The sequence below is a fragment of the Rhipicephalus microplus genome, chromosome 1 (assembly GCF_043290135.1).
Source record: "Rhipicephalus microplus isolate Deutch F79 chromosome 1, USDA_Rmic, whole genome shotgun sequence".
NCBI classification, from domain to species: domain Eukaryota; kingdom Metazoa; phylum Arthropoda; class Arachnida; order Ixodida; family Ixodidae; genus Rhipicephalus; species Rhipicephalus microplus.
In genome coordinates, this window is record NC_134700.1 from 6,892,455 (window position 1) to 8,045,887 (window position 1,153,433).

Below are 1,153,433 nucleotides of genomic sequence, written 5' to 3' on the forward strand. Positions count from 1 at the left end.
TAATTAGAAGCTGTAATTAGAAGCTCTTAAAATGTGTATAAATTATAGGTGGAAACAAATTCATAACAGAGAATTGCGTATATTCAGATTTCTTGCCAATATATTCAAAAGCTTAAAGTTAGAGGTCCTGCACTCCTGCTACCGTGATTAAGATTTCTAAAATGTGCTGCTCTGTGAAACTCAATTAAAATTCTGTAAGTGAAGCCTACATTGTGTCTTTCTCACGCTGGCTTTCAAAAGTCTTGTTCTCGCATCATTTCATACTTGACTAATGCACAAAATATGTTTTTATAGGTTCTGCTATTCACCTGAGGAGCAGCACGAAAAAAAAAAAGCTTTGAAGCCTGGTAATCCAGATAAAATGTTCCTGGGCAGACAAAAGGCTGAATCCGAAGGCTGTCGTGTGAGAAAAGCATTCTGAGAGTGACTCCATCGAAATACTTTTTCGGATTAGGGTGAACGGTGTCGGTAATGAAATCGCCGTTTAGGCAAAATTTCAAATATTATTTATCTAAAAAATTGAAAATACCTTTTTGAATTTCATTCACACAGTTTTTCTCCCATGTCAACGTCGGACTCTCTTTCCAACAACGTTTTGAGTATCATGTATCATATGCGGTGAGTGTCAGACTATTCATTGGCATGTTATCATTCTTTGTTTTCACTCGAATCCTAATGGCATGCAGGCTAAGAGGTAAAGGTTTTAGGGTCTTCTGTGATAATTCTTGCTCTCAAGAACAAAGCACAATTTAAAAAATAACTCTGGTGGTTATACTGTCAATGAGTTTTAAAATAAATTTCTTTGCGTACTGCAACCACTTTGAGCATCTATCTATCTATCGAATCGCCTACGTCCGGGTGCCCTCACGATCATCCCCTTAACTTAGGGTCTTCGAAATACTTTGCAAGAAGAGCCGAATGTTCGTGAAACGCCAATGCTGGTTCCAGTGTTCACTATCCAATTTCTTGCATATATTTAGCGCCACTTCATAATGTTTCACCTAATATAAAATTACAACAGAGTCACCTTGCGTAGCATTGATTCCCAAGTTACGTGGGATCTGCGTCTCTTTTTTTTTTTTTTTTTGCAGGCAAGTAGCAGATGGCGAAATGTATGCCACGAAATGATCTTCATTCTGGTATTGCAAAACGCCAGTACTGTGAAAGCAATAGAGTAGTTCTTATACAATAAAGCATTATGTAAAAAAAAACACTCCGAAAATGCAGCAAAATAATAGTTGGCCTCGCGCGGCTCGGCCTCCTCTAGGAGGATATATATAAATTTATATATATCCTCCTAGGGCCTCCTGCACGCTTCGCGGCGCTTGCGGAGCGCAATTGAACACAAATGATGATGATTAAAGGCCTCCCCTTTGAATCGGGGTGACGGCATGCGCCATCTAGCCTACCTTAATAGTTCGAGTTTAAATTCTGCCCTCAACTCGGGTGTCTTTTTAATTTTGCCCAGCCGCTACTCTTGGCTGGGATGTTATTTTATCGACTTCTCTGCTTTTCCTCTACCAATACTCCAGCCGCTGCTTAGTAATACCAGAGTCCTTCAATAGGACTCTGGTAATACCTACTGCTGACCAGTTAATGCTTCCATCAACCGCGAAGCCCAGCGCCTCAGGAAGTGCGACCTTCCCCCCATTTCTATCCGGCTGAATCTTTTGACATTCCATGACTATGTGGTCGATTGTTTCTTTATTTATGCCACATCCAACACATGTCTCATCCTGTGACGAATATTTGCTCCTGTAAGTTAGAGTTCTCAAGCAGCCAGCCCGCGCCTCAAAGAGCAACGCACTACCTTTATTGTTGTCATAAAAGTTCTCTCTCCGGATCTCTTGTTTGCTTGCCTTGTAGATTCCCAGCGACCCCTTCTTTTCCATCCTCTCTTTCCACATGAGTGTCTCTGTTTCCCTCACTTGCTTTTTAACTGGCCCCCTTTGTTTATTTGCCGCGGTCAAGTTATATTTAGTCGCCAGCTTTCGCGTCCTCTTCCGCCATTTAGTGTCCACACTTTTCAGGTACAGGTATCTGTGCACTCTGGCTGCCCAGTTCTTCTCATCTAAATGTCTAAGTCGTTCCTCAAACCGTATTTTACTTTGTGCTTCCCTCGCCTCAAATGAAGCCCAATCCATATCGCCTTGTACAGCCTCGTTTGTAGTCTTACTGTGAGCTCCCAGAGCTAACCTGCCGACTGCCTTTTGGTTAACCTCCAGCCCCGACAAGATATCTGAGTGGCACCCACTCGCACAGCAGCGCACCATGCGGGCGCTGCCGGCAGTCATCAGCTGCGGGGCCATCTCCTAGCTAGAGGTGTGCGCCGAGGCGATTTTGACCGGCGGCGGCGTGGGGGTCGTTCAGAGTCGGCGGCGGCGGCGTCGTCGGCGCACGCCGGTTATTTCATCGGCGGCGGCGCGCGGCCAATTTTCATCGGCGGCGCGGAAACCGAAACTAAAAATTCAAAAGGTTCTTCTGCCACAGGTTACTGAATTAGTTGAAATTCAGGGATTTTCATCGAAATAGCACTAATGACACTACACAGATGTGTCGACATCACGATGAATGCAAAGCGTTTTGTAAAATAGTTTTTATTTCGCTTTCATAATAAAATACGCGTATTTCAATATATGTCCATGTTCTACCACGAATGTGCAGCACTTTGCTTGTTTTTTTATTTAAGATGCAGCAGTTTGTTTCTGTTACTGGCTACGTCATACTTCATGAAACCTTCTTTCATTGAACATTGAGCAAGCACCGACGCACGTCACTCAGTTCGCTTTTTGCGAATCAGATCTCACTTTCACTCTGTACGCTGCACACAAAAAAAGCACCCCTGCTACGAGTTTTCTTATTGCGATTGCAGAAAACCGCTCTTTTGAGTATCTGTCATGCCTTGAATGTTACTTTCCTTCAAACGAATCGAAATACCTACTTTTCACAATATGAGAATGTTTTAAGTAGCGGTATAAGATGCGGAATAAAACAAATCTGCGCATTTAGTCAACTAGTTTTCACCGCAGCGTTCAATGAATGAAGTGTAGACATGGGCGAAGCGGGTGGTGCAAAAGGGGCACTTGACCCCTTCAAGCCGCACCAGCACTTGCTACCCACTCTAGCGACAGCAACACGACCGCCTCCCTCAGCCATGATGCAAGTTGAAAGAAGGATTTGCTTACCCCCAAGACAAAAACCTGTCGATGGCCATATGTGCAGATGAGAGCAAATGCAATATTTGCTCAGATACACAGTCCACACTGGTCACGACCTTGAGGGCCGTTGACTACGCCTGCAGAGAACGTTGACTCCCGACCCCTTTGTGCTCGGTCAGGAGAGGGGAACACCCCTTGCAAGTGGACCCCATTAAAATTTCTCTTGAAAACGTCACAAATAAGAATGCTTGATAAGTATGTATAAAACATTCAACTTTTAATGTTTTTTCGTAACGTGTACACGTGCTCAATACCCATAAGGTGTATGAGACAATTAAAATCGCAACTGCCACTTTCGACTGGTTCCGGAAAAGACTCAACAGAAGAATGCAATTACGAGTGCTGGGAACCTACGTTCGTTTGTCAATTTGATTTCTCGGCATGATTTTAATTGTTATATAAACAAAAATAAAACCTGCAAAATATTAAAACAAAATGGCTGCTATTGCAAGATGTGTGTCCCCCTTCGTGATTTTTCTAGACTTACGCGTCCGCAAGCCACATCTGGTGTCACAAACTTGCAAGTGCCCCCCCCCCCTCCTCCCCACGACATCTCCCAATACCCCCCTTCCCAATAAAAAGGCACCAATGTAGGCCTCCGTGATTGCCTACTGGCGCACGGTGGGCCATTTTGGTGCTAGGACGAACAGTACCGATTTCGACATGCTTTATTGAAGGTGCTGAAGGATCAAGAAAAGACCGATTGTTGTAAATTTCTTGAGAGTTCAATGATAGCTTCTTTGTGAATACCGTAGATTATTGAACCTCACTTTGCGTATAATGCTCCAAGGAAAAAAAATGGTTTTGCCCTGTGTCACTGCAGAGCCAGAAGCCATCACATGGGCAGGCGTCATTAAGCCTCTATATAACATTGCTAAGGTTCAGAACATTTGTACAAATAATTCTCGTTAATTGAACATTGAGTATAATCCTTGATTGGGTTAGTATGTGTGAAACATAAATTTGAAATTTAAAAATTCTCATTGTGGGTTTCTGCGGCAAAGACACATTGATTAAAACTGATGATTACGGAGCTACAGCAGAGGTAACATTCGTTATGTTTTTTTTGTTACGGTAATGGTAATGCGTTACCTTTTTTTATGTGTATATATATATATAACGTGAAGCCGTGAAACGTTCCCTTTCTTTTATTAGAGTAACGAGTAACGTATTTAGTTACTTTTTACTGTAACGGATACAACTGTAAATATATAAACTTACAGGAGTTGTGTCGGCCCACACCGTCAGTTGTGGTTGCAGTCTATAGGCTGGCTGTACACATTACATAGATATATTCCTTTCATCTAGCACGTGATAGTGAAGGTTTGCTGGACCATTGATGATCTCGACCTTTGAGGAATACACAACAGCTTCTTAATAATATGCATATCATCCAACAGAAGCGTGCACTTCGTTTCGCTAAAATTTACAGTGAACGTGAGTGCTGTCGTCACGCCGTATGTTTCAGGTAGAAACTTAGCCTACTCGAAATACCCAAAGATGCCGATCCACCTAGCAACGCGTGGCTACCCACTGACGGTTCTGTATGAAAATAGCATCCACAGTGGAGCCTGTCGCATCTGCTGAAATTTTATCGCAACGTTATTGTACTGCCACTTCGCTTGTATTTTTATGTCAGTGCCTAGCGCAAAGGCACCGCCATTGTGGTTCAGTAGCTAAGGTACTCGGCTGCCGACCTGCAGGTCGCGCGATCGAATCCCGCCTGTGGCGGCTGGATTTTTGATAGAGGCGAAAATGCTGTAGGCCCATGTGTTCAGATTTGGGTGCATGTTAAAGAACCCCAGGTTGTCATAATTTCTGGAGTCCTCCACTTCGGCATCTCTCATAATCATATGATGGTTTTGAAACGTTAAACACCACATATTAATCAATTGCCTCGTGCAAAGCACGCTTGGCTGTCCGCGAAAATTCTAGATTATTTTAGAATCTTCTGATCAGCTTGAGACACCTACAATACTGATGATGTTCGATGCCACGGGTATATATAGCGACGTACCTTCACGCAGATCATAGAACCGACGACCAATGCTCCAATTACCGCTATCTGCGTAAAGCGTGAATTTCTAGTACTTTGTACTTTTCTAGGCACACGTTCACGAAATAAAAAGTGTCGTCTTGAGGAACCCAAGTACCATATTCTTTGCCGTCGCAACCACGTGGCAATATGGTGAGATGAGAATGGTGAAATGATTGATACAAAACAGTGAGATGGGGCGTAAGTACACGGCCAAGTTTTATTTAAGATGCATATACCACAAGCTATCTTCTTCTACAGAACCAATATAATGCGGATTTGTTAAATTACTGTGAAGTTGAATGTCAAGAAAGGAAGAACACGAACTTGGAAAGACACAGTGGAGACGAAAAGTGATAGGCATCGACGTAAAGTTTGATCGGTCATTCCACGCCGAACGTCCAAGTCGTTTTGGTGACTACCTCAGGTGTATTCGAAAAATGTCGGGCTGATCTACTCCATGAAAGCAGTCTATTGCGAAAATGTTTTGCAGAGAAAAATGGTTTTGGTCATTTATATATGTGACCAAAATACCGGCTTTAGGCTGGGCCCTATATCGAGTCCTAAGATAAAAGCACATTTACTGAGAGAGTCTATATAGGCTCCATTTATTTTGCCAACCTATGGTTCCGAATATTTAAAACCTCCTACTATGGCGTGCCTTGTTGTCGTATTGACGTTCCGGCTCGTAAAGCCGAAAAATTTATTTTTCAAATGATAAAACTGTTCATATCTCCCCCTCCCCGGAACTCACTCTAGGCCCTTTGATAAACACCAGTCATCTATCTTTAAAAAATGCTTGGATATCAACTATTCATAACTCTCATTTAAGGATGTGGAAATGAAATGACCTTCACTAAATGACCGATGAGGTGAAATATTAACATTGGCGTGCTTGTGTGCGTGTGTCTGTAGATGTTAAGATCGGCCTCCCTGGCTGGGCACCGCTTGGACGCGGGGGACGATTGCAGCTAAGCCTACCCTGATTTTTTCCGGGTTAACGCTCTCGAGGTGCGCCCAAAGTGGGGACAACACAAAAGTCATACTTCGAATTCTTTAGGGCTGTTGGCTCCCCTCGTCAAAAACTCTTTGGACACGCCTGACTGACGACGGCCTAGAAAGAGCTGTTTGAAATCGAGGCTGCTTGATTTGTTGGACGTGCCACGAGACACGCTTGGGATCAGTCGTCAGGTATGTTTCCCACACTATAATAATAATAATAATAATAATAATAATAATAATAATAATAATAATAATAATAATAATAATAATGACTTTATTTCGCATCAAGGATACATGATGCAGGAGACCTGCAGAAAAAGCTGGCGTGATGCCAGCTTGACAAGGCCGCAGGCCCCCCTTCCCCCTCCCCGAACACATCGCAGCAGCGGTAACACTTTCATAAAAACATTCGGGATCATACGCGTAAAAATAAACAAGTCTATGACAAGAAATAAATCATCACTGTACATGTGTGATAAAACGAAACGTTTAATGCTTAAACAACAACAACAACAACAAAAAATCTATTTCAAAAGATGCAAAAAAAATGTTGGCGTATTTGCCTTAAAAAAGGGAAGCATTTGCGTAATACATCCGAGCGAAGCATACAAACATGTATACGACAAAAATGAGCAATCAACACTGTACAGGTGTAACATATTGGTACATATAATGCTATAAACAAATAATTTCGCAATGTGAAATACAGGCGCATTTGCCTTGCAAAACACAGAAAAAAGCATCATAAAAAGAAGAAATATGCCTAATTTATTGCTTTGGCAACACCACAAATGCATACTCATAAAAAAAACAAGACACCAAGAAACATATCGTGAAAAAAAAACACAAAGCAGTATACAAAATACACGTCAACAAAAACAAAATACAAAAATACATTCTTTAGAAATTACAAGTAACAGAAACGAGTGATCATGACGTCTGGAGGAAATGATTCCGCAGTTGTTTAAAGGTGATTTTTTCTAAGTCAATTTCGTTATCCCTAAGTTCATTTAGTAACCTTGGAAGTTTATTTCCCAACGATTGAAGACCGTATGTGGTTCTAAAGGTTCGAACAGTCCACACTTCATTTTTCCGGGTATTATACTTAGGCTGGTTGAGTATTAAATCTGCCAACTGCTTTAGAAACGGGTTAGAGTTTTTTATGTCTTGCTTATATTTCTTGGACAGAAGAAAATCATACATTTTTATTACTGGCATTAGGTTGTATTTTTCAAATAAGGAACGAGTATGATAAGTACGTGGCACGTTCTCTACCGCCCGTACAAACCTTTTTTGCAACATATGAAGTTTGTTTATGTTTTCTTTAGAAGTTAGAGCCCAAACTAGATGGCAGTAATTGATTCTTGATAAAAATAATGTATTGTAAATTAACAACAAAATATTCCGAGGAAGCGAGTGCTTGTTTCGGTACACAAGGCCGACTACCTGAGAGACCTTCGTAGCTAAGAAGTGTATGTGGTGATCCCATGATAATGTTTCTTGAAAAATTACTCCTAATATTTTAAGAGAAGGGACTATCTCGACAGGGGTGGAATTTAAAAAGATCGTTTGTTTTACAATTTCCGCTTTATTTTTAGCATGAAATACCATAGCCTTAGTCTTTGCAACATTTATTTTTAGACCGTTTTCTCTTGTCAATTTTTCTAATCTAATCAGCAGTAGATTTGCATGTGTTATTAATTCGTTCACTGATTTTCCTGTTAAAAATATATTCGTATCATCTGCATATATTGTAAGTTTTACGTTAGAGGAGATGTTCACGATATCATTAATGTAAATATTGAAGAGGAAAGGTCCCAAAATGCTTCCCTGTGGAACTCCTGCAACGATTGACAAAGAATCGGAATTGCAATTACCCAGGCTAACAATCTGATTACGGTGTTGCAAATAAGACTGTATTAATGATCCCGACGTTCCCCGAATACCGTACCGTTCCAGTTTTTCTATAAGTAATTTGTGGTTAATGTGGTCAAAAGCTTTCGTAAAATCTACGAACAACCCCAACACAACGTTTCCCTGTTCAAATTGCTGATAAATGTACTCTTTCTGTGCCATGAGAGCATATTCTGTACTGAAACCTTTGCGGAAACCATACTGCGAGTCATGAAGCAACTGAAACTTCCTTTCAAAATTAGTCAGCCGTTTTAATATTAGTTTTTCTAATGCCTTCGATAGTACTGGCAGAATAGACACAGGCCACAGGAATGGACACAGGAATGGACACTATGTGGTGCTTGGAAGTCTTCCATTCCCTCAAGGCCTAGCCTGCCTAGCACTGCAGACCCTATTCTGCACGTGCGATGCAATGTTATTGCACTGTGCTGTGTTGTGCGTATTATTGCACTGTGACCTATGTTGTGTTTCTCTCTCACCATGTGGCGAACTGAACGTGCATTCTCTCTCTTTCCTGGGTTGAAAAGAAGGCAGTATTTGACTTTTTCTCGCTTTCTTCCTCTCTCGTTCTTTTATCCTCATTCGCAGCGCCCTGCGCTCCCTGCTGGGCTGCAGAAGTTAGGCGCCTTCTTCTAACCACTACCCCCCCCCCCCCCGCCCCCAGTTCGGCGGACGGAGATGAAGACGACAATAGACCTCTACCGGGGTACGTCACCGCGTGACGTCACCGGTGCACGTGCAAGGCGGTGGTTGGCAAAACACTCCTGCCGGTGCCTGTGTGGGTGCAGTCGCTCGGTGCTTGGGGCAATTTTTTCTTCCTTTTGAAAGCGTAATATTCATCTCACAGTGGCAACATTAGCTGTGGCATGTGTCAGAGAACATCTAGGTGTGTGATAAAGTGCGTGATGAAATGTTCGCTACGCTGGCCGGCTGGCTGTTTATCTACGAGAAGTGAACACACGTGGCGGTCTGTGCGAGGAACAGCGGCATCTTCTTTGAAAATGTGCAGTGCTGACGGTGGCGTGCAGTGTGAAAATCGGGAATATTGTGCATGGTGTGTGCAGTGTGAATAATGCGATGCGTCCTGTTTGCGAAAACACTGGTATTCGTTGTGGACTGGTTTCAGTATCAGATTGTCGATATAACTTGACGATCTGACATTTTAGTCAAGGTAAAAATGCATTTGACGCAATTATCCGCGAGTGGGTACATCTCAACGTATGCGTGGCTTCCAGAAAAATAAAGGTACATGATCTCCTGGTGATATATACGACTACGCATGAGCTATAAGCATGTTGTAGCGTTGCCGAATCTGCATATATGCTTCACCACGGCTATAACTCGTAATATCGGATACCTGATATGTGTTAATGGAAACAGCGAAGATTTTGGTTTCTCATCTACTTTGTACTTTTACGACTCAATCCTTATGAAGTGAAAATGCGCGTTAGAAGTTTGTGTATCAGGCCTAAAGGAGCGATAGGTACGAAAACACGTTATAGGTGTCAAATACAGCAAGATAACTGTGCCAGATAATATTATATATAATATCAAGATGTCGGGTTTTACATTACATGAATTTTTACTAGGTTATTGAGAAACGCAGCGGCAGAACTTCACTTTGATTTTCACGAGGATATGTTAACCTCAGTCTAACCAACGGAAAGAAGTGGTGTTTTTTTTTTTCATTCATCTCCGATGAGACTTTTGGGCAATGAGTGAGAATCTTATCCGTGACTTTGCGCACAGCAGCTCAAAACCGTGCTGCCGCCAATGCTGTACCTCGTATTGCACATGCCACGATGGAAATATAGTAAGTTTACAGCCATGCCATGCAAATATTTCTCAAAGAGCCAGTAATCATGTACATTCAAAAGGTGCGCTTTCAAAAAAGATCAGATTTTTTTTTATGGCTATCATCTACGTGGGTGAAGCCCACTGCATGTTAGTCGCGTCTCTCAGTACTCTAAACAGTTTCTCCGTCCATCCAACTGCGATGAGCAAATTTCCACACTATAGGCAGTAACCCTTCAGTGACCCCCTTCTTTCAAAAGCTGTAACTTTAGAACATAACAATGTATAAATTTCTGTCGAAAGAATGCAGACAAGCAGCTCTGCTATGCACAAAGATGCCACCAGAGGAACTTTCTTGCCAACCAGCACCTGTTTCGAGAGAGGGTGTAGGGGGCGGGGTGCCCACAGTGACGTCACACTGTTTACAAAGAGGGAGAGGTCTATTCCTTTGGACTGCCCTGAACTGAATGGACATGCAGTCTGTCAGTTTACAGTGATCTGCACGGTGGCTTTCCTGTAAGGTTTGTTTTTCAACCAAAAACTCGTTCACAGACTGCTTTTTTTTCTCATTCTGAGCCCGCGAGTACAACAAAATGTCACCTCTCCAAATTCCAGCGAAGGCACGCGAGTACAACAAGATCTCAAAAAGGGGAATGGCAAAAATGAAATGAGCGAGAAAAGCAGTCTGTGAAGGAGAGTTTTGAAAAACTAACCTTACAGAAAAGCTGCCTTGCAGATTATTGCAAACTGTCCATTGTTTTCAGAATTTTAGGGAAACGAGGGCTTAAAACGCGAGCACAGAGACGCTCTGATACAGCTCTCAGAAGCTCCCATCAAGCTTCCATGATGCTACCATCAACATATAGTATTACGCTACCTTTAGTGTGTAAATAGTGTATATAAACGTTCCTCTTATCAGCCCCGGCTACTCTGCTCGACTTCTACCCGAGACTTGGCTAGCTCCTTCGAATACATCACGAGCAAGCGAAAGGGCACGGAGTGGTAGAGGCGAAAATGTGCAACATCACATCGCTTTTATTACGTGACATATTCGTTCTCCGCTGCATTTCCCCGCTCGTGTCCGCAGATAACGTTCCAGTTTTTATAGCGAAGACACACCGTTGATTGCGGTCACGTCATTGAACAGCGGTTGCCATATTTACTTGCAAATTACTTCACCATAAAGTATGGTGAAGTAATTTATTACTTGGCCACCTGAGGAGCTTTCTAACTTTACTTACTGTTTATCAAGACCTGAATATAATGTTAAGATTTATTTTGTTGATTCTGAGCATTACCTTCGCAACAGAAGTACATCACCACTGCCCGCAACAATTATTATTCATCTTTCACAGTGCCTGTAGGTCCGTTGAAGTTACGTGATGAAAATATGTTTGATGGACTACGTCATATATGACATGCCGCTTAAGTGTCTGTCTCCGCATTATTGACTAATCCCGCCGTCTCTTGTAAACTTTCTGCTGGCAAGTTTTTAAAATTTTATTTTGTTATTTTTAAAACTGGTGGCCTCAGACAAGCTTAATACGCCTCTACTCACCACTGGATAGCGTTGTTACGCGCGGCGCCTGGGCTGACGGGGGAGAGAGGCGTTCTTTGTTCATCAAACAAGTCACCAAAGGGCTGCCAGCCTGCTGTCCGTCGTGTTTTGTCCATCTTAGCCGGGAAGTGAGGTGGCAATACGACACCATAAGACGTTCGACGAGACGACCACAATGGTTTCTTGGCGTCACAGGTCCAATGTGGTGACCACGCCCCAATCAAAGACGTTGACTTGAGCGAGTGTGAGCGGCACTGTCAGAAATGGTGTGTGTGTCCCGTGATTACACAGCACATTCTGGACCCATTACCTGATTTAGTCAAAGCGCACACTTTATAATGAGCCACCCAGCTCATTCGCAAGAGATCTCTCACCCTGTCTGTACAGAACGTAATAAATCCTCTGTTAAGTTTGCCATCCTACTCCTGAGTGCACATGCGTTTTTTTTTTTCTGTCTCTCTACACCCCCTTTCTTGCCCCTATTTCTCCACCCCCAGTGCTGGGCAGCAAACCGGATGCCAAGATCTGGTTGATCCCCCAGCCTTCCTTTCTCTCTCTTGCCATCTTACTGCCTTGGCATCTTCATCCCGGATATCTGATGCCTGAAAAGGCCGATACCAACGGAGGTTAAAGAATAAAACAGATGGTGAATATTTTCTGTAGCATGTTCAGACGCTGCATATGAGTGGTCATCCTCGGAAATCATCAACTTTAACACCACGGACAGGTGATGATATACCCTGAGTAGGTTCGAGCATGTATTATGCCTCGACGCTTTTAATCTCCATTAAACTTCTCCCTTTCGATTTCATCCTTCGGGGCTTTGTGTAGTCCTTCACCTAACGCACTGCATTCGTGCTGCACTGCTACTACTTCATTTCTTCTGTATATACGCCCTGTTTCGGGCACGATCACAGGCTGCCATCTTGGACTGATAATGACGCCGTTTTGCATCCATATAAATATTCGAATAGTGCTACGGTGAACTCGCATGCATCAACACGCTGGGCCAGTACATTCAACGTCGTATGACCATAATCATTGCTAATTATGACATATAAAACCAGCAAGAATTGCTTTTAAGCCTAAGATGGCAGCGTCTATGCTTTACTGTAACTGTTACATTTATTTTTTGTCAATTTGTCCAATATATCATTTCATGCAGCGGCCGCAGAACTTGTGCAGCTGTTCATAGTGGTACTCTCGGTCTCTGAAGCTGGATGAAGATAATTAAGAAGCCTGGTTTATATTGGCTACATAAAATGTGAAACGAAGCTATAAATTTAGATGAAAAAGAAAAAGACAAATCTGTGAAAAGGCAGTATTGGCGCATAAATGGCGCGCCGATTGCGCCAATGAAAATCATCGGCGGCGGCGCGCCGATCAGTTCGCGTCGACGGCGACGGCGCGGCGAAAACTCTTGGCGGCGGCGCGCCGACCAGTCGGCGCACACCTCTACTCCTAGCTAGAGGTGTGCGTCGAGGCGATTTCGACCGGCGGCGGCGTGGGGGTCGTCCAGAGTCGGCGGCGGCGGCGTTGTCGGCGCACGCCGGTTTTTTCATCAGCGGCGGCGTGCGGCCAATTTTCATCGGCGGCGGCGGCGTCGACGGCGCAGAAACCGAAACTGAAAATTCAAAAGGCTCTTTTGCCACAGGTTACTCAATTCGTTGAAATACAGGGATTTTCATCCAAATAGCATAAATGACACTACACAGATGTATCGACATCCCTATGAATGGAAAGCGTTTGGTAAAATAGTTTTTATTTTGCATTCATAAAAAATAACGCGTATTTCAATATAAGTGCATGTTCTACCGTGAATGTGCAGCACTTTGCTTTTTTTTTTTAATTTAAGATGCAGCAGTTTGTTGCTGTTGTTGGCTACGTCATACTTTATGAAACCTTCTTTCATTGAACAATGAGCAAGCAGTGACGCACGTCACTCATTTCGCTTTTTCCGAATCCGATCTTACTTTTACACTGTACGCTGCACAAAAAAGAAGCACCTCTGCTTCGAGTTTTTTTATTGCGATTGCATGAAACCGATTTTTTGAGTATCTGTCATGCTTTGAATGTAACTTTCCTTCAAACGAATCAAAATACCTACTTTTTACAATGTGAGAATCTTTTATGCAGCGGTATAGGATGTGGAAGGAAACAAATCTGCGCATTTATTCAACTAGTTCTCAGCGCGGTGTTCAATGAATGAAGTGTAGACATGGGCGAAGCGGGTGGTGCAAAAGGGGCACTTGACCCCTTCAAGCCGCACCAGCACTTGCTACCCACTCTAGCGACAGCAACACGACCCCCTCCCTCAGCCATGATGCAAGTTGAAAGAAGGATTTGCTTACCCCCAAGACAAAAACCTGTCGATGGTCATATGTGCAGATGAGAGCAAATGCAATATTTGCTCAGATACACAACCCATACTGGTCACGAGCTGGGCGTCCGTTGACCACGCCTGCAGAAAACATTGACTCCCCGACCCCTTGGTGTTTGGTCAGGGGAGGAAAACACCCCTTGCAAGTGGGCCCCATTAAAATTTCTCATAAAAACGTCACAAATAAGAATGCTTGATAAGTATGTATAAAACATTCAACTGTTCAATGCTTTTTTGTAGCGTGTTCACGTGCTCAATACCCATCAGATGTGCGAGAAATCGAAATAGCAACTGCCACTCTCGACTTGTTCCGGAAAAAACACAACAGAACAATGCAATTACGAGTGCTGGGAACCTTTGTTTTTTTGTATATTTGATTTCTAGGCATGATTTGAATTCTTATATAAACAAAATTAAAACCTGCAACATATTAAAAAAAGGCTGCTATTGCAAGATGTGTGTTGCAAGACGTGATTTTTCTTGACTTACGTCTCTGCAAGGCACATCTGGTGTCACAAGCTTGTAAGTGTCCCCCCTTTTCCCCACGACATCTCCCGATCCCCCCTCCCTCTCTAATAAAAAGGCACCAATGTAGGCCTCCGTGATTGCCTACTGGCGCGCGGTGGGCCCTTCCGGTGGCTAGGTCCAACAGTGGCGATTTCGACTTGCTTTATTGGAGGTGCTGAAGGATCAAGAAAAGGCCGATATTTGTAAATTTCTTGAGAGTTCAGTGATAGTTTCTTCATGAATACCGTGAATTATTGGACCTCACTTTGTGTATAATGCTCCAATAAAAAAAATGGTTTCATCCTGTGTCACTGCAGAGTCAGAAGCCATCACATGTGCAGGCATCATTAAGCTTCTATATGACATTGCTAAGGTTCAGTACATTTGTACAAATAATTCTCGTTAACTGAACACTTTGAGTATAATCCTTGCTTGGGTTAGTATGTGTGAAACATAAATTTGAGATTTAAAATTATCATTGTGGGTTTCTGCAGCAAAGACACATTGATTTAAACTGATGACTCCGGAGCTACGGCAGAGGTAACATTCGTTCTGTTTTTTTCGGTTACGGTAACGGTAGTGCGTTTCCTTTTTTATGTATCTATATAACGTGGAGCCGTGAAACGTTCCCCTTTTTCTTATTTGAGTAACGAGTGAAGTATTTAGTTACTTTTTACTGTAACGGATACATCAATAAATAGACTTACAGGAGTGATGTCGACCGACACCGTCAGTTGTTGCGGTCAATAGGCTGGCTGTAAACATTACATGGATATATTACTTTCACCCAGCACGTGATAGAGAAGGGTCACTCGACCATTAAGGACCTCGACCTTTGAGAAATACACAACAGCTTCTTAATGATATGCATATCATCCCACCGAAGCGTGCACTTCGTTTCATTAATATTTACAGTCAACGTGAGTGCTGTCGTCACGCCGTATGTTTTAGGTAGAAATTTATCCTACTCAAAATACCCAAAGACGTCGATCCACCTTGCAACGCGTGGCCACCCACTGACGGTTCTGTATGAAAATGGCATCCACAGTGAAACATGTTGCATCTGCTGAAATTTTATCGCAACATTATTATACTGCCACGCTCACTTGTATTTTTATGTCACTGTCTTGCGCAAAGGCACTGCCGTAGTGGTTCAGTAGCTAAGGTACTCGGCTGCTGACCCGCAGGTCGTGGGATCAAGTCCCACCTGCGGCTGCTTTATTTTCGATAGAGGCGAAAATGCTGTAGGTCCATGTGCTGCGATTTGGGTGCATGTTGAAGAACCCCACGTTGTCAAAATTTCTGGAGTCCTCCACTACGGCATCTCTGATAATCATGTGGTGGTTTTGAAACGTTAAACACCACATATTAATCAGTTTCCTTTCGCAAAGGACGCTTGGCTGTCTGCGAAAACTCTACATTATTTTAGAATCTCCTGATAAGCTTGAGACACCTACGATATGAATGCTACGCGTATAAATGGCGACGTACCTTCGCGCAGATCATTTTACCGACGACCAATGCTCTAATTGCCGCTATCTGTGTAAAGCACGAATTTCTAGTACTTTGCACTTTCCTATGCACATGTTCACTCAATAAAAAGTGTCGTCTTGAGCAACCCACGTACCATATTTTTTGCCGTCGCAACCACGTGACAATGCCGTAAGTGAAATGAGAACGCTGAAATGATCGATACAAAACAGTGAGATGGGGCGTAAGTGCACGCCCAAGTTTGATTTGAGATGCGTATACCACAAGCTATTTTCTTCTATAGAACCAATATGATGCGGATTTGTTAAAATACTGTTAAGTTGAATGTCAAGAAAGGAAGAAAACCAACTTGGAAAGAGACAGTGGAGACGAAAAGTGATAGGTATTCACGTAAAGTTTGATCGGTCATTCCACTATCTCAGGTGTATTCGAAAAATGTCGCGCTGATTTACTTACTCTATTGAAAGCAGTCTATTGCGAAAATGTTTTTCAGAGAAAAATATTTTTATAGGTGACCGAAATTCCGGCTATAGGATGGGCCCTATATCGAGTCATAAGATAAAAGCACATTTACTGAGTGGGTCTATGTGGGCTCCATTTATTTTGCCGACCTAGTGTTCCGAATATTTAAAACCTCTTGACGTTCCGGCTTGTATAGCCGAGAATTTTATTTTTCGAATTATAAGACTGTTACTATCTCCCCCTTTCCCGGAACTCGTTCTAGGGTTGGTCCTTTGAAAAAAACCAGTCATATATCTTTAAAAAATGCTTGGATATTAACTATTCATAACTCTCATTTAAGGATGTGGAAATGAAATGACCATTACTAAATGACTGATGAGGTGAAATATTAACATTAAAAAGCATAGTAAACGTGACTAAAAAGCTAATTCTACAAAAACAATGTAACCTGAACTAATGAAGTCACCATACATCTAAAAGCTCATGCAATGTATATTGCATACCTGCAAGGTGCAGTTATTCAAGCGCTTTTTGCAGTGAAATTTGGCCATGGAGTTAATCTCGTTCATGGCAGTGCTATTTCTAAATTTGACGTTTGAATATCTAATGAGGTTTACGAGTTTCTTTCGGTGAAATCCGCGTTTTTTTTTTTTTTGCGATGTAATTGAGCATTTTATGCATTGTGCTGGCACGAAGTTTATTGTAGATGATGCGTTTATAGAGTACACCGTTCAACGACTGTGGTGAAATAGAAACAGCAATTTATGTTCATTCATGCTACACAACTCTCGTGATATGCTCCCAGAGAACAGAAAAACGCATAACGAAGTACATTACTAACGAACGGAAGAATTAAATATTTCTCGGCCTTTTCATGTTGTTTCTGTAGTCCAATCTACAAACGTTCGTATTAAACGAGCATGACGGTACGAAGGCATGGAATTGGGTTTTGCAGCATGTTGTGACACATGTGCCACTCCAGGTCACCTTTAATACATGACATCGGAATCCACACTGAGCTTGATCTATGATTATGTACCTAATCAACGGAGAATAGGAGCTAAGCTCCGGCTTCATTATTAATGTGGCTTCAAAGACGAGAAAGCAGCACGATTCGCGAGTAATCGAGCGCCCGTTCTCTCTCTCTATTTCGTTGAACTGCTTGTGCCCTGAGATGCCACTTCAATTTCTTGTTCTGCCATTGTGCTTCGTTCGCTGTTCCGTGAGCTCAAGTTTGGTCGACACGTGGCGTCGTTGCGGCGCCATTGGTGTCGTGTTTCCCGTGTCTTTTCTTATACACAGTATTCTGCGAATAAATGCCTCTGCGTAGCCGCTGGTGCCGAGGTCGCGGATTACGTTTTTCCTTGTTTCCTTCCGCAGCTGTGGTGATAATTGGTGGTTAGATTATCGGTTATTTCTTTACTCATTTTAGTTTTTTTGTTTAGCTAGTTTTCTGTATTCTTGCCCAAGAAAGGTGATGCAGATTTTTTTTTTCTCGTGGGAATGACCTTAGGTATCTGCGTACATGGTTGCAGCTCCACATTTCCAAGTTGTACGACTCGGAGTGCCCTGCCGACGGCCCCTATTTTATTTCTGCTCTAGCAGCCATGACCGTCACGTTCTTCCAAACCTTCGCCTCCTACCTACTTCTAAACTATTTTCTCCACTCTCCCATTTCCCTTCAAGGGACTAAGCCGTGGTCTCGCAAGGAAAGATGGTGTCTTTTTCTTTTTCTTCAGCCACACATTCATCCATTCAGGGGAAGCTTGCATGCAGTAACTGGTTTGGAAAGCAGGTAAGGTTCGCGGAAAGTCACCTCACCTACCCTGATTTGTTCCGGGTCAACGCTCTCGAGGTGCGCCAAAAGAGGCCACAACACAAAAGTCATACTTCGAATTCTTTCGGGCTGTTGGCTCCCCTTGTCAAAAACTCTTTGGACACGCCTGACTGACTGACGGCCTAGGAAGAGCTGTCGGAAATCAAGGCAGCTTGATTCGTTCGACGTGCCACGAGACGCGCTGAATAATTAGCCGAGAGGTTGGGATCCGTCGTCAGGTATGTTTCCCACACTCTGTGGTGCTTTCAAGTCTTCCACTCCCCCAGGCCCTAGCGCTGCAGACCCTATTCTGCACGTGTGATGCAACGTTATTGCACTGTGCTGCGTTGGGCGTATTATTGCACTATGACCTACGTGTTGTTTCTCTCTCGCCGTGTGACGAACTGAACATGCATCCTTTCTATTTCCTGGGTAGAAAAGAAGGCAGTGTTTGACTTTCTCTCTCTTTCTCCTTCTCGTTTTTTTTATCTTTATTCGCTGCGCCGTGCTCCCTGCTGGGCTGCAGAAATTAGGCGCCTTCTTCTAACCACTACCCCCACCATTTTGGGGACGGAGATGAAGACGACAATTTCTTTGGACTGCCCTGGACTGAATGGACATGCAGTCTGTCCATTTACAGTGATCTGCAAGGCCGCTTTCCTGTAAGGTTTATTTTCTAGCCAAAAACTATCGTTCACAGACTGCTTTTCTCCCTCATTGTGTCTTTACCTCTTCGAATTCCAGCGAATGCACGCGAGCACGCGAGTACAACAAAATGTCACCTCTCCAAATTCCAGCAAAGGCACGCGAGCACAACAAGATCTCAAAAAGATGAATGGCAAAAACAAAATGAGCAAGAAAAGCAGTCTGTGAACGAGAGTTTATGGTTGGAAAACTAACCCTACAGAAAAGCTGCCTTGCAGATTATTGCAAACTGTCTATTGTTTTCTCCTGCAGAGAATTTTAGGAAGACCACGGCTTAAAACGCGAGCACCAAGACGCTCTGAACCAGCTCTCAGAAGCTCTCATCAAGCTTCCATGATGCTACCTTTAGTGTGTAAATAGTGAACATAAACGTTGCTCTTATCAGCCCCGGCTACTCTGCGTGACTTCTACCTGACACTTGGCTAGCTCCTTCGAACACATCACGAGCAAGCGGAAGGGCACTGAGTTGTAAAGATGAAAATGTGCAACATCACGTCGCTTTTATTACGTGACATATTCGTTCTCCGCCGCATTCGCCCGATCGGGTCCACATCTAACTTTCCAGTTTTATAGCGACGACACACCGTTGATTGCGGTCACGTCATTGAATGTCACATAAACAGCGGTTGCATTATTTATTTGCAAATTACTTCTTCATAAAGTATGGTGAAGTAATTTGTTATTTGGTCACCTCAGGAGCCTTCTAACTTGACTTATTTTTTATCAAGACTTGAATATAATGTTAAGTTTTATTTGGTTGACTCTGAGCATTACCTTCGCAACAGAAGTACATCTGTCAGCGACAATCATTCTTAACCTCTCCCAGTGCCAGTAGGTCCGTTCAAGTTACGTCATGAAAACCAGTTTGCTGAACTATGTCATATATGACATGTCGCTCAAATGTCGGTCTCTGGATTTTTGATGAATCCAGCCGTCTTTTGTAAATTGTCTACTGGCAAGTTTTTAAATTTTCTTTTGTTTTTTTTAAATTTGGTGGTCTCAGACAAGCTTATTACGCCTCTTCTCACCACTGGATAGCCGTTATTACGCGCGGCGCCTGGGCCAACGGGGGAGGGCCGCGTTCTTTGTTCATCAAACAAGTCACCGAAGGGCAGCCAGCCTGCTGTCCGCCGTGTACTGTCCATCTTAGCCGGGAAGTAAGGTGGCATTCCGACACCATAAGACGTTCGACGAGGCGACCACAATGGTTTCTTGGTGTCACAGGTGCAGTGTGGTGGCCACGCCCCAATCAAAGACCTTGACTTGAGCGAGTGTGAGCGGCACCGTCAGAAATGGCGTGTGTGTCTCGTGATTCAACAGCGCATTCTGGACCCATTCCCTGATTAAGTCAAAACGTACACTTTATAGTGAGCCACCCAGCTCATTCGCAAGAGACCTCTCGCCCTGTCTGTACAGAATGTAATAAATCCTCTGTTAAGTTTGCCATCCTACTCCTGAGTGCACATGCGTTTTTTTTTCTGTCTCTCTACACCCCCTTTCTTGCCCCTATTTCTCCACCCCCAGTGCTGGGCAGCAAACCGGATGCCAAGATCTGGTTGATCCCCCAGCCTTCCTTTCTCTCTCTTGCCATCTTACTGCCTTGGCATCTTCATCCCGGGAATCCAATGTCTTAAAAGGCCGGTACAAACAGATAAGTTAAACAATAAAACAGACGGTTAATATTTTCTGCAGCATGTTCAGACGCTGCATATAGGTGGTCATCCTCGAAAATTATCAACTATAACACCACGGACAGGTGCTGATATACCCTGAGTAGGTTCGAGCATGTATTATGCTTCGACGCTTTTAATCTTCATTAAACTTCTCCCTTTCGATTTCATCCTTCGGGGTTTTGTGTAGTTCTTCATCTAACGCCTAACCTCCCTGTCCTTCCTCATTTATTCCTCCTCCTCCCTTCATCTAACGCGCTGCATTCGTGCTGCACTGCTACCACTTCATTTCTTCTTTATATACGCCCTGTTTCGGGCACAATTATAGGCTGCCATCTTGGACTGATAATGAAGCCGTTTTTCATCCGTATGAATATTCGAATTGTGCTATGGCGAACTCGCACGCATCAAAACGCTGGGCCATTACATTCAACGTCGTATCACCATAATCATAGCTAATTACGACACAAAAAAACAGCAAAAATTGCTTTTGAGCCTAAGATGGCAGTGTCTATGCTTTACTGTAACTGTTACAATTATTTTTTGTCAATTTGTCCAATATGTCATTTCATGCAGCGGCCGCCGAACTCGTTCCGCTGTTCATAGTGGTACTCTCGGCCTCTGAAGCTGGATGAAGATAACTAAGAAGCCTGGTTTTTACTGGCTACATAAAATGTGAAACGACGCTATAAATCAAGATGAAAAAAAAGACAAATCTATGAAAAGTCCGTACTGGCGCATAAATGGCGCGCCGATTGCGCCGATGAAAAACGTCGGCGGCGGCGGCGCGCCGGTCAGTTCGCGTCGGCGGCGGCGGCGCGGTGAAAACTATTGGCGGCGGCGCGCCGACCAGTCGGCGCACACCTCTACTCCTAGCCCGCGCTCAGCACACTAGCCAGTATATTTCTAGACACTGTACCCACACGTAACCTTTTTCCTTCCTCCGTGCACGTACCCATACCCAACCGGAATGCCTTTTAGTTGGCAACTTGGCGCCACGGTTCAAGCCGCGCGAAGGTCACACTAACACGGAGGAAGGAAAAATGTATCACACTAAAGTCCCTGAAAAATTAACTAAAGTAGCGCTAGAGTGTACTAGAAGCTTCAGTAGCGCTAGAGTGTCAATGTGCAGATTCCTCTCCCCTCGCGTGCATTGCAGATTGTAAAGGACGCTAGTTGAGGGGCTGGATGGCTCCTGGCCGCAAAGATGAGCTTGTGCTCATGTTTCCGTTGAAGCGCATCTGGGCGCTGCGGTTCTAGGCGATGCACCAAAAAAGTGATTGAGAAAGAAAAAAAATATATAAAATAACATTAAATACGACGATGTGACGTGTATATAAGCAAGTGGCATGCAGTGGCAAAAGACATCACCGCAAGCACGCAATACTCAACGCGATAGCCCACCGTTTGCATGCAGACGCGCTCAGCGGTGACGCTCTCGATGGCAGCGCCATTGCTGTCCGTGTAATAAACTCGGCGGTGCTAAGAATCTGCAGCATGACGCACTAGCCTTTGTGCAGGTATCGCAAACGCCATTTCGTTTGTCCACTTTCGCGGTGTTTGTTTGTGGCTAGGCGTGCGCGCTTGGTATTGTTGTGTAGCCGGAGTTCGACCGCGCATGAGTGTGTGCACGGTAATCCTGCACGTTTCGGGATGCTGACCTGCTGTGCCAGCGGTTGCAAAAGCAGGTACAGCAGAGGAAAGAAGCTATTTCGCTTCCGCGAGGAAAAGAATGCCGCTCGGCTAGAAGTGTGGCTCCAGCGTATCGGAAGGACTGACTTGGACCCTGTACCGTCGCGGCTTTGTGAGGTGAGTACCGGCGAGCTAAACTCTATCGTTTCGCTTGTATTCGTGTTTACAGTGTTGCGGTACTGTCAAGCTCGAGCATCACACAAAGAGAGTAACCGCGTCGGTGGTAAACGTGCATGCCAGTTGATACGCGTGCCGCGTTTAGTGCCGTGTAAACGTTGCGTCTCTGGCTTGATCCATGCCGACCGCGGCGGCTGCATTTTCGATTGAAGCGGAAATGTTGGGGCCTGTGTACTTAGCATTATATGCACGTTATTGAATACCAGGTAGTCAAAATTTCCGGAGCCCCCCAAAAGGGCGTCCCTCATAACCAAATTGTGGTTTTGGAACGTTAAACGCCAGATATTATTATTACTTTATTATTATTATTACTCGTTTGATCCAGAAATAATCGTCGACTATGTTACAAAGTAAATGTAATGGATACATTCAAGTGCTAAACTAAACTTTGTTTATTGGCCGACGTATAGTTAAATGACTCCCGCGTGTATGTGTGTATGGGTGTAAGGACTCTATGTATAAAGGCGTGGGCAGCGACCTGAATGTCGCATCATTTCGTTTAAGCATGTGCTCCAGCGCGCTCAGTATTCAGAAGCTCTGTGGTTGAAATAAGGACACGCAAGGCTAAATGGTGCGTATTTCTACATACTGCAGGCACCGTGTGCTAGTCTGGTGGGAAAAGAATGTGGCAAACAGTGCGTAGTCGTGTACGTGTTGACACTAAAAGGTTATTTTAGTTTCTTTTAGAGCGTGCTGTTTCATTGTGTAACAGTAGCCGCGAATATTTCCTTACCTAGGACCACTTCACTGCGGACCAATTTGAGTCGATACTGCTGCGCAAGTTTGGTACTAAAGAGTTGAAGAGAGATGCGGCGCCTACGATCTTCAGTCAAGAGCATTTGCAAACGTCAGGTAAGCCAATCGCGTTAAAAAACTGGAGAATGTTTAGTCCGTCTTCATTGTTTTCTGCATCACCCATAATTACTTTGCAGCCTTTCACTAACCTGAAACATGTCTTGCATATAGGTGTTGTGCACTGTTTGTGTATAGCTAATGGCTTTTCTTTGGTATAATTAATGCATTTTTTTTTTCATTCTCCAGAATGCGATAATTCAGCCCGCTCATCTTGTGGCCTTAATCTACTACTAACAGCAGCTGCTCTTGTTGATGGTGAGTTGACAGTTAAGCACATCTCACGCCTTTTCCCTCTTCGTTATCATTAATACATGTTTGAATTATGCAGAATCCAAAGAGACACACTGCCCATCAGCTACGAATGTGCTTCTGATACCAGCTGCTGTTGATGGTGAGTTCTTACTGCATTTATTACTTACCGTAATTACAAATGTGCTTTATGCCTTCATTGATGTTTTATAATTTGTAGGCTATGGATCCAACAGTGATGCCACTCAAGCAGGGTTAGGTTCTTCACAAGGTAACGTAGCTAACACACATGCTGCATGTAGTCGAAGCATTGTAACGGCTTGTAACTTGTATCCATTGGTTTATATATTTTACAATCATGTCTGTAGGGGTGTGCTGCAGATCCACAACATTTTGCTCCGCAGTATGGTGTTCAGCACATTGCAAGCATTGAAAGCATTGTCGCTTGGGTTTTGGCATGCATTCTTATTACTGAAAAATTGTAATGCACCTGTGCGTATTGTAAATGCTTCAAGTAGTGTTAATGCTTGTTTGCCAAAATGTGATGTAACAGAGATGATGGTCTTCTTCAATTTGTCTTTATCTTTTTTAGGTCACACTGCCACTGATTCAGCACCATCGGATTTTCCAGAAGGTAATGGCAGTGACATGTTGCTTTGAAATTTCACATAATTTATTGTTGATCTCATGTTGCAGATGCACCTTCAAGTTCCGAATGTGACGCACTGCCAGCTTGTTCAACAACTTGTTCAGCAGGTGAGTGCTACTTTTCATGATTTGTATAGGCATGTGTCTGCCAGATGGTTTTGTTGGTTCCAACTATCATATGTGCGCAGGTGTGGAAACCACCCATGAATCGAGCTGCCAGCCATTTCAAGTTTTGACGGTGCCTGTTGAGTGTGAGTGAAATTTCTGTTCAGTATCATATACCGTATTTACTCGATTCTACCGCGCCCTCGATTGTAACGCGCACCCGATTTCCACCGCGAAAAAAAAAAAAAACGTAAAACATCGATTGCAACGCGCACCCATTTCTCTCGCTGGCCCGCACGATCACACCACTCGAAAAAACGACTCCTTTCGGGAGCGTCTTCCATTTAAATATGTGGTACGGGCGAAGCTTGTGCCCATCTGACGTGTAACAGACCATTGCCGTCACTGTCGTTTTACCGTGGACCGATGTCAGCACGCGAACTTGCTTCGCCCCCTTCTTCTCGACGGTTGTGGTGCCAGGCATCTCGAAGTAAAGAGGCGTCTGATCGGCATTCCCGATTTGCCCAAGCAGGTAGCCGTTGTTGCGCCGCAAGTTTAGGACGAACCTCTGAAAACTGTGAAGCTTCTCATCGTACTCATCCGCAAAACTTCTCGCATATGCATGTTCCCCTTTTGAGGGAAAAGCCTTTCCTCTTCATAAAGTTAGTTAGCCAGCACCTGCTCGCTTTAAACTGGCTCCGCATCGGACCTTTTTCTAAGACTAACTGCATAGCCCGCACTTGAAGCAGTTCTGTCGTCACGGGCCGCTGTGCGACTCGCTGCTCAAGCACATACTCGCCGAGCAGCTCTTTAATGTGCGGAAACCGACCCTGATGCGGTTCACTGAAGCCTTTGCGTGAAGCTTTGCTGTCGACAATCTTCTGCTTTTGTTTCCGCCGGTCCCGCACGCACGTTTCGGGAACGACCGCGATGCGGCCCGATTTCCGTCCGTTTCTGCACACGCGATGACTTTTCTTTTAAAAGCGGCATCGTGGTGCACTCGAGTTTTTAGAATCGGCCCTTCCACGCCGTCGATGCTAATGCACTACTAGATGACGAACTCCTCAGCACACGTACGAAGTGCCGCACATGGGAAACACATAGGCAGAAATGGCCGACGCGCCATGCCGACGCACGTAGGGGGCGGCCATTTTGGATTTGCGATGGCAATAGATTGACCATAATTTTTTTGTTCGTGCTCGATTCTAACGCGCATGCGATTTATGAACTCGCTTAACCGGAAAAAAGGTGCGCGTTAGATTCGAGTAATTACGGTACATTTTTTAATTTAAGTCACTGGCCATCCCTCATTGCCTGTGCTGCAACTGTGCTAATTTAAAGCTTTGATGACTGTACCGGTTTTGAGTACTACTAATAAGATTATCCGTCATTTACAGCTCAGCAGAACTTTTGTGCTGCCTGTGGAAGATTTCTGTCTGCTGAGGGCACAGCTGATGTCACCAGTAAGTGTTCAGTGCTACTGCTCTCACACACTATGCAATATACACTTGAGTGTGACACATCGCCGCCTACAGGAAATTACGTGCACGCTCATAACAGATTGATATATTGGTGCATTTAATAGTGCAGATGCGCTCCAAGTACTGGTGCCCTGTTTTGTTTCTTTTGCTGGTATGCTCATTCTTGTAAAGCGAGAGTAGTCGCACACAACGTAAGTTTATTGGAGGAACATGTAAGCTGTGTTTTGTGTACAGTAATGCATAGCACACTGCTACACACTGCGCAACATCATCACACTATCACTTGTGACACGCAATCAGCTGCCGTCTTGTAGCAACTCTGTCAAAAAAAGCTACAACAGTGGAACCATAGCACTCTCCCCACTTTGTTTGAAATAGCCACCGCCATTGATAACCCTACGTCATAACCGAGAGTACGTGCCATATATTCATGTCTTTACTCATTACTAACTATTGGCATAGCTAGGAGGTGGTACACCGGACACTTGCTGCTCCCAAAATGTCTTTCTGCCTTCACACGCAGAGTACAAAGTGAGACGTGACCACACTTGACTGTCCTGCCCCCATTTCAGATCAAGGACACGCCCCCACCAAAAAAAAATAGTTCAGCTGCATGCATTGCCGGTTCTGCGCAGCTCCATTTGTCCCTCTTCATTGAGCAACAGTGTCAGCTTATGCTGTTCGTTAAAACCACTGTTGTGTTCTCAAAAAGTTACTCTTACACTTTTCTGCTGAATAATATGGAGTGGCACTGATTTTTTTGTCTCTTTAAATCCTTATGGTTCTCCCTCACATGCTAGTCTGGGTTAAATGGTGAAATTTTTCAAACTCTTGTCACTTTCTGCTCAATCTGTGCTTTGCAGGCTCCCGTTCAAGTAGTTGGGATGCTGATCAAGCAGTAGTAGCTGCCCTTCACAAAAGAATAGCTACATTGGAAGAGTGCTTGAACAACATGAAGCGGAAAGTTGCTACACTGCAACAACAGAAAAGCAGAGCAAACCGTAGAAACCATGAACTCACGCGAAACATCAAGAAGTACCTGTCACCAGATCAACTGCAAGGCATGTGGACTTCCAGTATGCGAGGGAAGCAATGGTCTACAGAGACTATACAAAAAGGCCTCAAGCTCCGTTTGGCATGTGGATCCAGAGGCTACAATGCGGTCAGGGAGCTTGCTGTACCCCTTCCGAGTGAAAGAACTTTACAACGTCGTGTTGAAAACTACAAGTTCTCACCAGGAATTCTACATGAGGTTCTGAAGTCTCTTGCTTTAAAGGTGAAAGGATGGTGTAGCTGAATATATTTGTTACATTTATTCTCGTGAGCATCTCTTTCAGCAGTACACCTTGAGCAAAAGGTGAAACCTTTTAGAGCCTTCCACTATGGCATGTCTCATGATCGTATCATGGGTTTCGCACGTAAACCCTAATATTTATTAAGCTTTCATGTGTTGCTAGTGCCAATGTTAGTGCCTGTCACTGCGCTTTTTGTCGTGCACGTTTTAGCGGCCATTCATAAAGTTTCGACAACATATTCTCACCTTTCCTTCACTTATGACTTGAGGTCCTCTAACTAGGCACAATTCCACATAAATTTCAATAGGTGATAATCTTCTTGCATGCAAACATCGAAATACAGCTTGCACTGTGCACTGCCTGTTTATTCTCGAAAAGCATTGTATTTTAAATGTCTTTATTAATGCCTTTGTTGCCTAATGCATGTTGCATATTTCAGATAACCACCATGAAGGAGCATGAGAGGCATGCAGTTCTGATGCTCGATGAAATTCAGTTGAGCTCAGGGCTTGCGTTTGACCAAACGACTGGCACTGTTATTGGAAGGCCAACTTTACCTTTGGCCAACGGTTCTCTGCCACATGCTGCAGTGGCAACGCATGGACTTGTTTTCATGCTGGGTGGGGTTACACAAAGATGGAAGCAGACAGTTGCTTATCATCTTACTGGAAACTCGTTCAGCAGTGCTGCAGTTCAAGAACAGTTGATTGAAATTATTCAGGAATGTGAAACAATCGGGGTTCGTATAGATGCAGTCGTTAGCGACATGGGTGGTGGGAATATGGCGCTCTGGAGAGAATTTGGCATAGTTGTGGGAAAGCATTCTGTGTCAAGAGCTTTTTGTTGTCATCCTGTTGACCAAAATCACAAGCTTTATTTTATGGCAGACACCGCACATTTGCTAAAGAACTTGAGGAACCACCTCACACGTGGTCAATCGATTTTCCTTCCCGAAAATGTGGTCGAAAAGCACAAGCTGCCTTCGAATGAGGTTAACCTTGTGCCGATTCAGAAGCTGGTAGAAATAGACTCTGAACTGCAATTACACATAACACCGCATTTGAAACCATCCTTCTTGGACCCAGGACACTATGAGAAAATGAAAGTGGGGCCTGCATTTTCGTTGCTAAATCACGATACTGCAGCTGCACTAAGTTTCCTGGTCCAAAGGGGAGATTTGCCCCAAGAAGCGTTGACAACGGCATGGTTCATAGAAACCATTTATAAGTGGTTCAAAGTACTGACATTACGTACAACGAAGCTTGGCATCAGCAAGTTAAATGATCAGATATATGAGGACTCACTGATTTTTTTAAAGGATATGGTAACTCTTTACAGATCTGAAGATAGGCTCTCTATCGAAACACGTGTGGAATGCTGTGCAGACGGGCATAATTTTATTGTGTAAAGTTGCATTGGAACTGCAGCATTATTATCTTAATGAGAAGGGCTTCTTTTTTGTTTTGCTCAGCCGATTTGCCCAAGATGCTCTTGAGAATTTGTTCTCCACACTGAGGGCGAAGAATGCAGTACCAAAAGCTCTTCAATTTCGTAGTGCTATTCGAGCTGCTACTTTGGCACAGTTCTTTCGGCCCAGTAGAAGTGGAAGCTATGCTATCGACGATGCTCCTTCCCTGGTTGGCATCGAAAATTGCCACGCAAGAGCTCCTAACAGCAATGATACAGAAGCTGTTGAATATCCCAGTGATCGTCTCGACATAAGCATGGGTCTTATTTACCTTGCTGGGTTTGTGGTATAGAGTGTTGCAAAGCACACAGGGATTTGTGAGCAGTGCAAAACTGCCACAGTGTCGAACGAAGCTAGTGTGCCCTTACACAAAGACAAACTGCAATAAAATAATAAAAATACAGCGACTTGGTGCGAGATTTATTTTTAATAAATATCGCCGACATCATTCTCCTACTGAACTCTGTAAAAAAGCTGGACTGGATAGTCCTGAACTTAGGACGAGGATTGAGCGTCTGAAATTCCTCTTCCAGTTAATTCATAATCATTTTAAACTAAACTATTCAGATTACTTCCAGGTCAACACACAAGAACACTCCAGACATCGCCATAATATGTATATACCACCCCTAGTCCCACGTAACGATTGCTTTAAGTTCAGTTACTTTCCACGTGCTATTGAAGATTGGAATATGCTGCCAGAGTCTATAATTGGTTGTTCCTCGCTTACATCATTTGAACAGAATCTAAAACGTTTATTTTCCGAATAACAGTGACATATGTGTTTTTTTTTTTTGGCGTGTGTGTGTACTTTTTGTTGGTTGCATGATTCTGCAGTAGTTGTCTTTCAAATCTTCAGCGCGGTGCAAAAGTGCCGCCTCAAATGCATCATGTGCTGTTCTGCGCGTATGTATTGCATCGCATGTGTGTTCCATTTATATATGTTATGTATAACTTCGAGTTGCTGGTCACAATAATACCGAGAAATTATCTCGAGACCTGTACGGTACATCTTTTTTGCAAATAATTGTTTGTACTTCCACCCTGTAACGGCCCACTTCTGGGCTAACAGTATAAATAAATGAAATGAAATGAAATGCTCACAAAGTTAAAATCCTACACTGATGACAGCAAGCTCGTATCACCAGGGCCAGCAGTACTTCATTTGCTCGAAACAGCTGAGAATATGTTTAGAGTGAATAGCTACAAACTTCTGTGCAATGAAGTTATGATTGGTCAACTTGTGGCCACCACTAATGACAGTGTGCAAGCTGTCAATTGTTTTCCACCTTGCCAGAACATTCAGGAGAGGTTGCTGAGAGCATTTTTTAAAACCAGAATTAACATTCTTCTGCGGAAAGAGAATATGCGTTTGGCAGCTGATGAAGCTAAAGATGCAAAACTGGTAGTCGTAGCATTGGAAAGCAGGCTGCTACAACCAATGTAAAATTGTGTGTATGCCTCATTTCTTTCGTGTTTTCCTTCCATTTTTTCTATGATGCATATGTGCTATGGCCTCTTAACCTAGTCTGTAGGTACAGTACTCACGGATTGAAATGCAGGAATTATGGTCTCAGTAACGCACATACTTTTGTTGACACTGCATTAAGTTCGGGTCATATTGGCGTAATTTCAAATAGAACATGTATATCAGAGCCAAAATTATTCTTAGAGACTATATTTATCACGACATGACGTGCTTATTTCGAGCAGGTGTGCATACCAGTTATCCCCGAAAAATTGATGTTGCGTTTGAATCCCAAAGTACCGTACATGAGGAACTGCAGTGTTTTGTCCTATTGTGATTTCATTTCAACAGTAATTACTTATCATTGATGCGCACAGTTCAGAGCAGATGTTTTCTGTTGCAGTCATAGTGTCATTGAAATTTCTAACACGTTTGCCCTGTTTGTTTTAATGTGTACATTTTGGTCCTTTATAAGCAGTTCCCTTTAAGTAGCTTGGGTGGTGTCTGGATCTTATTTACGTTGTAATTCTGTGTGACTAGAGTTCTTGATGAGAAGCTTTGTTAACTTAGCTAAGCCTATTTTTAATATTCTGTGTCAAGTGTCCCTGTTTTTCATTATGTTTCTCGTCACTCGGGAAATTTCGCTTACTTTTTGCCTTGGTGGTTTACTGCCTTAAATTTCTGCTTCAGATGTCAGTGTAGTAATGGTTTTATCATTGCCTCTGTGTCTGTTTTCTCGTTTTTCTTCTCTTTGCTTTGCATTTCTTGCCAAACGCAATTCTAAGCTCTTGTATTTTTATTTTGACTTCTGCTAGGTTGGCCTGTGGCTGATTTTCCTCTTGTTGTTTTGAGGCTGAAGCTATTGTTGCCCTATGATTTTACAGCTTTGCACTTGTTGTTGAGGGCAATTATAAGCTCGTGTGTTTTTATTCCAACTACATCTGGGTTGGCCTCTATTTTAGTGGCTAATTTCGCTCTTCTTCTCTTCAGATAGAGCTGTTGTTACCCTTACTAGTCTATGATTAGGTCCGTGGTTTTGCTGTGCCTATTACATCTGTTTTATCATGTCTTTTACGCGTATGTCCTGTTTCATGCCTATATATCTGCATAATATGTTTTGCATATCCCCAGTAGGGGCTTTACATGTCTACTTCCTATTCCTGTGCTTTCAAAAGTTCAAAATGTGTACTTCATTTCATTCGCTAAATTCCACATGTGGAGTGTTAATCTTGATAAAGGTAGGTGTTTGGCACAAATTGCGTCCACTTGTCGCTAGTTGTGAGTGCACCACGAATGCCATCGCTTTTCTTTACTCTTGTCATTGTGATGTGCACGTATAGCAACAAGTCACTGATAACACATATTTCATGTTATTTATTGTGTACACTGCATAATTATCATGTATGATTGAGGCAGTCCTGCATTTTCATGAAATGTTGAATAAATGTCATGTTTTGTGCCCTTCATTCAGTTTTTGCATAGAATCAACTGTACTTGAACTTTGGTGTTTATCAATAAAGTGACATTATGGAATGGGGTTTCTTGATGAATACCAGGCCCTTTTGTTCGCTCGACATATTGCATGCTATTATGATGCCATATGCATAAACATGTCATGCCATGAACATCCCAAGTATACGTGTGTACTCAATGCTGCCTTCCCAGACGCAGTCATTCTTATGTATTCATGCCAGGGAAGACCGAGGTGTGATGGATGTTGAGTGGCCTAGAGCCGGTATGTAAGTGTAAAACATTATTCTAAGAGATGTATTCTGCTTAAACAATGGGGACAATCATATGTGCAAAGAAGGAACTTCATGTAACACTGGACACAAACGGTATGGACCTCACCAGAACACAGAGGAGAAACATTATGCACATTATCGCACTACCCCAACCTCTGTCCTTGTGAAATGCGAGCTGTTCGTACCTTATAATAATAAAGTAGCTCGAGATGCATTATTCTTTATGGAGCAAGCTATGCTTACTCATTTTTATTGATTGTACTTTAACACACTTATTAAAAGAATAAAGGCATGGACGAGAACATAGGTAAAAAGTTTCATTGGACACATGCTGGACTAACAACTGCAAGTCTCCAATTGAAATATGTTTTACAGCAATCGCGAATGTTAGTATGGTCGGGCTGCATGCACCCCTTATATGCAGATTTTTAGGTCCTGTCGAGGAGGTTGAACTTTCAAACACGTTGGCAGATAGAAGAGAAATGCAGGGAAAAAGGACAAAGTTCAGTCTTCATATATGTTTTATTTGTTGGGTTGCGCATTCAGCTGCTGGAGAGAGATGCTAAAAAGCACTATGCATGCGCGAACGCTACCTTTTTTTGTATTCTTCAGATAGTATTGTTTGTTTACCGCCTGTCTTACGTAATACTTCTATGGGCTCTATTGCCTCCTCAGCTGCGCTTTCTTTTTTTTCCAATATGAGCGAACTCACCCAGTTTTACACTAGTTTACATATCAATATACCTTCTATGCGGACTGTAACAAGCCACGTCTGTCAATATACGCGCACGATGTGCAGTAGTTGTTTAAATTACTGTACATGGAATAATGCGAGCAGCATATAACCTCACAGACCGAAGAAAGAATCAGCATGACCATGTGACCTGATTTTGTCAGCACTTGCCAGTAGTATCACATGGCCTAACTCGCCCACGCAGTCGCTTCATGCAATTGACGGTGAACTCGAACTGGTCGGCCCCGCGCCGACAACGTATATCTGAGTTTTGCCTTCGGCTGCGCACGGCGCTGTATTAAATATTGCTGCGGCGACCTTTTAAAGCTTTCGGTACCGACGGTCCAAGAAGAGCGTGCCAAAGTCATAGTTGCTTTCGTAGTTTTTTCTACAGTAAAAAGGTTGGCTTCTTCGCACAAAACGCTTGCTTTGAAAACGTAGAACGATCCATTGCCTGTTTTGCAAGGGGTAGCTAGCTTTCTATTCCTTCGAACGAACGAGTAATGTCACCACACTAACGATACAAAGAACTGTTCAGCGACGAATGAAATGCAAAGCAAGTGCACCGAATACGAAATACTGGCAACGCCGCACACACGCTGGGGCAGCGATGAAGAATCTCGGAACGATGGCCGCCGTAGACTTTGCTTCTGTGAAGCGAGCGCGCGCTCCCCGAACAGACGCCACCGGCGTACCCTTTCAGCATACCTGAGGCACGGCCGCTTGATGAAAAACGCACGGCGCAGCGGTGCCCGAGCTGTCCAAGCGTCTGGCACATCCAGTGCGCCCGCGTGCTTTCGCATTCGTAGTTTCCTGGTGGACACTCTAGAGGCGCTGCTGTGGCTGCTGGGAGAGGAGGTAGAGGCGAAGGGGTGCGGTTAACGCTACTTTAGTTTATTTTTCAGGGACTTCACGCCGTGGGCTGGGAGACAGACCTCTGACGGCGTCAGCAAAACTACGGCGGCTTGGTGAACCAAAGCAAGCCGGGGATAGTGAGCGCGTCCGGAATGTAGAAGAGCCTTCCCGCCTGCCAGCCTGGTCGTCGTCGATGGGTGCATGGCTTTCGTCGAACTGTCGGCGCGTAGCTGTAGGTGCACTATCGCGGTATTCAGCTCGGCGATGTGGGCAAAAACGGTAAATGTGCCCTGGCTCTCCACAGTTGTAGCAGAGTGGTCGGAGATTCGCAGTGCGCCATATGTCGGTCTTCCGCATATAGGGTCGCCTGACAGAATCCTGCTGAGCCCAGGCTGACACAGGATACGGTTCGAGGTACTGCGGCGCTGACATGGGCGTGGGTTGACAAACAGCGTCTGCATAGCTGTATCCGTGCGGCTAGTAGGATACTTCTGGAGCCAATGGACGACGCACAGCGTCTGCATAAGTACACGAGTTTGGACGGTGCGGTGGAGCGGAATACTGCTGAGGAGAGGCAAACGCTTGTCGAAGTTCATGGCGAACGACTTCAGCGACGGAGGCTACCGTGGACTCCTGCTGCGGGGGTGCCTGTGACTGCAATGTGTATTTTGCGTTCTCCTTCGCGATCTCCTCACGCACGATCTGTCTAATCAGGTGGCGTAGAGAAAACTCCTCGTTTGCGGTAAGTGCGTCGGCGCCTGCAGCTGCGCCGGTGGCCGGGCGATCAGACTGTCGGTACCGTTGCTGCAGCGCACGCTCTATTGCGGTGGGCTCCCTGGTGAACTTGTCCACTGTTGTCGGCGGATTGCGCACAAGACCAACCAATAGCTGCTCTTTGACGCCCCTCATGAGATGGCTCAGCTTTCGAGCCTCGGGCATGTTGGGGTTCGCGCGGTGGCACAGACGCACCATATCCTCAGCAAACATGGCGACGCTTTCATGCAGCTGTTGGGTGCGCCCTTCAAGAAGGCGTTGTGCATTTTCGCGTCGGTTCGCGTTACCGAAGGTGTCAAGAAACCGACGACAAAACTCCTCCCATGTCGTCAATGTTGCCTCCCGGTTTAGAAACCACGTCTTCGCGCCGTCTTCAAGGGCGAAGTATACGTGGAAGAGCTTTCCCTCGAGGCTCCAGTAGTTCGATTTAGCTACCCGTTCAAACTGCTCAAGCCAGTCTTGCGCATCTTTGTTCGGCCGGCCATGAAATGGTTCAGGAATGCGCATATTCTGGACCGTCACCTGTGCAGGACTCCTTGCCATTTCTTGAGTAGGGGTGGCTGTCGAAAGTGTTGCTCCCTTTAAAAAGCCAAATTCCGGTTGAAGACCTTGAAGGCGACGGCTTGAGCGGTGCACAGGCGTCTCCACGCGTGGCTGTCTCGTAGGGCTGGACTCGGGGTTTCTCACAGGGGTGCTGACCATGAGGTGGTAGTACCCCGGCTCCTCCACCAGTGTCGCGGGTTATAAATTACAGGGGGTTTATTTAAAAACACGGACAGTGGAACTTATAGAGACACTCTCAGAGAAGGCCGCTAAGATTGTCGTCTTCTTCACTCGCCTGCACTGCGCCTCTAGAGCAAAACCGCGTTCATCGTTGTCATTGCTATCTCGCCGCTAAATGCAGCTATGCACGCGGCAGTATAAATAAAGTTGTTTCCGTCCGTCCGCCTGTCCATCCATCCACCCACGCCTCAAGCTAAGGATCGCCACACTCACCACTCAGGCAGAGCAGTACGCTACAGAACTGGCGCGACTCAATTGGGCCCAGTTTAGCGACTCTCTTCGAGGCTCATTGGGCACGGCCCGCACGTGGCACATTTTGCGCGCTTTGATGGACCCCACTCGAACAAAAAATGAGACGAATAACTCAGTCATGCGCCTCATACACGCCTTTGAGGGTACTGACGATGAACTGCTGGATCAAGTCCGGCGAAAATGCTTTGGCGATTTCTACCCACCCGCATCTCAGGCTGCGTATCGTGGACGTGCGAATGACACTCTCGACCGACCAATAACGGTGGACGAAGTTTACGCAGCCATTCGCAGCAGCAATCGCAACACAGCTGCTGGGGCAGACGGAATCACGTACTCCCTTATCAGGAACCTCAACGACAGCGTCGTACAAGAAATCATGGCGTTTTTCAATGATCATTGGCAACGTGGCATGCTTCCTCCTGAATGGAAGCACGCGGAGGTCATAATGATACCGAAGCCGGGCAAAAAACTTCAGATCAAAAACCTCCGACCAATATCCCTCACTTCCTGCTTTGGTAAACTCTTCGAGCGCGTCATCACTAATCGCGTGCAAGATTGCCTCGAGGACAATGACCTTTTCCAGCACTCATGTACGGCTTCCGGGCACATCTTTCAATGCAGGATGTACTGCTACAATTAAAAGAAGTCATTGATAACGCCCCCCAGCAAGGAGAAAACATTATCTTAACTTTAGACATTAAGGGGGCATTTGATAACGTTAGCCACCAGGCCATACTTGAGGGCCTCGAGGCCCTTCACTGTGGACAGCGCGTCTACAGTTATGTTCACGCCTTCTTGTCGGACAGCACTTCCACATTCGATCTCGGCTCCATCCGATCACATGTTATCAGGGTTCCAAACAAGGGCACCCTGCAGGGCTCAGTGATTTCCCTGCTACTCTTTAATGTAGCTATGGTTGGCCTGGCACATGAACTCCACCGCATCGATGGCATCCATCACGCAATGTATGCGGACGATATCACCGTGTGGGCTACGCGGGGGTCCCTTGGAGAAAAAGAATATAACCTGCAGCAGGCAGCCACATGCGTCGAACAATACGCGCAGGCACGAGGCCTGGCCTGTGCAACAGAAAAATTTGAGCTTCTACGAATTTATCGCCGCAAGCTCCCATCATCGGCGCAGAACAACCAAGGCTCCCGCCTCCAGGTCATCCTTGCTGGCAAACAAATCCCAGAGAAATCCACCATTCGAATATTAGGCATGTGGGTACAGTCAAACCGCCATGTGAATTGCACACTTTCCCTTCTCCGCACCACTACACTGCAAGTGGCCCGAATGATATCTCGGGTAGCCACTCGTTGCCATGGCATGCGCGAGGAGGACACCCTGAAACTCATACGTAGCCTCGTGGTCAGTAGGATGACACACAGTTTGCCCTACCAACGCCTCACCAAAAGCGAACAGGGCCAAGTAGACACAATGCTCCGCAAGGCCTACAAAGCGGCACTCAAGCTACCACCGGGTACTCCTTCTAGCAAGCTCCTCGCATTGGGCCTACACTACACCTTTGAAGAACTTTGTGAAGCGCAACTCGCCACACAACTGCAACGGCTCACGCAAACACCTACAGGCCGTGACCTGCTCCTACGCCTTGGCTACATCTGCCAGTTTCACGACGCAGCTCGTCGCAAGCCCATTCCGGACCAACTTCGTGCCACTTATAAGGTCGCTCCCATCCCCTGCAATATGGATCCACGACTACATCAGGGCCGGAAGGAAGCCAGGGTGGAAGCCCTCGAGCGAACTTATGCACACAAGAACACTACGTACTATGTTGACGCCGCCAACTACGACCATGCAAACAATAAGGCTGTAGCCACAGTCGTGGACCACACACTCACAGAACGTACCAGCGCTTCCGTGCTGTGCCGCAACATCACCGATGCTGAAGAAACTGCCATGGCGCTCGCTCTCGCCCTCGGCTACAGACAACGAAGGTCGCTGACAGTTCTCACGGACTCTCAAGCAGCTTGCCGCAATTACCTACAGGGGCACATCAGCCAATCCGCTCTCAACATCATCCTGAGCGTTACAGACACTGGCGAGCATTCCATTACACATCCACTCAGAATTTGGCATCGGAGTATAGGGACTCCGGGCCACATGGGACTGGAGGGGAATCAGGCAGCGGATAGAGTAGCTCGAGGGTATGCGAGCTGAGCACCTTCCAGCTCCGCCCGAGGAACTCGTTCCGGTCCCGTGGGACTATTCGGCCATCCTAAACCATTACAGAGGACTTAGGAAAGCTTATTCGCTACCAAACCGAACACTAAATAAAGAGGAATCGGTCAGCTGGAGGCAAATTCAAACCGGCACGTTTCCAAATTTGCATATCCTGAGTAAAATGCACCCCTCGGCATACTCTCCTCTCTGCCATGGTGTTCAGCTAAAGCCACTCTGTACCACGTCACGTGGGAGTGTCAGGCCATTACAGCCTTACAACCAGTACAAAATCCAACAGCGGAGCAATGGGAGGAGCTGCTGGCCAGCGAGAACCTGGAAGATCAGCTGAGTCTGATCAACCGGGCCTGCAGAGCGGCTGCTGCAAGCGGAGCCCTGGACTAAGGGCCCCCTCACCGCAAACCAAGCATCTCCGACTACTCGGAGCTTCTCCGCAGAAAATTTCATCTAAATAAATAAGTAAATACGTTATCACCACCACCTCATAGGGTCGCCCTCCGGAGACCCGCTGGCTATCGATGGCCCATCCCCGTTGACAATCTGGACTTCCTAAATGTACACTTAAGGAATTGTCGTCCGTGTATATAGCATCTGTCTCTCTCCTTGACTTGTACGTATGTTTTCAATCGCGCAATGCGCTAGGGGGGAAGGGGTGTATGTATGTAGCGCCATGCTAGATTTGGCCAGCCGGCTGCGCCGAAAACGAAGTGAGCTGCGTAACGAGGAGTTGCAGAGCGGCCTAGTTTCGGAACCTGGTTGGACGCTGCAGCGGCGACTCCACCTGCATCCCGAATAAAGCTGTGACCCCGGCACAGGCTCATCGCCGCCGTCTCGTCTCTCGTTCCTCAACAGGACTAACTTCCAGTTAGAAACTGGCCGTATTTCAGCTGGTTCGAGCTGCAATAAAACTTGCAGCTGGCAATATGCAGCTCGAATTAGGCCTATTGTCTGCTTTGTTGCTTGGAGGTGTGTTTCACGTCGGCGAGTTACAAGTTGGCCAACTGCCTGCAACACTGCACTGGAACCACCAACTACTGGTTCCATCAGCTGCTGGTTTCATCGCCCGCTGGTTCAAACACCTGCTGGAACCACCAGCTACTGGTTCCATAAGCTGCTGGTTTCATCGTATGCTGGTTCCATTACCTACTGGGAATGTGCTAATAAACCAGCACTGCTGGAACCAATAGATCAGAGGTTCAAGCAAGATTAAAAATTATGCAACGTGGTAGGTAGGCTTGCTTTTAAAGCTCACAGGAATACACCAAATCAGCGAGTACGGGGTGATTTTGGATGGACATTATTCGAGGGCAGGAAAGTTAGCAGCAAGATAAAATTTGAAAAAGAGTGGCTACTTGGGCTGGTTGGTATTGCGTTTTGAAAGAAATTTACTTTCCTTGGTGCGCTCTGTCCTATGTTTGTTTGTTTGTAGCCTCTAATCCATGGCTCATACCCTCTCTGGGGGATTGGCCAAGAGAACATATAGTCTCATATGGACGATAACTGCATTATTGGTTACAACAAAAAAAAAAAAAAAAAAAGAAGGGGGGGAGTTGTATAGTGAAGACAGTATATTAAAAAAAAGAAACCAATGATTTAGATAGTGAGAAAAAAGAATGAACAATAAAGTAGACACTAATAGCTATAACTTGATTTTGGGAGCCGACCAGACAGCTGGTTTTGCCAAACCCGATTAATTTGGTATGTCACGGATTTATCCAGATTTGAAAATTACTTTTCGACCCGGTTATTTTTTAATACCTGTTAACGTGGGCTTTATGTTGAAAAATGCTTAGAGTCTTGAATAAAATTACACACCGCATCAAATGCATCTCTGTGACAATTTTCCAAAACAGAGGCACCAAAATTGAGAACATTTTCTGTGGTTAAATTTAAACCTAGCTTCGCAAATGGAATATCTAAAAGTCGTTTTCTAATTAATGCATAGTTCCGACATGAGCCAAAATATTGTTCAATAGTTTCTGATTCTTCGCAAAACGGACAAAGGGGGAAAGTGTCAGACCAGCTTTGTGTAAATAAAAATTCAATGGGGGGACACGGCAGCGGAATCTGGAGATTATAATTTCAAGTTTTTTTTGACAGACTCCACTGGGCTTTCCATGGAAATTTGAGGTGCTGATAATCTGTCCATTGTGTGATATTTTCTAAACTATCTGTAAAAATAGCGAATTTCCTATATCTAACCCCTGATAAGTATTCTAACTCTGGAAGTACTAAAATTACTGGTCCATCGAGTGATGCTCGTGTCAAAGCATCTGCCAATTCATTTAATTGTAATCCGCAGTGACCTGGGACCCACACTAATTTGAGGAGTTTTAAATGCGGCGGTGCTAATGTGTGGAACGCTGCTAGGGCATGAGATTGTTCGGAGGTTGTCAGAGCTGCACACACCGAAAGTGAGACTGTTAGGATGATTGCACTGGTCTCGGTCGTAGGAATTTTACGAAAAGCTAAAATAATAGCTACTAGCTCGGCTTCAAATATAGGAGTGAAATCTGGAAGCCTTACTGAAAAAGACCAGCCGAGGAAATCAGACGCAATTCCTATGCCTGCCTTTTCATAGTTGACAGAAGCATCTGTAGCTACTACATTTTTTGTTTCTGCATGTACCAAGTAATCGTTTAATGTAGTGGTCAAAAATCTAAGAGATTGCAACTTGGCTTGTAGGGGAAAGATTTCATCGTACTCTATTCTAATGTAGAGGGTTGAGGAATCAGTTTCAATTACTGTGCTAATGTCTACATTTATGCAATCCAGTTTCTTTTTAATGAAAATTATCTGAGGGGCATGAAATCGAGGCCAATGTGCAAGAAAGAAAGAGTCAGGGTCGCTGATAAATGCGTACTCAGATCTTCGCGCCAGTAAACTGTAGAACTTTAAGAAGGTTTGAACTGTTAGAATGAGGAATCGACAGCGGAATGTTGGCAATCGCGCTTCTTGATACAATACATTATTCGCCACGAACCTGGAAAGTCCCAGGCATATTCGCAAGGCTTCTCTCTAACATTACTAGCGGTTTAATTTTATAACCAGCGGCCCCCGAGAATAATACACACCCAAATTCAAATATTGGTTGCACATACATTTTATATATCATTAGCATCGTTTGTCTGCGCAGCCCGTATTTTCTGTTGCTTAACCCGCGTAATAAACCTAACGCCCGTTGTGCCTTTGCTGTTATATGTTCAATGTGTGGGCTCCAATTCAGCTTTTCATTATAAATCATTCCTAAGTACTTGACTGAATCTACTTGTGAAATAGGTTCCCGATTATACAATACAGAAATTGAAACTGTATCTGCTATAGGAAACACCAAGAGCGCACTTTTACCGATGTTCAATGACAATGAAATGGATTGCAACCAAATTTCTAGTGTATTCATATATCTTTACAATTTTCGATGTAGTGAGTAAATGTTGCTCTCTACAGCGAAGAACGCGATATCATCTGCATAAATATAGACACTGACATCCTGAACAATTGGAATAGAGCTCATCAGTATATTGAATAATGCTGGAGATAGGACGGACCCTTGCGGAACACCACGTTTCTGTTTGAATTTATGCGAACAACAGCCATCCTTCACGCAATACAATTCCCTTGATTTTAAGAATTCTGCTATCCACTCAGTAAAATACTGAGGAAACTTTAGGCTCTGCTAGGTGGTCAGTAGAATAGAGTGCTTGACACTGTCGTACGCTTCAGCTATGTCGAGAGTTACTAATGCGGCGTACTGTTTCCTTTTACGAGCAAGCTGTATTCGACTCTCTAAATCCGCATTGGTGCACCAAACTGAGTATTCACAGCGAAAACCAATTCGATTGGGCTTTAATATGACCTTATTCGTCATCCAGGAGTTTATTCGGCCCTTTAGGACCCTCTCTATGAGTTTCACCATGTTCGAAGTTAGCGAGATGGGCCTGATATTTTCTATGGTAAAACCTAATCCTTGCTTTCTTATTAATGGAATTAGCTTAGCTATTTTCCAGTCATACGGTATCCAAGCATTCTTTAAAGAGTAGTTTATAAGATTGAGGACGTCACCGGGGGATAGCTTGAATAAAATTTTAATCACAGGAACTGTGATCCCATCTGGACCAGGAGCTGACGATGGTAGATCTCGAATTACTTTTGATGCTTCAGACAGCGTTACGTTTTCGAAGTCAGTGCTTATGCTAGACTTTTGCCAGTTGAAAGCCATAGTCGAAGAAAATCTAATTTCTAGACCTCTGCGAATTGACTCTAAAGAGTTCTTCGTTTCTTCCAATGATAGTTTTTCATAATCAGTATTTACTGTAGACGGCAGGATTTTGCGAGATTGCATATATTGAAATAAAGCTTTCTTATTTTTAGGTTTCGAGAGAAAATCGAAATGTCTTTTATCATATTCTTCTTTAGCTTGGGCCATCGTGTGTTTAAATACAGCGGCAAGAAATTTATAATCTGACCAGTTCTTAGGGGACTGATTATGGATTAGCTTCTTCCAAGCTGCCTGTCTTCGTCTGTGATCTCGTGAACAGTTGGAATTTCACCAGGGGCTATAGGGTACTCTCTTCGCCGATTTAACAGCAAATTCAGCGTTTTTGTCTGCCCTTTTAATTACTGCGCTTAATTTCATAGCTTTAGTGTCGTCTCCATCCTGAGAGGGAGCGTCTAAAGCAGTTTTTAGGTAGTGTTGAAATTTTGCATAATTTATATAGGTCCAGGCATGGAAGCATGATGGTTTGACGGGGCAAGCGGTCGCGAACATTATTGGAAAGTGGTCACTGTTAGAGACGCAATCAAGGGCTGTCCACGATGTACTAGCAATGGCCGAGCTTACAAAGCTTAAATCTAAGGCGGAGCGTGAATGACCTCGCATAAATGTGGGAATAAATGTCGCACAATAAGTTGTTGTCTACCGACCAGTCCCACAACCGTGGTCCTCACTGATCTGTTCTAAAACCCCAGCAGGTATGGTGAGAGTTGAAGTCGCCAACTATAATTTTTTCTTTATAGCCTGAATTAGCAGTCATATCTAACAATCTTGTGTCTTGAATGTCTACAGGAAAGTAGATGTTTATTAGCGAGAAAGGCAAGTCTCCTGGCAAGGTAATATCTAACGCGAAAATTTCGCATTCGGAAGACATACATTTGTATGAGTTTTTGACTTTTAAACTAATTTTATTGTTTATAAAGAAAGCTAAACCTCCACCTTTGGATGGACGGTCTAGACGAAAGGTTTGGAAGTTGGGTGATGTGTGGAAAGCCAAGTTTCTTGTAATGCAATAATAGCCGGATCGAATTTGGAAGACAGGTATAACAGATCTGTTATGGCTGAGTGAAGAGATCGGCAATTCCAATGTATAATTTTAAGAGACCCTATGATTTCGTTAAAATGGTTTCGGCAACTACCTCATCTAAAACACTTTATTTTAGAAAGTCGGTTTTTGAAAGGTTGTCTTTCTGGTATTTCTTGCTTTTTACATGTTTCGGCGAGCGAGGTTTTTTCGATACAGGGGATCTAGAACGCTTTAGGCATTTGAGATCCATGTCCTTATCTTGTGTATACTTGTGCAATTTGGTTATTTACAATGTGCGACAGCGACTCACATAGGGTGGTAGCAAGGCGTTGCATAGCTTTATCCACAGCCTTCTCGATCATGTCCGCAATAGATAGGGAAAAGGATGCTTTCATTGCTATGTTATGGCGGGCAGCTGCTCCTGCATACCCTTGAGTTCGGGCCTGAATTTCAGCAATGGCATCCTTTCGGGAGCATCGCCTTCTCTCTACAATTTCAAAGATTTGGATTTCACGTGCCTTGGCTGAGTGAGCAGTTTGGGTTATCAGTGCAGTGTGCTTCATGGCAAAGACAGCACTTTTCTTCATTACTTTTACAGTCGTTTGAGTTGTGCGTCTCGCCACAAATTCTGCATCTAGGTACTGACCTGCATCCTTTCACTGTGTGCCCATAACGCCAGCACTTAATACACTGTAGGGGACGAGGTGACGGCGGCTCCACTCTGTATATTAAAGGCCACGCTTTGATTTCGGTTGGGCGATTCGACCCGGCAAATGTAGCAATCACAAACTCCGTTGGGACCTTGTTCTTGTCCACAACTCGACTACATCTATAGATAGCTATCACACCTGCTTCTGAAAACATATCTAATATCTCTGTTGGGGTCAAGTTGACATCGACACCTCGAACGAGGCCTTTGACGCAAGCTAGGTGAGGTGGAATGAATGCGCTCACCGGGTTGGTAGCGAATACCGAGCATTTTAGTAGGTCTCGAACACAGAGCTGGTCAGACGAGAAGCAAAGAATGCCACCCTTGCCGAACTGCCTGACCTCTGTAATGCTTTGGAAGTGAGTTGTAGCGGCTCTCAACTCCGTCTAAATCATTTTTGGATTCTTCATCCGTATAATATCATCGTTGCTTGGGACCAATGCCACAGGAACAGATGAGATGCCATTGCGTAAAAACAAGTCCACTGGCAATTCCTGCGAAGGAAGAGAAGCAGACCAGAGGAAAGCCCCTGGTTCGGGTGAGGAAAACGGCATCTGCCTGGTCGTACTATCTGAAAATACACTCGCTAATCAATAAGGACACTATAGAAACGCTTATGAAAAAAAAAACAATAAACAAAATCAATCACAACTACTAAATTCTTGGCCAAACCCTCAGAGCAGAAAAACGTCAGTCAACGCCAAGGAGGAATCTTGTCTTGTCTTGTCTCCTAGGAGATCGCCTTCGTGCATCGATGCATGCGCTCACGTTTTTTTTTTTTTTTTCATTGCTCTGTCTTCTTTCTCGAACGTTCCCTGCGCACTATATTAAAGGAAATTTAGTAAATCTCTTTCAAAATAAAATTTGAGAAGCGATTGAAAGAAATGGGGGAGGAGCGTTGGGCTATGAAGATTTCCAGCTACTTGTACATGAGGAATGCCGATACAAAATGGAGGAAGACAATGAAAAAAATTGGCGGGTAAATAGAAAAGATCAGGGAAATCAAAACGAACTATCGGTTAAAAAGAAGGTGAAGAAAACGGAGACCGTTATGTGGAGAATTGGCATGATGAAGAAGTCCGCACTAGAGATCTATCGAACTTTTAAGCAGGAAATTGCCAAGGAAAGGATCTGTCATAATACTCGGGGTAGTTCTCTACTCTTTGAGGCTAGGACGGGAGTATTGCGAACCAAGACATATCGGGCCAAATACGAAGGGGTAGACACAGTATGCAGTGCGCGTAGAGAGGAAGAGGAAACTGCCGAACATTTGATAATGTTCTGTTAAGGGCTTCACCATATAGTTCAGGATGATGGCGCAGAGCTTTTCAAAGCAGTGGGGTTTTGGGGCAGAAAGAGCAAAATAGGCTTTAGGCGAGTAGAATTAACTAGAAAGAGATTGTCTGATTGGTGGCTAAAATCAAGGCAGGATCGAAAATTCAACCCTTCACCACAAAGTAGCAGTCTTCAACTTCACTATTTAAAGAAAAAAAAAAGATAAATATAGTTTTTGGTTCACTAAGTATTACGGCTAGGTGGCGTAAGTCGCCGCCCGATCTAAAGGTTACAGCATAGCCTCCTTATGGTTACAGCCATATCAATTCATTCATTTATCCAAGTGAAAAAGGCACGTAATGTAGGGAATTTTCAAGAGTCACGGAGGAAGGTTGAGAGTCAATTTGGGGATAAAACGTGTTGGCATCGCGGCCTGCGTGTTTGGCGCGGATCGTTGTGTGCGTACGGTTCCAACCGTAGAGAGTCCATAGTTCCGACGCCGCTGCCGCATAGCTCAAGCTGTGTTCCAGTGTACCATAGCGGCTGAGAAAACGCGGCTAGGCGACGCCGCTGACCGCCAGTGCAAGCGAGTAAGTATGCCTCTAATCAAGCACACGCTTTATCTTGAAACGTAAGTAGGCGTGAAAACGCAGACCACAACAGGTTCTGCGGCGGAATCTGCAAATTTTGCCAGAGTTGCCAGAGTTCAGCAAACACCGGCTGCCGTGCCCTGTGAGCGATTCACCGGGCAGTGGATGAAATAAGTAGTTTCAGCAGTACCAATGAATTGATTTCGGTGTGAACATTGAAGGCCCTTGGTAGTGCACGACGCGCGCTTGTTATGTTGCCAGCTGTATTTACGTCAAAACCGCGTAGGTCTGCAGCCCTTCACGGTGCTTTATGAAGCCGAAACGGCGACTGGGCGCGAAAAGCCATCTAATGGACTGTCGTCGGACAAATCAAGTTTCCAGCCTTGATCACTAGCTTACCGATTGCGACGAAGAAAGATGCAAGGTGTACCCTTCCGTCCGTACGTACTACATCATTCGCTCTAGGAGGATGACATTAGGATATTGAAGTCAAGGAACCTGGCCAGTTACTAAATTGTGTGTTGCGTACAATGGCGACGCGATCTTGTTTTTTTTTTTTTTACGCGACCAGTAGTTCACCAAGTGCCATAGACCTTTTGGTGCACTCTACAGGTGGTGCCATTGATGTCCACCTGCATCTACTGGTTTGGTGTCGATCCACAGCTATGTATTGCGATGACAATTGGAGGCACCTTTGAATATATGTTACGGACAGTGGTGTTGAAAATGTGGTGTCGTCAGCCAGTTGCTTCAAATTAAGGGGAACAATACGAAAGGCAAGGACCAAAAAGCATTGAGACAATCATATATAGGGCTGACTGGAAACTGAACTTCATTGTGGTGGAAAACATGAACAAATACTAGGATTAAGACGGCCAAGTGCATACAGACAACTGATTGTTTGTCAGAAGAGAACAATTATTTATATCAGTTCAAAATTTGGCAGTGCTAATCACATGCAGTCAGTATTCACATGCTCTACTTAATGCCTTATTCGATTGGGAGTTTTTAAGTGCTCTGGAGCACTATGAAAAGTGGCTGCGCCTTCGGTTGGTAAAATTCGAGCGATCGGACTACCTTCGGTTGGTTCTTTCAGAGCGTCAGCCTCTGACTCGTAGTGTTCTCGACCGCTCTGGCTTCGAAGTGAGAGCGTGGCGCAATCTGACAGGGAGGATGGATCGCGTGACACAGGTTAGCCAGCTACGGGTCTGCCGGCAGGTGTTTGAGGTGAGGAGCCCGAGTGGGCATTTCAGAAGGGGGTATCACTGGGCGCGTAATACTTCGTGCACGTGCATTGTTTATGACATTGTTGTAACAGAATCGAAAGTTGGGCTAGTTGGATATGCATGGTATAACTATCAGTTAAAGCGCAGGAAAAAAACAGACATGAAGAGAGGACAAGCACTTTCTCGCAACTAAACTGTTTGTTAGAAAGGGCGGAATATATATATATATACAGGCAACTGAAAAACACGACGCATGCGTGTGCAGGCAAAAAAAGTACATCAGTGGCACATCAAGAACACATGGTAAAAGAAGACAGATTATCTCGGAACATAATCAAGAAAAACAAACTCTTTATCGTGCAGCAAAACAGAAGGCTGGCTGACGCATTGTTCCCCTCTTTTTCTTATGTGAAAAACTTCTGTCAACTCACGAGTTAATTTATTATTTGACCAAAAAACCACTTCAGTATCCTGAAAAAGAGGATAACAACCGCACTCTCTGCAATGAGCCGCAAGATGCGATGCACCCACAGATTTCAAGGAAGAATCGTGCTCTCTGAGACGAACATTGACGCATCTTCCCGACTGACCGATATACACATTACCACAGCCAAAAGGAGTCATGTCAACAACGCCCATTCCGCACTCCACGAACTTTTTGCTGTGTTTCATGTGACATTGCGGAAACTCTTCGCGCATGCGTGAACAAATAGACTGCAGTTTGCCTTTGGCTGAGAAAAGCACATCGACTTTATATCTATTAGCTAATTGCTCAAGTTCATGTGAAGTCTTATGAAGGTAAGGAATTACTGATATCCTCCTATCTTTTCTGCTCTCTTCACGACGCTCCGAGTGATTCCCTTCAAATTTAAGTTTCTTAATCATGTTGTTACAAACTGACGTGATGACATCATTAGGATACCCTGCTTCTACTAGTTTCCTTACTTGACTATGAAAGCTCATTTTCATTCTTTGTTGACAGGACTTTTTTAGAGCAAAACCCAAACTCGTAATAACGATACCTCCCTTCACCAGCTTAGAGTGGCTCGACCTGTAATTGAGTATAATTGAGTATTTTTTTGTCCAGAGATCAGGGATTTGCATAGGCTCTTCAGTAGCTCCGATCTTAAGCGAAATTTTTCTCGGAAAAATTGATGTAGCACTTCAAAGTCATTTTTCAAGACTCCCGGTTCGCGTATTCAGATACGTCGACGATTTTCTTGTGTTCACTACGTCCTCAGATTTTATGCGAGATGTTGTGAATATTGTCAAGATTTTTAAGGAAACAGGCAAGAAACTAAACTTTTCTTTTGAATTGCCGCGACTAAATCAACTGCAATTTCTAGATCTCCACTTGGTCTTTGAACCCCAGCATGTTTGCTGGTTTTATTGTCCCAGATCCGTAAAGCCTATACCCAATTACAGGTCGAGCCACTCTAAGCTGGTGAAGAGAGGTATCGTTACTACGAGTTTGGGTTTTGCTCTAAAAAAGTCCTGTCAACACAGAATGAAAATGAGCTTTCATAGTCAAGTAAAGAAACTAGTAGAAGCAGGGTATCATAATGATGTCATCACGTCAGTTTGTAACAACATGATTAAGAAACTTAAATTTGAAGGGAATCACTCGGAGCGTCGTGAAGAGAGCAGAAAAGGTAGGAGGATATCAGTAATTCCTTACCTTCATAAGACTTCACATGAACTTGAGCAATTAGCTAATAGATATAAAGTCGATGTGCTTTTCTCAGCCAAAGGCAAACTGCAGTCTATTTGTTCACGCATGCGCAAAGAGTTTCCGCAATGTCACATGAAACACAGCAAAAAGTTCGTGGAGTGCGCAATGGGCGTTGTTTACATGACTCCTTTTGGCTGTGGTAAAGTGTATATCGGTCAGTCGGGAAGATGCGTCAATGTTCGTCTCAGAGAGCACGATTCTTCCTTGAAATCTGTGGGTGCATCGCATCTTGCGGCTCATTGCTGAGAGTGCGGTTGTTATCCTCTTTTTCAGGATACTGAAGTGGTTTTTTGGTCAAATAATAAATTAACTCGTGAGTTGACAGAAGTTTTTCACATAAGAAAAAGAGGGGAACAATGCGTCAGCCAGCCTTCTGTTTTGCTGCACGATAAAGAGTTTGTTTTTCTTGATTATGTTCCGAGATAATCTGTCTTCTTTTACCATGTGTTCTTGATGTGCCACTGATGTACTTTTTTTGCCTGCACACGCATGCGTCGTGTTTTTCAGTTGTCTGTATATATATATATATATTCCGCCCTTTCTAACAAACAGTTTAGTTGCGAGAAAGCGCTTGTCCTCTCTTCATGTCTGTTTTTTTCGTGCGCTTTAACTGATAGTTATACCAGGCATTGTTGTGCGTGTGTGAGGCGAATCCACATCTACGAAGCCATCTACTCACTGCAGAGCGGTCCAGGCAGCTGAAACACAGGGCTGGAATAATCGCCTATTTTTCACTACGCAGTGGAAATCCTGCTTCGCTCGGCCGCAAACGTCGAAGGCGCGCGGCCCTTTCGTCGCTGGAATAGCCGCTGTGCCATCACCGCCTCTTGGTCTACCCTGGAATCGCCGATACTGCGCATGTGCTGGAGGAACTGACGTCATGGTCTTCAAGTTATAAAAGACAGCAGCTTCAGCTCACGGTCACTCACTGCAGAGCGGTCCAGGCAGCTGAAAAACGGGGCTGGAATAATCACCTATTTTTTACTACGCAGTGGAAATCCTGCTTCGCTCGGCCGCGAACGTCGAAGGCGTGTCGCCCTTTCATCGCTGGAATAGCCGCTGTGCCATCACTGCCCCTTGGTCTACCCTGGAATCGCCGATACTGCGCATGTGCTGGAGGAACTGACGTCATGGTCTTCAAGATATAAAAGACAGCAGCTTCGGCTCACGGTCACTCACTGCAGAGCGGTCCAGGCAGCTGAAACACGGGGCTGGAATAATCACAGATTTTTTACTCCGCAGGTATGTGTGCAGAACACATTTCTTAATCATTAGGTCTTCTAGCTTTTATGTAGCTCCTGGACCACTCTGTACTACAGCTATACTAACCCTTAGTGTACTTGTGAACAGATGAAACATGGGTGACAAGGTGCCGACGACTATAAACGAGGTAGCTAAACTCATTGCCGAATTTTCGGCTAAGGTAGACACGCACAACAATGATTTGAAATCTGAAATGCAAGAACTCAAAAAAACAATTCAGTTCATAGATAGCCATTTTGAGGATCTAAAGGAAACGCTTGAGACGCTGAAAAGAGATAATGCAGCCTTTAAGAAAGATAACACTGCACTGTGTGAGGGCTTTGATGCAGCACGCTGTGAAATAAGAGATCTGAAGCAGTACAGCAGACAGCAGAATCTTGAAATTAAAGGGCTCCCAATTAAAAAAAATGAAGACCTGGCTAGTAGCGTAATAACATTTGCTGAGAGATTTGCAGTACCAATAACTTCGGAGGAACTTGACGTGGTTCATCGAGTGCCCTCAAAAGACAAAACAAATCACGCGGCACCCATAGTCGTATTTCTTTTCCAGCCCTTCGTGCATGCCTACAAAGCACTGAATGCATTTATTCATCAGATTCTTTGCTGTCGGACGAAGTATCTACTCCAGACGTGAATGGTTCCTATTCAAAGCTAAGTAAGTGCTTAAGAGAGGCCTTAATGTAATCAACAACTGCTAAGGACAAAAAGTATTATAGAGCACCTATTTGCCCTTGGATGAATCGGCCCATTTTAGAACAAATAAAAAAGAAAGATTTTGGGCATTCAAAGGTAAAAATGCACAGGAACAATGATTATTACTTACAGCATTATAGAGTTGCCCGTAATAAAGTAACAGCAATGATTCAAAAAAGAAAAAAAAAGAATATTACACGACCTTGATAACGAAAAATCCAGGTGATTCACGAGCAACATGTCGTATTATAATTAGGTTTTTAGATCATCTGCAAGCTACATCACCATGCCAGACATTGAGGTTCTGGGAATATCATTAAGTACCCTAGTTTTAACGTTTAACACCTACTTTTGCACCTTCAGTTCTCGACTGGTGGCCGCGGTGATCAGCGATGAATACATTAAATACCCTCCTCATAACCCTAACACATTTAGAAGAACTTGTTGTTGAGCTAGTTGGTAGAGCATTTCGAAAAGTTGATTCGAGCGCGAATACTTGACACGATCACTCTCACACGCACACACCCATGCATCAAACATACACAGCACTCACTTCCAACTGATTTATTCATAGCTTGAACGCTTGAATATATACAGGACACATTGTGCACACACACACCATAGAAGGCCAACAGCATACATTATCAAACGTATAGTTAATCAATGTCCTAGCCTCAGAGCGATAAACTGAAGTTCGCTTGGTAACAACGAAATTGAAGGGGCGCTTACACAGTGATCTTTATTTTTTTTCAATGAAAAAGGCCTCTAACACTTCACGTGCAGTTTTACTTGCGGTTCTGCCTAGAATCTTCGTCTCAGAAAATCGTGCGTCACAACCACACGAGATGACATGCGCAACCAGGTGCGCATACTTGTCTCTTTTTGTTAATTTTTGGGCCTGTTCCCTTAATCCGCCATTAATACATCGTTCGGTTTGGCCAATGTTCACTTTTCCGCAGTATAAGGGTATGGAGTACACAACCCTCATGGAACACTTAACAAAAGCCCTCTCATGTTTCTTCTGGCAGCCGCGCTTCATCCTATCGCACACACGTTGGCACAGTCTTCCGATTTTTTTTGGTGCGGAAGACACCTTCGGTACGCCGTGCCTGGCCGCGACTTTCTTGAGGTTGTGCGAGACTTATGGATATATAGCACAACTTGTGGCCTAACCCTTAAGGTCTGGGTAGCAGTCATCGCTTCCCGTGTTCCACGTTTAAACTTCTGCAGAAGTGATTCAGCAACAGCTGTAATGACCGATCGAGGGAACCCAGCAGCCTCTGGTCGGCTCACCTAATTGAGGAAACTAAGTTTCGTGCTGTGTGGGCACGACCTCTTTAGCGCTGATTCCAAGCAAAGAGACGCAATGCCCCTCTTCACAATCTTTGAGTGGGCAGAATTGTACGGCAACAGCTGTTTCTCAACACGAGGATGATAAGACCAGCAACTTGATGATTTGGGCCTCAACTCTATTGACCAGTGCCCGGTTCCATGCAGATTCCCAGAAACATCAGGTCTCAACTGCGCATCGCACCCATTACCCGCAATATGCACCCTGCGCAGAACGTCGGTCGGCGTAGGGCCAGGGGTAGAGCTCTGCTCGAGCAAGTTCGTAGCAAGCCCACTGATGCAAGCTTTGTGGATGCTGCGCCATATGTCCAACAAGAGGCATTCGCTGTTTCCATTGTCGATTCAAATTCCAGGCTCACTTGCTCCGCCACAGTACGCACATCGAAGCCCGTGATAGCCGAACAGGTTGCAATCGCGTTGGCTATGCTAGATAGTCGCAGAGAGTCAATATAAAGCGACTCCAAGGCGGCTATCAAAGCCTACGAAACTGGTATGGTAGCCCCTTAGGCCCTCCGCATTCTCCAAAGCGTCAAGAGTATCACGCCCCATTCTCTCACTTGATTTCCCGCTCACCTGGGGTCGATTGAGGGCTCTACCTCTAACCCGAACGAGGGCGCACACGAGGCCGCGCGAGGACTCACTGACCGCACCGCCTTCACAGTTCCTCTGCCTCGCTGGGAACCCTTACTTACGTTCAACGAAATAACAAGCCCCGCCGCGGTGGTCTAGTGGCTAAGGTACTCGGCTGCTGACCTGCAGGTCGCGGGCTCAAATCCCGGCTGCGGCGGCTGCATTTCCGATGGAGGCGGAAATGTTGTGGGCCCGTGTGCTCAGATTTGGGTGCACGTTAAAGAACCCCAGGTGGTCAAAATTTCCGGAGCCCTCCACTACGGCGTCTTTCATAATCATATAGTGGTTTTGGGACGTTAAACCCCACATATCAATCAATCAACTAAATTACAGCACTTCTATCTGTCAGGAAGGGTATTCCCTCTCCCACACCCGGCCTTGTGCAGGGCGCAGGCAGTCACCCTAAGACTATTGCAAGCCAGTGCGTATCCTAACCCTGTGGTTCTTCATGCCATCTACCCTGAACGGTATCCAAGTGCGGATTGCCCCGCTTGTGGACTGTTAGCCACATTCAATCATGCGTTGTGGGAATGTTAAGCCATCGGCCCCGCCCTCAGCGAGGACAGGTGGGCTGCGCTCTTACGCAGCCCCGAACTTAAGGATCAAACCCTGGCCGTCCAGAGTGCTCGTGAACGGGCCACCAAGCTCGGCTTGACGGTCCCAACGCGGGATTAGCTGGGTGGTGCGGGGTCTCCCCTGCGTCTTCTCAGGACAAAAATAAAGTTTTAATCAATAAGTCAATCAATCAGCACACTATTACAATACTTACGTACACGCCTATCTGCAATTATATAATATGTATGTATAATGCATCAGGATCTATTTTCTTTCAGTACTTAATCAGTATTGTTATGCTATACAGATACATATGTCATGATTAGTTTTTATATATCACAATGCACTCAATTATTTATCGTGAAGTTTGATATGTTCTGAAACGATGCCTTACATACCTTTCTTTTTTCTTTTTTTTTTCTGCCTGCATCCTTGATCATGATCATTTGCCAAGCACTGTAAATTCATTACGTTATGTTCAGTTCTCCATGTGTAAAATGCTTGCATTTGTAAACTTTCTTTTGTGTGTAAATGACATGCCCTTTTCTAAATTACTTTTTTGAATTAATCTCAACTAGCCCTTGGCTGGGGATTCACATGCATTTTTTACACTGTTGTATACTGTACACTATTTTTATGTCAATAAAACTCAATTCAATTCAATAAGTGCACCATGTCAAGAACAAGGCGACTATCGAAGGCAGAGAAAACGTCAATGCTGTCGTTAAAGCAGTTCGCAGACAGCCTCGTAATTCGCCTTGAAGATACAGCTTGGGTGAGGATGATCTCCAGATTTATGTGCTGAGCTCAGAATGCTTTCGCTAGATCCAGACATGTCAGAGAGATTGACAGAAAGAATATAGAAAGGTCAGACATGTCAGAGATCTCCACTGAACTGATCGGCACCATTTGTGACGCAGCGTAGCAATGTTTACCTAGCAGCTTCCCGCGTTATCTGCGCAGTGGCCCTACAGGCGCCCTGCTCTAAGCGCTTTGAGATTGCCAATGTATTCGGTTGGTATGCTGCCTTTCGCGCTACGATTGTGAGCTGCCTCTGCATGTGGCGACTCTGAGCCAGAGGACCCGAGCGGCCAACCGAATACGCCATAAGTGATTGTGCAGAACAACATAACTCGAATAGGAATGATAGCTTCGTGATTTGTGACTGGCTATACATGCCCACATGAAAGCGAGGTTAAAATTGTATAAAGATAACAGTAACAAAACAGCTATATTTGCATATCTCATCAAATCTTTTTTTTACCACACCTATTCAAATCGATCACCGGTGATTGACGCTTGCAATTATGGATTTTGGCATGTTGAATTTGTTGCTTGTGCACCCAGCACTTTCTAGCAGTTACTAAAGCCACTCAAATTTCAGAATCAATCTGAATTTGCTCGTTTTGGCTGCATAGTGCTTTTCGACAGACCCTTGTGCAAACCAATGTGTGTGTGTTGTTGAGAAAATGCACTTGGCTGGCAAAGTTGACAGGAGTGCGTGCCCCTCGTGGTTATGTTACAGTAACATCAAAGTTCTGTAATCAAAAGAACCTTTGCTATTCGAATATCAAATTTAGGTGTCAATTTTGATGTTCGACAGTGTTGAGCAGCAATAGTTGCCAGAAATTAATGCCAACTATTCAATAGAGAGCTGTTGCTAGGAGTGAGGCAAAATTTATTCTATAACAAAATATTTCCGAAGGTTCGTTGCATGTGTAAAGTGTAGAGGTGGGCATCTCAGTTTCCAGCAGTTTAGTTTGGCTAGTGTCGTTATATCAGACACAGGGCCGCATCTAGTGTCACTGGTCGCTCTTATAGCGCCGTTATGACACACACATGGGTCTGCATCTGTACTGAAGAAAAACAACAACAACAACAAAAAAACACCCCACTTGAAACTGTTCTGCAACCACATCTGAATTGAATGAAGATGAGCTTAGTCCTAGGATGACAGGACCTGAGCTTCAAGTTCTACGGTGACGATGTTTTGCGTCAGCCTGAGACATCTGCAGGCGTTCATGGGTTTGTTTTGTTCATGGCCTCCTCCGTCGTAAGTGCGTAGCTGCTGACCTTTGTGCAAGATCTTTTATCTACTCTGGTTGCGCGCGATGTCCACACGTTGTTGGGGCATGGTGTGCTGGCGCCTGCTGCCGAGCTTCTCCTCAAGAGAAGAAGGCCACTGGAGCACATCTTGGCCCTGACCACGAAGCAGTTAAAAAATGTTTGAGAGCTCAATGCAATGCTGTTTTTTTTTTCTAATACAATGTACTAAAATGCCAAGAAATATGCTTGGATGCATATATAACTGGAACACCCACCTATGCGGTCCTTGCAGGGGCGTCTGTGCAAGCAGGTGTTTGGTGTGTAGCGACACCACGGACCCGAGCTAACGGTGGGTTTCGACTCCCTCCCACGCATAGCCATGCGTGGCTGAGCCTTGTCCGGGGAAAAGGGGATCCTGGGGGTTGAGCCGACGCAGGGTGATTGGATATTTGAGGCCCCCCCCGGCAGAGACAACACAACCCTTTGGCCCCGGCTTCAGGCAGACGGCACCCCTGGGCTGACCCACCCAGGGGAGATCGGCGGTCGACTTTTTCTATCCACCCTCTTCTACCCTTTTCTTTTCTATCTTCTTTCCTTACTGTTCTGTCTTCTATTCCTTTCAGTTGCTTCCCAGTTTTCGTAGGCGGCCTGGGTTAACCTTGTGTTCTATATCCAGCCTTAGATATATTATGTTGGGTTATAGCAGCTATGTATACCTGGGGTCTACATGTGTTACCCAAGCATTGCAGTGTCGCCTTGTTGGGCTCGATGGTGGGTGGCTCCCATAGCCGCTGCCTCGTAAAACATTTCATGGGTACTGCCTTCCCTCCAGTTTTTGATCGCTCTCTCAAAAGAGTGCACACCGAAGTGACATCGAGCTTTTTTCGCATTGTACAAAGACAATTTTCCTCGGTATCATGTAATTCACAGTGAGCAAACTAACAAGCCAGCGAGAGTTGTCTTATCTTTCCTTGTTGCCAAATGCCTCCAAGAAAAACTAGGACCCGGATATAAGATCAGTAAAATGCCAAGCGGAGATCTTCTTGAGATATTTTCTAAACCCCAACATGAGAAACTTGCCAGCCTTTAGAAATTTGAAGATATCCACATAACTGTGACAGCACACAAATCAATGAATACGGTTCGTGGTGTAGTGACAGACATGACCTGTTTACACTGAGGCAGAATTATTGGACGAATGGAAAGAGCAAAACGTGATTGATGTTAAGAGAATAAATATACGCAGGGATATCAAAGAAATACGAACCAAGCACGTTATCCTTACATTTGACTCAAGCAGGCTCCCAGAACATATTGAAACAGGGTACATGAAAACTTGTGTCAGAGCGTACATACCTAATTTCAGACGATGGTTCTGGTGCCAGAGGTATGGCCACGGATCTTTTAGATGCTGAGGACGACCAACGTGTGCGAAATGCGGTGAGAATGAACACACCCCTCTGTGCGAACTGCGATGGTGGACACCCTTCCTACTCCCGATCATGCCATGCATAGAAAAAGAAAAAAGAAATTGCAAATTTCAAATTCAAAGAAAATGTATCGTTCAAGGAAGCGCGAAAGCGGTTCTCAATAGTACAGCACACTACATATGCCGATGTGACACGCAAGGGGGCAGTGTCACAACGGCCAGTGGCTTCCGCTCGGACCTCGCGCTGGGATGCAGTGGCTAAACCACCAGCCCCCCAGGTGGATGCAGCACCTGCTGCTGCTCTGCCCTCAACTAAAAACCAACAGCGTAGCGGCTCAGTGGCCTCCACGGCTTCTTCTCGCGAGTTGAGGTTGAAACAACACTCTGCGCACACTATGCGTTCAGCGACTCCAGCGAGGCGATGGATACATCTCCAGTCACCTCGACACCAGTGATGTCGAAGGAGCAGCACCGCTCCCTTTAGCGTGCTGCTAGAAATAAACAACGTATAACAGCCCCTCCAAAAGAGGGTTTGTCATGAAACAAATCCTGATATACAAAGTACTTTCCCCTTCTAGGTAATAATGGCTGCACAGATCCTACAGTAGAATGTTAGAGGCCTTTTACATAACCTAGATGACGTGCGAGAACTAATTAGCACCTTTAATCCTAAAGTACTCTGTATACAGGACAGGGTAGCCAGCCGGTCTGAGAATTGGCTAACCTCCCTGTCCTTCCTCATTTATTCCTCCTCCTGTATACAGGAAACACATCTACAGCCAAAAAACACAAGATTTTTAAATCAATGTCATTTTTCATTGCCACCCACCTGACCACCTTGCCTTTTCAGGTGGGGTAGGTATCATTGCAGTAAGGTCCATTGCAAGCAAGCAGTTACAACTTCAAACTTCTCTGGAGGCAGTTGCCACTTGTGCCATCTTGCTTAATAGAACCATAAGTATCTGCTTCCTATATATCCCCCCGGATCAAGTGCTCAGCAGGGCTGATTTTGAAGGCCTAGTTAATCAGCTCCCAGAGCCATTTATTTTAGCTGGCGATTTCAATGCATACAACTCACTCTGGGGAAACTCTCGATGTGATGCATGGGGCTGCTTTATAGAGCGGTATCTCTTAAACTCTAACACACAATTGGCAGCAGCGGTTGCGGTCGCAAACAAGTCACTAATCTACTGCTACTTTCGTCACAGGACAGTATATGCGGAACTGTCTACGAGCCGAAGCAAGAAAAGGATATCGCCACTGCACGTGTATCGCCAGCGGACCGTTTCGTCGCGGCAGTGATTGGCGCTGCGATGTGCTGCGTCTGCCCTCTACCGGCCATGTTCCCGCATATAAGCGAGCATCACTGGTGCCGGGTCACAATTGGCAGCAGCGGTTGCGGTCGCAAACAAGTCGCTAATCTACTGCTACTTTCGTCACAGGACAGTATATGTGGAACTGTCTACGAGCCGAAGCAAGAAAAGGATATTGCCATTGCACGTGTATCGTCAGCGGACCGTTTTGTCACGACAGTGATTGGTGCTGCAGTGTGCTGCGTCTGCCCTCTACCGGCCAAGTTCCCGCATATAAGCAAGTATCACTGGCGCCGGATCACAATTGGCAGCAGCGGTTGCGGTCACGAACAAGTCACTAATCTACTGCTACTTTCGTCACAGGTTGGTCTGATTTCCCCACCCAACCATACTTCTTCTTTTGTTCCGTGAATATCATTGCCGCTGCTGCCCAATCGTGTGCTGTTGTACAGAATGCCAACGAACGCTGAGTTTGCAAAAGAAATCGAGTGTTTACGAGCTGAGGTCGCGGCGATGCGTAACAGCCTTAGTATGGTCAACGAACTTGTCTAGAGTGTTAAGAAGCAGAATTCTGACCTCGATACTGAAAACAAGGCTTTGAAAGTTGAAAATAAGCAACTGATACGAACGGTTTCTGAACTTGAACAGTACTCCCGACTAAATAATGTAGAAATAAAAGGCGTCCCTGCAACAAAAGGTGAAAGCTGTCTGGCAGTTGTTCAGTTAATGGGGGATGCTGTAGGGTGCAGATTGCACCTGAGTATCTTGATACTGTGCATCGTGTGCCAGGCAAAAAAGACACGAATATTATCGCACGCTTCTGCTCCCGAGAAAAAAAGACTGAATTCTTGAAAAAAGTACGCAAGGCTCGCTTGACGACTGCGGCCCTCGAGTTTTCACAAAACAATCAGAAGCCATTATATGCAAATGATCATCTCACACAAGAAAGGAAACGGCTGTTCGCACAGGCACTTGAACTGAAAAAAGCTAAAGGCTGGAAACATCTCTGGACTGATCACTGCATGATTAACGCCAGAAGGACAGACGACAGCCGCGTCTACCGTATTTCTAGTGCGGTTGACCTTGCTGTGTTCGCCTAGCCTACCAGTGTTTCGTATTTTAGTGTTTCGTATTTTAAACCTACACAACAATGTTTTCTTGTCAAGCTCTGAAAAAACATTTTAGTGATAAGAACCCAAGACTATCATTGATACATTTGAATATTCACAGCCTACGTAAAAATTACAACAGTCTCATTGCATTTCTTTCTTTAATTAATCACAATTTCTCATTTATTTGCTTGTCTGAGACGTGGTTGTCGCCGGACGACAGAAACTTGTATGCGCTATCAGGGTACAATGCAGAGTACAGCTATCGTGCTACACCACGCGGTGGTGGATCCGCTGTTTTTATTAAACCGTTATTGTCATAAATGCCGCAATGACCTTGCGTTTTCTAATACGTTCTGTGAATCTGTATGGATAGAATTCCACAAGAGTGTTTTCTCAGTCAATGGCCAGAAAACAGTATTAGGGTGTATTTATCGTTCACCAGCATCTTCACAGTCGGAGTTCTGTTTTCAGTTCGATAAGTTGTTGCACATTATTACGAATGAAAACAAAAATATCATCATCTGCAGAGACATCAACGTAAACATTATCGACCTTACTAATCAGCCATGTTCTGATTATTTTGGGTGTTTACATGGCTATGGTCTTGAATCTTTAATAACCACCCCAACCAGATGTGACATAGCTGGGTCTAATACGTTAATTGACCACATATTAATCAATTTTGCTACAGACAATACAGAAGGAGTTATTGAGCACAGCATAACAGATCGTTACCCTATATTGCAGACTTTGGGCACAGAAAATTACAAGTGTAAGAAAAACAAAGAGAGGATATCTTTTAATTCTCAAAAATTCGTATCTATGGTGCAATCAATTGACTGGACCATCGTAATAAGTGAATCTTGCGCTGAAAAGGCTTATCAGCTATTTTTGACTACAGTTACACAATGCATTAGCGAATGCACGACGGTACATATCATAGCTCGTCATTTTAGTAATCCCAGAAAACTTTGGGTTACAAGGGTGCTACTTCGATGTATCTTGAAGAAAAACCAACTTCACAAAAAAGTAACTTGTGAGCCATTTAACTCGGAACTTAAAATTCGTTTCAAGAAATATTCCAGCACGCTTGCAGCCGCACTTAAATGTGCAAAACGAGAATAATTTCGGATAATGGCAATGATACGAGGCGCAACTGGCAGGTCATAAACGAATTCTTAAATAATTGATTAATATGTGAGGTTTAACGTCCCAAAACCACCATATGATAAACAAGTCACCGAATTCTTAAATAATAAATGTCGTGAGCAGATAACGAAAATTAAAACTGAAGCAGAAACGTACAGCCATCCAACTGACATCGCCAATGCGTCCAGTGAGTATTTTAGCAGTACCTGTGAATCTGAGAAATCCCCCATTACCAACATTACCTCGCCAGCCTTATTCTTTCTTCTTGCGACCTACGAGTGCAGAGGAAGTTCTTCGTGTTATAACTTCGCTCAAGTCTACGTGACCTGGTTTTGACTCTGGTCATTCATTTCACATAACGTTAGTCTCTAGTGAGCTATCTCCTGTCATTGCAGATATTATTAACAAGATGTTTAAAGCAGGCATATTTCTTGATTCCCTAAAAGTTGGTAGAATAACACCTGTTCACAAAAAAGGTGATCACAAACTTTTGAGTAATTATAGGCCCATTTGTATTCCATTTTTCAGCAAAATAATCGAGTGTCTTATGGATACAAGGTTAATATCCTACCTGACAAAGTTTAATCTGTTGACATCTAAACAGTACTGCTTTCGGCCTGGCTATTCCACTGAGCTCGCGCTTCTAACCCTCACCGATAAAATAAAAGGGGCAATCGACCAAGGCTTCGTAGGTGGTGATGTATTCATAGATTTAACGAAAGCTTTTGATACAGTTAATCACAAAGCCCCGCAGGGGCGTCTGTGCAAGCAGGCGTTTGGTGTGTAGCGACACCACGGACCCGAGCTAACGGGGTGGGGGTGTTTCGACTCCCTCCCACGTCTAGCCGTGCGTGGCTTTGCCGTGTCTGGGGAAAAAGGGATCCTGGGGGTTGAGCCGACGCCGGGTGATTGGACCTATAAGGTCCCCCCGGCAGAGGCAACACACCCCTTTGGCCCCGGCTTCACGTAGACGGCACCCCTGGGCTGACCCACCCAGGGGAAATCCGCAGTCGCCTTTTTCTATCTCTCTATAACTACATCTTCGTCTTTATCTCTCACTTTTTATCTGTCCTGTCATCTTCTCTTTTCCGTTTACTTCCAAATTTTCTCGTGATGAGGGTTAACCCTGTGTAGTTACCCAACCTTGGGTAGTTATATTCGGTTATAGCAGCGCTGTACAGCTGGCGTCGACAGGACTTGCCCAGCATCTCCTGCCACGTCCCCCGGTTGGGCTCGGTGGTGGGCGGCTGACACCGCTGCCGAACTTTGTAGTCAATTTATGGCAAATTCTTTTCCCTGAAAAGGTGGTGCACCAAAGACACTTTCATGCTCAGCACACCAAAAACAACCTTCCCAAAGTACCATGTTATTCATAGCCAGAACAAATAGAAGACAGTACGTACTATTTCACCCTTTCTTGTGTCCAAAACTCTCACCGAAGCAATAGGTCCAGGCTATAAAGTCACAAAGATGGGAAGTGGTGATCTCCTTTTGGTGTTTGCGGGTATAAATTGGCAACAGCAAGCACAGGACCGGTTTAACTGGCGGAACATGGGAAAGGCCTTTGTCCTGCAGTAGACGTAGCCAGGCTGATGATGATGATGATGATGATGATTACCTCTTGTGACATATGCCTTTAATACCGTGAAACACGAGGTCTTAGGTTACACGCCTTTTTTTCTTGTCTATGCTCGTCATCCCCAAAGTTTATTTGACACCATACTTCCTTTTTTGACGAGCGAAAACGCCAGTGTCGCGCCCAAGAAGCTGGTAGACTTGCTTGGCTCCGAACTCTTTCCGCCCACGCTCGCGCGAAAGACCGTTACGACGCAAAACACCCGCCTGTGACTTTTGCTACGGGTAATTTTGTCTGGATGTGGATGCCTGTTCAAAAGAAGGAACTTTGCCAGAAGCTTCTTTCCAAGTACTCAGGACCATTTGACATTACTAATGTGCTTGAGTGATGTCACTTACGTTGTTGCGAAAGTGACAGCTCAGAACCGGCGTTCGCGTAAGACGCAAATTGTGCACATTGTTCGATTGAAGCCCTACAACAGCCGATCGCTTCTACTTGCTAGGTGAGCTTCGTTCTGCCCAGAGGAAAATGTAATGCGGACTGAGAGAGCGAGAAAGAAGAGGAGGGAGGACGCTCTCTTGTGACTGTGATTCGGCAGTGACGGTTGAACGCTATCATTTTCAGTGTAAATAAACCTATCGCATTCGTAACAATATGAAAAATGAACTAGGATGGGATTTACTATCATCGTGTCGAATTAACTGCGGTTAAACCTCCTGTGTCAAACATTTCATGGTAAAACTTGCCTTCAAAAATAAATGTACCTAAACAGTCCTCTTCGTGCAATGGTAATTAAGATTTTAGAATGTTGTATCAGATATAATTTTTCTAATAATTCATTTTTCATTAGTTTCATGACAGAATGAAATGGCTTATAAAAAGAACAAAATGTATTGTGTCAATAAAGGCGTTTTCTCTTTAACATTGTAACCAGTCTGCTGCAGCGCCTTCGGGTAAAAAATGTGATGTGGACGCAGCTTTTGTTTTGTTTGTAATTTAATTTTAAAGCGTCCCTCGCAACACACTTTGTGGTAGACGGTAAACGTTCTTTCGTGTGATCATGTTAAGCATCTGTAGTCGACACAGAACTGAATGGAGCCATCCTTCTTAAAGGGGTCGTGATACGTTCTCCAAAAATGATTAACTATGTGTGTTTTTTTAATCCTGGCAGTCCATTCAATACTATACCTCGACTCGTTTGATCGTCTGTGCTCAATGAATACATAAATAAGCACAATTTCAGTTTCCCAGCTCATGTTCCCTACAATTGCGCAGCTGACGTCACTTTAAGGCAGCCAATGAAGTCACTCTGTCATCGACAAAACATGGCAACGCAGCGATGGTTTTTGAGCCTTAGTTGACCGTGGTTTGTAGCATCATAGTGTTTGGCGCCGTCACCACCATCCGACTTTCTCGAACTACAGCGACATCTGCTTGAGGGGAGTCGGGCATATGAGTCGGCTCAAGAATAAGGCAGCTGCGGCGGTGACGACGGCGAAGAAGCCTGTGCCCTGCAAGCACTTGTATCGAGACTGCGTGGCATAACCTCCGCTTGCGGAAGCCCCGACCACGAGTTTCCACTCTGTATGCCCATACTATCGGGGGACATCGTGGTTGATAGCTCGAAGCAATGCCCAGTGCTGTGGCTCGCTGAGCAGCTTGTGAGAATGAAGGTTGTTTGCACTTTGATATGTTGTGCGTGTGGCACTGTCTGACGACATACATGGTTGACGTAGCAAGGACTAAGCGCTGGACACATAGTGCGATTCAGCGTTTGATCCGGCGTACGACGATTCATGACACATGGGGCGAACGAGCCATCAGCACTCATGCTCCGCCCACGTTCGGCATCTCGGCTTGCACACTCGGAAGACATCGTATCCTCTTACAAAATAAACAACCTCACACAGTCATGGTTCGTTGCCTAATAACATTCCTAACAAAGCTACACCTTCACGAGCGACAAACATTGCCACAGCCCACATTCATTCTCGTTCCGAGCGTAGGCCTTGCAAGGCCGACGTTCTCGGTAGCGCCGCTCGCTTTCCAACGTAAGCTCATTGTCAAGTGCCTATTTTTGCTAACACGATAAAAACGTGTACACTTATAGATAATGCTTTACCCGTGCAACTAGTTTTGTCGACGGCCTCGATCTAAAGAGCAAAGGTGGGAACGAAGATGGTCGGTTCACCGAGACGCCCGGTGTCACTGTTTGTTTTCTTGCGAAATGACTCCATCATCGCTCGATATCTCATTGCTAGTTCGGAAACGGATGTTTCGTTGCAGAAAGAGCACACTTCAAGCATCAATTTATTCAATTATCAGTTATTTACCATGAGAAACAGTTTACCCAATGTTTTTCATGCCGCCGACAATGACGATATGCACAAATACCAGGGCGATCGGGGCTATTGGAGCAGTGAGAAAAAAAAAGCTTGCGACGGCCACCCACCAGTGGCGCCCCTTGTCACGCTCCTGCGCTGCTATTGGCCGCGGCCGCCAGACCGGTGAAGTTACCGCGCGGCTGCATTCAGCAAGTTGGATGCTTGCTTGGCAGATGACTCATTTTAATTCCACAGCAAACAACTAAAAAAGCACGAACATTGCTGTATTATTTTTTTTCTTTTCTAGGTTTCTGTAAACTATTACTTTAAAGAAACATAAAGCTAGCGCTGTGTTTTTAACTTCTCTTAATGTGACGTTTCACCAACGTCACATATTAGTGCCTATAGTGGCCGATGGTCGCGTCGTGCATGGTCGCTAGCGATCGCCCCAAAAAAACTGCGACTTGTAACGGTCGTAATTAATTACAGAATGGATATTGTACCAAAATATTTCTGAATTGGTATGTCTAATTCCTATTTAATCAGGGAAAATTCAAGTTGGGAACTTCGATATTTGTTTCACGACCCCTTTAACAAAAATGACCAGTGACGCCCAGGTACTGTTGGAAGGCTGCACACTACCCTGTTGAATCATTTCAACAACCTGGTCATCAGTAACATGTTGCTCCCACGCTGATACTCTATAGGGACGTTACCATAGAGGTGCATGGCTTCCTGCATCAATGTTGTGAGATATGGTCAATGTGCGACCGAAGCAAGAGGCGTGCGAAACTTTATATATTAGGTTAACTAACTGGCTTCACTCTGAAGACGCTGTGTCATTGATAGAGTGGTGGAAAGCGTGAAAGAGTGACTGGTCAACAGTAGGGTGAGAAGGGAGTGTGCTGAAGTCCGTTGAAAGTGCAGTAGTCGGAGCGTCGAAAAATCTGCCAGGGGTTGATTGGCTGCATGTGACCGAGGCATTCACCGCGGAATAAAGGTAAAGACCACTCCAGCGTGTTATGAACGAGCGTTTTCCTGACGCCACGGCAGAGAGTAAAGAGAGCAATGGGCGGTGGAGAACATTTGTGGCGAATGAACATATGTCAGAGGGCATCAAGAGAATATTACCATCGGAAATAGCGGCACACGACACAGTAGTAAGGAAGAGTACATCGGAACGGTAGCATCATTGCATACGCACAGTTTATAATATGGGAGGGGGCTTTTACAGCGGCAATGTCTGGAAGTTCAGAAAGCTCAAGTTCAGCGCAACAGCAATCGATGGCGGCATTATTATTCCCAAAGAAGTATAGTGTCAAGGGAACACAAGGGGAGCTCGACGAATTTATGAATTTAATAATACCCTATACACGAGCCCTTGAATGATGACTCGTGTTCAGGCGGCGAGAGGTTTATGTTTTGCGCGCTCTAGGTTGGAAGAGAGAGACAGATAATGGCGTAGAACTTTTCGGAGTTTGCGGCACAGCTGGGTGGAAATGATGGATACAGCGGCTCCAGTGTCAAGTGCCATGACGACGATACCATTGACTGACACTTCACTGACATTGGCTGGACAGGGGCGAGGACTTGTGCATGGCAATGGGGACGCAGTTTGTGCCTTGAGAACTGTGGCTGTTACTTTTCCTGATTGGTGGGTCTGGAATGGTGACGCATAGGGGAAGGCGAATGACAACGTGGAGTGGGTGAGCGGCGATTTGGTTCGAATGGGCGATCAGGGTGAAAGGAAGAGGAAGGATGGCTGGAAGGCGCCGAGAAAACTGAGGGTTGTAAGATGGCATTAGTCGAATATCGAATATTCGCCGAAGCTCGGTGATGACGACAATAACGCCCCACGGGGCAACGTCACCACAAGCAAAACATATGGGATGGCTATTGGAGGTCGGCCAGTGGTTGGAGTAGACACCGAGTCGCGGCTGGGGGGCAGAAAAATGCAGTTGGAGTGGCATCAGCATAGGCTGTGGCGGAAAGGTTGGCGAGGTGAGTGCATGGGCGTTGGCTAGAACGTAGGCTGTCGAGGTAGGCTAGCGACTTCAGCATACGTGAGAGGTGCGGTGAGTGGCCGCGGGTTACAGAAGGGAGGAATAGCTCTCGGAGGGTGGGTGGCAAATGCGGGGTTGGTCGGATACGTAGGACACCAAAGAGAGTTGACAAGTGACCTCGGTGCTGGTGAACTCTTGGATCTTTGAGAGAAGAAGAGCATGGTCATCTCCAATGCCAAAGCTGGACAAAGAGTCGTCGGGCGCTGAAGGGACATCTGGTATGAAGATGTTGCCTGCCCAACTTGTCATGATTGGGGCAAAACTCGGTCATCTCAATGATAGTGCGAGGACTCTTAGAGAGCAACATTTGAAAAGCGTTGTCTTAAATGCCCTTCATGATATGTTTTGTCTTATCCTCTTTGGACATCGACGCATTTATCCGCTTGCAAAGGTCAAGTATGTCGCCAACATAGCTGGTAAAAAGCTCACTGAGCTTTGGGACTGACTACCCTATTTTAGTTGGGGTAGTGCTTTGTACCACGGGCTCTCTGAAGACTTGGGTGAGGCTTGTTTTGAAGACGGACTACGTAGGAAGGTCACCTTTGTGTTTGATGAACTACACCTTAGCCACGTGCGACAGATAGAAGGAGGCGTAACCCAATTCGGCGGTGTCGTTCGATTTGTTGTGGACGCTCATTCGCTTGTACGTGGAAGTTCAGTCGTCAACATCCTTGTCATCGGAGTCCGAGAAAACAGGGAGATCTCACTGATGCGAGGAGCCGGTGCAGAGGAGGGTGGGCGGCACCTGCATTGCTAGTCATGATGAATGGTAGAGTGCGAAGTTCCAGGCTGATTGAAACCGAGCAGCCTCCACCATTTGTAAAGGGGTTTATTGGCAGAAAACATAGCAGAAGAAAAAGTGTCCGGCCTAGGGCAGCACAACCGCAAGCCGCTGAGGCCACTCTTCTTCACTACAGTATATATGTAGACGGCTTGAAGAAAAATGAATTAAAAAAAAATATTCCAAGGCACCCACTGCGGATTGGATCCAATGACCCCTTGCTCCTTGGCATGCTGTATTAACCAACTAGACCACACAGCTTATACTTCTAGTAACAAGCTGTGTATATACACCATTTACAAATTAAAAAAAACGGCTGTTTAGATATTGTGGTTACTGCATTACTGTGGATTCAAGCACAACCGATCTTGTTCACTACGTTTTGTATGGTTTTTACATCTCCTAGCCTTAATTCGTGTAACAGCCAGATGTGTTGCTATCACATTCATTGCTTCCGCCTTGTGTCGAAACTGTGACTTTTTTTCTTGCGCCAATGTCTCTGTATTGTTTCAAGCGAGAGCAATGATGGCTACGCGAAACGAAAAACTGTTCGCCACGAGCGATGCTAAATGTCTATTGGCTGCTTTGTCAGTTATGTCAGTCTGTAAGTTGCACTCAAGCGTGCGCGTCATTGGGAGTGCTGTCAATGACGTTGTGTATCTGTTCGCAGACGCCGTTGAGCCTGTGTGCAGTAGTTTTAATGGAGTGGCTTTGAAAGCGAGAAGGATGAAGAAAATGTGAAGCACCGTCTCTGAGAGGAGGTCACCTTAATAGTGCTGCACATCGCCCCGCCGCGGTGGTCTAGTGGCTAAGGTACTCGGCTGCTGACCCGCAGGGCGCGGGTTCGAATCCCGGCTGCGGCGGCTGCATTTCCGATGGAGGCGGAAATGTTGTAGGCCCGTGTGCTCAGATTTGAGTGCACGTTAAAGAACCCCAGGTGGTCTAAATTTCCGGAGCCCTCCACTACGGCGTCTCTCATAATCATATAGTGGTTTTGGGACGTTAAAACCCCACATATCATATTAATAGTGCTGCACAGGGATGGATAGGGGGAGAGAAACGAATATAAAAGTGAAAAAGGGAGGACGGGAGAGGACATAGTTCGGCTCTGCCCGGTCAAGGAAAGCAGTCAGGCACGTTAATAGACAAAGGAGGGATGTAAACAGACATCGCGTGACGGGCTCATGGTTGCATGAAGAGTTGGGCGTCACTGAAAGGTTCAACTTAGCACTTTCACTTGGGAATGGCTAGGATTGTGCAATTCCTCCCGAAGAGCAATCAACTTTCCAAGAATAGCATCTGTGGGAGAATTCATGTTTGCCAGGCTGATGCAGCGGTTTGAGCACAAGAACAGTTTGGAGGTGGCGAAGCGCAAGCAGCAATTGTACACCAAGGATTCGGCACCTTTCCGAGCCTAATGCACACATTACCAGTGAGTCGAAGATGCGGTGTTATAGGCAGAGCAGTGCGACAGAAAAGCATTTTCTGGGACTGATGCCCGCTTTCGGCGGGAGTCGCTTGAGTAGCTTCGGCTGCGACATCTGCCATTACCTGTGGCTACAAGTTGCAGCTTCGCTGGTTAAACATCTGTCTGGAAGGCTTGGATGGGGATTTTTTTAGATGCCAAGCGGCTCTTTGACTAGCCTGTGTAACGCTGTCTGTCCATGTTTCCATGCCGATGCGCCGCACTGCATTCCCCCGCCGCAGTTGTTGGAACGATGCCAAGTAAGTCAATTTGCAGCTGCACGTTGACATCACTCTCTCCCTCGCCCGCAGTAGCTGCCGGCTCCTTCCAACACACCTAGGGGGTGTTGCTTCTCCGCCCGCGCGGAACACACTTTTATCTTGCTTCAGCTTCTCCACCGCCCGCAATGCTCTACCACACGTCAAATGGAAACACTCTTTTGGCTCATTTATATGCGATGAAACTTACGAAACCCGACTTGCCTCCTGTGTCTTTGCGTTTCAAAAAAGCGTTTACTCGAGTAAAGGCTACATTGAGTTTCGCTTAAAACCCTTCTTCTAGCACCTACGTCGACAGCCATTTAGCCAGGGCGTGCGCACCGCTGCTGCTTCGCATCCCATCATGGTTCCCTCCGGGGAGATGGTCTATAATTTCTTTCTTTAATGTTTTTCTGCAATGGTGTGCTGGCTGGTTTCTGTTTCGTCCTTCGGGTCCTTTCCACTTCTCACACCCTCAAAACTGATGTATAGCTGTTTCAGCATTTCTCTTAGAGTACATTTTGTTATTCTCTCGTTTATTGTTGCCTGGGGTGCCTGTTTCTGTGCTAAATGACGCAAACAGGGTCGCTGTAGTTGTGCTTCTGTTTTTGTAACTGTCTCGCTTGCAGCAGGCCAAGGGATTATTAAAGACTTCTGATTTGCTTTTGCTTTCAGGACGCGCCCAGAACCTTACACAGTTTCCTTAGGCTATGGTTTTCAAGCTGGTTTTCTTGCTGGAAGTTAGTCTTATGATGATTCTGTAAAATTGGGTCTGTTTCAGTAAATGTCAGCCCATCGTACAAACAGTTACAAGTGAAAACCCAAGCGCTTGTGGTGTACACTTTCTTGTCCTTGTCTTTCTTAGTGCTACATTTACGCCATTATAAAAACTCAGATGTTGATGTGCAGGCGACCTTTCAAAGGGAGTGTTGCGAAACTAATGCCAACTTGATCAAGTGTGACCTTTCTTCTTTCGTGTTTCCAGTCATGCAATTTTCATATGTCATTTATCCAATGGATAATTTATCAACAGTCACATAAGCTTTTTGAAGCATTCTTTTTGCTTTACTCATCAGTTAACCATGTTTCTGTAGCAACACACATAATGTTTTCTCACTTTATGGGGACCATAAAAAAATAGTTTTTTTTTTTAAATACATTTTGGAAGGATTGTAATCAAGAATAAAAAAAGAAATTGACACTAGCAGACCACATGCTGTGAAAAAATTCAACCTCTAAAGATTTAATGATGCTACGATTATGTTGTTTCACTTTGGTGTATAGTCATCAAAGCATAGAAGTCCCCCCAAAAAATTTAATTGTTATCATTTCTCCAACACTTTTAGGGTTTAAATGGAAGCTGGCACAAACTTACGTTGATATATTCTGTGACTCTGCACCAGTGAAATAAGACAATCAGTGCTCGCAGTTATTGTATCTCGCGTGTTTTCTACAGAGCATCCTTGTGTGTACCCTTGAGTGCACTCACTCTTGATCTGACTGAGGCGACATTTCACCGAGAGGTTGCGTGATACAGCTCGAGTTTAAAGTTAAATTTTACCCATAAACTGGGTGTATCCCATTTTTAGAAGAAATTCCTAAAAGGTTGGTCTCAAAATTTCTTCAGCTGCATATATGAGTGATCAATTGATCCTGAAAATGTTTTATTTCCACTTTCATTGCTCTGAAATGTTCTCTTTGCAGTCTTCCAGTGGCCATGGCCAGCTTGCATGTGGATGTTTCCTGGTGCACCAAGGACACAAAGGACACTAACAGGTCAGTTGGGCCGCCCCGCCGCGGTGGTCTAGTGGCTAAGGTACTCGGCTGCTGACCCGCAGGTCGCGGGTTCGAATCCCGGCTGCGGCGGCTGCATTTCTGATGGAGGCGGAAATGTTGTAGGCTTGTGTGCTCAGATTTGGGTGCACGTTAAAGAACCCCAGGTGGTTGAAATTTCCGGAGCCCTCCACTACGGCGTCTCTCATAATCATATGGTGGTTTTGGGACGTTAAACCCCACATATCAATCAATCAGGTCAGTTGGTGGCCAGCAGAGGTGCTGGGAAATGCACAGTGCAGCTAGTAAGTGCACCTGTTGGCAGCTGCACAATGTGATGAAATCTGAACCGTTCGCTCTGTTGCTGGTGTTGACAAGCATACTATATCCAGGAAGAACTGGGGTGGGGAACAGTGATACATGCTTGCATGTAAAACTAAAGGTGTGTCTCGTAATCATTTTAATCCACAAGGGTGGGGGGAAAGATGGAAGCCTAAAAAGATTGAACGTGAGGTGTGGCTGGAGTCAACATTTTCAAGTAGTAGTCTTCTTCAAGGCTATCTGTGTGTGTATACTTTGTACATGCTCTCATAACCTAGATAGAAGGAGAGAGGACAAGTGCAAAAACTCGGCGGAGGGGGGAGAGATAAGCGGGCATGCTGAATTGAGTGTGAGTGGAAGGTGTTGCTACAGATGACTTTAGGTCAGGTCGTCTCAGGCATGGCCGCTGTGTTTTGTGTGGCCTGTTGCATCGCATTGCCATCAATGGGCAAGAGCGTCTCATCTGAGTTGACAGTTGCGGCCGCTTCGCAGCGACACTTCATCTTACATTGTGGTCGCCTCAAGATATATGCATGTTCGCATGCTTTTTTGTGTGATTTCTCGTGCTTTTTTTTCTGTCCATGATTATGGGGGGGGGAAGGGGTAGCCTGCACAATGTTTCTTGTGCTTGAGTACGGTTTTTCAGTGCGTGCATGTGTTACAGACAGTTTTTCTTTCAGTGGTGTGATGCCACCAAGCGGTTGTGTGCTGCTTAGCAGCTCGAACGTGAAAAGAGGCGCTAATGTAAAGTACCATATACCGTATATACTCTCATAATGAACATGTGCAATGCCGTGTTGATAGAAGGAAGCATTCCAACATTAAACATTACAACTGTTTATTAACGTGGTAGCAGCAGCGGGACGAGCATGCCGACGCTGCGCTTGTACGGTTAGAGTAATAATAGCGAGCTTGGTAGCTTGGGTTTTATAGCTACCAGTGGTGACGTAATCCTCCGGTGAAACTGCGGTGGCGCTCTGCTTTATCGGAAATGTGTCGCAGCAGCTGGTTTTGTCACGCCGAACTAACGAGTGACGAGACGGAGGCCGCGCAAGTTTGTGCGCAGTGGTCGCCACAAATCCACTTTTCTTCCCAAAAGAGCAAAGCAAACTGGGGGATGCATTTTTATACGGGGCAAATTTTATGCCAATATTTTCAAGATGAGCAAAAAGTGCAGTAATGCAAAAATAAGTTAGGGCACTTAGCCTTTTGCAACTGACGTACACGTACACTGTTTGGAGACAACTTCTTTCTTGTATTTCACTCATCTTTCGTGGTTGATGGTGCTATCTTCTGCAAGCTGTTCCCACCGCTTGCACACTCCATAAAAGCGTGTGCAGCTTTCTTTTCTCGCAATCATTTAACTGCAACAGTGGTATCTGCTGGGATCTTGAGAGGCTCCCAGAAGGGGGCACTATGATGCTACAATTCACTTTGCCAACTCTGTGGCAACCTTGCGTGACGACCACGCCGCCACCACTTACATTACAGCAAGTAACCAAGATTGCAGTAACCTACCATCGAAACATCAAAACAAACCGTCGATAACAAGATTAATGGCAAAATATGACGGCCACCTTTCTGTCCACATGAGAAGTGTCTGTAGAAGGCGTAGCCTAGTTTTTGTATTCTTTGAAGCACGTGCGGATAGTAAGCATGAAAAGCTAATTGCACCCAAAGCGAAAATCAGGGATGCTACGATATTGCAGAAATTTTTTTCTGAAGGGCAAGCAATTTCTTCTGGTTTTGCAGAAACCTGCGACGTGATGGGGACGAATGGGGGTGTGGTTTCAAATAAGAAAAAAAAAAGAAGAGAAGAGTGAGCCCTGCACCTGTCTGCAGCTTAGTGCGACGCCTCAGCAGTAGCTCACGAAAGTATTCAATAATGAGGGACTAAATGGGAGAGAGAGAGAAGTTAAGAAAAAAGAAAGTAAAAGATTGGGACATTGTCGGTGTCCAAGGTACGAGGCACCGATCGGCGAAAGCTACACCAGGAGTTCGCATATGGCTGTCCAATTGGCAAAAGCTACACCAGGAGTCAGCATACGGTGGGCCGATCGGCAAAAGCTATGCTGGTGCCTAGGAGATTGTGGCTGACACTACCGTTCAACACGAAATCCACCAAAGCAGTTCGTGGCGAATGGCCCTTCGCGACAGCCATGGTGATAGCAAATCCTGTCGTCGTCGCTCGAAAATTGCATGCATGTGGTTGGGCCTTAGAGTTTTGTACTTGCTGGAAGTGATCGTGGGTTGGTGCGGGCAGTTTCGGGACCTTCACTAACTATGTGCTTGTCAGCTGCGATATCTCTATATTCCAGAGGCATATACAGAGGGGAGGGTTAGCTGGCATGAGCACTCCCTCCTCTCTGTTCAGTGTTCGTCGTACACCTATCACCATTCAGTACAAATGAGGGGTACCAGTGTGATCAGACGTTAACTGTATTGTCACTGGGCCGTGGCGCTGATGCTGATGAAGGCAGAGACGGCTTGTTCAAAATTAAACTTTATTTGGTGGAACTTGTGGCCGGTAAACCAAAAGCCAGATTATAGAAGTACACACTGGCACTGATAGTGGTTAACAGAGTGTGCATCGTCGATCAACTGACAAGCGGCGAAGCTTGTCATTTATACATGTGCTGTCGAATATTCCAGCTTTATCAGTGGTCGTCGCGCGTGCTCTGAAATAATCTAGAGTGTTTGCGTCTTTTTTTTTTATTAAATGTATGTAAGGAGAAATTCGTGCCAATTGCGTCTTGTGCACAATCATAACAGAATGATCAACAATAATCGCAGCCCCGCCGCGGTGGTCTAGTGGCTAATGTACTCGGCTGCTGACCCGCAGGTCGCGGGTTCGAATCCCGGCTGCGGCGGCTGCATTTCCGATGGAGCATTTCCGCTGAAGCACCGGCCATCGAGAAGTATGCAGCAGCCGGCAGCCAAGCAGGAACTCTTTTATTAGATGCAATGCCGCGCATAAATACACAGGGTAGTGCCCCCTAAGGGCGAAAATACTTTGCATGAAACAAAAACTAGCTAACACGCCACATCATCCCCCCTAGAATGAAAAGGACATGTGGCTATAAGATCCTTATACAATGATTAATGCAGACAAACATCATTATTTTGTATTATTATTAGGATTATTAATGTCACATAAGTAACTTGTATAACCTTGTACAATTTTTTTATTTTTTAGAAGCAGTGGTATTACACATAAAACTTGTACAACCTTAAACTACTGTATTCATAACCTTAAAATCTCCCCCTGCTTTTGTTGTAATGTAACCAATTGAAGAAGAGAGAAGCGGCATGAGAAGGGAAAAAACAAACAAACATAGCTATGTACACAGCGCACCATGGCTGAAAGCACCTATACAAACAAAATACAATAAAAAATCACAGCATACCAGTGTACCAAGTGGTAGATTTAACCGTTATACAATACAGTAAATAAATGCACAGCATACACAAAACAATGCACACGTATGGTATAGACTCCAACATACGAGTAAGAAGAAGAATTTAGGACACGCCCCGTCACGGTGGTCTAGTGGCTAAAGTACTCTGCTGCTGACCCGCAGGTCGCGGGATTGAATCCCGGCTGCGGCGGCTGCATTTCCAATAGAGGTGGAAATGCTGTGGGACCGTGTGCTCAGGTTTGGGTGCACTTAAGAACCCCAGGTGGTCGAAATTTTCGGAGCCCTCCACTATGGCGTCTCTCATAATCATAAGGTGGTTTTGAGACGTTAAATCCCACATATCAAATATCAATCAAGAATTTTGGACATGAAGTCCTTAAAACTGGACGGTGTCTTACGTGAACGTTTAGAACGCCAAAGCTCATTGAGCTCTGAAGTGCTCTCTTGCGGAGCAGCAAGTTCTGTATGTGAGGATGAGCCTACTGGCTTGCTTACGTGCTGCTCAGGCACAGCTGAGAGTATAGAGAAATAACTGGAGTCCAACGACTCGCTTAAGCGTCCCTCATTGGTAGCTGGGGACGAGAACCCTGGTGCGAAAAGTGGGAAGCTGGAGGTTCGGAAGCATGTCCATTAGTGTTAGGAAGGATACTGGCTTGGGAACTGGGCTTGTCAGCAAAGTATTGATATGAAGCCTGAGAAAAGTCAGAGTCCGAGAAGTTCGAGGACGGTAAAAATTTATGGTGGCTGGGCACCACAGCCGGACCTGAAACCGGTTCCTGAATACCATTTCCCCCAGGGAAGGATGGTGATGCTGCAGGAATAGGAATAGAAACCAATCGTGGAACCGAGGCAGAGTATTGTGACTGGTTCTGCAAAGGTATTGAAGAGTGCAAGCGGGAAGGTGGTTCCTGTCCGGAATGCACGATTACAAGTTTAGAAGCATTCCAAACTGATCCATCACTGAGCCTTGATGCCTGGGATCCCACCGCAGACATAACGGTAAACTGACCTCTATACTTGTGTTTTTTTCCCAGGAACATGTACTTTGGTTCTTTGGCCAACCTGAATGACTGAAAGTTTGGCTCCTCGCTTTTGATCGACATAATTCTTCATGTACTTCCACCTATGAAAAACTCGCATCCTTATGGTATTGTCTGAAAAATGGCTGAAAAGTAGAAGGCAACGCTAGATCAGTTATGTTAATCACTGTGCGAGGTTGACGCTTGCAAAGCAACATTGTGGGAGACGATCCCATAGTTGCCTGAGAAGAAAAGCGGTAAGTACCCAAGTACTCTGTAATTGCCTTTTTTAGAGGACGTTGTTCCATTTGGGCTAGTTGAATGCACTCTTTCAGGACCCTGTTGAACCGCTCAACCTGCTTATTGGCTTGAGGATAGTAGTTGGAAAAACAAAGGTGTTCGATACCTCGTTCGAAAGAAAAGTTTCAAAATAATGAGACTTGAATTGGGGATCATTGTCTGACTAAGCATGCTGGAAAACCTTCACGGCAGAAGACGGAAGTCAAGAAGGTGATGACTGCATCAGACGTAACGTCTCAAAAGAAACAAACCTCGTGCCATTTGGAGTAATAATTAAAGTGACTGCAAAGCGACAATCTGAGAGAACATTTGAAAGAGGACCAATAATATCCGTGCCTAACTTTTCCCACGGTTTCTCAGGAAAAGAAACTGGTTGTAGGGGTGCAAAGACAGGTTTCGCCAATATGTCGGTAGCCTGACAGATTTTACAATTTCGAACCGCTCTTTCCACTTGTTTGTCAAGACACGGCCACCAATACCTGTCACGAAGCAGCTGCTTTGTACGGATTATCCCTGGATGATTTTCATGGGCTAACTGAATTAATTGCCCCCTGCAAGTTTCTGGAACAGTAACACGTTCCCCGCGGAAAATGAGCCTATCGGCATAAGACAGTTCGTCTTTCACTGCAAAGTAAAGTACAAGTACTGAAGTCATATGCTTCTTTGGAGGCCTACCCTCAGCAATGTATTGAATAAGCTCCTGGAAGATACTATCATTAGCAGTAGCTGCCTGTAGCTCATCCTTATTTAAGCTTGCAGCAACCAAAGAAATTATCTCTGCTTCCGGTGCCTGTGCTGGTGGAAGCTAGACTGGCAGCCGGATAATGCGTCCGCTATGACATTATCAGCACCTTTGCAATATTGTACAGAAAGGTTATATAATATAACAGCCGTGCGCACCATGGAGAAATTCACAAAAGGTGTCACCCCACCGCGCCAGCAGACAGCGAAGTAGTTGAAGCCTGGTGGTCAGCCCGTAATGTAAAATGCTGACCCCAAAGATACACATGCCATTTTTCTACCGCGAACAAACAAGCAAAAGCTTCTCGTTCCCCTGCTGAATACTGGCATTCTGCCGGGGACAATGTTCTAGATGCAAAAGCAACAGTTAGCAGCTGATCTTTTCTCTGTTGTTGAAGCATTGCTCCGATGCCGACATCGGATGAATCGATGGTAACCACCACTGGAAGATTGTTATAAAAAATATTTATGACCGGGCGGTCAGCAAGTAGTTCTTTAACCTGTTTGGGACTAGCATTGGCCTCAGCGGACCATTTAAAACTCTGACCTTGACGGAGCATGCGGCGCAGAGGCTGAACAACACCAGCATAATGTGGTAGAAACTTTACATAATATCCAACTAACCCTAAGAAGGATTGAAGTGTTTAACGTCAATAGGAACAGGGGCATCATAGAATGACAGCGACCTTAGACTCAACCGGCGATAAACTGCGAGCACTTATGCTATGACCCAAGAATGCAATTTCAGGAGCAGCAAATACATGCTTGTTATTAAGCTTCATGCTGCAGGTACCTATTTTAGACAAAACACTTTCCAAGTGCACATCATGCTCTTCCTGATTACGGCCCCAAACTAACATGTTGTCTAAGTAACAGACATCACCTGGGCACCCCTTGAGTACATTGCTCATAATTTTTTGGAAAATAGCTGGCGCAGATGCCAGCCCGAAGTACACTCTGCGAAATCTGTAAAGCCCTTGATGCATTACAAAAGTAGTAAGATCACGACTCTCCTCTGCTAACTCAACCTGGCGGTATGCGGATGCAAGATCAAGTTTAGATAAAATTTGAGCACCTGTTAACTTGAGCACCTGTTAAGAGTTCCTTGATGTTAGGTAGAGGGCACTCGTCCACCACAATGGCCTTGCTCGGCTAACGAAGATCGATGCATAGTCGGATGGAATTGTCCTTCTTGCGGACTATGACCAAGGGAGACACCCAGTCCGAAGCATCCACCCTCTCAATGATGCCAGTCAACTCTAATCGTTGCAGCTCGTCGGCAACTTATTGCCTCAGCAAGAAGGGAAGACCACGCAGTTTGGCTGCCACTTGCCGTACACCAGATCACTGTTGACACAGTGAATGTAATTCCGGACGGTGCTGATGTACGACGAAAACAGGTGGTGATACTCCGATGGCGCACTCGCCTGAACCGCCGAGGAGTCGACGAGAGAACAAATGAGGGTCTCACCTCTGATGATTATTATCAGAGCTCGAATGGCATGTAATCTCAGGAGCGAGGTGCCCTTTTTTGTCACGTAGAAGGGAATCGTGGCACAGTTGTATGAGACTGTTGCCTTGAAATAGCCATGATTATTTATGGCTTGCTCTGAGGGATTCTGTAAAACGAGGTGCGAAGGTAGCAACTTGATATGCGAAAAGTTCATTTTATAATCTTGGACATTGAGTAAAGACACAGCTGCCTCAGTGTTGATAAGCATGTTGAAAGTGGATCTATTGATTCGTACAGGAAGATGAAGAAGTCCAATAGTGGTGACCATATCGTTCACTTGCAGGACAGTAACTGTATTGGCCACCATCGATGTGCCTTGATGACCGGTTGACTCCGTAGTAGTGCGGCAGACCCGGGCGAAGTGTTTACGACGCCTGCCCCGCGGACACATCCGGCTCCTGGCAGGACAAGCAGCGGAGTTGGCCCAATGCCACGTCAAGCCGCAGCGGTAACAGGCAGCTGCCGGAGCCGGCGGCGAAGTTGGAGAGGAGGTGTCCGTAGCAGCGGGGGTGCGAGGCGGTGCACGCAGGAGAAGTCCCACCGGCGTCATCTTGCGGCGAAGCTTGGGGAGAGTGGCCACCACTTGGCCTGGCATCTTCAATAATTCTGCGAGCTCAGCCGCCATCTAGAATCGTAGGGGACGACACGGCGTCGACTTGTGCTCTAGATAACTGTAGCATTGCGAGGTCGACTTGCTCCTCCTCTCTCGCTACATCGAGCGCCTTCTGTAGTGAGAAGTCCTTCCCCATCTTAAAAAAAATTCTTTGGAGTTGCGGCCACGCGATGCCAGAGACGATCTGGTCGAAAGCGAGGATATCGCTCGCCGCGCCGAATTCACAAAGCTTGGCTACTCGGCATACTTCTTGAATAAATTCACCGCCGACTGGTCTGGTCCCTGACGCAGGGCTTTGAAGTGGGCGCGCAGACACGCCGTATCTGCTTGAGGGTCAAAGAGTTCATTAGGCAGCGCAAGAGCTGCATGGTACGCATTCAGCATCGTTTCCTGAGTTGGCCGGTTAGCTCCCTGCTGCTGCTCATCTTCGGCAACACGCCGGCAGGTGTTGAATCCCTCGACGCCTAAGGCTTTCAGGAGTAGTGCTTTCTTGTACCGTGGTGTGGCGTCTCTGGCAGCGGTGTCGATGTAGACCTGTAACGCAGAATGCCACTGTCTCCATGGAAAACGTGGCACGCCGGGGCACGGAAGAAACAGACGTGGAGAGATAGCCGCGTTCATGACTGACGAAGAGAGCGTCGAAAAGGCAGTTCAGGAGAGACGTGCACGTCGGTAGGCTTTGTGACTTAAGGCACGAAAAGTGGAGAAAAGTAGAAATCGAAGCTGGAACTACATTTTTCGTGGAATAGCTTGCACGGGTGCTGAGTCGACAGCATGAGTAAGAAGGCTGGATGCTCACCTTATCGCACGATGCTCGTGGATTGAAGATTCTCGTCGCCAAGATGTAGTATAGCGCATCAGACGCGACGCAGGGAAAACACAGGGCGCGGTGCCGAAGCACCGGCCATCAAGAAGTATGCAGCAGCCGGTAGCCAAGCAGGAACTCCTTTATTAAATACAATGCCGTGCATATATACACAGGGTAGCACCCCCTAAGGGCGAAAATACTTTATAAGACAGATGCTTGGGCTAGTTGGTGATTGGAAATCAACATATTTGCACAGCGCAAGATTACGAGTAGTTACAACGTAACTACAGAAGAAGAGACAAGGACAGAAAGAGCGCTGACTTCAATTGAAATTTCATTAGCGAGAACGCTGGTAATATATAGTCGTGACAGAACATCACCGCGCAATCGCGCAACCTATTGCAACACAGCAAGACAATCATCATCTCATTATATGGTTACAACGCCACAGCTCAGCACAAATTCACGATCTATTGTGTCAAAGCCAGAAACTCGATTTCTTTTTTAGTCAGAGCAAGCGAAGGCATGCTGATACATCGATCACCCAGCATTTTCATTTCATTGGCCTCCATATTCTCTCGTGTTATCTGGTGACTGTGTTTGGCTACAACAGTGCACTTTTCGAATTCCGGTCTGCAACCACAATCCCTACAATGGATGCCCAAATGACCTTGCACAGCTGAGTATACATTGTATAATGAAGGAATGATGACAACAAAAGGGAACAACAAGCGTCATCGCAAAGTAAGGCACCACGAGATCGGCGCTCGAGCTCCTCCATCTTCCTCGTCCTGTCGCTATCTCGAATCTTCCACCTGCCCGTTTGGTTCGCCCAATAAACCTCTTTACATTTGGTGGATCGTGCTGGGTAACCACATCGCCTACAACCTAGAACTCCGATCCCGCACCCTGCCGTCGACCATGCAAGTTGACGCTGCCCAACAAATAATATCTCTCGCGGCCGCTAGTTTCCCCGGCCCGGTTCATCAGCGAGACCCCCCGATCTTTGCGGGCACCGAAGACCAGGACGTCGAGGACTGGCTGTCGTCATACGAGAAAGTCAGTGGACCCAACAGGTGGGATGACGCTGCTAAGTTGGGCACTGTCAATTTTCACCTCACCAACGTGGCCAAGCTGTGGTATACAAACCACGAAACCGAGTTCGTGAATTGGTCCGCCTTCAAAGAGGCGATATGTGCCGTTTTTGGTCGTCAAGCTACGCGCCGAAGAACGTCTGCGCACACGGGCACAGGAGCCAGGTGAAACTTTCACATCATATATAGAAAATGTGATCGATTTCTGCCGGCGCGTCGATGCTTCCATGAGCGAGAGTGCGAAGATACAGCACATTATGAAGGGCGTCGACGATGACATTTTCTCGATGTTTCTCGCGAAGTCTCCTAGCACTGTGGCAGAAGTAGTGACTTTGTGCCAAAGTTATGATGAATTGTGGAGGCAACGAGCTCAGACGCGACGCTCATTCCAGACAATCCAACCAGTGACCGCACTGGACGTTATGACTGACCAGACAAACCTTCTCGCACAAATGAAAGACTTTGTGCGAGAGGAAGTGGCTCGGCAGCTTTCTCTGCTGCCTTTTGCTCAAAGCCAGGGGCTCTCGCAGTAACAGCCACTGCGACACCCACTACCATTGGCTCCCACGCTCCGACATGTGGTCCAGGAGCAGATTTCCGAGGCTATGCCGGTGCCCTTGCAGCAGCCCCCCGTCACCGCGTCTCTTACTTACGCTGAGGCACTAAAGCGGCGGCAGCCACACCACACCCCGTTGTTCCAGGGAATGCCGTATATCTCAGCCCCAACTCAGCCGTCCACCGCCTGGGTTCCTCCCATTGCCACCACAGCCTCAACTCACCCGTCTGCCACATGGGCTGCTCCCCTCGTCGCCAATACTTGGAGAACGCGCGATAACCGGCCCACCTGTTTTGCGTGCGGCGGCCCTGGCCATATCGCCCGTTACTGCCGTCATCGCGTGCCGGGAGACACAGACGCCCGGACACAGAACAGCTTCATGGACCTTCCTCCATCTCGTCTGGAAAATTCTGGCCCTCAGTAAAGCTCGTCTTCACGGGAATGTCCGCGTACTATGTCTGGTCGCTCACCTTCACCCCGTCGTCGCTCCCTGTGCCCCATGCGTCGTCGGCCAGCTCCTGAACATGAGGGAAACTAACCGCCGCAGTTCAGGAGGGAAGAACCTCGCACATTGCCGTCGAATATTGTCGAAGTTTTTGTAGAAGGTACTTGAGCATATGCTCTAGTGGATACCGGTGCTGGCGTTTCCCTGATAGACGCTAAACTTTGCCGCAAGCTTCGAAAAGTGACGACGCCTCTTAATATGATGTCCTTGCAAACAGCGAATGGGGACTCGGTTCAGCCTGTAGCCGCCTGTACTGTCCGACTGATGATCGCGAAGGACCACTACACTGTTGAGTTTATTGTCCTTTCGTCATGCTCGCACGACATCATACTTGGATGGGATTTTTCGTCGCGTAACCATACTGTTATTGATTGTGCAAGATCGGAGCTTGAGCTTTTCCCGTTTTACGACCAATCAACAAGCCGCATTCAGCCCGCCGTACACAAACTCGTCGTCAAAGAAGGCACTGAAATTCCTCCGACAGCAGCTGTGTTGCTCCCCGTATTCTGTGACGGCATTAGGAACAAAGCTGCATTCTTTGAGCCATCAAGCCTCTTCCTTAGTCGAAGATTACTTCTTCTGCCTTATTCAACCCTCTCTATTTCTGGAGGAAACAGTGCTCTTTGCCTCATCAATCCCCTTCCGTATCCCGTCGAACTGTTTCAAGGTGAATCTCTTGGACATGTGCATGCCATTGATAAAGAACAAATTTTTACCATGCCGCCGAATTGTTCCGGTGACTACGACGCCATCAGTGCCCTCAACCCTTCCAATATACCACCTTGCGAGCTTTTCGATTCATCGATTGTTGACGGACTATCGCCATCTGAACGCTCTGAGCTTTTTCAGCTGCTCTACCAGTTTCGTGAATCCTTTGACGTTGCTCAACCTACCCTTGGCTGAACTCCCAATTTTTTTCACTGCATCGACACAGGTTGCAACGCGCCAGTACGACAGCGACCATACCGTGTTTCCGCCACAGAACGTCAGGTTATCACCGAACAGGTTGACGATATGCTCAAGCGCGACATTATCCGACCTTCCCAAAGTCCATGGGCATCGCCTGTCGTTCTCGTTTAGAAGAAGGATGGTACAATTCGCTTCTGTGTTGATTACAGGCGCTTAAATAAGATCACTCGCAAAGACGTGTACCCTTTGCCCAGGATTGATGACGGTCTTGATTGCTTACAAGGTACCGAGTTTTTTTCGTCGTTAGATTTGCGTTCGGGTATTGGCAGGTCCCCTTAGCAGATGGTGATCGTCCAAAAACAGCCTTCGTGACAACGGACGGGCTATATGAGTTCAATGTCATGCCCTTCGGACTCTGCAATGCGCCGGCCACATTCGAGCGTATGATGGACTCGGTTCTGCGGGGTTTGAAATGGAACATATGCGTCTGCTACCTCGACGATATCGTCGTCTTTGCACCCGATTTTGCAACACATCTTGTACGCCTGAAACATGTCCTCACGTGTCTGAAGAATGGGCAGCTCCAACTGAATCTCAAGAAATGCCACTTCGCTGCTCGGACGCTCACCATTCTCGGTCACGTTGTATCAAAGGATGGCATTCTTCCCGACCCGGCTAAACTACGCGCTGTCGCTGAATTCCCCAAACCGACGACTGTAAAACAGTTACGTAGCTTCGTAGGATTGTGCTCCTACTTTCGTCGGTTTGTGCGCAACTTTGCCTCCATAATTGCTCCTTTGACTAAACTTTTAAGCAGTGCCAACGACATCTCATCATGGTTTTCCGAATGTGATCACGCATTTACCACTCTTCGCCGTCTGCTAACATCACCGCCTATATTGCGCCACTATGACCCCACGGCTGCAACTGAAATCCATACAGACGCCAGCGGTGTCGGTCTCGGTGCAGTTCTCGCTCAACGCAAGCCTGGATCCCCTGAGTATTTCGTCGCCTACGCCAGCAGAACGCTCAACAAGGCTCAGGTAAACTACAATGCTACTGAAAAAGAGTACTTAGCCATACTTTGGGCGATTGTGAAATTTAGCCCATGCTTATATGGCCGCACCTTTGCTGTAGTTACAGACCATCATGCCTTATGTTGGTTGTCGTCGCTGAAGGATCCACCAGGTCGTCTTGCTCGTTGGGCTCTGAGACTTCAAGAGTATGACATCCGCGTCGTGTACCGTTCCGGCCGCCAACATGCCGATGCTGATGCGCTCTCACGATCACCACTGTCCGCTGAGGTTGCCTCTATATCTTCTATAGAACATGCGCTGTCCGCTCTTGACATCGACACAATGACCTCTGCACAGTGCGACAATCCATGGATAACTTCGCTTCTGGACGTCTTATCTGGGGTACCGACACTTCCCACCACTCAAGTAATGCGACGCCAGGCTTCGCACTTCACCATTTGAGGTGGCGTTTCGTACCGGCACAATTACTCACCAGATGGCAGGAAGTGGCTGCTCGTTATTCCCCGAAAGCTGTGCTCTACAATCTGTGCATCATTTCACTCCGACCCGCAATGCGCTCACGCCGGTGTCTTCAAGACCTACGAACATTTAAGGAAGCGGTACTACTGGCGTGGGATGTTTACTTTTGTTTGACAGTTTATTTGCGGCTGCCACGAGTGTCAGCAACGAAAACAGCCACCGAATGCAGGAGCAGCTCCACTACAGCCGCTTGCGTGCCTCGACCGCCCATTCGATTGCGTCGGAGTCGACCTTTATGGACCACTGCCATTGACCACTGCCATTGACCACAGCAGGTAACCGGTGGGCTATCGTTGTAGATCACCTGACACGGTACGCCGAAACCGCTGCTCTTCCTACGGCGACCACTCAGGACGTCGCATCTTTCATCCTCCATCGGTTTGTGTTGTGTCACGGCCCTCCTCGTGAGCTCCTCAGTGACCGGGGCCGTTTATTTCTATCCGACGTAATCCAAGCACTTCTCCGTCAGTGCCATATTGTACACCGGATGAGTACTGCTTACCACCCTCAGGCGAATGGCCTGACTGAGCGGTTTAATCGGACCCTGGGTGACATGCTCGCGACGCATGTGGCATCTGACCAAACGAACTGGGACGTGGTTCTTCCGTTTGCGACCTACGCGTATAACACCACTACTCAAGTCACCACTGGCTTTTCCCCATTCTACCTTCTATACGGACGTCAACCATCGTCCACAATTGACTCTTTGCTGCCATACGCACCAGATGTATCTGAGTGCACGACCGTGTCTGAAGCCGCCCGTCACGCCGAAGAATGCCGCCAACTAGCGAAACAGTTTACTATGGCTGACCAGCAACGCCAGAAAAAGGCCCGCGATGACGACCACCCTCCTGCCGCAGAGTTCTCCCCTGGAACCCTTGTATGGCTGTATGTACCACCCTGTGCACCTGGTTCGTCTACCAAGCTACTTTCAAATTACCATGGTCCATACCGCGTGGTAGAGCGCACATCGCCCGTCAATTACGCCATTGAACCGCTTACGCCACTCGGTGACCATAGTCGGCGTGGACACGATATTGTTCATGTGGACCGCTTGAAGCCGTACTTCGACCCGCTCGTTCCCACCTGTTAGATCACCAGGATGGCTTCATCTTTCTCGACGGGGGCAATTATAATGAAGGAATGATGACAACAAAAGCGAACAACAAGCATCATAGCAAAGTAAGGCACCACGAGATCGGCGCTCGAGCTCCTCCATCTTCCTCGTCCTGTCGCCATCTCGAATCTTCCACCTGCCCGTTTGGTTCGCCCAATCAACCTCTTTACAATTGTAATGATGCTTCTTTAAACGCTCATTCAGGTACCGGCCCGTTTGCCCAACATATATCTTGCCGTATGACAATGGGAGCAAATGAACCACGGCTATCACACATGTTACGAATAGCCTTCTATGTTTGATTGTGCAGCTGCTCCTTCGTGCGGACTGCACATTCAGCCGTTTGCAGAGCGCTGAAAGCTTTTCTGGGCAGCGAAAACAACCTTCACATCTACCTTATTACCTATCTTTTTGAAATAGTGAGAAATTCTATGTAGATGGAGAATCACAGCCACGCGCTTTCAGCTGCTAGCCATGCAGTTCACTGGTGCTTCTCGTCCCTGTTTAATTGTCCTCAGCAACTTTTCCCCCACCGAAACAAGCACATGATCGGGGAAACCAGCGCTGATCAGACAGGAAGCCTGCTCAACGAAGCTGCTGATTAATGAGTGGCCGCAAGACTTTCGATGGGCATTTCTTAAACAGTGATTATCAATCCCTCCCTTTAGGAGCTTTGAATGAGCCGGCGAGTATGGTAGAATAGGTTTGCTTCCTCTGGGCTCATATTTCCAGCAGAGGTGATCGCTTGAGATGTTTAATCTCAAATCTAAAAACCTTAACGAAGCATCCTGCGGAAGCTCATGCATCAGAATAAGAGGCGCCATGCACTCATCGAAAAGACGTAATATGTTTGAAACAGCAGCTTCGAAGCCGTGATCATCGCAGTATAAAAAGCACAAGAAAATCGTCAACAAAACGAAACACTTTAACGACAGTCGTTCTGTCGAGGCGGCTAGTCAAGAGTCGGTCATGGTGAGCGAGAAAAATGTCACTTAAAACAGGTGCTATGCATGAACCGATGCACACTTTTCTTTTTTGAATAAAAGTGCCTTCTTTCCATGATACAAACGTTGTCTTTAAGTAAAAGCCAACGAGCTAAGGAAAGCCACTGACTATTATGCCCCAGCATTCTGAAACGCAACTGAACCGAAGTTGTCAATGCAGTCCTCAACGCACCGTAGTAGCGTGTGATGTGGTAAAGAGTAGTAAAGATCCTTGATGTCAACGGAGCAGGCACTTAAGCCATTGTTGTTACGTGAAAGAAACGAAATGATGTCATTTGAATCGTTCACCAGAAAAGGGTTGTCGATGGTCAGCAAGTTTAGCTTATTTTGTAAAAACAAGGCCACTTCCTTTTGCTACGTCCCATTTTCCGAAACAATGACTCGAAGCGGCCAGTCTACTTTGTGAGTATTGACCGTAAAGAATAAGTCTAAGCTAAGCTTCTTGCTTTTGTCAATGGATCATGCAAGCTTACTTATTTCAGTGCGTTGCACAACTTCTTGGCTTCAGTTTTCATTTTTGTCAGCGTTAAGTCGCTTTGGCATTCGAACATGGAGATTATAGCATTGCTGACTTTTGAGCGATAAAGGATGGGGGTTTCGCTGTGTTGCCGAATACCATTCAGAATGCCATTCGCCAGAATACCATTCACCAATTTTGTTGCGCAGAACATCAAATAAACGTTTTGTTCAATCTCTCCAGCTGCAAGACTATCATCTTTCGACAACATTTGCAGATTAACATGCAGATACGGGGCCATTTTTTAATGAGTGGTCTTTTAAACAGATAACTTCATGCACTATTAATATGTTTGACTATCGGCATGATTTTGCACTTCTGCCACGCAATATTATTAAGGAGACTTCGCGCACAACATGACATTCATGCAGCGTTTTTTTCCCGAAGCAACTTTAAGCACTGACACGGCCCTCTGGTTGGACTACTGCATTTTCCCAGTCATCTATAGAACCATTTATACATTGCGGGAGCCAGCTGCGCATGCAAGTTTGGGCGTGAAGAAGGGCACAAGCAGGCCACCACCTTGTCAATAAGCGCGAGCACACATCGTGCACAGACCTATCATGCGCCGGGCTCTGGCCATCCCTTCTAGATACTACGATTCCTTAAACTTCGTTGCAAGGTCACGTCATTGCATTTCCTACAGTATGCAGGAAAAAATAGCGGAATACATAGGCAGAGTGCTGCACGAGCAGTCAGGCTTCTTTTCTGTATAAACCGGCTAGCCCAACAGCGAGTGCTTTTACAAAGTTGCTCACGTTATCCAAGAAGTGGGCACTGCATACGCAGTTTAGATGGTTCACAAGCTGCTGAAGGCCTTCATTTAGGCTAAAAAATAAGTGTAGTTTGTTACCACATTGCGCAAGAACGTTTGTTACCACATCGCGCAAGAATATGCAGTACTTAGTAAGAAAAGCACTAAAATATAATGCACATTTGTTTATCTTGCACGTTGCACTGCGCTTATAAAGTGCTCTCATCACTCGTTCTCGTGAGTGTCCCATGCAAATTCATAGATTTTTATGTTTCGGAAGCTTACCAGCAGCGTTGTTACAGCCTGTTACAGCCTGGCACTGTTACAGCCATACAGATTCGTCCGTTTGAGCCGCTACTGTTCCGCCCGAATGCAGTCGCAACTGATTACTAGTGTGTTGCTCTGCGGAGTGGCCCCACTTGGTCAGTCAAAATTGCAGTGCACTAGGCCTTCAGAGGAATGCTGCTGAATGTGCATTCAACATTGCCCATTGTAGTGAACAATCGGGACACACTTTGCACTACAGCTTTACTAAGCTTTCTATGTCTTGTGCACGAGTCGTCGGGAGCAGGATATTCCTATCATACAGGTAAGTACTCGTTAGGTAGACTGAAAGATACTTGAATACATGCTTACCATTGCTCCTTGATTAGGGGCTTTTCACACATTTGATCATGCATGGCGAGGACTTCAGTGAAAGGGGATACTGGCCCTTATTTGAAAGAACCAGGGTTGCCTCTGGTGGCTACTTTTTGCCAAATTGGTGAATTTCAAAGGCCCGTGGCGAACTAAAACTATGAATGGCGACATGGCGAATTTTTGGCGATCTTAAACTTAGGTCTCGAGTGGGTTGACCATTCTATACTCAGTGCCTTCAAAAGAAATAAGCGGCAACATCTATTCAACTTTTCGCTGTTTCTGACCTTCCAGTACAAGGCGCACTTCACACGCAATTTCGTACATCCATTCTGTTTCTCGTGTGTTCATGTTAACCTAGGTGCCGGAGGCACTGTTGCGTCCACCTGGAAATTTAAGACAGCCGATGGCTTTGGGCACTGGGGTGTTAGACTACGTTCTTTAGGTTTCTAGGGAGGTTTAAGCTCTTTTAAAGTTTCGCGTCTGAAGTGACTAGGTGAAGGTTAGGCCACATGTTCCGACCACAGCTCCAAATGTTCCGAATAGCTTGTCGACTTCTTCACTGCTGCAGTTGCCTCTAATTCGGTATGCAGAGTTTTTTATTAACATACTTGGCAGGCCAAGAAGTCAGTTTCTTTGGGCAGCCTTCAGAAACTGCACTGAGGTTAATGTGTAGCGTATGCTTGTGTTACAAGCTGCCACTCTAGCGTCGCCAGCGCGGAGTCGGCGACGGGAATGACAGCAGGTTGGTTCGTTCCGTACGCAAGCAGAGACAGTGAAGAGATCAGAGACGTGAGAAAACAAAACAAACTTTACTCTAGTGATATTGCAGCACACGGGATCTAATACAACACTTCAATACAACTAACAAAATACATCAACCCTTGATACAACTAAAAAATACATATAAAAACAATAAATCAGCTTGCGCGAGATCTATTACAAACTACACAAACTAACAACAATAGACTAAGGGGGAGAAACATCGAAGATATAAACAGGTGAAGGCATACGTGTGATGACCGGCCGCGTTGCGTCCCCGACGATCGGATGCGAGAAGTCGAAGAGAGTTCTGGCACGACTGCGATGTCGGCGGTGTTGCAACGCTGGTGGCTCCGGGAGGCTAGTGCTTGCAGGTGACTTCGAGCAGGTTGAGCTAACTCGAGGCGAAGTCCCGATGTCTACGTTGCAGACGTTAATATCGCGTCACAACTAGACGAACGGCTAAGTTTAGGTGGCCAGCCGATACAGAGCCACACTAAAAACTTCTAGAAGAGATGCTTGTTGATCTGTTTCTACACCATGTTGGTCAGCGACTAGTCTGCCTAGCAGGGCGAAATCCTGCGCTTAAATCCTCCTCGTGTCTCCTCGCTCTCTTCCTTGGGGACAAGAGACCTCTACATGGGTCCAATCATGCGCGTTTAATTGATGGAAACTCCGCCCCAAAAATATTTTGACCCCACTCCTTTTTAATTGGGAGAGGGCCCTCAACTAGCGAGAGTGACAACCTGTTGGGTTGTTGTCATACGGCTTGGCCACCAGGGGGTTTCCCACGCTTTTCCCCGTGGGAAACGGTCAGACTGTTTGGCTCTAAGCCGGTACGTCCTCTAGCCTAATCCTTGTTCGGGGTACATCGCGGCCTTCCACGACCTTGCAGACGCCGCCGCAGTTACAAAAGGATCGATCGTCGACGGCGACATTCCAAGAAGAGCACCCCATTCTGTACTTTTCGGCTCCCTTTCATGCCCGCCGTTCCCATGGTCAGTGGGGAAGTACGGCGCCCGTTAATTGCCGTGCAGGGCCGCCAAAAATGGCCGTCCGTGACATTGCCCCCCACTTTCAGAATGTTATTCATAACATTGGCTCACACGGAGCGGAATTTTTCGGCAACAAGGAACAAAACACCACCAACAAAGAAGACATGAGGACTGTACCTCTCATACACAACATAAATAGGCAGAGTGCATCAAAGTAACAACAAAAGAAAAAAAAAACGATTGTTAGAGTACTAGCTTCAGTTACACGCAACAATATCAATGCGCCATGTAAACAAGAAAAAGAAATAGCCGTGTACGGCAGCCGTCAATATAGAATAGCCCCGCCGCGGTGGTCTACTGGCTAAGGTACTCGGCTGCTGACCCGCAGGGCGCGGGTTCAAATCCCGGCTGCGGCGGCTGCATTTCCGATGGAGGCGGAAATGTTGTAGGCCCGTGTGCTCAGATTTGGGTGCTAGTTAAAGAACCCCAGGTGGTCAAAATTTCCGGAGCCCTCCACTACGGCATCTCTCATAATCATATAGTGGTTTTGGGACGTTAAACCCCACATATCAATCAATCACCCAATATAGAATACAATGCACGAATGTATACTACGAATAAAAGGGAACGGGTGTGCTTCTCTACTGTAGTGAAATCCTTCAATGTGCATTACAACATGTAAAAACAACCAATGCACCAAGCCAAGAAAATATCTCAAAGTACACTTCTTGTACAATGAAATATGCACATACAAACAGAAAACAAACGACGAAAGGAAAAAAAATAACATGCTCATAGACCTTAAGAACTATATCCGGCTCAAGTAATCGGCTCCCACGTTTTCGCTACCCTTAATATGCGTAATGGTGAACTGGTACTCTTGGAGTAGTAAACTCCATCGAAGTACTCGAGCCTTCAGCTGTTTTGCCTGTTGGATATAACTCAGAGGCTGGTGGTCTGTCTGGACACAAAAATGTACTCCATATAAGTACATGGAGAATTTCTGAATTCCCCATACCAACGCGAGACATTCGCGTTCGATGGTACTATAGGAAGCCTCCCGTGGAAGCAGCTTTTGGCTGGCATAAGCTGTGGGTTGGAGCTTGCCTTCGTGGGCCTACATGAGCACGGCTCCAAGACTTGTGTCCGATGCGTCCGTTCGAAGTACGAATGGTTGGTGCAAATTTGGTAGCCGTAGTATCGGCTTCGTAGAGACATGTTGTTTGAGACTTTGAAAAGCCTCCTCGTGGGCTGCTGTCCATTTCACCGAGTTAGCTTCGCCCTTCCGGGTTAAATCTGTAAGGGGAGCGCTGACTTCTGCGTAATTCGAGATAAATTCCCATTAGTACCCGGTCAAACCGAGGAAGGCGCGCACTTATCGCTTGGTTAAAGGACGTGGTGCAGCTTCGACCTTGTCGAGTGTTTTTCCCAGTGGTTGCAATCTGCCCCTGCCAACTCAGTGTCCCAAGAAGTCGATTTCTTCCTCACCAAGTTCGCATTTACTGGGGCGCACTGTAAGCCCGGCCCTCTGTATGCGCTCAAAAAGCAGTTCCAGAGACCTCAGGTGCTCTTCCCATGTCTCGGTGGCTACCAGTACATCATCGTAGTAGGGGTCCACACCGGGTATACCTTCTGCAACCTTCCGCATCAACTTAGCAAATACAGCAGGCGCTGTCTTGATGCCGAATGGCATGAAGCGGAAGTGATATAGTCCCGATGTCGTCGAGAAGGCCGTCTTCGCTTTGGACTTTTCGGTCAGCGGGATCTGCTGATAGCCCTTCACGAACTCGAGCTTCGAGAAATACTTCTTCTTTCCCACTGTAGCAAACACCGCGTTAGTTCTTGTCATAGGTTTGGAGTCGGCCACCAGAACGTTGTTTAGTCGTCGAAAATCGATACACAGTCGATTTGTACCGTCGGGTTTCTTTACCAAAATGACTGGCGAATTATAAGGTGACTCTGATTTCTCAATGATGCCGAGCTTCTCCATCTCCCGCACCTCTTTCTCTACACCTTCCTGCGTTGCAAAGGGAAGAGGGTATTGTTTCACGTGGACGGGGTTACTCGTGGTGAGTTTGAGGTTGCAGTGGACCCAGTCAGTTTTGCCCGGGGCATTCGAGAAAATGCGAGCGTGTTCCCTGACAATTTTTTGCAGCTGTCCGATCTGCTGAGCGTCCAGTTTGTTGGAGAGCTTCACGTCTTCTTCCCCTTCTACTTTCAGCCAGTCAGGGGTTGGAATATTCTCGTCCTCACTCGATTCCACAACACCAAATGTCACGTTGCACACCTTGGTGGAGGGGCTGTCCCTCTCCTCGTATCTTTTCAGTAAGTTGGCGTGGAAGATTTTTCTGCCGCCAGCCGTGTCTACGACGTAGTCAGCTTCACCTTTCTTTTCCCGGACTTCAAAAGGGCCCTTCCCATTGCAGCAGCAGCTTGTTCGTGTTGGTGGGAAGTAAAATCAGTACCTTGTCTCCGGGGTTGAAACTCCGCTCCTTCGCCTTTCGATTGTACAGCTTCGTGTACCGTGCTCCGGCTTTTTCCAACTCCTCGTGTGCCAGGCGGCACGTTTCTTTTAAACTGTTCCGAAGGTCGAAGACATGCTGGTACGTCGTCTTAGCTTCTTCAGTGAAGTCTGCGTTCGTCCACAGCTCCTTCAGTATCACCAAGGGTCCCCTCACATGGCGGCCGTAGAGAAGCTCGAAGGGTGAAAACCTCATACTGGCCTGCGGAACCTCCCTATAGGCAAAGAGGAGAGGTGCCAGGTAGCGGTCCCAATCTCTCGGTTTTTTGGCGCACATGCGCTTCAACATTAATTTTAAGGTGCCGTTGAATTTTTCCACCAAGCCATTCGCCATGGGGTGATATGGGGTGGTGTGGAGCTGGCGCACGGAAAGGAGCTGCGCTACTTTCTTCATCAGGTCCGATGTGAAGTTCGTGCCACGGTCGCTCAGTACCTCGCGGAGGACGCCAAATCGGGAGAACATCTCGACCAGGGCTTCGGCCACTCGCTCTGTTTCGATACTCGGGAGCGCCACTGCGTCTGGATACCGGGTGGCATAATCCATCAAAGTCAAAATGTATCGGTTCCCATGCTTTGAGGGCGGGCGAATCGGTCCCACTATATCGATCGCCACTCGCTTGAACGGGGTGTCGATTATGGGTGCCCTCCCCAGTGGAACATGTGGTACACGGCCCTTTGGTATGGTGCGCTGACAAATGTCACATGAGGCGACGAACCTTTTTACGTCGGCTGTGATGCCTGGCCAAAAGAACTCCTCCGAGATCCGGTCCTTGGTTTTCTGCGTGCTCAAGTGTCCTGCCATTATACCATCGTGTGCTGTTTTAAGCACAGCTTCTCGGTGGCAGTGCGGAACGACTAATTGGCGTACAAGCCGTCTGTTGGCCTCTGTGTACTGTCGGTACAGCAGTCCCTGTTCTTCTTTGTACTCGACGCTTCCCTTCTCATTTCGGCATGTTTGCTTCCTGCCGATCTTCTCAAAACACTGTTTGAGTGTCGCATCTCCCCTCTGCTCGCAGCCATAGTTATCTCCCGGCAATCCCGCCGTGGTCCCAGGCGTACGAAGCTTGGCAAATTTTTCCGGCTGTGCATGTGCTTGGGAACAGGTGATAGCTGCTGCTACAGGCTCTTCCCTTAACTCCTTTGTCGAGACAGGTTTTTCAGTCTCCTTTCTGGGATCTTTAGGAGGTCTTACGCCATCGATATTGCCCAGAATGAGGTCATACAGTGGATCTTGCAGGCATAGTGCTGTCAGATTGCCAGCAAAGTACGGGGTGTTAACCTCAATGCGTGCTTCGGGCAGCATCCTCGCTGTTCCGTCCACCAAATAGACGAGTCTGCTTGTACCTGTCAGCTCGTCTTCCTTCACCCACTTCCTCCGCACGATTACTGTGTTGCACCCTGTATCCCGCAACACTGATACGTCTGTGCCTCGGAGGGTCCCTGTGGCCACTGGTAGGTTCTCGGCCAGATTTTTCGGTAGTGTCATCCTTACGGCGTTGACGACGGGGACTTTTTCGCCATTCCTAAGCTCGATATACCCGTCGCATATGGGATCCTCACGCGTTTCCCTTGGTGCATAGAGGCAGGACGCCTGAAGTGAGTTATTTGCTCCTGACCGGCTGTCGTTTGCCCTATGTCCTTTTTTTTCAGACTTGAAGCAGACGATGGCTACATTAGTGACAGGTCTGTTGCGACAGAAGTGCGGCGGGTGATTCCCACGATTGCAAATATAGCACCGTGGTAGTGGTGCGTGGCTGTTGCCTTCTTTCTCGTATTTCCCCTTCTCGTCCGTTATGGGACCATCTTTCTTTCTTTTCGCTAGGCTTGCTCCACCCTGAGCTTCCAAAAACTGGTCATCCAGCTCAAGCATGTCTCCCAGGGATTCCGCCCTTTTTTCTTTCAAATATAATGCCAGGTTCGAACCACATCCATGCAAAAACCTCTCTCTAATCAACAATGCACGGAGGGATTCGAATTTTGTCTCAGTTTTGGACAGCTCAACCCATCTATTGAAGTAATGTCTTAAGCGAGCCGCGTACTGTGTTGCTGTTTCACCCCCTACTGGCCTCTCCTAATTAAACTTGTCTCGGAACCCATCCGCCGTGAAGCGAAAGCACTTCAGGAGGGCGGTTTTAACATTGGTGTAGTCCGCTGCATCTGTAGGTGGTAGCCTGCCATAAACACTTAGCGCCTCTCCTGTAAGACATGTCGAAAGTGCCGTCGCCCATTGGCTTTCAGGCCTCTTTTGCCCTCTGGCGATGCTCTCAAACCAGTGTATAAACGCATCTAAGTCGTCCCTTCCTTCGTCAAAGGTAACGAGCAGTCTACCTGTGTGTATTCTCAAACTAGGCTCCTCCCCGGCATCGCCGTGCTCACTGCTGGATCGGCTCACCCTGCTACTCTCACTGAGGCGAATCTTTGATTGCAGTAACTGCACTTCCCGTTCTCCGGCTTCCCTAGCCGCTTCCCTTTCTTTTTCCTTTTCTTCCCGGGCCAGTGCCCGCTCTACTCTGGCTAACGCCTGCGCCTGTTCCTGCTGCTCCTTAACCCATTGTCTCAGTTCGGCGCCCTCGAGGTCTAACTGTTTATCGTGCGCGATCTACTTATCCAAATCCATACACTCCATACTGCAAACTGTCACTATAATGCCACTATAAAAACAGCGCAATCGTATGCAGGATGCAACCGCTTCAACTGTGCAGCTCTATCACTACGCTGTCCGCGCGGTTCTCGTTCACCCCTCACTGTCTTACTCTTGTAGGGAACGTCCTGTCTCGCGGACGCCAGTTTTGTTACAAGCTGCCACTCTAGCGTCGCCAGCGCGAAGTCGGCGACGGGAATGACAGCAGGTTGGTTCGTTCCGTACGCAAGCAGAGACAGTGAAGAGATCTGAGACGTGAGAAAACAAAACAAACTTTACTCTAGTGATATTGCAGCACACGGGATCTAATACAACACTTCAATACAACTAACAAAATACATCAACCCTTGATACAACTAAAAAATACATATAAAAACAATTAATCAGCTTGCGCGAGATCTATTACAAACTACACAAACTAACAAAAATAGACTACGGGGGAGAAACATAGAAGATATAAACAGGTGAAGGCATACGTGTGATGACCGGCCGCGTTGCGTCCCCGACGATCGGATGCGAGAAGTCGAAGAGAGTTCTGGCACGACTGCGATGTCGGCGGTGTTGCAACGCTGGTGGCTCCGGGAGGCTAGTGCTTGCAGGTGACTTCGAGCAGGTTGAGCTAACTCGAGGCGAAGTCCCGATGTCTACGTTGCAGACGTTAATATCGCGTCACAACTAGACGAACGGCTAAGTTTAGGTGGCCAGCCGATACAGAGCCACACTAAAAACTTCTAGAAGAGATGCTTGTTGATCTGTTTCTACACCATGTTGGTCAGCGACTAGTCTGCCTAGCAGGGCGAAATCCTGCGCTTAAATCCTCCTCGTGTCTCCTCGCTCTTTTCCTTGGGGACAAGAGACCTCTACATGGGTCCAATCATGCGCGTTTAATTGATGGAAACTCCGCCCCAAAAATATTTTGACCCCACTCCTTTTTATTTGGGAGAGGGCCCTCAACTAGCGAGAGTGACAACCTGTTGGGTTGTTGTCATACGGCTTGGCCACCAGGGGGTTTCCCACGCTTTTCCCCGTGGGAAACGGTCAGACTGTTTGGCTCTAAGCCGGTACGTCCTCTAGCCTAATCCTTGTTCGGGGTACATCTCTGCCTTCCATGACCTTGCAGACGCCGCCGCAGTTGCAAAAGGATCGATCGTCGACGGCGACGTTCCAAGAAGAGCACCCCATTCTGTACTTCTCGGCTCCCTTTCATGCGCCCGCCGTTCCCATGGTCAGTGGGGAAGTACGGCGCCCGTTAATTGCCGTGACGCGGGGCCGCCAAAAATGGCCGTCCGTGACAGCTTGACTGTGCAGAAGCATTGTGTGGTTATTGCGATGGTTAACTCTTTCGTTACCATGCCTATTCACATCGATCACCGGTGATCGACGCTTTGGATCGTCAATTTTAGCATGTTAAATTTGTTTTTCATCACTTTCTAGTGATTATTCCAGTCACGCAACTTTCAGGATAAATTTAAATTTGCCCGTTTTGGCGACATTTGCGCAAACCAATTTGCGAGTGTTCTTTAAAAACTGTACTAGGCTGGCGACCTTGACAAAAGTGCATGCCCCTCGTGATTATACTGCGGTAACATCGAAGTTGGATAATGAAAATAACTTTTGCAAGCCAAATATTGAACTAAAGTGTCAGCTTTGCAATTTCATAGTGTACAGCAATAATAATTGCCAGAAATTCATGCCAGCTATTCAATAGACAGCTGTTGCTTTGAGTGAGGGAAAATTTATTCTATAAACAATATTTCTGATGGCCCACTGCATGTTGAAAGTGTCGGGATGTCCGTCTCAGCCAGTTTCCGGCAGCTTTGGTTTTATTTGTATCGTTCTGTCAGGCACAGGGTCGCATATAGTGTCACTAGTCACTCCTATGGCGTCGTTTTCATGCGTGCATGGCTGCGCACCGGTGCTGTAAAACACATGCGCTGCTCGAAACTGTCTTGAAACCGCATCTAAATATAGTGAGGGCGAGCTTAGAGTTCGAGAATGACAGCACCTTAGCGTCAAATTTTATGCAGACGATGTTTTGCGTCAGCCTGGGACATCCACAGCCGTTCATGGGTTTTTTTCTTTATGGCCTCAAGTTGTCTGCTCCGCCGCAAGTGCTAGCTGCTTGATTTTTCTGAACAATCTTGTAGCTACTCTGGTTACGTGCAAAGTTCACACTCTGCCGGGGCACCCGCTTCAGAGCTTCTCCCAACGACAAGAAGGTTCTCAAGTACATCTTGGCCCTGACTACGGAGGAGCATGAAACGTTTTAGAACTATGCGCGATATTCTTCTTTTTGTAATACGATGTGCAAAAATAGCGAAAGTTAGGCTAGTTGGTGGTTCATACTTGGGAAGTGAACACAGCGCAAAAATATAGACAAGGTCAAAGGAAGAGACGACACCGCGCTGAACTCGCAACTGAATTTTATTGAAAGATACGCGCACATATATCAAGCATTTGACCCGGTCACGTGGACAACCAAAGGCGTCTGCGCATCAAAACAATGCTTGATATATGATATATGTATATGATATATGTATTTTTCAATAAAGTTTAGTTGCGAGTTCAGCGTGGTGTCGTCTCTTCCTTTGTCCTTGTCTATATTTTTGCGCTGTGTTTACTTCCCAAGCATGAACGATGTGAAAAATGCTGAGAAATATATTTAGATGCATATATTGGACTACCTACTTCAGAGAAGTGAGGTGGATCAATAAAAGAGGTGACGCTAGACGAAATAGCGAAGTACATCAGACATCTGATTTATAAAGGGGCTATTTACTTCAAGGGCATCCATCTATATTAGAACCTCTGGAAGCTCTTATTCCCAAGAAACAAAAACTTATTGAGAAATGTGGTCGAGCTCACGAAAAATCAAGCAATACTTCACTGCATGGCTCTAGCAATGAAGCAGCACCTTCCTTCTGATTTTATTTGTCTATAGAAACCTTTTGTGCAACATTTATCATATTTTTTACTGTTCCTGGATAATTTTTTTTCAAAATGTTTATTCTGACCTTTTGTTTTGAATGTTTTTGCACATATAGTGTCTTTTAATCAAGCGTATCCAGAGTTTACCAGCTGCCTACACAAAATTACACACTTTCCACATTTCTTTTTATTCCAAAATATTTTTCTTGCTCTATAACATATATTTTTGCAAAGAGCATTTTATTTCACAAAACTTGGTGTGCTGCAATGTGGGCTGGAGTACTATAAACTTGTAAAAATGATCTTGCCGAGACATATGAAAAATAACTATTTTCAAGCGGTAATGAAAGAGTTAAGTGTTACTTTTGAATTTATTTTCGTTGTCTTGTTCGATTATCAGACACACGGTTCTGCTACAATGAAATCCTCTGAATCTGCAGGAAGGCTATGCTTTCCGGCAAGTTCCTCTCTTGTAGCGAATGCTTCTGTCCGGTATTTGCTGCAACTGAAACCATCACAGACATTTGTTATGAGGCGCTAGCATTCAGGGACGCTGATGGTGCAAGCATGCTCTTTCACAATGATCCCACGTGAAGCGGGTGTTGGGACCCGCATTGAGAAGAGAGGCAGAGATAGAGAAAGGTTAAAGGCAGGGAGGTTAATGTCAGTATATTGCAGGGGTTATCGAAGGTACTGTTACTCTATGGGCTATACATAATTTGGAATTTTTATTAGTAGGTATGCGCACATATAGAGTGGCAACTTTTTTGGCAAACTTTTAAGAAAGATGGTGACTTTTGGCGATTTTTGACTCGTCGTTTGGCGAATTTCACTTGAAAGTCCGTGGTAATCCTGGGAAGAACCTGCCAACTCTCCCAGTTTGCACAGGAGAATGACTGAATTTCTTACCGGTCTTCGTAATCATACGGTCACGGCCATAATTCTTCCAAGGAACTGCCTCAACGAAATTTAGAAAAAAAAAACTACAGTAAATAAAGAACCAGTAGTTAAAACAATACCAACTTATGTATGAGGCACACTAAAGAAAAGTGAACGTCCACGCAGCTTGACAGGTTTGTTGGTCATGGGTGTTTCCCATCAGGTTCTCCTGCCTTCCCTCTAGACACACACGCATGGACCCTAACCTTTGAGGGGCAGGTTCGCCATTTTATGGCCCAGTTCAGCCGGTAACAGTGCTTCAGTCAGACCTGCTCTGATGTTCCCAGGCCTCTATGTGTGCTGGACAGTTTTGTTGACCAGTCAATGGAGTCACCCGAAATAATTTTTTTTCTTTGCTCTCCATCCGTGGCAAGCCTCCCAATATCAGAAGTCCCTAGGTTAGCAAGTATACTGGCACTATAATAAAACTGTGGTCACTGATGTCTTTCATGTCAGATGGGAAGGCTCTAAGGGTGTAAGTAATCCCTCAATAAGCTTATCAGGAAGAGGGATAGTGGTTCTTCAGGGATACATGCCACTAGATGACGTGTTATTTTAACTGGCATGTTATCTGACATATTATCAACACGGCGAAAGCTTTTAGCACAAGCACTTTATGAGTATGTGTTTTCTAAATAAAAATTTCACCTGTCACTTGCGTGTCATCTTGTTTTTTCTGGTTTTTTGTGGTTTTCTGTTGATGCCTTTTATAAATCCAAAGCAAGTTGCCCAACTTTCTAAGATGAACACCTGCCAACTAGCCCAACTCACAATTCTGCTTTGACATGAAAGTTCTTTGTCAGGGCCTTGAGAACCCTTAAAAACACTTTCCTTGTTTGCCGAAACTGTCAACCTTGCATGCAGCTCATCTTGTTTGACTGCAAAGCGTTTGGATTTATATACTTTATACTTTGGGCTTTTTACATATGCTGCTTCGCATTGAAAAATATCTGAGCACTTGTGTTGTGTAGTCTCTTCAGTGTCCCGTTTCTGCACTGTTTGGAATAACTATGTGTACGTAATAACAAGCTGGCTTAGCCACCACTTTGAGGACTCACTCGCTGGATTCCATGCCCAACGGTTGTGCCCCCGAAATCTCCGACGACAGCGCAACTCTGGCCGATCGGCTCGCCTTCTGCCATCTCCTGACGCCGTGAAGCTCTCGCTGAGTGGTACCCCATCCTCGGACTCCTTTGACCGTGTCCCCATCTTTTTCTATCTTGTCTTTACTTATTTATGTGGGTGTCTTCATTCTATCTTTAGCCCTTTTAATCCCTCCTTATCCCCTTCCCTTGTGAGCCACTGTTGAGATGTCGCACTCAGATGCAGACAATTACGGGGCTCACTTTTATCTTCTTTTCTCTCATTTAAGAATCACTCTCCCCCACCAGTTTGAGTGTGCCTTACTTATGTGGAATATTGCATCTTTGACAAATTTCACAGAAACTGGCATTTTTTTTACTTGTAGCTATTTCTAGCAATCAAGTATCACAAAAATGAAGCATGATGGCTTCCATTATTTTCTTTTTGACAACGGAAATAGTCAGGTGCACGTCTTACCTGCCCATGCATTGGTAGTGAATTCGAAGTCTTACAAGCATCCAGAACATGGGCTTGGAATGGCCGTATTAGAATGAAGATTGTTTTCATCTTTACTCAATGCACCAGACGAACCTGCATCAGTGTGTGCTCTGCATACCTATGTTTTCCTGTGGCTTTTCATGCCATTTTGTTGTGCTGTTCTAACACCGGTATACATGAGGTGAGCACGGATGCTTTTGTTCTGTAGTGATACATTATAGGAAGTCTAGAGAATCTGCTTCAGACAGTGATGAAGCTCTGTCAGTGCATGTACAGAGCTTCAAGGGAGATTACAAAAATAGATGGGCTGGTCCTGGCTGGTACTCGGCAAAAGTTTCAGAAGCTGGGCACAAATGCCTGTAACAAAGACAAAAGAAGAACATGATCGTCATGCCACTACTTTGTCGTCTTTCAAAAGCAACCTGCTTCAACTTGTGCTGCTTTCCTGTACTGTTCTTTTCTGTCTATGCTCGTTTATCCAAGGCAAGTGCTCACCTTTGTACAAAGCTGCCATGGTGATGCACAAACACGTCACTCATGTTTATGCCTGACTGATTGGTGGCAGCAGCAGAGGCATCAGTGTCTGTTATTGTGTTGGCACTCCACTCCTGCTGTCCTTACTTTTAAATTTACTTTGTACATTCTTTAGGCAAAATTAAGTAAGGTTAGTTGCCCCCCGTTATTGGAAAGGTCAACAGTGTTTTTCTTCATTTTAGCTGGGACCACCAGTACTAATAATAAATACATGAAAAGTTCTGTAAGCAGTTGTGCGTGTACGGTTGATCGAATATTAAAATTTTCGAAAGAGAATTGGTTGGTGCAATTTTTATTTGAAATGTAAAATCATGGCTCAAAGATGGCTTTCTGTAGCAGTGTGGTATGTGCGCCCTGTGCAGATTCCTTCTCGTGGGAACAGACATCCGTCTCTTCCAGGTTTCCGACACTTCTAGCAAGGAAACCAGTAAGTTGTCTCTCCTTTCTCACACCATGCCAGCTTGAGTAATGTTGTAGTGCACATTGTTGCGTCTGGTGCCTAGGCTGACAAGGGAGCAGCGTTCTTTTGATACTTTGACAAGTCGCCGAACAGCTGGCAGCCTATGGCCGCCATGTATTGCCCTAGCCGGAGGGTGAGACATCGTGCCGCCACAAACACGTAAGTCGTTTCACAAGATGATGACAAGTACAACATCTTCCATGGAAGGGACACCGGCTGCAGCCGCAAATCGCCCCCCTCATTGAGCGAGCAGTCCAGCGGACCATTTTGAACTACTGCGGCAGTCCCTTTGATATATGCTGTCGTGAGCTTAAGACCACTTGCCCAGCAGCACACACACGACGAGGAAGAGCCTCGTTGGTGCCACATAGGAGTGAAGTGACCACGCCTCAATATTGGACGTTTACGTGAGCCCTGTATTCTCGTCACCCTCGCAGGTTGTGTGTAACAGTGTAACACGTTGTTGGACAGTGCCGTCTGCACGTGGTCCCCGATCTAGGGAGTATGTACCCTTTGTAATGAGCCACCCGGCTTATTCAAAGAAGCAACATGTTCGAGAGAGCGCGATGTAGAGGAGCTCACCATGTAATAGAGAGCTCGCCATGTACCTAATGTAAATAAGCCCTCTCTACTAAGTTCAACTTCCTCCTGCCTGGACATCTTCATCCCAGCTCTCCGGTGCCTGCAAACCCGGTGCCGCAACAACGCAAAAGAGGACACAGGCAAGGCACTCAAAAAAACATATTGGCTGTGCTTGTGACCCCGTTTATACAAGCTTTACACTATTATTTAAGCATGCCATTCTTAAAACTTAGAAAAATTCTTTTTTTTTTTTCATTTGCTTTGTCTGTAGCTCATTTCTGTGTTTGTATAGCTTGAGAGCAGAGAATTTACCATCAGACACGATGGGATGGACGTGTACGCCTGTGTATGTTTATGGGTAGCACTTGTTCCGAGTGAAATTTGCTTTAGTGTAGTCACTTGGAAGTAGCTTAGGATTGTATTGTCATTAGTGTTTCAGTGGATTTACGATTAGTGACTTCCTGAAGTTGCGTTGATTCTTGAGTAAATGGGCTGAAAATTATCAAGGATGTTGGTGTTGGTCTAAAACTCACCATTGAGCTTACTAGTGACATTAGCGTTCAGTCTTAAGACTTGACCCTGCATATAAATTTTAGGGGTGTGCGAATATTTTGTGAATAGTCTGTGCTATTCAATTCGATTTGCATTGGAATTTTATTATTCGAACATTCCCCTTCAGATTTTTATTATTCTACACCCTATCACACTCTCGTGTTGCGGCAAAGCTGCCTTTAAGACTCTCCTAGAGTCTCAAATGTAACGACTCAAGAAAACGCTGGTTCCCACATGGACACGATAGATGTGGCTAAGGCTGGGACCAAATAATGCTGTCTTCAAACTGAAATTTGGGCAATACTTTGGTTGCACCATATCATGTACATTAATACAACTCGGCCTCTGCCTCTGCAATTCGCCGACTACCAGACCGCCTCGATTATGTGCATTACACTGAAACTATGTCGAATCACGTCCAGAATTTGACTTGATGAAAGGCACCAACCATTCGATTTCACGGGCGCGCACCCTAGTTAATATATCGCAATCAAATCGCGAACCACTATTTGAGCGCTACACGTGACGCCCTCGTTTTCATTAAACGGTATGTATCCCTTCCCGTCAAGTGCGGCTACCGCAAAGAATTTCGTTGATTCGGTACCAAACCGCAACTTAGATTTACGTGACCGCTACCGATCTAAACACAACCAACACCGATTAGGCCTAGCTTGCACTTGGTATGTTGTTGCGGAAAGCTTGTCCAAAATATGAGGACTTAGCGTCAAAAAGATCGCACTAGCAGTGAACCAAGAACCGTGTGTGTGATACGAAGTTCGGGTTTATGCCTGGGAGATCAGCAATGACGGTCGAAAACTCGCCAAGCTTACAAACGACAGTGCACTGGCAGCAAAAGCGAAAGCTCACGTCATAAAACCATAAAAGGTTTTCAATTCACGAACGAGGAAGCAAACGCAATATTTGTTGCAAGCGCGATAATGATGATGTCTTTCCCAACAGGAAACTGCTAAGCGCATGTAGTTGATAAGGATGGGATCACACGTGTCACGTTGAGCGGCGCCCGGCCGAAGCCACGCTAGCAACATAGTACCAGGCCCCGGAAGCTCTCAAGATCCTGCAATGACCGTAGAGGGCGAAAAAAATCGACCGCGACGACCGAGTTCGGTTCGGACTGTCACGGTGGATGGACGTGCTTTTTGAGCGCTCCCGATCGACTGCGCAGATAAGTTGTTTTGCATGTTTTGAGCTTGTCTTTATAATTATAAGGCAGCAGTTAAAATCCTTGTAGCACTTATTTTATTGTAGGACTTTTTTTTTTTTCGGGGGGGTCAGTCACCAGGTATTTATTAGTTTGTGTGTGTGTGTGTGTGTGTGATTTTTTTGTTTTTGTTTTTTTTTGTTTTTTTTCTCTTGCCACCCCACGGGTGAGGTGCACGTGCATTGAACACGCAATTTTTTGTAGGAGAGCTTAGACTTTCTCTTTTTCGTAGGGCAGAGCTCGAGTTTTGTAATTATTGAGTGAGACAAGTCATAGGGACAATTGGTGTCAGAAAGACATGGTTAAAAAGACTGTAAAGTGTAACGCATTCGATGTAACGAACCGAGGCGACACGTTGCTGAACAAGGAATGACCAACTGGTCGTTTATTCATGACGCTTATATAGCTGCGTGGGCAGCGAGGGGAAGGGAGAGACAAGGAAGGAAGTGGCAAGCGGTATCCGCGCACATGCGCGATAGCCCATTCTGATACATCTTTTCTTCATCCAATTTGGACTCGTAATACCAAGCAAACTAACAGCAAACAAAAGAAACAAGTGAACTAGCACGTCTGACGAAAGTCTTCGTAGCGCAGGCGCTGTGGCTCGATCCAGGATCTCATTGACCTGCGAAGTGTTGGCAATGTGGATGAGCCTCCCGTCGATTCTGTTTGCTCGGTTTCTTCAGAAACTCTGGTGCTTTGCGGGTTTGAACAGCGTTCAGCCACTGCTGCGTCACACGTGCCATGTGCCGGTTCCGAGCCTTCGGCGGGTGGTATTACGCTATTGGGCGGCTCGAAGTCTTCCAGACCGCTCTCGCAGCCGTTCTCGTTTTCGCAGCGTTCGTGTGTTGGCAGCAGATGTTGTCGATTTCGCCTCAGGTGCCCTTGACTTTCCGTTTTGACCAGATATGAACGTGGCACCACCTCCTTAAGTACCGTTGCTTTGCGGGACCAGTTCGCATTCTTGATCCGAACAACGTTGCCTGCATCAAGGGGTGATAATGGCTTACCCTGTAGTGATTGCCAATGTTTCTCCATTGGTGTTAAACTCGGGGACCGTTGACCGAAGACGACGACCTTGCAGCAACTCTCCGGGCGACCGTCTGTCTTCTAAGGGGGAAGATCGATAAGCCAAAATGCCCAGCCAGAAATCCTCACGGCCCTCCGTAGTTTTCTTGAGAATTCGTTTCACAATCTGTACGCCCTTTTCGGCTAAGCCGTTTGAGCGGGGGAAATTCGGGCTAGATGTTATATGTTCGAAGTCGAACCGTTTTGCGAATGCACCAAATTCACTCGAAGAAAATTGGGGGGCCCGTTGTCGATGCAGACTTGCGCAGGAATGCCATAGCGAGAGAATATGGCGGATATCTTAGAAATAGTTTCCGCTGCTGTTGTGCTCACCAGTCTTTCAACATCTGGGAAGTTCGACTGGCCATCATACACCACGACGTAGGAGTCCCCTGCAAACTGAATCAAGTCAATTTCGACCCGATATCACGGTCGTTTCGATGTGGGCCGTTGTAGAAAGTGCTCGCTCGGCTGGCTGTAGGCGTATTTTTGATACACCTGGCATGTTCGTACTAGGTTCTCAATGTCACTGTCTAGTCCTGGCCAAAAAACTAGCCTACGTGCCCTGGCCTTGCATTTGTTCTGTCCCATGTGGCCCTCGTGTTGCATTCGCCCCAGAATTTCTGATCTCATACTTTTCGGCACGACGATCTTGCTCCCTTTTAGCAGTATGCCGTCCTCTGCCGATAACTCCGATGTGAATGGCTTTAGTTTCCCTTGAATTGTCGCACCTGCTTTTAGTTGCTCTAACACGCTGCTTAAATACAGGTCGGCACGGGTCTCTTCTTGAAGTCGCTGCTTTGTTCGTTTGCTTACCAGGCTTGAAACCACCTGAATTGCGTGGACCTCCATGTCTTCCGCTTCATCAGCGGCCCCAGGCAGCGTGGCAGTACGGGACAGCATGTCTGCGAGCACCAGGTCTTTCCCAGGGATGAACTGGAAGACATAGTTGTATTTGAAAAGACTGCTGAAAAATCATTGCAGTCTTGGTGGCATGTCCGCAACACTTTTTTGGGCGATGGCAGTCAGAGGCCTGTGATCAGTTTCGACAAGAATCCTGCAGCCATAGACAAATGGGTGAAACTTTTCGCACGCAAATACTATAGCTAGCGCTTCCTTTTCAATTTGAACATAGCGTGTTTCACTCTCGCTCAGAACCCGCGATGCGTACGTGACAGGGCGCCAGTCGTTTCTATGTTTTTGCAGCAAGGCGGCACCATTCCCGCTTTTAAAGGCGTCTGCAGTTACTTTCACTTCTTTTCTTGAATCAAAGAGCGCTAGTATCAGTGGGTTCATCAATGCGTTGCAGATCTGAGCCCACTCGTGTGCGTGTGCTGACGTCCATTCGAACACCACGCGTTTCTTCGAAAGGCCCCGAAGTAGTGACGTCCTCTCACTGAGCGAGGGTACATACTTGCGGAAATAATTCACAATGCCCAACATTCTGCGAACTGCCTGTTTATCTTTCGGTTGCGGTATAGCCTGTATGCTCTGGATTAAGTCTGGACTGGGACGGACACCACTCTCGCTGATCACGTCACCAAGAAATGCTATCTGTGTCACACAAAACATACATTTTTGGGCGTTAAACGTCATCCCAGCTTGCTCCGCTCGCTTTAGTACGGCTTTCAGCCGTTCATTATGCTGCTCTGTCGAGTCCTCCCAGATTAGTATATCATCAATGTATACACGCACACCTGTCAGGCCTTCAAAAATTTCTGTTAAAGTCTTCTGGAAGACCTCACTTGCTGAAGAAATTCCAAATGGCATCTGCAAGAACCTGTAGCGACCAAAGGGCGTTGCGAAGGTGCACACGCGTGACGTAGTCTCGTCCAACGGTATCTGATGAAAGCCTGCATGCATCCAGCCGGGAAAAGTACCTTGCGCCCGAGATTTGACTTTCAATGTCCTCCCGAGATGGCATAGGATAATGTTCGCGCTTTATGCTTTTGTTTATGACCCTTGGGTCCATACATAAGAGAAGACGGCCATCCTTTTTCCTTACTACAACTAAAGGGCTTATGCAATCGGTAGGCTCGTCCACTTTCACGATGATAGAGGCCCTTTTCATGCGGTTCAGCTCCTCACGAAGCTGCTCCTTGATCGCCAATGGTACCCTCCGAGCAGGCTGCACTACCGGAATGACATCCGGTTGCAGTACCATCTTGTACTGTCGCTTTACACAGCCAGTTCCGCGAAATAGGTGTGGAAAAGCCAGCTGAGGAGTGTTTTCTCTTGAGTCTACCGCATTCACCGTTGGAATCAGTCGGAATTCCTGACATGCCTTGAGACCAATGATGGATGGCATTGCGACCTTTCTTCACAATAAAAAATGCAATGCGACGTTCTTGGCCGTTTAAATTCAGGACTTCTGTTGATACTCCCACGTGCATGATAATGCTTCCGTTATATGCAGTAAGAACTGCTGTGCTTTTTCTTGGCTCCATTGCTCGGTTACACGCCGGAACAAAGACAGAGGTAGTAGGTTGGCTTGTGAGCCAGTATCTACCTTAAATTTCAGTTCTTGGCCGTCTATCGTGCCGCGTACTGTCCAATCTGCTCCCACAGCATCCGCCACGCTGCACACGCTGATGTTCAAGATATCGAAATTATCATCCGCCTCTTGTGCATCATTCACTTGGTTAACCTGACGCTTTCTGCAACACGCTGCAAAATGATTCTTTTTCTTGCACACGTAGCATAACTTTCCCCAAGCTGGACGTTCTTCTGGAGCATGGAATCTTCCGCACTGACGACATCGAGGCTGGTTTTTGCTGGCTTGTTGTGTTCTTCTCGTGTACTCCACTTGCTGGGTTTCCTTCGACCACTCTGCATTTTGCTGCGCAGATACTTCGGCTACTTTGCACATTTTATCAGCTTTCTGCAAAGTAAGGTCCTTCTCACTTAGCATTCTCTGTCTGAGTTTTTTATCGCTGATCCCAAATACCACTTGGTCCCTTATTATGGATTGTTCAAGGTCCCCAAAGTTGCAGAGTTTCACTTGGTTCTTGATGTCCCTCAAAAATCTTTCAAACGGTTCTGCCTCCTCTTGTACTCGAAGGCGGAACACATGCCGTTCATAAACTTCATTGCCCTCTGGACGCAGTACTCTTCAAACTTTTTGACTAAAGTTTGATAATCTTCTTTGTTCTCACCTTTGGAAAACGCGAAGTTGTTGTACACGTCCAGGGCATCGTCACCTGCGGCGTTGAGGAGTATGGCCGCTTTCACAGCTTCTGTCCTTGGCTTTTCTGACGATGTGGCTGTGAGGAAGAGCTCCAACTTTTGTTTAAACTGCAGCCAGTTTCTTCTCAGGTTTCGTTAAAGCTGCAGCGGTGGTGGGGGCTTGACGACATTCATTCTGCCGCCGAGACAAACCCTTCTGATATCATGTAACGCGTTCGATGTAAAGAACAGAGGCGACACGTTGCTGAACAAGGAATGACCAACTGGTCGTTTATTCATGACGCTTAAATAGCTGGGTGGGCAGCGAGGGGAAGGGAGAGACAAGGAAGGAAGTGGCAAGCGGTATCCGCGCACATTCGCGATAGCCCGTTCTGATACATAAAGTGTTCAGGATGTGGGGTGGCTTTGAAAGTGGACCCAAGTGTAGAAGCGGAAGGAGAAGAGGCTGACGCAAAGTGTAGGCAATGTGAGGTCGAGAAAAAAATGGAGAAAATGATGGTTGCCCAGAGTGACCTGCTGATTAGAATCACCGAGCTCGAGATTGCGTTGGCGACAGAGCAAGAGAAAACAAGGGCTATGGGAGAAAGGCTGAAGTCCGCCGAGGAAGCACTAGCCAAGGGGAACAGAGGAGCGGCCTAGGGAGAGAACAGTAGGGAACCGGCAACCAGAACGACGGAGAAGAAAGAACAAGCAAGCAAGTGTATATCAAATGGTATTCAGAAGTTCGGAGGAGAGTGCGAGATAATTATACTAGGGGATATGAATGCGCACATAGAAGATATAGATGGGTATACCGACCCGACAGGCAAAATGATCATGGATATGTGTGAAAGGATTGATTTAATAATTTGTAACAGTACCGAGAAGTGTGAAGGGCAAATAACATGGGAGGTAGGAAGGCTGCAGATGACGATAGATTACACACTGATGTCATATAGGATGTATGATTAGCTCAGGGGAATGCACATAGATGAAGGTGGCTCCGGAAGTCTGGGTAGTGATCACAAAAGTATCAAGCTAAGTTTTGGAAGAGCAGTGAAAGTGGGAAGGAAACAAGATGAGCAACTACAGGAAAATTTTTATTCAGAAAGGCTAATTGAAATAGCCACTAAACAAATTGAGAAAGTAATCACAGAGGATAATAAAACAGTGTGGATATACACGAATCTAATTAGACTGTTGAGCTAGAGCTTGCTAAGGCACGTGACAAGTCACCCGAAAAGAAGACACAAACCCAAAAGTTGGTGGGATGAGGAAGTTAAGCGAGCCATAGCAAAACGTCAGGAAGCCTCTAGGGAACACAGACATGCTAAGCAGCGGGGTGAACCGACAGATGATGTGGAAAGAAAATGGGCAACCTTTCTAAGCTGTAGAAGGAATGCATCCCTTCTGATCAATGAAAAGATTAGAAGAAAGGGAGCTCAGTGGCTGGCAGAAGTACATAAAAAAGGTAGAAAGACAGCTGTGAAATTTCGGAACCATCTAAACTCTCTAAGAAATGAGACGAGCCTAGAGCAGAGGTTTGTAACTACAGCTCAAGGTGCTAGGCTAGAAGGGGACGAAGCTGTTGAATATATAAGAACAAGGGTGACAGAAAGATTTCAACAAAGAGTGCTTTATGCACCACAATAGACAAGGATGAATCAAGTGGCGCAAAGGCTCCATTTTCACAAAGAGAGTGGGAAAGGGCTGAGAAAAGGGTTCCTAGTAGTACACCAACAGGCCCAGATGGCATTCCAATTATGCTGATAAAGACATTAGGTCTAAAGTCTAAGCAGGCTTTGAGAGAGATAGTGAACAAAATAATAATCGATGGAGACGTTCCCGATGGATAGAAAATTAGCAGGATGAGCATGATCTATAAAGGAAAGGGGGACAAAGCTGACATAAACAACTACCGTCCTATAACAGTGACATCAGTGGTCTACAGGCTGGCGATGCAGATTACAAAGGAAAGACTGCATTCATGTAAAATAGATGAGGGGGTGCTGGGGGAACTGCAGAATGGGTTTCGGAAACCCAGGAGGTTGGAAGACTATCTGTTCTCACTAACGCAGTGCATCGAAACAGCAGAAAAGGAACACAGGCCCCTGTGGCTAGCACTTTTGGATATCAAGGGAGCGTACGATAACGTGGTTCAAGAGGAATTGTGGGGAATACTGGACACACTAGGCGTGGAAGATGTAGTCACAAATCTTTTAAAGGATATCTATAAAGGTAACAAGGTAATTATAAAGTGGGAAAAACAGGTATCCAAGCCTGAAGAGGTAAAACGGGGGCTTAGGCAGGGGTGTCCCCTGTCACCCTTATTATTCATGATGTACCTACAAGGATTAGAGGCCAGATTAGAGGGAAGTGGACTGGGCTTCAACCTCTCTTTCGTCAAACAAGGAAAACTCGTAGAGCAGGCACTACCAGCATTGATGCACGCAGATGATATAGTGCTAATGGCCGACAACAAGGAAGATTTGGAGAGATTGGTGGACATCTGCGATAATGAGGGAGATAGGTTAGATTTCAGATTCAGTAAGGAAAAATCAGCAGTCATGCTTTCTAATGGCAATGAAGGTAGTGAGCTTAGAATACAGGAGTTCACACTAGAGATAACAAATAAATACAAATATCTGGCCGTATGGATAAGCAATGGGGACGAGTACCTAAGGGAACACGAAACATACGTGACGACTAAAGGTAACAGGAATGCAGCGGTAATGAAAAACAGGGCACTATGGAATTACAATAGGTATGATGTTTTGAGAGGAATATGGAAAGGGGTCTTGTTCCTGGTCTGACATTTGGCAATGCGGTCTTGTGCATGAGATCAGAAGTTCAAGCAAGATTAGAAATTAAGCAACGTGGAATAGGTAGGCTTGTCTTAGGAGCTCACGAGAATACACCAAATCAGGGAGTACAAGGTGATACGGGATGGACATCATTTGAGGACAATAAAGCTAGCAGCAAGATAAAATTTGAGAAGCGATTGAGTGAAATGGGGGAGGACGTTGGGCTAGGAAGGTATTCAGCTACTTGTACATGAAGAATGTCGATACAAAATGGAGGAAGTGAACCAGAAAATTGACTGGTAAATACTTAGAAAATAGCAGGGGGCCAAACCAAAAAGAATTATGGGTTAAGAAGAAGGTGAAGGAAGCTGAGACCGATATGTGGAGAATTGGCATGATTAAGAAGTCCGCACTAGAGATCTATCGAACGTTTAAGCAGGAAATTGCCAAGGAAAGGATCTATGATAATAGGTACTCGGGGTAGTTCTCTACTGTTTGAGGCCAGGACGGGAGTATTGCGAACCAAGACACATCGGGCCAAATACGAAGGGGTAGACACGGTATGCAGTGCGTGTGGAGTGGAAGAAGAAACTGCCGAACACTTGATGATGTTTTGTAAAGGGCTTCATCCTATAGTTCAGGATGATAGCGCAGAGTTTTTCAAAGCACTGGGGTTCAGGGACAGGGAGGGCAAAATAGACTTTAAGCGGGTAGAATCAACTAGAAGGAGGTTATCTGATTGGTGGCTAAAGTCAAGGCACGAGTGAAAATTAAACCCTTCACTGCAAAGTACGAATCCTCAACCTCACTATTTAAATGGGAAAAAAAATATAAGTCTAGTTTCTGGTTCATTAAGTATTACGGCTTTGTGGCACTAGCCACCGCCCGATCTAAAGGGTGCGGCCATATCCATCCATCCATGCATCGACGAGTTTTCGTTATGTGCGCGTATAGTGGAACAACTGACTCCTTTTTTAGCAGTCAGATGTGTTAGTGTGCATTTTTCCTGTTAGGAGCGCTCAACACAGCTAAAATTTCTATTTCAGGATGTACCAAAAGACCGTCAAAAGAGTAATTATTGAGCTGCACAAGTCACTGAAAAACGACAGCTCATCGCCCGCAATTTTTTCACTGCTACTGATAAGACAGGGATGATTTGTTTTTGCACACTGTTGCACAGGTGACAACACTGATAATTTTTGCAATTGCAGAAATAACACAGTGGTGCCGCCACTCCTTTTCACAGAAATCGAAAAAAATTCAAGCAATTACCTTATTCCGATGAGAAAATTATGACTACCATTTTCCACCTCGAAAAGGGCATGTTCGGTGTTCAATTTTATAAAATGTGAGCCACAGTTATTGCTGACCTATACCGTGACACACTAAGTAGAGTAAAAAGTACAATAAACATTGATGACGTCACAAATTCTCATGCAGAATCGTCCTCTAACATTACAACGTGCATTCTCGGACCACAGTCAACACCAATGAGACGATCAAATATATTTGGTTCGGAACACTAAGTGCATTGTCTTGAGCCAGCACCATGCGATTATTTCCTCTTCTTTCACTTGAAGCAGTGGCTCAGGGTACGATTTAAAGATAGTAAGAAATTCAAGATCACCGTTCGCAACAGGTTCGATTACCAGATTGCGATCTTTTATACAGATTTACTAAAGAAACTACTGCGGTGGTACGAAAAGTGCTAAAAAGTTGGCAGTGATCCTGTTGAAAAGTGAAGTAGGTTTTCGCTAAACTAAGCCCACCAAGAAAAATGTTTTTTAATGAATATTTGCTTGTTTGGAACCAAATGACCCGTACTTTTTGAATGACCTTACTTTTTGAAGGTTTTATGTTTTGCATTGACAGATGAATCAATGTTTTTTTTTTGTGTGTGTGTGTGCCAATGGTGCATAGTCATCACAGACACTGCTCAAACGATGGATGACGGCAGAAGCTGAATTCACGTTTTCATTTTTCACTACTTCCTGTCTGCCTCATTCTTAACATGGGTATCATACAAAACTAGTCCTTTTGGCTACATAGTTCACAGCAATGTTAAGGAAATAGTTGCTAGCACACATTCAAGTCATCAACATGTACAAACACTGGCGAACTCTGGTTATATACCTACTGAGGGCACTCAGACATTGTTTTGTTAAAAATAAACATACCTTTAAAAATTCCTTGTCATGTGTCAGGTATTTTACGTAGAATAAATATCATTGCAGTAAAAGGTCGTTATTTAAACTCGGTTATTTAAAGCAGACAGCCCTGCGTCTATGGGGAAATCTCTTGATAATTTGAACACATTGGTATCCACAACGGATTATTCAAACTAGGAGCTCCTTGTTTTCGTTGTTGCTCGCAGAATTCTGGACCCGAGCTAACAGGGGGGTTTCGACTCCCTCCCACGCCTAGCCGTGCGTGGCTTTGCCAAGTCCGGGGAAAAGGGGATCCTGGGGGGTTGAGCTAATGCTGGGTGATTGGACCTTTAAGGCCCCCCAGCGGCAGCAACACACCCCTTTGGCCCCGGCTTCACGTAGACGGCACCTCTGGGCTGACCCACCCAGGGGAAATCGGCAGTCGCCTTTTCCTATCTCTGTCTTCCTACATCTTCGTCTTTATCTCTCACTTTTTATCTGTCCTGTCATCTTCTCTTTTCCGTTTACTTCCGAATTTCCTGGCGGCGAGGGTTAACCCTGTGTAGTTACCTAACCTTGGGTAGTTATATTCGGTTATAGCGGCGATGCATGGCTGGCGTCTCCAAGTGTTCACTAGTCAACCTTGTAGCGTCCCCTTGTTGGGCTCGGTGGTGGGTGGCCACCATCGCCGCCGAACTTTATAGTATTTTTATGGCAAAAACTTTTCCCCCCCTTCCTGATCGCTCCCTAAAAAGGTGGCGCACCGATGATACTTTCCTGCCTAACACACCAAAGCCGACATTCCCAAAGTACCATGTAATCCACAGTCAAAACGAAAAGAAGACAGTCCGAGCCATTTCACCTTTCCTCGTTTCCAAAACTCTCACAGAAGCAATAGACCCAGGTTATAAAGTGACAAAGATGGGAAGTGGCGATCTTCTTCTGGAGGCTCGTGACAAAGCTCAGTATGAAAAGCTGTCCAAGCTTGTAGCCTTTAGGGAAACCCCTGTTTCGGTGGGCCCACACAGGTCCATGAACACTGTCCGTGGTGTAATTTCTGCTGATGATTTTACTGAGCTTTCTGAAAGTGAGCTGCTCGAAGGTTGGCAGGACCAGAACGTGGTCAAAGTCCAACGAATAACAATAAGGCGCAACAACACTGACCCCTACAAAACACGTAATAATTACCTTCGGAACAAGTGACCTACCAGAATCAATCGAAACCGGCTATTGTAAGCTTCGTGTACGACCATACATTCCCAACCCTCGTCGATGTTTCAAGTGCCAACGTTTCGGTCATGGATCGCAGAGTTGCAGAGGGCGTGCCACTTGTGCAAAGTGCGCATCCATTCAACACATATCGGACAACTGCACCTCAGAAACAACTCATTGTTCGAACTGTGAAGGAGATCACGCTGCCTACTCACGATCATGCCCTGCATGGAAAAAAGAGAAACAAATAGTAGAACTTAAAGTTAAATTCAATCTCACATTCCAAGAAGCACGCCAACGTTTCGCAATACACAACCCATCTTATCCCTCCTTTGCAGAGGTGACGCGCCGGGGCGCCGCGCCACATGCCTCGGCACCCGCGAATGTCACACAGTGTGTGGTCGCAGTCGTGCCGCCAGCGCCCCCGGCTGGAGCAGCCTGTACTGCTCCGCCACCTGACAAACAGGGCCGGCAGACCCCAGTGTCTGCTGAACCTCGGACCACTGCAGGCGCAGTTAGGTCCGAAAGTTCAGTGAATGTGCCTGCCCAGCAGGCACCATTCACCACCTCACAAGAGGTGATGGATACAAGTCCCACTCCTTTGGCGCCTCAGACGCCGAAGGATAGGCGCAACTCCTTGGAGCGTGCCAAAAAAGAAAAACCTCGAATCACAGGGCCCTCAAAAGGCCCTGTAAACCAATGCAACACCTCTGTACACACAGCACCACACTACATTAAAATGGAACAAATACTACAGTGGAACGTCGGAGGACTGTTGAGAAACATCGATGATATCCAGGAACTTTTACATAAACATACACCTAAGGTGCTGTGCGTACAAGAGACACACCTGAAACCTAAACACACCAACTTTTTACGTCACTACGTTATCTTTCGGAAAGACCAGAATGATGCCATTGTGTCATGCGGTGGTGTTGCCATTATAGTCAATCAAGGGATTGCATGCACACACCTACCACTACAAACATCCCTTGAGGCGGTGGCTGTTCGAGCAGTTCTTTTGAATAAGCTCGTCACCATCTGCTCTCTCTACATACCTCCACAACACCGTCTTGAAAAGCATGAATTCGAGTCCCTCATAGAGGAACTTCCAGAACCTTATATTCTCCTTGGAGATTTCAATGCACATAGCAATCTATGGGGTGACTCTCGCTGCGATGCTCGAGGTCGCCTGATTGAACAGCTCCTTTTTTCTTCCGGTGCGTGCCTGCTGAATCGGAAAGAACCAACATACTACAACATCGCTAACAATACGTACTCGGCAATAGACCTCTGCATAATATCCCCATCACTCCTGCCTCTACTTAAATGGGAAGTCATTAATGATCCATATGGTAGTGACCATTTTCCTATCCTTATCGGCACATCAATAACAAATACATGCCCTGCACGAGTTCCCAAATGGCTCACCGACAAAGCCGATTGGGAAAAGTTTCAAAAAATGACTTTATTATCTTGGACTGACATGGCGGCATTGAGCATAGAGGATGCTGTATGCTACTTTACAGCTTTCTTAGTTGATGCAGCAACAAAATGTATTCCCCAAACACATGGACCGTCAAGCAAACGACGAGTACCATGGTGGAATAATGAGTGCCGTGATGCTCGAAAAAAACAAAATAAGGCATGGAGGTTGCTTAGAGACTCGCCCACAGCTGAGAATCTTGTCAACTTTAAGAACGTCAAGTCGCAAGCAAGGAGGACGCGCCGACAGGCGAGAAGAGAAAGTTGGCACAAATTTGTATCGGGCATTAACTCATACACAGATTAGTCGAGTGTCTGGAGCATGGTTGGTGAGGTGGCAGGACGAGGAGCGCATTCGCTTCCTCTAGTGAACACACAAGGCGAGAGTTTGGAAGACCAGGCAAATACTCTCGGAGCGCACTTTGAACAGGTCTCCAGCTCAACACACTATAGTGAAGCGTTCCGACGATACAAAACCGCAATAGAAAAACAGAGATTAGAGCGCAAGCCCACAACACATGAGGCATACAACGAACCTTTCTGTTTGGCTGAACTGCAGTCCTCACTTGCCTGCTGCAATAAATCTGCCCCAGGCCCGGACCGTGTGGCATATGAAATGTTAAAACATCTGTTCCCTGAAACCCAGAAAGCTCTCCTCTCTCTGTATAATGCGATATGGTCTTCTGGCGAGCTACATGCCTGGAAGGAAGCTATCATTATCCCAATTCTAAAACAAGGCAAGGACAAGGCAAGGACCCGGCCTCAGTTTCCAGCTACAGGCCAATAGCATTAACCAGCTGTATTTGCAAAGTCTTTAAAAAAATGATTAACAGGCGCCTGATGCACTTCCTTGAAATTAGTGGCCTACTTGACCCATACCAGTGTGTGTTTAGAGAGGCTCGGTCCACCACTGACCACCTTGTCCGTCTCGAAGCACAAATTCGTGACGCTTTTGTTCATAAGCAATTTTTTCTTTCGGTGTTCCTCGATATGGAAAAGGCATATGACACTGCATGGCGCTACGTCATATTGCGAGACCTGTCACATTTAGGTGTGCGGGGTAGAATGCTGACAGTTATCGAAAGCTACCTGTCCAACCGTACATTCCGTGTCCGAGTTGGCACTGTCTTATCTCGAGTATTTGTCCAAGAAACAGGAGTGCCACAAGGAGGTGTATTGAGCTGCACACTTTTCATAGTCAAAATGAATTCCTTGCACCTGTCTCTCCCACGAAATATTTTTTACTGCATATATGCTGATGATGTGCAGATTGGTTACAAATCGTGCAACATCTCAGTGTGCCAACGTCAAGTTCAACTAGGGTTGAACAAGGTATCTCAATGGGCAAACGAGAATGGTTTTATACTCAACGCGCAAAAGAGCACTTGTGTCTTGTTCAGCCGAAAGAGGGGCCTCCATCCTGACCCCGACATTGACCTGCATGGTCAACCTCTGTCAGTGAAGACCGAGCACAAGTTTCTTGGTCTCATATTAGACACTAAGCTAACCTTCATCCCACACATCAAGTATTTAAGGGACAGGTGCCTAAAAACAACGAACATTTTGAAAGTGTTGTCACGCACTACAGGGGGTAGTAACAGGAAATGTTTAATTAACTTATATAAAAGCCTCGTACGCACACGCCTAGGTTACGGTGCTATAATCTATCAGTCGGCAACACCATCAGCTTTGAAAATTCTCGACCCTGTCCACCATCTAGGCATTCGCCTCTCTACGGGTGCTTTTCGCACCAGCCCTGTAGAGAGCCTGTACGTGGATTCGAATGAATGGTCACTCCACCTACAAAGATGTTCCCTGTCCTTTTTGTACTTTTTCAAGGTGAAGGCAGACAAGAAACACCCTTCCCATTTCACAATTAATGATTTGTCTTGTTCTGACTTGTTCGAGAACCGTCCTTCGTTTAGGCAGCCCTACGCGCTGCGTGTAAGAAGCCTGGCCGAAGAAACAGGTGTGCCTCTTCTTGAACCCAGTTTGATGGCTCCTGCAACATATCTGCCACCGTGGCAGTGGCAGCTTATAGACTGTGATGTCTCTTTTGTTGATGTCACAAAGCACGCACCACTTGCACACATACATACATACTTCCTAGAACTACAACATAAATACACATGCCCTGAGTTCTTTACCGATGCGTCAAAGTCAAACACTTCTGTATCATATGCAGCGGTAGGCCAATCCTTTTCCGAGGCCGGCGTTCTTCATCCTAATGCAAGCATTTTCACAGGAGAAGCTTACGCAATACTGGCGGTCGTAAAACACATTAAACAGATAAAATTACAAAAGGCGGTAATATACAGAGATTCCCTAAGCGTGGTCAAAGCCCTGAAAACTCCTAAAAAACACAAGAACCCCATGCTGGTGTCACTTTACTCACTTCTGTGCACACTCTACACATCAAAACAGCATGTCGTTGTCTGCTGGGTTCCAGGGCACTGTGAAATACAAGGGAACGTTTTGGCCGACAATCTGGCTGCTTGCGCCAATGTCACTACTGCCAATGCATCAACACCAGTCCCTGCACTTGACTTAAAACCTTTTATAAAACGAAAGCTCAGGGGGTATTGGCAGAGCATGTGGGATAAACACACAGACAATAAACTCCATGCTATTAAGCCGCAACTAGGTTATTGGCCGCCACTATCGAAATCACGACACACAGAAGTAATACTAACAAGGCTTAGAACAGGACATACACATTCTACACATTCATTTCTTCTGTCTACCGGTGATCCACCATATTGTGAGAGATGTGGAGAGCCCCTTACGGTTCTCCACATTCTCGTCCAGTGCAATGAGCTAGATGCTCTAAGAAAAAAGCACTTTTTACTGCCCTACCGACAGCAGCTCCCTCTACACCCTGGGATGCTCATCGGTAGGGATCCGCTTTTTAAACTGCAAACACTTTTAACGTTTTTAAAAGATGTGAAAAGCTTTTACCCGATATTTTGAGGTCATCCGTAGCACGACCTCTATGGAATGGTCGTGGCTGCGGTGACTACATTTTCATCATGGTTTTATTATCATGACATTTTGCCATCCGCTATCACTACACACATGTCACGCCACTGTCATGATTTTATTGCTTTCATGTTTTAACCCGCGTCAGAGCTTAAGGCCCCTTTACAGCCACGCACCATATCATTGTTCATATCTGTAGTCAATTGAAATGGCGCTCTTTGGCCATCAATTGGCCCTTGCGTCACTAAAAACTACTCATCTTCATCATCATTGCAGAATTCTGTTTCGAGTGATCGCAATATTTTGCGAAATCAAACCAATTTAAATATACTGGAGGTGGAAAAAAAAAAATGAACAGCAGCATTTCTCAGCAGATGAGATTTCGGATGCTGACCTGGAGCCCTTGGGCAAGCTACGAATGATGGTCATGGTCACAGTGGAAGAAATGCAAGTGAATTCAAATTACTGATCACTTTTCATTTTAATTTATTTATTTGTAAAAGCTTCAGGGTACATTTGTACATTATAGAGGGGAGGGGCGGAAATACAGATGAACAACAAAATAACTACAGGATAATGTAAACACATTTAACATGAAGATAAATATAATGATGAAGTTTTGCGTGCAAGAAGTACACTTTATTAAAAGACAACTGAACTATAACCACAGAGAATCCACTAAACAGTCAATAACACTCACGCAGATTTGTACAGTTCACGATTCTGAGTTTATTAGTGCATTGTTAAATCGAGTGGGGCCGGTGATGCTTACTAATTATGCAGGCAGGTTATTCAAATCTATTGACGTCTTAGGGAGGATTGATTGTGAACATGGTAAGGTTTTGTGACGAGGTACGCTGACCTTGTACACGTGATCATGGCGAGCAGAATGGTACTACGCCGGGTGAATCCAAAGTCTGCGAAAGAAAGGATAGATTTTGTGAAATAATAGATGCGCGAGTTCTTTCTGCGAATTGAGAGTAATGGAATATGGAGTGTACTCTTCATTAATGAAACACTAACAGAGCGATGATAATTACCTAGGATGAAATGAACAGCGCGATTTTGTACAGATTCAATTTCGTTAATTAATGTGACTTGATGTGGATCCCAGATGGATGAGGCGTATTCCAGTTTGGTTCGGAAATAGCCTATATATAGCAGTCGTTTTAATTGTACAGGTGCAAACGAAAAGTTTCTTATCAAATATCCTAATGAGCGGTTAGCTTTTGATGTTATGTATTGTATGTGCTGCTTCCAAGAGAGGTCGTGGTTATGTATTGTATGTGCTGCTTCCAAGGGAGGACACTCTACCGCAGCCGTGGCCTCGTGGTAGAGTGTCCGCTTCGGCTGCGGGAGGTCGTGGGTTCAAATCCACGTGCCGCCGTATACCCACCGGTTTTACAAAATGGGCACAGGCGTCCCCCGGCCCGACACTCGGCTACTTCCAGGGGTGAAACGTCTGGAAAGGACAGTCTGCGCCATTCAAATCCTGTTGAAACATGTGAGCTTGATGGGTTGAGATAAAAACCGTGCCCAGTCGCACCCTGGAAACGCGTGTCCAGGGCTTCGTGTCCTTCTTGTATCTTTGTCGTCAGTCTGTTCTTGCGCTATAACTATCGTACAAACAACGTTGCTACCGCTCACTCAACATTGAGCATTCGAGCTGTAGTTTGAGCAATTACCGCTCATTGATCGCGTTAGTAATATGAATGCCAAGATAACGGTAGGCGCTAACACATTGAAGGGGGCAATTATTTAGTGCATAGGCAGGGCAGATTGTGTTAGAACGAGAAATGCGCATCGATTTACATTTGTTAATGTTGAGTTCCATGCACCATGTGAGGCACCACTTATATATTTTATTGAAGTTGGATTGAAGGGTTGCTGTGCCAGAGGCATCTGTAATTTTGCGATATACAACGCAGTCATCCGTGAATAAACAAATTTTTGAAGAAATGTCGGGTATATCATTAATGTATATTAAAAATAAAAGAGGACCGAGGACGGACTCTTGAGGAACACCTGATTTGACAGGAGCCGAATCAGATGTGAAGTCATTCGCAACCACAAATTGAGAACGGGAAGAAAAAAAAGTTCCTATTCATCCTAGTACTCCCGGGTCTATGTTTAGTGCGCGTAGTTTGTGTAGAAGCAATACATGTTTAACCCTGTCGAATGCTTTTGAGAAGTCCAAAAAAATACAGTCTGTAAGAAAGCCGTTATCAAGATACACATGCAAGTCATTAGTAAAAGTTACCGGCTGAGTCTCACAGGAAAGGAGTTTGCGAAAGCCGTGTTGACACCTAGAGAAAAAGTGGTTTTCTTCCAGAAACATAACAAGGTTAAAGAATATTATGTGTTCCATTATTTTGCATGGTATCAAAGTTAACGATATGGGCCTGTAATTAGATGGGTCATGAGTATCACCAGATTTCGGAATCAGAATGATTTTTGCCGTTTTCTAATCGGAAGGTAAAGATGAAGACGTGTACGATTGTGAAAAGATGCTTAGATAAGTGAGGAGTATTCTCTGGTATTTTTCAGAAATTTCGCGGTAATTTCATCGATTCCACATGAAGACGTAAGCTTGAGGCTGTCTATTATTTTTGCTATGCCTGTGGAGTGAAGAATTATCGGATCCATGGGTAAAAAGTTGCAGCGCGGTAGCCATGGTAGTTGTACATCATGTCTTGCAGGTGAGAAAGCCTTTACAAACGCGTTGTTAAGATTAGTAGCACAGTGGTCCTGGGGTATGGGATGACCGGCCGATGAACTAAGTGATGTGATTTTTGATTCGGTGGGTTTTATTACATTCCAAAAGGCTTTTGGATTCTCGATAAGCATGGTCGAAAGGGTGGGGTTAAAAAATTAAAATTTTGTATTCTTTACAGCAGATGTATAGGTCAAGAAAGCTTCCTTGTAAGCCGTCCATGCAGCCTCGCTTCGTACCCACTTAGCTGTGCGAAAGAAACGTTTTTTTCCGGTTAGACAGTCGTTTTAAGGATTTAGTATATCATGGCGCTTTATTATTCGAGAGAACACGCCTCGTTAGAATGAACCGGTTGACAAGGTCATGAATTTTTTCTTTAAACATATTTCACTTAGCATCCAATGAGTGTTCAGCGGCATTAGGAAGGAAATTATCGAGGAAGGCACCAAGTTCATGGTTGATAGCAGTAAAATCTGGTTTTTTGTAGTCTCGAATGGTTTTCAGACTGTTAGGAGACCGGAAAATTGGAAGGATAATGGTAAAATGCAATACGTAATGATCACTCAGACCAGGTGAGTGTGAAACCTGGGATATCATATCTGTTTATGACGTTAGATTGAGATCTAAAAGTAATGATGTGGTGTTCGTTACACGTATAGGCGAAGTAACAACTTGAAGTAGGCTAAATTCTGCGCATATGTCAATGAAACGTTTCGATTCTGTGGAAGTTGGATTTAATGAAGGACACGTGCCTGACCACAAAATATTCGGAAAATTAAAGTCTTCCATAGGTAGAGTAGGTGCACTGGGGAAGCGAGTACCGATCTGACACAAACAATCGTGCATGCTGTCACAAAAAGTCGAGGCAGATGATGGTGCTCGGTAACAACAACCAATCAGAACCTTTTTATAATTGACCGTAACACAGCACCATACACATTCTATGTTGCATGTGAGACGTCCCCCGCTACGCCACCGATTACCAAAGAGAGGAAAGATCACTCAACCCCTTTTTATACGGTTCCCTCTTGGATACGTGTCTCAAACACTTCTCACATACAGGGATTCGTGCTGGGGCCGGGAAGTAAGAGACGCTACGACCTGTTCCTGTTTACTGATTCATTAAATTTAATAATAACTGCAAACATCGTATACCCGCGTACATCAACCACTACACAAAATTATAACACATTATTTACACACTCGCGACGTGCGACGCAGGATACATAAAAGCTATAACTTTGACAATCTAATGATGCGACGATACAAAATAAAAACACAACGACACAAATGGTAAAGTCATTAATTAATAAAATCGCGCAATGTCTCAGTATGCCGCATCCCTTCCCGCAAAGCTCGTTTAAGTAATGGAGGTGAAGTTCATCTCACAGAATGTCCATGTAGTCGGGGCCTCGGAGTTGGCTGCTCGAGTCGGGGCCCAAGGTTGGTTCTTGGCGTCGAGGTCTGATCTGTTCAATTCGTAAGCGTCTTCATCGTCTTCGTCATCGTCGCCTAAGTCGTGCCTCTCAGCGATTTCCATCTTAGTCCTCTTTCGTAACGCTCCATTCACTCCCCTCCTATCCCTAAATTTCATTCCTCATCGTACCGTCTTTGCCTCTCTACCATCTCGAGTTCATCGCATCGTATATCTCTCCGACTCTCTTCGCATCGTATCTCTGCCCCTCGTATCGTCTCGTAGTCCCTTTTTGTAGGACCCTACTCCGCCCTACCGGGGCACCAAACCAATCGCCACTATTGACGCAGCATATTTTCTTGTCAGTCGGAGTGTATCATCTTCGACGGCCGCCCCTGCGGCCCGCACCAGTGGAAAACCCTCTCCCAAGCAAACCCGAGCAAGTAACAATGTTCAAACTCAAGCCTCAGGGAGAGAGATGGGCGAGCCGTCCGAAGACACTTTGATTACGGGCAAACAATGGTCCCGATGCTCTCGGTACTTGATGAGCCGATGTCCAGACCAAGTCTCAACGTTTCCATGCAGCTCGGTGTCTCCCACGAAATTCTCCGTAGCCGCTGCTTTTTCGTCATTCAACGCCGCGGGTGGCCATCCGCGCAGAACGCAGTAATGAGTCCTGGAGCCACGGTGGCTGACAGAAGTCAGACTGGACCCGGCACAGGCGCTGCGGCAGGGTCGCATTCCCCGACCCAAGAAAAGGTGCTCTGCTGCTCCCCCATGCCAAAAATCTGAAGGGTGCGCGCGGATTGCCTCCATTGTACACTGTCACACTGCCTGTAGACGACAAGGCGTCGCCCGGTCCTCGTGTTTATGCAGGGGGGGGGGGGGGCGAGAACAGTACAAATAATCCTTCCAGGTACTCCACTCCGGAATGCCCATTCCTTACACCGAAGGTTTTCTTTAAGTTTTTTTTTTATGCGTGGGTTTAAGAAACGAGCGAAAAAATCTTGAAAGGACCTGTGTTCAGTCCGTGTTTGCGGGGACGTCACAATCCCTTTATCTTGCAGAAGAATTTTCCCAGCGGGGAAATTCAAACACGAGAAATGCGGGCGCATAGTGCCTTCGAGTTGCGCAGCGAAATTGAGACATTGCAGCAGTCCTAGGAATACGGTAAGCGAACACAGCACACTTCTGATTCAGCCCTGGCGGCAGCTCGTCGCCGAGAGGAACCAATTTGTGATTGTCGCTGAATCATTCCCCACCATGAAGCAGTTTGATTCGTTGTTTCTACCGCGCACAACACACTTTAAACCTTCAGAATCACCGCAGAAACTCGTGGATGACGCGTGGACAAAAACGTACACTGGTCACAGCTGCTCGTCGGATGGTTTGGCACGCAGCGTTCAGTCATGTGTGCGGAAGGTTCACTACCATGCGAGCACAACACACACTTCGCCTGCACTGTCCGCTCTCGGCACAACCGAACAGAGGGTACACACATTGCAATACGCTTTCATTCCACACATGCACAAAATTTCAAGACCTTATCGAACATTTCAAACCAAACGAAAAGAGGGATGGCGGGAGAACATAGGTCATGCAGGCAGCAACACTGAATTACCCTCGCGTACCATCTCCTGCCTGGCCTCATTTCGAAACACAATCAACAAAATAAAACAAATGTACAAGCCAAAGCAAAACAAAATAAAAAAAACTTAAACTTCGATACAAGGTCTCCACTAAAGTAACAAGCACAATGACCGAGCAGAAATCATAGAACATAAAATGGTATACAACATTGCGGACTCTTATGACCTTAGCCGATCCCCGAGCGCTCAGTGGCTACCTGCATGCAGACCTCTTCCCCGACTCCGAGTCCCGGACCCTCGTTGGATGGTCCGAACTTCCACCTACTCAACTCAGTCGCAGACTGGGGAATATGCGAAGATATCTGATAAGACCACCGCTGCGCATGCCCGGGTTTGGTGCGGTGTACATAGTGTGCTGCAGTTCTCCTTTGGCCCTACGAAAACCACCCCGTTGCGATCTAGGCATTCCTCAATCTCACTTACTCTCTCTAACGTTCGGTCTACCGCCGTGTCGACCAAGACTCCGACAACTGCATCCTCAGAAAACCCATTCTCATCCAACTCTATTGTCACACATGTTATAACCACGGGAAAACAGTCTAAGCATTGATTGACAGCAATTAATACACCACCGCTTAGTCCCTTAGGACGATCAGCACAGTAAACATTATACTTTTTATTGCAGTGGAATAACTCAAAGTTTGTAACTTGACTCGTCAACCAAGTGAGATTATATCTACATCACAGTCATTTATTAGGCCGCATAGAAGATCCTTTTTAGGTAAGACACTACGTATGTTAGTAAAAAGAACCGGTAGGCTGGATGTTATTAGTTCAGCGTCCCTACCCTTCGCCTTATCCTATGTGGGTGCTGTTGAAATATTGCGCCGAGGCCTTAAGACTCGAGTAGACGCTGCGGTATTATTCATGGTACTCGATGGAATCATTTCGCAAATCTTTTGCTCATTAGCATCGTAGCCATAGCACTTTCCATCAACTACCGTGTTTACTCGATTCTACCGCGCCCTCGATTGTAACGCGCACCCGATTTCCACAGGAAAAAAAAAAAAACAACGTAAGACATCGATTGCAACGCGCACCCATTTTTCTCGCTGGCCCGCACGATCACACCACTCGAAAAAACGACTCCTTTCGGGAACGTCTTCCATTTAAATATGAGGTACGGGCGAAGCTTGTGCCCATCTGACGTGTAACAGAGCATTGCCGTCACTGTAGTTTTACCGTGGACCGATGTCAGCACGCGAACTTGCTTCGCCCCCTTCTCGACGGTTGTGGTGCCAGGCATGTCGAATCCCGATTTGCCCAAGCAGGTAGCCGTTGTTGCGCCGCAAGTTTAGGATGAACCTCTGAAAACTGTGAAGCTTTTCATCGTACTCCACTGCAAAACTTTTCGCATATGCATGTTCCCTTTCGGAGGGAAAAGCCTTTGCTCTTCATAAAGTTAGTTAGCCAGCACCTGCTCGCTTTAAACTGGTTCCGCATTAGACCTTTTTCCAAGACTAATTGCATAGCCCGCACTTGGAGCAGTTCTGTCGTCACAGGCCGCTGTGCCGCTCGCTGCTCAAGCACATACTCGCCGAGCAGTTCTTTGTTTGCGGAAACCGACCTTGCTGTGGTTCACTGAAGCCTTTGCGTGAAGCTTTGCTGTCGACAATATTCTGCTTTTGTTTCCGCCAGTCCCGCACGCACGTTTCGGGAACTCCGAACGACCGCGATGCGGCCCGATTTCCGTCCGTTTCTGCACACGCGATGACTTTTCTTTTAAAAGCGGCATCGTGGTGCACTCGAGTTTTTGGAGTCGGCCATTCCACGCCGTCGATGCTAATGCACTACTAGATGACGAACTCCTCAGCACACGTACGAAGTGCCGCACATGGGAAACACATAGGCAGAAATGGCCGACGCGCCGTGCCGACCTTTTTCCTTTCTCCGTGGTGCCGACGCACGTAGGGGGCGGCCATTTTGGATTTGCCGATAGCAATAGATTGACCGTAATTTTTTTTGTTCGTATTCGATTCTAACGCGCATGCGACTTACGAACTCGCTTAACCGGAAAAAAGGTGCGCGTTAGATTCGAGTAATTACGGTAATAGTTTTCTGTACCTTAACTTGTATGGCCGATTCAGACTTTTGCATTAACTCTGTCATGTAAGCGATAATGTTCTTGAAACATAAATATTGACATTCGTTTCAACATTAAGGCTCACTGCTTGTGTGCATGTCGGTGCTTGTTTTTGGCGTAACATCATCAGCCTGATTACACCCACTGCTGGGCAAAGCCCTCTCTCATGATTCACCAATGAACTTGGTCTTGCGCTTTCTGCTGCCATATTATACCTGCGTACTTTTTAATCTCATCGGCTTACCTAACTTTGTCTCCCCTTAGTGCATTTGCCTTCTCTGGGAATGCAGTCAGGACCCGCCGCGGTGGTCTAGTGGCTAAGGTACTCGGCTGCTGACCCGCAGGTCGCGGGTTCGAATCCCGGCTGCGGCGGCTGCATTTCCGATGGAGGCGGAAATGTTGTAGGCCCGTGTGCTCAGATTTGGGTGCACGTTAAAGAACCCCAGGTGGTCGAAATTTCCGGAGCCCTCCACTACGGCGTTTCTCATAATCATATGGTGGTTTTGGGACGTTAAACCCCTCATATCAATCAAATCAATCCAGTCAGTTATCCCTATGTGAAACTTGCCCAACCCATGTCCATTTCTTCTTCTTGATTTTAGCTATGATATCCTTAACCCCAGTTTGTTCCCTGACCCACTCTGCTCTTTTCTTGACTTTTAAGGTTATGCCTATCATTCTTTTTCTATTGCTCGCTGCGTCGTCCTCAATTTAAGCTGAACCTTGTTTGTAAGCTTCCAGATTTCCGCTTCGTAGGTAAGTACGAGCAAGATGCAGCTGTTATTTACCTTTTTCTTCAGGGTTAGTGGCAGATTGTCATTTATGATTTGAGATTGCTCGCCGAATGTGATCTACCTGATCCTTATTCTAGTTATTTCACTCTCATGGTTCGGCCCTGCAGTTGCTACCGCTGCAAGACATGTCTCCCTTAATGATCTTGCACAGTTTCTTCTTTCAGAACTTTGACAGTGTCACTTCCAATATGCACGTGGTATAAGTAACTCTGTTTCAGCACTACTGTAGCTGTACCTGCCTTTGCCTTGCAACAGTCTTCATATTCACAGCACTTTATTCTCAATGTGAAAAAGAAGTGCTGCTAAATATGCACTACTGCAGGCTCATCTGTTACCTACTTATATGTGATGCTCTATGCAAAGTTGCCCCGCCGTGGTGGTCTAGTGGCTGAGGTACTCGGCTGCTGACCCGCAGGTGGCGGGATCGAATCCCGGCTGCGGCGGCTGCATTTCCGATGGAGGCGGAAATGTTGTAGGCCCGTGTGCTCAAATTTGGGTGCACGTTAGAGAACCCCAGGTGGTCTAAATTTCCGGAGCCCGCCACTACGGCGTCTCTCATAATCATATAGTGGTTTTGGGACGTTAAACCCCACATATCAATCAATCAATCGAATCCCGGCTGTGGCGGCTGTATTTTGCGATGGAGGCAGAAATGTTGTAGGCCCGTGGGCTCAGATTTGGGCGCACGTTAAAGAACCCCAGTTGGTCGAAATTTTCGGAGCAATTCACTGTGGCGTCTCTCATAATCATATGGTGGTATTGGGACATTAGACCCCACATATCAATCGATCTATGCAAAGTTTGACACGTAGAGTGAAGTACAGTATGAGCACCCCATCACACGTACTCTCCAAGAAATTTGAATCCTGCACATTTACTGTGAACTGAGTAATTCATAAAACAAGAAACAACAATCTGTGCACCCAATTTCAAACAGCTTGAACATACCCTGCGCTATCACTGCTTTTCAGTATGTTCCCGTTTGTCCGCCTGGTATATTGCTGGTGCATGGGATTGTCATATCGCAACTGTTGAGCTTCTTATGACTTGATGTGGGTAGCTTCGAAATCAATGGTCTCTCTTTTGTCCAGTTTTCTGAGAAGAAAAAAAAAACAGTCATTAGGAGGGTAAGACAAAAATGGTTAAAAGAAAATAAGTTCAATAAATGAAGTGTCTTCAACCATATCTTGCCAGGATTTTGGCTAATGACCTTGCTTTCAGTGAAGACACATTCTCTGGTGACTTGAGGTAGGTTCATAGTGATGAGGCATCCAAGCGTACACTGATATGAGCGGTTCCTTGGACGCTGCGGTTGGGTTGTAAGAGAGAAAACAGTCCTGGTTACTCTGGTAGAGGCGTGAATGAATTTGTGATGCATGACTAAGAAGAATATATATGGGAACACTGCATATAAAACAGGCAGTGTGAATGTAACATTGCTATTTTTGTGAATTTTTCTTGTGGATGGCATTTAAATGAGTTTGTTTTAGTGACAGTTTTTCAGAGAACGAAGCTAAATAATTGCCCAACTGGATGGAGTATATGGCTTATGCAAATGTAATATGCTTGATTGTAAACTTACAAGAAATGTAAGAACGCATACATGTACTGAACGTTCACTTGGCTCTACCATGCATTGAATTTATGAGAATATATTGCAGCAGACTCATTTTGAGCAGAAACAGGTAAAACTTATACTGTGTTGATGTGATCTGTGTTACAAAGATTAGCAGTAAAGATATTTTCAGCGAATTCGACAACGAACTAAACAATCTCAAACATTCACAAGGTGTGCATCTCGTTAGCTGCACAAGTCCAAAAGCCTTATGATTGACAAAGCTGTAGTGCATGCAAAATAAAGGAGCCATATTTAGATGCGAAACAGCGAATTCTTACTCACCGGCGAGCACGCCCACATTGTGCATGATTATTTCGTTTTCGTAGGCAGCCGCTGAGCGATTTGCGGGCGTTGAATTTTAACGCTGGAGGCTGCGCAGCCGGACGTTTGTGAAGCACAGCAGCTGACTTGGTGCACAGCCTGTACGCACGTTCGCTTTGTCGTAGGGTCGAGTGAAGTCTGACACACAAGCTCGCATTGATATATCAAAGCTGAATTAAAAGGGAGCTTCCTAATGCCGATTGATTAAAAATACCGCGGCCAACTGCAGTACGATTTGAACAAATTAACCGACAGGAACGCAAGTGATGCCAATGGGCTGCTGCTTGTCGAGCATCAGGATAATCTCAATACTTTAACTCAAACAGTCACCGTTCTTGTATTAATAGTAAAAGTGATAAAAAATATTTTTCTCAATGTTCATGAAAAATGATGCGGTAACTACTCTTTTAACGCTCTATTGATACATATCGAAATAAAAATTTTAGGTGCATTGAGTGTCCCTAACATTCAAAATGCACACTAATTTATTTTACTACTAAAAAAGGAGTAAGTAGTGACACTAAACGTGCACATGATGAAACTCGCCATGGTCGGTTTTTTCGCCCTCTACGGCCATTGTTGGAACTTGAGAGTTTCTGGGGCCTGGTAGTAGGCCAGCATTTGCTATGCCTTCTTTCGTTCTTCTTCTGAGCAGCGTGGTATCCGCTGAACTATTGCGAGGAATTTTGTGCCAATTGTTCATGCAGTGGCTGACGATGATGAGGAATTATGCCTGCAGTGGGTATGCACCACAATTAATAGCTGTACAAGAACAAGCTTCGGTAATGGGTTAGAGCATTGGACGATTCACTCGTTAGGCTAGTTGCATTGTGCAACGTTTGCTTGTTTTTTCGCTGTCTTAAAACTATTTATAAGTCGTATTAACGCGACTGCTTTCCCAACATCAAGCCTGTCTAAGGCATGTTTGTGAACAAGTGTGTACCCAGCAAGTGTACTTCTAACATTTACCCAAAGAGTGTTTAAAAAAGGCTCTGAAAGGTCGCTCTTTTTGCTTTCATTGTAATAGTGCTGCACCTTCCGCACAGGCCTGGCATTTTTTTTTTCTGAAATAAGTTTGAACTCTTCATTGAAGCTTCATCTTCTTTTCTTCAAAAAAATGAACATTTTATTGATTTTGTCCCAAATTAATGTAACATTTATTGTGTGATGCTCGTGCGAAAATGTACATGTGGATGGGCTTGTGAAACAAAAACTGAAATCGTACAAAAACGGACTAGTATAGCAATACATGTGCAGAAGCTCCACCCACGTAGCTGTGGCTGGTGCTGCAGAAAGTTGTTGCTGAGTATAGGGACAACACACCATTTGTCTGGGAAACGAGTAACAAGCACCTTTTCCTGAACTGTGACAGTGCATGCAATCAGCACCCGTTCTCTTTCATTGCAATGATGATGCTGACGCGGAGATGCATAATGCCATGCGCATTTCTTATTTTGCACTCTTGTTCCGTTCGTTTTTTGCCTGTAAGAAATGCTCATCGCAAACCGCGCCTCATTGTTTGAGAAGCTTGCGGTTATTGTAGATCGCTCTGTTAAGATTGCACGCAAAACGCGTCGACTCAAGATTATTCTAGAGCTTGCGCGACGACCAGTGATAAGTTTGAAACATTCCTCGACACATCTATAAATACCAATGCATTTTGCCGGCCGATACTGTTTGCCACTATCAGTGCCACAGTGTCTTGCTGTAGTCAAACTTTCGCTCACTGGTCGCAAGTTCGGCCGAATAAACAGTTTCATTTGAACGTCCAGTTTGCTTCAGTCTGCTCCAGTCCACGTCACGACTCTGTGACAATACTGATGCTAATAACATTGGTTTCGGTGCAGTCCTCGTTCAGTGTCACTATGGCATCAAAAGAGTGATAGGCTACGCCAGCCACTCCTTATCCTGTGCCGAGGCAACCTATTCCACTACAGAGAAAGAGTGCCTCGCAGTTGTGTTGGGAATCACCAAGTTTCGCCCGTACTTTTATAGTCGTCCCTTCAAGATAGTGACAGACCACCATGCCCTCTGTTGGTTGGCAAACATGCACGACCCTTCGAGACAACTAGGGCGGTGGTGTTTGCGGCCGCAGATGTTTTGTTGTGATAGTAATTATATGAACACTGTCGACATTTTTTGCCTTATATATATATATATATATATATATATATATATATATATATATATATATATATATATATATATATATATATACATACACCGGTCGAAACCATTGGAAATAAAATTAAGGCAACCGCTAAGTTGTCTCTTCTCTTCCTATATATATATATATATGTATATATATATATACATATATATATATATAATAACTGCTGGTTTCATGACCAATTTCTCGTGGTAGGTGGGAGCCATATATCAAGGAACTAGCAAGTAATTTTCTCCCGCCGTTTACCTGCTTGTGACGTTGATGCCCACACTGCAATGTCTGGGACAAGCTGAGGTGGACGTTTTGGTGAAGTGCATTGGAACTGTAATTTGTGCTACTGTCGCCGGAATCGTCATCATGGATCGACGCCAAGGAAGTAAACGCCGGACAAATGCCAGCGAGAATGCTGTATGTAGTTTGGCTTTTGTGATGCCACTGCATGTCGTATGAACACCTGCGGAACAGCTCCAATACAATGCTAGTTGCGCTCAAGCAAGGCGAGCTTACATATGTGCCCAGACATAGGAAGAACGGGCTGCTGTGCGTGCGAGAAACGCTGTAGCCCAATGCACGTTCTACAGTGTTCACTACATTTTTTATAGTTCCTAAATATGCTAGCCTTACTTCGTATAGCAGTCTGATGTGTTGCTATTGCATTTATTTTTTTGGCCTTGTGCAGAAACTGACTTTTTGACGTCACCATTATGACGTCAAAAAGCTCGGCTGTAAGCATGAAGACGTTGACTCACTGTCGCGCGCACCCTTTCTTCTAGTCGGTCAGAGAGCAGAAGATGACGAAGGCTTCCTGGGCGCCATTAGCTTGTCGGACTTGAGCAGGTGAGAGCGAGATGACCAAGAGATTCAACCAGTCATCGATCATTTGGAGGGCCACAGCACAACCATACGACGTCATCGGTCCCGCTCATTTTTATTTATTTTTTATTTTTATTTATCAGATACTGCGGACTGCCTTTTGGGAGCCATGGCAGGAGTGGGTACATCACATTACAATGTTACACATTGCATCGTTTCAGGCGACAACCGAAATAAAAAAAAGAAAGAAAACCAGAACAAATGCACATATGTCTAATGATAACAACACATGCGGCCGAAAGTGAACTCAAGACGCGAACATGAAAAACAAGCCCACAGCATTTGTAATAATACACTGAGGTAGGACCCAGGAGCAATAACACGTACAGGATCGAGTGATTGAACACCCGAAAGACGCATACAACATTTCAGAACATGAGTGAAACGGCCAACGAAACAAATAAGCATCTGAACCGAAGGACAGCTTACGTCAACAAAAGAATACCGCGAAGTAAATGGTTACCCGCATACATTTCAAGCTGTAAAAGTGAAAGAATGACAAGAACTGCACATAACATCGCAGATAATCTTGAACGGCATTTGTGAACGCATGAACTGATGATAGGCCAACTATGTCACATGGAAGCTCGTTCCATTCTGCTATCGTTCGAGGAAAAAATTAAAATTGATACACCTTCGTTCTGACTCGTGGCCCCACAATCGTCTTACTGTGCTTCCATCTTGTTGGCCTTGCGCTGTTATACTGCATGTAATCAGTGAAGCCCATTCTAATGTTACCGTTTACAATATTGTAAAGCATTTGCAGTCGATGCAGTTTCCTGCGTGATTCTAGCGTTGGAAGTTCGCTTAAATATCTAAGGTTAGTAATGGACACATGCCTGCCGTAAGAGTTGAAGATGAATCTTAACGCTTTTCTTTGAACGCGTTCAATGCAATCGATGTCACATTTGGTGTGTGAGTCCCAAACTACGTCCGCATATTCTAATAGCGGTCTAACTAGTGTCGTGTAGGCCACAAGCTTAGTTTTAGGGGTGCAATGCACCGTGCGATTTTTTTAGCATGTAAAGTTTTCTCAAAGCATTGGAAACAATGAATTGCACATGACCACTCCAGCTTAGCGTAGAACTGATATGCAAACCCAAGTATTTAAATCGGTCTACTGAAGCTAATGGAACATTATTGATGCTATAGGTGCGAACCAGTGGCTCCTTCTTGTGTGTAACACTCATCTGAACACACTTGGAAACGCTTAGGCGCATCTGCCATGTTGAGCACCAGTTGCTAACAGCTGCTAAGAAGTTGTTTAGTATTTGTTGATCTTTCACTGACTGAATGTGCATGTATGCAACGCAGTCGTCTGCAAATAAACGGCAACATACTGGTGACGTAATCTGTAAATCATTAATATAGATTAAAAAGAGTAACGGGCCGAGCACCGAACCATGAGGAACGCCTGAAAGAACAGATGCGAATTCTGATTTCGAATTGCCTATGTGAACAAACTGCCTACGCCGTGTAAGATACGAGTCGAGCCACTGTACTATCCGAGGATTGTCAAAAAGGCATCGGATCTTTAACATTAAATGTCGGTGTCGAAGGCTTTCTCAAAATCAAGAAAAACCATGTCAATCTGTCCGCCCTTGTCAAGCATTATCATTAGATCATTTACAGTGTGAATAAGTTGCGTCGTAGTGGACAAACCGTGCCGAAAACCAGGCTGACTACTTAAAAAATAATTGTTGTCCTCTAAGAAAGAACAGATATGCTTAAATATGAAATGTTCCAAAACCTTGCTACAAGTGCACAGTAGCGAAACTGGTCTGTAGTTGATTACTTTAAGTTTGTCACCAGTCTTATAAATGGGCACCACCTTTCCAGTTTTCCATTCTAAAGGTATTTCCGCTGTCCGTATACTTTCTTTAAAAATTATGTTCAGATACTTCGCGCACCATTCGGCGTATCTGCGCAAAAACATATTTGGTATGCCATCAGGGCCGATAGATTTTTTAGTGTCTAATTCGAGTAGCGCCGAAAAAATGCCGCTTTCGTTGATTTCTATATCCGGGATAGCATAACTAGTTTTCGGATATGACGAGGGCTAAATGGTGGCGCGAGAAAACACAGACGAAAAGTAGTCATTAAATGTATTGGCTATACAGTTACTGTCATCGGTGATAGTGTCATCAAGTTTCATTTTGCTAATAGCCTCACTCTTATTCGTTAGGTGCAACCAGAACTTTCTTGGGTCATTTGCCAAAAAATGATGCATTTTGACGTTGAAGAAATGGAACTTGGATAGCTTTATCTTTGTGCGCAATTCATCTCGGAGTAACTGTAGGGACACCGCCCCTCTGTGTCCCAGCCGAGCGATGTAATCACTTGACACGGCGTTTCAACTGTAATATTTCGCGAGTGACCCAGGGATTCCGCCGACTACGCTTTTTTGTCTAGTAGGGACATAATTGCTAATGCATTTATTAACAACAGCCTTGAAATGAATCCACAAATCTTGGACAGTAGAATTTCCAGTAGCATAAATATGCTGAAAAATATCAAAATCTTCTTCCAGAAGGTCTTGTACACTCTCATCTTGAGCACAGTTAAAATCAGGGAATTTTTTAGTGACGCTTTCGCCCTTTATCCTCGAGACTCGCATACGACCAGCAGAAAGGACGATGTCGTGATCGGATAGCCCAGGCAAATACGACATGTCATAGCCTACAGCACTAATATTTTCCGAAACGAAAAAAAATCAAGAACTGTGATAGAAGTAGCTGATACATGCGTAGGCTGATCCACAAGCTGCTTCAGACGAAACGAGAAAGCAATATCAAGCATCAACTCTGAATGCTGACATGATGACGGAACACACAGTAGGTCCCAGTTAATTTTTGGAAGGTCGAGATCACCGCACAAGATGACATTAGCATTACTTTTACAGTGCTCATACATGAAATCATGTAGTTTTTCTAGAATTGAAAGATCTGCATCCGGCGGTCTGTAAATTGCACCAACGAAAACGCTGTATTGGCACAGGCGAACACGAATCCATAACATTTCTACGTTGGTATTGTGAGATATCACTGTGTACGTCTACTCAATGTTTTTCTTCAGCACAACTGCGACGCCACCGCCCCTTGCCCCCCGGTCATGGCGAATAATCTCATGCGACCTTGGCACGATGTCCTCATCAGAAATGTTATTGTGAAGCCACGTCTCGGTTATTACCGTCATGTCGTGGTTATACGCTAGAAGAAGGCCCTCCAAATCAGCTGATTTAGGTAAAATGCTTCTTGCAATAATATTCATAATGGAAATCGTATTCTGGGTGGCGCATGGTGGCAGTGGCCTTGTGTCGTTTTTTTTAGATGCCCGATCATTACGCAGGGAAAAATCGTGCCATTCCGAGTGTAAAGGAATCATCATGTTGCTTCCTTCATCCCATCTGAACAGTCTTGTGTTGATTTTTACTTTATCAAACAAAAGAGCAACCTTTTCACCTCTCTCTCTATTTTCCTTCATAACTTCCCATAGTCTTTTCCGGATTGCCTGAATACGAGGGGAAAAATCCTCGGAAATACTATAGTCGGTACCTTTGAGTTTCCTGCAATTTTTCAGTATTGTCGGCTTGTCTCTCCCGTCCACTAACTAGAAAATTACCGGACGGTCCTTGCTCGGATTTGGCTTCCCCAGTCAGTGGATACGTTAAATTTTAACGTCATGAACACTCAAGGTATCGCGAAGTATCTTTTGAGTAACTTCTTCCAAAGACTCGAGTTGTTCTCCCCGAGGCTTCGTAATACCATATATAATAAGGTTGTTCCTTCTAATTCTATTCTCTCAATCGTCTACCTTCAAAATTAGTTGATCAACCGTCTTCTGCAGGTTGTCAACTCTAGATGTGTAATCGCACACAGTGGACGAAAGGCCGTCCAGTTTCGTTTCAATTGATGTCAGCTTTTGCGTTGTTTCTTTCAACTTCAGGCTACTAGTACTGATGGTCGCTTCAATTTCCTTCATATCCTTCATTAACGACCTGAGCATTTCTTCCATGTTAGGACCCGGCTTTTCCTCTACGTCACCACAACAGGTCAACAAGTCAACGAAACAATGATATATGGCAAGCATATTTGAAAGCAGTGACCGTTGGCACAGTAGAAGCAAAAGACACACGTTATTGCTTTTGTAGCAGGAAACTTAACGGTTGTCTCTCACCTGTACAAAGAACAAAAAGGGGTTTGATGAATGTGCGTCCATCGTGCCTCCACCGTGCCCACTGGCCCAGTCAGCTACGGCGGTGGAGGCGACTGTTCTTATACCAGATGCACACGATGACGTCGACGAGAGTGGCGTCAGTAGTCTTCCGAATGGTGCAGTACAGATGCGCATGTCCAAGTCAGCTGCGTTATCCCTCTGTGTATCGATGAGCCAGTCGAAGATGCGTTCCGTCGCATCCGGCCCAGTGCGGTTGACACGTGTGTCGCCTGACGAGGGGATCAAGGTGATGGCAAGCACGGTCTGTACAAAGAACAAAAAGGGGCTTGATGAATGTGCCTCCACCGTGCCCACTCACGTCGTTTCCCCTGTGAGAAAGCGTGCTGTACAAGGAGAACCGAACGCCCGTTCAATCAATCGTACTTACCTCCTGGTGGTTCCTCGAGACATTTGAGACGATGTCCTTTTCGCTTGCCATGACAAACTCGGATCTGGTCACCTGGGACACTCACAGACACTTTCTAGAGTAAGGGAGAGGTATACGTACTATTGGCCCGGACTCTCGGCAAGCATCAAATAGTATGCAAAGGCTGTCGGGAACGCCAACGCTGAAAGCAATTATCTGTTAAGCTGGCTGGCTTACTTCAGCGAATAGAAGCATCTTGCATGTCGTTCGACCTAGTCGACATGGACATTCTCAGACCATTTCTCTTGTCTGCTGGTGGCCACAAATGGGTGATCGTGGCGACTGACTATATAACACGTAATGCTGAGATGCAGGCAACGCCACGAGCCATGGCTTCTGTGGTAGTGCAATATTTCATTCACCACATCATGCCGCGTCATGGCACACCTTCTAGGGTAATAACAGACAGAGGAATAGTATTCACGGGGCAGCTTATGGACGAAGTTCTTGAACTGAGCAACATCGGACAACGAAAGACAACAGAGCAAGTAGACGCACGACACTATAACACCTACCACAAGGAAGAGGTCTACAACCCCGGAGACTCTGTTTAAGTGTGGACATTCGTTTGTCGCTGAGGCCTCAGTAAAAAGCTTCTGACCCGGTATTTTGGCTTGTATAAAGTGCTACACTGTGTCAGTGACGTGAACTACAAAGTGGTCCTGGACTCAAATCACGAGCAAGGGCCTGGTGTCACAGGCCCCGTTCATTAGGGAGGCGATCGTGGGGCTAATACCAAGGGCCGAAATATCTGCCCCCCCCCGAACTGCACCACGAAAGCACGGACAATTTAGAAGTGGTCCTATTTGGCACGCCAGCGGATTGTGTTCGCTCTCTGGCGGTAGTCACACTCTTTGCTTGTAGCACGAGTCTTCACCCCTCAGGTGGAAATTGTAGTGTTGTATTTTGTTATATTGATCCTAGGTGGCGTCACTTACCCTGGAGCCGGCACACTTGCCGACATGTCGCTGATGCAACTGTTGCTGGTGCAGGTACCTCTGCTGCTGGTTTCTGCGATCCACTTCGATGCAGCGGAGCGCAGGACACAGTCCTTTTTGTCTGATCCCTGGTCAGCTTCTACAGTATCTCGACTATCATACACACGTGTGCATGGGTCATCATCTGTCGTCAGAGACACGTGTGGACCGAGCCACGGATGGATCAGCGAGGATCAACCAATCAATTTGGGCCAACTGAACTCACGTCGTGCCGATCAGGCGTATATAGGCTCTCAGCACGATGGCTTCGTGGGATTTGGAGCTGGCACACTTGCCGACATGTCGCTGATGCAACTGTTGCTGGTGCAGGTACCTCTGCTGCTGGTTTCTGCGATCCACTACGATGCAGCGGAGCGCAGGACACAGCCCTTTTTGTCTGATCCCTGGTCAGCATCTACAGTATCTCGACTATCATCCATACGTGTGCATGGGTCATCATCTGTTGTCAGAGGCACGTGTGGCCCGAGCCACGGATGGATCAGCGAGGATCAACCAATCAATTTGGGCCAACAGAACTCACGTGGTGCCGATCAGGCGTATATAGGCACTCAGCACGATGGCTTCGTGGGATTTGGAGCCGGCACACTTGCCGACATGTCGCTGATGCAACTGTTGCTGGTGCAGGTTAGTCATTACTACCCATCTCAATCGCAGAGACTTGTATACACACTGCCGGCTCCTCCCACGTTGCTAACTGTTCGTAACAAAAACCACGGATGCACGATGCATACGTCGCGTCTGAAGAGATTCCGATTATTTTCTAACAGAGTGCTGTGTTTGATTTTGTTGTGAATACTCGCGGGGGATGTTGAACTGAACCCAGGTCCTGCTAAGACACTGGAGATGGAAGTGCTGAAGTGTTTGCAGAGTGGGCAGGAAACTTTAATTTCAAAGTTAAACGGCATTGAATCCAGGTTCGAAAAAAATGAGAACACACTGATGGAAGTAAAAGATAATCTTAGCCAAACTCAGAACCAGATAAGGGACATCAGCAAGATTGTAACGGAACAGGCAGCTATAATACGGCAACTCAAGCAACAGGTGAAAGATCTGCAAAAGAAAACAAATGACCTCGAAAACAGAAGTCGCCGGAAAAATCTTGTTTTGCTATGGCGTTGATGATAAAACCTCAGAATCCTGGGATGAATCCGAAGCTATAATAAAGAATATTTGCAAAACAAGCCTTGGAATGGAACTCGAATCTGTGGAAAGGGCGCATCGCTTAAAACGCTATAATGAGAATAAGAAGAGGCCAAATATTGTTAAATTCTCATTGCACAAAGAACGTCAGGCAGTGCTTCTCAATTGCAAAAGATTCAAGAATTCCTAGTACAGCATTAGCGAAGATTACGCACATGAGACAAGAAGTATCAGGAAAAAGCTGTGGGAATATGCTAAGACAAAAAGAGAGGATAAGAACAATAAAGTGAAGCTGAATTTTGACCAACTGATTATTAACGGCAGGGCTTTCAGGTGGGATGACGAAAAAGAAGAGGTCGTCCCAGTACGCAGGCAATGACAAACTAGAAAAAAGGAGAAATACCGATGTCAAGAACTTGTTGCCGTCATCGTGAATTGCCAAAGCGTAGTTAATAAAGTTGCTGAGCTCTTGGGCTTAATTGAGAGTGTTAACGCAGATACAGTTCTTGGCACAAAATCTTGGCTAAAGCCCTCGATTGCTAACAGTGAGGTGTTTCCGCAAAATTACGTCGTCTATCGCAACGATAGGCTCACAGCAGGTGGTGGCATTTTTTTACTTGTTCGTTCTTGCTTACAGTCATTTGAAGTTGATAATAAGTGCGACGCACTGGAGTCTGTATGGTGCAAGATAATACTGCCTGATAACTTCGCGTTTTTGGTCGGAGTGGTTTATCGCTTGCCGAGCTCAGATAGTAGCATAATGCAAACAATAGATGAAATTCTTTCTGAAGCGTCAGCCCAGACAATACTCCTAGGGGGGGATTTTAATCTGCCTGGCTTTTCCTGGGGTAATGGTTCCTGTATAAGTATAAGCGGGCGCATGAACCTTGCGATGAAAAATATCGTCGACACGTTTGGTTTGACACAGTACGTTACCACCCCTACTCGCAGTGACGCTGTGTTAGACTTGTTGTTTTGTAACTCGCCAAATTTCGTAAATGACGTGACTGTGATTCCAGGAATTAGTGATCATCTTGCTGTTGTTGCTTGTATTCGAAAGAAAAAAGTGTGTGCGAAGTTACCTACGAGTAGAAGGATCTACTTTTATGACAAGGGTGACTACGATGCAATTTCTAAAGAACTTCGTAATTCGTTCCCTGTTTTCGAATGTCTTTTTGAGGAGGGCAATGTGCATGATGTGTGGGACAAATTTAAGAATATATTTTCCGAGTTAACAAATAGACATATCCCCAGTGTTCAATTCATCACGGCTAAAAAAGCACAAACAACCATGGGTAACAGCACATATATTAAAACTTATCAACAAAAGGAAGAGGGCATTAGGCGCATTCAAAAAAAGCAAATCAGTTGCTCACTTTGAAAAGTCGATGACCCATGAATATAAGCTAAAGATAGAAAAAGCTAAAGATGATTACTTCGCTGAGCTGAGCAACAAAATGAGATCAAATCCTAAATTGTTTTGGGAGTACTTAAAACAGTGTGGCTCAGATTTTTTTGGAATACAGGAATTAAACTATAATGGCACGGTAATTACGAATGACGAGGATAAGGCTGCATGCCTAAACAACTTTTTCCATTCGGTATTCTTACCCAAACACAGCTGTAATTATCATCAAACTATTATGAGCATTTCGCCTATGCTTCCTGTCGAGCTTAGTGTTGATGGAATTGAAAAGCTATTGTAGGACGTTGATGAGAGTAAATCTAGTGGTCCAGATGGAATTTCTCCGCGTGTACTCAAGCGTTGTGCGGGGCCAATTTCTATGTATCTTTATGCAGTTTTTGAAAGATCTTTAGCGACAGGTACCTTACTACATGACTGGAAAATTGCGCACATGGTACCGATTCATAAAGGTGGGTCCAAAAAAGACGTTGGTAATTATAGACCAATATCGCTTACGTCTATCCCGTGTAAAATCCTCGAACATGTTTTATACAAAGAAATAATAACTCATTTAAACAAGCATAAGGTATGTGGTGTACACATTCTTTTCCGTCCGTCGAGTCCCGTCGCTCGGGGCTCGTCGGACTTCGCTGACGGTGCCTCGCGCCCGATGCGAACGCTCACCTTTTGTTGCCCCGCTGCGTACGCACGGCCGAAGGGCGGTACGGTGTCCTAGTGCGTGGCCTCGCTACGCCGACCCGTCTCCCTTCGAAGCCCACGCGAGCGCCTTTGCCCTCGCTCGAGCAACCGGGCCTTTGCTCCGGTGTCTCCGTGGATCGGCTTTACCGCGGAGACGTGCTCGTGGCACCCCTGTGTAGTACTTTGTGCCCGTGGCGTGGATAAGCCTACTTGCTTTCCCGCCGCGCCTATTTGCAACGGGCTGTACTGCGTTTGGTGTTGCCACAATAAAGTGTTGCGACTTGAGCAGTATCGTGTTTCCCGCCACGGCGACGGTTAACGCGTGCCCTGCGGCTCGCTAAGACCGGACCCACGCTGGTGGCCGTACTCCTTCGGGATACGTGTACACCACACTGGCGCCCAACGCGGTATCAAAAGCTCTAGCTTTTGACTGCTCTTAGCGAGTCAGTTCGCCTGCGCGATTCGGGCTCGTCGCAACATGGCTGCTTCGCGGGACTTTTGTCCGCTGTCCCTTTTAGCGGATGCCGCGTTGCACACGGAGGCCATTGCCTCTATGGACGGGAACCCTTCTGCACCCGTCCGTGTCGGCACCCCCTGTTGCGGTGGCGACACGAGGCGCCAAGCCGCTCCCTTTGGAGATGGCGCGTCGCTTCGGAATGGGCCTCTTGCCCTACCCGAACGTTACGCACAAGCGCCTCCGACTGCTAATGCGCCCTTTGGCATGCATGGCAGTTCGTCGGCGCAGCGCTCGCAGTCGGTTCCCTGCGGAATTGACGGGGCCCTCGCCGACTTTTGCCCGCTATCAGCCGTGCAACCGACACTTCGACCGCACGCTGAGCAGGCGCCTGAATTGTCGATGGTAGCCGCACCAAGTGCGCCTTTGGTTCGACAACAGGCAAATCCCACAAGGAGCCTATTTTGCTCTGGGAATGGCGCGCAGGGCGGTGGTCTGTTTGAAACCGCCCCACTGATCGAGCTGGGCGACTGCTCGCCTTCGCTCGACCGCGCCGCTAACGCACCAACGGTTTCCTACGAAGCCGGTGCGACGACGCAGACTTTGCTGCAAAACGCCGTGCAGATGATCCAAGCACTCTCGGGAGCTGTGCAAACGCTTTCGGCTGTTCCGAAAAGCGGTCACCCCGCTGTTATGTTGCCTGTGCCAACCTACAGCGGATACGGTGATCAGCTCACCGCCCGAGATTACCTCGACTCTCTGTCACGTTATCAGAGAGCGATGGGTTTGGATGATAAGGTGGTGCTCGAACGTGTTGTTCCAGCTGCACTGACTGACACCGCGGCGAGATGGTATCGGCTTTCCGGTTACCGTGCAGCAAACCTCGAGGAATTTCGTGCGGTCTTTTTGCGCGAATTCCTACCCGCTGACTACGAAAGTAGGATGCGGCGAGAGCTCGAGCTCCGTACACAAGCTCCTGACGAGTCTTTACAGGAGTATGTACGGGCGATGGATGAACTTATTTCTATCGCTGAGCCCCGAGCCTCGAACGAGGAACGCGTCGAACGGGTGATACGGCAGGCACATCCGACTTTTTCGGCATACCTGCGCGGCGGCCGCTTCAGTGATTTGGAAGCGTTGGCCGCCGAGGCGAAGCGCATCCAAGGCGACATTCTCGCCGCGCGTGCCTATCGCCCGCCACCGCCAGCCAGCGACGCCCTTGAGCCGCGCTGCGCTTGGAGAGGGGCCATGACCCTTCCCCAACGGCAACAGCCTCTCGGCGCCGCCTTTGCGGCTGCAACCGGCTGTGCGTGGGAGTTGAGCGATCGCGCTCTTGACCCCTTTACGCATGAAAGGCGGGCAGCCTGCGCTGCTCCGCCTGAAACCTCCACACAGGGACGCTTTTCGACCCAACGTAATGTTGGAGGTGCGGCTCGCAGAAACGTATCCTACGATAACGTAGCGAGCCGATCACGACAGCTCGAAGCTGCTCCGTCTGGGAATACAGACCGTGATGGAGTGCGCTGTTACCGCTGCCGTGAAAGAGGGCACATAGCGAGGGAATGCACCGGATCCAGGCCTCCTGCGAGGCAGGGAAACGGGCTTCCGGGTCGTTCGTGAATGCACGACCGACCCAACCTTTGCTTCTTCCCTCTGCGTGCAGGGCAAGCACTTTTCTTGCTGATACGCACGCGCCGTTCATTCCGGTCACCATTGCCGGCCGTGAATTTTCGGCTTTGCTGGACACGGGCGCTAGCGCCTCGTTGTTTGGCGAACAGGTGTTGTCCCACTTGCGGAAGCACTCGGTGCGCTTGCGGGACAGCCGAACGACATTCACCCTTGCGAAAGGCGTGGCCCATTCGGCAGGCGCTGCTAGGTTGACTGTCCGATGGGGAGATCGAATGAGACGCTGCCGTCTTATTCATCTTCCAGGGCTCAATGTTCCAGTGATTCTCGGTCGGGACTTTCTCCTTAAAACCGGTATCGTTGTGGACATTGCGAATGGCGGCTATCGTGATGGCCCATTTTGCCAACTCAAGCCGTTCATCAGCCCGCCGGCGCTTACCGTCGCCTTTGCGGCAGAACGTCGGAAACGTGCCCTGCGCAGAGTTCGGGGCCAAGCCCCCGCTCACCGCATTTGCCCTCTCACAGTCCCCTTTGGGAACGAGAGGCGCGGCACGAACCGTGTCGTGCGCCAACTCCGGGGTCGTACCCTGGCGTTCCGCGCTCGTCGGCTCGAAACCCCTGCTTGGATCGACCGGCACGACACGAAGAGGCACTACATCCTTTGGTCGCCTGCGCGACTCAGTTGGATGAAGCACAGAAGGCTCGTCTGTCGACACTGTTATGTCAGTACGACGAGCTCTTCACCGATCAACCTGGCTGCACCGATTTTGTGAGCCATGTGATCGAAACTGGTGACGCGCTTCCTTTGAAGTGTAACCCCAGGCCCGTCAGCCTCGCCAAAAGGCAGATTATCGATGGGTTGCTAGATGATATGCTTGCGGCTGGCATTATTCGCCGCTCGTCTAGCTCCTGGGCGTCTCCAATTGTGCTAGTGCCTAAGAAAGATGGCAGTCATCGCCTGTGCGTCGACTATCGCCGTCTGAATGGAGTGACTCGAAAGGATGCCTATCCGCTCCCCACGATAAACTCCATCGTAGGTAACCTGGGTGATGCACGGTACTTTACCACGCTTGACGCCTCTAAAGGTTATCTACAGGTCCGGATGGGTACCCGTGACCAGTGTAAAACTGCGTTCACGTCCCACAGAGGGTTGTTCGAGTTTACTCGTATGCCCTTTGGTCTTTGCAATGCTCCTGCGACGTTTCAAAGACTCATGGACCGCGTCCTCGGGGAAGCAAAGTGGTCATACTGCATGTGCTACCTCGACGACATCGTGATTTATTCACGAACCTTCGAAGAGCACTTGGCCCATGTTGCCGATGTACTCGAGAGGGTGAGGACCGCCGGGTGACACTTAACCCCGCTAAGGTCCAATTAGCGCAGACCCGTGTTCAGTTGCTCGGGTTTACGCTGGGCGAAGGCTCCATAGAGCCGGATCGGGAGAAACTTCGAGCTATTCTCGAATTTCCCGTGCCCAAGGACGTACGTGGCCTTCGCCGCTTTCTAGGAATGGTCAACTTTTACCGTTCCTTCATTCCGTCCTGTGCCCGACTGCAGGCGCCCTTGAGCAAACTCTTGGGTAAGTCTGCCGAGTGGCAATGGGGACTTGAGCAGCAGGAGGCGTTTTGCCGACTGTCTAACGCCATAGCGGAGACAGCGCAGCTCAAGCTCCCCGACCTGACCAGACCGTTCGTTGTACAGACTGATGCGAGCGATCTGGGTTTAGGAGCTGTTCTCCTACAGGAATACGATGGCGTGTTGCAGCCGTTGGCCTTTGCCAGCCGCTCCTTGGTCTCTGCGGAGAAAAATTATTCCGTGACCGAAAAGGAGTGCCTCGCCATCGTGTTTGCACTGCGGAAGTTTGACGTCTATCTTGATGGGACGAAATTCGTAGTGCAAACGGATCACAGTGCGCTCAGCTGGCTGATGCGGCTCCGTGAGCCTGCCGGCAGGCTGGCGCGCTGGGCTCTCCTGATACAGCACTATGACTTTTCGGTGCAGTATCGAAAGGGGAGCACCAACGTGGTAGCTGACGCGCTATCTCGTGCCCCACTGTCGGCCGAGGACCTTGATCCCGGTGCGACCGCCGCTAGCGGTGCCTTAGCACTTGCAAGCGTCGGGGGCGAAACAGCAGCTTCGCCGCCGTTCGGCGTGAAGGGTGAGTCCCCATGCGGACAAACCTTGGCTGCTAACCAGGTAAGCGGCGCACCGCGAAGCGGCCGAGCGGGGGAGCTTTCCGAAGGCCACGAGGCCGAGAGCGAACCCGTAACGCCGACTCAAGCGGTTGTTGCTGCGGTCCTGAGTGGGCGCGATACCAGACTCCCCCATTTTGGGAGAATGGGCATCGCTTTCAGCAGAGAAGAGCTTCTGAAGGCCCAGCAAAGTGACCCGTTTTGTCGCGAAATGTGCGACGGTCTCAGAGAGATGGAGCGCCGTGACGCTGCTTGTCCTGCAGCGGGCGCCGATAACGACTGTCTCGACGAGACGGAGCGCCGTGACGCTGCTTGCCCTGCAGCGGGCGCGAATAGGGGGCTCGAACCAGTGTGTGTCGCTGAGTCCCCGGCGGATTCATATTTGCTGGACCATGACGGGCTCCTGCTGAAGTATATAGCCACTGACGACGAGTCCATAGACCCGTTTAAGGTGGTTATGCCCAAAAGTCTGAGAGCCGCACTGTTGCGATCCTCTCACGACGAACCCATGGCCGGTCACCTGAGTGGCTCGAAAGTTTTTGCAAAACTGAGCCGCGTTGTGACCTGGCCCGGCATGAAGCGAGACATTTTTCGCTACTGCCGTTCTTGCCGCGTCTGTCAAACGGTGAAATCAAGGGGTGGCAAACCGCCCGGTCTGATGAAACCGATTGTCAGTGAGCGTCCGTGGCAAGTGGCCACCTGCGATCTAATGGGACCATTTCCCAGAAGTAAGCAGGGGTTCATTCACCTGATGGTAGTCGCTGATCACTTTTCGAAATGGGTGGAACTTTTCCCACTTCGGAAGGTGACAGCGCGAGCGGTGCTCGAGAAGCTGCAGGAAGTGTTTTGCCGGTTCGGCTTCCCGGAAAGGCTCATCACTGACAATGCTTCGTATTTCACCGCTCGGGTGTTTGGTGTCACGTGCCGTTCCCTCGGAATTGATCACTGCACCACTTCACCCTACCATCCCCAGTCCAATTTGACGGAGCGCGTCAATCGTACGCTCAAACCGATGTTGGCGGCCTTTGCCGAAAGTCAAAGGGACTGGGCAGACCATTTGAGTGAGTTCGCGTTCGCTATTCGAACATCCGAGAGTCGCTCAACTGGTTTCTCGCCCGCCTTCTTAAATTTTGGAAGGGAGTTGGCAAATCCGGTGACCAGCGTCACTCAATGCCAGCTCGAGGACGAGGAGGCGCCGGCAGACTGCTCTGCTTACGCGTCGGCACTTCGGGACAGGCTTTGTCGAGCTTTCTGCAAAGCAAGGCAAAGTTTGGCGTCGGCCAGGGCTCAGCAGAAGGCCCAATATGACCGCAAGCATCGCGACCTAGTTTTTGAGGTGGGCGATCTTGTCCTGAAGCGCAACCACGCCCTTAGCGATGCCAGTAAGGGGTTCTCAACCTCGCTCGCTCCTAAGTGGCTTGGTCCGTACCGAGTGGAGAAAGCTTGCACTCCACTCGCGTACTTGCTGAAAGATCCCCATACGGGAAAACTCAGCCGTGCCCATATCGCAGACCTGAAACCCTTTGTATCACGGTCTGACGAGCTCGCGCAAGAGCCCTGCGGCACTTCGCGCCAGCAACGAGGCACACCCGGAGCGGCGGACCGCATTCGGACCCCGCACCGGTATAATCTGAGGAAGCGGTCACCTTTGTGATTTCGCGCCGGACGGCGGACTCCTCCGCAACCGAAGGCCCTCAGTTTACTGTCTAGCCTCAGTATAGGTTAGCTTCTTTACGGCCTTTTTCTCGTAAAGAAGTTGACCCCGCCCTGTCTGCTGCCAGTGTTTCTTTTTTTTTTTGAAGTGTTCATGCGTATTTTAAGTTTTTTTGTCTAATATTAAGTGTTCTTTGTGTTTATGTTTTTGCCAGATGTTGAGTGTCGTTTTGCTCTGTTTTTACTTTTTTTTTTCGTGTTCGTTTCGTCAACCGCGAAGGGAGCTGTGTGTGACCTTGAGTGTCGGTGCTTGCCGGGAGAGAGAGAGAGACGAAGGACGCTTTGCGCCTACGCTCGCGCAGCTGTCGGCGGTGTGTGTGCGTATGAGTGCGTGACGCTTCAGTGCGAGCCCGCGAAGAGTGCGTCGGCTTCCCCCCCATCGATGCGGGCACTGGAGGTGCTGGGGGGGCATTGACCCATTGACATCAGACCATCCGGCTGTGCTCTGCTCTCGGCTGTCGCCGAAGAAGCCGTGCTGCCTTTCCACCATGGCTCCTGCGCGAGGCCAGCTGAAAGCAGCTATATGCTGCCGGCTAACTCCATTCGCAGCCAATTTTGGGTCGGCCTCCCTGAGCACTAGAGAGGCCCGGCTTCGCGCAACGTTCCAACTTCATCATCGAGCCAGAAATGCGGGGCCTCCGAAGCACAGCCGAGGCAGCGTTCGTCGGACTCGCTGCTTAACAAGACCAGCAACGAGCCATCAGTGAGCCCCCCCTTCCGGTACCTCTGACCTCGCACTCGGGCATCGCACAGAGCGGACACTGTCACGCCTTTCCGCCCCTCCGCGCAGTGGACGCTATCCCCCTTCAGCACCACGAACACTAGTGCCACGTTTCTGTGCTCCCTTCCGCAGTTATTTGTATAGTGTCATGTGTTTATTTTGTTATTTATGTTTTGTTCCTCACTTGTAATCTTTTTCTTTAGCGGCAGTAACAGGGCTGGACTGAGGTTAGCTGTCGCTCATAGCAGTGTCATTTTAACTGCATGGGTGACGCCCGGCTGCCTTTTGCAGACCGGTAAAGGGCAAATTTAGGAGAGGGGGATGTGGGAATTGAGGCTGGCCCGCTGCCTTTAAGCGGGCTTTCCCGCCTTTTCTGCCGTTCTCATGTCCCGACATGTCTGCCCTCCTTGCTGTCTGCCGCGCTGGGAAGGGCGGAGTGACGTATAACTCCCTCACCCGGTAGCGGATGTTGACTGTGGCGCCGCACGCGGGGACCCCTGGGAGGTTTTCGCGCGCTGCGTCGGGAGCGGGGAGTACAGTCCGGGACTTCAAACGGTGAGCCACGCATTCTTTTCCGTCCGTCGAGTCCCGTCGCTCGGGGCTCGTCGGACTTCGCTGACGGCGCCTCGCGCCCGATGCGAACGCTCACCTTTTGTTGCCCCGCTGCGTACGCACGGCCGAAGGGCGGTACGGTGTCCTAGTGCGTGGCCTCGCTACGCCGACCCGTCTCCCTTCGAAGCCCACGCGAGCGCCTTTGCCCTCGCTCGAGCAACCGGGCCTTTGCTCCGGTGTCTCCGTGGATCGGCTTTACCGCGGAGACGTGCTCGTGGCACCCCTGTGTAGTACTTTGTGCCCGTGGCGTGGATAAGCCTACTTGCTTTCCCGCCGCGCCTATTTGCAACGGGCTGTACTGCGTTTGGTGTTGCCACAATAAAGTGTTGCGACTTGAGCAGTATCGTGTTTCCCGCCACGGCGACGGTTAACGCGTGCCCTGCGGCTCGCTAAGACCGGACCCACGCTGGTGGCCGTACTCCTTCGGGATACGTGTACACCACAGGTACTAATCAATAAGCAGCATGGATTTCGCAGAGGGCTGTCTTGCACAACACAATTAGTCGAATTTTATCATGATGTAATATCGGGCGTAAATACTGTAGGACAGGTTGACGGTGTGTTCTTGGATTTTCGGAAAGCATTTGACACGGTGTCACATTCACTCTTACTGTTTAAGCTTACCACCCTGAACATTGATAAGACTGTTTTTAAATGGATCGAATGTTACCTTTCCCAAAGAACACAAACCGTAGTACTGAATGGAAAATGCTCCGAATACACCCATGTTACCTCACGGGTCCCACAAGGCTCCGTCCTGGGTCCGCTATTGTTTTTAATTTATTAAGGTTAAAGCTTGGGCGAGTTGGTTCAAATACATGATTAAAAACACAGCGCAAACAACGGCAGGAAGAAAGGAAGAGACAGGACAGAGCGCTGACTTACAACTGATCTTTATTAGGAAATGCGAACAAATATATATCATGGCAGGCAAAAACACGTGTCCACCACAATATCAAAAAATTCGCACACGCGTCACCATCACCATATCGCTACTGTCTCACCGCACACGTGTTCATCCTACAGATAAGAAGTCCATCTCTTTTTGAGAGAGGGTTACAGATGCCCTACTTACACATTGATCTTTCAGACGTGCAATTTCAGCCGCTTCCATTATCTCCCTAGTTTTTCTTTCTTTGTGCCTGGCTAGGATTTTAGTGTCGCGAAACTGCGGTGTGCACCCACAATCCCTACAATGGATGCCAAGGTGGCCGCTAATAGTATTTTTCACGTTGTACTCGTGCTCCTTCAATCTTGTGTTTACGCACCTTCCTGTTTGGCCCACGTATATCCTTCCACAGGACAGCGGGATCGAATAAACTACATTTTCCGCGCAAAGTATGTAGCTAAATTTATGATTTACTGCGCAGAGCTGCGGCACTCTTGCGGGTTTATTCACTTGCGCACATATGGACAACAGCTTTATCGGCGCAGAGAACAGCACTCTGACGTTGGCATGCTTCCCTATCTTTTTCAAATTGTGTGCGATCCCATGCATATACGGCACAACGGTACACTTTTTATTTCTGTTGCACTCCGATAACGATAGCCGGCCCTGGGTATGCTTTAGCTTTTTTAAAATAGATTCTGCGACAGAAATTAACAGATGTGATGGATAAGCTGCTGCCTTAAGGCGTTCAAGTTGTTTACTGAAGCTCTCTGAAATTAAGTGGCAACAAGACTTCTTTAGGGCATTAGTAAAGCACGTAGTGGCAATAGACCTCTTTACCAATTTAGAATGGCAGGAATCAAAAGGTAGCAATGGTTTACTGGCTCGTGGCTCATACTCCCAGCAAATGTGATCTGTTTCAAATTTAAGCTTTAGATCAAGAAACCTAATGACCTGCCCCACTGGTAATTCATGCGTCAAAACAAGTGGCTGGAAATGCTTTCGAAATTCATTTAGCACCTCTAACATTAGTGGTTGTAGGCCTGATTCGTCCGTCTGAAAAATAACTAAGAAATCATCTACGTAGCGGAAGACCTTGGTCAGCCTTAAAACATTCATGTGGTCGTGCACTTGCCTATCTAGATGCGCTAGGAAAAGATCACTTAATATCGGAGCTATGCTAGATCCAATGCAGACCCCATTTGTCTGGATGTAAACCCTGTCATTCCATGTTGTAAAAGTCGAATTAAGGTACATGGTTAAAAGCTCTAAAAAACTGCCAACCGCTAACCCTGTGTCGTTCTGAAAGGCGGTTGCACCATGCTTATCTATACACTCTTCTATACACAGCATAAGTCGACTATGAGGCAAAGAATAGTAAAGGTCCTTTACATCCAATGAGCATGCCATGTAGCTTTTGTCGTTACAGGTATCTAAAAACGCAATCACATCGTCAGATTTTCGCACAATAAAGGGGTCATTTACTTCCAATTTCCTTAACTTTTCTTGCAGAAACGAAGACAAACATTTCTGCCACGTACCATTTTCCGATACTATTACCCTTAATGGCATGTCCACTTTATGGGTTTTTGCAGTGAAAAACATATGCAAGCTCCCACCTTTGCTTTTGTCAATCGATTTCACCAAGCTCTCAAGATTTAGTTTTTTACATAGCTTCTTGGCTTTTGACTTAACCTGCTGAAGGGAAACATTTTCCTTTAAGGTGAAAGCTGAAGATATCGCTACCTCAGCTTTTGATATAAACGTGCACTCCTTTAAAACTAGGAAGCCACCTTCTTTATCGGACGGTAACAAAGCCAAAGCGTTAGTTCTCAAGAAGGACACCGTCTGCCGAACTCGAAAGTCATTCTCCCTCTGACCGCACTTCACCAATACATCAACACCTTCAGACACGCACCTGTCAGCGTCCGCCTCTGGAGCCAGTTCAGACACTTGTCTCACCAAGGTTAGCAGTTCAGGCGCAGTCTTTACAGGTTGTATGGCGAACTTCGGTCCTTTGTTCAGAACTTTGCGAATGCCGTCCGGAAGAGACACATCCCCGAGGGTCTTGACACCGTCGACGTTTGCCCTTGTAAACTTAGGTTCAGAAGCACGAAGTTCAGCTAAAGTTTGCATCCACATAAACTCAGCTGTTGAATCCGCCAGGCTCCTGAATTCTCTCCATTTTCTAATTGGTCGAGGTTGTATATTTGGGCCATGAAGGCGCAGGAACAAGCAATCCTTGTAAAACCTTGCCTGCCTATTCCACTCTGCACGTATAATTTTGCACATTCTTGTTCCATGTCCTTGCGATGGAAAGAAGCCACCAAAAAGCACCAAAACTTCTGGCGGCAGCCACTTCTTCTTTAGATTCTGAACCTAAGTTTACAAGGGCAAACGTCGACGGTGTCAAGACCCTCGGGGATGTGTCTCTTCCGGACGGCATTCGCAAAGTTCTGAACAAAGGACCGAAGTTCGCCATACAACCTGTAAAGACTGCGCCTGAACTGCTAACCTTGGTGAGACAAGTGTCTGAACTGGCTCCAGAGGCGGACGCTGACAGGTGCGTGTCTGAAGGTGTTGATGTATTGGTGAAGTGCGGTCAGAGGGAGAATGACTTTCGAGTTCGGCAGACGGTGTCCTTCTTGAGAACTAACGCTTTGGCTTTGTTACCGTCCGATAAAGAAGGTGGCTTCCTAGTTTTAAAGGAGTGCACGTTTATATCAAAAGCTGAGGTAGCGATATCTTCAGCTTTCACCTTAAAGGAAAATGTTTCCCTTCAGCAGGTTAAGTCAAAAGCCAAGAAGCTATGTAAAAAACTAAATCTTGAGAGCTTGGTGAAATCGATTGACAAAAGCAAAGGTGGGAGCTTGCATATGTTTTTCACTGCAAAAACCCATAAAGTGGACATGCCATTAAGGGTAATAGTATCGGAAAATGGTACGTGGCAGAAATGTTTGTCTTCGTTTCTGCAAGAAAAGTTAAGGAAATTGGAAGTAAATGACCCCTTTATTGTGCGAAAATCTGACGATGTGATTGCGTTTTTAGATACCTGTAACGACAAAAGCTACATGGCATGCTCATTGGATGTAAAGGACCTTTACTATTCTTTGCCTCATAGTCGACTTATGCTGTGTATAGAAGAGTGTATAGATAAGCATGGTGCAACCGCCTTTCAGAACGACACAGGGTTAGCGGTTGGCAGTTTTTTAGAGCTTTTAACCATGTACCTTAATTCGACTTTTACAACATGGAATGACAGGGTTTACATCCAGACAAATGGGGTCTGCATTGGATCTAGCATAGCTCCGATATTAAGTGATCTTTTCCTAGCGCATCTAGATAGGCAAGTGCACGACCACATGAATGTTTTAAGGCTGACCAAGGTCTTCCGCTACGTAGATGATTTCTTAGTTATTTTTCAGACGGACGAATCAGGCCTACAACCACTAATGTTAGAGGTGCTAAATGAATTTCGAAAGCATTTCCAGCCACTTGTTTTGACGCATGAATTACCAGTGGGGCAGGTCATTAGGTTTCTTGATCTAAAGCTTAAATTTGAAACAGATCACATTTGCTGGGAGTATGAGCCACGAGCCAGTAAACCATTGCTACCTTTTGATTCCTGCCATTCTAAATTGGTAAAGAGGTCTATTGCCACTACGTGCTTTACTAATGCCCTAAAGAAGTCTTGTTGCCACTTAATTTCAGAGAGCTTCAGTAAACAACTTGAACGCCTTAAGGCAGCAGCTTATCCATCACATCTGTTAATTTCTGTCGCAGAATCTATTTTAAAAAAGCTAAAGCATACCCAGGGCCGGCTATCGTTATCGGAGTGCAACAGAAATAAAAAGTGTACCGTTGTGCCGTATATGCATGGGATCGCACACAATTTGAAAAAGATAGGGAAGCATGCCAACGTCAGAGTGCTGTTCTCTGCGCCGATAAAGCTGTTGTCCATATGTGCGCAAGTGAATAAACCCGCAAGAGTGCCGCAGCTCTGCGCAGTAAATCATAAATTTAGCTACATACTTTGCGCGGAAAATGTAGTTTATTCGATCCCGCTGTCCTGTGGAAGGATATACGTGGGCCAAACAGGAAGGTGCGTAAACACAAGATTGAAGGAGCACGAGTACAACGTGAAAAATACTATTAGCGGCCACCTTGGCATCCATTGTAGGGATTGTGGGTGCACACCGCAGTTTCGCGACACTAAAATCCTAGCCAGGCACAAAGAAAGAAAAACTAGGGAGATAATGGAAGCGGCTGAAATTGCACGTCTGAAAGATCAATGTGTAAGTAGGGCATCTGTAACCCTCTCTCAAAAAGAGATGGACTTCTTATCTGTAGGATGAACACGTGTGCGGTGAGACAGTAGCGATATGGTGATGGTGACGCGTGTGCGAATTTTTTGATATTGTGGTGGACACGTGTTTTTGCCTGCCATGATATATATTTGTTCGCATTTCCTAATAAAGATCAGTTGTAAGTCAGCGCTCTGTCCTGTCTCTTCCTTTCTTCCTGGCGTTGTTTGCGCTGTGTTTTTAATCATGTTTTAATTTATGTTAATGATATCTCTGCAGGAATTTCATCTTCTATACGGTTGTTTGCAGATGACTGTGTTGTGTACAGAAAAATTTTTGATCACAATGATGTATTAGAACTTCAGGAAGACTTATCGCTCATTCATAGCTGGTGTACCAAATGGAAAATGAATTTGAATATAACAAAGTGTGTACATATTTCATTTACCAAAAAGATGAAACCATTTTGGTCACAGTACCATCTGAACAATGTACAGTTGAAACAAGAGAGTACATATAAGTACCTAGGTATAATACTATCATCTGAATGTTCATAGAGGCCTCAGGTTGACACTCTCATAGCCAAAGCTGGTAAGGCCTTAAATTTCATTCAAAGAAACCTGCGATGTTCGCATGTCAATTTGAAACGTATGGCATACACTACTTGTATCAGACCTATCTTAGAATACGGTTGTGTCGTGTGGGACGCCGCCGAGGTAACCTTCATTGCTGCTCGGGAACAATTACAAAATCGTGCTGCCAGGTTCGTCTTGGGACGATACGGAGGGGGGGAGAGCTGCACTGCAATGAAGGCTGAGCTAGGATGGGAGTGTCTTTCTGACCGCCGCCAGAAGCAGAAATTAAAATTTCTTTACTGCATTTACTACAATAAAACTGGAATTAATACAGAAAAATACCTACACAACCATCATTACACTTCAAAACATTTTGATCATAGTTGCAAAATTTGGGAATACCCAGCCCTAAATGAACATGTATGCCAATTCATTTTTTCCTAGAACGATTAAACAGTGGAACAGGCTAACTGAAATGCAAGTACATAGTGGGAACGAAGGTATATTTTATTCACTGCTGTAAACCCGTGTTGTAACCTGAACGAAGATGTATTGATGTGTGAACAAAATTCTACTATGTGTGTGAACGAAAATGTATTTCAGTTATTTATTTATGTGTGAACAAAGTTGTTTTGTGTGTGTGAACGGAGATGTACGTCATTTATTGATGTAACCCCCCTGCTATAACGCCTTCGTGTGCTGCGGGGTATCTGATGAATAAAGAAAAAAAAACACACTCACAGACGACCCCACTAAGGGGTTGCAGGTATATATGTATATATATATATAAATATGGTATCAATAAACATGGGGGGGCAGTTAGTCGCCGGCCCAGCCCAACGACGCGTCGTCATATCGATACTCTCGACAAAAATCCTCTTCATCTCCTCCTTTGTCACTGAGGACAAAAGGCTTCGCCGACACGGCGGAAAGACCCTACGCACACTGGTGCGAAATTCCTTCTTCTCCTGATCTTCCTTCTCCACTGTTCGCTTAAATACCTTTTGCGCTAGATTCCAGAAAATTCCAAAAAAAGCCTAATCATGAGATTGAAGTAACTAGAAGAGTAAGAATGGGGTGGAGCACATTCGGCAAGCACTCTCAAATTATGACAGGCAGATTGCCACTATCCCTCAAGAGGAAGGTATATAACAGCTGTATCTTGCCGGTACTTAGCCACGGAGTAGAAACCTGGAGACTTACAAAGAGGGTTCAGCTTAAATTGAGGGCGACGCAGCGAGCGATAGAAAGAAAAATGGTAGGTGTAACCTTAATAGACAAGAAGAGAGCAGAGTGGATTAGGGGACAAACGGGGGTCAAGGATATCATAGTTGAAATAAAGAAGAGGAAATGGACATGGGCCGGGCATGTAGCGCGTAGACAGGATAACCGCTGGTCATTAAGGGTAACTAACTGGATTTCCAGAGAAGGGAAGCGGGTTACGGGGAGACAGAAGGTTAGGTGGGCAGATGAGATTAAGAAGGTTGGGGGTATAAATTGGCTGTAGCAAGCACAGGACCGGGTTAACTGGCGGAACGTGGAAGAGGCCTTTGTCCTGCAGTGGACGTAGTCAGGCTGCTGCTGCTGCTGATGATGATGATGATGCAATGTCATCGGTGAAGCGCAGGTTACTAAGGTATTCTCCATTAACTCTTATTCCTAACTGTTCCCATTCTAGGCGTCTGAAAACCCCCTGTAAGCACGCGGTAAATAGCATTGGGGAGATTGTGTCCTCCTGCCTTACACCCTTCTTGATTGGTATTCTGTTGCTTTCTTTATGAAGCACTATGGTAGCAGTTGATCCCCTGTAGATTTCTTCCAGAATGTTTATATATACTTCATCTACGCCCTGATTCCGCAGTGTCTGCATGACGGCTGATATTTCTACTGAATCAAACGCCTTCTTGTAATCTATGAAGGCTATGTATAGTGGTTGGTTATACTCTGAGCATTTCTCTATTACCTGATTGATAGTATGAATGTGGTCGATTGTTGAGTAGCCTGTTCGAAATCCTGCTTGTTCCTTTGGTTGATTGAATTCTAATGTTTTCTTTACTCTGTTAGCAATTACCTTTGTAAATAGCTTGTATACTACAGAGAGCAAGCTGATCGGCCTGTAATTCTTCAAGTCCTTGTCATCTCCTTTCTTATGTATTAAGATGATGTTAGCGTTCTTCCGAGACTCTGGTACTCTTCCCGCCAGGAGACACCTCGTAAACAGGGTGACTAGTTTTTCTAACACAATCTGCCCTCCATCTTTCAGCAGATCTGATGTTACCTGATCCTCACCAGCAGCTTTGCCTCTTTGCATGCTCTCCAAAGCTTTTCTGACTTCTTCTATCATTACTGGTGGGGTGTCACCTGGGTTACTGCTAGTTCTTACAGTATTAAGGTCGTGGTTGTCTTAACTACTGTACAGATCTCTGTAAAACTCCTCCGCTATTTTAACTATCCTATCCATATTGGTAGTTATTTTGCCTTCTTTGTCCCTTAGTGCATACATCCGACTTTTGCCTGTCCCAAGTTTTCTCTTCACTGCTTTGACGCTTCCTCCGTTTTTCAGAGCGTGTTCAATTCTCTCCATGTTATACCTTCTTACATCGCATACTTTACGTCTATTAATCAACTTCGAAAGCTCTGCCAGTTCTATTTTGTCTGTTGTACTTGACACTTTCATGATTTGATGCTTCTTAATTAGGTTCTTCGTTTCCTGGGAAAGCTTGCCAGTGTCCTGTCTTACTGACCTGCCTCCAACTTCCACTGCACACGCCGTAATGATACTCGTCAGATTATCATTCATTGTATCTACGCTAAGGTTGGTTTCCTCACTAAGAGCTGAGTACCTGTTCTGCAGCGACACTCTGAATTCCTGTACTTTCCCTCTCAGTGCTAGCTCATTGATTGGCTTCTTGCGTATCAGTTTCTGTCGTTCCTTCTTCAAGTCTAGGCGAATTCGAGATCGTACCATTCTATGGTCACTGCATTGTACCTTGCCAACCACTTCCACATCCTGCACGATTCCTGGTTGTGCACTCATTATAAAGTCTATTTCGTTCTTATTTTCGCCATTAGGGCTCCTCCATGTCCACTTGCAGTTTTCTCGTTTTCGGTAGAAGGTATTCAAAATCCGTAAATTATTGTGTTCTGCGAATTGTACTAGTAGCTCTCCTCTAGCGTTTCTAGTGCCGATGCCATAATCTCCTACTGCCTGGTCTCCAGCCTTCTTCTTCCCTACCTTTGCATTAATGTCGCCCATCACTATAGTATACTGTGTTTTTACCTTACTCATTGCCGATTTCACGTATTCGTAGAAGCTTTCAACTGAGGCGTCATCATGGCTGGATGTAGGCGCGTAAGCCTGTACCACCTTCATCTTGTATCTCTTATTCAGTTTAATTACGATACCTACCACCCTTTCATTAATGCTATAGTATTCCTCTATGTTGCCAGCTATGTTTCTGTGAATTAGGAACCCCACTCCCAGTTCTCTTCTGTCTGCCAAGCCCCGATAGCAAAGGACGTGCCCATTCTGTAGCACCGTATAGGCCTCATCTGTCCTCCTAACCTCACTGAGCCCTATTATATCCCATTTAACACCCTCTAGCTCCTCGAATAGTACAGCTAGACTTCCCTCACTAGATAAGGTTCTAGCGTTAAACGTTGCCAAGTTCAGGTTCCAATGGCGGCCTGTCCGGATACAGAGATTCTTAGCACCCTCTGGTGCGTTGCAGATCTGACCGCCGCCGTGGTCAGTTGCTTCGCAGCGTCTGCGGACTGAGGGCCGTGAGTTATTTGACGTATGCATGTGGGAGGTAGTGGCCAGATACTGCCCCAGGGTGGCCTATCCTTCTCTGGTGGGGGAGTGCGTTCCTGGCGGTGGTTACCGGTGAGGCCGCACCCCAGGCCTCTTAATGCAGTTCCATCAACACGTAGATTTTTTTTTTTAATCCGGTTGGGAACTGCGCGGCACCGGGATTTGAACCACGGACCTCTTGCATGCGAGGCGGATGCTCTAACTACTACGCCATCGCCGCATCCCCGGAGGGCGATCTCCTCGAAATCACTGCAAAGGGACTTCGCGGGCCGCGTGCTATTTCAGAATTTCTGCGGGCGAGCCGCAAATGCTAAAATGGTTGGCGTTATGACGCATGCGCGGTGGCAGCGACTGAAACGAATATTGTACACAACGAACATCGTACGCAAAGGGTCTTTAATTAGAAGATGATTTCACCTGCGCGGGTAAAATTGCCATACTACAAGGCCAAACGCGCCCTTCTAGCCACCAGAATATTTAGTAAGCCACAAAAAAACCAAATACGTAACGCATGAAGTGAAATCGAAGATGTCGTACAGGCGTGCCCGAAACTGAGATTTAGTAGCGAACAAAAAAAGAACGTACGAAAACTGAACGCTTTTTTATTTTCCTCTCTATAGAGCAAATAGCCGCGAAAGATGCAAGATCCTTGCAAGGTTAGTTTAACCACGACTCCTTACTTTCTGTTTTGCCCCGTCGCGCTGGTCTATCGGCTAAGGCACTCGGTTGCGGACCTGCAGGTTGCGGGATTGAATCCCGGCTGCGGCGGCTGCATCTCCGATGGAGGCGAAAATGCTGTAGGCCCGTGTGCTCAGATTCGGGTGCACGTTATAAAAACGTCCAGGTGGTCAAAATTTACGGATCCCTCCACTGCGGTGTCTCTCATAACTTAAGGTGGTTTTGGGGCGTCAAACCTCACATATCAGTCAATCAATCAATCAATCAATCAATCAATCAATCCTTTTTTTAGCGCTTCTCTATCACGGGCAGCCTCAGTGATCCATCGCGTAACGCCGCTTGCAAAGCCGGTAAGCACTGGCCGTTGATATGCATTCATTTCCCTCGCGCAGCCCGCCTTTCGAAGAGGGCGCCTCTCCTTCGGCGCCCTCTTCGAAATAACTTTAGCAGCTGAAAAAGAAAAAAAATAGCTTACAAGCACCGCGCGATAGCGCTATTCACCTATAGCGCCAACCGTTTTACCTGCAACACTTGCAGTACAGCCATCTCGGAGAGATTCGTATGGGGACCGTCGGTCTGCGTCACGTAAAATTCCCCCAAGGAGCTCAACGAGCAGCCTTGGGGGAAATGATAGGCTGAGAAGCATGCGGTTTCAGATTTCCATCAACGTTATCACAACAACAGAGGGATATTTATGTCGTTCGCGAAAGCCTGCAACACGAGCACCGTGCGAGAACTTATTTTAGGAGGCGAACCTCATTTCGCAAAGCACGCCCGCTCAATACGAAGGCCCACGCGCCAATGCACGGACTGCCTGCGCAATGACAAAATACGAGCGCGTCGAAGACAAAAAAGAGCGGAGGATTCGCCTATACCGAGCCATTTCGAAAAATGTATTTGATTATTTTTGTGTATATATTCGGATTACTCGTTTACTAATAAAATACTACCGACAAGGAGTCCAAGTACGGTGAGCAAAGAAAAATTAATTGCTCCCAAAGGACAGATTGAAAGAAGTTGGCAACACGCTTTTCACGCAATTTCTTCAATTGAAACGTAGAGCATCAAGAATTTCAGCAACCTGATTTGAATACAACGCTAACGAAGGCATGAAATAACGATATTTGCACAAACAGTATATACAGGTCACAGACGCCGGGGAAATGTCGCAGTTAGTTTACCGAGTTAGAAACTAAGGTTTAACGGGGCACAAAAGAGAAACAATGACTCGGTATAGATTGACAAACTGTACTCCGAGAACTTTAATGTCATATGTTTCACTATCACGAGTCCACTATTAGCGGAGAAAAACCAAGGTTAAAGTTTCGTTTTTCGATTTTGCGCCGAAATCTCTGCGCGTGACGTCAAAATTTTCAAAATGCATTATTCGTAATTTCCCAACGCTGGTTCGATGAAATTTTCTGAAAATTCGTAAGCTAGGTTTATGTCACGTACAGAGAGCAATGTACTTCATTTTCACCGATTAGAAGCTACGCAGGACCCAGCAGATGCTTTCAAAATCTGCGATGTCACTGTGTTTGAATCTCAGGAATCGCGGGAATCTCAATGTGGCGTCTCTTCACGCTCTTTTTTTTTTTTTTGGGGTTTTCCCGCTTACTAAGCATAGTGTCACGATAAAGAGTGGAGTTTTCGCTATTGTGAAATTGTACTTTACTAAGATGCGAAAAATTGTTTTGTTCTTTAGTGTTCCTTTAAAACGACGAATTCGTGGTTACGATATATCATATCAAAACACACACACACTCGCACAGACCGGCAACCCCCCCCCCCCCTTCTTCCATGTCGAATGAAGCAAACCCGTTACTACGTTACGAAAACGAAACGCTTTAGAATTAGCTTCTCGTGCAAGCCGACAATGGACAGGGAAGGGGAAAATGAAAGAGACGCAACAACGGAGCGCTTCTCGTTGCGGTGTTTTTTTTGTGTGTGTTTGTTTGTTCCTGACCGCTGTTTTAGTAGGAAGTCACACCAATAAGCAACCAAAGCCACACGACCATCGAAAAGTCGGATGCCACCTGACAAACGCTGGGCGAGGTGACGGCCGTACTACGCAATCTCTCGACTAAAGAGCTCCGCGTAAGAGCTTTGTGTCGCGAGAACCAAGAGGGAGGCAGGGAAAAAAAAAACACTTTGAACTACGTTGTGTTTCCAGGGCATAAGAAGTCCTCGTAGGGTGCGAACAAAACGTCTCGCATCTAGCAAATAGCAGAAAAGAAGTAAAACATTGCGAGCCATTCTACTCCGCGAAGATGGACCCACCAGTGAAGCTGTTTGGCACACGACACAGACGTTACGTGGCGGAGGCCAGTTTGGTAGGCCAGGATGCGAACGTGCCCATCAAAGTTAGCACCACTGTACATAGTCCGCCGAGTCACATAGGCGTCAAACCCATTCATAAAAGGGCAGACTAACCGCATGCTCTTGCCGCGTGCGCACAACTTTATGTGCAGTACCTTCATAGGCGTCACGTGACCCGCCGGCGCCGCTAGTGTCGCCTCCGTCTTCCCCCGTATGAAACTTGCTCGCTGCGAGTCCTTATGATATGCGGCCGCCAACGGTTACTACAGAACATAAATGGAATGTGAAAACCACAGCTGCTGGTTTTATCTCTTTTATTTCTCTCAAGCATGGACGTTTTTTTTTTCTTCATTAGTAGGCTTCACTGCAACCACACCGAGGGGGAAAGCTAAGAGCAAGCAAGACAAAGCGCAAACCTGACCGCCACCTTCACTTTTTAAAAGGAATGCACTGCTGGGAAGACAGCTTTACACGGGCGACATAATCTGCGTCAATTTGGATATGAAGATCCCCGGACTTTTTAATATTTATTTTATTAAATACTTGCCGCTGCCCCGAGTCACGTATGTGTCCTGGTGGAGCGTGGACACGGCAGCTGCTGTTACATTTCATCGTTCTCCAGAGTGGACCAGTAAATTCAGCTCGGGGAGCCTGAGGAAACTAGCCATTTGTTGGACACTGGACTTTTTGCACACGGACGACGCCACGAAACCCCGGACGTTAGCCATATTCAGGTTCATTGTGAAAAAAAATGACTTGAGTAGCTCCTTGAGCTTCTCTCTATTGACGAATGCGACAATATTACGTATTAATCTGCGACTATTTGTCGATATCTGTATGGATTCCAACATCACAGTGTCATGTTGTAATACTGGTGCTGTCTGCGCGGTGCTTGGCAGCTATCGCCTTAGTGTACCACTATGTGAATACAGAATACAGAAGGCTGCAGCTGAAAGCAGCCACAAATTATATTCGCCAAGCTTTCCGTGATTGTAACACCCCTAATCACCGATTGATATGTGGGGTTTAACGTCCCAAAACCACCATATGATTATGAAAGACGCCGTAGTGGAAAAACTCCGGAAATTTTGATCGCCTGGGACTCTTTAACGCGACTCCAAATCTGAACACGCGGGCCTAAATCATTTCCGCCTCCATCGTAAATGCAGCCGCCGCAGCCGGGATTCGATCCCGCAACCTGCGGGTCAGCAGCCGAGGAGTACCTTAGCCACTAGACCACCGCGGCAGGGCCACCCCCAATTATTAAGCCACAGCAGGAGTACATATACCGTCAGTGGCACATATCAAGCGACTTATCACTTATCAAGCGACATATCGAGCGATTGTGTGATACATCCTTTTTTTCCGTGAGGCTTCCCAGGCACAGAATGATGGGTATTGGTCTGTTTGAAGAAGGTTTTCTAATTCGATGTATTTGTTCGACACTTGTAAATATAGATTCATAAATATCGATTCAGTTTTCTCTGCAGAATTCCCACTACAACCTCCTGCTTCAAAGTTTGCTCTGTTTTATTCTGCACACCTGGAATGCCTCTGATTACAATATTATTACTTCTACTGTGATTCTCTATTTGGTCAACCATTTTTAGCAGTTTCGCCACAGTGGATCGTAGAGTTAAGGGGGGACGTGGGTCTTAGAAGGCCAAAAATCGCAAAAAAATCTACTTTTTGAAGCTGACTTTTTTGGGATCTGTACCTATTTTTGCACCTCTCTGAGAAGTTTCTAGCTTCCCGCGTCATTATTTCTGGCACAAAATCAATTTATAACATTCCTGTGAGATGAATGTGAGAGCAAATTGACGCTAAAATCGCGCTTTTTCCGCACCGAACTGTTGCCGTTACACACGAGCTATCGTGTTCATCTTGGTCTCGTTTGGAAGGGTCGTTTTTCTTCTTCGATTTCTCGCCACCGCTGGCTTGCCTTGCTCATTGGTTTTTCAACAAAAGCGCGTCATCGAACAGCACTAACGCGTGATTCTATTGGCTGCTTGGAGCATGTGACAAAACCTAGGCATCTGATTGGCCAAGTGGCTTTTCCGGCGTCTGCTTCACCATCGTGACGCGCACGGACATGCACCATTTCGTTGTGGTGCTACTGACTGCCTGCGGCAGTAAAAAAGTTCCGTGCTACAGTAATTTGTGAAGCGGGTATGGCGATTGTTTGTTCGCTGGGAACTTCAGAATGAGACCCGCTATGGCTCAAATGAGGATAACGAACTCGCTGCGGTCAATGGCGGTTGCCGAGTCACCGCTGTAGGCCTAACTCACGTATGAGCCTATTGGTTGCCAACAGCGTTACTGAGAGCGGCTGTGTTTTACAGCCTCATCAGTTAAGAAGACGGAAAGTAAAAAGCAGCAGTGAAGCTACAAGAGATATCAATCTTTGTAGTGACCGAATGGAAACGCAATCTTATCGCTAAACGCGCCTATGCTGCAGTTCCCCCGGCCTGATGAAAGGACCTTGAACTGCGCGACGTGTCATCAGAGTGGAGTACGCCGCGCATCGACGAACAACAGAAAGTCAATTCGTTCGCGGTGAATGTGCTCGCCGCCCACGCAATGGAGGCTACTGGCAACAGGTAGACTGCTTCTAACGACGTGTTCGCAACGTTGTGGTATTGCTAAAAAATGTGGCAGTCTTACATGAAAAAGGATACTAACACCTCGGCACTCGTGTAGCCTCGAAATCGATTAGCGAGGGAGCAAGTTTGGTTCGCGACATTTACGGGTAACTCGTTCTGGACAAGCTCAAAAATGTCGTGTTATTCAATGGATCGTGGATGACGCACGCACATTTGTCGCACATCGCCGTCGGTACAGTCGTCGAAATGATAAGCGGCCTTGCAGCAGAGGAGCACACGGCAGACGAGCACACGGCGACAACTTGCGACAGGACGAGAAGAAACGACACGCTCGTGCAAACAATCAGTCCTATTACATTCCTTGTGAATATTAACCGACTAAAAGTATGTGTGCCATGATATTTTTCACTCAGAATGGCGAAATAAAGTTTTAACAGCATTATTCTCCAAGCACAGATTTTGACCACTTTCTTTTGCTTGTTCGGTAAAAGTGGACCTAGGACAACCAGAGCTCTAATTGTTTTTGCACAATGCAGCTAAATGTGCACAAAAAATAATGCTGAGAGCCTATTTTTAATGGGCCGCATCATTTTTTTATTTTATTATAAAAATTTTTGGTTTTGCTTACACGCAATGAACTTTATTGTGCTGTAATTAGAGAAGTACTGGTTCAATTATCCATCAGCTTGCAGCGTTGCACTCCTTAGGCTTTCTAGTGTCCATATATATGTTAATGACTATGTAATTCTAAGTACATACATTTTTAGGGTTTAAATGTTCGAAATATGTTCTCTTTATTTTTTCAAAATGGCAATTTTGTACACCCTGCATGAAAATTCATGCAATATATCGGAAACTATCACAGATAGAACAATATTTTTGCAGCATGGCGCTATTTGTTTGGAGCACACAACATAGGAAGAAGATTTTGATTTCTCTTGATTCAAGTTTTTCAAATTCGTCTTTTGTGTGACCACACAATGGCCTCATTTAGAGCTATGAAGTTCAGTGTACTGTAGTGTAAAAAATAAGGACACAATCAAAAACGTGCTTCCTACGTTGTGTAGCTTGTGCTTTCTAGTGTTGATCCCTATGGTATTTGTAAATTTCGAACTGGTGGCTATTTTTTTATTGTGGTAGGAACAATAGACATTGTTATGCTAATTAAAAATGATCAAATGAAGCTATAGAAAAAATAACTACACATTTAGAATATGGAGAACAAACTGAGTAAGCATGTCATCTTTTGTCACATTTGGTTCAAAAATAAATGAGAGAGCCCTAAGACCTATGTCCCCCCTTAATAATTCTGTTTTAGTCACATCTACCCTCTTTACCAGTGCAGGTATCTGGGACAAAGCCAATTCGGCACTAACAATTTCTTGTTTCATTTTGCTATTTCTGCTTTGATTTCCCTTTGCCCCTCTATCGGTTGCAAGAGCAGCTTCTGCGTTTCAATCCCAGGATTTGTTTCCACGTCTCCACTATACGCTAGTAACAACAATATGACCTCCCAACACTCGGCAACAAGCACAGGTATTGCCTGTGGGCTCGGCAGCACTACAAGACAAGAACAGTCATTTCGAATAGAGTCAGAATAACGTTTTGCACCAACCTGTACAAACAGCACGACAGGGTTCAGCATTCTTGTCTCACCGGTGCTGCCAAGCCCACTGACGGCACAGATAGCATCCTGGCTCGAAGAAACCGCCCCCTCGGTTGATGTGGATGATCCTAAGGCTTTTGCTGTCCATGCACCTTCAGCGACAATCGCCCATTCCGTAGATCCATAGATTTCACGAAACTTGCACACCTCCAAACACCAAGTGGCATGTTCCGGTGGAGTAAGGCGGTTATCGGCCTGTTGTGTAGCCGAACGAAGCAGCAGCAGCACCTGTGCAATCAGCAAGACAGGGTTTAGCATTCTTGTCTCTCTGGTGCTGCCAATTTTTGTTGCCTTGTGATAAGTTTCTCCAGGTAGTCTAATATAGATGGATACCTGAGATATGAATAATCCCTCTATAAATAAGATGTCCAATGAACTTCGCTATTTCATTTAGCGTCACCTCTTTCTATGAGCCACTTCACTCCGCATAGGCTGGCATTCCAATATATGCATCCAAGCATATTCCTTTGCATTTTGCGCATATCATAATAAACAAAGGACAATATCGCGCGCAGGTTCTAAAACATTTCGTACTGCTCTGTAGTCAGGGCCAAGATGTGCTCTGAGGGCTTTCTTGCTGTTACATAAGCTCTGCAGCCAGCACCACTATACCGTGCCCTAGCGAAGTGTGGACCACACACTGAAAGGGGTACACAAAAACTTTGGCCTCTCGTTTTTCTGCTGCACTGCGTTGCTGGGGGCCTGTTAGTCATGACATGAAACATCGTTTGCTGCAGCACGTGATAGATAATTAATTACAGGCTCCTCATTATCAATCAGTTTCGGTTTGAGAGAATTCCAAAAACTGGATGCAACTGTCCCCACCTAGCGTAAGCAGCTCTTGACTACATTGGCACACAGAACTGTGACATACTTCCGCACGGTTCGCACCAAGAATTACTTTCGAATAAGAAAGGAGACTGGAATGTCGCCAAACACAAAACTTTCAAAGCGTGCGCCACAGCCACGAACTCGCAACCAGCCGCCGAAAAATATAGACTTCGGGAAATAACGCGGCAAAAGTAAAATGGCGGTTGTGACGTGAAGGAAGTAGGGGGTCACCTCAGGGTCCCCTCTGAGGGTGTCTATAGTGCTATGGAGTTGATCGCTCACGCAAACTTCAAAATTAATTTAAAATACCTTCTGAGCCATATTTGCTGTTGATGTCTTGCAGATGATATACGAATGTTCACGAGAATCGACCCCGCAGGCTATCTCGGCCCCGAAATTTCATGTCAGTACCCCTTTAACTTGAGTAACTATAAGATTATGCACAAAAGTCAGCTATACGCACTTGTGGCGGAGGAGATAACTTGAGGGTGTAAATGAAACAAACTCATGAACGGGCACGGATGTCTCAGGCTGACGCAAAACATCGTCGCCATTAAACTTCAAGCTGAGGGGCTGTCATCTACGAAATCTTGGCTCGTTTTCACTCGGTTCAGGAGGGGTCACAAGACAGTTTAAAGCAGTGCATGTGTTTTGCAGCGCTGATACGCAGCCATGCCTGCATGACAACCGCGTAATAGGAGCAACTAGTGACACTAGATGTGACCCTGTGTCTGATATAACTATAGAAGCAAAACCAAAGTGGCTGGAAACTAGCTGTGAGAGCCACCTGCACTCTTTATGCATGTGGCAGACCTTGGGAAATAATTTTATATAAATTAATTTTTCTGACTTCTAGCAACAGCTCTCTATTGATTAGCTGGCACAAATTTCCGACAATTATATCTTCTCAACTCGGACAAATTCCAAAGCTAATACATCAATTAGATATTTGGCTTGTTTCTTTTCATTACAGAACTTTGATGTTACTGTAGCATAATCATGAGGGGCATGCACTTCTGTCAAGCTTGCCAACCTAGTGCATTTTTCCAACTACACATTCACATTAGTCCGTGCAAAATTCTGTAAAAGAATTGCTATGTTGTCCAAGTCAGCAAATAAAAAAAAAAATTCTGAAAGTTGAGTGGCTGAACTAACTACTAGAAAGTGCTGGGTGCACGAGAAAGAAATTTAACATGTCGAAATAGATGACCGAAAAGTGTCGACCACCGGTGATCAATTTGAATAGGCGTGGTAACGAAAGAGTTGAAAAAGCTCAGCTCACCAACCTCAAGTGTGGCCATAGTTACAAATTCGTTATCTTTATGTTCAGTGGTCTCTTCTCATAGTGATTCGCAATTGTCACGTACATTTCATTTTCTGGCTTCCACCCTGTGTGTGTTTCGGGACACAAGGGAATAAAAATGGATGAAATAAGGGACATTCTGGTGAAAACTGCTCTCAGTGGTTTGATACTTCCTATTATTCCCACAACAGCACTCATAATACATGACAGATCTTGAAGGCGTGCCATAATCTAAAACTCTGGTAAAACATTAATCACTCACCTAAAACAAATAATGACACCTTTTGATCCCTTGGCATAGGTGTTATTTTTATGAAATTTTGCTGTCGAGTTCCAAAATTAAATTATTTATGCATAGAGCTGGTCTGGCTCTTTCCCCTTTTTGCTCATTTTGTAACAAGGATGAAACGATCGAGCATTATTTTTATCGTGTAGATGTTTCAATTTACTGGGGAAAAACATTCATAAAGTGACTTTTAATTGAATTGGGTTGGATTTATTTCTAATATTCTCTCCTTGGGAGCCTCTTCATTAAGTCGTTGTCACCGATTATCTGTTCCGCTCTAAAAAGATTCTTATTCGAATCAGGCTGGTGTTGATTGCAAATCTCTAAATTAGTAAAATTAGTTTGTTCGAGCCATTTTATAACTCATTACATTTACACATAATTAGTCATTTCTTGGCGAATCCCCCAGAGTGGGTGTGAAGCATACAGGTCATCATCATCCTCATCTTCTTCTCTGCTCGAGATTCAGACCCTAAAGAGGCGCTTCTCATGAGCCAGCTCCTCCGGGATTTATTAAAGAACCTACTGCTTCTGAAGACTTGTGACAATATATTGAGGTGGTTTGGCAAGAATAAATTTATTTGCGAGTTGGCGCTCTTTCCTTTCATTTTTTCTTCCCCGATGGTTTGTGTCATCTAATTTGCTTGTTTCTTTTAAAAACCTATAACGATATCTTTCTTACATGAGGATTTATAGAAATGGAATTGAACTGCCTGGCCATTCTCGGAATCAGAATGGGCTGTTTTTTATTTGGAGGAATTCAAAGGAAATAAATAGTGGGAAGCCATAATTTCCCGTGATGGAATTGGAATGGGATGGAGGTTCTCATTCTGCAGCCCTCCTTTCAAGAGAGCAAGGCAGCACTAACAATGCTGTAGTAGCCGACTAGAAAGCCAGTGTTCTTCCTGTGCTCCTTGAAGGCTATGCACTGCAGGATGGCTACAGTGCCAATAAAAACGGTATTTTTTCACAAGTGGAAATCAGAAAAGTCTTTTGTTATGCCAAAGCTGCCAATAGCAGTTGAGCTTGCTAAAACATTATTGCTCAGGGTATCGTATAAGCACTCGACGAGCAAGCATCGAATACTCGTGCTTTGAAAGGTTACAAACTTGACACCAATGTTTGCGAGTGCAGCAAATAGACACAACCTATGAAGTGAAGCCAAAATGTGAAGATTCTGGGTGACGGCACTTGTACTGATGTGTGATGCATAGTACTGGTCTTAGCATACTTTGAAATGAAAACCAAAAGTGTAGGGAAAACATTCTTTGCATCGCCTTTACCCTGCCTTGCCCGAAGACTGGACTGCTGGACTAATATTAATATCTGCTGGACTAATAATAATGAATTAGAATAACACATTTAGAGCTAGTTGCGTGCTGTAGCGCATACGCATGAAGACACAGGCAAAAGTAACACAAGGACCAGCACTGGCTAACAATTGATTTTTATTAAATAAGGAAACAGAATATACACTCTTTTGAGCACCTCATGAACTGACTGATATATTCTGTCTTCCTACTGAATAAAGATCAGTTGTCAGTCTGCAGCGGTCCTTGTGTTCTTTTCGTCTGTGTCCTCATGTATGTGTGCTAAAGCTTCGGTATGCAGCAAAACCAACTAGCCCGTCTTTCCATATTATTCGAGCTAGTTTGTTATTTATACCGAGGCAAAAACAGCACATATTGACAATGGACAGAGGCAAGGAACGATGCGGGCACCGGCGCTGCGTCTTTATCTTTCCTTGATTCTCGTCAGTATGTGCTGTTTTCGCTTCGGTTTAATTAATGTTTATTCATTCATTCATCCCCTAACAGCGGCAGCACTAAATGAGCAAAAGATGTAAAAGTTGAGATTCTTCAAAGCTAAAGATGGCCCCGAAAATGTATGTTGTTGGAAGTTTCGAGGCTGCGTGGCCCATGACCCCACAGAGAAGACGCGGAGCCAGACCAAGAATCGGGTTTATTCCGCGAAGCCCCAGCCACAACTGTCCGCTGCCAGCCGCTGCCACGTGTCTCCTAGCGCACCCGTGCTCGTCCTCCTCTTCCTTCTGTAATCCGCAGGTTTGCGGCCGCCACTCCCATACTGCCCCCTCCGCTTCAGCGAAAGTGGAAGGGGGCACGACGGATCGCACGTGGCACACAAGACCACATGTCAGCACAGTGGACCCGCCCACAGGGGCGAACTCCGCCGCCGCTTGAAGACGGAGGCTCACAGGGCTTGCTCAGGTTGACAAGCAGTGTAGTCGGCAAGTGCATGACAGAATGCCGATGCTCCTGGTGCAGCCCCAGTCCCGACGAGTCGTAAAACATTGTCATGTGTCGGTTCCGTTGTGGCTGTCCAGACCAGTCGCCCATCGGTGGCGGCCATTCCTCCATGTAGTAGTCGTCGAACGCTGGTGGCCTCGGCAACCATGGGGTCGTGGCTCCCAACTCAACTGCTTCCTGAGCGGTTCTTTTCTCGGTTTTTTCTTTTCTCGGACAACACAGTTATCACAGGCTTTTCTGCCATAGACAGACTAGTTGTCACAGGAACCACTTCCTCCTCCATCGGTGGGTCCTTCTCGTGCCGTTGACGGAAGGAGCTCAGCTGCTGCTCTATTTTCGCCAATTCGTCGTACAGCCGCTTGACTCGTGCGGCACACTCTATCCATGCGGTGTCCACAATCTCTGTGTATCGAGCCCCCAGTTTGCTTTCCATTTCCTGGATGGCAGACATCTTCTCAATCTGCACTCTGTGTGCCTACTTCAGGGCCTCCAGCACCAGCCTAAACTGTTCTGCGAGTTAGCCACCAATTTGGGCTTGGTCTCGAGGCTCCTGCGCAGCTTCTGCTGCTCTTCCTCGTAGTCAGCCTTTGCGTCCTGCCGCTTTTGTTGCAGCCTGTCTCTCAGCACCTCAATGTTGGCCCTGTGCTCTGACTTCAGTGCCTCCATCTCTGCGGCATGCCTGACCTCCAGACTCCTCTCAATGTTCTCCAACTCCTGGTCGCACTCGAGCCTCTGGGAGCCCTGTGTGTTAGCATACTGGTCCACTTCGTGCTTCAGCAGAAGCAGCTCGTCTTTCAACTTCACTTTTTCCTGGTACTGTTCTTGGCTCTCAAGTAGTTCTTCTACACGCCTTCTGTGCTCGACCTCAATCTCCCGAAGCTTCTCTCCGAGATTCTGCAGCGTGGACTCGTACTCCGTGCGGATGGCCTCCTTTGTGTATTCCATCCTTGCCTTCTCCTCAGAGAGCAGCTTCTTGAACTTAGCTCGCACGGACTCAGCCTCTCGTTGCAGTGCCACATTCTCTTCCGCAAGTTGCCCAATTGCGGTGCTCGGGTGGAGCGCCAAGTCGGAGCTGGCACTCCCGATGCTCTCTGCAAGCTCCACAATCTCATCCCTTTCCTTTTTTATGGAATCCAATGCTCTTTGGAGTGACTCGGTGTTTTTCTGGTCCTCCTCGAGTGTGGAGGAGAGTTTCCAGACCCTTGCCGGGCCTGTAGATGAGCGCCGTCATTTTGGTAAAAGCTTTCGCGTGCTGTTCAATGGCATCTTTTTCCTTCTCAAGGTCATGTGTCGGCCACCTCGGTGCCAGACTCTGATTTTTCTGGTGTTATTGTCATGTCCCTGCTTTACGTTACTCACGCTTTCTTCCTCTTATTTCTCGTCTTCTTCCTTTTGTTTACGTATGCTGCTTCATCATCCCGGGACTTTATGACTATATTCATGATCGCTGCCCTTGCTCCTCTGCAGGGCTGTGTCGCGTCGGGTCAGTATCCCACCTGGCGTCAGTATTCGCTCCAACTTCAGCAACATCCCAAGAACCCTGTCGACACCAAAGGGCCTCTGCCTTGCCTCCATGAAGCTCACCTTTTTCCTATGTCACGATGGGTATGGTCGGCGTAGAGGACTCAGCAATTCGCTGAGCGAAGCGAGCAAGCTCCTCGAGGGAAGGAAAGGAGTGGCCAAACCGGTGTAGCTGGAAATGGGGGTGGCATTGCCGAATAACATGCGTGACCTTAACGGCCTTAGGAGCAGTGGGGTTTGTTCGATGCAAGAGCTCCTGCATGGCCCAAACATAATCGCACAGATCCTCCTCTGGATGCTGCATTATGGCGTCGAGCTCACGTCGGATGCGGTAGTTGTAGGCGACTGGCAGGAACTGCTTCGGAACGAACTGCTTCCAGGATTTAAAGGGTTGTTGAAGACGTCGCCATCGTTCTGCGGCATCACGCAAGGCAACTGGTAAGACCCACCAGAGCGCCTTGGACTTCCAGAAGCTGCTAACGGCCAAGTATATGAAGAGGACGTCAAAGAAATTGATGACGGACTCTCTCGCGTCTTGGCCGGAAAAAGTATGCATGGTCAGTGGTGTCATCGGGGCCTTGGTCACGGACTGCCAGGTACCTCGATGTCCTTGGCCCAGGGATGGGGCTCTTTCCGTTGGGGTCCAAATGTAGGTCGTTTCGTGGCTGCTCGACCCAGAAGCCCGCAGAGAAGACGCGGAGCCAGACCAAGAACCGGGTTTATTTCACTAAGCCCAGGCCGCATCTGCCCACTGCCAGCCGCTGCCGTGTTCCTCCAAGCACACCCGCGATCGTCCTCCTCCTCTTCCTTCTGTAATCTGCACGCTCGCGGCCGCCACTCCCACAATGCTCACTGGGTTCTTTTTGAAACAATACGTTTGCTTCACAAACCATCAAAATGGGAATTTTCACTTAGCGACATTGAAATGAAAAAGGTTTTATGTTCTTCGTGGCTTTTGTTGTGATGTGTCTATAGCATCACATGTGCTTGCTGAGCTGGCCACATTGATGTGAAGCCCAACTGTGTGATGCTCTGTGTTTTCATTGTCAGACCGAGATGTGTTGCCGGGTGCTGAGCCACTGGCCATCCAGAGTGACCTGGAGTACTTCAGGGTGAGTCAGCCCTCTCATATCTTATTACATTCCTGGATTTTACAAGTGGTTGCGATAGTATGCAATGTAGCACCGTGGATAACATGCATTGTATTTGTGTAATGCCATGTTGTGGGAACTTTTGATCTTCTGAATATTTAATTCATTTATATAGGGTGCAACAGCTGCACCAATTCCATACAATTTTCATATTTTGTGGCGAGCTGCGACGAAACAATTAAACTTGCCGAAATTGCACCACGCAGAGCCGAAATGCCTGACCAGCCTCAGAATTTTCTTCGTTCTGTTAATTTCAGCAAAAAATGGAGCCCTCGTTGGCCTTGTGTAGTTTGCGATCATCATTCAGTCCTGGGTTCTAGACGTGCAGACCCCAACCTTATAGTACGGTTTAAGATATATACTCATTAGGCCAGGACACTCGCGAAATGTTATTGATTAGTTAAAGTAACAACGCTGTTCACGTGTTACCGCACGCGAACAAGCTCAATGTGCTGTGAATGCCGATGTTGCCAGCCACCACATTAGTTGCCTTAGCAGCCGCACGTGCAATAGATATCCGGTGCTGTCGCCAGGCCAAAGGGCGCGTCCCGTCATTACTTTATCTACAGGAAATGTGAAAATTCGACAGAAGTCTGTCTGGTTGGGTATGAAACTGGGAGATGATTTAGACTCCAACCAAAAGTTTTGAAAAAACCCGATGTTTCGAAACTGACCTGGTTCCTTCCTCAGGGGTGACTGCGAGACTATGTAGCAGCGGCGTCCCAGGTAATAGTGCACTTCAAGTTGTAAAAGATTATGTCTACTTGGGACAGGTAATAACCGCAGAACCGAACCTTGAGATTGAAGTAACTAGAAGAATAAGAATGGGTTGGAGCACATTCGGCAAGCACTCTCAAATTATGACAGGTAGATTGCCACTATCCCTCAAGAGGAAGGTATATAACAGCTGTATCTTGCCGGTACTTAGCTATGGAGCAGAAACCTGGAGACTTACAAAGAGGGTTCAGCTTAAATTGAGGACGACGCAGCGAGCAATGGAAAGAAAAATGGTAGGTGTAACCTTAAGAGACAAGAAGAGAGCAGAGTGGATTAGGGGACAAACAGGGGTTAAGGATATCATAGTTGAAGTAAAGAAGAGGAAACGAACATGGGCCGGGCATGTAGCACGTAGACAGGATAACCGCTGGTCATTAAGGGTAACTGGATTCCCAGAGAAGGGAAGCGGGTTACGGGGAGACAGAATGTTAGGTGGGCAGATGAGATTAAGAGGTTTGCGGGTATAAATTGGCAGCAGCAAGCACAGGACCGGGTTAACTGGCGGAACATGGGAGAGGCCTTTGTCCTGCAGTGGACGTAGTCAGGCTGAGGATGATGATGATGATTTAGGGTGAAAGCGAGTACATGATCAAGTTTTTCTTCCTCATAATGAGCACATGCGAAAGGAACGTGATATGGAAGGTGATACCTGAAAGGGTGGGAAATTCTATTTTCTCAAAGATTCGCTATTGCTTCAAATAGTTCTTGTCTTCCTAATATAGCATTTTATGTGTTCTAAGCAGTTTATGTTTGTATATGTTGTGAATATTCATAATTTTATGTTTTTGGAATAAAGGTTCTGTGTGTTCTAGATACGAGGAGTTTTCTATTGCATGCAGTGCATTTTTTGGACCAAGAATATTTGTTGTAAGTTTGATAGTGTCATCTTTCTCCATTATAGTATACAGCCGCGACCACGTCTGTGTAGAGTGCTTGAGCAGCCGGTTTTTGCTGTGCGAGCCAAAACCTTGAGGCAGTTTCGGGCTCTGAAGTGGTGCATCAGGAGCATGCACGGCCTAGTTGTCAGGCTGGCCACGTCAGAGCCTGATACTGCCCCAAGGTTTCGCCCTGCAAAGAAAAAATCGACTATTCGCGTGCTCTGCACAGACGTGGCCACGGCTGTACAATAAGATAGGTGTGAGTGTAAAAGGGCCAAGTGTAACATTCTTTTAATGCTAGCAAGAAAAATTGGGTGGTTCCAATTTAATACAGTGTACAGGGGCTGTGAAGCACTATCTGGATTGCTTCCTTGGATAGGTGGCAGATGGTCACTATTTCGTAGATTTCGTCCGTACAGAACCATCTGAAAGAAGTATTTACACTGTTAGCAAAACTGTAATTCCTACTTAGAAATGAAATGTCATCGTATTTGAAAATAGTTAAGTCGATATTGCTATCAACCAAGAAACAAGTACTATAGTTGCAATTTCCTGCAAGCAGAAACTGTGGCTCTTGATTCACATCTCTTAATATGTGACTCGATCGATGACTATACCATTGTGAGATTTTTTTATGAAGCAATCATAAGTGTGGTTCTGCTCAATTGTGCCTTTCAACATGCGATTGCAGTTATCTACAAATCCCTCTACCATACAGTCAAGAACATTCATGAATAACTATGCACACCTTTATTGGCGATACATATCAGTAAAAAGTATAGTACACCGCAGTATAATTTACAACCTTGCACTGCAATGCTTAACACAATTAACTCATGTCACACATAATTTAAAATTCTAATTCTCTTGAGAATTCTCATAAATGTCACTGTACATTAATTTAGCACTATCTGTAGAGATCATTTGTTGGTCTATTCTGATTTTTAAACAATCAAGCTTATTTCCACGGCAAAAAAAAAAAAGCATTGGACAGTGACGGTGTTGTTTTTGTATGCGCGTATATGTATTTTGCTACAAATTCCTTTGTACTGATTGTTTTTTGGTTCCCCTCTTATGCAATACCTGTATGGTGTTGTAGGTACTCTGTAAATAAAGTACTCTGTAAATAAAGCTGAAGCTCACACAAAGAAAACAAGTTTGGCGATATTTAATTGCCGAGCAAATACGTGCCCTTTTTCAGTACTTTGGATAGAGCTACAAGTTTGCACGAGTATACTTCGTAGCTATTTAGCCTGTTGTTGTTCAACACAAGTATATCACGATCGACACTCATATTTTATCACGCTCCAAAAACAAATCGCCGTGAATCTGCACTGTCTAAAGCATTGTTTACAAGGCAACGTTCCATCATCTCCACTCTCAAAACACTCTGTGTTGCATTATATTATATATACATCTTCACTTACACGAAGCAGAGGTGTTTAATTACCTTCAAACGGCTGCATTGCGGACAATGCAGCCAGTGCGGCATTCCAAACACGATGGATCCACATATCTGTCTTGTCACTGACAAAAAACACTCGTTCGATAATCGCCTGAAGTCGTAAAGTCTTTCAGGGATGCAAAAGTCGAACACTACCATATTTACTTGATTCTACCGCTCCCTCGATCGTAACGCGCACTCTGTTTTCACGACGAAAAAAAAAAAAAATAAGACATCGATTGCAACGCGCACCCATTTTCCCGTTGGCCCGCACGATCACACCACTTGGGAAAACGACTCCTTTCGGGAGCGTCTTCCGTTTAAATATGAGGTACGGGGGAAGCTTGTGCCTATCTGACGTGCAACGGAGCATTGCCGTCACTCTTGTTTTACCGTGGCCCGATGTCAGCATGCGAACTTGCTTCGCCCCCTTCTTCTCGAGGGTTGTGGTGCCAGGCATGTCGAAGTAAAGAGGCGTCTGATCGGCATTCCCGATATTCCCAAGCAGGTTGTTGTGCCGCAAGTTTAGAACAAACCTCTGAAACCTGTGAAGCTTTTCTTCGTACTCCTCCGGCAAGTTTTGGCGCATGCCCGTTCGCTTTCAGAGGGAGAAGCCTTTCCTCTTCATAAAGTTAGTTAGCCAGCACCTGCTCGCTTTGAACTGGCTCCGCGTTAGCCTTTTTTCTAAAGCTAACTGCATAGCCCGCACTTAGAGAGCAGTTCTGTCGTCACTGGCCGCTGTGCCGCTCGCTGCTCAAGCACATACTCGGCGAGCAGCTCTTCAATTTGCGGAAACCGACCCTGCTGTGGTCCACTGAAGCTTTCGAATGAATCTTTGACAATCTTCTGCTTTTGTTTCCGCCAGTCTCACACGCACGTTTCAAAAACTCCGAACGACCGTGATGCGGCCCAATTTCCGTCTGTTTCGGCACATGCGATGACTTTTCTTTTAAAAGCGGCATCGTGGTGCACTCGTCGAGTTTCTGGAGTCGGCCCTTCCATGCGGTTGATGCTAATGAACTACAAGATGACGAAATCCTCAGCACACGTACGAAGTGCCGCACATGGGAAACACATTGGCAGAAATGGCCGACGCGCCATGCCGAAGCACGTAGGGGGCGGCCATTTCGGAAATGCCGATGGCAATAGAATGACCGTATTCATTTTTTTTTCGCACTCGATTTTAACGCGCATGCGATTTATGAACTCGCTTAACCGGAAAAAAGGTGCGCGTTAGATTCAAGTAAATATGGTAATCAAAATACCTAAATTGTGCATGGCATGACTCCTTGTCCTCATCAAGAAAAACACAACTACGTCGCGCTTCCGTGCCTATTAGTGGCACGGTAGCTAGCTCTCACCACATGTGCTGTACGAGACTGCTAGTCACTGTGTTAAACATTTTTCTGCCTGTGCTCTTTATTTATCGGAATTGTGAAATCTGTGCCTAATAAATCATTTTAGTCTATTTTGTATTTAAGTCTGATTATACTTCACTGTTTTATTCAGTATTTGAGCATAAGATTAGATACGCAACTTCAGTGACGACTGTCGGCCATCGGCCATTTATCTAGAATGTGAGAGAGGAAGCCGGAGAGAGTGGTAGGTATTTGTGGTAAAACACCGTTTGTGGTGGTGTATGATGCACTTTAGCGCTGGAGTTTGCAGCATTATATGATATCGGTAGATTTGCCCGTGGTAGCTGCAGGCTCGGCACTGTGATTTATTGCTGTTGTTGTTTGGAAGTAATGCGCCTGTGCAGCATACAAGGCTGTCAAGCAGGCACGCTCGCTGCGAGATAATTTGGCAATATTACAGCCTGAGCATACATCAATTGGGACCACTTCGCCTGCATATTGTCACCGCGATGGACGTAAAAATATTGGCACAAGTTTAATACAATTAAAATTACTGAAGCTAGAACAAGCGTACATTTGAATACAGTGTGTTTGCACACTTGTGCCGCTGAATATTATGGGATTATATTAGTTTAGTAGAGTCAGTGAGGTTATAACAATGGCCAGATGATGAGGGAAAAAAAGAAGGATAATATACTTGTAAATTATGAGACATTCATTTTGTTATCGTCCTATGTGTTCTTCCTACTGGACTGGTCGTCCGGTACACTTCCGTGTACATTGAAAAAAAAAAAGAAAAAAAAAACTTGGATAAAGCTCATTTGTTGAGGTCCAACAATCCTACGTTACACACAATCGAGTTCAACTTTTTTTTATCTTTCACTGTGAAGAAGCGAACTTGTCACACTTCCTGTTAGAACATAACTGTGACCAACAGCTTCCAATTCAACTGGTGATGGTCCCCTTTAACGGCCAGTGGTGCTGTAACTAAGACCAGCTGCTAACTGGAACCACTTGCAGCTGGGACCAACTGTTTACAGTTGATTCCCAGCTGAAACCAGCTGACCTGCAACTGGGACCAGTTGATTCCAGGTAGTGCCCGTTGAAACCATTTGGATTCCCAGTTACATATTTTCACCTGGGCTATTTTTATTTGAAATGGCTCAAGAGTTATAAAGCAATCACCTTTTCCTAAAATGCCGGGGGCACGGAATAACACACATTTAGTTTTCAATTCATTTAGAATAAGCCTATTTAAACAACACTAAGTTACAACAGAATGTACTACCCTTTCGTGTTATGGTTTCCAAGTTTCTTCCTTCAATAAGTACTGAACTACCATCGGCATATATTACATACTTACAATCATCATAAATTCTGACAATATCATTAATATATAAAAAGAAGAGAATTGGTCCTAGTATGCTACCCTGTGGAACACCAATTTCAATAGGCCTGAGGTGGAATTTATGTTTATTTATCTCGACGTACCGGTAGCATGCTTTCAAATAAGATTTAATAAGTTTTTTTTTTTGGTTTGCTTTATTCAAGGCAAAATTGAACAAGATTGCCTTGGGGGACACTACTAAAGGCTAACTAAATGCCTGACTTGGTCGTGCCACCCTGGCAGCGAAGCCGAAACATACCGCAAGTACAGTACGCAGAAAATTACAACATCACGTGTTATCTTACACGGGTACCATAGTCGAACAGGAACTGCCAGAAGTGTGAATAAAAGAATAGAAATATAAACTGTCCTTATTCGAGTGGTGGCAAATACAAAGAAATGCATGTTTTCTATCAAATAAATTAACAAGAGACATCTTGACTAGGAAATCGAGTTGCTCTACAAGACAAATTAGAGTATAATAAACAACAAGCAAAGGGACAATAATGAACAAGGTGCAACAAATACAAAAACATCATTAACTACAAATTTCAAAAATCAAGAAAAGCATCGCTTTCATCCACTAGAAACTCTTTCGTTATTTTTTAAAATGATCTAGCTGAAATTCCGTCTTGCAGTAAATGTAATATAGTTGGGTGTTTGTTTAGAATGTTTGGAATTTGTGACGCTAATCGTTGGTCTCCGTAGTTTGTGCGTGATCTATATTTGTATATTAGGCTCTTTCTCAGCTCATATGGTGTTTGTTTCACTTATGTGTCGAAGAACGGTGTATTTAGTTTATACTGGTGTAATATCTTTAGACATAGCTTATGTCTGTATAACACTTTTATAGGCAATCCTTTGTACATTTTAAAATATGGTCGAGCACTTTCGTAAAGGGGAGTGTTAGATATAGCATGTATAGCACGCTTTTGTAATATCAACAGAGAATTAAGGTTTGTGGTGGTCGTTGTCAGCCACACGAAAGAGCAGTATGTTAGTCGTGAATGTACTAGTGCGTAGTAAATTTGCAGCTGGACATTTGTTGGGACGTAGTATCTCAGTCTATTTAAAATGCCGATTCTCGTGGAAAGATCTTTTTTTATCGCGTCAATGTGAGGAGATCAAGAAAGTTGTTCTTGGAATAGAACTCCTAAAAATTTTATTGTTGTTGTGCGCTGAATCTCGGTGTTCTAGAAGTAAATTGGAGTGCATGGTATATGAGCTACTCCCTTAGGCTTGAAAAACATGTACTTTGTTTTAGAGATATTCAACTGAAGTTTATTTGCGTTTAACCATAAATTTAGTTTTTACATCCAAACGTTAGTTTCTTTATATAGTTCACATACGTTTGAACCTGCAAAAAGTACATTTGTGTCATCAGCGTACAATATTATTTTCTTGTGTCCCTCGATATTTATGATATCATTAATGAATAGTATAGGTCCAAGAATCGATCCCTGGGGGACACCATACTTAATGTGTTCAACTTGAGAGTGTGTATTATTTACAAGAGTATATTGTTTTCTAGATGAGAGATAACTTTGTAATAATTGAACTGTGGTACCCCGAATGCCATAATACGGTAGTTTTCATAAAAGTAGATCATGTTGTATACTGTCGAATGCCTTTCTAAAATCCGGAAATATTCCTAGTGGGAAGATTTTGTTTTAAATGTTGCCTAGAATGTATTCTTTAATGCTGAGTAAAGCCGACTCAGCAGACTTGTTTTTGCAAAATCCATACTGGTCTTTTGCTATTATAGTGTTTGCGTTTAGAAAGCACGTAATCCTCTTATATATAACACTCGTTCAGCCATTTTCGTGAACACAGAGAGTACAGATATAGGTCTGTAATTGTTAAGCTCATCAAATGACCCACCTTTATGGATGGCAGTTACTTTTGCAAGTTTTATTTGATCGGGAAAAACACCTGAAGATAGCATCAAGTTATAAATGTGCGTTAGTGGTGTAGCGATAATGTGACTTATAGCCTTTAAAGGCTTTGGCTTAATGTCATCTGGGCAGCAAGCACAGTTATCCTTTAATAACGTGATTAGCTTTACCACTTCTTGTTGATCAGTAGGAAACCGGAATGCACTAGACGGTTAATTTGACGCTATATAGTTCTCGCAACACGTTTCCGTGCTGTCTGTTGTAAACTCACCAACTGTTAAAAAGTATTTGTTAAAGGTGTCAGCGATTTCTAATTTACTCAAGCCCAGTTTTTCAAATTTTATTCGTCTGGATATCTCCTTTTTTGTTAATGAGCTGATTTATTGTGTCCCACAGCAGGCGTGCGTCTCCTGAATGAGTGGTAAATTTACTAATGTAGTATTCTGTCTTGGCTATCTTCAAATCTTTGTTCAGTGTATTAAGAAATTTTTTGAAATTACGTAAATCGTTTTCGTTTCTGGAAGATAGGAAAACTTGAAAAAGGTTGTTTTTGACTTTAATTCTGTTGTATAGTTCTACTGTCACCCATGGCTTTCTGCATTTTCTGTGTTTCTTGCAGGGCTTAAGAGGGAAGCACGCGTCATGTAAAGATGTCAAGTGTTTTAAAGATATGTTGTATGATTTATTAGGATCTCTTTCTTCTCTAACCGTGCTCCAGTAAATTCCAGAGATAACATTCTCAAAAAGTTTAATGTTGCGGCTAGAATAACTCCTAAAGAGCATTTCATCCTTAGTTTTGATTACACGATTGCCTGGTAGGAAGCAGTATGTTGGAAAATGGTCGCTAATGTCGGTAGTAATTGCGCCTGCTTTGACATCAGTAGTATCGAAACTTGTAATACATAGGTGTAACGTTGTTTCCGATGTGGCGGTTATTCTTGTTGGGGTGCTAATTACATTCATACAACCATATGCTTCGATTAGTTCATTTAGGCGTACGTAGCTGGGGTTATCTCGTGACACATTGATGTTAAAGTCAGCTACCAAGACAGTCTGTAAGCGAGAATCTAGAGATCTCTCCAGTGATTTCTCAATGAAATTCAAAAAGTTTTCTATTGAACCAATAGTAGATAAATCACAGAAAGTAACACATTGAAACATTCTAACATTATACACTCATAGCTATCAACTACGACCTTAAACTCGCAACAATTCTATATGGGAGGTTTGCACGGACATACACACAGACACCACCACCACGCTTTCGTAATCGGTATGCAGAAATGCACTCATAACCATCAATCAAAATACAATCATCTGATGACAGCCATGTCTCAGTAGAGCAAATTATATCAAATGGATAATTAGTTTCCGACAACAACATGCTTATTTCATCAAAATTCTTTCTTAAATTTCTGGCATTTAAGTGAAAAACTGAGAGCGCAGAGCCGCTTCTTAAGGTTGGAAGATCGCGTAGGAATTCGGATGGTGAGTACGACATCTTGGGACTGGATCACCCGAGAAGTACACAACTGTTACCACCCTTCATGATAAACGTATCATGTCCTCGCTTCCCGGAATGACCACTGTTCTTTCGCCATTTGCTCGATTACTAGCACCTTATCGTTGGCATGCCACACAAATGCAAAACCCGTTTTCCTAGCCCATTCTTCGGTCATAGTGAGCAGTTCTCGCGCCTGTCGAGTCAGTTCTCACAAATGTATGTGTTACTGTTTTCGCTTTTGAGCTGTCGCCGCTTTGAGAGCCAGTTGTCCCTTGTTTCGTGATTCATGAAGCGCACAATAATGTCATGAGTCTCTCCTGGCTTAGCGGGTAGCCGATGGATGGTTTCATGATCGCTGCTGGTCAGGGAGGGAAGTGATATTTGTTTCGCAATTTCATTCACTTTTGCCACAAGATCCTCACCCTCGGTTTCCTTAATGCCATGTATTTCTAGGTTCATACGTCGGCTACGATATTCTAGCTTGTCCAAATCTTGTGCTATCAAAGCCACATCTTTATCTACCTTGCTTTTCTCTAGCTTATTGACTCTCTTCGACAAGTCTTTCGTAGCTGTTTCTTGGGCGTGCAGTCGTTCACTGAATTCATTAAACTTGTTTGACAGAAGCTGCACAGCTGTTTCCATTGATTGGAGCTTGCTTGGCAGAGCTAGGAGTGCATCACTCTTAAGTTCAAGTGAGTGGAGTTGCTGGGCTAGTATGCTATCAGTTGACACCCCTTCCGCATCAGTCCCAGATTTCTGGCCGCCAGTCTTCCACTTATCACACTTCCATATTTTTCCCCCCGTTTTTCGCACGCTTCTTCCGAAACGCCTGAGCATGCACCTAGGTGGAATGCGAATTTACATTCTGAACAAGCCAGAAGCGGGCATTCGTCTTCTGGTTCAAGACGACATGAACAAAAACGTAATTGTGACATGTCACTGAAGTTTCACACTACAACTACACACCAACGCTTGGCAGCAGCGGCGGAGAGCAGAACAATGGCATAAAAAGATATTCACCAACCTGTAAAATATGGAGTGAAATCTTAGGTGTGTGCTCGCTGGTCGTGCCGCTGTTGCCAAATGATGGTTCACACCCCTCGTAAAAAATTCGTTGGCCGTGTCCGAGTAGCGTCGCTGTGGCAGCCGGTGACGTCAACAGTGCAATCTTTCGTTGTGCCTCTCTTTTCGATGAAAGAATGATGCCAACACGAGTACCGAAGTGCGCCGGCCCGGATCCGTGGTGCTTTCAGTCACAGCGTCTTCTCCTGTTGCGGCTGTTAAATATGGAGCGAAATCTTAGGCGTGCGCTCGCTGGTCGTGCCGCTGCTGCCAAGATGTTGAAGTACTGTTCCACGTAACCCCTAATGTTCTAACTTCTCAAATAAAACTGAGTGGTTAACTAGATCGAAAGCATTACTCAAGTCTAGAAATATGCCTAGCTTGATGTGTTTATTTTCATAATTGTATAATGTTTCCTCTTCTTCGAAACAGAAGTGCGTTCTCTGTGCAAAGGCCCTTCCTGAATCCGAATTGGCAATTTGTTAATATGTAATGTCGTACTTTCTTGTAAATTTCTTAATTCCACAGTTTATTACTTTTTCAAGTTTCTTTGAAAGAATAGGCAAAATTGACACCGGTTGATAGTTGCTTAAGCTATTTTTGTCTTCTTACTTGTAAATTACCAAAACTTGAGCCACCTGCATGCTGTCTGGAAAAATACCAGTAGAAAAAGAGGTGTTATATATGTGTGTAAGGCCTGGTGCAATTAAGTCTATAATGTATTTACTTGTTCTTATTTCTAATCACGACTGCGACTGATACAACATTGTTACTTTAGCGGCACATGTTGGCTGCAAATACATTGTGTGAGATAATCTCTGAACACGACAAGCAGATTCGTGACAGTAGGTGCTATGTCCAATCTCAACAAAGAAATTGTTGATTGATTGATTTGATTGATTTGTGGGGTTTAACGTCCCAAAACCACCATTTGATTATGAGAGACGCCGTAGTGGAGGGCTCCGGAAATTTTGACCACCTGCGGTTCTTTAACGTGCACCCAAATCTGATTGATTTGTGGGGTTTAACGTCCCAAAACCACTATTTGATTATGAGAGACGCCGTAGTGGAGCGCTCCGGAAATTTTGACCACCTGGGGTTTTTTAACGTGCACCCAAATCTGAGTACACGGGCCTCCAACATTTCCGCCTCGTTTGGAAATGCAGCCGCCGCAGCCGGGAATCGAACCCCCGACCTGCGGGTCAGCAGTCGAGTACCTTAGCCACTAGACCACCGCGGCGGGGCAAAAAGAAATTGTTGAATAAGTTGGTGAGTTCATTTCCACCAGTCATTTTGCCATTTATGATGAGGTTGTCGAACCTGTTATCTTTGGTTTTCTTGTTTATTTTCTTGGTCATTTATTTTCTTTATACTTCGCTGGAGCTACGCATGCAGTCGTTGTCAAATACACGCATATAGTAATCGTGTTTTTGCTTTTTTAATATCATTATAAGCTTGTTTCGAAATTTCTTAAACTCTTTTAAATCTTTGGTGCTACGGGACATAAGAAACTTCTCAAAAAGCTTTATCTTACACTTAATGAGGTTTATGCACTCACGTGTGATCCACGGATTATGTACTCGTTCTTGCTTACGATATGTCTGCGTTGGAAAAGAATCTAAATAATGCTTTTAGAAAAATTTCACAAATAAATCATAACACATATTGCTTTCCTCAATGGTAAATACTTCCCTCCAGTCTATTCTAGAAATCTTATTCCTTGACATCTCTAAAGTTTGAGACGTAATGTTCCTGCACAGAAGTTGAAGCCAATCCTTTGGTTTCTATGAACTGTTACGGTTAAGCATGCAAAGTGTAGGCAGGTGATCACTAATATTACTGTTGATAACGCCAGAGTGAATGCTATCAGTGTTTTGGTTTGTGATAAACAAGTCTAGCACAGATGCCGTTGAAAGCGTAATGAATGTAGGTGTTGATATAAGATTCTGAAAACCGTTGTTTTGTAATACCAATGAAAAATCATTTGCCACGCTGGAGTCTTTTGCAATGTCAATGTTCTTATTGCCACCTATTGTTAGTAGCCAACCATTTTCGCTTGCACATGAAAGCAACGAATCAAGGAACTTAACGCCAAGGTATTGTCATTTGGTGGTCTGTACAAAACAGCAAATACACTATTTTTCTTAATAGAAGTCAATTTGATATCACTGGGGACAATGTTTTATTCATATACAATTTGGAAACCAGGTGCAGCGGCTTCAATGGAAACTCCACCCCCCTTCCCCCCCCCGGCAATTTTTTCTGTTTAAAAAGAAGTGATTGTAATACGGTAAAACAAAGTGATCCGCATTTTCATGGTACCAAGCTTCGTTGAAACTTGATACAATGAAAATTATGTATGGCAAAGTATGGCAGAAGGGATGCCATCTTATGTGTCAACTGCCTTGTGCCGTTGTCCTGTCTGAGGCCTTATAAAGGGATGAAAATGCGAGGCCAAACAGTCAGCTACAGCATGCACTTCAACACTATCACAGTCTAGTAGCCTGAAGGGCTCCCCACTTTTGCTAAACCGTTTGTGTACATACTTGAAAAACTCAGCTGGCCCGTCAGAAAGATATTTAGGGCGAAGTCCCTTAAGGCGTGGGTCTGTCCTATCCTTGGATGTATGTATGTAGTAGTACGTAGTCACCGGTCGAACATAATCTCTCCAGAGGGGGTATGCGCCACAGGGGACACGAGATGGGAGATGGCGGTACATGGAGTGTTCACTGGATGGACGCACGGACAGATGGATGGACGGATGGATGGAAAGACGCGCAGACGTACTGACGGTTATATGCACGGACAGACTGACAGATAGATGGATGGACGGACAGACTCATGAACGAACGCATGGACGGACGGACGGACGCATGGATGGACGCACTGATGGGCGCGCAGGACGGAAGCAAGAACGAACGAGCTGACGGATGCTTCGCCCCACTCATCATCATTCACTCCGTGGATATGCTCTGATTTTTTTTTTCTAATTGTGCAATGTAATGAACTGTGGTCCCGTTTGTATAGGCATTTAAAGAGAGTTCTAGAAGAGATTAACTTCCACTTGCTGAATGGAGGACATTTAGCCTTCTTGTGCGTGCAGTCTTTATGCTTCAGTGCACCTATAATTTCATGGGAGAACCAGTGGGAATATTTACGATGTTTAGGTGTATATTGCAGAATAAACTTACACATGCTGTTTAATACAAGATCTGTAAACTGCTGAACTTAGTCATCAACATTTTGTTTTTCAGTAGCATTACCAATCAACACCTGACAAGTAATGATAAAAATCCCGTGTAATCACCGCTCTTGAAAGAAAATCTTGAAAATTCGTTTAAGTGACTGCTATAGCTCATGGTTTCTGCACATACAAATAATCTTACATAAAGTGGTGGGTGGAATTTACCAGGACAAACAAGAGAGGTAGGGTAGCATGAAACTTCAACAGGTTAATCGTTTGTCAGACAGACGTCTAAGACGTCTCTGTAATTGACGACTGTGGTTTGTTGCAAGATAATTAAACACCAGAAAATTCAAGAACAGGCTGCACTTTTTCTCAATGAAGTGATTTTAATGAGAAAAGGTAAGCATGCTACAATCAATTCCAGGTACATTAAACCCACCAAGAACAATAATCTTGTGCCCAATGTGAGAAGAAATCACATGTTCAATGTAAGACATGACATCATAAAACAAGGCAAGGAAATGCTGGGCAATAAATAAAAGCACTTAATCAACAATTTTTCTCGGTGCTCCAGGCCGATTTCTAACCAGATTGAATCTTCAAAAGATTACAGGTTTTTCCATCTAACAGACTTCAGTGAACTGTCAATGGCAATCAGCACGGCACTGTCTTTCTGTTTTGTTGCACTAAAATCGTGGTCCCTGCGCAAGGTAGTGAAGTTCGGGGGGGGGGAGGCAGATGAGAGCATTTCAAGACCCTGCCAGATTTCAGACATAGCGATAATAGGAAAAGAAGACGAACAAACATTAGCGAAAATCTCGTTTGTGTTAGTACGCAGACCACGAGCATTGTGGTAAAAAATGTTCACGTAACCACCCTTTTGACAGTAGACACTAGCTGAGAGAGATGAAGCATGTTATCATGCAGCAACCCACGAAAGGCTTGAAGAGATGTCCCAGAGACCACATCGAAGGGTCATTCAAGCGCTGTAGTGTTTCCTCATCAACCGTGATGTAGAAAAAGGAATAGGTCTGAAATTCAGTCTGAAAATGCTGGCAAGAGATGGGAGACATCCATTGGAGTTGTGTTTTTAGGGGCGTAGCTTCTTATGGCGTGGCTTGTGCGTCCTCGTTGTGGTTAACTGCCCCTTATTAATTTTTGAACTGGCCATAGAGGGCGATACTTGTACTATACGCTGAAAAATGCAAATGGTACGACACTAGAGGGCGTTACTTGTCGAAAAGAGGGATTAATACCACACGTACGGAAGGAGAAAGAGACGATTGCGCGACTACAATTACGTGTTCTTCGGCGGCGCCGTACCAGGGGGTGCTTCATAGTACAATAAAAAGGCCATTTTGGTGAACGCTCGCGCATTCAGAGGCTCTGAGACTGAGGATTAACAATACTACTGAGCGTGCGCGCATTGCAGCCACGGCTCGCGCTGGAAGTAGGGACCCCGACGTGTGGGCGTGCGAGGCAGAAGCCTCCACGAGGACCCTGCAGTACAACAATGGGAGGCTGAAGTGGCGCGGCAGCGGCACGCGGACCCAGCTTCGCCCCACTCTTCATCATTCGGACCCTGAATATGTTGTAATTTTTTCATGTCAGCAGCAGTGGTGTTCAAGCTCAGCTTCAAGCCAAGAATGGCCTTTGGCCGTTGTGGCCGATAGGGTCATTGAGCAAGAGAAATAGCCGGAGTCATCATTGCCGCGAATGATTTAGGTTTCTTCTTTCTTTCAGAAACCTTTATGTAGAAGAAGAGCTGCAGAAGGGGCTGTCACAGGGGTCATGTTCCATCGCTCGGACGTGTCTTCAACTGGCAGTGAATTCGATAGCGAAAAAGTATTCGAGAGAGGTTGTTCACAGCAGGCAGTCAGCTTGGAAATCGCAGATCCGTCACCGTTCTCCTGCGCTCGGCACAGCTGCGTTTACTGGTACGGCGGCTGCGCGGTTCGTCAACACTTCACGCAGGAAGTGGACCTCTCACTGAAGGGCGACGATGACGTCGGCTTGTTCAGCACTCTGGGAATGATCTTTACGCAGGAACCCATTTCCTCCGCTTAGTTGGGTACCTCGTTGCTGAGGAACGAGATTCCGTCTAGCGCGTCGCGTCCTGCAGACTAGCGAGATCGCCACCTGCAGTGGCACACATGGGGACAGAACGGTTTGGAAGCTACATTCCTCACCGCAGCAAGCCACTGTGTCATTTTCACTAGACTTAGCATCTGCATGGTTCAGATCACACATATTGCAGCAAAAGAAACATAATCCAGAATTCAGAAGTTGCAGCTCTTCATCAGGCCATGTTACTCACTTGGTGTGAACACTCTTAGAGCAACTTTCACATAGGAAAAACTGCTGCTTACCGAAAAATAGGTAGGAGCCCAGCAAGCATGCATTCCAGTGTTCCAGCTGGGAGCCATAGTACGAGCCTGGGAGCCATGGAGCAGTAATGATAATAATAATGTGGTGTCCTAAGACCACGTTATTATTGTGAAGAATGCCGTAGTGGAGGACTGTGGAAAGATAAATTTAAGTGCGCAGCCTCAGGCATTTTGGATTCCATTGAAAAAGTGGCCTCCATAGCCAAGATTGGCTCCTGCGATCGTCAGCTGTAAAGCACTGGTGGGCCACTGTGGTGCCCGAACTGTGAGCATCCACGGTCAAACATAAAATATTTCCTGTCTTGTCACAGTGGAAGACTGGCTGAAGTGTTAGCTGAAAATCACATTTCTCTGGGATCTGTCAGACCATTTTCGTAATCTGCCAGTGTGCTTCATTGCGCTCAACAAATAGCGCTGCCTGTCGTGCTTAGTTTGGACACAAGGTTCCATTTTCGGCCACCATCATACTTCATCACTCCTTTTTGCTAGAGCTGTGTAGCAGGCCGGGACGTACTAGCTCAGGCCATCCTCTGGGATATGTAATATATGTTGCCTCTCTCAGGTAAATGGTAATCTTTTATAGGATACAATATAATGGCTGTAGGAAGCAGTGCAGAAGTAACCAACTCATAAGACAACTTTTTGGACGACTGTTGTAGTGCTGTTAAGCATAGAAAAAGAAGATAAGTCCTGAGAGTTAATAATAATCAGGTGTTTTACGTACGTATACCACTCTATGATTATGAGGGATGCTCAAGTTCGATCATCAGGTGTGCTTTCACGTGCATTGACATTGCACTGACATTGCACAACACGTGGGTCTCTAGTGTTTTGCTGGAAGCAAAATGTGACCGTCTGGGTTCGAATATTGCGACGTTCATGTCAGTGGCTGAGCGGTGTAAGCTGAGTGCTGTAACCACTAATCTACCTTGGCGGACCTGAGAGGTCGAGTTTGTGTGATTAAACAGTGCGGAGCTATAGACACAAACAAAGTAGGCAACTAAACGATGATCTCGCACATCTGAAATGAAGAGATTACCTCGGAAATCGATGTTATGCCAAGCATGTGTGTGCAAGGTGACTGTGTTTCAATTTTTTTATTTAGTGAAACATAACAAAGTTACACTAAAGGTATGTAGGTATGTGCAAATGCATACACAGACATTCGTTAGACAGCCGTATATGTTTTATATCACTAGTTGTTTACAGTTGCGTAACAATGCCGACAACAACATGGATATTAAAGGAACTGTCTACCGTTCTGAAAAATTTTTCTCTTTGTGGCGCAAATGAAGAGATCATTTATCATGTTGGTGGCAACGAGCATGATTTCGTGCCTGAAAAAAGGAATTATAATTTCAAATTGATGTTGAAAGTAGTTAAAAAGTGACCACTAGCGTCACCCAACAGCGAATGTGGTCAGTCATGACAATCTATTGGCAGGACAAGAAATCCTCGCAGGTAGACTTAATTTGCTTTAAAGCAAACACGTTTAACTTGATATTTTATGCACTTGAGGCAGCTTTAGGTTGTGCCAGAGACCAATTTCTGCTTTTTTGTTTTCACGCGTTCAAATTAGGCACCCGGTGACACTGCCGGCAGTGTGTTCGCTTGCCTGCATGCCTTCCTGCAAACGGCGGAGAAACGGGACAACAGCATCTGCTGCCGCTCATGAGAGCAACAAAAAAGTGTGTGTGTGCCTAAAATGACCACTAAGGTATTTGTTTTATTAATAAGGAAGCTTGATAAAGCCTGCAAAAACCGCACGCGGTTTCAGTTTTCGACCTTTACTGGCACTGACCAGTCTTGTGGGCATTCATCTCACTGATGGAAGGAGACATAACACGAACTGAAAATTTTTGTTTTAAAAATTTCCACCTTTCAGAGAAACCGCTGCAAGTTTAGTCACTTCACATAGTACGCTTTTTATTGCGACACAAGACAGGCGAGCAATGAAGGAAGGTAGACAGTCCCTTTAAGAACACCACAAGCGGTAAGCTGACAAAAAGCGCTGCTGCTCGCGAGAATCGTAGTCCTGGACACTGCTACATAAATAAGCTTAAGCGGATGACACCTGACTTCAATTGATGTTAACCAAATGTCATGGCTGTATCGTAGGAGTACATATGTAATGTTTTTAAATTTAGAAAGCCAGCATAGCATTCACAATTGGGGTTTCAGGAATACGGTCAAATCTTGGTAGAACGAACCCCACAATTACGAACTTTTCAGATTAACGAACTTTTAAAAAAATCTCGTGATGACTGGTAATAATTTCAATATAAAATTATTTCACTACTATGTATTTCAATATACTGAACTTTTCAGAATAACTAGTGCTAATTTAGGTCCCCGTTGTATTAACAATGCCTCAGTACAACGAAGGCATGTTCTGAAATCTGTAGCGACCACCGGAGCGGTACGCAAGCAGACAACACAGAGAACGGATGCCTTGCTTCTCGAAACACACATTACAGTGTGGAAGGGAAAAAAAAAAAAAAAAACGAAAGGAGGACTTTCTTTTCTTTCTTTTGTTGAAGCGTCGACGCCGCAGGTTTACAAGCGCTGAGGCGAAGGGCGAGGACAACACGAAAGGGCAAGGTCTGCGAGGCAGACTGGTAGTTGCGGAGCACGAAGCATGGGCGCAGTAAACCTGAGACAGCAAGGGAGCAGAAAACGAAACGTGAAGAATTTTCTTTTTTAGCTCTTTCTTCTCTTCGGAAAAGGCGACAACAGCCATATGCTTCGGGTTTTTCTTTGTCACTTCTAGTGCTGCAGGAGGTCTTGTCAGTCGTGTTCATCTCCTTTCGGTGATTATTACCGCTGCAAAGCAAGTCAGCGTTTGCGCTGTGGTGCTACTACAATGAATTCATCTCTGCTTGCGATGAAAAAGCGTAAACAGTTTTCGCTAAGCGAGAAAGTTTATCGCAACACTGAATCGCACCACAGGAATGTGGATGAGCTGGAGACCTTCGCACTGCAAAGTTTGTGCTGAACGCGTCAAAAAAAAAAAAAAAAGGACTTCTTTAAGTAAACGTGTATTTTTTAGTGTTCACATGTGCATTTGTTTTTTCTCGTAAAAAACTGGTTCAAGGACCCGTCATTTTAAAAGTAAGTCGTTTTGATCGGTGGAAAATTTGTGGTTAATTTTTGGGCTTTCACTATAACGACTTTTCAAAATAACGAATGATTGCCGTGGCCCCCTGAAGTTCGTTATACCGAGATTTCACTGCATTAGGGTCTATATGAAAGGTAGTCCCGAAAGGTAGTCCCTGGTATGGCTGTGTGGCAGAATACTTGATTGCCACGCAGAATACTAGGATTCATTTCCTGCTGGGACAAAGACATTTATTCTTTGCATTCGTCCAGTCAATGCTATCGATGTCAGCTTTTTTTCTTAATGCTCAAGTGTTAAAATTACCCATGTGTGTTCTCGCCGTTCCTGGGTAGATATAAACTGTCGAACACCTGTGGCACATATCCACAAACCAGTGGCACATACCCGTCTCCGGTTATATGCCAAAATTCTATGCCCTAAAATTTAGAAAAATCCCTGGGCTATATGCGGGCCTTTATGGTATGTTGAGCGGTAAAATTACGCTGAAATTAAATGACAATCAATTAGCCTGACTGTTCACTATTCTTTGTCTAAAAAATGCCAGGCCTGCACGGAAGGCGCAGCACAGTCACAGCGAAAGCTAGAAGAGCGGCCTTTCAGATTCTTTGAGAAACACTCATTGGGCAACTACTGCAAGCACACTTGCTAGATACCCACTAGGGCATTAATAATAAACTTTTGGGTAGTAGGCCGGCATTCACTATGCTATTTTTTGACATTCTTCCGAGATGCATGGTATCCACTTGACAGCTGCAAGGAATTTCGTGCCAATTGTTCATGCAGTGGCTGATGACGAGGTATTATGGCGGAAGTGGGTATGCGCCACAGTTACTAGGGGTACAAGAACAAGCTTTTGTAATGGGTTGGAGTATCGGACGGCCTCCTCCTTATGCTATACGCATTATTCGACAACTGGTTGTTCTTTCACTGTTTTAAAACGCTTTATAATTTGTATTAACATGATTGCTTCCCGACATCAAGCCTGCCTAAGGCAAGTTTGCCAACAAGTTGCAAGCACCAGCGTAGCTCAGTGTTAGAATACTGGGCTGGCAACCAGCAGACGTGGGTTCGAGCCCCAGTGTGTCTTTTGTGCTAGGTTTGACAACAAGTCACAAGCACCGGCATAGCTCAGTGGTAGAATACTGGGCTGGCACTCAGCAGACGCAAGTTTCGAGCCCCGCTGTGTCTTTGGTGCTAGGTTTTTTTTTTTTTCTAATTTTGCGCGATGTGTTTACGGACACCAGCGGCGGTGGCGGACAACTGCGCATGACCTCAGTTGTGATCTCATAACAGCTTTCACTGTAAAAACCACGGACCTTTATCATTTCTCTGGCCCGGTGGACCGAGGGCAAGCTTAAAAGCTTAGCTTCCCACTGTGCTGGAGTCTACTGCTTTATTCGTCCTTTTAGTGGAACCGGAACTGCCGCCATCGCTGCAAGCAACCATAGGCAAGGCTGATCATGTTGATCGGAGACTAAAGCAGCAACTTTTTTTTTGGCGCTTTCAGCCTGGGGAACCTAAACTTTAAAAAAACCTCGTCACACTCATTGGCTCTCAGCAGCTTAGACTGAGCGGCGGTGATGATATCTTTTTTCAAAAAGAAAGAATGATTTTCCTGAGGCACGAAGTAGCTTATTCGCTTCATAAAATGTTTGCTCGTTAACACCTGTATTTTATCGTTGAGGATATAAATTTCAGGTCAGGCACAGCAGAATAAAAGCATGGATGTGTGATCTAATGTTATAGGGCTCTTGTTCAGCGCTAGCTGGCTCTCCTGTGCTACAGCACATGCCATGAAAGTCTAGCATAGGTAGCTTGCCCCGCAAAAAGCCCCAAGGAAAATCTCCACCACAGAACTGTAGGAAATATTTCATTATATAACTGGTGATTAATGTAATCAAGAAAAATTCGCATCAGTTGTTGGTTGCCCAGTATGCAGCCAACGTGACCACTTATTGAAATGGGCGGGGCCCAGCACCCCTGGCAGGTGTGCCTATGTTTATCTAGTGCCTTGCAAGCAACCCAAGAAGCTGTGATCCAAATCTTCAGGAAAATAAAGAGGGGGAGGTCTAGCTGTTGGAAAATTTCCCTTTAACCTATGCATAATGCCGCTTCAAAAGGCCCCCTAACGCTTCAAAACAGACCACACAACAGCGTAGTGGGGCTCACCAGAACTATTCGGAGCGGAAATGACAACAGAAGGCACAGACTTGTATTGGGTAAATGTAACATTAGATGTAATTGCTGCATTGCATCCAATTGGGGATTACTATTGAGTTTCTTTTTTTTAGCTCGGTTTTTCACTGAACGTGGAAGAGACTGAATCTATCCGACTTTTTCAGCTTGAAAACTATAACGCCGGTCAAAGAAGGCGCCAAATTTCATGGCAATGGCCGGGACATTCCGGGTGTCGTTGTTTGAAGAAAGTGAAAAAGGAAAAAAAGTAGGAGCATTGATTGATTGATCAAGAAGTTTGAGCTATCAGAAGTTCTCAAATATGAATCTGGGCAAGGTGACACCACACATTATAATTAGGCATTGATTTCATGACATTTAAACATTTTTCAAGCATATTTAAACCATAACTGCACTTAATGAACAAAAAGCAGAGGTGTAAGGTCCACAAGTATATTGGCCGTTTACTGCTGACCAGTCCTTTTAAAGAAATCACGCATTGACAGCTGCTTCTTTGTTATATGTGCCTTCAGCACAAACATCTCTATACCAGTTGAGAAGCATCATGGTTCACCATGCATGTGTTTGATTTAAAACATTTCTTTACTAGCAATGCCTTTTTCCTCGAAGGCCTAAGGCGCTTATTTGTAACTTTTAGACAGTTAGGATTATATAAGCACGTAAATTTTTAAATAGTAGTGGCAAAGTATCAGGTATTTTCCGGTATGGAACTGACAAAAGTATGAATTAACTAGGTGATGAGTGTGAAATAAGAGGTTTGTAAATACATTGAAAATATAGAGGGCCAACCAAAAAATTAAATTTTGTTTGAATTGACCAAAAGTATGAATTATTAGAGCTTCAGTTATCGTGAGTCTACTGTAATGATGTTTGACTGCTATTTTTGAACTTTGACATCAAGTGAAAGTAATTTGGCACGGTGAAAACAGCTGTGTCGCACCCTTATGCGTGCACGAGCCTGTGACTGCAAGTGCGACAAAGGTAGGATCAGCTGTATAGGTGTCAGACTCTGCCGAGGCGGCACTGTGAAAAACGCCGCCACCGCCCTCATCGCCATGCTATTCATAACTGGGTAGTGCAAAGAGAGCCGCCCGCAAGTGAATTTGCGTCAACCGTCCTCTTTCGTTGGCGTTGAGGTGCGGTTTCTTGGAAATCAAGGGCCTGGCAAGGTTCTTCTGTCAATCCTACCTTGCTTCAGAGGCTCATGTATAGGTTATTTTGGCGTGCTGCAACTCACAATTTAAGTGCAAGTGAGCATCGCATGACATCGAATTCCAGGCAAGCACATCGATGTGCATTATGTAATGCCTGAATGCACTAAATTTGGGTATATGCATGATGCCAAGGTGATGAAGTGCATACACGAGCAATGTACCTTACAATCCGTGGTACAAGGCTCGCTTTATCCGGCACAAATGGCCCCGGCGATTTGCACCTTTGATGTTGCATACTCCATTCATCTCTTGCTTCCAGTGTGTGGAACTGTTTTATTACAAATCTTAAAATGTCTTGTTGACAGTTGGCTTCCGTTTGTACATACATGTTCACTTTCTTGGTGTACACCGGAAGGCAAAACCAAGGCATACGAGATAACTCCGGCAATCGTAGTGGCTAACTGCAAGAAATACCTGATTGTGGTTATGGCCAACAATTTGCGATTTACCTATATGATGTACGTATTCACATTTTCTAAATTAAGCCAGAACTTGGAGCTTTCAAAGCCTACGTGCGTGATGCTGTGTAGTGGCGACTACTCCAGATTATCGGTGGTCGCGGCGTGTGCAATGTTTACCACGCGCGTCACCAGTTTATTGTTGAACGGCACGCACCACAGTCAGAGGCTCTGTCGAGCTTTACAATCAAAGTCACCACGGTTTTCTGTCAAGGGTACTAACAGGAGGCCTACATAATCACACTTTCTCATGGCACCAGCTGTGGAGAACGTGAGTAATACGCTTACCCAGCACATTTGCAACGACTTGCCAGCGCCCTCACCATTATGCTTCGCGAAAGCTATGCAAATCGGTAAAACTGAAGTCGTCTACATCTGTGCCAATTCACAAAGCAATAGTAGCATCATTTGAGGCCTTTTTTCGTCCAGAGCGTCTGCTCTTGTTTTTGCTGTCGTTCTGTGAGGAAACCAACAAGCACTTTATGATGGTTCAGCGATGTGTCCGACTAGTGGAGAGAAATTCGTAGCTTTTTTCCTGACTGTTCAATGTGCAAACACACCTGATCATTGTTCTTTTGCACATGCTAGTTGCACATGTTTTCACAGCAAACTACCCAGAACTGCATTGGCAGGTGGCACTACGTGTCTGCGAAACTCTAGAGTGGGACATCTATATGTATAGAGGAGGAAAAGTTTCCACCGACCAAAAATGTGAAAATATCAGCTTTTCGGCTGACTGAAGCTACTGTGTGTGAATAGAGCTTGACTAGTTAATGGTGCCGAATATGTAGGCACATGATCGAGGCATGTGTAGAAGTGCATGAACTTCCAGAAGAGTAAGTTTTCCATTCTAACAAGTCATCCTATCTCTCAACTTTTTAAATCGTCAACCTAGAAAAACGCAAGTTCATATTTTGCACTCGTGAATAATTAGATGATGTTTGATTTATTTATTTTTATTTATTTATTTATTTACTGAATACTGTCAATCCTCCATGAGGGTTATTATAGGAGTGGAGAGTACAAACATTGTACAATCAAGGTAATTCAACAGCAAGTTATCCAAATAATCAAACGCACACAGTAGTAACATCTTTACTTCAAGTGTCGTGATCATGAGATTTGCCAATGTACACGGCATAAAAACATATATATATATAACAATACATGGCCTACAAACTAAGAGACTCAAGAAAATAAAACTGAGTGTGAAAGCTTTTACCCGTATTCTAGTAGTTTTAGGCAGAACTTGGAGACACCAACACGATATTCCTAATACTTTCTAGAAATTTTTGGAGTGTTGGCTGTGCTACAGTGTCTGAATCCAGCGCATTTCATTATCTTACTATGCTGGGAAAAAATGAAAATTGTTATTTTGTTATTACAAAAGTTACAAATGTACAAACACTCCCAAATGTTTGTACATTTAGGAGTGTTTTTGGCCCACTATCCTTTTTTCCTTTTTATTGGCGAAAGCTGAGGCATTGGTTTTAAAGTGGCCATTCAACAATTGGTTAAGGCATTTTTTTTCTTTCGAATGGAACCTGAAAGTCGTCGTAAGATGTGGGGTCAGTATTGAAACTGCATCGTATGACCAAGGTTTTCAATACATTACGTCTATGGGGATTTTGATGGGATAAAACCGATTTGTCATAAAATGTGGGTGGTCATGAAATTGAGGGACGTATAATTGAAGTTCCACTGTAAATGCTTTAGCATGCCTAGCCAGTTGTGAAACCAGGCCTCGGTATTTCTGCGAGGCTAACCATCTTCGAGAATTTATATTACATACCGGAAGTTTCATCAGGATCTGCCTTTGCAGCATCGCTTAAGGCTCTAACACACATACTGTTCTGCTTTTCAAAGAGGACAAAGCGCATACCAATTGGGAGTACAATTGACTCAGGGGAGCTATACATCACCCATAATTAAGCTTTCTCACCTGAGAGAGATGCAATGCAGTGTGGTACGTTCTGGACACAACGTATGGGCAATGGCGCAATCACAATTTCGCATGAACTGAACTCGAGTCTGCTTTCAAAGGGGTAAGTTGTACACTTGTCGTGAAGCACACCTGTAGAAGAGTGTCTTTAGCTATAATGTGTCTGTGTGCATTCCCTTTCTCACAGTCAGGCTGCTAGGCAAGAGCGGACAACAGTACTTTGCCTGCTGCATAATCTACGGTCGCACGACACTTTCACAATAAGTTTATGCCAAGGATAACGTGGTGTGTTGATTGAAGCTAACGTGGTTGCTTGGGCGAGTTGGTATGGCATGAAGCTGTCTGTCTCCTTCTTTCTCTTGTCCCTCGTTATTGGCGCTGTTTTTTATGTGAAACGTGTTGATTGAGCAAGTACTGTGAATTCTGCCGTGAACGTTCTACCAGCAACACAGACACAGTGTAGATTCCAAGTGGACACAAGAATGCACCGCTCACTACCCAAAAGCTGGAAGGATTTGTCCTAACTTAACATAACCTTCTGGTCAAGTCATTCCTTGAAAATTAGTTATCACAGAAAGACTTGCACCAGTATCTATCAAAGTAATTCTCGGAATTCTCTGTGCTGTGGTTTCTGAATATGCCAAACTGGCTGACATGTAGATGAACACTGCACTTTAATGAAGGTTTCTTTTGGCAGCCACTTGGCCTCACATTGCTCACATTGGCCTTACATTGTGACTTGACGGTGTCATGCTTCATTTGATCTTTTAAGGTGCTAAGGCACTGTGGTGACCCGCCAGCACGAGAAATACCGTATATGGGGCTTATTGCACCAATAAAAAGTTTTAGTTTAGCGCGCGCAACAGCCTAGCACATGCATTGCCCGAGAGGGAGCACTGCTGCGCATGCGCTGTACGTAAGAGAGATGCGTGCGTTTGCGCAGGTGACGAAGGCGTACACTAGATCTCGACTCTTACGTTGCGCACGCCACAGCCATTGGGTACCTTAGCAGTGGCTCTCGCGAGATCTCCCCTTCGTGAGAGCATGAAAACCAAGATGGCCATGACCAATAGCAGCACAAGCAGCAGTGTGGTCATGGCTGAGAGTGAATTCTGGGTGCATTTTAAGATTACCTTGAATTAGAGCTCCTTGCTTACGTGAAGAGCTTAAATCCGTTTGCCAACCCCGTACAGTTATCGCTGTGAATATACAGGAGCTGATGGGGATGCCTTTTAATGCCCGGAATGTTCGTGGTTGGACGGAGCTGCTAGTGATATCTTGGCTTGTCTCATGTCTTGACTCGTGTCAACTATAGTTGGCTGCTGTAGATTATTTTTTAGTCACTAGGTGGCGCCAAGTAGCACTCCAAGACAAAGATGTTGACGTTTAGGCGCAGTTTATGTGTCCGTTGTCGTGTACGCTAAATTAATACTGTAGGAAGCAACCTCAGCTGTAACGTACGTAGTGCTCTAGTCGTTGCGCGCATACTGCTTTGCACGTGCTAAACTAAAACTCTCTATTGACAAAGGAGAGTAGTCATCGCTCTTCACCTAGGAACTTTCAGCTTCATATATTTTTCACTTGTTTGCATATATATTTTACAAACATGGGGCATTAATGTTCTCCTCGTAGCGTTTGTGTTTGTCGGCAAATTTATATGCGCATGCACACACAATAAAGCATTGGGCAGCACTTCTTATGTTTGTGCTGTTGCTTTCTTCTTTGTCGACCCTCATGCTTGATGGCATGGTTTTGAATGTGTTTGTTCTGCTTGTTAAGTGCATTTGAGGTGAAAGCCTCCGTGGATGCTGAGAGAACCACAGTGAAAGGGTTCACTTTTATTTTCTCTGCAGTGCTACAGCTGTTACATGAACCCCCGCTCTGATGTACTCCTTGCTGTGGGCCAAGACACTGGAAAGGTCAACCTGGTCAGGTTAGTTGTCCGACTGGAAAGGTCAACCTGGTCAGGTTAGTTGTCCGGCAGTTTGAACACGCCTGGTCTTGTAGAGACTCGGTTACAGTCGACTGGCACTGCATTGAATGTGATGGCCCACATGGGAAAGAGAGTGAACATATCCATAGTTAAAAACAGTGCAAATAATCGGCTGGATGGCACTGCCAGAAGATTTGATGCGTTCCCCCTTCCCAGCGTCTTTCATTTCAATCTATACTTGTGCCCCTTTTAATAAACCAAGCAGTTGGTAGTCAGTGCTGGTCCTGTCTGCATCTAGTACTTTGCTCTGTTTTCAACAATGGCCACACAGAGAAAAAAATTTCTCAAAAGAAATTTTTGTATATTTCATGAGTAACTGACCCAGAAGTGCTGCTGGAGAACCAGGGAAGCCATGGGTGGAAGTGCTGTGCCATTTGCACCCTGCTGCCCCAATCTGCTGCTGTGCTGTACTGCTGCAGAAGTAAATATATGTAACAGTGCATAAAACTAGAAAAGATTGCCCGGACAGAGAGTAAAAAGCACCGACTTTGAACTGTTTTATTCCACTGACGATAAATACTTGCGCAGAGCCAATGGATGAAGCAAAGAAATAAAGCCAAAGGAAAAAAAGCAATCAGCAAGTAAAGCACTGGGTGGTATCAGCAAGTCTTAATCACTAAGTTTCTAAAAACCTTAGCTCATTCTTGGTCAATGCAAGTGACACATACCTCTCCCGCACGAGCAATTTCTACCACCTCTACTATTTCCCTGATGCACTAGTCTTTGTGGCGATAAACCACTTTATCGAACTCAAGTTTGAAAAACTGAGTGAACCGATGCGTAGGTTCATCGCCGCAGTTGCTGCAGTGTAAGCTGAGACGTCCCTGGTTTCCGCCTATTACCTTTTTCTTGTGCTCTTTTAGCCTTGTGTTCTCGCATCTGCCCGTCGGCTCTATGTATTCATGTCTGCAAGACAATGGCACATGCCACACAATGCCCTCGTCACAAGACACAAACCGATTTCGATGTTGAATACTGCACGATTTTTCTTCTGTGCTACTGCATAGGTCTGTTTTCTTATAAAGAACTGAAAATTTTAGTGGAGCCATAAATACGACATGGACACCTACACATTTTCCTATCTTTTTCAGGTTATGAAACGTCTGGTGAACATATGGGATACAAATGGCTTTTTTCTTGTGCGCCTCGAACCTGCCACGCAATTTTTGTCACCCTGCTTCACTGTTCAAATTTTTTTCAGGAAGTCTTCAGCCACAAGGGTTTCTGGGTATCCTGCTTCAGATGACCATTTATATTGAAGTGCTAAGCTTTCCTGGAGCATGTGCTTGCAAAAATTTCGCAGAGCATTAGACAAACAGTATTTTACAATACTACGCTTCACAAGCTGGCTGACACAGCAGGCTTTTCTTGCCCTGGGTTCACAATTTTGTAGTTAGGTAAAAGCTGTGTGTTGTCTATGCTGTGTAGAGTAAGGGTGCCTCATCTGACCGTCTTCCCTTTTCTACCCTCGGGTTGAGCTGCTGGTATAAGAGATTGGACACAATAAATTTAAGGAATAGATAGACCTCTGCTTGTAGCTTACAAGAGCATTGACTCATGGCCCTGTTATAAACAATGTTGCTTGAGTTGATGCAATTTCCTCCCTTTTAATAATTGAAATTGTGCACCTTGCAGTTTTGGCCGGACATTTCATGACCAAGAATGGGCCAGCAAAGAATTTGGTAAGTTTGGAAGTGCACCAATTGTTGCATGCTCATCAGCTTGCTATGCTTGCATTCTGACGGCCACACACAATGCTTTCATGGGGGAGTATAGGCTCCCCAAGTGGCTCTTTGGCACTGTCGACACTGGACAGGCCGTACCATCTTCGGCGAAAAAAAAAAAAAAAAATGGAAACTGGGTAGATGTCATGCCTTTTCCTTCTTCTCCCACGCTGCCGCTCACTTCTGTGCATGTGCTGAGCTCTCGCGCTGCAGTTGCAGTGGCTTGCATTGTACTGCTTCAAAAAGATCTCTCAAGTGGTCAGGCGCTTCGAAAAGCGAACCACTTTAAAGGAGTAAAGTGTGTTAATCACATTTACGATGTGGAGCAGACAATACGTGGCAACGACGCCGAACTTAACGTGAAATACATTTACGAAGTCTGCGACATTGCCTTCACTCTGTAATACGTTAAATATATCCACTGGTCTATATGTACTGTGAAATGAAGTCATGCACTCAATTGATGTTGCATGGTGTTAGCAATGAAAAACACACGATTGTTGTTTAGGTGTGCATGCTGGTAGTAGCAGACGTCAGGAATGGCACTAAAGAGCCTGATAAGCTTAGTCGTGCCTTCTGTATCGCATCACCCGCTTACTTAGGCACGAGGCAGCTATCTTAGCGTTAACCTCTGCTAAGCAACAGCTTGCCTCTTTTTTTTTTTGTTGTTGTTCTTGCGTCGTGCTTGCACTCCCATTTTATGAGAATATCAACTTTATAGGCGTATAGGAACTGCTGTGTGAATGCGGCTTAGTGTGAGATGTGCCAAATAGCAGACACGATGTGACATCGGGCACACGATGAGCTCGCGCAACCACATAATCGCACACTCGCGGGACTGTACGGAGTGTAACACACGCGCATGAAAGAAAACCGCACATCAGCGAAGGTTACAATTGCAATTCATGTTTTAAGTGCCAGTTAGGCTCAGCGGCTCGAATACATACCACCATAATAAACTGACAAAAATAAAATAAACCAGCAAAACGATATCAAAGTTAGCTGGAAATGCACTTACGTTCGTACCGGCACGATGTCGCAGCCTTTCTGATGTGTTAATTGCGGGCAGGAAACTTTTGACAATGCGTGGAGTTCACTTGAAAGCAACAAACAATGCAACGCTAACCATGGTATTATGTGTGTGATTGTTCAGCGAACTAGGAGCGCGGGAGTTACACAGGCACTAAGCAAAGAGTAGGCACACAGCATGAGCGCTCAAAAGAGGAGGCCCACAGCATGGCACAGGGCGTGTCTAAAAACAGAGGATGTTTGCAGAAACATGCGAAACAGTTTAAGTGTATTTTAGGAGTGGTGTATAGCATACCGCTATCGTGCGGTCGCATGTACATCAGCCGAACCAGCCAATGTTTGAATGTACACCACAGGGAGCATTTGAGTTCCTTGAAAGGTAGTCCTTTTTCATTTTAGCTTCACATTGCAATTCCTGCAAATGTCAACCGTTGTTTGAAAAAATCAGTGTACTTTTCCGCCATCCGCTTCAAACCACGTGTGAAATTTTTGAAGCATATCACATTTTTAGAAATAAGAATCAATGTGTCAGCCATTTGTCATTATCGCAACTTGACTGTGAGTTTAACTATATAGATAATTTGTAGACAAGGGCTTCAAATGAATGCCACGCCATAATTTTGCCCAATGCTTTCATACCAGCTAAAAAACAAAGAGAGCGTACTTCCAGAAAAAGTCTGCTGCGAATGTCTATGAACACGGCACACTTGTTAAAACAGGTTGTTCCTTGGCTGGTCAGAATTTCAACTTTAATGCATTTCCAGCGCTTAGGCAAAATACTGTAGGAGAGAATGCATGGGCACACAGAAAGGAAAAAGGCAGCATGTTGGTCATCGCTAGGGCACAGCTAGAAAGCCCATTTTTCTTTTCGTGTGTGCGTCCTATTTTGCCTATGTGCTGGAAATGCATCACAGTAGAGATGCTGGCTGTCCTGTGAGACTGCGTTTGGAAAGTGAGCCGTTTGGTCAATCTCACCCCTGCACTGTGAAAAGCTGGCTGACTGAAGTTTTGCTCTGTCATCTCTTGACAGCATGCAATGAATGAATGGAACCACGAGCAACAGTGAGACTCTGTGAAAATGGCTTCTGAAAAATAACGTTGGCTGGTGTGATGGATGTGGCATTAAAAGATATTGGAGATAATGCATTGCAAGAACTGATAGAAATACACCTTTTATTTTTTATTGCATTTTTCGGTATGAACATCAAATAAATGAATGCCATATGATATTGTCACGGCGTCGTGACGTGGCCGAAGACAGGAGACTTTGCGTTGGAATTTAACTGTTTATTTGGGTGAACCTGTGCCCTGTAAATGGAAAGTCCGATTACAGTAGCAGTCTTGGACTGATAGCGGCGAACGGAGCATCGGCCGTCGATCAACTAGTGACAAGCGGCGTAGGGCGTCGGCATTTATACTCTTGCCGTCAAATGTTCTAGCGTTATCGCTGGCGGTGGCGTAGGCTCCAGAATAATCTGTACAGTTTTGCAGAGTGGGCGTGATCTTATCGAGACGATCTACTACAGTCCGGAAGCTTCTCGAAAACTGCAGGCGCGGTTTGCTCTGAGAATTGTGTATTGTTTTGGGTCGATAACAAAACTTGGGAAATGGAACGTGGCGTTGCCCCCCTCTGAAAAAGGCATCGTCCCGATGCTTTAACTAAAGATGAAGGTACAACAATAATTCAAGAAAGTACAATGAATTGATTACGATACAATAATAATACAAAAAAAAACACTGTTTCAGTTTGTTAACGCCCATGAAACGGCTTGAGGCGCGCGACATGGACGACTTCAGGTCGCGATTGGCATCGTTGAGAGTTCGTGATGCCGTCGGGGAGAACCTCGTTATCAAGTGGGCCGAGACGTCGAACCACTCTGTACGGTCCGAAGTACCGTCGCAAAAGCTTTTCATTTAGTCCACATCGGCTTATTGGCGTCCACACCCAAACACGTTCACCGAGCTGTTATTCCACGAAGCGTCGTCGAAGATTGTAACGGCGGCTGTCGGTCGTCTGTTGATTCTTGATACAGAGACGCGCGAGTTGTCGGGCTTCTTCGGCGCGTTGAAGGTACTCACTCACATTGAGGTTTTCTTCGTCGGTGACGTTGGGTAACAAGGCATCGAGTGTCGTTGCCGGGCTCCTTCCGTAGACCAATTTGTATGGAGATATCTGCGTCGTCTCCTGCACCGCCGTGTTGTATGTGAAGGTCACGTACGAAAGGATGGCGTTCCACGTCTTGTGTTCGACATCGACGTACATTGCCAGCATGTCGGTGATCGTCTTGTTAAGCCGCTCGGTGAGGCCGTTGGTCTGTAGGTGGTACGCTGTCGTCCGGCAGTGGTCTGTCTGGCTGTATGCCAAGATCGCTTGAGTTAAGTCGGCAGTAAATGCAGTTTCTCTGTCAGTGATAAGGTCCTCCGGGGCACCGTGACGTAGGACGATATTTTCGACGAAGAACTTAGCTACCTCGGATGCACTGCCTTTTGGCAGGGCTTTTGTCTCGGCGTGGCGGGTGAGGTAGTCGGTAGCTACCACGATCCACTTGTTTCCGAAAGACGACGTCGGGAACGGCCCCAGTAGGTCCATACTAACCTGCTGGAAAGGTCGGCAAGGTGGTTCAATTGGCTGCAGAAGTCCCGCTGGCCTTGTCGGCGGTGTCTTGCGTCGCTGACAGTCCCGGCCTGTCCTCACATAACGAGTGACGTCGGTAATAAGACGTGGCCAGTAGTACCTTTCTTGTATCTTCGCGAGCGTGCGAGAAACACTAAGGTGCCCTGCTGTCGGATCGTCGTGCAGGGCCTACAGGAGTTCTGGTCGCAGAGCTGAAGGCACCACAAGGAAGTACTTGGTTCGAAGCGGTGAAAAGTTTTTCTTTTGGAGAAGACCGTTTCGCAGGAAGAACGACGCAAGTGCGCGCTTGAATACTTTCTGGACTTCAGCGGTCCTGCCTTCAAGGTATTCTATTAGGGCCTTAAGTTCCAGGTCGGCCCGCTCTCGTTCAGCGAAGTCGTCGGTAGTTATCGTTCCCAAGAAGTAGTCGTCATCCGGGTCGTCGGGCGGTGGTTGGTCGACAGGCGCACGAGAGAGACAGTCGGCGTCGAAGTGTTTCCTTCCGGACTTTTAAATGACAGTAATGTCATATTCTTGAAGTATCAGGCTCCATCGTGCGAGGCGACCTGAAGGGTCCTTCAAGGTGGCTAGCCAACACAAGGCGTGGTGGTCGCTCACAACTTTGAAGGGCCTGTTGTAAAGGTTAGGGGCAAAATTTCAACGTAGCCCAGGTAATGGCAAGGCACTCCTTTTCTGTTGTGGAATAATTGGCTTCTGCTTTGGATAGCGATCGGCTGGCGTAACTAATAACCCTTTCAAGTCCGTCAACCCTCTGCACAAGAACGGCGCCAAGACCTACGCTGCCAGCGTCAGTGTGTATTTCTTCGCTTGGTCTGCGAGAGGTACGGGATCGGTACCCCGCACCTCCACCAGATGTCACGGGGTCGTGACGTGGCTGAAGACAGGAGACTTTGCGTTGGAATTTAACTGTTTATTTGGGCGAACCTGTGCCCGGTAAACGGAAAGTCTGATTACAGTAGCAGTCTTGGACTGATAGAGGCGAACGGAGCATCGGCCGTCGATCAACTAGTGACAAGCGGCGAAGCGCGTCTGCATTTATACTCTTGCCGTCGGATGTTGTAGCGTTATCGCTGGCGGTGGCATAGGTTGCAGAATAATCTGTATAGTTCGCAGAGTAGGCGTGATCTTATCTAAATGATCTACTACAGTCCGGAAGCTTCTCGAAAACTGCAGGCGCGGTTTGCGCTGAGAATTGTGTAGTGTTTTGGGACGATAACAAAACTTGGGAAATGGAACGTGGCAGTATTTCAGCGGCATTCTAACACAGTCTGTTTTGTTCAGTGTCTACACTAATGAGGATCACTGTGTTTCCTTAGGCAAAGGCCTAATAACTATTGCTTTCCCTAAGGAGTGTATGCAACAATAATTCAGCCAATGCTCAAGCGGATAGCACCAATTTGCTTGTATGTTGCTCACATTCACGGAGCAAGACACCACTGTAACTTTTCTTCCATTGACTATTGAAATTAGGTTTCATGTGTGTAGTGATGTCATCGTGAATGTAAAAGCCTCATCTGTGAAATTTCTGTCGTGGAGAATGTCAGTTATTCTTCTTCAGGCATAAAGATGCTCAACAGACAAAGCACCAGAGCATTTTATTTGACACTAATACATTCCTGCATGTGTCTAGGAGAGTATGAATTCCTCTGATGTCTGGCCGGTGCATACAAGCTGGACAGTAACGTGAAGCCACGACAAGTGGCTGGCATCTAAGGGCAGGTGCACTGCATTTGTGAGCAGGCAAGACGTGGAAGCTCCAGGGAGATGACCTGTGCCATCTTTTGCTTGAACCATTACAATACAAAATCACTGTGCTTTTGTGGGAGTATTTGCAAAGACAACAAACAGCTATATGGCGCAGTGCCATTTATATGTAAAAGTACTGCCCACTGCTGTGTGCTGTCTCGTCAAAATAAACAAATGTCGTGACTACAGTGTGTGGTTGTTTTAAACCAAAAGGACTGCAATTCACAAATAAAAAAGAACTATCTGTCTGAAAATTGTGAAGAACTTGATGCATTTTGCTTATTAATTTCTGGAACTGCTTTGTTATATCGAGCTCAGTGGCGTGCAAGCTTCAATAATTTGAGTTGATGGCAACATTGAATCCTATAAATACCTTCTCTGAGAAGAGACATGCTTTTGTTCCATTGAGAAATTTTTAAAATTGGGTTTCTCTAGATTGAGTTTCAACATTGTAAAGTGCAAATAATTTCAACTCCTTCAGAAAGGTGAAGAAAAAGCATGAAAGAGAGCTTCTTTCTCATATCGGCCAATGGTGGTGACAAGCTCAAGTAATGTGGAATCAGCAAGGCTCATACAAAGCAATGTCTCTTCTTTTCTCGCAGTACCAAAGCAGCCACGACGTTGCAACATGGTGGCATGGAATCCTGTAAACTACAGCCTTGTGAGTCCTTTTTTTTTCCGTTCGGAAGTGCCCTATTATTTCTTCCTCATTTAGTTACTCTGACGTCTCTCTAATGAAGCCTGATAAAATGAAATATCGGTTATAATGAAGTAAATAAAAGTGGTCTTGGAATTGGTAGTGTTAGGAATGTACTTTTATAACGAATTTTTGGACATAACAAACCTATTTCTGTGTTAGGGGCAACTTTGTTATAATGATGTTCGAGTGTATTGAGCTCATCTGGAGTGAACACTTGAATTTCATCGATTTATTGGCAGATAACACAAAGTGCAATGCCTGCATCTTTTTAGGTTTTTAGTATTAAAAGCTCTTGGACATGCTCGATGTGTGTTGTACTTGGATGCATCTCAATAATTTGAAACAGTGTTAACAATTCTAATCAGATTGAGTGCACATCACAAAAGCCTGGGTAGATTTTAGAATTTCTGCGAGGAACTGTGATAATGTTAAAATGTACAATGATGTATGTGTAAAATGTATTCTACCCAAGGGCACATTATTTGCGGTGCCTAAGGTAGGTTGGCTATAATGGCAAAGTGTGATGAACACAGCACTTTTTGTTTACCGGAGAAGGTCCTTGCCGCTAGCAGCATTGCGGCTAGATGGCAGCGGCGGGGGTAGTGAGTGGCACACTTCGCAGGATTTTTTTTGGGTGCGCTGCTTTTTATTTCTTTACCGGCGGTCGCTGCTTTACAAGTACTTATGAATGGGTGCTTTGCGCTGTTTTCTCTCAAATCCCTGAAGATGTCAACAATAAAAAAGAAAACACAGCGTTGCTGCACTGTGCCTAGGCGCAAAACTCGATGCCTCAACTCATCTTGGCAACGAGTCCCAAGAGTGGCAATGTGGCTGACGTAGAGTTTCTTCTGTTTGTAGAAGAAATGCTGTATGCGACTGATTATGACAAGGAAGACAGCGAAATACTTTCATCTTATCCACGAGAAGTGTCTGTTGCTCATGAATCGTTCTCTGGCTGAGGGACGTATGGTCACCCCGTATAATATGTGGCAAGCTATGTTGCGAGAAATCTTGTACTTTTTAGTAATCGTGATGAGGGCAGGAATGCCTGTCTTGTTTCCAGTGTTGGTGGTAATGCGTCATGAGTAACACCGTTACTGGTATAGCATGTTTTTTTGGTAATTTAGTAATTAATGTAGAATATAAATAAACTAACAATACACGTTGAATAAAAAATAAAATTTACAAGTATAACATGACATCAAGTAATACAAAAATTATGAAACAAAGTGCCACAAATAGAGAGCGAGGGAATACATATGTATAGTCATGACGTGGCACGAACATAACCGAAATTCTGGGAGATGTACTGAACATAAATTCTGAACATAAAGTCACCGAAATTCTGGGAGATGTACCATTCGGGAAAATAAATGAGCGAAGCGTTTAGTGTATTGATTTTAGGTTAGATGAATAAAAATATTCGTGGTTTAAGAAGGCCAGTAGAGAAGGTAGCCTGAAAAACAATGAATGTTCATCATAAACATTTTTTGAGGTAGGTACAATCCACATTTATTTGTGCCTAGTCAGACTAACACTTGTGTTTATGTTTAGCTTAGCAAGAATGATTATGATGCTGGTACCATGTTCAACATGCTGCTGGAGCGAGGGCACACTGATTCAAAAATTCTGATCTTGGTGTGTAATCGAAGATGACGTGCGTTAGGTTACGGTAGCCCGTTACCTTTCTTGTATGCAAGGTAGAGTGGCAATGCAATTTTTTTTTGTTGAGTAACCTGTTTGGTTGCTTTTTTTAAATAATGCTTACACTACGACTTGTTTCTACACCAAGAAATCTGCCAGCCCAGGCTGCAGTAGCATCTCGGCACAGCTTTGGATATCTGTCGAATTCCCTTGGTGCAATATTATTGCCTCACTCAGTCACACTTCTTTTTTTAAAGGCATAAACGAAACATAAGATGAATAGAAAAGGTGAATAGTAAAGCTATGAATGTTGTTTGCGTGAATATCTGGCAAATGAAGTGTTTTTGTAAAAGGTAGCAAAGTTTCTGCTCGAGGTTGAATTCATGTTCAAATCAATAGAAAGCCTTCCAGTAATTTGAAATCTCTCAGCACACCTGCAGCTCCACTGCGAATAACTGCAATATAATTGAGTCCACGAAAGTTGGCATTGAGTCTTGCTCATAGGACTTTTTAAGAATGATTTTCAGAAAGGAAACTTTAAATGGCTTAAGTGCCATGTACTGCCCTGCACTTGCTTGATCAAAACAATTTCACTGAAAACAGGTCACCCCCACAGCGTGGGGGAGATTTTTGTGAAGAGTGATGCGCGCTCACTCATATGTCGCCTGCACAAGGCTGCCCCCGCCCGTGCGTGCAGCGCCCCAAGCGGCATCGGCGTGCTCTGGGGCTGGTTTCGGCGGCTGCTTTTCACACCTCATTCTAGCCACCTTATTATAGAGGGTGCATCATGCAATATAAGATGGATGCCAGACAAGGGTCAACTCGTCTGCTAACGTACAAAAAGAGGACTCGTGGGTACGCACCCCTTTTTATTTTCACCGGATAAAGTCATGACTTGTACTGACATGGAGATCGGACCAAATCGTAGAAAGTGCGCAATACTCGCCACCTCATTTTTTGCCGTGGTGTGTAGGTTACCTTTCAGCTCTGTGACTGGGCATCAACATTGCTTTGTGAAATTTTTGTAAGCTACAAGTGTGACCTTGTATTTACGCTTGAACTAAGCAGCACTTCTAACTGCAATGCATCGCGTGTTTGACGGATTTGCTGCACTGACAGGCTACTTGGGAGTACCATGCTGCTGCATGCGCTCCTTTTTATGTTGCCAGCGTATTGCACATGTTGATATTGCCTTGTGCAATTCGCACGAGAATGTCTGAGTGATACAATTAAACCCGGGTACAATGAAATTGACAAATTTTCAGAAAATTCATTATAAAGAGGATTTCGTTATGTGCAGGTTTGGTACGAAAATTCGAGAAAGAAACGCACAAGTTAAACAGGAAGGGAACTGAAAACAGAGCTAGCTCGAAACACCTATTTAGAGGTAAACAACTGCATTATTATTGCAACCGCAATTATATGGTTGCTTTCGGCGGGTTTTTGCCGTTGCCCTCGTATTCCATAACAAATCCAAGTTGATAACATGCCCCTGCGCATCGCAACTTTTACGAGAACATAAAAACTTGCGAGCACTGTTGAAACAGAGTTCAAATGAGCCAGCTTATCTCTATCACCTAGTGGGCGCATACGATGCATTCTCCTGAGTGTTAGGACTGCCGTTCAATGCTCAAACAGAAAGAAAACCACCCGTCTTGAACGAGCAATGCGGGGGCGTGGTCGCGATCTTTGGCGCGCTTGCTATCTCGGCAAGCATCAGTGCGCTTTCAACGCGAAGAGATTGTGTGAAACGAGCACTTCCCCCTGGAGCTGCCATATTTGCTTACACCAATGTTTCATAGGAGTTCCGTGATAACGGATCTTAAAGAGTTGGCTGCCAGCCTTACTTCGTATAACATTGGAATTCGTTGCTATCTCATTCTTTGCATTGCATTCAATGCGCTGCCATGTTGTTGCCAGAGCCAATTGCCTAATCGCGAAGGCTACGATCCTGCGATCTCGTTGCGTTGTGGAAGACAGAAGTGCATGATGAGTAAACCTCCGAAGATCTGTCATTGTTGCTATGGTGTCCGAGAGTTTCAATAGGCGCACAATCTGACGTTCCTTTGGTAGTGATGACACGGTTGCCGGCATTAAAAAAAAAAAAAAACTGTACATTGTTGGGGGCCATACCATGTGTGCGCAGTGAAACCATGCACTATGAATGCACACATGCTGTTGACACTGAAGCGTGAAAGGCATGGTACCATGAAAAACTATTCAGTAAAGCGCCCCATGCAGCTCAACCCCACATATGTGACTGTCATGTGGCACTAGTAAGGACTCAGGCGAAGTCAACAAAGACGACAATGTTATTGAGCCACTGTGATGCAGAGAACAAAAAGAAATGAACAACTTTAAGGACGTGAAAAGCCCTCCTGGCGCGAGCACATGAAAAAAAAAGAAGAAAAAGATAAAAAGAGCGGAGGAGCAGCGCGTGGGGAAAAGGCAGTTCGCCAAGAGACGCAGTAACGGGGCGATAAGTTCCTGGGGCTCCTGCCGACGCCTGGTGCCTCAGAGCCTGTGACTCTGAATGGCGAAGAAGTAGTCCTTGGGCGGCCCCAGAGTCCACCCGAATGGGAGTCGCCACAGGTGCCCCGATGACAATCGTTCGCGACCCATAGTTCGCGACTCCTGGTGGAGCATCGAGTTTCACTCAACGCTGCAAGGCGTTACATCTAGAACGCTCCGTGTGTCTCCAGCCAATTGCCATAGAAAAGTGCGGTCCTTGACTTGCTTGCTTCTTTTCATGTGAACTGTGGATTGGTTAATAACTAGTGACACTTACCTCTTTATTGCATAAAACGCGAGTAGCTTGTCTTGTTGTTCTTTTGCTTTTCATGAATTAAATGTTTGAATGCGCGTGTGTGTGCGCTACCGAGAACGCTCGCTTCATCCTTCTTATTTCTCGAACCTGAGGTGGTGATGATAATACACCATGACATTTTGGCGTTTGCAGGACAGGACAAAGTCGTTCTTTGTGGCAAGGTACATCGTAGACGCTAAAGAAACGCAAACGCCAGGGGAACTTGAGGAGCGTGTAGGCTTGTCAGAGGTAGAGTTGAGAGAGTGGAGGAGACTGCATGAGAATGGTCAGCGAAATGATAGGGCGGCTGAGCATGAAGCGGCGAAGGAATGCAATCTGCTGGCGATTGAGCGGGAAGAAATAGCGGCCGAACGTGTGGGCTTGGAGTGAGCTCGAGCTGAAGCAGAGGAACGCAGCCTTCAGCTACGCATAAGGCTTGATGAGCTAGATGCTGCAAGAGCGTATTGAACGCCACCAGGAGAACTAACAGTGGGCTTCCCTACAATGAATCGGCGAAAGTTTCTCCTGCAGTTTGAGGACGCCCGAGACGACCTAGACGCGTACGTCAAGAGGTTTGAATGTGTGTCGACCAGCCAAGGGTGGGACAAATCACAATAGGCAATGGCTTTGAGCATGTGCTTCACAAGAGAAGCTCTGACGGTGTATGGAAGACTGTCTTCTGACGAATGCCTAGATTATACCAATGCTCTCCTGCGGTGTTTCCGTTTCATGGCTGAAGGCTATTTTGAGCGTTTCTGAGCGTCGAAACCAGAGAATGGAGAGACGGCCACACAGTTCGTAGCAAGAATTAAAGGATATTTTGATCGGTGGATTGAGCTGTCAGAGGCGCCCCACACGTTTGATGGCCCCGTCCAGTTGGTCATTAAAAAGCAATTTTTATCTGATTGCAGAGAGAAATTTCTTATTTTCCTCCGCGAGAGAGGTTGTTGCACATTGGGCGGCTACTACAAAAGCAGCTGACATGTTTATGGATGCCCAGCAGCAGAAGAATTTATTAGATTTGAAGATTTGAAGGGAAGCAACACTTGCAACAGAAAACCTGATAGAGATAGGGAAGCTGCCACCGTAAAGTGCTTTTTATGTGGCAGACCAGGGCATGCGGCTCCAAACTGCCGTGCCGAAACGAAATCACCATTCTGTGTGAAATGTCGTCTCCCTGGTCATGAGATGAAACAGTGCACCGAGAAAGGGTCACAGTGGGACAAAGCGTCTTGTCTTCTTCAAACCTCCAATTCCACTGCCAAGTATACGGGGCAACTAAGGGATTTTGAGCCTGGACACAGTGAACAGGCGACCAAAGAAGAACGCATGCAGCTTCTCTTGGTGATATCATTAGTGCAATTCAAGACCAGTACAAAGTAACGCACCATTATAGCAGCATGCCAGTGACAAAGGGTTCGTTGATAGGGCACCCGGTCTCAGTGCTGCGTGATACAGACAGCAATGCGGCGGTAGTACGCCGCAGCCTGGTGCATCCAGAATCACTTACTGGCAAAAATCGAGTAGTGATGCTAGTTGTTGGGACTACTCATGTTCTGCCAGAGGCCCGGATCACTTTTTCATCTCCCTATTTTACCGGAGAGACATTGGCGAGGTGTATGGAATCTCCAATTAAATGACATAATCCTAGGGAACATCTCAGGAGCTCGCGAACCGAGTGACCCCAACCCCACGTGGGTATATTCTCCAAGCAAGGCAACACAGAGCGGATCACAAGTAGATGGTTCGGCTACTTACAGGCCCAAGACGTTCTCGCCATTGCTAAAGTCCTAAGGGTGGTGGATATGTCAGAATATAACTTGGAGAAGGGGATTGTGACCAAAGACGTTCTTAAGAGAGCCCAAAAAGAGCATGCTAGTTTGAAGAAGTGCTTCCAGATGATCAATAGAGAATTCAGATGGAAAGGAAGAAAATGGAGGTTTTATCTTTCGAAGGAACTTTTATACAGGTGGTACGAGTTATCGAATGGTAAAAAATTCTGACAAGTAGTTGTTCCATCTGCTTTTTGTCGTGTTCCAGGGCTTCTGGGTATGAAGACGCCGCCAGTACTCAGACATGCTTTATTTGCATGCCAGCAACATAGCGATAACCAAGAGTGCCGAAGGAAAGTGCTCCCGGCCCACCGCGCCCCAAGCGCTTTTATTCACATTGTGGGCGAGGGTGTTGCGATATGGGCCGCGTGACAGTGTATCGCTCAAGCGCGCGTGTACAGATATGCGACATCCCCCCACACTTATTTGGATCTCCAAGCATTGTCCATGAAGTTTACGGCATAAAGCGATCAGGTGGGCGACGCTGTCTCTGCGGGTAGCGACGTTTGCTAGCAGCGTTTCCAGTGTCCGCCAGTTCACTTTGTGTGGTGAGCGAGCTGTCGACGTCATGTGATGAGTCGCAGGTCGGGACTTGTGTGGCAACTTCTTGCTGCCTTTCACTGAAGGGTAGTTCGAACTCCGTGGCGATGCCGGTGTTATCGTTGTGGATGTGATTTTGGTGACGCACCCACTGGAACACAGCACAAGGAGTCACTACACTTAACCGATATGACACTGGTCCCGTACGGGCAAGAAGTGTTGCACACAGCCACTGTGGTCCCGATCGGACATTGTGCACACGAACGGCATCACCAACAGCGATGACGTTGCGACATGGGTGACGCCTTGTCTGGTCGAACTGGCGCTGGCGCACTCAGTTCTCGACCGCTGGTCGTAACAGGTCTAGTCTGGTCCGCAGGCATCTCCCCAGGAGCAAAGTGAAAGGGGCCTCCCCTGTCGTAGCATAAGGCGTATTACGATACGCCAGAAGAAAGTCGGCTAACTCCTTACTAGCGCTCCTCGGACTGGTCTTGCGGAGCGCTGACTTCAAAGTCTGAACAAAACGTTCAGCCAGTCCGTTGCTACTTGGGTGATACGGTGCGGTTATTGCGTGCCGGATGCCCCTGTGCTTGAGGTAGGCTGGGAACTCTGCAGAAACGAACTGGCTTCCGTTGTCAGACACGAGTGTTTCTGGAAATCCAAATCGGCAGAAAAGTTCATGAATGCAAGCAATGGTTGCCTCTGAAGTAGTGGTGGTCATGGAACATACTTCTGGCCACTTGGAATGGGCATGAACTACTACTAAGTATGATATACCTTTTATTGGACCTGCAAAGTCCATGTGTAGGCGTTGCCAAGGACGCGTCGGCCAGGACCATGGATGGAGGGGCGCTTTCACTGGCAAACTGCGCGTCTCTGCGCACGCGTGACAAGAGCCGACACATATCTCTATGTCATGATCGATATTTGGCCACCACACATAGCTTCTTGCAAGCTCTTTTGTGCGCACCACCCCCGGATGCCGCTCATGTAATTCATCTAGGACAAATTTACGGAATTTTTCTGGTACCACCACACGCATTCCCAGCATGACACAACCTTGATATAAAGAAAGCTCTAGTTTCCTGCAGGAAAAAGGTTTCAGGTTCGCAGATACGTTAGCAGGCCAGCCTGACAAGATGTACTGCACTACTTGACGGAACACTGGATCCCGTACAGTTTCCTCTGCGATCTGTTTACCGCAGACGGGCATGCTGTCCAAACGCAAAACCAGAAAATTTTCTTTTGCCCCGTCTGTTCCCGGTTGCTGGATAGGAAGGCGCGATAAGCAATCAGCGTCCACGTTCTGCGCTGAAGGGCAATACTGCAACGAAAAAGAATAGGCAGAAAGCGTGACTGCCCAGCGTTGCAGTCTGGCAGCTGCGATAGCAGGAATGCCTGTTTTCGGGCCAAAAATCGTCTCAAGTGGCTTGTGATCTGTGAGCAACACAAACTTCCATGCGTAAACGTAGTAATGAAACTTCTTGACTCCAAAAACAAGCGCTAATGCTTCTTTCTCCAATTGACTGTAACCTTGTTCCGCTTTTGTTAACGTTCTTAAAGCATAGGCTATTGGATGAACTTGGCCTTGAAAAACGTGTGACAAAACTGCACCTATTCCGTAGGAAGAAGCATTGCATGACAACTGCAATGGCAAACTGGGATCATAGTGAATCAGAATAGGCTTTGACGACAGCAGTTTTTTTATTTGCGCAAACGCACTTTGACAGGCGGCGTTCCACTGCCAAGGTTCGTCCTTACTCAAGAGCTTGTTCAAAGGAAAGAGTATGGATGACAGATTCAAAACAAACTTTCCATAGTAATTTATGAGTCCTAACACTGACTGCAGCTGCGGTTTGTCTGTTGGAGCTGGTGCATTTGCAATTGCGACCAACTTTTCATCCGTCGGGCGAACACCGTCTTTTGTGATGACGTGACTCAAGTACTGCAGTTCATTGCAAAAAAAAATCGCATTTCGAAGGTTTGACGCGAAATCCACGTTCTGATAGCCTCTTCAGCACAGCTTCCAGGTTGAGCAAGTGTTCTGCTTCTGTGTGGCCTGTGATCAGTATGTCATCGAGATAAGTTACGCCGTTTAGTTCTTTCAGCGCGTTATCCATAATACGCTGAAATATTGCGGGAGCTGATGAAATGCCAAACGTTAGGCGGTTGACCAGAAACAGACCCTTGTGCGTGTTCAGCATAAGGTATTGTTTGGATTCGTCGTCCATTTCGACCTGGTGATACGCTCTGCTTAGGTCAATCTTTGAAAAATGTTGTCTGCCTGCCAGCGCGGCAAATAGCTCGTCCACTTTCGGTAGCGGATACCTTTCGATGTCCAGTATCGGGTTTAGCGTGACTTTGTAATCACCGCACAGTCTGACTGAACCATCGCGTTTAACAACTGGCACGACAGGCGTTGCGTACGGGCTTGTGGTTACTGGTGTAATTATCCCTAGCTCTTGGAGCTTCGACAATTCCTGCTCGACAGTAGCTCTTAGCGCGAAAGGCACGCTTCTGGCTCTGAAAAATCTTGGCTTCGCGTCACCCTAAGAAAAGGGTAGCCTTTTCTCCCTTTACTGTGCAGAGTTCGTCCTTGAACAGGTCCTGATAGCGGTTTAGCAAGGACTCTAGTTTAGGCGATCTGTCAAAGCCATTTGTGTTTCCCACCTGCATGTGGTGAAGACCTTGTATTTGCATCTAGTCCAGCTTGAGGTGTTGTAGCCAACTGCGCCCCAACAGCGGCTGGCCGTCTTGGCGGAGCACGTACAAAGGCAACTGTTGGCGCTGCGCGTTGTACTGGACTGCAACAAATGCTACTCCGCTGGGCTTCACGGGTTCATTTGTGTAGGTTCTCAAGGTGAGACTTGTCCTGCGCAAATGAGCTCTGGGAAAAAGAGAACGGAACTGTGAGACAGGCATCACGGATACAGCAGCCCCTGTATCGAGTTCCATGTTCACTGGTACGCCGTCAATAGCGACCTCAACCATGATTGGTTTTTGTCTTGTCTCTGCAGCAGGTTTTACACTCTTCAAATTGTTTCGTGGCAGTTTCAAGGTACCAACATGTCGTTTATTTTTACTTTTCGATTCTTTTAGCTGTTTGCTCCGGCAAGCATTCTTGATGTGGCCCTTTTTGTTGCCATGAAAACATTTGGCATTCGCATACGGACAAGAGCTGGCGGTGTGTTTCACCGATCCGCAGCGATAACTTGAGGCAGAAGCTTCCCCAGTGCTTTTAACTTTGTGCACTTGAAATTCTTGCTGTGCTGTTGAGCGTGTAGCAGATGCGCTTTGAATCGCAGCTTCAATGGCTATGGCACGATCAACTGCTGTTTGAAACTTGAACTGATTGTCTTCTGCAAATAAACTTCGTTGTATGTCAGCCCGGAGCTAGCCACAAACAAATCTGTCGCTTAACGCTTGATCAAGAAAAGTACCGAACTCACAAGTTTGCGCGAGTCTACGCAGCTCTGCGGCATACTGAGTAATAGTCTCTTGCGGCAGTTGTGAGCGGCGATGAAATGTGGCCCTTTCGCCGATAATGGACAGTTTAGGAAAAAAGCGGTTTCGCAGTAAGCTTAGAAGTTCTTCAAAAGACTTCTTTGCGGGAGTCTCAGGAGACGTTAACGACTTCAACAATTCGTACGTCTTCGGTTTTACTAGGCTTATTAAGCATAGTAGGACCTGACTTATCAAGGTATTAGCCTTCTGATCTTCCGAGACTTTGTTAGCACGTAAAAATGCTTGGAGGCGTTCTGCATAACTAGCCCAATCTGCTGAAGAGTCATCGAATGGTTCTACTTGCCCCAAGTGCGCCGACATCGTTTCGCTGACTTGTCTTCTTGTGGCAGTCCACCAGGGTCCCAAGATCCTCGTCGCCAAGAACTATGTTGTGTTTCAGGGCTTCCGGGTATGAAGACGCCGCCAGTACTCAAACATGCTTTATTCGCATGCCAGCAACATAGCGATAACCAAGAGTGCCGAAGGAAAGTGCCCCCGGCCCACCGCGCGCCAAGCGCTTTTATTCACATTGTGGGCGAGGGCGTTGCGATATGGGCCGCATGACAGTGTATCGCACAAGCGCGCGTGTACAGATATGCGACACTTTTCAACAGCAAATCTTGGAGACTGCACACGGAAGTGCCTTAGCTGGACATTAAGGGATCAAACAGACCACCGATAGAGTACTAGAAGCCTTCTATTGGCCTGGAATTCAGGCTGATATTGTCACGGGCTAAGTAGATGCCTGAGGATGACGACGACGAAGTGCTGAACGGGAACGTGCTCGGACTGCAGCAGCGTCGACATGAAAACGGCGTTCCTATTGGTGGGCGACTACAACGTCATCATCGTCGACTGGAGAGGAGGCAACGGCCTGCCGTACACGCAGGCTACGGCCAACACGAGGCTCGTGGGAGCCGAAATAGCCGCGTTCATTAAGAAACTTCAGGCCATCTTTGGTGCCGAAACCCGGGATCATTTCACATATTCGGCCACAGCCTGGGCTCACACATTGCCGGCTACGCTGGTGAACTAATACCTGGCCTCGGACGGATCACAGGTCTGGACCCTGCCGAGCCGTACTTCCAGAAGATGCCGCCGAAGGTCCGCCTGGATCCGACAGATGCCGATTTCGTCGATGTTGTCCATACCGACGGTGCCTCGTTTGTACTCGACATACTGAAAGGAGAGGGCCTAGGCATGTACGATCCTGTCGGTCACGTGGACTTCTACCCCAATGGAGGCATCAAGATGCCCGGATGCAAGTTCAGTACGAGAGTGTTAAAGTTCATCACGGGAGGTCTCGTCAACGGGGCGCGCGCCATCGGCATCTGCCACCACCAGAGGGCGATCGACTACGTCATCGAATCCATCACCGATGTGCAGTGTTCATCGCTCTCGTATGCCTGCTCCTCGTACGCGATGTTCGAGAAGGGTCGCTGCTCGGACTGCGGTCGCGACGGCTCCAAGTGTGCCCGCATGGGAATGCATGCGGACGGCTGGAAGTGCTTCAAGAACGAGAGCCGCTCGGTGCGCATGTTCATCGGGACCAACAGGGAGCCTCCTTTCTGCGCATTCCACTACCTGGTGAACCTGGAGATGTTCAACAACCCAGACGCGAGCGAAGCAAGTGGTGACCTGATTCTCAAGCTCGAAGGAACCAGAGACGAATGCGAAATGAAAGTTAACAGTGGCACCGCCACGCTGCATCGGAAGGCCACCTACAGCTTTGTGGCTAAGATGCCGGTGTACGTCGGAGATATAAAGAAGGCCTTCATCACTTACAAGAGCAACAGCTTCTTCAGCGTATTTTCACCCAGGATGCAATTGTGGAAGGTCAAGATCATGCCCATGAACAGGCCAACCAACAGGCAGGAAAGAAAAGATAGGACCATGGTCTTCTGCTCCACAGCGCTGGGTGGGCTGACATCCGGGAGACTCACGGCCCTGTCGCCATGCTGATTTTCGTAGTAACTTATATTGAAATCTCACTATCAACGCGTGCTTCCTGCGTTGCTGGTCGCCATCGGGATTCCTTCGTCGAATTCAACCATCACTGTAGCTTTCTTTGGTCACATGCACTCTGATATCACATTTGACGCCAGACAATAAACGTGGTCGCCGTCGTCATCCTCAGGCATCTACTTAGCCCGTGACAATATTACTAGATTTGTAAGCTCGTGCCATAAGTGCTGACGAACTGTGCCTAAAGGCAAAGTGGAAAAAGTTGGATTGGGCAAGATGCCAGTTATTGATACGCGTTTCGAAAAGGTAGCAATCGTTCATCGGCCCCTGTATCGAACACTATCCTACCTGTTAACAGGTACAGCAGTCTGAACAGACTTTTCAGAGTTACCTGTCGGGTCTGCCGCTTTGCTGGAAATGCAGTGAGCAAGCAGTGTTCCACAGCCAGACCCTAAACAACAGCAGAGCTTCACAAGGCTGAATATCACTGGTAGCGAAAGGTTCAAAAAGAGAAGTTCTTTGAAGAAGTGCAAGGCCTGCCCTCGGAGAAAAGGCTACTGTCCACACGCTCGGTCCTGCGATTACTTTTTTTTCTGGATGAAGGAGGTTTGCTTCGAGTTGGCAGTTGTCTGCATTAGCTAGGAGCTTCTTCGAATGTCCAACACCCGGTACTGTCACCAGCCAAGCACGCATTCACTTACCTTCTTGTTTTAGCTGCGCATAAGCGCATCTTCTACAGTGGAGTAGAAGCCGCGCTCTGTGAGCTTGTGGATAGTGAAAGGATAACGGACTTTGAAAAAGGTTTTAAGAAATAGTTTGACTTGCAAATGCCATAGCCCTGTACTTGAGACCGCACCTTTTGCTCCTTTGCTGCGAGACAGAATTACTGAAGGAAGTTTGTTCTTTGCGGTTGGTTTCGATTATTTGTGCCCCTTTACAAGTATGACCTAGCTGCTAGTAGCAAAAAGGCCTACATACTGATGTCCTCGTGTGCAGTCACTGGAGCTATTCATTTGGAATCGATGACCGACATAACAACAATGAGGCTTTTGGCCTTTCATCGTTTTGTCTGACAGCATGAAATCCCTGACACTGTTTACTCGGATATGCACTGTCTTTCCACGGCTGTTCTAGGCTATTCTGCCAGTTCTGCAGGAATATACTGCTAACATCAAGATCAAATGGAAGTTTATTGCTGAGAGAGCTCCTTGGTGGGGAAGCTGGTTGGAGGGCTTCATCAGATTGACAAAAAACGCATTGAGATGGTCACTCGGGCGCAACAGTGTCAATGCCGAGGCCCTCACTGCAGCGATCTGCAGTGTGAAAGCGGTTGTAAACAGCTGGCCTCTTAATCTCAACAGCAGCCCAGACGAACTGCGACCGCCGACTCCGTCCCACACTCTGCGTCGGAAGATGCGTGATATGCCTCCCGCAAGAAGCCAACATTTCCGATGGCACGTCATCGATGAGAGAGGATTTGTTACTTTGTGCACGCTGTCGTGAGCGTCTCACAGTGGAGCTATGGGTCTGATGTAAGCGATCTTACCTTGTTTTACTGTGATCCCCGCAAAGCGAGCCTGCTCGTAAACAACCTGTGAAGGTGACATGGTGTTTATGCATCACGACAGCACACCTCCGCTAATATAAAAGCTGAACAGAGTTCTTTCAGTGCACCCGCTGTAACGCGTTCGATGTAACGAATCGAGGCGACACGTTGCTGAACAAGGAATGACCAACTGGTCGTTTATTCATGACGCTTATTAGCTGCGTGGGCAGCGAGGGGAAGGGAGAGACAAAGTGGCAAGCGGTATCCGCGCACTTGTGCGATAGCCCGTTCTGATACATCTTTTCTTCATCCAAAATTGGACTCGTAATACCAAGCAAACAAACAGCAAACAAAAGAAACAAGTGAACTAGCACGTCTGAGGAAAGTAGTCTTCGTAGCGCGGCCGCTGTGGCTCGGTCCGGGATCTCGTTGACTTGCGAAGTGTTGGCAATTCGGATGAGCCCCCCATTGATTCTGTTTGCTCGGTTTTATCAGAAACCCTGGTGCTTTGCGGGTTTGAACAGCGGTCAGCCTCTGCTGCGTCACACGTGCCATGTGCCGGTTCCGAGCCTTCGGCGGGTGGTCCTACGCTATTGGGCGACTCGAAGTCTTCCAGACCGCTCTCGTAGCCGTTCTCGTTTTCGCAGCGTTCGTGTGTTGGCAGCAGATGTTGTCGATTTCGCCTCAGGTGCCCTTGACTTTCCGTTTTGACCAGATATGAACGTGGCACCACCTCCTTAAGTACCGTTGCTTTGCGGGACCAGTTCGCATTCTTGATCCGAACAACGTTGCCTGCATCAAGGGGCGATAATGGCTTACCCTGTAGTGATTGCCGATGTTTTGATACAGGGCACTCTCCATCGGTGTTAAACTCAGGGACCGTTGACCGAAGACGACGACCTTGCAGCAACTCTCCGGGCGACCGTCTGTCTTATAAGGGGGATGATCGATAAGCCAAAATGCCCAGCCAGAAATCCTCACGGCCCTCCGTAGTTTTCTTGAGAATTCGTTTCACAATCTGTACGCCCTTTTCGGCTAAGCCGTTTGAGCGGGGGAAATTCGGGCTAGATGTTATATGTTCGAAGTCGAACCGTTTTGCGAATGCAGCAAATTCACTCGAAGAAAATTGGGGCCCGTTGTCGTTGCAGACTTGTGCAGGAATGCCATAGCGAGAGAATATGGCGGATATCTTAGAAATAGTTTCCGCTGCTGTTGTGCTCACCAGTCTTTCAACATCTGGGAAGTTCGACTGGTCGTCATACACCACGACGTAGGAGTCCCCTGCAAGCTGAAACAAGTCAATTCCGACCCGATACCACGGTCGTTTCGATGTAGGTCATTGTAGAAGGGGCTCACTCGGCTGGCTGTAGGCGTATTTTTGACACACCTGGCATGTTCGTACTAGGTTCCCAATGTCACTGCCTAGTCCTGGCCAAAAAACTAGCCTACGTGCCCTGGCCTTGCATTTGTTCTGTCCCATGTGGCCCTCGTGTATCCGCCCCAGAATTTCCGATCTCATACTTTTCGGCACGACGATCTTGCTCCCTTTTAGCAGTACGCCGTCCACTGCCGATAACTCCGATGTGAATGGCTTTAGTTTCCCTTGAATCGTCGCACCTGCTTTTAGTTGCTCTAACACGCTGCTTAAATACGGGTCGGCACGGGTCTCTTCTTGAAGTCGTTGCTTTGTTCGTTTGCTTACCAAGCTTGAAACCACCTGAATTGCGTGGACCTCCATGTCTTCCGCTTCATCAGCGGCCCCAGGCAGCGTGGCAGTACGGGACAGCATGTCTGCGAGCACCAGGTCTTTCCCAGGGATGAACTGCAAGACATAGTCATATTTGAAAAGACGGATGAAAAATCGTTGCAGTCTTGGTGGCATGTCCGCAACACTTTTTTGGGCGATGGCAATCAGAGGCCTGTGATCAGTTTCGACAAGAATCCTGCGGCCATAGACAAACGGGTGAAAGTTTTCGCATGCAAATACTATAGCCAGCGCTTCTTTTTCAATTTGAGCATAGCGTGTTTCACTCTCGCTCAGAATCCGCGATGCGTACGTGACAGGGCGCCAGTCGTTTCCATGTTTTTGCAGCAAGGCGGCACCATTCCCGCTTTTAAAGGCATCTGCAGTTACCTTCACTTCTTTTTTTGAATCAAAGAGCGCTAGTATCAGTGAATTCATCAATGCGTTGCAGATCTGAGCCCACTCGTGTGCGTGTGCTGACGTCCATTCGAACACCATGCTTTCCTTCGAAAGGCCCCGAAGTAGTGACGTCCTGTCACTGAGCGAGGGTACATACTTGCGGAAATAATTCACAGTGCCCAACATTCTGCGAACTGCCTGTTTATCTTTCGGTTGCGGTATAGCCTGTATGCTCTGGATTAAGTCTGGACTGGGACGGACACCACTCTCGCTGATCACGTCACCAAGAAATGCTATCTGTGTCACCCAAAACATACATTTTTGGGCGTTAAACGTCATCCCAGCTTGCTCTGCTCGCTTTAGTACGGCTTTCAGCCGTTCATTATGCTGCTCTGTCGAGTCCCCCCAGATTAGTATATCATCACTTGCTGAAGAAATTCCAAATGGCATCCGCAGGAATGTGTAGCGACTAAAGGGCGTCGCGAAGGTGGACACGCGTGACGTAGCCTCGTCCAACGGTATCTGATGGAAGCCTGCGTTTGCGTGTAGCTGGGAAAAGTACCTTGCGCCCGAGATTTCACTTTCAATGTCCTCCCGAGATGGCATAGAATAATGTTCGCGCTTAATGCTTTTGTTCATGACCCTTGGGTCCATACATAAGAGAAGACGGCCATCCTTTTTGTTACTACAACTAAAGGGCTTACCCAATCGGTAGGCTTGTCCACTTTCAAGATGATAGAGGCCCTTTCCATGCGGTTCAGCTCCTCACGAAGCTGCTCCTTGATCGCCAACGGTACCCTCCGAGCAGGCTGCACTACCGGAATGGCATTTGGTTGCAGTACCACCTTGTACTGTCACTTTACACAACCAGTTCCGCGAAATAGGTGTGGAAAAGCCAGCTGGTGAGCGTCTTCTCTTGAGTGTACCGCATTCACTGTTGGAATCAGTGCGAATTCCTGACATGCCTTGAGACCAATGATGGCATTGTGACCTTTCTTTACAATAAAAAATGCAACGCGACGTTCTTGGCCGTTTAAATTCAGGACTTCTGTTGATACTCCCACGTGCATGATAATGCTTCCGTTATATGCAGTAAGAACTGCTGTGCTTTTTCTTGGCTCCGTTGCTCGGTTGACACGCCGGAACAAAGACAGACGTAGTAGGTTGGCTTGTGAGCCAGTATCTACTTTAAATTTCAGTTCTTGGCCGTTTATCTTGCTGCGCACTGTCCAATCTGCTCCCACACCATCCGCCACGCCGCACACACTGATGTTCAAGATATCAAAATTATCATCCGCCTCTTGTGCATCATCCACTTGGTCAACCTGACGCCTTCTGCAACACGCCGCAAAATGATTTTTTCTTGCACACGTAGCAAAACTTTCCCCGAGCTGGACGTTCTTCTGGAGCATGGAATCTTCCGCACTGACGACATCGAGACTGGTTTTTGCTGGCTTGGTGTGTTCTTCTCGTGTACTCCACTTGCCGGGTTTCCTTCGACCACTCTGCATTTGTTGCGCAGATACTTCGGGTGTTTGCACATTTGATCAGCTTTCTGCAAAGTAAGGTCCTTCTCGCTTAGCGTGCTCTGCCTGAGTTCTTTATCGCTGATCCCAAATACCACTTGGTCCCTTATCATGGATTGTTCAAGGTCCCCAAAGAGGCAGAGTTTCGCTTGCTTCTTGATGTCCCTCAAAAATCTTTCAAATGGTTCTGCCTCCTCTTGTACACGAAGGTGGAACACATGCCATTTTTAAACTTCATTGCCTTGCTGTATGCAGGACTCTTCAAACTATTTGACCAAAGTTTGATAATCTTCTTTGTTCTCACCTTCGGAAAACGCGAAGTTGTTGTACACGTCTAGGGCATGGTGACGTGCAGCGCTGAGGAGTATGGCCGCTTTCACAGCTTCTGTCCTTGGGTTTTCTGACGATGTGGCTGTGAGGAAGAGCTTGAACTTTTGTTTAAACTGCAGCCAGTTTCTTCTCAGGTTTAGGGAAAGCTGCAGCGGTGGTGGGGGCTTGACGACATCCATTCTGCCGCCGAGACAAACCCTTCTGACTCCATGTAACGCGTTCAATGTAACGAACCGAGGCGACACGTCGCTGAACAAGGAATGACCAACTGGTCGTTTATTCATGACGCTTATATAGCTGCGTGGGCAGCGACGGGAAGGGAGAAACAAGGAAGGAATTGGGAAGCGGTATCCGTGCACATGCGCGATAGCCCGTTCTGATACACCCGCAAAAGGATAGTATCCCACGCATCTGTACCCTGCTGATATCTTCTGGACAAAGAGTCAACCGACCAGTTCAGAAGTTATATATTTTGGAGGCAAATCAACAAGGGTCAACTGCTTTGGCCCCTTGGGAATATGTTGCTGATGATTGCGTTCGTGCAGCAACATGGAAGAAGAACATAGTAGAGAAGAAAAAGGAAGTTTTAGCATGAGCATGGGAATAAGCCTGAAGTGCTTGGTTTAGGGGTCAGGCCTTTATTACGTGACAGAGTCAATGGAGAACGATGGGGCATCTGCTGAGTCACCGGCCCTGCGCTTGTTATCTGCGTATTGTATCCGTCCAGCGTATGTTAGCACTTTGTGCAAAGTCTTTCTCGGGTTCTGGCAAAGTTGGTCTGGGAGCATTCAGTTCAGCAAGCCCACAAAAAAAAAAACGGTCTCGAATGAGCCGTTTTATAATGTTGGGTGAAGGGTAGTCGCAAAACTCATTACAGTAAACCTAATAACAATGTTTTTGTTTAGATTAACAGCCAGTCAATCAATACTGATTGATTCATTGCTTGTTAATCTGAAAAAAGAAAAGACGTAACTCTTAGAATTACTATATTTGGATTGTTGATCTGTTTATTGTAAACTTTGATAGTGCCACATTCCTTCCTCAAGTTTTGTTATTGTTTTGTCACACTGTAAGTAATTCTCAGTGCAAACCATGCTTGCAGTGTTTGCCAAGCTTCACGACTGTAGTAGATCATTTTGTTTAGATCACATGGACAACGCAAACATTACAGATTCTGAAAACTGTGGGGCGCTAGCAATAACGCTGGAATATTCGACCAACCTACGCAAAACTGCCTCCATCGCCGATTTCCCAATGCCCACAGACAACCCATAATGTACTGCGCAAAAAACGGACAGAAACACGAAGTAGGGAAAAAGGACAGACAAGCGCAGACTATCAACTGAAGCTTTATTGCAAGATCAAGGCAATATATTAAGAAAAAAATAAAAAGCAAGGGAGGGCAAAGAGGAGGAAAAAAAAGCACGAGGGACCAAATCAAGAAAACTTAGCCGACATCAGGAATAGCACGCACGTCATACAAAACCTAGAAAGCTGAACTCCTTCCCTAGCAAAAAGGTCTACAGGAAAACGAATAGCCTATCGAATTATTGAACATATGGGTCTATTGGTGTCCTATGGGTCTATAAATGGCATTGTGGTCTATTGGACCTCTTTTGGTCTATTAGTGTATTGGTCTATTGGTGCTCTATAAGCCAATTGCGTATTGGTCTATTGCCATATTAGTCCTATATATGTCTATTGTCATTCTATTTGTCTATTTGTACTGTGCTTGTGTATTGGAACTCTATTGGCCTATTTTTCAGCTGAGAACTAACTCTTGGTTCTGGGAAATAAAATAACGGGCATTTGAGGACTGCAACATAGCAATGCCTCTATAAACGAAAAAATTCCATTTGAAGTGAGGTATATAATGTATCCATAAATACTACTAGGTCTTTTGATCAAATTGGCAATCTTTCCCGCAACAAGCTTTCCAAGCATGCGGTTCTTCCTTGTCGAATATATGCACTTGCACCACTTCTCCAGGTAGTTCCCGAAAAGAAAAGCAAATGTGAAATACCACGAAGTAGGAGGGAAGTTTTATAAGTGCTACTAAAAAAAAAATGAAGCATTAGAATAAAAAAAAAATGTGTAGATACATCCTAATGTAGAATCAGCATAACAAATTCTGGTGGACTGGCAGTAGGTAACAGCTTGAACACGGTAAGGACGGATATTTCATCACATCTGTACAGTGGATTCGATTATGCTTGTGTCGCAGAAAGAAAACCTCAGTCACTTATGTGACCACTTGTGGGAAAGGCAAATCGGCACCAGCACGAAACTGATCCCAAAGTCTCAGCTTTGGGAGTCACACAAAAAAATTCACTAAATTAGAGCCTTTCTACTGCAACCATGTATGCTACAGAATGGGGTTCAGTATTATTGGTTGGATAGCAGCGCAGAATTTTTGTTCGCAATAAACTTCTTGCCTCTCCCCGAAGTGTATTATTATGATCGAACGAAGACAATTGCATATTTTATTAGTCTTTCAATGGGCAAGTCGATAACGTGCATCTATGCCAGCGCCTGTACATGCAAACAGCCCACACACTGTTCAAAAGTGTTGTGCTGTAGAGAGGAAAAATACCGAAAAAAAAAAAAAAAACGAAGCGGCCAAACATTTTCATTAAAGCACGTTAAAGAACACAGGGGCCCTCCACTACGGTGTTTCTAATGATCATATCGTGGTTTTGGCACGTAAAAAGCCACGTAGTATTAGTAAATTTTACTGGCTAGCAAAAACAGTTCACTTACCTAACAGCGGCAGGGTATTACTCGGAAGAAACCACCTTGGTGGGCATCCTGTCGGCACACTCTGTACCACTTGCTTTTGAAGTCCTAGATGCTTTGAGCACTGTAATCCATAACTCCTTTGATGCTCATGACTAATCTAGCATCGTCGTCGCGATTACCATGTACGTTTTTGTGCAATTTCAACTCCTAAACACTCAAACGCTACTACGCCGAACACACGACCTCGTGGTTGCATTACAAACTCGACAGAACACCAGCCGCGGCTGCGACTGGCTGTAGTCGGCCCGCATGTATGCTCGCTGTCTTGAGCACTCGCGCTATGGTCTGCTGTGGTTATGCCGCATTGACCACAAAAATACGATTTTGTTTTCTTTTTTTTGCTATGTTACTGCATTATTTTTCTCTCCTCAAATATACTCAGCTGCAGACACATGAGAAGATTAAAAAAAAACACATACCAAACCAACATGTCCACAGAAACAATAAAAATAAAATGTAAGACATACAGTGCCACCACGCAACATTGTAGCTTTTTTTTGGTTAGTTTTTAAAGTCTGTATCGTACTGCTGCGTATTTTAAATTCATATTTCGAATGTTGAAACATTTCTTGTTTTAATTTGTGCTAACGGTGCGCAATAAGGCACTCCTGCAGTACATAAACCTGCGGCAGTGAAGGCGAACATCGATGTTCACCTTGCAAGCGCTCAAGCTCGCTCACTTACATTGCTACGTACAGGGGCGACAAAAAGAAGCAAGAACCGTGCTGTTCGCATTTGTTTTTCATAGTTTGGTTGCAAGTCTGGCTAATATGCATCATGAATGGCTTGTCTTTTTATTACCACCATGGCTACAAGGGCTTGAGAACTAATGTGACAAGCGGAGCGGGGAGACATACTGTTCGTGTGTTTTATAATTTTTGCGGTCTTATCCCACAAATGTAATAATCATACTATTCAGTACAGAATGAAATTATTCAAATTCACAGGTGTGAAAATATTTGCAGACAATTATGGAAAAAATATGGGTGCAATATTTTTGAACACCCACATATGAAAATAACAGCTGTCGCTTTGCTCACATATTGAGCAAATCAAATACTACCTTTCTATTGAATTCACTTCTAAGGGATATACATATTATGAAGTCTTGGTTTGGAAGACCTTTATTAGGCCCGAAGATCCAGCAGCCGACAGCTACGATGAACGAACCAAGATGATGATGCTACGCGACAACGATGAGGATGCATGAGCAACACATGATAATGATGATAATGTACAGGTGAAGAGGATGGGTATACTAAATGCCCACAATATTGATGACCATTTAATACCGTGCATGTAACCCCACAATTATTTGATTCTGGTGGCAATTCACACCTGCTGGTGTTATAAATGACAAATAGCTGCTATTTATTGGTTCTATAGGCGACAAATACGTCTCGCCTATTACAGGCTATCGGTACCAATACGTACAAATAGCTGTCGCCTATAGGTACTGCAGTAAAAGCTCGCTTATCCGGATCTCGTTACCTCTGAAATTCGGGGAACTCGGACACGCGGCGCGTTGCTGGCAAAACTGTGTATATTTTAATGGTGTCAAATGCTCGGTAATTCGGAGAGATTCAGATGCGCACCGGTTAACTCGAACGATTCCAAAGAGGGCTATCGGGGCTTCATGTTTCTAATAACTGATTCCGGTTACTGAAAGCATGAAGTCCCAGCTCCGCCGCCGTAACTGATGGCGGAACTGAAGTTTTATAAAACCGAAATTGAATGGACAGCAGCAGAATATGATCATGATGATAGTGAATGAGGGGGGAGTGGCCAGGTGGCGCTAGTCACCTCCCGGTGGAAGCGCTTGGGTCGGCGGTGCATCCAGTGTCTGGGATATGCACCACACTGGACAGTTTGTGCAGCCGCCGCTATCCCAGTTGCCCGCGATGTCTATGCTGCTGATTTCTTTGTGTAGTGACTTTGTGCATAGCGTGTACAGCTCGGGTACATCAAAAGAGTCGACTGTTGGGCGAGTTGGCGCTTTGACATGGAAACTGTCGTTACGTTCTCGGTCTGTGTTTGTGTGCGGTGATGATAGTGTGACCTTTGCTGGTTTGCTGACTGATAATGACATATGAAGTGCATTAAGAGGATCAGAATTATTGGTCTGATAATGACATTCAAGATGAGCTGACGCGACATCGCACCATGCAGGAGGCCGCCGGAACTCTCAATGTCCTCGCGGAGTTCGACATCAGTTCTTGCGAAAGCGAACGGGCACGCCACCACCACATGAGGTTGATGAAGATCGTTCTAGCACTAATTCAGATGAAAAGGCAGGCTAAGTTGACGCAGTTCTTCATATAAGAAAGGCTTGTCTGTGCCAAGTACATTTTCCTTTTTTTTTGGTGCTTCTTTCGATAATCCGTAATTCGGTCAACTCGGACATTTTCAGTGGTCCCGTGAGATCCGGGTTAACGAGCATTTACTGTGATACATATTTATTGGTCCCTTAGGGGACAATCGGGTGTCTCCTATTGAACCTTAATGGTGCCAATACGTGTCTATTAGTTCTATAGGTGACAAATAGATATAATCTACAGGTGCCTATTGGTCTTATTGGTGACAAATATACGGAATCAATTCTTTTTTATTGGTGCCAATAGAATTCAAATAATATGTATAAAGTCCCAATACAGCTCATATAGACCCAATAAGATTTTTCCATAGGACCAATAAATTTCTCTCTTGGCATTTTTGCTAGAGTTATTATATATGGCCACAGAGGAAACACTGACGCACGACTCAAAAATCTTGTGAATATGCGCAGCCTCAATAAGTTCCCGCACTCTTTGGTTTTTATGCCGAAACAACACAGTGATATCATCAAAGAGCGGCACGCAGCCGCATTCCGTACAATGGGCTGCTAGATGAAGGCCGGAGTGGTCTTTCAGAGAAGTAAAATGTTCTCGAAGTCGTAACACTTAGACAGCGACCTGTGTGACCCACGTATACACAATTGCATGACCAGGGTATTGAGTAGACAAGACAGGTGATACGTGATACATAATTAAGAATATGACTAATATTGCATGTATCTTGCTGGCCATATATCTGATTCGTGACTAGTCTATCTACTTTGGCACATAAAGTGGATAACTTGTTCCTGGCAGAAATAACCACACAGACGTCATATCTTGATGCCACCTTTTTTAGGCGGCGGGTAAAACCGTGAACATAAGGAAGAACAGTAAATTTGTTATGCTGCACCTTCTCATCCAAGTTGCAACCATCGCGAAAGCCTCTTTTTATTTTCCCAATCAGCTTCTTGCAGACCTTTAACAAAGCATCCCGTGGGAAGCCTGCTTGTCTCAGTTTTTTTACCTGCCCAGCATAACTTTTTTCAACTAAATGACTGCAGGATTTCTTTAGTGGAGAGCTAAAACGAGAGAGTGCAATGGCATTTTTAACCACTTTCGTATGGCCTGATTTATAGTTCAGCGCAGGTTTCACAGACCTATATAGGGCTGTAGCACCAACACACATGCGCGGGCAAGAACTGTAGCTGAAGATCCGAAAATTGGATACATTGATCCTTTAGGTATTCCGAAGTGAACTTCAGGCCAAGAACACACAGCTCAATACTGCCGACGTGTCTTCAGTTCCTATACAAAAAACAACGATGTAGTCATCGACATAACGAAAAACTCTGATTGCGGAGGCCTGTAAAAACACTAGGAGCGCCCTATCAACTCTAATTGGAAAAATATCGCTTAAAATCTGTGCCACCCTAGACCAAATACACCTTTCTTCTGCAGGTACGCTTTACTTTGGAAAGAAATGAAGACCCCAGGCAAAAGAACAAAAGTTGTGTGAAAGATTCAACTGACATACCACTTAAACCTACAAAGACAGGTTCATCATTGTGACATGTAATGCATTCCTTCACTGTGGTCAAAAGCTGATTATGAGGGAGAGAATAAAAGAGGTCCTCTACGTTAATGCTCACGGGACCACAATCAACGAGGTTGTCATCGCGCAGGAATTGCACAATGGTTTCCGAGATAAGTGCGATGTATGGGTCAACTATATGTAGAGACGACAAGGAAGTCTGCAAGAAACCAGACACACAAAACTGCCACGTGTCTCGTTCTGTGCTTATTGCGCGAAAAGGCATCCCAATTTTGTCCGTTATTACAGTGTAAAATACCTCCAGCTACGAACCCCAAGCTGAAGGTGCAACCCACCTGTGGAAAGAAGCATTTTAACAAAGTTTGTTGAGTGTGCCCTAGCTGTTGTGTACATGTTCCTGCTGTCGTGTGGTGCGGTTTACATTGGGCAGACTGGTAGGTGTGTTAATGACCGCTTGCACGAGCACTCTTGCAATGTAAAAAACAAGCTTTCTTCTGGTTGTTTCCTGGCTATGCATTGTAAGACGTGTGGATGCACTCCATTCTTTGGTCAGTGTGTCATCTTGGGCCGCAATTGTAACCAGTTGACATGAAAAATTATTGAGGCGAACGCTATCGCAAAATGTGCAAAGCTGTGTGTGAGTACGCCATTTGTGGCATTATCTCAAAGAGCTCAATTTACTGGAGCGCGTGCTGTGAAGCATTGGTATAGAATTGTTAGTTTGAAATCAGTTTGAAATCAGATCACAACTAGGTTTTCTTGATAGTCCACTGTGCCACACGTATACGGTTTTGTCATGTGTGTGGCGTAACGTGGAATGAGCTATATAATGTGTTGTAAGGGTACGCAATAAACAAAAGTTTAATGTTAGCGTTCAAACTGTAGTCTGTTTTTCCCCTTCTCGACTGCATAGTATCTTTCCTTCACGCTCAAACTGAGCTGCTTTAAAGCAATATCATTTTATCATGCACCAACTCGCCCAGTCAGCAGTGCGTGTTCAGGTGTGGAGATTGCCAAGGCCCTCTGAGCTCGGAAGAGAGGGTTGATGATTATTGGTCTAAGGCGTTCTTGCTGAAGTCTGCTGTAGGTGGGCAGAAGTACCCGCTCCTCTTGAAGTTCATCAAGGCACTGCTCTGTCTGCCTCACAGAAATGTAGACTTGGAGAGAAGTTTAAGTGAAAACAAACATCCGCTTGAAGGACGAAGCTCACTTAACATTGCAAGCGTAAACGACATGCGTTAAGTGAAATCACACTTTCAGTGTTATGACGGTGACGCCACACAGGCACCCCTTGATCCTGACCTAATTAAAGCTGTCAAGCAGTTTCGCGCTAAAAATGTATTGAGGGTGAGCGCACAGGCAGCTGCTAGTAAACGCAAGACAACAGAGGATGACAGCCCTCCACAGCAGGCTCGGCTGGCAGAAAAGAAGCTTGTAGAGAATCAACTGTAAACAAGGAAGGCACTGCTAAAGAGTGCAGAGTAACTTATTAGTTCTGGCGTGAAGCTGAAGAACTTGACAAAATCAAAAGTGACTAAGTCCTCCTCATGAAGGGTAACAGTGAACTACAGGACACGCTGAGGAAGCTCGAAAAGCTAAATAGACTGACCAATAAAAAGGCAAAACAGTAGTCGCCTAAATGGTAATGCTTATCTTGAGTAAATACGTACTGCTGTGCAACCAACAGTTTTTGTGCAATCAGTTCATGCCTGGATAACCTAATTAAAAAAAGGATTCCTCCAAAGGCTGCTTGTGTGTCGTGTATATTTTAGGTCGAATAAAATACGTACTAGTCCTCTAAAGTATCTACAAATTAATAATAGTAAAACGTAATAATACATGCTGCTAACTGCTCCACAACAAGGTTCTGCTCCAAAATTGAAATTTTGCTGCTCTGAAGACTGCCTCCAAATCAATTTTGGCCGTCTCCCCCCTGATAGTGTCTTTTACTCACCACTGACCGCCTCGGAAAATAGTGCTTCTTCAGGGCCAGCACGACGTCCGGGTACGACGATGTGCTCGTCGTCTTGGGTAGTAGCAGTCTTAGGAGCTTTGCAAGGAAAGGACTCATTATCTGTATTGTTGCTGCAATAGACATTGTCGCACCTTAGATAATTTATTTTTCAGCCTGAGCATAGAAAGTATGTGCGTAGTGTACTCATTAGTAAACCATAGTAGTTCATGCCTATTACATTTCTTCTCCGACGGCGCTCAAGAACTTATGTAGTTTTTTGGCCTCGGCAATATTATTAACTTTGGTGTAGAGCTCGAATATTTCGACGAACACATCGAAACTGCCACTGCTGGGAGCGAACTTTGGTAGCTTGCTGAGAGCCATTGCCATCTTCAGTTCTTGTCTGACCTCATTCTCATTGCCAATTTGTTGCATTCACATAGAGAGAAGCCAAGGCTTCACGAAACACCTTTATTAACGGCACTGCATGTTTGCAGCACAAAGCAAGGATTTCTCAGCAACAGAACAAGAGCCAGAATATATATGCCCGCAGGCCACCCGCACTCGTGCGATTACATGGTGACATTACTAAAAGTCTGTTCTTCAGTGATGCCTTTCACACGCCGTAATACGGATAACAACACAACAGTGCTCAGTAATGAAATTGCGCAGACTGCCTTCATCGTATAAAACTCAAACTAGGCATATGTTTTTTTGTCCGGCTGCCCAAGCAGTAGCTGTTTGAAGAAATACTCGTCGTTTAGAGCTGCCAGTTCCAATCATTTTTAGCTGCATCGGTGCTGCTGACATTTGCGGGCTGTTATTCGAAGTTAGCAACCGAGGGTTGCTTATTGTTTCGGCATGGCATCGATAGCACTTTATACATCGAAAGTTTCTTCTGCAATTTCTCGCCAAATGGTATTTCAATGTATTGCAGAAACATCGACCCGCACTGAGTAGTCGTTCTTTCTTTTCCTCAAGAAGAATCTGACAGTCGCACTGCTCTTTGTTGTCGGTGTTTGCCTCACAAAAAAAGCATCTATTCTTCTGTGAAGTTGGTTTTACGAATGAGGTCAAACACTCCGTGGTTGGTCAATGACGAGAAGATGTTGCGCTAGTGCTAGAATCTTTAACTTGGCTCTTTGGCGCATTCTCCCTTAGAGAAATGTGAAGGACTGCTTGCTTTCGAGCCTCTATTTCTGTTCAAATAAAGAGCAGTAAAGGCTTAATGTTGCTGTCTGGTGCTGGTGGTGCTTTCCCTGTTATCTATGCTTGGGTTTTGCCCCTATTGCTCTGTACGTTGACGTGCAATGATCTTGTTGAAGTCGAGGACTATGCCGTGAGGAAGCGACTTGAGCAGGAAGGGTTATAACATTACGGAATAACTGCCCTCCATTACTCCGAGAGTCTTGAGGGCACGCATCTGTGATTGGACTGTTTTGTAAAGGTATCCAAGTCCTAGAAGGTCATTGAAAGACTGCACAGATCGCATGTCGATGAGTCATGTGAGCCTGAATGATGACATTTGTCTCGGCAAAGGATTGTTTTAAATTGTGCAGGACTTCACAATAGCAGCTTGCTGTTGCTGGAAGTCCCGCAATAGTCGATGCCGCGTCGCCTGTCAGGAGCGAACGTTGCTAGGCGAACCGGTCGACGCCGGTGAGCCCACCGTTGTTGTGGATCAGTTCACTAAACTGCTTCATGACGACAATTGGCTATTGAACTTCATGAGGTCGATTTTTGGAAGTTGGACGGGTTCAATAGATGGTGCACGGTTCTGGGCCAGGCTTATCATGTGATACTCAGCTCTTTGAAGTTGTTACAGTCTTCACTTAAACCTAGACTCATCTTTTCAAAGTGATGTCATCTACCTAGATTTTACCTAAGCTTTTGATTGTATTCCCCATCAGCGACTTTTGGCCAAGCTTGCATGCCTAAGGCTGGACTCCCTCGCATTGTTGTGGATCCGCTGCTTTCTGACAAATCACCTCCAATACACAGTTGTTGGAAATCGATGTTCAGTCACTACTGACATGATTTCTGGAGTACCACAAGGATCCGTCCTTGGTCCTCTGCTCATCCTCATCTTCATAAGCGACCTTCCTAACGGCATTTTATCTCCCATTCGACTTTTTGCAGATGACTGTGTTCTTTATGGTCGCATTGCACGCCATAGTGACCATGATATCGTCCAAAATGATTTGGATCTAATCAGAACCTGGTTTTCCAATTCATTAATGAAACTCAACATTTCGAAATGCTAAGTGATGCAGATATCTCGTAAGCGCTCAAACAGTAGTTACACGTACTTCCTAAACTCGGTAGCATTGTCCTTCGTCGAATCATATCGTTATCTTGGTCTCACAATAAATAACAAGTTGACATAGTCCGATCACATAACAAAATTAGCTGCCGATACTACTAAACCACATGGTTACATCAGAAGTTCTCTTTCCTTGTGTCCCTCAGCAGCGCAAAAACTGGCGTAGGAAACATTTATACGTAGTAAGCTTGAATATGCCTCGGGTATTTGGAGCCTTCACCAACCATACTTCATTAACGCTTTGGAATCCATACAGAACCGTGCAGCCAGATTAATCTCTTTCAGGTACAGCCGTGATGAAAGCATCAGTGCCATAAAGTCATCCCTGAAACTCGAGTCATTGTCATACCGACGTAAGATTGTAAGGCTGTGCTTGTTTCATAGGCTGTATTACAACTTCCCTCAACTTTGTCGTAAACTTCTAAACCCCCCACACCGTACATCTCGTCGCCTTTTTAACTCTTGTAGCATTCAGCGGTTGCATGGTTCAACGTCTTATTTCAATCAATCTTTTTTGCTGATCACCATTGCGGAGTGTAATATATTGCCAGATAGTGTTGTCACCGAGCGTAACCACATTGTGTTTAAGCAGTTGCTTACTGATCACCTCATGCAGTAATATTCATTACAACCTTACACTGTTCTCAATGTCTCGTTAAATTGTAATATTTTTATTTCACATCTAAATAGTATGGTGACCCCGCTACTCACCATAGCGTATTATCACTGCGGGTTCACGTTTAGCGAGCCACAGGGCCATGACTCCGTCACCCACTCGCGTGTAGCGCACCGCTCCGCACGCGCTCTACTTATAAGGCATTTAGCGCAGCACGGCATAACAGACAGTGCTCAAATACAAAATACGCAACACTTTATTGCTTTAGGCGGCACCCCGAACAACAGTACAACGTCCGCTCCCGGGACGCGGGGAGCAAAGGCACCCACACGCGGACGTTCACAATAAGGGGAAACTGCGAGTACGTCGCAGCTAGAAATGGCGAGTTTTGACACGCCGGTCGGGAAAAGGTCCCTCGCGGCTATGCTGCGCACTCCCACGATGAGCACTGGGCCTGGTCGCAAGTGTTAGTGCAAACGTCGTACGCGTAGGCCTACGGCAAGTGGGGCTCGGTGTAGTACGACCACTTCACGCACTAGGCACCGCTGGGGGCTTAGCGTACGATACCGAAGCTAGCACTCAAGTAAACACGCCTGCCAAGGTGCCTAAGGCCACCCCAAGCAGGCTACAGTCTGGCGATTCCCAAAGGGGACGCGGACGAAGGAAAAGACGTGCTTACCCGGCGCCGAGCACGTAGGAGAGAGAGCTCCCTCGGCGCGGACATAACACGTTCAGCGCCCGCATGTGGCACCATCTATCGCCACGCGCCGTTACCAGAGCAGAAAATGCAAAAGGGTGTGACCGTGTGGCCGAATGCCCGCGAAATGGTCGCGGGCGCGCCTCAGATCCCCACATCCTCCTCTCCTTAATTCACCCTATATACCTGTCTGCAATTGAAGCCGGTCGTCGCCCATGCATGCAAAGACGTCATTCAAAGGGCAACAGCTAGCCTCAGCCTCGCTCTGCAACTGCTGCTGAAGAAAAAAATAGAACAACACAACTATATACTTGAGAAATACAATGGTGCCGCGAAAGAGGGGTAACGGGAGTTCATGGTGCTCACGCAAGAGAGCGTCCACGGCTCGTGGGGGAAGCGGTCACCTGAGTGATTTCGCGCCGGACGGCGGGCTTATTTCCGCAATCGAAGGCCCTCATTTTTACTGTCTAGTCTCAGTTTGCTAACTTCTTTACAGCCAGTGCTTGCAAGGAAGTCGTCTCTGCACAGTTGCTGCTGTTGAGTTTCATTTGAGTGTTCTTGTTTAATTTGATGTTTTTTTTTGTGTTTTCTTTTTTTCCCTCCTCGCTGGAGGAGGTGATCGTGAATTGGTGCTTTAGCGTGGGGAGAGGGACAAAGGACACTCTGCGCCTTCCTTTGCGGGGCACGTTTGGAGAGACCCGATCATCGGAGGTGTGTGTGCGTGTGTACGTGCGTGTGGTGACGACAACTTAGAAAGTCACCGACCCCTACATCACCTTGGACTCTGGAGGTGTTCGGAGACTTGTGGTCGTTAGGCAGCACGGTTGCGCCCTGCTCCCGACCGCCACTGATGAGCTCTACTGGCATTTCTATCACGGCGCCTGCACGAGGCCAGCTGTCGCAGACGCTGTGCACGACTCGACCGACGCCAGGACGCCTCGCAGCCAGTGGATTTGGCGACCATGATTCCAGCAGAAGAGCCGGCTGTTGCAAAGGGGCCCATTGAACTTCCACCGAGGCGGCGTTCGTCGGACTCGCGGGCCTGTCGTGAACATAGACGAGACGATGGTGAGTCCGTTCCTCGCATGAGAGCCTCAACCAGAACTCTTGCCTTGCACTCTCCCATCCAGCCAGTCACCAAAGCCAAACATTGCTCCGTCGGCGCCGACGTAACAAATGCCGCGCCCGCACGTGGCGCCATCTATTGCCACGCGCTGTTTCTAAAGCAGAAAAGGCAAAAGAGTGTGGCCAAATGGCAGAATGCCCGCAAAATGGTCGCGGCTGCACCTTAGATCCCCACAATAGGTAATCTGTTTCACTGAGATGTGTGTTTCAGTCTGACTTTCTATGTTACCCCTTATCCCTTATGTAGGGGCCTTTAAGGGAAAATAAATGATGACGACGATGATGACTTCCGATACTTGAGTTTCGCTGACGTGGTTGTGGCTTAATTGTTATATCCCACATCCCAGTCAAACTCTGCCTCAGCTTTTGTAGTTGATAGCTGAGAAACAATGTCAGGGTCGGTTGCTCTCAAGTCTGTGTGAAGCTGGTTGAAATGTTTGTTGAGAATACAAAGCTCCTCTACTGTTTTTCTGTCTTGAGTGAGCCTTGCTTTTGCCTCTTTGATCGGCTTAATTGAGCTCTCTGAAATTTACGCTACAGTTTGAGAGCTTTCATGTTGTGTCTTCGCGCTGAGCAGCTTTAAGTCGGTATGTTGAATCCGTAAGTAGGAAACCTATAATCGTGCAGCAATCGATGTGGTTCGCTGTTCCGATGGGTTTCTGCATCACTTGAAGTAAATTGCGAAATGGGTATATTTACAATAAACAGCAGCTTAACTCTGTCTGTGGGCTGCTGCTGTAGCGCATGAACTGAAGGCCAGCACAGATTGTCGTCTTCTTCAATCTTTTTCCAACACAAGTCTGGAAGGAAACCCTCCGACACCGACTGCCTGTCTGGCGCCCCTGTCGATTCACCACCGCTGGGGGCCCAGGATTATGAGTGTTTCCTAGGAACCATACGTGTCGACGACTTCGCTAAACAACAGCGAGCCTACCCGAAACTGAGGGGCCTAGTGGAATACCTAGTGTGCTGGATCGCTGTTGTTCCACAAGTATTTAGGCAAGGACTGGCGTCATTTTTTTCAAAAGCATCCTCGTAAAGAAGAGCTTCTCTCCGACCCGAGCCAGCTGTCTCGGTATTGTACCTTTGCAGAAGTTCTTCAGGCCCTACACGACGACCCGACAGCTGGACACTTCGGGCTTTTCCGCACGCTCCCAAGAGTACAGAAAAATGGGCAGGGCCTTGCCGCCGACGTCTCTCTCTGCATAAAGATGCGCGGAGACTGTCAGCAATGAAAGACACTGGCCACAAGGCCAACAGGCTTCCTCCAGCTAGTCGACTCCACCCGGTGGCCGTTACTTTGGATTGGGATGGACCTCCTGGGACTGTTACCAATGTCAACTTGCGTAAATAAATGGATTGTCTTAGCTACTGTCTACATCATCTGCTATGCCAAAATCCAGAGGCAGTACTTCCCAAGTAGCCAAGTTCTTCTTTGAGAACATCGTCTTTCGACATGGCGCCCCAGAAGTTCTCATCACCAACAGAGGTACGACGTTTACTGCTGACCTGACTTGGGCAACCCTGAGATACAGCCATACCAGCCATCCCTGAACAACTGCATACCATCCACAAATCAATGGCCTGACCGAGCTTCTAAATAACACTATCACCGACATGCTGGCCATGTAGGTGAACGTTGAACAGAAGACGTGGGACACCATCCTTTTGTATGTGACCTTCGCGTACAGCACGGCTCTTCCAGAGACTATGCAAAACATGTAGTACAAGTTGGTCTACGGAAGGAACCTGGCAACGACGCTTGACGCCATGCTGCCCAATGTCACTGACGAAGAAAACTTCGAGGTCAGTTTACTTTGAGTATGCCAAAGAAGCCCAACAACTTGCCTGGCTCTGTATCAAGAAAGAACAAATGACCAACAGCCCCCATTACAATCTTCGACGAAGTTTTGTGGAATACCGGCCCGGGGACCAGGTTTGGGTGTGGATGCCGATACGCCGACGTGGACTCAGGGAAAAACTTCTGCGACGGTACTTTGGACCATACAGGGTAGTTGAACGTCTCGGCCCACTCAACTACAAGGTGATTCTCGATGGCATCGCGAACTCTCAACGGCGCCGTGCACTACCTGAGGTCGTTCATAATGTGCGCCGCAAGCCATTTCACGCGCGCTAGTGATCCTGAGGACTGTATTTTTATTGTTGTTGCTGTGCTTTATTGCTTGTACTCATTGTTTACTTTTTTACTTTGTTATTGTACTTTCATCTTTTGTTAGAGCATCCAGACAATGCCTTTTTCAGAGGGTTGCAATGCCACATTTCTTTCTAAATTTATGTTAGTGCCACGTTACACTGTAATTCTCAGCACAAACCTCGCTTGCAGTGTTCGAGAAGCTTCAGGTCTGTAGTAGATCACTTTATTAAGATTACGCGGAAAACTTGAAGATTACAGATTATTCTAGAACCTGTGTGGGCACTAGCGATAACGCTGGAATATTCGACAGCACATGTATAATTGCGAACACGCTTTACTGCTTGTCAGTTGATTGACAACCTGATGGGCTGTTCGCTGTTATCAGTTCCAGTGTGTATCGCTGTAATCTGACTGTTCGTTAACCAGCCACTAGTTCGGCCAAATAAGCGGTTCAGTGTCCTACCTACAGTCTGCTCTCTTCGTCGACGTTCACAACCCCATGACAATATTCTGCACTTGTTTCTTCTGTCTTATCATCTTTCTATTGTTGTTCACATAGTATACAAAGATCATCAACTTGACTACTTGTCCACTCTTGTTAAGTAATGCAGAGATATTGCGTTACAGTTTGAGTGCTTCGTGGTCTACCATGACTCTGTCAGGGATAGGCAATACAATACAACCTCCTTGATACGTTTAAGAAAAAAAAAATATGAAAATAAACCTACAATCAGGGAAAATGTTCAATCCGAATCATAAGATTCAAATTGGGTTTTTTATAGTTTTCGTGATTGCAAACGTAGGAGCCGGGAAATAATACTAAGGGAGAACATATATACGAGGTTCAACTGTATCTAATAAAACTATAATTGTGTTACTCTAAAGTAGTCATTCCAATGCTGGCATATGTAGTTAACAATCCCAATGTGATTCTTGTGCTGTTTGAAAAATGTGATGTGCTGTTGGTTCAGTGGAGCAGATGGCAAATAAATGCATCCCACTGGTTTCTGTTCATTTACATCTTGTTAGTGTGTGTGTGTGCCTGCACCCAAGTGGTATAACGATTGATTGTTCACATCGCAGAGGTCTGTACTGGGCCAAAAGATGTCTTTCTGCCAAAATGGTGTTTCTCTCTGATTATGGTGTACCCATTGCAGCTGGCCACTTGTCTGGACAAGCACAAGGGAGACCATTGCATCCACATCTGGGATGTCCAGAATTCAGGTGGCCGACCGGTGGAGCTGGGTGAGCTGGGCTTTAGTGGCTGGCTACTTTTACAGTGAAGATCACAACAAGAGCCGTTTTCGGCACCGTGGTTGTCTGCTGTCGCCATTGTCCATTACTGCTATTGTGCGAAACAAGAAAAAAAGAATGACAAAAAGTATTTAGGTCGGAATGGGGTTCAAACTTGGGCCTTCTCCGTGGCAGCCCATTGTTCTACTATAAAACCATGTCGGGAAAAAATTATGCTAACATATGTAATGTAGCATGGCAGAAGAGTAAAATGACAACCAGGTGCCACGCAATGCGAATTACCTAACGAGTGGAAAGCTGCCAAACCATTACAAAAGCTCAGCCAGCACATGAAAAAAGGGCACATGATGCCTTGCTTCCTTGCCCAGGACTGAAGAATAATGGTGAAGTGGGTGCTTCCCAACTTCAAAAAATCATGATTTATTGTTTATCTAACAAGCCACCCCTAGGGAGTCTACAAAGAGTTCCAGAAATGCGGCTATGACTGTGCTCTGCGCGGGCTTGTCTTCTTGCCAACTGGCTGTAGTGCGGGCCAATCACACCGAGCTTAATATTTAAATAACTTATACGGCTGTGTACTTCGTTATCTGCAATTGTGGGGTCCCCAGGCTTTTGGTCGGTACAAACCAACAACAGCACACATGTCTATTTAACTATTTTAAGAACGATGATATCATCAGCCCAATTATTATAACATCAACTGTGATCCACACGCTAAACAACCTTACACATAATTGCACACCACTCAACAACATAGCAAACACAAGGCGGTGTCGCCTACGCCTGACTCACCACAGTGGCCCTCGACAGACGGCCCGCGGTGCCGTGCACCAGGGACACCCTGGGAGAGACGACTTTTCGTGCAAAACGCCACCAGAGAAAGAGACTCGCTCAATTATTTTGTGCCACCATTAAGGCTTGCCGCCAGGGGTCACCACGGGCGCTCATACCGATCTAACTTTGATGATAATAGTGGTGATCAACGCCCGCCAACACAACTCCACCTACCGCTCAATAGGCGGTGACCCCAAAATATGGCTTCTGTGCGAGACACAAGCACCACGCCGTGCAAACAACTTTACAGGGGGTGTCAGCACCCTCACATTTTTTCAACCTTAATTCAAACCATATGACGAAAAGAAAACATGAAAGAAATCAGCTACACAAGCTCTGACAAAAAGTGACAACACATGCCCCTACATAATTTTCGTGCACCACGACACAGTCGACACTGCGGCACTGTCCGGCTTGACGACTTCATCTTAGTACCGGTCCTGCAACAACAACGTTGCCATTGGTGCAACGAAGCGTCACTCGCACCGACACTTCTTTCGGTTGCAACCAGCACTCACGAGGGCGCCGGACTGCAGGCTGTTGCGCAGGTCCCAGGCATGTCCATCTCCCGATGTCACGACCGCATTCCTTGCCAGGGGCGAAGACGATGTGCACAAGACAGCCAACCGCGGGTTACATCATTACCACCACTGCGTACATTCCAAAAAACTCGACAGAACAATGCAGTAGGGCAGAGGGAAGGGAGCTTCGGGCTCCTCGTCCACGTGAAACAATGGCCAGTACTGCTAGCTAATACATCGGTGGCGGCCAAAACTCCTAGCTAAAAAAAAAAAAAAAAAGGTTACTTTTCTCAACTCGTGCATCGCAAGATTAAAAAAAAAAAATGAAGGAAGAGGGTATGCATCCTTCGTAACCTCATTCAGCCTGCGGTAATCTACACAAAGGCGATACGTATCATCTTTTTTTGGAACTAGAACTACCCGAAACTTCATGGCCTGTTTGACCTCTCAGTTACGCCTGTGTCAATGAGTTCGTCCAAGGCTGCATCAAGTGCTTTTCGCTTAGCCAAGCTTAACGATCGGGGATTGCATTTCCAAGGTCGCGCATCACCCGTGTCAATTCTATGCTTGACCAGCGTAGTGCGGCCGGGGCAGTCAGTAAACATTGCTTTGTGCTCGTAGAACAGTGACGACAGCTGTGCTCATTTCCCTTCTGGCAGGCTCTGTGCCTCTATCAAAAGCGGGTGCTCTGACCTTTCCTGCAGCGTGGCACATTGTTCCAGCGGGGTGGTTACTCGCATTCTCGGCGCGCTTTCCTCCTTGCGTCCTCTCGCCTCTCCCTGCGATTGGCATGCTTTTGTCAATGCGGGGGGGCCTTCGAGAAAAGCTTTAGCGTGTCTCCCTTACGCTCTCGGTAACTGCCGTTTGCGATGTCAATGACAATACCCGACTTCGCGAGGAAGTCTCGGCTCAGGATTTGAGAAATTGACAGCCCAAAAAGATGGACGAAACGTTGTTGGCCCACGCATCTTTCCCAGTGGATCACTAGCCTAGTCGCACCGCTCGATTGTGTTGTGCCCGTAGCAAGACGGAAGATGGTGTTGCTTTGTCTTAAGCGGATATTGTTCTCACGGAAATGGTGCAACACGCCGTCGCCGAATAAAGAAGCACTTGCCCCAGTATCGAAATGTACTACGAACTTCTTTCTAGCTATCGTTAACTCGATTAGCGGAGCGGCAGAGTCTACGACCTCACTTGCGTGACAGAGTGATGGTGCAAGTGATCCGAACGCATAAATGGAATTACTGATTGCTGCGCAATGTTTGATGTGGTTCACCGGCGGTGCCGTCAGTTTCCTGAACTGCGCGTTTCCTTCTGACTCGGTATGCGGTTGCATTTGCGGGTGATGTGCCCTGGCGCGCCGCACCGATAGCAAGGACCACGGAAACCACGCCGGCTCGATCGTAAGTCGCCTCGATCAGGTAGTCCTTGCGCTGGGTTGCGCCGCTTGTTAGGCCTCGAATTGACCGCGCGTGCCTGCCGTGGAATGTCATGCACGAGGGCGGCAGGGGCCGTATGAAGCGCGTACGCCTAGGGGTCCAAAGCGTGGTCTGACAGCTCCCAACCGCGTGGTATGTGCCCATGAGTGAATGATGCTGAAGCGTTACCCCTAAACGTTTTGATCCACCTAGTTGTGCCACATGCGACAGGTGGCTGCGCAGAGCCTTAGGCCGAGTTTGTCGCTTGACAACAACCGGCATCCACCCAGCACCCAGGCTAGACGTAGAAGATGCAGCCGCAAGCAGACATCCACTCTGTAAGGTGGCCCTATCGCTCGTCGCACACAGCAGCTTGCTGAGCGATCGGCGCCCACTGTCCCGGACGGTGTCACGACACCTCGTTGTTGAGCCGCAATACAAGACCGCAATGACACCTAGCTCCTTGAGCCCATTGAGATAGAAGAAGCTATCTACGGAAAATCGGACCACCCACGAGGCTTCCGTATTCACTCGCTTCGGGCCTGACCTAGAATTCACGTGCTCTAAGCTTTGCTCACCCCAGGATGCAGACCGCATGGCTCTCATACCAACTGAACAACTTTGTTAAAAACCAACCACAACAACAACAAAAGCACTTGCGAGCAGAAAAAAAAAACAACTTAACGTGCCCGCAAGTGCAAACACGTCATAAAAACCGATCTTCTTGCTCTCAACAAAGCACACCGCCGACGCTAAAGCAATGAGAAGTTCCTCCTAGGCCCACTCTACCTAAATCCCCTTAGGCCTATCCTGGCTCAAACAAAAGGTTGTACCAAACCGCGAAAACTGTCATCCGATGCTCCAAGATCTCCACGTTGGACAGCCAGTGTGGGGTTCGAACTGTGGCGAGCACCCCAGGCTCTTGGATTGAACGAACAGATCAGACGCGGTCGGTACAAACCAAGCAACACACACATTTATTTAACTACTTTTAGCAATGACAAGATGTTCATCTTGATTGGTTCGTATACAAGGAATATCAGCTGTGAACCGTCTTCTATCTTGCTGCAGTTCTTTGTTCTTTAGCCTGGCTGTCATTCACAATAAAATGCTTTCTTTTCCTTTCGTATGTTTTAACTTCGCAAGCAGAGATGAGTTGGTGTCCAAAAACAAAATTCTGATAGCTTCAAAATGCTTATCCTTGCGAGAAAATCCTGCGGCAGCACAGGCAAAGCTACGCAGGCCAAGCACATGTGGTACCACATGATGTAGTTCGTTTGTGGGAGATATAAGTTTGGCTTTTGCAAGCCCATCCAACATATAACTTTTCGAAGTAACATCCGAGGTTCATGATGTTATTTTTTTAATAGAGTTATAAAATAAGCTATACTGTATATCATTTAAGCAAAAGCTGCAACAAGCTTTCATGTATTTATGGATGCAGCAGTGAAGGAAAAAAATATGTGGAAACATTGTTGTGCTCTTCTGTAAATTATAACACTAATCTCCCAGTGGTTCAAGGCCACATGCAAAGCGAGCAACATGCAGTAATGCTTGGGGTTTTTTTTGGGGGGGGGGGGGAGGCTTTTTATTGCGAAGAAACACTCAAAGCAGCTTCATTGAATACTTTTTTTTAAAAAGGGGGGCTATGGCCAAGCAGGAACTGCTTAATAGTAGCAAACCCTATGCAAAGGCAAGGAACCATTTCCCAAGGGTCGGCATCGTGGTTTTCCTTTTCTTGGAGAACTTTCCGGTGATGCTCACATTATTTTGTTAGTCAGAATTATTATAACATCAATTGTGCTCATCACTCCAAACAACCTTACAAAATATACCCATACACTCAACAACATAACACACACAAGATGGCGAATGCTCAACTCTCCACGAGGGCCCCCGGCAGACGGCCCGCGGTGCTGTGCACCTGGGACACACAGCGAGAGACAGCCGTTCGCGCCAAACGCCACGAAAGAAAGAGACTTGCTCAATTCTTTCGTTCCACTAGGGGTGACCGCTAGCGCTCATACGGATCGAACCATGATGATGATAGTGGTGATCAGCGCCCGCGAACATGCCACCTACCGCTCAATAGGTGGTGACCTTGAAATACGGCTTCTGTGCGAGACGCAAGCGCCACGCGGCGCAAACAACTTTACAGGGGGTGTCAGCACCCTCACAACATGTCGATACTGAGTGCCCGCACATTGCTCTTTCCCACAGTGTTGAGCATAAAGGGAAGAGTATGTAGAACAGCAGAGACCACCAACTTTGAGAGGGCCCTTAAAAAGCCCCTAAAGAACCTCGTCAACAATGAGCATGCTATTTTCTCTTAGCACTTTCATGTCTTTTCGACATCATTAACGAAGCCGGAAGTCTGTTCATCTCGATTGGTTCGTATACAAGGAATATCAGCTGTGAACCGTCTTCTATCTTGCTGCAGTTCTTTGTTCTCTAGCCTGGCTGTCATTCACAATAAAATGCTTTCTTTTCCTTTCGTATGTTTTAACTTCGCAAGCAGAGATGAGTTGGTGTCCAAAAACAAAATTCTGATAGCTTCAAAATGCTTATCCTCGCGAGAAAATCCTGCGGCAGCACAGGCAAAGCTACGCAGGCCAAGCACATGTGGTACCACATGATGTAGTTCGTTTGTGGGAGATATAAGTTTGGCTTTTGCAAGCCCATCCAACATATAACTTTTCGAAGTAACATCCGAGGTTCATGATGTTATTTTTTTAATAGAGTTATAAAATAAGCTATACTGTATATCATTTAAGCAAAAGCTGCAACAAGCTTTCATGTATTTATGGATGCAGCAGTGAAGGAAAAAAATATGTAGAAACATTGTTGTGCTCTTCTGTAAATTATAACACTAATCTCCCAGTGGTTCAAGGCCACATGCAAAGCGAGCAACATGCAGTAATGCTTGGGGTTTTTTTTTGGGGGGGGGGGGGGGGGAGGCTTTTTATTGCGAAGAAACACTCAAAGCAGCTTCATTGAATACTTTTTTTTTAAAAAGGGGGGCTACGGCCAAGCAGGAACTGCTTAATAGTAGCAAACCCTATGCAAAGGCAAGGAACCATTTCCCAAGGGTCGGCATCGTGGTTTTCCTTTTCTTGGAGAACTTTCCGGTGATGCTCACATTATTTTGTTAGGGGATGTGAAGGCATCAGCGGGTAAGGGAAATCTTGTGCGGTCAAGAGCAGGCATTTCACAGTCATAAATCCAAGCAAGTAAAACACACTCGTTACTTTGTCAGCAACGCATTTTTTACACACTCAACCTCATAATATACATGCGTGCGTCTGTTGCCCAAGCAAAGCTTTGCATTGGCAAATTTATGCTCAGAAGTCACTGTCATTCCAAAGTACCAGGAACCGCTCCCGCTGGGTACGATGTTACAGTATGCGATTTTCAGCGTGATTGTATCAGCAATAGTAAGCAACTGAAAATCTCACCACGTATGCAATGCACTGTATGAAAAGGGTTATTTCTTTTAGTTGCAGTTTCTAATCGCAACATTGCTTTTAAGAAGGCTGGATAGCCTTCTTGTTGAACCTCTTGTTGAAGGCTGGATAGCCACCAGTGTCACATTCAAGGAGGCTCTCTCAATGAGAGACCCACTTGTGCTTACGGTATCACTTGCACATGATTTCTTTTCCAGGGATTACATATATGGGGAACAAAATATTTGACAACACACCACTGTCTTCGTTTCTTTCTTCTTGATGAATACAGATCACATAATGAATACATGCTCATTCTTGCTTACAAGCTTCGATGTGAACTTGTCGCAACCGAGCAATAATATCGTTGCTTACTGAGGCAGACGCCACTAACCCGAAAACTATAAACAGCCCCGCCGCGGTGGTGTAGTGGCTAAGGTACTCGGCTGCTGACCCGCAGGGCGCGGGTTCGAATCCCGGCTGCGGCGGCTGCATTTCCGATGGAGGCGGAAATGTTGTAGGCCCGTGTGCTCAGATTTGGGTGCACGTTAAAGAACCCCAGGTGGTCTCAATTTCCGGAGCCCTCCACTACGGCATCTCTCATAATCATATAGTGGTTTTGGGACGTTAAACCCCACATATCAATCAATCGAAAACTATAAACAGCATAAATTGGAATTCCTGGAAAAGGTAAGTTATTTTACTAATATTGAGAACAATCTCTAACACAATGTCTATATCTTTTTACGTAGTACAGTATACTACAGTATGCTACGTATTACAGTATAAACCGCTTATAATGCAAGTCACGAGAGTCTCTAATATCCGCACTATAAGCAGTACTGGAATCACCTCCTCGGTCGCTGGGTACCCGATTGGGTACCATTGTTTTAAAGGCTACGAATCATCACAGTTCGATATCCCCGTGTCCAACTTTGTCTTGGCGCAATAAGGATGAGTTGCCTTCACGAAGCCCTGAGAAGTGGCGCCGTGTGTCTAGTCCTATTCACCCCCGCAGGGGCGCCTGCGCAAGTAGGCGTTTGGTGTGTAGCGACACCACGGACCCGAGCTAACGGGGGAGTTTCTACTCCCTTCCACGCCTAGCCGTGCGTGGCTTTGCCGTGTCCGGGGAAAAGGGGATCCTGGGGGTTAAGCCAATGCTGGGTGATTGGACCTTTAAGGCCCCCCGGCAGAGGTAACACACCCCTTTGGCCCCGGCTTCACGTAGACGGCACCCCCGGATTGACCCGCCCGGGGGGAATCGGCAGTTGCTTTTTCCTGTCTCCACCTCACATCTTCGTCTTTCCTCTCACTTTAAATCTTTCCTGTCCTCTACTCACTTCCATTGACTTCCGTGTTTCCTGGCGGCAAGGGTTAACCCTGTGTGGCTATCCTACCTTGGATACACCATATTCGGTTATAGTGGTGGCGTACAGCTGGCGTCTGCGGGGCCTGTACTTACAGACCCTCCAGCGTCCCCTGGTAGGACTCCATGGTGGGTGGCTGGCGCCGCTGCCGAAAGTAAGCATTTACATATGGCTTGTTCCTTCCCCCCACTCCCTGATCGCCCTCAGAAAAGAGGGCGCACCGATGAAGTTTTCCAGTTTTTTGGTAACCAGAAAGTATCTTTTCCCCGATTTCATGTTATTCACGCTGACACACCCGGCAAATCAGTGCGAACACTTTCACCTTTTCTTGTATCAAAGTCTTTGACGGGAATCTTCGGCCCAGGATATAAAGCTTCGAGAATGGCAAGTGGTGACCTCCTGTTGGAGCTCCGCGACCAGAAACAATATGAAAAATTGCCTAACCTTGTGAAATTTGGAGATACCAAATTAATAGTAACCCCACACAGAACCATGAACACCACCCGTGGCGTTGTCTCAGATGATGACCTGTTAGGGCTGACGGAGGCTGAACTCCTGGAGGGTTTCAGCGAACAGAATGTCATAAACGTAAAACGAATCAGCATGAGGCGTGATGGCAAAGAAGTCCACACTAAACACCTGATACTTACCTTCAGTTCAAGTGTACTGCCCGACTCCGTTGAGGCTGGGTATATCAAGCTTCGAGTTAGGCCATATATACCAAACCCCCTCCGATGTTTCAAATGCCAACGGTTCGGCCACAGTTCACAGAAACGCCGAGGCCGCCTAACTTGCGCGAAATGCAGTGCTGAAGAGCACACATCAGATGCCTGTGAAAACTCTCTTCATTGTGCGAACTGTAATGGGGAACATGCCGCATACTCGCGGTCATGCCCGTGCTGGAAAAAGGAAAAGGAAACTGTCACAATTAAGGTAAAACAAAATATTTCATTCAAGGAGGCACGAAGGCAGGTGTCCTGCCTACCAGAAACTAGCTTTGCCGAAGTGGCGCGACAGGGGGCAGCGCCACGACGGCCCCTGGCGCCTGTCTGGCACACGCGTAGTGAGCCAGCGGTGACGCCATTTGCCCCCTCGGCGGTTGCAGCCAGTGCTGCTCCGCCATCCCAGAAAGACCCACCAATCTCTGGGCTGGGGGCCCCGAAGGTCTCGTCTTCTGAGGCGAGGCCCTCAAAACAAATGCAGCGCTCGCAAGAGCGCCTGTCCAGCGCCTCGCAAGAGGCAATGGACACAACTCCGAGCGTGAGGGCGCAGCAAGCGCCTAAGGATCGGCGCGATTCCGTCGACCGATCCAAAAAAGAAAAATCTCGTGTCACGGCCCCTGGAAAGGGTCCGTGAGCTAATTCTCTATCCTTGAGCACACAGCACAAAACACATTTAAAATGGACACGCAGATTTTACAGTGGAATGTGAGAGGACTTCTCCATAACCTCGATGATATTATAGAACTCCTTAATAAACACACTCCAAGGTGCTGTGTGTTCAGGAAACACACCTCAAGTCCACACAAACAAACTTCTTAAAGCAATATGCCATCTACCGCAAAGACCGTGACGACGCTGCCGCCTCGTCGGCCGGTGTCGCTATAATAGTTGATAAAGGTGTTGCCTGTAAGCAATTAAACCTCCGAACTTCTCTTGAAGCAGTTGCTGCCCGAGCAGTGCTGTTCGGGAAGCTACTAACAATTACTTCTATTTACATTCCTCCGTGCTATCAACTTTCGAAGACAGAATTTCGAAGCTTCATTGATGAACTTCCTCCGCCATATATAGTCGTTGGTGATCTAAATGCACATAATCCTCTATGGGGCGACTCCCGTTTGGATGCACGAGGACGCCTAATAGAACACTTTCTGTTTTCGTCAGGTGCATGTTTACTTAACAAAAAAGAATCAACATATTATAGTACTACGCATAAGACATACTCTTCTATAAACCTGAGTATTGTCTCGAGTACACTAATTCCTTATCTGGAGTGGTCTGTTCTCAAGAACCCCTTTGGGAGTGACCACTTCCCGATAATGTTGAAGCTAACTAAAGAAGACACATGCTCGCCTGACTTTCCTTACTGGAACACCAAGTCAGCCAACTGGGAACTGTTCCGAGAAAACACATTTTTAGATGGAGGGGACATTGCTGATTTTAATATAGACGATACTGCGGCATACCTAACAGATTTTATTATTGACGCTGCAGCGAAATGTATTAAGCAAACTAAAGAAATGTCTAATAAGCGTCGCATTCCATGGTGGAATGACGATTGTCGGAAAGCGCGAAATAGTCAAAATAAAGCTTGGAGATTACTCCGAAATTACCCAACGGCTGAAAACCTCGACAATTTTAAACAGGTGAAGTCACAAGCTAGAAGAACGCGTCGTCTTGCAAAGAGAGAAAGTTGGAATAGGTACATCTCCAGTATAAATTCTTACACCAACGAAACGAAGGTTTGGAATAGGGTAAATAGGTTATTGGGTCGGGAGTCACACCCCCTACCCTTGGTAAGTAGCCGAGGTGAGAGCCTAGAGGAGCAGGCGGACTGCCTAGGCGAACACTTTGAATACGTCTCAAGTGCATCAAACTATACAGAAACTTTCTTAAAATTCAAAGAACGCGAAGAGCGACAGCCCCTTAAATGTAAACGTCCATCCAGTGAGTCTTACAACTGCCCATTTACATTAGCTGAACTTAAGGCATCTCTTGCGTGCTGCAACAACTCAGCGCCAGGTGTTGATCGTATAACATACGAAATGGTCAAGTATCTTCACCCCGAAGCACTAAAAACGCTCCTAACTCTCTTCAATAACATGTGGGCAGCTGGGTATATTCCATTGTCATGGAAAGAAGCTATAGTCATCCCAGTACTTAAACAAGGCAAAGATCCGTCTTTGGCCGCCAGCTACAGGCCAATAGCGCTAACAAGCTGTCTATGCAAACTATATGAGAAAATGATAAACCGGCGCTTAATCCACTTTTTAGAAAGTAACAATATACTAGACCCCCTTCAGTGTGGTTTCAGAGAGGGGAGGTCGACAACAGACCACCTTGTTCGCATAGAGACTTACATCAGAGATGCATTTATTCATAGGCAGTTTGTACTTTCGGTATTCCTAGACTTAGAGAAGGCGTATGGCACCACATGGCGATTTGGGATTCTCCGCGATCTTGTCACCATGGGCATCTGTGGGAACATGCTAAACACAATTAAAAGTTACCTGTCTAACCGAACCTTTCGCGTAAAAGTGGGAAATGCTCTCTCCAGAACTTTTACCCAAGAGACTGGTGTTCCACAAGGGGGCGTGCTTAGTTGCACACTCTTTATTGTAAAAATGAACTCCCTGCAGTCAGTCATTCCAAGTGCGATGTTTTATTCCGTGTATGTTGATGATGTGCAGATGAGTTTCAAATCATGCAATATGTCTGTCTGCGAACGACAAGTGCAGCTTGGAATGAATAAATTCTCTAAATGGGCAGATGAAAACGGTTTTAAAATAAACACGAAGAAAAGTACTTGCATACTTTTCTCGAACAAACGAGGGGTAATGCCACAACCAAATGTTGCGATCAAGGGATACCAACTCTCTGTAAGCAGCGAGCATAAATTCCTGGGAACCACTTTAGATTCTAAGCTTACGTTTATTCCCCATATTAAATATGTCAAAATGAAATGTTTGAAAGCGATGAACGTCCTAAAACTCCTGTCACGTACAACATGGGGTAGTGATCGAAAGTGCCTCTTGAAGTTATACAAAAGCCTTGTCGGGTCGCGCCTTGATTATGCCTCTATAATTTATCATTCCGCAACGCCAAGTGCATGAAAAATCCTAGACCCCGTTCACCATCTGGGTATCCGACTTGCAACCGGTGCTTTCAGGACAAGCCCGATCCAGAGCCTCTATGTAGAGTCGAATCAGTGGTCACTTCACCTGCAGCGATCCTATAGCAGTTTCACATATTTTATAAAGGTACGTGCAAACATCAAGCATCCATCTTATTCAACTATAAACGATATGACCGCTGCCACCCTCTTCCATAATCGACCCACAGTGAGAAAGCCGTTCTCCTTGCGTGTGAGAAACTTATGTGAGGAAATGGGTGTTCCGCTGCTGGAACTCTGTCCTACGCCCACAGCGATACTTTTACCGCCGTGGCAGTGGCAGCTTATACACTGTGACACCTCATTTGTTGAGATCACTAAACACGCACCAGAAGCACATATTAAAATGCATTTCCGAGAACTCCAGTCCAACTACTCATGCGTAGAGTTTTATACTGACGCTTCTAAGTCGCATGCAGGGGTGGCTTATGCAGCCGTCGGACCATCCTTCTCGGAATCCGGCGTGCTGCACCCGGAAACAAGTATATTTACGGCTGAGGGTTATGCACTATTGTCCGCTGTGAAGCATATACGGAAATCAAACATAGAAAAATCAATTATATTCACAGACTCGTTAAGCGTCGTAAATGCATTAGGATCCCTTTTCAGATTCAGAAATCCGATAATAATTGAGCTATATTCCGTTCTGTGTACAGCGTATATGTCCAACCAGCATGTTACTATTTGCTGGGTACCTGGCCATAGAAGTATCGAGGGCAATGTGTTAGCTGACCTAATGGTCACGTCAATTATAATGCGCGCTATTAACCCCACCGCTACTGTCCCTGCAACAGATCTAAAACCCTTTCTACGAAAGAAACTGCGAAACCACTGGCAACGCTTGTGGGACACAGAAATAAATAATAAGCTTCATTTGATTAAGCCGCGGTTGGGTTACTGGCCCTCCGCTACAAGAACACGGCGAACTGATGTCCTATTCTGTCGCCTCAGAATAGGACACACTTATGGTACTCATAACTTTCTTCTGACTGGCGATGAACCTCCTACTTGTGGTAGATGTGGTGACAGGCTAACCGTCCTCCACGTCCTCCTGGAGTGTGCGGAAGCTGAAAGGAAGAGAAAGAAATATTTTGCTTTAGCATACCTCTATAATCTTCCTTTACATCCGATTATGTTTCTCGGTGAAGAGCCGCTTTTTGATACAAAATCAGTTTTAAGCTTTTTAAAGGATGTAGTACTGAATGTGTTTAGTCCAACATTAAATGTTTTTAGCCTAACAGGTTCATAGCACATCCTCTGTTCAGAGGATGCTGCTGTGATAGCAGATTTCAATGAGCTCAGGCCTCCATGCTCTTGTTTTAAGGGCTCTGTCGAGGCACTGGTGCTCCATGCCAAGTTTTTATTTGACATACTTATCACTTTTAAATCATTTTATGTCTCCATAGCTCACATCATTTGTCATTGCCATAATTTTACCATATGTATATTTTTACACACCTACAGCGACTGTTTTTTAGGCCCATTTACAGCCACGTCACATTTGTTTTATATACACTGCACATCCCACAATTCATTATCATCGCTCTGGCGCTCTTTGGCCATATCTGGCCCTTGCGCCAATAAACACCACTAATCAATCTAGTCCTAATCACGAAATGAACCATCAAAAATTTATTTATTTATTTATTTTATTTATTCAATACTGCCAGCCACCCTTTGGCAGCCAGGGCAGGAGTGGTACAGTGCAGAGTTTGAACACAAAGTTTACACGCGACCAGTAACATGGTCCGCGGTACACAGGGAAGCAATAATGCAGTAAGCTTGCAGATTGTCACGACACGACACACATGCGCACGCAATTAGTAACATGGCCCACGATTCTCAAAGCAGCAGTAATTCTCGTTACAAATAGCTACATGAATATACAATAAAACCGGCAATGCAAAACCCACAAAAGTACACTACGCGCATTGACCAGGAAGCGTGAAAAAAAAAAAAAAAGACAAGCAGTGTGCGTTGTGGCATGGTAGCAAGATAACACGTGAAATACGTTAGTTCAATAGGACAGGGGAACAAGACCAGCACTTCCAATCATACACAATTTTGAATAGCCGTTGAAAAAGCATTTTGATTAGTTAAGTTAGTAACGTCGCGTGGCAAAGTGTTCCATTCTGCTATCGTTCTCGGGAAAAAGGATAGACAGTGAGCGTTTGTTCTCGTGAAAGGCATTAGGATTGTTTTGTTGTGCTTGTTCCGGGTGGGGCGTGACATGTTGAATTCGAGATAAGTATTGAAGTCAAGCTTTGAATAACCATTGACTATGCTGTGTAATATTTTATGTTGATGTAATTTACGGTGGGACTCTAGTGTTGGCTGAGTACTGCTTGGGTGCTCGGATGCGTATTGCAGGAGCACTCGGCTGCGACCTCTGGATAAATGAAAGCTTCTTTTTCTTATTTGCAGTGTGAACCACATCATCTTTAGTGCATTCCTTCAACTGTGGACGCCTTGTAGATCATATTGAAAGTCATAGCGGTCTGAAATTTTTGTTTCACTTGATTTTAAAGTCTTCAGAAGACGTCAAAAGATCAGGAGTATGCAAATGGGTGTCGTCACATTTTCAGACAATTGTTCAATTTTTTGAATTTGAAATTTTTATGCATTTGTTTTTGAACTTGAACTTGGAACTTTAACTTTATTTCGCATCTATACATGGTACAGATAACAGGAACACAGACAAAAAGCCACATAACAACTTGACGAGGTCTGTGGCCCCCCTTCCTTTTTTCGGCAACAAACAGTGGATGGGCAAAATCAAAAGTACAATGCATAAACAGGTCAATGTAGCACTTGTATCTGAAACATTGAACTGATCCATCTACAAAGTTTGCAATGTGTCGCTGCACATTTCATGCATAATACAACTAAAATCCATAATAAACATACAAGCATAATAAATATTCACTTATGCTCAGATGTTCAAACACGGCACCGTGTACTTTAAACATGAAATCCATGTTCATTAAAATCAATGAGATGTGTGATCAGCACATCCACGTCCTTCGCGAGAGAAAGCATGGCAATTAAAGAAGATAGTCAAGTAAATATGGTAAGACATGATGTAGCATTTGTTTTCCATAATTTGTTTGATAGTGTAGGATATACCAGGTTTCTTTGTGTTATGTACTGAACGTGCTTGAATTTATTGTTAGCCACGACAGATGCTCTAGAAAACCCATGCTACGTTTTCTTTCCATTAAAATTCGTTTCTTCAAATTTGTATTGTACAGTGCTTTTATGGGCATGATATGCTGTTTATTTGTTCTAGAGTATCATTGGCAGTGCTGACTAGCTCTCCAACGTTTCTGGAAGTCATAAATAAACTGGTGTCATCCACATGTATAACAAATTGCGCCGTAGTGTCGATATTCGTTGAATCGTTTATATAAATGTTAAACAATAGTGATCTTAGAATGCTTCCTTGTGGAACCCCAGCACATATCGGTAATTTTTTTTAATAGTGATTGCCTATAACAACAGTTTATACATACACTGTAGGTAACTTTTGATGAAGTTCAGAAATGTACCCTTAAAACCGTAGATATTAAGTTTTGTTAGTGAAGTTCTGTGATTTATGATATCAAAGGCCTTTGAAAAATTGATGAATATGCCAAGGGTAACCAAATTTTCTTCAAAGCCTCGCAAAATTATTTCTTTTTGAGTCAATCATGCTAATTCAGTTGAGCGACCTTTTCTAAACCCAAATGGAAAATCTGCAAGTAGATTGAGCTTGTTACAGAATGCTATCCTTACATGTGTAAACGGGGTTTATCGAAGGAACTGAGCAAGCGGGTGGTAGCTCGAAAGGAACACAGGCGGACGCAGATGACGGTGCTTGGTCGCCGATTTCGTGCCTTTTTCTTGTATTGATGATAGTTGAGCAGATGGTATCAACGTCTTTCTTCTTCACTATAAATACCCCCGGCGAAAAAGATGAAGCCATCCTGGCAATCTAACACGTGGGGACAAGCGGGTCGAAGTAGGGCTTCAGACGGTTTACGTGAACAATATCGCGTCCACGCCGACGACGGTCGCTCGGTGGCGTGAGGGGTTCAATGGCGTAGTTCAGGGGTGAGGTACGCTTGACCACGCGTTAGGGACTGTAATAATTAGAGAGTAGCTTGGGTGATACACCAGAGGCGCAGGGTGGTCCATGCAGTCATACAAGTGCTGTAGGAACGAACGTTGGTGCAGAACGATGGTCGTCGTCACGGGTCTTCTGGCGCTGTTGGTCAGCTGTAGTAAGCCGCTTGGCTAGCTTGCGGCACTCTTCTGCGTAACGAGTGGCCTCCAAGACAGGCGTGCGTTCGGAGGGATCTGGCTAGTATGGCAGCAAAGTGTCGATGGTGTGCGATGGTTGGTGACCGTACAGGAGAAAAAAAAAATGGGGAAAACCCGGTGGTGACTTGTGCAGCGGTGTTATACGCGTATGTCACTAATGAAAGAACAAGGTCCTAGTTTGATCAGAAGCGACATGCGTCGCGAGCATGTCCCCCAGAGTACGATTAAACCGCTCAGTCAAACCACTCGTCTGTGGGTTGTAGGCTGTACTTTTTTGGTGTACAATATGGCACTGTTGAAAAAGTGCTTGAATTACATCGCGCAAAAAAACAAGGGCACGGTCACTGAGGAGTTCGCGAGGAGGACCATGACGAAGCACGAAACGGTTTAGTGTGAAAGTTGCGACGTCTTGGGCTGCAGCTGTGGGGAGAGCAGCAGTTTCAGCGTACCGTGTAAGATGATCCACAACCACGATAGCCCATCGGTTGCCTGCCGTTGTCAATGGTAGTGGTCCATAGAGGTCGATTTTTACAGGGTCGAATGGGCAGTTTGGGCATGGAAGTGGCTGTAATGAACCTGTTACAGGATGTGGCGAGTTGTACCGCTGCTGACATACGTGGCAGCCGCGAATGAACTGGAGGACGAAGGTAAACATTCCACGCCAGTAATACTTTTTTTGGAGGCGCTTGTAGGTCTTGAATACACTGGCGTGAGCTTATTGCGGGTCAGATTGAAATGACACGCAGATAGTAAAGCACAGCGTTCGGGGAATGACTAGTAGTCATTTTCTACCATCTGTTGAATAGTTGCGCCGGTACAAAAGGCCACCTTGAATACTGAAGTGCGGAGCCTGGCGGCGCAGGCTTCGAGTGGATGGAAGTGTCAGTGCCTCAGATAACGCGTCAAGAAGTGAAGCGATTGATGGGTCATTGCGTAGTGCGGAAGAGATGGTGTCCTTGTCAAAAGCAGACGATGTGTTGTCCGAGGAAACAGATGCAACGTCTGGGGGTAGGGGAGATCGTGACAGTGCGTCAGCATCGGTATGCTGGTGGCCGGAACGATATACAACGCGGATGTCATATTCTTGAAGCCGAAGAGCCCAACGGGAAGACGACCCGATGGATCGTTGAGCGAAGACAGCCAGCATAGTGCGTGGTGGTCCATTACTACATCAAAAGTACAGCCATAAAGGTATGGGCGGAAGTTGACAAGCGCCCAAACGGTCGCCAAGCATTCCATCTCCGTGACGCTGTAGTTGGATTCAGCCTTGGTGAGAGTTCTGCTGGCATAGGTGACGACATACTCGGCGAATCCAGGCTTGCTTTGCACGAGAGCCGCACCGAGGCCGACACCACTGGCGTCCGTGTGGACCTCAGTTGCTGCCGTAGGATCGTAGTGGCGCAGCATTGGTGGCGAAATGAGGAGACGACGAAGGGTACAGAAGGTTTGGTCACACTCAGAAGACAATGACGAAATATCACTGGCGCTGCCTAGAAGTTCGGTCAAAGGCGAAATGATAGAGGCAAAGTTGCACACGAACCAGTGAGCTCCGTAACAGCTTTGTAATGAAGCTGTTATGGAGTGACTATGAAGCGACTTTGAAGCGACTATGAAGCTTCGTAACAGCTTCATAGTTGTTGGTTTGGGGAAGTCGGCGACTGCACGTAAATTAGCCGGGTCTGAGAGTATACCGTCCTTTGATACGACGTGCCCGAGAATAGTAAGTTGCGGAGCAGCAAAGTGGCACTTCTTGAGGTTGAGTTGGAGCTGAGCATTCTTCAGGCTTGTGATGACGTGTTTCAGGTGCTCGAGATGTGTTGCAAAGTCTGGTGCAAGGACGACAGTATCGTCGAGATAGTGGAGACATATTTGCCACTTCAAACCCCGAAGAACCGAGTCCATCATGCGCTCAAAGGTGGCAGGTCCATTGCAGAGGCTGAAGGGCACGACATTAAACTCATATAGACCATCGGGTGTCGCAAAGGCAGTTTTTGGTCGATCGGCATCTGCAAGGAGGACCTGCCAAATCTAATGATGAAAAAAAACTCGGCACCTTGTAAAGTATCAAGGGCATCGTCAATCCTGGGTAAAAGATACATGTCTATTCGAGTGATCTTATTTAGGTGCTGGTAATCGACGCAGAAGCGAACGGAACCATCCTTTCTTTAACGAGCTTTACAGGTGAGGCCCATGGACGTTGTAAAGATTGAATGACGCCGCGTTGCAGCATATCGTTACTGACTTTTTCGTAGGACGACAGCCAGTCTTCGGTGCCCGAAAAGATTGGGGGGGGGGGGGGGGGGGGGGTCTCACTGGTGAACCGGACCGGGGCAAGTAGCGGCCGCGAGAGGTGCTGTCTGTTGATCAGCATCAACTTGCATGGTCGACAGCAGGGTGCGGGAACGGAGTTCCAGGGCGTAGGCGATGTAGTTACTCAGCACGATCCACCAAATGTTAAGGGGGTTTATTGAAGGAACTGAGCAAGCGGGTGGTAACTCGAAAGGAATGCAGGCGGACGCAGATGACGGTGCTCGATCGCCGATCTTGTGCCTTTTTCTCGTGTTGATGATAGTTGAGCCGATGGTATCGTCTCTCTTCTTCACTATACATGTAACCATAGCAACTTTTTTCAAGGGCCGCAGTTGCCCGAAACGTGTTGAGCACGCAGCCCCGTGTGTCCGAAAATTGAAGCAGGTGATATGTGGTGCTTACAATCATTCAAATTTCTGATCGGTAAAAAAATAAAAAGAAGAAAAAATAGCCGAACGATCAAAGAATCGCATTGCCATTGAAATGAATGTGGAAGGGGAGTGGGGTCTAACAAAAAAAAAAAAAAAAAGAACATCCTGAACTTTGCCGACTATTTTTCAGATCGCCATGATTATGCGCATTACACTTAAATAGCGCCGAATCACGTCCCAAATTTTACGCGTTGAAAGACAGTATTCGTTCGATCTCACGGGCATGCACCCAATTTTAAACATCGCAATCGAATCGAGAACCACCATGCGAGTGCTACACATGCCACCCTCGTTTTCTTTAATGTTATGTATCCCTACTCATAAAGTGCAGCCACCACAAAGAGTTTCGTTGATCTCATACTAAACCGCAACTTAAGGAGCATGCGACCACGATTAAAATGCAACCAATGCTGATTAGGTCTAGCCTGCCGCTCGGTATGTTGTCATGAAAAGTTTGCCCAAGACACGAAGATTGAGCGTCGAAAAGATCGCATTCGGTACTGAACCAAGAACAGCGTACGTGATATTAAGTTCAGGTTTGCAGCCAGGAGATCAACGACGAAAACCCTCCAATCACATGTGAGACTATGCACTGGCAGCAAAGGTGAAAGCTCGCATGATAAAGCCGTAAAAGCTTTCAAATATAGCTGCCAGGTAGCTAATGCAATATCTATTGCAAGTTTAATAATGAAAACGCTTTTCCCGACTGGAGACTCTTAAGCACAGTTGATAAGGAAAGGATCCTCCTCTCTTGCTTAATGAACACGCACAGCATGCCGTGGTCTTTTATTCTTTTCTTTTTCTTCCCTCTGCCCTTTGTTTGCTCACGCCGTGTCCCCTGCCCCTCCATAATGACCTCGTCGCTCGCTCCCCAGTGGCGCACCCAGCACGCTTACTTTCAGACACACATTCGCTACCGTGTTTGTCACAATGGTTTTCCAGTAACCGCATTATAGCCGGTCTTTTATTATCTTGGGGGACTGCACAATAAGGGGTTTCCATTGCACAATAAGGGTTGCTTTCAACGCTATCGGAATACAATGCGTATAGAAATAAATTGAACAAGGATATCAGAGCTGCTAAGACGCAGTATCATGCGGACATTTTAGAGCGCAGCAGTGGCCGTAGCGATGCTCTCTGGCGGCAGCTATCCGCTCTTCTGCATCCTGGATGTAAAAGTGACACACCTGATAAAATGATGTGCAATGGAACTGAAACGAGCGGTCCTTTACTTGCTAATTCTTTCAATAATTCTTTCCTTGCGCATTCCCAGTCCAGTGGTAGCATAGACACATTGAAATTTATTTCGCCGAGTGGCCACGGAGGCGTTTTTTTTTCTTCTGTTGACAGCCTAGAAGTTGCCATCATATTTCGTCGCCTCAAAAACAGTACTTCGTTGAATGGAGATGACTTACAAATATTGCCTGTTAAACATGTTATTGACCTCATCGCAGCCCCGCTGGCCCACATTTTTAACCTTTCCATTACAACGTCCACTTTTCCTGTTCAAATGCAAGTCGCTAAGGTCATCCCGTTCTTCAAAAAAGGTGATAAGAATGACGTTGCTAATTATAGGACGATATTGCTACATCCTGTTTTTTCCAAAGGCTTTGAAAAAGCTATTTTAAGACGCCTATCCAGTTTTATTGAGCGAAAAAACGTTATAATGCCATTTCAACATGGTTTCAGGAAAAATAGGTCGACTGAAACGGCGTTGCTGGTGCAGAAAAAGTTCATTCTTCGAAACTTCGAACAAAGACGCCTAGTACTAGCTCTTTTTATTGACTTTAAGAAAGCCTTTGATAGTTTAAATTATAAAATACTTCTTGCCCAACTTGAAAGCTATGGGATTTGAGGACGTGCCGCTGAACTTGTGAACTCTTGTCGCATCGATGTCAATACAATAATGTTAATGGGCACTCATCAGAAACTCTAGGTCTTACCTCAGGTGTGCCGCAGGGAAGTATACTGGGGCCTTTTCTGTTTTATTTATATATTAATGACATTGTCAATATTCATGAGAACTCATTTTATGTTATATATGCAGATGACACCAGTGTATTTTTCGGCGGTGAAAATCCCAACGAACTGATAAAAAAAGCTAACAAAATGCTTGCCGCACTAGAAGGCTGGTCGAAACTAAATGCACTAGAAATTAATGCAGCCAAAACGAAAGCGATCATTTTTCGCCCCAAGGGTAAAACTGTATCATTTTGTGAATCTTTGACTTATAGCTCCAAAACATTGAAATCATAGCAGCATTTAAAACCCTTGGTGTTTGGTTTACGGAAAAGTTGCTGTGGGATGTGCATGTCAACCACGTGTGTTTAGCTGTCTCGCGTTTTGTTGGTCTCTTATACCGCAATAACTGTGTTCTTCCAACTAATATCAAATTGTTCCTTTTCAAATCATTGTTCATGTCTCAAGTGAATTATTGCCAACTTGTATGGGACACTAGCACGCGCACATCCTTAATGAAGCTCTACGTCCTACAAAAGAAAGCTTTACACATAATTTATAACTTAGCCAGAGATCACCATTCTGCACAGCTCTTCCAAACTGCCAATATTCCTACGGTTTTCAACACTCATAACTTCTGCCTTGTTCTTAGATATAAATATGAAGTAAACAACAACATTCCAATGCTTGCAGATTTGGCAGAATCAGCTGAATATTCTTCTTCGTAACCCTTACGGTTCATGAGAAAGTACGAAACAAGAACACCACGCACAAATTACGGGGCCCAGATGCTAAGAACAACCTTGCCCTCTGTGTTAAACCTGCTATCACAGAACGATTTTGACATTTATTGTTTCAAGTCTTCACGTCATGCTTTTTTGGTGAGCTGATGTCTAAAATGCCAGCTTTGAACTTATTTTTGATGTTTTTTATTGTGTGTAGAATAATGTATGCTTTCTGTGTGTTTATACTTATGTACACTGCTTTCTGTATGCCATCACTGCATGCTAAACTGTAATCGGCTGGGAAGCCTAGTCAAGCTCACAACGGCTTTTTCTTCCCATGTCCTCTACTTCCTGAAGTGGAAAATAAATGATTGATTGATTGATATACACGGGGTTTTATGGGATGGTAGACAGGAGGCGATCTTGACCGCATTGTAACTGATCCTGTGATATAAGCAGTTAGTTATAAGTCGTCTACACTGTACAGTTAAACCTCGTTAATTCGGACTTCAAACCCCGCAGGGGCGCCTGCGCGAGTAGGCGTTTGGTGTGTAGCGACACCACGGACCCGAGCTAACGGGGGAGTTTCTACTCCCTCCCACGCCTAGGCGTGCGTGGCTTTGCCGTGTTCGGGGAAAAGGGGATCCTGGGGGTTGAGCTGACGCTGGGTGATTGGACCTTTAAGGCCCCCCGGCAGAGGCAACACAACCCTTTGGCACCGGCTTCACGTAGACGGCACCCCTGGGCTGACCCACACAGGCGAAATCGGTAGTCGCCTTTTCCTATTTCTCTCTCTCTCGACATCTTAGTCTTTTCACGTCTTTAAATCTATCCTGTCTTCTTTTCTCTTCCATTTACTTCCGATTTTTCCTGGCGGCAAGGGTTAACCTTGTGTATGTGCTCTGTCTCGGGCACAATATATTTGGTTATAGCGGCTGTGTACAGCTGATGTTGACATGCCTCATATAAATTTAGGACTTGTCACGTCCCCGTGTTCGGCTCCATGGTGGGCGGCTGGCATGGCTGCCGAACTCATATTTAGTTTATGGCTTTTTCTTCTCTCCCTTCATTGTACGATTGTCCTCTCTTGAAGAGAGGGCGCACCGAAGACTTTTGCAATTATTTCAGCAAACCGAAAGAAACCTTTCCCCGCTACCATGTAATCCATTGTGAAACCGCTGAAAAGAACGCCAGAACTATTTCGCCTTTCGTTGTTTCCAAATGCCTCACCACTACACTTGGACCAGGTTACCAGGCTACAAGAATGGCCAGTGGGGATCTCCTGCTCGAGGTAAAAAGTCAGAGCCAGTATGAAAACCTCTCAAAACTAGAATCGTTTGGAAACATACCTATCTCAATTACACCACACCGCTCACTCAACACTTCCCGAGGCGTTGTATCTGATAAAGACTTGCTTGGCCTGACTGAAGGTGAGCTCCTCGAGGGCTGGCAGGTGACACAAGCACAAAGAATCAAAATTAGGCGTGATAAGAAGGAAATCCCAACAAAAAACATAATTGTGACATTTTGCACCAGTACCCTGCCTGAACATCTCGAAACAGGATACTTGAAGTTGAATGTGAGACCCTACATTCCCAACCCACGACGTTGCTTCAAATGCTAGCGTTTTGGTCACGGCTCTCAGAGTTGCCGCGGCCAACTCACCTGCGGAAAGTGTGCCACCACAGGACACGCCACAGACGAGTGTAAGGTGGAGGATGGGGCCCACTGCGCAAACTGCGATGGTGCCCATCCCGCATACTCCCGAACCTGTCCAACATGGAAAAAGGAAAAAGAAATTGTTACAATCAAAATCACACAAAACATTACTTTCCGAGAAGCCCGTCAACAAGTATCTGGTCTTTTCACAAACAAACCATCGTTCGCCGATAAAGTGCAACAGGGGGCAGCACTACAACGGCCTGCGGCAACTGCCCATGCCAGGCACAGTGTGCCCAGGCGGTTGCCAATGCTCCCACCCACGGCGAGAACAGCCAAGGCTGCCCTGCCACTAGTCCCCACGGTGACAACCACGGCCGCTGCAAGCTCTTGCAGCGGCCAGGGTATCCCAGCACCAAAGGAGGTCCTTTAGACCCCTAGCCCAAGAGGACCGAAGGTTTCGCCCCCCGAGGTGAAGGAGACCCCAGGGTCGGCCGATATGAAGGCCTCGTCTCACCAGGCGAGGCTTCAAGCCCAAAACATCAGCTCGCAAATGCGGGCACGCAGTGCCTCTGAGGAGGCAATGGACACCACATTACCCCTGGTGCCGAAAGATCCGCGTAGCTCCCTGGAGCGCGCCAAAAGAAATAAAAAGCCAATAACGGGGCCCGGCGACGGCCCTGTTCTTTGAGTCTTAACGTTTAGCTTAAGAAGCAGACACACCCATTTTTTCTTACACACAGCACTACGTTACCTCCAATATGGCAACACAAATAATACATTGGAACGTCAGAGGACTGCTTAGAACCCTCGATGAAGTTCAGAGCTCTTTTGAAAACATTCGCCGAAAGTGCTGTGTGTACAGGAAACTCATTTAAAATCTAAAAACACGAATTTTTTGCGTCGGTATGTTCTCTTCCGAAAGGACAGAGATGATGCTGCGGCATCATCCGGCAGTGTAGCCATTATTGGTAATCAAAAAGTAGCATGCACACATTTACCACTGCAAACAACACTAGAGGCAGTGGCTGTTCGAGCAGTTCTTTTCAACAAGCTCGTCACCATCTGCTCTCTGTACGTATGTACAGAGAGCAGATGGTGACGCCACCGCACACCACCGTCTTGAAAAACGAGAATTCTAGTCCTGTATAGATCAACTAACCAAACCTTATCTGGTCCTTGGTGACCTGAATGCTCATAGCAGTCTATGGGGTGATTCTCGCTGCGATGCCCGAGGTCGTCTCATTGAACAGTTCCTCTTTTCCTCCGGTGCCTGTCTGTTGAATAGGAAAGAGGCAACATATTATAACCTTGCCAACAAAACCTACTCTTCCATAGATCTCAGCATCGCATCTCCTTCACTTTTACCATTACTCGAATGGAAAGTTCTAAATAATTCCTACGAAAGTGACCATTTTCCTGTCGTTTTGAGTGCACAAACATCATACGAATGTCCTCCACAAGTTCCCAAATGGCTTATACACAAAGCCGACTGGGAACAGTTTCATAACAATGCTCAGTTATGTTGGACTGACATATGTGGGCTAAGCATAGATGAAGCTGTGCAGTACTTCACAGCTCTCCTTATTAACGCAGCAGCCAAATGCATCCCACAAACATCTGGACAGCCCGGCAAGCGACACATCCCATGGTGGAACACTGAGTGTCGTAATGCGTGAAAGGAGCAGAATAAGGCATGGAGGTTGCTTCGGAACTCACCGACAGCCGAAAATCTTGACACCTTCAAGAAAATAATGTCTCAAGGCAGGAGAACGTGTCGGCACGCCAGAAGAGAAAGCTGGCAGAAGTTTTTGTTAGGGATTAATTCATACACACAGGAGGCTAAAGTCTGGAACATGGTCGGTAGGATAGCAGGAAAAGAAGTACACACACTTCCACTCGTAAACACTCAGGGTGATACCTTGGAAGATCAGGCAAACTTCCTCGGTGCACACTTCGAACGAGTGTCCAGCCCGTCCCACTATACTGACACTTTCCAAAAATACAGAACAAGAATAGAAAAGCAGAAACTCGAACACAACTGCACTAGAAACGAGGCATATAACCAAGCTTTCAGTCTAGCTGAGCTTCGAACATCTCTAAACTCCTGCAGTACTTCTGCCCCAGGTTCTGACCGTGTGATGTATGAAATGTTAAAAAACCTACCAAACGAAACCCGAAAAACCTTACTTTGTTTGTACAATGCTATTTGGTTTTCTAGCACTATCCCTACCTCCTGGAAAGAGGCTATCATTATTCTCATTTTGAAAGAGGGCAAGGACCCTTCTTTAGCTTCGAGTTATAGGCCTGTTGCACTTACAAGCTGCTTCTGCAAAGTCTTCGAAAAAATGATGAACTGCCGACTTGTACATTTCCTTGAAACAAACAATTTGCTAGACCCATTTCAGTGCGGGTTTCGAGAAAGTAGATCCACCACAGACCACCTTGTTCGTATCGAGGCACAGATCAGAGACGCTTTCGTCCATAAACAATATTTTCTCTGTGTGTTTCTCGATATCGAAAAGGCTTATGATACAACATGGCGCTTTGGAATTCTAAGAGACCTGTCGCACCTTGGCGTGCGTGGTGGAATGTTTTCCATAATCGAGAGTTACTTGTCCAATCGGACATTCCGTGTCCGTGTGGGCATTGTTCTCTCCCAAACATTTGTCCAGGAAACAGGCGTGCCGCAAGGTGGTGTACTTAGTTGTACACTTTTTATTACCAAAATGAATTCCTTGCACCTGTCCATCCCTCGCAATATGTTCTATTGTACATAAGTCGAGGACGTTCAGCTTGGCTTCAAGTCATGCAACTTGGCAATGTGTGAGCGGCAGGTTCAGTTAGGTTTAAACAAGGTCTCCAAATGGGCAGAGGAAAACGGATTCCGACTGAACCCACAAAAAAGCACGTGTGTCTTGTTCTCTCGAAAGAGAGGCATGCACTCGGAACCTGACATTCGACTGAAGGGGCAACGTCTCTCTGTCAAAGCCGAGCATAAATTCTTAGGCTTAATCTTGGACAACAAGTTGACCTTCGTACCGCACACCAAGTATTTAAAAACAAGATGTTTAAAAGCCATGAATGTTTTAAAAGTGTTGTCACGTACTACTTGGGGTAAGGATAGGTAATGTCTCATGAACTTGTATAGAAGCCTCATTCGCACCCGCTCAGATTATGGGGCCGTTGTCTATCAGTCGGCGACTCAAAATGCCTTCAAGATGCTGGACCCCGTGCACCATTTGGGCATCCGCCTTTCTACAGGTGCTTTTCGCACCAGCCCCGTAGAAAGCCTTTACGTTGAGTCAAATGAGTGGTCGCTTCATTTGCAGAGAACTTGCATGTCCTTTGTTTATTTTCTCAAGGTAAAGCAGACAAGAAGCACCCCTCATACTCTACTATTATTGATTTGTCGAGCTCCATGCTGTTTCAAAACAGGCCTTCGATGAGGCAGCCCTTCTCACTTCGCCTGAAGGGTCTAGCTGAGGACACTGGAGTGTCACTTGAACACAGTTTAATGGCTCCTGTAGCATACCCACCACCGTGGCAGTGGCAGACTATTGACTGCGATGTGTCTTTCCTAGAAGTTACAAAGCATGCGCCTATTGCCCATATCCGAACATACTTCCTGGAACTTCAACACAAATACACACGTCCTGAGTTCTTTACAGATGCCTCTGAGTCCAACTCCTCTGTGTCCTACGCTGCTGTTGGCCCTTCCTTTTCGGATGCTGGCCTTCTACATCCAGGCACAAGTATCTTCACAGCGGAAGCTTATGCGATACTTGTGGCAGCTAAACACATCAAACAATTACAAATACAAAAAGCAGTAATTTATACAGACGCCCTCAGTGTGGTAACGACTCTGCACAGTCTTAAAAAACAACAAAACCCTGTCCTCGTCTCACTCTACTCCATTTTATGCACACTCTACACACTCAACCAACATGTTGTAGTGTGCTGGGTGCCAGGGCACCGTGAGATTCAAGGCAACGTGATGGCGGATCAGCTTGCTGCATCTGTCCACGAAATCAGTGCCACTACACCCATATCGATCTCGCCCCTTGATCTTAAGCCGTCTCTCAAACGAAAGCTCAGGGACTACTGGCAGAGTAAGTGGGATAGACACACACAAAACAAGCTACACGTTATCAAGCCACACCTTGGCCATTGGCCACCAGTATCAAAATCACGTCTAACAGAGGTAACACTCACAAGATTCAGGATAGGACGCACATACACAACACACACACATCTTTTGTCCGGTGTTGATCTACCATTGTGTGACAAATGTGGTGAGGCATTAACTGTTAGACACTCTAAGACACTCTAAGAAGACAACACTTAATTAGACACTCTAAGAAGACAACACTTTCCATTACCCTACCGACAATATATACCATTACACCCCGCAATGTTTGTCGGTAGGGAGCCACTTTTTACCCACAAATAATTGCTAGCTTTTTTAAGAGATGTCGGTTTTTACCATGTAATATACCCAGGCAATGCGTAGCGTGACCTCTCAAGAGAGGTTGCTGCTACAGTGACTACATTTATAAGCACTTGCCTCGCAGCCCTTGGACACAAGGGCGCTGATGAGGCACTTGTGCTAGTGCCAAATACTTTTACATGTTTTTATTATCAAAACCTTTGTCACCCTTTTTAATATGCATATCACGCCACTGTCATGATCTTAATACTTATGTTTTTACCCGCATTATCGCGAGGAATTTTAAGGCCACTATACAGCCATGCAAGATATCTTTGTCCGCATCTCTACTCATCGAAATGGCGCTCTTTGGCCATCAATTGGCCCTTGCGCCACAAAGCGCCACACATCATCATCAATTCGGACTTCAAAGAACTGGAGAAACTAGTGTGAACTAACCAAGGGTATGAATTTTCGTGAGTATGAACAAAACACTTGAAAAATGTCTCTTACACCATCAAAATTCTATTTCTTGAAAAAGTCTGTGATCTCCAGTTTGCTTCACGGAGGCATTGTGTGAAGAACTCACAATTTTGCGAAGTTCCTGCAGGTGGCTTAGTCCGCGCACGCTGTCCGAGGAAACCATGCATATTTTTGGGCGAATGCATGCGCAGCTGCCGCCATTGTCTCCATCAGTTAGGTTTTTGTCAGCCCCTTGCTATCCTCCAAGATTTCAGCGATGATATCGCTGTCGGTCACTGGGCCGGCCACAATAACATGGCTGTCAATTGCGAGGTTATCGCTGAAGGGCACATCAGCTGGCATGTTGCTTACATAGCGGCCGTCTTGCTTGTCGCCACTTTCCTCCACCAACCTGTATCTCTTCTTGAAGTTGTCGAACCACTCTTCCGACGCATTGAAAGGGTCAATGTTTCTGGTCAGCGCAAACTTCTCTGCGTCTGGCCAGCGCAGATAAGGGGGCTGTTCAAAGGCTAACGTGCATAGCGGGAAACGGCAATCCAGTGCAACTGCACTTCGTCTTGCTAGGGATGCGCTGCTGTTCGAAGCCTCCTACTCTTATCTTCAAACATGTCGCCGTCTTATGCTTGTGTAATCTGCTTTTCATTCTTTACATAACTGCTCAGCGTGCTTTTTTTCATGTTATACTTTTTCATGACTTCTTTTGGAGACGCTCCCGCTTGCAACGCTTTCCATATTTTCACCTTGCCAGCCAAATACTCAGCTTTGTACTTCTCCCTCTTCACTGTGGGTGTTAGGGTGACTGGAGCCGCAGGAGATGCAGGGGAAGCCATCCCGGTGTCACTTCCGTGGTGGGGATGCATGTGCACATATGTAGTAGACTACAAGCTTGGTGATAAAAAAACGGTGAAAGGACAGGGACAAGAATGAAATTAAAAGAACCTGTAAACTTTTCAAAACAAGCAAACAATAACGCTGCAGATGGCACAAATCATGCACGAAGATAAATAATTTAAAAGCAACGACTCAGTACAGGTGAACATTCTGACTCAGTTGTCACACATACGTGTTGGCCGCACAAGAAAAAAGGCGGGGCAAGTCCGTCGGTTGCCTGTTGCCCTGTTGCTCATGACAGTAGCAATGCACTGTTTTTTCTTTTGGTTGTAAACCAGCGCCATGTGGTTTTTTAAAGATGGTCGTCTTTTTTGGGGTACTTCGACGCAAAAATTATGGTTTGTCTGTCTGTCTGTACATCTATCTGTTTGTCCACCGTAACGGTATCTCAAACAGCCCCAAGCGATACCCCAAACGGCCAATCCCATCCGCAACACCCACCAATATTGCTCAAGTTTCAATGCTCATACTTGTGGGATTTTCAACTAAAAAGCAATTATTCTGCGCATATAAGGCACCATAACAACCTTCCTCAGGTTTTATACCTGAGGAAGCATAGATAAGTGATTCTAAGAATCAAAGCATTTATCACGCTGCGCTTACAATGTAAAGTTATGCACAAAAGGGCAAGCGTTTCCAACGCTTTGCTAAGACGACACTGTGGTGGCACGTGCCCATCGCTTTGCGTTCTACGATTTGTCGTCTCCAAGACAGGCGCACACACTTTCTTTCGTTTTCGAAGATGACTGCCAGATAGCGCTCATGTTTAACGTGCCTCGATGCACTCATTTGCCTTCGCTGCACGGATCGAGAAACTCCAAGACAACCCCTCCAGAATACAATACACCGATTTTCTCGCGCAGAACGCCAAGTAAACGTTTTGTTCACTCTTTCCAGATGCAAGACTATTGTGTTTCGACGACGTTTGCAGTGAAACATGCAGGTACAGAGCAGGGCCAATTCTCTCTTTTTTTTTTGGGGGGGGGGTGCCTTCGAGATACGAAGTCAATTCCTACCCATGAAGAAGTTTCGAATCTCGGAAGCTACAATCCGATCTCGAAATTGTTTAGGTGCGCCGTCGATTTGGCTGGCTGAATTTGCTGCAGTTTCCCCGTTTAATCGCGGTCGGGAGTTCGAATTACCCAGAGTGTTGCTGAATCTGTCTGAATTAATGAGTTTTTAGTCATAGAACAATGTACATGTTGAATAGTTCCAGGTGCCACGGCCTAATCATCCAAAATTCTGAATTAACGGTAGTTGAATCAACAACATTTTACTGTTTATAAAAGCTATCATTCGCACATTACGTGTACAATCGTAGTAAAAAAAAACTGCGTGCTTTGGCTTCGTAGCCCTTACTGTACTGCCACAAAAAGTTGTCGCGAGGTATGCACCAGAACACAGCGAGCTCAATTTGCGTGCTGCCATATTGAAAAGTGCGTCGCGCCATATGTTGCAAGTGCTGCGAAGCAACACCCTGCACTGCCACACGAGCAGATGCTCTACAAATCAAACGGGAGACTTTGCGACCTGAGTGTGGCTGTAAGCATCTTTCGTGTTCTTCGTTTCCTGGAATATTGTGCAAATTTCGCGTGAAACGTGGAGGAGACCTTCATCAACAGTGCGGAATGTCTACAACTCGTACATCGTTGGCTGCGGAGGGAAATTCGGTAGGTACGTACTATCGCGATTGAAAAAAACGCGAATAGCGGAAAGCGTGCCTTGGCTGTGGCAAGGCAGAATTTGTGCTCTAAGCCAGCGTCAACGTAGTGCTAGAATGTCGCTCTAACTTGCGCTCATGCACCGCATGTGTTTATCATTTGCCAGTCATGCCGGGCACTCGGAGCACACATGAAGTGTGGAAGTGCCAGCCAGAACAAGTTATTGAAACGCTTCGATGACGCCGGCCAGAAGCACAGATTCGTCTATTCACAGTCAAGGCATGTCGCAGTTCGACTGAGTCGAAAGCTGTGCTTTTCGCGCCGTTCAGATCTCCTTGCATCGCGATAGTATGCCGTTACAGTTGTACTAAACGTGTGCAGTGGGAGCATCCACGCGTGAGTCGTAATATATCTTATTATTGGCATGCGGCCTGCTAAATAGTACGGCTATGGATTGGTGCCGCAAACACCGCACCGGCACTATTCCCCCGGTGCGCTGTGACCTTCTCAGGCAGTGCTCAGCAATTTCTTCTTTTTGCGCTGGTTGTTGTTGTATTCGAAGACGGCACAGTGGTACCCAGATGACTTTGTAAAAGCGGGCGCAGCATGAACAGGCGTTTATTCGCATATTAAAGTCCTAGAGCCACTCCTTGCCATAATAGCGAGACATGCCTTGGCAGTTTGAAACAAATTATGGCATGTGTTAGAGCAAGAGTATACTGCCGAAAGTGCCTGGTTGCGACACAGGCGTGCTCTCGTCTATTGTGCCATGACATTTGTTTTTTTTATATGAAGTAGCGAGAGGGTGGCTGTAGGAAGTGCAGTGAAGTCGACTCTCCTGTCATTGAACTCGGGGTGGTTGAGAGGTCTTTTAAAGGGACTTCAAGTCAAATAACAATGCACGTGAGAATGAAAGCTCAATGTGTAGTACCTTTAAAACGACAATATTGTTGCGACAGGTTGGCCACGTTGAAGTAGCCCGCCACAATCATCGTGGCACCAGCCTCAGCAAGACCCGGCTGGCATGTGCCACGCGTTCGTGCTCTCCCGCTACGAGGAAGAGGAAGATAGTTGGATCTTTGCCACTCGGCTACTCAGACTTGACGACCATAGTCTTTAGAATCGTGGGCACAAGTTCGCCCTAATAAAGACGCTTGTTTCTTTTTAACCTGTCTGCCTCAGCATCGCTACATTTCTGGTGGAGGCGCTGAGTTATGAATCGAACTGCGAGCTCAAGACAGCAAAGCCCTGCGAGCCCTGCGAGCTCAAGACAGCATAGTTTCGACGACCAGCGTAACAACCCCGTGGAAGTGACTCCTGTACACCAGAGGGCAAGTCGCTGTCTTCGAGGTGACTCACCCGAGTTTGGTCCCCTTCACTTCACACCAAGGGGAATTCAAACGATGGATGCCACCACTATGAACAGCCAGGTAACATCGGCACAAGTGTTCATTAGCCAACCGCACCAGCCGCCAGTATTCCACGGCGACTCGTACGAGGACGCGGAAGATTTGTTTGGACCTGTTCGAGAGAGTGGCGAGCTTGAATGGATGGGACGAAAGAGAGAAGCTCCGTCGCGTATACTTCGCCCTGGAAGACTTCACAAAGACATGGTTTGAGAATCATGAAACCTCGTTGTCTACCTGGGAGGTATTTCGACGACAAGCGGTCGCTTCGTTCGGGAACATAGACTGGAAAGAAAAGGCGGAGGCTGCTCTTCAATCGAGGAACCAGTTTCTAAACGAGAGTGCTGCTATGTACATTGAGCACATGGTCCGTCTGTTCAAGCGTGCGGATTACAATATGGCTGAGGATAAGAAGGTGCGCCATCTAATGCGCGGAGTGAAGCAAGAGCTGCTTGCCGTTCTCATCCGCAACCCTCGAAACACAGTTGCTGAGTTTTACTCCGAAGCGACGGCCATCGAAAAAACACTGGAACAGCGGGCTCGGCAGTACAACCGGAATCTTAATTGCGCATCTGCACAGGTATTCTCCGGAGGCGTGCGAAAGGACGTTGAAGCCCCGCGAGAGCTCATTAGATCAGTTATTAGAGAACTGAGCAGACTGAAAATGCCCCAGACTCCAACTGCACTATCCGTTACGGACGTCGTTCGTGACGAACTGAGGCAGGTGATACGAGAGCCAGAGCGTCAGCTGCAGCCGGTTCGACCTATCCGAGCATACTCTGAAGTTCTCAGACAACCCATGGTACACAGCAATGCAGCAGTTGCGATGGCGGCGACTCCTCTCCCACATGCAGCACGCAGTGCACTTCGTCCACGGGAACCAACAGCCACCTGTCTGCCCCCAGGAGCACGTAGCACACATCGCTATATGGAGCACAGGCTCAGGAAAAGTGACGTCTGGCTTGATGACGAGCGCAGGCCTCTGTGTTTTCATTGTGGCGAAGCGGGTCATCCGTACAGATTCTGTCCTTACCGACAGGCTGGATTAAGAGGCTTCCCGTTGTATGCACCGTGCTCCCGAAACGGTGAACGACCAGCAGAGATTGAGGAGTACTTGTCCACGCGCCAGAACTCGCCACCTCTACGCCAAGATCGGTCACGGTCACCATTGCCTATGCGCTACTGGTCATCCAGCTCACGTGCTCATCCAGCTCACGTGCACTTTCAAGGCAGCCTGGTCGTCGCTCTCCAAGTCCACTCCCGGAAAACTGAAGCGAGCGACCTGTGGAGGTGAGGCCGCTGATAACGTTAGTTACTAAGATCTTTCAATATAGTTTAAGGGTGATGACGGTGTATTTCCAGTAGATGGGTGCAGCAACGAAAGCGTTACTTCATATTTGCAGTTGAGAATGGAAGGATGGGAGCTGAATGCCTTAGTCGACACCGGTGCTGATTATTCAGTGATAAGTCACAAGATGGTGAAAAAGCTAAACAAAGTTTTGACACACTAGAGTGGATTGCAGATACGCATGGCAGGCGGTCACATTATTACGCCCCTTGGCAGATGCACTGCAAGACTTGAAATACGGGGCTTTATTTATGTGGTCGATTTCAATGTGCTGCCAGAATGTTCAAAAGAACTCATTATAAGAATGGATTTTTTGCGAGCTAATGGCACCGTAATTAACCTGCGTAGGTCCAGCGTGTCGTTTTTGACTGAACGAGCTATACCCGTGGAGGAATCTGAGGAACGACGCCTAACTGCTCTACGCGTTGTTCATGATGACGTATCTGTGCCGCCACGCTGCAGTATAATGGTGCTCGTAGAAAATGACGCATTCTACAACCGCGAAGGCGTAGCAGATACAAATGTAGGGCTGTTTTTGAATAAAGGTGTCTGCGTAGCTAGGGGTCTTTTTCACTTTACGAATGGTCATGCAGATGTCCTACTCACAAATTTCTCCAATGAACTTCAACACATCGCTCAAGGCACGGCTATTGCCTATTTACACGACTTCTGTATGGTGACTGAACTATGCAGCTTAACGACATCAACCACTTGACCAGTGGCCTGCAACATCGACACATTCATGACCGTCAACCAGAGCCTTCCGGACAGTCGAAAGAAACATATTTACGCCTTGGTAAAAGGATTCTCTGATTGCTTTTCAAGTGCCGCGAAGGTCCAGCGCACGTCAATCACGAAACACAGAATTATAACGCAAGACGACACGAGGCCTATATGCCAGCATCCATATTGGGTGTCACAGAAGGAACGGGAAATTATCAAGAAGCAAGTGGAGGAGCTGCTTTCGGGTGATGTCATCCAGCCTTCAAATAGTCCATGGGTGTCCCCCATAGTGCTCGTTAGGAAGAAAGACAACACACTTAGATTCTGTGCCGACTACAGGAAACTGAACAGTGTAACTAAACGAGATGTCTACCCCTTGCCGCGTATCGACGATACACTAGATCGGTTGCGATCCGCAAAGTTTTTCTCCTTCTTAGATCTGAAAAGCGGATATTGGCAAATTGACGTCGACTAGCGGGACCATGAAAACACGGCATTCATAACACCAGATGGCCTTTACGGATTCAAAGCGCTTCCATTCGGCCTCTGTTCCGTACCAGCGACGTTCCAGCGAATGATGGACACTGTCCTCGCGGGATTGAAATGGCAGTCATGCCTAGTGTATTTGGATGACGTGGTGGTATTCTCTGCAACGTTTGACAAACATCTAGAGTGACTACGCACAGTATTGGAAGCCATCCGGTCAGCAAAATTGACAATCAAACCTGAAAAATGCCACTTCGGCTTCGAAGAGCTGCGATTCCTTTGACATGTCATTAGTTCCGAGGGTGTTCGTCCTGATTCCAAAAAGACTGCCGCTGTTCAGAGGTTCCCTACACCCAGAGACAAAAAGTCAGTGTGTTGATTTTTGGGTTTATGTGCAGACTATAGGCGATTTGTGGTAAACTCAAAGATTGCGGAACCTCTTACAAAACTAACAAACAACGACGTGCTTTTCACATGGGAAAGCGAACGGAAAGCTTTTGACGAATTAAGAAAACGACTATAGGGTTCACCGATACTTGCCCATTTTGATGAGACAGCCGACACTGAAGTCCATACCGATGCCAGCAATGTCGGTCTCGGCGCCATCCTTGTCCAGTGGCAAAGTGGTCAAGAGAGAGCGTTAGCCTATGCCAGCCGCAAACTATCACAAGCTGAGGCAAACTACTCTGCAACTGAAAAAGAGTGCCTCGCAGTCATTTTTGCAATAAACAAGTTTCGACCCTATTTTTATGGTATACCGTTCAAAGCTGTCACTGACCACCATGCTCTATGCGGGCTGGCAAATCTCAAGAACCCGTCAGGTCGACTAGCAAGATGGAGCCTTAGGCTGCAGGAGTATGACATTACTGTCGTGCACAAATTTGGAAGGAAACACAGCAATGCGGACTGCCTGTCATGCTCTCCCGTCGATCCAACTGTACCTGAAGAGGAAGACTTCCCATTTCTAGGCGTTGTCGATGCATCCGAAATGGCTCAACAACAACGAGATGACCCGGATTTGCTGGCGCTTATACAACACCTGCAGGGTCTCGACGTTCAAGTCCCTCGCATATTCTCCAGAGGCTCTGCCTTCGTGGAAGTGTCCTTTACAGGAGGAACTTCGAACCTAATGGTGAATTGTTTTTACTAGTCATGCCCACAGCCATGGGAGAGGAAATTCTGCACTCATGCCACGACGAGCCAACATCTGGACACATGGGTGTGAGCGGAACATTCGCCAAGATTCGCCTGAAGTACTATTGGCCTAAGTTGCTCGCATCAGTGCAGCGCTACGTGAAAACTTGTCGTCAATGTCAACGGCGCAAAACTCCACCCGTAAAAGCAGCCTGCTTTCTCCAGCCAATAGACCCTCCGGATGTCCCATTCCAACATGTCGGCATGGACTTCCTAGGACCTTTCCCGACATCGTGTGCAGGCAAGAAATGGATAGTCGTAGCCACAGACTACCTGACTCGTTATGCTGAGACTGACTCTCTGTATAGTGCGACAGCTGCCGATGTCGCCAAGTTCTTTGTGAACAACATAGTGCTCAGACATGGTGCGCCCATCGTCGTTGTTACGGATCGCGGCACCGCATTTACTGCAGACCTAATGCAATGCCTGATGCTCATGACAAATACCGATCACAGAAGAACAACGGCGTATCACCCTCAGTCAAATGGCTTAACTGAACGCCTCAACAGAACTCTGACCGACATGCTATCAATGTATGTCGATGTTGAACATAAACAGTGGGATTAAATATTATTCTACGTAACATTCGCATATAATACAGCCATTCAAGAAACAACCCACGTTGCCCTTTTCGAACTAGTATTTGGCCGAAGAGTGACCACCCTGCTGGATGCCATGTTACCACTACAAGACGAAAGCAGCTATCCACCTGACTTATATGACTTCTTTCAGAGAGCAGAAGAAGCACGGCAAATGGCAAGATACTGAATACGCCACCAACAACACGTCGATTCTAGTCGGTTCAACAAGCGACGCAGTGAGGCACTTGATCATCCCGGTGACAAAGTGTTGATATGGATACCAGCGCGCCGCGGCAGACTCTCTGAAAAGCTTTTTTGCCGATACTTCGGCCCCTATGGAGTACTCAACCGTATCAGCGACGTCACTTATGAAGTCAGATCCGCTGGACACGTGAGTTCAAGACGCCGCAATCCCACGGAAGTGGTTCACGTAGTCCGCATGAAGCCCTATCATGACAGATCGTCGGAAAACTAGTGAGAGTGCGCATGTATCTTTTCACTGTCTTATGCATCGGGACGATGCGTCTGAGGAATCAATCAATCAATCAATCATGATTTATTTCAGCTTCAAAGACATTCAGTGGAGCTTGGTGGGTACGGACAAAAAGCCATAGATGAGGCTTGACAGGGTCCGTACCCCCGGGCTTGGCAAACGTGGCGTACAGAGTGGCGTACAATCGTGACGTACAAAGGCAAAAACGGGCACATAACAGTTATCTTCATTGCAACAACATAAGCGAGCTAGTGGAACTGAAAAATGTACACAAGGAAGGGGATAATGCTGTGACAGGTTGGCCACGTTCAAGTAGGCCGCCACAATCATCGTGGCACCAGCACCAGCAAGACCCGGCTGGCATGCGCCACGCATTCGTGCGCTCCGGCTACGAGGAACAAGAAGATAGTTCGATCTGTGCCACTCGGCTACTCGGACTTGACGACCATAGTCTTTAGAATCGTGGTCACAAGTTCGCCCTAATAAAGACGCTTGTTTTTTTTTTAACCTGTCTGCCTCAGCATCACTACAATATTATAAACAGCAGTGCCCTACCTGCCGAGAAATTCAGGTAAATGCACGTGAACACATGCGTTATGATAGGACTTTTTCAAAATGATCCTCATGACGTCAGAGGAACCATCTACAATTAATCACTAGTAATCAAACTAGCTGCACTAAATAAAGAACCTTCTATGCATCAAGAGACGTAATAAAATGCTGCTTGTTCATTGCTACTATGGGGAATGGCGCGAGTGATTCGAAAATTCAATTTTTGCCTCGTTAAACTGGACAGGTTGTGCCATCTCGGAGCCACTGGCAGCCGTGGTTCCCGCTGTGCTCTCTGCTGTGGCTCCCGCTGTTTTTGTTCTGCTGCTACTAGTGTCGCCGGCCGTGCAGTAAAGCCAGGCAATATTGTGCACAGCAACAGTGACTTGAGATGGTCCAGCGGGTAACTTGAAGTGCGCTAACCCGATGCGGACCACTCAAACATGATTCTATTTCAAAATAAGCACTTTCTTGGCACAAAAGTAACGCTACGAGGTTTTTGGACCACGATTTCAACAAACAACGTCGACTTAATAGTTGCCTTTAGTGTTCCTTTAAGACTGCTAATGTTTCTATATAAGATTGTTTGGGTCATATGTTCATTGACCACTCCTCGGTTCATGCAACATGACAGTCATGTCTCACGCACTAACCATGTTAGTAGGACGACTTAAAAGTTGCCTTTAGTGTTCCTTTAAGACTGCTAATGTTTCTATATAAGATTGTTTGGGTCATATGTTCATTGACCACTCCTCGGTTCATGCAACATGTCAGTCATGTCTCACGCACTAACCATGTTAGTAGGACCATGCAGATGTTTCAGAGCAATCCTTGTCACCCTAAAGAAGAGAACGAGCTGCCCATCATTATTTATGCCCAGATTTGCCATAGAATAGGAAGCACATGGGCTGCCATCTGTCTTATTGGCTTGCATCAACAAAAATTGTAGCAGAAGCCAGTTCAAAGAGTTTCTTGGCTGTGATGGTAACATTATCTGGGTCAGTGCGGCTTATAAGTATGCTCGCAGATCTTCCATTTGTGCGTCTTGAAAATCTAGTTGGCGACACAAGTTTAACTTATACGGTCATATTTCAGTCAACCTTTGGTACCTTTTACACCCAGCGAAAAAAATATTTGGTGCAGTCTTACACAACAATTTGTTGCTTTCCAAGTCTCTGGGTGGCAGGTGAGTGTTTTAAACAGCGTGTGTTGAGATTAGATACTGAAAACCTTGCTGATATCAAGATGCAGCTTTTGTATATTTTATCAGTGACTGTTGCAGGCTTCAGTTTCAGAGAAGAGTTTGCGGTTTTGTACCTAGTTTCATCTTGAGAGTAGTCAGGTGTTCTTTATCTAGGATTCTGTCAAGAAGTGTAAATTTAAGGGCTCGTTTTCTTTTTAAGACACAATGTAATCAGAACAAACAGACAGTGATGTCATGTCTGTTCAACTGTGGTGATGTCTGTTGAACAAATAGTGATGTATAGGGCTGTGTCAAGCTGTCTTGAAAGCAGCTGTTTTTCGCAGTCTTTCCACAAGTCTATTCGTGGAACGCAACTAAACGATGATTAAGACCCTTCAATTTCGGTACTTTGCAGGTTACTCCGACTCTGCCCAATCACTGAGCTGGTTTTGCCAGTCACCGATGACCTTTGTTTCTGGCATGAACAACAAGCAGCTGAGAATCTATGACATGAGAGGTCAGCTTATTTCTCAGCCTTACAGTGTTTACTCAAACATGAGGTGCACCATTGTTTCTCACAGTAATTTAAGAATACTCTCAGTGTTTCTATTGCTGAAGTGAAGGTGTCGCCAAATATTGACGCACTAGCCTGGCAACAAGTTCTTGTTAATACTATAAGTGTTGGCGGTCCCTGCCCATCCTGATGAGGAGTGTGACCAAAGTGCGTTTGCTACAGGACATGCACCAGCCCCATCTGTGTGAAGGGGCCGTAGTTTGGAGACCCAGCATGATCAGGCAGACGAAGCACCTTCGGATGCTTGCCTTCGCCAGGGCATGAAGTCAACAAAGCAGTGTCAGTACAGTTCTGAAGGAATTTTTGAGCTGTTTGTGTCTTTTCAATGTACTCTGTATATGAGTGCGTAACTTTGTTTTCATGACTATATTGTGTGTCACAAGCGGTCATCCTTTGTCTTTGACACTGAGTCGTCATCGAGGAAATGACAAGCTTGAAGGTTGTTGACCATTCAGCATATAAGCACTTTGGAGTTGGAAAAAAAAAAACACAAGCTCTGCATACAAACTGTTTAGCTGTTTGTAAACAAACTTGCATGCTCCATGCAGTTTGCCCTAGAAGACTTTTGGTGTGGCACATCCAGTAACACCTTTTCATTGGTCTCGGCAGTGCTTGCCTGGTGTGTTTGAGTTTGTTGCTCTATTATTTCTGGTGCATTCCTTTAAATGTGTTTAGAGTGATGTCTAGTGACATCTCATGGGAGGGAGGTGTACCAGCAGAAACTGGAGTGGCAAGGAGGATAGAGATCTGATTCGCTGGATAGAAAAATTGTGTCATTCAGCTTTTAGGCTGAAGCTAAAGACCTTCCTGTCACATCTGTGTAGAGATTGTGTATTTTTGTCTAGGTACACAACATCTCCACGACTGGGTACTTTTGATAGAGATCGGTGTCGATGAGAATCTCCCGTGATCTGAACTGTTCAGTATGACAGATAAATATAAAATGTACTCCTCCAGTGATGGCATCTGGTGCGGCTGATTCATGGGAACTACTATGAGTGCCGCTCATGAGTACAGTATTGAAGAATCAAAGTTTGATGTTTACCTGCCTTCATCTACAGTCTGCATCAAAAGATAAATTATTGAGAGTGTGATGATGTCCATTTTCAGAAGCAAGACAGGCCATTAGTCATTTGCCCGCGTCACGGCAAACCCACTCGCTGGCGTCGCTTTTGTGAAAAGCAACGGCAGCGGCAAGGAAACGGGCACCACAACATACACTGTGCGGGGGCTCACATTCAGCACGTGTCACCACTTGTCAGTCTTAAAGCGTTCTTACAATTCATGTTAAAGACCTGCACTCTTCTACTAATATATAAAATGCCTTCAGAGACCGCAAGTGCATACTGCTGTGTTGTCACAGTATAAGCACGAAAGCCTTCCTCACGTCACAATCAGGGCACCTGGCAGATTCTGTTTTCAGCGTGCTCCTGCAGCAGGTGATGCGATCTCTGATCTTGCTAAGCACATCGCGCCGAATAGTAGTGCAAACTCTTCCAGTGTTGTGCCATGCACTCAATATTGCAGCAGCAATTTTCTAGGTATTCCAAGAGGACTTGTTTTTGGGCCGGTTGGTGCTCACTTGGCGCAGGTGACTGAGGTGCAAAAACATTTCGTGAAACAGGAAGAGCAGAAGAGAAGAAAAAAGAACAGTGCCAACTACTAGCTGTTTAATGACAGTAAGAAAGGCACAGGAAAAAAAGAAGACGATAGCGTGCATGCGTGCACAGCCAACAAATGTCGTGCAGCACCATGTTCAAGCCAATAAGTTATCCAAACACTGCATTTCTGAGGAATACAACATAATAGATGTATCAGTGATACAATTGGGCCCTTTCTTTTTGATAAAAAAAGCTTCCAAGTGTTCTCTAGCTATTTGTTTGCTACCCCTAGGGAAAATCGCCATTTGCTCAAAGCATGGCACACATCCGCAGGCTTTACAGTTCACTAGAAGATACACATAATCACTTTTGCCTAAACTATTGGCATGCTTCCTCAATCTGTCATTGATGCAATGTCCCATTTGACCGTTGTGGGACTTGCCGCAACTTAGGGGTGTCTCATATACCGCCCATTGCACATTACCCATTAGCTTCCGCGGCCAGCGATCTGCCGGCTTGGTTGGCGAGGCCAAAAGCACTTTGACCGGCGAATCGCCGGCTGTCAAGAAAATGTTTATTTAACGTGATAGCGTTAAAGAGCTCGTTTCACAGAAATTCCGGCATCGGTGTTGGTGTCATTGGTTGTGAGCGAAAAGTCATCTTATGCGTGACCGAAAAATAGTAACGATGAAATAAAATAAAGGATAAAGAAATCCTGGAGCAGAGTGAGGACAGAACCAGGGTTGATCGAGTCCAAGTGGGGATCGAACCTGGGTCGTTTGCATGGCAAGTTGATGTTCTACCTCACAGCCACACTTCTGCTTGTGAAAGCAGTGAAGAGAACTTCCTCTGCTTGGAAATGCAGGGAAAGTCGCTTTCATGCTTCACAAGCGCACGCGTCCTGTATACACTCAACATGAAATATCGCATTAATAATGCATGGTAAAAGCGTCAATTGCCAACGGGCATCAGAGTATGCGATTATCATAATGGCTCCACAGCTGAAATCCGGTACCCCACTACAAGAGGCACATATGCTGCTGCGTCTGTTCTATTAAGGCCACGTAAATTGGGCGCATAGCAAATTTGAAAATGTTTCATGCACTAAGGTTTTGATCTACGCACTAGGAACAGGATGTCACTATCGCGTTTAACTCCTAAAGGTGAAGCTTTAGGGTCCCCTAATATTTTGACATTGTTTCATTATTGGCAGCACAGTACTTTATATTTGCGTTTTGCTTAGTATATTATCCGCTAGATGGACTAAATTGTCCATGTCTTTTATCTGCTTGTAAGTGTGCTTTTTTTTTTCTTTAGCAGCGAAGGGTGCTCTATCCTGGCTTTTTTGTTTTAAACATGGCATCGTGGTAGAAACACTGAAGAAACCGCCCCCCGGTTGTGGCCTCACCAATGTGTCTACAAATGCGCTCATTTTCCCTGCCACATCATGTCAAAGTCAAGTAGAGTTCACCAAGACTTTGCCTAGTTTATAAGGCACAGGGCGAAATGTGAGTGATCCAATGGGAGTGGGAAAAATTTGACATTGCTCTTCACTTGCCCGTGCGCTTTTTCACACACAAAAAATTCTACTGAAGCAGCTGTTGCAGGTAGGCATTGCTAAGCAAATAAGACACAGTTTGATACTCTGACATTTGTTGAGGATTTTATTGCTGTTTAGGTGCACTAACCCAAGCTGCATTTGGGCGTAAAAATCTTCCGAGCAGATTACCAGGCGGGAGTGTGGAAGCCAATGGGTTAAAGAACCTCAGGTGGTCTAAACTGCCGGAGCCCTCTGCTACAGCGTCTCTCATAATTATAGTGTGGTTTTGCAGCGTTGAGCCCTAACAGTTGTTACTAAGGCGATACGGTCAAAGAGCTCCTTTCGCGAGAACCCCAGTGTTGGCGTCGTTGATTATGAGCAAAAAATCATCATGTTTGCATGACCGAAAATTCAAGAAGATGCAAATAAAATAAATAACAAAAGGTTCAGGTGGCTTGGAGATTTATATTTCGGTGGTTGTATTTAATGGCCACTCACCAGGTTTGACAATTTTGAGCTTGTCGCACAATGTGTAGACGGGGCGTTCGCGATCACATCTGCCAAAATTTGGAATGCTACGCACTGTGTAAATGGGTCCAATTTTAAAATGAATGCTTGTCTCTCTTCCTGTCCTGGGCGCATGCCCAGAGAATCAGGGCATGACTTGCACTCACGAATTGCCCTTCGTACACGGCAGTGCAGTGGACGTTGGTCCTCTATGTAGACGACTGTGCTCTGACATTGCCAACAGTGGCACGTCACATGACGAAAGTTATTCAACATGACACGCGTAGTTTACGTATTTTGTTGCTTGAGGAGACTAATAAAACTTGAGATAAATAATGAGACACAATAAGGGATAGTGCGCGCCTTTCTTGTTCACATTTTCACGTGCTTTCAGCGAGATGCAGGGCTAATCTGTCGACAATTTGCATGCGTTCGTGTTCCCATGGTCAGCACATCGAGCAGACAGCCTTGGAAGTGAAAGTAACGCTCCTACGCGTTTGTGCACTCAATGTGCTTATCTATTCTACCGCGTCTAAGCCAGCGTTTCCAAACGATCCGCAGAAACAGGCGGTAGACCACAATATAAGGCTAGTAAAAAAAAAAAAAAAACACCACTCACATGCTTGGGGTCTGGGTTTGTTCAGGCATGTCATGCGCACGTGACCTCTATGTCGGATGCTGGAGATTGTGGGGAATAGATTTGGCTTCTTAAGGCTACGCAAGGGAGCGGCAAGGGTTTCGAGCTCATCTCCTCTCATCCTTGTTTCCTGCCGCTTCAAAAAACATTTTCTCAGCTCAAAATAAGCCGATTGAAAAACTTTTTGTGGCATAACGCTCCTCATCAGACACACCACAACTAGTATGGTCTAACCCAAATTTGTTATGGGGCCTGGTGAGTGGCCTTTTAAGATTTCAGTGCAGTTCTGTTTAACAGTATCTTTGGTAATGCTGCCTCAAAAAAGGTCAATGTTTTGCCAAAACTGAAGGCCCGGTTCTTTAGATGGGCAAATTGAAATAATGCTGAAGATAATGTGCACTGCTTCTGCGTGCACCGCAAGTGCCGCCCAGCAGAAGGCGCGTGCTTTGAACCGTGCTCCTCACTGACCACTCTGCAGTTTGCATAGTCTGCTCTGCGATGAACTCCTCACGACAAAACTTTCTCTGCAGTTTTTCTGGGCATCATTGTAGCTCAGCTTTTTTGGTACAACTGAGAGCTCTCGCAGTTTTTCGTTAGACATACATCCTGGGAAACTCTGAAGTCTTTTCAGAACTGAAAAGGAGCCGAAGTACACCAAAATCAAAACAAATTCAATGCTGTTAAGTAGTACATATATGTCATACTCACCTTGTTGTCAGAGTAAAGCTTGGCAATTTCGTGCACTTTTGGTATTTTGAAATTGTGCACTCTGTCTGGTAGCCAAACTCGGCAAGATTTCATCTTCACTGTCGTTATTGTCAGATGAACTGAACACAAACGCCTTCAAAGACTTGAGGCACGCTAGATTTCTTGCTGTCGCCATATCAGCTGCTTCATGTCATTTGCTGACTGTCTGCGATGCGCGCAGCACGCACTGTGTGCTGGGATTGTAGGGCATCACTATGCAGATTTTTTCAGAGCACCTCGGAGCAATAGAAGTGTTTCGGCAGGGTGTGCCTTGTTCATGAGGACAGCGGGTGCACACTGGTGCGATTTATCAAAGACATACAGGCTCGCTGGTGTGGATTGGTGTGCCCCATTGTGCATAGTCATAGATACCTCAAGTTTCAGAAATCATGGTATGCATTCACAGAGAAGAACAGTTCCCTGACTGATATTTAGATATAGTATATTTCGATTGCATGCTTTTGCCCCTAAACAATGCTTACAAACCTGTTTAAAGCCTCAAGCATTTTTTTTTTTGCTTTCCTTGTCCTCTCTTCAGGTGCACTATCGGGCATCGCCACCTGATCTAAGTGCCTTTACTTACTTTGTACTGTTTGGTCGTCTGCTAAAAACTGCTCTGTGTGAGATTGTTCATTAGCGATGCTGGTGCTGTACCAAATGCCAGTCAGTCACAACTCAGTTCGCTGCATCACCTAGGCCCAACTGCAGACTTTTTTTTTTTCTCAGGCATTAGAATTGTTGTGCAGCAAAAGGTTGTTCTGTAATTCAAATGTTGTTGTCTCGAGGCAGACTCCTCACGGCCAGGCAGCACCAGTACCAAGGCCACCAACGGCTTGTGTGTGGACACTTTCTTCGAGCATCGCATTGCCTCTTTCTACATGGTGAGCGCCTTCTCGTCGATGTGGCCTCCTCGCAGTAAGACCGAAAAGACTTGCACGTTTTTTTTTTTTTGACAGCCTCACTGGGGTGTGTTCAATATGGAATACGAAAAAGAGCTACAAATATTTTTGCACTTACCATTAGTCTTAAACTAAAAAAAAGGCCAGCAGACTCCTCTGAAAGCAGAGAAAAAGAAATTGGTGATTGTAATACGACAGTTATTATAAATGTATTACATGAATGCTTATGTGTACAGGCACTGTGTATGGGCACAAATTCTTATTTATTGGCATATAACTTTTCACACTTACAGAACTTCCTAAGAAAGGTGACGTGAAATATGGCTCATTTAAAAGTTGCACACTATGGCCACATTGCTTCGAGCGTACTTCTGTTGGCAATAAAGTGCAGATGTTAGCGGCGTTTTGTTTTCATTGCTTTGAAGATGATGCCAAGTTTGCCAAGGTCAGTGCGCTTGGCTTAAAGGTGTCAGTTGGGGGCACTTTGTGCTGCTTGTGTTACGATGGTAAAAAGTTAGTGCAGATATAAAATTTCAAAAATATTTCTTAGGAATAAAAAAACAGCACCCTCTTGTAACATAACATATTCCGAGTGAGGACACTTGGCTTTCTATTGAGGTATCGTGCATACTTTTGGTGCAACTACCAAGGTGAGTTTTTAAAAATTGATTCCAAAGGGTATTTAAAAAAAGTTTATTGGCACTTATTTTCAGATTATCTGCTATGCCTTCAGTGTCTCAATTGTTTTTCTTTTGCTCTACTATTTTTAACAGCCCATCATTACATGTTTCAATTATGGCCACGGAATTTGCTATGTTCTCGAAATCGAAATGGAAAAAAAATAATTTGGCAGTATTTTTCAGTATTGCTTTTTCCAAAAGCCCTGGAAGAATTAGTATACGTAAACAAGTAAGTAATTTTACACTTCCATCTCGTCATTAGTTTGCTACAAACACCATTTTATTCAGAGCATCACATAAGTACCTTTGAAAAAAATATTGTTGCTCAGTGCCCTCTAGCTTGGTCAGCGCAACGCTGCGAATTTCCGTAAATAAATAAGAAATTTTTCACAGAAGAAAAAAAAAAGACGCAAAGCGAGTTTTGAATGTGCAGAAAAACAGTGAAATTCCTTCAGCCATATTGCTGATGATCGGCTAAATGCTGCTTGATCTGATGTGGAATGATTCAAATTTTTTTAGTGTGAAATATTGTGGCCCAGCAGGAACATTGCGAACCTAAGATGTGTCTTGGTATGTCAAGCCAATAAGAAAGTGTAATCACTGTGACATTTCTGATTGCCCTATAGTGAACTAGAACCAACATCCTAGTGGTGTGAACAGGAGTTTAGACAGGTCATTTGGCGCAGAAAAATCCCGGTGGCGCCACTGCATCTTGTCTTTGTGGTATCTAGGCTACCACCGCTGTTTGCTGCATGCGCTTGCGTGCATTTCATCGCATCTTCGTTCTGGTGTGGCGCAGTAGTAGAGAGTTTTAATGCCAATCGCTACTCATGGGCAATTAGAGACAGATGACTCCAATTGGACACAAAGACCAGCAATCCGTTCTTAGTAACGTGCACACTGCGAATTTTTATTGTTCAACAACACACAGGAGAAATCTCCCATAGACAATATCTTGGATGTCAAGATCCTGTGCCTATATATTCCAGGTAGCCAGTGAACAGTTGTGCAGTGCGAGCAGTCAGTTTTTTTTATCAGGAAATTCTCTAGCAGACGCTACCTGCGTTGACGTTTTACTAAAAGTTTGCTAAAAATTTTAGGGGGTGTACCACAAAGTTGCATATTAGGGCCTTTGCTTTTTTGTATGTACATAAATGATATTGTAAAAATTGACACGGGTCTGTAAAATGTATTATATACACTGATGATACAACCTTGCTCCTTAATGCTGAAAATTGTGAAAGCTTAATCAATGACGTAAATGAGCTACTGGTGAAATTGGCTTCATAGACAAGCATCAACTGTTTAAAATAAACAAATCAAAAACAAAAGCTGCATATTTCAGGCCAAGAAATAAACGAACCTCTTGTTATTATCATTAAACTTGGTAGTTCAGTACAGCATGTCTGGGAATACTTTTTGAAGAACACATGTCTTGGAACGCACATACTGAAAAGCCATCCAGCACAGTATCAAGAATTTCAGGCATATTGCAGCGGGTATGAGCCAAGAAAGGAGAAGAGGAGGAAGACGTGAAATGTTGCAGAAACTGACGTCATTACTACCGAACCATCAACTTCGCCCAGATAATAAACACCCTTCGACTTTAACCGTAACAGTTTTGTGGTGGAGGTGCTGGGTACTCCCCCAAGACAACAAAGCCACCTCCGCTAGGTCCTCGCCGAAGCCAACACCTCGCGCGACTGCCTCCAACACTATCGGAACTCGCGATGTCAAACAACGGGGACCTTCAGTCATCTTCAACTCCTCCGGCACGGACACCCGGTGCCTGGATGCGTCAGTTGGAACCACGCCCTTTCTCAGGGAAACTCGGCGAGGATGTGGAAGATTGGCTGACACACTACAAACGCGTGAGCAAGTGCAACGACTGGGATGCTATGGCTCAGCTAGAGTATGTTGCTTTCTTCCTGACATACACTGCTCTTGTGTGGTTCGAGAACCACGAAGAGCTGCTAACAACCTGGGATCACTTCGCTATCCAACTCATAGAGTGCTTTGGGGATTCCACTGCAAAAAGAAAGTGAGCCGAGCAGACATTACTTCAGCGTGCTCAAGTGCCAGGTGAGACTTGCACCACGTACATTGAGGCGATCCTGAAGCTGTGTAAGACGGCGAATCCTCTTATGTCCAAAAAGGACAAAGTCGGACATCTTCTGAAAGGCATTGCCGAAGACGTGTATACCTACTTGATTGGCAAGGAGAGTCTCAATTCGGTAGCTGACGTGATTCATCATTGCCGCACGTTTGAGACCTTGAAGCTACACCGTATCACGCCAAAGTTCGGCAGGTTGGCGAATGTTGCGACTGTTGCAAGCATTGAGGACAGTATCGATTGGGACCTTGCTACCACTGTGAGGCAAATCATCCGTGAGGAACTCGAGCGTCACAGCAAATCAATGAACGTCGTGAAGGCCGAGCAGCTCGGTTGCGTTTTTAATCAACCTCAGGAAGCTGCACTGGTGGTTTCTTCGCTGTCAGCCATGCCAGGTGTTGCAGACAGTCGAACCGATCCCCTACAACAGCACCACCATACGTTTCTTGACGACGTGACGCATGACCAACGCGCTTATCGGGGTACGACGATGAATCGCCACTTGGAAAATCGTATCTTCTACTAGCAGCGTCCGAGGGTGGCTTATTCCGAAGTCTACAACGTCGGTCGCCCTTCACCTGTTTGCTACAGCTGCGGTGCGACAGGACACATCTCTCGTTTTTGTCGCCGTCGCCGCCAGACGAGGTATGGCCCACCACCGACTTGGCCTAACCTTGAAGGCATCAACGACGATCATTGGCTGGCAGAACATCGCGCAACAAACGCTATAGGCTCGCCACCCAGGAATTCCTTCCGCCATTTTAACAGGAGGAGTGACTCGCCAGCATTAGACCGCAGCCCGACGCCACCAACCAGTCGCTCACGCCATTCACCATCCCCACGGCGACGTTCTACACCACTGCCTTCATCGGGAAACTAGCCAGCGCGGCCTATGGAGGTAAGGTCGCCGGCTGGTCTCTATCTCTTCAAACTGCTCCTCTTCCTATTATGATGTCCCAAAACAAAATGTGTGTGTTAATTGATAGTGTGCCTGCAACTGCGTTAGTGGATACTGGTGCTACGGTTTCCGTCATGAGTGCCACATTCAAGGAAAGACTTGGTCGCATAGTTATTATCCCGTGGAATGGTGGTGTGACGTTTCGTGGTGTCAGCGGGGAGTGCCTCGTTCTTCTAGGTATTTGTGTTGCAAGTGTTTTGTTTGGTGCTGAATATCTTGTCACGCAATTTTTGGTATTACTGCAGTGCACTCATGATGTGATTCTTGGGATCGACTTTCTTCAGGATTGGTGCTTCCATTAATTGTGGCACAGTGAATAACGTGCTTTTGTTTACGCTTGCTGAGACATCTTTACCGGAGAAAAACTCCTTCGTCGTGTCGAATGATTCTCTTTTAGTACCGTGTTCTTTATCATGTGTTCCTGTTAATCTTGCTGTTGCCAACCTTCTATCGTTTGACGCACAAATTCAACCACTTGCGACGGGTTGCGTGAAGAAAAATGTACTTGTGCCTCGTTCTCTCTTGACAGTTGTGAACGGCGCCTCAAGCTTGTGGGCTTTCAATTGTTTTTTGGTGCCTGCTGTTCTTCCATGTGATATGAAGCTTGCCGAGTTCGACGAAATCACGTGCAGCACTATCATCGTTTTAAGCGAAGAACAGCAGTCTGAAACAATCGAACCCCAAAGAAGCATTTTTGAAGAAGAGATCTTAAGAATGATCAGAAAGTCGCTACCTTCGCATGAACGTCACGCTTTTGCACGTGTCCTTATGACACATCTTTCGGTGTTCGATTTCACACAAGGTGACACGAAGACTTCACTACCGCGTTCTTGTGCTCATCACAGAATTGGCACCGGATCTGCACACCCTGTTCGTCAAAAACCTCACCGCGTGTCATCGATAGAGAGGGCAGTGATAGCTGAACAGGTCACCGATGTGTTGCGCAAAGATGTTGTCCAAGAGTCAGCTACTCCGTGGGCAGCGCCTGTGATCTTAGTAAGAAAGAAGGATGGATCATGGCGCTTTTGCATAGACTATAGAAAACTAAATGCGGTCACCAAAAAAGATGTGTTTCCGCTTCCTAGAATTGATGACGTCATTGATCGCCTGCATTTTGCTTCCCATTTTTCGTCATTGGATTTGCGATCAGGGTATTGGCAAGTACCCATGCACCCAAACGACAAAGAGAAAACGGCCTTTGTGACACCTGACAGCCTTTATGAATTTAATGTTATACCGTTCAGTCTTTGTAATGCACCGGCAACATTCGAACGATTTATGGACACAATACTTCGAGGACTTAAATGGGAAATTCGTTTGTGCTACCTAGATGACGTGGTGATTTTGGGCAGCACACTGAAAGAGCCTAACAGACATCTTAGTCTTGTTTTGGATTGCATACAAAAGGCCGGCTTGATCCTAAACTCTAAGAAATGTCGTTTCGGTGAAACGGAGTCATTAGTACTTGGACATCTCGTTGACAAAAATGGAATAAGGCCAGACCCACGAAAAATCGAGGCCGTGAGCTCTTTCGAACCACCAATATCGGTGCGGGAATTGAGGAGCTTCTTGGGCCTATGCTCATATTTTCATCGTTTCGTTCCGAGGTTTGTTGACGTGTTGCATCCCCTTACATGTCTTCTTCAAAAGGACGTCCCTTTCAACTGGACTTCAGCTTGCGATAATGCGTTTCGCCAGCTAAAGTTTCTACTAACGTAGGCGCCCATACTGCATCACTTCGATGCGTCCTTGCCTACGGAAGTGCATGCTGATGCTAGTGGTATCGGCATCGGTGCTGTACTTGTGCAGCGTCATCAAGGGGCTGAGCACGTATTGGCCTATGCCAGTTGCTCTTTCAACAAAGCTGAACGCAACTATATTGTAACAGAACAAGAATGCTTGGCAGCTGTTTCTGGGGTACACAAATTTCGACCTTATATCTATGGATGTCCGTTCACTATCGTTACTGACCATCACGCTTTATGCTGACTGGTGAATATTCGTGACCCGAATGGTCGACTGGCACGTTGGACTCTTCGACTTCAGGAGTACGGCTTTGTCATCTCGTTCAAGCCTGGACACCGTCACGCAGATGCCGCCTGTCTCTCCCGCCTTCCCCTAAAGACGACTGAGTGTCAAGAAGACACTTTTGACGACTGTTTTGCCTCCATTTCTTCCACATTCCCTGACTTAAGTACTTTCAAGAACGAACAAGAGGCTGATATTAGCTTGGAGCCATTACTTGCCGCGGCATCGCGTCCACAAGCCAACGGCTGGTTTTGTGTCCGTGACGGCCTTCTATACAAGACAGATTATTCGGATAAAGGCGCACGCTTCCTTCTAGTCGTACCACTGAGCCTACAATTTGACATACTAAAGGCGATGCATGACGATGCGACAGCTGGTCACTTTGGGTTCATCAGAACTTTGAATAGGACACAAGAGCGCTTTTACTGGCTCAGTATGTGGGACACAGTCAAGCACTATGTCGCAAGTTGCGAACAATGTCTACGCTACAAGTGGCCTACGACTCCTCCGCCAGGTCTTCTCTATCCGCTGCCATCTCCTCATCTACCATTTGATCAAGTTGGTATCGACCTTTTGGGCCCATTTCCACGTTTGGCTAACAACAATCGATGGGTGATAGTGAAAAATGGAATTGCTGCGCAAACTTGGAGGAAAACAAGGGAGACAGGAAAGAGCGCAGCTTCAGCATACTGCTTCAGCATATTTCTAGTTTTGCGGACTCTTTGCTACGTTACCTGAAGAAGCCACAAGCTGCTATGGCTTGCGTGAACCTTGTCGCACAGTTCATCTGCATGTCTCGATATCTGTCCTATTGCTTAAAGAAGAAATATGTTCCAATTGAAGTGAAAGTACTTTTCAGCGCTCTGGAGCCATCCTGGGGCCACGCCAAGAGAGTTTGTAAGCTGATGAAGTCTCAATCGTCGAGACAAGTGCGATTCTATTTTGACTGGCTCAGGGTAGTACTCCAAGAGGACTGTGGTTGTGATACAGGCCAGCAACAATTTGCAAAGCTCAAAAGGAAGGCGAATCGGTTGGCGGAGTTCTTGTGGCAGAACGTCAGGTCAATATTTACTTCAAAACCACAACTGGCTGCAACAGGTAGTAGCGTCACTTACCTGGGAGACGTAAGGATTCCTGCAACAGTGGAGCAAGTCCTCAAAAAGGGTCCCAAATGCAGTTTCCAACCCCGTTCAACGCGTCCTGGAATGTTGTTCCACGTGCATGGATTTGGCCAACGTGTACAAGAGCAGGACCAGCAGACGGCCACCGGGGACTGAATAGACTGCCTAGTGAAAACCGTGAGTGATCAGCGGGTTCCTATGCCTCCTCTAAGATTCGTCGTGGAGGCACTCAAAGAAAGAAATTTGATGGTTTTAACCTCAGACAAAGAGGAAGGATTCGTGGTTCTTCTTGAACGAATGTACAAGGACAAGGCACTAGATGCAGTGTGCAAAAACTTGAAGGAGGTGCATTTCTGTCCAAAAAAACGGAAGACCATGGTACAAAAACTGTTGAAAGAAATGAACCTTGATGCGCTCTGCAGAGAAGTGGTAAAAGCAAGCAATGTGACGCTACAGTCATTTTTCACCTGCATGGCGCACAAGTGTGACTACCCGCTACGCCTCATTGTGTCCGAGAAGGGTAGCTGGCAAAGGGTAGTGTCGCAGTACCTACAAAGCATACTTGGTTCTCTTAACAGCAGTGACCCTTTCTTAGTGCGAAGTTCTTTGGAAATCCTTTCTACTTTGAAGGAAGGCTTACCAGTGGCGTCCATGGCTTTTTCAATTGATGTGGAAGAGCTTTTTTACTCAATTCCGCATGGCGTGCTTTTTGATGCTGTCAAGAGTGCAATCGAAGAATTCGGTGAAGTTAATTTCCAAAACAAGCATGGTATCTTCAGGAATAACTTTTTGGAACTTTTGAAATTCTACCTTGTGTCCACTGCAATCAGCCACCAGGAGGGTACCTACGTCCAAAAAGCTGGAATTTGTATTGGTTCTGCAGTCGCGCCTGTTCTCAGTGACATATTCTTGGCAGCCTTCGACCAACGCCTGAAGGATGAGCTGTCCCATTTGGATGTCGTTCGCACCTTCAGGTATGTGGACGACTGCCTTATCGTGCTTGGGAAGGTCCCATGTGAACGGGTACAAGGTTCTCTGTGAAAGGTGTCCTTGAGGTTTTCAACAGACACTCCAGTGGCCTGAAGTTCACGCACGAAATGCCGGTCGAAAATGAGATCCAGTTTCTGGACCTACGGCTGAGGTTTGCCAAGGAGCACATCTGCTTCAAATATAATCCGCGATTGAAGAAAGGCTTGTTGCCTTTTGATAGTGCGCACTCGAAGTTGATTAAGAGGGGCATTGTGTTGTCAGCTTGTGCGGCAGCCCTCGACAAGTCTTGCCCTCATCTGATGTTTGAAATCTTCGAGAATCAGGTAGCTCGTCTGGGCGCGGCTGGATACCGGCACAGTTTTCAGTTAGCGCTTGCGAAAGCCTTCTTAAAAAATACAAGGGCGGGGGTCCAAGCGTCGAAGGAAGGGAGAGGAGGCCTATTTATTTTATGGCTTACTTACATAGTGTTTCCCACAATGTAAAAAAGGTGGCTATAGGTACGGTGTTGATGTACTGTTTTCAGCACCTACAAAGTTAGGTCAGATCTGTTCGTTAATGACTACACAGAAGAAGGCAAAATGCACAAAAAAGCATGCGAACGTGTTTATTAGGTGTGTATTTGCTGTTGTATATCTGATCCCTTTGTTGTGTGGGAGGGTGTACATAGGGCAGATGTTGCCTCAACGAACGCGTGCATCAGCACAGTCTGGCCATAAAAGGAAATAATGGTGGTCATTTAGATTTCCACTGTAGGACATGTGGTTGCAGCTCCCGGTTTGAGAATGCGTCAGTCATGGCTAAGGCACGTGAAAAGACCGAAAAGGGAGATTATCGAAGCGTACTTTATCAGGCAATATAATGACAAGTGCATAAGCATGCCTTCAATTTCACTTTCGGACAGGGAAATGGTCTTCCTACATGGTCATGTGTAATGTTGTGGCTAATGCCTTGTATTGTGTTCTCTTTCATTTCTCTTCTTTTGTATCGTTCATAAGTGTTCTTGTTTTATTTTCCATGTGACGCTACGTAATGTTTTGTAAAGTTTTATGTTATTATAGTTTTTGACTCTCTCGGCGTACTGCTTCTTCGGGTTGCTCAATTGGGGCTGCTTGGAGTGAATATAAAATTGTTATTTCATTCTTTTATTCGGTGCTAAGCGCTATTTTTAGTGTTTTTTAAACAAAAGTCTCTAGAGTACGTTTTCATTTTTTCATGCCTTTGTTGATGCTTGGTGCATAAGTAATGAAAGATAAATTAAAAAAAAAGATGAGCGCACACCTTGGGAATACGCAGTTTAGGTTGTGGTGGGTATCACTTTTGTATTTTGCCATTTTTCACTTTTGTCATTGTGGTGGCCGTTAATTTTGATTTGATTTGTTTTGGGTCGGCTTCGCGGCATCTTTGGTTTTGTGCGCATCGTGGAAGCGCAGTGTAGCATGTGTATATATTGGCTTCAAGAAATTACAATTAACAGTTGATAGTCTGTGCTCTTTAAAAAAAAAAAAAACTGCGCTCTTTCCTGTCTCTCTTGTTTTCCTTCAAGTTTGTGCAGCAATTCAATTTCTCAAGTATGAACCAACTAGTCTGCAAAAAAGTATTGCTTCGGGTGATAGTGTGCGTCGACCATCTGACTCGTTACACAGAAACTGCAGCAATACCATCTTCAACAGCGGCGTGCGTGGCCATGTTTTTGCTTAGATTCATCATTCTTCGGCATGGCCATCCCAGAGTGATTATTAGTGATTGCGGTCTTCAGTTCGTTGCGGATGCCGTCGAAGAACTGGTTCGTCTGTGCAATTCACAGTTGCGCCATTCATCCCCGTATCACCCTCAGACGAATGGGCTGGTAGAACGTTCGAACAGAACTCTGACTAAGATGTTGGCCATGTACGTATCGTCTGACCACAAGGACTGGCACGAGGTTCTCCCCTTCATTACTGATCGTATAACATGGTCAAACATGAGACAACCAATTACAGTCCTTTTCACCTCCTTTACACACATTCACCGTCAAGCTTCATCGATACTATTCTATCATTTGACTTCCATAGCGACTACTCTGTCTCCAAGACACTCTGCTAGCCAAAGAAGCCCGACATATTGCTCTTCTTCGTACTGTGGCTTCGCAACACCGATCAAAGGAAAGCTATGACAGCCGCCATCAGTCTGTAGCATACTGCAAAGGAGACTTTGTGTGGTTGTGGACGCCACAACGTAAACGAGGCCTATGTGAAAAGTTTTTACCTCAGTACAGTGGCCCATTCGTCATTGTTGATCGTTGGAGCGATTTGACATACGTTGTAGCATGGCTGACATCAGCTGGCCGTCGGTCAAACCAGACCCATCTGGTACATTTCGCCCGCCTTAAATGGTTTCGCGCTCAACATTCAGAATGATTCATACTCGCCCAGTGGGCTTCGTCTGGGAGCTGGGAAATGCAACGGCTATGAGCCGAGAGAGGAGAAGAGGAGGAAGACGTGAACTGGTGCAGATACTGACGCCATTACTACCGAACCATCAACTTCGCCCTGCTAATAAACACCCTTCGACTTTAACCGTAACAATATTATCGCGCGTGTGTTTTTCACTACCTAAGGCAGTGAAACTTCTCATCTATAAATCCTTCACATAAAAAAAAACAGTGCCAATAACGAGGGACAAGATAAGAAGGAGAGAGACAGCGGCACTGACTTACAACAAAATTTGTTTGCTGGAACCGCGCAATATATACTTGAGCAGTGAACATCTGGTTCCATCTGGGCTCCAAGGAAGAGCGAGGCTGCAAAATCAAGCATTGGAAGAAGTACGTTCCATGCATCGAAGGGGTGGTGTACTCTCTACCCTTGTCCTGCGACAAGTGGTACATCGGCCAAACAGGCAGGTGCTTAAATTAGCGGCTGAAAGAGCACGCTCACAACGCCTCTTCTACAGTATCTGGCCACCTCGGCATTCATTGCTGAGACTGCGGTTGTGTTCTTGACTTTAAGAATTGTGCCGTCATTAAGCGTCATTGGGATCAGATGATACGCGAAATTTATGATGCTGCAAAAATAGAAAGGCTGGGCAGTGCATGTGTCAGCAGGCCTTCGATTGCTCTATCACAAAAAGAAATGGATTTTCTTCAGAACATTGGCACACGTGTTGTTCATGGCGCGTTATCACGATGATTACTCGGGTGTTAGGTGAATTATGTTTTCTTTGATATGTATTTTCTCTTTTTTGTCAGATGTTGCTCAAGTATATATTGCGCGATTCCAGCAAATAAATCTTGTAAGTCAGTGCCGCTGTCTGTTTCCTTCTTTTCTTGTCCCTCGTTATTGGCACTGTTTTTTTTATGTGAATCATGTCGTACCAATTCGCCCAAGCAATCACGTTAGTTATAAATCCTTGTTTTTATCTCATGTTAACAACTGTCATCTGGTTTGGGGTACGACAACGTTAACAAATATCCACAAATTGCACGTCATACAGAAAAAGCTATTTGTGCCATTGCATTCCTATGCAATGGCACAAATTCCCATATTTCAGGACATGAACCTACTATTTCTACCACAATACTACCATGCAATGCTTGTGAAACGCTACCACGCAGGATTAAAATGTGACAACCTTTCAGGAACTCTTGCTGTCCTAAAGCATCGCAAAGTTGCTCAGAACACCCGTCTCAATTACACCTGGTTTATCCCACGCACACACACCAACTTTGGCAAAGAAATGCTTCGCTTTCTCTTACCATTTTACTTGAATGTCATATTACCATCTGAGTAAAATTATGCATGTTTTCTTCTTTTCTTCTTTCAAAACATTTTGTGTGTCTTATCACATGGGCACATACGCAATCAGAGTTCAATGCAAATTTACTAGTACTTGTATCATTACACTGTAATAATGATTTTCGTTTGTGTAAGAAATAATTACAATAATTTCTATTTTCTTTTTTCAGTTTAACCTCCTGAGTTTATCATCTTAAATCTTTATGCTTTATTTTCACTTGCATAAACGGTCAATAAACTGCTTCCTCAATATGTACATTTTTTTTTTCAATAAAACTGTTGTCTATGCCACGCATTTGTAAGGGGGCGTGGTCCCAGTCAAGCCCATTAGAAGCTTTTTGACCCTCAGCATCTCGAGTGTTGAAATAGAGTTTCAAAGTATGGAGGGGGGGGGGGGGGGGCTCGTTTCAAACGTACCAAGGAAACTTTGTCCCACAGTTTTCTGTCGTACTTGCCCACAGCTTCCGCCTAACCTGACAAACTTTATGAGAATATTCCTCACTTGTTGATAGAAGTTTTCTTCAACTGCTTAATACAATCTCTCGTATCAAGCAGTCTCAGAATGACCCATCGTTTCTTATTCGGAGATGGATGACTTAATCTGTGAATGGGACTGGTTCCAGCCCGAGAAGATCATGGAGGATCCACCATTTTTACCCTCCCAAAAATGACCAAATGAGGCCTTTTTCTGTGGTTTTCTAATTTATCGATCTTCCTTTCAAGCGACTTGGTTTACACGCAAAAGCTGTTCCTGATAGGAAGTGACCTTTTCGTCAAGGTTTGACAAAGCCCTTTTTTACAATTTCTACCAGGCATCTTTTTTATATCTAATTTAGCATCAATTTCTTTAAACTGCTGTAATATTTTTGCCATATCACGACCGAGATTCGTTTCAACATCCCACTGTTAAATTAACAGTTTCTAGTGGCATATAGCAGCAGCATGAACCAAGCAAAATTGTCATAAGCACTGTAGCACTGGCAGAAAGGGGCTGCTTGAACGCTAACACTTGCTGTCCTCACCTGCACAGCAAAAACAGAGGATGGTGTCTTTCTGGTGCCGCTGTGCCCAGTGGTTGCGCGGTCGAAAGGGTGGCCCTTTATACTGGTTCCACACGGTGTCGGTCCACGGCTTCTGCGCTTGTTTACATTGAATGAAGCAGTGGTCTGATGATTGGCATCAAATGCTGATTCGCAGTGTCATGGCAGTTGAAACTCATGAGCAGCCACGGTATGCTCCAGGCAATTTGCAGGAGGCCAAAGAAATGCACAACCAAAAGCAGCACTTTGCTCCCATCTGAGCCGATGGTCTTCTCGTGCAGACACAGAGCAGTGACTGGTGGCGGTACAAATTTCAATGTATTGGATCATTGACAAAGTAACATGATCTCTCTGGTTCAGTTTAAAATGTGCAATGCTGACCTTTCAAATGTAATCTGTAGTCCTGTCTTTTCCCAGTGGTGTAATGTTCTTGGGTCTAAAGGTGCTATACTAAATCACAGAAGTAAATTACATTGTCTGTGCGATTGTCAGTTAGTCTTGTGTAATGTCCTAGATGCTGAAATGCAGCACGATTTGGAGAGGTAAGAAGGTTTTAATGACAGTGCCCCGTACAGTGCCCGTACAGTGATTATGTATATAACTATGCATTGTTGTGCGATCTTTTCCAGAACCAGCTCGTGCTTTGGGATACTCGGAACTTTGAGAAACCTGTATCCTTTGTGGGGTTGGACCATCTTGTTTTTCCACTGTCTACCTGTTTCCATTTCACTCCAGGAACACGGATCTACAGAATTCAGGAACATAACAGCAGAATATTCTTCTTTAAAGCGCAATGTGCGTGAACGATGAAGGCACATTAACAAGCTAAGCATTTCATCTTGTGCACATGCTGCAAGCTAATGTAACTTTCACTTTTATCACCAAAATATACCGAGTATGCTGTGCTCACAGTGACTGCAGTATGGTCAACATAGGGTCAGTTTGTGTGTCTTCTCAATAACATAACTCCTGCGATCCCTGTGGGCGTGTTGTGAGTGGCACCTGGTGTTTGTTTCCATGTCCTGGGTTGTTTTAAAGATGAGTTGGTTCAGTACACTTTCTAGTATTTAAATGCTGGAGGGTTGTGTGCTACATAAACAGCTTTATGGGATACAATGTCCAATCTATACAAGGCAGTAATAACAAGCATGAAAATGAGTACATCTACTGTGGTTAACATGAAATTCCAGCAATAGCTGCTCGAGGACAGTCGAACCCGACTATATGGAACGCTTATGTCCAACTATTTTTTTAACACGACAATGCTATAACGTGTGTGTGTAAAAACTTTGGATGGGCCCCAAGTCGCTGCCTCACAAGAATTTGGCTTTTCCTTCTTTGCATGTAAAAGGGGCTTTTCCGCATGCATTTGGGCGAGTAGGGAGGGCAAGCAGGTGCCGCCCTCGAAAGTCTTCCTCCGACGAACAACCGTTCATTCCTCTTTGGTTCTAATGCAGTGGCTGCCGTAAAGAGGATGAAGCTGTCCATTCTCCTTGATAAAAATCCCGGGCTGTATTCACCTAAGACACCTTCAAGGTGAAAGCTCTCCTCTGAATCGATGTATTTAGTGTCCCTGCATGGGACACTACTGTGGCCTCAATGTACCACATAATGAACCATATGCAGTAACTCTAGAAGTACAATTGATCCTGCCCTACCACCCATTGATCAGCAACTAACGTAATTTTGCACTGCCCCTGGAACCGGCTCATCTTTGAGCAAGTGATGATATATCGTGTGGTGATGTCATCATGTGACGCCTCGTGTTGTGACGTCACATGGAATCACAAACTTTTGTGATGTGTGGCATCATGAGGTCATTAAATAGGTGCTGTTTTGTATCACTCATGTTTCACGTTTCAAGAGGCATCTAAGGCTTTCACCCAAATGAACACAGCCAGAGGAGAAAAGTCTCACCGCTGCATACAGCATCCGAAGAAGCACGTGGAGTACAATATGAAATAACATTGCCAATATTAGCACAGAGACAGAATAGAAGCTTGCAGCACCCGACTAGCACGCACAGCTGTGTATTAGGATGCTCAGTTGTTTACATCGACACAGTATGTTTCCGGCTACAACCCACTCCTGTGTCTTATCCACATTCATAACTGCCAGGCTGTGAACAAATTTGAACTAAACAACAAAAAAATTATGACATGTTGCTGTCAGCGGACACTGCCAGCGTTGGCCAGTGTGGTGGGGGTCATGTCAGCTCCTGCTTTTTCAATAGTTTTCTGTGATTTTCCCATCAGAACCTCGGAGAATTGTGTATTTTCTGAAGCAGCTAGATGCACATATTTCGGGGATGTCAACATTGTTTCAGTAGGTGCTTTTTTGAACATGTCCCGGAACATTGAACGTTTGGGCCGCATTAAGCCTACTTCGCTGGGTAGACGGTGAGTGAGAACTCGCCCTAACTTCGCACCCGTCTTTGTCTTCGTAGCAGAAGGAGGCAATAGCGATTATGCCAGCAACGGTAGAAGTGGGAGGGAGGGATGCGAGTCCTGAGGACCTGGAAGATCGGAAGGGTGAATTGCAACATCTCGTTCCCATCAAAGTGATGTGGCACACGAATCGTCGGCAGGCAGCAGTTCCCATGGGGGAGTGCAGGCATCCGCCGGCTCTGGTAAGGTACAGGAAGCGGTGTGACGAGGCTCGAGATGGGCTGCAGGATTTTCACGAACGTCGATGCTCCCAAGGAATAATATTAAGGCTTTAGTACTAAGTACTAAAGTATTAGTACTTAGTATTTAGTATTTAGTATTTGCCCCGCCGTGGTGGTCTAGTGGCTACGGTACTCGGCTGCTGACCCGCATGTCGCGGGTTCGAATCCGGGCTGCGGCGGCTGCATTTCCAGTGGAGGCGGAAATGTTGTAGGCTCGTGTGCTCAGATTTCGGTGCACGTTAAAGAACCCCAGGTGGTCTAAATTTCCGGAGCCCTCCACTACGGCGTCTCTCATAATCAAATAGCGGTTTTGGGACGTTAAACCCCACATATCTATCTATCTTAGTATTTAGTATTTAGTAAAGTATTTACTATTAAGGCGAGGCAGACTGAATGTGGCGAAGGGAGACATTGTTCTCCTAGCTCAGGCTCTATCTATGGTGGCAGGCCTGACAGAGGATTAGACAAAGGAGGATGGAGTGTGCCCAAACAAGCTGCAGATTATCATTGTCGTCTGTCTCTACACTGCATGAGTTCGATGCGATAAAGTATGCACGGGTCTGTGAGACTTGCACTCGGATGGGGTCGTTTGAGGTGTCTGCTTATATCGTCCTTTGCAACATTGACCTGATGATGAAGTGCTAAGCGCATGGTTGTTGCTGGTCGGAAACCAGCTGTTTTGGAGGTGAAGTACATTAAGACCACGTCAGCTTCAGTGGTCCTCTTTGACGGCATGAGGGTTTCAACACAGTGGTGTGCAGAACGGCGCTTGTGCCCTGCTACCTTTATCGTCGCCAGGTGGACGTTTGTTATGCCTGCAGTCAAGTTGATCATCAAGCTGACATCTGTCCTAGCAGTGCGTAGGAGAAAGCAAAGTGCCGTAGGTGTCGAGTTCTCATTGTCTCGGGCCCGACAGATGAAGTTCAGCATCATGTGTGTGAGCCGAAGTGTGGGTTGTGTGGGGGCCCACATTTTATGGGCAGCAAGGAATGCAAGGAGCGCTTTGAGGGGCTGTATGTAGTGCGGCGCCGGAAGCGGCGTCATCGACAGCACGCAAGAAAATAGCAGAAGGCAGCTTGGGACAGCGCCGGCGGGGCTGAGGGTTGCATCAACAGAGACTTCAGCTGCTGGAAGACTTCCATCCGTTGCTCTCGCTGTTGGTCCAGTGAGTACTTGCGCTCCCGATCCAGGGAATGCTCTCGGTCAGCGACTTGGGCAGGTACGGGTGGGCATCAGTCTTCACATCGTGAGGCGTCGGTGTGGTCCTGCAGCAGGAGTCACAGACAACCTGAGAAGCATACAACGTGGGCGGATAAAGTCAAGAATCAGCTGAAGCCTGAGCCTCTTGAACAAAGAGGCCAGTCATTAGTGAGAGGCAGGTCGAAGTATATTGTAAATCCCCATATGCAAGCTCTCGAGGCTGAGAATAAGCAGTTGGGGAGGGACTTTGTACAACTCAAGGCGGCTTTTGAGTTGTTCAAGGAGAGGGCTCAGGGCGATCGTAAGAAGATAGTCTCCTTAGGGCTGAGCCCTGGCTCCTGCTGAGGAGCAATCAGAAAATTAATCTGTGGTCGTGGCAGTAGAGTTGAAAGCTACCCTATCTGCTGTGACGGGTGGCGTAGATGATAGGTTGGCACGTGTGGAGACAGCATTGGATCGTATGATATATGTTTTGTCCTCTTTGGAGGGCGGGATCACGGTGTTGGAGCGTCCAAAGGCTCTTGCTAAGGGTAGGCATGAGCTGGTAGCTGAATTGCAGTTGTGAGGTCCCGGTCCTAGCAGGGAGACCAGCACGGCTGATGATATGATGGTGTGTGCTCCGCGAACATGGCAGGGACGTCGGGTCGGGGATGTGGCATTGGTATTGTGCCAGCTTCAGCAAGCGTAGAGCTGCACTGGTGCAGCTGATCCGACTGGCAGAAAATAAGCCGGAGGTCATTCTCTTACAGGAAACATTGATGGGTAATGATTCGACCTTTCCTGCATACCAAGCTGTCGCCAGCTGTGGAGACACGGGACGGGGGATAGCAATCGTGGTTGTGAAGGGCTTGTCTTTCCTTGCGCATTATATACCTTAGTACTAGTCTGGGCTTGAAGCCCAGTTGGGGGAAATTATTCTGGGTCGAAAATGTCAGGCCTGTATTTGTGTTCTGAATGTATATAGTTCTCTTTCAGATAAGCTGAGAGAATTTGGGACTTTGCTCTCGGCTGCGATTCGGAAAGCTGTGTGTATGGCCTCGCTTGTTGCAGGAGACTTTCATACTCCCTGTATGGAATGGGGACATGGCTGCAGTACTGTTAGGAGTACGGGTTTAGCAAATCGGGCCTCGGAGTTTGGGTTGATGCTGATCAGATTTTAGGTTTCCGACTAGAGGGGGAGATTCGATTAAGAGAGATACTACTCCTGATCTGGTACTCTTTAGAGATGCGTACGGAGAGCGGGGTAACTTGCAGGAGGACTTGGTCAGTGATCACTACATTATGGAGGCACTTATTGGGATACAGCTATTGCTAACTTTCAAGCACAGATATGTGGACTGGGATCTCTTCAGGTGCATTAGGAGGACGATGCCTCGGATGACAATGATTTTGCAGGGCTTCTCTCTCGACTGCAATGTGCAGTAGGAAGGCCTACGAAAGAGATTGAAACGCAGCTGGAAGTTCAGAAAATGAATTCAAAATTGACGCATTTACTGGAAGCTAAGGATGGCCTGCTTGGACGGTGGTGTACGCAGAGGCTTCATGGGAAGCTTAGGGTGAGTATATCTTTGCTCAATAAAAAAATTGAGACTTATGTCAAAGAGCTTGGCCGGCAACAATGGATGGAGAAGAGCTTGGCCGGCAACAATGGATGGAGTTGTGGGCACGGCGGACCATCAGCAGGCATGTGGCTTAGCAAGCCGCTCTTCTGCTTTTCTCAGGTTTTTCTACTTGGTCTTGCCGATGCGTTCGTTCAACCGGATCTTCACACTGGCTTCGTGTTTAATCATGGACTGTCCACGTGGCTGATGCCTCGTCACTCATGCCGTCAGCGATTGGAAAAGCCAACTGCGCAGACTCCGCACCACGTGACGTCAAGTTCGACACCTTTAAATCTCGGCCTCCAGGATTTCGTCTTCAGTGGGCACGGCGGACCATCAGCAGGCATGTGGCTTAACAAGCCGCTCTTCTGCTTTTCCCAGGTTTTTCTACTTGGTCTTGCCGATGCGTTCGTTCAACCGGATCTTCACACTGGCTTCGGGTTTAATCATGGACTGTCCATGTGGCTGGTGCCTCGTCACTCATGCCGTCAGCGATTGGAAAAGCCAACTGCGCAGACTCCGCACCACGTGACGTCAAGTTCGACACCTTTAAATCTCGGCCTCCAGGATTTCGTCTTCAGTGGGCACGGCGGACCATCAGCAGGCATGTGGCTTAACAAGCCGCTCTTCTGCTTTTCCAAGGTTGGTGCCTACTCCAGTAGCACTAAGAGTGATTACCGATGTCTTTTGGTCTTGCCGTGCCTGCACCAGTGTCTCACACTTTTACATGATGTATATTGTGTATGCACGCTACTTTTGTGCGGGGATGTCGAGACGAACCCTGGGCCAGTTATAGAGGATCAACTTAAGCAACTCTTGGCCGGTCAAAACAAAATCTCTCAAGATATAGCTGCTCTGAGGACTCAGCAAGATAACATGCAAATGCTTATTACCAGCCTTAACGCGAGGTTTGCTGAATTGGAACAGCGAACTGCTCGAATTGACACTTTAGAACAAACTATAGTTTCTCTTGAGGCAAAGATCACCGACTTGGAAGACCGAAGTAGACGATCCAATTTATTAGTTTTTGGCGTACAGGATGACCCGACTGAAACTGAAAATGATTTGAAAGATAAAGTTCTCACGAAAGTTTTTTCTGGCAAACTTGGTGTCCCATGCAGATCTGTCAGCCGGATTCACAGGTTAGGCAAGCCTGGCAAGGATCGCCCGATTATAATTTACTTCCAAGATTTTAATGAAAAAGAACTCATCCTAAAAAACGCTCATAAGCTGAAAGGAACGCAAATATCAGTCCAAAGCGACTACTCTAAACAAACACTCAGGAAGCGCAAATTATTGTGGGAAAGTGCTAGGAATGAAAAATTGCAGGGAAAGAAAGTTCATCTTTCAAATGACCGGCTGCGGGTTGATAAAGAAACATACATTTGGGACGACAAAAAGAACTGCAGAGTAAAGCTAGCCAATTTTCAGAGTGGATTAGTGGCCCCTTGATGAAAACCGCCTGAAGAGAAAGAGTTTCGGCTGTTGAATTTAAATGCGCGAAGTATTGCAAATAAATCTGAACAGCTTGAGGCTATCACCCTGGCTAATAACCCACATGTGGTAATTATTACGGAAACCTGGCTGCGAGGTGAAATTTCGGATGAAGACGTTTTCCCCCCATCGTATCGCGTTTTCCGACGAGATAGGCCGTCAAGGGGGGGAGGCGTCGCTGTCTTGGTCAAAGGAAACATTGATGCCCATATCCTCAGTCAAATCGACAATTATGAAAGCATTGCAATAAAACTATCTTGTTTCGGCAGATCATTTTTGTTATTCGCGGTTTATCGTCCTCCTGACTCACCACCTCAGTTCTTAAGCGATCTCAGCAACCACATGTTAACGTTCAAACAAGAAAATGTATTCCTTGTGGGCGATTTCAATCTACCGGAAATTGATTGGAACCGTCTTTCCCCGTCCCTTGTTCATTGCACAAGCTCCTCACATTTGCTTGATATAATGCTAACCCACAATTTGCACCAAGTAGTAAAACAACCTACACGTATTCAGGGTGCTTCTGCGTCTATTCTTGATCTTGTGTTCGTCAGTCAATCAATTGAAACTTTTAGAGTGTCTGTGGAACGTGGCCTATCAGACCACGATATGGTTGTGTTTTCTTTTCCTGTGAACGCTAAGTATGAAACGCCTCGTGCGAAAAAAACTGTTGTAAAATATTTCTCGTGTGCCAGCGATGAAAGTGTGCTTGACTATTTCGAAATTTGTCTGAGTGATTTTAATGGCTCTGATACTGCTGACTTATGGACGAGGTTTAAGGAAATATGTACTTATTGCCCCAATAACTTTATACCAAACAAAGTTAGGAAAACTCGTAAAAGCAATCCCTGGATCTCGCGCGATGTTTTGCACGCGAAAAGAAAAGTCAAGCGTTTAAGCGTAAAGCTGCCTGTCCGAGTGTTATCGGTGTTGCGCAGTCTAACATCAAAGATGCCGTGGTGTGCGCAAGGCGACGTTATTTTGAACAGACCTTGCCAGACTTTATTCGCTCCGCTCCACATAAATTTTGGACTTTCCTGCACAAAAAGAAAAAAACAATTCAACTAATGCTACATGAGGGTATCACCATCACTGATAAGCATAGCATTGCTGAAAACTTCAATAAGTATTTTCATAGCATTTTTCTTAAATCTGATGTTGCAATGCCTTGCTCCGTATTATCTTTCGCAAGCGAAGCTGACGATATTGTCTCACAGCCTGGCGTATTTTCCATGTTGTTGAACCTCAAAACGAAAGCATCAACCGGTCCTGATGGCATTCCGAATATTTTTTTGCGCCGCTATGCTAAAATCATATCCCAATTTTTAGTAATCATTTTTCGAGCATCTCTTTTGTCTGGTGTTGTACCTGAGGATTGGAAATTAGCCCGCATAGTTCCAGTATTTAAAAAAGGCGACGAGACGCTGTTTACTAATTACCGTCCAATCTCTCTGACTTCTTCTTGTTGTAAACTTCTAGAACACATTATAGCCGACTACATTAAAAATTTTCTAAACAGAAACAACTTATTATCTGACTGTCAACACGGCTTCAGAAAAGGATTTTCCACGGTCACGCAACTCACTTCTATTGTTGATGACTTTGCTAGCGTTCTTGATAAAACTGGTCAAGTTGATGTTATTTTTCTAGACTTCCAAAAAGCCTTTGATTTAGTTTCCCATGTTCATTTAATGCACAAGTTAAAAGTGATAGGTCTTCCAGCTTTTGTAACCAATTGGATCTCTTCCTACTTGTCGAACCGCTTCCAATATGTTTGCATCGATGATCATTCCTCTACTCGGCTTCCTGTTCTTTCGGGTGTTCCACAAGGCAGCGTATTAGGCCCGTTATTATTTCTAATTTATATTAACGATCTTGTATCCCTTATTAGTGATCCCGTAAAAATTAAATTATTTGCCGATGACTGTATTCTATACAACAAAATAACATGCCCTGAAGACCAACAAATGCTAAACACAAACCTTAATTATGTTCAGGCGTGGTGCGAAAAATGGCAAATGAAGCTCAATGCCAAAAAATCCGTTTTTATGAACATAACTAACAAAAAGAATAAGCTGTCCTTCCCTTACAATCTTCCGTCACAACCGTTAGAACAAGTATCAGAATATAAATATCTTGGCGTCACTATAACAAATAACTTGAGCTGGAACAAACACGTAACAAACACATGTGCAGCTTCATTCCGAAAACTTTGCTTCCTTAGACATAAGCTTAGAAAGGCCCCAACAAACGTTAAGCTACTCACCTATACATCCATAATTAGACCGCGACTGGAATACGCCTGCACTGTCTGGGATCCTCACACAAAAAGTAATATTAATGCTCTTGAAATGATACAGCGTAAATCCGTTCGTTTCATTTTTTCACGCTATCGTCCCAGTGACTCGCCGACAAGATTAATGGAAGAGCATGGCATTTCAACACTTCAATCACGCCATCAAATTCAAAGGTTAAAATTTCTATTCTTGCTTAAAAATAACAAACTTTCACTTAAACCCGAGGAATTCCTTCAGCCACTCACTTCCCGACAAACACAGCATAGACGCCTCGAATCTCTGACTCCGTACAGCGCTCGAACTAATATTTTTAGGTTTTACTTTTTTCCGCGTATACTATTACAGATTGGAATAAACTAACTGAATCGGCTGTGACCAATATTCCCTCCTTTGAACATTTAGAATTCTGATTGCTTTGTTTTGCAACTTCGATGTACTCTTGTGTATGTGTACAATATATTTCTAACAGTGTACCGCGTGTATTGTGGATTTTTGTAACTTTGATGCATTCCTGTATTTGTTCAAACTATTTTAATCAGTGTATCATGTGTATTGTGCCTAAATTTTGTTTTTCTCGTGATGCCCCTCCTGCTTGGGCCCTTCAATAGGCTTGCAGTATGTCTTAAATAAATAAATAAAAAATAAATAGAAGTGTAATGAGACGGACAGCTGAATGCGCAGGGCTAGCAAGTGGGGCCTGCCAAAGAGTCTTCTTGATGACAAGGCGTTGAAGGGGGCAGCTCGCCTGGCGATGAATCGGATCATTACGAAACAGTTGCATATGGGAATGATGGAGGCCGAGATGGCCCATGATCTTGCCACCCAGGACTTGCCTCTTAGAAAGAAAAATGTGACTGGGGATCAGGTGTTGAGCGATTATGGGGGTGCGGGCAGGCCGGAGCTTGATGCTCCTTTTACGGTGTCAGAAATTAGGCATGTCAAAAATTAGACATGGATCACAATTAGGCTCCTATCTAACCTTGATGATAAGGCGATTGAAATTCTTACAAAAAAAATTAATGATGTGTGGGCTACTGGGCAGCTGCCGATTGAATGGCGTTGTGCTACGGTGGTCTTTATCCCTAAGCCAGGTAAAGCTCCACATGTAGACAATTTGTGTCTGATATCACTCACGTCTAGTCTGCATAAGGTTGCAGAACATGAGATTTATAATTGGTTCACAAAGTATGTAGAGTACCACGAACTCTTCAGACACAATCTGGTCGGGTTCCGGCGAGCGCTGTCCACACAGGATGCCCTTCTCCTTATTCAGCGGGCCATTCTGGATGATCATATGCATAATGTCAAGGGGATCTTGTCGTTAGATAGGCATTTGATGCGGTTGCTTATGAGCACATCCTAAGGGAAACCTCGTGTATGAGTTTGGGACATAAATTTTCTCGGTTCAGGCAATCTTTTCTTGCGGAGAGCAAGTCCTTGGTGTGGCTCAGTTTTGAGTGACAAGTATGAGTTAGGATAGAGAGGCACCCCGCAAGGGTCGGCCTTGTCCTGTTTGCTCTTCAGTATTGCTCTGCACAGGCCGTCGGAACTGCTAGCGGAAGTGCCTGGCGTTGGGCATGCTATTTATGCGGACGATATTACCGTGTGGTGCACAGGTGGCTCTCTGGCCATGCTTGAAGAGTTTCTGCAGGAGGTGCTGGACGTCAGTGAGCATTGTCTAGAGGATACGAGCCTCTTACTCTCTCTGAAGAAGTCAGAGTTTTTACTCTTTCGGAAGGCACACTAGGGCATGTGGAACCTTGAGCCTTCGGATTCCCTGCCGGTGAAGCTGCGGTCTTGTGAAGGGATGGTAGTTCGGAGAGTGGATTCTGTGAAGATCTTGGGTTTGTGGATTGATGCGCAAGGCTGTAACAGAGGTGCCATTGAGTGACTGAATGGTCAGGCGAGCAACATCTTGCTCCTGATCTCTCAGATTACGAGCAAGCATGGTGGTTTTACAGAGGATCTACTCCTACGTGTGTTTGGCGCATTCTTTATTAGTCATGTAAATTTTAGTTTCATATTTGCAATGGACTGGGACAGAGAAGAAGGGTCAGGCTCAAGAGGATTCTGGGAATTTCACAGGCTGTTGAGCGGCTTATAGGGCTTGGTTTGCATAACACGGTGGATTGAAGCGCACTTTGAAGCACAGGTCGAGCGTCTGTTATGGATGAGGCTGGCATTGCGGCTCCTAGGGTAGCAGTGTCTGAAAGAGTTCAGCTCACACATGGCGAGCGGGAGAATATCACGGTAGATCCTATTCTGAGCAATGTTCACCCGGTGCACCATGCAGGCTGCTTGTGTGGCTCGAGCTCGGACTATTCTTCGAAATGTAGGCCGTGATACGAAAGCAGTGCTTTTTGTGGATGCTGTGAAGTACGGTACGCGGCGGACCTTTGGTGTGTCAGTCATTAGGTGAAGGGCAGCTGGTGTCCCGGGCTTTATTCTGTACAGATCAGGTGAGGCTTTCTGTCTCGTCTTTTTTTCTCTTTGTCAACCTTGCGCCACGTATTTCAGCCTAATATTGTCACACGACGTCAAAACAGAGGTCTTGCCGTAGAGACCGAGACACCAGAAGCAGGTCGATCTTTTTAATTAGAACGCGCCAGCGAGTTCTTCTTCGTCCATTTCGTAGTCCTTCGTGGCACATGCACAACTGTCATCGTCTTTTTTGGGCAAGCACGTGACATTTTGCCTCCCTCCGAAAGAAGCATCGTCCCGATGCGCAACTTAGGTGCTCTACCAGGCGTATAAAGTGGTCGTACGAAAACGGTAACCGGGAGCTAATTAACTCGATAAATACGGTTTCATACGCACGACGTGCACGACTTCGGGCAAACGCTTTTGGCGCTTAGAACTACAATTAGTGTCGGGAACGACTTCGTAGTTCACGTCGTTCAAGCGTCGCGTGACGCTGTATGGACCAAAGTACCGTCTTAGCAGTTTCTCAGACAGTCCACGTCGACGTATCGTAATCCAGACCCACACTTTGTCGCCTGGTGAGTAGCTAACAAACTTGTGTCGGGTGTCGTAGCGTTGTGCATCTTGATGCTGCTGATGACAGATGCGCACGCGCGCAAGCTGTCTGGCTTCTTCGGCACGCTGAGTGAATTCTTCGACGCCTACATGGATGTCGTCACACTCATGCGGCAACATGGCGTCCAATGTTGTCGAGACTTCGCGACCATAAATCAGACCGAACGGTGTCATTCCAGGGGTTTCTTGTCGAGCGGTGTTATAAGCAAAGGTCACGTACGGCAATATCTGATCCCAGTTTTTATGTTCCGTGTCAACGTACATACTGATCATGTCTGTGAGGGCCCTATTGAGGCGCTCCGTCAGTCCGTTTGTCTGCGGATGGTATGCAGTTGTTCTCCGGTGAGCTGTACCACTGAGTCTGAGAACCGACTCCAAAAGCTCTGCGGTGAAGGCAGGTCCTCTGTCTGTGATCACTGTTGTCGGAGCGCCATACCGAAGGACGATGTTTGCGATGAAAAACTGAGCGGCTTCTGCTGCTGTGCCACGCTGCATAGCATTAGTCTCCGCATAACGGGACAGGTAATCAGTGTCCACAATAATCCATCTGTTCCCTGTTGTGGAAGTTGGAAAGGGACCCAGGAAATCCATTCCAATCTGGGTGAACGGCTTTTCTGGTGCTTCGATTGGATGTAAAAGACCGGCTGGCTTGCTGGGAGGCGCTTTGCGTCTTTGGCAGTCGGTGCACGTACGCACGTGATGGTTAACAGCAGCAGGTAACTTTGGCCAGTAGTACTTGCATCGTAGTCGGCACAATGTTCGGGTGTAGCCTAGATGACCAGAAAGTGCTTCATCATGGTACGCTTCCATAATTTCTTTTCGAAGAGAGGCAGGCACGACAAGCAAGTACGGGTTACCGGTTGGTGAAAAGTTTTTCTTATAGAGAACATCGTTTCGCAAGCAAAAAAATGGCAGTCCTCTAGCAAATAACCGCGGCACGTTTTTACGTCGTCCTTCTAAATATTCAATGAGTGGTAACAGCTCAGGGTCACTGCGCTGCTCTCGTGCAATAATGGCCGTGTTGACAACTCCCAAGAATGCCGCGTCGATGTTTTCGTCATCAGGAGGGACAGTTTCCACTGGCGACCGTGAGAGACAGTCGGCGTCGGTGTGCCTCTTCCCAGATTTGTAGACGATGGTCATGTCAAACTCTTGGAGTCTTAGGCTCCAGCGCGCCAAACGACCAGATGGATCTTTAAGGTTGGTGAGCCAGCACAAAGAGTGATGGTCGCTAACAACCTTGAAGGAGCGGCCGTACAAATACGGTCGAAGTTTGATGACTGCCCACACCACGGCGAGACACTCCTTCTCGGTGGTCGAGTAGTTCTCCTCCGTGCGAGAGAGAGTTTTGCTGGCGTAGGCTATTACTCTTTGACAGCCGTCTTGCCACTGCACCAGAACGGCACCTAGACCTACATTGCTGGCGTCAGTGTGAAGTACTGTAGGAGCGTCCTGGTCGAAGTGCGCAAGAACTGGAGGTGTTTGCAAGCGTTGTCGCAGTTCATTGAATGCCATTTGCTCCTGTTCACCCCAAAGGAAGGGGACGTCCTCGGTGTGAGTCGTGTCAATGGCGCCGCAATAGACGAAAAGTCCTCGATAAATCGCCGGTAATAGGCGCACAACCCTAAGAAGCGTCTCACAGCCTTTTTGTCACGGGGTGCAGGAAATTGCGCTACGGCGTCTATTTTGACCGGGTCAGGTCGAACACCCTCGTGACTGACGACGTGGCCTAGGAAGCTGAGTTCGTTGAAACGAAAATGACATTTTTCTGGTTTTAAAGTCAGGCCGGTCGAGCGTATGGCTTGGAGTACGGTGGATAGACGGCTGAGATGTTCCTCGAATGATGCTGAGAATACAGCAACATCGTCTAGATAGACCAAGCATGTTTGCCACTTCAGGCCCGATAGTACGGTGTCCATGAGACGCTGAAAAGTGGCTGGCGCCGAGCACAACCCAAAAGGAAGCACCTTAAATTCGTAAAGGCCATCAGGCGTCACAAAGGCCGTTTTTTCACGATTTCTCTCGTCGACTTCTATCTGCCAGTAGCCGCTTCGGAGGTCCATTGAAGAGAAACAGCTCGCATGACGCAGCCGATCGAGTGAATCGTCTATGCGAGGCAGTGGATAGACGTCTTTCTTCGTGACTTGGTTCAACTTGCGATAATCAATACAGAAACGCAAGCTGCCGTCTTTTTTCTTGACCAAAACCACGGGGGACGCCCAAGGACTTTTCGAAGGTTGTATGACGTCATCCACGAGCATCTTCTGTACTTGCTTCTGAATCTCCTCGCGTTTTTTCGGAGCCACACGGTAGGGGTTATGCCTAATCGGTCGCGTGTTGTCTTCGGTAATGATGCGGTGCTTGGTCAATGGTGTCCGCTGGACCTTTGACGTACGCGAAAAGCAGTCTTCGAATTGGTGTATAAGTCCAAGCAGACGCTTCCTATCAGAGGGCGGTAGCGTGGAGCAGATGTCCACTGACAAAGTTGTCGAGGCAGGGACTGTCGCATCATCTAATTGCAAAGCACAGCAATCCCCGGCTTGTTCTATATCGTCGAAGTAGGTATTTTTGCGGTACCCTTCTGGATTTGACGGCGCTCATTGCTGAAGTTTGTAAGGAGCACTTCTGCCTGTCCACCAGTAAGCGTTAGGATGCCTCTCGCAATGGAAATGCTTTGCGTGAGCAAAAGAGCGACTATGTGCTCCACTATCACATCCTGCGCCACCCACTGGAAGGCCACTCACTGGACACTGACACAAGGCAGCAGGATCTCGCTGGGAGCGTCACATCGTCGGCTATTCGCAAACTGCCGCGTAGTTCGTCGCTGCTGTCGTCGACATACGGATGTGCGCAAAACGTCACCATACGTTGAGGGATGTTGATAACAGCGCCATGATCTCGAAGAAAATCCATGCCCAAAATTAGCTCTTTACAGCAGTCTGGCAACAGGACGAAAGTGACCACGAAGCTAGAATTCTTAATGCGAAGTCGAGCGGTGCATTTACTTGTGGGAATCATCAGCTGACCACCAGCACTCCTTATGTGTGGCCCTGTCCACGGTGTCTTGACCTTTCTAAGGCGGTCGGCGAGTTCTTGTCGCATGATTGAGAAGCCGGCGCCAGTCTCAACCAGGGCTGTAACGTAATGTCCATCAATGAAAACGCCAAGGTCAGCACGTACAACTTCACCGGCATTAGTATTCGTCGTCGTATTCGTCGTGGTTGTCGTCATATCTTTTTGTGATGATAGGGGGAACTTTTCGGTGTCTCGACGATTGGCAACCTTGCCCCCGGAGGTCGCAGCAGTTAGTTTCCCCGGCGCGGCCTAGGCGAACGGCTTCTGGTGACGTCTGCGTAGCTCTGAGGGAAGTCACGGTGACGCGCAGGAGATGGAGATCGCCAGCGACGCGGTGTAGTTGCTTGGCCAGTCGACAGTTGATCGGCATCGTGGGCACGACGGTCTTCAGAGTGGGAAGAAGCGGGACCAGAAAAGTTCCCGAAGCCGGAATCGCTATGACCGCAATAGCGAGCAATGTGACCTGGTTCTCCGCAGCGGAAGCAAATAGGTCGACGGTCGGCCATGCGCCACAAGTCAGTTCGGCGAACTGGTGGTCGTCTCATGGAATCCCGTTGCCACTAAGGTACGGCCGCGGGTCGTGGCTGGAAGGGTGTCGCCACAAATGACGGTGGAGGACGATGGACCACATCAGCGTAGCTCGCTGGATGTGGCTCAGGACTTGGCGCCGGTGGTGTAACGACTTGCCTCAACTCCTGGCGGACGATTTCGGCAACAGATGCGACGGGCGGTTGGATAGGAGGGACGCAGAGGGCCCGAAGTTCCTCACGCAGTATTTCCCTAATCATTTGTCGCAGGGAACTTTCACTCACGACAGTGTTTTGAGCTGCAGCACTTACTGCCGTGTGGTTCGGCAGGCGGTCAGTGGTCAGTGTCGGTATCGTTGTCGCAGTGCGCGCTCGATGACAGTCGCCTCTCTTATGAATTCATCTACTGTTGTAGGTGGATTTCGTATGAGGCCCGCAAACACTGGTTCTTTGACACCCTGCATTAGGTGACGCACCTTCTTCGCCGCGGGCATGTCAGGGTCAGAGCGTCGAAACAGACGGATCATACCCTCTGCGTACATGGCGGCTGTTTCGTTGGGTTTTTGTGCGCGAGCCTCAATCAGTTGCTGTGCACGATCCCGTCGGTCCGTGTTCAAAAATGTGGCGAGGAGCTTTAGACGGAAATCTTCCCATGATTGGAAAGTAGCCTCGTGGTTCTCGTACCACGTGCGAGCGTTATCTTCCAGGGCGAAATATGCACGGCCAAGTTTGTGCTGTTCGTTCCAGTTGTTAGATACAGCGACCCGTTCGAACTGTTCGAGCCAGTTTTCGACATCCTCGTACTCTTCCCCATGGAAAACTTCAGGAACGCGAGGATGTTCGAGAGTCACCTGGGAGGGAAGAGTGGTCTGCGATGGAAGCGTAGCCGTGGATGTGGTAGGAGCTGCCATGCTGGTTAGAGGCGGAACAGGTACGGACTCCGGACTTAGGCCTAGTAGGCGCCGACTGAATCGGTGCACCGGAGTCGCGACGAGGGGCTGGGTCTTTGGACTAGGTGAGTGGGTCTGAGCAAGACTGTCCTGCATCCGGTTGTAGGCTCCAGCACCTCCACCAGTGTCATGACGTCAAAACAGAGGTCTTGCCGTAGAGACCGAGACACCAGAAGCAGGTCGATCTTTTTAATTAGAATGCGCCAGCGAGTTCTTCTTCTTCGTCCATTTCGTAGTCCTTCGTGGCACATGCACAACTGTCATCGTCTTTCTTGGGCAAGCACGTGACAATATGTACCAACTAGCCCAACATAACGTACTGTTAAGATCAGGTGAGAGTTGCGGAGGATGGAGGTCGCCATTTTGTTAGCTCTTCAGGCAGCAGAGGTGCCTTCTGTTATTTACTCTGGTTCAAGGTCAACCGTTCGGGCCTTCTCTGGAGGTTTGATTTCGCTGCAGGCGGCCAGGCTCATTCGGAGTGGTTGCAGACAGGTGAGATGGATTGGTGGTCACAATATCTCTTGGTTTACAGTGCACGTTGAGGGCATTGATGGGGTTAATCCTAATGCCAGTGCTCACACCATTGCACGTTAATGCACGTACTGTGTGGGGGATGGTGAAGCGTCTGGGGGGACATTGACCTCAGAAAGGATCCTTTGACAACGTTGCATGATATTACGTTTAGCTGCAAGCTAGCGTTTTCCCTTTCCTAATGCTAGGCTCAACAGAGCCTAGGGAATCGCTTTTCGACTCCCACAGGTGGGCACATATCTCTGCCCACGAACGTATCATAGGATAGAGCCGGACTTTCATGAACGGTGTGTTCATTCTGGCCTCAAGAGTTGCTCACTAACCCCCATGCTCTGGCAGTGCCCTGCGAATGTTGGCACAGATTTATGTGACGAAGACTCGTGGCGGCGGAGGTTACACAGCCCGGACTTGGGTCTACAACTACTGGCTGTCCGGAGGACCCGGGCCATTGTGGAGGGTCTTCACTTTCACCTGGGTGGAGCCCCCGAGTGGTTGAGGGGGGCCTTAGGACCTTGTCCAAGTAGTTCTCTAGTGTTCAAATAAAGTTCTTTGTATGTATGTGTGTATGACTGCTGTAGGCCACCTTGCTTGCATGATCGTCAGGCAGTGTCATGACACCAACTTGCACAGAGAATTTTGCATTTTGCTTCGCATTAGAAAAATATGCTTAATTTAAGTTTTATATTTAGTTATGCAATATATCAAACTGATTTCCATTTTTAACAAGTTTTAGATGTGTGATTTTCATTTTAACAAGTTTTAGATTGCATTCTACTATGCAATCTATAGGAAAAAAGAAAATGCTATAGTTTGCAATATGGCTCTAGCACAAAGGATTATACAGTACTAGTGAAGCACTGCCGGTTATATGGAACAATACAGTCTAGAGTCGAGCCATATACTCCACCAATAAATTTGTGTAGCAGAATACCAATGTTGAGGAAAATGAAAGGGATTGTGCAGTGTGTACTATTTGCTGCAAATGAAACCCGTATAGTTGCAAGTCTTCGTGATGGTATAGTGTGAGCCGTCCACTTATCACCATCTACAAGCACGCGTATATGAGCTGAGCTGCTCACCAGGATGCAGGTGCCTGTAAATTGTAAAAAGTGGATGGCATGTACTATACCCTCGCAAAAACTGGCCACTGTTCGGGCTTCATTTGACGCTGATATAATGGTGTATCACCCTCCAGTGAACAAAATATAAGTGTGAGTCTTTTTCACTGAAAAAATAGATATTTTCATATTTGTTCAAAGGAGATGGCAGGTTATGTTCTAATGATTGATAATTATAGTGCATCTAGAAATATGGAGCTGACCATGTATAGGTGATTTACAATGTTTGCATCAATTTGACAATGCTGCAAGGATGCCAATTGTCTTCCGTAATTCCTGAGAGATTCTGAAGCATATCGTGAAGTATGTAATGAGTGAAAAGTGTTCAAGTTAAATCTCAACTCAATTAACATTGTACGTAGAAAATGCTTCTGTTTTTATTCATTATTATAGTCTGTGTTGCCAATATAATAAGTAATCCTTTTCTGTAACATTAGTACGTGTGTTAGTGTAGTCATTGTGCACCCTAATAAAGTACAGTAATTTAAGTGTACATTGGAGTAAGCACTCTAAATTTGCGCTTTGGTCTGTGTAGGGAGTGGACTACTACATTTCGATAAACACCTCTCGCAGATAAGACCTTTTTACAATGGTAATTTGCAAGTGAAGATAAGTACTTGCCAAGAATTTGGAAATTGCCATATGTTGTAATTTTCTTACTTTCTGTATAATCGGGTGAATCCGATGGGCAGCCAAATGGAGGTATGTACTTTATTGTATGCTTTTAACCGTAGGGTAGTGAATACGGAATACATTGCAGTGAAATAAAAAAACCCAAAAATCATCCTTTGGGGCTGAACCCACAATCATTTGAGCATAAAATGTGTAAGTTGAACGCTTCTTTCATGAAAGCTATCATAACAACATATTTGGTAATTATACTAATACAAGAGGTGATTGCTATAGTGCGAATAAGCTAGTGAGAGCACAAACATCGGTGAGCATGCATTTTACTAATCATGAAAGGATAAAAAACTGCCGTCAACTATTAGTTCTACAATGGCAAAAATTGTAATTTTACTAAGGCAACCACTATGCGGTGTGGATGTGTTTCCCGTTCGTGCATTGAGCCTTAGCTACAGGATTCCCAGGTAACCACGCAGACAGAAAATGGCAACATCGTGAAGATTGCCTGGTCACCAACGAGGTATGTACTTTGTGCACTAGGCTAAAGGAGATGAGGACGCTTGAACGAGGAAATTGCAAGCAGGATCACGATGCACAGCTTATCATATATAGTACTAGCAATATAGACAGACCCAGTGTACGTTATGGAGAGTGTTTTTTACAGCAAAATTTACACCTGTTTCTTTTTCAGCGAGTATGGTATTACTCGGAGCTGGACAGTACCATTGTACAAGATTATCACAATTATATCTAAAAGATCTCTCTATAGAGATGCATTTGAATAATGTGTTTGTATCTCAGTAGTGAAATACATTTATGATGTATTGGTGGAATCACGATACTGTGCAGAACATGGGTATCCCGTTGATTTTCAGTTATCCGCGGTGCCTGAGAAAGAGAAAAGAATGCTCTGTACTAAGCCTAGCAGAGGTGTACCACCGGTTGGCGGCACACGAAGGGTTACCCATGCACACAGATGTGGTAAAGCCTTCAACGGTCGAGCAGTATTGTCTGCCTTGACAACTAGTCACTGTCTTTCAAGGCCCTGGACATAATTTTTTAAGAGCCAGCATAGTTCGCAGGCCTTGTGCTGTAGCTGAACTGACGCTGCCTAGCATATAGCATAATTGAGTAGCCACTGTTGTCTAAACGCAGTTAAATCAATAGCCTTCTCAGTAAAGCAGGTTTTTTGTGTGAAATATTTGTATGCTTTCTCTGTACTAATTCTTGTTCTCGGTGAATCATATGCTTTACTTGTAAGTTTCAACACACTGCAATATTTATAACAATATTGTGCTGCACATTTATTAATGTATCTACAAAGTCAGCATCTCCAAATTTTAAAAAAGACAAAGGTATTCGAGTATCTGTATTCTTGTAAACCGTATTCCGGGACACTTTCCTTCATTTTGCAAATGTATCTCTGAAATATCTCGTTACTTAAAAAACAAATAAATCTCAGCAACTGTATTTTAGACACCCAGATCATGTATTCTAATATGTGTATTCTGAAATGCTTTTCGAAGTATCTCTGCCCAGCCCTGGTATGTGGGAATCGAGCGTGCCCTCCCCTTTTGGCGCCTGGCTTTCGTGCTAGCGTGAGCACTGGCCCTGTGCGTTTAAGCAACGGGACATGGCCACCATTGCTTTGGCACCAGGCCTTTTTGTCTCGTGCAAGCCGTGCCTTCATTTTCCCTGCATGAAGACACATGTCCGAACTCTCAAGGACCAACAAACACTTTCCAAAGTACAGTCTGGTGGAAAAGCCAGAGCTATCCCTCCATTCTTAGTAGCAAGAAACCTAACAGAAAAACTAGTACCTGGCTGTAAGGCCTCTGAGATGGCTAGCCGCAATCTGCTGCTTGAACTACGGGACAGGAAGCAATATGAAGCTCCCCCGAATCTGGCATTCATTGCAAATGTGCCTATCACAGTCAGTTCACATAGGTTTATGAATATTATTCGAGGTTTTGTCTCCGATGACGACCTCCTGATCCTAACTGAAGCAGAGCTTCTTGACGGTTGGAAAGAGCAAAATGTTGTAAACGTTTAAAGAATAAAAAACAGACGAGTCAACACAAAAAAGCCAATAAAACACATTATACTTACATTTGAATCTAGTGAACTGCCGGAACACATTGAAACAGGCTACACTAAACTCCGAGTACCGTCATACGTACGGAATCCGCCAAGGTGCTTCAAGTGCCAACAGTACGGTCATGGCTCCTTTGCTTGCTGAGGACAATCCACATGTGCCAAATGTGCATCAAAAGAGCACATTTCCGACAAGTGCAATTCTCCATGTCACTGTGCGAACTGCAGTTGTGACCACCCAGCATACTCCCGATCGTCTCCAGCATGGAAGAAGGAAAAGGACATAATTACATTGAAAGTGATGGAAAACATTGCCTTCAGGGAGGTTAGGAGGATGTGCGCACCGTTTTGGGGCACAATCTACGCTGATGTGGCGCTTCAGGGGACAGCACCGCAGCAGCCTCCGCCACTTGCCTGGCTCACAAAAATTGAGCCGATGGTTGGCAGCTGCCCCCTAAGTGGAAGTAGTTAAGTCTACTCTGCTAACTTGTGAACAGGAACTGGCAAAAAGGCCTTGTCCGACCAGGCGAGGCCCCAAACTTGAACTAAAGACTGTAGTGTACACGTATCTCGAAGAAGTATGACCACTAGGGTGTGTACGGTTCTAGCGAACTGCAGGGCATGCTTTAACCATCGCCGTGGCAAGAACACAATACGGCTCAAGGTCTCAATACTTTATTGTCTGCGGCAACACCAAAAACACAGTACAGAGCCCGTTACAAAGGCGCGGCGGGAAAGCAAATCGGCTTATCTATGCCACGGACGAGAAGTGCTACACAGGGTGCCGTGAGCACTTCTCCATAGTAAAAGTGATTCATGGATACTCCGCGGCTAAGGGCCCGGCTGCTCGAGCGAGGGCAAAGGCGCTCGCGTTGGCTTCAGAGAAATATGGGTCGGCGTAGCCTGGCCACGCACTAGGACACCGCACCGCTCTTCGATTTAGCCTACTAAGGAGGGGTGACAAAAGGTAAGCGTTCGCCGTGGGTGTAAGGCGCCGTTGGTGAAATCCGAACGAGCCCCAAACAAAGGAAGCCGACGGATGGAAAAGAAATGCGTGCGCATCCCTTGTCGTCCCGAAGAGGTTCTCTCGCACTCCCGAAGTGCGCACGCAAAACGTCCTGAAAGACTGTGTGTGGCACCACAGTCGACATCCGCTACCGGGTGAGGGGGGTTAAACGTCACTCCTCGCTCTGCCAGCACAACAGACAGCGGAGAAATGGGAGTCATGTCGGGACATCAGAATGGCAGAAAAGGCGGCAAAGTCCGCGTAAAGACGCCGGGCTAGCCTTAATTCCCACATCCCCTCTCCTAAATTTGCCCCTTACCGGTCTGCAAAAGCACCCGGACGTCACCCGTGCAGTTAAAATGACACTGCTATGAGGAACAGCTAACCTCTGTCCAGCCCTGTAACTGCTGCTAAAAAATGATGAAAGGAGAAAAGAAAAAACTATGAATAAAATAACAAAGACATGACGCTATAAAATGTTTGCGAAAAGGAGTAAGGGAAGTAAGGCTAGTGTTTGTGGTGCTCAGGTGGGATAGCGTCCACCGTGCGGAGGGGTGGAAGAGCGTGACAACGTCCGCTGGTTGCGATGGCCGTGTGTGAGGTCAGAGGCACAGAAGGGGCTCACTCATGGCTCGTGTCCGACGAACGCTGCTTTGATGGTGGCTTCGAGGCCCCGCATTTCTCGATGGATGACGGGGGAACCTCGCTGGAAAGCCAGGCCTCTCCAGGGGATCAGGGAGGCCGAACCGGAATCGGCTGCGAAGCGCCTTGGCGTTGGCCGGCAGCATATAGCTGCTGTCAGCTGGCCTCGCGCAGGAGCCCAGGTGGAAGGGGGCAGGGCTTCTTGGGGTAAGCAGGGCTTTTCGGCAAAGGCTGCGAGCAGAAGGCTGAGTCAGTAGGTCAGTGCCCCAAGCACCTCTAGTGTCCACGTCGACGGGATGAAGCCATGACGCGCACTCTTTCCAGGCACGCACAGAAGCGTCATGCATGTACACATGCACAGAAGCATGTGCATATATACCGCCGAGGGCTGTGCGAGCAATGGCGCAAAGCGTCCTTCGTCCTTCTCTCCACGCATAAGCACCAACGTTCAAGTTCACAACTCCCTTTGCCGGTTACGAAATAAACACTGAAGAAAAAGTAAAACAGAGCAAGTATAGCACTCAATATTAGTAAAAAAAAGATAAAAGCATTAGATACGAATGAACACCTAATATTAGACAAAAAAAAAAACAAAGTACACATGAACACTTAAAAAAAAAAAAGAAACACTAGCAGAAAACTGGGCGGGGTCCACTTCTTTATGAGAACAGGTCGTAAAGAAGCCAATCATACTGAGGCTGGACAGCAAACTGAGGGCCTTCAGTTGCGGAGAAGTCCACCGTCCAGCGCGAAATCACGAAGGTGACTGCTTCTTCAGATTATACCGGTGCGGGTTTCGAATGCGGTCCGCCACCCAGTGTGTGCCCCGTTGCTTGCGCGAAGTGCCGCAGTGCACTGGCGCGAGTTCGCCAGACTGTGACAAAGGGCTTCACGTCTGTGATTTGGGCACGGCTGAGTTTTCCCAAACAGGGGATCGTTCAGCAAGTATGCGCCATGGACGCTCACTGACAATCGGTTCATGAGACCGGGCCTTGCCAACTCTTGGTTCCATCGTTTGTCAGACGTGGCAGGTACGGAATAGTAATGTCACGCTTCATGCCGGGCCAGGTCACAACTTTGCTTAGTTTGCACCACTTTCGAGCCACTCAGGTGAGCGGCCAGGATTTCATCGTGAGAGGTTCGCAACAGTGCGGCTCTCAGACTTTTTGGGCATAGCCACCTTAAACGAATCCGCAGAATCCTCGCCGGTGGCCAAATAGTTCAGCAGGAGCCCGTCATGGTCCAGCAAAATGAATCCGCCAGAAACTCAGCGACGCGCTGTTTCCAGCCCCCTATTTGTGCCCGCTGCAGAGCAAGCAGTGTAACGGCGCACCATCTCTTCGAGACGATCGTCATTGGTGCCCTCCACAGAGCAAGCAGTGTATACGACGCTACGTTTCTCCGAGACTCGATACGGATCACTTTGCTGAGCCTTCTGTAGCTCTTCACTGCCGAAAGCGATTCCTATTGTCCAAAAGGGGGAGTATGGTATCGCACCCACTCAGGACTGCAGCAACCGTCACGTGCACGGCGTCACGGGTTCGCTCTCAGCATTGTGGCCTTCGGAAAGCTTCCCCGATCGGGCGCTACGTGGTGCGCCGCTTGCCTGAATAGCAGCCAAGGTCGTCCACATGGCGACTAAAATTTTTGCCACTGTTTCACCCCTGAAGCTTGCATGTGCAAAGGCACCATGAGCGGCCATCACACCGAGATCAAGGATCTTGGCAAACAACAGGGCGCACGAGATAGCGCATAAGCTACCACGTTGGTTATGTGTTCACCACAAAAGGGAGTGAAGACACGGACGGGTGTGAAAGAGGTGCCCGTCGATAGAGGCGATGTCCTCTTGGTGCAAGGCAGTATCTGCCTAAAAATGTCAGCGGACAAAAATGCCACGAAACAGGCATGTTGTGACGAGCCCGAATCGCGCAGGCGAACTGACTCGCTAAGAGCAGTAAAAAGCTTAGAGCTTTTAATACAGCATTCGGCACCACTGTAGTGTACACGTATCCCGAAGCAGTATGGCAACTTGCGTGGGTCCGGTCCGTGCGAGCCACAGGGCAAAGCATTAACCATCGCCGTGGCGAGAACGCAGTTCTGCTCAAGGTCGCCACACTTTGTTGTCTGCGGCAAAACCAAAAAAGCAGTACAGAGCCCGTTGCAAAGGGGCGGTGGGAAAGCGAATGGGCTTATCCACGCTACGGGCAAGAAGTACTACACAGGGTGTCCTGAGCCCATCTCCGTGGTAAAAGTGATTCATGGGAACACAATGGCAAAGGGCCCAGTTGCTAGAGCGAGGGCTAAAGCGCTTGCGTTGGCTTCAGAGAAATACAGGTTGGCGTAGCCTGGTCACACACTAAAACAACGCACTGCTGTTTGGCCTAGCGTACAAAGAAGGGGCGACAAAAGGTAAGCGTTTGCTGCGGGCACAAGGCGCTGTTGGCGAAATCCGAACGAGCCCCAAACAAAAGAAGCCGATGGATGGAAAATAGGTGCGTGCTTACCCCTTGTCGTCCCAGAGAGCTTCTCTCTCACTTTTGACACGCGCACGCAAAACGAAGAGACTTTGCACGCGGCGCCACAGTCGACATCCGATACCGGGTGAGAGGGCTGAAACGTCACTCCTCGCTTCCCCAGCGCGGCAGACAGCGGAGGAGGGGGAGTCATGTTGGCACATGAGACTGGCAGATAAGGGGGCAAAGCCCGCGCAAAGGCGGCGGGCTAGCCTCAATTTTCACAAGACCCATTCCTGCGGCCTTCCGGTGCCTCTGAGGAGGCAATGGAAATAACACTGGTACCTCTGGTCTTGCAACACCGGCGTGGTTCTCTGGACCGCGCCAAGAAAACAAAAAAAGCCAATAACGGGGCTGGACGATGATCCTGCCTCTTGAACCCTAAAGTACACTATACCCATTAAAGTACACACAGCACCATTCTATCATCTGAGGTGCCGATGATCCTGAGCCTGTCACCATAGGGAGGTTGAACTCCGTTCCTGGGCAACAGGAGATTGTGCGCCGTCCTGGAGACAGCAAGATCTACATGCTCTTGGGCCACCAAGGAGGCCTGGACACCGTTCTCCAGTGGTGGCACATATGCGTTTGGCGACACGGGCTGCATGATTTCTTTATTTCACACACACGCACACACACACACACACACACACGCACGCACGCGTGCACACACACACACACACACACACACACACGCACGCACGCACGTTCGGTTCCTGCCCACGGCAAGTTATCTTTTCACCCACTTTTCGTTCTTCACGTTTACCTTACGATTCGGTCGAATAACCTCCCCTATACTTTTCTTGGCTTTATTGTCTGTTAGATTTCATTAATATTGTGTAAAAACACGCAAAAACGAGCCCTTAAGTACACACTTGTTTCTCTTATTCATTAGTGAGGGTCTCGTACTGGCAGACTTGGTGCCTTTAGGTTGTATACGAGGGACTATTGGTAGCCAATTAACAGACGGGCTATATATACAACATGCACTTGTTAATATGTTTAAGATAACCCATTTTGCCTAGAGTTCATGACTCGGAGGTGCACGCGTTTTTCCAGCTCGGCTCCCTGGCTCAGCCTCCTGGTAATATTAGCGCTTGGAGCTTGCATAAAAGAAAAAAGTGCGAAAGCATGCAGTTAAAACAAAATAAGACTTTCAGACAGCAATAATTATCTTCCGCAAAACAGGCATAATAAAACTAAGTTGTCACCGATATAAATGTTGTGACAATGTTACTTATACTCGGGCTTTTCATGAAACAATCTAGCACATGTGGACTCATGCGAGGAACAGTGCTCTGGATATCATAGAGACTGCTGACTAAACAAGCGTATGATTTACTTGCGGTTTTGATACTCCTCCTCTTTTTATTGTTTACCACTTATGATGTAGCGTAGATCAAAGCACTGCTAGAGTGAGAAGCTAGGCGGATTCGTGCAAATTCCGATTGTTCACGTGTTTTTTTTTAGGGGGTCTTGAAACATTGAATATCTCGACTCAATCGCTGCATGCCTGCATATTCACTCGTGCACCATGGCCCTGCCGCGGTGGTCTAGTGGCTAAGGTACTCGGCTGCTGACCCGCAGGTCGCGGGTTCGAATCCCGGCTGCGGCGGCTGCATTTCTGATGGAGGCGGAAATGATGTAGGCCCGTGTGCTCAGATTTGGGTGCACGTTAAAGAACCCCAGGTGGTCGAAATTTCCGGAGCCCTCCACTACGGCGTCTCTCATAATCATATGGTGGTTTCTGGACATTAAACAAAAAATATGATATGACTCGTGCACCATGGCACGTACTAGGTGTGCATATACTGATAAAGATTCAGATATTCTTTAAATGCACTAAAAACAAGCAATTACATGCTTTCGTACGCTACGGCGCACGCACTCCCAATGCAGACGCGCCTGAGATCTTCAGTACCATGTGACTACAGCGCCGCCGCTACTGTCACCCGCAGGAGAATCAGCCGAGACGCGTGCGGCTTCCTCGTTCATTCCACTGCTCCCTTCTAGTACACTAACAGTGGCATTATAGCGGCGGTTTCTGGTGGTGCCAACGCATGTTTTAGACTTTGTTGGCTCATTTTCAGGCTCTGTGAATGCATCAAAATGTTATTGATTGAGTTTACTGCATAGCAATAAGTATCTGAGCTTTGAATTGCATCGTAAAATTTTGTTGAAGCGCGATGATTGAAGAAAGAGTGTTTGTTATGGCGACAATATTCATGCATTGACTCCTATGGACTACTGACGGGAAATCATGAATTTTTCGTTGTAGTGGAAATTTCGTTGAAGCAGCACTCATTGTAGCGAAATTCGACTGTATTGCGATAGCAATTATATGAACCCTCTCGGCTGGATTTCGCCACCGGCGCTGATGTCATGCACCGTATATGTACACGTACCTATACATTTGAAAATGCAAGAAAGAAAGAGATTCCAGAATAAAGACTCCAGCGCGCGAAGTTGAACGTGGGACTTCCGCGTGGTGAATGTGAGGCGTTAACCACTCAGCCACCGAGAAGTACCTCTTTAAACATTCAAACGGCAAGCTATTCATATCTACTACTTACCACTGCTGGAGGGCTTTTGGGGGGGGGGGGGGGGGAACTATCGGGTTTTCAGCATTATTAGCAAGATGGCACAGTGAGCGCATGGCAGCTCTTATGTCTCACGCGTACTTTGGCCCGTGTAGAAAATAAGAGGATGTACGCTCGATTGCGCGCCCTTATCTTGCAGTGGGAAAGAATCGTATGTCTTGGCTAGCCTTTGAGTATCGTCGGAGAGATTCTGTTGTAATTACCGAGCGCACAAAGGTCACTGCAATCGTCACACAGCCTCCGTTTGCAAAAGGGCACGCTTTTCAGACACAGCAAAGTAACAACTTAGACGCTTATTCGCGTTAATCTGTACTTGTGAATATGTCTCGTGTGTACTTTGTGCGTGAGAAACGTGGGGCACATTTTGATCTGCTTGCCATTCAGCGCGTGACCTTCCAATTTGTTGCTATCGTGCTCATTGCTTCGCCTACGCGGCAAAGCTGTGGCTTTTTCTAGTGTCTCGATCCTAGGGGTGTGCGACTAGTGAAATTTAGAACTGAATTCAATACGAACCGAAAAGTCATCATACCAAGTGCAATACAAGCATGTATACACAATACTTCTCAAATAAGAAGGCAACCATTTCCAAGCTCGGCCAAGCATTCTACAAGCTTTTATTTCCAGGCAATATTCAAATTATGTGAACTGAGGTAAACAGTTTACAGCAGCCTTCGAGGTATGTATTTTTGAAGTGTGAGGTGAATACAGCAGTTACTTCAATATTCCAAATGGCGCTTGGTGGTGCGCCTTTAAATAATGCTATGACGTGAAAGTTGAATATTATTTTAGAACTGTACACAATGAACCTCATGATAATGCTGGTTGATTGATGACACATTCGCTTCGGCAACAGTGGAGTTTAATGTGAAAATTTCTTCTTTTAGTGATGAGTAAAGCCTCAATGGTATCACTAAAGGTTGTCCTGCATCTTGCTTGTTCACCAATTAAAACAAAAAAAAAATGATTATTCGCTCTTTCAATGCATTGTCCCTCAAGGTGTTTCTGCTGGCTCTGCTTGTTTGAAAACTATTCGAGAAATATTCAGTGTTTTGAACGTGCAGTAGTTGATTCGAATATCGAAAATAATAGAGTGCTATTCAATTCGTTATTCGAAATGTTCAAATTTTCGCACTGGCCTGCTTCACTACTGTGGCAGAGGTTAAAAAAGTTGCGAAATTAGATACAAAGCTTTTCATTACCAAAAATTTTATCAGACACAGCGAATGTAAAAGAGACCAGTTAATTATTAAACCCTGTATTTTGCTTACTGCCCACAAAACAGCAGCTCGGCAAGTATCTCCAGGACGCACGACAGCATTTACATGGTTCACTACCTGGTTGTAGTGAAAGCATGAGCTCATCAAAATAGATTTTGTTTTTCAATAGTAAAAATAATGCTTGTAATACACTCTTTGTAAACGGAAATTTGTTTAACAAAACTGCTGCTTAGATGACGGAGCCTCGCCCCACCGCGGTGGTCTAGTGGCTATGGTACTCAGCTTCTGATCCGCAGGTTGTGCAATTGAATCCCGGCTCCGGCTGCTGCATTTCCGATGAAGGCAGAAATGCTGTAGGCCTGTGTGCTCAGATTTGGGTGCTAGTGGTTTTTGGACATTAAGCCCCACATATAAAATCAATCAAATTTGGGTGCACGTTAAAGAACCCCAGGCATCTCTCATTATCATATGGTGATTTTGGGATGTTACATATTATTATCAGATGGTCGATCCTCCAGCACAATTAGTTTCATGCTTGGTTCTCGGTAAACAAAACTACTCTTACGCATTTTTCTGGCCTGTTTCACGAGAGTTTGCTCTATTATTATACAGTAACTGAAGCATTTGCGAAAAGGCTAATTTAATTACAGTGTAGTGGCATAGTGGCATCTAAGCCACCATTGTTATATTTTATGTTATTATGTTATTGTATAGTTATATTTTTTTGCCTCTGTTCATTATCACTATGATATGCAGTATACTAAATAATGTACTAAGATAACTTGAAATCATATACTATGAATACACTACCACTCGTTTTTACGAGCAAGTTCTGCTGCTTTGTATTGCCCCCATAACAAAATAATGCAATGGGGGGACATAACCTAAAAATTCTTTTTTATCCTTTAAACAAAAGTTACTTGGGTTAAACTTTCTGTCAGCAAAGTTGCTATAATCCCAAACTGTATCCCCAATTCTTGGACCATCTCAGGGTGCTACAGATCTCTAAACATAGGCGAAATTTTAGTTTTTGTCCAGTTCAGTATTATATTTTAGAGCCCATGCACTACACCCAGTAAAAACAAAATGATTAGGAAGTCATGCGTTCTATGGAGAGCGTTATTGAGAGTAATTGATGCATTTTGTTAGTAATTGCATTTTGCAAGAATATATTGAAAACATTACAATTTATGAATTTTATCTATGCACTAAGGAGCGAAAAATAAAAAGGTACCATAAACAATGCTTCTCTAACAGAAGCTCTAAAAACAAAATAAGTGCAACAATCTTTTCATGTGGAACTTTGTTATTGTACCTCATTTCCACCTGTGAATTTTAAATGGTGTTTACTTGTGCAAAAAACTTCTTCTCCTCAAAATATTTTAGGAAGATACCCTACAGCTAATACCTATACGTGTGTAATTTTCTAAGGTTTTGTCTGCTGTATGTATGTATGTGATTTTTGTGGTGAGCGCTGTATTTGGGAAAGTTGGCATGGAACGACCTGGCTGCACCTAATTCAAAACTAAAGTCGGTGAATCGTTAGCTAAAAAAGGTTTCTCAGAGATTGCTTATTAATAGGTGACTCTGCACAATCTTTTGTTTTGTTTGTGTGAATTTTGAGTGTGTACTTGTTTTAATGTGCTGGGGCATAAAGTTGTTTGCTGTGTTACTGTGGTTTTGTGCATATATTGCAAGTCCTCCAGAGATGTGTGACCTGCAATTTGTCACAAATGACTGAAACGGCCAAGGAAATGTGCCTAGGAAATTTGACGAATTTATAGTTGGCCTTTGAAAGAACCATGCTGCCTCCCTAATTTTGGCCATACAGACCTACCGAGACAGCGTGCGAAACTGGGCCAGTTGTTGCAACTTCATTCACACAAAAAGACGAAGACACCAGATGAACGAGTACGCAGGACAGGGGCTAAACAAACAACTGTTAGGTTTGTTGGCAGAAAGGATTTAGTCTGACTGCATGCGCACCGTCACATTACAGATAATCGTCACTTTACTCAAGCTTGCTAAATTCACAATCATAAAGACAGGTATATGGGGCGGCAAGAATACACAAATCATGATTGTTCCTAATGTTATAGGCTTCCATGATATTGTCACGGAGTGTTGGAACTTGTACTGCAGGAACTCGAAGGCACTTTGGGGCAGCCACTTTATTTTGGTTGAACTCAGGCTCAAGATTGTCGGTAACATCCGAAGGATGCAGCTGCTGCGCCGGCGTGTCACACGAAAAACACACTCGCGGCTCGCCGCTACGCTGACACACCCACTGATTCTGCCCCCGTAGTCAGCCGACTTGCACCCATTATCAATACAACAGCAGAATGAGACGCGATATCATCTTTATCACGTGATCATACCAGGCGCCTACTTTGGCGCATGTAAAGACGATTGACACAAATGATAAATGTGCACTTCCACTGCGACAAACCAAAAGACTTCACGTGGCATTGCCCCCTTTCTCACGACATCGTCCCAATGTTCAAACCAAACTAATAATAAATTGCTGCGAGCAAAATAATGTGTATAATACAAATAATCATATATACAAAAAAAGTTTTGGATTAGTTTGTCAGTGCTAGCGGGCATGGTGAAGTTTTAAACTGTCGACGTGTACCACTTCGGTGCGTGGGCAACGTCGTTGGGATGAGCTAAGGTTTTCGGGCACAACTCTGTAGTCCAGAAGACCTAAGCGTTGCAAAACCTTATAAGGTCCGAAGTAGCGAAGCATTAGTTTTTTACTGAGTCCACGCTTCCGAACAGGCGTCCACACCCATACGTGGTCACCAGGTTTATATTGCTAGTCGCTTCGGCGAAGATTGTAGCGTCGGGCGTCAACTTGCTGCTGTGTTTTAATGCATAAACGAGCTAATTGTCTAGCTTCTTCTGCCCGCTATAGGTAGAGAGAGACGTCCAAGTTTTCCTCGTCGGTCACGTTTGAAACCATGGCGTCGAGTGTCGTCGTAGGTTCCCTTCCGTACAATAGTTTGAATGGCGTCATTCGGGTTGTTTCATGTATTGCGGTGTTGTAGGCGAATGTGACGTATGGCAACAAGCCATCCCACAACTTATGCTCGATGTCTACATACATTGATAGCAAGTTGGCTATAGTTTTGTTTAACCGCTCAGTAAGGCCATTCGTCTGAGGGTGGTATGCCGTCGTCTTTCGATGGCTTGCGCGACCATAGTGTAGAATAGCTTGTGTTAGGTCAGCTGTGAATGCAGTGCCTCTGTCAGTTATAAGCACCTCGGGCGCGTCATGTCGCAAAACGATGTTTTCGATGAAAAACTTCGCAACTTCTGTGGCACTGCCCTTTGGTAGGGCTTTTGTTTCGGTGAAGTGAGTCAAATAATCTGTTGCCACGACGATCCACTTGTTGCCATCAGCGGACGTAGGGAATGGGCCCAGCAGATTCATTCCAATTTGTTGGAAAGGTCTTGACGGTGGCTCGGTCGACTACAGTTGTCCAGCAGGTTTCAACGGGGGTCTGTTGCTTCTTTGGCAGTCTCTACAGGTCTTCACGCATTGTGCGGTGTTGGATGCCAGTTTGGGCCAGTAGTAGTTTCTCTGAATTCTTGCAAGCGGGCGGCTGAATCCCAGGTGAGCCGACGATGGCTCATCATGACAAGCATGCAATATTTCTGCGCGAAGTTGCGATTGCATGACAAGCAGTAAATTGGCCCTATTTGAGGAAAAGTTATTTTTCACCAGAACGTTGTTGTGTAGGCGAAATGAGGATAGTCCGCGGCTGCACGCTTTCAGAACAGATGTTGTCTGCCCTTCCAAGGACTGAATGAGGTCATGAATATCGGGGTCGCCTCACTGTTGTTCAGCAAAACGACTCTCACTGATGGCTCCGAGAAAAGTGTCGTCATGGCGGGACAACGCCGATGGGAGCCCGTGAAAGACAATCGGCAAAAGAGTGCTTGCGCCCGGATTTATAAACCACCTTCACATTGAATTCTTAAAGCTGTAGGCTCCAACGCGCCTGACGACCTGATGGTTTCATCAGGTTTGCAAGCCAGCAAATCAAGTGATGATCGGTGACAACCTTGAAAGAACGTCCGTATAAGTAGGGGCGAAATTTGGCAGTTGCCCATACAATAGCGAGACACTCCTTCTCTGTTATGGAATAATCGAATTCAGCTTTGGTGAGAGAGCGGCTAGCGTAGGCAATAACGTTTTCAAGCGCACATTTTCTTTGGACAAGCACCGTGCCAAGTCCAATGCTGGTTGCATCGGTGTGGATCTCTGAGCATTTTCATCGAAATGCACAAGCACCGGTGGTGACTGAAGTCGGCATTGAAGTGTGGCAGCTTAGGCTAGTTGGTATGGCATGACGATAGTTATAGCGCGAGAACAACAGACGACACAGAGACAAGAAGGACATGAAAGACTCGAGCGCTAACTTCCAACTGAATTTATTGCGCAGAGCACGAAGATATATAGAGGAGACAGTAACCATGCGATAAAAACTATGTGGCACAAAGAGCAGAACATGAGTAAGAGAAAAACAGACAAGAAACAAAAAACAATAGCACAGAAAAAAAACGGCAAAGAAAAATCTATCAAGAAAACGAAACAGAAAGGTAAAGATAATATAACTGTTTTTTTTCTGCCAAAACACATAAAGTTGACATGCCCTTCCGTGTCATTGTGACGGAAAGTGGTACATGGCAAAAGCAGCTCGGCTTGTTTATTCAGACCCATCTAAAGTTTCTAAAGGTTGATGACCCTTTTTTGATCAAAAACTCGCAGGCTCTGATAGAATTTTTGAAACAGTCAAATCAATCTAATCTTTTCGGTTTTTCAATTGACATAAAGCACCTATACTACTCTCTGCCTCACGATGAGGTATTAGAATGTATAAGAAATAACATAAAAATTTTTGGGGAATTGAACTTCCAATTAAAAACTGGCATCAGTGCGCGAGATTTTCTTGACCTTGTTTTTGCTGTACCTTACCTCTACTTTTGTTCAATGGAATGATTGCATTTATCTGCAGAAAAAGGGTGTTTCAATCGGCTCATACATAGCACCTCTACTCAGTGATCTTCTATTTGCAAAAATGGGCAAAAAACTGCAGGAAAAGTTAGAAGGCTCGCATGTCGTCAAAGTATTCAGATACGTGGATGATTTCTTGGTTCTTCTGAATTGTAATTCTATGTTCCACTCGTTTGCGACTCAAACGATAGGTGTGTTCGAAGATTGTTTAAAGCCTCTTCTGTTGACACATGAAATGCCTGAGAATGACAAGTTACGCTTTTTGGATTTAAGACTGGTTTTAAGTTCACAGCACATCTTTTGGTGTTATGAACCACGTGAGCAGAAACCTCTACTTCCTTTTTCTTCCGCTCACAGCAAGTTAGTTAAGCGAGGCATAGCACGAACCTGCCTTGAGAATGCCTTAAATAGGTCGTGCGCCCACTATATCTCTGCGAGCTTCAAAGCTCAAGTTTCCCGGCTTAAGGATTCGGGTTTCTCCGAAGCATTTATTGCTTTCGTTGCTGAGACTATCCTGCGGGCTAATAAGGCAGAGCAGAAGCAGCAACAGAATCTGAGCAACACGGATACAGAACGTGAAAGGATAGCCGTGATTTCATACAAAAACCAGATATCACACAGGCTCAAGAAAATCGGAAAACGTGTTGGAGTTCGTGTCCTGTTCTCGGCACCGTTCAAATTAATCAGCCTCACCAAATCTACAAACCCCCCGAAAACGCAGTCATCAACGGAATGCAGAATTCAACATAGAAACAGGTACGCGGCCTGCTCCCGTGAAGTTGTCTATAGGACCCCCTTTGATGCGGTGCTTGTTATGTCGGAACGACCAGAACGTGCCCGAACAATCGGCTGAGAGAACACGCTAACAATGTTAGAAACAGGAAAGATGGTTTTCTTGCTCAGCACTGCACTGAGTGCAATTGTGTGCCCCTTTTCAAGGACACAGCGACGCTGTACAAGCACAGAGATGAGCGCACCCGAGTCATTGTCGAGGCCGCGGAAATGGCACGCGAACAGGTGCCTTGTATTAGCAAGCCCTCCGTGGCTCTGTCCGAGAAGGAACTCGGGTTCCTCGAAGGTTTCAGTGCGCGGAAGTAGTTATAGTATCTTTACCTTTCTGTTTCGTTTTCTTATAGATTTTTCTTTGCCGTTTTTTTGTGCTTTTGTTTTCTTGTTTTTTGTCTTTGTTTTTCTCGTACTCATGTTCTGCGCTTTGTACAATATGGTTTTTATCACATGGTTACTGTCTCCTCTATATATTTTCGTGCTCTGCGCAATAAACTCAGTTGGAAGTTAGCGCTCGTGTCTTTCGTGTCCTTCTTGTCTCTGTGTCGTCGTTTTGTTCTCACGCTATAGCTGTCGTGGGCATTGAAGTTCGGCGAATGCGTCGCCTTGTGAAGTTCCCAATGTGAATTCGACATCTGATTTAGTTAAACGTGTGAGAGGTTGAACGATTTTTGAGAAATTTGGGTAGAATCGTCTGTAATATACGCACAATCCCGAAAACCTGCGTACTGCTCTCTTGTCCTTGGGCCGCGGGAAACCGACGATGGCTGAAGTTTTCTGTGGGTCAGGTTTCACTCCTCTGCTGACGACGTGGCCAAGAAATAGAAGTTATTCATAAGCGAACCGACACATCTCTGGTTTCAGTGTCAATCCAAGAGATTTGATAGCCATGAGTACGGTATTCAGTCTGCTTAAGTGTTTTTCAAAGTTTGCTGCGAAGACAACAATGTCGATTAAGTATATGAGGCACGTTTGCCACTTCAGTCCACGTAAGACAGTTACCATAACTCTGAAATGTGGCGGGTGCTGTGAAAAATCTGAAGGGCATTACTTTGAATTCATAGAGCCCATCTGGCGCAATGAAGGCAGCTTTTTCTCTGTCTCGCTCATCGGCTTCGACTTACCAATAGCCGCTCTTTAGGTTCATTGATGTGAAGTATTTGGCACGGCAGAGGCTGTCGAGGGTGTCATCGATACGTGGCAGCGAATAGACATCCTTCTTTGTAATGTCCTTCAGCCAGCGGTAGTCGGCGCAGAATCTCAGCGTTCCGTCCTTCTTTTTGACTAACACAACCGGTGATTCCCAGGGGCTTTGTGACGCCTGAATGATGTCATCACGCAACATATCATCGACTTGTTTCTTGATAACTTTACGCCTTCGTGACGAGACTTGATGGAGGCTTCGGCGAACAGGTTGCACATTTTCACGTTATTATGCGGTGCTTAGCAAAAATGGCTTTTCGTGTTTTGGATATTGTCGAAAAGCAGTTTCAGTATCGTCGAAGAAGCTCCTTCAGCTGTTCTTGTTTGTGCATCGGCAGCGCAGGGTTAATGTTGAGAATAGGCTCCGCAAACAGGTGTTCAGCCACGTCTTCCTCTGACGAGTCTGTCAAGATGCATGATTCGCTGATTTCGATGCTTTGTTAAGGTGCTTTTTCTCTGCAGTGAAGTTTCTGATCAGCACTTCTGAGCGTCCTTTTTGAAGTTAGCGATACCTCTGGCGGCACAAATGTCGCGGTCAAAAAGCAAATATGCATGTCCTTTGACTATGCCGTCCATTTCTACTGAGGGGTCGCCACTAACGGAGATGAGAGTGCTCGAGTAGGGCATAAGGTTAACATGGTCTTCGACTACGCTCAATGGTGAACGACACTCAGCCTCCCTGCCATGGTTTATCGCTTGATCTGTGGACAGCGTCATGGACTGCGATTTTAGGTAGATGGTAGCGTCGTGTTCATTCAGGAAGTCAATGCCGAGTATGACATCTCGGCAACAATGTTCGAGTATGACAAATATAGTTGGTATGTGTTGTCGCGGACTGTAATTCTTGCGGTGCACTTTCCCTTTGGCGTGACAAGGTGTCCACCCGTCGGGCGCATTTGTGCGCCGTCCCACTCGGTTTTTACTTTCTTGAGCTCGGTGGCTTAGCGCCCACTGATGACAGAATTATCGGCGCCTGTGGCCACGAGAGCACTAATGTTGCGGCCGTCAGTTGTACGTTGAGGTGGGTAGTTTTCGGTCTTGCGTTGCAGTTAGGGCAAAGTGTTGCGTCACGACTCCGTCGCGTCGTAGAGCTTTCCATTCGTCCCGTTGCCATGCACTCGTCTCTCGCTATTTTCTTCGGGACCCGAATTTCGGTGGGGGCCACGTCGTCGCCTATTTGTCGTACTTGGCCCACCTGTCTCGTCGTCTGCGGCGAAGGTTCTTCAAAAGATTGGTGCACAGCAACCGCACCTCCAGTGGCCTCAGTTTTCAGTTTCCCGGACTTGGGGACCGGCCGTGTGTACCCAAAAACTGTGATCGACACTCTGGTGATTGGTAACGGGCAGGTGATGGTGAGCGGGACGAATACCTGTGTCTCCACTCATTGTTGGCAAGGTACTCTGCAATGTCCCGCGGGCGTTCGCCTCGTTGTGGGGGGCGCGGTGGTGGGGAACCCACGCAAACCCATTTCTTTGTAGTGACAGCGGCGCTAGACATGTCCCGCTTTGCCGCAGTGGTAACAGGGCAGGCGACGGTCAGGTGCTCGCCATATATCCGTCTTCCTTGGCGTGCCGCGTGCAGGAAGCGGTGGTCGGCTGTCTGCGCGTGGCGATGGAGGACCACCAGTCTTGGCGCACGGCTGGCGTGCGTAGTCCATGGTGTGCGGCTGTGGCGTATGTTATTACTTTCTGGTTCCTTTATTTCTTGACATGGTCCGTGCATTCCTAGTACACGCTGAACTTCCTTTTTGATTACGGTAGCGAGGGACGAGACCTGCGGTCGTGACGTCGGAAACATTATGTGCATTTCTTCGCGGATGATGGACCTAATCAGTTCTCTGAGGTTGTTGTCGTGCAAGAAGTTGGGTGAAGTGGCTTCGGTGCTCATTGAGCTCGTTGAAAAGCGATCGTAGTGCCCCAAATGCCATTGCAAAGACTTCTCGATGTTGCTGGCCTCCTTTAAGAATTCTTCTAAAGTAGAGGGGGTGTTTCGTAAAAGCCCGGCAGAAAGATTCTCTTTGACGCCTCTCATCAAGAAGCGCACCTTTTTTTCCTGAGACATGACCGAGCCAACTTTTAGAAACAGGCGGTGCATTTCTTCAACGTACATCAGCACAGATTCTCCAGGCTGCTGCATGCGCGTCTGAAGCAGCATTTCTGCGCGCTCCTTGCCATACTCACTGGGAAATGACTGCAGTAAATGCTGCTTAAAGAATTTCCAGATAGACAGCGACGCTTGACGGTTTTCGAACCATACCTTGGTGGACTCTTCCAAGGAAAAAAAGACGTGCCTCAGCTTGCCATCATCATCCCAGTTGTTGAGAGTGGCGACCCTTCCAAACTTTTCCAGCCATTCCTGGGTGTCTTCCAATGGGGATCCATGAAATTTCGGCGGCTCTCATGGCTGCTGGAGCACAATGGGTGTTGTGGCGGTGTTGGTTGTGTTCATTTCTGCAGTCTTCGTCGTAATCTTGATTGGGAGAGCGCCAAACTCCGAAGGTAAGTTCTGCAAGCGGCGGCTTGCTCGCTGTGCAATGGCACTGTCAACTTCAAACATGGGATTCGGACTGCTGCTTCTGCTTGCTGGAGGTGTCCTAGGCATGGGACTCCAGCACCTCCATGAGATGTCACGTAGTGTTGGAACTTGTACCGCAGGAACTCAGAGGCACTTTGTGGCAACCGCTTTATTTTGGTAGAACTCAGGCTTTAGATGGTCATCGGTAACATCCAAAGGCCGCAGCTGCCACGCCGGCGTGTCACACAAAAACACACTCGCGGCTCGCCGCTACACAGACACACCCACTGGTTTTGCCCCCGCAGTCAGCCGACTTGCACCCTTTATCAATACGACAGCAGAATGAGACGCGATACCATCTTTATCACGTGATCATACCAGGCACCTACTTTGGAGCATGTAAAGACGATTGACAGAAATGATAACAGTGCACTTCCACTGCGACAAACCAAAAGACTTCACGTGGCATTATCGCGTGGCCTTTAGTCAATGTGCCTGTATATGACACGCGTGTAATGAAAGAAGGGTTTACGACTACACTACCGAGATGACAAATGTGAAGTAGGGGTGCAGTCTCTCATTAAAGCAGGTACCAGTCATCGCAAGATTTTTTTTTCCACAAGTTAGCAGTGTTTTATACACTACACTACATGGACATATTACAATGATTGACGCAATACACATTCTTCCGTGACTGGCCATTCTTCTTTGTTGTGGCGTGTGCTTTTGCAGCGAACAAAGAGAACATTTTCGTCAGAGCCCTTGGCAACTTCTTTTAGCCTAGTGAGAGGCCATAGGCATATGTGACCGCGGCAACAATATTTGGTTTTTTATGGGCGTTCGTGCGCTTACCTGGTTGAGAATTGGACAGTTTTAGTCATCTGAGTAACCTCAGGGAAATGTATCATAAGGTTGACAGAAGAAAGTTGGCATTCATTAGCCTAGCCCCTTGTTCCCTATGACTGACTGCATTTTTATGATAGCATGATTTATGGCCGAGCTGAGCCAGTTCTAGGCAGGGTCATTTTTATGTCATCTTGGAATGCCCGAAACAATAGCTGAAGAGCGATTCTTTTTAACGTGGCGAAAAGCACCTGCATAGATGCTCCAACTCAGGATATGAACACAAATCTAAAAACCAAATGAGAACATTGTAAGGCAATTCAGACATGAAGCATAAACTGGGGGCATTATTTTTGAAGATACTCATCTCGTCATGATGCTGGGAAGTTGTGGCCTACTTGGGAGAGAATAGTTAGAAAATCATCGACGAAATGTAATGCCTTGAATATGAATCCTGCCACCTGCTTATTTATGCTATGGTAAGCAGCAGGCAGATAAATGTTACTGAAAACAGATTCTACTTTTTAACCAATGTATATGCCTAATTTTTGAACATATACACCACTTTTCCATGTAACAAAAGTAGCTTTTAGTTAGAAACTAAGCAATTCCAAAAAGGGCTTTGCCGATGCATCGCACCTATTTGTGAGCCCAAGTTTATTGTTATGTTTGGTTATGCAGTGTTCGATGTCTGTCATGAAGCATTGAGTGAAAGATGTCCTCTACGTCAGAAGTTGCCACAGAAGAGGAGGCAGGGTTCGGGGAGAAGAGGTAATCAGTAACTTGGTCAGAACCAGTGATAAGGAAGAGATCTTCAATTCGTAGTGAGGAAAGATGCCTTTGGAGGTAACTTGTTGCATGGAATGACGTTCAGTGTCAATGGAGCAGAAAGAAATCGTTAATACGTGCACTAAAGGAAATGCTGAGCTTGTCTCCTTTTCATTTTCAACCAAGGTGGAGAGGCGCTCAAGGCCTGTGTTTCCATGGGCTTTCACATGAGCTCAAAATGAGCAAAGGACTATGACATTGTCTGCTCTGCTCATGGCAACGTTGGAAAAGCACATGCCATGATAGAAAAAAGAATGGCCAGTCATGGAAGATCATGTTCTCCGTCAATCATCGAACTCGCTCTGTACTATGTGCATGTGGGGTAGTGTATAATATACCACTAACTTGTAGAAAAAAAAAGCTCTTTGGAAAACTGGTGCCTGCCTTTAATGACAGACTTCATCCTCACAGCAACACATCAAGTGACACGCCTACTTCACATTTGTTATCTCATTGTCGGTCTTGTAGTTGTAAACCATTCTTTCATTACCCCCGTGTCATCTTCAGGCACATTGACCAAAGGCCACGTAAAATCATGGAAGCCTTTAACATCGAGAACAATCATGATTTGTGTATTTTCGCCCCATTTATCTGTCTCCACGATTGCAAATTTAGCCTGCTCGAGTGAAGTGGCAATTATCTGTTATGTGATAATGCACGTGCATTCGACTACATATATATATTTTTTTCTGCACAACAAACCTAAGAGTTGTTTGTCCAGCACCTGTCTTGCATACTCGTTCATCTGGTGTCTTCATCTTTTTGTGCTGTTTCAGAATGAATATCTGCAGGGGTTCATTAGCAGAATCATAAATGCCCATTTTAATCTTATCTGAAGATTGGCTCTAGGTGGTCAAAATTTCCGGAGCCCTCCACTATGGTGTCTCTCATAATCAAATGGTGGTTTTGGGACGTTAAACCCCACAAATCAAATCAATCAATGAAGATTGGTTTTCAAATTCACCACTATTTTTTTTCTCTAATCTGATAAAGGTTCGAGAAAAAGCAATGCTTTTCATTTGCTACCACAAGTGATGCAGAGTGATGTGGGGCATTGTTTTCATTACACGATAATGGTGCAGCATCTTCAGCTGGCTATATCAGTTGGCCAATCTAAACAAGCCATGCTTGTCTGGATTGATACATAATTTGTTGGTTTTTTTTTTTCGTACTGGTACTGTAGTAATGTAGAGATTTTGCAATTGTCTCTGTTCACTTTCTACGTTGAGGGCTCATTACCAAATAGAGTTTAAATGGCTGTTTTTGGCTCAATAATAATAATAATAATAATAATAATAATAATAATAATAATAATAATAATAATGTAGTGAATAAGAAAGACGTTGATACCATCAGGTCAGCTATCATCAGCACAAGAAGAAGGCACGAGATCGGCGATCAAGCACCGTCATCTGGGTTCGCCTGCGTTCCTTTAGAGCTACCACCCGCTTGCTCAGTCCTTCAATAAACCCCCCTTTACATTTGGTGGATCGTGCTGGGTAACTGCATCACCTACACCCTGGAACTCCGATCCCGCACGCTGCCGTCGACCATGCAAGTTGACGCTGCCCAACAGACAGCACCTCTCGCGGCTCCTACTTGCCCCGGCCCGGTTCACCAGCGAGACCCCCCGATCTTTTCGGGCGCCGAAGACCAGGACGTCGAGGACTGGCTGTCGTCCTACGAAAAAGTCAGTGGACCAAACAGGTGGGATGACGCTGCTAAATTGAGCACCGTCAACTTTTACTTGGCTAATGTGGCGAAACTGTGGTATACAAACCACGAATCCGAGTTTGAGAACTGGGCCACTTTCAAGCAGGCAATATCCTCGGTTTTCGGTCGCCCTGCCGTGCGGAAGTTGCGCGCCGAACAACGCCTGCGCTCACGGGCACAAGAACCTGGCGAAACGTTTACCGCCTACATCGAAGATATACTCGATCTCTGCAAGCGCGTCGATGCCGCAATGAGCGAAAGTGCCAAGATCCAGCACATTATGAAAGGTGTTGATGACGACGTCTTTCAAATGCTCCTGGCGAAGTCTCCTGGCACGGTGTCTGAAGTGGTAACTCTGTGCCAGAACTACGACGAATTGCGACGGCAACGAGCTCTCACCCGTCGTCCATTTCAGCCTAACCAACCACTCGCTGCACTGGACGTCGTACCTGACCACTCCCGCCTTCTAGCACAAATGAAAGACTTTGTGCGTGAGGAGGTCGCACGTCAGCTTTCCCTCCTGCCGTTTTGTCAGCGCCAAGAGCTCCCGCAGCAGCAGCAAGAGCAACCACCGACACCGTTAGCTCCCATGCTCCGACATGCACTTCAGGACCAGATTGCCGAGGCTATGCCAGTGCCCTTTCAGCAGCAAGTCGTCGCCGCGCCTCTTACTTATGCTGACGCAGTAAAGAGGCAGCAGCCACACCAGCCCTCGCCGTTCAATGGACTGCCGCATGTCACCGCTCCTACTCAGTCTTCCGTCGCATGGGCTCCTCCCCTCGCTACCACAGCCTCGACTCAGCCCGGCGAGGCCCAACGTACTGCTCAATTGACGCGCCTGGGCCGCACCGCGGTCGGCAGGCGGCTGCTGGAACGAGTGGGCCTGTCCTCCCCCGAGGAACAAGACCACGAAACGTCTCCACTCACGGAGTCAACCATGCGAAGACTGGTGGTGTATCCGCTGCCAAAGAACATGGGTCCCGGCGAAAGCGAGGGACGACGAGCGGCGTGAGCCAGGGCGCTGCTGCTGCAACATCAGAACGACGAGGGCGCCGTCTACGTGGACGTGGCCAAAGTCAAGAACAAGGACGCCTACGTGGCGGCGGCGGTCGCCGCAACGACGGGCAAGATCGTCACGTCATGCAGCGTGCGTACGCGGAGCGCGAGCCAGGCCGAGGAGATGGCGATAGCCTTGGCGGCGCGCTCCCCGGGCGTGCGGACAATACTCAGTGACAGCAAGACGGCCATCCGTAGCTTCTCGCGCGGAGCCGTGTGCGGGGCGGCTGCTAGGGCGTTGGCAAGCGACGAGTCCAAGTCGAGGCTGACGCTAAAATGGTTCCCGGCTCACATGGGTAGGGACCTGATACCAGGATCTCCGAACCGCAACGAGGAGGCGGATGCCGCGGCCCGTGGTCTCGCCACGTGCCGGACCGCGGCCGCGCCCGCCTCCGAAGACACGACGGCGACCAAAGAAGAAGGCGAGGAGCAGCTGCTCGATTACGGCGACATCCTCGCGTGGTACAGGGAGCAACGGCGTGGCTTCCCGCCTCCGCACAGGGATCTTACCCGGTGGGAGGCGGTGAGGTTGCGCCAGCTCCAAACCGAGACTGTGCTGACCCCATCGCTAGCGCGACATGTGTGCCCCGAACTCTACGTGAGTGAAATGTGCAGTGTGTGCGCGAGCGCGAGAGCCACCCTGGCTCACATACTCTGGGGATGTGACGCAGACAGCGCGGACGGTCCGGTGTTACCGCCGCAAGTAGAACAGCGTGTGGGGTCTACGGACCCAGAAGACCAGCGAAGGGCCGTCCGGCAGCTCGAGGTCGCACTGGCGCTGCAAAGGCGAAAGGGGGACACCCTCAGTAACCCGAGCGGCGACGGGGCACGAAGGCCTTGAGGTCTAGGCCCGCGTGACATTAGGACTTCTAGTGTAACGTGAGATAGGGTGAACCCCACGCCCTGCGCGGCCGGAGGGAATCCCGCATGCTGGAACCCAATAAAGTTTATTCTCTCTCTCTCTCTCGACTCAGCCGTATGCCGCGTGGGCGGCGCCCCTTGCTACAAATGCCTGGCGAACGCGCGATAACCGGCCGATTTGTTTTGCGTGCGGCGGACCTGGCCATATCTCCCGATACTGCCGTCGTCGCGTGCCAGCCTACACAGACGTCCGACCACGAAGCAATTACATGGACCGACCACCTTTTGGTTATGAAAGTTCGGATCGTCAGTCAAACACGTCTTCCCGTGACTATCCGGCAACTTCGTCTCGTCGCTCACCTTCACCCAATCGACGCTCCTTGTCACCCATGCGTCCACGACCAGCCCCTCAAAATGAGGGAAACTAGCCGTCGCAGTTCAAGGGGCAAGAACTGCGCTATCGAAATGTTCAAGTCCTCGCACCTTGCCGTCAAATATCGTCGAAGTTTTTGTAGACGGCGCCCATGCATACGCTCTTGTGGATACCGGTGCCGCTGTGTCTGTTATAGACGCCAAACTTTGCCGCAAGCTCCGAAAGGTGACCACGACGTTTGATATGTTCTTACGTGCAGCAAATGGAGAACCTGTTCGACCTATAGCCGCCTGCACTGCCCGACTCAAAATTGCGGAGGACCACTACATTGTTGAGTTTATCGTCCTTTCCTCGTGCTCTCATGATGTCATCCTTGGCTGGGATTTCCTATCCCGTAATCGTGCCGTTATAGATTGTGCCCGTTCCGAACTTGAACTGCTTCCATTCTTCGAGCAGCCCTACGACCACACTAATCAAGCCGCGCACAAGCTAGTTGTCCAAGAAGACACTGACATTCCACCGACAACAGCTGTTTTGCTCCCTGTGGTCTCCGACGGCATGCGTGATGAAGTAGCATTTTTCGAGCCATCACGCCTCTTTCTAAGTCGGAAACCACTTCTGCTCCCTTATTCAGCCCTCTCAATTTCTGATGGAGCCAGTGCTCTCTGCCTTACCAATCCCTTTCCGCATACCATCAAACTGTTTAAAGGCGAGTCTCTTGGATGCGTACAGCCCATTGATAACGGACAAATTTTTACAGTGCCGCAAGAATCATCCCAAAGTGACCTCGCCACCGTCAGTGCTCTTAACCACTCTCATCTACAGGCTTCAAAAGTGTTCGATTCGGCGATCGCAGACGGACTGTCACCATCTGAACGATCTGAACTCCTCCAACTGCTGTACCAGTACCGCGAATCTTTCGATGTTGTTCAACCTTCACTTGGCCGCACTTCTACCACTCTACATTACATTGATACCGGCTCCCATGCGCCACTACGACAGCGACCATATCGTGTTTCTGTGACGGAACGCCAAGTTATTACCGAACAGGTGAACGATATGCTGCAACGTGGCGTCATTCAACCTTCACAAAGTCCATGGGCATCACCTGTAGTGCTCGTTAAAAAAAAGGATGGTTCCGTTCGCTTCTGCGTGGATTACCGGCGCCTAAATAAGATCACTCGAAAAGACGTGTATCCTTTACCCAGGATTGACGATGCCCTTGATACTTTACAAGGTGCCGAGTTTTTTTCATCATTAGATTTGCGCTCAGGGTACTGGCAGGTCCCCCTTGCCGATGCCGATCGACCAAAAACAGCCTTCGTGACACCGGACGGTCTGTATGAGTTTAATGTCATGCCCTTCGGCCTCTGCAATGCGCCTGCCACCTTCGAGCGCATGATGGACTCGGTTCTTCGGGGTTTGAAATGGCAAATCTGTCTCTGCTACCTCGACGATATAGTCGTCTTTGCGCCAGACTTTGGAACACATCTCGAGCGCCTCAAACACGTCCTCACGTGCCTGAAGAATGCTCAGCTCCAACTCAACCTCAAGAAGTGTCACTTCGCTGCTCGCCAACTTACGATTCTCGGGCACGTCGTATCAAAGGACGGTATACTTCCAGACCCGGCTAAGTTACGTGCTGTCGCCGAATTCCCCAAACCAACGACTATGAAGCAGTTACGGAGCTTCGTGGTTTTATGCTCCTACTTTCGCCGGTTCGTGCGCAACTTCGCCTCTATCATTGCGCCTTTGACCGAACTTATAGGCAGCACCACTGATATTTCGGCATGGTCTTCTGAGTGTGACCAAGCCTTCTGTACCCTTCGTCGTCTCCTCACTTCGCCACCAATACTGCGTCACTACGATCCTACGGCAGCAACTGAGGTCCACACCGACGCCAGTGGTGTCGGCCTCGGTGCGGTTCTCGCGCAACGCAAGCCTGGATTTGCCGAGTATGTCGTCGCCTACGCCAGCAGAACTCTTACCAAGGCTGAATCAAACTACAGCGTCACCGAGAAGGAATGCTTGGCGATCGTTTGGGCGCTTGTCAAGTTCCGCCCATACCTTTATGGCCGTGCTTTTGATGTAGTAACGGACCACCACGCATTATGCTGGTTATCGTCGCTTAAGGACCCATCAGGTCGTCTTGCCCGTTGGGCTCTTCGGCTTCAAGAATATGACATTCGCGTCGTATATCGTTCCGGCCACAAGCATGCCGATGCTGATGCACTGTCACGATCTCCCCTATCCCCGGACATCGCATCTATTTCCTCGGACAACACGTTGTCAGCGCTTGATGAGGACACCATCTCTTCTGCACAACGTAATGACCCATGGATCGCTTCGCTTCTTGACGCGTTATCTGAGGCACCGACACTTCCAACCACTCGAACCCTGCGCCGCCAGGCTCCGCACTTCAGTATTCGGGATGGCCTCTTGTACCGGCGCAACTATTCAGCAGATGGTAGGAAATGGCTACTAGTCATTCCCCGAACGCTGCGCTCTACCATCTGCGCGTCGTTTCATTCCGACCCGCAATGTGCTCACGCCGGTGTTTTCAAGACCTACGAGCGCCTACGAAAAAGGTATTACTGGCGCGGAATGTTTACCTTCGTCCGCCAGTTCATTCGCGGCTGCCACGAATGTCAGCGGCGGAAAAGCCCGCCACATCCTGCAACAGGTTCATTGCAGCCACTTCCATGCCCAGACCGCCCATTCGACCGTGTAGGAATTGACCTCTACGGACCACTACCATTAACAACGGCAGGCAACCGATGGGCTATCGTGGCAGTGGATCATCTAACACGGTACGCTGAAACTGCTGCTCTCCCCACAGCTACAGCACAAGACGTCGCAACTTTCATACTCAATCGTTTTGTGCTTCGTCATGGTCCTCCTCGAGAACTTCTCAGTGACCGAGGGCGCGTTTTCCTCTCCGATGTAATACAAGCACTTCTTCAACAGTGCCATATGGTTCACCGGAAGAGTACAGCCTACCACCCACAGACGAACGGCTTGACTGAGCGGTTTAATCGTCCTCTGGGGGACATGCTCGCTACGCACGTCGCTTCTGATCAAACAAACTGGGACCTCGTTCTCCCATTTGTGACATACGCGTATAACACCGCTACGCAAGTCACTACAGGGTTTTCCCCATTTTTTCTCCTGTACGGTCGCGAACCATCACACACCATCGACACTTTACTCCCATACTCGCCAGATCCCTCCGAATACAAGCCTGTCTCGGAAGCCGCTCGTTACGCAGAAGAGTGCCGCAAGCTAGCCAAGCGGCTTACTACATCCGACCAACAGCGCCAGAAGGAGATCCGTGACGACGACCATCGTTCTGCACCGACGTTCGTTCCTGGAGCACTTGTATGGCTTCATGTACCGCCCTGCGCCCCTGGTGTATCACCCAAGCTACTCTCCAATTATCATGGTCCCTACCGCGTGGTCGAGCGTACTTCACCCGTGAACTACGCCATCGAACCCCTCACGCCACCGAGCGACCGTCGTCGGCGTGGACGCGATATTGTTCACGTAAACCGTCTGAAGCCGTACTTTGACCCGCTTGTCCCCACGTGTTAGATCGCCAGGATGGCTTCAACTTTTTGGCCGGGGGTAATTGTAGTGAATAAGAAAGACGTTGATACCATCAGGTCAGCTATCATCAGCACAAGAAGAAGGCACGAGATCGGCGATCAAGCACCGTCATCTGGGTTCGCCTGCGTTCCTTTAGAGCTACCACCCGCTTGCTCAGTCCTTCAATAAACCCCCCTTTACAATAATAATAATAATAATAATAATAATAATAATAATAATAATAATAATAATAATAATAATAATAATGTTAATGTTAATGTTAATGTGAAGAAAGAAAGGTTGACTAAAAGAGAGCTTGCGACTGGCAAGATTCGAAACTGCGACCTTCAAACAACGCGCCCCATGCTGAATGCACATTTACACACTATAAAGTGGACGGGGAGATAACGGGCACTGTAGCTCAGTGGTAGAGCATCGGACGCACTATTGACCGCTCAAAAGTTCAGATCCTGCCTGTGAAAAGTTACCTTTTTGTCCACTTTTCTTTTTATTTACATTGCACTTACTTCTAATAATTCCCTTTACTTTCCTTGGCATTATTGTTGTTAGTTTTCAGTGATATTGCATCTAACAAAGAAAACAAGCCATTTCCTTCATTTTGGTGCAAAGTGTGTCACTGAGAAGAACATGCAGAATGCGTTTCGATGAGGCAAGTCCCACTGCAGTCTGAGATGCTCACTTATGTCAGTGCAAAACTTGATTGCAGATCTAATGCCCTGAGCCTCCTCACCAAAGACAGCTGTGTGGTGAAGCTGTACGATGTGCAGCACCCACAGTCTGTGGCCGATGATGTGGAACCCACCATGGTGGAGCGAACTGTGCAGCGTGAGTCTCGCAAATGGCATTCTCCTTTCAAGCTGTTTAAGCTGTGTCTACTGTCAGTTCTGCAATGGAAGTTAATGCACTGAAATGTTGCATTATTATAATGTCGTGCATTAGGGGCTGTGCAGACAAGTATGGTTTTACAGTACAAGGTAAGAACACGAATGTGTGTCGTGGTGTAGATCCTATACTTTTGGCCCACATTCACACTGGGCGATCAAAGGGCTAACACTCTTTGTCTCTGTCTTATTTGTTGTTGGTGTTGGTGTTGTTGTTTTCCTCTGCACATTGCTCATACCCAATGGAGGGGATGGGCCGATTATAAGGTGAATTTTTCTGTTACTTTCTGCATCGCTTCATTCCTCTGGCTGGCCACGGCTTGCCAACTCAGAAGACCAGGTGGCATTATTTCCCCTCCAAATGGAGCATTGACTTAATCCTCGCAAACATAGGTACACTCAAGGGGTTCTTAATCAATAAAAAAAAAGAAATAAGGTTTTTATTGGTCGTATATAGTATTGAAGTGCGGCTTTCATGAGACTGCCTTATGATCAGTGAAATGAAGAGCCAAGGGTTCTTGGATAGGATGCAAGCTGGACTTCGCAAGGACGATGTCTATACACGTCCCCCTACCCCGCCGCGGTGGTCTAGTGGCTAAGGTACTCGGCTGCTGACCCGCAGGGCGCGGGTTCGAATCCCGGCTGCGGCGGCTGCATTTCCGATGGAGGCGGAAATGTTGTAGGCCCGTGTGCTCAGATTTGAGTGCACGTTAAAGAACCCCAGGTGGTCTAAATTTCCGGAGCCCTCCACTACGGCGTCTCTCATAATCATATAGTGGTTTTGGGACGTTAAACCCCACATATCAATCAAATCAATATACACGTCCCCCTGGTTGTTGTTGGTTGTTTATGGTCATATGAAATGCACTACAGACCATATTGTGATGGCATATGCTGCACAAGTCAGTCGGGATTTGTGATGCCTACTATAGAGTCACCGGCGAGTATGAAGGGGTCCATCTTGTATTTTGTATCATAGTCTTGGATTGCTATATCGATGTATTTTACTAGACTGCTTCGGGAGAGATTCGGTGCCAGGTACATTGTCATTAAAACAATTCTATTTGATAGTTTTATCACAGTGCATTTGCCGTTTTACTTTGATTGGTCATTGGTAGCTTGAGATCCACTATGGTCTCACTCATTTGCATGTTTGAGTGGGCAAAGTACCTACTGCGTTGGAAAAGGTTCAGGCCACCGGAATTACGGCTGGGGACAGTACAGAACCAGCTCTTCGCGATATGTCTGAAAAGCTGAAGTCAACTGAACATGAGATTAAGCGCCTAAGTACAAAAGTGGTATCACTTGAAGAGGCACAGTCTTCGGCAGGTATGAGTTCTAAGGCCACACCTGCAGACACACTGCGACGATTAACGGATCATCTTAAGTCAATATCTTCACGATGTGATGAAGCAGAAAATAGGATGCGTCGATCCAACCTACTCTTTTTCGGTTTGGAAGACAATGCTAATAAGGATTGGGCAGCTTCTGAACAGAAAATTTTTAAGTTTTGTTCTGAAAAATTGCAGCTTACACTCACTGGTACTCAGTTTGAAAGGGTTCATAGATTGGGTAAAGATGATAAAGAAAAATCTCGACCAATCATTGCCAAACTTACCTTTTTTAAAGATAAGGACCAAATCTTGTCGCGTGCCTGAAATCTGAAGGGCACTACGTTTTCACTACGCGAAGATTTTTCATTGGCAACGCGACAGACCCGCAGAAAGCTAATAGAATATGCCAGAACTCAAAATAAGCCATTTAGGCTTGTAGTAGACAAGCTGCGCATCGAAAACGTTACTTACGTCTATGACGCTGTCACTAAGTCAGTTATATGCTCATGCAGATAGTTAGAAGGAAACGTAAAAACATTTAGGAAGCCGGAGCTGCATAAGCCTTGCACTCCTCTATCACTAACAGTATCATTCACTAACATTAGAAGCATCTTATCCAAACGTGAAATAGTCTCATCTTATATCGATGATAGCCTTTCTGATATTCTTGTCTTCATTGAGACATGGCTTAACGCTGACATCAATGACAATGAGATTTTTACGCATGCTAACAGATACAACGTTTATCGAAGCGATCGTCCATACAGACGGGGTGGTGGTGTTCTTATAGCTGTTAAAAAAACCATCACGTCTTATGTCGTTGCTTCCCATTATAAGATTGAAATTATATGGGTAGTTTGCACAATTCATTTCACAAGGATATTGCTCGGCAGCTGTTATCGTCTTCCCAATTGTCATCATTCTTTCTTAGAAGAGTTGCGCAGCAGCATTAATTCTGCCATGGAAATCTGTGAGGCTCGCATCGTTTATCTATTTGGTGACATTAATCTATCATTTATTGACTGGGAGCAGCTGTCCTCTTCTTGTAAGTACTCAACTGACTTCATTAACTTAATTTTAGACTTTGATTTGGCTCAGGTTGTCGCTCACTCAACTCGCGGTTCAAATACACTTGACCTCGTTCTTACAACTGCACCTGCAACTATAGACCACATAAACAATTTGAATGGCTTTAGTGACCACAAACTGCTGCAAGTTGATCTTTCTATCTTGCCGCCTTTTGCAGGAACCGAGTCAAAGAAAATTAGAGATTATAATAAAGCCGATTATGAAGCCATTAACAGGAAACTTGAGTCTTTCCTTGACAATGTGCTACTGCCTTCTTTTTACAGTAGCTCAGTTGAGGAAAACTGGGTTCTTTTCGAGAATGAGATTTCAGTCTTAATAAAAAAACACGTGCCATTGATAACGATTACAAATGATAAAACTAATCCATGGTTCACCAAGTCTTTGCGCAGACTTAGAAACAAAAAGAAGCGGCTTTATCGGTCTGCAAACAATTCGCGTTAACAAACATGAATTCCCATGGCTGCTAAAGAAGGAGACGTCGAGAAAGGTAGTCGGGGTGCGTCCGTACACGAGGTAAAACGGTGAGTAGCAAGTTGTTCGTTGAACGGGAGTGTTGTAAGCGAATGTAAGGAATGGTAAAAGAGTATCCCAGTTTTTGTGGTTGGGTTGGACGTAAACGGCTATCATGTCAGCAAGGGTTCGGTGAAATCTTTCTGTGAGACCATTTGTCTAAGGGTGGTAGCTTGAAGCTGTCTTGTGAGTAGTTCCAGAAGGGCGCAGTACTTCATTTACCATTTGTGACAGGAACACTTTGCCGCGGTCACTAAGCAGTACACGAGGAGCCCCATGACGCAGTATTATTGCATGAAGAATTAAAGTCTGCAACTTCCACAGCTTAACCTGTAATAACAGAGGAAGTCTCAGCGTAGCATGTCAGGTGGTCCACGGCGGTCACTATCGTTTGCCAGCAGATGTGATGGGGAGAGGCCCGTAAAGGTCAACACCTACAACCTCGAACGGCATTGAAGGGCACGGAAGTGGCTGTAGAAGTCCAGCAGGTGCAGACGTGCGGAGTTTACGACGCTGGCATGGGTAGCAGGAGCCGACGTACCGCGCTACACTAGAAGAAAGGCCAGGCCAGTAATAACGACATCGAATGCGGTCAAGAGTTTTTTTAAAACCAAGATGACCAGCAGTCAAGTCGTCGTGGAAGGCTTCGAGCACCTGAAGTCGAAGAGAGCGTGGGAGTACAGGAACCCAGCGCTGACCGTAAGGGTGATAGACGTGGCGGTAGAAAACCCCATTGTCCAGCTTAAAGTGCAGGAGTTGACGACGGAGTCGCGCGTTGGGTGGATGAGAAACTCCCGAAAGGTGGTCCATCATGCGTCTGCAGTATGAATCGGACGGCTGGTGGGAGATAAATGTTGGCTTGTCGTCCGAAGAGGGTTGCCTTATTGATGAGAGCGTATGAACTTTGGTAGATGTGGCGGTTGAGTTCTCACCAACGCTGATATGGGTAGTTGAAAGCGGGCAACGAGATAAAGTGTCGGCGTCTTGATGTTTTCTGCCTGACTTGTAAGTTATGTCAAAGTCGTACTCCTGCAAGCGTAGTATCCACCGACCCAAGCGTCCGGACATGTTCTTCACTGTAGAAAGCCAGCATAGGGCATGGTGTTCCGTAACGATTGTGAAGTAACGGCCGTGAAGATAGGGACGGAACTTCTGGACCGACCAAACCACAGCCAAACACTCTTGCTCAGTTATAGTGTAGTTCTTTTCGGCAGGGGTGAGTACGCGACTGGCATATGCAACAACTTTCTCTAGGGAAGACTTGTCCCGTCGTAGAAGAACGGCTCCTATACCAAGGCTGCTAGCGTCGGTATGGAGGATAGTCGGTGCGGCTTCGTCAAAGTGGCAGAGCAGAGGTTCAGACGTGAGTGCCCGCTTCAACAGGTCGAATGCCGTTTGATATTCTTGAGACCACAGAAAGGGGACGTTGGAAGCAAGTAGTTGGTGTAATGGAGCAGCTATAGAAGCGAAGTTCTGGATAAACCAGCGAAAATAGGAGGCGAGGCCAAGGAAACTGCGAAGTTCCTTTGGTTTTTCGGGACGCGGAAAGTGAAGGACTGCCGAAATCTTGTCAGGGTCGGGCCGGATGCTATCTTTGCTAACGACGTGTCCTAAGACCTTGATAGATTTGCTAGCGAAAGAGCATTTCTTAGTGTTTATTTGAAGCCCAGCGCCGGCAAGGCACGTCAAAACTTGATCCAATCGTTCTAGGTGCTCAGGAAACGTTGACGAAAAGATAATAATGTCGTCTAGGTAGCAAAGGCAACTTTTCCATTTCAGGCTGCGCAGCACGGTATCTATCAAGCGCTCAAAAGTCGTGGGTGCGTTGCAGAGCCCGAAAGGCATCACGTTGAATTCATATAGCCCGTCAGGGGTTGCGAATGCCGTTTTATCCTTATTGTCTTCATGCATGGGGATCTGCCAGCACCCAGAACGCAAGTCGATGCTTGAAAAGAATTTCGCGCCTTGTAGGGAATCAAGGGTGTCGTCAATGCGTGGCATAGGATACATGTCCTTGCGTGTGATCTTATTAAGCGCCCGGTAGTCCATGCAAAACCGCACAGAGCCATTCTTTTTATGGACCATAACAATAGGAGACGACCAAGGGCTAGATGAGGGACGAATGACTTCCCGTTTAAGCATGTCCGCAACGTTTTATTCTATAATTTTTCTTTCAGTTAGAGACACGCGGTAGGGTCGACGGTGTACGATAGATGTCCCAACAGTTTGAATTCGATGTGCTGTAGTATTAGTGCGGCCCAGCTTAGACGAGCAAATATCGAAAGAATTTGCATGTTTCTGTAACAATGCGAGCAGCTGCTGCCTCTGTGAATATGTTAATTCGCTGCTGATGACGGTGGTAAAGGTGGAGGAAGAAACATGCTCACCGAGGCAAGGTTCTTTAGACGCGATGGCCTGAAGTGGCGTGACAAATACAGGCTCGAAGTCGGCAATACGGGCCACAGTAGTGCCCTGTGGCAGTAAGATCTTCTCCGGTGTAGAGTTGACAGCGGTGACAAGTGCCGAGCCATTGCAAAAATGAACAACACCAGACGGAAGAACTATACCTTTGCGAACGCAAAGTGGTGACGGTGAGACCAATACATCCCCGTGATAGATGTCGTTAGACGTAATGCTGACAATTTGCTTTTGTAGTGGCGGCAGTTCGATGTCTTTCGCAGCGACCAGACGAAGTGGCTTCTGATTGTCGTCGTCAAGCATGTAGTTGGTGTCAGCGAGGTGAACGACGTGTTGTCCACAACAAATCGCCGCGGAAGCAGATGATAGAAAATCCCACCCTAAAATTAGTTGGTGAGAGCAGCAGGACAGGACAGCAAACTGGACATGATGGCGGATGGGGTCGATGAAAACACGCACAGTACAAAACGCGGAAGGGCGAATGACGTTCCCCTGGGCAGCAACTAACGTGGGGTCATCGTAAGGCGTCATTACTTTCCTTAAATGTTCACACAAAATCGGCACGTATCACAGACAATGTCGCACCTGTGTCCACCAAAGCATCCACTTCCACAGAAACTATGTTACACTAGCCTGATGGAGGAATTTCAGTTCTAATTCCAAATGCAGTTTTTCCTCCACAAACTGCATCACTTAGTTTTCCGAATGAATATTAGAGGTGAATGAGGTGGGCCGAAGTGGAGAAGTGGAACGGCGGAAGGCCGAAGGCGAGCGGCGTCTCGTGTTTTGGCTGTTTCGTGGTGCAGTCGATGCAGGAGGAGATGGAGACCGGTGTGGGGAAGATGAATAACGCCGACCTTGATAAGACGCCCCAGTGTACAAATCCCGTTCACGCACGTCGTTCCGGCGCTCATCTTGCTGGCGCTTTCGGCAGAAACGAAATATGTGGCCGCGATAGCCCCAGTAGTAGCATACAGGGCGAGATGAGCGCCACAGTGAAGAATAGAAGGCATTCGGGGCACCTGGAGATAGCGCGGTCAGGTGGGCCGAAGGATCAGGGGGCACGGAATGGTAGTTCACCGGGGGAGCGGCAGCAACTGACGCGTAGGATGGACACGGCAATGTCGCGTGGGGGTCGCTGGGAGGCACGGCAGCAACTTGAGGGTACGTGGATATAGGGTGAGAAGCAGGTGGCTGTACGGGCGCAGAGCCAGTCAGGGATGTAAGTTCCTCCCTGATGATGTCACGTAAGGGCATTCCCGAAGGCTGTGTAGGTCGCGGTGTAGGAGGTGTGAAGCCCATGGACCGCAATTCTTCGCGTGTAATGTCCCGGATGAGGTCACGCAGATGGCCATCTGACGTGGAGTGGTGGTCGCCAATGTCCGGTTGAAGGCGAACGGAGTCCAGTGCATCAAGGCGCTGGCATGTCGTCACGACATCAGTGATGGTAGCTGGGTTTTGCACAGCGAGGGCATTAAAGGCAACAGGCCCAATGCCTTTCAATATATGGCGCACTTTGTCCGATTCCAGCATAGATTGATCGACACGCCGGCAGAGTGCGAGGACATCCTCGATGTATGAAGTGTACGATTCACCGGGATGTTGTCGGCGAGTATCGAGTGTCCTCTTCGCGACGGCGGACCGAATGTCTGGTGCCCCAAAGACGTGTCGCAGCTGCTGCTGGAAGATAGCCCAGTAGGGTAAGTCAACGACGTGGTTGAAATACCATGTCTTCGCGACTCCGATCAGATAAAAAGGCACGTAACGCGGTTTGGCGGCCTCGTCCCACCTATTAGCGGCACTTACGCGGTCGTAGTCATCAAGCCAGTCTTCTACGTCTTCTCCCCGAAGACCAGCGAAGAGCGGGGGTTCCCACTGATGTCCGTGTATGTAAGTAGGAGGGGCAGCTTGCGGCGGTGCGTGGTTGATGACATCAGTGCCGGCAGGCTCGGTCTGGGACATGTTGCCTGACTGTGGGCGCAAGCGATGGCTTGAACGAAGCTCTAGGGGGTATAGCGGGCTGCGGGAGGTCAGAGGACCGAAAATCCACCTCCACCACGTATGAAGTCTTGGTAGCCTTGGCTGCGTCAGCGTTTATTTGAGGAAAGACCTAGCAAAACGAACGGGCAGAGCCAGTACACAGACGATGACGATGATGATGATCCAGAGTGGCAATGAGGACAAGAGACAAGCTGATGATGGTGATTGTGATCATGCAGGGATGATGACGATGTAAGTAACAAATGCCCACAGTATATATGTATATATATTTTTCTAACATATTATCTGTACCATCCCCCTTACACAATGCTTCTCGAGGGCTCTGTAAGGTGCTGTAAAGAAATAAATCAATAAATACATAAATAAATAAATAATGCCTTACAGATGTGTAGCATGTACCTTGCTTATCAGCAGATTGATGAATGTATTCATCATCGTTATGACGTATAGTGGGTCTTATGACGTATAGTGACGTAACATGGGGCCAATTATCGCCATATGCAACATACGCTTACAATACTACACAGCAAGAGACGACCCGTATGAGGCCTTTTAACCTTGTTTTTGACCGAATAGTCACCGCAACTTTAGATGCAATGCTGCCTGTAGAGGAAATGTCCGAGCACGACCATGATATCGGTGACTTTATACAAAGGGCAGAAGAAGCAAGACAGCTTGCACGACATGGTATTAACCAGCAACTATAAGTCGACATGTATAGATACAATCTGCGACAAAGAGGCGTCCAGTATGCACCAGGCAACACAGTTTGGGTGTGGGCTCCCGTATGAGTACGTGGCCAATCAGGAAAGCTGCTCCGCCGCTATTTGGGTCCCTACGAAATTCTTCGACAGATTGGTTCCCTGAACTATAAAGTTGTTCCGGACAGACAAGAAGCCTCATCACGGTGCCGTTGGCGCACAGAAATTGTGTATGTCATAAGAATGAAACATTATTATGACTGTAGTGGTAGCTGCTCAGCACCACCGCATTCTTTTCTATCCCGTCTGCAGCCGGCCGTTGACAGCGCGCCTACTCGCGGCGCCAGCGCCTCCTCCTCCGTGTTCGGGGAACAACGTGTTGTCGGGGCCGGCTCCGGGGATTAGCACCGGTGGCATGCTACGTCTGCTCGCTCAGGGGCCCCCTTTTCCTCTTTCTTGTAGAAGAACGCGGGGGTGTCTCCTTCTCTTCCTCGTCGAGGGGAACTCTCGTCACTTGCACGGAGTGGAAATAAACAGTCTTGCCCGGCAACTCCAAACCAGCTTCACGTCTCCTTTCTCGCTGCCTCTGGCAGCCGACATTCCCGGCCGCTACAAAATTGGTGACCCGAACGCTTTAACGAACACGCCGCGATGAGCTCCGACGACAACGCTGCTGCCTCCACGGCTGCGGTCATCGCCACAGAACTGAAGCTACCAAATTTTTGGCCGAAAAATCCAAGAGTTTGGTTCAGCCAAGTGGAGGCCTGTTTTCAGCTCCGGCACATCACCTCGCAGTCGACAAAATACCTTCACGTCGTCGCAGCCCTGCCCCCTGAAATCGCCGACGCTATCGACGACATTTTGGTTTCACCTCTTGCGCAAGAAGAATATGACACCCTCAAAAAGACGGTGCTGGACCGCCTCGAGGCGCCTGAAGAAAGCAGACTGCAGCAGCTCTTGGGTCGCGAAGAGCTGGGCGACCAACGACCTTCCCAACTGCTGCACCGTATGCGGCAACTACTCGGTGTGCACGCGCGTCAGGACGGCCAGCTCCCACTTCTTTGTGAACTTTTCCTGCAACGGCTCCCCCAGTCGGTGCGCGTGGTTCTCGCGGGTTCAAATGAGACGTCCCTTGATCGACTAGCGCAACTTGCCGATCGCATCACGCAATACTCAACTCTAACCTTTGCGCCCATAGCTGCTGCAAGAACACATGAGCAACCAGATCGACTGTCGCGTCTTGAGGAGAAACTGCAACACCTTACCGAGACCATGCAAAAACTTGTGCTATCTGGCGCTCCCCAACAGGCTGAGCAACGACGCAACCGATCCCCTTCAAGACACCCAAGCTCTTCCCAGAGAAGCCATGCACGAGATACACAGGACGGAGTTTGCTGGTACCACCGTCGTTTCGGCACGGGTGCTAGCCGCTGCACTCAACCTTGCTCGTTTCCGGGAAACGCTCCGGCCAGTCGTTAACGGCGGCTTACGACATCGGCCCTCCACCCAGCCGCCTGTTTTTCGTAGTCGACCGCGTAAGCAACTCGCGCCTGCTAGTCGACACGGGAGCCGAAATCTCTATTGTCCCGGCAAGCCCCCAGGATCGCAGACGTAGCAAGAACACATCGTCGCTGCAGGCAGTGAACAACACTGCCATCGCTACGTACGGCTTCCACTCGCTGACAATAGACGTCGGACTCAGGCGCCTGTTTCGCTGGGTCTTCGTGGTGGCGGATGTTAATTTCGCCATACTCGGAGCAGATTTTCTCAGCCACTTCAACCTGGATGTGAGCGTACGTGACCGTTGCCTCAAGGATAACAACACATCCCTCAAAGTACGTGGTTTGGAGTCAAACATCTGCTCATCTGGCATCTGCGCCTTCCAGCCAGTATCAGCCTACCACCACGTCCTGGCCGAATTCCCCTCGCTCACCAAGCCCCGCAACACGGAACAGCCGGTGAAACATAACGTGACTCACCACATCGTCACCACCGGGCCGCCAGTCACCGCCCGGCCACGACGGCTGTCCAGCAAAAGGCTTCAAGCTGCACGCAGGGAGTTCGAGCATATGCTGCAGCTGGGAATTGTTCGCCCTTCGTCTAGCAACCATTCACCGCCGCTACACATGGTGCCTAAGGACGACGATTGGCGCCCGTGTGGTGATTACAGAGCCTTGAACGCATCGACAACGCCGGACCAGTATTCTCTGCCACACATTCACGATTTCAGCACGCGGCTGGCAGGTACGAAAATATACAGCAAGATCGACCTTGTAGCGGCATACCACCAAATCCCCGTCGAACCGCAGGACATACCAAAAACAGCCATAACAACTCCGTTCGGCCTGTTTGAGTTTGTCCGCATGCCCTACGGCTTGAAAAATGCCGCACAGACCTTTCAAAGGTTCATGGATGAGGTCACCCGGGGTCTTCCTTTCATCTTTGTCTACCTGGATGACATTTTGGTGGCCAGCAGAACGCCTGCGGAGCACGAAGAGCACCTTTGCCAGCTTTTTCAGCGTCTGGATGAGCACGGTCTGGTGTTGAAACCTCAAAAGTGCGTGTTTGGAGTAGAGGCGCTCAACTTCCTCGGCCACCACATCACTGCTGAAGGCATTATGCCATTGGAATCGAGGGTGGAATCCGTCAGGAAGTTTCCAGTTCCAACATCTTTTCGCAAGCTGAGGGAGTTCCTCGGGCTCTTAAACTTCTACCGGCAGTTCATTCCGTCTTGTGCTCGAGTGCTCCAGCCATTGACCGACCTGCTGCGCCGAGACGACCAAAAGGCACCAGAATTTTGTTGGTCTGACGAACACCAGAATGCTTTTCAGAAAGCTAAGGACGAGCTAGCCGTGGCTACCCTCCTCATTCATCCACGGCCTGAAGCTCCTACACGCCTCATGGTGGACGCTTCCTCCACATCGGTCGGAGCAGTGCTGCAGCAACAGGGGGGCGCCCAGTGGAAGCCACTGGGCTTCTTTTCGAAACGTCTGAAGCCTGCAGAAGCACGGTACAGCACTTTTGGAAGGGAGATGCTCGCAATCTATTGTTCCATTAAGCATTTCCGCTACTTCCTCAAAGGCCGTGAGTTCTACATCTTGACAGACCACAAGCCCCTCACCTACATATTCAGCAACAACAGTTCCTCCTACTCAGAACGAGAGATCCGTCAGCTGTCATTCATCTCCGAGTTTTCTACAGACATCCGCCACGTTCCCGGGGTCGAAAACGAAGCAGCTGACGCCTTGTCTCGCGTCAACGCTTCCGGCACAGAAGTTCTGGACTTCGAAGCTATGGCCGCAGCTCAGCGGGATGACCCCGAGTTGACAAGACTGAAGGGAGGGGGATCTTCACTCGTGCTCTCGGAGGTTGCACTTCCCTACGTCCAGAGCACGATAACCTGCGATACCTCCCAGGCAGCACCACGACCTTTCGTCCCACTGAACTTTCGCCGAGTGGTATTCAACACTTTCCACTCCATCAGCCACCCAGGTGTCCGCGCCACCCAGCGGCTGATAACGCAACGCTTCGTTTGGCCCGGAGTCAACGCGGACGTGCGACGATGGGCTCGGACATGTGAAACGTGTCAGCAAGTGAAAGTGACTCGCCACAATCGGGCTGCACTACAGGAATTTCGGACTCCTGAGTCACGGTTTGACCACGTTCACCTCGACCTCGTGGGACCACTACCGCCCTGCCAAGGATTTAGGTACCTGCTCACATGCATCGACAGGTACAGCCAGTGGCCCGAAGCTATACCAATTGCGGACATACCAGCTGAGACCGTCGCGCAGGCCTTCATTCAAACATGGGTGTCCCGCTTTGGCTGCCCCGCCCGCATAACAACTGACCGGGGACGGCAATTCAAGAGCAACCTCTTTTCCACACTTTCAACGCTTCTCGGCACGAAGCTGCAGCATACAACCGCCTACCACCCCGCCAGCAACGGAATGGTTGAGCGCTTCCACCGGCAACTCAAAGCCGCACTGGCAGCGAAACTCGACCGCCAGCACTGGGTGGAGAAGCTCCCGCTCGTTCTTCTTGGCCTACGCTCAACGGTGAAGGAAGACCTCGGCTTCAGCGCAGCGGAAATGGTCTACGGCTCAACAGTGCGCCCCCCGGGAGAATTCTTCTCCGACCAGACACCTTCCGCCCCAACAGCCTCCGATCACATCGAGAAGCTGCGCGCATGGCTCGCGCAACTCAGGCCAACAGCACCTCGCATCGCCCGCAACAGGAAAGTTTTCACTTTTCCTGACATGGACTCTGCTACCCATGTGTTCGTGCGACACGACGCAACGAAGCCGCCCCTTACTCCGCCGTACGATGGCCCATTCAAAGTTTTGGGACGTACTAACAAAACCATCGCAATCGACGTGCGGGGGAAACGAGAAGTCGTCGCCGTTGACCGCGCCAAGCCTGCTCATATTGAGGTTTCCATTCAAGCAGCCTCTCACGTACGATTTCAATGCTAACCATTGGACTGTGACCTTTCACTATTCAGCCCGTAACTGCTGTCCTTCTTTAAAAGCTCCGCAATCTAGGGGGGGAGCCTTTGTAGCGGAAGCAGCTCAGCCCCACCGCATTCTTTTTTATCCCGTCTGCAGCCGGCCGTCGACAGCGCGCCTACTCGCGGCGCCAGCGCCTCCTCCTCCGTGTTCGGGGAACAACGTGTTGTCGGGGCCGGCTCCGGGGATTAGCACCGGCGGCATGCTACGTCTGCTCGCTCGGGGGCCCCCTTTTCCTCTTTCTTGTAGAAGAACGCGGGGGTGCCTCCTTCTCTCCCTCGTCGAGGGGAACTCTCGTCACTCGCACGGAGTGGAAATAAACAGTCTTGCCCTGCAACTCCAAACCAGCTTCACGTCTCCTTTCTCGCTGCCTCCGGCAGCCGACATTCCCGGCCGCTACATGACAAACAATCAACCAACGAGAGGACACCTCCCCTTCACGAAGACAGCTTTCACCAAGAAGCTGTTTGAATAAGTCTGGAAACCATCTCCTATGAAGCATCGGGACAATGCAGTTTTGGAAGGGGGGCAATGGCACGAGCCACATTCAAACTACGTGTGCTCTCCGATTCTTACGCCCTCCCGATGGTGGACAGATCTAAATCTAGAAAATAGCACGTTAGCACGAGCCATACAACAGCAACCTCATGAGAGACTCTAGAGAAAGAAGACGAGGTGGATGCTCTTGAATGGACCGTTGTCTGGAGTGGACACATAGACTTTGAGTCGTCTGTTTCTTGGGCACAAGTGCGCCCAACCACTTCGTTTCATTAAAGTGTACTCTTTCAATGTGTGATACAATATCGAGCTAAGTTCTTCATTTTTTTCAACATTTCAATACTAATAATAGGTGTTCAACATTTCAGTACTAATAATAGGTGATTAAGTTGTATTAACTATACCTAGCTTATTTCAGAAGGATTGCAAAGAAACCCTGAAAAAAAAAAAAATTCACCTAACATTCGGCCAATCTCCTGCATTGGGTATGAGCCATGAGAAGAGGAGAAGAAAAAAAAGGAGCTTTGTTTGTTTTGGCTTTAGAACGTGAGGCAATACGTTTATGTCTTGGTCTTGCAAAATTTGTAGCCAACAATATACTTGATCATGAAGCATACCTGCCGTCTCTTCAAACCAGGTTTTGCATGTTAACAGTTAAAACGTATCTAATCATATATGCCTCCCCACGCAAAAGCTCTCAATATGTGTTCCTTAATGAGCCTTTCAAATTTTTTCAATGCAAATTGTTTAGGCTACGTAGGTTTCAAATAATATTCACAAAAAAGCTTTTGGAACAATTACAAAAAAAAATTACAAAAAAAGAAAGAAAGTTGGATAAAAAGGTCACTTGCCATGAGCAGGGAGCGAACCTTATACCTTCAAATCCATGATGAAAGACTCAAAAGCCTTCTCAATACGCTTAAAAGAGCGGACTTGCGACCTTCAAAGGTCGCAGGTTGGCTCTAAATGTAGGCTCTAAATGTGGCTCTAAATGATTGGCCTAAATGTAGGTTTGTGTCTGTTTAATCCATAGCAATGTCTTTTAATTTATCTGATTTCAGAGAGAGACACGAAAAAAATTTTAGTATAAATTTTTTACTTATTTTTGCTCTCCTTTTCCAATCACTGCTATCCAGGTAACACTATGCAGTGTAATCCTCAATTCAGAATTTTTGGTTAATGTAGATTTTCTTTCATTTTGGCCAATCTCCCAAAGTGGGTTGAAGCACTGGCTGTACCACCTGAACGGACTGTAGAAGAGGCAGACTGTTAAGTGAATCAAAGTGTACGATTGGGCCAGCTGGTGATACATAATCTAAGTATACTAGGCGGTAGAAAACAAGGATGAGAAAAAGACAAGGACAAGCGCAGACCTTTCCTTTATCTCATCTGTGTTTTCTACCGCGTAGTATACTTAATTGAGTGAAGTTTGTGCGCGGCTCATAGTAGGGTCGAAGAGTGATGCGCCCGTGTGCTTCCATGCAGCCTTTCCGAATGCAGTGGTGCTGAGCTCCTTCTCATGGCATCCCCAAGATGAGAATCGAATGCTGGCTGTCACACCAGCCTGTGCCGTCCGGGATTACACAGTCTTTGATCGCATCACCTTGGTGAGAGCGCTGTTTGACTAGCGTGCACATTCTGAAAAATTGCACTTTCACGTGATTTGTAATAAATTTTTTTTTCGAAGGTGCCTAGTGATAATGAGCACCAGCTCTTGAAAGAAATTTGGTATTTGGTGGTAAATAGGTTTGGTATTTTAAAGTATAATTGTGGGAGAAACTAATTAGTTTTACGTCAGTAGTGTAACAAAGAATCGTACAGATCCCACGTATTAAGAGAATCGATTTCATGGCAAGCGGGCTGTGCCGTATTTTTTCTTTGGAGACTCACGTTTCAAAGTGAATTGATGTCTTTATGTTAATTCAGCAGACGTGCACATATTGTGGGCTTGCAGGCACATTGAGTGCACTTTCATGCAAAGGATAAATTGAGGTCTGAAACAACATTGGGCTTCATGTTAAACCGGGCATGTCCACTTTATTGCAACGAAGCGCATGCTATGGTGTGCATATGATAAGTAGCCGTCATTGACATATTTTAGCAGTGATTCCACTCCTGCACTAAAGTGAACCATAGCAGATATACTGTGCCATCTTGATAATATCAATGGAAATTGTTCCAAATTGCGCCATAGCCAGATTTGAGAGAGTCTATGACCGGCACTAGCCACGTCGGCGCGTCAAAACATGTGCATCTTGTTCTCGGGGCTACCAAAGTCACAATCACATACCTAGAATTATTTCATTAAACCGAAATCACGGGTACGTTCTGAGTAATCCACGATGTTATGTGTGGTGCCGACGCAACTTCTGTTGTGCAAGTCTGCTTGACAGCGAAACATACTTTCTGCAGGGGCTCGTGACATCTAGTCCAATCAGTAGTGTGAAAGTATGGCTGCGATTCATCAGCCGACCTCGTCCGTTCAAGAAATGCTGCTGATAGCTTGTCTGAAGAGTTGCACAGCACATAATTAAAGTGATTTCCACTAATGACTGTAAGCATGCCGCCAGAATTTATGTCATGTCTACTTCTGGACATCCTCGTCTAATTATCCATGTCTCACCTCCCCGGAAGAACACGCAAATAATGGGAACTCGTGGACACTTTTCCTTTAATATACTTTGTTCATGGACCTTGACTCAGAAGAGCTTTTTTCGTAATTTGTTCCACCAGCACATCGGCATTTGCAATCTTTGTTGCGGTAAAAGCCCCTCTAAAAGACCCTGCCCTTTCAAACTCGAGATTGCTAGGGTTCTAATACGAAATTCTCTCTTTCTTTTATTTTTTCGAAATGTAAGTTCAATAATAAAACCATTTCTCGGTGGTTGGAGCAGCTGCATTGTGGTTTTAATATGCACAGCTTTCAGTAGTGAGGCCACCACTAGCGTCTCTGGTGCAGTAAGGCACACTGTGAAGCAGCTGCGCCATGTTACATGCACACCTCTCGATTTTCAGGTTCAATAGCTGACGGTTAAAAAAAAAAAAAAGAACTTCAAGACATCGTATTCGTTGGTTTCAATAATAGTTGGTCTCTTTTTTTTTGGGGGGGGGGGGGGGATGCTGCTTTGCTGGAAGGGTGCAGTTGCTGGCGCTCGCTATCTCGAGGCATAGTGAGACGGCTCGTAAACTTTGTGTCCTGCTTGTAATCCTCTCCTTCGTGTTTAGACTGTGCGAAAACCACTGCAACAACTAAAGTGATTTTGTCCCTTTAGCCGGCATTCTGTTGAGTTATGCTATATCGGGTCCAAAAGATGCAATTTGTTAGTTTAGCTTAAGCTCTTAGGAATGAATATGATACCAAGAAATTCTATTGTTGTACCATATAATAATGCTAGACGTCATCTGCGAGGAGCACTAGCGGCAGGATTGCTATTAGAAAGGTCTGCGCGCTCGCTGCACTCGCAGTGTTGTTATTTACGGCTTGAATGGCTAGAGACTCCTGGAACACCTCTTGCACGTCAATGCACGTACAGATGGAATCAGGCTTCTTTAGAGTTGTCAGCCAGCCACTTCAGCTCTATTTTCTTCAAAAATATGTAAAGTGAGACGCCTTAATGTTACCAAACATGATCATCTGCATGTTAGGCCCTTGTGCTATAATGTAAACATGAACAGAAGCTTGTAGCTAAGGTGAAATAGAAGACGCAGCTAACAAAAGTGTCCACATGAGCATGCTGCGCTGCTCTAGATAAGTGTGATTCTATCTGTACAGCACGAACAACATGTACGAATGAACTTCCAAAATGGCGCAACGATAAGGTGGCCGCTTTGGGATCAAGGCCCAGTGCATACCCCTCTATGGCCGCTCCAATAAGTAAAGTACTTTTTGCTCAGACTGCCTGTGTTGAGGTACAAGGTGGAAGGGTATAGCAGCCGTTTTCATATGCTTGCCGAAAGAGCATGCGCATTATCGATGACACCCTTTATTGAAAATATAATAAATGCTGCCAGTCAGTGAAGACAAAGAAAAAGTAGATCACGTTCGATAGTGGCAATGATGGCTTCTGGCTGAATTCTTCCGTGCCAGTTAATCTTTTAGTGTCCACATATTTTGGTGCCGAAAATTTACGTGCGGACAGGCCTTCCTTTTACACAGGGCTAACAGGGCTTGTACTCTAGCTTCGTGTCATGGGCGGTGAAGACTTGGCGGATCGTGGATGCGACAATCGGCATTGGAACGGCATCAGCCAGCAGCAGTGCTCTCCCAATGGATCGTTTAAAAGGTAGGCGATCTGCACAACGTGCGCAGAACATAAAGATCATTCACGAAGCACGACTTTTTTCTTGACTCCGTGAGCAGCGACATTGCTAAGCTCACAGCCGTAAAGCAGTGACTCTCTGCTAGCAATGACGAGCTCTCGCAGATTAACAAGCAGTATGATGAGTGTATCCCAACCGAAGGTATTGAAGAAGAGTGCACAGCTATCACAGAATATCAAGAGGAAGCAGCATGCTCACCGGAATAGGTAGCAGAATATCCTAAGTGCAACGAGCTCAGGCCAGCCATGCATAAGCTGCCAATGGTGAAAGTACAACAGCAACGGCTTTCAGGCAAGAGGCTCCCTCAAGGTTTATGGTACCCAAGTTGCCGCAGCTGCATATCCTAACATTCAAAGGTGACATTGCACAGTGGACAGGCTTCTGGGAGGAATTTGTATAGCTCATTCACCTGAATAACGACCTGATGCGATTCAGAAAGTTTTACTGCTTGAAGAGCTTCGTATCCGGTGACACAGCAACAGCAATCGCTGGCTTGCCCACAACTGAATCTTGCTACACCAATGCCGTAGATTCGGCAACAGAACGATGATTATTCAGCACCGCTTGACGGCACTGAGAAATCTCGCAGGGGTGACGTCGTCTAATGACATCCATGAGTTACGAAGACTGCATGATGCCACGCAACTGAATGTTCACAACTTTGGAGCCCTTAGCGTGCCAACACTGACGTATCCAGTTATTCTGGTCAACATTTTACTACAGGCTCTTCTGCAGGAAACTAGTCATTGTTTCACATGAGAAAAACGGCGCTACGCTTCGACACGGCCTTCCGACGTATGTGATTCTCAAGCCTCCTCATTGGGTGCAGCAGCTGATGCGGCAGCAATGTCGGACGCTGAGCTGAATGACCTTTTACTCTTAACGCGGGTGGAGCTCGAGCAGCACGCACTGCCACTAAAGAGACCTGCTTTGAAGGATCCTTCAAAGTGAAGAAGTGATGGCACCCAGTGGCATCAGTTTTGCACGCTGCATCTAGACAGACGTTCCAGGGCTTTTTGTGCCATATTGATGTGAAGCTGCAATGTTGACATTCATATCGCAGTCAAAAAAGAGCAGCTGCAAAAATTCAACAGGTGCTTCCGCTGCACGTTGAAAGGCCCCCAAGCAAAGCATTGCCCCCTCAAGCTTACCTGCAGTTGCTGCCACGGAAGACACACTTCAAGCATGTACGACCTCAATTACCGGTGGGTTTTGACCGCAGGAAGTGCCAGAGTGTGTGTTTCTTCGAACACGCTTCCTTCCTGCGAAGACTAAATGTACACCAAAGTCAACGCGGTCTACCTCCTGACATTTTGCGTTGATGTAATCAATAAAGACAAAAGCAAATGCATTCGTGGCATTCTGGGTGGAAATAGTCAGGGGACTTTTGTTCAAGAAGGGTTAATCTGCAAGTTGAACCTGAAAGTCATTCACAAGACATGACTCCCGCTAAACAGCTTTGGGCGCACTTCATCTTCAGCACCGGAAAAGTGCAACATGTTGAAACTACAGCCTCAAAATCGGTACAACAGTGTTGCGATCGATATAAAAGCTCTAGTAGTGCCCATCATTTCATTGTGTAGCTGTGCCGTCAGCGGAGAATGAATTCATTCGATCACCGAGAAAACAAGGCAAGTGGCTGGCAAAGGATTACTCAGAAAAGGACACATTAGACTCTGAGAGGGGCCTGCTAATAGGATCAGATTATTTCTGGCAAGTAATCACAAGCAAAGTCATGCTATGTCCAGGCGTTACAGGTTTAGTGGCAATCGACACCGATTTGGCTGGGCTATACAAGGACCAGTCTGCCAACACGACTTTTAAAGACGATAGTCTTTCTCGGGGTACAACGCAAAAATTTTATTAGTCTGTCTGTCTGTCTGTACATTTGCCTGTTTGCACGCCGTAACGATACCCCAAACGGCCAACCCCATCCGCAGCGCCCATTAATATTGCTCAAGTTTCAGCGTTTATACTTGTGCAATTGTCAATTTAAAAGCAATTATTGCACATATCTGAGGCATCATAACAACACATCGATATTTTGTATGTGTGTGTTTATAATAAAGAAAACACACATAAGTAATTCTAAGGACCGTAGCATTTATCCTGCTGCACTGACAATGCAATGCAGTGCTCAAATAGGCAAGCGTTACCAACGCTTTGCTAAGACGACACGGTGGTGGCACCTGCCCATCGCTTTGCGTTCTACACCTTGTCACCTCCGAGACAGGCCCGCACCTCTTCCTTCGTTTTCGAAGATAACTGCCAGAAGGCGCTCGTGTCTAACGTGCGTCGATGCCTTCGCTGCACGGATCAAGACACAGTGCCTCCAGAATACAATTCACCGGTTTTCTCGTGCAGAACATAAAAAAAAAATGGCCAAATTTTGTACCGTGGAACTCATCTGGTCAGCGTCTTGGAAGTAGATACAGTAGAAGAAGAATTTACAGTAGGGATCCTCCAGTCTTTGCCATAGCATCACTCTATGGTCATCACTGACTCCAGCCAATTCTCTTCGGATAAATCTGTACTGCGCAAGTAGACAACCAAGCAGTATGGTGACCGACACTCAGCATGACTTGATGTATCGACGACCGCTTTCATCAGGGGGACAACATCAGTGATCCGCAAGTTCTAATGATGGTAAATCGCGATTTTCTCGGTGTCGACAACTTGCAGTGAGGACCCGACAGCATTAACGAAAGACAAGATGCGTACAAAACAAGGTGAAATGTGGGTGACTCTGGAATGAACTTCAAGAAATTGAAAACAATCTCTTTCATGATGTCTCCTGAATGCCCTGTGCGTTTACTCATTAGGAAGCCACTCTGTTCTCGTCAGGAAGTCACTTCATTCTCAGCAAGAACGCCACTCTTGCGACACATCAACTTGGCCTGGAAATGATTCCATCGTGAAACTACGCTATCGTCAGGACCCTCACTGTAGGGTGAAGTGGAAAAAGAAGCATCTTGACCTTCGTATGGGTGTGATCACAGTTCCAGCTAAAGCCGAATGGTAGACCATGCCGCAGAAATGCACGACAAACAGAAAAAACAAAAAAAAACAACAAAAACTATGTTTTAATGCTACTGACTGGTGCAACCCAGGCGCGTCCTAATTGTGATATGCTAGAGTGATCTTTCTCCAACACATGAGAACAAAGTATACTCAAAACACCTATAAACTGTATCACTGAAAAATGTCTGCAGCTCCTGGAGCGGGACAAGATGTTGAAAATATTGTTACAGAGAGTTATTTAGGGGTCATGAGTCCGTAGGAGAGCAGGATCACAGTGCACAGGGCACACAGAATGCCAGACAACTGGGCAACCCAGGCTGAACCCCACAACACCAATGTGTGAGAGGTACAGGGATCGATACCCAGCATCTCCACCAAAAAAATTTTACGGGGAGTATTTATTTAGAGGTCGTGGGTCCATACGAGAGCGGGATCACAGTGCATAGGGCGCACAGAATGCCAGAAGGCAGTATAATAAACGCAGTCAGCCAGTGAAGGGAAAAAGAAGTAGATCACATTTGATAATGGTGACAATGGCTTCTAACTGAATTCTTCCACGCCAGTCAACATCTTAAAGTCCACACCCTTAAAGTCAAAGTTCATAACAATGCCCCCTCCCCCCCCTTGCATTTCTAGTTCCTTCCTGCTGCTTGAAGTCGTAGGTGCATTCGTCTCTGCTTGAATAACAATCGATGGCAGGCCTGGCACGTGGGGTGATGTTATCTCATATGTCCTCAGTGCAAAAAAGATAGGTCGGCTCTTTCTATCTCTGCTTTGGCCGCGTTTGCCAACCCCACTTGCGCGCTTTTACCAGAGTGTATAACACACGCTTACGTTTGGGGGATGTTATCAATTTGGACATTACACAAAACATGACACCAATGGCCAGTGGCGTAGCCAAGGGAGGGGGGTTAGATAGGGACACCCTCCCTCCCTCCGAACCTCTTTTTGCCATGGCAGATATAGCACAAAATGGCCATTTGCCTGCTCGTGCCCCTTCAAATCAAAGTGCCCCCCAAAAAAGAATTTAAAAAAATGTTTGCTTACAAGCCTGGCGATGGCAAAAACTAGTCAACAATTTCTATATTGCTGTCACAATAAAAACAAAATGACTTCCGTCTTTGAGACGACGCGTATGCGTGAGGTACCCTGTGAGGTTTGTTTTTTCTTTTTGCATTACGTATTACTCTCTACAAGACACTAGGGGGGTCCTGGTGTACTGATACAACACCTTTGCCACATGAAACATCCCTGCAAAAAGAAAATAAAGTTTGTTGAATCGTGTAGTTTTAGCACAAAGCTTGCAGGATACACATGCTCTCATTCCACCGTGTGTCTGCTCTCTTCCCTCCTCATTTTACTAGGGCGGAGCAAGTTGTGCTTAGGAGGCTTCGGGCAGGAGTGGCTCTTACACCAGCTGTTATATCATCATGGAACTCGTGGCATTTACGAGCTAGTGGTATGTGTTCGTATTGTGCCACTCCAGCGATGCAAGCGGATGCATACCACCTTATGTGGGCATGTAAAGGGTTGCAGACTGAACGCTGCCATCACCTTCTTCAAGTCCGCCTTCGCTACAGTGACACAGACAGTTACAACCGCTGCATACATGACAACACATTCTACGAGACACTACTGAACTTCATACACAACACCAGCCTAACGGCGCACATTTAACAAACATACTCGCAAAAATATTTGGCAAGTATTTGTCGCAAATAAAAAAAAAAAAAAGATGACTGCCGAAGGAGGTTGGCTTTGAGACAGGCTAAATAATGTCATGTTACGCCTAGCAATATAATGGGTTGAGAAAAAAAAAGAACCTTTTTTTTTTTGTCCTTGAAGTCATCTTAGAGAAATTCATTTGGCACTGTGCGAGCCTCTAGCATTGTATGTCCCAGTGTTTGCCTACCACATCTGCAGGTAACCACGTAGGTGTATTTAATATGTTGTTTTATCAAGTACAATTTTAGTCAACCAGTATTATGTTCATTTGGCATGAAAATAATCAATGAACAAGTTTTACCAGAATGCTCAACAGTATCATATCATTATTTTTGCATCATCAAATGAAATAGGAAGTGCTCCTAAGATATCTGGCTTCATGAGAGTCGCAATGAATTGAATATCGAGCTGTTACTTAGAGCCCCAAACTAATTATTCATGTCCTGGAATGTAAATGCAACTTGCTTTCCTTCACGATTTGAAGTTAGCTGCTCCAGATTGCTCCAAAATGGAAAACTTTTGCTGCTCCAAAAATTGCTTCAAAACAGAAGTCTAGCAAATGACCGAGCTTTTGTCCCCATAGTCGTTGCGTTTCGGGGATAATGTGGCAAAGAACGGTATTCGCTTTAAGCAATGAATGTATCTGTGTTTCACCACCACAGTATCCTCAGAATCTAGAAAGCCCTGCCCAAAAAGCCGCCATCTTTCTGCACTTGGTGCACCAAGAAATCAACCAAGAGGTGACGCACCTTTACAACACTTTCGACCTCACTGGAGAAGAAAAGCGGGACTACGACAAGTTAGGTCAAGCATTTGAGGCATACTGGTTACCTCGGAGCAACGAAACCTTCGAGTGCTACGTGTTCTGAAGTTGCACGCATACTGAAGGTGAGCTTTTCGAGCAGTTCTATCGGAACCTGCTACTGAAATCGAAGAGCTGCAACTTTGAGAACCTTCGGGAGTCGATGCTGCATGTCCAAATAGTGTGCGGCATGTCTAGTAAAGCATTGAGAGAAAAGCTCCTAGCCTAAAAGGATGTGACGCTCAGCAGAGCTGTAGTGGGCCAGGGCTGAGGAAATCGCTGCTGCACAAACCAAAGCATGGAGTGAAAACAAGAGCGTAGACGCAGTGATGCAAGAAAAAAAAGAAGTACCAGCAGCACATGAAGAACTCGCTAGGGCATAGCGAAAAGAGACATAAGGGAAAGAAATGCGGCTACTGTGACCGCTTGAGTAGCCTCGTGGGTGTCCAGCATATAGGAAGTATTGTGCTAGACGCGGGAATCGTTTCGCAGTTTGCTGCGGAGCAAGAGCAACGCATTTTAACGGCATCGCTGAGCAGGATGATGAGGACGACACTTTTACTGTGCCACACATATCTACGGCATGTAAGAAAGCGAGCTTGACCAATCGGCGTGACTGGGAGGTTGCAACTCGTATTTCAGTACAAGAAGTGCAGCTGAAAGTCGACACCAGCGCGCAGGCCAACTTGTGCCACGCGGTGTGTTTGTCGCCTTGGGAACGAAGTGCTAGCCACGACCGGTCCAAGTAGTACTGTGTAGCAATAGTGGTGATGAAATAATGCACGTGAATTGAGTGAATCGAGAGCGCCCTCCTACCTGGTGCCTCATTCCCCAGCTGCCGCACGCGCGCCACCAGCGTAGCCTGGGCGCCCATAAGCACCGGCATCCGCCAAGATGGCTGCCAGGGCTCCTCTTGGTCTGGGCCAGTCAACCGTCGGCTTCCTTCTGCGCTGGCATGTTCGGACACGCTGCGCTCGTGCGCTGCGCGGGCCTATGTCACAACGCAGCGCCATTTCCCATTGGGCGCACATGACATCCTCCTTTCCTACGAGCTGTGTTGCGCCCGACGGTTCGCTCGTCGCGGCAGATGCTCTCAGGCCTTCATGAGGGGTTGACGCGCTGCTAAGCAGGCGGCTTCTCGTTCGTGCGTTCGACTTCGGCCCTTGTGTGGGAGTCGTCGCGCCCTAGGCAAGCGTACTTGCTCGGTCTTGCGTAGTTCCCTATACGGCCTGCAAGCCCGTGAGTGTCGCACTGTGCTGCATCTTGGGTTAATAAACCCGTTGTTGTTGTTATCCTGCCTCATGCGTGGTTTCTGCGCCGTGCCGGAGAAAACGACAAACCCGGCCGCAACGTCTTCGCACGCAGCGGCAGTGGAGGACGTCGCATCCCTACACGGTTGCGCATAGTAGGTAAGCCTAGTGCAAACCTATCTCCACAGAATAAGGTATTCTTCCCAGTTCAGATTGATTCCATCGCCCCGCCGCGGTGGTCTAGTGGCTAAGGTACTCGGCTGCTGACCCGCAGGTCGCGGGTTCGATTCCCGGCTGCGGCGGCTGCATTTCGGACGGAGGCGGAAATGTTGTAGGCCCGTGTGCTCAGATTTGGGTGCACGTTAAAGAACCCCAGGTGGTCAAAATTTCCGGAGCCCTCCACTACGGCGTCTCTCATAATCATATGGTGGTTTTGGGACGTTAAACCTCACAAATCAATCAATCAATCAATCAGATTGATTCCACCAGGATAGTGGAATTTTTCGTTGTAAAAAAAGGTTGGCAGGCGATCTTGGGACTGCACGCTTACGAGTAGTTGGGTCTCGTGAACAGAATTAGAGCAGTCAACAAGGATGACTTATTAGAATGCATTCACAGAGAGTATCTGAAGTTGTTTATGGGCAGCGGACTACTAAAGCAAGAATACAGTATGGCGCTCCAAGATGACGCCCGCCCAGTCGTCGAGTCGGCGCGACGTTTACCTCATGAAATTCAACTCCGGTTGAAAGAGGAAGTTGATCGTTTGGAGGCAGCGAGGATCATAGCCGGGGAGCGTGAGCCTTCTGACTGGGTGAGCCCACTTGTTATTGCTCGAAAGGAGAACGGTGAATTTCGGGTTCGCACGAATCCCAGAAAAGTGAACGAGGTTTTGAAGAGAGAACAATTTCATCTTCCACCCAGGGAAGAAATCAAAAGCGAACTGACAGGGGCGCGAAATTTCAGCTCGCTTGGTGCCAACAGTGGTTTCCACCAAATACTTCTTGGTAAAAGGTACTCGCGTATTTGCACATTCAGTAGCCCATTTGGTCATTACCGGTTCCTGAAGATACCCTTCGGCATTGCATTGGCTCCAGAGATATTTTGAAGAACAATGACCTATATTTTTGATGGGCTACCTGTGGTACGCATCCTTGTCGGAAGAGCACCAGGAAAGACTGCATAATGTCCTGAAAACAGCCAGTGAAGCGGGCTTCACATCTAATTGGAAAAAATGTAAGTTCTGAGTGAAGAAGATAGACTTCCTTGGAGGTAGAATAAGTCTTGAAGGCAACAAACCAAACCCAGAACTGGTAGAGTGCATAGACCATTGCCAGAGACCAGCTACAAAAAAAAGAGTCCAAAGGCTGCTGGGCGCTGTGAACTATTTTAGCAAGTACTTGCCGAACTTAGCAAGTGAGACAGAGTCACTTTGAGGACTATTGCGTGAAGGGGTTATCTTTGAACCGACAAGAGTGCAGGACATCGAAAGGGCCCATCTAAAAAAAATGTTGACGAAAGCTCCGGTGCTTGCGATTTTCGATCCATTCTTGTCCACTAGGTTGTCTACTCACGTGTCCACCTATGCATTGGGAGCAGCACTTCTTCAGCAGCATGGTACCCAGTGGCAGCCAGTCGGCTATGCATCAAGAGTTTTGATCGAAACTGAGCGCTTATGTGCACAGATTGAAAAGGAAGCCCTTGGAATTGTGTTCAGCCGTGAGAAGTTGAATGAGTTTGTTCTAGGTTAAAGAATCATAGTAGAGACAGATCACAGTCCATTAATGCCAAAGAAAGGACTAAGCGACATACCTCTCTGTCTTCAAAGGCTGTTCCAAGAAAGAAACTGATTGTAGCTGACACCCTGTTGAGGATTCAAGGTCAGTGTTTGTCAGAAAACTGCTCGAAGTAGTTGGAAATACATGCCACCAGTGCCTTGGAGGAAAGAGTCGGCAGGAGAACGAAGCACAGACTGATAGATGCCACAGCTAGAGACCCAGAACTGCAGCAGGTCGCGAAAAATCTGCAGGTGACAGAACCTATCAAGGTGGTGTGGAAAAAACATTGTGCAAGGTGGGCTGTTGAAAGGCACCAAAGTTGCACTTATTTCCGAGTTTATAAAAGAAATGCTCTGTCGGTTGCACCGAGGCACATCTGGGCACATCCAAGTGCGTATCACGAGCACGCACTCTCATGTACTGCCCAAGGATGGCAGCTGACAGAAGGCGAATTGTTGAATAGTGTGATACCTGCAAATACATGCATACAAATAACCTGCTGAGCCCCTGATGTTACGAGGCACACCAAATCAGCGCTGGTACAGGGTAGGAACGGACTTGCGTGAATATGCTGGCAAGCATTACAGTTAAGTTTGGGATGATGGAGGTAATTCCGATGGTTCACATGACCACGACTCATTGAAGGACTGGACAGTTCAGGTTGCTCCGTTCCTGGCAAACTTCAGTTTATTTACACACTGACACTTATTTACAATCAAAGGCCAGGGCGGCCACAGGACCGACCACACGTTAAGCACTGGGCTGTAATGTCACGTTTCTTACTGAACCCCTTAGTATACTGCACACATTGACAGCAACATCTCGGTGTAGTATCAAACCCTGCATGAGAATCGGCGCCAAGCACGACCTCTGTCCACGCTTTCCGATTTTGTCCTCGAGCGCCAAGCTCTTCTTCTCTCCATTTCTCTCCAGTAAATACCTCCCATCTCATCTGAGACTGCCCCGTGGGACGAACCCCTTCTTGATGCTCCACCAATCCAACAAACAACTCTCCTTTCCTCAGAGACGTGTCTCCACCTTGGCATTCTCACATGTTGCTATCCTCATCCTAAAAGAAATCAACGAAAGAAAAACTTCGTCATTTCGCCAACATACAGCTTTTAAAATACTTTCCCGCAACAACAAACCTGGCTAGACCGCGGGTTGGCTGTCTGGATTTTTATACACACGATGCTGCTGTCTGTCCACACTTACTGTGACAGCACGTCGTCACATTATCCTGTCAGGAGGGGTGTTGCAACAGGTACCACTTGTTTGTAGCTCTGGCCCACCGTTGGAACGCTTCCAATGTGCGGGTGATTCACCAGCACAGGTGCGGTGAACGAAAGCTTACAGGGTTTGGTAACAAAGGCACGTGCAGAGGCAAACGGCTTAGTACTTCATCTGCACAGCCGCTTTTGGTTATCTTCCCTTTTTATCGGAGGCCCTTCGCTTGCCCCAAACATAACTATTACCTAGTCATGTACGGTGCATACTCTAACTATCCAGATGATAAGGAGCTGCATGGGATCACGACAAATGAAGTCGTAAATAAACTCTCGCAGGTATTTGCACGTTTTGGTATTCTACATGAGCTCTGTACTGATGGTGGTTCCCAGTTTACAGCCAAGAAATTTGAAAACTTTACAGTGATGTTTGATTTTGAGCACATCATCTTTAGCCACCATTATCTGAAATTTAATAGGCTTGCAGAATAAGGGGTACAAATCATCAAGAGGCTCCTCAAGAAGGCAGGGTTAAAGAAAGAGTTTTGGCTAGGCCTTTTTTACCGTGCAGCTCCATTGGAAGACGGTGTCTCACCATCCCAGTATCTAATAGATCGCAAGAGCAGAATACCACTACCAGACCTTTGCTTGGATTCACCACGGCAGCTATCAAACCCTTGAAAACACAAAATATGAACACAGGACAGTAGTTCCTGCTTCTCCACCCCAGAGACACTGTTCGTATGTGGTGTGGAAACAAATGGGACACGAAAGCTAAGGTATTGGACCTTGCTGCCTCTAGATCATACAAAGTCCTAACACAGGATGAAAGCAAATTCAGAATGAATCGCTCAGACTTGCAAAAAACGAAATACTTCAGCATTTCAGCACCACAGCTGCTTCATTCTACTGGACTTGGCAACTAAGGTTAGGGGAGTCATTCAGGACTGAAAGGAGCAACTGATACAAAACAGGTATTCATGAGCGTTCACCTTCCCTTAGTGACCGCAAGATCAACAGCAGCAGCAAAGGAACTATGTGTGCCCTCAAGACCACTAGGAGCACCTACAACATCATCGTCCATGGTGGGAGCAAGGGCTCCTGTGGAATGCCTTCCTTCCGCACCGTCAAGACCATAAGGGGGGTTGGGCGAAGATGAGCCTACAGTGTTTCCAGCCAACGTACCAGTGAGCAGCCAGCTGTGCAAGGACGAAAAAGTTCAGCAGAGACTGCTACAGAACACAGTTATTGTACATCTCCGTTGTGGTCATCAAGAACCAGGAGACCTGCCCATCGATTGGGCTACCAGAATTTAACAAGTCTTTTCTTGCAGCTTATGAAGGACTTACTGTGTAATCAGCTTGTGATTTTAAAGAAGAGAGGATGTATTGGTTACTGCTAAGACCGTCTATGTAGGTATGTCACCCAGTCTGGCAACTCTCTCGAGCAATTCCGGTGTGCAAGTAATAAACATCAGTCCTTCCATGACCACTGTACATGTCGGTCTCGTTTCATACAGCAGGCAGGTCTGGAAACCCTGGCTGCTATTTGAGATGTCAGAAGTGAAGTCATGATTCGAGTGATTGAGTTCCAGGTGCCTACATGTTGGTAAATCCAATTGCATGCAACGCGACAGTGGGCTCTGGCTCCATGGTGTGGGCGGTGTTGCGGGCTTCCACCGGTGTTGGGACAGGCGTAGGTTCTGCTGGCAGCTGAGCTGGATCGGCTGGGGTCGTCGAATCACCTAGGGCAGACTGAGCAGGTTTCTGCAGTAAATTCGACGGTGCACGGGGCGGTGGGCAACCTCAAATTTGTGATTGAAAGAGATGGCTTAACTGGCACACCGGAGACAATAGCCATGGACTTCGGTGCTGCGGGTCTCTCGAACGTGATTGCCACGAAAGGGTTGTCTTTGTCACTTGTGTGGCCAATTGTTGCCGATAGGGGGATGGTCTGGACCGGCTGTGGTGCGGGAGGCATCTCTGAACGAGGTGAGCCAGGTGCCGTGGTGTCCCTTTTTGGAGAAGGCTGTTTGATGCCGTAATGCTGGAGCACAGCATCTTGTAGATCATCGTATGGGTGAGGGCTCCAGGAGAAGTATGTAAGGCGGCGCATGAGGTCACGCAGAACATGATATTTTAGTACCTCGTACATGAATTTTTGCAGCAGGATGTTGTTGCGCTCCAAGGCTACTGTAAATTCCTCGACCAATGATTCTAGGCGAGATGTCCGGAATGGTGGCAGTGGCGGGTCGAATTGCGGCTGCCAGGTTTGTGTTGGCTGGAACATGGCCTATTGGTGGCAGTTGTGCAAGTGCCAGTCGCTCATCTATTTGTCCGTGGTCACCAATTTGTAGCGATGTGACAGCGTCCGACGTAAACGAGCTGTTGTGGCTGTTTTAATTAGCAAACAAAAACGTAGAGTTGAGGACGGAAGAGAGATGCCGAAGTAGAGCAGGGGCTGTGGCGTCCAGCGAGTCAGAAGCATACGAATGTTCTAGGCGCCTCGCGCCATGAGCCACCGGCACTCATCATATTTTTCTCTAGTCGTCTGGCTGCCACTGGGGCTACACTACAACCCTAGATGCGACTTATCCGTGAGACACGTGTGCACCATGAGGCGCAAATGACCTTACAGGGGGTGGTAACACCCCACAGCATCCACTCGCTCTTGTCGCAAGCTTACATCATGCCCTTCTTGCGTTTCTTTGGAAAGTCTTCGCTGGAGACATTGAATGTCACCATGGTGTCTACAGAAATGAGGTTCTTTGTGAGATCATTGTGCTGCCATGGCCACTGGATGAAAAAGCGCACGGTGTGGCCTGCCGCGTCAAGTGCCTTTCAATGGGAGAGCGCGTGTCAGTTGTTGCAGTTGCGGCCGCTGCAGCGCGACAGGGCGGGGACAAGAGGGATGGGGACAGGAGGGACGGGGACAGGAGGAACGGGGAAACGAGCAGCGGCGGCTTCCTTGGGGCAGCAGCCGCAGCAAATTACCTGGTCACTGTCACAACAGTGACCTGCTCAGTTGTTCAAATCAGTGTTTTTTTAAAATCTCATTATCGCAGTGATGACAAATCGCGTATTTAGTAAAGTACACAGGCGCTATTTTGAATTGAATTTTCATGTGCGTTCCGAGAACGTGACGTTTTTTTTTTTTTTTCAGAACCAGCGTCTTGCTTTGAGGCTGAAAAAAAAATCTACAATGTATGTAGCTGAATTATATGGCACTGAATGAGTGACAAAGTCGTTCTATTTATGAACATGTGTTAAACTAAAGTATTTCGAATTTTGTGACGTTTATTCAGCACCTTCGCCGTTTTTCAGCCAGAATGCTTGACAACTAATTTTTAGAACACTTGGCAATATACGTTCATAGTTTTTATGTGCTGGAAACATACGAAATAAACATGATTTCAATATTTTCCATGTTATCCATAGAAAGTAATTTAGTTTAAACGCTGGATAAAAGTGGTTTTTACAAACATGGTGACGCTCTCTTTGTAACTTTATTGAACAGGCTGAGAAAGTATACATCATTAGAAATGGCATTAAAATTTTTTGATAGTTCATACTAGGCAGGAAAACTTTTTTATATGTATATATATACGGCCGGGTCAAGTGACAACCACGTTTTAATGTTTACACATCGCAAAACCATGGCTGCTGTAAGGGGTAGTCGAGTACACGTGCCTTCGTTTCAGCGAGCACCGGTAGTAGTATAAATATGCAGTAATAAATGACAGAACTGCATGACAAAGACTGCCAGAAGACAAGCGTGTTGGAGTGCTATCGGGATTCCCCGGTGCCCCTAGAGAGGCTAGCATGAAAAAAACCGAATGAGTGGTTTTATTGTCAATAGACACAAGCTGAAAGTTGGGTGCACAAGATGGAGGGAAAACAAAACAACAATAACAACTAACGTGAAAAGTAAACAGATATGATAATAGCAGATTGTTTATACCATCTTTCTTTCCCTACCGCAGCTCTTTCCAAAACGACCTTCCTCACAGTTTCCCGGCTGGAGGCTCTCAATGTGTGTGTCGACGGCCAGTATATATTTTTTTCATATATAAAATTTTGTCGCCAACCAGCTGCTTTCCGGCACCTTTTGCTTTCGCATGTTTTGCAGGTGTAAGTTTGAGCATGTGTGCCGTTCCGCAAATGACCACAGACAGCCAAACCTCTTCACTGGAAGGGATGCTCAAGCTGTTTTACGAAAACGAACATCAGTTCCACATGGCCTTGCGGGAGATGCACGACACCACAACCAACGCGACAGCGTTCGGAAATAACCGGAACTAATGACAAAGGTGCCAAGGGCTTAAAAGCAGGCATTAGAAAAAAACTACAGATAAGCCGGGAATTAGAAAAAAAACTACAGATAAGAAAAAACGGGAAGGTGGTGTCAAAACTGGATGCAACAACGTTTGGAGCCAGCGGTTGTGGGAAAGTGAACGTAAACATATGTCTACTGGCCGCGGAACGGGGCACCTTTTGTGTGAGTGTCGCCAACTAATATGCACTCACTCAGATATTCTCCCTGAAAATATCGCCTACCTAGCTGTGAAGCAATTTTCAACTGGTTTATTACGCAAAGGTGTAACGAAGTTAAAAAAATTTTAAAAACGCCAGGATCAGCCCTAAATTAAGAATAAATAAAATATTTTCATGCAATTTGTTCCGATTGTGTGTTCACTGTTGAATGTAAGGTTGAATAAGTTGCATTATCATTAAGAATGTCGTGACGGAAATAGACAAGAACATTCAAAAGTGCAGGAACGCAACAGTTGTGTTCACATTTTTCAGCCTTTCGTCACTGTTTTCGTCTCGCAGTATTCATATTGTTCACTTCATAATTGCTCGCTCAATCGCCAGTACTGAAGTCGCAGTCACTGAAATTTCAAAAAGGCTTGAGTCCACTGTTATGAGATCGTATACATGCTAAGTAAGTTTCGTGGTTGTTGCATCTGGTACTGTATTGTATGAATACTATAGACGTGTGTGGGGGAAGTAAAAAGTCTATCTTTTTTTTGTTAAATGAACAGTGGCAACTGCAATTGCTGAGGTTGCTTATTATAAACGAAATAATTAAACTTTAAGCTACGTTTTCTGAAGCGACATACTCATATTTATCATAATGAGTTTCGATGCATTAGGAATGGTGTAGCTCTTCCAGATCATTTAGTTGTGATCTTCTAGGATTCGAGTAAAATAAGCTCAGAATTCTTACTTCCAGGAAACCTGGTCAGTGTGCAAGGCTCCATGTATCTCGGGCAAGACAATACCGAAAATTTGCAATGGCTGCAGCTATGTAAAATCAAGATCAGTAATTATTGGTGGGCACAGGCTAGACGGATATTAAAAGATGCGGGTCGCACACAGATGCACGCGCTCAACTTCCATGGGCGCTCGTGAAAACTGTACCCCCCTTGGTGGCGTCTCAGCGGTGGTTCTAGACCTGTCACCCCGGTTTTGGAGCGTGCGGCGGGCCGTACCCGTGCACTCTTTCATCCAGTGGCCGTGGTGCATCTATCAACTGAGCTTGTCTTGGCAGTCTTGTGCCTCACATCAAGCCTGCAAAATGCCTGCTGCAGTTGTTGAGGGACGTTGACTTCTGTGTACAGGCTTAGCTTGTTATAAATCGAGACACTGCAAAAGCCTCTTTCAAGATATAGCATTTGGTGATGCACTTGTCCAGAGGTTTGACCAAAGCTATGCTATTTGGACACATTAATTTCAGTGACACATCATTGAATGAAAAATTCATGCAAAACAATTGTCAGTGATGAGAGTAATTTTCTTTTTTTGGAGCACGCGGCGGGCCGTACCCGTGCACTCTTTCATCCAGTAGCCGTGGTGCATCTATGGACTGAGCTTGTCCTGGCAGTCTTTGCCTCACATAAAGCCTGTTGCCTGCTGCAATATGCCTGCTGCAGTTGTTGGGGAACGTTGACTTCTGTGTACAGGCTTAGCTTGGTATTAATCGAGACACTGCAGAAGCCTCTTTCAAAATATAGCATTTGGTGATGCACTTGTCCAGAGGTTTCACTTCACTTCATTTCACTTTATTTTTCTTAAAGACCTCTCAGGGTGGTATTACATAAGGGGTGGGGTTAGCATAATAGTGGCTACATGCAAAACAGTGGTTACATACATTTACAAGATAGTGGCTATGATGCACGTACAGGATAGGGGCTACAATACATTTATTGAGACATACCAAGTTTTATTTTTTCAGAAAATGAGGATAAGCAGATGGTTTCAACGATATCTTGGGGCAGGCCGTTCCAGTCAGCTGATGATTGACAAAAGAAAGATTCAGAAAAAGTTGCAGTGTGGCTGCGGGAACAAGTAACTTGTAAATGGTGCCCTGTGCGCAGAGATGTGCACGGTGGCGGAGCAGAATATATGGGGCATGATGAAGTGAGCTGTAAAAAAACTTGTGAAAAAGGATTAATGAATTGATGCGGCGCCGGGACGATAGCGTGTTTAAGCCGGACTGAATTTTTAGTTGTGATACGCTAGTAAAATAAGAATATGATGATTGAATGAACCTTACTGCGTGGTTATGAATGGCTTCTAAGGCTTCTATAAGGTATGTTTGATGAGGTGACCAGATGGGAGAAGCGTGATCTAGCTTTGGGAGTACAAGTGACTTATATGCTAGAAGTTTTACATGACGTGATGCATGGCGGAGATGGCATTTTAAGAATCTAAGGGTTTGGTTGGCCGAAACTGTAACGCGTGTTATATGAGGTGACCAATTTAAGTTATGTGAAAGGGTGATACCGAGGTACTTAAATGTACCTACTCTTTCTAATGAAGTTTTAACAGTAGTGTAGGGTGTGTGTAATGGCTGTAGGCAGCGAGTGAAACTTATTACCTTGCATTTGTTGGGGTTCAGGGTCATCAACCATTCATTGCACCAATCTTGAACGTTGTTAAAATCGTCTTGTAAAAGAGAGTGGTTGGCATTGTTAGTGATGGACGACGGCAGATGACACAATCGTCAGCGAACATTCGGTTTTGAGAGGCAACATGTAGAGGGAGGTCATTAATATAAATAAGAAATAGCAGTGGACCCAAGACGCCACCTTGCGGAACGCCAGATGTTACAGGGAGGGGACCAGAACTGGAATTATTGACATGGACTGACTGTGATCGGCTAGTAAGGAGTTCATCAATCCAATGGGAAATGTCGGGACGCAGGTTCAACTGTCAGAGTTTAAGTAGTAACCGTTGGTGGGGCAACTTAACAAATGCTTTTGCATAATCAAGAAAAATGACATCGACCTGTTTGTTAGTATCGAGGTTGGTATGTAAGTCATGGATGAGCATGGCAAGTTGCGTTTCACATGAGAGGCCCTTGCGGAATCCATGTTGAGATGTGTGAAAAAAGTTGTTGGTGTCAAGAAACTGCATGATATGTGTGTAGATGACGTGCTCCATTATTTTGCAGGGTACACTGGTCAGGGAAATCGGTCGGTAGTCAAGAGGAGATGTTTTGATGCCTGATTTATAAATTGGAACGATCTGCGCTTCTTTCCAAGCAAGAGGGATGCTACTGGGAGAAAGAGACTGCGAGAAGATTGATCTGAAATAGGCTGCACAGATGTTCTTGGTGTTTTTTAGCACTTTCGGATTGATATCATCTGTTCCAGATGGCGATGAAAGTGAAAGCTTAAGCTTTTCAATTATGGCTATTATTCCTTCCTCGCTGAAGTCGATTGCTGACATAACATCCTGAACAGGGGGTGGGAGTACAGGTAGAGGAGCATCAGGTTCAGTGGTGAATACAGATGAAAAAGCAAGATTAAATACCACAGCACATTCTTGTTCAGGAATCATAATGTCATTATGGTCGGTAATGATAACAGCAGAAGGTGGCTTGGGCTTCAGAATTTGCCAGAATTTTTTAGGGTTGCTTTCCAGTACACAAAGTAAGGTACCACAAAAGAAGGAGTACTTGTCACGACGCATAGCTGATAAGCAAACTTTCTCAGCTACGTGATAATTTTCCCAGGCCACAGCACAATTTTTCTTCCTTGCCAAGTGGAAAAGGCGTTTTTTTCTTATTTTCTAGAGAGTTTAATTTCCTGGTGAACCAAGGTTTGTTGTAGTTGGCTTGTATTGATATAAACTAGAATATGGTTAGTAGCAAGCTCAGTAAACTTTTGTTGGAGGATCAACCAGTTTTCTTGTAGTGTGTGGCAATGAAAATCGGTGCAAAAAGTCGGGTAATAAGCGATAAGCTCATTGCTTATGGCATCGTAGTTACCTTTACCATATAAGCGTATTGTTTTATTCCACAATTCTTGTCTTGGCAAGGTAAAGCTGAAGACTGCGTGGATTATTTATGGTCGCTAATTTCACGGAGGTAAGACATCGAAGAGAGGCTATTTGGGCTATTGGTCAGTATCACATCTAAAACGTTGGCCGAATCCTGCGTTGCGCGTGTTGGTTGCAACACAAGCTGACTTAAATTCAAGTTAAAGCAAAGATAGAGGAACTGGCTCTATCTCTATTTTTGTTCTATTTTTGCTCAGTGATGAAGGCGGACTTCCAGCCCAGTTTATGTGAGGGAAGTTAAAATCCTCGAAGAACAATACCTGAGTGTCAGTATATTTTGTCGTGAGTCTGTCCAGGAAGAAGCTAAGCTTCTCAGTAAAGCCTGTATCTGTTCGCGGTGGGCGGTAGCATACACCAAGTAAGATGATATCAGGAGGGGAGCGAAAGAGTAGCCATGTTATTTCAAGGTAACTGGGCGTATGAACAATTGTGCAAGGCAAGGTATTACTGACGGCAATGAGCACACCACCACCTCTAGAGTTCTGGCGATCTTTGCGGAAAACGTGAAAGCCGGGTCACTACCTCCCACATGCATACGTCAAATAACTCACGGCCCTCAGTCCCCAGCAGCTGCGAAGCAACTGACCACGGCGGCGGTCAGATCTGCAACGCAGCAGAGGGTGCTAAGAATCTCTGGATCCGGACAGGCCGCCATTAGAACCTGAACTTGGCAACGTTTAACGCTAGAACCTTATCTAGTGAGGGAAGTCTAGCTGTACTATTCGAGGAGCTAGAGGGTGTTCAATGGGATATAATAGGGCTCAGTGAGGTTAGGAGGACAGATGAGGCCTATACGGTGCTACAGAATGGGCACGTTCTTTGCTATCGGGGCTTGGCTGACAGAAGAGAACTGGGAGTGGGGTTCCTAATTCACAGAAACATAGCTGGCAACATAGAGGAATACTATAGCATTAATGAAAGAGTGGTAGGTATAGTAATTAAACTGAATAAGAGATACAAGATGAAGGTGGTACGGGCTTACGCGCCTACATCCAGCCATGATGACGCCTCAGTTGAAAGCTTCTACGAAGACGTGGAATCGGCAATGAGTAAGGTAAAAACACAGTATACAATACTGATGGGAGACTTCAATGCAAAAGTAGAGAAGAAACAGGCTGGAGACCAGGCAGTTGGAGATTATGGCATCGGTACTAGAAATCCCAGAGGGGAGCTGCTAGTAGAAGTCGCAGAACGCAATAGTTTACGGATTTTGAATACTTTCTACCGAAAGCAAGGGAACCGTAAGTGGACTAGAAGGAGCCCTGATGGCGAAAAAAAGAACGAAATAGACTTTATAATGAGTGCACACCCAGGAATCGTGCAGGATGTGGAAGTGGTTGGCAAGGTACAATGCAGTGACCATAGAATGGTACGGTCTCGAATTCGCCTAGACTTGAAGAACAACCGAAACTGATACGCAAGAAGCCAATCAATGAGCTAGCACTGAGAGGTAAAGTACAGGAATTCAGAGTGTCGCTGCAGAACAGGTACTCGGCTCTTAGTGAGGAAACCAACCTTAGCGTAGATACAATGAATGATAATCTGACGAGTATCATTACGGCGTGTGCAGTGGAAGTTGGAGGCAGGGCAGTTAGACAGGACACTGGCAAGCTTTCCCAGGAAACGAAGAATCTTAGTAAGAAGTGTCAGATCATGAAAGTCTCAAGTACAACAGACAAAATAGAACTGGCAGAAATTTCGGAGTTGATTAATAGGCGTAAGGTATCCGACGTAAGAAGGTATAACATGGAGAGAATTGAACACGCTCTGAAAAACGGAGGAAGCGTCAAAGCAGTGAAGAGAACACGTGGGATAGGCAAAAATCGAATGTATGCACTAAGGGATAAAGAAGGCAAAATAACTACCATTATGGATAGGATAGTTAAAATAGCGGAGGAGTTTTACAGAGATCTGTACAGTAGCCGGGGCAACCATGACTTTAATACTATAAGATATAAGAACTAGCAGTAACCCAGATGACACCCCACCGTTAATGATAGAAGAAGTCAGAAAAGCTTTGGAGAGCATGCAAAAAGGCAAAGCTGCTGGTGAGGATCAGGTAACATCAGATCTGCTGAAAGATGGAGGACAGATTGTGTTAGAAAAACTAGCCACCCTGTTTACGAGGTGTCTTTTGACAGGAAGAGTACCAGAGTCTTGGAAGAACGCTAACATCATCATAATACATAAGAAAGGAGATGACAAGGACTTGAAGAATTACAGGCCGATTAGCTTGCTCTCTGTAGTATACGAGCTATTTACAAAAGTAATTGCTAACAGAGTAAAGAAAATATTAGAATTCAATCAACCAAAGGAACAAGCAGGATTTCGAACAGGCTACTCAACAATCGACCACATTCATACTATCGATCAGGTAATAGAGAAATGCTCAGAATATAACCAACCATTATACATAGCCTTCATAGATTACGAGAAGGCGTTTGATTCAGTAGAAATATCAGCCATCATGCAGACACTGCGGAATCAGGGCGTCGATGAAGTATATATAAACATCCTGGAAGAAATCTACAGGGGATCAACTGCTGCCATAGTGCTTTTTTTTTTTAAGTGAGGTATTCTTTATTTATTTATCGTGAATACATTGAAAGGCTGACGACAAAAGCTGCATACAAGCAGCTTGACAGGCCTGTCAGCCCAATTCAAACTTCAGCAGCAGACAACAGATATGCATGCTGTAGAAATTTACAGTAATAGACACAACACACCAAAGTACCGCAATTCTATTGTGATAACAAAAATATGCAAGTAAAATATATATGCACGCTAACAACTAAACAAAGAAACGATATTGTATTCGAAAAACATGGGAACGCTACAAACAAGAAAAAGAGAAATGATGTGGCAATACTGAAACATACAAAAGCGCAAATAGTGTCAATTTACAAAAAAAGATGCACCGGTAAAAGAAAGACGGATAATAAAAAGTATACATATGAGCTACTGCACACAACAGAACAGGAATAAGCGCTTCAAAAAAAAAAAAAAATGGTTACACCAATCAGGGTATCACCCACACTGAGATGCATATGCACTAAAATGTTACACATAGGAAAACCAACGGCTAGTAATTGAAGGCCCGAAAAATTGGATGCATAATGCATTAAAACGGTACACACAGGAAAAAAAGTTATGTTTGTTATTGATGGCGCGAAAAATTTGAGTAGCAAAGAGAAGGAGTAAAAAGAAGGTCTGTAACGAAGGTCCGCAAGGCAGAATCGATAGACACTTGGCGATAACAAAATGGGCGACGTAAAAAAAAAAAAAAGCTTACCAGGATGACGCTATCAATCTACGCACTTCCTTTTTGGAAGTACGCGTCATATCTATGTTTCTTGCTTCCAGTTTGTTCAGTAAGTGCGGCAAAGTATTAGATAATGTTTGCAGACCGTATGATGTACGAAAGGTGGGCACGTGCCATCGTTCAGTGTTTCTGCAAGTGTATACAGGCGCATTCGGGCAAAGGCAGGCCAGCTCAGATAAATTTTTGCAATTTTTGCAAAGAAAGCAACAGAATACCAATCAAGAAGGGTGTAAGGCAGGGGGACACAATCTCCCCAATGCTATTTACCGCATGCTTACAGGAGGTTTTCAGAAACCTAGAATGGGAACAGTTAGGGATAAGAGTTAATGGAGAGTACCTTAGTAACCTGCGTTTCGCCGATGACATAGCATTGCTGAGTAACTCGGGGGACGAATTGCAACTCATGATTACAGAGTTAGACAAGGAGAGCAGAAAGGTGGGTCTTAAAATGAATCTGCAGAAAACGAAAGTAATGTACAACAACCTCAGAAAAGAGCAGCGCTTCGAGATAGGTAATAATGCACTTCAAATTGTAAAAGATTATGTCTACTTAGGGCAGGTAATAACCGCGGAGCCGAACCACAAGATTGAAATAACTAAAGAATAAGAATGGGGTGGAGCACATTTGGCAAGCACTCTCAAATCATGACAGGTAGATTGCCACTATTCCTCAAGAGAAAGGTATATAACAGCTGTATCTTGCCAGTACTTAGCTACGGAGCAGAAACCTGGAGACTTACAAAGAGGGTTCAGCTTAAATTGAGGACGACGCAGCGAGCAATGGAAAGCAAATGGTAGGTGTAACCTTAAGAGACAAGAAGAGAGCAGAGTGGATTAGGGAACAAGTGGGGGTTAAGGATATCATAGCTGAAATCAAGAAGAAAAAATGGACATGGGCCAGGCATGTAGCGCGTAGACAGGATAACCGCTGGTCGTTAAGGGTAACTAACTGGATTCCCAGAGAAGGAAAGTGGGTTAGGGGGAGACAGAAGGTTAGGTGGGCAGATGAGATTAAGAAGTTTGCGGGTATAAATTGGCAGCAGCAAGCACAGGACCGGATTAACTGGCGGAACATGGGAGAGGCCTTTGTCCTACAGTGGACGTAGTCAGGCTGATGATGATGATGATGGTGATGAAAGCCGAGTAGGTCATCCATGACCTCAGTGTCGGATACATCAGCAGTAAGCCATGTTTCAGTAAGTATTAACAAATTACATCCAGATGAGAGAACAATATTAGATACGATGTCGCGTTTAGGAAGAAAACTCTGTATATTAGCAAAAATTGCTTAAATAGTAGTGCTTGAGCGCATTGTTATCGTGCGCTCAGATGGCTGGCGGTGATATAGCAATTGCTATCTGATTTCTTTAACACATTTTTCGGCGGCGGCGTATATGTACTTTGTGGATCCTATAAACAGGGTTTTATAACGTAAAGAAAAGGCGACAGCTTTTTTCTTCACAAATGCAAGAAGGTGTTTCCTGGCATTTTGTACGGCGCAGGAGTAGTCCTGACCAATTCTGTAGTTACTGCCTTTTAGCTTGCTTCCATTAGAAAGGATTTTTTCTTTAGTTTTTTAGCGAGCAAATTTCGCGATAATGGGGAGGTTATGGTTAGTAGAGTGGCGGCCAAGTCGATGCACACGCTCAATATACTCGGGAACCTCGGGTAAGCCTAGGTTATCTGAGCAAAAGCAAATAACTTTTTCTTCTATCTGTGGGGCAGACTCTGGGGCGCCTGGGTCGGGAATACCAAAGAAGGTTAGATTGTTGCGGCGGGCTCGATTTTCTGCGTCATCGATCCGCGATTCTATGTCTGAGATTACACGGGTTGTCTCGGTGGCAGTAGATGTGATGGTTGCGACCTGTTGTTGCAGTGGTTGAATGTGTTGACAGTGGCTCGCAGTGGTATTCATTGTTCTGCTAAGGTCAGCCATAGTACTGTTAGTTTCAGCAAGTTCACTTTTAGACCCTTCAGTTTGGCTATTAGCTGCGATTGCCCTGCTGACAGTTTTTTCAATTCAGCTAATATAGCGTTGGATTCCCGGCCGGGATTAGTTTCAATGTCGCCCGACAGTAAGAGCAAGGTACGCAAGACATCGATACACTCCTCAATAATCAATAATAGACACTGGGGGCTCGGCAGCAGCACCAAAAACAAGTCACTCGGTTTCTTAGCATAAAGACTCAAAGGCTGACTAACCTGCATGTTGAAAAGTAGCAGTTTAGGCGACTGTCTCATGGCACAGCCACCGAGCCCACAGGTGGGCGCGCCTATGTGTTCACCAAAACTATGCTATCTGGACACATCAATTGAAGTGACACATCATTGAATAGAAAATTCGTGCAAAACACTTGTCAGTGATGAGAGTAATTGTCTTTTTTTCATTTTTTCATTGTGTCATCGAGCTGCAGTGGCCACTATGTGAACAATTCTTGAGACACCCACTCTCCCTGGTTTTTGGGTGGTCGCAAGCAACAAGATGCGTGTTTTAGAGCACAGCTCTTTTTAGGTGCCCACTTCTGCATTGAGCAGCGTTGCTGTCGCCATTGGTGGTGTGATCGAGACACGAAAAAAAATATAAGGGAAAAAAAAAGCCCAGGTTCAAACAAGATTTGAACCTTGGCCGCCTGCATGGCAGTTTAGTTTTGCTACCACAGAGCCATGATAGCACTCCAAACTCAAAAGTCATTTGCAAGAAGTCTCTATATGCATGTCATATCGGGCAATGTAATGTAATGTGGCAGAACAGTAAAAGAACAGCCAGTCATTATACCAAGCTTATTTAAGAGTGTGTGTGGTTTTATGCTTCTCACCCACTGGCATGTGGTCAGCCATAGTTCTTCGTTGTCACGAGCCACATGCAGCAACAACAAGTGCGCTTAATACCATGTAGCGGGTATCATGTATATCTGCTAAAAGACAAATAATGACATAGTAGGTCTTGTCCGATTTCATAAAAATTATTATTTATGGCATAGTTGATACCTTGCGGAAAGCCCAAAAATGTTGGTCTTGCCCCAAGATGAAACTGCACAGCTGTCGTAATCGTCGGGGAACGTTTTTTCTCTCTTGGGTGGTTGTGTGTTCCTAACTGTGCCGCTGGCATCGTAGTTTTTATGGTCGGGGTTTTAGACAAATGTCAGTTCGGGGTCCCGATTTGCTACAGTTTAGGCAGGCTGGAAAGAAAAACTAACCTACTTCAGAAGCCCTGCAAAAGGGATCCAGGGTTCTTGCACAAAACTTTCATATACTATATGGCCTGGTAATCTCCAATGCTGTGCGTTTTATGCATCGACCCTCCCCTCACTGAGTAGTCGTGTGCTGGGACATATACAGCCATAGCTTAGCTGAGCACATTTCGTTCATGCTTTAGTTAGCATCTTCCGATGAGCTTCTGCTAGTAGATGGTTCGGTGTGCTGATCATAATGGTACTTTGTACTGTAGGAACTCTCACCTGATCTTAATTGAATAACAGCCAAAATTCGATGCTGGCAGCGATAGCAAGACCTCCACGATGATAGCAGGTCTGACTTCGGTCAAGTTGATGGTGGTTTAGCATGAAAATATTGTCGGCCAAGGTCGGTCTTTTTCCAGAAAGGCTTCTGGGTGGGTAGACGATAAGCTCACGGCACAGAAAAAGTGCATCGTGATCTGGCATACAGTAGAGCAGTAAAGAAGTGCTGAGCACTTGTGATGAGTGTCTGTGCCCTTTAAGAGTTCAACTGCCATTCCGGAGTGATGGGATGAAAATGGTAGGAGGTCCTTCAGTCGCGAGATCGCACGCATGACAGTCATGATAACGAGTACACACCTCTGGCGCAGAAGTGCCGTCACACGCAGTTTATGCAAAAGACAGACCAGGATCACTTGGCTCAGCATGTGGCCCATTCACAACGCTGCAAGGCCAAGCACAAGCAGGGGTCAAGATACAAAGGACACTAGTGGAGCAACGACTGAGGAAACAAGTAGAGCTCTTCCTCTTCTTCCCTTTCCCACCCCAGCTGTACCCATTTACTGCTTAACTGTCAATTGCCCCCCTGCGGTAGTCTAGTGGCTAAGGTTCTCGGCTGCTGACCCGCAGGTGGCGGGATCGAATCCCGGCTGCGGCGGCTGCATTTCCGATGGAGGCGGAAATGTTGTAGGCCCGTGTGCTCAGATTTGGGTGCACGTTAAAAAACCCCAGGAGGTCGAAATTTCCGGAGCCCTCCTCTACGGCGTCTCTCATAATTATATGGCAGTTTTGGGACGTTAAACCCCACATATCGATCAATGCATAGCTGTCAATTGTCACTAATAAGCGGATCGAAAGGCCGTCATCGCGTGCAGTGGCAGAGAATGTCAGATCGGTATCATTGCGTATGTGCGTCAATCAAAGTTCTTCAGCACTTCAACCACCAGCACCCCAGCCGCAAAGGTTGCTTCAGTTTTTTTTTTTTGGCGGAGATTGGGTGACTGTGCGGTAAAATACTGTTTGGGTGGCAATGAAAATTGCCTCATCCACGGCAAGCGCGATTGTCACCCAGCAGGTGGTGGAGCGTGCTGCTGAGAGAGGCAGTCTTTAATGTTCGGTGTCGCTGGCCATACCGGGGTGGCGACGAGAACAGAAAGAAGCTGTGAAGCCCCAGGCGACGGTAAGGGTACTGGCGATACACGTGACCAGCTTCACCCTATTCAAAGCATAGAGGCCGGCAATCGGGTACAGTCAAAGATCTGACTTCTGAGAAGATGTGCACCTATTGTTGATTTAGTGGGCTGGTTGCTCCGAACGATAGCTGATTGGAGTAGTATTGACAAAGAGCAGCTGTGTTTTTCTGTCTTCAAAGTAAGAAATGGGCTGCGCCGAGTTAAGGTGTACGGTAGGAGGAGCACAAATGAACGATGGTGGAGAGGGATGCTGCAAGGCTGTATGGGTTGTCTCAAGGCCGTGTTCAATAGGAGCTGGTGCAGCGCTATCAAGGTGTACCAGAAGGTTTTATGCTGCTTGTCCTTGATAAAAGTTCTATTAGAGCTGAACTTGGTATAAGGCATTACTTGAGCCTTTTGCAATTCTTAATTCACCATGAAACAAGTGAGTTCTCGTTGGCAATTCTAGTTTGGTTCCAGCGGCGGTTAAAATGTCAGCAGCGGGCATGTCATTCACTTGCCTCTCGTGCAGGTTGGATCGCTGTTGGAGCATTTTTTTCATGGTCACAGCTGTGGAGAAGAACTCCTGAAACAAGAATTTTGAGGGCCATCACCAGTATGGCAGCCTTACTCGTGGTCGATCCAGGAGTTTTATTCTGTAAAACTAAAGGCAGCAACCAGAGAAGGGGTGGTTACTGTGAGACAAAATGCCGAATATTGCTGTAAGACAAAATGCCTACCAGACAGCACCTTCAGGGAGCATTTCTCTGCCAAAACAAGATTCATTCCTCATTCCTGTTTCAAATCTGATGATTGCTTTCTTGTGGTACTTCCATGCCCAGAAGCATTGCTTGAACCATTCAGTGCCCTTTTCTTGCTTATGTGTGGGGATGTGGAGAAAAATCCTGGTCCTGGCGATAATTCTCTGGCAGATATTGCCAAAATGCTGAAGGACTTGTCCGCGCGGTCTATTAGAATAGAGGCATGTCCAATGACATATCCGAGTTAAAGGAGCAACAGAAAGCACCTACGAGCCAAATCGCCGACATTGGCAAGCGTCTGGGTTCTGTGGAAAGCCAGTTAGCTTGTTTCGACAGCGTGAGGGATGACCTTGATGCGACACGTGCTGCAGTGGAGCGCGTGGAAACTGAAACGAACTCGCTTCGAACCCGTCTTGACGATCTCGAGGACCGCTCCCGAAGGAACAACGTTGTGTTCTTTAGGATTGAAGATGTCGCTTCAGAGACTGCCGAACAATCTGAAATGAAAGTTATTAAAGTTTTCGCTAGTAAGCTTCAGCTGACGATATCGTCTGATAGTATAGCCCGTGCGCATAGAATTGGCAAATTCTCTAGTGGCCGGAACCGCCCTCTTATCGTAAAATTTTTGGCCTACAAAACAAAAGAAACCGTTTTTGATAAACGCTTCTTACTAAAAGGCTGCAATGTTTCTGTGAGTGAGGACTTTTGTGCAACTACGCGTGATACGAGAAAGGCTCTGTACGAGTATGGCAAAGGACTGCATGTTCTGTTCAATCTTTAACACACGAAACTCTTCGCCAACGGAAAATGCTACGGCTATGATAAAACCACTAAAGCAGTGTACATCATCGGTCCATCCACAAGAAAAAGTTCCCCGGCTAGTAATAACGTAGGAGATAGCGCAAGTGTTAGCGACGCTGTAAGTAACGACGAAAACATCAGTAATTCCACATACGGAACCGCAAATAGTCATGCTGCGTCCCCGCGTCGACTCCGGTCTGGCCGTATGCCGCAAAGTGATCTAAGTTAGGGTCACGCAGGGGGCGGTGCTCTCTCTGTATTAAGTACTATTATACATAGCCTTTTGTCAAAAAGTGATAATTTGTGTGCCCTGATGAATGATTGTGACGCTGGTATTGTCGCTCTAACTGAAACGTGGTTGTCGAATACAGTCTCTGATGCCGAATTATTAAAATGTGAACAACGTTACAAAATCTTTCGCTGTGACAGATATGAGCGACGAGGTGGTGGTGTTCTACTTGCGATTAAAGATGACATTGAATGTTTCCTTGTTGCTGTTCTCACCGACTTAGAATCGGTATGATGTTGTATTCGTACTGGCTTTAAAAACCTAATAATTGCAGTTTGTTACCGACACCCATCCAGCCCATCGAACTTTTGCGATTCTTTTCATGACTGCTTAAACCAGATTACTGTTCGTTTCCCAGGTGCGACTATTATTCTTGTAGACGATTTTAACTTCCCGGACATTCAGTGGTCAGACACTTACCAGTGCTCTATGGCAACGTCATCTGAATCTACCGAATTTCTTTCGATTTGTAACGACTTTGGGCTATCACAATTAGTTCAGCATCCCACACAAGTCACCTCGACTACATCATCACTTCTAGATCTCGTGTTGATGTCATCTCAAGATCTTGTGTCCCCGATAACACTGCTGCCTGGGTTAAGTGATCACAACATAATTCATTTTTCTCTATTGTTTCCACGCTTGCGCTCATCCAACCGTTTTAAAATGATCAGAGATTATAACAGAGCTGACTTTAACACCATAAATACTAAATTATGCTCTTTCTTAGATACTTCTTTCCCTGGAAGTTTTGAACGCACTGCAGAAGATAACTGGAACCTATTTAGAAGTAAAATTTTGGAACTAACAAATAAATATATTCCGGTAAGAAAAGTGTACTGCAATACTAATTCTCCCTGGTACAACCGACACTTAAATAGACTCTCTAACCGCAAGAAAGGACTGTTTAGAGCTGCGAGGACATCCCAGTCTGCGGCTCGATGGCTAGCTTACAAATCTGCAGCTGCTACCTACTTAAGTGAACTAAAGGTAGCTAAATTTACCTTTTTTAACAGAACCTTACCATCAGTGCTACAAAAAAATCCCAAACAATTTTGGAACATTGTACGAGGTAACAAGCATTGCAGCCTGTCTTTAATATCCCAAGGTAATGTAATTCCGGATCATCAGTGTGCATGTTTACCTAACCGTATTTTTGCTGAAACTTTCCCTGAACCATCTAGTAGTAATGACATACTTCCTGCAAAGCCGTTTAGTTTTCCCTCAATGGACATCATTGTCATTAGCTCGGAAGAAATACGGTCCATCATCAATAAACTAAAGATTTCATCTTCATGCGGCTGCGATGGTATCACCACAAAATTCTTGAAAAACACGGCAGAGTATTCTTCTCTAATCCTTGAACGAATACTCACACAGTCTCTTCTTATGGCAGTACTTCCTAACGACTGGTTAATTAATAGGGTGGTACCTTTACATAAGTCCGGAACAACCCACGATCCAGGTAACTTTCGTCCCATCTCTCTCACATCAGTATCATGTAAAATTTTAGAACATGTCATTTACTCTCACCTTATCAAGTTTCTTCAATACAATGATTTCTTTACACCCGCTCAGCATGGCTTCCGAAAACAGTATTCGTGTGAAACACAGCTTCTACTTTTTACTGACTTACACATATCCCTTGACTCTGGAACAATAACTGACTGCATCTTTTTAGATTTCAGCAAAGCCTTTGATAAAGTAACACACTCCCTACTACTACATAAATTAAGCCTATTAAACATTGACTCATATGTGCTCGCTTGGATTTGTAGCTTTCTTACTAACCGGTTCCAATACGTATCGGCTAATAATTTCGACTCGTCTACTACACCAGTTCGCTCCGGGGTGCCACAGGGGTCTGTCCTTGAACCATTGCTGTTCCTAATTTACATTAACGACTTGCCTAACAATATTTCTTCAACAATGCACCTATTCGCGGATGATTGTGTAATTTATCGCCAAATATCTAATAATAATGACATCACTACCTTCCAAACAGATTTGACTAACATGCTTAACCGGTGTAAATTATGGCAAATGGAATTAAATGTTTCAAAGTGCAAGTCTATGCGCATATCACGTAATACTACCGCATGTCCAAATTATTTCCTTAACAGCACCATACTCGATCCCGTCCCCTCTTATAAATACCTTGGTGTCCATATTACTAACAACTTATCTTGGAAACATCATATCAACTCTGTCACATGTAAGGCAAACCGGGTTCTAGGATTCATGCGAAGAAACTTTCACATGGCCCCTGTTGATTTAAAAAAGCTTCTTTACATTACGTACGTTCGTCCGCATTTGGAATACGCGTCATCGATATGGGACCCTGGTAATATCACTTTAGTTGATGAACTTGAGGGCATTCAGAATCGCGCTGTTAGATTTATATTATCAGAATTTCGCCGTACCGCTAGCGTAACTAACATGAAATCAAATATTAACATTCCTTTACTCGCTACACGCCGGAAGATATCCCGTCTCGTACTCTTCCACAAAATTTACAACAATTCCCTTCTGCGTTCACTTTTAATAACCCCACCATCATACATTTCAACTCGTACTGACCATGCGCAGAAAGTTGCTGTTCCTCGCTTCAAGACATCAACATATTCCCACTCATTCCTGCCTAAAACATGCAAGGATTGGAACTACCACAATCAGTTGCATCCATCACCTCGCCTTGCAGTTTTAAAACATCGCTCGATAACATACTTGGTGTTGGAAATGTAAACGTTTGATTTTGTTGTTAGTTTTCTTGTATAATCTACTGGCTGTATAACATAATTGCAGTTGATAATAGTTGCTTTCCAGTGTTTAATAATGTTCTAGTGTCTTGTCTATGTATTCTTTTCTTTAACATTGTTCGTCAGCGCCCGCTCCCCTCTGCAATGCTGTAAAGTCCTGAGGGTACAGTAAGTAAATAAATAAATAAATAAATAAATAAATAAATAAATAATTGAAAGATGTTACGGCACAATGTTACATGGGAGCAAGTCGAAGTACTAGCTGTGATATAATGTCGCAACCTAACCGTAATGCGAGACAGTGAACCACTGACCTTGACAAGCTCATTGATGGTCACAACACCACTGCTCTGGTCGTCACTGGGCCGTAAGCTCAGTTAGTTAAAGGAGCACTGACATCAAATTTCAAGATTCAAGCAGTCTGGCAGCAGTGCACGTTGGAACTACGCACTAAAAGATACACCTTTTTGCAGGCACTTCTTGTGAGCATCTGCGCTACTCTGTGACACCACCGCAAGCAAGGAAATGGACAGCCCGGCGGACAACTGTCGCCCGCTTTGTGATCAAGATTGCAAGATCTCGTCATTGCAAGAACGTCGTCACCAGAGGGCAATCGTGTCCCTCTGAGATATGAAGCCTGCGGGAACATCGCATCTTCTGCAGTCCGGCAGCAGTGCACGTTCGAACTACGCACTAAAAGATACACCTTTTTGCAGGCACTTCTTGTGAGCATCTGCGCTACTCTGTGACATCACCGCAAGCAAGGAAATCGACGACCCAGCGAACAACTGTTGCCTGCTCTATGATCAAGATTGCAAGATCTCGTCATTGCAAGAACTTCGTCACCAGAGGGCAATCGTGTCCCTCTGAGATATAAAGCCTGCAGGAACATCGCATCTTCTACAGTTCGGCAGCAGTGCACATGGGAACTACGCTCTAAAAGATACACCTTTTTGCAGGTGAGATAAATGTGCCCGGCAATATTGTAGCCGCAATTTTTTCCTGACCTTTGTGCACTGCCGCTGGACATAGTTCTTAGTTTTTTTTTTTTTTTAGCGATTACAGCTCTGTGTGAGTGCATTGCATATATTTTGTTCCAACCCTACGATGGCGAAGGATTCGTGTTACATGGCAAAGGCCATCGACGACCTACGCCGCGAATTAAGAAAAGAGCTCCGAGAGATTAAGGACAGTTTGAAAGAAGTAAAGAACCTCAAAGAGGGCCTCAATCAGATACTTAAAAAAAACAAGGAGCTAAAAAGTGGAAAATGCCAAACTGCGGAGCAGGGTCGAAGAGGTCAAGCAGTACCAGCGTTCCAATAACTTGGAAATCAAGGGCGTTCCGTCTGATATAGAACCATTCGAGGCTGTTAAGAAAATTGGAGTTATTGTGCATGAAGAAATTTCTGAGGATGATCTTGACGCATGCCATAGAGTGCTCACTTCTCGGCATGATGTAAGCAACATAGTTGTTTGCTTTGTGAGAAAAACTAAATGGAATGCCTTGCTAAGCAAGGCAAAGAAAGCTAAAATCGACAGTGGGGTTGGGAAGTCAAGTGTCATCCGCAGTGTACATTAATGAACACTTGACAAGGAATGGCAAATGACTGCTTGGGGCCGCAATACAACGTAAAAGGGAGATGAAGTGGAAGTTTGTCTGGACATCAAATGGGAAGGTATTCGCTCGTCCAAACGAAAGTTTGCAGGTGCTCAGAATAACCACTACCAACGATCTAACTAAAATGACAGCAGCGGCTCTCAGTGACAGCACAGCCGTCGCTGATTAGATTAATGACAACTGTATTAGGGGTTATTATGTTGCCAAAACACTACTAAAATGGCAAAAGTGTGCTATTATGAGCTTGACTCTTTCAATTCACTGCTGCACGACGCTCACAAGCGAGAAACATTGTTTCATGTGAACGTGCGCAGCATACGTAATAAAAAAGATCAGCTGGATGACTATTTCTCTCAGCTTTCTTTTGCTTTTGATTTACTTATGTTTTCGGAAACCTGGCTAACGACTGGCGAAGATCCTCCTTATTTTTAAGGTTATACTTATAATCGCCTTGTGTGTACTGAAGGACGAGGAGGTGGTGTGGCCATTTACGTCAAGGATACAATTAACCATGAACTTATTCCTCAATTTTCCAGTGTGAACGAAAATATTGAATGCCTAATGATGCACCTGCCTAGGGCACTTATAACCGTGGTCTACAGGCCACCCACAGGTGGCCTGTAGACCACGGTTAGGTAGGTAGCAAGCCAGCATTTTTGGAGTCGATTGAAAATGTGCTGAATTATTCCTGCCATTCGGGTTTAGATTTTGCGATCATGGGTGACGTCAACGTCGATATGCTTTCACTGGATGCCTCAGCTCAACAGCTAACAGAGGTTATGAACTACTTTGCTTGTGAAAATTTATCACAAAAGCCACGCGAGTGACGGCTGAAACGGCAACTCTGCTTGATATCTCCATCAGGAACGTATGCTCTTTATCGTGTGTCGCTGAGACACTTTCTTTAGAAATGAGCGATCATCTGCCCATTTTTTTAGCCTTTCCTACATCACGTGATCGCTATCAAGCTAATAATAATGAAAAGGTGGTATTTTGTAAAATCAATGACCATACGCTGGAGTTATTTTGTCCACGAATTATTGAACCGGACTGGGAGCGTGTGCTTCAGGCAGCAGACCCACACGATGCATATGAGATATTCTTTGGAAAACTAGAACAATGTTACGATATTGCATTTCCGAAGGTTCTGAAGAAACAACAGAGCAAAAAAATAAGAAAACCATGAATTTCTAATGCCTTGCATAAAAAAAAGAAAGAAGACACACTGCATGTTTCATGCACTTGTCAAGTCCCGCGACATGAATGTGCTAAAGGAATACAAGAAGTACAGAAATCAACCTAATTATGAGTTCAAACAGGCCAAAATAAACTATTACACAGATGTTTTCAGCAGAATAAGCAATGACTCAAGGAAAATCTGGGATGAGGTCAGAGACCTGCTGGGCCACAAACCTCGCAGCAATGTAAATTCCATAGAGACAGAAACGGGTGTCCTTAGTAATGTTAATGCAGCAACAGCATTCAACAAGTATTTCGTAACATGCTGTGACACCCAAGATGACACCAATGGTGAGGTTCTACATCTGTTGTCAAATAATTATAGTATTCCCAATACAATTGTGTTAACCCCTGTCACATGCACCAAAGTTGAAAAAAAGTATTAGGAAAATAAAAAACAAATGTGCAGCAGGGTACGGCGAAATAAAACTTGTGCCGATAAAATATGTGGCCCATGTGTTGTCTGCTCCCTTAGTGTGTATTATCAATCTTTCTTTCACTAGGGGCATTTTCACAGATAAACTGAAATTGCTCGCGTATGTCCTATCTTTAAAGGCTGCGATCCAAAACACATGACCAACTATCCGCCCATATCAGTGCTACCTGTTCTATCGAAAGTTTACTAAAGTACATTGAACAAGCAGCCCCAGGATTTTTTTTATACAGTCTTATAAATAATGCGCAATTTGGCAAAAAAACAAGTCTGCAGAGCTTGCATTACTTCAAGTAAAAGATCACATAATAGGGAATTTTGAGAAAAAATTATATACAGTTGGGCTATTCATAGATCTGAGTAAAGCGTTTGATACGGTATGTCATGACATCCTCTTGCATAAATTAAGCTCCTGTGGTATACGAGGAATTGCACACGACCTTTTGAAAAGCTATTTAGCAAATCGATACCAATTTGTGAGCATAAATAATATGCATTCAGATTACGTCGTGGTCGATTAAGGAGTGCCGCAGGGATCCATTCTGGGTCCCCTCCTATTTATAATTTATATCAATGATCTTTGCCTCATTCCAGATTGCCCCAAATTAGTAATGTAGGCGGACGACGCAAACATTTTTTTTAGGGTTCTTCACTTGTTGACCTTGAAGGGAATGTGAATGTTCTTTTCAATCGACTCTCGTCATGGTTAAAACTTAATAAGTTGTGCTTAAACGCAAATAAGACCAAGTACATGCTGTTTTTCTTGTGAATAAACCAAGAAATTTTAATACGAGTATTACCTACCAGGTCCCCATAGAACAAGTTAACAGCCAGAAGTTCCTAGGTGTTTGGTTTTAAGAAGACCTATCTTGGTGAAGAACGTACAGCGCGAACACAAGACGGGAATACTAAAGAAGGGACACAGACAAGCGCTGTGTCCCTTCTTTCTGTGTCCCTTCTTGTATCAGCGCTTGTCTGTGTCCCTTCTTTAGTATTCCCGTCTTGTGTTCGCGCTGTACGTTCTTCATCATGCAATACCAACTAGCCCAAAGTTTCACTCTTCTAACCTATCTTGGAATGAGCACATAGCTAAGTTAAAGTCAGAACTAAGTAAAAGTATTGGCTGTTTATACAGGTTAAATTCTTTCATACCACTGTGGCTAAAAAAAAATCTATTATACTCTCTTCTACTCACGACTTTCTTACTGCGCGCTTGTGTGGGGGACTACAACACTAAATGAACTATTTTAAATATTTTATTCTATAAGAGAGGGTTCTAAGAATCTTTGAAGATTTTCGTGGCCCTATACGTGATTTGCGGACAGAACCGCTATTTTCGAAATATCGCATGCTCAAAGCAAGCCAGATTTACTATTTTAAGTTATTTCTGTTCATAAAACACAATAGACTATCAATCGCTGGATTCTCGTGGTTCTCTGTACGATTTTTGTACTTACCCTAGAAGGACTCCGAAGACTCGACCTACGGACGACCACACTCATCTTTTCAGATACCCACGTTTTGAAACAAAATCGACAGCCTCCTAGATATAAATTGTACAGTTTCTAAGCATACGATCAGGATGGTACTGATTCAAAACAAAACAACATTGAATTTTCTTGACTATCGTTCTATGTGTCCTCTTTGCCTAGGTAGTATCTGTTGCTTTTTATGTGTGTGTTCTTTTTCCTATGCTTCCCTGTGTATATTGTCATTTTTTTATATATCTCTTCCAATAGCAATGAGAAATCGCAAATTATATCTAATTGGTATTTAAAACATTACGATGGTTATGCATTTATTTGTTTACTAGAAATAACACTTTATTACTGTTGTATGTGTTACAGCATTTGCACATGTACCTTTTGTATTTTTGTATATCTTTGTATTTTTCTCTATCCTGCAAAATTCTTATGACAACCTGTCTGCCTCACTGTATTTGGAGCGAAGGCCCTTAGTCAGGCTTTCAGCCTTTTGCCTTCGCTCCATTTTCTGTACTGGCATCTGTCGTGTGGAAGTTATTTTAATCAGATGTCAAACAGCACAGAAAAGCTAAAGAGAAAAAATGGAAAATAGACTGCCCTGCGACATCGACACTATTGCTTTGTGTTCGGTGCGATAGATTCCACAAATACCATCCTCAGTGGTGATGCCCTAGTAGCAATGACGTGTACAATCCGAGTGTTCTTATCGTGGCGCCGAAGCGCCGAAACGCGTGAAGTTATCGTGAAATTATTATTTATTATTTATTTATTATTTAATTATTATTTATTTATTATTTCGTGAAATTATCAAAATAAAAACCACCTTCAAAAGAATGGAGAAAGAAAAGAGCATGATTGAATGTGTGCTTGTCGGTCAGCATGTCGGGGAATCATTGCGAGTTGCAGGTGAGTTGGAGTCGTCTAGTTTGAAGCACGGAAAAAGCCCAATGAGGGTGTCTTTTTATATCACGCATGTGTTACACATCAGCAGGACCACAAGCTATCAAAAGTGGAAGAGCGTATAGTCGGATATCATCACTAACAAATAACACACAAGTATCGTTGAATTTTAGTTTGTCTGTAGACTTCACGTCCACCTAAAAGTGGTAATACTGTGTTAATCACAAGAGGCTGGATAGGTGGGGCCATCTGGAGACGCAAAAAACAAGCTGGCAAGCAGGAAACATACTCCATTTCTCCGCTGATGTTCATTCGCGTTAGCTATATTGCATTGACCCCTCTGCGTATACCTGAATGCTTTGCACATCAATATAGCTAACTGAGACACACGAGCAAACATGGCTGAAGCGTGCATCCCCGGGCATCTCTGCAGTTCTGTTTGGAACGGCGTCTATTTCGAAATCACTGTCCTGCAAAAGGTCGATCGAAGCAAAAATAGTTCGCGACGTCGTGAATCGCGGGGATTCCAAGCTCCAGACTATCGTATTGAACCCGAGTCGACACTTTGTACGGTGACGACAGCAATGCAAGTGACAAGGCATGACTGAATCTGTCCGCCTAGCAGATGAAATGTTTGCAGAGCAGCTGAGCCTGACGTCACTCTTTACTGTGCAGAAGTGGTCAGCTGTGGTGTGATCTGGAGGTGACCTCGAGGTAGCACTACTGCTGGTGCTCCCGGCACTAAAAATGGCGGGATTGCCGGTCGTTTTGAATAGTGCTGGATACCAGTGATATAAATCAATAAAAGTGATAGTTATTCATCCCTCAGTTGCATTTTAGGTCGCGAATCTCTGCTACGAAGTCTATAGCTACTCGCTGACGCAAAAATCTTGGCATGAGTAAACTTGATGTCAGTGCTCCTTTTAAGGTTGCCCCCAAAATCATACCGCTGGAGGCTAGCACTGGAAATGGATGCAAAAATGTTGTAGGCCGGTGTACTCAGATTTGGGTGCACGTTAAAGGATCCCAGGTGGTCAAAATTTCCGGAGCCCTCCACTACGGCGTCTCTCATAATCATATAGTGGTTTTGGGACGTTAAACCCCACAAATCAATCAATCAAGGCTAGCACTGGAATCTGCACTGCAAGAATCACTTTGGACGAACAGACGTGTTTGGTGAGCTTTGTAGTTTTAAAGACCTACATTGACATGTATCCACACAGTGCAGTCAATGACTTAAGGTCCCAGTCGGTAACAATGCCGGTTTGGAAAATCAGTCACCATGTCTTGGACGTGATTGAGGAGCAGGTCACCGTTCTGCCTTTCTCCAGCAGGATCATTTTCGGTGGCAATGAAGAACCCGCAGACTAAGAAGGCATCATCTAAGGTGACCTGCCACTTCTCCTGAACAGTTACCGTATTTACTCCAACCTAGGTCGACTCCGATTCTAAGCCGACTACCAAAAGTTCGAATCCCGGAAAAAAAAAATAACTTACCTCGAATGTAGGCCGAATGAAACAGCAAAGACAGCGTTCATAGGAGAAAACATTTATTGAATGTCCAGATGAAACAAAGCACTTGATTCATGATGCAAATAACTTGAGAAACATACAGCTGCTAGTCCTGTTTTGTGTGTTTCTTTGCTATTGTTTTTTTCACACTAATTCTAGTTACTTGCATCATAAAGACGCCGCGCTTGCTGATGCCGCGCTCATTCTAACTCGTCGTCGCTGACTTTTTGGTCGCTGTCTTCAAACAGTGCGCAATCCTTGGTGCTATCAAGTGCATTAGGTATGGCGCACTTCTTAAAAGAGCGCACGAAGTTCTCAGATTGTCGTGCCAAGGTACAGCCCCTTCAGCGATGCACATTTTTTTGTTCACTCCAAAGTCCCACCCAGCCTGAACGATGGACGACCGTTCCGCGGCTAAGAAAACTTTCCTTTTATAGGCGGCACTCTAATGACACCGCCTGTTTGGTGTCATAGGCACCCAGCAATGAAGTTTACGAGATCTGATGATAGCGCCAGAACACACAGCCTAGCGAGGTAGGCACAGCGAAACCAAACTTGCCAGGGTACATTTCTTAAATGCGAATGCATTTCTTAGTCTGGCTATGTCAGGCGTCCGTCGTGATTCGTCCACCACCCTCTCCCATAGCAACAGCTGCGGGTGCGTGCGTCCTTAGCAACCAGAGCCCCTACCATGTCGTACTTCGGCGTCGGCAACTTTCTGCGACAATTGCGGGTGCGCGCGCTTATCCTCACTCCTAGCAATCAGAGCATGTGGTGCGAGAGATTGTAGGAGAGGGTAGGTGTAGTTCTTTGCCGCATCAGCCTCTTACAATTTCTCCTCCCTGTGCCCCACTCTACCGTCCGCTCGTGCTTCACTCTAGACCGTTTGCTGGCTGGGCGCTTCTCAAGAACATTCGGCAATGTCTGCTCTAGATGCCGCTGTGAAACGCCTGCACCGATCCGAGATGGCTGAGAATGCTGGCGCTCCACTCTCCTGTCTACTCGCTCCTCACTCTCGACTGTTCGTTGGCTGGGTGCTTCTCAAGGTGATGGCAAAAGTCGGTGAAGGCGAATGTCCGACGGCAATAATATCCTCTCTCGGCGCAAGAAATGCATTCCCATTTCCTCACAATTGTCTTCGGGGAGGGGTGGGCGACGGTCAGTTTTTCTTTTTTAGTTGTGAGCAGGGGGGGTCACGGGTGATTATGGAATCAGCGAGGCAGCTTTGTTTGAACACGTGCCAAAAAGAGCACCGACACTTCAGTATGTCGAAGTGTTCAGCGAGATTTTCATTATTTTGGTATCCCTGGCGGTCGGTACCAACAATGTTGAGACGGCCCGAAAAGCTCCATCACGCTCTCTGCTCCAGTGTCGGGTGACTATTGAGCTACACCACACGTAGATCACTGGAAGTGTGACTCGAAATGACAAATGGTTCACTTTAACACTCGCCACAAATATCAAATTGGTGGCCTCACGTGTGCACTTTGGCTTGGCTGCTAACGACTACAATACTGTCCAGGTGTTGCTAGTTGTGCACCATTTTTCTCAATGAAAAATGGCACGGTTTTCGAAATCCTCGAACCTAAGCCCACCCATGAGTTTCATGCAAAGAAACTTAAAAAAAAAGAACTTTTCATTTAGATTCAAATAAGATTTGCCTCGCAAGATGCATAGCCTAGCTATGTCTTGGCAAAGTTGCGGAAATCTCAAAATGGCGCAGTTTTGTAAATTCTCGAGTCTAAGCCGATCGTGGAGTTTTATGCAAACAAACTTCAAAAAAAGAAACACTTTCCGTTTAGATTCGAATAAATGCGGTAATATTTGCCCCGCAAGATGCATAGCCGAGCTATGTCTTGGCAAAGTTGCGGCAATTCTCACAAACTTTAGCCACAAATACGGGCCCGTGAACATGATGCGACGACTGTTTACATGAGTAAACTTGTGGACACTACAAGTTCTGCCCTCTTGAATGCTACCGAATTTGGTTCAATAAACCGAGGTCACCAACCAGCTTTCAGTATCAGTCCAAGCCTTCCCAATTGTAAGCGAGAATAGCTCAAAGCTCCTGCAATTTAAGGACTGGTTAAATCCAAGCTAAACCTCCGAGCCATTCTGGCAACCATTAATTTGTGCACTCGAGAAAAATAGCGGTGATTTACTGCATTGAGAACAGTGAAGTCCTCAAATACTTCGGAGAGAAAAAAAATTTTCAGTCATGTGGAAGAGTTTCAAATTACGAAGATTGTTGTGCTAAGTATGGTTTGTCAAAAAAAATATTCTTAGAGTATTGCTTTGTGTTCCAATACCAAATATAGTTTAGATAATAGTCAAAGTCGTTTGTCTAAGGTGTCAGAAGGTCTATAATGTTACACCATACGCCTCAAGAAAACTCGCCAAAAAGTGCCATGTTTGCATTTTTTTTCTCATAATATTTTGGTATGTATGAATCTCTGAGCGATGAATGTTTAATAAAATATATGTGGAGCAACTGCAAAGAAAAAAAGGAGCAAACAGGATCCTTTCTCCTCCTTTTTTTCTTGCTTGTCTCAGTTGTGCTACAAATATCTTATTAAGCTATGCATTAACTCACCCAGCGTCACACTGTGCCAAGGAATGTTTACTCTGCAGTAAGTATATTTCACGTTCAAAGTATCTTCAGTACAATGATGCTTCTAAATTTTACAAGGAAAATTCAGAGAATTCAAAAAATTATCATTTTGGTTTATATTGAGATTCAATTTACACCATGTGGTGCTCCAGTTTCAAAAAATCAGCTATATACTTTAGTAGACAGCAAAGAAATACTTATTCTTATGTGTCAAGTTTTATGATTATAATTTTTTGTTTTAGCAATGAAATAATTTTATTTAAAAGTATGATATTTTTTATGTGACTGCGTTGTTTACATATCTTATCACTGCCTTTCAAAAACCACACTCGAGTGTTAGAACTTTTCACATTATTTTAGAATCTCTTGATAAGCTTGAGCACACATCGAGAGTAGTAGAGTTTATTCTGGAGCATGTGCAGGTGATGAGGCTAGAACTTGATGTGACATATATAAATGCCTTACTTACGAGATTGCTGACGGCTGGCAATAATGTTTGCTGCTTCTGCTTCAGTGTGTATTGCCCATACTCTTCATCCCTTGGGCTCATCGAATAAAGAGTTTCATCTTGAACACTCTGACTGCCGCCACCTTTATCAGCATCACGACTGCATACAATGTTGTGTTTTCTTTTCAATTAGCATTTGTAGTACTAGACATTGACAAAGCTCGCACATTGAAAATGCCTGTAGAGGCATTTCAGAAGGGTCTTAAAAAGCAAGGTTTAAATTTTTGATGCTCATAGCAGTGAGATTTGCCTCATTTCTCAGAATTGGTCTCCTCCGTCGGAGTTGGTGTGGACCCAAGGCCGTAAGCTGGTGCACTGCTGGGACGATCGTGACAATAGTTACGAGCTATCAGGAGACATTGCGGTCAAGATGCGCAAGCGGGCACATCTGGGATACGGCCTGGAGGTATGCACACACACTTTGAGTGGAACAATACATTTATTTATTTATTTATTGACAGCATACTGCAGGCCCGCAGGGCCTAGGCAGGGGGTTGAAATTACAAAAGAACTTCAAAAGGTAAAAAAAAGAAACAAACACTTACAACTCAATTCACAGTTTACATATCAGTAACTGTGTTGATTCACTGATCTGATTTAGCAATGATGATGGCAGTGTGTTCTATTTGTTATTACTGCAGGGGACAAAAGAAAATTTGAAGGTGTTCTTGTTTGATAAGGAGTTAGTTTCAGAGTAATGATGTCTGGTTGGTCTTGTTGTTGACGGGCGCAGATATAAAGGACAACTTGTTATTTTTCAGGAGATGAAGAAATTTAAGCCTGAGTATTTTTCATCATAATTCCAAAGTCTGTATTTTATTAATACACATGACTGCTCTTGGGGAGTCGGTTTTACGGAATTTAGAAAAAATAAATCTCGCAGCTTTGCGCTGAACCATTTCAAGTGCTGCAATACAGTCGAATCTCAATAATTTGAACACGCTTAATTCGAACTCACGATGAGGTCCCGTAAAAGCTATGTGTATTCTAACGAGCGGAAACACCCAGTAATTCGAGCGCGCATGCACTTGTGATGGTTAATTACCCCGGGTTAAGCTACCCCGGGACGTTCTCCAAAGACTGAGGGTCCCACTCTTACCGAAGCACATGCATCACCAAGTACACCAAGAAAGAAGAACGGCGAGAGCCACGGCCCTCACAAAAGGTCACGCCAACGATCCGCGTGCGTACTACGTGGACGTGGCGAAGTATCCCCACCGGCCAAACACGTACGCAGCAGCAGTCACCGCAGCAGACACTGGAGTACTCACAACGTCGGGAAGCATACGGTGCAAGTCGCCCACGCAGGCCAAGGAGTTTGCAATCGCACTGGCACTAGCGATTCGGGATTGCCGCACGGTCCTCAGCGACTCGAAGACGGAAATAGTCAACTTTGCTACAAACAACGTTCATGGAACCACTGCAAGAGTATGTTCAACTATAGCAAGACCGGAAACCAACGTTACCGTCAAGTGGTTCCCTGCGCACGCCGGGGAGTTGGACGTGGGCCCGAACCGCAACGAGGTGGCAGATACGGAGGCACACGCGCTAACTAGCCGCGGGTCTCTGCCAACGCGTTCCTCGGAGCCGCAACGACCCGATGCCGAAGACAGAGAGTATTTTATCACAACCTACGCCGACGTTCTGCAGTGGTACAGAATGAGCAGACGCCTCTACCCACCGCCTCACCGAGACCTACAACGCAGAGAAGCAGCCACACTACGGCAGTTGCAAGTACAAGCCATATGGATCCCCGTCTGGGCAAAGCACGTTTGCCCGGAGGTTTACACCACTGATGTATGCCAACACTTCAAGAAGGGGCGAGCCACCCAGAGACACCTCCTCTGGGACTGTGCACCACCGCCGGGTAACAAAGAAGTAATGCCAACTGCCATAGGCAGCAAAATCATCAGCCGAGAGCCAGGCAACCAAAGAGACGTGGTCCAGCACGTGCTTAGCATCCTGGAACGCCAGCGGCCGAAAGCGGCGCCCCCACGGGTTTGACGCGAGTAGGTTGCTGCTCCAGGACGTCCGAGCACGCTAGTGTCTCGCTTTAATCCCCCTACCCCTTTCCCCTTTATGCCGGATCGTCAATAAAGTTGTTTCACTCACTCAATTCAAACATACCGTGCTCCGAAAATGCTCTCAGCACCCCGTCCGATCCCGCAGCGGCACCTCCAACACCTCAACGCTGTGCACGAAGGAAAGGAAAAAGAAAGAAAAGGCTGCGCTGGAATGTTTGCTCTCTCAAATGCTGATCTGTGATGCACCTGTGCCACGCTTCTTTCTTTTCCACCCCTGCCACGTAAGGACCCTTCTCCTTCCAACCCCCGTGCAAATAGAGAGAGAAAAAAAAAGAAAGCTGTCACGGAGTGTGGCTTTCTCTCATGCGCCAGTGCCACGCTTACCCTTTTCCCCTCCCTGCCACGTAACCCTTCTCCTTTCAATGACGTGGGCGAGGAGATTAAAAAAAAAATAAAAAAAGCTGCCGTGAAGGGTCGGTTTTCTCTCAAATGCCGATCTGCTTCTCTCCGCGTGGAGACGCTCCTCCTTTCTCATCACGGGCTGGCCACGCTGCGACTTTGGGACAGAGGGTAGTCGGGGAGGTGCAGTCGTTGTCGTCGATGTTGTCGTCGTCTTTAAGTGTGTCGGCGCTGGACATTGCCGTGAGCTACTTCTCTTGCCAGGAGATTGCTGAAGCCAAAGTAGACATGCTTTACAAGCTGCTTGCGAAATTGATTGACTCGCTACAAGGCAAACGTGTGCAGACGTGCGTCACCAATTACTTCAATTAATGACGGATATCCTGTGATTTTTGAATAAATGTTAGTCTTCTGAAACTTCCTCCTCGTGTGTTAGCTCAATGCACATGCGCCACTGCATGGGGAGCCCTCCGTTTACATAGCTTTCATTTATTCAAAATCCCTTCAATTCGAACAAATTTTTGGGCCCCTTCGAGTTGGAATTATCGAAATTCAACTGTATTGTAGTTGGTGTGCGGAGCCCAGACGATGTAGGTGTATTCCAATTTTGGTGTAATTAATGCTTTACATGCATGAAGTTTGGTTTTGGGGGGTGCTTGTTATAGTTTGTGTCGCAGAACACAAATTTTGAAAAAAGAATAAGCACAATGGTTAGAGATATGAGAATTCTAACTGAGGTTGTCAGCAATGGTCACTCCCAAATATTTATATTCATTTGCCTCAACTAGGAGATTAGCTGCTAGACTGTAAGAAAATAACTGTTTATTTTTTTCGTAATATGCATGTATACTGTTTTTGTTTCATTTAACTTCATGTCCTAGTTTTCACACCAAGAAGGAATGCTATGAAAGTTAGTGAAGTTCCTGCTCCTCTCGCCAAAGAACCTCATGGTACAATATGCAATTATCTGCAAATAAGCTTATTTTAACTGGCTTCGTTACTATACTAATGATTTTGGTAATGAGGATTAAGAACAGGAGTGGTGCCAGTACGCTCCTCTGTGGTACCCCTGAGGTAACTGGCAGACGACTCGAGTAGTGACCATTAATAGAAACTTATTGGGTGCATTTGTCTAAGTAGATAGAGGTCCTATTAATTATGAAAGATGGGAGGCCAAGGCATTTTAGTTTGCAAAGTAGCTTTTCATGTAAAATGAGGTCAAACACTTTCTGAAAATCTAGAAAAATTTCGTCAGTTTGTCCAGGTTTGTCGAGAATGCTTGCAAAATTGTGGATTACAGTTATTAGTTGCATAACCGTAGAAGAACTATTTCTGAAGTCATGCTTAAATGAAAAAAGAATGTTGTCTATCAAAAATGTACTTATGTAATTTGTGACATGTTCTAGCATCTTACAGCAAGAAATAGTGAGCAAGATTGGACGATAGTTTGTAATCATCGTAGTGTCCCCTTTCTTGTGTACGGGCACCACATGTGCCATTTACCAGTCAACCGGTAGATCTGAAGATGATAACGATGTACGAAAAATGTATGCATGGAATGGGGCGAGTGCTTAAGCATAACAATGAAGGAAGGTATTTGGAAGGCCATCAGGACCGGGTGATGCTTTTGTTTTTAGGTCAAGAAGCATAGTGACACCTGGTTGCGATACAATATTCTCGTAGTCTAGGCAAAATACAGGGTTAAGACTGAATGTTTTTGATGGAACAGAGAGCACACTATAAAAATAGATATTAAAATGTTCCGCTGTGGCATCCTCGTCATCAATTCGAACACCATTGATTGGAATGTCGCTAACAGCCTTTTTTTTTTTTTTGATTCAAGAAGTCCCAAAACTTTTGAGGGGATTTCTTTAGAAAACTAGGTAAGCTATGGTGAAAGTAGTGCCATTTAGAATGATTTAGTGTTTCACTAAGGATTCGATTTCTTGGTTTTTTTAGTTTTATTAGGTATGAAATTATTGAGAAAATAAGTACAGATCTGTTGAAAATAAATCTAGAATTATTAACATCTGATTCACGGAAATTGCTAAACATTAGTGCAAGATGGTCCAAATCGCTCTCATCTCTGGCACAAGAAAAGTTTTTTACAAAAGAAATTTCGGGAGGTTCATTACACGGTTTTTCAATGCTAAACAATAACAGCACCATAGAATGATCAGAAATACCGAGATTCACAGATACTGTAAATTCTTCAGTAGACCTAGAAACGTAAACAAGATCTAGGATCGAAGAGGATGCATCACAATCTCGTGTAGGCTCTGTTACTACTTGTTGCACATCCAGGTTTAGTACAATATTGAGCAAAGAACCAGAATCTGCACATCGATCGGTATTTGAAAAGGGGCAGTGCCAGTCAAGAAATGTGGTATTGTGGCGTGGTGAGCCGCTATCACGGAAGAGAGAAACTCGTACACATGACTGCCGCCATGGGCTACCGTCGACTGCCGGTGTTTATTGTACGGTGGACTTATATACACGACAAACAGGTACATAGATCACAGTGCCATCTCTGGTGGCGTCGCAGAACCAATACGAATACACAACATATTCCCTCTCTTTTTTTTTTTTATAGTTGATTAGTAATTGTTAGTACGTGTTAGTGGAGAGGCATTTCATCTATATACAATAAGCATGGAATATTTACACAACTGTACACTCAAAATGCCAAAAATTTTACACCAAAATATACACTCAATTGCAGCAAGCACACGCGTTCATGTCACTGGATCCACTCTAAACGTAATCCATAAATCTTCGAGGCGGTCGTCTTGTCCTCGCGGGTAGCTCCCGACAAGAAGGCGGTTGTGGAGAGGGTGGAGAAGAGACAGCCTGTTGTGTCTCTTGCGATGCTACACAAGGGCTGCACAGAACATTAGGCACTGCACTGAGGGGGGTACCGAGTGGCACTGCTGATTGCCCACTGTCACAAGGCACAGGTGACGGGCTTGAAGGCTGTGCTGGGTGAGCGTGAACATCTGGCGTTTGGATGACTGGGTGAGGCTGGGCGGCCTGTGCAGGAACCTTGCTCAACTTGGAGGAGTTCCATGTTCGCCCATCGTCTAGGCAGAAAGAGGCTGGCCCTCGTTGTTCCACCACCTTCCGAGAACGACTGAACGAGGGGTCTCCTTTAAAAGAGACTGCCGGCTTCTTCACACGGACCATGTCTCCAACTGCTATGTTTGGTTTCTTGGCTGCACGGCGGAAGTCTGTGTACATCTTGCTGTATTTTGGCTTCTGTGCGACTCTCTTCCGAAGCTGGCCAAGTTCTTTGGCAGGGTCTGTGAAGAATGATGGGGATGGGTGCCTAGTGATGTCCAGTCGTGTTCGGGGCAGTCGTCCATGTAGGAGCAAGGCTGGTGCTACTCCCGTGGTTGCGTGAGGTGTGCACCGGTAAACACCCAAGTACTCCAGTGCCGCTTGTCGAAGAGGGCCATGTTCTAACGCAGCAACCTGTACAAAGTCCTTAAAAACACGATTAAACCTTTCGACAAGTCCGTTGGCTTGAGGGTAATACACCGAAAAATGTGTCGGTCGGATACCACGCTCATCCAAGAATTGCGAAAATTCTCGTGAAGAAAATTGGGGCCCGTTGTTAGTGACTATCTCGTCAGGGTATCCCTCTCGAGAAAAAATTGACAGCAAGAAGTTGGTGATCGTTCTTGTAGATACCTCGTTGGAGAATTGTACTTCGGGCCACTTAGAAAAATAGTCAACCAGTGTAATGGCGAACCTACAATCTTGAGGAGCTCTTTCCAGAGGGCCAACAATGTCTTTGGCGACTTTTTGCCAAGGGCGCTCTGGAAATGGAATAGGTTGCAGTGGAGCAGGTGCCGTTTTCGCACTCTTGTCGCCCTTCTGACAGACGCTGCAGTTTTGTATTGCGACTTCTGTTTGCCGGTCCATACCCGGCCACCAAAACCGTTCTCGAAGTCGCGCTTTCGTCCTGACGATGCCGAGATGAGCTTCATGCGCTGTGGAGATTACCTGATGCGCAAGGGACTGTGGAACTACAAGTCGCTCCCCACGAAGAAGTAAGTTGTTTACCACTGACAACTTGTTGCGTAGCATGAAGTACGGCAGCAGATGGCTTGGAACGAGCTTGTGCGGAGGCCATGACGAAGTAACGTATTCCTTGACTTTTGCCAGAGTGGCGTCGTCACTGGTGGACTGCTCGAACTGGTCCTTAGCGACGCACAGCGGCTCGACTAGGAACACAACTTCTGTAGAGTCGTCTTTAGGTTGAGGTGTGTATTCCGGCTTACCTTCCGCTGGAAGACGTGACAGCGCGTCTGCTACCTTGTTCTCCGAGCTCTTGCGGTATTCGACGGTGTAGTTGTAGCGTAGAAGTCGCTCAGCCCACCTTGCAATGCGAAAGGGACGTCGCCCTGTTCCCTTGTTAGACAGCAACGCTACCAATGCCTGGTGATCCATCTGAAGAGTGAAAGGCCGTCCCCACAAATAAACATGCCACTTTTCGCATTCCCACACGCAAGCCAATGCTTCACGCTCGCTGGTGGAGTACTTCCTTTCTGCATTGGTTAGAGTGCGCGAAGCAAACGCAATGGTCAGGGTTTTCTGACCGTCCACTTGCTGCAAAACGGCACCTAGCCCGTATGCAGAAGCATCAGTTGCGACAGTCACTGGAAGAGCTGGGTTAAACATGTGCAACACCTTGTGGGAGGCCAGAAGAGTCTTCACTCTCTCAAAACTTGCTTGGGCGGCTGTGTCCCACTCAAAAGGTATGTCTTTGCGCAGCAGTCATCGCACAGGCTCGACTTCCTCGGCTAGCCTAGGAATGAACTTTGCGTAGTATTCGACAAGTCCTAAGAATGAACAGAGTGTGCTGGGTTCTGCTGGTGTGGGGGCGTGGACGATTGCATCGACTTTGGCTTGAAGGGGTGCTATGCCTTCCGCACTGACACGATTTTCAAGGAAAGAGAGTTCTGTTGCATTGAAAACACATTCTTCGTTAAGTTTCAGACCTGCTTTCGCAATGCGATGCAGAACTTCTTCCAGGTTCTTCGCATGTTCTTTCTCAGTCTTCCTGAAGACGATGATGTCGTGTATGTAACAAAGAACACCATGACAGCCTTGCAGGATTCTTGTCATGAGCTGCTGAAAGGCTGCTGGGGCCGACGCCAATCCAAAGCAGACCCTTTTAAACCGAGAAAGACCCTCGTGCGTAACAAACGCTGTGAGATCCCTGCTGTCCGGGTGCAGCAGGACTTGGTGGTACGCAGAGGCGAGGTCTAGCTTTGAGAAGTGGCGGGCTCCGTTTAAGGCATGCAGCAGTTCCTCAGTGTGAGGCAGCGGGAAGTTGTTGACCACAATGGCTTTGTTTGGCTCCCTTAGGTCAACACAAAGACGGATGCTTCCATCTTCCTTCTGGACTGCGACGATGGGAGAAACCCATTCGGAGGCATCGGTCCTTTCGATGATGTCGGCAGAGAGCAGGGTCTGTAGTTGGTCGCTTACTGGTTGGCGTACTGAGAATGGGAGGCGCCTCAACTTTTGGGCGACTGGAGAGACTGCCTGTTTCATCTTCACTTTGTGCTGAAAACCTCTGACAAGGCCCAAACCTGGGGTAAACAGGTGAGAAAACCTGGCCCAAAGCAATGCAGGCATGCCAAACTTTGGCTCACTCTGTGGTTGCTCTACGATAGCGCCTTGCGGTGGAATGCGCCCTTGTGCGTCTGAGCTCGTTGCAGGCAACGTTGAGGTTGCGGAGGCGGACGTTTGCTGAACGACCGTGTGCAGGCAACGTAGCTCCTTCCCTGAAATTTGAAAATTCAGGGCTTGCACAGCATCTAATCCCAAAAGGGAGGTCCCACTGCGCGTTACGTAAAGCGGTACGACGGCTGTTCGTGCCTTGTACGACAGCGTTGCTTCAAACAGGCCAAGCACAGGGATCTTCTGGCGGGAAAAGTCAAACAGAGTAATGCTGGGGGTCCTGAGTTGTACTTTATCTTGAAAAAGGTTTCGAAAGTGACCTTCCCCAATTATTGACACTGCAGAGCCTGTGTCGATGAGAAACGAGACTTTGCGCGTGAGCGGCTTCGGGTTAATCACCGACTTGTCGACGTCAACATACAGGCCTCTGCGTTTGTTTGTGCAGATGATCAAAATACTGTGACCGCTCTCAGCGTCATCGTCGCAGAGGAGTTCGCGGACTGGTGCAGGCTTTCGTGGTTGGCCGCGACGCGAGCTCCGACAAACGCTCTGAAAGTGTCCGCGGCGTCCGCAACCATAACAGGTGCGGCCGCGGGCGGGACAGTGCGACCGTTCGCATCCTGTTGCGCCGCAGTTATCGCAGTTATCACGAGATACGGCGTGCAGGGGGTCGGCAGCGGCAGTTTCCGGCTTGGGCTTGTAGTTTTGGCGAGTGCGCGACGAGCTACGACGATGCTGACTAGGGGGGTGGGACCCGTTGAAGCGAAATCGGGGGCTTTCATGCCTAGCCGGGTCGCGTCCCCGTTGGCGCTGCGTGATGCGTCGAACCGGGTTCGCGAAGGCTTCAGCTTCTTGGCGAGTTTGTTCGCGAAGTTTGGCAATTTCTACCGCTCGGTCGAATGTCAATGCGTCGCCTTCGAGGAACAGTCGTTCTCTGAGTTGCGGGCAAGTTACTCCAGCAACGAACTGTTCGCACAAGTTATCATCCACGGTAGTGGCAAAATTACCCGGGGCTGCCAGTTCCCGGAGCGCCAAAGCAAATTTGGCAACCGACTCACCGGAAAGCTGTCGACGTTCACGAAAATGATGACGTTTCACTCGGACGTTGACGATGGCGGTGAAGTAGTGTGCCAGTGTGTCGACGGCAACGTCGTATGGGTCCGGAGGGCTTGCGGCAGCGGTGTGCGCGGACGTCTGTTTTTCAGTCGACTCGCTGACCGTGGCTTCAGTTGAAAGTGGCGGCTGGGGGGGGGGGGGGGGGGGGGGCCGGTGCCGGCAAGGCGGCGAAAATTCGTTGGCCTTCGGGGCCCAGGTAGTGAAGCAGGAGCGCGCGACGGCGGGTTGCTGGCCACTCGTCGGCGCCGGACGCGAGCACGAAGTTCTGGAACAACCGGAACCAGCGGTGCGAAGGAATCGCTGGCGTGCCCGGAGTCTCGAGGAACGGCGGCGGGGGAGATATACCGGTGGCCATCCTCGTCGCCAATGTGGTATTGCGGCGTGGTGAGCCACTATCACGGAAGAGAGAAACTCGTACATATGACTGTCGCCATGGGCTACCGATGACTGCCGGTGTTTATTGTACGGTGGACTTGTATACACGACAAACAGGTATATAGATCACAGCGCCATCTCTGGTGGTGTCGCAGAACCAGTACGAATACACAACAAGAAAGGGTTAGTTAAAGTAACCTGCAATTATTACTGCATTACCTGAAAATTACTGCAAGTGGTCGTATAACTCATGCAAAAAACAAGCTGGTGTATCGGGAAGTCGGTAAACTGCACACAACCAGAAAGTGCGCCCAGGGCAGTATACTTTCTAACTAACACTTTCATGGTCACCTATCTGACGTACCAGTGACGCTCGAATCGCATATTTTATTCAAACAGCCACACCACCATCTCTGGTAGGGTAGTCACGGTAATATACTTGATATGAGGGCAGAAAAACATCAGTATCATTAATGTCATCCCAAAGCCAGGTCTCCGTGATAACAACAATATCAGGATCATAACATAATAGCCTCTAGTTCCATTGATTTGTTGACGATACTACATGCGTTTATGTTAATAAGCCTGAGCCTTTATGTTAATAAGCCTTTGCAAAAGTCTGGATCAGTCAATACTTTTTAGAATTAGGATGTTTTGAACATTTTCATCCCAGATAAAAACTGTGTGTCGACACGCTGTTTGTCATTAATAAGTGAAACATTTCGTTCCCTGTTGTCTTTTTTTTTTAGCACTTGACCATAGTAGCTTTCCTTTCTGTAGTTTTTTGCGAGATTGATCATTTCAAATGGACATTTAGAACCCTTAAGTTTGTTTGCGTTCATTAACAACATTTGTTTCTCATTATAATCTTGAAAACAAACAATAATTAGTCTAGGATTCCCATTTCTGCCTAAGCGGTGAATTCTAATAACTGATAGGCAAGACAGCTTAACTGAAAAAAGATCGTCCAGAACGTTTTGCTTTAGGTCCAAGCCCCTTTCAGTCGAGTCTTCCTGTACTCCAAAAATAACTGATTACGACCGCCTACTGCGATCTTCTAGGTCGGTAATTTCGATTTCAATCGTCTGTTGTTTTTTGGGTGATTCAACACGGGCTGTTTGTTTTTCTATCTCAAGAAAGCGCATGTAAGATCATACAAATTTTTCCATACTCTTTTGCTGATCTCTAAAAGCAGTCATTTCCTCAGCTAGTTTACTTTGCCCTGCTAGAAGCTCCTTCAGCATTTCTGTGTTTGTAGGGCCAGGATTAGTCTCAACATCGCCTCACAAAAGGAGCTCACACACAGTGAATGCATAATAGGCAATCGTAATACTCTGCTCTTGTGGCCACGGCAGCTCCAGAAAACTACGATAGTCACCACAAATGCTGCTGTAGACGGAACTAATCTGCACGAAGCAAAGAAGGGGGGCTTCATCACCACATGCCACTGCCCCGGTCCGCTGCACCCACTGAAGCTGAAGCTCTGCAGGGAATCTTTTATAGGCAGTTCCGATGACATAGTCACAGTAGATGGTGCCGACATTCATTTTTTCACGACGAAAGGAAGGGAGCTGGGAGCCAGTTGAGATACGGTAGCCTCTGTAGTACACGTGTCAGAAGGCAGACTTGTGGTAATGGCGAAGCAAGATCTCGGTTCAAGCTTTCCGGTGCAACCAAACAGCAGAGCCTGCACAAAGCAAAGAAGGGGGTTTCGTGACCACATGCCACTGCCCAGTCCGTCGCACCCACTGATATATACTAGTGCAGTGTTTAGACATAATTCATTTCTTGAGGTGGTATACAAATATTACCTTGTGCTAAAGTACTGGTGGTTCTATAATTTTCTCTACTGGAAGATTATATTCATGCCTGATGAGAATGGTTAGCTCTCGTTCCAGCCACACAGAGACATTTCATGCATGTGTGAATGTCTTCTTTCCATATTGCAAGTTATTGCAAGTTCAGTGCACAAGTCATGTGTCAAACTTCATTGCTACACAAACAATACTTTCAGGGGGACATTAGGTGAAACGAAGGGTAAGTTTACTGACCCTTTAGGTTGACCATTGGCAGCAGCTTCTGGTTGGGGCTCCACTGCTCCTACACAAGAGAACGCCTCCTTGTTGGCTGGTGGTCTTTTTTATAGCTTCCTGCCACATTCTTTCGCCTTGAGGGTTGTCTCCCTCACCAAGAGACTAATAACCTTTTCGGAAAGCAGAAAAATGAATCGTAACATGGGGCACGCTCCTTAGCGATGAAAAGGCTTGTTAGTGTAGGGTCAGTTTGCTCCCTGCCTGTGTGTCCACCTGCCTCCATATTGTGCCAGCGTTAAGGGAAGTAAATGGGAGCACATCACAGTCTCCTCCCCTTAAGAATGCCTTTGGAGACTGAAACATCCAGTAAGTATTTTATTATCGGGAAAAACGAAGACGAATGGGTCTGTGCCCTCCTGTCTTCTGCCATGCGCATCGCCAGTGCTCCCACTGGTGGACCGCAGTCCTCAAAATAGCCACTGCCTTTCAGTAGCCACCACCGGCATTGTTGTGGCCTTTGCCATCGCCACCACCGCTGCTGTTCACCCTTTTTTTGAGGCATCCCCAATCGTCACTTCCATTGTTGTCCCCTACACTACCATTGATCTGGCATGTGCTGGCAGCCCAGCCACTTGGGTGACGACTAAGATGAGCCAGCTGGTGAAGTCTTCGTCCTCCGATCCTGTACAGCTGTGGCTGCTGCTGCATCGACCTCCTCCGATCTGGCGGGGGTTCTCTGTTGGCAGAGTACAAATAAGTTGGGTTCTCCACATGTGGTGCTGGGAAGCGTGCTGCACTCGCAGAACCGGGTATCTACAACCAGCGGTGTCCACCACAGTTCACCCTTGCAGAAGGTGACCCGAAGAGAATTCGATGGAGGTCCTCTCCTAACAGCGCCACGAGAACACACCAGGGGTTCTGTTCCATCCCAGCAGACGTGGCTGGCTCTCTGAGCTGCTGGGCTGAAGGTGGTCGCGAAACTTTAGTGCATGAAGGCTGTGCGGCAAGGTGATGGGGTAGCGGCAGTGTGTCAACAGACCTCCAGTCAACTGACCGTATTGATTTTTTGTTGGTAGTGGTGTGGATGCGAGAACAAAGGGTTGGTGATACGGCTCACTGAGAAGAGGCACTGTCGTCCCCGAGCCATCCTGGCAACACCTATTTTTGGTTCTCCATCTGCTCGGCAGAGAAAAGATTAACACTTGCAGAGCGGGTTGCACCTGATTCTCTGCACCACACGTAGAACCTCAAGTGTAGCTGACTGTCCCTGCATGCATAGTGTTTCTCATAACAATACCTAGAGGGAAGTGTGCGAATTTCTTAAGGGCGAGTTTCTTAATGTTGGAGCGCTGATAATGATGGTATATGTGTCTGCAAGGCTTGTGTTGGCTGGTATTGAGCGAGGCTTCGGCTCAAAAGTTAATATGACTGTGTAAATAAAGCTTCTATAAAACAAAACATTCATAAGTGGATCTCATGTATGCTTATTATATTTTAAAATAAAAGTTCACTCATTTTGACGGCACAACTAAACTGCTAAAGAAAGAAAGAGACAATATAGAGTGACAGAGGAAACGCTTGCTTTGTTTTCTGCCTGCGAAGTTTAGCGGCCGTTGATTACTTAAGTGCTTCATAAAATTTTGCATTGACGCAGAAAGTTCCAGTGTTAAATAAAGCAAGTTTTTCTGCAATGACAAAAAATAAATAGCTTATTGCATGCTCTTTTAGTAAGAAATCGGCCATTTTGACGTGAAGCCAAATGCGTCTTCAAGGTATACAAATCAGAGTCAAGTTCGAAGCTCACATATCCCGGCATTCTTTTGCATACATCAGCTCACTAGTGCCAGATTTCCCTCTAGATAAATTTGTGAGGAACTCTATGCCTGCATCGTGATTAAGTAGCTAACGTAACGATTAAGTAGTCGTGCAGGTCAGGGCTCTTAATTTGATACTGAGCGTTTCCTCCCCCTCCCTTCAGCTTGGAGGTTGACAGGTTTTAACTGGATAAGGTGGGCACACAGATGCTCGTTACCCGCCATCTCAAACACTTCCTACAGCTGATGCCATTGTGTGCCACTCGATGCCAATTTATTTACTTATTTATTTATTTGCAGAATACTGTAAATCCCCCATGGGGATTATTACAAGGGTGAGCATCACTGTCCCAACTTTTGATATTTGAAACAAGAAAAATCAGAATAATAAAGAACACATAATCACTGAACACAGCAGTACGGCATAGAACAATCATACATAGTTATTTGAACCATAACCAAGTACAAAGTACACCAATGGGGCACCGACAAAGAAACAGGAGTCGAGAAGAAACGAAGCATAGAAAGAAGAAAAACACACATCTACCCGGGTTATATTATCATGGAACCGTATTAAACAATAATTTTATGCAGACAAGTGCTTTGGTATGACAATTAGAAGCAGAAAGGACTGCATGAAGAAAAACAGGTGATCACTGTACATGCTAACTAGGTTAGAATAGATCAGTACCTTCAATTAGTTTTATAAATTCCTCTAATGTTGGCTGCTGTGTAATGACTGGATTCAGTGTGTTCTATTCTCGAATTACGCGCGGGAAGAACAGATAAGAAAAAGTGTTATTACTGAATGAGTATTCTTCGAGTTCCCATGCATGCCTTCGCCTCGTCGGTCTGGTGTTTCGAAAGTTCAAGTAAAGATCTGGGCTTATGCGTAATGATCTGTGTAAAAGTAGATAAAGAAATTTAAGTCAGAAAACTTTTGTACGACTGTCAAGGGTGGCTAGACCAGCACGGTGTAATAGAGCAGTAGGTGAGCCGTTGTGCCCGTATCTGTTGAAGATAAAGCGCACTGCTTTCCGCTGAACCCTTTCCACTATAGCGATATTATTCACAGTGTGAGAGAACCACACAATATTAGCATATTCTAAAACCGGGCGGACAAATGTGACGTAAGCAAGAAGCTTTGTTTCATGTGTGGCGAATGACAGGGCCAGTTTACTAAAAATAATTTGCTGATAGCTTTTTTGGACATTTGACGCACATGCTCTGTCCAACTAAGATCAGACGAAATTATGATACCAAGGTATTTGTTAACTCTTCGTAGTGGCACATTATTAAAATGGTATTGAAAATCAAACTTAGACACCTTGTTGGTAATGGACAGAAATACAGTTTTGTCAATGTTTATAGTCATTTGCCAATCAGCGCACCAGTGAGCTATTTTGTTTAGTGAATTACTTAACTTCATCTGATCATCGTGACGACGTATTTCATTATAGAGCATACAGTCGTCTGCAAAGAGTCTGAGTTTAACGTCTGCATAGTTTCCGATGGAGGCGGAAATGTTGTAGGCCCGTGTACTCAGATTTGGGTGCACGTTAAAGAACCCCAGGTGGTCAAAATTTCCGGAGCCCTCCACTACGGCGTCTCTCATAATCATATGGTGGTTTTGGGACGTTAAACTCCACAAATCAATCAATCAATCAATCAATCAACGTCTGCATAGTTAGTCATGTCATCTATATATTAGTAACAGAACTGGAGCTAGTACAGACCCCTGCGGAACGCCTGACAGCACCGGAGCTAGGTCAGAAGTGTGGATGCCACGCTGTATGTATTGGTGACGGTCAGTTAAGTAATTAGTTATCCATTGGAAGATGGGACCATCGCCTAACAAGTGGTTAAGTTTAATTAGTAGTTTAGGGTGCGATACGTGGTCGAATGTCTTCGAGAAGGCGAGAAAAATTACATCAGTTTTAATACGTTCATTTATACCGAGAGACAGGTCCTGAAGTGTGTCGATGAGCTGTGTAACTGTAGGTAGTCCTGATCTAAAACCATGCTGGTTGGTATGCAGAATGTTGTTTGATTCAATGAAGCTAATTAGAAATTTTAACACGATATGTTCAAGAATTTTGCTACTAGGACTAACTGGATTACCTGATTTAAATATTGGAGTAATTTTGGCAATTTTTCATTCAGCTGGAATGCAGCCATCTGCCAGTGATTTAGAGTATATCAAATAAAGATATTTACTTACTGGTTCTGCATATCGTTTAAGGAAGCCATTTAGGATTCCGTCTGGACTGCTACTTTTTTTTTTCATTGATGCCTAGAAGCAGTGACATAATGCCAGCCTCTGATAAAGAAGGCATGCCTAACAATTGAATATCCTTATTATAAAAAGAATCATTCATGTTCACAGTGCCATTATCGACTGTAAAAACCGAATGAAAATAACAGTTGAAATCGTCAGCTCTTGCTTGGTCTTGACCGTCTGGTGAAGGTCGATAATTCATTTTTGTGTTCATATGCTTCCAGAATTTGTGGAGAGAGTTCTTGATAAACTCATTCAATGTGGACCCGCAAAACTTCTGTTTCGCGTTACGCACCCGGTTCTTAAGTGATTTGGTAAGTGAGTTTAGTATAGAACGGTAGCCTGAAACATTTCGTTTTTCGTTAGTTTTTGCAACCTCTTGATTTTGTGTTTAGTATCGATTATTTCACGTGTGATCCACAGATTGTGTTTTTGAGTTGATTTGAAAACCATTGAGACAAAGTTCCGCATACAATGCATGACATGCAATTTGAATTTCAGCCAGACCGCATCAATGCTAGAGCAAGCATCAGAATAGAAGTAAAAGAGTTCAGTGTACTCGTGTATAAGGTACGTCATTATAGCCGCATCGTTGGCCTTGTTAAGTGCGGGTATTTCTTTTAATTGGCCACGTAATTTCGGTGGGCTAATAAAGGGCAATGTGCATAATATCATTTTGTGATCAGATAACCCATCAAGTACGTCTACTTGAGATTCTTTTGTAGGAAGGCTGTTACTTACAAAAACAAGGTTCAAGATCGAGGATGACTTTCCCCGTACTCGAGTTGGGACTAAAACAATCTGCTCGAGATTGAAGCCAAACATGAAATCCAATAGGATGCTTTGAGGTTTAGATTCAGGTACAAAAGAACACCAGTCAATGTCAGGAAGATTAAAGTCCCCGGCTAGTACAATCAAGCCCCCCCGTGCTCATTCGAATGCATGTAATCAAAAAGAGATTCAACATATGTGCAATCGGCATTCGGGGGGCTGGTAGAACATGCCCACTTTAGCGATCGTGTGTTGTAGTTGCACATTGCACCACAAAGCTTCAGCATTTTTAACGTCTGGCATAGTTAAAAATAGGTACCGTCCTTGAAAAGAAGCACAACACCCCATCACGTGATTCCCTGTCTTTGCGCACTATCACATATCCAAGAGGCACAATTTTCTTATCGGATATGCCAAGATCTAGCCACGTTTCCGTGATAACGACAATATCAGGGGAATGTGCGAGGAGTTTGCTTCAAGCTGATCAACTTTATTAACGATAGTGCGAGCATTCAAGTTTATAAGAGTTGCCGACTGCGGCTTCGCGTTGCACGCGCTTCGCTTGGTGCTTGTTTTTTCGTTACAGTCTCCTTGTCGTTTTTTCGGATAGCTACCATTTTATTGCTAGCTTCGCTTGGTACTTCTTTTTGCGTTCCAACCAACTTTTCCAGGTGCATGTTATCTCTCTCTGCATCCAAATACGTAGGACCTACTTGAGGTGTTCTCGCAGCACGCTTTCTTTTTCATCTACGCATCTACCATTCACAAGTTGTGTAACCTTTCTTGTATCCCAATCACTGCCCCCACTTTTCGATACCTTTGGAGTTGTCTCTGTTCCCTTTACTTTTTCGTGTTTAAACACCTGCGTCTGATGCACTCCTTTCATCATGCTCCTCTTGCGGTGTTGTCAAGCTTTTTTTTTCAGTATACGTGCTCACCAACAAAGTGCTGTATGTACCCTGCCGCTTGAATGCCTGGAGGGGGGCGTCGCATTTTCTTTTGCTGGGCTCTCTTCTACGGCATCCACATCTACTTCGCTAAAGGTTTGCCCTGTGTGGTGTACACGTATCCTGAAGGAGCACGGCCACCAGCGTGGGTCCGGTCTTAGCGAGCCACAGGGCACGCGTTAACCGTCGCCGTGGCGAGAACGTGATACTGCTCAAAGTCGCAACACTTTATTGTGGCAACACCAAACGCAGTACAGCCCGTTGCAAAGGCGCGACGAGAAAGCAAATAGGCTTATCCACGCCACTGGCACAAAAGTACTACACAGGGTGCCACGAGCACGTCTCCGCGGTAAAGGTGATCCACGGAGACACCGGGACCAAGGCCCGGTTGCTCGAGCGAGGGCAAAGGCGCTCACGTTGGCTTTGGAGGGAGGCGGGTCGGCGTAGCTAGGCCACGCACTAGGACACCGTACCACCCTTCGGCCGTGCGTACGCAGTGGGGCAACAAAAGGTGAGCGTTCGCCTCGGGCGCGAGGCGCCGTCAGCGAAGTCCGACGAGCCCTGAGCGACGGGAGTCGAAGGACGGAAAAGATTGCGTGGCTCACCGTTTGCAGTCCCGGAGAGTATCTATCTCCCGCTCCCAACGCAGCGCGTGAAAACCTCTCGGGAGACTCCGCGCGCGGCACCACAGTCAACATCCGCTACCGAGTGAGGGGGTTAAACATTACTCCACTCTCACAGCGTGGCAGACAGCAAAGGAGGGGAGACATGTCGGGACATGAGAACGGCAGAAAAGGCGGCAAAGCCCGCGCAAAGGCAGCAGGCTAGCCTCAATTCTCACACTTGCTACAACTATCCCTGACAGGATTTGCATGAAACGATGTAACGGTAGACTGATGGGTCTATTGTTACGTCTATCATGAAGCGACGTCGAATGCGGTCGTAAGTTCTTGAGACTCCCAAGTGGCCAGCCATTGGAATATCATGCAACTGCGCGAGGACGGTCCGACGCCTATGTTGGGGTATGACCAACAGCAGCTCAGGTCCGTCAATACGCATGCTGTAAAGATATAATGCGCCATCTTGGAACAGGAACACACGAAGAGACGGAGGGGTTGTGGGACCTCTCAGCTGAAGGATGATGTCTCTCAAGTGAGGATCAGGGCATTGCTCATCTACCATATTGCCGAAGACAGAAAGTGCCAACAGGCAAGTAGACTTGCCGCTCTCGGAATAGTTTAGTAGGTTGACTGGTTCACGCGACAAGCAGATGGCATCTTCATGATGGCTGCCCGATTTGTGGACAGTTGTGTACCAATATTCTTGTAGTCGTAGAGCCCACCGACTGGGACGTTCAGTAGGATCTTTTAAGGATGACAGCCAATATAAGGCGGGATGGTCAGTGACTGTACTGTGAATGACCGTCTATACAAGTATGGCTGAACTTTACCCACTGCCTAGATTAGCTCGAGGCATTCGCGTTCCTTAAAGAAGTAATTTTGTTCTTCTGGCGATAAAAACACGGCTAGCGTATGCATTGACACGCTTGCAGCCATGCTGTTGTTGGGCCAGACCGGCTCCGATTCCGTGGCCACTGGCATCAACGTTGTAAGTCAGGTTGTCAGTTCAACGAATGCTCTGGCTTGTTCAGGTCCCCACACAAAAGTCCCATCTTTCTTCAGTTGTTCCATGAGTAGGCATGCGATGTCAGCGAAATTCTGCACAAATCTGCGAAAGCAGGAGCAGAGGCCCACAAAGCTTCGAACATCATTGGCGGAGGTCGGCAGAAGGAAGTCTTTGACTGCGCAGATTTTCTCAGAGTCGGGATGAACACCAAAAGAATCGACAAGGTGTAAGGACTGTGAGTTGGCGGTGGCGGAAGTGACATTTCGGTGAGTATAGCTGAAGCCCCGTCTTGCAGAAAACAAAGAATGGTCGAGAGGCGCTCAATTTGGGTTTTGAAAGTTGGCAAGAAGACAATGACATCATCAAGGTAGAACAAGCAGATTGAACATTTAAAATTCCGAAGAAGAGCATCCATCATTCGTTCCAATGTACCTGGGGCATTGAATAAGCCGAAGGGCATTACTTTAAACTGATATAGTTCATCATGAGTTTTAAACACTGTCTTTTCACGGTCCTTGCCATCGGCTGCTATCTGCCATTGGCCGGAACGAAGGTCGATGGAAGAGAAATAATTTGCTCCACTAAGGCAGTCAAGAGCGTCATATATCTGTGGCAAGAAATACTTGTCTTTTTTCATTACCTTGTTAAGATTCCGGTAGTCGACACAGAACCACCAGCTGTTGTGTTTCTTTTTGATGAGGACAACAGACAAAGCCCTAGGGCTTGAAAAAGGCTCAATGAGGTCCCAGGCAAGCATCTTGTCGACTTCTTTCTGGATCCTGTGGTGTTCAGTGGAGGAAATTCAGTGGAGGAAACCCAACAGGGCCGCCGATGTACCGGATTTGCATCGCTGGTATTAATTCGATGCTTTAGAACGGTCATTTGACCTAGTGGTTGGTCGTAGAGATCAAAGATGTCTTGATACGGGATGCAAGAAGACCATGAAGTGCGTTCATATGCTCGGCCGGGTGATCAGAGGCAATCCTTTTCATTATACCTCAAGAAAACGAGGCATTCGAATGCGCTCGACGAAACATGACGACAACGCATATTGGGTGGGGTGTGTCAATGATTGCCAACTGGACCTCTCCACCACTGACTCCGACTAAAGCGCCCATGAGCAAATCTGGCTAGTTAAAGTACATGCTAATTTTGTTGAATAAACAAATACACTTAGTTTGTGCTTTAATTTATTTTCTTTTTTGAATGCATTTTTTCATTTCGGATGTGTTTGCGAAAGCTCAGCGTAATTTGTGCACCCCCTTTATGGAGTTCCAGAATTGCAAAAAAAAGTGCGCACATTATGCAAGTAAATACGGTAGTTTCTCAATAGTGCTTTCTTTATGCGCTATTCTATAACTAAGTTGCTTCTCTTGCTTTTTTGTTTTTTTACTAGCTGTCTTAAAACACGGTTTTCGTGCTCCGAAATGCTGTTTTTGCTGCTTCAACTATCTGATGTGACCCACCGATGAAGCACTAAAGCCACCTACCAAGAAAATATGCAACGCCTAAGCAAATGTGAGAATGTAATGAGGTAGATGATGACTGATTCCAGTAAATATTGTCTTCTGTGAGAAATTTCGCAACAGCACAAGCAATTTGTAGCTCGTTAAAAATGGGAAGCATGGTTGCTTACTTAGCTTACTCTGCAGTAATGGCAGGGATGAGCCCATGTGTCAGCGTACTGAGCTTGGCAAACCTGAGTTCAATAAAGGTGGCATTGTTTATCACCACGAAGACCAGTGCGTCGGGGACATAGTTGAGGTGGTAGAGATTGCTCATGCAGGAGAGGGATGTGTCAGCATGCCATTGCTTCCATTGACCAAGGACGAACTACAGTTTTTAGAAACTCGGTGATCAAAACTTGTCGGTATCACTTAGTGCATTACTCGCCGATTGCATTTTTTTTCCTCTGGCTTTATTTTTTTGCTTTACCTGTGGCTCTGTGCATGTATTTATACCTCGTGTCGCGAGTGAAATAAAAGAGAAAGTTAGTGCTATTTACACTCACCCTGTGTCGTTCTTTCTAGTTTTATATGCTGTTACATGAATGTGGAGTAGTGTTTACAGGATCAGGATGATGCCTATTTCTGCAATACATAAGGGAGCATTGTTAAAGGGAACAGGGCACCAACTGTAGAAATGAGCACCTTCGACCATGAATGCTGGGGTCTGCCTATTACACGAACTGGTGGGTAGGCACTGGCAAGCCTATGGCATTGGATGCTGTGCTGCAGTCTAGGAGGGGTGCGGCACAATGGCGGGTGTTTGAAAATGACGAGTAGTGCACCACCATCTATCTCTCTGTGTCACACCGAAAGATGGGAATCCTTGGGGCCATTTGACCCAACCCTAATTATTGTGTTTGTTTTCATTAAGATTGTCCTAATGATAGACATAAAAATGGTTAACTATTAAAGCATGAATTAAAAATGAGGGATGGAAGCATGTTCAGACTTCTGCCATGACATGCACGTTAGGGAAGTCCATCTCTGTGTTTCCAGTGCAAGAAATGTTTTTTTTTTTGTAGCCTGAAGACCTTGGAAAGAATGCGGAGCTCACTCCTGGAGACTCCCATCTGCGTGGCCTCTGGTCATGGCTTGATCATATCCTTTCAAATTTAAAAGCTGCATCTCTTACACATTTTATTTTTCAATGTTGTAGTTGGGGAGTTACCCATTTCCTTGTTTTGATTCATCTGTTTGAGAGGAGGGATCCACAAAACTGTCTATGTTTAGAATTCACTTTGTGGGGTTGTAGACGAGAGCTGTGCTATTGGAACATATAGACCCAGCAACGCCGTTGAGCAAGCAACGCATATTTATTTTTTTTTATTTAATAATACTGTCAACCCTCGCTTGAGGGTCATAACAGGGAGGGAGTACAATAAATAGTACGTACAAACAGAAAACCAAAACAACTGGCAGTCAACTAGCAATGCACACAAGAAATCAAAATTGGCAGTTGTTCAATTCAACCATGACCAAAATAAGCATCAGTTTCTGTCAAAAGATTGTACATCGGTACTATTAACAACATGATGGGGTAAACGATTCCATTGTTCTAAAGCTTCCGGGAAAAATGACCACCGAAAGATGTCAGTGCGAGCGTTGAAAGGTTTAATGGGGGCATCATGATCCAATCTAGCGCTATGTTTTCTGGGAAGGCGTATGTACTCGTCTTTAGGTATTTTTAATATCCCTTGCATTATACAATATAACGTTTTAAGTTTTTGTTCTTGACTTCCAGTGGTTCTAAATTGCATGAATTGAACATGTCAGTTACTGAATCCCGCCTTTTATATCTAAAGCACACAAACCGTACTGCATGCCTCTGAATACGTTCTAATTTGGTAACTAAGTGTTTTTGGTGAGGGCTCCAAACCACGGAGGCATACTCCAATCTAGGTCTAATCTATGTTTGGTATGCAAGCAGCTTAACGTGTTTCGGTGTTTTATGCAACTTCGCTCAAAGATAACAAAGTTTTTTCAATGAATCAGAACAAACTGATTCAATATGATAGTGCCAAGTTAAGTTGTTTGTAATTGTCACCCCTAAATATTTAAAATATGTTGTTTCACAGAGGGTGTTGCTCCTGATGCTGTATTGAAATTTGAGAAAATTTTTCTTATTGGTAATATGTACATAAGTTGTTTTTTTGTGGTTAATTTGCATACCCTATTCGCGACACCACAATTCCAAATATTCAAGGCACTTGTTCAACTCAAGCTGATTATCAGTACAGCTTACAGGCATATAAATCAAACAATCGTCAGCATAAAGTTTCATCTTAATAGGGCTTTACAATAGTACTTATATCGTTGATGTACAATAAAAACAACAGTGGGCCAAGAACAGACCCTTGAGGCACACCTGAAAACACATCTAGCGTAGCTGAAAGACAACAATCAATCCTCACCGCTTGCTTGGGGTTACTCAAGTATGCACCAATCCAATTTATAATTTCATCACTGAATCCCATTTTTCTCAGTTTAAAAAGCAGCTTAGTGTGGTTGACAACATTAAAAGCTTTAGCAAAATCAATGCAAATTACATCAACCTGTTTGCGTTAGTCTATGGCCCAACTAAAATCATGAATCGTTTGAATCATCAACTATGTCACTGTGGACTTGCCGCTTCTAAATCCATGCTGACAGTCATTAAGTAATTGATTGACCTCCAAGTGAACCGTGATATGCTTTGCTATAATATGCTCTATAACCTTGCAGCAAACCGACGTAAGTGACACAGGACGCTAGTTGCTAATAACCATTTGTTGACCTGTTTTTACATCGTGGCAAGCTCACCAGCTGAACCTAATGCATCCCCAGTGAGAGGCGTAAATGACCTTATACAATCTAGTACCTGCACAACATCTAAATAACCTAACCAACACGAGCAACATAATGCATATACAAAGTACCGTAATTATGGCATTGCCAACGTTTGACTCTACACAACGGGTCTCCAGGAAATGTAATCCCCATGGACCCACTGGAGAAGTCCATCCACCCACTCCGCCAAACACTGAAACTTCATGCTGCAGTATGAGCAAATTCGTACTGGCGAATATACTGGAGAGCTAATGCGTACAACGCTGCTGCAGTCCGAGCACGTTCACGTTCAGCACTTTGTCGTCGTCATCCTCAGCCATCTACTTAGCCCGTGACATTACCCGCCAGCGGCAGAAGCACCGTCCCAGTGCGATCAATTCTCGAAACGTGAGTAGTATGGTTTAAGCCGTGAGACGTGCACTATATCGGTCGGGACTGAAGCTGGTACTGACGTGGTATGGAGTGTAGCTATCTCATAGGTCGCGCTGGTGACCTTGCGTATGACGCGGTAGGGGCCAACATAATGGGGCATTAGTTTTTCGCAGAGACCAACACGACGTGATGGTAACCACAGCAAGACGAGTGACCCCGGAGAGTACTGTACGTTGCGGTGCCGGCGATCGTAAGCACTTTTTTGGTTAAGCTGCGAGGCACATAAACAATCCCGGGCGACTTGGCGGGCGATGTCAGCTCGAGCCAGGGCATCACGAGCATAAGCAGTCGATGAGGGGGCATCAGATTGGAGCATGGTGTCTATGGGCAAAGGCGGGTCATAACCAAACAGTAGGTAAAAAGGTGAAAATCCAGCTGTATCATGTCGTGAACTGTTGTATGCGAAGGTAACGAAAGGTAAGTGGATGTCCTAATCTTTGTGATCCTTGGGGACGTACATCGCTAACATATTCATCAGGGTACGGTTGAGGCGTTCCGTGAGGCCGGTGGTTTGCGGATGGTAGGCTGTAGTGAGCTTGTGGTGGGTAGAGCAGGATCGCAGGAGCTCGTCGACTACTTTAGATAGAAAACAGCTGCCGCGGTCGTTGATCAACTGACGAGGAGCCCCATGACGCAGAATGATGTCATGAAGAAGGAAATCGGCTACATCAGTAGCGTAGCTGGTGGGGAGGGCGCGTGTAACAGCATACCGCGTTGCGTAGTCGGTAGCAATAGCAATCTACTTATTACCGGTGGCCAACACGGGAAAAGGTCCTAGAAGATCGAGGCCGACTCGGAAAAATGGCTCATCTGGTACTTTTATGGGCTGGAGGGTACCAGCAGGTTTCAGAGCAGGTGTCTTGCGGCACTAGCAGAGGTCGCATGTCGCAACGTACTGTCGCACAGAACGGTAGAGGCCAGGTCAAAAGAATCGGCGGCGAATGCGGTCATACGTGCGTGACACCCCTAGGTGTCCAGCGGAGCGGGCATCATGCAGCTGGGCCAAAACGTCTGAGCGAAGATGCACAGGAACAACGAGTAAAAGCTCAGCACCATCAGGGCGGGCGTTGTAGCGGTGCAAGATGTCGTTGTGAAGAACGAACAGTTGTAAGGAGTGGTCAGCGTGGCTCGCCAGTGTATACTTTATTCCCCGTAACAGTATGTGCCGGCTTAACCTCTTGCCTAGTGGTGCTGCCGGCGGCACAGTGCTAACCCTTGTGAGCACAGCAACACGTCTGGCGGCCGTTCAACTTAACTGTGCTTAATGCTTAATTTACTATACGTCTATGTGCCATGAGGTACAAACGACTTTACAGGAGGTGATAGCAACTTAAACCTAAAAATGATCATGCCAGGGAAGTCGCGATTTACTGCATCGCTAGTAATCGTGAACCATTGTGTATCGCCATCATCACCATCAATGCGAGTCAATTAAATGTCCACTACAGGACGGAAGCCACTCTCGGCAACGTCCAATTTATCATATTTACCTTATTCCAACGTGCACCCAATCCACACGACCCAAAAAAGAAAAATACTGTAGACCTTGATTCTAACCCGATCCCTGTGCTTTTACACCAAAGAAAAAAAATCGCAGCATATCCACGGAGTGAATGATGATGAGTGAAGCGAACCGTCCCGCAGCCCGTCCTTGCTTCCGTCCGCCCGTTCAATCTTGCTCCCGTTCGTCCGTCCGCACAACCATCCATGCGTCCATCCGTCTGCCCGGCAGCGAGTCCGTTCATCCGTCTGTTTGTGCGTCCATCCGTCTGTACGTCGGCGCGTCCATCCATCTGTCCGTCCATATTCTAGTCTGTCTGTTCGTCCGTCTGTGCGTTCATCTAGTGAACACTCCAAGTACCGCGATCTCGCATCCTCAGCCATCTACTTAGCCCGCATCTCGCATCCCCTGTGGCACATACCCGCTCCGCACATCTGTTCATTCATCCTTCTGTTCATTCATCCTTCTATCCATCTACTAATCTGTATGTCTGTCCATCTATGCATCCCTCCGTGCGACCATCTAGTCAACACTCCAAGTACCACCATTTCTCATCTCGCATCCCCTGTGGCACACACCCGTTCTAGAGCGGGTATGTGCCATTGGGCCACGCCTTAAGGAGCTTCACCCCTAAATGTAATAAACTGTAGTCTGTCTGTCCGTCTCTCCATGCGTCCCTCTGTGCATCCATCTAGTGAACACTCCAAGTACCGCCATCTCTCATCTCGCATCCCCTGTGGCACATACCCTCTCTAGAGCACCTATGTGCCACTGGTGGCTACGTACGACAACATCGAAGGAATTACAGACCCACGCCTTAAGGAGCTTCACCCCTAAAAGTAATAAACTTTACACTCCGCTCTTAACGAGCATGATGAATTTCACAAACGAAATGTGCAGATATCTTGTTTAATCATGAGCTCATCTTAAATATCTGAAAATCACCCTGCGTATCGACCATTGTGGTCTTTGATGAAGACGTGCACTCTAAGATCCACCTCTACAGCTTTTGGCATTCATGAACGCAAGTCTACAGCCTTCCAAAATGACAGCTGGTACTTCTGTTGCTTCTCTTTTTCGAATTAAAAGAACTTACTATCGTTTAAGGCTGTTCTCGTGGCGGTCACGGTGCGTCTTTGTAGCTGCTGCATCCATTTTTGAACAAGGTGGCTGACAGATTGCACAACACACAATGACAGCACAGACCTATCACAAATGCCTCTAGCGAGGCAGAAAGCCACAAACAAATGTGCTACTATTTTTGCCAGTGACCAATAAATGGTCACTCTGCATAATAGCCATGACAATGGGTAGCTAAAGGGCAGTTTCAGTTTGTACTGCAATCTAATGCGCATGCAATTTTAAGGCCTATTTTTTCCAAAAAAAAGTGTGCGTTAGAATTGGGTAAATATGGTACCTTGTCTCAAACATGCATAGAGTATGTATGCATGTATTGACTTAATTTTTATGCATGCTCATTTCTGAATTATGTTGGCCCACCTAACCATCGGCCACCCTTGACCACACTCTGCATCACCCTCACAGACTTTCTGTACCAAGTCGAAACAGCCAATGCGGTCAACTTATATTTACTGTAACCGTTCTCATAGAACGATTGCATAGAACGATTGTCTCATGTTGTAAATAAAGGAAACACAAGGCGCACACCAACGTTGCCACAATAAACTCAGTTTCAAAGCTCCGTATCTCAGCCAGCGGTTGAGGATGGGCGGAATGGCAGTTGCGAGAACTATCGGCGCTGCAGTCTGATCTTGCGCTACTCTCGGCGCATCGTCTGCTGTGGCGGCGTACTGCAGTGGTTTGCTAAGCTGTTCCTCGTGCTGGCTTCCCTGTTGTACTGTTATCGAACTTGACCATTCATCGTGAGCTTCCAGTCGACATTCTCATGTCGCATTTGTGGACTGAACAAGGTCTCTTGTATAGATTGGCCCAGATGTTTTGCTCATTGCAAGTTGGCTAAGAATCGATGTCCTGCCTATGGTTGTGCTGTCTGTATTCAGTTCAAGTACTGAAAATTCTACGTGAATGAGCATTTCCAGTGTAAACGTTTTATGACGACTGCTAGCATTTTAACCACTGTCATCTTGCCTAGACGAAAAATGGTCGAAAACTCCTGTAAAAGCCTCAAACAACTTGACTTACTGAAATACAAAAATGCTCTAGAAAAACAGTAGTGATGTGTTCTACTAGTTAGAAAAAATTAAAGATTTTCTTCAAGAAACAGTACCCCTGCTTCACACTTCATCATACAAGTCTTCGCGACGGCTATCAAACGAGTACAGAGTGTAAAGTATTACAGCAACTTCACCTCCATTCTTGCATTTTTCACCTTTTCGAAAAGCTCCTAATTGGTTTTCTTCTAGAAAAAAGAAAAAAAAAACAAATATTCATGATCAATGTAAAACATGACCTTCACGTTTTCATAATGAGCGGTATACAGTCGAGCCCGCTTATAACGAACCTGAGCGTGACGCGGCAGTTTTCTTGTAAAAAAAAAGAAAGAAAAAAACAAATATTCATGATCAATGTAAAACATAACCTTCACGTTTTCATGATGAGCGGTACCGTAATTACTCGATTCTGCCGCGCCCTCGATTGTAACACACACCCGGTTTCAACGACGAAAAAAAAAAAAAGTAATACATCGATTGCAACGCGCACCCATTTTTCTCGTTGGCCCGCACGATCACACCACTCGAAAAAACTACTCCTTTCGGGAGCGTCTTCCATTCAAATATGTGGTACAGGGGAAGCTTGTGTCCATCTGACGTGTAACAGAGCATTGCCGTCACTGTAGTTTTACCGTGGACCGATGTCAGCACGCGAACTTGCTTCGCCCCCTTCTTCTCGACGGTTGTGGTGCTAGGCATGTCCAAGTAAAGAGGCGTCTGATCGGCATTTCCGATTTGCCCAAGCAGATAGCCGTTGTTGTGCCGCAAGTTTAGGACGAACCTCTGAAAACTGTGAAGCTTTTCATTGTACTCCTCTCGGAAACTTTTCGAATATGCCCGTTCGCCTTCGGAGGGAAAAGCTTTTCCTCTTCATAAAGTTAGTTAGCCAGCACCTGCTCGCTTTAAACTGCCTCCGCATTAGCCCTTTTTCTATTCTAAGGCTAACTGCATAGCTCGCACTTGGAGCAGTTCTGTCGTCACGGGCCGCTGTGCCGCTCGCTGCTCAAGCACATACTTGCCGAGCAGCTCTTCAATTTGCGGAAACCGACCCTGCTGTGGTACACTGAAGCCTTTGCGTGAAGCTTTGCTGTTGACAATCTTCTGTTTTCGTTTCCACTATTCCCACACGCATGTTTCGGTAACTCCGAACGACCGCGATGTGGCCCATTTTCGTTTGTTTCTACACACGCGATGACTTTTCTTTTAAAAGCGGCATCGTGGTGCAATGGAGTTTTTGGAGTCAGTCCTTCCATGCCGTCGACGCTAATGCACTACAAAATGACGAACTCCTCAGCACACGTACGAAGTGCCGCACATGGGAAACATATAGGCAGAAATGGCCGACGCGCCATGCCGACGCACGAAGGGGGCGGCCATTTTGGATATGCCGATGGCAATAGAATGATTGTATTCAGTTTTTTTTTTCTAGATTCTAACGTGCATGCAATTATTGAACTCGCTTAACCGGAAAAAAGGTGCGCGCTAGATTCGAGTAATTACGGTATACAGTTGAACCTGCTTACAACAAAACTGAGCGTGACGCGGCATCTGTTCGCTGTATCCCGAAGTTCATAGTAAATGAAACACAGCTTTTAAATATGTTGCAAGTGAAAAACACACTTTTTTGCCAATAAAAGCTCGTGATGCACGTGTTTCGAAGAGGAGAAGCGATAAGGGCTGTCTCTAGTTTATTTCAAACAGCAGCGTGCATGTTCGCCGAGGCCCGTGGCATAAGCTGCATGAGGGACTGGCTCCAATGTTTCTTCGTTCTCGCAATTCGATTTTTCCATATCGCTCTCTTCATGTACTTCATTCACAATGCCTCCGTGCACGGTTCCGCAGTGACGGCATCATCATCGGCCTTAATGAAACTATCGCAACCAATCTTTCACCCGCTCTCCCCTGTCGGAATAGACGGCGCGCTGCCACAAATCGCCGCCGAAGTGACCCTGCTCGGAAGCTTCAGGCTCGGCATCGGGCCCGACATTGACTAAGTCAGCCTTGCGAAAACCTTTTCGCACGCATGTAGCCTTCACCGCCGCCAACGAAATATTCACCATCTCCACAAACGAACACCGGGACGCCCGAAGCGGCAAGTTGGCTGCCTGGTGGTCAACAGCTATGAGAAAACGCTCCGCAACGCGGCACCTAATGCGCGGATTACGCTCAAGCCAAGTGGTCACACTTTCGACATTTTGTTGTTGAGCAGCAAAAAAAAGCGAGCAAGTCCTCCCGCCTGCCATCCTGATCACACACACGCACCAAGAGCAAGCAAGACGCGCACATGCGACACACATGCCACAACGCGCAGAACAGCTCAGGGCCCGTTTCTAGTCAGAAAACAAAACTAACTCGAGCAAGCGTGGCTGGCGCCGCGGAGCTGTCGAGACGGGCGAAGGGGTTGTGATCAAGAGAGGAAAGCAGATTTGCGAGAGAACAAGAGCAAGGAGTTGCGATAGAGTGAAGAGAGGGCAGGACACGGCTTGAGGGCGACCTTGAAAGCCAAAACACACGGGAACGAGGTAGGACGGGTAGCTTGCTGGAAAAGTCCGCAAAAAGCGCAACTCGCGCGTTAACAAACTTGAAAGAGTGCCTCCGCGTGCGGCGGTGTTCAAAAAATTGGAGGTCGTGGTAAAAAAATTGTTTTGTTGCGCCGGCGGGTTTGCGTGGCCACATTGACTTCAATATTTCGCGATTTCTTCCGTGCAAATTAACAGCTGTTTTCATGCTTCCGCACGCATTGAAGGGAATGCTGAGCCAAGTGTAAAGTGAGCGAGAACAGGTTCTAAACACATAACAAATCTCGAATTATCAGGGTTGGTTGGGTAGCGTATGCGCGTGCACTAGACGCAGACGATCGAATACATTCGGTGGCCGACGATGTCGACAAATGGTCTGGTCACTCCATGCCGGCAACGCCAATGACAGTATCAGCGATTAAAAACAGAGGGGATGGCCGACCGGTTTTTGAAAGATCAGTAGCAGTGTGAAAACACAGGCCTCGTCTTGGGATGCGGGGTGCTCAGTGTAGCAGAGACACAAAGCACGGAAGGGTGCGTAACAGAAAGCGGTCGGGGAGAGCGGCAACAAGAGGGGCCTGGAGGCAGGGTCAGCGTTTAACAATAAGAATGTATGGGCACCTCTGATCAACATTTCTAGAACTAATTCTAGAAACGTTGCCTCTGATCGGTTGTCGAAAGTGGTTTCCCGGGACGTCGGCCGAGCGCCGACCCCATTCGCTGCAACCGATCGGTGGTGCTCGGAGACATTCATTGTAAGTGCGATTTCGTGCTCTTGAACCAATGTATATTTTCACGGTCACGCGGATATTGTTAATTTTAAGCGAAAGTTCGTTTTAAGTGGTGCCGTTATATGTGGGCTCGACTGTATCTCAAAAGATGCAGTGGCAGCCATTTCAACTCCAACTTTTCAAGCACAATCTAAAAGAGGTCATCAACTAGGAGGTTCTCGTGAAAAGCCTCTCGCCAATGAAAAACCTCTTGACAAATGTAGAAAGAAGGCCCATGTAAAGGATGGTCTAAAAAGCCTTTTGAAAACACCTCATCTTAATATGTGCACTTTCATTTGGTTTGGGCGCGCCTGCTCCAGGGGTACTTCTGAGAGATGCTAGAGGCGCTCTTTCCACGTTGCTACTTAATAAATTTCTTTACAAAGGTACCCACAGGTGCAGTACACTTCTGGTGTGCTACTTCCTGGTGCACTGCACTGCACCAGGAAGTGACACTAACACGTGCCACCGTTACCTGCTTTAGGACTTAGAAATGAGAAAACTGTGATTGAGAAAAATATCTATTGCTGTATTATGGAGGTATTGTAACAAAACCTGGCCACTGGCAAAACATTACCACTTACATACGTTTGTGTTGGTTAATAAGAGAAATATATATTAAAGCAGAAATATCCTCTGCTTTTAAAGCAGAGTGGTAACTAACAATTGATCAAATGTAAATATCGACAACGTTGCTCGTCGCATACCTTTCGTCTTACTGTTCTATTTCTGGCAGCTCCTTCAAACTGGGCATTGAGCATTCGAGGGGTGCCATCCGTTTAAAGGGGATGGGGATGGGGGGGGGGGATTGGTGCCTTGGTTATGAACATTTTGGCTTCCATATTTATTTATTTATTTATTTATTTATTTATTTATTTATTTATTTATTTATTGATACTGCAGGCCAATATTCTGGCCCATGCAGGAGGGGCAAATACAAAATACAATAACAAGGCATTCACAAAAAGACTAACAATGCAAGAAGAAAAACATACAGTGCAAGATGCTTGCTTCGCAAAACAATTTACACAAGTGATAACAAAGAAAAAAAAATCTTAAGACAATAACGGAGCTCTACACAGAGCATGGGATTCACGACACAATTGCAAGAAATATTTAACACTGATCATATTTATACTAAACATTAAGAGAAGTGGTTTTCCAATTCTTTTGTAAAGTTTTCCGATTGTATGACGTGAACAGGTAAAGAGTTCCATTCTTTTATGGTGCGAAGAAAAAAAACTGTTCATGTGAGATTTGGTTTTGGCGAATATAGGCGTGAGAGAAAAGCTGTGTCTGTGTCTAGTCAACCGTGTGTTTAGGGGTACTAAAAAGTGAGGCTTCTGAAGGCCAATTTTCCCGTTTAATATGTTGTGCAAGAACTGTAGGCGACTAAGTTTGCGGCAATGTTCTAGTGAACTTATTTTATTGGTAAGCATTAGAAGTGAAGGGGAATGTTCTCTTTTGTATTTTTCGAAAATAAATCGAACAGCCTTCCTCTGCACACTCTCCAAATTCATGATGTCTTTTTTCCTCTGAGGATCCCATACGACCGCTGCATATTCAAGTTCTGAGCGCACAATTGCGTTGTATGCCAAAAGCTTTGTACTCGTCAGAGCTTTGCTAAGCTTCTTTTCAAAAACCACAATTTGCGCAAGGCCAAAGAGCATGTTAGAGATATATGATCTGACCAAGTAAGTTTGTTATTAAACGTGGCGCCTAAGTATTTATACTGGTCAACCTTGGTTATTATGGTGTTGTTAAGAACGTAAGAAAATATGCTAGGTTCTTTTTTCTTGTTACTCGCATCAAAACTGTTTTTTATACCTTTATTTTCACCCCATATGTATGGGGTGAAATCGCTGGGAGCAAGCGCGGTTGGGTACTGGGTGCGAGCTCCCACTTTCCACGTGAGATTAAGACTTCTTCTCCAGCAAGACATGACGGTAGTGCGTTATGATGTCGTCATTTTCACACTGAACGTCTTAGATTTTGCGTTTGGCAGTGGGCTTTCTATCTTCGAAGTGCAAAGCTTGGTACCACCTTCTGAATTGCACCCGATTTCTTCGGAGGTCTGACACGGTCTACATAATTGGTTTAAAGCCCAATCAAGACTAAATGTTAGCCTGCAATCGATTCACTTTACTACGTCTGATTTAAAAGTTCTACCATAGTAACACGGTCGTAAATTGTTTCGATCGTCTGGTCACTTTCCCGGGTTATTTTTGTTGGAGACTAGAACTACCTCTCAGTGTGTGCTTTGATCGTGCTCTCAAATTAAGTTATAGGATAAACGACTGTCTTTTCACCTATACTTATATTTTTAATTTTTATTCATTGTATATTATTTGAACACGATAGCTTAAAAAAACTTGTAGAAGTTATCATTAATATTGTGTTCAGCCAAAAAAGCAAGGCCTTATGTTTACACTTCTTTTGTTCATGTAGTAGAAGGAATTTCTTCAATCCACGAAACATCAGGTGGTGTAGAGTTGCGCCAGGCTTCTAAACATGTGAAATGCGCAACGAGTGCAAAATGAGTGCAAATGCAAAAGGGCCAGCCATTACAAGGCATCCAAACTTATGTTGGCGTGTTGCTTTACGCACGCGTAAAGGCCCCTGTGCTAATTCACTAGAGGAACAATTATGGCGCAGTGGCCACTTTGCAACTGTACTTGTAGTAGACATTCTACGATAGTTTGAAGCAGCCAGTGTTGCACGCACAGTTCGTTCCCTCACGGCACAATTGAGGCATACACTGAGACCGAAGCTAGGCTAGTAATTGAGAAGGTGATTCGCACAGGGCCCGATTATGCTATTGCAGTCTACTCTTGAAGGCGAAGCTCAAGCGTCCTCCAACTTTTGGAAATGTTGTGTTTGTAACTGTTGTGTGATTGTTGTCACAACACTCAATGGTGTCACTTCCGCCATATCTGCCAATCGCTACAGCATCTAACTATAATAATAATAATAATAATAATAATAATAATAATAATAATAATAATAATAATGAAAAAATAATTTTTATTTGCACTACGATATAAATTTTCTCGGGTAACGTGCAAGGCTGGACAGCAAATTTTCTTATGATTGTTCGTTTGCTAGCCTGTCACCGCTGGGCAAAAGAGATCGGAAGCTACATATTTGAGGTTCTCAAGCTGCTTATAGCAGCTTCTATATTGGTCTATGCCACTGTGTAACCGTGTTTACACAGAAAATAAGCTATTGGATAAAAAAACAAACTAGTGAACAAATTGCGTGAAGTGGAGTCGTTATTGCGGTCGCTGCTGTTGCAGCCTGGCTCAAAGCTAGTCCGCATACCTCAATGTAGGTAAATCGGCTCCTTCTTGCTATGCCTCATACGTTACTGAACACGTTTTCCTAAAGAAAAACGATGCAGTGCCAAAAACAGTCCGACAATACAGCACACATGGCAATACAGCGCACCATTCACGGTAGCAGCTTGCACATCGCCGTCACCGATCACAACGAACATGCACGCCCTGCATCACTGGAGCAAGATCGTACTGCAGCGCCAATAGTTCTCGTGACCGCCATGCGGCGGGCCGCCTTTCTGGTAGAGCTTTCAAACTGAGTTTATTCTAGTAATGTTGGCACAGACCATGAGCATCGGCCAAGGGCACTGGTCCACTCAGTTGTTTCTACACTCAAACCTCGTTATAACGTAATGCGATATAACTAAATTATGGGTATAATTAAGTAAATGAAATTCCCCTTGAAAGCTTCATTGAGAACCATGCATTTTAAACCTCATTGTAACGAAGTAAAATTGACTTAGAAATGTATATAACGAACTAAATTAGTCTATCAAATAGTCCATCGAAAAAAGAAAAAAAAATGACCGTAGTGTGTTAAGTATATTGTTTTCTGCGGAGTTTGATGCTTGTTCGGTGCGGCTCTTTCAAAACTCCTGCGCTGACCTTACAGCGACACCACGCGCGGCCTGGAGAGCAGACCTCCTCACACAGTCAGCGGAGAGGATGAGGAAGCGCTCAGCTGGTCGCATGACCGAGAAGTGGCACCGCCGTGCAAAGCGATGGGGAAGCTTCTGAAGACTTACATTTATTCACAAATCAGAGGCCATCCATCATTAATTGAAGTAATCAGTGATGTGCGTCTGCACACGTTTGTCTTGCAGCGAGTCAATCAATTTTGCATGCAGTTTGCAAAGCATAGTAGCGCACGGCTAAGTCGACGGCAACGACTAGGTGTTCGCTGCTACAAAAGAGTGGCTTTGGGGGCTGGTTGGTATTGCATTTTGAAAGAAATTTGCTTTTCTTAGTGGGCAGGAAACGTTTGAGAAAGAAGATAGAGCAGTGAGATAGCACAGAGCGCACACTTACAACCAATTTTATTGCACAGATGGTGAAAATATATATACAGTCAAGAGAGCGAGGAGATCACAGACAGAAAATGATCGCACATTCCACTGCTACCTTCTGCTCTGTGAAAGAAGGAGCGTCTCCACGCGGAGAGAAGCAGACCGGCATTAGAGAGAGAAAGCCAAATTTCTGGGACAGCTTTATTTTTTTTCCTCTCTCTCTCCGCGTGGCCTTGAAAGGAGAAGGGTCTCTACGTGCAGAGATGCAAAAGGAAGAAGCGCGGCGCAGGCGCGTCGCAGATTGGCATTTGAGAGAGAGCAAGCAATCCGCCACAGTCATTTCTTTCCTTTTCTTCTTTTCCTTCTTTATGTGCTGCGCTGAGAGGTGCCCCCGCGCGATTGGGCATAATCCTGAGAGCATTTTTGGAGCGTGGTATTTTCGAATTATCCGTCGCAAGTGCTTGCGCCTTGGAATTACAGGGCTTTTTTGCCCATTGGAATACACATAGCTTTGACAGGATCACCGCGTGAGTTCAAATTAACCGGAAGTTCAAATTAAGCGTGTTCGACTGTGTTTATTTTCCGTCGCACACGTGGTCACGTAGCAGCACATTGGGCTGCGAGGCAGTTTCCTTCTTTGCATGCCTATAGGTGTGTGCTCATCTGAGCATACATTGCCACAAACTGTTATAATCAATATCGTATTTACTCGCGTAATCCTCGCACTTGCATAATTCTCGCATCCCCCACATCGCGCAAGAAAAATACGATTTCTTTTTTCCTCGAATAATTATCGCACACCCGAAAACTGCCGCAATAATGTGGTCGGCTCGTTCCAGCCACTGGATGGATGGATGGATGTGGCTGTACTCTTTAGAATCGGGTGGCGGCTGTCTCCACCTAGCTGTAATACTTAGTGAACCAACCACTAGATTTATCTTTTTTTTTTTATCCTTTAAATAGTGAGGTTCATCTAGTACCTCTAGTTCATCTAGTTCATCTAGTACAACAAATCTCAAGTACAACAGACAAAATAGAACTGGCAGAGCTTTCGAAGTTGATTAATAGGCGTAAGGTATCCGATGTAAGAAGGTATAACATGGAGAGAATTGAACACGCTCTGAAAAACGGAGGAAGCGTCAAAGCAGTGAAAAGCAAACTTGGTATAGGCAAAAATCGGATGTATGCACTAAGGGACAAAGAAGGCAAAATAACTACCAATATGGATAGGATAGTTAAATTTGTGGAGGAGTTTTACAGAGATCTGTACAGTAGCCGGGACAACCACGACTTTAATACTATAACAACTAGCAGTAACCCAGATGACACCCCACCAGTAATGATAGAAGAAGTCAGAAAAGCTGTGGAGAGCATGCAAAGAGGCAAAGCTGCTGGTGAGGATCAGGTAACATCAGATCTGGTGAAAGATGGAGGACAGATTGTGTTAGAAAAACTAGCCACCCTGTTTATGAGGTGTCTCTTGACGGGTAGAGTACCAGAGTCTTGGAAAAACGCTAACATCATCTTAATACATAAGAAAGGAGATGACAAGGACTTGAAGAATTACAGGCCGATTAGCTTGCTCTCTGTAGTATACAAGCTATTTACAAAGGTAATTGCTAACAGAGTAAAGAAAACATTAGAATTCAATCAACCAAAGGAACAAGCAGGATTTCGAACAGGCTACTCAACAAGTGACCACATTCATACTATCAATCAGGTAATGGAGAAATGCTCAGAATATAGCCAACCACTATACATAGCCTTCATATATTGCGAAAAGGCATTTGATTCAGTAGAAATATCGGCAGTCATGCAGACACTACGGAATCGGGGCGTTGACGAAGCATAAGTAAACATCCTGGAAGAAATCTACAGGGGATCAACTGCTACCATAGTGCTTCATAAAGGAAGCAACAGAATACCAATCAAGAAGGGTGTAAGGCAGGGGAACACAATCTCCCTAATGCTATTTACCGCGTGCTTACAGGAGGTTTTCAGAAGCCTAGTGTCGTGTGTTAGGTTCGTCACATAGCAAGGCGTGTGACGCGAGGAAGATTGAGACAGTGAGGAAAACAAACGGGAGTTATATTGGATGAACAAAAAAAAAAGACTATTGCGCGTACAGTACTGTAAGTCGTACACGCGCGTGGTTCACACACAAAAGAAAAGAGTAACCAGTCTCACAGTCTGTGCCGTAGCCCGGTGCCTTGAAGTGGGACCCGTTGCGTGCTCGGATGCAGTCGTCGCTTGGGTGCCAGGTCAGCGTACCACTGTCGAGGGCATCACCAGGTCTAGGCGTAGCCGCACACTGTCAGCGACGTCGGCTCGGTAGACGTGGTCAGCAGCTCCGGTCTTTCGAGGGCGCTCGCCGTACCGGAGATGTCCACACGACCACTCAACGAGAACTCGTGCTGGCCACGCCGACACGCCGTGCCCCGAGGACGTCAATGGCTCGAGAACAGGAACTCGGCCTTTCGAACCTCGCGCGTAGTTGCGGGTTCGCCCCAGGCTCCCTTGCGTCGTCTTGCCGGCGTCCGAACGGCTTCGTTCTCCGCGAGCGTCTCCTCTTCTTTTTTTTGATGGGCGCGCTGCAATGCCCCTTCATTCTTCTCATCTTCTAAATGATGTGGTGCTGTCGTCTGCTAGGCTCGCATTTTTAAGGTATTACATCACACCTAGAATGGGAACAGTTAGGGATAAGAGTTAATGAAGAGTGCCTTAGTAACCTGCGCTTCGCCGATGACATTGCATTGCTGAGTAACTCAGGGGACGATTTGCAACTCATGATTACGGAGTTAGACAATGAGAGCAGAAAGGTGGGTCTTAAAATGAATCTGCAGAAAACGAAGTAATATTTAACAACCTCGGAAAGGAGCAGCGTTTCGAGATAGGTAATAGTGCACTTCAAGTTGTAAAAGACTATGTCTACTTAGGGCAGGTAATAACCGCTGAGCCGAACCACGAGATTGAAGTAACTAGAAGAACAAGAATGGGGTGGAGCACATTTGGCAAGCACTCTCAAATTATGACAGGTACATTGCCACTATCCCTCAAGAGGACGGTATATAACAGGTGTATCTTGCCGGTACTTAGCTACAGAGCAGAAACCTGGAGACTTCCAAAGAGGGTTCAGCTTAAATTGAGGACGACGCAGCGAGCAGTAGAAAGAAAAATGGTAGGTGTAACCTTAAGAGACAAGAAGAGAGCAGAGTGGATTAGAGAACAAACGGGGGTTAAGGATATCATAGCTGAAATCAAGAAGAAGAAATGGGCATGGGCCGGGCATGTAGCGCGTAGACAGGATAACCGCTGGTCGTTAAGGGTAACTAGCTGGATTTCCAGAGAAGGCAAGCTGGTTAGGTGGAGACAGAAGGTTAGGTGGGCAGATGAGATTAAGAAGCTTGTGGGTATAAATTGGCAGCAGCAAGCACAGGACCGGGTTAACTGGCGGAACATGGGAGAGGCCTTTGTCCTGCAGTGGACGTAGTCAGGCTGATGATGATGATGATGATGATCAAGTGTTCGGCAGTTTCTTCTTCCTCTCCACACGCGCTGCATACTGTGTCTACCCCTTCGTATTTGGCCCGATATGTTTTGGTTCGCAATACTACCGTCCTGGCCTCAAACATTCATCGAAATTTTGGAGCACTATTAAAATAAAAAAGAAAAATAACATATCTCTTACAGATACTGGTGGTTGCACCATGAGCAATGAAGAATGTTGCATGGTTCTAAATGACACCTTTGCGAAGTCATTTTCTGACTGCTGTACTGACACAGTCCCGTACATGCGCAAAAAAGATCTTTTCGCGTGGATCCACGTGTTGTCGGCTTTGCGGGGATTTTAAAGTTAATTCATAGTTGAAAACTATCCTCTTCGTGTGGAGCGGACGAAATTAATTCGAAATTTCTGAGAAATACTGCTGTGTACTCCTCTGTATTTTTTATGTACCTTTTCACCCAGTCTATCGAGTGCTCGACTTTGCCCGCAGATTGGAAGGTGGGGAAGGTGGTACCGCTGTTGAAATCAGGTACCCCGCATTCTCTTCTCAATTACAGACCCATTTCACTTACCAGCGTACCTTGCAAAATCCTTGAACATATCATATTTTCTAATCTCATTTCAAACTCTTTCTTCACTTCATTTCAGCATGGGTTTTGCAAGAACTACTCCTGCGAAACACAACTAATATCGTGTATACATAGCGTTTCTTCCTCTTTAGACAAAGGCCAAGTTATTGATTGTATTTTCTTAGATTTCGCTAAATCTTTTGACAAGGCGTCTCATCGCTTACTACTTCTTAAACTCAGTACTCTTAATATTGATCCTAACATCTTCAGTTGGATAGAATGCTTTCTAACTAACCGTACTCAATTTGTAACTGCTAATGATGCTGCATCCCCGCGCTGTCACGTAAAGTCAGGTGCTCCTCAAGGCTCCGTCTTGGGCCCATTGCTGTTTTTAATTTATATTAATGACTTATCTAATGTTATTAATAGCTCTATAAAACCTTTTTGCCAACGATTGTGTTCTATATCGTGAAATAACTAATCAGCATGATAAAGTTATTCTTCAGTCAGACCTAGATAACATATCTAAGTGGTGCTCACAATGGCTAATGTTCCTAAATCCCATTAAATGCAAAATCATGTCTTTTTTGCGTCGCTCTGGCTCATCCAATTCTTTCGGCTATACTATCAATAACATCAATCTTGATTACGTAACCTCATATAAATATCTCGGAATTCAGCTAACCAATAATCTTTCTTGGCATGCGCACATCGAATACATCACTAACAATTCCAACAGATCCCTCGGTTACCTACGCAGAAATTTTTCTAAAGCCCCCTCCCATTTAAAATTAATGCTGTACAAAACGCTAATTAGACCTAAACTTGAGTGTGCGTCATCTGTGTGGGACCCCGGTCAAAAAACATTATCAGCAATCATTGAGTCGGTTCAAAATCGGTCAGCACGCTTCATTAATTCAAACTATACCCACACATCTAGCGTTTCACTAATGAAATCAAACCTTGGACTAATTGATTTACAAATTCAAAGAAAAATTTCTCGTCTATGCCTGTTTCACAAAATCCTTTACTAAAATAATTCACTTAAACAGGAACTCATCTCGCAACCTTCTTACATATCGTCACGTCTTGATCATCAGTATAAAGTTTTTATTCCTTTCTGCTGTACTAACGTTTTTTCAGACTCCTTTCTGCCAAAGACCAGTGCCGAGTGGAACCACCTTCCCCCCTCCATCGCCTCCATTGAGGACGTGTCATCCTTCAAGACTGCACTAACCGATCATATCTTAAGCCTCTAATAACTGAATATTGTTTGAACATGTATTCTAATTAATTGGTTGTATTATTGTGTTCTGATATTGCTGCATTTTTGTTATATTATCCACCCCCTCTGTAACGCCTTTATGGGCCCTGAGGGTAATGCAAATAAATAAATAAATAAATAAGCAGTAGAGATCTACCCTGAGTATTATCATAGATCCTTTCCTCGGCAATTTCCTGATGAGGATGGGATAGTTGTTACATGTGTAGATTAACGAATGGCCGGGCGGTAGTGACTACCGTAAACAGTAGGCCATCAGGCCTGTGAAGAACATGAGAACATGTTGAGCTTTTTGCCCAGAACGAACTGTGTTTATTGTTTCCAAAACGGCCACCCCCCCCGCTGTGCCAGGCTTGCACAGCTCGACACAACTATCAGTGCCACATGGGGGCACTGCATTTGAGCTAACATTATAGCAGAATGACATATGCCAATCACATTGCTAGACAAGCTAATGGGGCTTCAAGAAGGCAGGCTCTGCTTCCATTTTACTAAGCCCAGCCAGCTTGCTGTTGGGACAGTGCTGAACTGACTGCCAATGTGATCAGCAACACTTGACGTCTTTATGAGACATTAACCAGATATAGACCTGCCCAGGGTGTATGTGAAACACCTCTACAAAATGGGAATATGCATTGGGAGAAGGAGAGAGACTCTTTATTGGTGTTTGCCACCAGGTAGAGTTGAGCAACATACACGACCTTGATCAGACGGAATCTGCCTGTATTGCTTCAAACTGGCAGGGCATGAGCTGTTGCATTACTAAGGACAGTGCTTGATGGCTTCTTTCTGGACACAGGAAGCAAAGATATTTAGATGCGATGCAGCTTATGGCAGAGTTCAATCCGGTGTGTGTGCCCACCCTTACTGCACATGCGCAACAGCTGGCTCAAGCACTGCCAGAACGCGCTCACACGCGAGTGTGGTCCGACCTGTGTTAGGGGCTGGGTAAGACTCTGTGGCCTTTCCCCCTTACACTCTCTCAGCAATCATGTGATGGCGTCTGGGAACGGGTTTCTGCAAACACACGATGGACCAATGCATTGTGTCCTAGCCAAAGCAACGCTGGCACGCACGAGGGCGTTGGGGCTTGCCTAAGTGGCTGTATAAGAGCCGTGGTGCGCACCCCTTGTGCTGTTTCACATTGTCTAATAGCCCCGTTTGGAAGGAGATGGTGTAATTTTTCATTACAATAGTGTTAATAAGGTTGTTATGCAGAAATCAGCATTGGCGTTTTTGGTTATGAGGGAATCATTATGTTGTTCGTTGCCAAAAATTAAAGATGCAAATAAAATAAATAATAAATAAAAGTTTCCTGGTCTAAGTGAAGATCAAACCCAGGCCATTTACGTGACAAGCTGGTGTTCTACCACACAGCCTTTAATTTGCTTGGAAATACAGTGAAAATAGCTTTCATGCTTCACAAACACGCGCCTTGTATACAGGCTTCACAATAAAACATGTAGTATCACTGTAATATTGCGTGGTACAAGCGTACATTGCCATCGGGCGTAAGAACATGTGATTATCATAATGACTTACTGCATGTAGTCCCTTAAGACCATATAGTGAGTACGCGGCAAATTTGAAAACATTACGCGCATAATTGCTCGTGGTTTGAACAATGCTACCCTTTACACAGAATCCAGTCATATGTGAAAGCTTCACTGACAAATCGCTTTCAACTTCATCGATTACATCGTAGTAAACCCACAGTTTAAGCTTTTCAAGTCACATCATGCAATAAAAAGTTGACACTAAGTGGTTGAAATATGCAATAGAGACAGGATATTGTCACGGGGTTGCAATGTTGATGAAGGGAGCAGACTGTAGTTTGAAGATCAAACATTATTTGGCCAGACTTGTAGCCGGTCAACGAAAAGTCGGATTACAGCAACACACTGGCACTGATTGCAGTGAACCAAGCTTCGGCGGTCGTTGGAACTGGCAAGCGGTGAAGCACGTCGGCATTTATTCATGTGCTGTCGCATATTCCAGCCTTATCACATGTAGTTGCACAAGCTCTGGAATAATCTCGAGTGTTTGTTTTGTGCACAATCATAACAGAACAACCTACAATAATAGAGAACCTTCGCATACAATGAAGCGCAGTTTCCACTGAGCGTTCCTGACAGGCTTTATGGGCGAAAACTGAATGAAAGAAAAACGAAAATAAATAGTGCGATTGGCATGGCCCCGCTCTGAAAAACATTGTCTTGATGCTTGAAACAGATGGGGGGAAAATGCACGCAAGAAAGTAAAGTAACAAGTACAAGCAATAAAGGGCAATAATGGAGAAACAACAATAAAGAATACAGTTCTTAGTTTCCTTCAGATGCATCAAACGGCTTGAGTTGAACAACATAACGACTTCAGGTCGCGCACACCGCCAATTGAGAATGTGTGATGCCATCGGGGAAAATTTGTAGTCGAGTGTAGCAATACGTTGAACTACCCTGTATGGTGCGAAGTACAGTCGCAAAAGTCATTCACTAAGTCCACGTCGGCGTATTGGTGTCCACACCCAAAGATGATCACCGAGCTGGTATTCTGTGAAACTTTGTCGAAGATTGTAGCAGTGGCTGTTGGTCGTCTGGTGGTTTTCGATGCAGAGGTGGGCGAGTTGTCGAGCTTCTTTTGCGTGATAGAGATAGACAGTCACGTCGATCTTATTGAAAAACAGCGTTATTTTGGAAAACGTCGCGCATGCTTCGTTTTCCAAGATAACTGCCAGATGGCGCTCATGTCTCACGTGTGACTTGACTTGATGCACTCGTTCGCCTCCGCTGCATGCTCGAGGCACTCTAACGCCTCCAGAACACCACTCACCAATTTTCTTGTGCAGAACATCAAATAAACATTTTGTTTACTCTCTCCAGATGCAAGGCTATCGTCTTTCGACGACATTTGCTGTGTAACATGCAGATACAGGGCCAATTTTTTGGTAGTTACTCTTTTAAGTAACCGTTTCCCTTTTATGTGTCGTTTGTTCTTGCTTGACTTTCTCAAGCGTCGCTTTAAATTTTTTGAACTGTGTGTTCATAAATGACACTGAATTGTCAATTTCTTGCATATCTGCATGCACTTTCAAGCTTAATGTGTCGAATTAACTACTCAGTTCCGCCACCATCTTAGCAACTTTTTTGACTGTCATTATTTTTATAAAATGCACACACTGCAGGGCAGCCCAGACACTAAACTAACTAGTGTTGATAATGCACGTACTTGCAATAGCGACGACCAAAATCTTAGCCAGTGCTGGCGAAGCACACGTTCCTGGGCTGCCCGCAGCTATGCCGAGATCCAGTAACGGCGTGCTTATATAACCAAGTGCTGGCCAGACGGTGTCGCTCATGTTACTTTAGCGCTGCTGCTTTGTGCTAGCTGCGTCGCTGTAGCTTGCGTAGATGCTGGCTCGATCAGCTTCTACAGGGATCCATGAGGCAGGTGATTGTGCCTGCAATAGCGATGACCAAAATCTTAGCCAGTGCTGGTGAAGCACACGTGCCTGGGCTGCCCGCAGTTATGCTGAGATCCAGTAACAGCATGCTTATGTAATGAGGTGCTGGCCGGACAGTGCCGCTCTTGTCACTTTGGCGCTGCTGCTTTGTGCTAGCTGCGTTGTTGTAACTTGCATAGACACTGGCTCGATAAGATTCCGCAGCTATTCATGAGGCAGGCGATTATGCCTGCAACTGCGATGACCAAAATCTTAGCCAGTGCTGGCGAAGCACACGTGCCTGGGCTGCCCACACTGACACTGCCCTGATGATGCAAGGGACTCCTTTTATGTTGTGGAATAGTTGGCCTTTGATAGCGACCAGCTAGCATAACTCATGACCCTTTCCGGCCAACAATCCTTTGCACAAAGATGGCGCGGAGTCCTACGCTGCTTGCATTGGTGTGTACTCCTGTTTCTGTATATTCATCAAAATGCACAAGTATCAGCGATGTCTGCAGGTGTCATTTAAATTCCTGAAATGCTTCGTCTTGTGCGGTTTAGGTGAGTTTAGGTGAGTTAGTGGCTTGGCGATCTGTGAGAACTTCTTGATGAAATGCCTGTGATAAGCGCACAGTTCGAAGAATCCGTGTATTGACTCTTTGTCGGTGAGCAGCGGGAAACTGGCAATGGCGGCTGTTTTGTGTTGGTTGGGGCGTACTCCAGACTTGCTAATAATGTGTACCAGAAACAAGAGCCTTTCAAACTTGAAGCGGCACTTTTATGGCTACAGACTGAGTCTTTAGGTCTTGATAGCCTGAATTACTGTTTGAAGACGCTGGAGATGCTTGTCGAAGAGAAAAACACGAAGATGTCAACCAAGTACACGACGCAAATCTGTCATTTCTATCGAGCCAGCACAGTGTCCATAAGACAGCAGAACGTCGCAGGCAAAGACCAAGTGGCTTGACCTTGAACTCGAAGAGGCCGTCTGGTATGATAAAAGCAGTCTTCTCTCGATATCTCTTGTCTCAGTTTCAGTTTCAGTTTATTGAGCGTAATTGGGGGGGGAGTTACATATAGGGAGAGGTATACAGAAAGAGGTACCTTAGTGTAAACACTGCAATGGGACCTCTTGTTATAAAATACACACAAAAAAATAAAAAAAGCAGGAGCAGGATCGTGTAAAAGAAGCGTGAATATGCATACAAAATAATAAAAGAGGCATAGTGGTATGCAATAACATAAAGAATATATGACGTTGACGTACACAGAAAAGGGACTTAAAAAAGTGAAGCTGATACAGTGCAAATGAAGCAATCGCTAGGAATAAACACTAACAAATATTTAAGAAGAAAAATAAACTAATAGAAACGGACAAAAAAACACGAAAATGTATGACAAAAAAAAATGGCAACGACAGTAACTACACATAAGTTAGAAGTTTAAAGAAGGATTCAGATAAAGGCGAACTGAATGTTTAAATGCATTTAATGAGGGAGAGCTTTGTCTCTAAAGGCAGAGTGTTCCATATCTTGATGGCGGAGAAGCTCACTGTTTTTAGTCCGTAATTAGTGCGTGCCTTGGGCAATAAGATGTTGTTTTGAAAGGAAAAACTTGTATTACTTGAGGAAGTGGTAATTTTATTGCCTACAATACATAAAAGATTCGTATTATGTACCAGGCATAATACGAATCATGCACCAGACCAATTACAGCTAAGTTGAAGACGATCATATTTAAAATAAACTGAAGCAAGACTGAAAGTTGAGCTAGTTGGTGATATATTATGGGCAGAAACAGTGCACAAACTCAAGGGACAAAGAGAAGACACACAAACAAGCGCTGACTCTCAACTGAAGAATTCATTGAAATATACAAGTTATCTTAACACATAAGATAAAAAAGCACACAACATGTGCAGAGGGCCGGCGAAGGATCATATCGACGTCATTAACGATTTTGTGCTATGGGTAACTGTGCAGGCACGGCATATTCCATTCAAACAAACATGCTACTGATTAAGATTTCTTCTTTTTCATGTAAAGATATTGATGTCTGACTGACACAGGACTCCCCTTCTTTTTTGATGAAGAATGCTTCAACTAGTTCTCCTGTGATCTGATCGCTATGTTTGAAGAGCGATGTCTATTCATTGAACAAGGGCCTGCATCCACACGTGTAGCAGTGCAAAGGTAAATTCGCGTACGTGCTGGTCTTGAAGGATCCGGGGTGTTCTTTTAATCGTACACAGAGACAACGCCCTGTTTGCCCAATATAAACCTTTCCGCATGTTAATGGAATTCTGTACACCACCTTTAGTGCACAGAGTAGTGAGGCGTCCCTGTGTTTAACACCGCATTTATTTTGGCTAGAGCTCTTTTTATGATGCTTTTTGTTCACCATTGGGCACAATTTTCCTAGTTTGGTTTTTGCTGAGAATAGAACCTGTACATTGCATCGGGATGCCACATTTTTTAGTCCATGGGCTAATCTATGCTTGTAGGGCATGGTGGCACATTTCTTTGACCTCTCTTGTTTTTTAACACTTTCTTCACCCTTCTTGATCTGACGAATCAGACCTTCGCAAACAGAACTGATAACGGACGTCTGGAAGCTGGCTACCTGTAGGCGACACACATGTTCGTAGAAGCTTTGTTCTGCCTGGTGCCAACACGACTTCAGGATCGCAGCCCGGAGGCTATACGTAGCGATGCCCTTCTTCACTAATTTTGAATGACCGGACTTGTAATTAAGCAAAGGTTTCACAGATCTTGGGCCATAGGCCCAACAAGGGTAGTGGTTGACTAAAGTCATCTTTATGTCTAGGAACTGTAAGGCATGCTGTGAAGGCATTTCGATGGTGAATTTCAGCCCCATCCCTGTTTCTTGAAAGATCTGCAAAACCTTTTCAACACTCTTGTGCTCCTCCTTTTTGGGCACTGCTATTAAGTAATCATCCACGTAACGGGCGACACGAACCGCCTTTCCCTCCAACTTCTTTTCTAGTCTGCAATCAACTTTCCCGAGAAAGATGTCGCTGAGAAAATTGTTAATGACGTCGACATGATCTTTCGCCGGCCCTTTGCGCATGTTCTGTGCTTCTTTATCTTATGTGTTCAGATAACTTGTATATTTTAATAAATTCTTCAGTTGAGAGTCAGCGCTTGTTTGTGTCTCTTCTCTTCATCCCGTGAGTTTGTGTGCTGTTTCTGCCCATAGTATTTGAAATAGGAAGAATATTTAGTGAAGAAAATAGTGGAGCTGAAAGGGCATGATAATCACTGTGCGTTATTATGCGGAGAACCTGTTTTTGAATATGCACTAATGGGCTTACACATAAGTTTTATATGCGAATCCACAAGATTTAATGCAGTAGTTGCAATGACTATGAAGGAAGGCAAAATAGAGAGCAGATGGTGTAGGAAGTGCGAAAAATTGGCGGGCCCTGAGCAGAACACGAATACCATAGGCAGTTCTTCTTTTTATTAACTCAATATGATGGTTGATGTTTAAAAAACAATGAAGTTCTACACCAAGAAATGTGCATTTTTCAGAAGAAAATATTTCATGGTTATTAACATACACTGATAGGGCGTTATCTCGCTTTTTCGACCTGGAACTGAAAATAACAAATTTTGTCTTGTAGGAATTAATAACAACCTTGTTGTTATGGCACCAAATAATGACGCTCTCAAGATCCCCGTTTAGCTGTAAGGTTAGGGCAGGAATGGAGTCGCGAGCACTAAATATGGTGGTGTCGTTTGCGTAAAGCAAGGATTCTGTGTGAGGGGATAAACAGTCTGGCAGGTCAATTATGTAAACGAGAAACCGAAGAGGACTTAATATTTATCCTTGTGGGACCCCTATATTTATCCTTGTGGGACCCCTATATTGGTAGGTGGTTTTGGGACGTTAAACTCCACATACCAATCAATCAATCTATATTGGTAGTTTTGGAGCCTGAGAGTATGCCTGAAATGGATACAACTTGTGTACGATTCAGTAAGTAACTAGAAATGAAATCTCGTGGTGGACCAGTTATACCATAAGAAGAGAGCTTGTTTAAAAGAATAGCATGATCAATAGAATCAAAGGCTTGACTGAAGTCAATGAAGACTGATTCAAGGAAGTTTCCGTCATCAATTGTGTTTCTGATATTTTCAGTAAGAGCAACTAGTGCAGTAAGAGCAACTAGTGGAAAGCCCTTGACGAAACCCGAATTGATGGGGCGACAAGAGCTGAAATTTTTCGAGATATTTTGTAAGGCAGACGAAATATAATTTTTCAACAACCTTACTGAAAAAAGGTATAATAGCGATGGGCCTATAATTGTTTATGAGTTACTTATCACCTTTCTTGTGAACAGGCTCTATCTTGCCTTTTTTTAGTTCGGAAGGAAAGATAGTGTGCTTAAATATTAAGTTAACGATATGGGCGAAAACAGGGGCGATGACATCAACAATGTCCTTCATGTATCTGGCAGATGTGTTGTCAAGTCCAGCGCTAGTTGTTTTCAAACTTAGAATAGTGTTCCGGACTTCAGCTGGACAGATTGAAAAAAGATAAAAACGGTGCATGGACGCCGTTTGTCGTTCAGACATGATTGGCCGGATTTAGCGCTGATACTGGAAAAGTACTGGCTGAAAGCATTAGCAATGGCATCGGAAGTTTGAAAGGTCTTTCCGTCAAGACATATTTCAGTGATACAAGCTGCAAGTTTATTTTTAATTAAGAAGGATTCAAGTATATTCCACTGCGTTCCCGTGTTCTTACCAGCTTGTATTATTAAATTTTCATAGTAATTTCGTTTCGCTTTTTTTAATTCGAGGTTTAATGTATTGCTGTACTTTTTGCAACGTACTTTCAAAGCAATATTACAAGGTTTTTTTTAGATTTTCTGTATAGATTGTCTTTTTTTTTTCGTAAACAGGCGAGAAGTCCCGGTGTTACCCAAGAGTTTCGAGGTGATGCGTGCTTTCTTCGGCACAAAACAGTTGAGGTCGAAGAAGTTATAGCATCAGATATAAGGGTAGAAAATACTGTATAAGCTGTCTCAGGGTCAGTGCAAGAAGTAACGTGGGACCAGTTTATTGCGCCTATTGAATCAGTAAACTTTTTCTTGTCAAAGATTGACTTGGAGAAACAAGTACTTGTAGGAGTAGCCACACGATGAAAGCGAAGTGCTACAAGAAAGTGGTCCATAATAGTGGCACGAATGATAAAAGCCTCAGGAGGGGTCAGAAAATTCGTTAAGGCATGATCAATTAAAGTACCAGAAGTGTTACCCACACAGCGAGTGGGTTCGTTTAAAAAGGAGTCGAGACCATACCCAAGAAAGGTGTTTTTGTAATGACTGGAGCTTGACTCATCCAAAATATAGATGTTGATGCCACCCATGATGACTATATTTTTGTTTTCTTGCATGAGTGAAAGAAGCAAGGCGTCAAGAGCAGAGCAAAAGTTAGCCATGGAAGAGCTGGGTGAACGGTATATGCAACTGAATACTATTTTGCGTGAGTTGCTGTTGAAATCAGGGCTATCACATTCTATCCAAACTGCTTCACAATCGGGTACATCAAGAACCAAGTCTGTTCTACGTTTGTAGCTAACATTGTTAAATATGAATATCGCGGCACCCGCGTGGCACGAGGATGCACGGTGGTTGTACTCTGCGTTGTAGTTCGGAAAGCAAAACAAATTTTTATCTGAGTCGGTAAGCCAAGTCTCTGAAATACAGATTATCGGAAACTGAAAGCGTAAACTGCAGAAAAGGGCGTGAAAATCATCGAAATGGTTGCGGAGGCTGCGCGCATTAAAATAAATTATCAAATTATAGGTCTGAGATGATAAAGAATGAAGGTTATCAGTATCAATGTAAGGCATGGTAACGTCAAGATATGAGATTAGCTTAGTTCGAGAATACACTTAGGTCAGCTTCGTCTCGAATTCGGAATACGCGGCTGTCAGTTGTTTTGCGGGCCTTGATCTGACAATCATCCGTCTATAAATATTGCCATTTTTTTTTCTTTTTTCAGGCAAAGGGCCATCGCGAAAATTTTCTTGTTCTGTTGGGTCAGGTGATCATGTACATATACGGGCCGCACATTATTTCCTGAAAAACCAAGATCGCTCGTCTGCAGCCGTGTTTTCCGTGTCTTGCTTACGAATTGAGCTTTCTTTGATCGGGAACAATAACGTGCTATTAGATTTTTTGTACCCGAGCTCGAAAGTACGCGATGAACTATGTCAACGTCAGAGTTAGAAAGAGGGCATTGAATTTTGTTACGGTTGCTCTTAAGAATGGCTGGGCAACTTTCACCCTGAGTGAATGGAACCCCTTTTGATTTCTACGTTCTTCTTACGGAAATATTGTTCCATCTCAGCAATTCTTTTTTCTAATTCAGAGTTTCGACCATTCAAATTCTTGTTTTCAGCTAGCAAATGATTCTGTTATGCTTTGAGCTTTTCTACTGTTTCACTGAGGGAATTCATACTAATTTTCATTTCGTCGATTTCTTTTTTCAACTTTTCTATTGGCTGGTCATGGTCAGCATTCATCCGAGATTTAACGCGAGAAACAACAGCCTCAACAACCAAACTAGTTTTACCCTGCAGTGCATTTTCTAACACTTCTAAACGTTTTGCAAGTCCCGCGCACGTAGGCATCACGAAGTTGAACAAAACTCCACAGGCAGCAACAATGGCGGCATAAAACAAAATAATGTAGAAAGAAGGTGGGAGTCGCACCTGTAGGCAGAAAGCACTTTAGTAGGTCATTCGTAGCCACACCTGCTGCTGCTAAACTGGCTGGCAGGGAGAACTTGCAGGGCCTTTTATCCAGAAACCCGGTACCACGGGCTGATGATCTGCGCAGGTTATAAGGATGTGCTGCCGAGAGCCACCGGAAATCCTTACGCAGGCGCAGCCTTTGCGGATCCAAGATCAAGGGCACGGTGGTAGAAACCAAACAGCTGTCTTAATCGGTTTGCTGAATCAACCTGTAGGCAGAAAGCACTTTAGTAGGCCATTCGTAGCCGCACCTGCTGTTGCTAAACTGCTCGTCGACCTCGATTTGCCAATAGCCGGTCTTGAGGTCCATCGACGAAAAGTACTTCACGCTGTGGTGTCAATCTAGGGCATTGTCTACACGTGGGAGAGGGTACAAGTCTTTTTTAGCAATTTTGTTCAGGGTGTGGTAATCGACGCAAAAACGTAGGGTTCTGCCTTTCTTCTTCACTAATACCACGGATGAAGCTCGTGGACTTTTGGACGGCTGAATGATATCATCACGTAGTATTTCGTCGACTTGTTTCTTCACAACCTCGCCCTTGCATGTTGAAACTCGGTACGGGCTCTGTCGAACTGATTGAGTTCTGTTATAATGCGATGTTTCGCGATTGAGGTTTGTAGAATTCTCAGCGATGACGAGAAGCAGTCCTTGCATTGCAGGAGCAGGGCCTTGAGCTGGTCTTGCTCGCGCTTCGGTAGGCTCGGGTTGACATGGAAATTTGGCTAGGTACCTCGATACGTCGAAGTGCGTTCGACAGAATCGAAAAGGCCGAAAATATTGCTGGCGTCTACGAATTCCTCAGTGCATGGGACACATTTGTTCCAACTTCGAGGTGCCTATATTCGTGGCTGAAATTTGTCAGCACTACCTTTGTTTTGCCGTCATGCAGCTCAGCTACACCTCTTTCGATGCAAATTTGACAGTCTAAGAGCAGGTGCTGATTGTCTCATTGACGCTTTTGTTTTTGGCTTTGTCGGTGCCGACGGATATGATGACACTGGAGAAAAGCGACGCGGTGACCTGCTCATCTATTACATTAAGTGTGTGGTTCTCCGGCATCGTGTAGCGGGGCAGCTTTTTTTCTTAAATTCATGTGATTGATTCAGAACTCAGGGGGACGACAGTGCCATGGTAACTAAGGAAGTCCCTCCCAAGTAACATGTCCCTGGAACACTGTTGTTGCATAACAAAGCTCGCAGGATAAGTCCTGTTGTTGATTGACTCTGCCCGTGCAAACTCCGACTGGTGTTATCAGGTGGCCTCCAGCAGTCCGGATTTCATGTCCATTCCAAGCAGTCCTTACTTACTAAACCATTACCAAGGGCATGTCAGTTCTCTTTCTTCTACATGCAGCTCAAAACTTGCAGCTCACTCCTCAAATGAAAAGGTCACTCAAAACGAGCACACGCAGAACGATCGCGAACCAACTGTCACAGCTTGATACATAAAGAGTGCGGCTCAAACACAAAGAATGACGGACGAAATGAGCGCCCAGGAATACACAGGATTAGCGCGAACTTACATATATTATCTAGAGTGTCCCATAACCATGATATGATAATGAGACTCTCTAGTGTGCCCCGCCGCGATGGTCTAGTGGCTAAGGTAGTCGGCTGCTGACCCGCAGGTCGCGGGTTCAAATCTTGGCTGTGGCGGCTGCATTTCCGATGGAGGCGGAAATGTTGTAGGCCTGTGTGCTCAGATTTGGGTGCACGTTAAAGAACCCCAGGTGGTCTAAATTTCTGGAGCCCTCCACTACTGCGTCTCTCATAATCATATGGTGGTTTTGGGACGTTAAACCCCACATATCAATCAAATCAAGACTCTCTAGTGAAGGGCTGCGGAAATTTCAACCACCTGGTGTTTTTTAAGCTGTTCCTGAATAGAAGTACACGTGCGAGCACGAACTCACAACCACCGCAGTCACTCTTCTGTATCGGAGCAGCGCTTCATTTGCAAAGGCGGCCGCTGCAGTGAGAGAAGTGACCTTTGTGCTCTTGACAACTTCAATGCCAGCACAAGACGGGCAAGCTGCCCCAATTACGAGATAAGTACTCGCACATCGCAACGCACGGAGCTGTGACCTTTAAAGCGCCACCTTATGCCTGTCGCGCCATCTCACTAGTCATAATGAAAACACGCTGAAACCTCTGATTTGTGAGCACTGCCGACAGTGAAGTTTTATTTCCTTTCATACAAAGGAGGAAGCCGGGGCTAAAGGCTGGGGTGCCTGACAAAGGCCTCGGCTCCATTGTACAGTCTGGCAACACTTAACAAAACGACACTTGCAAGCACAACAAAATAAACCGTTCTTAAGGATATAGCAGTGAAAATGTTGTTATACCTAACAGAAACCAGAGTCAAGTAAATATTTCTTTGTTTCCTTTTTAAATATTTTCATTGAAACATCAGAATTAACATTTGTAGACATTTTATTCATAGCCAGAATCACCTGATAAGTTAATATTTGTTTGCCATAGTTAGTATGCGTCTTTGGTACCCACAGGCTTTGTTTTTTAAAATATGCATCATTTGTCAAAGTATTGTTTTGAGTATGTAATTGATTGACTTTAATATGCTGCAACAGTCGAAAAAAGTAGACTTGGTTCACTTTCAGCAAGTGAGGCGTATCCCAATAGATCGCAGTTAGTGCTCGCGTACAGTTGGGGGCCGAGTCGTTTTGCACCACGCACTGCTTATAGGTTCAGTTCCAAATGAACATTTACTTGTAAGTTATAGGGTTCTTCAAAGTGAAGGCTTGTTCATTGTCCGGCATTGACGTTGTGTACCGTAGCTGGGCTTCGCCGATGCGCTTCGCCGATGGCTTCACCTGCGCTTCGCCGATGACATTGCATTGCTGAGTGACTCAGGGGACGAATTGCAACTCATGATTACGGAGTTAGGCAAGGAGAGCAGAAAGGTGGGTCTTAAAGTTAATCTGCAGAAAACGAAAGTAATGTACAACAACCTCGGAAAAGAGCAGTGCTTCGAGATAGGTAATAGTGCGCTTCAAGTTGTAAAAGACTATGTTTACTCAGGGCAGGTAATAGCCGCAGAGCCAAACCACGAGATTGAAGTAACTAGAAGAATAAGAATGGGGTGGAGCACATTCGGCAAGCACTCTCAAATTATGACAGGTAGATTGCCACTATCCCTCAAGAGGAAAGTATGTAACAGCTGTATCTTGCCGGTACTTAACTACGGAGCAGAAACCTGGAGACTTACAAAGAGGGTTCAGCTTAAATTGAGGACGACGCAGCGAGCAATGGAAAGAAAAATGGTAGGTGTAACCTTAAGAGACAAGGAAATAGCAGAGTGGATTAGGGGACAAACGGGAGTTGAGGACATCATAGTTGAAATAAAGAAGAGGAAATGGACATGGGCTGGGCATGTAGCGTGTAGACAGGATAACCGCTGGTCATTAAGGGTAACTAACTGGATTCCCAGTGAAAGGAAGCGGGTCAGGGGGAGACAGAAGGTTAGGTGGGCAGATGAGATTAAGAAGTTTGTGGGTATAAATTGGCAGCGGCAAGCACAGGACTGGGTTAACTGGCGGAACATGGGAGAGGCCTTTGTCCTGCAGTGGACGTAGTCAGGCTGATGATAATGATGAAGAAAATAGAAGTGATGTTTATGGCTGATGACGCGGCGACTGCCTTCTACAGACAGCTGTCCAGTGCCCTGGAAGAATTGAAGAACCGCTCTAAAAACCCTCATGTTGCAGGGGAAAAAAACAGCAGGTTTTGCTGGGAATTTGAAAGAAATTTATGTAGCGCGAGGCGAAAAAACGAACACAGGAAAGAATAGACTGAGAGGACAGAGCGCTACTAGCAACAACATGCTTATTTTCGACCTCCAAGCCTCTTATAAGCCATAATCGTCAGGCGAGCAAGCAGATAAGCACGTGTATTCAGATAAATGCACGACAATGTCATTCATCTACCTTCAAGAAAAGAACTATAAATAGGACAACAAAAAACCTCGCAGATAAAATCACGTATCACTGCGTACGCAGGAACGCCAGTTCCTTGGGTGACAAGGCAATTGAAGGCTTGCTAATACATAGATGTCCAAAAGCATCAATAAGTTCGGCTTCTATGATCAACCGAGTCATCTCATCCTTATGCCGACCAACAATGATTGTACTCTCGAACAAAGACCGGCACCCACACGCGTGAATGTGAAGAGCGAGAAAACCTTCTGGCGGCAGTTTATCCGCCTTGTAATCGTGTTCTCTCAATCGCTCATTCACACACCTACTGGTTTGGTCGACATATTTTTTTCCACATGTGAACAGAATAAGATAAATGACGAACGAAATGCACTCCACAAACTTGTGTGTATGCATGCCTTTTTGTGCACAACACCCTTTCCCCACGTGACGGATTCATCAGCACGCACAATTTCCCAAGTTTATCACGTACTGAAAATAGCACCCTAATATTGTCCCAAAGTGCCACTTTCTTAAGGTTATGTGACAGCTGGTGAACATATGGAATTATTGCCGTGCGTCTTGATTTTGCGGGTGAATCGGCAAGACATTAGATTTGCTTGACCTTGCACGAATCCTTTTCAACTCTTTTTCCGCAACTGAAACTAAAACATGATCCGGATAGCCCGATCCTTGCAAACGTGTGATTTGAATATGGAAGCTCTGCTTCATAAGGTGCGCACATGACTTGTTCAGTGCGTTTTTGAGGCTAGTCGTGGCGATGGCTCTCTTGGTTAGTTTGGAATGACCGGAAGGAAATGGGAGTTAAGCTTTCTGAGCACGCGGATCATAGCACCAGCATATCTGGTTGTCAGAACACTGAACACTTATATTTAAAAACCTTATTCGTTCGTCGCTAGGAATCTGCAACCACGAAATGGAATCTGGCAACCACGAAATCGAAACCAAAACACCACAATTTGCCTTTTAAACTCTGGCACACCAACATACTTTTCACCAAGCTCAGGCAAGTTTAGTTGCCTCGATCTAGCATTCTGTTCACCATCTGTTTTTAATGATTTCAAGTGGGAAGTTCTCGGCTCTTCATATGGCAGTGATCACCTACCTGCAATCGTCAAGCTGCCAACCTCACTACCCAACATCACCTCTAAACCATGCCGCTGGTTAAACCATCTTCCGGACTGGCCACTGTTTTCAGAATGCAAAACTCAAGGACGCCATCACGCCAGATATGACCATCGATGACATAAACGACAAAATCACAGATATAATTACAGCCACAGAAAAAAACACTACCACGATAGTCAAATCATGTCGAAATAAACGAATTGCCTGCTGGACAAAGGAATCCACCGAAGCAAAGAAACTGCAAAACAAAGCTTGGGGTGTCCTGAGGAGGTACCCTACATAAAGTAACCTCGTGAACTTCAAGCAGGTTGAAGCGAAGGCGCGATATATCCGTAGACAGGCTGAAAAAACATCATGGCCCAATTACATATCTTCCATAAATAGCACTGTCTCGTCTAAGCGATTGTGGGGCCAGTTGAGGAAATTCAGAGGAGACTGCTCAGCCTACACAATACCCATTCTCACAAGCCCAGACATCCAGACAACAACACAAGAACAAGCCGACGTATTAGGGGAACATTTCTACAACATTTCCAGTTCAGCCAACTACACTGATACTTTCTTCAAACACAAAGAAGTTTAACTGCAGGGAAGCAGAAACTACCGCTCACAGGTGCTTTACACGAAGCTTACAACCAACGTCTAACACTATAGGAACTAAACATGGTACTCTCACATGGTAAAAAAACGGCAGTAGGCCCCGACAACATACACTACTCTATGCTGGCACACCTGCCCGAATCATCTACAAAGGTTTTATTTACATATTTCAACATGGTATGGCAATCTGGATCTATGCCAGAACCTGGAAATGATGTAATTTTGATGCATTTTTTTATTTCCTAATTTCTTGAAGTTTTGAAAATCGACGTCAAATTGTTTTTTCATGTTTGTGCTCTGCGGATTTGTAATTGCCAAGTGAAAAGGAGTAGGAGCCTCGTCAAGCTGCTAAAATAGCAGCTTTTTGCTCTTATCCTTGCGTTTTCTTTTTGGCAACTCTGTTAAGAAAATGCTCAATAAAACTGAAACTGAAATGGAAAACTGCCATAATAGTCTCATTTCTGAAAGCTGGAAAACCCCCAACGTCCCCTAGTAGCTACAGACCGAACGCTTTTACCAGCTACCTGGCAAAGACTTACCAAAGTATCATGAATTGGAGACTGTCATTTCTTCTCTACTCCAGAAATTTGATAGACAATCATCAGTGCGGATATAAAGAAGGTTCCTCAACCACTGACCATCTTGTTCCTCTGGAGCATGAAATACGAGAGGCGTTTCATCACAAGCAGCATTGGCTTGCGTTTTTTTTTTTTTCAACCTAGAAAAGGCCTACGATACCACGTGGCGACACGAAATTCTGCAAAGCCTCGCTAATCTATCCATTCGAAGCAAAATGCTAAAATGTTTGTCCGATTTCATGACTAACAGAACATTACAGGTGCGGTTAGGCACTGTACTTTCATGTACATTTATCCAGGAAAACGGCGCACCTCAAGGCTGCGTCCTTAGCACTACTGTTTTCATAGTAAAAATGAATTCAATTAGTATGATCATACCACCCACAATCATGCACTCTTTATATATTGACAATCTTCAAATTGCTTCTCGTGCTTCTAACCTATCAACATGTGAGGGGCAACTTCAAGTTACCGTGAACAAACAAATCCATTGGGCTGACAGAAACGGCTTCCGATTTTCTACACAAAAGACGGTTGCTGTGGTATCAACATTAAAAAGAGGATTATTTCCAGACCCAGAGCTTAAATTAAACAACATGTCGATGATAAAGTATGAACGAAAACTTCTAGGTGTTACATTTGACAGTTAACTAAACTTTCTTGCTGATATTAATGCACTCAAAATTAAGGCCAATAAAGTGCTTAATATTTTAAAGGTTTTATCCTATAAGCATTGGGGTTCTGATCGATTCTTCCTATTGACAGTTTATTGTTCTCTTGTGCGTAGCCTTTTAGACTATGAGTGCATTGTTTACGACTCGGCCAGAGAATCCTACATTCGCCGTCTAGACCCCGTACACAATCTCAGTCTGCGTTTATCAAATGGTGCGTATAAAACATCCCCAGTCCAGAGTTTGTACATAGATTGTAATGAACTTCCGTTATGCCGGCGCCCCATATTTTTAACCCTCTCTTATCTTTTAAGGATTAGGTCACAGTCTCAACATATATGCCACGGCATCATCATGCAATGCCACTCATGCTTACACTACTCAAACAGGCCACACCTCATCAAACCATTGATTTTACGCTTCGAAGAGCATTGCTGCACCTACAATATTTGTAATGATGCACTGATGGTTGCCATCAAACCACCGAGACTGCCGTCATGGGCTGACCTGGCGCAACTGTGCGAATTTTCTCTGACCCGATTTAAGAAAAACGACACCGCACCACAACACTTAATTCATGAGTTCCGCGCAATCCAGGACAAATGCAAAGGTTATACCAAAATTTACACAGATGGCTCGAAAACAAAACACCATGTTGGCATTGGGATTGTGACAGAAGAAAGTGCTGTCAGTGTTAGACTACCAGAGTGCATGTCCGTTTTCAGCGCTGAAATGTACGCTTTACGAGAAGCAGTAAAAAAAATTATCACTGAGGAATAGACAAGCAGTCATATACACTGACTCGTTAAGTTCAATAAAAGGGCTCCATTAAAAATCTGAGTGGAAACCTTTACTAGGTGATATCCTACATATGATTGTAACAAATAATTAGAATATGGCTGTCCATTTCTGTTGGGTTCCAAGCCACATAGAGATACCAGGCAACGAAAAAGCAGATAAATGTGCGTCTTTAGCAGCACAGACATCAGTTAAACAAACAAAGATTCCCCTTAAAGATAGCCTACATACTATTCGTGTAGGATTATCATCAAAATGGCAGCAACAATGGGACTTCTGCACGACTAATAAACTGAATTTGGTGAGGCCCACAGTGGGCGAATGAAAGTCAAGTGCTCACCAAGAACGGTTCATTGAGGTCATCCTGTGCCGACTCTACATTGGGCATATTCACCTCACTCACAACTTTTTGCTTAGGAGAGAAGATTTGCCGGAATGTGAAAAATGTCAACAGCCATTAACGGTTTTACATATTCTAATCACGTGTCCATACATTGAAACAGAAAGACGAAAGAATTTTAGAGCACTATACAAACACCACACACCGATGCACCGGAATCACATTTTAGGAGATGATTCACTTGTTCCACTGTCTAACGTTATCAATTTCCTAAAAGAAAGTGGATTCCTCCATAAGCTTTAGAATTAAAATGTATATACTGGTTATCACTAGGTACCATGTGTTTGGCGCAGCTTAGCCTTAGTCGCTCTTGGGATAATAAACCCAACATAAATAACTAACTTTTTGTGCTATTTGCTGCTATCAAATTAAGCTCTGAACTGTAGCAGACGATCTTATTCCAATGGCGTTTAGGAGCTTGTCTTACAGATGCATAGTGGGCACATTGTGATCGGTAAAATGAAGAAATATGCAAAGCCACAGTTATTCTTGCAGTAGTAATATTACATTAATGGTTTAGTAGGGCCTGTGTTATGTACACGGACGTTCTTTCCTTGCAGCACAGCTGGCATTCCAGCGAACAATTGTGAAGGCATAATTTTGCGATGGGCAGTGCGACCCGGACGGAGGACTAAAAGGAATGCACACAGACAGGCACTGACTGACAGCTGGTTTTATTTGATCAGAATCATTTTTTCACCCACCTGATGTTTATTACTTTGCACATGTGAACAAGCCACTTGTGTGAAGAAATAAAACCAGTTGTCAGTCAGTGCTGCAGGGGGTTCGTCCTGTGCACGGCTGATGCAGAAGCCTAGCTAATGTTCCAGCCGCACACAATCGTACCGTGCACGATTAACGTCAAATCCGTAGCTTGAGTCATTGCAGCTACAAAGGTTCAGGCGATTAAGGCGACAGAGTAAGTCAACAAACAACACTTTATTACAACACTTTATTGCTTTGCGGTAGCAATAGTGCGCTAAATGTCTTGTACAGACTACAGATAACACAAGTGTTGACGCTCACACCTCAGTTCTTGTCGTCTTTGGCTCGCAGGGAGTTCCGGGTTTGTCCTTCTTCTTTCCGGGCTGGTGTCAGAGAGCCTCCAGCTGTCGGCACGCTGGTTTTCTCCACCATCCCGGTTTCCCTTCTCTGACAAGAATGGGTTACCTCGCTGAGGGAATGGAAACCCATTCCATGCGCCGGGAAAAAGGGATTGTGAACGCCGGGTGCAGGAGTGGTCCATGCCATCGCAAGAGGCTTTATTGACTTGTGTCTCAAAGAGACAGTCGTGTCCTCGCAACTAGGCTGTCCCGCTGTTGTAAAAGGGAAAGGGTGGCTGTGCGCACGTGCTCCCCCACAGTGCTTGTCCGTGTACGTTCCTTTTAGTCTGGGTCATGCTGCTCACTTAAAAATTGTGTTTAATTACCAACTCGCACAGCTTGCCGTTCTGATTGCGAGTGGAGCGCAATCTGCTCTTGAAGGTGAAGCTCCCCCAAATTTTTGTACATATTATGGTCCACAGATGTTCTCGGTTAATATCACTTATTTTTGTACTGAATGCCCAGAAACACGGATGGTCACTGTTGTGTGCAGTTTCGTTATTGATTTGTGTTCTTCCTCCATCATAGAGCCCATCAGCTGTTCTATATAAATGAGTTGTGCAAGTTCGATAAACTGGCCTTTAGAAAGTTGGGGAATAGGACTCCCTTTTTCTTGGCAGTAATTGGGACACACAAAAAAAAACCGCATTGGCAACACACAGTGTTGCCAACAAAGAGGGTTGGCGCATGCACTTCCTTCTGCTTCAATCACTAGGACTTCATTCTTGTAAACAGCATGAAAGTTGTTTGGTGGGTTTCTGCCAATGATGTGGGGAAGTAGCTTACTCGTGACTCTGTAAAGAGACGTCTTGTGACAAGTATAGTGAAAGCTTTTTTTGTGTATTAAAATCGTTTTGCTTTTTTTTAGTAAGAAAATGTGGTTAAAAAATCTCAGAATGAAGGTGGTTAATCACAGCTGCACTCCTGTGAAAGCATTACGTTGAGCGAAGTGAGGAGGGCTACTGGCATTGCTTCTCACGTTGCTGGTGGAGGGAGTTTTTTAGTGGCTTCTTCAATAGAAAAGTTCTGCTCAAAAAATATTCAATCATTTTTAAAGTAACCACTGCAGTTTCATTGAACATTTAGGGGGTCTTATTGTGAGATATTAGGTCAAGAAAAACTCCTGTGCCTGCTGGCTGTCCTATAAGGATTTGCAGACAGCAAGGAGTCTTTGTGACTTTTCTGGCTGCCACTTACAGGAGTGGGTTGAGGAAGGCAAGATTATCATATGCTAATACAGTCATAAGGTGAAGAATGATCTGTCTCAGTACATGTGGAACGTAAGCAGCAAGCATGTGAAGCATGGCCGTACAGAAGAGAGTAAGGACATAGGCTTGAAACCAAGCTTAGTGAGGCCAGTTCTAGTTGTGCAGTGCTCGACGTAATCAAGAAGCTGCTGTCAATAACCAGACAGGTGAATGAATGGGGGCCGATGTGGTTCAGTGCGAAAGCACTCGAGGCAAGGGAGGCACTGGTGTTGTATTGTCCTTGACGTGGTGCATGTACTCCAGCGCTTCCTGGAGGAGAGCTCCCGCCTCAAGCTGGTCAACAAGAGTGACTATGCAGTGGGTGTGCGGGCCATGTTAGGCGACCGCTCCTCAGAGCCTATTTATCGTGCCGGACAAGGGCCTCTCAACCTGGTCACATACACCAGCAGAGAACGGTGAGTTCGTTTTTCAGATCGCCCACACAACTGTGCTGGATGTACGATAGCTCTAGACCTTTTTTTAATGCTCGAGCGCTCGGGGGAAAAGTGTGTACACCTGTGAGAGGTTTGTGTGGGCCCAGGTGCTAAACCTACATGGATGGATGGATCTATATGGCTGTACAATTTAGATCGGGCGGTAGCTAACACCACCAAGCCGTAATACTTAGTGAACCAAAAGCTATATTTATTTTTTTCTTTAAATAGTGAGGTTGAGGACTCGTACTTTGCAGTGAAGGGTTTAGTTTTTACTCGTGCCTTGACTTTAGCCACTAATCAGATAACCTCCTTCTTGTTAATTCTACCTGCTTAAAGTCTATTTTGTCCTCCTTGTCCCTAAACCCCAGTGCTTTGAAAACCTCTGCACCATCATTTTGAACTATAAGGTGAAGCCCTTTACAGAACATTATTAAGTGTTCGGCAGTTTCCTCTTCCTCTGCACACGCACTGAATACTGTGTCTACCCCTTCGTATTTGGCTCAATATGTCAGTTCGCAATACACCCGTTCTGACCTCAAACAGTCGAGAACTAGCCCGAGTATTATCATAGATCCTTTCCTTGGCAATTTCCTGCTTAAAAGTTCGATAGCTCTCTAGTGCGGACTTCTTAATCATGCGAATTCTCCACATATCGGTCTCAGCTTCTTTCACCTTCTTCTTAACCGATAATTCTTTTTGGTTTGGCTTCCTGCTGTATTCCAAGTATTTACCAGTAAATTTTCTGGTTCGCTTCCTCCATCTTGTATCGACACTCTTCATATACAAGTAGCTTAATACCTTCCTAGCCCAACACTCCTTCCCCAGTTTTCTCAATCGCTTCTCAAATTTTATCTTGCTGCTAGCTTGCCTGCCCTCAAATCATGTCCATCCCATATAACCTTGTACTCCCTGATTTGGTGTATTCCCATGAGCTCCTAAGGCAAGCCTACCTATTCCACGTTGCTTAATGTCTAATCTTGCTTGAACTTCTGATCTCATGCACAAGACCGCATTGCCGAACGTCAGACCAGGAACCATGACCCCTTTCTATATTCCTCTCACAACATCATACCTATTGTAGTTCCATTGTGCCCTGTTTTTCATCATCACTGCATTTTTGTTACCTTTAGTCGTCACGTATATTTCGTGTTCTCTTAGGTACTCAGCCCCATTGCTTATCCATACACCCTGACATTTTTATTTATCTGCTATCTTTAGCGTGACCTCCTGTATTCTAAGCTCACTTCCTTCATTATCATTAAAAATCATGACTGCTGATTTTTCCTTACTGAATCTGAAATCTAACCTATCTCCCTCAATACCGCAGATATCTATCAATATCTGTAAATCTTCCTTGTTGTCGGCCATTAGCACTATATCACCTGCGTACATCAATGCTGGTAGTGCCAGTTCAATGGGTTTTCCTTGTTTGACGAAAGAAAGGTTGAAGTCCAGTCCACTTCCCTTCAATTCAGCCTCTAATCCTTGTTGGTACATCATGAATAATAAGGGTGACAGGGGGCACCCCTGCCTAAGCCCCCGTTTTACCTCTGCAGGCTTGGATACCTGTTTTTCTCTCTTTATGACTGCCTTGTTACCTTTATAGATATCCTTTAAAAGATTAGTGACTCCATCTTCCACACCTAGTGTCTACAGTATTCCCCACAAGTCCTCTTGAACTATGCTATTGTACGCTCCCTTGATATCCAAAAATGCTAGCCACAGGGGCCTGTGTCCCTTTTCTGCTATTTCGATGTCAGTGAGAACAGATTGTATTACAACCTCCTGTGATTCAGAAACCCATCCTGCAGTTCCCCCAGCACCCTCTCATCTTCTATCTATTCCTGAAGTCTTTCCTTTATAATTTGCATCGCCAGCTTGTAGACCCCTGCTGTCAATGTTATAGGACGGTAGTTGCTTATGTCAGCTTTGTCCCCATTTCTTTTATGAATCATGCTTATCATGCTGAGTTTGCATCCATCGGGGACTTCACCATCGATTATTATTTTGCCCACTGCCTCTCTCAAAGTCTGTTTGGGCTTCGGACCCAATGTCGTTATCAGCATAATTGGAATGCCATCTGGGCCTGTTGATGTACTACTTGGAACCCTCTTCTGAGCCCTTTCCCACTCTCGTGAAAATGGAGCCATTGCGCCACTTGATTCATCCTTGTTTATTGTGGTGCATAAATCACTTGTTTGTTGAAATTTTTCTGTCACCCTTGTTCTTATATATTCAATAGCTTCATCCCCTACTAGCCTAGCACCTTGAGCGGTACTAGTTATAAACCTCTGCTCTAGGCTCGTCTTATTTCTTTGGGAGTTTAGATAGTTCCAAAATTTCGCAGCTGCCTTTCTATCTTTTTTTATGTATTTCTGCCAGCCACTGAGCTCCCTTTCTTCTAATCTTTTCATTGATCAGAAGAGATGCTTCCATTCTAGAACTTAGAAAGATGTCCCATTTTCTTTCAACATCATCTGTCGGTTCAGCCCGCTGCTTAGCATGTCTGTGTTCCCTAGAGGCTTCCTGACGTTTTGATATGGCTCTCTTAACTTCCTCATCCCACCAACTTTTGGGTTTGTGTCTTCTTTTCCGGGGTAACTTGTCACGTGCCTTAGCAAGCTCTAGCTCAAACAGTCTACTTAGATTCGTGTATGTCCACACTGTTTTATTATCCTCAGTGATTACTTTCTCAATTTGTTTAGTAGCTATTTCTATTTGCCTTACTGAATAAAAATTTTCCTTTAGTTGCTCATCTAGTCTCCTTCCCACTTTCCCTGCTCTTTCAAAACTTAGCTTGATACGTTTGTGATCACTACCGAGACTTCTGGAGCCACCTTCATCTATGTGCATTCCCCTGAGCTTATCATACATCCTATATGACATCAGTGCGTAATCTATCGTCCACTGCAGCCTTCCTACCTCCCATGTTATTTGCCCTTCACACTTCTCGGTATTGTTGCAAATTATTAAATCATGCCTTTCACATATATCCATGATCATTTCGCCTGTTGGGTCGGTATACCAATCTATATCTTCTATATGTGCATTCACATCTCCTAGTATAATTAACTTGCACTCTCCTCCTAACTCCTCAATGTCCTCCTAACTCCTCAAAGTAAAAAAAATTAAGGCCCCTGTATTTTTCAAAGGTAGCGCAAACTCCCTTCCCCACACCGTTTCCTCCTTGCCCGCCACTCTCAGCTGCCATGAAGGAGCGACTCACACGGAGCGCGCCGCCGGACGGTTTCGTTTTGTCGTGCGGCGCGTTGAAGTAAGGCCCCTAGGGGCCTTACGTTGAAGTGCTAAAGATATCATAAAATATTGAAACCCTCATTGCACACTTTTAAGTAAAAGAACCCTCGTTTTTAATCGCAGGTATACACATAAGGCACATACACATAAGGCAGTGTAAGTAGAGACTCTAGAGGTGACAACAGTTGTCATCGTAGTGGTATCAACTCACAAAATGAGCCGCCCACTGGTTGAGAGGTCATCCTTTGGGACGTTCCTGGCTGGTTCCAGGAGGCAGCTGTAAGCATGAATTGTAAATACAGAGGCTAGAGGTGCGAACATTTGCCATCACAGTGCAGTTAACTCACAAAATGGGCGGCCCACTGGTTCAGGGTCGCGGTGTATTGACGTTGCTGTGTTGTCCGAGGAGGCAGCTGTAAGCATGAATTGCGTAAGTACACAGTCTAAAGGCGCGAACATTTGTCATCACAGCGCAGTCAACTCACAAAATAAACTGCCCACTGGTTCAGCGTCCGGGGCCCTCCCCACTGACGTTTCTGGCTCATCCAAGGATACAGCTGTAAGCAAGAGTTGAGCAAATACAGTGTAGGGGTGGGGATGTTTGCTGCCACAGTAAGACAGAATTGGATGCCGAATTAATCAGGTTCACAGGTCATAAAGATAAATGCAGCAACTACGCTATCTGCCAGCGATCCAAACACACTGTATTGTCATATAAACCCCAAAACATAATCGCATTCACAACACAAGAGAGGAATAGAAACTACAAAGGAGCCTCACCAGGAACCGTTTCATTCCCCCTTTTGCGGGGTGGCTTGCGCTCTTTCGGAAGAGGCCGATGTGCAAATATAGAAGGAACCGCATTTGGCTTGAGTTTCTTGATCCCAGTTTGTGCCAGAATTGCTGGCTCATACTGATCCATCTTGAAGTGTTTCTGAAAAATACCGACATTCTCTATCGCATTTTTGCAGTTTGGCTGATGTGATATTGCCGAAGCAAAATATTTTGCTTCTTATGTTAAAAATGCAAACAGCCACAAAAGCCAGATGATTTTCTTGCATTTAGTAGGTGCCTTTTTCTTTGTTAATCGAAAGTGTACAACTTCGCAAGTATGTTCGAAATTTGAACGAAAGTATCTATGCATTTCACAAATAAACAACTATACAACATTATATTTACCATACACTCTCTTATATTAGCTGTACACGCATGCACAAAATTCGGTCATGGAAGTGCACAAAACTGAGATAAATATGAAAGAATACAAACTGAGAACACAATAAACCACAATAAAACAATAAATGCCAAAATTTTGCCTACAGGTAATCAAAGTTCGAGCGAAAAAAAAGGAAAAACGATCAAAGATGTGGTTGATCTCTGGAGAAGCATAATTGCTTCCGCTGCAAATGGTTCCATTTAGAAAGCAAATCGCGAACGCATTCAACAGTAATTATGTTGTGGCCGTATTCGAATATTCGAGCAAGCTAAAAACGATCGAGCTGTCATCGTGGTTGAAATCTTGCGAGAAAGCGTCGACGGAAACTTGAAGCTGCTTTTGTTTAACATGAACCTGAACCAAGGATGAGCTTTATCTGAAAGCCTTCCGGAGGCATGTCTTCGCGAAGAAGTTCTGTAGTGAGTGCTTACCTCGCAAAGCCTCCCTCGGTGACAATCGAAGTTTTTCCTGCCGATGCGATGCAGCCATACCGCTCTCCGCTCCTCATTATTTTTTCCTCGTGGAACCACAAAAAGCTTGTCGCCTTTTGCAATGCTGCTGGAGCAGCCAACGGCACAGCAGGTCGGCATTGCGCTGCATCCGAGGCCGCCTTGCTAAACGCAACACACGTGGGAGCGAGATGCAGTGCGTTCACTCATGGCGTCGCTGCCCGGCGGAGCCGAACCTGACGAGGGGTCAAAAGGTTCATTGGTCACGTGTGGCGCCTGTTCAATAGGGTAGCAGAAACGTGCGCCGGATTGAAGAGAGACGTAGAGGGCGGGGAGTAAATTCTCCTCCGCTTTTTGTACAACGGTTTGCGCTACCTTTAAAAAATACTGGGGCCTTAAAAAAAATAGGGCTGTAGCGCCCTCCTTTCCTGGCTCAGCGGCTTACTTATTCGCCGACTCGCTCGCAGGCCTCGACCGTGACCGCAAGCACTGTCATCGCCTGGCATAACTCGTTGTCCAAATTCGTTGGCAGTCCATCTGTGAAAGGTTGGGCACCGCTACGGGCCGGCAAAGTGCAACATATTGCTGTGTACTTATATCGTGAACTCATGTTTTGAGCCGTGACAGTATCTCTGTGATTTTCATTTTGTGTTGGACCAGCTGAGCGGCCCAGAAGCGTCGCCTCTTAATATTAATAATTTTGGTTGCAGTACACCTTACTATGTAAATTAAATAAAAAATAGATAACTTAGTTGCCAATGAAGTGCACGAACAGTCTATATTTCAAAGATGAATTTTTTTTTTGTGCAACAATACAAGATATGTCATCGGATTAGGCCTCTAGCATCATACAAGCATTCACTGCACAGCACAGTCACATGTGGGTGGTACATAATACACTCAATACTAGAACTTAGAAATAAACATTATAAATGACATTTAGGAAGTTATGGATGTGCGTAACAGAAAATTACGACTATAATTTATGACAAGATACATCATGAACAAAAAATAATACACAGAAACGATTGCATGAATAAGTTATTGACCCAACTTTGGTAATAGTACATGGTAGGCTAAAAATGAAGCGCTGAATAGAAAGACGTTCAAAGATTGCGATTATGACGCTTCACAAGCATTACGCTAAAGGAAAAGTTCTGGATTGCTTACTGAATGTAACCATTCTGTAACATGCAGTAACTTGTGACATTAAATCTTTGTGAGTATTTAGAAGCTCTGAAATTTGCCAATATAAAAACTGAAGTTCATAATTTCTCTTGGTTTTTGGCATGATGAATACACAATGTCTAATGTGTTATTTAGGAGAATTGTTGCTTTAAGTAGATATAAACTTTTCAGAATCGGCTGTGTATTGAGAATTAATGAGCTCGGAGAGTTCATGAACGTGCTTTGCACGAATACTGTGAATACGATTTACGAAGAAATAGAAGGTTGCATGTTCGCGCTATGATAAAAGTGAAGAGCTTTTCTTTTGTATAATGAGTAATGGATTGTAATTGTTTTGGAATGTAACCCCCAAATGAGTGTGCAGTAATAAAGGTGAGAATGTATCAAGAAAAAGTAAAGCTGTCGTTTAATGTGTGTAGGCAATAAGTTCTGATATTTATTTGACGTACCTGTTGTTTGAGAGATGTGTGCTACGTGCTTATTTCATCAATGACTTTCCTGAAATCGAACCCTCCAAAATTTCTATTGTGTAACACGCTCGACTTCTTCACACCTAAATGTTATGGCATCATCCGATATCACCGATTTATTAAATTGGTGTGAAATACCATCGAATTGGTTTCACTAATATTCAATTGTAGACAATAAATATGTATATAGCAAATCTGATAAGTTATGTAACAAGGAGTTTACTAATGGTACGAGTGTAGCCAAGTCAGCAGTAGAATAGAACACGCTCGTATTATCTGCATAAAGAACTATATCTATGGTGGATGGAATGGAAACTATGTCATTAATGTAAAGAAGAAACAATGTGGGGCCTAGACTGCTGACACTAACTCATGAAACTTCTTAAGTTTATCAGTGGCTATGACCCATTTAAGTGTTACAGTTGTAGACTGCCCAAGAGACTGAACCGACGATTTGGGCACTGTACAGTACAAAGCCAAATGATCACTGAGGTCGCAACTAATAACACCAGTTGTAGTAACAGTGCCATCTAACGTTGTTAAACGTAATCAATGAAAGATTCACTAGAGGGTGTAAAACAAGTGGATAGATCAATAACATTATTGAATCCATTTGAGTTTATATTATTGGAAAACTGTGTGTCAGAGCGGTTTGCGGAAGGTTTATATTAAAGTCATCAAAAATCATGACTGGTATTTCTGATGAGGCAAAATGATGTAGTGAACAAAAAACTGCTTCTCACTTGTCATCAGTTGTTTCTGGAGTCCCAAAGGGCTCTGAATTAGGTCCGTTACTTTTCATTATCCATTTAAACGATTTACAGTTTAAATTAGGCCCTATTGAATTGGTAAATGACCAGAAAATTCTCAATAAATACTTAACAGCTGTTAGTAATTGGTGTGCTGATTGGAACATAAGCCTCAACACAACAAAGTGCCGCCAAATTACAATAATGGGCGAAAAGTGTCCGTTGCAATATACTCATCAAATTAACAATGTTGAATTAGAGGTTGTTAACGAGTTCGAGTATTTGGGTGTAACCATGACATCAAACCTCACCTGGAACAAACACATACAAAACATTACATTATCAGCACTGCGCAGACTTTGGCTTCTAAGACAACAACTTCAGCACTGTACAAGCAAAATGAAAACTGTTGCGTACACTACACTGGTCCGCCCCTTGCTCGAGTATGCAGACGTTGTTTGGGACCCACACTCAAAGACAGATTCAGCGATGCTCGAACGGGTACAAAAGAAAGTGCTGCGATTTATTCACAACGCATACAGCAGGTGAGTATCCGTGACAGAACTGCGCAGGCGTTCTGATCTACCAACACTAGAATCCCGCCTTAAAATGCATCGTCTTAAAATATTACACAGCATAGTCAATGGTTATTCAAAGCTTGACTTCAATACTTATCTTAAATTCAACATGTCACGGCCCACCTGGAACAAGCACAACAAAACAATCCTAATGCCTTTCACGAGAACAAACGCTCACCGTCTATCCTTTTTCCCGAGAACGATAGCAGATTGGAACACTTTGCCACGTGACGTTACTAACTTAACTAATCAAAATGCTTTTTCAACGACTATTCAAAATTGTGTATGATTGGAAGTGCTGGTTTTGTTCCCCTGTTCTATTGAACTAACGTATTTCACGCGTTATCTTGCTACCATGCCACCAACGCACACTGCTTTTTTTTTTCTTTTTTCACGTTTCCTGGTCAATGCGCATTGTGCACTTTGTGTGTTTTACATTAGACTAGCATTGGCGATTTTATTGTATATTCAAGTAGCTATTTGTAACAAGAAATACTACTGCTTTGTGAATCGTGGGCCATGCTACTGATTGCGCGTGCTTGTGTTTGTGTCGTGACAATCTGAAAGCTTACTGCATTATTGCTTTCCTGTGTACCACGGACCGTGTTACTGGTCGCGTGTAAACTTAGTGTTCAAAATCTGCACTGTACCACTCCTGCCCTGGCTGCCAAAAGGTGGCTGGTAGTATTGAATAAATAAATAAAAAATAAAAACACAGTATGTTATACTGATAGGAGACTACAATGCAAAAGAAGGGAAGAAACAGGCTGGAGACCAGGCGGTAAGAGATTATGGCATCGGTACTAGAAATGCCAGAGGGGAGCTACTAGTACAATTTGCAGAACGCAATAACTTACGGATTTCGATTACCTTCTACCAAAAACGAGGAAACCGCAAGTAGACATGGAGGAGCCCTAATGGCGAAAATAAAAACGAAATAAACTTTATAATGTGTGCACATCCAGGCATTGTGCAGGATGTGGAAGTGGTTGGCAAGGTACGATGCAGTGACCATAAATGGTATTGCCACATTCCATTTCCCAACTTTTCGTTATCGTCCCAAAACAAAACACCACACGATTCTCAGCGCAAACCGCGCCTGCAGTTTTCCAGAAGGTTCCGGACTGTAGTAGATCATTTCGATAAGATCACGCCCACTGTGCGAACGGTACAGATTGTTCTGGAACCTACGCCACCGCCAGCGATAACGCTAGAACATTCGACGGCAAGAGTATAAATGCCGACGCGCTTCGCCGCTTGTCAGTTGTTGATCGAAGGCCGACGCTGCGTTCGCCGCTATCAGTCCGAGACTGCTATCTGTGCAAGACTGCTGCTGTAATTAGGCTTTCCCTTTACCGGGCACAGGTTCGCCCAAATAAACAGTTAAATCCCAACACGAAGTTTTCTGTCTTCGGCCTCGTCACGACCCCGTGACATCTGGTGGAGGTGCTGCTTCGTTCATGTACCGGACGCCCCCGTCAAGCCGTGAACCCAGCCCCCTTCGCGGAGAAGACACCGACGCCAACCAAGAGCAGCGAACGAGCCGCCGACAGCAAGGTCTCCCACCGGAGTACGGCCTGCTACAAGACAAGGCGCGGAAGACCAAGACTATGACCTTGACGGCAGTGACAATGACAACCGGAGCGTCCCAGCCCGCGATCGTCATTCATTAACCCAGGGAACCACCAACGTTCCATGGCTCATCATTTGAAGACCCGGAAACCTGGCTAGAAACATACGACCGTGTGGCCGCCCTCAACCACTGGGACAATGAAGAAAAGCTCCGTCGTGTGTACTTCTACCTGGAAGACACCGCAAGGACCTGGATAGAGAATCGGGAGTCCACGCTCCGAACGTGGGATGTCTTCTGCGGCGCATTTCTTCATACGTTCGCAAGCGTCGCTCGCAAAGAGAGGGCCGCTGCTCTACTCGAGACCCGGGTTCAGCTACCAAACGAAAAGGTTGGAATTTTCACAGAGGAGATGACCCGCCTGTTCCGTCACGCTGACCCAGACATGCCTGAGGAAAAGAAAGTTCGTTTCCTCATGCGAGGGGTCAAACAGGAGCTCTTCGCGGGACTAATGAGGAACCCACCGAACACCGTCCAAGAATTTGTATCCGAGGCGACCACCATCGGAAAAACGCTAGACATGCGCACCAGACAGTATGACCGTCGCCTGACTCCAGAATGCGCTGCTGCTCAAGCCAGTGACTCCGACGACCTGCGTGAAACGATCCGAGCGATCGTGCGGGAAGAGCTGCGCAAACTGTTGCCTTCGACGCAGCCTCAAGTGGATTCAATCGCCGACATTGTGCGAGAAGAAGTCCGGCAATCGCTTCGAATTCCTGAAACACCGCCGCCCGAGCCAGAAACTATGAGCTACGCCGCTGCAGTGCGCCACAGCGCTCCTCCCCGTCCACGCCAAAACGCCGCCCCGCCACACTTCCGTCGCCAGACGCCACCGCCGCCACCACCCCAACCGACGTCCTACCGTTCCCCAGCGGGCCAGCGCAGTGCACCGAGAAAAACGGACGTTTGGCGTGCACCTGACAACCGCCCGCTCTGCTACCACTGCGGCGAGGCCGGGCACACATACCGCCGTTGCCAGTACCGACACATGGGACTGCGTGGCTTCGCCGTCAATGCACCACGTCCGCAGCCAGGAGATCGGCCACGTGACATCGCCGACTACCTGGCAGGAACTCAATGGACACCACGAAGTCCTTCCCGTTCGCCGTCGCCCAGCCGCCGCATGTCACCACACCCCCGGCAGTACTCTGGCCCAACGCGGGGCCGGTCTCCTAGCCCGTATCCGGGAAACTAAGGGCAGCAACTGATGGAGGTGCGGTTGCTGTGCGACGAACTACCGAAGATCCTCCGACGACGACGCCGACGCGACGGAGCTTTTTGAACACAACCCCAACCAGGAAAAGCCCTGAAGGCAAAAGCTCACTTACCGAAGGTGGCCGGACGACGCAACATGAAAGCAGCGGAACAAGCCGACGCAGCCGTGACCCGACGCCACGCCCTAACTGTAATGCGAGACGGCGAACTAGCGACCTCGACGTTCTTATCGACGGCCACAGTGTGACCGCTCTCGTCGATACTGGAGCCGACTATTCTGTCATCAGTGGGTCGTTCGCCGCGAAGTTAAAGAAAGTTAGGACAGTTTGGAAAGGCCCTGAAATCCGCACAGCCGGAGGTCATCTCGTAACGCCTGCAGGAATCTGCACAGCGAGAGTCACCATTAACGGCCGTATTTATCCTACAGACTTCGTAGTCCTACAGCGTTGCTCGAGAGATGTCATCCTTGGCATGGACTTCTTATGCCTCCATGGGGCTGTCATCAACCTAAAAACAAGGTCGATAACGTTATCCACAGAAGAAGCACTACCGCCGCGCACGCCGTCAGGACACCATGCCTTGAATGTGCTGGAAGAACAAGTCACCATTCCGCCTCGCTCAAGCGTCATTATTTCAGTCGGCGCTCCTAAATCACCTGACTTGGAAGGCGTCGTTGAAGGCAGTCAGCATCTGTTGGTCACCCGAAATATTTGCGTCGCAAGAGGAATTGCAGAGCTGCGGGGAGGCAAAGCAACGGTTATGCTCACGAATTTCAGCAATGAGTACAAACATGTGAACAAAGGAACAACGGTCGCATACATCGAAGAAATTGTCGAAGCCACCAGTGCTTTCGCCCTCGCCGATTCTGCGGAACCTGCTCAGAGGAACCAAGCCCCTCCCATAGCTTTCGACGTCAATACCAGACTTCCGAACGATAAGCAAGAACAGCTCAAGGCCCTGCTCCTGCAATACGAAGATTGCTTTTCGTCGTCATCGAAAATTCGGCAGACCCCAATCACGAAACATCGAATCATAACCGAAGAAAATGCCAGACCACTCCGTCAGAGTCCGTACAGGGTTTCGACGCGAGAACGTGAGGCAATGAAGAGACAAGTAGATGAAATGCTGCGAGATGACATTATCCAGCCGTCCAAGAGTCCGTGGGCATCCCCCGTGGTGTTAGTGAAGAAAAAGGATGGGACCCTACGTTTCTGCGTCGATTATCGCCACCTGAACAAAATCACAAGAAAGGATGTGTATCCTCTCCCACGAATAGACGACGCCCTTGATCGGCTCCACAACGCCAAGTACTTCTCGTCAATGGACCTCAAGACTGGCTATTGGCAAATCGAAGTCGACGAACGAGACCGAGAGAAGACGGCGTTTATAACACCGGACGGCCTCTTCGAGTTTAAGGTGATGCCCTTCGGCCTTTGCTCAGCGCCTGCAACTTTTCAACGCGTTATGGATACAGTACTGGCAGGATTGAAGTGGCAGACTTGCCTTGTTTACTTGGACGACGTCGTCGTGTTTTCCTCGAGTTTCGACGAGCATCTTCGGAGCCTTGAAGCTGTCCTTCAAGCCATCAAGACGTCCGGACTCACACTGAAGCCAGAAAAGTGCAGATTTGCGTATGAGGACTCCTTGTTTCTGGGGCACGTTATCAGCAAGTCTGGAGTTCGTCCCGATCCACAGAAAACAGCCGCCATCGCCGATTTCCCGCCGCCCACTGACAAGAAGGCCGTGCGCCGATTTCTGGGCCTGTGCGCCTATTATAGGCGGTTCGTGAAAAACTTCGCCCGCATCGCCGATCCTCTCACTAACCTTACCAAGGCCGACTCGGAGTTCAAGTGGGAAACCCCACAGGAACACGCTTTCCAGGAGCTTAAACATCGCCTCCAGACGCCTCCGTTACTTGCCCATTTCGATGAATTCCCCAAGACAGAAATACATACTGACGCAAGCAGCGTAGGTCTTGGCGCCGTTCTTGTGCAGAAGGCCGACGGACTTGAAAGGGTTATTAGTTACGCCAGCCGATCGCTATCCAAAGCAGAAGCAAATTATTCCACAACAGAAAAGGAGTGCCTCGCCATCATCTGGGCTACGTCGAAATTTCGCCCCTACCTCTACGGCAGGCCCTTCAAAGTTGTGAGCGACCACCACGCCTTGTGTTGGCTAGCCGCCTTGAAGGACCCTTCAGGTCGCCTCGCACGATGGAGCCTGAGACTTCAAGAATATGACATTACTGTCATTTACAAGTCCGGCAAAAAACACTCCGACGCTGACTGTCTCTCTCGTGCGCCTGTCGACCAACCGCTACCCGACGACTCGGATGACGACTACTTCTTGGGAACGATAACTACCGACGACTTCGCTGAACGACAGCGGGCCGACCCGTAACTTAAAGCCCTAATAGAATACCTCGAAGGCAGGACCGCCGAATTCCCGAAGGTATTCAAGCGCACACTTGCGTCGTTCTTTCTACGAAACGGTCTTCTACAAAAGAAAAACTTTTCACCGCTTCGAGCTAAGTACCTCCTTGTGGGGCCTTCAGCTCTGCGACCAGAACTCCTGCAGGCCCTGCACGACGATCCGACGGCAGGGCACCTCGGTGTTTCCCGCACGCTCGCGAGGATACAAGAAAGGTACTACTGGCCACGTCTTACCACCGACGTCACTCGTTATGTGAGGACATGCCGGGACTGTCAGCGACGCAAGACACCGCCGACAAGGCCAGCGGGACTTCTGCAGCCAATTGATTCACCTTGCCGACCTTTCCAGCAGATTGGTATGGACCTACTGGGGCCGTTCCCGACGTCGGCTTTCGGAAACAAGTGGATCGTGGTAGCTACCGACTACCTCACCCGCTACGCCGAGACAAAAGCCCTGCCAAAAGGCAGTGCATCTGAGGTAGCTAAGTTTTTCGTCGAAAATATCGTCCTACGTCACGGCGCCCCGGAGGTCCTTATCACCGACAGAGGAACGGCATTCACTGCCGACTTAACTCAAGCGATCTTGGCATACAGCCAAACAAACCACCGCCGGACGACAGCGTACCACCCACAGACCAACGGCCTCACCGAGCGGCTTAACAAGACGATCGCCGACATGCTGTCAATGTACGTCGATGTCGAACACAAGACGTGGGACACCATTCTTCCGTATGTGACCTTCGCATACAACACGGCGGTGCAGGAGACGACGCAGATATCTCCATACAAATTGGTCTACGGAAGGAGCCCGGCAACGACGCTCGATGCCATGTTACCCAACGTCACCGACGAAGAAAACCTCGATGTGAGCGAGTACCTTCAACGCGCCGAAGAAGCCCGACAACTTGCGCGTCTTCGTATCAAGAATCAACAGACGACCGACAGCCACCGTTACAACCTTCGACGACGCTTCGTGGAATACCAGCCCGGTGAACGTGTTTGGGTGTGGACGCCGATACGCCGACGTGGACCAAGTGAAAAGCTTCTGCGACGGTACTTTGGACCGTACAAGGTGGTTCGACGTCTCGGCCCACTTGATTACGAGGTTGTCCCCGACGGCATCACGAACTCTCAACGACGCCGATCGCGACCTGAAGTCGTGCATGTCGCGCGCCTCAAGCTGTTTCATGGACGTTAACAAACTGAAACAGTGTTTTTTTGTATTATTGTTGTATTGTAATTTATTCATTGTACTTTCTTGCATTATTATTGTACCTTCTTTTTTCAGAGGGGGGCAATGCCACATTCCATTTCCCAACTTTTCGTTATCGTCCCAAAACACCACACGATTCTCAGCGCAAACCGCGCCTGCAGTTTTCCAGAAGGTTCCGGACTGTAGTAGATCATTTCGATAAGATCACGCCCACTGTGCGAACGGTACAGATTGTTCTGGAACCTACGCCACCGCCAGCGATAACGCTAGAACATTCGACGGCAAGAGTATAAATGCCGACGCGCTTCGCCGCTTGTCAGTTGTTGATCGAAGGCCGACACTGCGTTCGCCGCTATCAGTCCGAGACTGCTATCCGTGCAAGACTGCTGCTGTAATTAGACTTTCCCATTACCGGGCACAGGTTCGCCCAAATAAACAGTTAAATCCCAACACGAAGTTTTCTGTCTTCGGCCTCGTCACGACCCCGTGACAGTATGGTCCTGCATTCGCCAAGACTTGAAGAAGGAACGACAGAAACTGGTACGCAAGAAGCCAATCAATGAGCTAGAACTGAGAGAGAAAGTACAGAAACTCAGAGTCTCGCTTCAGAACAGGTACTCGGCTCTTATCGAGGAAAACAGTCTTAGCGTTGACGCAATGAATGATAATCTGACGAGTATCATTATGGAGTGTTCAGTGGAAGTTGGAGGTACTGTAGTTAGACGTGACACTGGCAAGCTGTCCCAGGAAACAAAAAATCTCATTAAAAAGCTTCAAAGCATGAAAGCCTCAAATACAACAGACAAAATAGAGTTTGTAGAGCTTTCGAAAATGATTAATAAGCAAAAGGTATCTGTTGTAAGAAGATATAACATGTAGATAATTGAACATGCTCTGAAGAAGGGAGAAAGCGTCAAAGCAATGAAGAGAAAACTTGCGATAGGCAAAAGCCAGATGTTTGCCCTAAGGGACAAGGAAGGCAAAGTAATTACCACTATGGTTAGGATAGTAAAATTAGCCGAAGAGTTTTCCAGAGATCTGTACAGTAGCCAGCACATCCACGACATAATATAAGAACTAGCAGTAACATAGATGACACCCCACCATTAATGATAGAAGAAGTCAGAAAAGCCTTGGAGAGCATGCAAAGAGGCAAAGCTGCTGGTGAGGATCAAGTAACATCAGATCTGCTGAAAGATGGAGGACAGATTGTGTTAGAAAAACCAGCGACCCTGTTTACGAGGTGTCTCCTGACGAAATGAGTACCAGAATCTTGGAAGAATGTTAACATCATCCTAATACATAAGAAAGTAGATGACAAGGACTTGTGTAGAATTACAGGCCGATCAGCTTGCTCTCTGTAGTATACAAGCTATTTACAAAAGTAGTTGCTAACAGAATGGAGACAACATTAGAATTCAATCAACCAAAGGAACGAGCAGGATTTCATACAGGCTACTCAACAAGTGACCACATTCATACTATCAATCAGGTAATAGAGAAATGCTCAGAATATAGCCAACCACTATACATAGCCTTCATATATTGTGAAAAGGCATTTGATTCAGTAGAAATATCCGCCGTCATGCAGACACTGCGGAATCGGGGCGTTGACGAAGCGTAAGTAAACATCCTGGAAGAAATCTACAGGGGATCAACTGCTATCATTGTGCTTCATAAAGAAAGCAACAGAATACCAATCAAGAAGGGTGTAAGGCAGGGGGACACAATCTCCCCAATGCTATTTACCGCGTGCTTACAGGAGGTTTTCAGAAGCCTAGAATGGGAACAGTTAGGGATAAGAGTTAATGGAGAGTACCTTAGTAACCTGCGCTTCGCCGATGACATTGCATTGCTGAGTAACTCAGGGGACGAATTGCAACTCATGATTACGGAGTTAGACAAGGAGAGCAGAAAGGTGGGTTTTAAAATGAATCTGCAGAAAACGAAAGTAATGTACAACAACCTCGGAAAAGAGCAGCGCTTCGAGATAGGTAATAGTGCACTTGAAGTTGTAAAAGACTATGTCTACTTAGGGCAGGTAATAACCGCGGAGCCGTACCACGGGACTGAAGTAACTAGAAGAATAAGAGTGGGGTAGATGACAGGTAGAGTGCCACTATCCTTCATCCTTCAAGAGGAAGGTATATACAGCTGCATCTTGCCAGTACTTTGCTACGGAGCAGAAACCTGAAGACCTAAAAGAGGGTTCAGCTTAAATTGAGGAGGACGCAGTGAGCAATGGAAAGGAAAATGATAGGTGTAATCTTAAGAGACAAGAAGAGAGCAGAGTGGAATAGGGAACAAACCGGGGTCAAGGATATCATAGTTGAAATCAAGAAGAGGACATGGGCTGGGCATGTAGCACGTAGAGAGGATAACTGCTGGTCATTAAGGGTAAGTAACTGTATCCCTAGAGAAGGCAAGCGGTTTAGGGGAATACGAAAGGTTAGGTGGGCAGATGCGGTTAAGAAGTTTCCAGTTACTAAAGGAGTTTGCGGGTAAAAGCAAGCACAGGACCGAGTTGACTGGCGGAACATGGGAGAGGCCTTTGTCCTGCAGTGGACGTGGTCAGGCTGATGATGATGATGATGATGATAACACTTTTATTTCAAACAATCATGAATTACCAACTCACCCAATCAACCATTTTCACAAATTACTGCATATTTGAAATAAGCATAGAAAACTATACATGCAGCAAAAATTTCAGTGCCCTTGGCTATAGATAAACGACACTTTTTTTATCTCATCTTTTCTTGAAATGTATACAAGCCCCTGGAAAAAATGACCTTTCTTTTGCTGAAACAAAGTATCTGGACACGAGTTATCTTGAAATGTTTTTAGAAACACAGACAACAGAAGATGAGAACCTGTGCACTTTTTGTCTTGTGGTGTTCTCTTGTGTGTGTTTATAGTGCAGTTAGAACCATTTCCAGGTAAGGCAACTAGCCCAACTTGGTGTTCTGCTAATGCTATACATGAGTTGATTCCATCTGTTTTACTTTTTTTTCGTTTGCACAGCCCCTATTCGTGTCGTATTTGTTTGCATTCTTGCATTATGGAACTGTTCTTGGTGTGTGATAGTATGCCACGTGCGTCCATTGAGTTTTATGCATTATTGATGTTCTATATTGTTTTGCAGTGAGCGGGTGCTCTGGCTTTGTGGATGGAAGCAAAGGCACGATGGTCTACAAGGCAATGTCTTCAACCGCAGGTGGGTATGGGTATTTCAGGCTCTGTTTGTAAAGCTTTCGGAAGGACTAAGATTAGCTGACCTTGATATGTCAAAGCTGACAGTAACTTGCAAGTTTGGCATAACTGATTTAGGATGTTTAGTGTCGTCTATAGTTCAACCTCTCTGTTTCAACTTCCTAGCTAGCTCAGATGATAGAAAAGCCACCAGAGAAACATCTCAGGTTTAGTTGCTCGGACAAGGATCACCATGAATATCTTCGCAGGATACTGGATTTCTTAGTAGCTTTTTTGCTGCAGTCGGGTGGTTGGCAATCTTGAACTGCCCATACATCTTCGCTTGAGCCTGACATCATGAGTGCATGTTCAGTTGCTGTAAAATGTGGCAAGGTGTAACTTACTAGGCACGTGTGCTGAACAGGAGGCTCTGAGAATCCTAGTTTGAGGGCTGATGCGATCACAAAGGGAAATGTAACACCCAACCTTTGAGAATTTCGGGAGGCTATCTCTCATTTCTGTCAAGACCTGTGGTGTGACATTGCGGAGGACCTAGAAATAGCTGCTCATCAAGTTCTGGCCAATCGGTGGCAGCTGAAATAGACAGTTTGGGGATTTTGTTTCATCATTCTCCAAAGCTTCCCCAACAATGACAAGCCTAGTTGTGTGCATTGTACTGCAGGTGAATAACTTTGCTGGCCATTAGGTTGGGAAGACAATGACTGGGGGGTCATTTTGTGGCCTCTCCCCTGTGCTGCGGTGAGAGCCAAAGTTACCTGTAAGGGAATTTCACCTCCTCTTCCAGCTAGCGATGTGTGGCTGATCCTTGTTTAGAAATAAAGGTATCATAGGGATTGAACCAGCAGTGGGTGATTTTAAAGCACACTAATCGAAGACACCCCCCCCCCCTTGCCCCTGGCTTCACCTAGTATGTAACCCCTGGCTGAACCTCCCAGCAAAAATCAGCGCTCACATTTTGTGCCTCTCGACATCGTCATCCGTCTCTCTCTTTCTTGTCTGGTTTCCAGTTTCTCTTTCACCTGCATCTAGTTTTCATGGTGCACTGTGACTATCCTACCTGTTTTTTTTTTGCTACAGAGCCATTTTGCTTAGCATGTTTTTATTTAGTCCACTGCTGGATGAAGGCGTCTTTACCTTTCCCTGTTCTGGGCCGATGGGAGGTCATTCTATTTTATTTCTGCAAACTCTTTAATTCCTTCACTCCATTTAGCTCTTTGCCTTCCTTGCCTGCATTGCTCTTACTTAGTACGTGCCCAGCCCAACTCCACTTCTTTCACTTGGTGTTAGCTAGGATCCCTGACTGGGCCTGTAATACCCATGCTGCAGTCCATTGATCTCTTAATGTTGCTCCTTACATGTTATGTTCCATTTATTCATTCATTTTCATTCATTTTTATTTCCTTAAGGACCCCACTGGGGGGTATTACATAAGGGGTGGATACACAGGAAAAGAGAACATTTGAACGCGTTAGTTTTCGCAGCACAGGTGATTTGTAACATTTGTCGCAAAGGGTGATGGGCAGGTGGTTGAAGCAATAGAGCAGGAAAGGTCGTTCCAATCCTTGAAGGCGCGAGGAAAAAAAGAAGCGGAAAAAGTGGCAGTTCTGTTGCGATAACGGGACACTTGAAGTGGATGGCTTGTGCGGTGGGAAATGCATGTCGGGGAGAGGTTGTAAGGAGCTGCATTGAGAGAAGAATGAAAAAATTTATGAAAGAGAGAAAGGGTGGCGATACGGCGGCGAACAGAGAGGGGTGATAAACCGGATTGTGCTTTCAAAAATGAAATGCTGATGTCGTATGAGTACTGGGAGTGAATGAACTGAACGGCGCGAATTTGGACTGATTCGAGGTCGTTAATGAGGTATGTTGGGGGTGGGTTCCATATGGGGGAGGCATATTTGAGTTTCGATCTGATGAGGGACTGATATGCCAGCAACTTCACATGTTTTGGTGCATGACGTAGTTGACGCTTCAAGAAGCCCAGAGTTTTATTTGCCGATGAAATGACGTTAGTAATATGCGCATTCCAAGTGAGATCGCAATACAATGTGACACCTAGATACTTGTAGGATGGTTGTGATTGTACAGGGACGTTGGTGATATGATATGAAAAAATGAAAGGATTCTTACGGCGGGTAAACGTAACAAGTTTGAATTTGTTAAAGTTAAGAGACAAAAGCCAATTATCGTACCATTTTTAATGTGGTTAAGATCGTTCTGGAGAAGATTTTGGTCGTGAGAGTTAGTAACTGTCCAATAGATTACACAGTCATCTGCAAACATGTGGATTTTGCAGGATACGCTGAGGGGTAAGTCGTTGATGTATATCAGAAACAGGAGGGGGCCAAGAACTGAACCTTGAGGTACACCTGATGTTACTTTGAGGGAAGCAGAAGATTTATTATTGACATGCACAAACTGAGAACGGTCAGCTAGATATGCTTTGATCCAATTTAGTACACTTGGGTCTAAGTTTAACTGGGATAGTTTTAGCATTAGTCTTTGGTGGGGTACTGTGTCGAATGCCTTTGCGTAATCTAGAAAGATTGCGTCAGTTTTTTAAGTTGTTGTCAAGGTTAGCATGCAGATCGTGAAGAAATATTGCTAGTTGTGTTTTGCAGGAGAATCCTTTCCTAAAACCATGCTGGCTGGGGTGAAAAAAGTTGTTGGAATCTAGAAAGTTTACAATCTGAGAGTAGACGGCATGTTCCATGATTTTGCATGGGATGCTTGTTAAAGAAATGGGACGATAGTTCAATGGACAGTCCTTATCACCTGATTTGTAGATGGGAACGACCTTACCCATGTTCCAGTCATCTGGAAGAATGCCTGAGGAGAGCGACTGCGCATACATCAAGCACAGAAATGGGGCGATGGTGTCATGGATATTTTTTAACACTTTTGAGTTAATATCGTCGACGCCACCTGATGAGGACAGTTTCAAGTTTTGAATAATACTTGAAATACCACCTGCGCAAAAAACAATTGAACACATAGAGGATGTCAACAGCACCGGGGCAGGAGAGGAAGGTACGCTAGATTCGTTAGTAAATACAGATGAACATGCACTGTTAAAAGCATCAGCACATTTATCATCTGAGAGCATGTGACCACAATCATTATTAAGGTGGATGGTGCTGGTAGACCGAGGGTTCACGATCTGCCAGAATTTACGTGCGTTTATCGGTTAGCATGCCTGGTGAATCCTGGTTCAAAAACGTATATTTTGCGATACTAATAGCGCTAGTATATTCTTTTTCGGCTGCGTTGTATTTCGCCCAAGCTTCAGGCGTCTCTTTTGCTTTTGCTGCGCGAAAAAAGCGCTTTTTTTATTCGCTAGTCTCTTTAGTTTGTTTGTAAACCAGGGTTTCTGCGGCGTGCTACGGAATGATGTTGTGGGGATAAATTTGCTAATTAATTTATTCATCCTATTTTTAAAAACTTCCCAATTATCGCTCACAGATCGGGACTGAAAGCTATGTTCAAAGTCTGGAATAAAGTTTTCAAGTTCTTTGTTTTTGGCCTCCTAATTACCTTCATCGTATAAGGTAATTGTTTTCTTGAGTTTGTCGTGCCGTTCAAGAGGGAAGGAAAAATCTGCATGTATTACTTTGTGGTCACTAATTTCGGGTAGGTATGAAATGGACGATAAAGAATCTGGGCGGTCGGTTAGTATTAAATCTGGGATGTTAGCACAGCCGCCTGATATGCGCGTGGGCTCTGACACAAGTTGAGATAAGTTAAAAGTCAAACAAACGTCTATAAAATCTTTCCTTTCGACATCATATGCGACGACGGTGGAGGGTTATGCCAATCGACTTGTGGAAATTAAAGTCCTCGAAAAGTAAAATGTGAGCGTTAGGGTAGGTGGTCGTCAGTGTGCTCATTATATTGTTTAAATCACGTGAAAAACCTGTATTGGTGCTCTGTGGCCTGTAGCACACCCCGAGTAGGAATGTTTGAGGGGAAGCGTGGCAAACCAGCCACAGAATTTCAAAGTGCAGATTTTATGTTGACAGCAGAATAGGGTATTTCTGGGCCAACAGCGATTAGCATTGCATGCTGTTCAGCGTTTTCTCTGATCCCTGTGCTTTTTTCAGAATTGGCGGCATGCAGTGTACCTCTCGCCTTCACGAGAATGGCAGATTTCCCCAAGTTATTTGGGAATGCCTGCCAAGTGCGTTCAGCTCATCCTTGAGTCAATTTCCTTTTCGTGTAGGCTCTCCTGTTAGCATTACTAGTTGTCCTTGGTACACATCTTTTTGTATACACTTCAATGATTTCCAATGATGAAATCTTTCTCTTGCCTCAGGCAATGCTGCATGTTTGTTCTTGTCATGTTCATTTAGATGCCTACCTTAATAGCATCTTGGTTTAATTCCTCCTTCATTTTTGCAATTCATGGTTATTATTGCTGAAGAGAATTAGGTTGTCTACAAATCTTAGATTATTGATGTATTTTCCATTAACCCTTTGAGTTTTTTTTTTTTTTTCACAAAATGTGACCACCAAAGTAGATTTTTTTATTCCTAGTATAAATATTTTGGTGAACTTACTTCAGAAGAAAAAGATGGTCACGATTTTTTTTTTTAGAGGGATTATAATGGAACAAAAAAAATTGTCTTGTTACATACAGTCTAGAAAAGTAGACGTTTGGGCCAGTGGAGATGCGTACTAGATCAAGCGTAATAAATGGGACAACAAGAGAAGAGAAAGTGTTACAGAAAAATTGTGAACATTTGTTTAAAAAATAATCAATAAACGTTCACAGTTGTCTGAAGCACTTCGTCGTGCATGCCTCTTCTTCGAACAAATGCAAGTTCCTTCGCGTATCTAGAATTAACCGTATATTGCCCGCTTACTATCTGAACAACGCTCCACTGGAATCTGTCAGCACTTGCAAATATCTCGGAATACATATTACTACCGACCTCACTTGGTCCGTGCATACCACGTACGTAATTAATAACGCTAATCGCATGCTCGGCTACGTACGTCGAAATTTCTCACAGGCTCCTTCAACACTAAAACTAACTCTCTACAAGACGCTTATCCGCTCCAAACTGGAGTATGCTGCATCAGTTTGGGATCCTAACCAAGAAAATCTAATACACTCACTTGAAATGGTTCAAAATAACTCTGTTCGTTTTATACTCTCTAACTACAACCGGACTGCCAGCATAAGCACTATGAAGTCCAGCCTCGGATTACCTTCCTTATCATCTCGTAGGAAAATCCTTCGCCTCCGTCTTTTCCCTAAGCTTTTCTATCACAGCCAGCTACGAAACGAACTCATTCTGCCTCCTCGGTACATTTCAGCTCGCATAAATCATGTCCATAAAGTCGGCTTGCCGTCCTGCAGAACTAACTCCTTTTCCCAGTCATTCATACCGCGTACATCACAGGAATGGAACCACCTACCCACACTGACGGCAACAATCTCGGACCACCAACTTTTTAAAACTGCTTTAGCTAACATTGTATAACGTGTAACACTGAAGTACATTGCATTTTCCTGGTTTTGTTGTGTTTACACCTTTTTTTTTTGCTCTGTTTTATATTATGTTTGTAACTATTGTAACCCATTTCCCTCTCTAATGCCTCTGGCCCTTAGGGTACCTAAATAAAAAAATGGATTGTTCTCCCCTTGATTTCATCAAGTATCACATACACATGGTTTATTCATGAGTAAGAGTGAGATAAATTCTAAAAAGGTTTTACATTACTGTTAAAAGCTGAGCAGAAAAGTTGGACTTGTGAATTACCGACGCTCTCTTCGCTGAACATCCCACGCTGCCTGTTTGCTCAACTCCTCGTTAGGTGATACAGTTTGAACTTAACCTGTTCTGCAATGAAAGCCCACTGGCATACGGAGTAGCATCGTACACGCATTAGAAGACCTAAGGGGAAGCATTCAAGGTTCAGCTGCTAGCAAGAGCAGGGTCCTGCCGCTCAAGGCAACCATGCTGCCACATTTAGAATTGCGTGCGTGCTTGTTGGCTGCCAGGTTGTGGAACTAGTTACAAGGAATTGCGGAACAGCCAACCGCCAGAGTTTTTTCTGGAGCGACTCGTCGGCAGCCTTACAGCACACTGCAGGGGGCGCTAAATGATAGGAGAGCCGCGTGAGAAACTGTGTTCTTTAAATGCAACGACTCACTTCGGGGTATTCTTGGAGGCATGGTGCAGGCAACGACTATCTAGTGGATACACTCATGCATGGGGTCACCACCAAGGCATTGACGTGCAAGGTGCTGTGGTGAACCGGTCCTTTGTGGTTGTCGCAGCATCATTCTCAATGGCCTTCGAAGATTTTGTCCACTTCCTCAACAAATGCTATTTGTAGGGAGACTAGCAAATTATCAGCATGCCCCACTGCCATGATGATGCCTTCTACACCCGCCTGTGAGCCTCTGCTTAAAGTTTCAAACTATAGACATCTTTCTTAATTACTCGGAGGTACTGCTTGGATCATGAGGTTCCGCCACAACACATCAAAGAAGAAATCTTCAGCAGGACCACTGATGGCTTCAGAGTTGAATGAGGCAAAGATTTGGTTGAAGCTGGTTCAACACACTGCATTCGCAAGTGAAATCACGGCCCTGAAAAAAGGACTACGAGTTGCCAAGTTATCTAGTGTGGTGACTTTACAACAATTTCTCAACCGAGACCTACTACTTTTTGTAGGACAAGCTTCAGCAGCTCAAAGATACAGAGGATCTGAAGCATCTGATTTTGCTTCCTGCTGATCACCGATTCACCCATCTCTTGGTTGATGCATCACACAGAAGATTGCTGCATGGTGGAAGACAGCTCACTCTCCTAGACCTTCGGGAATGCTTTTAGATAATCAAGGGGCACCGCACAGTAAAGAGTATTCTAAAAGTGTTTACGATGTAGGTGATGCTGCCTACATCCAGGAGCTGCGCCAGTAGCACTCATCTGAAAAGAAAAAATTACTAAGGCAACATCGCTTGAAGTAGCGGGAATTGATTTTTTGATTGATTGATATGTGGGGTTTACCATCCCAAAACCACGATATGATTATGAGAGAGGCCGTTGTGGAGGGCTCCGGAAATTTCGACCACCTGGCGTTCTTTAACGTGCACCCAAATCTGAGCACACGGGCCTACAGCATATCCACCTTCATCGAAAATGCAGCTGCCGCAGCAGCCAGGATTCGATCCCGTGACCTGCGGTTCAGCAGCCGACTACCTTAGCCACTAGACCACCACGGCATGGCGGGAATTGATTTCTGTGGGCCATACTATCACTGTGAATAATTCTCTTTATCAAGAAAGGTGTACATCGTTGTCTTTTTCTGTGCTCCTGGAAATGACAATGAATTTGACAGCGCGAGCATATTTACTCACTTTCAAACACTTCGCAGCACGCCATGGGATACCTGTGGTCGTGCACTCTGACAATTCGAAAGCCTTTCATTGTAGTGCCAGGCATCTGCACTCCCTCTTCAAGGACGATGTTCAGGACTACACCAGTGCTCACAGAATCCAGTGGCGTTTCATAGTTGAATGTGCACTGAGGTGGAAGGGCTTTTGGGAATGCGTCATTCGCACTATTATGGAAGCACTGAAGCTTGCCTCAGACTCAGAAGCTTGTGTTGCAACCAGCTGCTCTTCATACTAGCAGTAGTAGAAGTGGCAATTAGCTGTCATCCGCTCATGTACTTAAAGGATGACGTCACATCGAGAATTTCTGACTCTATCCCACTGCTTAGTCGGAAAGCGTCTCGACATTGTTGTAGAAGCGAGACAAGACAAGCGCGGACTGCGTTCGATGGGAACGAACAGCAAGAATCTTCTTTTGAAAATTTTTTTGCTTATTAATGCGCATTCTTCCGTGCCCCTTGTCTTCTTCTTCTTCCTCTTGTTTTCGGTGAGTTTCAATAGCTTCCAGCCCGCATGAAGTTTTATTGTCCTCATTGGAAACAACCTTCAAGTTGGTAGATATGTTGTGCAGGTCTCCGAATGAGTTTTCCATTGGTTTTCAAAAGGCAGGAGCGTATCTTCCCTTCGATTCCAGAATAAACCTCCATGACTTTAGCCAGGTTCCAAAGTGATCTAGGAGTGTGTGAACTAAGCAATACGATGTCTCCTCGGTTCACTCTCGTTTCTTGTTTACTTGTGTAAGCTTCCTCTCTCAATTCCTTCAGATATTCCTTGTTCCATATTTTCCACTAATCTTTCAAGCGTTTTGCCGCTTTCACCAGATTTCTTCAATTTTGACTTCCTGTTGATCTTCGTAATTGCCTGGAAGTCTGTATTTTCCATCTATTATGTCAGCCGGCACAATAGGTAGCGGCTCATCTGGTTCGCTGTATACATAAGCCTGTTGGTAAAGGGCCACTCACCAGGCTCCATACCGAATTTTAGTTAAACAATGGAAGTTGTTGGGTGTCCAATGAAGAACATTTTGCCATAGAAATGTTTCGAATCGGTTCATTACGAGCGGAGAAAACAGGTTTCTTGAAGCGGCGCGAAACGAGGATGAGAGGAGGCGAGCTCGAAACCTTTGCTGCTCCTCCGCGCAGCCTTCACAAGCCAAATCTCTTCTCCACCCTCTCCGGCTTTTGACCAAGAGGTGACATGCGCATGATGTGCTCAAACAAGTCCAATCCCCGAGCATGCGAGCGGCATTGCTTTGTTGACCAGCGTTATTTTGAGGTCTTCTGCCTGTTTCTGCGGGATTGTTTGGAAACGCTGGCTTAGGCTGTGTTACAATACTCACCGTTACGACTAAATAGAAAGCTAAATGGACGGCGGCCATCTTAAATCCTATTCCAATTCTCACATAGTCGGCAAAATAGACAGCTTCGAGAAGACCGCATTGTAGACAAATACGATGCAGGCTACTTTGCTGTCTAAACAAGATGGCGGTTCAGCGAATCGCTCAGATATGCTCAGATATCTCAAATCTCGCCGGAATGGTCGTCTGCACACAAGCTGACACTTCTCCAGATGCTCAATGTGAGTAACGTTTATTCGTTTTTGATTTCAACACAAAATAAGCCAGAAAATACAACTGTTATGTTTGCTTATTTTAGCTTTTTCTTCTCGACGCGAGGTGGTGCATTGTCACGTAAAAGCCGTTTTAATGTGTTCCATTTCTCGGACAGCATGGGCTCGATACTTTTTTCTAAGCAGTCTTCGTAGACTGTCTACGTGCTGTCTAAGAATTTAAACATAGCCTTGGACGCGGTAGAATAGATGAGCACGAGTGCGCGAACACGTAGCAGCGTTCCATGGTGGTTGTCTGCTCAACGCGCTGACTGCGGGGACATGAACGCATGCGAAACGCTGGCACATTAGCCCCACATCTCGTAGCATTTCAGGGAAAAAAAATGAAAAAAAAGGCTTACAATTTTTTTATTGCATCTCATTATTTATTTCAAGTTTTATTATTTTCTTAAAGCAACTAATACATAAACTACGCATGTTGTGTTGAATAATTTTTGCCATGTCACGTGGTATACTGCTGACAACGTCAGAGCAGAGTCGTCTACGTAGAGGACCAACGTCATTGCATTGCCGTGTACATAGGGCCATTCATACGCCCACGTCATGCCCTCATTCTCTACGCGTGCGCCGGCAGAGGGGAGGGGGAGCAGCGTTCATCTGGAAGTTTCACCCATTTTCGCAGCGCATGGCGTTGCAAATTTTAGCAAGCGTGATCATGAACGCCTCGTCTACGCATCGCGCTTGTCAGCTCAAAATTGTCAAACCTGGTGAGTGTCCCTTTAAGTATCGCTTCAAGTTCAGTGGTTATTGTTTCCATCTCTTCCCTAGTTAGCAGTCTCTTTTCGATGACTTTCCTCATTGATGATTTTATGCTTCGTATTATCCTTTCATATAAGCCTCCCGATCAAGGCGCTTGTTTGGCGATAAACTTCCACTTTATCTTATCTCCTTAATAAGCTCTTTTAGAGACTACTTCTTGCAACTCCTTCAGCATATGATTGATTTCTCTGTTGGCTTTCTTGAATGTCCTTACATTGTCATTATATGTTGTGCGACATAAGCCTCTTCTCGCTGTAAATCTTCTGAATGCATGCAAGAATGCTTCTGTTTTACAGTTGTCGACAACTTCGAGATGTACAGCTCTTGTTGTTGCACTCACGAATACTGCGATGCACAGTTTTGTCATGCCTTTCACGGCGTCTTTTATAAGCATCGGGCCTGCAAAATCTACACCAGTTACTTCAAATGGTTGTCGGTGGTTTAATCTGTCAGGAGGCAAGGGTGCTTTGTCTTGCTTACTTGGTTTAGCATGAAATCGTTGACAATTTAAACATCCATGAATAACCTTCTTCACCAGCTGCCTTTCTTGGATTATCCAATATTTCGTTCTAAGCTGCGACAGTGTTGCACTGACTTCTTCATGTAACGCGAGTTGATGCACATGTCGTACTAGCAGATTTGTAGCGGCCGTCCACTTTGGTAGCACAATTGGATGCTTTTCGTTGTATGTCAGTCCATTTTGAGACAGACGACCTTTGTGCCTTATTAGCCCTTGTTCATCTTCAAAGACTTTCCTACCACAAAGAAACATCCTTGTTGTCTTAGTCGTATTGCTCTTGTTGAGTATAATATTGCTACGGTATGTGCCGGGTATCCGTATCTTTCATTGCTCCAATTTTATTATCGCTATCTCTGCATTCTTCAGTTCCTCAAAACTCAGATGGCCGATTATCCGCTTCTCTCTTATAATCTGTATGTATCTCAGAACCCAAGCTGTTACTCTGAGCAGTCTTATATAGGTTCTATACTTCTCTGTGGCGATCACTACCGGAATTGACGTGTATGTGTTAGTTGCATACCATTCACTACTCTCAGTGTCTTCTTACGTTTCCATCTGCCTTGTGGTCTTTGTTTCGGTAACAAGCCACTTTGGACCATGCCACCATAGGTCTGACTGTATCAAAGCTTTTGCGCTTGCACCTCTGGTCATGATATCAGCCGGGTTCTCTTCACTTGCAATGTATTTCCACTCTGATAGCTTCGTTTTCTCTTTTATCTCCTTCACCTTTTTCTCTACAAAAATGTCTTGTTTTTTCTTTCCGTGTAGCCAACTAAGAACAATGGTCGAGTCCGTCCAGTATATTGTAGCATTTATATTTCTTACAAATCTGCTTCTAATGTATTCAGAAATATGTGCAGACAGCAACGCAGCCATCTACTCAAGTCGTGGTGTTTTTTCTTTCCGTGTAGCCAACTAAGAACAATGGTCCAGTCCGTCCAGTATATTGTAGCATTTATATTTCTTACAAATCTGCCTCTAATGTATTCAGAAATATGTGCAGACAGCCATCTACTCAAGTCGTGGTGATGAGATTTGCTTCATTGGTGATATTCTACTTTTTGCAATTAGTATTTCAGCGTCCTTTTCCTTCTCATGGTGATTTATCAAATAGGCCCCTGTTCCATATGCATATGGACTTGCGTCTGAAATCAAGTGAAGTTTTGTGGGAATAGGCTTCCTCTTTTGTCTTACATCAAATTATAGTGGGGCACTGAACTCTTGAATCGATTACAGCTCTCTAATCCATCTCCCCCAAGTCTCCGTTTCATCATCTGGCATTGAGTCGTCCCAAGACATGCCTTTCCTCCACATGATTTTTTATTTATTTATTTTATTTACAAATACTGCTGTCCCATGCCTGGGACATTGCAGGAGCGGGTACAGAAAAATCAACGAAAGCACAGAAACAAGCAATAGTGCGCACAAATTTATGTGACTAACACATAAAATTTTTCCCGAACTCTACAGTGTTCATTCTACGCAATGCACCATCAAGCTTGTTCCAAACTTCCACTACACGCGGGAAAAAAAGCGAATTTGAAACAAACCAAACGAGACCTGAAGGGTACAAGGTTCAAAGCATCTGTACTACGTGTTGTACGCGCTGGTAAATCAGCGAAAGATAAGGGCGCGTGAACGCGGGTCATTTTGTGTACAATCTTGTGCAACAAGATAATACTCTCACATGTACGGCGGTGTTCCAGTGAATGAAGTGACAACAAATGAGCATGTGAAGACGGGGAGAAGTCCCGATCATAACGGTTAAAAACGAACCGTATAGCCTTATTCTGCACAGATTCTAACCTGTTTTTATCTTGCTCAAGATGAGGCGGCCAAACCACAGAGGTGTACTCGAGCATCGGTCTCCCTAGTGTCTTGTAGGCAGTTAACTTACAATCTTTTGTCGAGTTTTTCAATCTTCGCTTTAAGTAACCAAGTTTCCTTAGAGCTTGACAAGTTATCTGATCAACATGTTTGCCCCATTTAAGGTCATGTGTAAAGGTGATGCCTAGGTATTTGAATTCACTCACATGTGCTAGGGTGGACCCATTGTAGTTATAACTGAAACTGAGAGGCTGTTTTTTATTTGAGAAAGTCATAGCTACAGTTTTCTTGTAATTTATGGGCATTTGCCACGTTGAGCTCCAATCGCAGAATAACGAGAATACGTTGTTGAGGACTGACTGGTCTTGAAAGGTAGTAATGCAGTTATACAGTACACAATCATCGGCATACAGACATATGTTTACAGGGGTTCCAGAGATGACATTAACAACATCATTAATAAATATAATAAACAAGAGAGGCCCTAGCACAAAGCCTTGCGGCACACCGGATGTGATTTCAACAGGGGATGACTGCACCTGGTTGAAAGTAACGAACTGAGATCGAGAGCGCAAATAATCCGCAATCCAACCGAGTAATTTAGAATCTTTAAGAAAGAAACTAAGTTTTAGAAGAAGTTTTTTATGGCATATGTTGTCGAAAGCTTTCGAGTAGTCTATGAAAATTGCATCTGTCTGACCCCTTTTGTTAAGTGATGTGGCAATGTCATGGGTGAATTCTAGGAGCTGCGTTGTAGAAAATCCAGCTCGGAAGCCATGCTGACACCGGGACAGAAGGTTGTTTGCATGCAAATACTCAACAATATGTTTATGAATGATATGTTCCAGTAGTTTACAGCTTGTTGAAATTAGGGAAATTGGCCTATAATTTGGAATGAGCTGCTTATTGCCAGATTTAAATAACGGGACAACATTAGCTGTCTTCCAAAGTATGGGAACAGTGGCCGACGCAAATGATTTATTAAAAATGACAGTCAAGTAACGAGCGCATCATTCGGAGTACCGCCTCAAGAACGTATTAGGAATGCCATCAGGACAGGAACTTTTAGTCACATCTAATTTTAGTATCAAAGTGTGAACACCTCAACAAGAGATTGTGATGTCTGGAATTGAAGACTGAACAAAGTTGCAAGCATAATCTGGGATAGTGCCATCATCACGAGAGAAAACGGACTTGAAATAGTTGTTGAAACTTTCTGCAATAGTGTTAGAATCGGAGCATGATTGGTCATTTATAAGGAAGCAAGACTCAACAGATGACTTCGGGTTAATAGACTTCCAGAATTTGGTTGGGTTTTCTACCATAAACCGTGACAATGTATTGTTGAAATAGAAATTTTTCGCTTCCTGCATTTTCGCCTTCAAAGTACACTTCAAAGAATTAGGCAGTGGTGATCGCGCAGCTGACAAAAGAGGACGACCTTTGCGAAATCGCTTTACACGGCGAGTTAGTTGAATGATTTCCCGTGTGTACCACGGATGTTTTGGATTGCGTTTAATGCACTTTTGAGGCACAAACTTTGATATGCACTCCTGCACAATACCATGAAAATGACCAAGGAGTACATTTACATCACTGTGTTCACTGCTAGGAAAAAAATCTTCAAAACGAGATGACAGCGTATCGATAATAGAGTTGTCATCGGCACGACTAAAATCAAGCACACGCTTAAATTCAGGTCGTTTTGGCGGGCACACTATGTTGAGGCACGCAATTACAGCATTGTGATCAGACAAACCTGTGACAACCTCACTGTGGTATCCCTTTTTGCAAAATTCGTCGCTTATGAAGACAAGGTCAAGTATTGAATTTTCACGGGTAGGGGAGGTGACAATTTGAGTGAGGTCAAATGACAGTGCCATATTTACGAGCGAGTCACAGAGCTTTTTGTCGCGACCGTAGGATGCAAAATTGTTCCAGTCAATGCACGGGGCATTGAAATCGCCAGTCAAAATTAATTTGCCTAGGTGAAGCTTGCGATCTAAAATATAGTTGGTAATATCAGAAAAAACGTCAGAAGTTTCGTTTGGAGGGCGATAAATAGCTCCTACAGCAATAGCCTGGCCAGAAATTTTTAACTTGCACCAGATAGATTCTGTGTTTGGCAGATCAGAAAGCAAAGAAAAGTCAATGTGATTTTTGATAAAAAGTGCTACACCCCCTCCACGACCACATAGTCTGTCTTTGCGTAAAACTACATAACCCGGGGGCAAGATTTCAACGTCTAAAACCGAATCATTTAACCAGCTTTCGGTGACGCAAATAATTGAGGGCCGGTGACATTCAATGAGCCAATTGAAGCTATCAATCTTGTTTGCTAAGCTACGCGCATTAATATTCAAAATAACCGAATTTCGATCAATACGCAGTCATTCTGGAAGTCGTGAATGACGTGAATGTAACGGCGCACGCGGGGGCGGCCGCTCAGGCGCGTGTTGAGAATGTTTGATAAGGGTGCCGCTGGCTTCGTCCCAGCTATAACGGACGCTGTCCACGATAAGAGCATCATGGCGAAGTCGAACTTTGTCTGCATTTTTTCTGATGTCAACCGAGTGCTGCCACAAAGACTTGCATATTTGTCGAACACGTGCCGAGAAGTCTTCATTTATGTATATTTTTGATCCTTTAAGTTTTCTTGCGTTGCCTAAAATTTGTGTCTTGGTACGAAAATCAATGAGCTTAATAATAACAGGTCGTGGACTACTATTGTTTCTTGGCGTTCCTAGCCTGTGCCACCGCTCAATGTTTTCACACTTGACGCCTAGTTTGACATTTATGAGTTCGTGCACAGTTTCCAGTAGCTGATCCGGAGTCTCTTTCTCCGTTTCCGTCAATCCGTAAATGATCAGGTTGTTCCTGCGAAGGCGGTTTTCCAAGTTGTCGTTACGGTGGTCAAAAATTTCAACCGTGTTTTTTAGGTCGCTCACAGTGCTTTCGAGCTTGTTCAATCGAGGAACCAGGTCCGCAGCCGCAGCTGTCCTTGCCTCTACGGTTTTTAACCTACTATCGAGAGTAGTAGTGAGGCTGGCTATGTCCTGGCTAATTTTTTGCTGACCGGCAAGCAACTCCTTCAGCATATCTTCGATTTGGGGACCAGGATTAGACTCGACGTCTCCAGAAATCAAGAGTAACATTCTTAGCCAACACAAAAATGAATTCACAGCGCATGCGCAAGGCAGGGGGTCCGGCAGCAGCAACAAGAAACGGTCATCGCTACTGTAACACTTGAAATGGTAGCGTACCTGTAAAATCAAGCAAACTAGCTTGTAGCGATCGGATGCCATGCCGCCGCCGGACCCACTGAAGAGGAGCTGTCGGGATGTCGTTCTTATATCTACCGCTGATGCCGTAGACGTCACTGCTGCGCCGTGCCATGTGCCGTAGAAACAGTCCCATTCAAGTCCGTTACCGGTGCCCGTGATAAACGCCGATGATAAATTGAAAGCTTGAAAAGCAGGATCGGTCGAGGCGTACACGGCCCAGGAATCGGGAAACTGTGATGGGAGCACGCGCACATCGGACGACGAAGAACTGCATCTGCTGGTAACTGCAGCCACCTGTAAAATCAAGCAAACTAGCTTGTAGCGATCGGACGCCATGCCGCCGCCGGACCCACATTTTTATTTCTTGCTTGGCTGTTACCGTGAATGGAGTGAAGAGTCCCAGAGGATCGTAACTCTTACAGTGAGCTGTAACATTTGTCACTTCGTTAGCACTTCGCTGGTATCGATGTCTTTATGCCAAAGGATGGTAGGTACAGCCTATCTCTCTGGAAGTTCCATCTGATGCCAAGGACTTTTATTTCAGTGGAATCCTCGAAGCTTGCGTTTTCCTCTTTCTTTATATTTTGTTGTAATCCAGGCTCACTTGTATTGAACTTTCTGAGAGTCTGTTACATGTGTAGATTAATGGATAGCCGGGCGGTAGTGACTACCATGAACAGTAAGCCATCAGGCCCGCGAAGAACATGAGAACATGTTGAGCCTCTTTGCCCAGAACGAACTGTGTTTAGTTTTTTCGAAATGGCCACCCATCGCTGTGCCAGGCTTGCAGAGCTCAACACAACTATTAGCACCGCGGGGGGCGCTGCAGTTGAGCAAACATTGTAACACTCCTCCCCTCTTAAAAGGAAGACTACGGGGAGTACCTATTCACTGGTTTTGTAGTCCTCGTGCCACGTCGCAACTTCGGCGTGCTAGGCATAGGCACGATAGAGTCACTGTTCACATGCACACCACTGTTGAGCGCAGTCCCGTCACTCTCCATGGCACAGCTGCTACTAGAGAAGCTAGTTCCAGGTTGCAGTTCCTGATGAGGCACTTCCAGAACAGCTGGTGCATGGAGAAGCGGCGGCTCCAACTGTGGACAGTTGGAGCTGCAGCAATAGCAGTTTCAAGAGGCACCTATGTTTCTGTCTGCACAAGGCGCAAATTGTCGCTGTGTCGGTTTCCTAAGGTGACATCTTCAAAATGGACACTGGCTGATGACGGAGTGACGTCCACAATACTGGCAGGCACCCAGGGTGTACCCCTGCGAAAGTTTTGTGCGTACACGTCATCACCTGGCTGCATTGATGGAGCCTGTCGGGACCCTCTGTCAGCATACAACTTCTGCTTGAGTTGTTTTAGGAATACAGAGGCCTGCAGGCTTGGCCTCAGGAGATCCAATGGAGTCTTGAACATTCTTCCCGCCAAAGTTCACACGGTGGCCGACCTGCCACATCATGTGGTGTGGTTGTATAGTGGAACAAGAACCTGGAGATCTGCGTTTGGAAGTTCCCAGAGCTAGACTTTTTGAGTTTGTTCTTCACAGTCTGCACAACTCGTTCAGCTGAACCGTTTGAAACAGGGTGATATGGCACTACAAGCATGCAGCGTATTTTATTTCGAGTTAAGAACTCAAGGTACTGCGCACTGGTGAAGGCAGGACCAATGTCGGATATTATGACATCAGGCAGGCCATGCTGAGTGAATGCAATTCTCAAGGCAGAAATGGTAGCTTCTGCAGATGTGGAAGACCTGGGAAAGATTTATTTATTTATTTATTTATTAGAATACCCTCAGGGCCCGTAGGGCATTACAGAGGGGGTGGGTACAACATATATAACACACAAGAAAAAAAGGAACAACATAAGCAGGGAGGCAACATAAGTCAACTAAAAAATGTATAAGAATTCAAGCACATACAAGACAAAGATAGATAATGGAAACTGCGTATAGTTACAAGCATTGCTGAGAAATTGCAGTCTTGAATAACAAAGGGTCAGTTATTGATACAACGGAAGAGGGAAGGTGGTTCCAATCGGCGGCTGTTTTCGGTAAGAAGGCTGCTGAAAAGAATTTGGTGCGACAAAACGGAATTGCAACCTTATGCTGATGATCAATGCGCGATGAGTGGTATGACGGTTGTGAAATGATTTCTATCAACTTTGAGAACGCATCCACAATAACCAAGAATATGTGACCTAGGAATGGCCCCCCAAAATCAATGTGAAGCCTTGACCAGGGTCGCTGTGGAAAAGGCCACGGCCTCTGCTGAACCTGCTGTCCAGCTCGATGTCGAGTCTGGCACGTAGTGCAGCTTTTCATGCTGTTGGCAATGTCATTGTCAATGCCCAGCCACCAAACATGGCTCCTGGCAATCATCTTGCTCTTCTCTATACCTGGGCAGCTGACATGAAGAACACCAAGAACTTGGGCCTGCGATGATTTTAGGATCACTACTCTTGATCCCCAGAGTAGGCAAGCCTCACGAAGACTGAGTTCTGAGCTTCTGGTATTGAAAGGGTTCCACTCTGGTCCTACTAGGAGGCTTTCTCGTTTTAGAATAGCAAGAACAACATGGCCCAGAACTGGATCATTTCGTGTGGCTTGGGCCACAACACCTGGCGAAAGGAGCCTCGGATATGCCTCCTCTAGCAAGATTTCAGCAGGTCATGGTAATGTCAGTTGGGAGAGGCAGTCTACTAGGAGCATCAACATGACCGAGCTCTTGGCCAAGCTTGTATACAAGTTCGTACTTGTAAGCAGAAAGCTTCAGAGCCCACCTGACCATTTGAGGCGAAGCTTGCATGGGAACGGGCATGTTGGCCCCCAGCAGTCCAAGAAGGGGCTTGTGGACAGTGTGTGCATCAAATGAGATGCCCCACAAGTACTGGTGAAACCGATCCATACCAAACACTAAAGCCAGTGCCTGCTTGTCGAGTTGACTTTAATTTTGTTCTGCCTTTGACAAGCTCCTCGAGGCAAAAACAATGGATGTTCCTGACCATCAGCACTTTTGTGCGCCAGAAGAACTGCACTTATACCATGAAGCGATGCATCACAGCTGAGGCAAACAGGCCTGGCAGGGTTGAAATGCACAAGAACTGGAGCGGATGTCGCTATGTGCTTGCAGGCAGTGAATGGATCTTGTTGTTCTTGTCCCCACTCCCACTTCTTCTTTTCACAAAGAAGCAAGTGCAGGGGACGAAGGAGTGACAAAAAATTGGTTAAGAAGCGCCTGTAGAAGTTGACAAGCCCCAGAAACTTTGAAGTTCCCCGACATCCTGAGGCACAGGAACATGCAGAATGGCTGCTTCTTTCTCAACATTCAAGGAAAGGCATTTCTTGCTGATGATGTGCCCGAGGTACTCAACTTGTGGCACGAAAAAGTGGCATTTTTCAAGGTTTAGCTTGAGGCAAGATTCCTGAAGCTTGCTAAGCACAGCACGAAGGTTGCGAAGGTGCTCAGCATCATTTGCGCCAGTCACAAGAGTGTCGTCGAAATAGACTGCAACATGTGGCAGTCCCCTGAGCAAGTTCTCCATCTCGCGCTGAAATATGGCTGGAGCAGATGAGATGCCAAAAGGCAACCCGGGTATACTGAAATAACCTCATTTGCATCGAACTGGTGACGTACTACCTAGAGGCCTCGTCAAGGACAACTTGCTGGTAGGCATCTGACAAGTCCAATTTTGTGAACTTCTCACCTCCAACAAGCACAGTCCACAGGTCCTCGATCCTTGCAATGGGGTACTGCTCCACTGTTGCCACTGGGTTTATGGTGACACCAAAGTCTCGACAGATTCTGATGCGTCCATTTCTTTTGGTCACAGGAACAATAGGTGCAGCCCACTTTGCTGTCTTGACTGAAACAAGGATGGAATCTCTTCTTAGTCTATGGATTTCTTGAGTTACTCCATCTGTCAAGGCATAGGGCAGTGGACGTGGCTTGAAGAACTGAGGCGAAGCATCTGAAGGAACGTGTAAAGAAGCTTTAGAACCCTTGAATGTACCCATGTCTTCTTCAAACACTTCGGCGTAGTCTTGGACTAGATGTTTGACGTGGGAAAGTGCGTGAATGTTCACTTCAATGTCGTAGACGCCGATGCCCAGCTCACGCATCTAGTTGCATCCAAGAAGAGTGGGTGATCCGTCTCCGGTCAGAAAAATAGATAGGTCAGCCACCCTGCCATAAAACTTCACGCTGACGTCAGCTTTGCCTTGAACCTTTTTTAGCTCCTTGGAATAGCTTCGCTAAAGCACTTGTGACAGCTGCACAGGAACCGAAGGCAAAAGCTGAAGAAGACTCGACTTGGCCATGACAGAGACACTTGCCCCCAAGTCCACTTTCATGCGGAGCGGCTTGCCGTAAACGTCAACAGTGACGCTGAAAGGCGGCATGGCGTGGTCGATCGGCCACATGTCAAAAAATTCGTAAGATGAAAAGGTAGCGGCGTCCTGCGCGCGTACAGTATTAACACGATGACGGTTACTCCACGAAAGTGAACTGCAAGCCGAGAACGAATGCGCCTTGGTAGGGCTGTTGCTTTGGGCTTGGCTGTCCTTTCGTCTCGAATTGCACACCTTCGCCAAATGACCTCGTTTGTGGCAGTAATCGCAGATTGTCTTTACATGCTAGCATTTTGATGCAAGATGTCCGTCCCCGCAGCGGTAGCAGGTGACGCCCCCAGAACCTGTCGAGACACGGTGAGTCGAGAAAGCGCTGCTTGTGTTCGCTTGTGCTATCTCACCTGCGTCCTTTTTTTGCTGCTTTTATTGCCAGGGCAGTCTGCACGGCGTCATCGATAGTGAGGTCCGGTTTTTTCAGAAGTCTTGTCTGGACATCCACGTTGTTTATGCCACATACGAAGCGGTCGCGGAGCATATTTTCGAGTTCAGCCCCGAAGTTGCAGTGCTCGGACAGGCTTTTTAGTGCTGCGATGAAATTGCTGACGGATTCCCTTTTTGCGCGAACACCCAAGTTGAAAAAAAAAAAAAAAAAAAAAACGCTGCACGACGGCAGAGGGCTTCGGATAGTAATGGCTTCCAAGAACTTGAAGAATCTCGTCCAGCGTCTTGTTACTGGGCTTGGCGGGCTTGACCGTATTGCGGAGCAAAGCATACGTTTTTTGCCCACAGCAGCTGATGAACACAATCAATACGCTTGTCTGGGCGACCATTTGCCAGGAGAAATGCTTGGAGCCGGTCCACGTAACAGGGCCAGTTGTCTCCTCCCCCCTCGAACGGCTCGAGGTTGCCGAAACTTGGCATGGTGAACAGATGGCAGAGCGGTACGGGAACGAAGACTTACATGAAACTTCCTTTCATCTTCGTCGCCCGTTGTTACATGTGTAGATTAACGGATGGCCGGGCGGTAGTGACTACTGTGAACAGTAGGCCATCAGGCCCGCGAAGAACATGAGAACATGTTGAGCCCCTTTGCCCAGAAGGAACTGTGTTTATTTTTTCCAAAACCGCCACCCACCGCTGTGCCAGGCTTGCACAGCTCAACACTACTATCGCCCCACCGTGGTGGTCTAGTGGCTAAGGTACTCGGCTGCTGACCCGCAGGTCGCGAGTTTGAATCCCGGCTGCGGCGGCTGCATTTCCGATGGAAGTGGAAATGGTGTAGGCCCGTGTGCTCAATTCGGGCGCACGTTAAAGAACCCCAGGTGGTCAAAATTTCCAGAGCCCTCCACTACGGCGTCTCTCATAATCATATGGTGGTTTTGGGACATTAAACCCCACATATTATCATCAATACAACTATTTTTTTTTGGCAGCAGTGGTTGCGGCTGTGTACAAGCATTGACCCTTGTGTTCGCTCCGTCCAGCTGGTGAATCTTATCTGCACGGCTCACTGGACAGCACTGCTTAGCTGCTGCTGTATCCTCGGCACGTGCAACTACGTCACTAAACTTCAGCCGCTACGTTCGCCATCTACCGGACAAGGAGCCCTAGAAATAGACCATTGTTTGCCATTGCTCGTCACTTTGGCAGCAGTGGTTGCGGCTGTGTACAAGCATTGACCCTTGTGTTCGCTACGTCCAGGTGGTGAATCTTATCTGCACGGCTCACTGGACAGCACTGCTTAGCTCTTGCTGCTGTATCCTCGGCACGTGCAACTACGTCACTGAACTTCAACCGCTACGTTCGCCATCTACCGGACAAGGAGCCCTACAAATAGATCATCGTTTGCCATTGCTCGTCATTTTGGCAGCAGTGGCTGTGTACAAGCATTGACCCTTGTGTTCGCTCCGTCCAGGATCGTTGCTTCTCGGTGCACTCCTTTCTGTTTTGTGTTTTTTCTTGCTTCCACTGCTGCCTTTAATATAGTTTAATATAGTTTATTTTCTTTTTTTTATTTTGTGTCTTGTGTTCTGTAGTGTTCCGTATTTTGAGTTCACTTATCTGTATTACTTATCTTCAGAATGCCGACTTGCGCGGAACTAGCAAAGGAATTACAGGCTCTTCGGCAGGAGGTCGCAGAGATGAAAACAAGCCTTGTGATGTTCAATGACCTCTATGAACGTATAAAGATTGACAATGAGGCACTAACTAAAGAAAACAAGGTCCTGAGGGATGAGAATAAGAAGCTCAGTTAACAAATGTGTGATCTCGAACAATACTCGCGACTTAATAATGTTGAACTGAAGAGAATCCCTGAGACAAAAGGCGAAGACTGCTTGGCAGTCGTCCAGGTTATCGGTGAGAAAATTGGTTGTCCATTCGCCGATACAGACATAGACACCGCGCATCGAGTGCCCGCAAAGAATGGAAGCAACATTATTGCGCGATTATGTTCGAGAAACAAGAAGGCTGAATTCGCTAACAAGGCAAGAAAGGCACGCCTGTCTGCCACAGATATAGGGTTTTCTCAGAGCATAGGCCCTAAACCTGTGTATGTGAATGACCATCTCACACCAGAGCGAAAGCGCCTTTTTGCACAGGCACTTGCGCTTAAGAAAACCAACCAGTGGAAGCATCTCTGGACTGGCAATGATTCAATCAAAGCCAGAAAGGCGGATGACAGTCGCGTGTTTCGAACTGCATGCACAGAAGATCTCCAAGTATTCTCTTAGATATCTTATCAGTCCCCATTTTAAACCAACCTTAGATCAACATGGCTGCGTTCTCGTGCCAGCAAACATCAGAATTGCTACTCGAGAAGTCATCAGCCCTATCACTACTTCACTTAAACATTTGCAGTCTTAGAAAGCACCAGGACGATCTTGTTGCGTGGATTTCCTTGCTTAAACATTCATTCTCTGTCATATGTTTATCTGAAACTTGGTTGTCTGGTAATGAGGGTAACTTGTACGGATTGCCAGGTTATTATTCTGAATACTGTAATCAGGAGCTCTGTCGTGGTGGCGGTAGTGCCATACTTGTCAACTCATCCTTAACCTACACACGCCGTAGTGACATAACCTTCAACAATATTTTATGTGAATCTGTTTGGCTTGAATTCAACCATAGTGTTACACCATTGAATAGCCGTAGTACTATTATAGCTTCCATTTATCGGTCACCTTCATCATCGTATTCCGATTTTTGTAATCAGTTAAGCATCATTCTTAATAACCTAGTGAGGGAAAATAAAAGCGTTGTCTTATGTGGTGATTTTAATATAAACATTATTGATCCTGATAGTGTATCGTGCCTAGAATATACGAACTGTTTATACTGCTTTGGCTTTATGTCGCATATTTCAGCACCAACTAAAAGCGATTTACTAGGTTCGAATACGCTAATAGATCATATCATCTCCAACATTTCCACTGAACACGCTACAGGTGTAATAGATCATAGCATTACAGATCATATTCCCGTATTTCTCATTCTGGGCTCCGAAAATACCAAGGCCAGTAACATCACACTTCACGAAACGCCGATTCCATGCGGAGAAGTTTGTGCGAATAATTAGCACAGTAGACTGGACATCGGTGACTAATCTAGACTGTGCAAAAAGGGCTTTTGAGTCTTTCTCAGAAGTAATAGCTTCAGGTATAGAAGCATGCACCACTTCCACTACTGTCACGAAGTGGTATCGTTTCCCTAGAAATCCATGGATAAGCAACTGGTTGTTGAAGTCCATGAATAAAAAGAATAACCTTCATAAGAAACTAAGTCGCAGCCTTATAACCTCGCATTAAAATCCCGCTTTCACAAATACTCAGCAACATTATCTTTCTTACTTAGGCTTGCTAAGCACAATTACTGCCGGAATCTCATTGCAAAAAACACGGGTAACACGAGACGTTGCTGGCAAATCATTAAAGAATTTTTGAACATGAAGAACTGCTCAGAGCCCACAATAAAAATAAAGCAAGGCGACGAAATATATACAGACCCTGTAAGAGTGGCCGCCACGTTCAGTGAGCATTTCTGTGCATCTGCGGATACGCAGCAATCACCAGGTCATTTATGCGATATACCACGGTGTACTCATTCTTTTTATCTTCATTCAACGTCTGCAGATGAAGTCCTTCAGGTCATCACATCACTAAAGACCACAAGTGCTGGTTTAGATCATATTGATCCTCTTAAAGTAAAACTAGTTTCAAACTTAATATCACCACCTTTGGCAGTAATTATTAACAAGCTGTTTTCAGCGGGTGTGTTTTTGAGCTGCCTTAAGGCTGGTAAAATAGTTCCAGTTTTTAAAAAGGGTGATAAGACTTTTGTACAGAATTATATGCCAATCTGTATCCTGTCCTTCTTCGGTAATGTAATTGAAAAGTTATTCCACATTAGATTAATGCGTTATCTGAAAAATTTTAATCTTTTATCTCCACAACAATTTGGATTTTGTCAAGGATATTCAACTGAGCTGGCACTAATTACTTTAATGGAGGAAATTAAACAAGCTATTGATAGAGGGTTACTTGTGGGATCTTTGTTTATTGATTTGACGAAGGCTTTTGGCACTATAAATCATCACGTACTACTTGCTAAAGTCGAGTAATTTGGTATGTCTGGTTCGCCACGAAATTTTATTAAGAGCTACCTCAGTATCCGGTCTCAAATGGTTCATGGTAATGGCCATCTTTCAACGCCCAAGTTAATTAACGTTGGTGTTTGTAGCATAGCCATGGTGTGCGCATAGCAGCGCCGGACCAGCAATGTCTCAACATAGTCAGCAGAATGAAAAGAACGTTTATTCAAAAGTGTATAACGTATTTATAGGCAGCGTAGTGTTAGCCAGATAACGATGCGCACGTGGTTGTAGCAAAAGTCCGATGTGGTGCAGGCGGCCAGCTGAGGCGTCAACAGGTGCGCGCGCACACACACACAGAAACCGCGAAGACGCAACATTCCTTCCCCCTTAGAATTGAAAGCGTTGTACTGTCTTGCGTTTTCTTGTTGAACGCCTGAGGGCTTGTTGGGCGACACCGGTACTCATCGGGATGGCTGTGATCTTCGGTGATGCACGTTGTGCAGAACCAGCATCATTAGGGATGAGCCGAGAAGACATGCCTGCATTCGAGCTTACCGCTTCCGGAGGCGCTGGTTCCGTTGCTTGGTCTGACTCGCTGGGACTTGTGGCAGTTGTTACTGGTGGCGAGTCCTGTCGCGGGCGAAGTTGATCAACATGCCGCTGGACGACACCGTCCGGAGTGTTCACGGTCACCATTCTCGCTCCAGACGTCGCCTTCCCATTGCCAGGCGTTCATTTGCTCCCCGCACCATAATTGCGGGTGTATACGTTGCGGGTGTATACGTTGGTGTATACGTTAATTGCGGGTGTATACGCACCATATTGCGGGTGTATAGCGGCAGCCAGTCCTCTTGGTCTTCTTTTGATCCTGTAAGGGCTGGAGGAAAACATGTGTCCAGCCGTGAGCGTATTTGGTAACCCAAGAGCAACTCTGCTGGGGATTTACCGCACTTTTGTGGCGTCCTCCGATAGTTAAACAGCAAGCGTATCAGATTCTCCTCCAGCTTTCCTCTCCTCATTTTTCGAAGGCCATCTTTTATAGTACGCACTGCCCTTTCCGCTGCACCATTAGACTGGGGGTGGTAGGGCGCACATCGGAGGTGCACTATGTTGTTGTTTGCTACGAATTCCTCAAAATCATGGCTGGAAAACTGAGTCCCGTTGTCGGACACGATTGTGCGTGGTACCCCAAACCTGCTGAAAATGGCACGTAAGCAGTTAATGGTGGTTTCCGTTGAAGCATGTAACAGAGGTATGGCTTCGAGCCATTTCGTGTGGGCGAAAACTATGACGAGTATCATTTTTCCCCCGATCGGCCCCGCGTAGTCAATGTGAATGCGGGACCACCTTTCGCCGGTTTCCGGCCACTTGACAACGGGCGCCGCGGTCGGCATCGGCAAATTTTGAACACATTTCTGGCACTGAGTAGACACCTCTTCAATATTTCTGTCTAGGCCTGGCCACCAAAACAAAGAGCGTGCGACAGATTTCATTGCCGGCGAACCCTGGTGAGTCTCATGTAAAAGCTGTAGCACTTGCACTCTTGCTTCGGCTGGTATTATGACCCTATTGCCTCAATAAACCAGGTCATGTGCAATGGATAGCTCTAGCTTACGGTCAAAAAATGGCAGTATGTCCCTTGCCAGCCCGTTGGCGTGTCTGGGCCACCCATGTAATCTGTACCGTTTGACTTCTGCCAGGACAGGATCCGAAGCGGTGAAAGCCTTCAGCTCACGCGTTGTCACGACACCGTTGTTCAGCTGGTTTAGCGAGAGTACATATTCGGGTGGCTCACCGTCTTCGTCAGTTTCCGTAGTTTGCAGGGGCAGGCGGCTTAAGGCATCAGCATTCAGCATCTGTCGTCCTGGGGCGTACTGCAGCTGGTACCGGTAGGCCCCCAGCTGAAGCGCCCAACATTGGATCCGGGCAGCGGCCATTGTGGGCGTCTGCCTGTCTGACCTCAACAGGCCCAGCAACGGTTGGTGGTCAGTCACCAAGGTAAATTCCCGACCTAGAAGGTAGTCGCGAAATTTAGTTACGCCAAATACCAGTGCCAGTGCCTCTCGCTCGAGCTGTGAATAGTTGCGCTCCGCCTGTGTTAACGTACGCGAGCGAAAGCTGATCAGCCTGTGGACGTTTCCTATCGTGTGAAACAAGACCGCGCCCACTCCGTATGGCGACGCGTCGCACTCAAGTTTTAGTTCCTTCGAAGGGTCGAAATGGACGAGAACCTTGACTGCTTTGAGGCTTTGCTTAGCAACCTTAAACGCAAGCTCTTGAGGCTGTTCCCAGTGCCAGCGTGCATTCTTTTCCAGCAGCTGATACAAAGGAAAAAGTGTGGTCGACATGTTAGGCAGAAACTTCGCGTAGAACGTGATCATTCCCAAAAAAGACCGCAGTTCGCTGACATTACGGGGGGCTCTGCGCCTGCATGATAGCATCGAGGTTTTTCTCTGTCGGATGAAGCCCATCGCGATCGATGCGATGCCCGAGATAGGTAACTGCTGGGCTGCGCAGCTTGCACTTATCGTGTCTCAACTTTACGCCTCTCTCTCGAAACCGCTCCAAAACGTTTTTCATCCTTTCACCACTGTCGCTTGATTTTTCAGAAATGAGCACGTCGTCAAGGTAAGCTTGTGCACCCACCAGACCAGCTATAACCTCATCCATTTTTCTTTGGAATATCGCGGGTGCAGAGGCTATTCCGAAAGGCAGTCGGTTGTAGCAAAAAAGCCCTTTTGGTGTGTTAATGACGCAAATTTTCTTTGCCGACTCATCCAGTGCCACTTGATTGTATGCGTCCCGTAAATCCAGTGTGCTGAAACAATACCCATCGTGTAGTTGCGCAAACATATCTTCAATGATAGGCAAGGGATATTGTTCAGTGGCGCATGCGGGATTCACTGTGGCCTTGAAATCACCGCAGATTCTCACTGCGCCGTCTTTCTTAAGAACTACGACTATAGGTGACGCCCATTCCAAGTGTGCCACCGGTGATAACACGCCTAAGGAAACTAACCGATCAAGTTCAAGTGACACGCGGTCGCGTAGCGCATATGGAATGGGTCTGGACTTACAGAATTTAGGTACGGCGCCTTCTTTTAGGTGCAGACTGACCGGAGGGCCTGTGATGAGCCCCAGTTTCTCGGAAAACACGACGTTGAAGTCGTTGAATATGCTATTCACACTGGACTTGCCCGTTTGTTCTGTGGGCTCAGAGTCTCCTGCAACGCGAACCACCGGAGCACCAGCGGCGTTCAGCAGCTGAATTAAATCTCGACCACAGAGGCTTGGTCCCGCACAGTCTAACACGGTCAGCGCACACTCCGCCGTCACTCCCTTATGAGAAACACTGAGCGCAAGCTCCCCAAGCACTGGCAGTCGTCCTGTGTAGCAGGATAATTTCACACTGGATGGTCTCAGTTTCGGCCATTCGTCGCGGTGCTTCTCGTACAGTTGACGTAGGATAACACAAATGGCCGACCCAGTATCAACTTCCATGGTAAGCTGCACACCACACCGAGAGAACGTTCGGCGAATTGGTGGCACCAGACAACTCTTCCGTTCCGAGGCCAAGGCCCAGATATGCGCTGCTTCGTGTTCGTCGTCTGTCGAACCTTCCGTCCCCGTGAGAATGTTGGTTTGTGCCCTGCTTGCTGTTCCTTGCTCGTGAGGACCGCGGCTTCGGCATTTCCTCGCAAGGTGACCGCGTCCTCTACAGCGATAACAGCAAACGTTAGACCAGGTGCAACCGCTCTCATTGTGCTTTGCACTACCGCACCTTGAGCATTCTTGACGTGTAGCCCTCCGTCTCTCGTCTTGCGGTGTTTTCTGCTGATACGCTTGTACTTTTAACACTGGTGTCAATCCAGATCCGTTCATGTTTTTCACGCCACTATCTGCAGCTTCAGCTGAAAGGACCATCGCTTCAGCGTCTTCTAATGTTAATTCCCGCTTCGCAAGTAGCTGCTTCTGTAGTGCACTTGACCGGACACCACACACAATGCGATCTCGTAGCATGCGATTTAATGCACTGCCAAAATTGCAATTATCAGCTATTCGGCGAATGTCGACCAGGAATTCATTAATGGGCTCACCCTCCACTTGACACCGACTGAAAAACCTGTAACTTTCTGTGATTTCGTGTCGCTTGGGGTCGTAGTGCTCACTCAACACTGCCACGACTTCTTCATAAGTCAGCGCATTCGGCTTGCGTGGAGCCACCTTCCTTGCCAGCACTTGTATCGTGTGCGTGCTTAAGGCAGCAACCAGCAATGCTCTTTTCTTAGTCGAGTCTTCAATGGCATTCGCTTCAAAGTATGCTTCGACTTTGATAAGGTATGGCGTCCACTTATCTTTGCTCTCTTCGAAGTCCGGAAGCTGGTGGTGAGCCATGATCGCCTTGGTTGCTCGATTTTTCGTAGTGTCAGGTTCAGGGTCGTCTTTCACTGCATGGGTGGTGAACATCCTCGTCGCCACTGTAGCATAGCCATGGTGTGCGCATAGCAGCGCCGGACCAGCAATGTCTCAGCGTAGTCAGCAGAATGAAAAGAACGTTTATTCAAAAGTGTATAACGTATTTATAGGCAGCGTAGTGTTAGCCGGATAACGATGCGCACGTGGTAGTAGCAAAAGTCCGATGTGGTGCAGGCGGCCAGCTGAGGCGTCAACAGGTGCGCGCACACACACACACAGAAACCGCGAAGACACAACAGCGTTCCACAGGGATCAATTTTAGGCCCACTTTTATTTTTGATGTTTATTAATGACCTACCTACCATTCTTACAAGGACCAAGTGCATACTTTACGCTGACGACACAACCATCTTTCAGTTATCTAAATCAGTTTTTTCACTCCAGTCTGACCTCAACACAGATTTACATAACATAACTTTATGGTGCCAGGCCAATTATCTTCAGATCAATGCTACTAAAACCGTGTTTATATTGTTCCATTCCCCACGCATTTCACTCGACATACAACCTTCCCTTCACATTGGTAATACTGTCATAAACGTTTCCAGTGAAGCGTGGTTTCTTGGCGTCATCTTAGATAGCGAACTAAAATTTCATGAACATGCAGCATCACTCGTTAAAAAGATTGCATTTGGTACTCACGTTATCATCAAGACACGAACATATTTTCTACCTCACATCATACGTACTTTGTGTTTTGCTTATATGCATAGCCATATTTCGTATTGCGTATCATCTTGGGCCAACACATATTTCACGCACATCGAACGTTTGCAGCGACTTCAGAATCGAGCAGTTAAATTAATGACTTTCAGCCCATTTTACTTCTCCTGTAGCTTGTTGTTTTTTAGCTTAACATACTCCCATTGAGACAATTATTTTGTCATAGAATGTCTATTGTCGCCTTTAGACTCATCACGCATGACATTTTTATCACATGTATTGATCATTGTCACTTAACTAATAGTAACATCACCCGGTTTTCCCAGTGCAATAATCTTCTTTTGCCGGCCATAAGGACAAACTACGGCAAGTTCTCAACCTCGTTTACTAGCATAGCCATTTGGAATTCATTGCCTTTCGAATTGAAATCATCGCATAACATTCATATTGCCACGTTCCATTTCCCAAGCTTTTGTTATCGTCCCAAAACACCACACGATTCTCAGCGCAAACCGCGCCTGCAGTTTCGAGAGGGTTCCGGACTGTAGTAGATCATTTCGATAAGATCACGCTCACTGTGCGAATGGTACAGATTCTTCTGGAACATACGCCGCCGCCAGCGGTAGCGCTAGAACATTCGACGGCGGGAGTATAAATGCCGACGCGCTTCGCCGCTTGTCAGTTGTTGATCGAAGGCCGACGCTCCGTTCGCCGCTATCAGTCCGAGACTGCTATCTGTGCGAGACGGCTGCTGTAATTGGACTTTCCGTTTACCGGGCACAGGTTCGCCCAAATAAACAGTTAAATCCCAACACGAAGTCTCCTGTCTTCGGCCACGTCACGACCCCGTGACATCTGGTGGAGGTGCTGTTTCGTTCATGTACCGCACGCCCCCGTCAAGCCGTGAACCCAGCCCACGTCGCGGAGAAGACACCGACGCCAACCAGGAGCAGCGAACAAGCCGCCGACAGCAAGGGCTACCACCGGAGTACGGGATTCTAGAAGACAAGGCGCGGAAGACCAAGGCCATCACCGCGACTGCAGCGACAATGACAACCGCCGCATCCCTGCCCACGATGGTCATGCATCAACCCAGGGAACCACCAATTTTCCATGGGTCATCGTTCGAAGACCCGGAGTCCTGGTTAGAAACATACGACCGTGTGGCCGCCCTCAACCACTGGGACAACGAAGAAAAGCTCCGGCATGTGTACTTCTACCTGGAAGTCACCGCAAGGACCTGGCTAGAGAATCGTGAGTCCACGCTCCGAACGTGGGATGTCTTCTGCGGCGCATTTCTGCAAACGTTCGCGAGCGTCGCTCGCAAAGAAAGGGCCGCTGCTCAACTAGAGACCCGGGTTCAGCTACCGAATGAGAAGGTTGGAATTTTCACAGAGGAGATGACGCGCCTATTTCGTCACGCTGACCCAGACATGCCTGAGGAGAAGAAAGTTCGTTTCCTCATGCGAGGGGTCAAACAGGAGCTCTTCGCGGGACTAATGAGGAATCCACCGAACACCGTCCCAGAATTTGTATCCGAGGCGACCACCATCGAAAAAACCCTTGACATGCGCACCAGACAGTATAATCGTCGCCTGACTCCAGAATGCGCTGCTGCTCAAACCAGTGACTCCGAAAACCTGCGTGAAACGATCCGAGCGATCGTGCGGGAAGAGCTGTGCAAACTGTTGCCTTCGGCGCAACCTCAAGTGAATTCGATCGCCGACATTGTGCGAGAAGAAGTTCGGCAATCACTTCGAATTCCTCATACACCGCTGCCCGAGCCAGAAACTATGAGCTACGCCGCTGCAGTGCGCCACAACGCTCCTCCCCGTCCACGCCAAAACGCCGCCTCGTCGCACTTCCGTCGCCAGACACCACCGCCGCCACCACCCCCACCAACGACCTACCGTTCACCAGCAGGCCAGCGCAGTGCGCCGAGGAAAACCGACGTTTGGAGCACCCCTGACCACCGCCCACTGTGCTACCACTGCGGCGAGGCCGGGCACACTTACCGCCGTTGCCAGTACCGACAGATGGGACTGCGTGGCTTCGCCGTCGATGCACCACGTCCGCAGCCAGGAGAACGACCACGTGACATCGCCGACTACCTGACAGGAACTCGGTGGACACCACGAAGCCCTTCGCGTTCGCCGTCGCCCAGCCGCCGCAGGTCACCGCACCACCGACAGTACTCTGGCCCAACGCGGGGCCGGTCTCCTAGCCCGTATCCGGGAAACTAAGGGCAGCAACCGGTGGAGGTGCGGTTGCTGTGCGACGAACTACCGAAGATCCTCCGACGACGACGACGGAGCTTTCCGAACACAACGCCAACCAGGCAAAGCCCTGACGGCGAAAGCTCACTTACTGAAGGTGGCTTGACGACGCAACATGGAAGCAGCGGAACAAGCCGACGCAGCCGTGACCCGACGCCACGCCCTAACTGTAATGCGAGACGGCAAACTAGCGACCTCGACGTTCTTATCAACGGCCACAGTGTGACCGCTCTCGTCGATACTGGAGCCGACTATTCTGTCATCAGTGGGTCGTTCGCCGCGAAGTTAAAGAAAGTTAGGACAGCTTGGAAAGGCCCTAAAATCCGCACAGCCGGAGGTCATCTCGTAACGCCTGCAGGAATCTGCAGAGCGAGAGTCACCATTAACGGCCGTATTTATCCTACAGACTTCATAGTCCTACAGCGTTGCTCGAGAGATGTCATCCTTGGCATGGACTTCTTATGCCTCCATGGTGCTGTCATCAACCTAAAAACAAAGTCGATGACGTTATCCACAGAAGAAGCACTACCGCCGCGCACGCCGTCTGGACACCATGCCTTGAATGTGCTGGAAGAACAAGTCACCATTCCGCCTCGCTCAAGCGTCGTTATTTCAGTCGGCGCTCCTGAATCACCTGACTTCAAAGGCGTCGTTGAAGGCAGTCAGCATCTGTTGGTCACCCGAAATATTTGCGTCGCAAGGGGAATTGCAGAGCTGCAGGGAGGCAAAGCAACGGTTTTGCTCACGAATTTCAGCAATGAGTACAAACATGTGAACAAAGGAACAACGGTCGCATACATTGAAGAAATTGTCGAAGCCACCAGTGCTTTCGCCCTCGCCGATTCTGCGGAACCTGCTCAGAGGAACCAAGCCCCTCCCATAGCTTTCGACCTCAATCCCAGACTTCCGAACGATAAGCAAGAACAGCTCAAGGCCCTGCTCCTGCAATACGAAGATTGCTTTTCGTCGTCATCGAAAATTCGGCAGACCCCAATCACAAAACATCGCATCATAACCGAAGAAAATGCCAGACCACTCCGTCAGAGTCCGTACAGGGTTTCGACGCGAGAACGTGAGGCCATGAAGAGACAAGTTGATGGAAAGCTGCGGGATGACATTATCCAGCCGTCCAAGAGCCCATGGGCATCCCCCGTGGTGTTAGTGAAGAAAAAGGATGGGACCCTACGTTTCTGCGTCGATTATCGCCGCCTGAACAAAATCACAAGAAAGGACGTGTATCCTCTCCCACGAATAGAGGACGCACTTGATCGGCTCCATAACGCCAAGTACTTTTCGTCATTGGACCTTAAGACTGGCTATTGGCAAATCGAAGTCGACGAAAGAGACCGAGAAAAGACGGCGTTTATAACACCGGACGGCCTCTTCGAGTTTAAGGTGATGCTCTTCGGCCTTTGCTCAGCGCCTGCAACTTTTCGACGCGTTATGGATACAGTACTGGCAGGATTGAAGTGGCAGACTTGCCTTGTGTACTTGGACGACGTCGTCGTGTTTTCGTCGAGTTTCGACGAGCATCTTCGGCGCCTTGAAGCTGTACTTCAAGCCATTAAGACTTCCGGACTCACACTGAAGCCAGAAAAGTGCAGATTTGCGTATGAAGAGCTCTTGTTTCTGGGGCACGTTATCAGCAAGTCTGGAGTTCGTCCTGATCCACGGAAAACAACCGCCATCGCCGACTTTCCGCCGCCCACTGACAAGAAAGCCGTGCGCCGATTTCTGGGCCTGTGCGCCTATTATAGGCGGTTCGTAAAAAACTTCGCCCGCATCGCCGATCCTCTCACTAACCTTACCAAGGCCGACGTGGAGTTCAAGTGGGAAACGCCACAGGAACACGCTTTCCAGGAGCTTAAACATCGCCTACAGACGCCTCCGTTACTTGCCCATTTCGACGAATTCGCCGAGACAGAAATACATATTGACGCAAGCAGCGTAGGTCTTGGCGTCGTTCTTGTGCAGAGGGCTGACGGACTTGAAAGGGTTATTAGTTACGCCAGCCGATCGCTATCCAAAGCTGAAGCAAATTATTTCACAACAGAAAAGGAGTGCCTCGCCATCATCTGGGCTACGTCGAAATTTCGCCCATACCTCTACGGCAGGCCCTTCAAAGTTGTGAGCGACCACCACGCCTTGTGTTGGCTAGCCACTTTGAAGGACCCTTCAGGTCGCCTCGCACGATGGAGCCTGAGACTTCAAGAATATGACATTACTGTCATTTACAAGTCCGGCAAAAAACACTCCGACGCCGACTGTCTCTCTCGTGCGCCTGTCGACCAACCGCTACCCGACGACCCGGATGACGACTACTTCTTGGGAACGATCACTACCGACGACTTCGCTGAACGACAGCGGGCCGACCCGGAACTTAAGGCCCTAATAAAATACCTCGAAGGCAAGACCGCCGAAGTCCCGAAGGTATTCAAGCGCGCACTTGCGTCGTTTTTTCTACGAAACGGTCTTCTACAAAAGAAAAACTTTTCACCACTTCGGGCTAAGTACCTCCTTGTGGTGCCTTCAGCTCTGCGACCAGAACTCCTGCAGGCCCTGCGCGACGATCCGACGGCAGGGCACCTCGGTGTTTCTCGCACGCTCGCGAGGATACAAGAAAGGTACTACTGGCTGCGTCTTACCACCGACGTCACTCGTTATGTGAGGACATGCCGGGACTGTCAGCGACGCAAGACACCGCCGACAAGGCCAGCGGGACTTCTGCAGCCAATAGATCCACCTTGCCGACCTTTCCAGCAGATTGGTATGGACCTACTGGGGCCGTTCCCGACGTCGGCTTTCGGAAACAAGTGGATCGTGGTAGCTACCGACTACCTCACCCGCTACGCCGAGACAAAAGCCCTGCCAAAAGGCAGTGCATCCGAGCTAGCTAAGTTCTTCGTCGAAAATATCGTCCTACGTCACGGCGCCCCGGAGGTCCTTATCACCGACAGAGGAACGGCATTCACTGCCGACTTAACTCAAGCGATCTTGGCATACAGCCAAACAAACCACCGCCGGACGACAGCGTACCACCCACAGACCAACGGCCTCACCGAGCGGCTTAACAAGACGATCGCCGACATGCTGTCAATGTACGTCGATGTCGAACACAAGACGTGGGACGCCATTCTTCCGTATGTGACCTTCGCATACAACACGGCGGTGAAGGAGACGACGCAGATATCTCCATACAAATTGGTCTACGGAAGGAGCCCGACAACGACGCTCGATGCCATGTTACCCAACGTCACCGACGAAGAAAACCTCGATGTGAGCGAGTGCCTTCATCACGCTGAAGAAGCCCGACAACTTGTGCGGCTCCGTATTAAGAATCAACAGACGACCGACAGCCACCGTTACAACCTTCAACGACGCTTCGTGGAATACCAGCCCGGTGAACGTGTTTGGGTGTGGACGCCGATACGCCGACGTGGACTAAGTGAAAAGCTTCTGCAAAGGTACTTCGGACCGTACAGTTTGGTTCGACGTCTCGGCCCACTTGATTACGAGGTTGTCCCCGACGGCATCACGAACTCTCAACGACGCCGATCGCGACCTGAAGTCGTCCATGTCGCACGCCTAAAGCCGTTTCATGCGCGTTAACAAACGGAAACAGTGCTTTTTTAGTATTATTGTTGTATTGTAATTTATTCATTGTACTTTCTTGCATTATTATTGTACCTTCATCTTTAGTTAAAGCATCGAGACGATGCCTTTTTCAGAGGGGGGCAATGCCACGTTCCATTTCCCAAGCTTTTGTTATCGTCCCAAAACACCACACGATTCTTAGCGCAAACCGCGCCTGCAGTTTCGAGAGGGTTCCGGACTGTAGTAGATCATTTCGATAAGATCACGCCTACTGTGCGAATGGTACAGATTCTTCTGGAACATACGCCGCCGCCAGCGGTAGCGCTAGAACATTCGACGGCGGGAGTATAAATGCCGACGCGCTTCGCCGCTTGTCAGTTGTTGATCGAAGGCCGACGCTCCGTTCGCCGCTATCAGTCCGAGACTGCTATCTGTGCGAGACGGCTGCTGTAATTGGACTTTCCGTTTACCGGGCACAGGTTCGCCCAAATAAACAGTTAAATCCCAACACGAAGTCTCCTGTCTTCGGCCACGTCACGACCCCGTGACAATATTTTCGTTTCGCGCAGCAAGAAATATTACGTAGAGAAATAATCAACTCATCTGATTTGTGTAATTAACTGTTAATAACTCTCCACATTTCTGTTCTATTTTATTACTTCAATTTGCCTTTGTATAATTGATAACACTGATAATGAAACGTGTTGCATTTGTCACATAGAGTTGTTCATTAATATTGTTTTTTGTCTTCACTTGCTTTTGACTATTTGCACGTTATTTTTCAATATTTTGTTCATATTGTTTTTTGTTCATTAATATTATTTTTCAACCTTCGAGTGAGTTGCTTCAATCCGGTCATTGCGACACCCTTGTTTTCATCAAGCTCCACGCTATATTTCCATGGAAGTCGTATTGAGTATCTTTTCTTTTCACACTTTAAGTTTTTGCTTAAATACTTCATCACACTCTCTTCTTTCTTTGCATCTTGCTCAGTGCCCTTTATGCCGATAGTTTCTATGTCCCAGAAATGCCTTAGCTCTGTCTCTGTGTCGGACTTGTCGACTTCAACGTGAAGTACCATAACTGTTGACCATTTCAATAATTCTGTAGCTAACTTAGTTTTGTCCTGCACCATCCAACTGAGTGTGGTCTCTGTTGCTGTCAGCTTCTCTTCCAGTTTTCGGATGCCTCCGGTCATAATTTGCCAGCACTGGTCTGATCCAACAAAGATTTCGATTTCTCTGTTGTCTGTGCTTGTACGTAAACCATCAGCCAACTTTAATTCGTCGTCGTCATACTTCTTCTTCTGTGGAGCTTGCCAGAACTGTATTCTTTCTCTTGATATAATGTCAACCTCGAGTGCTTCCAGCAAAACCTTTTTGCCACTATATGCCCTTCTAAGTTTGACTTTAACTCAATGCATAGTCTTTTCCTCTTGTCCTCCTCCGAAAGAGCCTATAGTCAGTCTTTCTTTTCCTTTGACCGGGCAACCAATTCAATTCAATTCAGTTTATTCCGACATCACAGGAGACATTACAAAAGTCACAACAGTGATGCTGTGGGGCGAAAGCAAAAAGCCATTAAGGCTTGACGAAGGCTTTCGCACCATTTGACAACATAGCAACAGCAACAGCAGCATGAGATCATCAGTTATTATACAATATCAAAACATGTACTTCAAGGTCATGCCGATTTGCATTTTATTAACACGTTGAAAAACATTTACAGAACGGAGCAGTATAAACCAAGCTTTTTTGACAAGCTCTTAGGCATGAATGTTCTTTGGCTGCCAATGTCGAACAGAATTCGACAATAGCACGACTTGTTTCTACCTTCTGCCTTTGCCATTGCAGTCTGCGAAAAAATGCTTGACGATATACTCATATATTGGCAGGTTGACCCTTGCTCTTCCTGATTTTTATTTCTACCTTGAATGACCACTGTGCACTGCGCTGTGGGTTCTTTTCCCCTGCACATAGACATTGTGTGCCTTTTCCCGCACATCTTGCACCTTATGCTTGCCTTGCACATTTTGGTGGTATGGCGAGGCCTCATGAAACGGAAGCATTCATGCGACGCTTTTAGCTTCATTTTCTTCTCTTTATATGGCATACTCTTTCTGCAGTCATCAGAATGGTAGGTGTAGTGGAGCATAAGCACCAACGCTATGCGCCTTCTGAAGATAACGAAAAGCCCCGTGCTCTGCTTGCACGAGAGCTTGTGCTGCCTTTGCCAGATTTGCCGTACGGCCATTTTTTGTTGCAACCTCGTTGTGACTTCTCTGCTCGAATAAACGTCATCACATTTGGTGGAGGCCGCTGAGATCCCCAAGCAGACCTGGAGCTCTGCTCTCTCAAGTTGCCCGAGAGACCACCGCGAAACATGACTGACGCAGTCGCCAACCAGCACGTCCCAGCCCAGCCAGCACCATCGGCTGCCCCGTCTACCTGCCCCGGCGCTACTCGCCAACGGGACCCACCAATCTTCAGCGGCAGTGGTGAGCAAGACGTCGAAGACTGGCTCTCCTTGTATGAACGCGTAAGCGCCAGCAACAAGTGGGACGATGACTCTAAGCTCGCCTACGTTATTTTTTACTTGGAAGACATAGCTAAGTTTTGGTTTACCAACCGTGAAATCGCCATCGCTAACTGGTCCTCCTTTAAGACCCGCGTGACTGAAGCGTTCGGCCGACCAGCGTCTGCACCACCGAGCCTAGCAGCCTGGTGAGATGTTTACTAGTTACATTGAGGATGTGCTCGACCTCTGCAGGCGTGTTAACTCATCCATGCCTGAAGAAGAGAAAATTCGACATATTCTCAAGGGCATCGAGGATGGCGCATTCCAGATGTTGCTGGCGAAAAGCCCGACCACGGTGGCACTCCTTGTAAGCCTGTGTCAGCGCTTCGATGAATTGCGTCGTCAGCGTTCCATTGCCCGACAGAGTGTCCCATCACCAGATTCGATCTCGGCCGTCGCACTCGCAAATGGCAACGTTCACCAAGAAACTCTGTCGAACCAGATTAAAGACTTCATCTGGGAGGAAGTCGCCCGACAGCTCTCCCTGCTGCCGCATAGCGACGCGCCCACGACAAGCCTCCTTTCGAATATGCAGCAGGCCATACGCACTGAAATTTGCGATGTCCTCCCTACAGTGCAGGCCCCTTACCCATGCACTTCAGTAGCATCTAATCTCTCAGCTGTCGGCTACGCACCACCAGCACCATCTTCACCTCTCAGCTACGCAGCTGTGGTTGCGCGGCCCCCCCCGCATCCAGTATCCTTATCGGCTCCACCTCCTCCGGCCGCGCCTCCAGTTTACAGGCCCTCACCTCGCTTTTTCCATCCATCTAATGAATGGCGCACCCATGACAACCGTCCAATCTGCTTCGCGTGTGGCATCGCTGGCCACATTGCACCCTTCTGCTGCCGCCGTCCCACATCTGCGTACGCCTCCTTTGGAACTCCTACCTATGCGTTGCAGCAGGCCACCACGTCTTCATATGAAAAGAGGCACTCTGACTCGGGTCCTCGCCCATCAATTTCTCGTTTCCCATTTCCTCATCACCGATCGCCATCTCCTATGCGTCCTAGACCACCTCCTGAGGAGGGAAACTAATCAGTGCAGTTCCAAAAGCAAGAACTGCAACTTCTGCTCAATTATCAAGGCCTCCATTTTCGCCGCAAAATGTTGTTGATGTCGATGTTGAGGGAGTCGCCACACAAGCGTTAATTGATACCGCGGCCGCTGTTTCTGTAATGAACGCAAAATTTTGTTGCAAACTGAAGAAAGTGACCACATCTCTCTGCGGCATGGTGCTGTCCACGGCTAGCGCGCAACGCATTCATTCCTCGGCTGTGTGTACGGTGCGGGTTGTCATCCAAGACATTTTGTACGCTTTCGATAATGCTATTGACGCAGACCTTCCCCCCTCGCATCGCTGCCAACTTGTTGCTCTCCGTAACAAGTTTCGCTCTTCTTTCGATTTTCAGGAACTTGCTTTGGGCCGCACCACGACTGTCACTCATGCTATTGACACCGGCTCACTTTCGCCTCTGCGACAGCGCCCTTACCGCGTTTCTGCCAAAGAGCGCCGCGTCATTACGGAGCAAGTAGATGACATGCCTAAACGTAGAATCATACAACCTTCTCAAAGCGCTTGGTCGTCACCTGTGGTTCTGATAAAGAAAAAAGATGGCACCGTTCAATTTAGCGTGGACTATCGCCGCTTAAACAAGATTACAAAGAAAGATGTCTACCCGCTACCACGAATAGACGATGCTCTTGACTGTTTACAAGGCGCCGAGTACTTTGCATCCTTGGATCTGCGTTCTGGGTATTGGCAGGTGCCAATGGCTGAATGTGATCGCTCTAAAACAGCCTTTGTAATGCCGGATGGCCTATATAAGTTTAAAGTTATGCCAGTTCGGCTCTGAATCGCGCCTGTGACATTTGAGCACATGATAGATATCATATTGCGTGCCCACAAGTGAAAAACTTGCTTGTGTTGCCTGGATGACATTGTAGTCTTTTCAACTGATTTCCCGACACATCTTGGTAGTCTCCACGAGATTCTGCGGTGGCTAACTTCTGTAGGCCTACAACTTAACACCAAGAAGTGCCACTTTGAGCACGAAAACTAACCATCTTGGGACATGTCATCACAAGAGACGGTGTTCTTCTGGATCCCGATAAACTTCGAGCTGTCGTTGACTTCCCAATGCCTACATCACTGAAAGCGCTAAGAAGTTTCGTTGGTCTCTGCTCCTACTTTCGTCGCTTCGTGCGCAACTTCGCGTCCATCATCGCACCTCTGACTAGTCTGCTTTCCAAGAGCAAAGGTATATCTGCATGGTCACCTGCATGTGACGACGCATTTCGCCAGCTGCGCTGCCTGGTGACCTCACCACCTATTCTTAGCCACTACGACCCCACTGCTGCCACAGAAATTCACGCCGATGCAAGTGGCGTTAGTCTTGGCGCAGTTTCGGCACAACGGAAAGGCACCCAAACCGAAATACGTAGTCGTTTATGGAAGTCGCGCTCTCAAGAAGGCTGAATTGAATTACTCCGTGACAGAGCATTAGTGTTTGGCCATAATCTGGGCGCTGACGAAGTTTCGCCCGTACCTTTGCGGCCGTCCTTTCGACGTGGTCACAGACCATCACGCTCTATGTTGGCTGACCACCTTGAAAGACCCGTCCGAACGCCTGGGGCGTTGGGCACTTCGATTGCAGAAATACGACATCGGTGTCATATATCGTTCCGGTCGCAAACATGCAGATGCCAATGCACTTTCCCGATCATCATTAACACCAGATGTGGCTTCCTTGTCAGCCCTTTTTACCACCTTGTCACCACTCGACACCACTTACATGTTTTCGGAGCAGCGTAAAGACCCATACCTTGCCTTGTTAGTCGACTATCTTACGGATCCGTCTGCTGTCCCTTTCACGAGAGCACTACGCCGGCAAGCAGCCCACTTTTCCTTACGAGACAACATTCTGTACCGCCGCAACTACATGCCTAGTGGTCGGAAGTGGCTCCTTGCTGTCCCAACTCATATGCGCTCTGACATCTGCATGAATTTCCATGCAGACCCTTAAAGTGCTCACGCAAGTGTCCTGAAACCTACGAAAGGCTGCGCCAACGATATTACTGGCGAGGCATGTATCGCTTTGTGCAGAAATATGTTCAGTCTTGCACCACTTGCTAACAGAACAAGACACCTCCGCGGCACCTTACTGGCATGTTACAGCCGCTCCCATGCCCGGCTCGACCATTCGATCGCGTGGGTATCGACCTCTATGGCCCCCTCTATATAGTCGCTCTGGGAACCGGTGGATTATTGTCGGCGTCGATCATCTGACATGCTACGCTGAGACTGCAGCTCTACCGGCAGCGATCGCCCACAAAGTTGCACTCTTCATTTTCTGCAGCTTCATTCTACTCCATGGTGCTCCGCGGGAATTACTCAGTGATAGGGGTCGAGTGTTCCTGTCGGAGGTCATCCAAGCTATCCTCGCTGAATGCAACATCATCCACCAAAAATCTACCGCATACCATTCACAGACAAATGGTCTCATTGAGCGGTTCAACCGCACACTTGGCGACATGCTGAGGATGTACACCTCCTCCGACCACACTAACTGGGACGCTGTATTACCTTTTGTTACCTTCGCTTATAACACCGCTACGCAAGCGACTACCGGTTTTTCCCCGTTCTTTCTGTTGTACGGCTGCGAACCTTCCCACCCACCCGACACTATACACCCGTACCGCCCTGATGCATCTGAGTGCTCCCTGCTTTCGAAAGTCGCCAGATACGCTGAAGACTGCCGTCAGTTGGCTCGGTGTCTGACAAGTGAGGCTCAAGGTCTACAAAAGACTCGACACGACGACGTTCACCACATAGCTCCTACATTTCGTGCTGGCTTACTTGTATGGCTGTCTTCTAATTTTCTGGCCCGTCTTCTAATTTTCTGGCCCGGCACCATGGTCTGTACCGTGTCATTGACGCGACCTCGCCAGTGAATTACATCATCGAGCCACTAACACAATCACCAGATTTGCGCAGTCGAGGACACGAGACCATACACGTCGACCGTCTCAAGCCCTACTACGACCCCCTCATTGTTCCGACTCCCTGAGTTGCCAGAATGGCTACTCTTCACCCCGGGGGTATTGTAGTGGAGCGTACGCAACAACGCTATGGGCGTTTGGAAGATAACGAAAAGCCCCGTGCTCCGCTTGCGCGAGAGCCTGTGCCGCCTTTGCCAGACTTGCTGTACGGCCATTTTTTGTTGCAACCTCGTTGCGACTTCTCTGCTCGAATAAACGTCATCACATAGGTGTTAGTCTCACAGAATAGGCAAAACTTTGCCGCAGTGCTCTGAAAATTAACCGTTTTTTCTGTTGCTTACTGTCAAAGTTGTTGCTGTGGCTTTCCTTCTGCTCTACCAATTCCTCTCTGCACTCAACTTGGTCTTCTATATACCTCATCAAAGACTTCAGAGTCTCTTCGTGATGTTTAGTAGCATGCTGATCTTGATCTGAAGACCTACTGGCTGATTCTTTTTATTTCAGTTGGAGCCCCATGTGCATCTCCGCAAATAAAGATCTTTTCAATACTGGTAGTAGCATCGATGCGTAGGACTCGATTTTCATGCCTAAAGATTCCAGCCCGCGTGTATGCACTTGTGCCTTGTCTGACAGTCTTCTCAATCCTTCATGATCATTGCAGCTTGCTACTGTACTCAAGTTACTCTTTCATGTGCATTTCTATAAGTGCTTCGTCTTTCCCGTATCGCTGCTTGAGCATGTCGATAGCTTTCACATAGTTGCTGTCTGAATATTGAAGTCCTACCTTCGTAGCTGCCACTCTCCCGGTTAGTGATGACAGAAGGTATGTGAACTTTTGATTCTCGTTCAATTCTGTTCTCACGTGAACAGCCAATTCAAACTAATGCTAGAATCTCTGCCACTTCCTCCTTTCACCATCAAACTTCATTAATACTACCTTTGGGAGCTTTACTGTATTGGCTTGTGGTGCTTGCTTGGCATTGTCATTTGAAGTGACTTATTCTCTCACTGGCTCATGCTGTTCTTGTTGACAAAGGTAGGCATTGATGTTATGCAAAATGCTAATCGTCTTTAGCTCAGACTCGGTAGTTCTTGCAAATTCTACTTCGGCTGTTTCTGGCATTATGAACTGTTCCATCTGCTCATCAACTTTCTTTAACGTGTCGGCGATGCATCTGATCTGGCTGCCTATCAGCGATATTGCCGTAGGGTCTTCATTCTCATGAAGCTTATTTTCTGATTCGCTCACTAGGTAGGTTATTTGTGTCCTCAACTTTTTTATTTTCTTCGAAATGACTTTCTTGTTCATTTTGAATAATTGAGAAAACGACTGGTCGCTTACAGATTTCAGCGGCGAATCTCCATCTGTGGCTGTGTTGTGCTTCGTGTTTGTGCCGCTCTCTCAGATGGCGATGTTTCATCCCACTCCCGTCGGTTCGCACTGAGCCTCCTCTTTGTCCGTCCTCTATTGCCTGTCCTTTGTTCTGGTATTTCGTGGCCAGTGAGAAAAGGAGAAGCTCCTATTCTGGTTCACGGCACCATGTCGCAGAAACGAGGTGAGACAAGCGTGGACTGCATTCGATGCAAACGAACAGCAAGAATTTTTTGTTAAATTTGTTTGCTTATTAATGCGCACGCTCTTCCGTGCCTCTTGTCTTCTTCTTCTTCTTCTTCCTGTCTTTGGCGAGTTTTAATAGTCATTCTTTTTACAGAATGGAAAATTCTTGTCCTTAATGCCAGCTAGTCCAACCTTCGACAAAGAGCGCGGCACTAAGAACATTCACTTCGGAAGCGGTGTAGGGAGGAATATTTTTGTTCCTATGCTCTGCTCACCACAGCAATCCTACGCCATCACCTAACATGAAGCCTGATGATCTCGTTCTGCTAAAAGATTTAAATGTTCCACATCTCTCGTGAAACACAGGTTGTATCGTTAAGGCATTTCTGGAAAAAGACGGTACTGCGCATTCCTTTTTGATATGGTTGTCGGACAGTCAGCAAGTTTTATGCCCTGTGCAGTGACTTTACCTCCTGGAGCCCTTAAAACGCGGCTGTGGAAGCGTGGCGACAACTGAAGAGAACGATGTGGTGCAGGCGTTTGACAGCGTGGCTAGAAGAGAGGACGAAGTTGAGTTCCATGACTAAACCATTAGCAAGGGCATGTCAGTTCTCTCTCTTCTACATGCAGCTCAAAACTTGCAGCTCACTCCTCAAACGAAAAGGTCACTCAAAACGAGCACACGCAGAACGATCGCGAACCAACAACTGTCACAGCTTGATACATAAAGCGTGCGGCTCAAACACAAAGAATGATAAACAAAATGAGCACCCAAGAATACACAGGATTAGCGCGAACTTACATATATTATCTAGAGTGTCCCATAACTATGATATGATAATGAGACTCTCTAGGGAAGGGCTGCAGAAATTTCAACCACCTGGTGTTTTTTAAGCTGCACCTAAATAGAAGTATACGTGCGAGCACGAACTCACAATCACCACAGTCACTCTTCTGTATCGAAGCAGCACTTCATTTGCAAACGCGGCTGCTGCAGTGAACGAAGTGACGTTTGTGCTCTTGGCCACTTCAATGCAAGCACAAGACGGGCAAACTGCCCCAATTACGAGACAAGTAATAAGTACTCGCTCATCTCATTACACAGAGCTGTGACTTTTAAAGCGCCACCTTATGCCTGTCGCGCCATCTCACTAGTCATAATGAAAACACGCTGAAACCTCTGATCTGTGAGCACTGCCGACAGTGAAGTTTTATTTCCTTTCATACAAAGGAGGAAGCCGAGGCTAAAGGCTGGGGTGCCTGACAAATGCCTCGGCTCCATTGTACAGTCTGGCAACACTTAACAAAACAACACTTGCAAGCACAACAAAATAAACTGTTCTGAAGGATATAGCAGTGATAATGTTGTTATACCTAACAGAAACCAAAGTCAAGTAAATATTTCTTTGTTTCCTTTTTAAATATTTTTATTGAAACATCAGAATTAACATTTGTAGACATTTCATTCATAGCCAGAATCACCTAATAAGTTAATTTTTGTTTGCCATATTTAGTATGCGTCTTTGGTACCCACAGGCTTTGTTTTTTAAAATGATATGCATCATTTGTCAAAGTATTGTTTTGAGTATGTAATTGAGTGACTTTAATATGCTGCAACAGTTGAAAAAAGTAGACTTGGTTCACTTTCAGCAAGTAAGGCGTATCCCAATAGATCGCGGTTAGTGCTCACGTACAGTTGGGGGCCGAGTCGTTTTGCGCCACGCGCTGCTTATAGGTTTAGTTCCAAATGAAGTTTTACTTGTAAGTTATAGGGTTCTTCAAAGTGAAGGCTTGTTCAACGTCCGGCATTGACGTTGTGTACGGTAGCTGCGCTACGCCGATGCACTTCGCCGATGGCTTCACCTGCTCTTCGCCGATGACATTGCATTGCTGAGTAACTCGGGGGAAGAATTGCAACTCATGATTACGGAGTTAGACAAGGAGAGCAGAAAGGTGGGTCTTAAAATGAATCTGCAGAAAACGAAAGTAATGTACAACAGCCTCGGAAAAGAGCAGCGCTTCGAGATAGGTAATAGTGCACTTCACAATGTAAAAGACTATGTCTACTTAGGGTAGGTAATAACCGCGGAGCATAATCACGAGATTGAAGTAACTAGAAGAATAAGAATGGAGTGGAGCATATTTGGCAAGCACTCTCAAATTATGAAAGGTAGATTGCCACTATCCCTCAAGGCGAAGGTATATAACAGCTGTATCTTGCCAATACTTAGCTACGGAGCAGAAACCTGGAGACTTACAAAGAGGGTTCAGCTTAAATTAAGGACGACGCAGCTAGCAATGAAAAGAAAAATGGTAGGTGTAACCTTAAGAGACAGAAAGAGAGCAGAGTGGATTAGGAAACAAACGGGGGTTAAGGATATCAGCTGAAATCAAGAAGAAGAAATGGACATGGGCCGGGCATGTAGCACGTAGACTGGATAACCGCTGGTCGCTAAGGGTAACTAACTGGATTCCCAGAGAAGGCAAGCGGGTTAAGGGGGAGACAGAAGGTTAGGTGGGCAGATAAGATTAAGAAGTTTGCGGGTCCAGACGTCTGCTTGTCCAGACGTCTGCTTGATAGAACCTTTTTTTTATAATGCATTTCGTATTGTAACGATGTTGAAGGACTCGGGGTATAATAAAACGTATTTATTAAAGGGCGAACTTGTGCCCACAACTCAAAGGGACTATGGTCGTAGCACGTTACAGCAGAACACCAAGATGTCTTCTTCTTCTACTTCTTCGAGAAGAGTCCCAAGCGCGTGGCGCACATCAGCAGGGGCCAGCTGGGTTCTCGTGCTATCATCATCGTCTCTGCGCAACACTAGACGGCGCGCATGTATGTCCCTGTGCGCGTGGTGATGGGCGCGTTGTTTGAATGCAGGCACTATGTCGCGGCATAATCCCCCTCCTCATACGCATCGTCCCGATGCTTCAGGCAATGAATAGATTCGTGGTAGGCGTCACTGGTCTTCCGGTGATCTTTCATAGTACGGCTTCATCCGAACTACATGTACAACGTCTGTAGGGTTGCGGCGTTTTGAGCTTCCGTGTATAGCGGATCTGACTTGGTAAGTTACATCGCTTACACGATGGAGTACTTCGTAAAGCCCGAAGTAGCGGCTAAAATGTTTTTCAGAAAGTCCACGGCGACGCACTGGGGTCCATATCCATACTTTGTCACCTGGTTGAAAATGCGCTTCGGTACGACGCTGATTGTACCGATAGGAATCGATCTTCTGTTGGCGGCGTATTCTGTATCTCGCCATCTGTCGTGCTTACTCGGCTCTTTGCAGGAAGTCGTCTAGGCCAGGTGGATTGCTGCTTTCATCATTCAGTGGTAACATGGCATCCAGTGGAGTGGTGACTCTTCGGCCGATTACAAGCTCAAATGGTGTCACTCGCGTTGTTTCTTGAACGGCTGTATTATATGCGAACGTGATGTAGGGCAATATTTCATCCCACAGTTTATGTTCGACGTCGATATACATTCAAAGCATATCAGTCAGAGTTCTGTTCAAGCGCTCCGTAAGGCCATTTGTTTGAAGATGGTATGCTGTAGTTCTTCTCTGGTCTGTATGGGTCATTCGCATCAGACATTTCATTAGGTCTGCAGTAAAAGCTGGGCCACGATCTGTAATTACCACGCTGGGTGCACCATGTCTGAGGACTATGTTGTTGATGAAGAACTTGGCAACTTCAAGAGCTGTTGCAGTGTACAGCGAGTCAGTCTCAGCGTAGCGAGTGAGATAGTCCGTGGCTACGACTATCCACTTCTTGTGTGCAGTCGATGTCGGAAACGGGCCTAGGAGATCCATACCGACTTGTTGGAATGGGGCATGCGGTGGTTCTATTGGCTGGAGGAGGCCTGCAGGTTTCACGGATGGAGTTTTGCGTCTTTGACACTCACGGCAAGTTTTCACATAGCGCTGAACTGATGATAACAGTTTTGGCCAGTAGTATTTTAGGTGAATTCTGGCGAGTGTACGGCTGACACCCATGTGTCCAGATGTTGGCTCATCATGACATGCGTGCAGAATCTCGTTTCGTAAAGGTGCAGGTACAACGAGTAAAAACTTGTCACCATGAAGCTGGAAGTTCCTCTTGTAAAGGACCCCTTCCCGAAGACAGAACGAAGGGAGTCCTCTGGATAAAGTGCGCGGGACTTGAACGTTGAGTCCTTGGAGACGCTGTATAAGCGGCAGCAAATCGGGGTCATTTTGTTGTTGTTGAGCGATTTCTGATGCCTGGACGACGCCTAGAAACGGGAAGTCTTCTTCCTCCGGCTCTTTCGTCTCCACTGGTGCGCGTGACAGGCAGTCGGCATCGCTGTGCTTTTTCCCAGATTTGTATACCACAGTAACATCGTACTCTTGTAGCCTAAGGCTCCATCTTTCTAGTCGGCCAGAGGGATCCTTAAGATTCGCCAGCCAACACAGGCAATGGTGGTCACTGACTGCTCGGAATGGTCTACCGTACAGGCAAGGCCGAAATTTACTTATGGACCAAATGTCCGCGAGACACTCTTTTTCGGTTGCAGAGTAATTTGTCTCAGCTTTCGAAAGCTTGCGGCTGGCTTACGCTAGCACTTTTTCTTGGCCGTTTTGCCGCTGGACTAGAATGGCTCCGAGGCCGACGTTACTCGCATCAGTGTGAACTTCAGTTTCGGCAGTATCATCGAAGTGGGCGAGGATTGGAGAGGCTTGCAGGCGTGTTCTTAACTAATCAAATGCTTCCTATTGTTCACTTTCCCACATAAAGGGCACCTCGTTTTTTGTCAGATTAGTAAGTGGTTCAGCAATGTTCGAAAAATTTTCCACGAATCGCCGATAGTACGCGCATAAACCCAGTAAGCGGCATACTGACTTCTTGTCTTTGGGCGTCGGGAACTTCGCGATGGCAGCTGTCTTTTCGGGATCTGGCCGAACGCCGTCGGAGCTGACGACGTGTCCAAGGAATCGAAGCTCTTCAAAAGCGAAGTGTCATTTTTCTGGCTTGATGGTCAAGTCTGCTGAACGAATGGCTTCTAATACTGTGCGGAGTCGCTCTAGATGTTGGTCGAATGTAGCGGAAAATACGACAACGTCATCCAAGTACACCAAGCAGGACTGCCATTTCAGTCCCGCGAGGACAGCGTCCATCATTCTCTGAAACGTAGCTGGCGCTGTGCACAGGCCGAATGGAAGCGCTTTAAATTCGTAGAGGCCGTCTGGGGTTATGAATGCCGTCTTTTCACGGTCGCACTCATCCACCTCAATTTGCCAATATCCGCTCTTGAGATCAAGGGAGGAGAAGTATTTCGCACTCCGTAGTCGATCGAGTGTATCATCGATACGCGGCAGAGGGTATACATCCCGTTTCGTTACGCTGTTCAGTTTCCGATAGTCGATGCAGAATCGAAGCCTGTTATTTTTCTTTTTAACAAGCACTACGGGAGACGCCCATGGACTGCTGGAAGGCTGGATCACGTCATCTGAAAGCATCTCCTCCACTTGTTTCTTGATGACGTCTCTTTCCTTTTGCGATACTCGATATGGGTGTTGGTAAATCGGTCTCGTGGCTTCTTCTGTTATAATCCTGTGTTTTGCAATAGCCGTGCGTCGCACCTTAGAGGACGTTAAAAAGCAGTCCGAAAACTCTTTTATAAGGGCGAACAATCGTTTATTTTTATATTCTAGGAGCCTATGGTTGACGTTAACTGATGCGTCGACGTTGCAGATCTCTTGTGGAGTGGTTGGCGTTGTCGCTAAACTGCATAGTTCAGTCGCCATGCAGAACTCGTGGAAATAGGCGATAGCCATACCTTGCGCGATGTGCTGACATTCATTCCCAAAATTCGTAAGGAGGACAACTGAGCGGCCATTCGTTAAGTGAACAACACCCCTCGCCACGCAAATTCCTTTGTTCAAAAAGAGCTCTACGTTTCCATCCGCTATTCCTTCGTGGTCACAAAATGCCTTATTTTCAACAAGCACCATTACACTACAGCGTGGTGGCACTGTGACGTCATCATCAACAACGCGCAGAGCAGTAAGACGTCGTTTTCCGATTCCTCCACCGACATAGCTTGTTCGGTCGAAAACGTTACACTGGATCTGCGCAGATTAATTATGGCTCCATTGGCTTGCAGAAAATCCATTCCTAGTATAAGCTCCCTTGAACAGTCCGGCAGCACGATGAAGTCAGCAACGTAAGTAAAGCCTCTTATTTCGAGCCTTGAGGTGCATCTGCCGAGCGGTGTAATAGTGTGGCCACCTGCCGTGCGTATCTGCGCCCCACTCCATTTTGTCACAACCTTTTTCAGTTTCTTTGCCAATTTGTGACTCATTACCGAATAATCAGCGCCGGTGTCAACTAAAGCATTTAGCTCGTATCTGTCTATTTTCAACCGCAAACCTGAAGTAATCTTTGCACTGCTGCGCTTATCCTCTGTAAACATAGCATCGTCACCTTGAAACCGTAATGGAGGATCTTCACAACTGTCGTTATCAGCGGCCTCACCTCCACAGGTCGCTTGCTTCAGTTTTCCTTGTGTGGGCTTGTAGAACGGTGCCCAGACCGTGCGGAAGAAGCACGTGGGCTGGGTGATCGATAACGCCTGGGCGACGGCGATCTTGGCTGATGTTGGCGTGGAGTGAGTGGGCTCTGGCGCGGACAAGTACTCTTTGATCTCCGTTGGTCGTTCACCGTTTCGAGGGCATGGTGCGTACAACGGAAAGCCCCTTAATCCTGCCTGTCTGTAAGGGCAGAACCTCTACAGGTGACCTGCTTCCCCACAATGGAAACACAAAGGCCTGCGCTCATGGTCACGCCAGATGTCACTTTTCCGGGGCCTTTGATCCACGTAGCGAGCTACACCATGGGCTTGTGGCAGGTAGGTAGCCGTCGGTTCCAGTGGACGAGGTGCGCTGCGTACCGTTTGTGGGCAAGGAGAGGCCATCGTAACTGCTGCATTGGTGTGCGCCGCGGGTTGTCTGAGTACTTCAGAGTACGTTGGGATGCGTTGGATCGGCTGTGGTGCATGCTCCGGCTCACGTATCATCTGGCTCAGTTCATCTCGTACTATGTCGACGACAGACAATGTTGCTGTAGTGTGAAGTGCTTGCAACCTGCTGAGCTCTTCCCTTATCACCGACCTGATGAGTTCTTGCAGAGTTGCCCCGCCGTGCTGGTCTAGTGGCTAAGGCACTCGGCTGCTGACCCGCAGGTCGTGGGTTCGATTCCCGGCTGCGGCGGCTGCATTTCCGATGGAGGCGGAAATGTTGTAGGCCCGTGTACTCAGATTTGGGTGCACGTTAAAGAACCCCAGGTGGTCAAAATTTCCGGAGCCCTCCACTACGGCGTCTCTCATAATCAAATGGTGGTTTTGGGACGTTAAACATCACAAATCAATCGAGTTCTTGCAGAGCGTCCATGTCACTTCACTGGCGTCCAGAGAAGACATTGGCTGGTGCATAGTTTATGTCTCAATTGTACTGTCGAGCCCGCTGTTCTAGCGTTTTCTCGATGGCTGTCGCTTCCGTATGAAACTCCACAACTGTTCGTGGTGGGTTGCGGACGAGAACAGCGAATAGCTCTTGCTTCACCCCACGCATGAGGTGGCGTAGCTTCTTGTCTTCGATCATATGAGAATCTGCGCGCTTGAACAGGCGGATCATGTCCTCGATATACATTGCGACACTTTCGTTGGTGAGTTGGTTCCTGGATTCGAGCGCAGCCTGCGCCTTTTCTTTGCGATCCGTGCTGGCATAAGTCGCCAGAGCTTGTCGCCGAAATTCATCCCAGGTCGTAAAGGAGGTTTCATGGTTCTCATACCACGTCTTTGCGAAGTCCTCCAAAGCAAAGTATACGCGGCGGAGCTTCTCTCTCTCGTCCCAACCGTTCAACCGGGCCACTCTCTCAAAGAGGTTCAGCCAATCTTCTACGTCTTCATACGAGTCGCCATGAAATACTGGTGGCTGGTGAGGCTGATTTATCACCACTTGGGCTGGTGTTACATGACTTGTCATGGTGGCGGTGTTCATTGACTGAGTTCCCCTTGGCGTGAAGTGGAGTGGACTGAATTCTGGTGAATCACCTCGAAGACGGCGACTGGTCCTCTGATGCACAGGTGTCGGCTCCGCAGGATCAACTCGCTGGTGGTTGGGGCTACGCTGTCTTGCGTTCATAGGGCTTTGATTCATTACCCAGCACCTCCACCAGAAATGTAACGATGTTGAAAGACTCGGGGTATAATAAAACGTATTTCTTAAAGGACGAACCTATGCCCACAACTCAAAGGGACTATGGTCCTAGCACGTTACAGCAGAACACCAAGATGTCTTCTTCTTCTACTTCTTCGAGAAGAGTCCCAAGCGCGTGGCGCACATCAGCAGGGGCCAGCTGGGTTCTCGTGCTATCATCATCGTCTCTGCGCAACACTAGACGGCGCGCATGTATGTCCCTGTGCGCGTGGTGATGGGCGCATTGTTTGAATGCAGGCACTATGTCGCGGCAGTATGACTGGATACCACCATCAACCACCAGGGGAGCGTACCCAGACCTCATCTTTGTCAAATTTTGGCTAGATACAATGTCACGCAGCAGTAATAATGAAGGCAAAACGAAATTCACGACTGAAAACAACATACCTGTTATGATGAATAAACATTGTATATAACTGTACACTGCTTGGCACTCAATTACATAGAGTGGTTCATGTCACATTTGATTTACAGTAACACCGAACGATCCCACTGCTATGGCTACTCACAGGTTTTGTAGCGGTCCTTGAAACCCTTGAAAACCCTTGAAATTCGAAATGGAATTTTCAAGGCCTTGAAAACCATTTGTTTGAGGTCCGTAAAAGTCCTTGAATTTTGTCAAAGTTTGTTCAGCCGTAATTTAGAGGGCTTTTTTGTGTGCCTGGCAACTGTGTGCTCTCTAGCCAACAAACCATCTAATCCAATCCGTTTCTATAGCCTTATTGCAGCGTACAGTTATAGTGTACTAGAAGAGGGCAGTGGGCTTACTCCCCAGCGGAGGGTATGCGGTGGGGTGGCTCCACAAACGTCGCCTGTATGTGTTTCTCTCTTCGCCCATGTGACGGCTGAAAGTGCTGGCCAGCTCTTACGCAGCAGCAGTTGTCAAGCGACGTGCTATTGCTGTGGCCATTGTAGCCCTGAGTTTTTGCCGTCAGCTGTGAGCCGTACGCACCACTCAAGAAAACGGTATGTGCGTTAGTGCCTAAGCCATGCCGTGATATCGGCAAAACCACTGCTACGCGCCTGGGTGCCAAACAGGCTATGTGTTCGTGAAGGGTGGGCCGAAGCTGTCGTTGCTTGGTGTCCCGAAGGATGAGAACAGGCGTAAACAATGGGAGAATAACCCGCGCAGAGTGGACAAGCCCCTGGAAGACACCAGCGCAGTGTGTGAGCTGTACTTCAAGTCGCCTTATGTGCTCAGAGACTATGTGCATAATATTGAGGGAAAAGAAGTGCGGATACCTCGCGGAAGACCCATTCCCTGCGCTCGTTTATTCAGACATAAATATAAAATTCACTCGTTTATTTCAGAAATAAATACACAATGTGAATTATGTCCTCGCGCTTAGGCAAAAGATGACCCGTATGTCTCCTGACGAGGCCTTCACCCCAGACAACACCGTGCCCCAGACTAACCAATCTCCCTGCCAGCCAGCTTATATAATGTTTTTAGTAAACAAACTAAAGTGAAAATGAAGGAGTTTCAGTTTTTTGCCCAACGGGATAACGATGGCTGTAATACGAGAGGCCATGTCAACAAGAATTCAAGCAATACTGTTTTATTCTATTTTTTCAACAAGGTGAGTCAGTTCATATCAGTGATGACATCACGGTATGCTGCTGAAGCTCTCCAGCCAGGCTCTTTGAAAGAAGAAACCCTGAAGGACTTCCTGTCGTACCTTGATCAGCAGGAAAGGCATGCCAAAGGAACTGGTGGATTTTTAAGTGACTCCACAGCAGCCGTCCTGCGTGTCACCATTTCAAGCACCCTCGAGTTGCTTGCCTACTTGACATCCAAGGTTAGATACAAGTACCTAATGACATCAAGGACCAGCCAGGACCCACACAAGCACCCTCGAGTTGCTTGCCTACTTGACATCCAAGGTTAGATACAAGTACCTAATGACATCAAGGACCAGCCAGGACCCACTCAAGAATTTCTTCGGAATCGTAAGACAAGCTTCTGGATATAATGATCGCCCAACTCTAACACAGTTCTTAATCACTGTGAATTGCCTCTCATTTTATGGTCTGGTTAGGTCTGTTAGCAATGGAAACTACGAGGGTACCCTGGCCTCCCTGCTAAAAGTTGACTCGCTCGAATCATTAACTGATAGAGAGGAGTGCATTCCAACTGCTGCTACCACTGCAGCTGAAGAGAAAACAAAAAAAAATCATGGTACACCAGCATAATGCTGGCCCGCAGGCTTCAGATCACTACAACCAGCACGTGGTCAGAAGCGACTCCAGGCTCATTTACCATATTTCGGGCTATGTTGCACGAAAATGTGTTGTCAATGCTAGAACAAAATGCCAAGATGGCATCAAGCTGCTCACTGTGACCTCACCTGGTGAAAGTTTTCAGATTGCTTGGCTAACAAACTATTGTGACCAAGGAGGCCTCCCTTATCCCTCTGGTCAGCTGTATGGTTTTCATTTCATTTCATTTCATTTCATTTTTATTTCCTTAAAGACCCCTGAGAGGGTATTACATAAGGGGTGGGTAACATACAATTGATATTTTTGTCACAATGATAAATGTCAAGTTACATTTGAAATATTATGCATGAAGCTTGATAGAGAGGTGATTGTGGCGATATCGTGGAAAAGGTCATTCCAGTATTTTGCTGCTCTGGGAAAAAAAGAAGCAGAAAATGTTTTAGTATGGGCAAGCGGGCAAAAAACTTGAAGCACATGGCCGGTGCGACAAGATATGTGAGCTGCAGGGATAATGTAAGGAGGGCGGTGAAGTGGAGAGTGAAAAAACTTGTGAAATAATGAGAGGGTTGTGATGCGTCGGCGACATGATAAAGGGGATAAGTTACACGCGGCTTTGAGGGATGAAACACTGATGTCGTATGAGTACGAAGCATGAATAAATGTAGCTGCACGATTTTGAATGGATTCAAGGGAATTTGTAAAACCAACTTCAGGCGGGTTCCAAACGGGAGATGCATATTCTAACTTAGATCTAACTATGTATAAGCAAGTAGTTTTACATGACACGGAGCGCTGCGTAAGTGGAGTTTTGAGAAGCCCAGAGTTCTGTTAGATGTTGATACGATTTTATTAATGTGAGTGTTCCAATACAAATTGTCGAATAGAGTGACTCCAAGGTATTTGTAAGTGGGTACTGATTCAACACGGACGTTAGCTATGTTATAGGAAAAGCGAAGAGGGTTTAGACGGCGAGTGATTGAGATTAGTTTGCATTTAGTAGGGTTTAAGGTCATAAGCCAGTCATCACACCACTGTATGATACGGTTGAGGTCTTCTTGTAATAACATTTGGTCAGAAGGGTCAGTGACAGTACGATAAATGACACAGTCGTCAGCAAACATGCGGCCATTTGAGGATACATGCATCAGAAGGTCATTAATGTAAAGTAGAAATAAAAGAGGACCAAGAACAGAGCCCTGCGGTACACCCGATGTTACCGGAAGAGGGACAGACAAACTATCATTTGTAAACACTGATGGCATGCGGTTAGTGAGGAATTCTTTTATCCAGTTAAGTACATATGTGTGCAAGTTTAACGAAGACAGTTTTATTATTAAGCGTTTGTGGGGTACTTTATCAAAGGCTTTCACAAAATCAAGGAGTACAGAATCGGTTTGTTTGTTAATGTCGAGGTTGGCATGAAAGTCATGAACAAAGATGGCAAGCTGGGTTTCGCAAGAGTGACCTCTACGAAACCCATGTTGAGAGTGATGAAAGAAGTTATGGGAGTCGAGAAAGTTCATGACGTAAGAGTAAATGACGTGTTCCATGAGTTTGCAGGGTACACTGGTCAAAGAGATTAGTCGGTAGTTTAGTGAAGAGTTCCTGTTACCAGATTTGAAGACAGGAACGACCTTTCCCACTTTCCAATCGTCTGGGATGATGCCTGTTGAAAGAGATTGCGAAAATAACAAAACAAGATACTCCGACGCAATGTGACGTATATTTTTCAACAGTTTGACATTAATACCATCTAGTTCAGATGCTAATGATAGCTTCAGCTTTTCGATGAGGGATGAGATACCGTCAGTAGTAAAAGTGATTTCTGGCATGGCAAGAGTGATATGAGAAGAAAATACAGGTAAGAGCGCGTTTGTTTTGTTAGTAAATAAAGATAAGAAGGCGTTATTGAAAGCATCAGCGCGCTCTGTATCTGAAAGAACCTCTCCAGATTCGTTAGTAAGAGTGGAGCCAATAACTGCTTTAGGGTTAATTACCTGCCAGAACTTTCGGGAATCGTTAGTTAACATATTGGGCAAATCTTTGTTAAAAAATTTTAACTTTGCGTCACGGATAGCCGTCAGATAGGTTTTTTCAGCCTCGTAGTACCTATCCCAGTTGTGGTAGCCTCCTTTTAGCTTGGCAGTCCGAAATGTACGCTTTTTTTGTTGTCTAGTCTGTGCAAACACTTATTAAACCATGGCTTATGACTGTTAATACGAATAGTGGTTTTAGGGATGAAGTTGGCTATTAGGTCAGCCAGCTTTTGTTTGAAAACTAGCCAGTTCTCCTGAATAGAGCAGTGGTCAATTTTAGACTGAAATGTCGGTAGGAATACTGTAAGTTCATTATTTATAGCATCGTAGTTACCCTTATCGTATAAGGTTATAACTTTCTTGTGCATATGACGAGTAACAGGGCTGAAACTAAAGTCTGCATGTATAACTTTGTGGTCACTGGTCTCACGGAGATAGTGAATTGAAGACAGGCTATCAGGACTAGTCGTTAGTATTAGATCCAAAATATTTGAGGAATCGCGTGTGACACGCGTTGGCTCCGTTACTAACTGTTTTAGGTTGTAATCAAGAACAACACTAAGAAAATCACTAGTTTCTGCTGAGTCAGTGGTAAAAGTGTCCTGTTCCCAGTTGATACCAGGAAATTTGAAATCACCGAAAAGAACAATTTCAGCTTTAGGATACTTTGATGTAAGCTGGTTTAAAATGCTTTGAAGTGCGCGAGAAAAGTTAGGATTGTTATGTGGAGGCCGATAGCAAACACCTAATAATACAGATTGAGGCAGTGCCTGAACCAGCACCCACAAAATTTCTAACTCTGAGTCGATGTTAATAACGGAACATGGTAACTGATTACTGATTGCGATAAGGACACCACCCCCGCGAGAGCCTGTACGGTCTTTTTGATAAGCTATGAAGTCCGGTAGATCGGCGATCACTTCCGCATTGGTGACGTCATTTGTTACCCTCGTTTCCTTTAGTATGAGAATACTGCTATCTGATGACTTGACAAGATGAGACAACTGATTGCGTTTCGGCATGAAACTTCGAGCGTTCGTAAAAATTACTGAGAAAGAAAGGTTAGCTTTTGGTTTAGGGTGACAATCAGTGGATTTAGTTTGACTTCGACATGATTGCTATTTAATTTCTTGCACTGTTTCTGAGGTTTCATTGAACGAGTAGCGTTTCTGGCCTATGTGTAGTGTTTTATAGCGCAAACAAAATGGGCAGGACTTCTGCTTTGCGAACTCGACCAAATGTTTTCTGGCATTCTGAATACGACTTGAGAAATCCTCTTCAATGCTTTATGTCTTCCCTTTCAGCTTACGTCCTCTTGAAAGGATTTCGTGTTTTGTCTTGTGGAAAATGAACTTCGGGATTATTGGCCTGCGTTTGTTGACTGAGTGGCGGCCCAAGCGATGCACGCAATCAATTTCTTTAGGGTTAATATCTATGCCTAAGTAGTGATGACAATGACGAATGATTCGTTCCTCAGATTCAGCGTACGATTCTGAAGGATTAGCATCTGGTAGGCCGTAAAAAATTAAATCGTTACGCCGCGATCTGTTCTCTGCGTCATCCAAACGTGCCTCAAGGTCATCTGTTTTGCGAGCTGCATGAACGGTGCTACTCTTAATTAGTTCGAGTTTTGTCTTTAGGGGCAGCAGAGCTTGGTAATGTTTTTCCATATCAGTGATTCGTTTTTTTTTTTTTTTGAAGTCGGAGAGGGCGTGTTCTGTTGATAGTAGTTGAGTTTTCAGCCCCTGCACTTTCTCTGGCCCTGCACTTCCTCCTGCACTTCCGTCTGGCCCGCAGAAAGCTTTTGCATTTCAACGAGTATAGGAGTATCAGGACCCGGATTAGACTCGATGTCTCTCGATACAAGTAGCAATAACAATCTCATGGCACTGACACACTCAACCTCAGTCGTACGGCAGCAACGTGGGCTCGGCAGCTGCAGCAAGAAGTAATTACTGCTCTTCTTTGTGAAGAGTGATTTCGGAACACTAACCTGCATAGCGAAGAGCGGTGGATTAGTTGGTGACGAAACGAAGCAGCCACCAAGCCCACAAAGCGCTGCCTATTGAGGCACACTTTTTATAGACAGCGAAGTGGATGACGTTGCTGGCGATGGGGCTGACCATCCACCATTCAGGACCAGGCATTGTGATAGCGGTGACAGGCTGGCAGGTAGAGGCGAGATGATTCCGATTTTCCGGTTGTTTCGTCGATGGTCAGAGCAATGTCGAGGCGTCGCAATCCACAATCTGGCGATGTGTGCACAGGGGTGGACAGACCGGCAACAAGAAGCAGATGCGCGACAACGGCTGATAACACCTCCATAGCGAAGAGCAGTGGATTAGTTGGTGACGAAACAAAGCAGCCATCAAGCTCGAAGATATATTCGAATAAGCTCGAAGATATATTCACAGATTGTTTCTGCCAGAGCGAGCTGCACTGTGACAGCATTATGGACATGCTGGCAGTCGTTAAGCACAGACTTTCCATAGAAATTGGTTGCAGTGTGCATGCAGCTACTCTCACAGCGAAAGTAATTAGTTTTTGTCACACGTCACACGTCTTCATTTTTATGTGAAAGGACTGAAGAGTGACAAAGAAGGAAAGCGGCAGAGGGCCAAGCAGCTGAAGCTGAGCCATTGCTCATGATGAAGTGAATGAAGTGTGTGTAAATGAGTGGTTGAATATTGTGCTTACGTTTTGAAAATAAGAGCTTCATGTCAGGGACAGAAGCTTTTACATAGGCCTAAGAGATGTGTAACTGCATAATTATAGGTAATAAAAACCCCGAGAAAACTACTGTGCCATGTGCAACAACCGAATTAGAACAAAAAAGTATTTCAGCTACAATTTCATTTCATCATAGCAAAGGCACAACTCAGCCAGCACGCCTGCATGTTAAAGCTCGGCTAGAAAGCGAGCGTGCACTGTTTTCTAATTATCTGGTGGAAGGCAGGAAAATAATTTTTGATTAGGTCTGCGCAGCATGTAATCGTATATCTGGTCACTGTAATAATAACAATATTTGGGGTTTAATGTGCCAAAACTATTACCTATATGATTATCAGAAACGCCGTAGTAGAGGGCTCTGGAAATTTCGACCATCCGGGGTTCTTTAACGTGCACCTAGATAGAAGTACACGGCTGGTCACTGTATGAAACCATATATCTTGAGGGGTACATCGTCCTTTTAGGCTCGGCGAGGTGTTGGGAAAAATACGATGTGGCCTGAACAAATGTAGTGCTTGTCAAGATGTGCAAAGAACTCAAGCTCCCCCACCCCCAAGAAAAAAAATCATTAACTGCATCGCACTAGAAAGGAGCAAGCATATCTGCATAAGCTGCCATCAGACTGACTTTCGGCAAATCTATCGCAAAAAAAAAGGAAATAATGGTGAACCGAGAGCAACATACGCTCTCAGTACAGTCATTGGGAAGTCTATACAAGCAAGTTTATTATAAATATCGAAGAAACGCGCGTCGCAACTTGTGCGAGCGGCCAGCGGCGAGCACCTTCTCCAGGCGAAACTTCCATGAAAGATGCCTCTGGCGCCAACTCTCCTATGCGACACCAACTGAGTCAGAGGAGCGGCGTAGTAAGCCCACTGCCTTCTTCTAGTACACTGTAGCACAGCCGCTGCGCGATGAGCTTGACCAGGCGGTCCGCAGCCGATGCACATTATGCCCAACTTTAGTTTCAAGGCTCGATTTGGTGATCCTATTAGTTGCTAATTAAGTTGCTTATTATTATTCATAAGTTGTTCTAGTACACTGTAGTTGTGGTAGCACTTGCGTGGTTACAGCAGCAACAACTGAGCTAAGCCTTTCTTTTTTGTGGAGACTGTGCGAGTGTGCGCGGACATTCGCAGTCGCGTCGCTAATGGTGGAACTATGCCGAGCAAGTGCGAATTCCAGCCGTCTTGGTTATGCATTGCTGCTTATAAAGAGTGGATTGCACCTGATACGTCAATCTCCCATCAGGCAAAGTTCTCCCATGTGGGAAGAGCTTTGATGTGTCATCTATGGGGAAGTCTCCTCTTAAAAGTCGCATGAAGAGTACGAAACTTATTGAGAACACAAAAGTGACTACAGTTCATGGTTACTTGAGTGCATTCATGGCGCCAACCTTACAAATAAAATAAGCTACAAATATTCATGCTGTAAAAAGTGGCATCATTTTCTGCGGTTCCAAGTGTTATTTTAGGTCCTTGAAAGTACTTGTTAGGTCTTTGAAAGTACTTGAAAACCCTTGAATTTTGTTTCACTCAGCTGCTATGAACCCTCATTCACTTCATGGATATGCTGTAATTTTTTTCTTTGCCATCACTTTTGTATGTTTTGCAACATCATATTCATGACTGCTGTAATACGACAGCAAAGCCATGGTGGGCACCGGCATAGTACACTTTTGTGTTAAAACAAAATGAAGAAAGATTAAAGAAGGAAATCAGCGAAAAGCACCAGGAGGCATCGAAGAAAGATGGATGCAAGAAAAAAAAATTACATTTATTCCCACAATGTGGCAGAGCATGCCAAGCAAAAAAAACGAACTAAAGAAGCCGCACACTGCTTTTCAGACATATACCATATTTACTTGCAGTCCTCGCACTTTTTTTTACAGAACGATGAAAAGTTGGCGGGATGTGAGAATTACGCGAAGAAATTTTTTCACCTTTATTATAGAGAGTTCTAAAAAAAAAAACAAGATAAGGAAGCGGCGCAATCGAGGTTTTAACACCAGCAAATGACTACAAGCTCTGAGACATACTAATCAAGGCTTTTACAATAAAACCATAGGTTCAACGCAAAGCAGGATTTATTTGCAGACACTACAGCCACAAGAAACACAGTGTCTCTTGACCAAACTACTCAGAGTCAAGAATGATGTCGACTTCACTGCCTTATCACTAGCTTTAATTGTCTCCATCGCCACTGTCGTCCACCATGTTGGGCATCATGTTTTCTTCATTCCGGAATAATTTCCAAGACAAGAGGCATCGAGGCATCCCAGTGTTTGCATCAGGATTCCATCCTTTTGAAACTTTGTCAATTCGACTGATACAGCACACTTGTCCACGTAGGGATTCTTCACGTAATTAGCGCGGAAATCTTGGGCCAGGATAAACTTCTTCTGGGTCTAAATCAACTCGATTGATACGGCACACTCATTCTCTCTAAGACTTCTGACGTATTGAGTGTAGAAATCTTGTGCCAGGTGCCCTCTTTCTGGAACATAATATATCAACTCGATCGATATGGCACGCGCGTCTGCGAAGAAACCCTTTTTGTAATCAGCGCCGAAATCTTGTTCCAGGATACACTCCTTCTGTATCTTGATCAACTCATTGGATACGGCATACCTGTCCACGTCGAGACCCTTGACATATTCATAGCAGAAATATTGTGCCAGGTGCCCTCCTTCTGGAACTTTATCAACTCAATCATTATGGCACACCAGTCCACATAGAGACCCTTTGCATAATTAGCATGGAAATTTTGTACAAGGATGCACTCCTCTTTGATCTTGATCAACTCGATCGATACAGCACACCCGTCCGTGCAGAGAACTTTGACATAATCAAGAAGTGACTCCTCAAAGTGCTGATATTTTCCAGTCTAAATGAAATGGAAGGTGGCTTGCAGCTGCCTCCAGTAGTAGACACAAAATTCATAGACTCCAAAGGGCTTGCCAGCAGCCCTGTTGCTGTTTTTCAGTGCATAAACAATCGCTTTCAGCTTGAAAACAGCCGTGTAGCTTTCATATTGACCCATAGCGTAACCATAGAAAGGACACAAGAACACCAACAGTGCATGCTACTCAGACATCAGCAATAACAGGCCGCAACACGAACTTTCCACTTGTGACTTGGCTCAGATTGGACTAGGGCTCCGGGCATTGATAGTATGCATGATGCTTAAAAGATGGCGCTAGGCTGTTGGGCGCTACCGTCATAGTGGGTGGAAGAAGCGCACGATATTACTGCTGCAGATTCGTCGGGTGTGATAATTACACGCGAACAAAAATATTTTTTGTTTGGCAGTGCAGGGGGTGCCAGAATTATGTGACTGTGAGGATTACGCGAGTTAATATGGTATACAAGTGATGACGTACTACATGTACTACCAGTGTCAAATGAAACTTGATCGGCTGTAAGCATTTGCAGTTATCATGGACGGGCACATGTATGCACAGTGTGGCTGAACCGTATGTGTGGCCTGTCAATGATGATGGTTGAAGGGTGCACCCTGTGCGAATGCTCACTGCTGTTTGGGTTTACGCCAATAGTATGCCATTTAAGGAGGACATACTGGGAAACGTGCAGCGCATGTCGACATTTCACTCTCTTGCAAAATCATAGAGGCTTACGTTGGCCTGCTGGTGGTTGACAGGTCTGTGCATGAATAATGTTTCCTCATGCACTAGTAGTTGGGGAGATAAAATGTGGACCATAATTTCATTGACCCAAAGATGATGCGGAAAACAAGAGTTTTTCACTTCATCTTTCAGTTTATTATTCATTCATGATATAAAATTCTGTTTGTCTAGCTGCACTGAACAATATTTGGGATATTGTAAGACTTCTCTGTTTTGTGTGTGGAAAAGTGAGGTAGCTATGGAGTCTGCATACTTGGGGCACCTTTTGGTGCACTGCAATCATGCCCGCCCTAAGTGGCCTCCGTGATATGCTTTGGCAACACAACGGCCAACTGTCATGATTGATTGTGAAGGCCATGCATAGGGAAGCAGAGATTAACCCATCGAGTAAATGTGTGCCTAGACTGTAATACAGTGGAACTTGAATTATACGTCCTCCGGTTTCGTGACGACCCGCATTTTACGACATATCGGTTTTGTCCCAGCAAAATCCCCATAGAAGTAATGTATTAAAAACTTTGGTTATACGACGCAGTTTTACGCCGACCCCACATCTTCTGACGGCCTTCAGATTCTGTCTAAAAAATAAAATTAAGACACCTTTACTGAAATCAAACAATGACCAAATATTTAAGAGTGCAAAATATGAACTTGCGTTCTCAAAGGTTGGTGATTATAAAGGCAGAGAGTGAGACAGAATGTCTTCTTAGAATGAAAAATGTATTATCCTGGGAGTTTACGGGCTTCTACATATGCCTTCATCACGTACGTACGTATTCAGGGTCATTACCTAGTCGAGCTTTATCCACACAGAGCAGCTTCGACTGAAAAGCCAATATTTTCATGTTTTTGGTCCGCGGAAACTTTTCCTGGTCGACATACAGCTGATATTCTGCCTTTGTCGCACTCGCTGTCACAGCCTTGCGCATGCATAAGAGTGTGACACAGCGGTTTTCATCGTGTGAAATCATTTTCATTTCACGAACGTTCATAATAACAGTGGGACACCACTAGTTGTGCTTCCCAAGTCAACAAATTACAACACACACGTATCAGTCGCACATGAAGGCATTCTACGTAAACTCGTGGTTCATCGTCGTTACGCGACAGCGATGACGCTATGTCTGAACCCGCCTGACGGGAGGTTGTTGGCAATGTGGTTTCAGTTTCGTTTTCACACGCAGGAAATTTTCGGACTCCATTTATCCGTATAAAGATGCGTGTTGGATTCGATTTTTTTTTTAAGTTAAGAATAAAGATTTGGTCGAACTTCCTGCAACTAAGTAACGCTGTCATTAGCTGCCACTAGCAAAAATTATTTAATCAACCTCCCTTGCAGAGGCAAAAGGTCGTGCCGTGGGCTTATTCAGGGGGGTCTGCAACTGGTTTTAGGGCAAGACTGAGTGTCGCTGCCTATAATTGTAGCTTTTTGATTATATGACGCCCGTATCATGCAACAGTTTTGTGTGGTTTCCTAAAGTCTTGCAATCGCAGTCCCACTCTAAAAAGTTTGTTGAAAACGCATTTGTTGTGCACTTTCACTGTCCATCTTCACTGTCTATGTCTAGTCTTCGGAAGCTGTTGCTTGGCAGTATTTTCCACTAGGATATACCAAATACAAACTTCACAAGAACAGTAGTTTTGAAAAAGTAGTTCTTTGAATAAGTCAAAGTATTAGCTGTCATGAGGCTTTGGAATTGAAAGCTCATCCTTGGCCATTCTGATTTACCTTGAACTCATCGCAGAGCTTATGATAGCAGAGTCCTCACCATGACAATCATCGGCATTGTACTGCAAAAATGATAGTAAAGTACATTTTGTGTGCACATCAGAACCTAGGGTTTATGCAAACTTGCTGATACTACGGAACCTCTCATAACTCCTGGTGCAGCTTGCCTGGTGCAAGCAAGTCACATTTTCTGAGCCACTGGTAAGTCTGTATTTAAGAGGCTCATGCTTTGTTTCTTTCTGTACAAAACTGCCATGCCTGCACGGGACACGCAGCATAGTTCCAGCAAAAGTTGGTAGAGTGGCCTCTCTAAACACTCTTTGGGTAATAGCAAGGTACCCACTACGACATAAATCATCATAATTTTTGTGTAGTCGGGAGGCATTCACTGTGCCATTCTACAGAGAAGTGTGGTGCCCGCTACACAATTGTGAGAAATTTTGTGCAGTTCTGGCTGACAACAATAAAGTGTTACGTATGCCTGCAGATGTTGTAATGGGTTGGTGCATTCGATGACCCTCTCATTATGCAATTCGTATTGTGTGATGCCTGGTTGTTCTTTTGCTGTTATTTTATTACTCATATTTAACGAGTATTCCTTTTCCGACTTGAAGTCTGCCTAAGGCAAGTTTGCGAACACGTTTCAAGAACCAGCGTGGCTCAGTGGTAGCATACTGGAGTGGCTCGCAGGACACCTGGGTTCGAATCTCATTGTCCTCAGTGTTTTTCATTTACTTTATCGTCTTATAATAGTGGTTTCAGGCACCAGTGGCGGGGGACAACTATGGCGCCAGAAACAACCCTTTTTGTGATTTCATAACTGCTTTTGGTAGCTAACATGGTTGCTTGGCTGAGTTGGTTCCACATTATTCACATAAAAACAGCGCCAATAAGGAGAGAGAAGAAAAGAAGACGACAGACAGTGGCACTGACTTACAAGAAGATTTATTTGCTGGAACCGCGCAATATATACTCGAGAAGTATCTGACAAATAAGAGGAGTGGCAAACCAAAGAAAACAGAATTCACCTAACAACTGAGTAATTATCGTGATAACCCCGCAGGGGCACCTGCGCAAGTAGGCGTTTGGTGTGTAGCGACACCACGGACCCGAGCTAACGGGGGAGTTTTGACTCCCTCCCACGCCTAGCCGTGCGTGGCTTTTCCGTGTCCGGAGAAAAGGGGATCCTGGGGGTTGAGCTGACGCTGGGTGATTGGACCTTTAAGGCCCCCCGGCAGAGGCAACACACCCCTTTGGCCCCGGCTTCACGTAGACGGCACCCCTGGGCTGACCCACCCAGGGGAAATCGGCAGTCGCCTTTTCCTATCTCTCTCTCCCTACATCTTCGTTTTTCTTACTATTTTAGCTTTCCTATCTACTTCTCTCTTCTGCTTACTTCCAATTTTTTCGGCAGCAAGGGTTAACCCAGTGCAAATAGCATACCTTGGCCTAGGCGCACTGGGTTATAGTAGAGTTGTACGGCTGACGTCTGCAAGCTTTCAGCATCCGCAAACTTGCAGCGTCCCCTCGTTGGACTCCGTGGCGTGCGGCCGCCAACGCTGCTGAACAACATACAATTAGCATGCATAAAGCATTCGCTTTACTTAGTGATCGTGCCTCCTCAAAGGGGGTAGGCACCGAAGATATCAATATTTTCATCCGGCCAAGACAAATCTTTCCTCATTTCCACGTTATACACTGCGAGAAAACTAACAAGCAAGCCAGAACTGTATCCCCCTTCGTAGTGGCTAGGTGCTTAACTGAAACTCTCGGTGCCGGGTACAAGGTTACTAAAATGGCCAGCGGAAATGTACTCCTTGAAACACGTGACAAAGACCAATTCGAAAAACTGAACACCCTCACAACGTTTGGAGATACACCCATCAGTATTACGCTGCACAGGTCCATGAACTCATCTCGCGGGGTAGTATCGGACGCAGATTTGCTTGACCTGACCGAAGCTGCACTTCTGGAAGGATGGAAGAATCAGAATGTGACAAACGTACAGCGTATTAAGATAAGAAGAGATCAAAAGGAAATACCAACCAAACACTTAGCACTGACCTTTGCTTCCAGCGATTTGCCGGAAACCATTCAAACTGGGTATACAAAGACATTCGTGAGGCCATATATTCCCAACCCCCGCCGTTGCTTCCAATTTCAGAGATACGGCCACGGCTCGCAAAGATGTCGTGGCTAGAAAACTTGTGCTCTGTGTGGAGTCGTGAAGCACCTGCACACTGTGTGAACTGTGGCGCTAATCATGCCACGTACTCACGTTCCTGTTCTTTCTGGAAAAAAGAAAAAGAGATCATCACTTTAAAGATAAAAGAAAACATTACATTTAAAGAAGCAAGAAAGAGAGTCTCGCCATTTTATGGCCCCACATATGCTGATGCGGCGCGCCAGGGGGAAGCATCGCACCAGCCCTCGCCACTCCTTAGGCCTGCGCAGAGCGAGCCATTGGCTGTGGCGCCTGCCCCCAAGGCGGCAGTAGTTGAGTCTACTCCGCCTACTATTGAACAGAGACCAGATACTCCAGGGTCCTCGGGTCTCAAGGCCTCACCTCGCCAGGCAAGGCCCAAGCTTCGAAAAACCAGCTCGCATGAGCCGGCATCCAGTGCCTCCGAGGAGGCAATGGATACGGCAGCACCCCTGGTGCCAAAAGAGTGGCGCGGCTCTCTGAAACGCGCCAAGAGAACTAAAAAGCTCATAACAGGGCCTGATCATAGCCCTGATACTTATTTATTTATTTATTTATTTATTTATTTCAAAATACTGCCAATCCCTCAAAGGGATTATTACAGGGGTGGGAGTTGATTTATACATGAATGTACAGAAGTAATGCGGAGAGCATATTATGCGCTCTGTAATAAATAGACATATACACGTATAAACGAAAAGACACACTCTAAATTTACACACAGCAAGAGATTAAAACAAGCATACTACATCCATATCACAATAACAATAACCAGAGTGACATGTGTCTGTGTCACACAGCTCTCTCCACGAGTTCAGAGAATAATTCTAGCGTAGGCTGAGTAACAGTAATTTCATCTAAGGCATTCCAGTCTCTTACAACTCGTGGAAAAAAAGAGAAGCGAAATACATTATTAGTAGGACGAAATTCTTCTAACGTGAATTTGTGTTTGTGTCGCGTTTCTCTGACAGAGCTGTATGTAACAAATGACCTGGGGTTGATCTTAAAATTATTTTTTAACAACAAATATAGGAATTTCAATCTGTGCACTCTCGCTCGGTTAGACAAGGTAGTGAGACCAGCCTGCCGAAGAAGTTCTGTTGGGGAATCGCTACGCCTGTAGCGATTGAAAATAAAACGGACAGCTTTCCTTTGTACGCGCTCAAGCGCAGCGATGTTGTATTTAGTGTGTGGAAACCACGTAATACTGGCGTATTCCAATGTCGGTCGGATAAGACTGGTGTAGGCAAGAGAACGTGTTTCAAAGGTAGATCCGGCAAGCGATCGTTTGAGAAAGAACAATTTATTCATTGCTTTTTTAGAAATTTGCTGCACATGCGCATTCCAGCTTAGGTCACTGCTTATCGTTACACCCAGATATTTGTACTGTGAAGATATTTGTACTGTGAAACTTGAGCTCGACCTTTCAGCCTAAACAAGTCACTCCCTTAATGTACACACAGCACTACTTTACTTCCAATATGGAAACACAAATTATACATTGGAACGTCAGAGGACTGCTTAAAAACCTTGACGACTGTCCAAGAGCTTTTATACAAACACTCACCTCAAGTGCTGTGTGTACTGGAAACACACCTAAAATCCTTCAATACAAATTTTTTATGTGCTTACGTCATATACCGAAAGGACCGAGATGATGCTGTGGCGTCATCCGGTGGCGTAGCCATTATCATTAATCAAGGAGTAGCGTGTACACATTTACCACTCCAGACATCCCTTGAGACGGGGGCTGTTCAAGCGGTACTTTTAAACAAGCTCGTCATCATCTGCTCTTTGTGCGTACCTCCCCACTACCGTCTTAAAAGACGTAAATTCCAGTCTTTAATAGCGAACTGCCTAAACCTTATTTGCTTCTTGGGGACCTAAATGCACATAGTGGACTGTGGGGCGATTCTCGCTGTGATGCATGAGGTCGTCTCATTGAACAATTTCTCTTTTCTTCCGGTGCCTGTTTGTTGAATAGGAAAGAGCCAACATACTGTAACGTTGCCAACAAAACCTACTCGTCTATAGACCTCAGCATCGTATCACCTTCACTCCTACCCCTACCGAAATGGAAAATTATAAATAATCCATATGAAAGTGACCATTTTCCTGTAGTGTTGAGTTCACAAACAGCATATGAATGTCCTCTACATGTTTCCAAATGGCTGATAAACAAAGCAGACTGGGAACAGTTCCATAACACTACACGTTTAAGTTAGACAGACATATATAGGTTAAACATAGATGAAGCTGTGCAGTACTTTACAGCTTTTCTAACTGACGCAGCAGCCAAGTGCATACCGCAAACATCTGGAATGCCTGGCAAGCGACGTGTCCCATGGTGCAGAACAGGGCAGAACAGGGCATAGAGGTTGCTTCGGAACTTACCGACAGCTGACAATCTTGACAACCTTAACAAAATTAAGTTTCAAGGCAGGATAACGCGTCGGCAGGCCAGAAGAAAAAGTTGGCAGAAGTTCTTATCAGGGGTCAATTCACACACAGCAGGAACATGGTCGGTAGGATAGCAGGAAAACAAGTACAGACACTTCCACTCGTAAACACTCAGGGTGATACCTTGGAAGATCAGGCAAACTTCCTCGGTGCACACTTCGAACAGGTGTCCAGCTCGTCCCACTATACTGACATTTTCCAAAAATACAGAACAAGAATAGAAAAGCAGAAACTCGAACACAATTGCCCTAGATACGAGGCATATAACCAAGCTTTCGGTCTAGCTGAGCTCCGAACATCTCTAAACTCCTGCAGTACTTCTGCCCCAGGTTCTGATCGTGTGGTGTATGAAATGTTAAAAAACTTGCTAGCCGAAATGCGAAAAACCTTACTTTGTTTGTACAATGCTATTTGGTTTTCTAGCACTATCCCTACCTCCTGGAAAGAGGCTATCATTATTCTCATTTTGAAAGAGGGCAAGGACCCTTCTTTAGCTTCGAGTTATAGGCCTGTTGCACTTACAAGCTGCTTCTGCAAAGTCTTCGAAAAAATGATGAACTGCCGACTTGTACATTTCCTTGAAACAAACAATTTGCTAGACCCATTTCAGTGCGGGTTTCGAGAAAGTAGATCCACCACAGACCACCTTGTTCGTATCGAGGCACAGATCAGAGACGCTTTCGTCCATAAACAATATTTTCTCTCTGTGCTCCTCGATATCGAAAAGGCTTATGATAGAACATGGCGTTTTGGAATTCTAAGAGACCTGTCGCACCTTGGCGTGCGTGGTGGAATGTTTTCCATAATCGAGAGTTACTTGTCCAATCGGACATTCCGTGTCCGTGTGGGCATTGTTCTCTCCCAAACATTTGTCCAGGAAACAGGCGTGCCGCAAGGTGGTGTACTTAGTTGTACACTTTTTATTATCAAAATGTATTCCTTGCACCTGTCCATCCCCCGCAATATGTTCTATTGTACATATGTCGGCGACGTTCAGCTTGGCTTCAGGTCATGCAACTTGGTAATGTGTGAGCAGCAGGTTCAGCTGTCAAGGTCTCCAAATGGGCAGATGAAAACGGATTTCGACTGAACCCACAAAAAAGCACGTGTGTCTTGTTCTCTCGAAAGAGAGGCATGCACTCGGAACCTGACATTAGACTGAACGGGCAACGTCTGTCTGTCAAAGCCGAGCATAAATTCTTAGGCTTAATCTTGGACAACAAGTTGACCTTCGTACCACACATCAAGTATTAAAAACAAAATGTTTAAAAACCATTAATGTTATAAAAGTGTTGTCACGTACTACTTGGGGTAGTGATAGGCAATGCCTCATGAACATGTATAGAAGCCTCACTCCCACCCGCTTAGATTATGGGGGCGTTGTTTATCAGTCTGCGACTCAAAGTGCTTTGAAGATGCGGGACGTGTGCATCATTTGGGCATCCACCTTTCTACGGGTGCTTTTCGCACCAGCCCTGTAGAAAGCCTTTACGTTGAATCAAATGAATGGTCGCTTCATCTGCAGAGAACTTACATGTCCTTTGTATATTTTCTTAAGGTGAAAGCAGACAAGAAGCACCCCTCATACTCTACTATTAATGATCTGTCGAGCTCCATTCTGTTTCAAAGCAGGCCTTCGATGAGGCAGCCCTTCTCAGTTCACCTGAAGGGTCTAGCTGAAGAAACTGGAGTGTCACTTGAACACAGTTTAATGGCTCCTGTAGCATACCCGCCACCGTGACAGTGGCAGACTATAGACTGCGATGTGTCTTTCCTAGAAGTTACAAAACATGCACCTATTGCCCATATCCGAACATACTTCCTGGAACTTCAACACAAATACACACGTCCTGAGTTCTTTACAGATGCCTCCAAGTCTAACTCCTCCGTGTCCTATGCTGCTGTCGGCCTATTCTTTTCGGATGCTGGCGCTCTACATCCAGGCACAAGTACCTTCACAGCGGAAGCTTACACGATACTTGTGGCCGCTAAACACATCAAAGAACTACAACTACAGAAAGCAGTAATTTATACGGACTCTCTCAGTGTGGTAATGGCTCTGCACACTCTTAAAAACAAAAAAACTCTGTCCTCGTCTCACTTTACTCCATTTTATGCACACTCTACACACTCAACAACATGTTGTAGTGTGCTGGGTGCCAGGGCACCGTGAGATCCAAGGCAACGTGATGGCGGATGAGCTTGCTGCATTCGTCCATGAAAGCACTACCACTACACCCATATCAATCCCGGCCCTTGATCTTAAGCCGTCTCTCAAACGAAAGCTCAGGGACTACTGGCAGAGCAAGTGGGATAGACACACACAAAACAAACTACATATTATTAAGCCTCACCTTGGCCATTGGCCGCCAGTATCGAAATCGCGTCATACAGAGGTAATACTAACGAGGCTCAGGATAGGACACATACACGACACACACATATCTTTTGTCCGGCGGCGATCTATTGTGTGACAGATGTGGTGAAGCATTAACAGTTCTTCACATGTTAATCCAGTGCAAACAACTAGAAACGCTAAGAAAACAACACTTTCCATTACCCTACCGACAACATATACCTTTACACCCTGCAATGTTCATCGGTAGGGAACCGCTTTTCAGTCATAAATTATTGTTAGCATAGTTTTCATATCATATACCCGGGCATTCCGTAGCACGACCTCTCCAGAGAGGTTTTCCCTGCTGTGGCTACACAACAAAGCACTTGCCTCACGGCCCTTGGACGCAAGGGTATGAACGAGTGAGGTACTTGTGCTAATGCCATACATGTTCACCATCGTTTTTATTATCACCAACTTTTGTCATCTATTCGCACCACACACACCTTTCAGGGCATGGTCATGATTTTATGACTTGTATGCTTTTACCCGCCTTACAGCGACAAATTTTATGGCCCTTATACAGCCGCTTATCACAATCATTGTCCATATTTTAGTAAAATGAACTGGCGCTCTTTGGCCGTGAAATGGCCCTTGCGCCACAAAACATCAAACATCATCATCAATTATCGTGATAACGTGCCATGAACATCACATGTGCCAACATTCTGAAGGAAATCTATTTATTTTTGTGATAGAGCAATCGAGGGCCTGTTAACACATAGATTGCCCAGCCTTTCCATTTCTGTGGCCTCATAAATTTCGCGTATCATCTGATCCCAATGACGCCTAATGACCTTACAATGCTGAAAGTCGGGGACACAACCGCAGTCCTAGCGATAATTTCCGAGGTGGCCCGATACTGTAGAAAACACATTGTGAGCGAGCTCTTTCAGCCGCTCATTTAAACACTTGCCTGTTTGGCCGATGTACTACTTGCCACAGTACAGGGGAGCATGCATCACCTCTTCGATGCATGGAACATACTTGTTCTGATGCTTTATTTTGCAACCTTGCTCTCTCCTGGAACCAGGATTTACGGCCTTGCACATCCTAGCCAGCTTTTCTAGGGCAGAAAAAACCAATTCTACATCGCACCTGCTGGCCACTTTTTTGAGGTTGCAGGTGCTCTATCACAAAAAAAAAAAATAGATTTTCTTCAGAATGTTGGCACACGTGATGTTCATGGCTCGTTATTACGATGGTTACTCGATTGTTAGGTAAATTCTGTTTTCTTTGGTTTTTCATTCCTCTTATTTGTCAGATACTGCGCAAGTATATATTGCGTGGTTCGAGCAAATGAATCACGTTATAAGTCAGTGCCGCTGTCTGTCTCCTTTTCTTGTCCTTTGTTATTGGCGCTGTTTTAATGTCAATAATGCTTTTGGTAAAATGTAATGGCTTCTGTTTATAAAGGCTTGTTGTCGTGTCTACTGAAGCCTTTACTGTAAGCTTGTGTGAATATTCGAGCACTTCAAATAATTGAATAATTACAGTGTAGCGGCGAGAGAAGAGAGACGTGAGACGGCGTCGAAGGCTGCCGACGGGGTCGTGCTGATCTCGCCACTTTATTCCACGCCTGAAGAGGAGCCGAGGTGGCTGTCCACGTCCGACGCGCCAAGTGCGCTAGCTCGTTCTAATCCTCGCGCAGCTCGAGCTAGCATCAGCTGCGCGAGAGGCGCGGCGCGGTTATTGAGAAATGATGATGGTGATGGTGGCACTACAGGGCTCCCCCCCTAGCGCTTTGCGCGATTTGAAGGCATATGAAAAAAAAAAAGAAAGATAGTGACAAAAGCTATATACATGAACGACAATCCATAAAGTGTTCATTTGGCAAGTCCAGGTTGTCAACGTTTATGGGCCATCAGTAGGCAGTGTGTCTCCGGTGGGCGACTCTGGGAGAAGCGCAAGGGACGAAGAAGGAAGTGCCAGGTCGCTGTGTTCATAGACACGTCCATCCCACAATTATGCGGTGGAACCATTCGAATGCGCACCCGCCGTTTTGAGTAGACGCGGCTGACAAACGTGCCCACAGCTGGAACTGTGGATAGGCGCTGAAGAGCTCGCGCCGGCAATGTGGGCGAAATAGTGTGAAGGATCGGAACGCACCCATGATGACCGAGCTCTGAAGTTTCACAGCCACAGCGGGGTCTCGGATAGCGCACAGGGTGCCGAGCATGCTGTCGACAAGGAGCAGCGTCGTGGTCGTGCTGGTGCGGCTGTCTCTGTCGATGAAACACCGGCCTCCGCGTAGCACTGCGACCGGCATGCCGGGGCGTGTGGCCGAGTCGACGGATGCGGAAACGCCGTGCATTGTGGCTAGTCATGTGCACGGCAAGTGGTTGGCCCTTGCGTCGGGAAAACCTCGTAGGTGTTTGCACCGTCTTGAAGGCCAAGGCTGCAACACATGACTGTTTAGCAAGAGGCTTGAAAAAGGGCCTCTCTGTACTATGCCGAACGTGACGATTTCGTTGGCATACTATCAAGGGCGGCAGATATGCAGTTGGACCGCACGTCGTCGCTGTTGTTACCAACGAGCCTGTGTGGGGGACTGCATTTGGCGCCAAATGCTCTGGGGAATATTTGTGAAGCTCAGAAGACGTGAGCTTTGATGGAGGATCGGGTGGCACACCTGAAAGACCATCGGTTCTCCGTGCATGAGGGTTGGTGTGCAGGTCTGCATGATCGATGACAACCTCTACAGCATGTGTGGCATATGTAGTCTACAGTGCCATAGGCGCGCCAGGTACGTCGTCCTCAGCTGCGTCAGTCATAGTCGCAGCCTCTCGGAAGTTTGGCTGTGGTTGACGGCTTATGACTTTAACTTCGGCTGCGGGAGACTGCGGGGCTGAAGATGGTCGCTGCTGGCAGGACGCAGAGAGCGTCGAGGTGGGTGGGGAGGCACCTTCGGACATCGTCGACGCTGAAGTCTCCGCGACCAAGGGGCGAATAGTGAGCGTGAGGATATCCGTAGTCTTGGCAGACTCCGGGGCATGCCGCGATGAAGCTGTCGTGGAGTCTGACATGTCTGAGAAATCGTGGTCTGTGTAGGCCGGAGAAGACATGCGGGTGGCGAGAGTGTCCGAGGGACAATCGGCCGAGGACTTCGAAAAAATGCATCTCGTGGCGACCCGGTCGTTGGCTACAGGAACGTATTGAAGAAGCTCGTCGGATTTCGTGGCTGACTGGTCGCGTGCAGCACGAATGTTCTGAACCTCGTCGGATGGGCATTCGTACGCGGGACTCGCGTTGATAGCGGCCAGACGAGATTTGTAGGAGACGTAGTCGGGGAAGTTGGTCCCGGTCAGTGAAGACTTTTGGGCCGGAGGGTACCGCACGCTGCGACGCAGACGAAACCTGTAAGTCGCGGGTGAACGGCAGCGGGTGGTAGGTGAGGCCATAGCTGGCAAGCACCGCAGAGCAGAGGTCATCGTAAGGCTGCTGGCTGGAGGTTGAAGTGCCAGAGAGATGACGCAACTCTACCGGAAGGGCGTCTTGAAGAATAGCGTGCATCAGCGGCTGGTCCGTGGCGCCATTCAACGCCAGAACGGCATCGAGCTGCATGAACCATACCTTGGGGTAGGTCGATTGGAACAGCGGCACTGGCGGGCAGAGTTGCGGGAACATGGCAGCGGGCCGCTCGGCGAAGGGCGTGTTCTCCGGGTCACCAATGTAGTGGCGAGAGAAGAGAGACGTGAGACGGCGTCGAAGGCGGCCGACGGGGCCGTGCTGATCTCGCCACTTTAATCCACGCCTGAAGAGGAGCCGAGGTGGCTGTCCACGTCCGACGCGCCAAGTGCGCTAGCTCGTTCTAATCCTCGCGCAGCTCGAGCTAGCATCAGCTGCGCGAGAGGCGCGGCGCGGTGATTGAGAAATGATGATGGTGATGGTGGCACTACAACAGTATTCGTATTCACTTTGATTCAAATATAATTATTGGAAATTTCAAAAGTATTTGAAAAGAATGAATAGACATACTCTATCAATTGCATGTAACCCCCTGTTGAGTTTTGTGCCAGAAAACATTCGCGGGAAATTCCATGCTGTGCAGTAGACTTGTGAAAAAGTGAGGGCAAGGCAGGGCTGCTAGTGAGCACGCAATAAAGTAAATTGAAGTGTTTATGCAGGGCAACGCGAATGTCGGTCTCTTCTCTCTGTCTCCACACTTCCTGTGACAAGGTGTCTACCAATCTGGAAAACTTGGAAAAGTCAGGGATTTTCTGAAAAACCTGGTCATGGAAACTGACTGTAGCCTGTGTGACCATCACAAAAATAAGCATTACCATAGATCAAAGCTTAGAAAGCCACTTCTTTGGCTGCAACTACAATGAATAGCTAAAAGTTGTGTGAAAAGAAAGCTGTGCGCAACTGTTGCTTCTCAGTGAAGACGGAAAAGGATACACTTACCAAAAGAATACAAAGTTTACTGGCATTATGGCACCTGCTACAGGAGCTTTGTCCCCAAAAACTGCCATAAGAAAGGCACAGCGTCCCACTACAGTTTTTCCACTTTGGAACCCTCACCTGTATATTTGTTGATCTTGTAACTCTTTTTTGAAAACTGTATACTGAATTTTAAAAAATGGAATGAAGTACACCTAAGTACGTGACGTAAGCATTGGAAGTACATTGTTGGAAGCGTCCCATCGCGGCTGTTCAGCATATGTGCAGTCCTCTGCATGAGCTGGTATTCCATGTGCAGGCACGATGCAAGCTTTCCTTTGGGCAGAACACGCACACTTGATCAGTCAGTTTAGTGGTCTGTAGAAGCAACATGTTCAGCGAGGGCATATGAGGTCACGCGTAGTCTCCTGACGTCACATTCGTGTTTTGTTTAACAGCGTGGAATATAAATGTTTTTGTATATGGTCGTTTCTGGGTGATAATGAATGAGGGGGCTTTTTAACTCTTTTTTTAAAATTAGTGGTCTCACTAATGTACTGGTTGTCACAATTGTGCCAGCCTAAAGTAAAAAGGCAGAAGAAAATTTTGCTTGGCAACTTGTCCTTCACATTGTCTAAAGCGTTCCCTAGCTTCCATTGTTGTACATAGACTGTGTTGATGCCTGTTGCCTCTATATGTCACACAGCATACTATCTGACTTTCCAACCACAACATAATTCATGTCGTCAAACTTGTGCATGTTTGTCTTGACCATGATCTCGCTCAACTAGAAAGCCTTCTGGTTCGGCTTGGACTGCCATTAGGAAAGGCTTGTAGGGCTACGTAATGCCTTTTAATATTATTATTGCAATCATAATTCTTTATTCTTTATTCAGAAATACCCTGATTTGCCCAAAGGAGTGTAAGCGGAGGGATTACAGCTTTGAAAAAAACAAGTCTTCGTTATGACAGCACACTTGGTCACAAGACAATTGATTCCACTCTTTTACAGTTTGAACAAAAAAAGAGTTAGCATAAAGGTTTGTTCCAGTCCGGTATTCTTGAATCTTAAGGTCATGATCAGACCTTCTAGACAGATAATGCGGTGGTTTAAGGTAAGTGTCTTTATTGATGCCAGTCTTCTTGTGGTATATCCGAAGTAACAATTTCAAACGCAATTTTCTTCTGCGAGAGAAGAGCGCTTCCCATCCCAGCTCGTTTTTCATTTCAGTACAGCTGTCACCTTGCTTATACCAACTGAGAACGAACCTCGCCGCTCTGTTCTGTATTTTCTCGATCAGATCAATCAAGCACTTTTGGCGTGGATCCCACGCACAACATGCATATCCGAAAATCGGGCGGACAAATGAAATATACGCAGTACTCTTTAGGACAGCAGGGGAGGATCTCAGATTTCCTCAAATGAAACCATTATGATTCATGATGCAATGGCAAACGTCCTCAGCTACACACTTATTGCTGGTAGCTGGCGTTTCAACGGCAGAGTTGGGTAGCTTCATCTAAATTTTTCATTTCAGTTTCTTGAGATAGTATTATTAAATTTTTACTTTTTACTTTACTTTTAAGCCTTATATCCATAGAGGAGTACACAAACGAAGATAACCTATTCGCAACTGTGATAATTTATGGAATCGAGGGAGCTGTTTTGCCCCAACAGATTCATTTTTGCCAGCACATGTTCAAACGTCATCACTTTAAACGCTACCCCTAGCTTTCATTGCAGGCATCTGAGGACTTTGAAGCGTCAGAGCCCAAAGAAATAAAACATCATGCATGTGCTCGTTGTAAAAAAGAAAAGAATGAAAGAAAGAAAATAGAGCAGTAAGGCTCTGTTCTTGCAGCGTTATTAGTGATTGTTATAATGCAAGGTGCACAGATTATGCAAGAAGTAGCGTTCCTTTTTTTTCCCTAAAAAGCATATACTAGAGGTGTGCAATTTAGTGGGGCTGCAAATCAATAGTAAATACAGCAATTCGTGTCACATCAGATTCAATGCAATCCACATCCTAAATAGTTAAGTCAGTAAATATGGGTCAATCTAATCCAATCCACATCCTAAGTGGCCTGGGCTGTAACCATTATAGTGAACTAGAATATATTGTCACGGGGCCGTGACGTGGCCGAAGACAGGAGACTTTGTGTTGGAATTTAACTGTTTATTTGGACGAACCTGTGTCCGGTACACAGAAAGTCCGATTACAGTAGCAGTCTTGGACTGATAGCGGCGAACGGAGCGTCGGCCGTCGATCAACTACTGACAAGTGGCGAAGCGCGTCGGCATTTATACTCTTGCCGTCAAATGTTCTATCGTTATCGCTGGCGGTGGCGTAGGTTCCAGAATAATCTGTACAGTTTTGCAGAGTGGGCGTGATCTTATCGAAATGATCTACTAAAGTCCGGAAGCTTCTCGAAAACTGCACGCGCGTTTTGCCCTGAGAATTGTGTAGTGTTTGGGGTCGATAAAAAAACTTGTGAAATGAAACGTGGCATTGCCTCCTTCTGAAAAAGGCATCGTCCCGATGCTTTAATTAAAGATGAAGGTACAACAATAATGCAAGAAAGTACAATGAATTGATTACGATGCAACAATAATACAAAAAAAACACTGTTTCAGTTTGTTAACGCGCATGAAACGGCTTGAGGCGCGCGACATGGACGACTTCAGGTCGCGATCGGCGTCGTTGAAAGTTCGTAATGCCGTCAGGGACAACCCCGTTATCAAGTGGGCCGAGACCTCGAACCACCCTGTACGGTCCGAAGTACCGTTGCAGAAGCTTTTCACTTATACCACGTCGACGTATCGGCGTCCATACCCAAACACGTTCACCGGGCTGATATTCCACGAAGCATCGTCGAAGATTTTAACGGCGGCTGTCGGTCGTCTGTTGATTCTTGATACAGAGACGCGTGAGTTGTCGGGCTTCTTTGGCGCGTTGAAGGTACTCACTCACATCGAGGTTTTCTTCGTCGGTGACGTTGGGTAATATGGCATCGAGCGTCGTTGCCGGGCTCCTTCCGTAGACCAATTTGTATGGAGATAGCTGCATCGTCTCCTGCACCGCCGTGTTGTATGCGAAGGTCACGTACGGAAGAATGGCGTCCCACGTCTTGTGTTCGACATCGACGTACATTGCCAGCAAGTCGGCGATCGTCTTGTTAAGCCGCTCGGTGAGGCCGTTGGTCTGTGGGTGGTACTCTGTCGTCCGGCGGTGGTTTGTCTGGCTGTATGCCAAGATCGCTTGAATTAAGTCAGCAGTAAATGCCGTTCCTCTGTCGGTGATAAGGACCTCTGGGGCGCCGTGGCGTAGGACGATATTTTCGACGAAGAACTTAGCTACCTCGAATGCACTGCCTTTGGGAAGGGCTTTTGTCTCGGCGTAGCGGGCGAGGTAGTCGGTAGCTACCACGATCCACTTGTTTTCGAAAGATGACATCCGGAACGGCCCCAGTAGGTCCATACCAATATGCCATACCAATATGGCAAGGTGGTTCAATTGGCTGCAGAAGTCCCGCTGGCCTTGTCGGCGTCTTGCGTCGCTGACAGTCCCGGCATGTCCTCACATAACGAGTGACGTCGATGGTAAGACGTGGCTAGTAGTACCTTCCTTGTATCCTCGCGAGCGTGCGAGAAACACCGAGGTGCCCTGCCGTTGGATCGTCGTGCAGGGCCTGCAGGAGTTCTGGTCGCAGAGCTGAAGGCACCACAAGGAGGTACTTGGCTCAGAGCGATGAAAAGTTTTTCTTTTGAAGAACACCGTTTCGCAGGAAGAACGACGCAAGTGCTCGCTTGAATACCTTCGGGACTTCGGCGGTCCTGCTTTCGAGGTATTCTATTAGGGCCTCAAGTTCCGGGTCGGCCCGCTGTCGTTCAGCGAAGTCGTCGGTAGTTATCGTTCCCAATAAGTAGTCATCATCCGGGTCGTCGGGTGGTTGTTGGTCGACAGGCGCACGAGAGAGACAGTCGGCGTCGGAGTGTTTCTTGCTGGACTTGTAAATGACAGTAATGTCATATTCTTGAAGTTTCAGGCTCCATCGTGCGAGGCGACCTGAAGGGTCCTTCAAGGTGGCTAGCCTACACAAGGCGTGGTGGTCGCTCACAACTTTGAAGGGCCTGCCGTAGAGGTAGGGGCGAAATTTCGACGTAGCCCAGATGATGGCAAGGCACTCCTTTTTTGTTGTGGAATAATTGGCGTCTGCTTTGGATAGTGATCGGCTGGCGTAACTAATAACCCTTTCAAGTCCGTGAGCCCTCTGCACGAGAACGGCGCCAAGACCTACGCTGCTTGCGTCAGTGTGTATTTCTGTCTCCGCGAATTCGTCGCAATGGGCAAGTAACGGAGGCGTCTGTAGGCAATGTTAAGGTCCTCGAAAGCCTGTTCCTGCGGCGTTTCCCTTTGAACTTCAAGTCGGCTTCGGTAAGGTTAGTGAGAGGATCGGCGATGCGGGCGAAGTTTGTCACGAACCGCCTATAGTAGGTGCACAGGCCCAGAAATCGGCGCACCGCCTTCTTGTCAGTGGGCGGCGGGAAGTCTGCGATGGCGGCTGTTTTCCGTGGTTCGGGACGAACTCCAGACTTGCTAATAACGTGTTACATAAACAAGAGCTCCTCGTACGCAAATCTGCACTTTTCTGGCTTCAGTGTGAGTCCGGACGTCTTGATGGCTTGAAGTACAGCTTCAAGGCGCCGAAGATGCTCTTCAAAACTCGAGGAAAACACGACGACGTCGTCCAAGTACACAAGGCAAGTTTGCCACTTCAATCCTGCCAGTACTGTATCCATAACGCGTTGAAAAGTTGCAGGCGCTGAGCGAAGACCGAAGGGCATCACCTTAAACTCGAAGAGGCCGTCCGGTGTTATAAACGCCGTCTTCTCTCGATCTCTTTCGTCGACTTCGATTTGCCAATAGCCAGTCTTGAGGTCCATTGACGAAAAGTACTTGGCGTTATGGAGCCGATCAAGTGCATCGTCTATTCGTGGGAGAGGATACACGTCCTTTCTTGTGATTTTGTTCAGGTGGCAATAATCGACGCAGGAACGTAGGCTCCCATCCTTTTTTTTCACTAACACCAGGGGGATGCCCATGGGCTCTTGGACGGCTGGATAATGTCATCTCGCAGCATTTCGTCAACTTCTTTCTTCATGGCCTCATGTTCTCGCGTCGAAACCCTGTACGGACTCTGACGGAGTGGTCTGGCATTTTCTTCGGTTATGATGTGATGTTTCGTGATTTGGGTCTGCCGAATTTTCGACGACGACGAAAAGCAATCTTCGTATTGCAGGAGCAGGGCCTTGAGCTGTTCTTGCTTATGGTTGGGAAGTCTGGGATCGACATCGAAAGCTATGGGAGGGGCTTGGTTTCTCTGAGCAGGTTCCGCAGAATCGGCGAGGGCGAAAGCACTGTTGGCTTCGACAATTTCTTCGATGTATGCGACCGTTGTTCCTTTGTTCACATGTTTGTACTCATTGCTGAAATTCATAAGCATAACCGTTGCTTTGTCTCCCCGCAGCTCTGCAATTCTTCTAATTCCTCTTGTGACGCAAATATTTCAGGTGACCAACAGATGCTGACTGCCTTCAATGACGCCTTCCAAGTCAGGTGATTTAGGAGCGCCGACTAAAATAATGACGCTGGAGTGTGGCGGAATGGTAACTTGTTCTTCCAGCACATTCAAGGCATGGTTTCCTGACGGCGTGCGCATCGGTAGTGCTTCTTCTGTGGATAACGTTATCTACTTTGCTTTTAGGTTGCTGACAGCACCATGGAGGCATAAGAAGTCTATGCCTCCTTGGCATAGACTTCTTATGCTTCTTATCTCTCGAGCACTGCTGTAGGACTACGAAGTCTGTAGGATAAATACGACCGTTAATGGTGACTCTCGCTGTGCAGATTCCTGCAGGCGTTACGAGATGACCTCTGGCTGTGCGGATTTCAGGGCCTTCCCAAGCTGTCCTAACTTTCTTTAACTTCACGGCGAACGACCCAATGATGACGGAGTAGTCGGCTTCAGTATCGACGAGAGCGGTCACACTGTGGCCGTCGATAAGAACGTCGAGGTCGCTAGTTCACCGTCTCGCATTACAGTTAGGGCGTGGCGTCGGGTCACGGCCGCGTCGGCTTGTTCCGCTGCTTCGATGTTGCGTCCTCAGGTCACCTTCGGTATGTGAGGTTTCGCCGTCAGGGCTTTGCCTGGTTGGCGTTGTGTTCGGAAAGCTCCGTCGCGGCGTCGGCGTCGGAGGAGGATCTTCGGTAGTTCGTCGCACAGCAACCGCACCTCCATCGGTTGCTGCCCTTAGTTTCCCGGATACGGGCTAGGAGACCGTCCCCGTGTTGGGCCAGAGTACTGCCGGGGGTGCGGTGACGTGCCGCGGCTGGGCGACGGCGAACGGGAAGGACTTTGTGGTGTCCATTGACTTGCTGTCAGATAGTCGGCGATGTCACGTGGCCGTTCTCCTGGCTGCGGACGCAGTGCATTGACGGCAAAGGCACGCAGTCCCATCTGTCGGTACTGGCAACAGCGGTACGTGTGTCCGGCCTCGCCGTAGTGGTAGCAGAACGGGCGATGGTCAGGGGTGCGCCAGACGTCTGTGTTCCGCGGCGCACTGCGCTGGGCCGCTGGCGAATAGTAGGATGTGGGTGGGGGTGGTGGCAGCGGTGGCGTCTGGCGACGGAAGTGCGATGGGGCAGCGTTTTGGCGAGCACATGGAGGAGGGGCGTGGCGGCGGGCTGCAGCAGCATAGCTAATGGCTTGCAGCTGAGGCTCTTGAGGCTGAGGAACGCCAAGCGGTTGCTCGATCTCCTGGTGTACGACGTCCCCGATGAATTCCACGTGAGGCTGCGCTGAAGGAAGTAATTTTCGCAGCTCTTCTTGCACGATCGCTCGGATCATCTCACGCAAGTCAGTGGTTCCAAGCACTTGAATGCCGGCGTAGCTGGTAGACGAGAAGCTACGGTTATATTGCCGCGTGTGCATATCTAGCGTCTTCTCTATTGTAGATGCTTCTGAAATAAATTCGGCGACCGTCTTTGGCGGGTTTCTGATCAGCCCGGCAAAGAGTTCCTGCTTCACTCCTCGCATGAGCAGACGGACCTACTTCTTCTCGGACATGTCGGAGTCAGCATGGCGGAAAAGTTTAATCACATCTTCAATGAATCACATCTTCAGTGAATAGCGCTACGTTTTCGTTTGGCATCTGCATGCAGGTTTTAAGAAGAGCTGCGGCCTTCTCTTTGTGCGCCACACTTGCGAAAGGGGTGAGGAACCTGGCGCGAAAGACGTCCCACGTTGTGAGGCTTTGCTCTTGATTCTCGAACTAGGTCTGAGCAGTATCTTCTAAGGTCAAATACACATGCCGGAGCTTGTCATCGTCTGTCCAGTCATTGAAGGCGGCGACGCGGTCGAACCTTTTGATCCAGCTTTCTGGGTCTTCCAGTGGCGAACCGCGGAAAGTTGGCGGCTCTTTGGGTTGCCGGAGCAGGAGTGGTGCAGGCTGCATGGGGGCGGTCATGGTTGCAGTAGTTGATGTCGGGATCCGAGTCTGCCTGGCTGCTTCAGGAAATGGCCCGTACTCTGGTTGTAGTACCTTCTGCCTGCGGCTTGTTCACTGTTCAGAGTTAGCGTCCGTGTCTTCTTTGACGCTTGGGCTGGGGTCGTGGCCTGAAGGAGGCGTCCGGTACATGGAAGAAACAACACCTCCACCAGATGTCACGGGGTCGTCACGTGGCCGAAGACAGGAGACTTTGTGTTGGAATTGAACCGTTTATTTGCACGAACGTGTGCCTGGTAAATGGAAAGTTCAATTACAGTAGCAGTCTTCGACTGATAGCGGCGAACGAAGCGTCGGCCGTCAACCAACTAGTGACAAGCGACGAAGTGCGTCGGCATTTATACTCTTGCCGTCGAATGTTCTAGCGTTATCGCTGGTGGTGGCGTAGGTTCCAGAATAATCCGTACAGTTCGCAGAGTAGGCGTGATCTTATCAAAATGATCTACTAAAGTCCGGAAGCTTCTCGAAAACTGCACGCGCGTTTTGTGCTGAGAATTGTGTAGTGTTTGGGGGCGATAGCAAAACTTGAGAAATGGAATGTGGCAATATTCCAATGGCGGAACCGACCGGGCTCCGGTGTCCTTTTTTTACACAGATGCCACTAAATGGTGCCACTTCTACATTTTCTAGCAGCTTTGGCTGCGTTGTAGGACTCTCATGGGCTCCTTTAAACTTTTAGCTGCAGTTAATATTAATTCATGCGTTTACTTTCTGCTTCTTTGAAGCAATAAAAAGCCAGCTTGCCCACTCTTTTACCTGGAGGATTCATTTTGGCCAGATATACATATTTTTAATTTTTCCGCATGTGCTCAGAACATTCTGAGCACTTGTGTTACATATATTTACTTATTTTATTGCAGCGCCTGATTTTTTTTTCTTTGTCACTCGAGGGCTTTTTTCCAGTGCACAGAGTTTTCTAATCAGACGTAAGGGTTGTGGCATTTGCTTTAAATCATCATGGAAAACCTGGAAAAGTCAGAGAATTTCGAAAAAGCAAATTGGTAGACACCATGTGTAGATGTGGTTTCACATCAGTAATGGTGTGCTGAAGTGTGAATGCGCCTATTCAGAAAAAAGCACTGCCACAAAGCCCCACTTCACTGTTAAGTGACCACAACACCCTCACATTAATTCATACTTTCTTTGGTTTAGAATCTTGTTTTGTCAGCTGATATGCTCTAAGTGTAGCAAGTGTTGAAATGTGATGTATTTTAATACTTGCACTCTACCGAAAGTAAAATTCTGCAACTATAGCAATCACAGAAAAAGTGTACATATAAATGCTCGTTTTTTTTTTCTTAGACACAATACTTATGAAATATAACTTACAATCATACCAAGGAAAGTGTAGGGTATGTTATTAAAAGTCATTGTAATGTCAGAGTGAAAAAAGAAAGTGGACGAAACGATAACTTGCCATGGGCAGGCAACGAACCTGCGACCTTCGGATAACCCGTCCGATGCTCCATCAACTAAGCTACCATGGGGGCTATCCCCCATCCACTTTATGGGATATATCTGTGCATTCAATGTGGGAGTCAGCACCACAGGTAGCCACTATACAATAGCAAGTTGCTTTCGCAGTTTAGTAGGGCCATGCTGATTTTTCGTTGTAATATGTAGTATTTGATTTGCATGAGCCTACTCGAATGTGGCCGTAACGGGGTGCAGGTTGGAGAAAGAGGGCAACTATGCTCGCAAGGCCGCCATCCACATGTTCAACTTGCGTCTGCGAGAGGCCATCACAGTACTCAAAGAGGCAGCCACAGCAGCAGAACAAGGTGACCTCTTCTTTCAGCTGCAGCTTTCTTTAAATTTATTATGCCTTTCTAAATGTTCTGTACTTATTTTTTTACTTTACTCACGAAGACAGTAGCTTCTTCAATTAAGCTGTGATCGACTTCTTGGCATGTTGTGTAACCAAGTTTAAAAGATTGACAACTTGGTTTAAATGTGAACAATCAATGCGCACCTTCGCCACGAGTCCATGTCAGCGGCCATGCTTCTTGTTTGCGTGCGCTCGCGTGTTGCCACGAGCTGCATGTGCACCACTGTCTTGTGGGGCCAACTGTATTAGCATTTCTAGACTGGTTCGTTTGGGAAAGTTTGCTCTGGAGATGGTACCAACTTGTGTCTTTTACGAGAAGTGGGGTCGGCACGACGCAGAGATTGTGCTCGCAGCTTTAAGCAGTGTCTTGACCTCAATCAGCCCCAGTGTGTTTGTTGTAGTTTGCTTTGACAGTCAGCCATGACATTCAGTTGGTTATATTGTGATCATCACAAGTGGGGTTTTATGATCACACGTCGTTTCGTTCGAAGAGCTTTGACAGAGTAGACATACCATCCTGCAGTGCGCTGGGCTGCTGAATTGGATTTGCTCCTGAGGTAAGTACTTGGTCGCACTTTTTCGAACCTGAGCTACTATACGTGTAGACAGCTGCCTTTTTGTGGAAATTCTTTTGTTTAATAATATGATATAGGAAGGTGTCTGTACATAAATAAGACACTGGCTGCTTTTTAGCTCTTGAATAAGTCGAGCATACAACACACAGGGTAAAACAATATGATACAAAACAGTATTTCCAGTGCAGCACCCAGGGGACAGCTCTGTCATTTGTGCCATTGTGCGGCAATCTTTTTTACAAGCGCCATCCTGTGCCAAACCAGTTTATCAGCACCACAGCGTGCGCAGCACCTGAATTTCAATCCCGTAAGCTCCCTACCCAAAAACGTGACTGAAACATTGTGTTTTCAGCTATAGTTTTGGTTTCATCAAGGTTGTGATTTCTCGAACAGCATTTGTGAGCTTTGAATATAAGGGCACGCGAATGGTGAGTGAACGGCTAGTGAATCTTTCATTGCGTGCTGCGTTCTCAACGCGAAGAGATTGTGCGAAAAGAGCATCTCTAGTGCAGCCATGCTACCTCAACGTTTTGTAGTCTGGCAATATCAGATCCAAAAAAGTTAGTTGCCAGCCAGATTTCATATAACATTACAATTGCTTGCTATAGCCTTCATTGCTTCGTCCTTTTGGTGAAACTTTGATTTATGTTATAACTTGATAGTGTTCAGAAAGAAAGAAGTATGACGGCTATGGTGCTAAAGAAAAAGGGGGGGAGGGGGTGTGGTGCCTGTTCTCCGAAACAGCTGAAGCAAGGAGAGGGGCACAGGACTGTTTATAAAGCACACGCCTATATTCTTTTTCATTTTACTGCTACACATGCTCCATTACTTGGCATTTATCGACTCTGCAGTTGACCCTCGTGCGTTCTGGTTGAAAAAGAAAAATGGGCCGCTGTACATGGCTGAAAAAGTCAGAATCACCACAAGGGCAAAGCAATAATTGTGATAGCAACAAACTGTAATATTATACGACATGACACTGGCAGCTAACTCTTTTTCATTCGATTTCGCGTAACCTGCAAAGGGCTGGTTAAAAGAATACGGCCGCTTCTGGGAGAGCAACTCTTTTCACACAATCTCTTCACAATGAGAAAGCAGCACATGGAAGTGTATATGGGTCACCCACCGATGGCTGTCGAGCTAGCGCATGGTTGCAGTCGCGCCCCCGCCCTTAGAACCAAAGTTCAGGATCGGTGCTCGAGAGACACCTGTCCCCCTCCCTCCTTTTCTCGTGTCTTTTCATGCTCGTTCAAGACTGGTGGGGTGTCTACGTCAGTGGCGGGCTTACTGAATGGGGTGATGTTATTCCACATGCACCCTCTGAGCGATGGAGATGGGCTGGCTGATTTTATCTCTGCTTCAGCCGCGTTTGTACATATGCTCGCGCGCTCTTTTACCGCGAACAAAACATACACTGCAGGGGTCGATGTTATCAATCTCAACTTTATACAGGGCACGACGGAAACAGTACAAGCCTGTTGAGAGTATACACATTATTGCTATTGCAATGATCACACTATTGTAAATTTTAAATTAGGGTTTCGAAAATGCAGCATTGGACAAATGTTGCTTTACAAGTGCTGCTAAATGGGGCTACACCTGCTCAGAAGTTTCTTTCTTACTGCCCAAAACTTGCTCGAGAAGCTCTTTCTGGCTGCTCCAGGCCTGCTCTAAAATGTCTCTCTGAATGCACCAAGCCTGCTACAAAGTGAACTTTTGCCTCCTACCATGACTGCTCCTAAATTCATGTACCCTGTTCCACCAATGAGCATCAAAACATAACATTTATGCATTACACACAACATATAAATACAAATCACACCATGATGCTACAGCAGTGATCCCACTCCTGCTCCAACTGCGCAAAAGTGTGCCAAATAAAATTTACATGCGCCATCCTGATAACATTGGGACGGGGCGAGATCCAGGCTTGTAGTAGAGCGTCCACAGAGAATCGGCAGCCAAACAAGATGGCTGAGTTGCCTCTCGCACAAGCGTCTAACGCACAGGCGTCTTCGTCGTCTTCGCAAAGTGCCACGCTTGCTCCTGTCGATGATGCACCGTAACATCACTCCCCCGCGGTGGAACTGCCGTCACGGCGCTTGGTACAACAGCGACGAACTAGCAGGGTGATACGGTTTTAGTCTGGAAACGTGGACAACGTCCGTCTGGGGTGAGGGGGTCGAAGAGGCATTGTTTAGGGGTGTGATCTCGTAGCTGACGTCACTGAGCTGTCGTAACACTTTGTTGGCGCCATGGTAGTGTGGTAGTACCTTCTCTTATAAGCGGACTTGGCAGTTTGGTGTCCAGAGAAGTACCAGAGACCCCGGCGAGAAGTGCACGCTTTGGTGGCGACTGTCATAACGGTCTTTTTGGTGCTCCTGCGACAAGTGCCGCCAATCATGGGCAAGCGGTCTTTTTGGTGCTCCTGCGACAAGTGCAGCCGATCATGGGCAAGCTGACGGGCTGCATGGGCTCGGGAAACGATATCGCTGGCATACTCAGTAGACAAGGGGGCAGCCGAAGGAAGGAGCGTGTCAACGCTGGATGTCGGCCAAATAGCAAATAAAACGGAGAATAACTAGCTGTGTCGTGCCGTGAAGAGTTGTACGCAAAGGTGACAAAGGGGAGTGCTTTGTCCCAGTCACGGTGATCTGGTGAAATGTACCTAGACAGCATCTGCGTCAGCGTTCGGTTCAGACGCTCGGTCAATCCATTTGTCTGTGGATGATAAGCAGTGGTAAGCTTGTGCTCGGTTGAGCAGGCACGGAGAATGTCATCCATAACACGTGAAAGGAAGTACGTTCCTCGATCAGTAAGCAACTGCTGCGGAGCGCTGTGATGAAGAATGGCTTGATACAAGAGAAAGTAAGTGATGTTAGTGGAACAGCTTGTCGGCAGTGCTTTAGTGATGGCAAAGCATGTGGCGTAATCTGTGGCGACTGCAACCCATTTATTTCCGGAGGTGGGCGTAGGAAACGGGCACAACAGGTCAAGGCCAACACGGAAGAATGGTTCCGTCGGTATGTCAGTGGGCTGTAGGAGGCCAGACAGTAGCACAGAGGGGCACTTGCGGCGTTGGCAGCAGTCGCAAGCAGTGACGTAGCGAACCACAGAACGATACAGTCCGGGCCAGAAAAAGCGACGTCGCACACGATCGTAGGTACGAGAGACGCCTAGGTGACTGGCTGTAGGTACGTCGCGTAGTTGTTCGAGAACGCTGGTACGCAGATGATGGGGAAGCACGAGTAGTAATTTTGGGCCATCGGCGTATAAGCTTCGACAATACAGAATGTTGTCGTGCAGTTCGAACAGGCGTACGGAAGGGTCTGTTGGAGCAGAGGTCAGAAGCTCGATGATGGAGAGTAACGATGGGTCACGTCGTTGTTCGGTCGAGATATCACCCAAAGCGTGGATGAAGAGCACGCAGGGGTCTGATTCAAGGTCTGTCAAGTCAGGCGTTTCAACCGGATGACGTGACAAACAGTCTGCGTCTGTGTGCAGAGGTCCCGACTTGTAGTGGACCACAAAGGAGTATTCTTGCAGACGCAGCGCCCAGTGACCGAGACATTCAGATGGGTCCTTTAGCAATGAGAGCCAGCAGAGAGTGTGATGGTCAGTAACAACAGAAAAAGTTTGGCCATACAGGTAAGGCCTGAATTTTGTCACGGCCCACACTAAAGCTAGGCATTCACGCTCAGTGATGGAGAACTTCTGTTCAGCAGATGAAAGAAGACGACTGGCGTATACAATCACGCGGTCCTTCTTGTGCTGTCGTTGCCAGAGGACCGCCCGAATTCCATGGCCACTGGCCACGCTGTCCTTCCTGTGCTGTCGTCCGCAGAGGACCGCCCCAATTCCATGGCCACTGGCATCGGTCCGAAGCTCTGTAGGTGATGCAGGGTCGAAATGGGCCAGTATTGGTGGCGTAGTCAGCAGATGGATAAGAGCCGAAAAGGCGTCCGCTTGCTCTACGCTCCATGCGAAGGGAACGTCCTTCTTTAAGAGACCAGTAAGCGGTCGAGCGATGTCAGCGAAGTTGCAGACAAATCGACGAAAATAGGAACATAGCCCTACGAAATTTCACGCGTCCTTGGTTAAACGTGGTTCAGGAAATTCTTGTACTGCTCACACCTTGTCGGGATCCGGTTGAACGCCAGAGGCACTGACAAGGCAGCCGAGTATGTTGATTTGGTGACATTCGAAATGGCATTTGGCAGAATCGAGCTGGAGAGCGGCTCTTCGCAAAACATTTAGAACGGCTGACAGACGTGTGATATGGCTGTCAAAGGTAGGTGAAAAGACGATGGCATCGTCTAAGTAACATAAGCAGATGGACCACTTATACCCTCAGAGAAAGGAGTCCATCATGGGCTCGAAAGTTGCAGGCGCATTACATAGTCTGAACGGTATGACTTTGAACTGGTAGAAGCTGTCGGGCATAACGAAAGCGGTTTTTTCGCGATCCATGGGGTCGGCGAAAATTTGTCAATAGCCCGACCGAAGGTTGATAGACGAAAAGTATTGGGCACCTGGAGGCAATTGAGGGCGTCGTCAATTCGAGGCAAAGGGCAGACATCTTTATGAGTGACTTTGTTTAAATGGCGATAGTCCAGGCAAAAGCGCCAGCTGCCATTCTTCTTCTCAAGGAGGATGACTGGAGAGGCCCAAGGGGTGCATAATGGTTCTATGACGTCTTTAGTAATCATTTTGTCCATTTCATTCTGAATTACTTGGTGTTCCTTGTGAGATACGCGATATGGACGCCGCCGTGTAGGACTGGCATCACCAGTGTTGATCTGGTGAGTCACGGCAGTTGTTTGGCCGAGAGTGCGGTGGTCAAAGTCGAAAATGTCTCTATATGATGTTAGCAGACGACGGAGGCCGGCAGCTTGTGCTAGAGTGAGATTGGGAGCAATCATCGTGTTAATGTCATTAGCAGGCAGAGTGTAATTGCGGCCAAGACAGGTAGATGTTGCATCGGTGTCCAAACCAGTAACACTGCAGGTGTCAATGTTGTAGGCCCGTGTGCTCAGATTTGGGTGCACGTTAAAGAACCCCAGGTGGTCAAAATTTCCGGAGCCCTCCACTACGGCGTCTCTCGTAATCATATGGTGGTTTTGGGATGTTAAACACCACAAATCAATCACTGCAGGTGTCAAGCAGAGATAGGGTGGCCAAAGACATGTCTTGCGGAGTAACTTGAGTGAAGAGACTGACGTTTTGTAGGCCCGTGTGCTCAGATTTGGGTGCACGTTAAAGAACCCCAGGTGGTCGAAATTTCCGGAGCCCTCCACTACGGCGTCTCTCATAATCATATGGTGGTTTTGGGACGTTAAACCCCACATATCAATCAAGAGACTGACGTTGAGTAAGGGTATAACCACTCTATTATCAGTGACAGAGGCAACAGTGTGAGCAAGGGCGACGTCTCGGGCCATCAGTACGCCGACTATAGGAGCGACGAGGTAGTCACCATCGAGCACGTCACGTGAGCACGACAAAGTGAAGTATGTAGCAACTTGCAGAGGCAAGCGAACATGTTGACGAGAGCATAAACGTGGAGAATGGTCAGCTGGAAAATGGGGAAGCTGTGGCAGCTCAAGCTTAAAAGCACCAGTGGCACAATCAATGAGCGCAGAATGACGTGACAGGAAGTTCAAGCCAAGTATTAGGTCATGAGGACACATTTCAATGACGGCAAACTGAACTAATGTAGGATGACCGGCAATGGACACACGAGCCGTGCACATCCCTTGAACGGCAGGGGTCCTCCCATCACGCGACTCGGAGTGTGCGGGAAGCGGCAGGCGTGAGCACTTTATGTAGGTGTCGACGAAGGTTCGCGCTCATTACAGAAATGTGCGCTCCAGTATCTATAAGGGCAGAAATAGTCACACCATCAACGTCAACGTCCAACAAACTTTGTCTCGTCGGAAGCGTCAAGAGAAGATTTGTGGAAGAAGTCGATAAAGCACCGTGACTTCTGGGCGCTGCACCGTTTAGTTTGCTGGATAGACGGGAGCGCGGTTGAATGGGGACAATGGCCTGCGAGTCTGCGGTGAGTGAGACGACTGGCAACGTCCTGGAGGCGAACCCGACTGATGATCATGCGGTGATAAAGATCGGCTGGTGAATCTTCTGTAGTTGTTTGGCGAAGAAGGCTGCGCGGCAGATGCAAAGCAAGTGCTGTCCTGTTGGTAGTAAGGTTCAGAAGACGTCCGAGGTGGCGAGGACCAGCGGTAATTGCAGTAACGGACGACATGACCAATATGGTGGCAATAAAAACAAATTGGTCGATTGTCGGCGGTTTTCCACGCAGAGGGGTCGGTAGATTGAGCCGTAAACTGCTGCTCGTGATAGGACGAGGGTGGACGCCATGGAGCTCGCTGCGGGCTGGGCAAAGCGCACACCGAGGAAATACCTATGCTGGCGAGTTCTTGGCGGACGATGGCTTGAACCATGTTAGTTGTGAGTGGAGTCGTGTCACTTGCAGCAGTGTGACCCGGAGCAGGGGCAATGGCTTCAAGTTCGCGCCGTACAATTTGGGTCATCTGATCCGATAAAACTAGAGGTGGCGGCTGTGTTCTTGAATGGTCTTCGCAAGATGACGTTACAGCCGTATTCAGAAGGCAAGCAAACACGCTGTCAATAAGCTGGCTCTTCGCTTGCTCAAAGCGCTGACATTCCTTTGTAATGGCGTCCACTGTAGAAGAATTTTTGCAGATGAGGAGGTTGAACGCATTGTCCGTAATCCCCTTAAGAATATGTCCGACCTTGTCAGCCTCCGGCATCTCGGCATTGGCTTTGCGACACAATGCTAACATATCTTCTATATACAAGACGTACGACTCCGTCGAGGTCTGCGCGCGAGACATGAGCATTTTGTTCGCGGCTATTTTTCTTCCAATCGGCTTCCCGAACAGGTCCAACATTTTCTCCCTGCACATTGCCCAACTCCCAAGTTCTGCATCACGGTTCTCATACCACGATTTGGCGGTTCCCCTAAGATAGAACAACAGGTTTGCCAGCATAAGAGTCGGGCCCCATCGGTATCGAGTACTCACTTGTTCGTACTCTGTCAGCCAATCTTAAACGTCCACTTCATCTGGATCACCGGAACTGCTAAACATGCCAGGATCCCGCGGGGGTTCGAGCACGAAGGTTGTGGTCGCAGAAGGAGATGTAGTTACCGCATCATCTCCAGGCACAGGAACACCAGGAGCAGATGCAGACGCCATATTTTCCGTCATCGTTGCAGAATGACCTTTCAAACGACGGCCGCTGCGAAGTTCCGTTGCGAGGCGGTTACCCAGCACGTCCACCAAACGTGAGGGGGGCGAAATCTAGACTTATATTAGAGCGTCCACAGAGAATCGGCAGCCGAACAAGATGGCTGAGTTGCCTCTCGCGCAAGCGTCTAATGCACAGGCATCTTCGTCGTCTTCACAAAGTGTCACGCTTGCTCCTGTCGATGATGCACCGTAACACTACCAACAGAAATTGTGCCAAACTGCACCAAAGTTGGATTCGGAAGCGTCTGCAATATCTACGCCAGCATGTCAGAACATGTGCGCCTTTCTTCTCAGGGCCGCTAAAGTCTCAATCTCATACCTAGAGTTATTACACTGAATAAACAGCGGTCATGCGTGTGTATCTGAATAATTCATGATGCTACTTTTGGTGCTGACACAACTTTTGTTGTGCAAGTCCGCTTAACGGTGAAACTTGCTCTCCGCAGGGGCTCGTAACGTCTAGTCCAATTGTTAGTGTGATACTGAGGTGGCAATTCATTGGCGGACATCATCCGTTCTAAGAATGCTGCTTATAGCTTGTTTGAAGAGTTGTGCAGCACGTATGTAGAGATTTTCACTAATAACTTCATGCAGTGTCGCCAGAATATTTTTCATGTCTACTTCTGGGCATCGTGATCTAATTTTCAGTGCTTTGCATTCACAAAACACGAGAATGATGGAAACGCGTTGACACTTTTCCTCTAATATAGCACTTTATTTCTGGATATTAATTCAGAAGAGCTTTTTCGTAATGCCTTCCTGCAGCACATCCGCATTTCTAATCACTGCTGAAGTAAAAGCCCTTCGAACTCAATATTGCTAGGGTCCGAATATCAAATTCCCGCGTGCTTTCTTTTTTAATTTCATCTCAAAAATGAAAGCATGCATCCTGATCAGAGCAGCCGCAATTCGGTTTTAATACTTGCAGCTTTCACTAGCGGGGCCATTGCTGGCGGCTCTGGTGTCGTAAGGCCCACTGTGAAGGGGCTACGCCATGTTGCACATACAACCCTCACTTTACAGGGTCAATAGCATATGGTTAAAAAAAAAAGGAACATCATAGCATTTCATTCATTGCTTAATTTCTTTAGGGGTGGAGACGGCTGCGTCGCTCGAAGGGCGCAGTCGCTGACACGTGCTATATCTCAAGGCATAATGACATTGCTCGTTAACTTTCTGTGCTACTAACCTCTGCTTCGCATATAGATAACTGACAGCATAAAGAACACTTCATCAACTGAAGTGATCATTGTCCCTTTAGCCATCGTTCTTTTGACTTATGCAATATCGGGTCCAAAAGATACAATTTGATACCAATTTGAGCAATGAATGCGATATCAACAAATTGTATTTTTATACCAAATAATAAGGCTTGATGTCATCCGCTGGGTGCACTGGCGGTGGGGTTACCGATTTGGAGGTCTGCACACTATCCACATGCGCAGAAAACTTTCTGCATGCGCGGTGTTCGATATCCATACAGCGACTTGGATGACTAGAGACCCCCGGAACACCTCTTGCACGCCGATGCACGTACAGATAAAATCAGACTTGTCTAGAGCGCTCAGCCGGCTGCTCCAGCTGCCGTACTTTTTTTGTTTTGTTTTCAGAAATATGTAAAGACAGACGCCGCAATGATACCAATTAAACGTGATCATACAACATGTTAAGTCCCCCCCCCCCACTTAAAATCAAGGTGCCCCCCTCCCCTAAAAAAATGAAAAATATTTTTTCCTATGCCCGTGGAGACAGTGAAATTCAGTCGAGATTGTCAATACAATTGGTATCGCAAAAAAAACTGAATTGCTCTCACCTTCAAGTTGTATGAGGCGAATGCATAAGGTACCCCTAGAAGGATTTTTTCTTTCTTTTTTGCACTGCTTTCTAGAAGACACTATAGAGGGTTTTTGGTGTATAGACAGAACTTCCAAGCTACATAAAACACCACTGCAAAAGGAAAACGAAGTTTGTTAAATTGTTCAATTTCAGCACAGAGAGACGGGTGCTCGAGGAGGTTTGACTTCATGAGACTAGCTAAGTGATGTCATGTTATGCCTAGCAATGTAATTAGTTGTGAAGAAAAGAAAACCTTTTTTTTTCCTTAGAGAAATGCAGTTGGGACTGTGTGAGTCTCTAGCGTTTGTTTACCAAATCTGCTGATAATCGCAAGGCTGCATTCAGAATGTTATTTTATGATGTACTACTTTATTCAACCAGTATTCTGTTTATTTGTTACAAAAATAATCACTGTACAAGTTCTAGAATGCTCAACAGCATGATGACATTATTGTAGCACCATCAACTGAAATAGGGAGTGTTCCTAAGATCTCCAGCATCATGAGGTTTATAATTAATCAAAATAGTTCCAGCTCTTTGCAACAGCCCTAAAGTAATGATTCATGTTCTTGAATTTACGTAAATGCTACTTGCTTGTTCTTCAGGATGTGAAGTTAGCTGCACCAGATGGCTCCAAAATAGAAAAATTTACTGCTACAAAGTGCTCCATAATGGAAAATTGTACTGCTCCAAAGTGCTCCAAAATGCAAATTTTTCTGCTCCAAAAATGTCTCTTTATCAGCAGAGCTCGGTAGCATGACTGCTACAGATTAAAATCTCAAGGCTGCAAATGATAATATCCTCTTATCGGAGGTTCTGTAGTCAGCAGTTGGCACATACATTGTTTACATTACTTCTTACATATGCACATAATATAATAGTAAGGATAAGAAAACATAGTTAATGACCACACATACATACACTATTATCAATGGTGAACATTTGGCAGAAGTCTGCCTGGTTGGCATAAAAACTGGAGTATTGAGAAAACTCCAACAAAAATATATTAGGAAAACCTGACATTTTGAAGCCAGTCTAGCTTCTTCCTCAGGGGTGAGAAAGCCCAAGATCTGTGGCACTTATATATCCTTGCTTGTCGTGCCTGAGAGGGTTCCCGTGAGTCATCGCAAACCTGGCAGTGCCAGGATTTGAAGGGAAGTCGTTAGGGAGTATTTCCTTGTTTTTACAGAATTACTGCATCATCAATGTAAATGTGGTGGTCAAACAACTCGCAGCGTTCTACCATTGCGCTCCTCTGGCTGTTTGATAGGTAACCAGTAAAAGAGCGAGGGATTGTGGGATGCACCGTCTGCTACAGGCTTCCGGTTCGAGAAGAGTAGACGGTGGCGAATTGCTTCACCGCAAGCCTCAGATTATTCAGGATTCATGCGCGCGGTTCCCGTTTATTTACATCCTGATAAACCATGGTCAATTGTTTAGCCGTTGGCTGCTCCAACTCAAGCGTGAATGGCAAACGCAGGTATGATTCCCATGAAACGAAGAAAGAAAAATGAGGTGGGCTGTGGCTGTGAACAGAGCCACAGCGACAGGCAGCCTTTGAGTAGAGAAAGTTGAAGCCAGAGTGTGTGTAAAGCATTTCATCACAGGTAGGTGTGTATTCCACACTAAAAGAAGCTTACACATGAATTAGTCGTGAGTATTATATTGAGAAATAAGTTGTCGTGGAGGCGCACATAGCGAACATAGTATGGAAACACGAGGGCGAAATCTACCTGCCATACGAGATGAGCGCCGGCCATTGCACTCATATTTATAAAAAAAAAAATATGGGAAAGCTTCACTCAAGAGTAAGTTTACACGAAGTTCATTTGCATTTATCTTGGTCAAATTGTGTGCCAGGACGGCACCCAAAGGAAGAAGTTCGTTAAACAAGCGCAGGGTTATGATTATTCGGCGCTGTCTATGTCTGACTGTATTGGTTATGTGCTGCCGTGCCGCGCAGCTTGACCAAGATCAGCGTTTAAATAAGCATCTGGCTTCGACTAAGAAGTGCATCTTATAGAGCACTGAAGGCTAGAAAAAAATATCTCAACACGCTCAATCAATGCTGCGCTTCATGCCGATCGACTGATGATGTCTCCCGAAGCAGTGATCCCAAAATGAACTCTAGCACTCTGCTACAGTCATCCGCATCCCCTGAGATCTTTAAAATGGTGATTTTTTATCTGCAGTAAGGTATGATCAATGATAAGTGTTTTCTGTATAGATTGATCTGCTAGCGAAACCGACAGTACCCCCGAGCAGCATAAAATCATTGCAGATCGTTTTAGTGCGATAAATAAGTTTTCTCACCGCTCATGGTTTTCGTAGCTTGTCATCGTCATAGTCATGGTTAGCAAAAAAAAAAAAAACAACTTCTAAAGCACTGACATTGCACGGAGAGGAGTTTTTTTTTTTTTTATCGGAGCGGTACAAAAATGATCGCGTGCCACTGGTAACCCGCGTGGGGCGTTGAACCGGAAGCCGTCTTATCCCGCAGTTCCCGGTGATTGCCCATATTACCGGTCACCTATTGATGGAGGTTGTCCCTGTGCTGCTGCATTTTTTCATGAAAGTTCTTTCTTCCCCACTTTAGGAAGCGGGGCAGTCTGTGCACAGGATCTGGTAAACGACAACATGAGAATTTTGTGCAGGTGCGCTATCTTTGGGCCGATGGTTGATGCTGCTAAGGAGTAAATGGTTTGTGAATGACGTTGACCCCTGCTTTTTCAGTATAAGGGCTATTGTTTCGCTCGCATCGACGGCGAAGGCATTGACAAGAGGTGTTGATGCAGTAGCGCAGGTGCCATGTTTTTTCCGCTTTGAGTCTTGCGGAGGCCTCTGCGAACAAACGCTTTCGCATCACTTGAACAGCCAGCAGAGCGCAGTAGCAGAACACTGCGACCAGCTAGACCACCACATCCACCCGGAAGAGAAACACCTGTTGGCGACTCCCTCAAATCCTGGCACATTTAGCAGACAGTGGGGAACATCGACGGCTTCATGGGGACATTATCCTTCCTTTACTGCCAGAGTTAGTAATGACTCACGGCAAGCCTGTCAAACACGGCAAGAAAGCGTGTAGAAGCGGCAAGAAGTGCCACACATCTCTGGCTTTCTCACCCCTGAGGAAGAAGCGAGACTGGCTTGGAAATGTCGAGTTTTTCTAATGTAGTTTTTGGTTGGAGTTTTCTGATTCCTTCACATACAATGAAATAAAGCAAATGTTAGAGGCATTAATGATGGCGAATAATGTCACTGGCCTCAAGAAAAACTGTTGGATGTTTTTAAAGAGTGCCTCTGGAAGAATGGTGTTGACAACAGGCTCAAAATTTTTTTTTTAAACTGAGGGTTGTTGTCTCATTAATGTTAATTTAAGTTGGTGTCTTGGTGTGTCGTGGTAGAGCCTTTGTAAAAGGAAGGGAGGCAGGTTACATCTAACACCTACATTTGTGACATGACGTGTAGAACCTGATCATTAGCTTCAAGCACATCACTTATTGCACACTGTCAAGGTATACACTGGAACGGGGTGCTCACCTGTCTAAACCAAACGCATCAAAGCTCAGAAGCTGAAAGAAACAGCAGGTCAGAACGCTTGCACGCCGGAATGTGGTGGGAGACAGAACATGCAACAGTGAAGTTTGTGGAGTTTTTTTTCATCCTGAGTTTGGTTCAGAGGAAGCAGCTTGGTTTCCAAGAAACAACTTTTTATTGTGATCGATCAAAGCTGTGGGTAAGACACTCAGGTATAAAGTTCAGTCTCGTTCACACTTGACTGCAATCAAAAGTACCCCATGTAACAGTGTTTTCACACGCACTTAATGCTAACACCACTTAATCAAGGAGTTTCATGGAGAATCGCACTATCATCAAATTGTTTGGTAAATTCGGCTTCCATGCTTACAGGTGAAATTTAAGCGTTCTTGGCTTTCAGTTCATGTGTCACATATCTTGTAGTGTGCATTAAGCACTCCTATATGTTTCTCCTTCATCATGAGTGTGTTGTCAAATAAGGTTTTCTTGCTTGTCAGCCATATTGCACCACTATTTGGCATCAGCATCTGATTTATTTATTTATTTTATTTATTATTTATTTATTTATTGGTACCTCAAGGGTCACAGGGAACATTACATGAGGTGTGGGCATCATAAGTAAAGAGAAAACAATAAACAATATAACAATAAACATCAATAAGACTAAAATACAAAATGTAGATACAAATGGCGACAATAAAAATAAAACAATTCATTTCACAAAGGCAAGTCCAAAGGCATCAATTCATGTATGTTCGATAGTATATCGGAAGCATGCTGCATCACGGACAAGTGCAACATCTTTTGGAAGGCCATTCCAGTCTCGGGCAGTTCTGACGAAGAACGACTGATGGAATGTAGTGGTGCGGGTGCGGGGTGGAATTAATGTGTTCAGGTGGCTTGTTCAGGATGTACGATGAGTCAGTTGAATCAACCGACCGCCACGAGGCATGGTGTGAAAGAATCTGTGGTAGAGGCAAAGGCGTGGGATGCGGCGACAAGAGGCAAAGGGCACCATCTCCAGCTTAGACGTTAAGAGACGAAACGCTTGCGTGATACGAGTACTCAGAAAGAATAAACCTGGTGGAACGGTTCTGGACTGATTGGAGAGCTTTAGTGAGATTAGATTGGTGGGAGTCAAAGATAGTAGAGGCATATTCAAGTTTATGTTGCATGAGCGTTATGTATGCAAGTAATCTTACATGTGACTGAGCTATGAAAAGGTTTCGGCCAAGGTAACCAAGCATTTTATTCCCTGAATTGACAATCTGGGTTATATGATCTGTCCAAGATAAGTCTTGATACAGGTGAAGTCCTAGATACTTGAAGGAATGCGCATCAGCTATAATGCTGTTATTAATCTGATACACGGAGGGTGCATAGTTGCGTCGACGATGGAATGAAATGTTCACGGTCTAACTGGTGTTCAGTGACATGAGCCATGTGGTACACCAGTCTTGAATACGAAGGGTCTTCCTGAAGAGTACAAACGTCGGAGGAGTTATTGATTGGGCGGTACATGACGCAATCATCTGCAAAAAGACGTATTTCAGAGGTTCCAGTAGATGTCGGGTCGTTGATGTAGATTAGGTAGAGGAGCGGCCCTAGAACAGTGCCTTAGGGCATGCCAGACAGAACGGGTGAAGTGGATGATGTGTAGTTGTTAGCGTATACGAACTGTTTCCGGTTGGTTAAGAAACACTCAATCCAATTGCGAACAAGCGAATGAATGTTTAGGCGCTACAATTTCAACAAAAGACGAGAATGAGGAACCTTATCGAAGGCCTTCTCAAAATCTAAGAATAGAGCATCGATTGGAATGTTACCGTCTAAGTTTAAATGAATGTCATGAGTAAATAGAGCAAGTTGAGATTCGCATGAGTGACCTTCCTGAAACCATGTTGATTTGGATGAAAGAAGTTCACCGAGCTTAGGAAGTGAGCAACTTGAGAGTAGATGACGTTTTCGATGATCTTGGAGCATATGCTGGTGAGGGAAATGGAACGGTAGTTTCCAGGGGAAGACCGGTCATCTTTTTAGATGCGGAGCATCTTATACTCGCGCCTTGTAGTGCGCCGTCCGCGCCGCTTCTCAAACATTCGACAGCTGACGCGCGCGCATGCGCCGTCGCGCCGTCGCCCACTCTTCCACCATCTGTGCATCCCTTCCTCCTCTACACACCGCGCGCGCTTCACTCCTCCACCATCTGTGCACCCTTCCTCCTCTACACACCGCGTTCGACATCTACAATTCTCCTGATTCTCCAGTGGACGCGCATGTGGCGTCGCGCTTCGAGAACATCCAACAGCTGACAGTGCATGCGCCGTCGTGCTGTAAATATACTCAAGGTCGGCGCTCGCTCGCTCAGTTGCCGCTCGTCGGTTGGTTCGTACGGCGCGTCGACGTCCAAGGTCGCGGTGAAATGAATTCCAACGAATCCACAAACACAATGATCGACGTCCCTTCGACCAGCGCCGCCCTTTCGCATACGTGTGTACGTGTTCACTCATTTAACACCCCCTCCTACAACCACGTTAACCAATTTAGCCATCGACCCAAGTAAGTCGCAATTTAACACCCCATTTCACAACCACGTTAACCAATTTAGCCATCGACCCAAGTAAGTCGCACTTTAACACCCCGTTAACCAATTATATGGTCCGCATCCTCCTCAGTGTTCCCCCGAGGGAAGCTGCGGGCAATTTTTTTGAAGACTGGCATGACCTTCCCTGTCCTCCAGTCATCTGGCACTGTACCTGTGTCAAGTGAGTGCTGAAAATAATACAAGGAATCACACTGCATATTTTGTACTTTTTTACTTTTGCATTGATTCCGTCAATACCGCAGGATGAAGAGCATTTCAGGGAGTCAATGACCTTGACAATGCCCTCTGCCCTGAAATCAATACTCTTCATTGGAGGAAAATTGAAATATGGAAAGTGTGGTAATGCATCTGTGCTTTCTTTTGTGAACACTGAACAAAATGCTAGATTCAGTGCGTCGGGAACTTCGGAATCAGCAATGGGTGTCCCCGTGTTGTCACATACTGAAATGGCACTTCTATTATCAGGCTTAATTGCTTTCCAAAAAGATCAAATCCCGGCTGTGGCGGCTGCATTTCCGAGGGAGGAGGAAATGTTGTAGGCCCGTGTACTCAGATTTGGGTGCACGTTAAAGAACCCCAGGTGGTCATAATTTCCGGAGCCCTCCACTACGGCGTCTCTCATAATCATATGGTGGTTTTGGGACGTTAAACCCCACAAATCAATCGTGCTTTCCAAAAACGCCGCGGGTTAGACTGCAGCATATTTGGTATGGCAGTGGAATAGTAGCCACGCTTGGCGCGTGCTTTTGATGAGTTGTGCTCTTTAACGACCTCATTATGCTTTCGCCAGGCCGAGAATGAACCAGTTCCTTTAGCAACTCAAAATAATCGCTTTTTTTATTATTAAGACCTTTTAAAAACTTGTTAAACCAGGCGGAACGTGCTTTTTCATTTATAGTGATAGTTGGGATGTAAAGATTCATTAAACGCAGCATTTCGGCTTTGAATAGTATCCAAATAGTCTCAGTTGAATGCTGCCGATATGTAAAGGCAAGTTTCTCGTGAAAAACAGAAAGTTTACGGTTTATGCTGGAATAATCCGCTTTGTCGTATAGTGTGAGTACTTTTTTAGATTTCTTGCTTGTTAAGATGTTGCAAGGAAATGTTGCATGAATGACAAGTGGTCGCTAAAACCACGGATGTACGTAAGGGGGGGCACATTATCTGGGTGTGACGTGAAAAGGAGGTCCAAGACTGTTGACGAGTGTTGGGTTACTCGGGTAGGTTTATTGACCAGCTGTGAGAGGCCAAAAAGCAAAGATATATTTACAAATTCTGTAGCCATGTTATTTTAAGCAAGACACGACGCAACATTACTCCAATCTATGGAAGGAAAATTGAAATCTCCGAATAATAAGATGGGAGTGTTGGGATACGGTGTTGTTAGTTCTAACAATGCTTCGTGAAAAGACGAAAAAAAGGAGCTATCAGCGCTTGGTGGACGGTAGCAACAGCCGATTAACATGCGCGGTGAAGTGGCGTGGCAGCACGTCCAAACCATTTCCAGAGAAGTTTTTACATTTACAGCAGAGCATTTAAGCAAACGATGTGTGGCAATCGCCACACCGCCCCCACGGTTATCATCAAAGCGGTCCTTGCGAAAGATGTCAAAATCTGGTAGATCAGGAAGAATCTCGGAATCAAGTATTTTAGAGGTTAGCCACGTTTCCGTCAACAGAATGACGTTGCTAGAAGAAGAAGAGATCAAGGTGCATAACGGATCGCGTTTTGGCATCAGGCTGCAAATGTTACTGTAAAGCCACGAGAGATCATGCTTAACACTCTGATTCGGCCTTCGTGGCTTTTGTGCTTGTTGCTAGGCCTGACGTTCAACAACCAACTGCTTAGCCTGATCAAAAACGTATGTTTTACTGCCACAAATGAGCTTGTCATAACGGAGCTTATACGGGTAGTGCTGCGCTTTTCCGAATTCGATAAGGCGTCTTCTGGCTACACGAATTTCCGGGGCAAAGTCTTCACTGATGCCGCAATCTGTGCCCTTCAGTTTACTGCTAGACGAAAGGAGTGCTTCTTTATCCTTGAAGTGGGCAAATTTTACCATTATCGGTCGCCGTTTCCCCTCGCGATAAGCTCCGAGTCTATGAGTCACGTTCTATGTCACGACTTTGAATAGTCATGCCCAGGCTTTTGTGACAAAGATCAATAACCAGTTCTTCACTAACACGCCACGCCTCGTTTCGCACATCACTAAACCCGTAAAAGATCAGGTTGCACCTTCGGGATATGCTTTCTATGTGGCTAATCCGGTCTGACAGCCTAGTTACCTGAGCAGCGCTGTTAGTGGCAACACTTTCAATGATGTTAATTTGAGACAGAACATTTGAAAGTGATAGTAATTCAAATTCTATTTTGGTCAACCGCGAGCTCGGGTCATATTATTTCTCAGCCACGCACTGATGTAAGCCGGGTGCTCACAACCCATGGCTCCAGCAGTTTCATAATTAGTAAGTGTAATATTTTCAGAACCAAATATATTAAGACCAGAGAAATATGCCGGAAATGCAGCTCATAGGCAAAGGACAGTGAATGCACCGGTCCCAACCAACGATCTCTGAAACGGCACTTTTTGCTATTTCTGGTGTAACAGCCGAGATTCGCTATTTGAACTTCTTGACTTACCTCAACTAGTTCAGCAAAGCAAAATTTTTACTAAGCCTTTCTTTATAAATACCAAAATGTAATCAAATTTGACTTGTAATAATGGTGCCATTTGCACAACTCTGGCTGTCCACTCGAACGAATATTCACATTCGCCACTTGCTTGGTACACCGTGGTCATGAACGACCTGCACCTATCCCTGAAACATAAAATTCTTCACATGAAAGTCGTGAGCGGCTTGTTTGCTAAAAAAAAAAAAACCTAGGTGTAATCAAATAATGAAGGAAAGGGCTATATTCATAAATGCTTGTTGTGGGTGCCGTTGGAAGGACAGAGATATAAGTGAAAAACGCACACGACGTTTATGACAGAACACATAAAGAGAGCTAAAATAAAGTTGCATGAACACTGAGACTAAGGAAACAACAACTATGAGTTCTATAAGGAAAATCTGAAACGGTGTGGTGGAAGGCACGATGGACACAGAGGTGCAGGCCGGGAGGTGGCGAAAGACGCTCTGGAATTGGACTTGCGTCTCGAAGTGCGACGCTGTGGGGACGATGATGCTTGATGGCAGGGGTCCGACTATGAAGCAGTCAACTCGCATTGGAGACTCTATGCTCTGCGCAGGCAATGGCTAGCCCACTCAGCGAACAGCAGCATCAAGTCGCAATGTTTCGGGGCAACCGTGACCAGGCCACATTTGTTGCTGTGCTGAATGGCTGACTGCCGAGACACCTTGCTGAAATCTGCGATGCCCTAGGCAAGGAACAAGACAGCTGGCCAGGCTGCGCTCCAAGGCACAGTACCTGTGCCGGCAATGCTGCCCCAACTGGTGGTTGGACGGCAGCAATGCGCACGGCCACGTTCCCTGGCTGGAAACTGGATTGCTGGTGTCAGACGCTTCGGCCAACTGTCTTGTGTCTGCCGCTGCTTCGGCTTGTCCCCAGTCTCGAAGCTTCTCCCCACATACTCTTTACACGAGGCTCAATCGTGGTGCACCACCTGGATGAGCCACCACAGGCCATTAGCCGATTGGCTGGATCACACGGGCCTGGCACCGCATCTTCGTTGTCGCCGCCACTCTTGTTTACTCATCACACCTGTCATTACACATCACTTTATCTTCGTTAACTTATCACCAAATCATGCAAGTATTGTACTAAACGGGCCACGCTGGGTGGGTGTGTCCATAGCTGATTGCCAAAACTGGCTGGGTGACTTCCAATTAGGGCCTTTGGGCATACTGGTGGACTGGGGCACTAACTCTGGATGTGATCCAGCAGGCCGCAAAAGCTCTGAGGTGTGGAACACAGCCTGGAAACCTGGAGGAACATGACAAACCTACTCATACATCACCGTGGACAATGTTATGAAACGTGTATGTTTTAGTTGTGTACGTATCACTTATAGCAGGTGGCTGGAAGCTGACAGCTTTGCAGGCCTTCTTCTTGCCTACTGAGTTTGGTTCAAATCTGACATAGCATGATGGTTGTAACCTGTAGGTGGTGCCAGCTTGGGACTGGTGGCACTCTCTCTGTCTGGCTACACACGAGAGACTCGAGAGTCCTGGCGCGAGGTGTGGCACTCTCTGCACCTCTCTCTGGGGGACCCTTACCTGCAAGCCATGTTTGCCTTCCTCACGGCCGCCGATGACAGTTACAGTGAACTGCTGGTTAGTGCATCCCTGTGCAAACCAGGGCTTTGCTTATCTTCTGTCATTCCAACGGCAGCTGCTCTGAACACATTTTAATGTGGGCTCACAATGTAATCTGTAACACTGTTGAGTGTCTCACTGATTGCCCAGGGGTGCAAAGACTGGGCCAATTGGGCCAATTTGATACAACTCCCGATTGTTGCGCTGAGCTGCATCAAAACCGTGAAATTTGCTGAAATGTGCCACGCTGAGCCAAAATACCAAGCCAGCCTCAAAATTTTTTCACGTGCGCTAATTTCTGCGAGAAACACAGGCTGAATTGGCCACTTGCAGTTTGTGCCATCAGTTAAAGCGTGCAGACCCCAACTATATTGCCTAGAATATACTTAAAGTATTCTAGGCACCTGCCCTGTGCTCATCAGACACAATTGACCAGATAAAGTAATAACGCTGCGTGCTCATCGGTTCGCTGACCGCAGGGGATACTTATAGGCAGGACGACGAAACTTCAGGACAAAAACGTGTTGTTGTAGCCACCAATGCTTCGCGGGAAATATAAATTTGCTAGCCTCAAAACACGGCCATGGTTTGTTAGAAACTAAAGCATTTTCGCATGTGAGCAAGCTCAACGTGCTGTCAATGCCGGCATTACAAGCGACCACTTTGATTGCCTTACCAGTGGCACATAAAACTTCCTTTAAAGTTGTGTTGTCCCGGCCACGCTCTTGGCTATCCGGTACCGTCGCTGCGTCAACGGGCCGCGTGTCGTTGTTACTTTACCTGGTCGAACGTACCTTGCAAGGGAGCCAAAGCAGCACCGAACCCCACGGTGAAAGAAAAAGAAGTGGGAAAAATTTCTTGGTTTTGATTCTAATTTTAGTGGCTGGAAAGGTTTTCCGAGTGTCGTAGATGCGGCGGCGAGGCTGAAAGACTGTATGATACAGCCTCCAGAGAGCGCATTTCGTTCGCATGCATCAGCCCATGCCCTGACGAGTTCCTCGCGTTGAAAATAAATATTGGGGTTTGTGGTATAAGCACGTTGTATTCGCCACATGTGGCACCGATAAATTGCACAAGAGGAAAAAAAAGGTCTGAAGACTATGCGGGCAGGTTAGCGTTTTCAGAACGCCACATGCTGGTGGCATATAGTATAGCGCACACAGACCACAGCATTACGTGGTTCCAGTTCAGTAACAATATGTTTCACACAGGCATGTTCGAATACTATGATAAAAATACTCTCAAACAGTTGTAATAGTTACATCAAGAACATAAAATATATTAAGCAATGAAAAATACGCATGGACAGACATTTTGGCTCAGACTGTGAGTAAGTAGTACAAAGAAAAGAAAGGCGCATATCAATCAAACAAAAATACCTAACTAAAAGGAAGAAATAAGAAACAGTGAAATAGAATTTATTCACACATAGGAACCTCTTTTGATGTTTTGCACTTGCTATTGTACTGGTTCTGCGGGAGCTCTGAACTGAGGCATGCCTTTTCTTCGCACGACTTCCTTTTCAACAAAAAACAAGTTCTCTCTTTCTTTCTAGGCGTTGTGCATTGAAACAGTTAGGAAGGTTTTCAGTTGTATGCGCGCATAATGAGAACTATTCTAGATGCAGCTTAGAATAAAGTTGTAACAGCTACCCAAATATCAGTGTCGTATCCAGGCACGTAGCCAGAACTTTTTTTCGGGGAGGTGATCGAATAGCTTATCAAGTTGAGGGCTCACGGGGGACATGGAATTCACTGGCGCCTAAAGGCTAGCGTGCGATCTTATCGTTATGGCTGCACTCGGTAAACCACATACGCAAGTTTCATATAGTGTACTGCATGCTATGGTACTTGCAATGTATGCAACGCTTAAGTATAAAGTCATAGAAGTGTATGTGTAACACTTCTTGCATTGTTGTCGGTCATAGGTCACTTTGGATGTATATATATGTAATTTTCATTCTTGGCGTCTATTGAAACTTGCCGAGAAACAGGCATCTTGAGTCATTTTCGAATGTGCGTGTGGCGCACATATTCAGCATTCCATGGCTCGACGGGTTATGCAACTACACATGTGCCACACATGACTGAGGGAAAGCATTTCACGATGTACGAGGCAAGAATATCATTTTATACATGATTGAAAATTTTTGTTGAAGCGCACTGAAGACAGACGAACAGAAGAACTGACAAGGACCTTGTCACCCTCTTCTGTTCGTCTGTCTTCAGTGCGCTTCAACAAAAATTTTGAATCATGAACGTCATCCAACTAGCCCAACTTGGCACCTCGCTGCAATCACTTTATACATTTTGTGACTTGCCACTGAAGTTCATCATACACTCATGTACTCATTTGATCATTTTCATTTGTACCAAGCAAGGTGAAGACAACTACAGCACTCGGATTTATATTGCCGATTAGATGATAGATAGAAAAGCATGTTTGTTCGCAATTTGAGCGATTTAAGGAGATGCTGTGAATTTAAACAGCATTTTGAGAAAAAGGCCATGTCAAGGCAGTTAAAATTACATGCACGGCGAAAAATATGTTGGTCAGCTTGTGCCTGCATATGTGGATCTGCAGAAGACTTTTTATATGGTCCGCAAAATAGAATTTCGACTGTCTTCGTCATTGAGTGGTTTTGGAGACAACGCTGAGCGTTCAAATCTCCTTCTAAAGTAAATGTATTGGGCAGCATTTATGAGACAATGACGCTGTTACGCTGCCACGCCAGTTGACCCCTGCCATCAACCTTCGCTCGCCAACGCACCAGCGACAAACAGTGCCACCGCATAGTGCATAGAATCTGGTTTCTCTGTCGCCATTAGAGAAAGCGTGCGTTCACGACACTAGGAAATCCTTTCTAGCCGCTGTAGTTTTAATTCTGCTTGAGTCACCCTTGCCGCAGTGTATTGGTGCCCTGCAAATAAGCGTATTGAGATTTATTGAGCTGTTAGCGTTAGTGGGACACTGCACATTTTCCTCAGTTACTCATGCATTTGTACACCACATAGTTCTGAGTACCAGTATAATCATTAAAGTCTAAATAAGCTACTGGTAATCATTTTGAAGCAGTGTATGAAATTTCCGCTTCCCTAAAAGAACAAGCTAAAGTGCGTGAGTTTATCTCCACCCCCTTCTCCATGGTTTTACGTATCTCCAAAATTTTAAGGTGGCAAGCTTTGCAGATTGATACTTAAATTCGCAGAGTCTGTCAAATGACTTGACAGGTGCAGCAAACGATAATATGAGCTTTATCATTGTTTGCTCAGTGGGGTGGTTCAAATTACTACTTTAATTGAAATAGCAGTGCTCATGTTCACAGTGCACGATCTAGGTGATGTTTAACAAAATATACATATTTTTTTTAATGTAAATCTTCTTTATTATACTGCTCTGAATTTTGTATTTTATAATAAAAAATGCAAGGTTTTTCCCCGTAACCTGCCCCAAATTTGGATTTCAGCTGTTGCACCCCTGATTGCCCAGTCTTACAATTGTCTTTTTAAACACGAATATACTGGGCTTGTTAATCAACTATTTGTAGAAATTTTCGGCAATTTTCTGTATGCAGAGAATGTTTCAATGGCTTTTGGAGAACTAATACATCACCTAGTTGGGTGAAAATAAGATCTCCTATATTTTAATCTTGAAGGTAACTACCACTTACAAAGATTAAAGAATCCTTTGCTACATAAAAGCCATTTTGGTCAATGCATTTTTGTAGACAATGTGGCAGTTTTACAATGCTCATGTCTTGCCATCAACAAACATTTAATCTCACTTTCACCTCATAATTGGAATGCAACTGTTGTTTTCAAACTTAGTGAAAAAGCTGTTTTTGCTCAGTGCTGAGTCTAGACTGTATGTTGCATAGGTGATAATGTTCTGGCCATTGATTGGTCGCATCTGTTGTGTGGAAAGTGCTTTCACTTTTGATCAGCAATATTTAGTTGCCTTCCTGACTTTTTACTGTGTTTCAAAGTACTTTAGAATCTTTGTTGCTGTCCCTAGAGACAGAAAATCAAACGCCGGTACACCCCACCAGTGCCAAAACACAGTTGCTATGGTCATAACCTTGCACAAAGTGGGAAATGCAAAATCCTTTGGGTGTACTTCTGCCCAGAAAATGAAAGCTAAAAAAAGGACAACTCTACTACTGTGAGAATTGAGGAAGTGCATTGCACAGCGATTCCCATTCATCTCACTGCTCTGTTTAACCAAGTGCCAATGACGCTGATGTTTGAGGTATAAGCATGTAAGGTTTCCCCGGCATGAGCAGGATCTTGTAATGCTGGCTGTAGCACTCTATCGAATTCCTGCTTGTTAACAGTAGTCAAGATGTGCGTCGTCTGCACCAAGTTTCGTCAGGTTGCTTCCCCATCAGATATGATGACGTGGCGACGCAAAAGGTGGCACAGGGAGTGACACCCGTTCTTGCGCCCCACCAGAGTCAGCCCAATGCTCCTAAAACACTTTAGTCAATTTATGTGAGTTAATGCGATTTCTTGGCAATTCAAGTACATTATATTATTTTAGACCTTGTTTGTTCATTTTGCCCCAGCTTTCACTGTTGCTAACCTTACTCCTTGCTGCAAAGACCCCTTATGAGCTTAGCCTATAGTCATGTTGGTAACTACGAGCTCGCTTTAACGAACCTGAGCGTAATGCAGCATCTGTTTGCTGCATCCTAAGTTTATAGTAAATGAAAAACTGCTTGTAAAGAGTCGCGAGTGAAAACACTTCTTTTTTTGCCAGACCAGAAAGTCTGTAATTCACGTGTTTTGAAGAGCAGAAATGATAGGAGCGGTCTCGACTTTATTTAAAGCGGCACAATGCTCTTCGTTGAGGCCCATGTCATATAAACTGCCTGAGACTATTCATCATCATCAGCCTGACTACGCCCACAGCAGGCTAAAAGCCTCTCCCATGATTCGCCAATCAACCCGGTCTTGTGCTTTCCGTTGCCACGTTATACCCGCAAACTTTTTAATCTCATCGGCCTACCTAACCCTCTGTCTCTCCTTCGTGCATTTGCGTTCTCTGGGAATCCAGTCAGTTACCCTTAATGACCATCGGTTATCCTGCCCACGTGCTACGTGTCCGACACAGGTCCATTTCTTTTTCTTGATTTCAACTATGATATCTTTAACCGAGGTTTGTTCCCTTACCCACTCTGCTCTCTTTTCGTCTCTCAAGGTTACAGCTATCATTTTTCCTTTCCATCGTTCGCTGCATCGTCCTCAATTGAAGCTGAACCCTCTTTGTAGGCCTTCAGGTTTCTGCTCTGTAGGTAAGTAATAGCAAGATGCAGCTGTTATATATCTTACACCTGAGGGTTAGTGGCAGATTACCATTTATGATTTGAGAATGCTTGCTGAATGTAATCCACCCCATCTTCATTCTTCTAGTTATTTCACTCTTATGGTTCGGCTCCATGGTTAGAATATTCCTTTACAACTTCCAGTGTCTCTCCACCTATTGCAAAGTACTGTTTTCCTCCTAGCCTGTTACAGATTACTTTAGTACTGTGCATTTTCATTTTCAGACCTAATTTTCTGCTTTCCACGTGCAGTTCTGTAATCATGAGCTGTAAACTGTCCCGTGAGCTACTGATCAAAGAATGTCTTCAGCGAATCGCAGGTTACTAAGATTCTTTCCAAAAAAATGCCCTGTGTGGTTTCGAACTTCTGACCTTGTGAGCTTGTTCCAGATTATTGCCCTGAATGACCCTTCTTTCCACGCGTTTGTTTTCTCCTAACTTCTTCCTTTCACGCTCTATATTTACATTGTGGACTTTAAAGTGTCCGCAGTGTCAGAGTTTTGCTGTTTTCTAGTGGTCGCACTCCTACTTTGATGTTTCCTGTAAACTGACAAGATGTGCGCACCTGTTTTCTGACTAATTGGCTACTTCCATGTGATTCTTACGTTGAGCGTATACGCCGTGGGCGGTTGGAGTGCATGAAAATCAAATGCGAACAGTCTCTAGCTGCTAAAGAATAGAGAGGCACTGCCTTTAAGACTGTATGCTATTTCGCTGATGTTTTGGGGTAGTAAATAAAAAAACACTCTGGTGAATAAACATAAAAGAAGGCAGTGGCCCTCAAACGGGAGTCAGCTATACTTATTAGTAATTACATCAATGGTTAGCCTAATAACGTAAAATGAACTAGGGAAGGTAAGGAGCGAATTATTTCTAGGTCTAAAAAGCGACGAAAGGAAAAAAAAAAGTTCGTAAAAAGCAATGTCATGTTCGCATCATTCGCCACAAGCGTCAGCTTGAATTCCTAGACTCTGACGGCTCTTGGCACCCACTCTCGCACATAACGATAAGTCCGCGCCCTGAGGCTATTAATGTTAATAGCTTGGCTAATGTAGCCATTTGCTACAAGTACGCTTGTGGGCACAGGCTACAAAGTTTCGTTGTCATCATCATCCGATTCCCCCAAATCGCTCGCACTACGCACTTCATTCAAGATGCTCTCATTCGTGCATAGTTCCGCAGTGTTGGCACCATCATCAGCCGTAATGAAATCATCGCACAAGATGTCACGCCCTCCCACGTTCGGAGTTGACAACCCGCTGCAAAAATCGTCCTGTTCGGAATCTTCAGGCTCAGCATCGGGTCCGACATCTATGAAATCGGTTTAACGAAAACATTCGCACACATGTAGCCATCATCTCCACCCACAAAGCCTTCGCCATCTTCACAGCTGAATACAGGCAGATTCGAAGCGGCTAGTTGTCTTCCAGGCAGTCAACAGCTTCAAGCAAGCGCTCTGTAATGTAGCACTTATAATAAGTCTTAAATGCGCGGATTGCGTTCAAGCCAAGCGGTTGCACTTTCAACGTTTTGTTGAGCAGTGTTGAGGAGCAGAAAAAAGCATAAAAGGCTTCTCGTCAGCCATCCTGACAATACACGCACAAAAACAATGAGCAAAACTTGCAAGCGTGACATACGAGCCAGGATGTGTAGAAAAATATAAACTTCTGAATTTGAGCCATGGAGCAGTGGAGACGGCCGAAAAGTTGGGACAGTGTGGAGAGAGAGAAGCGCACAACGGAGAGGCGGCCTTGAAAACCCAAAAATGTGGGAAGAAGACGGGTAGCTTGCTACAAGATGCACAGCTCACGTGTACAGGGTGTCTACCACCCTGGAAAACCTCGAAAATCTGCAAAAACGAGAAAATTCGGACCCTTCTGGAAAAATCGGGGGATTTCTGAAAAATCTGGTCATGGAAACTGACTGTAGCCTGTGCAGCTATTACAAAAATAAGCATGACCATAGATCAAAGCTTAGAAAGCCACTCCTTTGGCTGCAACTACAATTAACAGCTAAAAGTTGTGTAAAAAGAAAGCTGTGCACAACTGTTGCTTCTTAGTGAAGACGGGAAACGATACATCTACCAAAAGAATACAAAGTTTACTGGAATTATGGCACCTACTACGGGAGCCTTGTTTACAAAAATAGCCATAAAAAAGGCACAGCATCCCACTACAGTTTTTTTCACTTTGGGACCCTCACCTGTATATTTTTTGATCTTGTAACTTTTTTTTTTTGAAAACAGCATATTGAAAATGAAAAAAATGGAATGAAGTACGCCTAAGTACGAGACGTAAGCATCAGAAGTACATTGTTGAAAGCATCTCATCACTCCTGTCCAGCATATGTGCAGTTGTCTGCATGAGCTAGTATTCCATGTGCAGGCACGATGCAAGCTTTCCTTTGGGAAGAACACGTTACTTGATCAGTCAGTTTGGTGGCCTGTAGAAGCAACATGTTTAGCGAGGGCATATGAGGTTACTCGTAGTTTCCTGATGTCATATTCGTGTTTTGTTTAACTCTTTCTTTGAAATCAGTGGTCTCACCAATATAGTGGTTGTCACAATTGTGGCAGCCTAAGCAGGTAGGAGCAGCGATGGCGTAGTGGTTAGAGCATTCGTCTCGCATGCAAAAGGTCCGTGGTTCAAATCCCGGAGCTGCGCAGTTCCCAACCGGATAAAAAAAAAAAATTCGCGTGGTGATGGAACTGCATCACGAAGCCTGGGGTGCGGCCTCACCGGTAACCACCGCCGGGAATGCACTCCCTCACCAGAGAAGGATTGGTCACCCTGGTGCAGTATCTGGCCACTACCTCCCAGATGCATACGTCAAATAACTCACGGCCCTCAGTCCCCAGCAGCTGCAAAGCAACTGACCACGGCGGCAGTCAGATCTGCAACGCAGCAGAGGGTGCTAAGAATCTCTGGATCCGGACAGGCCGTCATTGGAACCTGAACTTGGCAACGTTTAATGCTAGAACCTTATCTAGTGAGGGAAGTCTAGCTGTACTATTCGAGGAGCTAGAGGGTGTTAAATGGGATATAATAGGGCTCAGTGAGGTTAGGAGGACAGATGAGGCCTATACGCTGCTACAGAATGGGCACGTCTTTTGCTATCGGGGTTTGGCTGACAGAAGAAAACTGAGAGTGGGGTTCCTAATTCACAGAAACATAGCTGGAAACATAGAGGAATACTATAGCATTAATGAAAGGGTGGTAGGTATCGTAATTAAACTCAATAAAAGGTACAAGATGAAGGTGGTACAGGCTTACACGCCTACATCCAGCCATGATGACGCCTCAGTTGAAAGCTTCTATGAAGTTGTGGAATCGGCAATGAGTAAGGTAAAAACACAGTTTACAATACTGATGGGAGACTTTAATGCAAAGGTAGGGAAGAAGCAGGCTGGAGACCAGGCAGTAGGAGATTATGGCTTCGGTACTAGAAGCGCCAGAGAAGAGCTACTAGTAGAATTCGCAGAACGCAACAATTTACAGATTTTGAATACCTTCTACTGAAAACGAGGAAACCGCAAGCGGACATGGAGGAGCCCTAATGGCGAAAATAAGAACGAAATAGACTTTATAATGAGTGCACACCCAGGCATCGTGCAGGATGTGGAATTGGTTGGCAAGGTACGATGCAGTCACCATAGAATGGTACGGTCTGGAATTCGCCTAGACTTGAAGAAGGAACGACAGAAACTGATACGCAAAAAGATAATCAATGAGCTGGCACTGAGAGGGAAAGTACAGGAATTCAGAGTCTCGCTTCAGAACAGGTACTCGGCTCTTAGTGAGGAAACCAACTTTAGCAATGAATGATAATTATACAATGATACAATGAATGATAATTTGACAAGTATCATTCCGGAGTGTGCAGTGGAAGTTGGAGGCAGGGTATTTAGACAGGACACTGGCAAGCTTTCCCAGGAAACGAAGAATCTCATTAAAAAGCGTCAAATCATGAAAGTTTCAAGTACAACAAACAAAATAAAACTGGCAGAGCTTTCGAATTTGATTAATAGGCGTAAGGTATCCGATGTAAGAAGGTGTAACATGGAGAGAATTGAACACGCTCTGAAGAACGGAGGAAGCGTCAAAGCAGTGAAGAGGAAACTTGGGATAGGCAAAAATCAGATGTATGCATGCACTAAGAGACAAAGAAGGCAAAATAACTACCAATATGGATAGGATAGTTAAAATAGCGGAGGAGTTTTACAGAGATCTGTACAGTAGGTGGGACAACCATGACCTTAATACTATAAGAACTAGCAGTAATCCAGATGACACCCCACCAGTAATGATAGAAGAAGTCAGAAAAGCTTTGGAGAGCATGCAAAGAGGCAGAGCTGCTGGTGGGGATCAGGTAACATCAGATCTGCTGTAAGATGGAGAACAGATTGTGTTAGAAAAACTAGCCACCCTGTTTACGAGGTGTCTCCTGACGGGAAGAGTACCAGAGTCTTGGAAGAATGCTAACATCATCTAAATACATAAGAAAGGAGATGACAAGGACTTGAAGAATTACAGGTCGATTAGCTTGCTCTCTGTAGTATACAAGCTATTTACAAAGATAATTGCTAACAGAGTAAAGAAAACATGAGAATTTAATCAACCAAAGGAACAAGCAAGATTTCAAACAGGCTACTCAACAATCGACCACATTCTTACTATCAATCAGGTAATAGAGAAATGCTCAGAATATAACCAACCACTATACATAGCCTTCATAGATTACGAGAAGGCGTTTGATTCAGTAGAAATATCAGCCGTCATGCAGACACTGCGGAATCAGGGCGTCGATGAAGTATATATAAATATCCTGGAAGAAATCTACAGGGGATCAACTGCTACCATAGTGCTTCATAAAGAATGCAACAGAATACCAATCAAGAAGGGTGTAAGGCAGGGGGACACAATCTCCCCAATGCTATTTACCGCGTGTTTGCAGGAGGTTTTCAGAAGCCTAGAATGGGAGCAGTTAGGGATAAGAGTTAATGGAGAGTACCTTAGTAACCTGCGCTTCGTCGATGACATTGGATTGCTGAGTAACTCAGGGGACGAATTGCAACTCATGATTACGGAGTTAGACAAGGAGAGCAGAAAGGTGGGTCTTAAAATGAATCTGCAGAAAACGAAAGTAATATACAACAACCCCGGAAAGGAGCAGCGCTTCGAGATAGGTAATAGTGCACTTCAAGTTGTAAAAGACTATATCTACTTAGGGCAGGTAATAACCGCGGAGCCGAACCACGAGATTGAAATAACTAGGAGAATAAGAATGGGGTGGAGCACATTTGGCAAGCACTCTCAAATTATGACAGGTACATTGCCACTATCCCTCAAGAGGAAGGTATATAACAGCTGTATCTTGCCGGTACTTAGCTATGGAGCAGAAACCTGGAGACTTACAAAGAGGGTTCAGTTTAAATCGAGGACGACACAGCGAGCAATGGAAAAAAAAATGGTAGGTGTAACCTTAAGAGACAAGAAGAGAGCAGAGTGGATTAATGAACAAACGAAGGTTAAGGATATCATAGCTGAAATCAAGAAGAAATGGACATGGGCCGGGCATGTAGCATGTAGACAGGATAACCGCTGGTCGTTAAGGGTAACTAAATGGATTCCCAGAGAAGGCAAGCGGGTTAGGGGGAGACAGAAGTTTAGGTGGGCAGATGAGATTAAGAAGCTTGCGGGTATAAATTGGCAGCAGCAAGCACAGGACCGGGTTAACTGGCGGAACATAGGAGAGGCCTTTGTCCTGCAGTGGCCGTAGTCAGGCTGATGATGATGATGAAAGCAAAAAAAGGCAATGGAAAATTTTGCGTGGCTACTTGTCCTTCATGTTGTCTAAAGCATTCCCTAGCTTTCATATTCATACATACACCATGTTGATGTCTGTTGCCTCTACATATCACACAGCATATATGACTTTCCTACCGCAACATAATTCATGTCGTTAAACTTGTGCATGTTTGTCTTGACCATGATTTCACTCGACTAGAAGGCCTTCTGGTTCGGCTTGGGCTGCCATTAGCAGAGGCTTGCAGGGCTGTGTAATGCCTTTTAATAATATTATCATGATCATCATTATTATTGGCGATGCAATGGCAAATGTCCTCAACTACACACTTATTTCTAGTAGCTCGCGTCTCAGTGGTAGAGTTGGGTACCTTCATCTAAATTTCTCATTTCAGTTTCTTGAGATGGTATTATTAAATCTGTGATTACTTTTTAGCCTTATATCCATGGAGGAGTACACAAACGAAAGTAACCTAGCGGCAGCTGTGATTAATCTATGGAATCAAGGGAGCTGTGGTGCCGTGGCAGATTCATTCTTGCCAGCACATGTTCCAACGTCGTCACTTTAAATGCTACCACTAGATTTCATTGCAGGCATCTGAGGACTTTGTTGAAGCGTCAGAGCCCAGAAAAATAAAACATGAACATGCATGTGCTCGTTGTAGAAAAGAAAAGAATGAAAGAAGCAGTAACGTCTTGCGGCATTGTTAGCGATTTTTAAAATGCAAGGTGCACAGAATATGCGAGAAGTAGTTTTTTTTTTTTCTATAAAGTATATACTAGTGGGAATGCAAATCAATAGTAAATACAGCAATCCTTGTCGCATCAGATTCAATCCGATTCACATCCTAAATATAAATAGTTAAGTCAGTAAATACAGGTCAGTCTAATCCAATCCACATCCTAAGCGGCCTGGGCTGTAACTGTTATAGGGAACCAGAATATATTCCGATGGCATTACCAGCCAGGCTCTGGGGTCCTCTTTTTACGCAGATACCACGAGACGGTGCCACTTTTACATTTTCTAGCAGCTTTGGCTGCATTGTAGGACTCTCTTGGGCTCCTTTAAACTTTTAGCAGGACTTAATATTACCTGATGTGTTTGCTTTCTGCTTCTTCGAAACAATAAAAAGCCAACTTGCTTATTCTCTCACTCGGAGGTTTTATTTTGGCCAGATATACATATTTTTCATATTTACTGCATATGCTCAGAACATTCTGAGCACTTGTGTTAGATTTATTTACTTATTTTATAGAAGCGCCTGATTTTTTTTTTTTTTTCATCACACGAGGGTCTGTTTCCAGTGCACAGAGTTTTCCAAGCAGTGGTAAGGGTCATGACATTTGCTTTATATCATCATGTAAAACCTGGAAAAGTCAGGGAATTTTGAAAAAGCAAATCGGTAAACACCCTGGTGTAGGAAAACTTGGAAGAGAGGTGTGCACGCCCATCGACTTGCTAGGCGAGTTGGTTCAGTCTTGTTGAGCTTATGGCGCTTGTCCTTCTCATGTGTTTCTTTGCACCATAAGCTCATTAAGTGTGCGCACACAGAGGTTAAAAAAGAAGGCATTGTGGCACTGGTGGGCTAGCGCGGCCCCGCCGACTTCAATAATTCGCGATACGTTCCGTGAACCAGTTGTTTTTTATGCCTCTGCACATGTGCGGTGCGCATGTATAGCATAGTGCAAAGTGAGCGATAACAGGTCCTAAACACGAAACAAATCGCGAATAATCAAAGTTGGTGGTGTAGCGCGTGCACTGGAACGATACGACACCGATGCAAAGATGACACGGACGACCGACAGCCAACAATGTCTGCAGATTCTCTAGTCACTCTAGGCCGGTGACATCAACAATAGTCTAACAAAACTAGCGATAAAAAACTGAGGGGAGATTAATCATCTGACTGGTTTTCGAAATTTCAGGTGTTTTCCACACAGCCACGTCTCTGCTTGTGAATACAGTTGGCTCTCATTAACTCAAACTCGAAGAAACCTCTGAATGTTCTTTGAATTATCAAGAAGTTTGAATTGTTAGAAGTTCTCAGATATATGACTCTAGGCTAGGTGACTCATTGATCTTGTCACATTAAAATTTTTTAAAGTGTTCTAAACCCTAACTGCACCCAATAAACAGAAAGCAGAGGCTTAAGTTCTACGAGTTTATTGGAATTTATTACTAGTCAGACCTTTTAAAGAAATCGTGAATACTGCTTCTTTGTTGTATATTCTTTCGGCACAAAGCTCTCTATACCAGTTGAGAAGCATCACAGTTCATCGTGCGTGTACTTCATTTACTACATTTGTTTACTAACAAAGCCTGTTTTCTTGAAGACCTGTATTTTTCATATTTAGACTGTTAGAAATATATAAGCACAGAAATTTTTGAATAGTACTAGGAAAGCAGCAGATATTTTCAGATATGGAACCACAAAAAGTATGAATTAACCAATTGACAGAGTTTGAACTAAAAGAGTTTTAAATACATTGAAATTATAGTGAGCCAATCAAAAAGTTGAATTTATTTTTAATTGATCAAAAGTATGAGTTATCAGAGTTTAAATTATTGGGAGCCCACTGTGCAGTCAAAATAACTTTTTCTGCTTGGAGATGTGATGAAAGTAAGTTTCATGCTTTACAAACACACACAATCTGTATACATGTTTCACAATACAACTTATGATGTTACGGGCAATAAAGTATACACTGGCGAGCAAATGCGTACTGGCGAATATACTGGCGAACAAATGCGTACAACGCTGCTGCAGTCCGAGCACGTTCACGTTCAGCACTTCGTCGTCGTCATCCTCAGGCATCTACTTTACTTAGCCCGTGATATTACCCGCCGGTGGCAGAAGCACCGTCCCGGTGCGATCAATTCTCGAGGCGTGAGTAGTATGGTTGAGTAGTATGGTTGAGGCGTGAGTAGTAGACGTGCACTATACCCTGTACGTTGCGGTGCCAGTGATCGTAAACACTCTTTTGGTTAAGCTGCGAGGCACATAAACGATCCCGGGCGACTTGGCGGGCGATGTCAGCTCGGGCCAGGGCATCACGAGCATAAGCAGTCGATGAGGGGGCGTCAGATTGGAGCATGGTGTCCATGGGCAAAGGCGGGTCATAACCAAACAGTAGGTAAAAAGGTGAAAATCCAGCTGTATCATGACGTGAACTGTTGTATGCCAAGGTAACGAAAGGTAAGTGTATGTCCCAATCTTTGTGATCCTTGGAGACTTACATCCCTAACATATTCGTCAGGGTACGGTTGAGGCGTTCCGTGAGGCCGTTGGTTTGCAGATGGTACGCTGTAGTGAACTTGTGGTAATAGAGCAGGATAGCAAGAGCTCGTCGACTACTTTAGACAGAAAACAGCTGCCGCGGTCAGTGATCAACTGACGAGGAGCACCACGACGCAGAATGATGTCATGAAGAAGGAAATCGGCTACATCAGTAGCGCAGCTGGTGGGGAGGGGGCGTGTAACGGCATACCGCGTTGCGTAGTCAGTAGCAATAGCAATCCACTTATCACCGGTGGCCGACACGGGAAAAGGTCAGAATCAGAATCAGAATCAAATTTTATTGTTACTATGAAGTAAAGTCATTAGAGACAGCATACAGAAGGAGGTCCCGTAGTCGGAGACTGAATTGGGACCTCCTGTGCATGATGAACATAAAAACAAATAAAACATAGCTTCGACAGGAAGGGAAAAATTCCAATAATCATAATGATATGGGTGATCAAGCACATTTCATAATATAAAGAAACCATGTAAACACGAGATGTAAAGTGAAAAAAGAAAAAAAATATATATATACACACATATATACACACATACATATATATACACATACATAAACACATATATATACACACACATATATATACACACATACATACATGTGTGAGAGCATGCTTTAGGGGCTATGAGAATGAAGTGCTATGTGTTGTATTGGTTGACAAAGAGTTTTTTTAATTCTTTTACAAACGAGTGTGGATTCATTACTTTTAAGATGGATGGAAGTGAATTCCATATGGAAAGTGAGCTAAAATGAGCGGTTTGTTTGCCATAGTTAGTCCGGGCTTTCGGTAAGATGAAGTTTTTGTGGTAAGCAAATCTAGTGTTGTTGGTATTGAGAAGTGAGGAGGATGGGATGATGGAAATGGGAAATAGCTCATTGATATGCTTGGATAAACATATGACTAAATTATACTTAACCATATCGCGCACTGTAAGGATGTTGTAGCTGTAGAATAGTTGTTTTGAATCGGTGTAATGTGAACTAGAAGTGACTATTTTAATTGCTTTGTTTTGAACAGTCTGTAACGGTGCGAGGTGAGTGTTGTAGGTTGTGCCCCAGGTAGTTATACAGTAGTTGATGTGAGAATGAATAAATGCGTAGTATAGTGACAAGAGAATGGAACGTGAAAAAAAAAGGGCGAGACCGAATGAGGATGCGTATACCATAAGACAGCTTTTTCTTGACATCTAAAATATGAGAGTGGAATTTTTAGTTTCTATCTAGTTTGACGCCCAAGTAAACACAATCATTACTAGCGTGGATCGAATGATTTGAGATACTAATTGAGGGATCCGTTACTAGCGATCGCTGATGTGATGAAAAGAGAATGAATTGGGTTTTTTGAGGATTGAACTGTAATTTGTTTAGTTTACACCAGTGTAGTATATTGCGAAGATCTGTGCTCAGCTTATTTATTAAACAGTCTATGCTATTATCAGAACTAAAAATCGTCGTATCATCAGCGTAGAGCAAATATTTACAGTGTATGATAAAATTAGGTAGATCATTGATATAGATTAAAAACAAAAGTGGGCCCAGAATGGACCCTTGTGTTACTCCTATGTTCGTTGTTGTTTGTTTGGAGTAGGTACCGGAAATACTGACCGTTTGGTTTCGATTAAGGAGATAACTGCGAATAAATAACAGAGCAGGACCACGTATTCCCATCGCTTCCAGTTTTATGAAGAGTATCTGATGGTTAATAGTATCAAAGGCTTTTGTTAGGTCAACAAAAACAGATCCAGCTAAACTGCCATCGTCAATCGCCTGCTTTAGAAATTCAGTAAGATATAATAAAGCGAGATCAGTAGAATATCCTGTTCGAAAGCCAAACTGAAAATCAGTAAGAATGCTAAACTTTCGAAGGTAATTAGTTAGGCGCTTTTCAAATAATTTCTCAATTACATTGCTGAGGAACGGGAGCACACATATAGGCCGGTAGTTCGTTACCAATGATCGGTCTCCTTTTTAAATACTGGGGTAACTCTAGCACGCTTAAGTTCGCGAGGAAAAGTCCCCTTTTTAAATATTAGATTAATGACATGTGCAAGAATGTCAGATTTAGATAGAGCAATCAGCTTTATGTGTGATGGACTGATGTCGTCTAGACCAGCGCTAGTGGTTTTTAGATTCCGAATTACCGTGGTTACTTCATCGGCAGAAGTGGGGAACAAATAGAAGGACTGGGGTAAGTGAGTGATTTCGTAATCTAAAACTTGGTCCGATGGCAGATTGTTCGAAAAAAAGAAGTCACTGAATGTATCAGCAATGTCACGTGGATTTGAGTGCACAATGCCGTTATGAATTATTGAAGTAATGCTTCCTCGGTCGCCGTTTCTATTTAGAAAGGAATTTACTAATTTCCATTTTTTATCGGGGTTACTTCCACATTCCAATATTTTCTGTTCGAGGTATTTTCTTTTTGCTCTTTTTAAGTACGCACAGAGATTTTTACAGTATTTCTTGTACCTTGCTCTTAGCTTAACATTGAAAGGCTGTTTCTTGGTTTTTTTGTAAAGATTCTCGCGTCTGCGCATTGCTTTAAGTAATTTATCAGTTAGCCATGGGTTTTGAGGTGACGCAATGGTCTTCTTGCATTTTTTCCTATGCGAATGGGAATGGAAGTAATGTAAAAGAAAAGAAAAAAGCGCGAGAATGCTTCTTGAGGGTCGTTGGTTTCCCTTACAGCAAGCCAGTCTGATTTCGTAATGTTCTCGATAAGTGCTTCCTTATCCAAAACAAGTTTATGAAAGCATGCGGAACGACAAATAGGAGTTGAAATAGTTTTAAGAATAATGGGATAATGATCGGGGATATCACTGGTAAGAATGCCTGCTTCAGGAGCGACCAGAAGGTTTGATAGCGCATGATCAATTAGTGAGCATCCGCCGTCACGAGAAAGACGTGTAGCTTGAGTAATTAGGCATTCAAAACCATAACTGTGATAGCAGCTAGAATATGTCGTGAAGTTAGCGGACGCGGTATCAAGCAGGTTGATATTCATGTCACCAACGATAACTACATTTTTATTTTCTGACGATATTCATTCAAGCACATTGTCTAAAGCGTTGCAAAAATCGGTAATGGAGGTAGAGGGTGAACGATAAATACAACCCAAAATAAAATTTTTGTTGTCGATGTTAAGCAACAAATGATCAAATTCTACCCATACAGCTTCACAGTTAGGTAAATTTAGTGCAAGGTCATGCCGTCATTTGAACGCCAGGTTTGATAATACATAGATGGCTGCTCCACCATGATTGCTTGATTGTCTGTGTGCGTATTCAGATGAGTAGTTGGGGAAGCCGAAAAGATTTTTATCAGCGTCTGAAAGCCAAGTTTCGGTGATACAAATGATAGGAAAGGGCTTTGTGATTGTAGAGAGAAGATTTTGAATGTTGTCGTAATGTTTCCGCATACTACGAACATTGAAATGAATAAGCGAACATGAGCTGTTAAAGAGAAAATGATCCACCTCCGAAGTGTTTAGGTAAACAGACATGGTGAATCAGATACAGCGATGGTGAAAAAAAACAACAGCGTATGCGTAAAAAAAAAAAAACAGGGATATCTAGGTTATAAAAGAGAGATCAGTTTCCTTAGCAATGCGGTAAACCTGACTGTCGGTAGTTTTCCTTGCCTTAATTGCACAATTCTCTGTCCATAAGAATTTCCAGTTATTGGCTTTCTTTAGAGTTAGAGCCTTGGTGAATAATGATTTATTTGATGGCGTTAGCTGATCATTTACGTACACAGGGCTGTTGATTGCAGGTGAATAATGATTTATTTGATGGCGTTAGCTGATCATTTACGTACACAGGGCTGTTGATTGCAGAAGAGATACCAAGATCCCCAAGACACAACTTAGCTTTACGTGCCTTAGAAATGAATTCATTCTTCTTCGAACGCGAGCAAAACCTAGCAACAACATTCCTTTTTTCCTTGACCTTCGTCGGGACACGGTGCACAATGTCAAGGTCAGAGGGCACAAGGGGGCAACCTACAGTATCGCCAACTTTTTGCAAAATCGCTAACAGTCTTCCCCTTGCGTGCAGGGAATGCCCTTGATTTCTACATTGTTGATTCTGGAGTACTGTTCAAGTTCTTGAACCTTTTTTGAGAGCAAGTTGTTTTCGTTCAACAGTCTCCTATTATCGGCAGCGAGTACCTCTTTTTCTGAGCGCAGTGTCTCAACAACGCCATTCAGGATTTCCATGCTCTGTCTTAAATCGTCAATTTCGCTTTTGAGCTCCTTAACATCAATTCCTGAAGATTGCATTCTCAACAAGACTTTACCGAAGACATTATGAGCCAGACGGTCAGTCTCATTGTTAAAGTTCGCTTCAATTGCATCAATGCGCTTCGCAAGTTCGGCACACGTCGGCATCGCTTAACAAGTATCAGTCACACCATAAATTGCAAAAGAAAAAAAGCTACAGTACTTCGGTAGCAGCAGCAACAGCAAATTGAACAGAAGGGTTACCTTAAAATACTTAACTACTAACCTGCACGAAAGACAGAATTCACTTCAGTACGTGACCATCCCGCTGTCGCTGCTGCAATGGAGCCTTGGTGGGGACGGTAGCTTTATAAGTGGCAATTCAGAGCAGGAGCGTCACACAGTAGGGCCGCAGGAAGCTCCTTCCGGTGTCGTCAGGCTGCCCTCAACGGGTTGACAGATCGGCACAAATGATGAATTTGATCAGTCAAGGCCTAAGGTAGCTCCTCCTCACAGCGGCAGAATGCCCTACACGTGCCGGTAATCGCGCTGGAAGGGCACGATACGGTATCTGCACGAAAGACAGAATTCACTTCAGTACGTGACCATCCCGCTGTCGCTGCTGCAATGGAGCCTTGGTGGGGACGGTAGCTTTATAAGTGGCAATTCAGAGCAGGAGCGTCACACAGTAGGGCCGCAGGAAGCTCCTTCCGGTGTCGTCAGGCTGCCCTCAACGGGTTGACAGATCGGCACAAATGATGAATTTGATCAATCAAGGCCTATGGTAGCTCCTCCTCACGGCGGCAGAATGCTCTACACGTGCCGGTAATCGCGCTGGAAGGGCACGATACGGTATCTGCACGAAAGACAGAATTCACTTCAGTACGTGACCATCCCGCTGTCGCTGCTGCGACAGCGGGAGGTCCTAGAAGATCGAGGCCGACTCGGAAAAATGGCTCATCTGGTACTTCAATGGGCTGGAGGGTACCAGCAGGTCCCAGAGCAGGTGTCTTGCGGCGCTGGCAGAGGTCGCATGCCGCAACCTACTGTCGCACAGAACGGTAGAGGCCAGGCCAAAAGAATCGGCGGCGAATGCGGTCATACGTGCGTGACACCCCTAGGTGTCCAGCGGAGGGGGCATCATGTAGCTGGGCCAAAACGTCTGAGCGAAGATGCACAGGAATAACGAGTAAAAGCTCAGCACTATCAGGGCGGGCGTTGTAGCGATGCAAGATGTCGTTGTGAAGAATGAACAGTTGTAAGGAGTGGTCAGGGTGGGGAGAGTGCAGACCATTGATAATAGCACGCAAAGAGGGGTCGCGGTGTTGTTCAGTAGCTATGTCGGTTAAGTCGGTAATTGAAAGAACGAGGGCCTCTTTTCCATCTTCCATCGTGTCAGGGGAATCGACTGGGTAAGGGAACAAGCAGTCGGCATCCTTGTGAAGTTGTCCGGATTTATAGGATATGGAAAAAGTGTACTCTTGTAAGCGCAGCGCCCAGGGACCAAGGCGTCCCGTAGGGTCCTTGAGTGAGGAGAGCCAGCAAAGCGCATGGTGGACCGTAATAACTTAGAATGGTCAACCATACAGGTACGGTCGGAATTTCATAATGGCCCAGACGATAGCTAAGCACTCACGTTCTGTGATGGAATAATTTTGTTCCGAGCGGGACAACAGTCGGCTTGCATACGAGATGCGGTGCATGCCTTGTTGCCGCTGCGCCAGCACTGCGCCTATGCCGTGGCCACTGGCGTCAGTACAAAGCTCTGTGGCGGCAGATGGGTCGAAGTGTGCTAGAACTGGTGGATTGGTGAGAATGTCAACGAGTGACAAGAAGGCGCTTGATTACTGTTGGCCCCAGGTGAATGCGACATCCGTTTTGAGGAGGCAAGTTAGAGGACGGGCTACTTCAGCAAACTTCTCGACAAAACGACGGAAATAGGAGCACAGTCCCAGAAAACTTCGGACGTCCTTGGCTGAGCGGGGTGTGGGAAAGTCGCGAACTGCTCGGACTTTCGCAAGGTCTGGTTGAACACCCGCAGCGTTAAAGAGATGGCCGAGTACGCAGATTCGACGTTGCCCAAAGCGGCATTTGGACGAGTCAAGTTGCAAGTTGGCACGTCGGAAAACATCAAGCACTGTGGACAGACAGGTAAGATGGTCGTCGAAAGTAGTCGAAAAAACAATAACGTTATCAAGGTAGCAGAGGCAGATGGTCCACTTCATGCCTCGAAGGAGAGAGTCCATCATGCGCTCAAAAGTCGCGGGGGCATTGCATAATCCAAAAGGCATCATCTTGAACTGATAAAGTCCTTCAGGAGTCACGAAGGCAGTCTTCTCTCTGTCTTTGTCGTCCACAGCGATCTGCCAGTAGCCTGAGCGAAAGTCTGTTGAAAAGAAATATTGGGCACCGTGCAAGCAATCGAGTGCATCATCTATGCGTGGTAGGGGCTAGACATCTTTCTTGGTAATATGGTTGAGGTGGCGGTAATCAACACAGAATCTCCAGCTATTGTAATTTTTTTTTTTTACAAGTACAACGGGGGGGGAAGGACCAGGTACTAGATGAGGGTTCGATTATGCCCTTATGAAGCATTTTATCGACTTCTCGCTGTATAATAGCACGCTCCGGGGCGGACACATGGTAGGGTCGTCGGCGAATGGGTCGAGCGTCACCAGTGTCGATGCGATGGGTTACCACGGATGTCTGGCCCAAATTACAGTCGCCGAAGTCAAAGATGTTCTTATAAGAAGCCAGCACACGGCAGAAAGCAGAGACTTGGTCAGAGGTGAGCTTGTCAGATAGCATTGGCTTGGAAAGGTCGGAACAGGAACGTGACGAGAGCGACGATGATGAAAAATCGGGTGGCGAATCGGTGGTTAGGGCGGAAACTGTGTGGTCGACCAGTGATGTCAGATGCGCAAGTGACATGCCGCGAGGAATAACTTGTGCTGAGAAGCCGAAATTGAGGACGGGAATTGAAGTTCAGTTGTCCTTAACGGTAACCACCGTGTTGGGGAATGCGACATTACGTATCATGGCCACGTCAGAAATAGGGGCAGCAACATAATCACCATCGGGTACTGGAGGATATGGCGAGAGTTGTATTTGTACTGTGGCTTGCGGCGGAAGTCTGAGGAAATCGACAGAGCGTAGGCGAGGTGGGCTGATAGAGACGGTCTCTGAGAAGGATGGTAGTTCGAGCTGAAGATCTTTGAAACAGTCAATGAGCGCAGCGTGTGAAGTCAGAAAGTCGAGTCCAAGGATGAGGTCATGAGGGCAATTTTCCAGTACAGCAAACAGAACTGAAGTTTGGTGTTCAGAAATCGTTAATCGCGCAGTGCACATTCCAAGCACAGCAGGGGTACTCCCATCCGCTGTACGAACGGTAGGTGCAATCGCAGGTGTCAGAACTTTTTGGAGGCGGCGGCGGAGGTCTGAGCTCATCACAGATATTTGTGCACCGGTATCAATAAGAGCAATTACAGGTAAACCATCAACGAGAATTGTAAGAAAGCTGCACCGCTGGTCGGGAGTAATCAGAGGATTTGCAGTTCGAGTCGTGTATGCAGCGTCACCTCCGGGTGCTGCACCGGCTAGTTTTCGGAGCGACGGTCATAGGGACACCGAGAACGGCGGGGTTGGGGCGAGCGAGACTGACGACGCACGGGCGATGGCGAGCGGCTGGTCCGACTTTCTGGATTATGCTCTGCACCTGTTTTAGCACGGTAGGACGGGGCATAAGGTGCACGTTCGGAGCGAGGCCCCCAATCATAGAAGCTCGGTCGAGGTGATGAGGTCCAACGGCTACGGCAATGGCGAGTGATGTGTCCTATCCGATGGCACGTGAAACATATGGGCCGATCATCATGAGTACGCCATTCAGCTGGGTTTCGTCGTGGCGCGAACGTGCGGTTCGGAGTGGCTGCCGCAACGACTGGAGCTGAGCTGGAAGTAGCAGGGGCATTTTGATGAGGTGGCGAAATGCCCATATTCGCGATCTCTTGGCGAACCACGGCCTGTATCATTGAAACAGCATCGAGGTTGTGTCCTGGCGCGCTGACGTTAGACAATGCGGGTGCCATAGCCTCGAATTCCCGACGGACTATTCTGGTGACGTTTTCCGGTGCTGGTGGTTGATGTAGTGTTTTCTTTTCTATCTGCGTGCGACACGCCCCCGTCTTATCTGTGTGCCACAGCGGGGTTCACGAACGGTGCAAGTCTAGAGACATCGCAGCTAATAACCACACAGTGAGCAAAGGTCACTATTGTGACCTTTACTCGCTGTGTGCTTGAAACTGCCCGTGCCAACCGATCGATGGTCGCTTCCTGCGAATACAAAAAAAAACCAATCGCGTGCACATGGTTTTCAAACGACGGCGACAGAAATTGCTGTCGCAAAGGTTCATTCGTCTCTATCACGTTGCAGGTTTTTGGAAAATCAGAAAAAATCGCTTGTCAGCCAGAAAAGATAGTGACGATTTTTGCGACATGGTAGCACCTTCGATTCTTGCTTCACTTGTTATTCATGCATACAGGAACTTCCCATGTAGAAGCAAGGCGGCGGCCGTACTTTATCAATAATCTTGTAATCGACAGTTTGTTTTGATGCTTTGGGGGTAGCTTGCTACAATGCTAGCGGTGTCGTCACGGTGATCGTGAAAGGTTGCCGCGAAGTTGGCAAAGTGTGTCCTAGTGCACGCCTTTGAGCGCCCCTCGAGATCACAGCAGATAGCACTGTTGCGGTTAAACGATTGCGAGAAAAGATAGCCGCAATACGCTCTTATGGCGTGTGCGAGCGACGCAGGGACAGCTTGTAGATGATAGCGCCATCAACCACGGAAGTTGTGTAATGTGCAACAAAGAGACTGTTTCCAAACGGTGCATGCGTTTGTCAATTGCGAAAAGCTAAGCGGCCTAACCTTTTTGAAATACTGCAATTTTCGCTCCTCCCGAAAAAGTTTTCATAAAATTTGCCCAGTATACCGTATTTACTCGCATAATCCTCGCACTTTTGTTTGGCGGAAAACCGATGCAAAGTTGGGGGGTGCGAGAATTACGCGGGAAAAACTTTCCACGAAAACGTACAGAGAGAAAAAGAAAATGAAGTGGCCGCAAATCGAGATTCTCACACCAGCAACTAACAGCAAGCTTTGAAAAGTACTAAATAAAACTTACCTTAACGATAAAAGCACAGGTTCAACACAAGGCAAGATTTATTTGAGACATAAAAAGTGCGAGAAAATAGTCGGGAATGCGTGACGCACCATACACAAAGCGGCAAGGCTCCTTTTGGCGTTGCATAAGTCAGTTGCCAGACTTTGCAGTGGTTGTTGCCAGACTGCCGCTAAATTTGGCTAAGCAATTTTTTCCTGTAGTTGTGGCTTCTCCGTAAGAGTTTGGTGCCATTTGGTAGCGTCCCCCCTCGTAGCGCGCGGTCTACGCTACGCGATCAGCTGAGAAAAAAAAAGTAAGGGGGGAGGGGGGCAGCGCATCACCTCCTGCGACTCTATTCAGTTTTTCCCGTCATCCCTAATACTGAGACGCGATATCTTATTCGCACAGCTGTGCACACAGCAAGAGAACGCGCCTCGACTTCTGCTAGGCGCGGTTCATTCCGTTAATTAAATTGGCCTTTTAATTGCGTAGCAGCGCTGCGCTCGACTTCTGCTAGGCGTGGTTCATTCCGTAAATAAAACGAATTCTGTAATGTGCGGTTCATTCCAATAATTAAAACGGCCTCTTAATTGCACAGCAGCGTCACCCTCGATTACTGCTAGGCGCGGTTCATTCCGTTAATTAAAACAGCCAGCGTCGCTCGTTCACGAAATGCACCGCGGATGGCACCAAATTCTCACGAAGAAGCCACTAGTACAGAAAAAACTTTTGCAGTCAAATTTAGCGGCAATTTGGCAACACTGACCTTTCCAGTCTAGCAACCACTTATTCAACGCCAAAAGGAACCTTGCCCACAAAGCTTGTGGGCGTAGCGGGCGTAGCGGTAGCGTTCCTCGCTCAATGGAAGCACTCAAAAGGTAAGCGTAGGACGTCAGTATTGGGCTGATGGCCATTTAACAGAATCTTCCGCAGTTTCCTTCTGAAGAAATAAAGTTTACCATCAATTCCACTTTGGTACGCACATGGCAGGCCCAACTCGTCTTGGTGGCTTTCAGATGCCGTCACCAGTAGCGAACACAAAACTCGTAGACTCAGAAGGGCCTTCCGGCGGCCCTGTTGTCGTTGCTTAGTGCATGATCTATCACTTTCGACTTGAAATCAGCCGTGTAGCATCAGTATCGCGTCATAACGTGAAATCAGCCGTGTAGCATCAGTATCGCGTCATAACGTGGCAAGATTACCGACACAAGGTATAAAACGCCGCAACGCACACTTGCCTGTTTGGCTTGGCTTGGATTGGATTTTTGTGCGATAATAGTACGCTTGATGCTTAAGAGATGATGCCAGACGGCGCACACTATCATCATCAGTCATCGCTATCATCATCGCATCAGCTATCATCATCGAATTTAAATCGATGCACAGAAGCCATCAAAGAGAGGGTAAGAGGTGACAAGAGGGTTGCAGTAGGGGCGTTCCCAGGACGCAAGCTAGAAGCAGTCATGAGGCAAGCGAGCGCAAAGCTCAAAACGACAGCTGATAGACGAAACCTCGTGATAACTTCAGGCGGTTTAAACGATGTCCTAAATAGAGATGCAGCAGGACTAGCAGCCACACTGGCGAAAGGCGTCGATGACATGCGCACCACTTCTCCTAAGGTACAGGTAGTGATATGCACGATACTGGAGGTACCGGTGCGTGATAGCAACCTGCAAAGAGCAGTGGTCAACGCAAACCAAGAGATATGGCGGATCAGTCGAGAGAAAGACTTTGAGGTGGTGGAAATAAACAGAGAGGTGCATAGATGGGGGGGGGGGGTTTCAACGAGACAGAATTCACTTCGATGGGCGGCTAGGTCATGAGGTGAGTTGGCGACTTGCAGGACGCACAGTAGCTTTTTTGGGGGGCAAGCGAGCCCTTCGGGGTGCAGGATAGCTAGTAACGAGGAAAACAACCAGGGAGACTCTTCGACAGGTGGTATGGACAGATACGATTCCAAAGTGGCACCAATATCTAAGATAGGTAGAGTCCGGGGCATAAATAGACGTAGCCACGAGCGCCGAGCCAATTCAGACATAGGGTATATTAACATGCAGGGTGGTAGGAACAGGCTGAAGTGGGAAGAGATAGAAGAACAGCTAAGGGAAGAGAGGCCGATGGTATACGGTTTTGTAGAAACACATCTCAGGGACATGGAACAACCTTCGAACAATCCGGACTACGCGTGGGAATATTGTAATAGAAGAGAAGGCAGCAGAAAGGGGGGTGGTATTGGGACATTCATTCATAAAAGTACAGACTGGCAAAGGGTCAAGCAGGAGTGCAAGGAACATTTATGGCTAAAAGGGAAAGTGGCAGGTCAAATGACACTCCTTGGTTTCATGTACTTGTGGACGGGAGCAAAAACCAGAGAGGAAAACCAGACAATGGTAGAGTGTATATCAAAGGACATTCAGGAGTTAGGAAGAGAGTGCGAGATAATTATACTAGGAGACATGAATGCGCACATAGAAGATATAGATGGGTATACCGACCCGACAGGCAAAATGATCATGGATATGTGTGAAAGGCTGGATTTGATCATTTGCAACAGTACCGAGAAGTGTGAAGGGCAAATAACATGGGAGGTAGGAAGGCTTCAGTCGACGGTAGATTATGCACTGATGTCACATAGGATGTATGATAAGCTCAGGAGAATGCACATAGATGAAGGTGGCTCCAGAAGTCTGGGTAGCGATCACAAACGTATCAAGCTAAGTTTTGGAAGAGCAGTGAAAGTGGGAAGGAGACAAGATGAGAAACTACAGGAAAATTTTTATCCAGAAAGGCAAATTGAAATAGCCACTAAACAAATTGAGAAAGTAATCACGGAGGATAATAAGACAGTGTGGACATACACGAATCTAATTAGACTCTTTGAGCTAGAGCTTGCTAAGGCATGTGACAAGTCATCCCGGAAAGGAAGACACAAGCCCAAGAGTTGGTGGGATGAGGAAGTTAAGAGAGCCATACCAAAACGTCAGGAAGCCTCTAGGGAACACAGACATGCTAAGCAGCGGGGGGAACCGACAGATGATGTTGAAAGAAAATGGGCAACCTTTCTAAGCTGTAGAAGGGATGCATCCCTCCTGATCAATGAAAAGATTAGAAGAAAGGGAGCTCAGTGGCTAGAAGAAAGGGAGCTCAGTGGCTGGCAGAAGGACATAAAAAAGATAGAAAGGCAGCTGCGAAATTTTGGAACCATGTAAACTCCCTAAGAAATGAGACGAGCCTAGAGCAGAGTTTTATAACTACAGCCCAAGGTGCTAGGCTAGAAGGGGACGAAGCTATTGAATCTATAAGAACAAGGGTGACAGAAAAATTTCAACAAAGAAGTACTTTATGCACCACAATAGACAAGGACGAATCAAGTGGTGCAATGGCTCCATTTTCACAACAAGAGTGGGAAAGGACTGAGAAAAGGGTCCCTAGTAGTACATCAACAGGCCCAGATGGCATTCCAATTAGGCTGATAAAGACATTAGGTCCGAAGTCTAAGCAGGCTTTGAGAGAGGCAGTGAGCACAATTATAATCGATGGTGAAGTTCCTGATGGATGGAAACTTAGCAGGATGAGCATGATCTATAAAGGAAAGGGGCACAAAGCTGACATAAACAACTACCGTCCTATAACAGTGACATCAGTGGTCTACAGGCTGGCGATGCAGATTATAAAGGAAAGACTGCAGGCGTGGATAGAGGATGAGGGGGTGCTGGGGGAACTGCAGAATGGGTTTCGGAAACACAGGAGGTTGGAAGACAATCTGTTCTCACTGACGCAGTGCATCGAAATAGCAGAAAAGGAACACAGGCCCCTGTGGCTAGCATTTTTGGATATCAAGGGAGCGTACGATAGCGTGGTTCAAGAGGAATTGTTGGGAATACTGGACACTCTAGGCGTGGAACATGTAGTCACTAATCTTTTAAAGGGTATCAATAAAGGTAACAAGGTAGTTATAAAGTGGGAAAAACAGGTATCCAAGCCTGCAGAGGTGAAACGGAGACTTAGGCAGGGGTGCCCCCTGTCACCCTTATTATTCATGACGTGCCTGCAAGGATTAGAGGCAAAATTAGAGGGAAGTGGACTGGGCTTCAACCTCTCTTTAGTCAAACAAGGAAAACTTATTGATCAGGCACTACCAGCATTAATGTACGTAGATGATATAGTGCTAATGGCCAACAACAAGGAAGATTTGCAGAGATTGATGGACATCTGCAATAATGAGGGAGATAGGTTAGATTTTAGATTCAGTAAGGAAAAATCAGCAGTCACGATTTTCAATGACAACGAAGGTAGTGAGCTTAGAATACAGGAGGTCACGCTAGAGATAACAGATAAATACAAATATCTTGGCGTATGGATAAGCAATGGGACCGAGTATCTGAGGGAACACGAAATATACGTGACGACTAAAGGTAACAGGAATGCAGCAGTCATGAATAATAGGGCACTGTGGAATTATAATAGGTATGATGTTGTGAGAGGAATATGGAAAGGGGTCATGGTTCCTGGGCTGACGTTCGGCAATGTGGTCTTGTGCATGAGATCAGAAGTTCAAGCAAGATTGGAAATTAAGCAACGTGAAATAGGTAGGCTTGCTTTAGGAGCTCACGGGAATACACCAAATCAGGGAGTACAAGGTGATATGGGATGGACATCATTTGAGGGCAGGGAAGCTAGCAGCAAGATAAAATTTGAGAAGCGATTGAGAGAAATGGGGGAAGAGCATTGGGCTAGGAAGGTTTTCAGCTACTTGTACATGAAGAATGTCGATACAAAATGGAGGAAGCGAACCAGGAAGTTGACTCTTAAATACTTAGAAAACAGCAGGTGGCCAAACCAAAAAGAATTATCGGTTAAGAAGAAAGTGAAGGAAACGGAGACTGACATGTGGAGAATGGGCATGATTAAGAAGCCCCCACTAGAGATCTATCGAACTTTTAAGCAGGAAATTGCCAAGGAAAGGATCTATGATAATACTCGAGGTAGTTCTGTACTGTTTGAGGCCAGAACGGGAGCACTGCGAACCAAGACATATCGGACCAAATACGAAGGGGTAGACACAGTATGCAGTGCGTGTGGAGAGGAAGAAGAAACTGCCGAACACTTGATAATGTTCTGTAAAGGGCTTCACCCTATAGTTCAGGATGATGGCGCAGAGTTTTTCAAAGCACTGGGGTTTAGGGACCGGGAGGGCAAAATAAACTTTAAGCGGGTAGACTTAACTAGAAGGAGATTATCTGATTGGTGTCTAAAGTCAAGGCGCGAGTGAAAATTAAACTCTTTACTGCAAAGTACGAATCCTCAAACTCTTTTTTTAAGGAAAAAAAAGCAATATAGTTTTTGGTTCATTAGGTATTACGGCTTGGTGGCGCTAGCCACCGCCCGAACTAAAGGGTACAGCCATATCCATCCATCCATCCATCCATCCATCCATCCATCCATCCATCCAGTGGTTGTAACAAGCAGACGACATTATTGCGGCAGTTATGGGGGTGCGATAATTACTCGAGGAAAAAAGAAATCGCATTTTTGTTGGGCGATGTGAGGGTGCGAGAATTATGCGAGTGCGAGGACTACGCGAGTAAATACGGTAATTAATGCACCCCCCAATTTTGCTCCAATTTTTCGCGAAAAAAAGTGTGTTTATTACGCGAGTAAATACTATATCATTATATTTCAAAATGTTTTGATCATAGTTGCAAAGTCCTAGAATACACAGCTAGAACAAACATGTACATTCAGACGCCATTATGAGAAAGTTGCATCTTACATAAAAATAAGTGTGTTATATCTGAAAATTCAATATAAAACTTTATTCCTAGCACTATATATATATATATATATATATTGTAGGCATTCATTAAGCACATCTACTTTCTTTACACATATTCATCATCATGAGTGGTCGTCATCTTCCTCTGCTGTGGGGATTTGGCTTGTCTGAGTTCTGTGCCTTGGGCGTGGTCGCTTCATCATGTCTTCTGGGCCTAATAAAGGTTGCCTTCACCGTTACATCACAAGTGGTGGAGTGTGCTCTACGATCTTCCGTCCTCTCCCAGCCCGCTCTGCCTCCTGGAGCTCCGCTCAGGTCGTCGTTTGTGCCAGGTGTCCGGTGACATGCCTCAGGACGAGCCAACCGACGCTTCTGTGTCTACCTCCACGGCCCTGGCTACCGCGGCCTATCCATCGTGGATTATCACCGCACACCAGCGTGAGCCGCCCACGTTCGCCGGACTTCGAGGTGAAGATGTGGAGGATTGGTTGGACCAGTTCAATCGAGCGAGTTCCACTAACAACTGGGATGATCCTACCAAGCTTCGCCGTGTTTCTTTCTATCTGACAGGCGTAGCGAAAACATGGTTTTTCAATCATGAAACGGACATTACGGACTGGACACATTTCAAGCAACAGCTTCGCCAAATTTTCGGCACCCCGGGGGTTCGTTCAGCTCTCGCGAAGAAGACACTGGATGCTCGCAAGCAACAATGCAGTGAGTCTTACACATCCTACATAGAGGATGTGCTTGCTCTCTGTCACCGTTTCAACACGTCCATGTCTGAACAGGAGAGAGTTCGTCATCTATTGAAAGGGATCGGCACGGTCGCCTTCAATGCCTTGGTCATTCAAAACCCAACTACAGTCACTGACGTTGTTACCACGTGCCAACGCCTAGAAGAACTTGAATCCCAACGGTTACCGCCGGACAGCGCTGAAAACACCACCACGACTGATGCCTCATTGCGTGCCATCATCCGGGCGATTATACGGAAAGAGCTGCAATCTTTCGGCCTCTCGATGACACCGAGTCCACTTCCCCCCTCCAACACTGTTTTGTGCGACGTTATCAAAGAGGAGTTGGCGTCCGTGACTGGGCAAGCGTATGTAGACTCTCCAGTACCTTGACCCCAGCCGACGTACGCACAAGGCTTTGCTGGATCACCACCCGTCGTACAACCGATGACCGCACACTCGACGCCTGTCCCGCTGGCTTCGTTGACTCCGAGTGCTCCTAGCCAACCCTTTCACCCACCGTAGTGGCCGCCTCGTCCAATCTGTTATTACTGCGGCTACTGGGGCCACAATGCACGCGTCTGTCGGAAGCGTCAGCAGGACCAGCGTCGTGCATTCGACACCTACGGACGGGATGATGGGACAAGCTGGTACACTTTCCAACGTCGTCCTTATGATCCGCCGCTACTTCGCTCACCGTCTCCAACTGCGACATCTGAGCCAACCAGTTCTTACCGCTCTACTAGACGCCGCTCACCCCTCCGCCGATCCACGTCTCCATTGCGACCTGTCTCGCAATTCACCAACCAACGCCCGGAAAACTAACCTCTGCAGCTTTTGGAGGAAAAGCTGCATCGATCGAAAAGACAGAAATTCCTCCAGTGCGTCCATATAATACGATATCTGTTTTAATAGAAGGTGTGTACGTGGACGCTTTAATAGGCACTGGTGCTTGTTTATCTGTGATTGATCGTTCTTTGTGCTCACGTTTGCAAAAAGTCACCACCCCCTATGATGGACCTACACTGCACGCTGCTCAAGGGGACGCCATTAGACCTGCCGCTATGTGCACCGCTCGGGTTTTCATAGCTGGTCTTGTTCATTTTGTGCAATTTGCTGTGCTGAGTTCGTGTGCCCACCAGCTTATATTAGGCTGGGATTTTCTGTCTACGGCGAACGATTCCATCTGCTGTCGAGAAAATGTTGTTCATATGATAGAAACTGACTATGCCCTGTATGCGGATGACAAGCCCGTTCGCTTGCTCGCTCTGAAGATACCGAGCTACCACCTGGTCATCAGCGGATAGTTGCCATCACTTCTAATGGGATCGACTCTGGTGACGTGTTTGTCCAACCATCTGCACGCTGTCTCGCAAGAGGTATAGCCCTTGCTTTAGGTCTAGCGCGATTCCACAATGGCTCCGGACTTCTATACGCTACAAACCAGACTTCTGAGAAAATTCTCATTCCTAAAGGCACCACAATGGCTTGCGTTTCTGAATCTCAAGCTGTCTCTGTTGTCCCGCTTATGCCAGCGTGTTCTACACCTTCCTTCTATTGGACGTTTATCAAGCGTTTCTGTTCTTGCTGCGACTATTAGTCCAGAACTGACCTCTTCACAGACAGATGAGTTGCTTGCCTTGCTACAAAACCATAAAAGATTGTTTGATGCCCATTCCTCATTTCTGGGACAGACGTCCATTACTAGGCATCGTATCCAGACCGATGGCACTTCCAGCGTACACCATCGACCATATCGCTCTCTTCGTCCGAGCGTGAGATCATTGAACAAAATGTAGCCGATATGCTGCAACGGAACATTATACGTTCCTCCGCGGGCCCTTGGTCATCCCCTGTTGTTTTAGTGAGGAAAAAAGATGGCTCCGTGCGATTTTGCGTGGACTACAGAGCACTTAATAAGATTACCCACAAGGATGTTTACCCCATGCCGCGCATAGACGATGCTTTGGATTCACTGCAAGGTGCTGAGTACTTCTCAAGCCTAGACCTGCGTTCAGGTTACTGGCAAATACCCATGCACGAGGATGACAAAGAAAAGACAGCGTTTTCAACACCAGATGGTCTGTACGAATTCAACGTCATGCCATTCGGCCTTTGCAAATGCTCCAGCAACATTCGAGCGGATGATCGACACTGTTTTACGAGGCTTGAAGTGGAAGACTTGCTTGTGCTATTTAGATGATATCGTTATTTTCTCGTCAACCTTCCCTCAGCACTTGCAACGACTGGACGAAGTTCTTACGTGCCTTGCAAACGTAGGCCATCAGTTGAACACGAAGAAGTGCCGTTTTGCGAGCAAGACGATTAAAGTGTTAGGCCACATCGTAAGCAAGGACGGTATTCGTCCCGATCCTGACCAGATTTCTGCTGTCCAACACTTTCCGCGTCCTAAAAAGCCAAAGATTTGCGCAGTTTCCTCGGTCTCGCTTCTTATTTTCGCCGATTCATTCGAGACTTCGCCTCAATAGCTTCACCATTGCACAAGTTGCTCGGATCAGGCATCTCCTTTGTGTGGTCTCCTGAATGTGAAGCGGCGTTTGCCCAACTGAAGTGTGCACTCACATCCGAACCAGTCCTCTGCCATTTCAACGAAACCGCGCCTACGCTCCTGCATACAGATGCTAGTGGTCGAGGCATTGGTGGAATTCTCCTACAGCGAGACAAATCTTCACGTGAGAAAGTCGTCGCATACGCGAGCCGTGCACTGACCCCTGCCGAAAAGAATTATACCATCACCGAACAGGAGTGCCTAGCGGTCGTATGGTCGATACAAAAGTTTCGACCTTATCTCCACAACCGCCACTTCACTGTGGTTACGGACCATCACGCCTTGTGCTGGCTCTCGACAATCAAGAACTTGTCCGGCCGCCTTGGTCGCTGCATTCTTCTCTTACAAGAATACGACTTTACGATCACATACAAGTCGGGAAACAAACATCAAGACGCCGACGCACTTTCGCGTTGCCCGCTCTCTTCGGAGCCACTTAACAAACCCGCCACTGCCGCACTCGAGAAGCTTTCGGCCGTCTCTTCCCTACATGTTTCGTCATTAGCTACTGTGGACCCAACTTCTCCAAGCGAGTGTAGTTTGTTCTTATCTCACCAACGTGCTGACCCTTACTGTCGCCGCATTATGGACCGTCTTGACGGGACTTGCCAGCCCCCTAACGCCCGTCTTCGCCGACAGCTAACGCAATTCAAGTTCAACAACCACGTCCTGTACCGTCATATCTACTACCCTGATGGTCAACGCTGGGTGCCCGTTCTACCTCGCTCTCTTCGGGCTCAAGTCCTCAAGACTTATCACGACGACATGTCTGCTGGACACATGGGCTTCCAGAAAACGTATGACCGCATAAGATGTCATTACTACTGGCCGGGCTTGTCCACCTGTGTCGCAAAGTACGTTGCCTCATGCGCCCTTTGTCAGCGTCGCAAACTACCTACATCAACTCGAAGTGGACAATTACAACCGCTCCCATGTCCCCTCCAATCATTCGACGTAGTTGGCATTGACCTGTATGGTCCGCTTCCTGTGACTGTCACGGGCAATCGATGGATAGTTACAGCTGTCGACTACCTGACCCGCTACGCCGAAACAGCTCCCGTGCCTTCTGCATCAGCTTCGGAAGTGGCCGACTTCATCCTTCGAGCAATAATCCTTCGACACGGAGCTCCTCGTGTAATCCTGAGTGACCGCGGAAGAGTTTTTCTTTCAGAACTCGTTGAAGAAGTGCTCAAGGCATCAGGCACTACACACAAAACAAGCTCCAGTTATCATCCTCAGACGAACGGCCTGACTGAGCGCTTTCATCGTACACTGTCAGATATGATAGCGATGTATATCGAACCCGACCACAGAAACTGGGACACCATTTTGCCATTTGTCACTTTTGCGTATGATACCTCTGTACAGCGCACAACCGGTTACTCGCCGTTCTACCTCGTTCACGGTCGCTTCTCTTCTTCTTTCCTCGATGTTTTGTTCTTCTCCGCGCCTGTCAAACCATGTTCATCTTCAAGTGAAGAATACGTGTGTCGTCTACTTCATTGCCGCCAGCTGGCTCGCGTCAACACTGAAGCCAAGCAACAAGATCGCAAGCTTGAATATGATGCCTCTCATCATTCCGTGTCTTTCAGCCCTGGCGACGAAGTCCTCCTTCTTACACATATTCGCACTCCCGGACTGTGCGAGAAGTTTCAATTACGTTTTATTGGCCCCTACACTGTCTTGGAGCAAACGTCTCCTGTGAATTATCGCGTGGCACCCGTTCTTCTTCCGACGGACCGCCGCTACAGGGCAGCAGAAATAGTCCACGTATTCCGCATGAAGCCTTTCATACTGCGTCCATCTTCGCTTTAAACTGCGGCCAAGAACTGCGGTCAGGATGACCGCTTTCACGTGGGGGGGAAGTTAGTGTAGGCATTCATTAAGCACATCTACTTTCTTTACACATATTCATCATCATGAGGGGTCGTCACATTCATCTGCTGTGGGGATTTGGCTTGTCTGAGTTCTGTGCCTTGGGCGTGGTCGCTTCATCGTGTCTTCTGGGCCTAATAAAGGTTGCCTTCACCGTTACATCACAATATATATATATATATATATATATATATATATATATATATATATATATATTGTAAGACTATTTTACATTTACTTCATTATAACTAGGGGGGGGGGGGGAATGCTGCGCCAAATGCACTATTCTACGCTAATCTGACCTGACTGCCAAATCTAGGCAGTTATTGTTGCCGACATTCATTCATGGGGCGTACCCGTCTCATTGCTGTTATCGCCATGGTTTCCTGCAAAAGTGGTAGAGTAACTGTTAATTATCTACTAATACCGTGAAACCTTGATAATTTGTACCAGTCGCGGCACGTTCATGCATTAAACGGCAGTGTGTGTTAATTTTTATGCCACTTATTGTATCAACTATGACCTCTTGAAACTGCCCACCAGCTTAGGCATAAGGGTTTGCAGCACGATGTTAGAAGTATAGGTGGAACGATGGAGTGCCACTGCCACTCACTCGCTGCGCTCAACTTTGGTTCCTCCGCTCCAGCACGCCGCGAGATTGCAGGAGCAGTCGCGTGGCTCACAGTTGGGCGAGCGGGCGCTGTCAGACCCCGGTGTTTTTCAGAAAAAGCAGTTGTCGTCATGTTGAACTCTTGTTTTCGTTGTTGTTTTTTTGTGTGTGCGCTATCAGATTCCGTGCTGTTCGTGTGAGTAAGTCGGGAAATGGGAAAGAAGTGTTTTGTGCCCCAGTGCAAACCTGGCTGCAACACATGCATAGAAAAAGTTGATTTCACAGTGCGAATTGGGCAACATTTTTGATGCCACGAATCGCAGACACCCTAAGGAAGGTCTAAGATTAGGCGGAAAGGATTTTCAAGTCCTAGAGTTTTTTCTAGAATGGGTCAATAATTGGGAGGAAGAAGGGAAGGCAGGATGAATAGATTCTCATTTTTTTTTCTTTTTTCATGAACGACTGCTGAGGGCTTGCGAGTGACTATTCTGTCGACAATTCAGCTGTCAAACTACTTGTTAAAGAAATGCGACTTCAAAAATTTTAAACTGCAAAGTTTAATGAAGATATTTTTGAAAAGTCTTTTGGGGTTATGCCAAGCTGGAGGCCGAAATGAACATCCCTGCTTACCGATGTTCTTGCAATTATACAGCATACTATCCATCTACAGTCTCGTAAAGCCACCTAAGTACAGGAATTGCCAGTTACTTCCTAGTGAAGAGCGACGACTCCTTAGCCAGCCAGTCATGCTTGGATGAGCTCAAAGGGACACTAAGGTCAACTATCAAGTCGACGTTGATTGTTGAAATGGTGGTCCAGAAACCTCGTAGTGTTACTTTTGTGCCAAGGAAAGGCCTATTTTGTCATGAAATCACATTTTAGTCGTCCTCGCTGAGTTAGTGCACTTCAAATTACCCGCCTCAAAAAGCGGTTTGACCGGACCGACTCGCGTCACTGTTGCCGTGCACAACATTGCCCGGCTTTACTGCACTAGTTGCAACAAACCAAAAGCAGCGGGAACCACAGCAGCAACAACGGCCATTGATCAATTTCTCGCCATCATCTTGTTTAAACTGCGCCCCACTACATGGCATCACCTGTCCATTGTAACCACAGGAAAATTGAATTTTTGAACCACTCGCACTATTCCCCATAAAAAACGTGCGGCAGTTCTTTTTTTCATGAATTGAACAGAAACGAACAAGCAGAATTTTATTGCGTCTCTTGATGCACGGAAGGTTCTTTATTTTGTGCAGTTATATCGATTACTAGTGACTGATTGTACGTGGTCCATGTGATATCATCGGGATCATTTTGAAAATGTCCTACTGCGGCGCTTGTGTTCTTCTGCATTTACCTTAATTTCTCGATAAGTAAGGCACTGTTGTAGATAATATTGTCGTTTTAGATGTTGTCTTACATTGAGCTTTTACTCTGACATAAATTGTTATTTGACTTTAATGTCCCTTTAAGAACAGGCTTGACGGATCGGTGCAGGATGAGATTGAGTGAGACAATGTATTTAACTCAATGCCTGCATCAGACAGCGTTACCAACTGCATAATTTATTATGTATGCAGGTTTCTTTGCTGAAAACTCCTAAAAAATAAAAATTGTTTCAAGTACAAACTTGGCCTGACTGGGACATCTGATATGTCAGGAGGTGAATCAGCTCTTGTAGTTTTGAAAACAAGAGAAGGATTTAGCACACTAATGCCGAGCTATTCGATTTTTTTTTAAGAGGCTGAGCAGAAATTTTAGAAGCACGCCGGAGATAAGGAAGTGTATGATTTGACTATTACCTTCGTGTTAGATATATAACTGCAACCTCTCATTTCCATGTAAGGAACTTAATGTAGACATGATGGCACAGGTGCTCCACTATTATATAGGAGTGGGTATGTGTCAATATTGCAAACAAATGAAAATAATTGAGGCAAACAAGTCTCAAAAGTTGCACAAGCTTTTGAAAGTAGTCCATTAAGTTGCTACCTTGAAGTCAAAATGCATAGCTTTCGTTTTTCACATGTGTCTTCAATACTGCTTTTCTTTTGAGTTGAAATGCTGTCCTATTTTGTTTGTGGTCATTTAGATATGAATTCATCTCTAAATCGCTGTAATAAAATGTGCCATTTTTTAGTTTAGAGTTGCTCCTTTGCTTTGAAAAATTTCTGTAGACCTACATGTGCCATTTTTCTCTCCTCGAGCTAGAACTGCGTTTGTTATAATGAAAATATGTGCGGTTTTATGCGCTGATACTTCTATATGAATATGAGGCACGCCATAGTGAACGGCTTCGGAATTTTCGACAATGTGGTGTTCTGTAACGTGAACTGGCATCGCAGAATTGTGTTTTATCTGTCTCGTCTTTCATTTTTTGTGGTTCTTTTTTTCCTTTAAATGTGTACCAGAAGCTCAAGTTCACACTCTTCTCATTGCACAGCACTCGGGGCCTGCTTTATCAAAATGCAACGGCTGTGACAAAATCGAAATTATGTTATTTACTGTAAAACTTCGATTAACAAGTTATTTTTGTCCAACTACGACGTAAGCATTACTTCAGCCAAAAACTAACTTTTGTCATAATTACGCGGGACTTTACCGTCACATGTTTGAATTCACGGTTTGATGTTTGTTTATGCGAAAACATATGCTCCGATCGCAAACCTTCGATTTGGTGAATCAAACATTTCTATGGCTATCCACGCTGTATGGTCAAAATGTAGTAATTCTTTGCCACTTTTATTATATTTATTTACTTTTGCACTCATTATCGAACGAAGGCAGAAGTTTCTTTTTTTTTTTTTTTTCGAGTTGCTTTCGCTGTCTTTAAGCGACCTGCGCCTGAGCAACGGTCATTGTGGCGCCATCTCAAGCCCTCTCCGCTTCCTGAAGCACCGTTGGTCCACCTAAAATACTTCTAATACTGTGGTCTCATAATTATCATCATCAGCCTGACTATGTCCACTGCAGAACAAAGGCCTCTCGCATGTTCCGCCAGTCAACTTGGTCCTGTGCTTGCTGCTGCCAATTTATATCCGCAAACTTCTTAATGTCATCTGCCCTCTAGCCTTCTGTCTCCCTCTGACCCGCTTGCCTTTCTCATGGAATCCAGTTAGTTACCCTTAATTACCTGCTGTTATCCTGTCTACGCGCTACATGCCCGGCCCATGTCCGTTTCCTCTTCTTGATTTCAACTATGATATCCTTAACCCCCGTATGTTCCATAATCCACTCTACTCTCTTCTTTTCTCTTAAGGTTACACCTACCATTTTCCTTTCCATTGCTCACTGCGTCGTCCTCAATTTAAACTGAACCCTCTTTGTAAGTCTCCAGATTTCTGCTCCGTAGCTAAGTACCGGCAAGATACAGCTGTTATATACTTTCCTCTTGAGGGATAGTGGCAATAATTTGAGAGTGCTTGCCGAATGTGCTCCACCTCATTCTTATTCTTCTAGTTACTTCAATCTCGTGGTTTGGCTCTGCGGTTATTACCTGCCCTAAGTAAACATAGTCTTTTACAACTTGAAGCGCACTATTACCTATCTCGAAGCGCTGCTCTTTTCCGAGGTTTTTGTACATCACTTTCGTTTTCTGCAGATTAATTTTAAGACCCACCTTCCTGCTCTACTTGCATAAATTTGTAATCATAAGTTGCAATTCGTTCCCTTAGTTACTCAGCAATGTAATGTCATCGGCGAAGCGCAGGTTACTAAGGTACTCTCCCTTAACTCTTATCCCTAACTGTTCCCATTCTGGTCCTCTAAACACCTCCTGTGAGCAGGCGGTAAATAGCATTGGGGAGATTGTATCCTTCTGCCATACACCCTTCTTGATTGGTATTCTGTTGCTTTCTTTATGAAGCACTATGCTAGCAGTTGATCCCGTGTAGATTTCTTCCAGGATGTTTATATATGCTTCGTCGTAGCGCTGGTTCCGCAGTGTCTGCATGACTGCTGATGTTTCTACTGAATCAAATGCCTTCTCGTAATCTATGAAGACTATGTGTAGTGCTTGGCTATATTCTGAGGATTCCTCTATTCCCTGATTGATAGTATGAATGTGGTCGATTGTTTAGTAGCCTGTTCGAAATCCTGCTTGTTCCTTTGGTTGATTGAATTCTAATGTTTTCTTTACTCTGTTAGCAATTACTTTTGTAAATAGCTTGTATACTATAGAGAGCAAGCTAATCGGCCTGTAGTTCTTCAAGTCCTTGTCATCTCCTTTCTTATGTATTAAGATGATGTTAGCATTCTTTCAAGGCTCTGGTACTCTTCCCGTCAGCAGACACCTCGTAAACAGGGTGGCTTGTTTTTCTAACACAATCTGTCCGCCATCTTTCAGCAGATCTGATGCTACCTGATTCTCACCAGCAGCTTTGCCTCTGTGCATCCTCTCCAAAGCTTTTCTGACTTCTTCTATCATTACTGGTGGGGTGTCATCTGGGTTACTGCTAGTTCCTATAGTATTAAGGTTGTGGTTGTCCCGGCAACTGTACAGATCTCTGTAAAACTTGTCTGTTATTTTTGCTATCTTATCTATATTGGTAGTTAATTTGCCTTCTTTGTCCCTTAGTGCATACATCCAATTTTCGCCTATCCCAAGTTTCTTCTTCACTGCTTTGACAGTTCCTCCATTTTTCAGAGCGTGCTCAATACTCCTCATGTAGCTCTCCTCTGGAATTTTTAGTACCGTTGCTGTAATCTCCTGCTGCCTGGTCTTCAGCCTACTTCTTAGTCCCTACCTTTGCATTAAAGTCTCGCATCAGTATAGTATACTGTGTTTTTACCTTACTCAATGCGGATTCCACGTCTTCATAGAAGCTTTCAACTGAAGCGTCATCATGGCTGGATGTAGGCGCTTAAGCCTGTACCACCTTCATCTTGTATTTTTTATTGAGTTTAATTACGATGCCTACCACCTTTTCAATAATGCTATAGTATTTTTCTATGTTGCCAGCTATGTTTCTGTGAATGTTTCTGTGTGCCAGGCACAAGTTCGCCCAAATAAACTGTTAAATCCCAACACAAAGTATCCTGTCTTCGGCCATGTCACGACCCCGTGACAATATGTATCCAAGAATAGAGATGTATTTACTTTATATTGGTGTTGTATCTCTGGGCTTAGCTTGTGCCATTGTGAGTGATTTATGGGCAATATTCTGTGGCTTTTGAAGTGTGGTCGAGTACTTTCGTGGAGTGGAGTGTTAAATATTGCACGTATTGCACGTTTTTGTAGCACTAAAATAGAATTAAGATTCATGACAGTCATTGTTAGCCACACTAAGCAGCAGTATGTTAGTCGTGAGTGTACTAGAGCGTAGTGAATTTGTCGCTTGATATTTGTTGGAACGTACTACCTTAGCCTATTTAAAATGCCGATTTTTCTGCGAAGATCTTTTTTTATCATGTCCAGTAAGGGGACCAAGAAAATTGTTGGTGAAATAGAATTCTTGAAAATTTTATTGTTGTTCGCTGAATCTCATTACCCTGGAAGTAAACTGGTGCGCATGGAATGGAAGTTACCCCTTTCAGTTTGAAGACCGTATATTTTGTTTTAGAAATGTTGAGTTTAAGTTTGTTTACATTTAACCAAACATTGAGCTTATTCATCCATATATTGGCTTCTTTATTTAATTCACATACATCTGATCCTGCAAAGAATACGTTTGTCTTGTCGGCATACAAAATTATTGTTTTATAATCCTCAATATTGGAAATATCATTAATGAACAGCGGAAATAGACCAGGTCCAAGGATGGATCCATGAGAACACCGTATCTAATGTGTACGACTTGTGAGTGTATATTGTTTATATCATCACCATCATCATCATGGTTAGCGCCGGCAGTGACGCCTGGTGGCAGGCCTGGGTGGCAGCGTCTGAGATATGAGCGGCTCTCTTAGGAGGGGGGGGCGGTTCGTGCGAACAGTTCTCTCTAGCGGTGTGACCGCAGTGATTGCGCACCGGGGGCCGTCGTGGTAAGTCAAGCGTTGGTGACGCCACCTTGGGTGTGGTATTGTGTTTGTTATGTCGTTGAGTCTTGTGTAATTTTGTGTAAGGCTCTTTTAGCATGTTGATCCCAATTGATGTTATAATAATTCGGCTGATGATATCGTCGATCAAAGGCTGTTAAATAAATGGGCGATGTTTGGTACGTTTCAACCGTGTCTACTGTGTCCGTTCACTCCAAGAGCGTGGTGCTTGCCACTTTGAGACTCCACGCTGGGGCCTATTGGGGGCTCTTGAAGCATCGGACAACAGTTTTCGTGGCTTGGTACAAGCTTTTGTTTGAGCCGGAGAAGAGTAGGCCCAGGGCGCCTAGGGGGACTTCTGCGCCTAGGATGCGTGCTGGTTGGATGCCGGTTGTTGTCGAGCGACTCATTAGGCCTAAGGCTCGGCGTAGCCGCCTGCTGCATGTAGCGCAACTAGGCAGATCGTGGCATTAAGGTGTTGTTATCTTGCAATGCACAAGTTTAGAAAAGTGACCTTTGTTTTTATTTTAGCTTGGCGTCTCGGCCGCCGCTGATGTATTAGCTAGCAGTACGGACCATTGTACCACGTGGACCACGAGCCCGAAGCTCCCTTCCCTTTTCTCTACTGCATTGTTCTGTCGAGTGTTTTGGAACGTACGCAGTTGGATTGATGAAACCCGCGGCTGGCTGTCTTCTGCACATCGTCAGTGCCGCTGGCCAGGAATGCGGATGAGACGTCGGACGATGGACATTCCGGGGACGTGCGCAACTGCCTGCAGTCAAGGGTGCCCTTTTGAGTGCAGGTCGCAACCAGAAGACAGGTTGGTACAAGTGACGGTTCTTCACGCCGACGGCAACGTTGTCGTTGCGAGACCAGTACTGAGGTGAAGTCGTCGAGCCAGACAGTGCAGCAGTGTCGACCAGCGGCGGTTTAGTGGTGCACGGACATTCTTTAGGGACATGTGTTGTGATCTTTTGTTACAGCTGAAGTAGCTAATTCCTTTTTTTTTTTTTTTTTTTTTGCAAAGACTGCTGCGCTGCGCGGCGCACGAGCCACCCCCACACTGAAACGGCTGCTGCGCTGTACAGAAGTGACGTCATGCACTTTCCCGGTTAGGCACTTTGTTTGAATAGTTGGAGTGTTTAGCGGTATGTGTAGATGTAACGATAGAAGCAGTAAAAGTTACGTTCAAACGTGAATGTAAAAAACATGGTAGTTAGGTCCAGCGTGACAACAATTCGAAACCGGCTTGTTAATCATTTCAAATGAATTGGCAGCTGTGGCCTAGTTGGTTAGAGCAACACAATATGAACTGGTGAGGTATGTGGTTGGAGCCTTATTGCAGTGTTTGTTACTTTTATTTTTTTTTTGTTCACACTTGTATTGTTTTTACATTCGCGCCAGCTCATCGGCCTCCCATCAGCCTGACTTGCTGCTGGTGGTGTTCCTGTCCACAGGCCGTTTAATATTGGATGTTTGATGACTCCCGCAGAATTGGCTGTATTTGTTATGATAAAGTGGTTTGCGAATTAATGCTCTTAATCGACAAGACGCAAAAGGACACGAAAAACTCAAACGCAGCTGGCTGCATTGGTTTTCGCCAGCACATGCGTAAAGAATATTGATTTCTTCGCTTCATCTAGGTTTTGATGACAGAAAAGCACACTCCAAAATAGAGGAAACTTTTTCTGTCGCTCAATGTAACATCCCCAGACGAGGTAACCGGCAGGCCGCTTCAAAATACTGACATGCCATCGCAATGGTCTAGCCCATCAGCACTTGATAAACAATACCCAAGGCGAAGTGCCGATGGCGTAAGCCTATCTAATACAAAACAGCTTGTCTGCCTTGCTGAATAGCACGCATGGCCTGTGACAACACGGGAGCATTTACGTAGCAACGATGAGAACGGCCGTACGTGTTCGCACTTAACAAAACAGCCGGCAATGCAGTAGCTTTGGCCTTCAGAGATCGCAGGCTTCTTAAGAACTCTACAGTAAAGTTGTATCCATCCATCGTAAGAACACTTCGCTGACACACTTTGGTTTCATGCATGTGCGTTCGGTCAGTCACACGTGAACTGTGCAAAAGCATTTATTTCATCGTCGAACTTGCCCTTCGCGACAAGCAAAACTCGGCAGCAAGGACACTTTCACCTTTGACAACACCTCGTTTGGCATTGTAATCTAGAAATTACAGTACGTCCAACAACAATAATCCGCACTTCATATTGAGAAACATTATGGCGCACACACTCAGATGAAGCTGCGGCGTGGTGGACAACCGCGCTAGCTCCAACCTCTAGGTTTAACTGGGCATCCAGCAATCACATGAAGCAGCGATGACACAGAGTCTCCTGTCCTCCTTGGGGGCGGCCTAGGCCGAGGGCACGATTTTGCCGGAGTTTTCACCACCAACACACACTGCCGGCAACTACCATCTCGCACCGTTTACCTTTTGCAGCCGCAGCGCCCATGGCCCCCCATGTATTTAAAATATTTGTAATATCTCTTTAACTAACAAATATAGGCTAATTGACTCATCAGACACCTGATTAGTAAAATTTTTGTAGGTCTGACACCATATACATGAATAATTTATGCATTTAAATAGCTTTAGGTAATAATTTTTAAGTGACGTCACTTCCGTGCCTCGCAGGAGCCACTTCTGTGTGGGGCTGGCTGCTGCACCGCGCGGAGCAGAAGACGCTGCCCTTTTTTTTTCCCGGGCTATGGTTTGAATTAAGGTTGAAAGGATGTGGGGCTGCTAACACCCGTTGTAAAGTTTTTTGCGCCTCATGGCCCACATGTCTCGTGCATAAGCCGCATTGAGGGGCAACAACTATCGAGCGGTAGCTGGCATGGTGCTCGCGAGCATTTGTTATCACCGCCATCATCATCATAGTTAGTGCGTAGCGCCGGCAGTGACACCTGGCAGCAGGCCTGGGTGGCGGCGCTCGAGATATGAGCCGCTCTCTTCAGTGGGTGACGGTTTTGCGCGAACAGTTGTCTCTCGCGTGAGTCTCCGGTGCGCGGCACCGCGGGTCGCATACCGAGGGGCCCTTCTGGTGAGCCAAGTCTTGGCAAAAGCGTCTTGTATGAGTGTTCTTGAGTTGTTGTTTTTGAGTGTTGTGTAATATTGTGTAAGGTTCTTTAGCATGTGTTGGATCACAATTGATGTTATAATAGTTCGGCTGATGACATCGTCATTCTGAAAGCAGTTAAATGAATTTGTGTTGTTTTTTTTTTTTTGTTCGGTCCCATCGCGTCTGCTGTGCCCGGTCACTCCAAGAGCGTGACGCTCGCTCTCTACATTGAGACCCTACAGACTGAATGTGTGTCTTACACCGATTTAAACATAGATTCCCACTCTCTTGATGTGGTACAGGAACAAAAAGTTTTTGGTGTTGTGTTTTCTGGATGCATATGTAGAACTCACACATAGACCTCATTGTAGAAAAGTTGTCTGCTGCACTTTCTGTTCTATTTTAGGTGCCTTCATATGTTATCACCTCGTGGGATGTTCCAACTATACCATTCCCTTTTTCGATCGCATATAAGCTACTGCACTTTAGTATAAGCTACAGCCACAAAACAGAGTATTGACAGGTTATTGCTGCTTGAAAAGAAAGCTATTTATTGCATCAATAATGTTTATTATTTATACCCCACAAAAGTGCTTTTTTTAGAAAACAGAATTATTACTGTGAAAGATACTGATGCATGCCACCTGGTACATCAACTGTATTTTGCTGATAAGAAAAAACTGCGAACTTTCTAAAAAATTTGTTGGCCCTCGTAGAACAACCCAGCATCCACATAACACTAGTACCCAAAAGGTGGTTCATGAAGCGCTGTTAAACAAACTACTACACTCAAACCCTGAGCTACAATGTACCCAAGCAGTTAAATAAATTAGTGATGTGCATGAATATATAAGCGTTATTGTCACGCATGCATATTTTTGATGTCCTTGATAAATTTTGAATTTATGCCTAAAGCTCACAAATTTACTTTGTATCTATGCTTTTACTGCAAAAGCTGTTATGAGATCAAAACTCTGATCACGCACAGCGCCGCCGCCGATTTTTTCTCTTTGATAAATTTCAAGTAAGCTTGCAAATTTACCTTGTATCTATGCTTTTATAGCGAAAGCTATTATGAGATCAAAAGTCAGGTCTCGCGCAGCGCCGCCGCTGCCACCGCCAGTGTCCGTAACTACATTGTACAAATTGAGAAAAGAAAAATCTAGTACCAAAGACACAGTGGGGCTCAAAATCGGATCCGCTGCATGCCATCCCAGTATTTTATCACTGAGCCACGCCAGTGCTTGGAACTCGTTTGCAAACTTGCCTTAGGCAGGCTTGATATGGGGTAACGAATTGCGTTATCACAACTTATAAAGCGTTTTATAACAGCGAAAGAACAAACAGTCGTCACGCAATGCAAAAAGTCTAACGAGTAGGTCGTGCAATGCTCCAACCTATTACAATAGCTTGTTTTTAATCACCTATTAACTGTGGTACATACCCACTTCAGGCATAATTCCTCATCGTTGTCAGCCGCTCCATGAATAATTGGCACAAAATTCTTTGCAAGCGTTTAGCAGATACCATGCTTCTCGGAAGAATGACGAAAAATAGCATAGCAAATGCCAGCCTACTGTCCTAAAATTTTTATTATTAATGCCGTAGTGGCCGGGTATCAAGCAAGTTTTCTTGTAGTAGTTACCCAATGAGTCTTAGGGAAAAGCTCTGAAAGGCCACTCTTCTAGCTTTAACTGTGACTGTGCTGCGCCCTCTGCGCAGACCTGGCGTATTTACGATGTATTCACCAGCTGCATGCTCTTTTTTCTTTTTTTAAATGTTGCTTTTCTTCATACCTATTTTCGCATTGTAACGGGCAATACTTTCTTGGCGGTCACATTATTCACTCGTGTATTAACCTAGTCACAGTGCGCACGCATGTATTTATATATGCATTTATAGTGCATGATGATCATCATCATTTTCTTGGCCACTGCATCACTACTTTTGCGCCGCTCTTGCCTGCCGACAGCCGAAGACAGTCGAAAGCTCGGCTGCTCATTTCGGTGGCATTAGTGGAGCTCCTTTGTCTGCATAGATGCTGAGACCTTGTGGAAGCCAAAGTGACAAGGCATTCATTTTAGAGATGAAAAGAGCAGGCTTCCTAGTCCTCTGCACCTATGATTACATACTGTTATCATTTTCCACATTATTTTCAAGCAGTGAACTTGGTGTGTGGCTTAATATTGCTACCATTGATGAACGAGCCACTGTGGCTCATACGCGATTTTGGGCGCGAAGAAGAAGAGAACATCTTCGTTGCTCTGGTTCAAGTGAACTCCTGGCTGCAGGTCTTGTTTTGTTCGTGACATTACTGGTGGAGACGCTGGGTACGTGTACTTCGGCTGTGTCGGCCATCGTGGAGACAGCTACATCTCTCAGAGCGAGAATCAGCCGCCGCCTGCGTGGGTTACCCCCTGAATTTGGTCCCTTGGCATCGACACCCAGAAAGATGGCAACTGCGATGACAAGCCAGGCGGTCCAAACCAGCGATGCCCATGATTCTCATCTCGCCCATGTTTTTCACGTGCCACAGACACCAAAGCCGTTCCATAGAGACATCTTCGAGGATGTTGATGACTGGCTAGACCACTTTGATTGGGTTGCCAGTATCAACGAATGGGACGATGTTCGCAAGATGCGCCGAGGTTACTTCTACTTGGAGGATTCTGCGAAGACGTGGCACGAGAACCACGAGGGCTCCTTTGCAACATGGCAAGAGTTTAGCCGACAGCTCCGTGACGCCTATCGCAACACCGAGAGGAAGGAGAGGGCTGAACAAGCCATATCCTGCAGAAACCAACGGCCGAACGAACGTGTATCCATGTTTGTCGAGGACATGCTTCGGCTCTTCAAGCGCGCGGACCCTGCCATGCCTGAGGAAAAGAAGGTGCGGCATTTGATGCGCGGAGTAAAAGAACAGCTTTTCGCTGGGCTCGTGTGCAATCCACCAACGACAGTCGCCCAGTTCATTGAGGCAACTACGATGGAACGTACGCCGCAGCAGCGGTCGTCACAATACGAACGCCAGATCCCGGCCACCACATGCTCTATCGGCTCTGACAGCGAGAGACAGACCCTCGCAGACTTCATTCGAAGTATCGTTCGGGACGAATTGCGACAGCTTCAGGCAGTGGGATCCCATCCACCTGTGTCAGCCCTCGCGGATGTAATCAGACAAGAAGTCCGGCAGGCCGTCACACCCCTGGCCCCAATCGCACCGCCGATTCCCGAGGCCCCAGCCCTGACATACGCAGCGTCATTGCGATCCCCTGCGCCACCGGCTACAGACACTGCTATGCGGCCAAGGTACCAGGCTATGCAGCCATTCCACGACACTGCTTCGAGCCCACCTCTCGGCTCAAGGTTTTCGAGCCCACCCACCTATCCGCCGTCTATCTCAAGACAAAGTGGTAGCAAGGCAAGCACGTGGCGCACCTCGGATAACCGTTCGCTCTGCTATCACTGTGGCGAAGCGGGTCACAAATACCGGAACTGTCAATACCGGCAACTAGGTCTCCGCGGCTTCCACCCTGATGCTCGATGCCCGCACTACGGTGAGCGCCACCGCGAAATTGAAGCCTATCTCACGGGCCGACGTACTCCTTCGACTATTCGGCACCACCAGTCGAGATCACCATTGCCTCGCCGGTCTACGTCACCCAGTTTGCCCTCATCGTCTTCCGCTCCTTTCAGGAGCCGGTCACCAAGTCCCCGCTGGGGAAACTAGGAACGGCGACTTCTGGGGATGAAGTCGCGGCCCGGCGAACTGTAAAAGACCCTCCTTCGACGCAACGACCGGACGAGGGCGATTCCGGTTTCGCAGTGTTCTCCGACAGCAAAATGATTGTTTCTGCCGAAATTGCCGTCTTCGTCGACAATCATGCTGTTAACGCCCTCGTCGACACCGGTGCCGACTATTCCGTAATGAGCGCCACACTGGCATCTGAACTGAGGAAGGTTACCACGCCATGGCAAGGACCTCAGTTGCGCACGGCAGGTGGCCATCTGGTGACGCCTACTGGTATGTGCACGGCACGCATTCGAATACGTACGTCGACATTTGCGGGCTCTTTCCTTGTATTGCGCATATGCTCTCGGCCAGTAATTCTAGGAATGGACTTCCTTCGTGAATACGGCGCCGTCATCGACCTCCGTGAATTACTTGTGTCGTTCGAGGATCCTTTTTGCGCTGCAACTGACAGTACGCAATTCCGGAAAAGAGCGCTCCGTGTTACCGACGATTCTTTGACTCTCCCACCTCGAAGCAGCCTCTTTGTCAAAGTGGAACTAGGACAGGACGTGTCTGACGCGGTAATTGCAGAGGCCAATTTGTTTCTCCTTATTTCACGATAAATTTGTGTTGCCCGAGGAATCATTCAGCCTAGCAATAGGCATGCTCACCTGCTGGTCACGAACTTCAGCGACAAATACCGCCACCTAACGAGACACACTGCCATTGCATGTTGTGAAGAACTTGCCGATGCCGATGGTCCGTCAACGTTAGCTTCATTTTCATCGAATGGCCACCCTGACGAAGCCTTCGTGAGCACTCTCGACGTAAACGAGAAACTACCTTCGGCTCAACGAGAAAGCCTTTTGCGTATACTCGGCTCATTTCAAGACTGCTTTGCCACTACGTCAAAGGTTAAACAGACACCACTTGCTCAACATCGTATCATCACGGAACCCACTGAGAGACCCATCCGACAACATGCCTATAGGGTGTTGCAAAAAGAGCAAGATGCTATACGTGACCAAGTCCAGCAGATGCTTCAGGACGACGTCATTCAGCCATCGACCAGTCCCTGGGCTTCGCCAGTTGTGCTAGTAAAGAAGAAGGACGGTACGTTGCGTTTTTGCGTTGATTACCGTAAACTGAACAAGGTCACCAAAAAGGATGTTTATCCTCTACCCCGGATAGATGACTCGTTGTACCGTATACGCAATGCTAAATATTTTTCCTCCATGGATTTGCGTAGCGGCTACTGGCAAATCGCAGTGGACGAGCGCGACCGCGAAAAGACGGCGTTTATTACTCCCGACGGTCTGTACGAGTTTAAAGTGTTGCGTTTCGGTCTATGCTTAGCGCCAGCTACTTTTCAAAGAATGAAGGATACGGTTCTCACGGGGCTCAAATGGCAATCATGTCTTGTTTACCTTGATGACGTCGCGGTCTTTGCAGACACGTTTGAACAACACGTCCAACGCCTTCATGCAGTTCTTCAGGCAATCAGAACAGCGGGGTTGTCTCTCAAACCCGACAAATGTCATTTTGGATATGAAGAACTGAAGTTCCTTGGTCACGTTGTGAGCCATGCCGGCATCCGCCCAGATCCCGAGAAAACCCGCGCCGTTGCCGCCTTTCCCGTGCCCACAAATAAGTGCGACCTACGCCGATTTCTGGGGCTCTGTGCGTATAACAGGCGCTTTGTCAAAAACTTCTCGAAGATTGCTGAACCCCTCAACAAGCTTACAAAAGACGGTGTCTCGTTTGTTTGGGGTCCCGATCAGTGCCATGCGTTCGACACCCTCCGAAACCTCCTCCAGGCTCAGCCTGTACTAGGTCATTTTGACGAAAGCGCTGACACGGAATTACACACTGACGCCAGCAACGTTGGACTAGGAGCGGTATTAGTTCAGTGGCAAAATTGCGTAGAGCGCGTGATCGCTTATGCGAGCAGAACGTTATCCCCAGCGGAGAAAAACTATTCTGCAACCGAAAAGGAATGCCTCGCTGTTGTCTGGGCCATAACAAAGTTCCGCCCATACTTGTGTGGTCGCCCATTCAGGGTAGTTAGCGACCACCCTTCCCTTTGTTGGCTCGCGAATCTCAAAGATCCCTCAGGTCGTCTAGCACGATGGAGCCTTCGGCTACAAGATTTCGATGTCACCATCGTCCACAAATCTGGGCAGAAACACAACGACGCCGACTGTCTCTCACGTGCACCGGTCGAAAATGCCAACACTGACCTTGAAGACGACACTTTTCTTTCTGCCGTATCAGCAACCAGCTTAGCTGAGCAACAGCGTCACGACTCGGAGCTCATCCCGCTCATTGACTACCTGGAAGGACGCAATTCCCACCTTCCTCGAAGCTTTGCACGCTCACTATCTTCCTTTTGTTTTCGTGATAGAGTGCTTTATAAAAAGAACTTTCATCCTACACAAGCTATGTATCTGCTTGTTGTGCCAACTACGTTTCGTGGTGACATTTTACGTGCGTGTCATGATGAGCCATCATCCGGACACCTCAGCTATACGCGCACGCTGAAACGGATTCAACGCTCCTACTACTGACCACGTCTCGCGAAGACTGTGAAGCACTACGTTCGCACATGTCGTGACTGTCAGCGACGTAAGATTCCACCTTTACGACGAACGGGACTACTGCACCCAATTAGCCCACCAAAGGCGCCCTTTCACCAGATTGGCATGGACTTGCTGGGGTCATTCCCCATGTCTTCGTCTGAAAACCGGTGGATTGTCGTCGCTACAGACTACTTAACACGCTACTGTAAAACCAAGGCACTTCCAAAAGCCACGGCAGCAGATGTCGCCCAATTTTTTGTTAACAGCATCGTCTTACGTCACGGTGCTCCAGCTGTCGTCATAACTGATCGTGGGACAGCTTTCACCGCAGAGATGCTGCAGGAAGTCTTGCGATTAAGTGGCACGGAACATCGTAAAACAACGGCTTACCACCCGCAAGCAAATGGGCTGACTGAACGACTCAATAAGACAATTGCAGACATGCTGTCAATGTATGTGGACATCAATCACAAGAACTGGGACACCATACTTCCCTACGTAACTTTTGCGTATAACACTGCTGTTCAAGAAAGTACCGGTTTCACACCTTTTCACTTAGTCCACGGTCGCAACGTCACGACGATGCTCGACGCCATGCTCCTTCCCGACAACTTAGGAATATACCACACGTATGCCGCCAAATTCGCGCAGTGCGCAGAAGAGGCCCGTCAACTTGCTCGTCACCGTATTCAACGTCACCAAACCGCAGACGCGCGCCGATACAATCTTCGCCACCGTGAAGTTATTTTTAAGCCAGGTGATGAAGTCTGGGGGTGGACCCCTATCCGACGGCGTGGACGTTCAGAAAAGCTTCCTCGCCGCTACTTCGGCCCTTACAAGGTTGTGCGACGTCTCAGCGACGTCACTTACGAGGTTCTCCCACAAGACAATTCGAGACGTTCCCGTTTCACCCCGCAAACTGAAGTCGTTCACGTTTCACGGCTGAAACCATACTTTTCGCGCTGTGAATCGCCAGTGAGTGACTGACTTTATTCGTCTCTCCCTTACATTCTTTCCTATTTTTCTTATATCTCATTTAACTCTTGGCTCCACAACCAACTATGTTATTCCGCCTTACGCCATTCATTTTGCTTGCATGGTAATTTTCATCTAATTTTCTTTTCTTTTTTTGCCTTTATATACAGCATCGAGACGATGCTTCTTGGGAGAGGGGGTAATGCCACCATTGATGAACGAGCCACTGTGGCTAATACGCGATTTTGGGCGCGAAGAAGAAAAGAACATCTTCGTTGCTCTGGTTCAAGTGAACTCCTGGCTGCAGGTCTTGTTTTGTTCGTGACAATATTGTATATATGGCATGTCACTTGTTTCTTCATTTAGAACTACAGGGTAGGTACTTACTGCCAGTGTTGTTCATTGCAGCAAGACTGCAACATGGCCATTGAAGACAGGGTGGCCTTTGCCTGCCTCCACCTCCCAGACTCCAAGGTATGTCATACTACGCTCACTCCACCCGACTAGATGAAAAAAGCCGCCTGCATCTTCCCATGGGGGCACTCGGAATATAAATGCGTTGCAGAGTGTTATTGGGTATGGTTTGGGAATGCTTAACTGTTATTTCATCTTCATTATTCTTATTGATTGAATGAAGGAGAAGTGTTGCCTTCAACTAGTGTTGAGACACTAATGTTGGCTTGTGCCCCAGTACTGGTTGAAAATACTGCTGCTTCCATCACATCTACTTGAGTCAAGCAAAGTGCCAAGTTAAGCGAAAGCCAAGTTAAAAAGCCCTTGACTGAATTGCAAACCTTCACTCCGCCACTTATATGCTCACTGCCTGCGTTCGAGGGAGAGAACTATGGGGGAGAGGTCTGCGCTTCCACTGTGCATGTTTGGCATGCTTAACACCCAGTGGTGTCTTATCTTTTAATGGCTTCTGGAACAACAGTTTTGCGGGTGTCATCCTGGGCCGACACGAGATGCGAGCATGCGCAGTGGGGGTACATCGTGCGCTACATCGTGCGGCTAAGAAATGCTCCGCATTTAAAACAAAACAAGGATAATAAGAACAGTGCAACAAGCTAGTCATGTGTACCTACATCGTTATGTACTCGTTCAAAGTTATACTCGTGTCTAATTACACCCTGCCATACCCACATTCATACCCATATTTAGGCCGTTTTTTTTCAGACAATAAAATTTCAAAAAATAAAAGTGCTATCACTTTTGGGTCTCTGTCCTTGTTGCAAATGAACTTTAGGTGGAAAAACATTGCTGTACCTAAAGCTGCGCCGAAACAAGCTATTAGCAAAAAACTATATAAATAACTTTTAACTGTTAACTTGAGGACTATTCTTTATATTGAAATGTTATAAGACGTGACAATGTATAGCATAACCACTTTTTTTAAATATCAAAAGCACATGTAGCTTCAAAATAGAGGGCTGTAATACCTGGACTGAGCACCCTGGTTCTGCACCATTTGGGTGGAGGCAGACTGGCAAATGACAAAGTTGAAGTTAAAGATGCATCACAAAAGAGTTTGTTCAGAAATAGTATCAACTGTGCTCCTTATGTCTTACACTTAGTGGGTTTGTGGTAATCCATTTTTTTGTTCAACTTTAATGAAATGCAAAGAACTCGTTAACTTGACGGCAAGAAGTAGCGTCCCAGGAGCTGCAGCCTACTTTTACACTGTCAAGTGAAGAAAACAAGGGGGGGGGGGGGGGGGAGGAAATTGTGGTTCTCTTGAGTACTGTGTAATAAAAGCAGATAAGTGTACTCATTAAAACAGATAAACACACCCATTAGTACGCACTCACATTCATACTCATGGCTACTTGCTTTCATTCATACTCCTCCTTAGTCGTACTCAATGGTACAAACTTGCATTTATACTCATACCTACTCACACTATTTGGTACTCAGGCTTGTACTGATGTCTGCTCACACTCGTAGACATGCCTACTCACACTTATTCTAACTCAGTCACATTCATAGTCATCTCTACACACACTGATTATTACGGGTTAGTACTTGCACCTACTCATACTCATTGTGTCTGCTCATGCTCATTAGTACACACTCGCCTTCATGCTCAGATCTACACGCACTCATTGCTACTCATTTTCGTTCATGGTCAACCTTAGTTGCATTCAATGGTACAAACTTGCATTTTTACTCATGCCTGCTCACACCATGTGATGATCAGCCTTGTACTAATGTCTGCTTACACTCATTAGTACATATTGATGTTCATAGACACGTCTATTCACACTTATTCCAACTCAGTCACATTCATACTTTTATCTACACACACTCATTATTACTGGTTAGTACTCACGCTTATTCATACTCATTGTGTCTGCCCACGCTCATTAGTACACACTTGCGTTCATGCTATGCTCACACCTACACACACTCGTTGCTACTTGTTTTCGTTCATGGTCATATTTAGTCGCATTCAATAGTACAACTTGCATTTTTGCTCATGCCTGCTCACACCATGTGGTAGTCAGGCTTGTACTGATGTGTGCTAACACTCATTAGTACATATTCATAGACACATCTGCTCACACTTATTTCAAATCAGTCACGTTCATACTCATATCTACACACACTCGTTATTACTGGTTAGTACTCACGCCTACTCACACTCATTGTGTCTGCTCGCGCTCATTAAAACACACTTGGATTCATACTCACACCTACACACACTGATTGCTACTTTGCCTGCTCACACCAGCTGGTAGTCAGGCTTGTACTAATGTCTACTCACAATCATTAGTACATATTCATGTTCATAGACACGTCTGCTCACACTTATTTCAACCCATTCACGTTCGCACTCATATCTACACACGCTCATTATTACTGGGTTAGTACTCATGCCTGTTCTCACTCATTGTGTCTGCTCACACTCATTAGAGAGAGAATTATTTTAGTGGGAAGCTGGAGAGGTTTGCCTGGTTTTTCACCTGACAGGCTACTCCAGTAGCCGGGTGATGACAGTGATATACACAATGATAAACACACAACACATACAGTTATATACACGCATAAGTCACATAACACATAAAGTCACTCACACGCACTTCACTATTTACAAGGTTTCGTTCAAGCCTGTGGCCCGTAAGAATGTCAGTAGCGCTTTTGTAGAGTCTAACGCACTGGGAGTGTTCTGCCATGGGCCTAGAGTATTTTTTAACCTCAAATTTGTGTCTTGTTGCATTTTTAAGCCCATCTTCAGAGACTGTCTCTCTGATGCGTATTTTGTACACTCACAGAGGACGTGATTGACGTCTTCAACAGCGTTACATTGGGCACAAAATGCTGAGTCGGACAGTCCAATTTTGTTCCTGAAGTAGTTCGTATATGCAAAGTTTTGTCGGATGCGGTGTGAACACATTTCATCTTGCCTGTTGAAATTTCGCGGCATTCTAGTCACACGATGGATCAATCTTGTACAGAGGCCCATACTGTTGGCTAGGGTCTGTCCAGAGGGATCGCTGGAGGTGTCAGGCGTGTGCCGACGCATTGTGTCTTGCCTCGAGAAAAATATCTCGACGATTTCTGCTGAAGTGTCATTTCCAGCTTCGGCAGCGCCGTCAGCCCGGATGTTGCCTTGTATTCCGCAGTTGGTAGGTATCCTTACTGACATGCTTTGGCCGCAAAATAACACACACAAAGTAAAGAAACACTAAACGACAGTTTAGTGTTTAGTTGGTAAGCAAGTACCAACTAGGCCAACAATCAGTATTGTTACAGTAGGTATCCACTAGAGAACAATACGATGATGGAGATTACAGGCTTTCTTGCAAAGGCGTTTGATGTCCATGACGAGTTAGTCCTGTGCTCATGGAGATCTCAGCGACTGCAGTGCTGCTCTTGAATCAGTGAAGATGACCCAGGACTCGGCTGTCTGGTCAATGATGTAATTAATGGCAGCCCGCAGTGCAGCCTGTTCAGTGGCTGTAGATGAGCTGCAGTGACTCAGAGTGGCAGAGATGGTGACATTGGCAGATAGAATCCAGATGCCAATGGCAGATGATGTAGACGTAACAGAGCCGTCAGTGTAACTATGACGGTGAGTTCTGTAGCAGTTTTCCAAAAGCTCTAGAGTGAAATGTCTGCATGCTGGTTCGGGTGTGCGTCTTTTACTCTTGAACCCAGGCACAAAGGTGACTACGGTTCACGAAGGAGATTTATCGATGGTTCTGCATGCATTGATGCTCTCTGATAATGTAGTGGGAGGAGGCTATGCACAGGGGTACTGTCTGAAGCAAAAGCATTTTCTGGTGCTCTCGTAGCATCTTGCAGGTGGACTCGAAGAAACTCTTGCTGCAGAAGAACAGGAGCTGAAAGGCGCCTACTTTCAGCAAGGGTTCCGATGCTTGATGTGTTCTTTGGTAGGCCAAAGCACACCCTCAGGGCTTGTGCCTGGACTCCATTCAATGCCTGTATGTTTGTTCCAGAAATTCCATGCATCACAGAAATGCTGTAACATAGGAGACCTTCGCAAAGAGCGGTATACATTTGTAACATAGCATTAACGGTACAGCCACCGGCATTGCCTGTTAGTAAGCGAAAGATGGTTGCGTATGACACAACCTTTTCCTTTAATATCCGAATGTGGAGAGTCCACGTCATTAGCTGGTCGATTGTTACTCCCAGAAACTTATGATTTGTCACGTACCAAATGGGAAATTTAGATACCTTTAATGTGTAGCGTGAGACATCACCCCTCGTAAAATCAATGGCGGCACACTTTTCTGGTGACATGGTTAGACTTCGTTCGGGCAAAACATTTTCGATGGAGTTGAGACCTTTCTGCAATCTTTCTTGTAGAACACGTCAGTTGCGACTGCTGCTCGATATACAAATGTCATCTGTGTAAAGTGAAATTTCTACCGATGCTGGGATGCAATTCTCTTGTCCGATGAGAGAGATGTTGAATAAGGTCGGACTGAGGACACCCCTTTGGGGAACTCCTTGATGCACTGTGTGTGGAGTTGTGTCACCTTCTTTTGTGAACATTGTAGACTGTCCTGTCTCTGAGGTAGTCCAAGATCCAGTGGTACATACAACCTCTTACACCTAATGACCTCAGGGCGTGTAGGATAGACTCATGAGTCACATTATCAAACGCTCCTTTGACGTCAAGGAATACACTGATAGTGATGTTGCCGGTTGCTTTGTTCAACTTTACGCAGTTTATGAGATTGATTACATTGTCAATGCTGCTGCGTCCTTTTCTAAATCCAGACATTTGTTGGGGGTAGGCATTCTTGTTCATAAGCAGCCATTCCAGGCGTATCGACACCATCTTCTCCATGAGCTTTCCTACGCAGCTGAGAAGAGCAATGGGGCGATAGTAGTTGAGTTCCGTGGGTGGCTTGCCTGGCTTCAGAACAGGAATAACACGGGCTCATTTCCAGGACGATTCAAGACGGCCACTCTCTCAGCTGGCATTGAATACGGCAAGTAGACACATCTTTGCCTTGTCGCCTAAATCGGTTATCTCAGCGTGGCTGACGCAATCAGGTCCAGGAGATGACGTCTTGTTTATCAGTGCCATATCACCAAGAAGTTTCGAAGGTTAATCTACCTCAATGGTGCTTGGCGGCGTTGAAACTTTTCGTGATGCACGAGGTAACGTTGCTAGAGCCGCTGCAGTGATCTTGGAGCAGAAAGCCTCCGCCATGTCCAACTCGCTGCTGTTACGAGACAAAGCAGCTGAGCTGAATGAATGCAGTTGGGTCGGTGGGGTTTTCCGGCTACGAGCTATACTCCATATTCTTGACAGCGGCTTTCTTGGGTCTAGTTTTGAACAGAAGAGCCGCCATTGCCTCTAATCTAGCTTGTCCAGATAATGTTTAATTCGCTTTTGTATTCGCCTGTACACACGGTACACACTGCACGCCTGTACACACTGTACACGCTCACTAGTACACACTTGCATTCATAATCACACCTACACACACTCGTTGCTACTCGTTTTCGTTCATGGTTATACTTATTCGCATTCAATAGTACAAACTTGCATTTTTACTCATACCTGTTCACACCATGCGGTAGTTTACGGCTTGTACTAATGTCTGCTCACCCTCATTAGTACATATTCATGTTCATAGACACATCTGCTCACACTTACTTCAGCTCAGTCATGTTCATACTCATATCTACACACACTCGTTATTACTGGTTAGTACTCATGCCTATTCACACTCATTGCGTCTGCTCACGCTCATTGGTACACACTTGCATTCATACTCACACCTACACACACTCGTTGCTACTCGTTTTTGTTCATGGTCATACTTAGTCGCATTCAATAGTACAAACTTGCATTTTTACTCATGCCTGTTCAACCATTTGGTAGTCAGGCTTGTACTTATGTGTGCTCACACTCATTAGTACATAATCATGTTCATAGACGTGTCTGCTCACACTTATTCCAACTCAGTCTCGTTCATACTCATGTCTACACACACTCATTATTACTGGTTAGTACTCACGCCTATTAACACTCATTGTGTCTGTTCACGCTCATTGGTACACACTTGCACTCATACTCACTTCTACACACACTCGTTGCTACTCGTTTTCGTTCATGGTCATACTTAGTCGCAATAAATAGTACAAACTTGCATTTTTACTCATGCCTGCTCACACCATGTGGTAGTCAGGCTTGTACTGATATCTGCTCAGACTCATTGGTACATATTCATGTTCACAGGCCACTCTTCGTCTACTCACTTAATGTTTTAATATTTATTATACTTCGATCAAATAAACCATCATAACAAGCTTAATAAAATGAAGAATTGATTTGAGGGTAACATGCTCTTTTGAAGGCGCCCTGAAACACTTTTTCAAGTCGCCATGGAGCCTCTAAGCATGCTTCTTGCCTCAGAAATTTACCGCTGCAAAGTTTCTAGAATCGGTCTAGTACAAGCGGAGTTCCAAAAATTTGCCACTCGCTGCAATTGCATTCTCTCTTCTCGTCCCGACGAAATAGCTGGAAGCTAAGCAGGGAGTAATTGCACGGCGAAAAAAAAAATACTTCACACGCACCTCGTGACCTTGAGCACCTGTTTGTTTTTTTCTTCGCATACGCGGCTTTTCAGTGCGATCGCACACGTACTTGTGAACAAGCGGCGGCCCTGGTTATGACGAGCGCACCATGCTCAAATCAAGCAATGCCTGTGGCCAGAGCCGTATACTTCTTCTTGACTGTGACAAGTGATTTCTGAGCTTTTAGTGTCATTTGCCAAGGAAAGAAAGCAATTTTTAGCTTTGAAAATTTATTGTGAATTACAGGCTACGTGCTGTGCTACAATATTTGTCTCACTTCTTCTCGGTAGCCTCGACTACCGATCGGCAGTGCTTTCTGATTATGTTCAGTAAGTGTTGCTGGGCCTAGAAGTGTGGCAGCTTGGGCTAGTTGGTATGACATGAGGATAGTTATAGCGCGAGTTCTCACGCTATAACTATCGTTGCTGGGCCCCTTTAAATGTGAAGGGAGACTTCACCGCAAAGCGAATATTTTTTTTACTAGTTGCTTTCAGTGCTTAGTACCTCTACACTGCAATGAAACCACCTTCATAGGCAGTGACATGCGGATCAATATACATTCATTCATTCATTATGAATATTTCGAAACTGTTTGATAAATTAAATTCGAATCAAAGCGAATTCGAACACTCAACCAGTCGTTCGAATATTCAAAGCATTTGAATATTTGCACCAGCCTACTATTCACACTAATTCTGCCTGCTCACGCTCATTAGTACACACTTGCATTCATACTCACATCTACACACACTCGTTGCTACTCGTTTTCGTTCATGGTCATACTTAGTCGCATTCAATAGTACGAACTTGCATTTTTACTCATGCCTGCTCACACCATTTAGTAGTCAGGCTTGTACCGATAATTGCTCAGTCTCATTAGTACATATTCACAGACATGTCTACTCACACTTACTCCAAATCAGTCGTGTTTCTAGTCAATGGCACACATGTTGATTATTACTGGTTAGTACTCACGTGTCACATTCATACTATCAATCAGGTAATAGAGAAATGCTCAGAGTATAACCAACCACTATACATAGCCTTTATAGATTACGAGAAGGCGTTTGATTCAGTAGAAATACCAGCCGTCATGCAGACACTGCGGAATCAGGACGTCGATAAAGCATATATAAACATCCTGGAAGAAATCTACAGGGGATCAACTGGTACCATACCATAGTGATTCATAAAGAAAGCAACAAAATACCAATCAAGAAGCGTGTAAGGCAGGGGGACACAATCTCCCCAATGCTATTTACCGCGTGCTTACAGGAGGTTTTCAGAATCCTAGAATGGGAACAGTTAGGGATAAGAGTTAATGGAGAGTACCTTAGTAACCTGCACTTCGCCGATGACATTGCATTGCTGAGTAACTCAGGGGACGAATTGCAACTCATGATTACGGAATTAGACAAGGAGAGCAGAAAGGTAGGTCTTAAAATGAATCTGCAGAAAACGAAAGTAATGTACAACAACCTCGGAAAAGAGCAGCACTTCGAGATAGGTAATAGTGCTCTTCAAGTTGTAAAAGACTATGTCTACTTAGGGCAGGTAATTACTGTGGGGCCGAACCACGAGATTGAAGTGACTAGAAGAATAAGAATGGGGTGGAGCACATTTGGCAAGCACACTCAAATAATGACAGGTAGATTGCCACTATCCCTCAAGAGGAAGGTATATAACAGCTGTATCTTGCCGGTACTTAGCTACGGAGCAGAAACCTGGAGACTTACAAAGAAGGTTCAGCTTAAATTGAGGACGACGCAGCGAGCAATGGAAAGAAAAATGGTAGGTGTAACCTTAAGAGACAAGAAGAGAGCAGAGTGGATTAGGGAACAAACGGGGGTTAAGGACATCATAGCTGAAATAAAGAAGAAGAAATGGACATGGGCCGGGCATGTAGCACGTAGACAGGATAACCGCTGGTCGTTAAGGGTAACTGACTGGATTCCCAGAGAAGGCAAGCGGGTTAGGCGGAGACAGAAGGTTAGGTGGGCAGATGAGATTAAGAAGTTTGCGGGTATAAATTGGCAGCAGCAGGCACAGGACCGGGTTAACTGGCGGAACATGGGAGAGGCCTTTGTCCTGCAGTGGACGTAGTCAGGCTGATGATGATGATGATGACTCACGTCTGTTCACACTTATTGTGTCTGCTCACGCAGTTCTTGGGCGCGTGGTCCTGGTGTCGCTCACGGAGCAAGCGGCTCGATAGTTCCGACTAACTGGACATTGCGGCCACACGGTAAAAAAGTTCCACGAGAGCTTCTGCGGTGAAGTCCAGCGACTAATTATGGAGTGGCATTTGCAGAGGGAATTGGAGCTATGCACCCAGCATCCGGAAGAATCCTTGCTGGAGTATGTACGGGTGATGAACAAACTGTATCGTCTCAGTACCCTCATACCACCAATGCAGAAAAAGTTAAGCACGTTACGAGACAAGCGACGTGACTTCTCACAAAATACAAGAAAAGCTAAAGACTTCTAGTAAATGTCTAAAAAGAGTAGTCTGAAGATATATAAGAAGTCTTGTTGAGATGTTATTTAAACCTAAGCAGCTAGAAAACCTCCTGTACCTGTGCTAACGCCACGTTATTATACGGCTAGAAAACATCTAGCAAGAGTTCTAAAAACATCGTCCTAGATTTTTGAAAGAACCTTTGTAAACATTTACTATGCTTATATTATTAGAAGCATAGTAAACTTCATGCCAAAATTTTAAAAAGACTTTTGCTAAATCCTTTAACACCTTTTTTAAACATTTATTTTTCATGCAAACCAGCTTGTTGAGCATTTCCCATGGTTAATTTGTTGCATCATTGCAGCATTTTAAAATAGGTGCATTTAGCTGTTCACTGTTGTGAGTGACGAGTAGGGACAGCAGCACAATTTGGCATCAGATTGATTGGTGGCACTTTTCTAACCAGCAAAATTGGTGCCCAATTTGTTGAAAGAATGAATTAGTGACTGCCGTCTATCATTACAATGATCTCTTTTGCTTGGAGACAAGACAGGCTTTTAAATGTCAACTCATTTTCGTTACTGTTGTTGCCTGGAATGCATCATACTGCACATGCAAAAGTAAATGCAAAATTTCAATAAATCTTGTTGCATACTTGTAACCTTTATTGTACATAACAATGGCTACACACTTTGTCCCAAAACTTGCACGCTTTATAGTAACTTTGATTATACAAAGCAATTGAGGTGCTGGCCAGATACTTCATCCAGGAACCTGCACACGTACAGAACTCACAAACTGTTTTCTTCGAGCATACTTCTATCAGTGCAACAAAAATTACCAGGCTAGCTTAGCAAACAAATTATTAGCCCATTAGCAAATATATCGCGGTAGAAAATTTTTTAGAGCCGAAATGCAGCAGTCACACAATTGATTGTTTTCTCACTCAGTGCACTTAAATTTAGGTATGTTGCCCCGCCGCGGTGGTCTAGTGGCTAAGGTACTCGGCTGCTGACTTGCAGGTCGCGGGTTCAAATCCCGGCTGCGGCGGCTGCATTTCCGATGGAGGCGGAAATGTCGTAGGCCCGTGTGCTCAGATTTGGGTGCACGTTAAAGAACCCCAGGTGGTCAAAATTTCCGGAGTCCTCCACTACGGCGTCTCTCATAATCATATGGTGGTTTTGGGACGTTAAACCCCACAAATCAATCAATTTAGGTATGTTAGAACCATGATTAGTTTAAATCAATGGGTCTCGCCACAAATCTGTGTTTAACAATCAAATTGTGATTTTGGTAACACCCTTAATTCAAGTTCATTCCAAAATACTTGCACAAAAGTCACAGTGAAGTAAAAATTGCTACAATATTCTAGAATGCCTTCTGTCAGTTATCATTAACAATGCTAAGCATGGTTAGGTATAACTGTATATATCACACATGGTTAGGTATTGGCAAAGTTAGGTATGATTAAGTATGACAGTATAAAATCACTTGATTGCACATGGCATTAAGTTCGAGAAGACAATGAACTAAGGTTACAAAAACATATTAAAACATAATATTCAGTCAATATTACAGTGAAATTAAAAATATGGATCTGCTACAGCTTTATTGCAATGCAAAAAGTTCAATTTTTAAGTGACTAATTGCACACTAAAAAAATTAAACACGACATAAAACCTTAGGAAGTAGTAAAACTTCTTTTGGGCCTAGTTGGTTCATAGCCATAGAATATACTTTTACAGCGCAAACATAAAACGATCCACAAAGAAAGCGACGACACACACCAGCGCTGGTCGGAAAAACTGGAAGATGTATCAACGAGCGGCTCAGGGAACACGCTCAAAAAGTTAACAAGAACGAAGATAAAGGAGCCCATCTTGTGGCTCATATTAATTCTTGCTGCAATTGTGAGCCACGTTTTGAAGGGACGTCGATCCTTGGCAGGAGTAACAATGAACATGCGCTGCTGGCTTTGGAAGCCTATCATATCAGAAAAAGGGCTCAGCTTTGTATAAGCGACACGTCTCTGACGCTGCTCCCATCTGAGTTTCAGTTCATTTCATCACGTATGTAATACACGGTTTCATTTCTTTTGTCAACTCTGATTGTTCCTCTGAGTGTCTGTTATCTGTCGAGATGTGTGGCGCATGTGCGGTGAGGTTGCCCAGGAGGTATTTATGCATTGACATATCCCGAAATAAAGTCAGTTGTTAGAAAAAAAAAAAAAAAAAAAAAAAAAAAAAAGCGCTGGTGTGTGTCGTCGCTTTCTTTGTGGATCGTTTTATGTTTGCGCTGTAAAAGTATATTCTATGGCTTAGGAAGTAGCACTGACGCATTCAGAGACGTGCCTTGTGCATGTATTAATATTCAGTCCCAAGAAAAGAGAACTGCCACTGCAGATGAGTTATGTGTCCAGGGGTACACAAGGTAAGACAGTAAGGGTGTAAGCTGCCCAATGAACTAAGAATAATGAAATTTTGGTGCCTGCAATAAGTGGGTATGTTTGCATAGAAAAGTTTGTGGCAGTCATGTTTCTACACACTCTCACTTGGAAAAATTCTTAGAGCATGTCTATGCTTTGAAATATTCCACTCGGAAGTTTAGTTGTGCTTTTCATGATTACGCATGCAAGGCAGTGAGGATGAGCAAAATATTACTCTCTGGTGGAACGAGCAGTCAGTGTTTGCTATTACCAGCCGGTAGTAAAAAGGTAACCATTAGAATGTTTGTCTATGGCTTCGACACATGGTCAGATTATATGCGACACCTCAGGGAGTAGTAGCTGTGTGCTAGTGATCACTGTCCTGCATGATATCTGAGCATAGGCATGCCAGAATTTCTTGGATCTATGTAGGAATGTGACTGGCTCAAATTTTCAATACGTGCATGGCTGCCTGCTGCAGTCACTGATAAGTTCTTTATTGAATGTTATTCGAGGGTACGGCTGACAGTGATAATTATTGTTGCACATTGTGTCCCCCTGAATACATAGCTACCTGCAAAGGTGGCTTTTACACACATCAGTTACAGCACTGACTTTTTAAAAAACAAACAAACAGAAGGCTTAATTTTGAACATCCTGAACATGCGAGCTACTTGAATACAGCCACCAGGTGGCTCAGTGAAGTTCTCTTTTCATAGGAAACAGAAGCCATGCGCATCTGCTGTACATTCGGCAGCCAAATTTTTCACGAGCTACCATTGATGACAAGCTTGTCCGCAATTCTTTAACACTCAGTTCGTACAAGGTGCATGCATAGGCTGCGATGGAAACACCGAAAAAACAATTTAGTGACATGTGTGTCTGAGCAAAACTGAATTAGTCAGTCTATTTAAAATGATTTATAACAATGTGTCTTAAAACAAGCAGGATGTACACAAACTAAAGATGTTACAAGCAAAACTTTCTTGATGTTTTTGGTGAACACAGTTGCAACCTTATGAAAGAAAATGCAATTTCCACATTGCAGATGTGTTAAAACCATGCTTTGATTGCGCTTGTGCATAGTGCATTGATAGCAAATTGAATGATACCACTACACATACATGATGGTATGCACTTTCATCAAGTATCCATTGCAGGTAATCTATATTATTAAATATGAAATTAATTTCAAATACAACTAATGTAGCTTTCTTCAGGCAGCTCACAATGGGACGATTATACCTATAATGTCAGAAATTGGTGTCACTGAGTTACTATTGTGCGCTGCCGAATTGTGGTCATCAGTTTCAATGATAATAGTTGGCTAAATAGGCAGTAACCCTTACTTAAGCATCGAAAGCTGTTTAATGGAAAAGAAAAAAAAAAACGTGGAAATGGAAAAACACAAGACACAAGGCGCCCACCTTGAACGACACCATAATGATAAAGCGTGCAAGCTTCTGCAGCAATCTCGGGGAACCAGAATTTTGAAAGCTAGTGACCGCGATTCAGCAATAAGATTTGATGAAATTGATTTCCAAATTTGTAAAATTTCTTCAGTGCAGATAGCTTGAAAACTTGCAGTCTATATTTATTATGAAATAAATGTGGTGTCCAATTTTGCATTTTAACAGCAATAAGTGCATGACTTTTGCATGGTTTTCAAGATTTACAACATTATTGCGAGTTTGAGTGATAAATAAAGTAATCCCGTTAACATCTGTTAATGTTGTTTGTTGGTGTTACGAACCATGTGCACAGAAACCTTTGCTTCCTTTTTCTTCCGCTCACAGCAAGTTAGTAAAGTGAGGCATAGCACGGACCTGCCTTGAGAACTCTTTGAACAGGTCGTGCTTTCACGACATCCCTGCAAGCTTCAAAGCTCAAGTATCCCGGTGTGAGGCTTCGGATTTTCCTGAGGCGTTTATCGCATCTGTCGCTGAGACTATCCTGTGGACCAATAGGGCAGAGCAGAAGCAGGGACAGAATGCGAGCAACACGAATACAGAGCGATAGCCATTGTTCCGTACAAACACCAGATATCACACAGGCTAAAGAAAATCGGAAAACGTGTGGGAGTTTGTGTGCTGTTCTCTGCACCATTAAAATTAATCTGTCTCACCAAATCTACTAACCCTCTGAAAAAGCAGTCATCAACGAAATGTAGAGTTAAGCATAGGAACAGGTATGTGGCATGTTTCCGGGAAGTTGTCTATAGGGCCCCCTTTTCCTGTGGTGCTTGATACGTCGGAACAACCGGAAGGTGTCTGAACGATCGACTGAGAGAACATGCTAACAATGTTAGAAATGGGAAAGATGGTTTTCTTGCTCAGCACTGCACTGAATGCAACTGTGTGCCCCTTTTCAAGGACACAGTGACGCCGTATAAGCACAGGGATGAGCGCACCCGAGTTGACATCGAGGCTGTGCAGATGGCACACAAACAGGTGTCATGCATTTGCAAGCCCGCCGTGTCTCTCTCCGAGAAGGAACGAAGATTCCTTGAAGGTTTCGGTGGACGCAACTAGTTATAGTACTTTTACTTTTCTGTTCCCATTCTCTATAAATGTTTCTTTGCCATTTTCTTTTATGTTGCTTTTTTCCCTTGCCCGTGCATTGCTCTTTGTCGCACGGTTTACTGTCTCCTCTATATGTTTTCGCGCTGTGCGCAATAAACACAGTCGGAAGTTAGCGCTCGTCTCCTTCTTGTCTCTTTGTCGTCGTTCTGTTCTCACACTATTACTATCGTCACGTCATGCCCACTAGCCCAAACTGCCACACTTTCGAATAAAACTTCTACAGAACGTTTTCTCAACATCTTCTAAAGAACTTCCTGTGAGAAACGTTTATTCAACGTCACATATATCTAGATGTCTGCATACTTCTCTAGTCGTTTCGAGAAGTTTTTGCGACGTTTCATGTTTCTTGGCTTTTGCGGTGCACTTCAGGGGTTGCAAGTTCTCAGACCTAGAAGAGCTCGCCATCGAGGCAAAGTGCATACTAGGGGACATCCTCGCAGCAACATCGTATCGACCACCTATGCCTGCAGCGGGCTCAATCAAGCCTCGCTGTGCATGAAATGGTGGTGTGGTAGTTTCATGAGCGTTTAGGGGTAACGCATAAGCATCATTGGCTGATGAGCATGTATCACGCGGTTGGGAGCTGTCAGACTGCGCTTTGGACCCCTACACTTATACGCTCCATATGGCCTACGCTGCCCCCGCGCATGACATTCCATGGCAGGAGCTCGTGGTCGACACGAGGCCTAACGAGCGGCGCAACCCGAACCCGGAGTGAGGACCACCTGATTGAGGCGACTTATGATAGAGCAGGCGTGGTTTCTGCGGTCCTTGCTATCGGTGCGGCGCACCGGGGCACATCGCCCGTGAATGCGACCGCACACCGGTTCAGGAGCAAACCCACAGTTCAGGAAATGGACGGCAGGGCCGATGATTCACATCGGTAATCACGTGGAGATCAGGAGTTCCACCAATGCGTTTCGGATCACTTGCACTCTTAGTCTATCGCACAAATAATGCCGTAGGCTCGCCCACTCCTCTAATCGAGTTAACGATAGCTCGAAAGAAGTTCGTAGCACTTTTGGATATTGGGGCACGTGCTTCTTTGTTCGGCGGTGATGTGTTGCACCATCTTTGCGAGAACAATATCAATTTGAGACAAACCAACACCATCTTCCGCCTTGCTACGGGCACAGCACGATCAAGCAGCGCGGCTAGGCTAGTGATCCGCTGGGACAGACGCAGAAGGCGAAAACATTTCGTGCATCTTCCTGGGCTGTTAATGTCTGTAATCTTAAGACGAGACTTCCTCGCCAAGTTGGGTGCCGTCATTGACATTCCAAACGGCGGTTACCGCGAGCATGACGTAGATGCACTAATGCTTTTCTCGAAGGCCCCCGCATTGACAAAGGCATGCCAGTCGCAAGGAGACGCGCAAGTACTTGAGGAGGAAAGTGCACCGAGAAAGTGAGTAACCACCAAGCCGGAACATAGTGCTGCGCTGCAGGGAAAGGCAGTGCACCCCCTTTTGGTAGAGGCACAGAGCCTACTAGAAGGGGAACGAGCGCTGCTGTCATTGCTGTTGTACGAGTATGATCCAATGTTTATTGACCGTCCCGGCCGCACTACGCTGGTCAAGCATAGAATTGACATGGGCGATGCACCACCTTGGAAACGCAATCCCCGACTGATCAGCTTGGATAAGCGGAAAGCACTTGATGCCGCCTTGGATGAACTCATCGACACGAGCGTAGCTGAGAAGTCAAACAGCCCATAGGGTTTCCCGGTAGTTCTAGTTCCAAAGAAAGATGATACATATCGCCTTTGTGTAGACTACCGCAAGCTGAATGAGGTTACAAAGAAGGACGCGTGTGCTCCTCTCTCCATTTCATCGTTACTATTCAACCTAGGCGGGTCAAAGTACTTCACTGCGCTCAATGCTAGCCATGGATATTTTCAGGTTGGAATGGACAGGCGGGATAAAAAGAAATCGACTTTAACACACTACAGAAGACTTTACCAATTGAGAAGAATGTCTTTGGCTTGTTGGGAGCCCCTGCTATGTATCAGAGGCTGATGGATAGTGTTCTGGGAGACGCAAAGTGGCAGCACGCACTCGCATATCTAGACGACATAGTGGTTTTCTCGAAACCATTAGAGAAGCACCTGTGCCACTTAAGAGACGCTTTAGAAAGGCTGAGGTCTGCTGGCATCACTCCGAACCCAAACAAAGCTCAGATAGCAGCGACCTAAATAACATTATTTGGATTCACACTTGACGAAGGACACATTTTGCCGGATAAGGGTAAGCTTAAAGCGATAGTCAGCGATCGATCGGCGAACAATATCGGTGAGCTGAGGTGCTTTCTGGCAATGGTAAACTTTTATTGGCAGTTCAATCTAGATTGTTGGCAGTGCAGGCGCCTTTGACGAAGCTCATAAGGAATGGCGAGCATTTGGCTTCGAGCCAAGAGCAAGAGGCCTCACTTTGTCGCCTCACAAAGTTGCTGGGTAACACAGCTCAGCTGCAGCTACCCGATTTGAACAGGGAGTTTGTGATTCACACAGACGCAAGCGACCTGGGCTTAGGAGCAATTCTGTTTCAGGAGCATGAAGGTTTCTTCTGACTGAGCATTCCCATGCCGTTCATGGACGCCGGTGGAGAGGAACTACTCGGTAACAGAAAAATAGTGTCTTGCAATACTTTTCGCTCTTCGTAAGTTTGACTTTTACATCTACGGAGTTGCATTTATGATTGAGACTGACCACATGGCGCTCACGTGGTTGAGGCACTTGAATGAACCAAGTGGCCGCCTGGCGCGTTGAGCATTTCTGCTGCAGCGTTACCACTTCACTGTTCGCTACCGCAAGAGCAACATCAATGCCGCAGCCGACGCACTATCATGTGCTCCAGACCGACACGAGGCAAGTCATGCGACTACCCCGGAATGAACTGAGAGCGAGACACTAACGCTAACGAAAACAGCGGAGTAAACATTAGTTCAAGGCAAAAGCGTGAACGACGTAGAGGCTCTCAGCGCAGGGATTGAGTTCAGCAGAAAGGAACTGTTAGAAGCTCAGCAGAAAGATCCATTTTGACGAAAGGTGTTCGACAGGCTCCGGGAGCCTGTCGAACACCTTTCAGAACAGAAGCCTGTCGGTAGTGATGCCACCGTGCACATGTGGCAGCTAGTATGGCTGTCGGTGCGGAGCACTCGGTAACAGCTGGTAGTGCTGTGAGCACGCTCGATTTATATCTGCTATATCCTGACGGGGTCCTGCTGAAATACATTTTATCCAACGATGGCACAAGTGAGTCATTCAAAGTCGTGATACCGCGCACGTTGAGAGAAGCACTTCTTCACTACTTTCATGGCTCGTGCGTTGCTGGGCATGCGAACGGTCCTAAGATTAACGCTAAGTTGTGTTGCCTCGCTACCTGGCCTGGCATGAAGCGCGATGTAATTCGCTACACCCGTTTATGTCGCATGTGCTGAAGCGTCAAGCCATGAGGTGGATGTCCGTCTTGCTTCATGCAACCAATTAATAGCCAGACTCCCTGGAAAATCGCAGCATGTGACGTAACCGGCCTGTACCCCACAACTCGTAACAGAAACAAGTTGTTGCTGGTGATCACGGTTCCCTTCACTTAATTTGTAGAACTTTTACCCCTCAGGAAGCTGACGGCTCGAGTGATCTTAGAGAAGTTGATAGAGGTTTTCACCAGCTTCGGGTTTCATGAGCAGTTGATTACAGACAATGCGTCTTATTTCACTGTGCGGGTGTTTGTTGACACATGCGCTCAGTTAGGCATTAAGCACAAGAAAACAACCACCTACTATGTTCAGTCGAACCACACAGAGCGAGTCAATCACAAGATCAAGCACATGCTTGTTGCGTTCTTTGAAATACATAGGGACTGGGATACCTACCTTCCAGAAATTCGTTATGTGTTGCGATCGCCCGTGAACCCATCGACTGGGTATGCGCCTTCCTCTCTGAACCTGAGAAAAGAACAGCTGAATTCGATAGAGACCGTCCTTGCAGATTGTAGTGGAGTGCCAGTGGCGATATCAGCACTTGCTGAATAAGCAACACAGCTGCGCAAGAAGCTAGCAGAAGCTTTACATAAAGCTGGGCATAATCTCAGCACTGCTAGGGCACAGCAGAAGGTGCAGTATGACCACATGCATGGGAACGTACACTACGAAGTGGGTGATCTGGTGCTGCAGCACCATCATGTTCTCAGTGATGCTAGCAAACAGTTTGCAACCGTGCTGGCACTGAAATGGTCCGGGACGTGCCGAGGGCAAGAGAAAGTTTCCTCACTCGTTTATCGGCTTGCAAACATGAAAGGCAAATTGAGCGGTGGACCGGTGCACGTATGTGACTTGAAACGCTACGTGCCATGGGAGGAGCACGAGGACAATGGGCAGTCTCCCTCCAGGCTACAGGCGGCAGATGAGAACGCTCGACACTGAGTTACAGCCTGCATAACAGGCTGAGACAATTCTGCACAGCAGGCTGCATTTGAATGTTCGACGCGAGATGCAAGGGTTTGCGCGCACACGTGGAATTGTTAACCAGACCTTTCTTCTGTATCGACCTTTACCGAGCAGATGAAGAGTCCGAAGGGAAAAATGGGCCGCTGGAACAGCTCGGAGAGGAGACTGCGCCTCCCACCAGATCAACCCCCAACACCATTCATGTCTTCATCGCAGACCCACCTAACCAAGCAACGCCGCTTCCAACTTACCTCATCACCCTAATCATTGGGCCTTTACGCAAGTGGAACCTGGGTGTCCAACCACCAGCCCAACCAGGAGAGCCAGCTGCCTCAGCGCCGCTGTGACAAGGACAAGCCTACCTGGCCGACCCATGGTAGTCCGGGCGACTTCGAGGCCATGGTGCGGCACGCTGAAGATTTAGACTTCCGAGCCCGCCAGACTGGGGGAGCCGTGACCCGATGAGGCAGCCTAGACCATGCTGGAGAGGTCGGCCTGGACTAGTGCTAAACAAGACTCGTCACCAACTGGAAACTCTCAGTCGCCATCAACGACCTGAGTGATGGGGGTCAATAGGGAATGGTCTAGAGCAGAGTGCTACTGGCACCAAATCCAAATCTTATTTTCGCATTGCCCAAAGCCCAATGCAGTGCAATGTTCATGAGAAAATAGATCAGAAAAAAAGCTGCTCATGTGCAGCTTGGCTAGGTTCTCCGTACAGCAGCAGTGACAGTATGAAACATATCGGTATCAAAAATATTGTTGTCCACAATGTTGTAACGTAAAACAAAAATAGCAAATAATCAAAACAGATTAGCAGCAAAAAGAACTGTGTATAATAAAAAAAACTACAAGAGAAAGAAACTATCGCTAAAAACTACTAAGGAATTAAAAGTTGCTCCATACATTCATATAAAGACTTACATAACAAAAAGAGATCCTGCAAGCTTTTGTTAGTACTGTTTAAAACATCAATATTTTTTTGGTATAGTTCATTTAGGGTGAAATTGAGTGCTACATGGTCAACTTTTTCTTCCACATAATGAGTATGCACGAAAGTAACGTGATGTGGAGGGTGATACCTGAAAGGGTAAGAAATTCTATTTGCTCGAAGATTTGCTATTGCTTGAATTAGTTCTATTCTTTCTGATATGGCACTTTTATATGTTCTAAGCAGTTTGTATATGTTGTGAATCTTCATAGTTTTATGTTTTTTGAATAAAGGGTCTGTGTGTGCCAGATACGAGGAGTTTTCTATTTCACGCAGCATTTTATTTTTTGGACCAAGAATATGCGCTGTAAGTTTGATAATGTCTTGTTTCCCCATATTAGTGTACAATAAAATAGGTGAGTTAAAAAGAGCAAAATATAACAATCTTTTAATGCTAACAGGAAAATATGTGGCAGTTCCGATTTATTACACCAGCTGCTCTGCTTGATTTTGGCAAAAATGCTTTTACATGGTCATTTCAGGACATATTTTCTGAAAAAATTACGTCAAGAATTTTAATCTGTTTGTCTATTTTTATTTGAAATGGCCCAACAGTTATAAAGTCCTCACTTTTTTTTTAAAATGTCGGGGGCAAGGAACAACAAAAATTTAGTTTTTGATTCATTTAGAATAAACCTATTTAAGGGGGCAGACTGGTCTTAGACATTTTTTGTTTATTTCTTCAGTGATCTTGATAAAACTGCACAGAGTTATGCAGTTCTTTCTGCTGATTTCAAATATTGAATTAGTTTTCCTATAACTCACTTTGTTTCTGAGATAACCTAAGTTCACCCCCTATTGTTTAAGGCCACTATAGAAAAAAAATGCTTAATTAAAAGTGATATTTAGGATATGCCAACATAGACTAATGACTATAGAGTGAAAGTATGGAAGAGGTTTTTGTTTTTAGGCCTTTATTGGTTATTTTGCAGCAAAATGAACTATATATTTTTAAAAGCAGTTGGAATTGTGTTACAATTTTGATTAGTAATTAATTAAAAAGGCATGTGCTCTAAATTCTGCTCCCATACTTGCATTCTACACACTTACAGGTTTCCCCTGCAAAGAGAATTATTGTTTTACCTGCCCTAGCTACAGAGATATTGAGGCCTCAAAATTGAATAGTCACAAATTTACTTTTTTGAGAAAAATGGAAAAAACTGAAAACACACAGTTTCTTCAAAAAGCAAAAAACATGGTGCGCATGTTTTGCAATCCTCATTAAGGCGCTCATAAATTGATAGTAGAGCTTCAGACAAAGGTGCTGGCAAATTATAAAGAAGCCTCAAAGTCGGTTCCCCATTTTTTTGCAGGTTCTGCATGTTAACAGCACCAAGAATCTGGACAGTTAAAATGACATTACAAAAAAATTACTACTTCCTGGTGCGTGAAAATTTGCAGAAAGATAAAAAAGTACTTGCAGAAACCAAATATGTCAATTTTAAAAAATGAATTTTTTTGTCACTTTTTGGCCCCAAAGAGCAGTCTGCCCCCTTAACTTACTCCAGGTCTCCAAGTTATAACAGAATGTACTACCATTTCGTGTTATGGTCTCCAACTCTCTTCCTTCAATAAGTACTGAGCAATCATTGGCATATATTATATACTAACAATCGTCATATATTCTAACAACATCATTAATATATAAAAGGATGAGAATTGCTTCAGTATGCTACCCTGGGAAACACCAAATTCAATAAACCTAGGGTGGGATTTACATTTATTTAACTCGGCGTATTGGTAGCATGCTGTCAAATAAGATTTAATAAGTTGAAGTACTGTTCCACATAACCCGTAATGTTCTAACTTCTCAAATAAAATTGAGTGGTTAACTCGATCGAAAGCTTTACTGAAGTCTAAAAATATACCTACTGTGATGAGTTTATTTCCAAAATTGTAGAATATTTCCTTTTTTTGAACCATAAGTGTGGTCTCAGTACAACGACCCTTTCTGAAACCGAATCGTCAATTTGTTAATATGTTGTACAACTTTATTGTGAATTTCTCAATTCGACAGTTTACTACTTTCCCAAGTTTCTTTGAAAATATAGACAAAATTGACGCCGGACAATAGTTGCTTTAGCTATTTTTGTCTCCTTTCTTGTAAATTACCGAAACTTTAGCCACCTGCATGCTGTCTGGATAAATACCAATAGAAAGAGAGACGTTATATATGTGCGCAAGTGCTGGTGCAATTAAGTCTATAATGTGTTTGATTGGCCTTATTTCTTACTTATCCACATCGCAGCTTTGACTGTTCCTAAGCTTCTGATACAACATTGTTACTTCAGTGGCAGATGTTGGTTGCAAATACATTGTGTGGGATTACCTAGGACAGTTTCGTGGCAGTAGGAGCTATTTCCGATCTCAACAAACAAATTGTTGAATAGGTTGGCGAGATGATTTCCAGTAGTCATTTTGCCATTTATGATGAGGTTGTCTATCGTGTTATCCTTGGTATTCTTGTTCACTAACTTCTTTATTTTCTTCCACACTTTGCTAGAGCTACACATGCAATCGTTGTCAAATGCACGCATATAGTACTCGGTTCCTGCTTTTTAATATCTTTATTAAGCTTATTTCGAAATTTCATAAACTCTTTCAAACCTTCCGTCCTACGGGACATAAGAAAGTTCTCAAAGAGCTTATTTTTATGCTTAATGAGGTTCATGCCCTCACGTGTGATCCACGGTTTATGTACTCGTTCCTGCTTACGGTATGTCCGCGTTGGAAAAAAATCTAAATAATGCTTTTCGAAAATTTTCATATATAAATCATAACACATATTGCTTTCCTCAGTGATAAATACTTCCCTCCAGTCTATTCTAGAAATCTTATTCCTTGACATCTCTAAAGTTTGAGACGTAATGTTCCTGCACACAAGTTGAGGCCAATCCTTTCGTTTCAATGGATTGTTACGGTTAAACATGCAAAAGTAGGTAGGTGATCACAAATATCACTCTTGTTAGTGCCAGAGTTGATTCCATCAGTGTTTCAGTTTGTGATAAACAAGTCTAGCACAGATGCTGTTGAAATCATAACACGTGTAAGTGTTGATATAAGATTCTGAAAACCCTTGTTTTTAATACCAACAAAAAATCATTTGCCGCACTGGAGTCTCTTGCAATGTGAATGTTTACATCGCCACCTATTGTTAGTAGCCAACCATTTTCTCTTGCACATGAAAGCAAAGAATTAAGAAACTTTAAGAACCCAGATATTTGGTGGTCTGTACAAAACAGCAAATACATTATTATTTTTCTTAATACAAATTACTTCTATATCACTGATGAAAATGCTGATTTCGTATACAATTTCGAAACCCGGTGCAGCAACTTAAATGGACACTCCACACCCCCCCCCCCGTCAATTTTTTCTGTTTAGAAAGAAGTGATTGTAAGACCGTAAAACAAATCGATCCGAATTTTTATTGTACCAAGTTTCGGCAAACATAAGTGCATCGAAACATGTATTGCAGGATTCTAGGAGGGTGTTGATTTGGTCAAATTTACATTGCATAGATCTGACATTTAAATGAAAAATCTTAAACAGGTTTTCTAGATTGTCAGATATCAAACCACACATGTCCTCAGGTAGCACGCAGTTGGTAGTCATGAATAAATAATTTGTACAGTCAAAGTAATCGCTCTCCGCATGTGCATCCTTATCCTGTCGCAGCAATCTTGTCCAAGTCACAATAGCGTTTTAAAGCAACGATAGATGACGACTCATCTCATTGAGTGAACATGGCACCTTATTTCACCCAGACATACTTCCAGCCAGGTTCGCGATTACATGCTACTGCTATACCAAACAGTCACTTCTTGTACTGACAAAGGTGTTCATTTACGATCATAGGATGATTTGCCTCACTTCTAGATGTTTCCAGTGACAAACCAAGGCTTCTGTTTGTTAGTATTGTTTTCTTAGCTTTCTAGAGAATCATGTCCCTCTTTTCGTGCTTCACAAATTCAACAACGTTCTTCTTTGTCTTGTCACTGGTTCCCACTCTATGAATTACGTCTATATCGCTCGCTGTGACAGGTTCACTGATAGCCACTCTAATTTTAGCTATGACATTTGTAGGACACTGATTCGGCGTTTCCGCAATACCTTTAATCTCGAGGTTTCTGTTGTGCGAGCACTGCTTAGTTTTCACCAGACTAGTCTGACATTCTATCACTTCTTGTAGTGATAGGACTTTCTGCTGGAGTGCTTCATTTTCTTTCTTTGGAGAACTATTCTCCGTCAAAGTGGTATCAAGCATCAAGGTTTGCGTCGTCAAGATTTTTACTCGATTGATATGTGGGCTTCAATGTCCCAAAACCACCATATGATTATGAGAGACACCGTAGTGGAGGGCTCCGGAAATTTCGACCACCTGGGGTTAACGTGCACCCAGATCTGAGCACACGGGCCTACAACATTTCCACCTCCATCGAATATGCAGCCGCCGCAGCCGGGATTTGAACCCTCGACCTGCGGGTCAGCAGACGAGTACCTTAGCCACTAGACCACCGCGGCAGGGCGAGATTTTTTTTTTACTAAAGAAATCTATGGTTCACTTCATGTCATCGACCTCGACCCGAAGCTTTCTCTCCTCTGCGCGAATGCTTATTTTAAGAGATTCCTTCAGGTTTTTAAATTCATTCCGCACTTTGTCCCTGAACTGCTCAAACTGTTTCGAGACATCCTTCATCATATCTAATGGTCACAGCAACAAAAACAAACAGTTTCACACCTTGCTGCAGTGGTGATGGCAATAACGTGCGAAGTGGACTATTAGAAATATTGGAAAATTTGCTAACCTGCAATGGGCAACAGTGAAGAGTTACGCCTGCTGCTTCGTCACAGTCACCGCTGCCAAAATGGTGCAACGGTGTAACAGCGGTAGCTTTATAGCTGGACAGTGTGAATGTGTTCTGTTATCCAGTCTGCACACTCGGAACCCGATAAACCAAGCCTGTGCGCTGCTGCCCTCTCTTGTAGTCCTGCGCTGTCTTGCTGTCCCTATGCTCGTCGAAATCGCTGTCAGCACAGTTGCAGTGACGCCTTGAGAGAGGGTGAAAGTGGTGGCGTTGACAGGCCATGATGCAAGTGGGCATGGCAGCAGTGGGGGTGGATGCAGTGGCGACGAGTAGGGGCACCGGCAGCACTCACGGCAGAGGAGCAATCGCAGGAGGGCGCGGTTGGGACCCACTGTCCTAGCCTTTCTCGATGACGAATAAGAAAATATTCTTATGTTTCAGTCGCTGTCGTTTGGGGGCCTTTTCAAGGGGGGGGGGGGGGGGGAGGATGGGGAAAAGCATGTGCGCCCAGCCACCCTTTTTCCTTTACGGCAGCGCGACAGCCTAGTCGTGAGCACATATCGGTCCCTTCAAGACACGAGTCAATAAAGCCTCTTGCGGAGAGATGAAACACCCCGCAAAAAGCTCACACGATTTCCTCTTCCCGGCACATGTAACAGGTTTCCCCTCCCTCAGCTAGGGAATGTATTCTTGTCAGGGAACAGAAACCGAGACGGTGAAGAAAACTATAGTGCCGACGGTACAGCGCTCTCTCTGGCACCGCCGATGAAAGAAAAAGGACGAATGCGGAACCCCCTGCGAGCCAAAAACGACAACAACCGAGGTGTCAGCATCAACACATTTGTTATCTGTTGTCTCTTTATGCGACATTTACGCGCTATTGCTAACGCACAGCAATAAAGTGTTTGTTGACTTAGCCTGTTGCCTTATTCGGCCGAACCCGTATAGCTGCGATGACTCAAGCTACGGAAAGGGGAGGTTAATCGCGCATGGTACGGCTTTGTGCGGCTGCAACATTAGCTAGGCTTCTGCATCAGCCCTACATATAACAGACCCCCTACAGACTTCTGCTAGTAAACTCTCACGTTAGTGAACTCTCACGTTCATTCTCATGCCTACTCTACTCATTTCTTCTCGCTCATGTTCATAATAATGACTACTCAGTAATTATTACCCTCTTGGCACCCTTGCCTGGTCACATTTATCAGTACTCATATTTGTACCGATATTTGCTCACACTCATTAGTATATTGATACTTACATTCGTATGACTTCTGCTGGCACTCATTAGTAAACTATTGCATTCATACTCATGCCTATTCACACTTGTTTCTTTTCGCTCATGTTCATGTTCATGCCTACTCACTAATTATTAACCTCTTGATACCACACCTGCTCACATTTATCCGTACTCAAATTTCTACTGATATTTGCTCACACTCATTAGTACACACTCGCTTTCATTCTCATACCTACTTACACTAATTATATAATTCGTTTGATACTCATGCCTATTTGGACTCATTGTACTTATGTTCGTGCAGAGGTCTGCTTACGCATATTAGTACACAGTTGCACTCATTCTCACGTCTCTCAGACTCATTTATTTACACTCATACCCACAGGGCCATTCATTTCTTACAGTAGGGGGTTACACAGAGAATTTATACATTATACATTTCAAGAATGTTGGCAGAGGAAAAAAAACAGAATTAGAACCATGATTACTATGAAAAAATAGTGGCAAACACTGTTGTCAGTGCACATGAATGACATAAATATCATCTAACCTTATCGAAAAGAGAAACAAATAAAATTATACTGTACAAACATGAAAAAAATCAAGAATGATGTGATAAGAACTAAACATTGCATAAAATTTGACTGCAGCTGAAGACAGAATCAGGCGTCAAAGAGCGGTGCAAAAACTGTGTTATCTAGTATGCTGACCACGTCAGAAAGCATACGATTTCATTCATAAACTGTTTTAGAGAAAAAGTGCTTTTAAAAACATTACTAGTCCTGCAGCTTTATTCTCTAACCGTGAGCTCGTGATCTGTTCATATTGATATAATGAGGCTAAAGAGTGTCCAGATTACGATCTATTCTAATCTGGCCATGCTATGTATTGTCAAAAAGCTTCAAGCACAAAATTTGCCTTCTTTTTCTTTAGAACCTCCCATTTGAATGTTTTTTTTTTGTAGCAGTAATGCTAAGGTTTCTGTCATAGTTACCAATAACATACCTTTTACTCATATTCTGAACTCGCTCGAGCTTGTCGGCATTTGTGGAAGGGTCCCACACAGTGCAACCGTACCTCGTAACCGTATTTTATCGTAATTCTCTATTTTCAGCACATTTTAACGAGTATCGTAATGACAACTATATTTTTATGATTTTTCTTATTTCGGGTCGAAAAGTTTGCAAGCTGCCGGGCTCGAAGGAAGCTAAGAACTGCGCCTGCACCTGTACGAAGACTACGGCGATTGTGAAGGAAATGGCCAATAAAGCTATCGGCGAAGTGATAAGTCACTTGCAGCACGCTTCGTTCTCGATCGCCACAGATAGAAGCAATGACGCCGGCAAGGATGCAAAACTGTATCCAATCGTGGTGACATTTTGTGATAGTACTGTTAGCACTGCCTTGCTAGCAATGCCTGCCCTCGAAGGTAACTTTGCGGGGCGAAACATCGGTGCACTTGTTGTGGACACGGAGCAAAAAGATACCGCTCCAGAACTGTATCGGCATGGTATGTGATAATGCGCCAGTCATGATTAGATTGAAAAACGAAGTTGCTGCTATGCTGAAAGAAAGCCATGAGAACGTTGCCATCATGGGCTGCTGTTGCCATTTGACCAATCTGGCGGCACAGAAAGGCTCAGCATGCCTTCCACTGAATGTGGATGAGGTGCTAGTTGACATTTTCTACTACCTTAAGAAAAGCTCAAAAAGAAGGACAAGCTGAAAGTTTTTCAGTCTCTCCACGATGTAGAGGCCAAGAAAGCATGACAGCACCAGGTGGCTCTCTCTCGGAAAGAGCCTGAAACGGCTCGTGGACCAGTGGCAGCCACTGCTTAGTTTCTTCCATAGTGAAGTAAGGCCCTCCGTGCAGGTTTCCAAGTTTCCCAGCAAGCCCTGTAACCTTCGCACTGACGTTCAGAAGCATGCGAAGGAAGCACAGAGCAGTCATCAGAGCAAAAGACCAAGAGTGGACACAAATGTCCCCGTGTCGGATACAGCTCCCAAGCGAACCCAAAACTGTTCAGGAAAAGTCTTAAACAGAGAAGAAAGGCTATTCATGCTTCTTTCATCAGATGCAAATAGAGCATACTGTGACTTCTTGCTGTCTGTAATCCCAGAGTTTGAAAAGGTGAACGTGTTCCTGCAGTCTGGAGCCCCTCAAGTGCACTTGCTGCGTGAAGTGCTTAGTAACTTGCTAAGAGAGATCATGTTGCGTTTTTTAAAACCTTCACTGATCAAAAAAGCTGATGTGTTGGCTGACGTTGAGTAGAAATCTTTTGTCAGCCAAAGAGATAGTGAAGATATTGTAATTGGTAGTCGGACCACACAGACGTTGGAAGGCTTAAAAAAAGAAGCAAGGAAAAAGTTTTTTACGCATATAAAAATGTTCTTCGTTGCAGCAACAGAGTGCATGATCCTGAAATTTTCACTCAAGTGTGAGCTGTTGAAGAGTGCAGAAGTAGCAAGGCTTGCTATTTCTGGTGAACACACCAAGTTTTCTGATGTCAGGTACTTAATCATCCGCTTCCCAGTGCTGCTCCCACTTCAAGAGGGGCAAGATGTGAATTCTGCTCTGGATGACATTCAGGCAGAGTTCACGCGTCTTCAGTTGGAAGAATTACCCGCTGAAGTACCTAAGGAGCAGCATATTGATAAGCAATGGCAGGCGGTGGCCGGTTTACGAGAAGTGGATGGCAGCTTTAAGTATAGCAGACTTCAAAAATTTATGTTGGGGGTCCTAACACTCCTGCATAGTAATACGGAGTGTGAAAAAGTCTTGAGCAAAGTGAAAAAGGCACACACCCAGTTCCGTGCCTCCATGTCGAAAAAGACTGTGGAGCAGTTGCTTGTCGCAAGATGTGCCTGGTCACACTCGGGAAAGTGCCATGAACAGGTCTTTGACAAGGACTTTCTGAGGAAGGTCAAGGCTGCCATGACCTCTATGCTAGCCCACCTCTCCACTTCCGAGATTCGAGAACTTTTTGTGCCTCTTTTGTGATGTTTCTTTTGTATTCCATTCATCTAAGCCAGTTTTTGGAAAATAAAGTGCTATTTTAGTGTTTTTGTACTTGGTTTTAGTATTTTTTGTCATCTCCTGTAGTACTTTAAGAACTGTGGGGTTGGCACGTCTGCAAGCATGTGATCTACGAGGTGAACCCTTTTCTGAAGTCTACAAATATTGAATCGACACAGGAGCATTCATCCAGTGCACTATAAACTTCGTGAATAAATTGTGTTAATAGAGTTATCAGGAAAGCCCTCGTCTAAAAGCATGCTGTTTTGGATTAAGATCTTGATTAGTTATGTGTGTCATCACATTGCTGCACAAGACGTGCTCTAATATTGCAGGCTATGCAGACGTGCAGGCTATGCTTGTCAGGGATATTAGTCTTTAGTTGTTGACCAATTCACCAGGATCTGATTTATACACACACACAACGCATGCCACCTTCCAGACGTGTGGCAGGCTTCCAGTTCTCAATGATTTCGAGTATAAAACCTCAGAAGGGCCCTGCAACACTTTTTGAGCATGGTCAGATAACGCTGCTGATCGGTAGTAGAGGCTCCGGAAAACATGCTAGCTAAATATTATAGAGCAGTACGCTGCCTGGAATTCACAATAAATGATCAAAGTCAGCTAAAAATTGCTTTCTCTTCTCTCAAAAAATGACGGAAGACACTCAAAGATCACTTGTACAAGGCTATCTATTAGTCATTGGCTGTTTTGAACATGACACGCTTGGTCGTTGCATGAATCGCCGCGGGAGGCTGTGACTCATTCACTTGTGTGCGCGTGCGATCACACTGAAAGAGTCGGGTATTCGAAGCAAAAAAAAAAACCGTGATCAAGGTCATGAAGTGCGCATGACGTAACTTTTTTTCCCCTTTCATCCCTCCCTGCTTAGCTTCCAGCGCTTATGTTGGGATGAGAGAAGAGAATGCATTTGCAGCGTACAACAAATTTTTGTAATATGCTCGCACTAGACGGATTCTTAAAGTTCTGCGGCGTTGAATTCATATGGCAATAATTCTTGTAGTGAATCCATTCTACGGTAATTTGGAAAAGTGTTTCACGGACCCTTCAAGGAAGGGTGCGGTGAACGGTGCACACATTTTGAAGAAACCGCCTCTGAATTCATCCGGTTCGCCTGCTTTGCTAGAATCTAAACGTTCCAGAAGACATTGAATGCCGCTTTCATCAACAGCTACGTCATTCATATCTGTCATACATCTGTTAGAAGGCGAAGGCAAAATGCTGTTTGCCACCCGCAGGGGCGCCTGCGCAAGTAGGCGTTTGGTGTGTAGCGACACCACGGACCCGAGCTAACAGGGGAGCTTTGACTCCCTCCCACGCCTAGCCGTGCGTGGCTTTGCCGTGTCCGGGGAAAAGGAGATCCTGGGGGTTGAGCCAATGCTGGGTGATTGGACCTTTAAGGCCCCCCGGCAGAGGCAACACACCCCTTTGGCCCCGGCTTCACGTAGACGGCACCCCTGGGCTGACCCACCCAGGGGAAATCGGCAGTCGCCTTTTCCTATCTCTCTCTGCCTACATCCTCGTCTTTATCTCTCACTATCTATCTGTCCTGTCTTCTACTCTCTTCTGTTTACTTCCAATTTTCCCGGCGGCAAGGGTTAACCCTGTGCAAATAGCCTACCTTGGTCTAGGCGCATTGGGTTATGGCAGTGTTGTACGGCTGACGTCTGCAAGCTTTCAGCACCTGCAAACTTGCAGCGTCCCCTTGTTGGGCTCCGTGGTGGGTGGCCGCCAACGCTGCCGAACAAAAATAAGACCGGCATGTATGGAGCATTCCCTCTACTGTCTGATCGTACCGGCCTAAAACAGGTACGCAGCGACGACATAAATTTTTTCAACCAGCCAATAGAAACTTTGCCCCACTTCCACGTCATTCACTGTGAAAAAACCGGAAAGCAAGCCAGGACCGTATCTCCTTTCGTAGTTGCCAGGTGTCTTACTGAAACTCTCGGGGCTGGATACAAAGTAACCAAAATGGCTGGCGGAGACCTTCTCGAAATTCGGGACAAAGCACAATTTGTAAAGCTAGACAGCCTCTGAACGTTTGGTGGCGTACCCATCATCGTGACACCACACAGATCTATGAACATCACTCGCGGAGTGGTATCTGACGCAGACTTACTCGACCTGACCGAAACTGAACTTTTGGAAGGGTGGAAGAGCCAAAATGTCAATAATGTACAGAGAAATATCATCAAAAGAGATAATAAGGAAATACCGACGAAACACCTAATACTCACGTTTGCATCCAGTAAACTACCAGATTCCATTCAAACAGGGTACACGAAGACATCTATCAGGCCGTATATACCAAACCCTCGTCGTTGCTTCCAATGCCAGAGGTATGGCCATGGCTCTAAAACCTGTCGTGGTCGCCAGACTTGTGCACAATGTGGAGTCCTAGGCCACGTGTCTGAGAACTGCAAACAACCGCCACACTGTGTATACTGCGAAGGAAACCATGCCACATATTCATGCTCCTGCACATACTGGAAAAAAGAAAAAGAAATAATTACGTTGAAGGTGAAGGAGAACATTTCATTTAAGGAAGCACGGCGAAGAGTAGCACCATTCTATGGACCTACATACGCTGATGCGGCGCGTCAGGGGGCACCGCCGCACCAGCCCTCGTCACTCCTTTGGCCCGAGCATACTGAGCCGGCGGTTGTGGCACCTGCCCCCAAGGAGGTGTAGCCCAGGCTACACCGCCTACTCTCAAACAGAGACCGGAGACTCCAGAGTCCTCGGGTCTCATGGCCTCACCTCACCAGGCGAGGCCCGAAATTCGAACTAACAGCCCGCATATGCGGGCATCCAGTGCCTCCGAGGAGGCAATGGATACGTCGGTACCCTTAGTGCCGAAAGATCGGCGTGGCTCCTTGGAGCTCGCCAAGAAAACAAAAAAGCAAATAACAGGGCCTAGTGACGGCCCTGTTAAGTGAACTCAAATTCCCCGTCTAAACAGCCACTCGCTTTTCGTACACGTAGCACTATTTTACATTCACCATGAACACTCAAATTATACAATGGAACGTCAGGGGCCTTCTCAGAAACCTTGACGACATCCAAGAACTCTTACACGAACACTCACCAAAAGTGCTGTGTGTACAAGAAACACACCTTAATTCAAAACACACAAATTTTCTTTGTAAATACGTTATTTCTCGAAAGGACCGTGATGATGCCATGACATCATCCGGAGGTGTTGCCATCATAGTGAATCAAGGAATTGCATGCACACACTTACAACTCCAAACATCCTTAGAGGCAGTGGCTGTTCGAGCGGTTCTTTTTGATAAACTGATCACAATCTGCACTATTTACATTCCTCCTAGCTATGAGCTGCAAAAACGTGATTTGCACTCTTTAATTGATGAACTTCCGGAGCCTTATGTTCTCCTTGGAGACTTCAATGCGCATAGCAAGCTATGGGGAGACTCTCGTTGCAACGCGCGAGGTCGACTGATTGAACAGTTACTTCTCTCGTCGAGCGCATGTCTCCTAAATAGAAAAGAACCAACTTATTATAATCTCGCACATAACACCTACTGCTCCATAGACCTAAGCATAGTATCTCCATCTCTTGTGCCTCTACTCCAGTGGAAAGTCGTCAGTAATTTGTACGGATGTGACCACTTCCCCGTAGTTTTGAGCACAACTACAGCAACTGAGTGTCCACCCCGTGTTCCCAAATGGCTCATAAACAGAGCCGACTGGGAACAGTTTTATACCATCGCTCGTATAGATTGTAGCCACATATGTACTTTAAGCATTGATGTTGCTGTCGGCTACTTCACAGCTTTTTTGATTGATGCTGCAACAAAATGCATCCCACAAACAAATGGACACCCAGGAAAACGGCGTGTGCCATGGTCAAACTCTGAATGCCGAAACGCGCGCAAACAGCAAAACAGAGCTTGGAGGCTGCTTCGGAACTCACCGACAGCCGAAAATCTTGACACCTTCAAGAAAATAAAGTCTCAAGGCAGGAGAACGCGTCGGCAGGCCAGAAGAGAAAGCTGGCAAAAGTTTTTGTTAGGGATCAATTCATACACACAGGAGGCTAAAGTCTGGAACATGGTCGGTAGGATAGCAGGAAAACAAGTACACACACTTCCACTCGTAAACACTCAGGGTGATACCTTTGAAGATCAGGCAAACTTCCTCGGTGCACACTTCGAACGGGTGTCCAGCTCATCCCACTTTACTGACACTTTCTAAAGATACAGAACAAGAATAGAAAAGCAAAAACTCGAACACAAATGCACTAGATACGAGGCATATAACCAAGCTTTCAGTCTAGCTGAGCTCCAAACGTCTGTAAACTCCTGCAGTACTTCTGCCCCAGGTTCTGATCGTGTGGTGTATGAAATGTTAAAAAACCTATCAATCGAAACACGAAAAACCTTACTTTGTACAATGCTATCTGGTTTTCTGGCACTATTCCTACCTCCTGGAAAGAGGCTATTATTGTTCCCATTTTGAAAGAGGGCAAGGACCCTTCTTTAGCTTCGAGTTATAGGCCTATTGCACTTACAAGCTGCTTTTGCAAAGTCTTTGAAAAGATGATAAACTGCCGACTTGTACATTTTCTTGAAACAAACAATTTGCTCGACCCATTTCAGTGCGGGTTTCGAGAAAGTAGATCTATCATAAACCACCTTGTTCGTATCGAGGCACAGATCAGAGACGCCTTCGTCCATAAACAATATTTTCTCTCTGTGTTCCTCGATGTCGAAAAGGCTTATGATACAACATGGCGTTTTGGAATTCTAAGAGACCTGTCCCACCTTGTTGTGCGCGGAAGAATGTTTCACATAATCAAAAGTTACCTGTCAAACCGGACATTCCATGTCCGAGTGGGCACGATTCTTTCCCAAACATTTGTCCAGGAAACAGGCGTGCCACAAGGTGGTGTACTTAGCTGCACACTTTTTCTCATAAAAATGAATTCCTTGCGCTTGACCATTCCTCGCAATATGTTTTATTGTACATATGTCGACACATATCTTTTGTCCGGTGGCGATCCACCATTGTGTGACAGATGTGGTGAAGCATTAACAGTCCTTTATGTGTTAATTCAGTGCAAACACTTAGAAACTCTAAGAAAACAGCATTTTCCATTACCCTACCGACAACATATGCCTTTACACCCTGCAATGTTCGTTGGTAGGGAACCGCTTTTTAGTCATAAATCATTGTTAGCGTTTTTAAAAGAAATTCATAATTTTCATATCATATACCCGGGCATTCCGTAGCACGACCTCTCCAGAGAGGTTTTTGCTGCGGTGGCTACACAGCAAAGCACTTGCCTCACGGCCCTTGGACGCAAGGGTATGAACGAGTGAGGTACTTGTGCTAATGCCATGCATGTCCACCATCGTTTTTCATTATCACCAACTTTTGTCACCTATTCACACCACACACACCTTTCACGGCATGGTCATGATTTTATTATTTGTATGTTTTTACCCGCCTTACTGTGAGGAATTTTATGGCCCTTATACAGCCGCTAATCACAATCATTGTCCACATTTTTTGTCTCATGAACTGGCGCTCTTTGGCCATCAAATGGCCCTTGCACCAAAAAACACCATATATCATCATCAAAACGCTGTTTGCCAAACAGGACGGAAATATGGAGGCAAAAAAATGAGTTATAATAGCTGGACTTATCTGAGCTATTTTCTATTTCTTTACTGTCATGCTGAAGTGAGGAAATACACTCTCCATATTTTTTATTACATTTGACAAGATTCCAGAACTTTTTGGTTGTTTTGAATCGAGAAGGCAGATCGTTGAAAAATTATTTTTTCGCATGATGGATTTTTGTTTGCAGAAGTTTTGTGATGTTTTCAATTTGCTGGCAAGTCTCAGAGGTAGGGTTTTTTTTTAATTTTGTATATATCCTGTTTCGTTTGCCCATAAGGCGCCACAGCTCACCATTGAACCATGGCTTCGATTTAGAACGACGTGAAGTCTGCACCCACAAAGGCACATATTTTTTGTTGTAGGTCAAGCATTTTTGTCTTCAAAAGGAGCCATACCTCTTGAATGCTGCACGCACTGGACAAGCAATTGAATTCTGTAAAGAAAGCTTCTAATGCAAGGCCTATCTAGTTTGCATTTCTCTGGCTGTAAATATACATCTTTCTTGATGCTGCTGTTTGAGTCTTTTCATATGTTAGCTTCATTTCACATAAAACGGCTTTATGGTTGCTAATGCCAGGTACCACAAAAACAGTTTGTACCCAGTTTGGCTGATTACTTAACAGTAGGTCTAAGATAATATTATGTCTCGTGCTTTGTTTTACCATCTGAGTTAAGGAAAAGCTGTTCACCATGTCAAACATATCCTTTGCTGCTGCAGATGTAGGCCCTGCACTGAAAGACTGATCATTCCACGAAAGCTCTGGAATATAAAATCCTAAACAAGATAAGCAGTATGTACGGTCTCTAGTGTTGTTGAAAAATCAGTCATGACAGTTGCAGAACCAAGCACAATGCTTGGTTTTATCATGCATAAGAGGTTATGAAAATCTCCCACTTTGTTTTTGATGCTACGACTATTGACCACCATAAAAGCTACATCTGCTATAGAGCTGCACATGTGTCATGTAGTTGGCACTACCTCGCCACGACCTATTATAGTACATGTATCTTTGCCTATTTAAAAGCAGTTTATCATACTTCAGATTTATGCGAGCACCATTCGTAACATTCCTTTCACCGAATTCCCAGGGGAACATTCTCTTCCTGTGCCCTGTCTCTGAGAAATCTTATGATATACTAATACAGGGGCATTTTAGCTTTTTAGCGTCAGCTTAGATCTCTGTTTATTTTTGTACGTTGAAAAAGTTGCAATAAGTGGTCGAGCTTTCGTTATTATGGTACCGTCCAAGCCTGTGTAGACTGGACTGGCAATAGTCCTAAACCAGATAGGATTCTTGTACTTTTTTTTAGAAGCAGTGGGCAGTTCACGACTTTCACTGTCAGTGACACCATGAAATATCAAGTTACGTCACCTGCAGTGGTTTTCCAAGTCATCCAATTTAGCAGTTAAAGTACTGTGCCTGTCTTCAGTTTTCTTTCTACATTCTGTCACAGGTTCTTTTAAGATTGTGAACTATGTTATTGTGCTTTCCGTTGAATCTCTTCGTGACTTTTGCTCTTGTATTGCTGTGTTTCTTCGATTCTGCGACATCTCAATAGCTTGTAATTTGGCCTTTATGTGTTTCTGATTATTCCAAATTTTATTTAGTGCTTCTGTCATAGACAGACCAAGGTTTAACTCAATGTCACCACACAGAAAGAAAAGCAAGAAATAAAATGTGTATATGCACAGTAAAATCAAGCGATGTCTAGTAAAACAACACACAGCATGGCATTTTAAATCCATGCTTGAACTTTGGGGTGGGACCGGCACCATGAATATATAAAAGATGAAACCCTCATTCAAACGACCACCAACCTGCATTAGCAGAAGAAAATGCGTGAGTGGCAGGGTCGTGTTGGGGCCGGCCTCATGCCCTGTTGCTGCTCTGATCCAGTCTAGCTTTTGTACACGGTAGACACAGCCTTCATCCGCCCAGGGTTCTTTGATCGGTAGTACACAGAAAATCGGTAGCCAGGCACACACCGCAATCGCCATAGTCCTGGCCTCCAACCTCTAGTCTGCACAGTGTAGGCGCTGATGTAAGACGCTCAGTGTGTGTGCGGCCATTGCGATGATGCACAATCGCGACGAAGCAGTAGATAACCTGCGTTAACAGAAAAAAATGCGTGAGTGGCACGGTCATTTAGGTGCCGGCTCATACCCCATTGCCACACTGATCCAGTCAGCTTTTATACACGGTAGATATGGCCTTCATTTGCCCAGGGTTCATTGATCGGTAGTCAACACTGTTCAAAATCGGTAGCCTGGCACACATCGCAATTGTCATAGTCCTGGCCTCTGCCCTCGGGTCTGCACAGTGTAGGCGTCGATGCAAGATACTCAGGGCCTGTGCTGTCATTGCAATGATGCGCATTTGCAACAAAGTAGTAGATAACCTGCATTATCAGAAAAAAATGCGTGAGTGGCACGGTCAAGTTGGTGCCGGCCTCACACCGTGTTGCTGCATTGATCCAGTTCAGTTTTTGTACACAGTAGACACGGCCTTCATCTATGCAGGGTTCGTTGATCGGTAGTCGACACATCCCGAAATCGGTAGCCGGGCACACATTGCAATTGTCATAGTCCTGGCCTCTGTCCTCGGGTCTGCACAGTGTAGGTGCCGAAGCAAGACGCTCATGACCTGTGCTGCCATTGCGATGATGCGCATTTGCAAGGGAGCAATAGATAACCTGCGTTAGCAGAAGAAAATGCCTGATTGGCAGGGTCATATTGGTGCGAGCCTCACGCCTCGTTGCCGCACTGATCCAGTCCAGCTTTTGTACACGGTAGACACGACCTTCATCCGCCCAGGGTTTGTTTATCGGTAGTCGACACTGTCCAAAATCGGTAGCCGGGCACACACCGCAATTCTTATGGTCTTGGTCACCGTCCTCGGGTCTGCACAGTGTTATGGTCGATGTATAACTCTCAGTGCCTGTGCTGCCCTTGTGATGATGCGCATTTGCAACGGAGCTGTAGATAACCTGCGTTAGGAGAAAAAAATGCGTGAGTGGCACGGTCATTGCTGGTTCCGGCCTCAAGCCTCGTTGCCACACTGATCCAGTTCAGCTTTTGTACACGGTAGACACGGCCTTCATCCGCCCAGAGTTCGTTGATCGGTAGCTGCGGACACACTGCAATCGTCATAATCCTGGCCTCCGTCCTCGGGTCTGCACAGTGTAGGTGCCGAAGCAAGACGCTCATGACCTGTGCTGCCATTGCAATGATGCGCATTTGCAATAGAGCAATACACAACCTGCATTAGCAGGAAAAAATGCATGAGTGGCACGGTCATTGTTGGTGCTGGCCTCAAGCCTTGTTGCCACACTGATCCAGTCCAGCTTTTGTACAGACACGGCCTTCATCCGCCCAGGGTTCGTTGATCGGTAGTCGACACATTTCGAAATCGGTAGCCGAGCACACACCGCAATCATCGTAATCCAGGCCTCAGTCCTTGGGTCTGCACAGTATAGTGTCTGATGTACAACGCTCAATGTCTGTGCGCCATTGTGGTGATGCGCGTTTGCGACGGAGGAGTAGATAACTCGTATTAACAGAAAAAAAAAGTCCGTGAGTGGCACGGTCATGTTGGTGCCGGCCTCATGCCCCATTGACGCACTGATCCAGTTCAGCTTTTACTCAGTAGACACGGCCTTCATCTGCGCAGGGTTTGTTGATTGGTAGTCGGCACTGTCTAAAATGGTAGTTGGGCACACACTGCAATTCTCATAGTCCTGGTCTCTGTCCTCGGGTCTGCTAAGTGTAGTGGTCGTTGTATAACTCTCAATGCCTGTGCTTCCCTTGCGATGATGCACGTTGTCGATGGAGCTGCAGATAACACCCGTTCAGAAGAAAATGCGTGAGTGGCACAGTCATGTTGGTGCTAGCCTCTTTCCCCGTTGCTGCACTGATCCAGTGCAGCTTTTGTACACGGTGAACAAGGCCTTCACCTGCGCAAGGTTCGGTGATCCGTAGTCGACGCATTCCAACATCGGTAGCCAGGCACACACAGCAATCGTCATAGTCCTGGCCTCCATCCTCGTGTCTGCACAGTGTAGTGGCCGATGTATGACGCCTAATGCCTGTGCTTCCATTGCGATGATGCGCATTTATGACGGAGCAGTAGGGAAACTGCGTTAGCAGAAGAAAATGCATGAGTGGCATGATCATGTTGATGCCGGCCTCATGCCCTCCCTTTCGTACTCACACCTATTCACACTCATGACTATTCGCTGATACATAACACCTTTCAAATTAGTGTTCCAATTTTACTTGAAGTTTATTTGCACTTTTGATAAAGACATGATACAGTCAAAACCCGCAATAATGAAATCGCCGGGGAAACTGGAAAATTTCGTTTACACGAGAATTTCATTGCCGGGAGTGTGAGACATAAAAACAGTGATACGGCCAGCAGAACGATAATTTATTGCCAGAAGTCGGTGAACTTACTTTGCCGACCCTTGCCATGCAAGAACTTCAAAGCTCTCCCTTCGCACTGGAAAAAGTGGTCTATTGCTACGTCGTCGTCATGTGCGCCGAAGAAGGAGCGAAGGGTGTGCAGCGCATCCAAAACAACCTGCGGGTTGGGTTTCTCTGCGTGCGTCTCTTGGTCCTCGATGTCGTCAGCTTCGCGCACGCTTTCGATAATGGCCTTGTTGGTCACTTTCTCGCACATGACTACGTCGTTATCGGCGCGAGCGAACGCATCAATGGTGAGTTAATCTGGGATGTCAATGTTGATGGCTCGAAGTTGCCCCCAGGCGTTGGTCAGGGATAGAGGCACTGCACTGCCACAACTCTCGCCTTCAAGTGCACCTTCGTAACAGAATCGAAAGTTGGGCTAGTTGGATATGCATGGTATAACTATCATTTAAAGCGCACGAAAAACAGACATAAAGAGAGGACAAGCGCTTGTCCTCTCTTTATGTCTGTTTTTCGTGCGCTTTAAATGATAGTTATACCATGCACCTTCGTCCAAATCTTTGTCTAGTGAGGCCGAAGCGCAATCCGTGCGTGATGCTTGCACAGTGGTGGTAAAGCCCGCGTGATCATTTGCCATCGCAGCATGATCATTTGTCATCGCCTGCTGCAGTGTGGCCAGGCATGTTGCCGGACACAAACCCCATCGTCGATTTAAGTAATAAAAAATGGCGGTACCCATGCTAGCGCAGCAAAAGCAGATGTTTACAAATTTTGAGTGTGCATAACACGCATACGAGCATATTTTCGACAGTTAACCTTTGGCAGGAGGGTGAAGTAAGGTCCGCACTACGGTAGAAAATTCGTTAATGCGGGATCGCTGTGCAAAAACAATCCGCTGCCGCGAGACGTAATACACGGGCTTCTATGAATGTTCACCGGGGATCCGGAAATATTTCATTGCCGCGAGGATTTCATACTCGCGGGATTTCGTAATTGCGGGTTTCGACTGCACATGTATTGTCATGGTGCTGGAGCAAAGGGCATGTTAATACACGTCTGACTAGGTTCTTGGCACCACAAGTAAAACAGGGGACAGCGGACAACTACAAGAAATGAAAACACATACATACGACGGCCTAATTTACTTGTTTGTATGTAAACAAAAATGACAACTCTAATGATAGTAGTTCAGTACAGCATAGCATCAATAAATCGAATAAGCATAAACATAAAACTAAATATATATTTAATATATATAAATAGACACACTCTTCTTCAGTAATTGGAGACACATTTTTCGACAATACAGTGACAAATGAATAAATGAAAAGAATAATAATTTGTTATAGCACTCTAACAAAGCAAGGTATTTTCTAAGAAAGTATTGTTTGCATTTGTTTCTGAATGCTGACATAGTTAGAGAACGTTTCATGATATTTAATAATGCATGTTCATCATTGAGGAGGTTGGGAATTTTAACTTGTAATAGCTGGTTTCCGTATTTAGTGAGTGAGTGTAGGCGACCTATGGTTGTTCGGTCATATGTCTGTTTACTTCTTGCTTTCTGTAACATTTCCTTATTCAAAATCTCTTATAGAAGGGACCTCAAACTCACTGCAGCTAACGGGCTGCAGTCGCGAAATTTAGTCCTGCAAGGGCCGGGAGTAAAGAGGCTGGAGAAGCTAAAGTGGGGAGGGAAGTGGAGGGTCAAACAATATTTTTCTAATGCTGTTTGTCGTTCCAAAATGCACATCAAACCTGTGGGTAATTTCTGAAGATGGTGTGATTTGGTACCAAAATTCAAGGAATAATACATTAATACTAATCTCTGGTGACTCAAATCTAGATGCAACAGTGAAATACATATTATTTGTTTTGCGGTCATGACTGAACGCATGGTCACCGCATGCAATGCCAAATAAAATAAGAATTAAAAAAATATCATAAAACCATTCCTCTCTCGCTAGGTTACTTGAATGAAGCATCATTGCGGCAGTCAAGTATATAATTCAAGTGTCATTTAGCGAATCGAAGAACATTTTATTCTTTGTGAAGCCGCGGGTCGCAAATGAAACTTCCGCGGGCCGCTTGTTTGAGACCCATTGAAAAGTGTTTAGTAAGGGAGGCGGTAATTACAATGCTGAAGAAATGTAAGCAAAAATAAAAAGCCAACAAAACAAAAATTAAAAATTGCAAAGTGCAGCCATGTTTTACAAGGTTGACACAGAGAAAAGTAAGGTTATCATTGAAAGTTTCACAATTGGAAATGGATGCAACATGATCAGGATGATTGTTCCAATGTGTTGTAGCTAGGCTTGTGCGAATAGTAAATATTTTAGTTCGAAGTAAACTTCAAGAGAATAGTGATTTGGTTCGAAAAAATTATAATCAAACTTGTATAGTATATCACATATTATAAAGAAAAACTTTCATATTTGTCATGACCCGACTAATCTGCACAAAAAAAAAATTTGATTGAACCAGTAATTGTTTTTGATTGAAAGTAGAAGCAACTTTGAATAGCAGCAGATTGTTGCTTTCAATAGAATGTAAGTGATAACCTGTACGATATGTCACAATTTAAAATTTACTCTACTTAAAGCATATAAGCCAGTGTAACAAGCTTTTAAACTTAAAACAATGAAGAAATGATTTGAGGATAATATGTTAATTAACCTTGAAGTGGGGCATCGTGGCTGTGAGTTTTTTTTTTTTTTTTTTGCAATAGTGTGTTCACTGTGTAGCACTTATCTACTGCAGTGAAACCATAGTTATAGAGGAGTCGCATGCGAAATAGCGCACACTTCATTTTGAATACTTCGAAATTTATAATAATTTAAATTCGAACAGAAGTAAATTTGAATATGTTATTATTATACAAATATTCACACAAGCTTAGTAGTGGTCTTACCCAGTGGCGATAAGTTATATGCCAATATGTCATCATGAAGGCGTATGAATTCATAGGACATCCAAAAACCTGCTACAAAGAAATGCTCATATAAGCAAGAGCTACAATTTGACCTGAAACCTTCTTTCATCATGCCATGATGGCATTCTCTACTCCACATTGTTGAGAAGGTTGCACAAAAGTGGGAGATCGGTGCCATCTTCTTGGCACCTTGCTGACTTGAAGGGGTCATGACTTGCCCAACCCAACAATCGACGGTTTTGGGGAAAAAAAAGAGTAGAGAGTCAAATATGCTTGTACACATGTGAAAACTGGGCTGTAAACGATTATTTCAGTCCAAAATAAGTCATAGAAGTCATTGGCTGTAAACTCTGCCCACTTCCGGCGACCGCCATATTGTTGTGGCGTACGTGACGACAAAGCTGTGAGGAGCAGTGTCGTCGTCTACTGCACACAGTCAGTGTGTTCACTGTGTTGCAAGTGTTGCTTGCCATGTGGTCCGCGTGTCAGTGTGTTGCAAGTGGTCACATCATCACATCACATCACATCACTTTAATACCTTAAAGACCCCCATGTAGGGGGCATTACATAAGGGGTGGGTTACAGGTAAATGTACACAGGTTTTCAAATGGAAATGTGCGTGGTGACCTTCTCTTTAATTGTTGATGGACACGTGATGGCTGGAACGTCACAGGGAAGGCCATTCCAGTCCACTGCTACACTGGTACTGATAACATCGCCATGTCGTCAGCCCCATCGTCACCTCATAATTGGGGCTGCACGATTGAGCAGCAGGAGTGGCAACAGCGTCGTGTGCGCTGCGCATTTTGACTTTGACCCCATAGCCACAAGTTCAAGCGACGAAGCAAGCATCGAAGACGGGGCAAACCGAAATGCCAATGACCTCGGTGTTGTGGGAGATGTTTCAGATGGCCTTCCGCAAGGATAAGTAGCTTTCTTTCAAGCATGCCACATTGACAAGCGAGCTTGAGATACGGGTTTGTCGACGCTGCATTGGTGAGCAAGTGTTACTTTGCGCAGTGGAGTTGGTAAATTGTGCAGATTTTGTTCGCTAGCATATGTGCATGCACTACTTTCAGTGCTGAACATAATAAATAAGTCTTCGAAACAATTCTCCACCTTTGGACCCTTGTTTTCCATCAACTTTCCTAGTATAATATGGAATGCAAACGCACCCTACTCATTACCGTCTTTGCCACAACCGAGTGAATTTAATAACCTACGTTCAATGTTTTCCCTGACACAAGTAGTAGCTTTACCAACTTGGGCAACTACTAGCAGTGCTAGCAGTCTTGATCTGATATTAACAAACCAACCAGACTTTGTTACCGCTATAACCTATGCACCAGGCATCAGTGATCATTCATTACTTTGATTTTCATTTAATGCGCCCTGTCCTAATAGAGATAAAAAAAAGACAACAATAGGGGACTCTAAAAAAGCAAACTTTGACAGGATTAAAAGTGCACTAGCAACTTTTTTAGACACATTTTTAAGAAGTTTTGATACCTGTTTAGTGCAGTCTAACTGGGATATGTTTGCGGCTGAAGGTGAACGACTAACCAATAAGTATATCCCTTGCCGTACCACCACATCTAACACCTGTGCGCCATGGCACAACGCTTACATCAAACGCTTATCTAACTGAAAGAAACGTTTTTATCGTGCAGCAAGATGCTTACCTACTAACCACCCATGCTGGGCTGCCTATAAATCTGCATCATACATCTACATATGTGCTCTGAAATCTGCTAAAGACAACTTTTTCACTCAAGTTTTGCCATCTATGTTACAAAATAATGGAAAAAAATTCTGGTGAGTTATTAACCCCCTATCCGACAACCATATCTCCTTGATTGACTCACCTGGTAATGAAATTATTGAAGCCCATTACGCTGCTGTTCATAACGATTTTTTTATCAAAAACTTCTCCGTAGATAGCCATACTGATTTACCTAGCGTGACTTTACACGTTTATTCACCCATGTCACCTGTGATTATTGAAAATCCTGGAGTTGTACGCCTCATTGAATCACTTAAGAATGATTTATCTCCTGGTTATGATGGTATTAACAAAAAATTTTTAAAAAGTACTAGCGCTTACAGTTTCATAATACTTAATAAAATTTCCCAACAGTCACTAGATACTTCTACTATATTTAGTCAACGGAAAATCAAGAAAGTCGTTCCACTCCATAAATCTGGCAACAAACACTCTTCGAACAATTATCGTCCCATTTCTTTAAGCAGTATTTGTTGTAAGGTGCTTGAGCATATAATATTGACATAGTCAATTTTTTAGAATCAAATTAATTTTTCTCGTCAGCACAACATGGCTTCCGTAAAAGATATTCATGTGAAACACAGCTCATATCATTCACTCGTCATGTACATGAGATCCTTTATAAATCATCCCATGCTGACTGTATTTTTCTAGATTTTTCAAAAGCTTTTGACAAGGTATGCCATAGACTGCTACTTTACAAACTCAGCCAACTAAATCTTGACAGTAACCTACTAATGTGGATTGAATGCTTTCTCAATAACAGATCACGATTCGTTACTGTAAGCGGTCATAATTCTTTTTGCGAAGTTCATTCTGGCATCCCTCAAGGGTTCGTCTTAGGCCCCCTGTTGTTCCTCATTTATATTGTCACAATGAATCACAAGTACTGTGGGTTTATTAAACCACCGAGTAGCTAGCTCTAGGAGGATGCATCAGTCATGGCTGGCTCTCGAATCAAAAAGAAGCACGCAATCTTCTTTTTTCCTCCGGATTGAGAGCCGCTCTTGTAGTCGACCCACTACGTGTGGGTGGCATTATCCCCTTTTTGAAAAGAAAAAGTGTCCCAAAAGAGGGAAAGAGAAGTACATAGCACCACCCCGACGTTACGACATGGGCATGTGAAAAAAAGAGAAATTGGAAATTCAAATAAAGTAAAAGTAGAAATTAAAGAGCGTGCCAATATAGGGAAAATCAATGAACGAAAAAGCAAGTTCATAAAATGAATAAATAACACAAAGAACAGTGTACGGCAAAGAAAAAGTTGCGAACAACGTGCAATAAATGGTATCATGCGCAACATATGAACGACGTCCGGCCTCGGTCGTGTCCTGCTCCGTGCCTGTGGTGTTGAGTCCGGGACCACTACGTAGTTCACGTCACTGACGCGGCGTAACACTTTATATGTACCAAAGTACCGGCTCAGTAACTTTTCACTAAGGCCACGGCAGCGGACGGGTGTCCACACCCAAACTTAGTCTCCGGGGGTTGTAAAACACTTCTTTGTGGCGGGTGTTATAGCGCCGTGCGTCTGCCTGCTGTTGCTGGCCGATGTGTAGTCGCGTGAACTGCCGGGCTTCCTCAGCACGCTCTGCTAATTCTTCGGCGTTAGTTGCCAACTCGTCTTCGTCTTCACACGGTAGCATAGAGTCCAGCGTGGTCTGCACTTCGCGGCCATAGCGAAGCCCAAATCGCGTGAATCGCGTGGTCTCTTGCACGGCGGTATTATACACGAAGGTCACGTAAGGTAAGATCCGGTCCCATGTTTTGTGCTGTACGTCGATGTACATTGAGATCATGTCTGCGATGGTCTTATTCAGTCGCTCAGTAAGTTCGTTGGTTTGCGGGTGGTAGTACGCAGTTGTCTTTCAGTGTCTGGTGTTGCTCAGTTTGAAAACTTCATCCATAAGCTGCGCCGTGATTACCGTCCCTGTGTCTGTTATTATACTGGAAGGAGCACCGTGTCGTAACACGGTGTGGCGCATGAAAAATTTTGCTACCTCAGAAGCCGTGGCTCACGGGATCGCCTGCGTCTCAGCGTAGCGTGTCAAAAAGCCCGTCGTGACAATCACACATTTGTTGCTGTCTGCCGACAGGGGTAATGGCCCGAGAATGTCCATGCCAACTTGGTCAAACGGCGTGCAAGGTGCTTCAGTGGGCTAAAGCAAACCAGCTGGCTTAACAGGCGGTTGCTTTCGGCGCTGACATTCCTGACAGCTCTTGACGTACTTCTTGACGAAGGTCCTGGCCAATAGTACCTCTCGCTTACTCTGGCAAGTGTCTGTGAGTAGCCCAGATGACCGGATGGGAGTTCGTCATGGCAAGGGAAAAGGACGTCGTCTCGCATGTCTCGAGGAACCACCTAGAGGTAAGCACCGTTGTTCGAACAAGCATTCTTCTTGCACAGCTTACTGTCTCGAAGGCAGAACAACGTCAACGAGCGAGATAACTGACGTGGTATGATTGCGCCCTGTAAATGATCGATTATCGGACGAATCTCTGCGTCATCTCGCTGCCGTTTGCTCAAGTCTGATGAGCTAATGGTCCCCAGGAAGTCTTCGTGTTCCTCTGCTTCCTGACTGACGACATGAAGGGGTGCGCATGACAGTGTGTCAGCGTCTTCATGCTTTCGGCCTGACTTATGGACGATGGTGACGTCAAATTCATGCAACTGTAAGCTCCACCAAGCTAGCCGTCCTGAAGGGTTGGCAGGCTTGCCAACCAACAGAGGGCGTGGTGGAGGGACGATCATAAAGGTACGGGCGAAACTTGGTGATTGCCCACACGACAGGGAGGCACTCTTTTTCCGTAGTGGAATAATTCGCCTCGGCACGGGATAGAGAGCAGCTGGCGTAGGTTATCACTCTTTCGATGTCTTCTTGACGCTGAACGAGCACTGCATTGAGCCCAAGGTTACTAAAGTCAGTATGGACCTCTGTGTCAGCATCATCGTCGAAAGTTTTCCCAGACAAACGGCGTGTCGTCTTTTGTGAGACGAGTCAGAGGTTCGGCTATCTGTGAAAAGCCGTGAATGAACTGGCGATAGTAGGCGCACAAACCAAGGAAGCGTTAGATGGCTTTCTCATCGACAGGAGCTGGTAATTCGGCAACACCGGCAAGTTTGTCCGGATCGGGCCAGACTCCTTTAGCGCTAACTACATGTCCAAGAAATTTTAGTTCTTCATAGCCGAAGTGGCACTTTTGTGGCTTTAGTGTGAGGTCCGCCGATCGGATAGCCTGCAGCACGCTGCGCAGGCGGTGAAGGTGCTGCTCAAACGTGGCAGAGAAGACCACCACATCATTGAGGTTGACAAGACAAGTCTGCCACTTGAGCCCTGTGAGGACAGTGTCGATCATTTGCTGGAAAGTTGCCGGCACTGAACACAAGCCGAAAGGGAGTACTCGAAATTGGTATAGGCCGCCTGGAGTCACAAAGGCTGTCTTCTCGCGGTCTCGTTGATGTACCACGATTTGCCAGTACCCGCTTTTGAGATCGAGAGAAGTGAAATAATGAGCACGACGAAGTCTATCTAGCCCATTGTCAATACGTTGCAGCGGGTACGCTTCCTTTTTGGTCACGCTGTTAAGCTTTCAGTAGTCGACGCAGAAGCTTAGCGACCCGTCCTTCTTTTTGACAAGCACGACTGGAGATGACCACGGGCTGTTGGATGGTTCGATAACGCCATCGTCAAGCATCTCGCGGACTTGCGTACGTATCGCTTCACCTTTGTTAGCCAACACGCGGTTGGGGTGCTGGTGTATTGAGCAAGAGTCCTCGTACGTGATGATCGTGTGTTGAGTGACGGACGTCTGGCGGATCTTTGAGCAACTTCCGAAGCAAGGCCTGAACTCGAACAAGAGTGCTCGCAGCGCAGCCTGGTTATCGGTGGACAGATAAAGATTGATGTCGATATTACTCATTGACATTTCTGCGTAATCCACTAGTTCTGACGTGAGACAGTTGGTTACGTTTGTTACTTCGTGGGCAAACGCTATTGAAGTGCCACAGAAAAGGTGTCGATGCTCGTTGCTAAAGTTGGTAACGAGCAATTTAGATCGCCCATCACAAATGTGTATTATCCTTCTAGCTACACAGATGCCTTGTTGCAGGAGGTGTTCTCAATTTGTCTCGGTCACCACATCGCCATCGCTCAAACCACAGCATGTTATGTCGACTACAACAGTTGCTCGAGGAGGAAGCGTCACGCTCTGTTCAGAAATACAGAGTATGTCAACACTCCTTCCGTCATCCTGCACGTTGATTACTCACTGGGCTGACGACGTGACGCGGTGCTCTTGCAGATCAATGATAGCTCCATTTTCCTGTTGAAAGTCAACTCCCAGAATGACGTCACGGGAGCATTCACGTAGAACAAGGTAGTTTGCTATGAATGTATAACCTTGAATTTGTACTCTAGTTGTGCAGGCGCCCAGTGGAGTAACGACATGGCCACCAGCTGTCCGAATCTGCGAGTTATGCCACCGCGTGATTACTTTCTTCAGCTGCGTTGTCAGTTTCCCGCTCAGTATGGAATAGTCTGCGCCGGTGTCCACTAACGCATTAACTACACAACCGTCAATTGTCACTGCTATGTAGAGTGAAAGCCGCCTATTCTTTGCAGCAGCAGGGGATTTTGGACCAGTTTCTGTATGGTTCTGGGTCAATAGGAGGTCTTCAGCGCTTCGACGTTCAGCGTCCCCGCCCCCAGAGGTCGCTTCGGCTAGTTTTCCCGGCGGGGGCTGGGAGATCGTGGGTAGAATACCGCTGAGGCGTTGATGAAAATCGCCTCGGTGATGGCGAGCGTGACTGGCACCCGGCAGACGGTGGTGCATGCTGCTGGGAGAGGTAGTTTTCAATGTCGCGTGGTCTCTGGCCGTAAGGTTGTGGCGGCAAGTACCCAGAGACGCCGTGAAGCCCAGGACGGCGATATGGGCACTGGCGGTACAAATGATCAGCTTCTCCGCAGTGAAAGCATAGAGGCCGGTGATCGGGTGTGCGCCAAACATCAGACTTCCGAGGAGACGTGTGCCGATCGTCGATGTACTGGACCGGTTGCGCCGAAGAATGGGCGACAAAAGTGCCACGGACAAAGGGCAGGGGCGGTGGCGTGTATGTGCCTTCGTAGTATGATATGTGCTGCGCTAACTCAAATGAAACAGCAGGGATAGGATGAACGAACAATGGCGGCGATGCAGCAGGGCGTTCCAAGGCTTCTGCGTAGGTTGTCCCACAGCGGTATTCAGCAGGAGCTGGCGCAGCTGTATCAGGAGGCAAGGTGTCGCCTGGTGCAGCTCATCCTTGATCACAGTTGCAATAGAGCTAACCGTAGGATGAGGTGTTACACCAGCCTTTCGCAACTTTTCACGTACGATATGACAGATGAATTCAGGTAGAGAGTCATTGCTGGTCCCAGCGGGGGTGCAAATGTCAGCAGTGGACATGCCGCTGACTTGCCTGTCGTATTGGTTGAATCGCTGCTGCAGCATATTTTCCATTGTCACGGCTTCGGACAAGAACTCCACGACCGTCTTCGGAGGGCTTCGCACGAGGCCGACAGAAAGCTGGTCCTTGACACTGCGCATCAAGTGACGCAACTTCTTGTCCTCCGTAATTCTTGAATCGGCCTGTCGGAAGAGGCACGTAATGTCTTCGACGTACATAATCACAGTTTCGTTTGACGACTGGACGCGGGCCAGAATAGCTCGTTCGACTTTTTCTTGGCAATCAGCTCTGACATAGGTCTGAAGAAGTCTACGAGAGAATTCGGGCCACGTCATCAGAGTCTCCTCTCGATTTTGATATCACGTAGGTGCCCCGTCTTCGAGATAGAAATAGACACGACCCAGTTTCGCCGCGTCGTCCCACTGATTCAAGGTGGCTACGCGTTCGAAGTCTGCCAACCGGTCCTCAACGTTCTCGCGCTCCGTACCGTGGAACGTCACCGGCGCCCGTGGGCTTTCCAACGTATAGCGGTTCCACGTCGTGGTTCCCGTGCCCGTTGGCGAGGTTTGCACTGAATTGCTGGTCATGTTTGTTGATGTGGTGGGAGCAATATCGTCGACTTCCGGAGGCAATCCCCTGATTCGGCGGCTGGTCCGATGGATGGGAGTATTGACAGGCACTGGACTCGTATTACGGCTTCCTGGGGGGGTCTGCAGCATCCATGAGACTATTCAGCAACTTCCACCAGTTTGTCACGATGAATCACAAGTACGGGGGGTTTATTAAACCACCGAGTAGCTTGCTCTAGGACGATGCGTCAGTCGTGACTGGCTCTCGAGTCGAGAAGAAGCACGCAAACTTCTTTATTTCCTCCAGATTGAGAGCCGCTCTTGTAGTCCACCCACTACAGGAGAGTAGCAATATTAATGACCTGTCATCAGTTTGTATCATCCAACATTAATCTATTTGCCAGTGACTGTTATTTTTCGAGAAATTACTAGCGATAATGACATTATTATATTGCAGTCTGACCTTAACACTATATCTAACTGGTGTGAAAAATGGCTAATGAACCTAAACATTAAAAAGTGTAAAATCATGTGTGTATCACCTGTTTACTATCTTAATAACATTCCTTTGGATTCTGTTAACTCTTATAAGTATCTTGGAGCCCACATAACAACTTACCTCAACTGGTCACCTCATATTGAATACATTCTTAACAATGCTAACGGCATGCTTTACTATTTACGACATAACTTTTTTAACGCTCCACATAGTTCAAAACTGCAGCTTTATAAAACACTAATACGCTCTAAACTAGAATATGTTAGCACCGTGTGGGACCCCGCCTATCTGGTAACTTCCCTTGAGCCTGATCAGAATGACTCCATTAGTTTTATACTGTCCAATTATAACAGAACCGCGAGCATTTCAACCATGAAAACTTTTTTTGCACTCACTTCCTTAGCGTCTCGCAAAAAGTCTCCCATTTAACTCTATTTCACAAGATATACCATCATCCCATCTTGCATGACCAACTACTACTTCGCCCACGGCAGATATCCCGCCACATTAACCACCATCACAAAGTTGGCATCCCTTCATGTAACACAAAAACTTTCTTCAATTCATTTTTGCCTTGCACATCAAAGGAGTGGAACAGACTTCCCGGTGACATTGTTGCTATTAGCAATGACAACTTGTTCCACGTTTCATTAGCTAACATTTTGTGATAAGTTATTTTTGTTGCAATAGCTAACATTGTATAATAAGGTTCGGTGTTCTATTACCTAACATGTAATAATATGTAGTATATTAGCAGATATTCTACTTTTCAGAGATTTATATGTACAATTTAATCATATTCACTGCTTTTTGTTCACTTAAATATTTTATTGTAAATAAGTGTGCGAGTTGAGGCTGGTCCGCTGCCTTTGCGCGAGCTTTGCCGCCGATTTTTTCGTTCTCATGTCCCCACATGTCTCCCCTCCTCCGCTGTCTGCCGCGCTGGAGGAGCGGAGTGACGCTTAACCCCCTCACCCGGTAGCGGATGTTGACTATGGTGCCACGCGTGGAGTCTCCCGGAAGGTTTTTGCGCGCTGCGTTTGGAGCGGGCGAAGAGACCTCTCCGAGGACGACATGGGGTAAGCACGCTTTTCTTTTCCGTCCGTCAGCTCCCTGTGAGGCTCGTTCGGACTGCGCCAACAGCGCCTTGCGCCCGCCACGAACGCTTACCTTATGTCGCCCCGCCCCCCTTCCGAACCCTAGGCCGAAGAGTGGTACGGTGTCCTAGTGCGTGGCATAGCTACGCCGACTCGTCTCCCTCTGAAGCCAACGCGAGCGCCTTTGCCCTCGCTCGAGCAACCAGGCCTTGGTCCCGGTGTCTCCGTGGATCACCTTTACCACGGAGACGTGCTCGTGGCACCCTGTGTACTGTGTGTTCACAACGGGCTGTACTGCGTTTGGTGTTGCCACAGACAATAGAGTGTTGCGACTTTGAGCAGTATCATGTTCTCGCCACGGCGAGGGTTAACATGTGCCCTGCGGCTTGCTAAGACCGGATCCACGCTAGTGGCCGTACTCCTTCGGGATAGGTGTCACTACAATAACCCAGCCCTCTCTGTAGTGTCATTTGGCTCAAAAAATCAATAAATAAATCAATAAATAAATCAATAAATTATTGCGTGCGGCCTATGTAAACATTCCGGGCTGCGGGGGCTGCATTTTCGATGGAGGCAAAAATGCTGTAGGCCAGGGTGCTCAGATTTGGGTGTACGTTAAAGAACCACAGGTGGTAGAAATTTGTAAAGTCCTACACTACGACGTCTCTCATAATCACATTGGGATTTTTGGACATTAAACCTCACATATAAATCATCAATCAATATGTAAACATAAACCAAACCGAACAGCATGTCAGTGCGGCGCTATGATTACTCACGATATACGGTTTGGCTGAATCATTGCTTGAAATCTGTCTATAGCATTCAATTCCGGTAAAAATATTGCAGGTGTGATGCTTAATCATGGCACTGCCTACGAGGGCTTTCAGTCAATATTTATCCTTAATGGCAAATGGCATACACGTTGCACATTCATAGATTGACAAAAATTGTTTCCTGCAAGTGCCAGTGCTGCATTGGTGGGGCAGTGGGGATCGTTTTGATGGCTGCAAGTCATTTAGCTCCAGTGGCAAGCTGAACAGCCCAGGCAAAGCTCCGCTGCAAGCGCAGCTCACCACGAGACAAGATCTTCCTCCGTAATGCAGACCATGCAGCAGCTCACCCAGCAAGCGGCTCATGACGTTGACGTCATGGCTAGACAGCGTGCCAGTGTTGCCCAACGCTCAGGCCACTCGTTCGTTTATAGTAATATTTGATTATGAAATAATGGGCTAAAATTTCACAAGCTTGTCTGTGAACGTGTAAAGATCAACCCACACAACACAGATTATGGTCGAAAATTGAGTGCCATGACCCCTTCAAAGAAGTGTGCTGACTGCTCAATAAAAGAATGAATTTCATGCAAGAGAAAGTGTATTAGCTGCATTTTCTAACGTCACCTGGGACATACCTTCTTGTTGTGGTTGGTCTTACGCAGGCCGAACTGGCTGATGTTGAAATGAGCATGTGCAAGAGCAAACTGACACAGGCTGTAATCTTGCCTTGCATTTCAAGAATTGTTAAAATCAACAATGTTCACCTTATCTGGAGAACACTAATAAGCTTCTTCCGAAGGCTGAGTCTGAAGCTGAAAGGAAAGTCTTCAATACTTTTCACATTGCAAGAAGGGAGATAGCTAAGTCCGCTAGCTCTCTTACTACGTCACCTTCAGGAAAAAAAAATTTATGGAATTCGTTTATCAACACAATTTTATCACTGCCACATACATTTTCCATCACTTACCAGTTCCACATACATACGTTCTAGCTGTTGATTTTAACAGTGTAATTGTGGTTGTTCCTTGCCCTTGTTATTTTGAAGAACGCAAGAATTATGTGACTCGGTTGGCAGTTCTCCGCTTGGTGTGTGCATCTCTGTTCATTTTTAGTTCCCCAGTCTGCAGTTTTGCATAATCTTAGCACCAACTCACCCAACAATATGACTAACGTTTTAGAGTGCTTCTTGCAAGTTCATCAAAAGTCCATCGTGAACTTACTTACAGAGCAACACCAGAAAAAATACAGGACAGGGAAGGAGCAAAAGAGAAAGAAAAGACGGTGCTGACTCACAACTGTTGTTTATTGGAAAAAAAAAAAAAAAACGTGGTGAGAAGTATATATATAGGTACTCGCAGCCTACATCACAACATGCGCAGAATACGAGGTGCACCGAGGTAGCGTTGTCACACTCTTGGCAATAGACAAGATTGGATTAAATAACTTAATTCTTTTTCATGCAGTGTGACGGTAGTTGACTAACGCACTTGCTATCCCTAATCTTTATATGATATGCCTTATATGAAACGAATGATATGCTTTATATGAAACGAAACACATCGTTTCGCTTGTCCCACGTACTCCCTACCACACGATAATGGAGTTAAATACACAGCTTTTTTTACGCATGCGATGTACTTGTTCTTATGATTCACAGTGCATCTCTCTTTGGTTTGTTTGTTCCTCAGCGCATTATCAACTATCGGGCAAATGCGACCTACCTTATGTTTGGCGGAAAAAAGAACGTCGACACCATACCTTAAGCCTACGTTTTTCAGGAAAAACTGCTCTTTTTCTTTTTCCATCAGAATTTTTTTTTTCTTGAGCTCCTCTGTGTTTCACGAGCTTAACGCTCTGAACCATCGACTCACACACAGACGAAATCACCTTGTCAGGATACCCAGCATCTATTAAGCGTTTTACCTGGTTAGGAAATGCAGTATTCGACACTTGCGCACAGGATTTCCTGAGCGACGCATTTAAGATTGTCTTTAAAATCGCTCTCTTCTTTATCTTAGAATGGCAAGACTTGTAGTTTAAGATAGGCTTCACTGATCTTGGGTCATATTTCCAACACAAATGATTTTTACCAAAGGTTAGCTTTAGGTCAAGAAACTGTAGCTCGTAATCCTTACAGACTTCGTGAGTGAAGGTGAGGCCTATATCATGCTGACTGAACAAATTGAGAATGTGATCAACGTCTTTATGGTGAATGTCATTGTGGGAAAAAATTACAAAATCGTCAACATAAAGAAAAACAGCACTGCAGCACTTACTAAGGTGACATTCAGCTGCCTATCAATGTAGCCTAAAATAATGTCACTAATAATAGGGGCCACGCTCAACCCTATGAAGACACCAGGCTTTTGTACATAAAGATCCCCCCGCCACGACACAAAGGTACTTTCAAGATAAAATGACAAAAGTTCACGAAAGGATTTTAAAGAAATACCGCAACCATTGATGAAAGATTTTTCATCGTTGTCATACACTATGCAGGCTTTTACGTATTTCATAACCTGGCAGTCCGGAAGGGAATTATATAAATTTTCCACGTTGACACTGAAGGCGCTACGAAGGCTCATCGAGTTATTTTTGAGGTATTTGCACACAGAATCCGAATTCGGTATGCGGAAAGGGTCAACAATATTCAGGCGTGCTAGGTTCTTTTGCAAAAACGCGAAACATCTAACTGCCAGCTACCTTTTTCCGAGATTATACCCCGGAAAAGCATGCCTTCCTTGTGCGTTTTCACCGTTAAGAAAACTTCTAATTCCAGGTTTTTCGCCCTCTTTACGCTGGCTGCCAAATGTTGCAGACTCATTCCTTCTAACAAGGAAAGCGCTCGATGTTTTACTTCTGTGGCCTTAACACTGACACGCCTGAAATATTCCTTAACTGCGGCCTCTCTCTTCAGTTAGTGTGCTTCAGAATTCATAATGGCAAAGTATCCTTCTTTGTCGGCTACTAGTAAATGCAGTTTGTTTTCACAAAGAAAATCAACTAGCAGCCTTAGTGAGTCCGTGCCACCCCCACCCCCCCTCCCCCCACGCCTTTTCCGTTCTGGCAATGGTATCAACACAGTCCATTTGCCCGATGGTTCTGGCAATGGTATCAACATAGGTCGCATTTGCCTGAAGGTTGATAATGCGCTGAGAAACAAACAAGCCAAAAGGAGATGCGCTGTGAATCATAAGAACAAGTACATCGCATGCGTAAAAAAAGCTGTGTATTTAACTCCATTATCGTGTGATAAGGAGTATGTGGGACAAACGAAACGATGTGTGAATGTTCGTCTATGGGAGCATGAGTTATCTCTTCAAGGGATCGCGCGACTTCATCTGTCGAAACATTGCAGGTCATGCGGTTGTCGTCCCATTTTTGAGAGAACCACCATCATCTTCAAGCATCCTAACCAGCTAACAAGAGAAATCGCTGAGGCATATCATATAAAGATTAGGGGTAGCAAATGCGTTAGTTAACCATCCGTCACACTGCATGAAAAAGAATTAAGTTATTTAGGCAAATCTTGTTTATTGCCATGAGTGTGACAACGCTACCTCGGTGCACCTCGTATTCTGCGCATGTTGTGATGTAGGCTGTGAGTACCTATATATATACTTTTCACCACGTTTTTTTTTTTTCCAATAAACAACAGTTGTGAGTCAGCGCCGTCTTTTCTCTTTTGCTCCTTCTCTGTCCTGCATTTTTTCTGGTGTAGCGCTGTAAGTAAGTTCACGATGGATCCTAACCAACTGGCCCAACTTACCGTCTTACTACAATATATTTCTAGTACCCAGGGCTCTTTTCTATGTGTTAACTCGAACCTTCATAACCCAGCTTGCCTGGCAGCCATGATTGCCGTGTGCGTGTGCAGAGCCAGAGTTGCTTCCTGGCACGTCAGACAAGGAATTTGCCCGGCCGAGGTGCAGGTGTTGTGCTTGGCTGAAGCCTTCGGATGGACATTCGCGAAGGATATGCAAAATTCGCAAGTCTGAATGGTGGCGACAAGTTAGGACGCTTAAAGATCTTTTCGTATTGCATGTTCGAGTTATCTGGATCACTACCCTGGTTCATGCCGGTACAGACAGTGGTGCGACACGGCCGAATTGACCAGCAAGTTCCTCTGGCGCATTGTACGTCCGACGCTTCTGGTGAAGAAGGGAGCAAACTTGGTACAGGGCCATGTGCCTAATCTTAGCGCAACGCCAATACCGGAGGAGCATGAGAGGGTGCTGGGACTTGGCCTGAAGTACTGCTTCGAGCCTCGCCTAAATCCCTTTGAAAAGTTAGCCACAGCGAGGGCGGTCTCAAGGTATGCCAAGGAAGATGAACGTTCAAGGTGTGTTTCGGGCTGTGTTGATACCATTGCCAGAACGGAAAAGGCGCGGGGTGGGGGTGGGGGGGGGGGGGCACGGTTTCACTAATTTCGCTAGTTGGTTTTCTTTGTGAAAACAAACTGCATGTACTAGTAGCCGACAAAGAAGGATACTTTGCCATTATGAATTCTGAAGCATACTCACTGAAGAGTGAGGCCGCAGTTTAGAAAAATGTCAGGCGTGTCAGTGTTAAGGCCACAGAAGTAAAACACTGAGCGCTTTTTTTTGTTAGAAGGAATGAATCTGCAACGTTTGGCAGCCAGCGTAAAGAGGGCGAAAAACCTGGAGTTAGAAGTTTTCTTTACGGTGAAAACGCACAAGGAAGGCATGCTTTTCAGGGCTATAATTTTGGAAAAAGGTAGCTGGCAGTTAGATGTTTCGCGTTTTTGCAAAAGAACCTAGCACGCCTGAATATTGTTGACCCTTTCCGCATACCGAATTCGGATTCTGTGTGCAAATACCTCAAAAATAACTCGATGAGCCTTCGTAGCGCCTTCAGTGTCGACGTGGAAAATTTATATAATTCCCTTCCGGATTGCCAGGTTATGAAATACGTAAAAGCCTGCATTGTGTATGACAACGATGAAAAATCTTTCATCGATGGTTGCGGTATTTCTTTAAAATCCTTTCGTGAACTTTTGTCATTTTATCTTGAAAGTACCTTTGTGTCGTGGCGGGGGGATCTTTATGTACAAAAGTCTGGTGTCTTCATAGGGTTGAGCGTGGCCCCTATTATTAGTGACATTATTTTAGGCTACATTGATAGGCAGCTGAAAGGTCACCTTAGTAAGTGCTGCAGTGCTGTTTTTCTTTATGTTGACGATTTTGTAATTATTTTCCCACAATGACATTCACCATAAAGACGTTGATCACATTCTCAATTTGTTCAGTCAGCATGGTATAGGCCTCACCTTCACTCACGAAGTCTGTAGGGATTACGAGCTACAGTTTCTTGACCTAAAGCTAACCTTTGGTAAAAATCATTTGTGTTGGAAATATGACCCAAGATCAGTGAAGCCTATCTTAAACTACAAGTCTTGCCATTCTAAGATAAAGAAGAGAGCGGTTTTAAAAACAATCTTAAATACGTCGCTCAGGAAATCCTGTGCGCAAGTGTCGAATACTGCATTTTATAACCAGGTAAAACGCTTAATAGATGCTGGGTATCCTGACAAGGTGATTTCGTCTGTGTGTGAGTCGATGGTTCGGAGCGTTAAGCTCGTGAAACACAGAGGAGCTCAAGAAAAAAAAAAATTCTGATGGAAAAAGAAAAAGAGCAGTTTTTCCTTATGTACACAAATTGGCGCATGGGCTGAAAAACGTAGGCTCAAGGTATGGTGTCGACGTTCTTTTTTCCGCCAAACATAAGGTAGGTCGCATTTGCCCGATAGTTGATAATGCGCTGAGGAACAAACAAACCAAAGAGAGATGCACTGTGAATCATAAGAACAAGTACATCGCATGCGTAAAAAAAGCTGTGTATTTAACTCCATTATCGTGTGGTAAGGAGTACGTGGGACAAACGAAACGATGTGTGAATGTTCGTTTATGGGAGCATGAGTTATCTCTTCAAGGGATCGCGCGGCTTCACCTGTCGAAACATTGCAGGTCATGCTGTTGTCGTCCCATTTTTGAGAGAACCACCATCATCTTCAAGCATCCTAACCAGCTAACAAGAGAAATCGCTGAGGCATATCATATAAAGATTAGGGGTAGCAAATGCGTTAGTCAACCATCCCTCACACTGCATGAAAAAAAATTAAGTTATTTAGGCAAATCTTGTTTGTTGCCATGAGTGTGACAACGCTACCACAGTTCATTTCATATTCTGCGCATGTTGTGATGTAGGCTGCGAGTACCTATATATATACTTTTCACCACGTTTTTTTTTTTCCAATAAACAACAGTTGTGAGTCAGCGCCGTCTTTTTTTTCTCTTTTGCTCCTTCCCTGTCCTGTATTTTTTCTGGTGTTGCCCTGTAAGTAAGTTCACAATGGATCCTAACCAACAGGTCCAACTTACCGTCTTACTTCATCAAAAGTTATTTAAAAACTCTGAGGAGTGATCATATACATCTGTCACATTTGTGTACAAACTGTTTCGAAGGGCACTTAAGGCTTCCCTAGGGTCTCTTGAGGAGAGCAGTGAGGATTCAGTTTCAGTTAATTTCCTTAAAGACCCCATTTATAGGGGTGTTATACAAGGCGTGGAGTACATGATGTAATGCGAAATCGAAAATAAAGACAAAAAGTAATTCAAAAAATATTTTTAAGTATGTTGATACACTGTGCAAATGAAAACACATTAAGTAAAGCCACACATTAAAAAGTTAATCAGTTTGATAACACTTCCAAAAAACAACAGGTAAGAAGAAAACGTAATAACTACCGTAAATATTGCTCTCAAATAACACTGCATAAATAAATACAATGCAAGAAACAATAAACACCGTATAAATAAATACGCATGATAAATGATGACTCTCTATAATTAATGGTAATTAATTAGGCAAAGCATAACACAAAGTTGTCTTGATCATATAGTGTTCATTTGTTACGAAAACATGGTGGGGAAGTGCACTCCAATTTAATGCTATTTGAAAGAAAAATGAAGCAGACAAGGTAGTTGTGTGTGAACATGATTTTAAAACCTGCGGCGGAAGACCAGTGTTTTGCGATATTCTTGTGGGTGCAGTGATACACGGCATGTGATTAACTCGACTATATAAAAACCAGAGTGGTAGGGGTTTTGCATGAATGTGGCATAATTGGGTATTTATGGGGAATGCCTAATTGTTATTTCATCTTTATTATTTCTGTTTATTGAATGAACGAGAAGCGTTGCCTTCAGCGAGTGGAGAGAAGCTGGTGTTGGGTTGTGCCCCTCTACTGGCTGAAGGTACATTGCTTTCATCGCATCTACTCGAGTCAAGCAAAGCGCGGAGTAAGCAAAAGCCAAGTAAAGACGCCCTTGACTGAATTTCGAAGGCGTGATTTAGTGCCTACATATGCGGGGTGGCCAGTGAACAGTTGTGCAGCACAAGCAGTCGGTTTTTACTAACAGATGCTGCCTGCGTCGGCATTAGGAGGAGAAAGAAAGGAGGGGAGCGACAGTCTTGCAGGTGTCTTCCTGGACTGACACGGTACGCGAGCATGCGCAGTAAGAGTGTAGACGGCGCCGTTGACATCAGATCCGCGACATCATGTGAATAAGAAATGCTCCCCATTTAAAAGACCAAGGCTGGCTATTGTACGATGACGCGAAAGTGACTGTAACTCAGATGTTTCATTTAGGGTGGATATGCTGACGTCATATGGGTAGGATGAATGAATGTACCTTGTTGCACGATTTTGAAAAGACACAAGAGCTTTGATGAGGTATTTTATTATGGGTCCCATATTGGTGAGGCATATTCAACTTTAAGCCTGATTAGTGATATGTACGCATGTAGTCTCACGTCATGTCGGGCATGACATAAGTAGTGCCTCAAAAAGCCGAGCGATTGGTCTGCCAATGAGAGCATGGTGTTAATATGTGTGCCCCATTAAGCCCACTGGGGGGCAAAGGCCTCTTCCATAATCTGCCAATCAACCCGATGATGTGCTTTCAGTCAAGCAACATGTTTTGAAGTGTAGTTTATCTTTCAGCACAACCTAATTATGAGGGTACCAAAAGTATTGGCGTCATCTATGCAAAAATGCGCGCGCACAATGCGGTCAAGCATACAAAATTATTTTAGGAGATATCTTTACGCCATTCAAATGTTTAAATTGTCCGAGCTCTTCTATTTCTTTTTGATACATTGTTTCTAAAAAGGTACAAAAATAAAAGGAAATAAAATAATTTAGCCAAGCCAACTCGAATTCAAGCATTTCAATAAACATATTTTCCCGAGAGGAGCTTGTCTGCCGTCTTCGCTAATTAGTTAAGCGACAGTGCACTTTTGTCCATCTAGTCAGGCTCGAATTGACCCGGTGATGTGCTTTCGCTTGCCACGTTATACCTGCGAACTTTTAAATCTCATCAGCCCACCTGAATTTCTGTCTCCCCTTCTTGCTTTTGCCTTTTCTGGGAATCCAGTCAGTTACCTTTAATGGCCAGCGCTTATCCTGCCTACGAGCTACGTGCACGACCCCTGTCCATTTTTCTTCCTGATTTCAACTGTGATATTCTTAACCCCGGTTTGTTCTCTGACCCACTCTGCTCTCTTTTGTCTAAGTTGACACCTTTCATTTTTTTTTCCATCGTTTGCTGCGTCGTCCTCAACTTAAGCATAGCCCTACTTGCAAGCCTCCAAGTTTCCGCTCCGTAGGTAAGTACCGGCAATATGTAGCGGCTATATACCTTCCTCTTGAGGTTTAGTGGCAGATTACCATTCATGATTTTAAAATGCTTGCCGACGTGATCCACCCCATCCTTATTTTTCTAGTTATTTCACCCTCACGGTTCGGCTCCGCGGTTACTACTTGTTTTAAGTAAACATATTCTTTTACAACTGCCAGCATCTCTCCACCTACCGCAAAGTGCTGTTTTCTGCCGAGACTGTTTCACAATACTTCAGTTTTGTGCATATTAATTTTAAGACCTGCTTGTTTGCTTTTTTTTTTTCTGTATTAAGTTCAGTAATGGTGAGCTGTAATTCATCCCCTGAGTTACTCATGACGGCAATGTCATGAGCGAATTGCAGGTTACTAAGGTATACATATTCTTCACTAACTCTTATCCTTCTTTCTTCCCAATATAGGGTCCTGAGAACCTCCTGTAAACACGTGGTGAATAGCATATTGGAGAGCTCGTATCTCCCTGCTTTACACCTTTCTTTATTGGGATTCTGTTGCTTTCTTAGAGAACTATGATGGCTGTAGATCCACTGTAGATTTCTTCCAGTATGTTTATCTGGGTTCTTTAATGCTCTGATTTCACAGTGCCTGTATTACTGCCTGACACTATAGAATCAGGGCGTAGATGAAGTATATATAAACATTCTGGAAGAAATCTACAGGGGATCAACTGTTACCATAGTGCTTCATAAAGAAAGCAACAGAATACCAATCAAGAAGGGTGTAAGGCGGGGGACACAATCTCCCCAATGCTATTTACCGCGTGCTTACAGGAGGTTTTCAGAAGCCTAGAATGGGGACAGTTAGAGATAAGAGTTAATGGAGAGTACCTTAGTAACCTGCACTTCGCCGATGACATTGCATTGCTGAGTAACTCAGGGGACGAATTGCAACTCATGATTACGGAGTTAGACAAGGAGAGCCGAAAGGTGGGTTTTAAAATGAATCTGCAGAAAACGAAAGTAATGTACAACAACCTCGGAAAGGAGCAGCGCTTCGAGATAGGTAATAGTGCACTTGAAGTTGTAAAAGACTATGTCTACTTAGGGCAGGTAATAACCGCAGAGCCGAACCACGAGATTGAAGTAACTAGAAGAATAAGAATGGGGTAGAGCACATTCGGCAAGCACTCTCAAATTATGACAGGTAGATTGCAACTATCCCTCAAAAGGAAGGTATATAACAGCTGTATCTTGCCGGTACTTAGCTACGGAGCAGAAACCTGGAGACTTACAAAGAGGGTTCAGCTTAAATTGAGGACGACACAGCGAGCAATGGAAAGAAAAATGGTAGGTATAACCTTAAGAGACAAGAAGAGAGCAGAGTGGATTAGGGGACAAACAGGGGTTAAGGATATCATAGTTGAAATAAAGAAGAGGAAATGAACATGGGCCGGGCATGTAGCGCGTAGACAGGATAACCGCTGGTCATTAAGGGTAACTAACTGGATTCCCAGAGAAGGAGGGGGAGACTGAAGGTTAGGTGGGCAGATGAGATTAAGAAGTTTGGGGGTATAAATTGGCAGCAGCAAGCACAGGACCGGGTTAACTGGCGGAACATGGGAGAGGCCTTTGTCCTGCAGTGGCAAAGTCAGGCTGATGATGATGATGATGTATTGCTGCTGATATCTACTCTGAGTCAAATTCTTTCTTAGAATCTAGGAAGGCTGTATATAGGGGTTGGTTGTATTTCACGCATTTTTCTATTATGTGATTAGTAGTATGAATACGGTCTATAATGGAGTAGCCTGTACGAAATCCTGCTTGGTCTTTGGTTGATTGAACTCTAATGTCGCCTAAATTTTGTTAGCTGCTATTTTCGCAAATAGTTTCTAGAGAACAGACAGTAAGCTGATTGGCCTGTAATTTTTGAAACCCTTGTTGTCTCCTTTCTCATGAATTAAGATGATGTTGGCATTGTTCCAAGATTTTGGTACCCATTCTATCAAGAGACACTTCGTATAGAGTGGCATAGCCCAAAGGGGGTTGGGGGGCTTCAAACTTTCTCCCAGAATTTTTTCACTCAGTTCCCCCCCTCGCCCGCCACTTACCCACCTTTTTTTTTCACCGCTTCGTGCTGACATGATTTAGACTCTAAGTGGTGCTACTATCACAATATTGTTACGGAAGCTATTACGGATGTGATGGGTTTATTTACACTGAAAACTGTCAGCGCTCTACCGTCACTGCCGAATCACCATCGCTCGATATCGTCCGATCTCTTCTTCCTCGCTCTTTCAGTCCGCGTTACATTTCCCTCCGGGCCAGACGAAGCTCACCGAGCGAGTAGAAATGATCGGTTGTTGTAGGGCTTCAATCAGGCAATGTGCACAATTTGCGTCTTGCGCGAACGCCGGTTCTGAGCTGTCACTTTCGCAACAGCGTAAGTGATGTCACTTAGGCACTGAGTAATGACGAATGGTCCCGAGTACTTAGAAAGAAACTTCTGGCAAAATCCCTTCTTTCGAACAGGCGTCCACAGCCAGACCAAATCACCTGTAGTGAAAGTCACGGGCCGGTGTTTTGCGTCGTAACGGTTTTTCGCGCGAGTGTGGGCGGAAAGAGTTCGGAGCCGAGCAAATCGACGAGATTCTTCGGCGCGACACAAAGTCTGCGCGACACTGCCATTTTCGTTCGTCGAAAAAGGAAGTATGGTGTCAAGGAAACTTTGGGGATGACGAGCATAGAGAAGAAAAAAAGACGTATAACCCGTGACTTCGTGTTTTCGCGGTATTAAAGGCGTATGTAACAAAAGGTAATACGGCATCCCAGTTCTTGTGATCCGCTGCGACGTACATTGAAAGCATGTTGATGATGATATGATTGGTGCGCTCAGTGAGGCCGTTGGTCTGAGGGTGGTATAGCGTGGAATGGCGATACTGACACCCACAAAGCCGTAGCAACTCTTCGACAACGTCAGCAGTAAACTGTCGGCCGCGATCACTTATCACCACACGAGGGGCCTCGTGACGAAGTATGATCAAGTGTAGAAGAAATCATGACACATCAGATGATGTGGCTGAAGCAACCGCCATCGTTTCAGTATACCGCATCAGGTAATCTACGCACACAATAATCCAGCAGCGGCCGGTAGTAGACTTGGGGAAAGGGCCCAGTAAATCTATGCCTACTTTTTCGAATGGTGATGCCGGTGGCTTAACCTGCTGCAGTGGGCCGGCCAATGGTGTGGTAGGTTGTTTGTGGCGTTGGCAGACATCACAACTTGCGACGTAGTGCTTGGTGGTCTTTCAGAGTCGAGGCCAGTAAAAACGTTGTCGGATACGGTGAAGCGTTCCGGCAAATCCAAGGTGCCCAGACGTGATGTCATTGTGCATGGCTTGGAATACTGCAAGACGCAGGCATTCTGGCACGACGAGGAGTAGTGTGGAACCATGGCTGGAGTAATTTCTTGCGATATAGTAGGGCGTCATGAATCACGAATGGCGAGGTGCGGTTAGAGCTACAAGCCACATCCATCATTGGTTTCAGCGAAGGGTCACGCTGTTGCTCGTGACGGAAGACGTCCAAATTTGGGAAGTTGGATGAGATTGCGGCCAGGTAGTTGTCCAAATCATCATCATCAGCATCCACAGTCGGAGATAGAAGACGAGATAAGCAGTCGGCATCTGCGTGACATCGACCGCTCTTGTAGGTCACAGAATAATTATATTCTTGAAGCCGTAAGGCCCAGCGAGCCAACCGACCAGCTGGGTCACGTAGTCCGACAAGCCAACAAAGCGAATGATGATTTGTGAGGATCTTGAACTGCCGGCCGTACAAATAAGGTCTGAACTTTTGGACGGCGAAAACAACTGCAAGACATTCCAGTTCGGTGACCGTATAATTCCTCTCCGCCTTAGTCAAAGTACGACTTGCATACGCCACGACGTGTTGGCGGCTGTCGTGATATTGAACTAGCACGGCACCAACACCGATACCACTAGCATCTGTATGCAGTTCCGTGAGTGCCTCTGGATCGAAATGGCGCAAGAGGGGCCCGGAAGTAAGCAAATACTTCAGCTGCTCGAAAGCAGCCTCACACTCAACAGTCCATCGGAATGGGGCGTTTTTGCGGAGCAACTCTGTCAGGGGATGAGCAAGCTGGGCGAAGTCTTTGATAAACCGACGAAAATAAGAACACAGGCCCACGAAGCTATGGAGTTCCTTCACAGACGTCGGTTACTTGAAGTCTCGGACAACACTGATTTTGTGCGGGTCTGGTCTTATACCGTCCCTGTCGACTAGATATCCAAGCACAAGGGCTTGACGCTCACCAAAATGACACTTCTTTGCGTTTAAAACGAGACCAGCTTGTTTGACGCAATCTAGAACAACGCTAAGTTGATGGTTATGCTCGTGGAATGTCTTGCCAAAAATAATTACATCATCAAGATAACACATACATATCTCCCATTTGAGACCGCGAAGGATGGAGTCCATGAATCGCTCGAAGGTAGCTGGGGCATTACATAAGCCAAATGGCATAACGTTGAATTTAAATAACCCATCAGGCGAGACAAAAGCAGTCTTCTCTTTGTCAGACGGATGCATTGGTATTTGCCAGTATCCAGACCTTAGGTCGACGAACGAAAAGTATGCGGCCGAGTGCAGACAATCAACAGCATCGTCGATGCGTGGTAGCGAATACACGTCTTTCTTTGTGACGGCGTTGAGACGGCGGTAGTCTACACAAAATCGCCAAGAGTTGTCTTTCTTTTTTACCAATATAACAGGAGCTGCCCAGGGACTGCTTGACTCTTGAATAACACCTTTCTACAGCATGTTGTTGACCTGATCGGTGATCACTTGCCTCTCTGACAGGGATACGCGATAGGGTTTTTGGCGTATCGGTATAGCATCTCCCGTGTTGATGCGGTGGTGCATACGGGATTCGGGCAACATGGAACAATGCTTGTTTCGAGCGAAATCAAAGACTCCCGCGTAGCGTGTAAGTACTTCCTCAAGGATATTCTGCTCGGAAGAAGGCAACGACTTATTGATCATACGTTTAATCTCGGCTGAGTAGTTGGGCGCAGTCTGACTTATGGCGGGAGACTCTGAGACCATTCTGACGTCAATTGTGGCCTGCTCCTCGAACGTTCCCAGTTTGAATCCGGCTGGTAGAACAACAGGCTCTGAGGCTGCGTTGAGCGCCCACAAGCAAGCATGTCTGTCTATGGCTGTAAGGACAGACTGTGGGACCAGCACATTTTTCTTGATGGCGTTTCATGATCAGGCTCCACAAGTCCAGTGCAGGGTCCTGAGCGGACATGAGAAGAGCATACGGGTACAAACACTGCTGTCCGACCAGGGATCGTCACATCCTCAGACAACGAAAGAGCATCGATGGGCAAAGTCGGAAAATCGTCAATTATTGCAGCGGGCAACGTACTTTGTAGAAGAATCTCTCCAGTTCCACAGTCAAGCGTAGCGCCGCATTCATGAAGGAGGTCTATCCCTAAAATGACGTCATGAGTTGCGCGAGCCAGTACAGTGAATTCAACTCGGAAATTTTGTCCACCAATCGTGAGCACAACTGAACAAATAGCAACAGGGCATAAGGCTTCGCCTCCAACTCCATGAAAAGTTTCTTTACGATTCCACGCGAACATAACTTTGTGACCCAAGAATTGATGTTTGAAACGAAGGCTCATAACCGAAACAGCAGCACCAGTGTCTACAAAAGCAAGAATATCTACATCGTCTATACACACACGCACTTTGTTCATCAACGTCACAACAGAAGGAGGAATTGGCGAAACTAACCGTCCCGCGACCGCACCTCCATCGGTCGCACCAGTTTGTTTCCCAGCTGGTGCTGGGAAGGTGACCGACGACGTGGAGACGGCAACCGGCGGGACCGTGTCGGAGGCGGCGTCAGGCTTCGCTCGGAGGCGGGCGACTCGCTGCGAAATTTGTTAGGCCATATCTGTCGGGGACGGTGGTCGGCCAGGTGAGAGGTCCAGGTTTCGTGCATACGAGGCTGGTGCGTCGAAAAACGTGGCGGCACAGTCGTTTCGTACATACGAGCCGGATACGTCGAAAAACGTGGCGGTGCAAGCGGCCGTCTGGGACAGAAGCGCGAAATATGCCATGGGAGACCACATGTGTAGCAAACGGGGACTTGTCGGCTTACATTAGCAGGAGCAGAGGTGGCAGAAGTACGCGGAGACGGGTCGTGCTCCGCAGGAACATTTTGTGATGACACATAGTAATCTTCTGGTAGAGGCCTGGTTGACGACGGTCGGAGGTCCGCAGCAGCACGTCGAGATGATGACATCCGGTGGTGGCCACGACCCGTCGGGGAAAACGGAAGCCGCGGGGTAAAATCTGCAGTTTCTGTGCGTGGTCGGTTTTCGACGTGGCGCTCTCGCATCCAGTAGGGAGGTGGTCCGGGGCACGCGGCGAACGAGCATTGGTGATAAACGTCACCTGCTTGAAGTCGTACGAGCTCTTCTCGAACTACCCGACGTACGAGGAAGGGAATGTCTTCGCAGGCGGCAACGTCCATACTTGCGACAGAGGGAACATTGTCCAAGCGCCCTAACTTGGGTAGAATTCTCCGGGTCTTCAACGCCTCGAATGCGCGACACTGCTGCCTGAAAATCGAAGGAGTGTTCAAGTGTTCTTTTGTTATCAAAAAATTGTACACGTCCTCGGCAATGCCTTTTAACAAATGACCGACTTTGTCTTCGTCAGACATATTTGCGTTGACAATCCCGCAAAGCTTCAATACTTCTTCAATGTAGGTTGTGCACGTCTTGCCGGGCAACTGAGCCCTACGTGACAGCGTTTGCTCAGCTTTCTTTTTCATGAAACTCGTGTCCGCAAAGCAAGCCTTCAGTTCCTTAACAAATATATCCCAAGTGGGGAGGACATGTTCATGGTTCTCAAACCAAAGCAAGGCTGTCCCCGCAAGGAAGAATACAACGTTCACGAGCTTCGCCGGTGCGCCCCATTCGTAGTAGCGGCTCACTCTGTCGAAGTGTTTTAGCCAAGCGTCCACATCTTCGGCAATTTTACCTGAGAAATTCGTGGCTCAGGTGCCCAGTAGTCTGGTTGTCGAGGTCGACGGCCACCTTGTGCCGTGTCGGTGGCACTGGTGCATGCAGCAGCGTAGTACGTCAATGGGATTGCTGTGTCGTCGTTCATGCTGATGTTGTCCGGGGGTATCCAGCTAAGCGTCTGCTTCTTTGAAGAACTTATGCTGCGGGGTCCAGGATGGCAAGTTACCCAGCACCGCTCCACCAAAGCTGATACGGATGTGATGGATTTATTCACACTTAAAAATGTCAGCGCTCTACCGTCACTGCCAAATCACCATCGCTCGAGAGCTTCCGATCTCTTCTTCTTCCTCGCTCTTTCAGTCCGCGTTACAATATAATTCCTGGATGCTTTTACAGTGAATAATGTTTTTTGCACAGGAAAAAGCATGTCGCGGTGTTTGTCAAAGCGTTGGCACTGAAATTTTGGGCAGGAATCTCGGCTGCAAGCATTTTCAGCTGGCTCATAAATGGAAGTGATACTGCAGCGGTGGTCATACTTCTACCCGCTGGAACGCATTTCACAGAGTTGGTCTCTGCAATAAATTTCGCAAGGCAGAGGTTCGTTTTATGGGGAAAGCCAGGCACAGTTCAAAGATCTGATGGGCCACGTTCAAGCATATTACAATGTGACTCTTTGAACGTGTGCTAAGATATACTGAAGCCAGAGACTAACATTTCTGTTGAGCCTTTGCACGTTCTGCTAACAACTAAACACACATACACACACGCACATGAAAAGACTCAACCACACACACACGTGCGACAGATATTCAGCTCATTCAGCGAACTTCACTTGTACTATGCAAATTCACAATATATTCAAACATATCTTTACTATGCCCTGACTGCTAAAGGCACCTCGAAGTGTTGACTAGTGAAAAAGTGCAACACAGGCAAACGTTCAGGCCAATCACAACTTTAGAAGTGCCTACTAAAAGAGTCATCATGTAACTTAAGCTCATAAATAAAAAGATGATGGTGATAAACCTAAAATAGCATTATGAGAAATCTAGTGTGGGCAGTTGTAGTGAGTGCATGGTTCAATGTTCAGCAGTGTGGCAAACAGCTCAAAAATAATAAATATAAAGCTGAAAAATTATACAACGAACTAAAAATATTTTTATTGATTTACTTCGTCTGTTCATTCCTTTACATTGACTAGAAGGGCACACCAAGCGATTTCTACAACTAGCCACATTACACGTAACAAAAAATGCACAAACTGATGAATTATGGGTGAACATGTGTAAAAACAATATACATAGTAACCATAATTTTTTACAAGAAATGAAATAAACCCTGTGCAAGTAATGTTTCACACAGCAAACAGACACATCACATAGCAGAATGCAGCTGATTATCTTTTTCAATTGAAAAAGTGATTATCCTGCACAGTACATGTCATATTATAAGCCACATACGTTACCAAAAATTTACGAGAATAATCGTTACATGCAAACTTGGCTTGTTGCATTGCCATTCACACTTTTCGTATCTGCCAACCACGTTTGCAAGTGAAATGTGCCACCGAAAAGCAGAGTAGGCAATGGGAGAGAACGGAATCACTCTGCCACAAAGCCAAAGTGATTTTCAACGATTGTCTCAATCAGTTGAATTTGTGCTGTTAACGAAAAGTAGTGCATAGTGATTTTACCCAAACCGCCTTTTTTTTTTATTGCCACGGTGGTCCAGATGTTGTGGTGCTCCATTGCTGACCCGCAGGATGCGGAATGGAATCCCTGTTGTATTTTCAATGGAGGCGAAAATGCTCAAGGGCTGTGCACATTGATTTAGGCGCATGTTAACGATCCAAAGTGGCAAAATTTTTGGAACTCCCCATTGCAGCATCTCTCATAATCTTATAGTGGTTCTCATAATTGTCTCTCATAATCACCTTGTCGCCCACAAAAGCTCACACTGTCTATGATGGAGATCAGCTTTTTACTGTTTAATTCATTTTGTGCTTGCGCTGATGACTTCATCTTTTCAGCGATTGACTCACCTGTGAGTGCTTCTCGAAAACTTGGCGCATATAAAGCAGCAGTCTTGTGGCTTGAAATTTGCGAGCGTGTTCTTCTGGTGTGTGAATGGAGAGGGCACCAAGCTTGCACCAAGAACTCGATGAGTCCCCTTGCCTGAACTTTTTTTCCGAAAAGCACACTTGTCTTGCTCCCTCATGATATTTGGAATACACCAATAGCCAGAAAAGGATTTGTTGCCAGTGAGGATGGAACTACAGTTTGCGCTTATCTGAGGGAAAGCTGTAGGTAGAGCCTGATTTCCATGTCGTCATTAGAAAATGTCGTCTAATCTCGATGAGCTGCAACTCCTGGCATCTTTGCCAGTTCAACTTGTAAAGAGCAATGTCGTTGTCAGGAATCGTGGTTTTCGTTCATGCATCAAGCTCCGATCGGTTTTCAGGAGTTCTTTCGGAACACGAGTCTTATTCAGGCAATGCAGAACTATCGCTAGAAACCGTTTCTTTGGCTGCTGTAGCTTTTTCGCCTGTTGATTGTCGAGTGTGCACTGGGAGCAGCATCGCCTTTTGAGAAATAATCATCAAGCCTTTACCATGCAGCATTTCGACGTGGCCATTGAGTCTCATAGAGAGGCACTGATTGACACCGAACACGAACTACCCAGCAATATGTGTAGGCAGCGTATTTCAAGGGGATGACTTCGCATTGCTAGAAAGCAATATGCTCAGCAAAGCTTGCCACACTATAATACTATGCTGCAGTCAACGGGTGAAACTTGTGTGGCCACAATAATTGTAGAACACTTTTGTGTTGCATATGAAGCACTGAAAAGTACAAAAACTTTTCTGTTCACTGCAGATTTTCCTTTCCCCAGATAATAAGCTCACTCAATCAATGGTCCGCTCAATAAATAACTTGCTATAGTTTTCTTGAACAGTTGTCCTGTGGCTCAAGGTGAGTTCGTTTGCAAAGGTACGCCACTCAGCCTCATGTGAGCCCATTCGTGACACTGCAGGCAGCGGTAAGACAATATTTTGTAGTTGTAAATGCACAACTCTGGCCAGTATAAAGGTGTAAATGCAAAGCACTGCTCGAAGCATTTGGACACAGCTGAAGCAGTGTTTTTATTCATGTAGGCTTGTTTCGCAGCACCTCAGAGAACTAGGCTGCTCATGCCGGTTTCAGGCGACATAGCAGGGGATGTGTTTTCATAGAGCGGCCGTGATTGTATCGACGAAATTTCTAGGAAATTTGTTCTGCGAGTTTATAGCAATGGAATCCTGTTAACATAATCATGTATTTATCTTGAGTTTTATTTTTATTGCATTTAACTTCTCAACTGTTACTGCAATGCGTACGTTACTGGCATCCAAACATTGCGTCAAAAGCATTGTTTCGAAAGAATTGCATCAATGCATTGATTCTGGGAAGTAAACATAACCACCATCTTATTTCTTAATTGCCTTGTAAAGTGTGAATATGTACGTTCCACCTGAATTTGTTTTTGAGAGTCAGACTTGTATGGGAAATTTCTATTTGCGTCACTGAGCAAGCAATTTATGCACTCTTGTAGCACAAATAATTGTCTTGGCCATCAGAGGGTGAATTCTGGCATCAGGTCGAGCAAAGAAGGCATGCCATTAGTGGCATAGCCAGGGGGTGCCACACTGGGCGCATGCCCCTCTTCCGCAAATATATATTCATATAATTTTGTTATGGCTTACAGAATGCAAAATGACAATTTTTTTGACCGGCCCCCACTTTGGATCAAAGAGGTGCCCTCTACCCTTTACCCTTAGAAGAATTTCCGGCGATGCCCCTGCATGTCTTAGAGACTTTCAATGTGCATTTATCAGTGCATCGCATCATGCATAGCACGTATGAAGGGAATGTAAAAATGGCAGCTAAAGTTACGAGCAGCATCAGGAATAGTGGGCCAAGTACTTGTCCGTTAATGCTCCTGGAACAGGGACTATAAATGACACTTGAGTTTCTAGAAAACATTATTCACATTAGGGGAGTAGAGAGCACAAGAGCTGTTGCCTCGTATAGTTTATATGTTGCTGCTATTGGCCACGAGATCGAGCAGAGGCACCGCTTGGTGGCAGCTGGCCAAAATGGTGAAGTGTGGATTGCTCCTTGCGTTGTCTGCCAAACCACGTCGTGTTTCTCTGTACGCATACATCATGCACGTTCTCAAAGTGTGGTTTGTCTGATCAAATCAGTGCTAGTGTAACTGTTTCTACGTATGCCTGAAACGATGTACAAAGGCATTTGGTCTTGCTCAGCTGCTAGTGCATTGTATTAAGATCGGCAGGTGCAACTTTCCAGAGTATTGTCATTGTACGCTCTATTCACCAGAATAATTTCAGAGTGGGTGCCGTTTTTGTTTCAAGCGCATCGCAAGATGCTCCTGGCATCCTCCCAAACATGAGAACTATTACATACTGTTTGAATGCAGTGTTTACAGTGACTCGGTTGTTGAAAAAGAAAAAAACAGGCTCTAGGCCATGCACTCGCACGCTGTTGGTAGGTGTACAACTACGGCACTGTAGTTTATCAATCATGCGAGGAGCCATAGTTGTGTTTATCTGGCGTGGTACCAAATACATAGAAATATTACTATCACGTAATCTGTGTGATCTCGGTAGTTACACTGTACTTAAAACAGAGTTACCGTGTGCAACCGAGTGCTTATATTTAAGAACTCTTTAAAGAGCCCAGACGTTGAAAATTAATTCAGACGGCATGCCTTATATATAATGTCGTATAATTTCACTGAAAATGTAATCTTTTTTACATTGTTTTCAATGTTTATGTGGCATTGTTAGTGACCAACGGAATGTGGTGGTAATTTTTGTCTGGAAAAAAAAAACATGCTTGTTCGATTAACTAAGCCTTTGTTGTAGCACCGTCGTGCATGTAATCTATCGATGAAAGCTTCCTGGTGAACTCTTCTGTAAGATTTTTACTGATGCAAGAACATGTGCGTGAACATGTGATGCAAGAACATACTTATCCACTGTCCCATATTTTATGGTGAACAGAATGAGAGAAAAAAAAAGTTATATGCATACAAGATGCAAACAGTGGCACTGTACGAATTGCACAGATATGCAGGCTTTCTACGATCTTTCTTTTTTTTTTTGTAGTACGCAGATGACACAAATGTAAATAAGTAGTTCATTCACGCTACACCAGTGCGTAGCAGGCGGAACACTAGCTAACCACACACAACACAGCAAAGGCGTGATTTAGTGCGAAAGCTTGAAGTGAGTCACCTAGGGCGAGCATCCCTATGAAAGGCAGGATGCGCTTACTCGTGAGTTATGTTAAAGTTGCATAGGCATCGCGCACCGAGCGTAGATATTAACAGTAAACTGTAGTCAAAGCATCTTATCCGCCGACAATTGGCTCAGACCACACGCATTGAAGAGCCACTGTGTGTATTTGTATACGTGCCGCCGGCCGCCTATCCACGTTGTGCGGGTATGATGCTGCCACTTATAGCCCGATCTCGCCGCGATAGCAATAAAGCCGTGGTCACATCGCCGGTGTGAGGCACACGACAGTGCCAGCGATGCTCTAACTGTGTCCATAACTGTAATAAACTATGATATTTGTAGGTGCGAGAAATCACTGTAACAATGTAGCAGTAATCTGCTGGTTTTGTCACACTCGTCCATCATCTGTTTGCTAGACCCAAAAGCGCTCAGACGACTGCGCCACAGCTCCCTTTTAATCTTATATATGTCGCCTTTTTTTGTGTTATAGTAACTCCTTATCATATTTGGACTAGCTTGATACAAGATAGCACGGTCTTGTCCACAGGCGAATTATTTATGCAGCTGCTAGGCATGGTGATGGCGAAATGGGATGCCACTGCACAAGATGAAGCGAGGAAACAAGCCTTACGTTCTCCTGGTTACGTTTCACATATTTCTTTCATTTGCCTGTGCATAGATCAGACGCAAAAGGTCTCGTGCAGAGATTGAGCTCCGGCAGTGAACATCCCAGAGCCAACCACCACAGTGCTTCTCGCAGCTAGAATGTTGCTCCGAGATGTGAAGGGCTTGATCTATGCGTTAGAAAATAGACAAACCATGAAAGCTACACACAGACACTAGTGCACCACAGCAGTAGTGCATCGTCTGCTATGAAGGTTAGTCATGGCGGCACCTTGCAGCATCTCTGGTTCCTACGCATCAATTTTCAGCTGCATACGCCTCCGTAGAGGTGGCGCCGGTGAGCAGGTTGAAAGTTTATAGAGGAGGCCGTGGTCGCAAGTTACGTAATGTATTGACTCCTATGTGGGCATTTGCTGATGCTCCAAATATGTTTTGTTGTAATGACACTATAGTCATTAGGGTTTTGACTGTGTGTGACATTTCAATAGGCTCTGCGATGCATTTCGTAAAACTTGAAACAACCAACAACCACCATAAAAACATGCATAAACTCGTTCTTACCATCTTCAGGCTAGATCTGATCGAAAAACCGTTTGCTGTGCATTTCACAGACCAAAAAGCAGAAATAATGAAGGCAAGACGGAATCCACAACTCAACATGACACATTATTTATGACCAATAAACACGGTACATATATAACTGTACACCACTTTGTCACTCATTTACATGCGGGAGTGGGCTATGTCAAGGGTGATTTTCAGTAACTACAAACGATTCTACTGCTTTGCCAACTCGTCATCATTCACTTAATGGAGATGCTGTGAATTTTTTTTTCCTTTTTTCTGCACTTCATGTGTTCAAGAATTTTCTGCTCTGCATTTGAATTGATACTATTAAAATGCCGAATGAGTTGCTCATTGTCCATTATTATTAATTTACACATTACATGTTACATTTGTTTTATATTTGTATGTTTTGTCTGTTACTTTATACTTACGGCTGTGTTCAATACGTTTTATATTGTGTCCTTCACCAACTCTTGCTATTCTCTGAAGCCCTGCTTAATGTTAGGTTTCCGTGGCAGTCTTGCAGGGAACCTGTTTGTTCTTATGTCTGCTCATAAGTAATATTGCGTAGCACTATCTTTAGCAGTTTTTTAACATCACTACAATGCCATTAAAGTATTGTCATAAGTAAAGATCATGCAGCAGGAAAATCACAACGATAATGAAGCTTTCAAAGCGTTTGAAGCAGCATAAGCACACGCTTGAAAGGTTCCACAGATATTGAAGCATCTGCAACGAGCTGAAAAAGTGAGCAAGCTGGCGTGGTCCGGGAGGACACGGCAGGAGAAGGTCGCATTGCCAGATGATGTACCAGCTACGGACATTCGAGCCTGATGCCTGAGACGCGGGCGTGACGAGGTGGCCATTAAAATAGGTGGTGGTCGAAAGGAGGCTCCTCCAAGATGCAGCAGCTGCGCCCAGCAAGGACGAGCATTTTAATCGCAAGCCCCCCCTTCAGAAGCAAGCCGTCCATGGCAATTTCTGGAGCGACATATCATCAGTGCAATGCCACACCGGGTAGAGAAGCTGACGAATGTGTCAGTCATAACTGTTCCTGTCAAGCCAGTGGTATAAGAACCGATGTGGACAAGGGTCATAGAACTGAACTAATTGCAGAATAGAGTGACGCTGACTGGATTGAGGCACCGTGTGTGATCTGAACATTAAAGTGAGAGTAGCCTAACAAAGTCACGGTCCTGAAGCTAGACTTACAAAATAAGTTATCAGATGATAAGACTCTGTAGGACCATTTATTGTTTAGAATTAGGCGTTCGTAACAGTTTCAATTTGGTTATTGTGAACAGTCTTGTTGTGTTTTTTTAATATTTCTTAGTGTGCTGTGATTTTTTTTACATAAATGTGTTGTTTGGACACTCTGGGTCTTTGACCGAGTCCACTGCTCGTGACCGCTCGTAATCCGTCACAAGTCACCATCATCAGCTGGGCGACGCCCACTGCAGAACAAAGGCCTCTCCCATGTTGCACCAGTCAACTTGGTCCTGTGCTTACTGCTGCCACTTTATACAGCAAACGTCTTAACTTCACCTGCCCACCGAACTTTCTGTCTTTCCCTCACCTACTTAACTTTTTTAGAAATCCAGTCAGTTGCCAATAATGACCAGCGATTATCCTGTCTATGAGCTACATGCCCAGCCCACGTTCGTTTCTTCTTGATTTCAACTATGATATCCTTAACCCCGGTATGTCTTCTGACCCACTCTACTTTTTTCTTAAGGTTACACCTATCATTTTCCTTTCTGTCACTCGCTTCGTCGTCCTCAATTTAAGCTGAACCCTCTTTGCAAGCCTCCAGGTTTTCGCTCCGTCAGTAAGTACCGGCAAGATATACAGTACCGGCGCCGTGACAAGTGATAAGTAGGAGTTGTGAACCACATAATGAAGCAGTGCCAAACAGTGATTCTGAAAGATTTGGCTGTCACTTTGATACTACCATCATCATCATTTATTTTACCCTTAAAGGCCCTTTTCAGGGTATTACATAAGGGGCGAGGGACAAAAGCATCGAAAACAGCATGGTCATTATTATGTAAGGGGACAAAAGCAACAATAACACCATAATGATTATTATACAATTACTGCCATTAGACGAGTGAGAATTGTTATTATCCAGGCATTTATCTGAATGTTGTGACAGCCACCAGGACCTTCTGTTTTTTCAAGCTGCATGCGCACAACCCAATGGCCACGTGATTGTGAGGAAGCAAACACTGCCTCTCTCTCTCTGCAGCTGCTGGAGTACATTGAGAGCCTGGCCGAGGTCCTGGTGGAACAAGGGAACCTAGATGGCGTCCTGCTCACAGGTGACGACTGTCTGTTAGCTGTATGCAGCATGAGCAGCATGAATGGCTCTTCCTTGCAGGTATGAGTGAGGAAGGTTCTCAGCTGCTTCAGCGATACCTGGATCGCACAGGCGACGTGCAGACGGTGAGCGTGGCTGCTCTGCAGAGCTACCCGAGTCCCCTAAGCTCCAGTCCCCGAGCGCAGCTCTGGGTTGACCACTATCGACATCTGCTGGACCAGTGGCAGCTGTGGTACCAGAGGTGAGCACCATTTCACCTACCTCTCAGCTACACCACTATCAAAAGCTCAGCAGTCATTCTACATTCGGTATGTACACATGGAATTTTGTGTTGATCGATCCACACAAAAGATGTAGCACAGACATCTGCTAACTAGATCTAACAGACAGTTGGCATGATTGTTTGTTAGATTTGAATAATATTGTGTCTAAAAAAGAAAACGGGCTTTTAAATGTACGCTTTTTTCTTTCACATTTGCTAGTGTGATTTGAACAGGTATACTACAGTGAAAGATGTGATGAGATCACAACACAGGTCACGTGTGGCGCCGTAGTTGCCTGCCGTCACTGCCGCCAGTGTCTATAACCACTATTGCACGAAATAAGAAAAAAAAATAGAAAACACCAGAGACATGGTGACATAGTGAGATTGGTACCCAGGTCCACTGCGTGCCAGCCCAGCATTCTACTGCTGAGGCACACCGATGCTTGGTACTCGTTCGCAAACTTGCCCTAGGCAGGCTTGACGTCGGGAAAGAAATCGCGTAATGTGAGTAATAAAGCGTTTTAGAACAACAAAGGAACAACCAGGCGTCACACAATGCGAATTCCGTTAACAAGTGCGTAGTCCAATGTTTCAACACATTACAAAAGCTTGTTCTTCATCACCTATTAACTGTGGCACATACCCTGTGTATCGTATCAGCACGTGTGTGCTTTCATATGCGCACACAGCACCTTTATTGTTATCAAAGCACACACACCTTTTCGCCCTCTTCCTACAGCAGTATATTAACTGCTGTCAATAAACAACGTCGTTCACTCTTTTGTTGCTGCCTCGCTGTGTCACTTCGTCAGCCCAGATGCCGATACATGGTGTCAGAAGTGGAATGGATTACCACTGGGTGGTGGTAATTCATTCCACTTCTGGTTCCGGTGCATTAAGGATGGACCACCTCAAGCCACTGGAACTACTGTGCTTATCGGCAGATGGCGGAAGACAATAAAAGTCTTTCATACAAAGGTTTGCGCTACTTCTTAACAACCTACCCTGACAAGCCAAAATCTGAAGAAGCAAAGACAGCGATCCTGCTGAGCATAGCTGGGGAAGAAGCAATATAAGTTTATAACAATTTCTTGTTTGTTGAAGAAGTGCACAAGAACGATTACAAGACAGTAGTCGCAAAGCTTGAGGCCTACTGCATCGAAAAGGAAAATGAAATGCATGAAAGGTATGTGAAAGGGTCAACAAGCCATCCTCAGCTTGGAAGCCTGTGATAACTTTGATCTAATCCAATGCACATGTGCCGATACGATATATCTCCCATCCTCAAAGAAGGTTGCTGAAACTGAATCATCATCATCATCATCAGCCTGACTACGTCCACTGCAGGACAAAAGCCTCTCCCATGTTCCGCCAGTTAACCCGGTCCTGTGCTTGCTGCTGCCAATTTATACCCGCAAACTTCATCTCATCTGCCCACCTAACCTTCTGCCTCCCCCTAACCCGCTTGCCTTCTCTGGGAATCCAGTTAGTTACCCTTAAAGACCAGCGGTTATCCTTTCTACGCGCTACATGCCCGGCCCATGTCCATTTCTTCTTCTTGATTTCAGCTGATATCCTTAACCCCCGTTTGTTCCCTAATCCACTCTGCTCTCTTCTTGTCTCTTAAGGTTACACCTACCATTTTTCTTTCCATCGCTCGCTGCGTCGTCCTTAATTTAAGCTGAACCCTCTTTGTAAGTCTCCAGGTTTCTGCTCCGTAGCTAAGTACCGGCAAGATACAGCTGTTATATACCTTTCTCTTGAGGGATAGTGGCAATCTACCTGTCATAATTTGAAAGTGCTTGCCAAATGTGCTCCACCCCATTCTTATTCTTCTAGTTACTTCAATCTCGTGGTTAGGCTCCGCGGTTATTACCTGCCATAGACATAGTCTTTTACAACTTGTAGTGCACTATTACCTATCTCTAAGCGCTGCTCTTTTCCGAGGTTGTTGTACACAACTTTTGTTTTCTGCAGATTCATCTTAAGACCCACCTTTCTGCTCTTCTTGTCGAACTCCGTAATCATGAGTTGCAATTCGTCCCCTGAGTTACTCGGCAATGCAATGTCATCAGCGAAGCGCAGGTTACTAAAGTACTCTCCATTAACTCTTATCCCTAACTGTTCCCATTCGAGGCTTCTGAAAACCTCCTGTAAGCACGCGGTAAATAGCATTGGGGAGATTGTGTCCCCCTGCCTTACACGCTTCTTGATTGGTATTTTGTTGCTTTCTTTATGAAGCACTATGGTATGGTAGCAGTTGATCCCCTGTAGATTTCTTCCAGGATGTTTAAATATACTTCATCGACGCCCTGATTCCGCAGTGTCTGCTTGACGGCTGATATTTCTACTGAATCAAATGCCTTTTCGTAATCTATGATTGATTGATGATTGATTTGTGGGGTTTAACGTCCCAAAACCACCATATGATTATGAGAGACGTCGTAGTGGAGAGCTGCGGAAATTTAGACCACCTGGGGTTCTTTAACGTGCACCCAAATCTGAGCACACGGGCCTACAACATTTCCGCCTCCATCGGAAATGCAGCCGCCGCAGCCGGGATACTCGTGATCTATGAAGGCTACGTATAGTGGTTGGTTATATTCTGAGCATTTCTCTATTACCTGATGGATAGTATGAATGTGGTCGATTGTTTAGTAGCCTGTTCGAAATCCTGCTTGTTCCTTTGGTTGATTTAATTCTAATGTTTTCTTTACTCTGTTAGCAATTACTTTTGTAGATAGCTTGTATACTACAGAGAGCAAGCTAATCGGCCTGTAGTTCTTCAAGTCCTTGTCATCTCCTTTCTTATGTATTAAGATGACATTAGCGTTCTTCCAAGACTCTCGTACTCTTCCCGTCAGGAGACACCTCGTAAACAGGGTGGCTAATTTTTCTTACACAATCTGTCCGCCATCTTTCAGCAGATCTGATGTTACCTGATTCTCACCAGCAGCTTTGCCTCTTTGCATGCTCTCCAAAGCTTTTCTGACTTCTCCTATCATTACTTGTGGGGTGTCATCTGGGTTACTGCTAGTTCTTATAGTATTAAAGTCGTGGTTGCCCCGGCTACTGTACAGATCTCTGTAAAACTTCTCCGCTATTTTAACTATCCTATCCATATTGGTAGTTATTTTGCCTTCTTTGTCCCATAGTGCATACATCCGATTTTTGCCTATCCCAAGTTTCCTCTTCACTGCTTTGACGCTTCCTCCATTTTTCAGAGCGTGTTCAATTCTCTCCATGTTATACCTTGTTACATCGCATACCTTACGCTATTAATCATCTTCGAAAGCTCTGCTAGTTCTATTTTGTTTGTTGTACTTGAGACTTTCATGATTTGACGCTTCTTAATGAGATTCTTCGTTTCCTGTCAAAAGCTTTCCAGTGTCCTGTCTAACTACCCTGCCTCCAACTTGCACTGCACACTCCATAGTGATACTCGTCAGATTATCATTCATTGTATCTACGCTAAGGTTTGTTTCCTCACTAAGAGCCGAGTACCTGTTCTGAAGCGAGACTCTGAATTCCTGTACTTTCCCCCTCAGTGCTAGCTCATTGATTGGCTTCTGAATCACCGTGTATTTATTTGTTTAATTCTTCACCGTCGTCAGCCACGGAATGCAACACAAAATTCGCACAAAATTCGTTGCAAGTATTCAGCAGATGCAGTTTAATCTTATTATTTTGAACGCGCTTTATTCGAACTTCCGGTTGATTCGAACTCGCGGTGAGTTCCCATCAAAGCTATGTGTATTCCAATGGGCGAAAACGGCCGGTAATTCGAACGCCCAACCCTTCCGACGGTTAATTCGAACATACCGCATTCCGAAAATGCTCTCAGCACACCTCCCAATCCCGTCGTGGCACCTGCTACATTTAACGCTGCCCGCGAAGGAAATGAAAAGGAAAGAAAAGGCTGTGGTGAAATGTTTGCTCCCTCTCAAATGCCAATCTGCGATGTGCCCGTGTCACGCCTCTCCCTTTTTTGTCCCTGCCATGGAAAGACCCTCCTCCTTCCAATGCCATGCGCGAAGAGATACAGGAAAAAAAAAAGAAAGCTGTCGCTGGGTTGAATGATTGTGTGTTTGAAGGAAAGGAAAAAGGCACTATCTTCTGCATCTCCGTAACATCAGAGTGACTAATTCCTTCCATCGGCACGTTGAACAAATAAAGCGCGCTGCTAGTCTCTGTATTCTTTCTAGCTTCTTCTTAAGAGTAACTTGATGGGGACTCCAAACAACGGATGAATATTCTAGTACTGTCCTAATGAAGGTGGTGTATGCGATATGTTTTATGTCACGCGAAGCATCCTGCAGCTTCTCCCTCAATAAATATAACTTATATAAGCTTTCGTGTAAACGTTATCTATATGCTCATTACATGTTAATATTTGCATAATTGTTACCCCAAGGTGCTTTAACTGGGTCGTATTTACCAACAAGTGTTCACCAATGCTGTACACAAAGGAATGGATTTTTTTCTTTTTGCTGATGTGTGTAACTCTTCGACAACGTCAGCGGTAAACTGTCGGCCGCGATCACTTATCACCACACGAGGGGCCCCGTGACGAAGTATGATCGAGTGTAGAAGAAACCATGACACATCAGATGATGTGGCTGAAGCAACCGCCATCGTTTCAGTATACGGCGTCAGGTAATCTACGCACACAATAATCCAGCGGCGGCCGGTGGTAGACTTGGGGAAAGGGCCCAGTAAATCTATTCCTACTTTTTCGAATGGTGATGTCGGTGGCTTAACCTGCTGCAGTGGGCCGGCCAATGGTGTGGTAGGTTGTTTGTGGTGTTGGCAGACATCACAACTTGCGACGTAGTGCTTGGTGGCCTTTCAGAGTCGAGGCCAGTAAAAACGTTGTCGGATACGGTGAAGCATTCGGGCAAATCCAAGGTGCCCAAGACGTGACGTCATCGTGCATGGCTTGGAATACCGCAAGACGCAGTCATTCTGGCACGACGAGGAGTAGTGTGGAACCATGGCTGGAGTAATTCTTGCGATATAATAGGGTGTCATGAATCACGAATGGCGTGGCGCGTTTAGAGCTACGAGCCACATCTATCATTGGTTACAGCGAAGGGTCACACTGTTGCTCATGACGGAAGACGTCCAAATTTGGGAAGTTGGATGAGATTGCGGCCAGGTAGTTGTCAAAATCATCAGCATCCACAGTCGGAGATGGAAGACGAGATAAGCAGTCAGCATCTGCGTGACATCGGCCGCTCTTGTAGGTCACAGAATAATTATATTCTTGAAGCCGTAAGGCTCAGCGAGCCAACCGACCAGCTGGGTCACGTAGTCCGACAAGCCAACAAAGCGAATGATGATCTGTGAGGATCTTGAACTGCCGGTCGTACAAATAAGGTCTGAACTTTTGGACGGCGAAAACAACTGCAAGACATTCCAGTTCGGTGACCGTATAATTCCTCTCCGCCTTAGTCAAAGTACGACTTGCATACGCCACGACGTGTTGGCGGCTGTCGTGATATTGAACTAGCACGGCACCAACACCGATACCACTAGCATCTGTATGCAGTTCCTTGAGTGCCTCTGGATCGGAATGGCGCAAGAGGAGCCCGGAAGTAAGCAAATACTTTAGCTGCTCGAAAGCAGCCTCACACTCAACAGTCCATCGGAATGGGGCGTTTTTGTGGAGCAACTCTGTCAGGGGATGAGCAAGCTGGGCGAAGTCTTTGATAAACCGACGAAAATAAGAACACAGGCCCACGAAGCTACGGAGATACTTCACAGACGTCGGTTACTTGAAGTCTCGGACAACACTGATTTTGTGCGGGTCTGGTCGTATACCGTCCCTGTCGACTAGATATCCAAGCACAAGGGCTTGACGCTCACCAAAATGACACTTCTTTGCGTTTAAAGCGAGACCAGCTTGTTTGACGCAATCTAGAACAACGCTAAGTTGATGGTTATGCTCGTGGAATGTCTTGCCAAAAATAATTACATCATCAAGATAACACATACATATCTCCCATTTGAGACCGCGAAGGATGGAGTCCATGAATCGCTCGAAGGTAGCTGGGGCATTGCATAAGCCAAATGGCATAACGTTGAATTCAAATAACTCATCAGACGTGACAAAAGCAGTCTTCTCTTTGTCAGACGGACGTACTTTGTACCTTGTACGTTTGTAGCGGGCAACGTACTTTGTAGAAGAATTTCTCCAGTTCCACAGTCAAGCGTAGTGCCGCATTCATGAAGGAGGTCTATCCCTAAAATGACGTCATGAGTTGCGCGAGCCAGTACAGTGAATTCAACTCGGAAATTTTGTCCACCAATCGTGAGCACAACTGAACAAATAGCAACAGGGCATAAGGCTTCGCCTCCAACTCCATGAAAAGTTTCTTTACGATTCCACGCGAGCATAACTTTGTGACCCAAGAAACGATGTTTGAAACGAAGGCTCATAACCGAAACAGCAGCACCAGTGTCTACAAAAGCAAGAATATCTACATCGTCTATACACACATGCACTTTGTTCATCAACGTCACAACAGAAGGAGGAATTGGCGAAACTAACCGTCCCGCGACCGCACCTCCATCGGTCGCACCAGTTTGTTTCCCAGCTGGTGCTGGGAAGGTGACCGACGACGTGGAGACGGCAACCGGCGGGACCGTGTCGGAGGCGGCGTCAGGCTTCGTTCGGAGGCGGGGGACTCGCTGCGAAATTCGTTAGGCCATTGCTGTCGGGGACGGTGGTCGGCCAGGTGAGAGGTCCAGGTTTCGTGCATACGAGGCTGGTGCGTCGAAAAACGTGGCGGCACAGGCATTTCGTACATACGAGCCGGATACATCGAAAAACGTGGCGGTGCAAGCGGCCGTCTGGGACAGAAGCGTGAAATATGCCCTGGGAGACCACATGTGTAGCAATTGGGGACTTGTCGGCTTACATTAGCAGGAGCAGAGGTGGCAGAAGTACGCGGAGACGGGTCGTGCTCCGCAGGAACATTTTGTGATGACACATAGTAATCTTCTGGTAGAGGCCTGGTTGACGACGTTCGGAGGTCCGCAGCAGCTTGTCGAGATGATGACATCCGGTGGTGGCCACGACCCGTCGGGGAAAACGGAAGCCGCGGGGTAAAATCTGCAGTTTCTGTGCGTGGTCGGTTTTCGACGTGGCGCTCTCGCATCCAGTAGGAAGGTGGTTCGAGGCACGCGGCGAACGAGCATTGGTGGTAAACGTCACCTGCGTGAAGTCGTACGAGCTCTTCTCGAACTACCCGACGTACGAGGAAGGGAATGTCTTCGCAGGTGGCAACGTCCATACTTGCGACAGAGGGAACATTGTCCAAACGCCCGAACTTGGGTAGAATTCTCCAGGTCTTCAATGCGCGACACTGATGCATGAAAATCGAAGGAGTGTTCAAGTTTTCTTTTGTTATCAAAAAATTGTACACGTCTTCGGCAATGCCTTTTAACAAATGACCGACTTTGTCTTCGTCAGACATATTTGCGTTGACAATCCCGCAAAGCTTCAATACTTCTTCAATGTAGGTTGTGCACGTCTCGCCGGGCAACTGAGCCCTACGTGACAGCCTTTGCTCAGCTTTCTTTTTCATGGAACTCGTGTCCGCAAAGCGAGCCTTCAGTTCCTTAACAATTATATCTCAAGTGGGGAGGACATGTTCATGGTTCTCAAACCAAAGCAAGGCTGTCCCGGCAAGGAAGAATACAACGTTCACGAGCTTCGCCAATGCGCCCCATTCGAGTAGCGGCTCACTCTGTCGAAGTGTTTTAGCCAAGCGTCCACATCTTCGTCAATTTTACCTGAGAAAATTCATGGCTCAGGTGCCCAGTAGTCTGGTTGTCGAGGTCGACGGCCACCTTGTGCCATGTCGGTGGCACTGGTGGATGCAGCAGCGTAGTACGTCAATTAGATTGCTGTGTCTTCGTTCATGCTGATGTTGTATTATTGGAGATGGAATATTAACAAATTGGGTTAAGGACTTCTTAACTAATCGTTCACAATATGTCCTGTATGACCAAGTACCATCAGAAAACTTGCCTGTTACGTCGGAGTACCACAAGGCTCCGTTTTGGGGCCTTTGTTATTTCTTGTTTTTATTGACGATATCACAGACAGTATCTCTTGCACCATTAGGCTCTTCGCCGACGACTGCATTATTTACAAAGAAATTAACAGTCATTCCGATCACCTTGCACTAAGCGATTCTTTACACCATCTTTTCAACTGGCGCGACATGTGGCAGATGTCGATTAACCCCAAAAAAACAGTGTGCATGACGATAACCCGAAAAAAAGAAGCTATCCAGTATGACTACAGCATTAAAGGCACCAGGCTTGAAAAAGTGAATGCGCACAAATATTTAGGCGTCACGATAACGTCAAGCCTCAGATGGGATGCGCACATTTCTAACATTACTTCGGTTGCTCTGTGCAAGGTTTTTTATCTTCGCAGATGCCTTCGGTTGGCCCCTCACTCAACCAAGCTTTTAGCCTATACTACTTACATAAGACCGGTATTAGAATATGCTAACACAGTATGGTTTCCTTATACAGTCACTAACATTCAAAAGCTAGAAAATGTACAGAGGAAGGCAGCAAGATTCATCTGCAACAAATATAAGCGCACTGATACTCCTACAAATATGTTAGCAAGCTCTGGCTTCCAAACACTTGCGATTCGAGCAAAACAAGCGCGCCTTAAATTTCTTTTTCAGCTACTTCACAACCATTACAAAATTGACCCATCGTTGTACATCCATTTGTCAGACTCCCGCGTTATTAGGCACAAACATTCATACACACTGAAAGAGTACTCTTACCACAATGACACGTTCAAACACTCCTTTTTTCCACTTGCCATAAGGGAATGGAACTGTTTGGATTCCTCCATAACTAGTGCGAAATCGGTATCCGACTTTGCACTAAAATTAGAAAACATGTTCTCCTAATGCGGCAATACTCGCATTACCAGAAGCTTTGCGCCACCAGTGAAAGCGTATTAGTGGAGTGTACAAGTGTTAACTGGAGTATTTGGAAGTTTGCTATTTGTTTGCCTGTGTACCACTGCACTTCATGCAAAATTTTTCTTCTTTTTGGTGATGGTTTCTTTGTCTTTGCAGATGTAAACAATTTGTATATTTTTCGCTCTTATACTTTGTGATGACTGTCATTTCACTACATTCCTGTTTCTGTTTTCTGCGCTGTTAATGTACCACCTGCATGTACAATCTGTACGCCCACCTGCTATGGTCTCGGAATGAGACTGGCAGTATTGAAAATAAAAAAAATAAAGAAATATGTAACACCTGGCAAGAGGACTTTTCGCTACCAATGGCCGGCAGATTACGCCCCTTGGCTTGCGTACTCAGCGACACTGAAAGGCGCCCTTTGTCATTTCTGCGTCATCTTTCCTCCAAATGTTCATCGGGGCACTCAAGGTAGCTTTATCATGCGCACTTTCAGTTACTACAAAAAAATGCACGAGGCGTGCAGGGATCATGTGAAATCCCAACGGCACCAAGAAGCAATGGCCGCCTCGTATAGCTTTATGGGTGTGATGTCAGGCAAGAAACAGCAGCTAACCAAAGCCCTGTACAAGCAAGTTAAAAGGAACCGCCAGAAACTAATTCCAGTCATTTCCACCATTATATTTTGTGCAACGCATGACTTGCCAGTACTCGGTAAGCAATCTGACAGTGGAGTTTTTAATGATCTCCTTGACTTTTATGTAGAAGTAAGAGATACTCGGCTTCAAGAACACTTTGCATCTACTCCTGGTAACGCAAAGTACACTTCAGTTCGAGTCCAAAACGAGATCACAATCTGTGGCGACATCCTGAGGGAGGAAGAGTGGCTGAAGATGACCCAGCATTCGCTTTTTCTGTCCTTGCAGACAAAAGTGCAGATACTATTGCAGGAACAGAGCAGATGTCTATAGGCACTCTCTTCGTTGACAAGAAAAGAACAGATGCCTGGGTTCGAGAGCATTTTATAAGACTTGTAGAGTTGAACCAGCTTAACTCAGCTTGCATCGCCGCTGCAATCTTGAAGTTATTAAAGGATGCTGGGCTGCATCTTTCCAACCTCGTTGGAGGGGGTAGGATGAATGCTCCACAATGGCTGGAAGAGAAGCTGGAGTCAACAGAATAATACAGAAAGAGCTTCCAAAGGCATTATTTTTCCACTGCGCAAGCCACAAATTAAATCTCGTGATTAACGATTTGAACAAAGCCTATGAAATTCACAGCACAATAGGTGTCATCAAGCAAATCATAAACTTCTGCCGTGGGAGCGTACTTCGAAGTAGATTGGTTCCCATCATTCTGATGCTGTGTGAAACAAGGTGGTCTACAAAATACAAGTCAATTAAGATCTTCTGTCAACATTATGTGGCCATAGTTGAAGCACTTGAGGAGCTCTCATCAATGTAGTCAACCTCGAATGCTGCAACTAGGCAATAAGCTTACATCCTCTACTGTGCAACGACAAGCTCATCTTTCATTGTCTGCTTGCACATCGTGGCAAAGTAAAGTGCACAACTGGAACCTGTTACAAATGTTCTGCAGAGTGTAACCATGAACTTATATTTGGTACATGACCACATCACTGAGCTGCAGAATATATTGTCACGGGGTCGTGACGTGGCCGAAGACAGAATACTTTGTGTTGGGATTTAACAGTTTATTTGGGCGAACCTGTGCGCGGCAAACGGAAAGTCCGATTACAGTAGCAGTCTTGCTCAGATAGCAGTGAACGGAGTGTCGGCCGTCGATCAACAACTGACAAGCGGTGAAGTGCGTCGGCATTTATACTCTTGCCATCGAATGTTCTAGCGTTATCGCTGGCTGTGGCGTAGGTTCCAGAATAATCTGTACAGTTCGCAGAGTGGGCGTGATCTTATCGAAATGATCTACTAAAGTCCAGAAGCTTCTCGAAAACTGCACGTGCGTTTTGTGCTGAGAATTGTGTAGTGTTTTGGGGCGATAACAAAACTTGAGAAATGCAACGTGGCATTTCCCCCCTCTGAAAAAGGCATCGTTCCGATGCTTTAGCTAAAGATGAAGATACAACAATAATGCAAGAAAGTACAATGAATTGATTACGATACAATAATAATATGAAAAAAACACTGTTTCAGTTTGTTAACGCGCATGAAACGGCTTGAGGCACGCGACATAGACGACTTCAGGTTGCGATCGGCGTCGTTGAAAGTTCGTGATGCCGTCGGGGACAACCTTGTAATCAAGTGGGCTAAGACGTCGAACCACCCTGTACGGTCCGAAGTACCGTCGCAGAAGCTTTTCACTTAGTCCACGTCGGCGTATCAGCGTCCATACCCAAACACGTTCACCGAGCTGGTATTCCACGAAGCGTCGTCGAAGATTGTAACGGCGGCTATCGGTCGTCTGTTGATTCTTGATACTAAGAGGCGCGAGTTGTCGGGCTTCTTCAGCGCGTAGAAGGTACTCACTCACATTGAGGTTTTCTTCGTCAGTGACGTTGGGTAACATGGCATCGAGCGTCGTTGCCAGGCCCCTTCCGTAGACCAATTTGTATGGAGATATCTGCGTTGTCTCCTGCACCGCCGTGTCGTATGCGAAGGTCACGTACGGAAGAATGGCGTCCCACGTCTTGTGTTCCACATCGACGTACATTGCCAGCATGTCGGCGATCGTCTTGTTTAGCCGCTCGGTGAGGCCGTTGGTCTGTGGGTGGTACGCTGTCGTCCGGCGATGGTTTGTCTGGCTCTATGTCAAGATCGCTTGAATTAAGTCAGCAGTGAATGCCTTTCCTCTGTCGGAGATAAGAACCTCCAGGGCGCCGTGACGTAGGACGATATTTTCGACGAAGAACTTAGCTACCTCAGATGCATTGCCTTTTGGCAGGGCTTTTGTCTCGGTGTAGCCAGGGAGGTAGTCGGTAGCTACCACGATCCATTTGTTTCCGAAAGCCGACGTTGGGAACGGCCCCAGCAGGTCCATACCAATCTGCTGGAAAGGTCGGCGAGGTGGTTCGATTGGCTGCAGAAGTCCCGCCGGCCTTGTCGGAGGTGTCTTGCGTCATTGACAGTCCCGGTATGTCCTCACAAGAGTGACGTTGGTGGTAAGACGTGGCCAATAGTATCTTTATTGTATCCTCGCGAACGTGCGAGAAACACCAAAGTGCTCTGCCGTCGATTCGGATCGTTTCACGCAGGTCTTCGGAGTCACTGGCTTGAGCAGCAGCGCATTCTGTAGTCAGGCGACGATTATACTGTCTGGTGCGCATGTCCAGGGTTTTTTCGATAGTGGTCGCCTTGGATACAAATTCTTGAATGGTGTTCGGTGGATTTTTCATTAGTCCCGCGAAGAGCTCCTGTTTGACCCCTCGCATGAGGAAACGAACTTTCTTCTCCTCAGGCATGTGTGGGTCAGCGTGACGGAATAGGCGGGTCATCTCCTCTGTGAAAATTGCAACCTTTTCATTCGGTAGCTGAACCCGGGTCTCTAGTAGAGCAGCGGCCCTCTCTTTGCGAGCGACGCTTGCGAACGTTTGCAGGAATGCAACGCTTGTGGGCGTTTGCAGGAACGTTTGCAGAAGACATCCTTTGTTCGGAGCGTGGACTCCCGATTCTCGAGCCAGGTCTTTGCGGTGTCTCCCAGGTTAAGTACACACGACGGAGCTTTTCTTCGTTGTCCCAGTGGTTGAGGGCGGCCACACGGTCGTATGTTTCTATCCAGGTTTCCGGGTCTTCAAACGATGCCCCATGGATTGTTGGTGGTTCCTTAGGTTGATGAAAGACGATCTCGGGCTGGGACGCTCCGGTTGTTATTGTCGCTGCAGTCGGGGTCATGGCCTTGGTCTTCCGCGCCTTGTCTTGTAGAAGCCCGTACTCCGGTGGGAGACCTTGCTGTCCGCGGCTTGTTCGGTGCTCTTGGTTGGCGTCGGTGTGTTCTCCGCGACGCGGGCTGGGTTCGCGGCTTGACGGGGGCGTGCGATACATGAACAAAGCAACACCTCCACCAGATGTCACGGGGTCATGACGTGGCCGAAGATAGGATACTTTGTGTTGGGATTTAACAGTTTATTTGTGCGAACCTGTGCCCGGCAAATGGAAAGTCCGATTACAGTAGCAGTCTTGCTCAGATAGCAGTGAGCGGAGCGTCGGCCGTCGATCAACTACTGACAAGCGGCGAAGTGCGTCGGCATTTATTTTCTTGCCATCGAATGTTCTAGCGTTATCCCTGGCGGTGGCGTAGGTTCCAGAATAATCGGTACAGTTCGCAGAGTGGGCGTGATCTTATCGAAATGATCTACTAAAGTCCGGAAGCTTCTCGAAAACTGCACGCGCGTTTTGTGCTGAGAATTGTGTAGTGTTTTGGGGCGATAACAAAACTTGAGAAATGTAACATGGCAATATTTTGCAACCACCAGACTAACGCTGAAGAGCAGGTCTCTGACATCATGAGAACAGCGAGTGAGGTAGCCAATTAGTTAAACATATTAATATCTGTGCCAAGGCAAGCCTCTCATCAAACCCAGCGAGACAACTACAGCATACAGTCGCCGGAAAAATATTACTGCATAGCAAATAGTATGTGCCTTACTTGTACTCTCTTACTGCCTCCTTGACTCACGCCTTTTCTGACACTAATGAGAAGAGCTTCAAGCTTCTCCAGCTTCATCCAACAAAAATGAAGTCTTTGAGCCTTGTTGAATTTGCTGTCTTCGCTGATGAACTCCAACAATTTTATAGCATCGAAAACTTCAAGGAAGAGAACATATCTTGGTATGAGATGTGGCACAACAAAACTAGGGACATCCCAGAATTAGTTTATTCCGAACTTTTGCTTCAGGCCAAGATATTCTTCCTTACTGTCGCAAAAGCCATTGAGGTAGCTCTGGCATTGCCAGTTACCACCTGCACTGTCGAATGCTCCTTCAGTACAATGAGGAGAGCCAAAACATGGATACGCTCAACATTGACAAATTAGAGGTTGGACGGCCTTTGTATGATGAGTGTGCACCGAGAGCGCGTTATGAAACACAAGGATTAATTTATCACACATCATGCAATTTGCCCAGAAAAACCTCAGGTGGTCGCAGCTACTATTCAAAGAAAACCTATGGACTGGACTACAGTTATATATTGGTGACCATGTCATGCTGTGCGCTGGTGGGAATCGGTTTGCACGAGTTGAAATTCTGCATGCAGCGAGACTGGTCATGCACTCTTTTTCACCGAAAAGTGCTAAAAAAGCACTTGTTTTTGGGAAAGTTGGCGCCTGAGTTTACTAAACATATTAACTTTGGCACAAAGCTAAAACATGAAAAAAAAAGCATCTTTGGAGCAGCGTGAGCGGTGCTTACTGGACGGTGTTGACAGTCTCCAGAGATGTGCGCCCAAAACAGGAACTGGACGCTAGGTGCATGCTTTGAATCGCCTAATGTATTTTTTTCAGAGACAATGATCTATGCATAATGCAATTGGACAGAGAAGTTGGTTTTGTGACATTGTCTGGATGTGCCTTTAATGAAAAAGCTTTGCAGGCTGTTAATAAGAATTTCAAGTGTGTGAAAGTGAGCTTGACAAAAGTCAAGAAGAGTGTAGGCAAACTGTGTGAAGAAGTTAGGGGTAAGCGTTTATGGCAAGTCGTTAGGGTCTCGCGCTCGCCGTCAGCATCTCAAGCTGTCTCGCTCCTGACCACTACCAGATTGCACGCCAAAAATTCTAGCACATGCTTGAACTCGGATACGTTCGCCCCTCTTCCGGTGCCTGGTCGTCACCGCTACACATGGTTCCCAAGCACTCAGGTGACTGGAGACGATGCAGTGACGACCGTGCCCTCAACAAAGTGACGGTACCGGACCCCTATCCGATACCACACATCCAGGGCTTCACGACATTGCTGCATGGCTCCACCGTATTCAGCAAAATCGACTTAGTAAAGGCATACCACCAAATACCTGTCGAGGTTTCTGGCGTACCCAAGACTGCTATAATAATACCTTTTAGCATGTTTGAATACACGTGTATGCTCTTCAGTCTACGAAACGCTGCACAAACCTTTCAACGGTTCGTCGACCAGGTACTTCGTGGTTTGACCTTCTGCTTCACGTACATATATGACATCCTTGTCTTCAGCACCACTGCAGAAGATCACGAACTTCACCTGCGCCAGGTTTTCACACAACTCCACAAATATGGGCTAGTCGTCAATCGACCTAAGAGCGAGTTCGGCGTTGTCTCACTGGACTTTCTCGGCCATCACGTGAATTTGCGTGGAATCTCTCCACCGGCCACGCGTGTTGAAGCTATATTGCAGTTTCTACGACCAACAAATACGAAGAAACTACATGAATTTCTCGTGTTTGCCAACTATTACCGGCATTTTATTACGCATTGTGCTGCCATCTTGCAACCACTCCACGCACTTCTATCTGGTCAAACGAAGCCCAACGCTTCCATCTTCTGGACGTGCGATGCAGAGACAGATTTCAGTTCCATCAAGGAAGCTCTGGCTTACGCAACGCTCCTCCCGCATTCAAAGAGCGACGCCATCACGTCACTCACATTGGACGCCTCGGACGTCGCTATAGGAGCAATCTTGCAGCAGTTGGTCGACGAAGTTTGGCAGCCGGTCGCTTTCTTCTTATGGAAACTCTCACAGATCGAGCGTCGTTATAGCACATTCGGTCGCGAACTGCTCGCGGCCCATTTGGCTGTCAAGAACTTTCGACACTTCCTAGAAAGTTGGCAGCTCCATATCCTCACCGACCACAAGTCGCTTACGTGTCAATCGACCGCTACCAACTCTGGCCACAACCTACGTGAGATCCGCCAGCTTGCCTACATATTGGAGTTCATGAGTGATATCCGGCACATCAGCGGCAAAGACAACCCCGTTGCTGACCTGCTTTCCCGAATAGAAATCAATGCAACTATGGATGATCGCCCACCAGTCGATTTTGCAGCTATGGCTACTGCACAGCAGGACGACAGCGAGCTTCAGTTGTAGCGACTCCAAGAGCCGATATATGCTAACCTGCATAGACCGGTTCATACGGTGGCCTGAGGCTCTACCCCTCACTGACATCACGGCAGAATCAGTCACCCGAGGACTCATCACCGTGTGGATAACCCGCTACGGCGTTCCCAAGACCATCACAATGGATCGAGGTCATCAATTTGACTCCGCGCTTTTCAGCACCTCGTTCCGAATGCTTGGTGTCAACCACATCAAGACGACGGCCTACCACCCGATGTCGAATGGCAAGGTTGAGTGATTTCACCGCCAACTCAAAGCTTCGCTCATAGCCTCGCAATCGTTGATACCCTGAACGGAGCGACTATCACTCGTCCTCCTCGCCCTGCGCAGCACGATACTTTGTGGAGATAGGTTTGCACAAGGCTTACCTACTATGCGCAACGGTGTAGGGATGCGACGTCCTCCACTGCAGCTGCGTGCGAAGACGTTGTGGCTGGGTGCGTCGTTTTCTCCGGCACGGTGCAGAAACCACGCACGAGGCAGGCTAACAACAACAACAGGTTTATTAACCCAAGATGCAGCACAGTGCGACACTCACGGGCTTGCAGGCCGTATAGGGAACTGCGCAAGACCGAGCAAGTACGCTTGCATAGGGCGCGACGACTCCCGCACAAGGGCTGAAGTCGAACGCACGAACGAGAAGCCGCCTGCTAAGCAGCGCGTCTACCTCTCGTGGAGGTCTGAGAGCATCTGCCGCGACGAGCGAATCGTCGGGCACAACACAACTCGTAGGAGAGGGTGATGTCACGCGCGCCCAATGGGAAATGGCGCTGCGTTGTGATGTAGTCTCGCGCAGCGCACCAGTGTAGCGTGCTAAACGTGCCAGCGCAGAAAGAAGCCGACGGTTGACTGGCCCAGACCAAGAGGCGCCCTGGCAGCCATCTTGGCAGATGCTGGTGCTTATGCGCGCCCGGACTACGCTGGTGGCACGCGTGCAGCAGCTGGGGAATGAGGCGCCAGGTAGGAGGGCGCTCTCGATTCCCTCAATTCACGTGCACTATGTCATCACCACTATTGCTACGCAGTACTACTTGGACCGGTCGTGGCTAGCACTTCGTTCCCAAGGCGACAAACACACCGCGTGGCACAAGTTAGCCTGCGCGCTGGTGTCGACTTTCAGCTGCACTTCTTGTACTGAAATATGAGTTGCAACCACCCAGTCACGCCGATTGGTCAAGCTCGCTTTCTTACATGCCATAGATATGTGCGGCACAGTAAAAGTGTCGTCCTCATCATCCTGCTCAGCAATGCCGTTAAAATGCGTTGCTCTTGCTCTGCAGCAAACTGCGAAACGATTTCCGCGTCTAGCACAATATTTCCTATATGCTGGACATCCACGAGGCTATTCAAGCGGTCTTAGTAGCCGCATTTCTTTCTCTTATGTCTCTTTTCGCTATGCCCTAGCGAGTTCTTCATGTGCTGCTGGTACGTCTTTTTTTTCTTGCATCACTGCATTTACGCTCTTGTTTTCACTCCATGCTTTGGTTTGTGCAGCAGCGATTTCTTCAGCCTTGGCCCACTACAGCTCTGCTGAGCGTCACGTCCTTTTAGGCTAGAAGCTTTTCTCTCAATGCTTTACTAGACATGCCGCACACTATTTGGACATGCAGCATCAACTGAGCTGAGCTCCCAAGTGGAGCGTGGCGGTCAAGCCGCCGGGCGCGAACAGACAGCTGGTATTGCTGTCGGCGCCGAGTGCCGCACGCAGGCTGGTATTGCTGTGGGCACGTTGGACTCGTACCTGCTTGATGCCGACGGCGTTCTACTACGCTACTTCCCATCTGAAGAAGCTCCCCAGGAGCCTTTCAAGGTGGTGATACCCCACAGTCTAAGGAAAGCCACCCTAGGTTATTTCCACGACTCGCGGTTGGCCCAACACGCGAGTGGCCTTAAGACTTTTCAAAAGTTGTGCCGCTCTGCAACCTGGCCTGGCATGAAGCACGACGCCCTTCACTACGCCCGCTCATGCCGCATGTGCCAATGCGTGAAGCCTCGCGGGGGCAAGCCTCCCGGGCTCATGCAGCCTAACGACAGCCAACAACCTTGGCATGTCGCGGCCTGTGACATTATGGGACCTTTCCCAAGAAGCCGGAGAGGCCATGTTTTTCTCCTGGCTGTCACAGATCACTTCACGAAGTGGGTCGAACTGTTGCCCCTTCGGAAGTTAACGGCACGCGTAATCTGGGACAAGTTGACCGAGGTCTTTACCCGCTTTGGCTTTCCGGCAGAGTTGGTCACGGACAATGCGTCCTATTTCATGGCCAAGGTGTTTGTGGATGCGTGTGCTGCCTTTGGCATTAAGCACCATAAAACAACCGCGTATCACCCACAGGCCAACCTGACCGAGCCAATCAACCGGAACCTCAAGCCCTTGCTGACAGCCTTTGCGCAGCAACACAGGGATTGGGTGCTTATCTTAACGAGATCGGCTTCTCCTTGCGATCTACGGTCAATCGCTCGACAGGGTACACGCCCGCTTTCCTCAACTCTGGGAAAGAGCTACCTAACACCATGGACCGCGTCCTACGGGGCGGAGGCGGGGCAAGCGCCGCAAAGGTCAGCCCGTCTGGCTACGCGGCGGAACTGCGCTCACGGATGGACGCAGCCCTCGACCTGGCGCGTTCCAACCTGGCAAAAGCACGAGCTGGTCAGAAGGCTCAATACGACCGGTCGCATCGGGATGTTTGTTACGATGTCGGTGATCTCGTCCTCAGGCGCAATCACGTCTGGAGTGACGCCGCCAAAGGCATCTCGGCTTCCCTTTCGGCCAAGTGGTTGGGCCCATACCGAGTGCACGCCCCTGGTATACAAGCTGGCTGACTCCCAAGGGAGACCAGTCGGCGGTCCAGTTAACGTCTCCGACCTCAAACCTTTCGTTGCCTGCAGCAACGACTGCGGGGAGGGGGAGGCGGTCACCGAACCGCAGGGAGACCGGGATAAGGCTGGTTCCTAACCACGCCACCGGTACAACCTGGTAAAATGCACCTAGGCTCATTTTCGCCCCCGGCATGTAGCAGGACGTCATCCCCTGAATGTAAGGGAGCGAAGATTATAGGTGCTGTGCGATTGCCCATCCAGCATCAACAGTAACGGCTACCTGGCGAGCTTTCTCCCTGGGAACACCATTACACGCGCTGTGCGCGGAATATCCACCCAGTTCCCAGCACTCCCGGCTGCTCGAGAGAGAAAAGCCCTTTCCCCGGTGGCTCACTCTCTCACTGGGTATCTTCCGCGTAGTCGGCGGGAGAAGGGAAGCGTGCGCCCTATTGGCTGACGCTACCTTTAATCCGACGGAGTTGGCTCTCTTTATTAGGCCAGCCTGTCGCGCCTCCAGGGCCGCACCTTCAGTTGCGTTTGGCTTTTGACCGACACCCCAGCTTTCGTTATGTCCTTCTCGGTGACCCGTTCTTCCAAGAAAAAGCCCAGGAGACCAGCCGCGCGCTCGGTCGTACCGCAGGCACCGGCCGCGTCCATGCCACCTCCGTCAAATTCTCCCGTCCAGTTATGTCAAACAGATTCAGTATGTCCAGTAGAAGAACTTCGAAAGAAGTGGTAGCTCACGGATAGTTATGTGGAGATAGGTTTGGACTAGGCTTACCTACTAAGCCCAACCGTGTAGGGGTGCGACGTCCTCCACTGCCTCTGCGTGCGACGACGCTGCGGCCGGGTTTGTCTATTTCTTCGGCACGGCGCAGAAATCACGCACGAAGCAGGATAACAACAACAATGGGTTTATTAACCCAAGATGGAGCACAGTGCGACACTCACGGGCTTGCAGGCCGTATAGGGTACTCCGCAAGACCGAGCAAGTACGCTTGCCTAGGGCGCGACGACTCCCGCACAAGGGCCGAAGTCGAGCGCACGAACGAGGAGCCGCCTGCTTAGCAGCGCGTCAACCCCTCGTGGAGGCCTGAGAGCACCTGCCGCAACGAGCGAATCGTCGGGCGCAACACAGCTCATAGGAGAGGAGGATGTCACGCGCACCCAATGGCGCGCGTGACATCCTTCTCCGTGACATGAAATGCCGCTGCGTTGTGACGTAGGCCCGCGCAGCGCACCAGCGTTGTGTGCCCGGACATGCCAGCGCGGGAAGAAGCCGACGGTTGACTGGCCCAGACCAAGAGGCGCCCTGGCAGCCATCTTGGCAGATTACGGCGCTTATGCGTGCCCGGGCTACGCTGCTGGTGCGCGTGTGGCAGCTGGGAATGAGGCGCCAAGTAGGAGGGCGCTCTCGATTCCCACAACGTACAGACGCGTCTTGCTCTTCAGCTGAGCTTGTATTTGGCACTATCCTAAGGCTTCCTGGACAGTTTTGCGACACGTCACCTGTATCACCGTTGGAAGTAGTTGATTATGCCAGTTGCCTCAGGAACGCAATGAGAGATGTGTCCCCTATTCCTGCACGTCAACACTCACGCCCAAGTTTCGTCAGTCATGCGCTCCGCGATTGCACTCACGTTTTTTTACGACATGACACAATCAGTCCACCACTGCAACCTCTTTACGACAGACCCTTTAAGGTCGTCAAGCGTTGCCGGTAACATTACGTTTTGTTGCTTAATGAACGCGAAGACAGTGTCTCCATTGACCGCATAAAGCCGGCTTTCCTTGACACTGACATGATCCTCGAAGGCTACACGCCATTTGCGAAAACCAGACAAATGTGCTTCACAGCAGCAGAACCTACAACATGTTCATAGGGTTCGCTCCTTCGCGCATAAGCTACCTCGCTAGAGGGGGGGGGGCCCTATGACAAGCCGTCAGCGTCTCGGAGAAGACAAAGAAGTTTTGCCACAGCTGCTCCGCGTGTTTCAGCCAGCATGATAGAAGAAGACGCCAGCAAGAACGACGGCATCTGTGGATGTCCATGCCAGAGCAGGGATAAAGAAATGATGTAGGAAACCAAACGCCGCACATCTTTCTACACGTTTGTCTAAGGAGATTTGCAAGTCCAGAGCAGATAGCTAGCTAGTATTTTAGCGCTAAAACCCACAAAATTGATATACCGTTCTGAATGATTATCAGTGAGCAAGAAACATATGATGTAGAATTTTTTCGTTGCAAAGACAATACAGGATATCTTTTATATGCTGCTCCACTTTGAACTCTTTTCTGCTGTTAAGTAGTGCATTGAAGAAATGGGAGAGGCTGATTTTGTAGCTAGGGTAGAAATGTCGGTCTCTATTTTGATGACTGTGTTAAAAATTCATCTCAACAGATCCTTATTTTCTTTTCACAGTGGCACTTATGTCCAAAAGAAAGGCATTTGTATTGGGTGCAGTGTAGCACCAATTTCAGTATATCTTTTTATCTGGTATTGACTAGGCACTACAATGTGTTTCTACAAGGCGGGCCAGTTGGTACTTATTCATAGTGGGCAGTGCACAAAATGAAAACACATGAGAAGGAAACAAGACAAGTCCTGTTTGTCCTGTTTTTTTTCTTTTGTGTGTTTTCATTTTGTGTGCGGCCCACTACGGGCATGAAATTGTATATTTCATTATTCAAAGGGACTAACTTTCACTCATGAGCTTCAGACCGACAATATTTTGCAGTTTTTAGATGTTTGCCCGGCTGTGAAAAACTATCATGTTTTTTGCGCTTGCTTGCTTTTCCGCGCAAAGGCGCTATTGTCTTATGATTGTTAAATGTGCATCGCACTGTATTGCCTTCAATCTGCGTTGCGCAGGTCATGTTCACTCATGATGTACTAAAATTTGCACTAAGATTGATAAACTCTAAAAGGCTGGCTTCCTTCAGATGGCCTTGATTGACGTCGCCAAGTCTTCGCAGAGGAAAGTGAAAATGAGTACTCTGGAAGAGCACTTGAGAGAATGGGAGCTAGCAAAACAAGTGCGGCTTTGCGTGCACAAAGTGAGCCGTAACCCGAAGAAAGTGGCCACTATGCGTGTAGTTCTTGTTGTGTTTTCTGCTCCAAATTAACTGGCACAGTTGTGCCAGCGAAGCTCTAGCACTAAGCAGCAAGGGTACCAAAAGAGGCATGTGAAACCCTTCAGGCGGTGTGCCGAAGGTGTTGTCTACCAAATTCCTGTGAGCTGTGGCAATGGCAAGTTCTATACATAGAAGAAACGGGACGAAATGACCGCCTAAGGTAGCACATCAATAGATCGGTAAAAGTGATGGTGCGCATCTTCTGTTTCGTGCAAGGTAAGATTATTGGCAAGAGCAGAGACCAAACAGGTGAGATAACTTTTAGAAGCGTTTTATATTTCAAGGAATAGGTCCGCCTGTGTTAGTGGCACATCATTTGTATTGTATAATTCTGAGAAATCCTTTTTTAATCGACAGGTTACATATTGACATGCTTATGTCACAGTTTCACGCCACGGCTCATGCGTACAAGTTTTCTTGATTTCTAATCTCGGACAGCAATAAACAGTGCTAAGTTTGGTGCCCCTCTGTCTCTTTTCTCTGTCTTTTTACATGTCATCTTCTGTCTAGCTTTGCCCCAAAACTAACACGTTGAGAGCGGGGCTGTTTTTGCATTTTACTTATTACTTCTAGTTATTTGTTCATTAACAAAATCCAATGTATTTTTCTATCAAATGATTTATTGTTTCAATTTTTTTTTTCGCATACAGACCTTATAGAGCTTTATACCCAACCCCCCCAAAAAAGTTCTGCGTGCGGACGCCCTTGACTGAGAATGAAGGAATGAAGTTAGGGTTTGTTTTCCTTGTTACACACAGTAATAGGATTTGACAGACACTCATGCCAAGGAAAGTATAGGGGACGTTATTAGAAATAATTGTAATCTGAATGTGAAGAAAGAAAATTAGATGAAAAGATAACTTGCCGTGGGCAGGGACCGAACCTGCGACCTTTGAATAATGCTTTCGATGCTCTCTGTCCCCTACTTTCTTGAGGTGTTAATGTCATGGATGATTTACGGTAACACCGAATGATTGCACTGCTTCGCCCACTCATCATTCACTTGATGAATATTTTGTGATTTCTTTTTCTGTGTGCTGTTTAAATTCATGATGATCAATAATGGTAGCTGCATGGTGCAGGTGCCAGTTTGACTGCCAGTGGGTGCGCCAGCATGCGGCCAGTGTTCCTGCCCAGCAGGTGCTGGTGAGCTGCAACTTCTGCAGCCTGGCTGCCTCCCCTTACCTGCAGATGCTGCACGGGGGCCGCCACCAGCAGGGCAGCAAGAGCAGCGCCCACCTGGCAACCGCCACCTCTCAGAACAAGACCAAGGTACACAAGGAGCACATGCTCTCACCCACAGCGCATTGCTAGGCTGGTGCTAGAAAAGGGAGCTTATTAAGCTGAGCCTTGGTGCAGACTAATTCCATGTTTGCTGTGCAATGAACGAGGGTGACATTGAGAGACACACTCAGCACAAAGTGTGGAAAAGTGAAAGGGCTGATGGCAAGGACCAGGTTACTACAACTGGGCTTTCCACTGTTTTCCACTATATGTGCCATGAAATTACCTTGCCAGTCTTTAGTATGGTAGTCCGAGATCATGTCTGATTTTTGGTACGATGAAACATAGCTGTGCTTGCTGCCACACCACTGCATCAGGCATCAGATGAGATGTAATATTGAATCTTGTGGATGTTGTGCCTTAAACTAGCGTGTTTTACACTTCAGTAATAGAGCAAATGAGTTCTGTGGAAACCCACAAGTTGGCGATTTGGTTAAGAAAAGGAAAGAAGACAACCACTCATTTGTAGCACGAAGCCACAAGGGAATTCGTGCTGATTTATCAGAAAAAAAAGTTTCTTAGTTGCTGAAAAATTCATGCTGGTCCGGGGCACGAGTCCGCGACTAGTGTCTTTCTGGAGAAGTCCTTCCACCAAATGAGCTAACCAGGAAGCTAGAAATTTACAGCGCGAGGGGGAATTCACCGACAGCTCGAAGCACGTGGACATAAGTATTACAAATGAGTTCTGTGAAAACCCGCGAGGTAGCGGAAGAGTTAAGAAAGAGAAAAAAGACAGCCACCCATTTGTAGCCTGAAGCCATTAGGAGATCTGTACGGATTCATCAGAAAAAAAAAAGCTTCTTAGTTGCTAAAAAGGTTGTCTTGGTCCGGGGTCCTGACCGTAGTGGCACAGACATATGGTGAGGTTCCACTTGTAGACACTATGCTTTCAACTGACCGACAACACAAGCAACATTTCTCGATCCATTTTCTTGGGAAGCCTATTCTTTTTCACAGGCAAGCAGGCACGAGCATTTTCAGTAGCAGTTCATCTTCACAGCACAAAGACGATGGGCAAGAGGGACACGAGCTTCAAGACTACCATCAAGTGCGAAATGTTTTTGGGACAACAAGTGTAAACAAGACACCCCAAAGAGTAAATAAAAACTACTCGGGCACTCTCCTACTGTGGGTGCACTCTAGCCTTCCAGGATCTTGTGCTGCCATGTAGATCAAAGAACCAGTTGCAGAAGACTGAGGCGCAAGAAACATATCCTGAAGCAGGAGGAGCAGAAGAGAAGAAAGAACATTGCCACTTCAGCTCCTCCTGCTTCACGATATGTTTTTAGCACCTGAGTCTTCTGCACCAAGTATGCACCAACTAGCCCAAAAACAAGTCCTTTTGCAAAGAACCAGGGATGTGGTAGATCGCATTGACTTTGCCTGCCTTACTTGAGTTCTCTGATCTGGCTCAGAATATTTTAAGTATAATAATTGTGCAGGTCAGCGTTTGTCTTGAAGCTTAATTCACTCTACTTACTGTGAAAAAAATCACCATTATATCCGCAAAGTAAATGTTGTTAGAGAAGTTTGCTCGGAGATGACCGGGTAGCCCTTCGTACACATCTCATAGACATGACAACATTGTTACATATCCCAGGCTGTCACTGCAGAGTCTTGGCAGCAAGCCCGAGCTGCTGCTGCATTGCAACCCCACTGCGCTGCTGCCTTGGTTTTTGGAAGTTCATGCAGCCGAGCAGTAAGAGTGTTCAGTGCAAGAGCTCCCACTAAAAAGAAAAAAATTGCACGTGCTGAGAGTGGTGTGTGTCATCTAAGTGAGCATTCTTAAAATCACCGAAAAGCCGACGTCTTGAGTGGTAGCACGCCATCTATTGAGCATTTCTGAAGTGACTGAAGAAGTGTTGACACTGCAAGCCTAGAGCATAAGAAGCTTGCCAAACAAGCTCCTGAAACGAATGTATACCAACTAGCCTGCATCTCGACTCTCCTGCAGTACAGTAGTAGTAGTCTCATAAATCTTATGATTTCTTTAGAAAATCGGATTAGTTACTTTGCTTTTACGGCTCACTGTGCTTACTCCAGCTGACTCCTCACCCCGCTGCCATGGTCTAGTGGTTATGGTACTCGAATATCGAAGGTTGCGGGATCAAATCACTCCTGTTTTTGATGGAGGCAAAAGTGTTTGAGGCCTGTGTGCTTAGATTTAGGTGCATGTAAAAGAACTCCAGGTGGTCGAAATTTCCGGAGCCCCTTCACTAGGGTATCCTTTCATAATATTATCATAGTTATATGGGACGTTCATTTATTCATTCACAAAACTTTATTAGTCTCCTGAAGTTCGGTCTTTTCAGACCGAGGCGGGCCGCATTCACATCGGTACCATCAGGCCGAGCCTTATGGCATCATTGTGAACCTTCTAGACTGCCTGTAGCTAATCTCGATAACAAGCACTTTGCACCATCTTCTCACAGTAAAGTCATTTTTTTTTCAGGGTCGGCAAGAGTCGCGGGACAGCCCGCCAGCATATGTCCGATCCCACTGATGCCATCGCACGCATCGAACTCTTCTTGAATTTGACTTTCAGGGTGAATTTTATTTAGAAAATGTGGAGTGGGGTAAGTGCCGGATTTCAGTAATGTTGGTTGACTGTCGAAGCCCGGTTTAGCTTTAGGTGTGGCAGTGGGAATTGCCTTCGTTCAAAGTAGTGATTTTTTGTGATATCGTTGTGTTACTAAATGATTTTTATGATCCCCGAAATGGTAGTGGGCATCCGGTCGAGTCTGACCAGCACGACAAGCGAGTCATTGTGCCAGGTCAATTGTTCCATCGGTGAGGTTGACTCGAGTCTCATCCACTTGTCCCTTATGTGCAGGAAACCATCGGATTTTATAATGGATAGCATTGACAATGTACATAAGTTTAACCGCAGTTTCAGCGCAGTGGCGTAACTAGATTGGATGGCACCCATGGCAAATATATGTCCGCGCTCCTTGTGATGGTAATTATTATTACTGCCGTTATTATTATTGTTGTTGTTGTTGCTATTATTAAGATAATTATATACTACCTTTGTGCCACACTCGACCAATTTATTTTCTAGCTCTTTGTCACGCGACTCGTCCTTCTCGACGTGATCTATCCCGATGACATGCTGTGCGAAGTGGCTCCATTTCTAGCGCTTTACGATGCGCATTCTGAGGTTTGCGATGGGCTTCGGCCCCTCGCGATGCATCTCAGCGTCCGGCTCAGTCCTGCAGCTTGTGACGGGCCTCAATGTGAGTTGCTTCGCGACTTTCCTCAACATCTCGCTCTCTCTGGCGCACTTTGGTGGCTTGCACTTCACATTGAACCTCAGCCTCTCGCGCTTTCTGCCTTTTCTTTTCCTCTAACGATTCTCAGCCAGCCTCATTCTCAAGCACTACGCGACGAGCCTCCATCGCTTTGCGGCACACGTTGTCCTCCTGCGCTGTCCTCGCGGCACACGTTGTCCTCCTGCGGCGCACGTTGTCCTCTACGACACACCTCATCCTCTCGCTGTTTTAGGCGGACGACTATCTCTAGCGTTTCAGCGCTGTTTCTATCACTCCAACTTTTTCACTTAGCAGGACTTGAGCGAAAAAAATGTCTGAGCGTATCTAGCATGACTTAAGTCTCCTGCTTCCTCGACGGATAAGCAACGCAAATTGTGCGGGATCTTGCACGGCAACAACGTGACGAGCTTCTCTACCCAAAGGCCGCGGCTAACACCAACATTACTGCAGACATCTTCAAAATAGATTTTAAAAAAAAAACAGCGATATTATGGCCCATCTCAAAGTTGCGGAGCCGGTGTTTTGCTTGCTGCCACTTAAGCGCTTGGAAGTTTACGATGAAGCTCTTTCATTTTGAGAGCATGCTCTCTCTCTTTGCGACACTCCTTGGCCTCCCACTGTTCGCGCCTTTGAGCGTCGAGCTCCTCTTGACGTTTCTCAGCATCTTGCTCTTCGCAACATTTCTCAGCCTCTTGTTCTTTGGCTTTCTTCTTTTGCTGGCAAACTACCTCCCAAAACTCATGGGCTTCCTCGACAGTCACATTCTCTGCCCGCATCACCTCGAGAATCACTTCCCTTGTTTTAGAGGACCTGGCAGAAGTGCCCATGGCTTCACAAACTTCAAGGAGGTCCTGTAATAGGTATTTCTCCATCCCGATTTCGTTCACCATAATGCTCTTCTGCTGATGTGTAGCTGTGCTTCAAAACTAGTGTCATGGTTTAAAGAGGGTGAATATTTAATTATACCAACTGTGCCGTCCCCTCTTGAAGAGAACAGCCAGGAGCCATGTTTGCCTTTCAAGTGCCGCCAACGGAAGTGGGGGGGATGCTTAAGCCCCAAATAGGGGCTACTTCCACGTCTTGAAACCCCTTTTTTCTTTTGTTATGGCCACTTTAAACAGGCGCCGCAAACGACCTTCAGAGCGTCATTGGTCATCTTGTCTGTCGGCTCATGGAGAGAGTGAAAGCACCGGTCGTCGATGGAAGAACAAATGCCAAGCGGCGGGCAGACTCACCCTACCAGCCCGAGCAACAGCACCGCCTTTTTATGGAGACTTACTGAGTGCTCGTGAATGTTTGTTAAAATGTGACCCCAATTCCTGTTAATTAAAGTTACTTCTGTTTAAATGTTCACAAGTGTTCGACCGTTAACTGGCTGGATAGCAGACGCTTTGACCCGTCAAATGCGAGCTGCGAGACCAGCATAGTAAAAAAGCGCTTCAACTGCCATTGGCCGCCAACTCAACGTTCGCCAGCAATGGGATACGTCGCCACGGCAAGACCCCCGGTTGAACCCAGACACACGCCGATTGCAAGGATTTCATCGCCAAGGAGTTGAGCAGCTGACAGCAGAAGGGCAGCATCAAGGTGGGCTCATTTCATCCCTCAACGCTCAAAGTGCAGCTTAGCACCATTTGTTTCACATACGTCCGCTTCGAGACAAAACGTGCAAGCAAGAATGGACCAGGTCGAGCTGACGCATGAGTGTCCAAATGTCACACCACAAGATGAAGCTTCCGCATCAAACATTCGGCTGCAAAGAAAAACAACCCTATCGACGAGGGCTAAAGAAATGTATCAAGCGAGCCGCGAAAAGCACTGCCGTAAACTAGATTTTGTTTGGAAAAACGTGGAGAGCGCTCTTCAAGCACTGTCACGTGCTAAGGGAGGACAGTTTACCGGCGCCAAAACGCAGCTTCGTGCAAGTTACGAGTGCTACGAGCATGCTACTGCAAGATACTCAGCCTCTCTCGAGAAGGCGAAGACGTCTGAAGCCAGCCACGAAATACAGCTGCGACAGGCAATCGATGAAGACCGTGAGGCGATCGTGAGCGAAAAGTTACGAGAGGCTACGCCACAAGAACGCGACAAGCCACATGAAACAGCATCGCAGTTCTCTCTATCGGCTCACTCAAGAGCTTCCTCGCGATCACGACGATCGGGCTCCTTCACGATTAGCCTGGCTGCTGTGCAGGCCCGCGCGCAAGCAGAGGCCATCAAAGCAAGAGCTCAGTTTGGTCCTAAAGAGGCCGCAATGTGCTTAGAGAAGGCAAGAATTGAGGCCGAGCTTGAGGTATTACAACATGAAAAAGAGGCAGCTGCTGCAGACACGCAGGCAAGTGCACTTGAGGCAGCTGTGGAACAAGATGGCGGTGAGTGTGTGCGCCCACATTAACCTTTAGATCGGACACTACGGGTTTCGAGCTACATCACTGAGCAAGCCGCCATACGTGATGCCGAGCTTGCGTCTCTTCGGGCGCCAGTTGTTCATCCGAGAAGCCAGAGCTTGGAGCATGCTGAAGTAACCAACCACCTCACGGACTTGCGTGACTATCATCAGCCTCCTGTGTACACGCCAGCACCTAACAGTTCCAGCTCAGAGCTTGCCGGCGTCCTTAAATTCCTGTGCCGCAAGGACCTTGTCTCTAAAGGACTTACGAAGTTTGATGATCGACGTGAGAACTTTCGAGCTTGGAAGTCATCTTTCAAAGGCGTCATAAGAGATGTAGACCTTTCTGCGCAGGAAGAGCTCGACCTTCTAATCAAATGGCTTGATCTTGAGTCATCGCATCAAGTTCGAAGGTTGAAGTTTGTTCATGTGGATGACTTCTCGAAGGGCTTAAACATCGTGTGGAAACGGCTCGACGGCACCTTCTGATGTCCTGAGGCAATTGAGGATGCGCTGCTGAGGAGATTGGAGGAATTCCCAAGAATATTGTACCGGGATAATGCCGAATTGCAAAAGCTCGGAGACCTCCTGCTGGAACTCGAAGCTGCCAAATCTGATCCCTACCTCGCCGGTCTTGACTATTTGGATAGCGCAAGAGAAATAAACAAAATAGTTACCAAGTTACCATCTGGACTTCAAGAAAATTGGATGTCAATGGGGACTAAATACAAAAAACAGAACAATACTGCGTTCCCACCCTTTGCGGTTTTTTCAAAGTTCGTTCAAGACCAGGCAAGCATAAGGAACGATCCCAGCTTCATCCTGCAACCACAATATGTCTTGCCTTTGATCGCACAGCGAAAAAAAGAAACGACCACCAAGACCCCACCGCACAAGTCATCTGTGTCAGCAAGGAAAACAAACGTAGATCACGCCTTCGAGCAGGTTCAGGAAACCACTCTAAAGCAGCTACTTGAACGGAAGAGCTTCGAAAAATGGTGCCCGCATCACAAGAGGCCTCATCCTCTTGCAAGGTGTCGCGTTTTCCGTGAAAGCTAGAACACTGGAAGAGCGAATGACTTTTCTTAAAACGCACGGAATATGTCTACGATGTTGTTTATCCTCAAACCATACGCTGTGGCAATGCAAGGCGGTCGTAAAATGCTACATATGCAGCAGCGGTAATCATGCGACAGCGCTTCACCCATCAACTACGTGCTCATAGTCGCCGAAGCCTATTGATCGCGATAAGAGCTCTGCTCAGAATTTGGATGAAAGAGTCACATCTACGCGTACCGAGGTGGCAAACGTGAACGACAACTACAGATCGTGCGCTAAAATCTGCCTCGTGGATGTGACTCATCAATCTCAGCCTGACAAGATATTAAGAGCATACCCGATACTCGATGAACAGAGTAATCGTTCATTGGTTCGGCCAGAACTTCTCGACGAGTTCAGTGTGGAGGGCACACCTTCCCAGTACACATTACACACTTGTTCCGGCAGTACTGAGGTTGTTGGTAGGATCGCAAACGGCTTCTTTGTGCGTAGCGTATCGGGCAACGTCAAGCTCTCCCTTCCGCCTCTTCTTGAGTGCGATGAGATTCCGGACAACAGGGAGGAAATTCCAACGCCAGACACAGCACAGAACTACCCGCACTTGAAGGCCATTGCCACTCACATTCCACCTCTCGAAGAGGCAAGAATACTGCTCCTTCTCGGTCGAGACGTTCTCAGAGTCCACAAAGTTCGCCAGACCATTAATGGGTCGCTTGACGCTCCTTATGCACAGAGGTTCCATCTCGAATGGGTCATTGTCGGAAACGTCTGCCTGGGTCGTATGCGTAAAACAGGCACCATAAATGTGTTAAAAACACACATTCTGGGCAATAGAGGACCATCCTTTTTCACCCCATGTACAAAACATTTCATGGTGATGGAAGCGCGAGTTCTTCACCTGCGGATAGTCATCAGTTCAAGAATGATTTCTCATCAATAACAGCATCAGATGACACCTTGGCACCTAACCTGTTCGAGACAACGCGAGAAGACAACGAGCGTTGTTTGTCTATAGAAGACAGAGCCTTTCTCAATATTATGGATAGGGAATTATACAAAGACAGGTCAAACAACTGGGTTGCCCCTCTACCTTTCCGCTCACCAAGAAGACTGCTTCCGAATAACCGAGAACAGGCTCTCTCTCGCCTGTACTCACTGCGAAGCACGTTGCGAAAAAACCCTGAAACAAAAGAGCGCTTCGTGCACTTCATGAAAGAACTGTTCGTCAGGGGTCATGCAGAGGAAGCTCCACCACTTTATATCGACGAAGGGGGCTGGTACCTACCCATATTCAGCGTTTACCATCCTCAAAAACCCGATCAAATCCACGTGGTGTTTTACTCAAGTGCTCAGCACGAAAGCGTGTCTCTGAAGGGTGTCCTTCTCACCGGAGCCGACCTGACTAACAATCTTGTGGGAATACTGATACGCTTCCGGCAGGATTCAGTGGCGATAACTACCGACATTGAGCAGATGTTTTACAATTTCGTCGTTCGTGAAGATCATCAGAACTACCTAAGGTTCCTCTGGTTTAAGGACAATGATATCTCCCGAGAAATTATGGAGTGCCGAATGAAGGTGCACGTTTTCGGCAACAGTCCCTTACCCGCGGTGGCAACATACGGGCTTCGGCGAACTGCTCAAGAGGCTGCTCAACAATTCGGTGAAGATGCAAGGAGGTTCGTCGAGCGAGACTTCTACGTTGATGAAGCACTGAAGTCTCTTTTGTGTGAGGAAGACGCCATCAGTCTGTTGGAAAGAACGCAAAAAATGTTTTCGACAGCTAACATAAGGCTGCACAAAATTGCCTCAAATAGGCAGAATGTGCTGAATGCATTTTTTCCACAAGACCATACGCAGGGACTGAAAAGTCTTGACTTGAACAAAGACGCATCAAATATGCAGAGAAGCCTCGGTCTACTTTGGGATGTAGACAACGACACCTTCATCTTCAGAGCTCCTCTTCAAAACCGGCCCTATACACGGCGAGGGGTGCTGTCGACCGTCAACAGTCTGTTTGACCCGCTGGGGTTCATGGCACCTGTAACGGTTCAGGGAAAGCACCTGCTCCGTGACCTCGTGACGGAAGGTTATGACTGGGACACGCCACTTTCGGATACAAAGAAACAAAGTTGGGATGAATGGAAGAATTCTCTACAAGCATTTCATTGCCTACGTGTGCGGAGAACTTATGTTCCGCACTCAACGTCTGAAGCCGCCACTAGGGAAATTCACGTGTTCTCAGATGTGTCCACGAGTGCCATCGCTGTGGTAGCGTACCTACGGGTAATCGACAAGCAGGGAAACAAACATGTCGGATTTGTCATGGGAAAGGCGAAGCTCGTGCCGAAACCAGACCACTCAACCCCAAGGCTGGAGTTGTGTGCAGCGGTCCTTGCTGCAGAAATGGCCGATGCCATACTACGGGAGTTAGACTTCCAGCCGAGTTCTGTCACATTTTACACAGACAGCAAGGTAGTTCTGGGATACATACACAATGAAACACAAAGATTCTATGTGTATGTAGCTAACAGAGTTCAGCGCATACGTGCCAGCACACGACCTGATCAGTGGAAGTACGTGTGTACAGAAGAAAATTCAGCAGACCACGCCATCGACCAACAGTGACGTCTAACAAGCAGACACCAGACGGGGAGTGTGCCGTCCCCACTCGAAGAGAGCGGCCAGGAGTCGTGTTTGCCTTTCAAGTGCCGCCAACGGAAGGGGGGGGACGCTTAAGCCCCAAATAGGGGCTACTTCCACGTCTTGAAACCCCTTGTTCTTTTGTTATGGCCACTTTAAACGGGTGCCACAAACAACCTTCAGAGCGTCATTGGTCATCTTATTTGTCGGCTCATTGAGAGAGTGAAATCACCGGTCATCAACGGAAGAAGAAATGCCAAGCGGCGGGCAGACTCACCCTTACCAGCCCGAGCAACAGCACCGCTTCTTTACGGGGACTTACTGAGTGCTCGTGAATGTTTGTTAAAATGTGACCCCAATTCCTGTTAATTAAAGTTACTTTTGTTTAAATTTTCTCAAGTGTTCGACCGTTAACTGGCTGGATAGCAGATGCTTTGATTCATCAAATGCGAGCTGCGAAACAAGCATACCAACCGAAACACGAAACACTCCTAACATCTGCCTGTGCTAGAGAAGACTGGCAAAATGAGCAGCAAATGTTGGGCACTCACCCAACCAAAGTAGCTGACGATAGTCCAACTCGTGGCTGCCGTCGAACAGTGTAATGGTAGTCCTCTGGCATTCAAAAATCTAATCCAACTTGCCAAACGTAGGGTAGCGCATCCCAATGTTGCTAACCGCTGTTACGAATGGGAGTTTTCGCGCAGTATCTTAATGCAATCGTAACGTGGTCGAAGTCGGACTTTTCGTCCCGGAGCAAAGCAAGAGGCAAACATTTTGCAAATAAAACTAGCAACGTTTATGGCAGGTATAGCAGATATAGCACATTGTAGCGATAGAGCTAGCCAGCACGAGTAAGTGGGTGAGTCTCCAAACAATGGACCAGCAAGGTCAGGCATTCCAGTGAGGTGCTGTGGGCAAGACCTTGCAGTTGGTTAGGGGACGTGCGCAGCCCAGAGGAGGAGCGTGATGTTCTAATAATCGTTAGGCAGGCAGGTTCCCACAAAACACAAGAAAAGCTAAAAAACTTGTAGTAAAAATGTCCAAAAAGGATAGTCGAAAAGTATATAAGAAGTCTTGGTAAGATGTTATTTAAACCTAAGCAGCTTGAAAACCTCCTGTAGCTGTGCTAACGCCACGTGATTATACGGCTAGAAAACTTCTAGAAAGAATTCTGAAAAATGTCTTTCTAGATTTTTTAAAGAATCTTTGTAAATGTTTACTATATACTTATATTATTAGAAGCCTAGTAAACTTCTTGCCAAGATTCTAAAAAGACTTTTGCTAGATCTTCTAACACCTTTTTAGACATTTATTTTTCCTGCAAACCAGCTTGTTGAGCGTTTCTCATGGTTAATTTGTTGCATCATGTCAGTGTCTTAAATTCAGGTATGTTAGAACCATGAGTAGTCGAAATTAATGGGTTTTACAACAAATCTGTGTTTCACAATCAAATTGTGGTTTTGGCAATACCCACGATTCGAATTCCATCCCAAAATACTTGCACAAAAGACACAGTGCAGTAAAAAACGCTACAGTATTCCAGAATGCCTTCTGTCAGTCAACATTAACAATGTTAAACATGGTTAGGTATTTATAATATATCACACATGGATAGGTATCGGTAAAGTTAGGTATGATTAAGTATTTCAGTAGAAAATCACTTGATTGCACTTACGGCATTAAATTCGAGAAGACAATGAAATAAGGTTACAAAAACATTTTAAACAATATTCAGTGAAATATACAGTGAAAATAAAACCATCGATCTGCTACAGGTGCAGAAGACTCAGGCGCAAAAAACAGGCGCAAAAAACATAACGTGAAGCAGGAAGAGCAGAAGAGAAGAAAGAACAGCGCCAACTACCAACTGTTTAATGACCGTCTAGGAAACGCACAGGAAAGAAGACAAAACCGCACATGTGTGCACAGCCAACAAACATCGCACAGCGTCGTGATCAAGGCACTAAGTTATCCAAAAACTGCATTTCTGTTGAGTACAACACAATAGATGTATCACTGATACAATCGGGACCTTTCTTTTTGATAAAGTAGGCTTCCAAGAGCTCTCTAGCTCTTTGTTTTTTGCTCCTACATAGAATCACCGTTTCCTCAAACAATGGCACACATCTGCAGGCTTTACAGTGCGCTGGAAGATGCGCATGATCACTTTTGCCTAAACTATTGGCATGCTCCCTCAGTCTGTCAATAATGCAACGCCCCGTTCGACCGATATATAACTTGCCGCAGCCTAGGGGAGTCCCATATACCACACCTTGTGCGCAGCGCCTAAAAAGTCTTGTGTGCTGCTTCTGGCAGCTCCTTTGCTCATCGCATGTGATACGCGGGCACTATTGAGCAAGTTTGTTGGGAGCTGAAAAAACGACCAGAACGCCGTAACGGGAAGCCAGCTTCTTGACGTTATGGCTCACACGGTGTATATACGGGACCACCTCAGGCTTAACCCGCTCTCTCTCCTTCGGGCACGCATTTGCATTAGCTACTCTGCCTTTCACCCTCTGCAGCAGGGATTCCACCACGGAACTAACTACAGACTGAGGGTAGCCGGCCTTGGAAAGTCTTAGAAGTTGACGCATAAAGCTAGCTTGCATAACATGCTCACACGATCTGCGTAGTGCCAACTCTAAACAAAGTAGAGCGATTCCGCGGGTCACAGTATATGAATTTGTTGAATCGTAAAGTAACAACTCCTTCTTACTCTGAGGGAGGTACGTACGGCATACGTGACCAGCCAAAATTGTCAGGTAAAGGTCCAAAAACAGCAAGGAGCTATCTTCCGGAAGTTCATTAGTGAACGTGAGCCCCTTAGAATTTGCTCTAAAAACATCTAAAACCTGCTCAACCATCACAGGAAAAGAAAAAGGGCATCCATTGTCAATAACAACTAAAAAATCATCTACATATCTATGTACTTTAAGGACATATGGATGAGGTGAAGTAAAAACACTTTGTAGTGCGTGGTCAAAGGATGATAAAAAGACGTCACATAAAATCGGTGCTACCCGTGACCCAATGCAAATGCCCTTCCTCTGTAAAAATATGCCATGTTCAAAAGAAACCCTTTCGTTACTTTTTTGCGCCTCAGTCTTCTGCACCAAGTAGACGGTGACCTCGAGGTTTTCTTCGTCGGAGAAGTTTGGAAGCACGGCGCCAAGTGTCGTTGCTTGGTTCTTTCCGAAGACCATCTTGTTTGGCGTCATCTGCGTCGTCTCCTGCATGGCTGTGTTGTATACAGTGAAAATAAAACCATCGATCTGCTACAGGTGCAGAAGACTCAGGCGCGAAAAACATAACGTGAAGCAGGAAGAGCAGAAGAGAAGAAAGAACAGCGCCAACTACCAACTGTTTAATGTACGTCTAGGAAACGCACAGGAAAGAAGACAAAACCGCGCATGTGTGCACAGCCAACAAACATCGCACAGCGTCATGATCAAGGCACTAAGTTATCGCAGTCCAATTTGTATGGAGATATCTGCATCGTCTCCTGCACCGCCATGTTGTATGCGAAGGTCATGTACGGAAGAATGGCGTCCGACATCTTGTGTTTGACATCGACGTACATTGCCAGCATGTCGGCGATCGTCTTGTTTAGCCGCTCGGTGAGGCCGTTGGTCTGTGGGTGGTATGCTGTCGTCCGGCGGTGGTTTGTGTGGCTGTATGCCAAGATCGCTTGAGTTAAGTTAGCAGTAAATGCCGTTCCTCTGTCGGTGATAAGGACCTCCGGGGCGCCGTGACGTAGGACGATATTTTCGACGAAGAACTTAGCTGCCTCAGATGCAGTGCCTTCTAGCAGGGCTTTTGTCTCGGCGTAGCGGGTGAGGTAGTCGGTAGCTACCACGATCCATTTGTTTCCGAAAGTTGACGTCGGGAACGGCCCCAGTAGGTCCATATCAATCTGCTGAAAAGGTCGGCGAGGTGGTTCAATTGGCTGCAAAAGTCCCGCTGGCCTTGTCGGTGGTGTCATGCGTCGCTGACAGTGTCATGCGTCGCTGACAGTGACAAACTGAATTTGTCAGTATATTTAAAATAATTTGAAACAACGTGTCTTAAAACAAGCAGGATGTACACAAACTAGAGATGTTACATGCACACTTTCTTGATTTTCTTGGCAAACACAGTTGCAACATTATGAAAGAAAATGAAATTTCCACATTGCAGATGTCTCAAAACCATGCTTGAATTGCGCTACCACAACACCCCAACACATATGATACCACAACACATACATGATGGTATGCACTTTCATCATCCATTGCAGGTTGAACTGTACTATTAAACATGAATTTGATTTCAAATACAACTAATGTAGCTTTTTTTCGGCTGCTCACACTGGGACGATTATACCTATATTGTCAGCAATTGGTGGCACTAAATTACTGTTGTGTGCTACCAAATTATGGTCATCAGTTTCAATAATTCTGGTTAGCTAAAATGATAGTACCCCTTTCAAGCATCACAGGCTGTCTAATAAAAAAAAAAACATACGAGGCACCCACCTTGAACCACAAACCATCCCAATAAAGCATGCAAGCTTCTGCTACAATCTCTGGGAACCAGAATCTTGGAAGCTATTGACCGCGATTTAGCAATAAAATTTGATGAAACTGACTTCCGAATTTGTATAATTCCATCAGTGCCTATAGCTTGAAAACTTGTGCTCTATATTATTCTCAAATAAATACGGTGTCCAATTTTACATTTTAACAGCAATATGTGCATGACTTATGCATGCTTACCATGATTTATAACATTATCAAGAGTTTTGAGTGATAAGTAATATATTCATTCTGCACATACCACAGATTCTGTCAACATCTGTAGCGCATGCTGGAAAGTTTACTTTATTCAATATACTGTTAAGCGTCTCATTAATTAGAAAAATTCATTGGAGGTGGTGCTATAAAATATTCTTACATGTTCTTACATGTTGCATGTCTTTTACATGTAAAACATTCTTACATTTTACATGTCGTACATGTAAAAGTGTTTAGCAAAGTTTCAACAGCAAGGTTGGGCAATGTGCGTAAAATATTTAATAAACCAAAACAAAATACAAATATAGTGCAAACAAGCAGAATAAAATCGATTGTGCTAGAACGCGTTGACTAATGACTGAATTAGTGCTCGCACAGTAAGATACAACGATTAGGCCACATTTAGCTATGAAATTTTAGTTCTGAAATACAGTTCAGGATAAACGAACGGCTTAAAATGCACGGATTCAGGCCGCATGAGGCAACCTATGTTGCTTGTGTATACCGAAAGTTGGAATTTTACTAAACGAGCTGCATGAACACTTAGGTGTAAGTGCAACCTTTGCGAGACCTACCTTAGACGATGCAACACGCTGCACACGAACACGCATCAACTCGAGTATCACGGTAGTTTATAAAGACGCGTGCCGGCGCAGATGTACACCACTGGCATACATTTGGCCACTCGCAAGAAAAAAACTTTTTTGATAGTAGTCCTAATGTATAACGATACTGTAGCTGTTTAAAATGGAACATACAGCAGATGAAACTGCCTTAGACAGGCTTACGCGCCCTAGGCTTGATCAACGCCTACAGCTAATAAACGCCTCAGAATTAATAAACAAATATAGTGGTCACTCAAGAGCAGAGCACCCCTCCAAAACCACTGCCGACAGAGGCAGACAGCCGCCACAGCTCTGCTCGTATCTGCCGCGGAATTCCCGCTACACGTGCATGCTTCAAACTCCTCACAAAAGAAAAAACTTTTCCGCGCTTAATTTCGCACAACTTTGCCTTTACACTGCTTAAGTACTACAGAAAAACTGGGTCCCCACAAAAACAAAAGCTCACTTATCGTGCACATGGTAGGAAAAACGTGATAAACACAGTGATAAAGGGCCAACAGCAGCAGTGTGGTACATACCTGGCGAGTGCTCTACAATACGAACCCTCACGTCTTCGCTTAAGTATAGGGCATCTTCGTAATCAGCAGCACTGGCAGAAATAAAACATGAACACAAAGCGCAAACACACTTTTAAATCGACTCAAACCCGCTCCTTTGAGAGGCGACTGAGCGGCGGGTAAACACGTCCAGATAAGTAAAAATTGTTCTAGCCACACAGGCGCACATCGCATTTGCACATCTTAATTTCTTAATGCTGACTAGAGAGCTCAAATATTACATTTAAATATGTAAAGAATATGTAAAAATATATACTACATAAATATGTAAAGCGAATAATATTTTGATTTGAAAAAACGAAAAGTTTAGAAAACACCGTGCATGTATTGTATGAACAATCGAGCCTTCATCCACGATTCTACCAAAAGTTCTATAATATAACTTTAAGTAAATGTTTGGAAAAAGACTTCTTGTAAAAAACATTTTCTCAACGTCAAATAATATACCTAGATGTCCGCATACCTTTCAAGTCGTTTCGAGAAATTTATACGACATTTCGTGTTTCTTGGGTCATTGTCTATTGGCCGACCATTCCAATAAATCGGGATGGACCTACTGGGGCTGTTTCCGATGTGGAATTCGGAAAACAAATGGATCTTCATAGCTCCAGACTACCTCACCCGCTATGCCGAGACAAAAGCCCTGCCTAGGGGCAGTACATCTGAGGTAGCCAAGTTCTTTGTTGAAAACATCGTTCTATGTCACGGCGCACTGGGGGCCCTCATCACCGACAGAGGTACCACCTTTACGGCAGACCTAATGCAGGCGATCCTGAGGTACAGCCAGCCAGACAAAACCACCTACCATCCACAGACCAATGGCCTCACTGAGTGGCTAAACAAGACTATATCCGACATGCTGCCCATGTGATGTTCACATACAATACCGCTGTACAAGAAACGACGCAGATGACGGCATACAAATTGGTCTGTGAAGGACCCCGGCAACGACGCTCCACGCCATGTTACCAAACATTACAGACGAAGAAAACCTCAATGTCAGCGGGTGCCTTCAGCGCGCCGAAGAAGCCCAACAACTTGCCCGCCTCCATATTAAGAACCAACAAACGGCGGATTGCCGCCGTTACATTGTTCGACGATGCTTCGTGGAATACCAGCCCAGTGAATGTGTTTGGGTATGGATTCTGATACGCCGATGTGGACTCAGTGAAAAACTTCTGTGACAAATTTTAAACCATACAGAGTAATTGGACGTCTCGGCCCACTCGTTTACCAGGTTGTCCCCGACGGCATCACGAACTTTCAACGACGCCAATCGGGACCTGAAGTCGTCCATGTCGCGCGCCTCAAGTCATTTTATGCGCGTTAACGAACTGAAACAGTGCATTTTGTTGTTGATTTTGTAGTTATTGCTCCATCGTAATTTATTGCTTGTTTTTTCTTGCATTATTTTTGTACTTATCTTCTGCTAAAGCATCGGGACGATGCCTTTTTCAGAGGGCGGCAATGCCACGTTCCTTTCTTCAAGTTTTGTTATTGCCCCGTTACGCTACGTTCAGTGCAAACCGTGCCTATGGTGTTAGAGAAGCTTGGAGACTGTAGTAGATCATTTTGTTAAGGTTACACCCACTTCGTGAACTTTTCGGATTATTCTGGAACCTACGTTGCCGCTAGCGATAACGCTAGGATGTTTGATGGCAATTGTATAAGTGCAGACACGCTTCGCCGCTTGTCAGTTGATCGACAGCCGATGCTCTGTTCGGCACTATCAGTGCCAGTGCGTTACTTTCCTTTTGCGTGGCCACGAATTCGGCCCGAATAAACAGTTTGTTCTTTGGCGTGGAGTCTTCTCTCTTCGTTCACGTCACGACCCCATGACAATATTCGAACGTTCTAATATTTTTCAATAATTGTTTTATATGGGGTTCATTTCGCACAGGAATTTCACCATTCAAAGATCTCTAACAGTCACAATAATGTTTTTCATTAATCTCAAACAGTCAAATCACCAGAGCCACATTCGAAATAGTTGTGATGTCTCCCATCTTGGCGTGGCTCTCGCGAATTTATTTGGTGCCTGCCACGATCCCCATTTAGCAATGTGCCAGCCAATAGTTGCAAGTTCACATCTCGAAATGTTGGCCACTGACACCAGCAATTCTTAGAATGTTTGGAAACAATGACGTGGAACACAAAGCTTGTGGGGAAAGAGCGGACATATAATCCGGCTTTTCCCGTGTGCTGGCACATCTGGACAATGCATTGCCGAATCACTGCCAACACGCAGCATTTGGTGTCGTGTAAAGTCGATCATTTCTAGTACTGTGCGGCACATCACCACCTCACACTGCCATTCGGAGGCACTCATATGCCATGAAAGTGTTTGTGATTCCCACTCAGTTCATCACAAGCTGCGTACGTTTGTGAAGGCAACACAGCACATTACTGCACTAGGCCATATTTACTACTGAGTAGATAAAAAAGGATGTCAGTGATTAGGTCCTAATGGCGCACCAAGTGCACTGTGCTGTGACTGTGGCCCATTTAGATCTTCAGTATGCCTCATCCCCTAACACTTTGGCATTGCGCTTTGGCTGCCATTCAGACTCTGTTACAACTGCAAACAAAACGACTCACTGAAGTTCTGGTTCTGACTTATGAAACGATACACGTGGCAATGGGGAAGGGATGGAGGCTTTCTCATTAATGCCACTAGCTTCAGACCTCGAATAATGAAAAGAAGTCAGAAAAATCAACACCAGATTCGGTTGTGAAAATCAAATCGCTGACTGACTTTTTAGAAGCAATAAAACTTATAGTGCACTCTGATACCATGCGCTAAGATTGTGAATATGTGTGAATTACGTGCTTTGTAACTAGGCTATGATATTTATTATGTGTTTTATTATGCGCAAAATATGATGTGCATTTCAGTAGTGATGCTCTCTTTTTTTATTTTTCACTAACTTCTCTGTAAACTATATGCTTAGCCTTTATGATATATTTGTTGTATGTGCTCTGAAATGATTTGTTCCAGTAGTGAAGGTTCTTTTTCTTATGTTTCTATTATGCACATTTCTGTTTTATATGAGTTAACTCCACTCCTGTAATAGGCCACATAGGGCTGACTGTATCAATAAATGAAATGAAATGAACTAAGGATTTTCAGTGTCTGAAATCTTGGCTGCTATTCCATTTCAATGTCTGAAATGGAATAGCAGCCATTTCACATTGTCTGCTGATCATCTGCTACGCGCGTGTCACACAACGAATGCTGGGATTGCACAGCTTCGCTCTGCCAATTTTTTTCGGAGCACCTCGAAGCAACAAAAAAATTGGGGGACCCTTAAACTTCGCCTTTAATAGTTGAACGTGATAGCAAAATCCGGCCCCTAGTGCACCCTTCAACCGCTGTAAGCATACGTATTCATATGTTTTGTTACAAATACACGCACGCATACAAACACACACACACAGTAGATTGGACCAGCGCGTGCTATTATCGCCGAATGGGCCCATTTTCGTCATGACACCTGTCGAACAAAACGTGTTCAAGGGGCCTTCAAACACTTTTTCAAGTAACCATGGAATGGACTCAATAGAAGAGCTTATTCCCTCACAAATTCAACACCACAAAAAATTTAAAAATCCGTCCAGTGCAAGTGGAGTTACAAAAGTTTTGCATTATCTCTTCTCTCGTCCCAACGAAAGCGCTGAAAACTAAGCAGGGAGGGGTAGCAGGGCAAAGAAACTACCGCTCCTCGTGACCTTGAGCACTTTTTTTTTTCTTCGAACGCGCGGCTTTTTCAGTTTGATCGCTTGCAAATGCTTAGACAAGCAGCGGCCTCCCGCAGCTATTTCGGTAACTTGATTTTTCGGTCACAGATGCATAGACGATTTTTCGCTCATAACCAACGAGGTCGACGCCGGCAGCGGGTTTTCTGTGACACGAGCTCTCTAACTCTATCGCGCTAAAAAAGTGCCCCGACAGGGTGCGCACTGGTTACCGAATATGGTTGGTGCGCACCGGTGTGCTTTACCGAAGACGTCACGGACCTTTCCATAAAGTAACTGTATATGGTTCCTACGGGACCAGAGTAGCGCAACAATTTTTCGACGCTGCCAGCGCCACCAGCAATCATGCATTGCGGAGAAGCTGATGCTCAGGCTTATTTTGTGTGCTCCGACGCCGCCGCAGCAAACCGAATTCAGCTAGTCTTCTCGCATTTTGTGAACGCGGTTCATAGACGCGTGCGGTTGACTGCGGATAAGCTCTATGTGCACACCAGGTACGTGCACATCACAGCCATCGGAATGCTACAATGACTGGGTAAACTGGTAAAAGACGTTTTGCCAGTGTAGCGGCGAGAGAAGGAGAGAACGTGCTCAACTGGTGCACTAAAGTGCGGGCTGTAAAGCGTGTCAAACGGGCCCGTGTCGTAGAGGCCGTCGTAGAAGGTGTAGTCACACACGCCGTCCGCAGGCAGCGGCTGCGACTCGTTCGTCGCCGTGCCGAATACGCGGACCACGGGAAATGGCGTCATGGGAGGCTGTGCAGGAAAGACGGGTTCAGTTGTCGCCTCAGTCACTGTCGAGGTATTCGACGCTGGTGGACTGGTGGCAGTGCTTGTTCCCATGCTTTCAGTTGGCTCCACAGTGGTTGTAGTTAGGTCGGTTGACTTGACAGACGTCATAGACAGTTCAGTTGGCTGGTCAGACGTCGTAGGCAGCTCAGTTGGCTCAACAGATGTCGTAGGCAGTTGAGTTGGCTCCACAGATGTCGTAGGCACTTCAGTTGGCTCGACAGGGGTTGGAGACAGTTCAGTTGGCTCGACAGATGTCGTAGATAGTTCAGTTGGCTCGACAGATGGTGTAGGCAGTTCGTACGCGAGACACGCGTCGCTAGTAACCAGACGAGAGGAAGTCGGGAGGTCAATAACGGGTGAAAGGTCACCTGTGCCAGGCTCCGAGGCGGGCGGCAAGGTGGCCGTCATGGAGTCTGGTGGGGCCACGGTTGGTAGCACACGTTGCCACGCAGTGACAACCCCAAAGTCGCGGGCCCCTGGAAGCGGTTGGTACGTGAGGCCATTGCGGGCGAGCACCGCAGTGCAGAGGGCATCATAAGGCTGCGGGCTGGTGCTTGAAGTGGCAGCGAGATCACGCAACTCTACCGGAAGGGCGTCATGAAGAATGGCGTGCATCAGCGGCTGGTCCGTGACGCCATTCACCGCCAGAACGGCATCGAGCTGCATGAACCATACCTTCGGGTAGGTCGATTGGAACGGCGGCACTGGCGGGCAGAAATGCGGGAACATGGCCGCGGGCCGCTCGGCGAAGGGCGTGTTCTCCGGGTCACCAATGTAGCGGCGAGAGAAGGAGAGACGTGAGACGGCGTCGAAGGCGGCCGACAGGGCCGTGCTGATCTCGCCACTTTATTGCACGCCTGAAGAGGAGCCGCGGTGGCTGTCCACGTCCGACGCGCCAGGTGCGTGAGCTCGTTCCAATTCTCGCGCAGCTCGAGCTAGCGCCAGCTGCGCGAGAGACGCGGCGCGGTGGTGGAAAAAATGATGATGGTGATGATGGCACTGCACCAGTTTTGCGAGCTGCTGAGTGCTCCTTCGTTTGTTGTGTACATGCTAAAAGAGAACTGTACTGTTCTTTGTTGCACATTCATGTCTGTTCAAACAGAGACTGATTACCTATCTTCATGAAAAGTAAATATATTTATTCACCACTGACGTAGCCAGAAGAGCGCGGTTGTCGAATTCGCCTAATTTACAGCAAAAGCTATTGACAACACAAGAGCCGATTCCGGCGCCGTAGATGTTCACCGCCGCTGGTGTACGTGATAACTATCGCACGAAATTTAAACAAAAACAATGTAAAAAAAGGTGTCCCTATTGGGACTCCAACCCGAGCTTCTTTAGTGGCAGTCCAATACTCAACAGCAAAGCTACGCCAAAACTAGGAGCTGAACTCTAAACTGGCTTTTATTTAGGCTCCATATTGATTTAGAACAGTGAAGTAATAATCTTGCGTCACACACCGTGAATTGTGCAAGGAGTACGCCATTAAGCTTTTACGCACTTCCAAAGCCTAAACAACTTTGCATTGAGATATATTCACCGAGACTAATTGGGTAATTTCATGCACTGTCAACATCAAGAAATGTCGCATTTCACCAGTTTAACGTGAATACTGAGTGTTCCGCTCGTTAAGCGGTCAAAAATTCCGAAAATTTGCAGATTATGATTGTCGCAACACAAAAGAAGTTGATAATGTGCGCTCTGCACCTTTCGCCCCACACTAAGCAAAAACGTCACTTTTTTTACCACGCTATATTTAGTCAGATCTTAAGTTGCATTTTGTTGGTAATAGGGCAAAAAAGCGGCCTTCAAGCACTGCGAACAGCGCGTGAAGTACGCAGGTCAAATATGTCAATATGCAACGTGCCTCGCAGGAGCACATTGCATATTGACATATTGACCCCTCCCACGCCTAGTCGTGCGTGGCTTTGCCGTGTCCGGGTAAAAGGGTTGAGCTGATGCTGGGTGATTGGAGCTTTAAGGCCCTCCGACAGAGGCAACACACCTCTTTGGCCCCGGCTTCACGTAGACGGCACCCCTGGGCTGACCCACTCAGGGGAAATAAGTAGTCGCCTTTTCCTGTCTCTCTCTCTCTCCCCTGATCTTCGTCTTTTTATCTCTTTCAATCTTTCCTGTCATCTCACTTCTGTTTACTTCCATCCTCCAAGCGGCAAGGGTTAACCTTGTGTAGTTACCCGACCTTGGGTAGTTACATTCGGTTATAGCGGCGCTGCATGGCTGGCCTCTCCAAGTGTTTACTATTCAACCTTGTAGTGTTCCCTTGTTGGGCTCGGTAGTGGGGGGCCACCATCGCCGCCGAACTTTAAACAATCTGTATGGCTAACTTTTCCCACCCTCTCCCTAATTGCCGTTCGAAAAGGTGGCGCACTGAAGACCCGTTCCTCCTTTCAAAACTAAAGCAGTCTTTTCCTAAGTTTCATGTCATACATAGCCAGAAAGAAAACAAAACAGTCCGAGCGCTCTCACCCTTTCTTCTCTCAAAAACACTCACAGAAGCAATCGGCCCAGGATATCGTGTAACCAAGTTGGGGAGCGACGACCTCCTTTTGGAGGTTCGCGACAAGCTGCAATATGACAATTTACCTAAACTGGTAGCGTTTGGGGATGTCCCAGTTTCCGTAGGCCCCCACAAGTCTTTGAAGACAGTCTGCGCTGTCATCTCTGATGACGACCTTCTTGGATTATCACAGAGTGAATTATTGGAAGGCTGGCAAGACCAGAATGTAGTGAAGGTTCAAAGAATAGTAATGCGACGAGACAAAAAATAAACACCAACAAAACATATAATTATCTCCTTTGGTACTAGCGATCTACCCGATTCAATCTAAACAGGCTACTGCAAGCTTCTAGTCAGGCCCTACATACCAAATCCTCGTAGGTGTTTTAAATGTCAGCGCTTTGGACACGGTTCGCAAAACTGCAGAGGGCGCGCGACTTGCGCAAACTGTAATTCCAACGAACACCCATCAGACAATTGTACTGCTGCAGCCCGCTGTGCAAGTTGTGAAGGAGACCATCACGCCTACTCACGAATGTGCCCATCCTGCAGAAAGGAAAACAAATTCTTCAACTCAAAGTAAAATTCAAGCTGTCTTTTCAAGAGGCGCGCCAGCGCTTCTCCCTCCATAACAAGCACTCTCCTTCTTTTGTAGATGTGACGCGGCAGTGCGCCGCGCCACATCTTTCCGCGTCTGCGAATGTCACACGAAGTGTGACTGCGGTCGCGGCATCTGCGCCCAAGGCTGGAGTAGCCTGTGCTGTTCCGCCTCCTGCCAAACAGGTTCAGCTGACTTCAGAGTCTGCCGGACCCCGGACCACTGCACCTGCAGTTGTGTCCGAAACTTCTGTGAATGTGCCTGCTCATCAGGCACCATTCGCCACCTCGCAGGAGGTGATGGATACAAGTCCCACTCCTCCGGCGCCTCAGACGCCGAAGGATAGGCGCAACTCTTTAGAGCACGCCCAGAAAGAACAACGTCGAATTACAGGGCCCCAAAAGGCTCTTTTAACCTGAAGTGACACTTCTTGTACACACAGCATCACACATCTTTAAAATGACACATATAATACAGTGGAACGTGAGAAGCCTACTGAACAACCTCGTCGATAACCAAGAACATTTACACAACATACAACAAAAGTGCTGTGTGTGCAAGAAACACACTTAAAATCAAGACACACTAACTTTCTTCGAAATTACGTTATCTTTCGAAAAGACCGAGATGATGCTGTCGCCTCATCTGGTGGTGTTGCCATAATCGTTAATCAAGGAACAGCCTGTACGCTTTTACCCCTTCAGACATCCCTGGAAGCAGTAGCTGTCCGAGCTGTCATCCTCAACAAATTGGTAACAATTTGCAGTATATATATATATCGCCACACCATCAACTGACTAAACACGAGTTTCAGTCGCTGATAGCTGAACTTCCAGAACCGTATCTCGTCCTAGGGCACTTTAATGCTCATAGTTGCCTATGGGGTGACTGTCGCTGCGATGCGCGAGGTCGCCTGATTGAGCCGTTTCTTTTTTCTTCCGGTGCGTGCCTTCTGAATCGGAAAGAGCCAACATATTACAACATCGCTAACAATACGTACTCAGCCATAGACCTCAACATAACATCCCCATCACTCCTGCCGCTACTTAAATAGAAAGTCATTAATAATCCATACAGCAGTGACCATTTTTCTATCGTTATCAGCACATCAATAACAAATATTTGTCCTGCACAGGTTCACAAATGGCTCACCGATAAAGCCGATTGGGAACAGTATCAAAAAATGACTCTCCTAGCTTAGACTGACATGGAGGGGTTAAGTGTACAAGCTGCTGTCAGCTACCTGACAGCATTTTTTATTGATGCTGCAACGAAATGTATACCACAAACATGTGGACCGTCAGGCAAACGACGAGTCCCATGGTGGAATAATGAGTGCCGTAATGCGTGCAAAGAACAAAATAAGGCATGGAAGTTGCTTAGAGACTCGCCTACAGCCAAGAATCTTATAAACTTTAAGAAGATTAAGTCGCAAAGAAGGAGGGTACGCCGACAGGCGAGAAGAGAAAGTTGGCATAAATTCTTATCAAGCATCAATTCATACACAGATGATGCGAGAGTCTGGAACATGGTTAGTAAGGTAGCAGCACGACAAGTACACACACTTTTTCTAGTGAACACACAAACAGCTTGGAAGACCAGGCAAACACTCTTGGGGCGCACTTCCAGCAGGTCTCCAGCTCATCACACTATAGTAAAGCGTTCCAACGATACAAAACTAGAATAGAAAAACAGAGATTAGAGCACAAACCCACAACACATGAGACATACAATGAACATTTCTGTTTGGCTGAACTACAAGCCTCACTTACCTGCTACAATAAATCTACCCCAGGCCAGGACCGTGTGGCATACTATCACGGGGTCATGCCGTGGCCGAAGACAGGAGACTTTGTGTTGGAATTTAACTGTTTATTTGGGCGAACCTGTGCACGGTAAACGGAAAATCCGATTACAGTAGCAGTCTTGGACTGATAGCGGCGAACGGAGCGTCGGCCGTCGATCAACTACTGACAAGCGGCGAAGCGCGTCGGCATTTATACTCTTGCCATCGAATGTTCTAGCGTTATCGCTGGCGGTGGCGTAGGTTTCATAATAATCTGTACAGTTCGTAGAGTAGGCGTGATCTTATCGAAATGATCTACTACAGTCCGGAAGCTTCTCGAAAACTGCAGGCGCGGTTTGCGCTGCGAATTGTGTAGTGTTTTGGGGCGATAACAAAACTTGAAAAATAGAACGTAGCATTGCTCCCCTGTGAAAAAGGCATCGTCCCGATGCTTTAACTAAGATGAAGGTACACCATTAATGCAAGAAAGTACAATGAATAAATTACGTTACAATAATAATACAAAAAAAAACTCTGGTTCAGTTTGTTAACACGCATGAAACAGCTTGAGGCGCGCGACATGGACGACTTCAGGTCGCGAACGGCGTCGTTGAGAGTTCGTGATGCCGTCGGGAACAACCTCGTAATCAAGTAGGCCAAGACGTCAAACCACCCTGTACGGTCTGAAGTATCGTCGCAGAAGCTTTTCACTTAGTCCATGTCGGCGTATCGGCGTCCGCACCCAAACACGTTCACCGGGCTGGTATTCCACGAAGCGTCGTCTAAGATTGTAATGGCGGCTGCCGGTTGTCTGTTGATTCTTGATACGGAGACGCGCGAGTTGTCGGGCTTCTTCGGCACGTTGAAGGTACTCACTCACATCGAGGTTTTCTTCGCCGGTGACGTTGGGTAACATGGCATCCAGCGTCGTTGCCGGGCTCCTTCAGTAGACCAATTTGTATGGAGATATCTGCGTCGTCTCCTGCACCGCCGTGTTGTATGCGAAGGTCACGTACAGAAAAATGGCGTCCCACGTCTTGTGTTCAACATCGACGTACATTGGCAGCATGTCGGCAATCGTCTTGTTTAGCCGCTCGATGAGGCCTTTGGTCTGTGGGTGGTACGCTGTCGTCCGGTCGTGGTTTGTGTGGCTGTATGCCAAGATCGCTTGAGTTAAGTCGGCAGTAAATGCCGTTCCTTTGTCGGTGATAAGGACCTCCAGGGCGCCGTGACGTAGGACGATATTTTCAACGAAGAACTTAGCTACCTCGGATGCACTGCCTTTTGGTAGGGCTTTTGTCTCGGCGTAGCGGGTGAGGTAGTCGGTAGCTACCACGATCCACTTGTTTCCGAAAGACGACGTCCAGAACAACCCCAGTAGGTCCATACCAATCTGCTGGAAAGGTCGGCGAGGTGGTTCAATTGGCTGCAAAAGTCCCGCTGGCCTTGTCGGTGGTGTCTTGCGTCGCTGACAATCCCAGCATGTCCTCACATAACGAGTGACATCGGTGGGAAGACGTGGCCAGTAGTACCTTTCTTGTATCCTCGCGAGCGTGCGAGAAACACCGAGGTGCCCTGCCGTCGGATCGTCGTGCAGGGTCTGCAGCAGTTCTGGTCGCAGAGCTGAAGGCACCACAAGGAGGTACTTAGCTCAAAGCGGTGAAAAGTTTTTCTTTTGTAGAAGACCGTTTCGTAGAAAAAACGACACAAATGCGCTTGAATACCTTCGGGACTTCGGCGGTCCTGCCTTCGAGGTATTCTATTAGGGCCTTAAGTTCTGGGTCTGTCCGCTGTCGTTCAGCGAAGTCGTCGGTAGTTATCGTTCCCAAGAAGTAGTCGTCATCGGGGTCGTCGGGTAGTGGTCGGTCGACAGACGCACGAGAGAGACAGTCGGAGTGTTTCTTGCCAGACTTGTAAATGACCGTAATGTCATATTCTTGAAGTCTTAGGCTCCATCTTGCGAGGCGACCTGAAGGGTCCTTGAAGGTGGCTAGCCAACACAAGGCGTGGTGGTCGCTCACAACTTTGAAGGGCCTGCCGTAGAGGTAGGGGCGAAATTTCGACGTAGCCCAGATGATGGCGAGGCACTCCTTTCCTGTTGTGGAATAATTGGCTTCTGCTTTGGATAGCGATGGGCTGGCGTAACTTATAACCCTTTCAAGTCCGTCAGCCCTCTGCACAAGAACGGCACCAAGACCTACGCTGCTTAAGTCAGTGTGTATTTCTGTCTCGGCGAATTCGTCGCAATGGGCAAGTAACGGAGGCGTCTGTAGGCGATGTTTAAGCTCCTGGAAAGCGTTTTCCTACGGCGTTTCTCACTTGAACTCTACGTCGGCCTTGGTAAGGTTTGTGAGAGGATCGGCGATGCGGGCAAAGTTTTTCACGAACCGCCTATAATAGGCGCACAGGCCCAGAAATCGGCGCACCGCCTTCTTGTCAGTAGGGGGCGAAAAGTCGGCGATGGCGGCTGTTTTCCGTGGATCGGGACAAACTCCAGACTTGCTAATAACGTGCCCCAGAAACAAGAGCTCCTCGTACGCAAATCTGCACTTTTCTGGCTTCAGTGTGAGTCCGGACGTTTTAATGGCTTTAAGTACAATTTCAAGGCGCCGAAGATGCTTGTCGAAACTCGAGGAAAACACGACGATGTCGTCCAAGTACACAAGGCAAGTTTGCCACTTCAATCCTGCCAGTACTGTATTCATAATCCGTTGAAAAGTTGCAGGTGCTGAGCAAAGACCGAAGGGCATCACCTTAAACTCGAAGAGGCCGTCCGGTGTTATAAACGCCGTCTTTTCTTGGTCTCTTTCGTCGACTTCGATTTGCCAAAAGCCAGTCTTGAGGTCCATTGATGAAAAGTACTTGGCATTATGGAGCCGATCAAGTGCGTCGTCTATTCGTGCGAGAGGATACACGTCTTTCCTTGTGATTTTGTTCAGGCGGCGATAATCGACGCAAAAACGTAGGGTCCCATCCTTTTTCTTCACTAACACCACGGGGGACGCCCATGGACTCTTGGACAGCTGGATGATGTCATCCCGCAGCATCTCATCAACTTGTCTCTTCATGGCCTCACGTTCTCGCGTCGAAACCCTGTACGGACTGTGACGGAGTGGTCTGGCATTTTCTTCGGTTATGATGAAATTTTTCGTGATTGGGGTCTGCCGAATTTTGGATGACGATGAAAAGCAATCTTCGTATTGCAGGAGCAGGGCCTTGAGCTGTTCTTGCTTATGGTTCGGAAGTCTGGGATTGACGTCGAAAGCTGTGGGAGGGGCTTGGTTCCTCTGAGCAGGTTCCGCAGAAACAATGAGGGTGAAAGCACTGGTGGCGTCGACAATTTCTTCGATGTATGCGACCGTTGTTCCTTTGTTCACATGTTTGTACTCATTGCTGAAATTCGTGAGCATAACCGTTGCTTTGCCTCCCCGCAGCTCTGCAATTCCTCTTGCGACGCAAATATTTCGGTTGACCAACAGATCCTGACTGCCTTCAACGACGCCTTCCAAGTCAGGTGATTTAGGAGCACCGACTGAAATAATGACGCTGGAGCGAGGCGGAATGGTGACTTGTTCTTCCAGCACATTCAAGGCATGGTTTCCTGACGGCGTGCGCGGCGGTAGTGCTTCTTCTGTGGATAACGTTATAGACCTTGTTCTTAGGTTGATGACAGCCCCATGGAGGCTTAAGAAGTCCATACCAAGAATGACATCTCTCGAGCAACGCTGTAGGACTACAAAGTCTGTAGGATAAATACGGCCATAATGGTGACTCTCGCTGTGCAGAGATTCCTGTAGGCATTACGAGATGACCTCCAGCTGTGCGGATTTCAGGGCCTTGCCAAGCTGTCCTAACTTTCTTGAACTGCGTGGCGAATGACCCACTGATGACGGAATAGTCGGCTCCAGTATCGACGAGAGCGGTCACACTGTGGCCGTCGATAAGAACGTCGAGTTCGCTAGTTCGCCATCTCGCATTACAGTTAGGGCGTGGCGTCAGGTCACGGCTGCATCGGCTTGTTCCGCTGCTTCCATGTTGCGTCGTCAGGCCACCTTCGGTAAGTGAGCTTTCGCCGCCAGGGCTTTGCCAGGTTGGCGTTGTGTTCGGAAAGCTCCGTCGCGTCGCCAGAGGAGGATCTTTGGTAGTTCGTCGCACAGCAGCCGCACCTCCATCGGTTGCTGTCCTTAGTTTCCCAGATATGGGCTAAGAGACCGGCCCCGCGTTGGGCCAGAGTACTACCGGTGGTGCGGCGACATGTGGCGGCTGGGCGACGGCGAACGGGAAGGACTTCGTGGTGTCCATTGAGTTCCTGTCAGGTAGTCGGCGATGTAATGTGGCCGTTCTCCTGGCTTTGGACGCGGTGCATAGACGGCGAAGCCACGCAGTCCCATCTGGCAGTACTGGCAATGGTGGTATGTGTGTCTGGCCTCGCCGCAGTAGTAGCAGAGCAGGCGGTTGTCAGGGGTGTGCCAGACGTCAGTCTTCCTCGGCGCAGTGCGCTGAGCCGCTGGCAAATGGTAGCATGTCGGTGGGGGTGGTGGCGGCAGTGGCGTCTGGCGACGGAAGTGCGATGGGGCAGCGTTTTGGCGTGCGCGTTGAGGAGGGGCGTGGTGGCGGGCTGCAGCAGCATAGCTCATGGCTTGCAGCTGAGGCTCTTGAGACTGAGGAACGCCTAGCGATTGCTGGATCTCCTAGCGTACGACGTCCGTGATGGATTCCACGTGAGGCTGCGCTGAAGGAAGTCATTTTCGCAGCTCTTCTTGCACGATCACTCGGATCGTCTCATGTAAGTCGGTGGTTCCAAGCCCTTGAATGCCGGCGTAGCTTGTAGACGAGAAGCTACGGTTATATTGCCGCGTGCACATCTCGAGCGTCTTCTCTATCGTAGATGCTTCTGAAATGAATTCGGCGACCGTCTTTGGCGGGTTTCTGATCAGCCCGGCGAAGAGTTCCTGCTTTACTCCTTGCATGAGCAGACGGACCTTCTTCTCCTGAGACATGTCGGAGTCAGCGTGGCGGAAAAGTTTTATCATGTCTTCCGTCACGTTTTCGTTTGGCATCTGCATGCGGGTTTCGAGAAGAGCTGCGGCCTTCTCCTAGTGCACAACACTTGCGAAAGTGGCGAGGAACCTGGTGCGAAAGACGTCCCACGTTCTAAGGCTTCGCTCTTGATTCTCGAACCAGGTCCGAGCAGCATCTTCTAGCAAAATACACATGCTGGAGCTTGTCATTGTCTGTCCAGTCATTGAAGGCGGCGACGCAGTCGAACCTTTCGATCCAGCTTTCCGGATCTTCCAGTGGCAAACCGCAGAAAGTTGGTGGCTCTTTGGGTTGTCGGAGCAGGAGTGGGGCAGGCTGCACGAGGGCGGTCATGGTTGCAGTAGTTGATGTCGGCATTCGGGTCTGCCTGGCTGCTTCAGGAAAGGGCCCGTACTCTGGTTATAGTCCTCTCTGCGGGCGGCTTGTTCGCTGTTCATGGTTATTGTCCATGTCTTCTTTGCCGCTTGGGCTGGGGTCGCGGCTTGAAGGGGGCGTCCGAAACATCAAAAAAGCAGCACCTCCACCAGATGTCATGGGGTCGTGACGTGGCCGAAGACAGGAAACTTTGTGTTGGAATTTAACTGTTTATTTGGGCGAACCTGTGCCCGGTAAACGGAAAGTCCGTTTACAGTAGCAGTCTTGGACTGATAGCGGCGAACGGAGCGTCGGCCGTCGATCAACTACTGACAAGCGGCGAAGCGCGTCGGCATTTATACTCTTGCCGTCGAATGTTCTAGCGTTATCGCTGGCGGTGGCGTAGGTTCCAGAATAATCTGTACAGTTCGCAGGGTAGTCATGATCTTATGATCTTAATGATCTACTACAGTCCGGAAGGTTCTCGAAAACTGCAGGCGCAGTTTGCGCTGAGAATTGTGTAGTGTTTTGGGGCGATAACAAAACTTGAGAAATAGAACGTGGCAATATGAAATCCTAAAACACCTGCCCACTGAAACCCAGAAAGCTCTCCTCTTTCTGTACAATGCGATATGGTCTTCCGGCAAGCTACCCTCAGCCTGGAAGGAAGCTAGCGTTATCCCAATTTTAAAACAAGGCAAGGACCCAGCCTCAGTTTCCAGCTACAAGCCAATAGCGTTAACCAGCTGTCTTTGCAAGGTCTTTGAGAAAATGATTAACAGGCGCCTGATGCACTTCCTTGAAATTAATGGCCTACTTGACCCATACCAGTGTGGGTTTCGAGAGGCTCGATCCACCACCGACCACCTTGTTCGTATCGAGGCACAAATTCGCGATGCTTTTGTTCATAAGCAGTTTTTTCTTTCTGTGTTCCTCTATATGAAAAAGGCATATGACACTACATCACGCTTTGGCATATTGCGAGACTTGTCACATTTAGGTGTGCGGGGTAGAATGCGGACAATTATTGAAAGCTAGCTGTCCAACCGTACATTCGGTGTGCGAGTTGGCACTGTCCTATCTCGAGTATTTGTCCAAGAAAAAGGAGTGCCACAAGGAGGTGTATTTAGCTGCACACTTTTCATAGTTAAAATGAATTCCTTGCACCTCTCTCTCCCATGTAATATTTTTTACTGCATATATGTCGATGATGTGCAGATTGGTTACAAATCGTGGAACATCTCAATTTGTCAACATCAAGTTCAACTATACTCCGTTTCATACATCATGTGCAACGCTGTCAAAGCTAGCGCTCTTGTTTGCGCTGTGTACTGCCGCGACTGAAAAGTAGTGCGTCGCTTGGGGTGTACGAGAATCAATAAATGCTTCTCGGGAAACTTCTAAGCATACATATTTGTCATCAGGTTTAAAAACAAACGCCTGTGTTGTCGAATAAACAATCCAAATATGCGAGTTGGTAATTTATGTTTGTCGCTTTCGTATCAGGTTTTCGCTCTCCGCGCGACCCGCGCCGCCGTTTTTTTTTTACTTGTTGTGGCAGCTTCGAAAAAATGGCGTCCAGTTCTGCGTCCTCGACCACCTCTCCTGCGCAAATTTTTTCGAAGCTTCGCACATCGAAGCCGTCGAAGCACGCCAAGCAAGTAATTGCAAATGTGTACGCCCGTACCAGGATGCGTTTCCCTCTCCGGAGCGACGCGTCAGACCACTCGGCTACGAAACCGCGCGGAGCAACACCTCGTGTTTTCTTTACGGACTACTTGCCTAGCCTTCACAGCGTTGCACCTGATGTATGAAACGGAGTATAGGGTTGAACAAGGTATCTCAATGGGAAAATGAGAATGGTTTTATACTCAACGCGCAAAAGAACACTTGTGTCTTGTTCAGCCGAAAGAGGAGCCTCCATCCTGACCCCGACATTGACCTGCATGGTCAACCTCTGTCAGTGAAGACCGAGCACAAGTTTTTTGGTCTCTAGACACTAAACTAACCTTCATCCCACACATCAAGTATTTAGAGGACAGGTGCTTAAAAACAATGAAAATTTTGAAAGTGTTGTCACGCACTACATGGGGTAGTGACACGAAATGTGTAATGAATTTATATAAAAGCCTCATATGCACACGCGTAGATTACGGGGCTATAATCTATCAGTCCGCAACACCATCAGCCTTGAAGATTCTCGACTTCGTCCACCATCTAGGCATTCGCCTCACTACGGGTGCTTTCCGAGCTAGCTCTGTAGAGAGCTTGCACGCGGATTCGAATGAATGGTCGCTCTACCTACAAAGATGTTTCCTGTCCTTTTTGTACTTTTTGAAGGTGAAGGCAGACAAGAAACACCCTTCCCATTTCACAGCTAATGATTTGTCTTGTTCTGGCTTGTTCGAGAACCGTCCTTTGTTTAGGCAGCCCTACGTGCACCGTGTAAGGGGCCTGGCCGAAGAAACAGGTGTGCCTCTTCTCGAACACAATTTGATGGCTCCTGCAACATATCTGCCACCGTGGCAGTGGCAGCTTATAGACTGTGAAGTCACAAAGCACGCACCACTTGCACACATACATACATACTTCCTAGAACTACAACATAAATACACATGTCCTGAGTTCTTTACCGACGTGTCAAAGTGAAACACTTCTGTGTCATATGTAGCTGTGGGCCAATCCTTTCCCGAGGCCAGCATTCTTCATCCTGATGCAAGCATTTTCACAGGAGAAGCTTACGCAATACTGGCAATCGTAAAACACATCAAGCAGATAAAGTTACAAAAGGCGGTAATATACACAGATTCTCTAAGCGTGGTCAAAGCCCTGAAAACTGCTAAAAAACACAAGAACCCTATGCTGGTGTCACTTTACTCACTTTTGTGCACACTGTACACATCAAAACAGCACGTCATTGTCTGCTGTGTTCCAGGGCTGCATGAGATACAAGGGAGCGTATTGGCCGACAAGCTGGCTGGCTGCTTCCGCCAACGACACCACTCCCAATGCATCAATACCAATCCCTGCTCTTGACCTAAAACCTTTTCTAAAATGAAAGCTCAAGGAGTATTGGCAGAGCACGTGGGATAAACACACAGACAATAAACTCCATGCTATTAAGCCGCAACTAGGTTATCGGCCACCACTATCAAAATCACGACACAAGTAACACTAACAAGGCTTAGAACAGGACATACATACTCTACACATTCATATCTTTTGTCTACCGGCAATCCATCGTATTGTGAGAGATGTGGAGAACCACTTATGGTTCTCCACATTCTCGTCCAGTGCAATGAGCTTGATGCTCTAAGGAAAAAGCATTTTTTACTGCCCTACTGACAGCAGCTCCCACTACACCCTGGGATGCTCATCGGTAGGGATCCTCTTTTTAAACTGCATACATTTCTCACGTTTTTAAATGATGTGCATAGCCTTCACCCAATATTTCGAGGTCATCCGTAGTACGACCTCTGTATTGTGGTCGTGGCTACAGTGACTACATCTCCTCCATTTGGGTGTATCGGGGACGTACGACCGCGTGCGTCGCCGCTTCTTTTGGCGTGGTCTCACCCGGTCCGTTCGCGGTTACGTGTCCTCCTGCGATAAATGCCAACGTAAGAAGCGACCTACTGCGCCCCCGGCTGGACTTCTTCGACCGATCTCCATCCCAACCAAACCTTTCTTCCGTGTTGGTATAGATCTTCTCGGTCCTTTTGCCGAGTCGAAATCGGGCAACAAGTGGGTCGCCGTTGCTATAGACTACGCGACTAAGGATGCCATCACTCGAGTGCTCCTCACCAGCACCGCTACTGACGTTGCGGACTTTTTGCTCCACGACGTCATCCTACACCATGGCGCTCCTCGCCAATTACTCACGGATCGTGGCCACGCATTTTTGTCCCGTGTGATCGACGATCTTCTACGCTCTTCCTCGACGCACCCCAAGCTGACCACTTCCTACCATCCCCAAACAAATGGCCTTACCGAACGGCTCAATCGGACACTCACGGACGTGCTCGCGATGTATGTGCCCTCCGACCACCATGACTGGGACCTGATGCTACCTCACGTGACCTTCGCGTACAATTCTTCGCGCCACGACACCACTGGTTATTCACCCTTTTATTTGCTTTATGGCCGTGATCCGACGTTACCACTCGATACCCTACTTCCAACCACTACCACGCCGTCAACCGAATACGCACGCGACGCTATTACTCGTGCCGACCACGCACGTCAGATCGCCCGCTCTAGACTTTCGGCTTCGCAAGCCACCCAGAAAGCCATCTACGACAACAGCCGGCATGCTGACGTTCACTTCTCACCCTGTTCTCTTGTTCTCTTGTGGTGCCCAGTTCGTCGAGTTGGCTTATGAGAGAAGTTGTCTCGCTACATGGGTCCTTACCGTATCATCCGCCAGGTAACCGACGTCACCTATGAGATCATTCCTGCATCTGAGCCCACAAGCTTGCCTGCAACCACACCCAGTGATGTTGTGCACGTCAGCAGGCTAAAACCTTACCACCTGCCTACTGAATTAAGACCGTAGTTTATGTGCACCGAGACGGCGCTTTTATCGCTGGGGGGGAGAGGGGTAATACTACGTAGCTGACGTATCAGCGGTCAGAAGACGACAACGAGGAAGTGACCTGTCGGTTGTGCGTGCTGTCTTCCATCTTAGTCGGCGCCATACGCATCAGTTTAAATATAGATTTTAAATAGACACGCCTCGTGTCATTTTTACGTAACAATATCATGACATTTTGCCATCCACTTTCACAGCACATATTTCACACCACTGCCATGCTTTTATTACTTCCATGTTTTAACCCGCGTTAGCGCGAGGAATTTTAAGGCCCCTTTACAGCCACGCATCATATCATGTTCATATCTCTGGACTATTGAAATGGCGCTCTTTGGCCATCAATTGGCCCTTGCGCCATTAAAAAGCACTCATCATCATCATCATCGATATGCAACGTGGCAAAAAAAAAGAAAAAAATAACATGGCAGGGTTGTCGCCTGCAAAAACAGAAGGCGATTTCGCCGCGTGGCTGGTTGCTAGCCAGGCAAGATGGCAGACATATGCTCTACTCTGGTCTCGTAGGGACCATATACAGTTACTCTACCTTTCCAGGAATTCGCGCGCCACCTAGGCTGACATTATGGGAAGCCGGAGCGCCGGCGGAGTGTCGTCTGTTCGCGGAAGCGTTGGCTCACCTCGTTTCCCCCAGCGCGCGGGCGTACGAACGCATCCTTGCGGGAATATTGCGCATGATAGCCCTGCTTCAATCTGCACTGATAGAAGAGGCACAACGAGGAAAACATAAAGTCAGCAAATCTACTAAAGACCCGGGAAAATGTTAATGTACCCGCGAAAGAGCCCATTGAATTGTAAACATTACTCGACTTTCGCAATGAGCCCGTTAGCTTCGTTCATCGCATTTCCATGTAGCGGAAGCTTTTAACTTTTGTTCTATTTTCAGCATGACCATACAGCTTTGATATTAGTACTTTATATTAAGCACTATCACTCGTGATAGGCTTCCGTGTGATACGCGGTGCAAGACCATGGCACTTCACTCATGATAATCAATGTCAAAATCTGACCCCTATAAATGGGTTCGAGCCTCACTATGATGGTGGATTAGAATTCTAATTGCCTGATTCAAATGTTGCGCCTGAGAAACTTTGGACTTAGGACGCCGAGAGCATAGTAAAAACCAGCTACTAACACTCCCATAGAGCGGACATCAAGTGAGTACTGTCGTATGCAGAGATTATATAGTTATAGCGCAGTGTTGCACTTCATAAAGCTAGAATATTCTGCGCATTTGACTTTGCAGTATTTTTTTTAAACAGCGTAAAACATGCTGTCTCTGTGTCGTTCCTCTTAAGAACTTAAAAATTTACGACCTGACTGCGCAAAGGGTAACAATGGGTAGAAATATACAACAGAATGGGCGTTAGTGTGCACAATTTACATAATATTCTACTTTACTGCTTGGGCTCCCGTGATCCCTTGTTTCATTACAGTTTATAATTATGCTAATTCAGTAAATTGCCGTTTCAATGCAGATGGCTCTCCAAGCCGCATAAAACATACAGCCGTTCCTGTCACCTTTACCAAAAAGGCCATGAACAGAACATGAAAGACTCGCCTCAGGCATATTCAGAAGCGAAAATTTTGCAAAATAGAGCATTCTCATGGTGATAATAAGCACTGAGTGCCTGGACACAGAGTGCTTATTTTTGCTCATGTTTAAGCCAGAAAATGTTGATAAGTAATGCTGTTTAAGGCTGCTGATGGTGAGGCTGTGACTTTAATAAAAGCAATGGTGGAAGCCTCATTTAGTGTGGGAAATGTACAGCGTACCACAGCAGCACTTACATCAGTTGCCAACGTTATCTGGCTGCGAGTATCGCTTTTTGTATCCGTAATAATGTAACTAGATCTAGCACTCCTTAAATACAGGCAAGCACACATATAACGGCTCTACTTAAAACGAACTTTTGCTTAAAATGAACAATATAAGCATGACCGTGAAAATATACATTAATTCAATGGCACAAAATCGCACTTGCAACGAACGTCTCCAAGCGCCGCTGATCGGTTACAGCAAACGGAGTCAGCGGTCTGCCGACTTCCTGGGAAACCGATTTCGACCACCGATCAGGCATCAGCGAGTTGCCCATACATTCTTATTGTTAAACGCCGACTCTGCCACCGTGCCCCTCTAGTTAACGCTCTCCCCGACCGCTTTTGTTGCGCACCCCTCCGTCCTTTGTCCCCCGCTACTCTGAGCATTCGGCATCGCCAGACGAGGCCCGTGTTTTCACACTGCCACCGATCTTTCAAAGACCAGTTGGCCATCTACCCCGTTTTTGATTCCAGGCCCGCGTCGCTCCAGGCACGCCGGTCTGGAGTGACCAGACCATTTGCCAACATCGTCGGCTACTGACTGTATCCGATAGTCTGCATCTAGTGCACGCACGTACGCTACCCCACCCACTCTGATAATTTGCGATTCATTTCGTGTTTAGGACTTGTTCTCGCTTAATTCGCACTCGGCTCAGCATGCCTTCCACGCACGTGCGGAAGCGCGAAAACGGCTGTCAATTTGTGCGGTACGAGTCGCGAAATATGGTATTTCGTGAGTCCTCGCAAACTCGCCGGCGCAACAAAACGATTTTTTGATGACCACGGCCGCCGATTCTTCGAACACCGCCGTGCGCACCAATTCAGGCAGCTATGCACTCTTTCCAAGTTTTTCTACGTGCGAGTTTCGCGGACCTTCCAAGCGAGCTACCCAACCTGCCTCCTCGTGTGTTTTGGTTTTCAAGGTCGCCCTCCCGCCGCATCCTCCCCTCTTTTTATCGCAACTCCTTGCCCTTCTCTCGCAAGTCTGCTCTTCTCTCTTGATCACAGCCCCTTCGCCCATCTCCACCACTCCGCGGCGCCCCTCACGCTGGCTCGAATCAGTTTCGTTTTTTGACTGAAACGGGCCCAGAGCTGTTCCACATGTTCTGGCATGTGTGTCGTGTATGCATGTCTTGCTCGCTCTTGGTGTGCGTGTAGTCATAATGGCCGACGGGAGGACTAGCACTCTTTTTTTTTTTTCCTGCCGCTCAACAAAACGTCGAAAGTGTGACCGCTTTGCTTGAGCGCAATCTGCGCGTTAGGTGCCATGTTGTGGGGCGCTTGCTCGTAGCTGTTGACTACCTGGCAACCAATTTACCGCTTCGGGCGTTCCGGTATTCAGCTGTGGAGATAGTGAATATTTTGTGAGCGGCGGTGACAGCTACATGCGCGCGAAACTGTTTTCGCGAGGCCGACTTCGTCGACGTCGGGCCCGATGACGAGTCTGACGCTTCTGAACAGAACCACTGCGATGGCGATTTAATTGTGACAGCGCGTCGACTCCGACCTGGGAGAGCGAGTGGGACATCTGTTGCGATGGTTTAATTACGGCCGATGATGATGCCGACACTGCGGAACCGTGCACGGATTAGGGCATTATGAATGAAGTACGTAGCGAGAGCGATTTGGAGGAATCGGATTGCGAGAACGGCGAAACTTTGGAGTCAATGCCTCATGCAGCTTATGCCACAGGCCTTGGCGAACGAGCACCCTGCCATTTTAAATGAACTCAAGACCACCCTTATCGCTTCTGCTATTCGAAACACGTGCATCACGGACTTTTGAGGGCATAAAAAGTTTGTGTTTTCACTCGCAACTTTCTTAAAAGCTGTGTTTCATTTACTACGAACTTCGGGATACAGTGAATGAATGCCGCGTCATGCTCAGGTTCGTTATAAACGGGCACGACTGTAGTTGTATCGGGCCAGTTGGGGGAGCGAGAGTTCTGTGTCAAAGCAAGGAGTGCCATCTTGGTAGGAAGCGCAGCAACTATTACACGGAACACACAACACAAGGGCTTACACAAGCGCTTGTTTTGTGTGTTCCGTGTAATAGTTGCTGCGCTTCTGACCAAGATAGCACTCCTTGCTTTAACACAAAACTCTCGCTCCCCTCCCCCCCCCCCCCCCAGCAGCTTTGTCCGCCACTTTTCTTCTTCTTCCGCATGTTATGTGATGATTCTGGCTATTTGTGGCGAGCACTACAACCTAGTTGACGAACATGAAGGTCAGACCACTCAGAAGTAGCCATTTCTTCACTAGAGCAGCACCTTACGTCAGCCAAAACCACTCACGGCATGCGATGAAAGCCAGCGAAAGCGGGAAAGCGTCGTCTGCTCTGCCCACCCGGCGCTCCACTTTCCCATAATGTTCCCGCCCTAATCCGCTAGGGGAAAGCGCGGCGATGCAATTTCTGGAAAGGTCCATCAGTGTTTGCTCACCCTAGGTAAAAGCCTAGGGACTTTAGCCCTGACCGCGAACCTAAATGCACGAAAGCTACACACACCACTTCGCGGGCCGCGATCGCCGCACGCTATTCCAGATTTTCTGCGGGTGGGCTGCGAACGCAAACGGTGACTCGCTTTACGAAGCATGCGCACAGGCAGCGACTGCACCGCAAGGGCTTGCGGTGCGCTATTAAGGAATTTAGAATAGCGCACCGGGAGCTCTTGCGGTGCAGTCGCTGCCACTGTGCATGCGTCGTACGTGAGCCGCCGTTCAGGTTCGCGGACCGCACGCAGAAAATCCGAAATAGCGGGTGGCGTGCGCGGCCCGCGGACGCTGGTGTCGAGGCTATGTGTATTTCCCGCGCATTTGAGTTTGCGGGGTAGCTAAAGTTCCTATATTGTTCTCTAGGAGGGGCAAACATTATTCTAAAGCTCATATGGTGCCCCCTATGCCCTCAATGCACGCAGCGCCTGCAAACGTTATTTTAAAGCTCCCTATTCTAAAACTCCCTAATGTCTCAAGGGTCTCCGCACGGGGAGACCCTTGACATAGCCTCCAAGCGCTGGCTCAACCTGTGAATGTTTCTCTGTCTTTTAGGCTCAGGAAAGGCCCGACACGTATGTCTTGTTGGTGAATTTCAGCTGCTCGTGCTCCCGTCGCCAGTAGCGAACACAAAACTTCTCAACTTCGAAGTGCCAGCTGCCGGTGGCCCTGTTGCCGTTTTACAGCGAAAGCTGTTATGAGATCGGAGCTGAGGTTACGTGCAGTGCTGTAGTTGTCTGCCTCCACTGCCAGTGTCCAAAACAAATAATGCAGAAATAAGAAAAAAAACCTAATACCAAGGACGCAGTGGAGCTTGAACCGGGTGCGCTGCATGCCAACCCAATATTCTATCACTGAGACACGCTGGGTGCTTGCGACTTGTTCGCAAAGTTGTCTTAGGCAGGCTTCATGTCGGGAAAGCAATCGCATTAATACAGCTTATCAAGCGTTTTAACACAGCGAAAGAATAACTCGTCATCACACGGTGCAAATAGCGTAACGATTGGGTCGTCTAATGTTGCAACATATTGCAAACGCTTATTTATGATCGCTTATTACCTATCAGGCATACCCACTTAAGCTATAAATTCCTCATCGTCATCTGCCACTGCATGAATAATTGGCATGAAATTCCTTGCAAGTGTTTAGTGGATACCACACATCTCAAAAGAATGATGAAGGATTGCATAATGAATGCTGGCCTGCTACCTAGAAGTTGTTACTATTAGTGCCGTAGTGGGTACCGAGCAAGTGTGCTTGCGGCAGTTACCCAATGAGTGTTTAGAAAAGGCTCTGAAAGGCCACTCTTCCAGCTTTTGCTGCGACTGTGCTGCACTTTCCTCGCAAGCCTAGTGTTTTTTAGTGCATTAACAACCGCTTTCAACTTACGAGCAATCGTGTAGCTTTCGTGTCAACCCATAGCGTGACCACAGATCTGATGAAGCAACATATGCTACGCGAACTAGTACTGACACACCCCAGTGTGCCGCAATGCGTACTTGCAACTTGTGGCTTGTCTTAGATTGAATTAAAGCTCTATGCATTTATTGTATTCATGATGCTTTAGAGGATGCACTATACTGACATGCACTATCATCACCAGTGGTTGAAAGTAGAAGATGACATAACTGCTGCAAGGACATTTCTTACGCTAAATCCTCCCCAGCTGAAGCTCTTAAAATTATTATAGGTACCTGGACATTGCGGGATAGAATTAAATGAAATGTCAGAGCTAATGAGCTTGAATGGTATTAAATAACCCAATGCTTTCTGTGCTTCCGGCCTGTCCAGCGTAACAGCGATATGATATTAAATTTTTTCACTCGGGGCTGATGCCATAGAATCAGTAACACCATGCACTGAATTTAGACATTTGAAATATCGATGGAAATCTGACTGGTGTCATACTAGACAACTGGAAGTCATGCTAACAAGATTACCATATCGTGTGCCCCCTTTAAATCTATATTCTTACAGGACTGGTCTGGGAATATCTCCCCTATGCAGCCTTTGTACAGATCTTGAATCAGTAGAGCATTATTTTTTGTCATGTCGCCGTTACAGACTACCGTATAAACTGGACTATAGGTTGAGTGGGAATATAGGTCGACCCCCCTAGTTCAGCTTACTGAAAAAAGAAAGGAAAACAACCCAAAATCGCCTAAGGATATTTATTTTCGAATACGGCGCACCGCACCCGGATCGTCAGAGCTCCCCTCAACCACCATCGCAACTGTTCCTATTCGTCAGACGAAGCACCACTGTCTTCTGAAGACAAGAGTTTGTCGCTGCCCACCTCCCACAGTGCGTTGTCTTTGGGTTGTCACCGGACATCCACTTTTGGTAGTCCAGCTGCACTCGGTCCTTGAACAGCTTGTTTAGTACAACGTCGATCGGTTGGAGGGTGGACGTCATACCACTTGGTGTTAAGACGGGGTCCGTTTTTCCATCGCCTAGTGCGCGCTTCACAACGTCGGTCAAGTGACTACAAAACGCATCTAGCACCAGCATGCTGCAAAGACGCAGCAGTGCACCTGGCTGATGGCTCCAGGCTTCTCGTATCCATTCGAGCATCATGGGCTCGTCCATGTATTCCTTTTTGTTGACGTGAACGACAACACCGGGCAAGAACACTTCCTTCGGCATTGTCTTACGTTTGAAAATGATGAAGGGCGGACGCTTTCTATCATCTGCCATGCATGCCAGCATGACGGTGAAGCGTGAGTGCTCGTTGCCAGTGGACAACAGCTTCATATCCTTTGCGCCAAGCTTCATGATCATGGTCGATGAAGGCATCTCAAACCACAGAGGGGTCTCATCGGCATTGTCAATCTGCCCCATCATGTAGTTGTTCTGCTCTTGAAACCTGTTCACAATGCCCTGAAAGTTTATAAGCTTGTCCTCGAACTCGTCTGCAAACTTCTGACAGATGGATGTGCGTCACCGGAAAGAAATTCCTTTGCTTCTCATGAATCGACGCACCCAAGAGTTTGGTGCACGAAACTCTTCTCTCGTGAGCCCAGCTTCTCGAGCGAGTTTCACAGCTTTCTTACGAATGGTATCCACGGTCACTGGCAGCGAGCACGCATGAACTTCCCACACAAAGTTCTCTAGCGTATTCTCCAGCTGCAGATGAACTGCACTTCGCCCACGAACTGACATTCCCCGAGGATTACACATCTGCAGCTTCCCTTTCTGCACCCTCCAATAGCACACGCTTTTTTCTGATACACCAAAGCGGTGCTGAGCAGTCATATTTCCATTCACTTCTGCGAACTCAACACCCTCTAGTTTAAACGAAGCTGAGTACCGCCTTCTCGTACCGCTTCAGTGAATAGAAAAAAAGATCACTAAAAATGAAACACAATGTCAAGCGGAGCGAGAACTTTGAAGAGATTGGAGGTAAATCGCAAACGCAAAAAACAGACAAGAGAGAAAAAAAACAACGTGCTATTGGATTTGAATGCGAATATGGCCGTGTCCAGCTTCTCATACACATGCAAGCCACATGTTGCCAGACAGCGGTGGACTGTCGGCTAGACACCGCTATATAAGACGGAGGGCAAATTTAGCTCATTCGTTGTTTTATTGAAAATATGTAGGCTAATATTCCTGTTTATACGGTATTAAGAAAACGTGTCCTTGTCATCCCATTTGCTAACCTTGGGCTGCCCTTCACCATTGACAATATACTCTCCTTTGGTGCTTCGGTTCTGGACTACAGCTACAGCAATGCCTTTGATGCCGTTTGCAGTTATCTTCATGAAACAAAACCAATGTGCCTCTAAATTTCTATTATATTATAGTATTGTAGTTATAGTATTATTAAGCCAATTCTAAACATCAATTTTAAACATGTTCGAAATTACTACAATTTCAATTCAAGATATATTATTCTGTCCGGTCGAAATGGCAAAAAAAATTATTGCACTATTTCTGTATTTACGTGTGCTTTATCCTTTTCTGTTAGGATTACGTATCATATGAAAGGCCTTAAATTTCATATCTTCAATTCTTGGCCAGTCCCCCTGAGTGGGCAAGAGCCATTGTGGAGCCATCATCATCATCACCATCAATTTTTCAGGGTGTGACAATTACTCACAGAAAAAAAAAAATGGTGTTTTTGATTGGCAATGCAGGGAAGCAAGAATTATGCGAGTGCGAGGATTACATGTGTAAATACAGTAGGGCCTTTTCCTTTAACATGTAAAGTGTTGCGACACCATGTTGGTTGCACGAAAGCATATAAATAAACATTTAGCCTCTACATTTTCTCATTTTTGATAAATCAAGTGAGGAACACCACCCTTTCAGCGTTTCACCAGCCAAACCAAAAGGAACACTTTAATGTCGCTATCTCATAAGAATGTGCCTAGAGAGCTTCCGCAAATCTTTTTATGTGTGCTTTTGCTTCGAAATATTGTAAAAAAATATTTGAGAATTGCTAAAAAAAAATATCCAGTTCGACTTGCATTCAAGGTTTAACATTTCACTATGTTTCACACTGAAAATTTTGCTTTCTGCACAGCTGTAGTCATCATGTAGCCCATGCTTTTTTGATGGCCAGTGTTTTTCTCAAACGGGCTGGCTCATCTTTAGTGGAGCTATGTATCGCTCGGTGGGTGTGGCTTGCTGCAGGTCACCTGCTGCCCGCACTGCAGGAAGCCACTGCCAAGGTGCGCCCTGTGCCTGACCAACATGGGCACTCCTGCTGGAAGCATCTGGAGAGGCAGCAACGGTGAGCTCATTGTGGCTCTTTCATTGTAGCACAAAGTAAAAGTGGGAAAGGATTGTGTAACAAGTGCGGTCTCTCAAGGCCACACTGTAGTACAGGCCAACGAAACGGCATATTTGAACTTCTTATGCAGTAGGGCCTCCAATTTCGTATCCCTACGTCTACATCCAAGTACAGATTATACGCCAACTATTCCAAATCTTGCTAGTTTAAATAGCACCGGACCGTTTAAGGCCCAAAAATATTCTTGGTCACAACAAACACTACTACTGTACCTGCAGCTTTTCCATAATGCCACCAATGCTCCTCAATTCCTTACAGCGATGCGCTTTTTGACATTATATTCAGCCTAACAAAAGTCTCCCGTGTGCCACCACGTGTGCCTCTGTTCTTGAAACTTTAGTATGCCGTGAATAGTCTCTTTTATTTGTTAGCAAACTAGTGATAACTAGAGGCCGGATTTTCAGGCACTAAAAAATGTGTTTCAGGCACCAAAGACAGGCAGGTAAAATCCTGTTTTAGGCCCTCAAAATCATAATTACAGGCACAATAAATGTGTACAAAAATATAAATATCCCAAAACAACGATGTTGGTGACTTGTATCTACGGCAAGAAGCAAAAAAAAAAAAGATACTGTTTAAGATAGCAGAAAGGTACTAAGGATTGAACATAGGCATGCATTTCCCGCATGATTCGCAGTATGTGGTCTTTTGTTTTATTGTCTAGCATTGTGCGTCAAGTGTCCGCCATTCAATTAACACTCTCTTGGATCTATTTTGTTTTTTTGTGGCTGGGAAGGGCAGCGCAGGAGCAAATAACCAGACCACTGATACCCCAGAATAGAGGGATGCTAGGTGTAATCACATAGGACCGATTTCTCCCCTATCGGTGAACACCTATAAGAGCCCCTCACTGGGTTTGGGCATTTCGAGCTGACAAGCGTAATGGTGCACTGGACGCTCTAGATCATACCTGTTAAGATTTGCAAACTTAGATTTCTAATGAATGCCACTTTCTTTTTTTGCGGGCGTGCGCCCCAAGATGTAGGGAGTGACGTTCATCAAGAAATGGTCCTATTTTTACGTCACTCCTTTATTTATTTACAAATACTGCAGGCCCTGTTCGGGCCCAAGCAGGAGTGGGTAACAAATGTCAGTGACAAAACAGAATATAAAGATATAAGAAAATACAATACTTGGTACAAAAATAAGGAAATTCTCAACATCAGGGAAAATATAAATAATACATAACAATAATGGCATTCATACCGAAATACAAAAAATCTCAGCACTAATGAGGAATATAATATATTACATATTAAAAATCAAGTGTTAGGTCATTGACGAGATGGGCGAACGATTGTGTTGTGTCCGCATTAACGACCTCCTGAGGTAACTTGTTCCATAATGAAAAAGCATGAGGGAATAATGAGTACTGATGAACGCTCAGATGACTGAATGATTGTCTAACTGTCTTATTATGATGAATACGGTCAAAGCGCACGGACGGGTTGGTTATCTAGCGATTGGGTGGAATTTTGAAGTGACCATGGTACAATTGATAGATGAATTTTAATCGAGAGACTATCCTACGATGAGCGAGTGTTTTCAGATTTGCCTTCTCGTGAAGAGCAGAGACACTTGCAAAACGTGAGTAGCTAGAATAAAGGAACCTCAGAGCCAGGTTTTGAATCCTCTCTATTTTTTTAATTAGGTATTTTTGATACGGCGCCCAGATCACGTCTGCATATTCTAACTTAGGCCTGATAAGCGCTTTGTAAGCTATTAGTTTTATAGAAGGTGAAGTGAGATGCAGTTTTCGTTTTAAAAATGCTAACTTTTTTAGCGCATTGCTACAGATGTTATCTATATGAGTTTCCCAATTCAAATTGCTTGTGAGTGTGACACCCAGATATTTCACTTGCGTAGCCTTTTTAACATAAGCGTTAGTAATAGTATATTAGAATTCTAATGGGTTTTGTTTGTTCGTAACTGTGATGGATGCCGTTTTTGATGCGTTGAGCTTCAAGCCCCACTTACCACACCAGGCGCAGATGGATTGCAATGCATCGTAGAGTCTGGCTTGATCAGAATGCTGAACAATGTCGGCATAAATAACACAATCGTCCGCAAAAAGTCGGATTTTCACAGGTGATTGAACTGAGAAATAAATATCATTTATGTATACTAAAAACAATAATGGTGCAAGCACGGATCCTTGATGTATCCGCAAATTTTGACATGATGGTCAAAATTTGCGGATACATTGACATTGGAAGCTTGATGTCACATACCGTACACTTTTTGTCAGAACTTCCTTAAATGCTAGCTATATCTGGAAAAACAGATGAAAAATGTCCTACCTCCTGATTTTATCCTGCATTTTAAACAGTACCTCATTAAGAGTGTTGCACGTGACATTACTCTACTTGGCATGTGCAATTTGTGTGTTCTGTTGTGTAGAATGAATGAGGAGTACTTTGGTTTGGGCTAGCTGCTTCATATCATTTTGAAAGGGAAGATAAAGAGAAGAGAAAGACAGCACTTTTTCACTCTATGACTTTCTTTTCCCTCTGTCTTATCACTGCTCTTTCAAAATCGGCATAATGAATGAAAGCTGAGAAAAATATTAATACATGCAAACATATTCTCAGCTTGTTATTATTTTTTATTTTTGTTTTGAATAGTCTCAAGATGCCATTCACTAATCGGCCCCTGTTTCGCGTCCGCCTCGGTGGACCAGTCGCTATAGGGTGCTCCGCTGCTGACCAGAATGCCGCGGGTTCGATTGTAGCCGTGGCAGTCACATTTAGATGGAAGCGAAAAAGTAGATGCCCGTGCACTGCACGATGTCAGTGCACGTTAAAGAAAACCAGATGGTCAAAATTTGCGGATACCTCCACTACGGCATCCCTCATATTCATATCGTGTTTTTTTTTTTTTTACGTAAAACCACACATACTATCACTGCTACTACTACTACTACTACGACTACTACTATCCCATTTCGCTTACGTTCATCTTCTCGTCGTTCCTGCATCGTGCCTTCGCCAACCCTGACAACACTTAGCTCCGTCATCTCTGAATGCAGTTTTAGCGGAGTGACGTGGTGTATCGCAGTCATAATACATGATCTTTGCCAGCCTCTCTGAAAGTACACGCACTGACTGATCCATCCCAACGAAACTGGTAATACACATCAGAGAACACACATCATGTGCGCGTGACCTTGCTTACGCATGTTGTTCTTGGTGTGTATGCGTCATGTGACTCCCCATCCACGATACCAAAAAGAACTGGGAAGGAATGAGGCTCGCGATGGCTACGTGGGACGACGGGCAAGGGATTTAAACTTGCTTTTTCGCATCATGCTTTGGTGGCTCGGAGTGAACCAATTTGAAAAATCACCATGGTAGAACGCTTTTCATTGGGCATACAAGAACTTCTAGCGTCTAACTACAACTTATTATGTCACCTTGAGAGGGGCACTCAAAAAGTAAATTACAAACAAAACAAAAGCCCCGTGCACATTACATTTTTTACCTGAAGGCGCTGCAGCAGATGCGTTACACTGTCAAAAAAAAGGAAAACCTTAATTGACGCGACACACTTTGTTCTCTTTATAAGCCATTTCATTCTGTCATAAAACTAACAAAAAATGATAAGAAAAATTATATCTGATACGACATTCAAAATCTTAATTACCATTGTGCGAAGAGGACCGTTTAGGTACATTCATTTGGGAATGCGAGCTTTAGCATGACATGCTTGACATAAGCTTTAACTGCAGTTTAATTCGATGCAATGATGGTAATTTCGATCCTAGTTTATTTTTCATACTGTTACAACTGTCATTTTTGAGTAATGGCTTAGGACAAACCTTGAAGCCCTGTTTTGTATTTTCTCATGTTTGTCACCTAAAGACATATGATATGACAAGGGATCTCATATGGGACAAGTGTATTCAAGCATACGGTGAATGTATACTAAATACATCATTGATTGTAAACATGCCAGCACCTGTCTCAGGCTTTGTTGTATAAAGTACAATGATAATGCCATGTTCCAATTCTATGGAACGTGGCATTATAAATGGAGTATAAATGCCGGAGTATAAAAGCTGATTCACTTCGCCGCTTGTCAGTAGTTGATCGACGGCCGACGCTCCGTTCACCGCTATCAGTCCAAGACTGCTGCTGTAATCGGACTTTTCGTTTACCGGGCACAGGTTTGCCCAAATAAACAGTTAAATTCCAGCACAAAGTCTCCTGTCTTCGGCCACGTCACGACCCCGTGACATCATGGTTACCTTCGCCATCACTGAATCAACAAGAGGATTCCCTGAGTGGCCCTCCATGGTGTTTCATTCTTTCTCCAGCTACCCGCAACTGCCCAGAAAAACCTGCTCTTCCTTTCCCACCGCAACACCCAGGTTTTCAGGGCAGTTGTGCAGTTTCTTCAGGGCACTGGATAGCTGTCTGTAGAGGGGGGTCACCACGTCCTCGGCCATAGACATCACTTTTATTTTCCTACCCCATCTTTAATTCTCTCTCTTCCTTCCCCTGCAGACGCTGAGACGTGCTTCCACTTAGGGCTGCAGAAATAGCGGCTTTTTCACTTCTCATACTCTTCTTTCAATCGCTCGCAGCATGTCAGCTTTGTTTTCGTTGAACCTTATAGTGTTTGTAAATATCAATGTTGTGTTTTTTCCTGAATAACAGTTTCACACCATGCTCGAAAACAAAATTTAGCCTTGAATAGTGCTCATATAGGTGCTAATTTGGAAAATAGGCATATATAGGCACTTATAGGCATTTAGGTACGAACACCCAAAATAGGCATTTATAGGCACTATAAAAACACTATAAAAGCCTTTCTTGACTTCTAATTCATGCTCACATATCAAAATGGCACACTAAGAATGCAAGGAACAAAAAAGGCATTTGCCTATAATCCGGTCTCTAGTGATAACACATAGAAAAGTGATTTTCATTTTTTGCGAGTCTCTCTCCACATACCGTAATGTAGACACCATGCTCCAGTTGCGTCTTACAGCACTGACGGCCACAAACGTTACAGTATAGACGGTCAAAATGAAGTGGCAGCAGCATTTCTTCGCTGATCGAAATGAGCATTCACACTCACGTTACAGCACAGACGGTCAAAATAAAGTGTAAGCAGCATTTCTTTGCAGAGATAAGCATTCGCATTCATGTTACAGCACAGACAGTTAAAATGAAGTTTCAGCAGCACTTCTTCGCAGAGTTGAGCATTCGCACTCAGGTTACAGCACAGACGTCAAAATGAAGTGTAAAGAGCATTTCTTCGCAGAGATGAGCATTTGCACTCATGTTACAGCACAGACAGTCAAAATAAAGTGTTGAGGTCGGTATGGAGCGTAGAAACCGATTTATAATATGTAAAAATGGGTGTGTCGTCAGTGTGCAGTATGCACATTGTCCTAGTAATAATGGTAGCTAGATCGTTCATTAACATTAAAAATAAAAGTGAGCCTAAAATTGATCCCTGTGGCGCACTTATGTTAGTGAACTTGAGTAATGAAAGATTCCGATTAACTCCTTCAATACCTCACAAAAATGGTTATTTTTCATATGTCTCGGTAAAATAGTTTTTTTCATTTTGAAAAGTACTCCAGCTTGCATTGCAGCATACCAAATTATGGTAAACGAGTTGCTCTTTTCAAAACATATACGTTGTAGAGCAACAAAAATGTTTTGGAATGAATGAAAATGTGAGAAATGTGTAATTTTTTGTTCCCCAACTGGTAAACAGTGCAACGAACACACTTCTATATATGCAAAGACATTCAATACTAAAAAAATTTAAATTTGCTTTTGAAGATAAATGACTCAGGATGGGTAAAAAAAATGTTGTACAAAATGTTCCTCTTAGCATAGAAAAAGAATATAAGAACCGTAGTGTTGCTTCATTGCTTCTGCCATGCGGTGAAGCATAGCTTGTTTTGGGTGAGACACAAGTGAGCTCGTAGAATTTTCTCCGTAAATTTCTTTTTGCGATAAGAGCCTGTAGGTGTTCTACTATAAATGTATGCTCGTAATGGGAATAATTCTTCTATAACTCAGATGTCCAATGAACTTCACTATTTCATCTAGCATCACCTCTTTTCATGAGCTACTTCACTTCGCGTAGATAGGCGTTCCAATATATGCATACAAGAATATACCAGCTGTTTAAAGTTAAGCTTTATGATTTTTTCGAAATTAGGCGCTTGAAAGTTCGTGAGAACCACTTGTGCAAATAAGTTAAGGAGACAGACTGGTCTTAGACATTTTTTGTTTATTTCTTCAGTGATCTTGATCTAACTGCACAGGATTATGCAGTTTTTTCTGCTGATTTCAAATATTTAATTACTTTTCTTGTCACTTGTCTTGTTCCTGAGGTAACTGAAGTACACCCCCTATTGTTTAAGGCTGCCATAGAAGAAAGGGTGCTTAATTTAAAGTGATATTTAAGATATACCAACATACAGTAATGACTATAGATTGAAAGTATGCAAGAGTTTCTGTTTCTAGGCCTTTCTTGATTATTTTACAGCAAAATAAACTAATAATTTTCAAAAGCAATTGGAATTGTGTTACAGTTTTAATGAATAATTAATTAAAAGGCTTGTGCTCTAAATTCTGCTCCCATACTTGCATTTTGCACACGTACAGGTTTCGATTGTAAAAATAATTATTGTTGTGCCTGTCCTAGCTGCAGAGATATTGAGGCCTCAAAATTGAACAGTCGTAAATTTACTTTTTCGAGCAAAATACAAAAAACTGAACACACACAGCTTCTTCAAAAAGCAACATTCATGGTGCACATGTTTTACAATTCTTAAATGTGCTCATATATACGTAGCAGAGCTTCTAACACAGGTGCCGGCAAATTATAAAGAAGCCTTGAAGTCTGTTCCCCATTTTTTTACAGCTTCTGCATGTTAATAGCACCAAGAATCTGGACAGTTAGAATGACATTACGAAAAAACTGCCACTTCGTGGTGTGGGAAAATTTGCAGAGAGTTGAAAAAATACTTGCAGAAACCAAACATGTCAATTTTAGAAAATGTATTTTTTTTGTCACTTTTTGGTCCCAAAGACCAGTCTGCCCTCTTAAGCAGTCGTGAGGACAGAAAATTAGATGATAATTATCACTGTCAGCAGCCCAGTTAACTGAGATTCAATAATTAACTTTTTACTGGCTGCAGTAAGTTGGCATGTTTATATTGAAAAAAATGTAGGCAGTAGTGTTTGTAGACAGTTTCATTTGGAAGATTTTTTTTCTAGCACGCCTGTGCTCTGAGATATCCTGCTCCAAAATTTAATTGTCGTTCGCATGATTATGCATGCAAGAGGGTGAGGGCGCATGCAAAGCTCCTCTCTAAAGCGACGCATCTGCTGGGTGTGCTGTTTAGTGTCTGTAGAGGGTGGAAGCGTAGAAATAAGTGATAACAATTGCTCTTGCCCTCTCGGCCAGCAAAACCAAAATGTGACAGTGCGGTACACTATGAGCCATGCATGATTCTGATGAACTAGATGACAGGAGACCATTTTTTAGACATTTTTTCATGACTCTAGATAACACAGAGACATCTTTTTTTTGTGAATGCGTTAGCTTGACCATCTTGTACTAGGGTATATGCATACAGGCAATGCTTGTGGCATCGCATGTGAAGTCATCATTGGAACACAACTATGGGTCTCAGAAGCGTGTACTGTATTCATATTTAGTTAAGAAAACAGGTTAGTGAAGGGCAGTGCCGCCAAACATCATGCTCTCATATGCCAGATAATTGACAGAGCACGGCTATGAGATGTATGGATGAATGGATGTATCCGGCTGTGCCCTTTAGATCAGGCGGTGGCTCACGCCGCCTAGACATAAGTACTGCCACTGTGTGTTTAAGGATCGAATTTAACTCGAGCCTTGATTGTAGCCACCAATTAGTTGACCTTCTCCTGGTTATATCTACCCGTTAAAAGTTCATTTTCACTGTCACTAAACCCCAATGCTTTGAAATATTCCGCGCCACTATCTTGGACTACAGGGTAGAGCTCTTTACAGAACATTATCAAATCTTCAGCCATTTCTTCCTCCTCTCCACACGCACTACATACCGGGTCTGTGCCTTCGTATTTGGCTCGGTACGTCCTGGTCCGCAATACTCCCGTTCTGGCCTCGAACAGCAGAGAACTACCCCCGAGAACTATCATAGATCTTTTCTTTTTCAATTTCCTGCTTGAAAATTCGGTAGGTCTCCAGTGATGATTTCGTAAGCATTCCAATCTTCCAAATATCCCTCTCTGTTTCCTTCACTTTATTTTTAACCGATGTTTCCTTCTCGCTTGGAATTCTACTATTGTATAAATACTGTCACGAGGTCGTGACGTGGCCGAAGACAGGAGACTTCGTGTTGGGATTTAACTGTTTATTTGGGCGAACCTGTGCCCGGTAAACAGAAAGTCCAATTACAGCAGAAGTCTCGCACAGATAGCAGTCTCAGACTGATAGCGGCGAACGGAGCGTCGGCCTTCGATCAACAACCGACAAGCGGCGAAGCGCGTCGGCATTTATACTCCCGCCGTCGAATGTTCTAGCGCTACCGCTGGCGGCGGCGTACGTTCCAGAACAATTTGTACCATTCGCACAGTGGGCGTGATCTTATCGAAATGATCTACTACAGTCCGGAACCCTTTCGAAAACTGCAGGCGCGGTTTGCGCTGAGAATCGTGTGGTGTTTTGGGACGATAACAAAAACTTGGGAAATGAAACGTGGCATTGCCCCCTTTTGAAAGAGGCATCGTCTCGATGCTTTAACTAAAGATGAAGGTACAATAATGATGCAAGAAAGTACAATGAATAAATTACGATACAACAATAATACAAAAAAAGCACTACCACGATCCACTTGTTTCCGAAGTATGTTAACGCGCATGAAACGGCTTGAGGCGTGCGACATGGACGACTTCAGGTCGCGATCGGCGTCGTTGAGAGTTCGTGATGCCGTCGGGGACAACCTCGTAATCAAGTGGGCCGAGACGTCGAACCACCCTGTACGGTCCAAAGTACCGTCGCAGAAGCTTTTCACTTAGTCCACGTCGGCGTATCGGCGTCCACACCCAAACACGTTCACCGAGCTGGTATTCCACGAAGCGTTGTCGAAGGTTGTAACGGTGGCTGTCGGTCGTCTGTTGATTCTCGATGCGGAGCCGCGCAAGTTGTCGGGCTTCTTCGACGCGATGAAGGTACTCGCTCACATCGAGGTTTTCTTCGTCGGTGACGTTGGGTAACATGGCATCGAACGTCGTTGCCGGGCTCCTTCCGTAGACCAATTTGTATGGAGTAATCTGCGTCGTCTCCTGCACCGCCGTGTTGTAGGCGAAGGTCACATATGGATGAATGGCGTCCCACGTCTTGTGTTCGACATCGACGTACATTGACAGCATGTCGGCAATCGTCTTGTTAAGCCGCTCGGTGAGGCCGTTGGTCTGTGGGTGGTACGCTGTCGTCCGGCGGTGGTTTGTTTGGCTGTATGCCAAGATCGCTTGAGTTAAGTCGGCAGTGAATGCCGTTCCTCTGTCGGTGGTAAGGACCTCCGGGGCGCCGTGACGTAGGACGATATTTTCGACGAAGAACTTAGCTACCTCGGATGCACTGCCTTTTGGCAGGGCTTTTGTCTCGGCGTAGCGGGTGAGGTAGTCAGTAGCTACCACGATCCACTTGTTTCCGAAAGCCGACGTCGGGAACGGCCCCAGTAGGTCCATACCAATCTGCTGGAAAGGTCGGCAAGGTGGATCAATTGGCTGCAGAAGTCCCGCTGGCCTTGTCGGCGGTGTCTTACGTCGCTGACAGTCCTGGCATGTCCTCACATAACGAGTGACGTCGGTGGTAAGACGCGGCCAGTAGTACCTTTCTTGTATCCTCGCGAGCGTGCGAGAAACACCGAGGTGCCCTGCCGTCGGATCGTCGTGCAGGGCCTGCAGGAGTTCTGGTCGCAGAGCTAAAGGCACCACAAGGAGGTACTTAGCCCGAAGCGGTGAAAAGTTTTTCTTTTGTAGAAGACCGTTTCGTAGAAAAAAACGATGCAAATGCGCTTGAATACCTTTGGGACTTCGGCGGTCCTGCCTTCGAGGTATTCTATTAGGGCCTTAAGTTCCGGGTCGGCCCGCTGTGGTTCAGCGAAGTGGTCGGTAGTTATCGTTCCCAAGAAGTAGTCGTTATCCGGGTCGTCGGGTAGCGGTTGGTCGACAGCGGCACGAGAGAGACGGTCGGCGTCGGAGTGTTTTTTGCCGGACTTGTAAATGACAGTAATGTCATATTCTTGAAGTCTCAGGCTCCATCATGCGAGGCGACCTGAAGGGTCCTTCAAAGTGGCTAGCCAACACAAGGCGTGGTGGTCCCTCACAACTTTGAAGGGCCTGCCGTAGAGGTATGGGCGAAATTTTGACGTAGCCCAGATGATGACGAGGCACTCCTTTCCTGTTGTGGAATAATTTGCTTCTGCTTTGGATAGCGATCGGCTGGCGTAATTAATAACCCTTTCAAGTCCGTCAGCCCTCTGCACAAGAACGGCGCCATGACCTACGCTGCTTGCGTCAGTATGTATTTCTGTCTCTGCAAATTCGTCGAAATGGGCAAGTAACGGAGGCGACTGGAGGCGATATTTAAGCTCCTGGAAAGCGTGTTCCTGTGGCGTTTCCCACTTGAACTCCACGTCGGCCTTGGTAAGGTTAGTGAGAGGATCGGCGATGCGGGCGAAGTTTTTCACGAACCGCCTATAATAGGCGCACAGGCCCAGAAATCAGCGCACGGCTTTCTTGTCAGTGGGCGGCGGGAAGTCGGCGATGGCGGCTGTTTTCCGTGGATCGGGACGAACTCCAGACTTGCTGATAACGTGCCCCAGAAACAAGAGCTCTTCATACGCAAATCTGCACTTTTCTGGCTTCAGTGTGAGTCCGGAAGTCTTGATGGCTTGAAGTACAGCTTCAAGGCGCCGAAGATGCTCGTCGAAACTCGAGGAAAACACGATGACGTCGTCCAAATACACAAGGCAAGTCTGCCACTTCAATCCTGCCAGTACTGTACCCATAACACGTTGAAAAGTTGCAGGCGCTGAGCAAAGGCCGAAGGGCATCACCTTAAACTCGAAGAGGCCGTCCGGTGTTATAAACGCCATCTTCTGTCGGTCTCTTTCGTCGACTTCGATTTGCCAATAGCCAGTCTTGAAGTCCATTGACGAAAAGTACTTGGCGTTATGGAGCCGATCAAGTGCGTCGTCTATTCGTGGGAGAGGATACACGTCCTTTCTTGTGATTTTGTTCCGGTGGCGATAATCGACGCAGAAACGTAGGGTCCCATCTTTTTTCTTCACTAACACCACAGGGGATGCCTATGGGCTCTTGGACGGCTGGATATTGTCATCCCGCAGCATTTCATCAACTTGTCTCTTCATGGCCTCACGTTTTCGCGTCGAAACTCTGTACGGACTCTGACGGAGTGGTCTGGCATTTTCTTCGGTTATGATGCGATGTTTCATGATTGGGGTCTGCCGAATTTTCGATGACGACGAAAAGCAATCTTCGTATTGCAGGAGCAGGGCCTTGAGCTGTTCTTGCTTATCGTTCGGAAGTCTGGGACTGACGTCGAAAGCTATGGGAGGGGATTGGTTCCTCTGAGCAGGTTCCGCAGAATCGGCGAGGGCGAAAGCACTGGTGGCTTCGACAATTTCTTCGATGTATGCGACCGTTGTTCCTTTGTTCACATGTTTGTACTCATTGCTGAAATTCGTGAGCATAACCGTTGCTTTGCCTCCCCGCAGCTCTGCAATTCCTCTTGCGACGCAAATATTTCGGGGGACCAACACATGCTGACTGCCTTCAACGACGCCTTCGAAGTCAGATGATTTAGGAGCGCCGACTGAAATAATGACGCTTGAGCGAGGCGGAATGGTGACTTGTTCTTCCAGCACATTCATGGCATGGTGTCCTGACGGCGTGCGCGGCAGTAGTGCTTCTTCAGTGGATAACGTTATCGACTTTGTTTTTAGGTTGATGACAGCACCTTGGAGGCATAAGAAGTCCATGCCAAGAATGACATCTCTCGAGCAACGCTGTAGGACTACGAAGTCTGTAGAATAAATACGGCCGTTAATGGTGACTCTCGCTGTGCAAATTCCTGCAGGCGTTACGAGATGACCTCCGGCTGTGCGGATTTCAGGGCCTTTCCAAGCTGTCCTAACTTTCTTTAACTTCGCGGCGAACGACCCACTGATGACAAAATAGTCGGCTCCAGTATCGACGAGAGCGGTCACACTGTGGCCGTCGATAAGAACGTTGAGGTCGCTAGTTCGCCGTCTCACATTACAGTTAGGGCGTGGCGTCGGGTCACGGCTGCGTCGGCTTGTTCCGCTGCTTCCATGTTGCATCGTCAGGCCATCTTCGGTAAGTGAGCTTTCGCTGTCAGGGCTTTGCCTGGTTGGCGTTGTGTTCGGAAAGCTCCGTCGCGGCGGCGTCGTCATCGGAGGATCTTCGGTAGTTCGTCGCACAGCAACCGCACCTCCACCGGTTGCTGCCCTTAGTTTCCCGGATACGGGCTAGGTGACCGGCCCCGCGTTGGGCAAGAGTACTGTCGGTGGTGCGGTGACGTGCGGCGGCTGGGCGACGGCGAACGCGAAGGGCTTCGTGGTGTCCACCGAGTTCCTGTCAGGTAGTCGGCGATGTCACGTGGTCGTTCTCCTGGCTGTGGGCGCGGTGCATTGACGGCGAAGCCACGCAGTCCCATCTGTCGGTACTGGCAACGGCGGTATGTGTGTCCGGCCTCGCCGCAGTGGTAGCACAGCGTGCGATGGTCAGGGGTGCGCCAGACGTCAGTCTTCCTCGGTGCACTGCGCTGGGCCGCTGGCGAACGGTATGACGTCGGTGGGGGTGGTGGCGGCGGTGGCGTCTGTCGACGGAAGTGCGATGGGGCGGCGTTTTGGCGTGGACGGGGAGGAGCGTTGTGGCGCAGTGCAGCGGTGTAGCTCATAGCTTCCGGCTCGGGCAGCGATGCGTGGGGAATTTGAAGCGATTGCCGAACTCCTTCTCACACAATGTCGGCGATTGAATCCACTTAAGGCTGCGCCGAAAGCAACAGCTTGCGCAGCTCTTCCCGCACGATCGCTCGGATCGTTTCACGCAGGTCTCCGGAGTTACTGGCTTGAGCAGCAGCGCAGTCTGCAGTCAGGCGACGATTATACTGTCTGGTGCGCATGTCCAGGGTCTTTTCGATAGTGGTCGCTTCGGCTACAAATTCTTGGACGGTTTTCGGTGGGTTTCTCATCAGCCCCGCGAAGAGCTCCTGTTTGACCCCTTGCATGAGGAAACGAATTTTTTTCTCCTCAGGCATGTCTGGGTCAGCGTGACGGAATAGTCGGGTCATTTCTTCTGTGAAAATGGCGACATTTTCATTTGGTAGCTGAACCCGGGTCTCTAATAAAGCAGCGGCCCTCTCTTTTCGAGCGACGCTCGCGAACGTTTGCAGGAACGCGCCGCAGAAAACATCCCACGTTCGGAGCGTGGACTCCCGATTTTCGAGCCAGGTCCTTGCTGTGTCTTCCAAATAGAAGAACACACGACGCAGCTTTTCGTCATGGTCCCAGTGGTTGAGGGCGGCCACACGGTCGTATGTTTCTAGCCAGGACTCCGGGTCTTCGAACGATGACCCATGGAAAATTGGTGGTTCCCTGGGTTGATGCATGACCATCGTGGGCTGGGACGCTGCGGTTGTCATTGTCGCTGCAGTCGCGGTCATGGCCTTGGCTTCTGCGCCTTGTCGTGTAGAAGCCCGTACTCCGGTGGTAGCCCTTGCTGTCGGCGGCTTGTCCGCTGCTCCTGGTTGGCGTCAGTGTCTTCTCCGCGACGTGGGCTGGGTTCACAGCTTGACGGGGGCGTCTGGTACATGAACGAAGCAGCTCCTCCGCCAGATGTCACGAGGTCGTGACGTGGCCGAAGACAGGAGACTTCGTGTTGTGATTTAACTGTTTATTTGGGCGAACCTGTGCCCGGTAAACAGAAAGTTCAATCACAGCAGCAGTCTCGCACAGATAGCAGTCTCAGACTGATAGCGGCGAACGGAGCGTCGGCCTTCGATCAACAACCGACAAGCGGCGAAGCGCGTCGGCATTTATACTCCCGCCGTCGAATGTTCTAGCGCTACCGCTGGCGGCGGCGTACGTTGCAGAACAATCTGTACCATTCGCACAGTGGGCGTGATCTTATCGAAATGATCTACTACAGTCCGGAACCCTTTCGAAAACTGCAGGCGCGGTTTGCGCTGCGAATCGTGTGGTGTTTTGGAACGATATCAAAAACTTGGGAAATGAAACGTGGCAATACTTGCTTAGGATAAATGGATGGATGGATTGATATGGCTCTACCCTTTTGGTCGGGCGGCGGCTAATGCCACCTAGCCCTGATACTTATTCTACCAAAAACTAGGTGTCTTTTTTTTTCTTTAAATAGTGAAGTTGAGGACTGTTACTTTGCAGTAAAAGGTTTAATTTTCACTCGTGCTTTCATTTTATCCAGCAATCAGATAACCTCCTTCTAGGTAATTATACCCGCTTAAAGTCTATTTTGCCCTCCCTGTCCCTAAATCCCAGTGCTTTGAAAAACTCTGCGCCATCATCATGAATTATAAGGTGAAGCCCTTTACCGAACATTATCAAGTGTTTGGCAGTTTCCTCCTCCTCTACACACGCACTGCATGCCGTGTCTACCCCTTCATATTTGGCCCGATATGTCTTGGTTAGCAATACTCCCGTCCTGGCCTCAAACAGTTGAGAACTACCCCGAGTATTATTATAGATCCTTTCTTTGGCAATTTCCTGCTTAAAAGTACGATAGATTTCTAGTGCAGACTTTTTAAGCATGCCAATTCTTCACATATCGGTCTCTGTTGCATTGACCTTCTTTTTAAACAGCCCCCTGCTCTTTTCTAAGTATTTACTCGTCAATTTTCTGGTTCGCTTCCTCCATATTATATCAATAATCCTCATGTACAAGCAGCCGCAAACCTTCCTAGCCCAACACTCCTCCCCCATTTCTCTCAATCGCTTCTCAAATTTTATCTTGTTGCTAGCTTCTCAGCCCTCGAATGATGTCAATCTCATGTCACCTTGTACTCTCTGATTTGGTGTATTCCTGTGAGCTCCTAAAGCAAGCCTACCTATTCCTCGTTTCTTAATTTCTAATCTTGCTTGAACCTGTGATATCACGCATAAGACCGCATTGCTGAAAGTCAGACCAGGAACTATGACACCTTTCCAAATTCCTATCACCACATCATACTTATCGTAACTCTATAGTGCCCTATTTTCATCACCGCTGCATTCCTGTTTCCTTTAGTCATTATGTATATTTTGTGTTCCCTTAGGTACTCGGTCCCATAGCTTATTTATTTGCTCAGATATTTGTATTTATTCATTATCTCTAGCATGACTTCCTGTATCGTAAGCTCACTACCATAATTATCATTAAAAATCATGACTGCTGATTTTTCCTTACTGAATCTAAAATCCAACCTATCTCCCTCATTACCGCAGATGTCAATCAATCTCTGCAAATGTTCCTTGTTGTCTGCCATTAGCACTATATCATCTGCGTATTTTAATACTGGTAGTGCTTGATCAATGAGCTTTCCTTTTTTTGACAAAAAAGAGGTTGAAGCCAAGTCCACTTCTTTCTAATTTGGCCTCTAATCCTTGTAGGTACGTCATAAATAACAAAGGCAACAAAGAACACCCCTGCCTGAGCCCCCGTTTCACCTCTGTGGGCTTGGATACCTGTTTTTTCCCACTTTATAACTACCTTGTTACTTTTATGGATTTCCTTTAGAAGATTAGTGACTCCCATCTTCCACACCTAGAGTGTCTAGTATTTCCCAGAAGTCCTCTTGAACCACGCTATCATACACTCTCTTGATATACAAAAATGCTAGCCACAGGGGCCTGTGTCCCTTTTCTGCTATTTCGATGTACTGTGTCAGTGAGAACAGATTGTCTTACTACCTCCTGTGATTCCGAAACCCATTCTGCAGTTCCCCCAGCAGCCTCTCATCCTCTATCCATTCCTGAAGTCTTTCCTTTATAATTTGCATCGCCAGCTTGTAGACCCCTGCTGTCAATGTTATAGGACGGTAGTTGCTTATGTCAGCTTTGTCCCCATTTCTTTTATAAATCATCCTCATCATCCTAAGTTTGCATCCATCGGGGACTTCACCATCGATTATTATTTTGCTCACTGCCTCTCTCAAAGTCTGTTTAGACTTTGGACCCAATTCCTTTATCAGCGTAATTGGGATGCCATCAGGGCCTGTTGATGTACTACTAGGAGCCCTCTTCTCAGCCCTTTCCCACTCTCGTTGTGAAAATTGAGCCACCGCACCACTTGACTCATCCTTCTCTATTAAGGTACATAAGGCATTTTCTTGTTGAAATTTTTCTGTGATCCTTGCTTTTATATATTCAATAGCTTCATCCCCTTCTAGCCTAACACCTTGAGCTGTAGTTGTAAACCTCTGCTCTAGGCTTGTCTCACTTTTTAGGAAGTTTAGATGGTGCCACAATTTTGCTGCTGCCTTTCTATCCTTTTTATGTACTTCTGCTAGCCACTGAGTCCCCTTTCTTCTAATCTTTTCATTGATCAGATGGGATGCTTCCCTTCTACAACTTGAAAAGATATTCCATTTTCTTTCAACATCATCTGTCGGGTCACGCCGCTGCTTAGCATGCCTGTGTTCCCTAGAGGCTTCCTGTTGTTTTGCTATGGTTCTCTCAACTTCCTCGTCTCACCAACTTTTGGGTTTGTGTCTCCTTTTCCGGTGTGCCTTAGCAAGTTGTAGCTCAAACAGTCAAATTAGATTCGTGTACGTCCACATTGTTTTATTATTCTCAGTGATTACTTTCTCAACTTGTTTAGTAGCTATCTCTATTTGTCTTTCTGAATATAAATTTCTATGTAGTTGCCCATCTTGTCTTCTTCCCACTTTTGTTGCTCTTCCGAAACTTCGCTTGATGCGTTCTTGATCACTACTGAGGCTTCTGGAGCCTCATTCATCTATATGCATTACCCTGAGCCTATCATACATCCTACGTGACATCAGTGCAAAATCTATCGTTGACTGCAGCCTTCCTATCTCGCATGTTATTTTCCCTTCACATTTCTCAGTACTGTTGCAAATGATCAAATCATGCCTTTCACACATATCCATGATCATTTTGCCTGTTGGGTCAGTGTACCCATCTATATCTTCTATGTGCGCATTCATATCTCCTAGTATGATTATCTCGCACTCTCCTCCTTATTCCTTAATGTCCTTTGTTATACACTCCACCATCGCCTGGTTTTCCTCTCTGGCCTTTGCTCTCATCCACAAGTACACCAAACCAAGGAGTGTCATCTCCCCGGCTACTTTCCCTTTTAACCATAAATGTTCCATGCATCCCTGCTTGACTCTTTGCCAACCCATACTTTTATGTTTAAATGCGCCAATTCCACCCCTCTTTTTGCTGCCTTCTGTTCTTTTGCAATGTTCGCATAAGTAGTCCGAATTGCAAGGTGGTTGCCCCATCTCTGAAGATGTGTCTCCACAACTCCATATACCATCGGCTCCTCTTGCCTTGACTGCTCTTCTAGCCCTTTCCACTTTAACCTATTCCTGCCACGGTGCATAGTCATCATCATCAGCCTGACTACGTCCACTGCAGGACAAAGGCCTCTCCCATGTTCCGCCAGTTAACCCGGTCCTGTGCTTGCTGCTTCCAATTTATACCCGCAAACTTCTTAATCTCATCTGCCCACCTAACCTTCTGTCTCCCCCTAACCCGCTTCCCTTCTCTGGGAATCCAGTCAGTTACCCTTAATGACCAGCGGTTATCCTGCCTACGCGCTACATGCCCTGCCCATGTCCATTTCTTCTTCTTGATTTCAGCTATGATATCCTTAACCCCCGTTTGTTCCCTAATCCACTCTGCTCTCTTCTTGTCTCTTAAGGTTACACCTACCATTTTTCTTTCCATTGCTCGCTGCGTCGTCCTCAATTTAAGCTGAACCCTCTTTGTAAGTCTCCAGGTTTCTGCTCCGTAGCTAAGTACCGGCAAGATACAGCTGTTATATACCTTCCTCTTGAGGGATAGTGGCAATCTACCTGTCATAATTTGAGAGTGCTTGCCGAATGTGCTCCACCCCATTCTTATTCTTCTAGTTACTTCAATCTCGTGGTTCGGCTCTGCGGTTATTACCTGCCCTAAGTAGACATAGTCTTTTACAACTTCAAGTGCACTATTACCTATCTCAAAGCGCTGGTCTTTGCCGATGTTGTTGTACATGACTTTCGTTTTCTGCAGATTAATTTTAAGACCCACTTTTCTGCTCTCCTTGTCTAACTCCGTAATCATGAGTTGCAATTCGTCCCCCGAGTTACTCAGTGCATAGTACTTACGGTGCATAGTAATATAGTCTATGTCTGACTTAGCTCGGCCCTTGTGCTTACATCGACTTCTTCTCCCATGGACCCCGTGTGGCTTGAATATTTGCACCCTTGCTGGTGCCATCTGGCGGGAAGAGCTTCGTAAATACCTTCTATAGCTTGCTGTGTAATAGCCATGCATAAGTAATGTATAATCACATAATTATCCAGTGAATAGCCATCAGTGCAATCTTAAGTGACTTTCAACCAACAACTGGACATTGACGTTAGGTAAATTACTGGTAACATTTACTTACAGTTTGCACCATTTGATTGCTGGGAGTGAGTCAGAAAAAAAGGGAGTGAGGAGAAGAATTAAATAATTAAAATGCATTTGAAGAATTTGCTTTGTGCAGAGCAAGGAGAAGAGAATGGGAAACTGGCTGAGTTTTCTACCTGGTTCATCTGGTGCCAGAGCTGCCGCCATGGAGGACATGCTGTGCATCTCACCGAGTGGTTCCGGTGAGACAAGTTTGTTTCAAAATCACCACTGCAGCCCTTGAGGGAATCAGTCAAATTTTTATGCTGTAATGAATATTCAGAAGTGTTTGTACTTATAGCCATTGATTTCAAAGAGATCTTCTGCATCGAATATTTTTTAAGTTGATCCAAAACTATGGGACTCTGTAGAGTAGGAACTCCGAGAAGCGATGCTGGTAGCATGTCTCAGAAACTGGGCAAGTGAAATGATTTCATAAGCCACGCTCATATTAGCCTGGCTGGTGATAGTGACAACGTTGCCGCCAGTGGAATTAGCCTGGCAGACCTGGCTGGCATGAGTGACTCTTTCCATGCAGTATGTCTCGCATTTAAGCATGTCTCTAATAGAGAGCATAAAACTATAGTAGCCACTTCCTCGGGAATGCCATACCTCGCGAAAATCGAAGCAAAGTTTAGAGTGCGTTTATTACACAGAGCAAATTTCATGAAACTCTTTTGTATGAGCAAAAAATGCAGTAATGTGAAAAAAAAGTCAAGTCGCTTAGTCTTTCGCAATTGACATATGCGTGCACTGTTCGAAAAGAGGTTCTTTGTTGCGCTTTACTCGTCTTCGGTGGTTGGATGGTGCTATCTTCTGCAAGCTGTCTCTACACCGCCCGCGCACGCCATAAAAGACTTTCGCGGCTATCCTTTCTCGCAATCGTTTAACCACAACAGTGGTATCTGCTGTTATCTCGAGGGGCGCTCAGAAGGATGCGCTGTGACGCACTTCGTGGCAACCTTGGACGCATGATGACTGCGCCGCCGCCATTTGACATTGTAGAAAGCAACCACCGAAGCACGAAAACAAACCGTCGATAACAAGATTAACGACAAAATACGGCCGCTGCTTCACTATCCACGTGAGAAATATGTATTCCTCGAAGTACGCGTGGATAACAAACATCCCTGGTAGCACAAAACATTGCTGCAACATTGCCTTATTGCTGCCTTTCAATGTTGCTAAAATTAGAATAAGGCCCGTCTATAGTAGCATTTCCCCAACATTGCCAAGAAACATAGCAACAACATTGTCGAGTCATTCAAGAAACATTGCTAAATCAATAAATAATACTATTACAACAATGTTGGGACACATTCTGCACACCATTCAGGCAACATTGCTGAACAATCTTGCTCCTCATTGAAGGTAGTACATAGTAGTCATTTTGAACCATCAGGTATACCTGTACTGACTCTCTTTGCAGTCAATCAAATGTTAGAAAGAAAACGACATTGCATTCAACAGTATATTAGTCGCCAAAATCAAGGTCCGTAATCTGAGTAATCCTTCCCCGTGAACACATCCGGAGACTCTTCCCTGGTGGGCACTTGGCTGGCGGGCACATCTGGGAGATCCTATGTTGTTTGGGCACTGAAGAAAAATTTAATGTGCATGCGTTAGTCTTAACAGGAGCCATCCATAAGTGTCATCATAATTATTCATGTCCCATCAACATGTCTCCATTTTAAAACAGTATCTCGACAAGAATTAGCAAGGTGTCGAGCATTTTTCTATCAACTATCGATGTCACTCATGGAAGGGTAGGGCTAATGAACATGGAGTAAAGGAAGGCCCACGGACACACAGACGAAAGCGTTCTAGCAACTGGCTTTTATTGAAAATCTGCAGTACATATAAACCTCAGAGAAAAGATCCAATCATGGAGGTGGACGAAACAGCATTCGACGACACTCCGGATGGGCACGTCGATAGAGATAATGTCACAAACCTGCCTGAAGCTGAGACAGATGCTAACGGCTAGATTGAAGTTACGCGACGAAAGAAATACCGCGAAGCTCGGCATGACGACGAACCATCCCTGCAGTGTGAGACCGAAATGCGCGGCCGCAAAAGAGGCATTGTGAAGAAAATCCTACGTACGAGTGAAATGCCGAGGCTGCCGAAAGGAGACATTAAAGTGATCATGAGGCCACGGAATGGCCTGAACCTTCGCACGGCGGGCGGGGTGGCACTGGACGAAACGATCAGAAGAATGGCCGGGATAATTGTGCACGAAACAATCATGATTTTCCCTAACTACACTCAAAACATCCTGGTTGCCAGCACGCCCGACGAGGAGACGGCAGGCAAGTTAGCAAGAATCCGCTCAACTAGAGTTGGGGACAAAAAACACGAAGTCAGTGCGTATGTCTCTACGCCAGAAGAAATGGTCAAGTGCATAATAAAGGACGTTCCGCTCAGTTATACGGAAGATCAACTCTCCCGGGCACTGATCACTTCGGGGAACCCCAATCTCGCCTACGTGAAGAGACTCGGAAACACCACTACAGTAATCCTCCTCTACCAGGGAAACAGAGTCCCAACGTGGGTTTACTTTAACAGCATAATGATAAGAGTCGTACTGTACCAAAAGTAACTCGATTTCTGTCGAGATTGCGGAAGACTCGGTCACAAAGCCTACGTGTGCCCGAGACTGGAAGTCAAACTCTGTCTGATTTGCGGCACGAAAAAACCAATTACCGCGCACAAGTGCTCGCCAAGGTGCAAAATCTACAGGGAAGCACACCCTACCACCGATCGCACATGTAAAGCAAAGTAGAAAGTTCCGTACATGGTCAAGGCGAGGAGATGGCTTGCGAAAAGCACGGATGACCGGGAGTATGGGAAAGAAAGCGCACTCACTCCCGAAGATGGCGCGGGAGACCAGTACCCGGCCCTCTCGCAGCATTACCCATCAAAACGTCACCCAAGGAGCGCCGTTTGAGATCAAGGTACTGCTCCCGACAACGCAATAGAGCCATTGACCCCCACTCCTCCTCATCTGCGGTAAAAAAGAGGCCTCGCAGTAGAAGCGAAAGCCGCAGCCGAAGCAGTAGCCGTACTGGACCAAACTCAAGTAGCGAGCCCAGTTTCTCGTCGGGCAACGGGCAGCCTCCACTTGGCGGAAAGCTGAAGGAATCATGCAAGGTTACTTGGTCACACCTGGCGGCTCAAGAAAGCAGGAGTCCGGAAGGAAGCTCACTCCCCGAAGACTTAGGGAAGACCTTGAACTCGCCAATCGGGATGCAATTAGAGAAGTTAGACAAAGAGAGCAGGGAACTAAGGGATGAACTGAGCAGGGCAAGACAACAAAACGAGAAATCGGCCAAGAAGATCGACAAGTTGCAAAAAACGCTAAATGAAATCCTCAAGTACATGGCAGGACACGCAGGAGGAGCCCCCACCCAGCATGTGCCCATTGAGCACACCAGTGCAGCGGCGGAAGAGGAGATTGACATGCTCGACGTAGAGGGACCGACAGTTGGGTCCAAACGCAAAAATCAGAGTGGTGCGCAAGCGGATGACATAGAGAACACGCAGGAACTGAAGACCCAGGTCAAATGCCTAGAAAGTGGACATGCTTGAGCAAATGGTCAACAAGTTGGTGGAGAAGACGGAACGCATGTTTGGAAAGAAATGGAACGCATGTTTTGACCGAAGGCAAAAGCTGAAGAAGACGTAACTTGGCCGTGACAAACGTCAACATTGACAGTGAAAGGCAGAGGCGGCAGCACGTAGTCAACCCTCCACATGTCAAAAACTCCGTAAGATGAAGTGGTAGCGGTGTCCTGCTTGCGTACAGTATTAACACGGTGATGGTTACTCGACGACAGTAAACTGCAAGCCGAGAACGAACGTGCCTTGGTAGGGCTGTTGCTTTGGGCTTGGCTGTCCCTTCGTCTCGAATTGCACACCTTCACCAAATAACCTCGTTTGTGGCAGTAATTACAGATTGTCTTCACATGCTTGCATATTGTTGCAAGATGTCAGTCCCCGCAGCGGTAGCAGGTGATGCCCTCAGAATCTCACGAGACATGGTGAGTCGAGAAAGCGCTGCTTGTGTTTGCTAGCGCTATCTCACCTGCGCCCTTTTTTGCTGCTTCCATTGCCAGGGTGGTCTTCTTGGCGTCGTCGAAGGTGAGGTTTGGTTTTTCAGAAGTCTTGTCTGGACATCTACATTGTTTATGCTACACACGACGTGGTCATGAAGCATGTTTTCGAGTTCAGCCCCGAAGTTTCAGTGCTTGGACAGGCTCTTTAGTGCTGGGATGAAATTGCTGACGTATTCCCCTTCCGCGCGAACGCGCGAGTTGAAACGAAAACGCTGCACGACTGCAAAGGGCTTCGGATAGTAATGGCTTCCAAGAACTTGAAGAATCTTGTCCAGCGTCTTGTCACTAGGCTTGGCGGGCTTGAGCAAAGCATACGTTTTCTGCCCGCAGCAGCTGATGAACACGGCAGTACGCTTGTCTGGGGTGACATCATTCGCCAGGAAAAATACTTGGAGCCGGTCCACGTAACAGGGCCAGTCGTCTCCTCCCCCCTCAAACAGATCGAAGTTGCCGAAACTTGGCATGGTGAATAGATGGCAGAACGGTGCGGGAACGAAGACTTACATGAAACTTCCTTTTATCCTCATCGCCACTTGTTACATTTGTACATTAACGGATGGCCTGGGGGTATTGACTACCGTGAACAGTAAGCCATCAGGCCCGCGAAGAACATGAGAACGTGTTGAGCTTTTTGCCCAGAACGAACTGTCTTTATGTTTCAAAATGGCCACCCCCCCGCTGTTCCAAGCTTGCACACAGTTTGTGGACTGTGCTCTCAACCGTGCTGAAGCAGCCACTGCTCCTTTGGGCGGATCGTCTGCTTTAGGGGGCAACTTTATCGAACAAACAGCCTCGCGAGGGTCAACTAATGCCCATAACAAATGTTTTCTAGTGCAGTCATGAATTTGTTTAGTTGCCGCCCAATCGACAGGGCCAAGAAACTTCCCAGATGGCCAATAAGCAAGCCGGTGCCTCCGACCAAATTGCTGGTCAGAAAGTGCAACTATGTGGTAGTGTTTTCACTCGTTCTCTGCTGCTTTTGCTGTGCGGGTGTTTTGAACTTTCAGTGAGCGTGCCTTTCTCCAGCATCTACAAGCATGTAGATACAGCAAGCGAAGCATCGCAGTGTCTCGTCGAGAGCGCAGTGGTGTACGACGCAGGCCGCGCTGTTGAATGTGCATAGCCAATGTCGTCAATGGAGATCGCATCACCATCGTGGCTCTGGTCCTGAAAACAGTTGGGCTGGCAACCGCCACACGTCCCCTGGCAATTGAGTGCTGCGCAATAATGTGCCTCATCCGCCCGGGAAAAGGTCGTTAGCTTTCAGAGAAGGCCATACACAGTGAACACTAGGACAGGGAGAATTATTGATTTCTGTCACTCAGGCATTTACAAGCAACACATGAAATAATTACTGCAGAGCAGCTGTTCATATTTATGCTTTGGCAGTCAATCGACCGTCTGTGGAATCTACTAGAAATGCAAAGCATAATAAAATTACCGAATTTGGGATAATCGTTCTTGGATTGCAATGTGGGCGTCGAGAGGGCGTGAGCCCGTGTTGTATCGCAGTAAGATAAGTCTTGTGTGACTCGGGAAGGGGGCAAGATCCGCCTTAATGCACCCTCTGGCCAATGTAAATGACTACACTTTCTCTTAGTAATGTTTGTTTCAATGAGAGTTACATCATAAAGTAATTCACACAGGGCCATCGCTCGGGTATCAGCCTATAACAAATAGCTATCGCTGATTGTGTATACCGCGCACAGTGCCAGAAAGATTAACCTCTAATGCATGTGCACTATAAACAGCAACAGCAGGTTTGGCAAATGAATTTGTGGGAAGTACTGCACTGTCAGTAAACTCCACATATATTTACGTATAGCTGCCAAATATATATAGCTGCCCGAGGCGATTCGGAAACTGCGTCGTCGGCTCCCTGTATAGGGGCCTTCGCAGTAGGTTTTGGTACGGCACCTCACCTGGTGTAAGTCGCCTACACCTACCTGGTGTAAGTCGCCTACACCTGTAGTCTGCGTACAGTGAAATACTGAAGTACCGGCGAGGCACTGAGACACGGTTGCAAGCTTACCAGAAGGGCGGGGGTAGCAAGAGCCACTGTCAATGAAGTGCTTGCCGCACAAGGTTCATGAACACGTGGGTCGCTTTCCCTCTCCAAGTTTGACTATCCACTTCTTCCTCAGCTACGGGTCCTTAGGATAGTTGTGAAAGCTAACACCCTTTCACTGGTGGGTGATCATATAGAGGCACAGAGCAGTACTGCATCATTGTGCAGCACTCGCTGCGGAGACAGCAACGCAACAAAGCACTGTGCTTTTAAAATGAGCGTTAAAAGCGGACACCCACAGTTGTTAGAAGAGTGTCGGTAGCCACCGCACACAAGATAACCAATTGAACTGTGGCTTTGTCGAGTTTTACTAAGACGGTGGTTTTAAACGGCACCGCAACTCGAAAGTGCGCGAATCCTCAAACTGATGTCATACAAGAGCGGTTCGCAGCGCCACCATCAGTCGCACACTAGCCCAATAGAGCAGTGCATGAATTGCATGCGGCAGTCCACGGAGAACGAAACGGTACCTATGAGCCGCGCAAAAGCAAAAGTGAGCAGTGGCAGGAGGGGGGGAGGGGCACGGGCAAACTGGAGCCCTCCCCCCCCCCCCATTTTCGCTTACCCTTTCCTCCCCCAAGAGCAAGCATAGTCAAAACACAACACTTAAGTTCTATGCCTCCCTGCCCCCCTGAACAAGCAATATTGTTGCTGGTGCCCCTCTCCCCCCTCCCCCCAGAAAAAAATCGCGCCGCCGCCCCTGAGTCGCGTGCCTCAATGAGCGTATATGCAAGCGCGATGTGAGAATGCTTTTGGTTACAGGTTACTATTCATAACAGTTCGCATTTTACTCGAGTGGCGGCTTCACATTCGGCGTCCATGGCTCCACTTGCAATCACTCTGCTGAAAGTGCATGACGCGTTGATAGCTACACATTGGCTCTCTAAAAACCTTTGTTGGCAAACACTGTAGGTTGTTTTGCAGCTTATACAAAGACATTAGGCAATTGCAGAGCAAAAAAAGCTGCGGCTGAAAAGCCTAATCACTGGAAAAGTTGAATGCAATCGGTACCAGTGCGTAATATCGTTTCACAAGTCACAGCAAGATTCCTGCATAAGGAGAGCAGTTGGAAGTAAAAACCCCGCTAGTTGAAACGTCGGCTCATCTCTTCACACATGGATTTTCCTGCTGCCTTTTATTTTGGCTTTCCTTGTTCAAATCGATCAAAAAGAAAAACAGGGGCATGATAGACAAAGTGCTGATGTTGACAATGCAGTGAAACTGGTTTTTGACAGGAAGCACCTTCTGCTGTTACCCCTATTTATAATAAATGAAGGTTGCTTGATATGTGCCAATGATCGTAGCATGCAGTGAAGCATACAAAATATCGAAACACGTTTGAAAGTGCTTGGAAAAAGAAAGTCCAGTACTATAAAATGTATGACAGTTAGAAGCAAAATTAAGACATTTTCTCCAATAAGTTTGCATTGATTCATTTTTTGGCGCTGAACTTTGTATGAACCACTAGACGTTTATTATTGGTAAACTTATCAAAAATGTAACCATGCAGTTGCAGAAGGAACGTAGGACAGAATGAGTTGGTTATGTTCCCTGCGTGGTCATGCTTTTGCCACCAAGTTTACCATTAATAATGGATATGTGACGCCGAGTATGAACTAAGCCGAGTGTACTAAATCACACAGCGGTCGTACGTTTATTTTTCCTTTGTGTAGTCCGTGCTGTTGTGACCTTGTTGTCAGCATTGTGAATTCCGTGCAGTGACCACGCGGACTGCCCTGTGACTGGCTGCAATTGCAAGTGCTCAGCCCTGGACCGTGCTGCTGTTCATGGCGAATGAAGGCAGCTGCGGTTTTTCCACTTGGCCTCAGCACTGACATACTACTGCGAGGGCTCTTCCAACTGTTGAGGCATGTTTATAATAGGGTGACGCGTAAATTCTTGTTTAATAAAGTACTGAAACAAAATGTGCGTCCACTGCACTTTTTTTTTTCGGTGGAACACGAACAGTCACTGTACTCCTTTGTCTCATCAGTGAGAGCAAGCAAATTAATTATTTCATTTATTTATTTTATTTATTTACATATACTGCTGTATCATGTTTGAGAAATTGCAGAAGTGATTACAATAAATCAAACAAAAACAACAGAAATAAAAAACATAAATTTACGTAGTTAGACACCTGTTCAACAAGCAATAAATGATGAAATAAAAGAAACAACAGCAAAATTAAAAACATCAAATTACATAATTGGACACTTGTTTAACAAACAGCGCATGCGGTAGTCATTTCAAAGTAGTGTCCAGATTATTCCAAGTATCAACTGTGCACGGAAAAAAAGAGTATTTATAACAATCAATGAAACATCTGAATGGCACAATGTTCAAAGGCTTGTAATGGCGAGTCACATGGGCAGGATTATTGGTGAACGAAATGGGTGTGTCTATGCGGACGGAGTTGTGTGTACACAATGCTATGTAGCATGGTAAGCCGATCACACATACGTCTGTATTCTAAACGGTTTAGCAATAAAGCATGGTAGTGCTCTGAAGGGGAGAATCACAGTAATAACGCTCAAAAATGAATCTAATCGCTTTTCGCTGGATGGCGTCAAGTTTATTTATGTCAATCGCAAGATGTGGTAACCACACAACAGACGCATATTCAAGAAGAGGTCTGACCAGTGATTTGAAAGGCTATAAGGTTGCATTCTTTTGTGGCGCCCTCTAGCGTTCTTCTTAAGTAACCTAATTTCTTAAGCGATTTTGCAGAAATAAAGCCGATGTGTTTGTGCCACTTCAAGTTTGGAGAGAATACAATACCAAGATACTTAAATTCCTGAACTTTTTCTAGTGTGTGATTGGAGTCGCCATATCTAAATTGAAATGGCTCCTTTTTAATTGTAAAAGTTATTGTCTTGGTTTTCTGAAAATTAAGCTCCATTTGCCAAGTTCTATTCCATTCGCAAAAGGAAGAAAACACATCATTCAACAAAACTTGCTCAGTGACGCTACGTATATTGGAATATAATACACAGTCATCTGCGTATAGGCGGAGCTTAACTGTAGTGTGACATCGTTAATGTAAATTATGAATAAAAGGGGTCCCAAGACAGAGCCTTGTGGAACACCGGAGGAAATATGAGCTTTTGACAACTGTTTGTGGTTGTAGCGAACAAACTGACTCCTCAGGTGCAAATAATCCGTAATCCAATCAAGTAATTTGTCAGCATATGGGCCTGTAAAAAGGTTACGAAGTTTGAGCAGTTCTTTATAACATACCTTGTCGAAAGCTTTGCAGTAATCAATAAAAATGGCATCGACTTGTTCGTGGTTATTAAGTGATGAGGCGATGTCATGTGTAAATTCGACCAATTGTGTGACAGTGGAAAAACCGCTGCGGAAACCATGCTGATGCTGTGAAAGGATATTGTCTTCAGTTAGGTATTGACTTATGTGCTTGTGAATGATGTGCTCGAGTAGCTTGCAGCACGTGGATAATAATGAAATTGGTCTGTCGTTATAAATGATTTCCTTCTTACCCGATTTGAAAATGGGAACAACATTAGCGATCTTCCAAATTCGCGGGACCCGTCCTGAGTCGAGTGATTTCTGGAATATTGCCACGGTTATTAGCCGTAAACACAAATGGAGGAAGAAGCCAGCATCACGAGTGGCAGTCTCTGGCGTTTTTCGAGGAAGACGACGTCGCGCATCTGCTCTTGCGCTTTGTTTTTGTGTGTGAATAGAGCCTTGCTGTTAACGTCAAAAGAAAGCGTTGTCCTGTTCTTTGCACGTTGTGGCACTGGTGGAGGTGCTGGGTTTCTACGACTGATAATCGGGACTCCTCCGTGACAAGTCCAACACCGCAACCCGTTCCTTCAGTGGATACCCCTGCCCACCGCTACAGTCGCCGACAGCGAGGCCTTAGTCCTGAGGCGATTCCCCTGGAACTTTCCCAGCAAAGCACTCCGCCTGAAGAAATGGCAACTGCAGGTGCTTCCCAGCTGACTTTTGAGCAGCCTCAGATTCCGGAGACATTCCATGGTGAGGTGTATGAAGACGTTGAGGACTGGTTATCCCAGTATGAGCAAGTTGCTAAGGCGAACCGCTGGACCACCGAGCGAAAGCTTTCACGCGCCTACTTTGCTTTAGAAAACAGCGCTCGTACGTCGTATGAGAACCACGAGGCAACGCTGTCTTCATGGAATGATTTTCGGCAGCAAATTCTCAGCACCTTCGCAAACAACGACTGCTTTGACTTTGCTCAGCAACTCATCGAGTCTCGGGTCCAGAAACCAAATGAGAGTGTCGCCATGTTTGCCGAGTACATGACGTGCCTATTTGGACGGGCTGACCTTGATATGCCAGAAGCCAAGAAACTGCCGTTTGATGCGAGGCGCCAAAGAACAGCTGTTTGCCGGTCTTCTTCGCAATCCACCGACGACCATTGCGGAATTCATCAAAGAGGCTACAGCTATCGAGCGCGCACTGCAGCAATGGTGTCGCTATTACGACCGACCAAATGGCGCCTCAATCAGCGTCCCTGCTCTGACGGCCAGCAGTGACCGTTCTCTGCGTGAGCTTATTCGCGAGGTTGTTCCTGAGGAGATCCACAGCTTCCTGGTGAGTCCGCAAGAATGGGCAATCGCTTCAGTTGGAGAACTTGTGCAGCAGGAAATCAGGCAAGCATTTTCGCAGCCCGAATCGCTACTAGCCCAGCGATCTCTTAACTATGCAGCAGCCACCTGTCGTCCGTCGCCAGTGCCGCACAACTCGTCTGCACTGGCTCAGTCTTACAACGCGCCGGCGGCACCAGCCTACAGCCCACCGCCGCCGCCACCACCACCAACGACGACGATTGATTTGTGGGGTTTAACGTCCCAACCAACGACGACGACTCCTCAATATAACGCACCTATTGAAACTCCGTTCTACCCGCCGTTCTACCCTCCCCCGACACCTGCAACTTGGTCGCCGAGAATGCCTACCAAACGACTATTCGTTCCCAAGATGGATCTGTGGCGCACCGTCATCCGCCCTCCACTGTGTTTCAAATGCGGAGAAGCTGGACATGTTTACCTCATCTGTTCATATCGTGAACAAATATACCCGATTTATGTGCAGAGTTTTTCACGGCCTCAATTTGACACCTGACGTGACAGCGTGCACCCGCAAGGACAGCCATCCGCTCTGTATCGTCGATCCCGCTCTCGGTCACCTTCGCCGAGCTCTTCGCCGAACCGACGTAGTTACGCCGATGCTGTCCGGGGCAGGTCCCCAACCCCTCATCGAGGAAACTAACAGCTGCGACCTTTGGAGGGAAGGTTGCCACTCGTCGAGATGCTGCTATGCAATACCAGTACGATACAACGAGCGATGCAACGCCGCCGACCCCACAGGAAATCGTAAGCGCTGACCTAGCTGTTTACATAGACGGACGCCCTGTGACAGCGCTAGTAGACACTGGCGCAGATTTCTCTATAATGAGCAGGAAGCTTGTTGATTGGCTTTAAAAAGTTAAAACGTCATGGACGGGGCCGAACATAAAAACCCCGAGGGCCCAACTGATGGCGCCGACTGGAAAGTGCACTGCCAGAATTAGTATCCGTGATTAAGCTTTCGTTGCCACGTTCGTGATTTTGTCCGAGTGCTGCAAAGACCTGATCTTGGGGATGGACTTCCTTTGTGAATACGGCGCCGTCATAGACATTCCAGACAAGTCACTTACATTTTTGATGGCCCCAGATCAAGTTTCAGATATGAGACGTAATGACCAGCGGCGTAAACATCTGCGCGTCTTCGAAAATCATGTGACCCTTCCACCCCGTTCAAGTGCTCTCGTAGCTGTAACAAAGCGACCACCCAGGCAACTTCTACCACATCGCTGAACAAATTCCAGCATTGCTATTCAGCCATGGCCTATCTGTTGCAAGAGCCGTCGTAAGCCTCAATTGCGGAGACACGCACGTTTTGGTTACGAACTTCATTACTGAGCGACGACATCTTGCAAGAGGTATGGCAGTCACGTACGTCGAGGTGCCCATTGAGGGTGCAGGCTGCTTGATTGTGGAAAAAGCCGATGTCACCGAGTCAGCCCCTTTATCCGTCGACGTTGGCCCAAGTTCACTGCCCCCGCAGAAGCAAAGCCTTCTGAAGCTTATTAATGAGTTTCAGGACTGTTTTTCTTCGACGTCCAGAGTTTGCCAAACGCCGTTGACAAAACATCGCATAATTACGGATGAAACGGCCAGACCCATACGGCAGAACCCATACCGAGTAGCTCTGCGGGAACGTGAGGCCATAGAAAGTCAGGTGCGAAAGATGCTTCAGGATGACGTTATTCAGCCGTCAAAAAGTCCTTGGGCATCACCGGTAGTATTGGTGAAGAAAAAAGATGGCACCTTACATTTCTCCGTGTATTACCCCAAGCTCAAACAGGTTACGAAAAAGGACGTTTACCCGCTGCATCGTATAGACGATTCTCTCGATCGACAACGCTATGCACGGTATTTCTCTTCGATGGATTTATGGAGCGGATATTGGCAAATAGAAGTTGACGAAAGAGATCGAGAAACAACAGCATTCGTGACACCCGATGGTCTTTATGCGTTTAAAGTTCTCCTGTTCAGCTTGTGCTCAGCACCGGCAACGTTTCAGCGGCTCATGGACACAGTCCTGTCAGGTCTAAAGTGGCAAACGTGCCTGGTATATTTGGACGATGTAATTGTATTTGCAGCGACATTTGATGAGCACTTAAAGCGACTACACACGGCATTTCAAGCGATACGATCGGGCGGACTAACACACAAGCCAGAAAAATGTCACTTTGGGTTCGAAGAGCTGCTTTTCTTGGGACACCTTGTCAGCAGTGAAGGTGTACGGCCTGACCCAGACAAAATAGCCGCTGTTGAAAGTTTTTCTATGCCATCAGACAAGAAGGCAGTGCGGCGATTTTTAGGCCTGTGCGCCTATTACCGACGCTTCATTGAGAATTTTTCGCGTATTGCATCACCTTTAACACAACTCACCCTAGAAGACGTCACGTTTGTGTGGGATGAAGAGCTGCGACAACCTCTTCAAAGCCCGCCAGTTCTCGGACACTTCGACGATGACGCTCCGACAGCGGTTCACACCGACGCCAGCAACGTCGGCTTAGGAGCTGTGCTCCTTCAGTGGCAAGATGGCACCAAACGAGTAATTGCTTATGCAAGTCGCACTCTCACCCGTATAGAGGAGAATTACTCGACCACTGAAAAAGAGTGTCTTGTGGTGGTGTGGGCGGTCATGAAGTTTCGTCCATATTTGTACGGCCGCCCGTTTAAAGTCATCAGCGATCACTACGCGCTTTGTTGGTTGACGAACATAAAGGACCTATCAGGACGATTGGCGCGCTGGAGCCTCAAGCTTCAAGAATTCAATATGAATATAGTTTATAAATCCGGAAAGCGACATACAGATTCCGATTGCCTTTCTCGCGCCCCATTAGAAGACGCAAATGCTGAAGATGATGACGATGCAGCATTTGTCTGTGTAGTCAACACGTCTACAATCGCACAGCAGCAACGCGACGATCCCGAGTTGCAACTCCTTATTGATTTCTTAGAGGTACGCAGATCTAGCTGCTATGCCAAAGCTCTTCGCAAGAGGGGTAGCATCGTTTTGTTTGCGCAACGAGGTCCTTTATAAGGTAAACTTTTCTCCAAGCGGCAACACCTACTTACCTGTCGTCCCAACACCACTCGGGAAAGAATTACTAGAGGCGTGCCATGACTAACCAACATCGGTCATTTAGGCCTCACACGAACGCTATGTCGAGTGAGACAGAAGAAGTATTACTGGCCGAAACTGACGGCAGCACGTTCAGACTTGTCTTGAGTGCCAACGTAGGAAAGTGCCGGGCGTCAAACCAGCAGGGCTCCTCCATCCAATTGATGTACCGGAAACTTCATTAGCTCAAGTCGAAATAGATCTTCCAGGACCATTTCCAACTTCGGCTGCTGGTCGCAAATGGATAATTGTATCCACAGACTACCTTATTCGCTACGCCGAAACCAAGGCTTTGGAGCGGGGTACAGCAAGTGAAGCAGCCCGGTTTTTCATTAAGAATATAGTCCTGAGGCATGGCGCTCCATCTGTAGTAACTGACAGAGGAAAAGCATTCACAGCCGAGCTATTACGCACAGTTTTAAGTCTAAGTAGAACATCTTACCGGCGTAAAACGGCATACCATCCACAAACAAATGGTATGATGGAACGGCTGAACAAAACACTTGCGGTTATGCTTTGCATGTACGTCGATGTGGAACATAAAAACTGGGACGAGATACTGCCTTACGTTCCTTTCGCTTACAATACGGCACTGCAAGAGACAACACGCATGACATCCTTCCGTCTTCTCTATGGCCGTGACGTGACAACAATGCTCGACGCTATGTTGCCACATAAAAATGATGGAGTTGACACAAGTGCAGACTACATAACTCAGTTTGCTGAAGAAGCCCGTCAACTTGCCCACGTACGTATTCGTCGCCACCAGGAGTATGACACAAGGCGCTATAATCTTCGTCACCGACCTGTCTTCTATGAACCAGGACAGAAAGTTTAGATCTGGACCCCAGTTCGCCGTCGTGGTCTCTTGGAGAAACTTTTGAGACGGTACTTTGGGCCGTATAAAGTCCTCCGTCGTCTCAGTGATGTTAACTATGAGGTGATTGCCGACAGTCCACATTGTTCAAGACGTCAAAGACATGCACCAGAAGTTTTGCACGTGGTTCGGATGAAACCTTATTTGTCCGAATGAACCCGTGGACTGCCAGTGACTACAAACACTTCCTCCATGATGATGAAGCACCAGGACGATGTCTTCTTGAGAAGGAGGCTTATGTCACTTAGCCATAACTACAAAAGGAGGAAGAAGCCAGCATCACGAGCGGCAGTTTCTGGCGTTTTTTGAGGAAGACGACATCGCGCGTCTGCTCTTGCGCTTTGTTTTTGTGTGTGAATAGAGGCTTGCTGTTAACGTCGAAAGGAAACGTTGTGTACTGTTCTTTGCACGTTGCGACAATATAATTATGAGGTATCGTGTACCACATTCAGAATACCTTTTCAGGAGAGGGTTAGGGATACCTGTCCGGACCGGCACATTTAGTAATATCTATGTTGAGTAAGAGATTACGAACTCCAGAGCAACTTAACTCAATATTCGAAATAGCTACCGATACAGAGGGTGTGACAAAAGGAGGAACATTGCCGTTATCAGCGGTAAAAACAGACTGAAAATAACTATTGATGGCCTCCGAGATCATCTGAGCATCTGAACATATTTCGTTTTCAATAATGAATGAGCAACTTCTCCTGGAGGGTGGATTACTAATTGTCTTCCAAAATTTGGTTGGATTTTCTCTAATGAATGTTGACAGCGTGTTATTGTAATAGAAATCTCTAGCTTCATGCATTTTATTTTTGAGTGTTGCCTTTAACGTACACAAAGTGAATTGGTGGTTTGGATGGGAGCGGCATTGGCAACGTAGTTGTTTTATGTGGCGAATAAACTGTATTATTTCTTGGTTATATCATGGGGGTTTAGGATTGCGCTTCACGCATTTATATGGCACTAATTTAGATATGCAGTCGGACACAATCATGCCAAAGTGTTCCACCAACGCATTTACACTACAACTGTTGCTGGAACGGAGAAAATTTGCATAAGAATCTGCTAGCAGGGAACGTACGCCTTCATCGTTGGCACGTGAGGAATTGGTAGCGACTTTGTGTTCTAGTTTCTTAAGTTCGTAGTGAATAGAAAATTGAACAAAGATTGCATTGTGATCCGAGATACCTTCTACAACCTCGCACTCTGAGTCCTCATTCAATAGGTCAGCTGTAACGAAAGCAAGGTCCAGGATTGACAAGAGTGGCGATGTGGGCTTGTTGGTGGTAAAGGAATATTTCTTTCTTCTAAGATTGAACCACCTCTGGTGGGACTTTAAAACTCTTGAGTAAAATCATGGGATACAGCGAAGTCAATCAATTAATTACAGAGAACCTTGTCACGACCGGTCGTAGTGAAGGACTCCCAGTTAATGTGGGGTGCATTGAAGTCCCTGCATGTGATGAGTTTGCCGTCATAAAGTTTCTGCCTAATAATATAGTCCATGATTGCCAATACGCAATGGTCATCTTCATTTGGTGGACGGTAAACAGCTCCAATCACTACAAACACACTGCATACCTTGATCTTACACCAGACAGACTGTTTCAAGGAGATCAGGCAGTGTTGTATATTCAATGTCGTTTTTGATAAAAAGCGCCAGGCCACCACCTCGACCATACGACCTGCCGTTTCGGATAACCGAGTAACCAAAGGGCAGAAATTCATTTTCAAAAGTGGATTCATTAAGCCAGGTTTCAGTGACGCATATAATTGACGGATTATGACACTGTACTAGGCAACTGAAGTCAATCAACTTATTTACAAGGCTGCGGGCGTTAAAACACAGAAGCGTTAGGTTTTCTGATTCATTGTGTCTGGTGTCAGTTAATTGCTTTCTTTGTCTTTTTTTTTTTGTCTTATCTCTGCTATCGTTCACCAGGATACTCTCGTCATGCGCATCATCCCAAGTGAACAATTCTTCACCAATATAATTTTGTTCAAGATTAACTTGACCTTCTGACTCGCCCGCCGAAGTTCCGTAGTGCTTTCCCATAGTTTCTTGCGTGCTTGCCTTATCGTAGGGGAGTAGTTTTTTGATACAGAGTAGCTACTGCCTTTTAGTTAAAGCAATTCTTTAGTATGTTTCATTTATCACGGTTATCAAATAGTTTGATAACAACCAGTCGGTGCTTGGTAGGTTGATTCAGACCCAATCTGTGAATTTTTTCTGCCAAAATAACTTTTATACCTAATTTATCTGTGAACACTTCCTTCAACACAAGCTGTGACAGTTCCTCATACGTTTCTTTTGGTTTTTTAGCTATACCAAAAATAATTAGGTTGTTACGCCTGCTGTAATCTTCTAGGTCAACAAGCTTTCTTTGTAAAACTGTAACTCGTAAATCTAGGTCATGCCTCAAATTCTTGATTTCATTTATCGCAGATGTAGCGTCATCAACTTTCTGTAATTTGACCTGAATATCTCCCAGCCTTTGCTGAATATTTTTTTGGCCCTCAAGCAGTTCAGCTAGAACCTGCTGAATTGTAGCCCTAGATTAGGCTTGACGTCTCCACATAGCATGAGTAGCGACAAGACGAAGTCGCAGGCAGTAAAGTACATTTCAGTAAGTCTACGTGGGCACGTCAGCTGGACAAGGCCAAGGTCATTGGATTTAATTGTGGAAGCATTGTTACTAACCTGCATGAAAAACAGGAGTGGATTTGACATGGTGCTCGCTGGATGCCAGCCGACCTGCCCACTGAAGAAATCCGATGGAAATGGGGCGTTTATATCTTCGTTCGTTATCGACAAGGTTGCACACGGGTGTCTCCAGTCGGCGCCCAGGCTTAGGAATTCCTCTGCGCAGTCTCCATGAATTGCTCGTGGAACAGGTATAGATGCCGTGTTCGCTGTGCTAACTTCGGTAGTCAAGGCGATCAGAGCAAGCTGCATGAAAAAAACAGGCGTGGATTTGACATGGTGCTCGCTGGATGCCAGCGGACGTGCCCACTCTGATGATTATCGCGGCAGAAGAGTGCATTCGCGTTCTCGCGAGTGCCTCTGGTTTGCACAAGGTAGGGGCGGTCTTCTTTCAGAATGTCACCACCAAAAACCATAACAGCTTTTTTATTTAGAAGTGAGGTGCCGTTGAAGGGACCGAAAACCAAGGTCCACTGACGACCGTGATGGCAGCGCTGCTTCTCACCATCGTCGGCAGCACACAATTTTCGGGGCTGAATAACACATATGCCAACTGGCACACATGTCAGCATCAGACTACGCTACTAGCTAAGTGATCGACCCCATCACGGCCGGTCGAGAGGTGCGTGCTCGGCCCCTCTTTCTGCCGCCTAAGCAGTTCTTTCTAAACTGCGACGTAGGCGTGAAGGTGCCGCAAGCCTACTAGTTTCATCGCATACATTTTGTATTATAAAGCAGCTACTGCCAGTCACTTTGTTCTGCTAACTAATTCTTTTTTTGATAAAAAAAAAAGTTCGAAGTAGTAGTGGTGCATGTGGGGACAGTTTAGCTTTTTCGGCACTCACCATTCGCTAATCGAAGATGCACACGCAACGCTACCAAAAAATTTATTTTTTATGGCTTAATCATATTCTATTCGATGAATCATAAAATGCTCGAGGACTTGGATTTAGGTACACATTAACACCGGGTGATTGAAATTTCTGGAGCCTCGACTATGGCGTTCATCATAATCATATTGTAGGTTTTGGACGTTATACCGAGCAACGAATATTGCCGCCACATTATGTCGCAAACACAACAGCGAATGCAGGTCGCAAATAAATGTGTGAGGAATGCACACTTTTAAGCAGCATCGCGACTGCATCATAACAGAATGCCAGTGCTTTAGGTGGTAGCACTTCAGCTGACATAGTATGGATGGCATAGCGGCAGCTGGTAGCCAGTGAGGACCTTTTTTTTCTTTAATGATTACTTCATTACGCATATAAAGTAAATATATGACTGGTAATGGTGCAGTATCTGCATTCGAACCGAATTTTGTCATTCTGTGCTATGTTGCTGCGTTATCTTCAAGTAGGGGGCTCTGTTGCACTTTCTTAACACTGTAGAATACCACCTGACCGCCTATCAGCTCTCAACTTCAGCAGATTCGTAGCTCGCCTGGCCTTCTTTTTTTCAACTGTTCGAGAGTCCATTAAAAAAATAATAAAACACCAGCACAGTTTTGAACCTCTGACCTCGCAATCTTAGACCGGCTTAGTGCCCTGGATGACCATTCTCCTCCGGCGTTTATTCTCTCCTAACTTCTTCTTGTCTCGCTCAGTTTTGACATTTTTAGCTTCAAAGTGTCGGCTATGTCGGATTTATGCTGATTTCGAGTGCACTCTTGAATAAAAAAGACAGGCGTAACACTGTTGAAAAGAATAGTTTGAATGGTAGATTGCTCATAGAGGAAGATTTGGCAAATGCTTTCAATTACTTTTTTTACACAGAGACGTTGACCCCAATCTTACCATGCTGAAAAACGTGTGCATTGCACCAAGCAAAAACTCGATATTTTTCTAGCCAGTCACGCCTTCAGATATATGTTAGAGCGACATTAGAGTTCAAGCAGCCAAAGGACCCAGCAGGATTTCCTGCGGGCTACTCCACAATAGACCATATTCATACTATCAATCAGGTAATAGAGAAATGAGCGGAATACAACCAACCTCTATACATAGCTTTCATAGATTACGAGAAAGTGTTTGATTCAATCGAGACATCAGCAGCAATACAAGCACTATGGAATCAGGGCATTGAAGAACCCAACATAAACCTGCTGAAAGAAATCTACAGAGGATCTACAGGCATCATAGTTCTCCATGAAGAAAGCGACAGAATCCCAATAAAGAAGGGTGGAAGGCAGGGAGACACAATCTCTCAGGTGCTATTTAGCACCTGCTTACAAGAGGTTTTCAGGACCCTAAACTTGAAAGAGTGAGGGATAAGAGTTAATGGAGAGTATGTATACCTAAGTAACCTGTGATTCGCTGATGACATTGCCTTCATGAATAGTTCAGGGGACAAATTACACCTCGTGATTACTGAACTGAACACTGAAAAAACGCGGAAAAGTAGGTCTGAAAATAATGTGCACTTAAGTAATGTGCAACAGTCTCGGCAGAAAACAGCACTTTGCGATAGGTGGAGAGATGCTGGAAGTTGTAAAGAAATATGTCTATCTAGGACAGGTAGTAACCGCGGAGCCGTACCGTGAGAATGAAATAACTAGAAGAATAAAGGTGGGGTGAGTCGCTTTGGGAAGTATTCTCATATCATGAATGGTAGTCTGCCACTAATACTCAAGAGGAAGGTACATAACAGGTGCATCTTACCAGTACTTACCTACGGAGCAGAAACCTGGAGGCTTAAAAAGAGGGTTCAGCTTAAATTGAAGATGACGCAGTGAGCGATGGAAAGGAAAATAATAAGTGTAACTTTAAGAAACAAGAGAGCAGGGCGGGTCAGAGAACAAACTGGCATTAAGCATATCATAGTTGAAATCAAGAAGAAATGGACAGGGGCCGGGCATGTATCACGTAGGCAGGATAACCGCTGGTTATTTTGGGTAACTGACTGGATTTCCTGAGAAGGCAAATGCACGAAGGGGAGACAGAAAGTCATGTTGGTCCATGGGCATAAAAATTTTTCAGGTAGAACGTGGCAACGAAAAGAATGAGACCGGGTTGATTGGAGGATCATGGGAGAGGCCTTTGCCCTGCAGTGGGTGTAGTCAGGCTGGTGATGATGACGAGGTGGCCGACATGCGACACTCATCACGCATCACGAAATTGCGGAACAGTATAGAGTAGCCAGACTTCATTATTCCCGTGGGCACATATATCTAACTAAAGGGCAGGAGCTTGTGTGGGCAAAACAATACATGTGCTTCTTTCCCACACAATTCTGTACTCTCAGATCTATCCGACTACACATACTCCTCAGTGCAAACTATGCTGTGCACCTACGGCGGACCTTGTGCACATAAATTGGACCTGTCCGAGTATCCGCGCGTATCGTAGCCCGCAGGGCTTGCGAATTGCTACGACACAGCAGTGGGATGCCGCACTGCTCGGCACCGACCCCAACGAGCAGATCTGGGTCACGGGGCGAGTAGAGGCAGCTGCTGGTAGGGGCTCCTGGCCAACTAACCGTCATCGCCTGCTGCAATCAAGTAAAATTTTTGATTTTAATGAAGTCTTGTCTTTCTCCTTCTCAATGATGCAGCTATGGTGCGGTCAGGTGAAAGCCGGTTTCGCGGCCAACAGGTTTCAGTGCAATCATAGTTATGAGCGGCACATAAAAAAACACATGAAACACAGATGAACAAAACTACACAAACACGTGCGCCGGCGCCCATGTGGGGTTTTCTTCATCTGTGCTTTGTGTTTTTTATGCGCCGTTCATAACTATGAACCAACACAGAAACGTCCAACTGTCAGTGCTATTCAGTGCAACCACCGGTGATTTTGTGTTATCAGCAGTGGCTCTAAATATTTATTTATTTATTTATCTTAAAATACCTTACAGGCTTATGTTGAGGCATAGTGTAAGGGGGGCAGTACAAAAAGTGAAATTTTTTAATTGTTCACAAAATACAAATATAGGGACCTACCTAATGAACCAAATGACAGAGGTACAACAGAAAGTATTTGCGGCAGCACTGGCACAAAAAATAATCACAACACCAGCAAGATAAACGTAACAGGAAAACAATCACAGGGGTAATTATCTATAAAGTATTGTTAGTCAAGCAAACTTCAAATTTTATACAAATAATTACTGACGTATCAAGAGAAAAGAAAAAAACGTAATAGCAAGAAAACGACGCTACCGTGTTTTAAAATGATGACTTAAAACACACGAAAGAAAGATTACCCTGGCACTAAAAGCATACAACTATAATGTCAGATTTTGTTGCTTTTCTCTGGCCAGATAACTAGTACATGCGTCACGGAAAGTATTAGTGTTATCAAGACTTGCAATGTTATCTGGCAGGGAGTTCCAACATTGGAAAACACTTGGAAGTGCTGAGCTACCGAATGCCAGTGTTGACCCATAAATGTGCGAAAAGCTATAATGATTATGAAGCCTGTGTGACGTAGAGTAGGGTCGTTTCAAGTATGCCAGTGTTCGAAATGAGTGAATCAACTTGTGAAACAGTTTCAGCAAGGCTATTTCACGGCGAGTACTCAAAGTTTGGAATGAAAGGTCAAGTTTGATTTCTGTGATACTATGCTGATACTTGTAATTCTTGGAAATGAAGCGGCTTGGCCTGTTTTGAACTTGTTCTAATATGTCGATCAAGTATTTCTGGTGAGGAGACCAAATAGGGGAGGCGTACTCGAGATGAGGGTGAACAAGAGTGAGGTATGCTAGCTTACGTATATTTGAAGGAGCATTTCTTAGGTTTCTATGCAGATATCTCAATAATTGGGAAGATTCAGCTGATACAGAGATTTTGTGGTCAGACCAAGAAAGATTTCAAGTGAATGTAATTCCTAGGTATTTATATTTTCTAGAGGTTGCAAGAGTGTCTTTATTGATATGGTATGAGTACAGTGAAGGTGTAGCTTTCCGAGTAATTGTCATTACTTTTCATTTGGACGTGTTTAATGTCACTAACTATTTACAGTGCCACTTATACATTCTAGGTCATCTTGAAGAGCCAGATGATCGTCTGTAGTTTCTATTGGGCGATAGACTATGAAGTCGTCAACAAATATTCTTATAGTAGAGGACACGTTATGAGGCAGATCGTTAATGATTATAAGAAAAAGTAAAGGACCGAGGATGCTTCCCTGTGGTACACCAGACAATACTTCATTTGAGGAGGATGAAAAGTTGTTTGCAATAGTAAATTGGTGATGATTAGAAAGAAAGTTCCCAAACCATGATAAAGTGATACTGTCCAGTTTAACAGTTTTAAGATTTTAAATACGGCCGCAGTGTGCGATGAGGTCGAATGCATTAGAAAAGTAAAAACAAAACAGTCAGTTTGTAGGTTCTTGTTCAAGTTTCTGTGTAAGTCTGCTGTACATTCAAGCAACTGTGTTTCACAGGATAGATCTTTTTAGGGGCGAAGCTCCTTGTAGCGGCACCCGTTCATTTCTCGTAGCTGTTGTAGTATGTAACAAGTATAACATTTTGACCTCCATGGTGGTGCCAGTGAGAGATTTCTTCTGTGCGCTGTCGAACAATAAAAAATAGTGCTCAATGCACATGCCAATGGCTGCTAATAGGGAATGAGAGACAGGAGCATTCGGCTTTTAGTTAACGCGCACGCTGCAATCCCCATTAGCAGCCATTGGCATGTACATTGAGCACTATCTGACAAGAAAGGGTTGCTACGGTATACTCGCTGGGTGGAACCTTACCTTACTAAACTTACTTACTAAAGCCCAGCGAGTATAACATGGCAACCCTTTCTTGTCAGATAGTGCTCAATGTACATGCCAATGGCTGCTAAGGTGGAGTGAGAGACAGGAGAATTTGGCTTTTACTTTCTTACGGCCTGTGCTTCGTATCTACTTCCCACCTTTAACCACCTCGAGTTCATGGTATATACTAGTTCACTGTATACATGGCACTGCGGCACAACGCTTGCTAAACCTTTCTAAAACCAAGGAGGTTACGCCCAGCGAGTATAACGTAGCAACCTTTTCCTGTCAGATAGTGCTCAATGTACATGCCAATGGCTGCTAATGGGAAATGAGAGACAGGAGAATTCGGCTTTTACTTTCTTATGGCTTGCGCTTCGTATCTACTTCCCACCTTTCACCGTGTCGAGTTCATGGTATATACTAGTTCATTGTATTCATAGCACTGCGGCTCAACGCTCGCTAAACCTTTCTAAAGCTAAAGAGGTTACACCCAGCGAGTATAACGAAGCAACCCTTTCTTGTCAGATAGTGCTCAACGTACATGTCAATGGCTGCTAATGGGAATCGCAGCGTGCACATCAACTAAAAGCCGAATGCTCCTGTCTCTCATTCAATCTTAGCAGCCATTGGCATGTACTATGAGCACTAACTTTTATTGTTCAACAATGCACAGAAGAAATCTCTTACTGGCACCATCTTGGAGGACAAATGTTATACTTGTTACACTCTACAATGGCTAGGCAGGACGAAGGGGTGCCGGTATAAGGAGCTACGCCCCTAAAGATATAAATGTTTCACATTGCCCATGTGCGTGGTTCATTGCAGTCTCTGCGCAGCGCATCGCCGCCTTGGGTGACGTGGATGGATGGATGGATGGATAAATGTGGCTGTACCCTTCATCGGGCGGCGGCTAACGCCACCTAGCCGTAAGACTTAGTGAACTAACCACTCATCATCATCATCATCAGCCTATGTCCACTGCAGGACAAAGGCCTCTCTCATGTTCCGCCAGTTAAACCGGTCCTGTGCTTGCTGCTGCCAATTTATACCCGCAAACTTCTTAATCTCATCTGCCCACCTAACCTTCTGTCTCCACCTAACCCGCTTTCCTTCTTTGGGAATCCAGTTAGTTACCCTTAACGACCAGCGGTTATCCTGTCTACGCGCTACATGCCCGGCCCATGTCCATTTCTTCTTCTTGATTTCAGCTATGATATCCTTAACCCCAGTTTGTTCCCTAATCCACTCTGCTCTCTTCTTGTCTCTCAAGGTTACACCAACCATTTTTCTTTCCATTGCTCGCTGCATCGTCCTCAATTTAAGCTGAATCCTCTTCGTAAGTCTCCAGGTTTCTGCTCCGTAGCTAATTACCAGCAAGATACAACTGTTATATACCTTTCTCTTGAGAGATAGTGGCAATCTACCTGTCATAATTTGAGAGTGCTTGCCAAATTCGCTCCACCCCATTCTTATTCTTCTAGTTACTTCAATCTCGTGGTTCAACTCCGCGGTTAATACCTGCCCTAAGTAGACATAGTCTTTTACAACTTGAAGTGCACTATTACCTATCTCGAAGCGCTGCTCTTTTCTGAGGTTGTTGTACATTACTTTCGTTTTCTGCAGATTAAGACCTATCTTTCTGCTCTCCTTGTCTAACTCCGTAATCATGAGTTGCAATTCGTCCCCTGAGTTACTCAGCAATGCAATGTCATCGGCAAAGCGCAGGTTACTAAGGTACTCTCCAATAACTCTTATTCCTAGCTATTCTCACTCTAGGCTTCTGAAGACCTCTTGTAAGCACGCGGTAAATAGCGTTAGGGAGATTGTGTCCCTCTGCCTTACACCTTTCTTGATTGGTATTCTGATGCTTTCTTTATGAAGCACTATGGTAGCAGTTGATCCCCTGTAGATTTCGTCCAAGATGTTTATATATACTTCATCGACGCCTGATTCCACAGTGTCTGCATGACGGCTGATATTTCTACTGAATCAAACGCCTTCTTGTAATCTATGAAGGCTATGTATAGTGGTTGGTTATATTCTGAGCATTTCTCTATTACCTGATTGATAGTATAAATGTGATCGATTGTTGAGTAGCCTGTTCGAAATCCTGCTTGTTTCTTTGATTGATAGAATTCTAATGTTTTCTTTACTCTGTTAGCAATTACTTTTGTAAATAGCTTGTATACTACAGAGAGCAAGCTAATCGGCCTTTAATTCTTCAAGTACTTGTCATCTCCTTTCTTATGTATTAAGATGATGTTAGCGTTCTTCCAAGACTCTGGCACTCTTCCCGTCAGGAGACACCTCGTAAACAGGGTGGCTAGATTTTCTAACACAATCTCTCCTCCATCTTTCAGCAGATCTGATGTTACCTGATCCTCACCAGCAGCTTTGCCTCTTTGCATGCTCTCCAACGCTTTTCTGACTTCTTCCATCATTACTGGTGGGGTGTCATCTGGGTTACTGCTAGTTCTTATATCTTATAGTATTAAAGTCGTGGTTGCCCCGGCTACTGTACAGATCTCTGTAAAACTCCTCCGCTATTTTAACTATCCTATCCATAATGGTAGTTATTTTGCCTTCTTTATCCCTTAGTGCATACATCTGATTTTTGCCTATCCCACGTGTCCTCTTCACTGCTTTGACGCTTCCTCCGTTTTTCAGAGCGTGTTCAATTCTCTCCATGTTATACCTTCTTACGTCAAATACCTTACGCCTATTAATCAACTTCGAAAGCTCTGCCAGTTCTATTTTGTCTGTTGTACTTGAGACTTTCATGATTTGACGCTTCTTAATGAGATTCTTCGTTTCCTGGGAAAGCTTGCCAGTGTCCTGTTTAACTACCCTGCCTCCAACTTCTACTGCATACTCCGTAATGATACTCGTCACATTATCATTCATTGTATCTATGCTAAGATTGGTTTCCTCACTAAGAGACAAGTACCTGTTCTGAAGCGAGACTCTGAATTCCTGTACTTTTCCTCTCAGTGCTAGCTCATTGATTGGCTTCTTGCGTATCAGTTTCTGTCGTTCCTTTCTCAAGTCTAGGCGAATTCGAGACCGCACCATTCTATGGTCACTGCATCGTACCTTGCCAACCACTTCCACATCCTGCACGATGCCTGGGTGTGCACTCATTATAAAGTGTATGTCGTTCTTATTTTCGCCATTAGGGCTCCTCCATGTCCACTTGCGGTTTCCTCGTTTTCGGTTGAAGGTATTCAAAATCCGTAAATTATTGCGTTCTGCGAATTCTACTAGTAGCTCTCCTCTGGTGTTTCTAGTACCGGTGCCATAATCTCCTACTGCCTGGTCTCCAGCCTGCTTCTTCCCTACCTTTGCATTAAAGTCTCCCATCAGTATTGTATACTGTGTTTTTACCTTACTCATTGCCGATTCCACGTCTTTGTAGAAGCTTTCAACTGAAGCGTCATCATGGCTGGATGTAGGCGCGTAAGCCTGTACCACCTTCATCTTGTATCTCTTATTCAGTTTAATAACGATACCTACCACCCTTTCATTATTGCTATAGTATTCCTCTATGTTGCCAGCTGTTGCAGGCATCTTCAATTTTAGCATCTTCATCTTCTTACGCTTGTCACCTTGGCTGGCATTCTGAGTTTTCACAAGAAAATGCAGCCTGGTGAGGATGTAGAATTTGATGACCTTGTTTGTGAGTTCCGTGTTGTGGTCGGGGCAGCCCACGACGGTCAACTTAGCCAACTGCAAAAATGAGATCAAGTCCAGGATACTGTCACTTTTGATCTCCTTGATGCTGAAGCAACGTGTGAATGCGTTCTCAAGCGAAGTCACCAGGTCATTCAGCTTGGCTGATGGATGCAGCAGGCCACCCCTGTTCACTGCATTGGTGAGGCATGCTGCGGCTGGCAGTGACCCATCGTTCTGTCGCAGGAGCTGTGCACAGCAGTCGGTGCACTTTGTGGTTGCGATGCTTTTCCTTGCCACATAGCCGCCAATGTAATAGATGAGCCTTGAGTCACTGGCTTCCACTACCATGTCAGTGTGGTCAAGCCCACACCCGCTGAGGACTTCACGTGCTTCACAGAGGTTGCCTATGTCTAGCAGTTCATCGATCCTCCTATGAGACGTGGTACCCATTGCACGCTCGGTGTCTATCAGGTTCCTTAGCACTCCTGAAGACACATTGGCATGTGACGGTGACTTGGCAAGATTTTGGAAGGTCAGAGTATTAATGGAAATGAGGAACTGGCTGGGCGACGGGTGATCATTAGACCCAGACATTTGCCTAACAATCCCAAAGACCCTTTCCATCGGATCTTGGCACAACCGGCTTGTCATGAGGTACTTGTAATTCAATTTCGTTGTCACGTACTCCAGAAGGAGTAGGGTGCTTGAGAGCGTGACGCGAAGTCCTTCTGCGGTGGTTTGGCTAAGGAAGCCAGCTGACCCCTTTTTTTTTCAGACTTGTTTTCACACTTTTTTTCCCACAGGTCCAAGTAAGCCAAGAAGCTTTCAATGCAGGCTTTGTGGGCATTACCGGGCCTGAGTGCACCTGAACTACACCTAGAAGTCACGGCCTCAATAAGATTTCGCATCCTTTCTACAAAGTTGACAGTGGGAGATTGGTCTCCATGTTTCTCTTCAATATCTTCTCTGTTTCAATATTTCTCTTCAATATCTTCTCAATATCTTCTCTGGCCACGGAGGACTTCATCACTGAACAGCAAAAATGCGTAGTTGACCCTCATAGCCTCAAAACCAGTAGGCCGAACCACGGACTTACTGACGTGTGGCATTGCCTTGAGCGTGGTGCTACGACTTTCATCAGAGTTTCGGGCACAGTCTATACCGTCAACATCAGCGTGCCCTTCTGGAAGCTCAAAGCCTGTGCGAACAAAGCTGTTCCTCACGCATTTGACGAGATGCGGGAAGTCTGATACAAAGTAAAGGAAACGCTCGGGGTCACTGGGGTGCTTTCTTCTGCACACAGTTTTTTTCTTCGTTCCAACCACACCAAATGAATGCCACATGGCCCGATTCCATGAAGCTCCGTCACACGTTACGAAATCCACGTGGAGCCCAGCATTCTCGCACAGTATGACACACTCAAGGATTATTTTGGCTAGAGTCTCTGCTTTAACATTGCTATGCGAGGCAAATACTCCAATAATCTGATGCCACTTCCCACTGAAGGGCTGGAACATTACCACCAGTCCATGATCACATGTAAGTGAGCGCTCGGCTTCAGGTGTGAATTTTCCAAGGTCAACGAAGCCTTCAATGCTGCCATCCGAAGCAAGACTCAAGTTTTCCGATAGCTTCATTTCATCGATGAGTAGGCCGCCGTGGCACTGAAACGGGTCCATCGACTTTGTTTTTCTTTTACAGCAGCAAAAACTTTGCTGCTGAGGCCAAAGCCACTTCTGAACTTCTTCAAGTAGCGCCGAAGACACGTACGTGATGGAAGAACCAGATCTTTGGAAGAAAATCATGGAAGAACCATGATCGTGATGGAAGAACCATGATGGAAGAACCATGGTTGGAGAGTTGGAAAAACTCCCGTCTTCATGGGAGTCGGCAGCGTTGTCGTGCACAGAGGCGCTTCCTTCACACCGCGGAATCTTTGCAGGTAGGCCCCCCCGTAGACGTTCTTTTCTGGGGTGGTTTCTTCGATAAATACGCAGGGACGTTCGGATAAACGGTGGGGATTGCACTATCCGTAAGCTTAGGTCGGTCACGAGGAATCCGCACTGTCTCACCGTTGATAGTGTGGGTGAAAAACCGCACGAGGTACTGTTCGTCGAAATGCAGCTCACAAAGAACTGAGGTTGCTTCCAGTGGTTTGTCCGCACGTGGCACTGCTTGCTGCCAGGCTTTGAAGCGTTCAGGGTCTTTGGGCACAGAAAACAACGACACTTGCCGACCGGACTTCCTCGCAGAGACGTAGCCCAAAGAATAGCCGGGCGCGAAGCAGTGCGTCTGCGACGCTTTCCGTTTCACGCCAGAGCTCATTGCGCTTTAGATCACCGCACTCAGTACTGACTGGAAATAAGTTTGTGCGACATACTTGTCACACAAAAAGCGACGAACTCAGCCTGTAAGGCACAAAGAAACACGTGCGCGAAACGGTAAACAAACGACGGAAGAAACAGCGCCAACCCCCTCGCTTCGCTTTCGACAGGCATCGAAGAGCTGGCCGGAGCGCCACCCCGGCTACCGCGGCCGTGTCATGAAACGACGAATTGCTTTCCCTGCGGCGGCGCATGGGCGCTGACGCCACCTCCCATTCTAGCCACCATAGCCATGGCTAGTGGTGTAAAGCACGGAGGAAGGAAAGGTAAGGAGAGGCCCTGACGTCACTCGTTGTGAAGCCGCGATGAAGCCGGAAGTCGGCCATGTTGACTAGGCAAATTCTCCTCTCTTGTTTACATATGAATGCGAAGCAGAAGGCGCGACCAACGTCTAAAAACGTTGGGCGCGACTCCCTCTCCGGCTCGGAAAGCACGTGGGCTGCGCCGCGCGTGTGTCGTGACGATCCGAAACTAATGGAACTGGGCTCATCACTCTGAGCCAGCGGGACACTTTCAGCGAAATCGCTTCATCCGAGCAATAACAGGGAGTAACAGCTCGCCGACAACGAAGCAACTACAAGAGAACGCGTGCTAGATGCACTGACAACGGCGAGTGCTTTCACGTCATTAATTCAGCAACTGTACAGACAACACGATCGGTCGTGCGCCTTCTACGGTTGCATTCCGCCACGCGGCCGACGCAGCGTCCTGCCACTGTGTCCGTGTTCCGCGTGAAAATCACCGGCGTCAGCATTCTGCGACCGTGGTGACTGAGCACGGTGCTAGTGACAGTTGAACGTGGTTGCTGTTACGTTGAGATTACATGCAATGCTGGTGGAGAGTGTACCAAGCAAAACAGAAAAGGTGTTTTAATACGCACATGCAAGTTGTTACTGTACACACACAACACGAAACTACGTATGTGCACATGGTCCTCACGGCGTCTTGCTGGGCTCAACAGCGCCGTCCGTTGTCACAAGCAGGAGCACTGCTCAACCGTCACTGACCTGCAAAGCGTTCGTCGTCATTCAGCTTCGTCATGGTGCCCAACGCAATTTCGCTGAACACTAACTGCTTCATCCGCGTCATCCGCCGCACGACACATGAATATGCACTTGTTCTACGCACTGTTGAAACCCCGTGATGGACAAAGGGATTTGTAAACGTTGCTAAGAGTAATGTAACAGCCAGGAGAACACTGCGTAACCAATAACGCGGCGCAGAGCACAGATATTGTCCGCCACGGCTCAGCACGAGACCTGGGGAGGCACACATTCCGCCGATTCGTAAGCGTTGCTAAGAGTAATGTAACAGCCAGGAGAACACTGCGTAACCAATAACGCGGCGCAGAGCACAGATATTGTCCGCCAGGGCTCAGCACGAGACCTGGGGAGGCACACATTCCGCCGCCAGCCGCGGCCGCTCACTGCTAGACCAGCTCCACTGCGCAACACGTAACCATAACAACGCCGCCATTGTGCCTAGTGAATATGGCCGCCATGATGTCCTTTCCGCCACACTTTTTACGCCCTGCGCCGGCTGGGCATGCCCTCTCCTTACCTTTCTCCTTCCTCCGTGGGTGTAAAGCACGGAGGAAGGAAAGGTAAGGAGAGGCCCTGACGTCACTCGTTGTGAAGCCGTGATGAAGCCGGAAGTCGGCCATCGCGGCTTCACAACTTGTACTTTTTTTTTCATTTTGAGGTGTCTATATGTATTTCCCCCTTGCTCAATTGTCTGTCTTGTATATTTTTTTCCAGTTTATTTGTATATATGTATAGCCCCCCTTACTCAATGCCCCCCATGGGGCCTGTAAGGCACTTTGAAATAAATAAATAAATAAATATTGACTAGGCAAATTCTCCTCTCTTGTTTACATATGAATGCGAAGCAGAAGACGCGACTCGCTCTCCGGCTCGGAAAGCACGTGGGCTGCGCAGCGCGTGTGTCGTGACGATCCGAAACTAATGGAACTGGGCTCATCACTCTGAGCCAGCGGGACACCTTCAACGAAATCGCTTCATCCGAGTAATAACAGGGAGTAACAGGGAGTTACTGTACACACACAACACGAAACTACGTATGTGCACATGGTCCTCACGGCGTCTTGCTGGGCTCAACAGCGCCGTCCGTTGTCACAAGCAGGAGCACTGCTCAACCGTCACTGACCTGCAAGGCGTTCGTCGTCGTTCAGCTTCGTCATGGTGCCCAACGCAATTTCGCTGAACACTAACTGCTTCATCCGCGTCATCCGCCGCACGACACATGAATATGCACTTGTTCTACGCACTATTGAAACCCCGTGATGGACAAAGGGATTTGTAAACGTTGCTAAGAGTAATGTAACAGCCAGGAGAACACTGCGTAACCAATAACGCGGCGCAGAGCACAGATATTGTCCGCCACGGCTCAGCACGAGACCTGGGGAGGCACACATTCCGCCGATTTGTAAACGTTGCTAAGAGTAATATAACAGCCAGGAGAACACTGCGTAACCAATAACGCGGCGCAGAGCACAGATATTGTCCGCCAGGGCTCAGCACGAGACCTGGGGAAACACACATTCCGCCGCCAGCCGCGGCCGCTCACTGCTAGACCAGCTCCACTGCGCAACACGTAACCATAGCAACGCCGCCATTGTGCCTAGTGAGTATGGCCGCCATGATGTCATTTCCGCCACACTTTTTACGCCCTGCGCCGGCTGGGCATGCCCTCTCCTTACCTTTTTCCTTCCTCCGTGGTGTAAAGTATAGAACTGCACAACGTTGCCGGTTGAGTAACGCACATCCCGCTTGCTCTTGTGTTGTGCCGTTTATGTTCATAAAGGTAACTGTTTAATCTACGTCTTATTTCGTTCCATTTTGTTTCATTTACATCTATTCAACGTAGCAACAGAACCCAAACATTCGCTTTTGGATGAAAGTTTTAAACCTTCTAGGGGACGCTTCAGGCAAATAAGCGAGGAGGAAAAGGGAGTGTGTCGCTACCTTGGAAACTTGTTTCATCTAGGGACCTTAGGTCGGAATTTTTGTTGTTTACTTTGGTCAGGCTACGTCAGGTTTCGTTCTGCATTTGTTCAACGTGTCAACGCTACTAGGGCTGTATCCTTAGGCCACCTGGACCATATTACGACCAGCATGGGGAAGTGCAGAACACAGAAGACGAGGAAGGGCAAGTTTGCTGGAAATCGCTACACGATGACGAGGCTGCCTACTGACACAGACGCCGGTATTTCGGCGACCGCGAAGAAGCTTGGAGACATAAACAAGGCGTACCAGGCTCCACTAGAAAATTCTGCACTCCAAGGGAACAGGATAATGAACATTGGTATTCTTTCTTCAGTGTTTTCATCGCTGGCTTGTTCCGAATGCGTGAACACAGCACTGAAGCTCGAGGAACGCTCTCACCAAGGAATATGCTCGGCTTGTGGGGTCGTGTGTACCGACTCTGGGTTCATGCGCCCATTTCATACGTCGAGAAAGGTGGGTCGTGTCAATGATAAAATTTACGTCTGGTTTACGCGATGCGCCAGTTAGAAAAAGGGCACACTGGTGCGAAAACTTTTTCCAAAGTGATGAACATGCCTGCTCCTCCACGTCACTCCGCCTACGACATATTGTCATCTCGGCTTTCTGCAGCGGCAGGAGAAGTGGCGTCGAAGTCGATGACTGATGCTGCTGTGGAAGTTCGTCGTGTTGTGGGGAGTGCCGAGTGTGGTGTTTCAGGTGATGGTACGTGGCAGAAGCGTGGCCATTCGTCTTTGAACGGTTGTGTGTCTGTGATTTCTGTTGACACGGGAAAGGTTATTGATGTTTAGGGCCTTTCTAGTTCATGTGTGTCTTGTAAAACCAAAAGCAAGTTGAGGCAAGATAGTGCTTCGGGCGAGGTTCCTTTTGGCGTTGCAAAAATCAATTGCCAGACTTTGGGGTGGTTGTTGCCAGACTGTCGCTAAATTTGGCTGAAAAATTTTCTCCTGTAGTAGTGGCTTTTTCGTAAGAGTTTGGTGTCATCCGCGGTGCATTTCGCGAGTGCATGAGCGACAGTGGCCGTTTTAATTAACGGAATGAACCGAACCTAGCAGAAGTCGAGCATGATGCTGCCGTGCAATTAAGAGGCCGTTTTAAGTCCATTTTATTTACCGAAATGAACCGCGCCTAGTAGAAGTCGGGGTGCATTCTCTTGCTGTGTGCGCAGCTGTGCAATTAAGATATCGCGTCTCAGTATTAGCGATGACGGGGAAAACTGAATAGAGTTATTCCGTTAATTAAATTGGCCTCCTAATTGCGCAGCAGCGCCGCGCTCGACTTCTGCTTAAGAGGCCATTAATTAAAACGGCCTCCTAATTGCACGGCAGCGCCACGCTCGACTTCTGCTAGGCGCGATTCGTTCCGTTAATTAAAACGGCCAGCGTCGCTCGTTCACGAAATGCACCGCGGATGGCACCAAATTCTCACGAATAAGCCACTACAAAAAAAAATGTAGTCAAATTTAGCGGAATTCTGGCAACACTGACCCACCCAGTCTGGCAACCACTTATGCAACGCCAAAAGGAACCTTGCCGTGCTTCGTACCAGGAGTGGAAGATACACCACACTTCTTGTCAAGCGAACCATGAAGAAAGTGCTGGCAGTATAGAGACGGTTGGTCTATTCCGATTATTTGAAAGGTCAAAAGGCAAAAGAGATTTGAAGTGCCTGCAGTACTACGCCGATGGTGATTCCAGGAGCTATGCCGCTGTCAAAGACATGTATGGAAAGGACAGTGTGCAGAAACTGGAATGTATTGGGCATGTCCAGAAGCATGTTGGCTGCCGCCTCAGAAAACTGAAGAAGACAGTGCGTCGACTTGGTGGTAAGGGAAAGCTCACTGATGCCCTCATTGACTGCCTGCAAAACTACTATGGCATCGTCATAAGGGCTAATGTGGAGAACCTTTCTGCAATGAAAAAGGCTACCCTTGCCAGTCTTTTTCATTGCAGCTCTACCGACAAGCGGCTGAGACATGGCCTGTGTCCACTTAGAGCGAAAAGCTGGTGCGGATAGCAAAGGGTCGGAGCACTCGGCCAAAGGAAAAATGTACACAAAGGAGGACTTCCAAATGATGTGCTCAACAAAGTTAAAACTGTCTACAGTGATCTGTGCTCTGATGAACTTCTAATGAAGTGCCTTCATGAAAAGACTCGAAATTCTAATGAGTCTTTCGAGGGTCTAATATGGCAGCGGGCACCCGAAGAGGTCTAAGTAAGCTTGCCTACGTAATGTTTGCCTTGCATAATGCTGTGGCACACTTGAATAATGGCAGTGTAAGCACCCTAGATATCCTAAGGCAAGCTGGCATAGAACCAGGGTACCACACGACGAAAGCTTGCATTACCAGGGATCACCTGCGCATGCAGAATGCTAAACGCAAGTCAGCGGATGGGACAAAACAGGCCAGGAATATAAGACGAGCAGCCGCCCGAACAAAAGGAGCCAATAATGCTTCCGCAGAAGGGCCCAGCTATGAATCTGGTGCATTTTAGGCCTGCATGCGAAGATTGTGACCTTTTTTACAAGCTCGAAAATCTTTGTTTACGTTTTTCTGAAAATAATAATTTGCTCCAAATGTTGCGACGCAAACTTTCGTAACGTATTTCTCAGCGTATACTTTGAACTGAAATTTTGCACAATGATTTACAACATATATATCTCTGCAGTGAACTAGAAGAAAAGAAATCCATCGAATATTTTTCAGTTCAAAGCTGAATTTTCTGAAAGGTTCAGTCTAAATTGGCTATTTTTCCCCGTTTTTTTGTTTCTTTAGTACTACTTCCTTGATATTCACTGCATAATATTTATTGTAGTTCACTGCATAGCTCCAGCCATTAAATACAGAAATGTCAAAGCTTTACTGAATAAAGCCACCCTTTAGTAACTTATCACAGCTGGCTTGGCAAGCACTTTTAATGCAATTTTTGACAAAGATTACCTCCCAATAAATAAATATTCAATATTTTGCCCTGTAAATATCTAGGTAAATTAAGACATGCTGGTTTTGAGGAAAAAGTTATTTCAAGGCGGCCTGCCCTTTAAAAATTTTTTGTTTTTGAGTGGCTTACCACCTCAAGAAATGTTTTGGGATTCAGGGGAAAACAACTGCATCAAAATCAGTCCAGTGATTCCTATGGTACACTTTCCATGAGTAACGCTCTATGTCCGAAACACACTTGTGAGAGCCTGCCAAGGTTTTCGACAGGCTTTTTTCAACGAACGTTCTTGTTTCTGGTTGGATATTATTGAAATTTGGCAAAGACACTAAGAATGACCTCACAGTGCTTTCATAAAAACTGGCAATACCATAAATACCTAATGAGATACAAACTATTTCTTCATTAAATCTTGTGGAGGGGCTCGAGGTTTTATAAAATGACAAACATAGTTGGCAATTACTGCATGCACAGCCAAATGTACGCTAAAGGGGGCTGCGTTTTAAACTAATTTTTTTCACAACACAAAACTTGTAGTCAACGTTTTTTTCAGCGACACTGAAATGAGCACAGGTGCACTACAAACAAGAAAGCCTACGAAAAAATCTTTAGGGAGTAAAATGAAAAACTAAGATCGCAGCCCCCTGAACCACAGCTCAAGGAGCATTACAAAACAAACAGAATCAAAATCATTGAAGTGGTTGCGAAGATATCTGCTCCAGGAGCTGAACATAACCTAACTAACCACTAGATTTATCTTATTTTTTATCTTTAAATAGTGAAGTTGAGGACTGGCACTTTGCAGTGAAGGGTTTAATTTTCACTCGTGCCTTGAGTTTAGCCACCAATCAGATAACCTTCTTCTAGTTTAAATCAGATAACCACCAATCAGATAACCCGCTTAAAGTCTATTTTGCCCTCCCTTTCTCTCAACCCCAATGCTTTGAAAAACTCTGCGCCATCATCCTGAACTATAGGGTGAAGCCTTTTAGAGAACATTATCAAGTGTTTAGCAGTTTCCTCCTCCTATCCCCATGCACTGCATACCGTGTCTATTCCTTCGTATTTAGCTCGATATGTCTTGGTTCGCAATACTCCCGTCCTGGCCTCAAAGAGTCGAGAACTACACCGAGTATTATCATAGATCCTTTCCTTGGCAACTTCCTGCTTAAAAGTTCGATAGATCTCTAGTGCGGAGTTCTTAATCATGCCAATGCTCCACATGTCAGTCACCGTTTTTTTCACTTTCTTTTTAACCGATAGTTCTTTTTGGTTTGGCCACCTGCTATTTTCTAAGTATTTACCAGTCAATTTCCTGGTTCGCTTCCTTCATTTTGTATGGTCATTTTTTATGTACAAATAGCTGAAAACCTTCCTAGCCCAACCCTCCTCCCCCATTTCTCTCAATCGCTTCTCAATTTTTATCTTGCTGCTAGCCTCCCTGCCCTCAAATGATGTCCATCCCATATCACCTTGTACTCCCTGATTTTGTGTATTCCCGTAAGCTCCTATAGCAAGCCTACCTATTCCACGTTGCTTAATTTCTAATCTTGCTTGAACTTCTGATCTCATGCACAAGACCGCATTGCCGAACGTAAGCCCAGGAACCGTGACCCCTTTCCATATTCCTCTCAAAACATCATACCTATTGTAATTCCACGGTGCCCTATTTTTCATCACTGCTGCATTCCTGTTACCTTTAGTCGTCACGTATATTTCGTGTTCCTTTAGGTAATCGGTCCCATTGCTTATCCATACGCCCAGATATTTGTATTTATCTGTTAACTCTTGCGTGACTTCTTGTATATTAAGCTCACAACCTTCATTATCATAAGAAAACATGACTGCTGATTTTTCCTTACTGAATCTGAAATCTAACCTATCTCCCTCATTACCGCAGATGTCCGTCAATCTCTACAAATCTTCCATGTTGTCGGCCATTAGCACAATATCATCTGCGTACATTAATGCTGGTAGTACCTGATCAATGTGTTTACCTTGTTTGACGAAAGGGAGGTTGAAGCCAAATCCACTTCCCTCTAATTTGGCCTCTAATCCTTGTAGGTACATCATGAATAACAAGGGTGACAGAGACGCCCCTGCCTAAGCCCCGGTTTCACCTCTGTGGGCTTGGATACCAGTTTTTCCCGCTTTGTAACTACCTTGTTACTTTTATAGATCTCCTTTAAAAGATTAGTGACTCCATCTTCCACACCTAGTGTTTACAGTATTCCCCACAAGTCCTCTTGAACCGTGCTATCGTACGCTCCCTTGATATCCAAAAATTGTAGCCACAGGGGCCCGAATTCTTTTTCTGCTATTTCGATGCACTGCGTCAGTGAGAACTGACTGTCCTCCAACCTCCTGTTTTTCTGAAACCCATTCTGCAGTTCCCCTGGGACCCCCTCATCCTCTATCCATGCCTTCAGTCTTTCCTTTATAATCTGCATCGCCAGCCTGTAATCACTGATGTCACTGTTATAGGACAGTAGTTGTTTATGTCAGCTTTGTCCTCCTTTCCTTTATAGATCATGCTCATCCTGCTAAGTTTCCATTCATCGGGGACTTCACCATCGAATATTGTTCTGCTCACTGCCTCTCTAAAAGTGTGTTTAGACTTCGCACCCAATGTCTTTATCAGCATAATTGGAATGCCATCTGGGCCTGTTGATATACTACTTGGAACCCTCTTCTTAGCCCTTGCCCACTCTCGTTGTGAAAATGGATCCATTGCGCCACTTGATACATTCTTGTCTATTGTGGTGCCTAAGGCACTTCTTTGTTCAAATTTTTCTGTCACCCTTGTTCTTATATATTAAATAGATTCGTCTCTTCTAGCCTAGCGCCTTGAGCTGTAGTTATAAACCTCTGATTTAGGGTTGCTTCATTTCTTAGGGAGTTTAGATGGTACCGAAATTTCGCAGCTGCCTTTCTGTCCTTTTTCTAAGCACCTTTTCTTCTAATGTTTTCATTGATCAGAAGGGATACATATCTTCTACAATTTCTCATTTTCTTTCAACATCGTCTGTCGGTTCACCCCGCTGCTTAGCACGGTTGTGTTCCCTAGAGGCTTCCGGACGTTTTGCTATGCCTCTCTTAACTTCCTCATCCCACCAACTTTTGGGTTTGTGTCTTTTTTTCTGGGTGACTTGTTACGTGCCTTAGCAAGCTCTAGCTCAAACAGTCTAATTATATTCGTGTATGTCCACACTGTTTTATAATCCTCAGTGATTACTTTCTCAATTTCTAAGTAGAAACTTCTATTTGCCTTTCTGAATGAAACTTTTTCTGTAGTTGCTCATCTTGTCTCCTTCCTTGTTTTGCTGCTCTTCCAAAACAGCTTGATACGTTTGTGATCACTACCCAGACTTCTGGAGCAACCATCATCTATGTGCATTCCCCTGAGCTTATCATACATTCTATGTGACATCAGTGCGTAATCTATCGTCGGCTGCAGCCTTCCTACCTCCCATGTTATTTGCCCTTCACACTTCTCGGTACTGTTGCAAGTGATCAAGTCAAGCCTTTCACACATACTTATGATCATTTTGCCTGTCGGGTCGGTATACCCATCTATATCTTCTATCTTTGCATTCACATCTCCTAGTATAATTATCTCGCACTCTCCTCCTAACTCCTGAATGTCCTTTGATATGCACTCCATCACTGCATGGTTTTCCTCTCTGGCCTTTGCTCCCGTCCACAAGTACACGAAACAAGGAGTGTCATTTGCCCTGCCAGAGAGAGAGAGAAAAAACATCTTTATTATGTAGGTAGAACAAAAAGCATGGGAGGGACCCCTAGTCCGGGGTCCCTAGGACGACTCCGGCGACGTGTCGAGCCCGTTGTATGATGGCTCGCAGAACCTCGGGAGGTCCGTCGTGGAGGGCATCGTCCCACAGCTCTTTTTTGCGCAGCGGGCGGAGGAGGGGTGGTATTGGAGGGAAAAGGTTTGCCGTGCACTCGATAGTGACGTGGAAGATGGAGGGTGACCTGCCGCAGCCCGGACAATTGTCGGCATAACAGTGTGGCCAGAATTCGTTCAGGGAGACAAGATTAGAAAAACTGTCGGTTTGCAACTGGCGTAGTGCCACTGCTTCCTCTCTCGAGAAGGATGGTGGTGGCGCACGGTGAGTGCAGCGAACGCTTCTATAATGACGGAGAATCTCTCCGTAACGCAGCAAGGGATCTCCCCACCTTGAACTGGTCATTTCACCACGCCGGGCCGCCCGAAGGGAAATATCGCGGGCTACTGCATGTGCGCGTTCGTTACCCGGCAGCGAGGCATGACCAGGGGTCCACAATAAGTGGATGCGGGAAGGTGTGACTGAATCATTTTCGGGATCTGTTTGAGAATTTGTTGTGCCGCTCTCGGAATGCCATGTCCTGATAGGAACGCCCGGCATGCCTGTTGCGAGTCCATCAGTATTGTTATGACCGGCGTCAGCAGGCGCCATGCTGTCGCTGAGAAGCGTAGCCGGGCCGCGTTCCCACGCCTGGAACTCCAGTTTTCTCGGAACCAGCGTCCAGAGATGACGGGGGAGCGGCGCTCTTTTAATCCCCAAACAAGTACCGACTCGCCGAATGTCTATGCTCGCCAGCTATTGTCCCTGCTAGCCGGCGGATGAGACGTCCTGTCGCCACGAAGCTGTAAGCCGTTCCGGAGGGGACAACAAAGAGCGTATTCCTTTGAAGAAACGGCGACCGCCGCCACAAAGTGCCCTGCTAATTGAGCGGACAGATTGGCGGACCGTTTGATGTCTGCTGTCCGAAGCTTGGAACCCCTCGACCAGCGACATACACGACGAGCAAGAGACTCTCTGGCGCCACCTTTAAGTGCAGTGATCTTGACTCGAAATTGGCTGTTCACGTGCGCCGTGCATGCTCGTACCCCTCACCTGTTGTGTGTGTATGTGATTGGTGTTCCACTGAAGAAGGAGGAGCCCGACAGGGCTTATAACGGCGCCGCAGAGTGCAGGACGTCGCTCTGGACCAAGAAAAGGTTCAACCACCACGTTCGTGGTTTGCGAACTCTTAACCTCATGCTGTAAATATTTGTAAATAGTGCCATAAACCTTGTTTGTTTTTCGTATCCCCATCTTGTAAGCGGTCGTTTCCTCAACCCGAAGCTACACCACGCTACCACAGCACCCCGGGATCACAACAACTGGTTGGCAGCGGTGGGATACGACTCAGCACCCCGAGCCGCAACAACTGGTCGTCAGCGGTGGGATTCCCAACAACTGGTTGGCATCGGTCGGATACGAAGCTACAAGTGACAACAACAGTCGGCCCAGGAGAAGCAGCTGGCTCGAGACATGGATCACGTATGGGTGAGTGCTTGGCTTTTCCTTTGAGTGAACCAGGTTCTAAAAGAGGGTTAAATTTTAGAACTGGTAGTTAACTTTGCCGAAAGACTCAGTTTCGCCGTTTCGGAAAGTTATTTTGGAAGTAGCGAGCACTCAGTACGATCATGGACTTACGGGAGCTGCAGAAGTCAGACTTGTTGCTGTTGTGTGAGGAATTGGGGATCGATACAAAGGGTTTGGCACGAAAACCCATAATCATTCAAGCGATTAATGATTTGGGGGCTGATGATGAGGAACTAAGTGAAGAATGGGACCTCATCATCGAAAGAAAACTAAGAGCAGCTCAGATGGAAGGAAAGAGTGAACACGAAAGAGAAGGCCTCAAGAGAAAGTTTTTCGAACAAGACTATGAGTTGCGTATGAAAATGGGACCCCAGCGAGGAGTACTTCTCGAAAAGGAGGCAGAGTTCGAGATGTCTAGGTACATGCAGCCATATGAGGTATCATGGGATATGGGCCTGTATCTCAGACTCTTTGAACGAAAGTGTAGTCAACTTAAGTGTGAGCGAGACACCTGGTCTCAGAAGCTACGCACGGTTCTGCCCTGCGAGGCAGCGGATGTTGTTGCGCGACTCAGTGAGCAGCACGCGAACAACTACGAAGTTGTGAAAGCAGAGCTAATCAGAAGATTTGGAACTTCTATTAGCAAAAAGAAAGAAAGACTCGCACCGGAGTCTGAAAGCGAGGCGCGTCGCAAAGCGCTGGAAGTTGAGGCGCCTGGTAAAGCGCTTGAAACAGATATCGCGCCAGAGAAAGGCCCGCGTATTCTCGAATGCATCGATGTAGAGCATGCAGAGAACGAGGCCTTGGCCGGTCTCGAGGTAGGGACGATGTCGAAAGACGCTCCTTGCGTGGATGAGGAGGGTGCCAGCAGCCCTGATGGGCCCAGTAAGAGGCTGGAAACCTTCTTCATGCCTCAAGAGGACCTTTGGACATTGTCAAAAGTAGGCATGGTTAGCGCAGTGGCTGATGAGAGCAAGAACGCCATGCTTCAGCAGTGCAGCCCTATTATCGAGGTGATTTGCGAACATCGCAGAAAAAAGAAGAAGCGGAGGCGTTCGTCACTGCGCAAGCCTAGGTCGAGCCCCACTCCGTCCCAACAAAGAAAGGGTAGGCCACTAATCCGTTTAAGGAAACGTCAATGGTGGCGTTCAGGAAGACCGAAGCGGCGAGCCAGATTTGGAGGGAGAAAAGAAGGTGCGTCACCCCAAGGAAAGGCGCGGTTCAGTTCGACGACTTCGGGAAAGCGGCCTTGCCCGAAGGGTCAAAGTCGAAAGGACAGAGTGGCTAAATACCGCACAGGGGTGAATACAAAGAGAAAATGGCACAGGCTCCCTCCGAGCTACTGGCGTCACTTTCAAATTCCTGAGGGGAACAGGCCAAAGTGGAAAATGAGGCGTGACGGCAGTGCACTGCTTAGAGTTTGTGCATTTAGTAGCCTCAGGCCTGCTGGAAAACAGCCGGGACCGCGACCCCATCGTGTACGATTAAATGAACCTTCAAGAAAGCGTTTGCCGCCTAAGTTTTGTCGATGTTTTCTGCCAAGAATATTAGATTGAGTAACACATGCTTATTTCGTATGGTTACTTAGTTTTACTTTGTAGGTGTAATTTCAGTACTTTTAATTTTGTAAGTAACGTAATGCGGTGTAAATTTTTCAGAAGGGAAACCGCCGAACCGAAGGCTGAAAGTTAACATCGATTTGCTTTAATCATTAGGGCTAATATGTACCGAAGGTAAAAACTGGAAAATTGTTATTTTTCTAGTATTTTCAAAGGCTGAGAGTAATTTCGTATGCCTTCACTGTCATGTGGATTTGTCGTGAATTAGCATTTGGAGAAGAAGTTACCATAGGCCGAATAATTTCATAAATTGATTAAGTTTGGCGCGACACGGTAGAGTTGTCGTTACGCACTAGTAGTATTGAGAACATTCTAGTGCACTGTTTTAGCATAAAACCTAAGCCATTGTTGGGAGGTGCTTTAAGGACTATTGCACCTAGGTTTACTTTTGTGTTGTACACGGTGTGTTACAACGTAACGTTTGAATGAATTTAGACAAACTGTAAACGATTAAGCTTTTGGTTAGTAGTGCCATGAATTTTGCAGCGCCGTAAGAATGAGAATAATTGAAAGCGCTCAAAAGAACTCAGTGTTTTGTTTTTTAATCAAAGGTGTTAGCAAAGGCAGGTAACTAACCGAACTAACCTGCTAGAAGGCAGTGTTTGTTACTTTTTGTTGTTGTCTTCTTTGAAGAATGATTGATCTAGTGATCATGAGCAGATCCTCAAGCTTTCCCTAACCGTTGAGGTAGACCATTTGGTCACAGCTTAGGTTAAGGTTGCGGGAGGCTGGTGAGTTTAATGTCTCAGTGGTAGACAATTATGGGCGGCCGTAAACAAAGACGGACGTTCGGACAATATTAGCGCTCACTGAATCCGAGTTCCTGACTGATGCTCTCAGCGGGACAGAACCGATGAAAGTAGTCAGCGATGAAAAAGAGCCTGCTGTTTTATATCAGGACGACAATGGTATCAAGCAAAGCTGCGCTTTGCTTGCACCAGAATTTGGGCTCTCGTGAGATAACGTACTGCGCTTCAGAAAATGAATGCGCTTGCCTTGTGTAGGCCATTCATCAGTTGCAGGTTATCTCAGAGGTGCTAAATTTAAAGTAGGGACAGACCATTTTCCCCTTACTTGGCTGCAAACCGTGACATAAAAGAACAGTCGCCTTGTGAGGCAGAGCTTGATTCTTCGAAAATACAATTTTGGCATTAGGTAAAAGAAGGGCAAATTGAATGGAAACGTTGACACGCTCAGCCGCCATTCTGGGGTGCTCTTTCTGTATCAAAATTGATATTTTAGTTTTTTTCGTGCATCTAATGTAAATTTGTAAGGTAGCACGTCTGGTTTTTCGGCTCAAGTGAGTCCTGAGAGTTCTGAGAGTGAGCTTTTGTTAAAGCTAGTAATTAAAATTGGTTTGTCATCCCTCTTTTGGCTTGGTTTGTTCGAAGGGGGCCGAGTGCTTGCTTGTGCATGTGGTCCAGTTGCAGAAACGGTGTCGAAGATTCGGCCTTTACTCAGACCATGCCACAAGCGAAGGCGAGTTCTTGGGATTCGACTACGGACCCTTTCGTCGTCCCTGCGAGCAGCAGTGTTGACCGCTGCCCTCCGTGACTCATCTGGCGAGGGGGAAGCTGTTATGACCGGCGTCAGCAGGCGCCATGCTGTCGCTGAGAAGCGTAGCCGGGCCGCGTTCCCACGCCTGGAACTCCAGTTTTCTCGGAACCAGCGTCCAGAGATGACGGGGGAGCGGCGCTCTTTTAATCCCCAAACAAGTACCGACTCGCCGAATGTCTATGCTCGCCAGCTATTGTCCCTGCTAGCCGGCGGATGAGACGTCCTGTCGCCACGAAGCTGTAAGCCGTTCCGGAGGGGACAACAAAGAGCGTATTCCTTTGAAGAAACGGCGACCGCCGCCACAAAGTGCCCTGCTAATTGAGCGGACAGATTGGCGGACCGTTTGATGTCTGCTGTCCGAAGCTTGGAACCCCTCGACCAGCGACATACACGACGAGCAAGAGACTCTCTGGCGCCACCTTTAAGTGCAGTGATCTTGACTCGAAATTGGCTGTTCACGTGCGCCGTGCATGCTCGTACCCCTCACCTGTTGTGTGTGTATGTGATTGGTGTTCCACTGAAGAAGGAGGAGCCCGACAGGGCTTATAACGGCGCCGCAGAGTGCAGGACGTCGCTCTGGACCAAGAAAAGGTTCAACCACCACCACGTTCGTGGTTTGCGAACTCTTAACCTCATGCTGTAAATATTTGTAAATAGTGCCATAAACCTTGTTTGTTTTTCGTATCCCCATCTTGTAAGCGGTCGTTTCCTCAACCCGAAGCTACACCACGCTACCACAGCACCCCGGGATCACAACAACTGGTTGGCAGCGGTGGGATACGACTCAGCACCCCGAGCCGCAACAACTGGTCGTCAGCGGTGGGATTCCCAACAGTATATACACTTCCCCTGGGACACGAACGGCGTGTCGAATGGCGAGAGCAACGCCGAGAATTTCTCCGTACGTGACATTAGTGCCGCGCATTGCAGCAGAGTTCTTCAGGGATTCAGTGCCATCCAACACTACGGATGTATAGCCTTCTTGAGTGCGCGCCGTGTCTGTGTATAGAGCCTGGTATTCTGGGATGTTTTCGAGCATGCGGTTAAGGTATCGCACACGAGGTATCGCACACGAGGTATCGCTTTACGCCGTCCTTTGTCATGCACTGGGTGCATATTGCGCGGCAAGGGATGAATATTCAGTACCTTACGTAGGGCGGGTGATAAAGTCGTTGGGCGGGCTTCAGGTTCAAGTGGTGGGACAGAGTGCCCTAACCATGCAAGGAGATAGCGGCCAGTACGTGTGAGCAAGAGGCGCTGGCGGTGACTGACCCAATGCGCCTCTAGTAGTTCTCCTAGTGTGTTATGCGTTCCTAAATTAAGGAGACGGTATGTGGAAGTATAGTGCGGTACGCCATGGGCTAGCTTCGTCACTTTACGAATGAGGGCATCAACGCGAAGTTGTTGCGCTTGGGTCAATCGCTGAAAGGGAAGATGGTATGTAAGACGGCTGATGATGCATGCCTCCACCAAGCGCAGCAGGTCCTCTTCTCGAAGACCCGAGCGCCTGTTAGAGACCCGCCAGATCATGGCCAGAATTTGCTCAGTTTGTCGGGATAGAAGGGAAACAGTATAGTTAGACCTGCCATCCGCCTGGACGTGTAGGCCTAGGATGCGAGCACGGCTGACCTGTGGTATGGGTATACCATCCACGTGTACAGTGATGGGCGGCATAGGTGAGGGGCTGCGGGAACGAATGATTATGAGCTCCGACTTGTGCGGAGCACAATTTAAGCCCCCTTTTCTCGCATACTCTGAGACAGTGTCGACTGCTTGCTGCAGTCGCTCTTGGATAGCACCGACGCAACCGCGTGTACACCAGATAGTGATGTCGTCCGCATAAATAGCGTGAGCGACATCGGGGATCTGATCGAGAAGCCGGGGGAGCCCTGCAAGCGCGATATTGAATAGGGTGAGGGAAAGAACAGAGCCCTGTGGTGTCCCACACCCTACAAGGCGGATTGTACCTGATCGATGCGGCCCGATTCCGATGGTAGCTGTGCGATCTCGAAGAAATGCGCGGATATAGTTGTACATACGAGCCCCACAATGCGACTCTGCAACATTGCGAAGGATAAGTTCATGTGCAACATTATCGAACGCCGCTTTGAGATCTAAGGCGACAAGTGCTCTCGTTTGGGCGCGCGATGGTGGTCCTAAGACTTCCTCCCGTAATTGTAAAAGGACATCTTGGGCAGACAGATGAGCTCGACATCCGAATTGAGTGTTAGCAAAGAAAGAGTGTTCTTCCAGGAAAGGTTGCAGGCACCGCAAGAGTACGTGCTCCATTAGCTTACCAATGCATGATGTTAGAGAGATGGGCCGTACATTTTCAACTTTTATAGGTTTACCCGGTTTGGGGATAAGTGTAATGTCAGCATGTCGCCACGCTTGGGGAAGTGTGCCTTCGCGCCAGTATTCATTAAAAATATGGGTAATGTGGTTGATATCCACGTAACTCAAGTTACGAAGGGTGGAAAATCGGATTTGGTCCGCTCCTGGAGTCGTGTTTCGTCGTAGGTCTTGTAGGACCACCCGCACCTCGTCCGGGGTTATGTCGGCATCCAGCAATTCATTCTCCTCGCCCCCATACGGGTAATCAGGGTATTGTGGTGGCGGGCCTATGGGATTGAATTGATGTTCTAGTTCCGTGAGGAGCAAGTCAAGATCATCCCGGTACTCGTGCATTAAGATGTGCAGCTGCTGAAATGTTTTTCTCTTTGATGTGTTGGGGTCTGTGAGCGAACGTAGAATCGACCACGTTTTAGCTGTGCTTAATGTGCCTGAGAGGCGGATGCGAAATTGTCGCCAGTTATTACTGGTGAGGGACGCTGCGTACTCCCCGGATTCCCGTGTAATTTCTTCTATACGTTTCCGAAGTTTTCTGTTGAGGTGTTGTCGCTTCCATCGCCGCGTCAACCCTCCCCGGGCGTTCCAAAGAAGAAGTAAATGCGGATCTATGTCTGGTGTCTCAGTTGTGGTACGCACTGTACGCGTGGTGGCCTCAAGATCGTCAGCGAGAGACTCAAGCCATCGTTCGTAGCTCTGGCCCTCAGGCGGGTCTTGGCGGCGTTCCCTGAATTTTGTCCAATCTGTAATGCGCACATTTCGCTCTGGCCTGCGAGCGCCTCGTAACGACAGGATGGTTGCGACAATATAGTGGTCACTGCCAAGGTGCTCTTCTAAAGGCCCGTGCGCTACGACTGAGCCAGTATTGCGGACAAAGGTAAGGTCAGGACAGGTGTCGCGAGTGGCGTGCTCTGGGTCGGTGAGCAGTGTGTATCGCATGTTACAGATGGAATTCCATAAGCGGGTTCCCTTGGCTTGCGATTTAACGTAACCCCATGCGACCTGTGGAGCGTTGAAGCCACCGCATACCACACAAGCCCGTCCAAGGCTGCCAAATTCTTTTAACAGACGGTAAAAACAGTGTGTACGCGAACGAGGGGAACTGTATACATTGAGGATAAACAAACTGTCGCCGCGTTTTCCTTGCGTAATAACTTCCAATATTTGATGAGGAATGTCGCTACTCGTCGTATGCATGCGACATGTAACGCGTTTCGAGACTAGGGCTCCCACAAGAGGTGAGACACCCTAGAGCGGGCTATAACCGGATAATGAAGGGGTGCAATTGGGTTCCTGTAAGAGGATGACATCCGGAGGGTTTCTGGATGTGGCAACGTACTGTTGCAAGGAACCTCGTTTTTGACGGAATCCCCTACAATTACACTGCCACACCACTAGCTGTGGCGGGTCTCGCGGTGCCATCATCATCACGAGAGGAAACAGAGGGGCGTGTATAGGGATGCGCGCGTCGGTTACCCCCGTTAGAGTTACCCACGTTTGAATGTTGCGGCCGAGAGATGTGGTCGGGTGGCAGGCTGGCACTGTAACTGCTAAGTTCAGGAGTTTGTGTGTTATTATCTCGCGCGAGAGTACGTTCTATACATAATTTCACTTGCTCCGTAATTCCTATACGAAGTTCTTCCATCTGCCGTTCGATTCGGTCGAGGGCCGCCTGCATACTTGTACCCATGTCTGCCACCAGCGCGTCCATTTGTTTTTGCAAGTGCTCACAGCGTGCCTCCATGTCACGGCGTAAACGGGTGGTTTCTACCAGGGGATCGGGAGCAGAGGATGAGGCAGTGAGAGGGGACGGAGTAGAAAGTGAAGTATGGGCTATAACGAGCTGTGGGAGATCCGCCGCTCGACTTACCTCCCGAGGTGCCTGTGTGGATGTTTTTTGCGCCGAAATTCTCTGCGTCTCCGTGGGGGCCTGGGCCAGCTTAGCAGAGGCGTTGGTAAGCAGGGCCTTCTTGTAGGGTTGTTGTGAGGGTGGTGCAGTTTGGTCAGAAGGGCGTTTCTCGGGCGGCCGCATTGATGCTCCGCGGGATCTGGACCGAGACTTGGAACGGGTCTGGGATTTGCGACGGGATCTCGAGCGAGACTTCGAACGCGCTCGCAGTGTCCCCTGAGTCGAGACTTGTGAGTGTCCAGTCGTTGCCATATCTTTGGAAGCAGTAGATGTGCTGGGCGGCTGCAGTTCACGCTGCTCTTTCTTCAGAGATTTACGCACCCACGCCTTGTTCGGTGTCTGGCGAGCGCGCCGTGGGCAGTTTGGGTCAGATGTAGGATGGCTTCCGTCGCAGGACCTGCAGTGAGGGGTGCACGGATGCGACGGGGCTGGGTTGTCAGTCCCGCATGTTGCACAAATAAGCGCGTGTGGCGTGGGACAGTGGTCAGCCCAATGACCGAGCCGGTGACATATCTTGCAAACCAGTTGGCGAGGGCGATGAGGGTAGCAGTGGAGTTCGGCGCCGTAGAATCGCACATAGCGAGGCACTTTCAATCCTTCAAAGGTGACTAACGCAACGTAGGTCTGCCCCATCATACGTGCTTGAAGAATCTGGGTTCCAGGTGTCAAAAGCTCGTCCACTAGCGTGGACGACGGCGTGCCGGGTACAAGGCCGGGAACAATGCCCTTGCATGAGTTGTCTGGGGCAGCAAAATACGTTGTGATAGGATACACTCGCTGACCAAGCCTCAGTTCCCGCACCTTGTATAATGCGTCGGCAACATGTGACTTGGGTGTGCTTATGACTGCCAAGTTCTGCTGGGGCCGCAGGCGGAATATGATGTTCTGACGTTCTTCGGTGCTCAAGCCTGCCACGCTCCATAAAGCGTTGTCGAGTTCTGGGCGCGTCCAACTATCGAGGCAATGTCCGCCGTGGGGTCGCAGAATTATCTTTTCATCGTGTAGAGGAAGCGGAGGCGGATTCTGATTCTGGCTCCACTTGCGTGTGGTTTGCTGAGGGGCATAAGAAATGCCCGATGTATCTTCGGGGGGTCGCGCCTCGGCGTGCATATGGCGGGCGCGTCGCATGTGTTGGACCGTCTTTCAACAACCTCCCGCGTCGTTGTCCGTGTTGTCGCAAAGAGTAGTGTCCTCCTTCATCCTTTCTCCGGGTGGAGTGTCGACTTCAGGTTGTTGGGAGAAAGAATTGGAGACAGCGGGATCAGTTGCCGGCCTCGCAGTATTCGCCTCGGGTGTCTGCGCTGCTACCGAGGGACGCGCGTCGGCGTTCGCCGTCGACCACGGCGTTTCATGTTCGTTGGAAACTGTCGTGGAGGCAGTCAAATGCTCCATCGAAACAGAGCGGGTAATAGGCCGAACGCCCTTGGCGCTCAGGTTGAGAAAACGTACCTTGGACGAGCTGGTGGATGGGCGTTCCTGGCTCATGGTAGGAAAAACACGCTTGGACAGCTATGATCCCAACAGGGGCGGCTGCCTGGAAACCGCTTCAGAGCTGCAGAGACGTGGGCAGCGGCAAAAAGCAAACGCACAGCAGCGAAGTCGTTGGCTGCTTGCGACGAGGAACACGGCAACGTCGTAGATTCACAGCTGGGGAGCGGGCACGGCGGAACGCGCCGTAATTGAAGGAGCCGAGAGACGAGCGTCCGCACTCCACGGGTGCCAGGGCTAGAATCCCTTGCCCTGCCAATTTCCCTTTTAGCCATAAATGTTCCTTGCACTACTGCTTGACCCGTTGCCAGTCTGTACTTTTATGAATGAATGACCCAAACCACCCCCCTTTCTGCTGCCTTCTGTTCTATTACAATATTCCCACGCGTAGTCCGGATTGTTCGGAGGTTGTTCCATGTCCCTGAGATGTGTTCCTACAAAACCGTATACCATCGGCCTCTCTTGCCTTAGCTGTTCTTCTATCTCTTCCCACTTCAGCCTGTTCCTACCACACTGCATGTCAATATACCTTATGTCTGAATTGGCTCGGCGCTCGTGGCTATGTCTATTTCTGCCCCGGACTCTACCTATCTTAGATTTTGGTGCCAGTTTGGAATTGTATCTGTCCTTACCACCTATCAAAGAGTCTCCCTGGTTGTTTTCCTGGTTACTAGCTATTCTGCATTCCGAAGGGCCCACTTGTCCCCCGAAAAAGCTACTGCGCGTCGTGCAAGTCGCCAACCTACCTTATGACCTTGCCGCCCATCGAAGTGAATTCTGTCTTGTTGAAAACCACCCCACCTATGCACCTCCCCGTTTATTTCCACCACCTCAAAGCCTTTCTCTCGACTTATCTGCCATATATCTTGGTTTGCGTTGCCAACCACTCTTTGCAGGTCGCTATCACGCACCGGTACCTCCAATATTGTGCATATCACTACCTGTACCTGAGGAAAAGTGGCGCGCATGTCATCGACGCCTTTCGCCAGTGTGGTTGCTAGTCCTGCTGTATCTTCATTTGAGCCATCGTTTAAACCGCCTGAAATTTTCACGAGGTTTCGTCCATCAGCTGTAGTTTTCAGTTTTGCGCTCCCTTGCCTTATGACTGCTTCCAACTTGCGTCCTGGAAACGCCCCCACTGCAACCATCTTGTCGCCTCTTACCCTCTCTTTGATGGCTTCTGTGCATCGATTTAAATTCGAGTTCCCGGCGATTATCACATGCTGTGACTTTTCAGCTGGAGCGTCCTTCACCTGGGGGTTACTTGCACCTGTGACGCCAGCTGCTTTCTCCCCTCCCAGCCCCTCCACTACTTCGCTGAAGCTGGTCCTTGCGACAATTGAACCGGCTGAACCCGTTTTTTTTAAACTTGCTAGCTCTTTGTACTCCGCCGTTATGGTTGCCGGTTCCCTACTGTTCTCTCCGTAGGCCGCTCCTCCGTTCACCTTGCCTAGTGTTTCCTCGGCGGACTTCAGCCTTCTCCCATTGCCCTCGTTTTCCCTTGCTCTGTCGCCAACGCAGTCTCGAGCTCGGTGATTCTCATCAGCAGGTCACTCTGGGCAACGATCATTTTCTCCATTTTTTCCTCGACCTCACATTACCTACACTTCGCGTCAGCCTCTTCTCCATCCGCTTCTACACTTGGGTCCACTTTCAAACCCACCCCACATCCTGAACACTTTAGTCTTTTTAACCATGTCTTTCTGATACCAATTCTCCCTATCACTTGTCTCACTCGATAATTACAAAACTCGAGCCCTCTCTACGAAAAAGAGAAAGTCTAAGCTCTACTACAAGAATTTGCATGTTCCATGTACGTGCACTTCCCCCAAGGGGTGGCAAAAAACCAACAAAAAAACAAAAAAATCAAACGCACAAACTAATAAATATCTGGTGACTGACCCATGAAAAGCCGTACATTAAAACAAGTGCTACAAAGATTTAAACTGCTGCCTTATAATTATAAAGACAAGCTCAAAACGTGCAGAACCATATTCCAGACGTGTGCCACCGCCATCTGGCGGTTTTCCCCCAAGGCGTTACGCGCTAGCCGGAGCGTTCATCACACTTTTTTATTCTAGCCACTGTTCTTCTACAGTGTACTAGAAGGAGCAGTGTGACAGTCGTCATATGCACGCTGTGGGAGAGAGGCGCACAAAACGAGATTTTTTTTTGTGCCGCCTAGGGGCGCGGCAGTCGTCGGGAGGGCGCAAGATCTTCGCCGCTACAGCCATTGCTACAGTTGCTACAGCCACGTGTGTTTGGTACTGTGAGAAAACTTCTGCACGTGCAACTGTTTTTGTGTGACTCTTGGACGCGCACCATGTGAATGATTGCGGATAGCGACAAACTATTACCATGCCAGCGAAAGCAGGTACGTGTTTTGTACCCAGTTGTAAAAGTGGGTACAATTCGTGCCCGGCAAGGGTGTCGTCGTTTCGAGCTCCCAAGGATGCATTGAAACGGGAGCAGTGGGCCCGTAATATAAAACGAGGCGATAAGGAACTAACCAACGACTGCGTCGTTTGTGAACGTCACTTCGAGGCAACGTTTATACAGAGGACTTATCTTCGTGTTATCAATGGTGAAGTGGTTGAAATTCGACACGATCGGCCGCTGCTAACAGAGGACGCCATTCCTACAATCTTCCTGGATGCGCCAAAATACCTCACAAAGAAAACGCCGACTAGAAGGAAGGAAAGAAACCTGTGTGAACAAGGTGAGCCCCCGACTAAAAAAAGGAGGACTACTGTAAAGCAGCAGGCGCTAGAAGAAAGTGAACAAGTAATAGAAGCACAACATGCTGCAGAATCGGAGTTTACTGAAGCTGTACATACTGACACGATAGAAGTGGAGTCGCAGAGTGAAGTCAGTGGAATACGTGTGCCGCAACATCGAACTTCCTAACACAAGCTGGAACAAACTACCATTTTCCACTGAAACAGGGACCGTCACTTTCGGCCTTTGCGAGTTAGGGGGTTCCGAGTTGGATCACCTACTGCTGCCGAAATTCGTGAAGTTCAAACAGGCCGTTGAGCAAGTAGGAACAGTCAGTTGTTCTGTTTTTCTTAGGGGCAAGCTGCACGTAAAACGCAATGTTTCCTCACCAGATGAGGCGCAGTTGGCACTGAACAGCACACACCTCTGGGCTGACCCACCCAGGGGAAATCGGCAGTCGCCTTTTCCTATCTCTCTCTCCCTACATCTTCGTCTTTTGTTCTCACTTTACATCTTTCCTGTCTTCTCCTCACTTCATTTTACTTCCAATTTTTCCTGGCGGCAAGGGTTAACCTGGTGTAAATATCCAAACTTGGATAGATATATTAGGTTATGGCAGTGGCGTACTGCTGGCGTTGCGCAGACATGTTTACATGTTCTGCCACGTCCCCTTGTTGGGCTCCGTGGTGGGTGGTAGGCGCCATTACTGAAGGAACTGCACTTTTCTATGGGATCACGAAACCCCTTATCCATTGATCGCCCCTTCAAAAGGTGGCGCACCGAAGCAAATGTAATGCCAATTTCAGAAAAACAAGACCATTTCCCTAAGTACCACGTTATTCATTGCGAAAGCTCGGACAAAAAAGCTCGCAACATCTCCCCATTCCTTGTGTCCAGGTGCCTAACCGAGACTATCGGAACTGGCTATAAGGCTACAAAGATGGCAAGCGGAGACTTGCTAGTGGAAGTTAAAGACAAGACACAGTTTCAGAAACTAGAAAAATTAGTAGCATTTGGGGACAAGCCCGTAACCGTCTCTGCGCACCGAACGATGAACACTGTCAAAGGCGTTGTGTCAGACGATGACCTAAAAGACCTAACAATTGATGAGCTTCTGGCTGGCTGGAAGGACGAAAACGTCATTCACGTACAGCGTATCGTAGTGAGAAGAGAAAACAAAGAAATTCCAACCAAGCACATAATTGTGACCTTTGGGTGCTCCACACTACCGCCAGAATTAGTTACCGGCTATCTAAAACTGTCTGTGAGACCCTACATTCCGAATCCGCGGTGCTGCTTCAAGTGCCAAAGATTCGGACATGCTTCTCAGAGTTGCCGTGTGCAGCTTACCTGTGCACGGTGTGGTATCACAGGCCACTCTGCAGATGATGACTGCAAGGCCGAACCCCACTGTGCGAACTGCGATGGAGAACACGCGGCGTATTCTAGATGCTGCACAGCATGAAAAAAAGAAAAAGAAATTATTACCATTAAAGTCACCCACAACATCAGTTTCCGCGAAGCAAGGCATCGGGTCTCCCCTTTCTATGCAACAAAATCATTTGCTGAAGTGGTGCAACAGGGGGCAGCACCACGACAGCATCAGGTGGCCGCCCAAGCTACGCACAGCGTGCTGGAGCGACCGCCGCTTGCCCCTACTGCGGGAGCAGCCAAGGCTGCTCCGGCCTTACTCAACAAGGCCCCACCACGGGCGTCGACATGCATTGGCACGAGCCAAGGCAACGGGCAGACTGTGGGAACCCCGTCGACGTCCGGTGTAGAGGGTTTGAAGGCTTCGTATCTTGAGCCGAAGCCCACAACGCCCAGGGATCGCTCGGCAGAGCGACGGTCCAATGCTTCTCATGAAGCTATGGACACAACGGCCAGTCAAACGGCGCGTGCAGCGCCGAAGGAGCGGCGAGTTTCTCTCGCCTGCTCCAAAGAAGACAAAAGACAAATTACAGGGCCTCCAAAAAGCCCTGTAAAATAAGTTTCGTTTTCCATAACCTTAAAGGTTATGGTACCATTCTGTTTTGACTTTAGTATCACACGCATGTCACCAAGGTTTTATTGCCAACAAATCAATTCTTACTCCATTTTTCTGCTCAAGTTCACTGCCCAAAATGGCTTTTCTCCTCCATTGGAATTGTAGAGGACTCATTCACAACATAGGTGACATAAAAGATTTGCTAAGTAGTCTCTCCCCAATGGCCATGTGCTTACAGGAGACCAATCTGGGAGAAAAACACACCAACTTCCTCAGAGGTTTTACCGGAGTACGTCGCGATCGCATCCACGCTAGCCGGTTGTCCGGTGGCGTGGCTATTGTCGTCAAAAGTGGAATCGCAGTGAGAGAGATCACCATCAACAGTCACATCGAGGCCGTAGCCGTCACCACTTTAGCTCACAAAACTATTACCATATGTTCCATTTATATCCCCCCACACACTCATTTTTCAACTAAAGATATAGAGCATATTTTGGACCAACTGTCTGAACCGTTTGTTATCGCAGGGGATTTTAACGCGCACGGAATGCTTTGGGGAAGCGGTACAACTGACACCAGAGGACAAACCCTCGAAGATTTTATTCTGAACAATGACGTATGTCTTTTAAATACTGGTAGCGTCACCTACTGCTCCCCAAGCACAGGAGCCACTAGCTGCTTAGATCTAGCGCTGTGCTCACCTTCGCTCTTTTGCGAACTAAAGTGGAGCGTGATAGATAATGTCTACGGCAGTGACCATATGCCTGCTCTCATAAAATTAACACAAACCCTCCCCACCACTCAATCCCGACCACCACGTTGGAAACTACCTCTGGCAGACTGGCCACTGTTCACTGAAAAAGCTGCCCTAGAAAAAGAGATGCTTGATGGCCTAAGCATAGAGGAAATGAACGAGACAGTCACCGCCTGCATACTTGCGGCAGCCGAACAAACTATACCACAATCCTCCGGCATTATAAATAAAAAACTTAAACCCTGGTGGACAAAAGAGTGCACACAAGCTAAATAAATGCAACAAAAGGAGTGGAGCATTTTTCGTAAACATCCTACAGGAGAGAACCTCCTAGCATTTAAAAAGGCGAGAGCAAAGGCAAGATTTATTCGCAGGCAGGCTGAAAAACTCTCGTGGAAAAAGCACATTTCATCCATCAACAGCTCCATCACATCTAAAAGAATGTGGGATCAGGTGCACAAGTTTACCGGCAACTACAGTTCATATACCATTCCCATTCTCTCAACCCCTGGCATCCAGACAACTTTAGGCGAACAGGCAGACCTACTAGCGCAGCACTTTTGCGCTATTTCGAGCTCAGCAAACTATTTGGCAGCTTTCCTAAAACATAAACAATCTACAGAAAAGCAAAAGCTTACTATTACAGGTTATCACGACAGATCATACAACTCCCCCTTAACCCTGCAGGAAATTAACAGAGTGCTTTCTCAAGGTAAAAAAACAGCACCTGGCCCAGACAAATTACATTACCAAATGCTCGCCCATTTGTCCCAGGAAGCGGTGAAGGCATTGCTGCACTTCTTTAACGCTATTTGGATCACTAGCAGAATGCCAACAGAGTGGGAAAAAGCCATTATAATTCCATTTCTCAAAGCCGGAAAAAACCCTACATTACCAACAAGCTACAGGCCCATAGCACTTACAAGTTGTACGGCGAAATCCTTCGAAAGCGTTATTAATATTAGGCTAACATACATCCTAGAAACCGATAACTTGATAGATGTTCACCAATGTGGTTACAAGAAAGGATGTTCCACCACCGATCACCTCGTTCGCCTTGAACATACAGTACGAGAAGCTTTCCTGTACAAGCAGCACTGCTTATCAGTATTTTTCGATCTTGAAAAGGCATACGACACAACGTGGAAGTACGGTATCTTACGAGACCTGGCAGATCTTGGAATTCGCGGAAGGATGCTCAACTGCTTGTCCGACTTCCTATCGAACCGAACTTTTCAGCTTCGTTTGGGCACCACACTTTCAGGAACTTTTACTCAAGAGAACGGTGTGCCTCAGGGCTGTGTCTTAAGCACAACTCTCTTTGTCGTCAAAATGAACTCTGTGAACCAGGTCATACCATCTACTCTTATGCACTCACTATATGTGGATGATCTCCAAATAGCGTGCCGGTCATCTAACATGGCGACGCGCGAGCGACAGATTCAAATAGCACTAAACAAGCTAACACAATGGGCTAACAGAAACGGCTTCCGGTTTTCTGAGGAAAAGACGGTTGCTGTAGCGTTCTCCCAGAAACGAGGCTTACAACCAGACCCCGTACTGAAAATAAACGAAACAGTATTGCCAATAAAACAAGAACAGAAGTTTCTGGGGGTCGTATTTGATAAGAAGCTCAATTTTCTTCCACACATTAATAATCTCAAGGTGAAATCCAACAGCGCCCTCAATGTCCTCAAAGTCTTGTCCCGAAAGCACTGGGGTTCCGACCGTAAGTGCCTCCTGCTCATCTACCGCTCTTTAGTACGCAGCAAATTAGACTACGGTAATATAATCTACGGTTCAGCAAGAGACTCGTACCTTAAGCGCCTAGACCCTGTCCATAACAAAGGGTTACGCCTCGCAACAGGTGCCTATCGAACCTCACCTATTTCGAGCTTATACGCCGAAAGTAACGAACCATCCTTGGAATATAGGAGAACGAAACTAATGGTCACGTATGTCCTTAGAGTTCGTTCTTCACCAGATCATATATGCCACAGTATTGTCACATGCTGTGACCTACGACAACACTACGCCAACAAACCAAACGTAATTAAGCCACTAATACTAAGATTTGAAGAAAAATTTCATGCCCTGAATATTCCTAACGAAGCACTCTCCATTGCCAGAAGGCCACCCAGTTTGGCCCCATGGAGTGATTTCTCCAAATTCTTGGATTTTTCACTCACACATATAAAAAAACAAAACACCCCACGTGAACATATACTACAAGAATTCCTTACATTACAACAAACGTACAACACTTACGAAGAATTTTATACTGATGGTTCGAAGACATCTGCTTATGTCGGAAGCAGTGTGGTAGGAGCAACACACGAGCAAATAACTAGACTACCGCAGTTCGTATCCATCTACACCGCAGAGTGCTCTGCGTTATGGATGGCAGTACGATACATTATAAGCTCAAAACATAAAAAAGCCATAATATTTACAGACTCGTTAAGCGCGCTGAAAAGTCTCAATTATAAATCTCAGTATGAGCCATTCATAGGTGATATTTTAAACATGCTATCCCACACACCTGATGACCACACCATACGCCTCTGTTGGGTCCCGAGTCATGTCGGGATCCCAGGCAATGAAAGGGCAGACCAACTAGCTGCAACAGCAAAAGAGATGCGCGAGTCAAAAACCAACATACCTGCCAGAGATGGGATTCAAGCTGTTCGCCGGGCCACCACCTTTCACTGGCAGCAGGAATGGAAATTACAACAAAACAACAAACTTCACCTAATTAAACCTGTTCTTGGTGAATGGAAGACCTGTCTTCATCAAGCGCGTTTTATCGAAGTAGTTATATGTCGACTACGAATAGGTCACACGCACATCACACATAATTACCTATTGGCAGGCGAAGAAGCCCCAACATGCGATAAGTGTCAGGAGCAACTAACTGTAATGCACATTTTAATAGCTTGCCCACATATGGAAACATTAAGAGAAAAACATTTCCATATGTTTTACAGGTTAAATATTCCCTTTCACCCAATGCTACTCTTGGGCGATGACGCCCTAATACCTATAGCTGATGTGATCAGCTTTTTAAATGAAGCACAACTTCTGAACAAGATCTAACTACACTAAACTATGCTACCGCTAGACATGGCAAAGCTTGACTGATGTAACTCGTAGCACAGCCTCTTCGGAGAGGCATCTGCTGCAGCTCGAATTTACGAGGCACTTGCCTCCCTGCCCTTAGGTATAAGGACACGGGTATGGTATTAGTGCCATGTAAAAGCCGTTACGGTTTAACATAACCTCATGCACCAACCATACACATTGACCACCCCGAGCATCACACACATAATCTTAGAAGAGATATATACTTCACGCGTTTACGGAGCCAATCCTTTTAGGCCTTTATACAGCCACGCTTCACCGCTCATCATATTCATATGTCATCGCCGTTAAGACATTTCAGAGTCATTGTCATAGCCCTGTTTGCTGTAAGTATTCTCACCATGAGTCTGGCGCAGCGTAGCCTTAGTTGCTCTTGCGCCACAAAACCCAACATAACTAACTAGCTGAACAGCACACATTCTCTGGTTTTATGTGCTGGCTGTGGTATGAAACCAAACACAGTAGAGAAATATGAGTATTTTGCCAGTGTGTACTTTTCGCCCAAGTGCAGCCTTATATGCGAAAGTAAGGGCCCTTGAATGCACTACAAGTACCTATGAAAGCTCTTGCAAAGTCAGCAATCATGACAGAAACACGGCGTTTCATTTAAACGCCTTGTAAGGCACGCCAACACTTGCCGCCGTCTGGTAGCTGCTTAACGAAAGCTGCTGAACGTGCAGAGGGAACTCGACATGAGGAAGTCTGCCGATGAGCTAATTGGAGATGAGGCACTGAATGAACGCATTAAAAAGTTGCCTCGGAAACAACAGATGGCAATTATGGCATGCTTCAGTGCAGCTAAAAGAAAACCTACATGTGGCATGCTGTATGAGAAGAATTGGATTCTAGAGTGTGTGCTGCTTCGCATGAGAAGTCCGAAGCTCTATGAGCACCTTTGGAAGCAGAAAATTCTTGTCCTGCCATGCCGAACTTGTCTACAGCCATGAAAAAACAGGATGTAGCAGAAAGTGCAGACAATGAATTCATCAAACATTTTGATCGAGGGGGTTCGTTATATCTTGGGGATGACTTGGCCATCCTAGTGGCAACATTAGAAGAAGCATTTGCTTTTTTTTCTCTACCGAGAAGCTGCAGGCATTCAGTATTCATAACTTCATATAATTTTTGAGTTTCACTCTTTCCTTACCGCGCCTATTCAATTTCGGTCAATCTGATCGATGGGTTGAAGTTGAAATTCCCGCGCCCCAACGCGCCGTATGGACATGAGGCGCCATCTGAAATGAAGCTCAAGAAGCACACAACCCGTGTCAGTTTCGGTTTTGGTTTCCGGAGACCCGGTGATTTTTTACCTTGCTTGGAAGATAAGCGAGCGTCTGGCGATAGCGGCAGCCATGCCGTCGTCGTCGCACGCCGGGTCTGAAAGGAATCGTCGTATTTCTCGTGATTCTAGTGTTGTTACAGTAGATTTTTTGGATGAAAGTGGTAGCAGTGGCCCCGAAGAAGATTCCCTATCATCGGAGTTTAGCACCGACAGTGATGAGGCCCTCAACACACCGGGAACGTTTTCGTCAGCTCGACGGTGAGTTTTTTTACGGGATTTATCTTGTTGTTGAGCGCCTGCGAGGGGACCGAGCGTGTTGTCACAGTTATTATCTCTATCCGCAGGGTCTCTACGTCCTATGGGCGCGATTCAATGCCCCCCGCTGACCCGCAGGTCGCGGGTTCAAATCCCGGCTGCGGCGGCTGCATTTCCGATGGAGGCGGAAATGTCGAGGCCCGTGTGCTCAGATTTGGGTGCACGTTAAAGAACCCCAGGTGGTCAAAATTTCCGGAGCCCTCCACTACGGCGTCTCTCATACGTTAAACCCCACATATCAATCAATGCCCCCCGCTGCACAGCGCGTGCAGTTTTGTCCAAGACGGAAATCGGGAGTTGATCTGGGTATGGCGCGACGGAGCAGCGCTAGTCGGTTTCTTCGAGCCCTGGATTTCTTCTTGCTGTTTTTCACAACGGAACTCGTCACAGCGATGTGCGAGAACACAAATAAATACGCCTGGGCGCACATTCTCGAGAAACCAACGTACTCGGAACGCGACGGATCGTGGAAAAATGTTTCCCCAGATGAAATGGTGAAGTTCATCGGACTCCTCATCTACATGGGGATAGTGCAACTGCCTCGCCTGCACCTCTATTGGAGCACAGCAGAGTTGTTTTCTGGGCTAATCCCACGTGGGGTTATGCCAAGAAAACGTTTTTTCTCCTTCCTCGGTATGCTGAGCGTGACGGATCATGAAGCTACCAATCCCGCTACAGACGGCAAGCTGCACCGAATTGCTTTTTTACTTCGGCACATCAATGATGCATCTGCGCTCCATTTACAGCCAGACCGTTACATTTCCGTCGACGAAAGAATGGTGAAATCTAAAGGCCGTTTGGGAATACGACAGTATCTTCGTGACAAGATTGTCAAGTGGGGATACAAGCTGTGGGTCCTCGCCGACTCCAATTCCGGCTACACAGTGCAGTTTAGTGTCTACACCGGGAAGCGTGAGACACCGAGCGTAAGTGGACTCGCATTTGATGTCGTGACTAGCCTGTGTGAAATGTATTTTGACCAGAGATACACACTATTCATGGACAATTTTTACACGTCCACGTCTCTTTTTTTACACCTCCTGGAGTGGAAGACTCTTGCTTGTGGAACGACACGGAAGGATCGTCGCACGTTCCCTGCGGAATCGAAGGACTCCACATGGGAGAAAAAGGCCAAGAGTGGAGATGTTCGCTGGCTGCGGTATCAAGGCGTCCTGTACCTTCAATGGAAGGACAGACGCGCAGTGCACATGATGAGCACTGCCCATACTGCGGACAGCCATGTGACTGCAACACGGAAACTAAAGGTCGCTGGCCAATGGAAGAAGGTCCCAATTAGAAAACCAAGAATAATTGAAGAATATAATGCAGGCATGCTTGGAGTAGACAGGTCAGACCAGCTCATCGCATCGTACAATGTGTTGATGAAGTGCGTCAGGTGGTGGAAAACTTTGTTCTTCCACTGCATCGACATCGCTGTTGTGAACAGTTTTATTCTTTTTGAGGCCCATAAGAGAGAGCACCCCGAAATTGCAGAACTGCACCGAGCGCCTCGTTACGACCAGCTTGCCTTCCGAATGGAGCTTGTGAAGCAGCTACTGGGAATTGAAGCCACAGGTTTTGGCAGCACCCCTCCCCCTCGAGAGTCTGCGCACAAGCCAAAAGTGATGGAAACGAGGCGCAACTGCAAGCTCTGCTATGCGAGCCGCAAGGTTGAGCACAAGACGAGCGTCTTTTGTGAAACGTGTGGCGTTTACTTGTGCTTCATCGCGACCAGAGACTGCTTTGGTGAGTGGCACCGCCACCACAAGGGATAACATTTTTGTGTGGTCTCACAGTTGTTTATGTGTACTCTGTCACAGAACGAGCGCTCAAAAATGGCACGCCACCAAATTCCCGCGACGAAACGCCAGAATGACGCCGCGAGGTCAAAAGAAAAAGAGAAAAAAGAAAACAAGCTCCCCCGAGCACACTCCCTCTCCTCTCGGAAGCGTGGCTTCGCCGACGAACCTCCTCACCCCACATCGGCGGCCGAGCAAGCACTCGAAATTTCTAGAAGGAAAGGGGCGGGGTCATGCTGGGTTGAGTCATCCGTCGCGGACGGCATTCGAACCGTCTCGGCCCCTCCCCAGCCTTCGCTGCGTATCAGGCCGACGAAATGACGAGAACTTTCTGGAATCTCGCGCGGAAGGTATTTAATGGAGCAGCAGAGACGAGAGATCAGGAGAAGACGGAAGTTAGCGCCAGAGCGCGTAGGGATTCCGCCGTGTAGTCGGCGAAGGTTTTGTCCGTAGAGACAAAGCAGGAGAAAAAGATGATTTCCACCTGAGGGGTGACGACTCGAGCTACAGGCAAGAGTGTGTGTTTACCGCTATCGAGCGAACACGCGTGGCAACAGCTGCGTGTGTGAAGCCGACGGGTTTCCGGCGAAGAAGTTTGAAGCTTGGAGAGAGGCCAATTGAAGACGCGAGCTTTCCTGGAAGAGAAACTTGGGCGAGGTTTCCTGGAAGAGAAACTTCAGGGGCAGCGGAACGACAACGCTGGACTTTGAGTGAGTGATTCTCGGAAGAGTATCCTCAAGACTTTTGTTCCAAGAACTTTGGACTGAATAGGTTTTCTATCTCTTTAGTCTTTAAGTGTCTTGGTTGTTCAATGCATGCGACTGCATTGTAGTGCGTATTGTTGTCTGTGTCCGTTGTTTCGAGTGTGGCTGATTGTACTGTGTAGTACGTTGTTTGGTTGGTGACATATTGTACTCAACTATTGTGGAGTGTGCATTCTTGTGCATTGTTTTCGATCTGCCATTTTTAGAATAAATTTTGTTTGTTTATCAGCTCTCGGCTCTGACTTGTTCTTTGGACCACAGCCGGCGTCCGCTGGCGCGCCAAAAAGGACCACTCCTAAATTGTCCACGCTTTCGTCGTGCGGTTCGGGGGGCCGATACTTCGGCCCTTGGAATTAGCCCGGCGATCGCCTCCCTAATTAACGGGACCTGTGTGACATACTCTTGTAACCTCTGTGGTCTTGAGAAGTAACTACTACCTAACCAATGTATATTCAGAATTTGTATTGCCATCTTTTCGCTCGTGACACCCACTTTCTTTGAAAAAAAATTGTGTCCTTGACAATTTTTTTGTTATTTTTTATTCTTACTGTGCAATCAAAACTTGTTCTAAATTTATTGAAAGAAATAGACCATTTATTGTTTTACATTTTCATGAGCTGCAGAACATCTAAAATATTTTTTATCTGTGGATAAAATTTTTTTTCTTGCACTCTCAGAAAATTGTCCCGTAATCACAAGTGCAAACTTTTTTTTCTGCTGTGCTAACAAATTTTTATGTGTACTGTTGAAACTTTTAGGATAGTTAGCTATGTAAATATGCCACAAAACGCATATCTTGAATTTTTTTACTGAGATATTTGTGCCCACCATGCTTACTTTTCCACATTTTTTTTGCGGTAGTTGCGAGAAATTTGTTGTTTGGTATTTTTTTTCTGGTATTGTGTTGCAAACACATGTTTTGTATTTATATCATTAAAAAGCGCATTTATTTGTCTACATTTTGGTGTATTACAATCAACAAAAAAACATTGTTGTATAACGATAAACTTTTTTCTGCACCACATGAAAACGGGTCTTCTCTGGCGGTAAGGAAAGAGTTATGCTTCATCAAGTTGGCTGTGCCAATCATGGCAGAGAACTAACTGCAAAAATTGCGCAGTTTTTTGTGCTCACGCACCTGCAATTTTATACTAAGTCGCTGGGGCACACCTGATGGGGCACAGCTGATGAAGACGCCGCGATGAAAGCGAGAACAAAGTTGACGCTCGCACGCGTACTGGCAAACCGCCTACAATGAATGGGAAGATGATGCTATGAAGTAGTTGGTGCTACCAAAGTGCTACAGAAACGCTGTGCCCACGCCTGTGTCGACGCTACCGCAAGACTCGTCGCTCCGTTTGCAACGATCCCCGAAAGCATTGAAGTCGGCGCAGATATGCAGTGAAAAATGATGACGGTTTGAAGAGTTCATGTGTGGACTATATAACAATAATCGTAACTCGATAAGCATTTCGTTGCTGCTCGAAGAGCTAGTTTCGGAGCACTTGAGTGCCTACGTCGCGCACGTCACTCGATCCCCCAGCTTGCACTCACTCTGGCATATCTTAGGCTACTCGTAGTGAATGCCACCGCTACTGATTATGATAGCGCTGCAAAATGAGAAGCACGAATATCTGTAGCAGCTTCTCGATAGACCTGCAAGCGAACGTCTTCGTAGTATCCCTATCAACACGCCAAGCAATTCCGTTCACATTAGGAGCGAGAGGCCGCGCTATTATTAGAAGAGAAGGACGTAGGTGACAGCGTATTCCCTCTGGCCAAATACACTTCGAAATCTACTGTACGTTGTGCATGTAAAGAACCCGCCTCAAGCCAGCGTTTTTTTTTTTTTTGCTCACTTCACCGCGATACATGCATGTAGAGCGGTGAAGCGTTGACAGCATGAACACTGTCTAAGTGGTTCTGAGAAAGAAAGGAAAAGAAAAGTGAGCCCCGTAACTGTCTGCTTCAGGGAGCGACGCTTCAACAGTAGCTCACAAGGGATGGGGGTGAGGAGGGATTAAAAGGATAGGATTTAAGGTGTAGAGAGAAAGAGAAACAGTATGCCAGAAAGTGAGTGCTCTACTGAGGCCGACAAGAGCGAAAGCTCTTGTCCGCCTCAGTAGATGGTGTAGAGCAAATCCAGTCGGTCAGAGCTACACTGTCGTCGAAGGTCGTCGGCGTCAGGAGATGACGTAGGGCGAGCCCAGTCGGCCAGAGCTACGCTGACGTCGGAAATCGCGAGGGCACATCCGGTCGGCACGGAATCCAGCAAGCGAGTTCATGAACACTGTTGTACTACAGACGCGCGCAAGCAAGTGGTGTGCGAGTAGTAAATTTCAAAAGCGAATTCAATATGAATCCAATAACGATATAGCCAAAAATAACGCTTAAGTTAACCCAATACTCTTCTGATAGTTTTTAAATAGAAACGAAACAACCTTTTTAAAAATATTCCTAGAAGTCCAAAACAGTTTATTTGAAATAAATATTTACGAGCGGTCACCAAATAATACTACAATTATGAAAACTGTGACAAGCTTGTATACAGCAGCGACCAGAGCCTTCAAAATATCTTTGAACTGTATGTCAAAATGCCTCAGCCACTCCATTATTCAAGTTAAAACTCTGTTGCCAGCTTTTAAGTAAAATTTCAGCGTAAAATCTAAACAATTTCGAACCGAACACCATGTATTCAGCTAAAGATTTATTGGAACAGGCAAAATTACCACAACACACACCTAGCACAGAGAGCATGTAAAAGTCAAGTGTTGAAAGCTGTATCTGTTAGAACAATTTACGTGAACTTAAGCGGACTTACTGGCATGCGTTTTTATTCATGAAGCTAAATGCAGTCATAATACCTAACTTCAATGATGAAAACAGGAAAGGATAAATGTGAAGCAGTTCCACCACAGTAAAAACAGAGTGAAAGTGCAGTTTGCAGCAAAAATGCTTGATGTGGTAATGGTTATAGAATCAATAGTGCTGCCAAAACTTGGGCTGCATTTATTGTGGTAGTTCAGGGATTACAAAAGTAAAATAAACCTCCAGCTGATCCCATGTTTTGCTGCTTCAGGGTTGTCTCATTGGGGCTAATTATTTTTTAAATATTGAATATTTCATATATGTACAATTAAATTTGACTAGCGAATGCTATTTGGTTCGTTATTTAAATATTTGCACACCCCTAGTATTGTTGTTGCTACCAATGACCCACCATCTTTTTGTGTGAATGTGATTGGGCATCTGTAAACATCACGAGTGCTTTTTGTTTTTTGTGCTGTATCCCATCTCTCATTGAACACACCCTTGCACATGCCTCAAGGTATCTAAATGAAAAATAGAAAATGCACCTGGCTACAAGTGATGCCAATTTTTGACATGCAATGCAAGTAAACACAAGTGTATTTGGTGAAAGTTGCTCTTAATGTTGCCGTCCATTAGGAAGAAGGATCAGTTTATTGCACATCTTTTTTACTCTTAGCATACATCAGTTAACTAAGCATAAGCCTGTTCATAAGAACTTACTTGTTTATTATTGCATTATTTGTGCAATATTATATAAACACAAGGTAAGACAGCACAAATAACTCTGCAGAGATAGGAATAAAGGTAAGCAAGCAAACTACACAAAAAGTACATTTTAATATTCAGCACATGCCAGACAGTAAATGCAGCGAGTGCCAATACATTCGCGAAATTCTTGCCGAAATCACGAGTGGCAACCTGGATGAATTATAATTGTTAATATCAATAAAATGTATTTTTTGAGAAGCTTTGGAAGCATTCATTTTCTGGCTTAAGTTGAGTCAAATGCTTACATACTCGGAGTGCTTTGTTGCAAAACAATAATAAAAGCAAATGTGAAACCTCACATCAACATTTAAATATTGTCCTGAAACAAAAAAAAAGAAAATGCCATATGTTAATTGTTTTTGCCAGAGAATTCTGGATATGAGAAGATTAATTATGGCTGTCATAAGATGTGTTGAAAATTAAAAAAATTACTTGCCACTGCGAACTGCTTGGGGAATGTGAAGTTCACGTATCTTGTTATTACAGGTATGTGAATTGCTTTATATATTTCTCACAGCAATAACACATGCAGCACAACACGCCATATTCATATGTTTTTTTGGCCTTTTGGGATAAAGATATCTTTCCACTTGGAATAAATTTAGCAAATAATTGACAAGCCTCACAACTAAGTGCATGCGTATTGCCACGTGTGTTTTATTTCGATAAAGTCGGGTTTCACTCACAAAGACTCTAAGCAACACTCGGCGCAGCAGTTTTTCAGGAGTTCCGTGATAACTTGAGATCACACTGTTAAGTTTGTAGACAGGACGTGAATAGTCTAGTGCTTACGCAGCCACCAGCAATAACCCCAGAATTTTCAATAGCACTTGTATAAAAGCAGATGCACTGTACTGCTCTTCAGAATATTGATGGCTGACACACTGTTTACCGCTATTAGGGCAGACTATGTATTGCTTGTAGTTTGGCTTTCTGTACTTCAGGCAAAGTTTCGCTGAAATAAAAAGTTTTATCTCAACCCCGCCGACTACTGCCGTCTTCAACATCATGGCCACGTAAGAATATTAGTTTTTATGTCTCTCCAAGAGGTGTTTACATCTATAAATTCAGAAAGTTGAAATTTCATTTTTTAGAAATGTGCAGATGTACAACTGCAAAATTATAAAGTCTGCTACTAACAGCTACATTTTTTGTTTTATTGTGAATTCATTTGGTGAAGCAGAGCAGTGCACAAGTGCCCTTATTGATGGAGACTACGAGACAAAGCCCATTGATCATTAAAGCAGCTTGCATCTCAAGCTGTCTAGCATGGTGTACGAGTGAAGGTTTCTAAACAAATTTCCAAATGAGGCAATTGTTGTGGATGATTGCGAACGCGCGACAACAAGCAGGAGAACCAAAGAGAAACAAAAACGGGAGGGCACGAGCGGTAGAAATAAACATGGACGTTCTTGGTGTAAGGCTCTGGTCTTGAATACGCGACAGCAATGACGTACTGGTCACAATGGCCTGCTTGTGGTCCCCCATTTTCTCAGATTAGCAATGGGATGTAAAGAGCTCTTATAATTGCACAGCAGAAGTCCTTGGACACCATTATTATTAAAAAACTGGTCTGGTGCACAGCTAATGGTTTAAGAATTCACACAAATAAAACACAGTTCTTTATCTTCCATTTAAGTCATAATGCTCTTTTCAGAGCAGTGCACAAGTGCCATTATTGATGGAGACTACGAGACAAAGCCCATTGATCATTAAAGCAGCTTGCATCTCAAGCTGTCTAGCATGGTGTACGAGTGAAGGTTTCTAAACAAATTTCCAAATGAGGCAATTGTTGTGGATGATTGCGAACGCGCGACAACAAGCAGGAGAACCAAAGAGAAACAAAAATGGGAGGGCACGAGCGGTAGAAATAAACATGGACGTTCTTGGTGTAAGGCTCTGGTCTTGAATACGCGACAGCAATGACGTACTGGTCACAATGGCCTGCTTGTGGTCCCCCATTTTCTCAGATTAGCAATGGGATGTAAAGAGCTCTTATAATTGCACAGCAGAAGTCCTTGGACACCATTATTATTAAAAAACTGGTCTGGTGCACAGCTAATGGTTTAAGAATTCACACAAATAAAACACAGTTCATTATCTTCCATTTGAGTCATAATGCTCTTTCACCTATCCCGGCTATTACTATCAGGTGCCACAGACATCTTTGTTCCACTAAGTTCACATTCTTGGGAGTACTCCTAGATGCTCATCTAAAGTACTATCATCACATTTCACTTATAAGACAGAGGATAGCTCATGGTATCAGAACATTAATTAAAGAATGACCATGCTTCAACTTTGCTTAAGCTACACTATGCCATTATCCTTAGTCAAATTACCTACTGCATCACGTCATGGGCAAACACCTATCCATCTCCCACTTCAACGTCTCCAAAACCAAGCCACTCGCTTCCTAATGTTACACGACATCGGCAACGAAAGAGCATCATAGACAACGAAGACGATGAAAGCGACCATGCTCGTGTTGTTGCTGTTGGGCCTCCATATTGGCTGCAGCTGCCTCTGACTCTCCCTGCATATTTTGTAAATATATTTATTTCATTCATTCTCTCACCCCCGTGACATTTGGTGGTGGTGCAAGGTACAACACGATATAACAGAGCTCTGCAGTGGCCGACGCTTGGGTTTTTGCACCATGGCAAACCATGGACCCGCTCCCGCCGAGGCGACTACAACAAGGGTTGTACTTCCGCAGTTAAAAGATCCTGCACGTTCTGTGGCACGAATGATGTCGACATCAAAGAATGGTTGCCGTTGTACGAACGTAAAAGTAAGAATTACCGCTGGGATAAAACTCTTATGTTAGCCAATATCCTGTTCTACTTGAAAGGAACAGCAAAAGTGTGGTTTGAGAACCATGAAGATAAAATCAGAAGCTGGGATGCGTGCAAAGAAAAGATGCGCGCCCTTTTCGGCAAATCTGTGGGTACAAAGGCAGCGGCCAAGAAGGAGTTGGCCTCTCGTGCGCAAACGTCATCAGAGTCCTACGTGACTTACATACAGAACGTGCTTGCCGTTTGCCGAAAAGCAGACAACGGTATGGAAGAAACCAAAAAAGTAGCTCACATATTAAAAAATTACGGCATATTCACGGGGTGAATGATGATGAATGGGCGAAGCTCCGGAGGAATTCATCGGTAAACTGTGAATCTTCCGTGTAATTCGCCCAGTCGATCATCATGTAAAGACGTGAGAAACGCTGTGTGTGTATATACACAAATCAACTTTTATTTGTTCTTAGACGATGGATGGCTTGCAATGTCCCTTGCCTCGCGCGCTCGCACATCGGGATTCTGTCTGCGAGCGCGCGCTGCTGCCGCCTTGCGCTCTCTCCGCTGTGCAGCCTTATCCATCCGGCGACTCCGAGCGCGCGCCAACAGCGAACGGATTTTATTACAACGCTCCCCCTAGCGTACGTCGCCGCACTGAATCGAACGATTGCCTTCAACCAATGACACGCGCCATATGTGACATCATTCCTATTTTATAAGATCTCGCGTCTTTCATCAACTACAAGTACCGCTTTCTAGTTTATAACATCTTGCATCTTTCCATCATCAGCTACAAGTACCACCATCTAGTAAACACTACAAGAACTAAACGAGAGGTGGCTACATACAGGAGACGGTACCGCCATCTAGTGAACACTGCAAGAACTAAACTAGAGGTGGCTACATACAGGGGACGGTACCGCCATCTAGTGAACACTGCAAGAACTAAACTAGAGGTGGCTACATACAGGCTACAGGGGACCCACAGCCCACGCCCTAAGGAGCTTCGCCCCTAAAAGCAATGCAGATGATGCATTCAACCTTCTCATATGCAAGGACTGCAACACGGTCGATGCCATCATCAAGGAGTGCCAGCATTTTGAGGCCACGAAAAGTCGACGTATCACCCATAATTTCACTCGACTACAAAACACAGCAGCAACCTGGTCGTGCGAAGATGGGCCTGCACTACGGACGCTGTTGACTGCAGAGCAGGTGACCAAGATCATCAGACGTGAACTTAAAGCTCTGTCTTCTGCGTCCACGTGCTCCCATGCCTGTGACTCTAGCACTCAGATGGTGCCACTGGTACACGCCATTGTGCGACAAGAGCTTTCCAATGCTGGACTGGCCTCCGAGTGCACCACAGCTCCCTCTCAGCCGATCGACCGTCGTCGACCCCCTGTTTCGTATGCCTTCCGTATAAGCTTCCGGCGCGCCCTCGCAATCCAGCCGAGTGGAGGACTGCTGACGATCGCCCGATTTGTTTCAACTGCCACTACTGCCACCGTATGGGACACGTGGCCCGCCATTATAACACTTGGTGGTATTGGCATCAGGCATCCTATGGGTACACCCATTGACCAGAGAGGGATCATAGACGCTTTCAAATTACCGGGAGTCACCTCAGGCCACCAGTGAAGACGTTCCTTCTATGCCGCCATATCGTCGTCGCTCTTCATCTCCGCATGCTCACCAGTCCCGTTCACCACTCTCCCGTCGCCCGTTGTCTCGCTCGCCCCAATTTCGCCGACCAACGTCGCCGACTGACCACCTGCTGCGGGAAAACTAGATGATGCAGCTCCCGGAGGTGATGCTGCATCGACCAATTGCCCGCGAAATCCTCTGACCATGCTGCCGACTCAACGCAACCTTATTGACATTGAAGTAGATGACACACCCGTTGTGTCACTTGTGGACACAGGGGCTCACATATCAGTGATTAATTCAGAACTTCGTTTCTGCCTTAGGAAAGTTTTAACGCCACCCACAGTGCCACTCATCCAGGTCGCCGACGGCGGCATGTTTCCAGTGCTTGGAATGTGCTCCGCGCGTATAAGTGTGGCTGATCACTCCACGACAGTGTTATTTGCTGTGCTCGAGAAATGTTCCCATGAACTTATCGTCGGCATGGACTTTTTATCCGCCCACTCTGCCCTTATTGATTGTGGAACCGGCATGCTTCAACTTGATTTACCCTGTTACCATGACGACCCAACACCAGCTCAACCCCATCTGTGTTCTGCAGATAACGTTCGCCTGGCACCTCAAGCTGTTACTTCCGTGAACCTGAGATCTGTCCCTCCTGTTCCCGATGGTGACTACATGTTGACACCTATTGCTGACGTTCTGCTGGCCAAAAATGTTGCTGTGCCTCACACACTTTTGACAGTCACGGGAAATACAGCATCTCTTCCCATCCTAAACTTCAGCTGGTGCGCTCTAGTTATCCCAGATGGTATGACTTTGGCAAAAGTTTCTTCTATAGATGCTGCCATTTTGGCATTTGTTGCCGAATCATCTTCGTTCTCTGCTCCGTTCTCATCCTCGAAGAGCGCAGCAGATGCCCACATCGACAAGATGATTGCTCCGGACCTTCTTCCAGCACAGACAGCTGACATCCGGCACCTGCTGAAATCCTACCGCGACATCTTTGATTTTGATGACCGCCCTTTGGGTCAGACATCCTTGTAACTCATACGATTAACACTGGAAACGCCAGCCCCATCCGACGACGTCCTTATTGTGTGTCTAATGCTGAGCGACAAGTTATCCAGCAAGAAATTGAAGAAATGCTCACAAAAGACGTTATCAAACCTTCCTGTAGTCCATGGGCATCGCCGGTTGTGCTAGTCAAGAAGGATGGCAGCTGGCGCTTCTGCGTAGACTACCGTCATTTAAACAAAGTAACACGTAAGGACGTGTATCCACTTCCGCGGATTGATGCTCTCGACTGCCTACATGCGTCTGCCTACTTTTCATCTATCGACTTGTGATCAGGATACTGGCCGATTTCCGTCGATCATCGAGACCGTGAAAAAACCGCATTCATCACACGAGATGGACTTTTCCAGTTCAAGGTTATTCCATTCGGATTGTGTAATGCGCCAGCTACATTTGAAAGGATGATGGACTCTCTCCTGCGTGAGTACAAATGAACCACATGCCTGTGCTATCTCGATGACGTCATCGTATTTTCACCTACATTCGAAAGCCACCTTAGCCGCCTAACGGCTGTTCTTGAGGTTTTCCGGACAGCAGGACTTCAGCTTAACTCTTCCAAATGTCGCTCTGGCCGTCAAGATATCACTGTGCTGGGCCACCTTGTCAGTGCTTGAGGCGTGCAACCTGATCCTGACAAAATTCGAGTTGTCAAAGATTTTCCCATACCACATTCCGCAAAAGATGTACGGAGTTTTATCGGCCATTCTTCCTACTTTCGACGTTGCTGACATTGCCCGACCACTTACGGAGCTATTGAAGAAGGACATGCCTTTTTATTGGGGTACTGACCAAGCAGCTGCCTTCAGCACTCTTATAACATTACTTACTTCCCCACCCATCTTGGCCCATTTCGACCCATCAGCCCATACTGAAGTTCGTACCGATGCAAGCGGACATGGAATTGGTGCTGTTCTCGCCCAGCGGCAACGAGGACAGGATCGCGTCATTGCTTATGCCAGTCGCCTCCTTTCTCCTTCGGAGAGCAAGTTTTCTATTACAGAGCGTGAGTGCATCGCACTAGTCTGGGCAGTCGGAAAATTTCGACCGTACTTGTTTGGCCGCAACTTTTCGGTGATTACAGATCACTGTGCCTTGTGCTGGCTGTCGTCCCTTAAAACTCCAACTGGACGACTTGGCCGTTGGGCCTTGAAACTACAAGAATATAGCTTCGACGTGGCATACAAATCTGGCCTAATGCACCAGGAAGCCGGCAGTCTATCCCGTCACCCTGTGGACCCACCTGACCTTTCAGCACATGATCCTGACCCTTGTGTCTTCGCCATGTCGGCTTTCACCGACATACGCGAGGAACAGCTCAGCGATGTCCACTTGCGGTTTATCATGCAGAGTCTATGTTTGCCCACGTAGACCGGTCACTACTCTTGTTCGTTCTACGCGATGGCATTGTTTACCGACCCAACGCCTGCGCCGAGAGACCAGACCTACTACTCGTAGTTCTTGCGACACACCGTTTCGCTGTACTTTAACAGCTTCACGACGCCCCAACCGCGGAACATCTCGGGGTCACGCGCACGTACGATCGTGTGCGGCGTAGATTTTTCTGGCCAGGCCTTTACCGTTCTGTGCGCCGATACGTTGCTGCATGTGAGTCCCGCCAGCGCTCCAAACATTCCACTTTGCCACCAGCTGGTCCACTCCAACCAATAGACATACCAACCGTTCCCTTCTACCGCGTCGGTCTTGATCTCGGACCATTTCCTACTTCTCTCACTGGAAACAAGTGGATAGCCGTAGCCACTGATTACGCCACAAGATACGCTATCACACGAGCGCTACCGACTAGCTGTGCCACTGACATCGCGGATTTCTTGCTTCATGACGTAATTCTTCACCGTGGCGCTCCTCAACAGCTGCTGACAGATCGTGGTCGCTCATTTCTTTCAAAAGTAGTAAGTGACATCCTTCGCTCGTGTTCGACGCGTGACAAGCTCACTACGGCCTATCACCCACAAACAAATGGTCTTACCGAGCGCCTAAGTAGAACATTGACCACAATGCTCTCCATGTACGTTTCCAAAGATCACCTTGATTGGGATAGTACTTTGCCTTATGTAACATTCGCGTACAATTCGTCACGCCACGACACCGCTGGCTTCTCCCCCTTCTATTTACTGTTCATCCGCCATCCAGCGTTACCCTTCGAGACTCTTCTCCCATCAACTACGCAAACGGTTACAGAGTACGCCCGGGATGCCACTGCTCGGGCTCAAGTGGCTCGCCAAGTCGCACGGGAACGTCTTCTTGGCTCGCAGCTCTCTCAGAAGGCCCGCTACGACAGCCATCACAGAGTAGTTTTCTACTCTCCAGGTTCATTGGGCCTCCTCTGGACACCATGCCGTCACGTTGGCCTCTCTTCGAAGCTCCTGTCTCGCTACTCGGGGCTGGATTTTATGCTGGATTACCGAGGTCACATACGAGATTGCTCCGTTGGACAGTCAGTCGTCGTCGTCCGCACCCGCTACAGACGTCGTCCACGTGACCCGCCTCAAACTCTACATATCCGCATATGATCCTACTGTCCTTTAGGCGCCAAGACGGCGCAGCCAGCGGTGGGGGGTTATATGTTACACGACATCGGCAACGAAAGAGCATCATAGACGATGAAGACGATGAAAGCGACCGTGCTTGTGTTGTTGTTGCTGTTGGGCCTCCATGTTGGCTGCAGCTGCCTCTGACTCTCCCTGCATATTTTGTAAATATACTTATTTCATTCATTCTCTCGGCCCGTGATACTAACATTCAGTACTCTGTTCACCAGCGTGCCCCCGCTTCTTCAGCAACATAGTGTACAAACAGTGTGTAAGTTATTCAAACATACACTGAGGATTCTTGTATTTAAGTGTGTTAACGCTTCCATAACAGCCAATGTCTTGCGAAAGTTTCAATTGGTAAACGCTAATCCCACCAGGCTCGCCTCTAACAAAAATTTTTACTACCACATACACGCACTAACTACGTCAAACACACTACCATATTTGCTGCCATACATTTTTGGAATGCAATACCACTATGCACTAACCAATTGTCATTCAATACTTTTAAGTAGATTTGAGATGTCTGGTGTATCAATAATTGAAGTCTCTTTTGTTCAATATTCTACCGCCATCCTTTTGATAGCCATGTATCATTACTGAAGATTGTTTTATTACCATTTCAGCTGGAATTTGCATTACAAGTTTGTCTTGTCTTTACTTCTATTATAATAACTTGCCACTTTTTAGTTGCCATTTTTCTTAGTTATCAACATGTATATTTTTCACAGGAGCCTTGAGCCTTTAAGCTTTGTGCTATGGGACCTCCTTCTGTATATAGTAACCCATATTCGTTTACGTATTTTTCAACACATAAACATTTTTGACCGACTGACCTACATAGCCATAACATAGCAGACAAATTGACAGGACAGACCGAATGACTTACCCTATGGAATTTTAATAGTTTAAAATTTCACCAGTAAAAAGCATTTCAATTGAAGGATTATGAACGTGCTAGAAATTGAAGCCATTGAGCAGTGGAAAGTACACCCAGCCCTCGAAAAGTTGAGGTGGGTTCAACTTTGATTTCACCTCTGATGACAGACAGTACTGTGGTGTAACTGTGCTTGCATATGACCTAACAGACCAGATTTTGCTTGTTTTAGGTTAAGTGAAGGCGAAAACATCCAGCACTACTAACTGTATTTGCGATTTTTTTATTCACAGTAAATATGAAGTTTCCATGGGAGCAGGTTTGCTCTGGCAATTCATGGATTCATTTTACATTTTGAAATGTTAGCAAAGGTTATGTTGCACAACAGTTTCTTGTCAAGCAGAATGAGAAATTATGTGTACTAAACGCCTTCAGAAAAAGTCCACAAAGGCGGATGCTGTCCTTATTGCAGTACTTGTCCCCACTGAGCCGAGCAGCAGTACGCGGCAGCATTCCAGCTCCGGTCACTAATCCACATTGCTTCAGGGGCCAGCCTAGAAGTAGCAGAGGATAAAACAAAATGGTTTTAAGTTTTGAGTTCAGCAACGTGCTGTCTAGCGACATTTATAGTTCTTTTTTAGGACAATTGCATGTGAAGAAGTCTGCACTTTTAGGTGTGTCAATATCACAGAGCAAGTCACATAGATGGCATATCATCGAGCACAAAACCGACAGCTGCACAAGTGGCTAAATCAAAGACTGAATGCAAGTAATGGAAGCAGAGAGAGGTTTGCATTGTTAAAAAAATTATGTGATATAATCCCGTATTTAGTCTACTAGACTGCTTTACCATTCAAGCTGAATACACATGAATCACAATAGTGAATAGAAGCGATACTGTAATAGCAAGATGAAAGGCTGCCAAGTAGTTTCTAACTTTGTCTGGTTGATTGCCACAGCTACACGTTTAACAAAGCGAGAGTGAATTGCACGACAACAAAGAAAGAAGCATCGGCCATCCTAAAGGCACCCGGAAGCTTCCACGAAAGACGGTGGCGCGGTATCTATATTGGGGATACCACTAGCTGATGTGTAAAACAGTAAATGCTGTCAAGCTTTGAGAACAAACTGAAGCTCTAAAACTGACACAAGCAGTATTGATCACAGTGCCATCTATACTAATTAAAAATATTCAATCTCTATCATAACTGCTGTCATTTGGGTGGTCATGACGGCATCCAGTGGACATACATGAAGCTAACCAAGCAGTTCACATGATCTGGCATTAATGAATAAACAACAAGATGATTATATCAAGAGTGCCAGATTAATAAAGTAAAATTTAGGCAGCTGACTCAACATATGGTACAATCACAACACTTTTTTACACCGTTGGAGGTCAGTCACATGGACTTAGGAGAATTTTGTAGAAAAAATCCAAAGGTTATGGCTAGAAAAAGGTTGGTGGCAGCAAAAGCACAAAAGTGTTACAGTAGTGAAGCGAGCTGAAGCAGTTGCAAAAGACAAATGATTTCTTGCATAGGCTAATAGGAGGACTGAGGTAATAAATAAATAAGTTAGAAATGATAGCAAGAAGAGAATGTGTCTGTGCATTATGTGCAGTCTTTTTACATACCACCTGTTAGCAACTTGTACGATAGGCCATGGTTAGTCTGCATGGAAAGAAAAATGTGAACTAACTTTTGCAAGGTCACCAAAATTTCAGTATGTTTTCTTTTTAAACAATGCATAATAAATATGTGTCAATAGCATAGCATTGTGCCATTTTGTCAGTTACACCTTTGAGTATAATTATGGTAACAATCTTAGCATAATCTGTACAAATCAAAAATTACCTGTCAACCTGAGGTGTAATGATGTTTTCTTCTTTTTTTCATGGAGCCAAAACTAGCAGTGTTCCAAAGGGCCCAAGAAATTTCTCAGCAAGGTGCTGCAAACACATTATAAACTGTTCATAAACTGATCATTCACAGCCCTACAGCTAGTGTAGCACTCCCTGTCACGTGCACTCGGCACACAATCATAATTCATTTGCCTTAGGCGAACATGCATTCTCTGTAAAAGGAAATGCCAAAAAGGGTGCATTTTTTTAACACTACGCGCAACTTAGCTGCAGCTGGTTATTCTCTTCATTCACAGGACATTTGTCAATTAATTTACGTGTAAAGAATGCAAGCTCAAACCGCTAACGATTCCGGATTGCAGTTTTGATGTACACACTGCACTCTTTCCCACACTAACTGCAGTGATTTGCAACATGATGTTTACTCTGGGCACGCGATCGTAAAGATTCCCACATGCCTTCCCCAAAATACATAGCAGCTCTGCGGTGAAGCCTCAAGTAACGCGTGCGTACTTTTTTTTCTATTACTTTATAGCTTTCGACAAACACTCAAAGCTGTGGGTTGCAGTTTAATTTTCTTTTTGATGTGGTTTAGTTTATTCCACTGAAGTCTATGCGCACTAAATGCACTGTGCAACAGCAGCAATAGTTGTGCTCGCGCTGGGTAGCGTAGTAACCGAAGCTGTGCCTGCCCGATCATTGTTTGCGAACTTGAGCGCACCGGCGGTCTCGTAAGCAAACATTTTATGGCTCTGTTCGGAACTGCAAAAAAGAACTTACCGAGACTAGCATCTCAACGTCTTCTTAATCTTTACTGGATACGACGGTCCACTTCTTGGCGTCTCCTGCAGTCGTTGAAAGCGGAGTGAAGTGCAGCTTCGGTAGAGGCACGCTTACAGCGTTTCTCGATTCACATGAAGTTTCCACGCGTCCCTCCGAATGTTCGGAAGGCGTTTTTCTCGATCAAGATCGCCTCAGCAAACACAGCGCGCGCGAAGTCTTGCCTGGAAGCTGCCTGCAGCATCGTCATGGGCGCAGCCATGTTTGCTGACGACATCACGCACGAACCGGCAAGGTTCCTTTTGGCGTGGCATGAGTGGTTGCCAGACTGTTGCTAAATTTGGCCAAAAAGTTTTTTCCTGTAGTTGAGGCTTTTTTGTAAGAATTTGGTGCTATCCGCGGTGCATTTCTTGACTCAAATTTTTTTCTCCTGTAGTTGTGGCTTCTCCGTAAGAGTTTGGTGCTATCCGCGGTGCATTTTGCGAGTGCATGAGCGACGCTGGCCGTTTTTATTAACGGAATGAACCGCGCCTAGCAGAAGTCGCGCGTGGTGCTGCCGTGCAATTAAGAGGCCGTTTTAATTCCGTTTCAATTAACGGAATGAACCGCGCATTACAGTATTCGTTTTATTTACGGAATGAACCGCGCCTAGCAGAAGTCGAGCGCGGCGCTGCTGCGCAATTAAGAGGCCGTTTTAAATAACGGAATGAACCGCGCCTAGCAGAAGTGGAGCGCGGTGCGGCTGCGCAATTAAGAGGCCGTTTTAATTAACGGAATGAACCGCGCATTACATAATTCGTTTTAATTAACGGAATGAACCGAGCCAAGCAGAAGTCGAGGGGCGTTCTCTTGCTGTGTGCGCAGCTGTGCGATTAAGATATCGCGTCTCAGTATTAGGGATTACGGGGAAAACTGAATAGAGTCGCAGGAGGTGATGCACTGCCCACTCCCCCCTTACTTTTCTTTTTTTTCCCTCTCTCAGCTGATCGTGTCGCGTCGACCGCGCGCTACGACGGGGGACGCTACGCTTCCCCTAGCTGTGTCAGCACAAGACATATCGTTCGGACTCGTATATACATGTGATGAATAAGCGTTCCAAGGCTGGTTAATCGGGGTACGTCGGATATGCTACAGCTATGTACGCCTGGAAGGCTGCTTTATCAAAGCAGATGGAGTGAATTAAGCGCGACTTGCGCGTACCTGTAAATGGGACCCGGCCGACGAGCCGCCGTCGCTTACAGGGCCCCACCCACAATAAGCACAAATTGTCTCTCAGCTCAAGAGCGCAGTATAAAACAATAGGGCGGTTACATAACAATAAAATGGCATAATATGTCTCACTACACGCTCATCACTCACGATATGGCAGGGATCCCTAAACGGGATATCGGCGAGCGATCACCTCCATTATTCGAAGGAAAGGGTCTTTCACGTTGAGACGTGCAACGACCAAGTACGTCTCGAGAGGCAAAAAAAAAATGGCAGCATATCCACGGAGTGAATGATGGAGAGTGGGGCGAAGCATTCGTCCGTCCATGCGTCCGTCTGTGTGACCGTCCATGCGTCTGTTCGTGCGCCCGTCCCTGCGTTCGTTCATGCATCCGCCCCTTCGTCCTTTTCATGCGTTCATCCATGCATCTCGCATCTTTTTAACATATATTCCCCATATAGAAGCACCGCCATTCAGTGGACATTCCAAGGACTAAACGAGAGGTGGCACACGCACACTTTCTTACGGCTTGCGCTTCGGGTCTACTTCCCACCTTCAACCATCTTGAGTTCTTGGTATATACTAGTTCACTGTATTCATGGCACTGCGGCCCAATGCTCACTAAACGTTTCTAAAACCAAGGAGGTTACGCCCAGCGAGTATAACGTAGCAACCTTTTCCTGTCAGATAGTGCTCAATGTACATGCCAGTGGCTGCTAATGTGAAATGAGAGACAGGAGGATTCAGCTTTTAATTTCTTACGGCTTGCGCTTCGTATCTGCTTCCCCCCTTTAACCACCTCGAATTCATTCATGGTATATACTAACTAGTTCATTGTATTCATGGCCCTGCGGATCAACGCTCGCTAAACCTTTCTAAAACTAAGGAGGTTAGACCCAGCGAGTATAATGTAGCAACCCTTTCTTGTCCGATAGTGCTCAATGTACATGCCAATGGCTGCTAATGGGGATCGCAGCGTGCGCGTTGACTAAAGCCGAATGCTCCTGTCTCTCATTCCCCATTAGCAGCCATTGGCATGTACATTGAGTACTATTTTTCATTGTTAAACAACGCAGAGAAGAAATCTCTCACCGGCACCACCTTGGAGGTCAAATGTTATACCTATTTCGGGTATGTGCCACCGGTGGTTACGTACTACGAGGGATGCACAAGCCATGCCATAAGAAGCTTCGCCCCTAAAAGGAGCCTTGCCCCTGTCTACCCTGCATCGCGAGTGTCCCGCGGAGCTGGGACAGCTAACTGTTTCCTACAACCATTGTACCTGAAGTGTGGGTCTGCTCGTTTTTTTGCCGGGGCGATTGTACGTGACGCCTTACTGCATCCTGGGTCACCATAATTAAGCCGAGGTCCTTGCGAATTCCCCATCACTCGGATGTCGGCGGCTGCTTGTGTGCTGTTCCCGACTGTCTGCAGGTCGAAGCGATGGCGTCTTCGACAGTCCAGTAACGCGACGGCTCCTGAAATGGTGACAATGTACTTGGCACACGTTACGGCATTTCATAAGGATCACGATCCTAAAACTTAGGGATTGCGACCGAGATATGGAGCACCAAATAACGAAAATTAAGAGGTTTACGTGAGCAAGTTTGGCCATGTCTCGACGCCCAATGCAGTGAGGTGGAGTACGTGCCCTGGGTGGTGTACTGTTTACGTGATACGTGGGTCACATCACGTAGCATCACGTAACGTCGTTCGCACTGCCGCTCAAGTCACCGTTGCTGTGGAGAAGGAGGGGCACCGAAGTGGAGTACGTGACCTAGGTGTTGTACGACTCGAGGCGTCTTCGCTTATCCCGTATTTTCACACATATGCTCGCGTCGCGTCGGCGCCGTGACCCACCGCCTCTTCCTCCGCAGACACTCGCGTCGCGTCGGGTCGGCGCCATGTCAACCAACGTTAGAGGCACAAAAAGGTTTTTTATGTTTTTTTATTCCAGGCGTCTTTGCCGATCCCGTCTTTCTCCGCAGGTGCTCGCGTGGCGTTAGGGCCGTGGCCCGTCCACTCTTTCTCCGCAGATGCTCGCGCCACGTCGGCGCCATGACCCACCCCTTCTTTCCCCGCTGATGCTGCATCACGTAGGCGCCCGGTCAATGTTAGAGCGCTCTGTCCCCCTTTCACCTTATGACCCTTATAAAATGCGTAACAGAGGCCTTCCTTCGTGAAATCGGACTGTCGCCTGCGCCATCGCTTCGACCGGCAGCACATTCTTCCCGGGACCACGGTGTACAGCGATGAGTGGGCCGCGTACCAGTGCATATTCAGACTTGTGGATGCCAACGGAACACCGCTAAACTTGGACTGGCACACCGTGAACCACAGTGTCAACTTCGTTGATCCTACGACAGGCGCCAACATGAAAAGGATTGAAAGTGAATGGCAAAAGGCAAAGCGCCGTCTCGTTCGCAACAGCAACAAGACGACTACCTCACTTATGCCGTCTCACCTCGCCTGGCTTTGGTGGGGATCAATTAACGCACGTCCCAACGTGAGACACCCTTTTCTTCGATTAATGGAGGTAATTGCTCGCCGGTATCCAGTTTAATAGTGATTAGCGCGTAGTGAGACATATTGTAATTTTATTCTTATGTTTATGTTGTTATTATGTTGTATTATTGTTATTGTCATTATTATGTTTATTATGTCATTTTATTCTTATTGTTGTATACTAAGCTCTTGAGCTGAGAAACAATACACAATCATTATTTGAAATTTTGGTAGTTTGTGCTTATTGTGGGTGGGGCCCTGTAAGCGACGGTGGCTCGTCGGCCGGGTTCCATTCAGGGGCGGCGCCAGGATGTTTTTACTGGGGGGGGGGGGGCAACCACGAAAAGTGAGTTCCTCCGGGGGGGCAAGCTAGCTCTGCTCCTACTAGGTTTTCAATATATGCTTCCGTGCACTTGGGTGGGCATAGGGGGGGCAGGCGAGAATTTTGGGGAGGCTCCAGCCCACCCTTGCCCCCCCCCCCCTGGCGCCGCCCCTGGTTCCATTTACAGGTACGCGCAAGTCGCGCTTAATTCGCTCCATCTGCTTCGATAAAGCAGCCTTCCAGGCGTACTTAGCTGTAGCATATCCGACATACCCCGATTAACCAGCCTTGGAACGATTATTCATCACATGTATACATGAGTCCGAACTATATGTCTTGTGCTGACACAGCTAGGGGAAGCGTAGCGTCCCCCGTCGTAGCGCGCGCTCGACGCGACACGATCAGCTGAGAGAAAAAAAAAGAAAAGTAAGGAGGGAGGGGGCAGCGCATCACCTCCTGCGACTCTATTCAGTTTTCCCCGTAATCCTTAATACTGAGACGCGATATCTTAATCGCACAGCTGCGCACACAGCAAGAGAACGTGCCTAGACTTCTGCTAGGCTCGGTTCATTCCGTTAATAAAAACGGTCAGCGTCGCTCATGCACTCGCAAAATGCACCGCCGATAGCACCAAACTCTTACGGAGAAGCCCTAACTACAGAAAAAAAAATTTCAGCCAAGAAATGCACCGCGGATAGCACCAAACCCTTATGAAAAAGCCACAACTACAAAAAAAAAGCTTTTCAGCCAAATTTAGCGGCTGTCTGGCAACAACAACCCCAAAGTCTGGCAACAAATTTATGCAACGCCAAAAGGAACCTTGCCCACGAACCAATGAGCGCGCAGCTTTCGAGAGCCTTGTAAGAGCGCCTGGCGCAGTGCATTGTGGATGGGTCTATCCGCTCGCCTTTGTAAACTCACCTCGTAGTGAATGCCACCGCTACTGATTACGCTAACGATGCCAAATGAGAAGCACGAATATCTTTACGGATAGACCCACCCACAATGCACTGCGCCAGGCGCTCTTACAAGGCTCTCCGGCGCACGCCTGTGTCGACACGACGCTGCCGCAAGACTCGTCGCTCCGTTTGCAACGATCGCCGAAAGCATCGAAGTCGGCGCAGATATGCAGTGAAAAATAGATGATGACGGTTTGAAGAGTTCATGTGTGGACTATATAACAATAATCGTAACTCGATAAGCGTTTGTTGCTGCTCAAAGAGCCAGTTTCGGAGCACTTGAGTGCCTACGTCGCATCCCGGCCGTGCTATGGTGGCTCCTTCTAGCCACCATAGCCTTGGAAGGAGGCGTGCTGGTATTTCATTCGGCCGTGGAGCCATTTCTCTATGGCGGCGCGGAAGTCGTCACTGTGATGATGGCGCAAAGTTTTTCAGAGAATGATGGCGCAGAGTTTTTCAAAGCACTGGGGTTTAGGGACAGGGAGGGCAAAATAGACTTTAAGCGGGTAGAATTAACTAGAAGGAGGTTATATGATTGGTGGCTAAAGTCAAGGAATGAATGAAAATTAAACCCTTCACTACAAAGAACGAATCCTTAATCTCACTATTTAAAAGAAAAAAGAAAGATATCTAGTGGTTAGTTTACTGTTTATTACGGCTAGGTGGCGTTAGCCGCCGCCCAATCTAAAGGGTACAGCCACATCCATCCATACATGATCAGTCGAGACTCTGCAGGCCACATGTGGTGTCACAAACTTGCTAGTGCCCCCCCTCCTCCACACGACATCTCCCAATACCCCCTCCCCAATAAAAAGGCACCAATGTAGGCCTCCGTATGCCAGTGTGATTGCCTACTGGCGCACGGCGGGCCATTTCGGTTGCTAGGACCAACAGTACCGATTTCGACATGCTTTATTGAAGGTGCTGAAGGATCAAGAAAAGGCCGATTGTTGTAAATTTCTTGAGAGTTCAACGATAGCTTCTTTGTTAATACCGTAGATTATTGAACCTCACTTTGTGTATAATGCTCCAATTAATTAAGAAATGGTTTCACCCTGTGTCACTGTAGAGTCAGAAGCCATCACACGGGCAGGCGTCATTAAGCCTCTATTGTGGGTTTCTGCTGCAAAGGCACATTGATTAAAACTGATGACTCCGGAGCTACGACCGAGGTAACATTCGTTATGTTTTTCGGTTACGGTAATGGTATTGCGCGTTACCTTATATATATATATATATATATATATATATATATATATATATATATATATATATATATATATATATATATATATATATATATATATATATATATATATATATATATATATATATATATATATATATATATATATAACGTGGAGCCGTGAAACGTTCCCTTTTTTATTAGAGTAACGTATTTAGTTATTTTTACTGTAACGGATACAACCATAAGTATATAGACTTACAGGAGTGATGTCGGCCCACAACGTCAGTTGTTGTTGCGGTCTATAGGCTGGCTGTAAACATTACATAGATATATTTCTGTCATCCAGCACGTGATAGTAAAGGTTTGCTCGACCTTTGAGAAATACACAACAGCTTCTTAATAATATGCATATCATCCAACCAAAGCGTGCACTTCGTTTCGCTAAAATTTACAGTCAACGGGAGTGCCGTCGTCACGCCGTATGTTTTAGGTAGAAACTTAGCCTACTCAAAATACCCAAAGACGTCGATCCACCTAGCAACGCGTGTCTACCCGCTTACGGTTCTGTATGAAAATAGCATCCACAGTGGAACCTGTCACATCTGCTGAAATTTTATCGCAACATTATTATACTGCCACTTCGCTTGTATTTTTATCTCACTGCCTGGCGCAAAGGCACCGCCATTGTGGTTCAGTAGCTGAGGTACTCGGCTGCTGACCCGCAGGTCGCGCGATCGAATCCCGCCTGTGGCGGCTGCATTTTCGATAGAGGCGAAAATGTTGTAGGCCCATGTGTTCCGATTTGGGTGCATGTTAAAGAACCCCAGGTTGTCATAATTTCTGGAGTCTTCCACTTCGGCATCTCTCATAATCATATAGTGGTTTAGAAACGTTAAACACCACATATTAATCAATTTCCTTGCGCAAAGCACGCTTGGCTGTCTGCGAAAATTCTAGATTATTTTATAATCTTCTGCTAAGCTTGAGACGCCTACAATACTGATGATGTTCGATGCCACGGGTATATATAGCGACGTACCTTCAGGCAGATCATGATACCGTCGACCAATGCTCTAATTACCACTATCTGCGTAAAGCGTGAATTTCTAGTACTTTGTACTTTTCTAGGCACACGTTCACGAAATAAAAAGTGTCGTCTTAAGCAACCCAAGTACCATATTCTTTGTCGTCGCAACCACGTGGCAATATGGTGAGATGAGAAAGGTGAAATGATTGATACAAAACAGTGAGGTGGGGCGTGAGTACACGGCCAAGTTTTATTTAAGATGCGTATACCATAAGCTATTTTCTTTTATAGAACCAATATAATGCAGATTTGTTAAATTACTGTGAAGTTGAATGTCAAGAAAGGAAGTACACGAACTAGGAAAGCGACAGTGGAGACGAAAAGTGATAGGTATCGACGTAAAGTTTGATCGGTCATTCCACGCCAAATGTCAAAGGCGTTTTGGTAACTACCTCAGGTGTATTCGAAAAATGTCGGGCTGATTTACCCCATGAAAGCAGTCTATTGCGAAAATGTTTTGCAGAGAAAAATGTTTTTGGTCACCTATATATGTGACCAAAATACCGGATATAGGCTGGGCCCTATATCGAGTCTTAAGATAAAAACACATTTACTGAGCGAGTCTATATAGGCTCCATTTATTTTGCCGATCTATGGTTCCGAATATTTAAAAGCTCCTACTATGGCGTGCCTTGTTGTCGTATTGACCTTCCGGCTTGTAAAGCCGAAAACTTTATTTTTCAAATGATAAAACTGTTCATATCTCCCCCTCCCCGGAACTCATTATAGGTCCTTGGATAAACACCAGTCATATATCTTTAAAAAATGCTTTTATATCAACTATTCATAACTCTCTTTTAAGGAAGGTGGAAATTGAATGACTGTCACTAAATGACCGATGAGGTAAAATATTAACATTAAAAAGCATAGTAAACGTGTCTAAAAAGCTAACTGTACGCTAAAACAATGTAACCTGAACTAATGATGTCACCACACCTCTAAAACCTGAAGCAATGTATATTGCATACCTGGAAGGTGCAGTTATTCGAGCGCTTTTTGCAGTGAAATTTGGCTATGGAGTTAATCCCGTTGATGGTGCTGCTATTTTTAAATTTGATGTTTTATTATATAACGAAACTGTTGTGTTCTGGTTTTTCGGTTTCGGTTTCGTATTGACATATTGTCACGTGCTTGTCAAAAAGAAAGACAATGACAGTTGTGCATGTGCCATGAAGTACAATGAAATGGATGAAAAAGAAGAACTCTCTTGCGCGTTCTATTAAAAGAACCTACCTGCTTCTGGCGCCTCAGTTTCTGCCGCAAGACCTCTGTTTCGACGTCGTGACACTGGTGGAGGTGCTGGAGCCTACAACCTGATGCAGGACAGTCTTGCTCGGACCCGTTCATCTAGTCCAGAGACTCAGCCCCTCGTCACGGATCCAGTGCATCGATTCAGTCGGCGCCTACTAGGCCTAAGTCCAGAGTCCGCACCTGTTCCGCCTCTTTCCAGCATGGCAGCTCCTACGACATCCACGGTTAACCCGCCATCGCAGACCACTCTTCCCTCGCAGGTAACTCTTGAACATCCTCGCGTTCCTGAAGTTTTCCGTGGGGAAGAGTACGAGGATGTCGAGGACTGGCTCGAACAGTTCGAACGGGTCGCTGTATCCAACCACTGGAGCGAACAGCACAAACTTGGCCGTGCATATTTCGCACTGGAAGATAGCGCTCGCACGTGGTATGAGAACCGCGAGGCTACATTCCAATCTTGGGAAGACTTCCGTCGAAAGCTCCTCGCTACATTTTTGAACTGGGACCGACGGGATCGCGCACAGCAAGTGATTGAGGCACGTGTGCAAAAACCCAATGAAACAGCCGCCATGTACGCAGAGGGTATGGTCCGTCTGTTTCGACGAGCTGACCCTGACATGCCCGAGGCGAAGAAGGTGCGTCACCTAATGCAGGGTGTTAAGGAACAAGTGTTTGCGGGCCTCGTACGAAATCCACCTACAACTGTAGATGAATTCATAAGAGAGGCGACAGTCATCGAGCGCGCACTGCAACAACGACGCCGACACTTTGACCACCTGCAGAACCACACGGCAGTAAGTGCTGCAGCTGAGAACACTGCCGTATGCGAAAGTTCCCTGCGACTAATGATTAGGGAAATACTGCGTGAGGAACTTCGGGCTCTCTGCATTCCCCCTGCCCAACCGCCAGTCGCATCTGTTGGCGAAATCGTCCGCCAGGAGTTGAGGCAAGCCATTACACCACCCGCGCCAAATACTGAGCCACATCCAGCGAGCTACGCTGATGTGGTCCGTCGTCCTCCACCGACATTTGTGGCGACGCCCTTCCAGCCACGACCCCCTGCCGTACCTTGGTGGCAAGGAGATTCTACGAGACGACCACCAGTTCGCCGAACTGACTTGTGGCGCATGGCCGACCGTCGACCTATTTGCTACCGCTACGGAGAACCCGGTCACATTGCCCGCTATTGCCGTCACGGCGATTCTGGGTTCGGGAACTTTTCTCGTCCCGCTTCTTTCCGCTCCGAAGACCGTCGTGCCCATGATGCCGATCAACTATCGCCTGCTCAAGCAACCCCACCGCGTCGCTGGCGATCTCCATCACCTGCGCGTCACCGTGACTTCCCTCAGAGCTACGCGGACGTCACCAGAGGCCGTTCGCCTAGCCCGCGGCGGGGAAACTAACTGATGCGACCTCGGGGGGCAAGGTTGCCAATCGTCGACACACTGAAAAGTTCCCCCAATCATCGCAAGAAGGTATGACGACAACGATGATGAATACGACGACGAATAATAATGCTGATGAAGTTGTACGTGCCGATCTGAGCGTTCTCATTGACGGACATCACGTTACAGCACTGGTCGACACTGGCGCCGACTTCTCAATCATGCGACAAGAGCTCGCCGACCGCCTCAGAAAGGTCAAGACACCGTGGACAGGGCCGCACATAAGGAGTGCTGGGAGTCAGCTGATGACACCCACGGGTAAATGCACCACTAGACTTCGCATTGGAGATTCTAGCTTCGTGGCCACTTTCGTCCTGTTGCCAGACTGCTGTAAAGAGTTAATTTTGGGCATGGAATTTATTCAAGATCATGGCGCTGTTATCGACATCCCTCAACGTATGGTGACGTTTTGCGCTCATCCTTATGCCGACAACAGCAGTGAAGAACCGCGCGGCCGTTTGCGAATAGCCGACGACGTGACACTCCCACCGAGATCCTGCTGCCTTGTGTCGGTGTCCAGTGGGTGTCCTTGCTATAAAGATGTGATAGCGGAGCACATAGTCACTCTTTTGTTCACGCAAGGCATTTCCATCGCGAGGGGCGTCCTGGCGCTTACTGGTGGACAGGCAGAAGTGCTCCTCACAAACTTCAGCAACGAGTGCCGTCAAATCCAGAAGGGTACCACAATTGCTTACTACGACGATGTAGACCAAGCCGGGGATTGCTTTACCTTGCAACCAGATGACGTGGCTGTCCCCGCCTCGACAACTTTGTCGGTGGACATCTGCTCTACGCTACCGCCCTCTGATAGGAAGCGCCTGCTTGAACTTATACACCAATTCGAAGACTGCTTTTCGCGTACGTCAAAGGTACAGCAAACACCATTGACCAAGCACGGCATCATTACTGAAGACAACACGCGACCGATTCGGCAAAATCCCTACCGTGTGTCTCCGAAAGAGCGCGAGGAGATTCAGAAGCAAGTACACAAGATGCTCGCGGATGACGTTATACAACCTTCGAAAAGTCCTTGGGCGTCCCCCGTGGTTTTGGTCAAGAGAAAAGACGGCAGCTTGCGCTTCTGTATTGATTATCGCAAGTTGAACCAAGTCACGAAGAAAGACGTCTATCCGCTGCCCCGCATAGACGATTCACTCGATCGGCTGCGTCATGCGCGCTATTTCTCTTCAATGGACCTCCGAAGCGGCTACTGGCAGATAGAAGTCGACAAGAGAGATCGTGAAAAAACGGCCTTCGTGACGCCCGATGGTCTATACGAATTTAAGGTGCTTCCTTTTGGGTTGTGCTCGGCGCCAGCCACTTTTCAGCGTCTCATAGACACCGTACTATCAGGCCTGAAGTGGCAAACAGGCTTAGTCTATCTGGACGATGTTATTGTATTCTCAGCAACATTCGAGGAACATCTCAGCCGTGTATTCACCGTCCTCCAAGCCATACGTTCGGCCGACCTTACTTTAAAACCGGAAAAATGTCATTTTGGTTTTAACGAACTCAGCTTCCTAGGCCACGTCTTCAGTCACGAGGGTGTTCGACCTGACCCGGCCAAAATAGACGCCGTAGCGCAATTTCCTGCACCATGCGACAAAAAGGCCGTGAGACGCTTTTTAGGGTTGTGTGCCTATTACCGGCGATTTATTGAGGACTTTTTGTCTATTGCGGCGCCATTGACACGACTCACACGTGAGGACGTCCCCTTCTTCTGGGGTGAACAACAGCAAATGGCGTTCAATGAACTACGACAACCCCTGCAAACACCTCCAGTCCTCGCGCACTTCGACCAGGAAGCCGCTACAGCACTTCACACTGACGCCAGCAATGTAGGTCTCGGTGCCGTTCTGGTGCAGTGGCAAGACGGCTGTGAAAGAGTAATAGCCTACGCCAGCAGAACTCTCTCTCGCACGGAGGAGAACTACTCGACTACCGAGAAGGAGTGTCTCGCCGTGGTGTGGGCGGTCATCAAATTTCGTCCATATTTGTACGGCCGCTCCTTCAAGGTTGTCAGGGACCATCACTCTTTGTGCTGGCTCACCAACCTTAAAGATCCATCTGGCCGTTTGGCGCGCTGGAGCCTAAGACTGCAAGAGTTCGACATGACCATCGTCTATAAATCTGGGAAGCGGCACACTCACGCTGACTGTCTCTCACGGTCGCCAGTGGAGACTGTCGCTCGTGATGACGAAAACATCGACGCGGCATTCTTGGGAGTCGTCAACACGGCCACTATTGCACAGGAGCAGCGCAGTGACCCCGAGCTGTTACCACTCATCGAATATTTAAAAGGACGACGTAAGGACGTGCCGCGGTTATTTGCCAGAGGACTGCCATCTTTTTGCTTGCGAAACGATGTTCTCTATAAGAAAAACTTCTCACCAACCGGCAACCCGCACTTGCTCGTCGTGCCTGCCTCTCTCCGAAAAGAAATTATGGAAGCGTGCCATGATGAAGCAACTTCTGGTCATCTAGGCTACACCCTAACATTGTGCCGACTGCGATGCAAGTACTACTGGCCAAGGTTACCCGCTGATGTTAACCATCACGTGCGAACTTGTGCCGACTGCCAAAGACGCAAAGCACCTCCTAGCAAGCCAGCCGGTCTTTTACATCCAGTCCTAGCACCAGCGAAGCCGTTCACCCAGATTGGAATGGATTTCCCGGGCCCCTTTCCAACTTCCACAACAGATAACAGATGGATCATCGTGGCCACCGATTACATCTCCCGTTATGCGGAGACTAAAGCTATGCAGCGCGACACAGCAGCAGAGGCCGCTCAGTTCTTCATCGAAAACACCGTCCTTCGGCATGGCGCTCCGACAGCAGTGATCACAGACAGAGGACCTGCCTTCACCGCAGAACTTTTGGAGTCGGTTCTCAGACTCAGCGGTACAGCTCACCGGAGAACAACTGCTTATCATCCGCAGACAAACGGACTGACAGAGCGCCTCAATAGGACCCTCACAGACATGATCAGCATGTACGTTGACACGGAACATAAAAACTGGGATCAGATATTGCCGTACGTGGCCTTTGCCTATAATACCGCTCGACAAGAAACCACTGGAATGACGCCGTTCGGTCTGATCTATGGTCGAGAAGTCACGACAACGTTGGACGCCATGTTGCCACATGAGTGTGACGACATCCATGTGGACGCCGAAGAGTTCACTCAGCGCGCCGAGGAAGCCAGACAGCTCGCGCGTGTGCGCATCTGTCATCAACAGCATCAAGATGCACAACGGTACGACCCCCGACACAAGTTTATTAGCTACACACCAGGCGACCATACGCATTTACACCTGAGATTACAGAGCGCGCACGCATTACACAGAACACTAAAGAAGACAACACCCAGAAGCGCTGCTGCACTACACTGTTGCTTGTAGAAACAGCCACAGAACACCTACAAGTTCAACAGTCGCACAGCTGACACCAGAGAACACCTCTGATAGCGTGGCTAGAATGGGAAGGTGTGATGAGCGCGGCGCTTTTTGCTCGCTGGAGAAGGCCAATCGGTGCACCGATGCCACTAGGGGCGCTCATGGCAGTGGCGTGGGTTCAGTTCGGGCTGTCATGGTGGATGGACGAGTTTTTGAGCGCTCCGGATCGACTGCGCAGATAAGTGTTTTTGCATGTTTTGAGCTTGTCTTTATAGTTATAAGGCAGCGGTTGAAATCTTCGCAGCACTTGTTTTATGGTACGGCTTGTTCGGGGGCCAGTCCGCAGGTATTTATTAGTTAGTGTGGGTGTGTGTGCTTGAATTTTTTGTTGTTTTTTTTTCTTTTGCCACCCCATGGGGGAGGTGCGCGTACAGTGAACACGCAAATTTTTGTAGTAGAGCTTAGACTTTCTTTTTTTTCGTAGTGCAGGGCTCGAGTTTAGTTTTATCGAGTATAGGGACAATTGGTGTCAGAAAGGCATGGTTAAAAAGACTGTAAGGTGTTCAGGATGTGGAGTGGGTTTGAAAGTGGACCCAAGCGTAGAAGCGGATGGAGAAGAGTCTGACGCGAAGTGTAGGCAATGTGAGGTCGAGGAAAAAAATGGAGAAAATGATGGTTGTCCAGAGTGAACTGCTGATGAGGATCGCCGAGCTCGAGGCTGCGTTGGCGACAGAGCAAGAGAAAACGAGAGTAATGGGAGAAAGACTGAAGCCCGCCGAGGAAGCGCTAGCGAAGCTGAACAAAGAAGCGACCTACCGAGGGAACAGTAGGAAACCGGCAGCCAGAACATTGGAGAAGGAAAGGCAAGCAAGTTTGGAAAAAACAGGTTTAGCCGGTTCAACTGTCGCAATGCCCAGCTTCAGTGAGGTAGTGGTGGGGCAGGGAGGGAACAAAGCAGCCGGCGTCACAGGTGCAAGTAGCCCCCAGGTGCAGAACGCTCCAGCTGAAAAGTCACAGCACGTGATAATCGCCGGGGAATTGAGTTTATATCAATGCACAGAAGCCATCAAAGAGAGGGTAAGAGGCGACAAGAGGGTTGCAGTAGGGGCGTTTCCAGGACGCAAGTTGGAAGCAGTCATAAGGCAAGAGAGCGCAAAACTGAAAACTACAGCTGATAGACAAAACCTCATGAAAATTTCAGGCGGTTTAAACGATGTCCTAAATGAAGATGCAGCAGGACTAGCCGCCACACTGGCGAAATGCGTCGATGACATGCGCAGCACTTCTCCTAAGGTACAGGTAGTGATATGCACGATACCGGAGGTACCAGTGCGTGATAGCAACCTGCAAAGAGCGGTGGTCAACGCAAACCAAGAGATATGGCGGATTAGTCGAGAGAAAGGCTTTGAGGTGGTGGAAATAAACAGAGAGGTGCATAGGTGGAGGGGTTTTCAACGACACAGAATTCACTTCGATGGACGGCTAGGTCATGAGGTGGGTTGGCGACTTGCAGGACGCGCAGTAGCTTTTTGGGGGGCAAGCGAGCCCTTCGGAGTGCAGGATAGCCATTAACGAGGAAAATAACCAGGAAGACTCTTCGACAGGTGGTATGGACAGATACGATTCCAAAGTGGCACCAATATCTAAGATAGGTAGAGTCCGGGGCATAAATAGACGTAGCCACGAGCGCCGAGCCAAACCAGACATAGGGTATATCAACATGCAGGGTGGTAGGAACAGGCTGAAGTGGGAAGGGATAGAAGAACAGCTATTGGACGAGAGGGCGATGGTATACGGTTTTGTAGAAACACATCTCAGGGACATGGAACAACCTCCGAACAATCCGGACTACGCGTGGGAATATTCTAGTAGAAGAGAAGGCAGCAGCAAGGGGGGTGGTATTGGGGCATTCATTCATAAAAGTACAGACTGGCAAAGGGTCAAGCAGGAGTGCAAGGAACATTTATGGCTAAAAGGGAAAGTGGCAGGTCAAATGACACTCCTTGGTTTTGTGTACTTGTGGACGAGAGCAAAGGCCAGAGAGGAAAACAAGGCAATGGTAGAGTGTATATCAAAGGACATTCAGGAGTTAGGAAGAGAGTGCGAGATAATTATACTAGGAGACATGAATGCGCACATAGAAGATATAGATGGGTATACAACCCGACAGGCAGAATGATCATAGATATGTGTGAAAGGCTTGATTTGATCATTTGCAACAGTACCGAGAAGTGTGAAGGGCAAATAACATGGGAGCTGGGAAGGCTTCAGTCGACGATAGATTATGCACTGATGTCACATAGGATGTATGATAAGCTCAGGGGAATGCATATAGATGAAGGTGGCTCCAGGAGTCTGGGTAGCGATCACAAACGTATCAAGCTAAGTTTTGGAAGAGCAGTGAAAGTGGGAAGGAGACAAGATGAGCAACTACAGGAAAAGTTTTATCCAGAAAGGCAAATTGAAATAGCCACTAAACAAATTGAGAAAGTAATCACGGAGGATAATAAGACAGTGTGGACATACACGAATCTAATTAGACTCTTTGAGCTAGAGCTTGCTAAGACGCGTGGCAAGTCACCCCGGAAAAGAAGACACAAACCCAAAAGTTGGTGGGATGAGGAAGTTAAGAGAGCCATAGCAAAACGTCAGGAAGCCTCTAGGGAACACAGACATGCTAAGCAGCGTGGGGAACCGACAGATGATGTTGAAAGAAAATGGGCAACCTTTCTAAGCTGTAGAAGGAATGCGTCCCTCCTGATCAATGAAAAGATTAGAAGAAAGGGAGCTCAGTGGCTGGCAGAAGTACATAAAAAAAGATAGAAAGGCAGCTGCGAAATTTTGGAACCATGTAAACTCCCCGAGAAATGAGACGAGCTTAGAGCTGAGTTTTATAACTACAGCCCAAAGTGCTAGGCTAGAAGGGGACGAAGCTATTGAATATATAAGAACAAGGGTGATAGAAAAATTTCAACAAAGAAGTACTTTATGCACCACAATAGACAAGGACGAATCAAGTGGTGCAATGGCTCCATTTTCACAACAAGAGTGGGAAAGGGCTGAGAAAAGGGTTTCTAGTAGTACATCAACAGGCCCAGATGGCATTCCAATTAGGCTGATAAAGACATTATGTCCGAAGTCTAAGCAGGCTTTGAGAGAGGCAGTGAGCACAATAATAATCGATGATGAAGTCCCCGATGGATGGAAACTTAGCAGGATGAGCATGATCTATAAAGGAAAGGGGGGCAAAGCTGACATAAACAACTACCGTCCTATAACAGTGACATCAGTCGTCTACAGGCTGGCGATGCAGATTATAAAGGAAAGACTGCAGGCGTGGATAGAGGATGAGGGGGTGCCGGGGGAACTGCAGGATGGGTTTCGGAAACACAGGAGGTTGGAAGACAATCTGTTCTCACTGACGCAGTGCATCGAAATAGCAGAAAAGGGACACAGGCCCCTGTGGCTAGCATTTTTGGATATCATTGGAGCGTACGATAGCGTGGTTCAAGAGGAATTGTGGGGAATACTGGACACACTAGGCGTGGAACATGTAGTCACTAATCTTTTAAAGGGTATCTATAAAGGTAACAAGGTAGTTATAAAGTGGGAAAAACAGGTATCCAAGCCTGCAGAGGTAAAACGGGGGCTTAGGCAGGGGTGCCCCTGTCACCCTCATTATTCATGATGTACCTACAAGGATTAGAGGCAAAATTAGAGGGAAGTGGACTGGGCTTCAACCTCTCTTTAGTCAAACAAGGAAACCTTATTGATCAGGCACTACCAGCATTATTGTACGCAGATGATATAGTGCTTATGGCCAACAACAAGGAAGATTTGGAGAGATTGATGGACATCTGCGGTAATGAGGGAGATAGGTTAGATTTTAGATTCAGTAAGGAAAAAGCAGCAGTAATGATTTTCAATGACAACGAAGGTAGTGAGCTTACAACACAGGAGGTCATGCTAGAGATAACAGATAAATACAAATATCTGGGCGTATGTATAAGCAATGGGACCAAGTATCTGAGGGAACACGAAATATACGTGACGACTAAAGGTAACAGGAATGTAGCAGTCATGAAAAATAGGGCACTGTGGAATTACAATAGGTATGATGCTGTGAGAGGAATATGGAAAGGGGTCATGGTTCCTGGGCTGACGTTCGGCAATGCGGTCTTGTGCATGAGATCAGAAGTTCAAGCAAGATCAGAAATTAAGCAACGTGGAATAGGTAGGCTTGCTCTAGGAGCTCACGGGAATGCACCAAATCAGGGAGTACAAGGTGATATGGGATGGACATCATTTGAGGGCAGGGAAGCTAGCAGCAAGATAAAATTTGAGAAGCGATTGAGAGAAATGGAGGAAGAGCGTTGGGCTAGGAAGGTTTTCAGCTACTTGTACATGAAGAATGTCGATACGAAATGGAGGAAGCGAACCAGGAAGTTGACTGGTAAATACTTAGAAAACAGCAGGTGGACAAACCAAAAAGAATTATTGGATAGGAAGAAAGTGAAGGAAACGGAGACTTACATGTGGAGAACGGGCATGATTAAGAAGTCCGCGCTACAGATCTATCGATCTTTTAAGCAGGATATTGCCAAGGAAAGGATCTATGATAATACTCGGGGTAGTTCTCTACTGTTTGAGGACAGGACGGGAGTACTGCGAACCAAGACATATCGGGCCAAATACGAAGGGGTAGACACAGTATGCAGTGCGTGTGGAGAGGAAGAAGAAACTGCCGAACACTTGATAATGTTCTGTAAAGGGCTTCACCCTATAGTTCAGGATGATGGCGCAGAGTTTTTCAAAGCACTGGTGTTTAGGGACCGGGAGGGCAAAATAAACTTTAAGCGGGTAGACTAAACTAGAAGGAGGTTATCTGATTGGTGGCTAAAGTCAAGGCACAATTGAAAATTAAACTCTTCACTGCAAAGCACGAATCCTCAAACTCACTTTTTAAGCAAAAAAAAATAAATATAATCTTGGTTCATTAGGTATTACGGCTTGGTGGCGCTAGCCACCGCCTGATCTAAAGGGTACAGCCATATCCATCCATCCATCCATCCATCCATCCATCCATCCATCCATCCATCCATCCGGATTTCAAGGCGACTGTAAAATAAAGAGAGTGTGTGTTGGGTAATCGTGGAGTGCGGTTGTTGTGCTTTCTTTTGGCGTTTCGCGCCAACCCGCGTGTTCGGGCTGGTCGGCGTCCCCGCCGGCCGCGTACGTCTCCATCGGCCGTCTTCTTCTTCTTCTTCTGCTTCGTCGGGACCAGCCAGGCCCCAACACAACAATGGCGATGAGGAGGTGTAAGAACCCATTTCGTTTTCCGTGTTCGTCTGTTTCGTGCTTCTAACGGACCTACTCTGATAACCCTAGACGCTCTTTGTTCCCAGCAAGGTGGCTCCTGCGTGCTGCGTCGCTTCATGCCTTCTTCATTCAGCTACGCCGCCTCTGTCGTCTTCTTCAAACAGTGAACTTGCGTCATTTTCTTCTCGACTGCACCTCTCCATTCTTCTTACTTGAAATGGCGTCTCCTATTCCACCTGCCCTATTTCTTCATTGGCCCGGAGACCCGCCACTTCCGTGGGCGGACTGGAAATTGGTGTTTCAGGCCTACGCAGACGCGGTCGGGGAGGACGCCAGCAAGCCCGAACGTCACAAGGCACTGCTGCTCAACGCGTTGGGCCCTGCCGGGTTAAAGCTCTTCTATACTTTGGAAGCCACCAACGCGTCGCCGACGCCAGCGTCGGGCGATGCCTTCAAGAATGCTGTTGCTCTTTTCGATGAGCATTTCAAAGATGTTTCGTGCGATTATCTCGCACGCGTGAAATTCCAAGAAAGGCGACAATTGCCTGGTGAGCCAGTCGCCGAGTTCATTACTTCTCTTCGAACGCTCACCGCGTCGTGCGGCTTCGGCGTGCTCGAGGACGATATGATCCGCCATCAGCTTTTCACCGGGGTAACCTCGCAAAACGTCCGCTGCCGCATGCTTCAAAGGGGCTCCTCGATTTCATTTTCCGAAGCCCTCTCGATTGCGCGAGAGAACGAGCTTATTCGCGCCCACTTGGAGCAATTCGCTCCGCATTCAGTGCAGCAACTTTCTGCTGCGGGGGGCCAAGGCGGCGGTTCTTCGTTTCACGGGACGCGTCAACATAGCGGCCCTTCATATTCGTCTCGGCGCGGCGGCCAACATGGCGGCACCTCTGCGTCACGGGGGCGAGGAAGCCGACGATATGGCAACCCCATTCCGCCAAATTCTGGTTTTCAGGAACAGCACCGAGCTCCTAATTCGCGTTCGCAATTTTCTTCTCCAAGCGCAACCGCGCATCGCTTTCGTTGTGGATCGGCTCGGCATTTAGCCAATTTTGCGCAGTGTCCCGCGAGAAACGCACTTGTCTTGCGTGCGGAAAAAATCGGACATTTTCAGTCCGTATGCAATTCCCGTCCAGCAAATCTTCCGGAACCAGTTTCGTCGTCCGCTCCTTCGAGCACTGCACAAACCAATACGGTCACTGTTTTAAATGTGGCTGGCCTCCACTCTACGTCCGAGCCCAGCATCGTAGTTTCAGTGGGCTATGTGCCCTTGTCATTTCTCGTGGACACTGGTGCCTCACTCTTTAATCAGTGCCGCTGACTTTCACAGTCATTTTTCCAACATTCGGCTTTTGCCTGCACACGTCGTTATACAAACATATTCCAAGGGAACGATTGATAATTTAGGTCAATTTACATCTCAGGTCTCCTATTGCAGTCGCACTGCTTCCATTACTTTTTATGTAACAGCCAATGGCAGCTCACTTTTGGGACGTGATGCCATTAGGGCTTTGTCCATCAACATCGTCGGTGCGTCTATGACGTGTGCTCAAGTCGACGTCCAAGATGACCTTCCGGTCAACGCGCCTTCTGAATTCCACCACCTGTTCACCCGTGAACTGGGTTGTGTGCGTGGTTTTGTGCATAAAGTGATGCGTCGACCAGGTGTGTGCCCTGTGCGTACCAAGCTGCGCCGCATTCCTCTTCTTCTCCGTGAGCAAGTCTCTGCGGAACTGTCTCGCCTTCAAGCCAGCGGAATCATCGAGCCTGTCTCTGCTTCCGACTGGGTTTCTCCACTGGTCGTCGACAAGAAAAAAGATGGATCTCTTCGACTATGCGTCGACTTACGAGAACCGAACAAGGCAATCGTCGTAGATGGTTTTCCACTTCCTCACATTGAAGAACTGCTTCATCAGCTCTCCGGAGCGGTATGTTTCTCCAAGCTGGACCTAGCGTCCGCTTATCACCAAGTTGAACTTTCTGAGTGCAGTGGAGACTTAACCACATTTGTATCGCACGAAGGCTTGTTTCGGTTTCGCCGCGTGTGTTTCGGGCTTGCATCTGCCCCTGCAGTGTTTCAGAAAATGATGTCAATTATTCTTAAGGGTTGTAATGGCGCCCTTTGTTACTTGGATGACATTTTGGTGTGGGGACGTACTCGCGAAGAGCACGATGCTAACTTGCACACTGTTCTCAACCGCATCAGTGAATGTGGTATGAAACTTAATAACAAGTGCATTTTTTCTGTGAATGAGTTACAATTTCTAGGACGTACTGTCAGTTCCCGCGGCTTGACACCTGTTGAATCTAAAGTTCAGGCCATTGTCAATGCCCCACGGCCTACGGATGTTAAAACCTTGCAATTGTTTTTAGGTCTTGTTGGTTATTATGCCAAGTTTGTTCCTCACCATGCTGATGTTGTTGAACCACTGCGTACTCTACTTCGTCAAGCACAGCCTTTTAACTGGTCAGCTGAAGCTGAGCAGAGCTTCATTCAAGTTAAGTCAATACTGGCCTCAAAGCCAGCTGTTAGTATTTTCAATGAGAAGCTTCCCATCGTCATCACGACGGATGCGTCCGATGTTGGACTGGGAGCAGTGTTTCAACATCTCAGAGATGCTCAGCTGATCACTATCGCTTTTGCATCTCATACATTGACCTCTGCTGAACGCAGATATTCAGCAGGAGAACGTGAAGCTCTCGCGTGTCTTTTTGCCTGTGAGAAATGGCATGTTTACTTGTGGGGCCGGCACTTCACATTACGTACAGATCACCAAGCACTAGTTGCTCTTCTTTCTGCCGGATCCGAAGGCCGCTGCCCCATTCGCATTTCCCGTTGGTGTGCCAAACTCATGTATTATGATTTCAGTGTTCAATATTGTAAAGGTTCTGATAACATGGTTGCTGATGAACTGTCGCGCCTTCCTCTTCAGATACCGGTTACTGAAGAGCGGGATGAGGAAGTTGTTTCATTAGGTACTTCCTGCATTACTAAAGCTGAGCTTCAGGCAGCTACCTGCAGATTCCACTTTGTCTCAAGTTCTCAAATATTTACGTTAAGGATGGCCTTCCAAATGTGCTCTTGCTTCTGAATTCTTGCCTTACTTCGCAGTCCGACAGGAACTGTCTTGTGTCGAAGACTTGCTTTTCCGCGATGAACGCGTGATTCCCCCTGGTTCTTTCCGTAACAAGCTAATACAGCTTGCCCATGAGGCCCATCCAGGCATTGTCCGCACCAAACAGAATCTCCGAGACAGGTACTGGTGGCCAGCCTTAGAAAAGCAGGTGGAGCATGCAGTTTACAACTGCCATATATGTCAGGCAGCTGACAAGTCTGCCAAACCTGCATTTTCTCCGTTGCAGCCAGTCCAGTGGCCTGATCGGCCTTGGCAGAAACTCGGCATGGGCATCATCGGTTCATTGCATAATGTTCCGCATATTGCCCGGTTCATTGTTTCTCTCATCGACTACCATTCCAAATGGCCAGAAATTTGTTTCACACATACGGTTACTTCTGAGGTTATCATTGAGTTTCTGTCTTCAATCTTCAGCCGGGAAGGTTTTCCTGATGCCATAGTTACGGACAATAGTCCACAGTTTCAATCCCTACATTTCGAGGCTTTTCTTTCACAACGAGGAATTCAGCACTTGAGGTCATCAGTTTTCTATCCCCAATCAAATGGCCAAATCGAGCGCCTTAATCGCGTTCTGAAGGAACACATACAGATCGCCCAATTAGAGCACCGTCCCCTCAAGCAAGTCTTGACTGAATGTTTAGCTTCGTACAGGTTCACACCACAAGGCACCACTGGAGTGTCTCCTGCTCAACTTCTCCACGGTAGGCAACCGCGAGTTGCTCTCGACATAGTCTCTTTGCCTCGTAACATAGCAGTGTCGTCTCCTGATCAAACTCGTACCAGGGTTTTTTCTCGTCAACAAGCAATGAAAAAGTATGTCGACACCCGTCGAGGTGCAAAGCAGTCCAAAGTTCGCACTGGCGATCTAGTCAAGGTTTGTGTGCCAGGCAAGCACCCCAAGTATCGGAGTCCTTACAAAGTCTTGGGCCAGGTTAGCCCCACTTCTTTTCGCTTAAGTGATGGTAACATCTGGAATGCTTCGCACCTTGTTAATTTTCATACGGGTTCGCCTTGAACACCTAAAAGTCTTCCTCATCACGTTCCGTCCACGCCTTTCTACTACGCATCAGACTGTTACATGTGGCCTCCATGTACAGGCATTTCTTCTTCAAGGGGGGAGGAGTTACCAGGCGGTGTCGCTGGTTCAAGTACACCAAGTCATACGGTTCACTTCGAACCTTCAAATACGGCTGAGACCGTTGAACCGGACTTCGGTCCGCAAAATTCTTCTGAAGCTCATGCTGCGAGCTGGTCCGCAAAATTTTTCCGAAGCTCATGCTGCGAGCTCTGATGACACCGCAAATTTTAACGCTTGTTCAGAGCCTTCACAATCTTCCACTGATCTTGATGTGTCACATCAGAGTAGAAGTGACCAAGGTGCAGAGACACCTGATTCTACACCCAAAAGGGCCCGCCCTAAGCGGAAGCGGCAGAAGCCCCGTCGGTTCGAAGACTATGTGATGTAGAACTCTTGTTCCGAACAGTTGTGTACATTTTTTTGTTTGTCAGTGCGTTTTCGGGACTCGTAGTGTGTGAGTTCGGTGTGCCGTGCTCCGAATTTTCATGTGTTCTAACGTACATACCTTGTATATACTTTTGCATTGATCATGTATAAATAAAAACAGTGTATAGGTGTGCTTTTTTCAAGGAGGGGATGATTGTTGTGTTCTGGGTTTTCGGTTTTGGTTTCGTATTGACATGTGAGGATGCCAGGGGGCGCCGCTCTGCCATCTAGGATTTTAAGGCGACTGTAAAATAAAGAGAGTGTGTGTTGGGTAACCGTGGAGTGCGGTTGTTGAGCTTTCTTTTGGCGCTTCGCGCCAACCCGCGTGTTCGGGCTGGTCGGTGTCCCCGCCGGCCGCGTACGTCTCCGTCAGCCGTCTTTTTCTTCTTCTGCTTCGTCGGGACCAGCCAGCCCCAACACAGCAGAAACATTAGAAAATTCTTTTCGTGAAACCCGTACTTTTATTTGGCGATGTAATTGAGGATTGTATGCATTGTGTTGACACGAAGTTTAATGTAGGGGATGTGTTTGTATAGAGTACACTATTCGCTGACTGTGGTGAAATAGAAACAGCTTTTTATGTTAATTCATGCTACAAAACTCACGTGATCTGCTCCAAGAGAACAGAAGAATACATAACGAAGTGCGTTACTAGCGAACGGAGGAACTAAATATTTCTCGGTCTTTTAATGTTGTTTCTGTAATACAATCTACAAACGTTTGCATTAAACGAGCATGACGGTACGAAGGCAAGGAATTGGGTTCTGCAGCTTGTTGTGACACATGTGCCACTCCAGGTCACCTTTATTACGTGACATCGGAATTTACACTGAGCTTGATCTATGATTATGTTTTTCAGATTTTTTTCATTCTCATAAAAACACTTTTTCATTCATAGTCATCTTTGAAGCGCGTAAGAACTTCCTATGGTACCTCACCCATCATTGCGTTTTCCCAGTCCACACTGCAAAAGGCTTGATTGCAAAGTCGTTTTCCACGCTCAAGTTTCTCGTACCCAATCTTTCGCGCTCTTTGTGCTCTTGAAGGAATGCAGAAAGACTACCAAACGCAACGAGCTTTACACTGTGCCTTCGGGACTGGTATGGGGCAAACATGTTGCGAGTGGTGTCGCAGTGTTCTGCCATTGTGCTCCGTTCGCTGTTCCCTGCGCTCAAGTTGGGTCGACATGGGGCGTCGTTGCAGTGCCATTGGTGTCGTGTTTCCCGTATCTTTTCTTATACACAGTGTTCTGCGAATAAATGCCTCTGTGTAGCCACTGGTGCCGAGGTCACTGATTACGTTTTTTCTTTCTTCCGCAGCTGTGGTGACAATTGGTGGTTGGATTATCGGTTGTTTATTTATTTTAGTTTTCTCGTTTAGCTAGTTTTCTGCATTCTTGCCCAAGAAAGGTGATCTAGGACATTTTTTTTCTTGTGGAAATGGCCATAGGTATGTGCGTACGTGGTTGCAGCTCCACATTTCCAAGTCGTACGACTGGGGCTGCCCTGCCAACGACCCCTATTCTCTTTCTGCTCTGAGAGCCATGGCCGTCACGTTCTTCGAAACCTTCTCCTCCTTCCTACTTCTAAACTATTTTCTCCATTCCCCCCCCCCCTCCCTTCAAGCCACTGAGCCCTGCTCTCGCAAGAAAAAATAGCGTCTTTTTTTCCCTTTTCTTTAACCACACATTCATCCATTCAGGGGAAGCTTGCATGCAGTAACTGGTTTGGAAGGCAGGTAAGGTTCGCGGAAACTCACCTCACTCTGAGCTACCGAGCACAATACAAAGCTTAGCCGAGAGTCATGAGAAGGCTAGATTACACAGCAAGATGAAAAGAGAAGATATTTTGCCTAATGAAATATTGCGAAAGCCACTGGGGCAACCCTTTCCTTTACCACCATCCTCACTTCTATTCGTACATTGAAGTAATGAGAAAAGTCCAACCAAAACATATTAAAAAAGAACGATGTTTTGAAGCCAATCTCTCACCCCTGAAGAAGAAGCCGGACCAGCTTTGAAACATCGGTTCTTTTTTTTCCCTTAAATATATTTTGGTTGGAGTTCTCATTCCTCCAGTTTATATCCAAAACAGACAGGCTTATGTCGAATGTTCACCTTTGATTGCTGTCGTACATTATATCCTCGCTGCTCCGACAAAACCCCTCACACCGAAACATTTAGAGAAGCAATGACAGGTGCGCAACCGTAAACAGCCCCTCTTCCTTCTTGAGCGCTTATTGCTCTGGTGTGCGTGTATGTGCGGGGGGGGGGGGGGGTAGAAAGAGGAGTACTGAAAGAAAAAAATGTTGCATATTGTTTTTTTATTTGCTGCGGCAGGTAGCTAACGACATAGTCATTATTTTCCTTTTGAGGAAGCAGCATACAATAGAACACAATCATGCATACCTAAAAAGACGCAAACACAGGTGCTGTATTGCAACTGATTAGTTATTGTCGAAAGACTCAGCTTATGTAGGATAACACGTACATGTGCACTAACACCAGTGGATCCAATGAAGTAAAGTTTTTCTTGTAGTGTTTTGCAGGAAAACTTGATGAATAATGAACGATGAATGCACCTTACCTGATACGAAACTCGGGGCAGGTAACAGACTTTTTAAAGAACGCAACTCTGTCAAATTCTCAGATTTTCTGCTGACAAAAATTTTATATAACAGCATTCCGCACAATGACCAAATTACAAGCGTGGGCGAAGGTATATACCAGCATAGTATCACCAAATTTCAAAATAGCACAGGTATTTACAGCAGCCAATTCATATGGTACTTATTGTATTTAGTGCTATCAGCGCGCATGTGCCTGTCGCGGAAATTGTATGTAATGTCAAGTTTCTCTTTAATAATATTATTATTTAGAGGCAGTGGAAATAACTTGTTTTTGTATGTTGAAAGCTATTATATATATATATATATATATATATATATATATATATTGTGGGCATTTGTTACTTGCATCGTCCTCATCCCTGCATGATCACAATCACCATCATCCGCTTGTCTCTATGTCCTCATGGCCACTCTGGTTCATCATCATCGTCATCGTCTGTGGACTGGCTCTGCCCGTTCGTTTTGCGAGGTCTTTCCTCAATTAAACGCTGTCGCAACCCAGACTACCAAGACTTCATACGTGGTGGAGGTGGATTTTCGGTCCTCTTACCTCCCGCAGCCCGCTCTACCCGCTGGAGCTTCGTTCAGGCCGCCGATTGCGCCCACTGTCAGGCAGCATGTCCCAGACCGAGCCTACCGGCGCTCATGTCATCAACAACGCACCGACGCAAGCTGCCCCTCCTATTTACATACACGGACATCAGCGGGAACCCCCGCTCTTCGCTGGTCGTCGTGGAGAAGACGTAGAAGACTGGCTCGACGACTACGACCGCGTAAGTGACGCTAATCGGTGGGACGAGGCCGCCAAACTGCGTTACGTCCCATTTTATCTGACCGGAGTCGCAAAGACATGGTATTTTAACCACGTCATTAACCTACCCGACTGGGCTACCTTCCAGCAGCAGCTGCGACACGTTTTTGGCACCCCGGACATTCGATCCGCCGTCGCGAAGAGGACACTTGATACTCGCCGACAACATCCCGGTGAATCGTACACATCATACATCGAGGATGTCCTCGCACTGTGCCGGCGTGTCAATCAATCCATGCCGGAATCGGACAAAGTGCGCCACATATTGAAAGGCATTGGGCCTGTTGCCTTTAATGCACTCACATTCACATTCACATTCACTTTATTTCCTTAAAGACCCCACAGGGGGGGTGTTACATAAAAGGTGGGTTGTACAACAAAGATACAAAAGCCACAGGTTAACATTGCAGATGCATTGACACACTTTGAATAAAACGTGATGGACAGGTGATTGAAACAACATCATGGGGAAGGTCATTCCATTCTTTGGCGGCGCGGCAGAGAAATGATGCAGAAAATGTTGAGGTGCCAGATTGGGGTCGGAAGACTTGAAGTGGATGGCCAGTGCGGGGAGAAATGCGTGCGGCGGGAGCAATGTAAGGTGGTTGGTGGAGTGAGCTGTGATACAACTTGTGGTACAGTGACAACGTAGCAATTCTGCGGCGAAGGGAAAGACTTAATAGACCGGATTCATTTTTAAGGGATGAAACACTGACATCGTAAGAATAAGAAGAATGAATGAAGCGAGCGGCACGATTTTGAACTGCTTCGATAGCGTTGATCAGATAAACTTGGTGAGGGCTCCAGATGGGTGATGCGTATTCTGGTTTGGACCGGATTAGCGACTGATAGGCCACAAGACGAACGTGATACGGTGAGTGACGTAGGTGACGTTTTAGAAATCCTAATGATCGGTTGGCTGATGAAATCATGTTAGTGATATGCGTTCGCCAGGAAAGATCAGGGGTTAATGTTACACCAAGATACTTATAGGATACGGCTGTTTCGACTGGTATGTTAGCAATTTCATAGGAAAATTGGAGTGGGTTTTTGCGGCGGTGGAAGAAAACTAATTTGCATTTGTTAGGATTAAGGGTCATAAGCCAATGGTCACACCAGTTTAATACTTTATTAAGGTCATTCTGTAGTGCTGCTTGATCAAAAGTGTAGGTTATTTTGCGGTAGATGACACAATAATCTGCAAACATACGAAGGTTGCAGGATAAATTGTTAGGTAAGTCGTTAATGTAGATTAGGAACAAAAGCGGGCCAAGGACAGATCCCTGTGGCACTCCAGACCTAACAGGAAGCGAGTTAGATTTGACGTTGTTAACGAAAACAAACTGAGAGCGGTTAGTCAGAAATTGAGCAATCCAATTAAGAAGTTCAGCTGGTAGATTTATTTGAGAAAGTTTTTTTAGCAGGCGCTGGTGTGGAACTTTGTCGAAGGCTTTAGTGAAGTCAAGAAAAATAGCATCAGTTTGGAGGTTACCATCGAGGTTAGCATGCAGGTCGTGAAGGAAAAGGGCTAGTTGGGTTTCGCATGAGCGGCCTTTTCGAAATCCGTGTTGAGAGGAATGAAAGAAATTGTTAGAATCAAGAAAATGCATGAAATGAGTGTATATGACATGTTCCATGAGTTTGCAACACACGCTGGTTAATGATATGGGGCGATAATTTAACGGGCAGTCTCTTTTACCTGTCTTGTGAACCGGAATGACCTTCCCACACTTCCAGTCGAGAGGCAGAATACCCGAGGAAAGTGACTGGGAAAACAGCAAAAACAAAAACTCGGCTGATATGTGCTTTGTGTTCTTTAACAGCTTGGATGTAATTTCGTCGGTACCCGCCGAGGATGACTGTTGCATTTTTTCTATTAAAGACAGGATACCATTGAAACCTATGTTAAAGGGTGGCATTTCAGGCAGATTAACAGAGACTAATTCTGTTTCAACGGGGTCAGATTCATTCGTAAACACAGACGAAAAGGCGGCATTGAATATATTGGCACATTCTGAACAACTTAATTCTTGACCAGTATCATTAGTAAGGGTGATGGGGGGCGTGTTAGCAGGGTTTATTATTTGCCAGAAACGCTTCGGTGAATCAGCAAGAATTTTCGGAAGTTCCGTATGAAAAAATGAGTACTTGGCGTTGCGCACTTCACTTGAATATGCTTTCTCGGCAACCTTGTATTTTTCCCATGCAGAATCAGTGTTTTTATTCTTCGCAGCCCGAAAGAGGCGTTTCTTCTTATTTTCAAGCCTTTTTAATGTTTTAGTAAACCAAGGTTTTTGGCAGGTGGGACGAAAGCTTTTTTTAGGGATAAATTGGTCAGCTAGCTGGTTTAACTTGTTTTTGAAGATTAACCAGTTATCGTTAGTGCGTCGATCCCAGAAACCATCACGGAACGTCGGAAGAAAAAGTTCAAGTTCTCGAGTGATGGCCGCGTAGTTACCCTTGTCATATAACCTAATAGTTTTAGTGCAGGCTTGGCGCATTTGAGGAACGAACGTAAAATTAGCGTGAATGACCTTATGGTCACTTATTTCATCAAGATATGTTATAGAACAAAGGCTCTCGGGATCAGTTGTTAAGATTAGGTCAAGAATGTTGGCAGTATCTCGAGTAACACGTGTAGGTTGTGTTATCAACTGAGTGAGATTAAAGTTGAGGCAAACATCAAGAAAATCGTTGGCCTCCTTTGCATTGGGTGCAGATGAAGTTAGATTACACCAATCAATGTTAGGAAAATTGAAGTCCCCCAGGAGGAGGACGTGAGCATTTGGGTATTTGGTCGTAAGTTCGGCTAAAATACCATTAAGCTGGCGCGCGAAATCCGGGCTACTTTTGCGAGGCCTATAACAAACACCTAATAGTACGGACTGTGGTACGGAACGAAAAAGCAACCACAATATTTCTAGGTCGGAATCAATGTTTATAAGGGAGCATGAAAGTTGTTCGTTAGTAGCAATCAGGACGCCGCCGCCCCGGGTGCCAGGACGATCTTTTCGAAAAAGATTAAAGTGAGGCAAGTCGGTCAAAATTTCGCTGTCGGTGACGTCAGAGGTCAACCACGTTTCAGTTAGTATAAGTAGGCTGCTGTTAGATGAAGATACAAGGTCGGACACGTGGTCGCGTTTGGAAAGATAGCTACGTATGTTGGTGAAAATGACCGAAAAAGAAAGATTGGATTTGTGACCAAAGACGGGACAATTAGAAGATCTGCGGCGTAAAGGCAACTGCTACGAGCTTCCTTCTACATTTTCAGTTGCCTTGTTAAATACGTATCGTTTGGAGCCCATAAAAAGGGTCTTATACCGTAAAAGGAAGGGACCCGATTTTACTTTAGCAAAAGCCAGTAGGTGCTTCCGTGCGTTCCGGACCCGATGCGAGAAATCCTCCCCGATGCTAAAATCTGTATGTTTAGGCTGGGGGCCCTTAGCAAGGACGGCTTCCTTAGTTTTGAAGGATGTAAACTGCACTATAATAGGCCGACACCGGCCTCGCGAGTGGCGGCCAAGACGGTGGGCACGCTCGACATCCTTGGATTCGACAGTTATTTTTAGGTGGTCCCTACAAAACCCAGTAATACGCTCCTCAGACTGCGCATACGTTTCGGATGGCTTGTCGTCCGCTAGGCCGTAAAACAATAAGTTGTTTCATCTGGAACGATTTTCCGCATCGTCCAGTCGAGCCTCCAGTACAGAGACCTGGGTAGCTGTCTGGGAGGTGGCGGTGGCCATGGCGTCAAGATCGGATCGGAGTGTATCGACACTACTGTAGTGGGATTCTAGACTGTCGATTCTCTTGCCAAGTTCAGAAATGGCTTTATCAGTGGTAGAGAGCTGGCTTTTTAGGATTTGTACATCGCTAATGAGCTGGGATTGACCGGAAGACAAGCTCTTTAGTTCAGTCTTTTTTGCTCTAGGGTGGTCGGACCAGGGTTAGTTTCAATATCTCCACCCAGCAGCAACAGCAGAGAAAACACAATGTTCATACAATCAGAAATAATGCAAACACAGCACTGGGGGCTCGGTAGCTGGACAAGGCATCGGTTGCTTGTTTTTTTAGCAAAAATACAGTGATGATTACTGACCTGCATCACGAACAGAAGTGGATTAGACTGCGTCGTGGCACAGCCACCGAGCCCACAGAGCGCGGCCGGCTGGTGGGAGGATTTATACGCCGTGCGCTTGTTGAAGTCGATGACGGTGAAGCTGTGACAGCTCTTTCGAGCGCCCAGTTTCCGGACTGCAGCGTCGATAGGGCAGTGGTGGCCAATGCTGGAAGTAGGCGCCAGTCATCTGCGTTGACGGACCTTGACGGGAAAGGGTTGCTCGCATCGATGCATGATACCGGGCCCAGAAGAACGGGTACGAGCACGCAGCTGATAGCGCGTACGAAATCCTGCATCACGAACAGAAGTGGATTAGACTGCGTCGTGGCACAGCCACCGAGCCCACAGAGCGCGGCCGGCTGGTGGGGGGGATTTATACGCCGTGCGCTTGTTGAAGTCGATGACGGTGAAGCTGTGACAGCTCTTTCGAGCGTCCAGTTTCCGGACTGCAGCGTCGATAGGGCAGTGGTGGCCAATGCTGGAAGTAGGCGCCAGTCATCTGCGTTGACGGACCTTGACGGGAAAAGGTTGCTCGCATCGATGCATGATACCGGGCCCAGAAGAACGGGTACGAGCACGCAGCTGATAGCGCGTACGAAATCCTGCATCACGAACAGAAGTGGATTAGACTGCGTCGTGGCACAGCCACCGAGCCCACAGAGCGCGGCCGGCTGGTGGGGGGGATTTATACGCCGTGCGCTTGTTGAAGTCGATGACGGTGAAGCTGTGACAGCTCTTTCGAGCGTCCAGTTTCCGGACTGCAGCGTCGATAGGGCAGTGGTGGCCAATGCTGGAAGTAGGCGCCAGTCATCTGCGTTGACGGACCTTGACGGGAAAGGGTTGCTCGCCTCGATGCATGATACCGGGCCCAGAAGAACGGGTACGAGCACGCAGCTGATAGCGCGTACGAAATCCTGCATCACGAACAGAAGTGGATTAGACTGCGTCGTGGCACAGCCACCGAGCCCACCTGTGCAAAACCCAGCTACCATCGCTGATGTCGTGACGACATGCCAGCGCCTTGATGCGCTGGACTCCGCTCGCCTCCAACCAGACATTGGCGACCACCACTCCACGTCAGATGGCCACCTGCGCGACCTCATTCGGGACATTATACGCGAAGAATTGCGGTCCATGGGCTTCACACCTCCTACACCACGACCTACACAGCCTTCGGGAATGCCCTTACGTGACATCATCAGGGAGGAACTTACAACGCTGACCGGCGTTGCGCCTGTACAGCCACATGCTTCACGCCCCATACCCACGTACCCTGAAGTTGCTGCCGTGCCTCCCAGCGACGCCCACGCGACATTGCCGCGTCCATCCTACGCGTCAGTTGCTGCCGCTCCCCCGGTCAACTACCATTTCGTACCCCCTGACCCTCCGGCCCACCTGACCGCGCTATCTACAGGTGCCCCGAATGTCCTCTATTCCCCACCGTGGCGCTCGTCTCGCCCTGTTTGCTACTACTGTGGCTATCGCGGCCACATATCTCGTTTCTGCCGAAAGCGCCAGCAAGATGAGCGTCGGAACGACGTGCGTGAACGGGATTTGTACGCCGGGGCGTCTCATCAAGGTCGGCGTTATTCGTCTCCCCCGCACCGTTCTCCATCTCCTCCTGCATCGACTGCACCACGAAACAGCCGAAACACGAGACGCCGCTCGCCTTCGCCCTTCCGCCGTTCCACTTCTCCACTTTGGCCCGCCTCATTCACCTCTGAAATTCATTCGGAAAACTAAGTGATGCAGTTTGTGGAGGAAAAACTGCATTCGGAATCAGAACTGAAATTCCTCCATCGGGCCCGTGTAACATGGTTTCTGTGGAAGTGGAAGGAGTGCGAGTCGATGCTTTGGTGGACACAGGTGCGACATTGTCTGTGATACGTGCTGATTTGTGTGAACATTTAAGGAAAGTAAGGACGCCTTACGATGGCCCCACATTAGTTGCTGCCCAGGGGAACGTCATTCGCCCTTCCGCGTTTTGTATTGTGCGTGTTTTCATCGACGGCATCCGCCATCATGTCCAGTTTGCTGTCCTGTCCCGCTGCTCTCACCAACTAATTTTAGGGTGGGATTTTCTATCATCTGCTTCCGCGGCGATTTGTTGTGGACAACGCGTCGTTCACCTCGCTGACACGGACTACATGCTTGACGACGACAATCAGAAGCCACTTCGTCTGGTCGCTGCGAAAGACACCGAACTGCCGCCACTACAAGAGCAAATTGTCAGCATTACGTCCAACGACATCTATCACGGGGATGTATTGGTCTCACCGTCACCACTTTGCGTTCGCAAAGGTATAGTTCTTCCGTCCGGTGTCGTTCGTTTTTGCAATGGCTCGGCACTTGTCACCGCTGTCAACTCTACACCGGAGAAGATCTTACTGCCACAGGGCACTACTGTGGCCCATGTTGCTGACTTCGAGCCTGTATTTGTCACGCCACTTCAAGCCATCGCATCCAAAGAACCTTGCCTCGGTGAGCATGTTTCTTCCTCCGCCTTTACCACCGCTATCAGCAGTGAATTGACATATTCACAGAGGCAGCAGCTGCTCGCATTGTTACAGAAACATGCAAATTCTTTCGACATTTGCTCGTCTAAGCTGGGCCGCACTAATACTACAGCACATCGAATTCAAACTGTTGGGACATCTATCGTACACCGCCGACCCAACCGCGTGTCTCTTACTGAAAGAAAAATTATAGAAGAAAACGTTGCGGACATGTTTAAACGGGAAGTCATCCGTCCTTCATCTAGCCCTTGGTCGTCTCCCATTGTTTTGGTCCGCAAAAAGGATGGCTCTGTGCGTTTTTGCGTGGACTACCGGGTGCTCAATAAGATCACACGCAAGGACGTGTACCCTATGCCACGCATTGACGACGCCCTTGATTCCCTACAAGGCGCGGAATTCTTTTCAAGCATCGACTTGCGTTCTGGGTACTGGCAGATTCCCATGCATGAAGACGATAAGTATAAAACGGCGTTTGCAACCCCCGGCGGGCTATATGAATTCAACGTGATGCCTTTCGGGCTCTGCAATGCACCCGCGACTTTTGAGCGCATGATAGATACCGTGCTGCGCGGTCTGAAATGGAAAAGTTGCCTGTGCTACCTGGACGACATTATTATCTTTTCGTCAACGTTTCCTGAGCACCTAGAACGACTGGATCAAGTTCTGACGTGCCTTGCCGGCGCCGGGCTTCAAATAAACACTAAGAAATGCTCTTTCGCTAGCAAATCTATCAAGGTCTTAGGACATGTCGTAAGCAAAGATGGCTATATATATATATATATATATATATATATATATATATATATATATATATATATATATATATATATATATATATATATATGTAACGCTATGATGAATGGCAGACGTGGCGTGGCTCATACCCCATGTTTATTCTGTTCTCTTCCTCCTCGGCTTCTACCAACCATCGCTACCTTCATACGTCACATGATTCCCCCTCCCCCCGAAAGAATGCGCGAGCTACAAACTATGAAGCATGAAGATGTGGTGTCTCATCATAGGAAAAAATATCACAAAATAGAGTAGTTCCATGTAACACGGCAGTTCCATGCACTTGCACAAAAACATTCACAGGGAAGGCAGTCCAGTGACATCTAGGAGACCTCAGGTGGGCGAGGTTGGCTGTTGCGTTCTGGAGAGCAGAACCATGCATTCGACGTGGAAAATGATGGTGACACAGCCTGGATAGTAGCGAAAAACGAACAAAGTTGGGAGTCATTGTAGCGTTGGAAGGTTGGGTGTATCATGCGTCGGATTTCGAGTCGTGGCTGCGACAGACGCATTGTATCTAGGATGCGTGCTTCTTGAGAGATAGTGACGGCTAGATGCCTGTGTGCTGGCGCCGTGCAAGAAGTGCTTCCGCGTCTTTCTGGGCATTTTCTGTGGTGTTGTCGCCTGCGTAATAGCAGGCGCTGGGAGCGTCTCTGGCGACTTTTCTTTGTCCGAAAGTGTCTGACGTCTTGTTGTTTTGGGGATCTTATTTTTCGATGTTCTTCAATTGGTGAACGCGCTTCCATTGAATTTGGCGTTCGCCGATGCCCTCGTTGCAGTCTCTCTCGTTGTTTTCTGAGTTTGTGAACTTGGTTTTGTTTGTTTTGCTGGTGCTGCTCATAAGATGACTGTAGTGGCACCCCTTCTGGAATTGGGCATTCATTTCCTTCGAGGTTTGACGCGTCCTGTAGACAGCTGATGCATGATGAGCTAGTGTCTTGCTTATCGGGCATAGTTGGTAATGTGCCATCATTATGCTCTTCAAAGACTTCGGTAAGGTGTTCCAGTATGGACGCTTCGGACAGACAGCCGCGTGCGAGGTTTGATGTATGTAATACTTCTGGATTTTTTCGGTTCTTGGAGCTGTAAGCACTGTATGGGGATACCACAGGTGACGTGGCATTACTAGGTGTGAACTGCAGATTTCGGCAAGTCTGTGGTGCCGCAGAAATGACACGAAGCTCTTCAGGGGCTTCTTCGCAGTTCACTGCAAGTGGTTCTTGCGCCTGGTAGCGTGCGACGTTCCATGCGTGTGAGCCTTCTGTTTTGCTTCGACTGTCGAGTGTGTATGCACCGGACGGTGATGCATGAGCCCGTGCGGAAGGAGCTTGGCTTGACAGGGTATTTTCATGAAGCGTCAGGTCGTCTACTGTGATCGCCGCATCCTTATGATCCGAATGGTGAGCGATAAGAGCGCTTGAAGAGCCGCGTGATAGAAAACCGCGTGGTGGACTGCGTATGCGAGAAGACGAATTAAGAGCATCAGGTCGGTGAGCAACGCCTCGCGTCATATGCTGAAGCGATGACTTCGGAAATGCTGACTTTCGCGCAGAAGGGAGGCGCGCTTGACGGTTAGGTTTTTCACAATATGCGCATGGCCTTTTGTTAGTAAACTCATGTGCCACTTCGCCTTGAGGCAGTTGTCGATTCGCGCTGGGCTTTCGAATGGTTGAGGACTGCTTACGGAATCGACGATAGTGTGCGGTTGTCTCTAGAGGGTTGGAATTGAGCCGGTCTTGGTCATAGTTTTTAAAACGGGTAATCATCTATTTTTTGATTTTTGCCATGATTCGTCATTTTCAAAGATGTGGGTGAGGTAAAATTTGAATGCCTCACAGGAGATGTAGTCAGTAAAGTTGATGATCATCTCCCGTTCCGTCCAAGATGCAGCGGTAGCGTGGAACTCGAAGAGGTCGAACCAGTCCTGTACAGGTCCATCGTCCGCTGCTCCGGTGTACTTGGGGATGGGAAGGTCGGTCGATGATTCTGTCATGGTGCTGGTCGCTGTGTGCGGCTAGGAGATGATTCCGCAGTCGATGTATGGTTAGGACGTCTTATGTAGAACTGCTTCGATGATGAGACACTGATGAAGGGGCTGGGAGGTCTTCATCCTGTCGACTCGTGTAACGCTATGATGAATGGCAGACGTGGCGTGGCTCATACCCCATGTTTATTCTGTTCTTTCCTCCTCGGCTTCTACCAACCATCGCTACCTTCATACGTCATATATATATATATATATATATATATATTGTTGCGGGTTCGCGGCTATGCAGCTATGCGGGCGGTGCGAAGAAGAAGACGACGACGTTTTTGGGCCGTTCGAAATACACAACGGCTGCCATCTTGACTGCTGGAGTACTTTTCTACTCTAAAGTAGTAAATACATTCGTAACATTTTGGTGGTGGCGCTGGGTACGACGCAAGACGGAACTTCGAAGCGGACGTGTTCTCGACTGCCCGACCATGGCAACAGAAACCAATTCTGCCGCTCCTGTTTCAGCCGCGACTCCGGCGCAGCCTGTACAGCCGGTCGTATTGACGCAACCGCGCGACCCTGGCAACTTCTGCGGCACCGACCATGTTGACGTTGACGACTGGATTCCGAAGTTCGAGCGGTTTGCAGCAGTGTACCGGTGGGACCCTACGATGATGCTCGCCAACGTTGGCTTCTATCTCTGCGGAACAGCTGGCGCGTGGTTCGAGGCTCATGAAGCGGACATAACCAGCTGGGATACTTGCAAACAGAAGCTTCGTGACCTGTTTGGTAAGGCCGTCGGACGCCAGCGGGCCGCTTCTAAAGAACTCTCTGGTCGGGCACAAACTACGACCGAATCATATGTCACCTACATCCTTGACGTTCTCGCCCTTTGCCATCGTGCCGACCCCAACATGTCCGAGGAAGACAAAGTAAGCCATTTACTTAAAGGCATTGCAGATGATGCTTTTAACATACTGGTTTCCAAAGACTGTTCCACCATTGATGACATCATCAAAGAGTGCCGCCGATTCGAAGAGCTGAAGAGTCGCCGGGTCGCCAAGAATTTCTTGCGACTTCCGAACACGGCCGCTACGTCATCTTGCGAGGACCTTCAGCCGCCATGCAGTCAACCACATAACAACGAAAGTGTGGTTCGCATCGTTCGTAGAGAAATCGAGGCCGCGTCTCCGTCTTTTCTGACCCGCCCATCTGATGATCGACCAACGATCTCGTTGATCCAACAGGTCGTGAGAGAGGAGCTGGCAAACGTTGGGCTGCAGCCTGTGTGTTCGTTGACGGAACCTCGGGTCAGTACCATAGCGCCTTCTCCTGCACCAGAAAGATTCCGCCGCTATCGTGATCCTGCTCAGTGGAGGACACAGGACGACAAGCCTATATGTTTTCATTGTCATGGTGTAGGACACATCTCCCGCTACTGTCGTTTCCGCACGTATCCACCTCGGTCGTTTCCTGGCTATCGACGTGACGACAACCACCGGCCCCTGCAGTACAGCGCTCGTGACGATGGACCGTACAATGGCACTCCTGCGACACCAGTCCGCCGGTCCAGCCGTTCGCCGTCCCCGCATGACCGTCGCTCCAGGTCACCTCAGCACCGCCGCTATTCGTCGCCCCACCCTAGTGGACGCCCTTCTTCGGAAAACTGAGCAATGCAGCTCCCGGAGGTGACGCTGCATTGGACTCCCGACCTGAAAACCCTCTGCTGACCTTGACTACGGACAAGAACCTGCTTGATGTAGAAGTGGATGGCCTTCCTGTTACTGCCCTTATTGACACCGGCGCACATATTTCAATTCTGAGCTCTGACCTCCGTGCACGATTAAACAAGGTCCTTACGCCGCCAGAGTCCCTATTTGTACGTGTCGCTAGTGGAGCGACCCCGGCTGTGCTCGGAATGTGCACCGCGCGTGTGAGATTCGCCGACCGCCAGACGTCCGTTCTATTCCATGTTCTCGCTCACTGTCCACATGACGTCATCCTTGGACTCGATTTTTTGTCCGACCACTCCGCTGTAATTGACTGCTCAGCCGGCGTCGTGCAACTTGACTTGCCTGCGGCCACCGAAGAGTCGAAGATGGTACAGAACAAGCTTTCGTGCGCTGAGTTTGTTCGCCTCCCACCCCAAGCCCTAACTTGTGTCACAGTTGAACCGTATCCCAGTGTTCCGGATGGGGATTACGTGGTCTTTCCCTCTCCCGGTGTTTTATTGGCCCGCAACGTTTCCTCCCCGTACACCATATTAACTGTCACAGCGAACAAGACGTGCCTTCCTCTTCTGAACTTCGGACTCAGCCCTCAAATCCTACCACAAGGCATTGTTCTCGCCACTCTTTCACCGTCACACGAGTGCCAGATCTCATCAGTGTCACGTGAACTGGCCACAGTCGCCTCGCCGAACCCGCATAGCACCGACGCAGCCAAATCTACACGGCTCAACAATGTAACTAAGATGATTGCCTCAGACCTCTTGCCGTCTCAGGTCAAAGACCTCACTGATCTTCTCACGAGCTATTCGGACATATTTGACTTTGACGGTAGGCCCATAAGTCAAACATCGCAAGTCAAACATCGCATTAATACCGGTGATGCAGCTCCAATTCACAGGCGTCCCTATCGAGTGTCACCATCAGAACGCCAAGTTATCCAACAGGAGGTGAATAAGATGCTCACAAAAGGCATCATAGAGCCCTCATCGAGTCCGTGGGCGTCCCCTGTAGTCTTAGTTAAAAAGAAGGACAATACCTGGCGTTTCTGCGTGGACTATCGGCATTTAAACAAGGTCACCAAAAGGGATGTCTACCCGCTTCCTCGTATTGATGATGCCCTGGACTGCCTTCATGGCGCAACCTATTTTTCTTCGATAGACTTACGCTCCGGTTACTGGCAGATCGCCGTGGACGACCTCGACCGGGAGAAGACCGCCTTTGTAACGCCTGACGGTCTCTACCAATTCAAGGTAATGCCGTTTGGCTTGTGCAATGCGCCGGCAACGTTCGAGCGGATGATGGACACGCTTTTGCGCAGCTTTAAATGGTCTATCTGCCTGTGTTATCTGGACGACGTGATTGTGTTTGCCCCAACCTTTAAGTCTCACCTCGAGCGCCTTTCCTCAATTCTTTCAGTATTTCGAGAGGCTGGGCTCCAACTTAATTCCTCGAAATGCCATTTTGGGCATCGCCAAGTTACTATTCTAGGGCATCTCGTTGACTCCTCCGGCATCCGCCCCGATCCCGACAAAGTCCGAGCTGTCCTGGATTTTCCTGTACCGACTTGTGTCAAGGACGTTCGAAGTTTTGTGGGCCTATGCTCATATTTCCGACGATTTGTCAGAAACTTCGCAGAGGTCGCACGCCCCCTCACTGATCTTTTGAAGAAAGATGTACCATTTGAGTGGGGTCCTGATCAAGGCACGGCCTTTTCCCAGCTCATAACACTTCTGACCACGCCACCGATTCTCGCCCACTTCGACCCGTCTGCTCCAACCGAGGTCCGCACTGATGCTAGTGGCTACGGTATTGGCGCGGTTTTAGCCCAGCGTCAATCCGGTCACGATCGAGTTCTTGCGTATGCCAGCCGGCTCCTTTCTCCTGCCGAACGCAATTACTCTATTACGGAACGCGAGTGCCTGGCGCTTGTATGGGCAGTTGGTAAATTCCGCCCCTATTTATATGGCCGGCCTTTCACAGTTACCACTGACCATCACGCTCTATGCTGGCTTTCAGCCCTCAAAGATCCAACGGGGCGCCTTGCTCGTTGGGCTCTGCGCCTCCAGGAATTCACATACACAGTGGTTTACAAGTCTGGCCGTTTACACCAAGACGCCGACTGCCTCTCTCGGTACCCCGTTGACGCTCCAGATCTAGTAACCGACGACGCGTCCATCTGTATTTCCTCGCTCTCTGCTTTCGGCAACATGGGATGTGAGCAACGGCGTGACGCGTCCCTACGCGAGCTAATCGACCGCCTGAACACAGGCTGTACAGACAGTTCGCTTCGCATGTTCGTTGTCATAGACGGCATTTTATACCGCCGCAACATGCACCATGTGGGAAACGAACTACTACTCGTAATACCCACTCATTTGCACTCGACCGTACTTCAGCAACTACATGATGTACCAACGGCTGGCCACCTTGGTGTTGCCAGAACGTACGACCGTGTCCGCCGACGCTTTTTCTGGCCCGGCCTCTACCGTTCTGTACAACGTTATGTTAGGTCTTGTGAGTCGTGCCAACGCCGCAAAAAGCCAGCGGTACACCCCGCCGGGCTCCTTCAACCGATCGACGTACCTGCCGAGCCTTTCTATCGTGTCGGCCTCGACCTGCTGGGCCCTTTCCCTCTTTCTACCGACGGTAACAGGTGGGTCGCCGTCGCCATAGATTACTCGACCCGTTTCGCAATTACGAGACCTCTTCCAAGCAGCTGCGCTACAGATGTCGCCGACTTTTTGATTCAAGACGTCATCTTACATCATGGTGCTCCTCGTCAACTGGTCACCGATCGCGGTCGCTACTTTTTATCTAAGGTAATTGACGATCTACTTCGTTCTTGTGCAACCAAGCACAAGCTTACGACGGCCTACCATCCTCAAACAAACGGCCTCACAGAACGTCTGAATCGCACACTCACTGACATGCTCGCCATGTACGTGTCGACGGATCATCGTGACTGGGACATTGCGCTACCCTTTGTCACTTTCGCTTACAATAGCTCACGCCACGACACTGCTGCATATTCTCCCTTTTACCTTTTGTATGGAAGAGACCCGACATTGCCGTTCGACACGCTTGTACCCAACCCTACCGACCTGTCCACAGCATATGCTCGCCGCGCTATTAGCACCGCGGAGAAAGCCCGTCAGATTGCCCACCAGCGCCTTTCGGACTCGCAGCTCCGTCAAAAACGTAGCTATGACAGCCACCATCGGGACGTCCACTTTAGTCCAGGTGACCTCGTTCTTCTGTGGACTCCGTCGCGACATGTTGGTCTGGCTGAAAAGCTTCTACCCAAGTATTCCGGACCTTATCGTGTGCTACGGCAGGTAACTGATGTTACCTATGAAATAGCACCTCTAAACCCTTCGATACCTTCCACATCTTCCGACATCGTCCACGTCGCTCGCCTCAAGCCGTACATCTCGTCCAACACTTGCTAACAAGCGCCGGGTCGGCGCTTTTCGCCGCCGGAGGTCGATGTTGCGGGTTCGCGGCTATGCAGCTATGCGGGCGGTGCGAAGAAGAAGACGACGACGTTTTTGGGCCGTTCGAAATACACAACGGCTGCCATCTTGACTGCTGGAGTACTTTTCTACTCTAAAGTAGTAAATACATTCGTAACAATATATATATATATATATATATATATATATATATATATATATATATATATATATATATATATATATTTCTAGGTTGCTTGGCAATTTCAATTCTTTCAAATGTGTTTTTTAATGGTTCTCCTTCGACGTTTATTGTATGAGCCGGACCAAGTCGAATATCGCTCATTTTCAGTCCAAGTGCGTCTGTTTTAGAAACATTTGGCGAGTCTATGAGTCCGAGTAAGTCCGCTGGAGGAACGTTTTAATCAGTCTGAGTATGAGTGGGTATATTTGAAGAAAGTATTAGTGGATTCAGCTGACAAAAACATCGGTGAGTCTGAGTCTGAGTGAGTTTAAATAGACAGAAATTTCGTTAGTCTCAGTCCGAGTGAGTCCAAAGCAAAATATTTTTATATATGGTTATTGAGTTAGTCTGACTGAGTTCTATTTATTTTGCCAACCTATGCCGTACGTGGGATCTTTCCGTATTTCGCAGACTGTAGTCTGAGTGTTGTTTGCGAAATTGACTATAACCTTGCTCGTTTGAATGGTGAATTTCGTTTTCATATGTTAAGCAAAATTGTTTGTGCCAGGTGTTAAAAGCTGAACAATATTGCTGCTATTTTTTTGTCATACAAGCATCCAGAAATCTTGCCGAAATGTTCTGTTTGCATTTTTTCCAAGTAGCGGCGCAAGGGGTGGGCATGGGGTAGCTGGAGCTACCCCCCCCCCCCCTCAATTTTCACTCGCCCCCCACTGCCCCCCCCCCAAGAGAGAACACAGTCACTACACAATGGCTAAGTTCCCTGCCTCCCTGCTCACCCTTAAGGAACTCACTTATCATGAGTGCCCCTCCAGTAAAATAACCCTGACGCTGACCCTGATTTATTTCTTTGTGTTGTTGCGCTATGCATAAATACCCGAGTAAGAAAATGCTTGCTCTGGGGAGAGTATATTGTGCCTATATTTTTAGGAGACTAAAGTTTTTTTTTTGTGAAAAAAAATACGGGCTTAAGAAAATTGTAGTTTGGGTCCACATTAAGACGAAATTCACACCACATGAGGCTCCAAGTGAAAATTAACTTTATACCTCAATCTAAAGCAAACAAACAGCTTTATGTGGCAAGTGTTATCACTGGGCTATTCCACGCCATCTCACCAAAGCTTGTCACTCGACCATTAGAGATTAGCTTTACAAAATTGAGGATCATCTATTTATAGAGCAAGGAATTTTCCCCTGAAATGTTACTTGACATACATTTTTCAGTACCGTAAGACGCATGCGAATTGTTTTCGGAAAGCTTGAAGCTTGACTCGTAAAATGTATTGTCAAAAAATTTGTTCTGCATTCTCAATTAATATTTTCACTAACTCACTCCAATATTAAAATAAAGAAGAGTTTGTCCAATTGAACAGGGGTGTCCTTTTAACTTGAAATAATTTTTACGTACCCTTTCATGGGTATTTATTGCTGCCTTAAGGAAGAAAAATATGGCCCATATTAGAGATTTTTTCCATAGACAGATAATAGTGACATGAAATATATTGTATTAACGAATTGTCGAGTAGTTTTCCTGTAGGCGAAAAATAATTTTAAACGTACGTAATGCAAAATAGTGTGGACAACTGGCGTCAAATTTTGCTAAACAAAGCTTTTTTTGTTTTTGCTCATAAGTGGTCGTAAGTTTACATTGGCGTGTACCAGGTAAAATATACTGAACAGTCGATATAGTAGTGGTTTTCATTGCGTACTGACTGAAATGTTTTGTTTACTTTTTGTTTTAGGTGAGAAAGTTATTCACTAGTTATCTTCGGCTTATCTAAGTTATCTATGTGCTTGCACGTGTTCATACCTTGTAACAATGGATCCTAGCATGAAATACAAGCTCTGTGGAAGCGAGGAGCATTTATAGAACATAATAAACTTTGTTTAGACTAATTGAAGTGATTTATTAGGGAGTATTAGCTTGGGTCCCTATCAAAATGTCAAAAATCAAGACGCCGATTTATTAAAAGGTCGAATGTCAAAAAGCTGAAAAATTTAAATGCCATAGAATTGAAACACCTAAAACAACGAATGTTAGAAAATCAAAATGCTGAAAAGACGTATCGCCGAAAATTCCTTGAACCATGCACGCGAATACCCCCGATTCGGAGGGAAATGGACGAAGATGTGGAGGGGTGTGTTACCAAAAAGGAAAACCAATACTTTGTTGCAGTTGTGGTTATGTTTATGTTGTTGACAAGAAGGTGTATTCTAGGCACTATTGGAGGTGCGAGAAGTGAGGAGACCGCAACGCCAGAGTGACTACCGACCTTCCTGTAGAAGGTACTCGCATGACAATCTCGAAGAAAGTGATCTACGACAGCCATGCAATTTTGGTTTATTGCTACCATGAAGAGGAAGCAAGCCAGACTTGAAGGCATCGTCAAGGGAATGACAACCCTACTGCTTACAGAGCAAACTGTTTGCGATAAGCAAGAAATCGCTCTGATGTGCGATTGGAGGTGGAAAAATTTATATTGCTATTTTTATGAAGGATTCAGATAAATATAAAGGGACAACTGGTAATGAGGATGAACGAGTGTGCTGGCGTAACCTCTAATTTAGCTAGATACTTCATCTTCCAGTATAGCTAGGTGACGCAGACACTTTGATATTTCGGCGTTTGGATAGTTAGGTGTTTTGATTTTTTGACATTTTACACTTTCAGTATCTTTTGATTTTTCGGTCTTCTAAATTTCAGCATTCCAAAAGTTCGTCATTTTAATTTTCGGCATTTTGAGTGCCACATTATTATAGCTTTAGTCAACAAAAAATGCGAACCCTACCCAGGTGCATTTAAACCAAGCGCAGCTCTCCGCTTACCGGGAAGTGATAACAACCTGTGCGACAAAGGCAAAGAATCCATAAATAAAAAAAATGTTGCGTGACAGAGAAGTCACAGTTATGAACTATTTGAATAGTATTTGAGGGACCACGTTTAATTAACCAGTTAATCATGTGTTGGTTTAAAATTGCAACTTATCCACCACGAAGCATACCTTTTTTATTTTCGTGGATTCTTTGCATGATCGTTGTGCTGTATCAATTCATAAATCTACGGGTGTAATTAACGAGGAGCTTGACACGTCGGTATCCTTTCAGAGTGTCACAAGATGTCCACGTGGTCCACTCTAAAAGTATTCGAATTCCTCGTTGACTAAAGCTAATACTTGCATGGAAATGACTTGAATAAGTACTTAGAGAGCTGGATATGCTGACTAGATGTTTCTCGTATCTGCTGAGCTTGCACTTAATGCTAGGACGCATTGCTTAAGGTATCAACCAACCACCTTCATTAAAACACGTTCGAGGACTGGGATCAGTAAAACGCTAATTTAAAACTATTTAACTCACTAAAACAACAAAAAAGCTTTTTTGAAAAAAAAAACTTGCAGTCCGTGCACAGGGCAGGCTGCTAGAAAATGCGCTGAGTATATTTCTGTCTGGATACATCAATGTTAAATTTAGAACCTAATGCGGCACGTCATTGGCTCAACATCTTTCTGCAGAGCACCACAGTCTAGATGGTGATGGTCTATAAGTCCTTCAATTAGCAGAAGTGGTCTTGTATAATGTGTTTTACTTTTCCAAGTGTGTCAGGCGTATAGTCTTCCATGCAGCTCCCTAGAATAATGTTAATTCAAGGACTCATTGAAAGAGATACAAGCCAGTTTTCTCTTTGTACCAGCACCAAATAGCACATCAGCACTACTGCCGCGTGCTCCACATAGCACCACTCAAAAATTTTATTCAGAAACGTCATGATGAAAAATAGCAATGGGCAAGTTGCATGGTTTAACCCTACACCCTCAAGACTAGATGTTTTCGTTACACCGGACGCACAGATAATAGCATAGAGGCCCTTACTTGCCGTCTTTGAACTCACCATTATCAAGAGTTGCAACATGCAACATCTGTGCACAAGACCCCAGTGCATAAATCGGGCTTTCAGCAAAAATATGTCGCTTCTTTTAATCAAATTGTTCCGGAGGGAAAATGCCTGGTGATCGTATGCTTGGTAGTCTGTAGAAATTCCTGTAACTGCGTTGATACGGCTTATTGTACACCATTCTATAAAAGTGGCAGCGGGGCTTAACACTCATGAACCATGGAAAAGCGCAGAAAGAAAACAAGTACTCCCACGAGCAAACTTAGTTTCGAAAATGTTGGAGCTATTTCCTTTTTCTCGGAGTATCATTTCTAGAAGTTATGCGCGGCGAATAAATATTTGTAGTACTTTAACCCAAATATATGCGAGTAACAACCACCTCATACCTCGGCTATATAATGAAAATATACTAGAGTTCCAAGACTTTCTAAGAAAAGAAGCCATGGCATACACTGCACGCCTATGTATAGCAGATGCACGTTACGTACGTCAATGCGACCCCTACCAATTCTCTCTTGGAGCGAAACTGTGCGTGCTTATGTGCGTGTGTCTAAAAGATGTCAAGATGGGCCTCCCTGGCTGGGCGCCGCTGGGACGCGGGGGACGATTGCAGCTAAGCCTACCCTAATTCGTTCCGGATCAACGCTCTCGAGGTGAGCCAAAAGCGGCGACAACACGAAAGTCATACTTCGAATTCTTTAGGGCTGTTGGCTCCCCTCGTCAAAAACTCTTTGGTCACGCCTGACTGACTGACGGCCTAGGAAGAGTTGTTTGAAATCGAGGCTGCTTGATTTGTTCCACGTGCCACGAGACGCGCTAAACATTTAGCCGAGAGCTTGGGATCCCTCGTCAGGTATCTTTCCCACACTCTGTGGTGCTTGAAAGTCTTCCATTCTCACAAGCTCTTGCCTACCTAGCGCTGCAGACCCTATTTTGCGCATGCGATGCAATGTTATTGCACAGAGATGTGTTGTGCGTATTATTGCACTGTGACCTACGTTATGTTTCTCTCTCGCCGTGTGACGAACTGAACGTGCACCTTCTCTCTTTCCTGGGTTGAAAAAAAGGCAGCGTTTGACTTTCCCTCTCTTTCTCCCTCTCTCGATTTTTAATCCTTATTCTCTGCGCCCTGCGCTCCCTGCTGGGCTGCAGAAGTTAGGCGCCTTCTTCTAACCACTACCCCCCTGCCCCATTCGGCGGACAAAGATGAAGACGACAATTTCTTCTGACTGCCCTGAACTGAATGAACATGCAGTCTGTCAGTCTACAGTGATTTGCAAGGCGGCTTTCCTGTAAGGTTTGTTTTCCAACCAAAAACTCTCGTTCATCTCGTTCACAGACTGCTTTTATTTCTCATTTTGAGCACGCGAGTACAACAAAATGTCACCTCTCCAAATTCTAGCGAAGGCACGTGAGCACAACAAGATATCAAAAAAAAGGAATGGCAAAAACGAAATGAGTGAGAAAAGCAGCCTGTGAAGGAGAGTTCTTGGTTGAAAAACTAACCGCACAGAAAAGCTGCCTATATTTGCAAACTGTCCATTGTTTTCTCCTGCAGAGAATTTTTGGAAGACCAGGGCGTAAAGCGCGAGCACCGAGACGCTCGGAACCAGCTCTCAGAAGCTCCCATCAAGCTTCCATGATGCTACCATCAACGTATATATAATATTCATATGGATGTAAAACGGCATCATTATCAGTCCAAGATGGCAGCCTATGATCGTGCCCGAAACAGGGCGTATACACAGAAGAAATGAAGTGGTAGAAGTGCAGCACGAATGCAGTGCATTATGTGAAGAACTACACAATATTACATTTATTTTTTGTTAATTCGTCGAATATGTCATTTCATGCAAGGGCCGCCGAACTTGTGCCGCTGTTCATAGTGGTACTCTCGGTCTCTGAAGCTGTATGAAATAACTAAGAAGCCTGGTTTTCACTGGCTACATAAAATGTGAAACGAAGCCATAAATCAAGAAGAAAAAGAAAAGGACAAATCTGTGAAAAGTCGGTACTAGCGCATAAATGGCGCGCTGATTGCGCCGATGAAAAACGTTGGCGGCGGCGGCGGCGGCGGCGGCGGCGCGCCGATCAGTTTGCGTCGTCGGCGGCGGCGTGGCGAAAACTCTAGGCGGCGGCGCGCCGACCAGTCGGCGCACACCTCTCGAGAGCGCTTGCAAGCCGCTAGCGCAGCACTTTTAGTCGCTTGCTCGTGTCCTCGCAAGCCACCACGTCTGCCCTTTGCATATTCGGACTTGTTCTGGATCAATACGTGTCAATGTGACCATGCATCAATGATGAGTAAACAGCAAAGACACTGCTTTGCACCTGGATGCAATGTGGGATCACCTTCGGCCCGCAAACAAGGGAAAAAAGCGTCTCTTTTCTTTGCTCCCGCCGACGATGAACAGCGCAAGGCCTGGGAGCGTGCGATTCCTCGCGCTGACAAATCACTGGAAAAGAACTGCGTTGTGTGTGAAGTTCATTTCGACGAAATATTCATCGTCCGTAGCTACAAGCATGTTATCAACGAGTTCTTAGCAACTTGGGAAAAAGCTGTACCTAATTAAGGAGGGTGGGTTCCTCAGTGAATCAACTGCCAAAGGACTCCACGCGACTCTAACCAGCACCCTTTCCTTCTGGCACTATGTCACGAAAATCTTGGGCTATGAATACTTGATGACGTCTCGCTTCTGCTAAGACGCACCTAAAATCTTTTTTGGAATTCTAAAGCAAATGTCTGGCTCGATTGATCACCCTTCGCCGACACAATTTTGATCTCTGTAAATTGCCTCACTTTTATACAGTTTGGCACAATCACCCTCCAGTGTTACCATACTTTCTGGAGTTCCAAGCAGTCTTCTATGTCCTGGCATCCACAATAATTCAATAAAATTGCAGGATAAGCTGGATGAGCTGCTAGATATGAGGCGTCTCAATGAGGTTCATATGGAATTATTATTGCTCGTGAAGCCCTCCCTGACCACACTGATCTCATTGGACGCAAAAGTCACTCCCTGATTACTTTTTACGTCAGTGGCTATGTAGCTCGGAAGGTGGTGAAAAAGACGAAGTACAACGAATGTAGTAGCCTGTTGCTTCACTCAGAATTACAGCTTGCTACCGGCAGAATCATGCCTTCTGTACGCGTCCGAGCCCTCAAAAGACCTGCTCAAAGTAAAAAAGATGCATTTGCCTATTGCTTCAGTTGAAGTTGAAGTTGAAGTTGAAGTTTATTTCAGGCAAAAGCAAAAAAAAAGTTTCAACAAGTTGAAAAGTGAAAGCATAACAGTCCTTATACCTAGCCTGTCTGTGAAGAGGTTAAATATGGTCGGCTGTGTACACCGAACTGAAAGTGACAAATTACAAAATAAGATTCTTTGCACTGACCAGAGTACATTTTTTTCTTGCTGAATAAAATGCGTCCAATAAAAAAAGAGAGAAAAATGAAGCTCTTGAAGTTGAGACGTATGACTTAACTGTCATAGTGTTAACTCAGCGAACAAGGTTTTATTTTATGTTATTGAGCATTACTCACACTCTGTTGTTTCTTGTTATTTTACTATTTTCTTGTTATTGTTATAAATCTTCCATTAACAACTGGGATGCCACTGTCTGGCTGTGTTTCACATATGCAGAAATCAAATTTTGCGTGAACTGGTTTGTGACTACCTATGTTTGCAAATGAAATCTCAATGTAATGTGTGTATGTATGCCCATTGTATCATCGTGTATTTACTGTTCTCTTTAGTTGCCTTATTCACTTGTGTTAGCTGAGTTTCATATAACTTGCAGTTTTCTTCAACCTTAATGCATATGTTGTGTTTATTTTTCATGATGTTTTTTTTTGCTCTCGAGAAAATAAATGTCTTGCTTGTAAAATTAGATCTCGATTGCGCAAATCATAAAATAACGGCTGCCGACACCTTTACGTGCGTTGACACCACGTAGAACACTGCGGCATCAAATTTGAAAATTGCATGGACATTGTTTTGGTGTCAAGCGCACGGCAAGGCACTTGATTCTCGATCTTCTAAGCTTCGTAGCTAATATACTAAGAAGTGAATTGAAAACACTAGTTTTCAGTGCCAATACACGTTTTGCAGCGCGCCGCCAGAATTTTGACAGGCACACTTTGTTATAATCCGCAAGGTAGCGTAAAATATTTGCAACGAAAAGTGACTGATGCGTGGGCGCGAGAAGGGGCATCTTGAAAGCGACCGCAGCGCCGCCGCATCCAGATGAATTCTCGCTCGCTCTCCGGCGTGCTGATGCTGGCACCTCTTCTCACACCTCTCCTTCTAGCCACCATACCCACATAAGAGGAAAACGTATGCCTCGAGCCGCATATTGAGATTCTAGTAGGTGCAGAGCTAGCAAACGCGCCTGCACGCGAATTGGCTGCTTCAGCAGAAGACGCTCTGATGTCATACCATAGCAACGCACGGAAGAAGGAAAGGTAAGAGAGGCCCCGACGTCACTCGTTGTTAAGCCGCAATGAATCCGCAAGTCGGCCATATTGACTGGTCAAATTCTCCTCTCTTGCTTACATCCGATTGTAAAGCAGAAGGTACGACTCTCTCTCCGGCTCGGAAAGCACGTGAGCTGCGGAGCGCACGTGTCGTGACGATGCGAAATTATAATGGAATGGGACTCAACTCTCTGGGCCAGCGCGACACCTTCGGCGAAATCATTTCGCCACAGTAGTAACAGCGGGTAACAGCTCACCGACGACGAAGCAAGTACAAGAGAACGCGCACTAGATGCACTGACAACAGTGAGTGTTTTCACGTCATTAATTCAGCAACTGTACAGACAACATGATCTCTCGTGCGCCTTCTACGGTTGCATTACATCACGCGGCCGATGCAGCGTCCTGCCACTGTGTCCATGTTCCGCGTGAAACCCACCGGCGTCAGCATTCTGCGACCGTGGTGACTTTGACCACGGTGCAAGTGACACTTGAACGTGGTTGCTGTTACGTTGAGATTACATGCAATGCTTAGGGAGAGCATACGAAGCGGAAGAGAAAAGGTGTTTTAATACGCATATATCACTCTGAAACGTGGTTCCGAAAAAACAGCGCGGTTTATAAATGCATCTCCGCCATTGTTCCAACTACCTCTTCTTTCCTCTCCTGAGCAAACTACCCACTACTAGCTTATGTCCCAAGTGTGTCGTGCCAGAAAAAGAAAAGTATGCTACAGATAGCCCCCCCCCCCCCCCCGCAGACAAGTAGCCGTGGGCACTTGAAGAAAAAAAAAATGATCAGACGGAGCTTGTCAGAATGGGTGCCGGCTTGATCCTTTCAATGCTGACTGTGTCTTCATGCACATTACGCAGGATTGTAAAATGATGTATGTTCAGAACGCCTGATGACTGGGAAAGGACCGTCATAGCGAAGATGAAGAGCATGGTGAGACGCATCGACACGAACAAAAACGTGTGAAGATGTCTGTAGGTTTTCCGGCAGAAAAACGTCGTTCTTAGTGTGAGCTGAAGTTGGTGATGGGCGCAACTTCTGCATGAAGATCCGCAGACGCTGGACGAAAGATGTATCGGAAACACTCTGCGTAGTAACGGGGCTGACGAGGTCACCGGGCAAGTAGAGTGTGCAGCCATAAACTATCTCGGCTACAGAGCAGGCAAGTTCTGGCCGAAGTGTTGAACGCAGGCCGAGAAGCACGATGGGGAGGTGTGATACCCAATCTTCGGCGTGAGGCAGTGAGGCGAGTGCTGCCTTTAGATGACGGTGGAGTCTCTCCACTAAGCCATTTGATGCTGGGTGATATGCAGTTGGGCGAATGCGCGCACAAGCCAGTAGAGATGTGACAGAGGTGAAAAGCGCTGACTCAAACTGTCTGCCTCGATCACCGTTGATGGTACAACAAAACGGCTAATCCAGGTAGCAAGAAAGGTACGAGCAACTGTTTTTGCCGTGATGTCAGGCATTGGAGCTGCTTCAGGCCACCTAGTGTACCTGTGAACACGTAAGCAAATACGTATTTCCCCGACATGGAGGTACTGGTCCGACAATGTCCAAATGAATGTTGTCGAAACGTGCATAAGGGAGAGGGAATTTTCCCCATGGAGGCTTGGTGTGCCGTTGCACTTGATACGCTGACATGCTCTGAACGTAAAGCCGAAACAAGGGTCTTGTGGTCGGTAAGAATGGCAAATTGTCACCCTTCAAGGAAGTACTTGAAATGCTTTACCGCAAGGTCGGCCGCGAGGAGCTCCCGTCCGAAAGTACTATATCGGCGCTCAGTGTCGCGTAACTTGTGGGAAAAGAAGGAAATTGGAGCCCATGCACCATCGATCCATTGATGAAGAGCAGCCCCAACCGCTTCTGAAGAAGCGTCCACCATGAGGCTAGTGGGAGCAGTTGGTGAAGGTTGGTGCAGGAGGGTGGCCTGGGCGAGCTTGGTCTTAACGGCGGCAAAAGCTTGATCTGCGACCGTGTCCCAGGGAAGTGCGGCTGACTCGGCTTGCGAAGTCGAGAGTAGTGCTTCCAGAGGCTGCAGCAGTGTAGAGCATGTTGGGATGAAGCGGCGATAAAAAATGACGAGTCCGAGAAAACATCATAGACTGCGTATGGACGGGGGAGGTGGGTACTCGAGGATAGCTTGAACCTTGTCAGGTAGAGAAGTGATGCCATCTTTAGTGATCCAATGTCCGAGGAATGCTATCTCCGAGACCTCAAGCTGACACTTTTCTACATTGTTGAAAAGGTCGTAATCAGGCAGTCGAGTGAAAGGCTGACTAGATGTGCCTTGTGCGTTACAGCGTCCTTGCTGAAAACGAGAAGATCGTCGATATAGGCGAAACAAAACGGCAAGCCTCTTGTGACTTCGTCTATAAAACGCTGAAATGTCTGAGCTGCGTTTCTCAAACCGAAGGGCATTCGTAAATACTCATAGAGCCCAAATGGGGTAATTATTGCAGTTGTAGGAATGTCAGAAAGCTCAATGGGGATCTGGTGATAAGCTTTCACAAGATCAATCTTCGAGTATACAGTTGTGCCGGTTAAAAAGGCAGTAAAGTCCTGAATATTGGGTAACAGGTATCGATCTGGAACGGTGACTGCATTGAGAGCCCGATAATCACCACAGGGCCGCCAGTCATTGTTCTTCTTGGGAACAATGTGTAGCGCTGACGACCACGAGCTTGATGACGGACGAATGATTTGCAACTGTAACATATGCTCAAACTCGTTGCGAGCAATTCGAAGTTTATCAGGGGCAACCCGGCAAGGGCGGCAGTGTTGTTGGGCCTGTGGTAACGATGCAGTGGGTCACAGTGTGCTTGGGGGTCTTATCCATGGAAGACTGCGTTATAATCTCCGAAAACTCGTTGAGCAGAGCTGTATATGGTGACGTGGGCGGTTTCATGAAAGTGGGGTTTAGGGCCGTAGCGCGTGACAGAAAACCATTGACCGATACGCCGGTATAGCTATCCACCAGGCGACAGCGGTTCATATCCACGAGCAGATGAAAATGCCTTAAGAAATCGGTGCCTAAGATTGCGTGGCGTACGTCTGCTATCCAAAATAACCACTGCAGTTTCCTCTTAAGACCGAGATCAAGTGTCAGAGACTTCTGTCCGTATGTTGCGATGACCGAAGAATTAATCGCTTGTAAAGGAGTTGACTTCTCGCGAAAACGCCGGTCAGTTTTGGACGCTCGAATTATGCTGACTTCTGCTACAGTGTACACCAGCAAGCGCAGACCTGTGGTTCTGTCGGTGATGTGGAAGAGGTGGCTTGATGCTTCGCCTTGATCGCCCGCCGCTGTTATTGACGATCGGCCGGAGCGTTTCCCATGTGCCATGAGCAAGGTGGCACACATCTGCGAGCCGCGGCACGAAAACGCCGGTGATAATAGCATGTGTTCTGCGGTGAAAAGCAGTGCTCGGGCTGTTGGAAGGGCCGTTGCGGAGCAGCCGACGTGAGAGATGATCGATGTGGACGAGGCTGGTCATTTAAGTTGCGAATGCTCAGCAATTGCAGACGCAAGCTGGTGACTTCAGCTGCGAGATCTTTTACCGTTTCTCGAAGGGAATCTGCTTCGGAAATCGGAGAGGTGTGGGCAGCGTTTATGACTGCCGGAGACCGTCCATCATGTCATCGGCCATTTCTGCCAGCTCCGATAGCGGCTTATCCTGAGCTGGGACAAGAGCCAGTCGCATGGTAGGTGGAATGGAATGGAATGAAAAAAAGCTTCATTTCATGGTAGGTGGAAGACGCTGAAGAAACAACTCACGTAGTATGGATGTTTCCGAGCCGTCCGGCTGGTCCCCAAGCAGGTGCTGCAGGTGACGTAGAAACTGTGTGGGACGGCGGTCCCCGAGCTCTACGTTGCACAGAAGTTGCTGAATGCGCCGATGCTTAGGCGGAACGAATCGGTGAAGAAGAGCCTGTTTGATTATCGTATATGGAGTGTCACCAGGCGCGCCCACGAGGATGTCGCGTATTTCGGCCATTGCCTGTGGTGGCAACGCTTCAACGAGGAGCTCATGCTTGCGAACTTCTGACGTCATGCGATGAATGCGGAACTTGTTCTCGACTTGAATGAACCATAATGAGAGATCGGCAAGCCCCGGCTGTGGTAGCCGGGCTTGCCGCGTCATGGTAGTAGCGTCATGGTAGTAATACCTCCAACAACACCCGAAGAGGGTACATGGACCGGGTGCAGTGGCAGCGGTACCAGGGCTGAGGCTGTCGAGATGCTCACGCTGCTCCATAGAAGTTCGCGTTCGTAGCCCGGGTCACCAATAAATATAGCACTCGGAAACGGGGTTCCGAAAACACAGCGCGGTTTATTATTGCATCTCCGTCATTGTTCCAACTACCTCTTCTTCCCTCTCCTCCGCAAACTACCCACTTATGTCCCAAGTGTGTCGCGCCAGAAGAAGAAGAAAAGTATGCCACACGCACATGCAAGTTGTTACTGTACACACACAACATGAAACTACGTATGTGCACATGGTCCTCATTGCGTCTTGCTGGGCTTAACAGCGTCGTCCATTGTCACAAGCAGGAGCACTGCCCAACCGTCACTGACCTGCAAGGCGTTCGTCGTCGTTCCGCTTCGTCATGGTGCCTTACGCAATTTCGCTGAACACTAATTGCTTCATCCGCGTCATCCGCCGCACGACATATGAGTATGCACTCGTTCTACGCACTGTTGAAACCCCGTGAGGGACAAAATGATTTGTAAACGTTGATTATAGTACAGTGACTCCCAGTACAACACTGCGTAAACAGTAACGTGGCGCAGAGCACGGATATTGTCCGCCACGGCTCAGCACGAGACCTGGGGAGGCACACATGCCACCGCCAGCCGCGGCCGCTCACTGCTGGACCAGCTCCAATGCAGAACACGTAACCACAGCAACGCCGCCATTTTGCCCAGTGAATAATAAGGCCACCATGATGTCATTTCCTCCACACTTTTTACGCCACGCGCCGGCTGGGCGTGCCCATAGACGATAGTTATAGCGCGAGAACAAAACGACGACACAGAGACGAAAGGGGCACGAAGGACACGAGCGCTATAACTATCCTTCTTGTCTCCTTCTTGTCTCTGTGTCGTCTTTTTGCTCTCGCGCTATAACTATCGTCATGCCATACCAACTAGCCAGAGCTGCCACACTTCTATGCCCATAGAGTTTCCTAAAATTAACTAGAGGGGACTCCGGCGCTGCTTTTTCGCCATACTTCCGAGCTGTGTTGACGTGTTTTCGCGCGCTCCGCCTGTTCGGCAGATTCAAGGTCGTGCGAGGTTGTGCAAGGTCGGTTGGTGCAGGTGCAGCCCACAACGAGAGATAAGTTTCTCTTCATTTCTTTGTGTTTGTGAACACCATTATTATTTTTCTCTCCTAATCAATAATTAACGTTGCGAGTACTGTAGGTGTGTGGCACGGGCAACGTTGTAGTGACGTTGACCACGTGGACGGGGTAGGCAGCTGTTTTGAAGAAGTTCGGGGCGCCCGGTTAGTTGTTAAACAGCTAAAGCCGAACACGAAGGGGACCTAGTGAGAAGCTACTAGCGAAATTGAACACGTATGTGTGCGCTGTAGTTGGCAGCTTCAAACAGTTGTTGAGGCAGGAGAGTTAACGGAGACGGCTGGATAGCTGAATAGGGTTGAACGTAGGGCTGTCGGGTGCTTGGCCCGATGGTCGGGTGGGTGATGGCTAAGGAGGCTAGGAAAACCACGAGCGAGAGTGAGCTGGTGCAGTGCAAAGAATGCAAGCGCTGGTGCTACTTAGATTAGACAGCATTCACGAGTTTGGCCGACTCGCACAAGGCGAGCTTCGTGTGCAGGCTGTGTGAGGCACTGAAAGCGGCCGTGCAGCGCACGGAGGCTGGCATCGAGGGGCTTCAGGGGGAGCTTAGGGCGGAACGGGAGCAGAGGATAGAACTCCAAAAACAGCTCGGAGTGCCGCGTGAGCGGGAGTAGGCTACCGCCAGCCTATTAGAGCAAATAAAGGGGGACCTTCAAAAAGAACGGGAAGGGCGGACCGAGCTCGAGCAGCGGGTAAAGGAGCTAATGGCGCTTTGCCCCGACCCCCAGCGGTGTGAGACGGAAGGCAGGAGTAGCGGAGAAGGTGACAGGCGGGAAGGAACAGGTGAAAAGGGAGGTCAGGGGGCCGCAGTGTCTGGCCACAGCACGGAGGCCCCGAGAACATACAGCTCGGTGGCGCGGCAGTCTTCGAGCAGGGCAGGAACACAGGACAGACGGCAGAGAGAGAAACAGGTGAAGCAAACAGGGGCGCCATCACAAACAGGAAGCCACCGGTTGTAGCGTAGAAGGGTCCTGGTGGTGAGGGACACTAACGTGGCCAGGGTTAGGGATGGCGTCTTCAAGACAGTGAAGGAAGATGGAAGAGTGAGTGGAGGCCCAGTCAGGGAAGGGCATGGTGGATGCACTGGCCAAAGCTCAGGAGGTTGTAGAAGACAGCATGGAGGGCGAAAATCTCGTCATTATTCATGCTGGGCTCAATAATGTGTTGAAGGGCAAGGATCACAACCTTCAAAGACAGTTAAAGGATGGGATGCGTAAGCTCCGAGAAGCCTCTGGGAGTGTGCATGTGACCATGTGCACAGTCCCGGAGGTCTGGGGACAGTCTCGTGGGATTGAAAGGAGGGTAGTGGAGGCCAACTGTGTGATCAAGGGTATGAACAGGCAGCTCAGATACAGCGCAATGGAGGTGAACCGAGACGTCTACGAGCCCGGCGCTCGCCCCTTGCACAGGATGGCATTCACTACAGTGGTGCGACGGGCAAAAGGGTCGGTAACAGAATGGGTCGCCAAGCCATAGCTTTTTTAGGGGAGCCCGGAGGCCAACAGTATAGCCAAAGACGAACCTAAAGGGGCGCAAATATTCAAGCCACACGAAGTCCGTGGGAGAAGAAATCGACGTAAGCACAAGGGCCGAGCTAAGTCAGATTATCTATTTGGTGACTATAGTCAATGCACGAGTGAAAATTAAATCCTTCACTGCAAAGTACCTGTCCTCAACTTCACTATTCAAAGGAAAAAAAAGATAAATCTAGTGGTTAGTTAACTAAGTATCACAGCTAGGTGGCGTTAGCCGCTGCCCGATCTAATGGGTCGAGCCATATCCATCCATACATCCATCCTTCAGCGACCATGGGAACGAAGGGCAGACTTGTTGCCGCTCATCGCACTTTCCTATTCTAGCTGTATCAGAGGTAGGGTGGCTAAATGAAAAGGTGTGAAAGGTGGCTGTCGAAACCGGTCCCCAATGCGTGCCGATGCCGCTTGGGGTGCTGCATGCATCGGCGCGGGTAACACAGCGGAGGAGACAAACGAGACATCATGCGCCACTCTCTACAAAGAATTGCTCCCACGTTGTGTGGTGGTTACCCGTTTTCGGTAAAATCATTTTGATCGAGCAAGTGTAGGGCAGTACATAGAACCTAAGCTCTTTAATGCCTCATATCTGAAAACCATGCTTGAAAAAGCCTTCATATGTTTAGTTTACCGTGCCAAAACCACCATATGGTTATGAGAGACGCCGTAGTGGAGGGCTCCTTAAATTTAGAGCACCTGGGGTTCTTTATCAATTATACTCCAAGATCAGAAGTTTGAATCAATGCGCCCGCGCTGCGGGAGCCAGAATGTCATTTTAATAAACATATTATTTATAATTAACATGTCATAAAGCATTCGTTAAACATAGTTGTAGTACCATAATTTATCTTGCTAAGATAAACGTAAACCCAAGTGTTTGTCTCACTAAGCAAGAAGAAATAAATGTGGATTATACCTATTCCTACAAGCGTGCAGGATGAACATTGTCCTACAGGCTACCTTACCTATTAACCACCTTAAACCACAAATACATTGACACTTTGTCCTTTCTTCTGCCATTGAGAACTTCCTATGAATCTATTTAAAAATTGCAAGAAACGTCGCTACGATTGGCTGTCTTGCGCATTTTTAAATAATTATTATTACTGTGTTGCATCTTTTACTGTGATGTCACTGTGTACCAGTGTATAGTTTTGATCCTGATGATTTCTGACACTTCATTATGATAATTATTATGTGTAATTCTTTCTTACGATTAAGTCCCAACAATATTTATTTATATACACTCGTACCCGCAGCGCCATTTAGGCATTACCGTTGGGGAGGGGAGTTACACAGAGAATTTATAAATCATACATTTCAAGAACATTGGTAGTGAAAAACTAAGGAGAAATAGCGGCATAGATTGTTGTCAATACACATGAATTACATAAAGATCAGCTAACCCAGCCGAAGAGAGAAAACAAAATGAAATTTATACAAACATGAAAAATAGAAAAACGATGTGATAAAAACTAAACACTGTATAAAATTCGACTGCAGCTGAAGACAGAATGAGATGTCAAAGAGCGGCCGCAAAAGCTTCGTTATCTATTATGCTGACCTTGTCAGCAGGCAGACGATTCCATTCAGAAATAGTTTTGGGGAAAACGTGCTTTTAAAAAGATTAGTCCTGCAGCTATATTCTCTAACCTTGAGCTCATGATCTGTTCGTCTTGATACATAATGGGGCTGAAGAATATACTGATTGCGGCCTATTCCAATGTGGCCATGATATATATTGTGAAAAAGCTTCAAGCGCAAAATTTGCCTTCTTTTTTCTAGAAGCTCCCATTTTGATGTTTTCTTTGTAGCAGTAATGCTAAGATTTCTCTCATAGCTACCCATAACGTATCTTGCAGCCATGTTCTGAACTCGCTCAAGCTTGTCGCATTCGGCATTTGTGGGAGGATCCCACACAGTGCACCCATACTCTAATATTGGTCTGACGTAGCTCTTGTACAGAAGATCGCGGGCCTGCTGAGGAAACATCTTTGTGTTACGCCGCAAGAATCCCAACATTTTACATGCCCTTGCAGCAACGTAATCGACGTGCCTGGGCCAACACATGGATGATGTAAGGAATACGCCCAAGTACTTATACTCTGAAACAGTTTGTAACGGAGAACTCTGGTTCTCCGTTACAGACAGACTACAAAGTGTCGATGCCTTCCTTTTTTTTTGTGAAACGCATATGAACAGTTTTTTGCGCGTTTATTAGCATATGTGAATCACGGCACCAGTTCTCCATTTTCGTTCAATCATTTTGTAAAAGAACGGTATCATCGACGCTTGTAACTTCCCTATATATTATTACATCATCAGCAAACAATCTGATGAAAGAAGCGATGGTGTCGGAAAGATCATTTATGAATAATAAATAGAGCAAGGGGTCCAACACTGAGCCCTAAGGGACACCAGATGTTACGCTAGCCATACCCGATTTTGCGCCATTTACCTCTACGTACTGAGAACGCAAGGACAAGTATTCCCGAATCCATGTTATCACCTGTTCATTGATATTAAACCAACGTAGCTTACATACAAGCACCCCGTGATCTACGAGGTCGAACGCTTTCTTGAAGTCTACAAATATCGAATCTACACAGGAGCATTAATCCAGTGGACTACAAACTTCGTGAACGAATTCTGTTAATTGAGTTATACAGAAAAGCCCTCGTCTAAAACCAAGCTTAAGAAGATTTTGATTGGTTATGTGTGTCAATACATTGCTGCACAAGACGTGCTCTAATATTTTGCAGGCTATAAGTATAGCCTGCAAAATATATATAAGTAAGTCAGGGATATTGGTCTGTAATTGTTGACTAATTCACGAGGACCTGATTTATAGACAGGCACAACGCATGCCACATTCTAGTCGCGTGGCAGGCTTCCCGTTCTCAATGATATATAGTATAGAACATAAGGAAAGGCGCGATGAACGGTGCACACATGATGAGAAAACCGCCTCTCAATCCATCTGGTCCTTCTGCTTTGCTAGAGTCTAAGTGTTCGAGAAGACACTGGATGCCGCTTTCATCAACAGCTACGTCATCCATATCTGTCATACATCTGTTAGTAGGCGTAGGCAAAACACTGTTTGACGAAAACGACGAAAATATAGAAGAGAAAAATATGTTAAAACAGCTGGCCTTATCTAAGCTATTTTTCATTTACTTACCGTCATGCTGAAGCGAAGGAATACACACTTCATCTTTTTTATTACATTTGACCAGATTTCAGAAGAACTTTTGTGTTGTTTTGAATCGAGAAGGCAGATCATTGAAAAATTCTTTTTTTCGCATGACGGATTTATGTTTGCAGAAATTTCGTGATGGTTTCAAGTTGCTGGCAAGTCTCAGAGGTGGGGTTTTTTCTTAAATTTTGTATATACCCTATTTGGTTTACCGGTTAGGCGCCGCAGCTCACCATTAAACCATGAATTCGATTTAGTACGACGTGTAGCCTGCACCCATGAAGGCACGTACTTTTCTTGTAGGTCAAGCATTTTTGTTTTAAAAAGGAGCCATAACTCTAAAATGCTGCAAGCACCGGAACGGTGTTCGAATTCTGAAAAGAAAGCTTCCAATGCAAGGCCTATCTGGTTTACGTTTCCCTGGCTGTAATTATACATCTTTCTTGATGCGGTTATCTGATTCTTTTCGTATGTTAGCTTCATTTCACACAAAACAGCTTTATGGTCGCTAATTCCAGGTACCACCAAAACCGTTTTTACCCAGTTTGGCTGATTAGTTAAAAATAAGTCTATGATATTATTTTGTCCCGTGCTTTGCTTTACCATCTGAGTTAAAGAAAAGCTGTTAAGCATGTCCAACATTTCCTTTGATGCTGCAGATGTAGCCCCCGCACTGGAAGACTGATCATCCCACGAAAGCTCTGGAATGTTAAAGTCCCCGCCTACAACAAGATAATCGGTATGGATGGTCTCTAGTGTCTTTGAAAAATCGGTCATGACAGTTGTAGAACTTGCAGGAGGCCTATAAAATGAGCACACTGATAATGTTTTTCTATTTGGCAATCTGATCTTGCACCATACATTCTCGCAAGTGCCGCCACCTAAATCAAGTGCAGAACAAGACAGCGATTTATCAACAAGTATAGAGACCCCACCGCCATGACGATTTCTATCGTTCCTAAAGCAGTTGTAACAGCTTGGAAAGATCTCGGCGTCTCTTACGTCAGCATCTAGCCATGATTTGGTTCCAAGCACAATGCTTGGTTTTATCATGCGAAGCAGGTTATGGAAATCTTCCACTTTGTTATGGATGCTACGGCAATTGACAACCAGGAAAGCTACATATGCTATAGAGCTGCGTAGGCGTCACGTAGTTTGCACAACCTGGCTGCGACTTTCATCGTACACGTATATTTGCCCATTTAAAAAACGTTTATCATATTTCAGATTTACGCGAGCACCATTAGAAGCATTCCTTTTGCCGAATTCACAGAGAAACTTTCTTTTCCTGCGCACGGCCTCTGAAAAATCTTCCGATATACTAATACTGGAGCCTTTTAGCTTCTTAGCGTTGGCTAAGATCGTCTGTTTATCTTTGTACGTTGAAAACATTGCAATAAGTGGTCGACGTTTCTTATTGTGGTACCGTCCAAGCCTTTGTGCCCGCTCAATCTTCACTGACGATAATCCTAAACTGAATGCGATTTCTTGAACTTTTTTCTCAAAAGCAGTGGGCAATTCGCGACTTTCACTGTCAGCGACACCATAAAATATCAAGTTACATCGCCTGCTGTGGTTTTCCAAGTCATCCACTTTAGCGGATAAATCCTTTACGATACTATGCGTATCTTCAAAAGTGTTGTGGCTCGGGCGAGTTGGTTATCCATGAACTTAGCTTCTATTAGCGCGGCACATATGAAAAGGAAAGAGGAAAGAATACAGAGACGTCAAGACAGGTAGGCGCTAAACTTCCAACTCAGTTGGAAGTTTAGCGCCTACCTGTCTTGACGTCTCTGTATTCTTTCCTCTTTCCTTTTCATATGTGCCGCGCTAATAGAAGCTAAGTTCGCGTATCTTCAGTTTTCTTTCTGGATTCTGCCACAGCTTCTTTTAAGTTTGCGAACTGAGCTATTGCGCTTTCAATTGAATCTATTCGTGACTTAAGCTCTTGTATTGCTGTGTTACTTTGATTTTGCGACGTCTCAATAGCCTGTAATTTGGCCTTTATGTCTTTCAGGCCATACGAAATTTGATTTAGTGCCTCTGCCGTAGTCGGACCAGGATTGAACTCAACGTCACCACACATAAACAAAAGCAAGAAATAAAACGTGTATTTCCGTAGTAAAAGAAAGCGACGTCTAGTATAACAACACTCAACACGGCATTTTAAGTCCTTGCTTGAACTACGGGGCGTGACCAGCATCAGGAATACATAAAAGATAAAACCCTCATTTGAACAACCACCAACCTGCGTTAGCAGAAGAAAATACGTGAGTGGCACGGTCATGTTGGTGCCGGCCTCACGCCTCGTTGCTGTACTGATCCAGTCCTGCTTTTGTACTTGGTAGACACGGCCTTCATCCGCCCAGGGTTCGTTGATCGGCAGTTGACACTGTTCAAAATGGGTAGCCGGGCACACACCGCAATCGTCGTCCTGGCCTCGGTCCGCGGCTCTGCACAGTGTAGTCGCCGATGTATGTCGCTCAGTACTTGCGCTGCCATTACGATGATGCGCATTTGCGACGGAGCAGTAGATAACCTGCGTTAGCAGAAGAAAATGCGTGAGTGGCACGGTCATGTTGGTGCCGGCCTCACGCCCCGTTGCTGTACTGATCCAGTCCTGCTTTTGTAATTGGTAGACACGGCCTTCATCCGCCCAGGGTTCGTTGATCGGCAGTTGACACTGTTCAAAATGGGTAGCCGGGCACACACCGCAATCGTCGTCCTGGCCTCGGTCCGCGGCTCTGCACAGTGTAGTCGCCGATGTATGTCGCTCAGTACTTGCGCTGCCATTACGATGATGCGCATTTGCGACGGAGCAGTAGATAACCTGCGTTAGCAGAAGAAAATGCGTGAGTGGCATGGTCATGTTGGTGCCGGCCTCACGCCCCGTTACTGTACTGATCCAGTCCTGCTTTTCTTCTTGGTAGACACGGCCTTCATCCGCCCAGGGTTCGTTGATCGGCAGTTGACACTGTCCAAAATGGGTAGCCGGGCACACACCGCAATCGTCGTTCTGGCCTCGGTCCTCGGCTCTGCACAGTGTAGTCGCCGATTTATGTCGCTCAGTGCTTGTGCTGCCATTACGATGATGCGCATTTGCGACGGAGCAGTAGATAACCTGCGTTAGCAGAAGAAAATGCGTGAGTGGCACGGTCATGTTGGTGCCGGCCTCACGCCCCGTTGCTGTACTGATCCAGTCCTGCTTTTGTAATTGGTAGACACGGCCTTCATCCGCCCAGGGTTCGTTGATCGGCAGTTGACACTGTTCAAAATGGGTAGCCGGGCACACACCGCAATCGTCGTCCTGGCCTCGGTCCGCGGCTCTGCACAGTGTAGTCGCCGATGTATGTCGCTCAGTACTTGCGCTGCCATTACGATGATGCGCATTTGCGACGGAGCAGTAGATAACCTGCGTTAGCAGAAGAAAATGCGTGAGTGGCATGGTCATGTTGGTGCCCGCCTCACGCCCCGTTGCTTTACTGATCCAGTCCTGCTTTTGTACTTGGTAGACACGGCCTTCGTCCGCCCAGGGTTCGTTGATCGGCAGTTGACACTGTTCAAAATGGGTAGCCGGGCACACACCGCAATCGTCGTCCTGGCCTCGGTCCGCGGCTCTGCACAGTGTAGTCGCCGATGTATGTCGCTCAGTACTTGCGCTGCCATTACGATGATGCGCATTTGCGACGGAGCAGTAGATAACCTGCATTAGCAGAAGAAAATGCGTGAGTGGCATGGTCATGTTGGTGCCGGCATCACGCCCCGTTGCTGTACTGATCCAGTCCTGCTTTTGTACTTGGTAGACACGGCCTTCATCCGCCCAGGGTTCGTTGATCGGCAGTTAACACTGTCCAAAATGGGTACCCGGGCACACACCGCAATCGTCGTCCTGGCCTCGGTCCTCGGCTCTGCACAGTGTAGTCGCCGATGTATGTCGCTCAGTGCTTGCGCTGCCATTACGATGATGCGCATTTGTGGCAGAGCAGTAGATAACCTGCGTTAGCAGAAGAAAATGTGTGAGTGGCACGGTCATGTTGGTGCCGGCCTCACGCCCCTGTGCTGTAGGTATATGGAATAGTGCTGTAGGTATATGGAATTTTAAATTATCAAAATCTTCACAATGGATGCTTCGCCCAGCTAATTCACTTTCCCGAATAGTAGTTCTCCCGGAATTTTGGTCACTCTACTTATTGATTTTTGCTTTTAGTGTTCATGCCAAGTCATGATACATATGTATTCCCTCGCTCTCTATTTGTGTAGTTTTGTTTCATAACTTTTGTATTCGTACTTGAAGCCATTTTATACTTGTAAAGTGTATTTTTCATTCTACATGTATGAATGTCTGTCATGTATTGCTGCTTTGCCAACTTGTGACTGGTTCGGTACTTTGCCAATCACTTGAGTTTTTGGTCCCATGCTCCTCGACCTATTGAAAGAAAAAAAAGAAGTATCTGACCAAAACAACTATAGCTAATTTATGTGAATTAAACTAGCAAATTTTGCACAAGATGCCGGACGTAGAGCACAGTGGCCTAATGTGCACCGGAGAGTTGCATGTGATGGCTTATAACAACGTGGCGCATGCCCCGCCGCGATGCTCTAGTGGCTAAGGTACTCGGCTGCTGACCCGCAGGTCGTGGGTTCGTATCCCGGCTGCGGCGGCTGCATTTCTGATGGAGGCGGAAATGTTGTAGGCCCGTGTGCTCAGATTTGGGTGCACGTTAAAGAACCCCAGGTGGTCGAAATTTCCGGAGCCCTCCATTATGGCGTCTCTCATTATCATAAGGTGGTTTTGGGACGTTAAACCTCACATATCATCATTATCATCCTCATCAACAACGTGGCGCATGTTAAATCTATTTCTCATTGTTACAGAAAGCCGAAATATTACTTCAACATCATCCCTCTTCGCAAAGATATGATCACTGACCTAAAAAATTACAGTAATTCTGGCAGCTTGCATCTGTTAGCGGACCTTAATCGCAGGTGTTTGCGGTGTAAAATATTTGCAGTGTAAATAATTTTTGCCCCTTTAACCTACACAGGGCCCGCTAGAATTGCAACTGTTTATGAAAACCTGGGCCTTGCTTTTCTAGGTACTGCAAACTTAATGCTCCACGACCTGTACTATCAGCAGAAGCAAATTCTGTTTTGGAAACATAACTGATAAATAGCGCTACCGTGTTGCAGGAACGACTTGCTGACAACTACAACTCGCACAATTTAAGCAGCAGCAGCAGCTCAATTTCTACATGTATAACAAGTGCGTCAAATACTATTTGCCGAAGTAACGTGCTATACCAGCAACGGTGTTACTTATAACGCGTAACCACCAACACTGCAAAACAAGGCGGGCGTTTTTGCACTTATCACGATTATTACGAAGTACCAGATTTCTCACATCTTAACTTGCCACATAATATACAGGGCGACCATCCGCCGCTCAGCGGTGTATGATTCATGGGCGACAGACACTGCTAGTGCATCATATGGAAGTCTTTCGTGGTCTTCCTCATTTTATTCCATCTCATGCAGCATTTTTTCTACAGACAGAGCGACTCTTCCACTAAGTGATCTACGTTGCCACCCTTGGGACTCCGGGGGGGGGGGGGGGGGTGAGAACTGAAGCATTAAGTTTTGCGGACAAGCATAATGCAGCGACACTGGTTCTACTTTTTTTGTCGTTGACGCCTTAAGGCATTTCAGAGTAACCCAGCGTAATCACCGATTGACGAAGTGCTTGTAAAGCAGCTACGGCCTCTGAGAAAAAAAAAAGCAGTGCAATCGAGGAAAACTCTGCGAAGTGCACCGTTCACTACGGATGGATGGATGGATGGATGGATGAATGAATGGATGGATGTGGCTGTACCCTTTAGATCGGGTGGCGGCTAACGCCACCTCGCCGTAATACTTAGTGAACTAACCATTAGATTTATCTTTTTTTTCTTTAAATAGTGAGGTCGCTGATTCGTACTTTGCAGTGAAGGGTTTAATTTTCACTCGTGCCTCGACTTTAGCTACCAATCAGATAACCTCGTTCTAGGTAATTCTACCCGCTTAAAGTCTATTTTGCCCTTCCGGTCCCTAAACCCCAGTGCTTTGAAAAACTCTGCGCCATCATCCTGAACTATAGAATGAAGGCCTCTACAAAACATTATCAAGTGTTCGGCAGTTTCCTTCTCCTCTCCACATGCACTATATACCGTGTCTACCCCTTCGTATTTGGCCCGATATGTCTTGGTTCGCAATACTGCCGTCCTGGCCTCAAACAGTAGAGAACTACCCCGTGTATTATCATAAATCCTTTCCTTGGCGATTTCCTGCTTAAAAGTTATATAAATCTCTAGTGCGTACTTCTCAATCATGCCAATTCTCCACATGTCAGTCTTCGTTTCCTTCACTTTCTTCTTAACCGATAGTTCTTTTTGGTTTGGCCACCTGCTGTTTTCTAAGTATTTACCAGTCAATTTCCTGGTTCGCTTCCTCCATTTTGTATCGACATTCTTCATGTACAAGTAGCTGAAAATCTTCCTAGCCCAACGCCCCCCCACCCCCCAGTTCTCTCAATCGCTTCTCAAATTTTATCTTGCTGCTAGCTTACCTGCCTTCAAATGATGTCCATTCCATATCACCTTGTACTCCCTGATTTGGTGTATTCCCGTGAGCTCCTAAAGCAAGCCTGCCTATTCCACGTTGCTTAATTTCTAATCTTGCTTGAACTTCTGATCTCATGCTCAAGACCACATTGCCGAACGTCAGCCCAGGAACCATGACCCCTTTCCATATCCCTCTCACAACATCATACCTATTGTAATTCCACAGTGCCCTATTTTTCATCACTGCTGCATTCCTATTACCTTTAGTCATCGCGTATATTGTCACGGGGTCGTGACGTGGCTGAAGACAGGAGACTTTGTGTTGGAATTCAACTGTTTATTTGGGCGAACCTGTGCCCGCCCAGACAACACTCGATGTCCTGAGGTCGTCCTCATACGGTATAATCATCCCCGCACAATTCTCATTTACCTTAGTACTTACTGAGGACGACACAAGCTGGTTTGCCCCGGAAACGTCTTTTCGAGTGCTTTCTTAGGACAACAATTGGTCCGGAAAAGGTCCTGTTAAGGATATTTAGGGGATGACAAAGGCATTGCACTGAGCACTTAGATATAATTCCTGAAGACTTTTGCGCACCACGTAGATGCATTTCATACGTGAAAACTTTCTCCACACGTTTGTTTCTTACAGTCATAAAGTTATTGTATATTTCCGCCTCGTTTTTTTGCAGAAAATTTTCAAATTATGCGACGCGCTTAATGAGACACACGTAATCAATTGACTTAGGTATCGAACCTGGTATTGCGAAATGTCCATTTGAAACAGTATGTTCTTAAATGTCACAGCCCTAGATTTGTCATTATACGTTGCTGTAGCGCGTAGTAACAAACTAGCAGCTGGCAACCATTGACTATGTGGCACCATTCTAGATAGTCAAGTAGCCAAGCCATTCCAAGCCAACTGACTGTCAAAAAATGGCAGCGGCGGTCTTGTCAGAGAAAGTCAGAGAGTGGGGAAAGTGCAGCGAACTAGTGAAGTTTCGTGTCCTTTGTTGTTCGTGTGCATGGTTAGAAGTGAGGTATGTGTGAGAGTGTAACTCGTAGGTGATGACGGTAGGTAAATTGCCGTGTTGATGGGTGCACTGGCCTACTCAACGTTCCGACTGATCTTGGGCGCATTGTCACCAGCCGACCGCGGCGAGGTGTGGTTCGAAGCAGGCTGGAACAACAGCCAATCGCGATCAATCGGGCTTCGAAGCAGCCTGGTCCCAACGTGAAAGGATCGACTTCTGCGTCTGACACATGGCCCGACCTCGGGCAAGTCAACGCCCGTGTCGAGTGTACTGATAAGCTGTCATGCGGAGCCTCTAGCATTAGTGAGTGCATTGGGCGCGATACACTGTGTCAAACTTATTGTGGGTGACTTAAACATTGATTTACTTGAAGATACTTCCAATCGCATTGAATATGCAAATTGTTACCAAGGGTTTGATTACGAGTCCTTAATCACACTTCCAACTAGATGCATTCCTGGCCGATGCAAATTGTTACCAAGGTTTTGGTTACGAGTCCTTAATCACACTTCCAACTAGATGCATTCCTGGCCGCAGTAGCACACTCATAGACCATGTTCTGTCTAACTTTCTTTCACCTGAACACAGTGGTGTTCTTAAAGTAAATATTACTGACCATTACCCTGTTTTCTTCTCATGTAAAAACTTCAAGCATAATCGCGATTTAAGATTTTCTAAATCAATTCTAAACAAAGAAGAGTATGTGAACCGCGTAACAAATGTCGACTGGTCTTTCATTGAAACATGCACTGATGCCAACTTAGCTTTTGATTTTCTTTCGTCTCGCATAAGCAAATGCATTCATGATAGCGTCACGGTAGTAAAATGTAAAAGAATATACTCAGCACCCCATAATCCCTGGATAACGAACAGTCTATTGACATGCATGCGTAAAAAAGAAAACCTCTACAAAAAAGTCAAACGCCGTCCTTTCAATATGAATCTAAAACATCGTTACACCCTCTATTCTAATACTCTCAATAGACTCTTAAAAGCAGCTAGAAAAAGTTATTACGAAGAAAAAATAGCGCGTGCGGGCAACAACTCTAAAGAACAATGTGAAATTATTAACTCCTTTCTAAACAAGAACACGTCAGAATTAACTATCACTGAGCTTCAAATTGCTGACCGTGTCTTAGATCAGCCAATTGACATTGCGAATGAATTCAACTCATTTTACTGTAAACAAGCTTCTAGTACACCCCCATCGTCCAATAGATCTCAGGTCCGCTCTTCACAATCTTTCTATCTCTTCCGAACAGACCCTAACGAAATTATCAGCATTATTCATAATCTTAAAGTAACTTCTCTTGGACTGGACGGAATTCACTCGTCCTACATTAAGCTAATTGCCAACCATATTGCCGTCCCTCTATCCCCCATTATCAATCTAATATTCAAGACAGGTACATTCCAATCTCAACTAAAACAGACCAAAATAATACCAGTGTTCAAAAAAGGCGAGAGAACTTTCATATCTAATTATCGTCCCATAGCTATCCTATCATCTTTTAGTAAAATAATAGAAAAGTGTATTGAGAAACGTATAACTAATTACTTGTCTAAGTTTTCCATTTTAACTCCTAGTCAGTTTGGTTTTCGACCTGCTTTCTCGACTAATCTTGCATTGTTAACTTTCACTGATAAGATTAAAAAAAGCTATTGATTCTGGGAAATTAGCTGGAGCATTGTTCATTGACCTAACCAAAGCTTTCGACTCATTTAATCACAGCATCCTGGAAACCGAACTCACGGCCATTGGTATTGTTGGACCTGCCCTTACACTCATTAAAAGTTACCTCTGTAATAGACAGCAGGCTGTTTATTTTGGCTCTACTTTATCGAATTTTCTTACTACTAATCAGGGTGTTCTTCAAGGGTCCATTCTCGGCCCGCTTTTATTTTTAATTTACATGAATGACCTTCCCCTCTCAGTTACTAACTCTCTGCCTTTGCTTTATGCCGATGACACTACAATACTTGCCACTGGTAAGTCAATTGAATCTTTAACGCTAAAATTACAAAAAGATTTAAATAACATCTTAAGCTGGTGTCTCACGAATTCCCTCAGTATTAACCCTAAGAAAACTAAGTTCATGATATCCCACTCAGCTTACAAAGTTCTTCCCTCCCAAATTTCTATTAAACTAAATGGCTCACTCATTAACCTTGACATTGAATGCTCTTTCTTAGGAATCGTTCTTGACAGCAACCTAAAATACTCTAATCATGTTATTCATTTGCGCAAAAAACTAGCATTTGGTGTCAGGATTCAAATCAGAGCACGTTACTACTTTAACATTTCAACTCTAATCAAGTTATATTATGCTTTTATTCACAACCATATTAATTATTGCATCACCACTTGGGGAAATACATACTTCACCTACTTATCTCCCATTCAGCACATTCAAAACCAAGCCATCAGACTAATGACTTTCAGTTCATATCGTTCTAGTGCATCATCATTACTTCGTAACTTCGAAATACTTTCTACCGTTAGTTTATTTAAATATCACCTCATTATCATGCTGTTCAAATCCTCGCACCATCATGTCCCATCAAGCGTCTTTTATTCTAATGCTTTGTCTAACTTAAACCGAACTAGATTCGCTTCAAATGGAAATTTTCTACTCCCTACTATCCGCACTAATTTTGGTCGCCACACTGCATCTTTCTCAGCATTATCATTATGGAATTCATTGCCATCTCACATCAAGCAATGCTCGACTATTGGTACATTTAAAAAACAATTGTATTCGTACTTGATAAACTACTAGATGTTTTTATCTTGTTATACTGTTTATTCCACTCTTCTTTTTACTTGTTTCTTAGTTAGTGTTCCTTTTATCAATTTACTCATCTCTCTGTTTTCACTGCTACTGCTAATTGAGTAAATTTTGTAATCCCATTTTGAACAGGAGGTCCCCCTGCAGCCTTGTGCTTTCGGACCTCCTCCTGTATATATACTTTGTATACTGTTCCTTTTTCTGTACTAATAGCTGAAATAAACTGAAACTGAAAACTGAAACTTTCGAAGAAGATTACAAACGTAGTTGATTAAGCTGTGTTGACGGCCTTGATACTGCTTTTCTTTTTTCAGACTATAAGTGGACTCGAATGCCTGACAAAGCTGTCTATTGCGAATAATTATTGTTAAATAAATAAATTTCAGTCAATAAGCTTTGTTTGTTTTACTCTAAAAGTCCAGCACTGTCACCTCTCTGTTGATTGATACAGTATATATACTCGAGACCTCGCCGGTGTTTTGCTTTTGATGTATGAAAATGTCATGAAAAGAAGTAAATCCTAAGCAGTATCACTGCCCACAGTACCGAAACGGCCACGCTATCGTTGTTCTGAAAAGATACCGAAAAAGTCCTGAATTGTTGTTTTGAGGATGTGCTGAGGTTATTATGTGTACGGACAAGGGGACGGCATTAGTGCCTTTCTAGTACCATGAGAGGACATTCTGAGGGCATCGGATTGTCCTCACGGGGGCATACTGACGATGTCTTGAGGTTGTGTTTGTGTTGTCTGGGCGGTAAACAGAAAGTCCGATTAGAGTAGCAGTTGATAGCGGCGAACGGAGCGTCGGCCGTCGATCAACTACTGACAAGCGGCGAAGTGCGTCGGCATTTATACTCTTGCCATCGAATTTTCTAGTGTTATCGCTGGCAGTGGCGTAGGTTCCAAAATTATCTGTACAGTTCGCAGAGTGGGCGTGATCTTATAGAAATGATCTACTAAAGTCCGGAAGCTTCTCGAAAACTGCACGCGCGTTTTGCGCTGAGAATTGTGTAGTGTTTTGGGACGATAACAAAACTTGAGAAATGGAACGTGGCATTTCCCCCCACTGAAAAAGGCATCGTCCCGATGCGTCAACTAAAGATGAAGGTACAACAATAATGCAAGAAAGTACAATCAAAGTTCCAGCGCATTCAACGCATGGTTTCTTGATGGCGTGCGCGGTGGTAGTGCTTCTTCTGTGGATAACGTTATCGACTTTGTTTTTAGGTTGATGACAGCACCATGGAGGCATAAGAAGTTTATGCCAAGAATGACATCTCTCGAGCAACGCTGTAGGACTACGAAGTCTGTAGTATAAATACGGCCGTTAATGATGACTCTCGCTGTGCAGATTCCTGCAGGTGTTACGAGATGACCTCCGACTGTACGGATTTCAGGGCCTTCTTTAACTTCGCGGCGAACGACCCCCTGATGACGGAGTAGTCGGCTCCAGTATCAACGAGAGCGGTCACACTGTGGCCGTCGATAAGAACGTTGAGGTCGCTAGTTAACCGTCTCGCATTACAGTTAGGGCGTGGCGTCTGGTCATGGCTGCGTCGGCTTGATCCGCTGTTTCCATGTTACGTCGTCAGGTCACCTTCGGTGGTAAGTAAGGTTTCGCCGTCAGGGCTTTGCCTGGTTGGCATTGTGTTCGGAAAGCTCCGTTGCGGTGTCGTCGTCGTCGTCGGATCTTCGGTAGTGCGTTGCGCAGCAACCGCACCTCCATCGGTTGCTGCCCTTAGTTTCCCGGATACGGGCTAGGAGACCGGCCCTGCGTTGGGCCAGAGTACTGCCGGGGGTGCGGTGACATGCGGCGGCTGGGCGACGCCGAACGGTAAGGACTTCGTGGTGTCCATTGAGTTCCTGTCAGGTAGTCGGCGATGTTACATGGCCGTTCTCCTGGCTGCAGACACCGTGAATTGACGGCGAAGCCACGCCGTCCCATCTGTCGGTACTGGCAACGGCGGTATGTGTGTCCGGCCTCGCCGCAGTGGTAGCAGAGCGGGCGGTGGTCAGGGGTGCGCCAGACGTCAGTCTTCCTCGGCGCACTGTGCTGGGCCGCTTGCAAACGGTAGGACGTCGGTGGGGGTGGTGGCGGCGGTGGCGTCTGGTGACAGAAGTGCGATGGGGCAGCGTTTTAGCGAGCGCGTGAAGGAGGGGTGTGGCGGCGGGCTGCAGCAGCATAGCTCATGGCTTGCAGCTGAGGCTCTTGAGGCTGAGGAACGCCCAGCGATTGCTGGATCTCCTGGCGTACGACGTCCACGATGGATTCCACGTGAGGCTGCGCTGAAGGAAGTAATTTTCGCAGCTCTTCTTGCACGATCGCTCGGATCGTCTCACGCAAGTCAGTGGTTCCGAGAGCTTGAATGCCGGCGTAGCTGGTAGACGAGAAGCTACGGTTGTATTGCCGCGTGCGAATCTCGAGCGTCTTCTCTATCGTAGATGCTTCTGAAATGAAATCGGCGACCGTCTTTGGCGGGTTTCTGATGAGCCTGCCGAAAAGTTCCTGCTTTACTCCTCGCATGAGCAGACGGACCTTCTTCTCCTCGGACAGGTCGGAATCAGCGTGGCGGAAAAGTTTAATCATATCTTCAGTGAATAACGCCACGTTTTCGTTTGGCATTTGCATGCGGGTTTCGAGAAGAGCAGCGGCCTTCTCCTTGCGCACCACACTTGTGAAAGTAGTCAGGATCCTGGCGCGAAAGACGTCCCACGTTGTAAGGCTTCGCTCTTGATTCTCGAACCAAGTCCGAGCAGCATCTCCTAAGGCGACACACACATGCCGGAGCTTGTCATCGTCTGTCCAGTCATTGAAGGCGGCGACGCGGTCGAACCATTCAATCCAGCTTTCTGGGTCTTCCAGTGGCGAACAGCGGAAATTTGGCGGCTATTTGGCTTGCCAGAGCAGGAGTGGTGCAGGCTGAACGGAGACGGTCATGGTTGCAGTAGTTGATGTCGGGATCCGAGTCTGCCTGGCTGCTTTAGGAAGTGGTCCGTACTCTGGTTGTAGTCTCCTCTGCCTGCAGTTTGCTCGCTGTTCAGGGTTAGCATCCGTGTCTTCTTTGACGCTTGGGCTGGGGTCGCGGCTAGAAGGAGGCGTCCGGTGCATGGAAGAAACAGCACCTCCACCAGATTTCACAGGGTTGTGACGTGGCCGAAGACAGGACAGTTTGTGTTAGAATTTAACTGTTTATTTGAGTGAACTTGTGCCCGGTAAATAGAAAGTCCGATTACAGTAGCAGTATTGCACTGATAGCGGTGAACGGAGCGTCGGCCGTCGATCAACTGACAAGCGGCGAAGTGCGTCGGCATTTATACTCTTGCCATCGAATGTTCTAGTGTTATCGCTGGCGGTGGCGTAGGTTCTAGATATAATCTGTACAGTTCGCAGAGTGGGCGTAATCTTATCGAAATGATCTACTAAAGTCCCGAAGCTTCTCGAAAACTGCACGCGCGTTTGGCGCGGAAAATTGTGTAGTGTTTTGGGACGATAACAAAACTTGAGAAATGGAACGTGCCAATATTTCGTGTTCCCTTAGGTACTCGGTCCCATTTCTTATCCATACGCCCAGATATTTGTATTTATCTGTTATCTCTTGCGTGACCTCCTGTATTCTAAGCTCACTACCTTCGTTATCATTAAAAATCATGACTGCTGATTTTTCCTTACTGAATCTAAAATCCAACCTATCTCCCTCATTACCGCAGATGTCGATCAATCTCTGCAAATGTTCCTTGTTGTCGGCCATTAGCACTATATTATCTGCGTACTTTAATACTGGTAGTGCCTGATGAATGAATTTTTCTTGTTTGACTAAAGAGAGGTTGAAGCCAAGTCCACTTCCCTCTAATTTGGCCTCTAATCATCGTGGGTACATCATGAATAACAAGGCTGACAGTCTACACCCCTGCCTAAGTCACCGTTTCACCTCTGTGGGCTTGGATACCAGTTTTTCCCACTTTATAACTACCTTGTTCCTTTTATAGATTTCTTTAAAAAGATTACTGACTCCATCTTCCACACCCAGTGTGTCTAGTATTCCCCACAAGTCCTCTTGAACCACGCTATCGTACGCTCCCTTGATATCCAAAAATGCTAGCCACAGGGGCCTGAGTTCCTTTTCTGCTATTTCAATGCACTGCGTCAGTGAGAGCAGATAGTCTTCCAGCCTCTTGTGATTCCGAAACCCATTCTGCAGTTCCCCCAGCACCCCCTCATTCTCTATCCATGCCTGCAGTCTTTCCTTTATAGTCTGCATTGCCAGCCTGTAGACCACTGATGTCACTGATATAGTATAGTACGGTAGTTGTTTATGTCAGCTTTGTCCCCCTTTTCTTTATAGATCTTGCTCATCCTGCTAAGTTTGCATCCATCAGGGACTTCACCATCGATTATTTATCTGCTCACTGCCTCTCTCAAAGTCTGTTTAAACATCGGACCCAATGTCTTTATCAGCATAATTGGAATGCCATCTGGGCCTGTTGGTGTACTACTGGAACCCTCTTCTCAGCCCTTTCCTATTCTCGTTGTGATAATGGAGCCATTGTGCCACTTGATCCATTCCTGTCTTTTGTGGTGCATAGGGCAACTATTTTGTAAACTTTTTTGTCACCCTTGTTCTTATATATTGAATAGATTCATCCCCTTCTAGCCTAACACCTTGAGCTGTAGTTGTAAATCTCTGCTCTAGGTTCTTTTCATTTCTTAGGGAGTTTAGATGGTTGTGAAATATGGCAGCTGCCTTTCTATCTTTTTATGTAGTTCTGCCAGTCACTGGGCTCCCTTTCTTCAAATCTTTTCATTGATCAGAAGGAATGCATCCCTTCTGGAGCTTAGAAAGATTTTCCATCTTCTTTACACATCATCTGTCGGTTCACTCCACTGCTTAGCATGTCTGTGTTCCCTTGAGGCTTCCTGACGTTTTGCTATGGCTCTCTTAACTTCCTCATCCCACCAACTTTTGGGTTTGTGTCTTTTTTTCCGGGGTGACTTGTCACGTGCCTTAGCAAGCTTGAAAAATTGAATTGCTGCACAAACTTGAAGAAAAACAAGGAAGACAGGATTTCCTGTCTTCCTTGTTTTTCTTCAAGTTTGTGCAGATATTCAATTTCTCAAGTATTAACCAACTAGTCTGCAAAAAAGTGTTGCTTAGCAAGCTCTAGCTCAAACAGTCTGATTAGATTCGTGTATGTCTACGCTGTTTTATTATCTTCCGTGATTACTTTCTCCATTTGTTTAGTGGCTATTTCAATTTGCCTTTCTAGATAAAAACTTTCCTGTAGTTGCTCATTTTGTCTCCTTCCCACTTTCACTGCTCTTCCAAAACTTAGCTTGGTACGTTTGTGATCACTACCCAGAATTCTGGAGCCACCTTCATCTATGTGCATTCCCCTGACCTTACCATACATCCTATATGACATCAGTGCATAATCTATCGTCGACTGCAGCCTTCCTATCTCTTATGTTATTTGCCCTTCACACTTCTTGGTACTGTTGCAAATGATCAAATCAAGCCTTTCACACATATCTATGATCATTTTGCCTGTCGGGTCGGTATACCCGTCTATATGTTCTATGTGTGCATTCATATCTCCTAGTATAATTATCTCGCACTCTCCTCCTAACTTCTGAATGTCCTTTGATATACACTCTACCATTGCCTGGTTTTCCTCTCCGGCCTTTTCTCCCTTCCACAAGTACACAAAACCAAGGAGTGTTATATGCCCTGCCACTTTCCCTTTTAGCCATAAATGTTCCTTGCACTCCTGCTTGACCCTTTGCCAGTCTGTACTTTTATGAATAAATGCCCGAATACCACCCTCCTTTCTGCTGCCTTCTTTTCTATTACAATATTCCCACGCGTAGTCCGCATTGTTAGGAGGTTGTTCCATGTCCCTGAGATGTGTTTCTACAAAACCGTATACCATCGGCCTCTCTTCCCTTAGCTGTTCTTCTATCTCTTCCCACTTCAGCCTGTTCCTACCACACTGCATGTCAATATACCCTATGTCTGAATTGGCTCGGCGCTCGTGGCTATGTCTATTTCTGCCCCGGACTCTACCTATCTTAGACTTTGGTGCCAGTTTGGAATTGTATCTGTCCTTACCACCTATCAAAGAGTCTCCCTGGTTGTTTTCCTGGTTACTAGCTATTCTGCATACCGAAGGGCCCACTTGTCCCCCGAAAAAGCTACTGCGCGTCGTGCAAGTCGCCAACCCACCTTATGACCTTGCCGCCCATCGAAGTGAATTCTGTCTCGTTGAAAACCACCCTACCTATGCACGTCCCTGTTTATTTCCACCACCTCAAAGCCTTTCTCTCGACTTATCTGCCATATCTCTTGGTTTGCGTTGCCAACCACTCTTTGCAGGTTGCTATCACGCACCGGTACCTCCAATATCGTGCATATCACTACCTCTACCTGAGGAAAAGTGGCGCGCATGTCGTCGACGCCTTTCGCCAGTGTGGTTGCTAGTCCTGCTGTATCTTCATTTGAGCCATCGTTTAAACCGCCTGAAATTTTCACGAGGTTTCGTCTATCAGCTGTAGTTTTCAGTTTTGCGCTCCCTTGCCTTATGACTGCTTCCAACTTGCGTCCTGGAAACGCCCCCACTGCAACCCTCTTGTCGCCTCTTACCCTCTCTTTGATGGCTTCTGTGCATCGATTTAAATTCGAGTCCCCGGCGATTATCACATGCTGTGACTTTTCAGCTGGAGCGTCCTTCTCCTGGGGGTTGCTTGCACCTGTGACACCAGGTGCTTTCTCCCCTCCCAGCCCCTCCACTACTTCGCTGAAGCTGGTCCTTGCGACAATTGAACCGGCTGAACCCGTTTTTTTCAAACTTGCTAGCTCTTTGTTCTCCGCCATTCTGGTTGCCGGTTCCCTACTGTTCTCTCCGTAGGCCACTCCTCCGTTCACCTTGCCTAGTGCTTCCTCGGCGGACTTCAGCCTTCTCCCATTGCCCTCGCTTTCCCTTGCTCTGTCGCCAACGCAGTCTCGAGCTCGGTGATTCTCGTCAGCAGGTCACTCTGGGCAACGATCATTTTCTCCATTTTTTCCTCGACCTCACATTGCCTACACTTCGCGTCAGCCTCTTCTCCATCCGCTTCTACACTTGGGTCCACTTTCAAACCCACCCCACATCCTGAACACTTCAAAGTCTTTTTAACCATGTCTTTCCGACACCAATTGTTCTATGACTTGTCTCACTCGATAATTATAAAATTCGGTCCCTGCCCTACGAAAAAGAGAAAGTGTAAGCTCTACTGCAAAAAATTGCGTGTTCAATGTACGTGCACCTCCCCAACGGGGTGGCAAAAAACAACAAAAAACAAAAAGAAATCAAACACACACACACACACACGAACTATTAAATACTTGGTGACTGACCTTCGAAAAAGCCGTACAATAAAATAGGTGCTACAGTGATTTTAACTGCTGCCCTGTAATTATAAATACAAGGTAAAAACATGCAAAACAATTTATCTGCCTAGTCGATCGGGAGCGCTCAAAAAACACGTCCATCCACTGTGACAGTCCGAACCGAACTGCCCACGCCACTGCCGAACCGAACTACCCATGAATGGATGGATGGATGGATGGATGGATATGGCTGTGCCCTTTAGATCGGGCGGCTGCTAGCGCCACAAAGCCGTAATACTTAACGAACTAAAAACTAGATTTATTTATTTTTCTTTAAAAAGTGAGTTTGAGGATTCGTACCTTGCAGTGAAGAGTTTAATTTTCACTCGTGCCTTGACTTTAGCCTCCAATCAGATAACATCCTTCTAGTTAAGTCAGCCCGCTTGAAGTCTATTTTGCCCTCCCGGTCCCTAAACCCCAGTGCTTTGAAAAACTCTGCGCCATTATCCTGAACTATAGGGTGAAGTCCTTTACAGAACATTATCAAGTGTTCGGCAGTTTCTTCTTCCTCTCCACACGCACTGCATACTGTGTCTACCCCTTCGTATTTGGCTCGATATGTCTTGGTTCGCAGTACTCCCGTCCTGGCCTCAAACAGTAGAAAACTACTCCGAGTATTATCATAGATCCTTTCCTTGGCAATATCCTGCTTAAAAGATCGATAGATCTGTAGCGCGGACTTCTTAATCATGCCCGTTCTCCACATGTAAGTCTCCGTTTCCTTCACTTTCTTCCTATCCAATATTTCGTTTTGGTTTGTCCACCTGCTGTTTTCTAAGTATTTACCAGTCAACTTCCTGGTTCGCTTCCTCCATTTCGTATCGACATTCTTCATGTACAAGTAGCTGAAAACCTTCCTAGCCCAACGCTCCTCTCCCATTTCTCTCAATCGCTTCTCAAATTTTATCTTGCTGTTAGCTTCCCTGCCCTCAAAGGATGTCCATCCCATATCACCTTGTACTCCCTGATTTGGTGTATTCCCGTGAGCTCCTAAAGCAAGCCTACCTATTCCACGTTGCTGAATTTCTAATCTTGCTTGAACTTCTGATCTCATGCACAAGACCGCATTGCCGAACGTCAGCCCAGGAGCCATGACCCCTTTCCATATTCCTCTCACAACATTATACCTATTGTAATTCCACAGTGCCGTATTTTTCATCACTGCTGCATTTCTGTTACCTTTAGTCGTCACGTATATTTCGTGTTCCCTCAGGAACTTGGTGTCATTGCTTATCCATATGCCCAGATATTTGTACTTATCTGTTATCGCCAGCCTGACCTCCTGTATTCTAAGCTCACTACCTTCGTTGTCATTGAAAGTCATGACTACTGATTTTTCCTTACTGAATCTAAAATCTAACCTAGCTCCCTCATTACCGCAGATTTCCATCAATCTCTGCAAATCTTCCTTGTTGTTGGCCATAAGCACTATATCATCTGCGTACATTATTGCTGGTAGTGCCTGATCAATAAGTTTTCCTTGTTTGACTGAAGAGAGGTTGAAGCCCAGTCCACTTCCCTCTAATTTTGCCTCTAATCCTTGTAGGTACATCAAGCATAATAAGGGTGACAGGGGCACCCCTGCCTAAGCCCCCGTTTTACCTCTGCACGCTTGGATACCTGTTTTTCCCACTTTATAACTACCTTCTTACTTTTATATATCTCCTTTAAAAGATTAGTGACTCCATCTTCCACACCTAGTATTTACAGTATTCCCAACAAGTCTTCTTGAACCGTGCTATCGTACGCTCCCTTGATATCCAAAAATTGGAGCCACAGGGGCCTGAATTCTTTTTCTGCTATTTCGATGCACTGCGTCAGTGAGAACTGATAGTGCTCCAACCTCCTGTTTTTCTGAAACCCATTCTGCTGTTCCCCCCGGACCCCCTCATCCTCTATCCATGCCTTCAGTCTTTCCATTTTAATCTGCATCGCCAGCCTGTAATCACTGATGTCACTGTTATGGGACGGTAGTTGTTTATGTCAGCTTTGTCCCTCTTCCCTTTATAGATCATGCTCATCCTGCTAAGTTTCCATCCATCAGGAACTTCATCATCGATTATTATTTTACTTACTGCCTCTCTCAAAACCTGCTTAGACTTCGGACCTAATGTCTTTATTAGCATAATTGGAATGCCATCTGGGCCTGTGATGTACTACTAGGAACCCTTTTCTCAGCCCTTTCCCACTCTCGTTGTGAAAATGGAGCCATTGCACCACTTGATTCGTCCTTGTCTATTGTGGTGCATAAAGTACTTCTTTGTTCAAATTTTTTTGTCACTCTTGTTCTTATATATTCAATAGCGTCGTCCCCCTCTAGCCTAGCACCTTGGGCTGTGGTTATAAAACTCTGCTCTAGGCACGTCTCATTTCTTAGGGAGTTTAGCTGGTCAAAATTTCGCAGCTGCCTTTCTATCTTTTTTATGTACTTCTGCCAGCCACTGAGCTCCCTTTCTTCTAATCTTTTCATTGATCAGAAGGGATGCATCCCTTCTACAGCTTAGAAAGGTTTCCCATTTTCTTTCAACATCATCTGTCGGTTCACCCCGCTGCTTAGCATGACTTTGTTCCCTAGAGGCTTCCTGACGTTTTATTATGGCTCTCTTTACTTCCTCATTCCACCAACTTTTGGGTTGGTGTCTTCTTTTTCGGGGTGACTTGTCACGCGTCTTAGCAAGCTCTAGCTCAAAGAGTCTAATTAGATTTGTGTATGTCCACACTGTCTTATTATCCTCCGTGATTACTTTCTCCATTTGTTTAGTGGCTATTTCAATTTGCCTTTTTGGATAAAAATTTTCCTGTAGTTGCTCATCTTGTCTCCTTCCCACTTTCACTGCTCTTCCAAAACTTAGCTTGATACGTTTGTGATCATTACCCAGACTTCTGGAGCCACCTTCATTTATGTGCATTCCCCTGAGCTTACCATACATCTTATGTGACATCAGTGCATAATCTATCGTCGACTGCAGCCTTCCTACCTCCCATGTTATTTGCCCTTCACACTTCTCGGTACTGTTGCAAATGATCAAATCAAGCCTTTCACACATATCCATGATCATTTTGCCTGTCGGGTCGGTATACCCATCTATATCTTCTATGTGCGCATTCGTGTCTCCTAGTATAATTACCTCGCACTCTCTTCCTAACTCCTGAATGTCCTTTGGTATACATTTCTGGTTTTCCTCTATGGCCTTTGCTCCCGTCCACAAGTACACGAAACCAAGGAGTGTCATTTGACCTGCCACTTTCCCTTTAGCCATAAATGTTCCTTGCACTCCTGCTTGACCCTTTGCCAGTCTGTACTTTTATGAATAAATGCCCGAATACCACCCTCCTTTCTGCTGCCTTCTTTTCTATTACAATATTCCCACGCGTAGTCCGCATTGTTAGGAGGTTGTTCCATGTCCCTGAGATGTGTTTCTACAAAACCGTATACCATCGCCCTCTCCTTCAATAGCTGTTCTTCTATCTCTTCGCACTTCAGCCTGTTCCTACCACCCTGCATGTTAATATACCCTATGTCTGATTTGGCTAGGCGCTCGTGGCTACGTCTATTTATGCCCCGGACTCTACCTATCTTAGATATTGGTGCCACTTTGGAATCGTATCTTTCCATACCACTTGTCGAAGAGTCTCTCTGGTTGTTTTCTTCGTTACTAGCTATCCTGCACCTGAAGGGCTCGCTTGCCCCCCAAGAAAGCTACTGCGCGTCTTGCAAGTCGCAAACCCACCTCATAACCTAGCCGCCCGTCGAAGTGAATTCTGTCTCGTTAAAAACCGCCCAACCAATGCACCTCTCTGTTTATTTCCACCACCTCAAAGCCTTTCTCTCGACTCATCCGCCATATCTCTTGGTTTGCGTTAACAACAGCTCTTTGCAGGTTGCTATCACGCACCAGTACCTTCGGTATTGTGCATATCACTACCTGTACCTTAGGAGAAGTGGCGCGCATGTCATCGACGCCTTTCGCCAGTGTGGTTGCTAGTCCTGCTGTATCTTCATTTAAGACATCGTTTAAACCGCCTGAAATTATCACGAGGTTTCGTCTATCAGCTGTAGTTTTCAGTTTTGCGCTCCCTTGCCTTATGACTGCTTCCAACTTGCGTCCTGGAAACGCCCCCACTGCAACCCTCTTGTCGCCTCTTACCCTCTCTTTGATGGCTTCTGTGCATCGATGTAAATTCGAGTCGCCGGCGCTTTTCACATGCTGTGACTTTTCTGCTGGAGCGTCCTGCACCTGGGGGCTACTTGCACCTGTGATGCCCTCTGCTTTGTCCACTCCTAGCCCCGCCACTACCTCGCTGAAGCTGGGCCTTGCGACAATTGAACCGGCTAAACATGTTTTTTGCAAACTTGCTTGCTCTTCTTTCTGCACCGTTCTGGTTGCTGGTTCCCTACTTTTCTCTCCGTAGGCCGCTTCTTTTTTCAGCTTTGCTGGTGCTTCTTCGGCAGATTTCAGTCTTTCTCCCATTGCCCTCATTTTCTCTTGTTCTGTCGCCAACGCAGTATCGAGCTCGGCGATTCTCATGAGCAGTTTACTCTGGGCAACCATCATTTTCTCTGTTTTTTTTCCTCGACCCCACATTGCCTACACTTCGCGTCAGCCTTTTTCCAGCCGCTTTTACGCTTGGGTCCACTTTCAAAGCAACTCCACATCCTGAACACTTTACAGTCTTTTTAACCATGTCTTTCTGACACCGATTGTCCCTATACACAATAATTACTAAACTCGAGCCTTGCACTACGAAATAAAAAGAAAGTCTAAGCTCTACTACAAAAATTTGCGTGTTCAATGTACGCGCACCTCCCCCATGGGGTGGCAAAAGAAAAAAAACAACAAAAAATTCAAGCACACACACCCACACTAATAAATACCTGCGGACTGGCCCCCGAAAAAGCCGTACCATAAAACAAGTGCTGCGAAGATTTCAACCGCTGCCTTATAACTATAAAGACAAGCTCAAAACATGCAAAAACACTTATCTGCGCAGTCGATCCGGAGCGCTCAAAAACTCGTCCATCCACCATGACAGCCCAAACTGAACCCACGCCACTGCCATGAGCGCCCCTAGTGGCATCGGTGCACCGATTGGCCTTCTCCAGCGAGCAAAAAGCGCCGCGCTCATCACACCTTCCCATTCTAGCCACGCTATCAGAGGTGTTCTCTGGTGTCAGCTGTGCGACTGTTGAACTTGTAGGTGTTCTGTGGCTGTTTCTACAAGCAACAGTGTAGTGCAGCAGCGCTTCTGGGTGTTGTCTTCTTTAGTGTTCTGTGTAATGCGTGCGCGCTCTGTAATCTCAGGTGTAAATGCGTATGGTTTACGCCGTAATGACGACATGTGCGGGGTCATCGCGTGCGCGTCGGCACGGCCGTATGCTTTGCTTGCGCATATCGCGATCGTGGGATGCCGGATGAAATGAAAGACGAATTCTTCGTGGCTGTTACAAGCTGCCACTCTAGCGTCGCCAGCACGAAGTCGGCGACGGGAATGACAGCAGGTTAGTTCGTTCCGCACGCAAGCAGAGACAGTGAAGAGATCAGAGACGTGAGAAAACAAAACAAACTTTACTCTAGTGATATTGCAGCACACGGGATCTAGTACCACACTTCAATACAACTAACAAAATACATCAATACTTGATAAAAAAAATACATATAAAAAACTATAAACCAGCTTACGAGAGAGAACTACTACAAACTACACAAACTATCAACAATAGAACTACGGAGGAGAAAGTTCGAAGATATAAACAGGTGAAGGCATACGTGTGATGACCGGCAGCGTTGCGTCCCCGACGATTGGATGCGAGAAGTCGAAGAGAGTTCTGGCACGACTGCGATGTCGGCGGTGTTGCAACGCTGGCGGCTCCGGGAGGCTAGTGCTTGCAGGTGACCTCGGGCAGGTTGAGCTAAGTCGAGGCGAAGTCCCGATGTCTACGTTGCAGACGTTAATATCGCGTCACAACTAGACGAACGGCTAAGTTTAGGTGGCCAGCCGATACAGAGCCACACTAAAAACTTCTAGAAGAGATACTTGTTGATCTGTTTCTAAACCATGTTGGTCAGCGACTAGTCTGCCTAGCAGGGCAAAATCCTGCGCTTAAATACCCCTCGTGTCTTCTCGCTCTCTTCCTTGGGGACAAGAGACCTCTACATGGGTCCAATCATACGCGTTTCATTGGTGGAAACTCCACCCCAAAAAATATACTGACCCCACCACTTTTTAATTAGGAGAGGGCCTTCAACTAGCGAGAGTGACAACCTGTTGGAGTGCTCTCATACGTCTTGGCCACCAGAAGTTTTCCCGTGGGAACGGTCAGACTGTTTGGCTCTCAGCCGGTGCGTCCCCTAGTCTAAACCTTGTTCGGGGTACATCACAGCTTTCCACGAGCCTGCAGACACCGCCGTAGGTACAAAGGATCAAACGTCGACGGCAATGTTCCAAAAAGAACACTCCAATCTGCTTCCCGGCTCCTTTCTTGCACCCGCCATTCCCGCCGGTCAGCGGGGTAGTACGGCGCCCGTTAATTGCCGTGACGCCGGGTCGCAAAAATGGCAGTCCTTGACATTGCCCCCCACTTTCAGAATGTTATTCATAACATTTGCTCACTCGGAGGGGAATTTTTCGCCAAAAAGGAAACAAAACACCACCAACAAGGGAGACTTGAGGACTGTCCTTCTCATACACAACATAAATAGGCAGAGTGCATCAAAGTAACAACAAAAGGGAAAAACAATTGTTAGAGTACCAGCTTCAGTTACACGCAACAATATCAATGCGCCATACAAACAAGAAAAAGAAATAGCCGTGTACGGCAGCCATCAATACAGAGTACACTGCACGAATGTATACTACGAAACAAAACGGAACAGGTGCGCTCCTCTACTGTAGTGAAATCCTTCAATGTGCATTACAACGTAAAAAAAAAACAACCAATGCACCAAGCAAAAAGAAAATAACTCAAAATACACTTCATATACAATTAAATACGCACATACAAACAGAAAACAAACGATGAAAGGAATAAAAAAATAACATGCTCCCCAGACTTCAAGGACTATATCCGGCTCAAGTAATCGGCTCCCAAGTTTTCGCTTATCTTAATATTCGTAATGGTGAACTGGTACTCTTGGAGTAGTAAACTCCATCGAAGTACTCGAGCGTTCAGCTGTTTTGCCTGTTGGATATAACTGAGAGGCCGGTGGTCTGTCTGGACACAAAATTGTAATCCATATAAGTACATGGAGGATTTCTGAATTCCCCATACCAACGCGAGACATTCGCGTTTGGTGGTACTATAGGAAGCCTCCCGTGGAAGCAGCTTTCGGCTGGCATAAGCTGTGGCGTGGAGCTCGCCTTCGTGGGCCTGCATGAGCACGGCTCCGAGACGTGTCTGATGCGTCCGTTCAAAGTACAAAGGGTTAGTGCAAATTTGGTAGCCGTAGTATCGGCTCCGTAGAGGCATGTTGTTTAAGACTTCGAAAAGCCTCCTCGTGGGCTGCAGTCCATTTCACCGAGTTAGCTTCGCCCTTCCAGGTTAAATCTGTAAGGGGAGCGCTGACTTCAGCGTAATTCGGGATAAATTCCCGATAGTACCCGGTCATACCGAGGAAGGCGCGCACTTATCGCTTGGTTAAAGGACGTGGTGCAGCTTCGATCTTGTCGAGTGTTTTCCCCAGTGGTTGCAATCTGCCCCTGCCAACTCGGTGTCCCAAGAAGTCGATTTCTTCCACACCAAGTTCGCATGTATTGGGGCGCACTGTAAGCCCGACCCTCTGTATGCGCTCATAAAGCAGTCCCAGAGACCTCAGGTGCTCTTCCCATGTCTCGGTGGCTACCAGTACATCATCGTAGTAATGGTCCACACTGGGTATACCTTCCGCAACCTTCCGCATGAATTTAGCAAATACAGCAGGCGCTGTCTTGATGCCGAATGGCATGAAGCGGAACTGATATAGTCCCGATGTCGTCGAGAAGGCCGTCTTCGCATTGGACTCTTCGGTCAGCGGGATCTGCCAATAGCCCTTCACGAAGTCGAGCTTCGAGAAATACTTCTTCTTTCCCACTGCAGCAAACACCACGTCAGTTCTTGTCATAGGTTCGGAGCCGGCCACCAGAACGTTGTTCAGGCGTCGAAAATCGATACACAGTCGATTTGTACTGTCGGGTTTCTTTACCAAAATGACTGGCAAATTATAAAGTGACTGATTTCTCAATGATGCCGAGCTTCTCCATCTCCCGCGCCTCTTTCCCTACACCTTCCCGCGTTGCTAAGGGAAGAGGGCATTGCTTCACATGGACGGGGTTACTCGTGGTGAGTTCGAGGTTGCAGTGGACCCAGTCAGTTTTGCCCGGGACATCCGAGAAAATACGAGCGTGTTCTCTGACAATCCTTTGCAGCTGTCCGATCTGCTGAGCATCCAGTTTGTCGCAGAGCTTCACTTCTTCTTCCCCTTCCACTTTCAGCCAGTCAGGCGTTGGAATATTTTCGTCCTCGCTTGATTCCGCAACACCAAATGTCACGTTGCACACCTTGGTGGAGGGGCTGTCCCTCTCCTCGTATCTTTTCAGTAAGTTGGCGTGGAAGATTTTTCTGCCGCCAGCCGTGTCTAAGACGTAGTCAGCTTTGCCCTTCTTTTCCCGGACTTCAAAAGAGCCCTTCCATTGCAGCAGCAGCTTGTTCGTGTCGGTGGGAAGTAAAATCAGTACCTTGTCTCCGGGGTTGAAACTCCGCTGCTTCGCCTTTCGATTGTACAGCTTCGTGTACCGTGCTCCGGCTTTTTCCATTTCCTCGTGTGCCAGGCGGCACGTTTCCTCCAAACGGTTCCGAAGGTCGAATGCATGCTGGAGCGTCGTCTTAGCTTCTTCAGCCAAGTCGGCGTTCCACAGCTCCTTCAGTATCGCCAAGGGTCCCCTCACATGACGGCCATAGAGAAGCTCGAAGGGTGAAAACCCCATACTGGCCTGCAGAACCTCCCTATAGGCAAAAAGGAGAGGTGCCAGGTAGCGGTCCCAATCTCTCGGTTTTTCGGCGCACATGCGCTTCAACATTAATTTTAAGGTTACGTTGAATCTTTCCACCAAGCCATTCACCATGGGGTGATATGGGGTGGTGTGGAGCTGGCACACGGAAAGGAGCCGCGCTACTTCCTTCATCAGGTCCGATGTGAAGTTCGTGCCACGGTCGCTCAGTACCTCGCAGGGGACGCCAAATTGGGAGAATATCTCGACCAGGGCTTCGGCCACTCGCTCAGTTTTGATACTCGGGAGCGCCACTGCGTCTGGATACCGGGTGGCATAATCCATCAAAGTCAAAATGTATCGGTTCCCATGCTTTGAGGGCGGGTGAAACGGTCCCACTATATCGATCACCACTCGCTTGAACGGGGTGTCGATTATGGGTGCTCTCCCCAGTGGAACATGTGGTACACGGCCCTTTGCTGCGGTGCGCTGACAAATGTCACATGAGGCGACGAACCTTTTTACGTCAGCTGTGATTCCTGGCCAAAAGAACTCCTCCGAGATCTGGTCCTTGGTTTTCTGCGTGCCCAAGTGTTCTGCCATTATGCCATCGTGTGCTGTTTTAAGCACAGCTTCTCGGTGACAGTGCGGAACGACTAATTGGCGTACAAGCCGTCCATTGGCCTCTGTGTACTGTCGGTACAGCAGTCTCTGTTCTTTTTTATACTCGACGCTTTCCTTCTCATTTCGGCATGTTTGCTTCCTGCCGATCTTCTTAAAACACTGTTTGAGTGTCGGATCTCCCCTCTGCTCACAGTCATAGTTATCTCCCGGCAATCCCGCCGTGGTGCCAAGCGTACAAAGCTTGGCAAATTTTTCCGGCTGTGCCTGTGCTTGAGAACGAGTGATAGCTGCTGATACAGACTTTTCCCTTAACTCCTTTGTCGAGACAGGTTTTCAGTCTCCTTTCTGAGATCATTAGGAGGTCTCACGCTATCGATATTGCCCAGAATGAGGTCATACCGTGGATCTTGCAGGCATAGTGCTGTCAGATTGCCAGTAAAGTAGAGGGTGTCAACCTCAATCCGTGCTTCGGGTAGCATCCTCGCTGTTCCGTCAACCAAGTAGACGAGTCTGCTTGTACCTGTCAGCTCGTTTTCCTTCACCAACTTCCTCCGCACGATTACTGTGTTGCACCCCGTATCCCGCAACACTGATATGTCTGTGCCTCGAAGGGTCCCTGTGGACACTGGTAGGTTCTCGGCCAGATTTTTCAGCGGTGTCACCCTTACGGCATTGACGACGGGGACTTTTTCGCCATTCCTAAGCTCGATATACCCATCGCATATGGGATCCTCACGCGTTTCTCTTGGTGAGTAGAGGCAGGACGCCTGGAGTGAGTTACTTGCTCCTGACCAGCAGTCGTTTGCCCTATGTCCTTTTTTCCCACACTTGAAGCAGACGATGGCTACATTAGCGGCAGGTCTTTTGCGAAACAAGTGCGGCGGATGATTCCCACGACTGCAAATATAGCACCATGGTGGTGGTGCGTGGCTGTTGCCTCCTTTCTCGTATTTCCCCTTCTCGTCCGTTATGGGACCATCTTTCTTTGTTTTCGCTAGGCTTGCTCCACCCTGAGCTTCCAAAAAGTGGTCTGCCAGCTCAAGCATGTCTCCCAGGGATTCCGCCCTCCTTTCTCTCAAATATAATGCCAGGTTAGAACCACATCCATGCAAAAACTTCTGTCTAATCAACAATGCGCAGAGGGACTCGAATTCTGTCTCAGTTTTGGACAGCTCAACCCATCTATCGAAGTAATGTCTTAAGCGAGTCGCGTACTGTGTTGCAGTTTCACCCCCTACTGGCCTCTCCTTATTGAACTTGTCTCGGAACCCATCCGCCGTGAAGCAAAAGCGCTTCAAGTGGGCGGTTTTAACCTTGGTGTAGTCCGCTGCATCTGTAGGCGATAGCCTGCCGTAAACACTTAGCGCCTCTCCTGTAAGACATGTCAAAAGCGCCGCCGCCCATTGGCTTTCAGGCCACTTTTGCCCTCTGGCGATGCTCTCAAGCCGGCGTATAAACGCATCTAAGTCGTCCCTTCCTTCGTCAAAGGTGACGAGCAGTCTACCTCTGTGTATTCTCAAACTCGGCTCCTTTCTGGAATTGCCGTGCTCACTGCTGGATCGGCTCACACTGCTACTCTCCCTGAGGCGAATCTTTAATTGCAGTAACTGCGATTCCCGTTCTCCGGATTCTCTTGCCGCTTCTCGTCCTTTCTCCCTTTCTTCGCGCTCTCTCTCCCTTTTTTTCCATTTCCTCCCGGGCCAGTGCCCGCTCTTCTCTGGCTAACGCCTGCGCCTGTTCCTGCTGCTCCTTAACCCATTGTCTCAGTTCTGTGCCCTCGAGGCCTAACTGTTTACCGTGCGCGATCCACTTATCAAAATACATACACTCCATACTACAAACTGTCACTATAATGCCACTATAAAACTAGCGCAATCATATGCAGGATGCAACCGCTTCAACTGTGCGGATCTATCACCACGCTGTCCGCACGGTTTTCGTTCACCCCTCACTGTCTTACTCTTGTACGGAACGTCCTCGTCGCGGACGCCAGTGTTGTTACAAGCTGCCACTCTAGCGTCACCAGCGCGAAGTCGGCGACGGGAATGACAGTTGGTTAGTTCGTTCCGCACGCAAGCAGAGACAGTGAAAAGATCAGAGACGCGAGAAAACAAAACAAACTTTGCTCTAGTAATATTGCAGCACACGGAATCTAGTACAACAGTTCAATACAACTAACAAAATACATCAACACTTGATACAACAAAAAATACTGCCACGTAATTTATTTACGTATAGACCTACTGGAAGGCCAAGGAACGCCAGAAGAGCAAGGAACGTCAACAGGCTGAAAATACAAAACAAGCGCAAGCTCGTGTCGCGCGTGTGCACCAACGCTGTGGCTTGCCGTTTCTTGCTTCTTCGTCGTCGTTCGCATAGTTCGCTACATTGGCCCCTGGTGAACAGCGTAGCCAACCTGGTGACTAAAGGCGTAGTCACTATAGCGGGGTCGTAATACGGCTTCAGGCGACTCACATGCACGATTTCTCGGTCACGACGGCGTAAGTCATGAGACTGTGTCAAAGGCTCAATCTCATAATGGACTGGTGACGTACGGGCGAGAATGCGGTAGGGCCCGTGGTATCGCGCCAGTAATTTCGAGGAAAGGCCAGAAGTACTCGGTGGAATCCAGAGCCAAACAAGAGCACCAGTCGTGAAAGTAGAGAGATGTCGGTTGGTGTCATGCCGTAGCTTCTGGTGGCCTTGATCCTCTGTTGTCAGTGAACAGGCCAATCGTCTGCAATCTTCTGCGTACCTGGCAGCATCAGAAATTGCAGTGCACTCAGCGGAGTCGGGCGCGTATGGAAGGATAGTGTCCAGCATGCACGATGGTTCGTGTTCGTACAACAGAAAGAAAAGGGAAAACCCTGTCGTCGCGTGCATAGCGGTATTATACGCATACGTGACGAATGGAAGGACAGTGTCCCAATCGGTCTGGTCTGAAGCTGTGTACATTGTCAACATATCACCGAGAGTGCGACTAAATCGTTCTGTGAGGCCATTCGTCTGTGGGTGATATGCTGCCGTCATGCGATAAACAATGTTGCACTGAGCGAGCAAGGCTTGAATGGCGTCAGACAAGAAAACACGCCCCCGGTCGCTCAAAAGTTCGCGGGGAGCACCATGGCGAAGAACGAAGTTGCGCAAGATGAAAAACGCGCAAGAAAAACGTTGCGCAAGAATGTATCCTGGTTTTCGTAGAGCCAATACAGCACCAAGACCGACACCACTGGCGTCGGTGTGGACCACCGAAGGCGCATCGGGGTAAAAACGACGTAGTGTTGCAGGTGATGATAATAACCGCCGAAGCGCAGTGAAGGATTCGTCGCACTCTTTTGACCAAGCAGAAATGCCTTTGGAAGTTGTCAACAGGTTGATAAAAGGCGCGATGATGGAAGAGAAGTTCCGCACAAAGCGACGAAAGTATGAGCACAGGCCGATAAAACTTCGAAGCGTCTTGATGTAATTGGGCTTCGGATATTCGGCCACGGCGCGGAGTTTCGCCGGATTCGGGAGAACACCCTCAATGCAGACGACGTGACCCAGTATAGTGAGCTGACGTGCGGCAAAATGGCACTTCTTGATGTTAAATTGAAGGCCAGCAGAGGTGAGACACGTGAGAATAGCACGAAGACGAACAAGGTGAGTGTAAAAACTGCGAGAAAAAACGACGATGTCGTCTAGGTAGCAGAGGCACGCGTTCCACTTGTAGCCGCGAAGGATGGTGTCCATCATCCCCAGGCAGCACGCCGCCGTTGGACCAATCTTGGACCATCATCAGCTAACATCGGCACCGACGTCGGAAGTGCAACTTCTTCCAATGTCGGGCCGACGTTCAAGCCAATGATGGGCCGACGTTTTACCGATTTTTTAGCCAGTATGCAACCAACATTGGGCCGACGAAAGCCCATCGTATTGCCGACAAAGCTGCCAATTTTTGGCCAACATTGGGCCATATTTCAGCCAATCACATGCCATTTTTATGCCAATGTTTGCTGCACGACGAATATTGGCTACCGATGTAGGACCGACATTGGACCAATCCAGGGCCACATTGCAGCCAATCAAATGCCGTTATTACACCGATGTATCCTGCACGACGAATATTGGCTACTGATTGGCTTGCCATTATGTAACCATTATTAGTAGGAAATTTTTCTTACCGTAAGATTAAACAATATGCCTCGATGACCCGCTCTTGTAGCTTTGCAGCCCTGTATACTTGGGGCAACAGAAAATTGAATGCTGAGAACTGAAAGCAGTTACTCGATCTATTTCATCTTTTATACCTCATTCCCTTTGCTAACACTAGAAGGGTAGTTTATTTACTTACCAATTCATCTTTTGCCATAGCGAGTGCTTTATTTGGTACTAGTATTTGGTGCAGCAGATCGAAAAAAGTCCTTCGGAAGTAAATTCTGAAAGCATATGTCCCTCACATGCAATCCCCACATATGTCCCCCACATGATAATCGAGAATATTCATACAGTTTAGAGCATTTTTTTGTAACTAAAACATGGTGATGGTGCTTCCGACTCAGCATAAGCTAGCTGAACAGTGCACCACCGACAGTCTTCAGACCATTTGTTTTTTTATTTATTAGGTACAACAAAAATATATACATTGAAAAAGATATATACACAACTGAGAAGGGCCCGCTCTACTGCAGATCAGGTTGTGTTGGGGGCACAGTAGCAGTGGTGCTGTCAAGGCCCTGGCCGCTGTGGCGGGGCAGGAAGCCAGCTGCCGCGAGCAGCCGATAATTTCCACTCTGAGAGTGGGGATCATCGCGCTGCTCCACAACAAATGCTTCTCTGAAGCGCCGCTTCCTGCCCCCACAGCGGTCACCAGACCCTGGCAGCCACCTCTTAATAAAGTTGAGGGCCTCCTCCTGGTCGCACCCTGCTTTTTGGCAGATGACATCTGCATACAAGAACAGAAATACCATCGTACACATGAAGCACTGCAGTACAGAGAATACACAAGGGTACACACACATAAAACAATGAACAAGTCTAACCTGTCACTAATCCACAGAGCCTCAGGTTCACAAAGGCCCTTTTCCCTTTTCTGCCATGAAGGCTGTACAGCACTTGCACGTCATGTGCCAATACAGCCTTCATAGCATTCACACCAATTTCTCGGAGGCCATGTCCCCCAATCTGCAGGAGGTGCTTGTGCTGTAAAAAAATGCAAGAAGCATAGATGGGGTAAATGCAAGAGCACATCGAAATGTTTTCATGATAAAAATCTGCAAGAAGAGGAAACTGAAAACAACAACTTGAATTTTTGGGCATCACAACATTTCATTGTTTTAACGCTAATTTCAACTCACTTGACCTAAAATGGTTTCCACATCAGCCCTCTCACACTCAGTGTGAGAAGCTTTCAGAGTCCTTCTCTGATATGCATAGTTTTGCTGTTATGAAATCAAATACAACACTGTTATAATTCTTAATAAATATTGAATCTAGCTATGAAATAGTATAATTACTTTGTAGAAAGCTCAATTTCCAATACACTTTTCTTCGAGGTTACAATGTCTTTGCCTGAATGTTGACCAGGAGTAGGTTCTACAGGTGAAAAAGGATAAAATATGTGGACTTCAAAAAGAAGCTTGGACATGTTTTTAATCAATGCAATGTAAGCAGAGCGCAACAAGACAAATGAACATGATCAATGCGTACTAAGAGGCAACCTTAGAGCGACCAAGTTTTGGTCATAGATGAAACTGATAGAAAAATAAAGGTCAAACTAGATGGTCGCACCATTTGCTGTTTATATTTTTCTGTGACAGCCAACAAAGAGGCATGTCGCTATAGAAATCTCATCACAATAAACAAAGGTGCATTTTTCTTCACCCTGCAAAATGGGGTGCATGTTAAATATTAAAAAAAGTAAGAAATCGGCTAGCACAAGGCAGGGTGAACTGTAGCTCAAAGTAGAGAGAGCCGCAGTGGACACGAACTAGGGTGATAAATGAACAAAATTATTGAATGTCTGTTTTAAGCAGGCTATTGCTAGTCACTGCCCATCAAACACACGATGCCGCCTACATCGTTTGCTAGCTTAGGACAGTTCACTCGGACTTCAGAGACTATAGTAAATACAGTCGAATCTCATTAATTCCTACACACGTAATTCGAACTGACGCTGTGGTCCTATCAAAGCTATACCGTGCTCCGAAAATGCTCTCAGCACCCGCCCAATCCTGCAATGGCACTTCAGACACCTCATCACTGTGCTTGAAGACAATGAAGAAAAGGAAAGAAAAGACTGCGGTGGAATTTTTGTTAAATGCCAATCTGCGACATTCCTGTGCCACGCTTCGGCTTTTTTCGTCCCTGCCCCGTAGAGACCCTTCTCTTAACACCGCGCACGAAGAGAAAGAGGGAAAAAAAGCTGTCACAGAGAGTTGGCTCCCTCTCATGCCGATCTGCAACGCGCCGGTGTCACGCTTTCCTGTTTTTCGTTCCTGCTATGTAGAGACCCTTCTCTTTTGAACACCGCGCATGAAGAGAGAGAGAAAAAAAAGGTGCCGCGGAGTGTTTCTCTCTCGAATGCCGATCTGCTTTTCTCCAGGTGGAGACGCTCCTCCATTCTCATCATGTGCTGGCCACGCTCCGGCTGCAGCGCAGATCGTAACAGTGGAAACACAGTTGTGGTCTCCGAAGAGTGTCAGCACTGGACATTGCCGCGCGCAACTTTTTTGCCAGAAGAATACTGAAGCCGAAGTACAAATGCTTTGCAAACTGCACGCAAAACTGGTTGACTCGTTGCAAGGCCAACGTGTACAGACATGTATTGATTACTTTAATTATTGACGGATGTCCTGTAATTTGTGAATAAAACTTCCCTATGCGCATGCACCACTGCATGGTGAGCCCTCCGCTCATTTACCGTAATTACTCGAATCTAACGCGCACCTTTTCTCCGGTTAAGCGAGTTCATAAATCGCATGCGCGTTAGAATCGAGTACGAACAAAAAAATTACGGTCAACCGGATTGACAAAAAAAGGTACACATAATATGCGAGTATATACCGCATTTGACTCTGTAGCTTTGATGAACCAGGCAGATACACAAATTTATCTAAAGCTCCATTGATTCTGTTGCAAAATTATTCAACAAAAAATTGGGATTTTATCAATGTTACTATACGATTGTGGCACTTTACCATTGCAGCTTTCCAGGAGGCACACATAGTGCACCGTTAGTTCACCACTCTCAGTTAATTGTATGCAGTAGGTTGCTCACAGTGACTGACAGCATGCAATGGTGAACATCTTGCATGCTTGCACTGCTGTTTCAGCATGCTGGCTTCCCTATATGCCTATCAATTGATGTTGACAAAATTGGGAAGATCGAGAAAGACTACACAGTGCCCTCTGGCCACCCTATACCCCAAACCTCCAGCCAACAAACAAACAAAAGAAACAGAAGCATGCAGATGAATATTATTTCTAATGCAGCTGGAATGAAGTGTAGTTTTCACTGATTCTGTGTGTTAAGTCAATATTGAGTGAGTTAACTCCATAATGTAGCTTTTCTCATAACAGTGTTCACTCCATTGTAACACAAGAAGTGACTTCATAGCATCTAGAAGGAAAAATAGAATCTTCCGTATTTGATCGAAATGTGAGGCTCCATTTTAAAACAACAATTATCTGGAAAAAGAACTCGTTACATTCGAAAAAAAATGGTAGCACAGTTGATCCCTTTTACAAGAGACACTGATGTAACAGACAAACGGGGATAAGAGGCACCAGTGCGCCTACAGTAAAATACAGATTGATAAGAAATGAATATGTAGTACCCTGCTGATAAGAGATGCCTCATCTAATAGAGAAGAATCGCTCCCCGGTGCATTTCTCGGTACATCGCTCTCAAGTGTAATACCAACTTTACTGGCTGTCTTGCAACTACAGCAGGAACAATAAGTTTTTATGCACAGCAGCAGTATACAACTGGTCATGCTTTGGTACAGTTAAGTTTATCATGTCACCACCAATAAAAATACTTTATTTTCAACTTGCCTGCAAAGATGTCACCGTGCAAATAATAAATAGCTCAAAATGAGTTTTCCCAACTTTTATTCTACTCAAATACCTAAGGGCGGCATTTCAAGAATAGGAACAGACATTAACATACTTCTCTAAAATACCAGAGCAGTGCACTCGGAGCTGCATTGCCAACATATAAAGAATGCCACATAAATTCTCTCTTAGTTTTTTGTCATGGCTACAACTGTTTAGGCCATCAGAGGTGCCGCCGATGGTGTAGCAAAACCACAAAGAAAGGAAATTAAAACACGAGAAATCCCCTTGGCCCGCATTCTATGCAAACCTGCAAAAACTACAGACTGAAGATAACCTTTGCAGGATTTCTTGCATAGGGCACTAAGTCTAGTGACTCCACATTTTTTCCTTAGATACGAAGCAGCCTGTGTAACCTGTCCATCCGTGTCTCCATGCTAAAGCGCCCCACTGCGTTGCCCAGCCGCAGTTGTTGCAACGATGCCAAATAGGTCAAGCCACAGATGCACATTGACATCACTCTCTCCCTCACCCGCAGCAGCTCCCAACAAACCCAGGTGGTGTTGCTTCTCCACCCGCTCGCAACAGACTTTTCTATCGCTTCAGCCTCTCCACCACCCGCAATGCTCAACCGCCCGTCGAGTGGAAACACTCTTTCGGCTCCTTTATCTGCAATGAAACTCCAACCCGCCTCCCGTGTCTTTGCGTTTCAAAGAAACGTTTACTCGAGTAAAGGTTACACAGTTTCACTTCAACCTGTTCTTTCAGCGCCCACCTTGACGCCTGTTTCAGCCAAGTCAACATTGGGTATACCACTGCTGTTTCCCATCCCATCATGATTCTATTCGGGGAGATGGTCAATAATTTTTTTTCTGTGGTGCTGCATCGCCTACAGCAATTCTGAATGCTATAACAGTGTTGAAGCCCGGACGATGAACAAAGAGAGAAAATTCCCAGCAGGTGTGCTAATACGAACTGTGCAGGCTGACATTTGGCCCATCATGCATCAGGCACTTCGTAGATGCGCCTGTGCAGCCGGGAGACCTGCAGTCAAGCATGCTGAGCAAGACTGTTGACCACTGCACAATGACACATTGCCACAAATTTTCAAAACTTCATTTCACAGACTTCTGCACAAGGTTCTTACACTCTTGCATGATTTTTGCACAAGCTTCTTCTCTCATTCTTGCGTGATTTTCGTCAGAACATAATAGTGTTGGAAGTTGTATGTCCCCAAAAACTTGCACAATACAAAGAGCATACATTAAAGCCCATCACTTAATACGTGCATAGTGTAACAATGAAAGGAAGCTCACGCATGGTCTGCTCCGAGCCTTACCCCTGCGGTGCCTCCTTGTGCCTTGGAGAGCACTGTACAGCTAGAGCAAAGTAGCATCAATCCAGTGGTAATGGCAGGTTAACAAGACAACAAAACTTACCCCCGTATTCATAAACGCTCCTCGACTCGACTTTCACCCTTCCCTTGACAGAGTTGAGCACTGTGCCGCTGCTCGTTTGAAAGCGACGCTGCGCTACTCGAGAATCACAGCAGATTATTGCTGACATGCAGCGAATTTCTCTGCCTAGAGACGGCGCTCCCATCGGCCATCTCAAGTGAAGGTGAAGCGTTGAGTGGAGGGACGTTCTAGAATACGGGGGTAAGATTGGTTGCAAGAACACTACAATTGACACACTTAATTTTTACACTTCATCTGTATTGTACAGCCACACACATTCTGCATCCTTATAATGCAACATATTCATACAGGCTTAAAAAGTAAACACTGTAGGCTGCTCAAATAACACCTACACAAAAAATTACCCAAACGTGGCCATGCGCAAAGTACTTTTATTTGAAACTCACAAAACTTTTGCGGTGATGGAGAATGAATAAGACAGGTTACGCTTGGAGGCACATGAGACCTTGGCAGCTTTCATAAAGTACAAAAAACAATATGCTGTGTGTGTGTGTGTATGTACACATGAAGCTTCAGCCTTTACATGCGGTTTCTTGAAAGAATCGACTATGAATTTTTATGGCACCTTTGTCCTATAGCGCAATTGAAAGCCTGCTGGTCAGTGTGTGTAATCGTGGAATAGTTACATAAAGAATGGCGTGAAACACCTAAAATAAAATTTTTCTAGCTAGGAAATATACAGCTGTGTACACACAAGACATGCTGCAAACAGTGGGATGTGACCACAAGAGTGATTTGAGTGTAAATGGCAGTATTCTGCATTCATGCATCCTGCCATTTTCAACTGTTGCCCGAAAGCAGCACCACTTCTCAGCGTGCTACTTTTTTTTACATCATAAACAGCACGGAATACAGCGAGGATGAAAACAACATATGCAATCAAATTTTGAACACTATTTATGGTGCGCATGAAAAATTAAGCCTTCGTACAACGACGAATTCTTAATTTGCCTTCACGGACCTTCTGTTAGGCTGCACCACATACAGATCTTTCGTGGCTTTCAAAAGAGATTTGAAAAAATAATAACCGTGTTTACTCTCGTCATGAACGCACTCACTAAGTCAGCCCCATTTCAGTCGACAAAATTTTGATTTTTTTCTTCCACATATTAAACACACACCCTACGTTCATCCGCTGCAGTCCCACGTGCTCCCCCCCCCCCCATCCCGCCTCCAGTTCATTGTGGTCTTCATTGCCTAAAAAGAATGTTTATGCATGAACATCTATTTTAAACGACAGTTAGATATGTAACAGATAAGTGGACCTTTTAAGGTTGCATGAAGTGGCAAAAGAAGCTTATACCGTATCCTTAAAAATAAAATACTGTAGTAATTGAAGCCCCATTTTTTTCCTTGGATTCAATGAGCACTACCACATTTTGGGGCATTAGAATCGGAAGCTACTATATGACCACAGGTTTCAAATAGCCTGGAAATTTAGGCACTGTATTATTCATAAACATTGTTTTTGGTTTACACTTCAGCTTGCCAATTAGATCCGAATGGTTCCTTCAGGTTAACCTCCTAGCTAGCTCAATTATCAAAGTGGTCATCATCTCTTCCAAACTTGTTTCCCCTTCTTTAACAGGCATGGTAAGCAGGCACCAGCTTACAATTTTATGTACGCAAAGAATGAATGTAAGCAATTACCTGATTGCTCCGTTGTGTCTGCCGCTAGGCCGTACTGTGCACCAGTGGCACGGCGCTCAGCTTTCTCAAGAGTGCCTGCGAACGAAAGATTTTTTAGAGCAAATTATAATAAAGGCAACATAGGGCCACGCAACTAGTTAAATAGTGCCCGTCTAATTCTCAGAAAGACAAATGTCCCTAGAAATAAATTTGCAACCCTAGAAAATATTGACAAAAAACTTGCACAGCTATGATCAGAAACTGAAGAATGACAACAAAACAACCGTTTTAAAGCAATGAAACTTGAGCTGTTTGCAGAACTTTTCATGGAGATTTTAAAGATATAATTAGTTTTTTCGCAAGCTGCATACTTTGAGTCCCGCAACGTGACAAAGCAAAAACCTCTAGCCTCCCCCCCTCCTCTTTCTACTACCAACTGATAGTTCATAATATTTTAAGTAAAGTATAGAATGCAGAAAGCCAATTAGAAAGTGTAAACAAAATATGTAATAGACGTGAAAAATTACAACATAGATAGTCTCTGTTTATTCTACCCTAGTAAAAGTTTACATAGAACTAATTTCTTTACTATATAAAAATACAGAAATTGAAACAAGATAACCGCATTTCTCGTGCTTTGGAACAGATTGGGCGAACTGTATGCAGATCCAAGCACCAGAAGTACCCGAAAAAAGAGGGGCACATTGCAAAAAATGGCAACATTTATTTTGCGAAAAACGAGTCAGTTAAAACTGATTGTTTATTTAATAAATATGCAATTAAATGGAATGAAATTTCCACACAAAAAACAATAATATTTCTTGTAGTGGCATCTGCCACTAAAATGCGCCAGCACCATAAGCTTATCCCTCAAAGCTCTTCCGAGCAGACTCCTCACACACTTCGCTCACAAACAAAGCCATGAAACGCTTCCCAAACACTATCTGGCAGAGCCTTATGCACTGAAATCTAAACAAAATCCAGTGTCGAGGGACACAACAATACCGATACCTTTGTGGCTCTTGTGGCCGCGTTTGTGCCACACACCGTCATACATAACGGCAATGTGATTCCCACCAATGTCTCTCACTGTGAGCCCTTTCGACCTCGCAAGACTGCCACAGACGACGTATATTGCCATATCACGGGCTTTGCAGCTGGTGGATGTAATTGACTAATGATGCATTGGCCAAAGTTCAAGCCAAAAATTGCCGCAAATCGGACCAACTGCTCATAGCCCATTCCTACAGGGTGCGCTGCCACAACAGCTTTCCCACTGGCAGCACAGCTATCGCTTGAGCTACACCTTTCCGGGTCCATAACAGAGATAAACACTCTAGAAAAGCTTTCAACTGTGCTGCTTGACGAGACATGAACCGCGCAAGTAGGCTCTACATTACACACAGTGGTTATCCCCGATCCATAACACACAATATAAAAGCCAGTCGCGGCATTAAAGAAAACTGGGTAAAAGCATGCTTCTGTTTATTTCTTGCACTGAAGCAGTGAAGAAAACAGTAGTTATTTGAAGAGTGAGGGTTGGCTCTTTGCCTCATGCGATCGACAATGACGATAGGTGGCGCATTATCAGGGGTAAGGTGCTCAAAGACTGCACATCAACAACTTTTTAACAACTAACTTGTGCTCTTTAGACACAATTTTAAAGCATTTTTGGTTGAGTATCGACATATATATCTTCTTTCGGTACAGTAAAGGTTCTATTCTTAACAGGTGAGAACAAAAATTGTAAATTTTTTATAAAACTCTTGTTTTTCGACCCACATCTCTCCTTACCAGTTCTAAATGTTTCTACATGCTTTAAAAGTTATCAGTCGTACATATTGTCAGCAGTCAGTTTCATGACCCATGGAAGTGTCATGTTGCAGTACATATCTTAATATGTGTTTATACTATCAATGAAAAAGTAACCTGTTTAGAAACACCAACAATTTGTACAAATTCGCTAAGCTGGTACTCATTGTAGCGGTGTTCATTGTAGCGGGGTTCAACTGTAGACGGCATGCTGGGCCAGTTGGTTGCAATCAATTTTTAACTTAAATTACAGCAAAGCTCAAGATGAGGACAACAGGAAGAAAAGCGACAACACAGTGCCGTGCTGTCAATTCACTCCCTGTTGCTTTCGTTTTGTGTTGCACTGCAACCAAGGCACAGTATTGCAAAGCGGGCGGCAAACCTAGCAAGTGGTGACAAGTTAAAGCTAAGACATAGTTTGTCCGTGTAAGGCAACTATTCGGAAGTTGCCACAGCAGATTATCACAATGGGCTCTCACTCTCCAATAAACACTTAGAGCAACACATTTTCAGCAGCAACTTCACCCCCAAAATATCAGCACCACTAAAAGCGTCACGAGCACATTTCTCAAGAACTCCATGGACCGAGCACCTGCCTTTCGTTTTACTAGGTCTTCACACAGCGTTGAAAGAAAACACGCAGCGCTTCTCTGCAGAGCTAGTTTTTGGCACTACACTTTGTGTACCTTGCGAATTCTTTACTTCAGAATTGAAGTAAAGTACAATTGAAGTACACTGCTATGCCGATTGCCTGCGAACTACTATGGCTACTGCCGCAGTACCGCCACTTCGTCATGATTCCAAGACAGCTTATACCAGCCGCATCTTCATCCACTACGATGTTACTCACGCTCCATTACAAGCACCTTACAACGACCCTTTTGAAGTCCTCAAGTGCGATTTGAAGTACTTTATACTTTTAGTTAACGAACACAATTGGACAATTCTTATAGACTGTTTGAAGCTAGCTCACGTGGACATGTCAAGCAGATAGACTGCTTGATGGTAACATCTTGCTTGCTATAATAGGTGGCCATTTAGTGGACCATGTGCATGGTGTCAACGAAAAAGATCGAGAGTCCAGAAGCTCCGACTTCATGACAGTGACATCAGTTCAGTCACCCAAATAATTTGTTTGTTTTGAGCCTTCTGTTCCCACATGGCTATTGCTATGCCGAACATCGGTGCCACAAGGTGTCTAAATTAATTTTTAACGAATTCATATATATTCTGAAAAATTCAAGCCCAGTATTTTTTCAAAGCGTGGATTCATCATCACGAAAATTTTCATAGAGTAGGTTGCATGCGCCAGAATGAGAAGGCTGTGCATTACACAGATGCATGATGCATGCCAGTCTCCGGGGATATGTACGACTAATTGGCAGTGTTGCTCCCCGTTCTTCAGCTGGCGTTGGCTAGAGCCCCAAAGAAAGTAAAAGTGTTAGGTGACTATGTACCTAGTGAAAGATCCATGAACAGTGGTTGTCACTGTGCCGAACTTGCAGTCTCTTTTCATAAGTGCCTACCATAGCAGGTTTATATTATGCTTTCTATGCCCTCCCGAAACAAGAGGGGCAAACGAAAGGGCAAATAGAAAAATGAGGTGAGAAAAGAATTAAGGCAGCTTAGCCCTGGTGCTGCTAAGCGTGAAGGAAGTGTGGAGCCTTTTTTGTTTCTCTTTGGTTTTTTTCCTCCTCTCCCCTTTTCTCACTTGTTTTCTGTATTTATTTTTGTTGGTTTGTTTGTATCCTCTAATCCATGGCTCGTGTTTCTATTTCTTTTACTTTGCATCCTTTTTTTCCTTTTCTTATTATTTTTGCCGGCTTCCTCTTGTAATTTTCACACATGGTTTGCATTCTCATGTTTGTGGAGCGATAAGAAAGAAGTGTACGCTTGAGGGCTCATTTTTTTGTTAGACAGAATATTAACGCTGCACCTAGCCATAGTAGTAATGTCCCACCTTAATATCACTGTTGAAACACTCAGAGAAGAGGAAGAAGACTTCTTTTAAGTGTGAGCATGTGTTCAATATGCTGTATGTAGATTTGCAGGTGTCAGGCCAAGCAACAGTGACAGCATACAACAGCCTTACCACCTGAAGTGCTCTGCATTAAAAAAAAATGGGAAGAGATACTGAGATAAAGTGGCATGCCTAATTTGGTGTGTGAAGAGCAAACACAACAATAAAACAAAGAAAACTAAGGGACAAGGAAGGTGGCACATGTTAATGTGCCCAAATTTCGGGTTTTTTCTTAAGTGAAAAGTTTTTCTTTTTTTTATAATTAGTCTGACGTGCCCAAGGTAAACACAAAAAACTCAGAAACTTCACTTACTGCAACAAGCCACAAGACAAACTGGGTACTTTTGCCAGGCCGCAGTTGAGCCCACCCGGTCTCGAACCAATTCTTCGACCCGAACACCCCTGCTCTTTGGAGGCCAGTGGCACTGGGCTCGGTCTTCCGTTAGCCACGAGAGTGGCACAACGGCCACCTTATCTTGTTCTTCGGGAAACGTCACGACAGCAAAAAGCTTTGGCATGCTGTAATCAAAGTGGTAAAGTTTGTAGCCAAGATACCGCGTCAATTTTGTTCATTCACTGATAACGAACTACATGTCAAGTCCAGAGCAGCTCTAATAAAGAAGACGCCTCAAACTTCAAGAAAAAATTCAATGTTTATGAATAATGAGAAGAGGTACCAAGTGCCTTACATGTTATGTTGTAACCACAGATGGCAACATACACTGAAAAATGGTAGCTTATAATTTACATGAATGAAAAAGAGAAATTATAGAGTATAGAGTGCTAAAAATGAAAAAAACTGACATCTTTCACATTATGCTACAAAGGTTTTAATTGCTCTCTGCAATATGCCTAATGTAAATAAGGATGTATTGGTATATTTAATGATATTCGATAAAACTGCACACTGATGAAATGTGACAGCACTGTCTGTACAAAATAGCATAGATTTTTCCTGAACACACTGCAGCTGACAGCTTGTTCGACCTTGTCTAGTGTGCCATACAAAGTACTGCCACATGCAACAGTGATCTATTCTGTGCCTAATAGCCACATGGACAATGTGGAACAGCACAATAATTGGTAGTCTTAGATGTACAATGAATACGTGGAAGCTATGCGAAATGATTTAATTGGTGCCACAGGTGCTCTGCTATGTAGATGCACCATTAAACTAATATTTTTGATCAACTGTGCATTTCTGAAGTTTACCTTACAGGTACGTGAAACTGGCATGCTTCTTGTTCTACGATACACATGTGGCTTGTCTCAGTTTGAAGGAAAAGTTAGCATGCAATGGTGTAAATGCTTAGAATTTGAAATGTTGAGGCAGCAGCACACCGGAGATGATCACATGGTAAAGAAACGAGTGCTGCCCTATTACTGGCAAGTTGTCACTTATATGTACAAATAAATTTTGTGAGCTAAAAAAGTACAAAAGCACAGCGAGACAATGATGTGGTTCAACCTGTGGATTCGCTTCATTTATCACACCATATGATGAAGCTTCTTTTGGTAAAACTGCCCAGATAAGAAAAAAAGTTTGCTGTCCAATACAGCAACTACACAAAGTGTGCACGTGCATCTCACAGTGCCTTTTCGTCACTTCCCAAATGCGCCACCGACATGCCCGGGCACCAACCGAATCTATCGCCTACAACTGCCATGTTGTCTCCTCGTGCTTGCACCCGTTTAGTTTTGCCTCAAAGTGCAAGTTTGAGAAATTATGAGCTGCTAGTGAGGCAAGTTGATTTAGTAGTCCACGGAGAGGGAGCAGAGCTTAGGGTGTTTCTTCGCTGAAAGTTATTACCTAAAATTGAGAACGCACATTGCGATTTTCCTAAAAGTACCAGCGTATTTTGCTGGTGCAGATCAACAAAAGCTACTTGAAGAAACTTTGCAATATTTGCATCTTCAGGTGCAACTTCATTACAAGTAAGTGCCATAGCCAAGTATTTACCTGCAAACAGATATAGCTTACCAAGATACTGTACATACAAACTTGTCCGCCGTTAAAATCATGATGGCGAGGAAGGCGGTTTAAATCGTGATGGCGATCACGGAGATTTGGTATTGCATTGAAACAAACTGTGAAGATTGGGAAACAATATTAGTTCACTTTGAAGTATAGCCGATCGATTCAATTTGGGCATCTGGATTTTTTTTTAATTAGTCAATTATTTCTATACACGGTCTCTATCATGTTCAGTGACTCCACTGTACATTAGCGTACAACAAAAGCAAAATACAAAGTGAAAAGTGTGTTAAAGCATACGCGAAAAATAAAGTGATGACTGGCATTACCGCGGCACACACCACGCAAAGTCGCTATCTGCCTTGTATATTATTTTCCTCGACTATTTTCACAAATTGCAATCAAAGAGGCTCAAGCTCAACATCAGCACTGTTTAAAACACTTGGCGGGGGGGGGGGGGGGCATTGCTACTTTGGTGGCGTGGGCCGTGACAATATATTCATAATATTATATCTCTTGTAAACTTGCCTAGTTCTGCACGACTAGTTTTCGATGGGAGCTGCTGCGCTTCGCACATCCACTCTTAAAATTGCGGCTCGAGAGATTTTGAGCTTTCACTTGTTTTTGGGCCAGGCAATTTGTAGTGAAATCAAGATAATAGGCCCTCATAGGTTGTGGCGGGCAGCCGGTGTACGCCGTGGCTGATGTATGTGTCGCACATCTTGATTATCTAGTCTTGTATCGAGTGAACGAGCAAGGCCTTCCTGATCCAATGAACTCGTTAAAGTAAGACAACAAAAAACCACAATGCTTCCACATCGTTCACAGCAACAGATGACGAGCCCCCACCAAACCGCACTGCAGCACGTGAACTGCCGTAGGGACCCAGAGAGTTACCCGGGCATGGCGGGAGAGGGCGACAACGGCAGAAGTGACATCACAAGAACACTATGTATAAAGGGGACATTTAAAGACTTTTTTCCCATTTTTAAACTTCATGCACTGTTCTGTCATAATTTATTGCTCAGAATAGTTGTATTTTGAAAAGGGCACTAATTCATAAGCCCAATGGTTCAAGGATGGGTGCATTTAGGGGGCCCATTCTACGTTTTAGTTATGCCCTTCAAGAACTTGCTTACAGGGCCGAAGTCCTGTTTCAGAAGGAACACGCTAGTGCATGGCCAGCAGTCCGTCAAGCACTAGTGCTGGTGAGATTTCGAAATGCAGCGCATGCGCATCCTCATCTGCTACTTCTCTGCTCATGCTCTCGGGGCTTACTTGTGAGGCACGGTCCTTCGCACTTTTCATTTTCACACTGTAAATCAACTGATACCAACTCTGCCTTCCAATATTTAATAAACCACTATTTCATGGTCACGAGGACCAGCTTAACATGTTTGCTACATCAGACCTGAGCAGCATTTTGAGTCATCGAAACTTGCCAGTTGCAGCGAGCATTATGCGAAAAATATGATGTGCTTTACGGTGAAAACTTGCAAAGCACTGCAGCAACGATTAAAATCATGCATTTTTTGTGCTCACAGGAAATCCTTGAAGCAGGAGGCACTAGGCTAGATAAATTGCGCAGCTAAAATACGGATGCGCTTTCTAATGCTGTCATGCGTACAGGCGGAGAAATGGCAGACAAAACTGGGCGCACCCCGATTCTATGCGCATGCGTCCCATTCACAAGCCTCGCTGCCAGTTAGCACCACATGGCTCACTGTCCATGAGCTCGCTTGTTTCCTGTAACAGTGGACCATATGGTACACCTATTTAAAAACGAGGATAGAATGTATATAATGCAGCATCTGATGAAGCCATGATGATGTGTTGCTGATGAAATCTGGAGCTCTAGTTAGTACCCTTATTGTTAACCAGCCGACCGACTAGCAAAAAGATTTGCAACTGAAATGATGGCATCTACACCTGCCCTTAAAGGGACACTGAACAAAGTTTTTGCCGCCGAGATTTTCAGCCGAAGTGAAAGATTGGGCCATGAAATTCTTAGACAATAATAATTTCAAGCAGAAACTACGAAAAAATAGTGAATTTATTGAGCCTTTTACAAAATGCCACGTCTAGCCCTAAGACACGGCGTTTTCTAAAAGGTCGCGACATTTATTTTTCAAGTTTTTTTGTTATTAAAAACAAATCTACGGTGCATTGTTCACAGAAAACAAAATTGCCTCGGTGAGATTTATTTGCGAGCAGCTTACTAACTTTAAGGCAGGCGCGTTGATTCGTGAACTGAAGGATGCGAGTGATCGATCTTGCCTGCTAGTGGCTAGCCGACAAAGGCTTTACCTCACGTCCTGGTGTAGCTAAGTCACGCAAATGGAGCAGAAAATGTGCATTATCATTTATTTCACCTAAATATCACACGTACGTGACTTATTGCCGGCGACAGGTGATCACGATGAAGTCGACAAGTTGCAAATCTGAACAAGAATTCACTCGAATGAAAAACCAACCTATACTCACGTGCACGGTGAAGTCGAACACGTAGTCAATGTTTTCGCTGATGCCCGAAGGAAAAGAGAAGAGGACAAGCGACGGGGTCGTCTCTTTCTATACAGTCGGCGGAACTGCCAGAACGGCCAACACAAAAGGCATCGGGTTGGCATTCCTCCATCCGGGCATCAGTCACTCCATCCGGGCATGCAGCTGCTGCTGGTTCTACTACTATCCTCTTCTCGACATTGCAGTGTTGCTGCCATACTCGCGAACCTTTTTAAATTAAAGCATGCAATCATGTATTATCGTGCGCCATACTAAACTTAAAAACAGTGCGCCGGTACATGAGATCACGAAGCGCGGTCCACGCCATCACAAGAGCAATTAGGGAAATGAAACAAAGAAAACAAAAATGTATAAAATTTTTTGTCTCAATACGATCTGCAATCCAGTTTCCTGCAGCGGCTTTTGGCTCTGTATAAACGGCCAAGCCAGTGCCAAGCCAAGCTTGCGTCCCTGATCAGCTGTTTGTTTCCATGAGAATTCAAAGCCCAGTGAACTGGCAATTTGTTTAGATGATATTGCTAAAGGGCTTGAAATTGAATATTTCTCTACGTACTACTGCTGTACTTTTCCTCACTGTTTCCTGATCAGAGTGATGAGATTGAGGAGGTTACAATTTCGAAAACCGCAAGTGCAGCTTAAGCATTGCTAGTATCGCTGTTTCGGTAATAAAATGTTACAAAGATATTGCCCCGCGACCTGCTTGCCGTGTTCGAGCACCCAGTAGAAATTTACGGTGCCGCGTTTGAGAGAGTTGAATAAAATTGCAATATTACGAAAGGAAGGCTCTCGAGCAACACCGCATTTTATCAGGCCTACACCTCCCACACCTAGACGAGTAAAACTCGTCGATATTGTCTTGCAAAGCTGTGTATAATATTTAAAACACATTCTTTAGTCCACGATGAATTGTTCTCTCGTGTGTCTTCTCCATTTGGTACTGTCATGTTAACTTACAAAGGCAAATTTCCATATTTAGTCTCTTTAGATGTTGCAAAAGCTTGACACGTGGTGTGTATGCCATTCTGATAATACTCCTCGTAACCTCGGTGCGCCTCTTTAAATAGCGTCGCATTTCATTGCTCGCAATTGTGTTTGTCTTATACTGTAAGCCAGCTGTGTGATTTCATCAATATTCACGAGTGTTCCCTGACTATACAAACACGTACATCTTATTTGGTGCGGTGCACATTTGTATGTAGCAAAAAATGTCATTTCGTCAGCGTATGTCTGCATACACGTGCATGCCCTGCAGTACGTGTACATAATTAATGCAGTAAGGACTGCAATGCATAACCTTGCATGGGACATATATTCCATGCACCCTCAAAGAAATGTTGTTTGTTATGAGCCTACTGTTTATCATTACATTTTTTTTCGTTAAAGTTTCATCTCCATATAAAGCAGCTGTATACAGGCACGAGCTTCAGCAGCTTCCTCGTTGTTCCATTTTAAATAAAAACACCAAGCCTACCCGAATCAATGATCTGTTTGCTATCATTACTGTTATGTGTTCTACGATGTACACAAGGACAGTAGTATGAAAAAATAGGGAGGGGATTGAATGCCCTGCCTGCATGGCTGCGCCGTTTCACAAGATCAGGCGCTGCGCTGTGAAGCTTCCTACCGGCCTGCAGAAATTCAAGGGAGCGTACGATAGCGTGGTTCAAGAGGACTTGTGGGGAATACTAGACACACTCGGTGTAAAAGATGGAGTCACTAATCGTTTACAGGAAATCTATAAAACTAACAAGGTAGTTATAAAGTGGGAAAAACAGGTATCCAAGCCCACAGTGGTGAAACGTGGACTTAGGCAGGCGTGCCCACAGTCACCCTTGTTATTCATGATGTACCTACAAGAATTAGAGGCCAAATTAGAGGCAAGTGGACTTGGCTTCAACCGCTCTTTAGTCAAACAAGGAAAACTCATTGATCAGGCACTACCAGCATTAATCTAGGCAGGTAATATAGTGCTAATGGCCGACAACAAGGAAAATTTGCAGAGGTTGATGGGCATCTGCAGTAATGAGGGAGATAGGTTAGATTTTAGATTCAGTTAGGAAAAATCAGCAGTCATGATTTTTAATGATAACGAAGGTAGTGAGCTTAGAATACAGGAAGTCACGCTAGAGATAACAGATAAATACAAATAACTGGGCGTATGGATAAGCAATGGGACTGAGTACCTGAGGGAACACGAAATATACGTGACGACTTAAGGTAACAAGAATGCAGCAGTGATGAAAAATAGGGCACTGTGGAATTACAATAGGTATAATGTTGTGAGAGGAATATGGAAAGGGGTCATGGTTCCTGGGCTGACGTTCGGCAGTGTGGTCGTGTGCATGAGGTCAGAAGTTCAAGCAAGACTAGAAATTAGGCAACGTGGAATATGTAGGCTTGCTTTAGGAGCTCACGGGAATACACCAAACCAGGGAGTACAAGGTGATATGGGATGGACATCATTTGATGGCAGGGAAGCTGGCAGCAAGATAAAATTTGAGAAGCGATTGAGAGAAATGAGAAAGGAGCGTTGGGCAAGGAAGGTTTTGAGCTACTTGTACATGAAGAATGTCGATACAAAATGGAGGAAGCGAACCAGGAAATTGACTGGTAAATACTTAGAAAACAGCAGGTGGCCAAACCAAAAACAACTACCGGTTAAGAAGAAAGTGCAGGAAACGGAGACTGACATGTGGAGAATTGGCATGATTAAGAAGTCCGCATTAGAGATCTATCGAACATTTAAGCCGGAAATTGCCAAAGAAAGGATCTATGATAATACTCAAGGTAGTTCTCTACTCTTTGAGGCAAGGACGGGAGTATTGCGAACCAAGACATATCGGGCCAAATACGGAGGGGTTGACACAGTATGCAGTGCGCGTGGAGAGGAAGAAGAAACTGCCGAACACTTGATAATGTTCTGTAAAGGGCTTCACCTTATAGTTCAAGATGATGGCGCAGAGTTTTTCAAAGCACTGGGGTTTAGGGACAGGGAGGGCAAAATAGACTTTAAGCGGGTAGACTTAACTAGAAGGAGGTTATCTGATTGGTGGCTAAAGTCAAGGCACGAGTGAAAATTAAACCCTTCACTTCAAAGTACCCGTCCAACTTTACTATTTAAAGGGGAAAAAATAAATCTAGTGGTTAGTTCACTAAGCATTACGGCTAGGTGGCGTTAGCCGCCGCCCGATCTCAAGGGTACAGCCACATCCATCCATCCATCCATCCATCCATCCATCCATCCATCCATCCATCCATCCATCCATCCATCCATCCATCCATCCATCCATCCATCCATCCAAGAATATGCTCTCTGGCCTTTGGCTTGTTGCTCCAGGCCTAGTCAGGTAGATTTTGTGGCCTCACCGTTGAATTGTTTGCTCGGGTTGTGGCTTGCAAACGTTGCGGTTTTGGGCTTCCATATCATCTAGTTCTGTCATCATGTCCTCCAAGTGGACGACATGTCGCAGTGTGAGGAGGGAGTACGACAAGGCGCTGATAGAATGAGCTAAGAGTCTTACCAGGCAGGCGGTTGAGAGCGCACCGAGGCAGCTGACGCACACCAGCACTATCCGCTTTCTGTATAATACAGGCTAGGGAATTATAGAAACACAGAGCAGAAATCAACTCTTGTGCCTCTCTCAGGCACTCACAAGGCGGAACCTGCTTCGAACACTGAGGACCGAGCCAAGCAACACCATGCGTGACGATAAATCATGGTCTGCTATTGCAGTAATGGTTAAGGCACGCGTGCAACTTAAAACATTGTCACGCAACATGAATTCGCAACACCATCGAAGTGAACCCAAGGCACGTGCTGATTATTATGTACGGTACTAGCGCTAAATTCATGCAGACGTTTAGTTGGCGCTGCAGTAGGCCTAGTTGAAAGAATAGCCACAGCTACTGCTGTGATGGAGAACGGGCTCATTAACATCTTCATGTAGATTAAAACGGCTTACCTCGAAATGGCTGGGAGTGTCACGCTATCCCTCGCAGTGGCACATGCAGTTGCGTGTTTTACGATTACAGAAATGGTGTAGCGATTTCCAAAGCATCTATCAATACTTCCGTCAAGGCGTAGCACCAAACACTTTATCGCACATTTTGGGAAACATTCCTTTTTCTCCCCATCTGGTGGCTAGGCATGACTACGCCCAAGAACAGGCATGTTAGTATGTATGTCGGAGATATTTCCATCTGAACCCTGAAAAATTATTTCCCTACACCCATGGAAAAAAAAGAAAATGGAATTTGCACCTGTCATCACATTGCGCCCCATCACAGGAATGGGATCAGATTGGCCTGGCGCTCAATACTCCCTTACGCTTAATCAGAGCTCAATCTGGCACCAGCTCCAGACAAAACCATTTATAATCTCCTGTTTGGCACATCTGTTTTACTCTGCTCTCTCTCAACCAGAGTGCACCACCTGTGGTTCACCCCTGGTAAATCTTTTTCACTGTTTGTGAATTGCACACAAAGCCCCTACTGGTAGATCCTATTCCCAGTTCTTCACTATTCTCACGGGAGGCCACTCTTTGGGCAGCTTACATCACGACATGTGCATGTCATGATGTCAGTGCCGTCTTTTTCAGAGTCGGTGCCGTCTTTTCTTTCTCTTTTGCTCTTTCCCTTTCCTGTGTTTCTGGTGTTGCGCTGGAAACAAGTGAAGATGGTAAAGAACACCAGATGTTCAAAATTTGCTTCTCATTATTGTATCTTGGTTTAGGGAATTGAAACCCCAGATATATTGAAAAAAGATGCATGAAAAAGGAAGGGTGATATTGGAAACTGGCAAAAAAGGGATGACATACTTCTGACGCTATGCTGCTATTGAGATTTTCAGCTGTTCACGCAATTCTCCCACGTGGCTTTGATGCAGCTATGCACATATCACACAAGCATGCTGACTATACAGTTAGTACAACTACAACCTTTATGTACTTCGCCTTCATGTACCCTCTATGACATTTCAGAACATCTGAGTCAGTGTTAGCATCAAGTTATGTTCTTCATGCTGGGGAACCAGTGTGATGAGTTACCATTTCTACAGAATGAAGCCCTGTCTACCTGGAACAAGCTGCAAGATATATAACTAAACGGCCCTTTTGAGGGCCAGTCAATCTCTGTCCGGCTTGGATGCACCAACTGATTCCCTTTATCATCAACCCTCAATAAAACCAGGAAATGTTTGTACATGTGCAAGCAGTCTCATTCAATATCTTAGGAAATGCTTGTGAAGCGATTTTAAGGAGAATCGTTTTTCTGATCTCATAGTGAGGCATTAGGAACACCTTAGTCACACCAAATGCCATTATTCAATGAGAGGAACAAGAGAAATATTTCACTGGGAACTATGAAGTAAACAAAAAAACAAATGTTTTCAGACACTGCGAGATCATTTCATAAAAAAGCTCAGCAGTTGCTATGTGTGGCCACATTTATTCTGTACAAGCATCGTGTGGTTGCAAAATTCTGTACTAAACATTGGTTCAGCTTTCTGGGATAGACCGCGCTGCACAAGCTAGCTCAGTGCATGCACTTCTGTACCCTGCCAGAGAATATCTTTACCACCAGTACGTTGTAACGCGAAGTGAAATGGTGATTGCATGCTAGGGCGCGTCCTGCAGGACCCCAATAAAGTTGTTTCACTTGATCGGTTGGTGTGCTGTAAGCAGAACATTTCTAAGAAAAATCGTATAGTTTGGAGGAGGACTCAAGCAACGAAAGGTGTAGATAAAACACTGGATTCACTGGCATTATCCTTACAAAGTATAACATTGTTTTTCTGGTGAAGCTTTGTGTCTGAAAAGCGAGCAGGATAAGCTGGTAAAAACATGCAAAATGGGAAGTCTAGCACAGCAATCTGTGCAGTACTGCTCATTTCATGGAGCAGTAATTTCACAGGCTTTGCTCAATGTTAGCGTTAAGTCTATATTATGTCCACTGCAGGGTGGAAGCCCAACCAATGTTCCCTGTCTTGTATGACCCAATTTCATATTATGGCTGATAATTTCTCGATCTCATTGGAACTAATCACCTGCCACCCTCTGCTACATTTCATGTATCCTAGTATAACTTAATTGACATTACTGACCTGTCATCCATCTTTTTTTCTCTTTGCCAACTAATGCATTCATTTTTTTGATAAACTGTGCTTTCTTCCCATGTCTTAATATTTTGCTAGTCTTTTTTCATTTTTCTGAAACATTATCTTTGCTCAGAAGCTAGAAGTTATCAGAAAGAACATAACGACATTCTACCTTCTGAGCATATGGCATCATCAATACAAAAATGTAATAAAAGTGAGAAAACATCCTATCTATATACGAGGCCCTAAAATACTGCAGGAGGCAACAAATAAACTGGTATTTGTATAAAGGCAGTGACAAAAACTTCGACTACTGTCACTCATTCTGATTCTTGGGACATCTTTTTTAGCACATCATAACACATAATTACACATTTACACAATTTACACAGAGGAATTGCCACCACGTGCATTGAGGCCACCCTTCAGAAGTCATGTGAGCACAAGGATGAGGTAAGCCTTAAAAACCAGATTAAAAGACTAAAGGATGCTGGATATCCCAACAGTATCATCACACCCGCGTGCTAAACCCTCCCGCAGAAAGTCAAGTTAAACAAAACAGGACCAAAATAAAAACAGAATGACCAAAGATCTTTGCATGCTATACCGTACGTACATAAGGTGTTTCACAATATAAAGAAAATAGCGAGCCGATATGATTTTATCTTGTTATTTGCCATCCCTTGCAAGTTTTCAAAAGTGTGTGTACTAAACAGCCACAGGAATAGCTATTATTTTACCATCCGTCGCGAGAATAGGTATACTGAATGCCAATATAATGTTGTGTACGAGATACCGTTGACATGTGGAAACGTAAACATAAGACAAACTGGGCAATGCTCCAATGATCGAGCAAGACAGCATGCTTGAAATGTCAAGAATGGCTATGGTAGTCGCATGGCCATACACTGTAAATAATGTAAGTGCAGTTCTATGTTTCATAAAACACTGTTTTTGAAAAAAAAACAAGAACAAGAAATGAAAGAGAGACTGTGAAAGCATTTTCTTGTCAGGAAGGCCATGGATCAGTGCATCAGTATACCTTCACTCATCCATTCGGAGAGAGAGTATTCTTTTCTCAGTTAAGATTATATTATCATGGTCTCACATGTGTCGTTGTGCATGAGCACTGTTCCTGTACTCTGTATAAAAGTGGGCGTAGTACCTTCAATAAAATTCAGTTGGCAGTCAGCGCTCTTTCCTGTCCTTTTTGTCTCTTCGTGAAGTTCTCTCGCTGTTACTAGAACACAACCACGATGAACCAACTTGCCCCGATTAAGCTATTGTTGACGAAAAGTCACAGCATGAAAAAACTTCAGGGGCTCAGAACCTCCTCACTAACCGTCAAGTTACGGCCCTGGTCTATGTGTTCCGAGAGTGAAGCACTCGTGGAGCGGTGAGGAGGGTTTGTGTATACTCGAGCTTGTTTCATGACATGGTGAGAGGTGGCAGGTTGTTGAACTATATACGGTGTGGGAGGTCAAGATTTTGATTGAGAACGCTGAGTATGAGCCAGTGACATTAGGCATTCAAGATTTTTTGCGATATTCACTCTAGCATAGAACCTTGGTTGGTGGTTGACGTATGCATTTGATCACATTGTAGTCTTCCATCATAATTTTTTTGCCACTTGGCGTCGGTGCTCTTGAGTTGTACCAAAGTAATTAAGCATCCAGGTACAAGTATCTTCTGTCAGTGTTTCAATGAAAAGCTGAATATGAGTAATAGCTTCCATCGATACTTCTGGTATTGATGTACGCACATTTCTTTTGAAGTTCTTTTGCAAAAAAGGCATTAAATGTATGTTTTCGTGACTTTTTAGTGTTGACCAGAACTGCTGGCGTGTCTGAAGGGCTCTTCGATTGGTTGTGGTGTTGTCTTGTTCAGGGCCACAGAGCTTTCAGTCTTTTTTTATATTTGCCTTCATAGGAATGCTCTTTGCATGCTTCTTCAGTACTTTGTATTATTCCTAAAGCATTGACTTCCAGATGTTGATTGTGGTGCTTTAATCTAGTGTTCAACTTCTTGCTAGCTTCATTTGCACGCAAAGCAAGAACTCAGGAGTATGGTAACTTTTGCTATGGGTTTCCCTTCTTCAGTCTACTGTATTTTTGCCTGTGTTGTCTAAGCGCTGACAGCCTCGTGCGACAGCTTTTTTTGTGCACTTATTGTGTGCCAATGACTTATTTGCCTCCTCCCCTAAAGACTTTTTGTATTATAGGAGAATGCTCTGTCTGTTCTGGTTTTGTCATTTGCTGATGGTGTATCTTCAGTATCTTTTCTCAGTGTACACTATACTTGAATGGAAGAGCAGCATGACTACCTTCAGCTGTTAGCAGGCTTTTAGGTGCTGTAAAACTGATTGATGCTTTTTTCTCGGGCATTCTATTTTGGATGGTTGGCATGTAATTGCTTCTTTTAAACTATAAAACTGCAGGTGTGCCTTTTTCTGGTTACACCTGGTATATTTTTCTAGTGGTGATGTATATATATATATATATATCGCTAACTTGAGAAACAAGGCCTCTTTACGTTAGGTGCACATCAGGTGGGAAGAGTACCTCTATTACTTGCCAAGATTGTAGCCCCTTCAGGTGGGAATCATAATGCACTGTTGATGTGTCAAATTCACATAGCATAATTCCAAGGCACTCGATCAATATCCAAGGAAGAAAATTATGTTCTTTTGCGTGAGTTTCAGCAACTCATAGTAATTTGTATGTAAATGAATACTTCATCATTCTTGGCTGTCATGTTTTATGGAAGCCCATATCCTTCGTTAATAACAAAAAACACTCACGCTCACGCCACTGCAGTGGCGTGAGCGTGCGTGTTTTTTTTGTTTTTAACGATTTGCCCTACGCATTCACGTTTCTTCTTTTTTTGTGTGTCGTACTGCTCGTATCGCGCAGCCTACCGTTTTGGACACACGTAAAAAAAGTACATAAAAAAGAAGCGTTCCACGCCGAAATTCGCGTTCGCAACGAGCTGGGCACCGACAGGGTGGCCTACGACGCCCACACACTCCGCAACACCTTACCAACCGTTCGCTGCGATGTTGTTGGGAATTCGTGTGGTCATTGCATGAATATAGCGCGTGCGTGCGCACGCCCGTCTGTGTGTTAGATCACGGCAACTGCATATGTTGTATGATTCAGTCACCATAACGCAACTGACGACCCCCGCTCTTCTCACACGTCAAGCAGCAGCAAGTGCCCTTAACACGTACTGTGCTGTGAACGCAAAACAGATTCGAATAGGTCGCGTAGACAGCTAGCCCGACACATGATATGATAAGGTTTGCGTCAGATATTCGACGTCTACACGCACGCGTATGACAGCGGTATCCGCAGCAGCTTCGTCATACGTACGGATAGCACCGCATCGGACGTCACGTCTGACAGAGAAACTTGATCGGTAATTTTTCCTCAATTAAAAAGTCTACCTTGCACATATTCAACCAACGATTATGCATATCAACGAGCTGTGCATGGTTTAATGACGAAAAGATAGTTCTAATGTTGTGCCCGGCCCATATATTACTCTCTCTCTAACTCGAAAAATCGGCGCGTGAATTGGGGCCAGAACAGCGCCAAAAAGCAGCAGACGCAGAAATTGGCTCATATTCTAATGTTATGACATCGTGATGTTGACTTTTCAGCTGACACCGGCAATAACGGTGAAACGGTGGGCCAATAATGCCGGTCTTATTGGATGGCTCCACCCATATTGGCTGCTACTTGTACAACCTGGCCTGATGTGTCCATTCTAATAGGCCGGCACAGCCTATATGGGAGGAAAGTTCTGAAAGCTGGCCCAATATAACCGATCTAATAGACTGGCACAGCCATCATTGGCGGAATGTTGTTAATGCTGGTCCTACATAGCCATTCTATTCGGCTGGCACAGCCAATATTGGGGGTACGTTGTCAACGCTGGTCCAACGTCGCCGTTCTATTTGGCTGGCACAGCCACTCTTGGCGGTACGTTGTGAAAACTGGGCCGTTCATGGGCCAGGCAATGCCGATCTATCCCCAATATTGGGCCAACCTTGTGTGCTGCCTGGGTCCGTTCGAAGGTAGCTGGGGCGTTGCAGAGTCCAAACGGCATGACGTTAAACTCATACAACCCATCAGGGGTTACAAGTGCAGTCTTCGGTCGGTCAGGATCAGCCATTGCAACTTGCCAATATCCTGAGCGTAAATCTAAAGAGGAGAAATATTCTGCTCCTTGTAAGCAATCGAGAGCATCGTCGATGCGTGGCAATGGGTACACATCCTTCCGAGTTATCTTATTGAGCCGGTGGTAGTCGACACAGAATCGAATAGACCCATCCTTTTTGCGCACAAGTACAACAGGGGACGACCATGGGCTCTGCGATGGCTGGATGACACCACGCTTGATCATATTGTCGACTTGTTTGTTGATTATACGGCGCTCTCCCACTGAAACTCGATATGGTCGTTGGCGTAAGGGAGCATGAGTACCGGTGTCAATGTGGTGCGTGATGTTCGCTGTGCGACCCAAAGATGGTTGAGCGCAATCGAACGCAGAACGGAACTCTCGAAGAAGGGACAAGAGTTCGCGTCTTTGTGTCGGCGATAGCTCAGCGGCAACAGAGGGCTGGAATGAGTCTGGCGCGGGCAGTGTGGCCACAGGTGGTGCCATAGCTTTGAGCTGGAGGTCAGGTGGGTGTTCAGCAAACTCCAGAGGGTGCAAGAGGTCAATGTCTTGTATGTTACCCAAACATTCTCCGCGAAGTAAGGTAACTGGCGACGATAGCGAGTTCGCAACGAGCATGGCGGTAACACCGGATTCCACGGTGAGTATGGAAAAGGGCAGGTGTAGACTACGGCGGCGAGTAAATACGTCAGACGGAGTGAACAAAAAAGTTCCGGCCGGAGCGGCCGTACAGGTCAGGGCTACAAGGGTGGATGTTCTCGGTGCTATTTCTGTGTCTGCAACAGCAACAATTTGTAAGCTTCAGAAAGAGAATCTACCAAAAAAGAGCTTGGCAGTGGTTTAAGGGCAACTTCTGCACGTGAGCAATCTATGATGGCCCGATGACGCGAAAGAAAGTCCCATCCAAGAATGACTTCGTGGGAGCATGATGCCAGCACAAAAAATTCAATGGCATAAAGTTCACCTTGGATGTGTGCATGCTGTGTGCACACGTGCAGTGCACACAGCAGTAAGTTCTATGCACTGCGAGTTGGCCGTGCGGAGCATCAGGCCCAAAAGAGGCGTCGTCACCTTTTTCAACTTGCGGCATAAGGTCTCACAGATTATGGAAACGGCGGCCCCTGTGTCGATAAGTGCTTGTGCGGCCGTCCCCTCAGCATTGACGTCAATAACGTTTTGCTGCTAGAAAGATTGAGGCCTTAAGCAGTTCGAATTGTATGCAGCTGTTGCCTCCGGAGCTGCAGCGATCATTTTCCCTCTTCCGTAGCAGGTCGGCGACGCATAGGTGACAGGGAGCGTCGTCTGGGCGATGGTGACCGATGGTTTGCGTAGGGTCGATGACCGTCAGTGGTGTACCTTGAGGGCGTCCTAGACGACGACGCAATTGGCCTGCCCACGGTGTCTATGGGATCTCGGCGACAGTGGCGGGCGACGTGTCCAGCGATACCACAGGCGAAACAGATGGGCCTATTATCCGGCGTCCTTCAAGCGTCTGCTCGACGGTAAAATGGAGCTGAAGATCTCGCGTAGGGATACGGCGCAGCAATTAGGGTTGAAGGCACGACATAGGGCGGCGTGGCAGGTTGAGCATACGGCATACGCTGTTGCGTAGCGCGAGCAGTGATGGCGACGTACGTGAGAAGCGTAGTGACAGGTGGTTGCTGATGCACCGACTTGGGTTCGAATGGCGTGTTGGAGGTCCGGTGCCAAAGCTTGCGCGAGCTCATGTGTCAGTGACAGTAGTGACAGCTGGCGCGCTACCTCTTCGCGGACGAAGTCCTTGATTTTCGAAAGCAGCGGCTGCTGATCGGTAGGATGGGCAGCTAGGTGCAAGCTTGCGAGCGTGTCTGGCGTCGTGAGGGCTTGACGAGCAATTGCGCGCTGCCTACGCAACTCATCGAAGCTCTGACAGAGAGAAACGAGCACAGAAATTGTGGGAGGATTTCTCGCGAGCAACATCTGAAAGGCGCCGTAGTCAATGCCTTTCAAAATGTGCCTGATTTTTGCTTCCTCAGGCATGGTAGAGTTGACGCGGTTGCATAGATGCAACACATCTTCAATGTAGCCCGTGTAGGTCTCGCCTGGTTGCTGCGCACGGTGACGTAAGCGGTGCTCGGCTTGATGCTTGCGTGCCGCAGGTCGTCCAAAGACGTCCTTAATAGCATTCTTGAATGCAGACCACGTGGGAATGTCAGCTGCGTGGTTAATAAACCACAGTTACGCGGTGTCCGCAAGAAAGAACGTGACGTAGCCCAGCTTACTTGGGTCGTCCCATTTGTTACTTGCGCCGACTTTGTCGTACATCGTCAACCAATCTTCAACATCCGACTCAGTGGAGCCCGTGTAGATAGGAGGGTCTCGTTGAGGATACACAGCGCCACAAGTGACGTGAACGGTCGAAGGTCCCACCTGAAGAGCCGTCTCGGTGGCCATGTTCGTGTCACGTAGAGGGGGAAGCTTACGGGAGTGAAGCTCCAGGTTTGTACGGGAGTCCACACACCTCCACCAGATGTCACGTAGTTTATTCACGTATAGACCTACTGGAAGGCCAAGGAACGCCAGAAGAGCGACGAACGTCAACAGGCCAAAAATACAAAACAAGCGCAAGCTCGGGTCGCGCGTGTGCACCAACGCTGTGGCTTGCCGTTTCTTGCTTCTTCGTCGTCGTTCACATAGTTCCCTATAATACATATAAAAAACAACAAATCAGCTTACGAGAAAGAACTATTACAAACTACACAAACTAACAACAATAGAACTACGGAAGAGAAACTTCGAAGATATAAACAGGTGAAGGCATACGTGTGATGACCGGCAGCGTTGCGTCCCCGACGATTGGATGCGAGAAGTCGAAGAGAGTTCTGGCACGACTGCGATGTCGGCGGTGTTGCAGCGCTGGTGGCTGCGGGAGGCTAGTGCTTGCAGGTGACCTCGGGCAGGTTGAGCTAAGTCGAGGCGAAGTCCCGATGCCTACGTTGCAGACGTTAATATCGCGTCACAACTAAACGAACGGCTAAGTTTAGGTGGCCAGCCGATACAGAGCCACACTAATAACTTCTAGAAGAGATACTTGTTGATCTGTTTCTAAACCATGTTGGTCAGCGACTAGTCTGCCTAGCAGGGCAAAATCCTGCGCTTAAATCCCCCTCGTGTCCCCTCGCTCTCTTCCTTGTGGACAAGACACCTCTACATGGGTCCATTATGCGCGTTTCATTGGTGAAAACTCCGCCCCAAAAATATACTGACCCCACTCCTTTTAAATTAGGAGAGGGCCTTCAACTAGCGAGAGTGACTACCTGTGGGTACTGTCATACGGCTTGGCCACCAGAAGTTTTCCCGTGGGAACGGTCAGACTATTTGGCTCTCAGCCGGTGCGTCCCATAGTCTAAACCTTGTGCGGGGTACATCGCAGCCTTCCACGACCCTGCAGACGCCGCTGTAGGTACAAAGGATCAAACATCGGCGGCGACGATCGAAGAAGAACACCCCATTCGGCACTTCCTGGCGCTCTTTCATGCGCCCGCCATTCCCGCTGGTCAGCGGGGTAGTATGGCGCCCGTTAATTGCCGTGACGCCGGGTCGCAAAAATGGCAGTCCGTGACATTGCTTTCATACGCCCGCCGTTCCCGCGTGTCAGCGGGGTAGTACGGCGCCCGTTCATTGCCGTGACGGCGGGTCGCAAAAATGGCAGTCCGCGACAGTGGCCTTGGAGGGAGGAAGTCTGCGCCAGGAAGGGTGGCGAAGAATGAGAACCACCGATTGTGGACTCAGCCCACCAGTACGTTCCCTGGCCCCAGAGGTATGTGAAAGTGTGTTGTAGTTAAGCACATATTGCCTGCTCGAATCGTTTGATTATGTTCGGTTGCCGTGCAGAGTAGCGGTTCTTCGAAACCTTCCCTGTGTGTGATTCTTTCCCCATGTCTTTTTTATATACAGACCATAGAGTTTCTTAAAATTATCTAGAGGGCACTCTGGCGCTGCAATTTTTCAGTGACCATGAGAATGATGGGTAGTACACTCATTTGCCTAGTCTTCGTAATTGCGGGTGGCGAATCGTACTTGCGGCTTCGTTTATTGCTGTGTTCCGGTTTTGTTTTGAATGAAAGATTGAACCCTTTTGAACTTCGTGAGCCGATATGGAAAGTAAGTCTAAAAAAATAAAATTGTGAAGCGCAACCTGTGAACATTTGCTAATACTTGTTTCGTAAGAAAACAGTTCCAAGCCACATGAACACACACGGAGCCAAAAGCAGGCCAGAAGTACGAATATTAGACAAATGTGTGTACTACCCGTCATTCCCATGCTCGGTGAAACGCCGTGCGTTGCAGCTCCCATAGACACTAGCGCCAAAGTTCCCTCTAGTGTATATTTGGAAACTCTACGATACAGACCACGATGCCATGGTCTGTATCGCTTTGCGTTGTAACAAATTAAAGTTTACCTTGCAGTGGACTCCCCAGTTTTATGACACGTAGCACTTGTGCGTACTGCCGGAAAAGCATGTTTGATTGTGACGGGTACAGGTGTGCAAAGAACAATTCGTGCCAAAAGTGTTTGTAAACTCATGTGTTTGTTGCTTCCAAAATAACAAATGATATATTTAGCGTAAGTGGTTAAAGGCGTTGTATGCACCACGATATGCTGATGCAGTCCAGGCGAGCGAAAAAAAAAAAGAGATGAAAAAGCGGAGCCTAATTTAAAACTGATTTCTATTTGTCTGTGTGTTTAAAAGTGGGTTTAAACTAAAGCTTAGGAAAAAAAAAAGCATTTGTTGCTTGTAATACTACGTAGCCCGTGTACGGTTTACATACTAGCAGAGTCAATTAATGATACTAGGCGTCACTGTGCACTATGCAGGCAATGCATCATAGAAGTGATGTGCATGTTTAGCAGTCTCGTCGTCTAATGCACCCATAGGTTATACGGAATAACTGCTTCATACGTTTAAATGCACATGCTCGAGTAATCCAACTGCCTTTTACTTTGCAACAGTGCATGAATCAAGGTAAAGGTAATAAACGTCAGCTGCAAGGAAAACTGGTGCACTGCCAGCGCTCGCTACATTGGTATGTTAATACACTTGCATGAAGGTCAGACAGTCTGGTTACCGTGTACTCTATAATTATGTCTTGGTGGACTACATGCTAGTTAGCATGTCGCGCTTTCTCTCAAGCCCTGGTTTTCTCGTGAAATTTTTTTTCATCTTGAAATTAAGATCAGTTCTGGATTAGTTATTTTTATTATTTATTTAGAAATACTGCAGGCGAATGCTTTGGCCCAAGCAGGAGGGGAATAATAACAAATGAAAAAACAAAGCAAAAGAAAATATATACACGTAAAAAAACTACTGTAACACGAAATGAACGTAATGCATAAAAAATAAGCAGCAATCACCCCTTGACTTCACCAAAAGCTCACAATTTAGTGAATTCATAATTCAGTTCAATTGAGGTAGTTTCCAGACCATTGCCAACACAGCTTTCTCGTTGCTTCAGTAGTGATAGGTGTGCAGTAGATTACCTGTACTCTGTTAAGAAAGTCACCCCCATTTACATCCATTGCGCTTGTTTTTATATTTATTGCATGCAGGTCACCACAAAAAATTGAGCTAGTTGACTGAGACTCAACAAGAAAGAAGGTGAGGCATGCAGGCACAGACAAAAGAAAAGAACAAGACAGTGAAAATGTGGCTGTCAACTGAAAAGGCACACTGTGCCATTCTAGTGAGCAACCATTTCGAAAAAATAGAGGTGAGTTAACATTTTTTTAAAGAAGGCCTCAGAGTTGTGCAAAACATTTTCTAGACATTGCCTTTTGAATATCTGAATATCTAGACATTGCCACTTGAATATCTGAGCTGGCAGTAGTTCCCTAGATAATCAAGACTGTTGCCAATCCTTCGATAGAAGCATTTTAATGTTGTAGACTCTATTGCAACGTCGTACCATCGAATAGTGTGTGCACGAAGTTAAAGCCAGCCTTAATGCCCAGATTATTATTCTGTGCATTTATTTGGAGGATAATATTCTAGCAAGCCAGGTGAACATTTTGAGGCAATCTTTAAAATTCGTGTGCAAACAATCAGTGCGTCTCTAAAGCATGTAATTTGGCATAAATAAATGAAATGTGCAAAAGAACGTACCCAGTGAATTTTATTGAGATCCATTGACCTAGAAAAATTGCTGGAGTTGCCCTTTAAGAGCACAGCGCTACTTTCAGTTTTTTGCTCAGTTAGATGTTCAGTCACATTGCGCATTCATACTGTCAAACCACACAAGGTGACTGGAATGATGCAAAAAAATTTTAGCCGTGTCAAAGCAGCAATGAGCTCTTCACAGGAAGGACCCAATTCCCAGATTGACTCAACTACCTGTTGCCACCAAAAAGAGTTAATTTAATCTTTAAGTAGTCATAACTAATGTCTTAAGTATTCTACAACGTTTTCTACTACAGAAAGAGTAATCAGTAAGGCAGCAATTAAATAATAAATTTCTCCAACTTTAAAGTGCTTTCACAAACTTTTCTTGAAGCACCTTGAACACCATGTTGATTGGGTGGTGCCAGCAAATTTGGAGGCTCTAAAAAGCTTTTTGTAGTCTTCCTCTGTACGCAGGGACACTCAGCACAGAGTGTTGAACTTTGTAAATGTTTAGAACATGTCTTAATTCACTTCCAAAGTGCGCCTAAATGTTCATTCTTGCGGTTGAAAACCCTCGCTAGTGCGACTGTCACTGACGTTGATTGATTTGATTTGATTGATTTGTGGCGTTTAACGTCCCAAAACCACGCTATGATTATGAGAGACGCCGTAGTGGAGGGCTCCGGAAATTTTGACCACCTGGGGTTCTTTAACGTGCACCCAAATCTGAGCACACGGGCCTACAACATTTCCGCCTCCATCGGAAATGCAGCCGCCGCAGCCGGGATTTGATCCCGCGACCTGCGGGCCAGCAGCCTAGTACCTTAGCCACTAGACCACCACGGCGGGGCGACTGTCACTGACGTCACTGTAACAAAAAAAATTTTAGTGACGCGACACCACATTATGAGTGGGCGTGGAGGCAGCACAACTGTGGCAATGGCTTACGAGCTTCGCTTTCACGTTATACAGGTCGTCTTGGTCTGGCTGCCGCTCGTGGTTCACTCCAGAAGGCCGGTTGACACCCCTGCCAAACAGCTGCAGTTTCCAGAAGACTGCGGCTTTTCTACGGATCCGAGTGCCTGCGCTGACACACCTGAGCTTTCCAGGCCATTCGGGACATCGTCATCGTCAGAGACATCGTTCTTATCAAGCAACAAAAGCGGCAACAGCGAACGTCAGTGGTTTAGTGGGCGTGGAGGCAGCACAACTGTGGCAATGGCTTACGACCTTCGCTTTCACGTTATACAGGTTGGTGAAATCAATTCATTATATGCTAAGAAGACAAGTAACCGTTGTTTACTGCTGCTTCCACGCCCACAGGTGTTATACGTCTTGTCGCGAGAGTGTACTAACGCCCTTTGCTCTCTACTCTTGTGTTGCGGTGACGTTGAAGCAAACCCAGGGCCTCCAAAAAAGACCCCTGGGCCACTAGAGATGATGTCGAGAACAACACAGCTTCTTCTGATGCGCTTCATAAATAAGTTATGGCAATGCTTTCTAAGATAAGCGCCCGCTGTGATTCATCTGCCGTTGAGCAGTCCAATTTGGCAAAGGCGATCGTCGAGGTGAAAGCCAACCAGCAACTTGTGGCGAGCAAATTATGCGAAATTGAAAGGCGGCTTTCGACGGTTGAACTGCGGACTAACTCGGTTGCGGACATTGAGAAGGAATTGCAGGTCGCGAATGAAGCTATCGGCAGCATCACTCAAACAAATGACGCATTGGTGTCCCGTCTAAACGACCTCGAGGACAGAGCCCGAAGGTTCAACTTAGTGTTTTTCGGTATGCCCGATAAAAATGAGACCTGGCAAGCTACTGAAGAGGCACTTACCAACTTGCTCTCTAGTAGCCTAGGCGCCGAGTTCGACCCGAATGCAGTAGAAAAGGCCCATCGTTTAGGCGGTCCATATATACGCGAGAAAACTCGACCAGTGATAGTAAAATTTGCAAGCCTTAAAGCAAAAGAACTTGTGCTGGCACGTCGATCGAAGTTAAGAAGTCATAAAGTCTCTGTATCGGAGGACTACTGTCAGGCTACAAGAACAGCGCGCAAGATGCTGCACAATTATGCAAAATCATTGCCTGGCCGACCCGCTTTTCAGCTTCGTTACGACAAGCTCGTTGTTAACCACAGAAACTATTGTTATGATGCTTCCGCGGGCATTGTTCGCGAGACTACTGCGCATTCTCGCAGTAATGGCAGCGAATCCCGAATCGAAAATGGGGCGCACTCAACTTCCGATCACAGCCATGACCTTCACGCACGTTTATTGCCTGATGTCGCACTTTTGTCCCGTGCGCGGATATCTAATGCCTCCTCATAACAATCAGCAAGGGGAAGTGGCAGTATCGTATCACGTCCTATTTCGGTGCTCTACACGAACATCCGTAGTATAATGGGAAAGCAGGACGCTTTTGACGCTTTTATCGATTCTTGTGAAGCCGACGTGATTGCCATGACCGAGACTTGGTTGAATGCTCATGTTTGCGATAACGAAATTTTTACTACTTCCAAATCGTTGAACATTTACCGCCGCGATAGAGATGGAAGACAAGGTGGTGGTACTTTGCTTGCCATTTCGAAGCGTTTCAAGTCCTTTCTTATAAACGTGACCTCTACATTAGAAGTGATATGGTGCGGGTTGGTTGTGAATAATAAAACGCTTGTTCTTGGCGTCTGTTACTGCCCTCCAGATACTGACATCAGCTTTGTTCAGGAGTTTCACGATAACATTAATGAAATTACAATGCGGTACCCATCTTCTTCGATAACTATTCTCGGTGACTTCAACTATCCTACCATAATGTGGGCGTCATCGTTACCAGAAGTCGTACCATTTTCTTCAAATGGCCAATGTTTTCTCGATACTTGCAACCTGTTTAATTTTATGCAGATGGTGAATAACCCAACTCGCGTCACCAATTCTTCATTGCACATTCTTGACTTGATTCTTACAACAATGCCCGACAACATTCATGCACTAAACTCACTTCCTGGTCTCAGCGATCACTGTCTGCTACATTTTTACATACGCAACAACATGCCAACTGCTACAAAGAAACGCAAGGTTATCTATAACTACAATGCTGCAAACTTTGAGGCAATCAACAACGAACTCTCTCTATTTTACGACACTTATTTACATGACTTTAATAATAGAACCGTGCAGGAAAACTGGGATCTGTTTCTTAACAAAATCTACGAACTTACTCGTACCTTTGTTCCCTTAAAGTCTTTACCTGTGAGCTCTTGCTCACCCTGGTACAATACATACCTAAAGCGACTTTCTAACAGAAAGAAACGCTTGTTTCGTGCTGCGAAACTCCAGAGTACGGAGAAACGCTGGCGCTCCTACGAGAGTGCTGCGCGAGTTTACTCGTCAGCAGTTTCGGATGCTAAGGCTAACTTTCTATCTAACACTCTGCCATCAATGCTTGTAAGCAACCCTAGAAAGTTTTGGAAAACTAATACAAATACCAACGACAGTGAAATCGTACTTGTTGACTCGGACGGCCTTCCCGTATCTTCCGAGATGTGTGGAGCACGCCTGAACGAAAATTTTGTCCGGAACTTTTCAGGGTCGTCCACTTCTGCTACCGTCTCTTTACCAGCGCACAACTATCCCTCAACGTCTGTTATAGTGACTGAGGCCCATGGAATTGTAAAACTAATTGAATCGCTCAGAATATCCTCTGCTTGTGGTGTTGACAACATAAACGCAGGAATCCTTAAAGAAACTAAGCATGCCTCATCTATGTTCCTGTGTAAAATATTCCAACAGTATTTGAATGAAGGTGTGGTGCCACGCGTTTGGAAAGAGGCAAAGGTGGTTCCGCTACACAAATCAGGAAACAAGCATTCTGTTACTAATTACCGACCTATTTCACTTACTTTTATACCATGCAAACTTTTGGAGCACATAATATTCTCTTACTTGGTCAACTTTCTAGAATCAAAATCGTTCTTCAGCACGTCACAGCATGGATTTAGGAAGTCATTATCATGTGAAACACAGTTGCTTTGTTTTACCCATTCGTTACATATCATTCTAGATCGGAGTTCACTGGTCGACTGCATTTTTTTAGACTTTTCGAAGGCTTTTGACAAGATTAATCATCACCTACTACTATATAAGCTTAGGACCCTTAATATTGATGGCGGCATTCTTGCTTGGATCGAGTTTTTCTTAATTAATCGCTCACAATTCGTTGCTGCTAACAACTACAGCTCACCCTCTTCTCCCGTTACTTCTGGTGTGCCCCAGGGTTCTGTGTTGGGCCCTTTACTATTCCTCATTTATATTAACGATTTACCCGATGTTGTAACTTCTTCGATTCACCTTTTCGCCGATGACTGCGTTGTTTACCGAGAAATCTCATCTAACTCTGACGCTAGTTCTTTGCAAAGTGACTAATAATATTGCCAGCTGGTGTAGAACTTGGCACATGGACGTCAACACTAACAAATGTAAAGTTTTACGTATCTCACGAACTACCGGACCCCCTGTTAACTACATCTTAAATGACGTTGATCTAGAGTCTGTAACTTCGTATAAATGCTTGGGGATTCATATAACATCTGACTTGAACTGGAAACATCATATTACCTATGTTATTAACAATAGCAACTGTATGCTAGGGTACCTACGACGCAACTTTAGCCGTGCCCCTCAAGCCGTGAAACTAACCACGTATAAAACACTAGTTCGTCCAAAACTTGAATATGCATGCTCCATTTGGGATCCTTTTCAACTGAACTTGACTCACTCGCTTGAAATGGTACAGAATAACGCAGCACGCTTCATTCTATCTAACTACCATCGCACTAGCAGTATTACGTCAACGAAACAGAGCCTTTCACTACAGTCCCTTGAATCACGTCGCAAAGCATCTCGTCTCATACTTTTTCACAAGATATTCAATCATCCACTTTTGAAAGCTCAGTTCATTACCACTCCTGCCTATTACTCAGCTCGTTTAGATCATCAACATTATGTACACGTCATTAGCTGCCGCACTAACACTTTTCATCATTCCTTCGTCCCACGCACATCCAACGACTGGAACCACCTTCCCTCAGACATGGTTTCCATTTCAAGTCACGACTTGTTCTCATCTACAGTACAGAATTAGTTACGTGATGACACGTGAAGTGTATATTGTACATATATATTTTTGTACTCTGTTTGCCCCATTCTGATGATACTTACACATACATTCATTGTACTGCCTAACATCGAATTTTCATGTTTTGTATTTTTTATTATTTTGATGTTACTATGTTTGCTCTTGGTTATAGTTTTTTTTCTGTACCCCACTCCCCTCTGTAAAGCTATGTGCGATTGAGGGTAAAATAAATGAAATGAAATGAAATGAAACATGCAATGAATAATGACTGACCAACAGCTCTGTTGCACTAGGCAAGCAATAGGCTAACATATTAATTTTTCTCAGTGTGTTGGCGAAGTAGCCAAACTTGCTAGCATTTTGGAAAGTGCTTCGCATTGTCATGTAATCCTTTGAAGGCAACGTTAGTGAATTTCAGTTTATTTTCACATCTTGACTTATGCATACTGGGTTACCGTGGCTATAAATGTGAGACCAGATTAGTGGGGCCACTTTGCATCACTAAGATGTATCGGGGCAGCACAGGAATGTTGTTGCAGATATCTGGCACATTCTAATAGGGTTTGCAACTATCCGCAAAACTGGCTATCCGGTGAAACCAGAGAAAATGGAATCTGACCTTAAAAGATGGTTATTTGGATTTAAAGAAACGGCAATTCTGCTGATCCGGTTTGAATGAACGTGCAAACGGTTATTCGAATATCCGGAAATGAATATTTAGTCTCGCTAAGAGCTTATTCGAAATTTAAGTGCTATTAGATACGCATTGACACAACATGCGCAGCTCGTTAATTCATTACCGATTTAATCACTAATGGCCCATGCAAAGACTTCCCGTTTCTCATATGTGCATGCACTCTCGCACCCTGTGGATATTCATGTTGTTACGTTAAAGTATAAGGGTGTTTATTAATGACGTCGGTATCTGCACCAGTTCACGTCTTCCTCCTCTTCTTTTCTCTCAGCTCACACCCGTTGCATTTCCCGGCTCCCAGACGAAGCCCGCTGGGCGAGTATGAATCACTTGGTTTTGGGTGGAACCATTTAAGGCGAGCGACATGTTCCAGCAGGGTCCTGTTTGACCAATGGCCAGCTGATGTCAGCCGTGCTACCACGTATGTCAAATCACTGAAGCGATCAACAATGACGAATGGGTCACTGTACTGAGATCAAAATTTCTCGCATAGGTCTCATTTACGTTGTGGCATCCACAACTACACAAAGTCTCCTTTGCAGTGTGCGACAGACTGATGGCGGCTGTCATAGCTTTCTTTCGATCGGTGTTGCAAAGCCACAGTACGAAGACGAGCAATACGTCGAGCTTCTTTAGCTAGGCAGAGTGTCTTGGAGACAGAGTAGTCGCTATGTAAGTCAAATGGTAGAACAGTATCGATGCAGCTTAACGGTGAACGTGCACAAAGGAGGTAAAAAGGACTGTAATTGATTGTCTCATGTTTGGCTCTGTTATACGCATAGGTAACGAAGGTGAGAACGTCATCCCAGTCCTTGTGGTCACATGATACGTACATGGCCAACATGTTAGTCAGAGTTCTGTTTGCGCGTTCTACCAGCCCATTCGTCTGAGGGTGATAAGGGGATGAATGGCGGAACTGCCAATTGCACAGACGAACCAGGTCTTCGGCGGCGTCCGCAACGAACTGATGAACATGATCCCTCTGGCAGGGCCATGCCGAAGAATGATGAATCTAAGCAAAAACTCGGCCACGCACGCCACTGTCGAGGATGGTATTGCTGAAGTTTCTGCCTAACGAGTCAGATGGTCGACGCATGCTTCATCCATCGATTGTTGTTAGACGAGCATGGAAATGGGCCCAAAAGATCGATACCAACTTGATCAAATGGTAGATGAGGAGGTTGCAGTGGATGGAGAAGGCCTGGCAGAGAAATTGCAGGCCGCTTGTAGCGTTGGCATTGTTCCCAACTTGCGACATAGTGCTTCATTGTGTCCTGCATTCTGGGCCAGTAAAAGTGCTCCTGTGTCCTATTCAAAGTTCTGATGAACCCCAGATGACCAGCTGTCGCATCGTCGTGCATGGCTTTTGTGGCGTAATCGTTCAGCTGTTATCATGTTTACGTTGTGCCATGCCGCCCCTACCGGGGCAAACGCCCTGCGCATGCGTGCCATACAGGCACATGTATATATTCAGAGTAAATAAAGAGTACGGGGGCGTTTTTCCGTTCGTGTTCAACACGGCGTCGTTTGTCACGGAAACCCGACATTGTGTCAGAAGTGTAGCGCACTGCTTTTCGAGCTATGGCGAGTGCAGAAAATACGAGTTTCTGCCAGCCCTTCCCGGTACTACCGCCAACAAGCTTCAACTTTGGCAAGGTGTCAGAGTGGTCGGGGTGGGTGCAAGACTTCAATGATTATCGATTTGCTTCCGGCCTTAGCGAGCGAACTGGGGAGGCCCAGGTATGTACGCTGATGTTTACGTTGGGGCGACATGCTCGCAACATATTCCAGACCTTTGAATTATCGGAAGAACAGTCAAAGGACTATAAAATGGTGGAGAAACGTTTCGACGCATACTTCCTTGCCACACGGAATTTGGTCTACGAAAGTGCGTGCTTCCCTCGTCGCCACCAAGCTGCAGTTAAATCGTTGGAACAGTACGTGACGACGTTACATACGCTGGCAGATAGGTGTGCCTATGGCGTGATGAAAGAGAGGATGATCCTCGACTGTTTCTTCGTTGGACTACGGCACTCCAAGCTGTCCGAGGCCGTCAAAATGGACGCGAAACTGAATCTGAAAACTGCACTGTTCAGGGCAAGAATGAAAGAAGCGGTACAACAACAACATGATCTTCACAGCAGTGCGTACCACCAAGCAACCAGCCTTGAGGTCGACGCAGTTCATCAAGAAGCTTGCGGGTGGGCAGAGCACCAACGGGTCAACAAAGACGTCTGAAAGTGTGCGGCGTGTGGCAGAGCCCGTCATTGGAAGTCATCGTGTCCTGCAAAAGGAGCAATCTGCTACGGCTGCCAACGACGGGGACACTTCGCTGCGGTGTGCCCACAATTGCAGGACTTCACGAATGCCAAAGCAAGTGCATCCGAGGTAGGCCTGTGCAGTATTTGCCGGAGTCATGCTTCGAGTGTGCAAGTAGATCGAAGGGGTGTAACGTAATTTGTTGGGACTTTAGCTGGTACGTTTGCAAGAGCTCGCTTTGTTCAAGTCGCGATTGACGGGGCGACCGTATCTGCTAAAGCTGGCACAAAAGCAGAGGTAAACGTTGTTCCAGCATCCTTACCTGGTGTACCGAAAGACCTACAGCAGTGTAACGTAATTTTGAAGGGACCAGGCAGTGAAGTGTTAGACCTAAAAGAAAAATACACTGCCAATATTCTGTGAAGACGATATCAGGTTAGGCAGAAAGTTTTTGTCATCAACTCGGCGAGTAATGTCATTTTAGGCTGGCCAGCAATAGACGCTTTAGGAATTCTGAAATTTGTAGACGAGGCCTCAGTTCATCAAACTGTGCAAACGCGCTTCCCTTCTCTGTTCCACAGTTTAGGTACCATGAAAGGAGAATACTGTATTAGTTTCAAAGAAGACGTAGTGCCATATGCTATTCACACCGCTCGTCGTATACCCATCCCGCTGAGGGATGGCGTGAAATGCGGGCTACAGGAAATGGAAATAACGGAGTCATTCGTGAAGCTGAAGGGTCGACCGAATGGTGTGCTGGCAGAGTGCCCATCTTGAAACCTTCCCGGGCAATTTCGGGTCTGTGTTGATCTTACGCAGTTGAATAAGAGTGTGAAACGTAAGTGGTTTGTGCTCCATACTGTTGATGAGACACTTGCGCTGCTTAGTGGAGCAATGGTGTTTTTTAAACTTGACGCGAACTTGGGATTTCATCAGGTAAAGCTAAGCAAGGGCTGTCAGCTACTGACGTTTATTACTCCTTTTGGACGTTATTGCTTTGAGCGTCTGCCATTCGGAATAACATCTGCTCCTGAGTATTTTCAAAGGCAGATGTGTGAACTTCTTGATGGAGTGCCGGGGGTCGTAAACCTAATGAACAATGTACCGGTCTTTGGTTCGTCTTAGAAAGAGCATGGTGAGAGACTGTTCCAGATTTAAACCGATTGGCAGAAGCCGGCGTAACCCTGAATCGGGAAAAATGCCAGTTCAGTGTGTGACGTCCCCGCAAACACGGACTGAACCCCGGTCCTTTCAAGACGGTTTCGCTCGTTTCTTAAACCCACGCATAAAAAAAAGGAAAAGAAAACCTTCGGTGTAACGAATGGGCATCCCGGAGTGGAGTACCTGGAAGAATTATTTCTACTATTCTCGCGGGCTCCACCACGCAAACACGAGGACCCGGCGGCGCCTTGTCGTCTACAGACAGTGTGACCGTGTACGGTGGAGGTAATCGGCGCGCACCCTTCAGATTTGTGGCATGGGGGAGCAGCAGAGCACCTTTTGTTGGTTCGGGGAATGCGACCCTGTCGCAGCGCCTGTGCCGAGTCGAACCTGACTTTTCGTCAGCCTCCGTGGCTCCAGGGCTCATTACTGCGTTCTGCGCGGATGGCCACCCGCGGCGTTGAATGACGAAGAAGCGGCGGCTACGGAGAATTTTATGGAAGACACCGAGCTGCATGAAAACGATGAGACTTGGTCTGGACATCGGATCATCAAGTACCAGAAGCATCGGGACCATCGTTCGCCTGTAATTAAAGTGTCTTGGGACAGCTCGCCCATCTCTCTCTCTCTGAGGCTTGAGTTTGTACATTGTTACTCGCTCGGCTTTGTTTGGGAGAGGGTTTTCTACTGGTGTAGGCCGCGGGGGCGGCCGCTGAAGATGATAGACTCCGACTGAGAAGAAAATATGCCGCGTGGATAGCGGCGATTGGTTTGGTGCCCTAGTAGGACAGAGTCGGAACCCGAGAAAAGCGGCCACGTGTAAAGGAAGGGGAGAGGCGAGGAGAGTCTTTCCCAGGGGAGAAAAGAAGTAGAGGGTGATGGAAGGGGACAGATCAGACCTCGACGCCAAGCACCAACCTTCGGCCCCGACTCGAGCAGCCAACTCCGAGGCCCCGACTACATGAACATTCCGTGAGACGAACTTCACCTCCTTTACTTAAACGCTTCGCCGCGGTGGTCTAGTGGCTAAGGTACTCGGCTGCTGACCCACAGGGCGCGGGTTCGAATCCCAGCTGCGGCGGCTGCATTTCCGATGGAGGCGGAAATGTTGTAGGCCCGTGTGCTCAGATTTGGGTGCACGTTAAAGAACCTCAGGTGGTCTAAATTTCTGGAGCCCTCCACTACGGCGTCTCTCATAATCATATAGTGGTTTTGGGATGTTAAACTACACATATCAATCCTTTACTTAAACGAGCTTTGCGGGAAGGGATGCGGCATATTGAGACATTGCGCGGTTTTATTAATTAATGACTTTATCATTTGTGTCGTCCTCTGTTTACTCTGTATTGAGGCATCCTTGTATTGTCACCGTTCTTCGCTTATGTATCCTGTTTCGCGTGTCGCGAGTATTCGCTGATGTGTTACAATTTTGTGTAACAGAGATGTCGTTCACGGACAGTATGTGTGTACGCCATTTGCACTTGCTATTATTGAAATAAATGCGTCCATGATTAAGAAAAAATCGTGACGTCTCTTGCTTCCCGGCCATAGCACGAATCCCTGTATGTGGAAAGTGATTGAGACACGTAGCCAAGAGGGAACCGGATAAAAAGGGGTTGAGTGGTCTTCCCTCTCTTGGGCGATCGGTGGCGTAGTGGGGACGTCTCAAAGTGGTTGCAGCTGTGGTATATTTTCTGGGGCAACGGTGCGAAATTTCACCCTCGTACTAGGAAAGGAGAGGGGGCAAAATAAACGAACAGGCTACCAAGATGACCGACAGAGACGACCCACTAGAAATGAACGCGTTAATGTTAGCGGGCATGGTTCCATCGTTTACGGGAGGTGATAAGGGTCCGGATATTGGGGTTTCCTTGCAAATTTTAGAGCAGGTTGGTTCCTTGAGTGTACGGCGGGATAATGAGCTGGTCTGAATAGCACAATGCAAGATGGTAGGTGCGGAGCACGATTTTGCGTGGTGGGATGATGGCGTCGCTGCGACTTCAAATTTTTCTGAGTTCAAATATTTGGCCCTCAGGAGGTTCGATACGGAGCCACTTATCTTTAAAACGGAACGGTTTTTAAACGCGAGGCAGAGTGCAGATGAGGAGGTGCGGTCATCTGCGAGTCGCTTGCGCATGCTCGGGACCGCCACCCTGGCAAGCTCCCATAGTCAGGATCCGGTGAAAGCTTCACTGCGCCGCGAAATTCTAGCCGAACAATTGCTCTCGCAATTTTTATTACGCCTGAGGGATCCGGTCCGCAGATTTGTTCTCTCTCGGGACCCGAAAACGTTTGACGAGGCCATTGCCATAGTGGTCAAGGAGGAACAGAACGAGAAAGTGCCGTGGAGCCATACGTTACCCGTTCGACACGTAAAAGAGAACACGGATATTCATGAGATGCATAGCCACCTTGACCACCTCGAAAAACTTGTGGAGAGCTTGGCAGTACGCAATAATGTGAAACAGAATCGGTAGGAATTCCTGAAGTGGCTCCCTTATCCCGGCGGGTGCTCTAACTGTGGCAGGTTTGGTCGTTTTTGGCGAGAATGCTACCGGTACCGGCGACGAAAGTGGAATTCGACGGGTGGCAGCCGCATTCATAAATACAAGGAGGTGGTGACAAAATTCGAACCTGGAAACCTAGATGCACCTCCTCCTTATGACGTTGACGCACAGAGGTCAATCGCGGTCGTAAATATTCGCGAGGAAACAAGCTCCTTGAAATCGAGTCGCGGTTCACCGTGTGAGGATGTGGTTAATGTAAATTCCGTGATCGAGGAGGATGTTCCACCATTGAGCGAGTGTGTGTTTGGAGAGAACGCTAACACGCAATTGCCACTGGGTGAAACAAAAGCTGTCGAGGTTGCTGGAGCGGATACAGACGATTTAGCAGCGGTTTCTACCTCGAAGGTCCCACGACACGATGAGGCATTAATATTAGGAGTAGCAGATATGAAGGTGGATGAGAATGGGTTTTCTGAGGATGCAGTTGTCGGATTCTAGGTCGACACGGCGGTAGACCGAAAGTCGGAGCGAGTGAGATTGAAGAATGCCTAGATCGCAATGGGGTGGTTTTTGTGGGGCCAAAGGGGAACTGCAGTACACTCGATGTACACCGCACCAAACCCGCACATGCGCAGCGGTGGTCTTATAAGATAGCCTCTCACATGCCCCAGTCCACGACTGAGTTGATTAGGTGGAAGTTCGGACCATCCAACGAGGGTCCGGGACTCAGAGTCGGGGAAAAAGTCTGCATTCGGGTAGACGCTGAGCGCTCGGGGATCGGCTAGGGTCATAAGAGTCAGCAATGTTGTATGCCATTTTATGTTCTATAATTTCCTCCACTCCTCCAGTATTATCCCTCGATTCGCCAAGCATCGATCACCTAGAAGTCACAGATACAGGAATAGTGAACTTGCTTCTTAACTTAGATCCTAAAAAATCGAGTGGTCCAGATGATATTCCTAACGAGTTCCTTAAGAGGTACGCGGAATGGTGTAGCAAGTTTCTTGGGTTAATCTTTCGAAAGTCGCTTACTTCATCCCAGCTGCCAGATGAGTGGAAGATTGCAAAAATAATACCTATTCATAAATCAGGAGAACAGTCATTGGTTTCAAATTACCGGCTGATATCCCTCACTAGCATTTCATGTAAGCTACTAGAGCATATTATCCTCAAACACATAACTGTTTTTCTCGAGAAAAAAAAATTTTGTCTCCTACTCAACACGGATTTCGTGGTGGCCTGTTCACTGTTACGCAGCTAACGGAGGTAGTTCATGATCTAGCTTCTACCATAAATAATCGTGGCCAAACAGACATAATTTTACTTGATTTCTCCAAGGCTTTCGATTGCGTATGTCACAGAAAGTTACTAATTAAACTGAAAAGTGCGATAGGAGAGGGGTTATTGTTTTCTTGGATAGAAAAGTTCCTCACAAATCGCTCACAGTTCGTGCAGTATGAAGGTCATATATCAAACATAGTCCCCGTAAATTCTGGGGTCCCTCAAGGTTGCGTCTTGGGACCACTATTATTTTTAATTTTCATAAATGACCTCACGTCAAACATTAGCTGTAATATCAAACTGTTTGCAGATGACTGCAATATTTATAAGGAGGTAACCAGCTACACAGACCACATTAATCTCAATGAATGTCTAACCAAGCTAGCGGATTGGTGCGCTAAGTGGCAAATGTCCATCAATGTGAAAAAATCCGCAGCTATGACGGTAACACGTAAGCAGAATCCATCGCAATTCATCTACACCATTCATGGTTCACCACTGACTAATGTTGTGCAGCATAAGTACTTAGGCATTTCATTAACGTCTGACCTGAGATGGGATACACACATAGCTAACGTCACTGCGGCCGCACTGCGTAAACTTTTCTACCTAAAAAGACGACTTATAATTGCACCAGCGCCCGCAAAACTCTTGGCTTATACCATGTTCGTAAGGCCAGTATTAGAATATGCCAACGTAGTTTGGTTTCCTTATACGCTAAGTGGTATTAGTAAATTAGAGGCAGTACAACGCAAAGCCATACGGTTTGTACACAACAAGTTCAAACGTACAGATTCTCCCACTAACCTTCTGGCTTCTTCTGGCATTGAAAAACTAGCTACTAGGGCAAAAGAGGCACGCCTGAGGTTCTTGTACCAGTTGTTACATGGCCACTACAAGGTAGATGTGTCTAAGTACGTCACATTTTCACGGTCACGCCCTACTCGTCATAAGCACAAATACAGTCTGCAAGAATATTCCTCAAACAGTGACGTCTTTGGAAAATCGTTTTTCCCACTAACAATACGCGAATGGAATAAACTGAATGCAAATGCTACTAATGCCGACACACTATCCACATTCACCGCAGTGTTAGAAACCGTGCGTAATGTACAGTAGTGCTTCAATGCTTCACATACCTTTGCTATTTTCCTTCTTTCTTTTTCTTTTTTACGGCGCACTGTAGCAGGCCAGAAGGTACTGGGTGAGGCTTATGTATGTCAGTTGGAATGTTATTGTTTGTTCTTCATGAATGTATACTACCTGCAATGTGCCCTCTGTAATGACTCCAACATTGGAGTCGACAGTATTGCAAATAAATAAATAAAATTTCTACTCGGTCATTGTGCATGTTACTTTAGTGGAGACCTTGTGTCGAAGTTTAAGTTTTGTTATTTTGTTTTGCTTTGGCTTGTACGCTTGTTATATTTTGTTGATTGTGTTTTGAAATTAGGCAGGTAGCCTCACTCGGTTATTGTGGTTTTATGTTGCTCGCGGTATCTGATGTTGATCACTGAGTGAGTGGCACCACCTGGGATCGATGAACACCTAATGATTGGGGAAGAACATAAGAGTCAGTGAATGTGAGATTATTTAGACCTCGCCGCGTGTCGGAGAGAGGGTGCGAGGGAGACTGGTCTGGGAAACGGTGAGGTTTAGATAGACAAGATATGTGACTAGCATTTGTGGCCCAAGCTAGGTAGATTATGTGAGGTGGTTGGTCAAGATACCTAAATAGACGCTGCAACAAGTGATGAGATGAGACAAAGAAATCTAACAGACAAGCTACGGCGTTTTCCCTACACAATGGTGTCGTGCCTCGGTAGGAGGCGGGGAGGGCTGGCTTGTGGGAAGAGATGAAGCAGCCTCGGTATCGACGAGGCGAGGTGAAAGTTCAAATTGAAATGATTTCATGGCGTCTCTCCGCACAAAGTGTTGCGCCTCGTTAGGAGGCAGGGGGCGTCGTGATCGGTATTGATGTACAACGCCCAATGTCACAATTGCACAGGATAGCATATACGCTACGTTCTAAGCCAATTCGAACACGCAATTCGCGTTGAAAATCCCTTTCCCTCACGGACAGGTGCAGCAGAGGCCGGGCAGGAGATGGTATGCGAGGGTAATTCAGTGTTTCTGCCTGTATGACCTATGTTCTCCCGCCATCCCGCTTTTCGTTTGGTTTGAGATGTTCTATAAGATTTAAAAATTTTGTGAATGTGTGGAATGAAAGCGTATTGAAATGTGTGTATGCTCTATTAGGTTGTGCCGAGAGTGGACAGTTTGGCGAAGTGTGTGATGTGCTTGCCTGGTAGTGCACCTTCCGCACACATCACTGAACGCTGCGTGCCAAACCATCCGACGAGCAGCTGTGACCAGTGTGCGTTTTGTCCACGCGTCATTTACGAGTTTCTGCAGTCATTCTGAAGGTTTCAAGTGTGTTGTGCGCGGTTGAAATACGGAAACAAACTGCTTTGTGGTGGGTGATGATTCAGCGACAATCACAGATTGGTTCCTCTCAGCGACGCGCTACCGCCAGGGCTGAACCACAAGTGTGCTGTGTTCGCATATCGTATTCCTACGACTGCCACAATGTCTCAATTTCGCTGCGCAGCCTGAAGGCGCTATGCACCCGCATTTCTCGTGTTTGAATTTCCCCGCTGGGAAAATTCTTCTGCAAGATGAAGGGATTGTGACGTCCCCGCAAAGACGGACTGAACCCCGGTCCTTTCAAGATGGTTTCGCTCATTTCTTAAACACACGCATAAAATAAGGAAAATAGAACCTTCGGTGTAACGAATGGGCATTCCGGAGTGGAGTACCTGGAAGGATTATTTCTACTGTTCTCGTGGGCTCTCCCGCGCATACACGAGGACCGGGCGGCGCCTTGTCGTCTACAGACAGTGTGACCGTGTACGGTGGAGGTAATCGGCGCGCACCCTTCAGATTTGTGGCATGGGGGAGCAGCAGAGCACCTTTTGTTGGTTCGGGGAATGCGACCCTGTCGCAGCGCCTGTGCCGAGTCCGACCTGACTTTTCGTCAGCCACTGTGGCTCCAGGGCTCATTACTGCGTTCTGCGCGGATGGTCACCCGCGGCGTTGAATGACGAAAAAGCGGCGGCTACGGAGAATTTCGCGGGAGACACCGAGCTGCATGGAAACGTTGAGACTTGGTTTGGAAATCGGCTCATCAAGTACCGGAAGCATCGGGACCATCGTTCGCCCGTAATTAGTGTCTTGGAACAGCTCGCCCATCTCTCTCTCTCTGAGAATAAAGTTTGTACATTCTTACTTGCTCGGCTTTGTTTGGGAGAGGGTTTTCTACTGGTGTAGGCCGCGGGGGCGGCCGCTGAAGATGATACACTCCGACTGAGGAGAAAATATGCCGCGTGGATAGCGGCGATTGGCTTGGTGCCCTAGTAGGACAGATTCGGAACCCGAGAAAAGCGGCCACGTGTAAAGGAAGGGGAGAGGCGGGGAAAGTCTTTCCCAGGGGAGAAAAAGTGTAGACGGCGACGGAAGGGGACAGATCAGACCTCGACGCCAAGCACCAACTTCGGCCCCGACTCGAGCAGCCAACTTCGAGGCCCCGACTACATGGACATTCTGTGAGATGAACTTTACCTCCTTTACTTAAACGAGCTTTGCGGGAAGGAATGCGGCATATTGAGACATTGCGCGGTTTTATTAATTAATGGTTTTATCATTTGTGTCGTCCTGTGTTTACTCTGTATTGAGGCGCCCTTGTATTGTCACCGTTTTTCGCTTATGTATCCTGTTTCGCATGTGGCGAGTATTTGCTGATGTGTTACAATTTCGTGTAACAGAGATGTCGTTCACGGACAGTATGTGTGTACGCCATTTGCACTTGCTATTATTGAAATAAATGCGTCCATGATTAAGAAAATATCGTGACGTCTCTTACTTCCCGGCCCCAGCACGAATCTCTGTATGCGGAAAGTGATTCAGACACGTAGTCAAGAGGGAACCGGATAAAAAGGGGTTGAGTGGTGTTCCCTCTTTTGGGCGATCGGTGGCGTAGTGGGGACGTCTCAAGTGTAGAAGAGCTTTGTTTTTTGGGATGCCAAGTGAGCGAAGATGGAATACGACCGGACCCAGCTAAAGTTAGGGCGATCAGTGATATGAAGCCACCGGAAAATGTAAGTGACATGCGCCGATTCCCCTGTCTGGCAAATCACTGCTCGTGGTTTATACCCCACTTATCAGATAAGACCCTGCCGTTATGTCAGTTGCTGCAAAGAAACAAGGAGTGGAGTTGGGCTGCACCTCAGCAGATGGCCTTTGACAGCGTAAAGCAGGCCATCTGATTCGATAAATGTATCGCAAAGTTTGATCCGCGTAATCCAACTATTCTTTCTGCAGACGCATCTTCGTACGGTTTAGGGGCAGTTCTGCTTCAGGCACAACCAAACGAAGAAAGACAGCCAGTTGTGTTTATTTCCAGATCATTGCCCCGCCACGGTGGTCTAGTGGCTAAGGTACTGGCTGCCACTGTGGCTAAGGTACTCGGCTGCTGACCCGCAGGTCGCGGGATCGAATCCCTGCTTTGGCGGCTGCATTTCCGATGGGTGCGGAAATGTTGTAGGCCCGTGCACTCAGATTTGGGTGCACGTTAAAGAACCCCAGGTGGTCAAAATTTCCAGAGCCCTCCACTACGGCGTCTCTCATAATCATATGGTAGTTTTGGGACGTTAAACCCCACAAATCAATCAATATTTCCAGATCATTGACACCAACAGGAATGCGCTATACGCAAATCGAAAAGGAGACTCTAGCTCTAACCTGGGCGGCTGAACGTCTTGAAAGTTACGTGCGTGGGCTAGGAGGAATCCCAATTGATTTGTTGCTGCCGCGCATTCAGCGATTTCGAATGCGTCTGATGCGATTCAGTTTTGAGGTGGAATATGTTCCAGGGAAAAACTTGGAAATTGCTGACGCACTTTCTAGAGCGCCAATGCGACAGCAAAGGAGTAAAGGTGTCCTTTCGGTACAGGAAGTCAACTCGTTTGTTTCTGGTGTGTTGTCAGAGTTGGGCGAGTCGGACCAGTTTCGACTGGTTGCCGAAGAACAGGCAAAAGACGAAACCTGCCGTATGTTATGCCGTTATCTTCGTGAAGGATGGCCGAGACCAGCTTCGATGTCAAGCGTATTGAGGCCATATTGGCAGGATCGTGCAGCTCTGAGCGTCTGCAAAGGAGGGCTCATGCGTGGCACGCGCCTCGTTGTGCCGCATTCGCTCCAGAATAGAATGTTAAGTCTTCTTCACGAAGGCCATCAACGTATCGTGAGGTGCAGGCCAAGAGCGAGAGAATCCGTTTGGTGACCTGGTTTAAGCTCTCAGCTAGATACCGTGGTTGGCGATTGTCACATTTGTTCACATTTTCGAGGCCAGCTGAGTGAGCCTATGATCCTAGCTCAGACACCTAATTGCCCATGGCAAAAGATTGCAGCAGATATCTTCCACCTCCATGGCCGGAACTACTTGCTTTTAGTGGACCATCTATCGCGCTTTCCTGAGTTGTGTTTGCTGACGTTTCTTACCAGCACCAGCGTTGTCAGTCACATCAAAGATGTATTTGTAAGGCACGGTATTCCGGAAGTGCTGGTAACGGAAAACGGTGCTCAATTTTTTAGTGAGAAATTTAAGGCGTTCGCGAGGGCTTATGGATTCCAGAGTGTGACGTGTAGCCCGAGGTACCCGCAGGCAAATGGGAGGTAAAACGAATGGCGAAAATAGTAAAAGGGCTACTCTTAAAGTCTCATGATACCTATTTGGCTCTGTTAGCGTACAGGGACATCCCGGGACTACTAGGCAGAACACTAGCGCAGCTGCTCATTGGACGGCGGCTTCGTACAACCCTGCCTCTCTATCCAGACAAGTTGATTCCAAGGACGCCCAACCTAAAAGAGGTGCGGGAAAAGGATGCGGCTGTCCGAGGCAAGCAGAGACAAAATTACGATCGCCGCCACGCTGTCCGCCACCTTGTCCAATTGGCACCCGGGGACAGTGTCTGGGTTAAAGACTGCAGACGGGAAGGCGTCATCTGTAGGTGCGCTAAACGGCCGCGGTTGTATGTTGTTGGTTTGGAAAGCGACCTCCAGATCGAACGCAACAGGAAATTGCTAGTCAAGCGAGCGTTAAGAAGAGTCCCAGAATCCTTCGACGCGTCGTACGACTTTCCCCCTGGCCTGGAAAGTTCAATTGCTAGCAGCCAGCCCAACTCCCAAGCTCCCCCCCTGCGATCACACAGACGATCGCAGCAATGTTCAACTGCCAGGAATTCCAGGCGAATATGTCACCGGATTCGGTAGACTTATAGGAAGACCAGACCGTTATGGTATTTCTGAATGTAGTGCTGTAGGTAAATTTTGGACTTATGTGTGCTGGTAACTTTTGACTGGTGTGTGGCTTTTTTCGCTCTGTTCGGTTAGTCTGAATACAACAAGAAATGCTTTTTACGGTGTTTTTACAGTTTTTCTGTTTAAAAAAGTAGATGTGGCGTAATCGTTCAGCTACGTTGTGCCATGCCGCCCCTACCGGGACAACGCCCTGCGCATGCATGCCATACAGGCACATGTATATAATGCCACGTTCCATTTCCCAAGTTTTGTTATCGTCCCAAAACACAATTCTCAGCGCAAACCGCGCCTGCAGTTTTCGAGAAGCTTCCGGACTGTAGTAGATCATTTCGATAAGATCACGCCTACTCTGCGAACTTTAAAGATTATTCTGGAACCTACGCCACCGCCAGCGATAACGCTAGAACATTCGACGGCAAGAGTATAAATGCCGACGCGCTTCGCCGCTTGTCAGTAGTTCATCGACGGCCGACGCTCCGTTCGCCGCTTACCTGGCGCTGGGATTCCCACAACCAGGCAGGCTGCCAGTCGTCGACCCCATCTTATCGAGCATCAAGCGAACCCCTGGACAACCCCCCGGCACTGTCCAGGCCTTCATCGTGAGCCAACGCCCGGGCACCACAGCGCTAGCCGTGGGAGCCAGGGCCAGGACGAAAGTGTGATGGCTTTCGCAGCGCCACCGCCGAAAGCTCATTGCTTTACCTTCAGTGCTCCAGAGGGGAGCACCGTCGACGACATCATAGATACCCTCGAAGCAGTAACCGACCCATCCGGTATCAAGTGTCCCTCCAGCACATGGGAGGTGCAAAGTTCGGCACCGCAGCCGCAAACGTCCATGCAGCCACCAAGCTGAAGAGCCGGGGCGCCATCCTCTTGAACGGCGAATAAGTTCCACTAGTCAGCGTAGGTCCTGAAATAGTCCACGTCACAGTCTTCCCGGTACCGCTGTGGGTAAGCGACGCAGCCGTAGCGACTGCTCGCTCCGCCTACGGCAACGGTCAACATATCCACGAGCTAATGTTCAAGGGCCGCCTTGGGGTTGGCACAGGTATCCGTGGGGCGCGAGTGGAAATGAAAAGCCAAATACCGAACTTTCTGACAGTCCAAGGCTACAATGTCATGTGTGACTACCGGGGTGTCAAGAAAGTGTGCTCTAAGTGCAGGAATGCAGGCCACATCGCCGAAGAATGTGCCACGCCCCGTTGCACGCGCTGCAACGTGTTTGGACATGCCACAGAGGGATGCGCAGAACCGTGCCGCAAGTGCTCGGGCAGCCATGCAACAGCTGACTGCGTACGTCCGAAGCCCTTCGCAGCGGCTGCAGCAGCGGCAACCGAAGAACAAGTGTGCACCGACCTCACGCTCGCATTGCAAGATGATTATCCGGCGCTCGAGCCTGCGAGCGACACTGACACAAGCGACACTGACGCCCGTGCTGAACCACAAGACGCAGGAGACCTGCCTCCCCTGCCTGAGAAAGCCTCGTCAACCCTTGACACCCCGTCCGAGACCAGCGACTTCTCGCCGGATGCCTATGAAGAACACAGCTCGTCCAAAGCCGAAGCCCGAGTGCCCGTACTTAGCAGAGACCACGAGAGCTACAGCTCTGACACAGTTGGCACCACCAGTAGCTCGGAGGCGCCGAGGGCTTCGATGGGACGCGGCACCCGGACGACGGGACGTGCAGACGTTCCGATCATCGGCCCAGGCAAGACCACAACAGTGATTATGCCACCGACAACGATGAGTGCCCGCGCCAGAGAGTACTCGGCTCAGACCCGCAAACTGAGCCTGTCAAACCCCATTTACCAGATAACAGGTTCGGCCGCTGGTGCTAGTGTCGGTGCCAGCGCCATGGAAATAGACCGTTCAGCCACCAAATGAGCCCACCCACCGACCACGGACTCTGTGGGCTCTACGGACAGTAGTAAGCCCCAAAAACTCGCTAATGCTCTGACGTCGTCAGAGCATTTCTCTCTTTAGTCATGTGCACTCGTTGAGCGCTCGCCCCACCCCCTGCAAGGGGTTTCTCTGAAGTTTGCGTGCACTCCCCCCTATTTTCAAATGGCTATGGTGCATTTTCTCTCCTTAAACGTCAGGGGTTTCAGACACCGAGATAAGCAGAGAGAAGTCATGCTCTTCAGAAGGTAACGCCATGTCGATATCCTTTTCTTACAGGAATGTAATTTTAGAACCCCCTTTTGAATTGCAATCCTTTTGTTCACATTTTGGAGTCGAGGCCTTTTTTTTTTCGCTGACTACTTTAAAGATGTGCGTAGTCGGAGTTGTTTTTTTTTTGACACCAGCGTTACGTCGAAGAACACACTGTGTTTATGGTTTTGGCGGCCGCACACTAGCAGTAGACTTTGACCTTCACGGCAGGCGAGTAAGGGCGCTTGTAATATATGCCCCAGCTCAACGTGGGGGCACGTCCAACTTTTCCAATACACTCGACTCATTTATGTTTGGCCGTTACCCCACTTTCTTAGTTGTAGATTTCAACTGTGTTTAGGACACCGACAGAAATGCGCGCGGACGCAGACAAAGCAGACAATATAGCGGAGTTAGCGCATTGCGATCACTCATCCGCAATTTCAAGCTCAGGGATGCGTGGGTCGACACTCACGGGAATGACTTCGTTAAACCTGGCAACGGGGTCCTAACATAACCCGGCTAGACCGCTACTATTTTCTTGAAGTGCTAGCCACTCATGTCCTTAGTTGCGAGGTCCTACATTTCCCACCGGACGTTCCATGCATTACAGGCCACTTTCCAGTGTCTGTAAAACTTTTCTTTGAACAATCCACTACATTTAGAAACCATTGGAAAATGGACACCACACTCGTGCGTGACCCGGACAGCGTAGCATTACTGCGCAATGCACTAGATCAAGCGTGCCATTGGCCGCCTGAACCCCGCAGCTGGGACGCATTGAAACACAGTTGGCGCGCCGAGCTTATCAAAGCGAGGCGCGAAAGGAAAGCGTGCCTGACGACAGAGATAAACGACACGCTACGAAAAGCGCGCATTGTACGCAGAGGCAAGACGCTGACGTTCGCAATGCACGACTATCTCGATAACTTAAAGGCGCGGTACGAACTTTTGCTACGTCTTAGTTCGCGCACGGCTGCGCAGTCTTTTATCAACGGACGACCGGTTTCAGATCTGGCGGCTCTTCGAAGTGTTCGCAACGGCTCGTTGGGTGAAAACATGCATGTTCCTTTCGTTCAGTTGCCGAACGGCGAACATTCTACACGAGCAGAAGAGATAATGAGGGTCTTTGAAACACATTTTTCGAATCTTTTCAGGGCGGAGAACGCGAGTTTTGCGCGGGAATTTCCCGCGTACCGGAGGAGCTCCGCGATGGTCTGTGCAGCCCAGTGACGCTGGATGAATTACGCTTTGTGCTTCAGCACATGAATGCAACCGCCGCCACCGGCCCTGACGGGATACCTTTGAGTTTCTACAAGGCCTTCCTTGAAACAATACAAGACCACCTTTTGAGAATGCTAAATGGGCTTCTTGCTGACGGAATCGGACCAAATACGTTTCGTGAGAGCAGAGTTATACTCTTGCTTAAAAGCGAGGGAGAGCCGTCCGACCCATGAGCATGGAGGCCCATTTCTCTACTTAACTCTGATTATAAGATATTGACAGCCATTGTTGCAAACCACATAACAATCATTCTACCGGAAATAGTAAGCGACATACAAACATGCTGTGTCCCAGGTCGTACGATCTATACCTCGCTTGCGCTGACTCGCGATTTATTCACGTACGCTACAAGAACACAAATATCTGGCGTTTTTGTTTCCTTGGACCAGGAAAAAGCTTTTGATCGCGTAGAATGGAACTATCTCTTCGCTGTACTTGAGTGTTATGGCTTCCCAGCACATTTAACCGACACCCTCCGTTTACTATACAGAGACTTAGAAACGTCATTAGTAGTGAATGAATATACATCTGAACCTATTGAAATCAGCAGAAGCATTCTACAAGGCTCTCCCCTCTCCGCAGTTTTTTTTTGTATTATGCATAGATTCATTATTGAAACAAATTCAGAAATGCACTTCAATACACGGTTTTCATCTCCCAGGCCTGGGCGAAGTGTAAGTAGCGGCATACGCCAGTGACATTTCGTTGTTTATTCTGAACATAGATAGCTACAGAGCCTTCTTGCGAATATTTCACACGTATAGTTACCTGTCGGGAGCACGTCTTAATCCCGGAAAAAGCAAGGCATTGTGCTTTGGGATGCACCGTGAAGAGTTCCCTGATGGCGTCCAAATCGTGAGGCGTTAAAGTCTTAGGTGTAACTTTCCTTTCGACTGGTGAGGTAGCCCGCACCACATGGAAAGAAATCCAGCACAAAGTGGAGAGATGCATTGAAGTCGCCAGAACGTTTCAACTACCTTTTACTGAAAGAGCTTATCTAATTAAATCCAGCATAACAGCGCCACTGCTTTATGTAGCCAGAATTGCCCGACCACCTCGATGGGTTTTGCCGAGAGTGGCTACTGCGTGCGGCTCCTTTTTCTGGGATGGCCACGCCGAAGCTGTTGCCAGAGCCTTGGTCCGACTACCAGTAAAATGGGGAGGGTTCTGTGTACCCAACCTTGATGTAATGTGCCGCATGTTGGCTCTCAAAAACACCTGGGCCCTCTTAGAGAACTCATCGTATCGAGGAAGCAACTTATAGTGTATCTGCTAGGAACCTCTAGAAGACTTTTTGGTTTAGCAAACGACACGGGACCAGCTGCTGGGCAGCCACCAGCGTATTACACACATGTTATAAAATCTTTGCAACAATGGCGAAACAATTTTCCAGTTCAAGAACTTATGAAAATGTCCCCCACCGACATGAGCGAATTAATAGCTTTTAAAAGCCTATCTGAAGAACAACGCCGGAAATGCCGGGCGAAAAGACGCTGGACTCTTACAAACACGTCTCTCCCCTCCAAGGTCCGTACTTTGATAGTGCCGTACGTGATTTCGTCGAACTCTGCAAGCTTCATATCAAGCGGAAGAATAGCATGCACCGAAGAACAATTGAAAGCCCATAAGCTTGAGGAACCATTCACAACTCTCACAAAAGAATGAGGCACAAGTACATTTTTCCGCAGGTCGCGGGTTCGAATCCCGGCTGCGGCGGCTGCATTTCCGATGGAGGCGGAAATGTTGTAGGCCCGTGTGCTCAGATTTGGGTGCACGTTAAAGAACCCCAGGTGGTCGAAATTTCCGGAGCCCTCCACTACGGCGTCTCTCATAATCATATGTGGTTTTGGGACGTTAAACCCCACATATCATCATTAAGTACATTTTTTTCACGCAACCCGTCGCAAGTGGTTGAATTTGCGCGTCAAACAATGAAAGGTCGACAACAGCAAGATTAACAGGAAAACGTGATAGAGACCACGGCGTTAAAAGAGAGTTATTTGACTTGACGAAACACTTTTTGCCCAGTAAAGATGTCTCAGCAAGCGTAGACAAAAGCGCGTTATTCCCCGTTATTTTACCTGTGCCACAATTAACCGAAGCACCAAAATCCCGAAGAAAGTCAATACCGAAAATCACATCATCAGTGCACTGCCGCAATACCGAAAATTCCGTGGTGAGATTTGTAGCACCAAACAAAACACTTGCAACACAAATACCTAGAGGAACGAGGCACTCTCCGCTGACATCACAAAACGTCACACCACCATTCCACGGGAACATAACCTTCCGACCAAGCCTTTCCTTGAATGAGGCACTCATGACGGAAACTGCAGCACCAGTATCCACTAATGCAGTTGCAGGCACACTATCAATCAACACACACACTTTGTTTTGGGACATCGTAATAGGAAGAGGAGCAGTTTGCAGAAACGGAGACCAGCTGGCGACCTTACCTTCGTCTGCCGCACCGGCTAGTTTACCGATGAAGGTGGTGACGTAGGTCGTCACCGTGGTGATGGTGAATGGCGTAAGCGACTGGTTGGTGGCGTCAGGCTACGGTCTGATGCTAGCGAGTCACTGCTCTTGTTGGAGTGGTGGAAGGAATGCCTGGGTGGCGAGCCCAAAGCGTTTGCTGCACGATGTTCTGCTGGCCAATGATCATTGTTGACGCCTTCAAAGTTAGGCCAAGTTGGTGGTGAACCATACCTTGTCTGGCGGTGACGGCGACAAAAACGAGAGATGTGTCCTATGGCACCGCAGCTGCAGCAAACAGATGAAGGGTGACTGACGTTGTAGACCTCGGCATAAGTCGCCCTCGGACGCTGCAAGTAGTAGACACGATCTTCCAAGTGCCGATTCGTGGTCGTACTCTGATAAGCGCGTTAGTCATGCGTCACATCGTCAGGAAAGTTATGGTGGTGCTGTTTTAGGGGATCGGTTTATTGTCCGCAACTCCTGACATGGCGGATAGCGAAGAAACTACCCGTGCCGCTTCGTGAGGTTGATTAAAAATGCAACCGAACTGTTCGGCCTTCACGGCGTTCACTGATTTGCTGTGTTGCTCGAGTTTCTCACGGACAACTTGCCTCGATTGATATGTGGGGTTTAACGTACCAAAACCACCATATGATTATGAGAGACGCCGTAGTGGAGGGCACCGGAAATTTTGACCACCTGGGGTTCTTTAACGTGCACCCAAATCTGAGTACACGGGCCTACACCATTTCCGCCTCCATCGGAAATGCAGCTGCCACAGCTGGGATTCGAACACGCGACCTGCGGGTCAGCAGCCGAGTACCTTAGCCACTAGACCAACGCGGCTGAGGACAACTTGCCTCACAGTGGTCGCAAGGTCCTAATGGATACTCTAGCTGTCCTCAATGCCTGCAACCGTCGCCACATTCCCCAACCTTCCGAACTTTGGTGTGATACGGTGTAGCTTCAGGGTCTCGAATGTGCGGCAATGATTGATCACGTCAGCTACTGAATTGAGACTCTCCTTGCCAATCAAGTAGGTATACACGTCTTCGGCAATGCATTTCAGAAGGTGCCCGACTTTGTCCTCTTCGGACATACGAGGATTCGCTGTCTGACACAACTTTAGGATCGTCTCAATGTACGTGGTACAAGTTTCACCTGGCACTTGAGCACGCTGAAGAAATGTCTGCTCGGCTCACTTTCTTTTCGCAGAACGAATCCATGTAGCACTCTGTGAGTATGATAGCGAAGCGATCTCAGGTTGTTAGCGACTCTTCGTGGTTCTCGAACCACACAAGAGCAGTGTCCGTCTGAAAGAGAGCAACATACTCTAGCTGAGCCGTAGCATCGCAGCAGTTGCACTTGCTCACACATTTGTAATCTGTGAGCTCTTCTTCTACGTCTTCGCCGACTATCCCCGAGAAAGGGCGTGGCTCCAACTGATGCCTCCAGGCACCAGGTGTCCGCGCCGGAGGAGCTGAAGATGATTGTAGGTCATTGTTGTTCGACATTGCGAGTGCCGGTAGTGTTGGAGGCAGTCGCTCGAGGCGTCGGTTTCGGCGAGGACCTAGCGGCAGTGGCTCCGTCGCCTTGGGCGATTACCCCGCACCTCCACCACAAAACTATTACGGTTAAAGTTGAAGGGTGTTCATTAGCAGGGCAAGGTTGATGGTCGGGTAGTAATGGCGTCTTGTCTTGTGTTGTCGCCTAGGAGATCTTGGCTCATACCCACAAGGGGAATTGGCCAAACTGTACCTTTTAATAGATATTTTTTGTACAACGCTTGCTAAAAAATTAGTGAAATTAGATAAGAAATGTAATAATGTTCCTGTGAAAAACATGTAAAAGTGCAGAAGAATTTGATAAACCAGAATATATAAAACAATTTAAAAAGAATGAGAAAGGGGGACAAAGAATTGGATATATCTGGCAGTATCATTAGCAGCGTATCCTTCCGGTTGCCTGAATGAATTTATGGAATGCTGACAGAATAGCACTGTGGCCCACACACAACTGACTGGCTCCAAACGATAATAGTGGGGATGTATCGACTGGCAATCCGAGCATACCAATTGGTCTTTCGAGAATTATTCGGCGCAGTGAGGCGAAGCGGCGGCATGTGAGAAGAAAGTGATTTATTGTTAGCGGTTCATTACAAACTGCACACAGGTTAGTCAATGAAAATCCTGATTTGTGGAGATAAAATTTTAACCGAGGAACTCTACAGCGAAAGCTTGTGAAGGTCACCTCACGTTGTCGAAAAGGGCATTTTGTGGTGTTCCATGTGAATTGCAAGTGCCGAGACTCTTCAGATTGTAGGAGCGCTGTTTCGTTGATTTTTAAGATTAACAGGCGTTTGAATCGTTCGGCAGTAATAAAAGGAAACTGTGGAGCAACTAGCACCACCGGGAAATTTAAAGATGCCGAAGCGAGCGAATGAGCAATTTCATTTATTACAATTCCAATATGCGCGGGGACCCAAATAAACCGAACTTCTGATAGGCTATGCAGTACGAGAGACCAAAATATCCTGAGAATAGGAGACTGCTTTGCGGATGTTAGATATGTACATACCGACAAAGCATCCGAAATAATAATAGCTGTTGATTCCTGATAATTTTGTTTTCGAAGAGCCAATATAATAGCCAGGAATTCTACGAGATAAATTGGTGTGAAGTCAGGCAATCGTAGCGCAAAAGACCAATTAAGCTGATGAGAAAAAATACCTACTCCCAACTTCTGAAGATTTTGCGTTGCATCCGTCGAAATTACTACGCCATCGGGAATATGACTGCGATGGTCTTGAAGGAGGCCCTCCAGAACATGCTTTGGAAGTAACTTGCCATTTTTCGGAAAAATATTATCAAAAATTAAGTCAACTGGCCCCGAGCATAGGGTTTGGGGAGTTAAATGCTGGAGGGAAACGTGAAGATTTGATAACAGAAACTCGACGAAAATGACTTGGAGTCTTTGATAACGCAACCACGGGCGCCGAAAGAAAAAAAAAACTGGATGTTTGATGAAAACTGTCTGTGAACAAAAGAGGGGCGCATTGTAATGTTTTAAATATGCTTGCACAGTAAGCTGTCGAAATCTAGCATCAAGTGGAATGATTCGAGCTTCCAAATAAAGCACGCTATTCGCGACACACCTAGGTAGCCCGAGACACAGCCGCAGAGCTTGCCTTTCTAGCAACAAAAGAGGTCTTAATTTGTACTCGGCACTTCCGGAAAACAGAATGCAACCAAACTCCAGAATTGGGCATACGTAAAGTTTGTATATCATAAGTAACGTATCCCCCCGCATCCCTGAATTCTTATTGCAAAACCGGCGTAGCAATGCTAGGGTGCTTTCTGCTTTACGGGTGTTTGATTCTATGTGTTGCTGCCCATTTAAATTGTCCACGTAAACAATGCCAATATATTTTATTGTTGTTACTTGTGAAATCGGATCATTTCGATAATGCAGTGAAAGAAATACGGGGACGGATAGAGGGAATACAAGCAGAGCACATTTGCTAACATTCAGTGAAAAAGACAGCCCGCTAAGTCATACCTCAAGCTCACTCAAACATGACTGTAAGATTCGATACAAACTATTGATATCTCGGGATGACGAGAAAAAGCAATATCATCGGCGTAGATGTAAAGAGGAACATTTTTATGAACGGGAATGGATGATAGTAATATAATAAATAAAAGTGGTTACAGGACTGATCCTTGCGGAACACCTCTTGTTTGCTTATATGAGGCAGAAGTAATTCCCTCGTGCAACAAAAGAATTGTCTCTCAAAGAGAAACTCCTGAACCCAAGATATAATGTACTTGCGCACCTCACAGTCTACTAATCTTGAAATAATGTACTGTGTTCCACACTATCGTAGGCTTTTGCGATATCTAACGTGACGAATGCAGAAAGCTCACCAGATACTTTTGCAAGGCGGATTCGGCTTTCCAAATTAGCATGAACCGACCATATGGAGCACCCCTGTCTGAATCCTACTTGCCTTGGTGAAAGGGTGTCCTGACGAGCGATGAATTCACTGAGCCTTCTATAAAAAATTTTTTCAATTATTTTAACTAGGTTTGAAGTAATCGAAATTGGCCGAATGTTATCCAGGATATATTGGAGGCTTGGATTCTTTCGCAGCAACACAACTTTAGCAATTTTCCATGCGCTTGAAATCCATGTGCGTTGTAAGGAGTAGTTACCAATATTCAAAAGCTCATCGGGATGGGAATTAAATATCAATTAAATCATAGAGTTTGTAATCTTATCTGGACCGGGAGCCGCTTGATTTACAGTTAGTATGACATCTGCCAGTTCCGCCATAGGGACTTCCCGAAAGTCCGAGGTTGCGCTTTTGAATGTCACAGGTCTCAAGCATGACGAAGCGAAACGCGCTTCAAGTCTTTTCGCGATGCCCTCTAACAAATCTGTTGTCTCTTTAGGAGACAGTACTACTGAATGCGAATATGCTGGTACCTGCATCGATTTTTTGTTCCGTAGAAACCTGTGCAGGGCAGATGTTTTATCAGGTTTTGATAAACGCGATTGTAAGTCAGAATTGTGTTTATCTTTAGCTATAGCAACTGTACGTTTAAACAGCGCTTCGTGGAAATAATAGACAACCCAATTTTTCGGAGTATGGTTGTGGCAGAAACGTTTCCAAGCAGCCTTACGTCGCCTATACGCAAGCGTACAATCTTCATTCCACCAAGCTGAATTTTACGATGTTCTGCCGTACTTAACAGAAAACTCTGCCGGCTGGACAGAGTCACTTAGACACGCTACTACTGAAGCAGCTCATTGCCGTCCGACGCGTCCTCTCAATGACGAGAGCGCGGAGTTTAAAACAGTTTTATAAATTTTATAGTTGGTGAACCGTTGTTGCCGGATAGCAGAGGTGAGTTGTGGTAGCATTATTCCATAGGTAATCGGTACATGATCACTACTCGTCCCATTATCAGACGTTTCCCACGATGAAATTATAAACTGGCCACACGAAAAAGCTAGGTCTAACGTTGAGCTTATCCCGCTAAAAAGGTAACTTGTCCAGAGTTATGACAGCGAAAATTATTATCCTGCAACCAATTCCACAATCGTTTGCCACAACCATCTGTTTTAAGCCCCCAAGAGGTGTGATGCGAGTTCCCCAGCCAATAAAATTGAATTTGACGAAAAATTCTTGATAACACAATCTAGGTGATCTGTACGTCTTACTCCATTCAGAAAGTACGCATTAATCACTGTAATCCTGTTGGAGTCAGGTAACAAACAATCTATTCCTACCAATTCACAATCCGGACAAATATGTTCAAAAGTTACACAACATGATGACACATTTTTGAAGATATTATGGCCAATAATCCACCTTCTCTACATGGTCGATCCAGTATAAAAGTTCGAAAATATTTCAGAGTAAATGTTTGGTTTACTGAAAGCCAAGACTCTTGAAGTAAATTTATTTACAATTTGTTTGCTGTATGAGATAAATAGCATCTATGTAAGCGGAAGATACGGAACAACAGTTCCACTGGAGAACTTTTACATGCGCTATGATGGACTTAATATAGTTGGCTCGACTGCAGAACGCAAAACGTCGTGCTCGTTGTTGGTATCAGTAATAACTTTTTTTGGTTCCGACATTGGCAAACTGGTTGGAGACAATGGAGCATTGCGTCGTTTATGAATGATATTACCAAGCCTCATGTCACCAAACGACCCACTGAGCCCCACAGGGGTCGGCGACTGAGCGCCGACGAGCGTTTCTGGGGTAACAACTTCTTGATGCCAATTAATTTGTTCATTGTCGAGATGCTCAGCTTCACCCTGGACCGTGACAGTGTGTGCAGCGAAGGAGGGAATAAGGCTGTTTGACCTGGCGGCGAGCATCTTGGTTAGACCTTTAGCAAAGGTGTTGAAAAGCCGTTCCATAATCATCGGCATGGCCTCATCTATCGCTGCCGACACTGCGGAAGCGACCGTCGCTTCAATTGACCCACACTGGCGTGACGTAGCAGCAGCGTACCCCACTTCGCGCTCTTTAATGAAGGATGTTGCCTCAGACCGAGAACAACGGCGTTTCTCCATTATATCTAGAATTTGTGTTTCACGTTCTCGAGCAGGGCAGCTATTGTCCGTGGCTGTGTGTGCACATAGACAACACCTGCAGTTGTCTACCTGACACTTTGATGCGGCATGTGCCCCATCGCAATTCGCACATCTCAATGAGGACCTGGAAGCATTAGCGCTATGTCCAAATTGCCAGCAGTTACGGCATTGCAGTGGGCGAAGTGTCAATGCCTCTACATTGAATAGATAAGGCCAGGCCTTCAGCTCCGAGGGGCGTGTGAGACCAGCAAAGGTAATGATGACGCTTTCAGTAGGGACTCCCGTATCACCTACAAGTCTGGTGCATCTGTCGACAAATATCACGCCAGCTGGTGAGACCATCTTTAAGAATGCTTCAGGACTAATGTTAGTTGTAACACCACGAACAATGCCCTTCACACAAGCAGATGAGGGGGGATAAGAGCGCGAACAGCAATGAACGCAAACCTCGTGGCGGCCAGTAAGTCTGTTAAGCATTGAATATTTGAAGACCTGCATAGTATGCCAGTCTTTCCAAAACGCCTCACCTCCGAGATGTCCAGAAAATGACCGCTTATGTTGCGAAGTTCTCTAAACACCTTCGTTTCACTCAACCGAATGGCTCCACCATCATCGGGCACAAGCGCGGCAGGAAAACTGCTTACGCCGTTCTTGAGGAAACACTCCAGGGGTACCGATTCTGCAGGCGACTGGCCGACACCGGAGACCGGCATTGATGGCTCCTGAAAAATCAGCAAAAAGAAATTCTACCGCTAATAAAGAACCAAAGATGATAAGTGTGGCCAATCCCCTCTCACATGACGTGCAATCGAAAGCGCCAGCTGCAGGAACGGTTGACTGTCGGCGCTACGTCGTCACCATGGCCCGCGAACAGTCGTCGTTATCTGCACCAGTTCACGTCTTTCTCCTCTTCTTCTCTCTTGGCTTATACCCGTTACAATATCTAACGGAATGTTTGTGAAAGGGTAATGACCTTTCAAGAGGCAACCTTTCAAGAGGTTTTTCATTATCACTAGAGACCCATGTAATCTTCCTACATTGAGACAATGAACAATATGAGATGATCAATAAAATCATATATCGGACATGTACAAACGGTTGTACAAACACGAGAATACAAGAAAACGAATATTTATGCTAGTATTACAAAATGAAAATCAGGTTATTCAATTATCCGAATATCACGGTATTGTTAACCGAATAAGCAACCGGATATCCGTTCAATCCGGTTTTCGAAATCAAATGACCAATGAATCGAATAACGGGATAACCAGCTTTGCCGCAAAACCAGTTTAATGTAGATGACCTACATTGTGATTCTCTGCTGGAGTCAATTCTCATCAGTGATGTAGATCCGAATGCAAAGTTTCCTGAAACATGTTTAGCACGATCACTCAGGAAAAACAAAGAAACGTTCCTCTAATTGTGGTTGCATGAAGTGTCACAAGATGTCAATATCATCTTCTAGTAACCGGGTACTCTGCAAAGATCTCTGCATATACTGAAATTTATAGGAGCTATTACTTTCTATTAGAAATCTTTCGTGCATTTTGACGGTAGCCAGACAGTTGCTTTTGTGTGTGTGTGTGTGTGTGTTTACGAGCAGAGGATGCACCACTCTGTGTGTTCCAGCTTTGTGGGCCCACGTGCTCTAGCTTTCAACGCAGTAAAATCACTGTCCATCTTGGTGCCCAGAAACAGCAGCTGGAAGCAGTAATTCGTGTGAATAAGGAGATATCTAATTATTTAGCTAGAATATGTGAATCTCGAAACACACATCATGCTTCCTAGAAGAATAAGAAACATTTTCAATAAAAAACACGCAAGCCACAAATTTTATGGTGACACCTCAGTAAGAAAACTACCAAAGCATGCAGACACAAGAAGCCAGGCAGAGAAAAAGATACATGCACATTGCAAGATTGACCTATGGTCTAACAAGATGTTTCATATCCAATAAATGCCTTAATGCAACTGTTAGGAATCGGCTATACTCTTCATTTATGTAAGCATGGCTTACTTTTGTTCAGGTTGAAATGAAATGGAGATTTTGAACGTCTGTTTTCTATACTTTTACCAGCCGTACATAAGGATAACACGAGTAGAACTTGCCATGGTACTTTATCAGGTATCGTGTAACACTTTTAAGTAAGGGTGTGCGAATACCGAATAGCAAGTCTGGAATCGAATACCGAATCGGATTAAGAAAAAAAGCCGAATATCGAATTGAACATCGAATAACAAGTTTAGTTAAAAGAATGTTTACAAATTCTCATGCAAAAAAAAGCTGTTGTACATGATCTGATGTCGACTTCTCCCTCCGTGCTGTAACAATGTTACCAGCCGTCGAAAACAGCTTTTCACTTGGTACGCTTGTTTCGGGAATGCGCATGTACTTCATGGCCATCTCGCACAATACTGGGAAGTGCTGCTTGCCTGTTTCTTTCCAAAATGCTAGAGGGTCTTCGTCCTTGCTGCAAGTGTGCTCTCGATGGTACCGGTTAAACTCCTCGATGTTGGCCTTTTCGGTGGACGATCTTTTTTCTGATGACGCTGCCAGCTGCTCAATGCTGTCCCAGATACTGCTGACACGTTCCTTGTGAGCTGTAGATGTCGACGCTTTGACACAGTCACTTGATTCTTCTTCTGGAGGCAGCTGCAACTCAGTTTTTGCGAACTCTAAGAGCCTTGTTTTCTGGAATGTTTGAGTACAGAGGAGGTTCTTAAACCTTAGGTCACAGGCGGTTGCCAGCACATACTCGTTTTTCTCGTCCTGCCCCGAAAACGTGGTCCTGATGCTTTTCAGCAAATTTCTAGCAAACTCTGAGGTGTAATCACCAGCTGCAATGCAGTCTTTCAGAACCATCTGTGTTCCATACAAAAACGGTACGACTGACGACAAAGTTGCATATTTGTGGCCACTAAGATCTTTGGTCGCCAATGCGATTGATTCAAGAGCTTTGACTAGTCCAACCACAGCTTTACACACCTGTGGTGCCAGGTTTGGCACAGTTGTCGCAGAGGTAGCCAGCTCCAAACAGATGGCTTCCTTCAGCTGCACAAGATGCCAGAGCATATCGTGCTCACTATTGCACCTTGTTTCTACGTCTTGAATAAGTTCCAGAACTTAGAGCTCTATTCGTTGCTGGCAGTCCTTCAGTCTTGCCGCAGTTTGGGCACTGTGTTTATAATGGCCAACAATTGGGCGACACTTCTTGAGAATGGCAGGGACTCCTGCTGTTTCTTCCTTGACATCTTCTATAGCTAGTTGCGGTGTATGGGCCTTACACTGCATTGGGACGCAAAAAATACCCCTAAGGGCCACGCGAAAGTTTCGTGCATTGTCCGTCACCACATAGACTGGCACTTTCTGCAGTGGCAGCTCCCAGTTATCCATCACTGCTTGCAGGTGCTCCAGGATGTTGCAAGCAGTGTGGCTCTCGGTCACACTCTGGTTTTCCAACGCAAAGCTTGTCATCTCGAAGTTGGAGGTTAAATAGTGGCAGGTGAGGCTGATATAACTCTGGTTAGACCTCGACGTCCACATGTCACTTGTCAACGAGATTGATTCTACGCCTTCCTGGAAGTCCGTGTGCATTCTCTCCTACACAGCCATGACTGTGTCTCGCTACAACTCCGGGTGATTGTCCTTGAAAACGTAGTGCGGCTGAGTATCTTGTACAAAGGCTCCATGTGGTTCATCAGCTCTTTGAAACCCCGATTATCGACACAGCTGTAAGGCTGGAGGTCGAGCGCCAGCATTGGGGCAATCCTTGTGGTTATCGCCGTTCTCTCGCGCTGCGATAGGTCCTTGCCCGACTTCAACGCATTTCTGGTGAGTGGCTGTGCTCCGTGTAGTCGTCCTTGCTTACCGCTGTCTCTCATGAACACACTGTGTAAAGAAAAATGCTTGTTCTTCAGATTATTCGCAAGTGGCGTCATCGTACTCGATGGCGTGCGAAGTTTCATGTTACAGCTCTTGCACGTTGCCTCTTTGGCCGAGTTCTTTACGAAATGTTTCCAAATGACACTTTTCGCTCGTTCACTCATGTCGCACCTGGCCAGCAGGACCGTCGGACTACGTTTGCCGGCAGCTCGCGCGGATACAACTCGGTGGCAGGACACGTCGGCGTGGTTTCCGATTGCGAGGGACTTGGTGGTTTCGGATTGCCCGGAAATAGGACGCAAATGGTGAAACGGCGCGAAGCCAGCGGTTGGATTCGATTGGATTTGTGGCGCCGCCCTTTGTAACTGGCGGGCATCAACCGATGCCCTTGCCTAGAAGACTGAACAATGAAATTACATTTAAAAATGTAAAAAGTTAGTAAGCGCACGCAAGAGCGCCGCCTCTATATTGTTTGCGAAAGTAGAAGAGAAATTGGGTGGCTCTGCGGCTGAGAGGTGACGCAGTTCGCGGCACTCGCGCCACTTAATTTCTCTCGCTTCCTTCCCAAGCTGCACATCTGTGTCCTCGCATTGAACCAGCGACGACAGCACGTCGGACGCCGTAATGTCGCTGAAATACAGACAACCAGAGTGTACACTAAATGTCTCATTTTAGAGTGACCAGGAACGAATTTTTGGGTACCTGTTTTTAAGTAAAATAATAGAAAATTCGGTTAAAAAGAAAGTGAAGGAAACGGAGACTGACATGTGGAGAATTGGCATGATTAAGAAGTCCGCACTAGAGATCTATCAAACTTTTAGGCAGAAAATTGCCGAAGAAAGGATTTATGATAATACTCGGGGTAGTTCTCTACTGTTTGAGGCCAGGACGGGAGTATTGCGAACCAAGACATATCGGGCCAAATACGAAAGGGCAGACACGGTATACAGTGCATGTGGAGAGAAGGAGAAAACTGCCGAACACTTGATAATATTCTGTAGAGGCCTTATTCTATAGTTCAGGATGATGGCGCAGAGTTTTTCAAAGCACTGGGGTTTAGGAACCGGGAGGGCAAAATAGACTTTAAGCGGGTAGACTTAACTAGAAGGAGGTTATCTGATTGGTGGCTAACGTCAAGGCACGAGTGAAAATTAAACTCTTCACTGCAATGTACCAGTCCTCAACTTCACTATTTAGAGGAAAAAAAGATGAATCTAGTGGTTAGTTCACTAAATATTACGGCTAGGTGGCGTTAGCTGCCGCCTGATCTAAAGGGTACAGCCACATCCATCCATCCATCCATCCATCCATCCATCCATCCATCCATCCATCCATCCATCCATCCATCCATCCATCCATCCATCCATCCATCCATCCGTCCGTCCGTCCGTCCGTCCGTCCTTCCGTCCGTCCGTCCGTCCGTCCATCCATCCATCCATCCGTCCATCCATCCATCCATCCATCCATCCATCCATCCATCCATCCATCCATCCATCCATCCATCCATCCAGCTAGCCAGCCAGCCAGCCAGCCAGCCAGCCAGCCAGCCAGCCAGCCAGCCAGTCAGCCGAACTTAGGAACCAAGCTGTTGTGTGCGCGTCGCCTGCCTTTGTCGCGTGCGGGTTTTATTGATTCCGTTTTTCTTTCTTTTTTGAGGCCACGACTCTGAGCGTGATCCCCCTTTGCAAAGGGGCAGGCCACTACTTCATCATCATCAACATCGGCCGCACAGCGACGCAACTAGGGTGGCTCGATAGCGCAATCAATGCTGCACGCCAGTAATGTTCTCTGTGGCAGCCGTGGTGCTTGGTTTAGAGGTTCATAATGGCGCGCTTTCGCTTTGTGCTCGCCGATGGCAGTCTGCGATTCCTCCTAAGTGTATCTACAACTGTTGCATGTGTAGGAAGTGAGACATAGTTTAGCCTGTGCGAGCGGCGCAAACAAAAGGCTGTCTTAGTTGAGTTTCGCGGCTCGGCTGTGTCACGACCATAATTTAATCTGCGTGCTCTCAGGTTCATGACATTCAAACTTCGTACAGTTTTGAACAGACTGTGCAGTCTCAAAGTACTCTATGCGTTTCACCTTTCCACCAAACAGACTCTACCGAATATATCGAATATTCGAATAACCGAATACTTGATATTCGATTCCCGAATCAAACTATTCGACAAGTTGGAATTCGATTCTTATTCGTATATTAGAGTATTTGCACATCCCTACTTTTAAGCACAAAGACATAGGTTCGTTCTATTCTTTGAGATGATGGTTGCATTTTGATGGAGGAAAAATGCAAGAGAGCCCGTGCACTTAGATTTAGGTGCATGTTCAAAAACCTTCTATGATCGACGTTATTATAATAATTGCGGTTATAGGTAAAATAAAAAATAAATTATGCCAGATTTGACAAAAAGATTAAAGTAGAAATACGGAGGACAAATCGCCTACTACACAACAACAGTTCAATTGAGCTGTGCAATTGATACTGTAGCGCAGCGCTACTAGCGGCTAGCCGGCCAGAGAAAAAGACGATGATTGTCGGTGGGGCGAAGCGCCTAGAATGATCGGGGGCTTTCGGCTGGCTGGCTTCCACAGCCTCTGCTCTGCTTTGGCATCTCGCTTCCTTCCCAAGCTGCACATCTGTGTCCGCGCATTAAACCAGCGACGACAGCACGTCGGACGCCGTAATGTCGCTGAAATACAGACAACCATAGTGTAAAATAAATGTCTCATTTAAGAGGGACCAGGAACCAATTTTCAGGTATCCGTTTTTTTAGTCCAATAATGGAAAGTCTAATAATGGTGGCTCAATACAGACATTGCGGTTGTTATCCTCTTTTTCAGGATACTGAAGTGGTTTTTCGGTCTGAATATAAATTAACTCGTGAGTTCACAGAAGCTTTTCACATAAGAAAAAGAGGGGAACAATGCGTCAGCCAGCCTTCGGTTTTGCTGCACGATAAAGAGTTTGTTTTTCTAGATTATGTTCCGAGATAATCTTTCTTCTTTTACCCTGTGTTCTCGATGTGCCACGGATGTACTTGTTTGCCTGCACACGCATGCGTTGTGTTTTTCAATTGCCTGCATATATTGACACGTGCGGTTCTTTTGGTTTACGAAGAAAGCCGCTATCACTTTCTGTTAAGCGCAACGCAGGCCGCGTTTATCTTGTATGCCACTCTGGAACGCGTTACGACGCATGTATAAAAGACTGACACGTGCGGTTCTTTTGGTTTACGAAGGAAGCCGCTATCACTTTCTGTTAAGCGCAACACAGGCCGCGTTTATCTTGTATGCCACTCTGGAACGCGTTACGACGCGTGTATAAAAGCCGGTGCAGTGCGCCACTAGGGGGTCTTTTTTTTTTGTGGAAACGCCGCAAGTCGAGGCATTTCAAGAATTAAAGCGACGCCTGCAAACGCCGCCAATACTGGCGCACTTCGACGAAGAAGCTGACACCGAAATTCACACGGACGCAAGCAGCACAGGGCTCGGCGCCGTGATCGTGCAGAGGACCGACGGACTTGAAAGGGTCATCAGTTACGCTAGCCGGTCACTTTCGAAGGCAGAAGCCAATTATTCCACGACAGAAAAGGAATGCCTTGCCATCATCTGGGCTACATCAAAGTTCCGCCCCTACCTGTACGGCAGGCCTTTCAAAGTCGTGAGTGACCACCACGCCTTGTGTTGGCTAGCTAACTTGAAGGATCCATCAGGGCGCCTCGCACGGTGGAGTCTCAGACTACAAGAATTTGACATCACCGTCGTCTACAAGAGCGGACGAAAGCACTCCGACGCCGACTGCTTGTCTCGCGCCCCTGTCGATCCGCCGCCCCAGGATGACCAGGACGACGACTCTTTCTTGGGACCCATAAGTACCGACGACTTCACGGAACGCCAACGAGCTGACCCAGAGCTCAAGATCCTCATGGACTACCTGCAAGGCAAGACCGCCGACGTACCGAAAGTATTTCGCCGAGGACTGGCTTCGTTTTTCCTGCGAAACAACGTCCTCCTGAAGAAGAACTTATCGCCGCTCCGCGCCGACCACCTCCTTGTGGTGCCTTCAGCGTTACGTCCAGAGGTTCTGGAAGCATTACACGACGACCCGACAGCCGGACATCTTGGTGTTTCCCGCACACTGTCACGAATACAAGAGAAGTACTATTGGCCTCGCCTCACTGCCGACGTCGCCCACTACGTAAAAACATGCAGAGACTGTCAGCCACGCAAGACGCCGACAACTAGGCCAGCCGGACTTCTGCAACCCGTCGAACCACCTCAACGGCCATTCCAACAAATCGGCATGGACTTACTGGGGCCGTTCCCGACGTCAACTTCTGGCAACAAATGGATTGTCGTAGCGACTGACTACCTCACCCGCTATGCCGAAACAAGGGCCTTGCCCAAGGGCACTGCCGCCGAGGTCGCCAAGTTCTTCATTGAGAACATCGTCCTCCGCCACGGAGCCCCCGAGGTCCTCATCACCGACAGAGGTACGGGCTTTACGGCTGACCTAACGCAAGTGATCTTGAGGTACAGTCAGACAAGCCACCGCCAAACCACCGCGTACCACCCACAGACGAATGGCCTCACCGAGCGTCTAAATAAGACCATCGCCGACATGCTGGCCATGTACGTGGACGTCGAGCACAAGACGTGGGACGCCATACTCCCGTATGTAACCTTCGCGTACAACACGGCCGTGCAGGAAACAACGCAGTTTGCTCCATACAAGCTCGTCTACGGACGGAGCCCAACAACGACGCTTGACGCCATGCTACCGGTCGGCACCGACGAAGAAGACCTCGACGTCGCCAGCTACCTGGATCGCGCTGAAGAAGCTCGACAGCTAGCCCGCCTGCGTATCAAGAGCCAACAGACGGTCGACAGGCGCCACTACAACCTTCGACGACACCACACCGAATACCAACCCGGCGACCTTGTCTGGATCTGGACGCCGATACGACGACGGGGATTGTCTGAGAAGCTCCTGCGACGCTACTTTGGACCCTACAAGGTAGTCCGACGTCGTGGTGAACTGGACTATGAGGTCGTGCCCGATGGCTTAACGTCATCCCAACGACGCCGTGCACGACCCGAAGTCGTACACGTGGTGCGACTTAAACCTTATTACGCGCGCTGATTAGCTGTGACGCATTGTTAATGTAATTTATTGCATGTACTCTCTCTTATGTTCTGTCTTTAGCATCGGCACGATGTTTTTTTTCAGAGGGGGGTAGTGACACGTGCGGTTCTTTTGGTTTACGAAGGAAGCCGCTATCACTTTCTGTTAAGCGCAACGCAGGCCGCGTTTATCTTGTATGCCACTCTGGAACGCATTACGACGCGTGTATAAAAGACTGACACGTGCGGTTCTTTTGGTTTACGAAGGAAGCCGCTATCACTTTCTGTTAAGCGCAACGCAGGCCACGTTTATCTTGTATGCCACTCTGGAACGCGTTACGACGCGTGTATAAAAGCCGGCGCAGTGCGCCACTGGGGGGTCTTTTTTTTTCCGTCGGCCGACGACTGTTCACGCCGCTGTTGCTGTGAGTTGTGTTCGGCCCTGTTTTGCTGGGCACAAGTTCGCCCAATAAACAGTTCGCCTGACACCGCCCCGACTCCTGCGTGCTTCCTCTCAAGGGCTGCGTGTATCACAACCTCGTGACAATATAATATGCCCTTTCAAATAAACAGTTTAGTTGCGAGAAAGCACTTGTCCTCTCTTCCTTTTTGTTTATTCGTGCGCTTGAACTGACAGTTATACCAAGCACTGATCTGACCTGGGCCGATCATGGACTGGTGACACGCAAAATGGTAACGTGCCACAGCTTTACATATTCCACTAGGTGCTGCAAATGCAGTGCGGCTTCTCAGTGTCACTTCCTCTTATATTGTAAGCAGAAAACACAGCAGAGATAGGTAATAGCGTACGTACTGTAATTTTCAGTCCTGATTATGGTGCGCATAAAAGTCTATGACTACGTACTGTTAATGAAACGACTCCATAGTGTAGCATGAAAGCTTCTCTGCTATGTTGCGCAACATACTGGTTAGGAAAAGAGAAAGCTAGGCTACTTCGTAAACATTCATTCTGAGTAGGCATGTGAGCACAAACGCAAGAAAAATGTCACAACACCAATAACACTGTCTAACCACAACAAAGGTGCACAGTGACAAAAAAGAAAGAAGGCACAAAAACTTATCCCTGCATGCACGCGCAATAGGTCCACCTATTAATCCAGCACGCATGGGAGTGTATGCTCATAATAACTGTTAAGACATTTGATTTTTTTTTGTGTGTAGGTTAATAGAATGTTGATTCATGCATGAGCTATCACTGTTATCGACTTGTCAAGCCTCAATAGTCAGATGCATACTTCATTCCTGTGCCTGCACAAAACAGCACATTCATCGAATTGCAGCATGCACTTACACTCTTGACAATGTCAAGATAGATTAGAAGGTGAGCCTCCAGATAGCGAGCTCTTGTATTTCATTAAACCCTGATTATTACAGCAGCCCATTCCCTCTACACAGAAATGGCTGCGGCGAAAAGTAAAGTTATGAACCACACCTGTATGGCAATTGGTGCATTCGTTGGTGCGTTTTACAAAAAGATGTCAGTCTGCTTCTTATCTATCATTGTTTCTTTGCGCAGCTGCACAAAGTATTACCTAGTCTATTGGCAGGCTCAAAAGCAACAGTAACTTCGTATCTACCCTCCACTTTCTTTAGCCCGTGATATACAAAATAAATCCACGAAATGCCTGTGACATGTTTTTTATAGCATTGAAGCTGTTCATAGGCTGGCCTCAATTTGTGAGCCTATAAAAATAGGTATACTTTGTTGATAAACTTTGTTGCAGCATGTTGAATATAGTTGCTGTTGACGCAGTGTATGAATGAGATTGGTAACTACCTGAACTAGGTCACAGTTGAGCTTGACATAAATAATGTTGATGTTTTTGTTTGAAGCTGGATTGTTCTAGGCACCGTTGATAACATCTTTTATTAACTTTTTATTCATAAATGAGATCGGCGCTTGAAATTCTTTCATGCTGTCAGACAATATAAAGCTGTGAACCCTGCAGTTTATTTATTTGCATAAGCATAAATGCTCAAGAAAACAATAAATAATCAGTTTTGATGCTTGGTTCAACTATAATGGCTATAACAGCATATAGAGGTCAAGCATTTCAGAGAAAACAAAAAAAGCTCAAATATAAGGGATGTTAGCTGCGTGAGATGGCTATCGCTTTATTTGTGTGTGCTTGCGTGTGAACAGCGCAAAATAAACTAAGCATGTGAGGAGGAAGACGCACACAGAGCCGATACTTTCTCAATTTTTCAAACGAAACCATAAAGATTAGTGCACTGCGAACAATTTGTCCGTAGTGAAGCTTCGTCATGTTTAAATTTTGATCGTAAGCATCTTATTAGAGAACCCTGAACCATTTCAAAAACTTGCGCCATTCGAGATTCCGGACTCAATTCTACGGTTCCTACCGGTAAATTATACTTTGCGACTTCGTTTTCTTTTTCGCGCAAAAACGCTAGCAAAACCTTCGAACGCCTGAAGCGATCCAATAGCGATGCAATAACTGGTATAATAATGAACTGCGTCATTCACAAAATATACACACATTATAAACACTGTTTACGTACCTCACGCTGTTGACGGCGACGCTGCGCGGCATCGCATAAGGCAAGCGCAATGTATTTCAAAAACGTTGGCGATGGCACAACATAGTTCTGAACAACAAACATGGGAGTATGAATAAAAACAAGCACGCGATTTACGTAAATGCGATCGTAATCACCGCTCGGTCTACAAGTACAGTGTACTAGAAGGGGGCAGTGGAGTGAACGAGGCGGCCGCGCCGTATCTCGGCTGATTCTCCGGCGGGTGACTGTAGCGGCGGCGCTTGAGTCGCATGGTACTGAAGATCTCAGAAGCTTCTGCATTGGGAGCGCGCGCGAGTAGCCCGTGAACGCATGTATTTGCTTGTTTTTTAGCGCGTTTAATGCATTTAAGAGCCTTTATCAGTGTAAGCACACCTGCTAAGCGTCATAAAGCACGAGTAAGCATGCAGTCACGCAGAAATTGCGTCGGTACATTCACTGTTTCAAAAGCCTGCCGACAAAAAAAAGAAAACATGTACAATCAGAATTTCCACGGATCCACCTAGCTTTTCACTCAAGCAGCGCTTTGAGTGGCGCTACATCATAAGTGGCTACTGGAGTGGCTACTGGAAGTGTAATAACCGCGCTCACATAAGTCCCCATATACGTCCACATGCGCTTGATTGTTTGATAAGGAACCCGATTATAAGTAATGATGTCAGAACATTTATATCGGTGACGATTTAGTTTTATCATCCCAGTTTTGCGGAAGGTAATAATTGTTGCTTTCTTGAAGGCTTTCTTGTTCCAACCGCATGCTTTTGATCTTAATTCGCTTCTCTTATGCAAGCTCCAGGAGGCCGAGCCAGGGATCCGATCTAAAAAAACGCCTGTACCTCCTAGTCAAGAACTCATTGTGAAAGTGGTTACCTTAAACATATTAAAGAGTGCCAGTTGTATAGTGTATATAGCCCGTCTGTTACTCTGCGTAAATTCACTGTAATCAGTTCTCATTTTGTATCTACAGCTTCAATTTTACTGCTTTTCTAATAATATATATGCGTAATGCCGTTGCAAGCGAGAAAATGTATGGCGACGTTCACTATCATAGGTGTAGTTCTTTTATTAAGGGTCAAAAGTGTAGGCAAGCGTTGGGGAAACATTTTACGTGTTGGTGAAACAAAAACTTTTCACATAAAAGTGTAGGCAGGCGTTGCTGAATCAGAAAGTGAAACATATTGCCGCTTGCTCGCATCCCGAGTAAGCGGCAGTATGTTTCACCTTTTCCTTAGTCGTCTTCTCTGGCGGTGCGTCTTATCTACCCCTAGTTACCGGCGGCTCTCCTCCGCTCCTTTCTCCTTCTTCGTCTTCTTCTTGTCTGTCGCTTGCCTCGTTAACCTGTTTGTTTCGTCTTTTTTTTCTTTTTTTCTTTTCGCTTTGGGGTCTTCCAAACTGTAAGGGTGGCCCTCTGCTACGGGAACTCGTATCATTTCGCTTAGATCTTCCTAAGAAGGTTGGTCCACCAGCCGAAACTGTTAAGAATAACTGAATAAATTATAGTTTTGTTCTCTATACTGCACTATTCTCGAAGTATATTATTTTTATTACGGTTGTCAGAAGAAACTCCGATCATCTATTTCAGCTATTTATAAATATCCATGCAATGCCCCTTAGAAGAGCCGCTATTTTTACGCCGTGAATTTTTTGTCCAACTACGTTAAACTTGAACTAGTTGTGAGACCTCATACTGTCAAAAAGCTGAAATTTACGGTGCGAATTAGTACAGAGGCACGCTATATTCAGCTGCACCAACTGTAAACGTTTGCTGCAAGACTACCCAGGATTTTTCTTTTTTTAGGTGGGGCTGTGTAGCAGAATGACCAACTGGGGCAATTGGTGGTCGCTGTGAATACGTGTAAATATTTTAGTATACCATAAAAGTTCCATTACGAAAAAATTTCGTGGTGTAGGGGGTCAAGATTCCGTTCCTCTACTTACGGCCTCCTGGTTCTGCGTGCGTTTGACACGGCATTTTTTTTCATCTCGCTGCTTTCTGAGCGCAGCTAACTTCCAATAAATTGACTCAATTATTTTTAATATTGTAGACGCCTGCTCAACATAAGAGTTGAGAGAAGAAATCAGAATAAGACACGCACTTTCTAAATAATTTTCGATCTCTTACAAGGACATTTATAGAGCTCAAATTACGTAGATCAGCGTGTCATACTTCAAGGGTTATTACATCATGTGCGAAACAATAATGATGGGCAGATACGAAGAAATCTGCATTAAAAGCGCACCGGAGACGCCGGAGCTATAGTAGTTCCAGCGCGCGGCACGGGGAACTTTGAGTACTATTCGACTGCAGCGCCGCTGCTACGGGCAACGCGGAAGGCATGAGGTGGCGAGGCGTGGTCACGCCACTCTACACTTCTAGTACACTATACCACAAGCACATGTATTCACCTTTTCATAAACACCTCCCTGGGCGCTGCTATAGCCCTCCTTGGACTGTGCAAATTGGCGCGTCCCCTCGAAAATGCACTGGCAACGCTGCGCCTTTAGCTTTTGTACTCCCGCGCACAGCCCATCATGGCGGTGTTTTTTTCCTTCCTGTGAAAACGTGTATACAGAAGAGGGGCGTGAAACAATTAGGCGTCAACATAGCGTGGGCTGAGGCGGCGACGATTGTCAGTAGTTCCCAGACTTGCAAACGTTGTCGCGAAAACTGACGAACGCTACTTCTACCAATATTTTTTTGTGTGACTTTGCCTTAATTTTATTGCGTAAATTGGCTTTCAGTGTTTGTCACTAACACTGTTTAAGCTCGCTAGCCTCTTTTTTGTTCATTCATGGCCTGGGAAAGTAGAAGTTAGGTCAGTACACTCTTGCTACCTTGCACATTTTTGATCTCGGAGGTCATGCATTCGTAGTAAAAATAGCCATGTAGCATAGATGAAAATATGCGCGATTAAAATTCTAGATCGTAACGTAGCACATACCCACTATTATTTCTACGGCGGTTGAGCGAAAATATCTAAAGGTTTGCGCTTCGACCAATTTGTGCACTTGATTGAGGAGGGGAAGAAGTGTTCGTTATGTGTATTTGGTTCTTTGTCCATGTGTTCTGTGGCGCTGCCCATCTGACTTATTAGTTCAGTTAGGGCTGTCACGGTGGATGGACGTGTTTTTTGAGCGCTTCAGATCGACTGCGCAGATAAGTGTTTTTGCATGTTTTGAGCTTGTTTTTATAAATATAAGGCAGCGGTTGAAATCTTCGTAGCACTTATTTTATAGTACGGTTTTTTCGGGGGCCAGTCACCAGATTTATTAGTTAGTGTGCGTGTGTTTGTTTGAATTTTTTGTTTTTTTTTTGCCACCCCGTTGGGGAAGTGCACGTACATTGAACACGCAAATTTTCGTAGTAGAGCTTAGACTTTCTTTTTTTCTTTTTCGTAGTGCAGGGCTCGAGTTTAGTAATTATCGAGTATAGGGACAATTGGTGTCAGAAAGACATGGTTAAAAAGACTGTAAAGTGTTCGGGATGTGGAGTGGGTTTGATAGTAGACCCAAGCGTAGAAGCGGATGGAGAAGATGCTGACGCGAAGTGTAGGCAATGTGAGGTCAAGGAAAAAATGGAGAAAATGATGGTTACCCAGAGTGAACTGCAGATGAGAATCGCCGAGCACGAGACTGCGATGGCGACAGAGCAAGATAAAACGAGGGCAATGGGAGAAAGACTGAAGTCCACCGAGGAAGCACTAGTGAAGCTGAACAAAGAAGCGGCCTACGAAGAGAAAAGTAGGAAACCGGCAACCAGAACGGTGGAGAAGGAGGGGCAAGCAAGTTTGGAAAAAACAGGTTTAGCCGAATTAATTGTCGCAAGGCCCAGCTTCAGCGAGGTAGTGGTGGGGCTGGGTGGGGGACAAAGCAGCTGGCGTCACAGGTGAAAGTAGCCCCCAGGTGCAGGACGCTCCAGCTGAAAAGTCACAGCATGTGATAATCGCTGGAGACTCGAATTTAAATCGATGCACAGAAGCCATCAGAGAGAGGGTAAGAGGTGACAAGAGGGTTACAGTAGGGGCGTTCCCAGGACGCAAGCTTGAAGCAGCCATGAGGCAAGCGAGCGCAAAACTCAAAACTACAGCTGATAGACGAAACCTCGTGATAATTTCAGGCGGTTTAAACGATGTCCTAAATAGAAATACAGCAGGAGTAGCAACCACACTGGCGAAAAGCGTCGATGACATGCACGCCACTTCTCCTAAGGTACAGGTAGTGATTTGCACGATACCGAAGGTACCGGTGCGTGAAAGCAACCTAAAGAGCGGTTGCCAACACATACCAAGAGATATGGTGAATGAGTCGAGAGAAAGGCTTTGAGGTGGTGGAAATAGACAGAAAGGTGCATAGGTGGGGTGGTTTTCAACGAGACAGAATTCACTTCGATGAGCGGCTAGGTCATGAGGGGGGTTGGCGACTTGCAGGACGCGCAGTAGCTTTTTTGGGTGGCAAACGAGCCCTTCGGGCTGCCGGATAGCTAGTAACGAGGAAAACAACCAGGGAGATTCTTCGACGGGTGGTATAGACAGATACGATTCCAAAGTGGCACGAATATCTAAGATAGGTAGAGTCCGGGGCATAAATAGACGCCGAGCCAATTCAGACATAGGGTATATTAACATGCAGGGTGGTAGAAACAGGCTGAAGTGGGAAGAGATAGAAGAACAACTAAGGGAACAGAGGCCGATGGTATACGGTTTTGTAGAAACACATCTCAGGGACATGGAACAACCTCCGAACAATCCTGACTACGCATGGGAATATTGTAATAGAACAGAAGGCAGCAGAAAGGGGGGTGGTATTGGGGCATTCATTCATAAAAGTACAGACTGGCAAAGGGTCAAGCAGGAGTGAAAGGAACATTTATGGCTAAAAGGGAAAGTGGCAGGTCAAATGGCACTCCTTGGTTTCGTGTACTTGTGGACGGGAGCAAAGGCCAGAGATGAAAACCAGGCAATGGTAGAGTGTATATCAAAGGACATTCAGGAGTTAGGAAGAGAGTGCGAGATAATTATACTAGGAGACATGAATGCGCACATAGAAGATATAGATGGGTATACTGACCAGACGGGCAAAATGATCATGGATATGTGTGAAATGCTTGATTTGATCATTTGCAACAGTACCGAGAAGTGTGAAAGGCGAATACCATGGGAGGTAGGAAGGCTGCAGTCGACGATAGATTATGCATTGATGTCACATAGGATGTATGATAAGCTCAGGGGAATGCACATAGATGAAGGTGGCTCCAGAAGTCTGGGTAGTAATCACAAACGTATCAAGCTAAGCTTTGGAAGAGCAGTGAAAGTGGGAAGGAGACAAGATGAGCAACTACAGGAAAATTTTTATCCAGAAAGGCAAACTGAAATAGCACTAAACAAATTGACAAACTAATCACGGAGGATAATAAGACAGTGTGGACATACACGAATCTAATTAGACTCTTCGAGCTAGAGCTTGCTAAGACGCGTGACAAGTCACCCCGGAAAAGAAGACACAAACCCAAAAGTTGGTGTAATGAGGAAGTTAAGAGAGCCATAGCAAAACGTCAGGAAGCCTCTAGGGAACACAGACATGCTAAGCAGCGGGGTGAACCGACAGATGATGTTGAAAAAAAAGGGAAACCTTTTTAAGCTGTGAAAGGGATGCATCTCTTCTGATCAATGAAAAGATTAGAAGAAAGGGAGCTCAGTGGCTGGCAGAAGTACAGAAAAAAGATAGAAAGACAGCTGCGAAATTTCGGAACCATCTAAACTCCCTAAGAAATGAGACGAGCCTAGAGCAGAGTTTTATAACTACAGCCCAAGGTGCTAGGCTAGAAGGGGACGAAGCTATTGAATATATAAGAACAAGGGTGACAGAAAAATTTCAACAAAGAAGTACTTTATGCACCACAGTAGACAAGGACGAGTCAAGTGGTGCAATGGCTCCATTTCTACAACGAGAGGGGGAAAGGGCTGAGAAAAGGGTTCCTAGTAGTACATAAACAGGCCCAGATGGCATTCCAATTATGCTGATAGAGACATTAGGTCCGACGTCTAAGCAGGCTTTGAGAAAGGCAGTGAGCAAAATAATAATCGACGGTGAAGTTCCCGATGGATAGAAACTTAGCAGGATGAGCATGATCTATAAAGGAATCCATCTATCCATGTGTGGTGCAACCTGACGGCACGGTGGTGTTCACGCCATCTCCGGTTTTTACTGAACGCAAGGGCATCATTCTCCCATTCGCTGTTCTTACAATTGCGTCTGGTTTAACCGTAATGCTGGTTACCAACCACTGCAACTACCCCATTGGCTTATTTCGTGGTGAAACGTTAGGATATGTGCAACCTGTTCACCATATCGATGATATCATTCTTTCCGACGAAACGCCATGTCACATTGCTGCAATCACTCATGCATCTGAGCCATCAAGTTCGTCAGCTTTCGACAATGCTATTGACGCAGACCTTCCCCTCTCGCATCGCCGCCAACTTGTTGCTCTCCTTAAGAAGTTTCGTTCTTCTTTCGACTTTCAAGAACCTGCTTTGGGCCGCACCACGACTATCACTCATACTATTGACACCGGCTCACATTCGCCTCTGCGACAGCGTCCTTACCGCGTTTCCGCCGAAGAGCGCCGCGTCATTACGGAGCAAGTAGATGACATGCCTAAACGTGGAGTCATACAGCCTTCTCAAAGCGCTTAGTCATCACCTGTGGTTCTGGTCAAGAAAAAAGATGGCACCGTGCGATTTTGCGTGGACTATCGCCGTTTAAACAATATTACGAAAAAAGATGTCTACCCGCTACCACGAATAGACGATGCTCTTGACTGTTTACAAGGCGCCGAGTACTTTACATCTTTGGATCTGCGTTGTGGGTATTGGCAGGTGCCAATGGCTGAATGTGATCGCCCTAAAACAGCCTTTGTAACGCCGGATGGCCTATATGAGTTCAAAGTCATGCCATTTGGGCTCTGCAACGCACCTGCCACATTTGAGCACACGATCGACACCATCTTACGTGCCCACAAGTGGAAAACCTGCTTGTGTTACCTGGACGACATCGTAGTCTTTTCATCTGATTTCCCGACACATCTTGCTCGCCTTCACGAGATTATCACGTGTCTAACTTCTGCAGGCCTACAAACTGACTCCAAGAAGTGCCACTTCGCAGCACGCAAACTAACCATCTTGGGACATGTCATCACAAGAGACGGTGTTCTTCCGGATCCCGATATGCTTCGAGCTGTCGCTGACTTTTCGTTGCCCACATCACTGAAAGCCCTAAAAAGTTTCGTCGGTCTCTGCTTCTAATTTTGTCGCTTCGTGCGCAACTTCGCGTCCATCATCGCACCTCTCACGAGTCTGCTTTCCAACAGCAAAGGCATATCTGCATGGTCACCTGCATGTGACGACGCATTTCGCCAGTTGCGCAGCCTGCTGACCTCACCACCTATTCTTCGTCACTTCGACCCTGCTGCTGCCACAGAAATTCACACCGTTGCAAGTGGCATCGGTCTTGGTGCAGTTTTGGCACAACGGAAAGGCACCCAAGCTGAATACGTAGTCGCCTATGCGCTCTCAAGAAGGCTGAATTGAATTACTCCGTGACAGAGAAGGAGTGTTTGGCCATAATCTGGGCGTTGACGAAGTTTCGCCCGTACCTTTACGGCCGTCCTTTCGACGTGGTCACAGACCACCACGCTCTATGTTGGCTGTCCACCTTGAAAGACCCGTCCGGACGCCTAGGGCGTTGGGCACTTTGATTGCAAGAATACGACATCCGTGTCGTATATCGTTCCGGTCGCAAGCATGCGGATGCGAATGCACTTTCGCGATCGCCTATAACACCAGATGTGGCTTCTTTGTCACCCCTTTTTGCCACCTTGTCACCAATCGACACCATTGACATGGTTTCGGAGCAGCGTAAAGATCCATACCTTGCATTGTTACTCGACTACCTTACCGATCCGTCTGCTGTCCCTTCCACGAGAGCGCTACGCCGGCAAGCAGCCCACTTTTCCGTGCGAGACAACATTCTGTACCGCCGCAACTATATGCCTGGTGGTTGGAAGTGGCTCCTTGCTGTCCCAACTCGTATGCGCCCTGACATCTGCATGAATTTCCGTGCAGATCCCCAAAGTGCTCACGCAGGTGTTCTGAAAACCTACGAAAGGCTGCGCCAACGATATTACTGGCGAGGAATGTATCGCTTTGTGCAGAAATACGTTCAGTCTTGCACCACTTGCCAACAGAACAAGACACCTCCGCGGCACCCTACTGGCATGTTACAGCCGCTCCTATGCCCAGCTCGCCCATTCGACCGCGTGGGTATCGACCTCTGTGGCCACCTCCCATATAGTTGCTCTGGAAACTGGTGGATTATTGTCGGCGTCGATCATCTGACACGCTACGCTGAGACTGCAGCTCTACCGGAAGCGACCGCCCACGAAGTTGCACTCTTCATTCTGCGCAGCTTCATTCTCCGCCACGGGGCTCCACGCGAATTACTCAGTGATAGGGGTCGAGTGTTCCTGTCGGAGGACATACAAGCTATTCTCGCTCAATGCAACATCATACACCGGAAAGCTACCGCATACCATCCACAGACGAATGGTCTCATCGAACGGTTCAACCACACACTTGGCGACATGCTGAGGATGTACACCTCCTCCGACCACACTAACTGGGACGCTGTATTACCATTTGTTACATTCGCTTATAACACCGCGACGCAAGCGACTACCAGTTTTTCCCCGTTCTTTCTGTTGTACGGCCGCGAACCATCCCACCCACTTGGCACCATACTCTCGTACCGCCCTGATGCATCGGAGTGCTCCCCGCTTTCGGAAGTTGCCAGATACGCAGAAGACTGCCGTCAGTTGGCTCGGTCTATGACAAGTGAGGCTCAAGGTCTACAAAAGACCCGACATGACGACGTTCATCACATGGCGCCTGCGTTTCGTACTGGCTCTCTTGTGTGGCTTTGGGTGCCCCCGCACGTTCCTGGCCTTTCTTCTAAGCTTCTGGCCTGGTACCATGGTCCATACCATGTCATTGACGCAACCTCACCGGAGAATTACATCATCGAACCCCTAACACAATCGCCAGACTTGCGCCGTCGAGGACGTGAGACCATGCACGTCGACCGTCTCAAGCCCTACTACGACCCCCTCATTGTGGCTACTCCCTGAGTCACCAGGATGACTACTCTTCACTCCGGGGGTATTGTAGTGGTGCATACGCACTAACGCGTATGCGCCTTCAAAAGAGAACGAAGAACCCCGTGCTCTGATTGCGCGAGAACCTGTGCCGCCTTTGCCAGACTTGCCGTTCGCCCATTTTCCGTCGCGACCTCGTTGCGCCTCCTCTGTTCGAATAAACATCATCGCATGGGGAATACTGGACACACTAGCCGTGGAACATGTAGTCACTAATCTTTTAAAGGGTATCTATAAAGGTAACAAGATAGTTATAAAGTGGGAAAAACAGGTATCCAAGCCTGCAGAGGTAAAACGGGGGCTCAGGCAGTGGTGTCCCTTGTCACCCTTAATATTCATGATGTACCTACAAGGAATAGAGGCTAAATTAGAGGGAAGTGGACTGGGCTTCAACCTCTCTTTAGTCAAACAAAGAAAATTTATTATTCAGGCACTACCAGCATTAATGTACGCAGATGATATAGTGCTAATGGTCAACAACAAGGAAGATTTGCAGAGATATGGACATCTGCGGTAATGAGGGAGATATGTTAGATTTCAGATTCAGTAAGAAAAAATCAGCAGTCATGATTTTCAATGACAACGAAGGTAGTGAGCTTAGAATACAGGAGGTCACGCTAGAAATAACAGATAAATACAAATATCTGGGCGTATGGATAAGCAATGGGACCGAGTACCTGAGGGAACACGAAATATACGTGACGACTAAAGGTAACAGGAATGAAGCAGTGATTAAAAATAGGGCACTGTGGAATTACAATAGGTGTGATGTTGTGAGAGGAATATGAAAAGGGGTCATAGTTCCTGGGCTGACGTTCAGCAATGCGGTCTTGTGCATGAGATCAGAAGTTCAAGCAAGATTAGAAATTAAGCAACGTGGAATAGGTAGGCTTGCTTTAGGAGCTCAAGGGAATACACCAAATCAGAGAGTACACGGTGATATGGGATGCACATCATTTGAGGGTAGGGAAGCTAGCAGCAAGATAAAATTTGAGAAGCGATTGAGAGAAATGGGGGAGGAACGTTGGGCTAGGAAGGTTTTCAGCTACTTGTACATGAAGAATGTCGATACAAAATGGAGGAAGCGAACCAGGAAATTGACTGGTAAATACTTAGAAAACAACAGGTGGCGAAACCAAAAAGAACTATCGCTTAAGAAGAAAGTGAAGGAAACGGAGACTGACATTTGGAGAATGGTCATGATTAAAAAGTCCGCACTAGAGATCTATCGAACTTTTAAGCAGGAAATTGCCAAGGAAAGGATCTATGATAATACTCGGGGTAGTTCTCTACTGTTTGCGGCCAGGACGGGAGTACTGCGAACCAAGACATATCGGGCCAAATACGAAGGGGTAGACACAGTATGCAGTGCGCGTGGAGAGGAAGAAGAAACTGCCGAACACTTGATAATGTTCTGCAAAGGCTTCACCCTATAGTTGAGGATGATGGCGGAGAGTTTTTCAAAGTACTGGGGTTTAGGGACCGGGAGGGCAAAATAGACTTTAAGCGGGTAGACTTAACTAGAAGGAGGTTATCTGATTGGTGGCTAAAGTCAAGGCACAAGTGAAAATTAAACTCTTCACTGCAAAGTACGAATCCTCAAACTTACTTTTTAAAGAAAAATAAATAAATCTAGTTTGGGTTCATTAAGTATTACGGCTTGGTTGCGCTAGCCACCGCCCGATCTAAAGGGTACAGCCATATCCATCCATCCATCACACCATCCATCACACCATCCATCCATCCATCCATCCATCCATCCATCCATCCATCCATCCATCCATCCATCCATCCATCCATCCATCCATCCATCCATCCATCCATCCATCCATCCATCCATCCATCCATGTGTTGCTTCTTTATTTAAAATCTAAACAAGAGTGAATCACATCAGAAGCAACTGATATATATTATGCAGGCTTACACATACAAATCCTGCTCTTTAACTCCACTTTATCATCAATATCACTGATATTGACGAGTTCATCATCAGTATATTTTTTTATATTGAAGTTGCTGCCAAGGGTTCCTCCTTGCCCACTCGCTGACGTTTCAAGCTGTCAATATAAAGCAAGTGATTACAGTGATTACCACATTCATGATGTAATTAATGCTGGTCTTGATCACTGTGGGCCAAGGTTAACATGTACCAATGTAGGTACAGCTTATGCCAAGCAAAAAACATGTGTTAATTTAAGAGTTTTAAATGATGATTTAAATAAGAGTTTTAAAAGAAGTTACCCTGCACAAAAACTATAGCCTTCTCAGTCCCTAAAACGAAATTGCTGGTAAGTTTATTTGAAACTTCTATGTTTTCGTCTTGAGCATACAGAAAAAGAGAAAAAAAGTTGATTTGGATCAACAACAACAACAAAAGAACTGACGAAGCATGGCTGTCTCCAAACGAGGCCTCTGGGTCCTAACAGGTGTGGGAGCCCTCACAGCAGTTTGTGTTCTGGAGACTACAGAAAACACGCTTTGAAGAATCGCTCTAGATATATCTCCATACTCAATTTTTCTGCTTCTTTTCTTCACCGAAGCTTAGGGTTTGCAGGAAAGTTGCCTGAAATGTCATATCTCACGTTGTCTGGTGGTGACAGATTGATCTTGCGCCTGTGTCAGCTGGTGAACATTTCCGGACTTTACTTTTCTTTTTCATTTTCTCCTCATTTACAGTGTCCATCAGACACACCGGCTAACGCTTCAGTTAAACTTGTTGCCGTGTTTATTTCTAGGTCAACTCGAGTTTTCGAGACCATTGCTTGCTCTTACATTTCATCCACTCATTAGAGCATGAATGTTATATACAAAAACTGAGCGATGATTCAGATAGTGCTCTTCCTTGTGTTCAATAAATGTGATAGTAGGACACAAAGCAGCTGCTGAAGTCGACCTCGATCATAACTCTGTTACACTTAGCAACCATTCACCTTCTTCTTTCTGTCATTGAACCATACTGTCTTTCCACTTGACAATGCGCATTATTTTGACGCTCTCCTCCTCCTTTTACTGGACTCCTTGTTTCAGGCATCCTGCCAATTGAGGCGTCTTGTTGGCCATTGCTGTCCTCACTATCACGCTCCTCATGGCTGCTATTGTAAGAATCATTGCCAATAAATTCAGGATCATCAAAATGTGAAAGATTAGCAGCATTTTTTTTGTGGGAAGGACTTGCATTTCTTCTTCAGTCAGGTGCCTTCTCGTCATCATTAGTGTGGTCATAAGACCCAATGACACCGATTGGGGACAAGCAATTTGAACGCCTGTTTACTGAAATTTACAACAAAGATTATGGCTAAAAATCGATTACACCTTGACACCCTGTAGTAGTGCTGTCCAACATACTAGCTAAAAAACACGAAAACATCAAGAAAATTATAATTGCTCTCTGCAAGGACAAAGAAGTTGATGTTCACTGAGAAATGCCATTTTCATACTCACTATGTATCACGGATGCAGGACATCGAGGGCCATCTCATTGAGCTTAAGTAAGGTAATGCTCTGCTGTCCATGTGAGAAATTCAAGTTGAAAGTACAAAATGTTTGGTTCGAAATTAGCTCCACTTAGCTTGACAAAAGGCCTCGAATTGGGGTTACAGGGACAGAAGAGAATAACGCAAGTTATTAGGTGAAACAATCTAACAGGCACTACCTCAACCAGAAATCTCTTACTACTCGGCCAACTTAACCATGCCATTGGCCGGCCCTCTAGCAAGCTGCTGGACTGAATGGTGCCATTTTTCGTGTCTGATCGAGCTACAGACGGTGCACATTACTTGACTTCGATATTTGTATTAGAGATCACTAGAAAGAAAATCAATGTATAAAAACAACATAACTTTGAATGCTGGGGAAAAGCAGTGTTGACACGCAGGCTACTGCTATGGCTGCCCTAATGTTCAACTGGTTGTTTCCAGTTGCTTTGCATTCACAACTCACGAGAAATGCTTAGATGTTATTGAATTGGACTTTCTTGTGCAGAATGGTACTTGTACTTTAATAGCAGGCATTACTTTGCAGGTGGTGTCGTGTGAATCCGCATGGTTTCAAGATGCCCAAGTTTCCACACGTGTTCCACAATGGTGCAACGTAAATCCTAGAAACAAAATCAGGAAAAATTATTTTCTGTGTACAAATAAATTGGTGTGATATAGAACCTAAGGCATAAAAATATTGGCTGCGAATGGAGCCAGTGGACATATTCACTCTACCTGTTTCTTTGGAATCGCCCCGCCGCGATGGTCTAGTGGCTAAGGTACTCGGCTGCTGACCCGCAGGTCGCGGGATCGTATCCCGGCTGTGGCGGCTGCATTTCCGATGAAGGCGGAAATGTTGTAGGCCTGTGTTCTCAGATTTCGGCGCACATTAAACAACCTCTTGTGGTCGAAATTTCCGGAGCTCTCCTCTTTGGTGTCTCTCATAATCATATCGTGGTTTTGGGACGTTAAACCCCACATATCAATCAGTTTCTTCAGAACCAATAAAGACTTACCCTGAGGGCATTTCAGTGGCTGGCAACCAGGGTCATTATGCTTGAAAAGACAAATAGCTTATCAAAAGATTACACAAATTTCTGTGCTATGACAACTGTGGCAATATCCTGCATTCTTATGTGAAAGACTGACGATCTTGTACCATTTTACATATTTTCACAATCCAAATGATATTCTCTGTATATTGTATATGCTACTGTTGTTCTTTTTGTTAGGCATAAACTAACAAGGGGTGAGGCCTTTGTCTGGCAGTGGGCAAAGTTACACTGATAATGATAATGAAACTTTTTCATATTCAAGTACCTTTCAGACGTTCTAGCGCTCTTGGCAATTCTGGCCAATGTAGGACTATTTTTATTTTAGCAGGAGTACACAAACGTAGGCTCATAGGTATATGTGCTACACTCAATGAAAGCAGTATTGATGCTATGCACAAGCAGGCCTGACAGACTACACTCAAACAAACCACGTTTAAAGATGTGACACATAGACGCCACAGAATATCCTTTAAACCCATGTAAATTACTTCTTGTGGTGGTCACCACAAGGCAAGTTATATGCACTATTTTTTCAGTGAAGGCAGCCATATCGCCGGCTCTCACTATCCCCTTGATCACCACTACCATAAATGCCATGTGGTTGAGTTGTTGATGGCAGCTGCGTGATGGCATGCTTTCTCTCAGCAACGCTGCCAGGTGAGGCACCCAAACTGCGAGGAATCATATTTGTTCATTATGAGGGAGTACAAGACTATAAAGCCAAATTCAACGGCAAACAGACAGAAATAATTGCACAACCCAGTGTTGCACTTATCCAGGCACATCAGCAAAAGATACAATACAGTAAGGGTACATGTCGTGCACCCACCAGAATTGCTACAAGTGAAATGTCCGATGAAGCTTGTCTGGAAACATAACCTCCAAATAAATCTTCCAGCCTGTAGTTGCCATTGCAACCTATACAGTCACCAGCCAAATTAGAAGCATCACACACTAATACAAAAAAATTGCATTTGTTGTGGAGCCAACATTTCGGACACTTATGCTGTACTTTGATTCAAACTGTGTAAAATGTGCTATATAAATGTTATGCTCAAAGAAACAAGATGCAGTGCCTTTACCTCGGTGGCCACTAAAGAAGGTACTTGAAAAACTGGTGTAATACCACTGCAATAGCATTTGGAGCAGCAAAATGTTGCTATTAGAGCGAGCAGGCAGGCAGGCAGGCAGGCAGGCAGGCAGGCAGGCAGGCAGGCAGGCAGGCAGGCAGGCAGGCAGGCAGGCAGGCAGGCAGGCAGGCAGGCAAAGAACTTTATTGGGTCCTGAGAAACGCTGCTCATTTAGAGCAATGTCGCGGGCCGCTCCACCGTAGGAACGGGGAGGCCTAGCCTCACCGCCACGTCTTGGGCTCTCTGGACAGCCTTAGTTGTGGTAGCAACTCTGAACTTCGTAAGGCAGAGCCCCAATCTTCTTCTGTGAGCCGACTTGGGCCCCGTAACTAGGGGCACTGCCAGAGCATATGTGCTAAGTCACTAACCTCATTACAATCAGGACAGGTAGAGTCAAAAGCCTCTGAGGAGACTGTGCTGAGGAAAAACAGGCTTGGATAGGACCTTGAGGTCCTATCCAAGGCTTGAGGTCTAGACAACTTGTTGTGTGGTGGAACAAATGACCGCCTACTCAAAAAAATGCATATCTAGAGCAGGTTAAAGCACCTGTGACATTAAATTGGGAAGCTTGAGATGCTTGTGTTATATAATAGTCCTCCATGCTTGGCCACTTTTGACCGATTATTAGTGCCAAGCGTTGGGTGTAAGATATTTTTATTTGGTTTTAAAGTTACTATTTGTTTAACTTTTTGTTACCATGCGAAAATGGTTATTTTCCATAAGCCTTAGAAAATTTGCTTTTGCCAGTTTGAAAAGTACTCCGGAACACTTTGCAGCATGCCAAATTTTGCACAATGAAACGCTCTTTCCGAAAATATCTGTTATAAAGCAAGAAAAATATTTTGAAATAAATAAAATTTGAAAAGTGCATAATTTATGGTTGCCAGCTGGTAAACAGTGCAATATGCAAAAATATTCAAGACAAACAAAATACAGAATATACATTTTGAACACAAATGACCCAGGAACAATATAAAAATAATAAATGTTGCACAAAATATTTTCATTCACATAGACAAAGAAAATTGAGACTGCGGTGATGCTTCGATGCTTGTGCCGTGCAGTGAAGCATTGCTCTTAATACGTGAGACACAAGGAAACTTGTTGAATTTTCTCACTAATACCTTTTTTTGCAATAGGAGCCTCCATGTGTTCTAATATAGTTGGATGCCCGTGATGTGAATAATTCCTTTATAAATCAGATGTCTACTGAACTCTTCGTCTAGCGTCACCACTTTTCATGAGGCACCTCAATCTGAATAGGTTGGCGTTTGTATATATGCGTCGAAGCATATTTCATAGCTTTTTGCACATCGTATAAAAAAATCTATATCACGAGCAGTTCTAAAACGTTTTGCCCTGCTCCGTGATCTGAACCAAGCTCTGCTCCGCTGAGCTGGCGCCAGCACACCGCACCCCAGCGACAAGTGGACCTCACACATAACCAGAGTAGCTATAACATAATGACTCTGCTATAACTGTATCACTTTTCCGCCGATACAGCGCTCGCTCACTCACTTGGGTCAGTTTGGCAGTCCTTTTAGTAAGTGCATCCTCACTTGCACTGTCTCCGCACTCGACGCAAAGCCCTTAAAGAATATTTAAAGCTATCTACTTTGCCAGCTTGGCAACACCACGCAAATTCGAAGGATGGCTTACTGGTCATTCAGCTTGAGGGGAATCATGCACAGACACAGCCACCTCAGGTAACACCGTGTTTCCAAGAAATGGCGCATCGCCACCTCACAAAAAGACTCCGCGGAGATGCGTCCGCGCGTGCTGTGTATCCTAATTTCACTAATGATTTATATACTGCATGCTTTCAAACAGTCGATCCTAATCGTGTTTTCAATTTCTGTGAGTGCAGCTTGCGAAATAGTAGTGGATCACTGAAATATTTCGGGGACTATTTGTTGTGCCTCCACAGCCCTGATTGGACAAGAGCTCTACCTTAGGCTTCACTCCGAACAGCTTGTAAAACGAAGTATAGGTTGGAGCAGAAAATAATGTTAAATGCTGTTTTGGTGCAACCTCTTTCGATAGGCCAATATGTAAAGTGTGGGACAGGTGCTCCAATAACATGGTCTCAAAATTCATCAGCAGTGGTAGCAACCTACTGCCATTCCCAACATGGAATTGCTATAGGTCTCAAGAACCTGCAAACATCACCTATACACCACCACTATAATCCAATATCTGTACTCACGGCTCGATACGACACACATATAATCGTTGCCACCAGAAACATTGAAAGCAAATAGAAGAGAAAAGAAGGCAGAAGACATTAAAAGTGAGAGAAAAAGATGAAGATATGTGTAGAGAGACGAGAAAAGGTGACTGCTGGCATTCCTTGGCTGGGTCACCTCAGGAGTGCTCTCTAGGTGAAGCCTGGGCCAGGGATGGGTTGCCTCTTCCAGGGGGTCTCGGAAAGGTCTAAGCACCCAGCTTCAGCTTAACTCCCACCACACCTTTCCTTGAGACGCAACTAACCCACGCATGGCTAGGCGTGAAAGGGCGTGTCACCAGTCGCTGTGACGTCATAATTTTGACGACATCAACTAGGAACAACAGTGTTTCTAATTGGTAAAGGCAAAGCACATTGTCTACCAAGAGAGCTAGGGCTTGACACACCAGGTTTCAGGAAATTTCATTCAAATTTCAGCCTATCTGTAGGCCTGCACGTAGTCTTGTGACTGCTTCCACAACAATAATAATAATAATAATAATAATAATAATAATAATAATAATAATAATAATAATAATAATAATAATAATAATAATAATAATAATAATAATAATAATAATAATAATAATAATAATAATAATAATAATAATATTAATAATAATAATAATAATAATAATAATAATAATAATAATAATAATATATGAAAACCGGAAAGAAATATTGTTTCTTCTCATATGCCCTCCCTGCTATAGTCTCTGATGAGATTGGCAGTATTGTTAAATAGATAAATACCAATAGTTGTTGGGGTTTAACATCCCATGACAAGATACGATTACGAGAGATGCCGAAGTGGAACGTTCTGAAAATTTCAACTAACTGAGATTTTTCAACGTGCACCTAAAGCGAAGCCCATGGGCCTCAAGCATTGTCACTTCTATCGAAAATATGGTAAAGATTGAACCAAGCCGCGGCGGATGCCTCGTAACAAATCGTATAATTAGTGCCACGGAATAATGAGAACTAAGAACCAACATGTTAGGGAGAATAATGAAGCTCATTTGATTAGAAAAGCAAATCACTTGTACATGAGCGCAATTTTCACTATTTTTCATCCCAAGTATTAGTTTCTGAGCATGTACACTTCATGCTCCTGTGGTGCTCCTGTGGCATTTCAGTCTTGTGACGTCATGAAAGAAAGTGCGAATATTGTGCAGTGATAGTTGATTGATCGATATGTGGGGTTTAACGTCCCAAAACCACTCTATGAATATGAGAGACGCCGTAGTGGAGGGCTCCGGAAATTTAGACCACCTGGGGTTCTTTAACGTGCACCCAAATCTTAGCGCACGGGCCTACAACATTTCCGCCTCCATCGGAAATGCAGCCGCCGCAGCCGGGATTCGAACCCGCGCCCTGCGGGTCAGCAGCCAAGTACCTTAGCCACTAGACCACCGCGGCGGGGCAGTGATAGTATTTAGTAAGCCTTCTGCATTGGTATCAACATAACTGCGTACCTTTCACGAGCAGTTCGGCGAGACTGTTTGTTTCCTGGTCCGCACTGCCAACTAAAGTGCGTCACTTTCCAATGTTTTTCACTTTCGCACTTTGCATGCGTCTGAATGTCTGAAATGAAATGAGGAACGGTTTTTTTATGCTTACCATTCCGAAGTCTTACAAATAAAATTATCAAAAAAAAAGGCTTCGTTCGGATTCGTTTACCTACGCGGCCAAGTGCGCTGTCGTCGTTTCGATGGTGGCGAATTCTCACGCTGTGGCCGCGAAGCTCGCAACCTGCCACGGGCCTGGTCAGGCCTAGCAGCGAAGCATGCGAATTTGCCGTAGCCAAGTAACCACCTTTTTTTTCAATTTCCGAAAAACTATTCTACCCACTAATTATTTCAAAATATTACTTTCATAGCGTAAGTGATTTATTAGCTTAGGTCGCGATCGATCGGTACACGTTCAGTTTTTTGTGTGTGCCACCTAACAGACAGCAGGAACCCTACGGCCTTGGGCCGAGACAGGCAGCAATTGACCGCTCTTTACGTTTACTATGTTACACTAAGGTTATAGCAGGAGAACAAAATGACGACACAGCGATCATGCACGCCGATGCAATGGACCCAAGAGCGCTTCTAAAATCAAATAAAGAACCTGCGCACCGGAAGCACATCAACTTAATTCTGACACATTCTCCATCAATTCCAAACGCTAACGCGATCCTCAAAAAGCACTACAACATACTAATGTAGAGCAATCGTCTCAAAGACATCTTCCCGGAGGCTCCAAGAGCAGTTTACCGCAGATCTAGAAACCTACGAGACCTACTTATATCATCCAAAATATCAACGCCAGCCTATGTGGGGTGTCACCCATGTAACAAGGCACGCTGCAAGGTGTGGCCCCACATGACCACGTCGCGTATTGTTAAGAGCTCTGCGTCAAACTTCACTCTCTGGATATAAGGCAACTTCGACTGCGACACGAACAATGCAATCTACTTGCTTCAATGCTCATTGTGTGACCTCCAATATATTGGTCAAACGGAGACAGATTTCTGGTTGCGCTTCAATATTCACAGGTCACACGTCTTGTGTCTGCCTAGCCTTCCCCTGTCCAAACACCTCGCTACCCCAGGCCACTCTTTCGACAACATAACTGCCACAATACTCGAATCTGGTTTTAAATCGCACTACGATAGGGAAGTTCGTGAATCTTTTCTTATTGATAAATTTAACGCCATAGCGTCTCGAATAAACAAGAACCCAGGGAGGCTTGCGTTTTTACCGGCAAAACAGATAAATCAACCGCTGTAGCCCACATACACGTTTGTTCACTGCCGTGATTACGTTGCGGTGTCATTTGTGACACATTAGTTAGTTGACCAGAACGCATGCACACTCTGTTACCACATTGTGACATCAATGGTGATTTTTTGCTCATGTATATTTCATTGACAACGAACGTAACTTAACATGACATTGCCTTCTTTTATTGTTTTTATTCATTCACAAATGTTTCGATATCACAAGTGTCCGTCATAATATTTGTATCTATGTTTTCAAGTCACCTTGCCCTACCATATTCTGTATAGCGCACTGCTGCTCCGCTATTAACAAAATGCTTCATATGTCTGAATATCTTTTTGTTAACATGCATGTCAATATTGCTAAGAGTGATTATTCACAATTGGGGGCCCCCATGGTATGTCCTTAAGAAGTGCGTGTTAGTGTAATATGCACGTATGCCCTGACGAAGGCCGGTCCCCGGCCGTAACGTTGGCAATAAAGCAACGTTTTTTGTTTGCTCGTCCGCTTCATCTGGTGACTTATAACTCGACCCAAATTCAGGAAGACTTTCAGGAAATACCAAATACCTATGGATTCTGGCAGGACGGCAACGAAAACTATCAAATGGAAATTTCCGAAGACGACAGTTTCTACGGCTGTCGTTGCCTTATCCCAAAGGAAGTATATGTTTCAGCATTTCGACCCTCTTCGAGAGGGCACTCCTGCGTTCATCACACAGTTTGGCGCTGTGATACGTGACGTACATGGCCTTTTGGACGTCGTGCCATCTTTGACGGCAACTCTGATTCTTCATGTTGGAACAAATGATTTGGTTCACTGCACTGGACGTGTAACGTTCCACAGGTACAAGGCCCTGCTACAACTCATTCTGTCGAAACGCCCCATGATAAGTCGGATTTATGCAACTTTATTACTACCCCGTGCTTTAAACCACCGTCATGACAAGCACAATGAAGCAATTGTCCGCCACTGTAATCGCGAAGCCTGTGATTTCAACGACCACCTACGGAGCTTCTGCTGTCGCTCTGACCAGGTGTTCTTTCTGGACCATGCCTTGGAATGCTTTCCGTCGGTGCGCGTCATCGCGGCAGACGGCCTTCACCCAAACTTCGAGGGCGTTGCACTGATGGCTGGCCACATCAAGCAGCTGTGTTTCTGGAACGCAACGGACGCCTCGTCTTCCTCTTGGCTAGACCACATGCCCAGTGGTCCCATGAAGCAATCATCCAACGCCTACCAACCTGGTTTTGTGGAACTTGCGTCCTCACCCCGCTCATCTTCACCCCAACGCCTCCAAGTGCCCGAAATCTACACCGATCCACTTGCGCAAGAAAAATCTACCTACGCCACAGTTGCTGCGAAAGCAAATGTGGCGTAGGTAGAAAGCAAAGAACCAAGGACTCTCCACTCGTGAAAGGTCTGGAGACATTTCTTTGTCTCACCGGCACCCTTTAAGAAAATGCAATCATGAGAAAAGCACTGTATCTTCAAGGAATTGGCTAATACCGACCTCATTTGACAACACTATTCTGAGTCATGACTTTCTCAGAATTAGAAAAATTGTGGGAAAACGTGTGAAATACAATATTCACGCATCTACGCTAAACACCTATTTAAACGCCTTGACTGTACCGAAAGGACTTGTGATTTCGCTCAAACCAGCAACTTCCCAAATGTCACAACGCAACGTCGAGAAATGGAATGAAACGTTAAAGAATGCGTCCCTAGCTCTCATGCGCATCATCATCGACCATTATAATTCTGCCGCCAAAGCGTTGCTAAACAGTGAACGACAGTTGCGCAAGGCCCGTATGTTGGATCCCTCTGAATCGGCTTCGCTGGTTAAATATGAACAGAGAAAAGAATTAGAAATTTAAAAGAAGAAAGCAAAAAGTTTTTGCGTGACCACGTTACCCTTCCAAAACCACTGACCAACGAAGATTCCCTTTCCTTCGAATCATCCTGTTCTAGACGAGATAAACTATCAGCTAGACCTAACGTAGTAAACGTTTCAACGTGGTTTTATCTGACTCAGAAATGAGTGTGCTTGCTTGGGGCTTGAATCTGTCCAGCTACTGGCGGCTACAATGAATTTAACTTGATAAAATACTTAGATGAATTCGCGCGCAGTATGAGGCTAAGCGAATTCTTCCATAAACGTTCATAATCCAAGATTAACATGTCTTCCCATCAACACTGGACGTCGCCAACACAACGCGATAAATTCCTCGATATGTACATTTCTGCAGTTCAGCGTGACATCCTGCAGGCTTATGGGAACCGCATTTCATTCAAAGGAAACCTTACAATCAAAGAACGGAATGCAGGTAAATGTTTACAAGAAGGCACAGATATTGCAATAAAATCCGCTGATAAAGGAGGCGCAATCGTGATAATGAACACAACGGACTACGTTTGTGAAACTCAGAGACAGTAAGATAATGACACGTTTTACAAGTGACTCAGTGAAAACCCCACCGAAAATTTAAGGACATCGTTACTGATACAATCTAGCATTCAATACTGGATGACAAACTTCCCGATAAAGCAAAGCACTCATTAGTCCCACTGAGCCCTGTTCCAGGAAGGTTTTACCTATTGCCTAAAATACATAAGCCCTATAACCCCGGTCGTCCTATAGTGTCAGGCATTGGCACTGTCACCGAACTACTTTCAAGCTCTGTCGATGGCCTGATTAGTATACAACCTCCAACTTTTCCATCCTATCTGAAGGACCCGTCTCATTTCCTCGCTGACATCATCGACCTCAGTATACTGGCTGACTCATTTCTGGTAACATTAGATGTTGCGTCACTTTATACTAATATTCCCCACAAAGACGGCATTTGTGCAGTAGTGGATGCTTATACCGACTCATCATGTGACAAATCTGTTGATAGCTGCACATTAGCCACATTATTAAAACTCATCCTGGAGCTTGACAATTTTCAGTTCGACGGTGTTCACTACGTACAAGTTAGTGGCACTTCAATGGGCACCAAAATTGGTCCAAATTACGCGAATATGATTATGGGCCAATTGGTAAATCATTTATTTCAACGTGTAGACTACAACTATACTACTACAAACGTTTTATAGACGACATTTTTTTTATCTGGCATCACGGCGAAGTGGAACTCACGACTTTCATTGCAGGCTTTAACAAGGTTCATTCATCCATTTCATTGTCACAATCGTACTCGAAGGCATCCAACTGTTTCCTGGATGTAACAGTATCCCTTTGCGGCGAAACAATATCTACAAAAGTATACAGAAAACCCACCGACGCTCACCGATACCTTCAGTTCAAAAGCAGCCACGTAAAACATTGTAAGACGAGTATACCCTACAGTCGAGCACTTCGTTTCAAAAGGCTGTGCTCTAAAAATTCAGACTTTGTTGAAAACTGTGATAAGCTTCATGATGCCCTAACTGTACAACAGTACCCGCCTCAGAATGTCGACAACGCGATCATGCACACCGATGCAATGGACCAAAGAGCGCTTCTAAAATCAAATAAAGAACCTGTGCACCGGAAGCACATCAATTTAATTCTGACACATTCTCTGTCAATTCCAAATGCTAACGCGATCCTCAAAAAGCACTACAACATACTAATGCAGAGCAATCGTCTCAAAGACATCTTCCCGGAGCCTCCACGAGCAGTTTACCACCGATCGAGAAACCTACGAGACATACTTACGTCATCCAAAATATCAACGCTAGCCCATGTGGGGTGTCACCCATGTAACAAGGCACGCTGCAAGGTGTGCCCCCACATGACCACGTCGCGTATTGTTAAGAGCTCTGCGTCAAACTTCACTCTCTGGATAAAAGGCAACTTCGACTGCAACACAAACAATGCAATCTACTTGCTTCAATGCTCATTGTGTGACCTCCAATATATTGGTCAAACGGAGACAGATTTCTGGTTGCGCTTCAATATTCACAGGTCACACGTCTTGTGTCTGCCTAGCCTTCCCCTGTCCAAACACCTCGCTACCCCAGGCCACTCTTTCGACAACATAACTGCCACAATACTCGAATCTGGTTTTAAATCGCACTACGATAGGGAAGTTCGTGAATCTTTTCTTATTGATAAATTTAACGCCATAGCGTCTCGAATAAACAAGAACCCAGGGAGGCTTGCGTTTTTACCGGCAAAACAGATAAATCAACCGCTGTAGCCCACATACACGTTTGTTCACTGCCGTGATTACGTTGCGGTGTCATTTGTGACACATTAGTTAGTTGACCAGAACGCATGCACACTCTGTTACCACATTGTGACATCAATGGTGATTTTTTGCTCATGTATATTTCATTGACAACGAACGTAACTTAACATGACATTGCCTTCTTTTATTGTTTTTATTCATTCACAAATGTTTCGATATCACAAGTGTCCGTCATAATATTTGTATCTATGTTTTCAAGTCACCTTGCCCTACCATATTCTGTATAGCGCACTGCTGCTCCGCTATTAACAAAATGCTTCATATGTCTGAATATCTTTTTGTTAACATGCATGTCAATATTGCTAAGAGTGATTATTCACAATTGGGGGCCCCCATGGTATGTCCTTAAGAAGTGCGTGTTAGTGTAATATGCACGTATGCCCTGACGAAGGCCGGTCCCCGGCCGTAACGTTGGCAATAAAGCAACGTTTTTTGTTTGCTCGTCCGCTTCATCTGGTGACTTATAACTCGACCCAAATTCAGGAAGACTTTCAGGAAATACCAAATACCTATGGATTCTGGCAGGACGGCAACGAAAACTATCAAATGGAAATTTCCGAAGACGACAGTTTCTACGGCTGTCGTTGCCTTATCCCAAAGGAAGTATATGTTTCAGCATTTCGACCCTCTTCGAGAGGGCACTCCTGCGTTCATCACACAGTTTGGCGCTGTGATACGTGACGTACATGGCCTTTTGGACGTCGTGCCATCTTTGACGGCAACTCTGATTCTTCATGTTGGAACAAATGATTTGGTTCACTGCACTGGACGTGTAACGTTCCACAGGTACAAGGCCCTGCTACAACTCATTCTGTCGAAACGCCCCATGATAAGTCGGATTTATGCAACTTTATTACTACCCCGTGCTTTAAACCACCGTCATGACAAGCACAATGAAGCAATTGTCCGCCACTGTAATCGCGAAGCCCGTGATTTCAACGACCACCTACGGAGCTTCTGCTGTCGCTCTGACCAGGTGTTCTTTCTGGACCATGCCTTGGAATGCTTTCCGTCGGTGCGCGTCATCGCGGCAGACGGCCTTCACCCAAACTTCGAGGGCGTTGCACTGATGGCTGGCCACATCAAGCAGCTGTGTTTCTGGAACGCAACGGACGCCTCGTCTTCCTCTTGGCTAGACCACATGCCCAGTGGTCCCATGAAGCAATCATCCAACGCCTACCAACCTGGTTTTGTGGAACTTGCGTCCTCACCCCGCTCATCTTCACCCCAACGCCTCCAAGTGCCCGAAATCTACACCGATCCACTTGCGCAAGAAAAATCTACCTACGCCACAGTTGCTGCGAAAGCAAATGTGGCGTAGGTAGAAAGCAAAGAACCAAGGACTCTCCACTCGTGAAAGGTCTGGAGACATTTCTTTGTCTCACCGGCACCCTTTAAGAAAATGCAATCATGAGAAAAGCACTGTATCTTCAAGGAATTGGCTAATACCGACCTCATTTGACAACACTATTCTGAGTCATGACTTTCTCAGAATTAGAAAAATTGTGGGAAAACGTGTGAAATACAATATTCACGCATCTACGCTAAACACCTATTTAAACGCCTTGACTGTACCGAAAGGACTTGTGATTTCGCTCAAACCAGCAACTTCCCAAATGTCACAACGCAACGTCGAGAAATGGAATGAAACGTTAAAGAATGCGTCCCTAGCTCTCATGCGCATCATCATCGACCATTATAATTCTGCCGCCAAAGCGTTGCTAAACAGTGAACGACAGTTGCGCAAGGCCCGTATGTTGGATCCCTCTGAATCGGCTTCGCTGGTTAAATATGAACAGAGAAAAGAATTAGAAATTTAAAAGAAGAAAGCAAAAAGTTTTTGCGTGACCACGTTACCCTTCCAAAACCACTGACCAACGAAGATTCCCTTTCCTTCGAATCATCCTGTTCTAGACGAGATAAACTATCAGCTAGACCTAACGTAGTAAACGTTTCAACGTGGTTTTATCTGACTCAGAAATGAGTGTGCTTGCTTGGGGCTTGAATCTGTCCAGCTACTGGCGGCTACAATGAATTTAACTTGATAAAATACTTAGATGAATTCGCGCGCAGTATGAGGCTAAGCGAATTCTTCCATAAACGTTCATAATCCAAGATTAACATGTCTTCCCATCAACACTGGACGTCGCCAACACAACGCGATAAATTCCTCGATATGTACATTTCTGCAGTTCAGCGTGACATCCTGCAGGCTTATGGGAACCGCATTTCATTCAAAGGAAACCTTACAATCAAAGAACGGAATGCAGGTAAATGTTTACAAGAAGGCACAGATATTGCAATAAAATCCGCTGATAAAGGAGGCGCAATCGTGATAATGAACACAACGGACTACGTTTGTGAAGCTCAGAGACAGTAAGATAATGACACGTTTTACAAGTGACTCAGTGAAAACCCCACCGAAAATTTAAGGACATCGTTACTGATACAATCTAGCATTCAATACTGGATGACAAACTTCCCGATAAAGCAAAGCACTCATTAGTCCCACTGAGCCCTGTTCCAGGAAGGTTTTACCTATTGCCTAAAATACATAAGCCCTATAACCCCGGTCGTCCTATAGTGTCAGGCATTGGCACTGTCACCGAACTACTTTCAAGCTCTGTCGATGGCCTGATTAGTATACAACCTCCAACTTTTCCATCCTATCTGAAGGACCCGTCTCATTTCCTCGCTGACATCATCGACCTCAGTATACTGGCTGACTCATTTCTGGTAACATTAGATGTTGCGTCACTTTATACTAATATTCCCCACAAAGACGGCATTTGTGCAGTAGTGGATGCTTATACCGACTCATCATGTGACAAATCTGTTGATAGCTGCACATTAGCCACATTATTAAAACTCATCCTGGAGCTTGACAATTTTCAGTTCGACGGTGTTCACTACGTACAAGTTAGTGGCACTTCAATGGGCACCAAAATTGGTCCAAATTACGCGAATATGATTATGGGCCAATTGGTAAATCATTTATTTCAACGTGTAGACTACAACTATACTACTACAAACGTTTTATAGACGACATTTTTTTTATCTGGCATCACGGCGAAGTGGAACTCACGACTTTCATTGCAGGCTTTAACAAGGTTCATTCATCCATTTCATTGTCACAATCGTACTCGAAGGCATCCAACTGTTTCCTGGATGTAACAGTATCCCTTTGCGGCGAAACAATATCTACAAAAGTATACAGAAAACCCACCGACGCTCACCGATACCTTCAGTTCAAAAGCAGCCACGTAAAACATTGTAAGACGAGTATACCCTACAGTCGAGCACTTCGTTTCAAAAGGCTGTGCTCTAAAAATTCAGACTTTGTTGAAAACTGTGATAAGCTTCATGATGCCCTAACTGTACAACAGTACCCGCCTCAGAATGTCGACAACGCGATCATGCACACCGATGCAATGGACCAAAGAGCGCTTCTAAAATCAAATAAAGAACCTGTGCACCGGAAGCACATCAATTTAATTCTGACACATTCTCTGTCAATTCCAAATGCTAACGCGATCCTCAAAAAGCACTACAACATACTAATGCAGAGCAATCGTCTCAAAGACATCTTCCCGGAGCCTCCACGAGCAGTTTACCACCGATCGAGAAACCTACGAGACATACTTACGTCATCCAAAATATCAACGCTAGCCCATGTGGGGTGTCACCCATGTAACAAGGCACGCTGCAAGGTGTGCCCCCACATGACCACGTCGCGTATTGTTAAGAGCTCTGCGTCAAACTTCACTCTCTGGATAAAAGGCAATTTCGACTGCAACACAAACAATGCAATCTACTCGCTTCAATGCTCATTGTGTGACCTCCAGTACATTGGTCAAACGGAGACAGCTTTCCGGTTGCGCTTCAATAATCACAGGTCACACGTCTTGAGCCTGCCTAGCCTTCCCCTGTCCAAACACCTCGCTACCCGAGGCCACTCGTTCGACAACATAACTGCCACAATACTCGAATCTGGTTTTAAATCGCTCTATGAAAGGGAAGTTCATGAATCTTTTCTTAATCATAAATTTAACGCCATAGCGTCTGGAATAAACGAGAACCCAGGGAGGTTTACGTTTTTGCCGGCAAAACAGATAAATCAACCACCGTAGCCCACATACACGTTTGTTCACTGCCGTGATTACGTTGCGGTGTCATCGGTGGTTAGTTGGCCAGAACGCATGCACACTCTGCTACCTCATTGTGACATCAATGGTCATAATATGCTCATGTATATTTCATTGACAACGAACGTAACTTAACATGGCATTGCCTTCTTTTATTGTTTCTATTCATTCACAAATGTTGCGATATCACAAGTGTCCGTCATAATATTTGTATCTATGTTTTCAAGTCACCTTGCCCTACCATATTCTGTATAGCGCACTGCTGCTCCGCTATCAACAAAATGCTGCGTATGTCTGATTATCTTTTTGTTAACATGCATGTCAATATTGCTAAGAGTGATTATTCACGATTGGGGGCTCCCATGCTATGTCCTTGAAAAGTGCGTGTTAGTGTAATATGCACGTATGCCCTGACGAAGGCCGGTCCCCGGCCGTAACGTTGGCAATAAAGCATCGTTTTTCGTTTGCTCGTTCGCTTCATCTGGTGACTTATAACTCGACCCAAATCCAGGAAGACTTCCAAGTCTTCCTGGATGTGGGACTTTCAAATCTTCCTGGATATATATATATATATATATATATATATATATATATATATATATATATATATATATATATATATATATATATATATATATATATATATATATATATATATATATATATATTGTGAGCGCGACAAGCGAATGACTCTTTATTCTCTTTGATATCATCATCACCTGTACATCTTCTTCATCTGAAAATATTATCACCAGCGTGATTTAGCCCGAGCCTGGCTGAATAAACCAGTTCCTCACAAGTGGTGGACTGTGCTTTTTGTTCCCTCAAGTCCTCTCGCCCGTTCTCGCTGGAGCTTCGCTCGGGTCGTCGCATACAACCCCTTGCCATGGCGGCCCAAGAAAACCCTGGCCCATCCAACGTCGCCGTCCTACTGCAGCCACCACCACCCGCTCCGCCCAACAACACTCGCCTGCGTGATCCACCTCTGTTTTCCGGTCTCCGAGGCGATGATGTCAAAGACTGGGTCAAGAACTACGACCTCATCAGCGATTTGAACAGGTGGGACAATCCACAGAAGTTGCGCAGCGTCCCATTTTACTTGTCCGATGTTGCTAAAACTTGGTTCTGAAACCACCACCCGGATCTTCCCGACTGGGACACTTTCGAGCAGCAAATTCATCAGATATTTGGTGTCCCTGCCGTTTGCACTGAGGCAGCAAAAAAGAAACTCGCTGAACGCACGCAGCTGCCGGGTGCATTTTAAACCTCTTATATTGAGGATGTCCTTGCACTGTGCAAGCGCGTCAACACCGGTATGTCTCAGAACGACCAAATACGTCACATTATTAAAGGCATTAACACCGTCGCCTTTAACGCCCTCGCCATGCAAAATCCTGCCACCACCCAGGACGTGATAACCATCTGTCAGCGACTTGACGATCTTCGCCTTTGCTACGATGCCACCGACGTTCGTTTACCGGCACCCCTCGACTTGCGTGCGCTTATTCGTGACATCGTTCGTGAAGAGCTGCACGGGCGCTGCTCTTCCTGTTCCGCGGAAGTTACTTCCCTTCTGAAAAAGATAGCTTGCGAGACCAGATTAGACAAGAGATCGACTCCGCATCACATGCGACGTGTTCCAACAGTCCCTGCGTGCGCCAGATGCGCACGTACGCCGAAGTTGCCGCGCTCTCTGCCGCACCCACCGTTTCTGTGCCTACCACAGCAGACCATACGCCTGTGGCTTCGTTATCACCGCCAGTGCGTGCAGCCCCTTACTACGCACCTCAGCGCCCACCTCGACCAATATGTTACTACTGCGGCTATCGAGGACATATCGCTCGGTTTTGTCGAAGGCGCCAACAAGACGAGCAACGCGGCTACGCTCCCGAAGAACATCGAAGCTTCCGTCCGACCATGAACTACCTACGACCACCCTCCCGATCGTCCTATTACCGTTCACCGTCACCGACTTACCACACGGACATGCCTGGGAGCCTGGGAATGCACGTACGTCTCGCCGCAGGTCGCCTTCGCCAGGTCGCCGTTCAGTTTCGCCTCTACGGCCCGCCTCCTATTCCACGAACGCCCACGCGGAAAACTCCCCAATGCAGTTTTAGGAGAGAAAACTGCATCTCTTGGACAGCTAACAATTCCTCTAGAGCGGCCATCTAATTTGACAGTAGGGTTTGTAGAAGGTGTACGTGTTGAGTTTCTTGTGGACACTGGCGCTGCCGTTTCGATTATTCATGCTGATTTTTGTTCCCGCCTTCGAAAAGTCACCACACCTTATGGCGGCCCACCTCTACGTGCGGCGACCAACGCTCTCATTCGTCCACTTGCACAGTGTACCGTTTGTGTCTGCATAGAAGGCATTCGTCATCACATTGTTTTCGCGGTATTTCGTGAGTGCGCCCACGCTCTCATTCTTGGGTGGGATTTCTTGTCTTCTGCGTCCGCTTTCATATCATGTGATCAGCGCGTCCTGCATTTAAATGCCACTGACTCTTCTCCGCTTGAACACGATGGACGCAGCCGGCTTGTCACCAAGTCAGATTATACTTCGGCCATACATCGAAGAAATTATAAGTGTTATTTGCACCGACATTGTGGATGGCGACGTGCTAATTCTCCCTTATGGTCATACCCTGCGTAGGGGCATTGTGATCACACCAGGGCTTATTCGTTTCTTCGATGGGTCTACGTATCTAACCGCCATAAATCAAACGCCCGAATGTGTACTGCTCCCCTGTGGCTCAACAGTATCTTGCGCGGTCGACAGTGAGCCTGTTGCGATTGTTACTGTTCCGAACAACAACCACAACGATGTTCCGAAGTCACAATCACTGCCATTCAATGCCTCTGCCACACCTGTGTTCGCAAAAATAAGCAATGACTTAACACCTGATCAAACTGAACATTTGCTCGCCCCGTTAAATAGACACCGTTATCTATTTGACGTGAACTCGCCCGCCCTCAGCATGACTACCACCGCTACTCACAGCATCCAGACTGACGGCTCTCGTATTGTACATCAGCGTCCATATCGCGTGTCTCAAGCAGAACGCAAGATCATCGAGGAAAACGTCTCAGACATGCTACGACGCAACATCATACGTCCTTCCTCGAGTCCCTGGTCATCCCCAGTTGTTCTCGTTCAAAAGAAAGATGGGAGAGTGGGTTTCTGCGTTGATTATCGTGCGCTAAACAAAATAACGCGCAAGGATGTTTATCCCCTCCATCGGATCGACGATGCACTGCATTCATTACAGGGCACAGAGTATTTTTCTAGCCTCGACGTTAGGTCAGGCTACTGGCAGATACCAATGTCGGAGTCTAATAAAGAGAAGACCACCTTTTCAACGCCAGATGGTTTGTACGAGTTCAATGTGATGCCTTTTGGACTCTGTAATGCGCCCACCACCTTCGAACGCATGATAGACGGCGTATTGCGTGGTTTGAAATGGAAAACGTGTCTGTTCTATCTCGATGACATAGTAGTGTTTTCATCCACGTTCTCGCAGCATCTACAACGTCTCGATGAAGTCCTCACATGCCTTGCAAAAGCCGGTCTACAGCATAACACCAAGAAATGTACCTTTGCTAGCAAGACAATCAAGGTTTTCGGCCACCTTGTCAGCAAAGAAGTAATTCGGCCCGACCCCGAGAAGCTTACCGCTGTCCTCGATTTTCCTCGTCCACTACGTCAAAAGGACCTGCGCAGCTTTCTTGGGTTATCTTCTTACTTCCGGCGCTTCATACGTGGTTTCGCGGAACTTGCGTCTCCGCTCCATCAACTCCTCGCAAAAAACGTCCCCTTCATTTGGTCCGAAGACTGCGAAAGCGCTTTCACGGCATTGAAGCAAGCCCTCACGTCGAATCCGGTACTGTGCCACTTCGATTCCACCGCACCCACCATCCTTCACACCGACGCAAGTAGTCATGGTCTTGGTGCGGTACTCTTGCAGCGTGACAAAAACCCACGCGAACGCGTCGTTGCTTACGCAAGTCGTGCTCTCACCGCTCCAGAAAAGAACTACACTATCACCGAGCAAGAGTGCCTTGCTGGTGTTTGGGCAGTGCAAAGATTCCGACCATATCTTCACGGCCGTCATTTTACCGTCGTGACCAACCATAACGCCCTATGCTGGCTTTCATCGCGGAAAGACTTATCGGGTCGCCTCGGTCACTGGGCGCTTCGCTTGCAGGAGTATGATTTCGATGTCGCCTACAGATCTGGGAAGAAGCATCAAGATGCTGATGCTCTATCGCGCTGTCCTTTGCCCAGCGGAAGCCACTCACCATCGATACTCTAAAACGACAGCACCTCTCCAATCGCAGCGCTAAGTTCATCACCTGTCACCCTATCCGTCCTTGTTTCACAACAACGTGTCGACCCATACTTCCGCACCATTGTTGACCGCTTGACCGGCTCTACTACTCCTCCAAACGCCAGACTCCGTCGACAACTTAAACTATTTAAGCTTGTCGGTGATGCTTTATGTCGCTACATTTACCACATCGATGGCAACAAGTGGGTACCCGTCATACCACGTTCTCTGCAACGTGAAGTTCTGGAAGCCTTTCATGATGATCCAACCGCCGCTCATCTAGGCTATCACAAGACTTACGACAAAATACGAAGTCGTTGTTTTTGGCCTGGCCTCACTTCAGCCTTCGCTAAGTACGTCGCCTCCTGTGTCCATTGCCAACGGCGAGAACGACCGACAACTGCTCCGGCTGGCTTAATGCAACCTCTTTTTTGTCCCGCCTCGCCTTTTGAAGTCTTTGGAGTCGACTTGTATGGCCCTCTTCCTATATCATCCAATGGGAATCGCTGGATTGTCACGGCCGTTGACCACCTTAACCGCTACGCAGAAACAGCTTCTATACCATCTAGGACTGCCACTGAGATCGCCGATTTCTTTCTTCGCCACATCTTTTTGCGTCATAGAGCTCCACGCATTCTCCTCTGTGATCGTGGCAAAGTCTTCCTATCTTCCATTGTCGAGCAAGTTTTGCGTGCCTCGAACACTGTTCACAAGACCACTTCTAGCTACCACCCGCAGACCAACGGATTGACTGAACGGTTTCATCGGACCCTATCGGACATGATCGCCATGTACATTCACCCCAACCACACGAACCGAGATGCAATTCTACCCTTCGTGACATTCGCCTATAATACGGCTACTCAACAACGCACTACCGCCTTTTCTCCATTTTTTCTCTTCCATGGTCGCTCGCCGAGTTTCGCTCTGGATGTCTCTTTCCTTTCGGCCCCTGCACCCTCGACGGCTCCTTTCTCTGAAGAATTCCTATCTCGTCTCGCACACTGCCGTCACCAGGCCCGTGTTAACACCGGCCTCTCTCAAGACACTCGAAAATATCGCTACGACTCGTCTCGCCGTGTTGTGAGTTTTTCCCCTGGTGACGAAGTTCTTCATGGACTCCACTACGCGTCCCCGGCCTTTGCGACAAATTCATCAGTCGCTTCATTGGGCCACACACGGTGGTCGAACAGACATCTCCTGTCAATTACCGCGTTTCTCCTCTTAGCGCTAGTCCTGATCATCGTTGCCGAGGAACAGAGATAGTGCACGTATCTCGTTTAAAGCTTTATGCGCGATAATACTATTAAGCGACCAGGTGGCCGCTTTCACCGCGTGGGGGAATTAGTGTGAGCGCGACAAGCGAATGACTCTTTATTCTCTTTGATATAATCATCACCTGTACATCTTCTTCATCTAAAATTATCATCACCAGCGTGATTTAGCTCGAGCCTGGCTGAATAAACCAGTTCCTCACAATTTATATGTATATATGTGAAAAAAAGCTTTTTAAAAAAACGCTTTTTTAGGAAGTTCTAAACCTTTAACTACTCGGAGCCCTGTCGACACTTCGTCGTATAAGGAGGGGTGCCGCGTATTGTGGCAGAGGCTGGTAAGCGGGCATTTTAGGAAGTTCTAAGCCTTTAACTACTCGGCGCCCTGTCAACATTTCGTCGTAAAAAGAGGGGTGCCCCGTACTGCGGTAGAGGCTGGTAAGCGGGCGCAATGCGAATTCCTTGCCCGCTTCTGGATTACGCGTGTAGTGGGGGCCTCCCGGCTGTGCACAGGGTTGCTGTTGGGCATGTCATGCATGGCACAATTGATGGGGTAGTAGAATAAAACAGAAAACATACGACAGCTGCACTTAGGAAGAGTAGTTACACTTGGAATTGTTTTGGGTTGTCCAGTGCCCTTCGCAGCTGCAGTGCCGTGAACTCAGTTACTATTTTCATTGTTGCCGTTATTGTTTTCTAATGCTTTAATTGCTGCGATTGTATCAGGATTCTCATTTATTCCTCTATTGAGGGTGTTAAATCGGTGCGTGAGGTATGACTCTCGTTGTTTACATTCTCGATTTGATTTAAATCCCGTCTCTAAGAGCGTTACTGATAGTTTGTCGAATGCATGGTCGGGAAGATTGAGATGTTTTGATAGAGGTAGATTCGGGGCTGATTTCGCATGGGCTCTGTGATTAGTGAAGCGAATCCTAAATGGTGTTTCTGCTTGTCCGATGTACTGCATACCACACACGTTGCATTCGAGTAGGTATACCACATTAGATGAATCGCATGCTGGTTTCCTCGTATGTTATTTGAAAACTTGGATTGCGTGCTGGTTGCTTTGTCTGTTTCTCGCATCGCCTTCCATACAAAACATCGTGGCTTTAAACAAGGGCGGCATGAATTATTGGGGGGTGATGTGTTAATTTGGGAGTGGACAAGGGTGTCTTTGAGGTTACGTGGTCGTCGGTAAACGACGCCTGGAGCGGATGGGAATGCGCGTTTCAGACGTTCACTTTGCTCTAGAATGTTGTAATGTCGTTTAAGGATTTTGTTTACATTGGGGAAGTTTGTGCTGTAAGTCAAGCAGAGGTTTGTTCATTGTGGGTCTTCTCGTGGTGGTCGCTTCATAAGTAAGTCTTCACGCTTTAGTTTTCTCGCTTTTTGAACAGCGTCATTAATTACATGTTGGGGTATTTTTGTTTCTCGAACATAAGTTTTAGCCTCTGTGAGCTCGTGTCAAAGTTGGCGTCTCTAGAGCAGATTCGCTTAAACCGGTGAGCCTGGCTGTATGGAATACTGTTTTTACGGTGGCGTGGATGATCGCTTTGGCAATGGAGGTATTGTGGTCGATTCGTTGGTTTGCGATATAGGGTCGTAGAGAGCTTCGCTTCTTCTATCCTTATGGTAACATCAAGAAAATTTACGGTAACTTGCGAGTATGTGTGTGTGAAGTGTATGTTCGGATGTACAGCATTGTAAGTGTCGATAAAGCTGAGAAGTTCGTCCTCGCTGTGGGTCCAAATAAGAAAGATGTCGTCTATGTATCTTCTGCATAACATTGGTTTCAAGGAACTTTGTGCAAGAAATTCAGATTCTAGCTTTCCCATCAATATGTTGGCATAATTAGGTGCCATTTTGGTGCCCATAGCGGTCCCGCTGATTTGTCGAAAATAATCTTGGTTAAACTCGAATGAATTAAATTCGAGGACCATCCTCGTCAAAGTTGCAATGACAGAGAAATCTGGGGTGTTAGATTGTCTATGGTTTGTGTACATGTTTTGTAATGCAGCTATGCCGTCATCGTGAGGAATATTTGTATATAATGAAGAGACATCAAGAGTAACCAAGTACGAGTTTTTCGGCACACAGAGACCTGACGTCTCGAAGAAAATGTGTGGTGTTTTATGTACGACGCGAGGGTGCATGAATGTGGCTTATTAGTTTGTCCACGTACCCTGATGTGGGTTCAGTTATTGTACCAATGCCTGATATGATTGGTCGACCTGGGTTACCGGGTTTATGAATTTTTGGGAGGATGTAGAAGCGACCTGGACGAGGGTATGCTGCTCGCATCAGTTTGTGGTCCCTGTTGGTTATCTTTTCTGCATCCAACAGTTTCTTTAGTTCTGTTGATACGATACGTTTGTATTCGTCTGTCGGATCACCTGGGAGGCGTTCGTAAAATCTTGAGTCGTCTAGTTGGCGGTATGCTTCTTCTAAGTAGTTGGTTGTATTAAGGACTACAATTGCTCCTCCTTTGTCAGCGGGTTTATTGTTATGTCTGTCCTAGATGCCAAATTTTTCATTCTTATTTTTTTCAGATTTTGTCAAGTTTTCTCGGTTTCCTTTCTGTCTGTGGTATTCCTGTACTATATCTTTCTGTACTGCGGTGATTTAAAGGTCCAAGCACTTGTCTCGATTACTGTTCGGTGTCCAATCATTTGATTTACGACAGTGAATTGTTTCGTGGTTAGAAGGCCTGTCCAAGAAATATTCGCGCAACCTTAAGCTTCGAGCGAAATTGTCGAGGTCTCGGAGCAAGTGGAATTAATCGAAAAATTTTGTAGTCGGGCAGAAGCTTAGTCCTTTAGATAGCAGTTTTTCTTCGTCAGGTGACAAGCTCGTGTCCGATAAGTTTACAACCACAGTGTCACAGGGTGTGTTCCTAGATGGGTGCTAGTTTGTACCATTAGTGATTTCCTGGGTGGTGGTGTTGTAGTGATAAGGAACTATAACAGGGAACGCGGGTTTGAGCATATGGTCTCTTTTGAGTTTATGAATTTTTGTGGTCATGATGGCTCGGTATTTATTCTGTTCAAATTCTGTTAATCGCGTGATTTCTTCGTTTGATAAAGTGTTGTGGCGGAGAATGGTGTTGGTCATAGCGACCAGTTTCTTTACCTGCTTATCACTGTGTTTAAGAGCGATTTCTGTTAATATAAGAGATGCCTCAAGGAGGACGTATTTCCATGTTATTTGGTCATGTTCATCTAGATTTGTAGCGGCTGGTGTGAGGGAGAGTGTCATACCCTTGGGGGCTGTGCTAGCAGGAAGGTACACGTGCAATGTGGATTTATGCATTTCATGTCTAATTCGTTTGTCAGCAAGTTTTCGTAATTTAAGGAAAGTGGCACTGCAACTGGAAAGCGATGAGCTGCACTTACATTTCAGAAGTCAATCTTCTTTTGGGTGCGGGGATATATATATATATATATATATATATATATATATATATATATATATATATATATATATATATATATATATATATATATATATATATATATATATATATATATTATCATCATCAGCCTGACTACGTCCACTGCAGGACAAAAGCCTCTCCCATTTTCCGCCAGTTAACCCGGTCCTGTGCCTGCTGCTGCCAATTTATACCCGCAAACTTTTTAATCTCATCTGCCCACCTAACCTTCTGTCTCCCCCTAAACCGCTTCCTTTCTCTGGGAATCCAGTTAGTTACCCTTATTGACCAGCGGTTATCCTGTCTACGCGCTACATGCCCGGCCCATGTCCATTTCCTCTTCTTTATTTCAACTATGATATCCTAAACCCCCGTTTGTCCCCTAATCCACTCCGCTCTCTTCTTGTCTCTTACCTACCATTTCACCTACCATTTTTCTTTCCATTTCTCGCTGCGTCGTCCTCAATTCAAGCTGAACCCTCTTTGCAAGTCTCAGAGTTTCTGCTTCGTAGCTAAGTACCGGCAAGATACATCTGTTATATACCTTCCTCTTGAGGGATAGTGGCAATCTACCTGTCATAATTTGAGAATGCTTGCCGAATGTGCTCCACCCCATTTTTATTCTTCTAGTTACTTCAATCTCGTGATTAGGCTCTGCGGTTATTACCTGCCCTAAGTAGACATAGTCTTTTACAACTTCCAGTGCTCTATTACCTATCTCGAAGCGCTGCTCCTTTCTGAGGTTAATGTACATTACTTTCGTTTTCTGCAGAATAATTTTAAGACCCACCTTTCTGCTCTCCTTGTCTAACTTCGTAATCATGAATTGCCATTCGTCCCCTGAGTTACTCAGCAATGCAATGTCATCGGCGAAGCGCAAGTTACTAAGGTATTCTCCATTAACTCTTATCCCTAACTGTTCCCATTCTAGGTTTCTGAAAACCTCTTGTAAGCACGCGGTAAATAGCATCAGGTAGATTGTGTCCCCCTGCGTTACACCCTTCTTGATTGGTATTCTATTGCTTTTTTTATGAAGCACTATCGTAGCAGTTGATCCCCTGTAGATTTCTTCGAGAATGTTTATATATACTTCATCTACGCCCAGATTCCGCAGTGTCTGCATGACGGCTGATATTTCTACTGAATCAAACGCCTTCTCGTAATCTATGAAGGCTATGTATAGTGGTTGGTTATACTCTGAGCATTTCTCTATTACCTGATTGATAGTATGATTGGGGTCAATTGTTGAGTAGCCTGTTCTGAATCCTGCTTGTTCCTTTGGTTGATTGAATTCTAACGTTTTCTTTACTCTGTTAGCAATTACCTTTGTAAATAGCTTGTATACTACAGAGAGCAAGATGATCGGCCTGTAATTCTTCAAGTCCTTGTCATCTCCTTTCTTATGTATTAAGATAATGTTAGCGTTCTTCCAAGACTCTGGTACCCTTCCCGTCAGGAGACACCTCGTAAACAGGGTGGCTAGTTTTTCTAACACAATCTGTCCTCCGTCTTTCAGCAGGTCTGATGTTACCTGATCCGCACCAGCAGCTTTGCCTCTTTGCATGCTCTCCAAAGCTTTTCTGACTTCTTCTATCATTACTGGTGGGGTGTCATTTGGGTTACTGCTAGTTCCTATAGTATTAAGGTCATGGTTGTCTCGGCTATTGTACAGATCTCTGTAAAACTCCTCCGCTATTTTAACTATCCTATCCATATTGGTAGTTATTTTGCCTTCTTTGTCCCTTAGTGCATACATCCGACTTTTGCCTATCCCAAGTTTCCTCTTCACTGCTTTGACCCTTCCTCCGTTTTTCAGAGCGTGTTCAATTCGCTCCATGTTATACCTTCTTACATCGCATACCCTACGCCTATTAATCAACTTAGAAAGCTCAGCCAGTTCTATTTTGTCTGTTGTACTTGAGACTTTCATTATTTTACGCTTCTTAATTAGGTTCTTAGTTTCCTGGGAAAACTTGCCAGTGTCCTGTCTAACTACCCTGCCTCCAACTTCCACTGCACACTCCGTAATGATACTCGTCAGATTATCATTCATTGTATCTACGCTAAGGTTGGTTTCCTCACTAAGAGCCGAGTACCTGTTCTGCAGCGACACTCTGAATTCCTGCACTTTCCCTCTCAGTGCTAGCTCATTGTTTGGCTTCTTGCGTATCAGTTTCTGTCGTTCCTTCTTCAAGTCTAGGCGAATTCGAGACCGTACCATTCTATGGTCACTGCATCGTACTTTGCCAACCACTTCCACATCCTTCACGATTCCTGGGTGTGCATTCATTATAAAGTCTATTTCGTTCTTATTTTCGCCATTAGGGCTCCTCCATGTCCACTTGCGGTTTTCTCATTTTCGGTAGAAGGTATGCAAAATCCGCAAATTATTACGTTCTGCGAACTCTACTAGTAGCTCTCCTCTGGCGTTTCTAGTACCGATGCCATAATCTCCTACTGCCTGGTCTCCAGCCTGCTTCTTCCCTACCTTTGCATTAAAGTCGCCCATCACTATAGTATACTGTGTTTTCACCTTACTCATTGCCGATTCCACGTCTTCATAGAAGCTTTCCACTGAAGCGTCATCATGGCTGGATGTAGGCGCGTAAGCCTGTACTACCTTCATCTTGTATCTTTTATTCAGTTTAATTACAATACCTACCACCCTTTCATTAATGATATAGTATTCCTCCATGTTTCCAGCTATGTTTCTGTGAATTAAGAACCCCACTCCCAGTTCTCTTCTGTCTGCCAGGCACCGATAGCACAGGACGTGCCCATTCTATAGCACAGTATAGGCCTCATCTGTCCTCCTAACCTCCCTCACTGAGCCCTATTATATCCCATTTACCACCCTCTAGCTCCTCGAATAGTACAGCTAGACTTCCCTCACTAGATAAGGTTCTAGCGTTAAACGTTGCCAAGTTCAGGTTCCAATGGCGGCCTGTCCGGATCCAGAGATTCTTAGCACCCTCTGCTGCGTTGCAGATCTGACCGCCGCCGTGGTCAGTTGCTTCGCAGCTGCTGGGGACTGAGGGCCGTGAGTTATTTGACGTATGCATGTGGGAGGTAGTGGCCAGATACTGCACCAGGGTGGCCAATCCTTCTCTGGTGAGGGAGTGCGTTCCCGGTGGTAGTTACCGGTGAGGCCGCCCCCCAGGCCTCTTAATGCAGTTCCTTCAACACACGGATTTTTTATTTTAATCCGGTTGGGAACTGCGCCGCACCGGCATTTGAACCACGGACCTCTTGCATGCGAGGCGGACGCACCGTCACGGATATATATATATATATATATATATATATATATATATATATATATATATATATATATATATATATATATATATATATATCCGTGACGTATGCCCTGAGAAAGGCCGGTCTCCGGCCGTAACGTTGGCAATAAAGCATCGTTTTTCGTTTGCTCGTTCGCTTCTTCTGGTGACTTATAACTCGACCGGAATCCAAGAAAACTTTCAAGAAATATATATATATATATATATATATATATATATATATATATATATATATATATATATATATATATATATATATATATATATATATATATATATATATATAATTAAGATTAACTGACAATATTGGCAAGGAATGTCTAGGGGAAGTGGGTGAGAAAATAACTTGCCTGCTCACGGCAAGTTATTTTTTCACCCACTTTTCCAGTGGCATACGAGGTGCCAATGGTTTCCTCCTTTTTCGTCAACATGTTTTCGCCTTTATATTCCAACTTATCAGACTGAATAAATGTGGATGGCCGTTTGCATAAATTTATTTTAATTGAAGGTGCCTAGTCCAGTTTTTTAGCGTTGCTTCAACTGCGCTCTTGTTTCCCTGTCGTAATACACAACTCGGGGCCCCCCTTTTCCATGCCTGCTTTTTCATCTGGGATGGCAGCCTTTTATCCTGTTTTGCATTTGAAACTAGGAAATAGGGAGCCAGCATACATGAAAACGCCTCTGATAATTTAGGAACGTCGTTGTGGCCCCAACAACGAAAAGTGATATTTTCAAGATGTTGGCAGCAACTATATTCCCTATTCAATAATTTATCATGACTATTAAGTCATTTTGAAACAATAGGCCAAAGTAACGTCAATCACATTTTTCCTGACGGACAATCAACAGGACCACTTCCTTGCAGAAGATTTTGAGAAACCAAGAGTGGATGGCAAAAAGAAGTTGAAGTGGATCGCAGTGCCAAGCACTTTTCAGCATAGACCACAAAAAAACTCAGAAAGCCTCCATTTTCTTGTTCGGTCTCACAACCAGGATGGAAGCAGCCAATGCCAGATAACCCGGGCAAAGCACTTGAAGCACAACAATTTACAGACAACCAAGGTGCACCTTAGAACTCAAAGGAAACCCCGCATTGCGAGGGAGCACCTGTGTGCTCAGAAGGCAATGACAAGTCTTTTGTGGATGGAGGCACAGTGATGGAATGCTCTGTAGCAGGTACCTTATGTTATTACGCAGTTGGAGACTAATTCGATGCATGAAAACATTAACGAAGTGAAATCCTTCTGACTAGTATTTTAGTCTTGTTCAGGGGGTATCTGTGGCTTTCATTTTATGGAACTAGAGTTACTAGTAGAGGCTACACGTGTGTACAATGAAGAAGTCATCTGCTGTAGAACCAGGCTACTCTAGAGATTTGCAAGGTAAAAAATATGCATGTCCTCTGCATTCATTGGCAATATTCATTCTTAACATTTTCGTTTTTATTTTTTATGATAACACACCAAAGAAACCGGAAAAATTGAAAGAACGTGAGCTTGGGCATGTTGGTAATCCGTCTTAACAACTATAGTGCACCGCAGCGACAGGAACACAAAGATAGACGTTGTGTCCACGTTGTATCTTTGTGTTCATGTCCCTGCCGTGCGCTATAGTTGTTAAGACGGAGAAATCAAATGAAGTCTGAGTCTCACATTTTCAAAAAACTGTAGTTTGCGCTGCTCACTGTATGCTTTCGATGTGCGTTCAGTAATTGCGTTTCAAGTTGTTTTGTGCATTCCGCGAAACCACTATGGGGCATTCCTTGTGAAAGGTTTCCCACAGCTTCCAGGTTTTGAAGCCTTTCTCACGCTCTAAGGTGTTATTTGCGCTAGTTTTCTTTGCTAAAGCAGCAATGTTTGCACGGTCCGTGTTACTTCTTCGTCCACGTTCTTGGTTTGCGCCAACGATTTTCTAGCCTGCACATCAGTGTAGAGAATCATTCAACCAGTAGATTGAACAACACCTATAGCAGTTGCGCGTGCTAACTGCTGTGTTTTTTGTGTATCGGTTCTCTCTATTGTCAATGTAAAGTTACAAATGGAAATTGGTTGTTAATGTTTCATCTAATGTTTGCACGGTTTTCATTACGTCCACAAGTGAATCAATTGGTTCAGTGGAATATGCTTGTTGAAGCACTTTTTCTTTCAGATTTGTAAAGCCATCACATTGGTCATGGTGCACGTAGCCTGGAATATCATGTAAGTGCTCTTTTTAATGCTACCTGTTTACTGATTTTAGATTCTTTAAAGTTTTCAGTGTTCGAACTAATGTATAAAGTCATGAATGGAATCGTATTTTGCAGCAGAAGTTGACCGAATGAATGAGTCGTCATCAGTACAAGAAGACGAAAGTACGGGAGGGAGCACTGTTGTAGACAATGACCCATTTAATGAGCTTTTGGTTTTAAAGCGGCAGCTCGATTTGGAGCGGAAGAAACGAGCACTGGTCGAAAAAGAGTGCAGAAGCCTGAAAACGTCATTTACGAAGATCTTTGCCGGTGATCAACTGCGTTATCCTTGGAAGGGAACTATGAGGGAACCTGTATGGAGTGGTAGTACAGTGCAGTAATCATTAAAAGTTCGACTTGCTTGTGGATAGAGAGGATACGAATACCTCCGTGACATTGAATGGCCACTGCCCACAGAAAGAACACTCCAGAAGAACACTGAAAACATCAAGTTCTCGCCATTTACGTGCCGGCTTATTCGTACAAGGAAGAGTATAAAAGAAACAGTCAATCATCATTAAAGCAATTTATAGTACGTCTTCTACAATTAACCAACAAATGTGAATAATACACTACTGGGAAATAGAGTGAAACATGATACGTAGCTCAGTACGACAAATGTAAGAAGTGCCTATATCAAGCCACATTTTCACAAGCATTCTTCATTCATCATCGTCATCATTTATTGAACTCTTAAAGGCCCCGTGCGGGGTATTACATAAGGGAGAGGCAAAAACACAATTCAACAGATGCATGATTGTCAATGGTACAAAGCATAATCAAAAGTGAACTACATGATAAAAAACAATGTCAACAGAAGGAAAAATATATATATACGTGGAAAAAACGGCAACAATTGTAAATTAATTAACATATCAAGTGATTTGTGATTAGCTGTTTAAATTTTAAGGGGTTTTGTTCGTGCACTATGGATTGAGGCAGGTTATTCCAGTCTTCAATGGCAGTAGGTCAAAATGATTTATTGAAAGCGTTAGTTGAACCATGTAAGCGCTGTAAACATAGGGAGTTAAACAGGCGACGCGATGAACGGGCGGGACGTAGAAGAACGGTATTGCGTTGCGACGGGAAATTACGGTATAGTTTGTACGGAAGGGAGAGCCGAGTGACTTTGCGGCGAATTTCTAGAGGAGGGAGGTTGAGGGATAGTTTGATACTCGTAATACTTAAGCGAGAACTGTATTGTGAGGTGATGAATCTGGCAGCGCGATTTTGAATTGCTTTTAATGCGTCGATTAGGTAATTTTGGTGAGGATTCCAAATAGCAGAAGCATATTCAAGTTTAGTACGCGTGAAGGTTTCCTAAGCTAATTTTCAGATTTGCGGTGGGCAGGACGTAAGCGATCTTTTAATGTAGCCAAGTGATTTTGCTAAAGCGGTGACTAGTTGTTCTATGTGCTCGGACCATGTTAGTTTACTTGTTATTATTACGCCAAGATAACGATAGGAGTCGACCTGGGTTAAGGGTTGCAAGTTCACAGAATGCTGGAAGGAAAAGTTAGTGCGCTTGCGCGAAACTTGCATGAATTTACATTTTTGTGTATTAAGCTGCATTAGCCACCGCGAACACCAATTATGTATTTTAGACAAATCATTCTGGAGTGTATTTTGGTCAGTGCAACATGAGATGCGACGGTAAAGCACACAATCGTGTGCAAAAAGGCGGATGGGGGATGAAATTTTGTCTGGAATATCATTAATAAAGATTATAAACAAAAGAGGCCCAAGAACGGAACCTTGCGGTACACCGGAAACTACATCAACACGGGTTGATTCATTATTCGCGACAACAGTATACTGAACACGACCGGTTAAAAAATTTTCAATCCAAAATAGGGCTAAGGGGTCTATACAGAGACAAGAAAGTTTACTTATTAGACGGCGGTGGGGAACACGGTCGAAAGCTTTGGAAAAGTCGAGGTATATTGCGTCTGTTTGAAAAGAAGAGTCTAGGTTAAAATGAAGGTCAGTAGAAAATTCGTACAGCTTTGTGTCGCATGACAGTCCACGCCGGAACCCGTGCTGGTTAGAAGGAAAGAAGGAATTTCGGTCCAGATGAGTTGCAATGTGGGAATAGATTACGTGTTCTAGCAGCCTGCAGGCAATGCATGTTAACGAAATAGGACGATAGTTTTAGGGGTCTCAAGGGCTTCCTGATTTGGGCACGGGGGTGACTTTACTTATCTTCCAGTCTTTAGGAATAAAACCAGTGTCAAAGGATTGGTTAAAAATAAATTGTAGAATAAGACTGGATATTATTTTTGTGCTTTTCAGAATTTTAGCGGGTATATTGTCTGGGCCAGGGGAACTCGAGAATTTAAGGTTGTCGATTAGATTTGCTACTCCTTCGCTTGTAACAAAGATGCGTGGCATCTGTGGGAAGTTTCTGGGCGGCAAGGACGAAACATCGGTGGAGGGTTCATGAGTGAATATAGATGACAAATGGGATTTTATGATTTCGGCGGAGTCAGTGGCGGAAACGACTGAACAATCGGGATTAGTAAATGGCAAGTTTTGAGCAGCGCTGTTTTCAAGAGACAAATAATTCCAAAATTTTTGTGGGTTGTCGCGCAGGATGCCGAGGAGATCATGACCGAAGAATTGCCTTTTTGCATTTTTTAACAGTGAAGTGTACTCGCGCAAACATGCGCGATACTTTTCCCATTTAACTGGGTATTTTGATAACTTGGCTTCTCTGAAGAGGCGTTTTTTTCTTTTTTGACAGCCTCCTCAAGGAATTAGAGTACCATGGTCTTTCGGCATCCCCGTGAATACAGATTATAAGTATATGTCTGTCAATTAAGGACAGCAATTTTTTTTAAATAACACCCAGTTTTGTTCAACTGTTCGCGAATCAGCACAATGAAAAAACGTTTCATAGAACTCTGCCAGTTCTTCATTAATTTTGGAAAAATTGGCTTTGTTATAATCGCGGATGTACTTATTGAGAAGTTGTCGGGTAGGAATAGGAATGGAATAGCCAATTATTAAAATTTTATGGTCACTGATACCATCTACGCATTGAACTGAGTTTACAAGATCGGGAGTTGAGACCAAAAATAAATCGAGTATGTTGGTACCACGAGTGGGCATAGTAACAATTTGGGCAAAATTAAACATAAGGCACAAATCTAGAAATGAAAGTAGCTAACGTGGTTGCTTGGGCGAGTTGGTACGACATGATTCACTTAAAAAAAAGCGCCAATAATGAGAGACAAGAGAAAGAAGGAGACAGACAGCGGCACTGTCTCCGCTGTTTGTCTCCTTCTTTCTCTTGTCCCTCGTTATTGGCGCTGTTTTTTAAGTAAATCTAGAAAGTTTCTTGAAAGAGGTGAGTGAGCAGCTAGGTGAACCCAATCAATGTCTGGGAAATCGAAGTCGCCACATAGCAAGAAGTTCGAACGGGGAAAGCGAGAAGTTAGGTCTAAGACAACAGAGTAGAGTTCTTGTGTAAAATTATCGTCAGAGTCTGGGGCTTGATAACATGCGATTAGTACTGTTTTACTAGTTGGGAAAGTTAGATTTACGCACAGGATTTCATGACGGCATTCTGCATCAATTCTGGAGGAAGGCAAACTCGGCTTTACTAGCGCCACAACCCCGCCTCTCCGGCGCCCCAGCCTATCTTGCCTGTGAATACAGTATGAAGATTTTGCGGAAAGTAGTTCGTTATCCTGAATGTCCGGGTTAAGCCAAGATTCAGTAAATATCGCGAGATCAGTACTGTTATCTTCCAGTAGAGCTTCAACATTCACCTAAAGGGGCACTGATATGCTTTTCATATGCATCGTGCAGCGCTGGAGTATCATCATCATCATCATCATCATCAGCCTGACTACGTCCACTGCAGGACAAAGGCCTCTCCCATGTTCCGCCAGTTAACCCGGTCCTGTGCTTGCTGTTGCCAATTTATACCCGCTAACTTCTTAATCTCATCTGCCCACCTAAGTTTCTGTCTCCCCCTAACCCGCTTCCCTTCTCTGGGAATCCAGTTAGTTACTCTTAATGACCAGCTGTTATCCTGTCTACGCACTACATGCCCGGCCCATGTGCATTTCCTCTTCTTTATTTCAACTCTAATATCCTTGATTGATTGATTTGTGGGGTTTAACGTCCCAAAACCACCATATGATTATGAGAGACGCCGTAGTGGAGGGCTCCGAAAATTTCGACCACCTGGGGTTCTTTAACGTGCGCCCAAATCTGAGCACACGGGCCTACAACATTTCCGCCTCCATCGGAAATGCAGCCGCCGCAGCCGGGAATCGAACCCGCGACCTGCGGGTCAGCAGTCGAGTACCTTAGCCACTAGACCACCGCGGCGGGGACACTCTAATATCCTTAACCCCCGTTTGTCCCCTAATCCACTCTGCTCTCTTCTTGTCTCTTAAGGTTACACCTACCATTTTTCTTTCCATTGCTCGCTGCGTCATCCTCAATTTAAGCTTAACCCTCTTCTCAAGTCTCCAGGTTTCTGCTCCATAGTTAAGTACCGGCAAGATACAGCTGTTATATACCTTCCTCTTGAGCGATAGTGGCAATCTACCCGTCATAATTTGAGAGTGCTTGCCAAATGTGCTCCACCCCATTCTTATTCTTCTAGTTACTTCGATCTCGTGGTTCGGCTCTGCGGTTATTACTTGCCCTAAGTAGATATAGTTTTTTACAACTTCAAGTGCACTATTACTTATCTCGAAGCGCTGCTCCTTTCCGAGGTTGTTGTACATTACTTTCGTTTTCTGCAGATTAATTTTAAGACCCACCTTTCTGCTCTCCTTGTCTAACTTCGTAATCATGAATTGCAATTCGTCCCCTGAGTTACTCAGCAATGCAATGTCATCGGCGAAGCGCAAGTTACTGAGGTATTCTCCATTAACTCTTATCCCTAACTGTTCCCATTCTAGGTTTCCGAAAACCTCCTGTAAGCACGCGGTAAATAGCATTGGGGAGATTGTGTCCCCCTGCCTTACACCCTTCTTGATTGGTATTCTGTTGCTTTCTTTATGAAGCACTATCGTAGCAGTTGATTCCCTGTAGATTTCTTCCAGAATGTTTATATATACTTCATCTACGCCCTGATTCCGCAGTGTCTGCATGACGGCTGATATTTCTACTGAATCAAACGCCTTCTCGTAATCTATGAAGGCTATGTATAGTGGTTGGTTATACTCTGAGCATTTCTCTATTACCTGATTGATAGTATGAATGGGGTCAATTGTTGAGTAGCCTGTTCGAAATCCTGTTTGTTCCTTTCGTTGATTGAATTTTAATGTTTTCTTTACTCTGTTAGCAATTACCTTTGTAAATAGCTTGTATACTACAGAGAGCATGCTGATCGGCCTGTTATTCTTCAAGTCCTTGTCATCTCCTTTCTTATGTATTAAGGTGATGTTAGTGTTCTTCCAAGACTCTGGTACTCTTCCCGTCAGGAGACACCTCGCAAACAGGGTGGCAAGTTTTTCTAACACAATCTGTCCTCCGTTTTTCAGCAGATCTGATGTTACCTGATCCTCACCAGCAGCTTTGCATGCTCTCCAAAGCTTTTCTGATTTCTTCTATCATTACCGGTGGGGTGTCATCTTGGTTACTGCTAGTTCTTATAGTATTAAGGTCGTGGTTGTCTCGGCTACTGTACAGATCTCTGTAAAACTCTTCCGCTATTTTAACTATCCTATCCATATTGGTAGTTATTTTGCATTCTTTGTCCCTTAGTGCATACATCCGACTTTTGCCGATCCCAAGTTTCCTCTTCACTGCTTTGACGCTTCCTCCGTTTTTCAGAGCGTGTTCTATTCTCCTCATGTTATACCTTCTTACATCGCATACCTTACGTCTATTAATCAACTTCGAAAGCTCTGCCAGTTCTATTTTGTCTGTTGTACTTGAAACTTTTATAATTTGACGCTTCTTAGTTAGGCTCTTCGTTTCCTGTGAAAGCTTGCCAGTGTCCTGTCTAACTACTCTGCCTCCAACTTCCACTGCACACTCCGTAATGATACTCGTCAGATTATCATTCATTGTATCTACGCTAAGGTTGGTTTCCTCACTAAGGGCCGAGTACCTGTTCTGCAGCGACACTCTGAATTCCTGTACTTTCCCTCTCAGTGCTAGCTGATTGATTGGCTTTTTGCGTATCAGTTTCTGTCGTTCCTTCTTCAAGTCTAGGCGAATTCGAGACCGGACCATTCTATGGTCACTGCATCGTACCTTGCCAATCACTTCCACATCCTGCACGGTTCCTGGGTGTGCACTCATTATAAAGTCTATTTCGTTTTTATTTTCGCCATTAGGGCTCCTCCATGTCCACTTGCGGTTTTCTCGTTTTCGGTAGAAGGTATTGAAAATCCGTAAATTATTGCTTTCTGCAAATTCTACTAGTAGCTCTCCTCTGGCGTTTCTAGTACCGATGCCATAATTTCCTACTGCCTGGTCTCCAGCCTGCTTCTTCCCTACCTTTGCATTAAAATCGCCCATCACTATAGTATACTGTGTTTTTACCTTACTAGTTGCCGATTCCACGTCTCCATAGAAGCTTTCAACTGAAGCATCATCATGGCGGGATGTAGGCGCGTAAGCCTGTACTACCTTCATCTTGTATCTTTTATTCAGTTTAATTACGATACCTACCAACCTGTAATTAATAATACTATAGTATTCCTCTATGTTGCCAGCTATGTTGCTGTGAATTAGGAGCCCCGCTCCCAGTTTTCTTCTGTCTGCCAAGCCCCGATAGCAAAGGACGTGCCCATTCTGTAGCTCCTCGAATAGTACAGCTAGACTTCCCTCACTAGATAATGTTCTAGCGTTAAACGTTGCCAATTTCAGGTTCCAATGGCGGCCTGTCCGGATCCAGAGATTCTGAGCACCCTCTGCTGCGTTGCAGATCTGACCACCGCCGTGGTCAGTTGCTTCGCAGCTGCTGGGGACTGAGCGCCGTGAGTTATTTGACGTATGCATGTGGGAAGTAGTGGCCAGGTACTGCACCAGGGTGGCTAATCCTTCTCTGGTGAGGGAGTGCGTTCCCGGTGGTAGTTACCGGTGAGGCCGCACCCCAAGCCTATTAATGCAGTTCCATCAACATGCGGATTTTTTTTTAATCCGGTTGGGAACCGCACGGCACCGGGATTTGAACCACGGACCTCTTGCATGCGAGGCGGATTCTCTAACCACTACGCCATCGCCGCTATATTACGCTATCGCCGCTATCGCTAGAGTATCTGTCATGCTAAATCCTGAGATGAGCGCAAGAATAATTATCAAAATTGGTGCATCAGAACGGAAGTTATTAGTGCAGTGTAATCGTGAAATTTTTTGTTCTTGCAAATACCAAGATGCAAAACTGGTTTTGTACTAGTGGTGACAAGGCAGCACATCACTGTATGAGTGTTCATATGGTATTTAGTTCATTTGATTGGATTAAGCATGTCAAAGAACCCTAAGTGGTCAAAATTTCCAGGGTACTTTACTACGGCATGCCTAATCATATCGTGGTTTCGGCATGTAAGACCCTGGCAGTTATTATTATTATTAATATTGTTCTACTCGTTCTGGTAGAGGTAAGTGAAACCTCTTGTGTTCTGTGTCGAGGAAGCGAGTCACATAAGCCCTAAAAAGTAGAACGCCGAAGGAGGCTTTGTAGCCAAACGTGTAGACCAAAGGGCAACGCGTCTTTTCTTAAATGCGAAGCAGTTCTTAGCAAACATCGGTTCCTTTGAGCGTATCTATCTATCTATCTATCTATCTATCTATCTATCTATCTATCTATCTATCTATCTATCTATCTATCTATCTATCTATCTATCTATCTATCTATCTATCTATCTATCTATCTATCTATCTATCTATCTATCTATCTATCTATCTATCTATCTATCTATCTATCTATCTATCTATCTATCTATCTATCTGTCTATCTATCTATCTATCTATCTATCTATCTATCTATCTGTCTGTCTGTCTGTCTGTCTGTCTGTCTGTTTATCTATCTATCTATCTATCTATCTATCTATCTATCTATCTATCTATCTATCTATCTATCTATCTATCTATCTATCTATCTATCTATCTATCTATCTACGACTTTTAGGTTTCCTGGCCGTTTGGATAATGGGATCTATACTAAAATTGGTGCGGCCTAACATGACTGTCTGACGACGATAATTCACTAATCATGACATGAAAATTCAGATAGGTATGCCAAGAATGTAATGATTTACATGTCATGGTCTTGCTGCTCTTAGGGTGGTTTTGTTCACATGAGATGTCGCAAAGCTGGTATGGTGTGACATGACTTCATGGCAAACATAATTGACAGGCCCTTACGCCGAAATCATGACATGCGTGTCATGTGAAAACATAACTACATACCACGCTTATGATGCGCTGATGGCCGTTTTGGCAGCTGCCCTATAAAAATTTTGGCATTCCGTGACGTAATTTGACGAAAGTGAATGACATGTCCAAACATGATAATCATGGTATCCGTGTCATTCAAAACATGACTACATGTTACGCTCATAGCGCGCTCGTGGTCATTTCGCTATCTTCACGTAAACCTAATTTGGTATCACGTGACGTGAAATGACTACGAACAAAAAATCACAGCATATCCACGGACTGAATCATGATGAGTGGGGCGAAGCGTCCGTTCCTCAAACCATGGGTTGATCTGTCCATCCGTGCGTCTGTCCCTCTGTCTGTCTGTACCTCTGTCTGTCTAGTGAACACTCCAATTAAGTACCACCATCTCGCTTCTTTTAATCAAAGATTGATTATAAACAAGTTCCGCCATCTAGCGAACATTCCAAGAACTAAACGAGAGGTAGCTGCCTACTACATATATTGAGGACGCACAACCCATGACTTAAGGAGCTTCAAAATTCCAAGAACTAAACGAGAGGTGGCTACCTACTACATACATCGAGGACGCAAGACCCATGGCTTAAGGAGCTTCGCCCCTAAAGTTTACCTCCTGTGGCACATACCCACTCTCTAGGATATGTGCTACCGGTGATTACAAACAATAACGGAAGACGAACGGGTGTCTCCATAAGGACCTTCGCCCCTAAAAATACCAGGCACAAACATGATAATCACGTCATGGAAGTCATGTACGGTATAATATACGTCCGCCTCGTAACGTCATGCTGATTTTAAAGTGGCATGTCAACCTTCCTGCCATTCTGTCAATTTTTTTTGTCCATGCTACGCTCCCCTGCTTTTTCCCCTCTGCCACTTGCCTTGTTTTCTGAGTATATACAAAATTAACAGCACTTGCCGGCAGGTGTGACATTCAGGTAGTGATTTAAGAGGCTTTATGTCTCTGAGGCACTCCCCCTGTATTGTGGAGAGGTGAATGTACGTAGAGGTAGAAAATCATTCTATGCGTCAATGGGTAAAGATTGTAACATGGGGACATTGACTACGTGGTATATACTTTTCAGCGAAATAGCGCGCAAATACGCAAGGCGAAACATCGGCGATATATTTTGTGGCCGTTAACGTCCCAAAACCACGACAATATGAAGAGACACCATAATGAAAGGCTTCAAAAAAGACCCCCGGGAGTTCTCTAACGTGCATTATATTCGAAACACTCTTGTGGGTGCAGATTCAGACATTGAGTCAATATATTGCCACGTTCCATTTCCCAAGTTTTCGTTATCGTTCCAAAACACCACACGATTCTCAGCGCAAACCGCGCCTGCAGTTTTCCAGAAGGTTCCGGACTGTAGTAGATCATTTCGATAAGATCAAGCCCACTGTGCGAACGGTACAGATTGTTCTGGAACCTACGCCACCGCCAGCGATAACGCTAGAACATTCGACGGCAAAAGTATAAATGCCGACGGGCTTCGCCGCTTGTCAGTAGTTGATCGACGGCCGACGCTCCGTTCACTGCTATCTGTGCAAAACTGCTACTGTAATCGGACTTTCCGTTTGCCGGGCACAGGTTCGCCCAAATAAATTGTTAAATCCCAACACAAAGTACCCTGTCTTCGGCCACGTCACGACCCCGTGACATCTGGTGGAGGTGCTGCTTCGTTCATGTACCGGACGCCCCCGTCAAGCCGTGAACCCAGCCCACGTCGCGAAGACACCGACGCCAACCCAGAGCAGCGAACAAGCCGCCGACAGCAAGGTCTCCCACCGGAGTACGGGCTTCTACAAGACAAGGCGCGGAAAGCCAAGGCCATGACCTCTACTGCAGCGACTATGACAACCGGAGTGTCCCAGCCCGCGATCGTCATTCATCAACCCAGGGAACCACCAACGTTTCATGGGTCATCGTTTGAAGACCCGGAAACCTGGCTAGAAACATACGACCGTGTGGCCGCCCTCAACCACTGGGACAACGAAGAAAAGCTCCGTCGTGTGTACTTCTACCTGGAAGACACCGCAAGGACCTGGCTAGAGAATCGGGAGTCCACGCTCCGAACGTGGGATGTCTTCTGCGGCGCATTTCTGCAAACGTTCGCGAGCGTCACACGCAAAGAGAGGGCCGCTGCTCTACTAGAGACCCGGGTTCAGCTACCAAATGAAAAGGTTGGAATTTTTACAGAGGAGATGACCCGCCTGTTTCGTCACGCTGACCCAGACATGCCTGAGGAGAAGAAAGTTCGTTTCCTCATGCGAGGGGTCAAACAGGCGCTCTTCGCGGGACTAATGAGGAATCCACCGAACACCGTCCAAGAATTTGTGTCCGAGGCGACCACCATCGAAAAAACCCTGGACATGCGCACCAGACAGTATAATCGTCGCCTGACTCCGGAATGCGCTGCCGCTCAAGCCAGTGACTCCGACAACCTGCGTGAAACGATCCGAGCGATCGTGCGGGAAGAGCTGCGCAAACTGTTGCCTTCGGCGCAACCTCAAGTGGATTCGATCGCCGACATTGTGCGAGAAGAAGTTCGGCAATCGCTTCAAATTCCCCAAACACCGCTGCCCGAGCCAGAAACTATGAGCTACGCCGCTGCAGTGCGCCACAACGCTCCTCCCCGTCCACGCCTAAACTTGGAAGGCGTCGTTGAAGGCAGTCAGCATCTGTTGGTCACCCGAAATATTTGCGTCGCAAGAGGAATTGCAGAGCTGCGGGGAGGCGAAGCAACGGTTATGCTCACGAATTTCAGCAATGAGTACAAACATGTGAACAAAGGAACAACGGTCGCATACATTGAAGAAATTGTGGAAGCCACCAGTGCTTTCGTCCTTGCCGATTCAGCGGAACCTGCTCAGAGGAACCAAGCCCCTCCCATAGCTTTCGACGTCAATCCCAGACTTCCGAACGATAAGCAAGAACAGCTCAAGGCCCTGCTCCTGCAATACGAAGATTGCTTTTCGTCGTCATCGAAAATTCGGCAGACCCCAATCACGAAACATCGCATCATAACCGAAGAAAATGCCAGACCACTCCGTCAGAGTCCGTACAGGGTTTCGACGCGAGAACGTGAGGCCATGAAGAGACAAGTTGATGAAATGCTGCGGGATGACATTATCCAGCCATCCAAGAGCCCATGGGCATCCCCCGTGGTGCTGGTGAAGAAAAAGGATGGGACCCTACGTTTCTGCGTCGATTATCGCCGCCTGAACAAAATCACAAGAAAGGACGTGTATCCTCACCCACGAATAGACGACGCACTTGATCGGCTCCATAACGCCAAATACTTTTCGTCAATGTACCTCAAGACTGGCTATTGGCAAATTGAAGTCGACGAAAGAGACCGAGAGAAGACGGCATTTATAACACCGGACGGCCTCTTCGAGTTTAAGGTGATGCCCTTCGGCCTATGCTCAGCGCCTGCAACTTTTCAACGCGTTATGGATACAGTACTGGCATGATTGAAGTGGCAGACTTGCCTTGTGTACTTGGACGACGTCGTCGTGTTTTCGTCGAGTTTCGACGAGCATCTTTGGCGCCTTGAAGCTGTGCTTCAAGCCATCAAGACGTCCGGACTCACACTGAAGCCAGAAAATTGCAGATTTGCGTATGAGGAGCTCTTCTTCCTGGGGCACGTGATTAGCAAGTCCGGAGTTCGTCCCAATCCACGGAAAACAGCCGCCATCGCCGACTTCCTGCCGCCCACTGACAAGAAGGGGGAGTGCCGATTTCTGGGCCTGTGCGCCTACCATAGGTGGTTTGTGAAAAACTTCGCCCGCATCGCCGATCCTCTCACTAACCTTACCAAGGCCGACGTGGAATTCAAGTGGGAAACGCCACAGGAACACGCTTTCCAGGAGCTTAAACATCGCCTCCAGACGCCTCCGTTTCTTGCCCATTTCGACGAATTCGCCGAGACAGAAATACATACTGACGCAAGCAGCGTAGGTCTTGGCGCCGTTCTTGTGCAGATGGCTGACGGACTTGAAAGGGTTATTAGTTACGCCAGCCGATCACTATCCAAAGAAGAAGCAAATTATTCCACAACAGAAAAGGAGTGCCTCGCCATCATCTGGGCTACGTCGAAATTTCGCCCCTACCTCTACGGCAGGCCCTTCAAAGTTGTGAGCGACCACCACGCCTTGTGTTGGCTAGCCACCTTGAAGGACCCTTCAGGTCGCCTCGCACGATGGAGCCTGAGACTTCAAGAATATGACATTACTGTCATTTACAAGTCCGGCAAAAAACACTCCGACGCCGACTGTCTCTCTCGTGCGCCTGTCGACCAACCGCTACCCGACGACCCAGATGACGACTACTTCTTGGGAACGATAACTACAGACGACTTCGCTGAACGACAGCGGGTCGACCCGGAACTTAAGGCCCTAATAGAATACCTCGAAGGCAGGACCGTCGAAGTCCCGAAAGTATTCAAGCGCGCACTTGCGTCGTTCTTCCTACGAAACGGTCTTCTACAAAAGAAAAACTTTTCACCGCTTCGAGCTAAGTACCTCCTTGTGGTGCCTTCAGCTCTGCGACCAGAACTCCTGCAGGCCCTGCACGACGATCCGGTGGCAGGGCACCTCGGTGTTTCTCGCACGCTCGCGAGGATACAAGAAAGGTACTACTGGCCACGTCTTACCACCGACGTCACTCGTTATGTGAGGACATGCCGGGACTGTCAGCGACGCAAGACACCGCCAACAAGGCCAGCGGGACTTCTGCAGCCAATTGATCTACCTTGTCGACCTTTCCAGCAGATTGGTATGGACCTACTAGGGCCGTTCCCGACGTCGGCTTTCGGAAACAAGTGGATCGTGGTAGCTACCGACTACCTCACCCGTTACGCTGAGACAAAAGCCCTGCCAAAAGGCAGTGCATTCGAGGTAGCTAAGTTCTTCGTCGAAAATATCGTCCTACGTCACGGCGCTCCGGAGGTCCGTATCACCGACAGAGGAACGGCATTCACTGCCGACTTAACTCAAGCGATCTTGGCATACAGCCAAACAAACCACCGCCGGACGACAGCGTACCACCCACAGACCAACGGCCTCACCGAGCGGCTTAACAAGACGATCGCCGACATGCTGTCAATGTACGTCGATGTCGAACACAAGACGTGGGACGCCATTCTTCCGTATGTGACCTTCGCATACAACACGGCGGTGAAGGAGACGACGCAGATATCTCCATACAAATTGGTCTACGGAAGGAGCCCGGCAACGACGCTCGATGCCATGTTACCCAACGTCACCGACGAAGAAAGCCTCGATGTGAGCGAGTACCTTCAACGTGCCGAATAAGCTCGACAACTTGCGCGTCTCCGTATCAAGAATCAACAGACGACCGACAGCCACCGTTACAACCTTCGACGACGCTTCGTGGAATACCAGCCCGGTGAACGTGTTTGGGTGTAGACGCCGATACGCCGACGTGGACTAAGTGAAAAGCTTCTGCGACGCTACTTCGGACCGTACAGGGTGGTTCGACGTCTCGGCCCACTTGATTATGAGGTTGTCCCCGACGGCATCACGAACTCTCAACGACGCCGATCGCGACCTGAAGTCGTGCATGTCGCGCGCCTCAAGCCGTTTCATGCGCGTTAACAATCTGAAACAGTGTTTTTTTGTATTATTGTTTCATCGTAATTAATTCATTGTACTTTCTTGCATTATTATTGTACCTTCATCTTTGGTTAAAGCACCGGGACGATGCCTTTTTTTCAGAGGGGGGCAATGCCACGTTCCATTTCCCAAGTTTTCGTTATCGTTCCAAAACACCACACAATTCTCAGCGCAAACCGCGCCTGCAGTTTTCCAGAAGGTTCCGGACTGTAGTAGATCATTTCGATAAGATCACGCCCACTGTGCGAACGGTACAGATTGTTCTGGAACCTACGCCACCGCCAGCGATAACGCTAGAACATTCGATGGCAAGAGTATAAATGCTGACGCGCTTCGCCGCTTGCCAGTTGTTGTTGATCGAAGGCCGACGCTCCGTTCGCCGCTATCAGTCCGAGACTGCTATCTGTGCAAGACTGCTGCTGTAATTGGACTTTCCGTTTACGGGGCACAGGTTCGCCCAAATAAACAGTTAAATCCCGACACGAAGTCTCCTGTCTTCGGCCACGTCACGACCCCGTGACAATATGCCGAACCACCTAATCTCCGCTTAATTTTTATTGTGTATTCTCAAAATACTCTTTTAAAAAAAATCGGCAGATCTCACTTATCTGAGACTCGACGTTATGCGAAGCATGCGGAGGGAAGATGGGCGCGTTGTAATTTTTTTTGTGTGACACGTCATTAAATGACGCTGAATATATGCACAAATGTTACAAGCACAGACATACGCTGAAGAGCTGCACATGTTTATATAAGCCATTCTTTGCACTTGTGCATCGATGCCAACTGGAACATGCGTATAGCAACACCAGAAGCTCATATGAAGCACCGACGCTCGCGAGGATGCTGGCTCGGGACACTGCTACATAAATCAACATCAGCGCATGATAACTAACTACAATTGACGTTAACCCGACTTGACGGCTGTATCAAAGGAGTACATGATGTTTGTAAAATTGGATAGGCAGCACTGCAACACCTATTGACGTTTCACGAAGATTAGCGTCTATTTGACAAGTATTTCCCAGACCTGGCGTAGCTCTGTGGTAAAATGCTTCATCGCCACGCAGAATGCTTGGGTTCGTCGGGTAGACGCTACTGATGTCGGGTATTTATTAATACTCGCGCGTTAAAATTGCCCATGTGTGTTCTCCTTGTTTCTGGGTAGCTACTAAGTGTCAATCGCCTGTGGCACACACCCGCATTCCAGCAGCACATACCCGCCCGTGGTTATGTGCCACTGTCTCGTGGGAAGTGTTTGACGACGTACGTGAAGGTATTTTGCCATTATTCATGTCTTCGCCAGCGCGTCATATTCGTCAAACCATCCTGCCCTTCCATGCTAATTTTGGTTCACGCCATGTTAAGGGGGGTGATCACGAAAGCACCCAAACATAAGTGGCTAGATAGATATATAGATAGATAGATACGCTCAAAGCCGCCGAAGTTCACTAAGAAATGCTTCGCATTTAAAAGGGCCTGCTAGGACCTCCCATTGCTCACCATGCACTTCCCATCAACTGATTTTCTCTAAAAAAATCCTGCCCCCCCCCCCCCCCCCCCACGCAAACGATACTGCGCAACTGTCAATATGCCTGTTTTCAAAAGGCGGCTTATCGCGCCTGTTTTTACACCTGAAAAACTAAAGCTTCAACGTTCTGAGCGCCATCAGTAACTTTGTATATTTATTCAGTCTTGAACCATGCTACGTTGGAACCATCGGAAAACGAGGAATCTCCGAGTGATTATCTTTACTACTTCATGAGAGCTATAGACAGAGAGTTTTATACAATAATACCTAGAGGAGGATCTGGCGCTTGTGTCTACATGGGCTCCTTCAGTGGCGCTTTACCCCCATGGGAAATATGGGAAGTAGTTTTCGGACCTGCTTCGGATGGATCACGTTCTTGAGATTCGCGACGCTTGTTTGCTGAGTGTAAAATAAATTGATATGAAGTTATGTCTAATTGAAACTTGCTTCATTTATTGTACGCAAACTTTGCTGCAAAAGATTTTTGTGACTAGACAGTAGAAGTGAAACCTAGAAAAAATTTAACCACCAGGGTATGCATTGCTCTGCCACTGCGTTCCAGATTTGGCCTCAAGATGTAATCACTTATTCTTTATGACGTTTCAAACTATTCTTGTTCTGCCCTCGAAAGTACGCAATATATATTTATGCAATTAGTAGCACAGTATTTACTGAGAAAGACTTAACGTTCCGTCTGCTGCGATGACAGGTGCGTCTGTTCAAGTGATCTGTCCCCAACGCACCTCTCGTTTTATTGTGAAGTCGAGTCAAAAGAGCGTGGCGTTGCGTCTACTTCGCGTCGCCGTCGTTCTGCAGTTTATTTCAACGAGTTTCAGCAAGACGCACGAATAACAAATGTGAACTCGTTGAAATATCCTGCACTGATACGGTACGCTACATCGATGCGCCGCGGTGAGTGGACGACGCTTCGCTAAAATTGTCAAACACGACTTATACAGCTCAAGCGTTGCAGTAAATTAGGAGGCCTAGCAGTTTTTGGCTGCTGTGAACAACAAAGACGCAGCTTCAGTTCTTTGCACCCACCCCACTAGCCACTCTACGCGAAGAACGAAACTGAAACTGTAGAAAAAGATCCGTAGACAGCTCGCTGGCTAACGAGATCTAATCCGAAACCTGTACTTCCCATTATTCCCACGAGGGTACACGATCGCAGCGCAAGATTCCTCTCTAGGTATTAAATGCGAAGTATTTCTTAGCGAACTTTGGCGACTTTGAGCGTATCTATCTATCTATCTATCTATCTATCTATCTATCTATCTATCTATCTATCTATCTATCTATCTATCTATCTATCTATCTATCTATCTATCTATCTATCTATCTATCTATCTATCTATCTATCTATCTATCTATCTATCTATCTATCTATCTATCTATCTATCTATCTATCTATCTATCTATCTATCTATCTATCTATCTATCTATCTATCTATCTATCTATCTATCTATCTATCTATCTAGCCGCCTACGACATTTAGCTCTCCTGGCCGTTTTGGTAATGTTACCGATACCAAACTACCAAACGAGGTATGGCATAAAATGACTGAAGGAAGAAGATATTTCACTAGTCATAACATGAAAATTGTGACATAAATGTCATGAATGTGTTGATTTACACTTCATAATCCTGCAGCTCTTGCGGTGGTTTCGTTCACATGGCATGTTACAAAACTGGTATGGTATGGCATGATTGCATGGTGAACACAAGCGAGAGACCCTAATATGAAAATCATGACATGCGTGTGATGTAACAACATGACTACAAGCCACGCTCATGATGCGCTCACGTCCCTTTCGCTAGCGTCGCATATACCAAATTGGGTATTACAGTACGTGAATGGATGACGAAGGTGTGTGACTGGTGCAAGCATGATTATTATGGGATACGTGTCATGTAACAACATGACTACATGCCACGCTCATGATCCGCTGGTGGCCGTTTCGCTAGCTTCACCTGTACCAAATTTGGTAATACGGTACGTGACTGGATGACGAAATTATGATACGGGTGCAAACATGATAAATATGAAATGCGTGTCATGTAACAACATGGCTACATGCCACACTCAAGGCACCAATACATTTCGACGTGACGCGGTGCGCGTGCTCGCTGGCGTTCATGTCGTCGCGTCACGCCGGTGTTGCACGCCAGGCGCCGGTCCTGCCATATATATACTCGTAGTGGCGCGCCGCCCTGCGTTACTTTAACGCATGCGCGTTTCAGCACGTCTGGCATCCCTCCGTCACGAGAAGAGGGAGGCACAGTGTTGTCTGGGTAACGCATTGGCGCGAAATGCAGCATGTCGCATTTCGCGCCAGTTGCCGTCGGGCTGCGCCGACGGACGCTGGTCGCGCCTGGCTTTAGATTATAGAGTGCTCGCGTTTTGCTAACGTAGCGTCGCTGTGCTCAGCGTGCGCGCGCGTCAACGCTACAGTGGAGTATATTGGCCACGAGTGTTGAAGATTGGGCGAGTTGGTTCGTCGTACTTGAACTTGTATAGCGCATTACGGGGAAGAAGAAACAGCGCTCTGTCCTCTTGTGTCGGTCTGCTCGGCCGTTTCTTCTTCCCCGTAATGCGCTATACAAGTTCAAGGAGTATATTGGGCCCTTCATAATGCGCTCGCGGCTGTTTTGCTAGCTTCACAATTTAGTGTTGCGTGACGTCAATTGGTGACGATACATATGACTGGTGCAAACATGTTAATCCTTACACGCATGTCATGTCATAACACAACAACATACCACGCTCATAGCGTGCTCGCGGCCGTTTCGCTATCTCCACATATGCTAAATTTGGTACAACGTGACGTGAATAGATGACGAGGCTAAAAGACACATCTAAGCATGATAATCATGACACAGAAGTCATGTGACATATCAACACTTCTCATTCGTGCTTCGCATATCATCGATTCTCACTCTACGTGGGACCGGCCAATTTTTTTATTGTATGAAACTCTAAGGCTATAGCAATGTATAGTAGATTACTAATACCAGCACTGAGTTGGCGGTAAACAAACTAAGCGCTATGACTAAAATATAGGAGCTACTTATTTCCATTGATATTAAAAAAAACTTGCTACCGTATTTTCTTGTGTCGTGGCAACACTGGGTCAATATGCCCTATAATATGCCCTATACTTTATGACACAACACTACCACTGATAACGTACAATGGCGGCGTTCTTTGGCAATCAATGGGGCTTGTGCCAATGAAGGCTATATCTGTGTTTGAAGGCGTTCAGTTCCTAGGTCCTCTTTAAAAAAGAATTTTTGTTCACCCGAGTAAGTATACTAATGCACGTCTGTCAAAATAAACAACATAGAATTGTCATTGTCGAAGAGCTACAGTCACAAGAATCGTTGCGGAGTGCAGCTATCGACGGCTCGTACTTGGGAATGTTTAGCGCCTTGTCTCGCGAAAGCGTGCAGCCAAGAGCCGACGTCAGCCAAGTGTAACGACCGCCAGTCATAAACGGGCGAGATAGCGGATGAAGTAAACAGCCTCGTAAAAGTTTCTGCGCACCAAGAGATCATGGGAAAACGCTCTATCGTAATTGGTACAATCACAAGACGCCGTATCTTTTGCCGGCAAGTGGCACACCGTGCGGGTGCAAGTTTTCACTGGTCTATTGTAACTGTGTGGCCTATACATGGAGCGGGAGCTTGAGATTCGGCAGCCTCCCAACCCCGTCGAGACAGCCAGCTGCATTTCCAGGCTTCTGTTCAGGTTTGTCTAAGCTCTGGTTTTCTGGACATAGTGAAGGCCCTGAGGCGTGCCGAACTTCATGCGCATCTGTATATTCTTCCCCACATTAGGGCAGCACGCCAGTGAACTAATGTTTCGTGTAGGTGCATAAAAATTAGTCGAAAGCATGTAGCCACAAGCAAATAGTAAGATAAGCTGTTACTAACTTTCTAGGGCACTTGATAACTTTTTGGGACCTCTTTACTACTTACGTTAGCAGATACATAAAGGTTGCAACGGTTACTACCAATTCCACATCGTTACTAACTTCTCGTCATGCACCTTCACAACGAACTTGTTGAACAAACCTTTGAGGTTAATATTTTGGGTATCTAATAGCCTATCTGCTAACATGGGGATCCATTCAAGTTCATAGAGGGGATATGTGCAAGCTTAGTACCAGGCACTGGGTCTTTATAATAGGCCAGGTAGATGCGCTATTATGCGAAATACAGCTAACATAATAGTTGTCTAAATTTTGCTCCGAGTCGGGAGGTGTTTATTGAGAACGCTCGGCGGCGGAGCACTGGATGAGGTGAGGCTACGGAAGCGACAACAAAGTCCTCATCCTCTTTTTTACCGACGTCTCTTTCCCACTCCAGAGGCACTATCACACTTCTTTTCGAGCAGACCAAGTACGCCGGGGGAGTCTCTTATCATTAGGTGATTAGCTTTAGCCAGGCTGCACGGCGGGCTTGTTGATTATCCATAATATCCGAGGTATAGCGCATCCAGGATGGGACAGAGAAGAAGACACACAACACATACAGCGCTAACACATACACAGCCGGGCTAGGTATGTGGCTTCAGTTTTTGGAGAACATCGACCGCTAGGTGTGAGGTGCGAGATCATATAGCTTACCTGACTGAAACGGTCGATGATGACATAAGGGCCATCGTAGCATACAAAGAACTTCGTTCATAGACTACGTGTCTGTACTGGGGGTCCACAACCACACAAAATCACCAGGGGCATTGCTCACAGAATGACTTTTATGGTTGTATCGGGCCTTTGACGCGGTCTAAAAAGCCAGCGTGCAAATTCGCACTATATTTGACGAGATTCCTTTCCCCGACAGAGAATGTGAGCAACGGTCAGCGGTCGTCAAAGGGAGGATGGAATCCAAAGCGTAACGCGGTGGGCGTGTGTAGAGAAGAAAGCATGGGAATTTTGGTTCGTCTCTTGCTGTGTTGAAGGCGTATGTTTTAAACGCAAAGATCTCGTTCTTATGAATGGACGCTATGTTCGCACGATTCGTAAGTCTATTTGTTTGAGGATGGTAGGGTTTTCAATGCCAAAACGTAAAATTATGCGTGATCGAATCGCGGGAAAGGTCACAGGATCTAATCCCGGCTGTGACGGCTGCGTTTGCGATGAAGGCGAAAATGCTGTATAGGCCCGTGTGTTCAGATCTAGGTTCACGTTAAAAAACCCTTGGTGGTCAAAATTTCCGGAGCACTCTACTACGGCGTCTCTCGTAATAAAGAATGGGATAGTAAACACCACATATCAATCAGGAGGCCGGGATCAGCAACAAAAGAGATAGCAGCAGTAGTCGCTGAGGGGATGGCGGCCGTCTCACAGCACTGTGTGTGGTAACAGATACACACGACTATCCATCAGTTACCCACGTAGGACCATGTGAGATCAATGCCCACTTGATCAACACCTATAGGTGGCAGAGGCTGCAGTTGACCAGCGAAAACTTTTGTGAAATGCTTGGGACGCTGACACCTCGTGCGGCTGACAACATACTGTCCGATAGTCTGATGGATTCGTAGCCAGTACGAACGCCCTTCAGTTGATACGGAGTACGCACTTACCTCAAGATGCCTGAAGTGGTGTCATCATGCATGGCACATATAACACAGAAGAAAGACGCTTGCTGACCCCACCAATAGCAGCAAAGACGCAGTTGCACTGCAAATCTTCTTGTATAGTATTCCATCGCAAACACCGAACCGATCCACTATCGTAGAATTCGGAGTGGCGGCAAAGTATAGGTGGGTCCTTCAGCTGTTCAGCCTTGACCATGTAGGCGTCGGGGAAGCAAGAACAAGGGAAGACAGGCAATGATTTATGTTTCCTGCGTCCGGGTTGGTACATTTTAGTGGCTGTCTTGAAAAGCATTCGGCGTCGGCATGGGTCGGCATGGCACCGGCCGGTCTTGCAGGAGACAGTGAAGTCAAACTCTTGTAATCTGAGGGCCCAGCGTACAAATCGCCCAGGTGGCTCACGCAGACTCAGCAGCCAACGAAAGTAGTTGTGATCTGTCGGGATCGTGAAATGCCGTCCGTACTTATGTATGACCAAAATGTATGAGCGGCGAAAATTACGGCAAGACTTTTCTGTTCAGTGACGGAATAGTTGCGAGCGGCCAGCATAAGCGATTACATGTTCCTTATCGCCAATGCACTGGGCGAGTAAAGTACCAGCGTCCGCACTAATGGCCTCTCTGTGAACTTCTGTTGGGGCGGAGGGGTCGAAGTGCTGACAGCATTGGTTGTGAAATCGAAAGACTCTTCAGCTGTCAAAAAGAGGCCTCACAATATTCTGCCCAGTGGAATGGTGCATCCTTTCGCACAAGGCGTCTCAGTGGGTCACCGGTAGATAAGGTGACGAAACTACCAGCACAGTCCTAGGTAACTGCGCAGCTCCTTGACCGACCGCAGAGGATGGAATTATTTGATGATCATAGTCTTCTGCGGGTCAGCTCGAATACCACCTTTGTCTACAAGGTAACCTAATATGAGTGCTTGCCGCTCATCGAAATTGCACTTCTTTAAATTCAGAAAAAGCCCAGCGTTCTTTATAGAATCCAACACAATGTCTAGACGCAGATAGTGTTCGTGTAATTTACGTCGAAAAAGGACATTGTTGAGTCAGCACATATACATCCCCCTCGGGGGCTACGCAGGATTCTATCCATAAACAACTCGAAGGTTGCGGGAGCGTTGCACAGACCGAATGGCGTAGTATTGAACTCGTGGAGCCTATCCGGAGTCACCATTGCCGCCTTTTCTTTGTTCACCGAATCCATCGGTGACCCACATGGTGAAGAATACGTGCATACGTCTACCTGTCCATGAGTCTTTATCTCCATTGTTTATACTAGCCGGTGCCTTCAACTTCACTTTTCACTTTTTATTTCCTTAAGGGCCCCCTCAAAAGGGGCATTACATAAGGGGCGGGGTTACCATTGGGCGACATAAATACATAATGATAATACACAATTATACATACAAAAATTATACGTAAACAATATATGTATATATATATATATATATATATATATATATATATATATATATATATATATATATATATATATATATATATAATTATAAAATAAAAGAGCACATTCACGAAACTTTGATAGTTGTTTACTCTACGTTTCGGCCGTGGCACGGTTTTCGTCAGGAAGGCCGTGCCATGGCCGAAACGTAGAGTAAACAACTATCAAATTTTTGTAAGCGTGCTCCTTTATTTCTTAATTATATTTGCACCAGACCCACAAAATTTCTTTTTTGAATCATATATATATATATATATATATATATAACAATAATAATAACATATATATATATATATATATATATATATATATGTTATTATTACGGGGCAGTGGGCATGGCTCTGTATGGATGTATGGCGTCTGATGGTGTATGACGTCTGACGAAGCAAGCTGTAATAGAACTTCTGAAAAAAGATTAGTGAATCAATGCGGCTCCGGGATGACAATGAATCTAAGCCGAATCGTGCATTCAGTAGTGGTACGCTTGTGTGATATGAGTACGATGAATGAATGAATCTTGCCGCGTGATTTTTGACTGATTCGAGTGCATTGATCAGATATGCTTGACGTGGGGACCATATCGGGGATTCTTACTCATGTTTCGAGCGTACAAGTGTTTTAAATGATAGTAGTTTGACGTGAGGGGGTGCATGACGTAAATGGCGTTTTAAGTATCCCAAGGTTCGGTTAGCTGAGGCAGTAACGCGCGATACATGAACAGACCAATCTAAATCATATGAAAGAGAGACACCATGGTACTTAAATGAGTCTACTTTTTTCTCAGGGAGTATTGCTGATGTGATAGGGCATATAGAAGGGCTGATGTCTGCGGGTGAAAGAAATTACTTTACATTTATTAGGGCTAAGGGTCATTAGCCAGTCGTCACACCAGCGTTGCACTTTGTTAAGGTCATCTTGCAGGGTACTGTGGTGAGAGTCGTTATTAATTGCGCGATATATGGCACAGTCGTCGGCAAACAGACGGATATGAGAAGAGACATGGAGGAGAAGGTCGTTAATGTAAATAAGGAAGAGTAGGGGATCCAGGACACTTCCTTGCGGGACGCCAGACGTAACAGGGAGAGGTGCGGATGTATGATTATTGACATGCACTGACTGATTACGGTCACAGCGCAATTCACCAATCCAGTTTAGAATGGTTGGGGGCAAGTTAAAACGGGATAGTTTTAGTAATAGCCGTTTATGAGGTAACTTGTCAAATGCTTTGGCATAATCGAGAAAAAAAGCGTCAACCTGGGTGTTTCTGTAGAGGTTAATGTGCAAGTCATGGGTGAAGATGGCAAGTTGCGTCTCACAAGATAAGCCTTTGCGAAAGCCATGTTGGGCAGGGTGAAAGTAGTTAGCGGTGTCTAGGAAGTGCATGATTTGGGTGTAGATTACATGTTCCATTATCTTGCAGGGTACACTTGTAAGAGAGATTAGATTGGATGGTACTTAAGAGGTGAATTTTTATTTCCTGATTTGTAAATCGGAACGACCTGCCCGCTCTTCCAATCGATGGGAATACTGAAGGATGATAAAGACTCAGCGAATATTAGTTTCCAGTAAGACGCGCACACTTTTTTTTGTATTTTTTAACAGTTTAGAATTGAGATCGTCTACCCCGGATGCTGATGATAATTTTAGTTTTTTGATTATTAGCATTATGCCATTTTCGGTGAATTCGATGGGCGGTATGACAGCGTGTAAACGTGGAGGCAGTGACAGTCAATGAGTGGCAGGTTCAGTAGTAAAGACAGATGAAAACGCGACGTTAAACGCATTGGCACACTCTTGGTCAGTGATAATTATGTCATTATGATCTGTGAGGATTATAGTTTCAGGTACCTTGGGTTGCAAGATTTGCCAGAATTTTTGGGGGCTGTTATCTAATACACTGGGTAGAGTATCATGAAAGAAGGAACATTTTTCGCGACTAACAGCTAAGAGGTAGTCTTTCTCTGCCTCATATTATTTGCTCAACGTCACAAGGGAATTGTGTTGCTTTGCGGAGCGAAATGGCCTTTTCTTCTTGTTTTTTAGGGTTCTTAACTTTTTTTGAACCATGGTTTATGATGATTGGTTCGAACAGTTATAACAGGAATATGTTTAGAAGCAAGTTCAGTAAGTTTTCTATGAAATATCGAGCAATTATCTTGCAGTGTGTGGTTGTGGAATTCGGAACAGTAGATAGGGTACAAGGAGATAAGTTCGTTGTTGATCGCGTCTTAGTTACCTTTGCCATACAAGCGTATTGTTTTATCCCATGATTCTTGTTTCGGAAAGGCAAAAGCGAAAGCGGCATGAATCACTTTATGGTCACTAATTTCTTTCAGCTGAGTCATTGAAGATAAACTGGAAGGATTGTTAGTTAAAATGAGATCTAGAATGGCGGCTGAGTCCTGTGTGACGCGCGTATTTTCCGACACAAGCTGAGTGGAGTTATAATTGAAGCAAACATCAAGAAAACTGTTTTCTACTTGGCATAGTGACGACGGTGGATTGTCATTCCATTTAATATGAGGAAAATTAAAGTCTCCGAATAGCAAAATGTGCGCGTTTGCGTATCTTTTTGTTAGTGTGTCTAGCACACAGTTCAGTTTATCACTTAATTCACTGCTTGCTCGAGGAGGACGGTAGCACACACCCAGTAAGATAACTTGCGGAGTTGAACGAAAGAGCAGCCATAACGTTTCAAAGTCCCTTGTGTTAGCAACAACCGAACAGGGCAACGTATCCTTAACAGCAATGAGTACTCCGCCACCCCGGCAATGCTGACGGTCGTTGCGGAAAACATTGAAGCCGGGTAGATCATCAAGGACCTCCACATCGGAAATACCATCTGTTAGCCATGTTTCGGTGAGTAGTAATAAGCTACACTCGGATGAAAGGACAACGCTAGATATGATGTCACGTTTGGGTAAGAAACTTCGTATGTTAGTATAGATTGCTGAGAAAATAGTGGTAGGGCTAGGCGACGTTGTCGGACATCGAGTTGTTTGACCCAGCCGTAGGGATTGCTATTTCGATTCTTTGACGCATTTTGTACTTTCATCGTAGATGTACTTTTTTGAACATATGAACAATGTTTTGTAGCGCAGTGAAAAAGGGACCGATTGGCTCCTGGCCAATGCAAGAAGATGTTTACGTGCGTTTTACACAGGGCGAGAAAAATCTTCGCCGATTCTATAGTTTATGGCTTTTAGTTTGCGGCTATTGGACAAGCCTTTTTCTTCTATCTTAAACAACGAAAATTTAATTATTATGGGGCGGTTGCGACCATTGCAGTGGCGGCCGAGGCGATGCGCGCGTTCGATATGCTCCGGGTTCAGGGTTATGTCCAAGTGATTTGCGCAGAACCGAATGACTTTTTCTTCTACAAGAGCTGCAGATTCAGATGGACCAGGGTCGGAGTTCCCGAAAAATATAAGGTTATTTCTACGGGCTCGGTTTTCACCGTCGTCGATTCGCGATTCCATATCAGAGATAGCTCGCATCGCCTTCGAAGCGTTTGCTTGAACTGATTCTACCTCTCGCTGCAGTGTGTCTATGTTTTGGCAGTGGTTCTCGACGAAGTCCATCCTTTCGGTAAGCTCAGATATTGTGCTGTTTCGACCAGCTCACTTTTCAGACCTTTTATCTCGGTCAATAATTGAGATTGTCCGGCGGATAACTTCTGCAATTTGACTCGCAGGTCGCGGGATCAAATCCCGGCTGTGGCGGCTGCATTTCCGATGGAGGCGGAAATGTTGTAGGCCCGTGTCATCAGATTTGGGTGCACGTTAAAGAACCCCAGGTGGTCAAAATTTCCGGAGCCCTCCACTACGGCGTCTCTCATAATCAAATAGTGGTTTTGGGAAGTTAAACCCCACAAATCAATCAATTAACTTCTGCAATTCTGTTAGGATAGTGTTAAGATCGGGACCAGGGTTTCTTTCAACGGGGCCAGGATTACTTTCAACGTCACCCGAGAGCAGTAACAAGAGGCGTGAGACAGGAACACGATCTACGACAATCGAAAGCAAACACTGGGACTTGGTAGCACTACCAAAAGGTAGTCAATTGATTTTTTTGCAAAAAGGCTGTACGAATGACTAACCTGCATGTTGAAAAGAAGTGACTTAGTCGACTGTTTCGTGGCACAGCCACCGAGCCCACAGGTGGGTGCCCGAGGATGTTGCTCTTTTAAAGCCGATCCGGTGGTTGACGTTAGTGACGTAGGCAGCTCCCATGACGCAGTGGTGCTCAGGCTCACGCCGGGTGTCGCCAATGGAAGCTGGGGTGTGGCTGGCATCGCTTGATGAAGGACGACCGGTGCATAGCCAGTGCGCTGATCCACGTAAGATTAAAGTGCGTGTGGGATGGTTTAAATGGTAGGGGGCAGGGCAGCGCAGATGAAAGCAAAAGCAAACACCTGCATGTTGAAAAGAAGTGGCTCAGTCGACTGTTTTATGGCACAGCCACCGAGCCCACAACGATTACATTATAAACTTTTTGACCAACAGCTTCGACCACCCGTCGTCATGCACTCCTTGGAGATGCACTGATTTTTCTTAAAGTTCGCACACTGAAATTACCAATCTTTGTTGGCGACGTTCCTTGGTTGGTATAAAGTACCAGTCACCGTCACTGCATCGCGCCTAACTACAGTCAATCTTAACGTGACCTGACAGCTGTATCGTACAATAAAAAAGCATACCGACTCTTTTTGGTAGGTTCTGACTTGCCACGTATGCGACTGTTTTTAGTGAGACAGGGTGACTCTCTTGGTGGGTGAGAGTGGGCTCGCTCTAGAAGAGTCCCCTGACCCTCCCAGGAAGAGTGAAATTGCTCTTTCGCGAAGGATCACATACCACTTTTTATGGAGTCAGGTGACTTGTCGGTGACGCCCCTATGTGGGTCAAGTGGCTCTAGCTGCCGTATTCGTGAACCAGCCTTAACTTATGGCAGTAAGGCTACTTACGAAAGGACGAGAAAAGTATAAGAAAAAGTCACAGCTTTGCTCCAAAGGCGTAGCAATGAACGTGATAGCAACAAATTGGAAGGCCACGCGCAGAATGGCATGCAGATTGAAACGTGCCCCGCGTTTATTACGCAGAAATAACGCACGAAACCTACTAACAGGTACAGATGAACGCAAACAAGCGTCTCAGTTTTAAACAAGCGTCTCAGTTGTTACTTCGCTGTGTTTGAAAAGCGCGCCTTTTTTGGAAACAGAGACTGTAGAACAATTGCAGTGACCTTTGTGCGCTCGGTAACTACAACAGAACCGTTCCAATCAAAGCCCAAGGCGAGGCAAGACGTATGATTCTCCCCATGGCGAAATAAGGGCGTAGAGTGAGCGTAGAGTGAGCCTCTACGCCTCTCCTCTCCGCGGGGCAAAGAACGCAAGGGAAATGAGAGCGCGCGCCGCCGCGTTATGACGATGTGGTGATGCGCGCTCATTGCGTCATCTTGCTAGTAAAGCAGAAAACACGATAGTTCCCCCTAAATATTCGTCACCCGAGGTAAGTGGTAGATATAAATAGCTTGCCCTATGAATTTCGAAGGATGTGCTTTTCGGTGACTAAGTGGATAACGCGTCGCACTAACGTTTCGAAGGACCCACGTTCGATTCCGTGCGCCGGAGTCTTTTTTGAGATTACTTTTCTTTCTTGCTTTTTCACACACACACACACACACATACACACACACACACACACACACACACACACACACACACACACACACACACACACACACACATATATATATATATTGTGACGATTGAACGCGTTTATTTACAGAATGGAATTATTGCGAGAGGTAGAGCTCAGAGACAGAAAGAGAAAAACGAGATGCTCGTGAGCCCGAACAGCTTTGACCTAGTCGTCTTCATGTGCCCATCGAGGTGTGTCATTTCCCCGTTTGTAGACGATGCCCACTGGGCGAGTCAGTAGGAAGATTGATGGTGATAAGGCTTGAGGCGCGCGACGTGTGTCAGCTGTGTCTTGCTAGATTGTCGACCATTACTCGTGATGACGGAGATGACTTATGTAACGTTATGTAACGTCAAGCTCTTTTTGCCCCACACTGAACTGCCAGAGACAGGAGGCACCGCCTGGTCGGGAAGAATGCATTAGTGAAAGAAAGCATACACAGACCGCAGAGATCAGAAAGGTGAAAATGAGAAAGGGGAAAGAGATGGAGGGGGAAGTGGAAGAAAGAGTGGAAGGGGGCGCCTCGGGGGGGTGGGGGGGGGAGTCCAGGGAGGTTGGTTCGGACTGTCATGGTGGATGGACGTGTTGTTTGAGCGCTCCGAGTCGACATCGCCGATAAGTGTTTTTGCATGTTTTGAGCTTGTCTTTATAATTATAAGGCAGCAGTTGAAATCTTCGTAGCACTTGTTTTATGGTAGGGATTTTTCTGGGGCCAGTCACAAGGTATAATTATATCATGCGGGTGTGTGTGTTTGAATTTTTTGTTTTTTTTCTTTTGCCACCCCATGGGGGAGGTGCGCGTACCCTCAAATTTTTGTAGTAGAGCTTAGACTTTTTTTTCGTAGTGTAGGGCTCGAGTTTAGTAATTATCGAGTAAGGGGCAATTGATGTCAGAAAAACATGGTTAAAAAGACTGTAAAGTGTTCAGGATGTGGAGTGGGTTTGAAAGTGGACCCAAGTGTAGAAGCGGATGGAGAAGAAGCAGACGCGAAGTGTAGGCAATGTGAGGTCGAGGAAAAATAGAGAAAATGATGGTTGCCCAGAGTGAACTGCTGACGAGAATCGCCGAGCTCGAGACTGCATTGGTGAAAGAGCAAGAGAAAACGAGGGCAATGGGAGAAAGACTGAAGTCCGCCGATGAAGCACTAGCCAAGGTGATCAGAGGAGTGGCCTACGGAGAAAACAGTAGGGAACCGGCAACCAGAACGGCGGAGAAGGAAGAGCAAGCAAGTTTGGAAAAAAACAGGTTCAGACGGTTCAATTGTCGCAAGGCCCAGCTTCAGCGAGGTAGTGGTGGGGCTGGGAGGGGACAAAGCAGCCGGCGTCACAGGTGTAAGTAGCCCCCAGGTGCAAGACGTTCATGCTGAAAAGTCACAGCATGTGATAATCGCCGGGGACTCGAATTTAAATCGATGCACAGAAGCCATCAAAGACAGGGTAACAGGTGACAGGAGGGTTGCAGTAGGGGCGTTCCCAGAACGCAAGCTGAAAGCAGCCATGAGGCAAATGAGCGCAAAACTCAAAACTACAGCTGATAGACGAAACCTCGTGATAATTTCAGGCGGTTTAAACGATGTTTTAAATGAAGATACAACAAGACCAGCAACCAGACTGGCGAAAGGCGTCGATGACATGCGCGCGACTTCTCCTCAGGTACAGGTTGTGATATGCACGATACCAGAGGTACCGGTGCTTGATAGCAACCTGCAAAGAGCGGTTGTCGACGCAAACCAAGAGATATGGCAGATGAGTCGAGAGAAAGGCTTTCAGGTGGTGGAAATAAACAGAGAGGTGCATAGGTGGGGTGGTTTTCAACGAGACAGAATTCACTTCGATGGGCGGCTTGGTCATGAGGTGGGTTGACGACTTGCAGGACGCGCAGTAGCTTTTTTGGGAGGCAAGCGGGCCTTTCGTGGTGCAGGATAGCTTGTAACGAGTAAAACAGCCAGGAAGACCCTTTGACAGGTGGTATGGACAGATACAATTCCAAAGTGGCACCAGTATCTAAGATAGGTAGAGTCCGGGGCATAAATAGACGTAGCCACTAGCGCCGAGCCAATTCAGACATAGGGTATATTAACATGCAGGGTGGCCGAAACAGGCTGAAGTGTGAAGAGATAGAAGAACAGCAACGGGAAGATAGACCGATGGTATGCGGTTTTGTAGAAACACATCTCAGGGACATGGAACAACCTCCGAACAATCCGGACTAGGCGTGGGAATATTGTAATAGAACAGAAGGCAGCGGAAAGGGGGTGGTATTGGGGCATTCATTCATAAAAGTACAGATTGGCAAAGGTTCAAGCTGGAGTGCAAGGAACATTTATGGCTAAAAGGGAAAGTGGCAGGTTAAATGACACGCCTTAGTTTCGTGTACTTGTGGATGGGAGCAAAGGCCAGAGAGGAAAACCAGGCAATGGTAGAGTGTATATCAAAGAACATTCAGGAGTTTGGAAGAGACTGCGAGATACTTATACTAGAAGACATGAATGCGCACTTATAAGATATAGATGAGTATACCGACCCGACAGGCAAAATGATCATGGATATGTGTGAAAGGTTTAATTTCATCATTTGCAACAGTACCGAGAAGTGTGAAAGGCAAATAGCATGGGAGGTATGAATGCTGCAGTCGACGATAGATTATGCACTGCTGTCACATAGGATGTATGATAAGCTCAGGGGAATGCATATAGATGAAGGTGGCTCCAGAAGTCTGGGTGGTGATCACAAACGGATCAAGCTAAGTTTTGGAAGAGCAGTGAAAGTGGGAAGGAAACAAGATGAGCAACTACAGAAAAATTTTTATCCAGATAGGCAAAATGAAGTAGCCTCTAAACAAATTGAGAAAGTAATCATGAAGGATCATAAAACAGTGTTTACATACATGAATCTAATTAGAATGTTTGAGCCAGAGCTTGCTAAGGCGCGTGACAAGTCACGTCGGAAAAGAAGACACAAACCCAAAACTTGGTGGGATCAGGATGTTAAGAGAGCCATAGCGAAATGTCAGGAAGCCTCTAGGGAGCACAGACATGCTAAGCAGCGGAGTGAACCAACAGATGATGTTTAAAGAAAATGGGAAACCTTTATAAGCTGCAGAAGGGATGCATCCCTTCTGATCAAGGAAAAGATTAGAAGAAAGGGAGCTCAGTGGCTGGCAGAAGTACATAAAAATAGAAAGGCAGCTGCGAAATTTCGGAACCATCTAAACTCCCAAAGAAATGAGAAGAGCCTAGAGCAGAGGTTATAACTACAGCCCAAGGTGCTAGGCTAGAAGGGGACGAAGCTTTTGAATATATAAGAACAAGGGTGACAGAAAAATTTCAACAAAGATGTGCTTTATGCACCACAATAGACAAGAATGAATCAAGTGTTGCAATGGCTCCATTTTCACAACGAGAGTGGGAAAGGACTGAGAAAAGGGTTCCTAGTAGTACATCAACAGGCCAAGATGGCATTCCAATTATGCTGATAAAGACATTAGGTCCGAAGTCTAAGCAGGCTTTCAGAGAGGCAGTGAGCAAACTAATAATCGATGGTGAAGTTCCCGATGGATGGAAACTTAGCAGGATGAGCATGATCTATAAAGGAAAGGGCGACAAGGCTGACATAAACAACTACCGTCCTATAACAGTGACATCAGTGGTCACTGATTCATGTATCATCAGAGCCGGGGCGCCATTCTCTTGAACGGCGTATCATTTCCACTAGTCAGCATCGGTCCTGAAATAGTCCACGTCACAGTCTTCCGGTTACCGCTGTGGGTAGGCGACGCGGCCCTAGCGACTGCCCTCTCCGCCTACGAAAATGTGCAACATATCCACGAGCCAGTGTTTAAGGGCCGCTCTCGGGTGGGCACAGGTGTCCGTGTAGCGCGAGTGGAAATGAAAAGTCAAATACCGAACTTTCTGACAGTACAAGGCTACAATGTCATGTGTGACTACCGGGGAGTCAAGAAAGTGTGCTCTAAATGCCGGAACGCTGGCCACATAGCCAAAGATTGTGCCACGCTCCGTTGCACGTGCTGCAACGTGTATGTACGTGCCACAGAGGGATGCGCAGAACCGTGCCGCATGTGCTCAGGCAGCCATGCAACAGCTGACCGCGTACGTCTCAAGTGCTTCGCAGCGGCTGCAGCAGCGGCAACTGAAGAACAAGTGTGCACCAACCTCACGCCCGCACTACAAGACAATTATCCGGTGCTCGAGCCTGAGAGAGACACTGACACAAGCGATACCGACGCGCATGCTGAACCACAAGACGCAGGAAACCTGCCTCTCTTGTCTGAGAAACCCTCGTCAACCTTTCACGCCCCGTCTGAGACCAACGACTCTTCGCCGGACGCCTATGAAGATCACAGCTCATCCAAAGTCGAAGCCAGAGTGCCCTTACTTAGCAGAGACCACGAGAGCTACAGCTCCGACTCAGTTGGCACCACCAGCAGCACTGAGGCGCGGAGAGCTTCGATAGGACGCGGCACCCGAACAACGGGACGCGCAGACGCTCCGGTCATCGGCCCAGAAAAAACCACAACGGTGATTATGCCACTGACAACGCCGAGCGCCCGCGCCGGCAAATACTCTGCTCAGACCCGCAAACTAAGCCTGTCTAACCTCATTTACCCGATTACAGGTGCGGCCGCTGGTGCGATTGTCGGTTCCAGCGCCATGAAAGTTGACCGTCCAGCCACGAAACGTGCCCACCCAGCGACCACGGACTCAGGGCTCTACGGACAGTAGTAAGCACCAAAAACTCGCTAATGCTGTGACGACGCCAGAGCATTTCTCTCACTCGTTGAGCGCTCGCCCCACCCTCTGCAAGGGGTTTCTCTGAAGTTTGCGCGCACTCTCCGTATTTTCAAAATGACTACGGTGCATTTTCTCTCCTTAAATGTCAGAGGTTTCAGACGCCGAGATAAGCAGAGAAAAGTCATGCACTTCGTAAGGTCACGACATGTCGATATTCTCTTCTTACAGGAATGTAATTTTAGAACTCCTTTTGAATTGCAATCCTTTTGTTCACATTTTGGAGTCGAAGCATTTTTTTCGCGGACTGATTCAAACATGTGCGGAGTCGGAATTGTTTTTTTGACACCAGCGTTACGTCAAAGAGCACACTGTGTTTTATGATTTTGACGGCCGCGCACTAGCAGTAGACTTTGACCTTCACGGCAGACGAGTAAGGACGCTCGTATTATATGCCCCAACTCAACGTGGGGGCACGGCCGACTTTTTCAATTCACTCGACTCATTTATGTTTGACACCAGCATTACGTCATTACCCCACTTTCTTAGTGGGGGATTTCAACTGTGTTGAGGACACCGACAGAGATGCGCACGGACGCAGACAAAGCAGACAATATAGTGGAGTTAGCACATTGGGACAACTCATCCGCAATTTCAAGCTCATGGATGCGTGGGTCGACACTCACAGGACCGACTTCGTTGCAACCTGGCAACGGGGTCTCAACATAACCCGGCTAGACCGCTACTATTTTCCTGAAGTGCTAGCCACACATATCCTTAGTTGTGAGGTCCTACGTTTCCCACCGGACGTTTCATGCATTACAGACCACTTTCCAGTGTCTGTAAAGCTATTCTTTGAACAATCCACTATATTTAGAAACCATTGAAAACTGGACACCACACTCATGCACGACCCGGGAAGCGTAGCATTATTGCGCATTGCACTAGAGCAAGCGTGCGATAGGCCACCCGAACCCCGTAACTAGGACGCATTGAAACACAGTTAGCGCGCCGAGATTATCAAAGCGGGGCACGAAAGAAAAGTGCACCTGACGAAAGAGATAAACGACACGCTACGGAAAACTCGCGTTGTATACGAAGAGGCGAGACGCTGACGTTCGCAATGCATGACTATCTTGATCAGTTAAAGGCGCGGTACGAACTTTTGCTTCGTCTTCGTTCGCGCACGGCTGCGCAGTCTTTCATCATCGCACGACCGGTTTCCGATCTGGCTGTTCTTCGAAGCGTCCGCAACGGCTCCTTGGGTGAACAAATGCATCTTCCTTTCGTTCAGTTGCCGAATGGCGAACAGTCCACACGAGCAGGAGACATAATGAAGGTCTTTGAAACACGATTTTCTTATCTTTTCAGGGCGGAGAATGCGAGCGGCGTGAACCATGCCACCATAGTTAATGAGTTTTGCGCGGGAGTTTCCCGCGTACCGGAGGAGCTCCGTGATGGTCTATGCAGCCCAGTGACGCTGGATGAATTACGCATCGTTCTTCAGCGCATGAACACAGCCGCCGCCGCCGGCCCTGACGGGATACTTTTGAGTTTCTACAAAACCTTCCTTGAAACAATACAAGATCACTTTTGACAATGCTGAATGGGCTTCTTGCCGACAGAATCAGACCGAATACGTTTCGTGAGAGCAGAGTTATACTCTTGCTTAAAAGAGAGGGAGAACCGTTCGATCCAAGGGCGTGGAGGCCTATTTCTCTACTTGACCCAGATTATAAGAAATTGACAGCCATTCTTTCAAACCGCATAACTACCATCCTACCGGAAATAGTAAGCGACATACAAACATGCTGTGTTCCAGGTCGTACGATCTATTCCTCGCTTGCGCTGACTTGCGACTTGTTCACGTATGCTACAAGAACACAAACATCTGGCATTTTTGTTTCCTTGGATCAGGAAAAAGCTTTTGATCGCGTAGAATGGAACTATCTCTTCGCTGTGCTTGAGTGCCATGGTTTCCCAGCTCATTAATTTGACGTCCTCCGCTTACTCTACACAGACTCAGAAGCGTCATTAGTAGGGAATGAATATACATCTGAACCTATTGAAATCAGCAGGGGCATTCGACAAGGCTCTCCCCTCTCCGCAGTTTTTTTTTGTAATATGCATAGATTCATTATTGAAACAAATTCAGAAATGCACTTCGATACACGGTTTTCATCTCTCAGGCCTGGGCGAAGTGAAAGTAGCGGCATACGCCAGTGACATCTCGTTGTTTATTCTGAACATAGATAGCTACAGAGCCTTCTTGCGAATATTTCACACGTTGTGATGTGTGGTGCGCGTTCAAAGTGCGCGCCTTCGAAAAGTGCGCGTCACGGAAAAAAAAAAAACAAAAGGAGAAATACCAGAGTGCACGTGCGGGGCTGCTTAAACAAGAATGACGACGTTAAAGAGCGTCGAGCACGAGGATGCGTGGCAGGACGTGAAGTAAACAAAAGGTAAAACATCCAATGGGCAGCGAACACGGAGATTTCAAGGCCCAATGGCTTGACACCACGAAACAGTAGTATCTCCAATGAGAACGAGACAAGTGGGCCAGAGCTGAAGCAGGAGCCTGAGCAGACCAGAGCAAGGGGAATTCGAGGCAGGAGTGCAAGCGGAAGGTCGTCACCGGACCGGGCGCTGAAGATGGGCCGTTGGGTTCCGGACCCGAGCCTACAAGGACTTCCACCGGCCGGGACCTCCTGCTGTCGTGTTCCCGCTCCAAAGGACCGTGGCCATCCGGTCCTGAACTCCTTTCCAGGGCCTGCGGACTTTGGTTCCGGCAGGCGAGCTACAGCCGTCGGGCTCCGGGCCCGAGCTGTGCGCCCAGCTGCTTGACTAGGTCGACCCTGGTTCTCTGACGCGTCACCACCAGCCTGCGTTCTCCCGTCTCCGACGTGTCCACGCTCCTCAAGCCGAAACCATCACGATTTGGTAGGGCTTTTCGACGTGTCGCCAGCAGCCAGCGTTCCCTCGTCCTCGTCCAGCCCACGCAGTGACGCAGGAGTCACGGCGTTCCGGTTTCTCATCACCGCCGAAAACCAACTTGTGGGTGAGACTGCACCGATACTCTTGCGCTACTCCCATCACTCAGCCCCTTTCGAACGTTAGGTTTAGTTACTGACTTTGAACGTTTTTGTTGGGTGTTTACAGATGTGTTTCGTCATGTCCAGTCAACTGTTTATTAAGTGTTTTGTTTTGTGAGGAATCTTTGCCTTTTTTCTTTTCAATTAAACTTTTTGTGTGTTTCTTGGAAACCGAACGGCTTTGTCCTTATTAACAAAACTCTCTGAGGCTCAGCCCGGGAGAAACAAATCAGCAACAAGAACCATGCATCACACACGTATAGTTACCTGTCGGGAGCACGTCTTAATCCGGGAAAAAGCAAGACATTGTGCTTTGGAATGCACATTGGAGTAATTTCCTGACGGCGTCCAAATCATCCAAGGAGTTAAAGTCTTAGGCGTAACTTTTCTTTCGACTGGTGAGGTAGCCCACACCACATGGAAAGAAATCCGACACAAAGTGAACAGACGCATTGAAGTTGCCAGAGCCTTTCAACTTCCTTTTACTGAAAGGGCTTATCTAATTAAATCCCGCATAACAGCGCCACTGCTTTATGTAGCCAGCATTGCTCGACCACCTCGTCGGGTTTTGCTGAGAGTGGCTACTGCGTGCGGCTCCGTTTTTTGGAATGGCCACGCCGAAGCTGTCGCTAGAGCCTTGGTCCGCCTGCCAGTAAAATGGGGAGGGCTCAGTGTACCCAACCTTGATGTAATGTGCTGCATGTTGGCTCTCAAAAACACCTGGACACTCTTACAGAACTATCGTATCGAGGCAGGCAACTTGTAGTGCATCTGCTAGGAACCTCTAGAAGACTCTTTGGTCTAGCAAACGACACGGGACCAGCTGCTGAGGAGCCACCAGCGTATTACACACATGTTATAAAATCTTTACAACAATGATGAAATGATTTTCCAGTTGAAGAACTTATGGATATGTCCCCTACCGACATGAGCGAACTAATAGCATTTAAAAGCCTATCTGAGGAACAACGCCAGAAATGCCGGACGAATAGACGTTGGACTCTTACAAACACGTATCTCCGTAACCTATACTGGCTTAGGGAATGGGAGGCTTTACCGACGGCCGACCGCCTTGCGGCGTGGGGCGTGGTGCCCTCCGCTACATGCCCACAGTGCGATCGCATCGAAACACTGAACCTTGTCTTCGATGAATGTATAGTAGCGTGCACCTTTTGGCGCATGGTTACCAGAATGTTCCAAATAAGCATGCAGTGGAAGTCTAGCCGCAGGGATAACTTCATCGTACTCTTAATGGCTATCGGAGCCTTCGTCTTATGGAAACGAAGGGAACTGACCTGCCTGAGGGGACGCCGCCAGGGAGCCATGTTTCCCCTACTACATGGGCTAAGAAACATAATGCTTATGCATCTTAATGCAGAACTAGTCATGCTGAGAGAAGAGGCTTTCCTCTGACGCTGGTCAACGCGATTTATTATTGTTAAAAACAACAGAGTGTCCATGCCTTCCCTCCCCTATTGAGGAGGTGGGCTAGAGCTTGTACCACTGTAACATTACAGTGTATTTTCCTTTTCTTCTTTAGAAACATGTTCTTTTTGTGAAATATTGTTCGTGAGCGTGAGAGCAAACTGTCCTCACTGGAGAATGCCAAGTATCACCCTACACTGTGAATGACCCCCCCCCCCCTTGTTTGTTCACATTGCCTTACTATTTATTTAAGTTTAATCATCTCGATGTCATGAATGTCCTGTCTCTGTTGTACAATATTGCATAGTACGTTACTGCATCTGCAATAAGTTCTTTTCGCTGTATATAACAGATTGCATTGTACAGCATACATTGTTCACCATTGTCCATTTCTTATGTGTGCATGTTTTATCCGGAAATAAAGTTCTCTTAAACGCTATCTGTGCAAGACTGCTACTGCAATCGGACTTTCCGTTTACCGGGCACAGGTTTGCCCAAATAAACAGTTTAATCCCTACATAAAGCCTTCTGTGTTCGGCCACGTCACGACCCAGTGACATCTGGTGGAGGTGCTGTTTCTTCAATGTACCAGACGCCTCCATCAAGCCGTGAACCCAGCGCACGCCGTGAAGACACCGACGCCAGCAACGAGCAGCGAGTTAGCCGCAGGCAACAAGGTCTGCCACCGGAGTACGGGCTTTTACTTGACAAGGCTCAGAAAACCAAGACGTTGACGTCGACCACGGTGACCTTGTCAACGCCGGTTCCACCCGCACCACTCCTGCTCCAGCAACCCAAAAAGCCGGCAACATTTCGCGTTTCGCCACTGGAAGACCCGGAAAGCTGGATCGAAATGTTTGACCGCGTCGCCGCCTTTAATGACTGGACAGACGATTACAAGCTCCAGCATGTGTATTTCGCTTTAGAAGATGCTGCTCGGACCTGGTTGGAGAATCAAGAGCGAAGCCTTACAACGCGGGACGTCTTTCGCGCCAGGTTCCTCACCACTTTCGCAAGTGTGGTGCGCAAGGAGAAGGCCGCAGCTCTCCTCGAAACCCGCATGCAGATGCCAAATGAAAACGTGGCGCTATTCACGGAAGATATGACTAAACTCTTCCGCCACGCTGACTCCGACATTTCCGAGCAGAAGAAGGTCCGTCTGCTCATGCGAGGAGTAAAGCAGGAACTCTTCGCCAGGCTGATCAGAAACCCGCCAAAGACGGTCGCCAAATTCATTTCAGAAGCATCTACGATTGAGAAGACGCTCGAGATGTGCACGCGGCAATATAACCACAGCTTCTCTTCTACAAGCTACGCTGGCATTCAAGCGCTTGGAACCACTGACTTGCGTGAGACGACCCGAGCGATCGCGCAAGAAGAGCTGCGAAAATTACTTCCTTTCGCGCAGCCTCACGTGGAATTCATCGTGGACGTCGTACGCCAGGAGATCCAGCAATCGCTGGGCGTTCCTCGGCCTCAAGAGCCGCAGCTGCAAGTCATGAGCTATGCTGCAGCCCGCCGCCACGCCCCTTCTCCGCGCGCACGCCAAAACACCGCCCCATCGCACATCCGTCGCCAGACGCCACCGCCACCACCACCCCCACCGACAACCGACCGTTCGTCAGCGGGCCAGTGCAGTGCGCCGAGAGAAACCGACGTTTGGCACACCCCTGACCACCACCCACTGTGGCGAGGCCGGGAACATATGCAGCCGTTGCCATTACCGACAGATAGGACTGCGTGGCTTCGCCGTCAATGCACCACGTCCGCAGCCAGGGGAACGGCAACGCGACATCGCCGACTACCTGACAGGAACTCAGTGGACACCACGAAGTCCTTCCCGTTCGCCGTCGCCCAGCCGCCGCATGTCACCCCACCACCGGCAGTATACTCTGGCCCAACGCGGTGCCGGTCTCCTAGCCCATATCCGGGAAAGCAAGGGCAGCAACCGATGGAGGTTGCTGTGCGGCGAACTACCGAAGATCTTCCGACGACGAGGTCGCCGCGATGGAGCTTTCCGAACACCACGCCAACAGGGCAAAGTCTTAACGACAAAACCTCACTCACCGAAGGTGACCTGACGACGCAACATATAAGCATCGAAACAAGCCGACGAAGCCTTGACCCGACGCCACGGCCTAACTGCAGCGCGAGATGGCAAACTAGTGACCTCACCGTTCTTATCGACGGCCACAGTTTGAGCGCTTTCATCGATACTGGAGCCGACGATTCCGTCATTAGTGGGTCGTTCGCCGCGAAGTTGAAGAAAGGTAATCAGCTTGGGAAGGCCTTGAAATCCGCACAGCTGGAGGTCATGTCGTAACGCCAGCAGGAATCCGCACAGCGAGAGTCACAATTAGTGGCCGTATTTATTCTGCAGACTTCGTAGTCCTACAGCGTTGCTCGAGAGATGTCATCATTGGCATGGACTTCTTATGCTTCCATGGTGTTGTCATCAACCTAAGAACAAAGTCGATAACGTTATTCACAGAAGAAGCACTACCGCCGCGCACGCCGTCAGAAAACCATGCCTTGAATGGGCTGGAAGAAAAAGTTACCATTCCACCTCGCTCCAGCGTCATTATTTCAGTCGGCGCCCCTAAATCACCTGACTTGGAAGGCGTCGTTGAAGGCAGTCAGCATCTGTTGGTCACCCGCAATATTTGCGTCGCAAGAGGAGTTACAGAGTCGGGGAGGCAAAACAACGGTTATGCTCACAAATTTCAGCAATGAATACAAACATCTGAACAAAGAAACGACGGTCGCGTACATCGAAGAAATCGTGGAAGCCACCAGTGCTTTCGCCCTCGCCGATTCTGCGGAACCTGCTCAGAGAAACTAAGCCCCTCACTCAGCTTTCAAAGTCAATCCCAGCCTTCCGAAACAGCAGCGAGAACAGCTCAAGACACTGCTGCTGCAATATGAAGATTGCTTGTCATCTTCGTCGAAAATGCGGCAGATGCCGATCGCGAAACATGGCATCATAACCGAGGAAAATGCCATTCCACTCTTTCAGGGTCCGTACAGGGTTTCGAGGCGAGAACGCGAGGCCGTAAAGATACAAAAGTTGATGAAATGCTACGAGACGACATCATCCACCCGTCCAAGAGTCCATGGGCGTCCCTGTCGTGTTAGTAAAGAAAAAAGATGGGACCCTACGTTTCTGCGTTGATTATCACCGCCCGAACAAAATCACAAAAAGGACGTGTATCCTCTCCCATGAATAGACGACGCACTAGATCGGCTCCATAACGCCAAGTATTTTTTGTCAATGGACTTCATGACTGGCTATTGACAAATCGAAGTCGACGAAAGAGTCTTAAAGAAGACAGCGTTTATAACACTGGACGGACTCTTTGAGTTTAAAGTGATGCCCTGCGGTCTTTGCTCAGCGCCTGCAACTTTTTAACGCGTTATGAATACGGTACTGGCAGGATTGAAGTGGCAGACTCTCGCCCCGCCGCGGTGGTCTAGTGGCTAAGGTACTCGGCTGCTGACCCGCAGGTCGCAGGTTCGATTCCCGGCTGCGGTGGCTGCATTTCCGATGGAGGCGGAAATGTTGTAGGCCCGTGTACTAAGATTTGGGTGCACGTTAAAGAACCCCAGGTGGTCGAAATTTCCGGAGCCCTCCACTACGGCGTCTCTCATAATCAAATGGTGGTTTTGGGACGTTAAACCCCACAAATCAATCAATCGAAGTGGCAGACTCGCCTTGTGTACTTCGATGATATCGTCGTGTTTTCCTCGAATTTCGACGAGCATCTTCGGCGCCTTGAAGCTGTACTTCAAGCCATCAAGACGTCCAGACTCTCACTGAAGCCAGAAAAGTGCATATTTGCGTAGGAGGAGCTCTTGTTCCTGGGGCACGTGATTAACAAGTCTGAAGTTCATCCCGATCTACAAAAAACAGCCACCATCGCCATCGCCATCCACTGACAAGAAGGCGGTGCGCCGATTTCTGGGCCTGTGCGCCTACTATGGGCGGTCCGTGAAAAACATCGCCCGCATCGCCGATCCACTCACTAACCTTACCAAGGCTGACGTAGAGTTCAAGTGGGAAACGCCGCAGGAACACGCTTTACAGGAGCTTAAACATCGCCTCCAGACGCCTCCGTTACTTGCCCATTTCGACGAATTCGCCGAGACAGAAATACACACTGACGCAAGCAGCGTAGGTCTCGGGACCGTTCTTGTGCAGATGGCTGACGGACTTCAAAGGGTTATTAGTTACGCCAGCCAATCGCTATCCAATGCAGAAGCCAATTATCCCACAACAGAAAAAGAGTGCCTCGCCATCATCTGGGCTACATCGAAATTTCGCCCCTATCCCTGCGGCAGGTCCTTCAAAGCTGTGAGCGACCACCACGCCATGTGTTGGCTAGCTACTTTGAAGGACCCTCCAGGTCATCTCGCATGATGGAACCTGAGACTTCAAGAATATGACATTACCGTCGTTTACAAGTCCGGCAAGAAACGCTCCGACGGCGACGGTATCTCGTGCGCCTGTCGACCAACCACCGCCCGACGACCCGGATGACGACTACTTCTTGGGAACGATAACTGCCGACGACTTCGCTGAACGACAGCGGGCCGACACGGAACTTAAGGCCCTAATAGAATATCTCCGAGGCAGGACCACCGAAGTCCCGAAGGTATTGAAGCGCGCACTGGCGTCGTTCTTCCTGCTAGGCGGTCTTCTCCATAAGAAAAACTTCTCACCGCTCCGAGCCAAGTACCTACTTTGGTGCCTTGAGCTCTGCGGCCAGAACTCCTGCTGGCCATGCACGACGACCCCACGGCAGGGCACCTTGGTGTTTCCCGCACGCTAGCGAGGATACAAGAAAGGTACTAGTGGCCACGTTTTACCACCGACGTCACTAGTTACGATAGGACATGCCGGGATTGTCCGCGACGCAAGACACCACCGACAAGGCCAACAGGACTTCTGCAGCCAATTGAACCACCTCGCCGACCATTCCAGCAGATTGGTATGGACCTACTGAGGCCGTTCCCGACGTCGGTTTTCGGAAAAAAGTGGATCGTGGTAGCTACCGACTACCTCACCCACTACGCCGAGACAAAAGCCCCGCCCAAAAGCAGTGCCTCCGAGGTAGCTCAAGTCTTCGTCGAACATATCGTCCAACGTCACGGCGCCCCGGAGGTCCTCATCACCGACACAGGAATGGCATTTACTGCTGACCTAACTCAAGCAATCTTGGCATACAGCCAGACAAACCACCGCCGGACGACAGCGTACCACCCACAGACCAACGGCCTCACCGAGCGGCTAAACAAGACGATCGCAGACATGCTGTCAATGTACGTCAATGTCGAACACAAGACTTGGGACGCCATTCTTCCGTACGTGACCTTCGCATACAACATGGCGGTGCAAGAGACGGCGCAGATATCTGCATACAAATTGGTCTATGGAAGGAGCCCGGCAACGACGCTCGATGCCATGTTACCTAACGTCACCGACGAAGGTAACTTCGATGTGAGTGAGTACCTTCAATGCGCCGAAGAAGCCCGACAATTCGCGCATCTCCGCATCAACAATAAACAGATGAACGACAGCCGCCATTACAATCTTCGACGACGCTTTGTGGAATACCAGCCCGGTGAACGTGTTAGGGTGTGGACACCAATACGCCGACGTGGACTCAGTGAAAAGCTTCTGCGACGGTACTTCTGACCGTACAAAGTGGTTCGACGTCTCGGCCCACTTGATTACGAGGCTGTCCCCGACGGCATCACAATCTCTCAACAACGACGATCGTGACCTAAAGTCGTCCACGTCGCGCGCCTCAAGCCGTTTCATGCGCGTTAACAAACCTAAACAGTGTTTCTTGTATTCTTGCTGTGTCGTAATTTATTCATTCTACTTTCTTGCACAATTGTTGTACGTTCATCTTTAGTTAAAGCATTGGGACGATGCCTTTTTCAGAGGGGTGCAATGCCACGTGATATTCCTCAAGCGTTGTTATCGCCCCAATACGCTACACAATTCTCAGCGCAAACCGCACCTGCAGTTTTCGAGAAGCTTCGGGATTGATTGACATGTGGGGTTTAACGTCCCAAAACCACTATATGATTATGAGAGAGGCCGTAGTGGAGGGCCTGTAGTAGATTAATTTCGTAAGATCATGCCCACTCCTCGAACTGTACAGATTATTCTGGAACACTCGTCACCGCCAGCGATAACGCTACAACATTCGATGGCAAGGGTATAAATGCCAGCACTTATGCCACCACTTGGTGGCTGTTTTAGAGTATAAATGCCACCACTTTCGAGAATGCTACCACTTATGCGAACTAACGACGGGCGTCAGGACCTTGAGTATCAAGTACCCCGGCCATTGAACATTGTTGAACATCATATAGATTTTCATGCACCCCGCTTTAAAAAAATTTATAAAAAACTTACTGTTACATTCCACGATAACTTATCAATAAAATATATTTGTCTAATTTTCTACGTGTACCGCATATACATTTTGTGCTACAATTTGAAAGTTCACAATTTAATGCGTATAGGTATATAATCTTAGAGTGTCTGTATGTTATGTTTGTTTTCATGAAGAGTTTTCATGTATCATGTCTATCTGTAATGCTTTATTTGCAGTGACAATTATGTACATGCATGTTTTGATTTTTCTGGTTGCTTTATTGTTTGTATACTTGCATCGCATGCAAACGTGTACACGCATGCCGAATGCGCATGGGAGTAGGAGCCTCTGTCAGGCATTACGGCCTTTAGCTCTTACTCCTCTTTCTGTATCAGAAAGAAATAAACTTCAATTCAATTCAATTCAATAAATGCCGACGCACTTCGCCGCTTGTAAGTAGTTGAACGATGGCCGACGCTCCGTTCACTGCTATCTGTGCAAGACTGCTACTGTAATCGGACTTTCCGTTTACCGTGCACAGGTTCACCCAAATAAACAGTTAAATCCCAACATAAAGTCTCCGGAACCCTCCACCACGGCGTCTCTCATAATCATATGGTAGTTTTGGGACGTCAAACCCCACATATCTACATAGTCTTCGGTCTTCGGCTACGTCACGACCCCGTGACAATATACCAAGAAGTGGAGGAGGGGCAAAACGAAAACTTTTTATTTTTCCTACGTTTTCCTTCATCCGGGAAACACAATACCACACGCACACAGACACACACACACACACACACACACACACACACACACACACACACACACACACACACATACACACACACACACACACACATGCGTGTGTGTGTATACCACACACACACACATATATATATATATATATATATATATATATATATAAATATATATATATATATGTATATATATATATATATATATATATATATATATATATATATATATATATATATATATATATATATATATATATATATATATATATGTGTGTGTGTGTGTGTGTGTGTGTGTGTGTGTATATACCACACAAGGAGGAGTGTGGTATACAGACGGCTGCAAAATATAAAGGACCATTTAATAAATTCAAAAATAGGCGGGAAATCTCAAATTGGGAGTCACCCTTGCGGAAAAAGCAGATGCAAGGTATGCAAACACATGCAGACAACGACAGTGGTGAAAAGCACCCACTCGGATTTTAAGCACAGGATTAGAGGTGCACTAGACTGTGACTCAGACAACGTCATATACCTCCTGGAATGGGGGGTATGCAACAAGCAATACGTGGGCCAGACAGACACTCCGTTTAGAATTAGATTCAACAACCATCGGGCACATGTACGATCCCTGCCAGGCCTTCCACTTTCAAAACACAGCAAATTAAGACCACAGCTTTGACGACATTAGGGTTACACTATTAGAAAACAACTTTCGAACAATCAGAGAACGGGAACAACGGGAATCTTATTTTATCTAGAAATTTAACACGATAAAATACGAAATAAATGAACACCCAGGCACTCTGTCAGCGTTACGACCGCTAAAAGACGCAAACGCTTCTCTCTAATCAGTCCGGTCTCATTACGACAATACTATTACCCGCTAACAAAGCTTTTAGCCTAAGCATCTGACAACATAGAAATGGTTTGCCTCATCAAGCACAGCCGCAACGCACAGATAAGTGGTCCCGGATGTCGTACAGCCCCCCCCCCCCCTTTTCTTTTCTTTGTTTTTCTTTTTCTTTCTTCTTTAAGTTTTAACGCACATTCTGTTCCCTCACTAACAAGGAGCTGTCAGCTAGGTCGTTTCGTTAACTTCATCATACATGCGCGCATGTCTTCCCACTGAGCCGCAACTGTGTGGTGACTGTCCCGGATGTCCTACAGTCCCCCCACCCTCCTTTCTTTTTTTTTCTTCTTCAATTTGTAACGCACATTCTGTTATTTCACTGACAAGGAGCCATTGCATATAATGAATATTGATGGCGGCGCGTCAATCACCGGCTTTTTCATTCCTCCCGACGCCACCAGCACGCACTCGAAGCGCTTAAGCTCTCCCCATGAACTTGTCTTAAACTTCAAAGAGCAACGAGCCGCCAGCGGATTACACGGAAAGGTGAAATACAAGAACGGCGGCACACTGCCCACTTGGGGAAGAGTGGGTGCGGGGGAGGTATTGTTGTCAATGATGGCATTGCGCATCTAACTCTGCCCTACTCTGTTGAAATGCTGCCCCTTTCTAATTACGCCGTGTGGGGCTTGCTTCTTCTCCTAGATTTTCTATAATTATTTAACATTTCTCCTCATGTTTCGCTGCTTCTTTTTCTTTTTGTTTTTTTTACCCTTTCCTCCAGTCTCGACAGGCTATAAGAAGACATGGAGCATGTGTAAATAATATTATGCCTTGAAAAAGACGGGGTTCTCTTCGAAACGTCGGCAGAATAAACAGCTGTTATGTGAGAGCGCATCTACTTTCATTTTTATAACCTTGCGGCAACCGAAGTTATTCTATATATATATATATATATATATATATATATATATATATATAAAGATTAAAAATCTCTCTGGATTTGGGTCGAGTTATAATCACCAGATGAAGCGAACGAGCAAACGAAAAACGATGCTTTATTGCCAACGATGCCCTGACGAATGCCGGTCCCCGGCTGTAACGTTGGCAATAAAGCATCGTTTTTCGTTTGCTCGTTCGCTTCATCTGGTGACTTATAAATAAATAAATAAATAAATAAATAACTAAATAACGAAATGAATATATATATATATATATATATATATATATATATATATATATATATATATATATATATATATATATATATATATATATATATACATATATATATATATATAAATACTGAAAATCAGTGTATGCCTCTAAAAATTTGTTTATTGGTGACGTTTCGATCGGAGACTAATCTTCATCTTCATCAGACAAAATTTAGTAGGCTCCGACGCGCTTTTATGCCACCGTCCAGCCGAGAGAGGGAGAGAAAAAAAAGAGAGAGAAAAAAATATACATATACCAGTCACCCAACTACCCATAATGCACTGATGAGCAGTCAAACGGCCACGTATGCGTACTACGCATAGCACGTGCATTAAAAAAACGCACCTGTGCCAGTGGCAGTACCATCCATTATACACTAATAAGTAGTCAAATGACCACGTGTGCGTACTACCATTGGCAGGTGCATTTTGTAAAAAAAAAACAGGCAACACAAACAGGTAACAAAACCCCATGCTGCACGCACCGAGACCACGGCAACCTGGTCACTGAAAGTCACCGCGTCAGCAGCAATAACTCGGAAGACAGAGACGGCCACATCAACGACTGGGGGAAGAAAACCATCTCAACGGCCCCGAAAAGGAGAACGAAGACATTCAAGATCAAGGTCTCTACCACCCTCAACCAGACAACGGTCAACTCAGCCCGAGCACGGCACGTCTACTTCAGCAGGCTGGCCACCGACCACAAAGGACAGCGAGCCATCATACTCCGCTCCAGCACCCAGGGAACAAACATCTGCTCCCTCCTCAAAGAGGTGCGATCTCCGGAATTACTGTGGCTCAACTAGGTTAGGACAATCTGATCACTCTAACCCATTGACTATCTCCCCCACAGACGACGCGCACCTTACACCCCAGGCACCCCGTTTTCTTAAACTAAGAAAAATTGTTGATAAACGTCTGTGCCACGAACTTCATGTGCGAACCCTTAAAATTTATTTATGTTACGGTATGGCCCCTCGGGGCATGCAGCTATCATTTAGGTCGTCGATGCATGACTTTAACAAAGAGAAAACTCAAGAATGTAATCTTATTCTAGAATCTGCTTCACCTAAATTAACTGAACTCGTTGTGGGGCACTGTGAAAGGGTGCTCACGTCTCTGAGGGCGGCGGATTGTCAAGCGAGATCTAAAGCTTCCCTATCCTCTATCGAAGTTACTGAACTATCAAGCGAGATCTAAAGCTTCCCTATCCTCTATCGAACTTACTGAACTAGAACGTTTTGAGAAAAAGAGGACAGCGGAAATTCTAAAAATGAAGGAGAAAAAAATAGCAAGGGATAAACTTCCGAACTTTCACGAGCTATACACAGACAATTCAGAGGGCCCACAACCAGTGATTGCCACAATTCGATAGCGCGCATAAAACCGTAAACGACCGGCCGAGAGGCCCTATTAACTCCCAACACAACATAGGAGAAAACATAATTAACCTCTCCAATGTTCAACTCAGCAGTCATGAACGGACAGTAATCTCTCGCGGACTCAGATTTTGTCCCTCTACTAGCCGATACAATCAATTCTCCTTATTACAAGATCTCGATAACTTCGCACAAAATCTCCGCCTAGAGGAATACTTTTTCGACAAACCCCAGAAAGAAACCACTACCAAAGTACCTTTTAGTTCAGGGCAACAGTGGACACCAAGCTCCCAGCGGGAAAGGCATCTAGATACCTACATCGAAGCCATCCAAAAAGACATACTTCGGGAATATAACACACACAGACCGGCAGCAGCCCAAAACCTCTCAAGAAAGGAGTATGAAGCACTTAAGGCACTCAGTGACCGAACAGACATTGTTATAAAACCAGCGGATAAAGGAGGAGGAATTCTAATTATAAATAAATACGACTATATCCAAGAGGGCACCCGCCATTTAACCAACACATCTTTCTACAAACCACTGGATAAAGATCCAACCCTAGAACATCAAGCAATAATAACCACCGCACTCCATGTTCTGGTAGAGCTCGGAGAGTTAGATCCTGAACTCTCTAGGGCACTTACTGTAGCACGTGCCAAACCAGGACGGTTCTATATGCTTCCGAAAATACACAAAAAGGTAAACCCCGGCCGACCAATAATTTCAGGAAGAGGTACCCTCACCGAACCAATATCAAGTTACTTAGACTCCCTAATTAAGAACATACCTCCTACACACCCCTCCCACCTACGTGATACCAACCATTTCATTAGTACGACGAAAGATCTAATAATCTCTGAGCGTGCCTTTCTTGTAACTTTTGATATTACTTCCCTTTACACCAATATTCCACACAGTGACGGCATCAAAGCACTAGTAGAAGCCAATAGTTGCCATAAATCTGATGGCTCAACCAACCCAATATTCATTGAAACCCTCGCTAAGTTGGTTCTCGAGCTCAACAGCTTCGAGTTTTCCAACCAATACTACTTACAAATTAATGGCATGGCTATGGGGACCCGCATGGCACCTAACTACGCAAACATCTTTATGAATGACCTCCTTGAAACTAAGTTTATATGAACACAAAATTCAGCCACTTCTCTACAGACGCTTCCTCGATCATATTTTTATTATTTGGACAGACACACAGAACAGCTTAATTAATTTTATAGAATCGTTCAACGAAGGTCATCCAGACATAACGTTCATTTATTCATACTCAACAACTGAAATAAATTTTCTGGACGTCCACGTAACAGTAAAAGACGGGTCATTAGCTACTAACGTTTGCAAAAAGCATACAGACTGGCAGCAATACCTTAATTTCGATAGCTGTCACCCTCGTTACTGCAAGACATCCATCCCGTACTCCCAGGCTCACCGATTCAAAAGAATTTGCTCCCGTTCCGAAGACTGTGAGACCAACGCAGAGAACTAGCGCAAGGTACTTTCAAAACAACATTATCCTCCTTCCATAGTCAACGACGCAATACACAAAGCGGCAAACCTAGATCACCAGCAGCTACTTGAGCAGCAGAAAGAATTGAAACAAGAGGAACGGAAAAACTTGTTTCTAACATTTGGTAACAACCCTCTAACGTAAACAAAATTCTAAAGAAACTTTAACATCTTACAACAGAATGAACGGCTATCAAAAGTTTTCACTTCCCCTCAACGAGTGGTATATAGACGCCCCAAAACATTAAAGATTATCTTGTGCGGTCAAAAACCGATAAGACGTCTATACCTTGATGTCAGCCATGTGGCAAAGCCCGCTGCAAGGTGTGCAAATACATACAGGTAACCAACGTTGCTGAAAGCACACAATTCGATTTCAAGTACTTCATTAATTCAAACTTTAAATGTGACAGCTCCAATCTAATATACTTTCTCGAGTGCGTAGGATGCGGTATTCAATACATAGGACAGACTGACACAGCCTTTCGCATCCAATTCAATGACCACCGTTAACATGTTCATTCACTTCCGGATCTGCCTCTATCTCGGCATATTAACTACGGAAACCACCCATTTGATTCCATAAAGGTCACACTCTCACAAAGCAGTTTCTCTAGCACATGGAAACGTGAACAGCGCGAATCGTACATGATTTAGAAATTAATACATTAAAAGCTGGTCTAAATAACACTCCAGGAATACTTTCTTCAATTCGCGCTCTGGAAGATTCAGGATAATATTTATCCTAACCAAACGTTTCAGATTGCTTTTTCCTACTTCTTTTTCTTTTTTTCTTCTTTCTTTTTTTCTCTATTTATCATTTTTCTTTTCTTTTGATTTTGCCCGGAGCACGTGTTCGGGCTGTGGCATGGGCACGCGCATTCCGAGAAAGGTGGACCACTGTCGAAGAATCCTTAACCCCCCCCCCCCCCCCTCAAAGAAATCACACACTAGACAACCAAGTAAAATGACACATTCAACCCCCGAGGTAAAAATTTGAAAAACAACCTCCAGTATATATTTATTATGCTTGAGCCACAGACCGGAGATCGTAGCTGCCTGGCATGTGCCTATCCTGCACGTGCGGAGCTTTGACACGCGTAGCCATTGTTTGTTGTTCTTCTTTTTCTCTTTTTTTAATTTATCACATCGTTCTGACGTAGCCCTCCTCACCAGGCTTTAAGAGCAACTATGGAGGGGGAGAACAGGCGGAACGCGACAGCGACAATGATCGCAAGCAATGTACTTTGGTATTCTTTACAAGCTACGGGGAAAGCTGATGAGGGGTGAATCTGAGGAGTCAAACTTTTTATCAACTTTTTATCACTGGAATTTGCCTAATCTAGCCACTTAGACCAAAAGCTTGCCGTGATTGTATGTTGTTTGACCACTCGTTTTTGTTTTTGTTTTTTTACAAAATGCACCTGCCATTGGTAGTACGCACACGTGGTCGTTTGACTACTTATCAGTGTATAAAGGGTGGTATTGCCACTGGCCCAGGTGCGTTTTTTTAATGCACGTGCTATGCGTAGTACGCACACATGGCTGTTTCGCTGCTTATCAGTGCATGATGGGTAGTTGGGCCGCTAATATATGTATAATTTTTTTCTCTCTCTTTTTTATATCTCTCTCTCTCGACAAGACGATGGCATAAAAGCGCGTCGGAGAATACTAATTTTTGTCTGATGAAGATCGGTCTCCGATCGAAACGTCACCAATAAACAGTTTTTTAGAGGCATATACTTCTTTTACCTTGAGATTCTACGGCAACCAAAGCCAGACTGTTTATTATATATAAATATATATATATATATATATATATATATATATATATATATATATATATATATATATATATGTATGGGATATGGCACAACAGGAGCGTTGTCAACAAGGATAAATATATTTATTTCCCAACAGTTTCGATGAGACCGCCAGGGGGCCACAAAGTGCAGACACGCATGTCGCGTCGGCTCCGCAGATTTTCAGTGATTCTCAGCGTGCAATCGAAGAATTGACGGACGCCTTCTTACAGTGAAGAAAGTGGAAGTTCCACGGAACCCCGCGATACCACTCTCAAGTAGGTGGACGCTTAAATTTCAGCACATTGATCACATTTCTGTAACGCCGACGAACGCACGACGCCGTTGCCTCCTGCTGCTGTGCATAATGCGCTTGGCCTAGCCCACGAACGATGGCGTCTTGAGCCCCTTCAAGGCGGCGTCTTATTGGGTTAATGCCACAGGATGGCTACGATGAGCGTGGATGGCGAAGATATCACGCAACAAGAGTATGAGAACGACGCAGGTTGCCGCCTTGTGAACAGAAGAGGACGAGCAAACAAAGAAACCGCAACGCATGAAGCCAAGGACCAAGAAACGCACTTCTCAAGTGAGAACGCGGTCAATAATTAGTGGAGGAAGGGACAGAGAGCAAGACAAATTGTGTCTGCGAGCAGGATGCCCCGTCTGCCCAAGGAAGAATACAAGATAATTGTGCGCCCACGTGACGGCTTCAAGGTCACTGACTACGGGATCAATCGTCTAGAATGCTGCGTCGCCAACGCCGCTAAGATACCCAGGAATGAATCGGAAGAAGACACGGTATGTGCCAACTATAAACAGAACATTCTAGTGGTCAGCAGACCATCAGAGGAGTGCGCCGAAAAATACAGAACTATCGCTCAACTGAAGATTGGGGGCAAAGAATTTGAAGCCAATGCGTACGAGTCAGCTCCGGAAGATAAATCTAAAGGGGTGGTCTGAGGAGTAACGCAGGACGTGTCTCCTAGAGAGATAGTGGAAATGCTGGTAACCCCGAGAAATCCGACAGTCCTCATGGCCAAGAGGATGGGAAACACCACGAACGTCATCGTCCTCTTCGATGGGCATCGCGTTCCAAGTTATGTGAGCTACGGAAGAGCACTGGTCAAGTGCTCACTATTCTGCAAGAAAATAGACGTGTGCTACCAGTTTGGACGCCTTGGTCACAGAGCTGACGTCTGCCGAGCCTGAATAGCAGAATATGCAGAGGGTGTGGCACTGAGGACCCACCGCAGGAGCACGAGTGCGAAGTGAAGTGCCAGCTGTGTGGCAAAGACCACCCGACGGCAAATCGCCATTGCAAGGCCAGATTTAAGGTACCGTATCTGGTGAAACGACGCCGCTGGGAACGAGCCCGACGGGAGGAAGAAGAAGCACTTTACTACGAGACGGAAGCGAAAGCACTTCGCAGGCAAAGATGGGGCGACTCAGGTCAACGATCAGAACATCGGACGCGGGACGCATCCGGACCAGAAGCCTTCACGAAGCTTCAAGCACATAACAAAAACCGCTCTACGTTTACTACCACCACATCTATGTCGAGATCCAGATCGAGGTCCAGATCGAGGTCCAGATCGAGGTCCAGATTGAGGTCTAGACCCAAGATCGGCAATACCGGGTCTCCCCGATCAAAGGAGAGAGGAGAATCTCAAAGCTCAAAAGGACCGAGCGGCGTCCGTGGCACCGCGGGACCCTTCCAGGTGAGCTGGGTTGATGTAGCTTCCGGGGCGCGCGCGGAGGCAGAGGCTGCTTTTCAATGTAGGATTAAGGCGCTAGAGAACGAATTTGCACAGATCAGGCAGAACAATGTTGCATTTATGAATGAGATGAGAAAACTCAGGGAAGAAAATGATTTTCTGAAAAATGGAGGGGTTACATGCAACGAGGACACCTCACAAGTTATAATGGAGGAAAAAGGCGCAGCAATGGAGGAAGAGGTAGCAGCCCTCACCCCTGTTAAACGTAAACCAGAGAACGCTCCGATTAAAAGCGTGGTAAAGAAACCAAAAGTAGTGGCGACGCCACAAGAAAGACAGGAGGAATTCGCAAAATCCATGAAAGCCAAAATAGAACAAATTGAAAGAAAATTGCAAACTAAGCTATAACAACAAGAAGTTAGATTTGAGGCAAACATAGAGGCCAAAATTGAGGAGCTAGGCAAGACGATATTGCAGAAAACGCAGCAAATGATGACTGATTTCGACGCCAAGCTAGCAATATGGGGATTGAAGTCAAGTGGTGGGGGCCCAGTTAAGACGTCTTTTAAACCGTACGCTAGAACCTCGGTGCTCACCGGGGGATTAGAGAGCCTGTAACGCCGCCATGGACAGACAAAATAGCTACACGATCTGGCAATGAAATTGTCGGGGATATAATCGAAAACGATACATTTTGCAACAACATCTTAAAGACACCAGCACCCCGGATGTTATAATGGTGCAAGAAACGCACGGGCTGGTCAAACTGTCGGGATATAAGTCATTCGGCAGTGCTGATGGAGAGACAAAGGCATTAGCAACGTTGGTTAAGCGAAATCACGCGGTGGTGCAACATGACACGGAAATCAAGGCAATAAATCACATTCTCCGCGAACTCACACCCACGCGATAAACAGGGGACAGTCTTTTTTTATTGAAAACTTACAGCAGTCCTAAATGCAGAAAGCACAAATTCCGCACGCTGTTTCAAAAAACCCTCGCTATAACGGGCAACCGGGCGCTAGTGATTGGAGGAGATTTCAACGCCTCACACGGTGCATGGGGATACAGGGTCGAAACCCAGAAAGGCAGGAACTTGTGGTTGGACGCACAGGAGGAGGGCCTGACGCTCGTGACCAATTCATTCATTCCTACAAGAACAGGTACTAGCGTTTGCGCGGATACCACGCCATATTTGACGTTCACCAAAAATATACTGGACACGCAATGGATTAATACGCAACTTGACTTGGGAAGCGATTATTTTATACTTGAAATAACGGTGAGGGCAGGGTCGTGGAAGGCAAAAAGCAGACAACTTAAACTTGTCGATTGGGACAAGTTCCGAAACATCAGAGAGGAGCCCGACGAAATGATACGGAGTATTGAGGAATGGACCGAAAAGTTAAAACGAGACGTGGAGGCCGCTACGCAAACGGTGCCACCGGAGGCGCAGCTAGAGTATGTAGACAATAAGCTTCTCCACATGTGGGAAGCTAAGGAAGGTTTACAATGGAGGTGGAAAAACCAAAGGCACAACCTGACACTTCGTAGAAAGATAGCTAAATTGAACAGAGATATAGAGCAATACGCCCAGCAGCTGTGCAGACAACAGTGGGAGGAAAAGTGCAATGACATGGACAACCAGATAGGAATGGCGAAAACGTGGACCATCCTTAGACATTTGTTTAGCCCGGATGGAAACAAGTTGGCAGAAAGGCACAATAATGTTACGAGTAACTTATTTAATGATCCGTTTACAGCGCACAGAACTCGACGAGTAAGATGGCGCCAGACCAGCATCCATCGGCAAAACCCACTTCGTCCTCCTTTTTCATGCAGCCGTGTTTAGCGGCTGTTTTGTATCATAACCCCCGGCGGTAGAAGCACCATCCCGGTGCTAAATTTACGCAGATGATGTCGAAGGGGAGTAATAGGGCTTTAGCCGAGCCACGTGAACAATGTCGCTCGGAGCTGACGATGACTTTGTTGGATCAGTTGGAACAATCTCGTACGTGACGTCTGTCACTTGGCGAACGATACGGAATGGTCCAGTGTAGGGCGACAACAGTTTTTCCGACAGTCCCACATGCCGAGTAGGTGACCAGAGGAGCACGAGAGAACCCGGAGAAAAGTGCACGTCCCTACGGTGAGAATTGTAGAGCTGTTGTTGGCGCGCCTGTGAAGCCTGTAAACGGTTACGGGCGACTTGACGCGCGTGGTCGGCGCGGGCATGGCTTCACCAGCATATTCGGTGGCCACAGGTAGCAACGTGTCTAAAGGTAGAGTTGGGTCCCGGCCATACAGTAGATAGAAGGGCGAATATTCGGCAGTGTTGTGACGAGATGAGTTGTAGGCGAACGTCACATACGGCAAATGAATGTCCCAATCGTGGTGGTCTGGCGCAACGTATTTGGCAAGCATATCGGTTAGGGTCCTGTTAAGGCGCTCCGTGAGGCCATTTGACTGGGGATGGTACGACGTAGTAAATTTGTGCTGGGTATGATAAGACCTCAGGATTTCATGAACGACAGCTGATAAGAACGTGCGGCCACGGTCGGTGAGAAGTTGACGGGGAGCACCGTGCACTAATATTATGTCGTACAGCAGAAAGTCCGCAACGTCGGTAGCGCAGCTGGTCGGGAGTGCTCGTGTGATTGCGTACCGCGTCACGTAGTCCGTGGCAACAGCAATTCATTTATTTCCGGCTGTGGAGAGTGGAAAAGGGCCCAACAGGTCGAGACCAACATGAAAGAAAGGCTCGTTGGGAACGTCGATCGGCTGAAGGTAGCCGACTGGGAGGGCAGATGGCATTTTGCGACGCTGACAGGGCTCACAAGCGGCGACATAGCGTCGAACAGAGCGGGCAAGTCCAGGCCAAAAAAAACCGACGTCGTACTCGATCGTACGTGCGAGAAACGCCCAAATGGCCCGTTATGGGAGCGTCATGGAGTTGATGCAGGACAGAGGAACGCAGGTGCGCTGGGATGACAGGAAGTAAGTCTAATCAGAAGGAATCAAGGTTTCGGCGATATAGGATCCCGTCTTTCACCAAAAACATTCGTAGGGACGGGTCGCGTGGCGTTGACTCCAGTTTGTCAATGATGGCTCGTAAAGAAGCATCCCGACGTTGCTCTTCGCCGATGTTTAACAGCTGCGACACGGAAAAAACGTCCGTGATAGCGTCGGTATCGGTTGCTTCGTCAACAGGGTAGCGGCATAAACAATCCGCATCCTGATGTAATCGCCCTGTTTTGTACTTTACAGAGAACGTGTACTCTTGAAGGCGTGGAGCCCAACGAGCGAGACGTCCCGTGGGGTCCTTAAGGGAGGCTAGCCAGCAGAGCGCGTGATGATCCGTGACAACACGGAATGAGCGCCCGTACAGGTATGGGCGAAACTTGGCGACTGCCCATACAAGGGCGAGGCACTCGCGCTCCGTGATGGAATAGTTGCGCTCGGCTGGAGATAGTAGTCGACTTGCGTAGGCTATAACACGGTCGTGTCCGCGTTGTTGCTGCAATAGCACAGCTTCTATGCCTTGTCCACTGGCGTCCGTGTGAACCTCGGTTGGGGCTAATGGATCAAAGTGAGCCAAGATTGGTGGCGTTGTAAGCAGTGTCGTAAGTTGCGAAAACGATGACGCTTGATCATGGCCCCAGGTAAACGAGGCGTCTTTCTTCAAGAGGTCTGTGAGTGGGCGTGCCAAGGTCGCAAAGTCCTTAACAAAGCGTCTGAAATACGAGCACAACCCCACAAAACTGCGGACATCCTTTGTGGTCCTCGGAACGGGAAAGTTCGTGACTGCACAAATTTTCTCTGGGTCTGGACGCACGCCTTGGGCATCGACAAGGTGAACAAGCACGGAAATTTGGCGACGTGCGAAGTGGCACTTGGAGGCGTTAAGCTGGAGTCCGGCTCGACGAAAAACGTCCAAAATAGCTGACAAACGATCAAGATGCGAGTCGAATGTGGGCGAAAAGACAATAACATCGTCAAGGTAACACAAGCAAATGGACCATTTCAACCCTTGGAGCAATGAGTCCATCATTCTTTCAAATGTGGCTGGTGCATTGCACAGTCCAAAGGGCATCACCTTAAACTGACAAAGACCATCAGGAGTGACGAATGCGGTCTTCTCGCGGTCCATCTCGTCGACGGCTATCTGCCAGTACCCTGACCGAAGGTCAATAGTTGAAAAATAGGTGGCACAGTACAGGCAGTCGAGGGCGTCGTCGATGCGAGGTAAAGGATAAACGTCTTTTTTGGTAATTTTGTTAAGGTGACGGTAATCGACACAAAAGCACCATGTTCCATCTTTTTTTTAACAAGGACGACTGGAGAAGCCCAGGGGCTGCATGAAGGCTCGATAATGTTTTTCGCAAGCATTTTGCCGACTTCATGTTGTAATATTGCACGCTCCGACGCCGACACATGGTAGGGGCGTCGGTGAATGGGGGTTGCATGGCCAGTATTTATGCGATGGGTGACAGTGGTCGTTTGGCCTAAAGAGTTGCTGGCAAAGTCGAAAATGCTACGATAGCCCTCAAGAACGTGGCAAAGCGCTGAAGCTTGCTCAGACGTGAGGTAAGATGACACCATTCGCTCAATGTCGCCACCCCAAGAACGTGATAGAGTGGAACCACTGACTGAGCTGCAGCAATCGTCAACTCTGAAGGGCTCGACATGGTCATCTTGGAGAGCAGTAATTTTGGCCAGGGAGATACCCTGTGGCAGAACTTGGGTGGTGAGTGAAAAGTTGACCAGTGGAAGGAAGGTGCGGTTTCTCTTAATCGTCAGAATCATATGCGGCACAGCAACCCCATGCGTAAGCACCACTGCAGGAATCGGGACCACCATGTAATCACCATCAGGTACTGGTGGCGTGGAGGATAAGTCGACATGTGTGACGGAGTTAGGAGGGAGACGCGTGAAATCAATGCAGCAGAGGCTGGTTTGCGGTAGGCTAGGCGGGTCGGAAAAGAGGGGTAAATCGAGATGAAGAGAGCCAGCTGAACAGTCTATGAGGGCAGAGTGCGTGGCTAGAAAATCCATACCGAGAATGAGTTCATGAGGGCAATGTTCAATAACGGCGAAAAGAACGACAGTGCTTCTCTCCCCAATAGACACTCGCGCAGAGCACATGCCAAGAATTGCGGCAGTTCCTCCATCGGCGACTCGTACAGCTCGGTTGAGGGCGGGCGTGGCAACTTTTTTAAGTCGGCGGCGAAGGTTAGCATTCATAATGGACACATGCGCGCCAGTATCTATCAACGCACTGACACAAACATTGTCGACAGTAACGTCCAAAAGGTTCCGGTTCGTTGTTAACGTTAATCGAGGATTTCTTACGAAGGTCGTCAACGCAGCTCCACCTCCAGAAGCTGCACGGCCTAGTTTTCCGGTCGGAGATGCTGCAAATAGGTCGGGGAGGCAGCACGGCGTTGTGGGGGCGACCGGGACTGACGACGAGCAGGGGACGGTGACCGGTCGTAGCGAGGTCTGCTGAGAGGTGTTGTAGGAGCGGAAAATGTGGTCGACGTTGATGGAGAAAGTGATGGGGACGATTCGCGAGCAGAAGTGGTGTAATACTGAGGTGCATAATGGGACGGTGGAGCCCAGCGGCTGCGGCAGTGACGTGCGATATGACCAACGCGTCGATAGTTGAAACATATGGGCCTGTCATCAAGGGTACGCCATTGGGACGGATTGCGTTGTATGCGAGAATCAGAAGGGGGACGAAAAGAAGGCGCAGCAGAGTATACGGCAGGTACAGGATGTAGGCCGACATTCGATAGCTCTTGACAAACGACGGCTTGTATCAAAGAAATCGTGGTCGGGGAAGGCATAGGCGTCGGTAGTGGCGTGGCTACCGGTTGTGCTGCCTCGACCTCTCGACGAATAACGCGTGTGAGGTTGTCACATGGAGGGGCCTGGTGGAAGACGTCGTCACACGAAGAGGTGGCCGCTGTGTTAGGAAGGCGCACGATGTTTTGGGCTACACGGCAGGCTTTAGCTTGTTCGAGGCGTCGGCATTCTTTAAGGATGTTGTCGATGCTCGAGATGTTAAAAACCAGCTGGTTGAAAGCATCGTCGGCAATGCCTTTTAAGACGTGGTTAACCTTTTCGTCTTCGGACATGGACTGGTCGGCCTTGGAACAAAGGGCCAAAACGTCAAGAATGTAGGAGACGTACGATTCGGTAGAAGACTGGGCCCGTGTGGCAAGAGTCTTCTTCGCAGCGAGCTGACGACCAGATGAATCGCCAATTAGGTCACGTATCTTTTCTTTGAAGAGATCCCAGCTCGTTATGTCGGCTTCGTGGCTTTCAAACCATGTTCGGGGAGTGCCGTCCAGGTAGAAAAGCACATTGGCGAGCATGAGCGTGGGATCCCAGCGGTGAGTTGCACTGACGCGCTCGTACCGCTTCAGCCAAGTTTCGAGATCGATCGTACCATCACCGGAGAAAGTGCCGGGATCCCGGAGGTGCGGGAGTGTGACGTAGGTGGTGGCTTGGACTGACGAGGGTGGCGTAGAGGAAGTACCAGCAGTCGAAGCACTCGAAAGCTCGCCGATGGTGCGACCGCTGCGCGTCTCCATCGAGGTACAGGGGTCGTCCACCTCCACCAATAATGTTACGAGTAACTTATTTAATGATCTATTTACAGCGCACAGAACTCCACGAGTAAGATAGCGCCAGACGAGCATCCCACGGCAAAACCCACTTCGTCCTCCTCTTTCATGCAGCCGTGTTTAGCGGCTGTTTTGTATCAATATTAATCGTTTAATACAAATATATCAAGGTACAGAGCAGGAGCTACTGAATGAAATCAAGAAAACATACATCTCTCAAGCGCTTCCCGTTACACACCCTGATTACACAGGGCTAGCAAATGATGATTTAGACAACGAGATCGGGGAGGCAGAAGTGAGGGCCGTCTTGCATAAACTCAATACTAGATCAGCACCTGGACCAGATTGCATAACTAACAAAACGCTACGCAATTTGGATGACGAGTTCATAACTAAGTTAACTGAATTCATTAACAAATCATGGAAGGCAAGACAGATTCCGCAACAATGGAAGACGGCAAAAGTCGTGTTAATACTCAAGCCAGGCAAGCGAGTGCAGATTGCGGACTTCAGACCCTATCTCTCACATCTTGCGTGGGGAAACTCATGGAGCACGTGATTCTGGAGAGGATAACTACCTATCTCGAGGACCGGGATGCGCTTCCACCCACAATGATAGGGTTCAGGAGGAACCTCTCAACGCAAGACGCAATGCTACAGTTAAAACATCAGATTATAGATAATCCGGGAACAGCGACAAAGGCCATTCTAGGGTTATACCTCAAGAAGACCTTTGATAATGTAACCCATGCAACGGTGCTAAAAAGGGTAAACGATCTAGATCTGGGACAACGGACGTACAATTACGTGCGTAATTTCCTGACGGGAAGGAAGGAAAGGATCGTGATAGGGGACCTAGTTTCAGAGAAAATTGAGATGGGCAGTGCAGGTACGCCGCAAGGCTCGGTATTATCACCTATGTTATTCAGTCTGGCTCTAATTGGACTGCCAACCAAACTCCAAGCAATCGAAGGACTCTATCTTACTATATATGCAGACGACATCACCTTATGGGTGAGAAGGGGTAGGGATGGCGAAATAGAGGAAACGCTTCAAACAGCAGTCGAAACGGTTGAGCGTAATCTGGAAGGTACTGGGCTAGCCTGCTCTGCGGAAAAATCAGAGCTGTTGCTGTACAGACCTACTCGTAGAGGTCTGCAAGGTCTTGCTCGTAGAGGTCTGTCTGCGAGGTCTTGCTCATAGAGAAGAAATACAGTTAAGAACAGCCGATGGGAAAACCATACCCATAGTCGACAGGATCAGAGTACTGGGTCTGCTCATCGAAGCCAAGGGCAACAATGGAGAAATCCTCAGGCGACTGGATGCAACTGTAGCCCAAATAATGAGACTCATAAAAAGGATAGCAACTAAGCACAGCGGCATGAGGGAGGAAAACACGATAAGGTTGATACAGGCATTCGTGATAAGCAGAATAGTATACGTAGCGCCATTTTTAAAATGGCAAGTCGCGAAAAAGATCAAGCTAGACTGCCTCATTCGAAAAAATATTCAAACTAGCTATAGGGCTACCGATTAGCACAAGCACCGACAAACTGTTACAGCTAGGCCTGCACAATACAATAGATGAGCTTATTGAGGCGCAGCGTACGGCGCAATATGAACGTCTCTCTAAGACACGAGGAGGAAGACATATTCTAGAGCGACTAGGTATAACGTATCACACGCAACACGGCGTTAAAGTGGACATTCCAAAAGAGACCAGGGAAACAATGATGATACCACCCTTGCCAAAAAACATGCACCCCGAACACAATAAAGCTAGACGAGAGACAAGAGCAAAACAAATACAAAAAAAGTTCGGTAGTGACAAGGACGCAGTTTTCGTAGACGCTGCTCGATACAAGCGCAAACGGGGGTTTACCGCAGCCGTAATCGATAGCAATAAACGCTGTATGACATGCGCGATGATACGCACCACAAGTACCGAGACAGCGGAAGAGGTAGCCATAGCGCTCGCTGTAGCTCAGACAAACGCAACCGTGATAG

General features: G+C 46.2%; 5 protein-coding genes, 2 long non-coding RNA genes and 1 pseudogene across 22 annotated transcripts in view; 4 read left to right on the plus strand and 4 right to left on the minus strand.

Moving 5' to 3' along the window:
• The first annotated feature begins 22,075 nt into the window (after nucleotides 1-22,075).
• LOC119178199 (uncharacterized) lies at nucleotides 22,076-27,240 on the plus strand. Of its 2 annotated transcripts, XM_037429390.2 has the most exons (10): nucleotides 22,076-22,361; nucleotides 23,159-23,273; nucleotides 23,463-23,531; nucleotides 23,605-23,667; nucleotides 23,746-23,796; nucleotides 24,118-24,159; nucleotides 24,222-24,281; nucleotides 24,362-24,424; nucleotides 25,676-25,741; nucleotides 26,623-27,240. In XM_037429390.2, exons 1-10 carry the CDS (start codon nucleotides 22,206-22,208, stop codon nucleotides 27,054-27,056), a joined length of 1,119 nt encoding a protein of 372 aa, XP_037285287.1. In that variant the 5' UTR covers nucleotides 22,076-22,205; the 3' UTR covers nucleotides 27,057-27,240. The 2 variants fall into 2 exon arrangements, with proteins under 2 accessions (XP_037285287.1, XP_037285286.1); XM_037429389.2 differs by having other exon boundaries at nucleotides 23,746-24,159.
• Nucleotides 27,241-44,873: 17,633 nt separating this feature from the next.
• On the plus strand, nucleotides 44,874-813,060 carry mio (GATOR complex protein mio). Of its 9 annotated transcripts, none has more exons than XM_075895366.1 (27): nucleotides 44,875-45,208; nucleotides 69,877-69,948; nucleotides 100,591-100,655; nucleotides 171,845-171,906; nucleotides 198,606-198,685; nucleotides 200,381-200,427; nucleotides 206,482-206,540; nucleotides 241,109-241,196; nucleotides 279,908-280,009; nucleotides 285,888-285,979; nucleotides 299,330-299,371; nucleotides 318,289-318,344; nucleotides 347,409-347,527; nucleotides 362,128-362,249; nucleotides 406,236-406,379; nucleotides 427,578-427,652; nucleotides 467,461-467,618; nucleotides 485,180-485,251; nucleotides 570,049-570,158; nucleotides 590,179-590,348; nucleotides 642,458-642,523; nucleotides 718,747-718,819; nucleotides 718,879-719,059; nucleotides 742,146-742,335; nucleotides 786,066-786,165; nucleotides 805,047-805,152; nucleotides 812,855-813,060. In XM_075895366.1, the coding sequence occupies exons 2-27, from the start codon at nucleotides 69,890-69,892 to the stop codon at nucleotides 812,931-812,933; spliced, it is 2,517 nt and encodes an 838-aa protein (XP_075751481.1). In that variant the 5' UTR covers nucleotides 44,875-45,208; nucleotides 69,877-69,889; the 3' UTR covers nucleotides 812,934-813,060. The 9 variants fall into 9 exon arrangements, with proteins under 9 accessions (XP_075752410.1, XP_075751481.1, XP_075721197.1 ...); XM_075894918.1 differs by lacking the exon at nucleotides 44,875-45,208 and adding an exon at nucleotides 45,283-45,648; XM_075895808.1 differs by lacking the exon at nucleotides 44,875-45,208 and adding an exon at nucleotides 57,277-57,808.
• LOC142765402 (pancreatic triacylglycerol lipase-like) lies at nucleotides 215,320-231,960 on the plus strand (annotated as a pseudogene).
• On the minus strand, nucleotides 253,537-264,728 carry LOC142817307 (uncharacterized). Its single transcript, XR_012895253.1, has 2 exons — nucleotides 264,072-264,728; nucleotides 253,537-253,746 (listed from the first exon to the last, which is right to left on the minus strand). It is a non-coding gene; the product is annotated as an uncharacterized LOC142817307 (long non-coding RNA).
• On the minus strand, nucleotides 470,190-473,159 carry LOC119178198 (uncharacterized). Of its 2 annotated transcripts, XM_075867404.1 has the most exons (3): nucleotides 472,542-473,159; nucleotides 471,675-471,828; nucleotides 470,190-471,451 (listed from the first exon to the last, which is right to left on the minus strand). In XM_075867404.1, the coding sequence occupies exons 1-3, from the start codon at nucleotides 472,698-472,700 to the stop codon at nucleotides 471,360-471,362; spliced, it is 405 nt and encodes a 134-aa protein (XP_075723519.1). In that variant the 5' UTR covers nucleotides 472,701-473,159; the 3' UTR covers nucleotides 470,190-471,359. The 2 variants fall into 2 exon arrangements, 1 of the variants encoding a protein (XP_075723519.1); XR_012884418.1 differs by lacking the exon at nucleotides 471,675-471,828.
• A 66,966-nt stretch (nucleotides 813,061-880,026) lies between the features above and the next one.
• On the minus strand, nucleotides 880,027-883,080 carry LOC119178674 (uncharacterized). Its single transcript, XR_012884798.1, has 2 exons — nucleotides 882,402-883,080; nucleotides 880,027-881,708 (listed from the first exon to the last, which is right to left on the minus strand). It is a non-coding gene; the product is annotated as an uncharacterized LOC119178674 (long non-coding RNA).
• A 91,439-nt stretch (nucleotides 883,081-974,519) lies between these two features.
• LOC142767651 (uncharacterized) lies at nucleotides 974,520-975,217 on the minus strand. Its single transcript, XM_075869796.1, has 2 exons — nucleotides 974,880-975,217; nucleotides 974,520-974,782 (listed from the first exon to the last, which is right to left on the minus strand). Exons 1-2 carry the CDS (start codon nucleotides 975,154-975,156, stop codon nucleotides 974,520-974,522), a joined length of 540 nt encoding a protein of 179 aa, XP_075725911.1. The 5' UTR covers nucleotides 975,157-975,217.
• A 135,504-nt stretch (nucleotides 975,218-1,110,721) lies between these two features.
• Nucleotides 1,110,722-1,153,433, plus strand: part of LOC119178190 (ATP-binding cassette sub-family C member 4) — a 2,441,444-nt gene continuing 2,398,732 nt past the window's right edge. For all 6 annotated transcript variants that reach the window (XM_075869787.1, XM_075871012.1, XM_075871549.1 and 3 more), the window contains exon 1: nucleotides 1,110,722-1,110,873. In XM_075869787.1, coding sequence (XP_075725902.1) covers nucleotides 1,110,797-1,110,873 — 77 coding nt within the window. In that variant the 5' untranslated portion in view covers nucleotides 1,110,722-1,110,796. The remainder of the gene's footprint in view (nucleotides 1,110,874-1,153,433) is intronic.

Coding starts and splice junctions, on each gene's coding strand:
- LOC119178199 (XM_037429389.2), top strand. CDS start 22,206: ATGCTGACCTGCTGTGCCAGCGGTTGCAAAAGCAGGTACAGCAGAGGA. Junction 23,668..23,745: donor GATACCAGCTGCTGTTGATG/GTGAGTTCTTAC, acceptor TATAATTTGTAG/GCTATGGATCCAACAGTGAT. Junction 25,742..26,622: donor GGGCACAGCTGATGTCACCA/GTAAGTGTTCAG, acceptor TGTGCTTTGCAG/GCTCCCGTTCAAGTAGTTGG.
- mio (XM_075894918.1), top strand. CDS start 45,626: ATGCAAGGTGTACCCTTCCGTCC. Junction 198,686..200,380: donor GGAAAGGTCAACCTGGTCAG/GTTAGTTGTCCG, acceptor TGCACCTTGCAG/TTTTGGCCGGACATTTCATG. Junction 570,159..590,178: donor AGCCACAGCAGCAGAACAAG/GTGACCTCTTCT, acceptor TGTAACCTGTAG/GTGGTGCCAGCTTGGGACTG.
- LOC119178198 (XM_075867404.1), bottom strand. CDS start 472,700: ATGCCGACCTGCTGTGCCGTTGGCTGCTCCAGCAGCATTGCAAAAGGC. Junction 471,829..472,541: donor ACCGAGGGAGGCTTTGCGAG/GTAAGCACTCAC, acceptor GGTATTTTTCAG/AAACACTTCAAGATGGATCA. Junction 471,452..471,674: donor GGGGAATGAAACGGTTCCTG/GTGAGGCTCCTT, acceptor TCTTGCTTACAG/CTGTATCCTTGGATGAGCCA.
- LOC142767651 (XM_075869796.1), bottom strand. CDS start 975,156: ATGCCCAAAAATTCAAGTTGTTGTTTTCAGTTTCCTCTTCTTGCAGAT. Junction 974,783..974,879: donor GCTCTGTGGATTAGTGACAG/GTTAGACTTGTT, acceptor TCTTGTATGCAG/ATGTCATCTGCCAAAAAGCA.